Source organism: Rhinopithecus roxellana, chromosome 4, assembly GCF_007565055.1.
Source record: "Rhinopithecus roxellana isolate Shanxi Qingling chromosome 4, ASM756505v1, whole genome shotgun sequence".
Lineage (NCBI taxonomy): Eukaryota > Metazoa > Chordata > Mammalia > Primates > Cercopithecidae > Rhinopithecus > Rhinopithecus roxellana.
Window position 1 is genome coordinate 70,224,848 of NC_044552.1, and position 1,153,433 is coordinate 71,378,280.

General features: G+C 44.8%; 11 protein-coding genes, 6 long non-coding RNA genes, 1 other non-coding gene and 7 pseudogenes across 45 annotated transcripts; 13 read left to right on the top strand and 12 right to left on the bottom strand.

Annotated features, from left to right (window-relative positions):
• The first annotated feature begins 26,274 nt into the window (after positions 1–26,274).
• SYNJ2 (synaptojanin 2) lies at positions 26,275–141,788 on the top strand. The gene is made up of 27 exons (XM_010381542.2): positions 26,275–26,540; positions 61,606–61,692; positions 72,590–72,860; positions 77,251–77,476; positions 86,772–86,855; positions 97,995–98,056; positions 102,242–102,338; positions 104,985–105,157; positions 106,850–106,931; positions 107,641–107,790; positions 107,866–108,031; positions 109,473–109,664; positions 111,683–111,764; positions 112,569–112,709; positions 114,636–114,828; positions 117,587–117,745; positions 120,067–120,223; positions 121,593–121,710; positions 124,492–124,710; positions 124,814–124,892; positions 126,816–126,984; positions 127,386–127,559; positions 130,246–130,380; positions 132,352–132,464; positions 133,536–133,644; positions 137,256–137,434; positions 140,199–141,788. Exons 1-27 carry the CDS (start codon positions 26,414–26,416, stop codon positions 140,943–140,945), a joined length of 4,491 nt encoding a protein of 1,496 aa, XP_010379844.1. The 5' UTR covers positions 26,275–26,413; the 3' UTR covers positions 140,946–141,788.
• A 17,039-nt stretch (positions 141,789–158,827) lies between these two features.
• SERAC1 (serine active site containing 1) lies at positions 158,828–219,892 on the bottom strand. Of its 4 annotated transcripts, XM_010381540.2 has the most exons (17): positions 219,764–219,892; positions 208,921–209,012; positions 206,164–206,200; positions 201,232–201,368; positions 199,635–199,724; positions 197,219–197,350; positions 194,711–194,832; positions 193,485–193,613; positions 180,155–180,268; positions 177,536–177,698; positions 170,342–170,492; positions 168,932–169,073; positions 167,656–167,750; positions 166,118–166,215; positions 164,701–164,883; positions 162,752–162,895; positions 158,828–160,819 (listed from the first exon to the last, which is right to left on the bottom strand). In XM_010381540.2, the coding sequence occupies exons 2-17, from the start codon at positions 209,009–209,011 to the stop codon at positions 160,683–160,685; spliced, it is 1,965 nt and encodes a 654-aa protein (XP_010379842.1). In that variant the 5' UTR covers position 209,012; positions 219,764–219,892; the 3' UTR covers positions 158,828–160,682. The 4 variants fall into 4 exon arrangements, with proteins under 4 accessions (XP_010379842.1, XP_010379843.1, XP_030785256.1 ...); XM_010381541.1 differs by lacking the exon at positions 206,164–206,200 and having other exon boundaries at positions 159,833–160,819; positions 219,764–219,879; XM_030929395.1 differs by lacking the exon at positions 193,485–193,613 and having other exon boundaries at positions 160,683–160,819.
• A 59-nt stretch (positions 219,893–219,951) lies between these two features.
• On the top strand, positions 219,952–235,755 carry GTF2H5 (general transcription factor IIH subunit 5). Its single transcript, XM_030929645.1, has 3 exons — positions 219,952–220,018; positions 221,503–221,575; positions 235,313–235,755. The coding sequence occupies exons 2-3, from the start codon at positions 221,541–221,543 to the stop codon at positions 235,491–235,493; spliced, it is 216 nt and encodes a 71-aa protein (XP_030785505.1). The 5' UTR covers positions 219,952–220,018; positions 221,503–221,540; the 3' UTR covers positions 235,494–235,755.
• Positions 235,756–275,903: 40,148 nt separating this feature from the next.
• On the bottom strand, positions 275,904–298,496 carry LOC104676671 (annotated as a pseudogene). The gene is made up of 5 exons (XR_004056984.1): positions 298,387–298,496; positions 283,519–284,443; positions 282,161–283,197; positions 277,230–277,469; positions 275,904–276,056 (listed from the first exon to the last, which is right to left on the bottom strand). The product of XR_004056984.1 is annotated as a signal recognition particle subunit SRP72-like (transcript).
• Positions 276,523–564,311, top strand: TULP4 (TUB like protein 4). Of its 5 annotated transcripts, none has more exons than XM_030928937.1 (15): positions 276,523–276,636; positions 355,289–357,520; positions 459,999–460,127; positions 479,840–480,001; positions 500,652–500,832; positions 503,777–503,911; positions 513,494–513,660; positions 531,128–531,352; positions 532,450–532,684; positions 541,426–541,570; positions 545,409–545,553; positions 546,607–546,700; positions 550,828–550,971; positions 553,829–556,329; positions 559,086–564,311. In XM_030928937.1, exons 2-15 carry the CDS (start codon positions 357,269–357,271, stop codon positions 559,200–559,202), a joined length of 4,632 nt encoding a protein of 1,543 aa, XP_030784797.1. In that variant the 5' UTR covers positions 276,523–276,636; positions 355,289–357,268; the 3' UTR covers positions 559,203–564,311. The 5 variants fall into 5 exon arrangements, with proteins under 5 accessions (XP_030784797.1, XP_030784800.1, XP_030784798.1 ...); XM_030928938.1 differs by lacking the exon at positions 276,523–276,636 and adding an exon at positions 276,693–276,783; XM_030928940.1 differs by lacking the exon at positions 355,289–357,520 and having other exon boundaries at positions 276,531–276,636; positions 559,086–559,743.
• Positions 564,312–575,873: 11,562 nt separating this feature from the next.
• Positions 575,874–679,429, top strand: TMEM181 (transmembrane protein 181). The gene is given in 18 exon segments (XM_030928794.1): positions 575,874–575,926; positions 575,928–576,266; positions 615,639–615,742; positions 622,418–622,473; positions 625,416–625,506; positions 626,713–626,834; positions 631,019–631,129; positions 647,334–647,414; positions 650,821–650,920; positions 651,837–651,967; positions 652,161–652,252; positions 665,600–665,657; positions 667,165–667,267; positions 667,768–667,819; positions 672,396–672,478; positions 673,724–673,813; positions 675,301–675,367; positions 675,792–679,429. Coding segments are annotated over 18 exon segments (1,812 nt in total). The 3' UTR covers positions 675,871–679,429.
• LOC104676657 lies at positions 653,034–663,699 on the bottom strand (annotated as a pseudogene).
• Positions 679,430–680,424: 995 nt separating the features above from the next.
• On the bottom strand, positions 680,425–688,012 carry DYNLT1 (dynein light chain Tctex-type 1). 2 transcript variants are annotated; one of them, XM_010381535.2, is made up of 5 exons: positions 687,907–688,012; positions 684,590–684,631; positions 682,031–682,154; positions 681,078–681,155; positions 680,425–680,850 (listed from the first exon to the last, which is right to left on the bottom strand). In XM_010381535.2, exons 1-5 carry the CDS (start codon positions 687,931–687,933, stop codon positions 680,780–680,782), a joined length of 342 nt encoding a protein of 113 aa, XP_010379837.2. In that variant the 5' UTR covers positions 687,934–688,012; the 3' UTR covers positions 680,425–680,779. The 2 variants fall into 2 exon arrangements, with proteins under 2 accessions (XP_010379837.2, XP_010379838.2); XM_010381536.2 differs by lacking the exon at positions 680,425–680,850 and having other exon boundaries at positions 681,080–681,135; positions 687,907–687,997.
• Positions 688,013–692,974: 4,962 nt separating this feature from the next.
• On the top strand, positions 692,975–806,078 carry SYTL3 (synaptotagmin like 3). Of its 9 annotated transcripts, XM_030928142.1 has the most exons (19): positions 692,985–693,051; positions 694,717–694,806; positions 699,195–699,326; positions 704,245–704,361; positions 706,012–706,631; positions 708,720–708,938; positions 721,551–721,615; positions 743,145–743,196; positions 744,253–744,322; positions 749,725–749,803; positions 754,172–754,296; positions 762,588–762,722; positions 786,854–787,032; positions 792,934–793,036; positions 798,509–798,679; positions 801,897–801,999; positions 803,304–803,406; positions 804,533–804,738; positions 805,704–806,078. In XM_030928142.1, the coding sequence occupies exons 5-19, from the start codon at positions 706,522–706,524 to the stop codon at positions 805,811–805,813; spliced, it is 1,830 nt and encodes a 609-aa protein (XP_030784002.1). In that variant the 5' UTR covers positions 692,985–693,051; positions 694,717–694,806; positions 699,195–699,326; positions 704,245–704,361; positions 706,012–706,521; the 3' UTR covers positions 805,814–806,078. The 9 variants fall into 9 exon arrangements, with proteins under 9 accessions (XP_030784005.1, XP_030784004.1, XP_030784002.1 ...); XM_030928144.1 differs by lacking the exon at positions 699,195–699,326 and having other exon boundaries at positions 692,984–693,051; positions 762,591–762,722; XM_030928140.1 differs by lacking the exon at positions 699,195–699,326.
• On the bottom strand, positions 762,820–763,883 carry LOC115896808 (annotated as a pseudogene).
• Positions 806,079–806,603: 525 nt separating the features above from the next.
• Positions 806,604–807,532, top strand: LOC115896994. Its single transcript, XR_004056954.1, has 2 exons — positions 806,604–806,906; positions 807,000–807,532. It is a non-coding gene; the product is annotated as an uncharacterized LOC115896994 (long non-coding RNA).
• Positions 806,963–864,354, bottom strand: EZR (ezrin). 2 transcript variants are annotated; one of them, XM_030929458.1, is made up of 14 exons: positions 864,203–864,354; positions 863,017–863,101; positions 834,909–834,992; positions 828,537–828,632; positions 826,748–827,022; positions 826,084–826,167; positions 824,919–825,065; positions 817,818–817,914; positions 812,786–812,949; positions 812,293–812,423; positions 811,324–811,484; positions 810,864–810,956; positions 808,503–808,754; positions 807,335–808,322 (listed from the first exon to the last, which is right to left on the bottom strand). In XM_030929458.1, exons 2-14 carry the CDS (start codon positions 863,026–863,028, stop codon positions 808,158–808,160), a joined length of 1,761 nt encoding a protein of 586 aa, XP_030785318.1. In that variant the 5' UTR covers positions 863,029–863,101; positions 864,203–864,354; the 3' UTR covers positions 807,335–808,157. The 2 variants fall into 2 exon arrangements, with proteins under 2 accessions (XP_010379834.1, XP_030785318.1); XM_010381532.2 differs by lacking the exons at positions 826,748–827,022; positions 828,537–828,632; positions 863,017–863,101; positions 864,203–864,354 and having other exon boundaries at positions 806,963–808,322; positions 834,909–834,967.
• A 7,147-nt stretch (positions 864,355–871,501) lies between these two features.
• Positions 871,502–877,360, top strand: LOC115896995. The gene is made up of 3 exons (XR_004056955.1): positions 871,502–871,861; positions 873,363–873,464; positions 875,809–877,360. It is a non-coding gene; the product is annotated as an uncharacterized LOC115896995 (long non-coding RNA).
• An 11,224-nt stretch (positions 877,361–888,584) lies between these two features.
• LOC104676651 lies at positions 888,585–889,046 on the bottom strand (annotated as a pseudogene).
• Positions 889,047–919,058: 30,012 nt separating this feature from the next.
• Positions 919,059–961,496, top strand: LOC115896948 (putative uncharacterized protein C6orf99). Of its 5 annotated transcripts, XM_030929154.1 has the most exons (4): positions 919,091–919,540; positions 924,269–924,362; positions 936,350–936,495; positions 961,112–961,496. In XM_030929154.1, the coding sequence occupies exons 1-4, from the start codon at positions 919,413–919,415 to the stop codon at positions 961,281–961,283; spliced, it is 540 nt and encodes a 179-aa protein (XP_030785014.1). In that variant the 5' UTR covers positions 919,091–919,412; the 3' UTR covers positions 961,284–961,496. The 5 variants fall into 5 exon arrangements, 2 of the variants coding, with proteins under 2 accessions (XP_030785014.1, XP_030785015.1); XR_004056894.1 differs by lacking the exons at positions 936,350–936,495; positions 961,112–961,496 and adding an exon at positions 919,576–919,721 and having other exon boundaries at positions 919,059–919,195; positions 924,269–924,316; XR_004056895.1 differs by lacking the exon at positions 924,269–924,362.
• A 10,368-nt stretch (positions 961,497–971,864) lies between these two features.
• Positions 971,865–972,982, bottom strand: LOC104676670 (annotated as a pseudogene).
• Positions 972,983–977,590: 4,608 nt separating this feature from the next.
• LOC115897133 lies at positions 977,591–977,696 on the bottom strand. The gene has a single exon (XR_004057071.1). It is a non-coding gene; the product is annotated as a U6 spliceosomal RNA (small nuclear RNA).
• A 7,760-nt stretch (positions 977,697–985,456) lies between these two features.
• LOC104676650 lies at positions 985,457–988,016 on the top strand (annotated as a pseudogene). Its single transcript, XR_749950.2, has one exon. The product of XR_749950.2 is annotated as a non-POU domain-containing octamer-binding protein pseudogene (transcript).
• Positions 988,017–1,015,473: 27,457 nt separating this feature from the next.
• LOC115896941 lies at positions 1,015,474–1,054,075 on the top strand. The gene is made up of 4 exons (XR_004056882.1): positions 1,015,474–1,015,635; positions 1,044,456–1,044,560; positions 1,046,717–1,046,857; positions 1,053,024–1,054,075. It is a non-coding gene; the product is annotated as an uncharacterized LOC115896941 (long non-coding RNA).
• Positions 1,033,149–1,057,026, bottom strand: RSPH3 (radial spoke head 3). Of its 2 annotated transcripts, none has more exons than XM_030929112.1 (8): positions 1,056,286–1,057,026; positions 1,050,128–1,050,215; positions 1,042,518–1,042,659; positions 1,039,898–1,040,043; positions 1,038,731–1,038,934; positions 1,037,013–1,037,175; positions 1,034,177–1,034,263; positions 1,033,149–1,033,766 (listed from the first exon to the last, which is right to left on the bottom strand). In XM_030929112.1, exons 1-8 carry the CDS (start codon positions 1,056,399–1,056,401, stop codon positions 1,033,456–1,033,458), a joined length of 1,257 nt encoding a protein of 418 aa, XP_030784972.1. In that variant the 5' UTR covers positions 1,056,402–1,057,026; the 3' UTR covers positions 1,033,149–1,033,455. The 2 variants fall into 2 exon arrangements, with proteins under 2 accessions (XP_030784972.1, XP_010379830.1); XM_010381528.2 differs by having other exon boundaries at positions 1,033,279–1,033,766; positions 1,056,047–1,056,730.
• A 1,929-nt stretch (positions 1,057,027–1,058,955) lies between these two features.
• LOC115896942 lies at positions 1,058,956–1,078,475 on the top strand. The gene is made up of 4 exons (XR_004056883.1): positions 1,058,956–1,059,111; positions 1,061,704–1,061,805; positions 1,068,487–1,068,566; positions 1,078,438–1,078,475. It is a non-coding gene; the product is annotated as an uncharacterized LOC115896942 (long non-coding RNA).
• A 2,290-nt stretch (positions 1,078,476–1,080,765) lies between these two features.
• Positions 1,080,766–1,089,174, top strand: LOC115896868. 2 transcript variants are annotated; one of them, XR_004056774.1, is made up of 3 exons: positions 1,080,766–1,083,044; positions 1,087,053–1,087,177; positions 1,088,040–1,089,174. It is a non-coding gene; the product is annotated as an uncharacterized LOC115896868 (long non-coding RNA). The 2 variants fall into 2 exon arrangements; XR_004056773.1 differs by having other exon boundaries at positions 1,087,078–1,087,177.
• Positions 1,089,175–1,097,257: 8,083 nt separating this feature from the next.
• Positions 1,097,258–1,108,665, bottom strand: TAGAP (T cell activation RhoGTPase activating protein). Its single transcript, XM_010381527.2, has 10 exons — positions 1,108,392–1,108,665; positions 1,107,623–1,107,707; positions 1,107,481–1,107,534; positions 1,107,100–1,107,166; positions 1,105,589–1,105,755; positions 1,104,730–1,104,891; positions 1,104,098–1,104,207; positions 1,101,900–1,102,095; positions 1,100,898–1,101,012; positions 1,097,258–1,099,909 (listed from the first exon to the last, which is right to left on the bottom strand). Exons 2-10 carry the CDS (start codon positions 1,107,647–1,107,649, stop codon positions 1,098,612–1,098,614), a joined length of 2,196 nt encoding a protein of 731 aa, XP_010379829.1. The 5' UTR covers positions 1,107,650–1,107,707; positions 1,108,392–1,108,665; the 3' UTR covers positions 1,097,258–1,098,611.
• LOC115896867 lies at positions 1,104,113–1,107,257 on the top strand. 2 transcript variants are annotated; one of them, XR_004056772.1, is made up of 3 exons: positions 1,104,113–1,104,239; positions 1,105,300–1,106,189; positions 1,106,311–1,107,257. It is a non-coding gene; the product is annotated as an uncharacterized LOC115896867 (long non-coding RNA). The 2 variants fall into 2 exon arrangements; XR_004056771.1 differs by having other exon boundaries at positions 1,105,300–1,106,565.
• A 2,271-nt stretch (positions 1,108,666–1,110,936) lies between the features above and the next one.
• LOC115897030 lies at positions 1,110,937–1,114,152 on the bottom strand (annotated as a pseudogene). Its single transcript, XR_004056985.1, has 2 exons — positions 1,114,093–1,114,152; positions 1,110,937–1,111,359 (listed from the first exon to the last, which is right to left on the bottom strand). The product of XR_004056985.1 is annotated as a 60S ribosomal protein L39 pseudogene (transcript).
• Between the last annotated feature and the right edge of the window lie 39,281 nt (positions 1,114,153–1,153,433).

The following is a 1,153,433-nucleotide window of genomic DNA, read 5'->3' on the forward strand; positions in this document are numbered from 1 at the left end:
ATTATGTTTATAAAAGTAGTTCTAAAGCAGCAAGGGAAAGCTAATGCCCAGAGCAGAATACACAGCTACAGGTCCAGTTTGTATTTTTGTATAGCCAGTAAGGTTCCTGCTATGAAAAACAGTGCATGTAAAGAAAAAGATGGAAAGAAACTACTTTGAAAATACTACATTATCTGCTTATATACCTCCTTCTGTCCTGGGCTCGATTCTCTCCTTCCTCTGTACTCGCTTTCTCTTCCTAGGTAATTACAGAGACAGCCTTGATTTCAGAACACCCTTTCCTTGATTCATTTTTTGTTTGTTTGTTTGTTTGTTTGTTTGTTTTGAGACAGAGTCTCACTCTGTCACCCAAGCTGGAGTACAGCGGCACAATCTCGGCTCACTGCAGCCTCCACCTCACAGGTTCAAGGGAGTCTCCTACCTCAGCCTCCCGACTAGCTGGGATTACAGGCATCCGCCATCATGCCTGGCGAATTTTTGTATTTTTAGTAGAGACAGGGTTCCACCATGTTGGCCAAGCTGGTCTTGAACTCCTGACCTCAGGTGATCTGCCCGCTTCCACCTCCCAAAATGCTGAGATTACAGGCATGAGCCACCGCACCCGGCCTCCTTGACTCTTAAACATGGGTCTCCATAGCAGCCTTTCTTGGTAGCTGCACATCCGTGCATGTCCGTGCATGTCCTTGTCCACTCACCATCCCCACCTGGAGGTCCCGTGGCCACCCTGAAACCGACTGTGTCCTGCGTGTGCTCACTCTCTGAGGCATTCCCCTCCTGTTCTGGAGCCCAGGGAGAGGCACCACCCTCCAGTCAGCAGCCAGAAACCCGGGTATTTTCTCCTGCCCTACTTCCCATCTATCTCCAAGCCTGTGGGTCTACCATGGAAACATTTCTGTAATTCACCCATTTTGCTCTATCTCTGCCCCTCCTTGCGAGTTGACACCACTGTCATCTCTGGCCTGAATCATTGTGATACCCCTTTAATTATCTCTGCATCCAAACTAGTCCTCTATAAATAACCCATTCCTGCCTCTCTAGCCAGCCAGAGGAGCTGTGACAAATGCAAACCAAGTGTCCCTCTGGTGACTCTCAGGAGCAAAGCTGGGTTTGGTTTCTTCTAGTGGGGGTAGGGAGTGTTTTGTTTGTTTGTTTGTTTGGTTTTGGTGTTTTTTTAGGGAAAGGGTTTTGCTCTGTCACCCAGGCTGGAGTGCAGTAGCAATCACAGCTCACTGCAGCCCTGACCTCCCTCAACTGATTCTCCCACCATCAGCCTCCCCAAGAAGGTGGGGCTACAGGCACCCGCCACCATGCCTGGCTTATTTTTCCAATTTTTTTGTAGACATGGGGTCTCACCATGTTGGCCAGGCTGGTCTTGAACTCCTGGCCTCAAGTAGTCCTCCTGCCTCGACCTCCCAAAGTGCTGGGATTACAGGTGTGAGCCACCGTGCCCGGCCCAAAGCCAGGATTAATGTGGAGCACAGGCAGGTGGCATCTCTCCTGACACCCTGGACATCCTTCCATTCTCTGAACCCAGCCTGCTGTGTCCCACCTGGTGGTGTGTCCCTTCAGCTAACTATGGTCCTTCTCAGGCTAAGACATGGCATCTCCTTGAGGCCCAGACCAATCAGTGCAGTCATCACTGGCCCTTATTAGATGAAGTGGATTGAATTTAACCTGACATTGTTTCCCTCTTTGTCTAAGGAAGGGCCTGGTGAGTGGGATCACCTCAGCAGAGCTTATTTCCTGCATATGATTCTAGGAGCACCTTCTACTACTACCCTCCCTTTACCCGTGCACTCAGTCATTATTTCTGACGGCTAAAAACCAAAATAGAAAACCACTACTCATATCTAACCTCCCAAAATATACTGGTACCTGCTCAGAGGACAGAATTCATTTTTAAAATAATCTAAATTAGGCAAATAGAGCGTGAGAAGCCGATGATCACGCAGCTCCCTCCAGAAAAGGAAGTGGAGCGGGCAGGCGCCCAGCTGTAAGCCCTCGGAAGGCTCAGCCTCCAGAGCCAGGATCTGACTTTATTAATAACAAGGTGCGGTCCTCATTCTTTGGGTCTGCCACATGCCTCACGGTAATTTTCCAGGCAAAGTATATCACATGATACTGGCTTTACTGTCCAAGCAATAACTGCTGAGCGCGTAGCTGGGGCGGTCACAGGAATTCACACGCCAAAGAGCTGGAAGAACGTTTTAAAAACCTGGAAAGAACCAGTTTCCTTTTCTGCAGCCTAACAAATACCTCCTTGGGGGAAGTAGGAAGCTTTCAGAACTCCCTCACTATCCAAAGGCTTATCATTGCGTGAAGGATCAGAGTTTGTCAAGTCGAAGAGAATCAGAACTATTTACTCAGGCTTGGAATTGATCAGGTGCTCGGGTGCCTCGGAGCAGGGGGGCGGCGTCTCCTGGACTTTAACCTCCCCGTTTATGGAACCAGTGACGATGATGATAGGAGAGCTGGCGCCCTCACTCGGCTTGTCACCTGCTGTGGGCATCAGTGAGCGCTTGCTGCCGCCTCTGAGATAAGGAGGGCTCTGTAGGAACTCACCCTGGGCCACCTCCACTCGGAAGCCCTCCTTTCTTTCCTGCTAGACAAGAAGCGCCTGGAGCAGCCGAGGGAACACACCTGGTGGCAACGCCTGGTTCCCACTTTCGAACCTCAGGATTGAGAGAGGGATGAACTCGGGAAGTCTGAGGACACACTCTGTCCTGCCCTTAACTGTGACTGTCCGAGCCACCTAGGGGGACACGTGGGAGGCAGTCCCAGGGAGGCTGTACTAGAGAGGTGCTGACCCCAGCAGAAGCCAGGAGTCCCTGCCTGGGCCCAAGCTCCTGCCCTTCTCTAAGTGATGCCAAGAGGGCCCCACCGCTGGGAGGGGCTTTCTGGCACAGCTGTTCTCGCCTCTGCACTCTGAAGAAGAGTAGATATCTAGATATAGTAAGTAAAGGAAAAGAACTAAGCATTTCTCTGGCCTTTTTAGGAGGACCATCAATTTATCTTGGACAACGAAGGAAAGTTCCTCATGTACCAATTTTCTGCTCATAGATGTACAAAAATGATAGAATTTTTTAAAGACGGCCAGGCCTGGTGACTCACACCTGCATTCCCAGCACTCTGGGAGGCCGAAGCGGGCAGATCACCTGAGGTCAGGAGTTCAAGACCAGCCTGGTCAACATGGCAAAACCCTGTCTCTACTAAAAATACAAAAATTAGCCGGATGTGGTGGCACGCACCTGCAATCCCAGCTACTTGGGAGGCTGAGGCAGGGAGAATTGGCTGAACCCAGGAGGTGGAGGTTGCAGTGAACCAAGATTGTGCCACTGTACTTCCAGTCTGGGGAACAGAGCGAGACTCTGTCTCAAAAAAGAAAAATAACTTTTAAAAGACCATTTGCAACCACCAGTGGAATCTGTTTCTGCAAGAGTCATTAATTGATGCCTAAACAATTAGGGAAAAGGTTCATCATTTCAAGGTGCCATCGTATGAGCCCACAGATTACTTGCGAATTCCAAAGGCAAAAAATGTGATTTTACGTTGCAGAGTTCCTGCCCTGCCACACACATGTGGAGGATAGTAGTGCAATTGTACAACAGTGCCATTGTACTGCCCTAATTCTTTTTTTTTTTTTCTGAGACCGAGTCTCCCTCTATCACCCAGGCTGGAACATAATGGCTCGATCTTGGCTCACTGCAACCTCCGCCTTCCGAGTTCAAGCAATTCTCCTGCCTCAGCCTCCCAAGCAGCTGGGATTACAGGGGCACACCACTATGCCTGGCTAATTTTTGTATTTTTAGTAGAGACAGGGTTTCATCATGTTGGCCGGACTGGTCTCAAACTTCTCACCTCAGGTGATCCGCCCGCTTCAGCCTCCCAAAGTGCTAAGACTCAGGTGTGAGCCACCACACCCGGTCTGTACCACTCTAATTTAGTGATTCAACTGAACCTCCTGACACGGGTTGCCTCCTCGTGCCCCCTCTCAAGCATGCGTGCACTTATCTATGTGCCATCAAAATGGAGTACGTGAGCACCCAGAGACCAAATGCATTCTTCCCTGCCCCTGTTTTGGAAAAGCAGCCCTACATACGACAGCCTCCTGACAACTGGTCAGTTTTCCAACAGGATGGTGACTCCCCTCCTTGCCTTCTGCTTTCTTGAATCAAGGGGCCTGAAGAGGCCAAGCAAGGTGGCTGATGCCTGTAATCCCAGTGCTTTGGGAAGCCGAAACAGGAGTATCACTTGAGGCCAGGAGCTTGAGACCAGCCTGGGCAACACAGCAAGATTCTGACTCCACAAAAAAAATTTAAAACTTCACCAGGCATGGTGGCACATGCCTGCAGTCCCAGCTACTTGGGAGGCTGAGGCAGGGGAATGGCTCAAACTTAGGGGTTCAAGGCTGCAGTGAGCTATGATTATACCACTACACTCCAGGCTGGGTAGCAGAGTGAGACCCTATCTCTAAAACATTAAAAAAATTAATAAAAAAGAGCTGAAGAGACCAAGCAGCAGCCATGGCTTAAAGCTTTGAGGGGCTCTTGTGCCTCTGGATGGAAGCATTTCACTGTTACAGTCATTTCCATTATAGAGAGTAAAGTCTTCACTGTTTCCTTCCTGTATACAATGTATTTATATTTGTTTGTTCCTGAACTGGAGTCATAAAGCACCCAATTATTGTTAGACGGTTTATATTTAATGTGATTATCCACATGGCTGGGTTTAAATCCATTATCTTGCCATTGGTCTTTTATTTTTTCAATCTGTTCTTCATTCTTTTTTTTCCCCTCTTTTGAATTGAGTACTTTTTATGATTTTATTTTACCTCCAATAAGACCTCCCTTTTCCCTCTTTGCTATATGTGTTTAACTTATCAGAGTCTATTTCTAAATAATATTGTGCCACCTCATACACAGCATATGAACCTTACAATATGTTACTTCCATTTTCCCATTCTACATATATTGTAAACTCAAAAAGACACTGTTAATATTTTTGCTTTAAACAGTTAATTATCTTTTAAAGAGTATTTTCAATTACAAAAAGTATTTTACATTTACTGATGCATTTATCATTTTGAATCCTTGTGTACATCCAAATTTCCCTCTAGTGCCATTTTCCTTCTACCTGAGGAGCGTCCTGTAACATTTCTTGGAGTGTAGGTTCCCTAGTTAATTAATTCTCTCAGCTTTTGTTTGTCTGAAAAGCTGATTTTGAAAGAAATTTTATGCAGGATAGAATTCTGGATTGATTGCTTTCTTTTTCTTTTCAGTACTTTTTTTGAGACAGGGTCTGGCTCTGGCATCCAGGCTGGAGTGTAGTGGTGCAATCATGGCTCATTGCAGCCTCGAGCTCCCAGGCTCAAGTAATTCTGTCACCTCAGCCTCCCAAGTAGCTGGGGCCACAGGCCTATGCCACCACACCTGGCTAATTATTTTTATTATTATTTTTAGCAGACAAGAGGTCTTGCTATGTTGCTTAGGCTGGTCTCAAACTCCTGATCCTCCTGCCTTGGCCTTCCAAATTGCTGGGATTACAGATGTGAGCCTCTGTACCTGGCCTCCTTTCAGTACTTTAAGGATGTCACTCTATTGTCTCCTGGCTTGCATAGTTTCTGATGAATGACAAATCTGCCATCACTCTTACCTTGCTCTTTTGTACACAATGGGTTTTTTTCCCTGACCTGCTTTTTTTTTTTTTTTTTGAGATGGAGTCTCGCTCTGTTGCCCAGGCTGGAGTGCAGTAGCGTGATCTCTGCTCACTGCAAGCTCCACCTCCCTGGTTCATGCCATTCTCCTGCCTCAGCCTCCCAAGTAACTGGGACTACAGGCGCCCGCCACCACACCTGGCTAATTTTTTGTATTTTTAGTAGAGACGGGGTTTCACCATGTTATCCAGGATGGTCTACGATCTCCTGACCTCATGATCCGTCTGCCTCGGCCTCCCAAAGTGCTGGGATTACAGGCGCAAGCCACTGCATCCAGCCTTCCCTGACCTGCTTTTAAGATTTTCTCTTTGTCACTGGTTTCCGGCAGTTTGATTAGGATGTGCCTTAATATAGTTTTCTCCGTGCTCCTTCTGCTTTGGTTTGATTAAAGTTCTTGGATCTATGGCTATACAGTTTTCATTAAATGTGAAAAAATGTTGGCTCTATTTCTTCAAATATTCTGTCTCCCTCATTTATTTCTGAAGCTGCAGAGATATACATGTTACACCACTTGATCTTGTCCACAGATCACTGGATTCTCTGTTAATTTGTTTTGTCAATGTGTTTCCTTTTTGGACAGTTGCTATTGCTATGTTCTTGAGCTCACTGATGTTTTCTTCTGCAGCATCTCTCTGCTGTTAATCCCACATCATGTATTTTTTTATTCCAGATATTATATTTTATCTCTAGTAAATTCCATTTGAATCTTTCTTATATTATTAATTTCTCTCCTCATTTATGTTTCTAATTTTCCCTACCTTCATGAATATATGGAATATATTTGTAATAGTTGCTTTAAAGTCTTTATCTGTTAATACCATCATGTACTTTATTTCTGAGTCTTTTCTGTTGATTGATATTTCTCTTGGTGATGTTCATATTTTCCTGTTTCTTTGCATGTCTGGTAGTTTTTGATTAGATGTTGGCATTGTAAAATTTTACATTGTTGGGTGCTGGATTTTATTGTATTCTTTTAAATAGTGTTCAGCTTTTTTTCTGGCATGTAGTTCAGTAACTTGAAATCAGTTTGATCCTTTCAAGGTTTTCTTTTAAATTTTATAGAGTAGGATCAGAGCAGTCTCTTTGAGTAGAACTAATTTTGTCTTCTACCAAGTGGATCCTGCCAGATGCCCTGAATTAAGATATCTTCACACTCTGGCTAGTGATTACATGATCTATTTCCAGCCCTGCGAGTCCCAGGAATTGTTTGGCCTGCCTGTGGAGTTTTTTGTGGTTATGATCATTATCCTCACATCGTTTTCTCACATGAATGCATACAATGTTCAGCAAAGTCTCTCTAGGGGACTCTTCAGCAGACCTCCAAAACAAGCAATTTCTCTCTCTCTCTCTGAAACATAGACACACACACCAGACACAGACACAGACACACAGACATAGACACACACACACTCATACACCCTCTGCTATGGTCTGAATGTCCATGTCCTGCCCAAATCATACGCTGAAATCTTAATTCCTAAGGTGATAGTATTAAGAGGTGGGGCCTTTGGGAGGTGATTAGGTCATGAATGGGATTAGTGCCCTTATAAAAGAGGCCCAAGGGAGCTTGTCTGCTCCTTCCACCATGTAAGGATGCAGCACACAGTTGCCATCTATAAAGAATGGAACCTCCCTAGACACTGAATCTGCTGGTACCTTGATCTTGGACTTCCCATCCTCCAGAACTATGAGAAATAAATGCTTATTGTTTATAAGCCACATAGTTTATGGTATTTTTGTTATAACAGTCTGAATGGACTGTGTCTCTCTGTCTGTTTCTGTCTGTCTCTGTCTCTGTCTCCCTCTCTCTCTCTCTCTTTCTCTCTGTAGTTCCCTTCACTCCCACACTTTGCCCTTCAAACTCTAGCCAACTCGGCCTCCCCAAATTCTGATCAGTCTCCTCCATTCAGTGAGACCACTGAGATCCCTTTGGTTTCCCCTCCCTTTCCTGGGCTTAAGAACTGCCTCAGACAGTAATGCGGAGCCCTCATAGGCCTCATCTTGTTTGTTTCTTTTCTCCAGTGATCAAAGTCTTGCACTGCCTGACATCTAGTGTCTGAATATATTTTTCATATATTGGGTCTGGCTTTCTCTTTATCTAAGGATGAGTGAAGGTGTAAACTGCCCTCTGTGATTCCATCATGGCCGGAAGTAGAAAACTCATGATTTATTTTTACTTTATTTATTTTGTTTTTGAGACAGAGTCTTGCTCTGTCGCCCAGGTTGGAATGCAGTGGTGTGATCTTGGCTCACTGCAAACTCCACCTTCCAACTTTAAGCAATTCTTCTACCTCAGCCTCCTGAGTAGCTGGTATTATAAGAGTGCGCCATCACACTCAGTTAATTTTTGTGTTTTTAGTAGAGACGGGGTTTCACCATATTGGCCAGGCTGGACTCAAACTCCTGACCTCCAGTGATCTGCCTGCCTCAGCCTCCTAAAGGACTGGAATTACAGGTGTGAACCAGCGCCCAGCCTGATTTATTTTTAAAATCTAGGGCAAGGGTAGTTTTCCCATTCATAGAGAACATCTTAACAGACATTTCTCAAAATTTGTTCTAATTCCCAAGCATGTGTCAGCAGTCTCTGTAGTAGATCTTACAGCTTTTCTATCCTTTGGTTGTCAGCTTTTCTGAACTCCTTCCATGGCTCATGCTTTCCTGTCTCTGTAAAACTAGACATCACTATGTGATTCACTTTGGCCAAAGAAACATAGTTGGGGAGATGTGTACGGTTCCAGGTGGAAGCATGTCATTGCGATGTTCATCACTCCAGCTGTCCTCCCACTTCCCATGGTGATGATGGGACTAAGCATTGGCACAAAGGGGCTGAAGAGTTGCAGCAGCTTAGAAGGCAGAGCCAGCACACAGAGGAGAGATGGCCTGGATTGCCACTCAGACCTGTAGCAGAATGTGCTCAGTCAAGAAATCAGCTCCTACTATGTTGGGCCATTGAGACTTGTATTTGTGTGTTATGCAGCAGGAACTATTCCGGCCTGTCGTGACTGGTCTTGTCTCTCTCTCTTTTTTGAGCCAGAGTGTGTGCTCACTATGCCCCTCAACACATGTCTAAAAATGTATTGGTGTAATGAAGCAGGAGTATTTGAAAATGTGCCATATAGAAAACTATTCATCCACTCTAAAATGCAGAGGAAGAGGAAGCAAAACAAAACATGAATTTGCAAATGCAAACAAATGATTTTTGTGAGATTGAATGATTTTTTTGATGTTTAAATCACTTCCAGATGGATCAACTGGTTGCAACTGAGAAGAGATTATTCTTCCCTTGCCACACATCTACACAGAGGGTAGGAAATTCATTAGCATAAATGGGAGGTATATAGCCACAACAGGAGAAGAATTGACCACTGGTGAATTAAAACTTTTCTTTGAGGAGCTCCCAGCTCCTAATCCTCTTCTTTTGCATGATATTAACTCTGCATTTCCTAATGTCATTGGGAATTTCTTTGTAGTTAAGATTTATATTCCAACCACCTTTAAGGAGTACTTGTAATAGCTTCTAAAATAGGAATCTTTTTTTCTTTCTTTTTTTTTTTTTTTAGATGGGGTCTCACTTTGTCACCCAGTCTGTAGTGCAGTGGTGTAATCTTGGCTTCACTGAAGCCTTGACCTCCCAGGCTCACGGACCCTCCCGCCTCAGACCCCTGAGTAGCTGGGATTACAGGCGCACCCCACCATGCCCAGCTAATGTTTGTATTTTTTGTAGAGACAGGGTTTCGCCATGTTACCCAGGCGGATCTCGAATTCCTGGGCTTAAGCAATCCACACACCTCAGCCTCCCAAAGTGCTGGGATTACAGGTGTGATCCATCACACCTGGCCTTAAAATAGGAATTTGTCACCTGTGGTCCAGATAATTCTGGGGGTTGGGAGAAGGGGTACCAATGAACCATGTGAGACTTTAGGCAAATCGTTCAAGTGCATATTTTACATTTTTTTCTGGGGAAAGGATTTGTACCTGTCATCAGATTCTTAAAGATCTGGGTGACTCAATAAAGGTTAGGAGCCACTGCCTTAAAAACACAGTCAGGCCCGGTGCAGTGGCTGATGCCTGTAATCCCAGCACTCTGGGAGGCCGAAGTGGGTGGATCACTTGAGGTCAGGAGTTTGAGACCAGGCTGCCAACATGGTGAAACCTCGTCTGTATTAAAAATACGAAAAAAAAAAAAAGCTGGGCACGGTGGCGTGTGCCTGTAATCCCAGCTACATGGGAGACTGAGGCAGGAGAATCACTTGAACCTGGGAGGCAGAGGTTGGAGTGTACTGAGATCTCACCACTGCACTCCAGCCTGGGCGACAGAGTGAGACTCTGTCTAAAAAAAAAAAGACAAAGCCAGTTTCCATACCATACCAGACTTTCATTTCATATTTCATCAACCACATCCTGTTATTTTTCTTGGAACCGCTTCTCCTCCTCTCCTTTTTCTGACAACACACGCACTGAAGATGAGTGTCATGGAGAGGCAGGGAGGGATAATTTCACAGGTCAGGGGAGGTCAGTTTCCCCTTAGCCCTCAAAGGTGCAGGCTGATTAGCAGGTCAGCTGTCTGAGCAAGACAGTATTGAACCCAAGTCACCACTGTGAAGGGCGCCTGGAGGATCTTTCTGGCGCTTCTGCTCCGGCAAGCAACAGCCAATCCAAGATCTTTGCTCACCCTTTGGTGCTCAAGAAGGGGAGAGATGGCAAGTAGCTGAGCCTCGAGGAGAAAGGAGAGAAAGTCTTTGTGTTGAACAGGTGTGTTCCCTTTCAAAGCCAATTGCCCTGTTTGGCTCAGGGAGGAGCTTTAGGTTTTTGGATGAAGGGTTTTAGAAACAATGGGGAAAGTTGTGGTGGCAGAGAATGAAAAGTATAGCCAACAGCAGAAGTAGTGAGATTTCTATAAACATCTTGGCACAGAGAGGCAGAGAGAGCTGATTTAACTAATTATGAGCAAACCCTTCCGGATGTAAATGGAGTGGGAAAAGTCTGGCTGTCTGGTCAACATTATTGTCTAAATAAAGCCGTGCAGGCCAGCAGTGGGCCACTGGGCATCGCTCAGGCAGGAAGCAAGTCGGCCTTGAAAACAGCTGCAGCTCCTGAAACGGGGCCAGGCCTGGAGTCTTCCCACTCACACGCCGAGTCTTTTTTTTTTTTTTTTTTTTTTTTTCAGAGATAGAGTCTCACTTTATAGCCCAGGCTGGAACACAGTGGTGCCATCTCAGCTCACTGAAACCTCCACCTCCCAGACTTAAGCCATTCTCCTGCCTTAGCCTACCGAGTAGCTGGGACTACTGGCTAATTTTTGTATTTTTAGTAGAGGTGGGGTTTCACCATGTTGGCCAGGCTGGGTCTCGAACTCCTGACTTCAAATGATGCACTCACCTCAGCCTCCCAAAGTGCTGGGATTACAGGCGTGAGCCATTGCGTTCGGCCCACTGAGTCCGAATGTATCAATTTACTTAAAAACATACACCATGAGGGCATTTTTATAGTACAAAAGCCATGCCCTGGTTGAAGATTGAGCAGAATACCTTTTTAAGGTGCTACAGAAGTGAGGACTCCAAAGGCGGAAGGGAGGCAGCTGACCTCGGACAGAGCTCCATTTTCCTCTTTATCGTGCACACGAAACCGCAGCAGATCCTTTTTTTGCTCTCATTTTTTTAATGTCTTACGTGGATTCGTGTTCAGTTTTGTGGTTAAAATAGTCACATAGCTGGATCTGCAAAAGTGCTGCAATATTTTTTCATTGCTATTGGCTTTCTATTTCACTCCCCCTTTTTTTCCACATTTGCTGTAGAAATCTATCCATGGGTACGGTGGTTAAGTTGCTCTCCTGTTTCTAGAGCTATGGTGAGAGGAACAGCGATCTGTGCATTCATCAGCAAATGAAGACAACCTCTTAACTCTGCTGAATTAGACAGCAATGCAGTATACAAACGACTGATCTCAAAGACATAAAATATGAAACCAGAGAGGCAGTGTGACCACTAGTAAAAACAATGGGTGAGGCTGGGTGCGGTGTCTCACACCTGTAATCTCAGCACTTTCAGAGGCTGAGGTAGGAGCATCACTTGAGTCCGGGAGCTGGAGACCAGCCTGGGCAATAAAGTGAGATCTCATCTCTACAAAAGATAAAAAGTTAGGCACCTGTGGTCGCAGCTACTTGGGAGGCTGAGGTGGAAGGATAGTTTGAGTACAGGAGGTTGAGGCTGCAGTGACCCCTGTTCACACCACTGTGCTCCAGCCTGGGTGACAGAATAAGACCCTGTCTCAAAAATAAAATGAGGCGAGGTGCAGTGGCTCATGCCTGTAATCCCAGTACTTTGGGAGGCCGAGGCGGGAGGATCACTTGAGGTCAGCAGTTCAAGACCAGCCTGGACAACATGGCGAAACCCCATCTCTACTAAGAATACAAAAATTAGCCGGGTGTGGTGGTGCACACCTGTAGTCTCAACTACTCAGGAGGTTGAGGCAAGAGAATGGCTTGAACCCGAAAGACAGAGGTTGCAGTGAGCCAAGATTGTGCCATTGCACTCCAGCCTGGGTGACAGAGCAAGACTCCATCTCAAAAAATAAAAAATAAAAACAATAAATAAAAGAAAATGAAACAAAACAACAACAATCCACTAGGCGAGCAGTTTGGAGACTCAGTGCCTCATAGCAATCCTATCGGGACTTCAGCGTTCTGCACAAATCAGAAATAACTCCTGCCCTATTTACTTCACCATGATTGCCCTGGAGAGGAAATACATGGAAAAAATGAAAATAGGAGGTATATTTTCATAGGAATACATTTTAATAGGAATCAGAGTATTATTATCATAAATTTGGAGAAAGAATTTATAACGAAGTTTCTAAGGCAGTGCTAAGCCTTACACTAAAGAACAAGACTGATTATCAGATATTGGCTGCACTAGACATGGAGGACAGTGTTGATCATCTGACCCAAACTCATTCATTCCTAACTCCTTTCTCTCTTGTCCATCTCAGCTGAAAAGGCTGCAAAAGTTTCCATTGTGTCTCATGGAGGCCACATGACACAGTTCTGGCCGAAGAGTCATAAGCAGAAATTTGTAGTGGACTTGCAGAGAGAGAAGCTTTTGCCTTTTTCTTATAAAAGGGACAGATACAGTTGGTGTGAATTCCTCTCTTCTTTCTACCTTGAATATTGCTGTAATGTCTGGAGCTGGAGCAACTATTTTGTGATCATGAGGCAACAAGCCAACATGCTAGGTATCATGAAGAGAAAGAACGAGCTTGCCTGGGTCTTCGATGACGTTGATAAGGTGCTACCCCAGCTGTGGGTGGCCTACCTTGAGACTTCTTGTTTATTCAAGACTTTTTTGGTGAGGGGAGGGCAGGGTTTTGTTTGTTTGTTTGTTTGTTTGTTTTTGTTTTTTTGAGACAAAGAGTCTATTCTGTCGCCCAGGCTAGAGTACAGTGGTGGGATCTTGGCTCACTGCAAACTCCACCTTCCAGGGTCAAGCGATTCTCCTGCCTCAGGCTCCTGAGTAGCTGGGATTACAGGTACCTGCCACCACACCCAGCTAATTTTTGTATTTTTAGTAGAGACAGGGTTTCAGTGTTGGCCAGGCTGGTCTCGAGCTCCTGACATCAGGTGATCCGCCCACCTTGGCCTCCCAAAGTGCTGGCATTACAGGCATGAGCTACCGCGCCCGCCTATTTAATACTTTGAGAGTTGAGTTTTCTGTTACTTCCAGCCAAAGCATTCTAAAGTACACCTAATTCCAAAGTACACTTGGTTCCTGATAGCATGAAGTGCTATAATATGTTATAGGCTATATATTTAGACTTAACTAAATTGGTTTTTCTTAAAAGGAAATTACCACATAGCAATTTGCAATTTTGCTTTACTTTTCAAAACTATATGATGAAGCAAAATATAGGAATAATATTTTTAATTTCTATTTTGAGTATTTTTAAACATACATAAACATCGTAAAAGGACTCCTTTCTCAGCCGCTCCAGCCACAGTCACCACTCAGCCTGTCTCCTCCCTCCAGGGCAGGCGAGCTTGCTCCCACCCAAGGCACTCCCTTTCTCCAGGGCACACCTAGAATTGCCAGAAAGGTCTTCTGGATGTTTCATCAAAACTTTCCACCCTGTAACTTTTTACTCCACTCTCTGGAGTGACAATGTGCAGGCCTTTTTATAAAACAGTCATGGCATTTTCTCTCTGTGTGAATCTTGCAGGCCAATCAGAAAAGGGGTATTTCTGGAGAAGGTTAAGGACAGAAAGGAAGGAGGCCTGCCAGCCCCGGAAGCGAGGGTACTCTGGGAGTCCTGTTCCTCCTTCTGCGAGGGGATGCTGGGGAGGAGGCGCTCGGCGGCGGTGCCCTCCCTTCTTCCCTGTCCGTCTGTTGGCCCAGCTCCCGTGCTGGGCCTGGGCATTCAGGAACAGAGCTGCATTGTCAGAGGCCCTGGTGAGCCTCCTCAGTTGACAACGATGGAACAGCCAGACCCCAGCCTGAAAACTCATCCTGTCCCTAGTAGGTTCTCCTCAGATGTGGAATTGATTTGAACAACGTTTCTATTAAGGACAGGCAGACCTTGCTGTTCTTGGCATGTGAAAGCCCCCTTCTTTCCCATATACCTGGGACAGGTGTGCTTCGGGTTGTTTTTCCAGCTGTGATGCTAGGTTGGGGCCTGGGGCCCGGCCGACAGGCTGACACACCTGTGTGGGGAGCTTGGTCTTGGCCACGGAAGTGAATAAAGCTCCGCTGGTCCCCAGAGCCCACGGGCACCTGCAGTCTCTGTAGCAACCCAACCAACAGGCTTGTTGACTTTCAGCCACAGACCAGGAGGAAGGAACGTGCAGGAACCCGGGGACCTGGACAGAGGGAGGCCCCACACTCTCCAACCCCAGGCCCTGGAGTTTGCAGAGTGTGGCACTGCGAGAATGGTAGCCTGTGGCTGCCCGGCACACTCTGAGCAGGGGTAGGGAAGATAATTTGTGTCTGGAAAGCCCCTGTCCCTGGGCTGACTCGGGTACAATCCTCTGAGAGATCAGTCTCTATATCCAGTTGTAAGGCCGTAAGTCAAGCCTTGTGTGTGTAGATATGGACAGATAGTGCCTCATATGCCTTTTTTTTTTTTTTTTTTTTACAAAAGCTAGTAACTTATAATGAACTTCCAAACCAGCCCTTCCTATTCACAGCTGTCCAGCACCTGTCCCACCCAGCAGTGCCCAGACAGGCTTTCCCAGGGAGCTGAGCCGAGTGAGCTCAGTCCTCACCCTATGCCACATGGGTCTTCCTAACACCTCCAGGGGTGTGTGGGGCGGGGAGTGTGGGGGGTGATGTTGGCAGAGCACCCCAGCTGCTTCGCTGATGACCAGGGAACTTGAAAGGGACTGACTTGCTTTCCTCCTGACTGGTAGCTGTCTGCACACTCTGATGGGCAGCCCCTGTTTTTCCTGGCCTTAGGCTGCCTAGGCTCACGAGTCCTGTTGTCTCTTTGAGGCTTCTAAATGCCAATTAAAATAAAAATCCCATTCTCTTTGCCTAAGTTGGGAGGCTTGGGCTTCAAGTGCACTTCTTAGATAAATGGTCTTGTTCATCTAGAATGTTCCGCAGATGGCCACTGCAATTCTTTTTTTTTTTTAATTGTATTTTGTTTTACTTCAAGTTCTGGGATACACGTGCAGAATGTGCAGGTTTGTTACATGAGTCTACGTGTGCCATGGTGGTTTGCTGCACCGATCAACCTGTCATCCAGGTTTTAAACCCCGTGTGCACTAGCTATTTAGCTGAAGCTCTCCCTCCCCGACCACTGTAATTCTCAAATATTTTTAGTAAGATCTTTTATATTGTAATCCTAAAATATACTGTAATTCTAAAATGGGATTACACTGTGACTCTAAAATATCTTTTGCCATTTTGTAAATATTTGCAGTTTCTGGGGCCATATTTTTTGGGGGGAAGGGGGGTGGCGAGGGGGGCGGTGGGAGGAACACTAGTTCCTGAGATGGCAGAAGGGCAAAAGAGAGTGAATGCACTCTCTCAAAGCCTTTTTATTATTATTATACTTTAAGTTCTGGGGTATATGTGCAGAACGTGCTTGTTCATTACATAGGTATACACCTGCCATGGCGGTTTGCTGCACCCATCAACCCGTCATCTACATTAGGTATTCGGGGCCATACTCTTATGCATGGAAAGGCAGGCATGGGCAGAAATTAAGGATCCCACTTCTGGCTCATCCAATCCTTCCTCAGTGCACTGCATTGCACGAACATTTTCTTGCAGCTGGTGGGTGACCTGACATCAACTAGCCCATTCCATGACCAGCTTAGCCTTTCACAAGAGTCTTATTCTTTTTTTTTTCCCCAAGACGGAGTCTCGCTGTGTCTCCCAGGCTGGAGTGCAGTGGCACAGTCTCGGTTCACTGTAACCTCCACCTCCCACGTTCAAGTGATTCTCCTGCCTCAGCCTCCTGAGTAGCTGGGATTACAGCCGTGCACCACCACACCAGCTTATTTTTGTATTTTTAGTAGAGATGGGGTTTTGTTCTGTTGATCAGGCTGATTTTGAACTCCTGACCTCAGATGATCCACCCGCCTCGGCCTCCCAAAGTGCTGGGATTACAGGCATGAGCCACTGCGCCTGGCAGGAGTATTATTGGTAAGTGCTCCAATAGTGTTTAAGTGCCTGAACCATGCCCACCAATCAAATTATGGCTTTGGCTCTGAGATACCCTTGATCAACTTAGCCAGTGACTTCCCCCAACCTAAGCATGCAAGAAAAACAAACGAAGAGGATAGAAACACAAATACCTGCAGATTCTGAAAGTCAGACTTCTTGGCCCCTGTAGGAATAACCACTTACTGCAAACACTACTAGTTGTCTTTAAGTACTGCAGCTCTTGCCAGTGAGTCATCAGCCACAGCAACCCGGAGGACAAGTGCCCTCTCACAGCACAAACTACCCTTGGGATCCTTTCCAAGGTCACAAACTAATCCTTAATTCAAAAGCCAAAAAGATCAGGGGCCTCAGTGCAAAAAGAGCAGAGCCTAATTTGAGAAGAACTGACACCCCTCTGGACTGCATAAGGACAGGAAACCTCAAACAGGGCCAGCAGGGCCTCTTCTGTGTTTCTTAAGGGGTCTTGGGAGTTGTCAGTTGTCTCTTCTGGGTCCCTTTGCAGTCCCCAGAACTGTCAAAAGACAAAATAACAACCAATTTAGATGTAGATCTAATTGGCTCTTATTCAGGATTCATGAATCAAGGAAACCTCCCTTATAGAAAATAAAACAAGGCCGGGCACAGTGGCCTATAAAGCCAGCACTTCGGGAGGCCAGGGCCGGCAGATCACCTGAGGTCAGGAGTTCGAGACCAGCCTGGCCAACATGGTGAAACCCCATCTCTACTAAAAATACAAAAATTAGCTGGGTGTGGTGGCGCACGCCTGTAATCCCAGCTACTCGGGAGGCTGAGGCAGGAGAATCACTTGAACCCGGGGGGGCGGAGGTTGCAGTGAGTGGAGATGGCGCCACTACACTCCAGCCTGGGCGAAAAGAGTGAAACTCTGCCTCAAAAAATAATAAAATAAAATAAAAGCTCTCACTGAGCAATAGCAGAAAACTAGGTTTTATAAAATGGCAACAAGGAAACAGAATAGGAAAAAAAAACTGGTTAACTTTTTCCATTACTATTTTGTAAGGGTTAAAGCAGAGAGCAGCTCCTCATTACATGGACTCAGATAGACTCTGGAATCTCCTGTTTTCAGGAAAAACTGGTCTGGTTTGGGATCTAGAGGCCTCCTTAAAGCTTCATTTGAATTTGTGGCATTTAGCATTAGTGACTTCATTTTGGTTTTGTCTGGGTTGTTGGGACCTAGTGCCAGAGCTCAGTCTAAAACAATGTCTCCCATAATTTTTTTAACAATTCCAACACCCCTCAACAGTGCTGGAAGAAAATTCCACAGTCCTGCAGATTGGCTTCGTTTGACATTGACAAAACAATCCTTGTTTTATTATTGTATTTTATTATTGTTTATTTTCAGAGATCGAGTCTCGCTCTGTCACCCAAGGTGGACTGCAATGGCACGATTTTAGCTCACTGCAGTCTCAAACTCCTGGGCTCAAGCAGTCCTCCTGTCTCAGCCTCCTGAGTAGCCAGGACTACAGGCACACACCACCACACCTGGCTAATTTTTAAATTTTTTGTAGATATGGGGTCTTGCCATGGTATCCAGGTTGGTCTTGAACTCCTCGCCTCAAGTGATCCTCCTGCCTTGGCCTCCCGAAAGGCTGAGATTACAGGCATGAGCCACTGCACACAGCCAAAGCACTGCATGAGCGATGAGAAAGGTCTAGTGGGAAGAGTGTAACGGGCTGTGGGGTGAGGGGAGGGCTTCCTTTTTTGGTGGGAGCCACTAGAGCACATCTGTACCCTGCTGGGAATGAGCCACCCAGGAGAGAGGGGGAGATGAGTGCTGTGGGCGTTGGGATGAAGGAAAGGACACAATCCTCAGGAGAGGGAGAGAGAGCAAATGGCTGGGGTGAAGGAAGCAGGGACTTTGGAAGAAGATGATGGGAAAATGTTGGACACTGGAAAATATCGTGAAGCAGTTCTTTTCGGTTGACTATTTCTCAGGAAAGTATGAGGCAAGACAGATTGCTGAGATGCAGGAGGTAGAGGGAAATAGGATCTGTGAGGAAAGAGGAAAAGGTTCGCATCATCATCCTAGAGGAAATGAGCTTGCTCCTAATGCTTTATAAATGGTACTAGAACTGTTGTGAATGGAGCTTCCTACCATGTTTGGTTTGCAAACAATTTGCAACCCAGTTTGCAAATTATTGTTTTCTATGCACAATACACTTCTAAAATTGTAATATTTTATCTGATTTTATTTTTTACACTGATGGACCTCCATATTTTCATCTCTGTCCAGATCTCACCCTTGGACCCCAGGCTTGCACACTCTACCGTCCACTTAACACTTGCGACTGAATATGTAATCTGCATCTCAAAATCGGCCTGCCCCAAATTGCCCGCCCCACCCCCAGCCACCTGCTCCTCCACATGCAAACTCATCTCCGCTGATTCAACGCCATCCTTCCAGTTGCCCTGACCAAAATCTCCATCTTCTAACCCCTGTCTTTCCCTTACATCCCGCATCTGCCATACAAACAATTCCTGCTGACTCACCCTTCAAAAATCTAGCCAGAATCCGACCATTTCTCACCACCCCACCGTCATCAGCCTTGTCCTACTGCCCCCGGCAACGGCAGCAGCCTCTTTCCTGGTCTCACCTGGTCTCCCTGCCTCCACCCTTGCACTCAAGTTTCAACTCAGCAGCTAGAATGCTTGGTGAAAACATAAATCTGAGCATGTCTCCTTCTCTGCCCTGTCACTTAGCATAAAGGCCCAAGTTATTATAGTGGCCAACAGCCTGGGCCCCCTTCCTCCTCTGGCCTCCTCTTCAACCACCACCCCCTGCTCCCCGTGGTTCCTCTCCCTCCTCCTGGTTTTTCCCTGACCTGCCCTGTCCTCAGATACCCTCGCGGCTCACCCCTCATTTGTTTCATTTTTCACTCAAATGCCACTTCCCTGCAAGGCCTCAGCTGTCCCCCTATTTAGAGTTCTGCACCTCCGTTTTCCCCAGTCGTTTGTCTTCCATGGCACTACTGCCATGAGCACATGATGTACTTTGTTTGATTTCTTCTCCGTGGCAGGGATTTTTGTCTGTTTTCTTTGCTGCTGTATCCCCAGCACCTGGAATGTAGTAGGTGCCATAGAGTAGGTGCCTAGTAAATATGTATTCAATCAATCTACCAAGCAGCATAAGAATCTCTGCAACAGACAGCCCAAAAAGGTTGTGAATCCTCCCCTCCCACAGAGATCAGATGGTGGGAAGGAGATCCACCTACTCATTGCACAAGGGACTCCTGGCTGCCTCGCAGGTACCAGGCACTGTTCTAGGCACCAGGGATACACCGTAAACAAAGAGGGCTAAACAAAGCAAAACAGAAGAAACCCTGCACAGGAGCTTACATGACAGTGGGAGAGTTGGGTGACAACAGGGTCAACAAGTCAACGATTTATTATAATAGAGACTAATAAGCACTAAGGAGAGAAATCAAACAGGGAAAGACGTGAAAAGTTGGGGGTGAATTTGTCTGCTCAGGCTGCCAGAACAAAGTACCAATAACTGGGTGGCTGAAAGAGCAGAAATCTATTTTCTCAGTTGTGGAAGCTGGAAGTCCAAGATCAAGGTGCTGGCAGGGTTGCTTTCTTCTGAGGCCTCTCTCCTTGGCTTGTGCAATATGGTTTTCTTCTCCCTCCGTCCTCACATGGGCTTCCCTCTGTGGGCACCTGTCTGGGTCCAAATTTCACCTTCTTTTTATTTTTCATTTTATTTTAGTTGTTTGTTTTGTTTTGTTTGAGACAGGGTCTTGCTCTGTCAGCCAGGCCAGAGTGCAGTGTCATCATCTCAGCTCATTGCAGCCTCATGCTCCTGGGCTCAAGTGGTCTTCCTACCTCAGCCTCCCAAGTAGCTGGGACTACAGGTGTGCACTACTGCCCCAGCTAATTTTTTTGTATTTTGTGTAGAGGTGGTGTTTCACTATGTTGCCCAGGTTAGTCTTGGGCTCCCAGGCTTAAGCGATCCACCCTCCTTGGCCTCCCGAAGTGCTAGGATTACAGGTGTGAACCACTGTGCCCAGCCTTTGTTTTTTGTTTTAAGAGACAGGGTCTCGCTCTGTCACCCAGGCTGGAGTCCAGTGGTGTGACCATAGCTCACTGTAACCTCAAACTCCTGGGCTCATGTGATCCTCCTATCTCAGCCTCCAGAGTAGCTGGGGCTACAGATGCATGCCACCATGCAATGGCTGCCTATTTTTCTTTTAATTTTTTGTAGAGTCTCACTATGTTGTCCAGACTGGTCTCAAACTCCTGGCCTCAAGTGATCCTCCTGTCTTGGCCTTTCAAAGTGCTGGATTACAGGAGTGAACCACTGCACCTGGCAAAATCTCCTCTTTGTGTAGGGACCCCAGTCCTGATGGATTAGGGCCCACCCCAAAGACCTCATTTTCTCTTAACCGTCTAGTTAAAGATCTCGCCTCTAAGTGCAGTCCCATTCTGAGGTACTGAGGGTTAGGAGTTCAATGCATGGATTTGGGGGGCAAAATTCAGCCCATAACGGAGTGGATGGGGGGAGGAAGTTTAGATAGAGAGGCTGGGGAAGGCCTCACTAAGGAGCCGTTTTTTGATGGATGTGAAGGAGGTAAGAGAAGCAGCGTCGGGCATCTGGAGCAACTGCCTCCCACACGCAGAAGCCCTGTGTGGGGCTCCCCTGGTGCACCAGCACGAGGACTGTGGCAAGCCTGGCTGGACAAGGCCCAGAGAGCAGTCACATATGGGTCTGGAGGCCGGCCAGACCATGGAGCACCTGGACTTCAGCCTCCACAGAGTGAGCTGTGCAGATTGACGGTGTCAGCAGGGCCATTCCAGCTGCCGGTGAGGCCAGGGGAGAAGGAGGGTGACTAGATCCAAGCTAAAGATGCCAGACCAGTTGGGGACAGTGGGTGCCTGCCACGACCTCAAACTGTAGGTCCTGGAGAAAGCATCTATTCCCCCAGTGCTGCGAGTGTTGCTCCTGGCTGGGGTGCCCTGCCCTCACCCCTCCTCAGAAGCCAGGACAGCTGGATGCACTCAGGCAGCTCAACTCCTCATCCTCCCCCTCCATCTTTCTCCCCAGTACAGACCCTGCAGGCACATCCCCTGCTGGGAGTCCATGCCACAGGGAACCGAACCTGAAACAGTGAGCCAGTGAACCATGGTCAGAGCCTGGATATGATTTTCAGTTAGAACTGGCAGGCTTGAGGCTTTCCTCTTCGTTTTGCAGAGGAACCAGAGAGAGATGGTTAGCCAAGGTTACCTCCAGTTCTTCAGTCCACCCTGGGTTAAGGCCCAGAGGATCTTGACTATGAGTTCTAGATTGCGTGCACTGTGGCCAGCGTCCTGGGCCTTTCCCACTCTCGCTAACTCCCATTCCCACCCTCGTGTGCTCATGGGGAGCTCACCAAGGGCCAGTTCTCGGGAGGACAGCACCTCCTCCTCCAGCTTGCCCACAGCCCTGTCCCACTACCTGCTCCCTCCTGCCTCCGTACCTGTCCTCCCAACCTTCTCTCCCTCCAGATCCTGCCACCTCCCTTTTGAGGGCCTTCCTTTCTCCCCTCTAGAGACAGGTGCCTCTCCGTGCTGGGCCTGAGCTCTCCTACTCTGCTCTTTGCTGTTTGCCTTCCACCATGTGCGGGTCTGGCTGGTCCTCAAAGGTCTTTGCTGTCCCGTCTGCCCCCAATTCTGTTCATCTTGTGTTTCTCCCAGCCCGGCTTCCAGAGCCAGCAGACTACACTCACGGCACCATTTCTTCCTTACTTCTTTGCAAGTTGGCTTTTTTGCCCAACCCTCTAGTGAAGCTGCCCCCTCAAAGGTCCCCGTTACCTTCTCACCAAACCAATTTTCTTTTCTGAGTCCTGATTCTTGGAGACCTTCCTGGGGTTTTTAAACCAGTCGCCTCTCAGGGCTTTTGCATGTGGGAGGCTGTAGCCCCAGAGGCCTGATAACTTGTTTCTCTTACCTCCTTCAGGTCTGTTAAAAAATGCCTCCTTTTTGAAGAGGGAGGAGCCCTCAGGAATGGTTTAGCGCCATCCTCTGGATGATGAGTTTTCACTCAGTTCACGTGAGATCCAGAGCTGTCCGGGTCACGCCCTTGGCTCCTCTGCTTTCTCAGGGTACCTCTTGATCGTCTTTTCCTCCTGCCCCTGCCTTCTACCCCCGTCTGTCTCCACTCCCCTTTGATCGCTGCCATACGCTTTCCTGGTCCTTCATCTGTAGCCATTTCCCATTGGATGACCTGCCCACCCAGTCTGTCTCCAATTAAACTCGCCTCCTCCTTGCTCCGGGATGGTATCGCTGCTGTCCCGTTCTCAAAATGCCAGGGTCCTGTCTGACTTCCCACTGTCCTTTGTGCGGCTCATATTATACCAAACACACAGCCCACAGGAGGTTGGGAGGACAGGTATGGAGGCAGGAGGGAGCAGGCAGTGGGACAGGGCTGTGGGCAAATACAGACACCAAATACAGACTTGTATTTCTTTTAAACCTCTCTTGTCTTAGTCGACTCAGGCTCTGATAGGGGTTAGATGTCTGTCCACTCCAAATCTCCTGTTGAAATGTAATCCCCAGTGTTGGAGGTGGGGCCTGGGGGGAGGATTGCATCATGAGGGTGGACCTCTCATGAATGGTTTAGTACCATTCTCTTGATGATAAGTGAGTTCTTGCTCAGTTAATTCACACGAGAACTGAGTGTTTGAAAGCGTGCGGCACCTCCCCACTAGCTCTCCTGCTCCAATATCACCATGTGACATGCTGGCTCCTGGTTGCCTTCCACCATGACGGTAAGCTTCTTGAGGCCTCCCCAGAAGCAGACACCAGCACCATGCTTCCTGTACAGCCTGCAGAACCGTGAGCCAATGACATCTATTTTCTTTATAAATTACCCAGTCTCAGGTATTCCTTTAGAGTAACACAAAGACTAATAATGCAGTTTTCCACAATAAAATACCACAGGCCGGTAGCTTAAACAATAGAAATGTATTTCTCAGTTCCAGAAGCTAGAAAGTCCGAGATCAAGGTGCCAGCTGATGTGGCTCTTGGTGAGGGCCCTCTTCTTGGCCAGCAGATGCTCAGACCCTTCCCTCCGTGTCTCTTGTTTTTTTTCTCTTTGAGACAGAGTCGCGCTGTCACCCAGGCTGGAGTACAGTGGCTCCATCTCCGCTCACTGCAACCTCTGCCTCCCGGGTTTAAGTGATTCTCCTGCCTCAGCCTCTCTAGTAGCTGGGATTACAGGCACACACCACCAGACCCAGCTTTTTTTTTTTTTTAATTTTTTTTTTATTTTTAGTAGAGATGAGGTTTTGCCATGTTGGCCAGGGTGGTCTCAAACTCCGGACCTCAAGTGATCCACCCACCTCAGCTTCCCAAAATGCTGGGATTACAGGCATGAGCCACCACGCCTGGCCTGTCTCTTCTTATAAGGACACTAATCCTATCATTCTTATTGTGAGGGCCCCACTGGCATCATCTGACCTAATGAGCTCCCAAAGGTCCCATCTCTAAATACCTTTCCATTGGGGGTTAGGGCTTCAACATATGGATTTGGTAGGGCAGCAGGGGATGGGCAGTAGGGTGGCTCAAACGTTCAGTGCATATCTCCCCTACATTCCCCTCTTTGTTTGCTCTGATAACCTGTTGGGCTCCCTGGTTCCCTCACCCACACCACGCTGAGCTACATTTCCTACTGTGGCTTACTCTGGGGCTGGTGGATTTGGCTTTTGCTTCCTTCCCTACCTCCTCCCCTTCCTAATTCCCTACCCTCCAGACATTCTACATCTCAGAAAGTGGAAGCACCCAACTCTCCTGCCGCAGATGGGCCCACTCCTTTGCCCAAACTCCACTGGGGGTTTAGGTGTCTGAGCCGACCTTTTCCTTGAATGCCTCAAGGTCAGTTACTTGCTCCATCTGCAAAAGGTGCCGGTGCCTGGGTACCCTTGGTCTATCACGCCAGTGTGCATGTGAGGAAGCTGCTCCCTCTGCTGCCCAGGTGGGCTGTCCCACCCGAAACCAGAGAGCAGTGGCCCCAAAACCCAGCAGGCTCTTGGCTCACCCAGTCAATTCTCAGAGACGGAGGAACAGCCGCTGTAGTTCCTTGAGTCTGAGATGTGCATTTTAACATTGTCTAAATCAGGGCAGAGATGACTATCAGTGGCATGTTCTAGTTTAATTGGAAGCTTTTTATTTCTCAGTGGTACATAAAATAGTCGTTCATTTTACAGTTGATGGTGACTTGGATTCTATAAGCTGTGAAGCTCAAGTGCTGGTCCTGACTGCAGGAAAATTTCTAAAATAGGTATGGTATGCCACTGTGCAGGACTTTACATTATGTGATGCTAGTTAGGAAAGAGGAGAGAGAAATAAATGGAAGACTGGGTCCCCTCCCTAAGGCCTTACCACTTAATTTGCAAAACAGGGCTAAAAGATATAAAAACACTTCTCAAGCAATATATATATGAGATATATATATAATCTGGGTGTTATATAAGCACTGTTATCTGGGACCTCAGCATTCCAGGAAGGCTTCCAGGAAGAAGTGAATTGGGGTCAAAAAGTGGGCCAAAGGCTCTTATGCCTCACTGAATGGGCATACTGTTTTCATGAGGTAGTAATATTTCCATTTACACAGAAAGAAGCTGCTCGGACAGCTGATAAACATCATGCCTGGGATATTGAGCACATTATGCTTGACCTGGGCCGAGTTTGTGGGCAAGGAAAGGGGCTGAGGGTCAAGATGATCTCTGCTGGGATTGCTCAAATTTATTACCCAATCATCACCTGAGAGGTTGTCCCCTTGTCTGGTCATTACTGAATGTCTGCAGGGGCATGGCAATGTTCTGCTTGGCTCTGGGGGCTGTGCTCTTCCTAGGACAAGTCCCAGAGACAAACCTCTTGGCCCAGTGCAGCAGAATGGGGTGAGAGAGGAACTGAGTTCGTTTGCCGGCGGGATGGAAACAGGTGATGGAGGCTTCTCACAAGCTTCACCCATCACAAGAGAAGGGAATTAAGCCAATTAAGCCGCCAAACCACCCCAAAGGGTGATTCCAACTCAGCCCTAAACACCCATCCCCACTCCACCTCCCCTGCAGCTCTGACAGGCTGAGCCTCGGCGCTAGAACCCGGCGCCAGAAGGCCGGGCCACAGGTGACTGGGCTGCGAGGCCACACTCCAGCGTACACGCGCGGACACATGCCGGTGTCCAGGGCCGGTGGGAGAGGCGCTGTCACCATCTGACAGGAGAGGAAGGTGGCGCGCAGAGAAGTCAGAGTCACGTGGTAAGTGGGGGTCGTGGTCTGGGGATCACGGCTCCAGGTTTCTTCGCGACAACGCACCGTTGACCCCCAACACCTCTCCCTGGCGGGGACGGTGACCGCAACAGCCTCCGGAATAGAACTCTAGTGAAAAGTAACCTTTCTCCAGCCCGCTCCACGCGCTCCGCACCCGCTAAGCGTCTCCGCGAATTAACTCAGTTCTCCTCTCTGAAGTAGGCGCAGTTATGACCCCGCTTCGCTGCAGGGAGACCGAGGCACGCAAAGTCGAAAGGACTCGTCCAGGGTCGCAGGAGCCGACCACACAGGGAGGCGGAGCGCCCCCGGCGGGAGCAGTCAGCGGGTCCAGCCTGGCGGGCTCCCGGGCCGGGCTGCCCATATAAGGCTGCGGGCGGCCGGCATCGCGGCCCGGCTCTCGGGGGCGCCCCGCGCGGGGCATCCTCCTCCGCGGCGAGGAATGCGTGGCATCTGGGAGGCCCTTCCGCTCCACGCCCGCCCACGGGAAGCCTCAGCCCCGGGGCGCGGCCTCGCGCAGCTGCCTGGCCGCTGGGGGGAGCGCGGGGCCGGGCGGGAGGCGGCGGCGCGCCCTCACCTGCCCCAGTCCGGGGAGGCGGGTGTGGGGAGGAGGAGGAAGGGGAGGAGGCCGGGAGGAGGCCGGGGAGGAGCCTGGCGCGGCGGGAGCGGCGGCGCAAAGTGAAACTCTGGGAAGTTGCGGGCGCGCGGGGAGCTGTCGCGGGCAGCGCGCCCTCGGGGGGACGTGGCCCCGGCCTCCGCCCGCAGCGGGCCCGACCGTCATGGCCCTGAGCAAAGGGCTGCGGCTGCTGGGGCGCCTGGGGGCCGCGGGGGACTGCAGCGTGCTGCTGGAGGCGCGCGGCCGCAGCGACTGCCTGCTGTTCGAGGCCGGCACGGTGGCCACGCTGGGTGAGTCCGGCCCGGGGGCAGCGACGCCCGGAGGAGAGGGCGCCTGCCTTCGCCCAGCCTTGGGAAGACGGGTACCCCACTTCCCGAGGGAATCGGGAGGCGCGGGGACTGCCGGGGCGTGGGGGTCGCGCGGAGGGGTGGCCTTTTGAATGAAGTGGGACTGGGGACTCTAGAGAGCGCTCGGGCTGGGCGGGTGGTGCACGGAGGCCGGCCGCCCCTCCACGGGGATCTCCGGCCCGCGCGGCCAGAGGATGTGGTTGCTGGAGAGCCGGCTGGGGCGCTTTGCGTATTCATGAGGATCCCCTGGGGTTGACTAAGGAGCCGGCCTGACTCTGCGCCTGGCGCCTTTTCTTTTGCACCTGTTGATAAAACCAGTGATTGCCCTTTGGTTGTGTTGGCGGCTCCACTCCTGGAGGGGATGGGGACCAAAGCCCCAAAAAGGCTCTGGAGAAACTGCTGATGGCACCTTTGTCTCACGTAAATACTTGGTCAAGAAGCACCAGTAGTGCAATTTATAGAACTTGTAAGCAAATATACCATGACCCTACCTTTATGCTGTCTTAGATCCTGCCAAGCCAGCGAATTTCACCTATGGACTTCAGAAGCCTTGAAACTGGCACTGTGCTATGGGCTTTAGGACATTATCTCACTTCATTCTCACAATTCTACTAAAGAGTTATTATTATCCGCATTTTGCAGATGAGCGAACTGAGGCCCGAAGAGGCTAAGAAAGTTGCTTGCCAAGGTGACATCATCCACCTGACTTTTATGTGGCTGTTTCTGTAATGTCATTCAATGCATGGCTTCCTGGTATCACTAACCTGGATCCCTTGTTTTGTGCTAACCATTATAAGGAAAGCCTGGGTAGCAGCAAAGCACGTGAAACCAGGTCTGATTGTTAGACTTGTAAATGTGGACACTGGAGAGTAGGCTCCCACCAGTAGGCGTCCAGCTGTAACAGCTTTCCGGTATTCCTAGCTAAACAAGGTACAGCCCAGGGTCACTTGTACCTGAGGTGGTCGGCAAATGCAGCAGGCAGTCACTTACAGGATGTTTCATAGATGCCTCTAACCTTGTTTTCACATTTGTGTGTGTCGGCTCTAGTTTGGATGTATGTCTTGGAAGGACTCTCCTATTTCTGATTCCCTAATCACTTAATTAACATGCATTTATCCAGCTTGTTCTCAGTCACTTGATTACTGAACCAATGTCTCCAGTATTCTCAGCATCAAAAGTGGGCAGCAAATTGTAGATTAAGTTATTTTCAGGTTATTCCAATGTGTGCTGTCCTGAAGAGTCTAAGTTTGGTCATTTGGTATAGCCTTGAAAGAAAACCACGGAAATTTTCATTCCATTTTAGATGTCTACTTCATACCACATTTATCAGAAGCAAAAGATTAATTTCACGGTACAAAACTACTGTTTCATCAAATAGATTAAAATGTCCTTCAGTTGGATTACGGCAACATTAAGCCAGGTTCATACACATTCAAGAATTCTTTGAAGCAGCTTAGAAAAATTTTATTTTTTCAAAAGTGAAGATTTAAAAATGATTAATGACAGTAATGTAGTGCATATTTTCCATTAGGAGCTGAAGTTTGGGCTGAGATTTACATCACGTTGGTGATTACAGTATACCAGATTTTAGAACAGAGAATGTAAGAAAGGAATTGGCTGGTCTTCAACTCATGTGCAGTCCACATTTGTCATTTAACCTAGCATTCATTTTTCAGTAGAAAACTTAAAAAATAAAATTTTTTTTTTTGAAACAAAGGCTGCTTCTTTTGCTTAGGCTGGCATGCAGTAGCACAATCACAGCCCACTGCAGCCTCAACTTCCCAGGCTCAAGCGATCCTCCCACCTCAGCCTCCTGAGTAGTTGGGACTACAGGCACGTGCCACCATGCCTAGCTGATTTTTTTCTCTCCCTTTTCTTTTCTTTCTTTCTTTCTTTTTTTCTTTTTTTTTTTTTTTTTCATGGGGTCTCACTATGTTGTCCATGCTGGTCTCGAACTCCTGGGTTCAGGTGATCTTCCCGCCTCGGTCTCCCAAAGTTTTGGGATTACAGGCATGAACTACTTACTGTATCTGGCCTGAAAACTTAATTTTTTAAAGTCTGTTTTATTTAAGTGAAATGAAACTATTTTTAAAAAGCAGCTGTAGCATTTGGTGGCTTTGCTGGTCCAGAGAAGGTTTGTAGGAGAGAGGCTTCTGTTACTAGAAAGTTGTTTCAAACTTTCAACATATCCTAAATGTATCACTATTGGATAAAATGGCTCTGAACTTGAAATTCCCATCTGTATTCCAAAGGGCTAGCTAGCTGTTTTACTTTCCTTTCTTGGAGAAAGTGATTTTTTTTTCTTTTTCTTTCTTTCTTTCTTTTTTTTTTGAGACGGAGTTGCACTCTTGTTGCCCAGGCTGGAGTGAAGTGCGATCTTCGCTCACTGCAACACCCCCACCCCCGCCCGGGTTCAAGTGATTCTCCTGCTTCAACCTCCCCAGTAGCTAGGATTACAGGCACACGCCATCATGCGCGGCTAATTTTTGTATTTTTAGTAGAGACGGGGTTTTGCCATGTTGGCCAGACTGGTTTCTAACTCCCGATCTTAGGTGATCCACCTGCTTTGGCCTCCCAAAGTGCTAGGATTACAGGCATGAGCCACCACGCCTGACCCAAGAAGGTGAATTTTTACAAGAAGGCTGCAATCTCTACTTTTGCATGGGACAGTACACTAGTGACAGCTGGCATAGCTGGTGGTCTCATCTTGACCTTTCACCCTTTCCTTGAGGTTCAGGGTTGGGGGTAGCTTCCTTTTCTCTTCAGCTGTGGTTTTCCTATGAGGGGTCCCTCCCAGTTAGTAATGAGAGGCTGAGGCTGAAGTTGTGGGTAATTGCTCAGTGGGTAATGATCTTTCCCGTCCCCTGAGTCATTCTGACTTCTGTCCTGCTCTGCTGCGGATGCACACAGCTGCTTTCCTAGGGGCGAGAAGAGATGAGGGGAGTGGGCCTGATGACCACAGGCACTGCCCCTTCATAGCACATTTTATTCTTGAAGGATCCTAACTGGAAAAGTACCTCTCGCCGAAGGGGCTGGGTGGTTCCTTATCATTTTCAGGCAAGGCCTGGAGACAGGGGCTTGAACTGGACTATGATTTTGAGGACAAACTGATGGTCCATGATTCGTTGATTGCTGGACTCCTCCCATCTGAACCTGTCCTCACCTGTCCTGTGCTAAAGTGAACTCTTCACACTAGGCCATCTGGCCTGCTAGCAGGATTGTTGAAGGAATTATTCCAAATTCCTGCTTCTAAAAGAATTAGGTTGTGAATCTGTCTTTTATGTAGATCAGTGGGAGCAGAAATTCCAGAGGCAGAAAAGCCAAATGTATTGGCACTGATTTAAAAGGCCTTTATGAAGTCTCAGGAACCTGACTGGAGGGTAGTTGGCCTTCTCAGCACAGGTGGGAAGCCCCGTAACCGGTACCAGCTTCCCTGGCTAATAATCCACAATTAACAAACAGATGTTCCCTTATTTGCACATGGGACAAAAACCGATTCCTCTCTGTCTCTTGTAAACTTAGGGAAAAGTGCGTATTGTTAATGGATTTTGTCTATTTTCAGAGTAAACGACAGTGTTCCAAAGTTCAAGGTTCTCCAGCAGCCCCCAGGAATGGGGCCTGAGGGTGTCCCTGTGTTTACAGTCCGGGCTGTGTGTGAGTGATGTCCTGCCTCCTGCAGCCCAGCCTGGCTTTGCTGTGAACAGGCAGCAGGGAAGGAGGGATGGGGCAGGAGGCTTGAGAGACTTAATTAAGTTAATTAATGTGTGTCCCTAAATTACTTTGAGCTTCTGGGGGGAAGATTCTGTGTAAACACCAGGCCCCCAGGTTCTCCCAGCTGCTGTTTGTGCAGAGGCCACATCTCTGTTTAGCTTTGTTTGAGTTGGTGAGATGGCCCCAGGGCGGAGCAGGACTCAGTCTGAACTGTTGCCTAGATCACTTTCCCAGACTTTATGGCTAGATTTATTTGGTCACAGACTGGAATTTTGATCTGCTACAGAGGACCACAGAGAATCAAATGAGTCACCATTTTATAAATGCTCCTGGACAAAGTTGGGACCACAGGTAGGACCAGGCCAGGGTTCCAGGGTCCCTGACATGGGAAACTAGAGCAGGACCCAGGGCCACGGTGGTCTGTCTGCCTCCAGGACTGGTTTGCCTCCTCTCCTCTAGCTGGAGGCTGTCTCAGCATAGTATTTACAAAATGTAAACTGGGATGGTGTGTGCTTCTCCGGTGGGTTTTTTGTTTGTTTTTGTTTTTGTTTTTGTTTTTTGAGACGGAGTCTCGCTCTGTTGCCCAGGCTGGAGTACACTGGCACAATCTCGGCTCATTGCAACCCCTGCCTCCCGGGTTCAAGTGATTCTCCCGCCTCAGCCTCCTGAGTAGCTAGGACTGCAGGCATGCGCCACCACGCCCGGCTAATATTTGTACTTTTAGTAGAGAAGGGTTTCACCATGTTGGCCAGGCTGGTCTGAAACTCCTGACCTCAAATGATCCGCCCACCTCAGCCTCCCAAAGTGCTGGGATTACAGGCATGAGCCAGTGCGCCCGGCCTTCCCCGTGGTTTTTGTAGCTTACCTGTAAGATCATGATTTCAGATCTTACCAGGCTCTTGTTTTGTTTTGACTATGGCTTAAAACCTTGACTTTTAACCTTTAATTGTGAAAATGTTCAAACACAAAAGTAGAGGGAAAAATGAATCCCCTGTCTACCTGTTGTTTGGCATTGACAGTTATCAATATATTGCCAATTTTATTTCACTTGTCCCTGTATTTTTTATGAAAACGTGAATCTCCTAAAATTTAGTTTAATGCCAGGCAAGATTCTAATTTGTTGGGTTGGCTTTTTTTTTCCTTATTTGCATTTAGATATGTAAGTTCAATTTTTTTATTTTATTATAAATTGACAAATTATAATTAGTATTGTTTTTTGAGATGGAGTCTTGCTCTGTCGCCCAGGTGGGAGTGCTGTGGCACAATCTTGGTTCACTGCAACCTCTTCCTCCCAGGTTCAAGCGATTCTCTGGCCTCAGCCTCTCGAGTAGCTGGGACTATAGGCGTGTACTACCATGCCCAGCTAATTTTTGTATTTTTAGTAGAGACGGCATTTCACCATGTTGGCCAGGCTAGTATCGAACTCCTGACCTCAAGTGATCTGCCCACTTTGGCCTCCCAAAGTGCTGGGATTACAGGTGTGAGCCACTGTGCTGGGCCAACAAATTATAATTATTATATATTATGGGGTACAAAGTGATCATATATGTGTACAATGTGGAATGATTAAATCAAGATGATTAATGTAGTCATCACCTCAAATACTTATTTGTTTATTTATCTTTTTTGAGATGGAGTCACGCTCTCTCGCCCGGGCTGGAGTACAGTGGCATGATCTGGGCTCACTGCAACGTCCGCCTCCTGCGTTCAAGTGATTTTCCTACCTCAGCCTCCTGAGTAGCTGAGACTACAGGCAGGTGCCATCACACCCAGCTAATTTTTGTGTTTTTAGTAGAGACGGGGTTTTGCCATGTTGGTCAGGCTGGTCTCAAACTCCTAACTTCAAGTGATCTGCCCGCCTCAGCCTCCCAAAGTTCTGGGATTACAGACATGAGCTACCGCGCCTGACCACTGATTTTTTGTAGTGAGAACATTTGAAATTTACTCTCCTAGCGATTTCAGAATATAACTATAATTACCATGCTATGCAAGTTCAAAATTTACTTGGCAGATTTCAGTGTGGCCAACAGCAGAAATAGTGGCATGAACTGATTCTGAGACATTAGCCAAGACACATTTTTAAAAGCAAAATGACCACTTGGGAAGGGTCGACCATAGCCTGGAAGAACAGGGAGCTCTCTGCTGGTGAGCTCGGGAGGACAAGGTCTGGGCCCTTTGATGGCATTGCCTCTAGCCCCAGGCAAGAGTGGGCCAAGCGTTCTCTGCATTCCCCTTTCTGGATGACACTCCTGCTGCTGGAGTGTGCTAAGCACATAGTACAGCCTGTGCAGCCTCCTCCCAGGGCCTCAGGCAGACTGTGCAGCCGTGTGTCCACCCTAGGCCCGGGCATTGGGGTGGCAAGGGTGTGTCACAGGTGGAACTGGACACACACTAGCTGGGACTCTGTGTGTGTATGCACAAGGCTCCCTGCAGGGGGCATGAAGCCCAGGTTGGGGGAAGTGGGGGAAGAGAAGGTGGCCAGGCTGGGGCCGCCCTCCCCCCCGCCCCATCATGAACCTGGCCTTCCAGGTATTCATGGCGGAGTACTTTTCGAGGTAGGAAGATAGAACCTATTTTATTTAACTGTTTTACTTTGTTAGCTTGATTTAAAACTTAACAGTTTGGCATATACAATGCAGCACTCACGAATACTCTGGCCCCAGACCCTGCAGATACTCCAGCAGACCTGCCCTGGGCACCTGTCCCAGCCCACGTCTCTCTGCTGTGTCTCTGTTCTCGAGCGTTCCTGGGGTGCTCAGGGTCCCCTTTGTGCTTTTTGGCTGCTCAGTTTCTGTTGCTGGGCTCCTTTGGCCTTGCCACTGAGAATGGGGAATATATTGTTTTCTTTCCACTTGAATTGTCCTTAAAGCCATGGGTAAACTGGCTCAGGCTCAGACTTGGAAATGTGATCGGAGTCCCTTTAGCATTTCTGGGCAGGGCTCACTGGTGTGGTCAGCTCTCCTCGAGGTGAAAACTAAATTGGGCTGGGAGGGTGTACGTGACACTTAAAGCCCCCAGAGCTGCGGTGCCATCAACCACACACTGGATGGGAGGCTGTCAATGGGCAGACTGGGTCCACCCTCAAGGTCTATACGAAACAGCCCAGTTCAGGGCATTGCTTCTTTTCAAGATCTCACGGGCAGGAGCCTTCTGGCACTGTTCATGTGAATGTAAGTTGTTCTTTCTTTCTGGAGAAAAATTTAGACAAGTGAATGAAAACCTTTAACAGTATGCAAGTGCTTAATCTGCTATTCTACATGCAGAAGTTTCTCTCAGGAAATAGTCCCAGATTACTAGCCCATTTTGCTTCAAGGATGTTTATTGCAAGCTGTTTTGAGTTTTTAACTGGTTAAATAAACTTTGGTTCAACTTGATCATAATAGCTGACATTTATGGAGTGTTTACCACCTACCAGGTGCTGATCCAAGTGGCTAACATATATTAACTTCATCCTTATGTCAAGGCAAGTACTAGTAATCTCCATTTTACACTTGGGGAAACTGAGGCACAGAGCGACTTAAGAACTTGCCCGAGGCTTCACCTCCAGTGGAAGGCTCCAGAGAATAATATGTTCAATAAAATCTCATTCTTAGGGGAAAAAAAATGAATATATATATATATATATATATATATATATGGAAAAAGACTCCCTTTGTCCTGTTGTCTCTGGCTTATCTTGGTTTTCATCTGACATACATTTTGATAGAGGAGGTTCCCACTTGGGGAAACAGCCAGCCCCTTTCTGAGCAGAGGGTGTGGCACTACAAAGGCAAAGCTTGATCTCTGAGAGAAGCATGTGGGCTTGAAGCCCACGCTCCTGGAGGCAGAACTGAGCCTCCACACGCATGTTCCCAGCACTGGGAGCAGAGGCTGATGCAGCCCCAAGGTGCTGAGGAAAGTGTCCCCCAGTGCAGAGGATGCTACAAGGCCCCAGGCTTCTCAAGGAACATGAGACCTGGCAAACCCAGAATGTTGGACTGGGTCGGCTCCAAGACGCCCCTGGGTTTGAGCTGGAGAAGTGTCTGCGGGAGGGTGCTGGGGCTCCTGCAGAGCGTGTCTTCCTGCCCCTGTGGGCTTTTCTGGGGGGCCTGGGAGGCTCTGCCAAGTTGGTGGACAGAACTGTGCCTTGCCCTAGGGGGTACTGGGCAGGAGCCGGGCTCGGAGCGTGAGTCTGGTGCTGTGCCAGGAGGCTAGATGCCCCAGCCAGGTCCTGTGGGCTGCGCCGCCTGTGCCCTTGGCCTGCGAGGCTGGCGGGCTGCCACTGCTTGTAAAGCCTCCTGGTTGAAGAGGTTGAGCAGCGGATTCACTGGGAGCCTGTCAATCCCAGAGCCAGAGGGCAGCTTGTGCTTGTGCCCCAGGCCCAGACCGCAGGAGGTGGGAGCAAGTTCCACAGCTCCAATGCAGAGGTCTGAGCTTCATTCTAAGGCAGGTTTTTGAGGACATGGGGCTCTCGGGCACCTGGTTGTATTCCTGCATCTCTGCAGCCTGCATCTCTGCCCACTCTCTAATGCCTCCTTCTCCCCAAGGTTGGGGCTGGTGGAGCCCGTGTCCGGCGTGCCCCAAGCCAGCCTTCCATCTCAGATGGAGTTGTGTGTTTCCAGTGAGCCCATGCACCCCCTGAGAACAGGCCTCGCCCCACATCCCTGCTCCTTCATCACAGCTGCTAGGAAATGAAGGTGCATGTCCCCAGGGTCCTTCGAAGTAGGATGTGGTCTCCCTTAGCAGAACTCTGGCTCTAAATGCTCTCCTGGCTTTGGCGTTGGTGTGGGACTTGGGTTGCAGGAGAGGGCAGGTTGTTAGTGGCTGCTGCTCAGACCCAGCACAGGACCGGGCTGCTCCAGATCCCTGGCAAGATGTAGCAAAATGGCCAAATTTAAGGTGAGCACGGGCTCCCATGCAGTTTCTCACCCCTGCTGCCGCTGCCTGTCTGTGAATGTGAAGGTGAGGGGTGGTCCCGCATTGACTTGTTACTGCCTGGTGGGAGTAACCCGGAAGAGGCAAACTACTTCCTTCCCTTTCCTTAGCTCTGAACCTAGAATGTTCCAGCGATGCCACCTCCAAACTCTTCACCTTTTCCTTTCCCACCTCTCTGCACTGAGGACAGGGAACTAGGTGGCTGCTCATGGTGGGTAAAACTGAGGCTTGCAAGACAGCCTTGGGCAACGGGACAGCCAGATCCCAGCCCTGGGCGCCTGCCTCTCCCGTCCTGAGCCCCAGTCTCTTTTTCAGCTGCAAAGTCAATACTTTTGCTTTCAGAGAGGGAGCATGTGCCAGGCCAGGAGAGGCTTTGGGTCTATCACAGATGGAGACTGCCTAGCTTAACTTCGCTGTCTGAATTATTCTAAGGAGGGGGAGAGAGAGAACACCTCTGGAGCCTGGGACACACATTTGCCAGAGAAAGTGGTGAGTGCGTTGTGACCAGGTGAGGGACGAACCTTAAGGAGATTGACTGAGAACACCTCCTCTCCTCACCCTAAGTCAACAAGCCCGGGACAGCAGTGCTTCCAAAACTTGCTTGTTCACCTCACCTGGAGATCTTGTAGCAAATCAGGTCCTGCCTCCTTGGCTCTGGGGTAGGCCTTGAGAGCCTGTCGGTCTAACAAACTCCCAGGTGATGCTGGTCCACGACCAGCTTTGAGTACCAGGATCTCACACTGGCTTGGGAGGGAGGAGACCTGAATCCTAGCCCTGGCCCCTTGGGCTCTTCTTTCCATTGGGGAAATTTAGTTATTCCCTCCTGGCCCCAATATCTTAATCTGAAAACAAATGAATGACAATCTATGTTGTCTTTCCAACTCTGAGATTCCATGCGTCTTAAAAAAAAAAAAAAAAAAAGTTTTAAAACTAAACATGTCACCCTCACCATCACCACTTTACACACCTAAAGTTATAAACCACTCAGAAATTTGAATCTTAGGAGATGTGATCTGGCAAGGCAAAGTCGAAAATGGCTTTGAGGTCTCAGCTAAACCTAGAAATCTGATGCTCTGCATTTTTTATGGGATGCTTATGAATTAATGAAAATACATGAGATTATCTCTCCTTGAGTCTACCCTTTCCTACAACCAGCAAAAACGTATAAAAAGCAATTGAAGCTTACTTTGGGAAGGCCAAGGTATTGATTAAAATATCATGGACTGTGCTGATTCCATGGCCGGTTTAGCTGATTCTTGTTAAGAGCCATGACTTTTTACAATTTTTGTTTTTTGTGGGTACATAGTAGGTATATGTATTTATGAGATACATGAGATATTTTGATATAGGTGTGCAATATGTAATAACCACATCATGGAAAATGGGGTATCCATTCCCTCAAACATTTATCTTTTGTGTTACAAACAATCTAATTATACTCTTTTCGTTATTTTAAAATGTACAGTTAAATTATATAGTCACTATGTTGTGCTATCAAATACCAGTTCTTATTCAATTTTTTTTTTTGTTTTTTTTGTACTCATTAACCATCCCCACCTCCTCCCTAGCCCCCTGCTACCCTTCCTAACCTCTGGTAACCATCCTTCTACTCTCTATGTCCATGAATTCAATTTTGATTTTTAGATCCCACAAATAAGTGAGAATATGCAATGTTTGTCTTTCTGTGCCTGGTGTCTTTTTTTTTTTTTTTTTTTTTTTTTTTTTTTTTTTTGAGACAGAGTCTTGCTCTGTCACACAGGCTGTAGTGCAGCGGTGCGATCTCAGCTCACTGCAACCTCCACCTTCTGGGTTCAAACTCCCAAGTAGCTAGGATTACAGGCACCCACCACCACACCCGGCTAATTTTTGTATTTTTAGTAGACACGGGTTTCACCATGTTGTCCAAGTTGGTCTCGAACTCCTGACCTCAGGTGACCCACTTCAGCCTCCCAAAGTGCTGGGATTACAGGTGTGAGCAACCATGCCTGGCTGGTTGGCTTGTTTCACTTAACATAATGATCTCCTTCGATCCATGTTGTTGCAAATAACAGGATCTCATTCTTTTTTATGGATAAATAGTACTCCACTGTGTGTATGTACCACATTTTCTTTATCCATTCATCTGTTGATGGACACTGAAGTTGCTTCCAAATCTTGGCTATTGTGAACAGTGCTGCAACTAACATGGAAGTGCAGATATCTCTTCAACATGCTGATTTCCTTTCTTTTGGGTATACACTCAGCAGTGGGATTGCTGGATCATATGGTAGCTCTACTTTTAGTTTTTTGAGGAACCTCCAAAATGTTCTCTATAGTGGTTGTACTCATATAGAACATATAGAACATAACATATATAACATATATAGTACATAATATATAGAGAGAGTATATAACATATATAGTGGTTGTACTAATTTACATTCCCACCAACTGTGTACAAGGGTTTGCTTTGCTCCACATCCTCGCCAGCATTTGTTATTGCCTGACTTTTGGATATAAGCCATTCTAACTGGGGTAAGATGCTCTCTCACTGTAGTTTTGATTTGCCTTTTTCTGATGATCAGTGATGTTGGGCACCTTTTCATATGCCTGTTTGCCATTTGTGTATCTTCTGTTGAGAAATGTGCATTCAAATCTTTTGCTTATTTTTTGGATCGGATTATTAGATTTTTTTTCCCCCGTAGAATTGTTTGAGCGCCTTATATATTCTGGTTATTAGTCCCTCATCAGATGAGTAGTTTGCAAATATTTCCTCCCATTCTGTGGGCTGTCTCTTCATTTTGTTGATTGTTTCCTTTACTGTGCGAAAGCTTTTTAGCTTAATGTGATCTCATTTGTTCATTTTTGCTTTGGTTGCCTGTGCTTGTGGGGTATTGGTCAAGACATTTTTGCCCAGGTCAGTGTCCTGGCGGTTTTTCCCGATGTTTTATCATAGTAGATTCGTAGTTTGAGGGCCATGGCATTCTTAAAAACATAACTTTCATTCTTGCATAGCTTTTTTTTTTTTTTTTAAGTAACCTGGACTGTCATTTGGCTAGGGAGCCGGGAGTTTGTGTGTCTGGAAATGTGTGGTCTTCTTTATCTCTCTGTTTAAACTGTCTGTTTTATATGTTGCATGAACCCTGCTTTACCATGAATCTTATCAATGACTGATAAATATTGTCTACTGGAAACATTCTCTTTAAGAGAAGGAGACCGTTCTCTGCAGCTCTTGCTGATTCAGCAAAGCTGAGGTCAGGTGGAACCGGCTGGGCAGAGACAAGTGATTAGAAGGCTGTCATAGGCAGTGACAGTCCACGTGCTCCAGGGCAGAACAGTGACTCTGGCTGTCACAATCTGTTTCAACAATGGAGATTGTTTGTTTTTTATTTACATGATGTGAATAAAGAAAGGAATCTTGGAAAACTAAGGCTGGAGCTGCCCAGGCCTGAGCCAGGCCCTTGTAACAAGGCCCTTCTGGGTAGGGGAGCGACCTCTCTTTTCACCTGGACCAACTGGTGGTGGGTGGCGAGCTCAGAACCACAGCTGGGTGGGAAACGGGAGGGCCAGCAGCGAGCTGCAGGAATGGAATTCCGTGATGGAATCTTATGTCTCTAGAGTGGACAGACAGAAGCTTGTGTTTTCATTTCAAAGGGTATCTGCCACGCCCTCCGGGCAGACCACATAAATGGCATTTTTGGGTGAGGCCTGAGAGATTCTGTCTGGTGGTATACACTGATTTTAACCAGAAGCGATAGAATTGGACTCCTATTGACGGGAAGATAGATGAGAGATGATTTCCATGAGGATGTTGAAAATATTGACAATTCCGAAGACCCCGGGAAGTCCAGGGGGTTCCTGGCCAGGAGCACCCCTCCATTGCCCTGTACCACTTTGCTTTCCAGGCTGTGGCTCTGTGTGTCTGAATCTGCGGGGTGGGGGTGCTTCCTTCTAATTCACAGAAGGCACAGTATGGGCCCCAGACTGCCCATCCTGCTAAAACTGGCAAAGGCCTTTGCCCAGCCTGAGCGGCAGTGATTCAGCCAACTGCAGAAGTGGTATTTGGAGCTCACCCTTAAAACATAAAGCAAGTTACGTTCAGACTATATACAGGCAATGAGAAAATATGATGAAATGTGACTGCATATGAATAGCCCCAGACTTCTAGGGCCTTTGAGTGTATCTGACTTGGGCAGCATTTTCTCCTTTTAGGTTTCAGGCTCAGTTTACTGTCAGGAAAATTAAGTTGCTGAGAGCTTCTCAATTTTGGCTTAAAAGAGAAAATATACCTGGAACGAAGACTTGAGGGGGTGCTCCTATTAAAAAAAAAAAAAAGTGTGTGAGCTTCAGAGGAGCACCTTGAGATTCCAGTTCCATCACCTCCGCTCTCCTGGGCCCTCCTGGGGGAGCTCTCCATCTTGTGCCTGCCTTCTCTTCTCCTGAACACTCTTAAAGTATTTTGAGTGCGGAGGATAGGATCATACACTTGGGAAAGCCGAGAGCTAGATCCTGAAGCATCTGTGCGGGAAATGCCCATCTGTGCTTGAAATGAGCATCTGCAAGTGAAATGATCCCATGTCTAGGATCTGTTTGGCGTGCGCCAGGAGACAGACGGACACGTGCATGCACACACACACACAGTGGGGACGGGGAGTAGGTGAAATAAGAATGGGAAAATATTGACACCTCCGGGAGCCGGGTGACAAGCTGCTTGGTTGTTCACTAGACAGGGAGTTATCGGCCGCTTTTCAACATCAACAGATAAAAATCAATAGCCTTCCTGTAATGCCTTCATTATTCAATTAGAGTCGGTAATGGGAAAAGCAGATGCCACTGCCCCACAGTTTCTGGGAATAAACAAAGTGTGTAAGGCCTAAAAGAAGAAAGCTATAGAACTTGACTGAAGCCCACATCTGTGGAAAGGCATACCATGTTCTTGGAATGGGAGCATCAACACTACAGAGATGGCAGTTCCTCTCCAGTTAATCTAGAAGTGCAAGTATCGATGAGTAAATCCAATTAAATTCCAACAAGAGCCTTGTCTAAAATGCAACAGGCTGACTGTACAGTATCGCTGGACTCCCCCCACATCCAAACTTATTCTTACCTTCATTCTCCCATTTTGGCTAATGGCAGCACCATCCAGGCAACTGCTCATAATAAAAACCTGTGAGTCATTCTGACTCCCCTTCCTTCCTCATCCTCATCCAACCTACCAGCCAGTCCTGACCACCCCAAAACAGATGGTGAATTCCACCAAGTCCCCCATTATCGCTGCTACATCAAGAGTGCAGCCACTGCCCTTTTCTGGTCTGCTTGGCAGCCTTTTAACTAGTCTCCTGGCTCTTCCCCTGCTCCCCACATAGTGACCTGCTTGAGGCCCACACAGCCCTGGTCCTCTGCCCCTGCCTCTTTCTCCACCCTCACCTCCCACCATTTCCTGGGCTCACTGCATTCAGCAGCCTGACTCGTTCCTGCTCAGAATCTTCACACCCACCACCCACCTGCCTGCACTCCCTCCCCCAGGTGATATGGTTTGGATCTATGTCCCCACCCAAACTCATGTTGAAATGTGATCCCCAGTGCTGGAGATGAGGCCCGGTGGGAGGTGACTGGGCCACAGGGGTGGTTTCTCATGAATGGTCAGCACTGTCCCCCTTGGGGTTTTCATTGTAACAGTGAGTTGTCACAAGATCTGATTGTTTAGAAGTGCGTGGCACCCACCCCACCCTCTTGGTCCTGCTCCTGCCATGTAAGTTGCCTGTTTCCTCTTTGCCTTCTGCCATGAATAAAAGCTCCCCAAGGCCTCCCAAGAAGCAGATGCTGCCTTGCTTCCTGTATAGCCTACAGATCCATGAGCCAATTAAATCTCTTTTCTTTATAAATTACCCAGTCTCAGGCATTTCTTTATAGCAGTGTGAGAATAGACTAATACACCAAGGGTTGGCCTGGCTACTTCCTCCCCCTCCCCCTCCCCCCCCCCCTCCCCCTCCCCCTCCCCCTCCCCCTTCTCCTCCCCCTCCCCCTTCCCGTTCTCCTCCCCCTCCTCGTTATCCTCCCCCTCCCCCTTCTCCCCCCCAACCCCTCAGTGTCTGCAGTAAGATCTTCCTGACCTCTGTGGCTGGAATACCCTGCAGCCCCCACACATCAACTGTCCCTGCCCCAAGCCTGGTTTCCTTCCTTCTTAGCACTTATCACTGAAATTGCCTCATGTGTGTGCTTGCGTGGGTGTCTTCTGTTGTCCGCTGCAAAAATGCAACCTCCATGGGCATTGTGGGTTGAATTGTGTGCCCCAGAAAAATATATTGCTGTCCTAACCTGGGATACCTTGCACTCTTATTTGGAAATAGGGTCTTTGCAGATGCAATGAAGATGTAAGTTAAGATGGGATCGTACTGTTGTGGGGTGGGCCCTTAATCCAACGTGACTGGTGTGCTTATAAGAAGAAAAGCGACACAGGCAGACACATGCAGAGAGGAGAATGTCATGTGAAGGCACACAGGGAAGACAGCCGTGTGACAATGGAGGCAGAGATGGGAGTGACACTGCCACAAGCCAAGGAATGCCTGGGCTACCCGAAGCTGGGAAAAGCAAAGGAAGATAGCCCTGCCCACGCCTTGATCTTGGATTTCTGGCCTCCAGAACTGTGAGACAGTAAATTTGCTGCTGTTTTAAGCCCCCCGGTCTGTGGTTCTTTGTTACAGCAACCCAGGCAACTAATACAGGGGCATCGTGTATCTCGTTCAGTACCTTACCTTAACACTGCCTGGTGTGGGAATGAGGCGTAGCAAACACTGTTGAATGATGAAGGACTGGCAAAAAAAATAGCCAAGATTTTGAAAAAGATCAACAAAGACAGACTGATTTACCAGATAGCAAAACATATTATAAAGCCCTAGCCATCGTGGAGGTTGTCAGCACAAATCAATACAGTAGAGTGGAGGGCTCAGAACAGACTGGTGTGAGCAGTGTTCCTTCCTTCCTTATAAAGGTGATGACTTCAGTCGGTCAGGGAAAGGTAAGGGTGGATACTCAGCACCTGCTGTTGCTGTGGTTGATCTGTGCAATGTCTAAGAGGCCCCTGCTCTATTCAGCTGGATATTCACCCAGGCATTCTTGGCTGGTCTGCTCAGAGAGGAATAGGCTGGAAACCTTGGCTGGCCAGCAGGATGCTTCCTGCTGCTCTGCTTCCAGGGGAGTGAGGGGTCTTCCTGGCAGTTTTTGCAGGTGGCTGCACAGACAGCTGTCCTTCTGTTCACTAGCTCCTCCCCCAGCTGAAAGCCCTGGGTCCCCAGGGAGCCAGAATCCCTTATAAAATTACCTGCCTTGGCTGGCCGCAGTGGCTCATGCCTGTAATCCCAGCACTTTGGAAGGTTGAGGTGGGCGGATCACGAGGTCAGGAGATCGAGACCATCCTGTGAATGGTGAAACCCCGTCTCTACTAAAAATACAAAAAATTAACCAGGCATGGTGGCGGGCGCCTGTAGTCCCAGCTACTCCGGAGGCTGAGGCGGGAGAATGGTGTGAACCTGGGAGGCAGAGCTTGCAGTGAGCCGAGATGGCGCCACTGCACTCCAGCCTGGGCGACAGAGCGAGGCTCCATCTCAAAAAAAAAAAAAAAGAAAAGAAAAATTTACCAGCCTTACAGAGCCCTGTGTTCACACAATGGACATTCCATGTTACAAGAGTTACCACACCTAAGGAAGCCCCATGCCTGGCATCTTCACCAAGTGGTTATAATTCACTTATGGATCTTCCCTGTCCAGAGGCAATTTGCCAATCAAGGTCATTTTTACCATGAGCAATGTTGTCTAGTAACAGAGTTGATGTTCTACCTTGATTAGGAACCAGAGCTAGAGAATTAAACATCAAATTCTCATACGGAAGGGAAGAAAGATTTCAAGCCTGTGACCAAAACTATCCATATGGACACTAAGTGAGAGTCCTATATTTTATCATACATTAAAATAAATGCAGAGGTATTTAAGTGTAAAAAACCAACTTTCAAAGTATTAGAAAATATAGGAGATGCTTTCACAGCATTCCAGTATGGAAAGATGTTCTAAGGAAAACATCAAACTCAGAAGTCATAAAGGAAATAAACCTGATATAAGAAATATTTTTATTGAAGTGTAACATACATAGAGAAAAATGAGCACTCTAAGCATTGAGCTCCACGAATCTTCACCCAGCGAACACACTCGCATAGCCAGCACGCAGATCTGGAGAGAGAGCGCTTGCCTCCCAGGACCCCTGCCTCTCATTCTTCCTGTGTCCAAATGATAGATTTGACTACATAAAAATGGAAAACTCCAGTATATCAAAAGACACCATAAACGTAGTGAAAAGACAAGCAGTAGCCCAGAAGGAAAGTTTGTGCAGCCTTTTGTAACCTAGAAAAAGGCCAGAGATGGATGATCGTAGCATATAAAAGAACTCCTATAGATCATGAAGAAGAAGCACAAATAGTTCAACAGAGAAATTGGCAAAGGATATAATGAGCAATTCTCCAAAGGAAAAATACAAATGGCCAAAACAATGGAGCCAGTGTGGCTGGCTCTGCCCAGCACGGCCATTTGCACGTGGTCACTGTTGGGTGGGTGAGGGCTGCTTGCCCCGTCTCCAGCCCCACTCTCCTGCCATCTCCCACTGTGATTCAGGCATGGAGCTCAGGCCCCAGGTGGCAGGCAGCGCACTCTGCTCAGTTACCCCAGCTCCTGTCTTCACAGCCATGCCCTGGCACCTGTCTCCCTCCCCTTAGCCTGACCCTTTTCCCATGGGATGTTCGGTTGTCTCTGCACAGGCTCTGAGCCGACCCCGTGGGCTTCCAGACAAGCCCAGGTGGAGCCTACCCTCTAGGGAGCACCCCTGCGTAGCTTCCAGCTGAGCCTTGAGACACAGGCGTGGGGAGCCAAGCTCAGGGCTGGGAACATCCAGGTGGGGCTCAGGTGCTTGAGGCGGACAACAGCCTGGTGCAGGACCAGGAGTGGCAAGAGGTAGTAAGGGGGCCATGGTGTTCAGAAATTGGGTCAGGTGGTGGGTAGGCATCCTGCCTCAAAAGGCTAGGGTTTGGGAGGGCAAGGAAGCCCTCTGGCAGGAGTCAGGGCAGGCATCTCAGGCAGGAAGTGTTCATTCTGTGAAGCGGGCTTCCCCAAGGAAGGGCCCTGGAGCAGAAAGCTGTCGTGTGCAGGTGACTGGGAGACCTGTTTTCTTTGGAGCCCTGCTCAGGCCAATGTTTTTCACACACTTTTGACCTTTGGTTCACAGGACACAGCACAACAGCTTACAGTCCAGGAGTGCACCTCGGCATGTAGTTTGGTAATCCTGGCGATGACACGATTAAGATTCTGGGGCCAGGTTCTCACCAAGCCAAAAGGCTTTTTTATTTTTATTTATTTATTTATTTATTTATTTATTTATTTATTTATTTATTTTTTGAGGCAGCAGCTAATTCTAGGTACAGCAAGCCACTGGTAAAGTGGAAGAAGCTGTTTCCAAATCCACGGAATGACGGTAACTAGGGTCATTTGAGAAGGTTTCTTCTGCCCTTTTGTAAAACATAGTATGCTGTTTTCCCCTGGTGATAGACAGGGCCTCAGTTCCTAAGAGCAGGCACGTATGGAAAAAGCCAGAGAGTCACAAACCATATGTGCCCGAGATGTGCCGCGTGTGGGGCTGTGAATAAGGAAGCAGAATCAATGTGTTTACTCAGAGCTGGATTTGGCTGTTTGTTCCTTCGTCTTTCTTGGACCACGTGTCCTGGTGTTCAGAGGCTCCTGAGAGCCTGGGGCTCAGCAGGCCGTCTGGTCGCCCCTTTAACCCAGGTGAGCAAACAAGTCCCAGTGCGTCCCTAACGCATGCTCATTTTCTCGTCAAACAACAACAAATAAATCAGAGGGTCCTGAAAAATGAATTTTGGCCTGTTTTCTGGATTCTGGATTGAAATGTGGAGTAGGAGCTGACTTTTAGTAAGTTGATCAACTCTTCCCCCCACTCCCCAGCCTTCTGGAACTGTGTCTATCTTGTCTTCAATAAGCACAACCTCCACCACCCCCGACCTACCCCCACCGTGGTCGGCCTCTTCTTTGAACGCTTCTCTTACAGCACGCACTCCCCTCAAGCTGGGGCTTCTCTTGAGACTGCTCTGCTGTCCTTGGGAGTGGTGGTGGAGGCAGGGTAGGCACCCTGTCCCTGTCCCTCTCCTGCAGTGCTACTTCGGGCCATGGTTCCTCTTCCCTCTCTAAGAGGGACCGTTTGGAATCCATCTTCCTCCTTGGCCACACCTCTCCATTCATTGAGAAGCTGAGTTCCCTGCTCACTGGGTCTGTCTCCCCCTGTCTGGGTGAGGTCACGGGGAGGCTCACCCACCTGCTCTGTTGGCCTCTCACTCACCGTCCTCCCGCTGCCCTTTTTTCTGCTCCGTTCCCTCTGCTGCATACCTGTCGGCAGTATCCCCAGCTCTTAGTGACTCTAGCCCTCTCCTGCCCTCCTCTACACCCTGCATGCACTCGTGTTGCTAAATGTGGCTGGAGAGAAAAACAGCAATATTGACTGTTCTGTGAGACTTCATAAAGGATTTCCAGGGCTGTGTGGAATCAAAAAATCTTCCTGTATTTCCCCAGCCATCTGGCCTCCAGGATGACTATTTCACATCCTCAAGCCTTTGACATCTCATCCCCCTCACACCTGATGATTTTGCTTCCTATTTCTCTGGGAAAATGGAGGTAACTAAGAACTTTCAATAGCCCCCGCACCCACTCCCTGGCTCCGGTACTGTGGACAGCCTCCCAGGCTCTCCCTGCCCCCCCAGCCCACTGACCCTGTCCCCTCTCATCTTTTAAGACCTCGCTCCTGCAGTTTCCCCCTTTCCTTCCTAACTCGGTCATTTGCACCATTATACCAACAGGCTGTCATGGCTCACATTAAGAAACCCTCTCTTGACCCTGGCCCCCACCTCATCTCTTGGTTTTCCCATGCGACGAGGTCGTCTACATACCTTTCCTCCTTCCAGTCTCCCTTGAAGTGGCTCCAGCCAGGCTCTGTCCCCCACTCTTCTGAAACCTTTCCTCAAGGCCCCCAGGAACTTTTGGCTGCTCAGCCTTCCATCCAACAGCATCCCCCAGATGATCACACCTGCTTCTGGAAGCATTTTCTTCACTTGGCTTCTCTTATTCTCTGATGGCTCTGTTCTCATCATATTCCTTCCTCACTGCCTGTTTTTCTCCTAGAACCATGCCTGGCACACAGTGGGCATCTAGACCCTTTGTTGAGTGGTGAAATTGAAGTGTGACAGGGTGTGTGGCTTCCCCGCTTAGGCTCCCTCAGTTCCCAAAGCCGGGCTCCTTCCTGGATCTCGTAGCAAAAGGAGGCATACATGGGTCACACCACATGACTTCTAGAGGAGTACGTGAGTATGTTCATGCTCATGTGGAAATAGGGAGGTGGCCCTGAGGTGGGAGGAGCCTTCCCAAGAGGAATCACCTGAGAGAGGAAGAAGAGCTGGGGAGGAACCGAGGAACTGGTTTGGCAGGTTCAGGAAGAAGTGAGTGACGAAATTGGAAAGGTAGCCAGGATCAGAACCTGCAGCCGCAGGACCTAATTTGTTAGGACCTAATTAGGGGTGATTGTGCAAGGCAGTGCGACATGGAAGCCCCGCTCTGGGACTTCCCTGGTGGCTGGGAAACATTGCTCCACCCCTCCCTCTTGTCAGAAGAGAAGGTGTACACACTTGGAGAGAAATGGGTATTTTTGTGCTTCTTTCTTGTTGCCTGTTGGGTAGGAGGGTCGGGGGCTACCAAGCCCAGTGAAAACACAGCCCAGTCCTGCCTGTTCTGCCTCATCCCGAAGTGTAAGGAGCTGCCCATCGTGCTGGGCCCTGTCACTGGCTCTGCCCAAGGCATGTCTGGCACTGGGCCTGGCTTTTTAAGGTGTAAACTATTTTTCTGGATTTCTTATTTTTAAGGAAAAAACTGAACTACAAAGACTCAGTGGCCAGTCCTGTGCTCAAGCCCCCTTGTTAGGGGAGCTGGCCTCCCTCTTTGGCTGTGGCTCAGTGCAGGGAGGGGTGTGGAAAGTGCTGGGGGAAGGGGAGGGCTCACCCTCCCCACAGATGGGTTTCTGGCTCTGACTGCAGGAAACCAAACTTTCTTGTATTTTCTCTGGCTGGGTTGTGACGTGGGCACGGCGTTGGTGGGAGGTTGTGCATTCGCTGAGAGTGATGTGTTCTGAGTGTCCCCTCACTCCGTGGCTCTTTCATGTGGCCTGGACTTTTTGGTGAGGGAGCAGCAGTGGGAGGACAGGAGAGTCCCTTAGCCAGCTGATGTGTCTCTGCCAGTTGGCTTTGTCTTGCCTCACAGCTTCTGTTTCAGACAGATGTTTTGATTCCCCCTTTGCTTAGCAACCAGCCTGCAGCCTTGCTCTGCCTTGGGAAAACCATTGTCTTTCTGAAGAGCTGCTTCAGCTCCAAAACTGGTAACTCTGGAAGGAGCAGCCACCAGTCAGTCAGAACTGAGCTACGAATTAACACATGAAGGAGACTTTGGCCTCCTGAGACCCAGAAATACGAGAAGATGGTTTCATGTCATGTCCAAGAATGTGGCCACAAATGCTACCTCAGTCTCAGGCTATCTGCATTGTCAAATGACCTCCTTATTTTTCTGACCTGTGGGCTGGGCTTCGTTGGCATTTCCTTATGGCATGTTATTGCGGAAAATATTATTCAAGAAAGAAGAGCATGTGGTTTGCTTGGTTACTGAGCTGGACTGGCTCTGGGTGACCAGAGCTCTCACGCAGAGCAGTGCACCACTGCTACTGAGACCAGCCTCTGCCTCGGGATGGTCTGTCCCACGGAGCTCTGCTTTGGGACCCAGAATCCACGAGCCCCATTTGCTGTGCTGTGGGACAAACTATGGTTTCCTTGGGAGCCTCTCAAGCGGTGGCTGTTTCTCTTCCACACCCTTGGACCGCTGGGGCTGGAGACGGGGAGTTCCCCAGCCTCCTCCAAGAATAAGCCTATTCCTTAAGCCTCCACAAGCCCCATCCATTATTTATTTTTATCATAAGCCATGTTGTTCAAGTAGCATAGACAACTTTCTCAGGTTACCAGGGAAACAGGACTAGAAAGTCAACCCACAATCAAATTCTCTTGCCAAAAGGGAAACAGCTCAGTTAACCCTTGACCCCACGCACCATTATCAGAGGCGCGTGAACCAGAGTGACTCCATCTTGAATGGGGCTGGGTAAAATGGGTCTGAGACCTGCCGGGCTGCATTCCCAGGAGGTTAGGCATTCTTAGCCACAGGATGAGATAAGAGGTCAGCACAAGATACAGGCCATAAAGACCTTACTGCTAAAACAGGTTGTGGTAAAGAAGCCGGCCAAAACCCACCAAAACCTAAATGATAATGAAAGTGACCTCTGGTCATACTCACTGCTCATTATACACTAATTATAATGTATTAGCATGCTAAGAGACACTCCCACCAGCACCATGACAGTTTACAAATGCCATGGCAACATCAGGAAGTTACCCTATATGCTCTAAAAAGGGGAAGAACCCTCAGTTCCTGGGAATTGCCCACCCCTTTCCCAGAAATGAATAATCCACCCCTTGTTTAGCATATCGTCAAGAAATAATCATAAAAATGGGCAACCAGCAGCTCATGTTGCTGCTCTGCCAATAAAGTGCCATTCTTTTATTCCTTTACTTTCCTAATAAACTTGCTTTCACTTTATGAACTCACCCTGAATTGTTTCTTGCATGAGATCTAAGAACTTCTCTTGGGGTCTGGATCGGGACCCCTTTCCAGTAACACCACGAGACTGTGTCCCCCACTGCCCCTCGTTTCAGCAGTCGCCTGGTTCCTTGGCGAGTTTTCCTTCTTTCTCTCTCTCATTTCTCACTATGAGTCCGGCCTTGTTCTTGGTGCCTTCAGTGGCCACGTTGATCCTTCGGAGGACCAACTGTCCTCCAGTGAATGACCCTACCCCTGCAGCCACTCACTCACACGCTACGCCCCTGACCCTCCAGCGTCTGTCTCAAACATCCCACTGTTCATTTTCCACTTTCACCTTGTCACTCATCCTGCAATTCCCAGTCCCGATGACTTTTTTGTTTTTTTTTTTTTGAGACTGAGTCTCGCTCTTTCGCCCAGCCTGGAGTGCAGTGGTGCCATCTCAGCTCACTGCAAGCTCCGCCTCCCAGGTTTACGCCATTCTCCTGCCTCAGACCCCCGAGTAGCTGGGACTATAGGCGCCTGCCACCATACCCGGCTAATTTTTTGTATTTTTAATAGAGACGAGGTTTCACCATGTTAGCCAGAATGGTCTCGATCTCCTGACCTTGTGATCCGCCCACCTTGGCCTCCCAAGGTGCTGGGATTAGAGGCGTGAGCCACCATGCCCGGCCCCCGGTGACCTTTGACCCCACTGGGATGGCAACCCTTAGAACCCGTGGCCTTCTTACAGCCCCTCACCTGTCTCATGCCTTCCCTCTGCCGTGTCAGTGACCAGCCCTGCCTTGCACTCACCCTCCCCGCCCGCCTCTCTTGCTGGGTCCTCCCCACCTGGTGAAACCTTAGCCATTTCTGTGCTCTGTCCGCTCCCCCACCCTCCCGGACGGCAACTCCACCCTCCCCTTTCCTCAGCTCTGCGTGCCTCCTCCCCGACCTCACTTGTAGCTGACAGCCTGGTCCTCTTTCATTCCACCCAAAAATTTGAAGCCACCAGAAGAGAATTCCCACTGGTTCCCTGCACCACTGCTACCTGCCCACCACATCTGTCCGCGTTCCCATCTGCTACCCACGGTGCACTGTCTGCGTTTGAGACCAGCGCCACCTGTGCACAGATACCTGTGGCCTGCTCCAGGGCGTGGCTTTGGTAGCTCCCTGCTCCTGCCACTTCCGCATCGGTCCTGACCTCTCTCTCAGCTATATCAGTCCTTATCTCTCTCCTGGCTCATTTCTGCCAGCACACAAGCTTGGTGTCAATTCCCCTGTCCTAGATAAATCTTTTGACCCACTTCCCTCTCCAACAGCCTCTCCATTTCTCTGCTCTCCACACACACACGTGCACATATGCACACGCACACACACATGCGTACACACATGCACACTCACATGTGTATGAGGAAATTCTCAGAGAATCGTCTGTCCCCACTGTCTCCATTTTCTCTCTCCCTCCCCATTCAGGTTTTTGCTCCTCAACTTTCCTGAAACTTCCTCTCTGAGTCGCCAATGCCTAACTAAAGCGATCAGTCCTCAGTCCTCAGATTATAGACACAGCAGCAGCCTCTGACCTGCTGACCACTCTTGCTTTCTTGAAACGCTTTCTTCTCCTGGCTGCCAGGATGCCACACACTGCTGAGTTTTGTTGCATCTTCTTGGTCACTTCTCAGTCCACCCTGACCTTCAAACATGCTGCACCCAGAAGTCGGTGCCCCCCACTCACTCCCTAGGGGATCCCCTCCAACCTCATGATTATTTTATTTTATTGCTGGGATTATAGGTGCACGCCATCACTTCCAGCTAATTTTTGTTGTTGTTGTTTGAGACAGAGTCTCGCTCTGTCACCCTGGCTGGAGTGCAGTGGTGCAATCTTGGCTCACTGCGACCTCCGCCTCCTGGGTTCCAGTGATTCTCCTGCCTCAGCCTCCCAAGTAGCTGTGATTACAGGCGTGTGCCACCACACCCGGCTAATTTTTGTATTTTTAGTGGAGGTGGGGTTTCACCATGCTGGCCAGGCTGGTCTTGAACTCCTAACCTCAGGTGATCCACTCACCTCAGTCTCCCAAAGTGCTGGGATTACAGGCATGAGCCATGGCACCGATCTATTTATTTTTGAGACAGTATCTCACTCTGTCAACCAGGCTGGATTGCAGTAGCACAATCATGGCTCACTGCAGCCTCCACCTCCCCGGTTCAGATGATCCTCTCACCTCAGCCTCTGAAGATGCTGGGACCACAGGTGTGCGCACCTTGCCCGATTAATATATTTTATTATATTTTTAGAGATGGAGTCTCCCTATGTTGCCCAGGTTGTTCTTGAACTCCTGAGCTCAAGTGATCCTCCCACCTCAGCCTCCCAAAGTGCTGGGATTAGAGGTGGGAGCCACCACACCCAGCCTCATGATTGTAAATAACTCTGTCTGCTGGGGACGCCTGGGGGATCTTTCCAACCAGACTTCTCTGCTGGACTCTAGACTTGCAGAGCTCTGTCCTCAGCCTCCACGCGGGGCTGCAACAGAGCCACAGCATGTCTGGTCCCAGCCAATGCTCTGCCCAGACTTGTCCTCTCAGTCTTTGCTGTCATGCCAGGGCCACTCCATCCCTTCCATTGTTCAGGCAATGAACATGGCATCATCCTTGAACCCTGTCTTTCTCTCATATCCCATAGCCAATCTGTCCGTGTTTCCACCTTCAAAATATACCCAGATATGCGATGATGTTGAGGAATTGCTGGCAACTTCTTTTTAGATGTGATAATGGTATTGCGGTTGTGTTTTGTTTTGTTTTTGTTTTTGTTTTTGTTTTGTTTAGATGGAGTTTCGCTGTTGTCACCCAGGCTAGAATGCAGTGGCGTGATCTTGGCTCACTGCAACCTCCGCCTCCCAGGTTTAAGCAATTTTCCTGCCTCAGCCTCCTGAGTAGCTGGGATTACAGGCATGCACCACCACACCCGGCTAATTTTTGTATTTTTAGTAGAGACTAAAAACAGGGTAGTGGTGTGATCACAGCTCACTGTAGTCTTGACCTCTTGGGCTCAAGCAATCCTCCTGTCTCAGCCTCCCAAGTAGCCAGGACCACAGGCTCCCACCACCGCGCCTGGGTAATTACAAAAAAAATTTTTGTAGGGATGGAATCTCACCATGTTGCCCAGTCTGGTCTTGAACTCCTGGGCTCAGCCAGTCCTCCTGCTCTGGCCTCCTAAAGTGCTGGGATTACAGGGAGGGAGCTACCATGCCTAGCTAGCTTCATTTGTTATCTGCCCGGTGTGTGTAGACATCTGCTTTGTCACCTCTATTGTGGAGAGTAACATGGAGTTTCACCATGTTGGTCAGGCTGGTCTTGAACTCCTGACCTCAGGTGATCCATTCCCCTTAGCCTCCCAAAGTGCTGGGATTACAGGCATGAACCACCACGTCTGGCCATGGTTGTGTTTTTTAAAAGAACTCTTATCTTTTCCCGATTCTTACTGAAATATTTATAGATGAAATAATATGATGCCTGGAATTTACTCAAAATAACCTAGGGCAGTGCTTCTCAAGCTTTGGCATGCATTCAAGTCCCCTGGGTGGCTCATTAAAACAGCTTTCTAGGTCTTGAGCCCAGAGCTTCTGATTCACAAGGCGGGGGGTGGGCCCTGTAAGGTATTTCTAATACTTGGTGCTGCTGGTCTGAGGAGCCCGTTTTGAGTTGAGCTGATCTAAGGTATAGGACAGTGGGTAGCCTGGGCGTGGGTTGGGAGCAGGTGGAGCTGGTGGGTATGTGATAATGAGGGTACAAGGGTTTATTATGTCATCCTACTTTTCTTTGGAAAGTTCCACAACTAAAAAGCATGTGTGTGTGTGTGTGTGTGTGTGTGTGTGTGTGTGTGTGTGTCTGTCTGTCTGTCTGTCTGTCTGTCTCCAGAATTGGACTGTTCTTCAGCTCTTCCATTGCTGTGCCCTGGTTCAGGCTAGAGTTCTCTCTTGCCCAGCTGGCGCTAGCACCTCCTAACTGGTCTCCTTCCTTCTCTCCTTGTTCCTGTAGAGTCAGTTCTCAACATAGCAGGCAGGATGAACCTCAGACCCCTGCAGTGGCACTCAGAGTGACACCCAAAACCTTTTTGTGACCTCAAACTTCTGTGCAGTGTGTTCCCCACTTCACTTCCTCCATGAACCTTCAGTCACACTGCCCACCTTGCTGGGGCTTGCACAGGTCAGGAGTGCTTCTGCCGCAGGACCTTTGCACGTGCCCTTCTGGGCCTACAGTGCTCCTCCGCTCTCCATGCAGCTGTCTCTCTGGCTTCCTTCAGGTCTGTATTCAGATATCACCCTTGCAATGAGGCCTTCTGAGATGACACCATCTAAAATGTCACTTCCCCTTCTCCACTATTCGTCCCCTACTCCCTGCTCACTTTTTCTGCTCCCCTCGTGTCACTGTCTATATTGCACTTATTGATCTTATCTGTCCACCCTGGCAGGAAGCTCGAACAGCGCCCACACCTTCCTGGCTGTTTCTCGGCAGTGCCCCCACCCCAGCCTCCCACCCCACCTCGGTCTGCACCCCCTGCCATCACTCATCCATTCATTCCTCCTGTTCCTCTTGGCCACTGCCAAATGCTGGATGGTTTCCATCTGTTTGGTTCACTGCAGTGTCTCTGTGCCTGGAAGGGTGCCAGCCACAGAAGGCATGAAGATGTGTCCACTGGGCCAGTGGCCAAATCTCTGGCAAGAGGGGTCAAGGAAGGGGGCTGAGAAGGTAGAAGGGAGGGCTTTCTTCAAAAGGCCAGAAATTTGTGGCCAGCCAGAGGGCAAGCAAAGATATTCTCATGTGGAAAAACTTACAGGAAATGCAACTAAAAGCGTGGGAGATAGGAAGAGTCTGTCTATTTCTGAGATTATCGAGAAAGGGGGGACGGAAGTTGCAAATGGGCAGGCCAAATCCAGTCTGCAGAGGTGTGCTTTCAGCCCATGCAGTGCTTAAAATAAATGGGGATGGTTGCCAGCACTGGAAGGTCTGGAGTGCCCTGTCTCCTGGAAATGCTGCAGCCTGGCAGTACTGGGCTGGTGGGCATGACTGGCACCTGGCTGGTGTGTGTTCTCTGCTCACATAAAGCCCTTCCAGCAGCTTCATTGTGTTGTTTATTTGTTTTTGAGACAGGGTAGTGGTACAATCACAGCTCACTGCAGTCTTGACCTCCTGGGCTCAAGCAGTCCTCCTATCTCAGCCTCCCAAGGAGCTGGGACCACAGGTTCCCACCACCATGCCTGGTTACTTATAAAAAAAATTTTCGTAGGGACGGAGTCTCACTGTGTTGCCCAGGCTGGTCTTGAACTCCTGGGCTGAAGCAGTCCTCCTGCCCTGGCCTCCCAAAGTGCTAGGATTACAGGTGCAAGCCACCATGCCTGGCCAGATTCATTTGTTACCTTCCTGGTGTGTGTAGACATCCGTGTTGTCACCTCCATTTTGGAGAGCAAAAAGGATTTCTTCTTCCTTCAAACCTAATTGAGAAAATACAGTTGTTTGGGGGCAAGTAGGGTGTGGGGTGACTCTGGAACCAACCTCCTGGGAAGCCAGGCCTCTGGGAGTGCTAGAGGTGGGCAATGAGGCTGCCAGGCCCCTGCCTCCTGGGGTGGGGTGTGTGCTCCTGATACATCAGAAGGGTCAGGGTAGGACTTGGAGGTGAAGGCACTGCAGGAATATAGGAAGCTTACTGGAGAGACGGTCGATGGGGCAGTCAGGCTTTAAAAGGACAGGCCCACTAAGTGAAAAGATGACCAAGTGTTTGAGCTGAATTGTGTCCTCCAAAAGGATATGTTGAAGTCCTAACCCCCGGGACCTCAGAAGGGGATCTTATTTGGAGATAGGGTTGTTGCAGTTATAACGCTGAGATGAAGTTATACTGGAGTAGGGTGGGCCCTTAATCCATTGTGACTGCTGTTCTAAGAAGATAGCCACGTGATGATGGAGGGACACATGGGGAGAGGGCTGGCCACGTGACAATGGAGGGACACGTGGGGAGAGGATGGCCATGTGATGATGGGGGGGACATATTGGGATAGGATGGCCACGTGATGGTGGAGGGACACATGGGGAGAGGATGGCCTTGTGATGACAGGGAACACGTGGGGAGGGAATGGCCACATGATGATGGGAGGACATATAGGGAAAGGATGGCCATGTCATGATGGGGGGACACATGGGGAGAGAATGGTCACATAATGGTGGAGGGACACACAGAGAATGGCCACATAATGGCGGGGGGACACATGAGAGGATGGCCACGTGACAACTGGGGGACACCATGCGGGGAGAGGATGGCCACATAACAATGAGGGGACATATGGGGAGAGAATTGCCACGTGACAACTGAGGCAGGGCCTGGATTGAGGAAGCCATAGGCAAGGAATGCCAAGGACAGGACAAGCAGCAAACACCAGACGCAGGGCGAGGTAAGGCGGGTCCTGGCTCCAGGTATCAGAGGAGCCCTGCTGATGCCTGGATTTCAGCTCTCTGGCCTCTGGACCCAGAAGAGAATGAAGTTCTGCTGCCTAGGGCCTCCCAGTTTGTTTACAGTGAGTCTGTTCATGGTGGAGAAACATCTTCTCGTGATTTTCCTGTCCACCATGGTCAAGGCCTGTTTTGAGCTCCCGTATTGTATAAGTCAGAGGTGAAGTTATTTTTCTCAAGGAGTCAATAATTGACAGCATTGGAATGGGACAAGGTGGTGCTGTTGGGTTTTGTTTGTTTGTTTTTAAAATATGAGGATAGAAAGTCGTGTTTTTACTCGTGCTTAATTTTCCCAGTGACAGGGATGTAAAGTCCACGCCTGTCATCTGTAATGCACCAGGGCAAGGGGTCACTTTTGTTTGCATAGCTTCTCCCAGGGTCATCTTCCCACCCCTCAAGTGTGGATTTGGCCACAACACTTGGTTTAGCAATTTCCTGTCATTTTGTTTTATTTGGTCAGGCTTATTTGCATAGTTGAATGAATGCACAAAGGTCTCCTTGTTTCACGGTTCACAAAGTCAGACCCGGATCATACCAGGGCTTACAGGTTCTGTTTCAAGGCTTTGTAAAGCTGCTAGGGTTGAAATAGGTATTTTTGGTGTCATAATTATTTTATTGCATTTGTCAGCTTATCTACTGAGATGGAGCACTGAGAACTGCTGATTCACCTCTCTCCAGCCCTGTCTGCAGTACCTGAAGGCTGGGGGAAGACATTTGGCAATGCACATGGCCTTTGATTCTGCCTGTGAAGTTGGGGTTTCATAGGCCCACCTCCCAGGAGGGCCCTGTAGGTGTGTGACATAGTCTGAGTGCCTTACCAGTGGGTTTGGCATTGCCTCCAAGCAGATGCTGGGGGAAAGGATGCCTCCTTCTCCTCCTCACCCTTCATCAGTGTGTGAGCAGAGGCAGGAGACCTGTGGGCTGGAAGGCCCATGTCCTCCTTCCCAAGCTGTGAATGTGGCACTTACATGGCAGGAGGACTTTGCAGATGTGATCAGGACCTTAAGAGGAGGCATTATCCTGGATGATCTGGATGAGTCCATTGCACTTACAGGGTCCTTAAAAGCTGGAAGAGGGAGGCCAGGCAGGGAGAGGGAAGGAAATGGGAGGATGGAAGCAGGGATCTGATTGCTGCAATTGCTGAATTTGAAGAAGAAGGAAGGAGCCGAGAGCCAAGGAATGCAGGCAGCCTCTGGGAGCTGCGAGAGACAAGTAAATGGATTTTCTCCTGCAGCCTTCAGAGCAGATGCAGGCCTGCCGACACCTTCCTTTCAGCCCAGCGAAACCCATTTCAGAATTCTGAGTGCAGAACTGTAAGGCCATGAGTCTGTGCTGCTTAAACCACTGTTTATAGTCATTTGTTGCAGTAGTAAAGGAGGCTAATATGCCTTTCTGCCACCATTCTGAGTTTTTGAGGCGGGCTGATAAAAAAGGTGGGACAGTGGCTTCCCAGTACTTTTCTAAGTGACCCTGCGAACCTAATATCGTAGGCACTTCTTTTTCTGTAACTCCTCACCCCGCTGCCGGCAGAGTCCGCTTAGTCCTCAAAACGAAGGGCTTCTGGCTGCTCGTAAAGGTTGCTGATTTCACTGATTATCTTTAGGTTACTCTGCACTCTCCCTTCCCCAGAGAAAACCCAATCAAATTCAAGTGAGCATTGGGAAAAATATTCATACATTAAACTGGTTCTTAACCTTTTTAGGGGCACTGAACTCTTGAGATTCTGTTGAAAATGGGATTTTAGCCCCCATAAAAATACTTATCAAAAATTTGCATACAGTTTTGGCCGGGCACAATGGCTCATGCCTGTAATCTCAGCACTTTCGAAGGCCGAGTGAGCAGATCACTTGAGGTCAGGAGTTCAAGACCAGCCTGGTAACATGGCGAAATGCCATCCCTACTAAAACTATAAAAAATAGCTGGGTATGGTGGTGCACACCTGTAATCCCAGCTACTTGGGTGGCTGAGGTGGAAGAATTGCTTGAACCCAGGAGGCAGAGGTTGCAGTGAGCTGAGATTGTACCACTGCTCTCTAGCCTGGGCAACACAGCAAGACTCTTTCCAAAAAAAAAAAAAATTGCATACAATTTTGAATATAATTTTGTATACAGATTCCCCCAGGAGCTATCCCTTGAAGCTCCAGTGACTGTCAGGGGCTTCCTCTGTCACCCCAGGTGAAGAGCCCTTATACAGATTAATTCACATTGAGGCTGATGAATGACTGTTTTCCTAGTAAGTCTCCTCATGGTCTTTGCCAGGTCCTTAAACCATGTTCAGTGGATCCTCATTATTTGTGGATTCCATATTTGTAAATTCACCTGCTCTCTGAAATTTGTCACCCGAAGATCAGAACTCATGGACACCAGCAGAGTGGTGAAAATGTGTCACCCGATGAGCCTGTTCCCAGCTGAAAAGGATGCTCTGCCATCTTGTTTCACCCTCTTGGTGTAAATAAGCGTGGTTTTTGTGATTTGTTTAGTGCCATATTTTTCATGTTTTGTGCTTTTTCTTCGTGGTTTCACTGTTTGGAAGTGCTGTCTAGTGTTTCTAGTGTAAGAAGGCAGTGATGTGCCTTATGGGAAAAATATATGTGTTTGATAAACTATATACAGGTTTGTGTTCTAGTGCCACTGGTTCAGTGTTAACGAATCAACACTGTACAGATGATTCCTGACTTATGATGGTTCATTCCAGTTATGATTTTTCAACTTTACAACGGTGTGAAAGCACTATGCATTCAGTAGAAACCATCCTTTAAGTACCCGTGGGACCATTCTGTTTTTCACTTTCAGTACAATAGTCTATAAATTACATAAGACATTCAACACTATCAGAAAGTAGGCTTTGTATTTCATGATTTTGCCCAGCTCTAGGCTAATGTAAGTGGTCTGGGTAGGTGGAAGGCAGGCTGAGCTATGGTGTTTGGTAGGTTAGGTGTATTGAATGCATTGTCAACTTAGGATATTTTCAACCTACCTTGGGTTTATCAGGACGTGACCCCGTTGTAAGTTGAGAGCCATCTGTTTATTCAGTAAGGTGTCTTTTAAACAGAAAAACACATAAAACAAGTTTATATATTGATTGGTTGACAAAAATGTTGCAACCCGAGGCTTTCAGGAACCAAACTCTGCATTTCCCTTAGGAGCACTGCTTGCTTCAGTATCTGCGGGTAACTCTATGGAACATAGCTACTGTGAATAATGGGAATTGAGTATATTTTCAAGTTGCTGGCCTCTCAAGCTGTACTGATAATCAGTCCTGCTCTTTAAATCACGTCTTACCATCAGTTCTGCCTAGAGAAATGGAGGAGGGGAGGTCTCTGGTCTTACAGTCTATCCTGACTCTCTGCCCCACCAGCTGTGTCCTGAGCACCAGCCTGGACAGAGCTGTCTGTTTGGTGGGTGGTAGCAGGTCATGTTGTGAGGCCCTGGTGCCTACCTTCTGTCCTCCTGTGCTTGCTAGAGGAGCATGAGGCAGGAACAGCCAGTCCATGCTGGTTCCTGAGAGAGGCAGCTCTAGGGCTGCCAGCAGCTGCTCCTGGGAGGCTGAGGGTGGGAAGAGCTTCAGAGGGGAGGATGGGACTGTCTGAATGTATTTCCAATCCCATTTAGGACTTGTGGTCTGATGAGGACAAGTGCCTTTGAGGGGGATGGGAATGTTGAGAGGAACCAGGAAATCAAGACTGCGCTGGAAAATGTGGCATGGTGGATCTTTTGAGTTGGGGTGTTGGGATGCGTGTCAGCTAAAACAAAGTTCACCTGCTTCAAATGCTCATCCAAGCTTTCTACACTTGCCTCTCTGAGTCAACATCTTTAGCGACAGCAGGAAGTGATGAAAGTCAGTTCACAGTCCATCTGCTCTGAGGGCTTGGTATGAGGGGCTGATGTTTTCTGTCATTTTCTCCTTTCTAACATTTCACTTTAGGATCTTAGTTCCTGGTTGAAATTCCTTAACTGTGGGAGTTGAGACAGTCTAAGAATCCTTTTCGGCTGCTTAAGACAATGAGGTAGAGAGGGAACCAGCTGCCCCTTTTCTTACCTCCATGATGATGTAGAAATGGTTCCATCCAGCCCAAGGGTTCTTCTGGGGCCCAAAGCTCCTCAAGGGTTCTGTGCATAGAATTTGAAGATTGGTTTTCTTGGGTGGGGAGAAAAGTCCATCTTTATTTTTATCAATCCTACCTGAAATGTAGCATTTCCTCTAATTAGGAAGGCAGGCAACAAAACCAGTTAGCTACGTCTCTGACTCTGTCACCAACATGGATTAGCCATATCTCTGACCCTGTCACCAATGTGGGTTGGCCATACCTCTGACCCTGTCACCGATGTAGGTTAGCCATATCTCTGACCCGTCACCAATGTGGGTTAGCCTTATCTCTGACCCGTCACCAATGTGGGTTAGCCATATCGCTGACCCTGTCACCAATGTGGGTTAGCCATATCGCTGACCCTGTCACCAATGTGGGTTGGCCATATCTCTGACCCTGTCACCAATGTAGGTTAGCCATATCTTTGACCCTGTCACCAATGCGGGTTAGCCGTATCTCTGACCCATCACCAATGCGGGTTAGCCATATCTCTGACCCGTCACCAATGTGGGTTAGCCATATCGCTGACCCTGTCACCAATTCCAATTACAGATATCTCCACATCACATTAGCATTGTTTCAGATATCTTGAAATGGCATTTGTTCTCATCACTAGTTTTAAATTAAGGTGGTTAATACACCCCACTGGATTTTGGGATTTAATATGCTGATAAGGCACATAGATTACTATGCTATAACATTTAAAAAATATTTTGATAACTAGATTTCAATAAGATTGGTATTTGTGATCGTATTTATTTTCTTGATTTTTATAACAGCTTTATTGAGATATAATTTCTGTACCATACAACTTACTCATTAAAGTATACAACTCCATGTTTTTAAAATATATTTTCAGGGTTGTACAACCATCACCATCACCATAATCTAATTTTAGAATGTTTTTGTCCCCCTTAAAAGAGACTTCATACTCATTAGCAATTATCCACATTCCCCCTTTCTCCAGTCTCAGCCCCTGACAACCACAACATCTACTTTCTGTCTGTAGAAATGTGCCTGTTCTGGACATTTCATAGAAATGGAATCTTGTTTTTGAAACGGAGTCTCACTCTGTCACCCAGGCTGGAGTGCAGTGGCATAATCTCGGCTCACTGCAACCTCTGCCTCCTGGGTTCAAGCCATTCCCCTGCCTCAGCCTCTCGAGTCGCTGGGACTACAGGCGTGCGCCACCATGCCCAGCTAATTTTTGTGTTTTTAGTAGAGACAGGATTTTACCATGTTGCCCAGGCTGCCCTTGAACTTCTGACCTCAGGTGATCCGCCTGCCTTCGCCTCCCAAAGTGCTGGGGTTACAGGTTACAAAGTGAGCCACTGTGCCCGGCCAAAATGGAATCTTTCTGAGATTTTTGTGACTGGCCTTTTTCATGTAGTGTAATATTTTCAAGGTTCATCTATGTTTGTATTTTGTTCTGTGCACTTAAAACATTATTCTGAGAAGGGGTCTAAAGACCTGCCACGTCATGGCCAGAAGGGCCTGTGGCCTCATTGGAGAGGTTAGGACTCCCTGTGCCTAATGGTTCTTCCCTCTGTCAGTTTTGCTTTAAAACTAGTCCGTGCCTTGGCTTGGGCATGGACAATCACTGCCAAAGACCCGGCAGGCAAGGCACGCAGCTTGCCTTGGGATGGGTTGGACCCTGGCCCTGGGCACTCAGAGGTACACAGGTACCTCTGCCCAGTCTCCCCAAGTTACCACCTCCACAGGTGCCTTGGGGTGAGTGGGCACCTCCAGGATGTAGTCTCTAGTGGATGATACCCGTAGACAGGGACAGCAAGGTAGAGTAATAGGGCCAGGCCCCAGGTGCCTGCCCCTAGCTAGATACCAGAACCCCAGGACCCCAGCTCCTCCAGCCCCCAGGAAGCTGTCAGCACTTCCAGAGAGCAAGCTGTTGGTGGGAAGGTCTGAATCCTTGCAGCTCTGTGATTCGCGAATCATAAAACCTCCACACTTGGTGTTTGTGGGCCGAGCTATTGTCTTTGTGTTTTCTTTTTGGAGTGGGTGGGAAGCCAGCTTGGCAAGCCGGGTGTGAATGAACAGGAATGAGCAGGAGACGCTCGCTGATGCCTTCTGTGATGTGTTTCTCCCCCAGCTCCAGAAGAAAAGGAAGTCATTAAAGGACAGTATGGCAAGCTCACGGACGCGTACGGCTGCCTGGGGGAGCTCAGGCTGAAATCTGGTGAGTAGCCGCTTGCTGGAGGAGCAGGCGCCAGGCTCCCCGGTGGGCAGGAGCCTCTGCGTCGGGAGGGGCCTCAGTGCAGGCGTTCTGTTTGACCGCTTTTTTCTCTCTCTCTCTCTTTGTTTTTTTTTTTGAGACGGAGTTTTGCTCTTGTTGCCCAGGCTGGAGTGCAGTGGTGCGATCTCGGCTCACCAGAACCTCCGCCTCCTGGGTTCAAGCGATTCTCCTGCCTCAGCCTCCTGAATAGCTGGGACTACAGGCATGCGCCACCACGCCCAACTAATTATTTGTATTTTTAGTAGAGACGGGGTTTCTCCATGTTGGTCAGGCTGGTCTGGAACTTCAACCTCAGGTGATCTGCCTGCCTCGACCTCCCAAAGTGCTGGGGTTACAGGCATGAGCCACCGTGCCTGGCCGACCTCGCTTCTCTTTTAAGATGTTTCTTTATGCCTCGGAACCTGCTCCTCCATGCAGGTGGGGCGGTCAAGGTGAGTGTTGCCTGGTTATCATCTGCCTGTGCTGGGGCAGGGTGGGGCTCCCAGCACCCCAAAGCTGTGCCAGGGAAGCTCGTCTTCATTGCTTGCCGGCGAGGGCCTAAGTGTTTTGAAAGTCTGGTCTGGGGCTTCTGCCCAGGGCATTGTCTGCAATACTCTAGAAGGTGTGCCAAGGCAGGTGGGTGAGGACAGGGACCATGGCAGATGCCAGGGGGCACAGGGGTGGGCTGGAAGTTGTCGGCAGGAGAGAAAAGCCACTGATGTGTGACAGTCAGTGTGGGGTGGGAGGGAGAGGAAGGGACAGTGCGATCTAACTTGCAAAGGGAGAGAACTTCCAGGAAGACGTGGGCATCTCTGCGCACTCTGAGAGACTTGAGGGTGAGCCGGCGGTGCCCGGCTGTCATGGGTGGTCACAGCCAACCTCTGCTGTTCCTGGAGCTCGGGAGCCCTGGGGCCCTTAGTTCCACCACCTGTTTCCTTCCTCCTCTCTCAGGGCCCCCCTCGCTATCTGTGACCTGACTATGGACATCTCCTGTGATTTCTGGGGCCGAGACAAGAGCCCAGTTGCATTCCTGATTCTTGGTCCCACCTGGCTGAGATGGGAATGGCTGTATGGGTTGTCCAGATTCGGGCTTTCCCTGAGCCAAGCGCACACTTCCCTTCCCTGCTCACGGCAGCTGTTTTCAGATACTGAGGATTTTCAAAGCTGCCAGAAAAGCATGCTCATGTTGGCCATTCCTTTTCTGGGTGTTTTCTGTCATGGAATGTTTTTCCCTGAACTGTGACGATTACAGTGATCATTTCCAAATAGCATTTAGGAAAAACACACAGTACCACATGACAAAGTGCATTTAGGAAATGTCTGTTTCGTGCCAAGAGCTAGACATACATTCACTTATTTAATCCTAAAACTAGGCTACTGTGATAATGCATCGTTGTCCCTGTTTACAGTAAAGGGAACAGGCTCAGAAGCTTCAAGTAACTTGCCTTAGGTCAGAAGCTTAGCTGGGTTTCGAACCCGGATCCAGCTGCCTCCCAACGCTTGCTTTTTCCGTGAAAGTATGTGGGCTGCCGAGAGTTTTCTGCAGGACTTTCCGCTCTGCAGCGATCTTCCTGAAGTTGCAGAAAATCCCCATGGCCCTTGCCTTCCACGGTAATGACCGTGAGGATGGTGACCCGCACCTGCATGGCGCTCACTTAGGAATCTGTTAGTACGGCTCCCGCGGCCATCTATCGGGTGGGTGCTGTTGTTACCCTGCCTCGCAGGCGTGACAGGAATGCTGCGTTCCATCCACGTTGATGCCCTTTTTTCCACATGGTGGCCTCTGGGCCCCCAGGATGCCTCACAGTCTTGGCATCTTTCAGTTATAGTTGGCAGCTGCTTTCAGTCCATACATGAATGATTCATTTCGCATCCGACAGGGACTGGGATTCAGTGAATTACAGTGACTGGCCCAAGGTCCAGCCATTCTCAAGTGGTGCCCTGGGTTTTAAACTAATGTCTTGTGGCACCAGGGACTGCCTTCAACCACCAGGCTGTTCTCCTTTCTGAAGAGGACAGGTGGCTGGGCTGACAAGGAGGAACAGGAAGTGCAATACCTTCCCCCATCCCAGGGGAAAAGTGTTTTTTCCCAGGGCTGTGATCTAAGATCAGCTGTGGGAAATCAATCCTAACCAGGAAGGGTGGCAGCCCCAAAGAAGTCTTATTAGAGTGAGCCAGGGGATCTGCGGGGATCCACAGGGTCTTCTGGGACAGGGAGTACACAGAGAGGAGACCACCTCCCAGAGCTGCCCTAGGTGAGGCCTCCTCCCTGCCTTCAGCCAGTCCCCGCCACCCCACACCCCACAGAAGGGAATGAGGCTTCTTGTGGGCCATGCGAGACCAGCCCAGCTCGGAGGCTTTGGGTGCCCCCAAACCCAGTCCGCCTGTGAGAGTCACCCTCAGGGGTGGGTTGGAGTTTCTCTGAGTGTTGTGCGTATGAGTTTGACTTTGGGGATGTCAGGATAATTTGGTCTGTTTTCAACACATTCTGGAAAGTACCCTAAGCATCTGAAGGATGGAAGGATTGGGCTTTGAATCAAGTTTTTCCAGTCTTCATTGGTTACCTTAAGGGGCGTTTGACTTTCACTTGATTTTCTTTTTCCCCTGTAAGTCCCTGACCCAGAACTGTGACCTGTTTTCTTTTGTGTTTTCAGCTGTTGAGCATGTTGGGCAGCACGGAGTGTAGCTACAACTGTGTGACTCCACCTGTGTGACTGACTCTGTGACTGACTCCACCTGTGTGACTCCAGTTGTGTGACCAACTACAACTGTGTAACTGACTCCAATTGTGTGACTCACTCCATCTGTGTGACTCCAATTGTGTGACTGACTCTGTGTGACTCCAACTGTGACTCCATCTGTATGACTCACCTCAACTGTGTGACCCCCACCTGTGCGACTCCACCTGTGTGACCCCCACCTGTGTGACCCCCACCTGTGTGACCCCCACCTGTGCGACTCCACCTGTGTGACACCCACCTGTGCGACTCCACCTGTGTGACCCCCACCTGTGTGACCCCACCTGTGCAGCTCCACCTGTGTGACCCCCACCTGTGTGACCCCCACCTGTGTGACTCCACCTGTGTGACCCCCACCTGTGTGACCCCCACCTATGTGACTCTACCTGTGTACTGACTCTAACTATGTGACTGACTCCACCTGTATGACTCCAGCTATATGATTGACTTCAACCATGTGACCCCACCTGTGTGACTCCAATTGTGTGACTGACTCTGTGTGACTCCAACTGTGACTTCATTTGTATGACTGACCTCAATTGTGTGACCCCCACCTGCGTGACTCCAATTGTGTGACTCCACCTAGTCACACAGTTGGCTAGGACTCCAGCCCTATAAATTCTCTAGCAGACAGCCCTCCTGGATTCTAGTTCCCACTTCCCAGCTGAACTGCATTTAATCTCTCGAGGACTGTTTTCCCATCTATAAATCTAGGAAAACTGCCTCATTTCTATGTTGCCTAGTTCTTCGGAGGTCCACATGAGTGATGCCTTGAAGAGTGTGGAGTGCTCCTCCAACACCAGGCAGGCTGGCCACAGGCAGTTTCTTAGAGTGTGACCTGGGGACACTGCCACCACTGAGAAGCTCTGCTGTCTCTCCTCTGTCCCTGGGAGGCCTGGAGTGAGGAGGGTGCTGAGTGAGAGGGATCTGGCCTGCAGAGGGCTAAGGACGAGGTGTGAGCTGGAGGGCCAGGCTGCGTGGCCTCGGGGTGTGGACTCCTGGTGGGTGGCTCCTCTGCACAGGCTAGTAGAGGGCTGGTTTCATGGGCAGTCACTTCAGAAGGAGAATTCTCTGGAGGGGAGTTTGAACCCTTAGTCTTTTGGGATGCAGTGTTCTCTAGCAAGTCTTGAAGCGAACTGGCCTTTGTCAGTCTTACATTAATTTAATTCCTGGGCCCAGTGGTGGGATATTACCAAGACAGTTGACACCCAGATCCCTGAGGGGGAAGCTCTGAGATGATGCAGCATTTGCCAGTTTCCAAGGTGTAAATTCACAGGCCAGGACTGATTTCAGGTTCCCAGAGTAGAGCTGGGGAAGGATCCGCACCAGGGGTGCTCACCGTGGGTGTTCACTGCAGCAGCCGCCACTGCCCACGCCTCCCTCATGTTCTGCAGAGGGGAGGCAGGAGAGGGCCCTGAGACCATGCCGCGTGGGCACACGGTGCTTAGGGTTCTGAGCCTATGGGTGGTGGGGGAGGCTTAAGGGTCATCTGGCTGAAGCTTCCCCCTTCACAGGTAGGAAAGCCTAGAGGTCTTAAGTCCTTTGTTTGGAGCTTTGAGTCTGAGGGTGTCTTTGTGAGCAGAGGGACAGATAGGATGGCTGGAGGGACTCCAGGGTTGGGATTGGCACACACCAGGCTGGGAAGGTGAGCTCAGAGCTGAGACAACACAAGGAAATGCCAGCCCAGAGCCTAGTGGGAGGCCTGGGGTGGTCCCGGTAAACAGGGCCTTGTGTCTGCAAGCCACGTATCATGACCCCAACTGCCAGCTTTTCTGGCCTGATAACAAATGGCCTAGGACCTGCCGCTGGCCCTAGCCTCCATCTACCTGGCAGAGGGAGCTGCCAGCAGAGCCTCACTGGCAGCTCCCTCTGACCCATGCATAGCTTTGCTTTGTCCAGAGCCCTGGAACCAAAGCCTTTTACCTGTAGGGGACATCGAGACTACTGGTGCATCCTCCTGGGAGGTCCAGAGAGGGTGAGAGCCTTGCTGAGGCCACACAGGCCACGGGAGGTGTGCAGAGCCTGAAGCCCCAGTCTTCTGAGTTTTGTTTCTCCCCTTGCTGTGAGATCCTTGATGGTTTCAGGGCCCTGGTCTCTCCCTCAGCTGAGGACTGCCGAGACCCCTGCAAGCCTAGTTAGCTTCTTGGCTGTCAGAGAATTGATCCTGCCTCACAAAAACAAATCCTGTGCTCTAGGTGAGCATTGGGAGGGGCCTTATACACCTGAGGCAGGTGGGGACCAGTAGCCTGTACCACACTGACAGGTGGCCCAGGAGTCAGGGACCCCCCACAGTCTGGTGCTAGGCTCGAACCATGACACTTTCCTTAAAACCCATAGTACAGACCAGGCATGGTGGCTCATACCTGTAATCCTAGCACCTTAGGGGGCCAAGGTAGGAGGATCACTGGAGCCTAGAAGTTCAAGACCAGCCTGGGCTATGTAGCAAGACCACGTCTCTACATAGCAGTGGTATCTATAGCACCATGCCAGGAGCCTGTAGTCCCAGCTACTTGGGAGGCTGAGGTGGGAGGATCGCTGGAACCCAGAAAGGGGAGGTTGCAGTGTGCTGAGATCAAGTCACTGCATTCCAGCCTGGGTGACAGTGCAAGACCCTGTCTCTAAATTAAAAAACAAAAAACAAACAAAAACAAACAAACAAACAAACAAACCCATGGTATACAGAGAATGCAGTCGGGCAGTCAGGCTATCGATGAGATTGGGCAGGACACAGTGAGGCTGGGACTGAAGGAGGAGGAAGCCATCAGTGCTGGGTCAGGTAGGCAGGGCGGGGCCTTCTTAGAGAGGCAGCGCTCCACACAGTGGTCCTGAGGCTTGGGTAAGGCTCTTCTACAGAGGCCTCTGTGGTTACACCCATTCCACCGACTGTCTGGGGCACACAGGCAGGGACAGTTTTAAGGAAAAGTTTCCAGGTCCTCGGCTTTTTTCTATTATTGAGCACCTGTGATGGAAGACAGTGTTCTTGTTCCCCTCTGCGGTCACCCTGCTTCCATGTTAGGGCGGAGGGCAGGGCTTTCTCTCTTCTGGAAGCTCACCGTGTGCCGTGCTCCAGGAAGTAACTCCCCCTAGGATACCAGACAAAGGGACAGTCCAAAAGCTTGTCAACATCATTGAAATAAGGTCAGGACTAGGTAACAATTGGTTTGCAAGTCAGGTGATGTCCAGTTGTTTGCTTCCCCCATAATGGAAGGAGAATTCAATTGGGGTATCAGCTGACGCATTAGCAACCATTTTATCAGCAGGTTATTGTCGTTTTTCAGTGCTAACTCAGAAGGACTTTGAAGAATCGAGTGACATTTCTACAATGAAGCCCTTTCCATTCTCGTCTATTTATTAATGCGAACAGGATTTTTTAGTGTTTGCATCTACAAAAATGAAAACTAGAATTAAAATTTGTGCAGAACCTACTTTCATTCCTTCAATAAATATTTATTCATCTCATTAAGAGATGGTTCCAACACATTATTACTTTTCATATTAAATGATTATTTGTCGGCCAGGCACGGTGGCTCACGCCTGTAATCCCAGCATTTCGGGAGGCCAAGGTGGGCGGACCACTAGAGGTCAGGAGCTCTAGACCAGCCCAGTCAACATGGCGAAACCCCATCACTACTAAAAATACAAAAATTAGCCAGGCATGGTGGCGCATGCGTGTAATCCCGGCTACTCAGGAGGCTGAGGCAGGGAACCTGAAAGGTGGAAGTTGAACCCGGGAGGCAGAGGTTGCAGTGGGCCGAGATTGCGCCACTACACTCTAGCCTGGGTGACAGAGCAAGACTGTCACCTCCCAAAGACCCCACCTCCCAAAACCATCGCCTTGGGTGTTCGTATTTCAGCATATTAATTAGGGGGTGCACATATTCAGCCAATAGCAGGTACGTTGGTTGACCACACTCTTTTAAAGGGAACAGCCAAAAAAAATTATTTGGCAAAGTGTTTTATTTACATTGTGTTGTTTACATTGTTTGACCAGTTAGGTTTCATTGGAATGATAAACCAGAAGTCTCTCTTTTTAAACACTTAGAGTTGAGGAACACACGGCTGCAAGGGCTGATGGGGTGATCAGAACAGGGTGTAGAAGCACCAAATATGCTACATTAGGATGGAATTCTGAAGAGGGGGGACTGGAAATATGAGTGAAAGTTCCACGTGGTAAAAAAGAGCATGTTCCTGCAATCCTGTAAATAATAGATGGCGATGAGTATCACATTACTGTGTAGATTCCATGGGATACTGACAGTAGACTCCCAGAGTTTTAGTTTTGCATGTCAATATTTAGAATACACTGCACAATATATTATTTACAACCATTTCAACTACCGATGAAAACCTTCAGTGACAGTTTAAAAATGGGTAGGGAACGCTGTCTGAGTTCAGTGTGTTGCTGTGACAAAGTTCCGTAGTAGACGGGGTGGCTTATCAGCAACCGACATTTATTTCGCGCCGTTCTGGAGGCTGGAGGTCTGAGAGCAGCGGCCCGCAGATTGGCCAGCCCTGGGGACCTACTTCTTGCTTCATAGATGCTGCCTTTTCTCTGCATCTGACGTGGTGGAAGAGGTACAGGAGCTCTCTAGGCACAAACCCCATTCGTGAGGGCTCCACTGCCATGACCCAGTCACCTCGAAAAGACCCCACCTCCTCATACCATCACCTTGGGTGTTCGTACTTCAGCATATTAACTTGGGGGTGCACACATTCAGCTAATAGCAGGTACACTGGTTGACCACACTCTTAAAGGGTACAGCAGGTCAGGTGCAGTGGCTCACACCTATAATCCCAGCACTTTAGGAGGCCAAGGCAGGTGAATTACCTGAGCTCAGGAGTTCGAGACCAGCCAACATGGTGAAACCTCGTCTCTACCAAAAATACAAAAAATTAGCCAGGTATGGTGGCGGGCATCTGTAATCCCAGCTACTCGGGAGGCTGAGGCAAGAGAATCACTTGAACCCAAGAGGTGGAGGTAGCAGTGAGCTGAGATTGTACCACTGCACTCCGGCCTGGGCAACAAGAGTGAAATTCCATCTCAAAAAAAAAAAAAATAGCCGGGCGTGGTGGCTCACACCTGTAATCCCAGCACTTTGGGAGGCCGAGGCAGGCAGATCACCTGAGGTCAGGAGTTCGAGACCAGCCTGACTCATATGGGGAAACCCCGTCTCTACTAAAACTGCAAAATTAGCTGGGCATGGTGGCGCATGCTTGTAATCCCAGCTACTCCAGAGGCTGAGGCAGGAGAATTGCTAGAACCTGGAAGGCGGAGGTTGCAGTGAGCCGATATCACACCATTGCACTCCAGCCTGTGTGACAAGAGCAAAACTCTGTCTCAAAAAATAAATAAATAAATAATACATGCATGCATACATACAGACATAAAGGGTACAGCAAACCAATCTGATTGGAAACTGCTGGACTTTGGGGCTAGATGGAGCATGGGCTTAAAGTGAAACCTACGTTTGCGTTTTGGCTCTAACACAGACTAGCTGTGTGCCTGGGCGAGTGATTCGGTTTCCCTGGGGGACAGTCACGCGTGTGTGAAATGGCAGTGGTAGCCCTGAGACAGCAGCATGGTAAGCGGGCTGGTGATGTCATCTGCAAGGAGGTATAATTAGGAGCACCAGCTGTGGGGCCAGACTTGGCTTGAGTAACTTGCCCAAGCACTGTAGCTAGAAAGTGGATTTGGATCCCAGCTCCCCGCTCTGTCACCTTGGGCAGGCTGCTTAACCTCTCTGTGCCTCTGTTTCCCTCCCTGTGAGATGGGGCTGGTAAGGGCGCCCCTTGCGGTGGGCAGGAGGATGGAAGTCTGCGCCTGTACAGTTCCCCTGCCTCCACTGCGCCCACCAGACGCCAGCTCTCCTCACTCCCCTGTAGCACTCCCGACCCCTCCTCCCTGGACCCAGGAGGCCCAGAGCTCTGTGGCAATGCTGTTAAGAACCTCTCCTGGCTGCTACAGTGCTCCTTCCCCCAGCCTCCCCTAGGCCGTGGTCCTGCCCAGGAAATGCAACCTGGGACTGTTGCCAGACACTCAGGCCCCCCACGCGGAGGCTGTTGAGGAAGTGGTGCTAGAAATCAGCTTATGACTCGCACGGAGTGATGTCATGCAAAATTTTCCATAGCTCTGGCAGCCACAGGGGCCATCCTCCTGCCACTCCGAGGGCACTTCTGCTGAACTGTGCTTTTTCCTGCCCTGAGCATGTCAGAAAAGGCAGGTGGGTGCTGGGACTGCTCTGTGGCCAAGGCTCTGATCAGAGGCTGCCAACCCCAGAACCCCACCTGTCCTACTTGAGAAATTGAACTCTGACCCCTGTCCCTGTCCCCAGTGTGATCTCTTCCTTTGTTCTTAGATGGTTTCCTGAGGATGTGTCTGGGGAGATGTGATGGCATCAACCCCCCCGCTGCCCTGCTGGGACCCCCACCCCATGGCATATCAGCAGGCCCCTGGGAGCCCTGAGCCACTCATTAAAGGAACACACTTTAATGACAACCACACGCCACCCTGCCATAAGCAGCACTCTTCTCCCTTTGAAGTGTGATGAGGAAATTGGGTTGAGGGGCTGGTGGAATTGGTTGATTTGGAGTCTCTTCCCAGAGTGTGGAGAAATCTGAACCATCTCCGGACCATGGCTCTAGATAGAGGCCCCTGATCATTCGCAGAAGATCTCACTGGGTGGATCCTTTAAACCTCAGCAGGGTGGGAAGAGTGTCCTTGGGACTACAGCCCTGCCAACACCCAAAGGCCAGTTTCTACCTGATGGTCTCTTGGGCCCTGTCCCAAGAGTGGGGCACGGCGCTACCAGGCACCCCCAGTACGTAGCGTGTTGTGAAGTGCCCTTGTGAGCAGTGGGGGATAGGGAACAGAAAACAGCTGTCAGTGACAGTGAAGTGGTGCCCCAGAGAGGGCTGCCTCATTTGCCTGGCTGCAGGGTCCGAGGTGGTCTTGGTACCTTTTGGCAGGAATTTATTTAGGAAGCATCCAGCAAACTGAGTGTGTGTGGTGCCGGGAGATGATGAAATGGTCCTGCCCCAAGGAAGTCCCTCCTCTGGGGGTACAGCGGGGAAGGAGGTCATGAGCTTCGTGTGACAACTGCTGATGGGAATGCTATTGGCATGTACAAGGGTTGCCTGTCCGTGTCTTGGGAGAGCAAAGAAGGCTTCCTGGAGGAGTTGCTGCCAAGTTGGCCCAGAAGGATGAGGAGAAGTTCTTCTGGTGAAGCGGGGAGGGAAGAGGCAGGATGGTCCCCACGAAACATGTGGGGATGCTCATGCTGTTCCAGAGGATGGAATGCTGGGCCCAAAGCCTGAAGTACTGTGAGCGCAGAGACAGGCAGGAGGTGCGTGGAGAAGGGATCATGGAGGTCTTGTTGGGCAGATGGTGGTGGGATGTCCCAGGCAGGGGGAGCATCTTGGGCAAGAGCCGAGGGTGTGAGGTTATGCTTATGGCACACTGGACCAGCTGGAGGATAGCCAGCTCAGGAGAGCAGCCAGCTAGGATGTCCGCCCACATGTGGGGCAGGGGCAGGCTGCAGCAGGGAGGGCCTTGGGAGCTTCTGTTGCAGTCCTGCAGGGAATGGGAGCTGTGCAGGAAGGAAGGGCGGAGCGGCTGTGATCCGATGGCTTTGGGAAGGCCACTCCTGTGACAGAGTAGGGGAAGATAGACCCCAGGCCAGGGGTCCTGAGTCAAGGCAGTGGCTGAGGAGGCACCGGGGAAGGTGGTTTGGAGAGGCTTTGGGGGCAGGTCCTGGGAGTCTGGAAGGGCTCTGGGCCAGGAATGTTCAGACTCCTGGGGGCATCAGAATCACCTGGAGGGCTTGCTAAAGCAAAGCTTGCCCCCAGCCGCAGGCAGCTGGGCAGCAGGAATCTGCATTTCTAATAGGCTCCCAGGAGATGCTGACCTGCTGGCCAGGGTTCCACACTTTGAGAAGTCCTGCCCGAGGCTTACGGGACAGGGCAGGTTCTTGAGCCATTGAGTTGAGCAGTGCCATGGGAAGTCACAGGTGCACAGACGTTGCTTTCCTGGCTGCAGTTGAACCTGGGCTCCGTTTGTCCCCTCGGAGCTCCAGGTGGCCGGACTGGCTGCAACCCTAAGCTCTCCTCTCTGATTTCCTTTCCAGGTGGCACGTCTCTGAGCTTCCTGGTGTTGGTGACAGGCTGCACATCTGTGGGCAGAATTCCAGATGCTGAAATCTACAAAATCACCGCCACCGACTTTTACCCTCTTCAGGAAGAGGCCAAGGAGGAGGAACGCCTCATAGCTCTGAAGAAAATCCTCAGCTCGGGGGTGTTCTATTTCTCATGGCCCAACGACGGGTCTCACTTTGACTTGACTGTCCGCACGCAGAAGCAGGGGGACGACAGCTCTGAGTGGGGGAACTCCTTCTTCTGGTGAGGCCCTGGGTCCCCTGCAGAGGGTGGGTCCTGGTTGGCACCTGAGGCCTTGACCTCCACTTGCACCCGTCCGGGTTATGGGGCACCCCTGGAGAGTTAGGACCCAGGCCTGCTCTCAGCACAATGAGAGGAAAGCTAACCCTGAACTCACCGCCACCCCGACCCCTGGCCTCAGGGAATGTGTTCAATGTAGATTTGGAAAAGAAACCTGGGTCAGGCATGGTGGCTCATGCCTGTAATCCCAGCACTTTGGGAGGCTGAGGCAGGTGGATCACTTGAAGTAAGGAGTTTGAGACAAGCCTGGCCCACATGGCGAAACCCCATCTCTACTAAAAATAAAAAAAATAAAAAAATAAAAAAAATGAGCTGGGCGTGGTGGTGGGTGCCTGTAATCCCAGCTACTTGGGAGGCTGAGGCAGGAGAATCACTTAAACCCAGGAAGTGGAGGTTGTGGTGAGCCAAGATGGTGCTACTACATTCCACCCTGGGCGACAGAGCAAGATTCTTTCTCAAAAAACAAACAGACAAAAGAAACCCTGTTCCATAAGTAAAAAACCTAAGAGCCAACGTCTGCCGAGTGCTTCCTCAGTCCCGGGTGCTGAGCTCTGTGCTTCTGCCTGGATTCACTCAGTCTTCTCAATTATGGTTACCTCCAGTGTGTAGCTGTTTATGGCCGATGTTTATAAAGCACTGTGTTTGGGTCACCATGCTAAGATCTCTCTGCTGGTAATAACTCATCCTCATAATAAAAACCTTTATAATAATTATGCAGAGGCTCTGTTACCCCATTTTACAGATAGACTGAGGCATGAATAGTCGAGGGAATTTTGCCAAACTCCACACACTTAATAAGTGGCAGAGCCAGGATTTGAACCCAGGCATTCTGGCTCCTGGTCCCAAGCTGGTAATCACAACACTAAACCAATCCCATCAACGGGAAAACTGAGTCACCCTGCCCAAGGGGACTTGTAGCAATGCACTAAGACTAGTCCTGGAGCCCAGGTGAAGGTGGCTGAATTTCTGTATGTTTATGATCTCCTGGTGCTTTTCACTCCACAGCAGGACAGAGACAAGAGTGGGACAGCCCTGTAAATATGTAAATTATCTGTTGCCCTTTCTGGACATAATGCTGTTTCTGTCAGATCCACACTGGTGCCTAGAGATGCTAGGAAGAAGCAAAAGTGAGGAAAGTCCTGCCATGGGAGTGGTTCCAATGAACCTCATTTAATGTAATGTTTTGGAATCCAGTGTCTGCCTTTTGAAGCTATATCAGTTTTCCCAGCTCTGAGACGGGACTCATGAGGTTTACTTCTGATCCGTTTGTGCCTCTCTCCCTTTGCCAGAGGCGTCCATAGGTTTTCATCTGGCTTTGGTGCTTTGGATGCCGCACAAGTGAATTCCTGACTTCTGGGAGAAGGGGACCCTCCCCACATCCCTGTGTCCATCCCAACACTCCCCACCCCCACATCCTCTTTGGTTCTCTGGTATTGTGGATATTTGGGACCAGTAATGTGCTCAGACTTCAAAATGCATGTGAATCAAGGCTGGGCGTGGTAGCTCACACCTGCAGTCCCAGCACTTTGGGAGGCCGAGGCAGGTGGATCACCTGAGGTCAGCAGTTCAAGACCAGCCTGGCTGACATGGTGAAACCCCATCTCTACTAAAGATACAAAAAAATCTTTACAGGCAGTGGTGCGCGCCTGTAATCCCAGCTACTCAGGAGGCTGAGGCAGGAGAATCGCTTGAACCCAGGAGGCTGAGATTACAGTGAGCCGAGGTCGCACCATTGCACTCCAGCCTGGGCTACAGGGCGAGACTCCGCTCAAAATAAATAAATAAACAAACACACCAGCTTGGGCTGGAGGGCTACAGGGCGAGACTCCATTTCAAAATAAATAAATAAAATAAAGTAAAATAAAATAAAATAATAAAATCGTGAATCTCCTGCTGATCTCATTAAAAATGCAGATTCTGGGACAGCAGGTCTGGGCTGGGCCTAGGATTCTGCATTTCTAATACGCTTCCAGTGCTGCTTGTCTGCAGACCGCAGGTTGATTAGCAGCCTCCGCGATGGCATTTCTGTGAATCGCTAGTTCCATTGTGCAGGGCCACGCTTGTGCCCCGGAACTGTTACATGTTCCCCTAAAGGTGGCCAAGCTTAGGCACAGAGGGGCTGTGTATTATGAGGTATCTTTTTGTGGACGCCATGAAACTATTTTAAACCAGAACTGTCAGGTGAGCAGAGGGGAGAGCTCTCAGCAGCAGTGAGGGTCCTTGGAACCCGTAGGGGATCCTTGGCGGATCTGAATTGCACCAGCAGAATTTTGCAAATTCTCTTCCCTTTGCCAGCTCTGGCTGGAGGTGTGAGGGGCGCTAACAAAGTGAGGCAAAGGGGATTCATGAGGTGGGGATTGAGAGGAGCTTGGGAAGGAGCAGCCCCATGGTGTCCCTTTCTGAAGGGAGATGAGGAAGTCGCCAGCCTCCTCAGCTGTAACACGCTGGGGCGTGGTGTTTGTGCTCAGGGTGGAGCCCCCAGAACTGACCACAACTGAGTCACCACAGGCAGCATGGTCCTGGGCTTGATCGCCTAAACCCCCACTATTGTGGCGCAGTGTCTGAGGTCTGGAGACCCACAGCAGGAGTCAGATGGGGTCAACACTGAGCATGGCTGGCACGTAAGGGAGAGTGAGCAGCAGGGTGAAGTCATCTTTCTGGGCTCGTAATTGATCACACTGACAGTTGCTTCCCAGTACAATCAGGTCCTGGGAGGAAACTCTTTGGGGGTCCTGGATATGAGCCATCCTCCCGCCAGAGGGCCAGACAGTGTCACTAGAAACAGGGCTGATTTAAGGGTTGTCCCCTTGGCAAAAGGTTTCTTCTCCTGAGCCCTGGTGATAGTGGCCATAGCTGTGTAACTGGCAGACTCTGGAATATTCTGGAGGCTTTGCCTTGATGCCACATGAAGATTTAATATACGTGTTTCAGAAGCTGGCTTATCATCTGAATTTGAGAGAGTGATTTGGAAGAGGGACATACGGTTTTGTACAGCAATGCTTCCTAATCATCTTTTTTCAAGCAGAGGAGCGCTGTGGCCGTGCGACCTCAAAAGGGGTCAGACGCGGGCTTGCTCCCTGTAGGGATGCATGTGGCTTTGGTCACAGTTGGGGAGGCTGACCTGAGAGCAGGAAGCTTGGAGAAGCCCCCTAGGACCCATCAGAGCTCACAGCACAGATTTCCAGCAATGAGAAAATGCTGCTGCTGTCTTTGAGGAAGGCTCAAGGGCAGGAATTGTGTTTACCTTTTTTAAACAAGTAGGGCACTGTGATCTAGATTCACTCAGTGCCCTGTAAGAGGGCATCTCCTGGAGATGGGTCCCCCTCCCTGGGAGGGAGTACGAGCCCTCGGAATGGTACCACTCAGGTCCCCTGGGTGCTGGAGCAAGGGGGCCAAGCCAGTCTCAGGGATGAGAGAACAATGTGGCCGCTTGCTGGTGCAAATGGTAACGTAGGGCTCCATCGAGAAAGGCTCAGGGTGAAGAGCATGGGCTCCAAGCTCCATGACCCACTGGCTGGCTTTGTGGCCTTAGACAAGCACTTTACTTCTCTGTGCCTCAGCTTCTTTATCTGTAAAAGGGGGTCACTGATATCTTTCACACAGGGTCACTTCAAGGGTGACATGAGTTAATCCACCCCAAAGTACATAGAATGGGACTCAGTGCACAGGATAAATGTTGGCTGTCACCCTGTCATTATCATCATGGACTCCAGAGCCTAGAACAATCCACTAGGCATGGAGAGGGAATACTTGAACTTTCATTACATTTTATTTTCCTCGGATCTTTTTTTAATTTATTTTGGATTGCTTTGTAGTGCTCCCATCATATTCATCTCACGGTGCATGTATGTGTATATGTGGATAATTTAACTGTTCCCATATTTAATACAATTTTAATCACTTATTTATCATGATGATTTAATAACAAAAGATGATTAAAGGTTTACTCATGGGGCCTGCAATGAAAACTGTAGGGCCCACAGAGCTAACCAGAGGCCCCTTTGTGATTCCCTGAAAAGTACACGCTGGCTCTCTCTCCAACTTTGCTTCCATTTAGTGACAGTGACGACCTGGTAGTAGCTTTGGGAAAGGACTCCCTGGCCATCGTCCTGTACATGACACAGTGGTCCTGCTATTTGGGATCTCTTTGAAGCACATGAGCTTCCCAGATCTGTACAGCCCAAGTTCAGAGTCCACTGGGGAGCAGCATGCATTTGCTGACCCAGAATACTGCACCGTGTGCCCCCCAGTTCCTCAGCCACACTCGCTGTCCAGGCAGCATGTACTGGAGGATGTCAGGTGACCGGAATTGGTGTGGGGCTGTGTTTTGCAGGAACCAGCTGTTGCACGTGCCCTTGAGGCAGCACCAGGTGAGCTGCTGTGACTGGCTGCTAAAGACCATCTGCGGAGTGGTGACCATCCGCACTGTGTATGCCTCCCACAAGCAGGCCAAGGCCTGCCTCATCTCTCGCGTTAGCTGTGAGCACACAGGCGCTCGCTTCCACACCCGTGGCGTCAACGACGATGGCCATGTGTCCAACTTCGTGGAGACAGAGCAGGTGAGTGTCCAGGCCCATCTGTGGCACCAGATGGTTCAGAGTGGCTGCAGCTCTTGCACGGCGCTTTCCACTCAGGGCAGAAGAGGCCCTGGCGTATTTGCAGTGGTCTCTGATCAGGCTCCCTCCTATAAGTAGAGAACAGCACGTGTAATTGGACTCTGCATGAAAATGTGACCTCTGGTTTGCATGGTGTATCCTTTCTGATTCACATCTCATGCTGGGAATGTGCTGCTTAGCCAAGGTATTTTTAACTAAAGGGAACCGGGAACTTTTGGCATGGTCATGAAAGGTGAGCAGTTATTCCAAGGGCATCTGACAGATGAACCAATAAGGTTTGAAAATTCTTGTAGGACAAAAATAATTAGATCAATACAATGGGGGATGAAAGAAGAAACCATTATTTTTTATTCTAAATCAACTGAAGCTTCTCCTGGAAGCCAGTATTAGCACCCTACAGTTGTGAAATCTGCTTGTTAAGCAGCCGCTCCCATCCGCTCCCCTAGAATATAGCCATCTGCTTAGTTTCTCCTGAAGTTTTTTCTAAATTCTGTTCTCATTCCCAGAGATGCTGTCTTACAAGTTTTTAATTTTTGGTCTAACTTGCAATCTGTAAGATAAGGCCACCATGTGGAATACCAGTGGCGTAAGCCGTAAGAAAGAAAAGCCCTGGAAGGCACATGTACAATACTCCTGCCAGGGCAAGCTCAGTGCCCTGTGTTTACTGAGTGAAGGTGTGGCTTTGCGTCCCTTCTTACTGCCGCTGCTTTGAGAGGAACACCTTACGCGGACTTTGGCCACTTTAATCCAGCATAAGTTTGAGCACCTGCCTTTACTGTGTGGGACTTTCTGCCTGCTCCAGTGTTCAGAGGGTGGGTATGGAGATGGGAGGAGGCTCCTCTTGGAGTCCTCACTCGGAGGAACATCGGAGCAGGGGCCCTAACATGGGCACCAGCTGCAATTACTTGCCTGTAATTCTGTTCATAATGTCTGCACTGTGGATATCAATGAGGCTGTTACATAAATATCTAGTTAAAAATGAGATTGCTATTGGCATCTTCATCATGAAGTCTTTGACTGTTCCTATGTCTAGAATGGTATTGCCTAGGTCATCTTCCAGGGTTTTTATAGTTTTGGGTTTTACATTCAAGTCTTTAACCCATCTTGACTTGATTTTTGTATATGGTGTAAGGAAGGGGTCCAGTTTCAGTCTTCCACATATGGCTAGCCAGTTATCCAAGCACGATTTATTGAATAGGGAATCCTTTCCCCATTGCTTGTTTTTGTCAGGTTGGTTGAAGATCAGATGGTTGTAGGTGTACAGCTTTATTTCTGGGTTGTCTATTCTGTTTCATTGGTCTCTATATCTATTTTAGTACCAGTACCATGCTGCTTTGGTTACTATAGCCCTGTAGTATAGTTTGAAGTCAGGAGGTGTGATGCCTCCAGCTTTGTTCTTTTTGCTTAGGATTGTCTTGGCTATTTGGGCTCTTTTTTGGTTCCATATGAATTTTAAAATAGTGTTTTCTAGTTCTATGAAGAATATCACTGGTAGTTTAATAGGAATAGCTTTGAATCCATAAATTCCTTTGGGCATTATAGCCATTTTAATTATATTGATTCTTCTTATCCATGAGCATGGAATGTTTTTCCATTTGTGTCATCTCCAATTTCTTTGAGCAGTGTTTTGTAATTCTCATTGTAGAGATCTTTCACCTCCCTCATCAGCTGTATTGCTAGGTATTTTATTCTTCTCATGGCAATTGTGAATGGGATTGTGTTCCTGATTTGGCTCTCTTCTTGACTGTTGGTGTATTGATTTTGTGTCCTGAGACTTTGCTGAAGCTGTTTATCGGGTTAAGGAGCTTTTGGGCTGAGGCTATGGTGTTTTCTAGATATAGAATCATGTTGTCTGCAAACAGGGATAGTTTGGTTCCTGTCTTCCTATTGTGATACCCTTTATTTCTTTCTCTTGCCTGATTGCCCTGGTCAAAACTTCTACTACTATTAATATGTTAAATAGGAGTGGTGAGAGAGGGCATCCTTGTCCTACGCTGGTTTTCAGCTTTTGCCCATTCAGTATGATGTTGGCTGTGGGTTTGTCATAGATGGCTCTTATTATTTTGAGGATTGTGGATCTAATCAAACTAAAGAGCTTCTGCACAGCTGAAGAAACTGTCAACAGAGTGAACAGACAACCTACAGAAAGGGAGAAAATTTTTGCAAACTATGCATCTGACAAAGGTCTAACACCCAGCATCTATAAGGAACTTAAACAAATTTCCAAGAAAAAAAAAAAACATTAAAAACTGGGCAAAGGACATAAACAGACACTTTTCAAAAGAAGGCACACATGTGGCCAGCAATCATGGAAAAAAGCTTAACATCACTGATCATTAGGGAAATGAGAATCAAAACCACAATGAGATACCCCCTCACACAAGTCAAATGGCTATTATTTGACTTGTATGAATATTATTTGACTTATGTGAAATGAGATACCTCCTCACACAATAATGGCTATTATTAAAAAGTCAATAACAGATGCTGGCAAGGTTGCAGAGAAAAAGGAATGCTTACACACTGTTGGTGGGAGTGTAAATTAGTTCCACCATTGTGCAAAACAGTGTGGTGATTCCTCAGAGACCTGTTCACAATAGCAAAGACATGGAATCAACCTGAATGTCCATCAGTGATAGACTGGATAAAGAAAATGTGGTGCGTATACAGCATGGAATACTATGCAGTCATAAAAAAGAAACGAGATCATGTCCTTTGCAGCAACATGGATGCAGCTGGAGGCCATTACTCTAAGCAAACTAAGGCAGGAGCAGAAAACCAAACACCGCATGTTCTTACAAGTGGGAGCTAAATGATGAGAACACATGGATACAAAGAGGGGAACAACACACACTGGGGCCTATCAGAGGGTGGAGGATGGAGGGTGGGAGGAGGGAGAGGATCAGGAAAAATAACTAATGGGTGCTACTAGGCTTAATACCTGGGTGACAAAATAACCTGTATAACAAACCCACATGACATGAGTTTACCTGTATAACAAACCTTCACATGTACCCCTGAACTTAAAATAAAAGTTAAATTTTTAAAAAGAGGAGAGAGAGAGAAGCTGTGGCCCCAGCCGGGTGGTTTTCTCTTTTCTGGCTGATGTCTGCATGGGGAGAGTCCCTTCCCTGCCCTACTTCGTTACCACTTTCCTTTTATTTTTAACTTTTATTTAAAATACTGGTTTTGGATTTCAACCAGTATTTTAAGACTTGGGGTCTCATTTATTGCAACTCATCAAGTAAGTCCCTGGGAACCACTGTCCTTTAGCATCACTGTCCTTCCTAAAGCACTGGACATTCTAACACGGAAAATGAAAGCAAACTGCATGAGTGTCCTGGGACTGCCCGTAATAAAGTACCCCAAACTGGGTGGCTGAAAACAGCACACTTATTCTCTCCCAGTTCTGGAGACTGGAAGTCTGCAATCCAGGTGTCGGCAGGGCCGCTGTCTCTTCGAAGTCCCCCCGGGGAGGACCCTTCCGAGCACTGCCCCCAGCTCCTGGTGGTCCCTGGCAAGCATCTCTCCATCTCTGCCTCTGTCTTCATGTGTCCTCCTCCGCCTGTGTCTCTCCAGGAGTCCAGTCGTACTGGATCAGGGACCCACCCTACTCCAGCTGTCCTCATCTTAACCCGTTACTTCTGCAAAGACCCTATTTCCAAAGAAGTTCTGAAGTCCTAGGAGTTGGGACTTCACCATATGGTTTTTGGAAGGGGTACAGCTCACCTTGGGACGCGGATGCCAGCTCCTGTTAGAGGACTGTGCTTTACAGGCAGTGCCTGTGGCCTGGTGAGAACTCTCGCTGCAATCTTTGCTTTCTCACTTTTACAGACCAGCAAGCCTTGCCACAGACCAGGCTGGGCCTTGGCTCTGGCCACTTCGTGTCGCGTGCCTGCTGACTGGCATTTGTTTCCTGTGTTGCCAGCTTGCTTGTTAGAGCTCAGAGGCAGGGATCTTGCCCCCACATCTCCTGAATCTCCCACCTCGGGCAGCCTGGCAAGGCCATAGAGCTATGAACAGCCTGCCCTTCCAGCTCCTGGGGTACAGCCCGATGCTGCTGACATTGCCTCCACCTCCCTTGTCGGGGCTGGGGAGGTATTTCTTGGCTCCCATAAGTCTTTGTGGGCTTCCTAGTGTGTGGTTTTTGTCCCTTTTCGTCCTCTGGGCTAGACAGGGCTGCTGTCCATGAAGTCCCCATCCAGCCTCCCAGGAGCAGCAGTGATTGACAGACAGCTGGGCACCACCACCTGCCACTCACCCATGGATGCAGCAGCTGCGGACGCTGCCCCCGCCCCACCTAGAGAGCATAACTTAACCCATGGTGACTTTGTTAACAAGAGACGCATAGCAGGGCCCTGGGAAGGTGGCCCTGCACCCACAGTAGCTCTTGGTTGGGTGCTTATGTTTCAGGCTGTGCTGATGAGCCTGGAGGTGCCCAGGCTGGCCCATCCATCGGAGACCCCAGACAGCCTGGCTACCCAGAAAGGGGAGCCATCACTTCCCAGCGCTGAGTCCAGGGTTGTCCGCATGGGCCTTCAGCAAAGCTTGACTGAGCCTGCCAGGTCCCAGGCTCTGCTCATGGGCAGGTGGGCATGGGGGGCAGTGGTAGTGTAACGGGCACAGCAGGAGTGGGACAGGTGAAGCTGGCCCTGGCAGGCGCTGCTGCCCTTCCAGGTGGTACTTCTGATAGGCGGTGTTCAGCTAGTGACCCCTGCCTGGAGGGCGAGGGGAAGCACAGCAGAGCCAGGGCAGGGAGAAGGGTGTGCTGCACGCAGCCCAGGCAGGAGGGGCATGGAGCAGAAAGAAACACACATGAACTGGAGGGGCAGAGAGGGTTCATGCTTCCTGCACATATGGGACCAGGACATGGGCCTGGTGGGGGGTGAGCATTCCTCCAAGCCGAACAACACAGATGTGACAGCCCCTTTTCTAAAACATTATGGAGGCAGGAGGAGCAGAGATGGCTGCAGGGAAGTGACTGTTCCCCAAAAGCAAGAAACTCATGTTGCCTCACTTATATATGCCAAGGGAACCACTCGCGTCCTGTCTCTGGAGTCACTGAATATTTTTATGTCACTTTATAGCAGTACAGATGCTTAGGTTGATCTAAGTTCGTTTTTAAAACACAAAACACGTCTTTAAGTGGAACGCACAGTTAGTATGCTCCTGTGAAGCGGCAGCCCCGCTACCCTCCCTGGCTCCGCAGCCGCCTGCTGAGGACAGTTCTTCTAGGATGAGTTGGGAGAGTGGAGCAAGGCTCGGCCTGCAGGTCCTCGCTGAGCTCAGGGAAGCAGCCCCGTGAGGATCGGGCTGCCTGGTCTGCAGGGGAATCTGCCTGGGACCCTGTTGAGATTCACCTATTTCAGATGCCAGTGATTTGCTGGGATTCTGGAGAGGTCCCTCAGGGGAGCCTGGCACATCCTACCCCCTTGAGTTTGCAAAGTCACAGCAGAGGGCCTGGGTTGGGAGCATGTCATGAGCCCTCCATATGCATCTCGCAGCTTTGCTTATGGTACAGGAGCAGACTGTCTGATGTTTCTGAAGATCTTTACCATGCTCCTATGGACAGAGTCGGGTAGGCTCATTCTGGTAGCACAGCGTGGCCTCCCCGTCCACCTGACAGCTGAGGAAGTGGCAGGCTCTGCGTCTCGGTGGCCTCGCCCCAGGGTGCAGGGAGCAACTTTGAGGAAATGAGTGCTGAGCCTCCAGTAGGAAGGACTGTGCTGGGGAGGCAGGTCAGCCACTTGTGGTGCCGCCCGCAGGTCACGCTGGCCTGGGGCCCCTGCAAAGGAAACAGGATCCCCCAGCCGGGCCTGCTGGCCATTTGAAAGTGGAGCGTGCCCACAGGCGGCTGTGCGGTCATCATCTGGCAAACAAATGGTGGGACCGGACCAGGAGCAGACTGGCTCCCTGTGGTGGAGACTCTTGGCAGGTGGATCAGCTTCTCAGGAATTAATTCTCAGGGAGCCAGAAAAGGGGGGCCCTGTGGCACCCTCCACTTTTGCTTTGGTTTAACATGTTTCTTAGGAGGAATAAATAATTAATCTTCCTTCTCCAAGGCAAGCCGTGTGTGTGTGTGCACGGGTTGTATGTGCACAGTATGTGCGTGGTATGTGCATTTATGTGTTGTACATGTGTGTGTCATGTGCGTTTGTGTATGCTTGTGTGTGGCGTGTGTGCCTTGTGTTTGTTGTTTGTCATGTGTATGTGTGCAGTGTGTGCATTTGTGTGTTGTATACACGTGTGTGGGTGGTGCATGTGTTGTGTGTGTGCACGCACAGATGTTGTGTGCATGTGTAGATAGCATCTCAGCCTCCTTGGGAGGAAGCCTTGAGTCTTTTTGGCTCTGCTGAGTCATAGCTGGTGGGCTTGCTCTGCAGTGCTGACTCACCACGCAGAAAAACAAGACCAAAAAGTCCCCTCAGTCTATTAAAAAAAAAAAAAAGATGTAAGATAAATATTTGGCTATTCAAGATAAGGCCACTGACTCATTCAGGGAGGTTAGGATGACTGCGTGTCCTCCCAGGAATGCAGACTTGGAGATAATTGGTTTGCAGACACTGTATCTGAAAGTAGAAGGTCAGCAGAAAGCCTTTCAGATAGAAGGTATATGCACACCTGTGAGTTTTCCTGCCTCGTCCCTCTCTTTTTATGGCCATTAGGTTTCTGTTCCCACTGCTCTGGAAGCGTCATTCAGGGTCGCCCTCCGGCTGCTCAGTCTGGGGTCTAGGCACTGGCCTGGCCTCATCACAGCACTGGCATGGGCCTCCGTCTTTTCCTTATGTGGCCCCACTGCTCTTCCTGGTCTCCCTCCCACGTCTTGTCTGTTCCTTCTTGGATCCCTCCTTCCTCCCAGGGCCCAAACTTCTCTCCGATGCCAGCAGGTGCCCTTGTGCATACTCATAGCGTCAGTGCCTCTGGGGAAGAGAAAACAGCTTCGTTTTTGAGTGGCTACTCTGCTGGGACTACGCCCCCTCACTTACTCCTCAGAGCTCATCCCTTCTCTGTGCTCAAGGTGACATGAACTTTCTGTAGAGAGAGGGAAACTGAGGCTGAGGATGGCTAAGTAATGTGCCCAGGGCCACCCTGCTAGGCAAATGGGGGTTTGCAAAGTGGCAGTCAGACCCAACTTGTGCTAATACCAGAGCCCACTTTCTCTCCTGCTTCCACTCTGTCCTGCCTCCCCACCCCAAGAGCCCTCTGTCAAAATGGCATCTGTGAGGTGAGACATCACTTCTTCACTGGTGTAAAAAGTTGTTCACCCAGATTGGAAACGGATTACTTGCATTTGAAGGTCTAGTTATGCCCATCGCCTTGGGAACAAAGAAGGCAGTCCTGGTGATAGGATGGGGTACAGATGTCACCTGCTTCCCTGTGGAGGACGGGGTGGAAAAACTTTCTTCTTGCTCCAGTGTGGGCAGGGAGGGGCATACAGAGCACTGATGACCCTCGGTGTTTTCAGAAGCTGGTTCTGGGCCATTCTCAGCTTGGGAGGAGCCTGGTCTGATGCTGGAAGTGGCATTGTTGGCACATGGCAGTCAGAGTGAAGGGAGACATTCCTCAGCGTAAATAGATCGTGGGCATTGGTTTTTATTGTTGTTTGGTGTTTTTTGGATCTCGCTGTCTTGCCCCAGCTGAAGTGCAGTGGTGCAATCATAGCTCACTGCAGCCTCGTCCTCCTAGGCTCAAGTGATCTTGCCTCAGTCTCCTGAGTAGCTGGGACTACAGGCATATTCCACCATACCCAGCTAACTTTTTAAAAATTGTTTTTGTAGAGAAAACAATTGTTTTATAGAGAAAAATTGTTTTTTCTCACTTTATTACCCAGGCTGGTCTTGAACTTTTGGGCTCAAGCCAGCTTCCCACCTTGGCCTCCCAAAGTGGTGGGAATATAGGCGTAAGCCACCATGCCCAGCCTGGGTATTGTTAAACGTTGTCTTTACATACAAATGTTGGCCTAGTTGGTTTCTTTTCCAGGAACCTGGGCCTATGCAGGGCACACACGCCGGTCAATTGTGTATACCTAATTTCATGGTAGCCAACTATATCTGCAGCTGTTCAAGCAACCTGCTATTTTATTCTGTTTTGTTAGTGGAAGAATGGAGTGTAACAACTTTGCTGGTACTCAATACCTGGAAACAGACAGCAAGTTCTTAACACATGCTTTTTCCCTTTGGAGATTAAAGGATAGAATTCTAGTTTGACAATGTAGATACCAGGCTCCTGTAATTCCTGTGGTCCAGGGAAACAGTGGCTCTAATTTTCACGTCCTCCACTGCAGAATGACTCATTCCTGTGTGATCTGAGCGTGATCTCGCCTGTACAGAAAGCTACCCTGTAAGGGAGCAGGCCGGTGAGGAAAGGCAAGGACCACAGCAGCGCCCAGGCCACCCTGCCAGACCAGGCTAGAGTTGCACAGATAAAGGCCCCGCATCTGATAAGTGCCGCCGCCTGCCCCTGCTTGCGCTCAGGATCGTACTTCTTGTCCTTTTAAAACTCCCTTGCACTCCAGCATCATTGGAGGCCTGCAGGCACACTCTGAAATAGCTGTACGTGTGGGTGGGGAAGAGATAGATGTCTTAAAGTGTAAGGATCATTTCTTTCTCTGCAGGTGCTGTCACACTGGAAGCTTGTGGAAACCGTGTTGTGTGTGTTAACTGAGTAGTGTTTTAAGAACACAGTGGGGCAGGGCCAGGACCAAGTATGAGGTCAAGCTGAGTCTTGTATTGTCAAGTACAAGACTGGCTAGCACAGTCAGCAAGGTCTTTTGGCTATCAGTGGTGCATTTTATTTCATTCAGTCCTTTTCTTATAGCTCTCTGCTGCTTAGCTATTTGCCAAGGTAAAAATAGAGGGCTCTAAGGAAGGTTACATTCCAGAGCACATCGGCTTCTATTCACACGGGGGTGGCAGGGGGCTGTTGCTGAGATTTTCAGGGTGATGATAAGGTTGTGCCCTAGAAGTGTGAATTCCTGGAGACCCTGGGAGGCCCCAACCCCCAGCAGACCCCCTCCTCAGAGGCTGGTCGACAGCCAGTATACCCACCCAGCACCTGGCCAGAGGTCAGAGCGCACTGCCAGCCATGCCAGGGTGGGGGAGCAGAGGACGCCGGAGTCCACCGTCTGCCCTTCATTCTGGCTGGTGTCGGGTCACAGGCGGCCGGATCCCATTACCCAGCCCAGGACATTCGGTTTCATTGAAGAATACCTTTCCCTTTCTGTTTCCTTGTGCCACAGACGATTTACATGGACGATGGAGTGTCATCTTTTGTCCAGATCAGAGGCTCCGTTCCGCTGTTCTGGGAGCAGCCAGGGCTTCAGGTAGGTCATGAAAAAATTTAATTGTCCCCTTGTGATGTTGTCCGCGCTGCCCTTCCCTTCAACAGCTGGGGAAGATTTCTTTTAACATGTTCCTTTCATGGCATAGTTTCCAGTCTTTTTCCTTAGCCCTGTTGTGTTGAGCTGAGCTGTCAAAGTGTGCACACGTGTGTGTGTGTGTGCATGCGTGCATGTGTGTAGAAAACACAGACACCACTTTGTTGTTTCTGGTCGGCAAGGGTGCTGTGTGAAGCCGCTGACTCGGGAACGGTGCTGTGGTGCCTGCTGAGTGGGTGCCGCGAAGTGAGCTTGGGGTAGCGCTGCCTGAGGTTAGACCCTGAGTTCAGTGTACTGAGGACGTTTCTGAGAGCCGTGACTCTCATAAAGGGCTTCAGGAAGGCTCTGTGGCTGCGTAGGGCTGGCACTCGGTGCTGCCTGTTGTGGGGCCACGTGAGACTTCCACAGCTTTCCCGTGGTTTCTAAAAATACCCCTTGCTGTCCAAAGCTGGGCTCTGGTCAGTGCCAGAGAGATTTGGCATTCTTTCTCCTGGGAAGAGCTCAGGGTGGAGATACATTCCAAGAACACATTTAGTGGAATGACATGCTGCCTCCGTCACCAGGGTCTCTTAACAAGGTGGGTTGTGGGCCGAGTGGACTGGAGGGGCCTCCCCACTATCCCCAGTCTTCCTCCCTGTCCCGAGGGGACATGGGTGCCTTCAGAAAGCCTCTCGGCCAGGGCCTTTGTGGCCTCTTGGCTCTTCTTACCTGCAGCTCTCATGTGACTGCATTTGGGTTGCCAGCTAGTGGCTAGCGGGGCCCAGAGTGCCATCTGCCAGGTTCCAGGCGTTGTTTGACAATGCTGGACTCAGGGTCCCCCGTCTTGGGTTCAGCTTCTTAGCCTGGTCCTTGACTTGACCCTGTGCCCGGAGCAGGTGAGTCACTTGTCCCCATGGCTGTCAGCACGGTGCGCTGACAGCATTGGTGAAGTACTGGGTCAGCCTGGGCAGTGAGATGGATGAATGGAGGTCCTGTTTAGGCTCCGTGCTCTGGTAGGGAGAAAAGGCTTGATTAACATTCAGTCTTTCCACTAGAAAGAGCTCACCACAGTGCACTGAGATAACTGACAGCCTCCAGAGAAATGCTCCTGAGGACAGCGGTGATGCAGAAATTCCTCCGGAGGGCTGCCCAAAGGAGGTTTATGGAAAAACAACTTTATTGCAATATAACTTATCCATTTAAAGCCTACAACTTGGTGTTTTTACTGCATTTACAGTGTTGTGTAACTACCACTGTAATCTAATCTTAGAACACTTTGATCACCGCTAAAAAACTTCGTCCCCATTAGCCGTCTCTCCCGTCCCCTCCAAGTCTCCCTCAGGCCAACTCGCCCATTCATCTGCTGTCTTTATCTATAGATTTCCCATTCCAGACATTCCAAAAGAGTTTTTGAAACCTGATTTTCTTTAAATATGGAGTTTTCCTTTGGAAACTTCTGGAGCTCTGTATTCAGGAGAATGAAAGAATTGATCGAATGAGTAGTGGCACAAAAAGGAGATAGGGAGACCATGTGTGTTTCATGTAAAGTTTGTAAGAAATCCAAAAATTAGGGGGATGGTCATGATGGACTCTTAGAATTTGGGAATGACCCTTTCTTTGGAATTCATCCATTCCACCCTGTGACTCTCAGTTCAGCGTCCTCCTTTTTTTTTTTTTTTTTTTTTCCGAGATGGAGTCTCACTGTGTCACCCAGGCTAGAGCGCAGTGGTGCAATCTCGGTTCACTGCAACATCCGCCTCCCGAGTTCAAGCCGTTCTCCTGCCTCAGCCTCCCAAATAGCTGGGACTACAGGAGCCCACCACCACGCCCAGCTAATTTTGTTGTGTTTTTAGTAGAAATGGGGTTTCGCCATGTTAGCAGGCTGGTCTCGAATTCCTGACCTCAGGTGATCCACCTGCTTCAGCCTCCCAAAGTGCTGGGATTAAAGGCGTGAGCCACTGCACCTGGCCAGTTCAGGGATCCTTCTTCCAGGACCCCCAAAGGGCTGTCCTCCAGGCCACGACTGGGGATGGTTCTGACTCTTAGTGAGTTCCTCCTATATTGCACTGCTGCGTCTGTCCGACTCTAGAGTGTTTTGGGGTGTGCAGGAGTAAATCTGATTCTTCTGTGTGACTCACCTTCGGCCCTTACGGGGAGTCTTCTGGTTCCCTCTTCTTCTTGTCTTCTCTAAGGCCTCCCAACTCCTTTGGCCACCTTCTGTCCTGTTTCTAAGACTCTCAATGTTCTCATCTCCCTCATCTAAAAGATGACACTCCTTTTTCGTCGTTCCCCTCTGAGATTTCGTTTTGGTCTCCCCCTTGACCTTCATGCTGCCTCAGATGTAGCCTGACCCGCCATGGGATGACTGTGCCTCGGTCTGTCGGGCCAGGAGCAGCGGACCCTGAGGTCTCAGCTTTTTGGCAGCTGTTTCACCCTCTTAAATTCCTAACACTTGTGCTACACCAAAGCCTCCATGGTTTCTTCTTTTTGTTTTTGTTTTTGTTTTGTTTTGTTTTTGAGACGAAGTCTTGCTCTGTCACCCAAGCTGGAGTGCAGTGGTGCGATGTCAGCTCACTGCAACCTCTACCTCCTGGGTTCAAGTGATTCTCCTGCCTCAGCCTCACAAGTAGCTGGGGTTATAGGCTCCCACCACCATGCCCGGCTAATATTTTTTGTATTTTTAGTAGAGACAGGGTTTCATCACATTGGCCAGGCCGGTTTTGAACTGCTGACCTCAAGTGATCGGCCCGCTTCAGCCTCCCAAAGTGTTAGGATTACAGGTGTGTGAGCCATCATGCCCGGCCTCCATGGTTTCTTCAAAACAAGTTTCAGAAGGCTTTAGTGTTCCTTAATCTTATTAAGGATTTGCTAACCTTTGGGCCTAATACCTGTGTTTAGCCTCTAAACACCACTCATCATCAAAGAGAGATGAAGTCATCTTCAGAGGGGGCCAGGAGGGTGGCGGGAAGTGGTGGTCTACCATCACTGGCTTCAACTGTCACTATCAAGCATAAGGCCGCTTCTGGTTATTTTTCTCTGCTTTGAACTTTTTCTCTTCCATCTTCACTTAGGTTAGATGAAAAGTGCAAAGATTTTGGGGTGAGTAGCTTGCATATTAAGCTGCAATGCTGTCCCTTCTTGATGGCTGCCGTTGGAAACCCAGGAGCCTAGCAGGCTGGTGCAGGGGTGGGCAGAGGGTCGTAGATGAGGATTTGTCTGCATGTTTTCCCAGGAATGGTACTTTCAGTATTTCCTGACTCCATTTCTAGCAGCCGTGTACCTTTAATAAATTTCATTTTTACTGTGTAAATGGGTTGTGCAGTTTATAAATAGCCACATTGAAATTTTACCCTTAAAGCGAATTGCTCCCTAGTCTAGCTAGTTCAAGAATCTATTTATGATCTGTGTCTGTGGTTGACAACTTTGCTCCCCTGGTCATTGTAGAAGCTTCCTCACCCTAATATGCCTGTACAGACACGTGCCTTGCCAAGGTGAGTTCAGTCTGTCTTTTGAAGTTTCCTGCAACTGAACCAAATGGAGGAGGATGCTGACTAGAGCAGACCTCTCTTGCCCTACCTTCGCCTCTTCCCTGCCAAGTTCATGGAGTTGTGGCACTGGATGGGCACGTTTATGTGTTTGTACCTTTATTTGTTCCAAAAGGACATGAGATGGCTTATAGTATAATAGTTTCAAAAATAAGTGAAGAGGTCCGGATGAAGGGAAAGAGTCGAATTGGTGCCCACGTGCGTGCCATGGGTCTCGTGTGCATGGGAAGGAATCTGACATTTGTTCCAAGCTTTCCCGCAGCCACCACAGAAAGAACCACGGTCACAGCCAGTTTATGACAGTGACTCAGAGCACAAGCTTTGAAGCTATGCAGACCTGGGTTCAGATTCAAACTCTGGCTCCCCTGCCTCGTAACCATGTGTATTTGAGAGGCTCTTGTCTGTGCCAAGCCTTAGTTTACTTTTCTGTAAAATGGGGCTAACAATATCTCCCGTATAGCGTTCTAGAGAGGATTAAAGAACATAGTATAAGAATTTGGCTGGGCGTGGAGGCTCACGCCTGTAGTTCCAGTAATTTGGGAGGCCGAGGTAGACAGATCACTTGAGGTCAGGAGTTTAAGATGAGCCTGGCCAACATGGTGAAATCCCGTCCCCACTAAAAATGCAAAAATTAGCCAGGCGTGGTGGTGGGTTCCTGTAATCCCAGTTATTCAGGAGGCAGGAGAATCACTTGAACCTGGGAGGCAGAGTTTGCAGTGAGCCAAGATCATGCCACCACACTCCAGGCTGGTCAACAGAGTGCGACTCTGTCAAAAAAAAAAAAAAAAAAAAAACAGTATCTAGAACCTAAAAAGTACTCAAAATGGCAGCTGCTATTGATACTAATAGAAACAAATGATAACACCCAGGAGATAAAACCACTGGTGGCATCCGGAGAAGCGTGGTTCTTGGTGTCCTGAGCACTGAATGACAGTTTCCTCCTGTCTTCATGGGGACAGGGACACCGTGAGATGTAGTGACACGCTGACAGCTTCCTGGGGTATCTTATCTCTCACCCCTCACAGACTCATGGTAAATCAGTAACCCCAGATGAAGCCATTTATTCATCCCAAACATTCACTGAGCATCTGCCAGGTGGAGGTGGCACCAGGGATCAGATACAGTCCCTGCCTGCAGGGAGCAGGGGGCAGGACATGGCAGTGTTGTGTGGATAGAGCCATGCTGGAGGAAGGGAGAGGCCCCCGGGGCAGCTCTCCCAGGCTGAAGGTGTGTGGGGTGGGCTGTGCAAGGGTCCAAACTGGGGAGGGGTGAGGAAGAAGCACTTAGGCAAGGAAGGCAGCCCTTGCAGAGGGAACAGTGGGTGCAGGTGTTGTAACCCCTGGGATCACAGTGATCAGGGAGTGTCACTGGGTAACTTCTTAAAGTCCTGGGCATGAAGGGAATGGGAGGACAGATAGGAGAGGTGAGCAGGCCTGGGTCAAGGGCCTGTGGATGCTACACTGAGGAGGTTGCATCCCATACCAGCAGCTACTCAAGCAGTACTCCCCAACCTTGTTCCACAGAAGACTCTGCTGGGAAGCCTTGAAAGATCCTGATACCCAGGTTGATACCATACACATTACGTCACAATATCTGGGGCCGGGAGCCAGGCAGCTGTCCTTTTTGAAGACCCATAAGTGACTCCAGCGTGCAGGAAAATATGGGAACCACTCGGTACTGTTCTGGCAAGCCAGTTTTATTGGGGTCAGACTGGGTACAGGGAGCTTTGGTTTGTAGCATTTGTCCATTGCTGTGGTGTAAATTCTCCCATCATGGCCAGTTTCAACCTACCAGCTTCATATTGCTGAGCTCAGAGTTGGACCATCTCGGTGCACAGTCAGCTTGTAGGCCTGCAGGAGCTGGCTCCAGCACACACTGGACACTGTGCTAAAGGGCTACAAGAGAGGTGGAGACATGATTAGACAGAAGTCTAGGAAGTGTTAGTTTGGAGGGGAAAGACGCCAGATGGGAGGCCATTGAGCTGAGATTTTTGGGTAGCCTTAAGTCGGGGTGCAGGGGAGAGGCATGGAGGTGCTGTTTACGATCTTTGGGCCTCTTGAGTGCTGATCGAGACTCTGCTGGGACTCCCTTAGCCAGGAGTTCTCCAGACCCTGACTATCCTCATGGCTGTCTCCCTTAACTCGTCTCTGGTCTATAGGATTGAACTAATGACTTTAGAGGCCAGATAAGAGTAGCTGGCCCTTTGCCCAGAGGGAAGAAGGATGGGGTGAAGAAGAAGGGAAGCTACAAAATGCAGTGACAGTGGTGGACCCTGCCCCCAGCTGCAGCTCATGCCTGACTCAGTAACCTCAGGACTAGGTGACGCCAGAGAAGATGGACGCTGGTCAGTGTCGGAGCGGGACAGAGGGGAGGAAGGATATGAGGCCCAAGAAACCCAGATGAAAGGGATGCATGGGGTGATGGGGGAAGGGTGAGCTCCGGACAGAACGTAAGGCCCAGCTCCCCCTCCACTTTTGCCCAAGGCCTCACTGTGTTGCCTTTCCTCCTGCTTAAAAGAAGCAGTTTTGGGTCATGACTCAGGGAGAGGCAGACAGACAAGTCCAGTAATAGAGCTTGTTTAGGGGATGGAGGGACTCAGCCTGAGGCCCTGAGCTTAAGGAAGCAGCTGTGGCAAGCTGAGCCTGGTCACAGTGTCCCTGAGGCTCTGCAGGTGTGGATGTGCCTCTGCTGGTATGCATGCAGCTCTGCAGGTGTGGACACGGCTCTGCAGGTGTACCTGCAGCTCTGCAGGCGGGGACATGCCTCTGCCCGTATGCACTTGGCTCTGCAGGTATGCACCTGGCTCTGCAGGTATGGACACAGCTCTGCAAGTGTGGACACAGCTCAGCAGGTGTGCACACGGCCGCTGTTATACCTTCTACCCCTTCATGGGCATTTGCATCCTGAGCCAAAAGGAAATGTAACAAATCCAGAAATAAGTCAAAACCAGAGCTGCTCAAACTTCAGCGTGTGTGCGTAGGAATCTCCTGGAGGGCTTGTTAAAACACAGATTCCTGGCCCCACCCTGGAGAGTCTGGCTCAGCAGATCTAGGGTGGGCCCAGGACTTTGCATTTTTAACAAGTACCCAGAGGAGGTCCAACAACCATACTTTGAGAACCACTGGTCTAGACTTACAGATCCTTCCTTCCCATTCCCTGCTCTGGTCATTCACCTGGGGGTGGTGCTCCTGACTTCTTAGTGCTCCGAGGTAGAAAGGTTTGTTGTCAGCAGTGATATTGGACTAGCCACTGAGGGGATATTGACCATGCCTGTGACAGTTGGGCCCAGCCCTGTCCACACGGAATGGTTGTCTAAGTCCAGGATGAAAGACAGGCCCGAGGCCTCAGAAAAGATGTGCTGCAGCCCCTGTCCAGGCTGTGCCTTCTGCTGTGGGCAGCTGATTCCAGGGTGTGCCATCTGCTTGCCATGTTCCCTGAGTCCTCAATGATGTGGTTGAGGGGACCCCATCATAGGCAGGCACCTCATTCCACCGTGCTTTGCTGCCTGCTCCCTGGACTCAAGGGCATAGTTTCTGTCAAATTAATTTGCACTTGTGCAGACTTGTTAGAAACTTTGAAGTGCTTCTGGGTCTTTCCATGGGGGTCCTGGTTAGGTGTCATCACCCAGGGCAGGGGATTCAGCGTCTCCCATCCATTTCCTGCCTTTCCACGATACCCAAAGGCATGATGACTCAGAGGGTGCTCAGTAACTGAGGAATGGACTGCTGACTGATAATGCAGTTTATATGTTAACAGGGGAGCTATAGAGCCTGAGGATTGGACACTGCTAGGTCCAGTCATCTGTGCGACAGTTTCTGCCTGATTAAAAGAAGAGGCTTCGGGTTATGACTCAGGGAGAGGCCGTTAGACATGTCCAGTAATAGAACTTGTCATGACGGAGAGCCAGGCTCCTCAGCCCTGGCCTGCCGAGCTTGTATTCTCGTCTCACTGTGCTCCCATGGGAATGATCCTACAAACAGCTGCCACTCATCCCTGAAGCCAGGGGAGATTTCCTGTGATGATCGACACAGAGCAGGTAGCCCCTCTCTTGGGTTTCAGCCCTTGGTGACCTCTCAGAGGGTAGCTGAGGGGTACACAGACCCGCCGACTTCCCTCAGGGTGCAGGATGGAGCAGGCCTCTCGGCAGTGTGGCCATGAAAGTTTTCAAATTCTCTGAGATTTCCTCAGCCAGGTTTTGATGGCCATGGGGATAAAGGACAGAGGCAACACAGGCAGCAAAATGACGGGGTTTGGGGTGAGCCTTTCTTAGGAGCTCCCATTAGCCAACGGCCAAGATGCCTCATTTTGCCTGTGACCAAAGTGTCTTAGGACCAAAAGGGATTTGGGACTTTGTTGAATTGTTTATGTAGAAAAACCTGGCCAGGCACAATGGCTCATGCCTTTATCTCAGTACTTTGAGAGGCCGAGGTGGGCGGATCTCTTGAGCCCAGGAGTTCAAGACCAACTTGGGCAACATGGTGAAACCCCATCTCTACAAAAAATAAAAAAATTAAAAAAAAAAAAATAGCCAGGTGTTGTGATGCGCACTTGTAGTCCCAGCTACTTGGGAGGCTGAGATGGGAGGATAATTTGAACTTGGGAGGTTGAGGCTGCAGTGAGCCGTGATTGCACCACTGCACTCCAGCCTGGGCAACAGAGTAAGACCCTGTCTCAAAGAAAAAAAAAAGAAGAAAAGAAAAGGAAACCTTCTCCGAAGAATCTCTAAATCTATTGCTGAGAAACCAGTTCTCTAGATGGGTGCTTTTTTTGAGTCTGCAGTGGGGAAGTTGTATCATCTGTAGTGGTGAGTTATAATATGATATGTGAAGCATGATAATAGCTACATCTCATAACACAGATAAACCTGATGGCACCACTTTTACAACACTCAAATGGAAGCAAAACTAAAGAGTGCATTTTCAACAACTTATTCTTGAATAATTTCAGAGCTACAGAAGAAGTTTAAGAACAAGAGGGAGCTCCCATATGTCCTTCACCCAGATTCACTCAATTTTAACCTTTTGCCACATACATGTTGTTATTTTTTGAACCATTTGAGAGTAGGTTGCATATATCACGTCGGTGTTAGTCCGTTTGCCTTACTGTAAAGGAATAACTGAGGCTGGGTAATTTATCAAGGAAAGAGGTTTATTTGGCTCATGGTTCTGCAGGCTATACAGGAAGCATGGTGCCAGCATCTGCTTCTGGGGAGGGCCTCAGGAAGCTTGCAGTCATGATGGAAGAGGAAGGGGAGCCAGTGTGTCATATGATAAGGGAGGGAGCAAGGAAAGGGAGGTTGCAGGCTCCTTTAAACAACCAGCTCTCCTGTGAACTAGCAAAAAACTCATTCATTACCATGGGGTTGTCACCAAGCTATTCATGAGGGATCTGCCCTTATGATACAAACACCTCCCACCACACCCCACCTCCAACCCTGAAGGTCACGTTTTAACGTGAGGTTTGGAAGGGACACACATCCAAACCATATCAGTGTCTCTTTACTTAAGTGCAAAATATACTCTCCTACATTACCATAGTATAGGTACACATTTGGGAAATTTAACATTACAAAGTACTTCAGTCTCATCTGCAGGCAATATTCCAAATTGATCACTTGTCTCAGTGATGTCTTTTGAAGCACCTTTCCTCCGTTGAGTCCAGCATCACATACTGCATTTTATTGCCATGTCTCTAGTTTTTTATCTGCATCTGTTCCTTGGTTTTCTGTCTGTCAAAGCATTAATGTTTTTGGAGAATGCAAGCCTTCTTTTCCTTTAACTTGAGAGTCCCTACCTTTAGATTTTCCTAGTGTTTCATTATAATCACATTCAGTGTATGGATCCCTGGCCAGCATGCTGCCTACATGATGCTGTGTCCTTCTCAGGGTACCTGGTCTGGAGGCACATGGTGTCCATCTGCCCCTCATTAGTGATGTTAATTTTGGTCACCCAGTCAAGGTGCTATTCAGTTTCTCCACTTATGGTTAATATGTTTTCCCTTTCAACTAATCAGCAATCTATGGGAGACACTTTGAGACCCTGCTAGTATCATGCTTCTCATTAAACTTTCCCTTAAGATTTATCATCAACAGATAACTTTTGCTGAACAATTATTTACTATGACAGTTGTAAAATGATGATTTTTAAAAATTATTTCCTCCAAATTTATCACTTGGTATTCTACTATAGAGCCCTCTCTTGTTCCCCATTAACCCACCTACACACCCTGCACACTGATTCACCCATCTGTCACCCATTAACCCATCCATTCATCCACCCATCCACCCATCATCCACCTGTCTATCCACCCATCCACCTACTTGTCTACCCACCATCCACCCATCCCTCTATCCAGCCAGTCATCCATCCATCCAGCCATCCAGTGACCCAGCCATCAATCTACCCAGCCATCCACCCATCCATCTATCCACCCATCCACCCACCCACTCACCCTCTTACCTATCCATCTTTCATCTGCCCATTCACTCACCCATCCATTCATTCTCACATTCACCTGTCTATCCATCCACCCAGCTATCTATCTACTGATGCGTCCACTCATCCATCCATCCACCCATCCATTCTCTTATCCACCTTTCTATCCATCCACTGATCCATCCATCCATCCATCCATCCCCATTCACCCATCCATGTATCCATTCAGTCACCCATCTATTCACCCATCTATCCATCCATCCATCCACCCACCCAGTATCCATCCATTCAGCCATCCACCCATTCATCTGTCCATCCATCTATCCATCCACTCACTCACCTACCTACCCATCCACTCAGCTATTCATTCATCCATCCATCCATCCATCCATCCATCCATCCACTCAGCTATTCATCCTCCACCCATCTATCCATCCATCCATCCATCCATCTATCCATCTATTCATCCGTCTAGTTATCATCAGTATAGATTCATGGATTTCTATTTTATTCATCAGGTTATAATCTATTACTGTCCTCGTATAGTTTGATGTTCAGATTGCCCCAGATTTGGCCAGTGAAAGCCCCCTTTAAGCTGGTTCCAGTGACTATATTTTAAATGCTTTTTTAAACTTAAGTTGAGTATTAAATAAATAGTTCTATTCATAAATAATAATAAGGCAAATTTGATAATTAGGATGACTCAGATTTTAGGGCGAAATTGGTGTCCCTGAAGGCATGAAGGAGGCTGAGAAGCAGTTTCTGTCTCCCTAGTTGGCTTCACTGACCTCTGTGCTATCAGAGAGCTTAGGATCTGACATCTGCCTCATAATCTTATCCTGGATCTTCTGTCTGTGGAAGAATTGCAGCAGACATGGTCATTTTGCAGTTGGGACTAGGCAGCAGCAAAGTCAGACTCGAGGCACCTAGACCTGAATTTGGAGCACTGTTAGCTGAATCCAGAGAGCTCAGCCTTCCTGAGCCCTGAGCCCTGAAGAGACCACAGAGGTGGCCTAGTGGGTGCCACATGCAGCCTGGCTGACAGTAAGAAGGAGAATGGGGAAAACCACTGCCTCTTTGCTTTGCAGAGCAGGAAGAATCACTATTGTTACTTCTCTTTGCTTTAGGTTGGCTCCCATCATCTGAGACTCCACAGAGGCCTGGAAGCCAACGCCCCTGCTTTCGACAGGTAGGGATTGTCTGACACCATCCAAGCCTGTCATTGTCATCCTTAGACATCATCCTCCCATCAGACACAAGGGATAGGGTGTGACAGGAAAGAGAGGACCCTGAACCCTCAATCTAAATCTGCTTTCCTTTTGGTCCTTTATGCAAGAAGGGAGATTACAAAATGGGATTTTTACTTGTTCTCAGGTTTCCTGAAGGTAAATTAATGAATGTTCAGGTGGCACTTTATAATTATTTTATCTTATCAGTTTCTTGCAATGAGGCTTCCTCTCTATGCCCTGGTTAATAAGGGATAATCCAAATTATAGGATATTTGAAGCTGTTTGTTTTTTGTTTTAAAATAATATAGAATAAATAAGTATAGAAAAGTATAAAGCAAAAAATAAAAGTACCCTAACTCCCAGTTACCACTCTCAGAGATTTTACTATTAGTAGTTTTTTACGTGTCATTCTAGAAAACAATTTTGGCATTATATATATATTTAAATACACAGATTGGATCATTACACATGACTGTTTTGCAGCTTCCTTAAGAAAAGCTGAGCTATTTGTAATATGTATTTGAAATAATAGCTTCTTAAAAGATTTGCTTATTTAATCTAAGTACTCAATATTCTAAAATTGTCTTAGTGAATATAGTAAAAATTCTCGAAAGTAATGTTTTCAGTGTTTGACTCATTCTACCTGAAGCTTTATTGAGACTTGAAGTTTGCTTTCATACTCTCATTAAACATAACGCTGGTCGCATGAGCCCAGATGTGACCCCCTGATTAGCATGTTACATATAATGGGCTTTTTCTGTAAAGAGATATTTAATCAAGTATAGACAAAACCATTGCCTTTTCCAGAACATCTTTAGTATGTCCTAAGCATTCTACATATGGAGTTCTTTCAGTTGACATTCATCTATACTAAATTATCTTAGGAAATAGTGAACATGAAACTGAAAATGAAATTCTACCTGGCTGAGCTCGGTGGCTCAGATTTTAGGGGGTCGCCTGGGTGACAAAGTGAGATTCCATCTCAAAACAAAACAAACAAACAAACAACAAAAAATTCTACCTGAAGCTGACACAAAACAAGAGGGAAGAGTCATGATGAGTTCACTTCAAAAACCCTCCTATGTTTAGGAGCTTTCTTAAAAAATACATATATCTAGTTGAAGCACATTTGCATAGACTGTAGATTTTTCAGAATCCTCGTAATGCGTGGTGTGTGAGATGCACGTACTGCAGAGAATGAGACCCCTCTCTTCTCATAAGCACCCCAGAGACTGCCTTGCCCCTTGGAAAGCATTTCTAAATCTAGGGGTACACTTAGATCTCTTCTGCAAATCACAGGACAAGCTGCTGAAAGGGTGAGTCTTTCTACAGGCAGCTACTGTGTCCAGGAAGTCTCTTCTGTAACGCTTCTTACCCACGACACTGGACTGGAGGCAGGAGCCCTCCCATTCCCTTGCAGGAGCTGCTGCTTTCATGTTCATTGCTAACTATGTTCCCCTCATTTGAGATAACATTTGGAAATAAGGTGACATGTCTACCTAGTGGCCACGGTGGGGCACTGTGAGGGTCCCCCTGAGAGCAGGCTGCCCTGGTCCCCAATGATGTCCCTGGACTGGCATGTGCGTTGTCCTGGGTGCCTCCCAATTCTCTTCTCTGGGACATCACTGCGCCCTCAAGAGTCGTGCGGTTCTCTGATGGATTTCATCGAGAGTAAATCCTTTCTTTCCCCTGTAAAACCTTCACATAGATAGTTTTTCTCCCCGGAGGATGCTTGTTTTCCTTTGCCTGAGCTGCATGGGTGCCCCTGTTAGCCGAGGCTGTCTCTTGTCACTTTGCTCTATGTGCTCCGTATCTGAGGAGGGCTGTTTGCAGCAGGCCTTTGGCTGCAGCAGGGTCTTGTCATCTCTGTGTGGCGATGAGTCTCTGTGGAAGGGTTAACCTTTCACGGGGCAGTGCCTGAGTCTCCACTTGCAGGACAGTGAAGCCCTTCTCCTTCCCCGCCCCACTCTGCGGGCGGCTGCTGTGCACATCAGGTTGTGCTGAACTCTTGGTCCCTCCCTAAAGATGAAAAGGATGCTTCCAAATGGAAATCTGATTCCTTAGTGTCCCGAAAAACTCCTGTTTTCTAAGTAGCTTCCCATGACAGTAACCCATGGGTAGGGGAAGTGAAAAAAAAGGCCTCAGTGCTCAGGGTGACCCAGGAAGAAGCCTGCCCGCTGCCGACCTTGCTGCTGGTGCCAGCACTCCCTTATCCCCTGGGTGCCAGCGCTTCCTTACGCCCTGGGTGCCAGCGCTCCCTTACGCCCTGGGTCAGCAGGGCCTCTCAGCTCACCAATAACACACATTTTACAATAAAGGAAAGAAGAACCACCTCCCACACACCAAGCACTGTCTTTGTCACTTTCACTAGTCTTTTTAGTCCTCCTAGCCATTCTCTGCAGGAGGGGAAGTAGCCCTGCTCTGTAGTTGAAGGAGCCAGCTCAGAGGGGATGAATCATTTGATCAGGGGAGTTTGGGGTTGGTGACAGCATAGAGTAATGATGAGGAATAGTGAGTAATAATGAGTAATAGCAGTTCCTCTGGCCCTGGGCTTTGGAACTAATTGAGAAGAAGGGGCAGGAATGAGACAGGCAGCGATCAGAAATGGGCCTTGTTTCTGAGGAGCCACATTGAGGGATGTGGCTTGGATGTGTGGCCAACGTGGGCTCCCTCACCAGGGGCAGAGCCTGCACATGTCAGAGCCAGGCCTGGGATGCAACTTCTCTGGGCAGACCGACCCGAAAGAAAGCCCACAAGGGCTGAGCCACACACAGCCCCGCCCCAGGGCCACCTGGAGCTCCACATGGAGACGGGAGCCCGGGAGGGTGCTCACCCTTAACTTAGGCCAGGGAGTCAGCAGGCGAGCCTAACTTCAAACCACCGACTTCAAAATCCATATTCTTTCCACTACTGTCCCTTAAAGTTAGTAAGATAATGTTTTCTCTTATCGGGTAAGGGGAAAAAATGATTTTTTCATGATCATTATTAGCTCTTTAAAAAAATTCTGCTCATAAACGTGTCATTATAGAAATTTGGGAAAGAGAAAGATGTTTAAAGAAGAAAAGAACTGAAATCATATAAAATTCCACCACTTGTGACATCATGTGTTTTCTTCCAGTGTTTTTTCTATATTTAGGCCTAAAGATTGCACCATTAAATAATAATTTGACGTCTGCTTTATGCATTGTATCATTTCCCTGTGTTTTGTTTAAGGCAGTACATTTCAACATGTTTACATTTGAAATGTTACTTTAAAAAAAGCTGGTGATCATAGATAAATATTGGAATCTCCCCCTAATATTCCAACATACATATTTAGAAAGTAGCTTCTAATACAAGGAATATTTCCCAAAGCCTGCAAGTTGTTTTATCTCCTTGTTGTGGCTTAGCATAATGAAATACAGCACTTAGATTGAAAACAGGATGCTGAGTTGAGAGTTCTCCTGCCAGTTGTTCTAGTTTTGAGAAAGATGGGTACCAAGCAAGGTAAGTAATTCATTTCACACGTGCACATTGCCAGTATAAGACTCTAGGCCAGGCGCGGTGGCTCATGCCTGTAATCCCAACACGTTGGGAGGCTGAGGTGGGAAGATTGCTTGAAGCCAGGAGTTTGAGATCAGCCTGAGCAACATAGCAAGACCCTGTCTCTATGAAAAATAAATAAGTAAAAATTAGCCAGATGTGGTGGCATGCACCTATAGTCCCTACTACTTGAGAGGCTGAGGTGGGAGGATTGCTTGAGCCCAGGAGTTTGAGGCAGCAGTGAACTATGATCATGCCACTGCACTCTAGCCTGGACAACAGACTGAGATCCTATCTCAGAAACAAAACTCTGTTGATGGAAGCTCAGGTTAGGTGTTCTAGATTTAATGGGAGATGCTTTATAGAAAGTCCAGCATATCCTTTGTCTGATTCCAAACTCATGTAGAAGTCTACACTAGCTAGTCATAATGGCAGCTGGGAGGGACAGGTTCTCTCCACCCAGGCTCATTTTCCACGCTTTGGGTCATGGGGGATAACTGGTCCTGGACTCTGGCACTAAAAGCATGACTCCTTCTGCCCCGTCTTCCCTTGAGGGTCAGAACAGGGCAGAGTCTGTACCTGTGCCTGTGCCCAGCATCACGCCCACCCCACTGACTTTGCAGGCACATGGTGCTTCTGAAGGAGCAGTACGGACAGCAGGTGGTCGTGAACCTTCTGGGAAGCAGAGGCGGAGAGGAGGTACTCAACAGAGCCTTCAAGGTAAGGCCTGGTTGTCCTCCCCACGGCTGGGCTGGGTGGCGGGTGGCCATGGTGGAGCCTTGAGCCTGGAGGTGGATCCTGCAGGGACTGGAGCTGAAGCCCAACCCTCCTTCATTTCCTGAGGCTTCCCCAGTGTTCCGACCGGTGAACACGGCAGTGCTCGGTGACTTGGGCCCTGATACGGTTTGAGTGTAATGTCTTTTTTTTTTTTTTTTTTTTTTAAAGACAGAGTTTCACTCTTGTTACCCAGGCTGGAGTGCAGTGGCGCAATCTCAGCTCACTGCAACCTCTGCCTCCCAGGTCCAAGTGATTCTCCTGCCTTGGCCTCCTGAGTAGCTGTGATTACAGGCGCCTGCCATCACGCCAGGCTAATTTTTGTATTTTTAGTAGAGACGGGGTTTTATCATGTTGGTCAACCTGGTCAAGAACTTCTAACCTCAGGTGATCCACCCGCCTCAGCCTCCCAAAGTACTGGGATTACAGGTGTGTGCCACTGCGCCCAGCCTAGTGAGTGTAATTTTTGTGAGTTGATGGTTCGGAGAATTTGTTCAAAGTCAAAACAGAGCATTTCCTGTCCCAGCCATATGTCCCTTACCCTCCCCATGGGGCTTTGAGGGCTTCTGACCTCTCAAGGAGTCCCTCTCAGTTCAGCTCAGGAGCAGGCAGGCCTCCTCTTTGCCCTGGCTGGTCCTGGGTGAGCTCCCCCAGCCCCACAGGGCACCTGACCTCAGGGCTCAGGAGCAGGAGCCTCCGTGGCTTTCCCCTGCTTGCCTGCTGGCCTTCAAATTTCCCCCTCTTCCTTGGGCTCCCATGGGAGCTCCCGGACCTGCTCCTGCTGGGCTCCCATGGGCAACTTCAGGGTTCCCTGGGGGCTTTTCCTGGCGAACCTGGACAGAGATCCTGGGCAGGGTCACAGAGCCATGGGAGCAAGAGACTCCGCCCACCTGGCCAGGGTCTATCCCTGTGCATGGATCCCAGGCCTCCAGCCCGCGCCCCCTGCTCCCCAGGCGCAAGACATTCTAGAATGAGCCATGGAGGTTCCTGGTTCCTTTACCAGCCTCCATGTCCCCTGCCTAATAGAGGAAAACTCTCATTTAAAGCTCAAGGATATCCCTTACAGAGAGAGCTCGAAGTCGCCTCACTGGAGGTGAAGGCCATCTCTGAGCCTTTCCCTCTGCTTAGAAATGCCACATGCTCATGCTCAGAGCAGGCACTTCCTGGTTGCCAATTTTATTTGGCCAGACCTGCTTTTCCTGTTTGGTTTGTTGCTATTAGCAACAAGCTCCAGAAGTGTCTCCCTTCCCACCCATCTTGGCAGTGATGCTGGCTGCTAATTTGAAGGAAGAAGGAAAAAAAAAAAGAAAGCCAAAAAATAAGAATAATAATAAGAACCCCAGGTCTTTTTCCCCTGTGCCTTAAGTTGTGGCCCCTCCCATCAGTGGGTGAAGTGCCCGGCACTAGTGAGGGCGAGAGATGGCAGCCACCTCATACGGGGAAGGGTGGGCTCCTGGCCAGGTAGGGAGGGGTACTCTAGCTGGAGACCTGGGTCATGGCCCTGCCTGGGATGGTCCTCAGCCACATCAGTTCGGCCCAGACCAAGGTTGGCGGCCCGGCAGCCTGTCCAGGGCCCAGTGGCCATCAGTCCTGCTGGATGAAGCACTGGCTCCGGAATGCATGGCACTGAGCCACCAGTTGGGCTCCTCCAGCTTCTTGCTCACAGCAAGACTTGGCTGACAATGACAGCATTGCATTGATTTATGCTCAGGCCTATCACAGGTGGTCACATTGAGTCAGACCAGATGACCCCCAAGTCCTTCTAGTCCTTCCAAGTTACTAGGACCTCTGGCTGGGCAGAGGCTGGACTGGCCTGACCTGAAACCACAAGGGCATGGGTACAGGGTGTGAGAGGCCTGGAAGCCAGGTGGCCTGGGTAGGCAGACAGTTTGTCCTTTATCACGGGGCTCTCTGGGGAGAAAGCCAGGGAGCTGCCAGGCCAGGGGAGCCTCATATGGAAGGGAGGGCTCTTAAGGGCATCATGGTGTCATCAGCAGCCCCTTGCCCTGCTTCCCATCTGTTCCCACCTTCACTCTGGCTCCCTGACCATTCTGAAATAGCATCGGGATGTGGGACCCACCTAGGCCACTTCAGCTGGAGACTTGGTCTCTTCAGAGCACAGCCACCAGAGGCTGGTATGCAGCAGGCTGGGGCCAGTTACCAGGGCAACGGGGAGCTGGATTATGAGCTCTGCAGCCTGCTGCAGCCCTGCTATCTCTGAGGGCCTGGGGCATCTGAGCCACCTGGGCCACCTGAAGAACAGAACAGTCTTTCCACACCTGTGCCCTCTGGGGAGCCCTGCAGGAGTATGATCTCCCCAGGGGACCACACCTGCTCTGGCTTCTTTTGTCCAAGGGGAACCTTCTGCCCTTTCGCAGGCAAGATGCTCTGTGTGGGTTTTGTCCCCCCAGGGCCTTTGTCCTGTGCTTCCCTTTCAGGGTTAACTGCCTGGTCCATTGTGAGCTTCCAGCTAAAGCATGTCCTGCAGCAAGTCACCTTGGTTAGCCGCACAGGTCAAGCTATGCAAGGAACTCGTCCTCCTTGTCCTTCCTTCCCTCTGCTCCCCTCACCGCCCTCCCCTCCTCTTTTCAGAAGCTGCTCTGGGCTTCTTGCCACGCAGGCGACACGCCTATGATCAATTTTGACTTCCATCAGTTTGCCAAAGGCGGGAAGCTAGAGAAATTGGAGACCCTCTTGAGGCCACAGTTAAAGCTGCACTGGGAGGACTTTGATGTGTTCACGAAGGGGGAGAACGTCAGTCCACGGTGAGGCTCGCTGCACACTGTGCCACGTCTTCTGCTGGGGGGGAAGCGTCAGTCCACAGTGAGGCTCACTGCGTGCTGTGCCTTCTTCTGGGTGAGGTGGCAGAGGGGCTGCACCATAGAGGACATAGAGGACATGTGCCCTGTGAGGGGCGGCTTCCTTCCCTCCCCACTCAGCTACCCTTGCGGTTTCCTGGGTCATAAGCTTGGCGACATTGGGAATCTTGGGTTCCAGCTTCTCCTCTCCCTTCCCACAATAGGAGACAGGCTTTTGAATTTCTCAAGGAGATGTTGAGGCATGGTTTTCTGGCAAAAGAAATGAACTTATAAAGGGGACTGCATTTAAACATGGAGCTCCACGCTGGGACGCAGGCCTGTGAGAGTGAGGGCCACAGTCCCAGTGGGATGGCTGGCATAAACTTAGATTGCTCGAGGAGACCAGGGTATGGACTGCCTTGTTCAGAGCAGAGGAGGAAAACAAAGTCCAGTTCCCTCAGGTCACATGCAGGGGGTCCTCATTATTTGCAGATTCCATATTGGCTAATTTACTTCTTCCTTAAAACTTATTTGTAACCCCAAAATCAGTACTCAAAGGATTTTTCCTGGACATTCACAGATGTGTGCAGAGCAGTGACAATTTGAGTCACATGTACATGCTTCCAGCTGAGATCAAACAAGGTGATACTCTGTCTTCTTATTTCAGCCCTCGTATGTAAACAAGTGTCCTTTTTGAGATTTAGTACCGTTTTTCACATTTGTGGGGTCTTTGTTAGGAGCCCCTCTTTGTTCGGGGATCTCATGGTTTAGTATGGCCCCAAGCGTTGTGCTGAAGAACTGTCTAGCACTTCTGAGCACAAGAAGGTGGTGGTGTGCTTTATGGAGAAAATGCACATTAAGATAAGCTTTGTCCCGATATGAGTTACAATGCTGTCGGCCATGGTTCAGTGTTAATTAAACAAATATATATATTCAATAAGGTGTCTTTATATGGAAACATACATAAAACAAGTTTGTATATTGATCAGTTGATGAAAATGTGACCAGAGATTTGCAGGAACCTAACCCTATATCTCCCCTAGGACCGATGGTTCTGTGTTCATGTCCAATTCAGTGTTCCTACAACTTTATAGAACATAATTGCTATAAATAACAAGGACCAGCTAAACTTAAAATGACCCAGTTGTGCAGGCTGCTGAGTGTGTGTCCTGGGGTCTGCCTGGCTTTCCAGCAATGCTGGGGATCCACTGGGATGGACACTGGGGTTTCTGGGGGTCTACTGGTGAGGAGGTGGGGGTTCTTAGAACATGTTTCCTCACGCCTATAATCCCAGCACTTTGGAAGGCCGAGGCATGCGGATCACAAGGTCAGGAGTTCGAGACCAGCCTGGCCAATGTTGTGAAACACTGTCTCTACTAAAAATACAAAAATTAGCTGGATGTGATGGCACGCACCTATAGTCCCAGCTACTCGGAAGGCTGAGGCAGGAGAATTGCTTGAACCAGGGAGGCAGAGGTTGCAGTGAGCCAAGATCGTGACATTGCACTCCAGCTTGGGTGACAGAGTGAGACTCTGTCTCAAAAAAAAAAAAAAGAACATGTTTCCTTGGGAGTCGACAGTTAGACATGGGCCACTGTGCTATGGCCACTGCTTTTTTGAACACAACTTATAACCGTTTACATTTCTTCTTGTCCTAAGTTTTCAGAAAGGCACTTTGCGGATGAACTGTCTTGACTGCCTGGACCGAACCAACACTGTGCAGAGCTTCATCGCACTCGAGGTGTGTCCCTGCTGCAGCCTTTTCGGCCATCTGTGCCAGGTCCTATGACTTAAGCTGCACAGGCTGAGCTGAGCACCTTTAGCGGCAAGATGAGGGTGGCATCACCGAGACAACCTTCTAACTGTGGGGAAAGTGGACAGGGAGACACTGGGACATCCAGAGAGGGGTTCCCCAGGTGGCTGCTTTCTCTGTCATAGGCACGCTTTCTCACAGCCTCTTGTGAAATGCATCCCAGACATGGTGGCCCAAAGGCTCCTAGGGAAGAGCAGTTGTGTAATGATTATTGTGAATGCATCATTGGCCAAAGGCAGTGTGAGGCTGGCCGGATGAGGCTGGATTTGAAGCTGAGGAGGGAGACCCGGGTCTGTGTGGCCACAGCTGTCTGGCTGACCTCTCCTGGCTAGGGGGTTGGGGCGGGGTCAGCGCCCCCTGCTGTCCACCACTGTTTGCTTTTCAGCCTCTGGCTGTGTAGCCAGGAGGTCAGGTGTTGGGTGGTCAGAGGAGGGCTTGGATGGACCCTATAGATAAAGTTGGGGTGAGGTATGGGAAGTCACTGTCTGCTGTAGGAACTCCTCATCCTCTGGAGGGGCACAGGGTCTTCCAGGACATGGCATAATCCACAGGCTGCTGAATAAGGAACCTCCTGGGACGGTGGCTGTGGGGCCTCTGTGGGAGAAACCAGTGACAGCCATTCATTATTCCTCCCCAGGTCCTGCATCTGCAGCTCGAGACCCTGGGGCTGAGTTCAAAACCCATTGTTGACCGCTTTGTGGAGTCCTTCAAAGCCATGTGGTCTCTGAATGGCCACAGCCTGAGCAAGGTGTTCACAGGCAGCAGGTCCCTGGAAGGGAAGGCCAAGGTAGGGCCCCACCAAGGGGGCAGGGTGGGGGCCCCAGGGACCCCCCTCACGGCCTGCGGTCTGGGCTCTTGGCAGGTGGGGAAGCTGAAGGATGGAGCCCGGTCCATGTCTCGAACCATCCAGTCCAACTTCTTCGACGGGGTGAAGCAGGAGGCAATCAAGCTGCTGCTGGTTGGGGACGTCTACGGCGAGGAGGTGGCAGACAAAGGGGGCATGCTGCTGGACAGCACAGCACTCCTGGGTAGGGCCCGCCACGGACAGGGGGAGGCGGGAAGGCGGGGGCTCCGCGGCCCCACGTTCCCACCGCCTCTGTGCCATCCAGAGAGTGGGTGGCAGACGTGCCTGGTGTCTGAGCAGTGGACCATGCACCTTGCAGCTGTCACTGCCTCTCCCGGGAGCCTGTGCTTTCCAGCTGGGCCTGGGAGCTCACACGTCCTCTGTCTCGGCTTGCACTGTGTTTCCATCCTGAGAAGCGGGAGACACCAGGCGGGCTCAGGGAGAGGCCATGCACTCTCCTAAACGCATCGGTGCCTTTGAACGCTCACCCACTCCAGAAACTTCCTCAGCTGCTTGGGTTCTTGGGCCTTTAGCAGGTGATGTTGGCCTTGGGAGCTTCCCATGAAGTTGGCCTCCAGTTTCTGTTTTGGACCCTGTGGAAACAGAGGAGGAGGATGCTGTAATCTCCCAGGGATGAGGGCACCTTCGGGTCTCAGCGGCAACACAGCGTGGTTCCATCAATATAGGAGGTTCCTTTGAGAGCATTTTAATGACATCTTCTTACCTGAGCCTGTAAACATATTAGGTCTCATGGAAAAAGGAGGAGAAACCCAGCATTTTTCCTTACAAGAATGTACAAGTTTCGCTTTAGAAACATCAGGTGTTTTTGAAAAATGAACTAGCCCATGCTTAAAATGGGTTCATGGCCCTTTTCCACTCTCACTCTTTCTTCACTGGGGGAGCGCTTATTTGGCTTCCGACAGGCCAGGCGATATTTAGTTTCTACTCTGGAAACAATGCCAGCTCTATAAAAGGTGAACGAAGCTCCATGTTGTACAGTGAGTCTTATTTAATAGCAAGGCAGACATGAGTTAGATTTGGGTTACGTCACAAGTTTAAACGATGGAATATATTTTGGCTATTGAGAGGATGGTGATGGTGATGATATTGTTTTAAAGCCTTAAGTCTGGGGCAAAACAAAACATATCAGACATGCAGGCTGGAAGGCAGAGGATGCAAAGGTGGCTGTCTGGGTTGGTAAGACACTTAAAAGTATAGTGGATATGGGCACATCCACATTGAAATATGGTCAGTTACAGCATGCCCTGGCTTAAATTCCTATGCCTTGTTCTTCCACGGAGTGGACAGTGAGGACATGGCTTTTCCCTGTCATGTCTGAGATCCCTGTGATCTGATGTCCCATGGCTTCTGGCTTCAGTTGGGGACAGCGGTGTAGATGGTGAGTTTCCAGTCTTATGTTTTCCTGCCTTTATTGCAGAAATGCCATAAGGGAAGCACCATGGTGACCATGGTTTTAAACCTTTTGTCGCCTTCCTAAGGAGCATACCCTGGTTTATCTCTAGAGGCTCATGAACCATCTGTCTCTGCCAGGCAGCCTCTTCTTTTTGGAGGATGCCTGAGCTTTGGAACTGCAAAGAAATGTGCCTTTTTATGCCTCCTGACAGTGACTCCCAGGATCCTGAAAGCTATGACTGAGCGTCAGTCTGAATTCACAAATTTCAAGCGGATCCGGATTGCCATGGGGACCTGGAACGTGAATGGAGGAAAGCAGTTTCGGAGCAACCTGCTCAGGACGGCGGAGCTGACCGACTGGCTGCTCGACTCGCCCCAGCTCTCAGGCGCTGCCGAATCCCAGGGTGAGGGCAGTGGCTTCGGGGGAAGACAAAATCCAATTCCACCTCACCTGACGTGTCAGGCTTGACCTTTTAGTGGCCATCGTCTTGTGGAATTTCGTCTTTGTGTTTTCCCTCCTCACAGTGTTTAAATAGCACCGTGGTCTAACAGTCAAGAATGCTGCCTCACAAGTAACTTTGACTTTTTTCCTTTCCTGAATGTTTAGAAGAGTTAGCAGATGGTGAATCTCTCTTTTCTCTTTGCATACAGTGATGGTGAAGTCTTAGGCTTTCATCAGTAGAATCTTTTTGTCACCAGGCTGAAGGTGTGGCTTCTAGAGCCATGTAACTGTGAGGACGGGAGCCAGGCCTGTCTTCAATGTTTTGTTTTTGTTTGTTTTTGTTTTTTGTTTTTAGACGAGTTTCACTCTCATCACCCAGGCTGGAGTGCAGTGACACAATCTTGGCTCACTGCAATCTCCACCTCCCAGATTCAAGGAATTATCCTGCCTCAGTCTCCTGAGTAGCTGGGATTACAGGCACCCACCACCACGCCTAGCTAATTTTTGTATTTTTAGTGGAGATGGGGTTTTGCCATGTTGGCCAAGCTGGTGTCGAACTCCTGAACTCAGATGATCCCTCTGCCACAGCCTCCCAAAGTGCTGGGATTACAGGTGTGCGCCACTGCGCCTGGCCCTGCCTTTAGTGTTGATATTGACCAAGAACGGCTCATCCCTGCCTCTCCCCAAACCAACTCTATTCATCTGCTTTAAGTAGTCACAAAATAATCCATGTGCTATTTAGGAATAAAATAATTCCAAATGTTGACACCTCACCTTTTATCTTGTAAGATACACTATTGAATGGCCCCAGAACTTAAGATCTGAAGAATAAGTGATTCTTGTACAGTCAGCGTTGACTCAGGGGCCTTACTTTTTTTTTTTTTTTTTTTTTTTTTTTTTTTTTTTTTTGCCTCATTGGACTCAGGAAGACACTTGTGTTTCAGGTTTTTGCCTGTTGGTGAGTGACCTGTGGTCTAGCTGACGTGGTGGCCCATGTGGACATTCATGCCCCACAGCTGCCTAGGTGGTGCCCAGAGCCCCGTCCCTTCCTCTGCACACGCCATCTGTGCCCTCCTTTCTGCCTCAGAGGGCAGGTGGCAAAGTCCACCATTCAGAGCCACTGGGGATCTCTGTGTCAGTGGTAGCCTGAGTTGCTGCTTGTGCCTCCAGAAGCCATTCAGGATACCCTCTGGAGCAGGCCCATCAATGCAGAGGGTGCTTAGCACAGCTGTGGCTCAAGAGCCATCCCTCCTCTCCCCACTGAAGTGACTCCTCTTCTTTTCCCTGCAGGAAGGTGTGCGTGTTGTTAGCAAGCTGGCTGGTGTTTTGCAGGGGATCTTTTTGGGGAAGACACTAGCAGGCTCCCCAGCAGTCCCACTAGAGATGCACCAGGTTCCAGAGAAGGAAAGGAAAGTGCTGTGGTTACTGCTGCCAAGCAGACCAGACAGAGGGACAGAGATTGTTTTTTCTTTTTTCTTTTTTTTTTAAAGAAAAAGCTTTAAGTCAGGGAAACTAGAGGTTCCACGTTGCCCATTGTGGCCAACAGAGAAGGAAGTGGACAGCCTGCCTGGCCTCTCACTGACAGAGGCCACGTCCTCCTGGCTGGACCCTGGGGAGGCAGGCATCTCACTTTCTGCAGGAGCTATGGCTGGGCTTGGGGGCTCAGGAGACTGGGTGTCAGAGGTCGTGACTGGAGAGATTCAGGCAATGGCTACAGGGTTATATTAAACTCTGACCTGTCCCCTGTTCAAAGGGAACAGAATGGATGGAGGGCCCCTCTGGGCTCACTGTGCTGCATTTAAGCCAGGCATTTCTGAAGCAGATTCCACTGGGGCAGTTCCCAGCAGCAATGATAGCCACCTGGAGTTGGACTCAGGCAGTGGATAGTGTGGCTTGGGAGAGGGGACTGGGGAACCCCATGAACTCGTAATGCAGGGCTTGGTGGTCCTGACTTCTGTCATCTCTTGCCTTGCTCCCCAGATGACAGCAGCCCAGCTGATATATTTGCTGTGGGGTTTGAAGAGATGGTGGAATTGAGCGCAGGGAATATTGTCAATGCCAGGTAAGGGGCCAGGTGTGTGGGGCCGGGCGGGGACTTCCTGAGTCAGGTGCCTGGCTGGGAGCAGAGCCTCTGAGGCTCTCCTGGAGCCAGCCTGCTTCTGAGTCAGCTAAGCTGTGGCTCTGGCTGTGTGGGGATCTGTCACCTGGCTCCTTCTCCATGCTCACACATGCACCTGCCCCCTTCTTTCCCTGCTACTTAGGAAGTAAAAGGAAGGGCTGATGATTGCTGTGTTTTCTCTGCAGTGCTCTGGCCTTGGCCACTTGTTGAGGCTGATTTACACTGCCAGAGGGAGCTGGCATGTGTGGACCTAGGATGCAAGGGAAGGGCGGGGCTGGGACTGGGAGAGTGGTTGACTCATGTTTCCTAGGGAGAGGTGAGAAAGCGCGAGTGCTGGGAAGACGTACTTTCCTCCTGCATACCAGGGCAAAGGAAAAAATCAAAACCACTGGATTTGTATTTGATACGAAGTCAACTGGACATTCCCCTACCCCCTGCTAAACTGGCCTGGCTTTATTTTAAGGAACTTTCTGAACAAATAAATAAGACTGACTCTGTGGGGCTGCTATGAGAAGGTCCTGGGTTGGGTTTCAGAGGTCAAGGAAGGGCTGCTGTGGTGTGTGAGACATGGCCAAAAATACCCAGATCCTCCACTAGAAGAAGGAAAGCATGACACTCATATTGGGGTGCAGGCAGTGTGAAATCAGTTCTGCAAAGAGAATAGGCTTGGGCTGGAGCATTTGGTAGGTGGGAGATAGATGTGCTTCCAGCCATCTGTAAACAGCATCATTTCCTTTTCTCTTCCAGTACTACCAACAAGAAGATGTGGGGTGAGCAGCTTCAGAAAGCTATCTCACGCTCTCATAGATACATTCTCTTGACTTCGGCACAGCTGGTGGGCGTCTGTCTTTATATCTTTGTACGTCCATACCATGTCCCGTTCATCAGGTAAGAACATTCCGTTTACACACATCTGGGGAACAAGGGGTTGTTAGTCTTTGTGTTTTGTTCTTTGACTTCCTCCTCCTCCCCCATCCCCTTCTGTAACAGGAATTGGGACTTGCCATTATTTTAGATAAATGTAGCAAAAACCCCCTAGGAAAAACTGGGCTGAATAGAATATTGTCTGGCAATTAAAAAGCCACCATGGGAAACGTCCAACTCAGGAAGCTGAACTCTTAGAAAGAGTGTTACATGATTGTCATCGCCCAAGCTCAATTCTGTGCAAGGAAAGGGGTTCCTTGTTGGAATCTTACAGACAGGAAACCTCTGACCAAGAGCTGAGTAACTCACTGGGAAATGCCAACTCTTTTGTCTCTTTTTAAAAGAATTCTAAGTAGAAAGGGCCTTTACAACTGGGGCCCCCTTGTCATTTCTCCAAGGTGCATGCTTTGTGAGCGTCGGAAAGGGGGCGAGCTTAGGGGCTGCATTCCTCTTGGGGTGTGGGTGTTTGGATGCTAGAGGAACTCATCTTTTCCCCAGCTTGCGGATGGCCTCATCTTTCCACCTGGGCCTACTCATGGCTTTCGAATTTCCACCAACCTTTCGGCGGGCTGGCAGCAAACATTGAACTGACCTCCCCACTGAGCCCCTGGGTCCCGGGAAGGGCCTGTGCCTGTCTAGAGCACCACGGGTGCACCCCTGCTGCACCTGGAGACTAAGGCAGTGCTGCCTGTAATCCTCTTCTCTGACTTTAGAAGATGTTTAGGTCCCTGTCCCTCTGCTTGTGTTATTTTGCCAGCTTGGCAGTATCCCAGGTTAGCAGGTGAAGGTTAGTAAGGGTTAAAGGCAAGGGCAGGGTGAGGGTGAGAGAAAGGTCTCAGAACTAAGGAGCACAAGGTTTCCCAGGCTCAATGTCCTCAGCTTCAGGCACCTTTAGCCCTGAGCTGCTTCCGCCTCCACCCCTTCCATCAGTCATCCCTCCAACCTTGTCTACCAGGGAACAGATGCACCAGCAGGCCTCAGTCTGTGGCACAGCTGTGGAAATGTTAACAAATGTGCTTGTAGCCCATGTTTCTATGGACTGGTATGCATTATGAGTTGGCATTTTAATGCGAGCAGGCTCTGGCGTTGCATAAAAGTCCGTTTGAGACCACCTACCCAGCACAGCATAAATAGCTGCTGGTTTCCTAGCTCTTAAAATGCATTGATTGCTGGGCGTGGTGGTTCATGCCTGTCATCCCAGCACTTTGGGAGGCCAAGGCAGGCAGATCACTTGAGGTCAGGAGTTCAAGACCAGCCTGGCCAACATGGTGAAACCCTGACTCTACTAAAAATACAAAAATTAGCCGGGCGTGATGGTGGGTGCCTGTAATCCCAGCTACTTGGAAGGCTGAGGTGGGAGAATCACTTGAACCTGGGAGGCCACCGTTGCAGTAAGCCAAGATCACACCACTGCACTCCAGCCAGGGTGACAGAGTGAGACTCTGTCTCAAAGTAATAATAATAATAATTAAAAAGTTGATTGCCCAGATGACACCTCCCATGCATGGCATGACAGCTGCACAGGAGTGGGGTGGGCTGGTGGGTGGTGATATTCGTGCTGCTCCTGGTGGCAGTGAGAAGCTGGGGAGATGCAGGGATTGCCCTGTCTTCGGCTTCATGGGGTGCTCAGGTGAGCAATGAGCGCTTCCCAGATGGGGCGTGGAGGAGGTGTCCAGGCAGCAGTGGGCAGCAGGAGGGAGGCGGCTTCCTGACCGGGAGTCGATGATGGCCAAAGTGTCCGCTTTGTTGAATTGGACAGACTCTGAGCTGATGATTTTGGAGCACTCAGAGCGGCAGGTCCTGGGCTGCTGCTGGGCCCTTCTCTGTGACAAAGCAGGGTCATGTTTCTCCTTCAGGACCTGACAGCATGCACACATCCTTCTGTTCCAGGGACGTGGCCATTGACACAGTGAAGACGGGCATGGGGGGCAAGGCCGGGAACAAGGGCGCCGTTGGCATCCGCTTCCAATTCCACAGCACCAGCTTCTGCTTCATATGTAGCCACCTGACAGCCGGACAGTCCCAGGTGAAGGAGCGGAATGAAGACTACAAGGAGATCACCCAGAAACTCTGCTTCCCAATGGTGAGCGGTGCCGTGGGGGCGGCCAGCACCTCCCTGCTCAGTTCAGTCCCAAACGTGATTGTTGATAGGAGCCAGGCATTGGGAACACAACCACAGGGAGGGCCCCTGCTTGGAGGGCTCAGCGCTGGGGGAGGGGGAGAAGGCTGTGTCACCCCATGGAATTGACCTGGGGTAGGATTAGCCGTGTGCCTGGAGGGAGCCAGCTCTGCAGCATCCCTCCTCTCCTGTTGCTGTACATTTCCTGAGTGTCTACATGGTCGCTGGATTTTGTGTGTGTGCATTTTCTGATTTTCTGATTCAAGTGATGGTTTAGGGAAGAAAACTGTGTCCATGGTCTGTCCTGTCCAAGTGGTGAAGAGCATTTGAATCCACACAGCCTGAGACTCCACCTTCCTGAGATTCACAGTCTTCACATGTACTTTCTGTGGTGGCTCAGATAAGAACACCCTTTTGACCAGTGGACCCTTTTTGACCGGGAACATGGTTCTTGAGCAAGGAGCCCGGATCCTCCCTGTCCTCGAAGCTACAATAGTGAACCACACAGTGCCCTCTCGTGGCAGTCCAGAGGGTTTCATTCTGAAACTGGAGGATTTTCTTTTCAAATCTAGACATTAATGTTCTCCTTCCTGTGCAAAGATGCTACCCGGCACAGCTTCAGCGTGTGACACACATGAGGCCCACCTATTCCGTGAAGTGAGGATAGACTTCAGCTGTTCTTGCCGCAAAATATTCCACTGTCTGAGAGGTGGCGGGCTGGGTCACGGAGCTCTTCCCTGTGAGAAGAGATCCTTAAAACCGACGTCCCATTTTACTGGGCTGCACGAGCACTCAAGGCAGAATTTCTTTAGTTTTCATTAACAAGTGCCACAATTCTTGTTGGAGTTATTTCTTATGTTAAAAAAGAAACAAATGAGTTAGGAAGTTTTCAATTGTGTGTAATGTAGTTTAGGGAAAAAAAAAAAAAGAAGTCTAATCCTTGTCACTCAAAAAGCGCTATTTTGGGGCCAGGCATGGTGGCTCACACCTGTAATCCCAGCACTTTGGGAGGCTGAGGTGGGCGGATCACCTGAGGTCAGAAGTTCGAGACCAGCCTGGCCAACATGGTGAAACCCTATCTCTACTGAAAATACAAAAAAAATTAGCCGGGTGTGGTGGCGTGCCCCTGTAATCCCAGCTACTCGGGAGGCTGAGACAGGAGAATTGCTTGAACCCAGAAGGCAGAGGTTGCAGTGAGCTGAGATCACACCACTGCATTCCAGCCTGGGTGACAGAGCAAGACTCCATCTAAAAAAAAAAAAAAAAGTGCTACTTTGACATAGTAAGCTTGGGATACATAATAAGTAAAGGATTTATAATGTAGTTCTTTTCTACAATAAAAATATTGAGGGACCTGTTAACAGTCTACACTTCTTTTTTGTTTTTGTTTTTGAGACAGAGTCTCGCTCTGTCGCCCGGGCTGGAGTGCAGTGGTGTGATCTTGGCTCACTGCAAGCTCCACCTCCTGGGTTCAAGCGATTCTCCTGCCTCAGCCTCCTGAGTAACTGGGATTACAGGCGTGCACCACCAGGCCCAACTAGTTTTTGTATTTTTAGTAGAGATGTTGGCTAGGCTGGTCTCGAACTCCTGACATCAAGTGATCCACCTGCCTCAGCCTCCCAAAGTGCTGGGGTTACAGGCATGAGCCACCGTGCCCAGCCAACATTCTACACTGATATTGTCTGATACCGTAGTCACTGGCCGTAAGTAGCTATTTAAATTTAAATTAATTAAAATTAAATAACTTTTAAAATTCCTTGCTTTCACTGGCCACATTGAAAATGATCAGTATCCACGTGGCCAGTGGCTCCCGCATCAGACAGCACAGAGAACAGTCTGGTGCTGCAGAAAGTTCTGTTTGGCAGTGTTGTCTAGACACTCATTTTATTTGGTTGGGACCCATTTAATCTTCTGTCCAGGTTATTGTCATGGGGGGAGTGGAAATGCCTCATAGGAAAAGAGAAACTGATTTGGGAGCTAGGCAGATGGGAGTTGAAATCCCATCTGTATCATGCACTCGCTGTGTAACCTTCAGCAAGTGCCTTTGTTTCTGAACTTTTGTTGTTTGTTTTTTTAATCGAAGAGAGAGCTGGTGGTATCTGCTTTGTGCACCTGGAACAGAGCCCAGCCCTTGCGGATAGTTGATCCGCAGCAGCTGCTGTCATTGTGATTCCTGGGGAAGAGACAGGAAAGGCAAGGACCCCGGGAGCTCTCCGGGGCTGAGCTGGGGCTGTGGGTTCCTAGGACTGGGCAGGATGGGAAGGAGGAGCGAGAGATGGAGAAGGGTCACCTGAAAAAGCTCAGGAAGTTGTATGAAGGTGCACATCCTGAGCATGTATGCCGCTCTTTAGAAACCTCATTCTCCTAACGCTGAATGCTGGGTGCTGCTTCCTAGGAGCAGACACTCCAAAGCAAGGGTGCATCTGGTCTTCCAGACGGGATCCGTGGAGGAAATGCTGGCCATGTTGCTCTCCTCCGTTTAGGGTAGGAGCTTCCCTCAAACCACTCAGAAACACTACTATTTAAAATTAAGCCGTGTAAAAATGCCTCCATAGTTGTATGGGATGAGTGAAAAATGAGATGCTCTAGTAGAAAACTTTCTGTTTTTTAAGTAACATTTTAAGAAAAACACTCCTGCTTGTCCCAGTGAGCTTGTTTTTCTCCCCTCTCCCACCTTCCTTGCAAGATGGGCTGAATGATTATTATTTTCTTTTCAACTTAGGGGAGAAATGTTTTTTCTCATGATTATGTATTTTGGTGCGGCGATTTCAACTACCGCATTGATCTTACTTATGAAGAAGTCTTCTATTTTGTTAAACGCCAAGACTGGAAGAAACTTCTGGAATTTGATCAACTACAACTACAGAAATCAAGTGGAAAAGTAAGTTGTGCTTTAAACGTATTTTTTAGCAGCTGCTCCAAGATGGAATGACATCTATGAGATGTAGAGGCTGGTGCAGCAAATTCAGTCCTGTCAGTGGATTTCACTGTTTCCAACATTGTAGGAAACAGGTGGACTTGTGAGGTTTTAGTACAGGAGTGGCTGTTCATACACACGTCCTGTCCCTCTTTATTTATTTATTTATTTATTTATTTATTTATTTATTTATTTTTTATTTTGAGGCAGAGTCTTGTTCTGTCACCCAGGCTGGAGTGCAGTGGCACTAGCTTGGCTCACTGCAACCTCTGCCTTCCAGGTTCAAGTAATTCTCATGCCTCAGCTTCCCGAGTAGCTGGGATTACAGGGGTGCGCCACCACACCTGGCTAATTTTTATATTTTTAGTAGAGAGGGGGTTTCATCATCTAACTCCTGGCCTCAGGTGATCCGTGCACCTTGGCCTCCCAAAGTGCTGGGATTATAGGCGTGAGCCACCGTGCCTGGCCGACCTTCTCCTCCTCCTAATACTGTTATTTTAGTGCCTGTTTGCTTCCTAGCAGGATGGGCTAAGATGAAATTACCTGTGGAGAAAGAAGCTGGTTAAATGTGTGAGGGCCAGGTGCAGTGGCTAACGCCTGTAATCTCAGCACTTTGGGAGGCCGAGGTGGGAGGATCACTTTAGGAGTTTGAGACCAGCCAGGGCAACATAGCAAGACCCCATCTCTACTAAAAAATACAAGAAAATTAGCCTGGTGGTAGTACACACCTGTAGTCCCAGCTACTCTGGAGGCTGGGGTGAAAGAATCACCTGAGCCCAGGAGGTTGAGGCTGCAGTGAGCCAAAATAACACAACTGCATTCCAGCCTGGGCAACCAAAGTGAGACCCTGTTTCAAAAAAACAGTATGGGCCAGGTGCAGTGGCTCATGCCTGTAATCCCAGCACTGTGGGAGGCCGAGGCATGTGGATCACTTGATGTCAGGAGTTCGAGATCAGCCTGGCCAACATGGTGAAACCCCATCTCTACTAAAAATCCAAAAATTAGCTGGGCATGGTGGCAGGTGCCTGTAATCCCAGCTACTCAGGAGACTGAGGCAGGAGAATCACTTGAACCCAGGAGGTGGAAGTTGCAGTGAGCTGAGATTGTGCCATTGCACTCCAGCTTGGGCGACAAGAGCAAAACTCCATCTCAAAAAAAAAAAAAAAAAAGTGTGAGGACAGGGCAGATAAGGTCTCTCCTGAAGCAAGATTGGACGTTCTTGGAAGTTTACTGGGTCTTCCCATTTCAGCCCCTGCCAGTGTGTGGAGTGCTAAAGGGTTGCCACGTGGACAAGAGACCACACCAACCTCCTAAAGCAGGTTTTCCTGTCTTCCTATCACCAACATTCTCACATCCTTTCAGTGATCCCCGAGAGAATGAGGGTGTGTCTGTCCCTTGGTCTTCCCATGGAAGCAAGGCCAATCCAAAGCTAAGCACAGAAAAGAAGGACATGCATAGAGGCTCACGACTGTAATCCCCATACTTTGAGAGGCCGAGGCGGGAGGATTTCCTAAGCACAGGAGTTTGCGACCAGCCTGGGAAACACAGAGAGACCTTGTCTCTACCAAAGCTAAAATTAGCCAAGCATGACAGTGAGCGCCTGTGGTCCCAGCTACTTGGGAGGCTGAGGCAGGAGGATCACATGAGCCCCAGAGGTTGAGGCTGTAGGGAGCCATGATTGTGCCACTGCACTCCAACCTGAGCAAAAGAGCAAGACCCCGAGGAGAGAGAGAGAGGAGAGGTGACTTTCACTCTGTGCTCTGTGTACTTAGCTCATTTAGTCAACAAACATGGATGAAGGTCTTGGTGGTTGTGGGCCGGACATCGCACCAGGCATGGGAACGTAAAGATGAGCACCCCAACCCCTGCCTCGGACCCTGCACTGTCTCCTGGGGGGCAACAAGCAGACAGTGGATAGATCAGACACTGGAGCGGGTAGGAAGATACGAGGGTGATGTGTCCCTCAGTGGGATGAGCTAAGGATCACTTTTTTGCTAATTAAAAGACACACATATGTCCAGTTTCAGACAGATTTTCAAATGTAATGGAGCTTGTGTTACTTTTTAAGAACAGGGACTTGCGGTGCTGATGAGTTGATGGGTGCAGCACACTAACATGGCACATGTATACGTATGTAACAAACCTACACGTTGTGCACATGTACCCTAGAACTTAAAGTTTAAAAAAAAAAAGAATAGGGACTTGCCTTTTCAGTTTTCATTTTTGTATATAACATTCAGGATCTAAAACTAAGGCAACCTGATGACTTCTTTTTCTCCCAATAGATTTTTAAGGACTTTCACGAAGGAGCCATTAACTTTGGACCCACCTACAAGTATGATGTCGGCTCAGCCGCCTATGATACAAGCGACAAATGCCGCACCCCTGCCTGGACAGACAGGGTGCTGTGGTGGAGGAAGAAACATCCCTTTGATAAAACAGGTGAGGGGGCCATGCCCATTCTAGAGCCGGCAGAGGGTGAATAAGAAATGCGGTGGAGGGAAAGTCACATTTACCCAGCCCCATGCGCTGCTACAGAAATCAGTTTCTTCATAATCCCAGATGGCACAAAAGTCATCCCAGACCTTAACCCCTAAGCTTTGGAAGTTGTGCTTTCAGGGAGCCACCCCTTCTGGCCTCTTTTTTTTTTTTTTTTTTTTTGAGACGGAGTTTCACTCTTGTTGCCCAGGTTGGAGTGCAATGGCGCAATCTTGGCTCACCACAACCTCCACCTCCTGGGTTCAAGCCATTCTCCTGCCTCAGCCTCCTGAGTAGCTGGGATTACAGGCATGCACCACAGCTAATTTTGTGTTTTTGGTAGAGACAGGGTTTTTCCATGTTGGTCAGACTGGTCTTGAACTCCCGACCTCAGGTGATCTGCCTGTCTTGGCCTCCCAAAGTGCTGGGATTACAGGCATGAACCACTGCGCCCGACCTCCTCTGGCCTCTTTCTAGAGACAGTGAATAGATCTGCCCCTGGCTCTCCCTGCCCCTGCCCCTGCATCACAGCTCCCCCCGCACCCCCACCTCTTTTTTCTGGGTGGGGAAAGAGTAGGGGAGCATGAGGTTGCCTCCCTGCCTGCCCCCCATGCTCCCCCTCATGTTCTTTATCCAGCCTGTTTTGTTCAGCTGCACTCTTACCTGCTTAAAGCCCTAATTCCAAATTGGACATGAGTAAGACACAGTAAAAATAAGTTAAGTTTTTAAAAATCATTAGTTATCAAGTATGTTTTCAGCAACTGTTGATGCCCAGGTAGGAAGTGAAGTTTATTTAAAGTTAGAATATCTGTAACTAGTACATTTAAAAAAAAAAAAAAACCTAATTACACATTTTGGGAGAGAATAGCCGGGAAATTGCATCTGTAAAAAGAAAATACAGATTTTCCTTCAGATGAGTTTGTGAACACCTGTGTGGCCCCAGGACTCTGAGAGGCAGGGCCCAGAATGAGTCCGCGTGTTCTCAGCTCCTGCAGCTCTTACTTACTGTACCAACTGCTGCCAACCTCCTGGGATTCCTGGAAACCCGGCAGCAACACTGTGTCTCGAGCCCACAGTGGGCACGCTGGTGAGGACTGCAGGCACAGTCATGACTGTTTTGAATAATGTTTTGAATAATTCTATGTGTGGAATGTTTTTAACCAAAGGCCCCAAAGCATCGGAAGCCTGGCTTCAAGGTCGAGGAGTAAGGAGGATGAGTCTGGGACATGGGGTGGTTCGTGGTGTAGGCCTCTATTGTGGAAGTTTCACGATTGCATTCTTGGATATTGACTCGATTCTATATGGATCTCTCGAATGGAACCCCTGCGAGTAGCTGGAGAACTCAACCTTCTGGACAGTGATTTAGATGTTGACACCAAAGTCAGACACACCTGGTCTCCTGGTGCCCTCCAGTATTACGGCCGTGCGGAGCTCCAAGCGTCTGATCACAGGTGAGGTCCTCACTTCCATGGTGCTTTCTCCTGTGTTGGGGAAGGCAGCGTCTCCCTCTCCACAGGGAAATGCATGCTGTCCCCATAAGGATGTGTGTACGTGTGTGGGTGCGTTTGTGTTCATACAATGCACCAAAGAACAAAGAATGATAGAACAAATATCTGTGGACCCGCCACCAAGAATTAATAAATGTTAGCATTTTGTCATTGCTCCATATCATAAATGACATCATTTATGAAAATTTCAAAGATGCAACCTACGTATTTTGTGGCTTTTATATTTTCTTAAATGATGTCGTTGTGCAACTTGCTTTTGTTACTATTCTTGAGATACAATCGTGTTGATGTTATAGATCTGGTTCATTCATTTGTAACTGCTGTGTAGTATCCCACTCAATATGTCCATGGAACTTACAACTTACCCATTCACCTCTTGATGAATATTTTCTCCAGGATTTTATGATTACAAACACCATAGGGTTTTCAAATCTGGGATGCACTACTTTTTTTTTTTTTTTTTTTTTTTGAGACAGAGTCTTGCTCTACTGCCCAGGCTGGAGTACAGTGGTATAATCTCAGCTCACTGCAACCTCTGCTTCCCAGGTTCAAGCAGTTCTCCTGCCTCACCCTCCCAAGTAGCTGAGATTACAGGTGCACACCACCATGCCTGCCTAATTTTTGTATTTTTAGTAGAGACGGGGTTTCACCACGTTGGCCAGGCTGGTCCCGAACCCCTGACCTCAGATGATCCACCCGCCTTGGCCTCTCAAAGTGCTGGGACTACAGGCGTGAGCCACCACACCTGGCCTTAGGATGCAGGGCTTTTTAAATGCTCTGTGCATCATGCATTGAGGATAGAATGGAGGCAGCAGAGGGAGCACCATGGGCACCAGTGCCTGTGCACTGGGATTGCTGCAGAGGAAGACTCACCCTGCAGAACGTCTGTAAAGACAGAGGAGAGAATGGCATTTGAGGGTGTGAAGAGGGAAGAGTTTGATTTTCTCAAGGCTGCTGCCTAAACTCTCATATCAGTTTCAACTTTTACAGGGAAGGAAATTAAGAAAAAGAAGGTGGGGAACAGTTGGTCAACCAAAAAACCTTTTTTTTTTTTTTTTTTTTTTTTTGGGACAGAGTCCTCTGGGCTGGAGTACAGTGGCACAATCTTGCCTCATTGCAATCTCCACCCCCAGGGTTCAAGCGATTTTCATGTCTCAGCCTCCCAAGTAGCTGGGATTACAGGCGTGCGTCACCATGCCCGGCTGATTCTTGTATTTTTATTAGAAACGGTTTTGCCATGTTAGCCAGGATGGTCTCCAACTCCTGGCCTCCAGTGATGTGTCCGCCTCGGCCTCCCAAAGTGCTGGGATTACAGCCACCATGCTGACTCTTTAGATAATTCTAAATTCTTTAGATACCTGTTGTTGCAAATACATACCTAGAAGTGAAGCTTGAGGAATCTTCAGATGTGTGACATCAAGGTTGGCTAGCTCAATGTATTTTGAAACCTTAATTTAACCAATATTTCTTGAGGGCCCTTACATGCCAGGCCCTGTTGCTGGCCTGGAGAAAAGCAGTGAACAAAACAGATGAGACCATGTTATCATGGAATTTTCTGGACAGAACAAACAGACAATAAACAAACATGTGCTGTGAAAGAAAAAAAAGTAGTGGCAGGAGTCAGGCCAGAGTTGAGCTATTTTCAATCAGCCTACGTAATTTTTGTAATATAGGATTTTCTGAAAATTTGTAAGTAGAGTAATACCCATCCCTATGTCAGAATTACTATAAGGACTGTATTATTTCCTGCTGGACTGTTTTCCTGTTTACATCATGGATTTTTACATTATTCCTAATGATTGCATAGAGTACTACATGAATGCATCATAACTGTTTCTCCATTAAGAAACGGAGCGTTTTTGCCTGGCGCAGTGGCTCATGCCTGTAATCCCAGCACTTTGGGAGGCCGAGGCAGGCGGATCACCTGCGGTCAGGAGTTCAAGACCAGCCTAGCCAACATGGCAAAACCCCATCTCTACCAAAAATACAAAAATAAGACAGGCGTGGTGGCATGCACCTGTAATCCCAGCTACTTGGGAGGCTAAGGCAGGAGAATCACTTGAGCCTGGGAGGCGGAGGTTGTAGTGAGCCGAGGTCGTGCCACTCTACTCCAGCCTGGGCAACAGAGGGAGACTCTCACTCAAAATTTAAAAATAAAGCGTTTCCCTTTTGTTCCCCTCCCATGAACAATGCTATAAATGATCAACCTCATGCATTAAATCTTTGTCTGAATCCCTGGTCATTTCCTTAGAATAGGGTCCAAGAAATGAGATTACTAGATGAAAAGAGATGAACAATTTTGGAACTCTATGTAAAGTGCCAAGTAGCCCTCTGAAATGCTTGCACCCCTGGCAGAGTGCAGATGTCTGCTTCCCCACCTCCTTGGCGGTACTAAGGATCACCATGTCAAAAATCTTTGCTGATGGCTGGTTATTTTCCAAGTACTGGGATATGTCGTTAGAGAACCACACTTTATTTTTCCCCTCAAATCATCTTTAGATAAAAATGCCAAGGTGATACTAAGATTAAGGAAAGATGAAGACTAAAACACGAGGGCAGGGCAGCTAGCCTGCAAATCCACCTGCCCATGGCCACATTTGCAGGTTGTTGGCGTTGATTGTTTATGGAGAGCCCTGGGGGACAGCAGCTGGGAACTGGAGGCTGGGGGTGTGGACATCTGTCCCAGGCTAACTGTCATCCCTCTTTTGTTGCTGTCTAACGCAGACCCGTGCTGGCGATCGTGGAGGTGGAAGTTCAGGAAGTAGATGTGGGTGCCCGGGAGAGGGTTTTCCAGGAAGTATCCTCTTTCCAGGGCCCCCTGGATGCCACTGTTGTAATAAATCTCCAGTCACCGACCTTAGAAGAGAAAAACGAGTTTCCTGAGGACCTGCGTACTGAGCTCATGCAGACGTTGGGGAATTATGGGACAATTGTTCTTGTCAGGTAACTGCTCCCCTGGTTGATGTGGTTCCAGGGGATGTCGGTGAGGATCCGTGAGAGCTGCTAGGTCGTTCTTGGCACTGACTTGGCATATCATTTATTCCAGGATCAACCAAGGGCAGATGCTGGTGACTTTTGCAGACAGTCACTCGGCTCTCAGTGTGCTGGATGTGGACGGTATGAAGGTACGCTGTACTTGGCCACACTGTGGAGTGGGGTCTGATCAATCCCTGTTTTTACGTGGGCATGTCTTCTCCCTCCTCTTGCCCTGACCTGTGCCCAACCTGTGCGGTTTGTTTTTTTTTTTTTTTGTGGGGGAGGGTGGGGGACAAAGTCTTGCTCTGTCATTCAGGCTGGAGTGCAGTGATGCAGTCACAACTCACTGCAGCCTTGAACTGCCAGGCTTAAGTGATTCTCCCATCTCAGCCTCTCAAGTAGCTGGGACCCCAGGCACATGCCACCATGCCCAGCTAATTTTTTAAATTTTTTGTAGAGACAGGATCTCACTATGTAGCCCTGGCTGGAGTGCAGTGGGGATAGTCATGGTTCACTGTAACCTCAGTCTCCAGGGCTCCAGTCATTCTCCCACCTCACCCTCCCAACGTGTTGAGATTACAGGCATGAGCTTTCATGCCTGGCCACCAATCCGTCTTTATGTATAGACACCATATGTGCGAGAGGGAGTTTAGATTCTTCACTCTGGTTCTGAGGTGTCTCATGTCTGGCTCTGGCTACTTGCAAAATAGGGAGGAAGGGGGGGAATGGTGGCTTATGCTTATAATCCCAGCACTTGGTGAGGCCGAGGTGGGCAGATCACCCAAGGTCAGGAGATCGAGACCAGCCTGGCCAACATAGCAAAATCCTGTCTCTAGTAAAAATACAAAATTTAGCCCAGCACAGTGGCTTACGCCTGTAATCTCAGCACTTTGGGAGGCCGAGGCGGGCAGATCATGAGGTCAGGAGTTCGAGACCAGCCTGGCCAACATAGTGAAACCCCGTCTCTACTAAAAATACAAAAATTAGCCAGGCGTAGTGGCGGGTGCCTGTAATCCCAGCTACTCGGGAGGCTGAGGCAGGAGAATCACTTGAACCCGGGAGGCAGAGGTTGCAGTGAGCTGAGATCACGCCATTGTACCCAGCCCAGGCAACAGTGTGAGACTCTGTCTCAAAAAAAAAAAAAAAAAGCCAGGCATGGTGGCGTGTGCCTCTAGTCCCAGCTACTCAGGAGGCTGAGGCAGGAGAATCGCTTGAACCCAGGAGGCAGAGGTTGCAGTGAGCCGAGATTGCGCCACTGCATGCCAGCCTGGGTGACAGAGTGAGAGTGAGACTCGGTCTCAAAAAACCAAACAAACAGAATAGGGAAGAATAACGTCAGTCACTGTGTCTCACGTTAGAAGGCAGCTCTACCAGCAGCTGCAGCAGCTTAGCCATTTTAGAGTGTAGTTCTCGCCTAGTTACTTGATTTGTCTATGCTCGCACCGCCATGTGGGAGACTGTTCCAATCTTTGTCTTTAGAGTATGTATTTTGGAATATGCAGCTCATAAATAGTTTCCATTTTTATAGTGTCTTGGCTTTAAATTTGTACCAAATGGGAAGCTGGAGATGACAGTTCAACTCTTTTTTTTCTTTGAGATGGAGTCTTGCTCTGTCACCCAGGCTGGAGTGCAGAGGTGCAATCTCAGGTCACTACAGCCTCCGCCTCCCAAGTTCAAGGGATTCTCCTGCCTCAGCCTCCCAAGTAGCTGGGACTACAGGCACACACCACCACGCCCAGCTAATTTTTGTATTTTTAGTACAGACAGGGTTTCACCATGTTGGTCAGGCTGGTCTCAAACTCCTGACCTCAAGGGATCCACCTGCTTCGGCCTCTCAGAATGCTGGGATTACAGGTGTGAGCCACTGCACCCGGCCCAGTTCAATTTTTTTTTCAACCAGATGTATGAGAGCTATGCTGAGCCTGCCTGAGGTCTGGATCCTTGGTTTTTCACGGCCAGACGTGAAGATTGGCCTCATTGCAGGTGTGTGGGTTTTAGTGAGAAGCATTGTGTGATCAGCAGGAGTGGTCATGATTTTTATTTATTCCTGGGTGGCCGCTCTGCCCTCCCAGGTGAAAGGCAGAGCAGTGAAGATTAGACCGAAGACAAAGGACTGGCTGAAAGGTTTGCGAGAGGAGATCATTCGGAAACGAGACAGCATGGCCCCCGTGTCTCCCACTGCCAACTCCTGTTTGCTGGAGGAAAACTTTGACTTCACAAGTTTGGACTATGAATCAGAAGGTTAGTGACCCTGCAGGGAAGAACAGGCAAGCCATTCTTCAAGCAACAGGCCTGAGCTTTTAAGGATACCTTCTAAAGCCTCCCTTGCAGAAGTGACAGAGGACGCCTGCAGGGCAAGCCATCTGTCCCATGTGATGAGCATGTTTGTATGTGTGGACGATGCATGCCGTGCTACCTGGGACCGGAGGCGTCTAAACTTAGGCTACAAACTGACTTTGAGGATGTCAGGGCTGTGGGCATACCAAAGGAGCTGGAGTACCATCCCTGCTGGCGCCCTGGCCCTGGGCTGCGTGGCAGGGTGCAGGTGTCCTGACAGGAGCTGAACCAGTCCCACTGATGAAAGACCGAGCCTTTCACCCTCATTGTTTTCACCCAAACTGTGATTCATTTCCTTCTCCCAGGGGATATTCTTGAAGATGATGAAGACTACTTGGTGGATGAACTCAGTCAGCCTGGAGTCTCCGACAGTGAACTTGGGGGAGACGACCTCTCTGATGTCCCTGGCCCCACAGCACTGGCTCCTCCTAGCAAGTCACCTGCTCTCACCAAAAAGCAGCAGCATCCAACGTACAAAGGTAGCCTGACCCTTCTTTTCTCAGGAGCCTCTGCCACGGAGTCAGCTCAGGACAGACCTCTCTTTTTCTCTTGGCGCTCTGGCACTATGTGATATCAAGTATGCAGGTCCCAGGAGATACCTAAACCAGGCAGGCCAAGCGAGGGGTAGGGACTGAGCCCTGCAGAGGTAGCCAGCTCCAACACCCTGATTTCCTCTAGTTTATTTTTTTTACAATAACTTTTACCCCCATAACACACCAGATTCAAGATAATTCCTGTTTCCTCTGGATATTCAAATGGCCACGGTTCTGAACTGGTTTTATATTTGTGATTATTTCCTGCCCTCAACAAAATTCTTCTGATTCGGCCAGGTGCAGTGGCTCACGCCTGTAATCCCAGCACTTTGGGAGGCCGAGATGGGGAGATCGCTTGAGATCAGGAGTTCAAGACCAACCTGGCCAACATGATGAAACCCTGTCTCTACTAAAAATATTTTTTAAAAATTAGCAGGGCATGGTGGCGCGCATGCCTGTAATCCCAGCTACTCAGGAGGCTGAGGCAGGAGAATCGCTTGAACCAGGGAGGCAGAGGTTGCAATGAGCCAAGATCATCCCATTGCACTCCAGCTTGGGTGACAAAGTGAGACTCCTTCTCAAAACAACAACAACAACAAAAAACTTCTGATTCAATCCCAGTAGAGACATATTCCATATCTATGTCCTGAGTTGCTGGCGTATGGTCACATTCATATAATATCATATTGTTATACAGTCATGTTGTATGGTTACATCATTGTATCATTTTAGACTTGAGAGGGCCTGAAAGGTCACATTAATTGAACCACACACCCCTAGATTAAACAATATAATTTTTTTCTTTTCCTTTTTTTTTTGAGACAGTGTCTCACTCTGTCTCCCAGGCTGGAGCACAGTGATACGATCTCAGCTCACTGCAACCTCCACCTCCCAGGCTCAAGCGATCCTCTCACCTCAGCCTCCCAAGTGGCTGGGACTACAGGGATGCACCACCACGTCCAGATAATTTTTTTGCATTTTTTGTAGAGATGGGGTGTCATTATGTTGCCCAAGCTGGTCTCAAACTCTTGGGCTCAAGTGACCCTCCTACCTGGGCCTCCCAAAGTGCTGGTATTACAGGCCTGAGCCACTGCACCTGGCCAATAACTGTTCTGAGTAACTTTTAAAGCCCACTAATGTTACATGGCTGGCAGGTCGGGTAGTTCATATTTCAGTGTCAGCTATGTTGATGCTGTTCCATTCATAGCCAGGCATGCCTCTAGCTGTCAGTCACTGAGCCCCGAGTTGGAGGACAGCTCTAACCAGCAGGTGCAGGAGCTTAGCCATGCATTGGGCCCCTTGAGCTGGAGCTGAGAGCAGAGAACAGGGCTGAAAGTGGATTAAGGTACAGCTTAGGGAGGGTACTTTGCCAGGAGAGGTGTGAAGACCTCCAAGCCCCTTTGACCGTATGCTGGTCCCCACACTGATCAATAACTTGCCTATACCGAACCATCAGGAGCTTTTAAACTTACGGATTTTTGAGCCCTGCCAGAGAGATCTGGATTTGGCAGGAGTGGGGTGGGACCCTGGAAGCCTGGCATTTCACCAGGCTTTCCAGGTGGTTTGGACGCACAGCCAGGTTTGGGGACTTCTGCCCAAAACGGAAGCAGCAGCCTTCTCCAGAGCATCGCAGTGGTTCTTTACGTTGCTCCTGCCACGGGCTTCTGCCCTGGAACTGAAGTGGCTGGAGGGATGTGTTCTTCCCATAAGAAGGACCTTTTTCTCAGGAGTGACTGTCACGCAGGCAGCCTCTGGAGCCAGTGCAGGTGTGAGCACAGATAGTCCTTTACATGAAGAAACTAATAGAGCAACCCGGGACATGTGGGCGGCTTTGCTACCTGGTGGGCATTGAGAGGGTCTTCCCTTGATGCTGTGGAGTGTTCAGTAATTCCCATTTGTAGGAGAAATCCTGCCTTTCCCCAGTTTCAGTCTCCAGGACACATGGGGTGGAGCTGCTGGATACAAGGAGTGGGGTGTCCGAGTCAAAGTAAAATGGAAAGGCCCATGCTTTGGGGGAGCCCTAGGGCTGCTGATTTGATCTGTAATGAAGCAGGAGCTGTGCCTTCTCAAGACCCCTCAGCCTCTTAGAAGGTGCGTGCAGGGCAGATCAAGATAGCAGAACCTTGGGAGTGGCCGGCCATGGGCCCACAGGGTTTGGGATTTGATGAGTGAGCAAGATTCCTGGTCCTAGGCACTGGCCATTGCATGCCAGGCTGCTCTACTGCCAGAGCAGGGAGAACACCCTCAGCTTCCTCAGCCGGTATTCTAGAGTGAGGAATTGAAAATGTCTTCCCATGGTTAGGTGACTCTTCAGGGGCTGTGGTTTGCAACTGTCTCCTCCACTCTGCGCAAGTCTTGTTATTTCACAAGAAAACACACTTTCAAAGAGCTCAATGTCTCAAGTCTGAGAAACACACATTGTCCATGGTTCACTGCATGTTCCAAGCAGGCACTGGGTGCCCTCCCCGCCCCCGCCCCTTGCCAGCAGACAAGGGTGCCCGTTTCTGGACAGAGCCTTCAGCTGTCCTGCAGCAGGTCCCCCTGCACAGTCAGCCTCCTGTGCTCAGACCTGTGTCTGACACGCTCACATGTGGAACAGACCGTTGTACTCACACCCCGCCATGTCCTTCAGATGACGCGGACCTGGTGGAGCTCAAGCAGGAGCTGGAAGCCGTCGGGGAGTTCCGCCACCGTTCTCCGAGCAGGTCTCTGTCGGTCCCCAACCGGCCTCGGCCACCTCACCCCCCGCAGAGACCCCCCCCTCCAAGTAAGACTCTGCTTGCTTTCAGCTCCCTGGATGCCTGCCGGGAATAACTGCTCGTTCCCTGCTACTGAAAACACTGCTCAGAATCCACTTCTCCCCCGCCTTCGGGTCCCCACAGGACTTCCTCCTCCTCGGGCTCCTTTTTGTTATAAATTCAGTACATGTTTGACGTCAGGGCTGGTTGTGTTTCTCATGGCAAATTAAATGGCTCCTTCGCAAAGCTGCTCTTCACCCTGGAGCTGTGCTTCTGCTTCAAGCTGCTCTCCCTCAGCAGCTTTAGAGGATGCAGAATGGGGGGCAGCAGCTGTGGGAGGGACGTGAGCTTCGCAGTCAGACAGCTCTCTTCAGCTGCTGCGCAGTCCTCCCTCTACTTATGAGGAATTTGGTAAACCCAGCTCCCCGCCTGGAGGTGACCCGGTCACCCCTCTGCGCTTCCAGGCCTCGTGTTTCCCGGGCTCAGAACAAGTTCCCCCTTAGCCTGGGTCTAGAAGCATTTTCTTCTGGTTCCTCGAACAATGCTTTGCCCATTCAGGCCTCCCTGATAACCTGAAAGCAAAGCTGTGATGTGCTTTTGATCTACTTCCATTTTACCACCACTGTTTACTTCTCCCTCCCCAAAAATGTCATGATCAGACTTAGATCTTCCTAAGCTGTTACTTCAGAATTGGGCTTATTGTGGCTGACGTCACAGCAGTAACCAATGGCAAGCCACAAGCCCAGATATAAAATAAAAATAACCTAAAAATAAAATGTATAAGTCATGTATTACAGAATAAAATGTATAAGTCATGTATTGCAGAAATTTTAGAGATAATTACAAAGAAGAACAAAATTTTAAAATTCACTTGATGACCTACAGAGAATAGTTGTTACAAAAGACTTCTTTTTCCAGTTACATATATCTGTAGCAACATACTTTTTTTTTTTTTTTTTTTTTAAACAAAATTGGCCGGGCGCGGTGGCTCACGCCTGTAATCCCAGCACTTTGGGAGGCCGAGGCGGGCGGATCATGAGATCAGGAGATCAAGACCATCCTGGCTAACCCGGTGAAACCCCGTCTCTACTAAAAATACACAAAATTAGCCAGGCGTGGTTGTGGGCGCCTGTAATCCCAGCTGCTTGGGAGGCTGAGGCGGAAGAATGGCATGAACCCAGGAGGCGGAGCTTGCAGTGAGCTGAGATCGCACCACTGCACTCCAGCCTGGGCGATAGAGCGAGACTCCGTCTCAAAAAAAAGAAAAAAAAATTAATACCCATTTTCTCTGGTCGGTTGTCTTTTATTTAATGGGGTTATATTTTCTGTGTCATTAAGTGTTCTAAAACATGATTTGTTAATGGCTGCAATTACATTTTAACAGTTTATTCCCCTGCTTTGCAATTTTTTTTTTTTTTTTTTTGAGATAGGCTCATTCCGTCCCCCGGGCTGGAGTGCAGTGGTGCGATCTCACAGCTCACTGAAGCCTTGACCTCTCTGGCTCAAACAGTCATCCTGCCTCAGCCTGCCAAGTAGCTAGGACTACAGGCGCATGCCATCAGGCTTGGCTATTTTTATTCATTTATTTATTTATTTTGTAGAGACAGTTTCACCATGTTGCCCAGGCTGGGGTTTTTGAAATATTTTTCCCCCACAAAATATTTTAAAACTCTGGTCCTAGTAACCGTGTTTGGAACCATTTCAAATCGATTGGTTTTTGTATCAGATCTGAATCCCCCAGGATGTTAAAGTTTGCATTCTAGTAATGCTTCTCCAGACCATCTCCATCAATAGGCACACACTGGTAGAATCAAGTGAGAAACTCCACAGAGAGTTTCTCACTTAGAGAGTTTCTCACCCTAAGTGCCGAGTGAGTATTCGGACCTCACCCTGTCTGTGGTCTGCTGGGACATCCGCCTCATCTAGTCGGGCTCCTGGCAGCTGACTGGAAAGTTGTGCCTTCACTGAGATTGAGACTCTGCCCTCATTGGTTTTTACAGCCGGTTTAATGGTGAAAAAGTCGGCTTCAGATGCATCCATCTCCTCCGGCACCCGTGGGCAGTATTCAATTTTGCAGACCGCAAGACTTCTGCCAGGAGCACCTCAGCAACCAGTGAGTTCTTCTGCATACATTTCAAACCTACGGGTTTTGTCCCCAGGACAGTGTGAGATCTCTCTTCTCAATGAATATATAGATTTATGTGTCTTTAACCCTCTACCTGCTCACCGTCTCATCTCCAAACCCCATGACCCTTCCTCACAGGTCCTCCGTAGGGCTTTTAAATGGTTGTATGTAGTGTTCTAGAGAAAATCACTGTTGATGAAAAATCCCAAATATCCCTGGTTTCTAGACTCATCCATTTCTCTCTCTTCCCATTCTTGCCTCTGCCCTTGGTGTATGGACAGAGCATTGCTTGGTAGAAGTGAAAATGGGAGAAATTCAGGTCGTCATCCTGGGAAAATGATGATCATTCTGGAGTCAAGTTGGTTGAGAGAAGAGGCTAAAAGGAGACGTAAATAATGAAGTTGGGGAAAACACTAGGAAGAGTAACAGCCATAGAGGACTGTGGAGGTGCAGAGTTCTGGAGGGTCCCATGAGCTGCTGGGGAAGAGAGCAGGTGAAGGCAGGGGAGTAGAGGGGAAGCCGGGTGCTGGGGGAAAACTGCTATACTGGGATGCCTCTGGGGTGCTGGACCTGGTCAGGTGCTTGTGCAGCCCCAGCAGGTGGGGGGGTGACTGGAGGCCAGTGGTTTACAGTAGTGAAAATAGGTCATTAAGGCACACCAGATGCTGGATGAAGAAGTAGAAAAAACACGTTTACGGAAATACATATCTAGAAGCTATTTTAATAACTCAGCCAGACCGTGGAAAGAGTGGCCTCTGTTTTGCTTTCTGACTTTCACCTGGTTATTGAAATAAAGATAGAAGATGGTCTGTCCATACACAAAAATCTGTATAACCACCCGGCTTTGGAGACCAGGGTCATCAGGTCTAAGTCTCGTGACACTCTTGGAAAGAGAATGCTCCGGGGAAGGGAGGATTTCAGGGTGTGGTGGAGGCTGGAGTTTGTATGGTCAGCATCGTCTGGTGGAGCCCTGCGCAGACGCATAGGTAGCAAATACGTTCCATGAGGCTGTCTTCCTGCCTGTGCTAATACTCTGCTCTTCCTCATTCTGTCCTCAAGCCCAAGGCTCGGACTGGAATAAGTAAACCTTATAATGTCAAGCAGATCAAAACCACCAATGCCCAGGAGGCAGAAGCAGCAATCCGGTGTCTCCTGGAAGCCAGAGGAGGTAGGTGCTCTCTTGGGGGCAGGGGAAAAACAGATTCTTCTTTTCTTTTCATCGCCCCACTAAAAATGGTCTAGAAACAAAAATAACTCTTTTCATTCTTCTGGAGGCAATCTTAAATGAAAGCATCCTTTAGCAACATTTTATATAAATCTATACTAAGTTTGATTGTCCATTTAAAATTGTATTTTCAAAATTCAGTATGTATATAAAAATCATCCCAGGGCTATTAAGCAGCATCTAAAGGAGAGACTGAAATAAACCAAAATGAGTTTTTAAAAAGGTGAATGCTGCCGGCACGAAGTCATTCTGCCAGCTTTATAAAACAGACGGCCGGGCGCGGTGGCTCAAGCCTGTAATCGCAGCACTTTGGGAGGCCGAGACGGGCGGATCACAAGGTCAGGAGATCAAGACCATCCTGGCTAACACGATGAAACCCCGTCTCTACTAAAAAATACAAAAACCTAGCTGGGCGAGGTGGCGGGCGCCTGTAGTCCCAGCTACTCGGGAGGCTGAGGCAGGAGAATGGCGTGAACCCGGGAGGCGGAGCTTGCAGTGAGCTGAGATCTGGCCACTGCACTCCAGGCTGGGTGACAGAGCAAGACTCCGTCTCAAAAAAAAAAAAAAAAAAAAAAAACAGAGACAGTTATGGCGTTTGTCCTAACTTCAGGCACAAAATCTACCTTTTAAGTCACTGGCAAGTGGAAATAAAGTTTTTAGTGTCAGGCAGGGACCTCTTTCCCACCACACTGTTTTTTGTTGCTGTTACTTAAACCATGTTAGTCAACTTGAGTTCTCCCCAGCTTCATTCATAATCACTGGTAATTTACACTTTCAGTTTTGGCCTTGGGTTTGTTCCAGAATCTCCTTTGGTAAGAGGAGAGTGTGCCCTTTTTGTGGGGTTTTTTTGTTTTGTTTTGTTTTTGAGACTGAGTTTCACTCTTTCACCTGGGCTGGAGTGCAGTGGCTCAATCCCAGGTCACTGCAACCTCTGCCTCCCAGGTTCAAGCAATTCTCCTGCCTCAGCCTCCTGAGTAGCTGGGACTACAGGCGCGCACCACCATGCCGAACCAATTTTTGTATTTTCAGTAGAAACATGGTTTCACCATGTTGACCAGGCTGGTCTTGAACTCCCCACCTCAGATGATTCACCCACCTTGGCCTCCCAAAGTGCTGGGATTACAGGTCTAAGCCACCATACCCGGCTGAGTGTGCCCTTTGAAAAGGTGTAAGCAATCACCATTGCCTCATTTGCTTTTAGTCAGCATGTTTAACTTCTTTGGAATTCTCAAATAATATTTAAGGGAGCATGAGTTAAAAGGTTGAGAACTACTGTTGTAGAATGATACTACCACAAATGGTTTCTTTTTTTTATTTTAGAAAAACAACTAAAACTAGTCTGGGCATGGTGGCTCACGCCTGTAATCCCAGCACTTTGGGAGGCCGAGGTGGGTGAATCACGAGGTCAGGAGATCGAGACCATCCTGGCTAACATGGTGAAACCCCGTCTCTATTAAAAATACAAAAAATTAGCCAGGCGTGGTGGCGGGCACCTGTAGTCCCAGCTACTCAGGAGGCAGGAGAATGGTGAGAACCCGGGAGGCAGAGCTTGCAGTGCGCCGAGATCACCCCATTGCACTCCAGCCTGGGCGCCAGAGCGAAACTCTGTCTCAAAAAAGAAAAAAAAAAGAAAAGAAAAATAACTAAAACTATGAATATAGCAACCCAAGTGTCCATCAGCTGATAAATGGATAAACAAAATGTGGTCCATCCATTCAATGGAATATTGTTCAGCGATCAAAAAAAAGAATGGGGCTAGGCACAGAGGCTCATGCCTGTAATCCCAGCACTTTGGGAGGCCGAGGCGGTCGCATCACGAGGTCAGGAGATTGAGACCATCCTGGCTAACACAGTGAAATCCCGTCTCTACCAAAAATACAAAAAAAAATTAGCCGGGCGAGGTGGCGGGCGCCTGTAGTCCCAGCTACTCGGGAGGCTGAGGCAGGAGAAGGGCGTGAACCCAGGAGGCGGAGCTTGTAGTGAGCTGAGATTGTGCCACTGCACTCCAGCCTGGGCGACAGAGTGAGACTCCGTCTCAAAAAAAAAAAAAATGGGGCCTGATACCTACTACCTCATGGGTGGACCTTGAAGAGATTATGCTATGTGAAAGAAAGGAAAAAAGGCCACATAGTGTACCGTCGCCTTTTTATGAAATGGCCACAGCAGGCAAATTCATGGGGTCAGAAAGTTCTTCATGCTTTCCAGGGCCTGGAAGGAGGCCTGTGTGGGGAGTGGCTGCTGACGGGTGTGGGGCTTCTTTTTTGTGTGATGAAAATGTTCTGGAGTTAGATAGTGTGATGGTAGCACAACTTTGTGAATATACTAAAAACCAGTGAATGGTACACTTAGAGAGGGTGAATTTCACAGTATGTGAATTATATGACAATAAAGCTGTTTAAAAAAAAAAATGCTAGAGATGTAGATGTTAGTAGATGTTTGAAGTCTACCTAGAGTCCCAGCTTAACACTCTCTTGGTCATGGCCCCATTGAGATTTTTTTATGTTTGGATCATCTACCCTGAGAAATGTAAGTACACGTGAGACTTTGCGTATGATCTCAGGGTCTCACTGGTCCTCATCCAGACTATCCACAGACCCCAGATCACCATCCCTGCTAGGAAGGTGAGCGTGAAAACCTGGGACTGCTGGGTGCAGTGGCTCACGCCTATAATCCCAGCATTTTGAGAGGCCAGGGTGGGAGAACTGTTTGAGTCCAGGAGTTCGAGACAAGTCTGGGCAACATAGTGAGACCCTGTCTCTACAAAAATTTTAAAATTAGCTGGGCTTGGCCGGGCGCGGTGGCTCAAGCCTGTAATCCCAGCACTTTGGGAGGTTGAGACGGGCCGATCACGAGGTCAGGAGATCAAGATCATCCTGGCGAACACGGTGAAACCCCGTCTCTACTAAAAAGTACAAAAAACTAGCCGGGTGAGGTGGCGGGCGCCTGTAGTCCCAGCCACTTGGGAGGCTGAGGCAGGAGAATGGCGTGAACCCAGGAGGCGGAGCTTGCAGTGAGCTGAGATCCGGCCACTGCACTCCAGCCTGGGCGACAGAGCGAGACTCCGTCTCAAAAAAATAAATAAATAAAAATAAAAATAAAAAATAAAAAAATAATAAAATTAGCTGGGCTTGATGGTTCCCACCGGTAGTCCCAACTACTTAGGAGGCTGAGGTAAGTAGATTGCGTGAGCCCAGGAGTTCCAGCAACATAATGAGACCTCATCTCTACTAAAAATTTTTAAAAATTAGCTGGGCGTGGCAGCGTTCACCTGTGATCCCAGCTACTCGGGAGGCTGAAGTGGGAGAATTGCTCGAGACTGGGAGGTTGAGACTGCAGTGAGCCATGATCATGCCACTGCACTCCAGCCTGGGTGACAGAGCGAGAGCCCATCTTAAAAAAGAAAAAAGAAAAAATGCTGGGGCTGAACCTAGCTGGTTACTCTTGAAATCCATTGAATTAGTAAATGACCCTTAGGATGCAGACTGTCTAAAGATGAAATCATGCAGTGAATTGCCTTGTCCTTTACACTTCAGCCATGTGGTTTAATGTTTCAGGCACCTCAGAAGAAGCCCCAAGTGCCATGGCCCCGAGGGCCCCCGAAGCATCGTCTGAACCAGAGCCCACACCAGGGGCGGCCAAACCAGAGACCCCACAGGCACCCCTGCTCCTGCCCCGTCGACCCCCACCCAGAGTTCCTGCCATCAAGAAGCCAACCTTGAGAAGGACAGGAAAGGTAAAAAGCCTGGTAACATAAAACCTCTTACTCCTAAGTTGCTCACATGTCTCGATAGATAAGAATTGTGGCCTGTAATCCCAGCACTTTGGGAGGCTGAAGTGAGCAGATTATGAGGTCAGGAGTTCGAGACCAGCCTGACCAACATGGTGAAACCCCATCTCTACTAAAAATAGAAAAATTAGCTGGGTGTGGTGGCGCACACCTGTAATCCCAGCTACTCAGGAGGCTGAGACAGGAGAATCACTCGAACCCAGGAGGCCGAAGTTGCAATGAGCCAAGATCGTGCCACTGCATTCTAGCCTGGGTGACAGAGTGAGACTCCATCTCAAAAAAAAAAAAAAAGAATTTCCCTATGGACAGCCTCGTGTTCATGAGTCCTAGACACAGGCGTGTCTTTGGGGAAAGGTTTGACAACTGCTTCCTCCCTCATATCCTACTGTGTCTTGGCTCTGGCTGAGAAGAACGAGGAGTCCACTGTCTCGCAGATTGTCAGTGTGACGAGAACAGCTTGGAGGCATTATGCTTCCTAAGTGTTCTGAGTCCCCAGAGGGAACCACGGTGGGATGCTTTTCCCCACGTGTTCTGGTACCACCCACTTGCATGTGGTCTGTGTTGTGTGCACATGGTTTCAAGGCATTAGAAAAACAGTAACCGATTCCCAGATTCGCCATGTTCACATGCTCTCGTGTGGCCTCAGTCTACGAGAGGTTCCACAGCTTTTCTTGCCACTTTTCTTGCAGATTGTTTTTTGCTCTCGCTCTCAAGCTTCTCAGCCTTGCTTACTGCTTCAAAGACATGAGTTTGTAAGAACAGTAGCAGCCCAAAGACTGGCATCTGTAGACACATCTGGATCTTCCGTTTGATCTCAGTGTTCTAGTAACGGACCCTCGGTAATCCCTTCCTGGTCATCACAGCACGATGCTGCTTCCCTCCTAGAGAGTGTGAGGGGGGCTCGGCTTCATTCTTGACAGCGCTTGCTTTGTATTTCCTGGGTTGCTCTTCTGTACTACACTGGCTCATTGCCATCCATCCCTTGTCCATGCCTCCTTACAAAGTGGACCTTTTTCTTCTGCCTTTTCCCCCTTCGGATGCTCCTCGACTTAAAATGGGGTGATGTCCCAATAAACCCATCGTAAGTTGAAAAATATCGTGTCAAAACTGCATCTAATACACCTACCAAATGTCGTAGCTCACTGACCTTGAACATGCTCAGAACACACACATTAGCCTACAGCTGGGCAAAAAAAAAAAAAAAAAAAAAAAAAAATTCAACACAACCTATTTTATAATAATAAAAAGAAAAGATCAAACTTCAAAATTTGAAGTATGCTTTCTATGGAACGTTAGCACTTGCACACTAGGGTAAAGTGGAAAATCCTCAGTGGAACCATTGTAAGTCGGGGACCACCTGCTTTGTCTTTTCTTGTAAAAGCCAGGAGCAGAAATGGATTCATTTTCCCAGCCTGCTGCACAGGAGTTAGAGTAAAAGGCTGTTGAAAAAGCGACTTTCGGCCGGGTGCGGTGGCTCAAGCCTGTAATCCCAGCACTTTGGGAGGCCGAGACGGGCGGATCACGAGGTCAGGAGATCGAGACCATCCTGGCTAACACGGTGAAACCCCGTCTCTACTAAAAATACAAAAACTAGCCGGGCGAGGTGGCGGGTAGTCCCAGCTACTCGGGAGGCTGAGGCAGGAGAATGGCGTAAACCTGGGAGGCGGAGCTTGCAGTGAGCTGAGATCTGGCCACTGCACTCCAGTCCGGGCGACAGAGCGAGACTCCGCCTCAAAAAAAAAAAAAGAAAAAGTGACTTTCTTTTTTTTTAGTTTGTTTTCTAAAGAACCTGAAGAAACACCGAAACGCCAATGTTTAACTAGTCTACTGATCACCTTTTCTGTACAAAAGCTTCATTTTGCCTGTGCAGTTGTTTTCTTTGTGATAGATTTGAACCAGAACCAAGGCAGTGTCAAGATTTCCATTCTTTACCAATATTTAAGTATAAAAGATTCAAGGAGCCAGGCACAGTGGCTCACGCCTGTAATCCCAGCACTTTGGGAGGCTAAGGCAGGCAGATCACTTGAGGTCAGGAGTTCAAGACCAGCCTGACCAACATGGTGAAACCCCATCTCTACTAAAAATACAAAAATTAGCCAGGCATGGTGGCGGGCACCTGTAATTCCAGCTACTCGGGAGGCTGAGGCCGGAGAATCGCTTGAACCTGGGAGGCAGAGGTTGCAGTGAGCTGAGATTGCACCATTGCACTCCAGCCTGGGGAACAGAGCGAGACTCCTTGTCAAAAAAAAGAAATTCAAGGAGAAAGTATATCCATTAGTCCTTCAATCAGCTTAGTGTTGTAACACAAGTTACTTCACCCTAGCATGGTACAGACCGTGAATCGGCCCAGGTTGCCTCTTCAAAGAGTGTTTTCAAAGAGAGGTTTGCTTTCAATAAAGGAAGAGCATAACCCCATTTCCTAAAGTGACAAAGAAGTTTCTCTGATTATTTACTGTGGCCCTGGTTTTAAAATTTCCACTCATTTTCATTGGACCTGCTGGTGTGACCTGATACATGTGTGTTTCTCCTGTGCTTTTTCTTTTTCTTACCTGGTGACATTTCTGGCACCCTACACATTCTCAAATCTCGAATTTGCTAGAATGTCAGCTTGGTCTCATCTCTGTTCTCTGCTGACCACTCAGTGTTCTCTGATCCTCAGCTGGCCAGATATTGGCTTCTTATTTACACTCTTTGTCCCACCTTTTCTCAGCCACTGTCACCGGAAGAACAGTTTGAGCAACAGACTGTCCATTTTACAATCGGACCCCTGGAGACAAGCCTTGAGGCCCCTCCTCTTGCAACAGTCCCTCAAGTCCCTCCTGTTCCCAAACCAAGAACATTTCAGCCTGGGAAAGCTGCAGAGAGGCCAAGCCATGGAAAGCCGGCGTCAGACGAAGCCCCTCCTGTGGCAGGAGCCTCCGTGCCGCCACCTCTGGAGGCACCATCTCTTGTGCCCAAGGTCCCCCCGAGGAGGAAGAAGTCAGCCCCCGCAGCCTTCCACCTGCAGGTCCTGCAGAGCAACAGCCAGCTCCTCCAGGGCCTCACTTACAACAGCAGCGACAGCCCATCTGGGCACCTGCCTGCCGTGGGCGCCGTTCTCCCACAAGGGGACTTACTCAGCACTTCATCTGCTACAAGCCCCGACAGCGATGGCACCAAAGCGATGAAGCCAGAGGCAGCCCCTCTTCTTGGTGATTATCAGGACCCCTTCTGGAACCTTCTTCACCACCCTAAACTGTTGAATAACGCTTGGCTTTCTAAGAGCTCAGACCCTTTGGACTCAGGGACCAGGAGCCCTGAAAGGGACCCCATAGACCCAGTGTCAGCTGGCGCTTCAGCTGTGAAGGCGGAGCTGCCACTAGATCATGAACACAAAACCTTGGGTCACTGGGTGACAATCAGTGACCAAGACAAGAGGACAGCACTGCAGGTGTTTGACCCACTGGCAAAAACATGACTGAGCGGCTTTGAAGGCCGCCCTCCAGTAGAATGCATACCTTCCTCCCTCTAGGCCTCGCTCCACCAGAAGAGACACCTATTTAAAGGCACACTGGCCAAAACATTTGTGCATCTGTCACTCTTGTGTCGTTTACAAAAATCATGTCTCTTATTCAGTAAGATGGTTAGTCAGCCACCAAAATATCTTTCACTCAAGACTTGTACATCTGAAGTTTCCTCTTCAAAGAGTGGGAACCTTCCTGTTAAATTTGGAGTATGGATTTTAAGAAAGGAATCTAGTGGATGAGGCCCAAGAAGTTTTCACCCATTGAGTTTTTAAATGGTTGTTCAGTTCATGTTGTACGTCGTGGGGATTTGTCTTTTGTTTTATTTGTATTTTACAGATTTGTTATAAGATTCTGGGGAGCCACCTGAAGGTTGATGTATAAAGTAAGGATTAGAGAAAGAGGTCATTGGGACCATTAATAGCTGTCCTGGCCCACTTAAACAAGGTTACAAAAATCAGAGTCAACCTAATGACTAGACAGTACATTCCCATGAGCCTTTGTGTTTAACTGTGTACATGTGCATTAACCTTGATGATGGGTGAATCCCCGGGGAGCTGGGGTCATACACCGTTTTGCCTTTAAAGCATATATCATTAGCTTAACCTTATTTTAAACTAGCTGAAGGCTCCTGTGCCGTGTCTTAGACATTGCATCCCCTTTCAATTACTATAATCCTGAGCCGCGGTGTGCTACTGAAACCAATTTTTATCCACCATGTAGTCCTTATTAAATGAAACCTGACAGATCCTTTTTTCCACTTATATTCCATGCATACCACATAAAAGCACACAGTGTGAAAACTCGTGCTGACATGTGATATTGATTCTCATTGTTAGAATATGGAGAGTGTTTCAACCTTGTCTGTCCGGCTGGAGCTTCAGGATGGAAAGTGCTATGTGTCCCTGCATATAAGAATCCCCAGGCCAGTGTTTCTGGGTTTGCTTGTCCATATGTTTATTAGGTTTATTTTTTGCCTATATATTTTTCCCATGTTTCCAATAGCACTTCTCACCTATTCAATAATTGAAAAAGACATTACCATAGTGCTTTACATTTTTAAAGTAATGTTACTTTAAAATCCATTTGGAGCAGATACCGTGTTTTTGCTATTTAATAAGAAGTTCACTGGTGAAATCTTACTGTACCGCCTGTCGTATCTGGGAGCCTGGTACAGAGGCTTGTACAGCCGTGATCAAGTGTCATCCCTCACATGACTGGGGAATGTCTGTCCTAAACACTGACCGCTAGGATGGTAAGGATCATCTTGCCTGGGCTATGCCACTTTCTTGTTACCAATTAGACATCTGGAATTTCAGAATTAGTTTTCATTGTCACTATCAAGATATATTGCAGATTACTTAAATCTGGCCATCAAAACAAGTTACAACACATATCTCTTTTCATCTGAAAACTAATACCTGGAAAAGGATAAAAGAAAAAGGAATCCGTGGCCGGGCACGGTGTCTCAAGCCTGTAATCCCAGCACTTTGGGAGGCCGAGACGGGCGGATCACAAGGTCAGGAGATCGAGACCATCCTGGCTAACACAGTGAAACCCCATCTCTACTAAAAAATACAAAAAACTAGCCGGGCGAGGTGGCGGGCGCCTGTAGTCCCAGCTACTCGGGAGGCTGAGGCAGGAGAATGGCATAAACCCGGGAGGCGGAGCTTGCAGTGAGCTGAGATCCGGCCACTGCACTCCAGCCTGGGTGACGGAGCAAGACTCCGTCTCAAAAAAAAAAAAAAAAAAGAAAAAGGAATCCGTGACCCACAGAGTTAGACAGATAAGATGCATAGTTGACCAGTCATAAAAGGCGATGTTTAAGTGATCAGGATTCCTTTAGTGGCAATTACGTGCTTTATATGACTTTTACCTCCATAACAAACACAAGAAATAAACAGAATGGTCCTTAACAGAGTTTGGGGGAGAGAGCAAGATGGGTTGCTTGGAGAAGCTGATTTGCCAAGATACACATTGCTATTAACAGGCAGAGTCATAAATGAAATGAAATTGAAGAATTCATTCAAATGCTCTTTTCCCTATAACCTCTTTTCTCACCAAAAAGGAGGTGAATTTGAAAACAGATAAATGTAACAACCAGTCAAAGAAGCAGGGGAAAAGTAAGCTCCTGCAAAGTTGCTTGCAGTGCTGGAAATAGATCGCATTTTTAGGTTTTCTCCTTGTTCCAGATAGCACATAAATGGGACAGAGAATAAAGTTTCTGCTAAAATAGGTGCTCATTCCTAAGTAGCTCTTCAGAGTCTGACCATAAGTAAAAATACACAGAATTGTGTTGACTTGGGGAGGTGAATCACAAAGAAGTTACAAGGATTTTAAGAGTTAAATGTTATTTGATCGTGACTGTCAAATTTAGTGAACAACATAGATTGGATTTGGAGTTGGTAGTAGGTATGGTTCTCATACCGAATTCTCTTTAAAAAAAAAAAAAAGACAATTGGAATTGCCTTATTTATTTTTAAAATCAATGCTTACTAGCTGGTAGGATTCCCAGGTCAGCAGCAGAGTTGATTAAATAATCTTGACAATGAGCAGCTGCCATCTTGGGGACTTCATTCTGTGGTTTTTTAAATATTTCATCTTTGATGCTACCATCCAGGGCTGCTTGTTGTGACCTTGTAGCTTATTTTGTTCCTGCTGTTTTCTAACGTGGTGCAGTTCACACAGACTGGTTTATGTACTTCACAACTCACCATTGTCTCTCTGACCCCAAGCCTAGTCCCTTTTACATCACCATCTTCTCAGATTTCTTGCCTATTCTTAAAATATGTTTTGGTTAATGATTGAATTAGGACATCAGCTCAAGCAATTCCTGTAACAGTTTAAAGTTGTTGAAGTTCAAGGCACATAATAAAATTCTCTCTGATGTGTGTGTAAGTATAAACAAAGTACTGTATCAAAGCGTTTGCTTTATAATGAAGTCATTTCATTGGGAAGGAAAGCTGCAAAGACTATTGGGGGACTAGTGATTAATAAAATCCTGTAATATTTTTTGAAGTGAAAATTTGTACTGAAGTTGTACTTAATACCTATTAAATGTTTTTGTCTTTTTTTATATTGGGTTTCTTTCTTTTCAGATATGAAGAGAACCTTAGAATATCTTTGGCTACCCTTCCGTTCTGGATCAAATGCAATTACTAGTTATTTAGTTATTCCTCTTGAGTTTGGGTTTTTTTTTTTTTTTTTTTTTTTTTGAGACAGAGTCTCACTCTGTATCCTACGCTGGAGTGCAGTGGTGCGATCTTGCTCACTGCAACCTCCGCCTCCCGGGTTCAAGCAATTCTTCTGCCTCAGTCTGCCTAGTAGCTGGGATTACAGGCATGTCCCACCATGCCTGGCTAATTTTTTGTATTTTTAGTAGAGACAGGGTTTCACCATACTGGCCAGGCTGGTCTCAAACTCCTGACCTCGTGATCCGCCTGCCTCGGCCTCCCCAAGTGCTGGGATTACAGGCATGAGTCCCTGTGCCTGACCAGTTCATTTTTTTAACCATCAAATTAAGTTCAAAAAACAGAAAAGTAATCATTTTGTTAAGAATTTATGACTTGAACGCTGCTAGCAGGGCTACTGCCATAACATATAATAATTTTATGCTACGTTATCTACAAGACTTGAGAGATGCTAGAATTCATTTTCTGTTCGATTTTATAGCAAACTTACAAAAACTGAACTGCTAGCTTGAGTCCATTACAGCATAGAGGCAGGAGACAGAAGTAAACACTCTCAAGTTCTGTCTAGGTTTGCTTTAAGCTAATTAATACAAATGTTCTCTGATGATTTTCAGGAATAAGAATATAATCTCTAATAAATATGGCTAGTCCTTTCTGACCAGTAAGGAGGCATATTGAATTCACTAAATCTGACAGCCAGTTGCAGAAACTTCCTTTCCAAGGGAGTGGGGGAGATAGGTTTAAAATGCACCCTCATCCAAGGCAAATTGTTTGCCTATATCTCAGTGAGGTAATAAGAGTACAAATGAGGCTGGGCATGGTGGCGTATGCCTGTAATCTCAACATTTTGGGAGGCCGAGGCGGGTGGATCACCTGAGGCCGAGTGTTTGAGACCAGCCTAGCCAACATGGGGAAACCCTGTCTCTACAAAAATACGAAAATTAGCTGGGAGAGGTGGCACACACCTGTAATCCCAGCTACTCAGGAGGCTGAGGCAAGAGAATCCCTTTGAACCCAGGAGGCAGAGGTTGCAGTGAGCTGAGATTGCGCCACTGTACTCCAGCCAGAGTGTGACTCTGTCTCGAATAAATAAATGAGTATAAATGAGAGAGTAATTGTGAACAGAGGGTTAGGGAAGATTTGGGAGAAGAGTATTAAGAATTTTGGGCCAGGCGCAGTGGCTCACGCCTGTAATCCCAGCATTTTGGGAGGCTGAGGCAGGCAGATCATGAGGTCAGGAGATCGAGACCATCCTGGCTAACATGGTGAAACCCCATGTCTACTAAAAACACAAAAAATTAGCCAAGCATGGTGGCGGGCACCTGTATTCCCAGCTACTCGGGAGGCTGAGGCAGGAGAATGGTGTGAACCTGGGGGTCAGAGCTTGCAGTGAGCTGAGATCCTGCGACTGCACTCCAGCCTGGGTGACAGAGCGAGACTCCGTCTCAAAAAAGGATTTTGAACTATTTTTTAAATATATTTTCAGAGCTGTTTTATGTTCACAGCAAAATTGCACAAAAAGTAGAGTTTCCATATCCTCCCTACCCCAACACATGCACAGCCTCCTCTACTGACATCCCCCCACTAGAGTGGTGCATTTGTTTCAGTCAATTGACTACACTGATATATCATCCTCCCAAATCCATAGTTTAGGGTTCACTTTTGGTGTTGCACATTCTATGGGCTTGGACAAGTGTATAATGACATGGATCCACCATTACAGTATCATGCAGAGGAGTTTCACTATCCTAAAAATCCTCTAGTTCCCACCTATTCATCCCTCCCTCCTGTCAATCCCTGGCATCCACTTATCTTTTACTGTCTCCATGGTTTTGCCCTTTCCTAAGGTCATAGAGTTGGAATCACACAGTATGTAGTCTTTTCATGAGTGGATAGCTCTTTTTTTTCCAGTGCTGACTATAATCCATTGTCTGGATGTACCAGTTTATCCATTCTTCTACTGAAAGACATCTTAGTTGCCTCCAAGTTTTAGGCAATTATGAATAAAGCTGCTATAAACATCTGTGTGCATGTTTTTGTGTGGACATAAGTTTCCTATTCATTTGGGTAAATACGAAGGAATGTAATTGCTGGATCATATGGTAAAAAAAAAATATGTCTGTAAGAAACTGCCAAGCTGTCTTCCGAAGTGGGAGTACCATTTTGCATTCCCCCCAGAAGTGAATGAGAGTTCCTGTTGCTCCACATCCTCACCAGCATCTGGTGCTGACAGTGTTTTGGGATTATGGCCATTCTAACAGGTATGTAGTAGTGTCTTGTCTTAATTTGTGGTTTCTTAATGACATGATATTGAATATCTTGTATGTTTGCCATCTGTGTGTCTTCTTTGGTGAGGTATCTGTTCATATATTTGGTCCGGTTTTTAGATGGATAAAGTTCATTTTCTTACTGTTGAGTTTTAAGTGTTCTTCATACCTTTTGGATAACAGTCCTTTATCAGATACATCTTTTGTAAATATTTTCTCTGAATCTGTGGCTTGCCTTTTCATTCTCTTGACATTGTCTTTTGCAGAACAGAAAGGAGGATTAAGAATTTGAAAGGTAACAGAGTTGATTAAGAGGAAGGTTGTTAGCCAATGGGAAAGATGATTTCAGAGGACCTTATAGTTTAGGATTTCATTCTGTGTATAATAGAAGAAGTTGGTTGTAGAAATATCTGAATAAATCTGTGTGGTAGAATGGTTAAAGTTATAGGCTTTGCCTGGGCTAATGGCAACTCTTCAAAGCATCTGGAATATAGTTTAGAAATGGTATGAAGTGAGCCCAACACCTTTTTCCTGAGGGATGTTTGTACGAGGACCATTTGTTAAGTAATAAACCATTGCTCTTGCTTCCTGAATTAGGTTTCTCGAGGGATTATTCAATTTTATTGACGTTTTCAAATAACAACTTTGGGATTTATATTTCTATTGTTTTCTTTTCTTTTTAGAGACAGGATCTCAGCCTGTCACACAGGCTGGAGTGCAGTAGCATGATCATAGCTCACTGTAGCCTTGACCTTCTGGGCTCAAGTGATCCTCCCACCTCAGGTCCTAAGTAGCTGAAACTATAGGGGCGTGCCACCATGCCTGGCTAGTTTTTTGTATTTTTTGTAGAGAGAGGATTTTACCATGTTGCCCAGGCTGGTCTCGAACTCCTGGCCTCAAGCAATCCTCCTGCCTTGGCCTCCCAAAGTGCTGGGACTACGGGTGTGAGCCACCATCACCAGCTCCTTCTGTATTGTGTTTAAAAATATTTGGCCAGTGCAGTCACTCACACCTGTAATCTTAGCATTTTGGGAGGCCAAGGCAGGCAGATCATTTGAGTTCAGGAGTTCAAGACCAGCCTGGCCAAATATGGGAAAAACCTATCTCTACTATAAATACAAAAATTAGCCGGGCGTAGTGGTGCACACCTGTAATCGCAGCTACTTGGGAGGCTGAGGCATAAGAATCGCTCGAACCCAGGAGGCAGAGGCTGCAGTAAGCCAAGATTGCGCCACTGCACTCCAGCCTGGGTGACAGTGAGACTATCTAAAAATATTTTTTTCTTTGTTTTTTTTTAAACATCTTTCATTAATTTTAACATTAACTTGGATCTGTTTTGCACTTTGAATTTTGTTCCTTTCCTTTTTTTTTTTTTTTTTTTTTTTTTTTTTTTTTTTTTTTTGAGACGGAGTCTCGCTCTATCGCCAGGCTGGAGTGCAGTGGCCGGATCTCAGCTCACTGCAAGCTCCGCCTCCCGGGTTTACGCCATTCTCCTGCCTCAGCCTCCCGAGTAGCTGGGACTACAGGCGCCCGCCACCTCGCCCGGCTAGTTTTTTGTATTTTTTTTAGTAGAGACGGGGTTTCACCGTGTTCGCCAGGATGGTCTCGATCTCCTGACCTTGTGATCCGCCCGTCTCGGCCTCCCAAAGTGCTGGGATTACAGGCTTGAGCCACCGCGCCCGGCCTCCTTTCCTAATCTTAATAGTAGAACTGGGTTTTTTATTTTTAGTCTTTCATAGTTAATAATAAAGATATTTAATTAAAGTTAAACATTTTCCTTTGATTTTGGCTTTAACTGCACCCTATGCATTTTGGATGAATTTTCTCCTTGTCATTAATTGCTAGATTGTAATTTGTCATTATTTTCTCTTTGATCCATTGGTTATTTAGGAGACTGTATAATTTCCAATTAGTTAATTTTTTTTTGTTTTGTTTTGTTTTGGGGGGATTTTGTTGGCATTTTAAATTGCTTACCCCTGATTTTATTGGCCTGTGATCTGAGACTATGACCTAGAAAACCATCTACTTTTAAAAATGTGTTAACATTCGATATGGCCATGTGCAGAATTGATTTGTGACGTGGTTTCATCAATATAATTTTTTTTAAGCATAGGGTACAAAATTGTGTGTGTGTGTAAGAGAGAGAGAGAGAGAGAGAGAGAGAGAGAGAGAGAAACTGATTTGCTGTCAATTACACTCTACCTGCTGGAACAGGTCTTTGTGCAAGGCAGATCTGTGGAGGATGGTGAAGGCTCTACTTCTAGTTCCAAAGTGATGCCCTCACCTTGCTCCTACCAAGATTCCTTAAATCTTGCTGAATAGATGTTTCGCAATTTGTCGTAAGCCTTTTGGTCAATCTCTAGAGACATTGAATGATTGCTTTGGCTAATTTTGAGCAGTTTAATAGATGTCTTTCTGGGGGAGAGGTTTCCCTGAACAGCTCATGCAGCTGTTCCAGAATGTAGACCCTCTGAGCTCTCCGAGTTCTGTGCCATTGACCTGCTTGTCTGTGTGCCAATACAACATTGTCTTATTTCGTTTAACTTTGATATCTGATAAGCACTCCCACCATATCCTTTTTCTTTAAGAGTATTTTGGCCTATTTTTGAGACTTTGTATTTTTATCTTTTTTTTTTTTTTTTTTTTTTTTTTGAGACAGAGTCTCACTCTGTCGCCCAGGCTGGAATGCAGTGGCGCCATCTCAACTCACTGCAAACTCTGCCTCCCAGGTTCACGCCACTCTCCTGCCTCAGCCTCCCGAGTAGCTGGGACTACAGGCGCCCGCCACCACGCCCGGCTAATTTTTTGTATTTTTAGTACAGACGGGGTTTCACCGTGTTAGCCAGGATGGTCTTGATCTCCTGACTTCGTGATCTGCCTGCCTCGGCCTCCCAAAGTGCTGGGATTACAGGCGTGAGCCACCGTGCCCGGCCTATATCAATTTTAAAATCAATTCAAGTTCCATTTTTTAAAAACCTGTTGGAATTTTTGGGATTGCATGGAATAGAATAGACAGCTTTACAGTATTGAGTCTTCAGTCCAAGAACCCAGCACATCTCTTCATTTAAGGTTTTCCTTGATGTGTCTTAGTTTTTAACTTGTTATAAAAAGTTTCGGACATACATGAAATCAGAGGGAATAGTCTGGACCCTCGCGTATCTGTTACCTGGGATTTAACAGTAATAACACTTTGCTATATTTGCTTTATATATTTTTCCTTTGCTGAAATATTTTAAAGCAATTCTGCTATTATACTTGACTCCTCAGTACTTTCAACATGTCTCTCTCCAACATTTTCTTTCATAACCTTAATGTCATTATTATATCTAACAGACAGTAATTCTTATTTTAAAATTCATTTGCTATTTTTTACTAGTATACTTATAGACTTTTTATATTGAATGCATCAGCACCCTTGCCAAACTCTCAAAATTCTAACAATTTTCTGTATTTTGATACACCTAGTATACTATCAATTATCAGATACACCATTTATGTACCATCATTCTTAAGGCTTCCAACTAAATCATGACTCAGCATGTATTGCGAGATGCAGCCCAATTACAGAGATGTTCAAATATTATAAAATATGTCTTGGAATTGACAAAACATGGCATCTGTGGATTCTTTTGGATTTTCTATGTAAATAATCATATCAGCAAACAATGAATTTTGTTTACTCCTTTCTCATCCTTGTATCTTTGTGTCTTTTTCTTACAGAGTTGGCTAGGACATTTAGTACAACGTTAAAAATGCTGCTGGTAGGCATTCTTGTGTTATTCCTGTTCTCAGAGGGAAGATGTTAATATTATTACCACTAAGTATGATGTTTATTGTTGTTTTTTTCTTTAAATATCCTTTATTGAGAAAATTCTCTTCCTGGCTTGCTAAGTTTATCTTTTGCATGAATAGTGGTTGAATTTTATCAGATATTTTGTGTGTATTGCAATGATTATGATTTTTCCTGTTGTTTAATATGGTGAATTACATTGATCAATGTTTCAGTGCTAAGCAAACCTTGCATGCATTGTGTAACTCCAACTTGGGCAGATTATTTTATCCTCTTAAATATTGCTGACTTTAATTTGTCAATATTTTTGCTTGGGATTTTTGCAGCTACATCCATAAGTGAGAACGGCTTGTAACTCTCCCTTTTTTATATTGTCCTTGAATGGTTTTGATATCAGAGTTTTGTTAACCTCATAAAATGAGCTGGGGACTACACTCTTTTCTATTAACTGGAAAAACTTGATAATATTGGAACTATTTCCTCCTTAAACTTTCAGTAGCACTCACTAGTCTAGTTCTGTCTAGGTTTGTTCTAAGCTAATTTTAATATATAAAATATAGGTCATAAATGTTCTCTGATGATTTTCAGCAATAAGATTATACTGATAATCTCAAAGTAATAAATATGGCTAGTCCTTGCTGACCAGTAAGGAATAGTACATTGAATTCACTTGGGCCTATAGTTTGTGAGATTTTAAAACCACTTATTCTATTCCTTTTATAGGAATCAGACTATAAAAGCAGCACACCAACATGGCACATGTATACAAATGTAAGAAACCTGCACATCGTGCACATGTACCCTAGAACTTAAAGTATAAAAAAAAAAAGAATAAGATAATTCCCATCTTGCTCATTCCTGTTCACATAGAAAAGATGTCCATGATACAGTAATTAAGTTAATAAATAAGTTTCAGAACTGTTAAAAAAAAAAAGTTTTCTACTTCATGGGCAACTTGGGTAAGCTGTATTTTCCTTGGAGTTTTCTATTAAAAATGTAATAATATTGGCCTGAAAGTATTTCTTAATATCCTCTTACCTTTTAACGTGTGCACGGTAGTGGTATTTCCTCTTCGTTCCTAATATCGGCAATTTGTGCCTCTTTTCACTTGATTGGTCTAATGGTTTGTCAACTATTAGTCTTTCCAAATAATCAGCTTCTAGTTTTGCTGAGGTTCTATTTTGTTTTTTTCTATTTCATTAATTTATGTTCTTTTAAAATTCTTCCATCTATTTTCCTTGGTTTTATTTCACTGTTCATTTTTCTAACTTGTTGAGATGCTGAGCTCATTTGACCATATGAGCTCATATGGTCAAATGTGAAAATAATATATATTCTCTATTCCTTGGATACAGTATAGGGCTCTAAATATTCCAGCAGGTCAAGAGAGGTGTGTGAAAAATCTCCTGTAGCATCTGTTTCTTTTTGTAGTTTTCTCCATTTTTATAGTATATAATTTTTATGTCATGTACTCACATTCATACAAAATTAAAATTTACCATTTTCCTAGTGAATTTAATCTTTTTTGTTTTGTTTTTTTGAGACAGAGTCTCACTCTGTTGTCTAGGCTGGAGTGCAGTGTGGCTCGATCTTGGCTCACTGCAACCTCCGTCTCCCAGGTTCAAGTGATTCTCCTGCCTCAGCCTCCCAAGTAGCTGTGATCACAAGCACATGCCACCAGGACTGGCTGATTTTTGTATTTTTATTTGTTTTGAGGTGGAATCTAGCTTTGTCGCCCAGGCTGGAGTGCAGTGGCATGATCTCAGCTCACTGCAACCTCCACCTCCCATGTTCAAGCAATTCTCCCGCCTCAGCCTCCCAAGTAGCTGGGATTACAGGTGCCCGCCACCATGCCTGTAATTTTAGTAGAATTTTTGTATTTTCAGTAAAATTTTTGTATTTTTAGTAGAGATGGGGTTTCGCCATGTTAGACTGGTCTCAAACTCCCGACCTCAAGTGATCCGCCGGACTCGGCCTCCCAAAGTGCTGGGATTACAGGCTTGAGCCACCACACCTGGCCTGAATTTAATCTTTTATCACCATGAAGTAACCCTCTTTTTCTCTAATAATAATTATTCTTGCCCTGAAGTGTTCTGATAGCTACACCAGCTTTCTTTTGGTGTTTGTGTGACGTCTTTTTCCATCTTTTTTATTTTGAGCCTTTCTGTAGCCAATGTGTCAGATGGGTCTCATAAACATACAGTAGGGTGTTATTTCTTATCCAGTCTGTCATACTCTCTTTTAACTGGGGCATTTAGTTCATTTACATTTAATGCAATCATTACTATATTTGGGTTTTAATTTGCCATGCCATTTTGTGCTTTCTCTTAGTACCATCTGTTCCTTATTTCTTTTCCCCTCCGTTTGTGCCTTAAGATTTTTATTTATTTCCCTTTTTCTCCTCTCCTAGTTCGGAATTCATTATACACTATTTTTTGTCTATTATTGGTTATCTTAGAAACAAGACATATCATTAAATTCTCAAAGTCTAGTGATAATCATTATTGTTTTACCTTTCTCGTGAATAATGCAACAACCTTGGAGCATTTTAACTCCATTTATTCACCCCCAACTTATATGCTATAGTTGCTGTGCATTTTAATTTTACATATTTTAACACCCACTTGATACATTATGTTTTATAAAATTTTTATTTAATTTTTCCTAGTAGTTACCTCTTTTTTCACTCTGCATTCTTTCTTGAATTCCAGTGCCTCTGGCTGGATCATTTGCCTTCTGCCTTCCATTAATGAAGGTCTGCTGGCAGTAAACTCTTTTGCTTTATATAAAATGTCTATTTCACCTTAATATTTTAGGTGTTTATGATTTTTACTGGATGTATAATTCTAGATTGGAAGTGGTTTTCTTTTAGCACATTGATAATATCTTTCCAATGTCTTCCGGCTTCCATTGACTGATGACTTCTCAACAGCAGCAGTTTTAACTGTTGTTCTTTACACTTTTTTCTCTAACTACTTTTAAGTTCTTCCTCTTATCTTGGCTTTTCTGCAGTGTCCCTATTCTCTGTATAGATGCAGATTTATTTTTATATCCTCTGTTTTGGATTAACTTCTTCAGTCTGTGGATAAGTGTCTTTCATCAGTTCTGGAAACTTCTCAAACACTATCTCTTCAAATACTGCCTCTAAGACACTCTCTCTGTCCTTCTGCTACTCTAACCTTATGGCAGACTTTCTTATCTTTTTACTTGTCTATGTCCTTAGTCTCTCTTCCATATTTTCTACCTTTAGTTTCTCTGTACTACGTTCTGAATACTTTCTCTTTCTGACCTCTCTTCCAGTTCACAAACTTTCTTCAGGTGTAATCTAATTTCAACTAGTTTCCTTGTCTAGAATCTATTTCTATTCTAAGTCAAATCTATTTCAGACTTTCTAAAACCTAAGTCATTATATAAGCCTGTTTATGAAGATATTTCAACCTTGTGTTTAAAAAAAAAAACATGCTAAGCATAGTTGTTTAATCATCTGTGTCTAATAGTTCCAGTATCTCAAGTTTTGTTTATTTATTTATTTATTTGGCACAGAGATCTGTTCTGCTGCTGTTCTCATTCATGGTATCTTATTTCCTTGTATGCCTGGTTATCTTTATTCACTGATATGGCATTTGAAAAACTATTTGTAGGAATAATTTAAAGGCTGGGGTGAATATATCCTCCTAATTTGCTTTGGTCAGATGCCTGGAGACACTCCCAGTCTGGAATCCTCTTAACTCAAGTGGTGGGCTTGGGATTCCTTGAATTACCCAAGAGTCACGAGCACAGTATATTTCCTTCTAGGTCATCCTTACTTTGTGTATACAGCCTTCTGCAGTCCCAGCTTAATGTGTTTGGGACTATCCGACTCCCTTGGCAAGCCCTGGTCTTTAACTTCTGTCCCTCTTACTTTGGGAATTTGCCAAAACCATAGCTCCATTTCTTGGTTGCTGCTTTTGGCTCTGCAAATGACTTCACAGTGGGACCTTGTACAAAGAGACCCAACTAAAGAAGTTAAGTGGGGTCAGAAATACAGATCCCTGCTCTATATCCCAAGCCATATGCTGGAAGAGGAAAGGCCTTTTAAAAATTATCTGCTGAGCTGTGATTGCGCCACTGCACTCCAGCCTGGGTGACAGAGACCTTGTCTCAAATAAATAAACAAATATTATCTGCCCACAGGGGACTTTCTTTTTTTTGTAATTGTCTGCATACTGAGGTTGCCAAATATGTGAGTGGCACCCTTGCCTCAAGCCAATGTAGTTCTGCTTGCTGGTCTCCTCTTCAGTTTGTTGCCTTTTCCTGGACTTTTTTTTTTTTTTTTGAGATGAAGTCTTGCTCTGTCACCCATGCTGCATGATCTCAGCTCACTGCAACCTCCACCTCCCGAGTTCGAGGGATTCTCCCGCGTCAGCCTCCCAAGTAGCTGGGATTACAAGAACCCGCCACCACGCCTGGCTGATTTTTGTATTTTTAGTAAAGAGACGGGGTTTCACCATGTTGGCCAGGCTGGTCTTGAACTTCTGACCTCAGGTGATCCACTCTCCTCAGCCTCCCAAAGTGCTGAAACTACAGGCATAAGCCACCACGCCCAGCCTCCTGGACTCTATTTCTATAGATAAAATAATGGGCCAGGCACGGTGGCTCGCACCTGTAACCCCAGCACTTTGGGAGGCCAATGTGGGCAGATCACCTGAGGTCAGGAGTTCAAGACCAGCCTGGCCAACATGGTGAAACCCTGTCTCTACTAAAAATACAAAAATCAGCAGGGCGTGGTAGCACACACCTATGATGCCAGCTACTCGGGAGGCTGAGGCAGAAGAACGGCTTGAACCCGGGAGGCAGAGGTTGCAGTGAGCCAAGATTGTGTACTCCAGCCTGGGCGACAGAGCAAGACTCCGTCTCATAATGATAATACTACTTTGGCCAATAAATCATTATTTTCTTTGTAGCTCTTTGATCAATTAAAAACATTTTGTCAGCCAGGAGTGGTGGCTCACGCCTGTAATCCCAGCACTTTGGGAGGCTGAGGCGGGCGGATCATGAGGTCAGGGGATCGAGACTATCCTGGCTAACATGGTAAGAGCCCGTCTCTACTAAAAATACAAAAAAAATTAGCCAGGCGTGGTGGCGGGTGCCTGTAGTCCCAGCTAATTGGGAGGCTGAGGCAGGAGAATGTTGTGAACCCAGGAAGCGGAGCTTGCAGTGAGCCGAGATGGCGCCACTGCACTTCAGCCTGGGCAACAGAACGAGACTCCATCTCAAAAAAAAAAAAAAAAAATTTCCTCTAGATTCTTTAATTGTCCTCACTGGAAGATTAGATCCAAATGATCTATCCTGCTATTACTGAAAGCAGAAGCCTGTTATTATTATTATTATTATTATTATTATTATTATTACTATTATTATTTTGAGATGGAGTCTCGCTCTGTCGCCCAGGCTGGAGTGCAGTGGCAGGATCTTGGCTCACTGCAAGCTCCGCCTCCCAGGTTCACGCCATTCTCCTGCCTCAGCCTCCCGAGTAGCTGGGACTACAGGCGCCCACCACCTCGCCCGGCTAGTTTTTTGTATTTTTTAGTAGAGACGGGGTTTCACCATGTTAGCCAGGATGGTCTCGATCTCCTGACCTCATGATCCACCCATCTCAGCCTCCCAAAGTGCTGGGATTACAGGCTTGAGCCACCACGCCCGGCCTATTATTTTTTAAGATATCTTTTTCACTAATATTCCAGTTTATGTTGCAATAACTTGATCAATAAGCACAGTGGCTATTATTTGGATTTTGACTTTTATAGAGCTTTCTTTTTAGAATAAATTGTGTATCAAAGTAACAAATGCTCAGCTGGGCGCAGTGGCTCACGCCTACAATCCCAGCACTTTGGGAAACTGAGGCAGGTGGATCACTTGAGGTCAGGAGTTCGAAACCAGCCTGGCCAACATAGTGAAATCCCCCATCTCTACTAAAAATACAAAAATTAGCTGGGTGTGGGTGGCAGGCGCCTTTAATCCCAGCTACTTGGGAGGCTGAAGCAGGACCATCGCTTGTACCAGGGAGGCAGAGGTTGCAGCAAGCCGAGCTCACGCCACTGCACTCCAGCTTGCGTAAGAGTGAGACTCTGTCTCAAAAAAAAAAAAAGAAAAGAAAAAAGTAACAAATACTCATAAAATTAAGCATTAAAGTATTAAAAGTTCACCTAAAATCTATCCAGAAGTAATCATAAACATTATTTTAGAAATCTATGTGTATTATATATTATAGTGTCTCAGATTTTACTATACATATACACAGAGGTTTCTAGAATATATATATAAAACGTGTTTATTAAATGTAGATTATTAAATATATTAAATATATATTCTAGAATACATATTTAATGTTTAATATTTACTAGATGACAGAATGCTATGTCATATAGTAAATTATTTAATATTAATGACATATAGTATGATGGCATACTATATGTCATTATCTAATAAACTTAATTTACTTTAAGCTAAGGTAAAACTAGAACTGCACAGTATTCCCCAAGTTCTTGAAGGTTTGAGCATGCCAGTCCATTACCTTTGTACCCATTTCAAGGGCAACTTAGCTGGGCACACAATTCTTTCTCTCCAACATTACTGTTTTCTAACATAAGTGTTTTTGTTTTTAGAGTTTTTGTTTGCATTTTAAAGTGTGCTATTTTCATTCTTTTTTTTGAATGTCTGGATTTAATTAAGAAGCAAAATTTTCAGGAAAGGCACATAGGTCCCTATTCCTTGAGGTGATGTTCACAATGCCTGTCTATTGCCTTTACAATTGAATAGCATACCTATTATCTTCTAATTATTTTATTTTGCTTCTGCATCTATTGTGGTTCCATATCCATCCAGCCACCTCTCTATTAATAGAATTTTCATCCATTTCTTTTTTTTTGAGACAGAGTCTCGCTCTGTCACCCAGGCTTGGAGTACAGTGGCGCAATCTCAGCTCACTGCAACCTCTGCCTCCTGGGTTCAAGCGATTCCCCTGCCTCAGCCTCCCAAGTAGCTGGGATTACAGGTACGCACCACCACACCTAATTTTTTTTTTTTTTAATTTCAGTAGAGACGGGGTTTCACCATGTTGGTCAGGATGGTCTCGATCTCCTGACCTCATGATCTGCCCACCTTGGCCTCCCAAAGTGCTGGGACTACAGGCATGAGCCACCATACCCAGCCCCATGTCTGTTCTTTAATGTGCTGTTTCTACTTCTGTAATTGTGCTGATTTGATTTTCAAGTGGTTTCCACCTGTTCCTTCATCACTTTTTGTTGTTGTTGTTCAGGGATTGTATTTCCTTTTGGAATTGCACCTTCAGCCATCATTTTATACAGATGCTCCTTATGATGGGGCTGCATCCCCATAAACCCACTGTAAGTCAAAAATGCATTTAACACTCTGATAGGCCGGGCGCGGTGGCTCAGGCCTGTAATCCCAGCACTTTGGGAGGCCGAAGTGGGTGGATCACAAGGTCAGGAGATGGAGACCATCCTGGCTAACTCAGTGAAACTATTCCGTCTCTACCAAAAATACAAAAAAATTAGCTGGGCATGGTGGCGGGTGCCTGTAGTCCTAGCTACTCGGGAGGCTGAGGCAGGAGAATGGCATGAACCCTGGAGGCAGAGCTTGCAGTGAGCCGAGATCACGCCACTGCACTCCAGCCTGGGTGACAGAGTGAGACTCCGTCTCAAAAAAAAAAAAAAAAGAAAAAACACTCTGATAAACCCATTGTGAACTGAATGAATTGTAAGTTGACCCATCATTAAGCCAGCGACTATCTGTACTTATTTTGCTTTACTGTGTTGTTTATGTGCTATGCCATTTCTTTTAACCTTGCTTATGTATAATTTTACCCAGACCCCTACCTGCCTGATAAATGGAAGGTGGACCCTCCATTTCACAGACGGAATAAAAAGAAAAGGTAAGTGGCTCTCCTGGAAAACTACTCTAATTTAGTTAGGAATATATTGGATATCTCTTCCACATCTTATTTTTTAAAGCACAGCTGTATTCGTTCTATTAAAAATTTAAGAAACAGGGTTTCTATTCCATTACTCTGAATTAACGAACAGTTGTTTCAACTGTGGTTTATCTGCCACGGCTCACAGAAAGCAGAACAAGAAAACGTGCTAAACAGGGCCAGGTGCGATGGCTCACGCCTGTAATCGCAGCATTATGGGAGGCCAAGGCGGGTGGATCACAAGGTCAAGAGATCGAGACCATCCTGGCCAACATGGTGAAACCTCGTTTCTACTAAAATACAAAAATTAGCTGGGCGTGGTGGTGCGTGGCTGTAGTCCCAGCTACTCGGGAGGCTGAGGCAGGAGAATCGCTTGAACCTGGGAGGTGGAGGGTGCAGTGAGCTGACATCGCGCCACTGTGCTCCAGCCTGGGCAACAGAGCAAGACTCCATCTCAAAAAAAAAAAAAAAAAAGTACTAAACATATCTACCCCTTCTTCCCATGTTATCACATTAGATAGTACATTTGTTGTTAGCAACTGTCATATTTGCTATATCTACATACAGCAATAAATAAGTGGGTTTTGCTAGATTGTTGTATAATGAAACAATCAGATGCTGATAGGGTTTATTGATGAGCCATTTACCTTCAGATACTGTACTCCAGTTTTAGCTTTGACTATCTCATTCTACAAAAGTCTACCATCTTCAAAATTTAAGCGTAGACTTACCATTTGACCAGCAATTCCACTGAAGAAAATCAAAAACATCTATCCACACAAAAATTTGTACACAAATGATCATGGTAGCATTATTTATCACAGACAAAAAATGAACAAAACCTAGATGTCCATCAGCTGATTGGATAAACATGGCATATAACACAATGGAGTAATTTTGGCCATAAAAAGGAAGTACTGATACATGCTATATCATGAATGAACCTTGAAAACATGCTAATGGAAGGCAGAGAGCGCCACATATTGTACAATTCCATTTACATAAAATCCCTAAATCCATAGAAACAGAAAAGAGATTGGTGTTTACCGCAGACTGGGGAAAGCAGAGGTGGGAACTGACTGCTCATGGGCATGGGGTTCTTTTGGGGATGATGAAATATCCTGAAATTAGATAGCAATGATGGTGCACAACTCAGCGAACTATATACTAAAAACCAGTGAACTGAGGCTGGGAACAGTGGCTCTGGCCTATAATCACAGCACTTTGAGAGGCCAAGGCAGGAGGGTGGCTTGAGACCAGGAGTTTGAGACCTGGGCAACACAGTGAGACCCTGTCTCTATAAAAAAGTATTATTTTGTTTTTTAATTAGCCGGGTATGGTGGCATGCACCTGGAGTCCTAGCTGCTTGGTAGGCTGAAGCAAAAGGATCTCTTGAGCCCAGGAGTTTGAGGTTACAGTGAGCCATGATCATGCCACTGTACTCCAGCTTGGGCAACAGAGTGAGACCCTGTCTCTAAACAACAACAAAAAAGAATTGTAAAATTTAATAGAGTGAATCTTATGGTATGTAAATTATCTCAATAATGCTTTACTCTAAAGAAAAAAACACTGATTTCCTACTTCTTGCATGCTATAGAGGTCAATTAATACCACTTCCAAATGAGCAGGGAAGAAAGGTTTACTTTAGTTAAAGAGAATCTGAGAATCTTGATACTAAGAATTGCTAATTCATTTAATGGCTTAGAATAGTTTTATTTCATACTGTGATCAATAATGGATTAGCTACTTTATCCTTATCTAGGACCAATTCCAAGCATAGGCAACTACAGTCTGGAAAGAATTATTGTAAGCTAGAATTTCTCTAAAAAAGAAAAAGATTTGTTCTCAGCAATATGAAAATAGATACAAGGAACTGACCCAGACATGACAATAGGTCTAATGAAGTTAACACCAGTAATAATGTGTCAGATAAAATGTAGAACTGAAAGCTAAAAACTCAAACTTTAAAAAACTGACACATTTTTAAAATGTACAGCAAATCAATACCCAGAAGTAAAAGAGTCTTTAATGTTCTAGTTCATTCTTCTCTCCATTTTAGGTACTCTCTTAATGGCATTTTTATGGTGAGTTGAGTTAGTGGTAGCTCTCCCCTCAGAACCTGCTGTGCCCCTCCTGCACGCGCCGGGAAAGTCACAGACGGGAAAGGGCACTGTCTCACAGCAGCTTTGCTCCAGTCACCAGGCCCAACACCGCAAACCATAAAGCAGCACACAGGGACTTCTTTACGCCAAAGGAGCCCAATCCAGCCTTTCCTTCTGTGCCTGCCACTGCCGGGTTGATGCTTTACAGCGCTTGAAGGGAGAACAATGTTCTGTAGTCTGCAACACATGCCAGACCATGTTGAAGCTATGATCACTATGTTTACATGATTGCTTAGAGCTTAAAAGGAGAAACAGAACACCAAGTTTCTTGCACTGAATTCACATATGAAAATTGGAAGAGGACAACTGTTAGTTTTCAAGGTCTTTGGCTAAAGTTTCACGGATGAATTGTAAAGTACGCTGGTACAAAAAAGCATCCTTTTTCTTTGGCTTACAAATGTTCAAATGGTTAACATCCACGGGAATCAGATCTCCAATGCCTAAATCTGAAGAAAACAAAAAAGTCAATAAACCTAAGTAAAAATATAAGCTTTCCCCTTGACAATACTGAAAGGGGCCAAATGGATAGTTCCAGATATTGCTTTGGTTGAGACAAGGGATTCTTAAAAGATAAAGGAACCTGAAGTTTGATTGTAGCTAAACTACATTTGATGAAACAGGCAGGAATGGATTCTCAGTCAGCATAACCATAATTTTATGCTTTCCGTAAACTTTTCATATGTGTTCTGGCCTACTTCCTTATTTCAGAGCAAGCAGAGACTGAGCACTAGCATCTTCAAAACCTTCTTACACCTGCAGGTTATTACTAACTTACTTCAGAGTTTCTGTTATAAACTTCCTAGTAAGCTCCTTTGTCCTGGTGAAATGAATGGGAATGTTTCACATGGGATCCATTCTATACCTAAACCGCAATGATCACTTTCAGGGTAAAAATGATTTAGTGCTTGAGATATTTCAGTCTAGCAAAGTCCCCCTACACGGAAGTGATAAGAGGTACTAGTGAGGCCACCTAGGTGAGGAATGCAGGTGGTAGTTATAAAGGAAGAAGAGCCTCTTGGTGACAGAATTAGGACAAGGCTATGCCACTCCAAGCAGCTGGTCCATGATATTAACTTTCCTTTTGGGCCAAGCACAGTGGCTCACACCAGTAATCCCAGCACTTTGGGAGGCCAACGCAGGAGGGACTGCTTGAGGTCAGGAATTTGAGATCAGCCTGGGCAACACAGCAAGACCCCATCTATACACAAAATTTAAAAATTAGACAGGTGTGGTGGTGTGCACCTGTGGTCCCAGCTACTCAGGAGGCTGAAGTGGGAGGATCGCTTGAGCCCAGGAGTTTGACGCTGCAATGAGCTATGATCGTACCACTGAACTCCAGCCTGGATGACAAAGTGAGACCCTGTCTCTTAAAAACAAAAAACTTGGCTATTGCTTCAAGCTTCCAAAGTCCTTTTTAAAAACATCTGGCAGCTGTTCTTTGGAACTCTTCAAGTTCTTCAACTACTAAACAGTAACTCCTTACCCTATAGCATGTTACTTTAAGGTAAAATTTTTCAGTTCTACTACAAAGTATGACATTTTTCATTTTATTTAGATAGCATATAATGAAGTTAGGACAAAACTCATTATGTAGACAAAAGAACCATCTGGCAAGCACTCCAGATGCATGCTGTCCCTAGCTTGAAGGACCCACAGTGTGGCTGGTCACCACCAGAACAGCACCTAAGCCAGCCTCAGAGGCGGTAAGAAAGGGGGTCCCAGAGATAACAGGCAAGCTGAAAACGTGGCCAGGTGAGGCAAAAGCAATTCAGGTGGTGAAATGTACGGGATATCTACTATGTACGGAGTAATAGAGGAGTCTATGAAAACATTTAAGATCTGGGCTGTAATCCATTACATGACACTAGAGAGCCGGCATTGGCCATTTCCCTCAACCCCAGGATCATGAAGAGACTGTATTTCAACACTAGTTTTTCCCATTGGAATATTTCTGGAGCTTTACTATTCCCCATGGATCTTCCATTTATGAAAGCTTCCATACTTTTAGCTGATTTTCTTAAGGGTTCTGCATGTAAATATAAGTCTATTAAATAAATGCCCCTTTCAATCTAGCTGATAGAAGAGCTTTGTTTCTTTCTTTACTCCAATAGAGTTCACTGTTGATACCTAACTTAGAGTTAGCCAATTAACCCTTCTCATCTGATCAGTTATATAAAGGGCAGGGAGAGGTAATGCCCAGGTTATATGTTTACAGAGAAATTTTAATTTATTGCTGAAAAGAATAAAAGAATTCAAATCTAGATCTTCAAAAACTATCTCCTAAAACTGAGAACCTGGATATAAAAATTGCTATTTACAAGTAAATGCTAGGTACAATTAAGCATCTAACAGCCAACAAGTTTCAAAAGAGTGAATACCTGCTGATTCCACAGGCACCACATGGAGCTTAATCATGCTGCCAATGTAGGTTGGCAGTGTTTCCACAAAATTCAGCACCTGGAAGTTTTTGTCTTTAGCAAACTCCAGAAAGTCATCTTGCAGTGTTTTAAGTGCAGGAGAATCTGTAAAATTATACAGAACAAGACTGTGACAAGTTATTTATCCAATTCATAATAAAATGCATTAATCTTTCAAATTTAGAGAGGAAATTAGAATTCTGATTCAAGACAGTGGCTTGAGTAAACGTTTATTTTCTCCCCTGCCAAGAAGTCATTAAGATTCAAGGAAAAAGCTAAAACCAAGAACTGACAGGACAGTCAGCAGCAGGAGAGGTTTTATCACATTACTGGGGGCAGGAAGCAGTTCCCAGGGCAGGCTGGTGTGTGGGACCGCAGGGGTCCTCCAGTGATGATGGTACGGCTACACCCACCCCAAAGCCCAGCCTCGCATCAGCAAAGCCTGTCTACAATCACAGAGTGCCTGTCCCTTTCCATCCCTCACCCTCACATATGAAAGAGCAACCAAGAGGCACAAGATAGGCCTATGACCTAAAAGAGATGGATCAAATAAGCAAACAGAAAAGCTGGCCGCAGAAAAAAACAGCTAGATGAGGAATAGAAGGGAACTCACAAAGCTTCTACTTAGGATCTTTAGAATTATTTGAAAAGATAAGCCACAAAACAAGAAGACGCCATGAGTGCAGAACCACCAGGGCACAGGAAAGAAGGCACGTGTGGAAAACAAAATCTGACTCCATGAAAGGAAAGTCCAACAGAAGGTTTCGAAGAAATCAAGAGATTCTCCATAAAGTAGAACAAAGAGAAAATAGGAGCAAAAAGACACCTGGTATATTTAGGCTCGAGCCAGGGAGTCGAAATTCTGATTAACAGGTGTTCCAGAGAGAAAACTGCTTATTAATTAAACCAAAGAGAGTACTTTAAAATTAATGCTCACAATCTCAAAGTTTCATTTACATTTTTTTTTTTTTTGAGACGGAGTCTCGCTCTGTCGCCCAGGCTGGAGTGCAGTGGCCGGATCTCAGCTCACTGCAAGCTCCGCCTCCCGGGTTTACGCCATTCTCCTGCCTCAGCCTCCCGAGTAGCTGGGACTACAAGCGCCCACCACCTCGCCCGGCTAGTTTTTTATATTTTTTAGTAGAGACGGGGTTTCACCGGGTTAGCCAGGATGGTCTCGATCTCCTGACCTTGTGATCCGCCCGTCTCGGCCTCCCAAAGTGCTGGGATTACAGGCTTGAGCCACCGCGCCCAGCCTCATTTACATTTTAACAGTTGACGATTCTCCACTCATGGGGAAAAAAGCCATTTATTGGTAATTTGGAATAATACTTAAAAGCAAAACATTATGTGATTTTTCTAATGTTAAGTATTTAAGATAATATTAAAATTATTGCAACGCTTGAGTAAATAATGGCTTAAGAACAAAATGAGGCTGGGTGTGATGGCTCACGCCTGTAATCCCAGCACTTTGGGAGGCTGAGGCAGGTGGATCACGAGGTCAGGAGGTCAAGGCCATCCTGGCTAACACGGTGAAACCCCATCTCTACTAAAAATATAAAAAAATTAGCCGGGCTTGGTGGCGGGCGCCTGTAGTCCCAGCTACTCAGGAGGCTGTGGCCTGAGAATGGCATGAACCCAGGAGGCAGAGCTTGCAGTTAGCCGAGATCTCGCCACTGCACTCCAGCCTGAGTGACAGAGCAAGACTCCATCTCAAAAAAAAAAAAAAAAAAAAAAAATGAGACGTTATCAAAGAAAAATCAAGCCCAACACAAAATTTCCATGAATAGTCTAAACACAATTATATACAAATTATGAAATGAGATAATATATTCAGGGAAGAAACTTTTTCTTCTTCTCTGTATAAGTGATGTTAATATAACCCCAATTTCCTTTATGACAGAAAATATTACCCTTGCTAAGTTCTTTGACTTCCAAAGAGGGAAACAGAAGATAGCGAATATTAACAGAGTATTCAGCCAAATGTGATCCATGATGAGGGACACTATAAAAAATTATTCCTCTGGTATTGTTGATAACAGCACTCATTTCTGGCTTCTTAGAGGCTTCCAACAGCATCTTTTTGACGAGAAGACCTAGCCACAGACAAGGAAGAAAAACAATGCATAAGCTATTTTCCTTCCCTCTGTTACTGTAAAAAAAGAAAAGGCCAAACAAGAAATACATAAAAAGAGATGCTTTCTTTTAAAAAATGGTTTAAACAATTCTCCGTACAGTAGTATAAGAAATAAGGCCTTAAAACATTTAATAATACTCCTGATCCTTACAGTGCAAGCCTACAAACAGGTAAGAGTCTAGAAACTCATTTGTAGGGCAGATCCTCGTCTGACAGGATCTACTGTCCCACTGCAGAAACATGAGGTATGCCCAGCTGGGAGCTCCCTCAGGTCGTGAGTGTGGTGTGGCCGGTCTCTCAGCCTGCCATGGCAGCCCGCTGATGACCACACTGTCAGGACGGTGCTATTATTCCACAGCACACAGTCCCCCATGGAGAACACAGCTTTCATGGCAACTGTTCCTCTGGAGGCACCTTTTCCTCCATCTCCCTGCCCCGGCTTTGGAACCCATAATGAAACACAAAAATCTCAAAGATGATGACAGTGGGTCTTTAAGGACACAAAGGGCTACACCCACCTTTGTCTTAGCAAAAAGCCCCACCTCAGAGGCAATCCCCAGTGCTTCATCAGATAAACTAGGCCACGGGCTGCAGAAAGGCCTTCTGCAAGGTGGGTGGTGAAAATTTCAAACTGGACTGGGGGAGTCGCACGCAGGGGAGGCAGTTCCATAAGCAACCACTAGGACCCCAAGAACAGACACTTGATCACACCTGCACCTCAGCAGCTCTGAGCCTGGTGTGAGCAGGCACCCAGGGTTTGGGACTGTGGGCACTAAAGTGACCATAGATTCTGCAATGGTGAGGGGGAGCAGAAAGAATAAAGGGGCACCCTAGGGCCCCCCAGGAATGCTGAGGCATGTTGACGAGGTGGGTTTATATGAAATGGGCTGCTTCTCATGTTTATTCATTACTGCTTCTCATGTTTATTCATTACTGCTATGTGAAAGCACTACACTGTCAAACCCATATCCCTCTTAGATGGTTTGGAACAGACTGCCCCTCTCTAGAGAAAGGAACAGCATGGAAGAAGAGTAGTAATTTTAAAAGTCCTAGCCATAGCTACACAGATTAATTTAGCGGGGGCAAGGGGGCCGCTATTAAGTAAAACGGAAAGACACAGTAACTTTAGGTTGGCCACAGTGGCTGAAAATAACATCACAATGGCCACTTCACAAAGTTGAAGCCACACTTACCTCCCATGCTATGTGATATCCAAACCACCGGCCTATCCCCAACACCAGCAGCTCTGAGCTTCCTAAGAAGTTCATTGCTTCTGAATGCAATGGACTTTCTGAACAAAACAAAAACAGCAGGCATGACACGAGGCTATTGATCCCCTCAATTTGCTGGCTAATTTTTAGAGTTAAGAACTTTTGTCTATAGGACCAACGCTATATACTACCTTTAGAGTTAGAAATACCCCCTTCTCTCTGCTTAATATAAAATACCCCTATTCTCTCTTCTTGAACTCATGGCCTCAAGCAATCCTCCCACCTCAGCCTCCCAAAGCACTAGGATAACAGGCATGAGCCACCCCGCCTGGGATCTCTCTGCTCAATTCCTGAAATTATTCATTCTCTGTTGTAACTTATTAACACTGGCATAATTAGAAATATCTAAGCCCAGAACAGGCCACTCATTTACTACATGAACATTGTTGGAGCATTGTGTCAGGCAATTTTTTCAGGTCAAACTTGAGTCTCCCTGCAACTGCCCCCTCAACACTTAGGATATGTCCTTTCTCATTCAAGGCCTGACAATGAAAGTATCACCAAAGACTGTGGTCTCTCTACTGGTAGTTAGGCTGCAAAAATATTTAAGCTTTCATGATTTTGGTTTATTCTTTAGAAATACTAGGATGCTATTTAGAAACACTAGAATGAGTCAAGTTCATTAGAATTTATTCCTTCCAATGCATGCTTTTATAACTAGCATAAACAGGATGCTATTAGAATCAGAATTTGAAATAAGTAATTTTTAAACTAAAGAGGAACTTCAAAACTATCTAGTCTGGTAGTTTCAAACTGTTTATCTGTAGATGCCTTTCTTCAAAATAAAGGTTCTCCAGAGCTCCTCTGGGTGAAATGGGGAGGGAGACCTGGGGTCTTGCCTGCTCACCTTGATACCCTTCTTGGGCACCTATGGGAGGTCTATTCAGAAAGCAGTTTGATAACACTGATTTAGACCAACTCTCTCAATCTGTAGACAAAGCTTCCCAGACAAGTTAACTGACTGGTCTAAGACTGCACAGCAAATCAAAGGTAGGATCTGGCTACTCTCATCCAGTAACTCTGAAATCGAGCACTCCTTCCCATGTATACAACTGGCACAGACGACATACAAGGGATATAGCGGCTGATGTTTCTCAGCATCTTTCTCTTTGCTTCCTTTAGCCAGTATGATTGTGGACACAAGAACAAAAAACATCACTTTTACTTCTCATAGAAAAGGAGACTTTGCTAGAGAATCCATGATCCTTAACTATTAGAACAGTTGTAAATAAACCATGTTAGGAGCCCACCACTGATGATATACCTAAGCCTTCTCCTATTCCACTGCTTATTGAAAGCAAACTCCTTCTAGAAGGAAGAGAAAAAAGATTAGGTTTGTTTTTCATAAGAAAATCCTGTCTGTGGCATCAAAAAATTAAAATCACTTCCCATCCAAGAGGACCTAAACTTGCGGCCTGAATTCTTCCCTGTCCTCCTGGTCTAAAAGTCGCCTCTGTTACCTTTCCATAGGGCACCTTGCTCTCCAGTCGCTGAGGGTGGTGTCATACTCCACAGATATAATTCGGAGAGCAGGACAGTCTTTTGCTAACCATGTCTAAGTAAAACAAAACATATGTGAGAACAAGTATGAATCTCCACTACTGCAATTACTGCCTAGTAAATGAAATTTACAACTAAAGGCCTATTGCAATACACCTAAAGATAGCACTGGAATAAGGTTTGAAGGTACTGTAAAAACAATTCCAGCATTTTATCTTTTTATGTCTCTGGTCTTGAAGTGGTACCAGTATTTATAGCATAAGGCCAATGAAGGTTTCAAGAGAATATTTTCAATTTTAACCCGCTATAGCCAAAAGCAAGGCCTGTTTTAAAGTCTAGATCAAACTGGCTTTTTGAAAGAATTTAGTAGAATGCTATCTCTCAGGACAGATGGCATAGTCTGACAGACTTTGGATCTGAGAATTCAAAGACACTAATAATAATGGTCACAGTTCTATCTCTGTGTACCCTAGGTCTATCATCATCTCTGTGCTTTAGTGCCACCGGAAAGTGCAAAGCATTCTTCTACTTGATAAGCCTTTGTGAAGGACAATAAGTAGTAATGGAACAATGCCCTAGAAACTATTCATATATATATGCAGCATCACTTTTAAATGAGCTTTAGATAAATTCCATTCAATGAATTCATTCCAGAATTAAGGTTCTTTGGGAGAAATAATATCAAAGAAATGTAAAGTATAAATGAGCCAGGCATAGTGGCATGTGCCTGTGGTCCCAGCTACTCAGGAGGCTGAGGGGACGACTGTTTGAGCCTGGGAGGTGGAGGCTGCAGTGCACTAAGATCGCACCGCTGCACTCCAGCCTGGGTGACAAAGTGAGATCCCCATCTCAAAAAAAAAAAAAAAAAAAAAAGAAAAAGAAAGAAATGCAAAGTATAATTACTTCTTCAAAGACTTTCTATTTTTATAATTATTAAGATCATAGAATTAGGTACCTATTATAAGTATGGTTATTTTTATATTACAACAAAAGTGAACTATTACTGGCTCTTACCCCTATTTTTTACTTAATAGAATGTTTTTAGAGTCATATACTGTACCCCAAACGGAAATTATACAAGATAGGGTGACAAGCCCAGTTGTTGTCATAACATACTACGAATCTCCCTAAGGGAAAGAAGGACTGCATGGAAAAAAAATCCCAGTACAAAGAGAAAAACAAGCAAGTCACAATCAGGGCCCCAGCAACCAGGGCCAGAGTCAGTGACTCCCTTACCTTGGGCCAACACGTTGTATATCTGTCTTCATCCTCCATAGGCTTTTCAATTACAGCCTGCTCACTGTCCTGCTGGCGCCATGTTTTGAATGCTGCTCCCATAAGGCCATGAATAAAAAGGACATCTGCTTTAATGGGCTGACTAATAGGGGAGAGAGTTTTAAAAAGAAGTAGAATAAATGCATTACTGCTTTGGTAAGAATCTACACAGCATTCTCTGTGGATGGTGCTTTAGCAGGTTTATGTGACATGAAACTGAATTCAAGCAAGTTTTATAAGCACAGGTTTGCTGAGAAACCCTAGAAGGAGCTTTGGCATAGACATACATGAAGCATGTTCACTGTTCTCTAAAAATGGAGACTTTTCTAATCAGGCAGACCAACCACAATCGATTGTAATGAGCTTAGCAATCAATCAACTGACAGATGTCATAGTCAGATTACCCTCTAAAGACTTCCAATTGAGAATATTCTACAAATCAATAAAAGTATTTAAGAAATTAAAGAAGAACGTGCTAATAACAGTTTCAAAGTCAGTATGTATAAAAGAGATTTTCGAAAATGTGTTAAGGAAACTAATACTTATAAAATGAGATTTCAAAGTCACATTCACTCTTTGCATATGACCCATTAAAAATTATAGATAGTATGTTAGTTGCAAGCTATTTACAGTACACATACAATTATGCAATGCACATATAAAATACATTACCATAATATTTTATTTACAAATTGTAATTAACCAGGTAATTCATTTTTTAATTTAAAGGAAGTTTTTGCTATTTTCTGAGGTATTTTTTGTAAAGTGCCCTAAGAAAACCAAGAAATATGTTATTTTTTCAGTGTGGTCCCTTCTATATTTATTGTCTTAGCAATTATGAACTAGATATAATGACCACAAATAACCTTAAAAAGGGGCATGAGTCAAACTGATTACAACTTATTCCTTCCAATGCATCCTTTTATAACTAAGTATAAACTTTCTCCAGTCCCTTGAGTTCTAAGCCCAGGCTAATTTGGTTGCCACATAAGACAATGTCTTGTCTCCTTCCTGGTCAGCTGACTTCTACAATCCAAATCAGTTATTAACTCGGATCTAAGTGAAAATTCCTTGAACCAAAGGAGACATGTATTACAAAGTTTAAGTGTGATGCATTATCAAAGGTGAATTCAATCTACCTGAAGGGAAGCCCTTTGTAAAATAACCACGATAATTTAGCTAGTTCATGTGCTTTTCATGACAACCTCCAATTCTTCTGAGGTTACAGTAGACAAATTATTTTAGTAAATAAGATATTTGACTTATAAGGTATTTAACTTATCTAAATTATGCAGAAATAAGTTAAAAATTTGAGGCCTCTAGCCTTCACATTCCCAAAGGGGACAAAGCGACTCTCTTCTGCTCCCTTACCTTGTTCGATACTGGGGATGCAGCACATACACGCCATCCTGATATTTTTCTTGCACAGTTTCTCGATCTAGATTTGCCAGGATTCTGGCAGCGTGTGAGGCCTCCATAATGCGGTCAGATTTCATTGCTTCTGCCATGATGGACACCCAGCCTGGTGAAAAGTACACGTATCCTAAATACTGATGTGAATCCATCGCAGACCGTAGAGAGAAGTTTCAAACTGAATGTGATGGGAGAAAGGCAAACCTCGCGTGTCGGTCCTTGGCAGAGAAGTCCGACCACTCCAACCCCATTCTCCCCTGTGATCCTCTGAGACCTGTGGCACAATACCATCCACATACCCCTTAAGGGACCTCAAAGAAGGAAAGAGGGGTTCAAGAGCCATTTTCTTACATAGAGAACCTAACACTAATAGCAATTATAGAGGTGTTCACAAAAGTGAACAAAATACCATGGTGTTTTGCTTTTAACAAGAATTATGAAACTCAGTACTAGTTATTTCATCCTGACCAGCAGTCAGTAATACCCTTTCATACAAATGAGGAAATTATTTCTTAATAATGAATTTGACACACAAAACTCTTGTAGAATCTGGAGATCAGGAAGGAAAAAACATTTTTTAAAGGGAGGCAAACAGAAAATGCATGGATAATACTATGATTTCTTTTTCTTAATGTTTTTGTTTTTAAAACTTTATATACATAAATATGTATAAAAGTATATGTGCACACACACACACACAAACACACAAAGATCTATACACCAAACTTACAAAGTCATTACCTCTTAGGAGAGAGGTAGGGTGGAAGAGGGCTCTGTAAAAAAAGGTACGTTTAGCTTTTTTTGCTATATCTATTTTCTGAAGTACAGTGAAAATCTATTTATTTATATAATTTATTTAATTTAAAATAAAGCAGAACATGAGCCTTGAAGTTAGACTTGGACTCACATTTCTGCTCCCTGCTTACTTACTCTGGAACCTCAGTGAAGTTATTTAGCAACTGAGCTACAGGAAGGTTTTAATAAACTAATGTATGTGAAAACCATGGGCCTAGGCCCAGCAGGCACTCAATACCCGACAGCTGCCCCCATGCCCTTCTCCCACTCTTTAAGACAAAAGTGTTGAGTCACTGTGATGATGGGAAGCCAGCATTTAATAACCTAAAAGAAGCTTCAGACTCAGTACTTAACAATATTCAAATTTATAACATCAGAAGGTTCCTCTTCAAAATCTGTTAAAGATTTTAAAATAATAAAATAAGAATATTTAAAAATTCTATCTATAGAGAGAGACAAGTATGTTATTGGTATATATGAAAATATGGCTTTATTTTTAATGAAGTCACAAGAAAAAGCATGGCACAAGCCATCTCTGGCTTTTTTCAGTTGACAAAATATGTTCGCAATGTCCAAGATACCTCCACCTTTGAAAAATATCAAATGCCCTTTGGAAAACCTATGTCTTTCTTTAACATTGAGCATTTTAAAATTACATAACATCTGAATGCACTCATGCACCACATAATAATGTTTCAGTCAACAATGAATCACATATACGATGGTGATCCTGTAAGATTGTAGTACAGTATTTTTGCTGTGCCTTTTCTATGTTTAGATACTCAAATATTTCCCATTGTGTTACAACTGTCTACAGTGTTCAGTACCGTAACATGTTGTACAGGTTTGGAGCCTAGGAGCAATAGGCTGTCCCATACAGCCTAGGTGTGGAGTAGGCACTACCATCCAGGTTTGTGTAAGTGCACTCGGTGATGTTTGCACAGTGACAAAACTACCTAATGACACATTCCTCAGAATGTTTCTCCACTATTAAGCAATGCATGTCTGTACATGTCAACTGTAAAAAATAATGAAATAACTAAAAGTAGCATCTAATGATGAAAGTCTTGCTTTAGTACTTTCATAATTTCCCAACTCCATTTACATCCTCAGGTAGAAGTTTGGTGGACACTCTTTTGAAAAATATAGTCATATATCTATAATTTAAACATATACAATGGGCTGGGCGTGGTGTTTCATGCCTGTAATCCCAACACTTTGGGAGGCTGAGGCAGGCGGATCACTTGAGGTCAGGAGTTCAAGACTAGCCTGGCCAACATGTGAAACCCCATTTCTACTAAAATTACAAAAGTAGCCGGGCATGGTGGTGGGCACCTGTAATCCCAGCGACTCAGAAGGCTGAGGCATGAGAATCACTTGAACCCGAGAGAAGGAGGTTGCAGTGAGCCAAGATAGCACCACTGCACTCCAGCCTGGGCAACAGAGTGAGACTCTGTCTCAAAGAAAAAGAAAAAAAAAAAATGTAGCTCTATATGCACTTTTTGAAACCTAAATGGAATCATACTATTGTTCTGTGACTGTACTTCAGCAATATGTCTTGGAGAGCTCTCTATACATATCAACTTCATTCCTTTGAACTACAGTATTAACGTCACTTGAGTACGCCATTGTTTAACCACTATTCATTCCTATTGGCAGACATTTAGGTTGCTTCCAACTTTTGTAAATCTGAAGGCAAAAATCTGCAGATCTGATACTAAGACTGATACAAAATATATAAAAACAGGGAAAGACACAGGACACCTAAAGAGAAAAAAAACACAGGGCAAGGTAGCAGAATTCAATCTGGAGTATTTAAGAAGTAATGAAGGCTGAGCAAAAAGAAGGTATATGTAGGTAACTCTTTTAGGAGTTTAGCTATAACAGGGAGCAGAGGATGTTATAGGGGATGTAGATAATGTTCTTCACATCTTCCTCCAATGTATGTGATCAGAGAGGGTCCAGCTATGAGGCAGCAGCTGACCATGAGACCAGAAAAAAGTATACATTCTTGAGACTGTGAAAGGAGACAGGCCCAAACATGGCTGGAGGCCTTACAAAAGAGGTGTCTCTCTTCCTATTATCACGAAAAGGGAAGAATAGGGTTGGTTTTTGTTAGTGAGAAAATCCCTTTTAAGGCTTCAATTGTCTCAGTAAAGTAGGAGGAGAAGTCATCCTCTGAGAGTAAAGAATATGTGGAAGGTTTAAGGAACTTGGAGAAGGTTTACAATAGTCATCGCTAAGAATGTTAAGGCATGTTGATTGGAGAAACATAATTGCTGAGCAATACTGAAGGTTCTTTAATTTGTGATCTCATAAGCATGCTGACAACCAATCTGCAATGATTCCATGTTCAGCCACAGAGTAAGCAGGCAGTAGGTTTCATCAAGGTCTTGACCAAGAGACTGCTAACAGGATCAAAGGGAAAGTGAGTTGTAGGTACTGGCAAAAATGTTTCTGAAATAACAGACCACGGAATATAAGCTGGGTTCAGGGAGGAAACAAAGAATAAAAAAGAGTGATGGACTGGGAGAGGATAAAGGGGTCTGTGGATAGAAGATTTCAATAGAGAAGAGAACCAGTCCTTATGGGGTAGATGCAAAACCAAGCTTGAATGAAACAAGGATGTTCTCAGGGCTGATTTTTAGGTGAAGTGGTTTCAGGCAGTGACTAGGTTCAATGTATGACTTAGGAGTAGAGTACTAGACAGCTCAGGAGCAGAGCAGGAAGTCAATGAAGATGAGAAGGTCATGTAATTGAGGCCAAGGTGATGAGTGGGCTGTCCAGGAGATAAGAGGACTGAAGACTTGAGGTAGACCCAAGTTTCAGAGAAGAGTGATTTTTTTTTTCTATAGCAAGATACTGATTTGTTCAGGTCTTTGTCCTGCTTTGAATCCCTTAGTCTCCACTTCATCAACGAACCTATAGATAGCTCAATAGAAATCATCCAAAGTAAAGCGCAGAGGAAAAAACTGAAACGTAATGAATAGAATCTCAGTAACCTGCAGAACAGAAAAAAGAGATCTAATATCTATAATAGAAGTTCCAGAAAAAGATAAGAATAAAAAAGGACAAAAGAATAAATATTGGATGATACACTGGCAGGAAAGTTTCCACATTTGATCAAAAACACCAAACTATCAATACAATGTATTGTATTCTTGAAAATTGCGGCCGAGCGCGGTGGCTCAAGCCTGTAATCCCAGCACTTTGGGAGGCCAAGACAGGCGGATCACGAGGTTGGGAGATCGAGACCATCCTGGCTAACATGGTGAAACCCCGTCTCTACTAAAAAATACAAAAAAACTAACCGGGCGAGGTGGCGGGCGCCTGTAGTCCCAGCTACTGGGGAGGCTGAGGCAGGAGAATGGCGTAAACCCGGGAGGCGGAGCTTGCAGTGAGCTGAGATCCGGCCACTGCACTCCAGCCCGGGCGACAGAGCGAGACTACGTCTCAAAAAAAAAAGAAAGAAAAAGAAAATTGCTGAGAGAATAGATTTTAAACGTTCTCACCACAAAAAATGATACGTATGAGGTAATGCATATGTTAATTCTCTCAGTAATGCATATGTTAATTCTCTCAGTTCAGTGGACCCCAAGCAGGATAAATATGACACCTAGGCATTTCAGAGTCAAAAATCAAACAGAAAGATCTTCAAAGAAGCTGGAGAGAAAAGATATTACACATAAGAGAACAAAGTGGGAATCCAAAGAGACTTCTCATCAGACAATGGATTCCAGGAAAGAGTGGAATGACATTTTAGAAATGGTGGAAAAAAAAAATAATATATACACACACACACACACACACACACACACACACACACAGTCAACAAAGAATATCCAGGGAAGATATCTTTTCCTGGGTATAAAATAAAGGCAAAGTAAAGACATTTTTAAATAACGAGGTGAAAGAATTTGTTGCCAGCGGACCCAACACACAAGAAATACTAAAGGAAAGTCTTTAGGCTGAAGAGAAATATTATCAGATGTAAATTCATATATACAGAAAAAAGGGAGAGCACTGGAGATTATAAATATGCAAACAAAAAAGATTTTTGATTTTTTATATTCTTTAAATGTCACATGACTGTTCCTATGGTTTCAATGTGTCCCCTCCAAAATTCAAGTGTTGCCAATGTGACAGTGTGAAGAGGTGAGCCTTTAAGAGGTGACTGAGCCATCAGTATTCCTCCCACATTAATATAATTAATTCATGTTTGAAGTGATTGCTATTGCAATTGCCCTGACTTGACCATTACACATTGTATGCTTGTATCAGAACATCACTACATGTACATCCCCATAAATATGTACAATTATTATGTACATAAAATTTTAAATTCAAAAAATTTTAAATAAAAAAAAAGAGGCTTCATGCAACATGAAGGCTAGCTTCCCCTTCGGTCTTCTGCCATGTGATGATAAAACAATGAGGCCCTCACAAGACACCAATGGCCAGAACCTAGATCTTGAACTTCCCAGCCTCCAGAACTGAGAGACAATAAATCTGTTATTTATAAATTACCCAGCCTCCAACATATAGCCTTAGGTTACAGAAGCACAAAATAAACTAAAACAATTATTAAAACTTAAATAACAACAATGTAACCAGGCACAATGGCCCAAACATATAGTCCCAGCTACTTATGAGGCTAAGGTAGGAGGATCGCTTGAGCCTAGGAGTTTGAGGACAGCCTGGGCAACACAGCAAGATCCTGTCTAAAAATAATAACAACAATGATAATATATTGTGAAGTCTATAAATAAGAGTAAAATATATTACAACAATATCACAAAGAATGGCAGGGGATGTGAACTGAATTATGGAGTTGTAAGGATCTTACATCATATGAAATGGTATAATCTTAATTCAAAGTAGACTGTAAGGATACAACCATTAAAAAATACACACAAACATAATATAAAAAGCCAAAAGAGGAGAAAGAACTGAATTTAAAAACAAACACTCAAGTAATACAAGAAGTCAGAAAAAAAGAAGAAAAAGAGGGACAAATAGAAAGCAAAGAGCAAGATGACCAACATAACCAAACAGTATCAATAATTACATTAGTAAGTGCTGAAAGTATATCCTCCATCCCACAGCACACAATATGTGTACATATACACTTATACGTATTTGTGTGTGTATGTCTGTCTGTGTGTATATATATATGTGTGTATGTATTATCCAGCTCTTTCTACTGAAAGAGGCAAGAAACAAAGACACCCCAGGAGCAATATGCACTCCTATCATTTAGACCTTGGTCTCTAAGAATCATTCTCCCACTAAAAGGATAGAGGTTTCTTCAGAGAAATGAGCCTAAAATATCTTATTATACCAGGAAATAAGAAATGCCTCCCCAAAATAATGTGGGCATATCATAGAGGACATGGACCAGTTTGCTGGGGCTCCCATTAGTCAAAGCTGGAACAATTTGGCACCAAATTATTAAGTACAGCAATAAATTATAAACTATTAAAAATAGGAATTCATGGACCTGTCAATAGAAGGGAGGGAGGATATGCAGGGAGGGAGGAGGGAGAGAGAAGGACTCTTGCTTCCAGTACAATGTCAAAAGCTGAAAAGGAAATGCAGAGGGTGTGCTGGAGCTAGAAAATGATTTTAAAACCATTAAGGTGAAGACTAGATTGGGCAGGAACTGCCAGAGGATAGAAAGCAGGATATTTGCTTGGTCTTAAAGTATCTCCCCACAGCTGGTTTATTACTTGCAAGAGGGAAAATCATTAATCATAAAATGAATCTCTTTTTAGTCTGACTATGCCTCTTGGTTAACCAAATCACATCAAAAATTACAGGCCGGGCATGGTGGCTGACACCTGTAATCTCAACACTATGGGAGGCCAAGGCAGGGGTATCATGTGAGCCCAGGAGTTTGAGACTAGCCTGGGCAACAAAATGGGACCCCCGTCTCTATAGAAAGGTTTTCAAATTAGCCATGCACAATGGCACGTGCCTGTAGTCCCAGCTACTCGGGAGGCTGAGGTAGAAGGATCCCTTGAGCCTAGGAGTTCAAGGCTGTAGTGAGCTATGACCACACCACTGCACTCTAGCCTTGGCAACACAGTGAGATTCTCTCTCAAAGAAAAAAAAAATTACATAAATAATTAGATGATCATCATGGCAAACCTGCTCTCCTATGATCATCTATAACACTGATTATCTTAGGCACAGATTATCTACAATCTCAAGCAATTCCTTGCCTGTACCAAAATAACATGTTCTAAGGACCCATACCTAACCCTAAATAGAGCCTTGTCTATTAAAAATGAACATATCATGAGGGGTAGAGGTGGGAAAACAAAATAAAAAACACTCAGTATATAACGCTGTTACCTGAGCGAACTATAGAAGAATGAAGATGTTCATTCAAAGCCATATTTCCAATGATACGCATTATATTTCTCTGTACTTTAGGGCAGTCCTTGTGAAGTCGGTACAGCCTCTGAAGTAGCTGCAGGCCTCCATTTGCTTCGATTTTATCACAATGTGTGGATATCTGGCACAATAAATAAACGAAAGCTCCCTTAGACATTGCACAAATTCATGACGTGAGATGACACAGCCTGGTCATGGGGACAGCTAGGTAGCTCCTGCTCAAGGGCAGGGATGCAGGGAGACTCCTCAAAGCTCTTGTCTCAGCTTGCTTAAATCAGTAAATCCCTGTCTAAGCGGGAAGTGCTTCAAAATCATAGAAAAAGTCCCAAGAAGGCATCTCTCACCAGGACTACTAAAATCATTATTCTCATTCTGCTTAGCTCTTGGTTGGATATAACCTGACAATGTCATTATTACAAAATTGTTTCAATTTATAGTGACACTTTGACTTGAAATTACCTTAAAACAGTTCTCACCTTGAGAAATCTGCCACCTGTTCCCAGGAAATAGTCCTCTGTGCAAGCAGACAGATTTCGTTCAGCAAACAAGGACTCACACAGGGCGAAACCAGTGACCTCTGTGGTCCCACACCCCATTCCACACAATGCCCACAGCTATGGGGCTAGCCTCAAACTTAGAAGTTGGAAAATTTTTTAAAAGAGAAAGATCAGGTAAAAGTAAAAAGGGATTGAAGTTTTAATGGAGAAAACAGATAAAAGAAAAAGAAAACATGCGTATTAAGGGAAGAGAACAGACCAACAAGTCAGTCTTTCTAATGTCTCTGGGCACAGCCTTGCCTCTTCCCATCACTAGTTTTACTCAAGGACATGACACCATATGTACATATGGCAATTTTCATTTTCTAGATTTTTGTTAAATTATATCATATTTTAAGTGCTTTAAAATGTATGCCTTTTAAATATACTGTATATCGAGTAAGATCTGCAATAATTTGAGAGATTTCTGGAAAGGTAACTATTATATTCCATGCACTGCCCTTTCTACTGAAGATGCAGCTATTGCTTCAGAAAAACAACTCAGGAGACATCACACTCGAGCAAATTTTCCCAGGTCCCTTCTGTACTACAACACCTTATTCCCTCTGCTTTGTGGTCAGTTCCTAATTTCATGGGTGAGAACTAAAGATGACTTTCTAGTGTAAAGATAACTTTCCACACATGGCTTTTAAGCCATGTCTAATGTGTCCCAAAACTGAACTGGAGAGTTCAGAATCTCAAGGATGGTGTTTGTCTTGATGTGGGTCACATCACCTGCATTCACCTCACCAGGGTGCTGGCTACAAATGCGAATTCCTGGACTCCACACCAAATGTATGACATTAAACTTGATACAAGTGAGTGGAAAAATGTGCATTTTTAAACACATTTCCTGGGTGATGTTTCTGCACTATGAGCACTACAAGGTTTGTTGCCTTTTTTTTCTTTAAACTGTCATCATGATAGAAAAGTTTCTACGGTACCAAAGAGTTTAACCATCATTGATATATGCTACAGTCACACTTCAAGAGTACAGTCATCTAATATTTCCTTGTTTTTTTTATTTTTTTTTGAGATGGAGTCTCGCTCTGTTGCCCAGCCTGGAGTGCAGTGGCACAATCTCAGTTCACTGCAACCTCTGCCACCCGGGTTCAAGCGATTCTCCTGCCTCAGCCTCCCAAGTAGCTGGGATTATAGGCGCACACCACCACACCTGGCTAATTTTTGTATTTTTAGTAGAGACGGAGTTTCACCATGTTGGCCAGGCTGGTCTCGAACTCCTGACCTCAGGTGATCCACCCGCCTCAGCCTCCCAAAGTGCTGGGATTACAAGCGTGAGCCACCACGCCCAGCCTGTTTTTTTCTTTTATCTTGTCACATCTTTGGCAGTTGTTTTAATGGAAATTATCTGAAAATAATATGTAAAAATATCTGAGAAGGCCGGGCGCGGTGGCTCAAGCCTGTAATCCCAGCACTTTGGGAGGCCGAGACGGGCGGATCACGAGGTCAGGAGATCGAGACCATCCTGGCTAACACAGTGAAACCCCGTCTCTACTAAAAATACAAAAAAACTAGCCGGGCGAGGTGGCGGGCGCCTGTAGTCCCAGCTACTCGGGAGGCTGAGGCAGGAGAATGGCGTGAACCCGGGAGGCGGAGCTTGCAGTGAGCTGAGATCCGGCCACTGCACTCCAGTCCGGGCGACAGAGCGAGACTCCGCCTCAAAAAAAAAAAAAAAAAAAAAAAAAAAAAAAAAAAAAAAAAAAAAAAAAATATCTGAGAAAGGCAGAAGACAACATAACTCAAAGGCAAATGCCACATTTAGATGATGGGCTAATTTCTTTTATGCAATTAAAATTAAATAAATTTTTAGAAATACTTAGCAAAACAGAATCTCATTTATTGGTGCTAAATCATGATTAGTCTAACAATCAAAACTGGAGGAAAGCAGAAATTTAAAGATAAGTGAAGGGCTTTTCTCCTTTTACAGTAAATGATGATTACTGCCCTTGAAAGAATCAACTTATATAATTATTTCAATGAAACCATAAAAAGTAAACTACATTTTGAAAATGTAAATTACCTCAGAATGTTTTACTATAGCTTCTAAACAGAACATTTCCACTGTTGCTGAAGGAACTTCTCCAAAACTTTCAGCATAAGGAAGTCCATTTCCTCCAAAACACCATAAACCACCCTGAAATTAAAATAATTAGAATTTTTACTGAAAAAAAGTGACTAATATTCTTGTTTGACAAAAAAAAAATCTCTGAACTAATAGATGACATTAGAAAATACTAATGTGTAGGGTCTCAAAATATGTTGGAAACATAAAAGGAATTTTATGGAAACTGTGGGTTATCAGAACAGAAAACATAAAAATTATTCTGAGAAGAGCACAACCTCTGTGTCCTCCTCAAGTCTCTCCTCTGTGTCCTTTTGTTTGAAAGTGTGAAGACTAACTCACAATTCTTTAACAAGTAAGAAAAGCCCAGGATGTTCTAGTGTCATCTCTTTCAGCCCCCAGTGGTCAAAACAGTATATTATTTTCCAGATTCTGCTAATAGCCTACTTAAAGTCTAATAATCAACATAATTCAAAGATATAAAGCATTATTGGACAAGTTAAAAAGAAAGACCACAATGACAACGATCACAGAGCCTTTAATTCTTCTCAAGTTGAAATTCAAGTTCATATGGAAGGATAAACAAAAATCGTTACAAAAATTACAAAACAAAAGTGTGGACTATTTCTAACAGATATTAAAACATAAATAATAAAAACATTTCTTTTTTTATTGAATGTTTTCAAAATTAAAACATTTCAATTTCAACTCTTATCACAGATCAAGGGTTAATGTCACTAATATGCAATAATCTCCTACAAGTCAGTGACAAAAAATACCAACGCTATTATAGAAACACAAGCAACAGTCATAAACATAAAGTTGTTAGGAAAATAAATATAACTCTAAAATATATAAAAACATAAATTATATATTATATATTTATATGTATTTACATATTTATATATTATATAGTATATATGTACATTATATATTATAATATACTATGTATTCTTATATCTATATATTATATATAATATACTATATATTTTATATCTATATATCATATATTATATAATATGCAAATTATATATTTATATTTTTATTTTTATATTTTAGAGGCATATTTCTAAATATAATTCACTATATATAAAATACATAAATATAATAATATAAATAACTATATATCTGCTTATATATTTATTTTATAAATATATATAAACAACACTCAGCACTGTTCATGAGAGGCATGCACATTGAAAGGACACTGAGAAACTACATTTGTCATCTATCAGACAGACGAGGTTCTACGGAAACAAGCACGCACAGCACCCTGCTGCAAGTGGTATCAATGGCACCACTTCTATGAAGGACAACCTGGCATCAGCGATCAAGATCACAAGTGCACATGCCCTTTAAGAATTTATCCTACAGAGATGCTCACACACAGGGAAGGTGAGAGATATGCAGGTTTGCTCACTACTGCATTGTTTGTACAATAATAAAGACTGAAAACCAGCTAATAGTCATCAATGGGGGTTAGTTAAATCAATTATGGTACAGTTGTACAATGGAATGCTATGCCAGTCTAAAAATTTTGAGTCTCTTCTTACACTGATATATACCAATCTCCACAATAATCCTTAAGTGAGAAAAAGGTATAGAACGGTGTGTATGTATCCTGTGCTACTACTCGTGTAGAGAGTGAGTGTGTGTGCGTTGGGGTAGGAGAGACGGAAGGGATGGAGAGAAGATGTATTGCTGCATTGCTGTAGGTGCTTTGGAAGTGCTTCACTTTGGAGCTAGGGGTCGTAATCGTGTGCGTACAGCCCATCCGCTGGCAAAAGAGGACAACTACAAGGTAATGGCTGAAAAATGTATACATTAATATAAAGCCCAGTGTTTTCTATAGAAAATATAATCCATAAGATTCTGCATTTTTAGTTAATTTATAAGGTCCATGGTTCAGTAAACCAACTAAAAATAATTTTTGGTCACTCTATACTTTTTATTCATGCCTTCTTCTCGTATATAATATTGTTTTTTTACATTTAAACATGCATTGGATCTCAGGGAGTCACATTATTTAAACTGAAGATTGAGATGGGGCTAAGTCATGAAAAGTCATCCTTCTGTGGCAGAGATAATGGTAAATAGTGGATTGGTGAACTTTATCAGGGGGCAGGAATTTTTTCTTGAAGATTTATCACCACATCCTGGCTCCCCCAAACCCCTTTTCCCACCTTGTACCCTTGAATCATCTCATCTATTTCTACTCTAAATTCCCCAAGGACAGAGAGGGGAGAAGGCGAGGAAAAATGATCTAGGACTTTCATTTGTCTTGGCCATTTCGGCAGTGTGATGTAGAATGCAGTTCCCATTCCATTCTCATTGTTGGCGAAGCTTATGAATTGGCAGATTTTGTGGCAGTAAGAAGTACAAGCAAAAAGGAATGAATACAAAGGAACAAACTCACAGTATGGTTGTATGGATTATATTCTAAACCCTAATATAAAAATAAATGTACATAGTTACTGCTGCTTTGTACTGAATTAAGATATGACAAGACTAAATAAATTCATAAAGATTTAAGAAACACCAAACATCAAATTCTATGAGTGCAACAAAAAATAATTTCCTAAGGATTAAAGAAATGCATAGAAAAAGCTAGAGAATGACAATATTGAAAACAATAACAAGGAGTAGGTACAGGCTGAGGGTGGTGGCTCACGTCTGTAATCCCAGCACTTTGGGAGGCCGAGGCAAGTGGATTGCTTGAGCCCAGGCGTTCAAGACCAGCCTGGTCAATACAGTGAAACCCCATTTCCACAAAAAATTAGCTAGGCAAGGTGGTGCACCTGCTATCCCAGCTACCCAGGAGGCTGAGGTGGGAGGATTGCCTAACCCAGGGAGGTCAAGGTTGCCGTAAGCCATGATCATGCCACTGAACCCTAGCCTGGGCAACAGAGTGAGACCCTGTCTCAAAAACAGACAGAAAAAAAAGAAAAAGGAATAGGTAGAAAAATTGAAAGGCAACAGTAATATATAAGAGCCAATCTCTGGTGTGTTTTTTTTGTTTTCTTTTTTTGAGATGGAGTCTCACTCTGTCGCCTAGGCTGGAGTACAGTGGTGCGATCTCAGCTCACTGCAAGCTCCACCTCCCAGGTTCAAGTGATTCTCCTGCCTCAGCCTCCCAAGTAGCTGGGACTACAGGCGCGTGCCACCACGCCCAGCTAATTTTTTGTATTTTTAGTAGAGATGGGGTTTCACCATGTTAGACAGGATAGTCTCGATCTCCTGACCTCGTGATCCGCCCACCTTGGCCTCCCAAAGTGCTGGGATTACCGGCATAAGCCACCGTGCCCGGCCCATCTCTGGTGTTTCTTCATAAAAAGTTATAACCTTAGAGCTCTGTGATTTGTCCAAACTAACTGGTCTTTAAAATCATGTTCATTCTAAACCAGGAGTTTTTAACAAGGTCCTTAGGGGTATGGGGTAGATAGAATTCAAGGCAGCCAGGGTGTAAACTTGGATGGAAAAAAAATTACCTTTGTTTTTTCCTAACCTCTAACTGAAATTCTGCATAGTATTCAGTTATGAACATAGACAATAAACCACAGTAACACTAGCAGTCCCTGTGATTCTGTTCGTAAGGGAAAGCACAGGTATTTTCATATCACATCTCATGTTGCAGCTATCTGAAAATACGGTTATATTCACTCTTCCTTTCAATGCCAACTATCACCAAATGGTGAAGTTGCACATTCTCATACTAGTGATCCCAAATCTACACTGCTTTCCATATTCCCTAGCAATAATGATTTGAGATCAACCGTTCAATGTTCTTACTCAGCGAAGCAACAACAGCATTCACACTGGTATGTCATTAAAAAATAAAAGGTACATATTGAATGGAACCATATGAAGCTGCCTCTTTTCCCCAGCTCTATCCACTGAAGGCCTGAAAGCAACAACAGCAGCAATGGGCTTCCCTAGCCCAGAACTTGGTTACTAAACACCATAAGCCCTAAAAGGAACCAAGTCTGCTTTAAAAATCAGCTGATTCTAGGGCTAGAACAGGGAAAGTCTAAGACGAACATTTTCTAATGCCAGAAAATAAGCAACTGCTCCAAAAATAATGACAAACCATTTCCAAAAGACACGGGAGACAACCTGAAGGGGCTCCCACAGCCAAACCTGAGACAATGTGAACATGAGTATGAATAAGGAGAGTAATAGATTATAATCTAGTGAAGAAAAATAGCCATATGTGATCCCATATGGATTAGAAAGAAAGGCAGAAAGGAGAAATGGGAGGAGGAAGAAAGCTTTTCCTACAGAAGAGTACTAAATAAATGAATAAGGAGTAATAAAATTAGGGGGGAAAACTCAGCATTTGTAACCACCTAATAATAACCGTTATTCAGGCAAGATTTATTCAAAGAATATTATTAAATAAAACCACTGGCTAAAAGTTTGAAGAGCAACAGGATAGTCTCCTAATCTCAAAGTAGTTCCTCCTCCTACAAATCATGTATTAATTTTTTTCTTTTTTTTTTTTGAGACGGAGTCTCGTTCTGGCACCCAGGCTGGAGTGCAGGGGCGAGATCTCGGCTCACTGCAAGCTCCACCTTCCGGGTTCACGCCATTCTCCTGCCTCAGCCTCCTGAGTAGCTGGGACTACAGGCGCCCGCCACCACGCCCGGCTGATTTTTTGTCTTTTTAGTAGAGACTGGGTTTCACCGTATTAGCCAGGATGGTCTCGATCTCCTGACCTCGTGATCCGCCCGTCTCGGCCTCCCAAAGTGCTGGGAGTACAGGCTTGAGCCACCGTGCCCAGCCAAGCCGTATTAATTTCAAATAAAGAAATACATTAACATTCAAGCAGAGAAAACTGGCAGACATCACTTTAATCAAGTGAACAAAGGGAACATCAGCAATAAGGGGTGAGCTGGCATCACGCGCTTCTGGGCATGACATACTGGGAAGGACACAAAATCACCTCTATCGTATTCCTGTAATAACGCACACCCGAATTTAAACATGAGGAAGCATAAGACAAACTAAACTGAGGGCCAATCTACAAACCACTGCTTTGTACTCTTCAAAAATGTCAATGTCATGAAGACAGAGAAAGGCTGAAAAAATTTTCAGGTAAAAGGAGTCTAAATACGCAAGACTCACATGCAACACTTAATACCAGACTAGATCCTGCAATAGATTTTTTAAAAAGAAAAAGGCTGCCATAGGCTGGGCGCAGTGGCTCACGCCTATAATCCCAGCACTTTGGGAGGCCAAGGCAGGCAGATCACCTGAAGTCAGGAGTTCAAGACCAGCCTGATCAACATGGTGACATCCTGTCTCTACTAAAAATACAAAATTAGTCAGGCTTGGTGGCGGATGCCTGTAATCCCAGCTACTCAGGAGGCTGAGGTAGGAGAATTGCTTGAACCGGGGAGGCGGAGATTGCAATGAGCCGAGATTATACCACTGCACTCTAGCCTGGGTGACAGAGCGAGACTACATCTCCAAAAAAAAAAAAAAAAAAAAAGCTGTCATAAAAGAATTACTGGGAAAATTCAAATACGGAGTATTTGAATATTACACAACAGTATTATATCAATATTAAATTTTCTGAATTGATAACTGTACTGTGGTTCTTTCAGGGAATGTCCTTGGGGCATCATGTCTGTACCTAATGAATGGCTCAGGGAGAAAAATATTAAATGTATGTGAATAGGTACCTTAAAATATATCTGCAGAGAGAAGGAAAGTAAAAGGGAGGGATGATATAACAAACAGGATAAAATGTTAGTAATTGGTGAATCTTTTTTTTTTTTGAGACGGAGTCTCACTCTGTTGCCCAGGCTGGAGTGCAGTGGCATGATCTCGGCTCACTGCAAGCTCTGCCTCCCAAGTTCACACCATTCTCCTGCCTCAGCCTCCCAAGTAGCTGGGACTACAGGCGCCCGCCACCATGCCCGGCTAATTCTTTTGTATTTTTAATAGAGATGGGGTTTCACTGTGTTCGCCAGGATGGTCTCAATTTCCTGACCTCGTGCTCTAACTGCCTCGGCCTCCCAAAGTGCTAGGATTACAGGAGTGAGCCACTGCACCCAGCCAGTAACTGGTAAACCTTAATGATATGTATTATTTTTGCAATTATTTAAATTTAAAATTATTCCAAAATAAAAAGTCAGAGAAAAATTTTAATTAACTTCAACTTTGTTTTAAATATATTTTATTATTGAATGCATCCATAAATACATATATTAATTATATCAGAATTTGTTTTCTCTTTTGATAACACTATTTCAATATAATTTGTTTCCTTTGTAATCTTATGCATTATATTTTATGCATTTAGAACTGAGTTCCTAGACTTAACCAAATCACAAAAGGAGTCCATGGTATTCAAAGGTTAAGAACTCTATTCCAAAACCAAACATTATTGTGTTGGCTGTATGCTGGGGTTGACAGTCGCCTCCGTACATGAGGAGTTTTGTCCTCCGTACATGAGGAGTTTTGTTTATTTATTTTTTAGAGATGCGGTTTCACTATGTCGCCCAGGTTGGAGTGCAGTGGCTGTTCACAGAAGCTATCCTAGAGCACCACAGCCTCAAACTTCTGGACTGGGGTATCCTCCTGCCTCAGCCTCCTCAGTAGCTGGGACTACAGGCATGAGCCACTGTGCCCAGCTTGAAAGCAGTTTTATATAGAAACAGCACAGTGACACTGAAGGGCCCTTGGGGACCACTATGAGACAGGTCTGTCATAAACTGGGCAGACAGATTACTACAAACCAGATGGACTCTCTCCACCCGCCATGTCAGCACCCCCAGCCTCCTGGCATATGTGAAATCCAGGAGGCATGACAAACTTGAGGCAGAGTAGAGGGAATAAGAATAACGAAAAGGAGGCCAGGCGCAGTGGCTCACGCCTGTAATCCCAGTACTTTGGGAGGCCAAGGCAGGCAGATCACAAGGTCAAGAGATCGAGACCATCCTGGCTAACGTGGTGAAACCTCGTCTCTACTAAAAACATAAAAATCAGCTGGGCATAGTGGCTTGTGCCTGTAGTCCCAGCAACTTCGGAGGCTGAGGCAGGAGAATCGCTTGAACCTGGGAGGCGGAGCTTGCAGTGAGCCGAGATGGAGCCACTGCACTCCAGCCTGGGGATATAGCGATGCTGTGCCTCAAAAAAAAAAAAAAAAAAAGTAAAAGGCAGTGCTTACTGGACTAAAGAGATGGGACATTAGAATTAAAATTAAATATTTATTTGAAAAATTAATTAAAGATATGCTACCTCTTGTTTTAAAAAAAAGAACAGGGACTCAAATCAAAGTGAAACTAGTACCTGCCAAGTGGAAAAATCAAAGGTCCTTCATTAAACATAAAGCATTCATTGTTTTTTAAAAAAATACTAAAAACAATTTACTTAAAGGATGGATCTATATGTGTCTGTGATCTGCCCAAGTAGAATGGAAACGTTTCAAGTGTCAGTTTCATCATTTCCAGTGTGATCTATGGTTCCTAAATATACTGAATTGGAGTAGCGTAAAGACAATGCAATTAAAAGGTCATACGGTCCAAGCACGGTGGCTCTCGCTTGTTATACTAGCACTTTGGAAGACTGAGGCTCAGTGGACCTCTTGAGCCAGGAGTTTGAGACCAGCCTGGGCAACATGGCGAAACCCTGTCTCCACCAAAAATACAAAAAAAATTAGCCAGGCCTGGTGGTACACGCCTGTAGTCCCAGCTACTCAGGAGGCTGAGGTGAGAGGATCACTTGAGCCCAGAAGGTGGAGGCTGTAGTGAGCCGAGATCATGCCACCATGCTCCAACCTGGGTGACAGAGTGAGACCCTCATCTCAAAAAAAAGGTCATGGCCGGGCGCGGTGGCTCAAGCCTGTAATCCCAGCACTTTGGGAGGCCAAGACGGGTGGATCACGAGGTCAGGAGATCGAGACCATCCTGGCTAACATGGTGAAACCCCGTCTCTACTAAAAATACAAAAAACTAGCTGGGCGAGGTGGCGGGCGCCTGTAGTCCCAGCTACTTCGGAGGCTGAGGCAGGAGAATGGCGTAAACCCAGGAGGCAGAGCTTGCAGTGAGCTGAGGTCCGGCCACTGCACTCCAGCCTGGGTGACAGAGCGAGACTCCGTCTCAAAAAAAAAAAAAAAAAAAAAAAAGTCATACGAATTACTTTTTCAGAAAAACTTTGGTTAGGGGAAGATCTTTAAAATGAGGCACCTGAAATGGGTAGGAGAAGTTGTCAGAAGACCCAGGTCCTCTCCAAGGTGGTGAATGTTAAAACGCACAAACATATGATATTTTAACTATGAACACACACATACACATGCACAAGGCCAATTTAAACTATGTAACTCTTTACTGCTGAGGCCAAGAATTCTGCACAAAGAAGCAGCATAGTGGGGCCAAGCACAGTGGCTCACACCTATAATCCCAGCACTTTGGGAGGCCAAGGCGAGCAGATTACCTGAGGTCAGGAGTTTGAGACCAGCCTGACCAACATGGTGAAACCCCAACTCTACTAAAAATACAAAAAAATTAGCCTAGTGTGGTGGCACATGCCTGTAGTCCCAGCTACTCGGGAGGCTGAGGCAGGAGAATTGCTTGAGCCCAGGAGGCAGAGGTTGTAGTGAGTCGAGATCACACCACTACACCACTCTAGCCTGGGTGACAGAGGGAGACTCCATTTCAAAAAAAAGAAGTGGCATGGTGGTATTAAACCATTTTCCCTCTCTTCACTTGGCAAAAGGTAAGGTTACAGAACACTATAGAAGGTAGAGGAATATCAACTAAATAGTAATGTCAGGCCAGGTCTCAGGAGCTCTGACATGGGGGTGCAGGAGAGAAGTTAGTGATGGGAGTGGGAGACACTATGGCAGAACACAGAGAAGCACCCGAGTCCACAAGACCCTGTCTGTAAACAGCCTGGTCCCAACCAAGCTGAAACTGTCAGATGTTAGACAAGGCCTGCTGAAAATGAGGTGGTTCCCTGGCTTCCAGATGAAAAGCAGGGGCATAAGAATAGAGAAGGGAAGAATACAGATTTAGATAAGAAACTACTTGGTATGACAGGCCCGTGGTTTCCTAGGTTTGACACCAACAGCACAAACAACAAAAGAAAGAAATATATAAATTGGACTTCATCAAAAATGTTTTTTATTTTTTAATTTTTTTTAGGGACAGGGACTTGTTCTGTTGCCCAAGCTGGAATGCAGTGGCACAATCACTGCTCACTGCAGCCTCGAATTCCTGGGCTCAAGTGCTCCTCCCGCCTTAGCTTCCTGAGAAGCTAGGATCACAGGCACACACCCCACAACTGGCTAATGTTTTTCTTCTTTGTAGAGATAGTCTTGCTATGTTGCCCAGGCTGTTCTCAAACTCCTGGGCTCAAGTAATCTTCCCACCTCCGCCTCCCAAAGTGCTAGGACTACAGACATAAGCCACCATGCCTGTCCAGACTTCATGAAAATTAAAAACATTTGGGGTGCACAGGTCACTATCAAGAAAGTGAAAAGAACCCACAGAATGGGAGAAATATCTGCAAATTACATATCTAATAAGAGATTTGTATCCAGAATACATAAAGAGTTCTTACAATTCAACAATATAAAGAACTCTTACGATTGAACAACAAAAAAATTCAACTCTTACAATTCAACATATCTAATAAGAGATTTGTATCTAGAATATATCAAGAACTCTTACAATTCAACAAAAAAAAAACAAAAGCCCATTTATAAATTGGGTGCTACAACATGAAAAGATGCTTCAAAAGGACAAGTAACCCAATTTTAAAATGAGCAAAGGGAGCCATGGTGGCTCACACCTGTAGACCCAGCTACAGGTGTGAGGTGGGAGGATCACTTGAGCCCAGAAGTTCAAGGCTGTAGGGCACGTAATGATTTTGCCTGTGAAGAGCTACTGCATTCCAACCTGGGCAACACAGTGAGACCTCATCTCAAAAACAAAAACAAAATCACTAGTTAAAAAAAAAATTGGGCCAAGGATTTGAATAGATATTTCTCCAAAGAAGATATGTAAGTGCCAACAGCATGTGAAAAGGTGCTCAACATCATTAAGCATTAGGAAAATGCAAATCAAAGCCAGAATGAGGATACTACTTCACACACAATGGGATGGTTAGAATAAAAGATAGACAATAACATATATCCCTGGTGGGAACGTAAAATGGTAAAGTCTCTGTGGAAAACATTTGAAAGTTACTCAAAAAGTTACACAGAGTTACCATAAGACCCAGAAATTCCACTCCTAGATTATATACTCAAGAGAACTAAAAACATACATCCACACAAAGACATGCACATGAATGTTGATATTGAGATCTAATAAGAAACATATATTTGGTCTCCACCCCTGGTTCCCCCTAGAGTGATGAGTGTCTTTTTTATGCTAATGAGATGACCGGTGGCTGGAGGGCCCCTAAATAGTTTCAAGAAGCGGGCTGGTGGCCAGAAAGACTAAGGGCATGATTAGAGGGTAGGGACTTTCTGCCCTATTCACCAACCTCTGGGGAGGACAGAGGGCCTGAAGGTTGAGGTGATCACCAAAAGTCCATGATTCAATCAACCACGCCAACTGATTAAAGCCATGAAAATCTGAAGGACAGGGTTCAGAAAGTTTCTGGATACCGGAACCCATGGAGATATCTGGAGGGTGATGCACCCAGAGGGCCATGAAGGCTCGGCACCCCTTCCTATATAACTTGCCCTATGCATCTCTTCCATCTGCTGTCCATCCCTCTCCTCTGTCATATCCTTTATAATAAACAGTAAGCATAAATCAGGTGTTTTCCTGAATTCCATGAGTTGTCCCAGTAAATTAATCAAACCCAAGGAGGGGGTCATGGGCACTGCCAGTTTATGGCTGGTTGATCAGAAGCACAGGTCACACCTGGAACACGTGACTGGCATCCGAAGCAGGGGACAGTACTGTGGGACAGAGCCCTTAACCTATGGGCTCTGATACCATCTCTAGGTAGAGATGTCAGAACTGAATTAAATGGAAGGACACCGAGCTGGTGTCTTACGGAGAATTGCTGAGTGTGTAGGGAAAAACCCTCCACACTTCTGGTGTCAGAAGTGTTACGTGGTGTGAGAAAGAAGGAAAAATGCTTTGCTTTTTCCCTATCTTTTACAGTACAGTTTTTTTTCTTCCAATTAGAAATGTTCATAGAAGTATTATTCATACATAATAGCCAAACGATAGAATGTTCATAGAAATATTACTCACACATAACAGCCAAAGAATAGGAATGACCCAAATGTCCATCATTGATGAAGAGATAAATAAAATGTGGCATAGCCATACAATGGACTATTACTTGGCCATAAAAAGGAATGAAGCACTGATATGCCACAATGTGGTTGAGCCTTGAAAACATTATGCTAAGTGAAAGAAGTCAAGACACAAAAGGCCACATATTGGATGATTCCATTTATATGAAATGTCCAGAACAGGCCAATCCATAGGAAAAATAGATTCGTGGTTACCAGGGGCTGGAGAGGGGTATGAGTGGTGACTGCTAATGGTTAGAGGGATTCTTTGGGGGATGGTGAAAATATTCTGGAATTAGATTGGAGTAATGATTATACAACTCTATGATATTCAATTCAATACATTAAAACCGAATGAATTGTATAGTTTTAAAGGGTTTTATGGTATGTGGATTATAAAGAAAACTAGTTGAATTGGAAATATCACCATAAATTTAAGACCTTTTAAGAAAAAGGTAATTGTTCTGCTCTGTTACTTAGGTGTCTAGGAGCCCCCAGGGTCCACCAGCTCTACCTTCATGAAGAACTATTATGCACACCTAGTGCCTGGGTTTTGGACTCTTAACCTTTTCCTGTAAGAAGAAACAGATCTCCTTGGAGAAGCAGCCATATCTCGTAGGACAGGAAGAATCAAAAAGAGCCAGGGATATCTTGTCAAAAAACCATGGCACCTTCTAGCCACTTTGGGAACAGAATTTAAAAGCATAAGAAGGTCAGTGCACAGAAAGGGCTATAGAGGCCAGACGATGGAACTCTCAGCTTCAAAAAGAAAAAACCATTATAATTCACTGGAGCAATTCCAAGACATGGCCCAAAAGGGGAAATTACGTAAAGTATACTAGACAAGTCCTGTCTACTGATGTGTCCCTAATTTCTCATAAAAGGGAAAAATGAGAAAATGCATTTAATTGGTCAAAGAATATAGAATACTGTGATTTTTTTTACTGACAAAATACGTTCCTCTCATTGAGATTACACAGTTATTGCAGTTAATAATGGTGGTTATCCGTTCTGGTTTCTCTTAGAGGTATGAGATTTTTATAAATAAAAACTTGCTAACACCCCAAGAATATCAGAATTCAGTATTCACTGAGAGCCTTGTTTTCTTCTTTTTTTTTTTTTTTTTTTTTTTTGAGACAGGGTCTCATTCTATTGCCCAGGCTGGAGTGCAGCAACACAATCATAGCTCAATGAAGCCTCAATCTCCTGGGCTCAAGCAATCCTCCCATCTCAGCCTCTCAAACAGCTGGAACTACAGGCACATGTTACCACGTCCAACTAATTTTTTTTTGTAATGTTTTATAGACACGGGGGTTCTCACTGTGTTGCCCAAGCTGGTCTCAAACTCTTGGCCTCAGGCAATCCTCCTACCTCAGCCTCACAAAGCACTGGGCACTGGGATTACAGTTGTCAGCCACTGCGCTCAGCCCTATTCATTCTTTTTTTGTTTTTTTTTTTTTGTTTTTTTTGAGACAGAGTCTTGCTCTGTCACCAGCCTAGAGTGCGGTGGCGCGATCTCGGCTCATTGCAACCTCTGCCTCCCGGGTTCAAGCGATTTTCAGCCTCCCAAGTAGCTAGGACTATGGGCATGTGCCACCATGCCCAGCTAATTTTTGTATTTTCAGTAGAGATGGGGTTTCACCATGTTGGCCAGGATGGTCTCGATCTCTTGACCTCGTGATCCACCCGTGTCAGCCTCCCAACATGCTGGGACTACAGGCATGAGCCAACACACCCGGCCCTCATTCTTTAAGATAAAATTTAAGAGTTACTTCCTGTGAAGCTGTAAATGACCTCTTAAGCAGAGTGAAGGGCTCCTGAAATCACCTTTATCTCTCTTACACACTCTGTGACTGTTTATTTACCTGCCTCCCTGTCATCCCTGACATCCAGCCCAGGGCATGGCACACAACCAGAAGTTAGCATGTTTACTCAGTTACTGGATGAATGCTAGCCCCTGACACGATACATTGGAAAGAGTGGACACTCGAAAATATTTACTGAATGAATACATGAGCTAACCTTCTGAGCAGCTAGACTCTGACTGCTTTCACTAAGAGCCAAAGACGTAAAATACTGGATACACTCATCTAGCTCTGTTTGAGGTAAGGAAGCCAGCAATTGCCTGAGCTCTTCTTCAGTGGAAGAATCCTGAAATGAAAGGAAAATTCTTCATAAATACTCAACAACTGAGTACAACAAAAAATATCCAAAGACTCAAAGCCAACATTTGCCATATATATCAAAGTCATATATGATATGTGCATCTCTCTCTCTATATATATATATGATATAGAGATATAGGGAAAGAGATATCAGAGATTAATTATTGCTTTCAGTCTTGAAAACAGTCACCCACCCAGGTAAATAAATAATCATTTAATTTTGAATTCTATATTTTCACGTTTGCTACTTCAAACTGAGAGATCCACTATAAACTTTAACTTTGAATTTTCATCTGACATCTTGACATTCTCAACATCTTGACTCAAAATGAAGTATTGCACCCTTACTAATTAAAGCTACTGCTTTTTAAATCCAGAATGTGTTACTATCTCATTTTCTCTAATAATTAATATCTAGCATATTCATTTTCCTATTTTTCAAAAAGCTACGAACGCATAAGTTTTAAGAGTTTCATTTTCTAGTCTAGGAAAGATACTCAAGAAGCATGCTTTAAATCTGTGGCAGTGTTTGTCAACCAGGAGCTATTTTGCCCCGGGAACATCTGGCAATGTCTGGGGACATCTTTGGTTGTTACAACTAGAGGGTGCTACTAGCATCTAGGGAGTAGAGTCTAGGGATGCTGCTACACACCATACAAGTTACACAACAGTTCCCTACCACAAAGAATTATCTGGCCCAAAATGTCAATAGTGCTGAGGCTGAGAAAACCTGACCTACAGAAGCTCAGAAGGGACCAACTCATGGATGCTGATATGCTATGGCATGTCACCCACTGGTTCACAGAGACTCCCAATTCCCAAAGGCATAAAATAATATAGCAGGAACAGCCCCTCCTGATATTAGTAGTTACAATATTATACAAATATTTGTATAACTACTATGTAATTAGTATATAATATTATACAAATATTTGTATAACTACTATGATTTCAGTTTTATATTCCAGTTTACCTGCTTGTGAGAAGTAGCCAACAACTACTTTTTTAAAGTATTTTGTACCCAAAATGAAGATAATATATTAAACCATTTTTCACTCTCTAAATTAATATTGTTTTACTTACTTCTTTTAAAGATGGCAAAGGAGGTGGTAGGAGAAAAAAGCGAAGATCACTCTCTTTGCTTCGTGCCAAACCAATAAGAGTTTTTGGATCACAGGCTTGAGCAATTAGCCTATACTGGTAATCTATTGAAAAAGCATTATCTTTTGTCAATACCAAAACCAGCTGATAGATGTTGTAAAGATTAACTGAACAAACTACTTGAAAGCACTCTAAGTTTTAGACTGCTCTGCAAATTTGTAATCCAAAATGTCCCAAGTGCAACTACATTTACAATACCTATAAGTTAGCTACATTTCCAGGATGGATCTCACAGTTCTCCTCAACATATATCTGGAGACCGGGTCACAGCCTAACTTTTTGGAAAAAAGGAAACTCAAAGGTGGAAACTGGTAAGTCAGAACCAATTTAACTTCTTTTTAAAACAATTCCAGCATTCAAAAGCTGTTCCGACCACTACTCGAAACACATGAGGTTGCATTTAAGCCTACTGCCCCGTGGTGATGCTATGGTGCTTTGGTATTCATAATGCCCATGAATATTTAGTCTGCAGTTCCAGACAGCAGTACTTTCAATTAAACATGCCATTCTTTATATATCAAAAACAAAATACCATTCTTTATATATCAAAAACAAAATTCCAATCATGAAAGCAATCATTATTTTCAATAATGGCAGTTTATAACTTGGGGTTGGCCAGGCACTGCAGCTCAGGCCTATAATCCCAGCACTTTCAGAGCCGAGGCAGGTGGATCATCTGAGGTCAGGAGTCCAGGACCAGCCTGACCGACATGGTGAAACCCTGTGTCCACCAAAAATACAAAAATTAGCCAGGCGTAGTGGTGGGCACCTGTAATCCCAGCTGTTCGGGAGGCCACGGCAGGAAAACAGCTTGAACCCAGGAGACAGAGGTTGTAGTGAGCAGAGGTCGTACCACCACACTTCAGCCTGGGTGACAGAGCAAGACTCTGTCTCAAATAATAATAGTAATAATAATAATAATAACCTGGGTGAGTACTTCTGGATCAAGTGGGGAACTTTTTCAAAATCTATGGGCCAGGGCACTTCCTCTGATTTCTCTGATACAGTAAGTCTGGAATGGAGCCCTGGAAGGCAAATTTTGAAAAATATTTCTATTCTAAATCTCCACCAACATTAAGTGAGCTTATACTAACATTATAAATTATTATAATTGTAGCCACCAACCAATTAACAAATTAATTTGCAGAGATCTCATTCTGAGTTTAACTTTTCTTTGAGAATTCTTTTTCTTTTTTTTTTTTTTTTTGAGACAGTTTTGCTATTGTCCAGGCTGGAGTGCAGTGGTGCAATCTTGGCTCACTAACGACTCTGCCTCGTGGGTTCGCAATTCTTGTGCCTCAGCCTCCCAGTAGCTGGGATTACAAGCACACGTCACCATGCCCAGATGAAATTTTGTATTTTTTTAGTAGAGACAGGGTTTTGCCATGTTGCCCAGGCTGGTCTTGAACTGCTGGCCTCAAGTGATCCACCCTCCTTAGCCTCCCAAAGTGCTGGGATTACAGGTGTGAGCCACTGTACCTAGCTGAGAAAATTATTTTTTTTCTATTTTGCCCATTTTTACAAGACAGCTCTACTAACAAAATATAGTTTTGTCCATGTACTATAACCAGAGCAGATATGAGTTCTTTTTAAAGTATTTTTATTGTAAAATGTGTGACTCTGAAACACAATTACATATTTCAAATAGTCCATTAAAAATCATATACACGGCCAGGCGCGGTGGCTCAAGCCTGTAATCCCAGCACTTTGGGAGGCCGAGACGGGCGGATCACAAGGTCAGGAGATCGAGACCATCCTGGCTAACACTGTGAAACCCCCGTCTCTACTAAAAAATACAAAAAAACTAGCCGGGCGACGTGGCAGGCGCCTGTAGTCGCAGCTACTCGGGGGCTGAGGCAGGAGAATGGCGTAAACCCGGGAGGCGGAGCTTGCAGTGAGCTGAGATCCGGCCACTGCACTCCAGCCTGGGCGACAGAGCGAGACTCCGTCTCAAAAAAAAAAAAAAAAAAAAAGATATACACACATACAAATTGGGTACATTCAACTATTAGTATTAGAGTCAAGTAGATTGTAAAAGTAAAAGCAAATATAATTGTATGGTGTAGCAAGCAATTAAGTATACTTCATTAAATAGAAACCCAAAGAAAACTGAAGTACATTAGGCAACTATCAGAATCAAGAGTTGCTCTCAAAGAAGTATGTAACCAAATAAAACTTTGTTCTGGTAGAAAGTTACACAAACATATATTCCTCATTTCTAAGCTCATTCTTACCAAACACATTTGACTACCAGGTCAGCAGGCTTTCTACTTTCCGTATCACTGAAGCTTCTTAAGATTTTTAAAATACTTTTTATATATACTAAGACTGCCTGAATTATTTTCCTTCCTGAATCTCACTCCCTTGTCTTTTACATCGGAAATCAAGAGCCAGCTGAAGACCTGCCACCTGTTCGGGTGGTCTCATTACCATGCCAGTGATGGGTCTCCGACATCTCCTGCACAGCCTCGAGTCGCGTGGTTTTGTCATCTGACTTGCTCTTCCGTAGGAGCAGCCACACAGCACACTCATGATCTTCTATATCAACTGTACTAAAAGGGTCTTTGCAAAAAGAAAAAACCAAGACAATGTGAACAGCTAAGATAATACTTTTATCTTCACTTTAAGACAGTAATTTATAAATATTTGAAATCTACAATTGGAGAGTTAAATCCATGTATACAGGTATTGATAAAAACTGATATTATTTGTTCTCAATTCTATAATATTATCTTTTATAGTTATTATGAATACTGTGTGTGCTTTTTTTTTGGTGGGGGGCAGGGGTCAGTTTTGTTTTGTTTTTTGAGACAGTCTCACTTTGTTACCCAGGCTGGAATGCAGTGACACGATCATGGCTCACTGCAGCTTCAACCTCTTGGCCTCAAGCAATCCTCCCACCTCAGCTTCCTGAGTAGCTGAGATCACAGGTGTGTACCATTAGGTGCAACTAAACTTTTTCTTTTTTTTCTAGAGACAGGGACTTGTTACATTGCCCAGGTTCAACATGTATGCTTTTGTTTTGTATATTCTGGTGTCTTTCATATGTGGTCATTTTTAAAATCTTTTTCTCCCCAAAACTTTTTCAAAAAGATCAAATATATGAAAGAAATTAAAGAATACATTAACATAGGCTGGGCACGGTGGCTCACGCCTGTAATCCCAGCACTTTGGGAGGCCCGAGGTGGGTGGATCACAAGGTCAGGAGATCGAAACCATCCTGGCTAACACTGTAAAACTCTGTCGCTACTAAAAATACAAAAAAAAAAAAAAAAATAGTCGGGTGTGGTGGCGGGCACCTGTAGTCCCAGCTACTCAGGAGGCTGAGGCAGCAGAATGGTGTGAACCCGGGAGGCAGAGCTTGCAGTGAGCAGAGATCGTGCCACTACACTCCAGCCTGGGTAACAGAGCAAGACTGTCTCAAAAAAAAAAAAAAAAAAAAAAGAGTTAATATCCATACATCACATCTGCATTCAATAACTGTTATTATTCTACCATATTTTCTTAATCTATATTCATATGTAATTTTTCCCAAACTATTTGAAAGGATGATGTAGACAAAATGACATTTTACCCTTTCACAGTTCAACCTGCATCTCCTAAGAACAATCCTGCATTCTCTTAAATAACCACAATGCTATTATCACACCCAAAAACACTAACAAAAATCTTCCCAAATCATCTAAAATTCAGTCTAATTCCATATTCAAGCTTCCCCAATTTTTCAAAAAAAAAAAATTTTTTTAAGGTTGTTTTTTAAAACCAGGATTTAATAAAGTCTCTTTTAACTATAGAAAGTTTTCTCACCTTTTATTTTCACAATGCCGACTTTTTAAGGAGATCAGATAAGCTCTTTTGTATCTAGCTCCACATTGTAGATTAACCTGATTGTGAAATCTATGATTGTGGATGTACTATGCTCATGATGAGAAGGCATGGGAGTGATTTTCTAACAAATTTAAAATTAAAAAAAACACTTATCAAGAGAATAGGGCCGGGCGCGGTGGCTCAAGCCTGTAATCCCAGCACTTTGGGAGGCCGAGACGGGTGGATCACGAGGTCAGGAGATCAAGACTATCCTGGCTAACACCGTGAAACCCCGTCTCTACTAAAAAATACAAAAAACTAGCCGGGTGAGGTGGCGGGCGCCTGTAGTCCCAGCTACTCGGGAGGCTGAGGCAGGAGAATGGCGTAAACCCGGGAGGCAGAGCTTGCAGTGAGCTGAGATCCAGCCACTGCACTCCAGCCTGGGCGATAGAGCGAGACTCCATCTCAAAAAAAAAAAAAAAAAAAAGAGAGAGAGAATAGGGTATATTTTATCTCCATATTTATTCATAATTACCCAAGGAAGGAAGAAAATTGTCCAAAGCATTAAGCCCTTAAAATTAAATAGAGTCCAAGAGAATAATGCTAATTAATTTTCTTTCTTTTCTTTTCTTTTTTTGAGACAGAGTCTCACTCTGTCACCCAGGCTGGAGTGCAGTGGTATGATCTTGGCTCACTGCAACCTCTGCCGCCTGAGTTCAAGTGATTCTCCTGCCTTAGCCTCCCGAGTAGCTGGGATTACAGGCACCCATCACCGTGCCTGGCTATTTTTGTATTTTTAGTAGAGATAAGGTTTCACCACGTTAGCCAGGCTGGTCTCAAACTCCTGACTTCAGGTTATCCACCCACCTCAGCCTCCTAAAGTGCTGGGATTACAGGTGTGAGCCACCGCACCTGGCCTGATTATTTTCCATAGCTATAAAAAAAATCAGTATAAGAAATGACAAAAAGTATCAGGTTGATCATTCCAATGACTTTCAGATTACTGATAAGGATTCCAAGTCACATATTTGATATTTACCAGCAAATGGATTCCGTAGTATCTTGGCGGATGTTGCCAATACTTTTCTTACTGCTTTGTGAAGTTCTTTTCTTGCCTGCCAGGCAATACCTAAAATGATCATAAAATCAAGTAAAACCAAGAATGTATTCTTTTTTTTCTTTTTTTTTTGAAACAGAATCTTGCTCTGTCGCCCAGGCTGGAGTTCGGTGGTGCGATATCCCCTCACTGCAGGCTCCGCCTCCCGGGTTCACCCCCTTCTCCTGCCTCAGCCTCCCGAGTAGCTGGGAGTACAAGCGCCCGCCACCATTCCTGGCTAATTTTTTTGTATTTTTAGTAGAGACGGGGTTTCACCATATTAGCCAGGATGGTCTCGATCTTCTGACCTCATGATCCACCTGCCTTAGCCTCCCAAAGTGCTGGGATTACAGGCGTGAGCCACCATGCCCCGCCCAAGAATGTATTCTTAACACTATGCTCCAGTGTTTCAAAGAGAAATGTATAAACTCCAAATTTTTTCACAAAGAAAATACAAAATAGCACCGTTGTCTTTTTATTGTCACTACTGATGCAACTAAAACCATTATGGAAACACAGAGCTCTCAATTCCAAAATAAGATTGCTCTCCAAGTTAGGGAAAAGTAAAAACAAAAACACTAACTACAAAAACACTTACTAAAGCTAAAGAAAATCTTCACATACAACATAGGTTTTGCAATATCCAGGAAAATGTCCCTCATGATGAGCTCACCTCAAACTGAAGTTTGGAAATACTTTATTAAAGAGATTAAGTCTTATTATACAGGTATATTATAAGCAACAACAATTATCTATGTAATTGAAATTGTAAACATACCATAAAAGCATTTTGAAATATAGAAAGTGATAACTAATAGCAACAGAGCAGCGGGTGACAGACACAGGAGAGCAGTAGAGCCTGCCCCACTTGAGGAACATCATGTTAACTGGCACATTCTGGCTAACAGTGTATGAACAGGCAGCTGTGAGTCAAGTGTGTGACTCACCATGCTACCCATATGTTGAGGAAAATACACTCTTCTGCTGTAAAATTTCATGTTCACCATGCAACCATATGATCACTAATGAGGGCTTCCATGTGTCATAAATATTGAGAAGTGGAGTGTCCTAACTAGTAAAGACAGGTTTTCTAGCCTGGGTGACAGATAATTATAATAAATGAGTTGGCATTCATATTGATGAATGTATCTCATGTGTTTGGTTTGCATGAATACATCCCTTAAAGTAGAAATATCGCTGAGCTAAATGATAAAATCATGTTTTTTGTACTTGCCAAACTGAGAGCCAGCCTCTGTACTGACAGTTCCACTAAGGTGTGGAATTCCAGGTTCAGACTAAAAATGCCAGTTAGTCTTCACTTCACTTAGTTTTAGGAGAGTTGCAAACCTGGATTAAATGTGGAAGTCTAAACTTTGGTCCTTAATTAATTCTTTAGGAACTTGGTTTTCACAGGGTTTGGCGATTCTTAGAATTAGCTCAATCTGTACTACTAATACTGTGTTTTAAATAGACATATTTTTAAATTCAATGACTAGCTTCCATTTTTCACAAAGAGAGGCTTACTTCACAATAAACTTACCATGATTTTCTCCTTTATCTAAAGAAACTGTGTGCACATATATATATGACTTCATTTTTTCTCTTTCTACCACTTGAGTATCTAATGTCACAGCTTTCTTCAGGGCCAGAACTTCATATGTAAGAAATAAAGAACCTCTTAAAGAGAAAGAAAAAATGCATCATAAATACACAATCAAAATGTAACACAAGAGCTACTCTTCTCTATTAAGTTTGTCATAGTAAACGTCTTTCTTTTTTCTTGGGAAACATAACATGTATACAGTAATATGCATATAACATTTATACAGTCATGCGCCATATACTGACTTTTTGTTCAAGGACAGACCTCATATAAGATAGTGGTCTCATAAGATTATAACGAGCTAAAAAATTCCTATCTCCTAGTGACTAAGTAGCCAACGTAACACATTAATCACATGTTTGTGGTGATGCTGTGTAAACAAATCTACCATGCTGCCCATCCTAGAAAAGTCTAGCATATACAATTATGTAGAGTACATAATACTTGATAATAATAAATGTTACTGATTTATGTATTTACTATAGTATACTTTTATTGCTATTTCAGTGTGTACTCCTTCTACTTAACTGTAAACTGCCTAGGGCAGGTCCTTCAGAAGGTATCCAGAAGAAAGTGTTATCACAGGAGATGACAGCTCCATGCGTGTCACTGCCCCTGAAGACCTCGCAGTAGGACAAGATGCAGAGGTGGAGACAGTGATATGGATGACCCTGACCCTGTGTAGGCCTAGGCTGATGGGTTTGTGTTTTCATTTTTAATAAAAACATTTAAAAAGTTAAAAAAATTTTTTTGCTGGCACAGTAGCAAGGCCTGTAGTCTCAGCTATTCCAGAGGCTAAAGCAGGAGAATCCCTTGAGCCCAGGAGTTCGAGGCTGCAGCATGCTATGACTGTATCCACGAGTAGCCACTGCTCTCCAGCCTGGGCGACAGAGCAAGACCTCGTCTCAAAAAATATATATATATATATATATATTTTTTTTTTTTTTTTTTTGAGACGGAGTCTCACTCTGTCCCCAAGGATGGAGTGCAGTGGCATGATCACAGCTCACTGCAAGTTCCACCTCCTGGGTTCACGCCATTCTCTCGCCTCAGCCTCCCAAGTAGCTGGGACTACAGGAGCCTGCCACCACGCCTGGCTAATTTTGTTTTTGTATCTTTAGTAGAGACGGGTTTCACCGTGTTTGCCAGGTTGGTCTCAATCTCCTGATCTCGTGATCCACCCACCTCGGCCTCCCATAGTGCTGGGATTACAGGCGTGAGCCACCGCGCCCGGCCTCAAAAAGATTTTTTTTTTTTTTTTGGAGAGGGAGTCTTGCTCTGTTGCCCAGGCTGGAGTGCAGTGGTGCAGTCTTGGCTCACTGCAAGCTCTGCCTCCCGGGTTCACGCCATTCTCCTGCCTCAGCCTCCCGAGTAGCTGGGACTACAGGCACCCACACCATGCCTGGCTAATTTTCGTATTTTTAGTACAGACAGGGTTTCACCTTGTTAGCCAGGATGGTCTCGATCTCCTGACCTCATGATCTGCCCACCTTCGCCTCCCAAAGTGCTGGGATTACAGGCATGAGCCACCATGAGATTTTTTTAATAGACAAAAGTTTATAGAATAGGACATAAAGAAAGAAAATATTTTTGTATAGCTATACAATGTGTGTTTTAAGCTAAGTGTAATTACAAAAGTCAAAAAGTTTTTCAAAAATTTAAGGTAATAAGGTATAAAAAATATATATACAGTAAGCTGAGGTTAATTATGAAAGCCAGGACTTTATTTATTTTTAGAGACAGGGTCTCAACTATGTTGCCCAGGTTGACCTCAAACTTCTGGGCTCATGTCATCCCCTCGCCTCAGCCTCCCGAACAGCTGGGACTACAGGCCCACAGCACTACATCCAGCTAGGTTAATTATTAAAGAAAAAAAACACTGTTTTATAATTAGTGTAGCTGGGTGCAGTGGTGCATGCCTGTAGTCCCAGCTAGTTAGAAGGCTGAGGCAGGAGGATCTCTTGAGTCCAGGAGTTCAAGGCCAGCCTAGGCAAAACATAGTGGGACTCTGCCTTTAAAGAAAATACAAAGTTCAGCCAGGCGCAGTGGCTCATGCCTGTAATCCCAACACTCTGGGAGGCCAAGGCGGGCGGATCACCAGAGGTCAGGAATTCAAGACTGGCCTGGCCAACATGGCAAAACCAAGGCTCTACTAAAAATACAAAACTTAGCCAGGTGTGGTGGCAGGCACCTGTAATCCCAGCTACTGAGGAGGCTGAGTCAGGAGAATCACTTGAACCCAGGAGGCAGAGGTTGCAGTGAGACGAGATTACGCCGCTACACTCCAGCCTAGGCGACAGAGCAAGACTCCGTTTCAAAAAAAAAAAAAAAAGTGTAATGTAACCTAAGTACATAGTGTTGATAAAGTCTACAGTAGTGTACAGCAATGTCCTAAGCGCTCATGCTCACTCACCATTCACTCACCCAAAGCAACTCCCCATCCTGTAAGCTCCACTCACGGTAAGTGCCCTATGTAAGTGTACCATTTTAAAATGTTATTTACTGTACCTTTTTTTGTTTGGATATGTTTAGGTACACAAATACTTCCCATTGTATTATAATAGCCTATAGTATTCAATACAGTCACATGCTGTACAGGTTTGGAGCCTAGGAGCAATAGGCTGTCCCACACAGCCTAGGTGTGGAGTAGGCTCTGCCATCCAGGTTTGTGCAAGTGCACTCTGTGATGATTGCACAACAATGAAATCACCTAACAACACATTACTCAGAATGTATCGCCATTATTGACACATGACTGTATATATACATATACATGTATATACACATTTCAGTTTACAAATAAATAGCTTCATAATCATATCCAGGCAAGAAACAGAATGTTAACAGCACCCCAGAAGCCCACAGTGTGTCCTCCCTGATACTGACCTGTTCTCATCTCTATATATGATTCTGATTTTTATTATAACAATATGCTTTTCTTTACAGTTTATATATGCATCCTTAAACAACAGAGCTTAGTTTTGCCTGTTTTTGAAATTCATATCAATGGAATCACACTACATGTATTCTTTTGCTCAGCCCTGTATTTATGTGAGTCATCCATGTTGTTGCATGTAAAATGTAGTTCCTGCACTTAGATTTTCGTATAGTATGCGATTATTCATTGCATGGATATACTACAACTTACTTATTCACTCTCCCATAGACGGGCATTGACAACGTTTCTAATTTGAGTCTATCACAACAATGCTGTTACATATCTTATACATCTCTACCGTGCATACATGTACGTGTACCTCTATCTATCTACACGTACATATATCTAGAATTACATACCTTCTGATAGTATACATATTCAATTTTACTAGATAATGACAAACCGGTTTTGCAAAAAGATGAGCCAATGTGTACTCCCATCATCTACCTGAAGTTAACTTTAAATGTTGTTTGTTGTGTATCTCAAAACGAAGATTTCTTTTTTCCTAATCAGATTGACTTACACACTCCCTAAATCCTGACACAAAGATTGCACTCTGGATTGAGAGCTTAGCAACACTGTTTTCCTACACCTTCTTCTGACCTTTGGTTTCTACCCTCAGGTAAGCAGATAAAACAAAGTTCAGACACTGGTTTAGCATCAGAGGTACACAAAGAAGGCTCTTTAGAATCCTCTGCCCTCGGCCAAGGGCAGTGGCTCAGCCTGTAATCCCAGCACTTTGGGAGGCCAAGGCAGGCAGATCACCTGACCTCAGGAGTTTAAGACTAGCCTGGGCAACATGGCGAGACCCCGTCTCTACTAAAAATACAAATAATAATAATAATACAGCCAGGTGTGGTGGTACACACCTGTGGTCCAGCTTGGGAGGCTGAGGTGGGAGGATCACCTGAACCCAGGGGGCAGAGGCTGCAGTGAGCCGAGATCATGACACTGCACTCTAGCCAGGGTGACCAGAGTAAGACACTGTCTCAAAAAAAAAAAAAAAAAAAATCCAAGAATCCAATCTACTCTCTTCGGGATGTATCTGAACTTTTATCCTGTTTTCCATGAAAGACAAAATTCTTCACTATAAGAAAAAACTGTAATTAATTTTCACTATATTCCTGAATATAATTGTGAGCTAGACAAACCGCATTACAGAAAAGGTTATATATACATTTATGCTTTGCCCAGAATGAGTCAAAGGGAAAAATTATCTAAATATATTGTGCCATACATTACAATGTCATGGAGAAATGTATGCATTTGGATAAAATGCCAAATATATCTCTTATCATTTCAGCATCTGAGAGTTAATTTTATATTTGTACTAGTAAAAAGTATTAACAAATACAGTACAATAGTATTACATATATATTCCTCCCCCTAAAGAAAAGTAAAAGAAGGAATATGAAAAATAACAATTTGCTGAAAGAGGGTCACTGCATTCATTACACGTGCTCCTGAGGGAGCATCAGATGGGAGATGTCCATCTGTTGGTTTTCTCAGTCAGCCTCAAATTCCTTTCATGTGAGCTTTGTGGTGACCTATGGGATTTTCCAAAATACTTTTGACTATAGTCAGTTTGCACCTTTTTCACCCACTTTAGAACCTAATACAAGACGTGACTCTAAGTGTGTCAAAGCTAAGTGCGTGCCTGATATAAGTACGTCAAAGTGCTTTTCTCACAGCAGCAGTGCCTGGCAGGCAGAGTTCCTAGTACACATTTGGCTCCAAGAGAAAGCACTCCTCAGAAGGTAAGGAAACCACATCATGACAACATTTAACTGGTGGGATCAGTGATTAAATCCACCAGTCTAATTCCAAAATCTATACCCTTTCAATACCTCATGCAACCTGTAAATCACTGCCATTGAGATTTCCAATAGAGTAAAATGAAGCCAATTAACATTCCACAGTTGACAACTTACCCTAAAATAAGTGATCCAGTAAACTTTATTATATTTCCTTCAAAAGAAAAAAAGTCAATGTGATGAATTTCATTTTTAAAAGTGTGAAAGGAAATAGGCAACAGTGTAAGTCTCTACCTGTATCATATGTTATCAGATAAGAAGCTAATATTTTTATATTAATATAATCAGTTGCTATTAATAAATGGTCTCCTATCCTTAGACACAAACACACAAATCAACAAGCACTGAGTGCAAATATAATGTATACTGAAGACATTTCATACCTCCTCTTTCTCCACCTCCTAGTCCCTGTTCCACTACTGACGCTGGTAGGACTACAATGCTTCCATCAAATGCAACATTCAGGCAGCTCACTTCCCTTCTGACCCCTTTTAGTTAACAACCCATTAAAGAAAGAAATGGGAAGCATTGTCCCTATCACTACTAGAACTATATTTAAGGATTATATTGTCAAGTGAGGACACGAAAGAATGTTTTCTAAAGTAATTATGTTATAATTGACGGTTAGGTATATATGTACATAGCCCCATTTAAAACAGAGATTAGACCAGGTGCAGTGGCTCACGCCTGTAATCCCAACACTTTGGGAGGCCAAGGCGAGCAGATCACCTGAGGTCAGGAGTTTGAGACCAGCCTGGCCAACAGGTGAAATCCCATCTCTACTAAATATCAAAGAAAAAAATTACCCAGGCTTGGTGGCACCTGCCTGTTATCCCCGCTACTCGGGAGGCTGAGGCAGGAGAATCACTTGAACCACAGAGGCAGAGGTTGCAGTCAGCCGAGATTGCACCACTGCACTCCAGCCTGGTCGACAGAGCAAGAATCCACCTTAAAATAAATAAATAAAATAAAATAGCGATTATATACGTTTATTTATAAATGTTTGGGTCTTGGAAAACTTTTTCAATATTAAAAAATTCCTATGGCAGACACTGCTAATTGCCTGTCCAATATACATGCCCTTTAATCCTTACAAATACACAACCTGATTACCACCTAAAAATATTCAAATTCCTAGACAACTCTGTAGCTAGGGCTAACTGTGTAACACAGTTGTAGCCAATAGGATATAGATGGAAGTCTATAGAGATGGATCCCTCCCCACATAAAAAGACAAAGCCTCAAACTGGCTTTTGGCCCTCTGCTTCTTGATACCCAAGGATTCAGTAACCATCTTGTAACCATGAGGACAATAAAGAGAATGGAACAGAAGACAAGAAGATTGCTAAACTGTAATTCCTGCCCTAAACTGTCTCCACCTTGACTTATTATTATGTAAGAAGAATGAAAACCGTATTAACCTAAGCCACTGGACTCAAGCTTCTGTTACATGCACTGTGCACAGTCTTAACTGATATGGTACTCATGATGATTAGGCACTGAAGCTAGCCCACAAAAATCTTTATATATATTTTTATATAATATTTACATATATAATATTTACATAAAGAAAATATATATAAATAAATATAAAGATTTTATGTATATATATACAGAGTTTCACTCTGTTGCCCAGGCTGGAGTGCAATGACACAATCTCAGCTCACTGCAATCTCCACCTCCTGGGTTTAAGTGATTCTCCTGCCTCAGCTTCCTGAGGAGCTAGGATTACAGGCACCCACCACCACACCCAGCTAATTTTTGTATTTTTAGTAGTGACGGGGTTTCACCTATGTTGGCCAGGCTGGTCTTGAACTCCTGACTTCAAGTGATCCACCCACCTCAGCCTCCCAAAGTGCTGGGATTACAGGCATGAGTCACTGCACCCAGCCTTAACCTATAATTTATTGCACATATTGAGACACTCCTTTGTTCAGAGCTTCAACTCATGCTGCCAAAATGACATTTGTCCTCACTTCTCTTTTTGTATTTAAAACAGTATCAGAATTTTCTAGATGAAAATGATCTATCCCTAAAAACAGATTTCTCTTAAAAATCAAAAAGAAACTCCATGAGGAAAAGGAGTTTGCTTTATTCAATATTGTATTCTTAGGGCCTAGAATTGTACCTGGCACAGAGTAGATGGTCAATTAAATATTTTGTTTATTGTCAAATGAATAAAAGATGTTCTGGCCAATCTTCTCATTTTACACATAAAGGAAATAATGCTCAGGAAAGTTACAGTATTTCATTCTTCCATCCAACAAAAACTATTTGATCACCTACTATATGCCACGCATAATAAATAACTAGGTTATAGTGGTAAACAAGATAAAATACTGCCTTCACAGAGTTTACAGTGGAAACTGTAAGATAATTAACTAAGTTCTACACTGACCCTACGAAATGACAAGTAACAGATCCAACCTGGCCTATGGTGTCAGAGAAAGCTTCCTAAATGAAGGCAAGGCTCCAAATGGAGTAGACTGGAGACACATCCCGAGCCCCTGGAAGGCAAGGATGACATCTTCCTTGCTCACAACTGTATTCCCAGAACCTAACATGGGTGCCTGGCACTTTGTTTTGCAAGTGCTTAATAAATATCTGCTGAATGAAAATACAGTTATATTTAAGTTTACGATGATGAGTATGAAATTTGACAGGGGTAGTAGAAGAGGGAAAATAATTCTCAAGAAAAAGGAGTATGTATGGCTCTGGGCCTATAAAATTGGGGTGGACTATTAGTACAGAAACACATAAACAAATTTGAGATTTAATCATGGGTTCAAAAAATTTTTGTGGCCCATCTTAGAAACGGCCACAATTCTATCACTGTTCCTATAAGAAAATAAGAGTTGTTTAAGCTGTACTCACTGATGTCTCTCCAGCGTGTGCCACTTTTCAGCGGGGAAGTAGAGGTTCCTATTCTTCTGCAACAGATGACACAATAAGCAGCCAGGGACATTCTGTGTAAGTAGAACAACCACAACAAATTTAATTTAGCATCTAAATCAAAACACTTGTTTTAGCTACAAGAACATGTTACCATCACAGTGGATGGTCCACAGAGTTAGCTTTTTCAAGACTATGAAGAAAACTTTCCAATTAAAAAAAATTTCTCCCTTAAAAACTTAAAAGGGACTTATTAGAATATTATTTTGTTAGTATTTTCATTGTTCTTCCTCACACTGTGTCCAATTGTGCATAATTTTCACAATTGGAAAGATGATCTAAATATGACACAATCGGCCAGGCGCGGTGGCTCAAGCCTGTAATCCCAGCACTTTGGGAGGCCGAGACGGGCGGATCACAAGGTCAGGAGGTCGAGACCATCCTGGCTAACATGGTGAAACCCCGTCTCTACTAAAAAAAAATACAAAAAACTAGCCGGGCGAGGTGGCGGACGCCTGTAGTCCCAGCTACTCGGGAGGCTGAGGCAGGAGAATGGCGTAAACCCCGGAGGTGGAGCTTGCAGTGAGCTGAGATCCGGCCACTGCACTCCAGCCTGGGCAACAGAGTGAGACTCCGTCTCAAAAAAAAAAAAAAAAAAAAAAAAAAAAAAAAAAAAATATATATATATATATATATATATATATGATACAATCATTTCCAGAACACAAGAATTAACAGGTAACAAGAATAGACACGTTATTAACCAGAATACCAATATAGGCATGAAAAGAATTTAATGTCTTTGAAAATATATATATGTATTTATCTCTGATGACTGAGGCCCTAAAGAAATGAGAAGCTCTATGTGGACGGTACACTTAGCATCCATAGAAGCATTTAGCTTTTCTCTAGTTCTTTCAGGATAGTACCCATGTTGTTTAAAATTTTTGAAATTTGTTAATTGTTGGCATTCTATCAAAGGAGAGCTGTCACCCAACTAATTCATCAACTGAGTAAAGATGATCTAAATATGATGCAATCATTCCCAGAACACAACTCATTATTCTAGACCCATATCAGACTGTCTTTGGATAGTGAGGTTTTTTTCCTTTTTCTTTTTGTTATAAGGGAAAGGAAGGAAGGTACCTCTCTCTTTTGTTTTATTTTCTATTTCTGTTTTTTATTATTTTCTTCTTTCTTTGGGTGCAACTGTCTTTTTCCTAACTTCTTCAATAATGCCTAAGATGAGCATTTCTTGTTCCTTCATAAATGCATTTAAGACTATAAACTATTATAACCCCAGCACATTGGGAGGCTGAGGCGGGCAGATCACTTGAGGTCAGGAGTTCAAGACCAGCCTGGCCAACATGGTGAAACCCTGACTCTACCAAAAAGAATTAGCCAGGTGTGGTGGCGTACTCCTGTAGTCCCAGCTACTTGGGAGGCTGAGGTGGGAGAATTGCTTGAACCTGGGAGGCCGAGGTTGCAGTGAGCTGAGATTGTGCCACTGTTGTCTCCAGCGACAAAAAGACTATAAATTATCCCTCTGAAATTCCACTGTAATTTTTCTCTAATCTGTGAACTGTTTAAGAGTGTGGCTTTTAGTTTCCAAATATATAAAATTTTTTAAGATTATCTTTTTTTTATTTTTTGAAACAGGGTCTGGCTCTGTTGCCCAGGCTGGAGTGCAATGGTGCAATCACCACTCATTGTAACCTCTGTCTCCCAGGCTCAAGCAAGCCTCCCACCTCAGCCTACCGAGCAGCTGGGACTACAGGTGCCCACCACCACACCCAACTAATTTTTTGTATTTTTTGTAGAGACAGGGTTTCACCATGTTGCCCAGGCTGGTCTTGAACTCCTGACCTCAAGTGATCCACGTGCCTCAGCCTCCCAAAGTGCTGGGATTACAGGCAAAGATTATCTTACCGTGCTATGTGACATAGATTCTTTAAAATTGTGAAGACTTGCTTTGTTACCTCTTCCAGTCAATATTTATAAATATATCATATAAACGTATTCTTTGTTGTGAGCAGAATATATCCATTATACTAGGCTTGTTAATTTTGTTGTTTCTATAGTCTTGCTAATTTTTTTTCACAGCTCCAAATGGCCATTGAATAGCCTTGCCAATTTTTGTCTGCATGATCTACCAGTATGAGAGGGGTTTTTTAAAGTTTCATACTGATTTTTGCACTTGTCAATTTACCCCTTTTGCTGTCCTTTTTTTTTATTATTATTCATTAAGCAAATACTTATCTGAGTTCCTATGAATGAAGAACTAACTGTTCTAGATGCTAGCAATTTAACAATGAAAAAGAAAAATTTGCCCTTGCTTTCATGGATCTTACTCTCTAGTGCAAAACACCCCAATCAGTGTGGCAAACAAATACTACCCTTTTTGGCAGGCCATAATGTGAAAAGATATGCCTAGGTGCACACAAATTCATGATTATTAGGAACTTAGTACTTTGTTCCTTTTGTCATCACATACTATCTTCCTTTATCCCTATTAACATTTACTGCTTTAAGTTCCTTGCCAGTTTTCTCCTAAGTATTTAATTATCTTAACTTTTTCCATCATGGTTATAATCTATTGGTATCATTTATAATTTCAAAACCTCTCTTTTAATAGATGAATTTAATCCATTTACATTTATCGCACGTTGGATAGATCAGGATTTTTTTTATTACTCTTTAATTGCTTAAAGTTATACCATTTATCTCTATTTCTTTAGTAAATAGCTACTTTTTTTTTTTTTTTTTTTTTTTTGAGACAGAGTCTCACTCTGTCGCCCAGGCTGGAGTGCAGTGACTGGATCCCAGCTCACTGCAAGCTCCGCCTCCCGGGTTTACGCCATTCTCCTGCCTCAGCCTCCCGAGTAGCTGGGACTACAGGTGCCCGCCACCTCGCCCGGCTAATTTTTTGTATGTTTTTTTAGTAGAGACGGGGTTTCACCGTGTTAGCCAGGATGGTCTCGATCTCCTGACCTTGTGATCCGCCCGTCTCAGCCTCCCAAAGTGCTGGGATTACAGACTTGAGCCACTGCGCCCGGCCAGTAGCTACATTTTAAATGTGCTATATACAGTATGAATTCAAACAATATAATTATCCTCCCAAATGAGAATATTAAAATGCTTTAAATCCAATTCTCTCCTATCTTAGGTATTTTTGTCTAGTATTTTAATTCCATTTTATTTTTAAACATCCCAAAAGAAGTCATTTTTAAAAGCAATCAACCTAAATATTTACTGATATTTTGTGAATTTCCTTCCTTACTCGTTTCTTGCGTCCACAACTTCCCTCTAGGTTCAAATCAGTCTGATGAAGGTATATCCTTTGATAGTTCTTTCATGAAGGCATATATGTAGTTAGCACTCTCACTCTCAGCATGTCTAAAAATGCTCTATTCTAGATATACTAAAAAACAGTTGTGTTTGGGCCAGGTGTGATGACTCATGCCTGTAATCCCAGCACTTAGAGGCCAAGGTTGGCAGATTGCTTGAGCCCAGGAGCTCTAGGCCAGCCCAGGAGTTCAAGACCAGTAAGACCTCATCTCTCCAAAAAAATTTAAAAAATTAGCCGGGCCTGTTGACATGTGCCTGTATTCCCAGCTACTGAGGAGACTGAGGCAGAGGAATCACTTGAGCCTGAGAGACAGAGGTTTCAGTGAGCCATGATCACACTCTACACTCTAGCCTGGGAGACAGAATAAGATTCTGTCTCAGAAAAAAAAATAACAGTAATAGCTGGGTTTGGAATTCTGGGTTTAGAATTCAGAATAACAGTAGGTTTCCTTCGGTACATTAATGATATTTTCACTGATATTTCTTGTTGCTCAGGAGAAATCTAAGTCTAATTGTTGTTTCTTTGTAGGCAAAATAGAAGCAAGGAAGTTTAAGAATGTGCTCTGTAGGACCACGCTGCCTGGTTTCAAATCCAATTCCACAAACGACTTGTATTAGTCTTTTTTTTTTAAGAATGCTTTGATATCTTAGGACCTTAAGGACCCAGGGAGTGACTGCCCCTCTCTGGATCTGGGATAGCTAACTGCTAGAGGTAGCAAACAACTTGCCTGTGAGCATGCCTCTCACATATGGAAACCAACCAATCCCAGGTGCACACCCCCAACCACCACACACAGCCAATGCTTCCCTTACTCTAAATCTCCTCGGAGCCAGATACTAGAGAACTAGAGACCACCTCTCTGGTCTGCCAAAATTATTCGAACTATCCAGTCGTAAATGTGCTCAGCTCATCTACCGTCTTGCTCATTCCTTCCCACAAAAAAACACAATAAAAGCAAGCTCTGGCCCATGCTTTCACATTGTTCCTTATGCCTCCTGAATGACCCTGGTACTTTCCCATGTGGCCTTGCATGGTGTGGTATGCCCATTCTTCCTTGGGCAACTGTACATAATAAACTCTTCTTTCAAGGTAGTTGTCTCTGTGTCTGTCTTCTTACCATACCTGATTAAAATAAAATCCAGGTACATTTGAAAGCACTACACATATGATAATGGGCTAGTTAATTAACCTCTGTGTGTCTCACTTTCCTCATCTATAAAATGGTGGTAATAAGGGAACTACTGTAAAGGGTTGTTACAAATATCACATAAGTTGGCCGGGTGCGGTGGCTCAAGCCTGTAATCCCAGCACTTTGGGAGGCCGAGATGGGCGTATCACAAGGTCAGGAGATCGAGACCATCCTGGCTAATATGGTGAAACCCCGTCTCTACTAAAAAATACAAAAAACTAGCCGGGCGAGGTGGCGGGTGCCTGTAGTCCCTGCTACTTGGGAGGCTGAGGCAGGAGAATGGCGTAAACCCGGGAGGCGGAGCTTGCAGTGAGCTGAGATCCGGCCACTGCACTCCAGCTGGGGCGACAGAGCTAGACTCCGTCTCAAAAAAAAAAAAAAAAAAAAAAAAAAACCACATAAGTTAATATATGTAAAACACACACAATAGTGCCTATTCCAAATTAAATGTTCAATAAATGTTACTTATCATTAGTATCAATATTATACTCCATCTGGCAGTTTTAAGATCTTTGTTTTCGATGTTCTTACAATTCTCTACTTTATGTCTGAGTATGGGTTTGTTTTTATATACCCCACTCAAGATTTGGTATGCTCCTTCGATCTTAGAACTCACATTTTTCTTCAATTCTGCAATATTCTTAATAATTATCACTTTGACCCCCATTCAACTTTTACTTTCTGGTACTCCTATTAGATGTATGCTAGATTTTTAAAGTCTAACCTTCAAATCTCAACTTCTTCCATTTTTTTCTGTCTCTCTGACATGCACTATGGATTATTTCCCCAAATCTATCTTCCAATTCATCATCTTCTGTTTAGCTGTATTTAGACTATCATTTGATCCATCCACTGAGTACTTCAAAAATTTTTATTTCTAAAACTTCCAGTTGACTCACTTTTATATTTGCCTGCTTTTTTTACACATAGTTTTTGTCTTAAATGCAGATTTTTTTTTTAATGAGCACAAATTATTCCTTTTCCTGTAACCATGATCTTTGGTAGTTCCCTCCCATGGTGACTTTAGATTGATCTTACGAGTAACTTTGGTCATAGGACAATAGAAGCATGATGCAAGCTGAGACTTGGGAAGTACGTGCACATCAAAGCTTCTGTCTTGTTGCTCTTGAGAACCCTGTGACCAACACCATGTAAAGATGCCTAGGTTAGTCTGCTAGATCACAAGAGAAATGTCCAATATCCCTATTAATAAAGCCAACAAGTACCAACTGACAGCCAGCACCAGCCGCCAGGCATGTGAAGCCACATCGAACTAGCCAGCCCCTAGCTGACCCTACAAATCCATATTCAGCCCTTAGCCTGCAAGCAATAATAAATGTCTGTTTTAGCCAGTAGCCTTTAGGATGGTTTATAATGCCTCAAAAAGCTGACATGTAATTTCTAAACTTAACTTGACACGAGATATACGAGGTTGCTGCCAGCGTAACTTGGTATACTGTTTCACAGTAAATTTTATTTTTTTATAAGTAGAAGGAATAGAGGAATACACTATAAAATAACAATAAAAAGTATACCATAGGGCCAAGTGTGGTGGCTCATGCCTATAATCCCAGTGATTTGGGAGGCCAAGATGGGATGATTGCTTGAGACCACAAATCAACTGACTATATCTGTGGCACATGCCTGTAATCCCAGCTACTCAGAAGCCTGAGGCAGGAGGACTGCTTGAGCTCAGGAGCCCAACACCAGCCTAGGCAACATAGTGAGACCCACATCTCAAAGAAACAACAAAAAAACCCTAACGGAATATGTAAGTATGGACCTATTCCACTCCATCGATCTATTTATCTATCCTTATATAAACATTGCACTGTTTAGATTACTGTAGGTTTTTTTGTTGTTGTTATTGTGTTTGTTTCGTTTTTGTTTTTGACAGAGTCTCACTCTGTCACCCAGGCTGGATGGAGTGCAGTGGCCCGATCTCAGCTCACTGAAACCTCCGCTCCCAGGTTCAAGCAATTCTCCTGACTCAGCCTCCCAAGTAGCTGGGATTACAGGCACCCACCACCACACTCAGCTAATTTTTGTATTTTGGGTAGAGACAGGGTTTCACCACGTTGGCCAGGCTGGTCTTGAACTCCTGACCTCGTGATCCACCCGCCTTGGCCTCCCCAAGTGCTGGGATTACAGGTGTGAGCTACCGCGCCCTACAGATTACTACAGATTACTGTAGTTTTTAAAGTAAATCTTGAAGCTAGCAGTATAAATTCTCCAGCTGTGTCCTTCCTTTCAAGATGAACTATTCTAGGTCCTTGGTACTTCCACATAATTTTAGAGTCTGCTTGTCAATTTCTATTTAAAAGCACCTTTAAGATTATGGGGCCAGGCACGGTTACTCACACCTGTAATCCCAAGCACTTTGGAAGGCCGAACAAGGTCAGGAGATTGAGATCATCCTGGCTAACACAGTGAAACCCCGTCTCTACTAAAAATACAAAAAAATTAGCCAGGAGTGGTGGCGGTCACCTGTAGTCCCAGCTACTTGTGGGGCTAAGGCAGGAGAATGGCTGAAACCAGGAGGCGGAGCTTGCAGTGAGTCAAGATTGCGCCACTGCACTCCAGCCTGGGCGACAGAACAAGACTCCGTCTCAAAAAAAAAAAAAAAAAGGTTATGATGGTGATTACATAAAATCTCAAACACTGATGTTAAGTAGAGAACAGGGAGAAATTTTTAGACTAAGAAAGACACAGAAAGAAAAGGGAAGAGACTATAATTTAAAAATAAAACAAATATTTGAAAATTCCATTAAGTTTAACAATATGGAGGTCACTGGGATCTTCATATCAGTAGTTTCATTGCCCTGGTAGAAAAAGCCAGAGTGAAACTTCATTTCATGCTTTCATTCTGATTAATAAAACCTGAATTGTAGCTGGGTACACAGATAACAAAAAAGACTACATCACCTTTCTTTCTTTCTTTCTAGTTAACAATGGGTTACTAAGAACTGCCTAATGAAATATGAGTGGATGTGTCACGTGCAATTTCTGAAAAGTGTCCTTAAAAAGAAGGTATGTGCCTTTCTTCCTCCTTCCCTCCTCCCTCTTGCTAGAATGAGCAACTGACAGTTTGAATTAAAGCAGTCATCTTACCATGAAGCATCTTATTAAGGACGGTAGAGCAGCCAGATAGAAGAATCCAAGTCCCTGATGATTACAGAGCTGCTGCCATAAAAGCATGGTTGCCTACCTATGCAATTACATACATATTTAAGCCAGTATTATCTTGTTTTCTGTGTAATACAGCTGATCTAATTCTAATACACCACAGTTCTTAATATCTATATGCCAGTGATCTCAGAGTACCTCTAGCTATGATCTTTCCTGACCCATCTATCCAACAGCTATCGGAACATTTTCACTTAGATGTCCAATAGGCCTTTTTTTTTTTTTTTTTTTTTTTTTTTTTTGAGACGGAGTCTTGCTCTGTAGCCCAAACTGGAGTGCAGTGGCCAGATCTCAGCTCACTGCAAGCTCCGCCTCCTGGGTTCACGCCATTCTCCGGCCTCAGCCTCCCGAGTAGCTGGGACTACAGGCGCCCGCCACCTCGCCCGGCTAGTTTTTTGTATTTTTTTAGTAGAGACGGGGTTTCACCGTGTTAGCCAGGATGGTCTCGATCTCCTGACCTCGTGATCTGCCCGTCTCGGCCTCCCAAAGTGCTGGGATTACAGGCTTGAGCCACCGCACCCAGCCCAATAGGCCTTTCATACTTAACTATCCAAAACAGAATTATTTACTTTTTCTCCCCAAACTCTTCCTCCACAAATCTTCTCCATCACCATCCACCAAATGGTCAATGCTTTTTTATTGTAAATGGTAAATGATCTACCTCTTAATTGAAGCAAGAAAACAGATGTTGCCCTTGATTCCTTGTTTTCCCCTTACCCTACATCCAAACCATGCATAGTTGCTCTTCTCTACCATCAAAACATACCCCAAAATCCATCCATTTTTCTCTGTATTCACTGCTACACTCTTGTCTAGTTCAAGCCAATATCATCTCTCATTTGGAGTAATAAAATGACACCTCAATGGTGCTTTTTGTAACTTAAGAAATCCTCAGAGAGATTTAAAAAAAAAAAAGTTCTGGAGATAGATAGTAGTGCTGGTTGCACAAGGTGAAGTCACTGAACTCAACATCTCAAAATGGTTAACATGATAAATCTTATGTGTAACAAGATTTAACAAAGCAAACAAAAAAGAAATCTTTCCTAGAGACAATGGTCTCTTATATTTCTTTCCAAATACCTTGCAGCTGTGCCATTCACATTTAGGTCTTTATCTGGAAACTGTTGTCAGTAGTTTGAAAGAATCTAATCCTGTCTGTATTCCACAATGATGCCACATATCTCACCAACCACATATTTCATCATCCTTTATTAGAATAGTCTATGCTTTCCCCCTGCTTTGTAATACCACTTAGTGGTATACTAAGCTCCCATACGTAAATAGGTATGTTTCTAATGTCTCTATTCTATTCCACGAATCTACTTCTCTATCCCTGAATCAATATCATACCACCTTAATAATTACAACTTTATATTAAGCTTTGGTATCTGATAGGGAGAGACCTTATTTTTCTTCTTCTTCAAAATTGACTTCACTATTCTTGGCCCTTTGCCTTTCCATATAAATTTTAAGTTCAGCATGTCAAGTTCCATAAAACAATATGGTGATTTTAATTGGCATCACACTGAATTTGTAGAACTGAGGAAAATTGACATCATTTTGTTGAGTCTTTCCATCCATAAATACGGTATATCTCACCATTTACTTGGGTCATCTTTTGTGTTCCAACAGAGCCTTACAATTTTCTGTCTAAAGGACTACACAGCTTTAGGTTCATCTACTTCTAGATAACTTCAGTTTTCAACGCCATTATGAATAGTGTCTTTATTATTAAAACTCCTAGTTAATTGTTACTGGTATACAGAAGGTTTTTAAATGCAGAAATTAAGGCAATTTCTGACATCCCCCTGGCCAAAATAACCCCTCTAGTCACTCTTTATCATATCACCAAATGGTACTTAATTCCTTAACCGATTTGTGTCTCTCTGCCCCCACCAAAATTAGTTACTTGTTCACCATTGTATCCCAAGTGTCTAGAATAATAGCTGGCACACATCAAGCGCACAAAAATGGAACTGATGAGGTCAAGGAAGAGAATGGATGCAAGATTTTTAAAAAGCAAATAAAAGATACTTGGGAAGAAGAAGACTTGGAGGCAATTTTTTTTATTTTAAAGACAGTGCAACAATATGGAAATCACCAGTTGGAAAAGATTTGAGGGATAGAAAGAGGCAACTAAATGGAAGAGCTGGGTTCCTAAGCCATCACATGAACACACACGATGTTAACAAAAAAAAAAAAAAAAAAAAAAAAAAAGCAGTATGAGGTCGGGCGCGGTGGCTCACACCTGTAATCCCAGCACTCTGGGAGGCTGACGGGGGCGGATCACCTGATATCAGAAATTCCAGACCAGCCTGGCCAACATGGACAAACCCCGTCTCTACTAAAAATACGAAAATTAGCCAGGCGTGGTAACGCACGCCCGTAATCCCAGTTACTAGGGAGACTGAAGCAGGAGAATTGTTTGAACCCAGGGGACGAAGGTTGCAGTGAGCCCAGATTGCGCCACTGCACTTCGGCCTGGCAGACAGACCGAGACTCCATCTCAAAAAACAAAGAAGGTAGCATGAGCTTAATTCGGGAAGTACAATTTAACCTAAGGAACAGAAAACAAGAATCTCATATTTCAACTAGTAAAAATAATGAGAGTGCTCCTTTAGATTACAGAACAGATTTGGGGAAAGGGAATCACTTTAGAAGCTTCTGGGGTCTTTCACTTTTCAATGACCGTTGCCGAGTTTAGAGATCTCTCAGTATTCAATCTGTTCCATCTATGGGGTTAGAGAGGGAGCAGGAAGCGGTGGTCTGGAAGGCTCAGAAGTGACCGGTGAGGCCCTTTCCTCCTCCTCATTATCTCTCCGTGACTACCGAGCCCGGGAAGAAGGACCGGTAGGTGCACTCCCCGAGGCCTCGACAGCAGCCAGAGAAAGGCAGCGACCGGGAAAGACAAGTCAGGCTCGCGACCACCAGAGAGAGGCCCTCACACCCAGGGGAGCTTCAGCGGGTCGGTCCGGTCCGCGCGCCTTACGTGGTGCCCAGCCGTGTCCGGCCCCTGCCCTCCCTACTCTCCACTCCCCACCGCGCCCAGCTACGCCGACACCCCCGTCTGCCCCTACACCAGCCCGGCCTTCACGTCCTACCTGCCGGCACGCGGACTCAGCCCGTCCCCAACTGCTCGCCGGACCCAGTAGTCTGGGGAGCCCTCCCCTTTCCGCGGCTCCGGGCCGGGGCCCTCCACCCGGCGGCGGGCAGCTCGTGACCCCGCCCCCTCGGCCTCTCCGGGCCCGCCTTCTGCCGGCTCGCTCCACTCACAACATCGTCCCTAGCGCGATGACGTATCGGCGCAGGCGCACTGTGTCCGCGACGCCGAGGCGCTTCTGCATCTGTGGGCTGAGGTGTGTGGCGAGCGTCCGAGCGGCTGGGGAAAGTTGGGGTGTGGGAAGACTGAGGGGTCCCAAAGGAAGAGGGGAGGAAGAGGAAAGCCCAAGAAGCCCGTCCATCGGGTGCTGGGGGCACAGGGCGGTGTCCCCCACTCTCTCCAGGCCCTTCCTGGCGGGGCCGCACTGCAGTCCCGCACTCGTTTAATCGGGGGTTTTCTGTGGGGCTAGGGCTCGCCCTGCGCCCAGGTGTAAGTGGAAGTTAATTAAGTGGGCCAACGCTGAGTGGTTTCTTTCCAGCCTAGGTCCGCACGGGACGTGATTTATTTAGTGAAGGGGCACAAGATCTGGAAATCTGGCTTGTACTTTTTTACCCTTTCCCCGGGAACTACGGCTTAATCTCTCCCTTTGGTCTCCTCATTTGTAAAATGAGGTGGTTGGGGCCGGGCGCGGTGACTCAGCCTGCAATCCCAGCTCATTGGGAGGCCGAGGCGGGTGGATCACTTGATGCCAGGAGTTCGAGACCAGCCTGACCAACATGGTGAAACCCCGTCTCCACTAAAAATACAATAAATTGGCCGGACACGGTGGCTCACGCCTGTAGTCCCAGCTTGGGAGGCCGAGCTAGGTGGATCATTTGAGATCAGGAGTTCAAGACCAGCCTGGCCAACATGGTGAAACCCCATCTCTACTAAAAATACAAAAATTAGCCTGGTGTGGTGGCGGGCGCCTGTTGTCCCAGCTGCTCGGAGGCTGAGGCAGGAGAATCTCTTGATCCCGGGAGGCAGAGGTTGCAGTGAGCTGCCATCACGCCACTGCACTCCAGCCTGGGCGACAGAGCGAGACTGTGTCGCAAAGTGTGTGTGTGAATATGTATATATATACACAATACAATAAATACAATAAATTAGTTGGGCTTGGTAGCTCATGTCTGTAGTCCCAGCTACTCGAGAGGCTGAGGTGGGAGAATGGCTTGAACCTGGGAGGCAAGAGGTTGCAGTCAGCTGAGATCCCGCCACTGCACTCCAGCCTGGGCGACAGAGCCAGACCCTGTCTCAATAAAATAAGATATAAACTAAAAGGAGGTGGTTGGGCTCACTGTGTAATTTTTGAAGCACCTTTCAGAACTATCTTTGATTCCTGTCTCCCAGGATCTTACCCTTTGTCATTCTCCTGAATGGGAAAAGAAATCTTTTGAATAACGGACGGTTTACACCTGGGTTGGGCACACTGGTGTAGAGTTAGGCCGCTTGCTTCTATTAGGGCTAATTGATCCTTGGGTGGAGTTGGTTGGCAAGTAAGATGTGGCATTAATATTCCAAGTAGACTCATTTTAATTTTGTTAAAAAATCAGAATGTCTCTTTTCTTAATGTTAACTGTCTTTCATAGACTTAACTGTTAAATATTGACACTTAATTATTTTGCCTCATTTCAGAGGCAGTCCCCAAAGTATATGAAAGTTAATGATTTTTAATTCAGTGTTACTTATTCTTTTTCTTAGCATTCTTGAGGTCATCTGAACCTTCTGACTGAGAAAACATGGTCAACGTCTTGAAAGGAGTGCTTATAGAATGGTTAGTAGTTTTGATACTTCATGAGTTTTAAGTTTAAATATTGAATCTTGACTTACGTGTGTGTCTTTTCTAAAACCCTGTTGTTTTTAAGATATGAATGAAATCAAGTCTTTCACTTTTAACAAGTGGCACAGATTTTGTTGCAAAGTTCCTAGTGCCAGATTTCAGTCCCTCTGTTGAATTGATGGAACTGGCATGATCAGAGGCAGCATATTTGTTAGATGAGTCGTCTTTAGAGGAGCAGTGCTTGCATTCTCCTCAAACATGACTAGAATTTTAGGGCCTGAAAGAGTTCAGGAACTTGCTTAAGTCTTTACTATTACAAACTGTGGACTTTAAAAAAGAGAAAAACAAGAGAGCCAAGTAGAGAAGGTTTCTTAAATTCCTTTAGATACATTCCAGAGGAGAAACTAAAAACCGTAAATGGACAGGGTTGAGGTCCTCAAAGCAATCCAATGTCTAGGAACCCTGCTCTGTGGACACTCCCATTGTCTGAAAATACTACTGTCTACCTTTCTGTGCCTCTAATATGAGCCAGTGCGTGGATGATGATACTGTTTACTGTGATGGCAACGCTGAGGAGGAGAAAGACCAAACCCTAGGACACTGCCAACAATTAGAACAGCACTGGCCAATAGAAATCTAATGCAAGCCACAGATACAGTCTTACATTTTTTCTAGTTACATTAGAAGTAAAGTAAAATAAAACAGGTGAAGTTAATTTCTTTTGTTTAACCCTGTCTATGCAAAACACTATGCTTTCAACACATGCTAAGTCTTCAAAAAAATCTTCATCTTCAAAGTAGACTGGATATTTTAATTTTACAGCATATCTCACAGACTAACCATGTTTCAAGGACTCTGTAGTGACCTAACTAGTGGGCTACCTTATGCCTAGTGCAGATTTGGAGTTTTGGTAGAGGAGACACCAACAAAGGCAACTAAGAAGAAAATAGCCAGTGAGGTTGGAGGGAGGAAAGCCAAAGGAGGAAGTGTTTCATAGGGATGAGTAGGCTGTGTTGGGCACTGATTGAGAACTGGCATGAGATGAAGACTGGAGTTTTGATGAGAGCCATTTTAATGGAGGGTGGGGAGATGCCAGATTGGAGTACTATGAAAAAGGAAAGGGAGGTGAGGAGGTGGAGATGGAGACTTTGGAGAATTTTTACTGTGATCACGAGCAAACTCATAGAGAACTGGATTGGTAGCCGAGGAAGGACATGGTGAGGGACTCAGGTTCTTGCTATTTTTATTTTAATGTGAAAGACTAGAATGTACATTGATGAGAGTAAACCACTATGGGGGAGTGATTTTTTTCACTTGGAAAAGCAAAGGGGTTGTGATCTGGACCCCAGAAGTTCTAAACACACTGTTCTGTTGTCTTTTGAAGACTCTAGGTTTGATGTACTTATTTTCCTATTAATTTGTCATAACATAAACATTTTCCTCATTGACCTTTTAGTGTTATTTTTAAATACAGAGGATGCACATACACAGAGTGTCAGCTATCACTTTTCTTTCCTTCTTGTTTCTTTCAATTATAAGTTTAATCTTCACCCCTGAGTTTGTTAAATATTCACTTCTCTCTTGGGTTTTGTGTTTTTCTTGGTGTTTTAGATTCACACATCTAGAATTTATTCGGAGGAGCGGCATAGGATTGTTAAATATTCACTTCTCTCTTGTGGGGATTTTGTATTTTTCTTGGTGTGTTAGATTCATTCATCTAGAATTTATTTGAAGGAGAGGCATATTATTAGGTGAGGATCTAAATTTAGCTTCTTTTTTTTGAGACCGAGTCTTCCTCTGTTGCCAGGCTGCAGTGCAGTGGCACGATCTCGGCTCACTGCAACCTCTGCCTCCCAGATTCAAGCGATACTCCTGCCTCAGCCACCCAAGTAGCTGGGACTACAGGCGCACACCACCTCCCCTGGTTAATTTTATTTTTGTATTTTTAGTAGAGACGGGGTTTCACAATGTTGGCCAGGATGGTCTCTTATCTCTTGATCTGCGTCTGCCTCCCAGTGCTGGGATTACAGGCGTGAGCCAGCATGCCCAGCCTAGCTTCTTTTTTGTTTTGGGCGTTTTTGTCTGTTCATTTTGCCAAATAGCTAGTTCTCCACCATTTATTTCCTTTCCTAATGATGCTTGATGCCTCCTTAATCACATGATTTTACTCCCCTTGCTATTCTCTTTCATTCCTTCCCACATTCATCTTTTTTATTGCCTATTCTAGAATAACCTTGAAATAATTTAGTGTATTTCCAAAATAATCCTTTTGGCATGATGGTTGGAATTGCATTAAACCTACGTTTTAATTAAAAAAAAAAAATGACTGGATTACATCTTAAAGAACAAAACTCTGGGGAGACTCTGAAGTCTCAGTGCCTAGTTTACTGTCCCATATCTAGCCTCTGAATTCTGCCTGGTCTCTCTAATGACTGTCCATCACCTTGCACTTCAGGATAATCCCCAGACTAGCATCATCTGGAGCTTGTTAGAAATGCAAAATCTCAGACCTCACCCTACATCTACTAAATCAGAATTGTGCATACAAAGAATCTTGTTAAGATATTTAAATTTTGAGAAGCAATAATATTGTTAATCAGCTTCAGCTTAATAATCAGTTTCCCTGTGGAGAAGTGTTTTGCACCAGGACTATTAAATTTTGTTTTGCAGGTAGGTACCATCCTTGCAAAACTAATTTTTCCCTTCAAAGTGAATTCTAAAGTGTGGTCTGCACAATTTTTCAAAAGGGTAACTCTGTCTTCCCAAAAACGCAAATCTTCCAAAAAGATTTTGGGCTTAAGAAATAACATAGATTCACAAAGGAAAGAGTATGGCCAGTGCTAGTGGATTCCCCTTCAGAGTCAGATGCAGATGTTAGGATGGTAACTGGAAATGTCCTTCAGTTTCCCTCATGTCCATATTTGATGCCAAGGAGAAGCTTGTTAATAATACGATATCAGCATACGTCTGTTTATTACTTCATAATATCCATGGATTATATGAAGCATTTAGGCATATTGGAGTATAGAATTTGATAGGTCTGGAGTTTACGGGCAAACCACTTAAGGATCTTCTACAACTGTTGCAGGTGAACACCAAAATTGAGGCTCAGCCCTGGAGGCCAAGTTGGTTTTTGGCTTCATGCAGGAAAGAATTCAAGAATGAGTCCACAGAGTAAAGTGAAAGCAAGTTTATTGAAAATTAGGGAATAAAAGGGTGGCTACCCCATAGGCAGAATGGGGTGGGGTAGGTGGGCAGCAGGCAGGGCCTGCTAACTGGCTATTTTATGGCCATTTCTTGATTATATGTTAAACAAGTGGTGGGTTATTCCTGAGTTTTCTGGAGGGGAGACAGGGATTCTGTGGAACCAGGAGTCCCCGGTCCAGACCATACAGGGTAACTTCCAGATATTGCCATGGCATTTGTAAACTGTTATGGTGCCAGTGGGGGTGGTTTTTAGTGTGCTCATGCATTATGATTAGTGTATGATAGTGGTGAAGGTTGCTTTTGTCACCATCTTGGTTCTGGCTGGTTTCTTTACTGTATCCTGGCTTATCAGTCGGGTCTTCTGACCTGTTGTTTACTGTCTCTCCTGTCTTAGAAACTAGTTCTGCTGAATTCCTATCTCACAGCTGCTTCCACTGTCCCAGGAATCTCTCCAAATTCCAGTCCCATTGTTGTATTAATATAAGCTAATGTGTAATAACTTATATAGTGCTGTTCCACATATATCTTAAGTTGGCTTCACTTACTGTCATATTTAAGCTCCATTTCTATCAGTTATGTTTAACTGATTTTTGAGTCCACAGAGATTTGCTAAAGAAGTAAACCAAATTATGATGATGGCCATTTTTTCTGACCTTCAGTGAATTGAAAAATCAGGGCACTTGGATATAGTTAAATTCTTAACTCCCAAGGGCTTATCACATACTAAAATTGAAGGCTATAAAAAAATTTTATGTTTATAAATTTACATTTTTATGTCAAAACTGAAAGGTTGGTGAAAACTTCCTCTTTGTTGGGATCCACCATTAACTGCCAGGCTCACAGTAAGTATTCTCCCAAGTCTAGCCTCCCAAGCAATTACCAAAGCAAGCAACACATGACCACGTTATGTCTGTGTCCAGTTCCAGATGCTGGAGCAGACCTCTGGTTTAACAGTTGCCACAATTGGTTTGGCAAGTGCTTCAGCAAAAATTTGTTGGCAAGGTGCAAATTCCAACCAGTTTACAACACAATAGCAAAGAATCTGGAGAAATATGTATTATTAAACCACCCTTATCCTTATGAGTTTGGCTTCTAAACCTGTATTGTTTGTGAGAAGCTAGTAAGAAGTATGACAAAACCAATCTAACCATTGTTCTGTTTTTTTCTCAGCATGTATAAATCTTTTGTCAGCCTTTGCTTCTCAGTAGGGCCATGTTCACTGAAGTTTTCCAGGCACCCAGAACAGTGCCTAAGAGCGAGAGAGAGAGAGAGATACACATACACATATATAGATATGGCTTAGTAAATATTTGTTTACTGAATGAGTTTTGTTAACAGAATTGAGTCCAGGTTTGTGATCTCAGGCAAAATTCCAAATTTGTTAATGTTCCTTTACAGCCTCTCTGTTCCTACAGTGAGATTCACAGTGGGTAAGATGAGATTCTTGATAAAGTTTTAGTTCAAAACATATGTGTATACTAGGCCTCCATTTAGCATGTTATATATCAAAATACCTTGTAAATGAGGAGGCTGTTGTCTTCAGTCATAGCTTTTAAAAAGCAGGCACCCCACCAAGCTGCTGATGGAAGTATAATCCTAAGAAACAACTGAAAGCAACTTGTGATGGGTGTTTTGTGCTTTTATATCCTTTAACACAGTAACTCCGTTTCTATAAGTTTAGGAAATCACTGGGTGCAGTGGCTCACTCCTGTAATCCTAACACTTCGGGAGGCCAAGGCGGGTGGATGACTTGAAGTCAGGAGTTTGAGACCAGCCTGGCCAACATGGTGAAACCCTGTCTCTACTACAAATACAAAAATTAGCCGGGCATGGTCGCAGATGCCTATAATCCCAGCTACTGGGGAGGCTGAGGCAGGATAATCACTTGAACCCAAGAGGCAGAGGTTGCAGTGAGCCAAGATCGTGCCACTGCACTCCAGCCTGGGTGACACAGTGAGACTCCATTTCAAAAAAAAAAAAAAATTTAGGAAATGATCAGAACTGCCAATAAAAATGTGTTTATTTAATGTGCTAGAAAAATAAATTTGTTGATTGTGGCGTATTTTAATCAAGTAATAGAGCTATTAAAATATTCTCAGACATTTTAAGTGATTCAGGGAAATGACATTGCACAATGATGTTAAGTGAAAACACCTGGATTCCTGTACTAACACTGTTTTCCATGTGACATGTGCTATACTAAGCAGTTGCTAATATTAATTTAGTTTTCACAACAGCCCTTTGAGGTAGGTGCTATCATCCCCATTTATGGATGCACAAGGTGAGATGCAGGGAAATTAATCAGTTGCTCAGTTACACAGCTGTTGTTAAACTGGGATTTTTTTTAAATCCTGATATTGTGGCTCCAGAGCCCAAGCTACTAAACTTTACATATACTAACTATCTCTTCATTATAAAACTAAGTATAATATTGTGTTTGCTTTTTTTTTTTTTTTTTTTTTGGAGGCGGAGTCTCACTCTGTCACCCAGCCTGGAGTGCAGTGGCACGATCTTGGCTCACTTCAGCCTCTACCACCTGGGTTCAAACGATTCTCCTGCCTCAACCTCCCAAGTAGCTGGGATTACAGGCACCTCCCACCATGCCTGGCTAATTTTTGAGGTTTTAGTAGAGACGGAATTTTACTATCTTGGCCAGGCTGGTCTTGAACTCCTGACCTCGTGATCCACCTGCCTCGGCCTCCCAAAGTGTTGGGATTACAGGCATGAGCCACCACGCCCAGCCTATGTTTGCTTTTTAAGAGGATATATGTATGTCTTAGAATTATACCCATATATATTCACAGGTTAATGGTTTTGTAATCAAAATAGTAAATTGCTGAGACCAGCTCGGTCAGGGAGACCCTAACCCAGCGGCGCTAGAGGAATAAAAGACATACACATAGAAATATAGAGGTGTGGGCCGGGCGCGGTGGCTCAAGCCTGTAATCCCAGCACTTTGGGAGGCCGAGAAGGGCGGATCACGAGGTCGGGAGATCGAGACCATCCTGGCTAACACGGTGAAACCCCGTCTCTACTAAAAATACAAAAACTAGCCGGGCGAGGTGGCGGGCGCCTGTAGTCCCAGCTACTCGGGAGGCTGAGGCAGGAGAATGGCGTAAACCCGGGAGGCGGAGCTTGCAGTGAGCTGAGATCCGGCCACTGCACTCCAATCCGGGAGACAGAGCGAGACTCCGCCTCAAAAAAAAAAAAAAAAAAAAAAAAAAAAAAAAAAGAAATATAGAGGTGTGGGCCGGGCGCGGTGGCTCACGCCTGTAATCCCTGTAATCCCAGCACATTGGGAGGCCGAGATGGGCGGATCACGAGGTCGGGAGATCAAGACCACCCTGTGGTCTAACACAGTGAAACCCCACTCTACTGAAAATACAAAAATTAGCCAGGCGCGGTGGCGGGCGCCTGTAGTCCCAGCTACTCAGGAGGCTGAGGCAGGAGAATGGCGTGAATCCAGGAGGCGGAGCTTGCAGTGAGTGGAGATCACACCACTGCACTCCAGCCTGGGCGACAGAGTGAGACTCCGTCTCAAAAAAAAAAAAAAAAAAAAAAAGAAATATAGAGATGTGGAGTGGGAAATCAGGGGTCTCACAGCCTTCAGAGCTGAGAGCCCTGAACAGAGATTTACAGAGATTTACCCACGTATTTATTAACAGCAAGCCAGTGATAAGCATTGTTTCTATAGATTATAGATTAAAAGTATTCCTTATGGGAAACAAAGGGATAGGCCAAAATAAAGGGATGGGTTTGGCTAGTTATCTGCAGCAGGAGCATGTCCTTAAGGCACAGATCGTTCATGCTATTTTAGTTTGTGGTTTAAGAACACCTTTAAGTGGTTTTCCGCCCTGGGTAGGCCAGGTGTTCCTTTTCCTCATTCCAGGAAACCCACAACCTTCCAGCGTGGGTGTCATGGCCATCACGAATACGTCACAGTGCTGCAGAGATTTTGTATATGGCCAGTTTTGGGGCCAGTTTATGGCCAGATTTTGGGGTGCCTGTTCCCAGCAGTAAATCATTTGATAGGGATAGAACTAATTGTAATTTAAACCTCTCTGCCTGTATCCTCTCACAGGCTCTTGGCATTTTAATTGCTCATTTGAGTACCTACTATGAGCAAGATGTTTTAGAAATATTCTCTAGTCCATCAACTCTGCAGTGTAGCTATGGTACTAACATTGCTGTTACAGATCACAGGCTCTTTGGCTCCCTATGTAATAAAAATTAACACAGCTACACAGTTTTCCCAGATGAGGCTTTTAATTCAGGGTTTATCCACAAGTGCAAGGGAGACATGTACAGTAGTAAGAACTCTGCTGCTGATCCCCACAAAAGCTGACAGGGACTTTTTGATTAGGCAAAGCATGGGAATTGACATCAGGGATAAGGTATGCAGGCTGGGCCGGGCACGGTGGCTCAAGCCTGTAATCCCAGCACTTTGGGAGGCCGAGACGGGCGGATCACGAGGTCAGGAGATCGAGACCATCCTGGCTAACACGGTGAAACCCCGTCTCTACTAAAAATACAAAAAAACTAGCCGGGCGAAGTGGCGGGCGCCTGTAGTCCCAGCTACTCGGGAGGCTGAGGCAGGAGAATGGCGTAAACCCGGGAGGCGGAGCTTGCAGTGAGCTGAGATCCGGCCACTGCACTCCAGCCGGGGCGACTGAGCGAGACTCCGTCTCAAAAAAAAAAAAAAAAAAAAAAGGTATGCAGGCTGGGCTGGGCAAAGCACATGAAGGGTACAGTATGTGGTCAGCATCTGTGGTCGCAGTGGTTATCTTGAGTAATGGGCCACCTGGTGATCTGGCCAGTGACTACGAGTACCAGGTTGCAAATCAGTTGTTCAGCTTTCTTTATTTTATTATTAGTATTATTATTATACTTTAAGTTCTGGGTTAAATGTGCAGAACATGCAGTTTTGTTACCTAGGTATACATGTGCCATGGTAGATTGCTGCACCCATCAACCCGTCACCTACACTAGGTATTTCTCCTAATGTTATCCCTCCCCTAGCCCCCCACCCCCCACAGGCCCCGGTGTGTGATGATCCCCTCCCTGTGTCCATGTGTTCTCATTGTTCAACTCCCACTTACATATGGTGTTTGGTTTTCTGATCTTGTGATAGTTTGCTGAGAATGATGGTTTCCAGCTTCACCCATGTCCCTACAAAGGACATGAACTCATCCTTTTTTATGGCTGCATAATATTCCATGGTGTATATGTGCTGCATTTTCCTAATCCAGTCTATCATTGATGGACATTTAGGGTGGTTCTAAGTCTTAGCTATTGTGAATAGTGCCACAATAAACATATGTGTGCATGTGTCTTTATTGCAGAATGATTTATAATCCTTTGGGTATATGCCCAGTAATGGAATTGCTGGGTCAAATGGTATTTCTAGTTCTAGATCCTTGAGGAATCGCCACACTGTCTTCCACAATGGTTGAACTAATTTACACTCCCACCAACACTGTAAAAACTTTCCTATTTTTCCACAACCTCTCCAGCATCTGTTGTTTTCTGACTTTTTAATGATCGCCATTCTAACTGGTGTGAGATGGTATCTCATTGTGTTTTTGATTTGCATTTCTCTAATGACCAGTGATGATGAGCATTTTTTTATATGTCTGTTGACTGCATAGATGTCTTCTTTTGAAAAGTGTCTGTTCAAAAAAAAAAAGAAAGAAAAAAAAAAGTGTCTGTTCATATCCTTTGCCCATTTTTTGATGGAGTTGTTTGCTTTTTTCTTGTAAATTTGTTTAAGTTCTTTGTAGATTCTGTATATTAGCCCTTTGTCAGACCGGTAGATTGCAAAAAATCTTCTCCCATTCTGTAGGTTGCCTGTTCACTCTGATGATAGTTTCTTCTATCTGTGCAGAAGCTCTTTAGTGTAATTAGATCCCATTTGTCAATTTTGGCTTTTGTTGCCATTGCTTTTCGTGTTTTAGACATGAAGTCTTTGTCCATGTCTATGTCCAGGTTTTCTTCGAGGATTTTTATGGTCCTAGGTGTTATGTTTAAGTCTTTGATCCATCTTGAGTTGATTTTTGTATAAGGTGTAAGGAAAGGGTCCAGTTTCAGTTTTCTACATATGGCTAGCCAGTTTTCCCAACATCATGTATTAAATAGGGAATCTTGGCAGGGTGCGGTGGCTCAAGCCTGTAATCCCAGCACTTTGGGAGGCCGAAACGGGCGGATCACGAGGTCAGGAGATCGAGACCATCCTGGCTAACACGGTGAAACCCCATCTCTACTAAAAATACAAAAAACTAGCCGGGCGAGGTGGCGGGCGCCTGTAGTCCCAGCTACTCCGGAGGCTGAGGCAGGAGAATGGCGTGAACCCGGGAGGCGGAGCTTGCAGTGAGCTGAGATCCGGCCACTGCACTCCAGCCTGGGAGACAGAGTGAGACTCTGTCTCAAAAAAAATAAATAAATACATACATAAATAAATAGGGAATCTTTTCCCCATTACTTGTGTGTGTCAGGTTTGTCAAAGATCAGATGGTGGTAGATGTGTGGTGTTATTTCTGAGGCCTCTGTTTTGTTCCATTGGTCTATATATCTGTTGTGGTACCAGTACCATGCTGTTTTGGTTACTGTAGCCTTGTAGTATAGTTTGAAGTCAGGTAGTGTGATGCCTCCAGCTTTGTTCTTCTTGCCCATGATTGTCTTGGCTATGTGGGCTCTTTTTGGGTTCCATATGAAGTTTAAAGTAGTTTTTTCCAATTCTGTGAAGAAAGTCAGTGGTAGCTTGATGGGGATAGCATTGAATCTATAAATTACTTTGGGCAGTAAGGCCATTTTCACGATATTGATTCTTCCTATTCGTGAGCATGGAATGTTTTTCCCTTTGTTTTTTTCCTTTCTTATTTCCTTGAGCAGTGGTTTGTAGTTCTCCTTGAAGAGGTCCTTCACATCCCATGTAAGTTGCATTCCTAGGTATTCTGTTCTGTTAGTAGCAATTGTGATTGGGAGTTCACTCATGATTTGGCTCTCTGTCTGTTATTGGTGTATAGGAATGCTTGTGATTTTTGCACATTGATTTTGTATCCTGAAACTGCTGAAGTTGCTTATCAGCTTAAGATTTTGGGTTGAGTTGATGGGGTTTTCTAAATATACAATCATGTCATCTGCAAACAGAGATGATTTGACTTCCTCTCTTCCTATCTGAATGCACTTTATTGCTTTCTCTTGCCTGATTGCCCTGGCCAGAACTTCAATACTATGTGGAATAGGAGTGGTGAGAGAGAGCATCCTTCTCTTGTGCTGGTTTTCAAAGGGAATGCTTTCAGTTTTTGCCCATACAGTATGATATTGGCTGTAGGTTTGTCATAATTAGCTCTTACTATGTTGAGATACATTCCATCGATACCTAGTTTATGGAGAGTTTTTAGCATGAAAGACTGTTGAATTTTGTGGAAGGCCTTTTCTGCTGTTAAATTTTGTCGAAGGCCTTTTCTGCATCTTTTGAGTTAATCACGTGGTTTTTGTCATTGATTCTGTTTATGTGATGGATTACATTTATTGATTTGCATATGTTGAACCAGCCTTGCGTCCCAGGGATGAAGCCTACTTGATCGTGATGGGTAAGCTTTTCGACTCGCTGCTAGATTCAGTTTGCCAGTATTTTATTGAGGATTTTCACATCGATGTTCATCAGGGATATTGGCCTAAAATTCTGTTTTTTTGTTGTGTCTCTGCCAGGGTTTGGTATCAGGATAATGCTGTTCTCCCAGTTCCCTGACCTCCTTTTCCACTGAGCTTATCCTCCACCTCATCACAGCCACTCATTTGCATAGTTGTAGCTAGACCTGTCCTTCCTTACCCACATGCCAGCTCTTCAGTGTCATTTCAGGCATCAGACTCTGACCACCACCTCCTCTTTCCAGTTCACTCCCTCTAATATCTCACCCCATCATTTCTTCAACTTCGCCAGACCTATAGTCTGTTGATATTCCCGTCTCTTCAGATTCCCACCCCTCTTTCTAGCTTCCAATCTACCTTTCTGGTCATTTTAGCAAAATTTCTCAGTAAAGAGAAGACTTGGTTCTCTTCACTGTCTCTGATTTCTCTCCTCCCATATGAAACCCACTCCAGTCATGCTTTCCCTATTATGACTCCACCAAAACTGCTATTGTCAAGGTCCAGTGACTTTCTGAATCCAGTGGGCAATTTTCAGTCCTTATCTTACTATACCCTGTAAGCTTTTGATAGAATTGATCACTCCCACTTCCTGAGTAGCCTTTGTTCACGTCGCTTTCAGGACTCTTTGGGTTTTCTTTCTACCTCAGTGGTCACTTCTTACTCACTTCTTCACTCAGGGGCCAGTAGGCATCTCAAAATATAACATTAAAAACTAAACCTTTTTTTTTTTTTTTTTTTTGAGATGGAGTCTCGCCCTGTCGCCTGGGCTGGAGTGCAGTGGCCGGATCTCGCTCACTGCAAGCTCTGCCTCCCGGGTTTACGCCATTCTCCTGTCTCAGCCTCCCAAGTAGCTGGGACTACAGGCTCCCGCCACCTCGCCCGGCTAGTTTTTTGTATTTTTTAGTAGAGATGGGGTTTCACCATGTTAGCCAGGATGGTCTCGATCTCCTGACCTCGTGATCCGCCCGTCTCGGCCTCCCAAAGTGCTGGGATTACAGGCTTGAGCCACCGTGCCGGCCTTTTTTTTTTTTTTTTTAAATACAGTCAGGATCTCACTGTGCTGTCCAGGCTAGTCTCTAACTCCTGACCTCAAGCAATCCTCCAGCCTAGGCCTCTCGAAGTGCTGGGATTACAGCATAAGCCACCATGCCCTCCCTAAAACCAAACTTGATCTTACCTGCAAACCTCTTCTTACACATTCCTCTTTATCTCAGTAAAAATCTCCAGTCTTCCATTTGCTCAGACCAAAAATCTTGGAGTTTCCTTGTTCCTCTTTCTCAAAGCTCATGTCCAGTATTAGCAAATTATGTTGGTTTTATGTCAGTATATGTCTAGAATTCATCCACTTCTCATCACCTCCACTATTACCACCTACATCAAAATCATCATCTCTTGCCTGGATGTCACCTCATGGGTCCCCTGCTTCCATCCTTGCCTCTGCCACTCCCAATCTTTTCTCAACCCAGCAGCCAATATGATCCTTACAATTAAAATTTAAGTCAGTTTGTAAGTTAAATCATGTCACTTGGTAAAAGCCAAAGTCCCCCAAATCAGTTCTGAGGCTCATACTCATCTGTGAATAGAAGTAATTCCTGTGTTAGCATCAGTTAATACCTGTGCTTGTACTTAAACCTTATTTTTCTTATTTTCAGTAAATTATAGTGACATCTTTTGTATTATATTGTTACCTTTACAATTAATATTGACAGTTCTCAAGACACCAAAAGATTATGTGAGATTGTTTTCTCAAGAATTGCAAAAATCTGTGGTGCAGCTTGACATTTTTATATGCATTTTTTGCTAAACACATTGTGTATTAGATCTAAAGAGTGTCCTTTGTCATAATTCAGGGTTTTTATGAAAGAGACATTTGCTGTAAATCCTATTCTTTCCAAAGCAAAAACCACAAGTTAATAAAATTGAATTTGGATCTCTTCCCTTGAGTACCTATAGCAAGCCAAGCACCATCCTTGACATTATCTCCTGTAATTTCCGTAAACAATTCTGTTAGGTAGCCTCACTTTTGTATTTGGGAACAGAGGCTCTGGGAGATAAATACGTATTCTATTCAAGGTCATACAAATAAGTGATGAAGCTGGGGTTGAATCCAGGTATGACTCTTGCTATACACCCTGCCTGACCAAAGTGACTGTTTAACTGGTTTTGTAAGTTAATTTGTCACTGGTAGGACATTGAACACCTGCTGGTTCCTTAGATGTAATGGGCATAGACAAGGAAGAAATTCATTTTTTAAATCAGTTAAGAAAGCTGGCCGGGCGCGGTGGCTCAAGCCTGTAATCCCAGCACTTTGGGAGGCCGAGGAGGGCAGATCACGAGGTCAGGAGATCGAGACCATCCTGGCTAACACGGTGAAACCCCGTCTCTACTAAAAATACAAAAAATTAGCCGGGCGTGGTGGCGGGCGCCTGTAGTCCCAGCTACTCGGAGGCTGAGGCGGGAGAATGGCATGAACCTGGGAGGCGGAGTTTGCAGTGAGCCGAGATCGCGCCACTGCACTCCAGCCTGGGTGACACAGCGAGACTCCGTCTCAAAAAAAAAAAAAAAAAGAAAGCTGTGATTCTAGGCCCTACTAACTACAAAACTTTGAATATTCTTTTATTTTTTTCACTTAGTGACAAATTATTCTTTAAAAATCTTGCCATTGGCCTCTGCCTCTTTAACTTACACTAATAGTTCTAAAATGAAGCCATGTCTATAAATTGTTAACACTTAAGGCAGAGAGGAAGTGAGGGATTGAGTAACAGAACTTTAAAAATCATTCTAAAAATTCTGCATGTTCAAATTTAATTGCTCAAGTCTCTGTGGTGTGATTTGACAACAAGCTGTCTTACAATCATGTGTTTGTCTTTACAGTGATCCTGCCATGAAGCAGTTTCTGCTGTACTTGGATGAGTCCAATGCCCTGGGGAAGAAGTTTATCATTCAAGACATTGATGACACTCACGTCTTTGTAATAGCAGAATTGGTTAATGTCCTCCAGGAGCGAGTGGGTGAATTAATGGACCAAAATGCTTTTTCCCTTACCCAGAAATGAAAATACTCAATATGGGCCATTTAGGAATTATAAGCAGCAAATATGAAAGACTTGCCACTTGATAGGTGACTGATTAGACATAGAGTGTTGTTGTAGCAGCATGCCACGGGAAAGACCAAGGGATCATGATCATTTGTTCAGGAAAAAAAAAACCCTGAACTGATTTTGTTATACCATAGAATTAAAAAAAAAAAAAAAGGCTTTAACAGTTGGCTGTAATTTGTCTTTTATTATCCTTTATTAAAATACAAATGTCAATGCTTTTCCTGCCTTTTTAATACAGGAGTGTGCTTTTAAATTGTCAGTATAACATAGGTATTTATTTTGCTCATCCCTGTGAACTGTGCATTTTTGCTGCGTGGATATGGTTGTTTGGTTTCAGGTAGAAACGTCATAGATTTGCTGTTTGAATATGCCAAGGTGGGGACTTTGACATTATGTATGTCTCACAAATCCTACCTGCATACCAGCCAGCTCTATTGATGAAGATGTAAAACTAATATAAACTACAGTTTGCATTTCCCTGAAAATGGAATATTGTTTTTTAAGAGGGTTACAAACAACTAAATGGGAAAGGCACATGCTGCTTTGCATCTTTAGTTTTTCCTTGTTCAAACTTTATTGGCCACATTTTCCTATCTGTATTCTGTTTTATTAAGAAATCAGCTTAGGGAGGCCGAGGTGGGGGGATTGCTTGAGCCCAGGAGTCCGAGGTTGCTACAAACACACCACTGCACTCTAGCCTGGACAACAGAGAGACCCTGCCTCAAAAAAAAAAAAAAAAAAAAAAAATTCTACTTGACCTTATTCCCTATAAGAATACTTATCAAACTTACCTTAAAAAGAAAAATAGGGGCCGGGCGCGGTGGCTCAAGCCTGTAATCCCAGCACTTTGGGAGGCCGAGATGGGCGGATCACAAAGTCAGGAGATCGAGACCATCCTGGCTAACCTGGTGAAACACCGTCTCTACTAAAAAATAAAAAAAAATTAGCCGGGCGAGGTGGCGGGCACCTGTAGTCCCAGCTACTTGGGAGGCTGAGGCAGGAGAATGGCGTAAACCCGGGAGGCAGAGCTTGCAGTGAGCTGAGATCCAGCCACTGCACTCTAGCCTGGGCGACAGAGCGAGACTCCATCTCAAAAAAAAAGAAAAATAGGAACAGCCATATGCAAAGTCAGCCCAACAGGAAAGGACTTATTAGATTAAAATATATTGTGGCCCGGACTCAATGGCTCACACCTGTAATCCCAGCACTTTGGGAGGCTGAGGCAGGCAGATCGCTTGAGCCCAGGAGTCGAAACCCTGTCTCTACAAAAAACTACAAAAATTATCTGCCTGTTGTCCTAACCACTGGGGAGACTGAGGTAGGAGGATGGCTTAAGCCCAGGAGGTTGAGGCTGCAGTGAACCTTGATCATTGCCACTGTACTCCAGCCTGAGTGACAGAGACCCTGTCTCCAAAAAAAAAAAAAAAAAAAGTGTATATGTGTGTGTGTGTGTGTGTATATAGCAAGAGAGAGTTCTGTGATCAATTGAAGGCAAAAACAATAACACTGAGAGGGACTTTGCTTCCCTTCCTGAAGATAATGTCATTGGGATGAGTTCCTAAAATAGGAATTTTCCAAGAGAAAAGAGAATTTTCATGACATGTAGAATCTTATCAAATCTGTTTTACCTGCTTCCTTATAGTATGTTTATTCAAAGTACTTGTGTACCATTTTTACTCACTTACACAACATTACTGAATCTGGAGATTTTCAGTTAGGTATATTTTACATGGTTCCCACCCATATAACTCAGTCCATACAGTTCACAGTTTTCATTCCCTCATAGCAATGCAAAAAATTTTGATGAGTTACTAGTACTAAAACTTGTTAAGTAAAAGATGATTCTTAAGAATTTCCAGGCCGGGCGTGGTGGCTCACACCTGTAATCCCAGCAGTTTGGGAGGCCGAGGCAGGCGGCTCACGAAGTTAAGAGATCGAGATCATCCTGACTAACAAGGTGAAACCCTATCTCTATTAAAAATACAAAAAAGTAGCAGGGCATGGTGGCGGGCGCCTGTAGTCCCAGCTACTCCGGAGGCTGAGGCAGGAGAATGGTGTGAACCCAGGAGGTGGAGCTTGCAGTGAGGTGAGATCGCACCACTGCACTCCAGCCTGGGCGACAGGGAGACTCCGTCTCAAAAAAAAAAAAAAGAAAAAAAAAAAAAAAAAGAATTTCCAGCTATACTAAAATGTTACTAATGTATCTTATATTTCAGGCATGTCTAAATCAACTTTTAGTATTCCTCAGGCATTTGTTACCAACCTTTCATATTAACATGAAACTTAGAAAATTTTTGATAGAATCCCAGAGTTAAAAAGGTATTAGGATTTTTGCCACTGAAGTAAAAAAGAGAAAAAAAGATATTTAGGAGAAAACTATTGAACAGTGACTGCAAAGAGTATTAAGTGAAATAAGTGAAGGAAAATATTAGCTCTTATTTATTGAAAGTTGTGTTGGGGCAAATGTTAAATATCTTTCTTTCTCTGGACATTATTAAGAAAGATAGAGTGATGTGAACGATAGGAAGCCCACCTGTAACCACTTACCTGACATGTCCAACTATGAGTGAACAGGAAATAAGTGACATTTACCTAGGCTGTTTGTTGGAATCTGACTAGCATTATTTGATTTGGCATACTTTAAATGTCCAGAACAAGGATGTTGGTGCTTGGCACCAAGAAGTTTACTATTTAAAAAAAAAAAAAAAAAAGTCCTAAAGGTAGCATTAAAATGTCTTCACTGGAGGCAGGAGGATCACTAAAGCCCAGGAGCTGCTGTAGTAAGCCAAGAAGGTGCCACTGCACTGGAGCCTAGATGATAGAGTGAAACTTTATCTCTTAAAAAAAAAAAAAAATTCTTAACCATAAAAGAATCATAAGTTATGGAAGGTAGCTGATCAGTCACAGAACTATGGACTAAAGTTGTGATATTGAGTGTTATATTTCTCAATAAAGGTTTTTTCTTTTAATACTGTATTAGGTCAAAGTTCAAGGTCTTAATTCCTTGAATTCCAATTTCCTTGTGAAATTTCATGTGATTAATTTAAAATTCCAGGGATCCTATCTAACATCACAGTTGATTGATATAAAAATGTCTTTTGAGAAATCAGTTTTGGTGAACAGTAACAGCATTACAGATAATAGGCAACAAACACTACTGCATTTTATTTCTGATAGGCATTATAGGTGGTAATCCAAATGATTAATGATTTTATTGCTCTTTATATTCTCTAGAACACGTGATTTGACATAATTGTACCTTTTTCTGAGAAGCTGATAATGTACTTACTACTCTATTTTGTAGTTATACAATAAATCTTAGCTGACAAGAAACTAGCAGTAAAAGCTCTGACAAAAAAACCTCTGTTATAACTAAAATACTGAGATCATTCTACCTTAATAAACTTAACAGATGGGGAAGGGGTATATTTTAAAGATGGAGAAATTATGCAGTTTGCAAATATAGTCAATAAATATTCTCAAGTGTATGTAACTTAATTTCATTTGCAGCAAAGATAACACTGAAATGTCTATGGTTGAGATTATTGGATAAGCTTTTTAAAAAACACTGTTCTCAAGATAGGCAAGTGATTAAGAGCACTGATTGGGGCCGGGCGCGGTGGCTCACTTCTGTAATCCCAGCAGTTTGGGAGGCCGAGGCGAGCGGATCACAAGGTCAGGAGATCGAGACCACGGTGAAACCCCGTCTCTACCAAAAATACAAAAAATTAGCCAGACGCGGTAGCGGGCGCCTGTAGTCCCAGCTACTCAGGAGCCTGAGGCAGGAGAATGGTGTGAACCCGGGAGGCGAAGCTTGCAGCGAGTCAAGATCGCTCCACTGCACTCCAGCCTGGGGGACAGAGCCAGACTCTGTCTCCAAAAAAAAAAAAGAGCACTGATTGGGCCAGGTGCGGTGGCTCATGCCTGTAATCCCAGCACTTTGGGAGGCCTAGGCAGGTAAATCAAACGGTCAGGAAATCGAGACCATCCTGGCCAACATGGTGAAACCCCGTCTCTACTAAAAATACAAAAAAATTAGCCAGGTGTGGTGATGGGCGCCTGTAGTCCCAGCTACTTGGGAGACTGAGGCAGGAGAATGGCGTGAACCTGGGAGGCTGAGGTTGCAGTGAGCTGAGATCGTGCCACTGCACTCCAGCCAGGCTGACAGAGCGAGACTCCTGTCTCAAAAAAAAAAAAAAAAAAAAAAAAAATAGCACTGATTGAATCCAGATTCCTTGAGTCCAAGTGTCAGATCTCTGCTTACTAGCTCTGGGATCTCAGATGTTTCATTGATTGGATTTCTTTGTGCCTCAAATGAGTACTCATTTGTGTAAACAGGAATGCCCTTCTTTAAAGACTATTAAAATGAATGGGAGTTAACATACAAGAGGTCTTCAAAAAGTTCATGGAAAATGCATATTATGAAAAAATTATGCATAGATTTCAAAAATTTTTGCAACAAAATAAAAACATTATAGCATGTCTGAACAGGATCTAGTTTGAGGCACTAAGAAGGATATCAGTTTAAATAGAGCCCCTGTCAGAACATTATGAATTCTGCTAAAACTGAAGCAAGAACAAACATCAAATTTATGGCAAGCTTAGGTGGAAGAATGGTGCAATCATTGATGCTTTGCAAAAAGTTTATGGGAACAACACCCCAAGGAAATCAGTTTACAAATGGATAATTCATTGTGGCCGGTCACGGTGTCTCACGCCTGTAATCCCAGCACTTTGGGAGGCCGAGACGGGCGGATCACGAGGTCAGGAGATCAACACCATCCTGGCTAACACGGTGAAACCCCATCTCTACTAAAAATACAAAAAGTTGGCCGGGCGCGGTGGCTCAAGCCTGTAATCCCAGCACTTTGGGAGGTCGAGACGGGCGGATCACGAGGTCAGGAGATCGAGACCATCCTGGCTAACACGGTGAAACCCTGTCTCTACTAAAAATACAAAAACTAGCCGGGCGAGGTGGCGGGTGCCTGTAGTCCCAGCTACTCGGGAGGCTGAGGCAGGAGAATGGCGTAAATCCGGGAGGCGGAGCTTGCAGTGAGCTGAGATCCGGCCACTGCACTCCAGCCTGGGTGACAGAGCGAGACTCTGCCTCAAAAAAAAAAAATAAAATAAAATAAATAAAAATAAAAATACAAAAAGTTAGCCGGGCATGGTGGCGGGCACCTGTAGTCCCAGCTACTTGGGAGGCTGAGGCAGGAGAATGGCGTGAACCCAGGAAGCAGAGGTTGTAGTGAGCCGAGATTGTGCCAGTTCACTCCAGCCTGGGCGATACAGCGAGACTCTGCCCCAGAAAAAAAAGAAAAAAAAGATGGATAATTCCTTTTAAGAAAGGACGAGACAATGTTGAAGATGAAACCTACAGCAGCAGACCATGTCACTTCGTGAGGAAAAACTTATCTCATGCCCTACTTGAAGAGGACCAATGATTAACAGCAGAAACAATAGCCAATACAATATGCTTCTCGGTTGATTCAGCTTTTGTAAATCTGACTGAAAAATTAAAGTTGAGCACACTTTCCACTCAATGGATGACAAAACCATCGAGCGCAGGTCAACTGCAGACAAAAGCAGAGCTTTCGATGGAAATGTTAAACAAGGGAGATCAAGATCCTGAAGCATTTCTTCAAAGAATTGTAACAAAGAAAAACAGACTTTTAAAACCTTAAAAAGAATTCAGAGACAGGCATAAAGACTGCTTGGTGATTTTAAGAGGACTGAGATCATTTTGGGAGAGATCATCTTCAGAAAATGACCAGATACAACAGGAATTTAACATGGCAACCAAACCAACCCACTAACACACGGTTAAATAAGATACTTACCCAAATGCAGAAAGAAAGGCACAGTCATCATGCAGAATATTCGCCACTCGTTCAAAAAATCTATAGTTGTCCGAGTCCTTTTGCTCAAAATATCCAATGATATTTCTTTTGCTGAGCTGTAAAATAAAGTATCTAATTATTTTGCAAACATAAAAAAAAAAAAAACTGTAACAGAGAGAAACATGGCTTTATCAGCATGACCCTCAAGACAAAATACAAAACAATGGCTACCAAGAGGTGGAAGAGGCCCAGTCACAGCAAAAGCAGACCGAACAAGAGCAAAGGTCATGGTAACAGTTTTTTGGATCCTCAAGTCATTTTGCTTGTTGACTTTTTGGAGGGCCAAATAAAGATATCATCTGCTTATGAGAGTATTTCCAGAAAGCCAAAGCTTAGCAGAGAAACACCTGGGACAGCTTCACCACAGGGCCCTCCACTGTGACAATGCCCTTGTGCATTCCTCTCATAAAGCAAGGGCAGTTTAGCTAGAATTTCTATCAAAAATCATTAGGTATCCCTCTCCCAGTCCTGATTTGGCTCCTTCTGACTTCTTTTTGTTTCCCTATCTTAAAAAAATCCCTAAGGGGCACCTGTTTTTCTTCAGATAATAAAAAAGACTGCATTGACATAATTAATTTCCTAGGACCGTCAGTTCTTTAGGGATAGACTGAATGGCTGGTATCATTGCTTGAACTTAATGGAGCTTATGTTGAGAAACAAAAAATATATATATTTTTATCTTTTAATTCTATTTTTCCATGAACTTTTTGAAGTCCCCTCATATATAAAGCAGATCATTATGAAACTGAGTTACCTTGAATCTAGAAGAGCACAATGATAAAGGGGAAGATAGAAATACACACATATATACATTGTTTTCCCCATTGTCACAATGCCATGCAGAAACTAACAGATGAAGGAGGAGAATTCCTTAAAAAAGAGCATTGGGTAGCTAGTCCACCAGCAGTCTGATGCTTTCACTGATCTCAAAACTGTCTCTGAGCAACTCTACCAGGAAAGGTGTCAGGATAGTTAACATTTCTGAAACCATTCTTATCTTTGCCTTCATTCTTGAATGATAATTAGTCTTGTATAGAATGTTTGGATCACAATCTATTTTCATAAAAATTAGGCTATTTTTTTCATTGTCCTCAGAAATGTGAAGAGTCCAGTTTGGACTTTATTCTTTTTTTTTTTTTTTTGAGACAAGGTCTTGCTCTGTTGCTCAGGCTGAAGTGCAATGGTGTAAACTCAGCTCACTGCAACCTCCCAGGTTCAAGTGATTCTCATTCCTCAGCCATCCCTACAGGCATGCACCACCACACTTGGCTAATTTTGTATTTTTAGTAGAGACGAGGTTTCACCATGTTGGCCAGGCTGGTCTCGAACTCCTAACCTCAAGTGATCTGGCCTCCCAAAGTGGTGGGATTACAGGCGTGAGCCACTGCGCCGGGCCTGGACTTAACTTTTGAAGAGCTCTTTCTGTTTGGATTGCAGGAGCATTCTCTTAGCTCGTCTCTTGTTTTCTTACCCTGCTGTTCTTTTTCTAGTTGGCCAGTCATTCTTCATCCCTCCCTCCCTTTCCTTTGTTCCTCTGCAGTTAATTATTTCTTTGAAATTTTGAAACTTCTTAATGTTGCCTGGAATACATGAGTCTTCTTGATCTCTTCAAACAGGTGGTTTGTTTTGTTTTGCTTTGGGGAGAATTCTTTTGACGTTTTTGAATAAGCTGTTACAACTTTAATACGTGTATTGTTTGTTTTCTTCAGAAATGTATTAATTCTCCATGATTAACACCTTTATGTTATTATCTCATTATTTTCATTGCTTTTTAATTCTCTGTTTTAAGAATGCTTTTCAAGTTCGTCACTAAAATTGATTTACTTTCTTGAAAACCTGTTTCTGCTGCTCCCAACATGATTTAATCTTGGCTACTGAGCTTTTGGTTATGTTGCACTCCCTTTAAAACTATTCCTTAAATACAGTGTTCGCTCTTTGGGTAATGTGTACACTAGAAGCCCAATCCCCACCTATACCCAGTATATCCGTGGTACAAGCATGTACGTGCACCCCCTGAATCTAAAATAAAAATTTTAAAAAACTATACCTGTCACAGCCTGTTTTTATTTTTAATTGAAGTTCTATTTTTATGAGTGACACACATTCATTGCAGGCAGACTGAAAAAGGGAAACAAAAGAAAATACAACTCGATCATAATCCCACCACTCAGGAGTAGCCACAATTAAAATGTGAATAGCAGGCTGGGTGTGATGGCTCACACCTGTAATCCTAGCACTTCGGGAGGCCAAGGCAGGAGGATCCCTTGAGCTTAGGAGTTCCAGAACAGCTTGGGTAACACAGACCTTGTCTCTACTGAAAAATCAAAAAAATTAGGCCAGGCGTGGTGTCTCTCACCTGTAATCTCAGCACTTTGGGAGGCCAAGGCAGGTGGATACTTGAGGCCAGAAGTTCAAAACCCACCTGGCCAACATTGTGAAACCCCATCTCTACTAAAAATACAAAAGTTAGCCAGATGTGATGTGCACACACAGCTACTGGGGAGGCTGAGGCATGAGAATCGCTCGAACCCAGGAGGCGGAGGTTGCAGTGAGCTAAGATGGCACCACTGCACTCCGCCCTGGATGACAGAGCATGACTCTGCCTTAAAAAAAAAAAAAAAAAAAGACCAGCATGATGATGCATGCCTGTAGTCTCAGCTACCGGAGTTGGGGGAAGGTGCTGAGGCAGGAGGATCGCTTAAGCCCGAGAGGTCAAGGCTGTAGTGAGCCATGCTTGCACCACTGCACTTCAGCCTGGGCAACAAAGTGAGACCCTGTCTCAAAAAAAAAAAATTAAAAAGCTAATGACAATCTTCACTTTTTTTTTTTAAGAATATAAAAAGAGAGGTCTGGCACGGTGGCTCACGCCTGTAATCTCAGCACTTTAGGAGGCCGAGGTGGGTGGATCACAAGGTCAGGAGATCGAGACCATCCTGGCTAACACGGTGAAACCCCATCTCTACTGAAAATACAAAAAATTAGCTGGGCGTGGTGGCGGGCGCCTGTAGTCCCAGCTACTCCAGAGGCTGAGGCAGGAGAATGGCGTGAACCCGGGAGGCATAGTCTACAGTGAGCAGAGATCGAGCCACTGCACTCCAGCCTGGGTGACAGAGCGAGACTCCATCTCAAAAAAAAAGAATATAAAAAGAATTCTACTCCCCATCCCAATGAGATCACACTGCTTTGACACTTGCCTTTTCACTTAATTTTTCATGATCCTTTATTAAAAACCCGAAGCAGGATTTCTATTTCAGAGGAAAGTTTTTCTTCTGATTTTAGATAGGGAGCTTTCTTAAAACGTTGATGCCTGGCCTCAGCCCCCAGTCATTCAGATTTAGTTGTTCTGGGATGGGACCCAAGCGTCAGCATCTTTAAAAGGCCTCCCTGGTGCTTCTGCTGTGCAGTCAGAACTGAGAACTCCTGGGCCAGTGTGTGCACAATGGAGACTTTGGGTAGGAGGGTTTGTTTTTGGGTTTTGTTTGGTTTCCAGTAGGCTAATCTACCAGCACAGCTGTTTCCTTTTACTGCCAAGGAAATGCTGAGTCTGCCCAGCAAGGAACTAGCTTTTGTTAAAATTCACTAATTAGATAACTGATTCCCCAAGTCGTTGCAGAATCCTATTTATTGACAGTAGCTAGCTTGAATTGGATCATTTGGTTAGACAGAGGAAAGTCATTGCATTATTCATAATTGGTTAAGGTTTTTAAAAAGTAAAACATAAATTCACTAAGATATTTTAGTCTTGTGTTTATTTACTATTTACCTTGCTTTTTGTGTGTGTGTGAAACAAACTGTTAAGCTATGTCAGCATATCCTTTCTCAGGAAGAGACTTTCGGAGGTAGATGTCTAATTCAGTATTAACTGGCTTACCTAACTCTCATCACTCCTCTGGTTCGCTCAAGCCCTCAGTAACATGTGCACTTACATAAGGTCTTTGGATGTGTGACTTATATTTTATTAAATTAAGGACAGAAGTTGAGTTTGACAAACAAAAACAGGGAGAGCAGAGGCAGGACCATGAGAGATATACAAACACATCTGATTTAGTGACATGAAGAATTCACAGAAATTTTGGAAGGTTTTGAACTTCTGTGGAGATGTGGAATGGAAGGGTTAGTCTTATGTCAGTCTTATCAAACACATTAAATCAGGAGCTATTTGCAACTGTAATTTGTAGCGATTGCACTTTGGATATTGTAATAGAAGCTACCATGTCTAAAAGTAAATGTTCTATAAGTGTTTAAACCTCTAACTATGACTATACTGAGCAATTGGTCCAAAAGCCGCTCTGAAAATTTTCCAGCATAAAGTTCTTTATGGTCTTGACTGAGGCAGATATGCCATTGAGGGCTTCTTAGTCTATATCAGTGCTTTTCAACTTTAAAGTACTTACAAATCATCTGGAAGTCCTTGGAATGTAGATTCCAATTGAGTGGGTGTGGGCTGGGGCCTGAGATTCTGCATTTCTAGAAGGCTTCCAGGGGATGGCAGTGCTGCTGTCTGGCAGGTCACATTTTGAGTAGCTAAGCTCGAACACCCAAAGTGATGGTATCATAGAGAAATAGAAGTTAAAGAAAAAAGTTTAGGCCAGACGTGGTGGCTCAACCCTGTAATCCCAGCACTTTGGGAGGCCAAGGCAGGTGGATCCCCCAAGCTCAGGAGTTCAAGACCAGCCTGGGCAACATGGCGAAACCCCATCTCTACTAAAAATACAAAAATTAGCAAGAAAGACAGGCATAGGATTTGAAATGTGATGACATGAGCGGTTTGCATTTTCTGAATTGTATCCTCAGGAGGAATTAATGCAGAGGGGAGTAATCTGAGGAGGAGTAATGTGAAGGAAACATGACTGCTTTGTAGATTGTAATGATTTCCGTTTCTTTAAAACCTAGATTCAGTCCAATGGGGTACTTAACAGAGCTCATAAGAAAAACAGAAGTTTATTCGGCTTGGTGATTCTTTTTCTGCCATCCCAAAATCATAGAGTATACTACTTGCTCATGTGACACTTCCATTTGGGAAGAACAAAAGCAGCTGAACACTAACTCTTCAAACAAGTTTTTAAAAAATAATATTAGTTCTAAGAGCTGATCTTGAGATCTACACATTGCCAGGTGGCCAAGCCCTGCGAAAGGGATTCCGGATGCACCAGAATTTAGCCAGGTGAGGTGATGCTGAAATCATTTTTCCTTAAAGGCGGGGAGGGCCAGGTCTCTCTCTCTGGTCTCCAGGAGAGCAGCTGTTCTTAGAAAGCCTTAGCACTCCCAAAGCCCGCAAACTCCATGACCTCAAGTGATGACCAAAGGTCTTCCCCGTCCCCTCTGCATCTTCCTCTCTTCTTATGAAGCAAAGAGCCTCAGAATCGCCACAGTTGACGCCTCTTCTTCCCTGGAAAGCCAAATTTGGGGCTGCCAGGCTAGAGTGTTCCAGAACCTTCCTACGTGAGTCCACCATCCACTCGGAGGAGCAGTGACCCCGTGGAGGAAGTACTCTTTTCTTCCACTAACCAAATTTCTTTGCAGAGCGCTCTGTGGCCCAGGCTGGAGTGCAGTGGCCGGATCTCGACTCACTGCAAGCTCCGCCTCCCGGGTTCACGTCATTCTCCTGCCTCAGCCTCCTGAGTAGCTGGGACTACAGGCGCCCGCCACCTCGCCCGGCTAGTTTTTTGTATTTTTAGTAGAGACGGGGTTTCACCATGGTCTCGATCTCCTGACCTTGTGATCCGCCCGCCTCGGCCTCCTAAAGTCGTGGGATTACAGGCGTGAGCCACCGCGCCCGGCAGCCCCCAACTTCTGCCACTGCCAGAGGAGTCTGGAGGCTCCAGAGACCTGAGAAACCAAGAGGGTTTCCAGACCAGCAGCACTGGCCCCAACCTGGAAGCGCATTCCTAACTTCACTGAATCAGAATCTGCATCTTACCGGATTTCCCAGATGAGTCTGATGCACATTAAAGTTGGCCATGAGGGAGCCACTGTGGGGCAAGGGGGAGGATTTGAAAGCTCATTCCAGGAACCACAGAAATGGCAAGTTAAGGCATCAGATGAGGGTCCCCCCGGCACTCATTATCCAACTGTCAATCCACCTAGTGCCTCACAAACACTGACCTAAAACTCCATTCTACTTCCACCCCCATTCCAGGGAGAAACTTGGGGATTAAAGACAAGGTCTGGCATTAATGTGAAGAAGATTTAGGATGCCAACCAGGGGCAAATGCGCCTTTAGCAAAATAAAGCCAGGTTCATTACTTCACAAGAAATAGGGCCAAAGTTACATTAGTAAAAGCAATATAAATTCCAAGATGTCCCACCTTACCGAGGGGAAGCACACACCTGCCACATACAGTGTCTTTGTGTGACTTAGTTAAAGGTGGCAGGGACGGGCACAGTGGCTAACACCTGTTATCTCAGCACTTTGGGAGGCCGAGGCAGGTGGATCACGATGTCAGGAGATCGAGACCATCCTGGTTAACACAGTGAAACCCCGTCTCTACCAAAAATACAAAAAATTAGCCAGGCATGGTGGTGGGTGCCTGTAGTCCCAGTTACTCAGGAGGCTGAGGCAGGAGAATGGCATGAACCCAGGAGGCGGAGCATACAATGAGCCAAGATTGTGCCACTGTACTCCAGCCTGGGCGACAGAGTGAGACTCCGTCTCAAAAAAAACAAAACAAAACAAAAAAGAGAACAAAACAAAACAAAACAAAAAAACAAAGAAAAAGGTGTCAGAAGCCGGCTTTGCTACTGGACAGTACATTTAGGTGAAGGAAGACGTGCCCCTCTTCCACGTGGTTCCAGTCCCCATGCACCCTGTCAGCAGGATACCTTGGGTACAGCCCTAAGCTGTGACCTGGAAGCCCACAGAACAGAAAAGACATGTGACCAGAGAGCAGGGCAGCCAACTCCTGTGCACCAGGTCACTCAGGGTCCCTCCAGCTATGTCAGTCAAGAAAACAGCGTCCTCTGCTGATCTTATCTAGCATGGTAACAGAATTTATTCAAATCTATTGACAATGCCCGTTTCTTATTTTTAAATGTTCATTTTCTCCATACAAAAAGAATATCATCATATTACAGAAAAATAAGAAAAACATCGGCCGGGCGCGGTGGCTCAAGCCTGTAATCCCAGCACTTTGGGAGGCCGAGACGGGCGGATCACGAGGTCAGGAAATTGAGACCATCCTGGCTAACCCGGTGAAACCCCGTCTCTACTAAAAAATACAAAAAACTAGCCGGGCGAGGTGGCGGGCGCCTGTAGTCCCAGCTACTTGGGAGGCTGAGGCAGGAGAATGGCTTAAACCCAGGAGGCGGAGCTTGCAGTGAGCTGAGATCTGGCCACTGCACTCCAGCCTGGGCGACAGAGCGAGACTCTGTCTCAAAAAAAAAAAAAAAAAAAAGAAAGAAAGAAAAACATCAGCCACAACCTCACTACCCTAATCCAATGCAAGTTAGCATTTTGGTATATTTCCTCCAAATCTCCTCAGGTGAGCGCTGCTGCCCTGTGGACATCTCCTGGCCCAGTGACACATTCCAGGCCCTGCGTGTAGGGAAGATGAGCACATTCTAGAAACTCATGTCGGAACTGGCCTTCAGTACCCCTGCACGGTGATATGAGCTCTCCCTCCGTGTTCCCATCCCTTCCCCATGCAGCTGTCTTTCCATTGTCTCTGACCTTGAGTTTGGTGATCTGTTACTCAGCACCTTGGGCCCTCTCCTGACTTGCGATGCCCACTCCTTCTCTCCCCACCTCCTCGTTGCCAATTTGCTTGCTCCTCCATAGCCCAGGGCCTCTTTAGGCAGTTGACCTGGGGAAAGCTCCCGCTTGGCTCAGTCCAGAGCCCAGCTAACTATGAACTCTACTTTGACCAAATGGTGTAGTCCAGAACCATTTCCTTCCTGCCTTGAACCCAGCGGATGGAATTTGGGTCCTTCTCCTGTATGCATATATCATCTTACTTGATTGCTGTCTGCCTTGACCCTGTGCCTTAAGTCATTTCAGCTGTACGGCCTCCCGAAATCAACAGAGTTCATGGCAAGTGCCCAGACCCACTTTTCTGTTTGTACTCATGTGGCCTTTAATGCACCACCAATCCTCTTTCGAAAAATCTTATTGTGGCTTTTTGGATATTAAAAAAATCTTCAGACAAGTTTTTAAAATATCGTATTTGTTCTAACAGCTGATCTTGAGATCCACACATTGCCAGATGGACAAGCCCTGCAGAAGGGATTCTAAATGCACAAGAAGTTATAGCCAGCTGAGATTATTTTGAACCTGAGTAACCTGAGTTGTGCCTAATTTCTCTGACTTCTGACTTTCTGCTCTTCTGGAAGGGTTTCTTTTCTTTTCTTTTTTTGAGATGGTGAGATGGAGTCTTGCTCTGTCATCCAGGCTGGAGTGCAGTGGCGCCATCTCAGTTGACTGCAACCTCCGCCTCCCAGGTTCAAGCAATTCTTGTGCCTCAGCCTCCCAAGTAGCTAGGATTATAGGCACCTGCCACCATGCCTGGCTAATTTTTTTATTTTACTAGAGATGAGGTTTCACCATGTTGGCCAGGTTGGTCTCAAACTCCTGGCCTCCAGTGATCCCCCTGCCTCAGCCTCCCAAAGTGCTAGGATTACAGGTGTGAGCCACCGCACCTGGCCTGGAAGGGTGTTGGTTTGGATTCAGGTTAGTCAAGTTCCTTGCTATATCTGCCCTTGACAATTCCCAAAGCAGACCTCTTCTCAGCGAGGTCCTGAGGCAATCCTAGAGCAGCATTTGCAATCAGAGTATGCCTGCAAATGTGTGCCCAATAGTGTAAAATAAGATGTTTTCCATGTTGCCCAATAATTCTTTAAAATCAAATTTTAATGACTGTGACGTATCTTTGTAACATGCCATAATTTGCTTAGCCATTTCCCAATTGCTGGAATTGAGGCAGTTTCCAATATTTTGAATATCTAATACAGTGATGAATAACCTGTACCAAAAAATTTCGAATTATTTTCTTTTTTTTTTTTTTTTGAGACGGAGTCTGGCTCTGTCGCCCAGGCTGGAGTGCAGTGGCCGGATCTCAGCTCACTGCAAGCTCCACCTCCCGGGTTTACGCCATTCTCCTGCCTCAGCCTCCCAAGTAGCTGGGACTACAGGCGCCCGCCAACTCGCCCGGCTACTTTTTTGTATTTTTAGTAGAGAGGGGGTTTCACCGTGTTAGCCAGGGTGGTCTCGATCTCCTGACCTCGTGATCCGCCTGTCTCGGCCTCCCAAAGTGCTGGGATTACAGGATTGAGCCACCGCGCCCGGCCTCGAATTATTTTCTTAAGAAACATTCCTGCCGGGCGCGGTGGCTCCAGCCTGTAATCCCAGCACTTTGGGAGGCCGAGACGGGCAGATCACGAGGTCAGGAGATCGAGACCATCCTGGCTAACACGGTGAAACCCTGTCTCTACTAAAAACTACAAAAAACTAGCCGGGTGAGGTGGCGGCGCCTGTAGTCCCAGCTACCCGGGAGGCTGAGGCAGGAGAATGGCGTGAACCCGGGAGGTGGAGCTTGCAGTGAGCTGAGATCCGGCCACAGCACTCCAGCCTGGGCGACAGAGCCAGACTCCGTATCAAAAAAAAAAAAAGAAACATTCCTAGATGTAGAGTCACTCGTTTACAGAATTTCAATATTTTTGTGGTCCTTGGTATATGTTTCTCAAATTGCTCTCCAAAATGATGGTACCAGCTGAAAATGCCACCAGTGATGTCTAGGCATACTGGTTTCACAGTACATTGCTCAGAATGTCTTCTTTCATCCTTCAACAAACAGGTACTACTGTCTTAGGGTCTGGTGAGATGAAAACAAAATTCTTGCTGCTGCAGAGCTCAGATTCCAGCAGGAAAGAGACAACAACATGGAAAACACCTAAGTACTTATCAGATGCTATATGAGACAGGTGGGAACATCTAACGCTGCCTGAAACTTCACAGAGGAGATGATATTCATACTGAAATTGAAAGAATGAGTGATTAACCAGGCAGCAGGAAAAGAGGGGGCTTTCAAGCAGAGACGACAACACGGACAAAACAAAACAGTGGAGGTGAAGAACAGCACATCATGTTCCAAGAACTGCAAAAAAGCTGTTCAGTTAGGTTTCAGGACAAATAGGGTGTGTTTGGGAGAAGGGCAGGAGAGGAGATCCTGTAGCAGTTTCTATTTTTATGACAAAATGTCTGAATTTCATCCTGTAGGCAATGGGAAGCCACAGAAGCATTTTCAGCAAAAGAATTTCATGATTTGCCTTCATTTACCCTTGATTATAGATTCTGATACAGATTTGTTTCTGGTATCTTTTTATAAAGGCAAAAAGCCATTGGCAAGAGTATGAAGAATGAATGGAGTGAAGGTGGACCAGAAGCAGAGCTCATTAAGAAGTTGTCTCTGCTGGGCGCGGTGGCTCAGCATGTAATACGAGCACTTTGGGAGGCCGAGGTGGGCAGATCACAAGGTCAGGATTTTGAGACCAGCCTGGCCAGCATGGTGAAACCCCGTCTCTACTAAAAAATACAAAAATTAGCTGGGCATGGTGGCGCAGACCTGTAATCCCAGCTACTCAGGAAGCTGAAGCAGGAGAATCGCTTGAACCTGGGAGGTGGAGGTCACAGTTAGCTGAGATCAGGCCACTGCACTCCAGCCTGGGCGACAGAGGGAGACTCCTCAAAAAACATTTATTTTCGGCCGGGTGCAGTGGCTTACGCCTGTAATCCCAGCACTTTGGGAGGTCGAGGCGGGCAGATCACGAGGTCAGTAGATCGAGACCATCCTGGCTAACACGGTGAAACTCCGTCTCTACTAAAAATACAAAAAATTAGCCAGGCGTGGTGGCGGGCACCTGTAGTCCCAGCTACTCCGAAGACTGAGGCAGGAGAATGGCGTGAACCTGGGAGGTGGAGCTTGCAGTGAGCAGATATCTCACCACGACACTCCAGCCTGGGCAACAGAGTGAGATTCCGTCTCAAAAAACAAAACAAAACAAAACAAAAAAAACATTTATTTTCCACAGTTCTAGAGGCTGGGAAATTCAAGATCAGGGTGTCAACTGGTTTGGTTCCCTGACGAAGGCTCTCTTCCTGGCTTGCAGACAGCCGCCTTCTCACTATGTCCTCATATGATCTCTTCTTTGTGAGCTCCTTGGGGGAAAAAGAGAGCTTTGGTCTCAAGAGATAAATATCCACATGGCCAATAAGTATGTGAACTGTTGCTCAACACCATTAGTCATTAAAAAAATCCCAGCATTTTGGGAGGCCACTTTGGGTGGATCACCTGAGGTCAGGAGTTCGAGACCAGCCTGGCCAACATGGTAAAACCCCATCTTTACAAAACAAAAATTAGCTGGGCGCAGTGGCACACTCCTGTAATCCAAGCTACTTGGGAGGCTGAGGCACAAGAATCGCTTGAACCTGGAGGTGGAGTTTGCAGTGAGCTGAGATCGAGCCTCTGCACTCCAACTTACGTGATAGAGCCAGAATCTGTTTAAAAAAAAAAAAAGAATTTAGCTAAGTCATAGGATGCTATAGTTTTAATAAATAAAGATCATTTTTCTACATACTAACAATAAAAAAATTGATTGGAAAATGAAGTGGTTTTGTTTTGTTTTGATATGGAGTTTTGCTCTAGTTGCCCAGGCTGGAGTACAATGGCGTGATCTCTGCTCACCCCAACCTCTGCCTCCTGGGGTTCAAGCAATCTTTCTGCCTCAGCCTCTCAAGTAGCTGGAATTATAGGCATGCGCCACCACACCAGGCTAATTTTGTATTTTTCTTTTTCTTTTTTTTTTTTTGAGACGGAATCTCGCTCAGTCACCCACTGCAAGCTCCGCCTCCCTGGTTCACGCCATTCTCCTGCCTCAGCCTCCCGAGTAGCTGGGACTACAGGCGCCCGCCACCTCGCCCAGCTAACTTTTTTGTATTTTTAGTAGAGACGGGGTTTCGCCGTGTTAGCCAGGATGGTCTCAATCTCCTGACCTCGTGATCTGCCCACCTTGGCCTCCCAAAATGCTGGGATTACAGGCATGAGCCACCACACCCGGCCTAATTTTGTATTTTTACTAGAGACGGGGTTTCTCCATGTTGGTGAGGCCCGCCTCGGCCTCTCAAAGTGCCGGGATTACAGGCATAAGCTACTGAGCCCAGCCTTTCATTTTGTTTTGAGTTCCCGCTGTCACCCAGGCTGGAGTGCAGTGGCGCGATCTCCGCTCACTGCAAAATCCACCTCCCAGGTTCATGCAGTGAGCCTCAGCCTCCCTAGTAGCTGGGATTACAGGCGCCTGCCAACACATCCTGCTAATTTTTTGTATTTTTAGTAGAGACGGGGTTTCATCATGTTGGCCAGGCTGGTCACAAACTCCTGACCGCAGGTGATCTGCCTGCCTTGGCCTCTGGAAGTGTTGGGATTACAGGCGTGAGCCACCATGCCCAACCCTGGAAAATAAAGTTTTAACAATGTAATTTCCATAGCATTAAATATCACATACGTAGGAAATAGATCCACACATATATGTTCAGTTGAGTTTTGACAAAAGAGCCAGGCCAAGACCATAAGGAAAGAGAAGTCTTAAACAGATGTTTGCCTCTCTTTATATATTGTGATGGACCCCTGACTTAATGGAAGAGAATATTGTAGAATATCTTTACAGCATTGAGATAGGCATAACTATAAAATTAAAAATTAATAAACTGAATGTAAAGGCTAACATTTCTTCTAATCATTAGGCACCACTTCAAAAAACTCAATTAAGCCATAGATTAGAAAAAATATTTGCAATTATATATCTGATAAAAGACTCATATTCAGAGTATGAAGTACTCCACGAATCAGCAAAAAGTCCATTCAAATTTTAAAATGAGCAAAAAACCAAAACACAAATAATAAAATGACCAAGAGACTTCATAATTTAATGAGATTTAACAACATTCAACAAGAGAAAATATTCACATGCCCAACCAGTATGTAAAATGTTGCTCAACATTACTAGAGAAATCCAAAGTAAAATCACAATGCAATTCCATTTTACACTGGTTGGAATGGCTGAAAGCAAAAAGACTTACAGTACCCAGTGTTGAGGAGGACGTGGCGAGCTGGGACTCATACATTGCTGGTTGTGTGAAGTGGTGCATCCAATTTGGAGAGCTATTTGACAGCTCTTTTTTTTTTTTTTTTTTTTTTTTGCGGGGCGGGGGGACAGAGTCCAGCTCTGTCACCCAGGCTGGAGTGCAGTGGCATGATCTTGGCTCACTGCAACCTCTACCTCCTAGGTTTAAGCTGTTCTCCTGCCTCAGCCTCCCGAGTAGCTGGGATTACAGGTGCCTGCCACCACACCCAGCTAATTTTTGTATTTTTAGTAGAGACAGGGTTTCACTGTGTTGGCCAGGCTGGTCTCAAACTCCTGACCTCATGATCCACCCACCTCGGCCTCCCAAAGTGCTGGGATTACAACCTTGAGCCCCTGCACCTGGCCTGACAGTTTGTATAAAGTTAAATGATCATCTATTCCATGGCCCAACAATTCCTCTCCTAGGTATCACCTCAGGAGAAATGAAAACACATGTTGGCTGGGCATGGTGGCTCACGCCTATAATCCTAGCACTTTGGGAGGCCAAGGTGGGTGGATCCCTTGAGCTCAGGAGTTCAAGACCAGCCTGGGCAAAATGCTAAGCCACCCCGTCTACAAAAAAAAAAAAAAAAAAAAAAAAAAAAAAAAAAAAAAAAAAAAAAAAAATTAGCTGAGTATGGTGGTATGCACCTATAATCCCAGCTATTTGGGGGACTGAGACAGGAGGATTGCTTGAGCCCGAGAGGCTGAGGCTACAGTGAGTGGAGACCATGCTACCGTATCCCAGCTTTCGCAACAGAGTGAGACCCTGTCTCAAAACTAAAAAAAAAAAATTAAAAATAAAAAAGTCTACAACGAACCTGTACAATGAGGTTCATGGCACATTATTCATAATAGCGAAAAACTAGCAACATCTTAAACATCCATCGACTGGGTGTGGTGGCTCATACCTGTAATTCCAGCACTTTGGGAGGCCAAGGTGGGTGGATCGCCTGAGGTCAGGAGTTCAAGACCACGTGGTGGCGGGCACTTGTAGTCCCAGCTACTCGGGAGGCTGAGACAGGAGAATTGGTTGTACCTGTGAGGTAGAGGTTGCAGTGAGTTGAAATTGCGCCACTGCACTCCAGCCTGGGCGACAGAGTGAGACTCCGTCTCAAGAAAAAAAATTTAAAAAGTCCATCAACAGGAGAACTGCAGAAGCAAATAGGCAAATTGCAGAAACAAATTCAATTAGTTGAATTAACACATGGATGCATATTAAAAACATTATAGTGAGGCCAGGCACAGTGGTTCACGCCTGTAATCCCAGCACTTTGGGAGGTCAAGGCGGGCGGATCACAACTTCAGGAGATCGAGACCATCCTGGCTAACACGGTGAAACCCTGTCTCTACTAAAAACACAAAAAATTATCTGGATGTGGTGGTGGGCACCTGTAGTCGCAGCTACTCGGGAAGCTGGAGGCTGAGGCAGAAGAATGGTGTGAACCCGGGAGGCAGAGGTTGCAGTGAGCAGAGATCGCACCACTGCACTCCAGCCTGGGTGACAGCAAGACTCCATCTCAAAACAAACAAACAAACAACAACAACAAAACATTATAGTGAGAAAGCAAAGCCAGATACAAAAGAATACATACTGTATAATTCATATGAAGTCAAGAAACAGACAAGAATAATTTATGGTAATGGAAATTAGAACTGTAGTTTTCAGAGGTGGGGGTGCAGGGAGAGGGGTTAGGTTTGATTGTAATAGAACAACTTCCAAAATTGGTGGAGATAAACTATTTCTATTGTTAGTGGTGTTTGCACACACAGATACATTTGTGAAACTCATTCAACTAAACACGTTTTGTTCATTTTATTATATGTTAATTATATCTCAATAACAACAACAAAAGCTACTTTAAAAGATCATCTTGATATCATTGACTCTTAACACTTTAGAATGTGTTCAATACATACGGTGACATTTTTTGGTTACTCCAAGTTTCTGACAGCATAGCCTGTGATTAGGAGCACTGGGGTCTGGAGTCAGACTGCCTTGGCTCAAATTCTGAGTCTGTCATTTACCAGCTGTGTGACATTGGGCAAGTTTAAAAAATACTTCATTTTCGGCCCGGAGCGGTGGCTCAAGCCTATAATCCCAGCACTTTGGGAGGCCGAGACGGGCGGATCACGAGGTCAGGCGATCGAGACCATCCTGGCTAACACAGTGAAACCCCGTCTCTACTAAAAAAAATACAAAAAAACTAGCCGGGCGAGGTTGCCGGCACCTGTAGTCCCAGCTACTGGGGAGGCTGAGGCAGGAGAATGGCGGGAACCCGGGAGGCGGAGCTTGCAGTGAGCCAAGATCCGGCCACTGCACTCCAGCCTGGGCCACAGAGTGAGACTCCGCCTCAAAAAAATAAATAAATAAATAAATAAAAATAAAAATAAATACTTCATTTCTGTATCTCACTTTCTCACCTCTGAAATGAAGATTAGCAGTACCTCCTTTATATGGTTGTTGTAAGGATCAAGTGAATAGCTATATTTAAACTCTTAGAATAGTCCTAGGCAGGTCATAAGCCCTATGTAAATGTTAAGCCAAATCTGAATGTACACATCAATTGTAAGGTAAATGGAAGAGGTGATATGGATTTTTTAAAAATCAGCAGTTAATGTGAAATCTTTTCCCTGCCACAAAGAAGGAATTTGTGGTGTAGTGAGTCTGCAACACTGTGTTACATTGTGAATCGTGATGCGGTCTGATATGACGTGGTACTGAATGCGTTGTTCCAGTAGGAGGAGCTCTGAGCAAGAGTTTACAAGTACAGACGCAGAGCCCAGTGCGCCTGCGGTCTCAGCTACTTGGGCAGCTGAAGTGGGAGGATAGCTTCAGCCCAGCAGTTCGAGGCTGTAGGGCACAACGAATAGCCACTGCTCCAGCCTGGGCAACACAGTGAGACTCTGTCTCAAAAAAAAAAAAGCATCAATAAGGTTCCTGGGGGATCCAGACCTTCCATTCCTCTGGAATTTGTCCTTACTTAGCTCTCTGTGTCATGGTAGGCAATAATGAAATAAAATGCTGCTACAAACTATATATATGTATATATTTTTCCCTTGGAAGTAGTACATTGGAATAAATTAATGCATTCATGTTGTATTGGTAAAAAAAAAAGTATAAATTGCTGGGCCAGGCACAGCGGCTCAAGCCTGTAATCCCAGCACTTTGGGAGGCCAAGGCAGGCAGATCACCTGAGGTCAGGAGTTAAGACCAGCCTGACCCATATGGAGAAACCCTGTCTCTAACTAAAAATACAAAATAAGCCAGGCGTGGTGGCGCATGCCTGTAATCCCAGTTACTTGGGAGGCTGAGGCAGGAGAATCACTTGAACCCAGGAGGCAGAGGTTGTGGTGAGCCGAGATCGTGGCATTGCACTCCAGCCTGCGCAACAAGAGCGAAACTCTGTCTCAAAAAAAAAAAAAAAAAAAGGAAGTATAAATTCCTAATTTATAAACTTCTATATTTGGAGGTTACAGTCTCTTTATGTGTTTCTCTTCTGTTTATTTATTTATTTATTTATTTATTTATTTTTTTTTTTTTTTTTTTTTTTTTTTGATTTTTTTTTGTGAGGCGGAAGTCTCGCCGCATCTGTTGCCCAGGCTGGAGTGCAGTGGCCGGATCTCAGCTCACTGCAAGCTCCGCCTCCCGGGCCACGCATTCTCCTGCCTCAGCCTCCGGAGTAGCTGGGACACACAGGCGGCCCGCCACCGCGCCCGGCTAATTTTTTTTGTATTTTTAGTAGAGACGGGTTTCACCATGTTAGCCAGGATGGTCCTCGATCTCCTGACCTTGTGATCCGCCCGCCTCAGCCTCCCAAAGTGCTGGGATTACAGGCGTGAGCCACCGCGCCCGGCTCTATTTATTTTAATTTTTTGAGACAGAGTCTTACTCTGTCACCCAGGCTGGAGTGCAGTGGTGCCATCTTGGCTCACTGCAACCTCCACCTCCCGGGTTCAAGTGATTCTCCTGCCTCAGCCTCCTGAGTACCTGGGACTACAGGCGTGCACCACCATGCCCAGATAATTTTTGTATTTTTAGTAGAGACGGAGTTTCACCATGTTGGCCGGGATGGTCTCAGTCTCTTGACCTCGTGATCTGCCCACCTCAGCCTCCCAAAGTGCTGAAATTACAGGAGTGAGCCACCGCACCCAGCCTCTTTTCTTTTTATGCCACCCGTGTAAAAAAGTTTATGAGGCTTTCTTGGCCTCAGACCTCAAATTTACCCTTATGTTTCCATGTAAAAAAGTCTATAAAGAACCTGTACAAATATATATATAAACCTGCACAGACACTCTGGAGATCCCCATTAGCAAAAATAATTTTAAATAATTTTAATCATTACAGGAAAAAGAGGATTCTGGACTAAAATTATTTTCCAAATACCACAATATCCTAACATGCAGACCACATATGCAGCTTGTTCCTGAATCTCACTGTACCTACCGTGCTGGCATCCTGAGCTTTTACATGTTTGTCATTTATCTCATAGTCGCCCTTGAAAAGCATGATTTAAAATCAAATCAATGAAAGGGGACATGTCTCACTAATTCAGGTTGCTAGGCAACTAGTCGATTTCACTACATCTCTTCTATTGCTCTGGAGATACAGAAAGGTTGGGAGAAAGTATGTACTATTTAGGTTAAATATATATTAGATAGAGATATAGATAGATATTTTTTCTAAAATATAATCATTTCTAGGAAAACTATTATTATTATTATTTGAGATGGAGTCTCGCTCTGTTGCCCAGGCTGGGGTGCACTGGCACAATCTCACTGCACCCTCCACCTCCTGGGTTCAAGTGATTCTCCTGCCTCAGCCTCCCGGGTAGCCGGGATCACAGGCACATGCCACCACGCCCGGCTAATTTTTGTTTTGTTCTTTCTGGTTTGTTTGTTTTGTTTAGTTTTGTTTTTGAGACGGAGTTTCACTCTTGTTGCCCAGGCTGGAGTACAATGGCGCGATCTCGGCTCACCGCAACCTCCACCTCCCGGGTTCAAGCGATTCTCCTGCCTCAGCCTCCCGAGTAGCTGGGATTACAGGCACGTGCCACCACGTCCAGCTAATTTTGTATTTTTAGTAGAGATGGGGTTTCTTCATGTTGGTCAGGCTGGTCTCAAACTCCTGATCTCAGGTGATCCACCCACCTTGGCCTCCCAAAGTGCTAGGATTACAGCCGTGAGCTACCGCACCTGGCCCAGGAAACTTTAATCTGTCCACGTCATGTTGTTTTATTTCTCCAAACTGACTTCCTAGTCTATCTTTCAGTCTTATTAAGAGAAAGCAAATTTTTAGCACTCTACTTTAAAAAAATGAACAAATGTCAATACATATCTTTGCATTATCTTAAATTTTTCATATAAAATCTGTTTTTCTTTCTTTTGTTTTTCTTTTTTTTTTTGAGACGGAGTCTCGCTCTGTCACCCAGGCTGCAGTGCAGTGGCACCATCTCAGCTCACTGCAAGCTCCGCCTCCCAGGTTCACGCCATTCTCCTGCCTCAGCCTCCTGAGTAGCTGGGACTACAGGCACCCACCACCACACCCGGCTAATTTTTTGTATTTTTTTTTAGTAGAGATGGGGTTTCACCGTGTTAGCCAGGATGGTCTCAATCTCCTGACCTCGTGATCCGTCCGCCTTGGCCTCCCAAAGTGCTAGGTTTACAGGCGCGAGCCACTGTGCCCAGCCAAAATCTGTTTTTCTTAAAACTGATATCAAAGGCAAGTCTTTTTAGTACTGGCATTATTGCCGCTGTATGTGTTTAGGGCTGCAAGGCCTGAACTTCAGTGGTTGATGATTTCGTGTAGGGATTCTTGCCTATAATTAAATGTACTCAATTTATGATGATTCGTTTGGTATGTGATCTGAAACCATTTAGAGATATGAATTTTTCATCTCATATTTGTACTTCTTAAAATAATAATTAAAAGCCTAAAAACAGCACTCATTATTAAAACTGCTAAATATAGAATCCTTAACTAGTATCCCTCATCACTTTATTTAAAAGGTCAGGTAATATCAAGGCAAAACTAGTCCAACCACCTTTCCAAGCTTGAACTTTCTCTGTCACATCTTATACCCCTGCCAAGTTATTGCTTGCTCTGTTCTTTAATATCTCCAAGAAAACTCACTACCTTCTAAGGCAGCTTTCTCTAGTTCTCTCGTTACCTAAAATATACAGAAATAAATACTAATCTGTAGAACTTTCCCCCCAAGTGTTTACTATTATTTTATTTGAGACTATTGTAGCTTTTGCTATGATTTGAATGTCCTCTTCTAAACTCATGTTGAAATTTCATTGCTGGCCAGGTGTGGTGGCTCATGCCTGTAATCCCAGCACTTTGGGAGGCCAAGGTGGACGAATCATGAGGTCAGGAGTTCGAGACCAGCCTGACCAACATTGGTGAAACCCTATCTCTACTAAAAATACAAAAATTAGCCAGGCGTGATGGCGGGCGCCTGTAATCCCAGCTACTCAGGAGGTAGAGGCAGGCGAATCACCTGAACCTGGGAGGTGGAGGTTGCGGTGAGTCAAAGTTGCACCACTGCACTCCAGCCTGGGCAACAGAGCAAGACTCTGTTTAAAAAAAAAAAAAAAAAAGGAAATTTCATTGCCATTGTGACCACATTGACAGGTGGAGCCTTTTTTTTTTTTTAATGGAGTCTCGCTCAAATCTCGCTCACATAATCACTACCTACTGCTGGGCTTGGCATGGGAATAGGGATACAATAGTAAACATGAAACTTGCTCTTTTTTCTCCCAAGGCCCAAAATGTTCCTGATGCCGACTTAGAACTTCAGTGCTTCAAAATAGCTTAGTGTCTGTGTTAATATTAGCTGTAGTTTTCAGACACTTCACAAAATGGAATTTAAAAAATTTTTTTTATTCTTCTGTTTTTTGTCTTTCTTTTTTAGCTTTTTTTTTTTCTGCTCCGACTCCACTGGGATTATTTTGTACTCCTCTAGCAGTTCCATGTAGATGTTTCTTGTTGGCAGTCAGCCCTCCATCACAAGTGATTCAGGAATCCTGGCCCTTTCTATCTGGTGGCTTCATTCTCTAGGGCCTCAAGTTCTTTACACCTAGCTGGCTGGCAGGCGAAGAGAAGATGTGGAGAAACACACCCATTTCTTAAAACTGCCTTGGCCAGGAGTGAGACACATCATTCTGGTTGCGAGCATCAGTCACATGGCTCCACTTGGAGGTAAGGAGGTACTAGGAAATGCAGTCTCTGGCTGGGCAAAGACTTCCTGATTACGGTTCTATCGCATGAGAGGATTCGTGGTATACAATTAGCTGCCTCAGCCGGGCACGGTGGCTCAAGCCTGTAATCCCAGCACTTTGGGGGGCTGAGACGGGCAGATCACAAGGTCAGGAGATCGAGACCATCCTGGCTAACCCGGTGAAACCCCGTCTCTACTAAAAAATACAAAAAAAAAAAACTAGCCGGGCGAGGTGGCGGGCACCTGTAGTCCCAGCTACTCGGGAGGCTGAGGCAGGAGAATGGCGTAAAACCTGGGAGGCGGAGCTTGCAGTGAGCTGAGATCCAGCCACGGCACTCCAGCCTGGGCGACAGAGCGAGACTCCGTCTCAAAAAAAAAAAAAAAAAAAAAAAAAAAAATTAGCTGTCTCTGCTGCAATACCCAAAACGCTTACATGATTTTGCAGCTGTAAGATTATTTCAACATAGGTAAATCATTGCTGGGATTGCTTAACTTTTGTGGTCTAATACTTATATAATATTTAAATGTTTAAGTCTTTCAGAGATTATCTTCCTCCACCTAGCTTTTTTTGTTTTGTTTACCTTTTTTTCTTTTTTTTGATACAAGGTCTTGCTCTGTCACCCAGGCTGGAGTGTGCCATGGCATGATCATGGCTCATTCCAGCCTCAACCTCCCAAATTCAAGCAATCCTTCCACCTCAGCCTCCTGAGTAGCTGGGACTACAAGCCTGTGCCACCATGCCTGGCTAATTTAAAAAATTTTTTTAGAGATGGGGGTTTCCCTGTGTCGCCCAGTTATAACATACATAACATATGTATTATATATGTTATATAATACATATATATATAAACTCCTTGGTTCAGGCGATCGTCCCACCTAGGCCTCCCAAAGTGCTGGGATTACAGGGCTGAACTACAGTGAGTGGCTTATTTTTTTATACAACAAAAATTATTTATTGAGTGTCTGCTAAGTGATTCTCTTTGGAGCAATGTTTACTTACAGTATAAATTATGACATGACATTTGTATCCATTGGTCCTATTGGCAAACATCAGTTGCAGAGTCTGAAGTTTGCAGTTACAAAATCTAAGTTTTTTACTGAGTAAAACTGAAAATGGCTAGCATTTACATAAAAATGAACAATTTTACATAATAGAGGTGATAATGGCACATAGTCCTAATTAGAAGACTTGCTTTCCTAAGAGCATGTGAGTGCCAGTGTATTTTCAATAGGTTTTGTCTGTTTTTTGACATCTGCTTTTTACAGTGCTGATGATCTCTGTTAATTTCCTGAATGACACCTTTATCACATTTCAATCTATGATTTCTTTTTTAAAAGTTTTGTCTTGGCTGGGCGCAGTGGCTCAAGCCTGTAATCCCAGCACTTTGGGAGGCCGAGACGGGCGGATCACGAGGTCAGGAGATCGAGACCATCCTGGCTAAGCCAGTGAAACCCCGTCTCTACTAAAAAATACAAAAAACTAGCCGGGCGAGGTGGCGGGCGCCTGTAGTCCCAGCTACTCGGGAGGCTGAGGCAGGAGAATGGCGTAAACCCGGGAGGTGGAGCTTGCAGTGAGCTGAGATCCGGCCACTGCACTCCAGCCGGGGCGACTGAGCAAGACTCTGTCTCAAAAAAAAAAAAAAAGTTTTGTCTTAAGGCTTCAGTGTCAGGCCGGGCACGGTGGCTCAAGCCTGTAATCCCAGCACTTTGGGAGGCCGAGACGGGCGGATCACGAGGTCAGGAGTTCGAGACTATCCTGGCTAACATGGTGAAACCCCCTCTCTACTAAAAAATACAAAAAAGCTAGCCGGGCGAGGTGGCTGGCGCCTGTACTCCAGCCTGGGCGACAGAGCGAGACTCCGTCTCAAAAAAAAAAAAAAAAAAAAAAAGGCTTCAGTGTCTTCATTTGGAAAATAGTGTCATAATCCACAAAGACCTGGAAACAAACACAATGCATAGAAAAGTCATTGAGGGCCAGGTGCGATGGCTCAGGCCTGTAACCCCAGCACTTTGGGAGGACTGAGGTGGGTAAATCACATGAGGCTAGGAGTTCGAGACCAGCCTGGTCAACGTGGTGGAACCTCGTCTCTACTAAAAATACAAAAATTAGCCGGGCATGGTGGTGCGCGCCTGTAATCCCAGCTACTCGGGAGGCTGAGGCAGGAGAATCGCTTGAACCTGGGAGGTGGAGGTTGCAGTGAGCCGAGATCACACCACTGCACTCCAGCCTGCGTGACAGAGGGAGACACTGTCAAAAAAAAAAAAAAAAATCATTGAGGTCCTCGGGGCAAACTTGAAACAGCTGGGAAGATTTTGTATGTACGAGAAAGCCCAGCCTAAAATTGTTTAAGGAACAAGGGAGTTTCTCATCTCAGACAACAGGAGGTTTCAAGATAGCGGAGGCATGTGGCACGTACACAGGTTGGCTGTTTCGGAGGGACAGTGACCCGGCCATTGTCTCTGGTCCTCCGGCCTCACTGTGTTGGCTGTGTCCTCTCACGGCCACAAGGTGGCAGCAGCAGCCGCGGGCACTGCAGCCTTCCCGAAGGAGCGGTTCTCGGACTCAGGACTCCTTCCTATGCTTAAAAACCTTGACTTAAAAACCAAGAACGCCAAAGAGCTTTTCAAAAAAAAAAAAAAAAAAAAAATATATATATATATATGTGTGTGTGTGTGTGTGTGTAATATATATAATGTTTGTCAATATTTATCATTTTATAAATGGATAAACTGAAAATTTTAAAATATTGATTTATTTTAAAAATAATAAATCTATTACATACATCACACGTTTTTATGACAAAAATAACTATATTAAAAAAAATTTAGTGAGAAGTTGGCACTGTTTTACACTTTTACATGTTTTTGATGTCAGCTCCACTGAGGACATATGGTTTCTCCTATCTGCTTCTCATGCAATCTGTCGTACATCGCACATCATCACATAGCCTCTGGAAGAGTCCAGTGTACACTCGCAAGAGGTGAGAGTGGAAATGACATCTTAGTATTATTATGAAAACAGTTTGACCCAAAGACCCTCTGAAAGGGAGAGTCCTTATGCCTCTTTCAAAAGCTAAGAAACGGGCTGGGCTCAGGCGCTACGCCTGTTCGGGAGGCCGAGGTGGGTGGATCACTTGAGGTCAGGAGTTTGAGACCAGCCTGGCCAACATGGTGATACCCCACTTCTAGTCTCTACTAAAAATACAAAATTAGCCAGGTGTGGTTGCACGTGCCGGTAATCCCAGCTCCTGGGAGGCTGAGGCAGGAGAATCGCTTGAACTCGGGAGGCAGAGGTTGCGGTGAGCTGAGATCACGCCACTGCACTCCACCTGGGTGACAAAGCGAGACTCCGTCTGAAAAAAATAAATACATAGTAAAGAATAAAGGCTAAGAAACGGTTTCTGAAAGGCTTCTCCTGTACAGTACCCCCCATGTGTAACTGACCAGAACTGGATCAATTTGCCTGTTTCTAAGGAAAGAGAATAGCATTGGCAAGATTTGCTTATAGCAATGACTCTCAAACTTGGTGTGCATCAGAATCACCTGAGGAGTGTGTTAAACCACAGACAGGCCTCCAACAGCAGGGCTCTGATTCAGGAAATTTGGCATGGAGCCTGAAAATGTGCATTTTTAACAATCCCTATTACTGCTTCTGCTGCTGGGCCAGGGACCACATGGTGGGAACCACTAGCACAGCCCAGTCAGGATGTGGGGTTGTGGCCAGGCTTCCTGGAGTGGACTATGATATGGACACACATGGATATCTTAATAAACTAGGGTTCATTAGCAAGTAAGTCAGGAGAATGGCTGCGTGTACAACCAACAGTATTTGCTATCCTTATATTCTCAGAAAATTTATGGTAGACTCCTCCAAAATAAATGTTTGAACAATGGTCCTGTTAGTGACTTTTTACTGGTTATCAAGTATAAGTATATCTTGGATTCACAGTCAAGGGAAGAAAAGGGTGGGGGAGGAAGAAGGGGAAAAAAAGGAAAGTATGGCATAGAGATAGAAATTTAACTTTAGGGCCTAGCACAGTGGCTCACACCTGTAATCCCAACACTTTAGGAAACCGAGGCAGAAACATCACTTGAGCCCGGAAGTTTGAGAATAGCCTGGGCAACATATCGAGACCCCCATCTATTAAAAAGAAAGAAAGAAATTTAACTTTAAAATTCCCCAGTTTGTTTTTTTGTTGTTGCTGTTGTTTTGTTTGTTTGTTTTTCTCTTCCTATATAGCCCTCCTGGCTTGAAAAATTTACATTGGATGAACTTGCTGAGGAAAAACAAAATGTAACTGGGGGCCGAGTGTGGCCCTTATCCCCATAATCCCAGCACTTTGCAAGGGTGAGGTGGGAAGATTGCTTGAGGCCAAGAGTTCAAGACCAGCCTTGGCTACAGACTGAGCTCTCATCTGTACAAAAAATAAAAAAATTAGTTGGCCGTGGAGGTGTGTGCCTGTAGTCCTAGCTACTCAGGAGGCTGAAGCAGGAGGATCCCTTTATCCCTGGAATTGGAGGCTACAGTGAGCTAGGATCATGCCACTGCTTTTTTTTTTACTCCAATTGCGGCTTGTCTCTCTTTTGCCTCCTTGCTCGTGTCGGCACCCCATCCCCATTGTATTTTGACTCTGTTTCTAAAAAAAAGGTTTGTTTGTTTTTTTTCTTTTTTTGAGACAGAGTCTTGCTCTGTCACCCAGGCTGGAGTGCAATGGTACAATCTCAGCTCACTGCAACTTCTGCCTCCTGGATTCAAGTGATTCTCCTGCCTCAGCCTCCAGAGTAGCTGGGATTACAGACAGCCGCCACCACACCCAGGTGGTGTATTTTTTGTATTTTTAGTAGAGACAAGGTTTCACCGGATTGGCCAGGCTGGTCTTGAACTCCTGATCTCAGGTGATCCACCCGCCTTGGCCTCCCAAAGTGCTGGAATTACAGGTGTGAGCCACCATGCCTGGCCGTAAAAAAGTGTTTTCAAGATAATTCTTATGGGAGGTTGATATAAATATTCCAAACTACAGCAAAGTCATGGGTCGGAAAAGAACCCTATATATATTCCTTTTTTTTTTTTTTGAGACGGAGTCTCGCTCTGTCACCCAAGCTGGAGTGCACTGGCCAGATCTCAGCTCACTGCAAGCTCCGCCTCCTGGGTTCACGCCATTCTCCTGCCTCAGCCTCCCGAGTAGCTGGGACTACAGGCGCCCGCCACCTCGCCCGGCTCGTTTTTTGTATTTTTTAGTAGAGACGGGGTTTCACCGTGTTAGCCAGGATGGTCTCGATCTCCTGACCTTGTGATCCGCCCGCCTCGGCCTCCCAAAGTGCTGGGATTACAGGCTTGAGCCACCGCGCCCGGCCAGAACCCTATATATTTCTATGAGTGAACTTCATTTAAAGAGCTATAGGGCTTTGAAGTTGGGAAGGGTCAGGGAACAATGCCCCCTGCGCATTTCACAGACTCTAAAATGGAGGCTGGAGAGATGTAGTAGTGTGCCCAGGTGGTGGCACAGATGAGAACCCAGGCCATGTGACCGTCTATTCTTCAGAAGTCTTGATTAGTTCTTCCAAGTGGTGGTGAACACAAACACAAAACCAGATAGAACAAACAGATTCTATACGACAGATAAGACCAAAGCGTTTAAGGGGATCGCTATTTGAGGGAAGTCATGTCCACTGAATGATGCTTCAGCTACAATAGTCTTCAGGCTCAGACATGACAGCCCTCGGCTGCCAGGTCCATGGCTCTCTCACCCAGCAGCTTCCTGAGGCTTGGCTCAAAACTGGCTCCAGCACCAACACCTCCCAGCCCTGGGCCTCCATGCTGGCTCCTTCCCACATGGCCCCACGAGTAAATCATGGATTCCATTTCGCTCTGCTCTCTCAGTCACCGAACTTCAAGGCCTCCAGGCCTCCCCTGACACGGGCCTTGGACAGGTCCAGCCCGTCACACCCTTCATGCTGAGCCTTGTAGAGGAAGGTGTGGGGGTCATTGATCCCTTTCCTTCTAGAGGAATGCAAGTTTCTTTTTTTATTATTTATTATTTTTTAATTATTATTTTACTTTAAGTTCTAGGGTACATGTGTACAACGTGCAGGTTTGTTACATATGTAAGCATGTGCCATGTTGGTGTGCTGCACCCGTTAACTTGTCATTTACATTAGGTATATCTCCTAATGCTAACGAGTTTCTTTTATAAAATCACTCTTCCTCTGTCCTAGAGAACATTTTTTCTTTTTTTCTTTTTTTTTTTTTTTTGAGATGGAGTCTCACTCTGTCAACTGGTTGGAGTGCAGTGCAGTGGCGCGATCTCAGCTCACTGCAACCTACACCTCCTGAGTTCAAGCAATTCTCGTGCCTCAGCCTCCTGAGTAGCTGGGACTACAGGTGCCTGCCACCACACCTGGCTAATCTTTTTGTATTTTTACTAGAGATGGGGGGGGGTGTTTCACCATGGTGGCCAGGCTGGTCTCGAATTCCTGACCTCAGGTGATCCGCCCACCTCAGCCTCCCAAAATGTTGGGATTACAGGCATGAGCCACCACGCCCGGCCCCAGGGAACACTTCTACACATCAAGAGGTAGGAAAGCTTTAGAACACTGCCAGAAAAAAATGTTTCCCAAAACAGTTATGGCTACCTGCCTTAACAGCTGCTTACCTAAGACGAAGTCAGTGCCTTTTTATTGTTGTTGTTGTTTGTTTTGAGATGGTGTCTTGCTCTGTCTCCAGGCTGGAGTGCAGTGACACTATCTTAGCTCACTGCAACCTCTGCCTCCCGGGTTCAAGTGATTCTCCTGTCTCAGCCTCCTGCGTAGCTGGAATTACAGGCGTGCGCCACCACATCCAGATAATTTTCGTATTTTTAGTAAAGATGGGTTTTCACTATGTTGGCCAGGCTTGTCTTAAACTCCTGACCTCCAGTGATCCGTCCACCTCAGTTTCCCAAAGTGCCAGGATTACAGACGTGAGCCACTGCACCTGGCCCCAAGTCAATGTCTTTTGAACTGTCGACCACCCTGCTTAAAGAAAGTGTGGGCTAGGTGCAGTGGCTCTCACCTGTAATTCCAGCACTCTGGGAGGCTGAGGTGGGTGGATTGCTTGAGCCCAGGAGTTTGAGACTAGCCTGGGCAACAGTGAGACCCTCATTTTTTTTTTTTTTTTTTTTTTTTTTTTTTTTACGAGATGGAGTCTCGCTCTGTCGCCCAGGCTGGAGTGCAGTGGTGAGATCTCTGGTTTACTGCAAGCTCCACCTCCCGGGTTCACTCCATTCTCCTGCCTCAGCCTCCCAAGTAGCTGGGACCACAGGTGCCTGCCACCATGCCTGGCTAATGTTTTTGTATTTTTAGTAGAGATGGAGTTTCACTATGTTAGCCAGGATGGTGAGACACCCATCTTTACAAAAAAATAAAAAATTAGCCAGGTGTGGTGGCATGCACCTGTGGTCCCACTACTCAGGAGGCTGCAGCAGGAGGATCATCTGAGCCTGGAGAAGTTGAGGCTGCAGTGAGCTATGATCACGCCACTGCACTCCAGCCAGGACAATAGAACAAGACCTTGTCTCAAAAAAAAAAAGAAAATGTGTACCGAACTATGTGCATCTACTGAGAGTCTGCTCAGAATTCAGGGCCCTAAAGGACCACCTCAGCAATGAAAGGATCAGGAGGAAGGAGAGTGAGTGGTGCTTCAACTGTGTACAAAGTACTGCAGCCTGCTCACCTCCTCTCTTCTCCTAGATGGGAAGGAGACAATGACAAAAGCTCTCTTTTCTTGTAAGCCATTTTCTCCCTTCCAGAGTGAGCCAAGCAGTCCTTTTGGTTCTAGATCTTGGTCCAGGTATTATTTTGCTCTGGGAGGCTCTGAGCAGCCTGGGAAGAGGAAGAGTTAGCTGACTAGAGCCTCGAGCCTTTAGGGCAGAGGGTGAGTAGGACCCTGGGTTGCATTCTGTGCATCCAGCCCAGGCCACCAAAGTCAAAGGATAGAAGTAGGTGGGCTAAGGCTACTTTGCAAGGCCACACACCTCCTGGGTGACCGCCCTAGCAGAGGCCCTTACTTTTCTGATCCAAAGCCCCTTCATAGGTTCCCACATACTTGTTCTCATTTGGACAGTGCCTGGTTCAAAGTAGAAGCTCAATGAATAATCAAAAAGGAACAATCCGGCCAGGCGCGGTGGCTCATGCCTGTAATCCCAGCACTTTGGGAGGGCGAGGCGGGCAGATCACAAGGTCAAGAGATTGAGACCATCTGGCCAACATGGTGAAACCCCGTCTCTACTAAAAATACAAAAATTAGCTGGGCGTGGTAGTGCACGCCTGTAGTCCCGGCTACTCAGGAGGCTGAGGCAGGAGAATCACTAGAACCTTGGAGGCGGAGGTTGCAGTGAGCCGACATTGCGCCACTTAACTCAAGCCTGGTGACAGAGCGAGACTCTGCCTCAAAAAAAAAAAAAAAAAAAAGGAACAACCTTCCCATACAATTGCTCTCAATGGGATAAAGTTCACCAGCAGGGGCTTGTAAGTGTGTTTCTTCCCAGGTTAAACATTCTTATTTTCTTCATCAGATGTTTATAAAACTGTATGACGTTGTAAGACAACTTCTAGAGTCCTTACCATCCTGGCCACCCTTCAAAAGGATGTGCTGCAACTCATCACTCTTTCTTAACGTGTGGCTGTGGTGGCCTCCAGAACTGCAGGACAGTCCGCATGAGGCATGGCTGAGCGGAGCACGGCAGGGCTACAGCGTTTCCCCTGGTGCCAGATGCTGGTTTCCAGTGATGAAGCCTCAGCTAGTGCTGCTATTTTTCACCTTCAGGACACCTTGAAAGGGGAAGGGTTTGCGTCTTATTCTTCAAAAGCTCTGACTCCTCTGCCATCTCCTTATGTCCAGGATCCAGTTTCCTTATTCCCTTCCTGAGTGTCTTGGTGGCTGAAGGGCTTGAGACAGCGGAAACTTTGGGCTCTGAGTTATATTGCAGCCAGGAGGGAGGGGAGTCGCCCAGCAGGCTGCTTGGTGACAGGGAGGCAGAGAAGAGGCCTGTGAGAAGAGTTGCCGGAGCTTCATTGTCTGGATGTCTTAGAGGAACATCATGACCAGGGAGGGGTGCAAAGAAGTGTGGAGAGAAGGGAAGGGAACAGAGGCCAACCCAGGTGCCCGGCTGGCTGTGACTGCGGATCCCTTGTGCCTTCAGGCCCAGCCTTAGGGTGGGACAGTGGTGCTTAACCACCGCCAGGAGCACAGCCACGTTTTAATGAGTGGTCAAGATATACTGTTACCAGAATGCCTATCAGATTCAGTTGGGCACTGAGCCCACTGTGTGACCCAAGGCAGATGTAAAGGAAAGTTTTATTTATTTATTTATTTATTTAGAGACGGAGTCTCGCTCTGTTGCCCAGGCTGGACTACAGTGGCGCCATCTAGGCTCACTGCAAGCTCCACCTCCCGAGTTCATGCCATTCTCCTGCCTCAGCCTCTCGAGTAGCTGGGACTACAGGCGCCCAGCACCACGCCTGGCTAATTTTTTGTATTTTTAGTGAAGACAGGGTTTACGGATGGTCTTGATCTCCTGACCTTGTGATCTGCCTGCCTCAGACTCCCAAAGTGCTGGGATTCCAGGTGTGAGCCACTGTGCCTGGCCGGGAAAGTTATTTCAAGAGTAACTTTCAAAGAAAGGTCACGTATCTCAGAACTTTTGGGAGCTTGGTCAGGGTAGTAAGAAGCTTTTCCCAAACTTGACTCTAGAGTTACAGGCCAGCCAGCTGACAAGAGTCACGATCATGAATGCCACATGGGGGACGCTGTTTCTTCTAACGATGATCATTTTGCAATTATTATGTGATTTTAATTTCTTCAAGTGTGTTGCCAAAATCTACTGTTTAAAAGTATTTAAACACAATAAAATGGGACTAATTGGACCTGTGGGATTTCAAAGGACAGTGGAAAGGTCCCCATTACCAGATCTCCCTCCTAATGGCTCCCAAATGTCGCCGATTTCTAAATAAGCAGCTACATTTTTCATTTCACAATTAGAAAGGTTTTTAGAGAAGCATAAAATGCAGGCCTCTCAAAGGGCTGGGAGGCTCATGCCTGTAATCCCAGTCCTTTGGGAGGTCAAGGCAGGAAGACTGGCTTGAGCCTAGGAGCAATACAGTTGAGACCTCGTCTCTACAAAAAATTTTAAAAATTAGCCTGGTGTGGTGGTGCGCGCTTGTGGTCCTAGCTACTTGGGAGGCTGAGCTGGGAGGGTCACTTGAGCCTGGGAGGTTGAGGCTGCAGTGAGCCAAGATTGTACCACTACACTCCAGCCTGGGCAACAGAGCAAGATCCTGTCTCAAAAAAAAATTCATAACAGATGTAACAGATTATTATAAATGACTTTTAAAAGTTTTAAATCACTTTCATTCTGAACATGCAGAGGGAGAGTAGATTCCTAAGGGGGCAGGGGTAAGGTAGGGGCCAGAAGGCACACACTGAGGGAAACAGGGAACAGAAAGAACAGCAAAAATAAGAACAAACAAGGCACAGAGTTTGGCCCATGGTAAGCATTTAATAAAACTTAGCTATTATTATCATTGTTATTTTTCAGAAACAAGGTCTCACTCTGTCGCCCAGGTTGGAGGGCTATGGCTTGATCACAGCTCACTGCAGCCTCTAACTCCTGGGCTTAAGTGATCCTCCCACCTCAGCCACCGAGTAGCAGGGGACTACAGGCATGTGCCACCACCGTGTCTGGTCCTTAGGTATTATTATTTTTGAGATGGAGACTCACTCTGTCGCCCAGGGTGGAGTGCAGTGGCACAATCTTGGCTCACTGCAAACTCTGTCCCCCAGGTTCAAGCAATTCTCTTGCTTCAGCCTGCTGAGTAGCTGGGACTACAGGTGCCCGCCACCACACCAGGTTAATTTTCGTATTTTTAGTAGAGACGAGGTTTCACCATGTTCAGGCTGGAGGTATTATTGTTAGTAGTAGCAGTATTTTTTTTTTTTTTTTTGAGACAGAGTTTCACTCTTTTTGCCCAGGCTGGAGTGCAATGGCACAATCTCAGCTCACCGCAACCTCCACCTCCTGGGTTCAAGTCATTTTTCTACCTCAGCCTCCTGAGTTGCTGGGATTACAGGCATGCGCCACCATGCCCAGCTAATTTTTTGTATTTTTAGTAGAGACAGGGTTTCTCCATGTTGGTCAGGCCGGTCTCGCACTCCCGACCTCAGGTGATCCGCCCACCTTGGCCTCCCAAACTGCTGGGATTACAGGCGTGAGCCACCGCACCTGGCTTATTATTATTATTGAGACAGAGTCTCGCTGTGTTGCCCAGGGTGGAGTGCAGTGGCATGATCTCGGCTCACTGCAACCTCTGCCTCCTGGATTCAAGTGATTCTCCTGCCTCAGCCTCACAAGTAGCTGGGATTACAGGTGTGTGCCACCATGCTTGGCTAATTTTTGTATTTTTAGCAGCGATGGGGTTTTGTCATGTTGGTCAGGCTGGTCTTGAATTCATGATCACAGGTGACCCACCTGCCTTGCCCTCCCAAAGTACTGGGAATACAGGCATGAGCCATTTTGCTTAGCCCAAGTATTATTTTTTGATTGAGCACCTTTTGTGTGCCAGGCATATAATTTACATGTTTTATTTGACTATTTCAACAGCCCTGTGAGGTAGACATTGGTTTTTGAATGTATGGCTAAAGACACAGCGTTTGGAATATTGTTCTTGTTTGTCACTTGTTAGTAAGTGGTAGAACCAGGACTTCAGCGAAGATACTTGCTCCAAAGACATTTGCAAAACCACTGACACTGTGCAAAATGACACAGGCAGAAAACAAACTTGAGGGACTTCTCAGTTTTGCTGAGAGGTGGGTGTATTTGTACCCAAGAAGTGCTGGATAAAAGAGAGTTTATACCTGTGGGCCTTATGGAAAACTGTGGTATTAGTAGAAGAGTAGTTTCAAGGTTAGTATTTTTTTTTTTCATTTTGCAGAAGAAAGAACACCTGTATTATTCATTCTTGATGGTATTTGCTATATCATTTTTATACTGTTATGTAGATTGTATTTATTGAGCCAAGAAAGTTCATCTTTAATCTCTTTGCTCTTTAGTCTGACAGCAAGGGTCACATTTTCCATAATTTGCTCCAGGCCAGGGAAATGAATGCTGATCCCTGATCTGTGTGTGTGTGTGTGTGTGTGTGAGAGAGAGAGAGCGAGAGAGCACGTGCGAGAGAGAAAGGGTTTAAAAAATGTTATGTATAGGCTGGGCACAGTGGCTTGTACCTGTAATCCCAGCACTTTGGGAGGCGGGGGGGGGGGGGATCACCTGAGGTCAGGAGTTCGAGACCAGCCTGACCAACATGGAGAAACCCCGTCTCTACTAAAAATACAAAATTAGCCGGGCATGGTGGCACATGCATGTAATGCCAGCTACTAGGGAGGCTGCAGCAGGAGAATCGCTTGAACCTGGGAGGCGGAGGTTGTGGTGAGCTGAGATCGCACCATTGCACTCCAGCCTGGGCAACAAGAGTGAAACTCCATCTCAAAAAAAAAAAAAAAAAAAGTTATATATATATTTTGGCCAGGCGTGGTGACTCACGCCTGTAAACCCAGCACTTTGGAGAGGCCAAGGTGGGCAGATAACCTGAGGTCAGGCGTTGGAGACCAGCCTGGCCAACATGGTGAAACCTCGTCTCTATTAAAAATACAAAATTAGATGGGCACGGTGGCAGCGCCTGTAATCCCAGCTACTCAGGAGTCTGAGGCAGGAGAATTGCTTGAACCTGGGAGGCAGAGGTTGTAGTGAGCTGAAATCACACCACTGCACCCCAGCCTGGGCGACAGAGCGAGACTCCGTCTCAAAAAAAAAAAAAAAAAAAGTTATGCACATATTTTAAAGTAACTCTGTCTAGAAATTTTAAATTTTGAAGGGCCATATTCTTCCTTTATCTCTCCACAGTATTTAACACAATATTGAGCACTAAACTGAAGTGCAATACTAATTACATTGAATGAAGATTATCTTTTAAGGTACTTTAAGATGTAAATGTAGTTTTATTAAAGTTTTCAAAATTAAGTTTCGGAGTGCTTATAAAATAGCATCAAATAATGCTGATCTTAATACTTTTATTAAATGCATTATACATATATAATATATATATAATCTTTTTGAGACAAGGTCTCACTCTGTCACCCAGGCTGGAGTGCAGTGGTGCAATCTCGGCTCCCTGCAACCTCTGCTTCCCGGGGTTCGAAGGATTCTCGTGCCTTAGCCTCCGGGAGTAGCTGGGACCACAGTTAAGTGCACTATATTTATGCGCATTCAAACATGAGGCAACTATTCTTGTTTTAGTTACTTTTACATTAAAATTTAATTTTCTTTTGTTAGAGCCGTGTTTCGCTATGCTCAGGCTGGAGTCCACAGGCATGATTATAGCTCACTGCAGCCCCCAGCTCCTGGTCTCTAGGGATCCACCCGCCTCAGCCTCTGGAGTAACTGGGACTACACGCCACGCTTGGCTTACCTTTTTTAAAATAAAAAAAAGTCTAGGTAGCATTTGTCAAAATCTATAAAATTAGGCCAAGTGTGGTGGCTTATGCCTGTAATCCCAACACTTTGAAAGGCAGAGGCAGGAGGATCACGTGGAGCCAAGAGTCCGAAATGAGCCAGGGCAACAAAGCGAGACTCCTACACTTAAAAAAAAAAAAAGTCACACATGAGCTGGGCACGGTGACGGGTACCTGTAGTCACTAGCTACTCGGGAGGCTGAGGCGAGGCATGGAATTTCAGAATTTAACAAACTCGGTCCAACATTTTTTTTTTTTTTTGACAATATTCACAGAATCAGGAATTCTTAAGTCTGAAACGGATTCGAAAACTTTTGCAGACAGGCAAACTAGAAAACAATGCTGAGCCCTTGCGGAAGAGTGGCTGCTATTCCTAACCATATGGGGCCTCTAATGCTGCAAATCAAGGAAAAAAGAATGCTGCTTTTTTTGTTGTTGTTGTTTTGTTAACTACACGTGTGAAGAGGCACACAATCAGCTATGCTATTTCTTTGCACAAGCTGGAAAAAGGAGAGTATGATGAAGTTTCGTTGTTAACAGGACATCCATTTAACAGGAGGGGGAAGGCTGTGAATTGTTCTTCTCTAAGTTAAAATGACGCTATCCGGTCCTTTCTCCATAGACAACTGAATAAGAGATCCTCTGTCTGGGATGTCACCATCGCGGCCACTCCGGTGACCGTTTTCCCGGGGAGCTGCGCGGGTCGGTGGTGCCAGCGCCTCTGTGCTCCCGGCGGCTTTCCCTGTAAAACATAATGGGACTGGGACGTCCACTTCCGGCTCAAACGAAGTTCAGACGGCTCGCAAGCGGCGCGGTGCCCGGGTGCTGAGGCCGTCCCAAGCCAGGAGACTGGAGGCCTAGGCCCGGCACTGTGGGCATCGTGGGCACCGTGGCGCGGTGCGGGACGGGGGCGGAGGTCTCCCGGGGTGGCGGCGCCTGGGGTGCGAGCAGGTGGCTCGGGCAGGCGGCGGCTCCGGTGGCGGGCGGCGCGGCGGCCCGCGGCGGGGCGTGGAGGACGCGAGCCCTGAGCCGGGGAAGGAGGGCGGCCGGGGGGCGCCAACGGCCGCCGGCCGGGGCCGGGGCTGTAGCGCCGGCCGGGGAGGCGCCGCTCGCCGCGCCGGGTCACGTGGCGCGATCACGTGGCGCGCAGCCGGGCCGGCGGCGGCGGCGGTGGCGGTGGAGGGAGGCGGAGACTCGGCCGAGACGCTGGGGGAGGCGGCGGCGGCGGCGGCGGCGGCGGCGGCGGCGGCGGACGACGCGGGGCTGCCGGAGGCGGAGAGGCGCGGAGGAGCCGCTGGGGCTGCCGCCACGGCCGCCCGGAGGTGAGCGGGCGCGGGGCCGCTGTCGCCGCCGCGGCGGGCTGGGCGCCGCGCAGTCCCGCGGGAGGGGGCGCCGGCCCGAGCGCCATCCCTGCCCCGCCGGGCGTGTGTCCCCCTGCGGCGGGCCCCGGGGTCGGCGCGACGGGCTTGGTGAGCGCGGCGGGCGGGGGTCGGGGCGGCGGCTGCGGGAGTCTCGGGAGGGGGCGGCGCGAGGGGGCGTCTGACCCGGGCCCGGCGGCCGTGGCCGCTGCTTGGCTGTGGGAGCCTTTTGTCTCCGCGTGTGAGAAAATGGGGCGAAAGCTGAGCGCGGGGCGGGCGTGCGTGTGGGGTGGTGCGTGTGGTGTGTGTGTGAGATCGGGAGGCGTTTGGCTTGGAGCCATTTTTTTTTTCTTAATTGTGGAGGCAGAAAATCCCTGAAAACGGTTTCCCCAGGGAGACTGGGCTGCGCTCCTCCTCTTCCTCCCCGGCGTCGGGCCCGAGCGGCTTCCCCGGCCGCGCTGCCACCTCCCCTGCCGGGCCGGTCTCCCCAGCCCGCCCGCCCCACCTTTCGCGAAGCCCCCGGGCAAGCCGGGTGTCTGCAGAGCGGGCCCGGTCACCTGTCGTGGCAGCTGCATGGAAATCCCGGCGCTTCTGCTGTCTGGAGTCTGTGCTGTTTCCTCTGGCAAAACACGGAGATTCTGCTCCCAGCACCAACCCTTCCTCTTTGCCATGCGCTCCACAACACAGAGCAGGACGCCGATTCCAAAGTTTGACCCGCTTGGGATAATTAGCTGGAAGGTGTCTCCTTCTTCCTGTGGCGACACCGCTTCAGGGGTGGGAAGGTGAGGGTGGCCTGGCTTTGTGGAAGGAAGTGAGGGTGACACGGCCCTCTCCGGGGTTGATGTCCGTTAGGGACCTATTCCTTCTACCTGCTGAACTGCCCTTGTCATCAGAAAGTCTCTTAAGACTTTCCCGTCGGGGATAATCAACTCTCCTCGCCAGGAACTGTCTTCTGGATCTCTTTGGGGTCTCCCCCACCCCCCTTTTGTTTTACAGTAGTTCAGCACCTTAAGGATATCCATTAAGTCATTGCGATAGGCAGGTTTATGAAAAAGCGCAGAGGAAGTTATTTCGAAGGTTTTGAAGAACATAAAAACCCGTTGTAGGGGTGGGTGTGAGTCCCTTCCTTTATGCCTCTTACTCCGTGTCTGGGGTCTCCATTTCTCAGTTGAAGTTCTTGCAGACAAACCCGCTGGGAATGGTGCCGTGGTCCTGGAAAGTTCTCCCCGGGCTGCGCAGCGCCAGATTGCTGGGGTGTGAGATTGTGATGGATGACAAGTGATAGGGCACCTTGCACATAGCCAGGCTGCAATCCAGAGAGGCCATGGGCACACTCATCTCACGTTGTGCAGTGATAGCCACGTTCTGAATGGGAGAGTCACAAGTGTCCTGTCTTCTAGTGAAGTCCTTGTTAGATAACTGGCATGGAAGTGCTGATATGAATAAGTTGTGAATAGCTAAATTTGATGTTTAGTTCCTCAGTTGAAAGAATAGTACTTAATTTGTATGAAAGTTGTTAGACGATGTGAATTTCCTTTAAGAATTTTAAGAGCTGTATATTAGGGCTGTGGAAGTAGCAGGTTTATTTATTTTTGGTTTTGTTTTTTACATTATGTGGGGAGGTGTTGGCTTCCAAAGTTAAAGTCTGTAGTGCTGAATTAGAGGGAGGAGTATGGGGAAAAATTTTTTCAACACAATGGAACTTTCATACATGGAAGATGATTAGGAAGTCATGATTGCTTCCTGTGGTTGGGAAATACGAACTTTATGCATTTACTATTGTTTATTTTAAAATAATGTCCTCTTCATTTAGAAAGTTTGTGTGTATAAATCATATTTAAATCATATTTACCTTTCAGCCTTGCATATGGAGTTCTAAGAATGCTCGTTTGGTTATTCACAGTTTTTTACCTACCAAAACTCTGAATAGAAAAAGATTTTTAACCCATAAAGCAATGTGTGGTACCTGAAGCCTGTTTTAAATGGAATCATCCAACATTGACGCTGAGATGGCAAGTAATGAAAGGAGGGTCAGGCCAAATTTCAGCCCTCTCACTGGATAGTTTATAGGACAGTGGGAAGCCCAGGTTTTCTTTTTGATTTTGCTATAGATTCCAGTATCTTAATTCAGGAAGGTTTGTGGAGGGGCTACCATGTGCATGGCTAAGCTAGGTGGGAATGTTTCTTCATCTCTTCTACTCATTTACAGCATCAACAAACAATTCCTGGAGAAAGTGAAGATAGAGTGGCTCAACTATGAATGTGATTTGTAAAACGCATTTAAACATTGAGTACAACCTCTTAAGAAATGCTGTGATTTAGTTACTGCATGGGTTTCTGTTTAGGATTCTGTGAAGCATTTCAATATTACCAAAAGCCTTACAGAAATTGTACATTTGTCTGTAGTTGAGACTGCATGGAATATGTAATTAAAATGTTAATTTTTAAAAATTTGGCTGAGATAGTGTTAATTTAGTTTCTAAATCCTAACATACTGATTTTTTTGTGGTAAAATGTGCATACCATAAAATTTATCATCCTGGCTGGGTGGGGTGGCTCATGCCTATAATCCCAGTACTTTGGGAGGCTGAGGCAGGTGGATCCCTTTAGGCCAGGAGTTCAAGACCAGCCTGACCAACATGGTGAAACCCTGTCTGTACTAAAAATACAAAAATTAACTAGTCATTGTGGCACACACCTGTAATCCCAGCCACCTGAGAGGCAGAGGTGAAAGAATTGCTTGAACCTGGGAGGCTGAGGTTGCTCTAAGGTTGCAGTGAGCAGAGGTTGCACCACTGCACTCCAGCCTGGGTGACACAGCGAAACTCTGTCTCAAAGGAAAAAAAAAAAACAAATTTTAAGTTATGGTTCAGTGGCATTAAGTACATTCACGTTGTCATGCAGCCATCACTTCTGTCCAGAACTTTGTTCAGATTCCCAAACTGAAACTCCAGACCTGTTAAACCCAAACTACTTGTTTTCCCCTCTCTGCATCCCTTGGAACCCACCCCTCTATTTTCTATCTCTACGAATTTGACTAGGTAACTCATATAAGTGGAATCACACAGTAATTGCCCTTTCATGACTGGCTTATTTCACTTAGCGTGATGTCCTCAGGGTTCATCCATGTTATAGCATGTGTCAGCATTTGCATCCTTTTGTTCTTGCTGTTGTTTATAGAGACAAGGTCTCACTATGTTGCCCAGGCTGGTCTTGAACTCTTGGGCTCAAGCAGTCCTCCCAGCTAGGCCTCCCGAAGTGCCCGGTTTACAGGCATGAGCCACCACGCCCAGCCGAATTCCCATCCTTCTGAAAACTGAATAATATTCTGTTGTATGTATATACCACATTTTGTTGATAAATGTTCTAGATTTTTGTATACTAAGTGTTAGTAACTGTGGTACTTCATGATGATCAGGAACCTTGTATTTGACCTTAGTGAAAAGACCATGAGGCAATGATCAGGAACTCTGACTAGAAGTTATAGAACACTTGTTTTATTAAAACAAATTTAATTAAATGAGTTAAAGCAAATTAGTTATTATTTAATGCATAGCAACTCTTTAAAATAAGGACCCATGGGGAATAAAACCAATAAGTGTGTTAAATCCTTGGTGGGTCCTATCACTTCCCTTCTATATGGATGATGACATTTATAGCACATCTTTCTGAAATTGTGGCTGATGCAGATGTTGTGGTTTTTAATTCCAGCTACAGTGGTGGTATATTTCGCTGAATGGAAAGATATATTCATTTATAGGACTCCTTTAAAATTCAGTAAATCTTAAAGGGAAATATAGGTAAATGTTAATAGAATTCCAGTATGGAAAAAGTCTTTCTAAGCTTAACACCAAATGGAAACCTATAAAGTAAAAGATTTGACAGCAGTTTTTACAGCGTATGTTATTTTCAGTGTCTGTATAGTGAAGAATGGCATGAGCAAAAAGACAAATGACAAACTGGAAAAATATGTGCAACATATATTAAGCATCTCAATTTATATAGAGCCATAAAAATCAATGAGAAAAAGATGAACAGTTCATTAGAAAAATGGGCTAAGGACATGAACAGATCTTTTTTTCTTTACATTTCAACTTTTTTTTTTTTTTTTTTTTGAGACGGAGTCTCGCTCTGTCGCCCAGGCTGGGGTGCAGTGGCCAGATCTCAGCTCACTGCAAGCTCTGCCTCCCGGGTTTACGCCGTTCTCCTGCCTCAGCCTCCCGTATAGCTGGGACTACAGGCGCCTGCCACCTCGCCCTGCTAGTTTTTTGTATTTTTTAGTAGAGACGGGGTTTCACCGTGTTAGCCAGGATGGTCTCGATCTCCTGACCTCGTGATCTGCCCGTCTCGGCCTCCCAACATTTCAACTTTTTATCATGAAATCTGTTTTTTCTTGTGGCCATTCAGTTTAGTTAAGTGAAGAACATCAGTGTATTAAGAAGGTCCCTCTTTATCACATGATATTTCTTAGCAGATATTTTGGAATGCTCAGAAGATTCCACTTTCAGTCACCTAAGGCCTCCTAAGACATAATTTAAAGTGGGACTTGAACAGAAGTGTCTTCAGACTCTAACTGAAATAGTAGGAGTAGTTTCTGTTTAAATCCTGGAAAACCTTAGATAAGGTTTGTGAAACTGAAAAAAGATCAAATCAGCACACACAGATAAAGGATACAACAGATAACAAGATGGGTAAATGCCCAATTGTTCTCTTTTTTTTTTTTTTTTGAGATAGGGTCTTGCCCCATCGCCCAGGCTGGAGTGCAATGGCCCCATCTTGGCTCACTGCAAGCTCCGCCTCCCAGGTTCAAGTGATTCTCCTGCCTCAGCCACCTGAGTAGCTGGGACTACAGGTACATGCCACCACACCCAGCTAATTTTTGTATGTTTAGTAGAGACAGGGTTTCACTGTGTTGGCCAGATTGGTCTTGAACTCCTGACCTCGTGATCCATCTACCTCGGCCTCCCAAAGTGCTGGCGTTGATTACAGGCGTGAGCCACCACACCTGGGCGTATTTTCAGTCCTCATAATCTGTTCAAAGCTATGAGGCAACCGGTAGACCGTATCTCACTAGGCAGACTTTGAGGAAGATGTTTCCCATTTAAAACACAAGAAATTATTTATGGAAATATGGAGATGAAGAGGGAGAAGTTCTGTGCTTCTTGCTGTGTTTACCTTTATTATATTCCTTTTTTTTTTTTTTTTTTGAGACGGAGTCTCGCTCCTGTCGCCCAGGCTGTAGTGCAGTGGCCAGGTCTCAGCTCACTACAAGCTCCGCCTCCCGGGTACATGCCATTCTCCTGCCTCAGTCTCCCGAGTAGCTGGGACTACAGGTGCCCGCCACCACACCCCGCTAATTTTTTGTATTTTTAGTGGAGACGGGGTTTCACTGTGTTAGCCAGGATGGTCTCGATCTCCTGACCTCGTGATCCACCTGCCTCGGCCTCCCAAAGTGCTGGGATTACAGGCATGAGCCACCGCGCCCAACCTGCTGTTTCTTTTTTGTTGCTGGAGCCCCTGCAGGTTTCTGGTGTCTTGGGGGTATGATGTTACTTGTAGAGGCAGATAGTGTTGCTGTACTGCCAGGTCCTGGGGAGGTGGGTGGGCTGCTCACAGTTTTACTGGCATCCAGTTCAGATGAAGCTCCTGCAGTTGCTCCCTGGGTCCCTTTTCCAATCTGATCCTTCTTTTTACCTTTCCTTCTTCCCCAGATAGAAAGAACATTCTCGCATTGGCAGCCATCTTTCTGGATCTGGGGTAACTTTTGGGTCATAATTCTTAGGCAATTTTCCCTTCTTTTTCTTTTTCAAATCTCCCTTTCCTTGTTCCTTTGGTTGACTATCTCTAGTAACTTTTCCACCCTTCCAAATGTACGTAGCACCAGGAGAATTTTCAAGAGCCTCAACATCTACTTTTAGAGACATACTATCTGATGATGGCAAGTGTTTACTAAGAGCTTTGCCTTTCTCTGGATCTACAAGTGAGTAAGCAGAAATAAGCTGTGCCAGGGTGTGAATATCTTTTGGATTTTGTTTCCATAGCTGTTCTAGGTCACTAATTGCCTCCTCCTCCTGCCCATATTTGAGCTTGAAGTTTGCAGCTTCTCTTATCAAGGACAAATGAGCAGGAGATTTGGGCTGATGGTTTTGATACCACCGGATAGCTTGTGTGAAGACATCAGTGGTACTATTAATATCTTCTTTGTGGCTATACATGGTCGCTAATGCAGACACCATGCCTGGTTTCTGCTTTAACTCCTCTATGCTTCTCAATATTAGACATGCTAAGAAATATTCTCCTGAGAAATTTTCAACTGTGCCATGGTCAGCTTAATTTCAACTGCATTTTCTTGATGCTGATCTGAAAATTCCTGAAGCAACTCTATTGCTTTTGTGGGCTGCTTTTCACACAGAGCTGGGCGGCTTGGATTAACACAGGTTAGAGATGCTCGGGACTGTGGGACTGTAAATAGGCGGATATTTTGAGACATTGTTTGGCCTGGTTTGTGTACATAGCAAGTAATGCCTTGTTAAATTCTTTTCTTTTCTTTTCTTTTTTTTTTGGAGGCGGTGTCTCGCTCTGTTACCCAAGCTGGAGTGCAGTGGTGTGACCTCGGCTCATTGCAACCTTTATCTCCCTGGTTCAAGCGATTCTTCTGCCTCAGCCTCCCGAGTAGCCGGGACTACAGGCATGCGCCACCATGCCCAGCTAATTTTTGTATTTTTAGTAGAGACGGGGTTTCGCCATATTGGCCAGGCTGGTCTCGAACTCCTGACCTTGTGATCCACCTGCCTCTGCCTCCCAAAGTGCTGGGGTTACAGGCATGAGCCACTGCACCCAGCCAGCTTTGTTAAATTCTATAGCTTGTAGTTGTTTCTTGGAAAACTTAAACTCTACTCTTTCCGCGTTGGTTAATTTCACTTTCTTCTTGGAGTCAAAGACATTTTGGTCCTTGTTAATGGTAATGATGTTATTTGCAATTACAGTTAGTCACCCCACGTCGGTTGGTTTTAGTTTTATTATTTGATTGTAAAGTTGCAAAGCCTCCTCTGTTCGACCCTGAAGCTGCAGGATATAGGCCATCTGACCATGAATGATGGCCAGTCCTGCCTGTGGGTCTTCCTCAGTCCCATCAGTGTCTTCTGATAATGAATGGTGGCAAAGACCTTCAGCTTTTTGTAGGATTTTCATGGCCTGGTTCAGCTGGCCGTGGATCAGTGCGCATGCAGTGTTGTAGCACAGCTCGTGTGTGCCTTCTTGGAAGCCCAGGCTCTCTGGAGCCACTTTTTCCTAATTGCTTTGAGCTGCAGCAAATGCTGAAGGGTTTGTTTTCCTCTCCTCATCATAATCATCGTGGGAGTTTCAGACGAGATCTATTTATGCTGCTAAATATTCATCATAGCATTCCAAACGGTATAACACTTGTCCATAAAGCTCCTTCAGTTTGTCTGTCTGCTGGTTGGCACTTTCTGTTGTCTTCAAGGCATTCTCAATTCACCTGTACTTGCAATACACCTTTTCAAAGGAGAGAAAGTTATTGGCTAACAGTTTGGTGCAAGTATTGATGACATTCAGGGCTTCCCTGAAACTTCCAGTCTGGATAAGGCATACCACTTTACAGTGCATGCCAGTTACATCATCTTTGTTGATCTGCAGTATCTTATTGACAGTCTTGAGAGCGCTCGTGAAGTTGCCGTTCTGGCCTTACCGGTTCGCTTCACTCCAAAGTGCAGGCACTGAAACTTCACCCCACTGCTCACTGTCACCCAGGCTGGAGTGCAGTGGCACGATCTCGGCTCACTGAAACCTCCACCTCTCGGGTTCAAGCAATTCTCTTTGCCTCAGCTTCCCAAGTAGCTGGGATTACAGGTGCCCGCCACAACACACGGCTAATTTTTTTGCTGTTTTTAGTAGAGACAAATTTAGAGATAATTTTGTCTGTAAATATTTTAGTATATGTCTCTAAAAGGAGAAGACCTCTTAAAATACTTACAATACTATCATCTTACCTTAAAAATTTTTTTTCTTAGGCCGGGCGCGGTGGCTCAAGCCTGTAATCCCAGCACTTTGGGAGGCCGAGGCGGGTGGATCACGAGGTCAGGAGATCGAGACCCTCCTGGCTAACACGGTGAAACCCCGTCTCTACTAAAAATACAAAAAACTAGCCGGGCGCGGTGGCGGGCGCCTGTAGTCCCAGCTACTCGGAGGCTGAGGCGGGAGAATGGCGGGAACCCAGGAGGCGGAGCTTGCAGTGAGCCGAGATCGCGCCACTGCACTCCAGCCTGGGCGACACAGCGAGACTCCGCTCTCAAAAAAAAAAAAAAAAAAAAAAAATTTTTTTCTTAGTATCATCAAATATCCAATCAATACTCCTTGACTGCAGTATATATTTGTGTGTGTGTGGGGGGGGGGGCGTGTACGTGTCTGTGTGTTTACATCATGTCATATATATTTATATATGTATGATTGTTTGAATTAAGATCCAAATAAGGTCCATACATTGCAATTGGATGGTTTAAAATCTCTTTTAACCTATAGGTTCTCTATCTTTTTTTATTCTTTGCAAGTTTTTATTGAAGAAATTGAATTTTACTCTTTGCGTTCTTGTAATGTAAAATACGTTCTTTTATTTCTTTTTTTTTTTTTTTTTTTGAGACTGGCGTCTCGCTGTGTCGCCCAGGCTGGAGTGCAATGGCCAGATCTCAGCTCACTACAAGCTCCGCCTCCTGGGTTTACGCCATTCTCTTGCCTCAGCCTCCCGAGTAGCTGGGACTACAGGTGCCCGCCACCTCGCCCGGCTAGTTTTTTGTATTTTTTACTAGAGACGGGGTTTCATCGTGTTAGCCAGGATGGTCTCGATCTCCTGACCTCGTGATTCGCCCGTCTCGGCCTCCCAAAGTGCTGGGATTACAGGCTTGAGCCACCGCGCCCGGCCATGCTCTTTTATTTCTTATGTTTTCAATACATTGGTAGTTCATTGTAGAGCCTTAATCAAAAGAATCCAATTTTATTTTTTTGTGAGGGCAGGATTATTTTCATCAGGAAGTCTGATTTCTTTCTTTTTGTGAATTAGCAACCATTCTTGAATGTTAACTTGGTCCATGAGTTCAGGAGGGATTACAATATGGTTGCATCCTATCATTTAGTTATTAGCTGAAATATGTATTTGTGTGTGTGTGTGTGTAGAAATTCTCCTTTGTCAATTATTTGGTTACCATGAGGTATAGAGTGTATAGAAAGGGTGTGAAAAGTGTCTGATTATTTCCCTTGATTTACCGGTTTTGAAAGTTATGATTTGGCCCCCTAGCATCCTCTGGTGGTGGTGGATGAGGGTTTTTAATTTTTTTGCATAACATTATGAACGCCTATTTTAGCATATGTGGTGTGTTTCAGTCCATTGCAGTTACTCTCCTTTTGATGCTCAAATTGCCCCCTCTTTGGGCAGTGGAGGCTTATTTAGGTTGGCCCGAGTCCTCCTGACGTACCTCTAGTAATCTCAGAACTTCCTTGCTTTATGGTATGATGAGATGTTTCAGGTTCATCCTGTATACTTTCTGTTTCAGACATGGAATCAGAGCAGACCACTTTTAAAAGAAAAAAAAAATATAAACAAAACGTTCAGTTTTACTAGTCATTAAATAAATACAATTCAGAGCAAAAGTAGATACCATTTGTTATGGACTGAGTATTTGAGCCCTGCCACCCCCCTTCATATGTTGAAGCCCTAAGTCCCAGTGTGATGGTATTTGGAAGTGGGGTCTGTAGGAGGTAATTAAGGTTAGATGAAGTCATGAGTGTGGGGGCCCTCATATGGGATTAGTGTCCTTAGAAGAAGAGACATCAGAATGTTTGCTTTTTCTCTCCCCATGTGAGCACACAGCAGGATGGCAGCTGCCTATAAGCCATGAGAAAAAGCCTCAGAATGAAACCTACCTTGCTGGTACCTTGATCTTAGACTTTTAGCCTCCAGAACTTCAAGAAATAGATTTCTGTTGTGGCTGGGCATGGTGACTCATGCCTGTAGTCCTAGCACTTCGGGAGGCTGAAGTGAGAGGATCCCTTGAGCACAGGAGTTTCAGACCAGCCTGGGCAACATAGTGAGACTTTGTCTCTATTTGTTTATTTTTTATTTAAATAATAATAATAAAAAAACCCGTAAAATAAACATAAAATAAATTTCTGTTGTTTAAGCCACTCAGTCTATGGCTTTATGGCAGCCTGAGCAGACTAAGACAGTATTTTTTAATGATTATGTTGGCAATATAATTTAGGCAGAATTTTTTTATTTTTTTGGAGACAGGGTCTCACTTTGTCACCCAGGCTGGAGTGCAGTAGTGCAGTCATGCTTACTGCAGCATGACCTCTCAGGTTCAAGCAATCCTCCTCCTTTAGCCTCCTGAGTAACTGGGACTATAGGCATATATCACCACACCTGGTCAATTAAATTTGTTTTTTCTTTTTGTAGAGATGAAGTCTCACTATGTTGCTCAGGCTGGTCTTGAACTCCTGGGCTCAAGGGATCCTCCTGCCTTGGCCTCCTGAAGTGTTGGGGTTATAGGTGTGAGCTACCGCACCCGGCCTAGACCCAGTTTAGACCTTTATGGATTTGAAGTGATTTGGTAAAGTTGAATATACGGTATCACGTTATGATGACTTCTGCTGTTCCTTCTCTTGGTAATCTTATTATTTGGGCATCTCCTGTTGTGGAATGCGAATGATAAGGATGATGGTAATTCTCGGTGCTGGTGCAGATGAAGGGAGGTATGTCCTCTCAGCCTAATAAACATTGATGCACTCATTCCAGATAGCTGCTGTTATGTATCACAATGCAAAGTGTGCATAGCCTTCTACCCAGGAAGTCCACATTTAGTAGGAATTTATCCTGAAGAAATAATAGGAAATGTTAGAACAGATATGTGTGCATAGTAAAGAACAGCAAATAACCTTAGATAAGGAATGATTTTTTTTTTTTTTTTTTTTTGAGACGGAGTCTTGCTCTGTCGCCCGGGTTGGAGTGCAGTGGCCAGATCTCAGCTCACTGCAAGCTCCACCTCCTGGGTTCACGCCATTCTCCTGCCTCAGCCTCCCCGAGTAGCTGGGACTACAGGCACCCGCCACCTTGCCCAGCTAGTTTTTTGTATTTTTTTTTTTAGTAGAGACGGGGTTTCACCGTGTTAGCCAGGATGGTCTCGATCTCCTGACCTTGTGATTCGCCCGTCTCGGCCTCCCAAAGTGCCGGGATTACAGGCTTGAGCCACCACGCCCGGCCAGGAATGATTTAAATAGATTATATTATCTTCCTTGCATGCAGCCGTTGAAAGTGATGACATGCATTTATAGTAACCAATCTGGAAAGATACCCATAATATATTATTGAGTGAAAAAGATGGGTTCCTTAAACATAGGCACAGCAGTTAGAAACATATAGGCACAGAAGATGCTGAACAACTAGGCTTTGAAGGCTGAACTCAGAGGAGCTTCAGAAACCACCTGATAGATGTTTATTTAGGTCACCATGGTCTCAAAGACCGCACCAACTGCTTTAATTCTCCTGTCATAAGATTCAAATTTCCTGGACTGAGCATATGATTGACCTTGGGTAATTTGCCTACCCCTTAGGGGTGTGTGTGTGTGTGTGTGTGTGTGTGTATTGCTCTCAATTGACATTTCCATAAAGACCATATAGAATGTGGACAGACTCATAAGGAGAGTTGAGGTTATTTTAACCAAAGAAAGGGGAAGACTTGCCAGGAAGACAAGGAGATAGATGCTCACTACCTATTTAGCTAAAATTAAATACATTCTGGGTGGCTCTTGCCTGTAATCCCAGCACTTTGGGAGGCCAAGGCGGGTGGATCACAAGGTCAGGAGATCGAGATCATCCTGGCTAACACAGTGAAACCCCGTCTCTACTAAAAATACAAAAAATTAGCCGGGCATGGTGGCAGGTGTCTGTAGTCCCAGCTACTCGAGAGGCTGAGGCAGGAGAATGGAGTGAACCCAGGAGGCAGAGTTGGCAGTGAGCCGAGATCACACCACTGCATTCCAGCATAGGCGACAGAGTGAGACTCCGTCTCAAAAAAAAAAAATTAAATACATTCTTTGCTTAGAAACATTAATCACCACATCTCCATAAAATTACTGCAAACTCTGATAAATTTGTGCTTTCTTTTCCCTTTAGCCATCTCTTTAACATGTTAGGATCTATACCAGTGAGCCAGCTCTATTTGGTTTCTTGCTTTCATAGAAAATAATTGGTGAAAATTAGAATTTTGAATTCATGGATTTAAGAAATTACGCCCTTTTTCCTTTTAAATATGGCTAACTTAGAATCAGATATTTTTTCTAATGTAAGTAGAAATAACAGTCTCTATACTTATGTGGTGTCAAGGATACTCACACGTGAGAGGAAGAGTATTTTAAGAATAGAATTGAGATGTAGTGTTATGGAAAGCTCCAACAGTAATGATGTGCTAGGTTATAGAGTGTAGGAAATTATTCTGTAGGTATGCAGAGGTGCTGTGCAGAAAATATAGATTTATTTGAACATCTTTCTCACTGTTAATTTTAATCAGAAACACAATTAGAGTCAAAATGGATTTGAGAGAGCTTTGCAAAAGATACACACTATAATGTAAGATACTGATTTCTCACTTTTTAAAAATTAAAGGCTCAATTTAGACTGTAATGGATGGGAAAGGATTACCATTATTTCTAATGTTTCTTCCTTTTGTAGTTTTAACATGTATCCCAGTTTGTAATGGGCATGTTAGATCCCCTGGGATAAAGTGCCTGTAGTGTCTAATCTATTAATGTCTGGTTAAGTCCAAGAAGTTGATCCTTTACGTCAATCATGGTTTATGAAAGATTTTTATGAAAGATTTAAAAATATTTTTATGAAAGAAAGCTATGAAGTCTTATAGCTTTCATTTGTATGTTTCAACTATTGATCCAGCTGGTTACTAGTTGGAACACTACATTCTGAAGACTCATTTGTATCTGCTTTCCAAAACTGTTGCTCAGCAAGTTTGAATTCTACTTAAATGTTATAGACTGTTGTCACTGGGTTCAGAATTTTTTCATCCTACTGGATGTTTCTTTTATTAGTTTCTTGTCAAAGACAAAAGGAAGATTAGTTTAAACTTCTTGAGTCAGTTATACCTCTGATTTGTGTGTGTGAATAATTTTCAGTCCCAGTTAGGGAAGCAAGAGTTTTGTGTAGAAAACTCTTAGAGGACCATGTTATTCTCCCCTGCAACTGTGCCTTTCCACTATCTTTGGCTATTAAGAGTGTGTTTACCTCCACAGGGAAATGCACATCATTGTTAGCAACAGCTATGGCAAAATGGTAGTGTCAGAGATCCTCAGACAACACACTGAGCTGTTAGTGCTGGGGCAGTTTTAATATTCATGAACAGTTGATCAGCAGTGATGTCACTAGAGGCTGAGAAAATATACAGGATTATCTTTACACGTAATCAGTTTCTTAAGCTTCAGATGACCCTCTTAGCCCAAAACCAGAGGCACAAATTCAGCTCCAGTGGTTAGAATATCAAGACCTACATCATAAGAAATTAGGCTTATGCTCTGCCCACAAAACCCATCAGCCAAAGCTGACATTTTCAGCAGAGTTACTGTTTAGAGTTGTTAAATAATCAGAAAATTTAACTGTATGTTAACAGTCAGATTAGAGAATGCAATTTAAAATGTGATGCCTGGCCGTGCATGGTGGCTCATGCCTGTAATCCCAGCATTTTGGGAGACTGAGTTGGGAGGATCATTTGAATCCAGGAGTTGGAGACCAGCCTGGACAACAGAGCCAGGCCTGGTCTTTACAGATGATGAAAAAATTAGCCAGGCATGGTGGTGCACCTGTGTCCCTGCTACTCGGAGGCCTGAGGTGGGATGATCACGTGAGTCTGGGGAGGTCGAGGCTGCAGTGACCCATGATTGCACCACTGCACTTCAGCCTAGGTGACAGAGCGAGACCCAGTCTCCAAAATAAATAAATAAATAAATAAATAAATAAATAAATAAATAAACAGCGATGCTTGGATTTAATGTATCTGAGAGAAAGAGGTTTAAAGAGGTTGGGTTGCTCAGGTGTGGTGGCTCACATGTGTAATTCCAGCATGTTGGGAGGCTTAGGTGGAAGGATTGCGGGAACCCAGGAGTTGGAGACCAGCTTGGGCAACATAGCTAGACCTACTTCATCTCCACAAATAATTAAAAAATTAGCCAGGTGTGGTGGCATGTGCCTGTGGTCCCAGCTAGGTGGGAGGATCACTTGAGCCCAGGGAGGTCAAGGCTAGGGTGACAGAGTGAGACCCTGTCTCAAAAAAGAGGTTGGCTCGTAGGAGAAACCTGTAAGATGAATGCGGTTGACACTGAGGTCACCTTTTCCAGGCCTTACAAGTAATTTGAGCCTTTTCCATTTTTATTCTTGTCATATTTTCCCATGAAATGAGAAACTCAGTCTTATGTTTCATATGTAAAAACTCCTTTTTTGAGTTAATTTTCTGTTGCCTGAATAATGAAATAAATAATCTAATATTTGAAATGCTTGGGGTTAATACATAATAACTCTTAATAAAAGACAGAAAGCTCACATTTTGCTTATCTTATTCCATTAGTAATTTTTTTTTTTTTTTTTTTTTTTTTTGAGACGGAGTCTCGCTCTGTCGCCCGGGCTGGAGTGCAGTGGCCGGATCTCAGCTCACTGCAAGCTCCGCCTCCCGGGTTTACGCCATTCTCCTGCCTCAGCCTCCCGAGTAGCTGGGACTACAGGCGCCCGCCACCTCACCCGGCTAGTTTTTTGTATTTTTTAGTAGAGACGGGGTTTCACCATGTTAGCCAGGATGGTCTCGATCTTCTGACCTCGTGATCCGCCCGTCTCGGCCTCCCAAAGCGCTGGGATTACAGGCTTGAGCCACCGCGCCCGGCCAGTAATTATTTTAATACTGGGACAGAAGTGAGAATGAAAGTGGCACACATTGTGTTTTGTCTTTTTACCCAGCTTTGCCTGTGAGGGACTCGGGAATAAATTAGGTAGTGTAGGATTGGGATGCTGCCCAGAATCTATCTGTTGTAGCTTACTCTAATGCATCAGTTCCCAGCATTTTTGGATTTATGACATTCTATTTGTGTTTAATTTTGCATCTGCCTCCTCACAACTTCAATGGCTGTGACAGCCAGGTCTGTGTTATCAGTGGAGAGCAAAGTGCTGATAGGAACTCCACAAATTATCTCTCTCATTCAGTTTTGTCTTAATTACATCAACCTTTAATTTTAATGATCACTTTCAGACTTTTTCTGGACCATTAACAACTTGCTCAATTACATTGCTATATGGAATATGTTTATTTAAAGTTTTTGACCAATTAAAATGCCCTGAAAAATTTTGTGATATGGTATAAAAAGTAGTCAGTGGGCCGGGTGGCTCACGCCTGTAATCCCAGCACTTTGGGAGGCTGAGGTGGGCGGATCATGAAGTCAGGAGATCGAGACCATCCTGGCTAACATGGTGAAACCCTGTCTCTACTAAAAATACAAAAAAAAAAAAAAAAAAAAAAAAAAAAATAGCCGGACGTGGTGGCGGGCGCTTGTAGTCCCAGCTTCTCGGGAGGCTGAGGCAGGAGAATGGTGTGAACCCAGGAGGCGGAGCTTGCAGTGAGTGGAGATCGCACCACTGCACTCCAGCCTGGGCGACAGAGTGAGACTCCGTCTCAAAAAAAAAAAAAGGTAGTCAATGATAGTGAGTGAGAATTGTATTTTACGTGCATTTTTGTAATATTAAGTATCATTTGGTCCCTCTTAGGCTAAAACTGCTTCTTTTTTTGAGATGGAGTCTTGCTTCATCACCCAGGCTGGAGAACAGTGGCACAGTCATAGCTCACTGCACCTCGATTTCCCTGGCTCAAGTGATCCTTCCACCTCGGCCTCCCAAAGTGCTGGGATTAAATACATGAGCCACCATTCCTGGTCATAATGCGTTTCTTTTCTTTTTTCTTTTTTCTTTTTTTTGAGACAGAGTCTCACTCTGTCACCAGGCTGGAGTGCAGTGGCACGATCTCAGCTCACTGCAACCTCTGCCCCCGGAGTTCAAGTGATTCTGTCTCAGCCTCCCAAGTAGCTGGGACTACAGGCGCCTGCCACCACACCCAGCTAATTTTTGTACTTTTAGTAGAGACTGGGTTTCACTATGTTGGCCAGGATCGCCTTGATCTCTTGACCTCATGATCTGCCCGCTTTGGCCTCCCAAAGTGCTGGGGTTGATTATAGGAGTGAGCCACCATACCTAGCCCCAAAATGCTTTTCTTTTTTTTTTTTTTTTTCTGAGACGGAGTCTCGCTCTGTCGCCCAGGCTGGAGTGCAGTGGCCGGATCTCAGCTCACTGCAAGCTCCACCTCCCAGGTTCGCCCCATTCTCCTGCCTCAGCCTCCAGAGTAGCTGGGACTACAGGCGCCCGCCACCTCGCCCGGCTAATTTTTTGTATTTTTAGTAGAGACGGGGTTTCACCGTGTTAGCCAGGATGGTCTCGATCTCCTGACCTCGTGATCCGCCCGTCTCGGCCTCCCAAAGTGCCGGGATTACAGGCTTGAGCCACCGCGCCTGGCCCCAAAATGCTTTTCTTTACAGAGATACATAGAAGCAATAATGTTTATGAGATGCTTTGAAATCAGCTTTCTGTAAATTTATTGTAAAATAAAGAAGTCTCAAGATTGACCATGTGATTCAGAAATGGTAGGAGTATTGTTCTTAATTCTGAGAGCCTTGGGATACCACATTTTTTCTTCCCTTTCTTAGTGTTTCACAAATACCTTGGCTGACTGATGGTCATATAAATGGAATCTCCTTTGCTGTCCTTCACCCATGTTTAGAAAGAAAAATGGCATGTGATTTTACTAATAGGGAATTGATCTGTTACTCTGATGCATACAAGACAGCCAAAACTTGGGAGATAAGGCAAGCACTATCAGGTAAATGATACCAATGATCTGTGGAGGTCAGTTTAAGCCAATGACTTCACACTTCTAATTTTCATCAGTTATTCATTGTTTATTACCAAACCTTTCACTAGATTGTTAATGACTAGCAGAATTGGTTTCGCTCCTTTGGTGTTGAGTGGTAAAGTGGACCCCCAGATGAGATGTTCCAAGGAGGCAGACAGGGGAGGCTGGGCTCATTCACAAATTAGATCACAACAGAGCCCCAAGAAGTTAAGATCTGGTTAATTCCTTTCTCTTCATTTTGTGTCTACCTGGCCTTAAGTACTGTCTGTTACCACATAATATTATTTTGAGAAGCACACTATTAATATTTTAAAGCATGGGTTTATCTAATGTTGTTGGAAGATTGTTAATCAGCTGGGATGCATACCTTCCGCTACTGAATTTTTAGTTCGATGGTTTAATACGGTCATACTCTTCTGTGTGAAAAATATTTTGTTTCTTGGCTTCTGTATTCATGTGTGGAACTTCATTGTTATGAGAGATTTATAACCTTCTGCCTCTTAATTCTTAATATAACATAACTAATATTTTTAATATGATTCTAACTTAGACTTAATATATACTATTTTTTATATATAGGGATATTTGAAAGAAGTACACTCTCTTCTAATTCTCTGATCTCCTTATACATTTAAAAACACACAGAAGTGGCAATACAAAAATTCCTGAGACAGATTGGCTCTAATGTAAACTGCTAACTGAGTTATAGGTAACTGTATTTTATTTTAAAAGATACTTTTTCTTTGGATATGTGAGTCTTTCTAAAAGTCCAGGTAAATGGGGCTCCAGGTGGGAAATGACTGCTCACCTGCATTGAAGCTTTTCCACTTCCCTCTTCTGGTGCTGATTGACTGGTGCTGAAATTTGAGTCCAGTTTTGACAGTGCGGAGTCTTTGCACTCCTTAGCCTTTTCTCAGGACCCCCACTTCTGGTTTGACCAGATCACTATCGTAGGTACCAAGTAGCTAAGCTCGACATACTGAGCTCAAAGAGGAAAGGTTTTACATTCTAGAAGATTTTGGTTAGGAATGGTCAGATTAAACAGAGGTTAGCTGCATTGAAGCCCCACTTTCTCTAGCAGAACTCCCAGGCTGCAGAGAACCCAAAGAGTTGGATGGTTGGGATGAAACATGTAGTTGAAGGAGATTTTGAATGTGAGTTTGGACGGTTTTGAAATGTGTGAAGCAGTTGTAGCAGATAGAGCATGTAGGCCTGTAGCCTTTCGTTTTTTTAAGTTTATGGAGTTTACTGTTACTGTTTTCACCTCTTATGTGTATACATATTTTTCATGGTTGGTTGCCTTGTAATTCTGTGTTCACGACATATTTTGACGTGTACAAGTTTATTCTATGTAGTCAAACCTGTCGATCTTTTTTCCATTGTTTCTACTTTGATGATTTGCTTAGAAAGTCTGTTTCCCATGGAATTTTTTTCTCTTTTTTTTTTCTTGAGCAGATGTTGGGTATTTTTAATTTTTTTTATAAGGTTTTATTTATTTATGTTTTTAGATGGAGTCTTGCTCTGTCACCCAGGCTGGAGTACAGTGGCATGATCTCAGCTCACTGCAGCCTTCGCCTCCTGGGTTCAAGTGATTCTCCTGCCTCCGCCTCCTGAGTAACTGGGGCTGCAGGCATGCACCACCACACCCAGCTAATTTTTGTATTTTTAGTAGAGATGTGGTTTTGTCATGTTGGTCAGGCTGGTCTTGAACTCCTGACCTTAGGTGATCTGCCTGCCTCGGCCCCCCAAATGCTGGGATTATAGGTGTGAGCCACTGCATCTGGCCATAAGCTTTTTATTTTGAAATAATTTTGAATTTATAGAAAAGGTAAAAAGATAGTACAGAGTTCTCATATAGCCTTGTCTCAGCTTCCTCTAATATTAGCATCTAATCTTTTTTTCTTTTTTTTTTTTTAAGATGGAGTCTTGATCTGTTGCCCGGCTAAGTGCAGTGGCGCAGTCTCAGCTCGCTGCAACCTCTGCCTCTCGGGTTCAAGTGATTCTCCTGTCTCAGCCTCCCAAGTAGCTGGGACTACAGGTGTGCACCACCACACTCAGCTAATTTTTGTATTTTCAGTAGAGATGAGGTTTCACCATGTTGGCCAGGATGGTCTCGATCTCTTGACCTTGTGATCTGCCCACCTTGGCCTCCCAAAGTCCTGGGATTACAGGTGTGAACCACTGCGCCTGGCCAGCATCTTGCATAACTAGAGCATTTGTCAAAACTAAGAAATTAACATTGGTACGTTATTATTAATTGAACACCAGACTTCTTTCAGATTTTGCCAGTTTTTTCTTTTTTTTCCCTTATTTTAATGAAAGCAAGTTTATTAAGGAAGTAAAGAAACAAAAGAATGGTCACTCCCTAGGCAGAGCAGCCTGGTTTTTTCACTAATGTACTTTTTCCAGGGTACCACATTGGATTTAGATGGGGTGGGTTTTTCTATCCACGTTTGTATAGAACTTTACAGCTTTACAATTCAGTGTCCTTTCACACACATACGGTAATTTAGATGGAAAATAATCTTGGGCATTGTCTCATTAGATGCATCTGCTCCATGAAGCTTACGTGTTGGCAGGGGTGCTGCTCTGTATGTGTGAGGCCACAAGAAACTTGGGCATAGAAATCCCATTCAAATTGTTAGTCCCTGCTTCTATTTTCCATTATTTGTTCATCTTAATTCCCTATGATGTGTTGCTCTCACTCTGCTGTCTTGTTCTTCTTTTGCCTGGACCTGAGTGGAAAATTAGGATATGTTGTTGCTGATTTTTAAGTCTAGGAGAGAAAGTCACCCTCATTGTGAGGAATAACATATTCCTATACGTCACCCTCCAGGATCTAGGTGCGAGGCATGACCAGTTTTCCAACTTTATTGCCTAGACAAGACATGTTGCCTGGATAAACACGTGTCTTACTCTTCAGATAGGTTTGAAAATCTATGTGGCCTGCTCTCCTGTCTCTGCCTTGCTGTAAGTGGAGACAGATGGAACTAAGAGATGGAGAGGGCAGGCAGGGAATTAGGCAGGGCAGGCTGCACGTTGGGTGGCTTCATGTCAGGTGCGCTGCCTGGTCAAAATATCATTGGTAGGGAGGCCTTAGATGCCTCTGGATTTATTATCTTGTGGCTTCTCAGCTTACACCTGTTAATGTTAGTTGACCTGAGTTTTCTCATGGGTGACCAGTAGTAGCTTCTATTTGTGCATTCAAATAATCTCCCCTCTTTCTAACTAAAACACTTTTTTTGATTTTCTTAACATTTTCTGACCTATAAAACACCACCGCCCTGCCTTTCCATATAGAAGATAGAATCTGCGGGGCACGGTGGCTCATGCCTTTAATCCCAGCACTTTGGGAGGCCAAGGTGGGTGGATCACCTGAGATCAGGAGTTCGAGACCAGGCTGGCCAACATGACGAAACCCTGTCTCTACTAAAAATAGAAAAATTACTAGCTGGGCATGGTGGCGGGCATCTGTAATCGCAGCTACTCGGGAGACTGAGGCAGGGAGAATTGCTTGAACCCAGGAGGCGGAGGTTGCAGTGAGCTGAGATCGCCCCACTGTACTCCAGCCTGGGTGACAGAGCAAGATTCCGTCTCAAAAAAAAAAAAAAAGAAAACAGTGAGAATCTGATTATTATGCATGCCTATGGAGGAGGGGTCAAGGAAAGAGTGGAGAAGGGAATCCTGGTTTTGGCCTCCAACCAAGTCATTAGTAAATCGATGGAGACAGAGTCTTGCTCTGTGGCCCAGGCTGGAGTGCAATGGCATGATCTTGGCCCACTGCAACTTCCGCCTTCTGGGTTTAAATGATTCTCATGACTCAGCCTCCCGAATAGCTGGGATTACAGGAATATGCCACCATGTCCTGCTAATTTTTGTATTTTTAGTAGAGATGGGGTTTTGCCATGTTGGCCAGGCTGGTCTCGAACTCCTGACTTCAAGTGATCTACTGGCCTTGGCCTCCCAAAGTGCTGGGATTACAAGCGAGAGCCACCACGCCCAGCCCCCCAGAAACACCATTTTTAAGGTAGATATCCATTAGTAGATTACACATACTTCAGTTTGGCCAGATAAGAGTGTTGGCCTTTTCTCCAAGGAGTTTTTCTCAATGGTTTGTGACTTTTTCCATTGTAAGTAATAATCATTGCTTACTTATGTTTAACACCTAGTTTACAAAGTATTTTTCCACATATGCCATTTCATTTGGTCTTCACAGCAACCTTGCACAATATGTCAGCACATATTTTCATAATTTGTGAGAAAACTAAGGCTGAGATTTGCCTGTAGTCATAAGATGTTAAGCAGAAGTCTTGAGACTTGAGTCTGCATCTCCTGATTAAAAACTCTGTGTCCTGGCCAGGTGCCATGGCTCACGCTTGTAATCCCAGCACTTTGGGAGGCTGAGGTGGGTAGATCACCTGAGGCAGGGAGTTCCAGACCAGCCTGGCCAACATGGTGAAACCCTGTCTCTACTAAAAATACAAAAATTAGCTGGGCATGGTGGCGGGCACCTGTAGTATCAGCTACTCAGGAGGCTGAGTCAGGAGTATCGCTTGAACCCAGGAGGCAGAAGTTGCAGTGAGCCGAGGTTGCAACACTTCACTCCAGCCTGGGTGATAGAGTGAGACTCTGTCTCAGAAACAAAACAAAACAAAAACAACAAAAAAACTCTGTGTCCCTTCTCTTACTCACTCACTCCCACCTGTGGCCTCCTGTCTGCATTGGTCCTGTCATGTTTATGGATCCCCCTGCAGGTGATGCTGGTGGGGGCTTTCTCTTGGCAGTTGTAGACACTGTTGGGGACCAGAGCATGTACCCCAAATTGATAACCGGCAGACCCTGTCGAGTGCACGTCTAATGTTCTTTCTTCCCTTCTTTCTAAGTAGAATTGGAATTTTGTTTAGAGAGCCTCTTGTTCTCTGTGTGACTCTGGGGAAGGTGATCTTATCCCTAGCACTGGGGTAAATCCTGACTGGTTTCACCTAGTCACATGGGTCCCATTCTCCATAGGTAATGACTGTAGGGGTGAGCCAGAGACCTAGTTCTGGTCAATGAGATTAGTGGGAGGTCTGTCCAGAGGTTCTGGAAAACTCAGCCTTACAGCAACAACACTAGTAAAGGTGGCCTTTTCTTCCTCTGAAAGTTGTCATGTCTGGGTGTGGTGCCTGGAACAGTTACAGTTGTTTTGCTGCTGGTCTGAGCATGAAGCCAACATCAGGGAGAGGACTGAGCCAAGCCAACAGCAGAGAGAACTCTGCAGAGCCCTGGTGCACCATGCCTGGCACCCACTCACCTTGGACTTGTTCTGTGAAATAAATTTTCTTATTGTTTATGCCAATTTAAGTTAGGATTATCTGTTACTTGCAACCCAAGATGTGCTAACTGATGCAGTAGCTTTCATTCATTTCCTCATTGCATGAAGGAGAAGTACAAGGTATAAAGGCAGAATTGATTTAGTCAGAAGGTCAGAGGTGGCTTCCTTGGGGAAATACAGAGCCCTTGGTGGGAGAGTTCCCTTTTCTTGCTGGGCCTTGTGTGCCACATTTAAGGATTTTGGTCTTTATTGCGAGAGCAGAGCCTCTTACTGGTTTAAGTACTGGGCTATTGCATGAATGCAGTGAACTCTTATTACTTAAAGTAACTCTCTAGTTACTTAAGCTACTCCTGCTAAAGAACACCTTGGCTTAACATTCCAGAGTTGAGTTTGATTTGCTGAGCAGGCAAGGAACAGTCAGTGGTTAAGGCTCTGGTGATTAGTAGGTGTGTCCAGAAAGCACAGGAGAGCATCTTTGCTTGGAATCTGATGAAGTGAACAGCCCAGATTGTTTTCTTTTTTCTTTGCCAGTGCATGCATGTGTGTATGTGTTTCTGTATGTATATGTATGTATAAACTGTGGTATGTGTGTATATGTGGTATGTATACTCACGTACACACACACAGACAGCTTTCATGTTTTCTACTTTAAGGGTAACTTGTGAACAGCCTGTTGTTCTCTAAGTCTTTGATCGATTAAATAAAAAAGTTGCAGCCAAGAAACCAAGAAACCTGTTGGCGGTTATAAAAACAAGATTGGTGGTCTTATTGTAAATACAATTTTGAGAATGTATTAATATGTCTGAAATTGAACTTTTTAGCATTTCCAAAAGTTTTCCTTCAGATTTGATATAAGATCTGCTCTCACTCTTATACATATGGATGTATTAGCAAAACTGGATTACATCCCAGTGTAATCAGGCAGGAAACCTGTCTGAACCATATAGTGGAACTGCAATGAAAAGCTACAGTATTCTTGTAATTATATTAGGACGTGATGTGGTCCTTCCCTATGTTTATTAATTAGTGGAGTTGTAATGAGCCTTCTCCCCTGTGCTTTTAAGGATGCTGATCAGTGGGCATCCAGGTAGGATTTTAGTTGTGTTTGGGAGCCTTCTGTGTAAAGGTGGGAGGGATTGGTGTTTCAGGTGGCAGCAGGTGAGCCTCCTGCCAAGTTGGCATAATGGGAACAGGACTCTTCTGAGCTGCCATCTGTTTGTGGCTGATAGGAAACCAGCAGTGATTTCTGAGGAGTGAGAAACTGTTCCATTTATGTTGAAATATTTAGGCCGGGCGTGGTGGCTCATGCCTGTAATCCCAGCACTTTGGGAGGGTGAGGCAGGAGGATCACTAGGTCAGGAGATCGAGATCATCCTGGCTAACACGGTGAAGCCCCATCTCTACTAAAAATACAAAAAAAGATTAGCCGGGTGTGGTGGCAGGCACCTGTAGTCCCAGCTACTCGGGAGGCTGAGGCAGGAGAATGGCGTGAACCCAGGAGGCGGAGCTTGCAGTGAGCCGAGATCGCGCCACGGCACTCCAGCCTGGGCGACAGAGCAAGACTCCATCTCAAAAAAAAAAAAAAAACTTTAGAAATTAGTAATGTTAAGACCGTGCTGATCAGGTGTTAGTAGGTTGGAGAAAATGGACTGTGGAGTGAGTTTTTGTTGTTACTAATTTCAGAAGATGCCTGCTTTGTTTGACAACCCGTGTCCCCTCTCCCTCCCAAAAAACGAAAAGCCAGGACTCTTTTCGTTTCTGCCCCCCTAGACTTACCACTCAGGTCAGCCTCAGCTGTGTACTGAGTTGCCTTAGGCCAGGGAACACATTGTTTATACGGCTGTCACATGTACACTGCCTGTGGGGTGTTTGCAATGGAGGGGATTCAGTCTGTCTCAAACTCTTATGATGTGTCTTTTTAAAAAACTGTGATAAAATATACGTAACAAAATGTATTATTGTAATCATTTTTCAATGTACAGTTCAGGGCCATTAAGCAACATTTATATGGTTGTGCTGCTGCCATGGTGTGTCATGTTTCAACCAGGTGCTTTGATGGACTTTAAAAATAGCGGATGCTGCTTCTGTATGGTGAATCATCAGCATGTTTTCTCTAACGTGATGTCCCTTTGGTTTTGCAGCTTGCATTTGCTTCTTTCCTGTAGGAGTTGATTAGGTGAATGGAGGTGCTGTGTCCACATTTCTTCTGGGTCTGATTTGTTGCCCTTGCAGCTGGGGAAGCTGTACCCTCCATGTATGTTGTCTTTGATGGTATCCTGAAAACTTTGCTTTGTCTCCCCCGTATTATACTCTCAAAGCAGCGGTACGAAATAGAGAACAACTCATTTCCCCTTTAACCTAGCATTAGTTGGTAGGTTGGCTGGAGGAATTAGTCTGTGGCCCAAGGGCCTACCAGAAAGTTGCTGTGGAGCCCTGCAGTGGCCTGGTGTGGAGTGGTGAGTTAGGGTTATGTGGTCTAAGCCCTGCCACGGGAGAAGGGTCCAAGGGGTGGCCGATCTCTTTCTGGCTCTAGGACTCTACTGGGTTCAGTCAACCACCTGTAGGTTTCTGCTTTGCCTCTTTCAAAACAATCAGCGGAAATAACTATAGAACCCTTTGTTAGTCAGGGAATTCTTGGTTACCGGTGAAAGAGACTTAACTAACACAAAAAAAGGGAATTCATTGAAAGGATTCTGGGCTGTCAATGGAATCCAGGCCAGAAGCCAGGGATTGGGCTAGGATGCTGCATGGTTGGGGCCAGGAGGACTCTCTCTTCTCTTCTGCCTCTTTCCCAGCTGTCAGCTCCCTCAGTGTTTCTGAGTTATTCCTTTTCCGTCATGGACCAGCATTCTCTGCTTCTCGGTCCAGGTGGCAGAACCTGGCTGCCAGCCCCATGTTTTTCGTATTATGACCCAGGTGTCCAGAGAGAGACTATTTTCTTTGTGTTCCAGAATTTCCAGGGAAGAGCTGATGAGTTGGTGTAGAAAATGGTGACTTCCATGGTAACGGTGGGAGGATGGAAGCCATTAAGGAAGTCATTGAGGTTCAGCAGAAGGTCCATCCTTGCTGCAGTTTATAAAAATGTTAGAGACACCACTCCAACAGTTAACAAATAGGAAAGGACCCGGGCTGTGAAAGCTCCAAAGCCTTGCATTAAAATTTAAAGCAAAACAAGGCCGGGCGCAGTGGCTCACGCCTGTAATCCCAGCACTTTGGGAGCCCGAGGCGGGTGGATCATCTGAGGTCAGGAGTTCGAGACCAGCCTGACTAACATGGAGAAACCCCATCTCTACTAAAAATACAAAATTAGCCAGGCATGGTGGTGCATGCCTGTAATCCCAGCTACTCGGGAAAGCTGAGGCAGGAGAATAGCTTGAATCTGGGAGGCGGAGGTTGCGGTGAGCCCAGATTGCACCACTGCATTCCAGCCTGGGCAACAGGAGCGAAACTCTGTTTCAGAAAAAAAGCAAAACAAAACAATCAAATCTGATCAAACTAAATTAAAACAAAATGCCGCCATCACCAGGACTAACAAAAAATCCTGCAAGATTGAAGATTTGAACCTGCTGAACAAATTCGGAAGCTGCTTTTTGTAAAATCGAAGTTCTTTTTTAGTAAAATAAATTATAGCTTATTTTCATATCAGCATTATTTGAGCTCAGAGAATTGTGGCCAAAGTTTAACCAAGCAGGGTAGTTTGACGTGTGATATATTTACCTGAAAAACAGAATAAATAAAATACTCTAAATTTACCAGGCACAGTAGCTCATGTCTGTAATCCCAGCACTTTGGGAGGCTGAGGTGGGTGGATCACCTGAGGTCAGCAGTTCAAGAGCAGCCTGACCAATATGGTGAAACCCCACCTCTACTAAAAATACAAAAAATAGCTGAGCGTGGTGGCACGCGCCTGTAATCCCAGCTACTCGGGAGGCTGAGACAGGAGAATCACTTGAACCCGGGAGGCAAAGGTTGCAGTGAGCCGAGGTTGCACCACTGCACTCTAGCCTGGGCAACAGAGTGAGACTCTGTCTCAAAAAAAAAAAAAAAAAAAAAAAATCTAAATAATATTTTAAATGCACAAGGAGATTTTTCTGTTAGAAGGCCCTTTTCTAAAATCTACTAATTTCATATTATAATATGAATTTTCTCTTAAATCAGTGTGTGCCAGTGGATCTGTTCTCCCTTGCTGTCATTGTGTCTCATCAGGGTCACTGATTCATGGGTAGATCACATACTCCACTGACTTCTGAGGTTATGAAAAATAGCTGTTCCTCTTATGGTTGTTTGGTTATGCACATAGATATCCTCTCTGATTTTGAGAACTCTATGGAATTCAGTTGGGATTGAATCCTACATGTGAATTGTGAACCTGTATGCAGTAATCCAAGGTGAATTGAAAGCATCATTTAATTATTGCAATTTTGAACCACTATTGACTAAAAATAAGAATAGTGGCTAAGAGGTCATAGTGCTTTGACACCAGTTCTCTAACACCAGCTGGGTTCAACTCGGTTCTGATACCAACCGCCTGAACTGGATGTCAGACATGAGGGCTTATCTCTGCATGGCTGCTCTCATGGCAGATACCAGTTGCAAGTCTTCAGGCTACCTGTACTTCTCACCAACTGGCTGTACATTTGGGGATTCCACCACCTTGTCAGGTTTGATAATTTGCTAAAACAACGCACAGAACTCACAGAAGACGGTTTTATGATAAAGGATACAACTCAGGAACAGCCAAATGGAAGAGACACATAGGGCAAGACCTGGGAGGGTCCTGGATGCTGAGCTCCCATGCCCTCGCCCCATGGAGTCAGGGTGCATCACCCTTCTAGCACATCCATGTATTAATCAACCAGGAAGCTCTTTGAGCTCGGGTGTTTATCGTGTCGGTGTCTTATGACATCACTGGTCATGTGATTGAGCTCAGTCTCCAGCCCCTCTTCTTCCTAGAGGTCAGGGGTGGGAATGAAAATTCCAGCCCTCTAATCACATGCTTGGTTTTTCTGGAATGGCCAGCCCATCCCTTGAAATGCTCTAAGGGCCCACCCTCTGTCAACTCATTAGTGCAGACTCAGATGTGGTCAGAAGTGGCTCTTCACGGATAACAAAAGACACTCCTGTCACCCAGAACATTCTAAGAGTTTTAGGAGCTCTGTGCCAGGAACAAGGGCAAAACCCAGATATATTCTTTCTACCACATCCATGATTTAGATAAAACTTGGATTCTTGCAGGAAGTTTCTGAGGATATTAAGGTGTTCATAGTGTTTAAGCCTTCTGCATAAGGATGACAGTTGATGCTGAAGGAGATCCCCTAAGTGGAGTGAGGGGAGAAGAGGGATTTGGATAGAGCTCTGAGAAATGCCAGCATTTGAGCAGTGAGTAGAGGATGAGGGACTGGGGAATGCCTGGGTAGGTGGAAGGGACACAAGGAGAACTGGCTGTCATTGACGCCTGGGGAAAAGTGTATTTCTTTTTCTTTTTTTTTTTTTTCCGAAATGGAGTTTCGCTCTTATTGCCCAGGCTGGAGTGCAATGGTGTGACCTCGGCTCACTGCAGTCTCCACCTCCCAGGTTCAAGCGATTCTCCTGCCTCAGCCTCGCAAGTAGCTGGGATTACAGGTGCACACCACCACACCTGGCTAATTTTTTGTATTTTTAGTAGAGATGGGGTTTCACCATGGCCAACTGTGCACCACCATGCCTGGCTAATTTTTTGTGTTTTTAGTAGAGATGGTTTCACCATGGCCAGGCTGGTCTTGAACTTCTGACCTCAGGTGATCCGCCCGCCTTGGCCTCCCAGAGTGCTGGGATTACAGGCACGAGCCACCACGCCTGTCTGAAAAGTGTATTTCTAGACCAGTGCTTTCCAGGAGAATTTTCTGGCCTGATAAAAACCATCTATATTGTTGTGCAGTAAGGTAGTTACCAAGCACATGGAGGCTATTGAGCAGTTGAAATGCAGCTAAGGCAACTGAGAAACATAATTTATATTTTTATTTAATTGTACTTAATTTAACCATATGTGGCTAGTGGCTACCATTTTGCACAGTGCACTTTGATTTGAGGACATGGTCAGTGGGTTAAGAAGGATAAGGGCTTCAAGTATACTTTTTCCTTTCAGCCATCACGCTCTAGGGCTGAAGTTTTAGAGTAGCTTAAGACTGTAGAATATTCCCCACAGAGAACTTAGGTAATTGGGACAGTCTCGGAACATCTTGGGACCTGGTAAATGTCTTGGGCTTCAAGGGTAAGATCCAGTTATTCAGATACTTAATGAACATAAATGTCAAAATGAGACAGTGATTTGATTGATGGAGAGTCTTAAAAAATATAGGCAAGGGATATGAATTTCTGTAACATGCAGGGTTCAGCTGCATGTAACAGAAAACTCAAGTGGCTCATACAAGATGAATGCTGACTGTTCATGTAGCGGTCTGGAGGCAGGTGGGCATGAGCTGATTGTATGGCTCCTGCTGATCAGGGTTCCAGGATTCCTCCGCCTTTCTCTTTCACCATCTTTAACCTCAGAATTCCAGACAGTGCATGATGGCTACTGGAGCTCAATAATGACACTGTGACCAGGCAGGAGGAGAAGAGAGGGTGGGAAGGGCAAAGGACTCATCTTCCAGATGAGCTAGTCCCCCTTAAAGATCTTTCCTGGAAGCTCCCTCTTCACCTAACAACTTGACTTTCTGTTATGCTTCATCAGCAACAACTACATGTGAGGTGGGGAAATGAATCCTTGATCTGAGCATTTTGCTGCCCCAAATAAAACCAGGATTCTGTTGGTGAGGAAGAAAGGGAGACTGGACATTGGGCAGAGGCCTGGCAGTCTCTGCCTTGGTGTGGAAAGGGTGCACCTCCATGCATATGGAAGAAGGACCAGTGCCTTCATTCCCTGACATCATGTCCATGAAGGCACCTGCTGTCGCAAACACCAAACCATCATTCCCACTCAGCCTCTGCAGGTTTCTCTGCAAGCTCCTTTGTAGGTTGGCACAGCTTTTACAACAATCCCTTTTGGTTCTCAGAGCTCTTCTAGAGACTTTAGTTGTGGGCTGCCTGCTCCTTAGGTTCAGGTAACTGATAACAAGCCTACAGCGCTCCTGAGTGCTCCCTGAGAGAGCGTGTGAATCAGAGGTCAGTTTCAGAGGCACATTCTCAGGGGTTGTGTTCTTCACCCAGGCCAATGACCACGGAAGTCTTCCTGGACATTGTTCCTTGCAGGGACAGCTGGCTGCTGGGCACACATGGGGGCACAAACTGGATAAGGCTTCTGCCCATTCAGGAGCTTAGGTCAGTAATTTTCCTACTTCTTCTACAAAGAATTGAACTGTTTCCCCTGCCTACATTCTGTTAACCTTTTCAGTGAGGATTCCAGAAGAGTCTGAGAGAAGGCTGGAAGAAGGCTGGAGGGTGGTTGAATGGGATGCATGTGCAGATTCAGAAGTGGTGGGTGCAGAAGAATAGCGTCCAGGACAAGCAGCTGTGTCTGTGCCATGTCATTTGGCATCCTGCAGTGTCACCTTGCTCTTCAGGAGTGCAGCTGGTTGTGGACATTTTGGAATTGTTTTGCTTTTGGAATGGGTGTTGGGGTGAAGCATTCTTCTGGGTTTTCAGTTGTAGCTCTGACTAGCCACATCATCACTTCAGCCAAGTCATTTCTCTCTGGGCCTTAAATGTTTCCTCTGTGAGGAGGGAGTTGCCACATCCACCTAGAATATTGTTAGAGCCTGTGTGACTAAATGCATGATCTTTCAAAATCTTCACCTGTCATAATCACTCATAGTGATACCAGGTATGCGGAGGTTGAGGGCAAAGAAGTAAAACAGATGTGTCTTTATCTTTGTGTCCCTGTATCTGTGTATGATTGATGTGCCAGACTGAACATCCTACCAGTTTAAATTACCTGTGGTACTTCAGAAACCTGCTGTCAGTTTGTTAGATATATTTTTAGGTTGATATAAGATCTTTTATTTAGCCTTTCAGCAGTTTAGCATTTTTGGATTTAATATCAGGACTTGAGCTGTTTACCAGCGACCCCTGAAAGGCCATGATGGGTTGTTAGTAACTTGACTAAAGCACTAATTACAACTGGGCCTGAGCTGGGGGACTGTCTGCTAAGAACTAGACACTCATGGAGTGAATGGCTTAGTGAGCCTAGCCAACCACTTAACGTTTCAACCTCAAGGTAGTTTTATTATCCTCTGCTTAATTTATAAATAGTAACTCCTGAGCTGCTAAAGACTTTATTCCTTTGTGAAAAATACTCTAGAGAAGAAAGGCAATTATTAGTGCTATTGATGGAGGTAAATATTCTGAGGGTTCTTAGCCAGAAAATAGAAATTTTGGCTAAATTAAAGAATAGGTATTAAATTTGGTAGTGACTTGGGTCTATAAATGGAATGAAGCTATCAAAAAGTAAAAACTAATTTGCTGGGTGTGATGGCATGTGCCTGTTTTACCAGCTATCTGGGAGAGTAAGGTGGGAAGATTGCTTGAGCCTGAGAGGTTGAGGTTGCAGTGAGCCATGTTTGCACCACTGCACTTCAGCCTGGGTGACAGAGGGAGACCTTGTCTCAAAAACAACAGGCCAGGCACGGGTGGCTCATGCCTGTAATCACGGCACTTTGGGAGGCCAGGGCAGGCGGATCACCTGAGGTCAGGAGTTAGAGACCAGCCTGGCAAACATGGTGAAATCTCGTCTCTACTAAAAATACAAAAATTACCTGGGTGTGGTGGCAGGTGCCTGTAATCCCAGCTATTGGGGAGGCTGAGTCAGGAGAATTGTTTGAATCCAGGAAGAGGAGGTTGCAGTGAACTGAGATTGCACCACTGCACTCCAGCCTGGGGGATAGAGTGAGACTCTGTCTCCAAAAACAAAACAAAAACAAAAAAACAAAAAAACCAGAATAAAGACAAAACTTATAAAAACTTTACTCATGAAGTAAAAGACAAAACTTCAGTGAAATTGATGCAGCCTGTGGGGTTGGGCAGGCGCAGAGGAACTGTGGCCTTGACAGAATCACGTTCAGGAAAAGCGTAGGAGCCCATTCGGAGGTTTTTACGGGCTCTGAGGTGGTGAGGGCAGTGGTGTGTGTCGTTGCTGAAATGAACTTCAATTTGAAGAAAGATTGCTCTGATATTTCTGAGAAGTAGTGCCATTTGAGAATTTGGGAATTTATATGTATGTTGGTTTGTCATCTTCACAGCAGAATCTACTTTATTTGCACATCAATCATAAAGGTCATTTACCCATTTGGCTTGTGTGTTTAAAATTAAAACTCAAACCATTTTCCCTCTCTAGAAAATGTGGCTTGTGTGGTATGACATCTTACTGGAGTTGGGAGGAGGCATGGTGGGCACCTGAATAAACATTGATCTGGGGAAGATGCCCCTGGAGGGCTGCCTGGACAAGTCCCTGATGCTACTAGATTTCCTTTCAAAGGACTAGGAAACATTTTTTCAGCTTTAAAGGATTTAAAAGCCAGTGGTATTTCAGAATAGTGCTGAAAGAGCCCTGCTGTTGAATGAACATTGGGAGCTCTGCATGTGGGTTGTGGCAAATCCTTTATCCCATGAGGCCCTCTCTTCTCCGGGCCTCTAAGTTCTACAGACCATCAGTGCCGCCCCTGAAATGTCCTATCTTAAATAGAATGCCTTGAACCATACCGCTGCATAAAAAATGTGGAGCCAGGGGAGCTCCAAGAACTGGGGATTCTCGGTGCCTTCAAAATGACAAGTTAGAAGTACTAAGGTAAAAGCAGAAAAGCATCTGTGAGGGACTGACTTCAGGTGGTGCCTTTGACAACACACAGCAGTCAAGTTACTACTGTGCATTTAACAGGGCACACCTTTTAGCTCCGAAAGAACCTTAACTTTTTCAGTGCTTCTTTATTGCACTATCACCATTGGTTTTCACAGCATTCTTGAGAAAGGGCAGAGCAGATAGCCTGTTCACTTGCAGATGGGAAAGCTGACTTTCGGGTAGCTGAGCCCCATGCCAGGTCTCTCAGCCAGGATATAGCAGGTTAGCCAGAAGCTGTCTTCTGATTCCTGGTCTGATTCTTTTTCCATTTCAGTTTCCCCACCCCTCCTTTTTAAAAGAAATTTTATTTTATGACAACTTTACTTACTTGCTTATTTAGAGCTTAACCTCCCACAAAACATTTGAGGTGGCTTAAATGTAGTGACTAAAGAGGAAGTTGGCCGGGCATGGTGGCTCACGCCTATAATCCCAGCACATTGGGAGGCCGAGGCGGGCAGATCATGAGGTCAGGAGATTGAGACCAGCCTGGCCAACTGGCGAAACCCCATCTCTACTAAAAAAAAAAATATTAGCTGGGTGTGGTGGCACACCTGTAGTCCCAGCTACATGGGAGGCTGAGGCAGGAGAATTGCTTGAACCTGGGAGGCGGAAGTTGCAGTGAGCCAAAATCATGCCACTGCACTCCAGCCTGGTGACAGAGCAAGACTCCATCTCAGAAAAAAAAAAGAAAAAAAAAAAAAAGAGGAAGTTATGTTGATACAAATTTTTGGCTCACGTAAGGCAAATACTTGTTTTTTTTCCTTAAGCATTGAGAATGAGGAGAAGAAGAAAGCTGTTTCTTTGATTAAACTGAAATCTTACCTGTGTGCCCAGACCTCCCCACCAGTTCTTAGATCATTGGACAGCACCCCCAATATTAAGCGTGTATAAAACTTGTATTTCACCCCAAATTCAGGATGGTATGAATGGAGAAAGGAGTAACACATGAGGGAGCTTTGTGGTTATAGCCGCATTGCCTTTACCTTTTTGGTATTATACTTACTATATCATATTTTGCTATTTTTGTGTGTTTAAACATGAAAAGTAATAAAATATTATAGTACATTTGTAAAAGGGGGAAAATCACCCTTAGCTTCCACCATTATTATAACTCTTAAGCATAGCATTCTCTTGAATTCTTTCCTCATATGCACTTTTTTCAAAAAGTTCTAAGCAACATTATAAACACTGTTGGAAGATTTTAAAATTTAACATAACATAAGCATTTTTTCATGTTTTAAAGTGGTTTTCATAATTATGCTTCTTTTTGAAAATTTTTTATTGTGATAAACTTTACCTTTTTTCTTGATATAGGGTCTCACTCTCATCCAAGCTGGAGGGCAGTGATGCCAGTCATGACGCACTGCAGCCTTGACGTCCCAGGTTCAAGCGAATCTCCTGCCTCAGCTTTCTGAGTAGCTGGGTCTACAGGTGTGTGCCACCATGCCCAGCTGATTTTTGTATTTTTTTGTAGAGACATGGTTTCACCTTGTTCCCAGGCTGGTTTCGAACTCCTGGGCTCTAGCGCCCATGTTGGCCTCCCAAAATGCTGGGATTATAGATGTGAGCCCCTGTGCCCAGCTGAAATGTACCATTTTAACCATTTAAAAGTATACAGTTGGCTCTACATATCTGCAGGTTCTGCATGTGAGGACTGAAAACATTCAAAGAAAAAACATACAACAAAAATATAGTAGAACAATAGCATTTACATTGTATTAGGCAATACAAGTAATTTAGAGATGATGTATCTGAGGGATGCATATGGATTATATGCAAATAATGTGCCATTTTATATGAGAGACTTGATCATTTAAGGATTTTTTCATCTTCACGGGTCCTGGAACTAACCCTCATTGATACTGAGGGACAACCGTGTAATTCAGTGGCATTAAGTATTACGTTCATGTTGGTGTGGTGTGCAGCCATCATCACCATCCATCTCCAGAACTTTTGTTCATCTTACCAAACTGAAGCTCCGTGCCCACTAAACACTTCCCTTTTACCCCTTCCCCAGCCTCTGATAACCACCATTCTATTTCTGTGTCTATAAATTTGACTACTCTAGATGCTTATATTAGTGGAATAATAAAATATTTGTCCTTTTGTATCTGGCTTATTTCACTTAGTGTGATGTTCTGAAGGTTCATCCATATTGTAGCATGTGTCAGAATGTCCTTCCCTTTCAAGGCTGAATGATATTTCATTGTATGTAGATACACATTTTGTTAACCCATTCATCTGGTTTTTTTCTTTATAATCCAGGACAGTGCTGAAACGCATTCATCTGTTGATGGACACCGGGTAATTAAACTCTTTGAAGACTGTAATAGTCCATCAAGTAGATAAATCATACTAGAAGATGCAATTTTTGCCCTCAAAGAATATTGAAGTTGATATGCCAACATGTGAAACACAAAAAATGAAAGCAACTAAGTGACGTGAGAAGCCAGTGTGGGTTTATACAGAGTAACCAAAGGAGGCTGTCCTTGCCTTTCATCCAGTTGTTAGACTGAGGGAGGGTAGGACCTGGGAGGATTCCAGAAGAAGGTCTTCAGTTTGATTTCTGCCCCTCCCACTTCTGCTGCTCTGTTAGGCGTCTGTGTACAGTTAGCAGCCATCTCATAGTAAATCTTCCAAATCATTAGGAGGTCCACTGCTTTGTCAGGACAATTTATACCCTTTCTCAATTAGCAAATTGTGTGGCAATCCAAAGTTAACTGGAGTGTTGCTCCCCTTTTCTATTTTGCTCCCCTGTGGATGTAGTGCAAGAAGGCCTGCCAAGGTCAGGCTCCCATTTTCCTCCCTGAGTTGGTATAGACCCGTTTGTTGGCCAAAAGCCCTGTAGTCGAGGGTGGTGTGCTTGCATTTGCCTGGCTGAATTAAGGCTCTTTGGTGCTTTTCTATCAGTCGAATCACTTCTCCATGTCTTTTAGAAATTTAGAAGGGTTTATCAGTGGTACCTCACTCTGTTTTCCACAGGTTTTTAAAACTTTTTTGTGTACTTTTACATTTGTTTGATCTTTTTTTTTTTTTTTTGAGACGTACTTTCGCTCTTGTTGCCCAGGCTGGATTGCAATGGCGTGATCTTGGCTCACTGCAACCTCTGCCTCCCGGGTTCAAGTGAGTCTTCTGCCTCAGCCTCCCAAGTAGCTGGGATTACAGGCATGCACCACCATGCCTGGCTGATTTTTTTTGTATTTTTAGTGGAGACATGGTTTCTCCATGTTGGTCAGACTGGTCTCGAACTCCCAACCGCAGGTAATCCACCCGCCTCCGCCTCCCAGAGTGCTGGAATTACAGGTGTGAGCCACCGCACCTGGCCTTGTTTGATCACTTTAATGGGACTTTGGGGAGAGGAAATAGGTAAATAGATGGTGCATTCATCATCCTGAATTTATTTTTGTGTACTATTTATTGTCTTAAGTCTGTTTGGCTGCTATAACAAAATACCTTAGACTGGGTAATTTATAAACAATAGAGGCTGGGCGCGGTGGCTCACACCTGTAATCTCAGCACTTTGGGAGGCCGAGGCAGGTGGATCACGAGGTCAGGAGATTGAGACCATCCTGGCTAACACGGTGAAACCCCGTCTCTACTAAAAAATACAAAAAAAAAAAAAAAAAAAATTTGGCCAGGTGAGGTGGCGGGCCACCTGTAGTCCCAGCTACTCAGGAGGCTGAGGCAGCTGAATGGCCTGAACCCGGGAGGCGGAGCTTGCAGTGAGCTGAGATTGTGCCATTGTACTCCAGCCTGGGCGACAGAGTGAGACTGTCTCAAGGAAAAAAAAATGCTAAACAGACATGTAGTTCTTACACAAAGTCAAATTTTCGAAACTAAATTACCTTATCATAACGTATACAAAAATTATCTGGGCGTGGTGGCGGGTGCCTGTAGTCCCAGCTACTAGAGAGGCTGAGGCAGGAGAATGGGGTGAACCCGGGAGGCGGAGCTTGCAGTGAGCTGAGATCACGCCATTGCACTCCAGCCTGGGCGACAGAGCGAGATTCTGTCTCAAAAAAAAAAAAAAAACCAATAGAAATGTGTTGCTCACCATCCTGGGAGCTGGGAAGTCCAAGACCAAGGCACCAGTGGACCTGTTGTCTGGTGAGGGCTTAATCACTTCTCAAAGGCCCCACCTCGTAATGCTATTACATTCGGTATTAGTTTCCAACATAGGAATTCTGGGGGGACACCAACATTTGGATCACAGCAATGACATTTTACTATTTACTGAACTCTTTTTTTTTTGAGATGGAGTCTCGCTCTGTCACCCAGGCTGGAGTGCAGTGGCGCAATCTCAGTTCACCGCAAGCTCCTCCTTGTGGGTTCACGCCATTCTCCTGCCTCAGCCTCTGGAGTAGCTGGGACTATAGGCACCCGCCACCACGCCCGGCTAATTTTTTGTATTTTTAGTAGAGACGGGGTTTCACCGTGTTAGCCAGGATGGTCTCGATCTCCTGACTTCGTGATCTACCTGCCTCAGCCTCCCAAAGTGCTGGGATTACAGGCGTGAGTCACCATGCCTGGCCTGAACTCTTAATTGTTTTGATTTCATTCGATTCTGTTGGGTTTTCCAGATGGAAAATCATATTACTTATAAATCAGGGTGATTTTTGGCTCTATTTTTATATGACTTTTTTTTTTTTCCTGTTGTAATATTCTGCTTGTAATTTCTAAAATGATACTGAATAGCACTTTTGGTGGGCATCTTTGGCTTAATCCTCACTTTAGCCTTTAGCACTGTTGGCTTTAGTCACTTTCTGCATATTGCCAAATTGCTTTTTGGAAAGGTGCACTAGAATTGGAGAGCGCTTGTCACCCATGTCCACACCCAAGCTTAGTGACCAAAGCATTGTGAAGGGTCTTCCCAATTTGTGGCTCTTGTCATTTTAAAATTAAATTTGGGTTTACCATTTATTATTTTTTCTAGAAATTCTGGAGTCTGAGAATAGAGTTGGCCTAGGTTCGTACATTGTTTTGTTCTCACCAGATAATTACACAACTTTTTCTTCCTATTCCAAAGCAACAGTGTTGTGGAGTGGAAATTACTGTTGTTAATTTTGGCACCATAGTTTGGTAAAAAAAGTATGGGTCTTGGAGCCAGATATCAGAACTTAGCTCTGTCACTAATAGCCTGGTGACTTTTCATAACCTTACTTAAACTCTTTGAACTTTAGTTTCAGCATTTGTTAAAAAAAAAAAAAAGATTTTACTGTGTCTCACTGGGAGATTGAGAACATGGAGTAAGATGCAAAGTGGGCCCTTCCTTAGCAGTGGAGAAATCATTAGCATTCACATACCAAGGCCATTCAGCAAGAAATTGTTGCCATTTGAAGATTTTGATAGACTTTAATTTTGATCAAAGGTAATTTTATAACCTTTTTTTCTCCGTGATTCTTTATCCCTATTTCCAAATGGAATCAGGGTCAATGATAATTGTATGTGCATATTTCTTTAATAATTTATTTTATTCCAGATTTTAAACATTGCTTGATGGGTAGAATATAAATGAAATTACAAAAGCAGTGTCCAACATTTATTGAGCACTTTACTATGTGGGCGGGTAATTAAGTACTTTACATATGTTTATTTAATCTTCCCAACATTCCTTTTTGGGGAAATGAAGGTGCTTGAAAGGTTACCCAGTCAGGTCCTGGGAGAGCCAGGTCCGGGGCCTGGCAGTTTTGCTGCTGAGCTGCTGTCACTGTGCTGCCTTTGTGGTCTTTACAGGGTTGTTCCCTTTATTCTGTGTTCCTTAAGCCCTTTTTATTGCTTTAAGATCTAGGAAAAAACAAAACAAAAACACTGAGTTTTTGAAAATTTTGAAAATTTAATTGTTTTAAATAGTAAGTGTCAAATGTACAACATTCATATCTATTAAATATATGTTAATTCTACTCTGTAGCAGTAAGACCTTTTCTTATCCAGGCAGTATAATTAGATCTTCTATTTATCTTTAATAGCCTTCTGTTTGTCTTAAGAACTCTGGCTTAATTTTCTCTTGGATTATTATGAAGCCTTCATTATTGGGATATTTTTGTCAGTAAATTGTCCTGACTTGGTCCAACTTGGAGCTCTCTTTCTTTCTTTGCTCTTGCATCATCATCTGAAGACCCTACCTTGGCTTTATGCTGCCAGGGACCGGTCATTCCAACAAGATTCTCTTGACTCTGCTCCACGGCACTTTTTTGGCTATTGATTACAGGATTTACTTTGTAGTATTGAAGCTGACTTATTTTGCCCATCTTCTCTCACTGTGTGGGGTGCTTCTCGGGGCTAGGGACTGGACTTCGATGAGTTTTGCATTGTCAGCCTTTTTGGCCTGTGGTGGGCACTCACTAAGTGTCTCTGGTACCGGGGCCTATGATGGGCACTCAGTAAGTGTCTCTGGCTGGAGTGTTGCTTGGCTGCTTTCCTCGTTTCACACTGCACTTTAGACTATTGCAGCTAAAATTAGCACACGTCATCTGTTGATGTGATGCTTGCCTCCTTTTAAGCATTTCTCAAGCTTTCAAAATTTCTTCCTGAAGTTTGTCCTTCACAGATGAAATTGCTCCTGAATTAGAGGTAATTTACTCCAGGCTTCCTTGTGCTTAAATGTGGCAACTTTCAAGGCTGCCTTCATTTTTTGCCTCAGAGTTTATAAAGCAGCCTAGTGTAAATAGCAGCCTAGTGTAAATAGATGCTGTAGGGCCGGGCACGGTGGCTCACGCCTGTAATCCCAGCACTTTGCGAGGCTGAGGCAGGTTGATCACCTGAGGTCAGGAGTTCGAGACCAGCCTGGCCAACATGGTGAAACTCTATTAAAAATACAAAAATTAGCAGGGTGTGGTGGTATGTGCCTGTGATCCCAGCTACGTGGGCAGCTGAGGCAGGAGAATGGCTTGCACCCAGGAGGCGGAGGTTACAGTTAGCCGAGATTGCGCCACTATACTCCAGCCTGGGTGACAAAGGGAGAGTCTGTCTCAAAGAAAAAAAAAAAAAAAAGCTGTACTTAGCTTATTTAATATAAGCAGTTTTATGCTAGTCTCTGCTCTGTCGTGTTTTGTTTCATTTTCAATTGTTGCTTCTCATGTGGTAATGAAGAAAGCATTTAAAGCCCAACTTAGGTGGGTGCCTATTTTGGTCCAGCTTCCTCCAGTTGTGTCATGACTCACTGATGAGGAGGAAGGGCAAGGAGACATCTAACTCTCACAGGCTTTGTTTCTTATAGCTCAGAGAGGGTTTCTTTAATCCATTTTAGATTTTTTTTTTTTTTTTTTTGAGATAGGTTCTTGCTCTGCCACCCAGGCTGGAGTGCAGTGTGCCATGATAACTTGCTGCAGCCTCAAACTCCTGGGCTCAGGTGAGCCTCCCACCTCAGCCTCTGAGTAGCTGGGGCTACAGGTGGGCCACCACATTTGGCAAATTTTTAAATTTTTTATAGAGATGGGGTCTCACTCTGTTCCCCAGGCTAGTCTCAAACTCCTGGGCTCAAGCCATCCTCCTGCCTTGGACTCCCGAAGTGCTGGGATTACAGGCATGAGCCACCGCGCCTGGCCCCACATTAAAAATTTTGAAAGAGTAGCTTTGATTCAGGTGTAACTGCCCTCCTAAAGAAAAATTAATGTTCTGAGAAGTTTTATTTTAAAGTTGGAAAGTACTGGGAATAAATCCGTTTTAGGGGAAACATTGAAATGCTACATTTGAAAATCTGTAGAATTTGCTTCAGGTGAGACAAAGGATAGGGTAAGTCATTGAAAGGACTCACTGGGACACGTGCAGTGGAGGGTTTAAAAGTATTTGCAGAAAAAAATTGAGAACCTTTCGTTTCTAAATTAGAAATGTTTGAGTGAATTTAGGAGGAAGGGACTGGTTAAGTACCCAGGGGTTGGTTCCACAGTTGCTGAGCATCTGCTGTCACCAAGTCAGATGTGGCTACGGTCCTTGGGGAGGTGACAGGTAGGGGAGAAAGCCTTATCCACGAGGCTTTAATTCAAGGTGCCAAGGACCATGTGATGTGGCAGCAGGTGCATTTCAAGCATAAAGAGGTGGAATTTTTCAGTTGGGAATTACCAGTGGTCACCAATGTTTTTATCATCAGATTCTTTTTGTATTTTCTTTCTTCCTCCCTTCCTGCCCCCATGGCTATGATCTTATTACTAGCCAAGAATTGTTGTTCAGTACAAGATAATGGTATTAATAGCTCATATTTGTTTATTAATTATGCTTAATGTGAGGTGAATGAGGCAGAGGCTGGAGATGGAGAAGAGGATCTGGTGGTGAGTGCTGTGGAACCCCAGCATCCCAGGCCAGCCAAGGCAGAGGAACAAGCAGAGGAGACAAAGAATCACAAGGGAGGAGGAAACTATCAGAAAGTTCCTGTAGAGAGCTTACAGTTAACTCACTGAAATCCCTCCACAGCTGCCTGAGATAGGTTTTGTCATACCTCCATTTTACAGGTGGGGAAACTGAGACCTTGAGTAGTTAAGTAACATAACTCCAATGCAGGAAGTAGTCATTGGCAGACCAAGGATTTGTTGAAGTGAGGCTGTCAGCCTCCTGAGTTCCTCTTCTTAATCAGTACTGCCTTCCAAGTTTCTAGAATGTTTCTGTCAAAAACAAATGTGACAGTTTGGTTTGTGTAACTTTACTATAGTAGATGTATAGTTCTCAATACATACTTTATCTGAGCCAGAAGGCTAAGGAAGCGATCAGTATGTGTTTTAAATATTGAAAAGGAGCTTCTGGACTTTGATTATTGGGTTTGTAGAAGAATAGAGATCTCATGACCTGGCTTTGGGAATCTGGTCCAATCATGTCGTTTTGCCTTTGGTGAAAGTGAAGGCCCTTGTTGAGGGACCTACCCAACACTTCACTGGAACTTGAGCCTGGGTCTCTTGAGTCCACGGTCAGAGTTTTTCCCATTGCACTATGATGTCCTTGGAATGTGTGTTCTTTTTTTTTTTTTTTTTTGAGGCGGAGTCTCGCTCTGTCGCCCGGACTGGAGTGCAGTGGCCAGATCTCAGCTCACTGCAAGCTCCGCCTCCCGGGTTTACGCCATTCTCCCGCCTCAGCCTCCCGAGTAGCTGGGACTAGTTTTTGTAGTCACCCGGCTAGTTTTTGTATTTTTAGTAGAGACGGGGTTTCACCGTGTTAGCCAGGATGGTCTCGATCTCCTGACCTCGTGATCCGCCCGTCTCGGCCTCCCAAAGTGCTGGGATTACAGGCTTGAGCCACCGTGCCCGGCCGGAATGTGTGTTCTTTACACAGACAGTGTTGCAAGTGAAAGTTAGGGAAAGTCAAAATGGGTAAGATGCTAAAAGTGCCCTTATCAAGAGCACAGATAAGCTTCAGGAGCCCCATCCAGTGTCTTCATTGAACTGGACCTCTCTGCCGTCCTCTCCTTGCTCAGGTGTTGAGACTCCCCTCTCTTTGGTTTCCTCCTCCCTGTTCACTCTTCTCACCCTCCTCTGCTGGCTCCCCACCTTTATTTACCTGACGTAGGGTTCCACAGGGCTCACCACTAGAGCCTTTCCTCCATCCTCATCCTCCCTCACTGGGGTCAATATGGTCTGTAGTTAAAACTCACCTTTATGTCGATGACACTGACTTATCTCCAGTCTATATTTTGACTCTGAGGTTCAGATACGAGTGTCCAGCTATTTACTTGACCCCGCCCTTTGAATGTCTCCTAGATATTGCAGACTCAACATGCCACATCTGTTCATGGCAACTCCATGCCCTGTCCCATTCTTCCTCAGCTCAATTACTGCTACCACCAATTGGGAATTATTCATAACTGTAATAGCTGCCACTTACTGAGAGGTCATTATGTGCTGGGCACTGCCTCAAAAATATTACACGAATTTACACAAATAATCTGTTTGGTCCTAACAGTAATATCATGAGGCAGGTTGTGGTAATAGTGATAGCTTATATAGCTCCTAGTGTGTACCACACACTGTTTTTTTTTTTTGAGACGGAGTCTCGCTCTGTCGCCCGGGCTGGAGTGCAGTGGCCGGATCTCAGCTCACAGCAAGCTCCGCCTCCTGGGTTTACGCCATTCTCCTGCCTCAGCCTTCCGAGTAGCTGGGACTACAGGCGCCCGCCACCTCGCCTGGCTAGTTTTTTGTATTTTTTTAGTAGAGACGGGGTTTCACAGTGTTAGCCAGGATGGTCTCGATCTCCTGACCTCGTGATCCGCCCGCCTCGGCCTCCCAAAGTGCTGGGATTACAGGCTTGAGCCACCGCGCCCGACCTACCACACACTGTTTTAAGCATGTTACAGATATTAACTCGTTGAATTCTTATCACAGATTCATGAGGTAGATACTGGTATTATCTCTCATTGATAGGTGAGAAAACTGAACTACAGAGAGATTAAATTACTTGTTCCAGGTCCCTTGGTTAAAACTTGCCTCCCAGGCTGGGTGCCGTGGCTCACACCTGTAATCCCAACACTTTGGGAGGCTGAGGTGGGCGGATCATGAGGTCAGGAGTTCGAGACCAGCCTAGCCAACATGGTGAAACCTCATCTCTACTAAAAATACAAAAATTAGCTGGGCATGGTGGCGGGCACCTGCAGTCCCAGCTACTCGGGAGGCTGAGGCAGGAGAATTGCTTGAACCCGGGAGGTGGAGATTGCAGTGAGCCGAGATCATGCCACTGCACGCCAGCCTGGGTGACAGAGTGAGACTCTCTCAAAAAACAAACAAACAAACAAAAAACCCCAAAACCCAAAAACCTGCCTCCTGGCTGCTCTCTTGTCCTTCTCTCTAGTGAGCATCTTAGTGCTGGCCACCACCAGCTGTCCCTGGATCACTACAGCAGCCTCCTTCCTGTGCTTTCTGCTTTCACTCTGTCCTCTTCCACACAGCAACGATGTTGGTCCTGAAATGAAAACCAGAACATTTCATTTAAACCTTCCAGTGGCTTCCCGCTGCACTCCGAATAAAATATAAGCCCCTTTCTGTTGCCCATAGGCCCCTCCTAAGGAAACCCCCAACGTCCTGGTCTTTTCTGTATCCTCATACATGCCAGTCTTTCCTGCCTCTTGTTAACCTTTTATTGATCTCTTCCATTTTGTTGTTCTCTCCATTAGAATGTAAGCTCCCTGAGGGCTAGAGCTTGATCAATGTAGAAAGAAGTAAGTAAAGGCCGGGCGCGGTGGCTCAAGTCTGTAATCCCAGCACTTTGGGAGGCCGAGACGGGCGGATCACAAGGTCAGGAGATCGAGACCATCCTGGCTAACACGGTGAAACCCCGTCTCTACTAAAAAATACAAAAAACTAGCCGGGCGAGGTGGTGGGCGCCTGTAGTCCCAGCTACTCGGAAGGCTGAGGCAGGAGAATGGCGTGAACCTGGGAGGCGGAGCTTGCAGTGAGCTGAGATCCGGCCACTGCACTCCAGCCCCGGGCGACAGAGCAAGACTCTGTCTCAAAAAAAAAAAAAAGAAGTAAGTAAGAAATAAGTACAGTTTTAATTTTAGGCTGTATCAGTATTCCATTTGGAAATTGTGTTCTGAGTTCCTAAAGAGCCAAATCTTACTAGACTGGAACACAATCCAGTGCCGAGTTGTGGAGTGCTTGTATAGTTCTGCCACTGTCTGGAACCCATACAAGTGTCCCTGCACAGTTGCAGCTGCTTTTTTTGTTGTTGTTGCTTCCCTCTTAGTCCTGCCCATCTGCCTTATGTGCCACAGTGTTTGAACTTCATGAGGCTGCTGTATGCGAAACTGTGGTGATTCTGATGGTTCTGTGGATAGTGGAAGAAACCTGGCCAGGGATGTACAGGGAGAGAAGCTAAGCCTGAGAGGGTTTGACCATATTCCTGCCTGTGAAAGACCATGGGAGATGGTAATCTTTAAGGTCCCATACTGACCCTCACCAATTCAGATTCTCCTGGCACTGATTTGCAAATTGAGCAACAAGTCTAGCTGTCTAGATGGCCATAGTTACTATTTTCTTTAGCTCTCAGTGCCCATTCTAACCCACTGGCAGCTCTTTGTCACTGTCCCTAGAGAGCTTTGAACCCACCTTGATGCACATAACTACACTAATGGCAAGTTCTTTCATTTTTTCAGTAACCAAACCTATCAGCATGGAGCCCAAGGAAATAGGTCTTATGAGAATTTCTGTAGTAAACAAAAACATAGAATTTGGGATAATATTAGTAAATAAGCAATAACTTAGCAAATTAAGATCTTGTTTGTAGTTCTGCTGTGGAGGACAGTAATTTGTCATCTTACTTAAGACCCTGTGACTTCCAAAGAAGTGACATTCTGTGAAAGTATTGAGGGAGGGTAGGCCTCTGCTATGAATGTAGGAGTGTGCAGTTCACATATACTTTCTAAATACTGAGGACGAGTAATGACTGTAATAAACTAGGGAGACTTTTTTTTGTTAAGGCAGAGTCTTGCTCTGTCACTTAGGCTGGAGTACAGTGGTGCGATCTCAACTCACTGCAGCCTCTGCTGCAAGGGTTTAAGTGACTCTCCTGTCTCAGCCGCCCAGGTAGCTGGGATTACAGGTCGCGCCACCATACCTGGCTAATTTTTGTGTTTTTAGTAGAGACAAGGTTTTACCATGTTGGGCAGGCTGGTCTCGAACTCCTGACCTCAAATGATCTGCCCGCCTTGGCCTCCCAAAGTGCTGGGATTACAGGCGTGAGCCACTGTGCCCAGCTGGGAGACTTTTTCTTTTCTTTTCTCTTTCTTTTTCTTTTTCTTTCTTCCTTTTTTTTTTTTTTTTTGACAAGGTTTTGCTCTGACACCCAAGCTGGAGTGCAGTGGCATATCATAGCTCACTGCAGCCTCAAACTCCTGGACTCAAGTCATCCTCCCATCTCAGCCTCCCAAGTAGCTGGGACTACAGGTGTGCAACCACCCCCTGGCTATTTTTTTTTTTTTGGTAGACATGGAGTCTCACACTGGTCACAAACTCCTCTTTCTTCTAAAGCAACAAAAACGTGTTCTTAGTTGACAGTGGAATGGTAAACATGACTCTCAGAACTGTTATACTGAGTTCATGACTTGTTTAGGTGACAGGAGGTCGATATAGATGGTGCCAGCTTGACACCCTTGTGTCATAGGGTCCCTTTGCCCAGCACTCTCTTTTTAAATTCAGAATAATTGGGAAGTGGTGGGTGCAAACCAGCACTGCCTTCTCTGCAGACCTACCAAGGTGTTATGCAAGCAGTATATTTACATAAATTTATATTACATAAATATATAGTATATTTGCTAATAATAATACCAAGGTATTATGGAAGTAGGGAAGGCCTAACTTATTAGAACCCACGTTTGTTTGCCACGACCTCTGCTGGTCTTTTTTTTCTTTAGTCTTTTTTTCCTTGTTTCTATTTTTCTTTTTTGAGACAGGGTCTTGCTCCCATTGCACAGGCTTAAGGGCAGTGGCATGATCATGGCTCACTGCAGCTTCCACTTCCCAGGCTCAGGTGATCCTCCCACCTCAGCTTCCCAAGTAGCTAGGACTACAGGCATGTGCCACAACACCTGGCTAATTTTTTGTATTTTTTATTAGAGACAGAGTTTCACCATTTTGCCCAGGCTGGTCTCAGGGCTCAAGTGATCTTCATGCCTCAGCCTCCCAGAGTGCTGGGATTACAGGCGTGAGCCACTGTACCTGGCCCTATAGCATCTATTTACACTAGGTCTGTCTCTTGGTCTTGAATGTTACCTTTAATGACCTCTCAGTCAGAGAGGTCAGGAAAATGAGATTTCTTTGTAGATATTAAAGAATATCAGAGAAAGTACTTTTGGTATTGCAGCCCAAGTACATCATGGGTTAAAATGACTTTTACAGATTAGCCTGTGTAGCAGTGATAAGGCTTATCTCATTACTTCTCTAGAAATATTTTTTCAGAGTTCTGAACAACCTGTTTGTAAGAAGACTTTAACAGCGTAGTCCGTGGGTTAATTGGGGAGATTTATGTTAGAGCTACCGGAAGCAAGGGTTAGCTTTGGCCACAGTAGCCAAAACAACTCTTGTGCCACCCCTCCCTCCTGCTCAGTGTGGCTCGTGTAGGTAGTTGTCTGGTTTCTAGCATCACGCTAGGCTTGGTTGCACTGAGTTTCTGGTGGCCTGGAGGGTAACTTTCGGCCTTTGTGTGGAAGCTGTCACTTTGCACCTTAAATATCAGATCGTAATTTGGGGACTTCTTGAGATGATGTCCTTCAGTGATGTAGATATTCTGAAACAACTCCCTACAGCAGTCCCAGGTACCAGAGATATCCCTTCTTTTCTTTTTCTGGCAGCAGTAACTTTGTGGTCTCTCTGGGCCATATCAAGCTTGGCTTGAGGCAACTCTGTTTCCTTCACTCAGAGAGCATTATATCACCTCCCATCACCTCATCCCTGGAATTCTCTTGACTTATTTTGCTGCTCTGACCTTTGAACCAGAGCCCAGGCTCAAGCTTTTGTTGGGTGGAGGTGAATGTGGACTCCCTTCTTCTTGTGCTAAATTCATCATCACAGGCATGGAGTAACTGAGCTTCAAGGGATCTTAAGTCTGTTGCATGTCAGTCAAGTGGACTGCCCTCTGTTTGTGTTAGATGAAGTATTGGGGGAAGTGTAGGGTCTGTGTTTTCATAGCTCCTTTGAGACTGCTAAAGGTATCCGGCCTGTACTGTGTGGTACAATGAGCTGTATTGACAATACACCTTCACAAAGAGCAAATCTAGCACTGTGTCTTTCCATACAGTTGTTTTGATGTGTAGTGCATTTTGTAGTGTTTAGAGGGGAAATGTAGAAGAAAATACTAGTTTTTTTTTTTTTTTTGGCCATATGCTTTAGTGTAAAATGACCCAGCACTTTCCAAAAGATATTTTTATTAGTAATACTAAACTATTATCTATATGCTCATGTTGATTAAATTGATTGAAAAGGTTAATTTTCAATATATATACTTAGATCTTTCCTAGACAAAATATAATGTTAACTTTGATAATACTTTTTGTTTGATGTCATTTGAGAACATTTTGACATCATAAGTTGAGAACAGTTGCTTGATAATAGATTATTTTCTTCTTTATCATTTTACCTATTTTATTAGTTTATTTTGTTTTTTAGTAGGTGCCAGCAAGTATTCTTTATTTGGTTCTGATATTTTTCCCCTTTAAGAGTCTTATTGAACAAATACTTTTAGAGGACCTCGTATGTTTAGGGCACTGTTGTAGAACCGGTGAAAGGAAGGGGAGCTGGAGGTAAGTCGCAGTCTCTATTTGGGGAGCTTCCCTGGGTGAGTTTAGCTTTCTTTATGTAGACCCCATGGGGATCCAGAATACTGGCCATAGTTTTTGAAAATGTAGAACAATTAGTAGATATTCAGAATTCAGAACTTAAATTATATATGCTGTCTACCATCTAGTTTAAACTTTTAAAAGATACTGTTAAATTTACACTTCAATTGCTTTAGTACGTCTTTATGATTTTAGCTCAGGTATGATAGAATGAGGATATGTTCTTTTCCCTTCCCTGCTGTGTTCTGATCTTAATGTCAAGGGAAGACAGTAATATTGTGTTTGACACTAATACGTTTAGAAGATAATTTCTAGCCTCAGTTTATGATAGCTATGTACATTTATGAGGAAAATTTTTAGCACATGGCTTACATGGTGCAGAAATTAGTTTCAAATGACTTCATCTGTGTTTAATATCTGATCATTATGTTAAGAAAAAAGGAGAAAAGCAAATGGAGACTCTCCCTCTCCCAGGCCATCCATTTGACAATAACATAATTGGGAACGTGTCCTTGGCCTCTCTCCTCCTCCTTCCCCCAGAATGGTGTAGGTGCTCTTTACTCTTAGTGAGATATACAGCAGACCTATTCATTCTCTTCCAAGAAGTTCTCAAAACAGCAGACAGCTGTGAACACTTGATGTGTGTTTGGCTTGGAATTCAGCGTGTGAACCTCTGCCTAGACGGTTTTTCCCTAGACCAGAGGGCTTTATTTCAGAACACAGCTGTGAAGTGAGGTGATGCTTCTTTACGGCACGGCTAAACGTGCACCACTAACTGCGTGGATAGACAAGAGATGCACCATGGTAGTCGTGAGGGTTTGACTTTCTCCATAACTGGGAAGTTAAAATGGACAGTTTGGCAAGAAGGAAAGTTGCATATTTCTCATGTATTCCATAGCCATTTCCTTTTGTTTATCAACGTGAATGTTGAGAGTTGGACCTCAGTATGAATTTTAATTAGAATTGTAGTATAGCATTAATCTTACTATGGTAGCAAGACCAGTGTAATATGAATACACTTAAAAAAAAACTTATACATTATGAAATGAATAATTGAAGCCATGCCAAGTCCATGATACTATGCATTCATGCCATTTTATCTTTTTTTAATTGCCTTTTTATTTTTGATATTTCAACTGATCATTTATTACCTTTTCCTCCCTGGTTGTTTAAAGTTATCTTTTCTTCATTTTTCTTTACCAGGAATCTATTTTATTAGCATTTTGGGACAAGTGGCTACCTGAAAATAGATTTTATTTTTGTTGTAAAAATTGGTTTCTTACAGATATTCTTCAGTGAAATTAAAAAGTGCTTCATGCCAAAGCAGAAAACTGGTCAGGAGGAGTCCCTACATAGTTTGATTTCCACTTAAATAAAGCCCTGCGTCAGTGCCTGTGCAGCTGTCTAACTGTTGGCTGCCGAGACAAATCTGCAAGCCTGGCTCTCCTTATGGAGTGGCGATAGTTGGGTGATTAATTGAAGATATGATTTTGTATTTAAGGACCCAAGCAGAAGAAAGTCTCACATTCTAATGGTGTTTGAAAAATGCACTCTTTTAACTCTATAAATTGGGAGAGAGAAATGTTGTAATTTGTCATCTAAATTAGAAAGTTAAAGCTATTTTATTCTTCTGAGCACAGTGCCTGGGATGTTGGGCATTCAAGTGTTTGTACAGTGAATGAATAAATGGACGGATGGATAAATTTAGTTGATCTTTATTTAAAAAATATTTCATTCAAAAAGAAATGAATAGCAGATACCTTACATTAAATGTAAGGAGTAATAGCTCCCTTGTAGCTTTTGCACTCCCATTTCTTTGGGCAAATGACTGGGGTAAATGGATTATGACATGGGGCCGGGACCACCTCACTTTGTGGGTGTTATGGGAGGGATATTTAAAAAGGCAGAAGGAGAAAGAAACAAAATCTTATTTGTTTCCATGCATTTTATTGGTATCTTAGCGAGGTAATTCAGACTTAAATCCTAGGCTGAAATTCCTGCCTTAATTTTTTTTTTTTTTTTTTTTTTTTTGAGACAGAGTTTCGCTCTTGTTGCCCAGGCTGGAGTGCAATGGCACAATCTCAGCTCACTGCAACTTCCGCCTCCTGGGTTCAAGCGGTTCTCCTGCCTCAGCCTCCTGAGTAGCTGGGATTATAGGCGCCCACCACCACGCCCGGCTAATTTTTTGTATTTTTAGTAGAGACGAGGTTTCACTATGTTGGCCAGGCTGGTCATCTTAATTTTTTTTATTATTTACAGAACTGGCCTAAATACAGTAAGGCATTTCCATTCTGGTTTTTATCCTTCCATTAGCCTGAAGGGGTAATGGGGGCAGGTGGTCACATTTCACAGCAAAGCAGGGAGGCGGGGAAATGCAGTGCCAAGCCTTAGGACCAATCCTTAGCTTGTTAGCTGGCCTCATTAAGAGTCATGATTTTTAGAAAGAAGGGGAAGGACAGATTCCCTTGTCTATTTTGTTCATAGCGTGTTTTGGACAACATTAACCTAGCCCTTAAAACATTGCTTTTACTGAGCTACCCATGAATGTTAAGCTTTTATTCGTGTTTGCTATAGGAAATAACTGTAAATCCTGTTTTTACATTTGTGTGGGATTACTGTCTTTGTCCCTTCCACTATCTGATGACTCTTCCGTAGTGCTTCATTGGTGACATTTCTTCAAAATTTAATACTGGGAAAAACATCTTTCCTGGCTAACTAGACAGTTTCCTCATTTCTGATAAGATTTGTGTAAGCCATCCTGAGTCTGTCTTTGCCCTGATCAAGAGTATACTTAGGGCCAAGTTTTTTATGCTTTGCGTTAACATTTTTGCTGTCTTCTTTTTCTTAACTCTGTTTTTCCTCTTAAAAGTTATTATAAACAAGCCGGGCGCGGTGGCTCAAGTCCTGTAATCCCAGCACTTTGGGAGGCTGAGACGGGCGGATCACGAGGTCAGGAGATCAAGACCATCCTGGCTAACACGGTGAAACCCTGTCTCTACTAAAAAATACAAAAAACTAGCCGGGCGAGGTGGCGGGCGCCTGTAGTCCCAGCTACTCGGGAGGCTGAGGTGGGAGAATGGCGTGAACCCGGGAGGCGGGGCTGCATTTCCCTGCCTCCCTGCTTTGCTGTGAAATGTGACCACCTGCCCCCATCACCCCTTCAGGCTAATGGAAGGATAAAAAAAAAAGTTATTATAAACAATCTTATTTTGTATGTGCTTTTAATTAGGTGCTTTACATTCTTCTTGGAAAGAGTCATGTTTCTAATAGATTCTTTTTTATTTTTTTTTGAGACGGAGTCTCGCTCTGTGGCCCAGGCTGGAGTGCAGTGGCCGGATCTCAGCTCACTGCAAGCTCCGCCTCTCGGGTTTACGCCATTCTCCCGCCTCAGCCTCCCGAGTAGCTGGGACTACAGGCGCCCGCCACCTCGCCCGGCTAGTTTTTTGTATTTTTTAGTAGAGACGGAGTTTCTTTAAAACAACAGTGCATGTTGATTATTAAGTACTTCCTTTGAATTTATGCTTGTTGCTCCCGCAACCTTTTCCCATTAACCCTAGTTGATTTTTCTTTCTCGTTTAGTCCTGGATCAAGCTAAGTATCTCCACGTTTAGATGCATAAATACTATTTTGTTAAGATCTTACATTTGTGGTATAAGAACTTGAAGAAAATAGAACTGATTTGTTATTTCTAAAAGGTAAGCTTTTGATAAGTGAATATGAATTCCCTCTAAGAACTAGATGATATAAATCATTGCTGAACCCCAAACTAATGTTCATTATGTCCAGCTGTGATTCTAACCTTTGACTGAAATGTGGGTTAAGGGAACATTTGGATCATTATCTTTTTTCCTGCTACCCAGTGTCTACTCTTTGATTTGAGGTAATGTTATTTTCTGGGAAGAACGGCTACAAGATTTAAATCCTGCCATTAATTTTCTCATGTTATATTTGTGCACCTATAGGACATGGTAGTAGTCAAGAATCAACTGAATTTTCCCTGACACTTTTTATTCTTGCTAGTGTTATTGTAATAACACCTGTTTAAAGCAGGCATCTGGATCTTCCAGGAGCACAGATGCTTTCTTGATGAACCTCATGTCATGTTAACCCTTTCTCTGTCTAGAATTATTTTAATTATTTCATATATAGAACGTTATATTACATGAAACTCTATGGGCCGGGTGCGGTGGCTCACACCAGTAATCCCAGTACTTTGGGAGGCCGAGGTGGGCGGGTCACTAGAGGTCAGGAGTTCGAGACCAGCCTGGCCAACATGGTGAAACCCCACCTCTAAAAATACAAACATTAGTTGGGCATGGTGGCACACACTTGTAGTCCCAGCTAATCGGGAGGCTGAGGCAGGAGAATCACTTGAATCCAGGAGGCAGAGGTTGCAATGAGATGATATCCCACCACTGCACTCTACCCTGGGTGACAGAGCAAGACTCCGTCTCAAAAAAAAAAAAGCCCCTATAAAGACCTGCGTCTGTAAGAGCCTAGATACAGTGCTGCCACTATGGCTTCTTTTAGCCTCATTTTGCCAACTTGTAACTATTAATATCTTCCATAAATGGTTATTGTTGTAATAAAATCATTTTTAGAAATTTTGAAACACTGTGTCTAGCTACATTCAGTAGTAATTGAATCAGAATAATAAATGTTTTGAAGCCCCTGGTGGTAGTTCACTTATTTCCCACTCTGTGTAACAAAGTTCTTGTGTAAAACATAAGGTTTTGGCTTGTGCTCTGAATCTTAGCACTTTACAGCGGGCAGAGCACAGCATCCCCATTCATTCATCTTAGTTCCTTGGTTTCCTGTGTGCTGTTTCCTGCCTGAATTTGATTCAACTTTGGATCTGTGTGCTTGTCCTTATAGAATTATATATGCAAGTGATACTACTATGTTCTTAAACTAACCTCTTTATTGGTGGAAGTACCAGTAAATAGAATCCTTATATTCATTTACCTACCAATCATCCTTCAGAACTAATTGAAGTGCAAGTTGGTCTCCTTTCACTAGGAAATAAACTGCCTCCACCCTTCTGCTTCAGCAGGTCTGCTCCTTGCACCTCAGGTTCCTCTTCCACCCCAGCCAGCTTCAGCCTCTCTCTTGTATTGGCTGCTTGTGTTTTTCTTCACCCTCTCTGGGAGTCACCCGGGGTATCCTCCTCTCCTGTGGCAGCTTATGTGGTTTCTGCGCTCACTTACTTCAGGGAATGGTTTCTAAACCACATCCAAAGTTTAAAGTGGTAGATTATGGACCCTCCTGTAAATGAGGCTGACCATAAATTCTGGAAAACTCTCCTGCTATGAGCCCTTAGAAATACTGCAGAAGATACAGCAAACATCCTTTAAAAGTCTTTATCAAAAGAAAGTGAGAGAAATCCATAGGTAGGGAAAAAGAAAGAGGAGTGAGTATTTCTGGGAAGACAGAAGGTCTAAAAAACTGGAGTAGGAAGTGAGCACTGAAGGCCGGGGCCTGGGACTCATTCAGGCCAGACAGAGACCAGGCTGGAAAACAAAACAAAAACATCCATCAGCAAATGGAGTTAAAAAGAAAAAGTCTCTTTTGAGACTGTTTGGCTTGGGATTTGAATTAATGCTACCTGCATGGTCTGGAAAACCCCAAACTGAGAAACGAATCTAAATGCTTCTGAGTTGGAAGAGCCCAGGGGTGCTTGGCAGAAAGAAATAAATGCAAATCCCTTCAGGAAGAATGCTACCCTCTACCCGCTGATGAAGAGCTGGGGATATGCTGACGACAGAAACATTGCTAGACGTCTAAGGAAATGAGCCGCCATGAATGAGAGTCAGCTTAAAGTTAGTGATGATGTGCCATCTGCTTGATTCATTCATTCCTCACTTTTTAGCTGACCACCCATTATATACTGAGTGCTGTTCTCAGTGCTGTGGTTATAATGGCAAAACATTTCTGTGGGGAAATGGGTACTGAGCTGCTGACCAGAGGCTTTGGTACATTTGGCCTGCAGCCCTGCCCACTTCAGGGCTCTGAGTCAATGCTAGAAAACTGGTGCTTGGCTGGTCCCAGTTTGAAAACTGCTGATTATGTTAATTCCTGTATTTTACAAATGAAAAAACTGAGACCACAGTGGTTAAGTAACTTGCCCGAGGTAGGATCCTCAGTTTCCTTGCCTGTGGAATGGGGGTGATACCTACCTCACAGGGTTGCTGTGGCCATGAAAGGTTAACCGGCATGTTGTCTGCCTCAGATATTTCTATTCTTCCTTAGTCTTCGTCTTTAATGATCACAGGTAGTACAGAGACCCAGTTCCCCTGCTTTTCAGGTTCAACACTTTTCTGTTGCTGGTATGATTCTCAAGGTCTTTGATTGTTCAAGCCTACACAGAGCTCCACACCCTCACTCTTAATTGTTCTCTGATTATTTCATGTATGTGAGTTTCCCCTTCCTAACAGATTGTGAACTGTTTACGTTCAGGGTCCAGAGTTTGTATTTTTATGTTAGCTTTATGTTATCTTTATCTAGTCTTGGACTGGTCTTGATTTTTTGTTGTTGTTGTTAAGCAACAATAAACAATTATTTATCAATAAACAATTATTTGTTTGCTGTTGCTTGATTAATCACAGTAGTTCCATTGTAATGAGGAACAAGAATATTTCTGTCCAAAAAGTCATTATGCAAGAGTGTTGGCAAAGGAAAACACTTTTGCTGGCCATTTATGATGTTGACATCTGTATTCTCCTTCAGCCTCTTGACTGATGATTGCTACCTGAATTCCTACTGCAGCTTGCCTTACAGTACAGGCCTGCTCATTCCTTCTGTGCCAGGCCTGTTTGTGAGTGCTGTTCACCACCCTGAGATTCTCTCTGTATGTTGGAAATCATTGAATGAATAGCTCACAGCCGCTTCCACGTAGTTGTAGGCACATGTATTAGGATTGGAAGTGCATCCATTTGTATGGGCACGGGTCCATGGTTAGCTTTGTTCTCCTGTCGCCCTGCCCTGCCCTTATCTCTGGCCTAGATGGACAGTGTGGGCGTGCTCTCTGTGTCTTTCCTGTCCATCTGTTGGCCGAGGGTCAGGCACTTCTGCTTGCCATCAGAACCAGGAAGGAATCACTTGGAATTCATCCCTCCCATAGAACCCAACTGTGGCTGGGCTATAGCCAGGGCTCTGTTCAGTTACTGGCTGCATTTCAGCTCTCCATTTGAGTCCTTTCTATATGAAAAACATGAAAATGCCAGGGGATTATTTTTGCAAGTAAAAAAGATGGCAGCAGATGTGAAAACAGATTTACTCATCATGATGTAAATTGGTGTTTTGTTTTCATTTTAGTTTAACAATATATAGGTATTCATGAAAATATTTGGCTGTAAAAAATTAGGAAAATTACAAACTGCTGTTATCTGTTGCAGTTCATTCAATTCAGTTTTATTGGAAAGAACTTGAAATTGTAAGTTAAAAAATTTACTGAAATTTGTGCTAGTTAAGCTTTAAGAATTATAAGTAATAACACAAAAGACATTTTAAAATTCAGATTTATCAAAATCAATTGTACCTTTCTTTGTACAGATAAAATAATTTTCTGGAATATGGAATGTGGTGGTAGAAGTAATGCAGAATTGTTTTACCGCAGTCTTCATTTTCTCTGGCAATTATTTCTGCGTTTCTTTTGTTTTATAAAGGAAGGCTTGTGTTTAGTAATTTCCTCTGTACCTGTAACCAAGAGAATAAACTTTTTATTACATCTAAACTTGTGTATTCTTGTATACATGCTGGACCATAGACTAGTTAAAATGTTCTGTATTACCATGGGTCTGTGAAAAGATCTTGTCTTACTGGTTTTGTATTCCTAGTAAATTTCAGTATGATGATATCACCTAAACACTGTAACTATGGGACATTGGCAGGAGCTTGGGGATATTTTTAGCTACTTGGAACTCTTTTTTTTTTTTTTTTTTAATTATACTTTAAGTTCTAGGGTACATGTGCATAACGTGCAGGTTTGTTACATATGTATACTTGTGCCATGTTGGTGTGCTGCACCCATCAACTCGTCAGCACCCATCAATTCGTCATTTATATCAGGTGTAACTCCCAATGCAATCCCTCCCTCCTCCCCCTCCCCATGATAGGCCCCGATGTGTGATGTTCCCCTTCCCGAGTCCAAGTGATCTCATTGTTCAGTTCCCACCTATGAGTGAGAACATGCGGTGTTTGGTTTTCTGTTCTTGTGATAGTTTGCTAAGAATGATGGTTTCCAGCTGCATCCATGTCCCTACAAAGGATGCAAACTCATCCTTTTTTATGGCTGCATAATATTCCATGGTGTATATGTGCCACATTTTCTTAATCCAGTCTGTCACAGATGGACATTTGGGTTGATTCCAAGTCTTTGCTATTGTGAATAGTGCCGCAGTAAACATGCGTGTGCATGTGTCTTTATAGCAGCATGATTTATAATCCTTTGGGTATATACCCAGTAGTGGGATGGCTGGGTCATATGGTACATCTAGTTCTAGATCCTTGAGGAATCGCCATACTGTTTTCCATAATGGTTGAACTAGTTTACAATCCCACCAACAATGTAAAAGTGTTCCTATTTCTCCACATCCTCTCCAGCACCTGTTGTTTCCTGACTTTTTAATGATTGCCATTCTAACTGGTGTGAGATGGTATCTCATTGTGGTTTTGATTTGCGTCTCTCTGATGGCCAGTGATGATGAGCATTTTTTCATGTGTCTGTTGGCTGTATGAATGTCTTCTTTTGAGAAATGTCTGTTCATATCCTTTGCCCACTTTTTGATGGGGTTGTTTGTTTTTTTCTTGTAAATTTGTTTGAGTTCTTTGTAGGTTCTGGATATTAGCCCTTTGTCAGATGGGTAGATTGCAAAAATTTTCTCCCATTCTGTAGGTTGCCTGTTCACTCTAATGGTAGTTTCTTTTGCTGTGCAGAAGCTCTTTAGTTTAATCATATCCCATTTGTCAATTTTGGCTTTTGCTGCCGTTGCTTTTGGTGTTTTAGACATGAAGTCCTTGCCCATGCCTATGTCCTGAATGGTACTACCTAGGTTTTCTTGTAGGGTTTTTATGGTATTAGGTCTAACATTTAAGTCTCTAATCCATCTTGAATTAATTTTCGTATAAGGAGTAAGGAAAGGATCCAGTTTCAGCTTTCTACTTATGGCTAGCCAATTTTCCCAGCACCATTTATTAAATAGGGAATCCTTTCCCCATTTCTTGTTTTTGTCAGGTTTGTCAAAGATCCGATGGCTGTAGATGTGTGGTATTATTTCTGAGGACTCCGTTCTGTTCCATTGGTCCATATCTCTGTTTTGGTACCAGTACCATGCTGTTTTGGTTACTGTAGCCTTGTAGTATAGTTTGAAGTCAGGTAGCGTGATGCCTTCAGCTTTGTTCTTTTGACTTAGGATTGTCTTGGCAATGCGGGCTCTTTTTTGGTTCCATATGAACTTTAAAGCAGTTTTTTCCAATTCTGTGAAGAAACTCATTGGTAGCTTGATGGGGATGGCATTGAATCTATAAATAACCTTGGGCAGTATGGCTATTTTCACGATATTGATTCTTCCTATCCATGAGCATGGTATGTTCTTCCATTTGTTTGTGTCCTCTTTGATTTCACTGAGCAGTGGTTTGTAGTTCTCCTTGAAGAGGTCCTTTACATCCCTTGTTAGTTGGATTCCTAGGTATTTTATTCTCTTTGAAGCAATTGTGAATGGAAGTTCATTCATGATTTGGCTCTCTGTTTGTCTGTTATTGGTGTATAAGAATGCTTGTGATTTTTGCACATTGATTTTGTATCCTGAGACTTTGCTGAAGTTGCTTATCAGCTTAAGGAGATTTTGGGCTGAGACAGTGGGGTTTTCTAAATATACAATCACGTCATCTGCAAACAGGGACAGTTCGACTTTTTCTTTTCCTATCTGGATACCCTTGATTTCTTTCTCTTGCCTGATTGCCCTAGCCAGAACTTCCAACACTATGTTGAATAGGAGTGGCGAGAGAGGGCATCCCTGTCTTGTGCCAGTTTTCAAAGGGAATTTTTCCGGTTTTTGCCCATTCAGTATGATATTGGCTGTGGGTTTGTCATAAATAGCTCTTACTATTTTGAGGTACGTTCCATCAATACCGAATTTATTGAGCGTTTTTAGCATGAAGGGCTGTTGAATTTTGTCAAAAGCCTTTTCTGCATCTATTGAGATTATCATGTGGTTCTTGTCTTTGGTTCTGTTTATATGCTGGATTACGTTTATTGATTTGCGAATGTTGAACCAGCCTTGCATCCCAGAGATGAAGCCCACTTGATCATGGTGGATAAGCTTTTTGATGTGCTGCTGAGTCCGGTTTGCCAGTATTTTATTGAGGATTTTTGCATCGATGTTCATCAGGGATATTGGTCTAAAATTTTCTTTTTTTGTTGTGTCTCTGCCAGGCTTTGATATCAGGATGATGTTGGCCTCATAAAATGAGTTAGGGAGGATTCCCTCTTTTTCTATTGATTGGAATAGTTTCAGAAGGAATGGTACCAGCTCCTCCTTGTACCTCTGGTAGAATTCAGCTGTGAATCCATCTGGTCCTGGACTTTTTTTGGTTGGTAGGCTATTAATTATTGCCTCAATTTCAGAGCCTGCTATTGGTCTATTCAGGGATTCAACTTCTTCCTGGTTTAGTCTTGGAAGAGTGTAAGTGTCCAGGAAATTATCCATTTCTTCTAGATTTTCTAGTTGATTTGCGTAGAGGTGTTTATAGTATTCTCTGATGGTAGTTTGTATTTCTGTGGGGTCCGTGGTGATATCCCCTTTATCATTTTTTATTGCGTCTATTTGATTCTTCTCTCTTTTCTTCTTTATTAGTCTTGCTAGCGGTCTGTCAATTTTGTTGATTTTTTTCAAAAAACCAACTCCTGGATTCATTGATTTTTTGGAGGGTTTTTTGTGTCTCTGTCTCCTTCAGTTCTTCTCTGATCTTAGTTATTTCTTGCCTTCTGCTAGCTTTTGAATGTGTTTGCTCTTGCTTCTCCAGTTCTTTTAATTGTGATGTTAGAGTGTCAATTTTAGATCTTTCCAGCTTTCTCTTGTGGGCATTTAGTGCTATAAATTTCCCTCTACGCACTGCTTTAAATGTGTCCCAGAGATTCTGGTATGTTGTATCTTTGTTCTCATTGGTTTCAAAGAACATCTTTATTTCTGCCTTCATTTCGTTATGTACCCAGTAGTCATTCAGGAGCAGGTTGTTCAGTTTCCATGTAGTTGAGCGGTTTTGATTGAGTTGCTTAGTCCTGAGTTCTAGTTTGATTGCACTGTGGTCTGAGAGACAATTTGTTATAATTTCTGTTCTTTTACATTTGCTAAGGAGTGCTTTACTTCCAATTATGTGGTCAATTTTGGAATAAGTGCGATGTGGTGCTGAGAAGAATGTATATTCTGTTGATTTGGGGTGGAGAGTTCTATAGATGTCTATTAGGTCCACTTGGTGCAGAGATGAGTTCAATTCCTGGATATCCTTGTTAACTTTCTGTCTCGTTGATTTGTCTAATGTTGACAGTGGAGTGTTGAAGTCTCCCATTATTATTGTATGGGAGTCTAAGTCTCTTTGTAAGTCTCTAAGGACTTGCTTTATGAATCTGGGTGCTCCTGTATTGGGTGCATATATTTAGGATAGATAGCTCTTCCTGTTGAATTGATCCCTTTACCATTATGTAATGGCCTCTTGTCTCTTTTGATCTTTGATGGTTTAAAGTCTATTTTATCAGAGACTAGGATTGCAACCCCTGCTTTTTTTTGTTCTCCATTTGCTTGGTAGATCTTCCTCCGTCCCTTTATTTTGAGCCTATGTATGTCTCTGCGTGTGAGATGGGTCTCCTGAATACAGCAGACTGATGGGTCTTGAGTCTTTATCCAGTTTGCCAGTCTGTGTCTTTTAATTGGAGCATTTAGTCCATTTACATTTAAGGTTAATATTGTTATGTGTGAACTTGATCCTGCCATTATGATATTAACTGGTTATTTTGCTCGTTATTTGATGCAGTTTCTTCCTAGCCTCGATGGTCTTTACATTTTGGCATGTTTTTGCAATGGCTGGTACCGGGTGTTCCTTTCCATGTTTAGTGCTTCCTTCAGGGTCTCTTGTAAGGCAGGCCTGGTGGTGACAAAATCTCTAAGCATTTGCTTATCTGTAAAGTATTTTATATCTCCTTCACTTATGAAACTTAGTTTGGCTGGATATGAAATTCTGGGTTGAAAACTCTTTTCTTTAAGAATGTTGAATATTGGCCCCCACTCTCTTCTGGCTTGTAGAGTTTCTGCCGAGAGGTCTGCTGTTAGTCTGATGGGCTTCCCTTTGTGGGTAACCCGACCTTTCTCTCTGGCTGCCCTTAAGATTTTTTCCTTCATTTCAACTTTCGTGAATCTGGCAATTATGTGTCTTGGAGTTGCTCTTCTCGAGGAGTATCTTTGTGGTGTTCTCTGTATTTCCTGAATTTGAATGTTGGCCTGCCCTACTAGGTTGGGGAAGTTCTCCTGGATGATATCCTGAAGAGTGTTTTCCAACTTGGTTCCATTTTCCCCCTCACTTTCAGGCACCCCAATGAGACGTAGATTTGGTCTTTTTACATAATCCCATACTTCTTGCAGGCTTTGTTCATTTCTTTTTCTTCTTTTTTCTTTTGGTTTCTCTCCTCGCTTCGTTTCATTCATTTGATCCTCAATCGCTGATACTTTCTTCCAGTTGATCGAGTCGGTTACTGAAGCTTGTGGATTTGTCACGTATTTCTCGTGTCATGGTTTTCATCTCTGTCATTTCGTTTATGACCTTCTCTGCATTAATTATTCTAGCTATCAATTCTTCCACTCTTTTTCAAGATTTTTAGTTTCTTTGCGCTGGGTACGTAATTCCTCCTTTAGCTCTGAGAAGTTTGATGGACTGAAGCCTTCTTCTCTCATCTCGTCAAAGTCATTCTCTGACCAGCTTTGATCCGTTGCTGGTGATGAGCTGCGCTCCTTTGCAGGGGGAGATGCGCTCTTATTTTTTGAGTTTCCAGCTTTTCTGCCCTGCTTTTTCCCCATCTTTGTGGTTTTATCTGCCTCTGGTCTTTGATGATGGTGACATACTGATCGGGTTTTGGTATAGGTGTTCTTCCTGTTTGATAGTTTTCCTTCTAATAGTCAGGACCCTCAGCTGTAGGTCTGTTGGAGATTGCTTGAGGTCCACTCCAGACCCTGTTTGCCTGGGTATCAGCAGCAGAGGTTGCAGAAGATAGAATATTGCTGAACAGCGAGTGTACCTGTCTGATTCTTCCTTTGGAAGCTTCCTCTCAGGGGTGTACTCCACCCTGTGAGGTGTGGGGTGTCAGACTGCCCCTAGTGGGGGATGTCTCCCAGTTAGGCTACTCAGGGGTCAGGGACCCACTTGAGCAGGCAGTCTGTCCATTCTCAGATCTCAACCTCCGTGTTGGGAGATCCAGTGCCCTCTTCAAAGCTGTCAGACAGAGTCGTTTGCAGCTGCACAGGGTTCTGCTGCTTTTTTGGTTGTTGTTGTTTAGCTGTGCCCTGTCCCCAGAGGTGGAGTCTACAGAGACAGGCAGGTTTCCTTGAGCTGCTGTGAGCTCCACCCAGTTCGAGCTTCCCAGCGGCTTTGTTTACCTACTTAAGCCTCAGCAATGGCGGGCGCCCCTCCCCCAGCCTCGCTGCTGCCTTGAGGTTAGATCGCAGACTGCTGTGCTAGCAATGAGGGAGGCTCCATGGCCGTGGGACCCTCCCAGCCAGGTGTGGGTATAATCTCCTGGTGTGCCCGTTGGCTTAAAGCACAGTATTGGGGTGGGAGTTACCCGATTTTCCAGGTGTTGTGTGTCTCAGTTCCCCTGGCTAGGAAAAGGGATTCCCTTCCCCCTTGCGCTTCCCAGGTGAGGCGATGCCTCGCCCTGCTTCAGCTCTCGCTGGTCGGGCTGCAGCAGCTGACTAGCACCGATTGTCCGGCACTCCCTAGTGAGATGAACCCAGTACCTCAGTTGAAAATGCAGAAATCACTGGTCTTGTGTGTCGCTCGCGCTGGGATTTGGAGACTGGAGCTGTTCCTATTCGGCCATCTTGCTCCGCCCCCTCCAGGGAACTCTTATTGTAATGGTATTTATTAGTAATTCAAGACAGATTTTATTATATAATTATGCTCGATGGGTTTATTGCCATCCAAGACTGCAATGTTTTAGATGACTAGAATTTAGCTTTTTAAGAACTCCACATTTTTATTTCAGCTCTTCCAATGGAAAATTTTCTAAAATATGCAATTTCCTTCTTAATGAGATGATAGCATAATAGGACTTATAATTGCCCACTCAGGGTCATCTCTTTATTCTTTTGTGAGGACTCACAGTAATGCTTTTGGAAGGGGTCAGCATGTTGGGCTTCTTTCTACATTTAATGGTCATTTGTCAACAAATATTGACTGCGTTGTTTTCTAGGTCTGGAGATTCAGTGGTGAAGGCATATTTCTTGCCCTCAGAAGGTTCACATTGTAGTAGGGAAGATAAACCAGGTAGTAAATCTTAGGACACAATGGGATGTTTACAGTGAAGAGGAGAGGCCAACCTGGAGTATACGGGTTTGAGATCCATACAAATCTGGGTTCAAATTACAGGGTGAATGGAGTTGTGTTAAGCTCCATCTAGTACTTGCATGGCTAGACGTATGCATGTGTAGTGTTTATTTCTGTCGTGGCAGTAAAAAGACTTCTCCCGTAGTTTATTGGCCTGTAAAATAATGTAATTTATGACATCATTGGAAAGTATTTTCATTCCTACGTGGGGTCATTTGTTTCTAGAGTAAAACAGTTTTAACACCATATACAAATAAAAGCACTTTTATTCAATTGAACATGCATTTATTGAATACCTAATATACATGTATATTTTGCTTGCTAGATGTCTTGATGAATAGACATTTAAAAGTCCTTACCCTTAAGTAACTCACAAGTTAGCATGGATGATAGGGGCTCAAATACTTAAAATATGGTGTAGAATTGAATGAGCAACTTAAGGTAGAAACATTTGATGTAGAAGACCATACTTACTAGGGAGGAACTGGCAAAGATTTATGGAATAGGTGATGTCGAAGCTGTATCATGAAAGATGGCTACAATTGGGGGAATTTGGGATGAGCATGTACTTAGATGGATTAGCTTGGAGCTTAGTACAGGCAATAAATATATTAATACTTTGAAAGGAGCATAATTTTTATAGAGGACCCCGGTGGAAGACAAGACTGGCACGATAGGTAGGTGTATGGCCCTTCTGTGAAGGCCCTTGAATGCCAGGCTGAGGAGGGTGTTCTTAGCCAGTGAATGTGACCAAGTGACTGTTCTTAAAGTTGCAAATGATATTATTGCAGCTGTCCTTTAGCCCACTGGCAAAATGGGTGAGTATTAACGGAGGGGAGGTCATGTGGTCTAGGGTGAAGAGCACTGAAATTATCAATTGGTTTGAATTCTGGCTTCAGCACTTATTACGCTGGGGGGACTTCAACTTCAGGCAAGTTGCTCAAAACCTTTCTGAGCCTCAATTTCCTCATAGAGAAAATGAGAATAATGATTCCTTTTATATGGCTGTCTTAAATGACATAATATTTATGAAATCACCTTTAGTAATTTGCATGTGCAGTTTGTTTGGGATTTCAGCCTAGGTGGTTTTTATTTTTCTTTCCAATCTTCCTGTACCTTGTATTGATTTTTATTGTCTTCTGGGCTAGCTTGGAGCTCCAGTACTGTGTGGCAGTAGGGTTCTCATCTTTCTGCTTTGTCTCGGATTTCTAGTACAGCATGATACAAGCATCTTTATCTCATTTTGTTCTTAAATATGATATTTGCTGTAGATTGTAGGTAAATATCCTTTATCAGAATAAGGAAATTCTCTTCCTAATTTGGAATCTAAAAAAAAAAGAGTGTTGAGTTTTAGGATACTTTTTTGCTTGTATTGTAATAATCTTTTTCCCTGCTCTTTACTCTTTTAGTATGATGAATTATATCTAATAGATTATATTTCTAATTAGTAGATGAACAGATTTTCTAATAACCTCTTAGAACTAGTTGTGGATATTATCACTTTTTTAATATTCTAGTTGAGTTTGTGTAATACTACTGTAGGCTATTCTTGAATGTTTGGTAGAACTTGTTTGTAAAATATGTGGCCTGATTTCTTTGTGGGATGATTTTAAACTACAGATTCATTTTCTTTAGTGGTTATAGAACAGTTTAGACTACCTTTCTTCTTGAGGTAGTTTTGTTAAATTGTGTTTCTTAGGGATTTATTCATTTCATATGTTATCTAATTTTATAGCATTAAGTTGTTCATGGTATTATTTTATCTTAAGTTTCATGGTATCTAGTTAGTTGTGGCCCCCTTTTCATTCCCAGTATTTATATGTGCTTCTCTCTTTTTATCTATCTTGCCAGAGCTTTGTGTCTTTGATTACTTTTTGCAAAGAATCAGTGTTTGGCTTTGTTTAGCCTTGCTAATTTTTTTTCTTTTTCTTTAATTTCTGTTTTTATTATCATCTTCCTTTACTCTCTTTTGGTTTATGCTATACTTTTCTAACTTCTTAAGTTGAATGTTTAGCTCCTTAATTTATAACATAAGTTTTCTTTTATACGATAAGTTTTATAACATTTTATAACAGTTTTTCTTAAGTTTTTTTTTTTTTGAGACAGGGTCTCATTTTGTGGTCCCGGCTGGAGTACAGTGGCGCAGTCATGTTTTACTGCAGCCTTGATCTCCTGTGCTCAAGTGATCCTCCTACTTCAGCCTTCTGAGAAGCTAGGACCACAGGCATGTGCCACCATGCCTGGCTAATGTTTTAACTTTTTGTAGAGATGGGGTCTCTCTGTGTTGCCCAGGATGGTCTTGAACTCCTGGGTTCAAGCAGTCCTCCCACTTTGGCCTCCTTAAAGTGTTGGGATTACCCATGTAATCCACCACGCCCAGACTAACATAAGCATTTAAGGCAATGAATTTTCTTTCAAAATACTGCCTTTGCTATAGCCAAGAAGTGTTTTGTTTTGTTTGGAGACAGGGTCTCACTCTGTCACTGGAGTGTGGTGGCGCGATTATGGCTCACTGCAGCCTCCACCTCCTAGACTTAAGTGATCCTCCCACCTCAGTCTCTTGTGTAGCTGGGACCACAGGAGCATGCCACCATGCTGGCTAATTTTAAATTTTTTTGTGGAAACGGGGTCCCACTGTGTTGCCCTGGCTAATCTTGATCTCCTGGGCTCAAGCATCCACATCAGCATTTGTTATTTTCTCACTCTTTTAGTAGTAGCCATTTTAACTGTGGTGAGAAGACATGTGCTTGTGGTTTTGATTTGCATTTCCCTGATAATCAGTGATGTGGAGCACTTTTTCATGTACCTGCTCTCCATTTGTTGTCTGCTTTTGAGAAATGTCTTTTTAGATCCTTTGCCCATTTTTAAATCGGAATTTTTTTGCTGTTGAGTTGTTTGAGTTCCTTATGTATTCTGGTCATTAATCCTTTGTTGGTTGAATAGTTTTGCAAATATTTCTCCCATTCTGTTGATTATGTCTACTTTGTTGATTGTTTTCTTTGCTGTGCAGAAGCTTTGTACATTTTCATTTATTTTTACTTTTGTTTTTCTCTTTCTAGGGGATTGATTTTGGTCTCCCCTGCTCCCACCTCAATTCTATTTTTACCCCTCCAGTGATGTAGAAGTTTTATACTTTATTTCTAGTTTTTTAGTGATTGCCCTTTAAATTTTACCATGCTTACCTAAGATAATTAAGTGTAAAGTTGAGTATTTTAACTATCCTTCTAAAACAATATAAAGGCCTTAAGTACTTTTGGCTCTGGTCATCCTTGTTTTGATCAAATTGTCTATTTTTTTTTTTAGTTTTCTACCCTCCCCTGTGTACTCGTCATAGACACAGTCTAGTGGTTAAGCACATAAACTAGAAACTGAAACCGGCAGCCTGGTGTGACACCCAGCTCTGCTGCCTACCAGATGAGTAGTGTTGGGCAAGCATTTAACCTGCCTGTGCCTCAATTTCCTCACCTATAAAATGTGGACAACAAAAGGATCTTTCTCATAAGGCCAAGGCTTTTAAATGAGAAATACAGTACCTATAAAGCATTAGGAGCTATACCTAGAAGTTGATAAGCACTATATATTAATATAAGTTCTGCTGTTACTGCTTTATTGTTCTGTTTTGAATGGACATTGTTTAATTTTACCTATATATTTAACAATTTCTTTTTTCATTGTTTCCTCTTCTACCTTAGACCTTCCTTCTGAGACATTTTCCTTCTATCTGAAGAATATTCTTTAGATGTTATATTGCGAGGTCAGTTGGCCTTATATTTCATCTTTTGTTCTTTTGAAATGGTCTTCTTATTTCACTCTAATTCTTAGAAGACAATCTTTCTGGGAACATAATTCTGTTTTCTTTGAGTGCTTTGAAGATACCGTTTCATTGATTTTGGCAGCCAGTGCCACTGCTGAGATGTCTCTTATCTAATTGTCATTCTTTTGTGAGCACCTGTCTTTTCCTTTTGTCTACTTCTGAACTCTCCTTTTTGGGTTTTTATTGTGCAGTTTTACTAAAGTGTGCCCAGGTGTGTATTTCTTCTTTATTTCTCCTGTTTGGCATATATTGTGCTGCTTCTCGTGTCTGTCCATTTTTTTTTTTTTATCAGTTTTGGCAAATTCTCAGTTGTTATGTCTTCAGATATTTCTTTTCCATTTTCTCTGTTCTGTCCCTTTAGAATTTTAATTAGATTTGTCCTTTTTAATCTGTCTTTCATTTATCTTGATCTCTTATATATATTTTTTTGAGACAGAGTCTCACTGTGTCGCTCAGTCTGGAGTACAGTGGCGCGATCTTGGCTCACTGCAAGCTCCGCCTCCTGGGTTCACACCATTCTCCTGCCTTAGCCTCCTGAGTAGCTGGGACTACAGGTGCCTGCTACCACGCCCAACTAATTTTTTATATTTTTAGTAGAGACGGGATTTCACTGTGTTAGCCAGGATGGTCTCGATCTCCTGACTTTGTGATCTGCCTGCCTCAGCCTCCGAGAGTGTTGAGATTACAGGCGTGAGCCACCGCACCCAGCTGATCTCATACATTTCTATCTCCTTGTCTGTCTGTGCTATAAAAATATTGGTGGGTAATTTCTTGAGCTATTAGATCGAGTTCATTAATTCCTTTTTTAGCTGATGTCTTAATTGTAGACTGCATTTTATTGAAGGAATAGGTTTTTCATTTCTAAAAGAATAGGTTTTTCATTTCTAAAATATTTCATTTCTAAAATATTTCATTTCTAAAACATTTGGTTCTTTCTGGCATTTTAGATAGTGTCTTGCTTTCTGATTCCTTTAAACATTTCAAACCTAGTTATTTAAAGTTCTGTTTATTTCAGTTTCTGAAGATTTGGGGATCTAAATTTGTTGTTTGTACTAAGAACTCATGGTGACTTATTTTGTGTGTTTAGTAATTTTTAATTGTAAACAGATTTTGGTTAAGCCTTATCTGGGGGAATCCTTATTTCCTAAATTGGGACTGTTTGCATGCAGCTAAGATTTGTATTTGCTCTGATATACAAGGATGTTAGAATTGTGGGACACTTTAGCCTGTGAGTCCTGCTGAATGTGTGTGACTCAGGTTCAGCTTCTCTACCTAGAGGTTGGACCAAAGTTTGAATATCTGATAGAATGACCAACTGTCTGGTTAGTCCAGGACTGAGGGTTTTCCTGGGATATGGGACTTTCAGTGCCAACACTGGGACAGTTCTGGGTAAACTGTGACTATTGGTCACCCTAATTCTGATTCCAGTGCTTGTTTTGTATCCGCTTGTATCCCCTATCAGATGACCCTGGCTTTCCCTTATGTTTATGTGTATGTGCCTTCCTTAGAGATTTCCTATACTTTCCTGCAAGTCCAGCAATTAAAAATTACATTTGTTGTAATTTACTCAAGATCTACTAGTGTGCAGAGGCCCTTTCAGAGCATTGTGGAAGTGTAACATGTAATTTTACTTTTTGCTTATTGAGAATATCTTTTCATATTGTTCTGTAGTCTTCTACCATATAATTATTAGTGGTTGTATAGTAGTCTATGTCTTTATCAACATTTATTCAAACAATATCCTGTTTTGGACATTTTCATTATTTCATATTTTTCCCTTATGCAAACGCTCTAAGAAATCCTTGTAGCAAAGTTTTTGCACAATGTAAGATTATTTCCTTACGATAAATTTCCAGAAGTGGAATTGATGAATCAAAAGGTTTTGCAGCATTTTAAGTCTTTTTGAATTGTATCACCAAATTGCTCTCTCATTTCTGTGTACCCTGTGTGACATGTGACACAGGCTATTATTTCTTTCAGTCTTTGTTGCTTTGATAAATAAGATGCCCCCCTTTTTAATGAAGGCACCTGACTTTGGATACTGGTGAGCCCCAGTATGGTACCACAGTATTTTAATATCTGAGTATCAGGTGTAGATTCACTCTACGAAGTAGCTAGCTCCCACTTTCTTTTAAACTACTAATCAAGCTGTTTGTCTGCAAGCTCCATTCCCTCCTCTCTCTGTACAGATAATTAGATGTTCATATTCTCAGAATTGGCTGTTGAAATCAGCCATATAAAGTAAATAGTGAGTAGCTTTCCTTGAAAATACACCTCTTTGTGATTCTCTGAACTTGGCAGTGAACCCCTAGCCCTTGTGACTTTTGCTCACAGGGCTGAAATGCCCTTCAGCCTTGGGCTTCCAGGTGGCTGGTGTTGACCTGGGGTTCACACAGAGAAACTCATTCGGTTCATGTTTATTGTTTCCCACTTCCTTAGACTGAAGCACTGTGCCATGCTCAGTACCTTATTGAACACGTAATTCAATGCAGGGGTAGTGGTGGGAATTGCAGGGGGCATAAAAATTGGAGTAAAACATAACCTCTGTTTAGGAGTATATGATTTAGGTAGGGATAATTAAATGAAAAAATACCTCTGCCACAGGCAGAAAAACCCTTGCTATGTGAGTCTGCTCATGTGCTCAGTGCTTCTGTGTGCCACACCTGAAGGAGTTGGTGATGTTCTGAATAAGACAGAATTCTATAGACTCCACCTCTGTAATTTACAACGTAAGTCAATGGGAAAATGATTTGAAACTACCACAGTTGTAGTAGAAGCACATCTTTCAAATAATCCTAGTCATACAGTATTTATCTCACTAGCACGTTTTGAGAATTAGAGGTAGAAAATGATAACACACTAAATATATAAAATCATTGTTAAACCCCATTACCTTTGCAGTGATGTTAATTTCTTCTGGATGTATGTGTTTCCCTGCGTTTGTCAATAGCCACATAACGAGTGGCTGCTGAGAGTATTCCAGCCTTCAAAGACAGGTTCTGAGTGCAAATTTGAACCAGCCTGGAGGCAGCCATTAAAACTAATTAGGAAGCAAAACTGCCTCATGCTCAGTGAATATTTGTAGGTTCTGGAAAATTCTGAAAGGAAAGGAGAGATTCTAATTAGAAGCAGGTCATCGGGCCAGGCATGGTGATACACGCCTGTAATCCCAGCACTTTGGAAGACCGAGGCAGGTGGATCACCTGAGGTCAAGAGTTTGAGACCAGCGTGGCCAACATGGTGAAACCCTGTCTCTACTAAAAATACAAAAATTAGCCGGGCGTGGTGGCGGGCACCTGTAGTCCAGTTATTTGGGGGGCTGAGGCAGGAGAATCATGTGAACCTGGGAGGCAGATTGCAGTGAGCCGAGATCGTGCCACTGCACTCCAACCTGGGCGACAGAGCAAGGCTCCATCTCAAGAAAAACAAAACAAAACAAAACCAAACAAAACCAAACAAAACCAAACAGGTTGTCATAGTTACTTTATTTAAAAAGAAATGCAGAGTTCAGGACCTGCTGCCATCTACGGACAGAAGGGCAATAATGAAGGGAGGCCTGGGTGTGGAGAGGAGGAAAAGGAACAGAAAGCACAGGATCCCTGTTCCTAGGTGGTAGAGCTGTGAGGACATCCTGTGTCCACACCCTCCATGGGTCCCTAAGGCAGCAGAGTCAGCCTCCCAGGAGAAACTGGGATGTGTTTGATTCAAATCATAAAACAGGATATCCTCCTCGTCCTCCTTCTCTACTTCCTTCTCTTCTTCCTCCTCCCTTCTTCTTCTGCCTTCTTCCTCTTTTTTCTTCGAGACAGGGTCTAGCTCTTGTTGCCCAGGCATGGAGCACAGTGGCGTGATCTCAGCTTGCTGCAACCTCTACCTCCCAAGCTCAAGCCATCCTCCTACCTCAGCCTCCTGAGTAGCTGGGACTACAGTCATATGCCACCATCCTCGGCTAATTTTTGTAGAGACTGGGTTTCGCTATGTTGCCCAGGTCCTGGGCGCAAGTGATCTGCCTGCCTTGGCCTCCCAAAGTGCTGGAATTACAGGCATGAGCCACCTTGCCTGGCTTCCTTTCTTTCTTTTCCTCAGCCCCCAAACAAACCTGTAGTCAAAAGCTGAAACGTTAGGGTGTTTGCATATGTTATTGAAAATTTTCTACTATACATTTTTTTCTTGCTTTGCGTTCATCTGACACCTGTATATTTTTTTCCAAATCTGCTTTTCTGTTTAACCACTGTTTTACATTGTTATCCTTTAGAAAGAAATAGGACTTTATGCTGAAATTTTATATCTATTCATTACTATTAACGTGCATTTTCTTTGTAGACACCTGAGCTTGAGAACTAAAATAACATCTTTATGCTTTATTGGGATTTTCTAGATTGGGAGAATAGTACCCCTTATGGTTGGATACAATAATTTTTAAAAAACTTCCTGATTTTTCTAAAAGTCCCCCAGGACTGATGCCTAATGTAGTTCACAGCTTGTTAAACCTGTTTAGATCAGGTTTCTCAAGTTAAAAAACTCTCAAATTAAAAAAATTATTTGCTGTGAGATATATATACAGAAGCATATGTTATAAAGAATGAAGTGTATATATGTAATAAAGAATGAAGTGAACACCCCATAACTACCACCTAGGTAAAGAAATATGGCCAGCATTGGCTGGGCGCAGTGGCTCACGCCTGTAATCCCAGCACTTTGGGAGGCCGAGGTGGGTGGATCACGAGGTCGGGAGATCAAGACCATCCTGGCTAACACGGTGAAACCCCGCCTCTACTAAAAATACAAAAAATTAGCCAGGCATGGTGGTGGGCGCCTGTAGTCCCAGCTATTCGGGAGGCTGAGGCAGGAGAATTGTGTGAACCTAGGAGGCGGAGCTTGCAGTGAGCCCATATGGTGCCACTGCGCTCCAGTCTGGGGGACAGAGCGAGACTCTGTCTCAAAAAAAAAGAAAAAAGAAATATGGCCAGCACACAAGCAGCACACCTATGTGTGCCTCTCCCGGCTCACAGTAGCCACCCCCCAAATAAGCAATATACTGCTTTTTGTAATATTTTTCTTTTTAATTTTTAGTCATACTACCAATGTATTCTCTATTAATTGATAAAATTAGTTTTGCTTGTTTCTGAACTTCATGTAATTGACTCATAGATATTCTTTCATAAGATCCTTCCTTCCTCTTCCTTTTCCTTCCTTTTTTCTCTTTTTCCTTTCCTTTTCTTGCTTTTTTTTTCTTTCCTTTCCTTTTCTTTTCCCATTCCTTTTTATCTTCCCTTTTCCTCATAGCTCACTGCAGCCTCAATTTCCTGGGCTCAAGCAATCCTCCCACCTCAGCCTTCAGAGTAGCTGGGACTGCAGGTGTGTACCCCCATGTCTGGCTAATTTTTTTTATTTTTTGTAAAGATGGGGTCTTTTCCCTTCCCTTTCCCTTTATTTCTCCCCTCCCCTTCCCCTGTTCTTCTCCCCTCCCCTTCTCTCCTCCCCTCCCCTACCTTCCCTCCCCTCCGCTTGCCTCTTTCTTTCCTTGATTTTTTTTTCTTCTTCAGGATCTCTGCTGCCCACGATGGCGTGCAGTGGTAAGCCTCAATATACTAGACTCAAGTGATCCTCCCACTTTGGCCTCCTAGTAGCTGGGACTACAGGTGCATGCCACCGTACTCAACTAATTTTTTTGTTTTTCAGTTTGGAGAGACAGGGTTTCACTGTGTTGCCCAGGCTAGTCTGAGACTTCTGGGCTCAAGTGATCCCTCCTGCTTCAGCCTCCCAAAGTGCTGGAATTACAGGTGTGAACCACCATACCTGGTCCATAAGATTCTTTTACTTAATGTTATGTTTATGAAATTAACCTATTTTGTTCTGTGTAGTGTTCATTTACATTGTTATATAGAATTCTGTTCTTTAAATAAACCACATTTGACCCATTTGTGTTGTTTTCAGTTTGGAGCTGATGTAAACCCTGCTGCTGTGAATACTTTGTATGTGAATACCTTGTATCTGCCTTCCCTTGAGCACTCACAGGGAATGTGTCTGGTGCACACTCAGGAGTGGGAATGCTGTTTGCAGGGTATTCACATCTTCAGTAATACTAGTAATGCCAAACTGTTTTCCAGAGTGGTTGCATTCTTGCAACTTGTAATGAATATATTTCTGTCAAAATCGTGTAAGTGGAAAAAAAATCGTGTAAGTAGAGATCTCCAGTCTCTACCATTAATTCAAATGCTTTAAAAAGCAAACCAGGCCGGGCGCGGTGGCTCAAGCCTGTAATCCCAGCACTTTGGGAGGCCGAGACGGGCGGATCACGAGGTCAGGAGATCGAGACCATCCTGGCTAACACGGTGAAACCCCGTCTCTACTAAAAAATACAAAAAACTAGCCGGGCGAGGTGGCGGGCGCCTGTAGTCCCAGCTACTCGGGAGGCTGAGGCAGGAGAATGGCGTAAACCCGGGAGGCGGAGCTTGCAGTGAGCCGAGATCGCGCCACTGCACTCCAGCCTGGGCGACAGAGCGAGACTCCGTCTCAAAAAAAAAAAAAAAAAAAAAAAAAAAAAAAAAAAAAAAAAAAAAAGCAAACCAAACCAAAAATGCTTTTTTACCTCTCCACTCCCAATGGTGAATTTTATCTGTGTTGGTGGAAAATAGGAATCAGATAACACAAAATAGACTGTAGTGAAAATAACTCAAGTTAGAAAGTAGAATATCTAACTGGGGACAAGAGAGGGAGAGAACACAGCACAGGGGCCTTGTGTATAATATTAATAGCTGTTTAATGAGGATTTATTGGTTGATTAATCCATGGGTGTCTAACATACCTGATACACCATCTTGTCCCTAAGTAGAACTTTCCAAGCAAGTTCTCGGGCGCCTCCTTTGCCATTAGAACTGGATCGTATGGAAGCTAGAGTGGGAAGCATCTGATGTGTTTCATTGCTGGCATCTAGAACCCTAGCAGGTCATTAATTCAATTAGACACATGTATTCTTTGGTTTAAGATTCTAATATCCTCAAAGCAGGTATGGGTTTTGTACTGATTTACAGGAATGTTCTGAAAATAAGCTGTAATTATTAGAAACAGGTTTGGGCCAGTCTGTGGAGGTCAGCATTGTTTATTCTTAATGAAAACACCCAGGATCGCCCTTGGGACTGTGTTACCGTGTTCAGGGTAAAAAACATCATGATGACAAGCTGAGTCATATTTACTTTCAATCTGTTATTGAAAGACTTTATAGGAATAGTTGCTTTTTAACCAACTTACCTCATTTTTTAAATTGAGGGGAAATATATATACCATTAAATTTACCAATTTTACTCTTTTTTTGAGATGTGGTCTCACTCTGTCACCCAGGCTGAAGTACAATGGTGTGATCATGGCTCACTGCAGCCTTGAGTACCCGGGCTCAAGCAATCCTTCCATCTCAGCCTTCCAAGTAGCTGGGACTGCAGGTGGCACTTCTGTGTCTGGCTAATTTTTTAATTTTTTGTAATGACAGGGTCTTGCTAAATTGTCCAGGCTGGTCTCAAACTCCTGGGTTCAAGCCATCCTCCTGCCTCAGCCTCCCAGTGTGTTGGGATTATGAGTGTGAGCCACTGCGCCCAGCCCATTTTTACCGTTTTTTAAAGTGTACAGTTCAGTGGCATTAAAGTACATTCACGTTATTTTGCAACCATTTGACTCCAGAACTCTTTTCATCTTAGAGAACTAAAACTCTATACCCATTAAACACTAACTCTTCATTTCCCCTCCCCTCAGCCCCTGGTACCCACCCTTCTACTTACTGTTTCTATGAATGCTACTACTATCTACTCTTGGTCTCTAGAATCACTAGAGTCATACAGTATTGGTCTTTTTGTGACTGGCTTATTTCACCTACCATAATGTCCTCAGAGTTCATCCATTTGGTAGCAAGTATCAGAATTACTCTCCTTTTTAAGGCTGAATGATATTTCCGTGTGTGTGTGTGTGTGTGTGTGTGTGTGTGTGTGTGTGTACATACATATACCACATTTTGTTTACCCGTTCGTCCATCAGTGGACATTTGGGTTGTTGATGGATGTGGTGGCTCACACCTGTAATTCCAGCCCTTTGGGAGGCTGAGATGGGAGGATAGCTTGAGCTCAGGAGTTTGAGACCAGCCTGGGCAATATAATAAGACCTTGTCTGTACCAAAAATTAAAAAATATATATATATATTTAGCTGAGCCTGGTGGCATGCACCTGTAGTCCCAGCTGTTTGGGAGGCTGAGGCGAGAGGATAGCTTGAGCTCAGGAGTTCGAGACCAGCCTGGGCAATATAATAAGACCCTGTCTGTACCAAAAATTAAAAAAAAAAAATTAACTGAGCCTGGTGGCATGCACCTGTAGTCCCAGCTGTTTGGGAGGCTGAGGTGGGAGGATAGCTTGAGCCTAGGAGTTCAAGGCTGCAGTGAGTTGTAATCACGTCACTGCACTCCAGCCTGAAAGACAGAGGGAAACCCTGTCTCAAAAAAAACAAAGTCATTTATGTTGGTTTCACCTTTTGGCTACTGTGAATCATGCTACTGTGAACATTGGCATACACGTATCAAGTTTTTGGCATACAAAAATTCAAGTTTCTGCTTTCAAATTGATAGTTCCTTTTTAATCGTTTTATACCCACCCCCCTTACTAGTGTTGATTTGACAATACTCTTATCATTCCTTGGAAACTTAATCAGTTTAGTTACCATTCTTGTTTTCTCATCTTTATGAGCAAATAAGGCGGAAAGAAGGGAAGTGAAATGTCCAACACCACTTATTTTTGTTGATGGTATTGATAAAATTGGCACCAGCCTTTCAGCAATTCGGATGCTATGATTGTTCTTTTTTGTTGTTAAATTTTTGTGTCCATTATGCATTTTGAGTCATCATAAAGTGGCATTTAAAAAAAAACTACCATATCTGTCTAGCATGTATGGCATTTTATGATTTTAAAGATATTTTTAAAGTTTGGTTAAAAACCTTAACAGTATATATAAAATGAAACACTGTGCTTTTACTGTGGAAATTTATCCTATATACCTTAATATAATAGTTATTTAAGATTTACATTTGGCTGGGCACAGTAGCTCGTGCCTTTAATCCGAGTACTTTGGGAGGCTGAGGTATGCAGATCACTTGTGCCCAGGAGTTTTCGAGACTAACCTGGGCAACACTGGGAAACCCTGTCGCTTCAAAAAATAAAAAAATGTTAGCCAGGCATGGTGGTGTGCGCCTGTAGTCCCAGCTCCTCAAGAGGCTGAGGTGGAAGGATTGCTTGAGCCTAGTTCAACGGAGGTTGCAGTAAGCCAAGATTGCGGTGCTGCACTCCAGCCTGGGTGAGAGTGAGACCACTTCTCGAAAGAAAGAAATAAAGATAGATAGATACATAGATTTACATTTTAGAGAGTTAGTATATGTCTGTTATTTTTGAACTTTTGGGTTTCAGGGCTCCTTTATATTCATAAGAATTATTGAAGGTCCAAAGAAACTTTTGTTTTTGTGGTTATATGTTGATATTTACCATATTAGAAATTAAAACTGGCTGGGTGCAGTGGCTGACACCTGTAATCCCAGCTACTTCGGGAGGCTGAGCAGGGATGAATCAGTTGAGCCTCGGAGTTTGAGACCAACCTGGCTAACATGGCGAAACCCTGTCTCTACACACAACACAAAAGTTAACTGGTTGTGGTGGTGTGCACCTGTGCTCCTAGCTACTGCTGATAAATTAAAAAATATTCCCTAATTTATTACAAAATGTAAACCCATTAAATGTTATAAGTTATATATTTTTATGAAGACAACTGCCTTTCCTAAAACTAAAACATTTAATAATAAGAGTGTATTGTTTTATATTTTGGCAGCAATATTTGATGTCTGGCTTACTTAAAGATGGCTAGGTTCTCGTATTTGCTTCTACATTTAATCTGTTGCAATATGTCATTTTTATTGAAGTATATGAAGAAAATTCAGCCTCACACACATATAATTGGAAAAGAAAGGAGGATTTTCATAGTCTTCCGATAATCATGGATATTTTTCTTTGATAACCACACTCAAATTCAACAAGTGGTAGCTTCTCAAAGACTAGTTGCAATATAGAATTTGAATGAATTCTATATTGCAACTAATCTATCATCCAAATTCTGTATCTATCATGCAAATTCTATCTGTCATGCAAGTTCTATATTGCAACTATTCTATCAGTGAATCTTTCATCCTTGGTTACACTAAAATTCATTTGTCTTCCTTGTACCTTTTGTTGTTGTTGTTTTTGTTTTTGTTTTTGAGGTGGAGTCTCACTGTCACCCAATCTAGAGTGCAGTGGTGCGATTTCGGCTCACTGCAGCCTCCACCTCCTGGGTTCAATTGATTCTCCTGCCTCGGCTTCCCGAGTAGCTGGGACTACAGGCACCTGCCACCACACCCAGCTAATTTTTGTATTTTTAGTAGAGATGGTGTTTCACCATGTTGGGCAGCCTGGTCTCCAACTCCTAACCTCAGGTGATACCCCCGCCTCAGCCTCCCAAAGTCTTGCACCTTGAATGGATCTTTTACTCAAGTATAATTTCTATCATCTTCATTAGTCATTTGGAAAATATTGGTTTACCAAGTATGTGAGTCTTCCAAATATTGATACTACAGTGAAATATGGGATAAAAAATAAAAAATTCACATTTATTAACATCACCCCCAGTTACATGGGGAGCTAGCAAGCTCATCGATCGTGATGAGTGCTGGTTTTCGCAACAGTCTAAATTTAACTTGAAAGCTCAGTTTTTATTTTTGACAACAAATTCTGTCAGTTGTTTTCCTTAAAGTGGCAGGCTTACTTTGTTCATGTTCAAGACAATGTCTGCCAAGTATCCAAGCTGGAACAACCATAATTTGTCATTCATTCTTTTTAGTAAACTTGGTGTAGTAGCCCATTTGCATTACTATAAGGAATACCTGAGACTGGGTAATTTATAAAGAAAATTGTTTTAATTGGCTCAGGGCTCTGCAGGCTTTACAGGAAGCATGGTGCTGGCATTTGCTTCTGGTGAGGCCTCAGGAAGCTTACAAACATGGCAGAAGATGACAATGAACTAATGTGTCACATGGCTAGAGCCGGAGCAGCAAGAGAGGTGGGAGGTGCCACACTCTTTTTTTATTTTTTATTTTTTATTTTTTTGAGATGGAGTTTTGCGCTTTCACCCAGGCTGGAATGCCGTGGTGCGATCGTGGCTCACCACAACCTCTGCCTTCCAGTTTCAAGCGATTCTCCTGCCTCAGCCTCCTGAGTAGCTGGGATTACCAGTGCCCACTACCATGCTTGGGTAATTTTTATATTTTTATTAGAGAATTTTTATATTTTTATTAGAGACAGGGTTTCACCATGTTGGCCAGGCTGGTCTCGAACTCCTGGTGCTACGTTCTTTTAAACAACCAGATATCTTGAGAGTTCACTCACTATCAGAAGATCACACCAAGACATTCATGAGGGACTGCCCTCATGATCCAAACACCTCCCACCAGGCCCCACCTCTAACATTGGGGGTTATGTTTCAACATGATTTTTGGAGGGGCCAAACATTCAAACCATATCACATGGTATTCCATGAAAAAAACGAGCCGTTCATTTTGCAACTTAAACTGTATAATACATGCTTTTTCCTGGGACTACCATGGTGCCTCAGTAGTCCACAGAAGTACTTTATGTGTACCTACTAGTTTGGGACACAAGGATGTTAAAAGCCGTGTACTCGAGGCTGGCATTTTCTTTTTTTTTAATCTGTGATTACTGGTGCAGTTGATACCTCTACCTTGATTAGTGTTAAAGAGCTCGCAGTTTGACCCACTGTTGATTTTGCACCATGGATACAATTGTGAACACAGAAGAAGGCCAAATTGTGTTTTATTATTATGATGAAAGTAGGGTGTTTTGCTGGGACTTGATGCTATAGGCCAGTAGTTCTCAAAGCCTGGTTCCCTGACCAGCAGCATTAGCGTCTCTTGGGAGCTTGTTAGAAATGCCAACACCTGGGCCCTCCCCTTCCCTTCCAGCGTCCAGGTCCTTTGGGGTGGGGCTGGGCTGCTGCAGCTAGCTCCAGGGGACTGAGAGAGTCTCCTGAATTTCAGAAAGGCCACTCTGCCTTCTGGAAGGATGGTGGTTGCGGGGGATGAGTAAGTTAGGGACAGAGTGTTCTAGTGTTCGTAGAAGGATGTGATGTGGCCTGGATTTCAGGCAGTAGGAAGAAAATGGAATGGATTTGCTAGAGATAGATTCTCTAGAACTTTATTGCTGGTAGACCACTTAAAAGCTTAGAAAACAACTGTGCTTTGCTCTGAGACCTGCCAGCCATCAGGGACAGATGAGTTTTAAAGGCCCTTACTGCTTTGTGTCTTGAAGCAGTTTAATATTTTATTAATCGTGAAAAAATCAATCCAGATAACTTGCCTGAGTCATTTCAGTCTCCTTTTTGAGGATGCCTGCTGAAGCAGTGACCATGATCTCTGGAGGGGTACAGCCTCACATTCAGAGTTTAGAGTCTTAGAAAGGACAGTTCGGTGTGGGAGAATGGCAGCTATGATTTCATTCAGATATGCCCAGCTGCTGACAAATTGAATACAACGATCCGTGGCTGGCAGAGCTCTCATGTATTATGTGTTGTCTTGAAGCTGGTGAGGTGTATCCTTTCACTATTGGATTTTACCATTCAGTGCAGTCAGTAGCTCCATTTGATATAAGTGTAAAGATGGGTCTCTCATTTCAGTTTCAGCAATATTCTCAAAACTTTTATTTTTCAGTGTTTTAAAGTTTTTTTTATTTTATATCTTTTTTTTTTTTTTTATTTTAACAGATTTGTAAGACTCCAGGGCCTTCCAGCCGTGAATAATCTGATGGTTCCTGAAATGACTGGGGAAACAGACGCTTCGTATGGCAGTTGAAGAGTGTGTGTCTATGTGCATTTAAAACCTTCTTTCTGTACTTACACATTCACACGGGAAGACAGGCTCATTCTTGTGCACACTTGAGAGTTTTACAACTGATGAAAATTAATTTAAGAATCAGATGGAGCAACTTGACACCACTGGGCTCAGGAGCCCGGGGAGAAAAATACATCACTAATGGCCAATTTTCCATATGGTCTGCACGGGTAAAGAAAGTCTGCAAAAAGAAGAAAAAAAAATTTGCACAGATTAAGCCACAAAAATACCTTCCAGTTTAAAGAAGGAACTAAGTGCGAAGGTGACTGAGAAAGAAGTGTGACTTCAAACATTGCAGCGGCTCACACAGTGCTTGTTGCACTTTATTTTTCAGTGGGTTTGGTGATTTGGATGGATTAAAATTCTGGACTGAAAAGTAACTCCTACTGTGGTTATGGCTAGAGGAAAGCAAGTTCAAGTATGATGGGACAAGTTTGAATAATGAACTGATTCCTTTGCCTATTTTAATTAACTGTATTTGAGAAATTTTAATTTATTATTTCCCCTTTCTTTTCCTGCATCTATAGGATAATATTGTAAAATAGCAGTTGAAACCAATAATTACAAAATAAATATCAAGGAAAATCCAAGCAAAGCTTTCTTTTTTTTGGACAAGCGGTGTGGTGTTTGGAGACAGTCTCTGAATGTGAACAGGAAAGCACCCATCAGCAAAACACGATCACTCTCTAGGGAGACAGTTGAGGGAATCTGACTCTGGCTTCTGCTTTTGTTTTAAGGGATTATCTTCCCTGTCAAATCCAAGAATACTTGCGTATGAGAAGATTACCTGATGGACTTAATTCTAAGATTAGCTTTTTTCATCAAGATGGAAAAAGATCTTTAGGAGCAGAAAAGGGGAGGAGCAGAAAAGGGGAGTGCTAACTGGGGGAGCGAGAAGGGAGACGAGCAAAAGAAACAAAATCTTGTAGCGTGGCTCTGTTTTGTCAGCAAGAGGATTTAAGACTCACCCAAGGCAAACACTGGGACCACTGTAAGAGCGCTGGAACATTCTGCCTCTTGAGTGAAGGGGCCTTCTTTCTAGCCTCTATGGCACTGAGGGGTGTGCCGGCTGGTGGAGGAGTAGTCCGATGGAGCCCTGCGTTCCCCGGGGACACAGGGCCAAGCTTTGAGGTGGAAAGTTTCTGGTTCTGAAACAACGGGGAGAGAGTCTGTTTTTCTTCCTAAAATTTGGACTCTTGTCTGCACAAACTCTGGTCTGTTTTGCACGGTTTGTGTGCCTTTTTTTCCCTTTATGCAATCTTTTTCAGCTTTAGCAGCAGAAATTTGTCTAGTTCAGAAAACATGCTAGAGGGCGGCTTCAGAAGGAAGATGATCCTGTGTGTTCTGTCTCTGCATCCGAACTTTTGAAGAGAAAAATTCGAGCTAGAGGGATTCTTAAAGCCTTAAGTTACTTGAAATCTATGTATTTGCAACCCGTCGTCTCTGGAATCGTTACACTAAACTGGAATCTCAGGCTGAATGAGAATAACCAAGTGGAGTAAAAAGAAGAAAACCGTTTCTTGTTCACCACTTAATTAATGATGCTCTTTCTCCAAAGGATCAGCACGTTCTTCCTCTGAGAACTTGAAAATAAAAATGGACCCCATGTTTTTTTAAGCATTACCTTTTCTTAGAAGACTGCCATCATCTTTTATAGAGGAATTTTTTCACTATGCATTCGGTGGATCTTTATAAAATACTGACCTTCTAATTAGATTCAGGTCAGTCTTAATTAAAGGGGGAAAAACTCAACACAAACCAACCACAAAAACAAATACACCAATGAAAGAAATTGGTTTAAATTTCACAGCATTAGCATTACTTTTTAAGTAAAACAGTTCATTGAAGAAAGTATGTATGCAGCGGTGGAACATGGGCCTGTGCTTTGCAGTGACTCCAACATCCTGTGCCTGTCCTGGAAGGGGCGTGTTCCCAAGAGTGAGAAGGAGAAGCCTGTGTGCAGGAGGCGCTACTACGAGGAGGGCTGGCTGGCCACGGGCAATGGGCGAGGAGTGGTTGGGGTGACTTTCACCTCTAGCCACTGTCGCAGGGACAGGAGTACTCCACAGAGGATAAATTTCAACCTCCGGGGCCACAATAGCGAGGTGAGCTGTGGTTTTGTTTCACTTTTTGGTCACTTCCAGTGGTGTTTTTGAGCCCCTTGTGGACTTGAAACTTCCTTCATTTCAGTTTCATAGACTTGCTGCTAAGTGAGACTTTCCATGCTGTGAGTTCTGTCTCTTACGCTCTGGCAGAAAAGATGCTAAGGTGGACACAGTTCACAGTAGGCTGCCTCTCCCCAAGTGGGTCAGTTGTCCTGACACCCCTGCTGTCTTCCCCCTGCACTCTCTCAGAGGGTCCAGGCAGTGGGAAGACGCCCAGCAGTAGGAAGGCCAGGGCGCTTTCTGACCACGGTGTGGGGTTAAATTAGATGATCCTAACCAACTTCTCATGCTCCAAGTCTGCATGGCAAAGAGTTACCCCCACCCCTGATGTCACATTGACAGTGTGAAAAATGAAAGTGGTGTTGCCTTTACCTTGCACAGTTAACATTTGCGTTTCTTTGGTGATGGCTTGACACTTGGCTTGTATTTTTTTGTACTTGGAGGTAAAGAAGTAGTTAATGGACAAGAACCATAGTTTTTCACATGTATAGGGTATATTATATTCGGGCTATTATGCCATGTATTTGTACATATAGATTCCTCTGGGCTTCTAAAATATAAGTAGTGGGATTATCTATGAAATTCATGTAACCAGCTTTTATTGAGCAATACCTAAGTGTTAGGCATTGTGTTTTAAAGAAGAGCGTGAGTGATAATTTCTTGCAAAGTTAATGCTTGTATAGCACCTTCACAATATTCATGTTTTACTCTTCACTAGCTTGAGTATTTTTAAAATGAGGAATCCAAGACTATTTCAGGCGTCTTAAAATGTCATTAAATGGTTATTAAATAGCTATTGTAAAGGAGCAGGAATATTTTTCAAGTATAGGTCTTAGTCCATTTGTGCTACTATAACAGAATATAGACAAGGTGGCTTATAAACAGTAGAAATTTATTTCTCACAGTTTGGGAGGCTGAAAGTCCCAAGATCAGGGGGCTAGTATGGTACGGTTTTTGATTTCTTCTTGGTGAAAAGAGGATGAGAGGCTCTCTGAGGCCTCTTTTATGAGGCCACTAATCCCATACATGAGGGCTCCATTCTCGTGACTTAATCACCTCCTGTCAAGACCCTACCTCTTACTACCATCACCTAGGGAGATTCACCATACGAATTTTGGGGGCACACAAACATTCAGATCATAGCAATATAAACATTCAGTAAAGTGTACTAAACTTAACTTTCAATGATTATTTTTATGTGCAGTCACCCATGTAAGCGCCAACAAGACCAAAATATACAGCATTTCCAGCACCAGTTACAGGTATTTGGTGCTCCTTTCCAGATTTTACATTCTGTCTTAATCCATTCCTGCCACTAAATCAAAATATCTTAGACTTGGTAATCTATAAACAACAGAGATTTATTGCTCACAGTTCTGAAGACTGGGAAGTCCAAGATCAAGACGTCAGCAGGTTCAGTGTCTGGTGAGGGCTCTCTTCTCCATAAATGGCACCTTGTTCCTGTGTCCTCACGTGGTGGAAGGGGCAAGGGAGCTTCCTGGGGCCTATTTTATAAGGGTAGGAATCCCATTTATGAGGGGAGAGCCCTCAAGACCTGATCATCTCCCAAAGGCCCCACCTCTTGATACCACCACATGGGGATTAGGTTTCAACATTGAATTTTGTGGGAATGGAAACATTCAGATCCTAGCACACCCCTCCTGAGAAGTAACTCACATTCTGACTTCTGTCACTGCTTAATGGAAGTGGAGTCCTTCATTACATACTCTCTGTGTCTGGCTTCTTTCACTCAACATGATATCTGTGAGATTCATCCCTGTTGTGTATATTATTAGTTTGTGCTTTTTAATTGATGTGAATTTTCCACTGAAGGAAGATACCTAGTGTTTTTCTTTTCCTGTTCCTGGGTATTTGGATTGCTTCCAGTTTTTGGCTGTTATGACTAATGCTGCTGTGAACGTTTATGTGCATGTCTTTGTATGGACCTGTGCATTCAGAAGGTGGAATTTCTAAATCATAATCTTGCATGTGTTTAGGTTTAGTAGAAATTGTCTGTTTTCCAAAGTGGTTGTACTATTTACACCTCGTCATCAATGCATGAAAGTTTTAGTTGTAAGGCCAAGAGTAATTTGAGATTGATTTTTCCACCGAGTTTAATTTATTAAGAAGCTTCTTTTGAATTTGAACTTTTTCCATTAAAAAACAGTGGTTTTATGCAAGAAATTATGGTTTTTTTTTTTTTGAAACGGAGTCTCACTCTGTCACCCAGGCTGGAGTGCAGTGGCCGGATCTCGGCTCACTGCAAGCTCCGCCTCCCGGGTTTACGCCATTCTCCTGCCTCAGCCTCCCGAGTAGCTGGGACTACAGGCACCCGCCACCTCGCCTGGCTAGTTTTTTGTATTTTTTAGTAGAGACTGGGTTTCACCGTGTTAGCCAGGATGGTCTCGATCTCCTGACCTCGTGATCTGCCCGTCTCGGCCTCCCAAAGTGCTGGGATTACAGGCTTGAGCCACCGCCCCCGGCCAAGAAATTATGTTTTACAAATAATATATTGGGCATATACATACAGGCATGCACGCATTATCCCCCCCACCCCCCACTCCCCCCCTACACACATCCACCTTTGTAGTGGATACTCTTAAAAATATTTTTTCTTGTTCTTGTGTAACAAATTACCCCAGACTTCGTGGCTTAAAACGTTATCCATTTCTAGTCTCACAGTTCTGTAGTTCTGAAGCCCTATTATGGTATGTCTGGGGCCTCTGCTTAGGTCTCCCAGGCTGGGAAACGTGGTACCAGCCAGGACTGCTAGCTCCTCTGAGGCTCAGGGCCCTCTTCCAAGCTCATTCAGTTTGTTGGTAGAAATCAGCTCCTTGTGGTTGTAGGACTGAGGCCCTGGGGTCTTAGAGGCCCTAACTAGTCCCAGCCATGTGACCCTCTCCACAGCATGCAGTTTGCTTCTTCAAGGCCAGAAGGAGAGCATCTGCTGTAACTTCAAATCTTTCTCACTTTCTGTATCTGAAAAATGGCACCCCTGAGCTGACCACGCTCACCTCCACTCCTGGGGAGGGGATTACACTGGGTGTGCATACCAGGGGGTGCGGTTTTAGAATTCTGCCTACTACAAAAGAGAGGATTCTAATTCACAGACAGTGGTCTGGCTATCTCACTGTTGAAACTGTTTTGTGTGATTTTTTCCACATTGCATTTTTACTTTTTTTGTTTTTTTTTGTTTTTTTTTTAAATTATGCTTTAAGTTCTAGGGTACCTGTGCACAACATGCAGGTTTGTTACATAGGTATACATGTGCCATGTTGATTTGCTGCACCCATTAACTGATTGTTTACATTAGGTATTTCTTCTAATGCTATCCCTCCCGCTGCTCCCCACCCCACAACAGGCCCTTGTGTGTGATGTTCCCTGCCCTGTGTCCAAGTGTTCTCATTGTTCGGTTCCCACCTATGAGTGAGAATATGCAGTGTTTGGTTTTCTCTCCTTGTGATAGTTTGCTTAGAATGATGGTTTCCAGCTTTATCCATGTCCCTGCAAAGGACATGAACTCATCCTTTTTTATGGCTGCATAGTATTCCATGGTGCATATGTGCCACATTTTCTTAATCCAGTCTATCATTGATGGGCATTTGGGTTGGTTCCAAGTCTTTGCTATTGTGAATAGTGCTGCAGCAAACATACGTGTGCGTGTGTCTTTATAGTAGCATGATTTTGGGTATATGCCCAGTATTGGGATTGCTGGGTCAAATGGTATTTCTAGTTCTAGATCCTTGAGGAATTGCCACACTGTCTTCCACAATGGTTGAACTAGTTTACACTCCCACCAACAGTGTAAAAGGGTTCCTATTTCTCCACTTCCTTTCCAGCATCTGTGTCCTGACTTTTTAATGATCGCAATTCTAACTGGTGTGAGATGGTATCTCATTGTGGTTTTGATTTGCATTTCTCTGATGGCCAGTGATGATGAGCATTTTTTCATGTGTCTGTTGGCTGCATAAATGTCTTCTTTTGAGAAGTGTCTGTTCATATCCTTGGCCCACTTTTTGATGGGGTTGTTTGTTTTTTTCTTTTAAATTTGTTTAAGTTCTTTGTAGATTCTGGATATTAGCCCTGTGTCAGATGGGTAGATTGCAAAAATTTTCTCCCATTTTGTAGGTTGACTGTTCACTTTGATGCATTTTTACGTTTAGTTAATTTCTGTTCCTCATACTAGAATCTGTTCCATTTAACTGGGCATGGGGGCTCATGCTTGTAATCCCAGCACTTTGGGAAGCTGAGGCGGGGAGATTGCTTGAGCTTAGGAGTTCAAGACCAGCCTGGGTAACATAGTGAGACCCTGTCTCTACTCTCCCCCACCCCCCGCAAAAAAAAGAATATGTGCCATTTACTGAATGCCTGCCAGTTAGAGAGACCAACTCTCCTGGTTTCCCAGGATGTGGGACTGTTGGTGTTAATATCTGCAAAATCCCAGGCAAACTGAGATGGTCATCCTACTGCCCAGGGCCCGATGTGGTTTCAGGCATCTTACCTCATGTTGTTCATAGCAGACTCATGGGAAGATATCATTATTTCCATTTTATAGGGAAGAAAACTCAGGCTTTAAAGATGTTAAATAACCTGCCTAAATTCATGCAGCTTGTATGGAGGAGAACTTGAATCTAGGGGTTTAACATTTTCCTAAAACTTTATTTTCTTATAACTTGTGTTAAATATGAGTCCTCAATCCCTTATCCTCAGTTGTTAAATCTTTTTTTTTTTTTTTTAATTTTTTGAGACAGAGCTTCTCTCTCTTCCCCAGGCTAGAGTGCAGTGACACGATCACCACTTACCACAGCCTCTGCCTCCCGGGTTTGAGTGATCCTCCCACCTCAGCCTCCCAAGTAGGTGGGACTACAGACATATGCCACAATGTTCAGCTAGTTACAAAAATTTTTTTTTTGTAGAGACAGGGTTTTGCCGTGTTGCCCAGGCTGGTCTCAAACTCCTGGACTTAAGTGATCTGCCCACCTCAGCCTCCCAAAGTGTTGGGATTATAGGTGAGAGCCACTGTGCCCAGCTCGTGGTTGTTCAATCTAAGGGCTCTGAAAATAGCGAGTTTTTCTGTAATTGTTTTAATGGCAAGACCTGACCTGGACTGATGTGAAGCTGCTGATTGTTATTATTCCATCACTTCAGCTGCAGAAATACTGTGTTTTATTATGGAGGCTGCCCAGACCTGTGGGTGACATTAGATAATTGACAGGAGCTCCCCTTGTAGGACTTTGCTAAGATTTAAAAACTTCTGAACTCAAAATACTTGTCTGTAAGGATTCTGAATCAGGGGTTGTGAACTTGTATCTTCATTTAAGGAAATCATCAAAAGAAACCTTGGGTTTTATTTAATTTGTTTTTTCATTTCTGGGAAGGCTGACATTTAACTCATCTCTGCCCATACTTAGTTACCTTATCTTCACTCCCTTCTACCACAAGAAGCAGAAAAACCCTGTGTCCCCACCGGCCATCCCTTAAGAACACTACTGAAAGAACCGTTGCAAGATTTTATTTCTGGCCATGGAACTAACTAAATTGAAGGGGTCAGAACTAATCATCTGCTAATTTCACAACTGAATTAAAAAGGAAAGAAATCTGAATGAAAGATAATTTATTTCACCCTCAGCTAGTATGTAAAATCTGTTTTATATTACGTATTTAACAAATCTTAACAGTTTTGCAATTATAAATTTATTCAGTTAGATAAATTGAATCTGAAATTAAATATTGTGATAAATGTTTGTCTGGTCTTTGAGACTAGTTTGCCTTTCTCACATTATGTATTCTGTTGTTAGAAATTTGTGATAAAATGGTATCAGCTATATTTGCCGGAGTGAAACATATAGGCAAGGAATTCTTAACCTGTATCAATGGCTTCATATTTGGTAAGTATGTTAATGGTTCTAATCAGATGGTCAAAATATGTGCCCCCCCTCAATCCTGAAAGCACCTTTCATAAAAAAGAACCACTACCACAAAAGGTGAATGATCAACCAAACCAACTTTTCCCAAAGCAACTTTCTATGGCATTTGGGGACGGTTAATCCTTTTGCCAGTATCTCTTTTGAAACCTTTGATAGCAGTGTTATAGAAGAGGAATAGATGTGTGCTTACCTACTGAAACTCCAAGGGAGACTCTTCGTGGCTGGCTGAGAAGTGATGGTTTTTTAGAATTATTTGTCCTTCTACTGTGAAGCAGTAATTCAAGAAAGATGAGTTTTTCTTTTAAAAGAGTCCCCAACAGGTGGGCAGGTATGTCAGGCAAAATAATTATGTTCCATAATGAAGATTATTTCAGAAAGTAATTACTTGGGAATGTTTTTATTCTATGAAACAATTTCTTACAGATATGGTAGATGTCGTGCAAATTAATCAAGGTTAGTACTGATTGTCATTTAACAGGATTTTTTTTTTTTTTTTTTTTTTTTGAGACGGAGTCTCGCTTTGTTGCCCAGGCTGGAGTGCAATGGCATAATCTTGGCTCACTGCAACCTCCGCCTCCCAGATTCAAGCCATTTTTCTGCCTCAGCCTCCCGAGTAGCTATGATTGCAGGCGCCCACCGCCACACCTGGCTAATTTTTGTATTTTTAGTAGAAATGTAGTTTTGCCACGTTGGCCAGGCTGGTCTCAAACTCCTGATTTCAGGTGATCCACCTGCCTCAGCCTCACAAAGTGCTGGGATTACAAGCGTGAGCCACCTTGCCCGGCCAACAGGATTTTTTTGACTTAAGAATAAGCAGGCAGTCATGTGTAGTTGCTGGAATTCATTTTGTTATAAGGACATGTCTACTACAGCAATGGTCTCACCTGAATTCTTGGATTGGATATATCTTCTCTGATATGCTTTGTCTGACCCTGCCCCTTGTCCCTGTTGTACACTGATCAGACTTCTCTGGTTGCACTGATAATGCTTTATTTTATTTATTATTATTATTATTTTTTTTGAGACGGAGTCTTGCTCTGTCACCCAGGCTGGAGTGCGGTGGCCAGATCTCAGATCACTGCAAGCTCCGCCTCCCGGGTTCACGCCATTCTCCTGCCTCAGCCTCCCGAGTAGCTGGGACTACAGGCGCCGCCACCTCTCCTGGCTAGTTTTTTTGTATTTTTAGTAGAGACGGGGTTTCACCGTGTTAGCCAGGATGGTCTCGATCTCCTGACCTCGTGATCCGCCCGTCTCGGCCTCCCAAAGTGCTGGGATTACAGGCTTGAGCCACCGCGCCCGGCCCGATAATGCTTTATTATAGTTATCTGCTTGCCTCGTTTGGTAAAACTTACTGGAAGATCAATGTACCCTGTCATTCTTAACTTCCTCGCCTCTCATTGTTTAGAATATCAATTAGTTATTTATTTTTAAAAAAAAATTCCTTTAACTTTTTGGCCCCCTTCAGTGTGCTTTCTTTCCTTATTCTGCTGAAATGATCTCCTTCTCACTGACCACACATTGCTAAACTCATAGGTTTTTGGTGTTTCGTTTTTGTTTTTAAACTGCATTTGTTGCCTCAGTAGCAAGTTGCAAGTTGCTCAGTACCATCAGTAGAATTGAGACGTCTTCTCTCACTTTCCGGAACATGAGGCTCTCCTGGTTTTCCTTTTACTGTTCTGGCCTCTGCTTTCCACCCTTCTTTGCTGGCTCTGCCTTTTTTTCTTTTTTGCCTCATCTTTAAATGTTAACGGGTACCAGGCATGCATATTTTTCTGTATTTCCTCTCTATGTTGGCTTTAAATCTCCCTACATGCTGATGACTCCGGGTATCTCTCTCTGTCTGCCATCTCTTTCTAGTTCCAGACTTCATTCTCCAACTTGATATATGAGATACAAAAGTGGACACCAATCAGGCCTCGCAGACTATCGGTCACCCAGACAGAACTGATTTCCCCCCTGCCCCTTGAACCGTCAGATCAGTTCCATGCACTGTTTTCCCATTTTGGTAGATGGCCCAAGACCAGTCAGTCAGTCCAGCTTACAATTCAGGAATCTCCCTGCACTTCCCTTGTCCCCAAGTCTTGTTATTAGCAAGACCTCCCACTGTGTCTGACTTCCAGATAGTATCTGAAACGTGCTCACTTTTGTCTTCCTTCATCACCATGCCTAGCACAAACTTCCTCATGAATCTCTTGACTTAAATTCTACTATCTTCCCATTGTGGAGGACTCTACTTAACAATGTATAGTAAGTTTTTTCAGTGTTTACAAATATTATAAAAATTTATTTCTAAGGTACTTTTGTTTTTTGCTAAAAACGCTGTATGACACATCTTAATTCCAAAAAGGATGGGAATTTCTGGATTGTAATAATGGCCTCCCTTGCGGTGAAAGACCCTCCTGGTACCATTGTCTGATTTACCCTCTCCTGAAGAAGGCCCAGAGCCACTGGGGACTGGCAAGCCAGGTTCTGTGTCCACCTCATTGTGCATAGTGATGACCAACTTTCTCAACATTTGGAGAGATTAGAAAACCATTTTATTTTAAAACTTTTATACAGTATTTAACGTACTTAATCTGTACAACAGTTTTAGTGAGAAAAGTTGACTCATTTTGGATTAAAGCCAGCAAAAACTCACTGCAGCTCTTTTATCTCTCTTATAAATTCTACATAGAAAGTGACTTTTAGTAGATTTGTGATGACCAACTAGGGTATTATAATGGTGGATGTAATGGAGGGCTTTTTTATTTCCTTTGGTGATGGCCTTTTCTTTTTTCCTTTCTGTTTCTGTTTTTCCATATCTTGATTCCAAGAAGTTCTAGCTTTACCTGTCCAAGTCATTCAAGTCATTAGTTTACTCAAGTCAGTAGTAAATTGAAAATAATAATTCTCTTCTATCAGAGTTGTAGAACCTGAGACAGTGTGTTTTTGGAAGGGCTGTGAAAATGGTATATAAGTGATGAAATAGTAAAGTACTCTATACCCTTTGTACTTAAAGTAATATACTTACGTATATCACTTTCCAGTCCTTACAATATCACTTAGTACCTGGAAATTCAGTTACTGTTCTGACTCATGAGGCCAGAAACAGTGTTTGTTGATTTTTGTTCCTCAGTTTAGATTGAAAACACATGCATTAGCAGGTATTTACTGCATCTCTGTTGTGTGCTGGGTGCTGTGTGTACTTGCCACTATGTGGGGGCAAGAGAAGTCCCAGCTTACACCTCATGGAATCTACAGTCTAGCATGAGGGTGAAGCGTGGACTTCGCCTTCCTCTATTTGCATTTCCATTAGGAAGAGAAAGCAAGCTTTGAATTGTTCAAAGAATGAAGAATGAGGCTTCCTAGAGGTGGTGTGGTGAAGATCATCTTTGAGCAGGGCCTTGAGAAATACTTAGGATTTAACTCGTACTTTTCTCAGTGGTGCAAGAAGATTAAGCCACATTCTGGCTTCAGAGAAGCATTTCTGAGAGAGATGAAGGACACTTCGTTCCCCAGCCCCAACCTAAGCATGTGACTGTACTCCCTTGTCAGATGCTGTTGGAACCTGGCTGACAAGGACAAGGACCTATGCATTTTTTCCTGCCCTAGAACAAAATTGCCCTTGTTGGACATGCAGTGATGTTCTTTGTGCCTTTTGACTATACTGTGAAATGTTTGTAGTTTGTAGTGGGGATTTTATCCATCTGAGCATGATACACTTTTTATTAATTTCCATGGCAGATGGTTAAACTAGGGTGCTGCCTTAATAATTTGACTTATGCAAGTGCTCAGATATGACTGTTTCTGTGCTTAATGTATTCAGCATGTGGTTGTAGTCAAGTTTGAAAAGTTACATAATCATGCGTTCATGACCTGAATTAGAGATAATTTATTAGTGACTCAGCATTAATGACTCGTTTTATGCAACTCTTCTGGTAAAGCAACGTTTCTGTTTATGTGAGCATATTTTAGCATGCTAGATGACCACATCTACCCTGTTTCCTTCCTAGGTAGTGCCTTTAGGTATGCCATTACAGGAGGGCTGCCCCACTCCCAGAGGTGCATTGAATCCCAGAGAGGGCGTTGTTGGTGGATAAAAGCCCTCCTTGGGGTCATCTGTAGCTGGTAATAGGGGCTGAGAAGCTCAGGGCTACGTCATCGTTGAATGTTTGTGGCTTCAGTGGATCTGCATGGCAGGTTTCAAAACCATATAATGTTAGAGATGTGAATTGCAAAACCACAACCCCTCAGACTTTTCTATACAGTAAGTCCTCAATATTGTTGGTAAGTTCTTGGAAACTGCAGCTTGAAGTGAAATGACACTTAGTAGTATGTCATATATACGTAGGATATTTACTCTTGTTTATATCAGTTAGCTTAAGGTAAAATTGTTTTCATATGCAGGTTGTTTTTGCTTAAAGTTCAGCTTCTAAGAACCTATCCCTGAAGTTAAGTGAGGACTTAACTGTACTTTTTGCAGGTAAATTTACTGTATTGAGCAAAATGAATAGTGGAAACTTACCTAGTTTTTTACCCTGGAAAGGAGTTTAAACTGATAAAATACACTTACTAGAATTTCATGGATGTTCCACTTTTATCTGCCAGCATTATTACTAAGGATTTCCTCAGTGGGAACACTGAGAGAAAGGATTTGCATAGTGGGACTGGAAGGGTGGAGCAGTGTGTGAATGAAGTCAACTAGGTATTTAAAAAATATTCTTACATTTCCTGAATATAGCCATAGTTAACTTCATTGTCCTGTTGAGTCTGTCCTCTTTTTTTAGACCAAGGCTGAAGAAATGGGTGAAAGATGTTGTACTGTTCTGATGTACTGCAGAGTGCTGTAATAGGTCAGAGGATGAAGCACTGTGGACCAATGTGGACAGGGAAGCTTCCTATGGGGAGTCAGGGAATGAGCTGGACCTTAACGTTCATTTTGGTTCCGGAAATATTTGAGAGCCTGCTCTAGGCTAGATGCTGTTGGGCTTTGGCTCTACTGTGATGAAAAAGGCACTGTTCCTGCCCAGATGGATCGCCTATCATGTGTGTCAGAGGGTGGATATCATTTGCATGGATATAATGTTGTCTTTCCTGATGACAATTGCCATATATATTCCCGTACTTTGTGTGTGTGTGTTATGTCCATTATTTAGTGTAGCCCTCATAACATCTCTCTACGGCTTTGTATTAATATCCCTGCTATACAGTTGAGGAACCTGAGGTTCTGAGATGTTAAGGAAATTGTTGGAGGCTGCAGAGCTAGATGATGGCAGACCTGAGATTTGAATTTGTGTCTGTGTGTTTTTCCATCTATAAGACACTGCTTCAAAAAGGTGAAGGGAAGAGGCACCCTTAAACAGAGTTTTGAATGACTGTGGTATGTGTTTTGGACATGGAAGAGTTTGGTGAAGTGTTGGAGAGTAGCGGAAGGCAAAGCTGGATGGGCAGGTGGGACCAGACATACATAGTCATGATAATAAACAATAGTAACAAATGTTTGTGGCGTGAAAGAAGACAGTGCTTTTGGTTTGGGTCGTATTCCAAGACCGTAAGAAGACTCTCATATTGAAATAGAATTGTTGAAAAATCAAATGTGAGTATAAAAATTACCATTCAGTTCAGTGCATTTATTCACCAGTGTGGATAACTGAGAGTTGACAGCACTGGTTATGCTTAATCAATTATGGAAATAATAGTCTTAAAGAAGTAACACATCAGTCACCTTGGTACTATGATAATGTACACATGAGCCTAACTCTTAATTGTAGCCAGTTATTGCAGACTGAAGGGATTTGAGGAACAGCTCTTTTTTTTTTTTTGAGACAGAGTCTTGCTCTGTCTCCCAGACTGGAGTGGTACAGTGGTGCCATCTCGGCTCACTTGCTAGCTCCGTCTCCTGGGTTCATGCCATTCTCCTGCCTCAGCCTCCTGAGTAGCTGGGACTACAGGCACCTATCACCACGCCCGGCTAATTTTTTGTATTTTTAGTAGAGACGGGTTTTCACCATGTTAGCCAGTATGTCTCGATCTCCTGACCTCGTGATCTGCCCGCTTCAGTCTCCCAAAGTGCTGGGGTTACAGGCGTGAGCCACTGCTCCCGGCTAAGGAACAGCTCTTCTTTTAAATGTCTTAGGAATTCTTATTTTGAATAGGGAACCTTTCTAGCAAAGAGGCAGAAATGGAACTGTTGTTTTTTATTTAGGTCAGAATCTCATTTCACCTAAACTGGCTTATCTATTTTGATACCGAAGCTCAGTAGTGTGAGTTAATTTTTTATCACAGTAATAGTTACATATATTGATAAATGCTAAGAATGAAAAATAGCAATGTTCTAACTCCTGTCTCCCCCCTCCCCCCACCTATTGTCCTGGCCACTTAACAAAGGCTCATACTGTTATTTTTTTGATGAATCAATTTTAGGATTTTGTCTATTGACTTCGTTCCCATCTCGTTAGGCGGAGATTTAGCTCTCTTCTCTTTCTTTCATAGTCACTCAACCCAGCTTTGCCCTACCATCTAATCATTGCAGTATTACTGTATCACAAATATTGGTTATTATTCAGTGTTTACACTATTTAAACTATGTCACTGTTATTCCCAGATGAGCCAAGTAGGGTACTATGATTGTATTCCTTCATTATTTAACTCTGTTCTCCTCATGATAAAAATTTCCCCCCGCCAGTGGTTTAGTTTCTTTATTGCAAAACCTTCCTACCTCTTCAGTATAATTTCATGCATTCAGACCGATTAGGTGATTTATCAGTTCCTTTAGTTTTTTGTTTTGTTTTGTTTTTGTTTTTTTCCTGAAGACCTCCACCTGGGAGTCCTTTGTCATCCTTCTGCTCTCTGGATTGGTTGCTCAGTGGGCCTGCTGCCCAGGTGATTTCCTGAACTTCCTTTTAATCATCATCTTGGGAATTCTCTCTGCCCCCTACTTCTTCTATGTCTTGTTTTTGGAATCTTGTGGTTTTTTTTGGTCTAACTCCTTTTTGTTGGAACATGATCTCCAGTATCTTCCTAAGAAAGTATTTGTAAGTCATAAATTATAAGACTTTCTTATCTCTATAAATGTCCTAATTCTGCTCTCACACTTGATAGTTTGGCTGGGTACAGATTTTTAGGTAGTTTTCTTCAGAATTTTGTCTTCACATTTCCAGAGTTTTTAGAAGCATAGTAGTTAAGAGCTCAGGCCCTGGAGCTAGACTCAGTTTACATTCTAGCTCCATCACTTAGTAATGCCATGACTTTAAATATATTATCTAATTTATCTTTGTTTTTTATTTTTTTGAGACGGAGTCTCACTCTGTCGCCTAGGCTGGAGTGCAGTGGCCGGATCTCAGCTCACTGCAAGCTCCGCCTAACCGGTTCACGCCATTCTCCTTCCGCAGCCTCCTGAGTAGCTGAGACTACAGGCGCCCGCCACCTCGCCCGGCTAGTTTTTTGTATTTTTTTTAGTAGAGACGAGGTTTCACCGTGTTAGCCAGGATGGTCTCGATCTCCTGACCTCGTGATCCGCCCGTCTCGGCCTCCCAAAGTGCTGGGATTACAGGCTTGAGCCACCGCGCCTGGCCTCTAATTTATCTTTATAGTTGGCCCTTGACCATCATGGTTTGAACTTTGTGGATCCACTTATATGTGGAATTTTTTAAATCAAATATGGATCAAAAATATAGTATTTGAGGGGTGCTTCATCTTGTTCTAATCCGCTGGCTGCCCCAGTTCTTATTTTATGGGCACTGTATTTTCTCATACTTCTGTGAGGATACAAATTATGGTTTTAAACAAATTTTTTTTTTCTCCATGCATTTAGATCTGCTTTTTTTTGAGGCTTTTTAAAGACGTATGTGTGAGTGTGTATAGGGGTGGTTCTCTGTGAATCTCCTCACCACCACCCAGATGTTTTATAATTGAGGTCTTCTTTAAATGTCTAATGATCCTTGAATATTTATTCAAACGTAAAAGTAGTGCACCGTGAATCTCTTTGGCATCTTTTCTGTGTGTATATGTAGGGGGTGTTTAGCCGGTGAGCTTTATTGTATTATATAATGATCTAGGGGAGAACCAGCTCTTTTCTTGGGACTGCCAAAGGTCAGCATTCAAGCAGCTTTCTCCATAGTGGTTCAGTTTCTTTCAATAAGAAACTTCCAGTCACATGCCTGTGAATATACTCCTATTGCCAGCATTCTGAGAGCTGGCACGCGTGTGTGTGTGTGTGTGTGTGTGTGTGTGTGTGCGCGCGTGCGTGGCTGGGGAAGAGGTAGAGCTAGTTATATGAAAGTTTGGAGGGGCCGGGCGCGGTGGCTCAAGCCTGTAATCCCAGCACTTTGGGAGGCCGAGACGGGCGGATCACGAGGTCAGGAGATTGAGACCATCCTGGCTAGTACGGTGAAACCCTGTCTCTACTTAAAAATACAAAAAACTAGCCGGGCGACGAGGCGGGCGCCTGTAGTCCCAGCTACTCGGGAGGCTGAGGCAGGAGAATGGCGTAAACCCGGGAGGCGGAGCTTGCAGTGAGCTGAGATCCGGCCACTGCATTCCAGCCTGGGTGGCAGAGCAAGACTCCGTCTCAAAAAAAAAAAAAAAAAAAAAAAAAAAAAAAAAAAAAAAAAGAAAGTTAGGAGGAGGGAGGAGGAGGAGCTAATATTGATTATTTACTGGGTACCAGACACCATCCTAAGTGCTATAGCTCACTCAGTCCTCACATCAGCTCTGCAACTTTGCACCTGTTATTGTCATTTTTTTAGATGAAGAAAGTGAGGTACAGAGACATTAAGCAGCTTACCCAAAGTAAGGCATCTCTGCTAATTGACAGAGCTGAAATTGAACTCAGGAGCCTTCTAGATTCTATGTATTTGGCTTTTCACAACATCATTCTTGTTTTGAATCCTTGTCACCATCTCTGCTGTGCCTGAGATTCCCAAAACGAGTTGTGGCCAACCCAGAGAATAACCCTTCAGTGCCTGTTGTTGGTGGAGAGAATTGCCTACTTACATCTCATCTGGCTTAGCAGGAGAGAGGAGCGCCCTCATGGTTGCTAAATGTGGGAATGGAATGTGAGGCAGGAGGCAGGTGAGAGGTTAGTACAGGTGGGAGGTGTCCCCGCTGTGTGGGGGGAGGGACTTTTGCCCTAGTTCTGTTACAGGTTTGGGATTCTAGGACACTGGGCACTAATGTACCTAATCTGTAAGGCATTCTGGACTGCATCTTGTGCAGTTCATTCATCTTCCTGCCTCCTTGCAAGCCAGCAAAGCCTGACTTGGGGCCTCAGCTCTGCATGGAGCTACCTGTTGGGCCTTCAACGGCGAGGCTTTTAGTCAGAAACACAGAAATGGACTAGGCAGTGCGTATCGTATTTTACTAGGAGGTTTTTGTCTAGAAGTCAGTCAATTCTCTGGGATTTGGTATAGGATGGGTGGGAAGGGTGCCACAAGGAAAAACATGAGAATTTGTACTGTGCAACAGTTTAGTGTTTCCAGTTGGGTCCACCCACAAACTTGACTTCAAACTTCCAAAACAAACACGCCTGTGCATTTGTCCAAGATTCTATTGCTGGGTGTTTTTATTGTACCTTCTGGCAACCTCCATTTGGTTTCTCTTCCTCATTGTTGCTGTTTCAGGGAATTCTTACTGACATGTGTTGTTTTTTCCACTTGGCCTAGTTAGATTTGGTCGACTAAAATACAGAGGAGATTGTCTCTATCTTAGGGACTTTTCTTTATCCTCCTAGTCAAGCTCACTTCCAACCTTTCTTTTTCCTCCCACTATATAATCCCTATAACAATGTTTAAGGCAAAACCCAGATTTGTATGTTTTAGCTGTATTCTTTCTTTGCTGGTTAAATTTGTAGAGTTTAAGGAAGGGTTCATTAATCAGAACCTTAACATTAAAAAAAAAAAAAAACCTCGAAAGCACCGTCTTTGTCAGAAAGGTCTATTTTGTAAAGTCCTTGGTAGCAGAAATAAATGTTTGATTGCTTTGTTTATAAGACAGTATGAGTTAATGTTTAGGACTTGGGAAGTTAATTTTATACCGAAAACAAGAGTGTAAAAACCACCTATTGTCTCTCCATTCACTTGATATTTTTCAAAATTTTAGATTTTTTTTTTTTAACCTCTTCAGGAAATTCACTACAGATGGCATTTGTGACTAATTAGGGAATTACTTAAACAACATGACCAAAGAGCTTTTGCTTGTCTCCTAGGCCTTAAAATTTTGTTTTCCTTTAATTATGCTTTAAAAAACCTTACTATGTATTTTCAAGATTAAAACACCTTAGGGGAGTCAGGCTCTGTAATGTAAATTGAAATTTTCCCCTAGTAATGAAATACTTGTTTAAGTGATCAATACCTCTTTTTTTAAAAAAAGCATTATTATATTTTAACTCAGCACTGTGCAATAGAAACATAATATGAACCACATATGTAATATTAAATTTTAAATAGACACATTAAAAGTAAAAAGAAACAGGTGAAATTAATTTTAATATACTTTAACTCAATATATCTAAAATATTTCAGCATGTAATCGATATACAAACTATTAATTTGATAACCGATACTCTTTTTTTTTTTTTGAGACAGAGTTTTGCTCTTGTTGTCCAGGCTGGAGTACAATGGCGCAATCTCAACTCACTGCAACCTCCACCTCCCAGGTTCAAACGATTCTCCTGCCTCAGCCTTCCCAAGTAGCTGGGATTACAGGCATGCGCCACCAAACCTGGCTAATTTTGTATTTTCAGTAGAGATGGGGTTTCTCCATGTGGGTCAGACTGGTCTCAAACTCCCGACCTCAGGCCCCCCACCTCGGCTTCCCAAAGTGCTGGAATTACAGGCGTGAGCCACCATGCCCGGCCCAGATACTCTTTTTTTATACTAAGTCCTTGAAATCTGGCACATCTTAATCTGGACTAGCCATGCTGGCAAGTGCCCAGTTGCCATATGTGGCTAGTAACTACCATATTGGACTGTGTAGTTTTAGACAAGTCTCTTTCTTTTTGAGGGCTGTGGCAGAGCTGCATGCTTACCCAGAGAACTTGTTAATGAATGTCCAATAGGACCTTGGATAAAAGGCATTTAAAAACCCTTTTATTTGGAAATAATTCCAAACTTACACAAAAATTGGAATAAAGTACAAAGAATACTCTTACTCAAATTCAGCTATGAGCATTTTGCTTTATTCTGCCCTTTGCACTCCCAAGTGCACACACACACTCTCTCTCTTTCTCTGTCTCATAATATATATGAGGTGTTCTTCCCCCATGGATCATTTGAGAGTATACGTCTTGGTCCTTTACTCTAAAATACTTCAGTGTGTATTTCCTAAGAACAAGAACATAACCACTGTAGTACAGTTGTCAATTTCAGGAAATGTAACCTCAATTCAATACTTAAACTATTCTCCATACTCCGCTTTTGTCAAGTGATGAAATATCATCTGTAGTTTTTGTTTATTCCTCTACACCGGATACAGTTTAGGACCACACACTGCATTTAGTTGTTAGGTATCTTTATTTATTTATTTATTTTTTTTTTGAGACGGAGTCTCGCTCTGTCGCCCAGGCTAGAGTGCTGTGGCCGGATCTCAGCTCACTGCAAGCGCCGCCTCCCGGGTTCACGCCATTCTCCTGCCTCAGCCTCCCGAGTAGCTGGGACTACAGGCGCCCGCCAGGTCGCCCGGCTAGTTTTTTGTATTTTTAGTAGAGACGGGGTTTCACCATGTTAGCCAGGATGGTCTTGATCTCCTGACCTCGTGATCCGCCCGTCTCAGCCTCCCAAAGTGCTGGGATTACAGGCTTGAGCCACTGGAATGTTTGGTATTTTGTGTTTTTTTTCTTTTTTTTTCTTTTTGTTATTAAATTTAGATTAATCATCCCAAGCCAGAATATTACATAAATGATGTGTCCTTTTCAGGGTGTCACATGTGGAGGTGCACGGTAGCTATCTGCCCCTCATTGATGATGTTAATGTTGATCACCTGGCCCAAGTGCTGTCCATTTTCTCAACTGTGTTGTTATTGGTTTTTTCCCCCCTGTATTTGATAATCTGTTGAGAGATAACTTCAAAACCATGCAAATATCCTATTCCTTATCAGAATTTCTTCCCTAGGTTTATGATCCATCGATGGTTCTTCCATGAGCCAATCTTTTCTATGATGGTTGCAAAAATGGTGATTTTCCAATTCCACTACTCCCTCCGTGAATACTGGCAGCTGACAGATGTAATCAAAAGCTTCCTGTTGTTCCCTATCCACCCACCTACCTATCTATAAACTCATGGATTTCCACATTTTTCTTCAATGATTATTTCCTTTGATTATTTGGATTGAAATTTGGTCAAAGTGTCCCAGATTTGGCCAGCAGGAGCCCCTTTAGGTTGGCTCATATCAGTCAGTGGCAGTGGTGGGTGGGCACCTCTTTATTTTCTAGCTTATGTTTCAGCTTCATCTTGTACTTACCCTGCCTTGGGTCTGGAAGCAGTAATTTCTCTGAGGAATGCTGTTTCAATGGGGAATGGTATTAGAAACCAACATCTGGCCTCTAGAGGTGTTCATTGTTACTGGAATATCTTTGCTGCTAGACTCGTTCAACAGACACACACACGCACACACACACACACGCATACCTACATACACACATTCAGTAGCAGTCTGGGTTCAATTGGGAGACGGAAACCACACAGTAGGTTAAACACAGGAAGTTTAATATAAAGAGTAATTAACTGCTGGGCACAGAGGCTCATGCCTGTAATCCCAGCACTTTGGGAGGCTGAGGAGGGCAGATTACCCGAGGTCAGGAATTCGAGACCAGCCTGGCCAACATGGTGAAACCCATCTCTACTAAAAATACAAAAATTAACCAGGCATCGTGTGGCACACACGTGTAATCCCAGCTACTCAGGAAGTTGAGGCAGGAGAATCGTTCGAACCCGGGAGGCGGAGGTTGCAGTTAGCCGAGATCACACCACTGCACTCCAGCCTGGGTGACAGAGTGAGACTCTGTCAAAAAAAAAAAAAAAAAAAAAAATATATATATATATATATATATATATTTTTTTTTTTTTAAACTGAAAAGAGAGAAATGATAAGATATAAAGAGACTCTGTATGGTACTCTAGGGCTGAAGGAGATGATGCAAGGGAGGATAAGCTTGGAAGGGGTTCAGATCTTATTGGAGAAGGTGTGGTTCAGCCTAGCACATAGCACGGAAATTTGTTAGCTTAGCCAGACTACAGCTGGTCTAGAGTTGTTGGGCAATCAGTAAATACCCTCTGGAGTGCAGGCAAGGGAGGAGGCTATCCCTGCATGGTATGGTGGAGTGTGGGCAGAGGGCCTTCAGAGTGAATCGCCCATGCAGGAGATGGGGTGGAGAGGGGCTTGCAGAATGAGTGACCACTCACTTTGTGACCCTCAGGCCATTGGCAGCTAGGAGTGTGGACAAGTGGCAGGATCACTGGTTTCCATGTTGAGGAGCTATAGAAAGATTGTCACTAGGCCAAAGCTGTAAGGTCATAGGACTGTGTGCTGGGATAGTGGATAGGCAGACTTTCCTGGATTTTCTCATTCCTTCATGGCATCTTCCACTCTCAAGAGCCCTGAAAATTTCAGGAACTATTTTCATCTTGTGGTGTCCTTCTAGTCCCTTTTCTTGAGAAAGCTTAACTTTGTGCTCACATTTTTTTTTTTTTTTTTGAGATGAAGTCTCGCTCTGTCGCCCGGGCTGGAGTGCAGTGGCCGGATCTCAGCTCACTGCAAGCTCCGCCTTCCCGGGTTTACGCCATTCTCCTGCCTCAGCCTCCCGAGTAGCTGGGACTACAGGCGCCCGCCACCTCGCCCAGCTAGTTTTTTTTTTTTGTATTTTTTAGTAGAGACGGGGTTTCACAGTGTTAGCCAGGATGGTCTTGATCTCCTGACCTCGTGATCCGCCCGTCTTGGCCTCCCAAAGTGCTGGGATTACAGGCTTGAGCCACCGCGCCCGGCCAACTTTGTGCTCACTTTAAGGGAGAAATGCTTAAAGGAATTCTATTGTTTATTATAGCACATGTATTGATGAGTTGGGAGCTAAGAGGCAATAAACTGACACATGCATATATGTATACACGTACATATATGTGTTTTAGAAATAATGAATTTACACCAGTATTTCCAATTCCAGACCACCCCTATACCTTCCCCCATTTCCTTTTTGTAATCTCTTCTTCCATAGTTTGCTTAATGCTATAATACATCTAAAAAGAATTTCAGATTTACTACACCTGTACTAATATAAAAACCAAACCTTCTAAAAGGATTTATGGACTGAATGTTTGTATCCTCCAAAAATTCATATGTTGAAGCTGTAACCTCCAATGTGATGATGTTTGGAGAAGGGGCCTCTAAGAAGTAATTAACATTAGATGAAGTCATGAGGGTGGGGCCCTCATGATGAGGTTATTGCCCTAAAAGAAGACACATCTGAGAGCTTGTGTGAAGAAGAGATCATGTGAGCTCACAGTGAGATGGTGGCCACCTATCAATGAGAAGAGGTCTCAGGGTGAAACCTACCTTGCCAGCACCTTAACCTTGGACTTTCTAGCCCCCAGAACTGAGAAATAAATTTCTGTTGTTTGAATTACCCAGTCTGTGGTATTTGCTGTGGCAGCACAAGCAGACTAATACAGAAGAGTTCAGAATTTGCTTGCAGTTCTTCTTCACCCTCCCTTTGCCCACCTTCCCAAACTATGTACAGTTGGCCTCTGTGTGAGTCTACTTATTCTCGGGTTGTTTTCAATAATATATGGGAACAATTTTTAGAGATTTGTGACAATTTGAAAAAATTCACAGATGAGCTGCATAGCCTAGAAATATTGAAAAAAAATTAAGAAAAAGTTGTGTCATGAATGCATAAAATAAATGCAGGTACTGTTCTATTTTGTCATTTACTGCCTACCATAAAATATATACAAATTTATTATAAAATGTTAAAATTTATCAAAACTTATGCACACAAACAGACCACACATGGTGCTACTTTCAGTCGAGGGAAATACAGACAAACATAAAGATGTAGTAGTATTAAATTGTAACTGCATAAACTTAACTGTAGTATGTACTGCACTACTGCAATAATTTCATAGCCTCCTCCTGTTGCTATTGCAATGAGCTCCGGTGTCGCGAATATCCACTTAAAATATCGTGTGATGCTTGCCATCCCAGTGTGAGAAGTTTGTCCCCAGTGAATTAATTGCACATCACAGTAAAAAGTGCCCTGTCACTGTTCTCATGTATTTTTCCTCCTGTTTCATGCAATACTATAAACCTTGAATAACACCATGAGATCCATATGAAGTGGCACTAGTGATGCTGGAAGTGCTCCCAAGAAGCAGAGAAAAGTCATGACATTGCAAGAAAAAGTTGAATTGCTTGATGGTACTAGACACAGGTCTACAGCTGGGGTGGCTGCCATTTCAGACAGACAGTTCATCTTGTAAACAGGAAGTGTAAACTTGCTGTATGGATAAATACAGTACAGTACTGTAAATGTATTTTCTCTTATGATTTTCTTAATAATGTTTTCTTTTTCTAGCTTTATTGTAAGAGTATGTCTTTTTCTAGCTTTATTGTAAGAATATGGTATATAATACATAAAGCAAAATATGTGATAATTTACTGTTTATGTTATTGGTAAGGCTACTGGTCAGCAATAGACATGAGTAAATAAGTTTTAGGGGAGGCAAAAGTTATATGCAGATCTTCAACTCTGTAGGGGTTGGCACCCCTAACCCCCGCGTTGTTTAGGGGTTAGCTGTAGTTAAATACGGAAGCTCGTAAGTTGCTTATATTGATTACCCTCTACTCCCCTTTCAGTGTGTACCGTGGTCTGAATGTGTCCTCCAAAATTCACACGTTGAAACTTTACAGCCAGTGTGATCATATTTAGAAGCGAGTCCTTAAAGAGGTGATTAAGTCATGAGGTGGAACCCTCAAGGTTGGGATTAGACTCCTTATGAAAGGGCTTGAGGAAGGGCTTTATTTCTCTGTTCTGCTCTTCTGCTATGTGAGGACACCTAGAAGGTGGCACTTATGAGGAACAGGCCTTCATCAGACACCAGCTCTGCTGACACCTAGATCTTGGACTTCCTAACCTCCAGAACTGTGAGAAAATAAATTTCTGTTCTTGGCCAGGTGTGGTGGCTCAGGCCTGTAATCCCAGCGCTTTGGGAGGTTGAGGTGGGCAGATCACGAGGTCAGGCATTCGAGACCAGTCTGGCCAACATGGTGAAACCTGGTTTCTACTAAAAATACAAAAAATTAGCTGGGTGTGGTGGCAGGCACCTATAATCCTAGCTACTCGGGAGGCTGAGGAAGGAGAATCATTTGAACCCGGGAGGCAGAGGCTGTAGTGAGCCGAGATTACGCCACTGCACTCCAGCCTGGGCAACACAGCAAGACAACATCTCAAAAAAAAAAAAGAAAAAATTATGTTCTTTGTAAATACCCACTCTCAGGTACTTTGTTATAGTGACACATATACTTAATTTGTAATTATATTTAATTACTTAATGTGGTTAAGTAATTCATTTAAAATACAGTTGTTTTTGTTTCAGTTTGCTTTTAGTTGATTTTTTCCTCTTCATTCTTGATTTTATGTTTTGAATATATAGAACACTAACATGCATTTGAAAGTCAAAACCACATAAAAAGGTATATCCAGAGAAGTAACATTACATTCATCCCTCCCACTTCACCCACCCATCATGTAGATACTAACTTCATTATTTTCTGATTTATTTTGTTACCTTCTGTAAAAATAGGCAGGTATGTGTGTGTGGTGTGTATTTATGTTTTATTTTCTTCTCTCCCTTTGACAAAAGAGAGCATACCGTGTATACTGTTCTTTTTTTTACAGCACATGGTGTGCCATTATGTATATGTACCATATTTTACTCAACAATTCTCCAAGTTTGAGTGCTTAGGGAGTTCCCGTATTTTGCAATTACAGATAATGCCGTAGTGAATAATTTGTGTGTATGTTAGAGGTGTATCTTCAGGGTAAATTCTTAGAAGTGAAATCGCTGCATTTGCAATCCCAGCAGCAATTTATGAGAATACCATTTTCTCCCACAGCTTCACCCATAGTATAATATATTACCAAGCTTTTACATTGTTGCCACTATGGTAGAAGAAAATGGCACTGCAGTGTGGTTTTAATTTGGATATCTCCTATTATGAGTAAGGTTGAACATATTTTCAAACATTTAAGGGCCATTTAGAAAATCTTGTGAATTGTCTGTATCTTTCATCTATTTTTCTATAGGAATTTTGGTCACCTTCTTCAAATTGTAAAATTTCTTTGTATATTGGGGATAGTAATATTAGTCTTTTATCTGTGGTGTATATTACAAATGTCTTCCCTCAATTTGTTAACTTTGACTTTGCTTAGTATATTTTTTGCCGTGCGGAAGGTTTAAAACATTTTTTTTTATCTAGTCAAATTTGTCAGTTTCTTATTGTACTGGATTTTGAGTCATAATTAGAAAGTCTTTTTCCACATGGAAGTGATAGAGGAATTCACCCATATTTTCTTGTAGCTCAGGAAAAGACTCATAAAAAAGAATACTACTGGTAAGAAAATCAACATGTATTTTGTACACGTTGGGGGACTTTTCATTCATGACTTCCTTATAGCAGGACAAATACTAATCAAGCACTTTTAGACCTACCAGGCAATTTGTTTTTAAATGCCTTCTAAAAATAGATAAAGAACAGAGAGATAACTAACTATTCAGGTAAATTTAAAATTTCAGTTAGGGACAGAAATGGGAATATAAGTCATTTTTTAGAAACTTGATTTTTTGGTCTATTTTGAATTAGTCCCTAGGACCAATTCACTTTTGTTTTTTTAAGCTTCTTGCCTGTTAAATGGGTCATTTTGCTTAAAATGTTTTCTTCCTGATTTCATAGAGCATTTTGCTCAGAATAGAATCCAAGTCTCACTAGTGTCTTACAGCTCTGTTCATTTTATTGCAGGGCTGAAGTTATTTGGAAAGGAAATGTTATGAGCTGTAAAATTTCTCTTCTCCCCTTCCCTTCCCTTCCCTTCCCTTCCCTTCCCTTCCCTTCCCTTCCCTTCCCTTCCCTTCCCTTCCCTTCCCTTCCCTTCCCTTCCCTTCCTCCCTTCCCTCTCTTCCCTCCTCCCTTCCCTCCCTCCCTCCCTTCCCTTCCCTCCCCTCCCCTCCCTCCCCTCCCCTCCCCTCCCCTCCCCCTTCCGTTCCTGCCCCTCCCCTCCCTTCCCTCCCCTCCCTTCCCCTTCCCTCCCCTTCCCCTTCCGTTCCTTCCCTTCCCCTTCCCTTCCCTTCCCTTCCCTTCCCCTTCCCCTTCCGTTCCTTCCCCTTCCCTTCCCTTCCCTCCCCTTCCCGTTCCCCTTCCCTTCCCTTCCCTTCCCCTTCCCTTCCCCTCCCCTTCCCCTTCCCCTTCCCTCCTTCCCTTCCCTCCCTTCCCTTCCCTTCCTTCCCTTCCCTTCCTTCCCTCCCCCCCTCCCCCCCTCCCTTCCCCTTCCCCTCCCCTCCCCTCCCCTCCCCTTCCCCTTCCCTTCCCCTCCCCTTCCCCTTCCCCTTCCCTTCCCTTCCCTTCCCTTCCCTTCCCTTCCCTTCCCTTCCCTTCCCTTCCCCTCCCTTCCCCTTCCCCCCCTCCCCTCCCCTCCCTTCCCTTCCCCCTCTCCCTCCCCTCCCTTCCCCTCCCCTCCCCTCCTTCCCCTTCCCCTCCCTCCCTCCCTCTTCTCTTCCCCTCCCCTCCCCTCCCCTGCCTTCCCTTCCCCTTCCCTTCCCTTCCTTTCCCTCCCCTCCCTTCCCTTCCCTTCCCCTTCCCCTCCCCTCCCTTCCCTTCCCCTTCCCTCCCCCCCTCCCCTCCCCTCCCTCCCCTCCCTCCCCTCCCCTCCCCTCCTTCCCTTCCTTCCCTTCCCTTCCCTTCCCTTCCCTTCCCTTCCCTTCCCTTCCCTTCCCTTCCCTTCCTTCCCTTCCCTCCCTTCCCTTCCCTTCCCTTCCCTTCCTTCCCTTCCCTTCCCTTCCCTTCCCTTCCCCTTCCCCTTCCCCTTCCCGTCCGCCTTCCCTCCCCTTCCCTTCCCCTTTCCCTTCCCCTTCCCTTCCCCTTCCCTTCCCTTCCCCCTTTCCCCTTCCCTTCCCCTTCCCTTCCCTTCCCTTCCCTGCCCTTCCCCTTCCCTTCCCCTTCCCTTCTTCCCTTCCCTTCCCCTTCCCTTCCCCTTCCCTTCCCCTTCCCTCCCCTTCCCTTCCCCTTCCCTTCCCTTCCCCTTCCCCCTTCCCCTTCCCTTCCCCTTCCCTTCCCCTTCCCTTCCCCTTCCCTTCCCCTTCCCTTCCCCTTCCCCTCCCTTCCCCTTCCCTTCCCCTTCCTTCCCCTTCCCTTCCCCTCCCTTCCCCCTTCCCTTCCCTTCCCTTCCCCTTCCCGTCCCCTTCCCTTCCCCCCTTCCCTTCCCTTCCCTTCCCTTCCTTCCCTTCCTTCCCCTTCCCTTCTTCCCCTTCCCTTCCCCTTCCCTTCCCCTTCCCTCCCCTTCCTTCCCTTCCCTTCCCCTTCCCTTCCCCTTCCCTTCCCCTTCCCTTCCCTTCCCTTCCCCTTCCCTTCCCCTTCCCGTCCCCTTCCCTTCCCCCTTCCCTCCTCCCCTTCCCTTCCCCTTCCCTTCCCCTTCCCTTCCCCTTCCCTTCCCCTTCCCTTCCCCTTCCCTTCCCCCTTCCCTTCCCTTCCCTTCCCCTTCCCTTCCCCTCCCTTCCCCTTCCCTTCCCCTTCCCTTCCCCTCCCTTCCCCTTCCCTTCCCTTCCCTTCCCCTCCCTTCCCCTTCCTTCCCCTTCCCTTCCCCTTCCCTTCCCCTTCCCTTCCCCTTCCCTTCCCCTTCCCTTCCCCTTCCCTTCCCCTTCCCTTCCCCTTCCCTTCCCTCCCCTTCCCTCCCCTTCCCTTCCCCTTCCCTTCCCCTTCCCTTCCCCTTCCCTTCCCTTCCCTTCCCCCCTTCCCTTCCCCTTCTCCCTTCCCTTCCCTTCCCCTTCCCTTCCCTTCCCTTCCCCTTCCCTTCCCCCTTCCCTTCCCCTTCCCTCCCCTTCCCTTCCCCTTCCCTTCCCCTTCCTTCCTCCCCTTCCCTTCCCTTCCCCCTTCCCTTCCCTTCCCTTCCCCTTCCCTTCCCCTTCCTTCCCCTCCTTCCCCTTCCCTTCCCCTTCCTTCCCCTTCCTTCCCCTTCCCTTCCCCTTCCCTCCCCTTCCCTTCCCTTCCCTTCCCCGTCCCTCCCCTTCCCTTCCCCTTCCCTTCCCCTTCCCTTCCCCGTCCCTTCCCCCCTTCCCTTCCCCTTTCCCTTCCCCCTTTCCCTTCCCCTTCCCTTCCCTTCCCTTCCCCTTCCCTTCCCCCCCTTCCCCTTCCCTTCCCTTCCCTTCCCCTCCCCCCCCTTTCCTTCCCCTTCCTTTCCTTTCCCCTCCCCTTCTCTGACAGAGTCTTGCTCTGTTGCCTAGGTTGGAGTGCAGTGGTTCAATCATGGCTCACTGCCGAGCCTTAATTTCCTGGGCTCAGGTGATTCTTCCACCTCAGCTGAGTAGCTGGGACTACAGGCATACACCACCATGCCCGGCTATTTGTTTGTATTTTTTGTAGAGATGGGATTTCACCATGTTGCCTAAACTGGTCTTGAAGTCCTGGGCTCAAAAAATCCACCTGCCTTGGCCTCTCAAAGTGCTGGGATTACAGGCATGAGCCACCACTCCCAGTCAGCTGTAAAAATGTTTAGCCTTTTCTCCCTAATACAGACTGAAGCAATGGATAGTGAACTCATCTGTGTGTCAAACAGGTGGGGGACTAAAAATAGGTCCTCACATACCTTTCTGCCATCAGTGTCACTAAAGCCCTGGCACTCATTCCATTCCTGGAATTAAAGTGAGTACAAGAAGAAATATGTTATTTGCCTTTTATTTTAAGGCACCAAAGCCAAGTCCCTGCCCCCACAGAGTGTGCAAACAAATAGAAATGACAAAGTGTCAAGTACACTGAATACCAATCAATTGACTTATCTGACCAATACTCCTAAAGACCAAGAGTATTCAAAAAACATTTCTAGAAAGAAGTGAACGTTTGATTTTTTTTAAAGCCGTTAAGCAGTTTTGGGACGGTAACAAAGTTTCTAAAAGTAGGAAACAGAAGAAATTAGAGGACTTTAGAATCTTGGAAAGGCCTTAGAAACCACCTCATTTTTAAGATTAAGAAAATTAAAGGCTAGAAAGTAGCTGAAGGAAGGTCAGATGGGTAAAGTCACACTTTCACCCAACCTGTCTGTACCCAACAGTGAACTCTCATGACCTTTGGCCATAGTTATTGAAGGGTAGGTACAATTTAGGGCCATGAAACAGTCAAGTTACTGGTCTCTATGGTAATGGTCTTCGGAGCACCTGATGGAAGCATTTCCATACAAATCGTACTTTATTTTATGTATTTATTTATTTTTTTGAGACAGGGTCTTAAGTGCAGTGGTGTGATCATAGCTCACTCCAGCCTTGAATTCCTGACCTCAAGCAATCCTCTTGCTTCAGTCTTACAAAGTGCTGGAATTATAGATGTGAGCCACCCCACCCAGCCCAAATCATACTTTAAAGTGTAATGAATAATAACGATCAAAAACAGACATTTAAAATGATAGGTTTAAAGGACACATAATTTGGTGAACATGATACTGCAGTTAAACCTTATTTTGGACATTTCATGCCGCCAGCTTATTGAAGTGCATGTCTCAGTCTGCACCTACAAACTCATTCTGGGCCAGTCTCTGCTAAAGGAGTGCTGCTGAGGTGTGGACCATTCCAAAGCTGGGCAGGGACCCTATATCCCCTGTGGAATTTAGCATTCTACATTTGCGCATACTAGAGGTTGCTTTGGTATTTGTGACATTGAATCAGCCATGTGATGTTGCACCTGCAGTGGGGAATAGAGAGGCTAGCAGGTTGGGAGGTAAACTTGGCCCAGGGACCTGAAGTACTACTTTGGGGTAGAGCCAGGACCAGAGAGGGACCAGGTGGGATTGGTAGTTACAGGTAGAGAGGGTATTCTGCAGGTGGGGAATTATCACATTTCCTGAACCTTGCTTTTGAGATAGGTCTTGATTGACAAATATTCTCCCTGGCTCTGGGAAATGTTGCCTCACTTTGTCTTCAGAATTCCCCTCCTGTGAGTCTCTGATAACAGCTCTTCTCATGCAGGTATAAGCCCTCCTGAGTGGGCAGGCATTGCCTGTGCTTGCTTGCATGTAAGGCAGTCCTGAGAGGGGCCGTGGAGCTCAGGATACATTATTTGTATTGGCCAAGTGAGCTTAGTTGATGTGGATCTGGTCATGCAAGGTGAGTTGACCTTAATGTGTAGGCAGTAGGACATGTTCAGAGATCTGTAATTTCGTTTGGTGGCGTGTACAGTAACCTGGATAATTGGGTGACTAGAGAAAAATTGATTTTTTGGGGGGAAAGAAGTGTATCAGAATTGTTTTATAACAAATTAGCCATTAAAATAAACCCGAAATAGTAGTATAGACATGCAAATTGTAGGATCACTCCTAAGTGTTGAGTATAATCCTATTTATTGAATTAAGTCCTCACTAATTTAGCTTTATTTTCTTATGTTTGTTCCTGAGTGTGCCTAAGTGAGTGTCTTCCTTCCTGCCCCTGACGCTGCTTGGGCCCTCCTCTGTGTGCACACAGGGTGAGCCTGTGTGGGGTGCACCTCCCATCAGCTGGGGTTATCCCTCTGGAGGAAAGGGCTGGTTCCACAGAGTTGACCTGTACTGCTCCCAAACCAGGCCCTGCACCTGCTTGGAGTCCTAGGTCTTCTGAGAACGTGTTCTGATGTCCTTCCCTAGCCTGCCCTCCTGGAGTTCCCTTCTCAGGATGCGCTTCCTCTCTCTCTAAGAGGAGAAAAGGCGACTCAGCTTAGTCCTACCTCCTCAATGAAGCGCCCTGACCATTTGGACCCAGTGATTCCAGAGAGTCCTTCACAGGCCCTCATTCCTTACTGTTTGTACCACTTGCTGGGCATATAACTTACTGCCTTCTGTTATTTTTAGGAATGTGTGCACATCTTGCATTTCTAGTTTAACAATGGTTGCTTGAGTTAGAGCCTTTGTGGGATTGCTGAGCGCTTGAGAGGGCACAAATGAAGCAAGATTGAGGAGTTAGAGAATTTTAACACCCTCTGTAGCTTTTTTTCTTTTTTCCCCAAGCCTTTGCAGAGCCATGGATTTTCCTATTATGCTACTGAACACTAGATCTTATTCCTTCTGTCTAACTGTATTTTTATGCCCATTAGCCATGTTCTCTTTATTCCCTCCTCCCCACAGCCCTTCCCAGTTTCTGTTAACTGTCATTCTACTCTGTGTCTCCATGAGGTCAATTTTTTCCTTTAGCTCCTACGTATGACTGAAAACCACACGTTATTTGTCTTTCTGTGCCTGGCTTATTTCACTTAACATAATGTCCTCCAGTTCCATCCATGTTGTTGTAAATGACAGGAGTTCACTTTTTTTTTAATGGCTGAATAATATTCCCATGTGTATGTACCACACTTTCTTTATCCATTTCACTGTTGATGGACACAGGTTGATTCCATATCTTGGTTATTTGAATGGTGCTACAGTAAACATGGGAGTACAGATGACTCTTTGACAAACTGATTTCCTTTGTTTTGGATATTTACCTAGCAATAGGGTTGCTGGATCGTATGGTAGTTCTATTTTCAGTTTTATGAAGATTCTCCATACTAACTTACATTCCCACCAACAACGTATGAGGGTTCCCTTTTCTCTGCATTCTTGCCAGCATTATTGCCTTTCTTGGTAAAAGCCATTTTAACTGGGGTGAGATGGTATCCCATTGTAGTTTTGATTTGCATGTGCCTGATGAGTGATGTTGAGCATTTTTTTTCATATACTTGATGGCCGTTTGTATGTTTTCTTCCAAGAAATGTCTGTTCAGATCTTTTGCCCATATTTTAATTGTGTTATTTATTTTTTCCTATTGAGTTGTTTGAATTTCTTATATATTCTGTTTATTAATCCCTTGTCAGATGGGTAGTTTGCAAATACTTTCTCCCATTCTGTGAGTTGTCTCTTTCCTTTGTTGATTGTGTCCTTTGCAGTGTAGAAGATTTTTAGCTTGGTGTGATTTTTTTTCCCCCTTGCTCTGTCGCTCAGGCTGGAGGGCAGTGGCACAATCTCAGTTCACTGCAACCTCTGACTCCTGGGTTCAAGCAATTCTCCTGCCTCAGCCTCCCGAGTAGCTGGGATTACAGGCACGTGCCACCACACCTGCTAATTTTTGTATTCTTAGTAGAAACAGGGTTTCACCATGTTGGCCAGGCTGGTCTTGAACTCTGACCTTGTGATCTGCCCACGTCGGCCTCCCAAAGTGCTGGGATTACAGGCGTGAGCTACTGCGCCCAGCCCAGCTTGATGTGATCTTATTTGTCTACTTTTGCTTTGGTTGCCTGTGCTTTTGAGCTCTTACTCAGGAAATCTTTGTAAGGCTCTTCCTATTTTGAAAGCATGCTTAAGAACTTGCTGCGCTTTAAAAAGATGAATTTCATAAGTTTGTAATATTTATCAACACTAGTCACATTTTCACTCTCTTGTTCATTTGCACACTTTAGATCCAAATGCCGAGAACTAGGTTTTTGTTTATATAGTCTGGGTTGTCTGTGGAAGGAAAAACAGTTCCACGTGCCTGATCCATTCAGAGATATAATTGCATAGCCTACCTGGTAGCTTAAGCATGGAAGTTTCCTAGAATAATGAGACAACTAATATACAATATACGTTTTAAATTTTGTATTTGATACTTTAAATAAAAATGCAAGACTGTGTGCTCAGTTGCCTATATTTACTGACCTCTTGAAAGGGTGAATTGAAGGCACCATGGCATAAAGAATGTAGGATTTGGAGTCAGACCTTGAATCAGTTGTTAGTGCTGTCACATACTAGCTGTATAATCTTCAACATGGTCCCTTAGCTGTAAAGCAGGGATAAAAAAATCATATAGGGCCGTTGTGAGGATTAAGTAGAATAATGTATATTTATTTCATATATAAAATGTCTGGTACAGTGTTTGACCCTAAGAATAGGCTCAATAAATGATCACTGCTAGGCTTCCTGTAGTGAACGATGAGATTAAAAATAAGTGTGTGTGTGTGTGTGTGTGTGTGTGTGTGTGTGTGTGTAGGCACTGCTTCCACCAGGACAGCCCCCGGGTGATGTGCAGAGAAGCTGTACCCACCACAGCAGGGAAAATGGAGGACAAAGGGGGTTCCTGTGATGGTGTGTTCAGGGGCCTCCAGGAGGAGTGGGAGTTGTGCATGCTTGGAGCCCTGTGTGAGCAAGCTTGGGCTCTGTGTGTTCTTTGTCTATGAAGGGGAGGGGCTTTGACTCCACAGGGGAGGTTTGCTGTAGTTCTTGTCCAAGGGCTGAGCTAGACTGGAACTCAAATTCTGGTTGAAACTGTGTCCAAAATGGTGTTGTGATTTAGATTCTTCAAACTTTGGTTAGTTAAGCTGGTCTGCTTTTTCTTTTCTTGTGTTTCTAACCAAGCCAAATGCAACAGAAGGTAATGCAGGGAAGGGAACGGTGAGTGTTACAGGGTTGAACATTTGTGTTTCCTTTCAGATTCATATGTGGAAACCCTAACCTCCAAAGTCGTAGTATTAGGAAGTGAGGCTTTGGGAAGTTATTTGGGTGGAGCCGTCACGAATGGCCTTCCTAGGCCCTAGAGAGCTCGCACCCTCTTTCTATCACATGAGGATACAAGAAGAAGGTGGCCACCTGCAGCCCAGAAAAGGGCCCTTGTCACAACCCCACCATGCTGGCCCCCTGATCTCAGACTTCCCGCCCCCAGGACTGTGGTAAATAAATTTCTGTGGTTCATAGCTGCCTAGTCTGTGGTACTTTGCTGTAGCAGCCTGAACTAAGACAGGCAGGAAAAGACTAATGGCACCTCACTGATTTAAAATACTTAAAAAAAATCTATTGGAACAAATAATTTGTCTTAAAATGAAAATGCTAACAAAGTGAAGTGCATGGAGAAAATACTAATAAAATTAAGTACGTGGATGTCAGGCCTTTGAGCCCAAGTTAAGCCATCGTATCCCTGTGACCTACACGTTTACATCCGGATGGCCTAAAGCAACTGAAGATCCACAAAAGAAGTGAAAATAGCCTTAACTGAGGACATTCCACCATTGTGATTTGTTTCTGCCCCACCCTAACTGATCAATGTACCCTGTAATCTCCACCACCCTTAAGAAGGTTCTTTGTAATCTCCCCCACCCTTAAGAAGGTTCTTTGTAATTCTCTCAACCCTTGAGAATGTACTTTGTGAGATCCACCCCCTGCCCGCAAAAGGTTGCTCCTAACTCCACCGCCTATCCCAAAACCTGTAAGAACTAATGATAATCCCACCCCCCTTTGCTGACTTTTTTTTCGGACTCAGCCCACCTGCACCCAGGTGAAATAAACAGCCTTGTTGCTCACACAAAGCCTGTTTGGTGGTCTCTCTTCACACGGACGTATGAGACAGCAGACTTTGTTTTATTGAGCTTCCCTTTATTGGACTTTGCAGATAGTGCATAGTGCATTTTTTTTTACACATTGAGGTTCCTGCATCAAGCAAGTCTTTCGGTGCCATTTTTTCAACAACGTATACTCACTTTATATTTCTGTGGTACATTTTGGTAATTGTCACAATATTTTAAATTTTTTCATCACTATATCTTTTATGGTGATCTGTGATCAGTACTCTTTGATGTTACTGTTGTAATTTTTTCGGGGTGCCACAAACTATGCCCATGTAACACAGTGATCTTAGTCAGTAAATGTTGTATGTGTTATGGCTGTTCCACCAGCCCGCCATTCCCCCATTTCCCTCTCTCCTTGAGCCTCGCTGTTGCCTGAGATGACAATATTGAAATTATGCCAGTGAATAACTATAGTGATCTCTAAGTTTTCAAGTGAAATGAAGAATCACAGGTTTCTGACTTTAAATCAATAGCTAGAAATGAGTAACTCAGTGAGAAAGACATATCTAAAGCTGAAACAAGCTGAAAACCAGGCCTCTTGAGCCAAACTGTTAGCCAAGTTGTGAATGCAAAGGAAAAGCTTTTGAAGGACATGAAAAGTGATACTCCAGTGAACATGTGAATGATAAGAAAGCAAAACAGGCTTATTGCTGATATGGAGAAAGTTTTAGTGGTCTGCATGGAAGATCAAACAGCTGTAACATTCCTATAAGCCAAAGACTAATCCAAAGAATGTCCTAACTCTCTTTAATTCTGTGAAGGCTGAGAGAAGTGAGGAAGCTGCAGAAGAAAAGGTTGTAGTTAGCAGAGGTTGGTTCATGAGGTTTAAGGAAAGAAGCCATCTTCATAACATAAAAGTGCAAGGGGAGTGCAATGGCGCAATCATGACTCACTGCAGCCTCTAACTCCTGGATTCAAGCAATCCTCCCTGCCTTAGCCTTTCAAGTAGCTGGGACCACAGGTGCATGCCACCATGTCTGGGTAATAGACAAGGTGTTGGTATGTTTCTCAGGCTGGCCTTGGACTCCTGGCCTTAAGCTATCCTCCTGCCTCGGACTACTATCAGGGGAACCCGCCCCCAGTATTTCAATGTAAGTTCTTTCTTTTTTTCTCTAAGTGTCAGCCGGTCTGAGAAATAAAGAGAAAGAGTACAAAGAGAGGAATTTTACAGCTAGGCAGCCAGAGGTGACATCATCAGTAGGATCGTGATGCCCACCTGAGCCACAAAGCTAGCAAGTTTTATTAAGGATTTCAAAAGAGGAGGGGGTGTAAGAACAGGGAATAGGTCACAAAGATCATATGCTTTGAAGTGCTAAAAACAGAACTACTGATAAGGGTCCAACAAAGATGACAAGGCAAAGGACAAAAGCAGAATTACTGATAAGGGTCTATTTTCAGCAGTGCACATATTGTCTTGATAAACATCTTAACAAAAAGCAGGGTTTGAGAGCAGAGAACCTGTCTGACCTCAAATTTACCAGGGCGGGGTTTTTCCCCACCCTAGTAAGCCTGAGGGTACTGCAGGAGACCAGGGTGTATCTCAGTCCTTATCTCAACCACATAAGACAGACACTCCCAAAGCGGCCGTTTATAGATCTCCCCCCAGGAATGCAATCCTTTTCCCTGTGTATTAATATCAATATTCCTTGCCAGGAAAAGAATTTAGTGGTATCTTCCCTACTTGCACTTCCGTTTATAGGCTCTCTGCAAGAAGAAAAATATGGTTCTTTTTGCCCAACCCCACAGACAATCACACCTTATGTTTGTCTTCCCTTGTTCCCTAAAAATTGCTGTTATTCTCTTCTTTTTCAAGGTGCACTGATTTCATATTGCTCAAGCACACATGTTTTACAATCAATTTGTACAGTTAACACAATTATCACAGGGTCCTGAGGTGACGTACATCCTCAGCTTACGAAGATAACAGGATTAAGAGATTAAAGTAAGACAGGCATAACAAATTATGAAAGTATTATTTGGGAAGTGATAAAGGTCCATGAAATCTTAACAATTTATGTTCTTCTGCTGCAGCTCCAGCCGGTCCCTCCGTTTGGGGTCCCTGACTTCCCACGACAGACTACCAATACCAAAGTGTTAGGACACAGGCATGAGCCACTGCGCCTTGTCTGAACATAACTCTCGTGATGCACTGAGAAACCAAAAAATGGTGTGACTTGATTTATTTTGATCTTTGCTTTGTTATAGTGATCTAGAACCAAACCTGCAGAATCTGCAAGTTATGCTGACGTATGGATTATTCCTGTCACTTCTGTTTGGCTTACCAAATAAAAAAAGCGTCTGTAACTTTATACTTGGGCTTCTTTTAGCACCAAAAAGTTCAGTGTTTTGGGTTCTAAAGATTCATTTAGGCAGAGTATTTAATGATTTAAGACAGGTGTAGATTGAAGCTTTTGCTGAAATGAAACCCCTTCAGTCACTCTTACTTTTCTTTCTTCCTTCTTGAAGGTTTACATTTTTCTCTGTTCCTCATGACTTGATAATGATGATTCTGTAATTCTCTGATCTGCTACATGCTAACTTGGCATTAAATTTCAAGTTAGTATGTGTGTGCATCTTTTTTGCTCCTCAAAATTTGGATGAAAGATGTAACCACAGCTGCAGCAGACATGAAAGGTAGAGTTCCTCCTGGAATCCCAGAATGTGGAAATGGCAGGGAGGGTTTTTTCCCTGGCAAATCACTTTTGTTGTGCTTTTTTCTAAAATAAGCCTTTGCAATATTTCTTCTAGAGCTTTTAGTGACAGAAACCCGTATTTTCCTGTACTTTGAGAATAATTGATATTAATAATGTGATCTTAAGGGCATTACTGGATTCCAGAATGTCTTCTGAATTATTAATGAAAGATTATCTTAACCATAGTTTTTTAGTTCATTGCATTCTATTGGATTATAATTAATTGAAAAGTAGAAATTTGTGTATTTCATATAAATGAGAACCTTCTTATTTAAAAGTAGCACATAATCCATTAACATATGTATATAAATCTTTAAATACAGAAATATGAAATATATACATGTTTCTAAGGCAATCACTTCCTACCATTTTACTGCTAAGCCTGGTCTAAGCTACCATCATCCCTTGTTTGAATTACTGCATTGACCTACTTGGTTACCAGGCTTCTCTTCTGGACTTTTATTTTAGTCCACATAACAGCCAAAATAGTATTTACAGGCATCCAGAGAACCATCTACGCTCTGACTTGCTTAGCCCTCTACTGGCCCCTTGACTCATTACTATGCTGCCAGGCCCTCTTCATTGCTTATGCCTCTGACTTCATCTTCTGCTGTCTCTTTGAGGTAAAGTCTTCCTGCCTGCTGACCTTCCTTAAGTGAGCCAAGCTTGCTCCTAGGGGCGTAGGCCCTTAGTGCCAGCTGTCTCCCCTGCCTGGGTGGTGCCTTCTTGACACTTAGATTCTACTGTGTTTAAGGTGACTTCCTCAGGCCTTCCCTGACTGCATCACAAGTTACCCCTTCTCCAGCTTTCTTGTTTATCACTATTAGATTTGTTTTTTTTCTGAAATAACACTTGGATTGTTTTACTTCTCTGATTTAAGAATCTATAAGATAGAATCATGTTTTTGGATGAGAAAAAAAAAGAATCTATAAGTGTTTTCTAAATTGCATATTTCATCAGATGAAAACTCTCCAACCTGGATTTTTTTTTCTTGATCTTAATTTATCATTTGAACATTTATGTTTTATATAAAATACTTAGAGAAAATACTTAGAGTCCCTTTTCTTGCTGAGATTCTGTGTTTCTAGCAATTGATCACTTAAAAAACATAAACCTTAATAGATAAATGCCATAAATCCACTAGCCCTGTGCATTATTTCTGTGGATTTTTTTTTTCTTTTTCTTTTCTTTTCTTTTTTTTTTTTTTTGAGACAGAGTCTCGCGCTGTCGCCCAGGCTGGAGTGCAGTGGCCGGATCTCGGCTCACTGCAAGCTCCACCTCCCGGGTTCACGCCATTCTCCTGCCTCAGTCTCCCGAGTAGCTGGGACTACAGGCGCCCGCCACCTCGCCCAGCTAGTTTTTTTGTATTTTTTTTTTAGTAGAGACGGGGTTTCACCGTGTTAGCCAGGATGGCCTCGATCTTCTGACCTCGTGATCCGCCCGTCTCGGCCTCCCAAAGTGCTGGGATTACAGGCTTGAGCCACCGCGCCCGACTTTTTTTCTTTTTTTAAAGACAGAGTCTCGCTCTGTTTCCCAGGCTGGAGTATGGTGGTGCAATCTCGGCTCACTGCAGCCTCCGCCTCCTGGGTTCCAGCAATTCTCCTGCCTCAGCCTCCTAGGTAGCTGGGATTGCAGGCATGTGCCACCACCCCTGGCTAATTTTTGTATTTTTAGTAGAGACAGGGTTTCACCATGTTGGCCAGGCTGGTCTCGAACTCCTGACCTCAGGCAATTCGCCTGCCTCGGCCTCCCAAAGTGCTAGTATTACAGGCGTGAGCCACCACGCCCGGCCCTGTTTTGGTCTTTATCAGAGTCTATGTATGCTTTCACAGAGTTCAAATGGGTGTGAACTTGTCCTTGGATACTTTGCATTGCATTTTTATACTGATGGTCCTGAGTTGTGCAGTAATGAACCCCGAATACTAACACTTATGTAGGCACCTTGATGAAAAACTACAGAGTGATGTTAGGTATGAATGCTTGATTAAGCCCATTCTTTTAGTGCTGAACTGCCTTGTGGCTCAGCCTGTGTAGCTGAGATGAGCGTTTCTTAGCCTTGCACTATGTATTTTGTGCTTCAGTTCTCTATGAAGTCTGCTCATGAGGCTGAGGCTGTGCAAGACTTGGTGAGAGTGTTAGCTTCTGAATAGAAGGGCCTCAGCAACCCCTGTTTTTGCAAATTAACCAAAAGTTGAATAAGGCTTGTTGTTAAATTAAAATTGTATTGCCTATTTACAAGTGATAGTTATGCATACTGTGTTCTTAAGATATGAAGAAGCACTGGTGGCATTTCCTGGGAAAAATTTGGTGGATTTGCTCCGTTTTATAACTGTATTTGTGGACTTTACAAATGTAAACACCTTATGTAACTCAGAGATTGTCTATATTGACAAAGCTGTTGAATTTGTCATTTGTCATAATTAAGGAGCATCTTTTTGTGTTGTTACACTTTTTTCTTTTCTTTTCTTTTCTTTCTTTCTTTTTTTTTTGGAGACAGAGTCTCACTCTGTCCCCCAGGTTGGAGTGCAGTGGCACCATCTCGGCCACCACATCCTGGGTTCAAGTGATTCTCCTGCCTCAGTCTCCTGAGTAGCTGAGATGTGCCACCCCACCCAGCTAATTTTTGTATTTTTAGTAGAGACAGGGTTTCACCATGTTGGCCCGGCTGGACCTCAGGTAATACGTCTGCCTCGGCCTCCCAAAGTTCTGGAATTACAGGCGTGAGCTACCACGCCCAGCCCCATTATTTGTTTAAATAATTGTTTATTGGGGCATTTAAAAAATACATTTTCCTTAGAATAAATACTGTGTTAGTCTGTCCAAAATTCTTTTGGGGCTGCAGTCTCAAAAGTGGAATGAATAGAATTAAAAACTTGAATAGTTTAAACTTTGTGTTATATATTTCCAGATATCCATTGGAAAGACTGGCAAAATCATGAGTACCAGGTTTTTTAAGAAAATACTTCTGGAGTCTAAAATTTCTAGATCTTATGAAGTGTTAATTTGTTGTTAATTAAAGGATATAAAGTGGTTTATCAAGTTTTAGTTTCTATTTTTTCTTTTATTCATTAGATGAAATTTTTAATATCATCCATTTGTCATGATATGGACTGATACTGGTTCTTTTTGTTTTTTTTGAGACGGAATCTCACTCTGTCGCCAAGCTGGAGTGTAGTGGTGCAATCTTGTCTCACTGCAACCTCCAACTCCCAAGTTTAAGTGATTCTCCTGCCTCATCCTGCCAAGTAGCTGGGACTACAGGTGCCCACCACCACGCCTGGCTAATTTTTGTATTTTTAGTAGAGATGGGGTTTCACCATGTTGGCCAGGATGGTCTGGATCTCTTGACCTCGTGATCCACCCATCTCGGCCTTCCAGAGTGCTGGGATTACAGGCGTGAGCCACCGTGCCTGGCCCCTGATACTGGTTCTTTAACTTTTGGGAGGATAAATTTTTAAATGTTGGATTTATCATGTTCTCCCCATCCATTAAAATAGTGTTTTTTATTTAAATATTGGAAGAAACCTTTCTCCTTTAATCATACCCTCTGTATCTCTAATAATCACATTTGGCTTTGTTTTATAGTTAAATACATAGGTCTATTTATTTTAAGATGTTATTATGATTTAAATAATAAAGGAAAAGCGTATGAGTTTTTCCTCTCAAAATATTCTTTGGTGTTTGTGTCTACTTAATTTTTCTGATAAATTTTACAATCATTTTTTATTCTAAGTAGACAAGCCTGCAGAGAGCAGGTGCCAGCTGATGAAAAAAGTTTTCAGGCCCCAAGTAAGGGTGAACCAGCTAGAAACCTTCCTTAGGATTGATATTGCTGTGTAGCATGGCTGTCCTCATCGACCTCCCAGACCTCCTGGCTTCAGTAATTTGTGCTGGGTCTCACAGTCTCTGCCTCTGTGTGACTCTTTCCACGGACTTTTTGATAATGCTTCAAACTTACGCATGAATTGGGCAGATGTCTCTGTTGCTGTATTTAGTATTCCAGATAGAATCCTTATATATCTCTCCACTTGTCTTTCTTTATTCCCATTAGGGTTTTAAAATTTTCTTTAAATAGATTGCTTATATCCTACTTTAAGTTAATTCGCCCAAATTGGTCTTTTGCAAATGTGATTGCTTTGCAATTTTATTTGCAGGCCCTGTAGCTGTGCATAATTTTTTGAAATTTTGAAACCAAGGACAGTACACATTTATATATATTTAAATTTATTTATTACAGTACCCTTTGTAAATTGAGGGTGGTGTGCATAGTAAAATTCTCAGTGTGTTCTTTTTTCTGCACTACCTGAAAATACTTTTCCTATTTTCAGCCTACCAGTTTTTAGCTTCTTTAATTCGTTCAGGTGTCACTTTATTGAGTGCTATTTGTGGAGAGACAGATACAGAGTCTGAAAATACTGCATTGCTTGTTTGTTAATATGTTCAAATACACTTTTATCTTCTATCTGTAAATCTCTGTGAATAGATCATTCTTAAAGTCCTTGCAAGCACTGAAATTGTTTCTGGGAATTAAAACAAGGTGAATTCTCTAACAATAAAAATACTTTAAATGGGCCGGGCGTGGTGGCTCAAGCCTGTAATCCCAGCACTTTGGGAGCCCGAGATGGGCGGATCACGAGGTCAGAAGATCGAGACCATCCTGGCTAACTCGGTGAAACCACGTCTCTACTAAAAAATAAAAAAAATTAGCCGGGCGAGGTGGCGGGCGCCTGTAGTCCCAGCTACTCAGGAGGCTGAGGCAGTAGAATGGCGTAAACCCGGGAGGCGGAGCTTGCAGTGAGCTGAGATCTGGCCACTGCACTCCAGCCTGGGTGACAGAGCGAGACTCCATCTCAAAAAAAAAAATATATATATATATATATATATATATATATTTTTTTAAATGAAGACTTAGATTTTATTGATGAAGGTAGAAGTACATGGGCATTCCCTAAAGTGGTTTTATTTTATGTGGACACTTGTTGCGAAATGTCTGAGAATAGCATCTTCTCTGAATCAGCTGCAGTGGTTGCTGTGGTCATTGGCCCCAGAGTCTTCGAGGAGAAATTTTATTGACACACAAGGTGTTCTCATCTAGCATATGTCCTCACCTGAAGGCCCATCAGGATTCTTAGCTGGCACCGTTTCCTGAGGAGCACCTTTGGAAGGAATCTTGAGTAATTGTGTGACCACTGGTGGCCTTAGGGAATTTTACTAGATGATTGTGTCTTTATTTTCGCCAGTATTTGTACTTCTCCTTAGAGGAAGGTATTTAATAATTGTTGGTTGACGGAAGAACAAATGAATGAACTAATAAGGATAGAAGCTAAAATATGAATAGCCTTTATGTGTTTTATCTTTTTCTAAGTTGATCTCTAAGGCATTTGGACAGCATCCAGCTACATGATGTCATTACCGAACAAGTGAAGCCATGGGGCGTACATTCTGTTGTACTCACAGGCTGGCATTTTCCATTACGTTACCACTTTTGCTGACTGGTGTCACCAAGAACAAATGCAAACATCTGTCTTCTTGTAGATGTGGAATATTTGTAATAGGCATACTTAACATGGTATCAGCTTTTTCTTGTTTCATTGCTTTAGAAAAAAAAAATGTGTTGAGATGACTTGCTGACAGATGTGAATAAAGAATAAAATGTTTACCCTTGGCTAGGCATGGTGGCTCATGCCTATAGTCCCAGTACTTTAGGAGGCCAAGGCGGGAGGATCACTTAAGGCCAGGCATTTGAGTCTAGTCTGGGCAATGTAGCAAGACCCCATCTCTTAAAAAACAACATTGGCTGAGTACAGTGGTGCACACCTATAGTCCTGGCTGCTCAGGTGGCTGAGGTGGGAGGACTGCTTGAGCCTAGGAGTTCGAGGCTGCAGTGAGCTATAACTGTGCCACTGCAGTCCAGCCTAGGTGACAGAGCAAGACCCCATCTCAAACAAACAAACAAAAAAACCCTCAAGATGCTCATTTGCTCATTGTCAAATATAAATAATTGCCATACAGTAAAATAATAGTTGCGTACTGGTGTGTACGTGGTGTAAGGAATTCTGAGGAAATTCTTCAGGGGATGGTTCAGACCAGCTGAATTATAAGCAGAAGGTTTTCGCTGTTGTTGTTTTTGAGACAAAGTCTTGCTCTGTCACCTAGACCGGAGTATGGTGACACAGTTATAGCTCACTGTAACCTAGAATTCCTGGGCCCAAGCAATCCATCCTGCCTCAGCCTCCTGAGTAGCTGGGACTACAGGAATGTGCCACCATGCCCAGGTAATTAAAATAATTATTTTGTAGAGGTGGGGGTCTTGTTCTGTTACTCAAGCTGGTCTTGAACTCCTTGCCTTAAGTGATCTTCCTGCCTTGGCCTCCCAAAGTGCTGGGATTACAGACATGAGCCACTGTGCCTGGCCTGTAAGCAGAGTTTTGAAGGGTAAATGAAAGTTTATGAGGAGAGTGGTTTGTCCAAGAGTCAGGTAGTAGAGGAGGAAGCTGGAAGAGTGGATGGAGCCCTGAGTACCAAGGAAAGGATATCCTGTTTTATCTGCATTTACAAAAGCTCTGTTCTATGTAGTGTAGGTTCTGAATAGGAGGGGAGGAGGGACTGGGAGCTGGGACTTTGGTTAAAAGGCTTATTCAAGAATCTAGGCAAAAAGGGTGGGCTCAGGAAATGGGAATGGAGAGGTTAAATTTGAAAGATATGTAGGGAGTAAAATTAGTGGGATCACAGACAGGTTTGGTGTAGGTGGCAAATAAGAAGGTTAGAGCCCAGAATGACTCCCCACTTATGAGTGGATGCCGTTGACTCATATGAACAATACAAACTTCATTTTGTTGCATTTGAGGATCAGGTGAGAAATCTGTTAAAAATTTAGGTTCAACTTTATACATGCAACAACATGGATTAATCTCAAGAACATTATACTGAGCGAAAGAAGCTGGACACGGGTGACTACACATAGTATATTATTTCATTTATGTGAAACTCTAGAAAAGACAGAAGGCTGATCAGTGATTGCCTGGGGCCACTGAGTGGTAGAGGTACAAGAAGATTTTTGGAGTGAGAAATCTTGATTGTGGCAACAGTTACATAGATGTATAAATGTGTCAAAATTCATTGAAAGGTCCACTTTAATATTTGCATCTTATTTGTTTACATTATACTTCAATAAAGTTAATTTTTAAAATTCAAGTTAGGTCTGGGCCAGAGATAAGTAAACATTTGTGAGTTAGTGATGTTTAAATTGTGGCCGAAATTCCAGGAGTGGATGAAATCATCCAAGCCACATATTGAGGATAAAAAAAGGACCAAAGAAAGTGGCCTAGAGGGTCTCAAGCTTTAAGGGGAAGAGAGGGAAATAAGAACCTTTGAAGACAACAGGAGTGGTTATTGCTGACCAGAGGACAGTGACATGAATCCAAGGAAGAGAATTTCACATATGGAAGGGTGCAGAAGTTTCCCTCACTGCAAAGATGTCAAGATCAGGACTATTGGATTCAGCAGTTTGGAGGTCGTTGTTTTTCAGTGAAATTGTGGTTGATTGCAGATACTGAGCATGAGAGCCCAGAGAGAGTAGGGAAGACTGATACTGGCATTCTTTCAGGAATTCTGGCTATACAGGGGGCCAGAAAAACGGGCCCCTGCATAGGTGGTTGGGGCATCCAGGGTCCAATTCTTAACAACATCAGGACCCTTTTATCTTTTTACAGTGAGGGGCTCTGGTAGAAAAAGCCAAATGGTAGATAGGGTAATTGATGGGGAGGGGCTCAGGAGCATGGAACAAAAGGAGATCCATCCCTTCTCAGAAAGCAGAGGACAGTGCTGTAAGGTGGATGCCCAACAGAAGGGACTTGTAGGCTGGTATAAGGAGGAGCTAAAGCTGTAAAGTAACTCCTTAGGAACTGGGAAAGAGGACTGACCGTGGGTGAGTAGAGGGGTTGCCCAGGAGAGTTAGGAGTTAGGTCAGAAACCACACAGTGGCTCTAATTGGAGAGACTGTAATTTTCCTCTAGCTGTGCCTAGCAACTTGGGGGTAGGCACTTCCATTTCCAAAAACATAGATTTCTGTCACGAATACACAGAATAATAGTGGCAGACATTTTCTTTAATCTGCACACTAGGAGGCTTCAGGATACAGCCTCTGTATCCGAAGCCCCCAGGCACCAGGTAGTGCCAGAGCATCCTCCAGATGGGGTGGGCAGCACAGATCCTAGCCTCTCCCATGTGCAGCCACCCTCTCTGGATACGCTATTGCTAGGAGTTGTATTTGTGGTTGACTTTGTGACTCTTCGAGTCAAAGTTTTATTTGTCTAGAAATGAGAGCCTTGTCGAGGAGAACATGCATTTTTTAATAAAATGTGACAGGATTTGCCACTGGTGTTACCAGCAGGGCTGGGCAGAGGCCTGTGTCAGGTTTAAATCTGAGCTGCAGGCGGAGTCATTTGTTTGTGGTCTATCTTCTAACAGTCATTTTGAAATGTCAGTGTTCACTTCTGGTTGGAGGACCACCCTGAGAAGATTCTCTTTCCCAGAAGTCAGTATTGGCTTGTGATGCACCTCTAAGATCCTACATAAAAATGACTATAGTAAGCCAGCAGCCCTGCGGTGGCCAGCAATTCCATTAGATGAGTAGAAAGAGAGCTGTGCTTTCTGCTGTTGTGTTTACTGGCTGGTGGAGCTACACCTTTGCTCTGATCTTATACCCAGAAAGGGAATTGTCTCCTGAAACTAGAAATGTTCCTCTGATGCTGAGGCCTGGCCTTCCCTGAGGGATTGCCCCGTGGTCCCTACACCAGCACTGGCCCAGCCTTGCCCTCGCCAGTCACTCTGGTTTGTTGTCAGGCAGAGAATTTCCACTTTCATCTTTGCTGCTGACTTCGCCCTCTCACGTCGTCATTTTTTTTCTTTGTAAAATTTAGGACCTTAGTTACGTGCTGTATTGAGAAAGCATAGATTGCTGAAGATCCATCAGGGTTGGAGTCTCCGTTACACACTTAGTAAGGAGGTGAGGATTGGGTGTGACACTTACTCTTCTGGACCCCGTGTCCACTTCTGTGAGCAAAGGGTTGTGGTTGCGTCTGCCCTGACACATAGGAGTGTTCTGTGGGTTTACTCAGAACAGAAGTGGGACTCTGAACATTTTAAAGCAGCACACACATTAGTTGTTTTTAATGTTACTAATCCAGAGAAGACCTTTCAACCTTTCAGTCCTTTTGATGCTTCTCAAGATCGGTTTCTCAGAACGTTCTCTGCAGAACCATGCAGAGGTGCACATGGAAGGAGGGAGAGAGTCCTTGGACCTGCGAACCTCTGAGACTTACAGACTTTGTTAAGATAATGATGCAGCTCTGTGAACTATTCTTAGAGAAAAGTGATTCTGTATGTAAATTGTATGTGTACTTTGTGATATTATGCTCAGAATACTCTATCCTCACCCTACTGAGGTATTTTATTTATTTAAACAAACAAACCCATCAGAGTCCTCATGGTATATTTATGTAGCACTTTATGTAATTGAATTGCTTCATTTGGGAAAATTTATTGACTCACATGAATTTATGTCTTGTTTGGGGCGGTTAGCCCTGGAGGGTGAAGTATTTCTCAGTGTCACTGTGCATAACAGAGATATTAATAATAAATGAATTTGTTAGTTCTTGCAGTAAAACAAGTATACTCTATAGGCAGGTTACATCCCACATCTATTTAACATTGGTATAAAAAGACATATGAGAAGCGGTTCTGCACTCAAAGAGCTCTTACTTGAGGGTCAGAGACATGCTTGTAAGTCAGTAATGTACAAATCATGGAAAATTCCAGTGTGATAACAGCAGAAAATGCTTGTTTTGATGATATCAGAGAACCCATTTCAAAAGCAGTATCATTTGATTTGGGTCTTGATGGGTAACGAGGTTTCCTGACTAAAGAGCAGGAGACAAGTGCTGTCTGCCCAGGGTATTTGTGGAGGGTGTGAGAAGACCTGCAGCTGGTGGTGGGTGGGGCTGGAGGGCCGAGGTTAGAGACAGGCTGGCCACACCCGGCAGCATGTGCTAATCTAAGCTGTTGCAGCTTTCTCCTGGGCAGTGGCAGCCACGTACCTTATTACAGGCATGCTTCCCTTCACTACATGTTCTTTTATATTGAATAAGGAGGAGTATGTAATACATTAAGATTAAGACAGCCTTCATAGGAAGATTCTGCCCCTAATTTGTTGTTTGTGTGACTTTTATGCCAGCCACCCTCCCCTCTTCCTCTTATCTAGAAAAGAAATGGGTGTTCACTTTATTTACAGTGGTCTATACTGATGGGAGAAACACCCCCTTTTGAAAGGAAAAAAAATAGTTCTTTGCCAGTTATTGCTGTGTACCTTCCTGATTATATTCTCAAAAGATCATCTTGTATTAGGGTACTCTAGAGGGACAGAATCAATAGGACAGATGTATATATTAAAGGGGAGTTTATGGAGTTTATTAAGGAGTATTAACTCATACGATCACAAGGTGGGGTCCCACAGTAGGCCATCTGCAAGCTGAGGAGCAAGGAAGCCAGTTGAGTCCCACAGCTGAAGAACTTGGAGTACAATGTCTGAGGGCAGGAAGCATCCAGCACGGGAGAAAGATGGAGGCTTGGAGGCTAAGCCAGTCTAATCTCCACGTTCTTCTGCCTGCTTTTTATTCTGGCTTTGCTGGCCGCTGTTTAGATTGTGCCCACCCAGACTGAGGGTGGGTCTGCCTCTCCCAGTCTACTGACTCAAATGTTCTCCTTTGGCAACACCCTCACAGACACACCCAGGAACAATACTTTGTATCCTTCCATCCAATCAAGTTGACATTGAACATTAACCATCACACAACTGAAGCTGGTAAACTAAAAAAATCTAAAACTCCCAGAATTTATCTCTCTTCCCAGTAAAATAGGCCTTGGTACGAATTTTAGACTGCTTCTTGGACGGACTTTTCTGTGGGCCTGTCCCTATGGACTGGCTTTCTGTCTGTTCTGCTCTTGCCCATTTGCTTATTCAGGTCCTTTGTAACTCTGTGGGGCATCTGCCCTTGACTCTGGCCTTGGGGGACTTGGTGAATGTTGGGCACATCTGGGCTAAGGGTCAGATAAGTCTTTTGATGTTGGTAAAATAAGACAATTGAAGCCTTCCCCCTTCCCTTTTACTCCTCCAAAAACAAACAAACAAACAAACAAAAAAGTGAAGCTAGAATAACTGTAAATAACACCAATTACAGATTTCATGCCGGCACAATGTGCCTGTCAGCCAATAAGCAGCACTTCTTATGGCTCCGGTATGGCTCCTGTACAGTGTCACTCCAGGTGTAGCATGATGCACTCTTGGGCGTTCCTGGTATCTGTCCATCATAGAGAGTTTGGCAGGGTCCAGGGCCTCAAATGGAAATGGTCAGGCACTGATAGACTCTCAACTCATCTTGTTCTGGGTTGGCAGCCTCGAGTGCACATGTCAGTGTCTGCCCAAGAGGCTGTATTCTTATATGTCATGTGCTTTAAGAATTAGTCTTCAAGTTAATACTATTTTTCTAAGTGATTTGGAAGACTGAATTTAAAGACCGTTGTTGGAAGGCAATGGCAGCAAGTAGAATGTGGCATTTATGAAGAATTGGGTTCCATTAAAAAATGAGTGGCAGCAAAAGCAGACAATAAGGTAAAAGGGGAAGAAAAATCTGTTATTTGGCAGGTATTTGTTGCTGAGATGTTTACTTAATGTTGGAAGACATGGAAGATGATAAGAATAATCCCACAGGCTCTGAGCAGGTAGACTAGGTTGTATGCAAGTAAGAAGCCCTGAGCAAGTGAAACCCTATCCAATAGAGGTCTAGCAAAAAGTGCAGTTCATGCTCTGCCATCCATAATGCATGTGCCTATCAGAAAATAGCCTGTTATTACAGTTATACCACCATTAGCATAAATGTCACCAGTTAGCAGGATTACATTGAATGTAATTACTGATATAGTTGAACTTAGGTCTCCAATTTTGCTATTTGTTTTCTGTTTATCTCCTTATTTTGTTACTCCTGATCCTCCTTTTCTGCCTTCTTTAGTGCTAACCAATTTTTTTCATGTATCTTTCTGTTGGCTTTTAGTTTTATTTCTTTTTTAAAGTGATTGCTCTGAAGATTGTAACATTCATCTTGGATTTATCACAATATACTTAAAAGTTGATATAGAATTGCTTCTGGTGTCATACAGGAAGCTTGCAACAGTGTACTTACATCTATCCAATCCTTTGGGCTGTCCTTGTCAGGTTCAGCTTCTGCCTGTGATTGGGACCCCTGGGGGGTTTTGAACAGAGGAATATCAGGAGCAGCTCTTGCTGTTAGCTGTTCCTGTTAGCAGTACATCCAGACCCACTGATTATTCTAATAGAGTAGTATTCAATTCTAGTTTTTAGCAAGTTTTTAAAAACTTTGAGTGCATGGTTTTCACTGTTTAAAAATAGCAATGTGTTGTCCCTTATAATTGAGAGAAATGAGCTTTAGGGTCCCTGAAAGAGAATCTCAAAAGCCCATTTAACCAGTGTGCCAGATTGCCTGACTTTTTATGAGTTTTTTCTTAATTAGTGGATTTGTGTTATATTTTATTGGCTCAAAAGTGAATCCCTAGCTCATAGCTTATTTCTCAAATGATTTAGCATTTTAATTATTGTTCAGTGTTTGAGATACAAGTCACATATTTTCTTTTTAAAATTAATATATGTACTTTCTCATTGTAAAAGACCTGAACTATACAGAACCATAAGGAGTAAGAGTCTTAGTTTTCCTTCCAGAGAGAACATGTTAGGAAAATCTTTTGGCAGCTGAGGAGCTGGCTGTCTCTTATTACTTCTATATTGACTAGCTCCTTTTCCTTATAATAAAGAGTGTATATTGGTTTCAATAATACCAGCTTCCTCTGGGTTTTAGAGGTTAGCTTATTTATAGATGAGTCTACCTACCACATTTATTTCTCCTTATGGCTTAGAACATTTTCTGATCATCAGCATAAAATTTTAGGTGCCTTACTCATTTTGCCCCAAGAATGTTCAAACTCCTCAACCTCAGAAATTTTTCTAGTAGCTGAAAGACTGGTTTGCGATTACTCTATTGGATTCTACACAGAAGTACCCATAGCATCATTGAACTAGCTCTGTTGCATAACTGTCCTGTGTCTAAAAATACACTGTTGAGTACCATCAGCTCTTGCCCAGGGATATGAACCCACACTCTGGGTTATTTGTACTGACTCTGACCATAGACTATCTTCCAGTATATCCTGCAAAACGATCCTTTATAGAAGACACCAAACTTGTTCCAGTGAGGTCTGATACTGTTGTAGTTACTGACAGCATAACAGACTGCGCTTGACATTCATCCAAGTTTGACTAGCCAACATTGAAGGATTTTATTTTTTTATTAACAGACAAGGTCTCTCTCTGTTGCCCAGGCTGGAGTGCAGCGATGCAGTCATAGTTCACTGTAAGCTTGACCTCCTGGGCTCAAGCAGTGCTCCTGCCTCAGCTTCTCAAGTAGCTGGAACTATGTGTGCTCCCACGCCCAGCTAATTTTTGTATTTTTTGTAGAGACAGGGTCTGGCTGTGTTGCCCAGGTTGGACTGGAACTCGGGCCTCAAGTGATCTTCTTACGTTGGACTCCCAAAGTGTTGAGGTTACAGATGTGAGCCGTGGTGCCCGGCCAGAGGGATTTTCATAATTATATTTATACTTCTCTGAGGTCTTTGGTGTTTGGGGTTGTAGATTGTGTCCATCTGCACTTCACCCATACACACAGTGTTGTTCAGTGAATCTGACTTAAAACTCCATGCAAAGTCACAGTCTTTGCTGGGTGCGGTGGCTCACGCCTGTAATCCCAGCACTTTGGGAGGTCAAGGCAGGTGGATCATGAGGTCAGGAGTTCAAGACCAGCCTGGCCAAGATGGTGAAACCCCGTTTCTACTAAAAAATACAAAAATTAGCTAGGTGCGGTGGCGGGCGCCTGTAATCCCAGCTACTCAGGAGGCTGAGGCAGGAGAATCGCTTGAACTCGGGAGGCAGAGCTTGCAGTGAGTCGAGATTGCACCACTGCACTCTAGCCTGGGTGACAGAGTGAGACGCTATCTCAAAAAAAAAAAAAAAAAAAAGTCACCATCTTTGTATTAGGGCCAGGGAGTATTGTCCAGCTATTCACTGTTTGGAGTTAATACTTCTTTTATTTCCTGTTCTATCACATAAAAAAAACTGTAGAACCTTCTCTTGCTGTGTGTACAGTGTTACAAATAATTTGCAGTGCCTAAAAATAGGCAGATAATTGCTCTGGGATCCAGATGTGGAGGTTGAGATGACTTTGCTGGGGAATGTGTTAACATATCACAGATTGCAGCAAGGGAACTAACATTTGTGTGTAAATCACTGTTACATCTTTGAGGGTTAAGGCACCTTTTTTTTTGTTCACTTAGAGTACCAGCTAGATTTTTTCAATTGTTATTTTGCTGCCTATTTCCATCTAAGTTGAAGGTATGATAGTCACATTTTTTTGTTTTTGTTTTTGTTTGTTTTCTTTTGAGGCGGAGTCTCACTGTGTCACCCAGGCTGGAGTGCAGTGGCGCGATCTTGGCTCACCGCAACCTCTGTCTGCTGGGTTCAAGTGATTCTCCTGCCTTAGCCTCCTGAGTAGCTGGGACTATAGGCACGCGTCACTATGCCGCTAGTTTTTTTGTATTTTTAGTCGAGATGGGGTTTTGCCTGTTGGCCAGGCTGGTCCTGAACTCCTGACCTAGGTGATCCCCCCGCTTGACCTCCCAAAGTGCTGGGATTACAGGCATGAGCCACCGGGCCAGGCCACATGTTTTTTTTTTCTTTTAATTAAGGGTACGCATACAGTTGCTATTTGCAAAATCTTACTTTCATAAATACATATTAAAATTGCGAAATAATGTCATATGAAAAGAAAAATTTAGTTTTGTTTAGAGATGCACAGAATTTCTCTTTATTTAGATGTAAACCAAAGACAATTATGAATTATTTATCAACACTTTACCTTTCAAAATAAATGAAAAAACCCCACAATTTTGTATTAAATATGGAGGAAATAGAACATATCACTTAGAGCCGGGTAATTTGACCAAAGAAAGATACAGTCAGTAAAATGACTAATAAATAACTTCTCTTGGATCTCTTTCTTATTCTAATCACACTTCAAGGAAGTTTTTAAATTTAAAAAGAAATATGAATGCTATGAAAAATATTTGAAAATATTTAGGAACTGTCAAGTGTAGTTTTATATCCAACTAGAAGTTAAAATATAAAAGTGTAAAAATGAAAGATTAAGATGCAGAGTTAGTTTAGAGGAAAGAGTACTAACTTGGGAGTCAACATACTAAGGTTCTTTTGGTCTCAGCCATGAATTAAGAAACCTAAAACAAGTCCTTTATTCTCTCTTAGCTTATTGTATCACCTTCTTTCCCTTTGGGTTTTTATTATTTTTATTGAAGTACATATTTTCTAGTAGTTCTTAGAGTAGTTACTCTGTACTCTTGTATCTATAGAAGCAAAGCTAGTCTTTATATTTCAGAAGTATCTTTTGTTTCATCTTTACTCTTCCTGGGTTTGGAATTCTGGATTAGCTGGTTTTGTCTCAGAACTTCGAAAATATGATGTTATTGCCTTCTGTTATTCATTGTTGCTGTTAAGAAGTCTGCTGCCCATCTAATTATCATTCCCTTTTAACTGTTTTTCAGTCTGCTAATTTTCAAGGTGTTCTCTTTATCCTTAATGTTTTGCAGCCTCACAACAATCTACCTAGATTTGTTTTTATCCAGTCTCTGCTTGGCACTCATTGTGAGCTTTCAGAATTGAGATTCAAGTCTTCAGTTATGGCACATTTTTAGCGTTAGTTCTAATATTGCCTTCCCACCATTCCTTCTAGCTTTATTTCTGGAAATCCTACTAGATGTATGTTTGTTTTCACTCTACCTGTTATGTTACTTCACTTCTCTCTATGTATTTTGTCTCTATTCTATACTCAGGGTGAATTTAATTTAATAATTTTCTCTTTTACTGTGCCTGGTGGTGTTTCTCCCCATCTATTGACCATATATTTCATTTTCAGGATTTTGAATAGGTTTTTGTTTTCATATCTACTGCCTGATTTTGTTTCTAAAAAAATTTTTTTTTTCTGGTTATTTTTCTTGTGTATCTCTTTAGAAGTTTTTGTTTTCTTTTTTTGAGACGGAGTCTCACTCTGTCGCCCAGGCTGGAGTGCAGTGTTGCGATCTCGGCTCACTGCAGGCCCCGCCTCCCAGGTTCACACCATTCTCCTGCCTCAGCCTCCCGAGTAGCTGGGACTACAGGCGCCCGCCACCACACCTGCCTTATTTTTTATTATTTTTAGTAGAGACGGGGTTTCACCGTGTTAGCCAGGATGGTCTCGATCTCCTGATCTCGTGATCCGCCCGTCTCAGCCTCCCAAAATGCTGGGATTACAGGCGTGAGCCACCGCGCCCAGCCCGGAAGTTTTAACACATTTATATTAAAGTTGTTTTCAATTTGCCATATTTTTATTTTGTGAGGAGTAAATTTATGTTTTGATGGTTGAGTTTTTGTCAGCCTTTCTTTTTTTTTTTCTCTCTCTCTCTTTTTTCTCTCTCTCTCTCTCTTTTTTTAAAGATGGAATCTTGCTCTGTCGCCCAGGCTGGAGTGCAGTGGCGCGATCTCAGCTCACTGCAAGCTCCGCCTCCCGGGTTCACGCCATTCTTCTACCTCAGCCTCTCTGGTAGTTGGGACTACAGATGCCCGCCACCACGCCCGGCTAGTTTTTTTGTATTTTTAGTAGAGAAGGGGTTTCACCTGTGTTAGCCAGGATGGTCTCATCTCCTGACGTCGTGATCCGCCCGTCTCGGCCTCCCAAAGTGCTGGCATTACAGGCGTGAGCCACCGCGCCCAGCCATCAGTCTTTGTTAAAGCTGGTTTCCCTCACAAGCTTTGGGCTTTTAGTTTAGAAGCCCGTCTTTAGTGGACATCTTTGTCCCCCTCTGCGCCCTCACCTCTCAGGAGTGGTTTTGCTATTGTCCTTCCCAGGATCCTAGTTTAGTACCTGATCTTATTTTGGAAGTCGAGGCTCCTGCCCTTCTCAGTAGCGAGTGGAGGCCAATCCTTTCGTAGGCTGCAGGCTCTTGAGCTTCCTCCTGCTGCCCCAGGGATGGGCTTTATCTTAGCCATAGCCTCGGGTAATGGCCACAGACCTCTTTTCAGTTTCTTTCCACAGTGCTTTGGTGCTGCATCTTACTCGGAGCCATTTGCCTCTACCCCCATCCTTCCTAACTGGGGTGTGCCTTTGGCCTCTTTTTGTTTCTGAACAGTAGAGCTGTGGCTTCAGCCTTATCGCCAGGCTCCGTTGTTGTGCCATGTGTCTTGTTTGTTCTGTTGGTAAACATGCCTTCCTTCCTTGCTTCCTTCCATCTTCCCATCTATCATTGCTACCATTTGCCATAGTGAATGATACTCAAAACCTGACTCACAAGGCATTTTGCCCAGAAATTGACTTAGTTTCTTGATCTTTACTAAGTAATCTCAAAGTCCCTTCCAGCTCCAAAAATTCTAAGTTCTCATATACACAGCAAGAGAACTTACCTATGACCAGTTACTTTCCTGTCCTTATGCATCTGGGCCAAACAATCTCATGAATTATTGATTGCAGAAGATGTCCAAAGTATTGTTGTCCAAAGCCTCTGTAGAAGCTTTTCCAGTTTTATTTGCCTTCCCAGTTATTATTTTCTAAGCTGGACTTTGCTTTTGGATTGGAAAAGAAAAATCTGAGTAACGCCTTGGGTCCTGTTGGCGTTACATGGGAATGGAGTTGGCCACTGTCACCTCTTTTCTTTCTCAGTACCCACCTGCTTTCCCCTGGCCTGGCTTCAGAGCCCTTCTTGGGCACTGAGGACTCATTTGTATTTTCTCTTAGTAAGTTTATAACACATTGTTCGGCAAGCTGACTATTTTAATGTGACCCAGAGGGGACTCAAGAGGGTAGGAGAGAGGATTCGTCAGCCAGAAGGAGGTAGAATTCACTTTTTTACAAGCTTCTGAAGTCTCTTCATGGATGATTGCTGGAGCTGTTTGTTTATGTTTTACAAATGACGTTTAATAAAGAACTGCCAAAAGTGCAGCTAGCATTTTTTGAAAAATAAATATCTTAGTAAAGAAGCAGCCATATGGTATCTGTTTAGAACTGGAAGTGCAGAATCTGTTTTCAAAAATAGACTGACAAAAAGACTGAACTCAAACCAGAAACCCTTCCACCTTAATAAAAATAATTCATGGTTAATTTTTTTAAAGATTTATGAATTTAAAACTTTTATAGCTAGTACATTAAATTTGGCAAGTAGAAATTCTGAGGAAGAATGAATTTGATTCTGTCAGGTGGTTCTCAGAGATTCTTTTATTGTGAACTTTCTAAGTAGAAAAAAGAATTGCAAGGCTGGTGCCGTGGCTCACGCCTATAATCCCAGCACTTTGGGAGGTTGAGGTGGGAGGATCACTTAAGTTCTGGGTTTTCTGTCCTAATATCCCATTTCAGGAACTGCAGGAGTCTGAGACCAGTCTGGGCAACACGGTGAAACCCTGTCTCTACAAATAATACAAAAAAAAAAAAAAAAAAAAAAGCTGGACGTGATGGGATGTGCTTGTAGTCCCAGCTACTCAGAAGGCTGAAGTGGGAGGATCACCGAAGCCCACAGATGGAGGCTACAGTGAGCTATGATCGTGCCACTGCACTCCAGTCTGGGTGACCCTGTCTCTAAACAAACAAACAAACAAACAAACAAACAAACAAAGGAGCTTCCTGATCTGAAAGATTGAGTTTCATGTGGACGTTTGAGCTTTCCACAAATTTTCTTTCTGTGTGATTTCCCTTGATTGGTTTGTCTGTAAAAGAGATTATCATTATCTGAAAAGTGATTATCTAAAAATATGATTTGAATTTTTACGTAAGAATTATCATTAATGGTAAAATGATTTGTATCAGAATTGAGTTGTTTTCTTCAGTTTAACTTCATTTATTTATTTATTTTTTGAGACAGAGTCTCGCTGTCGCCCAGTCTGGAGTGCGGTGGCGTGATTTTGTATAAAGCATATCAGGAATCTATCTCTAGTAGTGTTTGGCGGCATTTGTGACCTGGGGTAGTTAACTCAGTTGATTAAACCCCTCTGTTGGAGCTTCAGTCCCTGGATTGACCGGTTCATTTCTTTCAGTTTTCTGCACACAGAGCCTTCGTCTTGAAAGAGGAATGGATCCTCACAGATCCATCCCAGTTATAAAAACAATTTCAGGGTACACAGCCTGGGGATGGAATGTATGTCAATACCATTTTCATTAAAATATACACACATACTCTCTTTTTCTTTTTTAAATACATAAAAATTATACACAGTTGTTGCCCATGGTGGGACAAGCAAGAAATTTAACATTTTTAATCTTTGTAGTAATTGTGTAGTATTTAGCAGATTATTTTATTATGTGGTCTAGGTCTCTGTGCAGCCATAACCTCACAGAAAAAGGTACTATGATGCAGTTTTACCTGTCTTGAAGGTGTTTGTTGGAATTACTTTATCTTATAGTGTCATAGAGCCATTGTTGGAAATGTGCCAAATTTCAAGAAGTGTCTCCTTTTATATCTTATTAGACTCCATTTTAAAAATGCAACTAGATTTTCATGCAAAAGTCATGATTATAACTTCAAAAGAGCCTTTCTTTTATGCAGCTTTTATTTTGTTATAATGTCTCACAGGGAATGTCATTTTGCAAGGGAGGAAAATTGAGTCTCAAGCTGCTTTGAGTGACTGGGCTCAGTGGCTCACACCTATAAATTACAGAACTTTGGGAGGCCAAAGTGGGAAGATCGCTTGAGCCCAGGAGTTTGAGACCAGACTAGGCAACATAGTGAGACCCTGTCTCTACAAAAAATAAAAGAATAGCTGGATATGGTGGCATGCCTGTAGTGCCAGCTACTTGGAAGATGGTGGTGAGATCATCACTCGAGCCAGGGACATCAAGGCTGAAGTTAGCCTTGATTATGTCACTGCACTCCATCCTGGGCAACAGAGTGAGACCTGGTCTCAAAATAAAAGGAGGCTTTAAGTTAGCCTCTGATGCACAATGAGGCAGAAATGGGATCCTGAGATGCAGAGCCTCTATTTGGGTGGATAACCTTCTTATATTTTGCACTGGTTCATTTTCACTTGAGATTTTCAAAGGTGGGAACTGAAGTGGTGTTTTTTTTAAAAGCAAGGTACAGAACAGACAATGCTATCATTTGGTTTTAGAAAATCTGTAAATGTTTGCTTCTACATGCATGGAATATCTCTGGAAGGATATGCAAGAAACTGGTAACAGTGGTTGCCTCTGGGAAGAGAACTAGGTGGCAAGGGGACAGAGGGGGAGGGAAATTTGCTTTCTCTGCATCCCTTTTCCATCTTTGACTTTTGTACCATGTACATGAAATACACATTCAAAAAATAACAGTCTGGGTGCGGTGGCTCAAGCCCATAATCCCAGCACTTTAGGAGGCCAAGGCAAGCAGATAGCTTGAGCCCCAGGAGTTTGAGACCATGGCTGGTCTAGGGCAACATGGAGAAACCCCATCTCTATAAAAAATACAAAAACTAGCTGGGCATCGTGGCACATGCCTGTGGTCCTGGCTACTTGGGAGGCTGACACAGGAAGATCACTTGAGCCCTGGAGGTCGAGGCTGCAGTGAGTCGAGATCATGCCACTGGCCGGGCATGATGGCTCACTCCTGTAATCCCAGCACTTTGGGAGGCCGAGGCGGGCAGATCACCTGAGGTCAGGAGTTCGAGACCAGCCTGGCCAACATGGCGAAATCCCATCTCTACTAAAAATACAAAAATTAGCCGGACATGGTGGCGGGCGCCTGTAATCCCGGCTACTCAGGAGGCTGAGGCAGGAGAATCACTTGAACCCAGGAAACAGAGGTTGCAGTGAGCCAAGATCGTGCTGTTGCACTCCAGCCTGGACAACAAGAGCAAAACTCTGTCTCAAAAAAAAAAAAAAGAAAAAAAAAAAAGATTGTGCCACTGCACTCCAGCCTGAATGACAGAGCAAGCCTCTGTCTCAAAAAGCAAAAATAATAATTAATAAAAATACCCAAATTACATAAGTCTTCAGAGTGGACTTCTTCAAACATGACAGTCTGTTTGTATTTCTTGTTTCTTTTACTTGAGAGGTATTATTAGGGAACGTTTTTATGAACTGCATATGGAAGATAATCTTGAAACTTCATCAGAGAATTGATTCAAAGTGGTATATTAAGACAGAAAACCCAGATATCCGAGTTTAAGCAGGGGTACCCTCACTGGATTGTTGGGGTAAATTGTGCAGAGTTGACAGAATGCGGGTGGAGTCAGAAAGTAGCTCTGACATTAGGCAGTTTATTTGAAGTCTCTGTTTCTCCGTTTTCTCTTCTAGAAAACAGGGCAAATGTGGTAGATATCCACTGTTTTTGACATCCTGCAAGTGAGCTGAAATCATGCCACTGCACTCCTGCATCCTGTATCCACTGACCCCTCCTGCCAGTTCCCTTACAGGCTCCTGCCAGAGGTCCAGTTCACCTGTGGATGGCTGATTACCTCACCTAAGCTTTATGTTTTCCTGGAAACAGCTAAATGGGATCGTGGAATGGGATCATGACCTTGTGAGAACAGTGAGATACAGAGACACTTTGGATAGCACATGAGGAAAAAAAAATTCTCATTCTTTCCCACTGGACTTAAATGAGAGGAGAGTGGGAGGTTTGAGTAGCATTCTTCCACAATTCTAACAGTAGGAACTGGAGACAAAGCCCACACAGAGGAGAGCTGGGAGCATGGAGTGAGATGGGGCCCTGGTGACACTGGCTGGGCTGGCTTGAGCCACAGCTGAAGCTCATTCTGCTCCTGGAGATGATTAGCCTCCCTACTTCAGGAGCCAGTGAGTTCACTTTTTGGCTCTAGTTTCTGTCATATGTGTTAGAAATCAAAATCCCAACTGATACAGGGTGATACCAGTTAAATATTAGTATTATTCGATGATTAAATGACATGTATTTAAAAAGTGCACTGCCTGTCATATAGAAAGCACTCAGTGGTCGTTTTTAGAAAATTTAGTCAGAAGTCCACCTCACATTATACTAATAACTTATTCTGAAGTAAAGTGGAGGCTGACAAGAGAGATTATAACAATGACTTTTGTTCCTTGACATGGTACAAGTAAGGCCAACTACTTTAAGATAAAATAAGTTTTTTTTTGGCATTTTACAGCCCAGAAGCACTAGATCTACATAGGTTCAGAGTAGAGGCTATTTGAAAGTATTCATTTGAAAATAGATTTGAATCCCCTATTGTTTTCTAGGTTTTTGTTTGTTTTGTTTTGCTTGTATGTTTGAGACAAGGTCTCGCTCTGTCAGCCAGGCTGGAGTGCAGTGGCATGATTTCAGCTCACTGCAGCCTCAACCTCCAGGGTTCAGGTGATCCTCCCACCCCAGCCAACTGAGTAGCTGGCACTACAGGCACATGCCAGCATGCCTGGCTAATTTTTGTATTTTCTATAGAGATGGGGTTTCTCTGTGTTGCCCAGGCTGGTCTCAAACTCCTGGGCTCAAGTGATCTGCCCGCCTCGGCCTCTCAAAGTGCTGGGATTACAGGCGTGAGCCACCATGCCAAGCCATTTTCTAGTTTTTAAAAAAAGAATACAATTCCATTATGTCTGCTATTTTTTAAAAAAGGAAAAGCTATTTGGGTGACTTAAAAAAATAGGAATTCAACAATAGCAAAACAGGCAAGGACTGATCAGGCTCTCTGAAGAGGACAGTCTATGACTGCATGATGATTTTAACTACCCTTCCTTCTTCTCCAGATCCTCCAAGGCAGAAAATCAGAAAAACAAGCAACTAGAGAGATGGAAATGGATTTTTTTCTTTTTTAAGTAAAGCAGTTAACATTGAACCACAAGACTCATTGAGTTATGTAATAGCAGAAATATCATTGTTGATTTTCTGACATGTCAATGCTTTCCTAAAAGTGCAGTGTGGCATGTTTTTTAAAGATTAAATTGAATTAAAAATCAATTTCTATTTTAAGAATTTGAGTAGTGTGAGATAATTGGAAAGGCCCCGGAGTGTTTCAGTAATGGTTGAGAATCATTGTTCTTAATAATAGAAGTGAACTCTGAAATGGCAAGCATTTTATATACTCTGGCTAACCTGATCTTTAAAGTAATAATGTTTTGAATGCACTGGAGCTCATGGCCCCCGTCGGCAATCATCTTGACTCTTCCCCTCAGGACTTTCATATGATCTCATCCCAGCTCCACCATATTTCTAAAGTATCATCTTTTTATTATCAGAAAGTGTAATCTACAATATGTGGTTTTATTTTTGTTGCTTCATTACTTTCATATTCTGAAAAAATAGCACACACTATAGCAAACTAGTCAGAAAACGTTAGGCATATAAAGAACTAGGAAATCAAGTTGATGTTTAGATTATTTTTATGCAACAGTAACGGAAACTTTTAGCATTGTGTATCAGCATGTACTACTGATATCGAACAAGGTCCCACCAGCTTAACACTGCTCAGACAGAAAACCTGAAGATTAAAGTAGGTCATGAGTAGAGTGGGATAGGAGTTGAACTGTAAATAAAGGCTAAGTCAGGTTCTTAGAAGGTTCTTCAATTTCAGTGAAAATGTAGTCTACTAATGATGCTAATAGGAATTTCAACAACAACAATAAAAGCTTATGCCCATGTAGCTCTTACATGGCTACGTTCTATGCACTTTACCTGCATTAACCTGTTGAGTCAACCCTCCAAGGCAGGGACTTCATCAGGAAGCAGAGGCAGGGGTTAAGTGACTTGCTCCCACTGCACTTGGAAAGTGGAGGAGCTGGCACTGTTCACAACCTCCTGTCCTGTCTACTTCTGGAGCATTCTTTTGACAAGCCACAGGTTGAGGCAGCCAAGGTGACTGCTGCCAGGGAGGCTGAATGAACAGTTAGAATGTGGCAGTCGAATCAGTCATCGTCGTCATTGTGGATGGCTTTGCACTTGGACCAGAATGGAAAAGCAATTTGTTCAGTTCCACTTACAAATTATGGAGTTTATCTCCACGTGGTAATACTGTCTTAATGAAATTAATACTTTGCAAGGAAAAGACATTTGGATTAAACAGGTTATGATGACCTTAGGTATCTGAAAGGCAAACTCCTCCAAGGAGCTGCCTTTATTCTCCTGAGTCCACAAAGATTTTCCCCCAGAACTTACTTATAATACTCATTTACCAACTACCTTGTCATATAGTGTGTTTGTAGCATTCTTTCCATGTTAATATATTCAGCAAATGTTTATTGAGCCCTTGTTGTGTTCTAGTGGTTGAAGATGTGGATTTAGGACAAACTGGGTCCTTGAAGACTTGGTAGGTTTCATGTGGGCAGGTAAACGGGAGACCTTACTAATGAGAATAGGATGTGCCGTCATCTTGAGATGAGTGTGAGAAAGGCTTAATTTTCTTAGCTTCAAACTAGGAAGCTATGAATCTCTATGTTGACATGTCCTGCTAGTTGGGAATCTTGATTACACAGACTGTATCTTGACTTACTTTAATAGTGCCATTAGGATACTATTAATAACATAATGATGCAAAGTCCTGCTCAGATGCAGATATTCATTGAAGTAAATAGCATCCAGGCACAGTGGTGCCCCTATAGCCCCAGCTACTTGAGAGACTGAGACAGGAGGACCGATTGAGGCCAGGAGTTCAAGCCTGCAGTGCACTATGATTGTGCCACCGCATTCCAGCCTGAATGACAGAGTGAGACTTTGTCTTTAAAGAAAAAAAAAAAAGAAGTAAATAGCAGACATTTTCCAGAAATTGGTAGTGTGGATATATTGCAAATATGGGTAGTATTTGCTGGGCTTTATTGATTTTCCAAAATGGAAAGAAATTGGGGAAGAGTTATGAAACTCTGAGAAGCTGCTTCTTTAGTCTTCTTTTGTGTTCTCTCGTGGGCGCTCTGCCGGATCAGGGAGGAGAGTTGTCACAGGAATGGAAGAGTGTAGGGGTTTTACTTCTAGCCTGCTACCGACTTAGGCAGCACAACTTATTCCTTTTTTCCCATGTAATTTCAAAAACTGTTTTACTTCTTAAAGTCTTAGAAGTGGACAAAGTTGTTTATAAGAGCCGTATCCTTTTCCAGTAGCAGTAACAATGAACATAGGAAATACCATACTGCACCAGCTGCCGTTAGAGAAGAGTTCTGGTTTCAGCTTTTCAGCCATGAATTTACTCATGAATGGTGCCTCCTGGGACTCATTATATTTTTGTTTTAAAACAAGTTTGAAATGTAACATTTTTCCAAAGTAGCTTATTAAGGACATTTAAACATTTATTTTCATAGTTATCAAGGTCTTTAACATTGTGGCCTTACTATGCTTACCTAAGCCAGATGTTAAAGAAGTTAAGGCTGGACATGGTGGCTCACACCTGTAATCCCAGCACTTTGGGAGGCCGAGGCAGGCGGACCACTTGAGGTCAGGAGTTTGAGATCAGCCTGGCCAACATGGAGAAACCCCACCTCTACTAAAAATACAAAAATTAGCCAGGCGTGGTGGTGGGTGCCTGTAGTCTCAGCTACTCAGGAGGCTGAGGCAGGAGAATTTCTTGAATGCAAGAGGCAGAGGTTGCAGTGAACCGCGATCACACCATGGCACTCCAGCCTGTGCAGAGAGAGTGAGACTCCATCCCAGAAAAAAAAAGAAGTTAAGTAATGAAGTTGGAATTTTTAACTTAGTATGTTCTTTTTTGTTGGCAATTCAGCGTGTTCCTTTTTCGTACATTCATCAACCACTTTTTGAATTTCTCCTGCGTATCAACATTTGCCACTGTGAATAAAACGATGAATGAGAGGTGATCTTTCCCTCAGTAATGGAGTGGTTTGGTGAGGAGATAGGACACACGGTTCCAGTGTAACCAGACAGGTGAGGAGGATGAGAAGGGTGTGCAAGGTGCAGAAGAACAGAAGTAAGAGAAGTAAGAGGCATTTCCTCTGGAAATGCGAGAAGTTAATAAGGGAAAAGTGTACAGGGAAAGTTAGGTTTGATCTGAGTTTCGAAGGAGGAAAAGACTCATACCATCGCTGAGTGGTAAGGAGAAGGCTAGAGCTTTATCTTGAGAAGGAGTTTGTAATAGGGTAAAATGCATGGTGCTTAGTTTCATCCGCAAGTGCTTATTGAACAGCTACTCCTGACCTTGTATGGTGTTTGGAGTAAACAAATATATATAATACAGAAATATGTTGGGATCTCCATGAACAAGAACCCAGGCTAGATTTAAGAAGCCAGAATAGTGGGGGCAAAGAATAGTGCGACTGAAAGTAATTAAACTTAAAAATATTTGTCATACGCAGAAACAAGGGAGATCATTGTGGCTTAATGGAAGTGAGGAAACAGACTCATGACCTGGGGATAGCTCTGCTTTGCTAGCTAGGGCTGGAATTTCAGATCAAGGAAGAGCAGGGGCAGGAAGGCTGGAAACAGTGTGGATGATGGGGGAAGTAAGGACAGCAGCTGGACGGGCAGAGCGTTAGTGGCTGTTACCTGTTGACCCAGCCCCCTTTTCCCTGCCCCTCCTCTCTCACCTGCCTGCACTCATGTTGCAGTTATCTATTGGATAGCATGTCACTCCAGACTCAGTTACTTAAAACAGAAGTCACCATTTCTCTCTCATGGGTTCTGGATCAGAGACTCAGGAGCAGTCCTACTGGGCACTTCTGGCTTAGCATCTGTCTTGAGGCCACAGTCAAATGGTGGGTGGGTGGTGCTGGGCATCTGGAAGGCTCTTCGTCCCATGTCTGGTGCCTACACTGGACAAAGCCTCCTTCTGAGCACCTCTGCCTCTCTCTGTGTGGCCCATCCACGTGGCCTCTTCTTCACCCCCGGCTCCAAAGACGTATGTCCGGGGGGAGAGAAATATGGGTGGAAGGAGCACCACTTCTACCTCACCCTGAAAGTCACACAGCATCTCCTCCATTGTAGCCAGAAGCCCACCAGATTCAAGAGGAAAGAACTGAGATCCCACCTCTCAAGAGGGGGGTTTCAGTGTCACAGTTGAAGAAGAGCATGTGGAGTGAGAGCGTCTTTTAGTGTGGGCGTCTTTGGGAAATGCCATCTGCCACAGCCTCAGAGGCCGGAAGGGCTGCCTGCATGCTTTTTCAGCCTTTCTTGTGGGACATCAATGAGACATAGGAGAAGTTGGCTGGAGCCCTGGGAAAACTTTTCCACATAACAGGAGCAGATGTGGCAGTCTCTGTCTCATGCTTACCCTGTTGAATGTGGCTGTCAGGCCAGGAACTGCGGCAGCCATCCCTTGACCACAGGGAGCAGCTGAGGGACTCGGGGCAGCTGTCTCTGACACTTGTGACAGCCACTGGAGAGAATGACAGCACCTGCCTACCTCGAGGCTGTTTGCTGGAAAAGTAAAACTGCTTTTACTTGTCTGAGACCCTGTTACTTGAATTTCTGTTGCTTATACCTGGATGTCTTTCTAATTGATCTGGTATGTGATATTACATAATATGGGATAGGTGAGGTGGTAAGATTTTTAAATTATTGCTATGTAAAAGTAGTCCAAATTTTAATGGGCAGTGGGAAGCCATTGAGATTTCTGTAGAGAGAGCAGTCCATGTGCTTATGAAGCACCCAGCACGTCTGCCACATGGCCAGCACTGTCTTATACACACAGTAACATCTCTGTGGCTAAGTAACTTACAGTCTACTTGGAAAGAGAAAAACAGGTGAGTGATAACACCCACCACATAGGTATGGTTTTGTATGTGCCTGGTATTATGCTACAGATGTGACATGAACTCTTACATTTAAACCTTAGGAGTATTACATGAGGAAGATACTCTTATCCCCATTGCTTTTATAGATGAGGAAACAGATATGTAGAAAAGTTGAGTAGCTTGCCTAAGTTTAAAGATAATCTGTTTTGTGTAATGCAGTGTATTAATTGTAATGTAAATGTAATTTGCCCTAGAAATGCAGACATCTTCACTTGACAATTATTTAACACATACGTTGAGGCTCTAATTTGTGCTAGACACTTTGCTGAGTGTTGAGAATATGGAGATGAGCATGATAGGGCTCCTGCCTTTGAAGAACCAAGTCTAGCGGGGAGGCTGACTTCTGCGTAACCACATTTGGAACAAGACATTTATTGAGGGTCTACCATGTACTAGGACTTTTTTTTTCCTTTTATTTCCATTGTGCTCAGAGACTCAAGTACTGGGACATTTTTATATGTTTTCCTTTAATGCACTGAGTTAAATTTTGTAATGATTATATATTGTAGTATGAGAAACCATTCCAAAACATAGTACTTAAAACAACTGTTTATTTAGCTCAAGATTCTGTGGGTCAGCAGTTGGCCTGGGCTGAGCTAAGTGGTGCTTCTACTCTTAGCTAGACTCAGTCATGTGTCTGGTCAGCTGCATTCAGCAAAGCAGTTCTGCTCTGAGGGCTGATAGGCTCTTAGCTGGAATGCCAGAGACAGCTAGGCCACATGTCTCTCTTCGTCCAGTAGGCTAGCCTGGGCTTGCTTTCAGGCCGCTGGGCAGGGTTCCGAGAGAGAAGAGAAGCCCATTAAGGTCTCTGAAGGCCTAGACTTGGAATTGGCACATCCTCTCTTCTGCAGCATTCTGTTGACCAAAGGCACAGGATAAGCCCAGATTCAAAGGATAAAGAAATAGCCCTGACCTCTTGAGGGAAGGAGTTGCAAAGTCACACTGCAGGTGGAAAGCAGATGAATTGTGACCATTTATGCAGTCTGCAAAATTGTATACCAAATTTTATTATAATGTATATCAAGCATATTAAAACTTAAAGGAAGGAATAATTTTAGGGTTTCTATCTTGGGAGCATGGTGATATTATGTATAAAAATTGAGCAGTTAGGATGGGCAGCCAGTTTTTTTTTTTTTTTTTTTTTTCCTTTTTTGGAGGCAGAATCTCGCTCTGTTGCCTGGGCTGGAGTGCAGTGGTGCGATCTCAGCTCACCGCAACCTCTGCCCCACCTCTCCAGGTTCAAGCAATTCTCCAGCCTCCCGAGTACTGGGATTACAGGCATGCACCACTGTGCCCGGCTAATTTTTGTATTTTTTAGTAGAGACAGGGTTTCACCGTGTTGGCCAGGCTGGTCTTGATCTCCTGACCTCAGGTGATCTGGCTGCCTCCGCCTCCCAAAGTGCTGGGATTACAGGCGTAAGCTATTGCGCCTGTCCAGGGGAGCCAGTTTTGAGGGGAAGATAAATTTGATTTTGAAATGTTGAGTTTGAAGTCACAGTAGGTTGTCCACGTAGAAGTGAACTTGTATTTCTTTGAAAATATGGACCTGGAGAAGTCAGGGCTCAAGAGAGAGCATTTTGCAATCATCTTCCTAGGGCCAGTGGGTAGATTCATGAGAATGATGCCACTTTAGAGATAGAAGGGCAGAAATCTAAGTCTTGTGTGCAAAGCAGCCTGTCCTTAGGGCCAGAATGAACAGAGAGACCAGTTAGGAGGCTGCTGGAGCTGTCTGGGAGGGAGTCCAGGCTGTCGGCATAGGTATGCTATGAGACTGGCTGGATTTGGAATGTATTCGGAAGGTAGAGTTGACAGGACTTACCAGTGAATCACATTTAAGGTGTGAGAAGACACAGACTTCCTGGTCTAATGGGTTGTGTGATGGACTTGCCATTTACTGAGGAAGTTCTCCTCATTTGAACCTGTGGCTGGAGTTGCCCCAAAAGCAGTGGGACTGCCCCAGCCCCAACTCTCTTGAGGTAGGGCCAGTGGGGATTCCAGAGAAAGAAGCACTGAATACTAGAGTGCTCAGTCCAGAGCATTTATTAGGGGACTTATGGACAGAGTGCTGTGCCAGTTCTTGAGACTGGACTGATAGAAAAAAGAAGTTCTACCTGGGCATGTCCACAACGATGGGGCAGAGTGTAACGTTTCCATGACAGTTTAAAGAATGTGACTCGGGATAGGAGCTAGTTTCTATGTGTTTATTCTTGTGGTTGATGTTTCAGTGTTTCAGGCAGTAACCTCAACAGCTGTATCAGTGCTTGGGAGTATTCAAGACTCCGGCTTGGGTTGAAGCCTATAGGGGAGTATATGCAGCTGCCTGAGACAGAGTGGTCCAGGCACTCTGCTTCTCGGTCAGGACAAAGAAAGAAAGTGAGGGGAGGGGGACCTGAGGGACCCTACTGTGTTTGGGATAGGCAATCTAGAGCTCTGCTTTGAACTTGTGAAGTTTGAGATCCCTGTTTGACATTGAAATGGAGATGGTAAGTGGGCAGTTTGACAAAGGAGTCTGGAGTTCAGGGAGGAGATACAGGCTGAAGATTAAAAACCGGGGCGTCAGACTGGATGAAATCACCCAGCAGTTGCTCTAGTGGATGATTAGGGCTGAGATAGGCTGGTAGCAGCAAGAATAGAGAGTGAGAATTTCAAGAGTTGTTTAAAAGAACAATGAAAAGGACTTGGTGGTAGACTTGATTTAAGGTCTTAAGGGAAAGGAGGAACTAAAGATGCTGCCTAGGTCCTACAAAGAGTTTGAAGATAAAAGTGGACAAGCTTCCTGGTTTCATTTACTTTAGGGTCTTGTCCACAGTTTTTATTTTAATGTTTTATACATTAAAACTGTGATCAGTTGAGGTGTGAGTGGACTTTGAGACTCTCCACAAAGGTTCAGCAAGAACTCTGGACAGCCCCTTGCCAGCATCCAGACTATACGGTTACCTTTGCTTTGGCAATAACGTATTATGCTGAATCGGTGTTTCTCAGCCCTTAAATGGCCTTTCTGTGCTTAGCAGCCATGTCTTAAATAGCTCAATCGGTTCTCTCTCACAACAACTTTCAAGTAAAACAAAAGTCTAGGAGAAGAAATGCACTTGATCTAGGTTTTGTGTATACTGAAGGGCAGGGCAATGTGGTAAAAGTTATTTGCATAGAAAGCTGGGGTGATTGTGTAGACTTGGGGACTTACACAGATGACTTTCTGTTTCATAAGAGCCCAGATGCGATATACTAGGCTTCAGATAAAAAGACAAAGGAGGCCAGGCATGGTGGCTCATGCCTGTATCCCAGCACTTTGGGAGGCTGAGGCGGGCAGATCACCTGAGGTCAGGAGTTCGAGACCAGCCTGGCCAACATGGTGAAACCCTGCTTCTACTGAAAATACAAAAATTAGCCAGGTATGGTGGCACACGCCTGTAGTCCCAGCTACTCGGAAGGCTGAGGCAGGAGAATTACTGGAACCCAGGAGGCAGAGGTTGCAGTGAGCTGAGACCACGCTACTGCACTCCAGCCTGGGCGACAGAGCAAGACTCCATCTCAAAAAAAAAAAAAAAAAGAAGACAAAGGTTTCAAACAGCTATCTTTGCCTGAGACTCTTGTCCTGACATGGACAGTGGTGGCATGTTGGCTCTGCCAAGTGGGGAGCCCTTCGGAGTCCTGTGATGGCATACGTAAGTTAGCAAGGCTTCCCAAAGGTGGGTGGGTTGTAATTTATTTGTACATTTAGCTCTGATTCTTGGTGATCTGGGAGAAATGACTGCAGGCAAGAAGATAGATGCTTTATGTTTTGTTTTGTTTTGTTTTTAACTTAACGCTGAGTTTTTTCTCTCAAAGTAGTGTTTCTTTGATTCTGACTTCTGTGTCTCCACAAAGTAAATACAGTACCATAATATCATCTGAGCATCTGTTCTTGAATTCTGAGTATTTTGGATTATAGAAGGTGTATGCTACACATACCATAGAGTATGAAAGACTCCAAGCAGGGCTGGGGCATCACCCTCTAATCAAACGTAATATTTCAACAAAGCTCATTAAATGGGATGATTAAAGGCTTAATAGAGCCTTATGGCAGTTCAGGACAGATTTTATAGCCAAATGAGTCAGCTCAAGTTTTGTCCTCAAATGCATTAGTGAAAAACAATTGGTTTTCAGAGATGTTTAGATTTCAGAATTCTGGAGAATTCATTATGGACCAATATTCCAGTCATAGGGCTCTGCTTTTATTTTCTTCTCCTTTGTAGGCTTGATGGTCATTAGAATTGTGGATTGTATTTTAGAGTGTGGAGGAGAAATGACTGAATGGCTGTGTAGGGTGGATTTTGCATTATGAACTATAGAAGTAAATGACTACCTAGCTAAGAAGACCAATTCAGGTGTATTTATTCTTCAGTAATGACAATAGTTTCATTTATTTTTCTGAAAGCTCAAATTATGAATACATAGCTTCTGTTAATGAAACCTCAGGTAAATGAATTTTCTCTTAATCATTTGTGTTTACTTGGATTTGGGATCACCACATTTAATTGTGTGCAATGCAATTTTTTTTTTTTTTTCAGGTATGTCTCTCTTACTAGACAGTGAGCTCTTTTAGGGAGGGAACATGCTATTTTCATTATCTTTGACATCTGACATAATAAACATTCATGTTGACCTGTTTCTAGGAAAAGCAGCCAGGAGTATGGGGAGGAGGTAGGTACATTGCTCTGGCTTGAGGTTTGGCATGATGGTCTCCCAGAGGAATCATTGTGATCACTTGTATTAAACTGTCATGAGTAAAACCTTAAGAAATAGATTTCTGGGACTGCATCTAACTGACCAACTGCTCTGTGATTGGGAAAAATTGGTCTGTATCTGTCTATTTTGTTTTGGGCTTTATCCAGGGTCCCTGTGCCTGCTGACATCATCTTTTACCTCCTTGAAAAGTAAGAGGGCAAGGAATGGGTTTCAGTACCCTGTGACATTAGGAAGACTTTTTCTCATCATTTTAATTGCTTCATAATTGAGCGGGAAAACAAACCTTCCAACATTATAGATACCTTCCTTCAAGTGGATAATGAACTGTGTCCTCTTTGCTTTTTTGCCATTTGCCATGCTCCTCCAGGCAGCAGCGAGGGTGAGAAAACTTTGGAGTCCAGCGGACTGGGGATTGAATCCTTGGCTTGCCAATTTGCTAGTTCATTTTGGTGAAATTACCTTCAATCTCTGAGTCAGGTTCTCACCTTTGAAAGGGTGGTGATTAATAGATAATGTTGACCTCACAGGTGTGTAGTAAGGATGAAATGAGATACTTCAAATCGTGTATCTTTAAATGAGGTACTTTAAATAACACAGGGGCGAGCCACTTAGTAAGTCTGGAGAAATGATAATTTCCTGTCTCATCTTTGGTAGTCTCTTTGTAAGCCATGAGACTTGTAGGTAGTTAACTGTGGCATTTATCTGAGAAATTTAGTTGTCATTACAGCAAGGGTTGACATATTAATTAGAGCAATGCCCTTTTCACGTAACTGAGTCAAATAACATAATAAATGCCATTAATCTTGGAAAGTCAAAAGGGAGATCCTGAGAGGTGAATTAGTGCTGTGTGAAAAATGGAATGAGAATTCAGGTTCAAGGATCAAGGTCGCAGCCAATGTAGCCACTGATGGGTCATAAGAAGCATTTGCTGGAGCAGTTTGACAGATTTTGTTGAACCTGGGACCAAAATGCAGCCCCTCTTGCCTTAGACCATTCTGCTGTGTACCCTCCTCATAGTCCCATGGCCATTAAGATGTAGGGTCTGAACTTGAAATTCAGTCTTTTGACTTCAGACTGGGGTGCTTCTCACTACTCTATGCCTCCCTGCTCTCACTTAGAAAAGATCCCACCTGCCCAGTACACATTCCTAGAGGTGTCAAGGCATGAGGAGAGTAATAGTTGGTAAATTTTATGAAATCTTACATTCAATTTCTCTGCTGTAACATGGGATGATTATATCTACTTCTATGGTACTGTTGTGAGAATTATAATGCAATGATAAAAGTAAAAGTGGCACACACAGCAATTAGTGTTATCCGTTTTTTAGCTAATACTATCAAGGTATGGATTTACATTGTTTGAGTTGAGGTAGTTGCCTATTTTCAAGGTTGTGGATAACTATAAGGAGATGAACCTTATAAAGGGAATAGAAATGTGCCCTTAGGATTCTAGAATGGACAGAAAACTAGCCCATACCAGGTGAGTCCACAGTGATTGGGAGCTGGCATTAAACTGGACTTGAAAGAGCTTGAGGGATGCAGGAGAAGCGCGTCAGGCCATTCTCAGTGTGAAGGCCGAGCCCGGCTAAAAACCTGGGCCGGCTTCTCAGGGCACATGGTCTGTGGTCACTTGCCAGCTGGGCATAATGGGAGGTAGTGTGGTGACTGCAGACCACCAAAGGGAATTTGTATTTGGTCTTCAGCAGGGCTGATTAGATGGACACACTTGTTAGGCTAGGGATGACTGTCTTCCAGGAGCTGAATGTGGCTTGGAAGAAAATGAGAGTAAAGTAGTTGGATTTGACAGGAAGTAAATAGTCAGACTTTATCCCAAAGAATCTAACATTATCCCAAGACTGTGGCTAGAGGAGGTGAGTCTAGCGGTGACTGCCCAGTCAGGTTGGTGGGATGGGGGAAACGTTAGTGAAGCTCTGTGAGCTCTTCCTTAGCCTTCTTAATTACAGTAATATTTTGTTTCTTTGCAATATAGCATCTCGAATATTCCAAATGCAAATTTCTCTAGCTTGTAAAGCCAATTATTTTATTCCTTTTTATTACCATAATGTAGTCCTTTTTATTACCATAATGTAGTATACGTTATGATAAGGTAATTTAATTTAGAAAATTTGACTTTGTGTAAGAACTACATGCCTGTTTAGCTTTTTTTTTTTTTTTTTCCCTTGAGACAGAGTCTCGCTCTGTCGCCCAGGCTGGAGTGCAGTGGCGTGACCTCAGCTCACTGCAAACTCTGCCTCCCAGGTTCACGCCATTCTCCTGCCTCAGCCTCCCGAGTAGCTAGGACTACAGGCGCCCGCCACTACGCCCAGCTAATATTTTTGTATTTTTAGTAGAGACGGGGTTTCACCGTGTTAGCCAGGATGGTCTCAATCTCCTGACCTCGTGATCCACCCACCTCGGCCTCCCAAAGTGCTGGGATTACAGGCGTGAGCCACCGTGCCCGGCCAGCATTTATTTTTATATTTTTTTATTAGTTGGCAGTGGTTCATCCTTTCTTGAGGCCAAGTATTTGAATTTGTTTGACAAGTGATTAGCCAACTGTCTAAACTGGGTTTGAGGTGACATTATAACCCTGACTAGGCATGAGGAGTGACTCCGTGTTAGTCAGAGGCCTCAGACCTGAACTCGCCCTTGCTGATTACAGCTGAAAGACTCTAGGAGCAAGATATTCTGGGACTTGTGGAACAAGGAGATTGTTGGTTCAGAGGATAGTGTGAAGGGCTTATCTCATAAATATTTGGATTGGGTGTAACACAAAGTGACTGCAAAATCAAATGATCTGCTTGGAAAACTTCCCAGAGGTAGCTTTAGAAGTTCGAAAGAAATGCCAGATTATATCTCCCAATCCCAAAGTCTGGCTTTTAATTAAGTTAAAAGCTGACTAAGGCAAACGAACTGGTGCTTGTGTCTGGAAAGAAGTTACCCTCGCCTGCCTCAGTGTGTGGATGCTGTGAATGTAGGTTCCCATTACTGAGTACACTATTCAGTAATTACCAAGAAAAATAGAAAGAGTGCATGGTCACCTATTGGCTTTCTCCCTCCATACTCACCAAAATTACCATCTTGATAAAAATATCAAAATATCAGGAGCTTATGATGATAGTTCATTACAAGTAAAACATTCAAAGACTCTTCTTGCTGACTTTCTATTACACCTGGCTACCATTATGTATAACTTCTCTGCAGTCAGGACTTCCAGCGTGGTGCCCTTTAGTTAGGTTGTACCATAGATGATAGTCCACAGAGGAGCATTTTGGTCCAAATAAGCAGCATTTTGTGGCAAAAAGAGCTCTGGAGTCAGCAGACTCTGGCTTCACATCCTGACTTTCATGTGAATAAATGTGTCACCTTTGGCAGGCAACTCTTTGAACCTCAGATTCTTCGGTAAAATGGTGATACTATCTGTGTCAAGGGGTTGTGAGGATTCAACCAATATTATATGCAGTATGTACATATGTACACATAATTATATACGTATATTATATATAAAATATACATGTACAATATATACAAATATACATATGTTTTTTATATATAATTTATTACTGGGTGTGGTATGTAAGATTCCTGTTTTTTTTTTTTTTTTTTAAAGTTCCTTATAACTTTTACCCTCTCTTCTCCAAAATAGTCTTGCCATCAGATATAATGACATACAGCTCAACTTATGTCAGGAAAAGTCTACAAATGTGGAATTATCTTTTTTTTTTTTTTTTTTTTTTTTTTGAGAAAAAGTCTCACTTTGTCACCCAGGCTGGAGCACAGTGGTGTGATCATAGTGCACTGTGGCCTTGAACTCCTAAGCTCAAGCATTTCTCCTGCATCTGCCTCCTAAATAACTGGGACTACAAGCGTGCACCACCACACCCAATTTTTGAATTTTTGTAGAGACAGGATCTCACTTTGTTGCCCAAGCTGATCTTGAACTCTTGGACTCAAGTGATCCTCCCACCTCAGCCTCCAAAACTGCTGTGATTGTAAGTGTGAGCCACTATGCCTTGCCACATTGTATAATATCTTGATTTTAAAGATTGCAATTGGCTATCTGAGATATCCACCCTAAACTTTTTTTTTTTATTTAAACCTGTTCATAACTCTCAGATCAGCACTCCTATTAATTATATATTTTATTACAAATTTCAGGTAAGGTTGATTTCTATTCAGGTAAGGTTGGTATTCTAATTCAAGAATAATAAATTTGGGATTTCAGTACTGAAACCTTAATAAAAGGGTCATTACTCAAAATTTAACAAGTAAAGCCCTATTAATTTAAAATAATTTGGAGGACATCCAGTCTTTCATGGTGACAAAATGAAGTTTATAGAGTACTAATAGATATATACTGAAGGCCTATTTCAAAGAATAAAACTTGGGTAAGGTGCTAGTAGAGACAATGTAATAAATTTTCTTTTTACTCCTTACTATATATCTAATTTTTTTTTTTTTTTACAAAATAATGTATTATAATTATAGCTGTTATATATAAGGACTCTTTAATTCCTTGACTGTAATTTAATATAGTCACAGAATTCAGATCAGATTTTCCTTAACTAGAAAGGCAGCATACCATAGTGTTTAAGTACAGAGGTGTAAAACAGACTGCCTGGGTTAGAAATATGACTTCACCACTTGCTAGCTGAACAACTTAAGTTACGTAACCTCTCTGTTTTCTCTATCTATATTTGTAAAATGGGACAATAATAGTTTCTATTGGTTAGCTGTTTCTAGAACTTCGAAAATTGTCAGAGAATTAGTGTATTTTCTGTTTATTTCTCTCAAAGCGATTGACAGAAATAAACAGGTGAGAAAAAATTAGGATAAAGTAGTCAAGATGGAAAAACATAAAAACAGATTTAAATTTTAATTTTCCCCATAAAAAATTAGGGGGAAACTGCATACTATGCAGTTGAGAGAGTGGGTGAGTATGTGGGCCCACAGTGCTGCTCCCCAGTCCTCAGAAAAGAGAAGCTGTGGCCCAGGGACCACTGCAGCCCTGTAAGTGTGGTGGCTGTTTTTATTTACAAAAGAAAGAGGTTTAATGAACTTACAATTCCACATGGCTAGGGAAGCCTCACAATCATAGCAGAAGGCAAGGAGGACCAAGTCATGTCTTACATGGATGGCAGCAAGCAAAGAGAGAGAGCTCATGCAGGGGAACTAATCTTAAAACCATCAGATCTCATGAGACTTATTCACTATCACAACAACAGCATGGGAAAGAACTGCCCCCATGATTCACTTACCTCCCACTGGGTCCCTTCCGCAACACATGGGAATTCAAGATGAGATTTGAGTGGGGACACAGCCAAACCATATCATGAAGTAACAGAATATTTGCCTACCTATAGCTTATGCAAATAGGAGTTTGAATCACGTAATAAGAAGCCCAGAGGCAGGTGGCTGCCACCATTTGTCATAAGCTCAAGGCAGCATTTCTGATTCTCCTGGCTTTTTTTCTCATAATCATAAGATGACTGCCATAGTTCATTCATAGTGTTAAAGGCAGGAGAAAGCAGGATAGATTGGTGTCAGCAGATTTCTGCTCACATCTCAGGGGCCAGCATCAGGTCACACAGCTGGTGCTGACTCTAAGGGGTGGAAATCAGCAGAGCAGAAGCAGGGGGTTTTGTGAGGACTATGGCGGCTGGGTGGTGAAGCATGTTGGGACTGATTGCTGGGTACACCACCACCATCCTGCACTACCACTGTACCTATTGTTTAAATTTGTATTTCTTTTCTTTTCTTTTCTTTTTTTTTTTGAGATGGAGTCTTACACTGTTGCCTGGGCTGGTGTGCAATGGCGCAATCTCGGCTTGCTGAAACCTCTGCCTTCCGGGTTCAAGCAATTCTCCTGCCTCAGCCTCCTGAATAGCTAGGATTACAGGCACCCACCACCACGGCTAGCTAATTTTTCGCATTTTTAGTAGAGATAGGGTTTTACTATGTTGGCCAGGCTGGTCTCGAACTCCTGACCTTGTGATCCACCCGCCTCAGCCTCCCAAAGTGCTGGGATTACAGGCGTGAGCCACTGCACCTGGCCATTATATTTGTATTTCTTTGCTTTATAGGGAAACTTATTTAGCATGTTCTCTTATTAATCCTTTGTTACATTTGATAACCACATTTTTCTTAGTTTATTTTGATCTTTCAATTTTGGTAATTTAGTAATTTCAGTTAGCATTAATTATATCACTTTTAGGTGCAAGTTCATAAATCTAACTTTAACGTAACAGAAAATAGGAAATTAACTGTTTCCTCTAACAGAAATGTCTTAGGTTGGTTTGACTTTGGACACATTTTGGTCCCGGGATTTAGGTGGTGTCTTCAGCTCTGCTTTCCTCATGTGTTGACTTGTTTCTCTTGTCAACTTCCTCTGTAGTAGGTGTTCTTTTGGTAGCACCAGCCTTCCATGACCCTAACAGCTCATTATACCAAGTGAAAAGGCAGACCTTCTGTCCTAGTCCATTTTATGTTGTTTATAACAGAATTCTAGAAACTGGGTAATTTATAAAGAAAAGAAGTTTATTTCTTACAATTCTACAGGCTGGAAGTCCGTGGGCATGGCTTGGCGTCATGTAAGGGCCTTCCCCCTGGTGGGGGTTCTGTGGAGTCCGAGGAGGTGCAGGGCATCACATGATGAGGGCGCTGAGCTTGCTGGCTCAGGTCTCTCTTTCTTCACTTGTGAATCCACTGGTCCTACTCCCATGATAATCCTTTAATCCATGAGTGGATTAATCCATTAGTGAGGACAGAGCCCTTATAACCCATTCACCTCTTAAAGACCTCATCTGTCAGTATTGCCACATTGGGGATGTAGTAGTCTGTTTTTACACTGCTATAATGAACTACTGAGACTGGGTAATTTATTAAAAAAAGAGGTTTAATTGACTCACAGTTCTGCAGGCTTAACAGGAAGCTTGGCTGGGAGGCCTCAGGAAATTTACAATCATGATGGAAGGCAAAGGGGAAGCAAAGACCTTCTTCACATAGTGTCAGGAGAGAGAGAGAGAGTGAAGCAGGAAGTGCTACACACTTTTAAACCATCATATCTCATGACAACTCACTCACTATCACAAGAACAGCAAGGGGAAAATCCACTTGATTCAATCACCTCCTACCAGGGCCCTCCTCCAATTTGACATGAGATTTGAGTGATGACACAAATCCAAACCATGTTCCTCCCCTGGCCCCTCCCAAATGTCACGGCCTTCTCACTTTGCAAAATACAAGTATCCCTTCTCAACAGTTCCCCAGTCTTAACTCATTTCAGCATTAACTCAAAGGTCCACAGTCCAAAGTCTCATCTGAAACAAAGTAAGTCCCTTCTGCCTATGAGCCTGTAAAACGAAAAACAGTCTGGGTGCAGTGGCTCACGCCTGTAATCCCAGCACTTGGGAGGCCAAGGTGGGCAGATCACCTGAGGTCACGAGTTCGAGAACAGCCTGGCCAACATGGTGAAACCCCATGTCTACTAAAACTACAAAAAAAAATTAGCCAGACGTGGTGACACGTTCCTGTAGTCCTAGCTACCAGGGAGGCTGAGGCAAAAGAATTGCTTGAACCCAGGCAGTGGGGGTTGGCAGTGAGCCAAGATCACACCACTGCACTCCAGCCTGGGCAACAGAGCGAGACTCCATCTGTATAAAAAAAAAAAAAAAATTGGCTGGGTGCAGTGGCTCATGCCTATAATCCCAGTGCTTTGGGAGGCCAAGACGGGCAGATCATGAGGTCAGGAGATTGAGACCATCCTGGCTAACATGGTGGAACCCCATCTCTACTAAAAATACAAAAAAATTAGCCAAGTGTGGTGGCAGGCACCTGTAGTCTCAGCTGCTGGGGAGGCTGAGGCAGGAGAATGGTGTGAACCTGGGAGGCGGGGCTTGCAGTGAGCCGAGAACACACCACTACACTCCAGCCTAGGTGACAGAGTGAGACTCTGTCTCAAAAAAAAAAAAAAAAAAATCAAAAACAAGTTAGTTACCTCCAAGATACAGTGGGGGTACATTTATTGGGTAAATGTTTTTGATCCAAGTGGGAAAAGTTGGCCAAAACAAAGGGGCTACAGACCCCATGCAAGACTGAAACCCAGCAGAACAGCCATTAAATATTAAAGCTCCAAAATAATTTCCTTGGACTCCATGTCTCATATCCAGGGCATGCTGATGCAACAGGTGGGCTCCCAAGGCTTTGGGCAGGTCTGCCCCTGTGGCTCTGTAGGGTACAGCCCCATGACTGTTTTCATGGACTGGCGTTGAGTGTCTGTGGCTTTTTCAGGTACATGGTGCAAGCTGTCAGTGGACCTACCATTCTGGGGTCTAGAGGATGGTGGCCCTCTTCTCACAACTTCACCAGGCAGTGCCCCACGGGAGACTCTGTGTGGGCTCCAACCCCACATTTCCCCTCACACTGCCTTAGTAAAGGTTCTCCATGAGGGCTCCACTCCTGCAGCAGACTTCTCCCTGGACATCCAGGCATTTCCATACATCCTCTGAAATCTAGGCAGAGGTTTCCAGACCTAAACTATTGCCTTCTGTGCACCCATAGGCCCAACATCACATAGAAGCCACCGAGGCTTGGGGCTTGTACCCTCTGAAGCAACAGCCTGAGCTGTACTTTGGCCCCTTTTAGCTACAGCTGGAGCTGGAGCTGCCGGGTGCCATGTCGTAAGGCTGCACAGAGCAGCAGGGACCCTGGACCCAGCCCACTAAATTCAGTTTTTCCTCCTAGGCCTCCAGGGCTGTGATAGGACAGGCTGCGGGGAAGATATCTGAAATGACCTGCAGACATTTTCCCCATTGTCTTGGCAAGTAACATTCGGCTCCTCTTTACTTACACAAATTTCTGCAGCTGGCAGCTTGAATTTCTCTCCAGAAAATGGGTTTTTCTTTTCTACCACATGGCCAGACTGCCCATTTTCCAAACTTTATAAATTCCATTGTCAGACCTTCTCTTTGTGAACACATATGACTTCATGCTGTTAGGAGCAGCCAGGCTACATCTTGACTGCTTTGCTGCTTAGAAATTTCTTCTGCCAGATACCCTAATCATCTCTCTCAAGTTCAAACTTCCACAGTTCCCTAGAGCAGGGGCACAATGCCTCCAGCCTCCTTGCTAAAGCATAGCAAGAGTGACCTTTGCTCCATTTCCTAGTAAGTTCTTCATCTCCATCTGAGACAGCCTCAGCCTGGCTCTTATTGTCTGTGTTACTATCAACATTTTGGTTAAAACCGTTCAGCAAGTCTCTAGGAAGTTCCTGACTTTCCCACAATCCTCCTGTCCTCTGAGCCCTCCAAACTGTTCTAACCTCTGCCTATTACCCAGTTCCAAAGTCGCTTCCACATTTTCAGGTATCTTCATAGCAATACCTCATTCCTGGTACTGATTTTCTATGTTACTTCCATTGTTACACTGCTATAAAGAACTACCTGAGGCAGGGTAATTTATGAAGAAAAGAGATTTAATTGCCTCACAGTTCTGCAGGCTTAACAGGAAGCATGACCAGGAGGCCTCAGGATACTTAGAATCATGCAATTGGAAGGCGAAGGGGAAGCAAGATTCTTCACATGGTGGCAGAAGAGAGAGCGAGCCAAACAGGATTTTAAATCATCAGATCTCATGAGAATTCACTCACTGTCATGGGAACGGCAAGAGGGAAATCTGCCCCCATGATCCAGTCACCTCCCACCAAGCCCCTCCTCCAATTTGACATGAGATTTGGGTGGGACACAAATCCAAATCTTATCAGGGGATTACATTTCAACATGAGTTTTGGAGGGGACAAATATTCAAACCATACCATCCTGTGTTCCCCCAGGTTGATCTGTAAAATTTCAGCAGTGATTCCTGTGGCTCACTCCTTGGAACAATCACTGTCAGTAGAAGTGTGGAAGACCTGGCCAGGTACGGTGACTCACGCCTGTAATCCCAGCACTTTGGGAAGCCAAGGCAGGCAGATCACCTAAGGTCGGGAGTTCAAGACCAGCCTGACCAACATGGAGAACCCCTGTCTCTACTAAAATTACAAAAATTAGCCGGGCGTGGTGGCAGGCACCTGTAACCCCAGCTACGCAGGAGGCTGAGGCAGGAGAATCGCTTGAACTGGGAGGTGGAAGTTGTGGTGAGCTGAGATCGCGCCATTTCACTCCAGCCTGGGCAACAAGAGAGAAACTCTTGTCTCAAAAAAAAAAAAAAAAAAAAAAATGGAAGACCGGATTGGCTGGCCTGAGTCATAGTCCTCCATGTAGCTGGCTGGCCCTGAGGTAAAGTGATGGGGGAGTCATGGCAGAGGCACCTGGGATGGACTAGGGGTCACTGTTTCTGTTGCAGAAGGCAAGAGTGGGAACATGTGGAAACAATGAATGTCTACCACATACCTAAATTTATGCACTTCTGGTTGAACCTGTTTTTCTTTGATTTTTTCTGTTGCCTCAAAGTTTAGAAATCTGTCATTTTTCAAAGATTTACTTCTACAATTCTGTTTTATGCTGGATTTTGCTATGGTTTGGTATTTTTATACATTGCATAGTCCTCCTGGAGTTAATTTGAAATACGATGTCAAGTGAGTTAGTGTAATGCTAAGGGCCATGAGCTCCTGACCCAGATGGCCTGGCTCCACCATTCAACAGCTGTGATTATGGCATTTTCCTGTGCCTCAGTGTTCTCAGTGCTAAAAGTAGGGAAAATAGTTCTTACTATTTTGAATAATCATCGTAGTTCAATGAGAAAATATATGCAATGATGTTAGTAGAGAACCAAGCAGAGTGTTTGTACCTAGCAAATATTAGCTGCCATTATTATTATTGCTGTTCTTAGTATTTCCTCTCTGCAACCTCTATTTTCTCATGTCCCTCATGTCCAGAGCAGAACCCAGGTTGGCTCTTCTTTTTTGCCCTGCTCTCTTTGTCAGCTTGTCACTTGCATTCTCTCGGCTAGAATCACCCTTGCTTTTGCTTTTATGCAATTCAGTCAGACAATGAAGAAATATTTACACAGAGCTTAACCTTGCATGTTTTCTTTGAGGCAGCAGTCCATTTTATCAAATCAAATAAGTAACATATGATAATCAACTTTTGCTTTCCTTACCTCAGGTGCAATACTTTAAGAGGGTAGTTTGGAGGACGTAATATATATACAGAGAATTAATTAGTATGAAGTTGATCCTTTGAAAATATACCAAATGGACAGAATTTAATATAGCATTTTCTAATTTTTATGTAATTATATATATGAAAGCATATAAATAACATGTATTTGTAAAGTGTAAAATGCATAAAAGAAGGTAAAACTCCATCATAACCCCACTTCCTAGAAATAACCAGTGTTTACATTGATGTCTCCTAGACTGCTTTCTGTACAGATACATACACATTGTAATATAATTTAAGATATTTCAATTAAATAGGCACAAGGAGGAAAGGTTTAACTTCCCTAAGAAGTGTATGTACTTTCTCCCCTAGTTCTGGCACTCGTAATCCTGATAAATTGGTGGAAGCTGTTCTGTGTAATCTGATGAGAGTGCTGCTGGAAGAGGCAGGCTGCGTGGTTTTAGAAGACATTAACTAGGGATGTAGGGAAGTGGGTCATGATGGGATTGAATAGCTGATACAGTTATGGAAGGTGAGAATGTTTGCTCAGCAGGAGAGAAGTTTTCAACAGTAAGATGAATTTTAGGCAGAAACAGATAACCAAGTAGTGAGCAACCAGAGGGAATCCATAGGAAATGGCCCTGGAAGACCACCACCAGCAAGTGTCTGTCCATCTGACAGCAGTTTATGGAAATTCCCTTGAGTGAGGGGCAAGGGTCAGTCCTGGCCAGGGTCAGAGGTACCTGCTGGAATCTGGGATGGAAGCATATGGCCACTTGTGCGGTTAATCTGACTTGTCTAGTTCTCTCCTATCCAGGCACAGGATACCATCACACGTCTCCCTTCCTGTCAGGTTAGATGTTTTTAGCTGATTGGCCTTGTCCAATGGAGTATGTGTGGAGACCTTGTAAATCTCTGCCTGATTGTCCATGCTCCCTCTTCCTGGTACTGCAGTAGAGGTACTAGAGCAAGCCTGTCCAACCTGCGGGCCGCATGCAGCCCAATACCAATTTGTACACTTTCTTAAAACATTGAGTTTTTTTTTGCAGTTTTTCTTAAGGTCATCATCTATTGTTTTTGATGCGTGGCCCAAGACAATTCTTCTACCAGTGTGGCCCAGGGAAACCAAAAGATTGGACACCCCTGTACTAAAGGTTCGCTCACTCATGTGCCTGAGTGAAGACAGTGTAGAACAGAGCCCCAGCTGACCCACATGGCTGTGAAGCATGATTAAAAAACAAACCTTGGCTATTTTAAGCCAATGAGATTTGGGGCATTGTTTGTCATTGCAGCAAAACATAGCCTCTTCTTGATTGATTAGTGGTGTCATCCTTCAGCCTCAACCCTGCAGAACCAATTTACCTGTTCCTGGGGCTAGTATGAGTTACAGGTGAGCTGGGCCAAGGTGAAATTCTGATGTAGCTTCTATAGATTGGCAATCTTAAGCTCCTACCTCATTGAAAATACTAGGTTTGGCCGGGCGCGGTGGCTCAAGCCTGTAATCCCAGCACTTTGGGAGGCCGAGACGGGCGGATCACGAGGTCAGAAGATCGAGACCATCCTGGCTAACACGGTGAAACCCCCGTCTCTACTAAAAAATACAAAAAACTAGCCGGGCGAGGTGGCGGGCGCCTGTAGTCCCAGCTACTCGGGAGGCTGAGGCAGGAGAATGGCGTAAACCCAGGAGGCAGAGCTTGCAGTGAGCTGAGATCTGGCCACTGCACTCCAGCCCGGGCGACACAGTGAGACTCCGTCTCAAAAAAAAAAAAAAAAAAAAAAAAATACTAGGTTTATGTTGGTATATAAAATATATTAATGGCTTCCTATTTTTTCATATATTATGAAAATTTGAAAGTAAAAAGACTGAAAACAGGATAGATACAGATGTTTTTTTGTTTGTTTGTTTGTTTTTTTTGAGACGGAGTCTTGCTCTGCCGCCCAGGCTGGAGTGCAGTGGCCGGATCTCAGCTCACTGCAAGCTCCGCCTCCCGGGTTCACGCCATTCTCCTGTCTCAGCCTCCCGAGTAGCTGGGACTACAGGCGCCCGCCTCGTCGCCCGGCTAGTTTTTTGTATTTTTTAGTAGAGACGGGGTTTCACCGTATTAGCCAGGATGGTCTCGATCTCCTGACCTCGTGATCCACCCGTCTCGGCCTCCCAAAGTGCTGGGATTACAGGCTTGAGCCACCGCGCCCGGCCGAAATACAGTATTTTTAATGTCATGTCAATCGGACAGATTCATTCTATTATACAGTAACATCTGAAGATGTAGTGTGTTTGTGTAGATACATAGCTAAAATGGTCGTCTTGGTCATTTCTTTCTTGATAATTTTATTGTTTTGGCCGATGTCTTGTCAGATCTGATTGATCATCTTAGCATTTACTCCATATGTGGCTGTTGAAGAATCATTCTGGGAGTAGAAAAAATGTCACCTCTGCCATTTTCTTGTTTTTGCTAATGCTTACATAATTTGTTTTATCTTCAGTCTTTGGGTTTTTGGAAGTGATGTTTTAAAACTACTTGTTCATTTTGTGCAATTAGTTAGGCTAGATTCACAACTCAGACCCACACCTACCTGAGTGGATGTGTGCAACAGAACTCAGTAAGCCAGCCGAGGTGTGTGTTGTAGATGATGCCTGGCCCTGTGGACCTGCCTGAGGTAGGGACCAAAGGCTCTTATTGTCAGTCCATATTTAATATTATTAATGGAAACATTTAGTTTTTTGTTTACTTTTAACTACAAAGAGAAACACTAATGTTGTCTTCCCTCACCCAATTGCATTGTCTTTGTACATCCAAGGGGTCCTGCACTCGGCTTTGGAAATCGCTGGTCAGGAAATGGCCACTGGGTCTCCCTGTCGTCAGCTCTGTTAGAATCCTCCTAGACTTTGGGAGGCCTCCCCAGGGGTAGTGGCACCTAGTAGCATTCCATTTCCATGTCAAGACCATTTGGATTGAATTCTGTCAAGGCTACTCCTTGATTAAAAGCCGACCACTCTACCTTATCAGGGTAAGTTTTCCTTCAAAGGGTCAGAAGTTTACTGCATCTCTACTGTTCACCAGGACAGTTGGACCACATTCTACAAAGTGCACAGATCAGCAATAGCCTTCAGTGTCCTAACTGTAAAGATCCAGATTTTCCTTAACGCTACAATGCTGTCTCTTTTCCAAGTTAATCCTTTCTTCTTACCAAAAATTTTACAAAGTGAATCTCCCCTTTCGTGTTTCCACTGAAGAAATAATTATGCACCAAATATGTACAAAGACCCTTTCTCCCATTGCCTTTCTCTCCTGTTTTTATTGTTTGTTTTCCTTCTGCTCTGGGCCTCTCCAGAGAGCCCCCCGGGGCATGTGGTAGAAGCCTGGTGTGCTTCACCACCTGTAGCTGAAGCACCTTCCACTAAATGGATTCAGCGGATCCTCTGCCTCTGGAAGGCACTGCAATTCTCAGTTTTCATCAGAGTTACCTGGAGGACTTGCCAAAACACAGATTACCGGCCCTACCCCAGGGTTCCTGATGCGGTTGGTCTGCAGGGGCCTGAGAATGTGCAAGTCCTCAGTTGAGTTCTGGTGCTGCTGATCCAGAGACTCACCTTGGAGAACCACTGGCCACAGGAACAGAGTTCCTAATCAGTCTCAGGTTTTCAGAGTTCCAGAGCCTGAGCTGGGGATTCTTGTCCCAACAATGTGTAGGAGGAGGCTCTCGGGAGAGCAGGAGCAGGTGGCATGAGCCAGCCAGGTTGTCTGGTCTCCGTTTTCTCCTGGAGCAGTGGAGGGGAGGGACCAGCAGCCTCTCAGGGCCTCCAGCTTTTCTCTGCGAGGCCCCGTGATCCATGGCTGGGTGCTCGGTGCTCAGAAGCAGTAGATTTGCTGGTATTTGAGAATCTGACCCCCAGATCGTTGAGGGTCTGGGAGTGAAACCTGATTCCTCAAAGGAAGTGACCCTTGGGAATGCTCATTTTGGGGTGGGATTTTAGGATTGCTGAGCAAGGCACAGAATGGAGGAGAGTGGGAATGCATGTGGTGGAACCAAGGGAGAGGATGGGATTCCAGACAGGCACAGGTGGGTTTGGGGGCCCAAAAGGAAGGGAGAAACATGGCTTTTGTCTGATTATGAGAACACAAAATGGGATCAAGATGCCCAGGTTGCACTTGGGTGAGGATTTCTTAGGAACATCAAGAAAACAATGTGGCCGGGCACAGTGGCTCGTGCCTGTAATCCCAGCACTGTGGGAGGCTGAGGAGGGCAGATAGCCTGAGTTCAGGAGTTTGAGACCAACCTGGCCAACACGGTGAAACCCTGACTCTACTAAAAATACAGAAATTAGCTGGGTGTGGTGGCAGGTGCCTGTAATCCCAGCTCCTCGGGAGGCTGAGGCAGGAGAATCACTTGAACCTGGGAGGCAGAGGTTGCAGTGAGCCGAGATGGTGCCACTGTAGTACAGCCTGGGTGACAGAGCAAGACTGTCTCAAAAAAAAAAAAGAAAGAAAGAAAACAATGTGCTGCTTGACAGTAGTGGCTGTTAACTTGGCTGCTATTTCTGGGGACTTGTGCTGTCTAGGCACTGGTCAGAGACCTGGGACTGGTCCAGTCAACCCCAGGGTCATCCTTGTCTCTGTCCTTGCTGATGTATTTGGGTACCGATTATTGCCTCATCTTTAGAATGGGAATGGTCCTGATGACTCCAAACAGGTTTTGCACGGGGATTGAGATGTTTGTGAAGAAGCGGGTGGGTGGTAAGTCCAGAGTGAATGGTAGTTGTTGTTATCTTTAGCCATTACACTCTGCAGCAGTCCTGGTAAGTTAAATGCTGGTGCCCTTGTTTACAGAGGAGAAAATTGAGACTCAGTGAAGTTATGTAGTTCACCAGAGTCACCCAGCTGGTAAGATGTGTGTCCAGTTTTTTGTTAACACTATTCATGATGGAATATAATTGACTCCTGTTTTGAGTTTATTGGTATTGGTGGCTGAATTATTTGACCATCCATGCTGCCTTTGATAATTCCTTTCAAAAAGAATGTTGTATTTGCATCAGCCAGCAGGCAGAGTATGTATGTGGAGTAATGGATTCTTCAGCAAAATGGGGAAAAGTTGAGCTTTAATAAATCATAACATGTAACTAAATACAAATACAGAGTTGACTAAATGGACTTAAGAAAAAATTCAAGATATATTCCAGGTAATTCAGACTGAGAGCTAATGCTGAGTTATACTGTTTTAGCTCATATGCACAGAAAATTAACCATTGAGAAATATTTTGAGGGGGAATCTTAAGTGTTAAATATGTTAGGGAATGTGTAAAGGGTATTTTTCTGTTTGTAGCTGTTAATAAACCTACTCCAATTTTCACTGTAAAAGGGAAAGAGTGTTGGGTAGAAGGAAGTCATTTGCCTGTTTAAGGAATTCTAGATAATTGGTGCTTTAGCAGGGAGTGCTAAAGTTTCCCTTGCTTTGAATGTTTAGAGACATGTCAAAGTACCTTTCTTGTAGATATGTGAGTAAGGAAGCTCCCGACACTCTACACTCATTTGGAACACTTTGCATGTTTCTAGCATTTCACTGAACTCATAATTATTTACCTGCCTCTCTCCCTGTCGTGAGCATCCTCTGAGTATGTGAGCCAAGCTGTCTGGCTCCAGCATGCTGTCTCGTGTACGGTAAATGCTCAGTAATATGAAGAAAGAACCTCAGGCATCTCCACTATCCTTTAAACATTTTAATTGGGATCTAGCCCATTGGTTTACCTATTCTGTAGTCTAGACAGTTCAGTACTTTTTGTAAGTAACTGCATTGGTCGGAAATGACTTAAGTCATCCTGGTAGTAGTTTAGGGAATATAGAATTTCATTTCTAGCCTTTCAGAGTATGAAAGAATCATAATTGAATTTTATCAGAAAACTTTTTTCCCCTCATAATTCGTGTTCATTTTGTGCATTTCTATTTACAAATGTACTGTATAATGTAAAAGAATGATGACATTTCAGTTCTTAGCAGAGAACCATTGATACAGGTGTTCTAGGCTGTGTACTGAAGTAAGTGAGCAGAAAATAGCATTTTTGGATTGAGAAGATAAAACCTGCAGGTACTTCCAGGTTGACCGCCTTTTATGTTTGTTTGGGTTTGTTGTTGTTGTTGATGTAGTTCTTTTGAGACAGGTTCTCTTGTACCTGGACTGTAGTGAAATGGCCTGATGACAGCTCACTGTAGCCTGGATGTCACGAGCTCAAGTGATCCTCCCACCTCAGCCTCCCAAGTAGCTGGAATTACAGGCACACACCACCATGCCCAACTAATTTTGGTATTTTTTGTAGAGACGGGGTTTCACCATGTTGCCCAGGCTCGAACTCCTGGGCCCAAGCGATCTGTCCGCCTCGGCCTCCCAAAGCGGTAGGTTTACAGGCATGAGCCACCGCACCTGGCCTAGCCCTCTTTTATGAAGCTGTTTTTCCCTGGCAACTAACAAGAACTATATAAAACATAGTGCATATGTGTGCACGCACTGTTTGAATTTATCTATGGAACATGTTGTGTGTCAGAAGTGTGAAGTGACCCACAACCCAAGAAGTAAAATGTGAATATTAGACAATAGTTAGTGATGAAAAATGGAGTTGTGCCGAGCCACTTTCATCTGGAATGCAGATGCAGAAAACCCATGCAGAGTGAAGCTGTGGGTCCAGGGTGTGGTCAGGCCCTTCTAAGCATTTGGCAGGTAGAGTCAGCTCTGGACACGAAGACACTCATCTGTGTCTGTAGTGCATCTGAGCGCTGGCTCTGCATTCGTTTCATCTCAGGTGCTAGTGTTGTGACTGGCTCTGTGCTTTTCGAATTGCTCTAGTAGGTGGATACAACACGTCCTCACTTTTTTTTTTTTTCATTTAAAAAATATATAGGACTTCTTTATAATTTTGAGTGATCATTGGTTTTTGTAAGAGTGTTTCCATCTATATCTCAATATGGTTGAAAATCAAACAGTCAAAGCCAGTGTGGTATTCTAGACTGATGTTTTGGATTGAGTGTTGGCACTAGCTCTACAAATACGTGCTGGAAAGGTCTTAGGCAAAACTTCTGTATATATTTTTCTGTATGCAAAATGCCCCCTGATTGATGAGAAAGTTGTGAAGGTTCCCATGGATATTACGAGGACAAGTTAAATAAAATTCTTTTGAGCTGCTTTGAGCTTCTCAGAAATCTAAAAGAAAACCAAAAAACAAACATTGCCTAAACCTAGCTCTTCCTTTACTCCCGATGGGGAGCTTTCCCTGTCCTGGCATCCCATGCCCCTACACCCCACTCCCACCCCTTCCCCACCCCTCAGTTACCCTTCAGCTTTGTCATACTCCCAGTGTGGCAACACTGCACTGCAACTTTCAGTATCTCCAGTGCCTGGCACAAGGTTAATGCTCAGCTGTTACTTGAATTAAATTGAAGTTTAGAGAGGATGTGGATGGAGTCACAGATTGGTTTGTCTTTTAATTCAATTGGGAGATAGTGTTGACCGTCATTACTATTATAAAATTATTTGTATGAATTGAGGGAAGTGCAGACTGTCTGTGAGAAAGCAAATGAAGACTGGTGTTCTGAATAGAGAATCCTACTGATATTAAAATTAACTGGACTTTCTCACTTCCCAATTAAAGGGGGTAAGACTGCCAGCATTTTAGACATTATTATTGGAATATCTTTGAGAACTCAAAAACATTGTACATTTTGTTGTATATCAGTTTTTTGAAGACATGTTTATTAGGAAGATAATGCCATATTAAAGGTCTGAACTAAGCTGTTAGCTTTCAAGCCTTAAGTTTAGAAAGTATACAGTGTACATTTTGAAATGGCAGTTGATTTTGTAAGGTCTTCCGGTTATTTTTGTAGCTATATCTAAAAAATAAATGATGACTATTGGAGTTATTAGAAAGCAAATTATCTCTGTGCCAGAATGCTGGCTTTGGGAGGTTTTTTTTTTTTTTTCTTTTGACAACTTACGTTGGGAGAATAACAGCCGATAACAGCACACAATAAATATCTCGATAATTTGTGTTGTGTTTACTAAAAACAAGTTTGTATATTTATAGTCTTGTTCTCAAGTGGCTGACATGAACAGTAAAAGTGGAAAACTTGTGGGAGTGAATATCCAGCAACTGCCGGAAAGCTGACGGTTAACTGGAAATTTAAGTCATTAAAAATCTTCCCTGTGGTTTGCTATATGCTAGTTGAGCCAGAGCAACTTTCTGCAGCCCACCCCATCCACTGAGCTCCTGAGCTGTGCTGGAAAGCAGGTGAGGACCCTTGCTCACTTCCTGTTTGGCCTCCTGTTCTACTGTTCCCCTTCCTAAGCTGCAGTCTGTCCTCCCAGGATAAGTTCCTTGTTGTAGCCCTTTTTATACAGTGAGTGTCTCCAGGGACACTTTTTTTTGTTTTTTTTTTTTGAGACACAGTTTCGCTCTTGTTGCCCAGGCTAGAGCGCAGTGTCATGATCTCAGCTCACCACAACCTCCGCCTCCCGGGTTCAAGCGATTCTCCTGCCTCAGCCTCCGGAGTAGCTGGGATTACAGGCATGCGCCCCTATACCTGGCTAATTTTTGTAGTTTTTAGTAGAGACGGGGGTTTCTCCATGTTGGTCAGGGTGGTCTCGAACTCCTGACCTCAGGTGATCTGCCCACCTCAGCCTCCCAAAAAGTAGAAAGAACTTTTTCCACCCGGTTTTGAACTGGGGACATTTCACGTGTTAGGCAAACATGGTAGTTACGACACTATGGAAACCCTGGGACCCTTCTAATTCGCCTTGTTTAACTAGTATTTTAATTTGGACATCTCATTGTTCAGGTATGTTCCTTTTTGCTTAATCACCTAGATATCTTGTAATCAGTCATCTAGTTTAGGTTTCTAGCTAAAACAACAACTCCTCATTAGAATTCACTTGTGTGTGTGTGGTGTCTTTAAATGTAAACTTAGGAATTGCATCTAGGTTTGAGTGGTTGGTGCCACCACCGTGTGGCTATGGGATGTTGGACAAAGCACCTAACCTCCCTAAATCTCAGTTTCTTTTGGAAGATAAGAATGGCAACATTTGCATCATATGGTGGTTGGGAGAATCAAAAGCCCTTACCCACCACACTCTGCTAGTGTCTGATGTGGAAATGTCAGTCTACACTCATGCTCCAGCTCTCTTCAGTTTGCTAGAACCTTTTGTATGGTGAGTTCATTGTACTTTTAGGATACTGGATATCCTTTAAGACCAGAATGTCCACTGCAATACAAATCAGCTTTCATTTAGATTTTTCTTCCTAGCAGCATCTCCTGTAGTGTTAAAAGATCCTGACGTCTGCAGAAAGATGGTAGAAGTTCCATAGCCCTTTCATAACTATTGAGTGATAGTTTCTAACCATACCTGCTTCTTAGATTTGAAGTGTTCCATGTAGATGCTTGGAAGATGTTAGGCCAGGGATCTCTTAGGCCTGTGGTGAATGTGTGCTGACTTGTCACAGGTGAGAAAGGGCAGTAGAGGCAGGCCACGATCACATAAGAGCATCTTTGGCTCTCAGTAGTTTGGTCCTTGTCATCTTGGAAAGTTAGTGTCATAGTCGGTGGCAGAAGCACCAGCCTCTACCCAGCAGCTTATCTGTTACTACCTTTGGAGGAAAGAGTGCAAAGGACAAGTGTCTGCTGAAAGGAAGTGGGTACTGTTCATGCTACTCTCTGGTGCTCACCACCTCTGGAATAATGAGTAAGAATTTCTCCTTTGATTTGTTTCCATTTTTAAAACATTTCTACTGTGGTGAGAAGAAGGAATACAGCAGGAATCAGTAGAGATAGTTCTCTCCTGTAGAATAAGAAACCAAGGGGCTTGACCTAGCTTTGAATTTTTATTAGAAAAAATGACAAGGAGAAAAAATTCTTTGGTGAGAAAGTTTCATATTAAAAACATGTACAACCTTTCATTCATAAAAAACTCACATACATTTTTGTATTTAAACCTAAGGCTGTACCTTTCACACACCTCCAACCACCTGTTTTTTTTGTTTTGGTTTGTTTGTTTTTTGTATTATAGAAAGGTACATGGAATAACAAGAGCTAATCCTTACTCAGCTCCTAATAGGTGTCAGTCCCTGTTGTAACCACGCTAACCACATTAGTTCGCTTAATCCTCACCATCCTACCAGGATAAGGAACTGGTCCAAAGCCACACAGCAGTAAGTAGTGGCACTGTGATTCAATCTTGGCAGTCCCTCTGCACAATCACAGATGGGACAAGAAAGCTGATGAGTTGTGGATGTGAATATCAGTACCTTTGGATTACTTGGGTTTTCCTTAGTTCCCCTCCTTTCCATCTTTTCACCCTTGTTTCTGTTTTCTTAGCATGCACTTGTAAGGAAGGGTGTGTTACTGAGCCAGAGAATTTTTGGGAAACAGGAGGTGGCCAGCAGTCATGTCTGTCAAGGTGAGGTTTGTTGCCCAGTCCTCCTAGCATGGAAGACAGATACAGATAACTTTTGAGAAGAAATGAATCCATTTAACTGCTATGACTGTTACTAGAAGTTGAAAATCATCTCTAAGGAAATTGACTTGGCGATTGGCATTCAGGTATGCAGTGTCTATGTGAATTCTTCCCAGTGAAAATTATTATCTGGCAGTTGCTTTTCACTGAAGATGTCCCTCTGGGTTGCTCTGTCCCTCTGTGTGTCTGATGAGCAGTCAGTACCAGTTGATTTGTGCCACCATGCTCCTGACAGGTGAGGAAGTTGGAAAGACACCCTGTGGTCCCCCACCTAACCAAAAGCCATACTATTTAGGGGACCTGAAGAGCTGTGTTGTGGTTAAGAGAGCCCTTTAGTGGAACTATCCAGGGGCTATGTTGAAGCTCAGTTAGTGACATCATCAAGGGAGGGCTCCTGTGGATTTCTTCAAAGAAATCCTAGATGGTTAAAAAGAGCTGCTCTTCCCTCACCCTAGGGTCTTGTGATGGAGGAGAGGAGAGGGAAGGGTGTCCCTTAGCCATGAGTTTGTGGTTTTGTTTAAATATGAAATGCAGAAACGTAAAATCATTTGAAAACAAGATATTAGTGTGTGCAAAGGTGATGACGGGAAATGGAGTTATTGGAAAGGGGCGTCAGGAGCTATTAGAAGAGAATGAACACACTTTCGTTGTGGGATTGTTACACACACACAAGTCATAACAAAACAGGGAGGAAACACTTGTGGCAGTGACAGTCCTTGTTTCTGTAACTGGTCGCATCGTCGTAGCTGGCATTTATAGCTACCATTCTTCCACTCCCTATTCTGTATTCTTTTTGCCTTCAGCAGGCAGCTCAGCTGGTCATGGTTCCTTTACCTGATGTGGTGACCATAATCCAAACTGTCATTCCTGAAGGGTCCAGGCCATTCTTAGTTCTGCCGTGGTTGGGTTGTTGCGGTTTTCCATTGATGTTAATCCCAGGGCATGGTAACACTAAGTGATGCCCTAAGGAAGGGCTCTCCTGTATCCCAGACATACCCTTCCTTACCTCCATAGTGGATTCGTAATCCAGTGTCCACATGATTGTCAGGGTCAGTCACCCCGGCCAGCACAGAAACTCCCTTCTCTGCCTGTTGATTCAGAGGTGTGAGGAACCTAAAGTGGCCAAGGCAGCAGTCTTAGCTTCCAGCTCAGTGGAATCATTGTTGTATCTCCTGGTGGAAGCATATCTTACTTCGGAACTGAGACCTCTAGGCCAGCAGAGCATAAGGTTGTGAGGACAGGAAGCAGGTTTTGCTGGTGGATCCTAGGGCAGCCATGAATTGTACCACTCCCGCTTCCACCTGGTGATTCCTGAACTCACACATCCAGCCTGTCAGAAAAAGAGCACTCCTGCTTCCAGGTGATTATGTTATGATCCAGCTGCTGGATTTTCTTCTTGAGTGGTAAATCTTTTAAGTTTTGTGAGATTATACTTAGCAGCGGGCATGTTGTATTTGCTTAGTATTTGTTTGAATAAGATTCAATGAATTGAAGTAATAGAACTAGAAGAATCCTTAGAAAGTATCTAGACCAAATTGACTTTTTGGACAAAATGAAAACGCAGAATGCTAAAGCCCAAACTGGAATTCAGATTTTCTTTTGCCAGCCAAGAAGAATTTCCCAGTTCTAGCTTTGCTCTGCTCACGCATGGCTCAGAAGCAGGCTTTGGTGTGGGTTGATAGTTGGGGGTGTCAGATGATGAGCTAAGATTTATCTTCAGTTGGTAGCCAAACAGACTTGGCTACCAGTCAAAAGTGGTGGTTGTACGTGTAGAGCAGTGCCATTTCCCGTCCAAATGCTAAACATGGTGGGCTAAGTGGTAGAGATTTTATAGAGCAGAATGTAGAGAATCCTGCTGTCTTAACTCCTCTGAAAAATGAAGAAAAATGTCTTGGAAATTAATAGATTAAATGTAAATGACTAAAATACATAGCTGATAGATAAGACTTATATTTAAAACATAAAATTTCAATGAAAATAGACAACTACTTTAATAATTGAATTTTCCTTTAGCAAATTTGGTGAAGGATTAGCAGTAGGTAGATGCTTAAGATTAGTGCTTTTTTTCCCCCTGAAGCCATCATACCATAATATCACTAAGGTCAAGAGCATATTTAATTCATGCATGGTGTTCTGACTTCAGGCCTTGCGTTGGGTGGTGATGTGCAATCTTCTAGCTAATTTTAAAAATGTGAGCATTCTGCACAAATACAATTGTTTTCCGGGGATGAATAGGTGTTGCCAAATAACAGGACCATCAAATGATTCAGACCTACCTTATTTTTAAAAGAGGAAAACATGCTGGACTAGGAATGGATGCACTGGCCCCCGGTCCTTGCCCTGCCTTGTGCTGATTGGGGTCTTTGGGCCAATTAACCTCTGAACCCCAGTTGCCTTTTCTGTAAAATGGAGATGATGATGCCTGCTCCAGGTTCCAGGCCACAGGGTTGAGAATCAGGTCCTTTTGTAATCTGTCCATTTCCATACATATACAGGAAGTTAACTCTCTTGTTTTAGAATGAGACATTTTGAATCATGTATGATAATTTAGCAGGGGCTTAAATAATAAGATGATAGATACATATGAGGCTTTTTGGTAGATATTGAAAGCCTATTAATATGGTAGGTTGACTGGTTAATGCTTTATGCTTTTCTGTAGATACTGGGAGAGATTTTAAGAAATTAATTTTTTAAAAATGTCTGAATGATGTTATATAGCTCAGAGATGTGTTTGCTTAGATCAAGGCTGTATCCACATTTATAATGGCAAAAACCTCAATTACTTTTGCACCAACGCAGTAGTCTACACTAGTGGATGATCAGTGTGAAGCTTGTAATTTGAGTTAGGATCTCTGTTGCAAATTTGAATCACATCTGAATGCAAAGGAAAGATGTATCATTTGCTAATAGACAATAATGACCTCACTGATTATTTTCAAGGGCTAGTGCTTTTTATTCAGAATATCTTATTTTCTAATTTAAGATTCCCTAATACTACTCTTTTGATACTTAAAGTAATTTTTATTTGCAGCTTTATTGGCACCTGGGTTCTCTGGTTTGCTTTGTTTTCAGATAATCTCTTTGTAAACTCAAAACCCCCATCCTGCTCCAGAAATGCTTAAACAGGTGGGCCTCCAGTGTGTCTTAGAGGGACATTCTCACCCCAGAGCAGTGCTCAGGGAAGACAGCGTTGAGAGAGAGGTTCGCCAGAGAGAGGCACACGTCCCGGCTGGGCGGGTCCAACTGGACAGCTGGACTAGATGAAGAAACCGAAAAGCAGGAAAAGAAAATTGCCCTTAATCTTATAAAAATAACAAACATGATGCCCTTTTTAAAAATTATTATTATTTATACGGAGTTTCGCTCTTGTTGCCTAGGCTGGAGTGCAATGGCGTGATCTTGGCTCACCACAACTTCTGTCTCCCGGCTTCAAGCGATTCTCCTGCTTCAGCCTCCCGAGTAGCTGGGATTACAGGCATGCACCACCATGCCCGGCTAATTTTGTGTTTTTAGTAGAGACAGGGTTTCTCAACATTGGTCAGGCTGGTCTCTACTCCCGACCTCAGGTGATCCACCCTTCTTGGCCTCCAAAAGTGCTGGGATTATAGGCGTGAGCCTCCACACCTGCCCCAAATTCACTTTTAAGCCATAGCAAGTCAGCAAAAAGGAATGAAGAGGAAGGTTATTAAGGATTAAGAGATTTACCCTCAGTTGGTCATAATCAATGATCATCAGAGAAATCCAAATCAAAACTATATCATCTCAATCCAGTCAAAATGGTTTTTATTCCAAATGTCGGGCAATAATAAATGCTGGTGAGGATGTGGAGAAAAGGAAACCCTTGTACACTCTTGGTGGGAATGTAAATTAGTACAACGACTATGGAGAACAGTTTGGAGGTTCCTGAAAACCTCCAAATTGTTAGAGCTACCTTATGATCCGGCAGTCTTACTGCTGCGTATATACCCAAAAGAAAGGAAATCAGTGTATCGAAGAGATATCTGCACTCCAGTTGCAGCACTGTTTACAGTAGCTAAGGTTTGGAAGCAATCCAAGTGTCCATCAACAGCTGAATCGATTAGGAAAATGTGATGCATACACAATTGAGTACTAAGCCATAAAAAATAATGAGATCTAGTCATTTGCTACAACATGTATGGAACTGGAGATCGTTATGTTAAGTGAAATAAGCCAGGCACAGAAAGACAAACGTTGCATATTCTCACTTATTTGTGGGATCTAAAAATCAGAACAATTGACCTTATGGACATAGAGAGAAGAAGGATAGTTACCAGAGGCTGGGAAGGGTAGTGGGAGGTTGGGGTGGGGAGAGGTAGGGATGGTTAGTGGGTACAAAAAAAAGAATAAGACTTAGTATTTGATAGTACAGCAGGGTGACTATAGTCAATAATAATTGTACATTTTAAAAGTACTTTAAGAGTAATTGGGCTGGGCGCGGTGGCTCAAGCCTATAATCCCAGCACTTTGGGAGGCCGAGACGGGCGGATCACGAGGTCAGGAGATCGAGACCATCCTGGCTAACACGGTGAAACCCCGTCTCTACTAAAAAATACAAAAAACTAGCCGGGCGAGGTGGCGGGCGTCTGTAGTCCCAGCTACTCGGAGGCTGAGGCAGGAGAATGGCGTCAACCCGGGAGGCGGAGCTTGCAGTGAGCTGAGAACTAGCCACTGCACTCCAGCCCGGGCGACAGAGCGAGACTCCGTCTCAAAAAAAAAAAAAAAAAAAAAAAAAGAGTAATTGGATTTTTGGTAACACAAGGGATAAATGCCTAAGGGGGTAGATACCCCTTTCTCTAAGAGTGCTTATTTCACATTGCATGCCTGCATCAACACATCTCATGTACTCCATAATTAAAAACTATATATATTATATATATATATATATATATAGTTTTTTAAAGGTTACAGCATGCAAACATGTGGATTATTTTAAAGCTGGATGATGGGTACATGGAAGGTTATTAAACCCAGTTGCCCTTCTTTGGTGTATGTTACATTTTTTCTGTAATATATAAAATAAAAACCCATAAGAATAATATATTGAGGATCTGTACATGTATAATTAAGGTATAAAAATGCCTGTGAATTAAAAACATGAAATGTCCATAAGGTCCTTTTTTTCCTCAGATAAGAAACGACTGAGGCCTGAGAGGAATACACAGGACTCTGGATAGTACTGGTGATATTTTAAGCTGAATGAGAACACTTCATAGTAAATTTTTCTTTAAACTATTATATATGTCATAAATATTGCCTACGATTTTTAAGTTAAGTCTATGGAGAGATTTTAATCTTTCAGCTTCACTTATCTGAAACAAGGTAATAGTAATGGCAATACTTCCTTCTAAGATATTTGTGGAGATAAAATAAGCTATGTAAAATAATGTATGTAAAAATGACTTAAACTTCTTACTGTTGCTAAAATACTTTGCTTAAATTCACTAACAAGATAGTTTTTTCAGACATGCGATGGAAGTAAAATATGTTCATTGTGGGAAAATCAGAAAATAAGGAAAAGTTTAAATAAAAATCATTTATAACACACTTGTTGGGGTGATCAGACCCAACACCAGGTCATGGGGGTGACGAATTCCAGCAGAGTCAAAGGAATGAGAAAAGACAGTTTGAGAGAGAAAGTGGGTCCAGGGGGCCATCACTAGTGTATGGAGGCTGCAAAGGCCCCGAACCCTGGAAGCCCAGACTATTTATTGGTGATCAAACAAAGAAACGGGTGTTGAGAATGTGGGGGTCGAAAGGGTGCCGTTACATTAAGCACATGATTTACAGCTGTGATGGTTTAGCATCTGCTCTGCTACTGGAGATAATGGAGAGCAGGTTCTTTTAACTCAAGATACAATCAATCCTGTGAGAGCAAGGAGCCAGTGAGTCTAGACACGTTCCAGAGCCACAAGCCCTGGATTCTATCCAAGCCACAAGGGGTTTTATGCCCTGGGCTTAGATTGTGGTGCGTCAGGGTAGCCTTCCACCCTTTAGCGCAGAGCTAGGCGCTCCAAAGACCACAAGGAATTTTAGACCCTGGACCCTGGACATGTTCCAAGACTCTTTTATATTATGTCAGACATGCAAGCCCTGCCTCAGCTTCTCCCAACACTCAGCTTTTCTCCCATCACACACCATCACTAATGTCTTAGTTTATTTCTTTTTAGTGTGATTTTATTTTCTTCCCTTAGAACCAGAACTAATTGATACAGTTGTTTTCTAGGATATTTTTGCATTGCCAAAGTATGACAGTAAGAACACATGCTTAAAAAGCAAAGAATGAAGTGGCTCCTCTGTGTGTTCCACCGGCTGCTCCTTGAGGGCAGGAGTCTCTCCCCTCTGTGTGTCCTCCCTGAATGCACCTGTTTGGTGCTTCCTGAATACTCATTGGCTGAGTGATTGACGGCCACAGGCGACAGCTTGGTTGACAGGTACTCTAAACAAGAGAGAAGACAGAGTCTCTGGGACTCTGACCTAACCTTGAACTTGCTTTGTGACCTTAGGAAACTTTGTTCACTTCATTAGCCTACCTTTCCTCATCTACGAGCCAGAGCTCTAAACATCGATGTTTAGATGTCTGTTTTAGCTCTAAATTAATTACTAATACTAATAACTACTAGATACACCAAGGGTATTTAGTTGAGAGTGAGTGAAAAGTGGTGATGAGGAAAAATGTGAATTTCACAAGTTTTCAAAGTGATTTGCAACCTCAATGAATAGTGCATGTGATTAAACATACTTCCCAGCAGAATTTTTATTCAGGAGTTAGCAGCTATGTGAGTGGAAAAGAATAGAAGTTAGAGTCATAGGGGGTACTATTCCACAGGATTTTGAGGCAGATGAATGCCTGAATATGGTCAAAAGATGAAAATATTAACTGTTGGGTTCCCGCCAGACCGTAATTATAATGTAGCTCTTCAGCATTGTTTTATCTTGCTTTAATGGAAGAATATTGCTGCCACTTAATAGATGAGAAGGGTGGAATGGTCGTTTTGCATTCATATCAGATTTGTTGTGGAGTTCTCTTTTTCCTAATTCAGGCCTGGCTAATAGTATAAACTCTATCCAATAAGAAGATATATTATTTTCTGACAACAAAGTTTGGAAAATACAGGAAGGAATGTGTAACTGTGTTTCCTGGGACGTGTCCTAAAGAAGATGGGACTAGAAGATCATCCCCCAGCACATGCAGGTTCAGAACTAGTTTGAGGCACCGTGGTCCCCGGATTCCAGGGCTCTGACCACAGATCTGTGTTTTTTGAATTCCTTTATTATCTCTAGGCCATTTCATTCACAGATTCTTATCAACCAACTGAGAATAATTGAATTGTGTTTGAATGAGAACTGGATTTGTGAACATTTAAATGAAATAAAATAAATTTGTCTATCTGGAAATAAAATCTAAAGTTTTCTTCAAATGTAGTTAGCGTTTCAGAGGGCTTAAAAGAAACTCCTACAACTCAGTAATAGAAAAGACTACCCAACTAAAAATAGGCAAAGGATCTGAATAGACATTTCTCAAAAAATACACAAGTAGCCACCAAGCACATGAGAAGATGCTCAACATCATTAGCCATCAGGGAAATGCACATTAAACTGCTGCACACTCACCAGGGTGGCTATCATTTTTTAGAAGACAGGCAATAGCAAGTATTAGAATTTGGAGAAACTGGAAACCATCCATTGCTAGTAGGGTTGTAAATTGATGCATCACTTTGGAAACCAGTCCTGTAGTTCCTCAAAAAGTTGAACATAGAATTATCATTTGACCCAGCAACTCCACTCCTAGGTATAGACCCAAGAAAAATGAAACATGTTTGTACTAGAAAATTTGCACACAAAAGTTCATAGCAGTATTCATAATAGCTAAAAGTTGATGAACAGCCCAGATGTTCATCAGCTGATGAATAGATCAACAAAATGTGGTCTCTTAATACAATTGAATGTTACTGGGCTATATTTTAAAGGTAAACACTGATAATATGCTACAACATGGATAAACCCTGAAAACATGCTAAGAGAAGGAAGCCAGTCACAAAAGACCATGTATCGTATGATTCCTTTTATATGAAATGTTCAGAGTAGGCAAATCTGTAGCAACAGAGAATTCGTTGCTTAGGGCTGGAGTGAAATATTGTGGGGTTGGCTGGTGGTAACTAAAAAGTACAGGGCTTTGGGGGTTGATATAGATGTTCTAAAACATATTTGAAAGGTTGGACAACTCTCTGAATATACTAATAACCATTGCATTGTACATTGACAATGGGTGAATTACGTGAATTTTGTCTCAATAATCTGTTATCCACCCCCTTCTCATTTGAATCAGTTTTAACATCTTACTCTTGAGAGAGAGAGAGGGAACAGATATGGTTAATCATCTTTCAAGAATAGTTTAATAGAACAAAAGTTACAAAGTTCTCAGTCTGGTGTTGAACATTTGCGTGAGGGAGCGCAGTGTACCGCATGCGCCGGGACTGTGCAGAAGGTGCTGCACGCAGAGCAAGTGGGATTGCTTGGAACTTCAGGGAAGGCTTTACTCACCAGGTGGCAAGGGGCAGAAGGGTGTTCCTGGCCAAGGGTGGCACGAAGCATGTAGTGATGTTGCTTTTTAAGTTACAGAGTTGGGTAGGGGTGCAAGTGATGGCAGACGGGTCTGGAAAGGGAGATTACCTTTCAAAACGTTTATCTTTCATTAAAGAGGAAACTATATATGTAAATACTGTGCTGAACCAGTCTTTATCTTCTGGAGTTTTGAGTTTGTGAATTAATAACACAGAGCTCTCATTTGCTGAATGTTTGCGGTGTGCCTGGCCCCAGTCTGAGGTCCTTTCTTATGATACTTCTCACAACTTAGTGAGGGGTGTGCTACTATGGCGTGTGTCAAGCAGACGAGGAAAGAAAGGGGCAGCAAGAGGGTTCCGGTGGCCACAGCTGTGCAACTGGTGGGTGAGTGAGGAGGCCCAGAGTCAGAGTCAGGCAGCCAGACTCCAGAGCCCGCCTTCCTCAACCCTGACCTCCCAGTGACATCTCTAGGGGCAGCAGTCTGCAGAACCATTGTTCTAGTTGAATTTCTTCCAGCCTTTTTTTCAGGGTGCTTTTGGTTCGTTAAAATGACCAAATGTGTCTACAATTAGCTTGGCAATCACTTTGTTTTTCTTGCACAATTGTAGTTGTTGCTGGTTCACTTAATAAATTGCAGAAGAAGAACAGAGTGGTGATAATCACAGGGATTTCTTACTTGAGCTGTGTGTATTTAGTGTTCATTCAAATTACATTTGTTTTAGGTTGAGAGAAATCCTTTTAAACAGTGATGACACTGGTTGTTCCCTGAGATGACTTCTTGTGTAAATCTGTCTGTCAACACCATTTGGAGGGCTTCTGACTCAGAAGACGAACATCTTTGGGATGGCAAAGTGATGCTTATTTTGCTTTCCCTAAAAGTAGTTCTAGGTGTAGGAAGTGATGTGACTGACTTAGGGCCTTAGATTCTGGCCCAAATACAGACTTTCAGCAATTCTGCCCTTTGTTTTTTTGTGTAGATTTTCCTACCTTTAATAGCTTTACTGACAACAGTAACACTCTAAAATGAGAGAACATGTCTTATATTAGAGAGGGTAATAGGTTGGTATTTTTTGAACCATCAAAGGCCTAGGTCAAAAGTAACCTTTTCCTCTGACTTTTTAGTCAGAGAACACACCCTTTAGCTAATACCCCAAGACAGAAGTTCTTTGGTGCTGAGAGTCAACGACAGTCACATTTTCCTTGAGAAGGGAAGGAAAGCTCTATCTCTGGATAACTGGGCAGATCCATAGCCCCATAGCACAAAATTCGGGCAACTGAGAACCCAGCTGGCCCCCAGTTGGCAGTTCCTCAACATTCTGGTATGTCCTAACATTGCCAAATAGGCTGGAAGGATTTAGAGAACAGGAAGTAAGCTACTGGGAGATAAGGCTGCAGCTGTAAATTGTAGACAGGGGAGGAAATGAGAATAACAGCATTAGCAGTTTGGCTTTATTTTTAAACCAAAAATCACTGGAAAGATTTCTGTCTCTAAGGGCGTTACTCACCTATTCGTTTATACCGTTGGAACTCTTAGCAAAGTGTGTAAATGGGACCACGTTTCCATGTACTGCTGCATCTCAACTGATTAAGAATTTCTAAAAGATGAAATTGAGTCTGTGAACATTTCATTTATCCAACAATGGCAACTGTGTTGTCATAAAGACCAAAAAAAACTTTAATTTCACATTAGAAAACATTTGAAAATATTTTTTGCCTCCACTCTTTTGTGTTTGTGTCATGCTATGACCGTGCAGGCTTTTTCATGAAGAGGTTTGTTTTTGATGGATGTTAAAGGCAACAAGGTAGATAATGTGTCTAGTCCCTCTCCTCTGGAGTATGACATCTTGTCATCAAGTATTATTTTACAGAGAGGATCATAGTGGATGAGTATTCATTGGTATTACATTTAAATAAGGTAATAATTTAAAAACTGATCAGTCATGAATATTGTGTTCTTAATTTGTCATGTTCCATTCCACAGTGGCCATTCTGAAGTACATGAATGACTATGGGCTTAAATAACAAATGTGTTAGGGACCAAATTGTAGCCACATGCACATTTGTGGATTCTAGTGCTTGGGTCAAATCATTGGCAGATCTGAAAGAAGTTTGTGAAGTTGGCTTTTATTTACCATTTGGAAATCCTAAATTTTATGACATGTTCAGTGTCATTTAAGGACTTTTGTTGATGTCGGTCTAACTTAGAAAAATCAGTAATTCTAATACAGGATTTTTTAAACTAAGCTAAAAAAAAATGAATCTGGGTTTGTTGCCCTGCTCCCCAGGTGAGTTGAGCCCCCTCCTGTGTCTGTGTACAGAGGACTATATTAATGTCTGTTTAGGAAACAACTCCAGGGACACAAGATGTCCTAATCGCTGTCCTTAGCACCTAACACTGTCTGGTTTATCATAGGCAGGCAGGCAGGCAGTGTATGCTGTTGTTCAAATGCCTTTGGGAATTGAAAGTAAACTACTTGAGGGAGCTGCGGTGGCTGCGGCCGGTTGTCCTGGCCCACAAGGAGGCGAGGCTGTGCGGTCGAGGCCACCTGGGCAACATTGGGGGGAAAAAAAAGGAAAGTAAACTACTTGAAATCAGTTTTCAATACCTTCTGTATAGTTCAAAGATACAAGTTAACAAGGATCACAACCTCTAATAATATATTATTGTTTGTACAATATATTCAGAATTACTATGTCAGTATTCAAAGGTGAACATGCTGTCCTTTTCCTCAAGCAGCACAGACCTGTGGTGGGGGTTGGTGTTCACAAGCTGATAGTTATGTAAGCACTGCACAAGGAAGAGGGTCTCAACAGAGAGGATACAGCTAGATGGGGCCACCTGGGAGTTCTTGGTGTCCACATCCATGCAAGGTGAGCTATCAACTGGATTCAGTTTCCTGGTTATCACCAGGTCTCAAAAGATCTCAGCCTCACAGCTGCCTCTGATTTTTGCAGTTTTAAAAAAGAGCTATGATATTCTTCACACTTTAAGTAGGTAATAATTTCCTCTTGAAAATATTGATTTTATTATACATTTTACAACAAGTGCAGATAACACCAAGTGTGGCCAACCAAGGCTGCTCAAGGCAGACTAAATCAGGTGGTTCTTGGGGGTTCCTCCTAGCCCTCTGGTGCCCTAGACACAAGTTTAAAGACCTAAAATCAGGTGTGTCCATGGCATTGCTTTGAGAAGTCCCGGGGTTTATGTGTTAGTCTGAAAGCAGAAATTGTACTTTGGACAGAGGGTGTGAGGAGGGGCCTGGGCACTGTGGAAGTCTTTAACCATCAGTCCTTTTTATTTTCAGATATAAATTAGAATTTGGAAACCATTAACACCAGTGCCACATGTTCACAACTATTATGATTAGCTATTAGGCACAAAATGCTGGGAGTAGACAAGGGTTCAAATCTTTTTTTATTCGTAGCAAGAGTACTCTTGCTGGTTAATAATAGCTGTCATTTTATTGATGTATGTCAGTATCTAGCTGCGTGTCTGGAGGTTCTGACTTCCCAGCTGGAACTTACCTGAGAACAGCAGGTGTGTTTCATAGCCACCAACTCAGTATTAGTCACATAGCATGAATGTAAAAAATGTGTGCTCAATGTCTCAGAATTAATTCGTGATTACCAGGATGGGCCAGTCAGGAACAGCCTCAGGGAACATTCTCCAGGGTGAGCCATGCCTTATTGCTTTTGTGGCTCATGGTGTCCGGGAACCATTCCGTAACCCTCAGTCCCTTGCTACTTTTACTGGGCTCTGTGAGGCCGCCCTCAGACTCCTCCGGCACTCATCTATTCTCAAAAGCCACCTAGCAGAGTTGCTACCTTTTTAGATAAGTGATCAGAATTTTTCAAATTATAAAACAAAGTTCTTATATTCAGAAAGTTTGAAACTTATAATTTATTCCTATTTCCTCTGGTGATAAATCCGAAGCAACTTAAGATTTTTCAAATATGTATTTTTTTTCCCAAATTAACCACATTCAAATGCTAAACTATTTAGAAATAAGGTAGACCAAAAAAGACACTGAAAATTTTGCTTCAGGAGGAAAATGACCCTAAACAGTACTCACCCTTTCCTCTTTCCGTACTAAATAAATAATACCCTGATTCAAATCCATAGTAAATGTTAAAATAGTTTCCCTACAGCACAGGACCAGCAGATGAAGGATCATCTGTGAGAGGCAGGTGCTGGGAGCAGATGGGCCCCGGGTCCCCTCTTTGTTTTTGTAGTAGTGGGCATGTTCACGCTGTCTCTCATTGTTAGGAAGCCGTGTCAGTGAGGCTGGTTCCCTGTGGACTCTCGTGTGAACTCTGGCTGTTCCCTCCCCTGATCCCCGCATTCGCCCCCAGTCTTCTCCCTTTACTGACTGCATTCTAATTAGTTCTTCAAGTTTGATCACATCACAGAAATAATCCTGGCCCACAGATTTATTTCCTGTGGTAAATGTCTTCTTGGTGGTTTTCTAGGTTGTGCTGGTGAGGTGGAATGAGCCCTACCAGAAACTGGCCACGTGTGATGCGGACGGAGGCATATTCGTGTGGATTCAGTACGAGGGCAGGTGGTCTGTGGAGCTGGTCAACGACCGCGGGGCGCAGGTGAGTGGCAGGCGCAGCTCTGCCAGTGAAAGGCTGCGGGGTAGAGAATGCCCAGACAGGCATTCCAGAGCAAGCGCGTTAGCACCACACAGCAGCCCGTACTCCAGAGCTAGGGAGAAGAGAAATCAATCAAATTAGAATCCTGTGGCTGGGCGCAGTGGCTCATGCCGTGATCCCAGCATTTCGGGAGGCCGAGGCAGGTGGATCACGAGGTCAGGAGATCGAGACTGTCCTGGCTAATATGGTGAAACCCCATCTCTACTAAAAATATAAAAAATTGGCTGGGCATGGTGGCAGGTGCCTGTAGTCCCAGTTATTCAGGAGGCTGAGTTTGCAGTGAGCTGTGATTACGCCACTGCACTCTAGCCTGGGTGACAGCGTGAGACTCCGTCTCAAAAAAAAAAAAAAAAAAAAAAAGAATCCTGCTTTTCATTTCTCTTGCATATGTCACTGATAAGAAGAGAGTGCAGGATCATGCCTCCTTTTCAACCGTGCTGCTGTTGTGAGAACTCTCCAACTTTTAAACTTGAAATCATTTTTTACCCTTCAGTGTTACGATTCTGTGTTAAATTTGGGGCCTCTGGCATATCACTGTTTTGCCCCCTTTGAAAGGTATCTTCCCTGTGTTGTCATCTCATCGGTCTCATGGAGAGCTTCACGTGACTTCTCACAACCTGCTCAACAAGGGAAAGGGGCTATAATCTCTTCCGCAGGTTTCAATCAGCACGGCCACCTGTTGTCATCTTCCAGCTCTTCCTTTCGGATACAGTTTGCCTCTGCTCTCAGGAAACAGTTGTACCCAGGACATCTGAGCTGCACTGTTTCTAGTTCTCCCATAGATTGTTCTGGTTTATGGGACAGCTTCATGGTGCACTTTTTGTATGGGTTTAAGGACACAAGTTTGAGCAGGCAGCTCCCATCCTGGGGATTGTACAAAACTGTGACTTAGGAACCTGAGTCCTCAGGGGGTGTCGATTAATAATTAATGAAAGGTTTCTTGGACTATTTTAACTCTCAGAATGATTTCCCTGTGGCTGCCTTTCTATACACTTCTAAGGTACTTGGATTCTCATCCTTCCCTCTCCCACCTGTTGCTTAAATAAGCTGTGAGCTTCCCAAGCTGCAGATCAGTCAAGTGACTTAAATTACAATGAATGAAGATACTATTGTCAGCGGCTGTTAGCAGGCTCACAGAAGACCCTGTGTGAAAACAGCATTCTTTTTTTCTGAGTTGATTTGGTAGAGTCAATGTAATAATATTGACTGACTGATAAGGCCTTACCAGTTTCCTTCAGGCCTCCTTACAGTGAAAAAAGGAAGAGGCAGAGCGTGCCCTGTGACCATTAACTGGCCTTCTTGAAGGAGAGCCACAGATGTGGACATCATCATGTGGGTGGACATGTGATCAAGAGTACGAGCTCTGGAATCTATGTCAGCCATGAATCTCACCCCATGACTTGTGTGGGAGATACTTCCCTGTGTCTCAGTTTTCTTATTTGTAATGTAGGGGCTATAATGTGCCTGCCTCGGGATCACGGAGGATTACATAAGACTGTGTATGAAAAGTGCCCATGGCACTGCCTGCATCTTATCACAGTACCACCTTATCTAGCACAGAACTGCCCTGCCCTGAAGCAGTAGCCATAGGTCATCACCAAAATGAGTTTCAGGCCTTGAGATAGCAGCTTTTCATGGTTTTCTGTGACATGGATGCCTCTCTGAGTTGGCCTGTAAAGGTTCTAAAATGCTGTCATTCTTCCATTAACCAAAGCATGGGATTCTTTTCCCTAGAAAGGCCCAGTGATGAGGTGAGACATGTCCTCAAATTTAGGGTGACCAGAGGACTTGAAATCACTGCTCAGAGGAAGAAATGGAAGGGGATCAAGGATAAATGCCAAATGAGGGAGCAAGGATAAACGCCAGATGAGTGCTTGGCTTTTTTATGCGTTATATCTTTCAGTCTCCAGGAACCCTGTTCTGAAAATATCGTTATTCTCAGTTAATAGAAGAGAAGAATCCATGTCGGGAGTTCAGTAACTTGTCCAAGGAAATTCATGGGTGGTAAGCCAGAATTCAAACCCTAGTTTGTTTGAGTCTGTAATGCCTCACCACATTATCATGCTCCCAAACAAGAAAGGATTTTCTCTTTTGTCAGAAATGCGTGTATTCGTAGTGTGGTTACATGCTGCATAATGACGTTTCGGTTAACATAGACTGCATATACAATGGTGATCTCGTAAGGTTATAATGGAGCTGAAAAATTTCTGTCACCTAGTGACATTACAGCACAACACATTCCTCATGTGTTTGTGGCATTACTGGTGTGAACAAACCTACTGTGATGCCAGTTGTATGAAAGTATAGCACACGCCATTAGTATAGTCTATAATGCTTGATACTAGCAAATGACTATGTTACTGGTATTTACTGTACTTTTTATTATTTTAGAGTGTGCTTCTACTTTTTTTTTTTTTTTTTTTTTTTTGAGACGGAGTCTTGCTCTGTCACCCATGCTGGAGTGCAGGGGCACCATCTCGGCTCACTGCAAGCTCTGCCTCCCGGGTCACACCATTCTCCTGCCTCAGCCTCCCAAGTAGCTGGGACTGCAGGTGCCCGCCACCACTTCTGGCTAATTTTTTTTGTATTTTTTTTAGCAGAGACGGGGTTTCACCATGTTAGCCAGGATGGTCTCGATCTCCTGACCTCGTGATCCACCCGCCTCAGCCTCCCAAAGTGCTGGGATTATAGGCGTGAGCCACCGTGCCCGGCTGCTTCTACTTATTTGAAAAAAAAAAAAAAAGTTAGCAGTCTCAGGCAGGCCCTTCAGGAGGTATTCCTGAAGAAGGCATTGTTATCATAGGAGATGACAGCTCCATGGATATGTTATTGCCCTTTGTGTTAGGGTTCTCTAGAGGGGTGGAACTAATAGGATAGATGTCTATATGAAAGGGAGTTTATTAGGGAGAATTGACTCACACGATCATGAGGTGAAGTCCCACGATAGGCCGTCTGCAGGTTGAGGGGCAAGAAAGCCAGTGGTGGATCAGTCTGAGTCCCAAAATCTCAAAAGTAGAGAAGTTGACAGTGCAGCCTTCAGTCTGTGGCCGAAGGCCCAAAAGCCCCTGGCAAACCACTGGCGTAAGCCCAAGAGTCCAAAAGCTGAGTAACTTGGAGTCTGATGTTCAAGGGCAGGAGGCATCAGCATTGGAGAGAGATGAAGGCTGGAAGACTCTGCAAGTCATTCTTCCATCTTCTCCTGCCTGCTTTATTCTAGCTGTGCTGGCAGCTGATTAGATGGTGTACAACAGATTGAGGGTGGGTCTGCCTCTCCCAGTTCACTGACTCAAATGTTGTTAATATCCTTTGGGAACATCCTCTCAAACACAGCCAGGAACAATACTTTGCATTATTCAGTCCAGTCAAGTTTGACAATATTAACCATCACACCCCCGTGGAGGTGGAATCATCCTGATCCAGTGTAGGCCTAGGCTAATGTATTTGTGTCTTAGTTTTTAACAAAAACATTTAAAAAGAAAAAAAATATTCATAGGAAAAGCTTATAGAATAAGGATATAAAGAAAAAATGTTTTGGTATCGCTATATGTTTGTGTTTTAAGTGTTATTACAAAAGGATCAAAAAAAGCATCAAACTTTTTGAAAAATTGAAAAGTTTAAAAAGTAAAACAGTTACAATAAGCTAAGGTTAATTTATTATTGAGGAAGGAATTTTATATAAAATGAGTGCAGCCTAAGTATCCAGAGTTGATAAAGTCTGCAGTAGCATACAAGGTAATGTCCTAGGTCTTCAGTCACTCTCCACTCACTCTCTGGCTCACCCAGAGCAACTTCCAGTCCTGCAAGCTCCATTCATGGTAAGTGCCCTTTATAGGTGAACCATTTTTTGTCTTTTATACTATATTCTTACTGTATGTTGTCTATGTTTAGATAGCTTTAGGCACATGAATATTTGCCATGGTATTACAGTTGCCTACAGTGTTCAGTACAGTCACATGTGTACAGGTTTGGAGCCTAGGAGCAACAGGCTGTCCCACACAGCCTAGGTGTGGAGCAGGCTCTACCATCCAGGTTTGAGTAAGTGCACCCTGTGGTGATCACACAAGGGACTTGCCTAATGACATACTTCTTAGAATGTATCCCCATTGTTAATCGACATGACTGTATACCACAAGGAGCTCAGGCTTCATTACCATTAAAAGGCCCACCCCACCAGCCAAGCAGTGCCGCCAGCACATGGATTCTCCTAGCAGGAGCCTCTGTGAGCAGGGGCCCTCTGTCATCTCCATAGCAGCTGTGCGGTCACCACCACCCTTCCCTTGTGTTTCTTTCCATTGAGAGTTTGGAGCAGATATTAGAAACAAGAAAGGGAGAATGAGTTCAGCTCTGGAGGCAAATGAGCTTCCCTGGGCCACAGAACGTCTGGAAGCACCCAGAACCTCACAAATGCCTGCCTACCAGGTTCGACTAAAGCAATTACTGTATGTTGTGATCTCATTTAGAGTTTTGTTTACTTTTGCCATTTGGAACTCAGATTTTTCAAATCTTGGAACCCATTGAACAACCGTCATCATTAAACACTGGCATTTTGGGGGAGGCTTGGCTGCCTTTAATCATCTTGGAGTCAGATCTTATCCAACTAAAAGGACGCCACACACTGGTGACGTTGGATCACTGGTCAAGGTAGTGGTGGCTTTGTGCACCTGGAAAAGTTCTATGGCTTTGAAGAGGAGTGTCCTTGAAACCAGCTCAGAGAAAAAGACTAATTTTTAGAAGAAATGACAGATTATCTTCATTATATAGCATGACTTTCATTGTCACAAAGAAATCATACATTTGGCAAAAGCTAAGAGATGCTTTAACAGTTTCTTTTTCAGGAAATTATTAAGAGTCCTTTATTTCAAAAATGAGTTTGGAACAGTACACGCATTATTTTACAGTATTAGTCACCAGGGGCAGCTGTACCAGGCACACACACTCTTGAGACAGTCTGATGAAAAGCTGCCTGGGTCAATGGCGTGGTCAGCCTGCTGCTCAGCTTCAATTAATCCATGCCTGAGAACTCTCTTTAGTAAAGCAAGAGCATTGCAACCTTCTGCAGTTGAAAAACAACCACAAGAACTGGAGTTTCTGCCTTTTTGTTTTGTTTTGTTTTGGAGACAGGGTCTCTCTGTCACCCAGGCTGGACTGCAGTGGCGTGATCTCAGCTCGCTGCAACCTCCGTCTCCCGGGTTCAAGCAATTGTCGTGCCTCAGTCTCCTGAGTAGCTGGGATTACAGGCATGCACCACCACACCCGGCTAATTTTTTGTACCTAAAAGAGAGGTACTAAACCCTGTCTCTACTGAAATAGAGACAGGGTTTCACCATGTTGCCCAGGCTGTTCTTGAACTCGTGGGCTCAGGTGATCCACCCGCCTTGGCCTCCCAAAGTGCTGAGATTACAGCTATGAGCCACCACTTTTTTTCTTTTCTTTTTTGTTTTTTTTTTTTTTAAGTAATTTGATACTTGGTTTTCTCTGGTTTTGTTTTTCCAGTCATGATATATTCTTGTCACTTTATGTTGACTTAATAAACCCAAATCTGGCCAAGTGGCTAGTTGGGAGACTGAGTCAGGAGGATCTCTTGTGACCAGAGTTCAAGATCAGCCTGGACAATATAGCAAGACCTCATCTCGACAAAAATAGTTTTAAAATTAGCTTGGTATTGTAGCACCACCCTGTAGTCCCAGCTACTCAGAAGGCAGCAGCAGGAGTATGGCTTGAGCCCAGCCATTTGAGGCTGCAGCAAACTATGATTGTGCCACTGCGCTCCAACCTGGTAACAAAGCAAGACCAAGTCTCTAGACAAATAAATAGAAACCCAGTTAGTCCATGTGATCGTCCTCTATTACCAGTTTTTTTGTGTGATGTCAAATTGCTGGTATGTCTAAGAAGCTTCTTTTTACTGGCTATGCGTTTTGGCTATTGATTAAGGAGATTTCCCAAAATAGTTTTTTCTTTTAGTACAAATCTTTTTTAAGATATATAGTTAAAATGCATATAAGTAAATAGCATTATCTTTGCAAAATGAAAGAACTTTTAAATTTTATTCCAGAATGCAATGCATTGTTTCTGAAAAACATTGTTTTATGTTAATGAGAAAAACCAGACAGTATAATTGGTTGGAACATAAAGTCAGTGAAGCCAAGGTTCTGAGTTTATCTGAGGAAACAACTTTTTTTCAGTAATCTGAGACCAGCTATTCAAGAGCTATCTCATAAACCATGCCATTGTCATGATACAGACATTGCTGATCACACTGTCATGCACATCCCTGTGAAGAGACCACCAAACAGGCTTTGTGTGAGCAATAAAGCTTTTTAATCACCAGGGTGCAGGCGGGCTGAGTCCGAAGAGAGAGTCAGCAAAGGGAGATAAGGGTGGGGCCGTTTTATAGGATTTGGGTAGGTAAAGGAAAATTACAGTCAAAGGGGGCTTTTCTCTGGTGGGCAGGAGTGGGGGGGTCACAGGGTGCTCAGTGGGGGAGCTTTTTGAGCCAGGATGAGCCAGGAAAAGGACTTTCACAAGGTAATGTCATCACTTAAGGCAAAGACAGGCCATTTGCACTTCTTTTTTTTTTTTTTTTTTTTTTTTTTTTTTTGAGGCGGAGTCTCGCTCTGTCGCCCGGACTGGAGTGCAGTGGCCAGATCTCAGCTCACTGCAAGCTCCGCCTCCCGAGTTTACGCCATTCTCCTGCCTCAGCCTCCCGAGTAGCTGGGACTACAGGCGCCCGCCACTTCGCCCGGCTAGTTTTTTTTTGTATTTTTAGTAGAGACGGGGTTTCACCGTGTTAGCCAGGATGGTCTCGATCTCCTGACCTCGTGATCCGCCCGTCTCGGCCTCCCAAAGTGCTGGGATTACAGGCTTGAGCCACCGCGCCCGGCCCATTTGCACTTCTTTTGTGGTGGAATGTCATCAGTTAAGGCAGGGGCAGGGCATTTTCACTTATTTTGCGATTATTCAGTTACTTCAGGCCATCTGGGTGTATACGTGCAAGTCACAGGGGATGCGATGGCTTGGCTTGGGCTCAGAGGCCTGACACACACAACATAAACCCATAAACCCTGCTTAAAAAACAGCCAGAAGTTCATGTTTTTTTGGTGTTTGTTCACTTATTTTCTCATTACCTGAAATGTCATATATCCATTTTTAAAAGCTAAATGTTTGTAACTATAAGCAACAGTGAAGATTATTGATAGCATTTGTTTTGTTAGAAAAGATTAAAAAGAAGCACAATATAGGACAAACTGAAAAACCAAGGTGGTAGAAAATAGGAACAAACATAACACTAATTAGAATAAATGTAAAAATAGATTAAATTTACCAATTAAAAGATAAAGCTTAGCAGATTATATTTGTAAAAATCTAGGTAACAGTATATACTGTTTAGAGCCACACCTCAGACTTAAGGATGTAAACAAATTTAAAGGATGAGAAAGATATATCTTGCAAATACCAAGAAAAAAAATAAAGCTGATGTAACTGTATGTTAGTATCAGATAAAATAGATTTGAAGACAGAAAGCATTATTTGGTAAGCTGTAGTTTACCAAGAATATGTTTTTAATATGTATACACTTATTAATAGCATCACAATAAATGAAGGAAACTAATAGAACTGAAAGGAAAAATTGATAAATCCATTGACATACTCAGACATTTTAACGACAGTCAGCAAGGATGCAGACGATCTGAGCAACACAATTAACAAGTTTGACCTAAAGGACATTTATGGGTTCTTAATTCACCAATTAGAGAACATAACATTTTTCTCAAACACGTAAGGGTTATAAAAATTGTTGTTCTAGGACAGGATTCTGCAAACCTTTTCTGTGACGGGTCAGATAGTAAATATTTTAGGTTTTGTGGACCAGGAGCCAAAATTGAGGATATTATATAGGTATTATATAACAAGAGGAAAATCAGATTTCAAAAGATTTTTATTGACAAAATTTAAAATTTGATTTATGAACACTGAAATTTGAATTTTATGTAATTTCAAATAACAAAACATCATTCTTCTTTTGATTTTTTCTTCTGAACCATGTAAAACCATTCTCAGTTTGTGGGCCATACAAAAGTAGGTGACAGGTCAGATTTGGCTCACAGGCCATAGCTTGCTAGTCCTGTTCTAGGACATCAATAAAAAACAGATTTCCAGTGTCACGTTTTATGATTATAGACCATGATCTCTGAACACAGTGCAACTGGGTTAGAAGTTAATAATGAAAAGATAACAGATCTCTGTCTGTTTTTGTTTTTTGTCTTGTGACCGAGTTTCACTCTCGTTGCCCAGGCTGGAGTGCAATGGCACTCACTGCAACCCCTGCCTCCCGGGTTCAAGTGATTCTCCTGTCTCAGTCTCGTGAGTAGCTGGGATTACAGGAGCCCGCCACTACACCTGGCTAATTTTTGGTATTTTTAGTAGAGATGGGGTTTCACCATGTTGGCCGGGCCGGCCTTGAACTCCTGACCTCAGGTGATCCACCTCCCACAGTCCCAAAGTGCTGGGACTACAGGCATGAGCCACCACGCCCGGCCTGTTTAGACATTTTTAAATGTATTGTTAAATAGCTCATGATTTAAAGAATATATTTAATAGACATTTATAAAATCCTAGATATAAATTATAATGAAAACATTATGCCGACAAAAAGATTCAAACTCTGTAAAATATTTAAAGAGATTTATTCTGAGCCAATTATGAGTGACCATGGCCCGTGACACAGTCCTCAGGAAGTCCTGAGAACATCTGCCCAAGGTGGTCGGGCCACAGTTTGATTTTATACACTTTGGAGAGGCATGAGACATCAATCAAATACATTTAAGAAATACATTGCTTTGGTCCAGAAAGGCGGAACAACTCAAAGGGGGTCCGGGAGGTTCCAGGCTTTGGTGAATTTAAGTATTTTCTGGTTGACAATTGGTTGAGTTTGTCTGAAGACCTGGGATTGATAGGAAGGTAATGCTCAGGTTAAAATAAAGATTGTGCAGCCCAAAGTTCTTTTGAAGTCTTTTTGTGGATGTCGTTAGAGACAGTAGGATGACAAATGTTTCCTATTCAGATTTTAGGTAGTCTCTTTAGGATTGGGAGGGGTCTGGAAGAAAAAGATCTAGCGACATTAATAGAGATTCTTTACCGATGCAAACTTTTCCCCACAAAAAACAGCTTTGCAGGGCCATTTCAAAATATGGCAAAGAAGCATGTTTTGGGGTAAAATATTTTTATTTTCTTCTTTGTCTTGTAATGTTATGCCAGAGTCAGGCTGCAAAGTAAATCGTGATATATAGGGTTACATAAAACCCAGCCTATCTGATGACAATTTATGATTTGTAGGGCATGACTCCCAAGACCCCTGAGATAGGAATTTGGGCAAGGTAAAAAAAAAAAAAAAAAAATCAAGAGTTTTTTCCTTAATTATATACCAGCATTTGTGAGATATGCTTAAAGTGGTGCTGTGAGATAAATGTATATCCTTAATTACTTATATTAGCAATAAAACTGTGATCATTGGTCAGATAGGTATTTATCTTAAAACATTATTAATTGAACAGGAGAGTAAATCCAATGAAAGAAAAAGTAAGAAATAATAAAAATGAAAGTGAAAATTAGTACAATAGAGAAAAAATGATAAGGTAGAGATCAACAAATCCAAAAATTTGTTCTTTGGAAACAAATCAACAAAATAGACAAATTGCTTGCAAAACTGATCAAAAGAAGAAAAGAGAACACAGAAATAATTTTATGAATGAAAAGTTGGGCATAGCTATAAATAGAGATTACAAGGTAACCAAACGTAATTATACGATGCATACGGTAGTTCAATGGGGGAAAGAAAATCTTTTCAACAAATGGTGCTTAAACAGCTGAATATCTGTGTTTTTTAAAAAGAAAACCTTGATTCTCACCTCACACCCTGCGTAAAAATTAACTCCAGATGAATCATAGACATAAGTGATACGGCTCCAGTGAGTGGAGGAACACCAGGGTTCTTAGTCCTCAAGCCAATTTAGATAAAATGACCCGGACACATGTGGAGTAGTTTTAAGGAGTGGAGAGTTTAATAGGCAAGAAGGAAGAGACTCCTCCATACAGAGATAGAGGGAAAGGAGGCTCCAAAGCCGAAAGAGTGCAGCTGGATACCAGCCAGGTCTACGTGCAGAGGCTGGAGGAGGTGTCTGATTTGCGTAGGGCTCAGGGGATTGATTTGACCAGGCATGTCATTCAAGTAGCCCCCGGAAAACGCTGGCCCTCCCACCCTAGCCTTTTAATATGCAAATGCAGGGCGCCAAGGATGTTCTACTAGGGATACATGAGGACAGCCATGTTGCCAGGAACACCTGGGACAAGGGCAAGAAGGCCGCAGGAATTGCCATGTTGGGTAGACCCAGTTTCTAATGGACTGCATTTGCATATCAAAGATTGCCAGCCTGGCTTTAAGAAATTTACAGGCTCACACCTGTAATCCCAGATCTCAGGAAGGCAGAGGCGGGAGGATAGCTTGAGCCCAGGAGTTGGAGACCTGCCTGGGCAATATAGCAAGACCCCATTCTCCACAAAAATGTTTAGAAAAAAAGAACAACTTCCCAGGACCCCTTTTCCTCTCTGCCTAAAATAATTTCTCAATAACTCCTACAACATAAGTGTAAAAGCTGAACTTCTAGAAGTCTTTGCAGCCTGAGGCTAAACAAAGATTTCTTGAATTGGATGCAGAAAGCATGATCCATAAAAGAAAAAACTTGATATTGGACTTAATCAAAATGTAATGACACGAAGTCACAATTAGGAAAAATAAGTTTTGGTGTTCTGTTACTCAGTAGAGTAAGTATAGCAAATAACAGCATATTTCAAGATTGCTAGAAGAGAAAATTCTGAGTATTGTTACCACAAAGAAATGATAAATGTTTTTTGTTTTTGTTTTTGTTTTTGAGGCAGAGTCTCGCTCTGTCACCCAGGCTGGAGTGCAGTGACTTGATCTCGGGCTCACTGCAAGCTCTGCCTTCCGGGTTGACGCCATTCTCCTGCCTCAGCCTCCCGAGTATCTGGGACTACAGGCGCCCGCCACCATGCCCAGCTAACTTTTATTTTTTTTATTTTTTTTTATTTTTAGTAGAGACGGGGTTTCACCATGTTAGCCAGGATGGTCTCCATCTCCTGACCTCGTGATCCGCCTGCCTCAGCCTCCCAAAGTGCTGGGATTGCAGGCGTGAGCCACTGGACCCAGCCGAAATGATAAATGTTTAAAGAGATAGGGTATTAACTCTGATTTGATCATTATACTGTGTATTCATGCATTATACTATGTATAAATATATACATTTATTATACATATGTACATTTATTATGGGCCAGTTATAAATTAATTCTTTTAAATTTAAACTTCTTCTCTTTGGAAGATACCATTTAAAAATGAAAAGGCAGGCTGGGCGCGGTGGCTCAAGCCTGTAATCCCAGCACTTTGGGAGGCCGAGACGGGCGGATCACGAGGTCAGGAGATCGAGACCATCCTGGCTAACATGGTGAAACCTCGTCTCTACTAAAATATACAAAAAACTAGCCGGGCGAGGTGGCGGGCGCCTGTAGTCCCAGCTACTCGGGAGGCTGAGGCAGGAGAATGGCGTGAACCCAGGAGGCGGCGCTTGCAGTGAGCCGAGATTGCGCCACTGCGCTCCAGCCTGGGCGACAGAGCGAGACTCCGTCTCAAAAAAAAAAAAACAAATGAAAAGGCAAACCAAAAACTGGGAGAAAATATTTGAAATACACATATCTGATAAAGGATTATATCTAGAATTTGTAGAGAAATTTTATGACAGAAGGTGAAAACTGATATTTACTATATATATTTTAAATATATTTGCCTGCATTCATGTAATCATCCCTTGGTATCCATAGGGGATTGGTTCCAGGACTTCCCACAGATACCAAAATTCATGGATGCTCATGTATATGGTATAAAACGGTATAATGTTTGTATATAATCTTTGCACATCATCTTTTATACTTTATTTATTTATTTATTTATTTATTTATTTTGAGATGGCATCTCACTGTGTGTTGGAGAGCAATGGCTTCATACTGGCTCTGCCTCCCAGATTCAAGCAATTCTCCTGACTCAGCCTCTTGAGTAGCTGGGACTACAGATGCACATTACCGTGCCCGGCTAATTTTTGCATTTTGAGTAGAGACGGGGTTTCACCACGTTGATCAGGCTGGTCTCGAACTCCTGACCTCAAGTGATCCTCCTGCCTTGGTCTCCCAAAGTGCTGGGATTACAGGTGTGAGCCACTGCGCCCAGCCCATCTTGTATACTTTAAATCGTCTCTAGATTACTTGTAATACCTAATACAATGTAAATGCTAAATAAATAATTGTTATATTATTTAGGGATAATGACAAGGGGGAAAAAGCATACATGTTCAATACGAATGTAATTTTTTCCAATTATTTTTTATTGAAAGTTGGTTGAATTCATGGATACAGAATCCATGGATACAAATGGCAAACTGGGCCGGGCGCGGTGGCTCAAGCCTGTAATCCCAGCACTTTGGGAGGCCGAGGCGGGTGGATCACGAGGTCAGGAGATCGAGACCCTCCTGGCTAACATGGTGAAACCCCATCTCTACTGAAAATACAAAAAAAAAAACTAGCCGGGCGTGGTGGCGGGCGCCTGTAGTCCCAGCTACTCAGAGGCTGAGGCGGGAGAATGGCGGGAACCCGGGAGGCGGAGCTTGCAGCAATCCGAGATCGTGCCACTGCACTCCAGTCTGGGCGACACAGCGAGACTCCGTCTCAAAAAAAAACAAAAAGCAAATGGCAAACTGTATATGGAAAGGGATTTGAACAGATATACCCCAAAAGATGTGTAGATGATCAATCAACACATGAAATGATGCCCAACGTATTAGTCATTATGGAAATGCAAGTTAGAAAGACAATGTCATACACCTACTAGAGTAGTTAAAATGACTGACAACAGGCTGCCGTTGTGGCTGATGCCTGTAATCCCAGCACTTTGGGAAGCTGAGGCGGGCGCATCACCTGAGGTCAGGAGTTCGAGATCAGCCTGACCAACATGGAGAAACCTCGTCTCTACTAAAAATACAAAATTAGCCAGGTTTGGTAGCAGGTGCCTGTAATCCCAGCTACTTGGGAGACTGAGGCAGGAGAATTGCTTGAACCCAGGAGGTGGAGGTTGCGGTGAGCCAAGAATGTGCCATTGCACACTAGCCTGGACAAGAAGAGCAAAACTCTGTCTCAAAAAAAAAAAAAAAAAAAAAAAAACCAGCAGATCCAAGTGTAAAATGACATAATGACATAACCACTTTGGTTTTTTGAGACAGTGTCTCACTTTGTCGCCCAGGCTGAAGTGCAGTGGCGCGATCTTGGCTCTCTGCAACCTCCACCTCCCGGGTTCAAGCAGTTCTCCTATCTTAGCCTTCTGAGTAGCTAGGATTGCAGGCACTGCCATAACCACTTTGGAAAACAGTTTAGTAATTTCTTATACAGTTAAACATACATTTACCATATGGCCCAACAGTTCCACTCCTAGGTATTTACTCAATGAAATGAAATCATGTGTCATAAAAGTCCTGCACATGAATGTTCATAGTAATTTTATAATAACTAAGTGCTGGAAACAACCCAGCTGTCTAGCAATTTGTTTTAACTTTGTAGTTCAGAGGTACATGTGCAGATTTGTTACATAGGTAAACTTGTGTCGTGGGGGTTTGTTGTACACATGTTTTGTCACCCAGGTGTTAAGCTTTTAGTTATTTTTCCTGATCCTCTCCCTCTTTTCTACCCTTCATCTTCCACCCTCCGATAGGCCCCAGTATGTGTTGTTCCCCTCAATGTGTCCATGTGTTTTTGTCATTGTTAAGTGAGAACATGCTGTATTTGATTTTCTGTTCCTGTGTTAGTTTGCTAAACATAATGGCCTCCAGCTCCATCCGTGTTCCTGCAAAGGACATGATCTCGTTCTTTTTTTTTTTTTTTTTTGAGGCAAAGTCTTGCTCTGACACCAGGCTATAGTGCAGTGGCGCGATCTTGGCTCGCTATAACCTCCATCTCCCTCCCGGGTTCAAGTGATTCTCTTGCCTCAGCCTCCCGAGTAGCTGGGATTATAAGCATGTGCCACCATGCCCAGCTAATCTTTGTATTTTTAGTAGAGACGGGGTTTCACCATGTTGGCCAGGATGGTCTTGATCTCCTGACCTCGTGATCTGCCTACCTTGGCCTCCCAAAGTGCTGGGATTACAGGCATGAGCCACCGCGCCTAGCCTAATTTCATTCTTTTTTATGGCTGCATAATATTCCATGGTGTATGTGTACCACATTTTCTTTATCCAGTCTACCATTGATGGACATTTAGGTTGATTCAGTGTCTTTGCTGTTATAAATAGTGCTGCAGTGAACATACATGTGCGTGTGTCTTTATGACAGAAAGATTTATAGTCCTTTGGGTATATACCCCATAATGGGATTGCTGGATTTAATAGTAGTTCTGTTTTTAGGTCTTTGAGGAATCACTACACTGTTTTCCACAATGGCTGAACTAATTTACAATGTAACCAATAGTGTGTAAGTGTTCCTTTTTCTCTGCATCCTCTCCAGCATCTGTTACTCTTTGAGTTTTTATTTTATTTTATTATTACTTTTTTTTTTTTTTCGAGATGGAGCCTTGCTCTGTCGCTAGGCTAGAGTGCAGTGGCACAGTCTCAGCTCACTATAACCTCTGCCTCCCAGGTTCAAGCGGCTCTCCTGCCTCAGCCTCCCAAGTAGCTGGGACTACAGGCACGTGCCACCACACCCAGCTAATTTTTGTATTTTTAGTAGAGATGGGGCTTCAGCATGTTGGCCAGGATGGTCTCAATCTCTTAACCTTATGATCTGCTTGCCTCGGCCTCCCAAAATGCTAGGATTTACAGGCGTGAACCACCTTGCCCTATTTTTTGACTTTTTAATCATAGCCATTCCAACTGATGTGAGATGATATCTCATTGTGGTTTTGATTGCATTTCTCTAATCAGTGATGTTGAGCCTTTTTAAATATGCTTGTTGACTGCATGTATGTCTTCTTTTGAAAATTGTCAGTTCATATTTTTTGCCTACTTTTTAATGGAGTTGTTTTTTGTAAATTTGTTTATCCTTATAGATACTTTATATTAGACCTTTGTCAGATGCATACTTTGTGAAATTTTTCTCCCATTCTGTAGGTTATCTTTTTACTTTATTGATAGTTTCTTTTTTTTTTTTTTTTTTTTTTTGAGACGGAGTCTCGCTCTGTCGCCCAGGCTGGAGTGCAGTGGCCGGATCTCAGCTCGCTGCAAGCTCCGCCTCCCGGGTTTACGCCATTCTCCTGCCTCAGCCTCCCGAGTAGCTGGGACTACAGGCGCCCAGCACCTTGCCCGGCTAGTTTTTGTATTTTTTAGTAGAGACGGGGTTTCACTGTGTTAGCCAGGATGGTCTCGATCTTCTGACCTCGTGATCCGCCCGTCTCGGCCTCCCAAAGTGCTGGGATTACAGGCTTGAGCCACCGCGCCCGGCCCGATAGTTTCTTTTGCTGTTCTGAAGCTCTTTAGTTCAACTAGATCTTATTTGTCAATTTTTGCTTTTGTTGCGATTGCTTTTGGTATCTTCATCATGAAATCTTTGCCCGTTCCTATGTCCAGAATGGTATTGCCTAGATTTTCTTCCAGGGTTTTTATAGTTAAGTCTTTAATCTTGAGTTGATTTTTATATATTGTATAAGAAAGGGGTCCAGTTTCAATATTCTGCATATGGCTACCCAGTTATCCCAGCACCATTTATTGAATAGGGAGTCCTTTCCCCATTGTTTGTTTTTGTCACCTTTGTCAAAGATCAGATGGTTGTAAATGTGCAGCCTTATTTCTGGATTCTCTGTTCTGTTCCATTGGTCTGTGTGTCTGTTTTTGTACCAGTACCATGCTGTTTTGGTTACTGTATCCCTGTAGTATAGTTTGAAGTCAGGTAGCATGATGCCTCCAGCTTTATTCTTTTTGTTTAGGACTGCCTTGACTCTTTGGGCTCTTTTTTGGTTCCATATGAATTTTAAAATGTTCTGTGAAGAATGTCTTTGGTAGTTTGATAGAAATAGCATTAAATCTGTAAACCGTTTTGGGTAGTATGGCCCTTTTAGTGATATTGATTCTTCCTATCCATGAGCACGGAGTATGTTTCCATTTATTTGTGTCATCTCTGATTTCTTTCTTTCTTTCTTTTTTTTTTTTTTTTTTGAGTTAGAGTTTCACTCTTGTTGCCCAGGCTGGAGTGCAATGGCACGATCTCGACTCACCGCAACCTCCGCCTCCCAGGTTCAAGCAATTCTCCTGCCTCAGCCTCCCTAGTAGCTGGGATTATAGGCATGTGCCACCAAGCCCAGCTAATTTTGTATTTTTAGTAGAAACGGGGTTTCTCCATGTTGGTCAGGCTGGTCTCGAACTCCCGACCTCAGGTGATCCACCCGCCTCGGCCTCCCAAAGTGCTGGGATTATAGGCGTGAGCCACTGCGCCCGGCCTATCTCTGATTTCTTTGAGCAGTGTTTTGTAGTTCTCCTTGCAGAGATCCTTCACCTTGCTGGTTAGCTGTATTCCTAGGCGTTTTATTCTTTTTGTGGCAATTGCGAATAAGAGTTTGTTCCTGGTTTGGCTCTTGGTGGTGTGTAGGAATGCTAGTGATTTTTGTGTGTTGATTTTGTATCCTGAGACTTTGCTGAATAGCAATTTGGATAGACAAATTGTGGTATATTCGTACAGTGGAATAATATGTATAAAAAGGAATGAACTACTGACACACATAATTCAGATGACTCTCAACATCTTTATGCTGAGTAAAAGTATTTAGACACAGAAGGTCTCATTCGTGTAAAATTCTAGAATGAACAACAGTTACAGAAATCAGATCACTGTTTGCCTAGGACTAGGGTTGGGGATTGACTCCTGGGGCGAAGGGGGACTTTACTGCATGTAAATTATACCTTAATAAAGTTATTTTTAAAAGGAAAATATTAACAACTACTTGCCAACTGTTTTGAAAACTTACGTGAAATGGACAAATTCCTTTTCAAAATTATCAGAACTTTTTTTTTTTTTAAGATAGAGTCTCTCTCTGTTGCTAGGCTGGAGTGCAGTGGCACCATCTTGGCTCACTGCAACCTCCACCTCCTGGGTTCCAGCAATTCTCCTGCCTCAGCCTCCCGAGTAGCTACTGCAGGTGCGCACCACCACGCCCAGCTAATTTTTGTATTTTTAGTAGAGACGGGGTTTCACCATGTTGGCCAGATGGTCTTGATCTCTTGACCTTGTGGTCCGGCTGCCTCGACCTGTCAAAGTGCTGGAATTACAGGCGTGAACCACCGCGCCCAGCCCTAAAATATCAGAACTGACTCAAGAAGTAAAAAGGTTGAAAGTTTAGACTGGGTGCAGTGCTTCACACCTGTAATTCCAGCACTTTGGGAGGCCGAGGCAGACTGATCACTTGAGGTCAGGAGTTGGAGACCAGCCTGGCCAACATGGCAAAACCCCATCTCTACTAAAAATACAAAAATTAGCTGGATGTGGTGGTGCGTGCCTGTAATCCCAGCTACTCAGAAGACTGAGGCAAGAGAATCGCTTGGACCCGGGAGGTGGAGGTTGCACTGAGCCAAGATTGTGTCACTGCATTCCAGACTGGCAACAGAGCAAAACTCTGTCTCAAAAGAAAACGTGAAAGTTTAGTACTAGAACTATTAAATTGAAGAAGTGGTTAATAATCTCCCCATTACAAAAATACATAGCCAGATGATTTGGCAGGCTTGTCTACTAAACTTTGAAGCAACAAATCATCTCAGTTTATACAAATTCTCCCAGGCATTGGAAAAAGAGAGACTACTTCAGCCCATCCTGAGAGAGGTAACATAACCCTGCTAAATCCAGAGATGTACATTACCAAAACAAAATCACAGGTCTACTACATTCATGAATGCAGATGCAGAAAATCTAAAGACACTAGCAAATCAGTTTCAGCTGTGCATACAAAAGACAATACTTTACCTCTAAATTGGACTCTGGTAGGTATGCAAGCATAGGATGATGTGTAAAAATCCATACAAACAAATTACCACAGTAGATTAATAGAGGGAAAAATGTGATCATTTGAATAGATGTAATAAATGCATTTGATAAACTTAACACCCAAGTATAAGTAATGTTTTTCAGTTAGATTTTTTTTTTCCTTCATTCTGATTGAGGGGGTATTGTTAGCAAGACTGAGGGGGAATATAATCAGAAACTTAGAGCTTTACTATTTTGGTAAGGGGCCCACAGACACTGATGGAGAATCTATTACTAACCATAAGTGAGAGGCAGTGTAACAGTGGTTGAAAGGAAGGACCCTGTAGCCAGCTTTTCCTGGGATTTTTCCTGTTTCTGTCTCTTGCCTCCTCTGTTGACTGAGTCTTCTCTGTAGATGAGAACAATAATACCTTCCATAGGCCGTTGACTTGAGGCTTAATGAATTAATGTACATGAAACACATAGAACGCTGTTGATGCACAGTATGCACTGAAGTCAGTTTCAGTCATTTTTCTTAAAAATATTTCTTTAGAGACAATACCTTACTCTGTCACCCAGGCTGGAGTATAGAGGCACAGTGATAGCTCACTAACGCCTCAACCTCCTAGGCTCAAGCAATCCTCCCACCTCAGCCTCCTGAGTAGTTAAGACCACAGGTGTGTGCCACCACTGCCGACTAATTATTTTGAGACAGAGTCTCACTCTGTTGACCAGGCTGGAGTGCAATGGTGCGCTCTTGGCTCACTGCAGCCTCTGCCTCCCAGGTTCAAGTGATTCTCTCACCTCTGCCTCCTGAGTAGCTGGGGCTACAGGCACGCACCATCACGCTTGCCTCATTTTTGTATTTTTAGTAGAGACGGGGTTTCACCATGTTGGCCAGGCTAGTCTCGAACTCCTGACCTCAAGTGATCTGCCTGCCTCAGCCTCCCAAAGTGCTGGGATTACAGGCATGAGCACCGCACCTGACCCCGACTAATTCTTTTTTTTTTTTTTTTTTTTGAGACGGAGTCTCGCTCTGTCGCCCGGGCTGGAGTGCAGTGGCCGGATCTCAGCTCACTGCAAGCTCCGCCTCCCGGGTTTACGCCATTCTCCTGCCTCAGCCTCCCGAGTAGCTGGGACTACAGGCGCCCGCCACCTCACCCGGCTAGTTTTTTGTATTTTTTAGTAGAGACGGGGTTTCACCATGTTAGCCAGGATGGTCTCGATCTTCTGACCTCGTGATCCGCCCGTCTCGGCCTCCCAAAGTGCTGGGATTACAGGCTTGAGCCACCGCGCCCGGCCGACCCCGACTAATTCTTAAATTTTTTGTAGAGGTAGGATCTCGCTATGTTGTCTAGGCTGGGCTCGAACTCCTGGCTTCAAATGATCTTCTCACTTTGGCTTCCCAGCATTCTGGGTTTACAGGCATGAGGCACTGTGGCTGGCCTCAATAATTTTTTTTAAAGCTTTCAAATAACGTATGTTATGTTTTAAGGCCATCTCCATCTTAGCCAAAAAGCTAAGTTAATGACTATGTGTAGACTTTGATAAAAGTGTTTTCCTCTTCAGATTACAAATTGACCCTTTTCTGTGTGTGTGTCCCCAAGGTGAGTGATTTCACGTGGAGCCATGATGGAACTCAAGCACTTATTTCCTATCGAGATGGGTTTGTCCTGGTTGGTTCTGTCAGTGGACAAAGACACTGGTCATCCGAAATCAACTTGGAAAGTCAAATTACGTGTGGCATATGGACTCCTGATGACCAACAGGTAACACCTCTGAAATGTGGTGGGTGTGTGATGTTAAAATCATGTGAGCTCGGAGGGAAGAAAGGGGCAGGAGAAGGGGAGCTGGTGCAAAAGCCTCTTTAAGAATCACAATGGAGGCTGGGCGCGGTGGCTCACGCCTGTAATCCCAGCACTTTGGGAGGCCGAGGTGGGCGGATCATGAGATCAGGAGATCGAGACCATCCTGGCTAATACGGTGAAACCCCGTCTCTACTAAAAATACAAACAAATTAGCTGGGTGTGGTGGTGGGCGCCTATAGTCCCAGCTACTCAGGAGGCTGAGGCAGGAGAATGGCGTGAACCCGGGAGACAGATGTTGCAGTGAGCCGAGATTGTGCCACTGTACTCCAGCCTGGGCGACTGAGAGAGACTGTCTCAAAAAAAAAAAAAAAGGAAAACTGTCCAAGTAAAAATTAAAACAAAAATTTTAAATGAATCATAAATTGGAGAAACAACATTTCCCACCAATATGGTAACATTAATTTAACATTTTAATTATATAAAATGTGCATACACTTTTATTAATAAAATCTGCATAAATATGCAGTTGATATTAGATATCAACTAAGTTGATACGAAGCTAAAACAATCAGGATAGGACATGGGATGTGTGGTATATTCCTACATCGTAAGACAACAAAGAAGCCCATGCATGTGCTAAAAAGAGCTGGAGGGAAGTGAATCAAAAGATTATAAGCAGTTATTTTATGCTAATGAGCCCCTGGTTCATTTTTTAAAAATTGAATTTCAAAATTTAATATGCCTGTTTGACTTTCATGAGAAAATAACATGTACGAACAATACAATTCTATATTGATAATTCATTTTGGAGGCCGAGCATGGTGGCTCACGCCTGTAATCCCACCACTTTGGGAGGCCAAGGCGAGTGGATCACCTAAGGTCAGGAGTTTGAGACCAGGCTAACCAATATGGTGAACCCCTTCTCTGCTAAAAAAAATTACAAAAATTAGCCAGGCATGGTGGTGGGCACCTGTAGTCCCAACTACTCAAAAGCTGAGACAGGAGAATTGCTTGAACCAGGAGGTAGAGGTTGAAGTGAGCTGCGATTGTGCCACTGCACTCCAGCCTAGACGACAGAGCAAGACTCCATCTCAAAAATGAAATGAAATGAAATGAAATGAAATTCATTTTTAAAATATAAGGATTGACTAGTTAAAACCTTTGTAAATATAAAACTTGTGTTTTCCTTGTACAGCAGAGTACATATAATGCCAGGATGTTTTGTAGCAGAGATTTAAGTTTATTATTGGTTAAAGAAACCAAGCAGTATAATATGGAACCATAACTTTCATATTTGAGCCACTTTTTTTTAACTGAATTGCTTTCCTCTAGTCACTATATATTTAATGTTTCATTTTTCAAGTAAAAAGGCAAATATTTTTTCTCTTCTCAAAATTGGTATTATGAGATTTATGAAAAGGTGTTTTCAACTCCATGTTTCTTCCCTTGCTTTCCCCCAAAGACTTCCAGTTATCCCTAGTATTTGTGTGTATTTATATGAAATGCTTAGATTCGTTTATTGTAAAGCTGCATTTTTTTTTTACTACCCCCAGAGTCTCAGAAGTGTGTTGCATTAAGTGACCTTGCCCAAGTGACCTTGCCTAAGGCACCTGATCTCTCCTGTGTCGGTTTCTCCTGTGTGACAAGGACTATGTATTATTTCCTGCCTAATCCGCAGGGCTTTTGTAATGATCAAATGAAGGAACAGATGTGAAAGCCCTTAAAAAGCCAGGAGTGGAAGTCTTGGCTTCACATTCTTTCCTCGCCTAGAGTGGTGGAACTCATGAGCCATCTGTGAGGTTCATCTCAGGGTCCTCTGATGAGTTGTACCAGCCAGTGTCCCCAGCACACTGCGCACATGTAGGACAGGCAGGGAGTCCACTGGGAATACAGCAGTGAGAGAGATGTGGCTCTTGCCTTTGAGGTACAATTGGACCTGTTGAGGAGACAGACCTCTCCTTACACAGAATACTGCTGCCATGGCTTGGCAACGTGTGGAGGAGGACTTCCCAGGAAGGGCTGGCTGTGACTCCCAAGTTGAATCTGGGGTATGTTGTTCCAGGCAGCCTGAGCAGAGTTCCAGAGTATTGACACCATAGTGTGCATGTACCACAGGGAGTGGTTTCCTGCTGCTCTGGAATGTGAAGGGGGACTCCTGGGGCTGGAGGAGTCGGTAGGACAATGGCCATGGGAAGCATGGAGACCATGCTGACGTGCCTGGCCTTGACTCTGTAGACCTTGGTGTGAGGAAAGAGCTGATGTGGCAAGCAACTGGGCCCTTGGCCCCAGCCTCTGTCCTGATGACTGCTTTTATTAACAGGTGGGATTTTCTTCTAGGAAAGTGCCCCCACTGCCTTTAAATAAAAGGGTTGCAGCAGGGTGCCTGTTGTCTCAGCTAGTCAGGAGGCTGAGGTGGGAGGCTCACTTGAGCCCAGGAGTTCTTGAGACCAGCCTAGGCAACATAGCGGGACCCCATCTCTTTAAAAAAACAAATATTAAAAAAAAAAAAAAAAAAGGGATTACAGGTCATTGAAGCAATAAGGACCCTGGGAAGAATTTACCACAGAGAAGATGTGTGTCAGGCACTCTTGTCAGTCCTGTTTGAACTGGGACATAGAGCAGGAATACTCCTCTTCCCGTCTCTGCCACTCATTCATATCTGTTGCTCGGTTTATTTTATTAGTGAAAAAATAGTACAAACACAGTTTGTGCGCCAGCCTAATGGCTATAATGTCAGGAGTTCGGTGTGGAAAGCAGCACCTCTGCAGCTCAGAGGGCTCTGAACAGTGGACATGAAGGTAGAGCAGCAGGAAACCGACTCAGTCTCTTCGTGCTTCCCCGAGAACTTTCTGCCTTTAATGTGAGTTAAAACAGCTTCCAGAAGTAAACCTTTTCCTCACATCTTGAGCTATTTTGGATTATAGTGGAATTTTAGGCTACTTCCTGTCAACTTTAAAAAATATAAACCGTACATGGCTGGGCGCAGTGGCTCACTCCTCTAATTCCAGCACTTTGGGAGGCCAAGGCGGGTGGATCACCTGAGGTTAGGAGTTCGAGACCAGCCTGACCAAATTGGCGAAACCCCGTCTCTACTAAAAATACAAAAATTAGCTGGGCGTGGTGGTGTGCGTCTGTATTGTGCACTGTGTTGCCAACTTTCTGTTACGAATGTGTTCAAATGTACAGAAAAGTTGAGAAAAACCTCCCTGAGACAAATTGCCATATTTGCACTTTATATATGTGCTTCCTGAGAATAAAGCCTTTCACCTGCACAGGCACCCCTAAGAAATTAGCAATGACATTATCTGGTATCTAGGCTATCTTCGTATTTCCTGAATTGTTACAGGAATGTGTTTCATAGTCTTTTTTGGTTTTTTGGAACCAGGATCCAGTTTAATTCACGTACAGCAGTTGGTTGTTCTGTCTCTTTAGTCTTTTAGTCTAGAACAGTTTCCTTTTTTTTAAATTGACTTTTTCATGAAGTCAGTGTGGCTACCTTATAGGCTGTCCCCACACTCTAGATTTGTCTGATTGTGGTTACTCATAGTATCATTTCCTTCCAGCCCTTGTATTTCCTATAAACTGGAAGTTGAGTCTAGATTAGAGTAGGAGTAAACAGTTTTGGTAAGAATACTTTAAAGGTAACATATTCTTTACTCTGAACCACACTAAAACTCTCATCCCAGTCTGAGGGTTGCTGAGTTTGATGGAACCTTTGTAAAAACAAAAGTTGCCAGGCACAGTGGCTCACGCCTGTAATCCCAACACTTTGGGAGGCCGAGGAGTGTGGATCATGAGGTCAGGAGATCGAGATCATCCTGGCTAACACGGTGAATCCCCGTCTCTACTAAAAATACAAAAAAATTAGCCAGGTGTGGTGGCACGCGCCTGTAGCCCCAGCTACTCTGGAGTCTGAGGCGGAGAATTACTTGAACCTGGGAGGCATTGCAGTGAGCTGAGATGGTGCCACTGCACTCCAGCCTGGGCAACAAGAGGGAAACTTTGTCTCAAAAAGAAGTTATTTTTCACAGTATGTTGTTAATGTCATCTACACTTAAACAGCTAATTTGTTCAAAGGATGTGTTTTACTTCAGGCTAAAATTTGTCTTCCATTAAATTGCAAGAAGGGAATGTAATCCTACTTGGAATCTATTTAGTGGGTAAGGACTCTATATTAGTTTGCTTGGGCTGCCATGACACAATATCACAGACTGGGCAGTTTCAACAACAGAAATGTATTTCTCACAGTTCTGGAGGCTGGAAGTCCAAGATCAAGCTGTTGGCAGGTCTGATTTCTCCTGAGTTCTGTCTTCTTGGCTTACAGACACCTGCCTTCTTATTGTGTTCTCACATGGACTTTTCTCTGTGCACCCACATTTCCAGTGTCTCTTCCTCTTCCTGTAAGGGCACCAGTCCTATTGGATTAGGGTCCCACCCATACTACCCCATTTAACTGTAATTACCTCTTTACAGGCTCCATCTCCAAAAATAGTCACATTGGGGGTTCAATACATTTGTTCAACAAAATTCAGCATATGAGTTTTGGAGCATGCAATTCAGTTCGTAATAGACTGATAGAAAATATTTTGGAGAACAGAAAAGTTACAGAAGAAATAGTGATATAAACTCAGCTTTAGAAACTTGGGATATATTTATAAATAGAACGGGTTTTATAGGGCTTGGGAGCAAACCAGAATGACACAAAGAGAAAATGTCAAATAAATGTAAGTATGACTGGGAAGAATATCTGGGTCCTAAGTTGATCCAGAGTAATGCTGCAACAGTGAAGCTTTTGCAGTTCTGGAAACACCGAGCATCACAGCAGAGTGTGCCACAGAGAATGTTTCATTGCCTCTGTGTTCTCCTTGGGTTTAGGAGAATACCTTGCCCCTTGATATGTGAAAGTTATTTGAGACGTTGACATTTTGAAATATTCTTCCAGCATGTTTTGGATCTTAGCTAACTGCCAATTCACTTGCAAAGCCTTTCAACTAGAGAATGCGGTGAGAACCTGAGCTGTGTTTCCATGAAAAAGGTAGACTTGCCAATATGCTACCCAGCATTTCCAGGCTGAGTGTGGTCCTCCTAGGGCGGTGACTAGCTGATGTGACTGAGGCCACTGAGGATAGGTCAAAAGAAGATCCCCATACTTCAGTTTGAGACTCCAGTTTGAATGTGGAAGAATTTTGTGGTAACTTCTGAATGAAAGTTACCACATACATAAAATGGCATGGGAAGAAAACCCTCTCCTTGTTCCTGCCCTTCCTGGGGGATCTCCAGGAAGTAGCCCCCAGGCATTTCTCTGCTGTGGGAGACAACGGGTTCTGCCAAGAACTCTTCCCAGACTGTGGCTTTGTCCCTGTGTCATCTCTAACACCCCATCTCCACAGAGCTCCTGCAGTGAGGCACATAAATAATTTGGGTGCATGAACCATTTTTAAAATCATCTTAAGACAATTCCAGGGCGTTACAGCTTATGGAAGTTAGTGACACCCATTTCCCCCCACAGTCAGGGTAGCTCCCGTCCTGCGTCAAGCAAAGATGTGTATCCTTTGTGTATCTTCCGGGCATTTGCAGCTTCCCTCCCCAGTCACTGGTTCCTGTTTCTTACCCCAGGAGCCACAGAGCATGCTTCTCTCTGGGCTCTTGGCCTCAGATGCGATCTCCTTGGCAGCCTGGTGCTTCCGTCCTCTGCTTGGCTACCTTGGTTGGCATCTTCTAGACCCTGTCAACATATCCAGGCACGTCCTTTCTAGCAATGCCTCTCCCAGCTGGATCTCACCTCCTCCTCCCATCCCTGTCATCTTCTTCCCTGGCTCTTACATGGCATGCCTTTCCAACTCGTTCCCCCTTCTGAGGTTCCAACCTCAGGCCTCTTCCCTTTTTCCTATCCTTTGGGTGATTTCTTCTACTGCCACAGATGCATCAGCTCCCGTCTGTCCGCTGCCGGCTCCCCACACCTGTCCCGCACTCATCGCTCTTGTCCTTCACACTGCGATACCATCACTGTCACCACCACCACCATGCCTGCAGAGCAACTCCGGGTAGATGTAGACATTGCTCTAGTCCACTGTGGTCTGAACTTAGCATCCTCTCCACCCCTCTCTCCTCCCTCTGGCCCCTCAGCTGCACTCCTCTCTTGCTCATCTTGTATGCCCTAGACTGGGAATTGCTCATCGTTTGTGTCCTAAACTGGGAATCATTTATGCCCTAAACTGGGACTTTTCTTTTTCTTTTTCTTTTTTTTTTTTTTTGAGATGGAGTCTCGCTCTGTTGCCCAGTGGCACGATCTCAGCTCACTGCAACCTCTGCCTCCCGGGTTCAAGTGATTATCGTGCCTCACCCTCCCAAGTAGCTGGGACTGCACAGGCATGTGCCACCATGCCTGGCTCATTTTTGTATTTTTAGTAAAGACGAGATTTCACCATGTTGGCTAGGCTGGTCTCGAATTCCTGACCTCAAGTGATCCGCCCGCCTCAGCCTCCTAAAGTGTTGGGACTACAGGTGTGAGCCACCATGCCTGGCCTGGACTCTCTTTTCTGTACCTCCAACCTTCATTTAGTCACCAGGTCCTGTTGATTCTACTTCCTGTGTTTCTCTCTGGGACTATTTATTTTTACTTAAAGTTTATAGATGATTGTGCTCAAACCAGCTTAACTGAAAGTATTTAAGGTTTCACATAACTTGACCAGAATGTGTCACTTGAAGGGAAGTTAATGGTTCTCCTGAAATACAGGTACAGATATACCTCACTTTATATAGTGGATGAAAGAATGTAGGTAAAGTGAATTTTTGAAAACATGATTATATTTTAACTACCCACCTACAGGAATCTCCCTATTTAAAGAATATTCTATAGAAATTGCCCTTGCTTAGAAGGTAGTTGTTTTTGAAATTAGAATTCTTCACCTAGTACATGTTTTTGCTAGCAATATCCAGGTTTTAGTTTTCTGGGAGTAGAAGTAATATTTCTTTATAAATACTAAAACTTTTTAAAAGGAGAGAGTCTTAAATCTGGTATTTTCTTAGACACTTTTTTTTTTTTTTTTTTTTGAGACAGAGTCTCGCTCTGTCTCCCAGGCTGGAGTGCAGTGGCCGGATCTCAGCTCACTGCAAGCTCCGCCTCCCGGGTTTACGCCATTCTCCTGCCTCAGCCTCCCGAGTAGCTGGGACTACAGGCGCCCGCCACGGCGCCCAGCTAGTTTCTTAGATGCTCTTAAAGCATGATTTCAAATAAAGTAGAAAGAGTTCGGGCTGATAAGTATTAAATAGTCACCATGATAAAGCTTTTAGCTTTTCAGGTCTTGGCACATGCAGTACTAGTAGGTGGCATTTTCTTCTCTAGCCTCAGTGCTGGTTGTATTTAGTTTTGTGTTTTTTAAACCTACAAAGAGGGAAGGTTTATCCTTTTTGCTTTGGGATGCAAAAGGTAGGTCCCAAATCCCTTCTCATCTGCTAAGGAGGTTTTGCACCCTGTGCGATCTGTTGTGTGCTAGTGTGATCATGTCCCTGAGGCCACTGGGTCTTCATGGCAGCTAGGCACTGTCAGGTCATCTGGGGACAGAAGCAGTAACAGTCATGGAATGCCTGTGCACCTCTGGGACATTTGTGAGATGAAAGCTTTTTCATGTACATGTTTTGCAAGAAATAATGACCTTCATTTGCTATTTGGAGTGGAGTGGAATCAGGACCTGAGTAATTAGTGTAATAGGATTATTTAAAAGAATATTTTAGGCCGGGCGCGGTGGCTCAAGCCTGTAATCCCAGCACTTTGGGAGGCCGAGACGGGCAGATCACGAGGTCAGGAGATCGAGACCATCCTGGCTAATACGGTGAAACCCTGTCTCTACTTAAAAATACAAAAAAAAAAAACTAGCCGGGCGACGAGGCGGGCGCCTGTAGTCCCAGCTACTGGGGAGGCTGAGGCAGGAGAATGGCGTAAACCCGGGAGGCGGAGCTTGCAGTGAGCTGAGATCCGGCCACTGCACTCCAGCCTGGGTGGCAGAGCAAGACTCCGTCTCAAAAAAAAAAAAGAATATTTTAGTACAGAATTTTAAATTCATTTAGTTCAAATGGTTTAAAAATAAATTTTAGGTCCTAAGGCCTAAAATCATGCCTGTAATCTTAGCACTTTGGGAGGCCAGAGCAGGAGAATTGCTTGAGGCCAAGCGTTCAAGACCAACCAGGGTAATGTAGCAAGACCCCATCTCTACAGAAAATTAAAAACTAGCCAGGTGCAGTGGCACAGTCCAGTGGTCCTAGCTACTCAGGAGGCTGAGGTGGGAGGATTGCTTGAGCCTGGAAGGTCGAGGCTGCAGTGAGCTGTGATTGCTCACTGCACTCCAGCCTGGGGAACAGAGCGAGACCCTGTCTCAAATAAAATAAAAATAATATTTAAAAATAATTAGTATGCAGATATCTTTCCAGAGATATTAAGGGATGAAAAATGAACTGTTATAGATACTCATATGCAGGTAAACGTTAAAACATTGGTCAGTTGAAAAGAAAATTCATTCACTTTTAAAAGATAAAGTCATGACTGAAGTACCAATTTAGAACTCAAGGAGATTCCCTAACTCCCCAAAGTATGCAAGTAATAAATGATTCTGGCAAGGCACAGTGGCATGTCCCTGTAGTTCCTGCTACTCAGGAGACTAAGGTGGGAGGATCCCTTGAGCCGAGGAGTTCTGGGCTGTGGTTTGCTATGTCATTCAGGTGTCTACAATACAGTTTACTTCCTGGGTGCAGGGGACCACCAGATTGTCTAATGGGGGGTGAGCCGGCTCAAGTCAGAAACTCCCATTAAAGCAGGTTAAAACTCCCGTGCTGATCAGGAATGGGATTGCACCTGTGAATAGCTACTGCACTTCAGCCTGGGCAACATAGTGAAACCCCATCTGTAAAAATAAAAAAATAAGTGATTCTGTAGGGATTTTTAAGTATATAATTTTTTAATTTGATTATGAAAAATTTCAGTAGCATATGAAAAATAAGGAATCTACATATTTTACATTTGCTTTTTTATCCCTTTCTTTTTTTCTTCTTTGCTGTATTTAAAGCGAATCCCAGATAGCATATCATTTCACCAGTACATACTTTAGTGTAAATCTCCTCAAAACGTGGCATCCTTCCATAACCACAGTGCCATTATCACACGTCATCTGTTCCTTTCTTGGAGGGAGGTTCTTGTTGGATTGAAGCACATAGTTTGAGTCTGGCTCTGCTCATGGCTCTGGAGGAGCACATCTGCAGCACTGGGGAGACACATGTCCCTGCTGAGGGCTTCCTTTGTCTTGCATAGTCAGAAAGGAAAAGATGGAACTTCAAAACAGTAGTATAACCCTTTGCTTTCTCAGCTAAAACCACCACTGTTTGTTTGTTTGTTTGTTTGAGACAGAGTTTCACTCTTGTCGCCCAGGCTGGAATGCAATGGTACGATCTCAGCTCACTGCAACCTCTGTCTCCTGGGTTCAAGTGATTCTCCCTCCTCAGCCTCCTGAGTAGCTGGGATTACAGGCGTGCACCACCATACCCAGCTCATGTTTGTATTTTGAGTGGAGACAGGGTTTCACCATGTTGGCCAAGCTGGTCTTGAACTCCTGACTTCAGGTGATCTGCCCGCCTCAGCCTCCCAAAACTGCGCCCAGCCCACAGTTTTATAATGAAAAGTAATTTACAGGCCGGGCACAGTGGCTCACACCTGTAATCCCAGCACTTGGGGAGCCCGAGGCGGGGGAATCACGACATCAGGAGATTGAGACCATCCTGGCTAACATGGTGAAAACCTGTCTCTACTAAAACTACAAAAAATTAGCCGGGCGTGGTGGCAGGCGCCTGTAGTCCCAGCTACTCGGGAGGCTGAGGCAAGAGAATCGCTTGAACCCGGGAAGCGGAAGTTGCAGTGAGCCGAGATCGCGCCACTGCGTTCCAGCCTGGGTGACAGAGCAAGACTCCGTCTCAAAAAAAAAAAAGTAATTTACTGATATTTGATGTATAAATATCAACTAACACATAGAAGAGGTCTATTCTTTGATAGAAAAAAAATCGAACTTCACAAAAGCAAAATGTCACAATTCATTATTTGCAAGGAGTTTTCTATTTGCCCTAAGAAAACATTTTCCTCTGTTGTCCCGTTAAGGCTGGCTGTAAGCACAATTCAGCCTCAACAACTGCCCCTCCCAGAGCAGTTCTCACTCCCACACAGGGCCCAGAGCAGCTCTCACTGCCACACAGGGTCCAGAGCAGCTCTCACTCCCACACAGGGTCCAGAGCAGCTCTCACTCCCACAGAGGGCCCAGAGCAGCTTGCCACACAGAGCAGCTCTCACTCCCTCACAGAGTAGCTCTCACTCCCACACAGGGCGGCTCTCACTCCCACACAGGGCACAGAGTAGCTCTCACTCCCACACAGGGCAGCTTTCACTCCCACACAGGGCAGCTCTCACTCCCACACAGGGCCCAGAGCAGCTCTCACTTCCACACAGGGCAGCTCTCACTCCACACAGGGCACAGCAGCTCTCACTCCCACACAGGGCACAGCAGCTCTCACTCCGACACAGGGCACAGCAGCTCTCACTCCCACACAGGGCAGCTCTCACTCCCACACAAAGCAGCTCTCACTCCGACACAGGGCAGCTCTCACTCCCACACAGGGCAGCTCTCACTCCCTCACAGGGCACAGAGCAGCTCTCACTCCCACACAGGGCACAGAGCAGCTCTCACTCCCGCACAGGGCACAGAGCAGCTCTCACTCCCGCACAGGGCACAGACCAGCTCTCACTCCCGCACAGGGCACAGAGCAGCTCTCACTCCCTCACAGGGCACAGAGCAGCTCTCACTCCCTCACAGAGCAGCTCTCTCTTCCTCCCTAAGCAGTTCTCACCTCCTCCCAGAGCAACTCTCTCCCTCCACCCACCCGGAGCAGCTCTCACTTCCTCAAAGAGCAGCTCTCACCTCCTTCCAGGAGCCTGCTGGTTTTGAATCCTGATGCTCAGTACAAGAAAAGAACATGATAATCTCTCACGCAAGCTCTTGTAGTGAGTGTTTCTTTCTTAAAAAAGAAATAAATCTGGCCTGGCGTGGTGGCTCACACTTCTAATTCCAGCACTTTGGGAGACCGAGGTGGGAGGATCACTGGAGCCCAGGATTGCAAGACCAGCAACATGGCAAAACCCTGTCTCTAAAAAAATACAAAAAGTTTCGGCGTGTGGGGACACACATGTAGTCTTAGCTGCTGGGGAGGCTGAGGGGGGAGGATTGCTTAAGCCCAGGAGGCTGAGGCTACAGTGAGCCATGATTGTGTCACTGCACTCCAGCCTGGATGATGGAGTGAGACCCTGTCTCAAAAAAAAAAAAAAAAAAAAAACCCACAAACCCACTAAAGTAAAACCCCACTGGTCAGCTCCTACACTGAAAACCCTTGCCAGTGACTGGTGAGTGCGTTATAAGTAGGTTAAAGGGCTGGTAGAGTGGAACTGCTGCTGGTAGCTCTTGGGGACTCAACTTTGCAATGAGATTTAGTCTAAGCCAACACAAAGAGTGATCCTTTTTCTTCCCTCCCATCAGATCTGCCCATGACTTTTTAGTAGTGTGAATACTACACAAGGGAAACCCATCTTTATTTTAAGCCCTGAACTAAACATATATAGGAATGGTTCTTGTCAAAATCAGCAAGGAGCACAGGAATCACAGCTAGGAGGATGAATTGCTCAGGAAAGAAGTTGGGAGACAGCCTCCCACCCTTCAGGGCTATCTTTATCCAACGATTGATACTGGTTCGTTTTTAGTTATTTCTTTTTGCATGTATTTGAGAAATTCTGTCGCACTTTGTGGAATAAAATATATTTCTTTAGAAGAAACAGGTGCAGCTACTATGTTTGTAGTTTTTCGTTTTGTCAGTGTTTTGGTTGACTGACGCGACAGTTAAGATGTCTAGAAATTAAGTGACCCTTTGTTATCTCTGGACTCAGGTGATGAATCACCAGATAGAGCACTATTAATGAATTATAAAATATGCTAAATAAAAATGTTTCTTGAGATTTACATTGAGTAAGCCAGGTGCAGTGACTCATGCCTGTAATCTGAGCACTTTGGGAGGCTGAGGGCGGTGGATCACCTTAGGTCAGGAGTTCGAGACCATCCCAGCCAACATGGGGAAACCCCGTATCTACTAAAATACAAAATTAGCTGGGCATGATGGCGCACGGCTATAATCCCAGCTAGTCAGGAGGCCGAGGTAGGAGAATCACTTGAACCTGAAGGCAGAGGTTACAGTGAGCCAAGATTGCACCACTGCACTCCAGCCCAGGTGACAAGAGTGAAACTCCATCTAAAAAAAGTTAGGTTAAGAATAAAAGATGAGGCCAGGCGCGATGGCTCATGCCTGTAATCCCAGCACTTTGGGAGGCCGAGACGGGCGGATCACGAGGTCAGGAGATCGAGACCATCCTGGCTAACCCGGTGAAACTCAGTCTCTACTAAAAAATACAAAAAAACTAGCCAGACGAGGTGGCGGGCACCTGCAGTCCCAGCTACTCAGGAGGCTGAGGCAGGAGAATGACATAAACCCGGGAGGTGAAGCTTGCAGTGAGCTGAGATCCGGCCACTGCACTCCAGCCTGGGCGGCAGAGCGAGACTCCATCTCAAAAATAAATAAATAAATAAAAAATAAAAGATGAGAGGAATGTATTCATATACACTGGCTCTTGTTACGTATACCTTCTTAAAGTCAGTTTCTTGTTAATGCAATGTTAGATTTTCTTCATATATCTTCATCAGTACCACGGCATGATGATGGCCTTGGTTTTGACACAGGGACCTTGCCTAAATGCCACCATTTAGCCAGGTGGTGAACTACAAAATTGATCTTCCTAGGGTTCCACATGGCATTGCTGCTCTACAGCCCCTGCCCTTGACATTGAATATGTCCTTGTATGTGTCAGGAGGGGTGAGATGTGCTGTTTCACATGTGTTCACCACCAGGACAAAGGCTCACTCCTTCTGGTCAGGACTCTCTGGGCCCTCTTCTCAGCTGGACCTCAACCTTGGCCTCTAAAAACTGCATACTCCCAGCATAAATGGTTTCATCCACACCGTCTTTTTCCTTCCCACACACACACCCTGGAGCAAACACTGGCATAGTTTCTTTTTTTTTGTTTGTTTGTTTTTTTTTGTTTTGGAGATAGAGTCTCACTCTGTCGCCCAGGCTGGAGTGCAGTGGTGCGATCTCGGCTCACTACAAGCTCCGCCTCCCGGATTCACGTCATTCTTCTGCCTCAGCCTTCCAAGTAGCTGGGACTACAGGTGCCCAACACCACGCCCGGCTAATTTTTTTGTTATATTTTTTAGTAGAGACGGGGTTTCACCATGTTGGTCTGGCTGGAACACTGGCACAGTTTCTAACAACTCAAGACCGTGTCCTGAGGATGACTGCTCCAGCTTTCTTACGTTCCTGCCTGGAAGAGAGGCTGCCGAGAGAATCAACTGTTTGATAGGGCCCATCTCCCAGGCTTTGTGAGAGAGTAGGGGCCTAATTTTGATAAGCTCCAGTTAGTAAAGCCAGAGAGCCTAATCACATTGACAGCCTCCTTCCTGCTTTTCAGTTATTTCTCCTTCCCTGGCTACAGCCCATGCCTCCCTCCTCCTCCCTCATTCTCCCTGCTGCAGCATTTATTATGGATTAAATATTTGTCCTTCCTGCATTAACTCAGGTCGCGTTTGGCTTGTCATTGGCACCGGTCACAAGTGCTGTTGGGTCTGCTCGCACCACTGTTGCCCAGCCGCCACTGGTAGCACAGACCAGCAAGTCCTTTCCTCTCTGCTCGTTTGTTGAGAAGTTTATCAGTAGCCATGGGAAAAAATTGCTCTTTTCATCATATTTAGAAGTATATTTCAATGTGTTTTGAAGAGTTGTAAAATTTTGAAATGGGAAGGCATTTGAAGCTGACACTTGGGAGGCAGAATGATGAACCTTACTAAGGCGCTAGGACTCAAAGTAGGATGAACCCCACTAGCTGACCCCTAGGCCCGATTCTTTGCAAAGGAAAGGATGTTTCCCCAACAGGCTCAGACTGCACACCAAAAGGCCAAGCACATTCCAACGTCTCTTGGGGTCTTCTGATCAAAGTACACATGCACCTTCCCGGGCCTCTTGGTGAGTGGCTACCCTGGGCAGTTATGCCTTACTTCAAAGAGCTGATATAGGGCTATATTCCTGAAGCATACCTTTCTTCCTCATTCAATGTATATTTAGATGTATTTTTAATAGTATATTCACATGGTATAAAATACTAAATGTTCCATAGGACATATGATGTGAAGATCCCTCCTTCTATCCCCAAGCTGACCAGAGGTAACGTGTTTTCAGTTACTTGTGTACCCTGCTGGAGATATTCCAGTTAAATGCCGTTTTTTTTTTTTTTTTTTTTTTTTTTTTTTTTTTGAGATGGAGTTTTGCTCTTGTCCCCCAGGCTCCTGGAATACAATGGCGCGATCTCTGCTCACTGCAATCTCCACCTCCTGGGCTCAAGCAATTCTCCTGCCTCAGCCTCCCAGCCAAGTAGCTGGGGTTACAGGCGTCCACCACCATACCCGGCTAATTTTTTTTTTTTTTTTTTTGAGACAGAGTCTTGCTCTGTCGCCAGGCTGGAGTGCAGTGGCACAATCTTGGCTCACTGCAACCTCCGCCTCCTGGATTCAAGCGATTCTCCTGCCTCCGCCTCTGGAGTAGCTGGGACTATAGGCGTGTGCCACCATGCCCAGCTAATTCTTGTATTTTTAGTAGAGACAGGCTTTCACCATGTTGGTCCCGATGGTCTCAATCTCCTGACCTCATGATCCACCTGCCTTGGCCTCCCAAAGTGCTGGGATTACAGACGTGAGCCACCGTGCCCGGCCAATTTTTTTATTTTTAGTAGAGATGGTGTTTCACCATGTTGGCCAGGCTGGTTTTGAACTCGTGACCTCAAATGATCTGCCCGTCTTGGCCTCCCAAAGTGCTGGGATTACAGTCATGAGCTACCATGCCTGGCCATAAATGTATTTTTGTATTGGTCCTGTAGTCAGACTATTCTCTACTCCCAGAAATTGATATATGGGTATGTCTTAGAAGGATGAATAAACTTAAAAATGGAGCCTGAAAGATTTGGAGAAGAATATTCTGGTAATGGGAATCATTTAACATTAAATTTGAGGCCTGAGGCAGAATACCTCCTTCTTTGAAAATCTTTAGGCATGGGAGAGTCTCTCATCTTAATGGGTTAGTTTATAAGTGGTCTTTTCTTCAGTGAGGAGATGAGATGACTTCCAAATTATTTTACCCTGAAGATTCAGATTTAGGAGTGGTTGTAATAGTCAACTTTGAAATTACATTTCATCTTAAAAAAAAAAAAAAACAGGAAATATTCTGTTAATTGAGCAGTTCTGTCATTTACAACTGTCTGATTTCAGTGACTGTTTATTTAGTTCCAAAATATTCAAGTCTGGCCTTGAAGCACATCTGAAGGCCAGTGTTCTGAAACCCAGCAGGAGGTCTTAAAAAAGTTTTTGGCCAGGCACGGTGGCTCACACCTGTAATCCCAGCACTTTGAGGGGCTGAGGCAGGCGGATCACGAGGTCAGGAGATCGAGACCATCCTGGCTAACATGGTAAAAAATTACTTGTACTTGAACATGTACTAAAAAATACAAAAAATTAGCTGGGCGTGGTGGCGGGCGCCTGCAGTCCCAGCTATCTGAGAGGCTGAGGCAGGAGAATGGCATGAACCCGGGAGGTGGAGATTGCAGTGAGCCGAGATTGCACCACTGCACTCCAGCCTGGGCAACAGAGCGAGACTCCATCTTGAAAATAAAAAAAAAAAATTTTTTTTTTTTTTTTTTTACTTTAGCCGCATCTTAGAACAAAAAGAGTTCCTTCCAAGGAAAAGGAGGGGCATCATGGCTGTTTTTTCATTTCTCTGTCTCCAGCTACACATGCATGCCACCAGAGGTGCTAAGGTCACTAGGAGGGATTTGTAATCAGTTTTTTAGTGTATTCCCCCAGCCTTTAGTCATAAAAGTAAGTAAGTGGGAAAAAGTCACCTCCTTCAGGAACTAGTTCCAATACTACAAATTAAACTCTGTTGCAAAAGAGTGAACATTTTGGAAAGTATGTGTTATTGAAGTTGACATTTCCCAACATGGTTTTATTCAACAATTTAGATGTGTAGGGTCCAAAGATAAAGGTACTGATGAGATACCACGGCTTCCAAAATAGAAGTCTTTTCAATGATTTTATATCCTCTCTTCTCCCCCTTTGGTTGTGGCTTGGTTTATTTTAAACTACTGATAATAATTGTGTTTATTTTTAAATAATTGCATCTAAAATAGTTTAGAATGGAGTACATTGAAATAAAGAGATTATATATGGATATCATAATTGCATTGCTGTGTGTGTGTGTGTGTGTGTGTGTGTGTGTGTGTGTGTGTGTGTATGTCAGAGTCTTGCTTAGTCACCCAAGCTGGAGTGCATTGGCGCAATCGTGGCTCACTGCAGCCTTCAACTCCTGGGCTGTAGTGATCCTCCCGCCTCAGCCTCCCCAGGAGCTAGCACTGCAGGTGCTCACCACCATGCCCTGATACATTTTTTTGTTTTTTTGTAGAGGACAGGGTCTCACCTTGTTGACCAGGCTGGTTTCAAACTCCTGACTTAAAGTGATCCTCCCATCTCAGCTTCACAAAGTGCTGGGATTATAGGTGCTTGGCCGTGTTGCTATTAGAAACTGCCCTGCAATGAGTATATTCAAGGCTGCAAAGTAAACCGAACCCAGCGAGGCAGCCATTGAACTGGTATGACTTAACCTGTATGTCTCTACTGCTTATTTTGTCCTGGTATATGCATTACAGAGGGAGCATTGGCCCTGCCAATACCTGAAGCCTAGAGTTCATCACAGGAAACAGCAGGAAAATATGGGACAGAAATGTCCATGATTCATCCTTGAAAGTGTTTTTTGGGGATAGTTTTATGGGAGGATTTGGGAATTGGTTTATAAAGAAGAAAGGAAGGAGATTGCTCCTTCATTTTTGTAGGGAAACTTGGGCAAATGTTTGGGCAGAAATTTATTTATATTCATTGAGTCATTGAGTGAATGAGAACCTGGGAGTGCAGACCTGCCCTTGAGATGCTTGTGGTTTACTGGCAGACAGGCACACAAAACCAGAACCAAGTTCAGAATGCTGTGGGGGCCATCGTTAGAGCAAGATTAATTCTGTGTGGTGGGGCCCAGAAGCCTTTAAACATGATGTCTGAGCACTGCTGTGAACCAGCTGGTGTACTAGACATTGGAGATAAAGCACAAGCCTCAGTCTTTGCTTGACGCGATCTGGTTGTGTGTGTGTTGCTCAGGAAAGGATGCAATCATGCGTTTGATCTTAAGACATGTTGACACTGAGGACCTTTGGCACATCTTTGGGAAATGACAGGAATGCAGTTGCATGTGAGAGTCTGGGACTCGGGACAAAGGCCTGTGCAGCGAGTCAGCTATGAATGGGATCCTTGAGGCTATAGGCATGATTGTGGTTTCCTAGAGAGAAAAGGACCTATAGCTGAGCCTGGGGAGCACTAGCACAGAGAATTCTAGAAACAAGAGCACCAGCCCAGTCAGAACACATTCATTACTTGACCAACATTAAAGAGCAGAAGCAGCAGAGATTGATGCACTTGCCATATGTATATTCATTATTATTAGGCTGTCAATCTTGTTCTTCTGAAATCCTTTGCTCACATAAGCTTTATCTCATTAAAAGTGATTAGGCATGAAAAGAAGGTGTATTGGAAGAAATTTTTAAAAATCTGATTTCATATGGTATCACTGTTATTCAGTTGTCTATGACATACTTGTTCCAAAACAGAGTAATTTCTTCCGTCATTGCTTGATAACTAAACTGTCAGTGCTGCTTTTCCCATTTTTTCCAATCTTAATAGTGTTTTTGTCTTCCTGTGGGAGCTGTAGTTGGAATTAATTAATGGTCGTGGATTTGGGGCCTGCCCTTTTTGTTCTGTTTTGCTTTAGTGTGATACTAAACTCTGATAACTTAATCAGTCCTTTATTCAGGAATTATATGTATGTACTCTCATCTGTCCTTTCTTCTCTAAAATGGAAAAACGAGTATTAATTCAAAAGACCTTTAATGCAGAGGTATTTCCTCCCTTTTGCAAATACTTCTTGTGTTGTACACCATGACAGGGCCTAGGGAGGTACTGTTGAGCAAAGCTGATGTGGTTCAGGTCTCTGCTTGGGCTGCTATAACAAAATACCACAGACCAAGGGGCTTAAACAACAGACATTGATTTCTCACAATTCTGGAGGCTGGCAAGCCTAAGATCAAAGCGCCAGCCAATTTGGTTCCTGGTGGAGGCTGACTCCTGGCTTCCTTCTCCCTGGGTCCTCACATAGCCTTTCCTCAGTGCTTGGGGGTAGCAAGAGCGCTTGCAAGCTCGGGTCTCTCATACTCTTCTTATATGGGCACTAATCCCGTCGTGGGTGCCCTACCCTCTCGACCTTGTCTAAACCGAGTCATCCCCCAGAGACCTCACCTCCAGATACCATCAACATAAATTGGGGAGGCAGGCTGCTCATAAACATTCAGTCCATAACAGTCCATCGCCTCAAAAGCTTATAGTGTAACTAGGGGTCAGAAATCACACAATCCCACAGTAAAGGGATGAGAATAGTGATAAATGTGGCGATGGGTACAGCTCAGTTAAAGTTATAAGAAGTCATATTTCGTATTTATTGTCGTTGAAAACTGCTCACCAAGCACATTAAATATCTGCCTCTTCCAGGACTTCAGCAGGTCTGTGACCCATGCTCCAGTGTCTTGATCCCTACACCTGTGTCACGTGAAGGCTTTGTAGCTATGCCATCAGATACTAATTTTTTTTTCTTGACAGCTAAAATTTCACCTTTTTCTAAAATGAATTCCATGGTGTTCCTAGTAATTATGTCTTTCCAGTAATGAATTAATTGCTGCATCTGGAGGCAAATTGTTTTAGCCTTTTTTAGTGTTCATTAAAATATAGATCATATTTAAGGGAATATTTGATGAATAATTTATTCTAAAATAGCTCTGTGAATTCTGTGAACTTTCTGCAGGCAGTCTCTCAGTCATCAGTATTTATATCCTAAAATTGCCTTTTGCTTGTCACCGACTTTAATGCATTCATTTAGCAATAAATATTTATTGAGTGCCTGCATTGTACACAAAGCTCTGTTAGGTGCCAGGGATATAGCTATGGACTGTCTCTGCCCCCAAGGAGCTTCACATTAAAATCTCAAGCAAAAAGAAGCAAAAAATGGAAAAAGCCTTAACCAGCTCTCCCTTTGGGTAAATTCTAGCCTTTCTAGTCAGACAGCCTTGGCTTGATCACTTAATGCCTTTGTCAGCCTACTTGGCCTCTCTGAAGTTGTTTGTGTGTTTGTAAAGTGGAGATAACTTGCATGATTGTTGCAATGAGATGCTGATGGATAGACAGATCCCATTAGACACAAAAGATGTAAAGTTTTTAATGGCAACCAATGCAGAAACTGCAGACATCATCACACAGAGCAGAAGATAATGCAATGTGATGCACCTTGGTGGAGGTCCTGCTGCCCAGGCACCAGGATTCCTCTCAGGATGTCCCACTGGTGGCACCACCAGTGTTATTGTTTGGTTGGTGGCGGCAGGGGGATGTTCAGCAGCTGTGAGGTGTCCCTTTGCCGCTGTCATGGAGGGGAGCATCCAGCCTTCCTCTACCCAGACTGTTCTTTAACTCTGGCCATGTACCTGTCTGTACTACCCAGCATGCTCCTGAGTGTGTGCTCTGAGATGGGTGAAGCCAAGGAAAGTGTCTGAGGAGCAGCCCTCAGCACACTGTGGTAGCAAAAGCCCAACTGGGCCACCCCAGCAAAACTAGTACCTAACTCATGGTTTTGACAGTTAATGAGGCAGAGCTTTCAGCATAGTGTTTAGTGCAAAGTACTTAATATTTTAATACTATTACTACATCCTTAAATTAATCATAAATTAATACATTAATGCCATTATTATTCTCAGTGAAGTAAAACATTCAACATTGGAAATAAAACATTGTTTCAGGAGGATCTTCTTTTCCAGATATGGTTAGATAACATGCTTACATAACCCAATGTATTTTCTCTTGGGTCAAACATAAACCTAAGCTTTTTCTTCTAAATTTGAGAAAATTATAACAACAAATCTCTGCTGCTGCTTTGTTTTCCAGAAAAGTAAATGAATATTTTCCTAACTCCTCTCCTCCAATCAAAAATACAAAGCAAAACCCCTGCAAATAGTATAACAGTGATTTTGCTGGTACTATTTGAAAACATCCATGCAATATAATATACTCATTCTGCTGTTAGTCACATTTCAGTATTAGAAGACTAAAATTCTTGCAGGAATAGCCAGCAGAGGTTCTTAACATTTTGTGTCACTGTGCTATTGTTACTTAACTAGCAATTTTTAGTTCTAAATATATATTGTCTTCCTAAAACAAATTGAGGCAACAAGGTGTGCCAGAAACTGACCCTTGCTGCCACTTGGTCAGAGGTCAGAGGTCCCTGTCTTGGATTGCAGGTGCTGTTTGGCACGGCTGATGGGCAGGTGATTGTCATGGATTGCCACGGCAGGATGCTGGCCCACGTCCTCCTGCACGAGTCAGACGGCGTCCTCGGCATGTCCTGGAACTACCCAATCTTCCTGGTGGAGGACAGCAGTGAGAGCGACACGGACTCAGATGACTATGCCCCTCCCCAAGGTACTCATTGGCCCTACTTTCCTTGTCACTGACCAGAAGGACAAGGAAGGGCGCTGGAGGGGAGTAGACTGATGTAGAGGAGGGAGGGTGAAGGACCACAACACCTATGGCACCCGGGCTTCTTGGGAAGAGTTCTCAAGCTGAAATGCAAGGTAGGGCTGGCCTCATCTAGATGTGACTGTCTCCCCCCTGTTGTCCCTTTTCTCAGAATCACTGGTCGAATTGATTACACTTAATTCGCTTAGCTTTTCCTAGATATAAAGTGAGACGCATGGCTCTTCCTGTGTCCCTGAGGTATGGTGGGGCTTAGCTGCTTAGTGACAATAAAGAAAGCTAAAGATGAAAAATTCTGTGCTATTATTATAACTTAATATGTGATATATCCAAATCCCCAATGTTATTAAAGCCTGTGGCTTTAGGTGCATGAGAAAAGGATTTGTTCTGCCATAATGAAGGCCGGCACCTTGGGCAAATAACTCCACATTTCTGTCTATCCTCTTTATTTTGGGCAGAAGCTCTCCTCCTTCTCAGGTCAAAAAGACCTGCTGCCTCTGTGTATACACCACTTGGTGTTGAATACTCTTGGTGGGGATAACTTCAAATTCTAGCCACCTTAACCTCTAGGAGGTCTCCAGAATCAGTGTACAGCACTGGCCTACTCTGTTGGCTCTTCACCAGCATCCCATCCCCTGTACCCATCTCATCTAAAAAAAGTTGACATACAATAATTGTACATATTCATGAGGTACATTGTGATGGTTTGATACACATAATGTATAGTGATCAGATCATTTTAATTAACATATTCATCTCAAACATTTGTCACTTCTTTGTGTTGGGAACATTCAATATCCTCATTCTAGGTATTTGAAACTATATAAAATGATAACATGCTATTGTTAACTATAGTCATCCTACAGTGGTATAGAACACTAGGATTTAGCCTTCCTACCTAGCTGTAACCACCTCATTTTGGGGAGTGGGACTGGCTTCTTGATTAGAAGTGGTCACACTGCCACAGGCTTCTATCCTTAGCCTGGCAGAGCTGTGCTTAGACTGCTGTGTGCCCTTCATAGTCAAAGGGTACAGTGGGTGGTTTCTAACCTTTCCTGCCACTGTGGGGCATGTCGTCCTGTGAAGGGCTGTTCTGGGGGAAATTATAGAAATTTTCTCCCCTGTCAGTGTCTGCCTCCATTGGAACCTGCAGTATTCTCATGTTGTCTTCTCTTTCCTGCCACAGCACGTTATGCTCCCCAGCAGCAGACACATGTGTGTATACACACACACATTCATTCATTCATTTTAGGAGAAGGCATTCACATGTGAAAAACAGTTGAGATTAATGGTAGTGTTTTAGGACCAGTGGCTTGAGGGCTGTTTATGGGTGTTCCTAGCACCCATAAAGCAGTTTAGGAGTTAACCATCCCCTTTCCTAATAGAATACCAGCCTTGAGAGAGGTGTTGGTCATATTTCTACAGCCTCATAATAGTAAAGTCAGTGTCTTCATCACATGGACTCAGGATACTCTTAGAACTCCTCTTTAGTGGGTCAAATCCAGATTTACTTACCTCCATTTTATTATTGAAAAAAAAAAAAAAAAAAATCAAGGGGCCAGGCACAGTGGCTCACGCCTGTAATCCCAGCACTTTGAGAGGCCAAGGCGGGTGGATCATGAGGTCAGGAGATCAAGACCATCCTGGCTAACACACTGAAACCCCGTCTCTACTAAAAATACAAAACAAAACAAAAATTAGCCGGGTGTGGTGGTGGGCTCCTGTAATCCCAGCTACTCAGGAGTCTGAGACAGGAGAATGGTGTGAACCCAGGAGGTGGACCCTGCAGTGAGAACCAAGATCACGCCACTGCACTCCAGCCTGGGCAACAGAGTGAGACTCCGTCTCAAAAAAAAAAAAAAAAAAAAAAAAAAACACAAGATCCAGAGACCAAGTTTATAAAGCAAGTCTAGAATAAGTCCAAGAATAGAATTCAGTCCCTGGTTGCTCCTCCAGGCAGTTGCCCTTTTCAGAAGTTCAGAAGCAGGGGGTCAGTTTAGAGGATAACAGGTGACAAGTGTTCACCTTTCACATGCAACAAGCTTCTTCTTAGTGGCCTAGGGAATTTGAGGGCAGAGGTCGGTATAGTGCAGTGTCATGATGTAAAGCAAAGCAATAATTGGGCTTCCTCTGCAGACAGATGGCAGGCAGGCCCGCCTTGATGGCTGCTAAGATGAGCCCAGTGTGGGGTGAAGCCTACAGGAGCCTTCTGAAAACCTTGATCTATCTAGGCATCTAGGAAGGGCTTACTTTTGCTTTTTCAAACACCCTGTGAAAGACCAGGTCCGTGGTCCATCATGGCCCCTTCTTTAATGTCTGCATGAGTGCAGGGTTTTCCTTATGCCGGCTGTGCTCCGCAGGTGCAGCAAGCCTCTATGAGCCACATTTAGCCCAGCCTTCTCTCCAAATATGGGTGGGCCACTGTGGCTGCTTATTTTCTGTAACATTCAACGGAAGAGGAGTTAGTCTTGAAAAGCAATTTTTTTCTCTTTTAGACCATAATTAAGAAAATGTTTTTACCCCTCCTCCTACCATCCCTGGATGTTGTATGACATTAAAATAATTTATGTCTCTATATCATTAGAACCATGTAACACATTAACATCAAGGTAGTAAACTTTCACACATATTCTCACCACTCACCAATTGCCCCCAGGGCTGTCTCTCTAGTGTCCTGCTTCTTACTCACGAATTCTCTGTTAGTGCCCACTGATGGCCCTTGTGTAGTTCCTGAATGATGTAGAATGCTTCATTCAGGTAGCATCCCAATCCAGAGCAGGATCTGCATTGTCAGGCTATTTCTAAGGCACCATGCAAGATTGCAGCTTTGGGAACCTGGATTTGGGTGGTGTGCTTCCCTCCTTTTCACCTGGCACTTGTGTTCCTGCAGATGGTCCAGCAGCGTATCCCATCCCAGTGCAGAACATCAAGCCTCTGCTCACCGTCAGCTTCACCTCGGGAGACATCAGCTTAATGAGCAACTACGATGACTTGTCTCCCACGGTCATCCGCTCAGGGCTGAAAGGTACAGAATACTGCACACACCCCAAGCCTGCAGACCAGGCCTGCGTGTGTTTGCTTCAAGGCTGGTCTTGTACACCCTGTGCTTACTGATTCCTGTCCTCTGTGGTGACCCCTTCTGGGCTTCATGGAGTCTGTTAACTAAAGCCGCTCCCTCTTCACTCCTTTGCTTATCTGACAAGTCCATAGCTAGTCTTATCTCAAAGGGAGATTCCTGACATTCAGTCTTTGTCTTAACCTGCTCTTTTCCTCACTATGGCAAGAATGATCCTCTCTCAGGTGTACAAGTGTGTTTGTATCTGGCTTACACGTGTCTGCACAATAAACGGACTGCAGCACCTGCCATCCCTGAGGGAGCAGATGGTGCACAAGCCGTCATTTACACAGAAGCCCCTGTGATTTTAAGAACCTGGCAGGCTTATTAAGAAGCTGATCATTGTGCGATAAAGTTACGTTGAAAGACTTGTGAAGGTTCTGCAATTACTAGACTGAGACATTGATGTGAAGGGCAGCAGTCAAGTGCTGATACCTTCCTGATAGATATTATGAGTGTTGTTATCTCAAAAGAAAATCAGTGGGCATAGGCATTTGGAGTGTTGTGAATTTTTTAATTCGAGGCTACTGCTGATGTTGTTGACTCCACTGATGTGAGTTCTATGGAAAAACAATCTGTCTCTTCAGGGTTGAATGGTACAATGTAAAAAGGTTTTAAAATTCAATACCTGGCTGCCTCTGACCCTTGATGTTTAAGGGACCTCCTGTAATCTGAATGAGGATATAGGAGACAAGGCAGGAACTTTGGTATAACTCACTACTGTCATTCAAAACTGGCCATCAGTCTAGGGAGTCATTACTGTGTGCTGCTGCTGCTGCTTGCCTGAATTCTTCAGCAATCACAGGGATGTAAAGTCTAGGCAGGGCGCAGTGGCTCACGCCTGTAATCCCAGCACTTTGGGAGGCCGAGGTGGACGGATCACGAGGTCAGGAGTTCAAGACCAGCCTGGCCAACATTGTGAAACCCTGTCTCTACTAAAAATACACAAATTAGCTGGGCGTGGTGGCAGATGCCTGTAATCCCAGCTACTTGGGAGGCTGAGGCAGGAGAATTGCTTGAACTTGGGAGGTGGAGGTTGCAGTGATCTGAGATCGAGCTACTGCACTCCAGCCTGAGTGACAGAGCAAGACTCTGTCTCAGAAAAAAAAAAAAAATTAGCCAGGTGTGGTGGTGTGTGCCTATAGTCCCAGCTACTTGGGAGGCTGAGGCAGGAGAATCGCTTGAACCTGGGAGGTGGAGGTTGCAGTGAGCCGAGACTGCACCATTGCATTCCGGCCTGGGCGACAGAGCGAGACGCTGTCTCAAGAAAAATAAAAGAGGCCGGGCGCGGTGGCTCAAGCCTGTAATCCCAGCACTTTGGGAGGCTGAGACGGGTGGATCACGAGGTCAGGAGATCGAGACCATCCTGGCTAACACGGTGAAACCCCGTCTCTACTAAAAATACAAAAAACTAGCCGGGCAAGGTGGCGGGCGCCTGTAGTCCCAGCTACCCGGGAGGCTGAGGCAGGAGAATGGCGTGAACCTGGGAGGGGGAGCTTGCAGTGAGCTGAGGTCTGGCCACTGCACTCCAGCCTGGGCGACAGAGCGAGACTCTGTCTCAAAAAAAAAGAAAAAAATAAAGAAAAAGAAAAGAATCAAGTCTATATACTTAACTGTTGATTGGCAAGAATCATACCTGCCTCAGCACCCCCTCATGTAATTATTCTGTTTTTACGCTATAGAATATTTTTGGAAGCATATTACACACCCTCTTTGGGGCATCCCAATCTACTGTCTCAGGACTATAATTATAAGGAATTATTTAGGCTGTAAACTCCTGAGGGACATGAATGATGCTGAAGTCCTTTTTATCACACATACGCCGTGGTAGGAGCTGAGTACCTATTTTTTGTGGTGGTGATGAACTTAAATTCCTGTGCTTGTCTGTAAATTTTTTTCTGAATGTTCTGTCTTTCATGGAGCTAAAACACAAGGATGTAATTCCTAATGTATTTATAATCCATGCTTAGCCTTTTTCTTCGAAATTCTGTTTTTAAACCTTTAAACCAAATTTATTAATTTTTTGAGAACCTGCCTCTAGTTCTGGAATCCTGAACTTTGTTTCTCTACCAAATATCTGGTGAAGACTGAACATAATGCAATTACCACTCAGTTCCTTTTTATTCTTTACAGGGGGAATTTTTCCAATTTTTTATCACCCTGCTTATGGAAACTTTATTTTTTACCCTTTGAATATGCCCAAGGTGTTGGAGCAGCATTTCTCTTTTTTTTTTTTTTTTTTTTTTTGAGATGGAGTTTTGCTCTTGTTGCCCAGGCTGGAGTGCAATGGCACGATCTTGACTCACTGCGACTTCTGCCTCCCAGGTTCAAGTGATTCTCCTGTCTCAGCCTCCCGAGTAGCTGGGATTACAGGCGCATGCCACCACACCTGGCTAATTTTTGTATTTTTAGTAGAGACGGGGTTTCATCGTATTGGTCAGGCTGGTCTGGAACTCCTGACCTCAGGTGATCCACCCGCCTCGGCCTCCCAAAGTGCTGGGATTACAGGCATGAGCCACCATGCCCAGCCTGGAGTAGCATTTCTAACGTGTTCCAACTATATGTATAATAGAGTTAGAAGCACACGTTAGGTAACTTGGGGAGGTGACCCAAAGTAGCCCTCCCAAATGTGAAAAATTTTTGAGTTTTCTTCTAAAAATACAGGCAAATTTAGCATTTTAATTATTACCTAACTAGATATCTAAATCTAACCTAAAAATGTTTTCAGTTATTTACAGGATGCTTTCAGTGGGGTGCGGTGGCTCACACCTGTAATCCCAGCACTTTGGGAGGCTGAGGCAGGTGGATCACCTGAGGTCAAGAGTTCAAGACCAGCCTGGTCAACATGGCAAAACCTCATCTCTACTGAAAATACAAAAAGTAGCCAGGTGTGGTGGTGCATGCCTGTAATCCCAGCTACTTGGGAAGCTAAGGCAGGAGAATCACTTGAACCCGGGAGGCAGAGGTTGCAGTGTACCAAGATGGCCCCATTGCACTCCAGCCTGGGCAACAGAGCAAGACTCCGTCTCAAAAAAAAAAAAAATTATTTGCAGGATGCTTTTGTTCTGTGTCTTCCTAGTTTCAGAAAGTTAGATTAAATTGAAATGAGCTGGTGCCATCTAGTAGGTGCTGTAAAGACAGAACCTCCTCTCTGAAGGTTCCCTGAAATGATTGACAGTAGACAGATTAATAGGAGAAAAGGCATAGAAATGTATTAATGTGGCCGGGCGTGGTGGCTCAAGCCTGTAATCCCAGCACTTTGGGAGGCCGAGACGGGCGGATCACGAGGTCAGGAGATCGAGACCATCCTTGCTAACACGGTGAAACCCCGTCTCTACTAAAAAAATACAAAAAAACTAGCCGGGCGAGGTGGCGGGCGCCTGTAGTCCCAGCTACTCGGGAGGCTGAGGCAGGAGAATGGCGTAAACCTGTGAGGCGGAGCTTGCAGTGAGCTGAGATCCGGCCACTGCACTCCAGCCTGGGCGACAGAGCGAGACTCCGTCTCAAAAAAAAAAAAAAAAAAAAAAAAAAAAAAAAAAAAGAAATGTATTAATGTGAATAAGCATAGGACCCACATAAAATAAGAGACTCCAAGAAAGGCCGCATGGTTGGAAGTTTCTATACCCTTTCCATGGGAAGGAGGGAAATGGGAAGGTGGGTAGGCAATCACGATTTAGTAGTAAGTGATTTCTAAGGGGCAATGAAGGGACCCAGGAGGTAGATGTTATCTTGTTAATAATTCTTGGGAACTGAATGGGACTTGTAAGTTATGGGAAGGTAAAGGGTAGAACTCTGCCTGTGACCAAAGGTTTTGACAACTTTTATTCTCTTCTTTGGTGGTTAAGTCTTTCCTGGTTATTTGGGGAAAGCAGGAGAAGATCAGAAAGTCCTTGGCTCTGAAGCAGCTTCTAAGGCGTGCTTGTCCAGCTTGCAGCCTGTGGGCCACAAGCAGCCCAGGACAGCTTTGAATGTGGCCCAACATGGATTTGTAAACTTCCTGAAAACATGAGATTTTTTGTTTGTTTGTTTAAGCTCATCGGCCTTCGTTAGTGTTCGTGTATTTATGCGTGGCCCAAGACAATTCTTCTTCCAGTGTGACCCAGGGAAGCCAAAAGATTGGACACCTCTGTTCTAAGGCCTTCCAGTTGCCTTTAATTCAAAATGCTCAGGCCGGGCGCGATGGCTCATGCCTGTAATCCCAGCACTTTGGGAGGCTGAGGTGGGTGTATCACATGGTCAGGAGTTCAAGACTAGCCTGGCCAACATGGTGAAACCCCGTCTCTACTAAAAAACACAAAAATTAGATGGGCATGGTGGCGTGCGCCTGTAATCCCAGCTATTCCGGAGGCTGAGGTGGGAGAATTGCTTGAACCCGGGAGGCAGAGGTTACAGTGAGCTGAGATCATGCCACTGCACTCCAGCCTGGGCGACAGAGCAAGACTCCATCTCAAGAAAAAAAAAAAAAAATGCTCAGTGTACCAAAGCACCATACTTGGGATCTCGTTCTCTGTGCCCTGACAGTGCTATATGTAGGCAATTTACCTTTTCTCTCTTGGGATCAGAATGTTTTAAGGACTTAGCCTTTACGTGTGGTATGAATAGCAATCATTTTTGTTTTGTAACTTATTTTTTTATCCACTATCTTATGGGCTATGTTGGTAAATATTGGGAAGAGACAACTAGGATACTGTCGGAGATGGCACATGGCAATGTTTTTAGCCTGGGATCATCTGTTCTGTTACAGACAGGTCAGTTACTTGTCTCATAGAGGAAATTAAAAAGGTCTCCAATCCACTTGGTTTTTTTCTGTTTCTGTCTCAGAGGAATATCACTAAAGAACTTTTGCAGCAAAGGAAGGTGACTCGCAATATTGTTTTAGTATATCACCAGCACTGGAATTTATGTCCCGTGCAAAAGAACCTAGAATTCCACATAGCTCTTGGTCCCTGCCCAGGCCTCTTCTGGGTCATCCAGCACACTTCATTTTCTTTTTTTTTTTTGAGACGGAGTCTCGCTCTGTCGCCCGGGCTGGAGTGCAGTGGCCGGTTCTCAGCTCACTGCAAGCTCCGCCTCCTGGGTTTACGCCATTCTCCTGCCTCAGCCTCCCAGTAGCTGGGACTACAGGCGCCCGCCACCTCGCCCGGCTAGGTTTTTTTTGTATTTTTTAGTAGAGACGGGGTTTCGCGGTGTTAGCCAGGATGGTCTCGATCTCCTGACCTCATGATCCGCCCATCTCGGCCTCCCAAAGTGCTAGGATTACAAGCTTGAGCCACCGCGCCCGGCCCCAGCACACTTCATTTTCACTGCAGATGTGTCTGTGGGCTCAAAGGCCGGGTTCTGGGGAGGGTTAGGCTTTGGGTTTGCTTGGCAGTGGTTTGCTGAGGAAGTTCTGCCTTCCTCAGTTTCTCTTCCTTCAGAACAGGGACTTCTGTTCATCATGCAATAAGCAGGGAATTGATTCCCTTTGCTTGGGGTTTTTACCCATTGTTATGACTTCTACTCTTTTCCTGAGTAGAAATAATTCAATTATGAGTTCAGGAATTTTCTGCCCAAGCCAGTTTATCCCTCAGTGGCAAAGCAGGCTCCCAGAGGCACTCATTTCATCCCACACTTGCCTTGAAGTTAAAAGCTCCAACCCCTGGACTTTGTTTGTTTTTTTGTTTTGCAGAATTTTCTCTTTTTATCATTTCATTGAGCACGCTGAGAAAATGAGGAGGGAATTTTTGAGGCAGGTGGTTTCAGTCGTTGATGCCATCTGCTCCTGCGGGCAGACCTGATAAGATTTGCCCACGTCATCCTCATTGAGTACATGCCCCTTTTTTTCAGTCCTTGCAATGCAACATACTTCTTAAAGGGGGGAAAAAAGTACCTGTTATTTTATCATCACACACTTTGCTAATTAATTAGTTTCTCTTTCCTCCACCCCCCACTGCTGCATATGCACGTATGTATGCAAATACACAACATGCATGTCTAATGACTAATAAAGAGGTGAATCATGCACATGGTAATCTGAGCGACAAAGGACTAGATAACTGCAGACTCCAAACAGTAGCTGCAATATATATGGTGCTTGATAAGCACATCTTTCTTTTTCTGTTAAAATTTAGCTGCCTCTTTTTGACCCAGTAATACCACACAAGGGGCTTCTTGTTAACACAAAAGAACTACATTTTCACTGACTTCATATAACCTTCCAGACTTTTACCAAAAAAGATCCATAAGATTTTCTGGCTAAAGAATAGTGTACGTGTGCTGAATTTCTTTGTGTAAAATCTGTTAGAGACCAAAAACCCACAGCCCACAAAATCATTGAGAAACATAGATGCTTCCAGAGTACGGGCCTCTTGTGTGCTCCGGAACTCCCCGTTGCCTGCGAGGGTGAGATTAGAGGCTCTGGGCCATGAGCTTTAGGAAAAGGGAAAAGAGGCCTACTGAGTAGAGCATTAGTTTGTTCCTTTTAGGTTGTATTCTGAAACAAATTTAAAAACGAGAAATTCAAGCAAAATTACTATGGAAGTCTTGGGCAAAGATACTGGGGATGATTTTTTAAATATGACAGACATCATTTACAAAAAGTTTCTGAAACAAAAAAGTTCTGTCCTGACTATATCTAGGCTTCTGTATCCTTCTCTTCTTTATCATAGTGACATGTAGAAATTGAATAAGTATTTTCTTTTACTTTGATTTTCCCACTAATTTCTGAAAATTTTAAACTCCTACCCTAGGAATTCAACTCCTGCGGAAAACTCACATACTCCTGGCTGACACTGAAGAATTCAGGGTTATTCTTTCTTAGTCCCACTGCTGAGTTCTTCGTGCTAGTACTTTATGAGATAGCCAGAATCCCTGGTTGCGGCTGTGCCTGTCGTGTGGCTCAGGACTGCTTTATGCTAAATCATCAGAGGTGTTCACATACGTTGCTATATCGCTTGATGCATGTAGCTCCATAATCGTTGGAACAAGAAATGGCATTATTTGTATAGAATTTAATCTTTTTTGAAAGAGTAATTCACCTTTGCAGATGACAGTAATCTCATTATAACTTTGCACCTGCATTAGAAGAAGTCCTGGCCGGGCGCAGTGGCTCACGCCTGTAATCCCAGCACTTTGGGAGGCTGAGGAGGGTGGATCACCTGAGGTTGGGAAGTTGAAACCAGCCTGACCAACATGGAGAAACCCCGTCTCTACTGAAATACAAAATTAGCCAGGTATGGTGGTGCATGCCTGTAATCCCAGCTACTTGGGAGGCTGAGGCAGGAGAATCGCTTGAACCTGGGAGGCGGAGGTTGCAGTGAGCTGAGATCGCGCCATTGCACTCCAGCCTGGGCAACAAGAGTGAAACTCTGTCTCAAAAAAAAAAAAAAAAAAAAGAAGTCCCTGAGAGTTTACTTGTAAACATTTGGATTCATTCTTGCCTCAGATAGAGCGCATCTCATAGACAGAGCCTGGGAGTGCCCCAACTTGCTTGCTGAGTCCCTGAGCAGTCTCCAAAAGCATCATGTGTCTAGGTCGGCTCTGCAGGGGCAACAACCCACTTTTCTGTTGGGGAAAGCCACTTCGCAATACAATTCAAAAAACCTTATTTTAAAAATAAATACAAGAATGGTGCGGTTCAGATGAGGAGCTGTGGAAAATTCATGTCATCACCTTTGTTTCTACAATATTACAATGATGCTTCTGTCCTAAGAAGCTTGAGACACCATCGTCTTTGTTACTACTTTGACTGTTTATGTTAGTGCTTTGCCTTTTGGTTGCCTTGTGTGCCCAAAGCTGCTCTCCAGAGAACGTCATCTCAGTTTCCTGATCACAAGCAGGCTTTTCCCTGAGATGGACCTAGCTGTTGAATGCCCAGAGCGCATTTAGTATGTGCACGAATCCTCTAGCTTCCCCACCCCCGGCCCCATAAAAGAATCTGATTCACCAGGATGTTTTTGATTCTTTTATGTAATTTTTCATTTCCTGATTGTGACAGGTTTTTTTCCATTTTCTATTCATCTGTAACTGCTTTGGCTCAGCCCTTTGTCTCCCTACTTTCTGCTCTGCAGCTAACTTCATGAGAAAGTCCTGGGTTCCCTGGATCTGGAAACTTGTCTTGTCCCAGGAGACACACTCCAGTTTTCAGCAGAGGTGAAAGAGCCTCAGCCACCTCAGAATGTTATGGTAGCAGCATCAAAATCATGACCATGCATGAATAAGGGGTATTGTAATGTGTGTGCTGATAGAGCCTGGGGACCACTGAATTCTAGTCCCACCTCTGAAATATGTGCTCATCAGGGCAGAGCATTTTCTTTAAGTTCCACCCAGCTTCTCTGCAAAGTGGGCCACTTTAGTTCTAGATTTCAGAGATCTCTGTATAAACCACATTACGATTTTAGGGTCTTCGGGAGAAAAAAAAATGTCATAAATCTTATTAATACTAATAGCTTTTGTTTTACCAGCAAGAAATAAGTAAATTGCTCACATTGGGATAAGATAAACCTTTTAATAGCTATTTCTTATAGTCACTGAGTAGTTTGTAAGTGGGCATCGAATTTCCAGTGTGGAAATTACGCTGAAAAAACTGTCTCCCAGCAGGGGTATTTTCTTTTCTAAGCCCCACAACATCATCAAATGGCGAATAAGAGTCAGCATTCTCATACGCTCGTGTGTCCTTTGTATGAACCTTATCTGCCCAGTAGTGCCCAGAAATCAAAAGAATATAAACTAAGGCTTTGTTTTCGATGTGTTTTTTACTTTTGGCATTTATAAACTCTCTGAGTCATCCCTGGGAGTGGAGGACACGGCAGTGGGACCAGCACTTATTTGAATATACAGTCATAGGTTTTGTCTTGCTTTCTCTTTAAAGAAAAAGGAAGTTCTACAAGTCTCATTATGGAAATACTAGAATTGGAGATACATATTTAACATGCCAACTTGATTATATCATGATTTCTACCTGATTTGATTGTGTTTCAGGAAACTACAATTTCCATTCATGTGACAAACACCTGTTTTTAATAGAATCCATCATCTTCAGAGAAATGGGTGGTTGTATTCATGAGCTAAAACATGAATATATGGGCTGGGCGCTGTGGCTCACGCCTGTAATCCCAGCACTTTGAGAGGCCGAGGCGGGCAGATCACCTGAGGTTGGGAGTTCGAGACCAGCCTGACCAACATGGAGAAATACCGTCTCTACTAAAAATACAAAATCAGCTGGGTGTGGTGGCACACGCCTGTAGTCCCAGCTACTTGGGAGGCTGAGGCAGGAGAATAGCTTGGACCTAGGAAGCAGAGGTTGCAGTGAGCCAAGATCATGCCATTGCACTCCAGCCTGGGCAACAAGAACGAAACTCCATCTCAAAAAAAAAAAAAAAAAAAACCATGAATATATTTTTGTTATATTTGCTCAGTGTCTGTATTTTTTAAACTACTGAAGACAGGAGCCTTGCTGAATGACAGTTTAAAGAGGGCTGTGTCCTTGTGCTGACCCTCTCTCCTCTGTTTCAGAGGTGGTAGCCCAGTGGTGCACACAGGGGGACTTGCTGGCAGTCGCTGGGATGGAACGGCAGACCCAGCTTGGTGAGCTTCCCAATGGCCCCCTTCTGAAGAGTGCCATGGTCAAGTTCTACAATGTTCGTGGGGAGCACATCTTCACACTGGACACTCTCGTGCAGGTAAGGATGTTCTCTGGAAACAAGTAAATTTTCATCTGTATCTGCTTTCAGGGAGTGGCATCACTATGTTGGTATTCCCCCAATTTCTGTTAAATACTAGTGAATAGGTTATTATAATTATTGTTGACAAATTTTATTTTAATCTTTTTTTTACCTTAGTTAGGTTGTGGTGTGTAAACCAGGAGAAACAAGGGAGAAAGCAGTTTTTGCCTTTTAACCAGAATGCTTTATTCCATTTCCCAGTCAAATGAGCATATAGTGAAGAAGCAGAGTAAGCTGGTGTTTATTATCAGTCTGAAGTAGAAATCGGAAACTTGCAGAAGTGAATGCTGAATCGTCACTTATTCACTTTTAGGAGAGGAAGAGTAATTTTCTTCTCTACTGTTAGTGAGTTCTTAGCAGGACTTTCCGTTACAAAAGACAGATTAACAAGAGAAAAACAAACAGAAGTTTAATGACATGTACATCTCCTGCATACACGGGAGTTAACCCAAATAAATGAGTAAGTCTTTAGAGCAGCTCAAAAAATTGTCTTAGACTACAGGCTTAAATGCTTCACAGAAACAGAGAAAGAAGGGTGATATTTGTTCTGCAGATTTAAGCCAATGCTTTCTCTTTTTTTTAAGTTTCCAGAAATCCAGTCATCCTTTTCTTCCTGGTGCTGAGAGAGACCGTTACATGTGTAGATTTTCTTTTTTTCTTTTCTTTTTTTTTTTTTTTTTGAGACGGAGTCTCACCAGGCTGGAGAGCAGTGATGCGGAAATCTTGGCTCACTGCAAGCTCCGTCTCCCGAGTTCACACCATTCTCCTGCCTCAGCCTCCCCAGTAGCTGGGACTACAGGCGCCTGCCACCACACCTGACTAATTTTTTGTATTTTTACTAGAGACAGGGTTTCACTGTGTTAGCCAGGATGGTCTTGATCTCCTGACCTTGTGATCTGCCCGTCTTGGCCTCCCAAAGTGCTGGGATTACAGGCATGAGCCACCACACCTGGCCTGCCTTTCCCTTTTAAACTGTTCTTCACTTTGTAGCCACAGTCTTTGTAAAATCACAAGTCAGATCAGTAGCTTCTTACTGTCCTTAAGATAAAGTTAAAAAATTCATTGTGCCTTAAAAAGATCACCATAATCTGGTCCTCCATCCTCTCTACAATTAGCTCTTACCACAACCAGATTTTCTTTATAGATGTAATTTATCTTACAAAAGGGTAACTCTTCAGAGTTTACCCTGTGTCCTTTTTTTTTTTTTTTTTTTTTTTTTGAGATGGAGTTTTGCTCTTGTTGTCCATACTGGAGTGCCAATAGCACCATCTCAGCTCACTGCAACCTCCTCCTCCCGGGTTCAAGCAATTCTCCTGCCTCAGCCTCCTGAATAGCTGGGATTACAGGCACCCGCCACCACGCCCGGCTAATTTTTGTATTTTTTTTTAGTAGAGACGGGTTTTTGCCATGTTGGCCAGGCTAGTATTGAACTCCTGACCTCAGGTGATCCACCGGCCTCAGCCTTCCAAAGTGCTGGGATTACAGGTATAAGCCACCACTGCTGGCCTACCCTGTGTCTTTACCCTATGTATATCTCAAAATAACCAGCTCGAAATTATCCTTATGCCAAAGAGGCAGATTTGTGGTGGCTTATTCTGGTCTCCTACGATCATATTTGGGAAGCATGTCCTGAACCCTGTCACACTCTGATTTTATGTTTGTTATGCCAGTGATGAACCTTTATATTTTAACTAAATTTTTGTTAAGCAGTAATTTTAAAAGCTTAAAAGTCTTTAAGAAAGTATACACAGATGGGCCCCCTTTCTATTTGTTTTTATTTCCCAGAAATCTTTAGGCCACTTTATGTTTGGATCAGTTACAGTGGAGGATTATTTCTCAGCAGCGCGTAATAGAGGCATGCCTGGGAGGGAGTTGACAGTGGAGGTGATAATAAACAAGAATCTGTGTCCTAACATTACTCAGCTCATCAGAGAGGCAGGGATACCAGATATGGGGAAATCTGTAATTAGATGCAGGCATTAAATATTTAAATATATATTTTCTTTTAATTGTGGTAAAATACATATAACATAAAGTTTATCATCTTAACCATTTTTAAGTGTACTGTTTTATAGTGTTGAGTATATTACATTATTTTACAACTAATTTCCAGCACCTTTTCATCTTACAAAATGAAAACTCTTTACCTATTAAACAGCTACTCCCTGTTTTTCTCCCTCTTCCCAGTCCATGAGAAGCACCAGTTTACTATCTTTTCTATGAGTTTGACTCTACAATCCTCATGTAAGTGGAATTATGCAATATGCTGACAAACCAAATTCTGTGCAGTATTTAAAGAGGTTTATTCTGAGCCCAATATGAGCAACCATGGCCTAGGACACAGTCACAAGAGGTCCTGAGAATATGTGCCTTAGGTAGTCAGGTCACAGCTTGGTTTTGTACATTTCAGGGAGACAGAAGTTACAGACAAAGACATACATCAGTACTTTTAAGGCACATGTTGTTTAAACCTGTGGAAAGATAGGACATCTTGAAACGGGGCCACACACATGTCACAGGTGGATTCAAAGATTTTCTGATTGGCAGTTGGTTGAAAGAGTTAAGTTTTGCCTAAAGGGTTGAAGTCAGGAGAAACAAGTGCTTGAATTAAGGTAAGGGGGTTGTGGAAGCTAATGTTCTTGTTCCCTGCCGCAACCTCCCTGCGCCCTGCCAGAATGGAGGTCTTGCCCTGTCCCACAGGCTGGAGTGCAGTGGCGCCATCTCAGCTCACTGCAACCGCCGCCTCCCGGGTTTAAGCAGTTCTCCTGCTTTCACCGTGTTGGCCAGGCTGGTCTTGAACTCCTGACCTTGTGATCTGCCCTCCTTGGCCTCCCAAAGTGCTAGAATTACAGGCAGGAGCCATTGCGTCCGGCCCCAAGGTTCTTGTTATGCAGATGAAACCACTTAAGTAGCAGGCTTCACGGTGAATAAATAGTAAATGTCTCCTTTCAGACCTTAAAAGGTATCAGACTCTTGATTAAATGTCTCCTGGATCAGGAAACGACCTAAGAAAGGAAGGACATTCTCTACAAAATGCAAATTTCCCCCACAAGAGATGATTTTGCAGGGTTTTGCCATTTGCAGGTTTTGCCGTTTCAAAACATATCAACAAAATATATTTGGGGGTAAAATACTTTGATTTCCTTCAGGCCTGCCATCTGTTGTATGATGCTATGTCAGAATCAGGTTGGAATTTGGTATCTTATTGCTACAAAGAGTCTTAGTTTTATCAGTCTTACCTCTATTTTAATGTTAATGTTGGTCAGTTGTGCCTAAACCCCAAAGGGATGGGGGCAATATAAGGACCATGTCCAACCTTCCTTCCTGTCATAGCCTGAACTAGTTTTCTTTTGAGACAGAGTCTCGCTCTGTCGCCCAGGCTAGAGTGCAGTGGCATGATCTCGGCTCGCTGCAAGCTCTGCCTCCCGGGTTCACGCCATTCTCCTGCCTCACCCTCCCAAGTATCTGGGACTACAGGCGCCCGCCACCACACCCGGCTGGTTTTTGTATTTTTTAGTAGAGACAGGGTTTCATCCTGTTAGCCAGGATGGTCTCGATTTCCTGACCTCGTGATCCGCCCGTCTCGGCCTCCCAAAGTGCTGGGATTACAGGCTTGAGCCACCGCACCCGGCCTGAACTAGTTTTCTAGACTCCTTTGGGATCCCCTTGGCCAAAAGAAGGCCCATTCTGTAGGTTGGGTAGCTTAGAATTTTATTTTTGGTTTACAAGTGTTTATCTTTTTCTGACTGGCTTATTTCACTTAGCATAATATCCTTAAGGTTCATCCATGTTGTACCATGTGTCAGAATTTTCTTTCTTTTTAAGGCTGAATAATATTTTATTGTATGGATATACCACATTTTGTTTACCCATTGATGAACTTTTGGGTTCCTTCCGTCTTTCGGCTGTTGTGAATAATTCTTCTGTGAACATGGGTGTACAGATATCTCTTTGAGACCCTGCTTTTCAAGTCTTCTGGATTTGTGCCCAGAAGTGGACTTGCTGGATCATATGGTAATACTATTTTTAATTTTGTGAGAAACTGCCATACTGTTTTTTCATAGCAGCTTGTTAACAGAAAGACTAGTAAAATACTTTAAAGAGGTTTATTTTGAGCCAGTATGGGTGACCCTGGCCCAGCAAAACAGTCTCAAGAGGTCCTGAGAAAGTGCACCCGAAGCAGTTGAATTACAGTTTGGTTTTGTACATTTCAGGGAGGCAAGAGTTACAGGCAAAGACATAAATCAACATGTGGAAGGTATCCGTTGGCTCACCCTGAAAGTGTGGAATATTTTGAAGCCAGGAGAAGTAGAGGAGTATACAAGTCAGGTAGATTCAGAGATTCTTTAATCTAGTTAGTTAAAGCACAAAATTTGATCTAGAACTTGGGAGTCAGCAGAAAGGAATATTTTAAGTTAAAACATTCGGATGCTATGTCAGAGTCAGCCAAAATATGACCCATTTAGTGAGATTGATGGCCTGTAGGCATGGCTTAAGGCTTGCCTTGCATGACCTTAGGTATTGTTTAGAATTTGTTATCTTACTGCCATCAAGAGTCTTTTGTCAGTCTTATGATCTCTATTTTAACTTTTGCTCAGGTCAGTTGGACCTAAATTCCAGATGGGAAGGAGTATAATGAGGTGTGTCCAACCTCCCTTTCTGTCATGGCTAGGAATTCCGTTTTTAAGGTTTTTCTGGGGTTTCCTTGGCCAAGAGAGGCTCCATTCAGTCGATAGGGGGCTTAGGATTTTATTTTTGGCTTACAAGCTGCACCATTTTACATTTTCACTAACATTACACAAGGATTCTAGTTTTTCCACATTCTTGCCAATGTTGTCATTTTTCTGGGATTTTTTTTGGAGTAACCATCCTCTTGGATGTTAGGTGATATCTCATTGTGGTTTTGATTTGCATTTCCCTTAGGATTAATAATGTTGATTAGTGATGTTGTTGCATATCTTCTTTGGAGAAATGTCTGTTCAAGTCCTTTGCCCATTTTTCAATCAGGTTATTTGGGTTTTTGTTTTTAAGAAGTAGGATTAAACTATGTCTTTGGACAGTATAATATCTCCTTGAGCAAATAAGCCTGTTTGTTCATTCATTTGTTCAAGCATCCAGCCAAGATATTTTGAGGAGCTACTGTGTGGCTGACACTGAGCTCTGAGTGCTAGTGTTTCCAAGCTGAACAAGGAAGACATGATCCATACCTCCTAGGAGCTCACAGCTAATTAAGGAAGACAGACAAGTGATGATACAGAAATGCTTTTGATTTTGAAGTAGAACTATTTACCTGGTGCTTTGATAACTTGGAGGAAAGGAGTCTTACACCTGCCCTTTGTGGGTATTTTTCCACCTCTGCCTGATCTCTTTTCTCACTCAGGATTCCTCAGACAATTTCAACCACTCTTACAGCTTTAATTCCAATCTCAGTGAAGGTCTGAAGCCTAAGGAAAGAGGCCTGTATAGACCCACCTGCTTACTTCACATACCCATTAGCCATCTCATAAGCATTGCACATTCAACATGCCCAAATCTCAGAACACTCCACCTCGTAGATAATGCTCCTCTTTCAGGTCGTGGTCCAGCTGCTTAAGTCAGAAGTCACAGTCAGCCTGTCCACTGAATCCCAGTGAGTATTTTTACCTCCTAGATATCTTCGTGTCTATATCCTTTTGTCTTCCTTGGCCACCACCTTAATCCAAGCCACCCTCATCTTAGCTGCAGTGTTTGAGCCATGCCTTTCCCTTTCTTTTTTTTTTTTTTTTCTTTTTCTTTTTCTTTTTTTTTTTTTCTGATGGAGTTTCACTCTTGTTGCCCAAGCTGGAGTGCAATGTTGCAATCAGCATTCACTGCAACCTCTGCCTCCCAGATTTGAGTGATTCTCCTGCCGAGTAACTGGTATTACAGGTGTATGCCACCACACCCGGCTAATTTTTTGTACTTTTTTTAGTAGAGATGGGGTTTCACCATGTTGGCCAGGCTGGTCTTGAACTCCTGACCTCATGATCCACCCGCCTCAGCCTCCCAAAGTGCTGGGATTACAGGCATGAGCCACCACACCTGGCCTGCCTTTCCCTTTTAAACTGTTCTTCACTTTGCAGCCACAGTCTGTAAAATCACAAGTCAGATCAGTAGCTTCTTACTGTCCTTAGGATGAAGTTAAAAAAATTCATTGTGCCTTAAAAAGATCACCATAATCTGGTCTTCCATCCTCTCTAGAATTAGCTCTTACCACTCCATCCTCCTCTGACCCTGCCAATCTGTATTTTTCTGTTTCTCAGTTTACCAGATGCCTCCTTTCTTCCAAGCTTTGCACCGTGCCTGGAACAGATCTTGGCTCATGGCAGAGTCTCAGTAAATACTGGTTGAATGAATCAGTGAGCCTTAGCATTGTATCTTACTGCTCTGCCTTACTTGATGAGTTATGTTGGGGCAGCACTCCTCTCCAGGGGGCACCAGCTGCGGGGAGTCTGTCCCTTGCAGACTCCTGACCCAGCAACAGATGAATGAAGTACACTGACACACAGATAAATTCTGCTTTGCCCGTCCAGCTGAGTGTGTGGGAGTCGCTTACAGACTCCCTGCTGAGTCCGGTAAACAGTTGCCACTCCACCGTGATCAGCTAGTCAGACTCCCATTTATTCAGTAAGCTAAATTAACAAAAGCTTGAGTCAACACCATTAGAGGGTAATTGACATTGTGGACTTCCCGAGTAAAAAGCACTTAAGCACCTTGGTAAGTCAAAGGTTAGTCTTAAGATTATATGAGTAAACAAGCTAGCTAGGTAAACTACTATGCCTTTCTTTATTACTATTTTAATTTGTTTAACTAAAGGTAAAGGGATCAGGCCGCCTTCAGCCAGATATTTTACCGAAGTTACCCACCGAAGTTACACAAACTTCTCAGCCTTCCAAGATTTGTGTCTATTTCTGTAACTATCTTTTTCCCATCAGCCTGATTGAACCCCAACATTATGTAAATTTCAAGGACCAGATAACTTAAGATTATTTGCCATTTATATTATCTCTTGGTTTCTTTAACCACTGGCAATCATAACATAATTTCTTTTTAAAAAATTAATAATAAATCACTTTTAGAAATAGAATACAGTTTGATTATAGCATAGGTTATGTAAGGGGCAGCAATAGGAAGTAAGACTTGAAAAGTGTCTTAGGACCAAATGTGTCTTATTGTGTTTGGGCTGCTATACGAAAATACCTTAAACTGAGTGATTTATAAATAATACAACTTTATTTCTCACAGTTCTGGAGGCTGGGAAGTCCAAAATCCAGGCACTGGTAGATTCTGTGTCTGGTCTGCTCCATAGATGGCACCTTGTGCCTGTGTCCTCACACGGTAGAAGGCATAAAAGCAGGGAGGCGCCTCCCTTTAACCTGTTTTCTAAGGGCACTAATCCCATCATGAGGATGGAGGCCTCATGACTTAATCACTCCCCAAAGGCCCCACCTAATACCACCACCATGGGAACTAGATTGCAGCAAGAATTTCGGAGGGACACACATTCAGACCATGCATGGCACTGGCCAAGATGTTAAACTTCATTTGGCCTTTTGTTTTGTATTTTTATTTTATGAGCAAGGGAGAGGTGAGACAGGGCTTTGGGGAGACTAATCTGACAGCAGTGTTGTTATCTCAGTAAGAAGGAATCAGGACGAAAAACCAGAACAGTGAAAACAGAGTGGAAGAGAGGCACAGAGTTCAGAGAGATTATAAGAGATTTGGCTTCTGGAGGACTGTGAGGAGGAGGTCAGTACCAGTGAAAGCAGACCTTTGTTTTTTTTGTTTGTTTGTTTTTTGTTTTGAGACTGTCTCACTCTGTCACTCAGGCTGGAGTGCAGTGGCGTGATCTTGGCTCACTGCAACCTCCACCTCCTGGGTTCAAGCAGTTCTCCCACCTCTGTCTCCTGAGTAGCTGGGACTACAGGTGTGTGCCACCACACTGACTAATTTTTGTATTTTTTGGTAGAGACAGGATCTCACCATGTTGGCCAGGCTGGTCTTGATTTTCTGACCTCAAGTGAGCTGCCCACCTTGGTCTTCCAAAGTGCTGGAATTACAGGTCTGAGCCACCACACCTGGCCAAAAGCAGACCATTTTAGTTACGGTTGCAGCCATATCTCTAAGGGTGGAAGGTATTTGGGGATGTGGGACTGGAACTGAGACAAGAAATTGGGTTGGAGATAGATATTTGGAGTCATCCACAAGGAGGCCATAGTTGGAGAAATGAAATGGATTTAATGTCAAAGGAATGAATAGAAAGAGGGGAAATGAGGAAAGGGCCAAGCCTTCATTTAACAAGCAGCAGAAGGAAGGAGATGGAAGAGGAATGTCGTAGAGAACCATTAAAGGAAATATGTCAAACGAGAACAACATTTGAAAGTAGACATGAAAAATTGGATTTGGAGGTTTTAAGGTCAAAAATGGTCTCGCTAGAATAGTGATGGAAGTCACATGGTAAAAGATTTTTTGTTCATTCAGTCGATCTTTATTGAGCCATCTATATGCCAAGCATTGTTCTATGTGCTGGAGATACAGCTGTGACAGCCAAGATAAAGAATTGGCAGCTAAGCGGCTAGTGAAGAAGTTGAGGCAGCACATGTAAACTACTGTTTTGACAGGGTTTGAGGGGAAGGCAGAGAGGATGGTAACTTGAAATGGAGAGGCAGACTGTGTTCATATACAATTAATAAGTCTTTGGGGAAAAAAGAAGACATAAGGAAGCAAGAAAAAGAACAGCAAGCTACGAGAACCCACTGCAAGTTAGAAGATGTGGGTTTGATTGCAGTACGGAGGTTTAATGTAGAAGAGACAGAAAGGAAGGAGAGATTGTAGAAAGAGACGAAGGATTTTTAAGTAAAGGAGGGCGCCAAAGCACACACACACACTACAGGACAATGCCAGTCTTCTCAATAAGCTAAAGGCAGGATGAAAAACACAGGGAAGATTCGGCAGGAGTGCCATGGAGTGCCATCCACTTGCCATACCGGATAATAAATTTAAAGTGAGAGTCAGTGATGTCCATGCCTTCACTGTAATCCTAGAGTCAGTAGTACCAATTGCCTAAAATTAGGAACTGGAAAGGTGAGTGTAGTAGGAGGGCCAAGGAGTCAAAGGAATCTAGGAAACTGCTAGGGATACTGTGGAATTGGGCAGCCGTGGCATCAGTGGTTAGATACTTCATGACCTGAGGCTAGGAAGTGTAAAGTCATAAAAAGACATGTTCAAGAGGAGGTGATACAAACAAAATGGGAAATTATGGTTGGATAGGGACTTTAAATTTCTATTTTGAAAGTGAAGTCATTCTGAGTTAACCCAGGAAAGAACTGAAGTAGAACAGAGTTAAGGCCATATGTATGAGGCCAGGGCATTGGTAAAACAAACATAAGTATTAGAGTTCCTGTGGATTTGGGATTGAAGGAAGGAGAGATTACCTTGATTCTATTTGTGTCCCCACTGCCAGTTCATTGCCTAAAACATAGTAGGTACTTAGTAAATCTTTCTTCGGTGGGTTTATGGATGGACTGGTGTCAACATAGGCTTTTTTTCATCTTTCTGTTGATTGTTTGAACCTGTAGGTTATGTCACATTTATAATCAATCTGATGCTAGCTTTTTATAAGGCTTTTATGATTAGAATATTTGTGAATTCAAGTGCTAAAACACACTCAGCATTGTCCCCACTTCGTCTGACTTAGGGCCCCCTTCCTGCTGGCATTGTGTTCCCTCTACAGGGAATGTCCTTCCCTCCGTTTTAGCTCAGGAAGTGGATCTCCTCAGTGCCAGCTCAGTCAAGTTTTCTTTTAAAGCTGCCCAGTGGATTGAGGCTCCCCTTCTCTGTAAACGGTCGGGGTGCTTAACACCTGTGGCATGTATTACACTTTTCTGTCTACTTGTCTTATTTTCCTGAAGACAGAGGCTTCCTTTTTCTGACCAGTGCCTAGACTGTAGTAAAGGTTCTATGGCCTTAACCATTGCAGAAGTTCTCATCAGCCATCACATGAAACTAACATGGATCCTGAATTTAAACTGTTTGAGCTCAGGAATAAGAGAAAAGGCCCTGACTGATCTTCCTTTGAAGAAAGATAGATATCCCTACAGTACCTCAGCATTTCAGTAAGTTATTGATTCTTTTTTTCATTGAGGGTCCATTTCAACCATTGAAAAAATTGCCTCAATAATAGAAGGTTAAATAATGATGCCATTAAAAATCAAGTACAATATTAATTATATTTAGCACCAGTTTAACTCTTGTCTAATGATTCTAAAATCACATGTGATCTATGCTGTGCTATTCAAGGAGTCCAAAGGCAGGGACATTTTTATAGCAGGAAGGAAGTTAGGCGATTTATTGGACTGCTTATAAAAAGAACTAAATGCAATTTAGATTGGATAATGTATTTCCAAGTTAATTAGATTGTAGGTTATTACGTACAAAGCCATTGCCTGGGACGAACTTGCAGCAGCAGCAGCAGCAGCTTTAAAATTGATTATCTTGATTTACTTGTAACAGCAATGCTTGTGGCTGGAGCTCTTCTAAGGAAATATGCTATGATTTATTTTCCTTTCTGTCCTACATGTTGTAATGTAAAATTCTGCAATTTATCTCATTAGCTGTTATCTGTGACTCTATATATTCTTGCATATCTGAAAATGTAACAGGTTTTTAGAGTTAGCACTACTGACTGAAGTTTGTAGGCTTCAGTAATTTAGGCCCAGGTTTGTGTTTTGTTTTATGGACTTCTGGCATTGAAGGCCAGTAGAAAGGTCACCCTATATTCTGTAAGGTTCAGTTGTTGATGTGAGATATTGAGTAAAAAATTGAGAGGAGAAGTTGGAAAAAGATGGGTATGGAAATTTAAAAATCAAATAAGAGATTGCATGTGTGATCATGGACTTCTGTACTCTTGGAGGCGAATCCTATAGCAAAAATAGACTTGCTTTCTTTCACTTAGGATTAACTCTGCCTATTCTCCTGAAGTAGCCCCCGTTGTGCTTTTCCCATTTTTTCTTGTAAGTAGATGAGAAAGTCTTCCATGGATGTTGTCTGCTTACAAAATACAAGGATGGTTGTGTTCTTTTAAAACTGAAATTTGGTTGACTGAGTGCTGAACTAGCTTTTATTACTACAATTTAGTTGGTGGCCAAATCATTATAACTTTGTATTTAAAATTGTCTGTGGCTCCAACCAACGTAGTTTGATGGTGACCGATCACCAACTTACTCTGTTTTTTTGTTTATTTGTTTTAGACAGAGTGCAATGGCACGATCTCGGCTCGCTGCAACCTCTGCCTCCTGGGTTCAAGTGATTCTCTTGCCTCAGCCTCCCGAGTAGCTGGGACTACAGGCATGTGCCACCACGCCTAGCTAATTTTCTTGTATTTTTAGTAGAGACGGAGTTTTACCATGTTGGTCAGGCTGGTCTCAAACTCCTGATCTCAAATAATTCTCCTGCCTTGGCCTTCCAAAGTGCTGGGATTACAGGCATGAGCCATAACGCCTGGACTTTTTAAAATTTGTTATAAACAGAGTCTCACTGTCTCCCAGGCTGGAGTGCAGTGGCATGATGATAGCTCACTGTAGCCTCAACCTCCTGGGCTCAAACAATCCTCCTGCCTCAGCCTCCCAAGTAGCTAGGACTACAGGTGTGCACCACTACACCCAGCTAATTTTGAAAAATTGTTTTGTAGAGATAGGGTCTTGCTGTGTTGCCCAAGCTAGTCTTGAATTCCTTGCCTCAAGCAATCCTCCTGCCTCAGCCTCCCAAAGTGCCGGGATTATAGGCATGAGCCACTGCACCTGGCCCTTCATCTGTTTTAAAGTGAACTATTTTGCACATGTTTGTACAATCATAAAACATTTCATCCTACTAGGTGCATTTTCTTCAAGACAGATCCCCCATCCTTAGGGAGAGCTACAGAAAACAAAAGGTGGAGAGGGAGGCTGAAGAACCTCTGACTGTCCCAGGAATCTGCCTCCTTGATGGCTGGGTAGCCAGTCCTCAGCCCAAGGCCTCCCTCAGTCATCCAGAAACCCTGTGCTTGCACTGCCTGGTTTTCCCTGTCCAGGACCAGTGTAGTTGGTTTTTGTTCCTTCTACATTTTCAGAAGACTCTAGCCAACTTACTGCTATATACAAAAATAGTAATATAGTGAGGAAGCTTTCAATTCCAATTAAATAGATTCCTCCTCTCAGCCAGGCCTCTGCTCAAACCACCTCCAGGGCAGCCTCCCTGCTTCCTCTCTTCAAAAAGACCCCCTTGCTCTTGCTCTGGCCCTCCTTCAACACTGTTTTTACTTCATGGAATTTCACTACCTCACATTCTCAGCTGGTTCCTGTCACAGATACTAAGATACAGGTCAAGTACTCCTTATCTGAAATGCTTAGGACCAGAATTGGTTTGGATTTCAGATTTTTTTTAAATTTCAGAATATTTGCATTGTATCAGGTGAGCATCCCAAATATGAAAATTTGAAATAGTCCAATGAATATTTCCTTTGAGCATCTTGTTGGCACTCCAAAAGTCAGATTTTGGAGCATTTTGGATTTCATATTTTCAGACTAAGGATACTTAACCTGTATTTATCTCTCTCCCTGCGATGCCAGGATGTAAACTCCACAAGGGCAGAGAATGTATTTGATTCATTGTCAGTCCCCTTATAACTAGCATGTATCTGTCCATTTGTATACATTTAGCAAATATTTAATGACTAACAGCTCAGTAGATAAAAAATGATTGGCTGGACACATGGCATGTCTTGTGTAGTAGCAAGAGGAGAGGTGGCAGAGTAAGGAACTGGCACCAGGCCTCGATTGCCACACTCCATGGTGGGAGGTGAGGCAGAGCCAGCCCGCCCCTTTTCCTTTCCAGGGCTCAGCCTCAGCATTGAGGGGGAGAAGCCAGAGGAGAAGCCTGCCCCTCCATGGGCCACTCGCCTCCAGCACTGTGGCCCAGAATGCATCCTCTCCAGCTGAGCAAGGGTTCTCCCTATTCTACCAGACTCACACTCCCTGAAATACAGCTCAGTTTCTTGCACTTTTGCCTTGGATTTAGACGTGAAAAATATGTGAACCTCCCTATGCAAATTAAGATTTGAATGTCATCTGCTTCACAGTTCTGGCCATCAGTTCTAAAAATAGTCATTTTATGGGATTTGAGAAAGAGATTAAGACCACAAACTTACAACTGAGTTTTTCCCTAGCAGACAGCAGCTGTTCAAACAAAACATGAATCTGGGAGCTTTGAAGAGCTGTGCTGTTGTGCTGCGGCTCAGCCCAGTAGGTGGAGGTTCCTAGGGAGGAGATATACTCAGCATGGGTGAGGTCTGTGGGCCTGCAGACAGTGTGTTCATGTTCTGCCATCACCTGTGAACCTAGAGGACAGAGTGATGGAAATCGATGATTGTGAGGCAGCGAAATTAGGACTAGCATTAGTGAACGCCCCGCCCCGTGTCTGTGGCCATGTGCAGTTAGTGCCGTTTGACTCTTTTTCTTGCCAAAACTACAGAACATTTGTAGCAAGGGCTTTATAGGCTGGAATACCAGTAAACAGCCAGGGAAAAATTAACACCAGCAGAAATGTGACTTTTAAAAAGTAAGATGACCTGTTCGGGACTTTCTGTAGACTTACAGGGGTCCTGAGAAGTCATACCCTGCTGCCTGACCTCTGATCAAACAGTAATCACAGTCATTCATTTCCCCAGGTCAGTGAGGACTCAGAATCTTCAGACAAGAGGGGCAGTTCGCGTTATTTGTCACTCCTTCCCCATTTTTCTAGCACAGCTTTAAAAATTACTATGGCAAAGATACCAGCATCTATTTTGCTGCTTTATCATCTTACATGGACTATATGCTGCACAAACTAAATTAAATTAAATCAATATGTCTCCGCCCCGCCCTCCTCCAGAGTAAGTTTTCACTGACTTGGGCAAGTAAATGAGTGCTGCACCCTAATTAATTTAATAGAAATTCCTGTGCTGGTATTCTTGTCCCACTCTTAGAAGAGGGGATTTCCTGGTAACATTGCCCCAGATAATAATTATTCCTTTGAGACCCTGCAGGCATCACTTCTCCAGGCTAAATAATTTCAGTCCTTTTTCTCCCAGCTTCTAGTGTTCCATCCTTTAATCTTGCGAGTCTTCTCATTCCTACTTGGCTGAGAATTCTAAGTCATCCGAGCTAATGTACTACCTGGTTTGGAGCCACTCTGCCCTCCCTCACCTTCCAGATGTGCCAGCGACTGTGGTCCCTGTTCATCTAACAATGCTACCTGGCTAATTACCTGTGGGCTCTTTTCTGCTGTGATGAACCCAGCAGATCATTTATTTATTTGCTGTGTAAACAGCCTGTTTCTCTTCTTGTCTATTTGCCTTTTCTATAGACAATGTTTGGTTTGTTTCTGAGTAAAGTAGCCTTGACCAAATGGACTAAGGGGCCATTTGGGGCTCCTTATTTTGTATGTGATTGGCAGATAGTTAAATTTTTCAGTGGGGTATTACACATTCTTTAGGCTGTGGTATCAATATGCTGGCACTTCAGAGAGCCAGCACCATGTAGTAAGATAAGGACCAGCGGTGGAGTTGGGGAGGGATGAGAATCACAGCTCTTTCCACCATTTATTACTGTAATGAGGTACCTAGCCTCCCTTAACCTCTCTTACCTCATATGTTAGATGAGAATAATGTTATTCGTGTGGGAGAGTAGAGCGGATGCAGTGAATTCAGGTATGTAAGCATTTGATGTGCTTACTGTTGGAATGTAGTTTTACAGACAAGGTTGTTTTTGTCATGATGGTTGGTAATTATATATATAAAGGTAACAGCTGATTTTCATCTAGTTGAAGGTCTGTATGAGTGGTTTAAGTTCCTGGTACAAAGATATAAGAGACACATACTTATGATAATTTTATATAAAATATGTCATCAGCTGTTATACAGAGATAGTTACTATGAAAAGCAGAACTAGGAGGGAGGGGGGCAGAGGATAAATCCAGAGTGTCTGCCTTTCAGATAGCTGGACTAAAGAGGAATGGGAAATTAGAGGGAAGAAGTGTCTGATGTTTCTGCAGCCAGTCAGGTTATGCTCATTGAAAACTGTTTTTCCAGACAACCTCATTAAAAAGTGGCCGAAGGACATGAACAAATCATTTGCAAAAGAAAACATACATGCATCCAACAAGCAGATGAAAAATGCTCAACATCACAAACCATTAGAGAAATGCAAATCAAAACCACAATGAGATACTATCTCACACCAGTCAGAATGGCCATTATTGAAAAATCAAAGAATAATAGATGTTGGCACAGTTGCAGAGAAAAGGAAACGCTTCTGCACTGCTCGTGGGAGTGTAAATTAGTTCGGCCATTGTAGAAAACAGTGTGGCAGTTCCTCAAAGAATTGAGAACTACTATTTGACCCAGCAATCCCATTACTGGGTATATACCCAAAGGAATATTTGTTCTGTCATAAAGACCCATACATGCACATGTTCATTGCAGCACTATTCACAATAGCAAAGACATGGAATCAACCTAAATGCCCATCAGCAGTAGACTGGATAAAGAAAATGTGAAACATAAACACCATGGAATACTATGCAGCCATAAAAAAGAACAAGATCATGTCCTTTACAGGAACATGGATAGAGCTGGAAGCCACTATCCTTAGCAAACTAACGCAGGAACAAAAAAAACCAAATACCATATATTCTCACGTCTAAGTGGGAGCTAAATAACAAGAACACATGGATACTGGAAGGGGAACAACTTGAGGGTGGAGAGCAGGAGGAGGGAGAAGATCAGAAAAAATACCTATCGGGTACTATGCTTATTATCCAGGTGACGAAATTACCTGCACACCAGATCCCTGTGACGCACAGTTTACCTACATAACCTGCTTGTATACCCCTGAACCTAAAAGTTAAAAACAAAAATAAAACCTTTTTTTGGTGACTTGAGCTCTAAGTTATGAATATTGTCTTGGGGGCTCAGGGGTAAAGGGACAGCAGCGTATCTTTAAGATTAAGCATGATTTTGGTACTAATAGAGCCTCTGTCCTAACCTGTACTTTTGGGGATTGATGATACCAGAGAAACTTTTCTGTACATTTTTTGTGTGTTGGTTTGCCCTGTCTTCAGCAATGATTATGTATTTCTGTAAGTTAATAGGCCCCTTGTGTGGGGCCTACCCCCTATGTGGAATCATCTCATAAGGAGACACATCCTGGAAGTGTCCCGGAAGCCCCTAGACTTGAGTTTTCCAGATTCCTTGGCCAACAAACACGGCCCTCCCCTGGGGGCTGTGGCCATCACCCCACCCTGCGGCTGCTTGGCCTCCTGTGGTAGAAAGGGAAGGTGAATGATCATCAGCGCTCCACCTGTCTGGATAGGAATGAGCAAATCTCTTGCTGCTTCTCTGTCTCAACCCTTCACCTTTCTTTTTCCCTTGGCTAAATGGCACCCTGAGCTTTGGATTTTTAAAGAATTTTCTAACTTGCATATTTGCATTTTGGCCTAAGATAATGATGGCCATGACCCTAGCGAGGCTACCAGCAGGAATCGTGTTCTCCTCAATCACCTTTCCAGAGAGCTTTCTTTCCCTACACTGTCAGTGCCAAGGAAGGTTGAAAATGCAGTGACTGTGGGTTATAACCTGTGATGGCTCCAGAAGGGCTGTGACTTCATCACCTCCTGTAATCCTTACAGGGTCCCCACTTGACTCATGAGAAAAGGGGGAGGCTTCTAGGGTTTATGGAATAGCCCCCAGGTCACACAGCTGTTAAGCCCAAGTCCGTTGTTGATTTGACTCTGGACGGAAGGGAAGGGCCTTCTGGTCTACCTCATCACCACCTCCCCAAGCCATGGGAACCACCCCTGGGTAATTTGGGAATCCAGATAACCAGCCCTTCAGTAAGGAATATGAGTTACTGCCCCACAAGGTGATTGCCCTACTAGTAGAAACCTTACTACCCAGAGCTCAGTTGGGTTTCGTGACCCCAAATTAAATGAAATATAATACAGGTAAATAAACTTTATAAAATTATTACAGTGCTTTAATGCTCTGGCCTGGGGACCTAATTGCTTTTATTTTATTTTGTTTTATTTTTGAGAGGAGAATCTCGCTATGTTGCCCAGGCTGGTCTTTCAGCCTGGCCTCATGCGATCTTCCCACCTTGGCCCTCTAAAATGCTGAGATGACAGCCTCATGCCACCACACCGAGCCCTCTAGCCAACTTTCAATAAATGTACTGAATTTTCATAATATAGTGTCTAACATTCTCTACTGTGCTTTTAAAACCAGTTTTCTCAAAACAGCTTATTTTATTTTGCTCGAGACAAATGTGCATTATCCCTTTTTGCTTCCCACAAGAGCAAAAGCTTAAGCATTTGTCTTCCCTTCACTTCCTGCCAGCGCCCCATCATCTCTATCTGCTGGGGTCACCGGGACTCGAGGCTGTTGATGGCATCAGGACCAGCCCTGTACGTGGTGCGTGTGGAACACCGGGTATCCAGCCTGCAGCTGCTGTGCCAGCAGGCCATCGCCAGCACCTTGCGTGAGGACAAGGACGTCAGCAAGCTGACCCTCCCCCCCCGACTCTGCTCCTACCTCTCCACTGCCTTCATCCCCACCATCAAGGTAAAGCCCTCTACCCCTCCCTCTTCCTCCTCCCTCACCTGGGCTGCCTCCCCACAGAGCCAGGGCAGAGACAGGTGAGGATACCAGAGTGAGCACATGGGGCCATGTGCAGCTGTGCAGGATCCTGTCATGTGCTGCCAGGTCTGCAGTCTGTCCAAGCATCATGGTCCATGTCCATGAGAGATTTGCCCTGTGTGGTGGCCTATTATCTTTCTCATGGCAAAGCTGGTATTCCTGGCTTGACTTCTGTGTCCCTCTGATGATCAAAGGAGTGACCATTATTCAGCATTTCCTATATACTAAGCATTGTACCAGTTAATTTTTAGAAATCTGTCTTGTTCAGTCCTGACTTCCTGACAGATGCTGCCATTATTCCCATTTAAGGAAGCAGGAAACAAGTTAGGAGAAGTTAAGTAACTTGCTCCCTAGCTAGTTAGGGGAACAGTCAGGATCAGACCCACCCCAGTTCTAGGGCCTGCTCTTAGCAGTGTGCTGAGGAGAGCCACACCAGCCAGCTCTCAGCGTCAGCCACCTTTTATACCAGTGGGAACTCTAGAAGGTAGCATGTAGAATGCATCTGCCAGTTGCTGTTTAAGTATGGGTCCCCCTAACCTTGGGTTTTCCCAAGTGGTTCTCTTTTGTATTGTCTCTCTCTTCTTCTGAGTAGCAGACCCATTTGTTGGTTACTTTTTTCCTGAAACATCAAAGTTTTAGAATCTGTTGGTTTTTGTTTTTGTTTTTGTTTTTCCAAGTTGCCTTACACTATTGATTCTACACGAGCAGATCTCAACGCTGGTGTATTATATAGCATTGGAAAATACAGGTGCTCAAGCCTGCCCCTATGGATCCTGATTTCATTGTCTGATATGGGATCCTGGTTTAGATGTGTTTTGAAAGCTCCCAGGAGATTCTCACATGCTCCTACCATTGCAAATCACTGTTCTATACCACATAGTTAGCCTCTCCCCAGGCTCCCAGCCTGTGCTCTGTCTGGAACAGTGGTGTTTTTAGTTGACCTGCCCCTGTTGTCACTCTCTTTCCCTCTCTCTCTGCCTTTCTGGAGTCCCAGCTCTTCCTTTTCTTCCTGTGTTCTCCAGCCCCCAATTCCAGATCCGAACAACATGAGAGACTTTGTCAGCTACCCCTCAGCCGGCAACGAGCGGCTACACTGCACCATGAAGCGCACAGAGGACGACCCAGAGGTGGGGGGCCCGTGCTACACACTCTACCTGGAGTACCTGGGCGGGCTTGTGCCCATCCTCAAAGGGCGGCGCGTTAGCAAGCTGCGGCCGGAGTTTGTCATCATGGACCCGCGGACGGATAGCAAACCAGGTGGGTCCCTTGCCCGAGGGACTGGGACCTTGTTCTGCTGTGGTCATGGGCTGTTACACCTTACACCCCATGCAAAGAGAATGTGTGCTAATGAAACGTGAGCCTGTGGTGTCTGGTGTGGAACATCGTTGAAGAATCCCACTGAAATGAACTGTTCTCTAAATGTACTTTTTGAAAGGTTTTTAATCATATTCCATGGGCAGTGGATAGCTGGGCTGTGGATAGAGGAACCATTGGCTGTCAGGCAAGGGAAAGCTGGTGCAGGCCTCCTGGGAGCGAGGGTTTCCTCTTCACAGTTACTGAGTGTTCATCCAGTGTCTTTCATGTAATATTGAGACAACTTGAAAATAATAACAAGATACAGTCCCTGCCCTCCCAGAGTGGATGATAAAATTAAAATCAAACCTTCAGCCTCCTGCCCCTCCCTAGTCTACTGTTAACTGCTTTTTACCTGATTACTAATGACAATTTTTTGCTCATCCATAAAGATGTTGGTATGAATCACCCTTTTCTTCTAAAAACCTTTCCCTGTGGTGATTTTCTTTGCTCAGTTAATATATTCAACATGCTCCCTGTACACCTCTCTGGGATCCTAGATTGTAAGCTTCAGAGGGAAGGGACTGCGTTCTTTTTTTGTGCCACTTAGTGCTAGGCTAGTGTCCACGCACCCGTCTGTCACTGCCGGCTCAGTCTGCCAACTCCTGTGAAACTTTGCCCATCACCTGTGGCAGAATGAGCAGCACACTTAGTCATTGTGCTCCAGACTCTGCCCTGCTGAATCCTGTGGGCCCTGGGGGGAGAGAACTGAGTCGTCTTTGTGCCTCCAGTGGATTTGGATTTGTTTTCATTAGTTCATGCTTCCTCTCGCCACTTCCTCGCGCCAGTTTACTCTCCTGCCCATTGGTCTGGTCCCTGCCTCTCATTACGGCCTGGAGCTAGCATGACATGTGGCCCGACCAGTCACTCCAAGTCACAGTGTGGTGGACTTGTTCACTCTCAGCCTGTACTCAGCGCTGTACACAGTTGCCCCACCTCTGCCTGCCAGCCTTCATTTGTTCAGCATCAGCAGTGCCACTCTACTATCCCTGCAAAACAGCAATACCGCTTGTCAATATTAGATATGAGTCCGTTTTTTCTGTCTTTTGACTCATGTGACAAGCTAGTACCAGGAACAAAGAAAGTGACTAGCAGAATTGGGGCTGGTAGGGAAGCAGACTGAAAGGAGGGAGAGGACAGATTCAGAGGAAGGAAGGCACAGTGGGAAAAACAGGAGAGGGAGAAGCGCACGTTCACGTGGGAGGGAAACATGGTTTCAGGGAAAAGGAGAAGGGCCACCAAGGGTTAGAGATGACTGGGGTGGGGGCCGTGGGACAGGCCCTGAGCCCAGGTTTGCAGCAGGTGTTCTCGCTGATGTCGGTACCTCTGAGGTTACTCCCCTGGGTGCAATTTTATAAAATCTGTATTGAGATTAAATGTTGACAGTAACTTAGGTGAAGAGCTTATTTCCTCATGTGTGCATAAATTCCTCACTGAAGAAGAGGACAGGAGGCTGTGCTGTGGAGTGACCAAGGACTAGGCTTGCTTGAACCTGACCCGACTACCCAAATGCCTGCTCTTCTTTCCTGTTCATGTTTATCAGCTTGTATCAAACACAGACCCACTCATTTGCACACAAGCCTTTGAGGGAATAAGATGTTATATTTTTATAATTAAAATAATTAAAAGCTATAAAACAAAGCACATTGACAGATATTTATTCAGTGCCTACCTTGTGTGGGATACTTGAGTCTCCTGCTATTATTAAGTAATACCAGGTCATCTCTGCTTTTAAGGAGTTTCTAAACCCTTTTAGGTGATAAGACAATGTAAGCACTTGAAAAGTTTAAAAAGTCAAGATTTAAATACCTGATGACAAAAATAGAGGATATGTCACAAGGCACAATATGACTAATTGCCACCTGAATGGCATATACAAACTGTTTCAGAGGAGGAAAAGAATCCCTGACATTGCGAAAACAGGAATTTCTTTTTTCTTTTTATTGGGGGATGAGGGACGGGGTCTTGCTCTGATGCCCAGGCTGCAGTGCAGTGGTGCCATCACAGCTCGCTGCAACCTTGACTCTCCCAGGTTCAAGTGATGCTCCCACTTCAGCCTCCTGGGCAGCTGGGGCTACAGGTGTGCACCACACTTGCTAATTTTTGTATTTTTTGTAGAGACAGGGTTTTACCATGTTGCCCAGGCCGATAAACCCCTGGGTTCGAGCAGTCCTCCGCCTTGGCTTCCCGAAGTGCTAGGATTACAGGCATGAACCACCGTGCCTGTCCAGGAATTTCTTATCATTAAAAGCTGATTAACTCATTGAGGCCGCCATATCATCGTTTCTCAAAATGTGTTCCATGCACCACCACCTCCATACAAATCACCTGGGATGCTTATTTAAATACACGTTCCGAGGCTTACCCTTAGATTACGATTCATTAGGGCCGTGGTGGGGCCTACAAACATGCAACTTAATGGGTTTCCCAGGTGATTTTTATGCACTCAAGTTTGTGATCCACTGTCAGGTGACTTGGCAGATATGTCCCTCAAAATTACCAGTGTGTATTTTTATACCAGATACCATGAGTCCCAGTAATTTTTTTTTTTTTTCAGACAGGGTCTCACAGTGTCTCCCAGGCTGGAGTGCAGTGGTACAATCATGGCTCATTGCAGCCTTGAACTCCTAGGCTCAAGCAGCCCTCCCACTTCAGCCTCCAAGTAGCTAGGATCGCAGGTGTGCACCACCACACCTGGCTAATTTTTTTATTTTTGTGGAGATGGGGGCTCCATGTGTTGCCCAGGCTGGTCTCAGCCTCCTGGATTCAAGATCCTCCAGTGCGCGCCTCCCGTAGTGCTGGGATCATAGGTGTGAGCCACCATGCCCAGCCGCTTCCCTCCACCACCCCCACCAGTTTTCTTTAAAAAGAGATGAGGTCTTACTCTGTCACCCAGACTGGAGTGCAGTGGTATGATCGTAGTGCACTGTAAACTTTTGGATTCAAGTGATCCTCCCACCTCAACCTCCCGAGACTATAATAGGCACACACCATCACACTTAACTAATTTTGTTTTTTGTAGAGATAAGGTCTCACTATGTTTCCCAGGCTGGTCTCAAACTTCTGATCTCAAGAAATCATCCTGCCTTGGCTCGCCACAGTGCTGGGATTTACAGACATGCTATTGCACCTGGCCCACACATTTTCTAAAGGAATCTTTTTTGCTATGGACTGACTTGTGTTCCCCTAAAATTCATATATTGAAGTCCAGACCCCCAATGTGAGGGTAGGACGACATTTAGGGGAGATTAAGATTAAAGGAATTCATATGGGTGGGTCCTGATCTGATTCAGTTACTGGCCTTAAAGAAGAGAAGGAGAAAGAGACCTCTCACTACACACGTGCACCAAGGAGAGGACATAGGACACAGCGAGAAGGCGGCTGTCTGCAGGCCGGGGCAAAGCCTTCACCAGGAAGCAGGCATTGTCACCCTAACCTTGGGGCTGCTCAGCCTCCATAATTGACTGGACCCGTGCGTACACACGCATAATACTGGTTTTGTTTTTCTGGAGAACCCCGACTAATGCAGATTTTGGTTCTAAGAATGGGTATTGCTATAACAAATCTCTAAACATGTGGAAGAAGCTTTGGAACTGGGTAATGGATAGAGGCTGGAAGAGTTTTGAGGTGGATGCTAGAAATACGGATGTTAAGAGCAATTCTGATGAGGTCTCAGTTGGAAATGAGGAACATACTGAAAACTGGAGGAAAATTGATCCTTGTTATAAAGCAGCAAAGGATTTGAGTAAACTGTTCCAGTGTTTCGTGGAAGGTAGAACTTGCAAGTGATTAAATTGGATATGTAACTGAAGAGATTTCTAAGAAAAGTGTTGAAGGAGCAGTTTGATTCCTCCTGATGGCTTACAGTAAAATGCAAAAGGAGAAAGATGAATGGAAGAAGGAATTGTTAAGATAAAAAATGAAGATTTAGATTTAGAAAATATTTAGGCTATTCATATTGCAAAAAAAAAATAAGTATTAAATACATTTTGAAGAAAATACCAAAGTTATATAGCTGGACTGTCATTTAATAAACTGCTTACGAAATTATATGAGCAGAGACACTGCCAGTTTGAACTGTAGTGAATGGAAACAGGATGAAACAAAGGAGGAAGGCTGTTGGACTTCTTAGCTTTGACCAGCTGGAATGATGGAGGTGTTTGGCCACTAACGTGCATTATTCTTCAAGAAGAGGGAAAAATAACTCTGAAAGTGATTCAGAGATCATTAGGTCCACCTCTTCTGTTTCAGCAGGCCAGATGGCCTTTGCACAGAGCCTTGCGGGCGGAGCTATGGGAGCAGGATCCCTACCAGAGCTATGAGGGTGATGCTGACACCCCAGTAGACCTGGAGGACAGGATATCAAACCAAAGAGGACTCCACTCAAGCCTCAAAATTCAATGGAATTTTCTTTGTGAGATTTTGGATTTGCTTGGAACCTGTCACCACTTTTGTACTTCCAGTGTCTCCTTTTTGGAATGGGAATGTCTATCCTATGCCTGTCCCACCATTGTATTTTGGAAGCACATAACTTCTGTGGTTTCACAGGTTCACAGCTGGAGAGCAGTTTTCCTTCAGGATGAATTGTACCTCAGGTCTCACCCATACTGGATTTAGGTGACAATTTAAATGAGACTCTGGACTTTTAGAGTTCATACTGAAATAAGTTAAGACTTTGGGGGCTTTGGGAATAGAATGAATATATTTTGCATGGGAGAAGAAAATGAATCTGAGAGTGGCCAGGAGTAGAATGCCATGGACTGAATTGTGCCCCCACGTCACCCCCAAAATTCATATTGGCAAGTCCTAGCTCCCAATGTGACTGTATTTGGAGATAGGACTTACAGGGGGGAGATGAAATTAAATGAGATCTTAAGGGTGAGGTCCTAATCTGATAGGGCAGTTGGCCTTATAAGAAGACAAGGACTAACGCCTGTGATCCAGCGCTTTGGGAGGCCAAATCACAAGGTCAGGAGATGAGACCATCCTGGCTAACATGGTGAAACTCCGTCTCTACTAAAAATACAAAAGATTAGCCGGACGTGGTGGCAGGCGCCTGTAGTCCCAGCTACTTGGGAGGCAGAGACAGGAGAATGGCATGAACCCGGGAGGTGGAGCTTGCTATGAGCTGAGATCACGCCACTGCACTCCAGCTTGGGTGACAGAGCGAGACTCCGTCTCAAAAAAAAAAAAAGAAAAAAAAAAGCAAGGAAAGAGAGCTCTTTCTTCATGCACATACACTGAGGAGAGGCCACCTGCAAGCCAGGAAGAGAGCCTTCCCCAGAATCCAACCATGCCAGCACCCTAGCCTTGGACTTTCAGCCTCCAGAGTGGGAGGAAACAATTTCTATTATTGGAGCCACCCAAGTCTGTGGTATTTTGTTATGGTAGCCTGAGCAGATTTAGAGTGTATATGTAAAAAGCCATTGAAACCATTTTTCAAGATTTTATTTTAAAAATATATGTAATTGGCTGGGCGCGGTGGCTCACGCCTGCAATCCCAGCACTTTGGGAGGCCGAGACAGGCGGATCACAAGGTCAGGAGATCGAGACCATTCTGGCTAACACGGTGAAACCCCGTCTCTACTAAAAATACAAAAACTTAGCCGGGCGTGGTGGCGGGTGCCTGTAGTCCCAGCTACTCGGGAGGCTGAGGCAGAAGAATGGCATGAACCCGGGGGGCGGAGCTTGCAGTGAGCCGAGATCGCGCCACTGCACTCCAGCCTGGGCAACAGAGTGAGACTCCGTCTCAAAAAAAAAAAAAAAAAAAAAAAAAAAATGTATACATATGTAATTCAGGAAGCCAGGCACAGTGGCTCACACCTATAATCCCAGCACTTTGGGAGGCCACGGCAGGAGGATTGCCTGAGCTCAGTAGTTCAAGACCAGCCTGGGCAACACGGTGAAACCCTGTCTCTACTAAAATACAAAAAAATGGCCAGGAGTGGTGGCTCATGCCTGTAATCCCAACACTTTGGGTGGCCAAGGTAGGCAAATCACTTGAGGTCAGGAGTTCAAGACCAGCCTGGCCAACATGGTAAAACCTTGTCTCTACTAAAAATGCTAAAATTAGCCGGGTGTGGTGGCAGGTGCCTATAGTCCCAGCTACTCGGGAGGCTGAGGCAGGAGAATCACTTGAACCCGGGAGGTGGAGGCTGCAGTGAGCTGAGATTACCCCACTGCACTCCAGCCTGGGTGACAGAGCAAGACTCCGTCTCAATACATACATACATACATACATACATACATACATACATACATAATACATACACACATACATAAATACATACAATACATAAATACATAATAAATAATACGTACAATACATACATACATACATACATACATACATACATAACAAAAAATTAGCCAGCCATGGCGGCATGCATCCGTAGTCCCAGCTATTCAGGAGGCTGAGGCAAGAGAATCACTTGGACCCAGGAGGCGGAGGTTGCAGTGAGCTGAGATAATGTCACTGCATTGCACTCCAGCCTAGGACGACAGGCGAGACTCCGTCTCCCCAAAAAACCGAAAAAGCCTTCAACCCAGAAAAAATTAGCAGATTCTTGAAAACTGACAGAATTGAGATGTAAAGCCCCAGACATTGTAGTTAAGCCTTAGGTTCTCAAAGACCAATCCCAGCTTACATTTTTCTACAACTTAGATGCTTTTACAGAACACCCATGATAAACTGATGACACAATCTCTAGAAGTATGAAGTACACCCAGCCACCACCTCAGCCTTCGCAAATGTGGAACTTATGTCATGCACTGAATTTTTAGTTGTGCTGATGATAGACGTCAGAGTGGCAATGGCTGCACGTGTGGAATTATGACACTGAACAAGCAGGGCTCAGGGCATATTTTCAGAAAGCCATTTTCTTTGTCTCTTGCCACCCCTTAAATCATTTATTCTTTCAGAAAGTATTTATGAAGTCTCAGGTAGTCTCTGGGGTTAAAGCAGGAGGCAGGACAGATGACTTTCCTTCCCTCGTGGAGTTTGCACTAGTGGGGGAGACAGACAATAAAGCAGTAGTTATGGCCGGACACAGTTGCTCAGCTCTTCTAATCCCAGCGCTTTGGGAGGCTGAGGCAGGAGGATCACTCGAGTCCAGGAGTTTAAGACAAGCCTGGGCAACATAGCGAGACCCCATCTCTATAAAAAAGAAAATAGTAGTTATGAGTGAAGGGATAGAGGAAATGGTCTGGGACATGGTATTTGAGGGATCCTAGCATTGATGAGTGAGTCAGGAGCTGAGTGGGCAATGTCTTACTGGGTTTCCTCAAGTCGAGTCACACACACAGGCATATTCTGTAGGCTTGCGTGCATGCTGGAGTCATGACGGAGATTCCTTTGATCCAGTGATTCATAAATTAAATCATAGAACACTGCTCAGGGCTCGTGCATTAAGCCTTTTTATTTGCTTAAACACAAACACCACTGTGGCTTCACTGCGGCTTTTGCTGGGTCCAGGCGTGGCACCTCCTGATTCAGTGAGTGCTTTAAGAAGGGGGTGATGTGGGTGACACAGCCTGGGGCCACCCTCCTTTCCAAGGAGCTTGCCAAGCTTTTCTGCCCCAGAGGGGCCCCTGTTCATAGATGCTACCTCCAAATGCTCAGAAACTTCTAGATTGGTTTGGATTAAGAAACTCATCCTTTAAAATATAAACAGCCCTTTTGGATGGTAAAATCACTCATTATGAATTATTTCATTATGATTGAATGATTCAGCTTTTTTATTACCTGGCAAGGCACTTGGAGCCTTGAGGCAATGAGATTTTCATCAGCAAAACAAAGTAATCTGGAAGAATGGGGTCCTCACAATGAGGACAGACCTGGGGCAGTGGAGGGGGTAGGAGGGGATTTGGGTGGTGAGGGGATGTGATAGCACAGGTGGGGATAGGCAGCCAAGGAGAGAAATTCCAACAAGGAGGAAGTTTGCCCCACAGTTTTGCCATCACCCCACTCTGCACATCATCTCACCGTCTGCCTGAAGGCCCCAATGCGGAGTACCCACAGAAGAACCCAGAGCCATCCTGAGAGTTCCCACCACCAGGTCTCCTAGCCTTTGCTCCACGCAGGCAAGCAGCTCTACCAGGCGGGAGAGCCAGGCCCCCACTGTGAGACCTGTGGCAATTCCAGGGGACTTTCTGGCATTCCAGACCTAAGTGGAGCGGACCTGACTCTGCAGGACTCTAATTCAAACAGGCCTGGCATCAGCAAGGACCTTCTCAGGTCAGAAGCAGGTTCTCAGTGAATCAGTGAGTCCACAAGCCCCTCACTCAGCCCAGGTTCTGTGACTGCCTAAAAGTCCACATGAACCCAGGTGGGCACCTGTGTGTTGTGAGACACAACAGCACAGCCATTTTGGTTTCAGCTTTTGGCAAACAGTGTGTATTTTGTACATGCCTAGAAACATTAAAATACCATGCCCATTTTGACAACAGTAGGAGTAATTGCTTACTTCTGCTTAGAAAATACTTCTGCTTACAGAAAAACAATGCTAAGCTTCTTTCTGTTTCAGCCTCTAGATCTAAAATGATGGCCTGTGGAGTCCATCTGTCTTTTAGTTTATAGTAATGATCATTGGTAGGGGCTAATTGATATAACTTCCCTTGAAATCTGCTGGTTGGTGTTTTACCAGATGAAATCTACGCGAACAGCTTGATTTCTACTGTGATCGACAGCTGCAACTGCTCAGACTCCAGTGACATTGAACTGAGTGATGACTGGGCTGCCAAGAAATCTCCCAAAATCTCCAGAGCTAGCAAATCACCCAAACTCCCAAGGTAATCTCAGTCTTCGGGGTGACCGTCCTTTCTTGTGCCTCTGAATATGTGTGTTTGTGGCTGCAACAGAATCCCACTGAAACTGACCAGAAGAGTCAAAGAGCCACCTCCCTGCCTTTTCTTCCAGAAGATTCCAACTGGAATAATTACAACTTCTATTTGTTTTGGTTTGTTTTTCCTTTGGGATAGACAAAGACACCCAGTAGAAGTTGGCTAAACCCTCAGAACTTCTCTAGGCGTTAGCAATGATGGTGGGTGGCAGAGGGGTGGCCGTAGTTCCCGGGCTTATATGTTTTTTCTTATAGTTTGAGAAAAGGAATAAAAAGGTTCTCCAGTAGATGTAACATGTTGAAGAGAATGCCAGATAAGATGCCTGTAATGCTGGAGCCGGGCACAGTGGCTCACGCCTGTAATCCCAACACTTTGGGAGGCCGAGGCGGGTGGATCACGAGGTTAAGAGATGGAGACCATCCTGGTCAACGTGGGGAAACCCTGTCTCTACTAAAAATACAAAACTTAGCCAAGCACGGTGCAGGCGCCTGTAGTCCCACCTACTCGGGAGGCTGAGGCGGAAGAATCACTTGAACCCGGGAAGCAGATGTTGCAGAGCCAAGATTGTGTCACTGCACTTCAGCCCGGCAATAGAGCGAGACTCCATCTCAAAAAATTAGATAGATAGATAGATAGATAGATAGATAGAGAGATAGATAGATAGATAGATAGATAGATAGATAGATAGATAGATAGATAGATAGAGATTAGATATAAGATAGATTAGATTAGCAATATAGATAAATAGATTAGATAGGTTAGATAGATAAGATAGATTAGATAGATAGATAGATAGATAGATGCCCGTAATGCTGTAATTGGGAAACATCAACACATCACATCCACTGTAGAACCTTTTTCTTCACTAAGATTTCTAGTTTTAATTCTGTGATTTTTTTTTCTGATGCCATGAAAAGCTAAGGTATAAGTTACATACAGATACACATCTGTCCACATCGTAAACACCTAGCTCGTTGTACAAGGGCTATCCCAGTGTCTTCCCCCAAGTTCAAGATAAAGGACATGTCATCATCCCATAAGGTCCACCTGTGCTCCCTCCATTTGATACCCACTCCCTAGAAGTAATCACTGTTCTGACTTCTGTCATCAGCTTTGCTTGTTCTTGAACTTCATATAAATCGAGTCAAACGGTATGTTCTCTTTGTATCTGGCTTTTTTTTTTTTCTCAGTGTAATGATTTTGAGAGTCATCATGTTGTTGCATGTATCAGTAGTTTGTTTTTCTTTATTGCTCCATGGTATTCCATTGTAATGAGTATACTACAGCTAGTTTATTCTGTTTACCAATCAATGGATATTTGGTAGTTTCCAGTTTGAGGCTATTATGAACAAATCCATGACAAACATTCTTATACAAGTCTTTTTATGGACATGTGCGCTCATTTCTCTTGGGCATAAACTTAGGAAAGGAGTTGCAGGGTCATGGGTTTAGTATATGTTAAAGTTTATTAGAAACTGCTGAGCAGTATTCCAGGGTGGCCGCACCCACATAAATCCCCACCAGCAATTTCTAAGAGAGTCCCAGTTTCTTCCATCCTCAGCAGCAGCTCTGTTGTCATTTTTTAGAAATAATTCGGCTGGGCACGGTGGCTCACGCCTGTAATCCCAGCAGTTTGGGAGGCCAAGACGGGCGGATCACGAGGTCAGGAGATCAAAGACCATCCTGGCTAACACGGTGAAACCCCGTCTCTACTAAAACTAGCCGGGCGAGGTGGCGGGTGCCTGTAGACCCAGCTACTTGGGAGGCTGAGGCAGGAGAATGGCGTAAACCCAGGAGGTGGAGCTTGCAGTGAGCTGAGATCCAGCCACTGCACTCCAGCCTGGGTGACAGAGCGAGACTCCGTCTCAAAAAAAAAAAAAAAAAAAAAAAAGAAATAATTCTACCTTGTTCTGGTAGGTGTAGTGGCATCTCATTTCAGTTTAATTCTAATATCTCCAGTGATGGATGCTGCTTAGTTTACATGTTTCTTAGCCACTTGGCTATCTTCTTCTTTTGTGAAGTGTCTGTTCAAGTCTTCTGCCCAGTTTATTATTGGGTTGTTTTATTGAGTTGTAAGAGTTCTTTCTTTTCGGTTTTTTTTTTTTTTTTTTTTGAGAAGGAGTCTTGCTCTGTCGCCCAGCTGGAGTACAGTGGCATGATCCTGGGTTCAAGTGACTCTCCTGCTTCAGCCTCCTGAGTAGCTGAGACTACAGTCACGTGCCACCACACCCGGCTAATTTTTGTATTTTTTAGTAGACACGGGGTTTCACCATATTGGCCAGGATGGTCTCGAACTCCTGACCTTGTGATCCACCCACTTCAGCCTTCCTAAGTGCTGGGATTACAGGCGTGAGCCACCGCACCCAACCAAGAGTTCTTTCTTTCTTCTAGATTTGAATCCTTTGTCAGATATCTGTATGGCCATATAGTCCAGCATGTGGCATTCTTCTTTTGTGGTTAGTGCTTTCTGTGTCCTGTTCAGGATGTCTTTGGTTACCTAAGGTCATGGAGCCCTTCTTCAGTTCTCTTCCATCAGCTTTCTAGTTTTAGCTTTCAAGCTTATGGATTAATTTTTGTGTTTGGTATGAATTAGAGGTAAATGCTCATTTTTTAAATACGCAGATATCCAGTTACTCTAGCAGTCTGATTGATGTCTTTTTTCGTCTTTGTTCCAGAGCTTGTTAAAATTGCATGTAACATTATGAACTTTCCTATATTTCTAAAGTGCTTTTTTCCCATTACGTAAGCAGAGAGGACATTTAATGTGTGCAACTAAATCCTTCACCTTTAAACATCCTCTTCAGGTTGCCATCTTGCTGTGGCTGGGCCTCCTCCTGCTGTCCTTTCCCCATTTGGACCCTTCACACAGCAGCCAGGCTAATTGTCCCAGATCATAGCTTTAGGGAGCTCAATCTGCCATCCTCCCATTCCTCAGGAGCCCAGAGTTTCTCATCAAGCTCAAAACCAGTATATCTGAGACAATGCATTTTTTCATAGACTGTTTTAAACCTTACCATACTCATTTTAATCACACTGTCTTTGGGGTAGACTGTCATTAAACACGTGTGTCTCCATGTTATAAATAAAGGGACTGAGGAGCAGAGATACAACATGGGATCAAAAGGCAGCCAAAAAACTTTACTAATTTGATTTAAATATTGCAGATGGTGAAATGCTAGATAAATTTGTTGAAATTCACACTGTTGCAGAAGAAATTAGAAAGATCACTGGCCTTAGGGTAAGAAATGACTTGTCCCACCTGCCGTTTTCCCAGGACTGATTGTGCAGGCCTCTGGCAGAAGGCCGTTTCCACACTTGCTCCAAGGCAGCGGAGAGTGAAAGACAGTTAATTATTTGAATTCCTTACAAATGGATTGCTGGATCTCATTTCAGTATATACTCAGTATACTTTGAGATGGGATCATGCTCTGTCGCCCAGGCTCAAGTGGAGTTGTGTAATTGTAGCTCATTGCAACCTTGAATTCCTGGGCTCAAGCGATCCTCCTGCCTCAGCCTCCCAAGCAGCTGGGACTGCATGTGTGTGCCACCACACCCAGCTTCTCAATATATTTTAAAATGTATATTATTCAATGTAAAGTTGTCATTCTTTCCTCATATTCATAAAGCAAAAGCAAGAGGAGAGCTTTGTTAAATTCGGGCACTGGCTGCAGGGTGAGAACCCAACACCCAGGCTGGCTGTCCAGAAAAAGAAAGGAGTGCCAGAGTCAGGGCCATGCTTACTATTCCCACCACGGGTGCCTGACCCCTCCTGGCCTTGCCTCCCCAGGATCAGCATCGAGGCCCGCAAGTCCCCCAAGCTGCCCCGGGCTGCTCAGGAGCTCTCCCGGTCCCCGCGGTTGCCCCTGCGCAAGCCCTCTGTGGGCTCGCCCAGCCTAACTCGGAGAGAGTTTCCTTTTGAAGACATCACTCAGGTAGGAGCCCTGCAGCTGCCCTGCCTCGCTCCCCTCCTCCTGGGGGCTATGCCCAGAGGGCCCCTTCCTACCCGCTGCCTGCCCTGCTCACTGCCACCATGGGCCCCTGAGCTCTGCTCCACATCCTGCACACCACCTGCTACCTCAGGAGTCGCCCTCAGGTGGAGCTCTGGCTTCTCCACCTGTGCCTCTCAGCGAGTTCTGATCTTGCAGTCACTGTGGGAGAGAACCTCCCACTTCCCATCACAGCTCCCACCGTCTAGCTCTGCCTGTCTTTCCCTCCTGGCTCCTCAGTGCCCCCTCACCCTCCAGGTGCTGTAGCCACACCTGATTCTCACCTGCCCCATGCTTTGCCCTGCCTAGATTATCACCATGCCACCTCCTCATCCTTGTTTCTGCCCCATGCTTCCAGATGGAACTCCACCACTACCTCTGCTGTGAAGGCCTCCTACCCTGGCTTAGCTGGGAGGGGCCAACACACCTGGTGTAGAGCTACCTTGTGACATTGCTCAGTGACTTCTTTATATACAGATCATTACAAGCTTTATCTCCTCCATCAGGTTATGAGCTCCTTAAGGGGCTGTATTTTGTCCATCTTTATTTTTGCCCTTGCATACATACCTTGGGCATAATAATTTCTTAAATTTTAAAAAATTTAATTGAATGAGAAAACAGATGATAGGTAGTTTCAGGACATCCTGGTATCAGTGCAACCGATGTTTTCAGGAGAAATATCAAGGATAAAAATGGATTCAGAGTTAGATCCCTTTCTAGGCTTCTTTAAATCACACACCTGTGGACATACTGGGACACACCCCCACCTTTCCCCCAGCTCGATGCGCCCCCACTCACTGCTGCCTGCCTGACTGCCCTCGTCCTGCCCTTGTTAGCTTCTGATGTTGGAAATGGTAGATGAGGTAGAGAATGGGTGTTTCTTGCAGTGTACACTCGTGGTTTGTTAAGTAATAAATATTAACATTCTTACTAAGTGACCAATTGAAAATATGGAAATAGATTGTGATTCTTCTTTTTTCTTTTCTTCCCCCACCACAGCACAACTATCTTGCTCAGGTCACGTCTAATATCTGGGGAACCAAATTTAAGATTGTGGGCTTGGCTGCTTTCCTGCCAACCAACCTCGGTGCAGGTAAAAATCACGTCCTGTTCTCTCATTGTCCCAGTTGGAACAAACTAAAACGTCCAGTTTCCACCTTTAGTGGCTTAAAATAGAAGACGAGCTTTTAAGACAGCAAAAGATGAGCATGTATTTTACCTCTAACCCTTAACTTCGCCACAACGATTTCACAAAAATCAGAATTCTCACATGGGCTTTTTGCCAGTGGCATTTTTTAATCTTTTAACTTTTGTTTTGAGACAGTGTCTTGCCCAGGCTGGAGTGTAGTGACATGATCACAGCTCACTGCAGCCTAGACCTGGGCTCAAGTGATCCTCCTGCCTCAGCCCCCAAATTAGCTGGGCCTACAGGTTCGCGTCACCATACCCGGCTAAATTTTGTATCTTTTTGTAGAGACAGGGTTTCACCACGTTGTCCATGCTGGTCTCAAACTCCTGAGCTCAAACAATTTGCCCACCTCAACCTTCCAAAGTGCTGGGATTACAGGCATGAGCCTACCACACCTGGTCGCCAGTGGCATTTTCATTTTTTGCTATAAGCCCTGACTTATAAAAAAAATAGAAATATAAAAATGATAGGAATAGCCAAATTTTGACTTCTAGGCCTTTTGCTGTGGGTGGATTTTTGGTAAACTGAAGAAAGTGGAGAAGAAAGCTTTGGAGACTATAAGAAGTTAGCTAAGGCTGGGCGCAGTGGCTCACGCCTGTAATCCCAGCACTTTGGGAGGACAAGGCGGGCAGATCACCTGAGTTTGGGACTTCGAGACCAGCCTGACCAACATGGAGAAACCCTGTCTCTTCTAAAACTACAAAATTAGCCGGGCATGGTGGTGCATGCCTATAATACTAGCTACTTGGGAGGCTGAGGTAGGAGAATCACTTGAACCCGTGGGACAGAGGTTGCTGTGAGCTGAGATACTGGCACTGCACTCCAGCCTGGGCAACACGAGCGAAACTATGTCTCTAAATAAATAAATAAATAAATAACAGGTTAGCTGACTATTGGTACCATTCTTAGTGGTAAATTTTTATAAATTTCATTTCTCAGTACCACGTAAATAGCCTGTCCATGGCAAGTTTGAAACATAGAGGAAAACTGAGCCAACGAAGTAAAAGCCGGGCCAGAACACGAACATGTATTCTGATCTGCCCTCCTGCCCAAATGAATTGCAGTACCATGTCATATTTACCCCAGAGACAGTAATGACATGAAAATGGCAGAAGGTCCATTCCAGAGCAGCTTCCTTCTGTTGAGGAGGTCCCTATGTGAGCTGAGGAGCTGTGTTGCTCCCCGCATCTTCCCCATTGCTGAATCATTGCATGCTGTACACCTCTGTCTGCAAGGCCAGCTCAACCAGAGGGGCTATGGCCCTGCATTTTGAGTGTGCTATGTGTAACCTACTAGAAATGGTTTTTGAAAAATTCTGAATCTGTATATGAGTTGTATGAAGCAACTCATACACAGATGTTTTAAAATAAATTATTATTACAGATTAGATGTTAGAAAGACCTATTGCTATAAGGAATCTCAGAGATTTTTTATTTTTTTATTTTTTTATTTTTATTTTTTTATTTTTATTTATTTTTTTCTTTTGAGACGGAGTCTCGCTCTGTCGCCCAGGCTGGAGTGCAGTGGCCAGATCTCAGCTCACTGCAAGCTCCGCCTCCCGGGTTTATGCCAGTCTCCTGCCTCAGCCTCCCGAGTAGCTGGGACTACAGGCGCCCGCCACCTCGCCTGGCTAGTTTTTTGTATTTTTTAGTAGAGACGGGGTTTCTCGGTGTTAGCCAGGATGGTCTCGATCTCCTGACCTCGTGATGCACCCGTCTCGGCCTCCCAAAGTGCTGGGATTACAGGCTTGAGCCACCGCGCCCGACCTTGAGATTTTTTTAAATAGCACTGCATTTGAGTTTTTCATTTTGAAGTATCTGAGCTCAAAGAAAAAGAGGAATAAAATGTAAACATAAAACCGACTTAGGGAATCACAATGGACCATCCCTGTACATACTGCAAGTAAATCTTATGATATTTTCAACAACCTGGAAACTCTCTGATGACCACAAAGTCCTGTTGTTCAGTTACTTGTTTGTGCCCTATTGATAGATAAGGTTGATTTTTAATAACCACTGTTTGACTATTGTGATTATTCCCACATTAGTAAGCTGAGAACTTAGCCATCTGCCTATGGTAAATATTGAAAAAGGGAATGGAAGTGAGAATTTACTTAATGGGTCCTTTCATTCTCGGATGTTGAGTAGGTCCACCAATAAGCCAGTAAAGATCGTACAATGAGAGAGCATGTGAGCGCCTTTGAGACAAACGATGGCCTTTTTTTGGGGGGTGCGGGGAGATAGGGCCTGGCCCTGTCACCCATGCTAGAGTGCAGTGGCGCCACCCCAGCTCGCTGCAGCCTCAAGCTCCTGTGCTCAAGTGATTCTCCCACCTCCGCCTGTACTAGCTAGGACTGTAGACAAAGCACATGCCACCATGCCCAGCTAATTTTTTAAAATTTTTGGTAGAGATAGGACTTCACTGTTTTGTCCAGGCTGGTCTTAAACTCTTGGCTTCAAGCCATCCCCCCATCTTGGCCTCTCAAAGTGCTGGGATTACAGGTGTGAGCTACCATGCCCAGCCTGACCTTTTTAAAAATACCATTGTAGTCCATAGAGCTACTTTGTCAAGCTGTAAGAAATTTCCACTTGATTCTATTAATACTAGAGAACAGAAATTAACTATTGGATACTAGAAGATATGTTATATATGGTACCCCATTAAATAATCTTTTCAAAGACAGTATATGGCCCTCTAGTGAACTTAAAAAGTGAGTGCTGTTCCCCAGGTTGGATAATTTGTTTTCTTCAATTAGAATGATCTGGCCCATGAAATTTTTTTGTTTTGAATTTTTGGCATTTTAACAATACACAGTAGATTTTAGGAAATTCACAGGATTCAGAGGGGTCTACAGTAAAAATCTCTGTCATTCTCACCATCAGCCACCTAGTTTTCTTTCCTGGAGGTAACTGATGGTCTTTTTCTAATCCCTCCTAGAATTTTTTTTAAATTGCTTTGTCAATGTGAACAACAAATAATAGCACTTTAATGCATTCATTCTTAAGTCATATGAAACCACACAGAATTTTTAAACCAAAATTCATATTCTCTTTCCTTTGTGGGCAAGAGAGATAAACACATGCATGGGGCCTTTTCTACTGTTGGGCAGGAGAAGTTACCTTAGCCCATACCAGTCCATGGGCCAGCCCTGCAAAGATGCTTGGACAAAGGAGGCCTGCTGTGCCACAGGCATGCTGCAGGTCAGCCGCTAAGTGTTAAGGTGACCGCCATGGAGCTAGAATAAAGAAGCTTTCTGCTACCTGTCTCACAGGAGAGACTACTGAACACAAAAGCAAGTTCACAGGGCAGTTTCGCCCCAACTTTAACTACTGTGAAGCTTAAATTTAGATTCATTATATTTAAACTTATTTTGTCTCCCCTAAATATTTTAGTTGCAATCTGGGCCTTCTCCTAAATGTCCCTGTTAATCAAATTAAATCTTGAGGTTTTAAAAAAAAACTGTGTGGAAATTCCCTATAAATCTCTATCTTGGTGATTAGATTAAAATTGAAGGCCAAGGCTCCAGCTGAAATGAAGGCTGTGTTTTATTCCTACATGAAACCTGTGCCCCCCCCCATCTCAACATTGCTTTCACACGGTTCCTGGGTTGCTCAAGCTTCCCTTGTTTGGCACTCTGGTTGTCACAACTATTTCCATTCAATCATCCTTCTGATTGCAAATGAGGTTTTTGAAAAATATGTTTTTATACCCTAGCTCATTCCAAAAGAAATGATTTGTGTCTAAAATGTTTTTGACATTTGAAATGTGTAGTTCTGTAGACAATCCACTGGGAAGGAGGCCAAGCTAGACCAGGAATCTGCTGTTACTGAATCCAGAACCGTGGCTAGTATGGTCGCACTGAGTACTAGGGAGAAATGAAGAGCTCCTCTCGGCCTCTGGACCCTGCCTACACAGATCTGTCTTCTGATAGCAGGGAAACTGCAGTGTGCTCTTCTTCCTGTGACTCCCTTGACACTTTGGCTCTGCTCTGGTGTGTCTCTGTTAACTGTATCCTTCTTTTTCCCCACCAGTAATCTATAAAACCAGCCTCCTGCATCTCCAGCCGCGGCAGATGACCATTTATCTCCCAGAAGTTCGGAAAATTTCCATGGACTATATTAATTTACCTGTCTTCAACCCAAATGTTTTCAGTGAAGATGAAGATGATTTACCAGGTGTGTTCACATACATCAACTTGTTTGTCACGGTCCCTCTGTCAGTGGATCGTGCAAGGGGAACAGAGTGGCAAGTTGTTGAGGTTTCAGTCTGCTCCCTAGGTTCGGAAAAGGTATCCCTGCCTCAGTAAGGTTGGTAGATGTGATGGCATGTCCCAGGGGAAAAGTCACAGGTTGGCACCAGTGTTGGCAGGAGGGGGGCTGCTGGAGCACAGATGGTTACAGTGGCAGCGGTGCCTTGTGTTTGTGCAGCACAGTTCTGCCATCTGGCTTTATCCTCACAGCTATCTTCTTAGTCATGTGTCTGGATTCAGGTAAGTTAGTGGGACTGATTGGTACTAAATAAAATCAGAACTGAGACCCAGTCTCATTGATCAAGGCCAGCCTTCATCCTTTCAATCCCTGCTGAGATACTGTCTCACTCCAGCATTCCCGTGGTGCCCACAGAGTCTGGTTTCTCAAATCTGCCCTGTGTCCAGGACACAAAAGCCTTTACCTGTAACCACCTCTCTTCCACCGCAATCACATGTCTCCGTGCACAGGGGCCTGGCCTGAGTTCAGGATAAAATCTGGTATACGATTTTTAAATTCCAGTTTTCAAATGGTAAATATCAATATATATAGCATCTTAAGTTAATGTGTTTCCCGGCAGGGGGATTCTTAAAGGATCCTATTTTGATTAATGGATTACAGTGAATTCCAGTTATTCTGGCCAGTTAGTTGTGTGTAACTATTTCAGTTGCTAGAGGGTACTTGAAAATAACTTGCTTTTCTAAGTAAAAGACCACCTGAGATTGTACAGATACACAGACTCCTCTACTTCAACTAAGCAGGGCTCTGGAAGTCTCCAGTTTCTGAGCTAGAGGAACCCGGACATGGACCATGACTTCTCCAGTATCTGGATGTCTGTGACCCGAGGGACTGGTTCTCGCAGTGGACATAGAGGGCCACCCATTCCAGCTCAGGCCCTGCTCCTCAGTTGGGCTCTGAACTTGAGGGAATTGTTTACCTTCTCTCAGCCCAGTCTTTTTACCTGAAAAAAATGATTTCTACTGCACTTTCCAACAATAGCCATCTTGCTTCTCTGATGATGACCTCTCCTCATGGGTGAGCAAATCTCCTAGGCTTATGTGGTCCTAATAGGCCAAGCTTACAACCACATAAATACCTGTAGTTTGGTGAAGCCTCCCATACCTGAGCTTTCTAGTGCATCCCCTTCTACTTCAGAATCTTGGAATTAGAAGTATCTTTTAAACTTTCCCCTTAACGCTTTCCCTGTTCTCCCAAAATGCGACGAATACAGCCCTCTCCAAGGTTCAGCTGTTGCTGCTGTTGTCCTTATTGTCTGTGGTTCCCAATGAGAGGAGGGAACATATTGTCTCAGGGATTACATTTAATGACGGTGACTCAGCGAAGAAGCTCTTCTTTCTTAAAGGGGAAGATGCCTGCCATCAGTGTTTCATACAGACGAGAGAGCTTCTCGAAGAGGCATCTGAACAGGAATGACAGGAAACCTGAGACAGACCCAAATTTGTGCGGCCAGGGGAGAGTTATGTCTCACTAGGAGACCCCCAAGGAAGGGCCAGCTTAGCTTTTGATAAACTGACTGGCTTGATTCTGTAGTTCTTTTGATGAAAAGTCAGCCAGTGTCACATTTCCTAATCATGGACTAGCTGCCACATAGTACTTACACCATGCCTCAGATTTCTGGATCAGTGGCAGTTTTCTCTAAGGGAAATGCCACAGGGTAGCACAATGGGCCTAGAGGAGCCAATTACAGAGTGCTCAGTGTGCACTTTAAACAGGGCCGTGCAGACAGTGGCTCTGAGCACCTGTCTCTAGATGGCTGTTCAAACACACGCTCTGTTAAACTCTCACTGTGTACAAATAGGATATATTTATAGGGTTTAATTCAGCGTGGTTCTACCTTACATACTATTTGAAATGCTAAAAAGCAGATAAAGGTCAGGCATGATGGCTCACACCTGTAGTCCCAGCCCTTTGGGAGGCGAGGTGGGTGGATCACCACAGGTCAGGAGTTGGGGACCAGCCTGGCCAACAAGGCAAAACCCCATCTCTACTAAAAATACAAAAATTAGCTGGGCGTGGTGGTGTGCATCTGTAGTCCCAGCTTCTGGGGAGGCTGAGGCAGGAGAATCACTTGAACCCAGGAGGTGGAGGTTGCAGTGAGCCGAAATCATGCCACTGCATGCCTGGGCGACAGAGCAAGACTCTGTCTAAAAAAAAAAAAAAAAAAAAAAAAAAATTAGGAAACGATCCTTCATGTGATACTCAGATTCACTAGAAGATGCTTTTCATTGTTTTTTCTACTACATTTTACATGGTTCTATTTACAGAAATCTAATATGCATACATTTCTTATACACATCTCTTGTGTGACACTTGCCACACTATCCATCCCATAATCATGAATAGACCTAATTCAGAGGCTTAGGCACTGCGAGTCCTCAGTGGAGGTTTTTCCTGTACCATTGCCCTCTTCTTGCATTAAAGGGTGGGCATTTTATGAATATCACCAGTAAAAAGCTTCTTCAGACATTTAATTATCTGTGATGGTGCCATTGAGGCACTGGTGCCAAGTTTAGAAGGTTCAAAAGTGAGCTAGTTGAAAAGTTATAACAGTACCCTTAGCTAACAGACAAGCAGCAGGCTGCCCTCAAGAACCCATCTCACTTGTGTGAGCAGGCCAGCTTTCCCCAAGCAGACATGTCTCTGTCTCTGGCAATTGCATTTTGTTTACAGAAGGAGACTGGATGAGTCCAGATGTATTACTTATCCTGATCCGGTTTAATGGCAGTGTTTTTGTAAGCAGTTCCTTTTTCTAATTTTCTTCCAGTGACGGGAGCATCTGGTGTCCCTGAGAACAGCCCACCTTGTACCGTGAACATCCCTATTGCACCAATCCACAGCTCGGCTCAGGCTATGTCCCCCACGCAGAGCATAGGGCTGGTGCAGTCCCTACTGGCCAATCAGAATGTGCAGCTAGATGTCCTGACCAACCAGACGACAGCTGTGGGAGCAGCAGAACATGCAGGTGACAGTGCCACCCAGTACCCAGTCTCCAACCGGTACTCCAATCCTGGACAGGTGATTTTCGGAAGCGTGGAAATGGGCCGCATCATTCAGAACCCCCCTCCACTGTCCCTGCCTCCCCCGCCGCAGGGGCCCATGCAGCTGTCCACAGTGGGCCATGGAGACCGAGACCACGAACACCTGCAAAAGTCAGCCAAGGCCCTGCGGCCAACACCGCAGCTGGCAGCTGAGGGGGACGCAGTGGTCTTCAGTGCCCCCCAGGAGGTCCAGGTGACAAAGATGAACCCTCCACCCCCGTACCCAGGAACCATCCCCGCCGCCCCCACCACAGCAGCACCCCCGCCCCCTCTGCCGCCCCCACAGCCCCCAGTGGATGTGTGCCTGAAGAAGGGCGATTTCTCCCTCTACCCCACGTCAGTGCACTACCAGACCCCCCTGGGCTATGAGAGGATCACCACCTTTGACAGCAGTGGCAACGTGGAGGAGGTGTGCCGGCCCCGCACCCGGATGCTGTGCTCCCAGAACACGTACACCCTCCCGGGCCCGGGTAGCTCCGCCACCTTGAGGCTCACAGCCACTGAGAAGAAAGTCCCCCAGCCCTGCAGCAGTGCCACCCTGAACCGCCTGACCGTCCCTCGCTACTCCATCCCTACCGGGGACCCACCCCCGTATCCCGAAATTGCCAGCCAACTGGCCCAGGGGCGGGGGGCTGCTCAGAGGTCCGACAATAGCCTCATCCACGCTACCCTGCGGAGGAACAACCGTGAGGCTGCGCTCAAGATGGCCCAGCTGGCCGACAGCCCGCGGGCCCCCCTGCAGCCCCTGGCCAAGCCCAAGGGCGGGCCCGGCGGGGTGGTGACACAGCTCCCAGCGCGGCACCCACCTGCCCTGTACACCTGCAGTCAGTGCAGTGGCACAGGGCCCAGCTCACAGCCTGGAGCCTCCCTGGCCCATACCGCCAGCACCTCCCCATTGGCCTCCCAGTCCTCCTACAGCCTCCTGAGCCCACCCGACAGCGCCCGTGACCGCACCGACTATGTTAACTCCGCCTTCACAGAGGACGAGGCCCTGTCCCAGCACTGTCAGCTTGAGAAACCCCTGAGGCACCCTTCCCTGCCTGAAGCTGCTGTCACCCTGAAACGGCCACCCCCTTACCAGTGGGACCCCATGCTGGGTGAGGACGTTTGGGTTCCTCAAGAAAGGACAGCACAGACTTCAGGGCCCAACCCTTTAAAACTGTCCCCTCTGATGCTGAGTCAGGGCCAGCACCTGGACGTGTCCCGACTACCCTTCATCTCCCCCAAGTCTCCTGCCAGCCCCACTGCCACTTTCCAAACAGGCTATGGGATGGGAGTGCCATATCCTGGAAGCTATAACAACCCCCCTTTGCCTGGAGTGCAGGCTCCCTGCTCTCCCAAAGATGCCCTGTCCCCAACACAGTTTGCACAACAGGAGCCTGCTGTGGTCCTTCAGCCAGTGTACCCGCCTAGCCTCTCCTATTGCACCCTGCCCCCCATGTACCCAGGAAGCAGCACGTGCTCTAGTTTACAGCTGCCACCTGTCGCCTTGCACCCATGGAGTTCCTACAGCGCCTGCCCGCCCGTGCAGAACCCCCAGGGCACTCTCCCCCCAAAGCCGCACTTGGTGGTGGAGAAGCCCCTTGTGTCCCCACCACCTGCCGAACTCCAAAGCCACATGGGCACAGAGGTGATGGTAGAGACTGCCGACAGCTTCCAGGAAGTCCTCTCCCTGACCGAAAGCCCAGTCCCCCAGCGGACAGAAAAATTTGGAAAGAAGAACCGGAAGCGCCTGGACAGCCGAGCAGAAGAAGGCAGCGTTCAGGCCATCACTGAGGGCAAAGTGAAGAAGGAGGCTAGGACTTTGAGTGACTTTAATTCCCTTATCTCCAGCCCACACCTGGGGAGAGAGAAGAAGAAAGTGAAGAGTCAGAAAGACCAACTGAAGTCAAAGAAGTTGAATAAGACAAACGAGTTCCAGGACAGCTCCGAGAGTGAGCCTGAGCTGTTCATCAGCGGGGATGAGCTCATGAACCAGAGCCAGGGCAGCAGAAAGGGCTGGAAGAGCAAGCGCGCCCCACGGGCTGCTGGCGAGCTGGAGGAGGCCAAGTGCCGGCGGGCCAGTGAGAAGGAGGACGGGCGGCTGGGCAGCCAAGGCTTTGTGTACGTGATGGCCAACAAGCAGCCGCTGTGGAACGAGGCCACCCAGGTCTACCAGCTGGACTTCGGGGGGCGGGTGACCCAGGAGTCTGCCAAGAACTTCCAGATTGAGTTAGAGGGGCGGCAGGTAAGACCTCAGACTGGGTGGCGCTGTGGGCCCAGGAGGCGAGGGCATCAGTGCCTCGGCCTTCAAGGAGCATTTTTCAAAAGGCCAAATGGGAAATGTGGAAAACAACGAATACCTCTTAGGTGGAGCTCACGGGGTTATGATTTTTAGTCTGCCCACTGCCATCTTGTAATTTTTTTTCTTTTTGAGACGGAGTCTGGCTCTGTTGCCCAGGCTGGAGTGCAGTGGCGGGATCTCGGCTCCCTGCAAGCTCCGCCTCCTGGGTTCACACCATTCTCCCGCCTCAGCCTTCTGAGTAGCTGGGACTACAGGCACGAGCCACCACACCCGGCTAATTTTTTGTGTTTTTTTTTTTTTTTTTTTTTTTTTTTTTGAGGCGGAGTCTCGCTCTGTCGCCCAGACTGGAGTGCAGTGGCCAGATCTCAGCTCACTGCAAGCTCCGCCTCCCGGGTTTACGCCATTCTCCTGCCTCAGCCTCCCGAGTAGCTGGGACTACAGGCGCCCGCCACCTCGCCCGGCTAGTTTTTGTATTTTTAGTAGAGATGGGGTTTCACCGTGTTAGCCAGGATGGTCTCGATCTCCTGACCTCGTGATCCGCCCGTCTCGGCCTCCCAAAGTGCTGGGATTACAGGCTTGAGCCACCGCGCCCGGCATTTTTTGTGTTTTTAGTAGAAACAGGGTTTCACTGTGTTAGCCAGGATGGTCTCAATCTCCTGACTTTGTGATGTGCCCGCCTTGGCCTCCCAAAGTGCTAGGATTACAAGCGTGAACCACCATGCCCGACCCTAATTTTTTTTTTTTTTTTTTTTTAAGAAATGGGAGTCTCACTATGTTCAGTCCAGGCTGGTCTCAAACTCCTGGGCTCCAAGCAATCCTTCTGCCTCAGCCTCTCAAAATGTTGGGATTACAGGCGTGAGCCAACACACCTGGCCTGTACTCATATTTGTAAAGAATATGTTTCTACTTCTATTCATTGACTTTTCTGGTTTTGGCATCAGATGGTGACTTCCTAAGGAACGTGAGGGTTAGTTTTGCTCACCCTATGCGCACACACACACACACACACACGTATGCACACAGCTTTTCCTTCCCCATTAAATCAGTGGTCACTGGTTACCTTGTTATGCTAGTCAATAGGACCCACAGCTGAGCCATGTGTTAGAGCTTAGTTACATTTCCTTTTTTGTATACTTTTCTTTCCCTAGACATGTCAACTTCCTGTTTTCTATCTGTTTGCTCGTTTGCCTATTTCTCTGTATATGGAAGTCAATACCCAGTTCTTGAACCAGATGTAACCTCGTGGTGCAGCTGAACCCAGTGGGTCCTAGTTCTTCCCTGCTCCAGCCTGGAAGGGTTGCTCTGTCCTGCTGCCAACATCCCCCTTCACCATCCTGCAAAGTCCCTTCCTCTCTCTACTTAAATTCACGTTTTTGTTAATTCATTCAATAAATGTTATTGAGAACCTGCTGTGTGCCTGGCAATCCTCTAAGCCCAAGGGTTGGCAAACTGGCCTTTGGGCCATTCTGGCCAGCCGCCTCTTTTTGGAACAAAGTTTTATTGGAGCACAGCCACACTCATTCACCTGAGTGTCGTCCCTGGCTGTTTTTGGCCGGACAACAGCAGAGTTGAGGAGTTGTGGTAAAAACCATATAACCCACAAAGCCTAAAATATTTATTATCAGCCCCTCACAGAAAGTTTGTTAACCCCTGCTATAGTACTAGAATCAGGGCAGTGAGGAAGACAGACAGAGATCCTGCCGCTGTGGAGCACACAGGTTGAGGACCAGAGGCGATGAGTGCAGCCCATGTGCTAGGGCGTGGTGCCACTGTCTGATGGGATGTGGGCACAGGAACTGGTGAGGAGGTGGCCACCAAGTCCCTCCCTGAGGTAGCGGCGTTGGACAGTGGCAGTGCTGCTTCTCTTCTGGAGCATCTGGCCTGTTGGTGCTTCTTTCTGCTTTTCTTTGTCCTTTCTACTTCCTACATGAAGAAACCACTTCATTTGGCCTCTAGCATTCCCCCCATTCTTTTTTTTTTTCTTTTTTCTTTTAGATTCAGGGGTACATGTGCTTGTTACATGGGCATTACATGCGTAATGGGGGGTGGGCTTCTAGTATGCCCATCACCCAAACATTGGACGTTGTGCCCCCAGGTAACTTTTCATGGATGGAGCTGGAGGCCATTGTCCCCACATTCCAAACCTTGCTTATTGTCTCCATTGTGTTAACATGTTCCTCAGTCCCCTTGTTTCCTACAAACTTGGAGTTAGATATAGAAGCTTCACCAGATTCAGAGTCACTTTTGTTAGCAAAAAGCATCTCATAGACAGTGCTATCTGCTTCCATCAGGAACCATGCAGACCCGGCTGTCGCCTTGCTCGCCTTGTGTTTTTGTTTTGGTTTGGTTTGGTTTTTGTTTGTTTGTTTTTGAGACAGAGTCTCCTCTGTCGCCCAGGCTGGAGTGCAGTGGTGCGATCTCAGCTCACTGCAAGCTTCACCTCCCGGGTTTATGCCATTCTCCTGCCTCAACCTCCCGAGTAGCTGGGAGTACAGGCGCCGGCCACCACGCCCAGCTAATTTTTTTGTATTTTTAATAGAGACGGGGTTTCACCGTGTTAGCCAGGATAGTCTCAGTCTCCTGACCTCGTGATCTGCTCGCCTCAGCCTCCCGAAGTGCTGGGATTACAGGCATGAGCTGTCACTCCTGGCCTTTTTGCCTTGTTCTGTAATGTCTTTGCTTCCCCTGCCCTCCTCCAGGTTATGCAATTTGGACGGATTGATGGCAATGCGTATATTCTAGACTTCCAGTACCCGTTCTCAGCCGTGCAGGCCTTTGCGGTTGCCCTGGCCAACGTGACTCAGCGCCTCAAATGAAGAGACTGGTGTGGAGAGGAGAGAGATGCAGAGAGCCTTTGGAAGAGGTCTTCGGAGATGCCAGAGGAGCCCTCAAGGGGCCGGATACCTGGGAGGACCAGAAGCCAACAGTGAAACTGGAAAAGCCCAGCAGGCCCAGGAGAGGGCACTGACCTGTAGTCATCATTTATTTGGTTGGGCTTTATTACCTTTTATTGTCTGTTCTTCTTTTCTTCTTTCATTTCAGTGGCATCTGGAAGCAAAGAGTGCTAGGGACCTGCTGTTCTTTCCAGAAACATAGCTTGGCTGTGGTAATGCTCTACTGGGCCCTTCAGAATGACTGCCTTAGAGCCTGCTATTCTTTCAGATAGGGAGGATGCATTCTCGTGCATTTTCCTCCAACATCACCACTAGTGTAAAAGCAAAAAGCTTTTACAAAACACAGCCCCAAATTCTGAAGATACAGGTTCTTGGGGAACGGGGTGGGGACAGCATTTGATTTACACTAATTATGTTACTCCCCAAAAGGTGACTTAATTAACATCGGCCATTTGGGCAGACACTGTGTTGGACCAACGAAGTAGGATCTTTACAGGGGTGTTCTCACCAGGTAGAAATGTGATTTGCTCATTGAGGATGTTGGGGAAGGGACGAAGGGTGAAGAAGAAACTGCACGTATACACGGGTTCACATCACTCTGCAGACAGCGGTGTGACTCAGCGTATGACTTGTAGCAGCAGTATGAGGGCTACACTCCTGTGCTGAGGATGTTTACATTGAAAGCCTCCACTAGTTTCATCGTATGTCAAAGTTCTGTAGGATCAGTGATGATCATTCAGTATGACTGGTTCTGGGAGAAGGTGAGAGACAAAAATGGAAAGATCCTGGCCTGTGGTAGTGGTAACAGTTTTCTCAAATAATGTGGCAGCAGTCACTAGATCCCCACATGCTGAGAAACAGCCTCTACTCTCTCTGCCCCTTTTACTTTTTAATCTGGAACACATTACTGTAAACGTGATCTTTCCCGTGAGACATCCTGTTCTACGCCTTCCCATTCTAAAAGTGTGGATGAGGCTTGATTTAAAACCACTCCTTTTCTCCTCTTGGCTACATTAAAATTCAGTTGACTACAAATGCTTTCTATCAAATTATAAATGTTACCAAAAAAATGTTAAGTGTTCACCAGGGTATTAAAATACATGAGTATGGTCAAATCTTTGACAAAATTTTCATGATCTTCTTTAAGAAAAAAAGTTGTTTATTAACTGTACAGACTGTTTACTAAGGAGCTAAACCACTGAGAAAACGTTGTTAAAATTATACCTAGGTAGTTGGCTGATCACACTTTGTTAATTGTATTAAAAAAAAACTACCTAGAATATCTCTTCCCACTTCCTCCTCCTCATGAGAACCTGTGGGCAGTGTTCAAGCCCTGAGGACAAAACCCAGTGTTTTTTGTTGTTGTTTGTTTTTGTTTTTGTTTTTTCAGTTATTCTTACCTGTGATGTTGTTTAGGATCAGGCCCCTCTCCTGGGCCTGCTGTGCAGGAGCCTGCACAGGAACTATCTGCTGGTGTTGAGTTCCAGATCTGGATTTTATTTGGAAACAGACAAGTAGAAGATGCTACAGAAAAGTATTTTCAAATGTAAAAGTTTTTTTAATCCCCTGTTTTAGTTAAAAATTACAAAAGAAACCGACCCATTTTTTTCCCAGAACAAGATGACATGACATCACTCCTGATTCTCTCCAAACCCCAAAGAAATACTGACGAGGTTTTCTGATATGGCAAAGGACATCTCCCATCTAATACCAGGGTTTCTCATTTATATTTAAAGTATTGGGCCTGATATTTTTAGTGGGTGCATTCTTCCAGAAAGAATTTAGCAATGTTATCAGAATTAATTCTTTTATATGAGTTTCTGTAGCTTGATATGGTGTTTCAGTGCTTACTAGTTGTGCAATAATGGTTATAGCCTGTCAGATAATTTAAATGCAATTCCCCTGTTTTATTGTCTAAGAGATCATTATTTATCTTGCTTTTCATAGTGTTTTTAGGAATTATTTTGTTGTTATGTTTTGGTGAGTTATGCCCATTTTATTTATTTAGAAAAACAGTATCTTTGTAATGATTTACTTGGTCGCAGTATATTTTGCTGCAAGAAATAGGATATAACAGAAGGTTTTTTTTTTTTTTTTTTTTTTTTTTTTTTTTTACACGGAGTCCCACTCTTGTCACCCAACTGGAATATAGTGGCACAATCTCGGCTCACTACAGCCTCTTGACTCCAGGGTTCAAGTGATTATTTTGCCTCAGCCTCCCGAGCAGCTGGGATTACAGGCACCCACCACCACCCTTGGTTAATTTTTTTGTATTTTTAATAGAGATGGGGTTTCACCATGTTGGCCAGGCTGGTCTTGAACTCCTGACCTCAGGTGATCTGCCCGTCTCGGCCTCCCAAAGTGCTGGGATTACAGGTGTGAGCCACCACGCCTGGCCAATAGAAGGTTTTTTGCTGGGCAATTTGTAACTTTTCTAATTGGGAAAAAATTCATATTAATCATTTAAAAATCTTTTTTTAAATTTTGTGTTATTGATTATATACAAAGGAGACTTTTTTTGAGATAACACTCAAATACTATTCACTCTTCTTTTGAAAATTTTATTTTTATCTGAAAATAAAAGGTGATCTGAAATAAAAAGGGGAGGCCTTTTAGAATGAGAGTAGCCAAGGAAAGAATTACTAGGTAATAAGCTTCACTTTCTGTGTTCTAATTGCTTTTGAGATATAAAGACCCTGAAAAAGCCTGTTTGGAACCTGTTTAATAAGAGCAAATATAGGGGAAAATCCTTGAAATGAAAGTTACAAATATATGTGAGAAGAAAAAAATTGATTTTTTTAGCAAATAATTAACTAAGCTTCTAAATTCCTAGCTTACTCCCCAAAAGGCATTTTTTCCCCGACGGAGGCACAGGCTTCTGTCTCGGATGTTTGGCGCACGTGAGTTTGTACTGGAGTGACCCCAGCAGCCACTGCTCAACTCCCCTCTCCCAGAGGCCTGAAAAGAGAGGCTGCCCTCCTGCGCCAAGGCAGGTGTAAGCTGCGGGCTGTGCACTCCTAGTGTGGTGACTTTTCACTTAATGGTGGTGGTCTTATTTTCAAGTACGGTTTCATTCAGTCAGGCTCTGTTGACTAAATACGACGAAAATTTACACTTTATGCAGGAGATTTCTAAAAATTTTATGTTTATTAATAGTTTATGAATATCAAGATACCTCATTGAATCCCTAAATTTAAAAGCAGTCCAGTAAAAGGTTAACTGTATAAAGAATCTATGACTTTTTGAGGGAAGTCTGATATATTAACAAATATAACCAATTCTAAATTTGTTTTAGCTCTAACCTCATCAAACCAAAGGCACAGATTTGTGTACAATATACCCATTGAATGTATATCCCGAGAAAAACTGGGGCCAAAGAAGCCGGAAAATCTCAAAACTCTAATGGCAGCATAAATCAAAGAATTTTGCAGGCTAATATTTTTTATCCATAGTCATTGCTCCCTTGTCAAGTGTCCCACAAGGACATGGAAGAATGTGTTATGTTCATCCTGTACTCGTAGCAAAAAGTCAGGAAAACCCAGGGTCAAGCCTGCTCTGCCACAAGGTTGGAGGGTGATCTTGGGCAAGTCCCTGGGGCTGGCTAGGCCTCCATTTGTCCATCTGTGAGATGAAAGGGTCAGCCTGGACAACCCTCTAAACTCCCTTACAGCTCTCACAGCCTAAGAGTGCAACACTAAACAGCCTCATTATTCCACTTTTCATGGGAAGTATATTTCACAACATTGCCTTTGTGGAGAGAAATATTTCTTTTCCTGTGTTAATGAGCTATGTACTGAATATAAACCAGTGCATTTAAAGTAATATCTTTAGAAAATACACCTCTAAATGCGTTTGGAATTGTGTTCTCATAGAATACACAGAAGTACTGATTCTAGGTAAGAGGAGTCTCCATGTGTGTGCCCTACTTAGCTGGGTGTCCATGAGAACAGCCCTGAAATAAGTCACTACTTGTCCCCAAAACCACAGGAATATATACCTAGGTCACCTCAAATTCCTGAGTGTGCTCTGCCATGTTACACAGTCTTCAAATTCAACAGATTTCTTGAAGAAGAAAGTTTGGCCCAGTAACTGTGGAGAAGGAGTCCATGGTGTCGCTGTGGGCCTGTATCATTTGGCCAAGTCAATGGTTGTAAGCAAAGTTAGTGGAGACAAAAATGTGTCCAAAATGTCGTTTGAGTTCCTGGGATTTCTGTAACAGCACACAACTCAGAACTCTTCAGCATTTGTGTGATTCCTTACCTCTGGCTGATAAAACTCTGATAGGTTGTGGCTTACTTTGTTTCCATTTTATTTGGCTTTGTGCAATTTTTGTGTAACTTGTACCTATATTTTCTGTTTACAGTTCTTTTTAAGGGGAGGGGTAGGGTTCTAAGATCTTGTTGTTTATTGTAGATAAAAATTTTTTCGTGTTGTAGAAAAGCATGGGTTATGCATTTGACTGAAAAAGGCACTGTATTATTTACCAAAGGGGTATTGTTTTTGCATTTGTTTATAAATGCATTATTTTGGTACTGTAAATTTGGACATAATTTCTGAGTTTATTACTACTGGCATTTTCTTTTTTCCTTTTTTTTTTTTTTTTTAAACCATAAGTGCGCGATGCAGGTGCATAGGTCCCAGACCAAACTAGACCACCAGCATGTTCATGTCCAGACCTCGGCAGTGGCGTGCACTGCTTGTGCACCTCAGTTCCTCCAGTGTTGGTTTGTTTGTTTTTAAATTCAGCATCCTGCTTTGTTTTACTCTACAAGCAAGATCTGTTGTGATTCCCAAATGCGTTTTAATGAGCTCATCCTTATTTGCCTCTCTTCTTATGTATTTTGTGTATTAGATTGTGCAGGAGATATTCTAGAAGGCATTAATGGTTTGCATTGAAAACGATGTGGTTTGTCCAAGTTATTTTCTGTCTTTATTATTGAGATGGATTAATCTCCTTATTTTTTTCTTGATGATTTGAAGTTGTAAGAGTTGTCCAGCTATTGCTTAATAAAATTTTGCAGATCAAAAAAATTGTGTGCAGAATTCTTGAGCCTTGTGAGGAGAAATCACCTCACTCCATTGGCATGACCTCCCCACCCTCATTTGCTTCCTGGGTCTCTTGGTAACTGCCAGCAGCTACTCGAGCCTCTGAGACCGTGGTCATCATGTTGCCCATTTGGGGAAGCCAGAGATTGTGCTGTCTTGATGATCTGGTTTGCATTTGGTTTTTCATGGCTTTTTAAAAGAGGACTCGATTGAAAGTGCATCTACATAGCATCTAAAGGTCAGAGTTGCCAAATATATTAACATCTTTGTTAATTTGTAGGAAACTTAAACCTAGGTTTTAAGCAATTCGACTCTTAAGTGCTCATATGACTGTTAACTGTTGTTGTTCCTCATGAGTGCTTAGTGAGCCTCCTTCCTCTGCCCTCAAGTTCCCTATGACTATGGGAGGTGGGAAGGTGGCATGGGAGGTATATCTGTGATAATACATGTGTACATTTACAGAACTACCTTTTTGGTGTTTTTCAAAGAATAAGGAATCAATTTTGCTCTAACCTAGCTCCCAACACTCACTGTAGAACAGAAATAACTGTCTCATGGAGATTGCGTTGCAGTTTTCCAAGGATGAAAGATACTAACCACAGCAAAATCTCAACTCCATTATGAAGTGGATACCTTTTGCCACTCTTTCAGAAGAAAATGGAAGCAGTGAGAGGTTGAAATGATTTCAACCAGACAAAAATCAGTCCTGAAACAGAATCCAAGGTTTCTGGGTCACATTAATGAATAGACCTGGTTTATTCGCAGCTTCTCACTCTGGTGTGTGGTAAAGATTTGCCTGTAATAAGCTCTGAGCTACTTACACTTACTCATCTCCCATGAAAATAAGTATTATAGATGGGCCACCCCTGCCCCTCATCAGGTGAGCTCATCCGCTTTATATAATGAGATTTGAGTCCTTGTTACTGAATTCTGTAAAGAGTGAACCTTCAGCTGATCAGTTTTATTACTCACCCAGGTTTCACAAAGGAGCCAGTCTGTGTGGATTTGTTTCCCTACACTTCCTAGAAACAGCTGCTTTATGCACTGAAGAATAAGAAGCCATTCATTTGAAGTGCCAGCGCATTTCTTGAACCCATTTCAGAGTTCCTGTCTGAGCAATCCCTTCAAGTAAAGAAGGTGCCTCACTGTAAGTCATAGGAATTTTTTTTTTTTAATTTTGCGATGGAGTTTCGCTCTTGTCGCCTAGGCTGGAGTGCAATGGCATGATCTCAGCTCACTGCAACCTCTACCTCCCAGATTCAAGCGATTCTCCTGCCTTAGCCTCCCGAGTAGCAGGGATTACAGGCGTGCACCACCATGCCCAGCTAATTTTTGTATTTTTAGTAGAGATGGGGTTTTGCCATGTTGGCCAGGCTGATCTCTAACGCCTAACTTCAGGTGATTCACCTGTCTGCTGGGATTACAGGTGTGAGCCACCGCACCCGCCACCACGCCCGGCAGTCATAGGAATTTCTTAAGCTTCAACCACCGCTCAGACAACGTGCAGACACCTTGCAAAGCATCTTGCTCTTTGTCCTCTGACCTGCCCATGTGTTCTTCCAGGTCACTGTTGGGAATCCCAGCATCCCATTTGCCACTTAGCTCTGGCTGGCTCCCAGGCTCTCTCCTGCACCCAGTGATGGTGCAGCATCCTCACTGCGGGCACAGCTATGGGATAGTTCTTGTCCTGGGAAAGAGCAGGGAGCTTGGATGACTGATAGAGGCAACCAGTCACATTGCCTTCTCCCAGTTGTGCCAGTCATTTCCCATCGTCTTCAACCCTGAGGGTATGGGTAGAACCTAGTGTTTCCTTTTTCCACTCCTCCAAAAGTAGAGAAGTGCCCAGCCCTGACACCATTCCCCTTCTGTCCTGGGAACCAAGGGTCTCCATGTCCCCTGTTGTTTCATCCTCCAGCTCATGTGAATGGTCTGTGGTTCATCCTTTCACATGAATCAACTCGGTGTGTCCTGTGTCACCTTGAGGGTCTTCTAGGAACCACTGATCAGAATCTTGCACTTTCATCCAGTAGCAGGGGCATTTCCTTTTATTTCAGTGTCTGGGGTCACTGAAACTGGGGCTTGACCAGTGTTATATTTTCTTTCCCCAGTAAAAAGGCAGGCAGTCCAGACACCACAGTATGTGCATGACACACACATGCGCTCCCCCCCACCCCCGCCAACCCCTATGAGAAGGAGACACACCGTCGAGTAATGAACTTCTTTCTGTGCTTGAGTCCATGGGGTCCCCTTGAGTCCCACTTCCTGCCTTCCTCAAGCACCTGCTTCTGACTGCAGGAGGCTCTTCTGTCCCAGGATTGTGTTTTCTCACCAGTTTCTCATCAGTTTCCTTTGTTACAGAACTTCAGAGAAAACATTCCTCTAATAGAAAGAGACTGCCTTCCTCCACCCTTTGGAACAACCAGCTCCAGCCTAGGTCCCATTTCTTGCACTGGTGGAAGAAAAGTCTCTTCTTCGCTAAGTGGTTCCTTTGATGATCTTATAGATTCAGGCAGCTTGGGAAGGGAAGTTTCTCTAAAAGCCACAGAGCATCCAGCTCATGGAACCCTCAGGAATCCCTGCCCATCTTAGGCCACATGGAGTCAGCCTCGCGCCCCCAGCCCATCTGTTCCTGTGCACTGCACTCACGCCAGCAGGTCTCACTATTGCATCCAGGGTTCCCTCCCACAGGATGAGCTTGTAAACATTCTCTTTTTCTAACACACACACTTGCCAGCAGGTGCTAATGTAAGCCAAGCCGAGCTTGTGGGAGGATGGCAAGAGAATGAGCCCAACAGTCTTTGTGGGAGACACAGGCCACGTTTCTCCACAAACAGCTCCCGGTAAGAGCGGATGGGTCAGACTAGACCAAACCAGCCTCTTGAGAACACCACACTGCCTAGACCCACTTAGTGCCTCCATGTAACCCACTGGTTAGAGTCCGCCTGCTAGGCAGCCAGAAGCAGCAAAAGCCCAGCCCCTCTGTCCCATTCCTGACCTGGTCCTCCACACTCACTGTGGCAGCAGCACAGGCACCCGACTGGGCCACAGTGAGCTGGTGGCCATGTCCCTGGCTCCGCTAACTTGGCCTATCTCATTTCTTAACCTGTTTTTCATGATGTGGACCTCTTGAGAGTATACTTGAAAAAAAGTGAATTATCTATGTGGATAAAGGACTGGTACACTATGTTGAAAACATAACCAACCAGGTGTGAAAGCATCTGTGCTATGGGACTTTTTGTTTGCTTGTTTTGTTTAATAGGCATATTTTATTTAAATAAATCTTCCAGTAGGAAATGGAGAATGCATTGCCTTTGCTTAGAAGAGGCACCTGTGGCCGGGCGCGGTGGCTCAAGCCTGTAATCCCAGCACTTTGGGAGGCCGAGACGGGCAGACCAAGAGGTCAGGAGAACGAGACCATCCTGGCTAACACGGTGAAACCCCGTCTCTACTAAAAATACAAAAAATTAGCCGGGCGAGGTGGTGGGTGCCTGTAGTCGCAGCTACTCGGGAGGCTGAGGCAGGAGAATGGCATGAACCCGGGAGGCGGAGCTTGCAGTGAGCCGAGATCCGGCCACTGCACTCCAGCCTGGGTGACAGAGCGAGACTCCGTCTCAGAAAAAAAAAAAAGAAGAAGAGGCCCCTGTAAGAAGTTACCTGTAAGTGCGTATGTGCAGCTCACCAGTATTCCCCTACTGGGAACACCAGCACCTCCACATCACAGTTCCCAAAAGGACTTTAAAGTCTCAGAATCCCCTGTCCCCCGGGCTCGTTTCGCTCCTGATTCCAGCCAGGCTTTATGAATGGTTCTCTGCACAGCCTCATCTCCATCCTCATCCACTTCCTCTAGAACGTTCGTCAGCCCCTCCCTATGGTCTGTTCCAGTGTGGTAGGGGGCCTTTTCTGTTTATTTGTACCCTTTTTCAACCTGAGTCAGGTGATTCCACCCGTGTTTTCTGCTTTCCTTCTACAGAAGATAAGAACTGTATCCGCCTTGCCTTCCACAGAAGTAGGTGTCAATGGATTGTTCACACTCATGGATAACCCTGCCCAGTTAGATCCTATACCAAGAGATCACACGACCTCTCTGGGGAGCGCATCTACACGTTCTTAGCGAGAACTTGGCCTCCTCACCTGGCTGACCCCGTACATAGTCACCGAGTGTCACTGTAGGTCCCCTGTAATGGAAGCAAACACTGCAGCTGGCTTTTCGCTGTCAAGGAGTTCTGCTTTCCTCCGTGATTTCTGCTGCATCCTGTTCATTTCTGTCTCAGTCTTGGATTTTTCAGCTGGAAGGGCATCACGTACTGTTTTCCTAGTTGCCTTTTCCAACAACACCTTACCTCTTCTGGATCTTTCTGTAGCTCTTCCAAGCTGAAGCCATGGCCGGCCTGGGTCAGACCAAAAGCACGAGCGGCAGCCGCTCAGGGTAGGGAACAGGAAAGGAAACTCCCCAGGGAACGAGCCCTCGACCAGAGGGCAGACGCCGAGTGCAGGGTCCCCGGCCTGCGCGCGAACCTGTCCTGTGCGTGCACCCGCCCTGCGCTTTCCCACTCTAGGCACGATCCCGGCCACGAGCACTCTGAGGGACTTTTGTATGGAGACGGAGTCTCGCTCTGTCACTAGGCTGGAGTGCAATGGCCCTATCTCGGCTCATTGCAACCTCCGCCTCCCGGGTTCAAGCGATTCTCCTGCCTCAGCCTTCGGAGTAGTTGGAGTTACAGGCATGAGTCACCACGCCCGGCTAATTTTTGTATTTTTAGTAGAGACGGGGTTTCACCATGTTGGTCAGGCTGATCTCGAACTCCTGACCTCATGGTCCGCCCGCCTCGGCCTCCCAAAGTGCTGGGATTACAAGCATGAGCCACAGCACCCAGCCCGCGCCTGGTACTTTTTAAAAAATCCTCAGTACCTGTAGCCACACAGCTGAACATCCATCTCATTAGCCAAGGTTTTCTCCCATCCAAATGGCAAGAACGGATGACTTTCGGTTCTTCCCATCTGGATACCTGTCGTCTCCAAAAATAAGGCAAAGATAAAGATGACACCCAGAGCCAACATCATGTAACAGCAGGTTCGAAAGCCACAGTACAGCTTGTTCTGACAGCAGGAAGACCCCACAAGCCCTTCTCGGGGAAGGTGACGGGGTTCAGGACACATCACCCCAGAATGTGGCACCTTGACATTTGAGAAAACAGCAGAAGCAGGAAGGTCGCTCTCACCTTCCCCACACCCCCTGGTCCCTGCAGCAGGTCCATGACCCTTGTTCCACAGGTGCCCTCCCTGCCCCCAGAGGAGAGGAACGTCTCATCTCTGAAGACAGGGGCACAGAAAAGAGCCTGCACGAATGGGCACTGCGGAGTCCCCCAGCTTATTCCCAGGGGATCACACTCCTTTGTCCAGCTGTCCTTCACACCTGTCCACTTCTTCATCAGACTTAGCAGTGTAAAAACACACAGGTGTCGGCTGGACACAGTGGCTCATGCCTGTAATCCCAGCAGTTTGGGAGGCCGAGGTGGGTGGATCACTTGAGGTCAGGAGTTTGAGACCCGCCTGGCCAACATGGTGAAACCCCATCTCTACTAAAAATACAAAAATTAGCTGTAATCCTAGTTACTTGGGAGGCTGAGGCAGGAGAATCGCTGGAACCCGGGAGGCAGAGGTTGCAGTGAGCCGAGATCGCCCCAGCCTGGGCACTCCAGCCTGGGCAACAGAGTGAGACTCCATCTCAAAACAGACAAACGAAAAAACAGGTGTCCGTGTCTTTGGGTTCTCATTTCTGAAGGTTCCTGTGTCATGTAAAACTTCCATCACGTAACGATGCGAAGTGTCCTGAGAAATGTGTCGCTAGGCCATTTTGTCACTGTGGGAACCTCGCAGAGTGCACTTACACAGACCTAGAGGCACGACCGGTGGCACACCTGGGCTCTGTGGGGCCACTGATTGCTTCCGGACTGCAAACCCGCACAGCATGTCACCGTGTTGAACGCTGCAGGCAACTGAAACACAACGGCAAGTCTTTTTGTATCTAAACATAGAAAAGAGACAACTAAAATCCAGTATTATAATCATATGGGATCACCATCGTATATTCAGTCTGTTGTGGACTGAAGCATCTTTATGAGGTGCATGGCTGTATTAAATAAAATTTGTATGGGTTTCTCTTGTTAATGGGGGCCCTGGCCATGACCCTAGTGACAGGGTAAGGAAAAGAAATGTTTCCTCCCCTACAAAGGTTTGGTCCCAGTTAGGAGATGGGGAAATCTCAGATAGAAAATCGTAAGTGACTTTCCTCTAATCCAGGCAGTGTGTGTTGAAAAAGTCAGGAGCAAATCTCAGAGCCATGAGGCCACAGCCCCTCTTTCAGAATCGCTCCTTGAAGCATGCTGAACCATAGAGAACAAGCGCCAGCTCCCCAGGGAGCAGAAGCCAGCACCTCAGGCAGAAGCCTCCCTTCCAGGGAAATCTGCGCAGCTGCGCCCGCCCCGACCTTTGCTTTTAACTTCCTTTCTCCTTTGCAGTCAGCTTCCCATTAGGGAGATGATGCTCCGAAGATGGGTTCATTTTGTTCAGACTTTGTCCAGGTTCCCGAAGATGATCTGGAGGATTATTTTGTTGTATGTTTATGGATATAAACAAAACCAGTCGTGAGCCTCCCAATAGAAGATAGTGAGTATAAAATGTAAATGGCACCTTGATCAGCACGCAGCCTTCTTCCTATTCACATTGAAATTATCCCGCCTGCCAAGTCCTTGCTGATGGGTAAACAGCCTCTCCCCCATTCCCCGTGCAGTGCTCTCTGTTGTTTGGGCTCCATCCCCTTCTGGTGCCCTCTTCAGGAGAACAATGCTTTGAGTTGAAGGTTATAAATTGACAAACAAGTGGAGTGGTGTGCTGGTAAATGGCTAACAACCAGCTCTCCAGAAACATACAAACAAACTTGGAATGAATAAATATACCTTACATGAGCATTATAAATTGTATTGCTATACAGGATGTGCAGTACACAATTACAATAACAAAATATACAATATTCTTTTTTATAGCTCCATATAGCCAGACTTAATAGCTAATGCTTTTGTTGATTTTTGCCAAATGTTTGTCTTGCAGCCAACCTATGATTGTAATTGGTAAACAAATGTAGCTTCAACATGAATGTTGGTTATTTTCATTTACATTTTTGAGCAAGACAAAAGTGAAACAACGAAATGTGTCTTCAATGAAACATCACAAACATATGTTAGAACTTTACTCATACATTAATGACATAAGCCATTTCTTCGCTAAATGGGATAATAGTTTTTGAAGATCAGATCTCCTTGATTCTTTTGTGCTGTTTGCAATGTGATGGCTGCAGATATGATGCATTTTAAATTTAAATTGCATTATGAACACTGCCTTCATCACATTCTTAAGTCTAGAGCCTAGACTAAAACAGTGAAATGAAATCAACTCTGATTTGTGGCTTTTGCTGATTTCCATGGTATAAATATTCCCACCAGAGTCACTGAATGAGGAGTTGGAGAGAGATGTGCCATAAGTAGCAATTTAATTTTATATAATGACTGTATTTAAAAATTGACTCTCAAGATTCCTGGAAATGTCACCATCAGCTGTCACGAGGCAGGGTGAGCTGCCTGCAGCACATCTCGGCTGTGTGTGGTGCGTGTTGGGGGCAGCGTAAGCCCAGACTCCGATTGGAGGGCTACACAGGTATTGCTGAGTCCAGGCAGGCTAAGGCGCTCAATTAGTGAGTTCAGGACACAGATTTTTTTGGTTGTTCTTTCATTAATCAGCAAATATTTATGGAGTGTCTAACACATGCCAATCACTGTGATGCCTGGAGGAGACAGGTAGCCCCATGCACAGCAGAAACAGCCCTGCCCCGCAGAGGGTATGGTCCCAGCTGGTTCTCTATCTCCAAGACTGCTGAGTCCCTCTCTGCCAGACCAACTCATCCGCTCCACCCAGTGTGTAGTGGTCTTGGGACCCTGTGGAAGGGTGCACAGCGGTTCCAGATGACGGGGAGCTGTCCTGGACCCCTCGCTCTCCTTCCTGTTCCACAGTAGCCACTACCAAGTCCCGGCCACTTCTGCAAGAGCTCCCTCCCTCCCTCTGCTGCCCGACCTGGGCCAGCGCTCACCCTCACTTCTGCCTCTTCAGCAGCCTCCTGTGGGCTTCCTGCTCCCTCCTCCCCCAGGCCACTCTCCATTCAGCAACTAGGCTGATTTTTAAGATAAAAAAACTGTGTTTTTTGTTTTGTTTTGTTTTTGAGACAGGGTCTCACTCTGTCACCATGCTGGAGTGCAGTGGTGTGATCACAGCTTACTGTAGCCTTGACCAACCTCCTGGGTTCAAGTGATCCTCTCACCTTAGCCTCCCAAATAGCTGGTACTATAGGTATGCACCACCATGCCCGGCTAATTTTTGTATTTTTCTGTAGAGACAGGGTCTCGTATGTTGCCCAGGCTGGGCTTGAACTTCTGAGCTCAAGCAATCCACCCACCTTAGCCTCCCAAAGTGCTGGGATTACGGGCATGAGCCACCACACCTGGCCAGATCAAATTTAATGAGCATAAAAACCGAAAATACATTCAAGAGGGTCCATGATGTCAAAGTTAGTTCTTGGAAAAGATTAATTTGACAAATATCTGGCATGATATAGGAAGAAAAAAAGAAAGCACAAAAGTGTGATATCAGAAATAGAAACGGAATCTAACTTCAGAGAGAGACCTTTTTAAGAAACAGAAAATAAGACTATAAACAATTGTATGCTGTAGATTTGAAAACTTGGAAATATAGTTATCAGTAGAAAATCTTCCTGCAAAGAAAATTTCAAGCCAAATAGTTTTACTGATTAGTACCATCAACTTTCAAGGAACTTGTTCCTCTACTCTTATACACTTTCAGAAAATTAAAAAAGAGGAAACACTTCTCCCTCACTATATAACATTCAATATAACATGTCTAGACACCCAAAAAAGACAAGGACCAATCACAAAGGAAATACAGAGGCCACCTCACTTAAGTGATCACACCACTGCACTCCAGCATGGGTGACAGAGTGAGACCCTGACAGCCTGGCCAACATGGTGAAACCCCATTTCTACTAAAAATATAAAAATTAGCCGAGAGTGGTGGCGCACGCCTGTAATCCCAGCTACTCAGGAAGATGAGTCAGGAGAATTATTTGAACTCAGGAGGCAGAGGTTGCAGTGAATGGAAATCCTGCTACTGCACTCCAGCCTGGGTGACAGAGCAAGACTCTGTCTCAAAAAAAAAAAAAAAAAGAGAGAGAGAAAGAAATGCCTGGCATAGGCCGGGTACAGCAGCTCACACCTATCAGCCCAGCACTTTGGGAGGCCAAGGTGAACAGATCACTTGAGCCCAGGAGTTCAAGACCAGCCTGGGCATCATGGTGAAACCCCATCTCTATAAAAAATATGAAAATTAGCTTGGCATGGTGTCGTGCACCTGTAGTCCTAGCTACTTAGGAGGCTGAGGTGGGAGGATCACTTGCCTGTGAGTTTGAGGCTGCAGTGAGCCGAGATTGCACCATTGCACTCCAGCCTGGGCAACAGAGCAAGATTCCATCTCAATTTTAGTATATGTGCTGCCGAAGCGAGCACGCAAGACTCCATCTCAAGAACAAAAACAAAAACAAAAAAACAAAATCTATTTCCAACCAAATTTTTTATTCCTAGCCAAGCTATCAAGAAAGTGTAAAAGAATGTCATTTTCCTACATCCACAACCTCAAAAAATTTGCATCCCATGCATCTTTTCTCAAAATCTTGTAGAAGATATTTTCTACCAGTAAATAGAAAATGTGGGATTCAAACAGAACAGAGGGGAGAGAATGCCCAGGATGATGGTGGGGAGATCCCTCCAGGCACCCACGCACTGGGTGTGAAGATAACTTGTCTACAGCTGGTCAGAAGGCCCAGGAGAGCTGTCATTCACAAAGGCAAAACTGACAGGATGTCTCATGCACCTGAGCATCTTAAGAGAGAAATTAGACAACTGGTGCGGGACCTGAGGTTATATTAATAAGTATATTTAAAAATCAAGCAATAAAAATGATAACCATTAATTCTATGGGAAATAAAATGTACAAAAAAATTATGTGGCTCAGCTGTGCATAACATGTACACTGTGTGTGTGTGTGTTATCTCAAATTTCTAGCGATTTGTAGTAAAAGAGCTGACAAAATAGATTAGTACCTCAGTGCTGGAGCCAGATGTGTATTATCCTCGAGGGGCTACTGTACTTCAAAGAGGGAGGAAAAAAACTAGGCTTGAGAAGCTAAGGAAAGCTCCCTAGAGGATTTTTTAAGTGTTTTGATGTATCTTGGAGATTGTCCTATATTCCTCCTAAAAATAAGCTCTCTGTAGCCAATGATACAATGTTTAAAATATGGCACATGCTGAACTCAGTCTTTCATTTCAGAAAACAAATCTGCATGTGTGTTCTCTGAAGTTCTTCTTAGTGCGCCTCTTGATGCACTATATTTTGAGTATTACCAAACCTGAGCTCTTTCTTTTTTTAAAATCCTGAGATGATTAAACACAAATGCTCATGTTAATGAATGAAGGCTAAAACCTAACAGTGCGCAGTGCAATATGATCAGCAGTTATGGGAAGATATGCAAGCCCTGATAGGGGAGCCTGGCTAGCATACAAAAGCTGTTCCAAAATGTAAAGGGAAAAAAGAAATAAAAATACAGAGCAAGGAAGAGCGGGTGGAGTGACAGAGTAGGCACAGACAGCAGGAAACATGGGAATGCTGACACCGCTGGCACCTGAGTGGTCATTAGGCTTGCCTGTGGAGTTTGGACAAATACAGATTCCTGGGATCGATATTTCACAATTATTTAGGTTCAATTGTGTAGGTTTTGTACCTAAAAGTAAGAGGTTTCCCCCAGTGCAGGCAGGATCAATCTTGCGTGGAAACCTGCCCTGGGTTCAGATGGAAATGCACTAACATCGTCTGGAAAGGCTGTTTCTCCACGTATTATTGGAAAAATTCACAAGAGGAGATCACACTACGCTTTGGAGAAGCCATTCCGTAGAAGACGTGTTAATTTGTTAACTCTGTAGTTTGCTCACTAGTGTTGAGCTTGTAGAGGGTGAGAAACTCCTCTGCCTAGACTTTTTTTTTTTTTTTTTGATGGTTTTAGTACAAGTGAGAAGAGGCACCTCACTTGGACACGCTTCATTAAAAAATATTTATTATGACTACAACCCTAATGGTCTTAGTTTTAAATGTTACTGCATTACGCCAAGTGGAGCCTGAGAAGCCAGAAGGCTCCCCCGTGAGCTGTCCGCGGTGCTGAACGCGGTAGCCCCTTCCCAGCAGGAAAGGGCTCTCAGTCCGGCCCCCAAGCCCCATTTTCCTTCGTGCTCCCACCTCCAGTGTCTTCCCTTCCCAGCGCTGCCACTGGCGAGGGCGGCACTGAGATTTTTGTCCTGGGCGGCAGACGACCTTGTGTTGCACTTCCTCCCCCGCCTTCTGCCTCTCCCGGGGCGGCGGCGGATGGACGCGGAGGCGGATGGGCGCGGCCCCCTCCCCCACTCAGGCCCCCTCCTCGGGGCGGGGGCCGGCCCGGCTCCTCGCGTGCTCGCGGCGGCGCCCTGAGCGCACCGGGTCCGCTTCCTGCGCGCCCCCTCCCCACCTCCCCAGCACCTGCTCCTCCTCCTCGGTCCCGCCCAGCGCGCCGGCAGCCCGATCCCCGGTGCTTGGAGGAGAGAGGGGGCGCAGGCGGCGACACAAAGGGCGGAGCGGCGGGGCCGGGGCCCGGGAGGCTGCGCAACATGGACGCCGAGTACCCTGCCTTTGAGCCCCCGCTCTGCAGCGAGCTCAAGCACCTGTGCCGACGGCTGCGGGAGGCGTACCGTGAGCTCAAGGAGGACCTCACGCCCTTCAAGGATGACCGCTACTACAGGTGGGCGCGGCGCGGGCAGCTGCGGGGCGGCCGGAGGCTTCCGGGCCGCAGTCCCCTCCTGGACCCCGGCGGCGCCCGAGGCTTGGCCTGGTCCCGCCCTCGGCCGCCTCCGCCCGCCTGGCGCGGAGCGTAAGGATGGGGACGGGGTCGGGCCGGGGATCTGGGAGGGACCCGGAAGGGGACGGGGAGCAGGGGTGCTGGCAGCGGCGTGCAGGTTCCTGGATCTAGGGCAGCCCCGCGCCCCCGGGCGAAGGGCCGATTTCCCTTCAGCTCAAACCCGAGCCTAGGCTCCCGCCAACCCCGTAAAGGAGCTGCGGGTTCTGGCTCCTCCCCGCGCCCAGCGTCGTTCTCCCCCTGCGCCCGCCCCGCCACCCCCGCTCGGGCCTCACGCAGCGGAGTCTAGGGAGGCGACCGCGCGCGCTCCGGCGTCAGGAGGAGGGTCTTGGCCGCAGCTCCGAGCGCCCCAAGCCCCTGGGCTTCGCAGGACGCCTCCGTGGCTGGGGCGCCGCCGAGGGCTGGGGACGGACGGGCGTGGCGGGGCCCCCTGCGGGGACACCGCGCCTGGGAGCCGCTGTGTGGAACTTGTTTGCGTTCATCTCTGTCTCCCTCTCCTGCGGCCTAGGGGAGAGCGGTGGGGGCTGCAGACCCTGGCGCCGGCACCCCCTCCTTACTCTCCGCGCTCTGCAGTTCGGAGGGGAAGGAACCTCTGTTCGCCGCCAATGGCCGATGTATCCAAAGGCTCGGCGGTGTCGTGACAGTACCCTATCGCGAGTTGGTAGAAACCTCCCTCACCTCACACCTCAACCTTCCTCATCTGTTAAATGGGAAGCCTAAACCAGAAGGTCTCGGAAAGCTGAGATTTAATCATGATTTACTCACTCTGTGCTAAGGATGGCGAGGGTATCGCACTGCTGTGGGGAATGGGTGGTCGTCATTTTTGTAAGACCCATCTTGTGCTAATAATCATGGGTACATGTTCAGAAAAAGGTATGTCACACTTATCCTCACATCTGTTCGAAAACCTAATGCCTTCCCACGGCTAATCAGCAACGCAGAGGGACCAGGGTCATGGTTACTGAGTGAAAATGCCTATTTTTAAAAAATGTAAAAAATCATGTGATGTAGCTTTTGGGCGATCCTGGAAATCTGCCTATTGCAGCCTCCTGGGAGACCTGAGGGTATGGGAAAAGAACCTACAGTTTCATATCATACTTTTTTTTTTTTTTTTGAGACGGAATCTCGCTCTGTCGCCCAGGCTGGAGTGCAGTGGTGCGATCTCCCCTCACTGCAAGCTCCGCCTCCCAGGTTCACACCATTCTCCTGCCTCAGCCTTCCATGTAGCTGGGACTACAGGCGCCCGCCACCGCGCCCGGCTAATTTTTGTATTTTTAGTAGAGATGGGGTTTCACCGTGTTAGCCAGAATGGTCTCGATCTCCTGACCTCGTGATCCGCCCATCTCGGCCTCCCAAAGTGCTGGGATTACAGGCGTGAGCCACCGCGCCCGGCCTCATACTTGTTAAATAAGATTATTTCCAATCTCCTTTTCTACTACTCCTCCGCCCCCCACCCCCTACTCTTTTTTTTCTATTTATTTATTTATTGAGACAGGGTCTTGCCCTGTCGCCCAGGCTGGAGTGCAGTGGTGCAATCTTGGCTCACTACATCCTCCACCTCCCTGACTCAAGCAGTCCTTCTACCTCAGCCTCCCGAGTAGCTAGGACCGCAGGCCCGTGCCCCATCACCTAATATTTGTATTTTTTGTAGAGATGGAATCTCCCTGTATTGCCCAGGCTGGTCTGAAACTCCTGGGCTCAAGTGATGCTCCCACCTTGGCCTCCCAAAGTATTGAGATTACAGGCATGAGCCACCATGCCTGGCCTTTTTTTTTTTTTTTTTTCCTGTATTTTCTTTTCCTGGGAATATTTCTTTGGCAACAGAGCTAAGTGAAAATGGAATGATCGCTATGAAAATAGCAGAGAAGAGAACACACCCCAGTGGTTAATCTCCATCTTTATTCATTGACCAATTTATTCACCTGGTAGTTACCGAGCATCTTTTATGTTCCTGCTGTTGGTTGGTCTAGGCGTTGTGAATACAGCGGTGAGCAAGACAGGGTCTCTGCTGTCCTGGGGCTTACAGATAATAAACCAAGTGACATGAGAGAGTGACAGGGTGCTGCCACACAGAAGGTAGTCAGGTGAGGCTCATCTTGAAGGTGACATTTGTCTGAGAACTGAAAAATGAGGAGCTAACCAGACAAGGAGGCAGGGAGGAAAGTCCCAGAAGAGGAAAGAGGATTGCAAAGTCCCTGAGGCCATAAAAACATGAAATGTTCAAGGCACAGACGGAAGACCAGTGAGCCTGGAGCACTGTAGTCAGAGAGAGAGGCAGGGCCAGGCCCTGAAGTGCCTTGAAGATCAGACTAAGGAATGTGGATTTCACTGGGATTGCAGTGTGAAGCCAACTAGAGGATTTTACACAGGACAAGTGACATAGCAATTTGGCTGCCTGTACTACAGCAAGCATTTGAGTCTTTGCTCCAGGAGCCACTTCCTTAGTTGAGTTGGAGCTTGAAGACAGATTGACAGCGGTTGGAAGTGATCAGTGATGGATTCTGCACCCCCACCGTGAGCCCAAATTGACTGCAGAGTACTTTACAGTATTTTCTATAGACAGGGCAGTTAGGCTGAATCACAAAGTCTGTTTTTAGTGAGAAGATGTTTTAGATCACTGAACTATCTTCAGTAGCTCCATTGAATTTTTTCTATCAATGGATTGTCGCTGTACAAAACTAGGTGAAATACTGTTGGGTTTCTAAGTTGGGAAGCTGCTAGTTACAGCTTCTGCATCTGTCTAGCTGGAAGGTGAAATTACTACTACGATTTTGGTTCCTTCTCTTCTCACTGTCTTCATTTCCTTATTGGTGATTTATGAGTAAAACGTACCAGCTCTTTTCCCTGGAGGACCAGGGACTCACCTCACGTGGTTGGCAGTTTTCTCATAACAGGGCGAAGCAAGGAACACAGCTGCTAAAGCTCCGTTTACAAAACATGATTGGCCCCTCTGTTCACCAGCATGGCTGTTTGCATATTTGCTACATAATTTGGCATCAGTGAAGAGCTGCAGCTATGTGATCAAAGGACTCATGGCCATTTTCACAAAATGAGAGATGATAGTTGTACTGCCTGTCAGGAGAGGGAAGGTGGTAAAACAGTAGGCCAGGGATCTGAAATCCTGGTTCTAGCCCCAGTTCTACCCTTTGCTAACTCCCCTACCTTAGGGGGAATTAATTGCATTTCATTGGCCAATCCATTTCCACATCAGGATAAAGAAACTCTCTTCACAAGGATTTTCATAAGACTCAAACACTTTATGACGAGAGCACTAAAGATGTTTTCAGATACACATAACAGAAAAACTACAGCGAACCCGTCTAAACAAAAGGAAAATAAGGATTGGGTTGCTGATCCAGCAGCCTATTGATGTAATCAAGTTCTTTCATTTTAACTTGATAGCAATTGGCTGCTAATAATCATCTGGGCTATTGCTTTTCATTCACATTCATGGGGGAAACTGGCTGGCTTTCTATGGCTGTCTGTAAAAGAAAAAGAATAACTTGAAGTCTACGGAAAACTCCTTGACTCCCACCAAAGTGGTAACAAGGACATGGAATGTTCACACACTGCAGATGGGAGGGTAAATTGCTATAATCATTATGGAAAACCACTTGGCAACAGCTACTAAAGTTGAACACACACATTTCCTTAGGCCCAGCATTTTCTGTCGGCGATATGCCTGGCAGAAATGTATTCATGGGCCGTCAGAAGACATGTACTAAAAAGTGTTCGTAACAGCACAAGTTGTAATACTCCTAAACTGGAAAGTAGCCAGATACTAAAAAACAGTAGAACGGACAAAGGCAGCCGGGCACGGTGGCTCGCGCCTGTAATCCCAGCACTTTGGGAGGCCAAGGCGGGCAGATCACTTGAGCCCAGGAGTTCGAGACCAGCCTGAGCAACATAGTGAAAGCGCATCTCTACTGAAAATACAAAACTTAGCCGGGCGTGGTGGTGCATGCCTGTGATCCCAGTTACTTGGGAGGCTGAGGCATGAGAATCACTTGAACCCCAAGGGAATTGATAAGATCAGGATTCCCAGTGCTGGCTGCAGAATCATCTCAAGGAGCTATTTCTTTTTTTTTTTTTTGGGAGGGGGGTAGAGAGTCTCACCCCTGTCACCAGGGCTGGAGTGCAGTGGTGTGATCATGGCTCACTGCAGCCTTGACCTCCTCAATTCCTCCCCCGCAGCCTCCCAAGTAGCTGGTACTACAGGCATGTGCCACCATACCCAACTAATTTTTTTGTTCATTTGAATTTTTTCATAGAGATGAGGTCTCACTATGTTGTCCATGCTGGTTTTGGACTCCTGAGCTCAAGGGTGTGAGGGAGCTTTTAAAAACACAGATGCCCAGGCCCCACCCTTGGGGATTCGGATGTAATTGGCTTGGGCTGGATCTCTGCCAGGATGGAGAGCCATGAGGGGTGAGTGAAATCTCTCAGAGCAGGCCGGGCACGGTGGCTCACGCCTGTAATCCCAGCACTTTGGGAGGCTGACGGGGCGGATCACTTGAGATCAGGAGTTCGAGACCAGTCTGGCCAACATGGCGAAACCCCATCTCTACTAAAAATACAAAAATTAGCTGGGTTTGATGGCAGGCGCCTGTAATCCCAGTTACTCAGGAGGCTGAGGCAGGAGAATTGCTTGAACCAGGGAGGTGGAGGTTGCAGTGAGCCGAGATTGCGCCACCGCACTGCAGCCTGGGCGACAAGAGCGAGACTCCCATCTCAAAAAACAAAAAAACAAAAAACCAAAAGAATTATCTTAGAGCAGCAGGAGACACTCTGAGGCACCCATTTCCTCCTCTGCTGGATTTTCCAATGGGCGGCAGTACTGGCAGCCAGGTGCCACATCTCCTTCTCCCCACACAAAGTCCCTCTCCCCACACAAAGCTCAGTGACCGCTGTCAGCTCACCTTGGCTCGTGCTCCGTTTCCACGCCTCCAGGCTGGCCCACCTTCCTTTCTGCTTTGACACCTTTGATCAGGTTACATTCAGGTTGAAAGGTCTGGGAGCCATGTTTTTTGTTTAAGGCCAACGTCATTTCCTGACACATCTGTACTGATTTTGATGTAAGCATTTCAGAGGACCTCATTTTTTCTCCTTGTTTTCAAATTACTGGATACACCTCAGTGTAACTAGTTGACTGACAACTGTCTCTATCTTTTGTTTCTTTTTTTTGGTGGGAGGAGACAGTGAGTGTCCCTGATGAGACTGGGATTTTATCTTTTTTTTTTGAAATAGAGTCTTGCTCTGTCACCTAGGCTGGAGTGCAGTGACCTGATCTCAGCTCACTGCAACCTACGCCTCCCGGGTTCAAGCGATTCTCCTGGCTCAGCCTCCCAAGTAGCTGAGATTACACGCATGCGCCACTATGCCTGGCTAATTTTTGTTTTTTTTTAGTAGAGACAGGGCTTCACTGTGATGCCCAGGCTGGTCTCGAACTCCTGACCTCAAGTGATCCACCCGCCTTGACCTCTCAAATTGCAGGGATTACAGTCGTGAGCCACCACACCCAGTCTAGATTTTCTTTTAATCACATAGCCAGAGGCTAACATTCTGAATCTCACATATAGTAATGGGCATATTTATGTCTATAATGGACATCTCTTGAATTGTATTTTGTCAGATACTGTTACTCTCTTATTGAGTCCTTACTGTGTACTGGGTTCTGGACCAAGTGTTTATATGCATCATCTTATATAATCTTCCCAGTAACCCTCAGAGGAAAATGAAGTCTAGCCAGACCAAGTAATTTGTCCGAGGTTGCATTTTAGAACCAGAATTCAAACCCAAGTCTGTATCGTATGCATTTATCAGCTCTCTTCCTGGTGGTTACCCAGGCTTAATTATTTCTTTGTGAACCTTGGGGTAAGCGTGGCTGTTGTCCATACAGCAGAGTATGGGTTTTTTTTTGTTGTTGTTTGTTTGTTTTTGAGACAGAGTCTTGCTCTGTTGCCCAGGCTAGAGTGCAGTGACACGATCTCGGCTCACTACAACCTGCGCCTCCCGGGTTCAAGCAATTCTTATGCCTCAGCCTCCTGAGTAGCTGGGACTACATGCGTGGACCACCATGCCTGGATAATTTTTGTGTTTTTAGTAGAGAAGGGGTTTCACCATGTTGGCCAGGTTGGTCTCGAACTGCTGACCTCGGGATCCGCCTGCCTCAGCCTCCAGAGTGTTTTTTTTTTTTTTTTTTTTTATTTGAGACGGAGTCTCCCTCTGTCACTCAGGCCGGAGTGCAGTGGCGTGATCTCAGCTCACTGCAACCCGCACCTCCCGTGTTCAAATGATATTCTCCTGCTTCAGCCTCCCGAGTAGCTGGGACTACAGGTGCGTTCTACCACACCCGGCTAATTTTTTGTATTTTTAGTAGAGATGAGGTTTCACCGTGTTAGCCAGGATAGTCTCGATCTCCTGACCTCGTGGTCCACTTCCCTCAGCCTGCCAAAGTGCTGGGATTACAGGCGTGAGCCACCGTGCCTGGCCTCAGAATATGTTTATTTAAGCCACATCTCACTCTGAATTGAGAGGAAAAAAATAAGGATACTAATTTCCTGGATAGCAGAGCAGGTATAAGCATCCCATCTGTTCTTCCTGGTCATCATCCGGCTGCAGCGATGACTCAGCTGTGGCAACTGAAAGACCATCCTTTGCCAGAGGAGAACAGGCCTCAAGGCTGGTGGGACACCTGAAGCTTGAAGTGGGCCTTGTTCCCCAGATATGGAAGCTGGGGCTCTGGGGCTGCCTTCTGGGACTGTGGTAAGAAAACACCACAGCCTGTGGGCTCAAGCAACAGGGATGTGTCGTTCCCCAGTTCTGAGGTCCGGAGTCCGAAATCCAGGTGTTGGCAGGATTGGCTCCTCCTGAGGGACATTGTGTCCCAGGCCTTTTCTCTGCCTTCTGGTAGCTTCAGGCTTGGCTTGTAGATGTCTATCATCTCCCTGTATCTTTACATCATCTTCCTTCTATGTGTGTTTGTGTCAGAATCTCCCCTTATTATAAGGACATCAGTCACACTGGATTTAGGGCCCGCCCTAATGACCTTATTTTAGCTTGCTGGTCTGCCAAGGCCTTAGCAAATCAGGCCACGTTCACAGGCACAGGGCGTTAGGACTTCAGCATCTTTTTAGGGACAGAAGCCAGGCCATTAATGGGCTTTCCTTGAAAAGAACAGCTCATGTGTTGATACAGGACTGTGGATTTGGCTTCTCTCTGCCGGTATTTTCTAAACATAGCAGCTGAGTATTTGATGAACAAGAGTCAGGAGGACTGGCTGGGTCCTGGCTTGGATCGGCCGCTGTGCTTATTGGAAATAGGGTCTGCCATCTTATAGGATGATCTCGGATCCCTCCTGGCTCTAAAACGGAGACAGCAGACTCATAGTGCAGCTGTGTCTGGATCAGGGTGGCTCCGTCTTCCCAGCAGAGGTGTCTGAAATCTTCACTGTGTCACCTGAGTTGCCTGAGGTTTCTCAGGTGCAAATTGGGGAGGGTGTGTGTGTGTGTGTGTGTGTGTGTGTGTCTGTTGGGGTGAGAGAGAGTATGCAATGAAGGCAGAGGAAACAGGCTCCGGCCTAGCTCAGGAGGTGTTCGGTCGGAGATACGGTGCTCAGTGCATCTTGGCTTGAAAGTCTAGTGTTCCAGGAAACCCCTCGGTCCCGGAACAATTAGGATGGTTGGCCACCCTAAAGGTGGATCAGGACATAAGGAGCCACTCCAGGTTAAGCCAGGCTGGGTGAGGCAGGGTTGGAGACTCAGATGAGCCGTCTGCTGGGGTAGTGTGTGTACGCTGGGGTATCACGGTCAGGTAGCAGGCAGAAGGCCGCTGACACCCAGCTGAACAGTGCAGAAAGGGGACGGGACGCTGATTTCCCCAATTTCTTCAGCCTCAATGGCATTCCCTTCCATGAGCCTCGGGGCAAACCCCTGAGCTCTTGCGCTCTGGGGTCTTGGTCTTCCCGCCTTCCTTCCAGCTGGCTGGTTCTCTTGCTCTCCTTGGCTCAGTCCTCATCGCCCCCTCCCCACTCAGTGGACAGCTCCCTGTAAGGCCTGCCCATGGCCTCAGGGCTGTGCTTCTCAAAGAACTCCCTCCTACTTTTTTATAACAGCAACTATATTGTAGTCCCTCTTTTCCTATCCTGAAATGAAATTCCTTGAAATCGTCATACATGCTTCCATAACTTAAAAAAATTAAATTACCCTAAATGTCATCTAAACAAGCAATTAAAGAAATAGCATGCATTTCAACGTGAAAATGCCCTGGCAAGACTACCCTAAAAGGAAAACGCCCCAGGAGTGACGGTTTAGGAAGCTGGCACCTTAGAGCCGCACAGGGAGAGGCTGCTGCCCACCGCTCAGGGGCCAGGCAGCTCTCCAGGCCCCATTCCTCTGCGGCTTGCTCAGCCGTGGGCTGCAGGGCACTGCTATGCCTACTCCGAACGTTTCTGCACCAGCATTCCCGCTATATGCCCCTTTCTTCCTTACCCCATGTTTCCTGGAGTTGTGAGGTTTACGCCATACTTAGGAAATCAGGACAAGGTCCCATTGTTTGGCGTGTTCAAGGCCATAGCAGAGGATTTATTTGTGACCCTGAGACCCACAGCTGCATAGACTCATCATGTGCCTGGGACTGGCCTCTCCTGGCCTTGTCCTGACTTGGAAAGTCGTGGCAAATGACGGGTCTCGCTGGAGCAGCCCTTGTTTTGCTATGTAGGAAGCAGTTTGAGCAAAGGGCTGATCGCCCACCTCTGGGAGCAGAGCTCTAAAGGCGTGAGACAGGCACGCCATGAGCAACGCCGCCCGCTTTTCCAGCTGCTATGGGATGCAGGGGCACATGGTGGGTGGGCGTTGTCCTGCCTTTTCTGTCTCCTGGGGAGTGAAGGAAACGAACAGAACTTGGAAACGTGATGTAAGGGGCACGGCTGCACTCTTTCCATTCTTTTTTAAGTTTTTTTGGTGGTTGTTGCCTTGTTTTTTTAGAGATGGGGTCTCACTGTGTTGCCCAGGTTGGAGTGCAGTGGCTCCTCATAGTGCAGTCATGGTGCACTACAGCCTGGAACTTCTGGGCTCAAGTGATTCTTATTGTTCCACCTCAGCCTCCTGAATAGCAGGGGCTCTGGCTTCCCATTCTTTTAAATATACCCACATGCCTAGGAAAGTGCCCTCTGTGCTGTGTTTGTTAATGGCGGAGTACAGCCAGCAAAGTAATCTTGGTTGTTTACTGTTGACGTTCAGTTTAAGTCTTGTCAGGACTTAAAGACGGAGTTTTGTTCCTAAGTGAAGATAATGACCAGCTTCCCTGGCTTATCTATCTGGCATGACCGGGGCAGTGTTTCTGATTGGTAAACCCATGCTCTTCGGGGAACAGGCCGACAAAGATTACTTCCTACTCCATCTGGAAAGGGCAAGCATGCTCCTGCCTGGTGGTGACAAGCTGGGAGCTCCAGAACCCTCGTTCTTCCAGTGGAGACTGTTCTCAACTTCTGCAAGGGGAAATGCAAAACCAAATACCCTTCCCTCAGGCTGCAGTAGGAATGAGAACATTTAGAACTTTGCTGTAGTTCTCATCATTGGCAGGTATGTCAGGGACAGCTAGAGGCACTGACAGTCACTTTATAAAGATATGGCACTACGGCATTTAAGACTGTTGGTTGCAAGTATTAGTTTCAGCCAAAAAGGGTAAACTTATTACGAGAATACAGGGATCGCTCACAGACCAAAGGGCAAAAATGCAACTGAACCCCGGGGGGAGCCGGCGCTGAAACGGAACCCGGGGGGGGGGGGGGGGGGGGGGGGGGGGGGGGCGGGGAGCCGGCGGCACTGAAACGGAACCCCGGGGGCGGGGGGAGCCGCCGGCGCTGAAACGGAACCGGGGGGGGGGGGGGGGGGGGCCGGCGCTGAAACGGAACCCCGGGGGGAGCTGGAGCTGAAACGGAACCCCAGGAAGGCGCTGATGTGGCATGGATTCCATGGGTTCCTCTTCTAGATCTCTCTTACCACGCCCTAAACCGTGGGTTATCAAATTTGCTGTACATTTGGAATCCTTTAGGGAGCTTTAAAAATACTGATGCTGGCCGGGTGCAGTGGCTCACACCTGTAATCCCAGCACTTTGGGAGGCCAAGGCGGGTGGATCACAAGGTCAGGAGTTGGAGACCAGCCTGGCCAATATGGTGAAACCCCGTCTCTACTAAAAATACAAAACTTAGCCAGGTGTGGTGGTGGGCTCCTGTAGTCCCAGCTACTTGGGAGGTTGAGGCAGGAGAATCATTTGAACCCGGGAGGTGGAGGTTGCAGTGAGCTGAGATTGTGCCACTATACTCCAGACTGGGCAACAGAGTGAGACCCCATCTCAAAAACAAAAACAAACAAACAAATAAACAAAAAGTACTGATGCCAGCTGGGTGCAGTGGCTCATGCTTGTAATCTCAGCACTTTGGGAGGCTGAGGTGGGCAGATTGCTTGAGCCCAGGAGTTCCATACCAGCCTGGACAACATGGCGACACCTGATCTCTACAAAAAATACAAAAATTAACTGGCCATGGTGGCATGTGCCTGTAGTCCCAGCTACTTAGGAAGCCAACGTGGGAGGATTATCTGAGCCTGGGAATTCGAGGCTGCAGTGAACCATGACTGTGCCACTGCACTTCAGCCTGGGCAACACAGTGAGACCCTGTCTCTAAATAAATAAATAAATAAATACAAATACTGACGCCTAAGCCCTGCTTCAGATCTGACTCAGTTGGTTTGGGGTTCAGCCTGAACACTGTGATTTTTAAAGCTCCCCAAGTGATTCTAACTTGCGCAGATACTGAGACCCATTGTCTTAAACTAATTTGCTTCTCTGTCTTTTTGGCTCATCTGTCCTGGGGCCCCCAATCTCTGATCAATACAAATACTCTCATCTCGTGCTTTCGCCACCCATTCAGCAGGAGGAAAGTGCTACCAGGCAGGCGCTCCTGGAAGTCACCATTGACACGGGGTCTCCCCCTCAGCTGGGGCCTCAACGAAGCTCTGAAATCCTGCTAGCTTTTCCCAGGCTGCTCATTTCTCCAGACTTTGTAACAACGATTCCAAACCTTCTCCACCTCTTTGCACTGGATCTAGTTGACAGGCCCCCCAGGCCCCCTTGGTCCTGCCCATATCCACTTCCCCTCTTCCACCCTGCCCCCGGTCACTGGCCCCTGGCCTTGTCTCCCTACCTGACCTCCTGGTGCAGGCCCCGGAGGTTGCGGTGAGTTGATACCGTGCCATTGCACTCTGGCCTGGGCAACAAGAGTGAAACTGTCTCAAAAAAAAAAAAAAAAAAAAAAAGTCCTGACAAATAGGTTGGTGAAGCAGTTCCCAGCCTCTGCCCCTTCCGCCCCACAGACCAAAGAGCTGCTTGACATGGGGGCTTGTTCGCACCATGCTGACTGAACTGGCAGCCACAGGCCTGGCTGGATGTGTAGGTCAGACTTTGGCCAAGGGTGACAGTGACTGGACAGAGCTAACAGATTGTTTCCGAACGCAATAGTTTGGAAATAAACCAGCTGTGTTTGTCCTGAAGCTCTGGCCCACGTGCACCCTCTGAAATGTACTCTCCGACCTCCTGTCTGACTCCATCCTCTCTCCTTTCCCTGGGATTGTACCACTCTCAATAAAATTGACATGGAAACTGTTGCTGTAGGTTCTGTGTTTGAAGGAACCCAGCTGCTAAGACATTCTTTAAATATTGAGATAATCTTGTCCAGTAACTCATAGAAAAACATGGGCCAGAAGGAGGGTGGCCAATGATCCTGGTTTGCCTGGGACAGAGGGCGTCTTCGGGACGAGGGACTGACAGTGCTTATACTTGGAAAGTCTCAGGCAAACCAGAATCAGCCGGTTGCTCTGGCCAGGTGGCAGGAACGCTCTCAGCTTCCACCTCTAATCCTGGCTCACTGGCCCTCCAACTCCCTTCCCTTGCTTCCCTGGGAAGGTGTCCTCATTCTTATAAACAATGAGGAAATGGGTGTCTTATTGTGAGGCAGCCAGCAAGCCCAGGGCAGTCATTTCTTCCAACACACAGGGGCTGGGTGTCTTTCTTTACGAGGCTGGGTGCCGGGTCCTGGAAAGAGGAGGACTTATTTAAAGGCTTTCATGGTGAGGTTGTAGGAGAGGATGATGGAGAAGTGCTGCTCAAACATTGAAAATAAATTAAAATACATGTTTCAGTTTGATAGCTTGGGAGTGATACTTAAAAACCACCCAAGGCAGAGAAGGTGAAGGGTGTTGGGAGGCTGGAGCCTCCTTCCTGGTCAGCACCTGGGGCTTGCTGTGAGTGATGGCCTTGCTGTTCCAGAGAGGCAGGGAGGGGCCTGCTCTACTCACCAGGCTTTGTTATTGTAAATTCCAGAAATCAGCAGGGGCCACAGAAAATAGGGCATTTGCTTTAATGGTGGCAAAGGGGACAAAATGAGAGAATATGTGTACACTTCTTTTCTTTTTTTTGAGATAGTCTCTCTCTCCCAGGCTGGAGTGCAGTGGCGTGATCACGGCTCACTGCAACCTCTGCCTCCCGGGTTCAAGCAATTCTTCTGCCTCAGCCTCCGGAGTAGTTGGGACTACAGGTGCGCCACCATGCCTGGCTAATTTTTGTATTTTTAGTAGAGATGGGGTTTCACCATATTGGCCAGGCTGGTCTCGAACTCCTGACCTCGTGATCCACCCGCCTTGGCCTACCAAAGTACTGGGATTACAGGCGATATAGTAGTAGACTTTCAAGTGATTATGAATGTTCTGTGCATAATTATCTCACCTTTGGAGATGAAGAAAGGAGAGAATGCAAACATAGTTGTTTATAGACTTCAAGACTATGGTGGTATCAGCCTAAAAACAGAGAGCGGCTTTCGAAAATAATATTTATTTGGGAGCAAAGCATTGCAGTGGGAATATGCATTCCACAGTAAGCTCTGTGCGTAGTCAGGGCGGTACAGGAAGACAAAGGTTTTTAAAGGAAAAATGAAGAGGATTACATAATTGCTTTGAGATAATTATTTTTGGCTACACAGATCAAGTAACAAGGGTGATGCCAATTTGAGGCAGTGGCTGGGCAGGTGTTGTTGCAGGAGTATTTTTTGTGTGTAAGGTGGTAACGGCCTTTATGCAACGTTGTGGTTTTTGTAGAGTCTTTTGTGATAGTTTTTGTTATCAGGCATTTATGCATAAGACTCCTCTTCATGGCCTTCCTCAACCTATTTGTCAGGAGTTTTTCTTCCTTTTTTTTTTTTTTTTTGACACAAGTGACTCCATTTTGATTCCAATAATTTTCCCATTCCCTCTTTTGATCAAGATCTTTCTCCAAAAGCGTCGCTGATCAATCATCCTGTAGTTAGGTTTTGATGTCCCTCCATGCTTGGATGGACCTGTCTTGGGTTGCTGCTCTGGTCCCATGTTGGAGGGCGTGATGGTGGCCAGGAGTCAGTGTCAAAACATTTTCAGCCACATTTGAGCAATAAGGGAGCTTTGAAGGGAGTGGCTGTGAGGCTAAGAGATGGGGTTTCACCATGTTGGTCAGGCTGGTCTTGAACTCCTGACCTCAGGTGATCTGCCCACCTCGGCTTCCCAAAGTGCTGGGATCATAGGCGTGAGCCACCAAGACCTGCTGAGACTTGTTTCTTAAAATGTATCTAGTTTTGGCCAGGCGCGGTGGCTCATGCCCGTAATTCCAGCACTTTGGGAGGCTGAGGCGGGCAGATCACGAAGTCAAGAGGAGCGTTTGAGCCTGAGAGGTCGAAGCTGCCTATGAGTCGTGATTGTGCCATTGCACTCCAGCCTGGTGACAGAGAGAGTCCCTGTCTCCAAAAATAAAAAATAAAAAATAAAAAATTTGGAAATTAACCAGACATTTAATGAATATCTATTGTTTAATATACCATAAAACCTGAAGTTTTTAAATTACATAAAAAGCTTATTTATAAACATGTATACCATTTATATTTACAAAATTTATTTTTAACAATTATATACCTAGATTACTTATTAAAACAGATATTAGACAAAGCCAGTCATCACTTAGTTATTTCTCTGTTAACCATTTTTATAGCCTGTGCATATCAGGTGTTCACCTAAAAACCTTAAATATATGGTTATTTTGTCAGTAACTCAGAAGATACAGCTATTTTTATTAAACCAACAATATTAAATTAGTCTTATGAAATAATTGTACAAAAAGTTTTATTTTAGGCTGGGTTTATAGTTTTATAATCTTTGTGTTAAACCCTAATGCATGAAAACATCCAATGAAGACCAATATAAAACTGTCTGCCACAAAACCCATGCAACAGTATATTAATATGTTGACAATTGTGAAGACATTTTTATTTTTATCAACAATTTAGAAACTAGTTTATTTATTAAAGATATACTTAAGTCACATGAACTAAAACACGTTTGGGTTAATTAATACAGTGAGCAAGTCGGCACTTAATGTCATTAGTAGGTTCTTGGAAACTGTGACTGGGTGAAACAACATCCAGCAGGTCCTTAAATAATGTCACTTTGTTCAATGCTATTTCATTATTTTTATTTTTATTTTTATTTTTTTTTATTTTTTTATTTTTTTTTTTTTTGAGACGGAATCTTGCTCTGTCGCCCAGGCTGGAGTGCAGTGGCCGGATCTCAGCTCACTGCAAGCTCCGCCTCCCGGGTTCACGCCATTCTCCTGTCTCAGCCTCCCGAGTAGCTGGGACTACAGGTGCCCGCCTCATCGCCCGGCTAGTTTTTTGTATTTTTTAGTAGAGACGGGGTTTCACCGTATTAGCCAGGATGGTCTCGATCTCCTGACCTCATGATCCGCCCGTCTCGGCCTCCCAAAGTGCTGGGATTACAGGCTTGAGCCACCGCGCCCGGCCCATTATTTTTATTTTTATTTTATTTTATTTTTTTTTTGAGACGGAGTCTCGCTCTGTCACCCAGGCCGGAGTGCAGTGGCCGGATCTCAGCTCACTGCAAGCTCCGCCTCCTGGGTTCACGCCATTCTCCTGCCTCAGCCTCCCGAGTAGCTGGGACTACAGGCGCCGACACCACTCCCGGCTAGTTTTTTGAAGTTTTTAGTAGAGATGGGGTTTCACCGTGTTCGCCAGGATGGTCTCGATCTCCTGACCTCGTGATCCGCCCGTCTCTGCCTCCCAAAGTGCTGGGATTACAGGCTTGAGCCACCGCGCCCGGCCTTTATTTTTTTTTTTTTGAGATAGAGTTTTGCTCTGTTGCCCAGGCTGGAGTGCAATGACACAATCTCAGCTCACCAGAACGTGCCTCAGCCGCCTGAGTAACTGGGATTACAGGTGCTCGCCACCACCTGACTAATTTTTGTATTTTTAGTAGATACGAGGTTTCACCATATCGGTCAGTCTGGTCTCGAACTCCTGACCTCAGGCAATCCACTCGCCTTGGCCTCCCAAAGTGCTGCGATTACAGGCGTGAGCCACTGCACCTGGCCAATGCTATTTCATTATAACATTGATGAGGAAAAAAATTGGTTTCATTATACATTGTTTTGCTCAAAGTCACAGTTTCCAACAACCTATTCACAACATTGAGGACTTACTATATTTTATATGAATGCTCATTTATCTAAGCCAATCTGAACAGAATTTAAGGGTCCATGCTAGATCTTACCATGAAGACACAATATAAAACTTAATACACGTACATATATGTAAATGCCCTGAAACATACCCACACACAGAAATATCTTAGAGCTTTCATTTTAGAATTTTAGTCATGAGACAGTAAAATATGTAAACTCACAGGTTTATAAAAGACAGCTGGATCCAGATTGTATTATTGACAACATTGGCACCTGTTCACATGTCTGAACTTTATTTGCCCTGATAGGTAATCTAATGAAGATGGTGGACCAAGATTTTGGACAAAGCAGTTTGGTTTTTAAAAATCTCTTTTAGCTCAAGCCTGTCGGGTGGATCACGAGGTCAGGAGATCAAGACCATCCTGGCTGAAACCCTGTCTCTACTAAAAAATACAAAAAACTAGCCGGGCGAGGTGGCGGGCACCTGTAGTCCCAGCTACTTGGGAGGCTGAGGCAGGAGAATGGCGTAAACCCGGGAGGCGGGGCTTGCAGTGAGCTGCGATCCGGCCACTGCACTCCTGCCCAGGCAACAGAGCGAGACTCTGTCTCAAAAAAAAAAAAAAAAAAAAAAAAATCACTTTTACCCCGACTCTTTTTCTTTTTTCGGTTTTAAATGAGTTTAGGGTTACATTTTCAGTGTTTACATTTTAGCTAGGACTGGTTGAATTGCCTAAGGAAAGCAAACTCTCCAAATAGCCTTGAACTGGTAACAAATGTATCTTTTGTTTGCCCATCTGGTTTGCTTGGTTAATGTGAACAGGGAAGCATTTTAGCAGGGTTTCCTGTGTTTGCTTGGCTTTTTCTTTTTGGCCCCTGTGTGGCAGAAAAAGCAATTTTTATGCCAGAGACACCTTATATTATTGCTCTGAGCTCAAGATTTTGACTTGTTTGATCTGTGAGCCTTTTATAAACATTTATCTATTTTTTTCCTTAGACTATCAATCCTTCAACTAACTTCCAACACCCTAAACAATTGGCAAAACTAAATTTACCTTAAGAGAGATGATCCTTAGGTCTAGGTTGTGGGTTTTGGTTTAAAAAATGTTGGCTGGCTAGGCCGGGTGCGGTGGCTCAAGCCTGTAATCCCAGCACTTTGGGAGGCCGAGTCGGGCGGATCACGAGGTCAGGAGATCGAGACCATCCTGGCGAACACGGTGAAACCCCGTCTCTACTAAAAAATACAAAAAAAAACTAGCTGGGCGAGGTGGCGGGCGCCTGTAGTCCCAGCTACTCGGGAGGCTGAGACAGGAGAATGGTGTGAACCCGGGAGGCGGAGCTTGCAGTGAGCTGAGATCCGGCCACTGCACTCCAGCCTGGGCGACAGAGCGAGACTCCGTCTCAAAAAAAAAAAAAAAAAAAAAATGTTGGCTGGATGCCGTAAGCAATGAATTTTATCTCAACTCCAGTAGAAAAGTCAGCAGATTTAAAGTAAGCAGAAAAAAATAGAGAATTTAGAAGACTTTACATGCTAACTCTATCGTTGCAGAGGTGTTTTTAGAGAATTTAGATAAAGATCATTTGAGTTCTGAATGTTTCTTGATGTAATTTGTCTATTAGTTTAAAAATGTGTGTGAAAAGAAGCCATAATATACGGCTAGCTGGAGTCCCAGAAGACCTGACTTGACAGAATCCCATTGACTTGACTTGAGAATCCCATTCTGTTTTTTATTAATCTCTCAGGAGCAAAGGAAATCCTGTAAATTCTGTCAGTGAATGTCAGGAGTTTGGACAGTGTTTAGATAGTGACTTTTAACTAGCCGTCATATGCCCACCATTTAGAATGTTTGTTTTTCTCTTGGAAGATTTTCAGAAACAAGCAAGGGAAAAAAGACGAATCATTTACAGACACATAACTAAACCAAAATCAGTGTAGTCACAAGCTGTAACTCAGCATGCAGATCAAACAAAATATTAAATTAGACATTTAGAAAGAAGCAAAAGTGGGCCGGGCGCGGTGGCTCAAGCCTGTAATCCCTGCACTTTGGGAGGCCAAGACGGGCGGATCACGAGGTCAGGAGATCGAGACCATCCTGGCTAACACGGTGAAACCCCGTCTCTACTAAAAATACAAAAAATTAGCCAGGTGCGGTGGCGGCGCCTGTAGTCCCAGCTACTCGGGAGGCTGAGGCACGAGAATGGCGTGAACACGGGAGGTAGAGCTTGCAGTGAGCCGAGATCTCACCACTGCACTCCAGCCTGGGCGACAGAGCAAGATTCTGTCTCAAAAAAAAAAAAAAAAAAAAAAAAAATCATCATTTCCTTTCCATAATGATCCTTTTCCTGATTCCACTTCTGACACATTTGTGTCAACCTAAATAACAAACAAAGAGGCTCCCTAAAAGAAATGATATTTATTGGCCGGGCGCGGTGGCTCAAGCCTGTAATCCCAGCACTTTGGGAGGCCGAGACGGGCGGATCACGAGGTCAGGAGATGGAGACCATCCTGGCTAACACGGTGAAACACCGTCTCTACTAAAAATACAAAAAACTAGCCGGGCGAGGTGGCGGGCGCCTGTAGTCCCAGCTACTCGGGAGGCTGAGGCGAATGGCGTGAACCCGGGAGGCGGAGGCGGAGCTTGCAGTGAGCTGAGATCCGGCCACAGCACTCCAGCCCAGGCAACAGAGGGAGACTCCGTCTCAAAAAAAAAAAAAAAAAAAAGAAATGATATTTATTCAGGAATAGGGCATTGCAGTGGGAATATGTGTGCCATAGTGAACTATGTGCTTTTTCAGGGAGGTATGGAAAGATGAAGGTTTTTAAAGGAAACATGGGGAGGATTACATAATTGTTTTAATTATGCTTGGCCACAAGAATCACTCACAAAGGGGATGCCCAGTCTGAAGCTGGACAGGCAGTTACTGGGCATATGTCCTTGCAAAAGTGTGAGATTTCAATGGTCTTTATACAAGGTTATGATTTTTATAGTCTTTTGTTACAGTTTTTGTTACCAAGCATTTATGCATGAGAATCCTTCTCTTCATGGCCTTCTCTGGCTCTATTTGTCAGGATTGTTTTTGTTTGTTTGTTTTGGTATTCTTTTTGAGATGGAGGCTTGCTCTGTTGCCCAGGCTGGAGTGCAGTGACGCCATCTTGGCTCATGTAACCTCCGCCTCCTGGGTTCAAGTGATTCTCTTGCCTCAGCCTCATGACTAGCTGGTATTACAGACATCTGCCACCACACTCAGGTAATTTTTATATTTTGCTGGCCAAGCTGGTCTCAAACTCCTGAGCTCAAGTGATCCGCTCTCTTCAGCCTCCCAAAGTGCTGGGATTACAGGCATGAGCCACTGCACCTGGCCTGTTTTTTGTTTTTAATACAAGTGACTCCATTTTAATTCTGACAACTTTCACAGTAGCCTGTCTTCAAAGGCGGTGCACCTCCCAGGATTCATGCACTTTTTTTTGTCCCTTCCTTTTGGATCTGGGCTGGCTTTGACTCTCTTTTTTACCAAAAAATGTGATGCTGAATGACACCTGAGGCTGTCGTAAGAAGCCTTGGAGCTTCTGCTTTGGTGCCTTAGAACATTTGTCCTAGGAGAAATCAGCCACTATGGTGGAAGTCTCACTACCCTGAGACTTCTATGCTATGAGAAAGCCCAAGCTAGCTATTTGGAAAAGCCACATTGGGGAAAACTGCCTCACCAGCCCCCAGCTTTCCAGCCGTCCCAGCTCAGGTACTAGACATGCAAGTGAAGACATCATTGTTTTTTGGAGGTCCAGCCGCTATAGTTTAGATGTGACTTGTCCTTGCGAAAACTCATGTTGAAATTTGACCCTGAATGTGGCAGTATTGGGAGGTGGGGCCTGGTGGGAGGTGGTTGGGTCATGGGGTGGATCCCCCAGGAATAGATTAATGCCCTCCATGGGGGTGAGTGAGTTTTTGCCATCTTGGGAATGTATTCGTTCCTGTGAAACCAGGTTGTTAAAGCGTCTGGCCTCAGATTCTCTGTCTTGCTTCCCTTTGCCATCCTTTGCCATGTGATCTCTGTGCACACTGATTCCCTTTACACTTTCCACCATGAGTGGAAGCAGCCTGAGGCCCTCACCAGATGCAGCTGCCCAATCTTTTTTTTATTTTTATTATTTTTAATTTTTTTTTTTGAGACAGAGTCTGGCTCTGTCGCCCAGGCTAGAGCGCAGTGGCCGAATCTCAGCTCACTGCAAGCTCCGCCTCCCGGGTTCATGCCATTCTCCTGCCTCTGCCTCCCGAGTAGCTGGGACTACAGGCGCCCGCCACCTCACCCGGCTAGTTTTTTGTATTTTTAAGTAGAGACGGGGTTTCACTGTGTTTAGCCAGGATGGTCTCGATCTCCTGACCTTGTGATCCACCCGTCTCGGCCTCCCAAAGTGCTGGGATTACAGGCTTGAGCCACCGCACCCGGCCAGCAGCTGCCCAATCTTAAACCTTCCAATCACCAGAATCATGAGCCAAATAACCCTCTTTTTTTTTCTTCTTCTTTCTCCAAGACGGAGTCTTGCTCTGTCACCCAGGCTAGAGTGCAGTGGCACCATCTCAGCTCACTGCAACCTCCACCTTCCAGGTTCAACCAATTCTCCTGCCTCAGCCTCCTGAGTAGCTGGGATTACAGGCATCTGCCACCATGCCTGGCTAATTTTTGTAGAGACGGGATTTCACAATGTTGGCCAGGATGGTCTGTAACTGGCTAGTCTCGAACTCCTGACCTTGTGATCTGCTTGCCGTGGCCTCCCAAAGTGCTGGGATTACAGGCGTGAGCCACTATGCCTAACCCCATAAACCTTTTTTGTAATGGATTTCTAGCCTCAGGTATTCTGTTACAGCAACACAGGATGGACTTAGACACGAGCACAGTTGAGCCTCCACACAACCAGAGTCCCAGCTGTCAGTTGACGGCATTCTCAAGAGACACCCCAAGCCAAGAACTGCCCAACTAAGCTCAGTCAACACACAGAACCATGAGAAGTAATCAACTTATTTCAAGCCATTGTAGTCGGTGACATAAATATTTGCAGTGGTCCCCATCTCCTGGTATTCATGCCCTTGCATGACCTCACCTCTTGAGTGTGGGATGAACCTACTGACTTCCTTCTGAAGAACAAAATGGAGCAAAAGTGGTGGGACGTCATCTGTGAGATTAGGTTATAAAAAATTGTGACTTCTATCTTGCTCTCACACTCTGGCTTTTCTCATTTGCTCACTCTGAAGAAGCAAAGCTACCACGTGGTAAGCTGCCCTATAGAGAGCCTCATGTGGCAAAGAATTGAGAATGATTCGACAGCCCGTGAAGTGCTGAAGCCTGCCCATGACCACATTGTGTGAGTTTGGTGGTGGACCCTTCCCTAGTCGAGCCTTGAGATAACTGCTGGCCTCAGCCGAAACCTGTGATTGCAGTCTTGTGAGAGATCCTGAGCCAGAGGACCCAGTTAAGCTGCACTGGATTCCTGACCCACAAAGGCTGTGAGACAACAAATGTTGTTTCAAGCCACTAAGTTTTGGGGGCAATTTATTATGTAGCAATAGACAACTAATAGACCTACTACATTTCAGCGTCGTTCGCTATACTGTAATAAGTAATGGGAATGAGTACTCTGACCAGAAAGCAAAACTAATGGCCTTATATTGTCAGTAACTGCTGAGCAGAGGATGCCTGTGTTCCTGGTGGGTGTTATAAAACTTGATGAGCACGATAAAGCATTTGAAGCAGTAAGAGCGAGAACTCTTGCTTCTAAGGATCAGTGCCTAGGAGTAAAGGAGCCACTGGAAAGTAAGCTCCCCTGCCTGCTGCAAGTGGGCCAGCAAGGTACAAACTCTCCTTCAAATTATGGGAGGGAGGGGCTCTGGGGAAGGTAGCTCCATGAGGGAACTAAGCACCAGAGGAAGCATCTCAGTTCATGCTGTGCTTTTTGGAGAGAGGTTGAGTCAACTGAAGATGGGTATCTGGGAGCTGTCAAAACCTCAGGCCAAGAGATGTCTCTAACATGAGCTGTCACAAATTATAACTTTGCTTGAGGGGAAGCCTGGATTGTTAGATTTTCCCGCCTTGGAATGAAGAATAGAGAATTAGAGTTGTTGGTACTGAATTCTTCTATACTCTCTGCACTGAACACGCAGATCAATTTCCTTTTTTTTACAAAATCTTCCATATATGGATGTTATGGACTGAGATTTATATGTTGAAGCCCTTGCTCCCAGTATAGCTGTATTTGGAGTAAGGAAGTAATTAAGGTTAAATGAAGTTATAGGTGGGGCCTTCTGATAGGATTAGTGTCCTTATAAGAAGACACTCTGTCTCCCTCTCCCTTTCCCTGCACATACACACTGAGAAAAGTGTGAACTGAACACACAGTGAGAAGTCATTGCATGCCAGGAGAAAGCCTTCACCAGAAACCTCATTAGCTAGAACCTTGATCTTGGACTTCTAGCCTCTAGAACTGTGAGAAATTTGCAAATGAGACTCTTGAGTTGCTATCAACTTTGAAAAATAGCAGGGAGTGGCTGGGTGCGGTGGCTCACGCCTGTAATCCCAGTACTTTGGGAGGCCGAGGCGGGCAGATCACGAGGTCAGGAGATCGAGACCACGGTGAAACCCCGTCTCTACTAAAAATACAAAAAATTAGCTGGGCACGGTGTTCGGGCGCCTGTAGTCTCAGCTACTTGGGAGGCTGAGGTAGGAGAATGGCATGAACCTGGGAGGCGGAGCTTGCAGTGAGCCAAGATTGCGCCACTGCACTTCAGCCTGGGGACAGAGCGAGACTCCGTCTCAAAAAAAAAAAAAAAAAGAAAAGATGGCATGATCTCAGATGGAGAGCTGGTCTCAAAAAAAAAAAAAAAGAAAAGATGGCATGATCTCAGATGGAGAGCTGAGGATACGTCATGAGAATGGAGTAACCAGCTGAGTGGGCTGAAGCCACCAAGACATGAATTCATTCTCGGACTTCTACGGACCTTACCTGAAATGAAGCTCATTCTGAGCTTAAGGAGGAAACTTGTGCAGCGGAAGAATGCTCAGAGCAGTGGCCCTGGAAGTGAATATGGAGGGATCTCAAAATGCATCACGTAGGCCGGGCTTGGTGGCTCATGCCTGTAATCCCAACCACGGAGGAGGCTGAGGCAAGAGGATTGCTTGAGTCCAGGAGTTTGAGGCCGACCAGGACAACATAGTGAGACTCTTACCTTACAAAATTTATATACATATAATACATAAATTAGCTGGGCGTGGTGGCATGTGCTTGTAGTCCCAGCTACTTGAGAGGCTGAAGCGGGGTGACCACTTGAGTGCAGGAGTTTGAGGTTACAGTCGGTTATGATCATGCCACTGCACACTGTCCCCCAAGCATGCCACTGCTTGGGGGACAGTGTGAGACCCTGTCTCTAAAAAAAAAAAACAAAACAAAACAAGCCCACCATGGGCCAGGCATGGTGGCTCATGCCTGTAATTCCAGCACTTTGGGAGGCTGATGCGGGCAGATTGCTTGAGTCCAGGAGTTCAAGACCAGCCTGGACAACATAGTGAAACCTTGTCTGTACAAAAAAATACAAAATTAGCTGGGTGTGGTAGTGCACACCTGTAGTCCCAGCTACACGGGAGACTGAGGCCGGAGGATCTTTTGAGTGGGAGGCAGAGGCTGCAGTGAGCCGAGATTGCGCCATTGCATTCTAGCCTGGGTGACAGAGCGAGACTCTGTCTCAAAAACAAACAGGTCATGTGAGAGATGGCTGATAGAGGAGGCTTCTTAGAGCCCAGAATATTTTGGGTCCCTTTCCCCTTTTCATAACATGGGTCATAGCACCTTTCATTTCCTTTTCTATCACCGCTGTAATTAATTATTTATTTATTTGAGACAGAGTCTTGCTGTGTCGCTCAGGCTGGGAGTGCAGTGGCGTGATCTCTGCTCACTGCAGTCTCCACCTCCTGGGTTTAAGCAATTATCCTGCTTCAGCCTCCCAAGTACCTGGGATTACAGGCACCTGCCTCCACGCCCAGCTAATTTTTCTATTTTTAGTAGAGACGGGTTTCACCATGTTGGCCAAGATAGGTCTTGAACTCCTGAGCTCAGGTGATCCCCGCCTCATCCTCCCAAAGTTCTGGAATTACAGGCGTGAGCCACCATGCCCGGCCAATGAAGTAATCATTTAGGTTATTGTTTGTTCTTGAGTAGAAAAGGACAGGGACCTCGTCTGTCTATTCATGTTGTGTTTCCAGAGCTGAGAGTTGTTTCTGGCACACACAGAGTGCTCCATTAATGTTTGAAGAACAAATAAATGAGAAAACGAGTATGACGAGAGAAGAGGAGCCGAGGGCCACATGGTTGCTTACATCCTTGAAGGAGTGTTGGGAGAGGCCTCTTGCTGACCTGCGTGACGCTGGACAGCAAATCCAGCGGGATCTGACAGGAAGGAGCTGCCAGGAGGTAGTTTGGAGCCAGATGCACAGTGAGGGCCAGTGGTCCCTGGGGTGGCGAGAGTTTCCTCTTGCTGGAGATGCCTCAGGAGAGGCCAGGCAGCTGGCACAGAGCAGGGATTTCCACGTCACCTCATGCCGCTCTGGGCTGGAGGTAGATACTGGCTGCCTCTAGGCAAATGTGGCCAGCAAATGTGCTTTGTTTAGTCCCTCCCAGGGTTTAAGATATTTTTTCAAATTAGTTTCCAACATTTTAGATTCAGAAGTGTTGAAAGACAAAATGACAGCAAATTTAAAGATCCTAAGTAGCTTTTCTTCATGATTCTAGAATTGGGTAGCCCTCAGAACCAACAAGTTCAAAGGACTCCGGGACTGCAATGTGGTTGGACAACATTTATGGACAGAAAGTGGAACTGAGGCTCAGAGACGGCTTGATTGGTTACAGCTTTGTGTTCTAGCTTATTTGAATCAGCTAACCACCTGAAGGACAGAAGCTCAGTGTCTGTGATTGGCTGAGACTCAGCTGTTTGTTAAAAAAGCATCCTCCCAATTAGGGTGTCCTCTCTTTTATGTTAACTATGCCAGGCTGCAGCTCCTTATGTAAGGACTCAAGCAGGGAGGCATCCTTAGGCCTAAACATTTAACAGAAGGTGTCACATGAAAATGCATGTTTGGGCTGGGTGCGGTGGCTCACGTCTGTAATCTAACAGGCCCCGGGGGTTGGCGACCCCTGCTGTAGCTCATAGAGCTGTCTCCGACTCACCCCTTCCTGCGCCCCACGTCCCCGTTAAGTCTGTCCCTGCAGGTACCGAGTTTGTGTTCTCCGGTCTTGTTGCTATGAAGAACTCTTTCCCTCTGCGTGTGGATGAAAAGAACTTGAGAAATAATCTCTTGTTATTCCTTGAAGAGTTGCGGTTTAGGATTCAGAGCACTGATTAAATTTTGTGTTACTATTCCTTGGTGTCCTGGCTCAGACTGTGCTTTGCTTGGTATCTCCCCTTTTTCCCCCCGCTCTTCCTAATATCCATCTCACCCTCCAGATTCAGCCCCAACTCTGCACATTCTCTCCCCTACCTTCTCCACTCCCCCCAAGGCGAGTTAGGCACCCTTCCTCACTGTAGCACCCTGAGCTAAGGGTACCTAACTTACTGTTGGTAATTTTCTTTGCCTGTAATTTAACTGAGGGCAGGAACTGTTTCTTATTTAAGTCCACACCTTTCTGCCAGTAGTAAGCCTGTTTACAGTTTAGTGAATGAATGAGGATACATTGCAAAGGAAGCCTGGGAGTCCTTTGTTTAACTCATGCAGACCGACTTTAAACCCACAGCACATGGGAACTCGGGACATTTTGAGTAATGCTCCAAAGAGAATCTCAGAAATATCTAAATCTTGGTTCTCATCCATTCTTGATTACAGAAATGGAGAACAGTGAGCCAAGATGGCAAATCAGAGAAGTGCTTTTGGTCCACTGGTCTCTTCACACTGTGTCGAAGCCCCGGATCCCCACTCCTGTTGCAGCGTCCAGCAGAGTGGGGCTTGCACTTTCATGTCCATTTCCAGCTCTATGGGATGCAGGATCCACAGCGCATCCTTCCCCAGGGCCAGAGCCTGGGATGGAAGCTCTCACACTATGCGTACTGCAGTCTAGAAGCGGCTTGAGGGAGAAGCTACCAGAAAGAGCCCGGAAGGTCTGTCATCATTCGGGGTGGTAGAAGTTTGCCCTGGCTTTTAACCTTTTTTGGGGTCACGAGCCCCTTTGGGAATGACTATACAGCTATAGCTCCTCTCCCTAGAAAAATGCAGACATCCGTAGCATTTTCCAGACAACTGCAGGGCATTCATGGACTCCCGAGGCCCATCCTTACGCCCGGACACTCCGGAAGTAGGAGTGAATGAATGAGCAGTTTCCCTGCGGTAGGGACAAGAAGTAAATTAAGTCGTTCATTCACTCATTCCCTCTGTCTTGAGCCCCAGCTCAGGGCTAGCCTGGGTGCTCCCGCCCGTGGGACTCCGCCCTTGCAGGGGGCCACGAAGCGGGGCCACCCCCTTCGCCGCGCGCCCACCCCCCTCGCCGCACCCCCGACCCCTGCCCCGCTCCGCCCACCCCCGACCCCGCACGGTGCCGCCTCGCGCGCCCCCTTCCGCCGTGAGAGTCCCTTCCGCGCACGTGACCGCCGCGTCGCGCTCTGATGAGTTTTCCGCTGCCGGCCTCTTCGGGGCCGCTGTCGCTCCGGCTCCGGCTCCGGCTGCGGCTGCCGAGGCTGCTGCGCGGCGCCCGGCAGGCTCGGGACGCGCGGGCCGGGGTCGAGAGTTCGGCGCGTCGAGATGGAGCCGTGAGTCCCAGGCCGAGTGGGCGGGCTGGCTGAACCTCCGGACACTGCGGCCAGAGTTGAGGCTCCCCGGCTCCCGGCGTCCAGCAGCGGGGTCCCTGGAGCCCACGTGGAGCTAGGGGCAGGGAGGGGGCGCTGAGGGGGGCTTCGCGGGCGGGTCGGGCGGAGGTCCCTGCGCTGGGCGAGAGTAGACCGGGTACAGGGCTCCCTCCAGCCTGCCTGCCCGGCCGCGGTTAGAGACCGGGATGCGGTCGGGGTTCCGGGACAGGACTGCGAGCCGGAGCGTGCACTGGGGGGCCGGGAGAACCGGGGGCGCTGCGGCCCTTCCCCGGCGGAAGGTGACCGCCCGCTCGGAGCCCCGTCGTCTCCCGGGCAGCCTCTCCTGCCCGAAAGGCCTCGCCCCGTCGTCCCCTCGGTATCGAGAGGGCTCCGCGCTGCCCTGCGGTCTCGCCCAGCGCCGGGTGCGAGGCGCTTAGAGGCGATTGGTGACGTGGGCACCGGGGAGTCTGCCGCAACAGCCCCTTTGGACCCGGGGTGGCGAATTTTATGAGTTTTATGCGTTTTACGATCTGCTGACTTTGGGCTTATTTTTTTTACTTCTTTGAAGTCCAGGGTTTGTAATGAGGAAAAACCTGTCGAGGGCCCTATGGACGCCATCCCTAAAGCTTGCTTTTGATGCAACAGTCGCCTGGGTGTTCCCCTGGGCGCATCTGAAAAGAAGGAGACGGAGTTAACCAGAGAGAGGGTTAGCACCGCGTCGAGTTGCAGGAAGTCCGGGAGAAGGAGTGGCCCAGCTGTGGCCGCACCTGGCAAAGGAGGCGTCCAGGCCTGGCTCCCTGCACTGAACGCAGCCTCCGAGGTTCCTGGGCGCGCTTCCTGGCTTATGTGCGGTTTTTGAGGCAGAAGAGTTTTGCTTTGGATCTCTGCTGATTTTTCTGGCTTTGGACGTGGTCAGAGAAGTAACACCCAGGCCTGTTGCCTTAACGCAAGTGCCTGTGACATCTGTTTTTCCTTCTGCTTCCTTAGAAGTTTCTGACTTTGGTATGTTGCTTTAGCACCTCTTGGGAAACTGGAATGGCATCAAATATCAGACCTATGTGGATGTTTTAAGTATTTTAAAAGCCAAGTGGAGGTAGGTTAGTAGTACTGACTCTGCACAACTCTAGAGGGCAGCATTCTTGTGCGGTCTATGTGAATAACACTGCTTGGAATACCAAGGGAACGGTGTTTTGTGGAACTGTGGCCTTGTAGCAGAGTGACAACTACGTGTTTATAGAAGGTCTCTTACCGCCGCCCCATGGAGCTGCATAGGTGGGCTGGGTGTGCTTTTTCAGTAGGAGAGAGACCAGGAGTGTGAGGTGGTGAGGGCTTTGGTCAGGACAGGGATCTGGGTCTTCTGCCAGGGTCCTGTGCTGTTAACAGGACAGGGAACTAGACTAAAGAAAGCAGTTGACTAAGGAAAGGTCCCCTAGGAGGACAAGCAAAACACAGCTTGAATTTTGTGCGAGTTTGACGCCTCCCTCTGTGCAGCAGTAAGCGCTTTCGCCTCGGGCTCTGTGGAGCACTGGGAGTGTTAGGGAAGAGGGGGATGTGGGTATCTGGAAGTCAGCTCACCTCCATCGGCCAGCATTCCAGGCACCTGCCTGGAAACTGAGAAAAGTTTGGTAGCAGATAAAATCCTCCTAAAAAACAAGCCTGAAAATCCGAAATGCGTCCTGGACTTAGGTGACTGAGTGCTCTCTGTCCTTGGCTGGTGTGCCTGAGAGCCCAGAGGTGAGAAAGGTCAGAAGGAAGAGAAGCCCAGGGAAAGAATGGGAGAGAACAGCCGCTTGGAGGAGCCAGGGGCAGCTTCAGCACTCTGCTTATGGTGTGTAGGGGACCGTCCCCCTGCAGACCCTGGCCCTGTGACCTCACTCATTCGGCCCAACCTGCTCTTTAAAAAGGTAGGCGAGATTGCCATCAAAACCCATCAGCAAAAAGAGGTAGTGGTTCTTACGGCTTTACTCTGAACTCTTCTGCAGTCTCCATTCCTTCCCTGATGATGCTAGGGACGGGAGAGATGCCAGGAGTCTGAGGATGGTGTGGGGCGTGTCTCATTTGCTAACTAATGTGACTTCTTGGTTCAGCTACAGGGCTGCAGGGAGTTGAGACTTTCTCATGCTCACATGTTGCTTTGGTCTTACTTAGCATTTCTCTGCAAATTTAAATAAGTCTGTTTTTTGTCTGTGTGTGCCTTGCTTGGCATGTGAAGCCATTTTTTAGCGTGTATTTTATGTGTTTCTTTCATCCTGGGGGCATTTCAGTGTAGAAGTGTATTAATTAGAGCTGTCTTCAGCCAGCAACAAAGCGTGGCACAGACAAATTAAGTACCATGGAGCCCTGCTGTGGCTTCAGGGTCCTGGGCCTCCTGAGTCTCTCTCCGTGCTTTTGAGGGTATACCAGGCTTGGGTCAGTATCGTATTCCTGCAACAATTTAATTATTTAGGACTTTGTTTCCTAAAATGGTTTTTTGTTCTGACCAAAATGATCTCTAGAAATAGTAAAAGATAACTGTGAATGTTCACCATGTAGCAGGTGCTGTTGTAAGCACCTTACATCCATCGTTTCATAGAATACTCACAATCACATTTCGTGAGGAAGTTTCTCTTTTCCCCATTTTGCAGATGAGGAAACTGAGGTATGAAGAAGACAAGTGAGTTTCTCAAGGCCTTAGAGCTGAGCCCAAACCCTGGGCCACCGGGCTCTAGAGCCTACACTCCTGACTGCTGTACTCTGCCCGTCTCAATAACTGCTGATAGTTAATGGTTACTTGGCAAGGGTTTTCATGCCATAACGGATTTAATTGCCACAGCATTGTTAGGCCTGTGGGTTCCCAAGTTTCCTGAATTTTCAGGAACAGGGTGTTTTGTTTGTGTGTATTTTGAGAGGGAGTCTTGCTCTGTCACCCAAGCTGGAGTGCAGTGGTGCAATCTTGGCTCACTGCAACCTCTGCCTCCCGGGTTCAAGCGATTCTCCTGCCTCAGCCTCCCGAGTAGCAGGGATTACAGGCAAACGCCACTGAGAGGTGACAACATCCTAGCAGCCCGCTCTCTCGGCACCTCCTCAGCCTCCGCATCCACTCTGGCGGCACTTGAGGAGCCCTTCAGCCAGCCACGACACCGTGGGAGCCCCTCTCTGGGCTGGCTGAGGCCAGAGCCGCCTCCCTCTGCTTGTGGGGAGGTGTGGAGGAAGAGGTGCAGGCGGGAACCGGGGCTGCGTGAGGCGCTCGCCGGCCAGTGTGAGTTCCGGCGGGCAAGGACGCAGGCTCGGTGGGCCCCGCAGGCGGAGCGGCCGGCTGGTGCTGCGGGCCCAGGGCAGTGAGGTGCTTAGCACCCAGACCAGCAGCTGCGGAGGTTGCGCCGGGTCCCCTAGCAGTGCCAGCCAGCAGTCGCTGCACTCAAAATCTCGGGGGATTTGGCTGCCTTCCTGGGGGGCCGGTCTCGTGACCTGCAGCTTGCCGTGTCTAGCCTTGCCCCCGTGGGCTCGCGCGGCCAGAGCCTCCCCAACGGGCGCTGCCCGCTACTCCAGTGCACCCAGTCCCATCGATAGCCCAAGGGCTGAGGAGTGCAGGTGTGACTCGGGGCTGGCGGGCAGCTTAGCCTGCAGCCCCGGTCCAGGATCCAGTAGGTGAAGCCAGCTGGGGTGCTGAGCTGGATGAGGACTTGGAGAACTTTTATATCTAGCCAGAGGATTGTATGTGCACCAATCAGCACTCTGTATCTAGCTAATCTGGTGGGGACTTGGAGGACTATTATGTCTAGCTAAAGGATCGTAAATACACCAATCAGCACGGTGTCTAGCTCAGGGTTTGTAAATACACTAATCAGTACTCTGTGTCTAGCTCAAGGTTTGTAAATACTCCAATCGGTACTCTGTGTCTAGCTAACTCTGTGTCTAGCTAACCTAGTGGGGACTTGGAGAACTTTTCTGTCTAGCACTCTGTGTCTAGCTCAAGGATTGTAAACGCACCAGTCAGCACTCTGTCAAAACGGACCAATCAGCATGCTGCCAAAACGGACCAATCAGCTCTCTGTAAAATAGACCAATCAGCAGGATGTGGGTGGGGTCAGATGAATAAAAGCAGGCTGCCTGAGCCAGCCAGCGGCAATTCGCTGGGGCCTTTTTTCTCTACAGCAGAAGCTTTGTTCTTTGGCTTTTTGGAATAAATCTTGCTACTGCTCACTCTTTGGGTCCGCGCTGCCTTTATGAGCTGTAACACTCACCCTGAAGGTCTGCAGCTTCACTCCTGAAGCCAGTGAGACCACAAACCCACCTGAAGAATGAACAACTCCAGACACGCTGCCTTTAAGAGCTGTAATAGTCACCACGAAGGTCTGCAGCTTCACTCCTGATAGCGAGACCACGAACCCACCAGAAGGAAAAAGCTCCAAACACATCTGAACGTCTGAAGGAACAAACTCTGGACACACCGTCTTTAAGAACTGTACCACTCACTGCGAGGGTCCGTGGCTTCATTCTTGAAGTCAGACCGAAGAACCCACCAATTCCGGATACACCACCATGTCCAGCTAATTTTTGTATTTTTAATAGAGGGTGGGTTTCGCCATGTTGGCCAGGCTGGTCTCAAACTCCTGACCTCAGGTGATCTACCTGCCTCAGCCTCCCAAAGTGCTGGGATTATAGGCATGAGCTACCGTGCTTGGCCAGGAACTGGGGTTCTTGAGAGGTAGAGTTAACTGCCCCAGGTTACCTTGCAGTGGGTGTGTCTAGGCAGGTGGCCCCCAGCCCAGGTTCGTAACCACCAGGCTGCACTGCCTGGAGCCTCCTGCTAGGGCCAGTGCCACTTGTACTGAAATGGGGTTCAGTGGCCAGCGTTTGACCGATTTCCTTGCTCCCTGTGGCCTGGGCAGGGTATTTGCTGACCTGACCAACATGCTCCTGTATGTGAGTCACTGGGCTTGCAGTCTGGAAAGGATATACATGAACTCACCGCTCTTTGGGTAGCTGAGGACATTGTTTATTAAATTGTGTTTTGGGGTGGTTAGGCCTTGAATGTTCACATAATAGCTTTTTTGAAGCCTTAATTTTTTTTTTTTTTTGAGATAGGGTCTTACTCTGTTGCTCAGGCTGGAGTGCAGTGGTGCGATCTCAGCTCACTGAGACCTATCCCTCCCAGGTTCAAGCGATTCTCCTGCCTCAGCCTCCGAAAAAGCTGGAACTACAGGTGCGTTTCACCACACCTAGCTAATTTTTGTATTTTTAGTAAGGACACGGTTTCACCATGTTGGTCAGGCTGGTCTTGAACTCCTGACCTCAGGTGATGCACCTACCTCGGCTTCCCAAAGTGCTGGGATTATAGGCATGAGCCACTGTGCCTGGCTTGTACTTAACTCTGGAGTAGCTAGAGAAATGACATACCCAAGTTGGCTGATTGAAATTTTAGAGTTCCTATTCTGCTCCCTTTGAGAAGTTTCTTTTCAAAACTCGTTAACTGGTAGGTTACTTGAAAAGGAAAGATTTTAGTGAGGGGCCAAAGAGTGCATGTGAGGGAGTGGTGGGCCTTCTTTCCGCCCCGACTTCCACATGCTGGATATGCGTTTGTGGGTTCCAGTTCCACCTCCACACCCTGCTGCCTGGGGCCTCAGTGGGCTTGTATCCTCCCACCCCAGCCTGTGTTTTCCCACTTGTAAATGAGCTGATGTGCCTGTCCCACAGCGAAGCTCCCAGCCTGGTACCAAATAGGTGCTCAGGAAATGCCTTCTTTCACCTCTGCTGCAACCAGCTGGAGGGGAGACTTCACACAGTGGCTCTTGGGAGATGTTAGAACGAAATCCAAAATGCTTTCAAACAGAAAAAGTAGAGGAGAAAAAGCACAGCCATCGTTTCTAATAGCTAGTCTGGCCGAGTTCTTGTCACACTGTTCTGAGCACCATGTTTATGACTCCACTCGTACCTGCCAGCAACTCTGTGGGATGAATCTTCTGCCTCTCTCCATTTTGCAGGTGAGGACACTGAGGGTCTGGGGAGCTGTTTACTTGCCCGCTGTCCTGTGGTCAGAAAGTGGGGAGCCAGGCTGTCAGGCAACAGGCTGGCGTTTTGGGTCAAAGGAGAAGAGATTATTTTTATACAGATTGGAAAAATAAAAACGACAGTGTGAGAATGGGCTGGGAGATTTAAAGTCCCTGACTAGCTGCTCAGATCCTAATTTGTCAGTTCTTGAGTGGGAGATCCCGGCATCAGTTGAACAAGTAGCAGGATGTGTAGTACCAAAAGTTCTCAGTCTTACCCGCCTAACATCGTGGTGGCTTGTGGAGACTGAGATGAAGGCGTCTCTCACACCCCTTGGGCCCCTGCTGTGGGTGCTGGTGTTGCTGGGTTCTATAGAGGTGGGAATGCTGGTGCTGGCTTCCCTCCCGTCTCTGTCCCTGTCACTGCAGGACAGCAACTTGAGGTGTTCTCAGTGACCTTTGCTCACCCGGATTGCATCTGTTTTGTGGTTCTGTGCAGCGGTCCCAGGGTGGCTGAGTGCTTGGGGAGTGCTGGCCTCCCCTGCTGTGCCCTCCTGGCCCTGCTTTCTGAAACCATGAGGCCTCTGTGGGAGGGGCAGGCATTTACTGGGCAAAGTTGTGTTGGTGTCCCTGGTCCTGAGGTGCTCAGTGCATCTAATGGGGATATAGCTTTACAGCTGGCTGGACTTGAGCAAGCCTTGTGGCCTTGAGGACCAGGTCCCAGGGAGGAGGCTTTCTGGATGGGGTCGCCAGGAGCTGCTGTGCCCCAACTACAGAAGCAGAGGGCCAAAGCCAGAGACACAGCAGGAAGAGACAACGCTGGGGGGAGGAAGTTCAGGGTTGTAATTCAGCGGTTCACTTACCAGTTTACCATTGCAGGGAAAATAGAACATGGAGGAAAATAGAAAAAAAACAGGGGAAGAGTGAGTTAGTAAAAATGAGAGGCGTTGAAAGTTACTGGGCCTGCGCCATACCTACGGCGCAGTGCTGGCCTCTGGGGGTGGGAGGGGAGCTGCAGGTGCAGGGAGGGCATGGGGGTGGATGCGCAGTGGAGCCCCTGTAATGAAATCTTGAAAATGGTACACCGTGTCCTGCGGGCGAGTGGACAGTTGCTTTCTCCCACAGAGCCTCGCGGTGGGGGCAGGGGTGGAGTGACCTGTCAGTGGCAGCAGGATGGGCAGTGCTCCATGGCAGGGATAGCTGTTGACTGTCTTGCATTCTGAAAGGACGGTTCCCGTTACCTTCAAGACAGGTTTTCTATGCTTGTGTGACTTTGTATGTTGAGTTTTCCTTTTACATTGTTTTTTATTTCTGGGGTGTGTGTATTGGTGGAAAACTTTGGATTTAGTAGAGTATCTGAGATGAATCTGAATGGATTCTTCCCAATCTCCTGGCTTGTGTACCTGGAGGGTTGGAGTTGTTGTGTCCTGAGATGGGCGAGGCTACAGGCACAGGATCAGGGGTTTGGTGTGAGGCAGGTCATGTGTGAGGTACCTGCTTGATAGCCAAACGGGCATACCAAGTGGTTGAGTAGGGGTCTGGAGTTGAGGAGAGAGGACTGGGCTGAGGTTTAGAGCAGGCCATATAGTTCACACCTGCATCCTCGCAAGCCTGAGGCGGGATGTGATTACCAAGGGAGTGAGAGTAGAGAAGGTGAGGGGACAGAGAGCAGTGTGTTCCAGGACAACGATGGTGAGGGAGGTGATAGGGTGAGAGAGGTGATGGGGTCAGGGAGGTGATGGGGTCAGGGAGCTTCCAGTGTTGTACTTAGCAGCTTTGTGATCTAGGGCAAGTAACAGAACTTTCCTAAGTCTGAGCTTTCTCATTTGAAAGGGGTTGCAATAGTACCTACCTCGGGGCTGTGATGACGGAGGGAGTGCGTAATTCACGTAGGATACGTGCAGGGTGGCAGGAAGGCTGGAGAGGGATTGTGGGGAAGGATCTTGGAGACTTTGAAAGGCCTGTCTAAACTTGATCGAGTTGGCTGTGGGGCACCATTTCCTGAGCAGGGCGAGGCTGTTACAGTGCTGTAATGGCACAAAGGAAGGTGCGTTTGGGGGTGATGGCAGCAGCTGGCAGGAGTTTTTGGGGCCTGGACAATGGGACTGGCATGCTGGGGATGAAGAGGAGCTGGAGAGCAACGACTCAGCTCTTCCTGGCTGACTGAAAGTGTGGGAGGAGCAAGAGAGGGGCATCTGAGTTGGTGCCAGGTTTCAGGGTACGAGACTGGAGAAAGGGTGGAGGCAGGAAGTGGGCAGTGGAAGTGGACTTTTCAGTTACGTTGTTTTGGTTTTTTGCTCAGTTTGAAACGTTTTGACCTTAAAGTACTGTAGGGCTTCTAGGTGAAAATGTCTTGGGCGACCTGTTTCGGAGGGGGTAGAGTGGGCAGGGAGGATGGCTCCCGAAGGCAGGAAGGACGGAGAGAGAAGCAGCAGATGAGCTGGTGTTGGAGGACTGATGTGAGGGGTGGCCGGAGTCTAGGGCTGGAAGTTTCAGGAAGCGTACGGGGACAACAGAGATAAGGAGAGGGAGGGCCTGGGGTCAGGGCATATTTTCTGCATCACAGCCTTGCCTCTAGGTGTTTAGAAATATCCTCCCTTGGGGGACTGATCAGAGAGGGCTATGAGTTCTCGGGCACTGAGACTTACTCGGTCACTGGTCTAGGCTGGCTTAATGTTAGAGACCTGTGAGCATTTCAGCAGGAGGTAGAGCTGCCAGTGGGTTTCTGGTGCAGAACAGGAGCCATATTCTGAAGTGGCTGGGGACTCCAGCCGTTGTGGTCACTGAGCTGGTCTCACAGCAGGGGGCTAGGTTAGTTCTGGCAAAGACACCTCCCCTCCCCCATCCTTACCTTGACTTCTCAGTGTTTTGTTGTTTTGCCCATGAGCCACAGTTTTGGAGCTATGATTGAACTGAAACGGAGTCTTGTTTCTGAGGCTTCAGAAGTCTCTGTTTTTTTGACTCAAATCTTTTTTATTTTAATTTTTTAGTGACAGGGTCTCACCCTGTTGCCCAGGCTGAGTGCATTGGTGCAGTCTTAGCTCACTGTAGCTTCAAACTTCTGAGTTCAAACGATCCTCCCTGCTCAGCCTCCAGAGTTGCTGGAACTACAGGCATGAGGCGTGCTGGGCTGGTTCAGAACTTTTAGATTGGAAGTTGAGAGCGGACCGTGGAGGGGGAAGGCATCGATTGTTACGTAGAATCATCCTGTCCTGGTGCTGCCTCAGACCACGATAGCCCTGCAGGCTGCAGAGGGTCGCAGGACCCTAGGCCCTCCAGCGAGGATACCTGCTTGACAGGAAAATGAAGACGGCGGAAGCCAGGGCCTGGTGCCCACCCTCTCACCCATGAGCTTGGTGCAGCACAGGCGGTTATACCCAGCTTACACTTGCTCAAGAAGAAGACGGATTATGCCGTTTCCTCTGTGTCTTTTTTCCTTTGAGTTGGACGACTTGATTGCTAAACCTGGGAAAATTTGTAATAAGTTGGACTTAAGTAGAAGTTTTCAGGAAGGGGAGACGATGGATTTTATTGAGCCTTCTGAGAGAGACTGGCAGGTGCCTGGGGTGGGTTGTACCCCCATGCCCTTTTTCTTTTTTAAAAAAAATTGAGATGGGGTCTTGCTGTGTTGCCCAGGCTAGAGTACAGTGGCACAATCTAGGCTCACTGCAACCTCTACTTCCCAGGTTCAAGCGATTCTCTTGCTTCAGCCTCCCAAGTAGCTGGGATTATAGGCATGTGTCACCACACCTGGCTAATTTTTGTATTTTTAGTAGAGATGGTGTTTCACCATGTTGTCCAGGCTGATCTCGAACTCCTGACCTCAAGTGATCTGCCCGCCTCGGCCTCCCATGCCCTTTCTGGGATTGCAGGCATGAGCCACTGCACCCAGCCTCTCATGCCCTTTCTTAAGGCCTCTTTTTGCAACTGTTCCTTCTCATTTGCTAAATAACTGTGCTAGTAGGGGGTCAATAATGTGTTTTTGAAATCAAGATTTAAAATATAGTTATTCTGGTTTTCTCTGGTTCCAAGTAATTTCTCTTGTGCTTTCAGCCTCCGCTCGGGGAGTTCTCAGAGCTCCTTAGTCTTGGGGCTGTCACCCCGAGAATGGTGCAGTGGAGGAACTCAGAAATAGCAGTGTCATTGTTTAAAAGCCACTTGAGCTTTACAGCAGAGGGTCAGAGATAGCAGAGTGTTTCCGTACACTCTTCTTCAATTCACAGGTGGGGAAACTGAGGTCTAGAGACAGTGTATGTGCCCAAGATGCTGTAGCCCTGCCCTGTGCACCTGCACTCCGCAGAGGTGGCTCTGAGACGGCTCCAACCTACACCCAACTCCTCTGGGCAAGCCCTGCGGCTTCCCCTCAGGGAGCACTTCACATAACTTGTCGCGTTTATCAAAACGAAGACATTGACCTTGGGGCAATACTGTTAACTGAACTACAGGCTTTATTTGCATTTCCCCACCATCTAGTCCATTTAGCTTTGTGTCTTTTTTTTTTTTTTTTTTTTTTTTTAACTGAAAAGGCCCTGAGCAGCTGCCTAGGAATCTTCCATTCTGCAGTTTTTGTTTGTTTATTTTTGAGACGGAGTCTTGCTCTGTCTCCTGGCTGGAGTGCAGTGGTGCGATCTCCGCTCACTGCAACCTCCAACCCCCTGGTTCAAGCGATTCTCCTGCGTCAGCCTCCTGAGTAACTGAGATTATAGGCACGTGCCACCACGCCCAGCTAATTTTTTTTTTTTTTTTTTTGAGACAGTCTCGCTCTGTCGCCCAGGCTGAAGTGCAGTGGCACCATCTTGGCTCATCTTGGAAGCTTGGCTTCCCGAGTTCACGCCATTCTCCTGCCTCAGCCTCCCCAGTAGCTGGGACTACAGGCGGCCGCCACCACGCCCGGCTTACTTTTTGTATTTTTTAGTAGAGACAGGGTTTCACCATGTTAGCAGGATGGTCTCGATTTCCTGACCTCATGAGCCGCCCGCCTCAGCCTCCCAAAGTGCTGGGATTACAGGCCTGAGCCACTGGCCGCTAATTTTTGTGTTTTTAGTAGAGACAGAGTTTCATTGTGTTGGCCAGGATGGTCTCAATCTCCTGACCTCAGGATCCACCCACCTCGGCCTCCCAAAGTGCTGGGATTACAGGCATGAGCCACTGCGCCCGGCCATCTGCAGTATTAAAACAATAACATATTAAACACACCATGCTTACACTAAGGAATAGACTTGACACCTGGGTTAACTGCGGAAGTTCAGAGGAGACACTTCTTTCCGGTCCAGGCTTCACACTGCAGGGCTTGCCCAGAGGAGGTGGTGTAGGTAGGAGCCAGCAGTGCCATCCCAGAGCCACCTCTGCGGAGTGCGGGTGCAGAGGGCAGGGCTGCGGCATCTTGGGCATGTGCACTGTCTCCAGACCTCAGTTTCCCCACCTGTGAATTGAAGGTGTTGAGTTTGCTCCCTGAGGTCATTCCTATGGCTCCTGGGCCTCTGAGGATCTGTCAAGCCCCAGAGCTGAGTTGGGGCTGGGCTGCCTCCTTCCCCAGCTCTCGTCTCATGTTCGTGGGTGAGTGTTTTCACCGAGTCCCAGGGCAGCCGTGGAGGCACCTATTTTTTATTTCTTCACTCAGTGACCCTGGTCTGTGTGCTCACTGCCCAGGTGGCCACGCAGGCCCTGCTGGGGGCAGTGGGCCCAAGCTTATCAGAGCCACGTCCCAGAGGTGTTGACTCACGGCTTCATCCTGGCCCTGAGGCGGGCCTGGCAGTGACTTCCTGTTCTGCAGCCGCAGTCTCAGGCACGTGCTGCGGGGGGGTGTGGGCACGCAGGCCCGTGTGAGCTTTGGACCGTGAAGCCAGTAACCTTCCTGCAGGGCTGGGCTGAGCCTGTGTCTGCCTCCCCGGGTGGGTGTGCAGCTGCCTGTCTCCGAGGTGAGGTGCTCAGGGTCCTTCCTGCTGGCCTGACTCCCAGGACCAGAACATGCAAGGACGACAGAGAACACAGAAGACAGAGCGAAACAGACAGCACTGCGTGTTCCTCTGGTCTGTGGGTCTCCTCTTCAGGGCACAAGGCGGGGGATGGCCGCACCCCTTTTGTCGGTGGTTTGACTGGGACACATTCATGCTCATGCATCCCGTGCTGCTCAGAGAAGCAGAGCTGTGCCTTGCGACGGAGACCGAGTGTTTCCAAAGCCTCACATGTACTGCCTGGGCCTTTACAGATTTTTCTTTTGTTTCCTGGCCCCTGATACAGGGTGTTCTAAAAGAAATGATCCCTGCCCCTGGTGTTTTCCTGTGACCGGGCAGGGACCTGGCAGGGCAAGTTGGTTTCCCCGTTGGTGTAAATCACACAAAACTGTACAGCAAGGCAGCGCCCATGCTGGTGGGTGGCACGAGGGGAACCTGAAGTTGTGGAGGACTTGGGACGGGAGGAATCAGGCTATGGGCTTGTGGGAATGGCAGAGAAGTGTGGTGCTGGCAGGACCTGGAGCTTCAAGTGGACCCTGACGGTGTCACCCCTGTAGGCCGTATGTTTGTGGGTGTGCCTGTGTGTGCGCGTGTGTGTGTATGTATGTGCGTGCGTGGGGTGGGTAGTGGGGTCTGGTCACTGCCTCTGTGGCAGTGACCCCTGGGGGGTGTAGGAGTCCCAGTACGTTCTCCTCGAGTGTGGGGTTGATGTGCCGCGTGCAGACCATGGTGCCGGTGTGTCCACGGACCCTCTAACCCAGTATGTGCAGGAACGCATGGCTCCTGAATCGACCGCCGAGGCTCTTTTTTTCAGGAGGTCACCTGGTGGCAGTGCAGACCCACTTCAGAAGTGAGAGGCTGGGAGGGGAGGTGGGCAGTGTCGTGTGGGGAGGGGTGTTGCTGTAGGGCCGGTTTCCTGTGACCCCCGTGCCTTCCCCTGACTGTCCCTCACTGCTGGCTTCTGCCCTTAGGCTGGCGCCCATGCGGCTCTACACGCTCTCCAAGCGCCACTTTGTCCTCGTGTTTGTCGTCTTTTTCATCTGCTTTGGCCTGACCGTCTTCGTTGGGATCAGAGGTAAGGTTCGGTTTTTACCCAGTGAATCTTTTGCTATGTGTGGTGGCCCTGGCGCGTTGCTTTCGACCAGCTCAGCTGTGCCCCTGTCTCCCACTGCCAAGGGCTCCAGCATGGAGGGAGAAGTGCCCACAGGGAGGATGGGTCCCAGTCCTGCGCTTCTAGCTGCTCTGTTTCTCCTGGCGGAGGTGCAGTGAGTAGCCCCAAGTGACCCTGTCTATGCCCTGTGCAGCAGCCTGGGGCAGCCTTGACCACATGCCTTCATTGGCCAGGCAGACATTTCTAATCTTCTGTGCCCTCGCCCAGCTGGGCACTGGTGCATTCAGAACATGCTGCCTGGTGGGGGAGACAGGCCACGAAAGAGCTATGATGCAGCTGATGGGGTTGGGAGGAGAGCTGGGGGGCTGATAGCTGTGAGCATGCGGCGGGGTGGCTGCAGGAGCAGTGAGATCATCTAGGCCAACGCCCTTTCTCACGGATGGAGAACCTGAAAAGCCAAATGGTTTTCACAAGGTTCCCAGAGACCCAGGTGTCTTTTCAGCCCTGTGCACAGGGCAGGCAACCAGGAGCCTAACTTGTTTGGAGAGAATGTATTCCATTGCTATGTTTCCCTCTTACATAGAATATCTTTCTCCATAAGGGTGATTTCTGGTAGATGTTATTTAATCGATTTACTTAATACTAAAGTGTGAACAGCAATTAGGCTTAACCTGTCCCAGAGGCAATTTGTGCCTCAAAAGGCTAGTTTCTTACCGAAAACTGGGTTGGTAAATGGATGAGGAAGCTGGTGGGGGGAGGGTGGCTCTTCAGGTGCTGTTTATCTGATGGTGATGGTAATAATAGCAACTGTAGCCAACTTCTTTCCCGTTAAGTCATCAAGAAGTAAAAATTACATTAATTACAGCACAAGCTATATCCATTATCTTACTTGATTTTAACTGTTATCCTTTAAGATTGGTAGGGGAGGCATTAATATTCTCATGGTCTCCAGTCTCAGTGGGACCTCAGCCACCTTCTGTTCCTTTAAGCTACTTTTCTGTCGCAAACGACCATGATTATATCAAACCCTCTCCACTCTTGCAGAAATGTAAAGTGATGCACCACAGCTGAGATACAAGCGTTGTCAGGATTTCTACATCCCCTTCTTTCTTTCCATACAGTAGTCTATTAGTCAGAGTTCTCCAGAGAAACAGAATCAATAGGAAATATCTGTGTATCTGCCTGCCTGCCTGTCTGCCTGTTGTTTGTCCTATCTGTCTATCTATTATAAGGAATTTGCTCACATGATTATGGAAGCTGAGAAGTCCAAAGATCTGCAGTCAAGTAAGAGATGAGGAGAGCCCATGGTGTAGTTTCAGTCCAGCCTAAAGGCATGAGAACTAGGAGAGCTGATGGAGTAAATTCCAGCTGAGTCCAGGTCGGAGTCTGAAGGCAGGAGAAGACCAGTGTCCCAGCTGGACATAGAGAGAGCCCGGCCAGAGAGAGCAAATTCTCGCTTACTCAGTCAATATGTTTTATTCAGGTCTTCAATGGATTGGAGGAGGGGTCCACCCCCATTGGAGAGAGCAGTCAGCTTGACTCAGTCTGCCGATTCACATGTTAATCTCATCCAGAAACAACCCCCAGACACAACAGAATAATGTTTAACCGAATGTCTCGGCACCCTGTGGCCCAGTCATGTTGACACATAAAATTAACTATCGCAAGTAATCTGCTCCTGATTATTTTACGTGATAAGGTTATTATTTTAGAGTTAGGAGTACCTTAGGGGACTATTGGCTTAATAACTGTCATTTTGCAAATGAGGAAATCAAGACCCAGAAAGCCTTGTTAGTGAAGACTAGAGTCCAGATTCTTCTTTTTGTTGTTGTTGTTTTTTGTTTTTTTTTTTTTGTTTTTTGCCCAGGCTAGAGTGCGGTGGTGAGATCTTGGCTCACTGCAACCTCCTCCTCCCCAGTTCAAGCGATTCTCCTGCTTCAGCCTCCCGAGTAGCTGGGATTACAGGCACTTGCCACACCTGGCTAATTTTTTTTTGGTATTTTTAGTAGAGACAGAGTTTCACCGTGTTGGCCAGTCTGGTCTCGAACTCTTGACCTCAGGTGATCCACCCGCCTTGACCTCCCAAAGTGCTGGGATTACAAGTGTGAGTCACCCGCAGCCAGCTGAGTCTAGATTTTTCTGATTCTCAGTTCTTAATTCTTTCCAGGAAACTGGACTGCCTTACTTCCTGGGTTAGGAGTTCACTCAGATTGTGAATCTGGTTAAAAAAGGAGCCTCATTGTGAACACAGCCCTCCTTCCTACGTTTGATATATCCTCAGCATTCCTAAATGCATTCCAGAGACAGGTTATTGCCTTGGTTGTGTATTTCCTCCTTTTGAGTGGAGGATTGTTGGTGGCAGACGGGGGGGTGGTCACTGAGGCAGCCTGGAAAAACTGACATCACCAGTTGAGAGTGATATGTTTTTGAACAAATCCAGTTTTTTTTTTTTTGAGACGGAGTCTCACTCTGTCGCCCAGGCTGGAGTGCAGTGGCATGATCTCGGCTCACTGCAGGCTCCGCCTCCCGGGTTCACACCATTCTCCTACCTCAACCTCTCAAGTAGCTGGGACCACAGGCGCCCACCACCACGCCCAGCTAACTTTTTGTATTTTTAGTAGAGATGAGGTTTCATCGTGTTAGCCAGGATGGTCTCGGTCTCCTGACCTCGTGATCCGCCCACCTTGGCCTCCCAAAGTGCTGGGATTACAGGCGTGCGCCACCGCGCCCGGCCGGAACAAATCCAGTTCTAAATTAAATTAAAATCAGATTCACAGTGTTTCCTTTGACTGCTTCTTTTAAGGCCAAAACTCTGAAGAAATGCATTGTGAGAATCTGTAGAAGCTTGGAGAGGATTCTGGGAAGATGGTGGAGTAGGAATCGATGTCTTCTACTTAGACAACAGCTGCAGTGGCAGTTATCTGTATGGCGTAACTGTTTTGGAACTCTGGAGTCTATTGAAGGCTTGCCACTTCGAAGGGAATGCTTGTACGTTAGATTGTGGTTACTTTTGGTCAGTGCAGCTCTTAGCACAGTAGCAGGTAGCCATCCTCCATTGCAGGCCTATAGCAGGCAGCTGAATGTGTGTTCCTAGAGCTTATAGAAACCAAGGTGGGCAAAAAGGACCGTGTCTTCCAGATATCAGGGATCTGTGCTCTGATGGCTGATGCTGCTTCTGATCGCAGAAGTACGACGAAGTAAGAGAGCCTCAGGAGGCTCTCAGCTGTTGCAAGCCCATCCCCCGCTGACTGAAGTTGCTTCCAGGGGATTTAAAGGGCTGGTACTTTTTTACCCCTTCATTTTTCCCTTTTTCCTTTTTCGGGAATCAGACATTGAAGACCAGGACATTCAAAACTGCTAATACAGGGAAATTTAGAAAGTCACCACACCTGCCCAGAGGAAGGCACAGGCTCAGAAAAGACCTGAGAAGACTTTAAGTTTAAACCTCAGGGTGATCCTTTGCACAGAGACAGTCTATAACAACACCAAAAACAAAAGTACAAAAATGAATAACAGCAAACCCTGAGGAAGGGGAGAGTCTGGTTTCCGGAGGTACATTACTAGATTTAAGTATCCACTTTTCGACAAAAGGTCACAAGGCGTCTGGGCGCGGTGGCTCACGCCTGTAATCCCAGCACTTTGGAAGGCCAAGGCTGGTGGATCATGACGTCAGGAGATCGAGACCATCCTGGCTAACACGGTGAAACCCCGTCTCTACTAAAAATACAAAAAAATTAGCCAGGTGTGGTAGTACTCTCCTGTAGTCCCAGCTACTCAGGAGGCTGAGGCAGGAGAATGGCGTGAACCCGGGAGGCGGAGCTTGCAGTGAGTTGAGATCACGCCACTGCACTCCAGCCTGGGTGACAGAGTGAGACTCTGTCTCAGAAAAAAAAAAAGGTCACAAGGCAAACAATAAAGTATGGCCCATCGAAAGGAAAAAAATGAACTGTCAGAATCTGTCTCTGACTAAGACCATGTGACAGATCTGTTAGGCAGCGACTAAAACAACTGTCTTAAAGATGCCCAGAGAACTAAAGGAAGAGACAGGGAGACCGTCAAGAAAACAACGTATGGATAAAAAGAAAACCTAAAGGGAAACCAAAAATAAATTCTGGAGATGAAAAATATGCTAGAGTGATTCAAAGGCAGATTTGAACAGGTAGAGGAAAGAATCAGTGAATCCAAAGATAGGACAGTGGAAATTTTTGAGTCTGAGGAGCAGAAAAACAGAAGAAAAATAAACAGAGACGGAGGGACCTTGGGGACACTCAAATGGAGCAACATACACACTGTGGGAGTCTGAGAGGGAGAAGAGATAGAGAATGGGTCAGAGAGAATATTGCAAGCAGTGATGACTGAAAACTTCCCAAATTTGGTGAAATGCGAATATAAACATGCAAGAAGCTCAACAAACTGAAAGTAGGATGAACTCAAAGAGACCCACACCGAGATATAATCAAACTGTAGAAAGTCAAAGACAGAATCTTGAAAACAGCAAGAGAGTGACTCATCACATACAAGGGATCCTCAGTAAGTTTGTCAGCAGATACCTCATCAGAAACTTTGGAGGCCAGAAGGCAGTGGGCTGATACATTCAAAGTGCTAAAAGAAAACTGTTGGCTGGGCCTGGTGGCTCGCACCTGTAATCCCAGACTTTGGGAGGCTGAGGCGGGTGCATTACCTGAGGTTTGAAGTTCGAGTCCAGCCTGACCAACATGGTGAAACCCCGTCTCTACTAAAAATACAAAAATTAGCCAGGTGTGGTGGCGCGTGCCTATAATCCCAGCTACTTGGGAGACTGAGGCAGGAGAAACACTTGAACCCAGGAGGGGAGGTTGCAGTGAGCCAACATCATGCTATTGTATTCCAGCCTGGGCAACAACAATGAAAGTCTGTCTCAAAATTAAAAAAAAAAAAAAAAACCAGGGTCTTGAGGAGATATTTGTACACCCATGTTCATAGCAGCATTATTCACACTAACTGAAATTGTGGAATCAACCACAGTATCCATTGACAGATAAATGGACAGAGGAATGAAATGTGGTATACACATACAATGGAATATTTAGCCTTAAAAAGTAAGGAAATTCGGCCAGGCGCAGTGGCTCATGCCTGTAATCCCACCACTTTGGGAAGCTGAGATGGGTGGATCACAAGGTCAGGAGTTAAAGACCAGCCTGGCCAACATGATGAAACTCCATCTCTACTAAAATACAAAAATTAGCCAAACGTGGTGGTGAGCACCTGTAATCCCAGCTACTCGGGAGGCTGAGGCAGGAGAATCACTTGAACCTGAGAGGCAGAGGTTGCAGTGAGCTGAGATCGTGCCATTGCACTCTAGCCTGGGCAATAGAGTGAGACTCCGTCTCAAAATAAATAAATAAATAAATAAAAAACAAGTAAAGAAATTCATACAGAAGCTATAATATGGATGAATTTTGAGGACATTATACTTAGTAAAATAAGCCAGTGGCAAAAATGTAAATACTGTAAGATTCACTTACATGGGGTACTTAGAGTAGTCAAAATCATCAAGACAGAAAGTAGAGTGGTGGCAGCCAGGGGCTGGGAGAGGGAATGGGGAATTGTTTGATGGGCACAGTGCTTCAGTTTTGAATTGTGGAGATGGATGGCAGTGATGGTTGTATGGTATGAATGTACTTACTACCACTGAACTGTACACTTAAAAATGGTTAAGATGGGCATGGCACAGTGGCTCACACCTGTAATCCCAGCACTTTGGGAGGCTGAGGTGGGCGGATCACCTGAGGTCAGGAGTTCAAGACCAGCCTGACCAACATGGTGAAACCCTGTCTCTACTAAAAATACAAAATTAGCTGGGTGTGGTGGCGCATGCCTGTAATCTCAGTTACTCGAGAGACTGAGGCAGGAGAATTGCTTGAACCCGGGAGGCGGAGGTTGTGGTGAGCTGAGACTGTGCGATTGCACTCCAGCCCGGGCAACAAGAGCAAAAATAAAAAAAATGGTTAAGATGTCAAGTTCTTGGATCTATAGAAAAAAAAAATGGTTAAGATGGTAAGTTCTTGGGTTTATAGAAAAAAATCGTTAAGATGGCAAATCTTCGGTATATTTTATCACAGTAAAAATTGGGAAAAAAGAATCTGTGAGGTTCGTATACCTGTTACTTCAGTTAAAACTTTTGCTTTCCTGCTTATATTAGCAAATATTATGTTTATAGCCCTTAATAAATATTTTTGGAAGACGAGATTAATTGGATGAGCAGATAAGTGTGTCTTAGGTTTTGGAAGAAATCTTTATATTTTACAGAATATATAAGACAGAGTCTCTATAGTTAATACCTTCTTGGGCCCATGCCTGTAGAGAGAGTTCTCACTGAGAGCTTAGCAGGGCGTTTCCTGTGGAAACCCTCTGTGTTGTGTGCCAGTCATGCTGGTTGACTTGTGTTGGCAAATCGTGAAGCACAGCAGAGTGTATATTCTGTGTCTGTGTTTGTGTGTTTATATCTTTTACTTACACATTGTATAATCTCTAAAGAAAACCCAGGTAAATTAAGGCCATCTCCATGTAATGTATGAGTCTTTCTTGGAATTTGGAAAAAAAAATATTAAATATCAGTATCACTATAACCTGTTTTTATCCTTTTCTGTTATACTTTAGGACCTAAAGTGATCCAGACTTCTGTGGCTAATTTTTCACTAAATAATAGCAAAAAGGTAAGACTGGGTCTGAGTGGCAGCTGGGTGGTGGGGTACAGTATAAACCTCAGGTCACTGAGAAATTGTTCTGCTTAGAGTCTTTAAGGTAGCCTGCCCTTGCCTTGGCTTCTTAGGCAGCACACATTTCGTCTTCCATTGTCAGCTGCTGGCCTCTGGGTTCTTGTTTGCTGAAGTCGCCATTTCTGCTGTAACAAACATCTCAGTACTTAGGAAGATGGTGGTATTACCTCTTAGGGAGCAGTTGTTCATTTCCAAAGAGTGGTTAACTCATCCTGATTCCTTGCCTCTGTAAGTCCTATCAGATTGTAATTTTTAATAATGATACCACTTAGGTGTCTCATCTTTCTCATATTTGCCCAGGTTAAGAATTGGCCTCTGTCAGGTTTCTGATAGTACAGTTCTTTCTAATGATTACTTTGTATTCCTTGTGTGAACTCAGTTTAAATGAAAAATCCTTTAAAAAAATACACCTTAACTTGGCCGGGCAAGGTGGCTCATGCCTGTAATCCCAGCACTTTGGGAGGCTGAGGCGGGCAGATCACCAGGTCAGGAGATGGAGACCATCCTGGCTAACACGGTGAAACCCCATCTCCACTAAAAATACAAAAAAATTAGCTGGGCGTGGTGACGGGCACTTGTAGTCCCAGCTACTCAGGAGGCTGAAGCAGGAGAATTGGTTGAACCTGGGAGGCGGAGCTTGCAGTGAGCCAAGATTGTGCCATTGCACTCCAGCCTGGGTGACAGAGTGAGACTCCATCTCAAAAAAAAAAAAAGCCTTAACTTTTTACCACCTTTGGAGAAAAACAGAGGTTCTTTCAATTGGAAAATTTTGGTTTCCTTGAATAAATGCTAACTTGTGAGAGCCTGGACAAGTAAACCTTTTTTGTGTGTGAAATATAACTTTATCTATAAACTGAACACAGTTGCCCTGCATCTTTGAGGCACCATGATATGTATAGTTTAAATCTGATTGTATGACCCCAAATCCCCCTTCCCTCTGTTCTCACACTTCCCTGCTAGTTTTCTACCCTTACAATTTTGCAAAAAGGCAAAAGAAGAAAAAGTACTAAAACTTACACCGTTTGAGTCTTCTCTTTGCTACTGCTAGTTTGAAAGGGCCCTCTGCATCGTCTGTCTTCACATTTCCTTTGCATTGCTTTATTTTCTTTCACTGTTGACCTGATGATCTGATTTGAAGAGGTGCTGCTATGGACTTTCCTGGTAGTAGTTCATCTTTTACAGTTTCAGTCTCTCAGGGTGTGAGTCTTTTTTTGACACTGAACACAGCAGCCATTCTACTGAACTGACTTGCTTCCAAGAGACCATCCTCACTTCACTAAGACAGTAGCTCATTCCTGGAGAGATTTTCTGCCTTGATGGTTTTTAGGCAAGTCTTTAGTCTTAGGGAGTTTTATTGAGACCCTGATAGAAGTATTAAGACCCAAAAACAAATTCATTTAAGACTAGCCTGGGCAACATAGGGAGATTGTCTCTACAACAAATTTAAAAATAAGCTGGGTGTGGTGGGGCATACCTGTTGTCCCAGCTACTTGGGAGGCTGAGGTGGGAGGACCGCTTGATCCTGAGAGGCTGAGGCTGCAGTAAGCCGTGATTGCACCACTGCACTCCAGCCCTGGGTGACAGAGCACCACCCTGTCTCAGAAAAATAAAAAATAAAAAAAACACATTCACCTCCAAAGACGATGCATTCAAATAACGCTTTTCTTTGGAACCATGGGTGGGCTGCTTCAGTGAATCTCTCTGTGGTCGACTGTTACTAAACACCAATATTACGTCTTTCAAAAGATACTGCAGAAGAATCATTGACAACATTCGTCACCTCTAATTTTTCTCCCCAGGGGTGTTAAGACTTTCTTTCAGAAATATAAAAATAGCAGACATCAAAGAGCAATTTGCCTGGCATATGGATACTAAAGAAATGATTCTTGGCTGGGTGCGGTGGCTCACGCTTGTAATCCCAGCACTTTGGGAGGCCAAGGTGGGCTGATCACGAGGTCAGGAGTTCAAGACCAGTCTGATTCACAGACAGTGAAACTCCTTCTCTACTAAAAATACAAAAATTAGCTGGGTGTGGTGGCAGGTGCCTATAATCCCTGCTATTTGGGAGGCTGAGGCAGGAGAATCACTTGAACCTGGGAGGCAGAGGTTGCAGTGAGCCGAGATCACATCCCTGCTCTCCAGCCTGGGCAACAGAGCTAGATTCCCATCTCAAAAAATAATAATTCTTGAGATATGTTATCTTGTAACTATGAAAGCGTTCCTTTGGTATTCTTTATTGTCTTATTACGTATCTCATTCTGCTCATTTTATTCTTTTTCCAAGATGGCTTTTTCCTTGGTATTTAAGTAAGTATGTTGTCCCCAAGGGTCCAAATGTGGAAAGAGGTTTCTGTGCGAGACAGACATGAATTGGAGCTGGAAGTTAGTCCTTTCTTCTTCTGGAAGGCAGAATGTCATTTATGTTGTTGAAAGGAAAACCTCATGGCCGGGTGCGATGGCTCACGCCTGTAACCTAGCATGTTGGGAGGCCAAGGAGGGCGGATCATGAGGTCAGGAGATCGAGACCATCCTGGCTAACATGGTGAAACCCCATCTCTACTAAAAATACAAAAAATTAGCTGGGCAGTGGTGGCCGGTGCCTGTAGTCCTGGCTACTCAGGAGGCTGAGGCAGGAGAATGGCCTGAACCCAGGAGGCAGAGCTTGCAGTGAGCCGAGATCGCATCACTGCACTGCAGCCTGGACGACAGAGCGAGACTCTGTCTCAAAAAAAAGAAAAAGGAAAACCTCACATGTTTCTGTTTCAGAGCTAACACTCAAGCCTTTTTTGCTAAAAGTAAAGTTTGTGTGTTAACATGATGAAGGTATTTGGTAAACTCAATGAAAAGGTCACATGGATTACTTTGTTTTTTTTTCTTCAGCTAAAGCCAATTCAAATACTTTCAAATCCACTGTCTACATACAATCAGCAACTATGGCTGACATGTGTTGTTGAGTTGGATCAATCAAAAGGTATGGAGCTTGACATTTTGGGATGATTTTTCTTTGTACGAAGAAACATCGTATTTTAGATGTTGACTTCAGAATATTGGGACAAGTGCTCAAAGATAGATGTATGGGGATGTCCATTATTATAGCAACAAATTGGAAACGCCTTAAATGTCTTCCAGTGGGAGAGAAAGTTACGAGAGATACACATCCTCCGTAGAGTCCTGGTCAGCTTAGCTCAGTGGCTGCATGGTGTCGGCACTACAGCTGCCAGCCTTTTCCAGTGAGGATCTGGGAGAGGAGTAAGACCTGATGCCCTAAAGTAATGGTTCTGGCCCCCCAGGGACACTTGCCAATGTCTTGAGACAATTTTGTCACAAATGGAGAGGAGGAGGGAGTACTCCTTGCATCTAGTGGGTAGAGGGCAGAGATGCCGACACCTCCCCCCCACTTCCACAACAAGGAATTATCTGGCCCAAAATGTCAGTGATACAGAGGCTGAGAAACCCTCCCCTGATGCATCCATTGTTCAGGATGAGTTAGCATTTTCTGTTCTGTGGTTCACATGAGACACTGTGGTTGAGAAAGAATTTGAAAAGATAACCCCATGACCCCAGTAAATGAAGTGAAACAAATACATATTACAAAAAAATTATCCCCTCTTTGTACCATTTCAGAAAGCAAAAAATTCACATTACTAGGTATTCGTATGTCTAGAAAATGGTCTGGAAGGATAGACACAAAATATGAATTGTGATTATCTCTAGGTGGTGAAATTCTTAGTGTTTAATCCGTCTTTATATTTTGTTATGATTTTTTAAATGAGAATATAATTGGAAAAACCTGTAATTAGAAGAAATAAGAAATCTGTTTCTGTTTTTGGTATCGAATTTGTTAAGTTAAAAATGTATGTGAGAAATTAAAAATATAAGTTCATTAGCCAGTGAAATAGTTACCCTTTTTTTGTGTGTGAAGTGGAAGTGAAACTGATGGATGTGAAGTGTAGGTTTTGACATAGACCCCCTGGGTGTTGGGTTGGAATCTAATGGAAAGGCTTTGTTTGCTGGGCAATTAAGAGATTTTCAAATGTGCTGAGGCCAGTGTGGCCTAAGGACCTTACGGGCTTTCTGTCTTTTCCTGGCTCCAAGGTCATTACAGAGCCAGGAAGGCACCTTCGTAGGTGTGATGTGCCTGGCATGGTCTCTGACACTGAATTTTTTTCTTTTGTAGAAACTTCCATTAAGACAAGCTTTCCCATGACTGTTAAAGTCGATGGTGTAGCTCAAGATGGAACCACGATGTACATTCATAACAAAGTTCACAACCGGACAAGGACCCTCACATGTGCAGGGGTGAGTGTATGGGGCGAGCCCTACAGTCAGTCCTCAGGCTGCGTACACATTTAACTGTAGAAGATAGCATGGTAAGAGGCTTTGAGAAATTGTTCTTAAGTGAAAAAAATGGAGTCGTAGCAAAGATGGCCTGAGAAAACTTACTTATTTTTATAGGTGGATACCCTTGAAAATTCTTACAAACATACACATGCATTCACACATCCATAGTGCATGCACACATGAGTGCCGGCCACCCTGAGCATACATGGTACTTGTTTTTACTGTGTGTGTGACCTACTGCCCAGTGTGTCCCTAATGAATGTTATGGGCTGCCACCTCATACGAACGTCTGCCACCGGCTGTGGTCACTCGTTTTTTGGTTTGTTTTGTTTTGAGACAGGTTTTTGCTCTGTCACCCAGGCTGGAGTGCAGTGGCACAATCACAGCTCACTGCAGTCTCAAACTTCTGGGCTCAAGCAGTTCACCTGCCTTAACTTCCCAAGTATCTGGGACTACAAGCGTGTGCCACCAGGCCTAATTTTCCATGGTAACTCTTGACTGAGGCTTTGGGTTGTTCCCAGCCGTGTGATGCATGCCCTGATCTGACTGTGTGAAGACGAATACCTGGGCCTCTTGGGGGTCAGGGGCCTACCTTTTTGAGCATCTGCTTCAGAGTACAGTATGGCTGAGGGATAGGAAACCTGGGGTCCAGAGTGGGGAACGAGCCCTCACGTTTGATTTCATTGACACTGTATTCTATTCCGAGTCCAGAGAATCAGAACCAGATCCCTGCTATATAGCAAGGAGTCCACCTCAGACACAGCAGGTTATTGGCAGCGTGGAGAACTTGGAGAGCATCAAAACAGGGCAATGCATTTTCTTATAGGATTAGAAAATTAATGTCAGAAGCCGCATGGCAAGTAGTTTCTCTGCTAGGTGTCATGCCAAGTACCAGTCCACTCACTGTCTCATTCGATCCTCTCAGCAGGTCCATGAAGTAGAAACTACTATTAGAGCCTGTTTTGTAGAAGAAGAAACTGAGGCTTAGAGAGGTCTAAATCATTGCCCAAGGTAACACAGATAATAAGTGGAGTGCCTAGGATTTAAACCTGTGCTCTTTTATTCTGAAGCTTGTGTCCTTGACCACCATGCATACTGCCTAGTTACTAGTGATACGTATACTGGCCCTGTTTTTCCTAGCAAGAAAGAATTCAAGGACTGGGCCCGGTGGCTCATGTGTATAATTCCAGCACTTTGGGAGGCCAAGGTGGGAGGATCATGTGGGACTGGCCTCTCATTCTGCATCCAGGGACTGAGTCAGCTTCCAAAGTGTATTTTCCCCATCTATAGAGTTGGGATCAAGCCTTCCTGCCTGCCTTAGGAAAGCAGTAAAGATCAAGGTGAACAACATATGTGAGTGTGCCTTATGTGTGCAGCATGAGGCATCCCTTTGTCCCCCATTGAGGCCTGTGTGCGGGAGGGGTGCGATCAGTACTGCTGAAGGGATAACAGGTGTGAGTGTCAGACAGGACCATGGCCCAAGAAGCTGCTCTCTTCCCATACGAGGGCCTGGCGGCCACTCGCACCTGGAGAGCTTGATGACACCCATCTTGTTGTGCTGCCTCTCAGATTGAGGCTCAGTGGACCATTAGTCAGGGGTTACTTATTTGGAGCTGGTGAGACCCATCGTCCTGGTTTGCCTGCACTGTGTGGTTTCTCAGCACCTAGGACTTCCTGTTTTAAAATCGGAACAAGTGGGTTGCCCTACCTAAAGCCTTTGCTTAAGCAGGGCCAGGCTGCCAGGGTACTGGCTGGCCTGCACTTGCTTCTTGGATGTGCCCACCGTACTGTGCACCTTGAGAATGGCCCTTCAGTGCGTCTTCATGGTTTCCTCCCTCTTCATTGTTGGCCCTACCTCAGTTTATACTGTGTCACCCCTTAGGATTATCTTGCTTCTGTTCCCTGTCTACTCAGGTCTCTCTCTAACCCTACAAGGAACATTGCCCTGGCTTTAAAAAACATGGAATTTTTACATTGCAGAGATATTTACCATGCTCTTATATACTTTTTCTTTTTTTTTTCTTAAACACAGTCTTGCTATGTTGCCCAGGCTGGCTTTGAACTCCTGGGCTCAAGCAATCCTCCTGCTTCAGCCTCCCAAGTAGCTAGGATGACAGGTGTGCACCACCGTACCTGACTTGCTTTTTTTTTTTTTTTTTTTTTTGCTGTAAAGAAAAGCCATTGTCTGACGTAGGTAGCAAGGCTTTCCACACCTTGCAGGTGAGAAAGCTGTGGTACCATCATGTGATTTTCAGAGGTACATCATAGTCAGCAGCAGAACCGTGGTTTGAACTTGGGATGCCAGAATCTTTGGTGTAGTTTTTTTAAACTCATAAGTATATGCAGCCTGAGATATAGCTCTTTTGTTAATTAAAACATCCCTGAAAAGTGAGACAAATTCTTGAACTCGCAAGAGATGTTTGTCTACCCAGCAAAAATGTGTTTACAAATTTTAAGCCATCCCTTCCTGCACAGTCCTTAGCCACCCTTGCCTCTACGCCTCATCCTGTGACCCGACTGCCGGAGGGGAAAGGTGAAGTTAGTTTTGCCGAGAAGGTGGACCACACACTTGCCCAGAGGGCAGGCAGCAGATTCCAATGAGAGCTGATCAGGTGGAAAGGAAGCCTTGGCTTGCTTTTCCAATGTGATGAAAATAGCAGATGACCTGTGCTTCTGGCATAGGAGAGTGGGAGGTGGGCGCCTTTAGCTCCTTCGCAGGGCAGCCCCTCCTTGCGGAGCACTGTGGGCTTCGGTGCAGGCCCAGGGCTGCCAGTGGGCTGAAGTGTTTTGTGAGTTGAGATGGTGACCTTGGTGCTGCCTTCAGCCCCCTGCACACTCCGCTCCTCTTCTGCTTTCTCCCCGTTCCCTTAGGTCAGCACCCCACCGTGTTACCCAACTCCACTCCTCGTCCTCCTCCCTGACAGTTGTCCTCTTGTCTTTTTGTTTGTTTGTTTTTGAGATGGAGTTTTGCTCTTGTTGCCCAGGCCAGAGTGCAATGGTATAATCTTGGCCCACTGCAACCTCCGCCTCTCAGGTTCAAGGGATTCTCCTGCCTCAGCCTCCTGAGTAGCTAGGATTACAGACGCCTGTCACCACACCCAGCTGATTTTTGGTACTTTTAGTAGAGACGGGATTTCACTATGTTGGCCAGGCTGGCCTTGAACTCCTAGCCTCAAGTGATCCGCCTGCCTTGGCCTCCCAAAGTGCTGGGATTACAGGCATGAGCCACCACGCCTGGCCACCCTTTGTCTTTTTAAGGCTGCTGTGTAAAACCCACACCTGTTTTCTTACCTGACCTCAGACATTCGAGGCTTGACCAGTCATTGGAGTGATGCCCTGTTAGAAAGCCAGAGAACCACCCATTTGCTCTGGGCAGCAGCAGGATGGTGGAGAGCGATATTCCGAAAGGCAGGGCCAGGGCCAAGCTTGCTGGGGAGGAGTGGCCGGCTCTGTGTGCGTGGCCAGTGGGTGCACCTCTGTATCCCTGCATGAGGGTTTGTCCTCCCTGCCACTCTGGAAAGGGATAACAAAGCAGAGGAGACCTAGCTTTTAATTCTAAAGGACAAAAGGAAGGAGCTCTTGACAACAGTGCCGCACTTGCTGCTGTGCATGCAGCCTTTGCTTTGACTCGGAGTGGAGGATGGAGGGTGCAGGATGGAGAGGAAAGAGGGCTCCATGTACAGAGTGACAGGTTAAAAGGAGAGAAAGAAAAATATGTAATTCACTCCGTTTATTACTACAACAGTCGCAAAATTGGGCCAGGGAGGACAAATTAGGTCGCAGCGTCCGCGTTGACGTGTCTTAGCTTACGTTTCCCCCGTGTTCTAGTGTTACATATTTATGGAAATGTCAGGCTTGCATTGCACTGTTAACTTTCTTACACAGTGACTTATTTTCAGTCATCCAAAGTAGAAAAGATTCTAATTGGTGTAAATCATATATTATGTTTCCGAAAATACCCATTTGGTTCATTCTTTCTAGGAACTGTTTGGCTGGCATCTGACTTTCTCTGGGCTTTTGGAGAGTTCCCTGGAGACAATGAGTTCTGCTCATCTGCTGTTGAAATGTGTTACTTCATGGGTTATTTGGTGGGAGCGTGAGTCTTGCTTTCTTTAAAGGCAAATCTTCCTGTGTATTTGCAGAAATGTGCAGAGATTATTGTGGCTCACCTTGGCTACCTGAATTACACTCAGTATACGGTGATAGTGGGATTTGAACACCTGAAGCTCCCCATCAAGGGAATGAACTTCACAGTAAGTATACCAGCGGACTGCATGTTTCCATGGCTCATGTTCTAGTTCCCATTCTTTTGCTCAATGATTGAAATACATCTCAACATCTAAATAATGTTAATTTGGAAAGTGGAGGACATGTAAAGTTTTTAAAAATTATAGGAAAACTACAGTTTTTTAAGTATATGGAACCAACAATAGTTTCAATAGCATAGAGACAGGGCAAACCTTAGGTGTCTTGAGATTTAGAAAAGAGAGTGTATAGTGTGTTCAGCTGCAAGGCAGTGAAGGGGTTAGCAGGTACACCCTCCTGCAGACGCAGCACCCCCTTCTCTGGCCCCTGTGAGTGGTTGTCAGTCTCTGCCTGAACTGCCGGTGAGTGGGAGGGCACTGTGCTAATTGTTACACTGTCCTTTCTTGTGTCCAGCTGAAATCTCCCCTTTCCACTCATTAGGAGTCAGTAGAACCAGCGTAGTGACGAGTGGGGATTTGGACTGGACGGTGAGCTGGGTTTCTCGCCCTACCTCCATCATTGACCATGCGATTTTGTTGAGCCTCAGTTTTCTTATGTGCAAAATAGCTGCCTCATAGAGCTGTGAATATTAAATGGAGGTACTAATGGATACCTTCAAAAAAAAAAAAAAAAAAAAAAAACAGCTTTATCAAAGTAGAAAGTTTGCCCTTTTAGTGAAAGCACACATTCAGTGGTTGGTTGGTTGTTTGTTGTTTTGAGATGGAGTCTCACTCTGTCACCAGGCTGGAGTGCAGTGGCTGCGATCTTGGCTCACTGCAACCTCCGCCTCCCGGGTTCAAGCAGTTCTCCTGCCTCAGCCTCCCAAGTAGCTGGGATTACAAGTGCGTGCCACCATGCCCAGCTAATTTTTGTATTTTTAGTAGAGACGGAGTTTCACCATGTTGGCCAGGATGGTCTCAATCTCCTGACCTGGTGATCTGCCCGCCTTGGCCTCCCAAAGTGCTGGAATTACAGGCCTGAGCCACCGCGTCCGGCCCATTCAGTGGTTTTTAGCACAGTCACAGAGTTGTCCAGTCATTCTGGTTCCAGAACATTTTCATTGCCTCTTAAAGAAACCTGTTAGTAGTCATTTCCCATTCCCTCCCCACAGTCCTTGGCAATCACTAACGTTTTCTCTGTCCCCATGGATTTGCCTGGTCTGGACATTTCACGTGAATGGAATCACGCAACATGTGGTCTTTGGTGACTGGCTGCTTTCACTTAGTGAAAGCAATGATGTCTCAAGGTCCATCCAGGTTGTCGCGGGCTCAGTACTTCACTCCTTCATTTTGCTAAATGATATTTTGTTGTATTGCTAGACCACATTTTGTTGATCCGTTCATCAGTTGATGGGCATTTGAGTTGTTTCCCATTTTTTGGCTGGTGTGAATAATGCTGTTGTGAACTACACAAAATGAGTTTTCTCCTCTATCTACCCTATAGCCCTTTGAAGGCGGCCGTCTCCTCCCCTCTGAAATTGTTCTTTTCTTTCACAATGTGCTAGGGATGTGACCTCTGCATCCCTCTGGCTCCAGGTTTCCTTCCTGAAGCTGCCCCAGTCCCCCGGCTGCAGTGGCAGGTGTTCCTGATGTGGAAGGAGCAGGTGGCCCTGGGTTGTGCTGCTGGGACACCTGAGCTGGCTCTCTCTCACTAGTGGCCTCTTCCTTTCCGCCCTTTGCCTCAGCCAGCCTTTCCAGATCTTTTGGATCTGAATCTGGGATCTGGTCTTTGCAGTCTGAATGATCTCCTGGATCTTTGTCCTCAGAGAATCTGATTAGTATTCTGCTTGTGTCCTCCGGTTCATGGTGCCGGGGGGGATCCCAGATGGGGTCTGAGGCAGGTGCACTGAGCTTAGGCATACTTTGATGTAGTCCTTTGCTAACCATCTGTGCTTTAGACTTGGCTATTTCAGAATCATTCTGATTCAATAGTGCAGACAAACAAGGGACCTCTCCCTTCCATCATCTTCTTTATTAGAACATCATCTCCTACAAGCCTTTTATGGTTCTCAGCACCTTTCTCCAGAGGCTGTAGTTCATCCTGACCCTATTCCATGGGTGTGGGCCACTGTTTTCTTTGTCTTTGTGGTTTTTGTCCTTCCATCTTTTGTATCTGTTTATTTCCTCTTAAAGTTGTTCCTGAAGAATTTGGTACATATCTTAGGTAAACTAGGTACATGCCATTCTGCCATTGCTGATGGAAGGCAAGTGATACAATATTGTTGTGGGGCTCAAAAAGGAATGGGTTCAAAAGACGTTACCGTGGGAACCACTCACCTTGAATTACAGCACAGCCAGAGCCTCATTTCTGGTGGCACTCTTCAGCATCTGGAAAGACAGTCCTTAAGACCCTTGGGGATTTGTTAGGGATGTCACCAAAGATTTTTCTGCATTTTGTACATTTCATTTCCCTAGCAGCCAGCATAGCATCCAGTAGCTGCTAGGCTTGCAATAGATATGTATTGGTTGAATGAAAGAACAGCAATACAGCACCTTACAAATTCAGAAATTCACATGGCAACAGACTTCTGAAGTTACGTTCATCCTTGCTATAAAGCAAAGATTAGAGAGTTTAAGAATGAATGCCCTTTATTTTTTTTTTTTATTTTTTTTGAGACGGAGTCTCGCTCTGTCACCCAGGCTGGAGTTCAGTGGCATGATCTCGGCTCACTACAACCTCCACCTCCCGGGGTTCACGCCATTCTCCTGCCTCAGCCTCCCGGGTAGCTGGGACTACAGGCGCCTGCCACCACGCCCGGCTAATTTTTTGTATTTTTAGTAGAGACGGGGTTTCACCGTGTTAGCCAGGATGGTCTCGATCTCCTGACCTCGTGATCCGCCTGCCTCGGCCTCCCAACGTGCTGGGATTACAGGTGTGAGCCACTGCGCCCGGCCATGAATGCCTTTTTTTAACCAATCAATCTTCATAGTTTGGGCTGGGAGCAGTAGCTTATGCCTGTAATCCCAGCACTTTGGAAACTCGATGCAGGAGGCTTGCTTGAGCCCAAGAGTTGGAGACCAGCCTGGGCAACATAATGAGATCCCATCTTTGTTTTTTTGTTTTTGAGACGGAGTCTCACTGTGTCTCCCAGGCTGGAGTGCAGTGGCGCGATCTCAGCTCACTGTAACCTCTGCCTTCCAGGTTCAGGCAATTCTCCTGCCTTAGCTGTAATCCCTAGTAGCTGGGATTACAGCTACTAATAGCTGTAATAGTTCACCATGCCCTACTAATTTTCATATATTTAGTAGAGATGGGGATTTACCACGTTGACCAGGCTGGTTTCAAACTCCTGACCTCAGGTGATCGGCCTAGCTGAGACCACATCTCTAAACAAAATTTTAAAAGTTAGCCATGCGTAGTGCTGCATACCTTTAGTCCCAGCTGCTAGGGAGGCTTAGGTAGGAGGATCACTTGAACCTGGGAGTTTGAGGCTACAACGAACTGTAATCACACCACTGCACACTCCAGCCTGGGTGACAGAGTGAGACCCTTTCTCAAAAAAAAAAAAAAAAAAAAAAAAACAATGCAAATATTAAAAGCAACAAATAAGATAACATGGTAGGCGAAATGCTGGACACAAGTTTTCTCATACACATGAAAGGGGGTGTAAACTGATTTAACTTTTGGAGTAATTTAGCAGCGTATAAAAGCTTCTACTTCCATGTTCTTTTTGACTTAGTAATTCTAATTCTAGAAATTGATACTAAGGAAGTAGAAACATACAGTGATTTATGTTCAAACCTATTCCTCAGAGTAAGAAGTTGGGAGCAATCTGTATTTCAGCAGTAGATTTCCTGGTTAAATAAATTAGTTCTGTAGCTACTAAAATAGTAAGTTAATAGGATAGCTAGCACAAACTATATATTGATTTAAGAAAACAAAAGCAGCTGGGTGCGGTGGCTCAAGCCTGTAATCCCAACACTTTGGGAGGCCGAGACGGGCGGATCACGAGGTCAGGAGATCGAGACCATCCTGGCTAACCCGGTGAAACCCCGTCTCTACTAAAAAAAAAAAAAAAAAAATACAAAAAACTAGCCGGGCGAGGTGGCGGGCGCCTGTAGTCCCAGCTACTCGGGAGGCTGAGGCAGGAGAATGGCGTGAACCCGGGAGGCGGAGCTTGCAGTGAGCTGAGATCTGGCCACTGCACTCCAGCCCAGGCGACAGAGCGAGACTCCTTCTCAAAAAAAAAAAAGAAAACAGAAGTGCATGAATTAGAAGTGTTTCTGTTATAGAAAACTAGATGTCTAGAAGGCTGTCTCTGGGTGGTGGGATTAATGTTTAATTTCTTCTGTGTTTTCCTTTATTTACCGTAATGGATGTTTATTATTTTTATTACCCGAAAAGAAAATTATTTGAAAACAAAACAAAAACTCCTGAGGCAACTGATATTTGAAGGGGGAAGTCCTGGGCGTATGCCAGAATCCATCCGAGAACCTCAGGTGCTGGCAAGCCCTGAATGCTGCTTCTCCTGGTGTGACTCAGTATCCTCAGAGAATCACATAATCAGCGTTATGCTGGCAGCTTGTAGAGAGATGCACTAAGAAATTAGAGAACTGTATGCAAAGTGTTTCTATGTCTTTTATAAAATTATTGTTGAAGACATTGTGTTGTGAACTTTAAACCTCCAAAATTTTTTCCGCATTATTATTTTTTAGAGCAATTTTAGGTTCACAGCAAAATTGAGAGGAAGGTACAGAGAGTTCCTAAATGCTCTCTCCTCCCACACATGCACAACCCTCCCCCATTGTCAACATCTCGCACCGGAGTGGTACATTTGTTACAGTTAATGAACTCACATTGACACACCACTCAGAGCCCACAGTTTACATAAGGATTCCCTCTTGGTGTTGTACATTCTGTAAGATCCACTATTTATAGTACCATAGGGGTTCATTTCAGTGCCCTGAAAATCCTTTGTACTCTACCTATTCATCCCTCCCTCCTCCTCAGACCCTTGGCAGCCACCTGTCTTTTTACTGTTTCTATGGTTTTGCTTTATTTATGTTTTTTTTTTTTTTTTTTTTTTTTTTGAGACAGTCTGTTGCCCAGGCTGGAGTGCAGTGGTGAGATCTTGGCTCACTGCATCCTCCGCCTCTCAGGTTCAAGTGATGCTCGTGCCTTAGCCTCCTGGGTAGCTGGGATTACAGGCGCATACCACTACGCCCAGCTAATTTTTGTATTTTTAGTAGAGACAGGTTTTTGCCATGTTGGCCAGGCTGGTCTCGAACTCCTGACCTCAGGTGATCCGCCTGCCTCGGCCTCCCAAAGTGCTGGGGATTACACACGTGAGCCACTGCGCCAGGCCATGGTTTTGCTTTTTCCAGAATGTCATCTAGTTGGAATCATATAGTATGTAATTTTTTTAGATTGACTTCTTTCACTAAGTTATATGCATTTTAAGTTTTTTCCATGGCTTGATTGCTCATTTCATCATGGAATAATTTCATTGTCTGGATGTACTGCAGCTTGTTTGTCCATTGGCTGAAGGACAACATCTTTGTTGCTTTTATGTTTTGACAGTTAGGAACATAGCTACTATAAACATCTGTATACAGTTTTTGTGTGGACATAAGTTCTCAACTTTGTTTTTGTTGTTTTTTTGAAACGGAATTTCATTCTTGTTGCCCAGGCTGGAGTGCAATGGCACTCAGCTCACTGCAACTTCTGCCTCCTGGGTTCCAGCGATTCTCCTGCCTCAGCCTCCCAAGTAGCTGGGATTACAGGCACCTGCCACCGTGCCTGGTTAATTTTTGTATTTTTCGTAGAGACGAGGTTTCACCATGTTGACCAGGCTGGTCTCGAACTCCTGACCTCAGGTGATCCAGCCTTTCAAGGTGCTGGGATTACAGGCGTGCGCCACCTTGCCTGGCCCCTATGTTTTCGATTTCTTTGGGTAAATACCAAAAAGCAAAAACAGAATTTCTTTTGCTGTTTGTTATAATGCCTTTTATTAGAGAGTGAAAGCCATGGGATGCATTACATTTCTCTCTCGGTCCTGGCTGTCAGAAATTTCAGAAATCAGTTTTTTGCCGAATTGTACTAATTACTAACATCCTGGTATGGATTTCTGGTATAATTATCTGCATTCTTTCTTCACTATTTTGCCTTTTAAAACACTTTAAAAATTATTTCTATCTAATCTGGCTTTTTATTATAAGCTGCCTTCATTTCTTTTTGGAAGTAAACAAGTTATAATAAGTAGACACTAATGGTATTTTAGTGATGTTACTACACACCCACCAGAATGGCAGAAATAAGACAGAATATGCCGAAGCTGGCAAGGATGTGGGGCAGACGGAGCCCTTGCCCCTGCTGGGGAGCATGTAAACTGATACAGCAGAAATGTGTTATGTATGTTGACCAGAAGACATGCATTTAGATATTCACAGCAGCACAATTTTTAATAGCCAAACTGTAAACTGTATACTAGCAGCAAAATGAGTACATATATTCTGCTATATTTGCATAATGGAATACTATACAGCCAGGAGAATGAACTTTCACAGCTTCATGTAATGTCATGGAGGACTTTCTGAAGCATAATGTTGAATGAAATAAGCCAAATGCAAAACAGTACAGAGCGTATGATTCCATTTATATAAATTACAAAAACAGGCAAAACTAACCGATGCTGTTCAGTCAAGGTTAGTGTACCTCTGGATAGGTTAGTGGCTGGAAGGAAGCATCAAGGGAAGGGCTCCTGGGGTACTGGCGATGTTCTGTGTCCTGGTCAGAGTACCATTACACAGGTGTGTTCAATTTGTGACGTTCATTGAACTGTAATTTAGGTTACCTGTCCAATTCTTTTTTTTTTTGGAGACGGAGTCTCGCTCTGTCCCCAGGCTGGAATGCAGTGGCGCGATCTCGGCTCACTGCAAGCTCCACCTCCTGGGTTCACGCCATTCTCCTGCCTCAGCCTCCCGAGTAGCTGGGACTACAGGCTCCCGCCACCGTGCTCAGCTAATTTTTTGTATTTTTAGTAGAGACCGGGTTTCACCATGTTAGCCAAGATGGTCTCGATCTCCTGACCTTGTGATCCACCCACCTCAGCCTCCCAAAGTGCTGGGATTACAGGTGTGAGCCACCGCGCCCGCCCAATACCTGTCCAATTCTTAATACACGTTACCTTCAGTAGGAACTTAATGGTATATGGTGTGCCTGACACATTGGAGCTGCTGCCAGTGTGGCTGCACATTTCCTGAGACAGCTCTTGCTTCTTCAGCAGTACTGTGTGTGGCTGGCCATACTGATGCAATTAACCTTTGAGAGTTTCTGTTGCTTTTGTTTTGTTTGGCGTTTCCTTGGGAAATCTTTGGCCTTTGGAGTTCTGAGTTCTGCATTGCTGGAGTCGGGGCTCCATTTCACTGAGCCTGGTGGTGCCCTTGGCTCTGATAAAAGAGCACCAGGACCACACGGACACCTTCCCCTGGTGCCACTGTTTGTTTCACTAACCAGCTCTTCCTTGTTGATGACAAATTCAGGGTAAAATTACCCTGGTTGCTTCCTGTATTAGTCTGTTTTCATACTGCTGACAAAGACATACTCAAGACTGGGAAGAAAAAGGGGTTTAATTGGACGTTACTTTCCACATGGCTGTGGAGGCCTCAGAATCATGGCGGGAAGCAAAAGGCTCTTTTTACATGGCAGCAGCAAGAGAAAATGAGGAAGAAGCAAAAGTGGAAACCCCTGATAAACCAATCAGATCTCATGAGACTTATTCACTATCACGAGAATAGCACGGGAAAGGCTGGCCCCCATGATTTAATGACCTCCCCTGGGTCCCTCCCGCAACACATGGGAATTCTGGGAGATACAATCAAGTTGAGATTTGGGTGGGGGCACAGCTAAACCATATCACTTCCCTAATGTACTGAGAGAAAATTGTCACCATGCACCCAGCATGTTCAGATGAGGCTCTGTTTTCAGTGGAAGTTGTCTGTGCTGAGCAGATGTCTAGATGGTCGATGGCCCTTTCCTGCCTGAACCTGTCGTGTGGGCTGTGTCTTCCATCTGGCACTGTTGTTGATGCCGTCTCCCTTTAACTCAAGAAGCTGATTTCTCTCTCCTTTTGTTCTCAACCCCATTTTCCGTGAACATTTGGTTCACTGGTTTCTACTTAAATGTTTATCTTTTTGAAGTAGAATGGTGTCTTAGTCTATGTTGCTGTAACTGTACACCACACACCGGCTAATTTATAAATAATAGAGATTTATTCCTTACAGTTGTGGAGGGCTGGGAAGTCCAGGATCCAGGCACTGGCAGGTTTGGGTGTCTGGTGAGGGCTGTTCTCTGCTTCCAAGATGGTGCCTTGTTGCTGCATCCTCTGGAAAGGACACATTCTGTGCCCTCCGTGGAAGGGATGGAAGGACAAAGGGGGCCTCAGCTAGCCCCCCCTTTTTTGAGACAGGGTTTTACTCTGTCACCCAATCTAGAGTGCAGTGGCACAATCACATCTCGGTGCAATGTCAACCTCCCAGGCTCAAGCGATCCTTCCACCCCAGTCTCCTGAGTAGCTGGAACCAGACAGGCACACACCACCATGCCTGGCTTGGATTTTTTAATTTTTTTTTTTTTTTTTCTAGAGACAAGGTCTCACTGTGTTGCCCAGGCTCGAACTCCTGGGCTCAAGCAATCCTTCCACCTCAGCCTCCAAAAGTATTGGGATTACAGGTATGAGCCACTGCACCGCACCCTCTATTCCTTTTATAAGGTGCAAATCCATTCATGAGGGCAGAGTCCTTATGACATAATCACTTTCCCAGATTCTCCACCTCACAGTACCACCATAATGGGGGCTAAGTTTAAACATGAATTTTGGAGGGACAAATTCAAACTGTAGCAAGTGGTGATCCTTCTCTCTGTCCCTCTTGTTATCAGCTCTTTCTCTTTGGAATACATCGTGCCCACACCCATTGCCACGTTCAGGCCATGAGACCACTCACTAGGTCTCACTGGCACTTGTGGGATGATGCTACCTCATATGCATTTTTAAAAGGTGGTTTCATCGGCCATGCTCTGCATACAGTGACCTTTGACACCACAAAAATCACTTGTACTCACTTTTTTGTTCTCTTCTGAGATTTTGCAGGCACCTTCTCTGGTCACGTCACATGCGTCATCCTCAGCACCCTGGGTCCTTTTGGTTACTCTGGGCATTTTTTGCTCTGATTGTTTTTCCGGCCGACTTTTGAGTGACACTCTGTGGCCAGCTATTCACGTCTCATTTCCTCCATTTTCCTCTAAGCCATGACCTTTGACTGGGGTGTGAGATGAAAACAGCAGCTCGCGTTCCAGAGTCCTTCAGGCTGTTACCTGGGGCTGCCCTCCGGTTTCCCAGGGGAACTGAGAGGAGAGCGCCAGGCCATACTTTCCTGAGTGTTGCCCGGCTTCTCGGACCTGTGCTTACTGTGCTTTCCTGAGTGCCACCTGGCTTCTTGGACCTGCGCTTACTATACTTTCTTGAGTGCCACCTGGCTTCTCGGACCTGCGCTTGCTACATCGTTCTCATTTCCAGCCCCCCAGTATTCCTGGACAGTGCATTTCATGTTTTGTTTTTTGTTTTGTTTTGTTTTGTTTTGTTTGTCGCCCAGGCTGGAGTGCAGTGGCGCTATCTCGGCTCACTGCAAGCTCTGCCTCCCCGGTTCATGCCATTTTCCTGCCTCAGCCTCCCGAGTAGCTGGGACTACAGGTGCCTGCCACTGCGCCCGGCTAATTTTTTGTATTTTTAGTAGAGACAGGGTTTCACCGTGTTAGCCAGGATGGTCTCGATCTCCTGATCTCGTGATCTGCCCGCCTCGGCATCCCAAAGTGCTGGGATTACAGGCGTGAGCCACTGCGCCCGGCCATTTCATGTGGTTTTAAAACATGGGGACCCAGGCTGTGAATCTGAAGCCGGGCCCCTAGCCCAGGCACTTTGCTTGGTGCTGCACAGGTAACTGTGACACGTCCCTCACCACGTCTGTTTCTGTGGTTGTCCATTCAGAGGACTCTGAGGATGTGAGGAAACGTTTGTTCTGCGCCAAAGAGCCAGTCAGCTCCTGGAGGCCTTTTACTGGTCACATTTTTGTTAAAATCACTTATTTCGTGCTGCGTGGGATTTGACATCACCTGTGCTTGCGCGGAGAACAAGGTTGTGCTCAGCAGATGTGGATGGATGGATGGATGGGCGCACGGGAGATGTAATCGGGGAGGAGTGTCCCAGGGTATGGTGTGGGCACTTGTTCCAAAGGTAACTTCGTGGCGTCACAGGGCAAGTTCTGGCTCTGGAAGGACAAAGACAGCAGCTTTGTGATGCCAAAGGGACCTTGACGTCAAAGCTTGAGTACCGAGTGACAGTGCTTCAGATTTCAAAGGGAATGTCTAAGCCCCAGGGTATTTTCTGGGAACTGTACTTTTTATTTCATTTTACTTATTTTACGTTTTAACTTCAAAAATGTATTTGGGAGTTTAAAAATAAACACAGAACAAACAAAACCCCCAAACCCAGTTCCCTAGAGTTGGGTCCACACAGTGGACCTGACAGTGCCCACGGGACGGGACGGGATGACCTCTGCTTGGACACCTGTGTGGCGCTGGCTGGGCTTGCTCCCTGTGGACCTTCTGGCCCCAGCTCACGGGATCCAGTGCACCTGGAGGCCATTGTGTATCATGGAGGGGCCAAGGCCCTACTCTCGGGCCTGCAGTTTGCTTAGGAAGACACAGCCTTTCAAGCCCTTGGCACAAACGCATGTCGGATTGAGCTGTCAGCTGGGCTGGCCCAGGAGGAGCACGCAGGTGATTCTGCTTGGCTGCTTGGCCTCCCAGAGAGTCAGCAATATGTGAAAACGGCTTTTCCCAGAACCAGGAGGATGGGGACGCATGACAGGAGGAAGCAAGCCCGGATGGAGTGTGATGAAGGTGCCGCCTGCCTCCTGCAGGGCACATAGCAGGCTTGGTGCACAGGGTCTCGTTTGAAAGCTGGACCAAAGTGTGCTCTCTCATTAGCTCACATTTTAGAACTAAAATGCATGTTTTAGATTAGCTACACTTATTGAATAAAGCATTGTTTTCTAGTGTTAATTTTTTTATTTTTGTTTTTGAGATGGAGTTTTGCTCTTTTGCCCAGGCTGGAATGCAATGCAATCTCGGCTCATTGCAACCGCTGCCTCCTGGGTTCAAGCGATTCTCCTGCCTCAGGAGTACCTGGGATTACAGGCATGCAACACCATGTCTCTATATTTAGTAGAGATGGGGTTTCACCATGTTGATCAGGCTGGTCTTGAACTCCTGACCTCAGGTGATCCGTCTGCCTCGGCCTCCCAAAGTGCTGGGATTGTAGGCATGAGCCACCATGCCCAGCCTAGTGTTAATGTTTCTTTTCTTTTTTCTTTTTTGGAGATGGGGTCTTGCTCTGTTGCCCAGGCTAGAGTGCAGTGGTGCAATCTCGGCTCACTGCAACCTCCACCTCCCGTGTTCAAGCAGTTCTCCCTGCCTCATCTTCCCAAGTAGCTGGGGTAACAGGCACACACCACCATGCCTGGCTAATTTTTGTATTTTTAGTAGAGTTGGGGTTTCGCCATGTTGCCCAGGCTGGTCTCAAACTCCTGACCTCAGGTGATCCACCCACCTCAGCCTTCCAAAGTGCTGGGATTACAGTTGTGAGCCACCGCATCCGACCCTAGTGTTAATTTTTAATGAGAGTGAGTTGATTATTTTCGGTTGCTCTAACAGAATCTTAAGCTAGAATCCCCCTCCTCCAGGGGAGTCTGAGGTTATTTTTTTAAGAGTTACGGTTCCTTGAGAGTAAAAACAACCACCCAACCTTTCAGGCCTGTTACTTCAAGCAAATTTTGTGTTTTTTTCTGATGGTAGCAATTCTTTTTTTTTTCTCTTCTTGACTGTGTCTTAGAGTATGTTTGTTCAACTAAGACATGTAGTAAGCGTTTTTAATCTGAATATTATATGTAGTAAACGTTTTTAATCTGAATATTATGTTTATATCAACACTCCCCCCAAATGCTCAAGTCACTACTTTGATCATTCTATAAATGATATAATACTGTTATAATATTTAAATGCTGTAGCAATAATCCTAATAGTTATATGATGTTTTGGATTTGTAGTAGCAACTCTTGTTTACTGAACCTTTGCTGTTTGCTGGCCATTGTGCTTAGCTTTTAATACGTATCATCTCATTAAAATGCTATGATAGGCTGAGTGTGGTAGCTCACGCCTGTAATCCCAGCACTTTGGGAGGCCGAGGCTGGCAGATCACCTGAGGTCAGGAGTTCGAGACCAGCCTGACCAACATACTGAAACCTTGTCTCTGCGAAAAATACAAAATTAGCCGTACGTGGTGGCACATGCCTATAATCCCAGCTACTCGGGAAGCTGAAGCAGCAGAATCGCTTGAACCCAGGAGAGGGCCAGGTGCAGTGGCTCATGCCTGTAATCCCAGCACTTTGGGAGGCTGATGCAGGTGGATCACAAGGTCAGGAGTTCGAGACCAGCCTGGCCAATATGGTGAAACCCCATCTCGACTAAAAATACAAAAATTAGCTGAGAGTGGTGGCACGCTGCTGTAGTCCCAGCTGCTCGGGAGGCTGAGGCAGGAGAATCACTTGAACCGGGGAGGCAGAGGTTGCAGTGAGCTGAGATCCTGCCACTGCAGCCCAGGCTGGGCAACAGAGCAAGACTGTCTCAAAAAAAATAAAATAAAATAAAAACAAGGCTAAAAGGCTACAATAATTACGTTAAGTAGGTAAGTAGGTTACTAGCATCCCCATTTTATGGAGGAAATGAGGTTTCATGAGATTAAGTCATTTGCCCAACTAGTAACAGGAAGAGCTGGAATTTGAACCTGAATCACTGTGATCTCCACTTCCCCATTACCATCTATTGTTAGTGGTTGGTTTTTGTTTGGCAGCTTTATTGAGGTACAGTTGACACACAGTGAAACCTGGGAAACCGTTCCCACAAATAAGATCATAAGCATCCCCTCACCAGCCATCATCCCTAAACATCTTGTGCTCCTTCCTCCTGTCCTTTCCCATCCCTGGAAAGTCACTGATCTGTTTTCACAACACACTTATTTGCATTTTGTTTTAGAATTTTATGTAACTGGCATTATACAATATATACTCCAGTATGTTTGAATTGTTTCATGTAGCATAATTATTTTGAGCTTGATCAATGATGAGTGTGTGTCCATAGTGATATTCTAGTATAAATGTAACAGAAATTGCTTATTCATTCATCTGTTGATGGACATTTGAAGTGCTTCCAGTTTGGGGCTGTTACAAAGAAAGCAGCAGTGAACATCTGTGTATAAATCTTTATGTGGACATATGCTTCATTTCTCTTGGATAAATGCTAGAAATGGAATGGTTGGGCCATGCAGTTAAGAAACTCACAAACTGTTTTGCAGAGTGGTTGTGTTATTTTATGTTATACCAGTAGCATATGAGGGTTTCAGTTACTTCGTATCCCATCAATGCTGGGTATGGTTAGTCTTTTCAATTTTGGCTGTTGTCATAGGTGTATAATGGTATTTAATGGTTTTACATTGTGGTTTTAATTTATGTACTTTTTTTTTTTTTTTTGAGATGGGATCTTGCTCTGTCACCTAGGCTGGAGTGTAGTGATATGATCATAGCTCACTGACCCTGACCTCTGCTTCCTGAGTAGCTGTGACTACAGGCACACGCCACCATGCTGGCTAGTTTTTTTATTTTTCATTTTTGTAGAGACAGGGTCTTGCTGTGTTGACCAGGCTAGTCTCAAACTCCTGGCCTCAAACTATCCTCCTACCTCGGCCTCCCAAAGTGTTGGGATTACAGGCGTGAGCCACAGCGTCTGGCCTAATTCACACACTTAGAAAATGTTGGTCACTGTCTTCTGGCTTGCATTTTTCTGACAAGAAATCTGATGTCCACCTTATCTTTGTCCTTATCTTCATTTTCTGTAATAATGTTCTTTGTTCTTCCCTCTCCCCACCCCCTTTGAAGATTTTTCTCTTAGGGTGCTGCTTCTATTTTTCCTCATCTCTTGTGCTTGGGGTCCATTGAGCTTCTTGGATTTGTGAGTTGATAGTTTTCATCAAATTGGAAACATTTTGGCCATTATCTCTTCAAATACTTTTTTTGTCCTTCTGGTCCCCTGACCTCCCAAATTCAGGGACCCTAAATTAGGCCACTGGTGCCCAAGCTTTTTGGCACTGGGGACTGGTTTCATGGAAGACAGTTTTTCCATGGACCAGGGTTGGTTTGGGATGATTTTGGGAAGACCCAAGTGCATTACATTTATCATTAGATTTTCATAAGGAGTATGCAGCCTAGATCCCTCCCCTGCACAGTTCACAGCAGGTTCGTGCTTCTATGAGAATCTAATGCCCTGGACAATCTGACAGGTGGAGCTTAGGCAGTAATGCTTGTTGGCCCATTGCTCACCTGCTGCTGTACGGCCCGGTTGCTGACAGGCCACGTGGCCAGTACTGGTCTCTGGCCTGGGGGCTGGGGACCCCTGTATTAGGCCACTTGAAGTTGTCCAAAGCTCCTGATGCTCTGTTCATTTTTTTCAGGTTTTTTTTTTTTTAGTTTTATTTTAGATAGCTTCTATTGCTGTGCCTTCACATTTACCAATCTCTGTAGTGTCTCATCTATTGATCATCTTCCAAGTCTTTAACACAAAAATCTTTCATCTAGCTGCTTGATTTCCTTATCTGCTAATTTTGTCATCTGTGATTTCTGGGCCAGTTTTGATTGGTTGGTTTTTTCCTCATATGGTTTGTATTTTCCTGCTTTTTGGTGTGTCTGGTACTTTCGGTTCAATGCCAGACATTATTGATTGCTAGGTTTGATATCTTATAAATATCTCTGAGCTTTGTTCTGGGACGTTGTTAATTTCCTTGGAAATGGTTTGATCTTTTCTGGCCTTGCTTTTCAACATTGCTAGGCGGGGCCAAAGCAGCATGAAGTCTGACGCTAATTTTTTCCTACCACTGAGGCAAAAGCATTTAGCATATGCTACCCAGTGTCCTTTGATGGTGAGTTTCTTCTCTATCTTGTGGGAACAGGTACCATGACTGGCTCTGTGGGTGCCAGGCACTGGCTTTTTGGGAGCTTCGTTCTTTCTCTGTACAGCTCTCTTTTCCAGCACTCTGTCCTGTGGATTCAGGACAGCCCTGTCTCCCTGGACTCCCAGCCATGGCTCTGCCTGGGTTCCCCTCCATGATGTGGGGCCACCAGGGGCACCCCTTATTGTTTGCCATCAGTCAGAGGTTACTACCCTTCATGACTTCCTCAGGTCCAGTGTCTTAAATCATCCTTGTGCATGCATGCGTGTGTGCGTGTGTGTAACAGGTAAATCTAGCATCTGTGACTATCTGTACTGAAGTAGATTTTTTAAATTGCTCAGATGACTTGAATTCAATGCGTCAGAATGATGAGGCTCACTGGCCCTGTGAGCGCAGTGTTCTAGGGTCTGGTTATGGACCTGGCTCGTGCTTAGGTTGGCAGTGGCTGGCCTCTGCCCTGCTGTCAGCAGCAGTGTCCTGTCCTTGGCTCTAGCGGTGCACACTTGGCACACCTGGGACTGCCTGGTCAGCAGAACGGACTCCTTCAACTGCAGCTCACTCTTCTGCTTTCACATTCATACTTAAAGGTTTTACTTAGACTTTGTTATAACATTCTAGTCGCACTTGGACATCTTTTAAAACTTTCTTTTGATGGAAAGTATGACTATTTCTAATAAAGAGATTGACAAGGTTGATTTTTGACATGAGATTTAAGATCCAAATGCTCTTATGATTATAAAATAATTTGTCAGATTTATCATCCATATAACACCATTTGAAATTATTTTTTGTTCTTGATAATTAAGATTTTTTATGTCTGTGTCCTTTGATAAAAAAGTAAACTGTACTAAATGTAAAAATTTAACCTGCATGGTGGCAGGCACCTGTAATCCCAGCTACCCAGGAGGCTGAGGCAGAAGTGCTTGAACCTGGGAGGCGGAGGTTGCAGTGAGCCAAGATTGCACCTTTTCACTTCAGCCTGGGGGACAGAGCAAGACTCCATCCCCCCCAAAAAAAAAGTATATATGTATGTGTGTGTATATATATATATATGTATATATATAGTCTCATATCTAGAGATAACTATTAGTAATCTTATGTATTTTCTCTTAGATGCACATATATTTTTTTCAAATCATTTTCCTCACTTTCTATTTTAGTGGAAGACTTATAACCCTGCCTTCTCCCAGTTGGAAATCTGGTTCCGGTTTTTCTTTGTGGTGCTCACCTTCATCGTCACTGTGAGTACTATTCGCCTGACGGACCACGGCAGATCCCAGCCAGGAAGAAGCTGGTTGATGCAGTTATGATCTTCGGTGCAAGCCACATGGAGATTGATCTGAACTCAGATGCTCCATCCAGTGGGCTGTGCTGATATTGCTACTCTGTGTCTGCCAAGATGCTGTCATGCGAGAAAGAATGATGTGGTATCCTGTATTCAGGATTTCTGTATAGAGTGCAGGAGTCATTACACATCACCGAGTTTTAAGTAAATGTTCATCATGTGCGGTGAGAAGTGCCATTTCACCTGTGTGGAAGGAAGTCTGCCTTATTTGAGTGAGCTTCTCTGAGTGCAGATGCAGCATGCTCTTGGGTTTTTATATTTTATATTTTTATAGTTGTACCAGTCCTTTGTGTTTTTGGGCATTTTCAGGAATAAGGCCAAAGAAGTGTTTTGGAAATGCAGGCGTTGGGCTCATTTGGGATCTGAGGTTTCTGTCCATGAGCCCACAGTAGCTTTGGGGGAAATGCTTACCCTGAGAAACTCAAGGTAGCCCCCCAGGGCCCCAGTCTGTGAAGATGAGAATTAGTAAATTGGAGGAAGGGAAAGTGTGCTTCATGTAGTGATCTGTTGCCGCCTGAAACGTGGCGTTCTGCCCTCATCAGCTGCTTGTCCCCTGGTGCAGGATGGTGGGGAGGTGACATTTAGGAAATGTGTCCACCCAGGAACACTTGGTATTTCTCAGAGTAACTGTGCATGGAAAGACACAGGCGTGTGCACCTGTGAGCAGATGCTCTGCTGGAGTGAAGGGCGTGAGTGCTAGAGCCACAGGGAGCTAGAGGGAAGGGCGTGAGTGCTAGAGCCACAGGGAGCTGGAGCAAAGGGCATGAGTGCTAGAGCCCCAGGGAGCTGGAGGGAAGGGCGTGAGTGCTAGAGCCCCAGGGAGCTGGAGGGAAGGGCGTGAGTGCTGCAGCCACAGGGAGCTGGAGGGAAGGGTGTGGGTGCTGCAGCCACAGGGAGCTGGAGGGAAGGGCGTGAGTGCTAGAGCCCCAGGGAGCTGGAGGGAAGGGCGTGAGTGCTAGAGCCCCAGGGAGCTGGAGGGAAGGGCGTGAGTGCTAGAGCCCCAGGGAGCTGGAGGGAAGGGCGTGAGTGCTAGAGCCCCAGGGAGCTGGAGGGAAGGGCGTGAGTGCTGCAGCCACAGGGAGCTGGAGTGAAGGGCATGAGTGCTAGAGCCCCAGGGAGCTGGAGGGAAGGGCGTGAGTGCTGCAGCCACAGGGAGCTGGAGTGAAGGGCGTGAGTGCTAGAGCCCCAGGGAGCTGGAGGGAAGGGCGTGAGTGCTGCAGCCACAGGGAGCTGGAGTGAAGGGCATGAGTGCTAGAGCCCCAGGGAGCTGGAGGGAAGGGCGTGAGTGCTAGAGCCCCAGGGAGCTGGAGGGAAGGGCGTGAGTGCTGCAGCCACAGGGAGCTGGAGGGAAGGGCGTGGGTGCTGCAGCCACAGGGAGCTGGAGGGAAGGGCGTGAGTGCTAGAGCCACAGGGAGCTGGAGGGAAGGGCGTGAGTGCTAGAGCCCCAGGGAGCTGGAGGGAAGGGCGTGAGTGCTAGAGCCCCAGGGAGCTGGAGCGAAGGGCGTGAGTGCTAGAGCCCCAGGGAGCTGGAGGGAAGGGCGTGAGTGCTAGAGCCCCAGGGAGCTGGAGCGAAGGGCGTGAGTGCTAGAGCCCCAGGGAGCTGGAGCGAAGGGCGTGAGTGCTAGAGCCCCAGGAAGCTGGAGGGAAGGGCGTGAGTGCTAGAGCCCCAGGGAGCTGGAGCGAAGGGCGTGGGTGCTAGAGCCCCAGGGAGCTGGAGGGAAGGGCGTGAGTGCTAGAGCCCCAGGGAGCTGGAGGGAAGGGCGTGAGTGCTAGAGCCCCAGGGAGCTGGAGCGAAGGGCGTGAGTGCTAGAGCCCCAGGAAGCTGGAGGGAAGGGCGTGAGTGCTAGAGCCCCAGGGAGCTGGAGCGAAGGGCGTGGGTGCTAGAGCCCCAGGGAGCTGGAGGGAAGGGCGTGGGTGCTGGAGCCACAGGGAGCTGGAGTGAAGGGCATGAGTGCTAGAGCCACAGGGAGCTGGAGGGAAGGGCGTGGGTGCTGGAGCCACAGGGAGCTGGAGTGAAGGGCATGAGTGCTAGAGCCACAGGGAGCTGGAGGGAAGGGCGTGGGTGCTGCAGCCACAGGGAGCTGGAGGGAAGGGCGTGAGTGCTTGAGCCACAGGGAGCTGGAGGGAAGGGCGTGGGTGCTGGAGCCACAGGGAGCTGGAGGGAAGGGCGTGGGTGCTGGAGCCACAGGGAGCTGGAGGGAAGGGCGTGGGTGCTGGAGCCACAGGGAGCTGGAGGGAAGGGCGTGGGTGCTGGAGCCACAGGGAGCTGGAGGTTGTGGTCAGGCACAGCCCAGGGCCTCCACGATGCCAGGGCTCCCCCAGTGAGGTTCCTAAATGAAAGCGGAAAGCTGGTATTTGTGTCTGGACAGTCAAACTCTTGCTTCTTCTCAAAGGCTCTCTGATGCCCTGAGATTCTGCTGCCACACTCTAGAGCCCAAAGAACTATTTATTACTCAGGGCCCTAAGTATGTTCTTAAAAAGAGGGAGGATGGTCGCTAGGCAAGGAAATCCACATTGCCTAGAAAACTACTGGCTTGTATCAGATTATAAGAAAACAAATCAACAACAAAACCCTGGCCTAAAAATTATAAGTTTATATATAATGTTTTAAAGCAGTTTAAAGAAACTTCTTCCACGGGCCTAACACACTTTCTTCAGGGAGGTGTTTGAAAAGAAACATATCCTCTGACCATTGTTACGAGACTCCTACATTCTCTTGGCTTTTTGTGGGTGAGCCCTGGCACCATCTTGGAAGCTGCTGCCATCTGTAGCATTCGCACTGCCAGGAACTTGAGGCTCCTGTCACACCCAGGGATGTGGCCTGCCTGTGTCCTGGGTGGGTCCTTCTGAGTGCGGGCTCTCTGGAGCAGGCCCAATGGAAGTGGGCCTTGTTTTCCTCACCGGTGGAGGTGAGGGGGCGGGTGCTCTTCCCTTTTGCAGGGATTACGTTCCTCCTCCTCTCCTGCTCCTATGAGGACAGCTCGGAACCTGTCTTAGCTGTTGCTTCTCTGCGGAAAGTAACAACCTTGTCTTGGTTGTCACTGATGGCCTCCGGGACAGAGTAGGCAATTCAGCCAGGGCGTAAGGCAGTGGATCTTAATGGGGCACCTAGACCATTGATTAAAGAAGACAACCTGGTATGCAGGCAAGGTGTGAGCAAAGGCTGCGGGCAAGGTGTGAGCAAAGGCTGCGGGCAAGGTGTGAGCAAGGGCTGTAAGCAAGGTGTAAGCAAAAGCTGCAAGCAAAGTGTGAGCAAAGGCTGTGAGCAAAGGCAGTAACTGGAGGCCTGATTTGGTTTGCAGTGCCTGTTTGCGCATTCCCTCCGGAAATTTTCCATGAGAGACTGGGGCATCGAGCAGAAGTGGATGTCTGTTCTCCTGCCTCTGCTGCTACTTTACAATGGTGGGTAGTTCCATTTTTACTTAGGAACTTTCCCCTTTAAAATGTAAAGCTGGAGGCCAGGTGCAGGGTTGTGCCTGTCATCCCAGCACTTTGAGAGGCTGGGGCAGGAGGATTGCTTGAAGCCAGGAGTTTAACACCAGCCTGGGTAACATAGCAAGACTCTACAAAAAATAAAATTAGCTGGGCATGGTGGTGCGTGCCTGTGGTCCCAACTACGTGGGAGGCTGAGGTGGGAGGATTGCTTGAGCCCAGGAGTCTGAGGCTGCAGTGAGTCATGATGGCACCACTGCACTCCAGCCTGGATAACAGCAAGACCCTATCTCTTAAAACAAAACAAAAAAGAAGTAAAGCGGGAAGGCATCTTGGAGATGGCCTAGGCCCAGAAGAGCCCGTAGGGAGCCCCAGAAGGAACATGTAGCCGTGTGCTCCCTGGTGCCCCAGGAGCCATGTTACACCGCGCTGGGGCAGATGCCTGGCTCTCTAACAAATAGGCGGCTGTTTGGTAGTTAAAACTTGGATGTGCTACAGACACAGCAGTCCTGGAACTTGGCTGAAGGTGGCCACACGTGGCTGGCTGTTACTCTTTTCCTGCTCCAAAAGTGTTTGCTTCCTGAGCTGCCGCAGTCGGAACTCCCAGGCTCCGGGAGGAGCTGATGGCAGCGGCATGCGGCGCTCTGTCACGATCAGTGCAGCAATTTGTTCAGTGGCTTGTAGGTGTTTTGGAAAACAAAATAGCCATTGGTTCACTACCTTTCCTTTGGCTCTGACCAGGGAGAAAAGCTGGTAGTGAGCTCCGACTCCGCAGAGGGATGGGGTGCTCTCTCCTAGGTGCTGACCCCGCAGAGGGTTGGGGTGCTCTCTGCTGGGTGCTGGCGGGCCTTGTTTTCCTCATGCATTTCTGCCCTTTGTGTTCCAGATCCGTTCTTCCCCCTCTCCTTCCTGGTCAACAGCTGGCTCCCGGGGATGCTGGACGACCTTTTTCAGTCCATGTTCCTGTGCGCCCTGCTGCTCTTTTGGTTGTGCGTGTACCATGGGATTCGCGTCCAGGTGAGCCGCAGCCCTCTGCACTGCTGGGGGAGGTTCCAGACTGTGTCCTCCCTTCCGAACTCTGAGGACAGCCCAGAAAGGAATTTATCTATGGAAGCCTGCCTGCAGGCCCATACTCAATAGAAAAATCACGTTATGTACAATTACCAATTTGGTTTTCTTTATTTCTTTCTTTGTATTTTTTTCTTTTTAGGGAGAAAGAAAGTGTTTAACTTTCTATTTGCCTAAATTCTTCATTGTTGGACTATTGTGGTTGGCTTCTGTTACGCTAGGAATATGGCAAACGTGAGTAATTCTATTATGTGTGAAACGTCAGTCATGGAAAGCATTTGACAAAAGTGGAAAGGCCAGGCTGGGCGTGGTGGCTCACGCCTGTAATCTCAGCACTTTGAGAGGCTGAGGTGGGCAAATCACTTGAGCTCAGAAGTTCAAGACCAGCCTGGGCAACATGGTGAAACCCTGTCTGTACCAAAAATACAAAAATTAGCTGGTCGTGCTGGTGCACGCCTGTAGTCACAGCTTCCTGGGAGACTGAGGCGGAAGGAATCGCTTGAGCCTGGGAGGCAGAGGTTGCAATGAGCTGAGATCACGCCACTGCACTCCAGCCTGGGCAACAGAGTGAGACCTTGTCTCAAAAAAAAAAAAAAGGATGGAAGGGCCTAGAATCGAAATGTGTTTTGGGAACTCATCCAGAAGAGAATCAACTTTCGGTGTATCTAACTTGGTGACACAGTAGACTCCCCTTATCTTTGGGGGATTTGTTCCCAGACCCCCAGTAACTATCTGCGGTCTTGGATAGTACTGATCCTTATATATATAGCTGTTTATACCCTATGTATACCTACACTATGTTTTTCTTTTTTTTTTTTTAGACGAGTAGGAGGGTGACTTTAGTCACAGGCTGCTCAAAAACACAGACTGCAGAGAACAGGATTTGGATTGGCAAACTCGTTGTACCCTCATGTCACACTTCTTTGCTCCTGCCTTGGAGCATTTTGGCTGGGACTCAAAACCCCAGTGCTATTAGGGGCAGTCCCCTTGCTCCTCATTCCCCCACCCAAAAGCTGAAGCCTCATGACCCACTTCGAGGAAAAATATCCCGTCCTGGTTTTCTGTGTCCATTCGGCCCTCCAAACACATCCTTTCCCTGGGACACATACTTCAGGCCAGCCTATATTATGTCAGGTGGCTGGTTGCCCTTTTCTGGGAGACTCCCAATGACTGTATCCTCTCTGCTTAAAGACTGTAGAGGCAACTGGTGTTCTCACGCAAAATGGCCAAGGTGTGGGAGACTGGATCTTTGACTCTGGCAATCTCTGGGACCGTATGCAAGGCCAGGCCCAGGTGGGCATACTGGCAAAGGCTTTTGGGAACCTGGCGTGGGAGGAAGTAGGGAGCATCCGTTTCCACGATGATTTTCTCCAGTGGGATCTGCCTCAGCACTTCCCAGGCGGAGGAGTACGTCGGGACCGCCGTGAGGCCCACCCACATTGGGAAAGTACTTCAGCAGGGGCTCGATGGCCAGGTAGCTGCAGAGAAGTGATGCCTATGGATCTCGTAGTCAGAGGACACACATTTTCTCATGGTGTCCAGCCGATCCTCGTCAGCTTGCCGGCAGTGGATCACCAAGGCTTCTCTAGAGACACAGCCAGCATAGGCTGTCTCTTAAATACCTTGTGATGTTCTGGGACAGGCATGGTGCACTTGAAGGAGTAATCGAAGCTTATTTCTCCAAATGCCACAGCCATGGGATGCCTTAAGGCTTGTAAAAGATTTCTTTCCTGACTCTTACTGTAGCTGTAGTAGCATGGAAAATGAGTATGACAGCCAGAGGCCCCCCAGACCACATCCTCTTTTAACAGCTCTCCCCACAGGCAATTTGTCAGGGTATGAGGATGGCAGAGGTCAAAGATGCAACCCTGAAATTCCTTAGCGAAGGAGCTGCTGTAAATTCTTCTGAACTTAGTCAAGGTCCCTTTGAAAGGCAACTTGGAAGATAGCGTGTCCAAGTGACAATGGGTATCAATGAAGCCCTGCTCTGGGCGTGGCTCCCAGTGGCTCTTTGACAGGGAACTGGATGCGTGTCCTCCACAAGGACGTGGAGGCGTCTCCTCTTGGAATGTTCTTTTCTGCTTCACCTCTTTTCCTCCCAAGTTTCTGGAGAAGTGAAATGAATGGGAATTCTAGGAGCTGCCTTCCTCTGAGGCCTCCACATCTCAGGAGATGTTGTGGGAGCGCATCACAGAGTTGGGGGAAGAATCACTCAGGCACTCCGGCTGCTCCCCCCAGCCTGTACTGTGTCATTGCTGCTGCTGCCCACAGAGAGGTGGCTGGAAGGCGTGGGGCTGCTGGTGCACTAGCTGACATATGCCAAGTACTACTGTACTGATGTGACAGGTACATGACATAGTGGTGAAGAAAGAAGGCTCTGGAATGGCTGAGAGTTTCAGCGAGACGGGTTCCTCCTGAGAGAATCTGACCGTGGAGATCTCCACATCAGACCAGTTGCTTCCTGAAGAGGGGTGCTCCATCACCACCTCTATCTTTATGCTTTTGGATTTCTAAATGGGAGTCATCCAAAAACTCTAGGGGTGGAGAGCATTTGTCAGTGACTGTCCTTTGGTCCCCAGAGGGCTCCTTACTGGGTTTCTCCTGAGAGCTTGTAACTACTGTCTCGTGTCATAGAAGCTGCCCATCTCTGGCACGGTGTTGTCCTTCTCCACTGACCTCTGGGATTGACTCTTTATCCTTCTGAGCAGGGGTGACTGTGACACTCCTGGCTGTTCCTTCTCAGTCCTGACTGGTCCTTCACTCCTAGCTGGTCCTTCTCCACAACTGGGACACTCTGCTATGCTTGGATTTGCACTAGTGACAGCCTCTCCCTTCCTTTTCGGCATCGATTTCCCTTGGATGTCCTGGTTAGCCTTCAGGTGGATCATTGTGGAGCCCTGATCTCGAAGTCTATCCCGCTTCCTTTTCTGGACCTTGTTGGGATTCTCAGTCATGTCATTCTGACTCAGCTTCAGCTGCAAATTCAGAGTTCATGGAATTACCACAACTGTCTTTGGAATCAACCTTAAAACTGCAGGCTTCCTTTTCTAGAGAAGCTATTTCTTCTAGAGAGGGATTGGTAGGATGTGGAAGAGTTCCCCCTGACAAAAGGATCCCCCCCCCCCCCACCAGTGCTCTGAATCAGGCAGCCTTTGGTGGTGGCCCCGCCCACACCTGTGCCCGAGGAATGCGGGGGAGGAGTGTAAGAGTTAAAGAGGAAAGAAACAGGAAAAGCGGCTCAACAGTCAAAGACAGGTTTGTTTTGGACAGTAAACCTGAGAGGGCCTTCTGGCTGAGTTAGGTCAGAGGCACTGTCTCTTATAGACTAAGAGTATTTAAGGGTTCAGGGCAGGAGAGCTTATCACAGACTTGGAATGTTTCTGTGTCTCTTCCTCTTGCTTATCTGGGAGGGGGAGTTTTTGTGTCTATTCCCATACATCTTCTGCAGCTGCAGGGAACCCCTCCCCACCCGCTAGTCTGGTTTTAGCTTGTCTGTCTTAGCGCATCTAAAGGGAAAGGAATGTGCTTATTAGGGCCCACTTTTTTACTGGGGCCCATTTTTATGGGGCCCATTTACACTCCCAAAATGTGAGTGTGAAGTTTAATGGTCACCCAAGAGACTTTCCCCCCTCCCTCTGTGCCCAGCTGTCTTATCTGTGTTTTACTGTCTGCTCTTTCTGGCTGCTTTTTGTTAGAAGTGATTTCCTTGAAATGCATGAGGTTAGAAAGGGAACTGGAACTGAAAGTGGCGGCGTTTATCCAAGATGATGGTGCTCCTGCTCGGTCATTCCAGACCCCCTATAGTTATAAAAGGACCAGAGGCGACGTGTTCTTTTTGGTTACTTCCTGCTGGGCGGGAGAGGTGGAGAGTCCTTTGGTCTCAGATTGACTGCAGGAGCAATGCTGTCTGTAGATGTTTTGAGTAGTTGTCTGTGAAATAGCCATGCTCCTGTCAGTTAAGAATCTCTGAAAAAGGTTAGTTAGGCAGGGTAAAAACATTAGTCCTAGGCATATTATTAGGAGAGGGCGCAGGAATGGGATGACCCATGGAATGATTTTTGTTCCCAAACCAGTAATTTATTTGCTGGTTTTGGTATTTGCTTAGCCTTTTAACCCTTTCTTTGAGATTTTTAGCAGCATCTCTTAGGAAACCTGATTGGTTGAGATAGAAGCCACATTTCTTTCCCAGTGAGAAGCAGAGGCACACGTTTGGAAAGACCCATGTGTTATTTTTTGTTAGTTACTTATTCTTGCTATGAGGATAGTAATAAAGCAAAATGCTACAGTAATTGAGACTGTCTGTCCGATATCCCACCCTCAGGGCGCTAGCGTATGGTCCTACTGTAAATAGTCAAGTAAAGCGTCCCGTGGCATAGTAAATAATTTCCATAAAAAAGCTTTAATATTTGGCTTAAAAGGAGAGGTAGAAATGACAAGAAGTATTTGGTGAGGTAGGAGTGAGACTAAGTCAGATGAGTAATGTTCACTCAGTTACTTACTTTTTATGATTTTCAGCTTAAGATTTCTTGTTTCTTTACTTTGATATTTAGGGCATTCCTCTGGGCTGTTAGGGGTTGCTTCCTCAGCTTTTCAGGCTTTGACGTGAGTGTGATGTATGCAGGAGTTGATTCCTGTGGCAGATGTAATTTAAACTGTAGAAAACAATAAAAATTGAAAAACATCAGTCAAGACTAGAATTTAACAGGTGTGCTATAGTTTTTGAAACCTAATTTTCTCTCTCCAGTTTCCCATTTTTATTAAAAGACAAATCATGATAGGACTGGTTTGCTTTATTATACTTGGCTTAATTATTTGTATACAGTGCAGCAAGAGTAATTATTTGCTATATATGCCTTTTAAATTCGCTTTGATGGAAATTTTTTCCATAGAAGGAATCCGAGATAAGACTTTCCAAAGCCAAACCCAGCCATGGATTTGTACCATTAAATACCTATGAGTTGGGCAAATTCCTTTCCTCTTGAGGTTTCAAGATAACTCGGGGTTCCTGGCCTGTCAGAAAGTGACATGCTTTGCTTAGCACAGGTCAGAAACCCTGTACAGGGACTGTGTACCCAAAATATGAGACCAGTTTCCAAGGGCTTTCTTGGCTACCTAAGTCAATTTCGATTCCTTAAAGGAGAGCACACCATTGCAGTCAAAGCCTTGGCAAAATAACCAGTTTCTCCAATTGTGTTCTGTTACATAAGAAAATAGAGTCTTATTGCACTGATGCAAACAACTATATTGTTGTAGTTTGAGAACACTTATAATTAGTTTTCAAATTCTAGAGGAACTAGCCAGAGAGAAACAAACATTTTAAAATCTTACCTACAGGAGTATACTTAGTTTCTGTTGATTGGAATAGTTTCAGAAATAATGCTACCAGTTCCCCTCTGTACCTCTGGTATAATTTGGCTGTGAATCCGTCTGGTCCTGGACTTTTTTGGTTGGTAGGCTATTAATTATTGCTTCAAATTCAGAGCCTGTTACTGATCTATTCAGGGATTCAACTTCTTCCTGGTTTCGTCTTGGGAGGGTGTGTATGTCCAGGAATTTATCCATTTCTTCTAGATTTTCTAGTTTATTTGCATAGAGATGTTCATAGTATTCTCTAATGGTAGTTTGTATTTCTGTGGGGTCGGGTGTTGATATCCCCTTTATTTTTTGTGTCTATATGATTCTTCTCTCTTTCCTTTATTAGTCTTGCTAGCGGTCTATTTTGTTGATCTTTTCAAAAAAACCAGCTCCTGGATTCATTAATTTTTTTTTTTTTTGAAGGATTTTTTTTGTCTTTCTCCTTCAGTTCTGCTCTGATTTTAATTATTTCTTGCCTTCTGCTAGCTTTTGAATTTGTTTGCTCTTGCTTCTCTAGTTCTTTTAATTGCGATGTTAGGGTATCAATTTTAGATCTTTCCTGCTTTCTTTCGTGGGCATTTAGTGCTATAAATTTCCCTCTACACACTGCTTTAAATGTGTCCCGGAGAGGGTGGTATGTTGTGTCTTTGTTCTCATTGGTTCTAGATTTTTGGTTCTTTATTTCGGCCTTCATTTCATTATGTACCCAGTAGTCACTCAGGAGTAGATTGTTCAGTTTCCATGTAGTTGTGTGGTTTTGAGTGAGTTTCTTAATCCTGAGTTCTAATTTGATTGGGCTGTGGTCTGAGAGACAGTTTGTTATCATTTCTGTTCTTTCACATTTGCTGAGGAGTGCTTTACTTCCAACTATGTGGTCAATTTTGGAATAAGTGTGACATGGTGCTGAGAAGAATGTATATTCCATTGATTTGCGGTGGAGAGTTCTGTAGATGTCTGTTAGGTCTGCTTAGTGCAGAGCTGACCAGCATTCAGGTCCTGGATATCCTTGTTAACTTTCTGTCTCATTGATCTAATGTTGACAGTGGAGTGTTAAAGTCTCCCATTATTATTCTGTGGGAGTCTAAGTCTTTTTGTAGGTCTCTAAGAACTTGCTTTATGAATCTGGGTGCTCCTGTACTGGTTGCATATATATTTAGGATAGTTCTTCTTGTTGCATTGATCCCTTTACCATTATGTAATGCCCTTTGTCCATTTTGATCTTTGTTGGTTTAAAGTCTGTTTTATCAGAGACTAGGATTGCAACCTCTGCTTTTTTTTGTTTTCTGTTTGCTTGGTAGATCTTCCTCCATCCCTTTATTTTGAGCCTATCTGTGTCTCTGCATGTGAGATGGGTCTCCTGAATACAGCACACTGATGAGTCTTGACTCTTTATCCAACTTGTCAGTCTGTGTCTTTTAATTGGGGCATTTAGCCCAGTTTACATTTAAGGTTAATATTGTTATGTGTGAATTTGATCCTGTCATTATGATGTTAGCTGGTTATTTTGCTCGTTAGTTGATGCTGTTTCTTCCTAGCATTGATGGTCTTTACAATTTGGCATGTTTTTGCAGTGGCTGGTACCGGTTGTTCCTTTTGTTTAGTGCTTCCTTTAGGAGCTCTTGTAAGCCAGGCCTGGTGGTGACACAATCTCTCAGCATTTGCTGTCTGTAAAGGATTTTATTTCTCCTTCACTTACGAAGCAGTAGTTTGGCTGGATATGAAATTCTGGGTTGAAAATTATTTTCTTTAAGAATATTGAATGTTGGCCCCTGCTCTCTTCTGGTTTGTAGAGTTTCTGCTGAGAGATCTGCTGTTAGTCTGATGGTCTTCTCTTTGTAGGTAACCCGACCTTTCACTGTGGCTGCCCTTAACATTTTTTCCTTCATTTCAGCCTTAGTGAATCTGACAATTACGTGTCTTGCGGTTGCTCTTCCTGAGGAGTATCTTTGTGGTGTTCTCTGTATTTCCTGAATTTGAATGTTGGCCTGCCTTGCTAGGTTGGGGAAGTTTTCCTGGATAATATCCTGAAGAGTGTTTTCCAACTTGGTTCCATTCTCCCCCTCACTTTCATGTACACCAATCAAATACAGATTTGGTCTTTTCACAGAGTCCCATATTTATTGGAGGCTTTGTTCATTTCTTTTTACTCTTTTTTCTCTAAACTTCTCTTCTCACTTCATTTCATTCATTTGATCTTCAATCACTGGGGAAGTTTTCCTGGATAATATCCTGAAGAGTGTTTTCCAACTTGGTTCCATTCTCCCCCTCACTTTCATGTACACCAATCAAATACAGATTTGGTCTTTTCACAGAGTCCCATATTTATTGGAGGCTTTGTTCATTTCTTTTTACTCTTTTTTCTCTAAACTTCTCTTCTCACTTCATTTCATTCATTTGATCTTCAATCACTGATACCTTTTCTTCCACTTGATTGAATCAGCTACTGAAGCTTGTGCATGCATCGTGTAGTTCTCATGCCATGGTTTTCAGCTCCATCAAGTCATTTAAGGTCTTCACTGCACTGTTTATTCTAGTTAGCCATTTGTCTAATCTTTTTTCAAGGTTTTTAGCTTCTTTGCGATGGGTTTGAACATCATCCTTTAGCTTGGAGAAGTTTGTTATTACTGATCTTCTGAAGCCTACTTCTGCCAGCTTGTCAAAGTCATTCTCCGTCCAGCTTTGTTCCATTGCTGGCGAGGAGCCATGATCCTTTGGAGGAGAAGAGGCAGCTCTGGTTTTTAGAATTTTCAGCTTTTCTGCTCTGGTTTCCCCATCTTTGTGGTTTTATCTACCTGTCTTTGATGATGGTGATATACAGATGGGGTTTTGGTGTAGACTGTCCTTTTTGTTGATGTTGATGCTATTCTTTTCTGTTTGTTAGTTTTCCTTCTAACAGGCAGGACCCTCAGCTGCAGGTCTTTTGGGGTTTGCTGGAGGTCCACTCCAGACCCTGTTTGCCTGGGTATCAGCAGTGGAGGCTGCAGAACAGCAAATATTGCAGAACAGCAACTGTTACTGCCTGATCCTTCCTCTGGAAGCTTCGTCTCAGAGGGGCACCCGGCTGTGTGAGGTGTCTAGTCGGCCCCTACTGGGACGTGTCTCCCAGTTAGGCTACTCAGGGGTCAGGGACCCACTTGAGGAGGCAGTCTGTCCATTCTCATGTCTCAGTTTCCATGCTGGGAGAACACTGCTTTCTTCAGAGCTGTCAGACAGGGACGTTTAAGTCTGCAGAAGTTTCTGCTGCCTTTTGTTCAGCTATGCCCTGCCCCAGAGGTGGAGTCTACAAAGGCAGGCAGGCCTCATTGAGCTGAGGTGGACTCCACCCAGTTCGAGCTTCCCGCCTGCTTTGTTTACTGACTTAAGCCTCAGCAATGGCAGACCTCCCTCCCCCAGGCTTGCTGCTGCCTCGCAGTTCCATCTCAGACTGTTGCGCTAGCAGTGAGCAAGGCTCCATGGGCGTGGGACCTGCCAAGCCAGGCACGGGATATAATCTCCTTGTGTGCCGTTTGCTAAGACCGTTGGGAAAGTACAGTATTAGGGCAGGAGTGTCCCAATTTTCCAGGTACCTTCTGTCATGGCTTCCCTTGGCTAGGAAATGGAATTCCCCGACCCCTTGCACTTCTCGGGTGAGGTGATGGCCTGCCTTGCTTCGGCTCACGCTCCGTGGGCTGCATACACTTTCCAACAAGTCCCAGTGAGTTGAACCCAGTACCTCAGTTGGAAATGCAGAAATCACCCATCTTCTGCGTCGCTCACGCTGGCAGCTATGGACTGGACCCGTTCCTATTTGGCCATCTTGGAATGAACCAGCAGTCCCATTTAATTTTAACCAATTTGACCATGAAGTGAGGTTTTTACTAACCTGTTATGACCCTTGACAAGTTTTGCTAAAGAGTAGATTGGGCATTTTAAGAAAACCTTGTGCTTTTATTTTAGTAATTGTAGAAAAAAAATCCATATAATACCCTTTTGAATTTAATAAATATGTTTACACACAGTTTCCTTTACAGGATTAATTTTTACAATCTTTTACAAATTTGCTTAAATTGTCCAATTTAATTTTAAAATTAAATGAGAAGGGGTGGGGTTTGGGGCTAAAGACTTTGGGGCAGGAGGGACGGGGGTTCAGATGGGCAAGGAACGGAATGCAGGGGGTTGAGTGTGGAGGGGGTTCTTCTGCACGGTCGAAAGGGGTTTTGGAGGAAGGAGAGACCTGGGGAGGGTTTTTTGTTTTGTTTTGATTTGTTTTGTTTTTAAAGAGAAGGATGTCAGCTGGGCACGGTGGCTCACACATGTAATCCCAGCACTTTGGGAGGCCAAGGCAGGCCGATCGTGAGGTCAGGAGATTGAGACCATCCTGGCCAACATGGTGAAATGCTGTCTGTAGTAAAATACAAAAAATTAGCTGGGCGCGGTGGCAGGCGCCTGTAGTCCCAGCTACTTGGGAGGCTGAGGCAGGAGAATCGCTTGAACCTGGGAGGCACAGGTTGCAGTGAGCCAAGATTGCACCACTGCACTCTAGCCTGATGACAGACCGAGACTCGGTCTCAAAAACAAAAAAAAAAAAGGAGGATGTCATGAGGGGTGCAAGCTTGACACAGGGAGGGTAGAAGAAAGCCTGAATATAGGGAATCTCTTGCCATTTGCCATTCCTGTGATAAAATTGTCGAGGTCCCTGAGAATCTGAAAGTTAAAGGGTGCCGTTTTCAGGCGATCAGCTGTATATTATCTCATTTGTATTGGGGCCAGGCCATGTTGCAATAAAAGCTAAACACTTTGGCTTTAGGCTTCCCTGTGAGCCAAGTTTGGTGAGGTTGTGAAGGAGACAGCCCAGAGGGGAGACGTAAAAATGTGGATGGTTTGGCACCATGTGGACTGGTGAGAGGAGACTGAGTGGGTCTATTTTTATTAGGTATCCCCAGACAAAAGAGACCCGGGATCTTCTTTCCAAAGAGAACAGTTAAGCTGAGAACAAACTGGGTGTCCCCAAGATGTCCTCTAACTTAGTCCCACTGGTCCTCTGAGGACCAGGATGGCAGACTGAACTTTCTCAGGTACCACGAGAAAGCCAGGAGAAGGCAGATCTTACCAGTCAGCTGAATTAGTGTCTGATGTTGGATGTTCCTGTTGGAATCAGCAAAGGGCCTCCCGAACTGGAGTGCGTGAGGAAGAGGGAAAGGGAGAGAGAAAGAAGAGGGAGGAAGAGGGAGCAAGGGTTAGGGAGCGAAATAACCCATTGCTGGCAGTTGGAGGTGGATTCCTGAGACCTGAGGGTTTTGAGAGCCCACTGGGGAGTAGCCCCAGCCTAAGCTTCGCAGTCCCCTTCAGATTAGTTGTCCTCCTCACACAAATCGCTCAAAAAATGAAGCAACAGAAGAGACGGGGTGTGTGGCCAGAGACTCTCAGGATCCAGGCGTTAACTCAGGATGAGCTGTCGCTGCCCAGTGCTTCCTGGGTTGCAGGAGAGCCTCTGCCCCCAACATCCGTCCTGGGTTTCAGCACCACATGTAAGCGTTAAAGAGGAAAGAAACACAAAAAGCGACTCAACAGTCAAAAACAGGTTTATTTTGGACAATAAACCCGAGAGGGCCTTGTGGCCGAGTGAGGTCAGCGGTGCTGTCTCTTACAGGCTGAGTGTATTTAAGGGTTCAGGGTGGGAGAGCTTATCACAGGCTGGAAATCTTTCTGTGTCTCTCTGTCTTGCTTATCTGGGAGGGAGAATTTTGTGTCTGTTCCCATACATCTTCCTGCAGCTGCAGGCATACCCCCCGAGTCTGCTTTTAGCTTGCCTATGTTTCCCTGTAGTGCACCTAAAGGGAAAGTAATGTGCTTATTAGGGCCCACTGTTTTACTAGGGCCCATGGTATGACTGATGTTTGGTGGTTACCCAAGAGATTTTCCCCCCTTACTCTGTGCCCAGCTGTGTTATCTGTGTTTTACTATCTGCTCTTTCTGGCTGCTTGTTGTTAGAAATGATTTCCTTGAAATGTGTGAGGTTAGAAAGGGAGCTGGAACTGAAAGTGGCGGTGTTTGTCCAAGATGATGGTGCTCCTGCTCTGTCAAGGAGGAGGAGTGACTTCTGTGGCGGGATGAGCCCCAGGACAACCTCGGTGAAGCAAGCCACATCATCCTCTTCCTGGGCTTTCAGGCGCTTGGGGCTGCCACCGCGTCCTGAACGCAACACAGAGCTCTGAACTGACCAGCTGAGGGGCCACATCACCGGGCTCCCAGAGGCAGCTGCGCTTGCCAGGACACCTTCGCGCTTGCCAGGACACCTTCCCGCATGCTGCTGCGTGGTACTTAACCTCGTGCAAATCCAGCACCATGGACCCCTTTCCCTTTTCTTCCCACTGCCCATCACAGTTCTCACAGTTTCAGAGATGCCAAAGTGCTTTGGAGAAGTCAGAATGCTCCGATATTTACGAAAGGCTTCAGTGTGGCGTCTGAGCTCAGTGTGCTTCCAAGATCACCAAACGCTTCTGTCTGCGCAGGCTACTTCAGAGATGCCTAACTGCTCTTGGGCTACAAAGCGCTTTGATTACTTTGCAGTACAAAGCCCAGAGCTGTGAAAGCGCTTCAGAAGACCACAAGGGGCTTTAAGGTTCACACATGGCTGCTGACCCATGGGCTCCTGCAGCTCACCCAGCTGCCCTGGGCTGGAAGGGGCCCAAGCGCCCCTCAGAGCCAGCCGCACCCCTCAAGACCGCCTCTAGACAGCCCACCTGGCTGCCGAGGCCCAGACACCTGCCATGCATGCCCCATTGGGCCACCCACACGGTTCTGCCCGGCCCGACCTCTGCCCAAGATGAGACCACTCTAACCTCCCCAGTGCCCGCCCTCTGGTATGTTTTTCCCTATACATACATACCTATGATAAAGATTATATGTTAGGCTCATAATAACTAATAAAATAGAAAAACTGTAACAATATGTTATAATAAAAGTTGTGTGACCTGCTATCTCTTTTTCAAAATACCCTGTGTTATGATGATGTGAGATGGCCCAGTCCCTGTGTGTGGGATAGGTGAGGGGAATGGTGTAGGCATCGTGACATAGGGCTAGGCTGCTCCTGAGCTTCCTGTGATGTGTCAGGAGGGTCACACAGCCACAACAGTGTCGGTGGTTGTGTGTCAGGAGCAGATGATGTGGCTGACGGGCGAGCCGCGTTTGCAGCCCCGGGGTACACGGGACAAAGGGGTGGCAGCCGTCCCTGGGTGGATGGTGCAAGATGTCATCATGCTGTCAGATTGGCATGCAATTTAAAACTTAGGAAATGCCCTTTTCTGGAATGTTTCATTTAACGTTTTCTGACTGCAGTTGATCTTCATTAACCGAAACTGCAGAAAGGGAAACCGTGGAGAAGTGGGGCAGCTGTGTGACTTGAACTGACACATTTGTTTTTGCTTAAATGACTTATGGAGAATCCACAATTCTACTGGTCTGAGATGGAAAATGAAAAAGACCATGTCCTTTTTGATTTTGCCCTTGGAGAGAGGAGACCTTGTTGTAGGAGTGAATCTTAGGTGGCTCCTGGCTCTCCACTGTCCACCGATGTTCTGCTGCGTCCACACACTTTCAAGCCCTATGCCGGCTCCCGCGCTGGATCTTTGTGAGGGCTTTTGTCCTGTAAAATGGCCCCACAGCAGAAGCCTAGTGTGGTAGCAGCCTGGTTCACATGAGTAGGATTTTGACAGAGTAGCTCCATTTCCGGGTATGACTTCGGAGCCCAGCACGCCTAGTTTCATGCCACAGTGACACAAGCGAGTCACCCCGTCTGCTCCAGTCCCCTGTCCCCAATTCCCAGTCGTCTCAGCCACCCATTTTTATTTTGAAAATTAATCTCATGGAAGTTTCTATTTGCTTTTATTGCTCTCTTTGTTTACTTGTCTATTTCCTATTACTCATATGTGCCATTAAAAAGCTGACTGGATAAACAGCTCTTAAAACTGTAAGAGAAATAGTATGGGGCTTTGTGTAATAAAACATACTGCAACTTTCCAACACTGATACCTGTGGACATTTGGTAGGACTATATGCTTTTTCCATGTGAAGTACGAAATTGAGGATTTCTCATAAATTTAGGATTGCTTTGTAAAAATATTTCACTATTGGTAGAAAGTAGTTTACATTAATAAGTACAAAAACCAGAAAGTCAATTAGAAAAAATATAAAATAAAAAGTAAACGTAGTTATTAATCTGTAATTATTTACAATGTCAATTTTCAGAGTTAACGAATTACATGATCCAATGTACCAGTACCGAGTTGACACCGGGAATTTCCAGGTAAGGATTGTTCATGAAGCCTGCAATTTTTCTTCTTAATGCTGTTTTATAAAATTATTGAAGTTTGTGACTTAAATTGTTCTGTTGAGCCTGCTGACTACTTGGGAAGGACTACATAGAAAGTTCAAGGGTGGAAGATTTGGGAAAAAATTTTTTTTCTTTTTTTTGGGGGGGGTGGAGTCTTGCTCTGTCACCCAGGCTGGAGTGCAGTGGTGCGATCTTAGCTCACTGCAGCCTCTGCCTTCTGGGTTCAAGTGATTCTCCTGCCTCAGCCTTCTCAGTAAGTGGGACGATAGGTGCGCGCCACGACACCTGGCTAATTTCTGTATTTTTAGTAGAGATAGGGTTTCACCATATTGGCCAGACTGGTCTCAAACTCCTGACCTCAAGTGATTTACTCATCTTGGCCTCCCAAAGTGCTGGGATTATAGGTGTAAGCCACTGTACCCGGCAGAAAAGCTCTTTAAAACAATGTTTTTAATTCCAGTCTGGTTTGTAGCTGACACAGTGGCAGCCCCTGGAAGGATACAGCCGAAGCCCTGTCACTGTGGTTCTGGTCGGCTGCTCTTCCCTTCCCAGTCAGGTGTTGCGGAGCACCAGGTCTGTGGGCTCCGGAACAGACCCCAGGGCCCACGTCTGTTGCTGAAGGAGACACTGGAGAGCTGAGCCTTCTCGGTGCCAAACACGCTGGTCTAGTCCAGTCCCTTTGCTTTACTTAAGGTCCCAGCTCAAGTCACTCAGGTGCTTTCAAGAAAAATGATCCCGATTCCTGCTGTGCTGTCCTGTGCTCTGAGCCTTGACTGTAGGAGGGGAGCTCCGGTGCTGAGAGGACAGGAAAGGGCTGGGGGGATGGCGTGGGCCGGAGTCATTGAGGAGCGGGGACTGCGTCCAAAGATACTGTCCACCTCGCAGCCTGGTCCTCATCAGAACCCACGGGCTTGCCCTCCCCATTACAACTCTGTCTTCAGAAAAGGGCTTTGTCTTGCTGTAACATTACAGAATTGTGCACTTTTAGACCTTAGGTCCTGTAGAGCATCTTAATTCAAGTCCCCTCATGTCACAGATAAGAAAAGAGGTCCGGAATGGTTGATGGTTGAGACGGTGCGTGGATTCTCAGGACCTAGCCTGGGTCCTTTCTTGGATACGTGCCACCTTCTCACATGCAGGGGAAGGGTGGGGAGCCAGCCCTTTGCCCCCAGGGGCGAGAGAGACAGTGGCCGCTGCAGTCTGAGCACCCACTGTGCCTGGACAGGTCTGTGGTGGGAGGAGTTTGGGCTCTGCTCTGCTGATTTGCAAGGCCTAGGGTGTCATCCACCTCGGGAGCTGCATGTGCTCGCAGTGGGACTGAGCAGATGGTCCCGGGTGGGAGCCCGTTGTTCTGCTTCCTAGAGGGACCTTCGGGATTTAAGTCCCTTCTAAAAACCTGTGGCTTTCCTGCCCGTGGTGGTGCGGGGAGAAGGTTGCAGAGGCCCTGTTCTGACTCCAGTGCTGCCTTGCATCCTCCTAGGGAATGAAGGTCTTCTTCATGGTGGTGGCAGCGGTGTACGTCCTGTACCTCTTGTTCTTGATAGTGCGGGCGTGTTCCGAGCTACGTCACATGCCTTATGTAGGTAAGTGCCCCTTTACAGAATCAGTCGGTGCAGGGGTGGCTTGGGAGTGACTCAGGTAGGAGAAGAAGTGGTTGGAGTCTCCTAAGCCGGGGCCTTCCTTGAGAGCCCAGGGACTGGTCCATCCCACAGGCTGGGGACCAGGGTATGTAGTCTCTGGGAGCCACAACAGACCTAACAGGTTAGTCTAGCATTTGGGGCCTTCAGAGCAGCCTGGGTCCTGCGGTACTGCACCCTGCAGAGCAGAGCGAGTCACCCTGAGCTTGGGGGATCCTTCCCTGAGTCCGTCCCACAAGAGGATGATGGCTGTGGCCTCCCTGGACACCACCCTGGCCCTGGGAAGGGACCAACGTTCTCCTGGGCTGCAGGTGACTCTGGCCAAGTCTGGAGGAAGGAGCATTTGTCCAAAGAGCTTTGCTTCATTTTTGTTTTATGTTTTTCAAAATCAAATGAGAGTGGAATTTACATCCAGGGTTGTTAATGAGAGTTTCTTTCTTTTTCAGATCTCAGGTTAAAATTTTTGACCGCGTTGACTTTTGTAGTACTTGTCATTAGGTAAGAAGACCTTATTTCTTGAAAAGAGCAAAACGGAATTTTTCTTTCACTGTCAGGAATATCTGTTCCCTCCTTTTGTGGAGTGGATTTCAGGGTACTTCTAGCCCAGTTGACTCATGAGGTTAGAGGGCCTCCCACCAAGGGTGGGCAGCTGAGAGCAGCCATCAGCCTGGAGACCATGTTTTTGTTGTAAGTGGCGGGGGACTGGAGCACGTTCACTCGCACACTCGCCGCGTGCTGGGCGTGTTCTGTTCTAGCTGTGCCACCTGCCACCTGTGCAGTGTTCACAGTCACCTGCTGGACGGTTGGAAAACCACAAGACGGACGTGAGGGCACTGGGGACCTTGGGGTCCTTGGGGTGTCCCAAGGACAGGACTCTAAGCATGAGTTAGGACAGCAAACACCCTTGAGCAGCATGCTCTGTTGCCGCCGTTGGGGGACATGGGAGGTGAGGCAGGCTTGGTCCTGTTGTGTCAGGGAGTGGGGTCAGCCTGAGGTCTCTCGGGGCAGGCTTGGCCTGGCCTGAGCGCCCTGGACCTCCCTGGGGACCAGTGCTGGCCAGTTGGTAGAGTAACAGAGCGGGCTGGGAAGTTGTTTCTTTGAATAGATTCCAGATAATTGCTTGGTGGTTTATGGTTTGTCTCTTTCTCCTAAAATCAGAGTCCAGAGGACGGAAAAATCTAGCTGCTGCTTTCCTTTTTAGGTTGTTTGGATGGCAAATAAGTGGATGTCGGCTCTTTTCCTTTATGGGAGTGGCAAGCGGCCTCTGGGAGGTCGGCCTTTGTCCCAGCTTTCCAGGTGGGCTCTGGGGGTCCCTACCTTGTGGAGGGCAAGGACTGAGATACGTATCCAGGGCCGCCCACCACCACTAGGAGTGTGAACTCAGCTCGGACTCGGACTTGAATTTCATTCAGCATCAAAATTCACTCAGAATAATGTGGCATGTGTGTTTATTAGTCTCTGTTCAGGGCTACGTGTGCGTGCTGTGTCTCTGACGTCTCATACACACGGCCATACAACCTCACATAGGGGCTTACTCACACAACCTCACTCATGCCTTCACTCACAACTGACTCACCCTCACACCCTCATTCTCACCTTCATGCATACCCTCATTCTGACAGCCTCACACCCTCACAGCCTCACTCCCACCCCCTCACACCCTCACCCCCTTACTCTCACACCCTCACACCCACCCTCTCACACCCACCCTCTCACACCCACCCTCTCACACACACCCACCCTCTCACACATCCCCTCACACACCCCCTCACACCTCACGCACCCCCTCACACCCTCTCACACCCTCACCCTCACACCCACCCTCACATACCCCCACCCACACACCCCCTCACACTCATACCCTCACACCCTCTCACAGGCACCCTCACACACCCCCTCACACTCTCTCACACACCTTCACACACCCTCACACATCCTGTCACAACCTCACACACCCTCACACACACCCTCACATCCCATCACACCCTCAGTCCACCCCACACTCACCCCCTCACACCCTCATACACCCCCTCACCCCTCACACCCTCTCGCAGGCACCCTCACACACCCCCTCACACCTTCTCACACACACCCTCACACATCTGGTCACACCCTCACCCCCGACACTCTCACACAGCCTCACACCCTCACACCCTCACTCAAACCCTCCCACCCTCACTCATATCCGCACACACCCTCACTCATACCCCACACCCTCACTCACACCAACTCACACCATCACCCTCACTCACACACATCCTCATCCTCTCACCCCTCACTCACACCTTCACACACCCTCACATACCCTCACATACCCCCTCACACTCTCACACACCCTCATACATTCCCTCACACCCTCACACATCCCCTCACACCCTCACACTCCCTGCCCCTCACTCGCACCCTCACATGGCCACCCGCAGGCTCACCGGCACAGGCTAACACCCGCACAGGCGCACACCCGCACACCCGCACAGGCGCACACCCGCACACCCGCACAGGCGCACACCCGCACAGGCGCACACCCGCACGCACGCGCACAGCCCACACCCGCACAGGCGCGCACCCGCACGGCGCGCACCCGCACAGGCGCACACCCGCACGCGCACCGCACGCACGCACGCCCGGCGCAACACCCGTACAGGCGCACAAGCGGAGGGCACCACCCGCACGCGCACCCGCACCCGCACAGGCGCACACCCTCACAGGCGCGCGCCCGCACGCACCCTCACCTGCGCACACCCGCAAGCGCCCGCACAGGCGCACCCCTCACAGGCGCACACCCGCAAGCGCACCCGCACATGCGCACACCCGCACAGGCGCAGACCCGCACTCTCACCCGGACAGGCGCACACCCGCACATTCGCACACCCGCACAGGCGCGCGCCCGCATCACCCGGACAGGCGCACACCCGCACACCCGCACCCGCACAGGCGCACACCCGCACGCGCACCCGCACAGGCGCACACCCGGACAGGCTCACACCCGGACAGGCGCACACCCGCACAGGCGCACACCCGCACGCGCACCCGCACAGGCGCACACCCGCACACCCGCACCCGCACAGGCGCACACCCGCACGCGCACGCGCACAGGCGCACACCCGACAGGCGCACACCCGCACAGGCGCACACCCGCACAGGCGCACACCCGCACGCGCACCCGCACCCGCACAGGCGCACACCCGCAAGCGCACCCGCACAGGCGCACACCCGCACAGGCGCACACCGCAGGCACCCGGACAGCGCACACCCGCACACCCGCACCCGCACAGGCGCACACCCGCAAGCGCACCCTCACAGGCTCACACCCGACAGGCGGACACCCGTACAGGCACACCCGCACAGGCGCACACCCGCACAGCGCACACCCTCACATTCTCACACCCTACAGGCGCACACCCGGACAGTCACACCTCACATCTCACACCTTCACGCTCACCCGCACCCGCACATTCTCACACCCTCAATCTCACCCTCACATTATCACACCCTCACATTCTCACACCCTCACATTCTCACACCCTCACTCACCCTCACCCTCATATTCTCATACCCTCACTCTCACCCTCACATTCTCATACCCTCACTCTCACCCTCACCCTTACATTCTCACACCCTTACATTCTCAGTCTCGCACCCTCACATTCTCACACCCTCACTCTCACCCTCACATTCTCACACCCTCACTCTCACCATCAAATTCTCACACCCTCACATTCTCACACCCTCACTCTCTCACATTCTCACACCCTCACTCTCACATTCTCACACCCTCACACTCTCACACGCTCACATTCTCACACCCTCACATTCTCACACCTTCACTGTCACCTCACACCATCACTCTCACACACCCTCACCCTCAAATTACCTAGTCACCAAGTTGGGAGCTACTATCTACTTCTGGTGACCTCTGTCTTGGAGGTTGCCCTGCCCTGTGATCTTTCTTCACACTGGTGTCGGGACTCATTTATCCTACAAATAGTTACTGAGTGCCTGCCCTGGCAGACAGGTTTCTCTCTGTCACGGGATTTATGTTCCCACAGAGGGAGACGAGTGGCAAACAACTAAATACATTACCCCTGCGGGCCATGCTGCAGACGAAAGGGAGACGTGACTTGCGGACGGGAAGGATCCACTTCAGATGAGTGGTTTAGGGATGTGTCTCTTGGGGAGGTGACATTTGGCCGAGGACCTGAGGAGGAGCCCTGAAAGCTGTGGGGTGGCTGCTCCAGGCTGCAGAACAGGGCACTGGCAGCCTGGGTGAGCATCAGCATGGCGAGGTGGAGAGACAGCAGTGTCACTGGAGACCAGCATGGCTGGAGACAAGCAGGCGTGGGCACGGTGGGAGGCAGAGCAAGCTCTCGAGTCTAGTTTCCATTCTGTGCTAGGAGACCACCAGAGAGTCTTGAGCTGGGAGGTGAGAGGGTCTGGTGCACATGTTAATGAAACCGTCTGGCTGAGAGTGGCATGTGGGAGGTGAGGTGGAAGGTTGGCGGAGAAGGAGCCTATGGACCTATTACCTGAGGCCTCTGTTGTCATCTGTCACCGGGTGGGAGTCTGAACCAATCTGAACCAAAGGTGCTGCCTTCGTTGCTGTGCGAGTCACTGGAACTGACCGGGGAGGCGTCCCTGTGTCTGAAAGGGGAGCTGTGATGAAGGAGAAGTAGGCTTCCCTTGGGAGAGGGGGACTCTGTCACAGGAGATGGTCTCGAAAACCTGAATTACGAGAGCGAGAACAGGGAGGAAATGTGCCAAGGGGGCTTCAAGGTCCCAAGTAGGGAGAGTGTGATGGGGTCCGCAGCAAGATTCATCATGTCCCTGCAGCTGGCCGGTGGGTCTAGCCTGCCTAGATCCGAGACCAAAAACCAGAGGCAGGGGCTCTCTGTGTGTGTGCGTGTGCGTGTGTCTGTGCGCATGTGTGTGCGTCTGTGCGTGTGTGTGGAAGTACCCATACAGAAATCATAATGTACAGACCAAAAAGTTGAATGGAGTGAATAGAGAATTCTCTGAAGCGAATGCCGTTTTCATGCATGTTTACATATTGTCTCTGTTCCTCTGTCTTTTTCAGCATCGTCATCCTTTATTTGAGATTTGGAGCACAAGTACTACAAGACAATTTTGTAGCAGAGCTGTCAACTCACTACCAGAATTATATCCTTTTTAACTGGAGGGCCCTGGCTGCAGGAGGCCTGCTTAGCATTGCAGCGGTTAGTGGCTCAGATTTGCCCCTTTCAAGAGGAGACAAGTCAGCTCCTCGCGCCCTGTTCTCTGGAGGCCTCGTCTCTGCTGAGAGGCATCTCAGTTGGCCCCGCTGCAGCCCTGGGACAGGGCAGCCTGTCCTTCCTCTGTACACAAGAAGCTTGAGCCTGGAGGGCTCAGTAGTTCCCCCAGGTCAGGTTTTGGGTGGCAGAACCCGGCTCCAAACCCAGGGAGGCTGGTGCTCTGGAGCATGCCCACACCACCCTGCTTTCCACCCAGAGGGGCAGGCGCCATAAGGTAAATGAGGTGCGGTCGCCCCTCCACACCGCGGGGCTCCAAGCCCCCTCTGCCCTCCAGCAGAGCACTGCGGGGTGGCTGAGGGCTGCCGTGCACCTCCTGTCTGCCCCGGGGGTCTCTCTCTCATCATCACTGAGATACAGGGGTGACAGTCATGGCAAGTTGAGCCTGTGTCTGTAGGGAAGAGCTCATAAAATACTAAGACCCCCTTCGATTCCCGCTGTGCCCGGAGCCAGTGGGGCAGGGCTGTTGCATCCAGGGAGCCCTGACCTCGCCCAGAAGTCGGAGAGGTGATGTGTGTGCTTGCTGGCACACACTCCTTTTTGGGGACACTTCAGGAGTTAATCGTTTAAATCTTGGGTTCTTTCTCTGGGATTTCTTATGTCCCAATTAATGCATGAATTAATACACGATTTTTTCAAGTTTTTGTGACTGAATTTCACGCTAAGCTTTTATCAGATTTTCATAGGGGTCTGTAATCCAGAAAATGTTCAGAACAATTGGTTTGAGAGTTTGTTCCCAATTCTTTATTTCATTATTGCGTCTGGAGACCTTGATTCGCCGTTTGCCCGTGGCCTTCCTACCCTTTTCTTGTAACAACTTCTGGCCCTGCCCTTGGTGCCGGTGACAGGATCGCCACCAGATGGCTCAGTGGGTCTAGGTTTCCACTGGCGTGAGAGGCCGCAGTTGACCTGTTATTTACTGTGACCTTGAAGAGTCCTTGTGACCCCTGGCTGTGGGCTTGAACTGTGGAGTCCTGACGTCTGGGTTATGGGCCCCCGGGCACTGGCGGAGGCTTGGCACCAGAAGGGGCTGCTGATTCGGGAGGAGCGGTCGGGCTGAGGTACAGCCTCTGACTGATGTGTCCAGATGCCGCGTTCCTTCCCTTGACAGCACCACCAGCCGAGTTCTTATCTTTCTATGGCCTGTTGAACTTCTATCTCTACACCTTGGCCTTTGTATATTCTCCGTCGAAGAATGCCCTCTATGGTAAGCCACCCTGGGGTCTGGGCTGCTGGCCAGGTAGTGGGCACAGAGGCCTGTTGTTCATCCACGACCCACTTCCTGGGTTTCCCATTCATGTGGGCACTATGATTCCTAGTGACTTCTCTTGGCAGAGAGACAGTGAGTTTAAATGTTGAGCTCTGAGGTGAGTTGGGGCCCAGCATACGTAGAACCTGCGTTGTGTCATTCCCACACAGTTAACACACTCATTTTGTTAGTGTCAGTCCTCAGCTTATGCTGTTCAGTTGGGGATTTTTTGACTTTACAAAGGTGCAAAAGCAATACACATTCAGGAGACATCATACTTTGAATACCCAAACAACCATTCTGTTTTTCACTTTTAGTACAGCATTGAGTAAATTCATGAGATAGTCAACATTTATTACAAAACAGGCTTTGATCCTTTGATCCCAGCACTTTGGGAGGCCAAGGCAGGAGGATTGTATGAGGCTGGGAGTTTGAAACCAGCCTGCGGAGCAAAATAGAGAACCCATCTCTACAAAAAATTAAAAAATTAGACAGGTGTGGTGACGTGCCTGTAGTCCCAGCTACTCTTTTGGCTGAGGAGGGTTGATCATTTGAGCCCAAGAGGAGAGGCTGCAGTGAGCTATGAGCACACTGCTGCACTCCAACCCCGAGGACAGAATGAGACCTTGTCTCTTAAAAACAAAAATTAAATAGGCTTTGCATTAGATGATTTTGCCCAACTAAAGGCTAGTGTAATAACACTTAAGGCAGAATAGGCTAAGCCGCGATGTTCGGTACCTTAGCTGTAGTCAATGCATTTTTGACTTAACGATACTTTCAACTTAACAATGGGTTTATCAGGACATAACCCCATCGTAAGTCAAGGAACATCTGTAGTAGTGTTGTTACCATTAAAAAGAAAAACCAAAACATACAGAAAGTCACCCAATAACAAAACCAAAACAACCCTCTTTCACAGGGAATGAAAAGGATGGGAGCTCTCTAGAACATAGGCAGACCCCCGCACCCCCTGACATCTTACAGTGTGCTGGCACTTTCCCAGCACCTTCACAAACAGCGTCTCACTGAAGCTGGACAACAACTTTATGATAAACGTATAATCATGCCCATTTTACAGAAGCAGCAGCTCGCTGCACGTCCAAGGACTGGGCCGGGGCAGGCAGGGCAGAGCCGCGTCTCCTGGGGCTTGTGTTCGGCTCCCCACTCCCCGTGTCAACAGGAGGCAGCTCGCCCGCGGGCAACGGCAGCCTGCTTGCTCTTTCCCACAGGCTGCCTCCCTCAGCCTTCAGGACGTCCCTGCTAGGCCGGCCAGGCCAGCCCTGTCTTGTAGATGAGAAAATAGCCTTACAAGATTTGATGATGGCAGCATCTGCAATTTGAATCCAGCTCTTCCCGACTCCCATCCTTTGTCCGGGACAGCATCCTCCCTTTCCAGGCTCATCATGTCAATTGCTTGAGATGAAAATGCTTTTGTTGGTTTTCAGAGTCCCAGCTGAAAGACAATCCTGCCTTCTCCATGCTGAATGATTCCGATGATGATGTGATTTATGGGTGAGTCCCTGTCCCTCAGAAGGCCGGCACACCTTGGGCATCCCAGTGTGGCCTTGCATGTTTACTGAATGGGTTACTATTCTAAAATTATTTTTAAGGTATGAAAGCATTTACTTTAGAGTGTTGAGTGGCTCGTGGTTTTCTGTTTTCACAGTATTCGGGCTTAGATGTGGTGGTATTCCTTTCCGCTGGCTACCTGTGGGGCGTGCTGGCCACGGGAAGAACTGTGCTCTCTGGACCGATGGGCCCTGGGAACTGGGGGTGGGGGAGAGGAGGATGGCGTCAGCAGGAGTAGCAGTTGGTGACACAAAATGGAGAGAGCGAGGCGGTGGTCGAATCCCTGCAGGGATGGTGTGTCAGTGTGGAAGAGGCGAATAGAGAGCTGTCAGACGTCAGACGGTCTCAAAGGTCTCTTTCCTCACAGGAGTGACTATGAAGAAATGCCGCTGCAGAACGGCCAGGCCATTCGGGCCAAGTACAAGGAGGAGTCAGACAGTGACTGAGCCCTGGCCAGCCCAGCAAGGCGACAAGGTGCCTGGATGCTTTCCCCGGTGACCGTCTGCTGACCTTCCCCTGTTATATTCAGACTTTTCTTATAAGCAGAGATTTCCTGTTCCTCATTTGTTTACATATTTTTTTAAAGGAAAACCAAAACTGAGGGCAAATTTAAATGTTTAGCCAAATTTATTGTCTTGGTGGCTATGAGAAGAGAGGCGCTGATAGCAAGTTTCAACAGCCAAATCCTTTTTTACGAAGATTTCAGATGAGAGAGCATGTTTTCAGTGATGAGGAGGAAATCACACATTTTTAGTAGAGTGGATACGTACTTTTTTTTTTCTGTGATCATTCACTGATTCCAAGTTCACGAGCCGCCTGTGACTAGGTCCTCAGCGTGACAGCCTCACCTTCTTTCTTCCCTTCTACCTGGTACTGTTTTTTGGCCCTTTAAACTCAAAGGGAAGCCTTATCTGTGGCCACTTCAGGGCAGTCCTTCCTCGTTGAGTGGCCAGTGCCCTGGGTAACCAGGTGGCTGAAGTGATTGGTCACTTACATGGACTGCGTTTGGTGCAGTGTGTGAGTTGTGACTCATCAGGGGAATGGGGGATGCCTGGGTTCCAACCCTTCACGTCACCAAAGGGGAAGTAATAGTGTGGAGTTCTGAGGAGGGTTTGATAAGTTGAATAAGGAAAGGCTAAGGTAATTTACAGGTTACCAACTCCCGTGGGGAAGGTCTTATTGCCATGGTGCTTCTCAGGGGCCTGTGTGTACACACATCACTAAATGGATTTCCCTGTGGGTGGTAAATTGGGCAGGAGAGGAACCCTTATCATTCCAATAAATGGCAGTTTCTGCAATTCTGTTGGATATGAAATGCCACAGAGATTTATTTATTTATTTATTTATTTATTTAAATAAAAGCTAAATGAGGGATCAGGCACAGTGGCTCACACCTGTAATCTCAACACTTTGGGAGGCCAAAGTGGGAGGATCACTTGAGCCCAGGAGTTTGAGACCAGCTTGGGCAACTTAGGGAGACCCTGTCTCTATAAAACATTTAAAAAGCCGGGCATGCTGGGGCATGCCCGTAGTCCCAGCTACTCAGGAGGCTGAGTTGGGAGGATTGCTTGAGCCCTGGAGGTCGAGGCTGCAGTGAGCCATGATTGCGCCACTGCACTCCAGCCTGGATGTCAGAGCGAGAACCCGTGTCATTCATAAATAAATAAATAAATAAATAAATAAATAAAGCTTCATGAAAGATTGATAGAGTATTTTAGATTAGTTCTTGGCAAACAGTTTTTAAAACTCATTATTTGGAAACAAAATGAAAAGAAAGTAAAATGTTTTAAATGGTTCATGGAAAACGTATTTGGGTAGAAGGCAACTCGTGCTTCCGGAAGGGGTTCCCTGTCCTCCATGCGTCACGTAGCAGTCAGGTAGGGATGACCTGCTCTGTGAAGTCCTTGGCACCGTTGAATCTGTGGCATCATAGAAGGCCCTGGAGCTTCCCCGTTCCTTTCAGTCAAGGACTCCATATAGAAGTCTCGTGTGGACGCCTCCTATGCTTTCCTCTTCACCTCTGCAGACACACATCTGTTAACATCCGGTAACTGGGCAACCTGACTGATGCTGTCTCGGCAATTGAGGTCCAGAAGATGATAGTTCCGCAACGCAAACAGTACCTACTTTTTTTCTTCATCTATGCATTGACTCTTAAGATTACCATGCAGAGCTTCAAATTATCATCCATGTTAAGTAGTGCTAGGACTTTAGAGATCTTCATGAGAAACTATTTGTCATGACTTTCCTTTGTATCTTTCCTTTTAAACTTTAGTGATAATGTACTTTTAATATGGGTTCCATTCACATTTGTTTTAAAAACCTTGTAAATATGAATGTTTAAGACAACTTACTGCAAGGGTAATTCAAGTTTACATGATTTTTAAATTTGCAATGATGTGATTTTTTTTTTCTGTGTATGGAAATTTTCTGTTACCAAATTTTACAACTTCTAATAAGACCACTATAATTTTATTTAAACTATGAAGACTTGTGCTGATTAACATATTCTGTGATAGTTTACAATTTTTAATCATTATAAAATGTCCATAATTTGGAATGCTGTTATTTATCAGTAAATGTAAAATATTTGAGGCATTTAGCCATACACACACTAGAACTTTTTAAAACTTATCTTTGTCCTATAGTGTAATTATAAACTGATGACTTATCTTCATACATTGAGTTTTCATGCATCAGTGAAATGAAAAATATAGGATTTATTTACTTTTTGTAACTAAGTTGAAAATAAGAAAAAAATTAGTGCTTAAGGGGAAAATGGTTCTTATTAAGTCATGTATTTTCAACTTGTCTTCCCTGGTATATTATAAATATCAACTTATTACATACCCCATGTAAAATTTTGCTTAAACTCTCTAGCACTTGGCACGTAGAATATGTACCATAGGTATCCGGTTAAAACACTAAAGTCTGCCAGAAACTTTTGACAGTAGCAAGAAAATTGTTGAAGAAAAAATAAACTATTTACTGCAGGTAGTTATGTTAAAGTTTTTGCGAACTTAAAGGGCTGACTTTAGTTCTTTCATGGTAATGGCTTGAATAACATCATCTTTGGGATTTTTTAAATACTGGTCCAGTCTAGTAGAACCTGGAAGATGACCAGAGGTATTTCAGTTTCCCTAGGGAGAGCTTCATTATCCATGTGGATAATAAGTCTCTTGATTTATTATTAAATCATTATAGCAGTGAAGTGGTGCCATTTTCTCTCTCTTAAGCCCCATTTGAAAGGCTAGAGAAGGGGATATATATACTATATTCAAGGTTTGTAAGGTTACTGTACATAATTGCAGATTGCAGTAAAAGCTTAGATACATTATGTAAACCCAACCCACTAAATGAGCAGGTTACAAGACAAATGTCACCAGCCCCAAGAATTTCATGAACTATTTACTGAGGGTAGTTATGTTAAATAGATTATAATGTGGTAAATTATTTCCTGAATCCTTTATCACAGGAAAAACACAGATCCTCATAACAGGGATAATTAAAAGGGATGTCTCTGAACATTTAGTGAAGATGAGACTTAAAACATGAAAAGTGTATTTGTGTATTTTTGAGGGTTTTGGAAACCAGTTGCCTTAGAGGTTAGATTTCTGGGGGGGGGGGGGGGGGGACAAATATTTTCCCCTGGCCAAAGGGAAGTTGTGTGAGTCTGTGACATATTGTGATGCTGTTTATCTTGGTTTGACATTGGAGATATGCTGGTAACTATAACACCATACTATAAAACAGAGTTTTCTGCTACTGAAACTGCCTTTTTACAAAATGACTGTAAATATTTGTAAAGTAACACTAAACTTTAAGCCCAGAAGGAGAGGTAGAGCCATGTGTTGAGTTGGGGACCTGTCCTTGGAGCACAGTGCTACCCCATCACAGTGTTGCTGTCATCAGGCGAAAGTGAATGAGCAAATTCGTGTTTTGCGAATGGCTTAATTCTGACACTACCTTTCTGGTAAATGTTAATAAATTTTTAATATTCACTTCTGTGTGTCTTGATTTGTTTGCTCTTTGTGTGTGGAGTTAATTCGGCCTTGCAGACATAAATGCTTTAATAAAGCGGCTTTGGAGATAACGGAAGGGCTTTTCCATTTCAGCAGGCAGGCACGGAGGTGTCTTTATTGCCATGTCTAACATGGCCTGGGGAAGAGCACTGAAGATGGAGTCAAGTCCTGGGTTTGGGCCCATCTCCCTACTTGGATGTGTGACTTTAAACCAATCAGATACCCTGCAAACATTTTCTGATTTTTAAATGACTGCCAATAGTTGAGGACATAAAATGAGTGATTGTGAAAGCCATTTTGTAAGCTATGAAGTACTGAAACAATTTGTGAGCTCTACAGAGAACATGGGATTAACAGTTAAGGTGTTATAGCTTTGGGCCAAGTGTGAGAGCTCTCTGGCTAAGAGAATAGGCATTGCTTTGGCCACCTCCTACCCCTTAATCTCTAGAAGAGGAGGGCTTAAGAACGGTGGGTGTGATGCCCAGGGGTAGGAATCTGACCAGAGCCCAGCAGAGCTGTCAGGATCCTGGTCCCATGGGTGAAATGAGTACATCAGACAGGACCACAGCAGAACTGCAACTTTTCATTTGCATAGTTTTTTTGTTTTGTTTTTTTGAGGCAGAGTCTCGGTCTGTCACCCAGGCTGGAGTGCAGTGGCGCGATCTTGGCTCACTGCAAGTTCCGCCTCCCGGGTTCACGCCATTCTCCTGCCTCAGCCTCCCGAGTAGCTGGGACTACAGGTGCCGCCACTACTCCCAGCTAATTTTTTGTATCTTTAGTAGAGACGGGGTTTCAGTGTTAGCCAGGAAGGTCTCGAGCTCCTGACCTCATGATCTGCCTGCCTCGGCCTCCCAAAGTGCTGGGATTACAGGCATGAGCCACCGTGCCCAGCCCGGTTGTATAGCTTCTGAAGCCACTCACTAAATACAAAGAAATCATTTATGATACTATGCAGAACATGGAGAACACAACAGACTCTAGATTTGAATACTTTATTCTAACAAAAGTATAAAGTATGGAAAATTAGTGTCTATGAATCATTTCAGAGAGTAGAGCAAGTTTCACACTAGCAGATTACAGATTTTAGCACCTTTGAAAAGAAATATTCAGAGTTAAGACAAGTGGCAACGCAGGCTGCAGGTGACCTACAGGGATACTCATCTGACTTCGGTGCCGTTCACATCACAGTGTGGTCATTTGGTTTTTTCCTCTACATTGTGAGAGTGCCACAAAACACTTAAAGAGAACAAGGAAAGAGTTCACTGAATTCATGGCTGGTGGTTAGAGGATGAACTAGAGACAAAAGGAGAAAGGCCATAGGCTGAACTGCAGGTCAGATAGACAGTCCGAAGGCGCTGACGATGCAGTACATGGTCTTATTCTCCCATCGCACAGTGCAGCTCCCTGCGGGAGGGAAGAGAGCAGCATTTAAGGCAGGGAAATCTGGGGGACGACGTTTTACTCACAATAAGGCCAACAGTCAAGTACCTATAGGCTACACAAAGAACCTTGGCAAGTCTATTATCAAATGTTTTAAAAGGCTGATAAACATGTATTGCATTCAAAGATAAGAAACATCCAGTCACATATTTCACACAACAAAACTTCACAAACATGAATGAAAATCATACCATCAGTAGAGCTGTCCCAGAAGCAGGAACTTGCTGTGTGTAATCCCGCCCCATTCTTCTGCATGATTACACAGGTCACTTAAGTTAAAACAAATTTTTATTAGGTAAGTCTACTGGGTAACACAAACATCATTCTGTACACTTTTTTTTTTTTTTTTGAGATGGAGTCTCACTCTGTCGCCCAGGCTGGAGTGCAGTGGCGCGATCTCGGCTCACTGCAACCTCCGCCCCTCCAGGTTTAAGCAATTCTCCGCCTCAGCCTCCGGAGTAGCTGGGATTACAGGCACGTGCCACCATGCCCAGCTAATTTTTTGTATTTTTAGTAGAGATGGGGTTTCACCATCTTGGCCAGGCTGGTCTTGATCTCCTGACCTCGTGATACACCTGCCTCGGCCTCCCAAAGTGCTGGGATTACAGGCGTGAGCCACCACGCCCGGCCCATTCTGTCCACTTTCAGCAAAAGTACATAGCTCCACATGGTTGATGTTCTCAATAAAAATTATAGGGACAGATTGCCTCGTCTCACTACACTGACAAATTATAGGTGCTCCTTGACTTACAGTGTCCCATAAACCCATCATAAATCGACAATATATAAAAATTAAGTTGCAAACGCACTTAATACCCTGGTAAGTCCATCATAAAGTTGAAAAATCCTAAGTTGAACCACTGTTAAGTTGGGGGCTGTCTGTACACACTCCCTCTCCACTTCACTTGTTCTAAAAGCATCTGATGGGACTTCCTGTAAGATCCCGCTTCACAAATGCCCTGCAATTGTACCAGCAGCCAAACGGTCCAGTGTATGCTAACGTATGCTACACACACGGCTGACTCCCACCAGGAGCCTTCCTTGAGGTGGGGCCACGTTAGCTGTTGTTTCTGGTACTGGATGCCCCTGTGATCAGTGTTAAAAAAACCATCCCTCAAATATACAAGAAACAAAAATCCATTACCGATGTATTTAAACGGTTTTCCCAGCTTGGTGAGTTGGCTTAAAGTTTGTTCTACTACATTTGTGGTCCACTGGTTCACTTTGCTGTGTTGATAAGCGTTACCACCAACTGCGCTTTCTATAGCCTAGAAAACAAAGCACAAAGCGCGTCCCGATTAACCAAACGCACCCACACCACCTTTCAATCAGGAACTGACAGCATCCCAAGAAGTGATTTATGAAAAGTTTATTTTTAATCATGAGGGTGCCTTTGCAAATACACCTTTTGATAGTATTATATTTCATTTAAATGTTTGAAATTTGCTTTAAAAATTCATAGTCTGTCAAATTATTTACACATTTTGACCTAATACTTACACTTAATGTTCACTACTACTATTAATATTTAGAGATAAGCAATACATTTTTTTTTCCTGTTGAGGCTAGAAAATATTTTGCCATTCATTTCTTAAAGGTATATTACTTTTATCTACTACTATCTAACATATACTAATACTATATATTAGATGAATTGTATTATTTGTACAACTGACAATATACAAACCTATCCAAATAATCATGTATTAAAAAATACTTTTATCCAGCATTGTTTGGGAACAGGTTACCATGTTAAGTGCATTTTTCAGATAACTAAAAGCCCTTTATATTCCAAAACTTATTTTAGGTTTATGATGAAATTTTTTTAATTTGATTTTTCTGAGGCAGGGTCTCCTTCTGTTGCCCAGGCTGGAGAGCAGTGATGCAATCTTGGCTCACTGCAGCCTTGACCTCTGGCGCTCAAGCAGTCCTCCCACCTCAGCTTCCCTAGTAGCTGGGACTGCAGGCATGTGCCACCATGCCTGGCTAGTTTTTTGTAGAGATGGGGTCTTGCTCTGTTGCCCAGGCTGCTGTCAAATGCCTGGGCTCAAGTGATCCTCCTGCCTCAGCCTCCTAAAGTGCTGGGATTGCAGGCATAAGCCACAGCACCCAGACCAACTTTTCTCCTTTATTATACGCTTACTTCTTTTTCTATGCTATATTCTTTGGGGGTTATCTGACAATGCAAGGCTCACTGTCGCTGTTCTTGCTAAGCTTATCCCTATGATACCGCCATTGTGTGATTTTCCGGGTTTTTCAGCGTCAGCTCCCCTTTCACATGGATGCCAGTGTGCTTGCACCTCAGCAACTTTCTTCTCTACCCCTAACTTGCTGTGCTAGAAACCAGGAACCTGAGTTTCTATGACAGTTATGACCTAAAGTGAAAATAACAACATTCAGTGAGGGCCAAGGTCTGTCCTCAGACAGGCAGAGCAAACCAGCAGTCCGGGGATCTGAGCTGTGCATGGTGGGGACGGACTGGTATCTGATGCCTGGGGCTTAGATCCAGTGACCTTGCTTTTGAGGACCTAAAACCTCCCTAGGTCACTCTGATTTCTACCTACAGACCTGCCGATCATCTCCCTGGGACTCTGAGTAGTCACGTTACACACAGGGCCGGCTTACTTCTCGTCCTCTGCCACTGCGCTCCCTCCCAGCTCAGAGGCTGCAAGAGGGCTGGGGGGCCAGACGTCCCAGTTTAAGAGGACAGCGGTATTACTAGAACTGGGCATTGTCAAAAGGTGGGGGGGCTTTGTTCAAGCTAAACCTCTCCCTCCGCCAGCTCTCCCTCCGCACATACTTTGAAATTCAGTTTTTCAAGGAGGAGAGAACTCTCCACCAATTCTGGACCTGTGCAAATTGACTACTACCCAATATTTAGGGTCACTTGAGTACAGAATCACCTGTAGCCCCCGCAATAGGGGGGAATGGGGAATGTGCACTGCCCCCCTTCCCACAGGGCCTTGTCCCCTCTTTTTACTGCATTACCCCTACTTCTACTCATTCTTCAGATTTCAGCTCGAAATGGTCCCTGAACTCCCTGGGTGGGTCACATTCCCCGTTCAATGCTCTCACAGCACCACCACTAGTGGCACTTACCACACAGCAAATGCAGGCTGACACTTTACAGCGGGATTGTTTGATGTGTCTGCCCTGCCCGCCCCTCAGCTGTAAACTCCAGGAGGGTGTACGCCCTGCCTGCTCCCTCAGTGTGTACTTTCTGAATAAGTAACAAACATCCCTTCTGTCTCTCTTCCTCTTCATGATCAATAACACAATAGAGTGTGAAGTTTAGAAATGTAAGAAAAGTAAGCATATAGGCCCCAAACTGGATCACCAGGTCCAGAATAACTGGAAGTTGACTGTTCAATTTTCTTACACTCACTCTTTCTTCATTCAACCCTGGAGACACTTATTTGTATGCCAAGAGTCTTTTATGCTTAAAAGATTATAGAATCAAGTCTTGGTGATATTCAGGAATAATGCTATGTACATAAAATTCCTTGTCTGATTTAAAATATATAATTTGCGTAATATAGAAGCAATTCTTAACTAGCTATTTGCTGAAGTAAAAACTGTTATTTGAAACACCCAAACACACAGACTTGGTCAAAACAATTCCAAAATAGTATTTAAAACACATTATTTTCTCTAATATAAGCCATTAATCAAACATTTAAGAAGTGAGCATTTATCCTCTTACCTCTTTTACAATGTTGCTCACTTCATCAACAACAAAAGCAGTCTGCAAGGAAGAACATTCAGTTAAGTTTATTTAAAAGATATTTCCACTACATTGATAAATGCAAATTTACATAATGAACATAATTTAGAAATGAAGACCTTAGAAATAATCTAAGTAGACTGTTCACTTTAGCAAAGATGGATGGCATTACAGTCTTCAGAAACCAGAAGACTAGAATACATGTACGTAATTTAAAGGTGTTCTGTTTTATTCACTTATTTTTGAGACAGAGTGTTGCTTTGTAGACTAGGCTGGAACACAGTGGCATCATCTCGGCTCACTGCAATCTCCGCCTGCCAGGTTCAAGTGATACTCCTGCTTCAGTCTCCCAAGTAACTGGGATTACAGGTGTCCTCCACCACACCCAGCTAATTTTCATATTTTTAGTAGAGATGGGGGTTTCACCACGTTGGCCAGGCTGGTCTCAAACTCCTGACCTCAGGTGATCCTCCCACCTCAGCCTCCCAAAGAGGTGGGATTACAGGCGTGAGCCACCAACCCGGCCCTGTTTTGTTTTAATCATGCCACGATCTAAGACTTCACTTTAAACTAAAATTCATTCTCTTCTTCCATTTCAACTGACTGCTAGAATCATTAACCAATCGAGAGGCTTAATGAGTTGGCTGATTTTTTGTATAAATTAACTGAAGCTGCTGAAGCAATCCATTTAAGATGTAATTCTCTCTTCCATGATGTTAACTGATTAGGAGGCCTGACCTTGAGGAAATTTTTTTTAAAGCACCATTAGTTGTAAAATGTACAATGATTATATTATTTCCAGGTAATTATTTTTCTTTCCCAGTGATGCCGTCCTACTCCAGAACTAACCACCATCTGCCAGCATGGCCCTTCTCCGTCAGTGTCTGGATGACTCGGGAGGTGACCTGCCTGCAGTAATCTAGTGCCAGGAGTATAGTTTTCTTAGTTTTCCTTTTACACATGGTAGATCTGAATGGGTAAAAGGTCACCCTGAAAATAACATCAGTCAGGCACTTGCCTGCCAATATGCTCCTCACATGAGCACAAGCGTTTAAAGTTACTGCTGAGTCCCAGGAAAGGTACGCAGCTCTGGACATGCCTTCGAGAGGGCAATCCCCCGGGGCCCTCAGTCAACATGCATCCTGGGAGAATCAAGGCAGAGAACCCTGACTTGGCAGTGAGTCTTCCTCCCTGCCTGACTGCTGTCCACTGCAGGCCCTGCCCTTTCTTTTTAGGGGGGTCAGGAGCTGAATGCCCGAAGCCACCTCACTTGCTGTACTCAGAAGTCGGACTTGGAAACAAAACCAACTCACTGAGTGAATGACAGTTTGCAATATCTTAGAGATGAAGTCATTTCTGGAAGCTTAAAGGAGCCTTCCAAGTTACTACGGTGACCTTAATCACAAAGGAAAGGCACTGTATCACCTCCCATACGGTTACAGTACGAAAAAGGTTGAGGGACATTTTAGAGAATTTTTAGTGGACAGTTTTAACTTCTCCAAGAAAGATGAATGGTGAGTTGAGAGAATACTTACAAAGGCCCAGGCATCTACATGAAATTAGAAGAGATGTAGAAAAGGCTGCTAAGAGGCTGCTGGGAGGACCAGAACGGGCCATTCAGTAAATACCTAAGACATGCCTACTACAAGACAGGCATGGCCTCCACCTCCCAGGGCTTCCATCCCAGGTGGAACACTCATCACTCTGTCCAGCCCCTTCATTTTACACATACGCAATTGAGATCTCCAATAACGAAGCCACTTAGCCACCTCATTTGTGGGAGTCAGACTCGGACTGTAGTATTAAGCGCTTTCCTTTACAAAGCGATTTCTTTTTTAGAACAGTTTTACTCGATATTACTATAATACATTTTCCAATATATTAGCAACAGTTTAAGGGGAAAGGCTTTTTCTTTGTCAACTGCTCCTGAACCAGGTCTTCTGGTCACTATTCACTTGGTTGCCATTAGCATTCAAACATTGATTATGTCATTGTCACAGGAAGTGTGTGCTAGTCAGGAAATCAGATCAAAACTGAAACTCTAGAATCAGTCCTTAAGTTTTACTTTTATTTTCCCTGAAAACATTCCTCGTTCAACTAAATTTCTTTTCTTTTTTTTTGTTTTTTGAGACGGAGTTTCGCTCATGTTGCCCAGGCTGGAGGGCAATGGCGCGATCTCAGCTCACGGCAACCTCTGCCTCCCAGGTTCAAGCGATTCTCCTGCCTCGGCCTCCTGAATAGCTGGGATTACAAGCATGCGCCACCACGCCCGGCTAATTTTGTATCTTTAGTAGGAACGGAGTTTCTCCACGTTGGTCAGGCTGGTCTCGAACTCCTGACCTAAGGTGATCCGCCCGCCTTGGTCTCCTAAAGTGCTGGGATTACAGGCGTGAGCCACCGTGCCCGGCCACTATATTTCATAAATGGTAAAATATCCAACCTTACCAAATGTATCTATAGTTTATATTTTGACAGGCTGCATAATAAATCCATAGGGCTCTATCTGAATTTCAACGAGGATTATTCAGTAAGAAGAAAATGAGGGTTGTATCTCAGCTGCGCTCACCAGCTCTATTCCCCGAATGACCGTGAGCTTGAAGGAAAGCCATTTAACGCACAAGGTGCCGAGGGGTTTCTTCTGCTTGACAAGATCGTGGGCTTTATGCTACTTCCTCAAGGACGCACTAATAAACTATTTTTTTCCCCACAACAGTGAGCTTTCTTACAGACCTTAAACGGAAATGAAATGTGCTACTCATTCCCAGCGCTGCAGAACCAGGTGAGGCCCGAGACAAAGGCGCGGGGCTGCCGGGACGCCAGCCCAGGGCGGAGGGGGTGGGGGCAGGAGGGTCAGCCGCACCCCCGCGGGGAGACATCCAAGCCTCGACGCTCCCAGCCCGGCCGCCGCGCCCCGCTCCAGGATGGGGCTGGGGTCAGCTCCGCAGAGCAAGGGGCGGTGATGTCATCCTCCCGGCGAGCCTGGCTGCGGGAGGCGAGGCCCTGCGTGAAGGTTTCGCGGCACCGCTCACCCGGGCGCTCTCGCCCACTCACGCCCGACGCCTGCCCGCGCGGGAAGCTCAATCCCCTTCCCGCCCCATGCGCCGGGGAAACGGCGACAGTGTCCGGGAAGAATGGGGCCGGGCGGAGCGGCGGCTATCGTGAACCTCAGGCCGTGGGCTGCCGAGACCTGCCTAGCTGAAGGAGGTGGGCAGCCAGGTCTTTCCGGGCAGCACCGCGTGTCCTTCCGCGGCCAGGGCTCTAGGCCTCCACCCTTCCGTCGCCGACCCGGCGGTTACCTCCTCCGCAGCCTGGTAGTCTTCCATCTTTCCTCCCGCGCGTCGCCTCCGCCTCCCTCAGTGGCGCAGACTACGCAGGCGCACTCAGGCCCCGCCCCGGACCTGCCACGGCCCCCTCCGTTCGCGCCAGCCCCGCCCATGCCCAACCCCCGGCCCCCCCCACGGCCCCGCCCACGACCAGCTCCCGGGTCCCGCCCTTCCCTGCTCGGATCTTCTGTGACCCCATCCCTGGGCGGGGCCTGCGGGTGGACCATGAATTGGCCTCTCCTGTTCTCCTCTGGGAGGTGGTGGTTTCCATGGGAACCCGTGAGGGTAGCCGGGCAGCTCCCTAAACCTCAGCAACGGAAACAAAACACACTTACAAAAGGCGGTCCTGGAGGGGAAGCGTGGTCCTGGCCCCTCCCCCGGTTTGTATCGTGTGGATTGACGCGGACGTTCAAACCGGCTCGGACACCTGGCAACTGCCAAGGTGCGCCCGGTGAGACGTTGTTGCAGTTCTCTTGGGGGCTGGGATTGGCAAACTTTATCTGAATGAAACTTGCCTTTGGGGAGTTAAGTTTTCCAGGTAAATGAGAATTTTTCCTTTAAGCACCATTTAAAACAACCATTTTGGGTGGCAAATTTTGTAAAATGTGGCACACTTCCTACCTTAACCACAATGAACTAGACAGACTTAATTTGAATGTGGGTTCTTTATGGAAATTAGGAATTGCACTGGACTCTGGTAAACTGCCCTCCACGGAAAGCTGGGGCATATGCACCTATTGGCAGGTATTCTGAGGCTCAGAGTTTTGATTTTGGCGTTTGCTTTTTCTGGTCTCATCATGCACTTGAATTCAGGCTGCTGGAACCCACTTCTCATTCTCCAGGAAGGAGATGACTACAAGAGTCCCAGGGACTTGGTAGAACTAAACTTCAAATCCCACATCTAATGCATCAGCAACCCTTGTTATTTCTACCCTATATGCTCGGGACCCCAGTAAAAGATTGATAACTCTCATCTGGATTATGACCATCGGACTGTAACCTGGTCGGTCTATCAGGGTCTTATTAGAGCCCTTCAAAAGGAGCCTAACCCGACGACGCTTTCCTCCCCTCACCCATTCTGCCTTGCCCTGTCAATAGTTCCTATGTTGTCAGACTATAGACTAATCTTAGTGATCTTTGGGTGACTTAACTTTTAACATATCTTAGCTCAAAATCTCCTACACAGAGCCATCCTGTGACCACTGCATCTAAGGTAGCCGACCTCCTCTTTCTCCATCCCTGCATCCTGTACATTTTCCTCATAGCACTTCTCTCCGTTTGCAAGAATGTATTTATGGTTGCTGGTTTATGGTGTGTCTCCATTTAGAAACTAAGTACCATGCAGGAAGGATCTGTTTTATTCACTAATGTATCCCCTTCCTTCCACATTGTGCCTGGCACATAATAGCTGCACAATTAAAATTTATTTATTTATTTAGAGACAGGGTGTCATTCTGTTGCCTGGGCTGAAATGCAGTGGTGTGAATGCTCAAGAGATTTTGAGCTAAGATGTGTTAAAGTTTAGTCATCCAAAGATCACTAAGAGCTTGAACTGGGCTCAAGGTATTCTCCTGCCTTAGCCTCTTGAGCAGCTGGGATTCCAGGCACTAGCAACCACACCCCGCTATTTTTTTTATATGTCTTTTGTGGAGATAGGGTCTCACTGTGTTGCCCAGGCTGGTCTCAAACTCCTTGGCTTAAGGGATCCTCCAGCCTCAGCCTCCCAAAGTGCTGGGATTATAGCTGTGATGAGCCACCATGCCCGGCCTAACATTTATTGAATGAATCATTTCCCCATGGGTGTTAGCTTTGCCTCAGACCCAAATGGAGAGAACTGGGGAGTGGAGGAAGATGCAACTACCTGCCTCCTTGAGGGAAACAGGGCTGGCGAGGGGACGACAGAGCCCTGACTGACCCAAGGCTGCTTGGCCCTGGGTCCTTGGCCTGAGCAGGGAGACTTGCTGGGTGGGCTGGTTGCTCTCCCATACCTGGTCTTCCTCTCCTTGGATTCTGAACTTTATCTACCTTTTGAGTTCCTTTCTTATTACCTGGCTTCAACTCCCCTGTCCTGGTGTTTCAGTCTTGCACCTCAGTCCACACGTGATTCTGATGCTGATGTTGCTTTACCTTCCTGCCGTTCTCAGCGTCACCTGAGATCTCATTTTGGGTGTTCTCTGCCTACCTGATTCCGCTCTCTCAGCCCCACCATGATCCTGAGCCAATCAGGAGCCTCTTAATTCTTTTTTCTTCTGCTACTTTGTTGTGGACCTGGAGTTCAGTAGCTAAGTGTCACAGAATTATGTGCAAAGCAAGAGTAAACCGGTTCTGAGCGAACACTGGCAATGGAAGAGCCTTTTCACTTTTCAACCTTTTCAGTTTTCCCCACAACCTTTTAGGAACTTCCTAATTTAAATGAATTTCCTGAATGGCTGCTAGGGTGGTGCATAATTAATGCATGATCTTGTTACATTATAACTGCGGATCACCAGCATGCACATAAATCAACAGAAAACATGCAAACGTTTACATGATTTTAGCTTTTATACATTGGGTACCACTCTCCAATTTTAACTATCAAAGAACGTTTGTTAAATGACCATGAGATATGGCATTTTGAGGCTGCCAATAAACAGATGAACTGGTCTGTTTATCTTCATAACTATTTGTTCACTTGTTCAACACACATATATGGAGCACTCCCTTTGTGTCAGGCTCTGAGCTGCGGTTGAGGCTACAAAGTTGACTAAACATGGCCTCTATGGAATATATTTTTTAAAATGGATATATCTGTAAATAGGAGGGTTTGAATTCTCTAGGCTTATGTGATATTGTACTGCTTGGAAAAATGCAGTGATGTGGTATTATATTCTGCCCAACTGATGTAGAGTCTGTAGGGTTAAGGCATTTAAAATCGTGAAGACATTTGGCAGTTCACCAGATGCCATTGCCAGCACCTTCCATCTGCCACGAGTGGATGTCCATCAGAAGCATTGGAGCTCAGACACTTTGACTCATAACTGCTCATGAATCTTTAACATTCCGCCATATTTTAGAATAATGTTTAGTTTCTATGCAGTAAGTCAGTGGAGTGAATCTTGGGTTTGTTTTTCAGTTTGGAGGTTAGTGATAGGTTGGCAGGTTTGCGTGCAATCACCTTTCTTTCCTGGAGTCAAATTTCTTAAATACAGACAGTGGGACTGGAGCTGCCAATACCTTTATTTAGCAAGTGTGGGCCTGATAATCATAGCAATCAACGAACTGTCACATCAATAAATAACATCAAGAATATCCAGCAGTGGCCGGGCGCTGTGGCTCACACCTGTAATCCCAGTACTTTGGGAGGCTGAGGCGGGCAGATCACCAGAGGTTGGGAGTTCGAGACCAGCCTGACCAACATGGAGAAACCCCTTCTCTACTAAAAATACAAAATTAGCCGGGCGTGGTGGCGCATGCCTGTAGTCCTAACTACTTGGGAGGCTGAGGCAGGGAGAATCGCTTGACCCTGGGAGGTGGAGGTTGTGGTGAACCGAGATCACGCCATTGCACTCCAGCCTGGGCAACAAGAGTGAAACTCCCGAGTAGCTAGGATTACAGGTGCCCGCCACCATGCCCAGCTAATTTTGTATTTTTATTCTCAAATAATAATAATAATAATAATAATAATATCCAGCAATGTTGTTCTGCTGTCATCTGCAGCCCTTCATAGTCCAAATCCCATCCTGTGGATATTCCATTTTTTTCCTTTCTTCCCCTGTGCCAAGAAGTGTGTTACTGAGATGTACTATGAGATCATGCTGAGTTAAAATGATAATAAAAGAAGAAGACGATGAAGATGAGGGTGATGTTGAAACACTCATGGCTGAGGAATTTAATGTTGTAAAGGAAAAGAAACTCTAGCTGACGCATATCTAAAGTGAGAGTCCTGTGCTGAGAAATGTTGAAGAGATTAGCTAAGAAATGCCTATATTTAGATCTGCTGTTGAGCTGGGAAGCGGAGGCACAGTTGTGCTCGAATACCTCTGTATGAAAGAGTGGTTGCTCTGAGCTTCTTGGGCCTCTCTTCCTTTCAATCCCGGTGACTGCAGCCGCTTCCCTGGGACCTCATCCTCAAGATCCAGTAACTAAAGGATAGCTCATGATATTGCAGGGCCTCCGCTGGCATTTGTTCCAATGGGTAAATATTCATGCTATCGTAGTTATTAAATAGTTTGATTCTCAGTTCTGTGTTTATGCAAACACCACACGCTATATCAGCAGAATAGGCTAAGTTAGCTGCAGAAACAAATGGCCCTACACTCTCAGTGGTTGATAACAGCAAACATTTATTTGCCACTCATACTCCATGACCATCAAGGATCTTCCATGGCTCTGCTTCACGTCTTCTCCATGCTGAGACCAGGATGATGGAGCAGCCTGTGTCTGGAGTCCTCAAGGGAAAGAGAAGGGAAAGAGAATGGTGGCCCTAGTACTGCTCGGAAGGTGCCAAGCCTACGTGGCATGTGGCACCTTTGTACACACTTCATTGTCTTATTGCTCTCCAGAGCAAATCTTTGGCCATGCCCGAGTTAGCAGGGCAGGGACACTTCATGGTGCTGGGTAATACTACCTAGTACATGCATAGCATTTTGAAGATTCCCCTTGGTGATTTCATTACAATCTTCATCGCTCTTGGCTTGGCTGTCCCCCTTTCTTGTAAATTATTCTTGAGTTAATAGCTGTTCTTTGAGATGTGGTTAGTCATTTACACTGAAGTCAGTGTGAAACCCTTCACAAATGTGGGAACATTTGAATAGTTGAAGCCTGTAGTCTCTGTGGGGAGTTTCCTTAGGAAGGGTGAAACATTTCACCAGCATCAGCTTGGTCTTTCCTCCAGCTAAAAATGTAAAATGTTGGCATAGAAGAGCTCCTCGGTGTGGTTTTGGGGTGACTTTGCTCCCTGGGTCCCTAGTGATGTGGGAGTAGCCACCAAGTCACGTAAGGCTGGCCACACAGGGTGCACTGCGTCAGCCTGTGACTGACAGGAAGGGAAGAGAAATACGTCAGTTACTCTAACAAGAAGAATTGACTTCCTTATCTGCAGAGCCGGCTCTGGTCTCTTCTCTTGAAGCAGATGCGAAGGTAGGATGAGAATGCATGACTGGCCGTTGTAGCAGGTCGTTTTAGGAGTGGGGTGGGTAGAGATTATAGTTACTGTAACTTTTCTTGAATTTATGACATTGAAAAGGTAGGAAACAAAACATAATAAATTAGATAAAAGATATCTTGTAATTTTATTGAATAACATAATTTAACATTTGAGATAATAATGATTTAAGTGATATGGTGGAAGTAACTTCAGAGTTAATTAAAAACCAAAGCAAAACAGAAAAATACTATCCAAAAGCTATATGGTGTGATTTTTTTTTTAAAGGGTAGAGTGTCATTTGCTTTCTTCTTTGGTTTGTAAATTCTTATACTTTTACAGTTTGTTACTATTTTTGCTGTCTCTGAATCGACTTTACTGTTTTGATCACCTGTAATTTCTAGTTTGGAGGTGGAACATCAATATCATTTTGGAATTATAAAAAAGTTAGCTAGGGTCTAATTTAAATTTCTTTTAATTAAACTTCCTTAATCCCTAAATTGCTTGGTAAGAAAGAGACTATGAGAGGAAAGTGCACATTAGATATTAAAGATTTATTAAATTAGAATTGGGCTGAGTGTGATGGCTCACACCTGTAATCCCAGCACTTTGGGAGGCCAAGGTGGATGGATCCCTTGAAGTCAGGAATTTGAGACCAGCCTGGCCAACAGGGCAAAACCCCATCTCTTAAAAAAAAAAAATAGACGAAAATTAGCTGGGTGTGGTGGCGGGCACCTGTAATCCCAGCTACTCAGGAGGCTGAGGCACGAGAATCACTTGAACCCGGGAGGCAGAGGTTGCCCCAAGATCCCGCCACTGCAATCCAGCCTGGGCAATAGAGCAAGACTCCATCTCAAAAAAAAAAAAAGAAATTAGAATTGGTGTAGAAAAGATTATTCTGCCAAGATAGTCGGAGATTCTAACTTCTTAGCTGCTTTGCCTAAATGAAGCATAAGGTTTTGGAGTTAAACAGACCCAGTTTAGAGTGTGAGTTTAGTTAAGTTACTTAATCACTCCAAGACTCACTCTCCTTATCTGTAGAATGGGTACATTTATTTACTTCATAATGTGGTAATAAGGATTAGTAGATATCATGTATGCAAAGTACTTAAACTAAATGGTTCAGAGTAAGAGCTAAATAAATAGTAGCTGTTGGCACAACAGAAAGCATAACAACAATTGCGAGTAGTACCTAGAAGGATATAATGATATTAATTCTCGGCCAGGAGCAGTGGCTCACGCCTGTAATCCCAGCACTTTGGGAGGCTGAGGCAGGTGATTCACAAGGTCAAGAGATCGAGATCATCCTGGCCAACATGGTGAAACCTCGTCTCTACTAAAAAATACAAAAAAATTAGCCGGCTGTGGTGGCACGCGCCTGTAGTCCTAGCTACTAGGGAGGCTGTGGCAGGGGAATTGCTTGAACTCAGGAGGCAGAGGTTGCAGTGAGCTGAGATCGTGCCACTGCACTCCAACCTGGCGACAGAGCGAGACTCTGTCTCAAATAAATAAATAAAATAATAATATTAATTCTAATGTATTTGCTCTTCCACATGAAGAGGTCAAGTTTAAAGTATGAATGCCATGGCTTCCTATTTCAGTCATGAAGTCCTATTTCTCATTTTAAAGTAACATTTTTTGTTGTTTTTGGGTGGTAAAAGTCTCCCCGAATGAGAAAGAATACACGGAATCAGCAGTGAATTGCAGTGACCTTTCAGATAAAGCACCTGTTCGACTTTGTCCTCTCTCAGGTAGGCTTCAAGTTTTATAGATTCAAGCCCACATGTGAGTCTTCTATTATTTTTTATATGTTTATTTATTTGTATGTATTTATTTTTATTTTTATTTATTTGAGACGGAGTCGCGCTCTGTCACCCAGGCAATGGCAATGGCACAATCTCGGTTCACTGCAAACTTCGCCTCCCAGGTTCAAGTGATTCTCCTGCCTCAGCCTCCCGAGTAGCTGGGATTACAGGTGCCCGCCACCATGCCCAGCTAATTTTTGTATTTTTAGTAGAGATGGAGTTTCACCAGGTTGGCCAGGCTGGTCTCAAACTTCTGACCTCAGGTGATCCACCCACCTTGGCCTCTCAAAGTGTTGGGATTACAGGCGTGAGCCGCCGACCCCAGCCTTTTTATTTATTTATTTATTTATTTACTTTTTGAGATAGAGTCTCACTCTGTCGCCCAGGCTGGAGTGCAGTGGCCACAATTTCAGCTCACTGCAAGCTTTGCCTCCTGGGTTCACACCATTCTCCTGCCTCAGCCTTCTGAGTAGCTGGGACTATAGGTGCCTGCCACCACGCCCAGCTAATTTTTTGTATTTTTAGTAGAGATGGGGTTTCACCATGTTAGCCAGGATAGTCTCCATCTCCTGACCTCATGATCCGCCTGCCTCATCCTCCCAAAGTGCTGGGATTACAAGCGTGAGCCACCACACCCAGCCTTATTTAGTTTTTTGAGATAGAGTCTCCCTATATCACCCAGGCTGGAGTGCAATGGCGCTATCTCAGCTCACTTCAACCTCTGCCTCCTGGGTTCAAGCAATTCTCCTGTCTCAGCCTCCTGAGTAGCTGGGATTACAGGCGCCCACTACCACGCCCAGCTAATTTTTGTATTTTTAGTAGAGACAAGGTTAATAGAGACAGGGTTTCACCATGTTGGCCAGGCTGGTCTCAAAACTCCTGACCTCGTGATCCACCCACCTCGGCTTCCCAAAGTGCTGGTATTACAGGCGTGAGTCACTGCACCCAGCCAAGTCTTCTAATGTTAAGTACAGATTTCTGAGGAACCTGAAGCTTGTACAACTTGTGGAGACTTTAGGAAAATAAAGAGGGAACCAGGTATAGGGCATCTTGGACCTTGGACAGAGCTGTGCAAATACGGGATTCTGAAGTTGAGGTGTCATTAGCTTCCCAGAAAACTCGCCTCTGAATAAGTAACAAGATAGACAGGAAATTTATAAACACACATTTTCATTTCTGTGTCAGACTTTCTGATGGATATGCATGTGTGCTGTCTCATTGTTGCAAAAATGAGTCTTTTAAAAGCCTATGAATAGGCAACTGAGCTGAGAGCTGTTCTTTATTCATCACCTTCCTTTGTGGCTGCCATCAGCTTCCGTGAAGAATCTATGCAAGCGGGCCGGGTGCGGTGGCTCACGCCTGTAATCCCAGCACGTTGGGAGGCCAAGGCAGGCAGATCACCTGAGGTTGGGAGTTTGAGACCAGCCTGACCAACGTGAGGAAACCCTGTCTGTACTAAAAATACAAAATTAGCCGGGCATGGTGGCACATGCCTGTAATGTCAGCTGCTCAGGAGGCTGAGGCAGGAGAATCGCTTGAACCCGGGAGGCAGAGGTTTTGGTGAGCCGAGATCGCGCCATTGCACTCCAGCCTGGGCGACAATAGCGAAACTCCGTCTCAGAGAAGAAAAAAAAAATCTACGCAAGCAAAAAAGTCATGAGGTTTTCGGGTAAAATTTCAAGGACAATGCAGTCACTCAACTTTTCCCCTGCATACGAGGCAGAAAGCGTGGTGGCTGCAAGCTGAAGATGTGAAACTTCTCAAGGAAATAGCTGTGGTAAACAACACAGGAGTGAGCTGCCTTGAAATGACCTGCAGGGCCGTGGCTTGTGGGCTTTGAGAACGTTCTGTAGTTTTCCCTTGAAAGCGTGTGTGGTGACGACAGTCACGTTCACACGCACTCATGCTGCAGCAGATCTCTGCATTTCCACTCTGGTGACGTTTCCCCCGTACCAGGGAGGGCTGAACATTTATTTCCTTTGATCCGATGACTGGCTGCTCAGAGACAATAGATGATTGGATGAAAGAAATAGGGGCCCCTGTCTACGAATAAACAATGTGTCTCTTTCCCATCCTCCTCGTCTCTTTTCTTCATCGGCTTTACTTTTCTCGTACTTTTCCCCTTTTACCAGATTTAAAAGCCAAAGTCAAGATTTGCTGTTAGGCTAAGGAAAGCAAGCAGGCATTGTTTCAAACTCCTAGTGCATGGCTGACTTTCAATCCCCTGGAGGAGTGGTCCCACACGTCTCTGCCTGGGAAGCCCTCCCTGGCCCCACCAGCGCTCTCTGCTCCTGCGTGGAGTGACTCGTGCCTTCTGATCCTTGGGTTTTTGTACTCATCCCACCATGTTATGAGTTATTTGTCTATGTGTCCATGTTCTGGTTGGGATGGGCCCTTCTTAAATGCAGAGATTGGGTCTCACTTCTTTTTAGATCCTTAATATCTGGCACGTGCTTGATACACAGAGGCCAATAAAATCAGTGTTGAACTGACACACTCAATGCCATAACCAAACTGTTTGTCTGGATGCCAAAGTTCCACTGGGATACAGCATGACCAGATAAAGACCAGTGGAAACACCTGAACTGAAGTTCTCCCCACGGCTGCCTGCGTCCCTCCCAATCCCAGAACAGTGGTTTAGCTTCCTACTCTTGGGCCTTCCTGAAGGAGAGATGGAACGGTAGAAGGAACCCTTTGAGTCGGGCATGCTTTGTTCTGGCTGTTGCTCGAGGGCTGTGCCTGGATGACTCAGTGAGTTCCCCAAACAGCCCTATGAAGCAGGGATGGCTCCATGTCACGGAGGAGGAAGGCCAGTCTCCCAGAGATGAAGCAGCTGGCACGAAGCACGTGGCTGAGTCTGGGCTGGGTATGAGCCCAGACTGGCTGGCTCCAAAAGTGACACAGAGACAGGATGACCGAGTGTCGGGGGGGACTTCTCCACGTGACTGTAGGAGAATGTTTCCTTCCAGGTGGTGCTGTGGTGTGGGATTTATTCATTTTTAATTGCCAGATAAAATCAGGCTGATCGATGGAGTGCTATAAAACAAAGACAGGTATCATTACAAAAATGTAGCAAGGGAGTTAGGAGACTGCATCTAGGCTCCGAGCAGGTGAGGATGGTGCCTGACTCAGTGCTTGGGACATCATAAAGAGCAATTAAGATCTTGTTACGCAAATGAGAGAGTGACCGAATAAATATCATCCTGGGAAAATGGACCTGAGAGATTTCATTATTCGAGCTGTGAGACTGTGAATTCCTGCACGAGATGATTAAAATACAATTTCAAAGATTCCTGTTAAATTCTAAAATGACTCAGATTTTTCTATGCTTTTTGGATTTCTGAAGACTGAGGCTTTCTGCAATGAGGGCTCACTTGCCCCCTGCCTGTCCTTACTTCCTGCTGTACTTGAATGTAGGCTTCCTGCCCTAGAAAGGAAGTTTGACGTTGCAGTAAATCTCTATGTCACAATATTCATCAGGTTTCTCAATTCAAGCAAACATCAAGTGCCTCCTTACTGGGTGATGGGGGAATCACTGAAATCTGATGTTGTCCCTGGAAGGGGAACACTCAAGACAGAATGAAATCAGGGTCACCATCGAGATATACAAAGTAGAAAGCAGTTAAATTTGAAGGAGCAATGGATTTTGATTGTAAATAAGGAGAAAGTTTCTGAACTAGGTAGCCTGGATCTGGCCCTTGAAGGGCTGAAAGTAAGAGTGAGGCTGCTCTTACTTTTAGCAGCACGACTGTCAGCGGGCATTTGCTGAGTGTACTTATGAGCTCAGCAGTGTGCTCCAGAGGTTTCCACATGCATCAGTTTCATCGTCACAGCACCTCCATGAAGTGGGTGCTGCACCTCTCCACTTCGTAGATGAGGACATGAAGCTCTAGACGGCTTAAGTAACTTGCCCATCATCAGCTCAATAGCAAGTAGGTGGCAGAGGTAGCTACGCACCCTCACAGCCGGCCCCAAGCCCTGGTCTCCTGACTGACCCCATCTCTTGCCTCGTTGGGCAGAAGCAAGAGTGGGGCCAACATGTGGAAATGCAGAGCGCATGTGGTCAGGGAATGGTCTTGAATGAGTTCAGTATAGGAGTGGCGAGCATTCTGTGGGAACTGAAGATGGAGGAGTAAAGAGAGCTGGATCGGGAGGTCCGGACTGGGATGCCTGTGCTTTAGAATGTGTTTACGGGAAGGGAGAACCAGCGTGACTTCACTGGAGAGTGGAAGAGTGACACATTCCCACCTCAGTATCATCACATCTGCCATCTCTCGCCCTAGAGATGCCTTCTCCTGCTTTCCTTTCCTCACACGACTCTGCTCTTCTCCCAGGCCCGGCGGTGGCGTCTCAGCTGGGCAGGTGTCCTTTCCTGTCACCTGTCAGTCTTCCTCTTCCTCGTGGTCCATTCAGCAACATCACTGCTGCTCTGGGTGGTTGCAATGTGGTTGTTTGCCTGCAAGCAGGTGGGTGCAGCCAGTTCAGGACCCCTGTGACAACTATTCCCGTTACCCACTTTGTGAGTGTTAAAAATGTCATCCTTGGCCGGGTGTGATGGCTCACGCCTGTAATCCCAACACTTTAGGAGGCCGAGACGGGCAGATTACGAGGTCAGGAGATCGAGACCATCCTGGCTAACATGGTGAAAACCCGTCTCTACTAAAAGCACAAAAAATTAGCCAGTCATGGTGGCACACACTTGTAGTCCCAGCTACTCAGGAGGCTAAGGCTGGAGAATCACTTGAACCCAGGAGGTGGAGGTCGCAGTGAGTGGAGATCGTGCCACTGCACTCCAGCCTGGGCTATAGAGCGAGACTCCCTCTCAAAAAAAAAAAAAATCATCCACCTTACTCTGTCATCGTAGAAGGGCCTGAAGCACAAACCTGTTGTGTGGTGATGGCGGGACAGTGTGGAGAAATGTGCAAACGAATTTTAATAGATTTCACAGAATTCCTTGACTACCTCGTGTTCTACTTCAAAACGGCACGAAATCAAAAGCATTCAAGAGAGAATTATATTTGTTTTATCCATTTTAAAAGACCATGAAAAGGAACTCCATGTGGTTTTTCATTTCTTGCTCGTGTAAGTGACCAGAATTTAAATCTGTAAAGGTGCACTTTTTATTGCTAATGCTGCAAAGTGTTTGGAAGTTATCTCTGACCTTCCTGGTACTTACTATAGGCTCATTCAGCTTACTAATTAACTCCATCTACCACCCTGAAAACCCTTAGTGGTTGCCAGGTACGGTGGCTCACGCCTGTAATCCCAACACTTTGGGAGACCGAAGCGGGCAGATCAGCTGAGGTCAGGAGTTCAAGAACAGCCCGGCCAACATGGCGAAGCCCCGTCTCTACTAAAAATACAAAAATTAGCCAGGTGTGGTGGCAGGCGCCTGTAATCCCAGCTACTCGGGAGACTGAGGGAGGAGAATCGCTGGAACCCAGAAGATAGAGGTTGTAGTGAGCCGAGATTGCACCACTGCACTCCAGCCAGGGTGGCAGAGCAAGACTCTGCCTCAAAAAAAAAAAAAAAAAAAGAAAAAGAAAAACAAAACAAACAAACAAACAGAAAACCCCACTAATGGCTAGGAAAAACTTTATGGAAAAAAACAAAACAAAAAACTTGAAAGACAATTTTAAAATGAGTAAATTGTCACCTAGACATACTTTGTCTTGGAAAAATAGACTATGACTCTGTCTCAAAAAAGAAGAAGCAAAGGGATAGTGAATGATAATATGTACTTGTATATGTAAACTACATGAGAAGACAAGGTGAAATAGTCGGATGTTTGCGTACATCAAATCATATTGAGGACACTGTCTGCAAACGTGGGCCATCAGTACACGGCATAGTGATTCCAATACTGTAAGCAATGTTGCCCTCCGTGATGTCTTTCTGAAACAATAAAAAATTCTTGTTAAAGTTTGAAATGAAACAAAGTACAGTCTTCCTTCCATTTACACACTAGTTGCCTGCCTTCCTCCCTTCCTTCCTCCCTTCCTCCCTTCCTTCCTTCCTTCCATTGACAGAGTCTTGCTCTGTCGTCCCAGCTGGAGTGCAGTGGCGCTATCTCGGCTCACTGCGAGCTCTGCCTCCTGGGTTCACTCCATTCTCCTGCCTCAGCCTCCCGAGTAGCTGGGAATACAGGTGCCCACCACCACACCTGGCTAATTTTTTGTATTTTTAGTAGAGACGGGGTTTCACCGTGTTACCCAGGATGGTCTCGATTTCCTGACCTCGTGATCCACCCGGCTTGGCCTCCCAAAGTGCTGGGATTACAGGTATGAGCCACCATGCCTGGCCCACTAGTTGCATTTCTAGAACATTTGGAGTATATCAAAACCCTGCAAAATATACTTTTAAATATGAGTTAAATTCTGTTGTTAGATAATTTAATTTTTTTTTTTTTTTGCCTAAATGAATTGTCAACATTTATATGAAAATACAAGACAGTTATTTGTCACTGTGACAATCAAATAAGACGGGCGTATGGTACTACCCTCACTGAAAATCTGGAGTGAGTCCCGGTGAAATGAAGCAACCGTGGTTCAAACATGTTCAATCAAATGTCCAATGCTATCAAGCCGGGGGGACACTAGTGGAACACTGGAAACCAAAGAGAAATGACCTTCCTAGGTTTCTGGTCAATCTTGATGCTACCATAGGATGATGCTCTATGCTATACCTCTTGCATCATTGCAAAAAGTCACCCGTTTTTTGGAGTGGACCTTCCAAAGTTAAACAAAAGAGTACGTCGGCCGGGCGTGGTAGCTCATGCCTGTAATCCCAGCACTTTGGGAGGTTGAGGTGGGTGGATCACCTGAAGTCAGGAGTTTGAGACCAGCCTGGCCAACATGGTGAAACCCCATCTGTACTAAAAATACAAAAAAAAAAAAAAAAAAAAAATCAGCCAGGCGTGGAGGTGCAGCCCTGCAGTCGCAGCTACTCGGGAGGCTGAGGCAGGAGAATCACTTGAACCTGGGAGGCGGAGGTTGCGGTGAGCAGAGATCACGCCATTACATTCCAGCTTGGGTTACAAGAGGGAAACTCCATCTCAAAAAAAAAAAAAAAAAAAAAAAGAGTATATGTCAATCTTGTCAATAGAAGGCTTTACTCATAGTAGATGCTAAACCATAGGGTTGGTTGGTGGTGGTTCTAAGTGCTAACCAAGTGCTTGAGTGACATGGTTTATAGAAGCTAGAATCAGTCTAGAGAAACTAGGATCAAAGTCTCTAAAAGTGAAGAGTAACAATGATGGGATGGATGCAGAATACACTTACCTTGAGTTCTCTAAGCTCTGTCCCAGGCAACTGTGAACACCAAAAAGTATCCTGCTTTGGTCTGTATTTGAAAGACTTTCAGTGAATTACAATGTAGTGTTATATCCTTGGCTTTGAGAGGATCATTATATTGATCAATATATATATTGACACAGAAAGTGCAGTTTTGCATCTTCTGTCAAGCCACTGTCCAGGGAGTTGATTATCTTAGTCTTTTTTTTTTTTTTTTCTTGAGATGGAGTTTCACTCTTGTTGCCCAGGCTGGAGTGCAATGACGCAATCTCAGCTCACTGCAACCTCCGCCTCCGGGTTCAAGTGATTCCTCTCCCTCAGCCTCCCGAGTAGCTGGGATTACAGGTATGCCCCACCAAGCCCGGCTAATTTTGTGTTTTTAGTAGAGACGGTTTCACCATGTTGGTCAGGCTGGTCTCCAATTCCTGACCTCAGTTGATCTGCCCTCCTTGGCCTCCCAAAGTGCTGGGATTACAGGCGTGAGCCACTGTGCCTGGGATATTGTCTTAGTCGTTTGCATCTTGAGGATGTTTTTCTGTATTTCTTTCAGTGTATTAAAGCTATAGACAGCATCTTGACTTTTCATTTCATTTTGCCTTGCCTTGGCTACCAGGAAGGTCAGAAATACATTTAAGGCTCAAGTGGTCACTGTTTTACTTCCTGTTCTTAGTAGAATTATCAGTCCTTTTTCACTTGCTGCTGCTGTCTCTCTTATTTTAGCTGTCTTCTATATGCTTTTATTGTAAGCTGCATCATATTTTTGTTAGAAGTAGAATAGGGTATAAATGACCAGTCAGTCAAGTCAAGAACCTTGAACAGGCTGGGCTTGGTGGCTCATGCTTATAATCCCAACACTTTGGGAGGTCGAGGGCCCAAGGTCAGGAGTTCGAGACCAGCCTGACCAACATGGTGAAACCCCGTCTCTACTAAAAATACAAAAATTAGCCAGGCGTGGTGGCGGGCACTTATAATCCCAGCTACTTGGAAGCCTGAGGCAGGAGAATTGCTTGAACCCACGAGGCAGAGGTTGCAGTGAGTCAAGATCGTACCACTGCACTCCAGCCTGGGCGACAGAGCAAGACTCCATCTCAAAAAATAATAATAAAAATGAAAAAAAAAAAAACCTGGAACAGTGCCTGGGGTGTTCAATAAGTATTTACTGAATGACTGGATGAATGGATCCAGGAAATGAACTGAATTTCATTTTTCTGTAATGCAGAGTGAATGGCCACTAGGGGGAGCGTGAGCTACCTCTTAGCGGTGGTGGAAAGGGCGCTTCCCACACTTGCACCTGGGACCCACAGGCGTGGGTTTGGGAAAGTAAGGGTAGTAGTGCTTTGTAATGATCATTGAACCCTGTATTTCTGAAATGCATTAAGACCTAGCCACCCTGAATGAGCGAGCAGTTGAATATTTCAGATTCCCCCACCAGATTCACTGAGTGGTGTCATTACCAGCCAGTACTGCAGCTATGTGGTCTTGCTTACCTGGAGTGCTGGAGACCACAGCCAGAGAGCGGAGCACAAACAGCCATATGAAAAGAAAGCACAGTGCACAAAGCACGTGTTTGCAGCCAGGTGCAAAAACTCTTCACTAAAAACACTAGAACGCCAGGTACAGTGGCTTAGGCCTGTAAACCTAGCACTTTGGGAGGCTGAGGCAGGAGGACTGCTTGAGCCCAGACCAGCCTGCGCAACATGGTGAAACCCATCTCTACAAAATTAAAAAATTAGCTGGGCATGGTAGCCTGCACCTGTAGTCCCAGCTACTCAGGAGGCTGAGGCTAGAGGATCACTTGAGCCTGGGAGGCCAAAGCTGCAGTGAGCCATGATCACACCACTGCACTCCAGCCTGGGTGACAAAATGAGGTCCTGTTTCAAAATAAATAAATGAAGACTCAAGAATTAGACAAACCAGATAGCTCTGGACCCAGTAGTATGATTAGTAGAGTGGAAATAAGAAGACAGCATGAAGAACTGAGGGGCAAGTTGAGAAGAATGGGCTCATGCAGTTGGTGACTTGATGGCTAATTTGCACCTTGCCACTTGGCACTTGGTCACACACTGTTTTCTATTACTTTCCTCTTTTCCAGAGACTCAGAGCCTTGGGGCACTGAGGTCTGCTAGTTCCACCTGTTCATCTGGAACCTGGATCTAAGGAGGGAAGAGGCTTTATCCCTGCTGACCTAGTCAGGTACCAGCCCAGCCAGGTAAGAGCCTGAAGTCCTTGTTGCTTTCTGATTTTTCCTACATCTAGAGAGGAGGCATTTGGAGAGCAGATCTTGTGTATGCTTTATCACAGACTAGAAGCCAAGAACATCCCTTTTCAGAGCTCTGGGTTTTCTGTTCCTCATGCAACCTCTGCAGTTGGGATGAACAATATATTTTAATTTTATTTTACAATAGGGAAACTGACAAATACTGAATTCCTTAACCGCGCAATCCTTGGCCTATAGGCCCATGAACTTGAATGGAGAAAAAATTAAATATTTATTTTTATGAATCTTTAACTCAAATTTAGCATTTCCTTAAAGTATGGATATAGGCAAGAAACCACAGTAGAATCAGCAGAACTTGTGACTTTGTCACCAACAGAAAGCATGGATATTTACATACCATGTGATACGTTGTAGATATCTCAAAACATTGTTTCTATTCATCACTACTTTGAAATTATGGGAGTCCCTAGATCACTGCTAGATCTTAATATTTCATGTATCGAGGAACACATATATTATTATATTACAATTTTAAAATATTTCAGTATAATCAATTTCCTGTGTAACACAGCATACTTTGTTTTATGCATTTAAATACATAGGCTTCACCAGACTACCAAAGATTAAGAAAAAGGTTAAGAACTTTTGCTTACCATAATCCCAGCACTTTGGGAGGCCGAGACGGGCGGATCACGAGGTCAGGAGATTGAGACCATCCTGGCTAACCCAGTGAAACCCCGTCTCTACTAAAAAATACAAAAAACTAGCCGGGTGAGGTGGCAGGCGCCTGTAGTCGCAGCTACTCGGGAGGCTGAGACAGGAGAATGGCGTAAACCCGGGAGGTGGAGCTTGCAGTGAGCTGAGATCCGGCCACTGCACTCCAGCCTGGGTGACGGAGCGAGACTCCGTCTCAAAAAAAATAAAGAACTTTTGCTTAAAGGAAATGATACCTTAGAGCTCTATTAGCCTCTCATTCACTAATTTACCATGGATCATAAATTAATATAATGTGGATTTCTTTTGAAGCCCAGCAAAGGAAGTTTAGCTTTTAAAGCATTGAAAGGATGTCTTATCACTCAGGGATTCATATAGATTTAATGACAAAAATGGTACTATAGGAAGTATATTAATTTGATCTTCTGCATTCTCTGGATAAAAGGATGTATGCAGAACCTTTCAACTGTCATTAAACAAAAACAAGAGCAAACGCATAAGGCAGCTCGTGAAACTTATTCAAGACGGTAAATAATTGATAGGCTGAGCTTGTGGTGATGCCACTTCATACCTCCTTAACTGATTAAAAAATTTCTGAGTGTTGAAGTTAATTGTAAAAATAAGAGCCAACAGTTGGGAATGTCATTTTTCCAATGTGTCTTCAATTAGGATAATGTACCTTAAACACAGACTTTTATGTCCTCTGGCCACTGAAGTTATGGAATTCATATTAGGAAAATTCAAGTTTGGAAGTTTGAGGCTTTTAGAAATATGAGAAGGGTTATTTAAGAAATTTAAAATTTTACGTTATCACCACGAGCAGAAAATGCAAGGGTTTGTGTAGAATATTTTGTCTTTTTGGAAGTAATGCTGCAGAGATACTTAAGCCAAGAAAAATGTTGCCATTTTTTGTTTTCTTGTCTACAGGTATTGAACGAGTTGGGCTTTTAATGATTGTTCCTGCTGACCTGGAAACATCTTAAGTGGAAAGTTAGCTTCTATGAGTCACTGATACTCTTTTCATTGCTATTTGTAAATTTCCTTGGCTTGAAGATTACTTCTGCTTTGCAGAAATTATCTGCTTGCAGCTGTGGATAATTTATCTGGTGAAACCTCAGAAAAAAGATAGGCTTTTGTCTTAAATGCATGTCAGCGGCTGCAGCAAAACCCGGTGAAAACACCCCCGGGTGGCACAAGGCTCTGCGAGCTGTAACTCCGACAAACGCACAACCTCTTGAGGCTTTCTTCTTCTAAGGAGTATGACACAGTTAGAAAGGAAAAAAGAGCCACAAGCAAAACAGTCGCCAGTGAAATAGGAGAGGGAGTTCTTTAAACAAGGCTGGCTGCAGCCGGCCTCTGCCGCTTATCTGCAGAGCGCGAGCGTTTGGTCCATGGAGTGAAGCTCTTCCAACCTGGGTCAACGAAAAGGGAGAAGAAATGGCCCAAGAAGTAGATCTGAATGCTCTCAAGGAGTTAGAACGCGAGGCCATTCTCCAGGTCCTGTACCGAGACCAGGAGGTTCAAAACGCAGAGGAGGAGAGGATACGGTAAGCTGTCCTTCCCGTTGGGTCACTTCGGGGTTTTAGCTTTCTCTGCTTGGGGCCTGCCACTCCGTCGCTGATGCTGCTTGCTTACAAATCACTACCCACCTGCTGCTGGGCTTCATGCCTGAGAAGGGTCCTAACAAAGGGCTGTTGGTGGAGATGATCCTCCTTATGTAGCTCAACGTAGAGGATGCCTGGGACAAGAGGCCGCTCTTGTTATTCATTTAAAACGGTGCCTTTGGGCAGTGAGTTTGCTGTCTGCCATCTGCTTGTCTGTTTGCCCACTTGGTGGGAATCATTCAAGGGACATTTTCAGGCTTCTAGTTTACCACTTATTTAGGGAAAGACCTCGGGTTAAGGGTTTTCCTACCTCATTTTTGACGGTGCCCAAAGGTGTAAAGAAAAGCAAAGAAAGCAGTTCAGAAGCAGCAAATCTGATGGAATCCAGCACCGCCTTTTTTCTCTTTTTTCTTTGCTTGCTTTTGCTTCCTAGCTGGCTTTGAGGAAGGGGAAAGCATGAAATATGAACCTGCTTAACCTGTTTCCTGACCGCTTTGCCAACAGGGAACTTCTTCCCTGTCTGTCTCTAAGCTGCTCAGGCCGTTTGATATGGGTTAACATTTAGAAAAGCGTGCTGAACTCTATCAGAGCCGTGTTCAGCCTTAGCTGTCAAGATCCATCTTTAAACAGGTTGGCGCTTTTTATCATCGTCTATGGAGGAAGTGAGAGTTTGGTTTCTAATGGCAGAACACATTAGAAAACAAAACTTTGGACAACCAAATGCTTGAGGAGTGAGGGGAATTTTCTGGTATAGTATTCTTGCTTCATCCTCTCTGTTACTTCAGAGCTCTCTAAGTATACTTGTAAACTTTCTTCCACTAAAAACTATAATACAGGCTGGGCGCGGTGGCTCACACCTGTCATCCCAGCACTTTGGGAGGCTGAGGCAGGCAGATCACCTGAGGTCAAGAATTCGAGACCAGCCTGGCCAACATAGTGAAACCCTGTCTCTCCTAAAAATGCAAAAAGTAGCTGGGCATGGTGGCAGGTGCCTGTAGTCCTAGGTACTCAGGAGGCTGAGACAGGAGAATCCCTTGAACATGGGAGGTGGAGCTTGCAGTGAGTCGAGATCGCGTCACTGCACTCCAGCCTGGGCGGCAGAGCGAGATTTCCGTCTCAAAAAAAAAAAAAAAAAGAAAGAAAGAAAGAAAAAGAAAACAAAAAACTATAATACAGTGAGAAAAGTGAAATTTTATTCGATGATGAAAGATCTTTCAGTGATTTAGAGACATCATTTTGAATATTAACAAAGTGACATAGACATAGTGGTAACAAAGTTGTGTCTCAAAGGGTACTAATTCTAGGGCAGATCCTGAAAGTTGCATTTTAAAGTGCATTTCTGATGTCATCTTGTTTCTTGGGATTGGCTCACCTCTTCTACAAGTAGGTATCACAGACATTCATAAAAGAGCATGCTGGTAAATGACGCCTTTTTGGTCCAATACAATGTCTCTTTGCACTATGGCTGTTTGTCTAGGGGAGTGAGCTGACCACTCATTAAAAAAACCCAAAAAAACAAACAAACACACACAAAAAAAATGTAGCAAAAGCATAGCATCAGTTGATTTTATTGGGTAGCTTATACCAATAGCAGGGATGGATGCTGTGTATTCCTGGATTGTTCCATGCCTTGCAGATTGGAATGGATGCTCTTTTCGGTGTCTTTTCCTCTCCTTTCACTATTCTTGCTTACTATCTTAACAGCCTTTGGGCAGGAAGGGATGGATCTAGCGGGGAGCTTCTCTGCACCAGGCATGTTATTTATACTTTGCCATTTAGTCCTCACAGCAACCCTGGGAGAAGAGGTAAGGTCGTACCTTACCTCGCCTGTTTCACGGTTGAGGAAACCCTTGAGCCCCGACTCTGAGACATTGAGTGGGAGCCCAGTTCACACAGCCATGTGGGAGCCCAGGGATGTCGAATGCCAAAGCCCCTTCCCTTGCCATGGGGGGTACCGCCTGGGCTCTTGCCCTGTAGCCTGGGGTTGGGTGTACCATCCAATAGTATCTTCTTTAACTTTGTGGGCTGCAGGAAACTGAAAACGCACCTGCAGCATCTCCGGTGGAAAGGAGCGAAGAGCACGGACCAGGAGTACAAAGAGAAGTGCTGTGCGCGCTGCCAGAGGGTGCTGGGGCTCCTGCTGCACAGGGGCGCCGTGTGCCGGGGTTGCAGCCACCGCGTGTGCGCCCAGTGCCGAGTGTTCCTGAGGGGGACCCACACCTGGAAGTGCACGGTGTGCTTCGAGGACAGGTGAGCATGGCCGGTGGTTGGATCCCTCCCACTGACTCAGGTCTCGGAGGAGGCCTCTTTACAAACCGCTCCTAAAGAGAGCGCTCACTCCTCACCTTCAGCCAGTAAATGTGTACCGAGTGCCTGATAGGGAGCTACCTTTCTAACCTTAGAAGTTATCTTCATCCAAAAATAAATTTTATTATATAGCAACATTTTTTTTCGTTTACAGAAGTTTGGGCCAGGCGCGGTGGTTCATGACCCTAATCCTAGCACTTTGGGAGGCTGAGGTGGGTGGATTGCTGGAGCCCAGGAGTTTGAGTCCAGCCTGGGCAACGTAGTGAGACTCTGTCTCTACAAAAAAAAAAAAAAAAAAATTAGCCAAGTATGGTGGTGCATGCCTGTAGTCCCAGCTACTTGGGAGGCTGAGATGAGAGGATCACTTGAACCTGGGAGGTCGAGGCTGCAGTGAACTGTGATCGTACCACTGCACTCCAACCTGGGCAACAGAGTGAGAACCTGTTTAAACAACAAAAGTTTGTTAAGTCTAAGGATGGGCTAACCCAGGAGTTCAGATTCATTTGGATCTCTTCACTAAGTGCTGTCTTTTTCTTAGCACTTAATTTATCTCCTTCAGTACCAGTGGAGTAAATTATAATGTAGGGAACATTGGAGTAATCCTTTGAGGCTTTAAATACCACCTTTTTGAAGGAGGCAAGGTGACCTGTCTTTGATACTCAGGTAAAGAAATGGACATGCTTTCCATTAGTAACAGACTGAATCTACGTTTATAGTAATAAATTTGTGTTAGGGGTTTTAAGACCAGTTTTAACGTGGAATTGGTGTTTTTGCACTCCCCTTTCTGAAAACGATAAAGAACTGACTTGGCTTAGACTCCCATTGTTCAAAGCAAGAATGAACTGGCCATGAGCTCCGTGAAAACACTAGAGGGGTGAGTCCTTCTGCTGGGGGACACGGTGCACAAGGACATCACAGAACTTTGGAGAAGGGAGGAATGCTAGGCTGGTGTGAATGGAAGTCATCAGAGACCCTGAGATTTGAAAACCACTTCTAAATATTGTCACAGATTTGTGAGTGTCCCAGGGACAAAGACTGTGGGAGGCACTTATACAGTGTGGGCATCGTGGCTGGGGTTTCTCCCCACTAAATCGGGAAGGTTGTGTTTGACACACGCCCTGGTGTTCATCTACTTAAGTGTCCTGTCCCTTAGCAAGACTTACTGTATTTCAGTCATCTAGCCAGAGGGGTGAAGTAGTTCAGCCTGATTTCTTTGCTTTCGAACTGCATCCTGTCCATTTCGCTCACAGCGTGCCAACTCACACGGACGGTGGCGGAATTCGCCTTCTCCTCTCATGTTCATTTGGTTTGCTGAAGCCATTGTCCTTCAGGCTTTTCCTTGCTTGAGAGCAAAACATAATTACTGTGAGCTGCCCTGGCGGCGTAGAGGGCAGTTCCAAATCATCTCTAGAAAGGTCTCAGGATCTTCTTCCTCATTTCAATCAACCATATATATTTGAAGTCTAATGATAAGCATTGCTGGACAGGGTGTTACATTTCTCAGCATTTTGCCTTCTTCTAACAATCAACTGTAAACAAAAAATCAAAACAAGAGGACAAGGTCTGATGCAATCTCCCAGGAAGCTGACAGTGTTGAAATCTCTGCCCTAGTGAGCACTGTGTCCCAGGCACTGTAACTTTACCCACTAAGTACATGAAATATGACTTCTAAAACCCCAGCTTCCTTATTTTGAAAACAGGGTGGTTTTCAAAATACCTCAGGTCATTGCATTACTATGAGTGCATTAACAGGAGAAGTCGGGAGGGGAGAGAGCCGAGCATTTTGTGGTCACATGCATTTTCTTTCCCTTCGCCTTGTTCCCTGTCCCCACAGCCCTCTGTCCTCTCTCCAACTTTACCCAATCTGGGCTGTCCTCCTCCTTGTAGGACCAAAACAAAGATGAGACTGTATAAAACTTTAGAATCTTGACATTCATAACTGTCGCACATATGGGAACCTAGAAAAGGTTTTTGACCCCGATCAGTGTCTCCCCTGCTTCTTCCTTCGCTTCAGGCTCATTCCTCAAGAAAAAGTAGATCCATGGCAGGAGCAGGATGAGGCAAATCGTTTTTTAAAATCAAGAAAGGGGAAGTGCTAGGGTACCAAAGACCAAAACCAACCAACAACTCAGAGGTTGCTGCAGAACAAGAGGCCTGTGGCAGGTGCTGGCCCTGACCTTGTGTAGAGAGGTTCCAGGGGACATTTCAGATAAAGTTTCTGTCTTCAGGGAAAGATTTCTCTTGGAGAACTACTGAGTGCCAAGCTGCCAAGGTCTAAGCTGCTGGGGGCTTAGAGAGGGAAAGATGAGGCAGGCTGATGATGGCTCAAGACGACTTCCAGAACATTCATGTTACTAATTTCCATTAGTAACAGACTGAATCTAGGTTTATGGTAATAAATTTGTGTTGGGGGTTTTAAGACCAGTTTTAACATGGAATTGGTGTTTTTGCACTCCGCATTTTGAAAACAATAAAGAACCGACTTGGCTTAGACTCCCGTTGTTTAAAGCAAGAATAAACTGGCCCTGAGCTCTGTGAAAACACTAGAGGGGTGAGTCCTTCTGCTGGGGGAGACGGTGCACAAGGACATCACAGAACTTCGGAGAAGGGAGGAATGCTAGGCTGGTGTGAATGGAAGTCATCAGAGACCCTGAGATTTGAAAACCCCTTCTGAATATTGTCACAGATGGAATATTCTTTTAATGTTTTATTAAAAGATTAAAACAATTGTATGGGGTAGCTACTACTTTCATCCTCATTTTACAGTTGAGAAAGTGGAGGATTAGAGACAAGATGGTTTGTCCATGGTCATATCAATAAGAACAGAGTGAAGATGGCAACCCAGGTCCTCCGGGACCCCAGGCCTCCCTCTGAATCTCCAGTCCTGTCCTGCCTGCTGAGAGCCTTGTCCTGGGAGGGCAGAGTCTTTTTTTTTTTTTTTTTTTTGAGACGGAGTTTCGCTCTTGTCACCCAGGCTGGAGTGCAATGGCGCGATCTCGGCTCACTGCAACCTCTGCCTCCGAGTTCAAGCGATTCTTCTGCCTCAGCCTCCCGAGTAGCTGGGATTGCAGGCGCCTGCCACTCCACCCGGCTAATTTTTATATGTTTAATAGAGATGGGGTTTCACCATGTTAGGCAGGCTGGTCTCGAACTCCTGACCTCAGGTGATCCACCTGCCTAGGCCTCCCAAAGGGCTGGGATTATAGGCGTGAGCCACTGCGCCTGGTTGGCAGAGTCTTAAAAGCCACTCAAAAGAGCTTGCCTCTGAAGCAGTAGGAACTGGAGTCTGGAGTTCGCTTGCTCTTTGCCAAGCGAACACCAAGCTGAAAGTTTGCGTGTTCTGCAGGGCAATCAGGAGGGCAGAAGGTACCTGAGAGTTGTTGCAGTGAATGAGAGGCACCGAGGGAGGAGGCTGGTGGCAATGGTGATGGAGAATGGGAGAGACAGGAAAAGGGGAGGATGGACCTCTGTTACAGGGGATAAAAGAGAAAGGTGAAAAGTGATTCTGAGGACTGGCCAGACAGGTTGCTTGGCGTGCTGAACTGGATCACGGGGCATCAGAGAACTAAAGAAGGAACAGAAAGAGCCCAGTAATGAAAGGCACATTGGAAAGGACCTGGAAGAACAAAGGAAAGTTGCTTTCAGTAGTGAAGGGGCGGCATGTTGTCCTCAGCAGGGGCCAATCAGAAGAAGGTGACTTGGTAGGAGAAACAAAGAAGTCAAAAGCAGAAACATCCTTGTTTTCCACTGATGTTTCTTCCCGTGGAATGTGTTGACAATTTCTGCAGTGAAAGGGCAGATGGTAACAATTAAGTTGAAATATCAAGGAAGAGACTATGCTTTGATATGTTTGTTTTAGCTTCGTTTAAAAAATAAGATTAAGCTTGATGGTTTATGTTTGCATTTTTTTTTTCTGTTAAAACTAATATACGATGCGGTAACAAATTCCATGTGTAAAAGAAACCTGTTCTTCTCCCCTAAGATTGCTGAGGAATTACTCTTGTTCAGACTTGTTTCCTTCAAATTGTGATCTTCTTTTCATGCTTTGTAATTGCTGTGACCACAACAATTTGATGATTCTTCAGTTTCAGATATCTGTGGACACACTGCCTGTTTCGTTAGCAACATTTTGCCGCCAGTCAGGTGCTTTACAACCGAATTGGTTTGTGCAGAGAATTCTGTAAGTTGCAAATATTTTAACGATAATAAAGGTGCAACAGAGCTTATATACCATCATTGGAACAGAAGGTTTCAAGTTGCAGCAGGTCATACTGTTGATTTCAGGGTACTTTTCTGGATTGCTCAAATTTGTCTCTTGTACCACAGCTGATGCCAGCAAAGAGCAGCTTAAGTGTGTTCGGTTGAAAAATTGATCCAGACCTTGGCATTTGATTATTATGTTCTTACTTCTCAGGTTGGGTCTTGAGTTATTGCTGCGGAGCAGTAGTGGTTAAAATAAGACCTTGAAATTTATTAAAAGGGAGGTGAGCTGAATGGGGTCATCCATGAGGTGGTGTGCATGCCTGTGGTCCCAGTTATTCATGGGATGCCCAAACGGGAGGATCACATAAGCCCAGGAGTTTGAGGCCAGCCTGGCCAACATAGCGAGACCTCGTCTCCAAAACAACTTAAAAAGGTTTTGTTGTTGTTATTGTCATTCGGCATTTCAGATCAGGACTTAGATGTAAAGATATTGTTACAAGATGATGCATTGTATTTTCTGCATTGCATGAAATAATTTTTATTGAAAATCAAGTGACATTTCAAAGGAAGTTCTATTCTAATTATGTTTCTGCCTAAAGTAAACTTCCCAGAGTTTAGAAAATGTAATCTTTTAAATTTCAGACTGGTACTCCCAGTATTTTTATAATCCCATGTTTTGATAAAATATTGAATCATCATTTTCTATTCACAAAGGCAAATAACTAGTGTATGAGAATGGGATAATTCACTCACACTCTTGAAAATATATCTGTTCTTCAAGTGAGTAAAAGGTCTAACTCTATAAAAGACTGAAAAGAAATTGAATGCCAAGTGTGGTACAGGAGAGTTGGCATGGAAAGATTTTAGCTGGGTGCCAAGGTTAAGATGACATTTGTCTACTGACTGTTTCTTGTTTCGAAACCTTATTTCTTTTTTTCCCTCTAAATCCTACTTTTAACATTGCTGGCCAGGTACGGAAGCTCATGCATGTTATCCCAGCACTTTGGGAGGCCGAGGCGGGTGGATCACTTGCAGTTGGGAGTTTGGGACCAGCCTGGCCAACATGGTGAAACCCCATCTCTACTAAAAGTACAAACATTAGGCCGGGCGCAGTAGCGAGCACCTGCAATCCCAGCTACTTGGGAGGCTGAGACACAAGAATCGCTTGAACCCGGGAGGCAGAGGTTGCAGTGAGCCAAGATCATGCCCCTGCACTCCAGCCTGGGTGACAGATTCAATTTCCAAAAAAAAAAAAAAAAGTAGAAATTTATGGAGTACTTTTTTTTTTTTTCTTTTACGACCGAGTCTTGCTCTATTGCCCAGGCTGGGACTGCAGGCGCCCGCCACCATGCTGGGCTAATTTTTTGTACTTTTAGTAGAGATGGGGTTTCACCATGTTAGCCAGGATGGTCCCAATCTCCTGACCTCATGATCCACCCACCTCGGCCTCCCAAAGTGCTGAAATTACAGATGTGAGCCACCGTGCCCAGCCAGGAATGGCTTTGAAGGCATAAGTTGCCTTCCTTTTCTCTTTGTATTATAATCTTCTCCCTCAGGCTGGATGTGGTGGCTCACGCCTGTTATCCTAGCACTTTGGTAGGCCGAGGTGGGTGGATCACTTGAGGTCAGGAATTCAAATCCAACTTGACCAACATGGTGAAACCCTGTCTCTACTGAAAATACAAAAATGAGTTGGACATGGTGGCACATGCCTGTAATCCCAGCTACTAGGGAGGCTGAGGCAGGAGAATCGCTGGAACCTGGGAGGTGGAGGTTACAGTGAGCCGAGATCGTACCACTGCACTCCAGCCTGGGCAACGGAGTGAAACTATGTCTCAAAATAATAATAATAATAGTAATGATAATCTCCCTCAACATTTAATGTATTTTTCTTTCTCTTTCACGTTCTGCCAAGTGTCTCTGCCAAGTCAGCCTTACAGATTCAACTTTCCAGCCTGCCAGTTCTGCTCTTTTCTGCTGATAAAACAGAGTTCATTCTGCTTTGGCTTGGTTAGTTTATGAAATATTCCCTTATTATAGTCCCGCTGTCTCTTCATCCTGGCGCTTCCTTTTATCTTGCTGTTTCTTTTCCTCAGGGGTGGGTCTTAGATGTTTTTGGAGGCTAATTGCTTTCTGGAAGTTCCCTCTGGTTCCACGGTGATGCACGGTCGCAGAGGCTGCTGGCCTCGTCTTCTGGATTCCATGTACACTGCCTGTGGCATTTTATCCGAAGTTCTTGGTTGTCTCTTTAGAAAGCCAGGTTGAGGGGTTGCCCACAGAGAGCATGCGCTCCTGCTTTCGGCCTTCTCGTCACCCCTCTGTCATGGTGGATCCCGCTTCTTAGGTCTGCAGGGAGAGGACAGGTTGGTGCACAGCATCTAACCATTTTTATCGTCAAGGCCTTAAACAAGTATAGCTCTCTCCAGCTGCAATATAATTTTTCTTACTTTCATTGACTGGTTATCTGATGTAACAGACCAGGAGTCACAAAATTGACACCAACAGACGACAGATGATAGGGCACAGGCCTTGTTTGTTTTGACCTGTACAGTGTTTAATATTGATCATTTTAGTGCTTTAAAATGGGCGTGTATCCTGTGGTAAAACACAATGCCCACCCCTCCCTGTTGTCTCCCCTCCCAGCTCCCTTCCCTCATTTAGAGTTTCTGCTTGGTCCCTCAGTGTGTGGCCCTGCCCAACACAGTTAAACGGTGTGATACCCACTCAATTTCAGTGCACACTGCTACAGGGCTACACCTGTTTTGGATCCCACCTTGTCCCTTTAATTCTAAGGATACCCCCCTGCAGAGGGGAGGATATTCATTCATTCACTGGGGCTGCCATGTGCCTGGCCGGAGCTTGTAGCTGTGAATATAGCACTGGGTGTGACAGAGAGGGGGGCACTTGCCTCCTCTCTGAGGTTAAGCAAGGGAGAATTATTCGTGTTTTGTAAGAATTGTTGGTAGCAGCTTGATAAAAACCCTTTCTTTATCTTCATCTTGATTCTCTGACTCCTTTGATAGTTACCTAGGATTCAATCACAACGATCGGTCTTTTTTTCCTGTAAGGACGTCGAAATCAGATCAGTTGAGCTGGTGGAAAAAACGAGTGTTTTGCTTTGTAACTGTGAACCATTTTAGATGCAAGACTAGTTGAAGAAGGGCCGGTCGCAGTGGCTCATGCTTATAATCCCAGCACTTTGGGAGGCCGAGGCGGGTGGATCACCTGAGGTCAGGAGTTCAAGACCAGTCTGGCTAACATGGCGAAACCCCATCTCTACTAAAAATACAAAAATTGGTTGTGGTGGCAGGTGCCTATAGTTTCAGCTAATAAGGAGGTTGAGGCAGGAGAATTGCTTGAACCCTAGAGGCAGAGGTTGCAGTGAGCCAAGATTGTGCCATTGCACTCCAGTTTGGGTGACAAGAATGAAACGCCATCTCAAAAAAAAAAGAAAGACTATTTGAAATAAAAAAAAAAATAAAAATCCAACTATACGCATGCATAGAACTAATTTAGCTGGGAATTACTGTGCAATTGGACAAACTATCATGAAAAAATTAGGTTGATCTCAGTTTTACAATATGTGGCTTCTGCTGCTGCTGCTTTTATTATTATTATTTTTTAAATTTTATCTGAGATACTGTCTCACACTGTTGCCCAGGCTGGAGTGCAGTGGTGCAATCTCAGCCCACTGTAACCTCCGCCTCCTGGGCTCAAGCAATCCTCCCACTTCAGCCTCCTGAGGAGCTGGGACTACTGGCTTGCACCACCATGTCTGGCAAATTTTTGTGTTTTTAGTAGGGATGTTGCCCAGGCTGGTCTGGAACTCCTACATTCAAGCAGTCCTCTTGCCTCGGCCTCCGAAAGTGCTGAGATTATAGACATGTCCCACCGATGCCACTTCTTGATTTGAAGTTTTTGTAGCTCATGTGTCTGAAGGGCTGTCTGGAGACTTCCTTGCCACTGGGGTACTGGTTGGAGAGCAGCTCTGCACAGGAGATGTGCTTCTTTAGGGATTTGAAGAATCCTGGCTATGCAGACCAATTTTCTACCTCTTGTCAGTTGAATGGTGAAAATACATTAAGCAACTCTAGGGACATCATGCTGACTTTTCTTGGAACATAGAGCATAGATGCAGTAGCTTAGCTAGCTGCAGATGCAAGCAATTTAGATGCAAAATGCATTACAACATGTGTGTTTGGCCAACTGCTTGGTGTTAGTAATGAGGTCAAAATATTTTCTGGTAGGGTCCTCCATTCATCTTATTATTGAACATTTGTGTGTAGAATTTGCAAAGTGTTTTTCAACAGTTATTTCTGCTTTGATAATGAAATGACAGCATTAGCAGAATTCAGTGCTGTGAAAATGGATGCTGAAACCCCCAGAAGTTTCCTAAGAGCCATCTAGGCATCCAGTGCTTGGCGTTTATAATTCTAGTGATCCCCATGTAGCTAATGTGAAGGTCCGTCATGGGTCAGGTGTCCTGATTCTATAGCTTCGGCTCTCCCCGCCACCGTAGGCTTTTGCCTTTTGAGATATATTTATGGGCTGATTGAAAAAATCTTAAAGAAGCAAGTCATGATTCTGAAAAGTTTAAGGGCACAAATTTATTGCTAAACTCATTAAATCTTCCAAGAAACTTTCATAACCTCATTCTGAGTTAATCATCTGGGAAGAAGTGCTAGATACTTTCTTTGGTTACTAATGAATCACATTACCCTGTGTTGGCCCCTAACATGGACAGAGACTACAGGATCTACCACCTTTATCATAGACTCTGAGGACAATGAGTGGTCCTCCTTTGTAAACTTGGAATTAGGCCAGGCGGGGTGCCTCACACCTGTAATCCCAGCACTTTGGGAGGCCAAGGCAGGCAGATCACTTGAGGCCAGGAGTTCAAGACCAGTCTGGCCAACATAATGAAACCCTGTCTCTACTAAAAGTACAAAACTTAGCCAGGCGTGGTGGCGCATGCCTGTAATCCTAGCTGCTTGGGAGGTTGAGGAGGGAGGATCACTTGAACCTGGGAGGTTGAAGCTGTAGTGAGCTGAGATGATGCCACTGCACTCCAGCCTGAGCCGTAGAATGAGACCCTGTCTCAATGCAAAAAACAAACAAACAAACAAAAATCTTGGGATTAGTGTAGACAGTGAGTCCTTACAAAAGATATTGTGGAATAATTGCTTATGAAGCCGCTGATTTTGCAAGAAAGGGTCATGGAGAACTGGGCCAAACCTAGTATTCAAAGGAAACAGCCTCAAATGCAAAACGTGCTGGTTGTCATATGGTTCAGGGATAAAAACACCACAGTAATTTTATCCTTCGTTCTTTAATCACAGATAGGCCCAAGAGATCCTCAAGTTTGTGCCCAAATCTCTGTATGCCAAATTAGCTCCTGCTTAAACTGCACAAGTAATCAGTTGGGATTAAATGAGATTAGATGGTTATATTAGATGATTCATGCTGGGTGACTAGGATTTTAATTTATCTGTTTCTTGTTTAAGTTCTGAAACCAGGGCTGGAGTCCTTTCAGTGATTTGCAATGTTCATTCATTTAGGTGCTTTCACCTTTCCCTCTTCCTTCTCCTTAGCTGTTTTTCATTTTCTGCGATTGTGTGTCTGTGTGTGTGTTTACTTACCGACGTTGTCCCCCTGTCTGATCAGCTCAGTCGACTATAGCATCTCAGATATGGATATTTTGGGCCCAATGGTAATGGGCTGGAGCATGTGAGAGAGTAGATGAACTGAAATGGGTCACTCAACAGAAAAGCAATTCTGCAAGTAAGGTGCGTTTATCAGGTGGGGACCTTGTAATTCCTGCCCTTTGGATTTGCTTTCCTGTCCCCTCCTCTAAGGGTTAGACCTTGTCCTGTTTGCCAGGACTGAAGAGGCATCTTCAGAAATTGAATATGGAGAGGTCCTTCAAAGGCATGGGAATTTGCCACCCACACCTCCCTCTAGACTTGCCCTGATTTTTTGATGTTCTGCTTCCCACAAGTCCTCCAGGGGGAAATTTCTGCCTAGAGGCTGAGATTGCCTTAAGGTGTTTTGTGTTGATTTAGGGGATTAGATAATTGAGTTTCTGACTATGGATGTAAACCCTTCCCTGTCTGTCTAGAGACATATCTCAGTTGTACATTTTATATATTTTTGGTTCTGAATGGTAGTGACTGATTATCAAATTTCTGTTATAGGCCAGACACGGTGGCCCGTGCCTGTAATCCCAGCACTTTGGGAGGCCAAGGCAGGTGGATCACTTGAGCTCAGGAATTTGAGACCAGCCTGGGCAACACAGCAAAACCGTCTCTACAAAAAAAAAAAAAAAAAAAAAAAAAAAAACACACACACAAAAATCAGCCAGGTGCAGTAGCACGTGCCTTCAGTCTCAGCTACTCAGGAGGCTGAGGTGGGAGGATTGCTTGAGCCCGGGAGGTGGAGATTGCAATGAGCCGAGATCATGTTGCTGCACTCCAGCCTCAATAACAGAGCCAGACCCTGTCTCAAAAAAAATTGTTATGAAATTCTTAAATGCTCTCTCTATATTTTCCTTCTTCTAGTCACTAAGTATTGGTAGTAATCATTTATGTACTAATCATAAAATAGTAGTGTCTAACCAGATGAAGGAGAGAAAATTGGTTGATGTCTTCTGACAATTACTAGCACTTCATAGAGAAAGACAGAATATTTTGAAAAATGTGTAGATTGGCATATATTTGTGATTTTCCTTACATTGGCAAGTGTTAATTTTTTAAAAAATTCACTGGAGTTCATATATAGCCTAAAAGAACCTAATAGAGAATTTATTTCAGTCAGTACTGTGATTTATAGATGAGAATTAGTCATGAGTTGAAGTTTTAATTTTTTTTCTTAAATTCACATAACAAAGGAATTGGCCAGTTTTGTGGCAGATTATTTTAAGGATGTGAATATCTTATAATATTTACATGTTTGCCTTTTTATATCCTAAAAGGATATTAACAATTCTGCCTTTCTGAGATTGAGATTGAGGTTGAGTATGGATTCCCCAGAAAACCAAGAGGAAAACCCATGTTAGGACGTCAGTTTCGAGCGGTTAGCATCTCGAGTGCCTTCTGTGTGACTAAGATGGTAGAGTTAAAGTCCTGCCATAGGGAGCTGCTGTCAGACCAGCGGGCCAAGCGGGCTCCTTTCGCCTGATTCACAGGTGGTCTGCTCAGGCGGATCACCTGAGGTCAGGAGTTCGAGACCAGCTTGGCCAACATGGCAAAAACCCATCTCTACTAAAAATACAAAAATTAACCGGGTGTGGTGGTGGGTCCCAGCTACTCTGGAGGCTGAGGCAGGAGAATCACTTGAACCCACAAGGTGGAGGTTGCAGTGACTTGAGATCGCACCACTGCACACCAGCCTGGGTGACCAGAAGCAAGCAAACAAACAAACAACCAAGTGGTCCACTCAGATTTAAGTCCCCAAATCTCCATCAATACACATTGATCCCATATTCCATACTTCAGGTCCTCCCAAGAATCTTCTCAGGTGACCCTGCTCTGTGGGCTCTTGGTACATGTTGTAAATACAAACTAACGTTAGTTTAACCTACAGCTGATCTCCCTCGAAGGCCAATGCATAGCATCGAGTTTTCCTGTAGCCCATCATTCATGCCAGAGCTTCCCACCATTGACATGATACATTGGTCATTTGTGTTGTTGTTGTTGAGATGGAGGCTTGCTCTGTTGCCCAGGCTGGAGTACAATGGCGCGATCTCGGCTCACCGCAACCTCTGCCTCCCAGGTTCAAGTGAAATTCTCCTGCCTCAGCCTCCCAAGTAGCTGGGATTACAGGCATGTGCCACCATGCCCAGCTAATTTTGTATTTTTAGTAGAGACAGGGTTTTGCCATGTTGGCCAGGCTGGTCTCAACTTCCTGACCTTAAGTGATTCACCCATCTCAGCCTCCCAAAGAATTGGGATTACAGGTGTGAGCCACCATGCCTGGCCGATACATTGGTCATTTTGATGACAATAATTTTGTTTCTCTTTGTGTATTTGTTCACAAAACATTAAGTACTGGATTTGTGCCAGGCACAAGTATATGTTAATATGCTTAACGTATTCACATATTATAAACTGAACGTACATATGACACGCAAGATAAAACACATGAGGGTGGGAGTTGCGCGGCTTTGCTACTGATACTGAAATTACTTCGCCTCTATGGGGAATCTGTAAAGTTAGGGGTTTAAGCCAGGAAATTGATTGCTGAGGTCCATCGCAAGACTAATATTCTGTGACCTTACGTAACCCTTACAAGGGGTTAATATAGCACTATTCATATCTTCTCTTTCTGAAGCTTCCTTTCTGCTCATTTTTTCAGGAATGTCAAAATAAAAACTGGAGAATGGTTCTATGAGGAACGAGCCAAGAAATTTCCAACTGGAGGTAAATGCTCTTTCCTTTTTAATTAAAGTAAAATGATCTATTCCTAGTTTTAAAATATTTGACGTTAAGACTTTAGAATATAAGCAACACAATGGGTTTAGTCTGCTGGCCACTATGTCTTGCCGTTCCATTTGCTGATGCTGTCACCGTAATTCACGCCGCTCATTCCCTCTGCTTGCTACTCTTCCCTCCGCCCATTTCCACCTCTGAAGTTGGCCCCATTCTTTTTTTTTTGAGATGAAGTCTTGCTCTGTCTCCAGGCTGGAGTGCAGTGACACAATCTCCTCAGCTCACTGCAACCTCTGCCTCCTAGGTTCAAGCGATTCTCCTGCCTCAGCCTCCTGAGTACCTGGGATTACAGGCATGTGCCACCACGGCAGGCTAATTTTTCTATTTTTAGTAGAGATGGGGTTTCACCATGTTGGCCAGGATGGTCTCGAACTCCTGACCTCATGATCCGCCCGCCTCAGCCTCCCAAGATGCTGGGATTACAGACGTAAGCCACTGCGCCCAGCCAGGTTGGCTCCATTCTTTAAGGCTCGTGTGCCACGAGGTTTCCCTGGCTTCCTGCTTCTGGGCGTGATGTCCCCTCCTCTGAAACACCATCAGTGCCGGGTTTGTAATTCTCTTATGTAATTGTTGCAAAGTTCCTTATACTGTAGCATTGTTTGTGCACTTCTATTTCTCTCTACAAGCAGTAACTGTCATTTTAAAATCTTGTTAGCCTGTATTGCAGCAAAGCACAGTACCTTGTTTATAATACTTGAGTAAGATGATTGAATCAGTGAAGACCACAGTGAGTGAATAGCATTTGAACTGAGCAGAGGTTGATGGTTGTGGAGTGAGCACGTTGTGATGATATGGGTGGAAGCCTGCATTTCGTCTGTGTACTATGAATGTCTTATAATGAGATGTTGACCTAAAGAAGGAAACTGAGGCAAAACTAATATAGGTGGAGAGTTTATTTGGGCCAAGGCTGAGGTCTGCAGCCCAGGAAACACTTCCAAGGGCTCTGGAGAACAAAGGAGAGAAGGATGAATCAGGAGAGGGGCGATTACAAAAGTCAGTTTTCAGGAATTCTCGTGGGTTTACAGAAATACCATAGATTCATGCTTGGCTGTCTATTGCTGAGCTACAGGGTGTGGGTGATGGTGTCCAGTGTGTGGCATTGTTAGGATAATTTATGGCTATTGGTGGTGACAAATCAATCTAGAGTCCATAGAGCAAGTGGCTTTGAAATGATTAGTTAGCCCAAGCTGGGGATGTGATTGCAGTCGCATTTCAGTGTCTCTCTAGGCCTGATACTTTAAAGGGGGCTTGTGTTTCTTAGATTAAAAGTTTATTTTCTTTTTCAAAAGTATTTGCAATGTGAGGTGTGCCAGTGTAATTGGTAGCTAGGACCTGGACCTGTGGAGAGGACGATTTGTGCTGTGATGGGGCATCAGGACAAAGGTGCATACAGGCACCGTCACAGTGGAGTGCAGGCAGATGCTGTGGGAACCACATCTGACTGTATCAGGAACGTGGGCAGCACCCCTCCTCTGTGATGTGATGATGGGGACCTAGACTCACAGCCTGACTTAGAGGGCATTGGTGGCTCTTTTCTAGAGAAAGTGGCAATTTGCAGGTAGAACCTCACCCAAAAATGTGTTGGCAGTAACGGAAGCCGTTCATTTGGGTTGATATTCAGCTTTTATAAAGGGTGGGTTTGCCCAGGTATAGATTTGGTTGGTACTAAATTATCCCATGGCTTATAATTCCTGGCTCTTGTTAAGAAAAAAAAATGCTGCTTCTGCCAAGTTTATTAGAAACTAGAGGAAAAAATAATACTAAGGGTCATGTCAGGCAATAGAATGAAGCGGGGATGTCTGTTTCCTCTAAGCCAGTGTTTCTCAGCGCCTTCTTACCGCCACCCTCTCCCCTACCCCACATAGCCTTTTTAGACACTTTTTCAGAATTGCTACCATAACATTTTGATATCACAGATATCATGTATCTATGTACTGAGGCCTTTTGGAGAGTCACAGATGGTTGAAATAGCTAAGATTTGCTACTAATCTTTGTCCCCTTAGGGGTGCCATCATCCCATGTGGAATGTGTGGCCTTGGCAAAGCAGCTGCAGCACAGGACCTTTCTCTGTTTTTATTGCTTTTTTATGTTTCTTTCTTTTGTTTTTTGTTGTTGTTGTTGTTGTTGTTGTTGTTGTTGTTGTTGTTTTTGTTTGTTTGTTTTGAGACAGAGTCTCGTTCTGTCGTCCAGGCTGGAGTGCAGTGGCACGATCTTGGTTGACTGCAACCTTCCCCTCCTGGGTTCAAGGGATTCTCCCGCCTTAGCCTTCTGAGTAGCTGGGATTATAGGCACATACCACCATGTCTGGCTAATTTTTGTATTTTTAGTAGAGATGGAGTTTCACCTTGTTGACTGGTCTTGAACTCCTGACCTCAAGTGATCTGCCCACCTGGGCCTCCCAAAGTGCTGGGTTACAGGTGTGAGCCACTTCACCCGGCCACTTTTGTGTTTCTTTAAAATACTTTTTTGACCAGGTGCAGTGGCTCACACCTGTAATCCTAGCACTTTGGGAGGCCGAGGTGGGCAGATCACCTGAGGTTGGGAGTTCGAGATCAGCCTGACCAACATGAAGAAACCCTGTCTCTACTAAAAATACAAAATTAGCCGGTCATGGTGGCACCTGCCTGTAATCCCAGCTACTCGGGAGGCTGAGGCAGGAGAATTGCTTAAACCTGGGAGGCGGAGTTGTGGTGAGCCAAGATCGCGCCATTGCACTCCAGCCTGGGCAACAAGAGTGAAACTCCATCTCAAAAAGACAAACAAACAAAACCTTTTTGCTGGTGGTCTGAAGCCTTCTTCAGAAGGTAGAGTCTACCCTCTTCCACATCAATTCCTAGCTTATAAACAGTAGTACTGTAGGAGGTGAAGTTTCTGTCATTTCTCGATGCCAACTCAATGCAGACATCTCCTTCACTGAAAATGTTTTCTACGTCGTTGGAAGTTCTAGCATCATTATTTCAGGTAAGTTTTCATGTGTGCATGAATGTGTGTGTGTGTGCACACGTTACCATCTTGTCATCTTTTCAGCACTTCGTCTCTCCTGAATGAATGGGAGATGTTATCACGGTGACTTAAGATAAAAAGGGAATTAGGAAAGAGGTGAGACTGGTGTCTTAGGTTTTCTTTCTTGCCTTGTAACTTTATATAAGAATAAAAACATCAGTAATGACAAACAAACCAGGGTTAGGAAAATCAACCTAAGCATAAATCATTCTTTTTTGCTGATGTCATTTCTACCAATGCATAAAATAAACACCAGAAAAACCCCAACTTTCCCTCCTTCTCTTCAACACTTCCTCACATGCCAAGGTGACTCATCTTCCTATTGTCCTGTTTCAGTACAGCTGGGGTAAGAGGCATGGAACTATGGGGGAAAATGCCAGGTTGGGAGCACACAAGTAGTGCTATGAGCCAGACCAGGTTGGGTGGAGTTTGCCCCGGGCGAGTCAGGAAAGGTAACCAAGGATCAGGTGACAGAGGTTTAGGTGGACAGGCAGGAATTCCACCACGCTCCTGTTTGTGCCCCTAAAAGAGAACCAGGTGCAGTCGTTGACGAGTTGAATTGGATTTGTGTGCTGTAGCAGTTAAGATCCACTTAGGAAAATAGAAGCTGTCTGGTTATTTGAATAAGAATTTACTTTAGGGATTGGTTACACAGAAATTGGAGGCAAAAAGGGAATAGTGAGAGAACAGAGCTAGCAGTTGCAGGAGGCCGACACCCTCTGACCCTGCTGAGCTGATGCTGGCCAGACACAGGTCAGAAGGAAGGCATGAGCCCCTTCTCCCTCCTCCTGGCCTGGTCTCCCTCTGGAAGTCCCCATTGAACCCTAATAGGGAGGCAGCTGCAACCTCAGTTCTCTGATGTGTTCCGGAAAAAGCGTGGTTTTGCATGTTCTCTAGTGTTTTTGTTGTCACGGTGTGGGCAATACTCTTTCCAGCCCTCTGTTTCCTGGGCGGAAGTTAGAAAAACTAGATGGTGGTTTAAACCACAAAAGCGTACAGACAGCTGCGGTCTGTGCCTCTTTCCACGCACTGGTTATCTACTGCTGTATAGCAAATTCCCCTCAAACCTAGTGACACAAAGCAAGTAACATTCTTTTACAGTTTCTGTCTTCAGTGGAAGGCTTGCCTGGGTCTGGAGGATCTGCACTCTTGGGGCTTACCCTCATACCTGGCCAGTGACTGCCAGTGTTGGGAGGAGGACTTGGTTCCTCACCATGGGGATGTCTCCACAGGGCTGCTTGAGTGTCCTCATGACATGGTGGCTGGCTTCCCCCAGGGCAAGTGATCCAAGAGAGAGAAAAGTAGAGCCCCACAATACCTTTTATGGCCTAGCTTCAGAAGCCACACCCTGTCTTTTCTGCTATGTCCTATGGGTCTCACAGGTCAGCCCTAGTCAGAGGGGACAAAGGGTCTGAATATCAGGAGGCAAGAATCACTGGGACCATCTTGGAGAAGGCTACCAAATCCTGTGTTCCTTATCTTGGGAGAATGGCGACACCTCTCACTCTGTCTCCAAATCCACAGAGCTGAGAATCATACTTGACTCCTTTGTTCCTCATTCTGCAGCTACATCTGGTCAGTCAGCAAATCCTGACATTTCTGCCTCCCTAGTCTCTGGAATCTTCCTCTGCCCTTCATTCTCATTTCCAATGTAGCAGCTCCTAACTGGTTCCCACTGACCCCCATCTGCTTTCCCCTCGTTCCATCTTCTATTCTGTGAAGAGAGGGAGCTTCCTTTTCTCTTTGAAAGGAAGTTACTTACTTTCTGATTACAGAAGTAATGCAAACATTGCAAACATTTGGGAAACACAGAATAGTATTTAGACGCAATGGAAATACTACCACAATCCCAAAGTACTGTAAATTATATGCACGTGTATACACGTGCAAACTCACAGCCTTCTTTCTAGGTGAGCCTGTGCATATGTGTGTGCAAAGATAGACTTATCCAATTTCAAATGTATTGTGATCAGACTATGTAGTTTTATCTTGCTTTTACAATTCAACTTGGCATAAACATTTTCCTGTGTTATTAAGACTTCTTCCAAAATGTATTGATGACTCCATAAAATACACCAAATATATGCACCATAGTTTATTTAACCTGTTCCTGAATGTCTGTGGGTCTATCACTGTATTTGATTTTTCATGTTATAGATAACTATGTGATGAACATCTTGTACAGGTATCTTGACATGTCTGTTTATTTTGGGGGGATAAATTCTTAGAAGAAGAATGGTTGGTCAAGTGTATGAATACTTGAAAGGCTTTTGATGTTTTGCCAAATTACCCTCGGGGACTGTGTGCTTATTTACAACACACTGGCAGGGTACACAAATTTCCTTCTTCCCACACTCTGCCCCCATTATGTTCTGACCTTTGAAGCATGATTTCAAATTACATTCATGTAAAAAACTAGACGCCAGGCACAGTGGCTCATGCCTATAATCCCAACACTTTAGGAGGCCAAGGCAGAAGGATCGCTTGAGCCCGGGAGTTTGAGACCAGCCTGGGCAACATAGTGAGACCCTGTCACTAAAAAAATAAAATCAAATTAAAAGATTAAAACCTAGAAAATGAAGAAAATCATAAAAAGCAATGTGAAAAAATACAGCAGCTTCACCCAGAGAACAATTGTTGACATTTTAGTGTATATCATTTCTGTTCTTTTGTGAGTGTATGTATGCTCATGGGTGCATATCTGTATGTGTGAATATATGTGTGTGTATACACACATATACATAGACTTTTTTAAAGTATTTAGGTTGAACCATAAGAAATTGGTATTTTTAGGCAAAAAATTATTGAGTAGAGGCAATTTCACAAGTCAAGCTAAGGTATTTACATAATTGAAATCAAATTGTATGTACAGTTTTATCCTAATGTTTCTTCATGTAATAATTTATAAGGAACATTTTCAGTATCCGTAAATATTGCTGGCTATATGATTTCTGATGAGTGCATCTCACCCCATCATAGGAATGTGTCATCATTTGTTTAACCAAATAACTATTGTTGGATAGTTAGGGGATTTCCAGTTTTCTGTTGCATTTTCGAAAGTTTATAATGTTATTAAAATGAGAATAATGCAAAAAACATCCTTGTAGATATCTCTTTGGCACATCTCTGAATATTTCTAGAAAGAGAACAAGATGAAGGTTAGGAATGTTGCCTCCTTTAGAAAGGGTGTGGAATTATCCTTAAAAATAAACCAACAAGCAAACCAACAAACAACTTTGTCAGTTTGGCAAAACAACATTGGTCATGCAAAATGGTTTTCTCATCATTTTGATTTGAATTCATCTAATCACGAATAAGACTGAATATCTTCCACTTTTCAGCCTTCTGTAGATGTTCTTGGTATGTGAAGGCGATTAGTCCTTTTCAGTCATGTTAGTTGCATATGTATCTTCCTAGTACATGGCCTTGTTCATAACTTCATCACAGAAGTTTTTTTGTTTGCTGGTAGGCAAATCTCCTTTTTCTGTATAATTTCTTCTTTTGCTTTTATGCTTTAAGACTTTTTCCTTATCCTATGATGGGTTAAATATTCACATTAATTTTCTTCTAATTTTTACTTAACTTTTTCCCCCCCTTGAGACAGAGTCTCGCTCTGTCACCCAGGCTGGAGTACCATGGCGCAATCTTGGCTCACTCCTCCACCACCTGGGTTCAAGCGATTCTCCTGCCTCAACCTCCTGAGTAGCTGGGATTATAGGCACATGTCACTATGCTCAGCTGATTTTTGTATTTTTAGTAGAGACGGGATTTCATTATGTTGGCCAGCCTGGTCTCGAACTCCTGGCCTCAAATGATTTTGCCCGTCTTGGCCTCCCAAAGTGCTGGGATTATAGGCTTAAGCCACCATGTTAACTCTTTACAATCATCAGGAGGCCCTATCTAATTTTTTTCTCCCAATCCTTTATGTTCCCAGTATCATTTGTTACATAACCATTCCCCTTCCCATTGTGTTGTAACCCAGGGCCATCGATTGGCACAGCGTGGGGCACCACTCTCCTTGTGCCCAGCCCTGTGCTCCAGGGGGTGCTGTCTCATAGAGGACACACAGTGCCGTCCCCTTCACCTGCACCTCTTGGCGATTTGGCCCTAGCCGGATTTTGAATGTTTGAGAGCAGGAGCTATGAGTAAAGGAGTAAGTGAATAAATAAATTGAGCACGGATCTGCTCATTTGGCCATAAAAAGTGCTGTTAGAAGGAGTAGTGTCCATTGTCAGTGCCCACCACTGAGTAGCCACCTTACAAACGTAGACTTCCTTCCCTTGTTGGCACCGGAAAACCTAAAGCTAAATGTAACATTCAGTTGCAGTAATTCCAGGAATCATTACACCCTCTGCACCCAGTTTCCTTTTTTTTAGCTTTTACTTATTTCTCTTTTGATGACTTTATTTGATATGTGCAATTTAAGATAAAATGCCCCCCACATTTCCTTGGAAGTAGACAAGCTATAAGTAAGAATCCAGTGAAGAATAATAGATTAATTGTGGCAATGTGTGTTGTGCTATTTTTTCAGCTATTAAAACAGTTTAAAAACAAGAAAAAAAATGAGCCTCAAATCTTCATTTTGTAGGGAGATAGCACTAAAAATTTTAAATATTTGGATTTATTTAAAAATTTTTCTGATTGTAGGCTGGCTTTTTCCCCTAAAATTTCATAACTTGATATTTAGTGTTGTGGTCTTAAAATAATGTCTTTGATGCCACAGTGGTGGCTCATCTGTAGTGCATTCGAATTAAGAAAGCACCCAGACCTTCGTAGGATCTCTTGCCTTACGGAAGCTCCCCAAGACAACCTAGCATCCTCGCCTTCTGTGCCTCCATCCATGGGCATTTAGCAATCTGTGCAGAGGGTTTTTAATGTGACTTCTGGACCCACGCTCCAGGATCAACTGCAAGCCGATTTAAATTCAACATTCCTGGCCTCTCACACAGAGGTTCTGATTTGGTGGGGCCAGATGGGGTTCAAGAGTGAATGTCTGGATGAGGACGGTGGCTCATGCCTGTAATCCCAGCACTCTGGGAGGGTGAGGTGGGAGGATCGCTTGAGGCCAGGAGTTTGAGACCAGCCTGGTCAACATGGTGAAACCCTGTCTCTAATAAAAATACAAAAATTAGCCGGGCATGGTGGCGCACGCTTGTAATCCCAGCTACTCTGGGGGTTGAAGCAGGAGAATCCCTTGAACCTGGGAGGCAGAGGTTGCAGCCACTGCACCCCAGCCTATTCTACAGAGACTCCATCTCAAAAGAAAAAAAAAGAGTGACTGTTTAACAGTTCCCCAAGTAATTTTTTTAATGTGCTTTAGGTAGAATAACAAAATGTACTTAGGTAGGTACTGTAGGTAGTAAACAATTATGACGGAACTTTTTTAGATCACTAATAACTAGAAAATAAGCTGAAAATTCATCTCAACTCTTTTGGCATCTGCTAACCATATAGAGATCATGCCCTCTTCTGGCTCCTCCCTGTAAATGCACATCTTTTACCTTTTTTTTTTTTTTAAACAACCATGACATTCTGTTCCTTGATATACAAGCTTAAAAGCAGAAAGATGACAGTATTAATATTAAACTTTTTTTTTTGTTTTGAGACAGAGTCTCGCTCTGTCCCCAGACTGGAGTGCACGGCGCCATCTCGGCTCACTGCAAGCTCCGCCTCCCGGGTTCACGCCATTCTCCTGCCTCAGCCTCCCGAGTAGCTGGGACTACAGGCGCCCGCCGCCTCGCCCGGCTAATTTTTTGTATTTTCAGTAGAGACGGGGTTTCACCGTGTTAGCCAGGATGGTCTCGATCTCCTCACCTCGTGATCTGCCCGCCTCGGCCTCCCAAAGTGCTAGGATTTCAGGTGTGAGCCACCGCACACGGCCAATATTAAACTTTTTTAAGTTAAGAAATGGTTAAATGTAATAGACAAGCAATCTACTCAGACTTTCACTGTATTTCTAATAATTAGGGAAATAAAATAATTTAGAAAAACTAAGGCTTAACATAGCCTCTGATAATTCTCTCAATGATTCATCACGTAACCAGGTTAATTATTGTATCTTATAATTATAAAGGAAAATGACCTTTATCCCTCCCTCCCAGCAGTAAACGTGTTTGAGTTCTTCAAGTGACTTTTCCGAGTTGTATTCTTCTGCATGGGCAGTTTAGATACAATCCATCCCATCACAAGGTTATGAGGACAGCATCAGATTGGCTGTGTGGGCTTGAAACACTCAGGCTCATGAGTTAAAAGAAGTAGGTGCCAGGCTGGGCGCGGTGGCTCAGGCCTGTAATCCCAGCACTTTGGGAGGCCGAGGCGGGTGGATCACAAGGTCAGGAGATTAAGACCATCCTGGCTAACATGGTGAGACCCCGTCTCTACTAAAAATACAAAAAATTAGCCAGGCGTGGTGGCAGTCACCTATAGCCCCACCTACTCGGGAGGCTGAGGCAGGATAATGGCAGGAACCCAGGAGGTGGAGGCTGCAGTGAGCTGAGATTGCACCACTGCACTCCAGCCTGGGTGACAGTGTGAGACTCCATCTCAAAAAAAAAAAAAAAAAAAAAAAAAAAAAAAAGAAGCAGCAGCAGCAGGTGCCAGTCAATACATAGCTGACTCTATCCCAGTGCCCTGCCTGCCTTTCCTCTCTGCTGTTTTGCTCAGTAAACACCCCTCACCCCTGCAATTCATCAAATGGATTCCACAGGGATGATTCTGTAAAGCTTTCTTTGAATTACAAATGGAGTCCCTAGTTTATGTGTGCATATACTCCTAAGAGGATGTCTTTATTAAGTCATGTTTATTTCCCAGATAAAAATTTGAAAAAACTTGTATAGACTTTTGTTTTATTTCATTTTACTTTTTTTTTTTTGAGACGGCGTCTCATTTTGTCACCTAACCTGGAGCACAGTGGTGGGATCTTGGCTCACTGCAGCCTCGAGTTCCTGGGCTCAAGCAATTCTCCCACCTCAGACCCCCAAGTAGCTGGGGCCACAGGCATGCACCACCACGCCCGGCTAATTTATTTTGTTTTGTTTTGTTTTGTTCTGCTGAGATGGAGTCTCACTCTGTCACCCAGGCTGGAGTGCAGTGGTGCGATCTCAGCTCACTGCAACCTCTGCCTCCCTTCAAGAGATTCTCCTACCTCAGCCTCCCGAGTAATGGAGGTTACAGGTGCATGCCACCACACACAGCTGATTTTTGCATTTTTAGTAGAGACAGGGTTTCACCATGTTGGCCAAGCTGGTCTCAAACTCCTGACCTCAAATGATCCACCTATGCCTCAGCCTTCAAAAGTGCTGGGATTGCGGGTGTGCTGCTGCATCCAGCCTTTCTTTCTTTCTTCTTCTTTTTTTTTTTTTCTTTTTTTTTTAGAGACAGGGTTTTGCCATGTTGCCCAGGCTGGTCTCGAGCTCCTGAGCTCAAGTGATCCACCTGCCTTGGCCTCCCAGATTGCTAAGATTGTAGGCATGAGCCACTGCACCTGGCCTGCTTTTATTTTAAAAGAAAAGTGGATCCTATTCTTGAATATTGGGTTACTACTCTCCTTAAGAGGAAAGATAAACACATCACCACTAAAAGGAGTGTGTGCCTTGGAAGTGTTTTCCCAGAAGATTGGATTGCTTGTCATGTCCCTGAGATGTTTTTAGATGGGTCCATTTAAACTAAGTAGAGCCAAGACTATCAGATTTTATGATTCATGTGATAAGACCTTGCCCTTCGAAGTTTTGCTTTCTCCCTGTGTTTCTATATAATAATCTTCCTGAAACAGGTTCTTGATTTTATTCATTTTTTTTTCTTTTTTATTTTTTTTTGACATGAGGTTTCACTCTGTTACCCAGACTGGAGTGCAGTAGCGTGATACTGGCTCACTGCAGCCTCCGCCTCCTAGGATCAAGCAATCCTCCCTCTCAGCCTCCCAAGTAACTGGGACCACAGGCGTGCACCACCACGCCCGGCTAGTTTTTGTATTTTTAGTAGAGACAGGGTTTTGCCATATTGCCCAGGCTGGTCCTGAACTCCTGGGCTCAAGTGATTTGCCCACCTCAGCCTCCCAAAGTGCTGGTATTACAGGCGTGAGTCACTGCACCTGGCTGATTTTATTCATTTTTGATTTCATGATGCCTTTGGCTTTGCACATAGTAGCAACTCAAAAATTGAATTGATTAGAAGGTCCAAGTCACTTTGAATACATGAATTTAACCTAGACATTTTTTGTATCTCAAGTATCTTAACTGGATGACTGGAGTTCCCCGATGCTTTCTGAGCGCCTGCGTTCCTTCCAGGACTGCTGCTTTTGTCTGTGTGTCTCCTGATGTCCTCTGAGCCCTGTCCGTCACTCCTTGATAATGAGGTCACTTTAGGCAGCCTACTTCTTGGTCCTGAATTGTCATGACTACCCTACTACTTACTTGCTTCGTTGGGTTTTCATTCACTGTTTTACGAATGGAGGAAGAACCATGATTAGGTGGGCTGGTAATCAGGTTCGTCAATATTTCATTTTACTAAATATACTCCCTGCTGTTTTGGGAGTTGGCAAACAATAGCCTGCAAGCAAAATCTGGCTCATCACCTGCTTTTGTAAATAAAGTTTTATTGGAACACGGCCGTATTCACTCATTCTCATATCTGTGGCTGCTTTTGCAACAGGTAGTTGCAACAGAGACCTTATGGCTGGCAAAGCCTGAAATTTTCTACCAAAAAATTTACAGAAAAAGTTTGCTGACCTCTACTCTGGATGATCAGTTGATAAAATACGACAACGTTTTCATGACCATCATTATTTTTCTTATTTCAGTGAACAGCATGGAAACCAAGGTGAAGTAATTGAACTGAAGGGATTTCTGAATGAACGATTCATGTGCTCATATGTTTAGACTAAATTACTCCTTAGGGTAGTTTTTAGGGAGTAATTTGCTGCTGTTAAATTGCCTCTTCATATGAATAATATTTTAAAAGAGCAGATACATATATACTTAAATAGGAAATAACTTTGAATTTAAGAACTTCATGTTCATTTTTTAAATTGGCAAAATATGCACAATATAAAATTTGCCATTTTAGTCATTTTTAAGCATTAAGTTCATTGGCATAAAGTATATTTGCATTGTTGTGCAAACATCACCACCATCTGTTTCTAGAGCTTTTTCATCCTGCTGTATTGAAACCTTGTACCCATTAAACAATAACTCTCTATCCTCCCCTTCCCCTACTGTTCTACATTCTGTCTTTATGAATTTGACTACTCTAGGTACCACATATAAGTGGAATCATCATGTATTTGTTCTTTTGTGTCTGGCTTATTTCACTTAGCAAAATGTCCTCAGGGTTCATTCATGTTGTAGAGCATGTATCAGAATTTCTTTCCTTTTTGTGGATGAATAATATTCTGTGCCATGGATATGCCATGCTTTGTTTATGCATTCATCCGCTGGTGGACGTTTGGGTTGTTTCCACCTCTTGACCATTGTGAATAATGCTGCCGGCAACGTTGGTGTACAAATATTTATTAGAGTTCCTGCTTTAAATTCTTTTGTGTTTATACTCAGAAGTGGAATTACTGAATCGAATGGTAATTCTATGTTTAATTTATTGAGGAACTGCCGTGGAATTTTCAGCATCTGCTGCCCCATTTTATTATACTTCCCCACTAGCAATGCACAAGGGTTCCAATTTTTTCACATCCACACTAACACTTATTTTATTAATACTTTTTTTTTTTTTTTTTTTGAGACGGAATCTCACTCTGTTGCCAGGCTGGAGTGCAGTGGTATGATGTCGGCTCCCTGCAATTTCCACCTCCCAGGTTCAAATGATTCCCCTGTCTCAGCCTCCCGAGTAGCTGGGATTACAGGCACGTACTACCCTGCCTGACTGATTTTTTTTTTGTATGTTAGTAGAGATGGGGTTTCACCATGTTGACCAGGATGGTCTCCATCTCCTGACCTCATGACCCGCCTGCCTCAGCCTCCCAAAATGCTGGGATTACAGGCGCGAGCCACTGCACCTGCCCAACACTTGTTTTTATAACACTTATTTTATATTTTCTTGAGAGTGGCCACCCTAATGGGTGTGAAATGGTATCTTGTTGTGGCTTTGATTTGCATTTCCCTAATAATTAGTGATGTTGAACATTTTTTCATGTGCTTATTGGCCATTTGTATATCATCTTTGGAGAAACGTCTATTCAAGTCCTTTGCCTATTTTTGAATTGGATTGTTTTATTTGTTTCTTAAAAAAAAAAAGAGAGCAAAGTTGGAGGACTCACGCTTCCAGATCTCAAAATTTACTACAAAGCTACAGTAACCAAAACAGTGTGGTACTGATATAAAGACAGACATATAGATCAATGGAATAGAATAGACAGCCTAGAAATAAAGCCATGCATATATGGTCAAATGATTTTTGAGAAGGGTGCTAAGACCATCCAATAGGGAAAGGATAGTCTTTTCAACAAATGGCATTGGGAAAACTGGATATCCATATATAAAAGAAAAAAGTTGGCTTACTTCACTTAGCAAGTGCTAAGTGAAATAAGGTAAGCCAGGTAAGCCAGACCCTTACCTTATAACATATATAAAAATTAACCCAAAATGCATCAAAGACCTAAATGTAAGAGCTCTTGTTTTCTTATAATAAAATGGGGAAGCTGGGCATGGTGGCTAACACTTGTAATCCCAACACTTTGGGAGGTCTAGGTGGGTGGATTGCTTGACCCCCAGGAGTTTGAGACCAGCCTAGGCAACATAGTGAAACCCCGTCTCTACAAAAAAAAAAAAGAAAGAAAGAAAGAAAGAAAAGAAACAAAAAAAAAAAAAAAGAAAAAATTAGCCAAGCATGGTGGTCCGCACCTGTGGTCCCAGCTACTTGGGAGGCTGAGGTGGGAGGATCGTTTGAACCTATAGTGAGCCAAGATCGTGCCACTGCACTCCAGCCTGGGTGATGGAGCAAAGACCCTGTCTCAGATCAGTCAATCAATCGGGGAAAGATTCACAACATTGGATCTGGTATGATTTCTTAGCTATGACAGCAAAGGCACAGGGAACAAAATAAAAAATAGAGAAATTGGACATCATCAAAATGAAAAACTTTTGTGCATCAAAGGACACTATGAACAAAATTAAAAGGTAAGCGACAGAACGAGAGAAAATACTTTCAGATCATATATTATCCGATTAGAGATTAACATCTAGAATATATAAAGAGCTCCTAGAGCCTATATTCTTTTTTTTTTTTTTTTTTTTTTTTTTTAGAGAAAATCCAAAGGATGCTGAAAAGCAGTTTAGACCTTCTTGCCCCAGGTACTCACCAAATCTGAACCAGTCACCCTCGGCCTTGAGTGTATGTCAGTGGAAGACTTACTGCTCAGAAATGTCTGCCTGATAGGCCGTGGGTAGCTTCTTTAAAGGGAAAAGGTATTGTTCTCTCCTGTCACTAAACAGAAGAGTAATGTCTGGTGGCAGAAGGATGCCGGATGGGGGATGTTTCATGCCCACAGGATTGTAAACCTTCTGTTAGTAATTGTGGCTCCCTGGAAGGCACTGGTTGCTGATTCACAGTCCTGTACTGTGTCTTCTTTTGTCCTGGGATAGTGGCTTGGAGCCAGTGCTATCTTAGCTCAAATTTTCCTAAGGACTAAAATATGCTTAAAATGGATCTGGGCTGGGCGTGGTGGCTCACCAGTCTGTAATCTCAGCACTTTGGAAGGCAGAGGCGGGCAGATCACTTGAGGTCAGGAGTTCGAGACCAGTCTGGCCAGCATGGTAAAATCCCGTCTCTACTAAAAATACAAAAATTAGCTGGACATGGTGGTGGGTACCTGTAATCCCAGCTACACAGGAGGCTGAGGCAGGAGAATTGCTTGAACACAGGAGGCAGAGGCTGCAGTGACCCAAGATCGTGCCACTGCACTCTAGCCAGGGTGACAGAGTAAGACTCTGTCTCAAAAAAAAAAAAAAAATAAGGCTCTGGACTCCTGCTCTAAAACCATTTGTGACTGGATATCATGATTCTTTACAAGCTGAGGGATTTTTTTTTAGTTGAAACTTTTAGAGAGATTTTCCATTTTGAATATGTGAGCTATAGATTGGTTTAAAATTGTATTGCGCCAGGGACCTTTTCTCCCCATTAAAGAAAAAAGTTCTCAAACACAATGCAGTTGTCCAACACCCACTCCAACCCCTGGTTTTGCTCACCTTTCTCTAGCATTTGGAGAAAACTCAAACTTCAGTGTAGGTCAGCCCTCAGGACTGTGACTTACAGTGGCACAGGTCGGACACTGCACAAGGGAGCCACTTGTATAAGGGGGTATTGTTCAAATACCCCTTCTATTGTGTATTGATTGTGGTGATTGTTTGTCAGATACAGCAAAGTGTATTGTTCTAACAAGATCCATATATTACGACAAACTTCCTGGGGGTGGGCATACGGCCTCTTGAGGAAGGCGCACATTTGCCCAATTCCCATGGAGGCTCCGTGTAGATAGCCCCACTTGTGCTTTGCTTTGGTGGCACTTGGAACTCCAGGGTATAGTTTCTTGCACAGGATGTTATTCCCACTCCACGGGCACCAGCAGAGAGGTGGCCAGGGGAAGGCCACCTTTCCCCTGACTGCCTGTCTATAGCACCGCAGTGTGACCCATGCCGTGTGGGTGTGCGTGACCTTCCGCACACAGGGCAGCTGTGGGGCCTTTCAGTGGAGGAGGGGATTTGCTGATCCTGCTTTGACAGAGGCCTAACCGCACTGACGATGCAGTTCAGGACGTGAGAACCCTCAGCCAGCTACGAGCAACACGACTTCCAGCTACGAGCAACACGACTTGGCGGGCTGATGGAGTCGCTGTGCGACATTCCAGGGAGTCTGCCCTGTGTCCTCTTTCCCTGTGAACCGAGTCACCCGGGAGAGAAGAGTTGGAGCAACAGGGCCCGCATCTGCTGCAGGAATTGCAGCCCAGGGCGCTGGCATGGTTGGGGGTTAGCGTCCTCAACTGACACCATGGCAGAGCCCAGTTTGAGATGGTCATCCATGTATAGGGGTTTGTATCAGTAGCTGAAATAAGTTGCGTCATCCCTATTATTTCTAGGCTGAGAAATGGATGCATAGATGGATAATGACTTATCATAGACATGCCAGCTTCAGGGGCAGGACTGGTTTTTGAGCCACATGTGGTGGCTCTTGACTGTCCGCTGCCTCAATCTGTAGTTTGTGTGAATCCTCACAACACTCTGAGCCTTGCTGTGGGTAGAGTTGTGACTCACTTGTTCTTTTTTATTATTATTATTTATTTTTAAAAAATTGGGCCAGGCGTGGTAGCTTACGCTTGTAATCGCGGCACTTTGGGAGGCCGAGGTGGGAGGATCACTTCAGTTCAGGAGTTCGAGACCACCTTGGCCAACATGGTGAAACTCTATCTCTACTAAAAATACAAAAATAAGCCAGGCAAGGTGGCGTGCACCTGTTATCCCAGCTACTCGGGAGCCTGGGGTAGGAGAATCGCTTGAATTCGGGCAGCGAAGGTTGCAGTGAACTGGGATTGGGCCAGTGTACTCCAGCCTGTGTGACAGAGTGAGATTCTGTATCAAAAAAAGGAATAATAAAATAAATAGGCCGGGTGCAGTGGCTCACGCCTGCAATCCCAGCACTTTGGGAGGCTGAGGTGGGTGGATCACCTGAGGTCAGAAGTTCAAGAGCAGCCTGACAAACATGGAGAAACCCCTTCTCTACTGAGATATACAAAATTAGCCAGGCGTGGTGGTGCATGCCTGTAATCCCAGCTACTCGGGAGGCTGAGGCAGGAGAATCGCTTGAACCTAGGAGGCGGAGGTTGTGGTGAGCTGAGATCGCGCCATTGCACTCCAGCCTGGGCGGCAAGAGCAAAACTCTGTCTCAAAAATAAATAAATATTTTGTTGTAATCCCAGCTTCTGTTTCAGCCTCCTGAGTAGCTGGATGGGAGGATCACTACGGGCACATGCCACCATGCCCAGCTCATTTTAAAATTTTTTCGTAGAAAAAAAATTAGCCAGGCGTGGTAACTCATGCCTGTAATCTCAGCTACTTGGGAGGCTGAGGCAGGAAGAATCGCTTGAACCCGGGAGGTGGAGGTTGCAGTGAACCAACATCGTGCTATTGTACTCCAGCCTGGGCAAAAAGAGTGAAACTGTGTCTCAAAAACAAACAAAACAAAACAAAATAAAACAAATTTGTAGGACATAGTCTCACTGAGTGACCCAGGCTGGTCTCAAACTCCTGGCCTCGAGTAGTCCCTTCTGCCTCCTGGAGGAGGCTGAGGTGGGAGGATCGCCTGAGCCCTAGAATGAGAGGCTACAGTGAGCTATGATCACAGCACTGCACTCCAGCCTGAGTGACAAAGTAAAACCCTGTCTCAAAAACAACAGACAGGAAAAAAAAAGTTACTGAGCTTTCTGGGACGTGGTTGTTGGTTTCCATGTGGTTGTTCTCCCCCTGGCTTTGTATCAGGAAAATGTTCAAACAGAAGCAAAGCAGTGACCCCGTGTCTGTACAGCCCCCGGCTATCCCCGTTTTGATCTTGTCCCCACCCTAAGTTATATTTGTACCCTTTCTGACTTCCTGCAGGCTTTTTAGGCAAGTTGTGGTACAAAATCCAGCTTTGTCACTTATAGACGTTGTGACTTTGGACCCATGACACCATATCCCTGAGCCTCGCTTTTCATTTGTAAAATTGGGGGCTAGGCACGGTGGCTTGCGCCTGAAATCCCAGCACCTTGGGAGGCCGAGGCAGGCAGATCACGAGGTCAGGAGATCGAGACCATCCTGGCTAACACGGTGAAACCCTGTCTCTACTAAAAATACAAAAAATTAGCCAGGCGTGGTGGCATGTGCCTGTAATCCCAGCTACTTGGGAGGCTGAGGCAAGAGACTCACTTGAACCCAGGAGGCGGAGGTTGCAGTGAGCTGATATTGCGCCACTGCACTCCAGCCTGGGCGACAGAGCAAGACTCTGTCTCAAAAAAAAAAAAAAAAAAATTGGGATGACACCTGCCAACTACCTGAGCAGCAAATGTGTGCAAAATGCTCTACGCCGTGCCTGGCAGATGCGGCTGCCAACCAGCCGTGTGCCTGAGACAAGCCCTGGCAGCCTCAGACCTGGGCCCTGGCCCACAGCTGTTCCTGTCCCTGGCAAAGACGGGTATCCTTGCTAAAGTCACTCGTCAGCCATACCGGGCAGGATGGTGGGAGCCCTTGATCCAAAAAACCTGCCTCTCAAGGGATGTCTGTCTGTGAGTATCTCACAGCTCCTTGCGCAAATGTTGACATGTTAACAAGAAGTCAAAATTCAGGGCCCTTTAAGGAAGCTTCTAGGAAGAAACAACTGAGGAATCAAAGAGAAGAAGTGAAATGACAGTCAACAGTGGGCTGGTAAAAGCCACGTAGGGCAAAGCTGCTCCAACTTCCTTGAGTACTCACAGTACTCACTGCAGGGTCTTGGTGCTCTGCAGGCCGGAGCTGGCCTGGGGCTCTATGTCTCTAGCAACCCTGCCCTGCCAAGAGCCACAGCCCACAACTGGGGCAGTGAGGGCAGGGGGCAGACTGGGACCGGCGGGTCCCCCTGCATGCTTTCATATGTCCTGTGAACTGAGTGGGTTTTACATCACCATTATTATTATTATTATTTTGAGATGGAGTCTCGTTCTGTCTCCCAGGCTGGAGTGCAGTGGTGTAATCTTGGCTCACTGCAACCTCTGCCTCTTGAGTTCAAGCGATCCTCCCATTTCAGCCTCCCCAGTAGCTGCGATTACAAGCGTGTGCCCCCACGCCCGACTAGGCTAATTTTTGTATTTTTAGTAGAGACGAGGTTTTACCATGTTGGCCAGGCTGGTCTCGAACTCCTGGCCTCAAGTGATCCGCCTGCCTCAGCCTCCCAAAGTGCTGGGATTACAGATGTGAGCCACCACACCTGACCGGGTTTTACAATTTTAGGTGGCTAAAAAAAATCAAAAGAATAATCTTTGTGACACATTCAAATTTCAGTGCCCATGAAGTTTCGTGGGAACGGGCACCCCTGCCCTTTATTACTGTCTGTGGCTGTTGTCACAGGGCCGAAATGAGCAGCCGTGACGGGCCCCTCCCCGGGGCCAGGAGAGCGCAATGTTCCCTCTCCAGCCTTGACCCAGGCCCCGCCTGTGCCCTGCGTCACTGCAGGGGGCAGCAGAGAGCCACGCGCACGCCCGGGCCGTGCAGGAGCCACAGCGGGGATGCGGGGGATTTGCGTCCCGGGCCGTAGCGGAGGTTTCCTAGCTGGGGTCTGAGATGTGGACCTGGGGTAGAACTGCCCGCGGGGGATAGCAGGAGGAGACGGGGTGGGGGTGACAGTAATCGTGCAGGCAGGGCCGGCCTCATCCGGGTAGGCAGGGCAATAAGGGACAATTTGTTTGCTGGAGTGAAAGGGCAAGACCTGCAGGCGGGCGGGGGGAGGGTGACCCCACACAGTGGGGTACCCCCAAGGCCACGTGGGCCTGGACTTCAGGCCGCGCCATAGGGAGTCACTGAAGGGCTCCAGGCGGTAGCTTGATAGCCTCGGAGAAGAGGGATGTGGCTTTTTGGTGACTGTGCCTCAGGACGCTGTTGCTACAACCAGGGACAGAGTGACAGTGAGGGCTGAAAGGCAACATAGGGCAGGAGGGACCAGGGGCAGGGTGACAGCGAGGGCTGTAAGGCCACGGAGGACTGGAGGGACCTGGGGCAGGGTGACAGCGAGGGCTATAAGGCCACGGAGGACCGGAGGGACCCGGGGCAGGGTGACAGTGAGGGCTGTAAGGTCACATAGAGCAGTGGGAGGCAGGGGGGCGCCTGGGAGCAGGGTGACAGGTGAAGTCTGGAAGGTCACGTAGAGCAGAGGGACTCGCAGCAGGGTGACAGGGCTGTAAGGTCAGATAGAATGGGGGAGCCTGGGGACAGGGTGACAGATGAGGGTTATAAGGTCACGTAGGGCATGGGGGACCTGGGGACAGGGTGATAGTGATGGCTGTAAGGCCACATGGGGCAGGGGGACAGGGGGACCCAGAGACAGGAGCGCCCTGTGGTATATCACGGCCCACAGACTGCTCTGCGCTGGTTGTCTCCCAGGTCTGTGCTTGCCCCAGGACGGGCAGGAAGAGCAGTGTGGCTGTTTTCCTTCTTGCTTCCATTGCCAGCACACTGCAGTCAGGCTGTCTCTTTTTTTGATTGGACCTGGATGTTTTCTCTAAGGGTGCTCCTGCAGGTGCCAGCTTTCGTCCTTGACCAGCTGGTCCTACTAGTTGAGTGCTCGGACTTCAGGCAAGGCTGTGTTGTACCTTTTCGTTGTGTCTTAAGTATTTTTTAATGGGGAGGGGAAGGGTCACAGGTGCCTGATAGAATCCTGTGAAAGGCAAATGTCCCCCTGATGAACCCCAGAAAATGCACACAGGCAGGTGGCCTCGGAACTTCAGCCATTATTTCAAACGCTCCTGCACTTCCTGTGGCCAGCCTTGGCTAAGGACCCCAACCTCAGGGCTGCCTTCTTCCTTTGAGGCTTGGGGCTTGGTGTTGAGAGCTTAACATCAGATGCTATTTGCCCTCCCAAAGGCCAGCCCATCTGATTTTCTCACTGTCTGTGTCCTTCAGTGCGTCTTATGGAAGTGATGTTTCTGTATGTAAATGGTTTTTTGGAATGGCTAAAATCCCCCAAGCACACAGCACAGGAGCTGGACTGCCTCCCAGACTGGCAGGCCTGGTGTTCTGGTCTGTGTGTTGGGCAGAGTGGAGCCCTCTGGGAACCTCCCTTAGCAGGAGAATGCTGCTTCCCAGCCCCCTCCTGGGGGAGGACTGACCTCTTCCTATGCATTTGGCCCGGAAACACTGTGTTCACAGAACTGGGAACATGCTGAGTTTTATTTCTGGGCTCTTAACACATCATAAAAACTTCTTTTCTTGAAACAAAAAGAGTACTATATCAGACTGAGTCTTATTTAGGAAATTATTAGCCTCTATAACTAGAAATAAGTAGATTACAGTTTTTAAAAGATTAATTTAATCTTCATCACAAGGCAAGTTTAGGGGAATCGATTCATTCCATTATGAAATGTTTCCCAAGGGTGAATGGAAGATTTAGAAAATCTAATCCAATATCAACTTTTAATAAAAGTAGTCATTCCCAACAATTACGGTTTCATAATGTGTGTGTGTGTTTAAACGACAGCTTTAGGGGAGTTTAATTTCCATAACATCAAATGTATCTTTTCAGCGTACAGTGCAATGATTTTGAGTACATTTACAAAGTTTTACAACCATCTCCACACTCTAATTCTGGAACATTTCTACCATCTCCAAATGATCTCTTACTTTTTAATCACCAGAAATGATACTAGAGAAAATAATTGTAATGTATTATTTTCTGTATTTACATCAGCTAAGTGCTATTCTTAATAATAAACGCCCTCTATGGATATCTCTTGCAGGCAAACATGAGACAGTTGGAGGGCAGCTCTTGCAATCTTATCAGAAGCTGAGGTGAGTGTTACAAAGGACAGACCGTCCCAGGCCCTCCGGGGCAGGAGCGCAGAGGACACTCTGCAAGAACTTATAGGTCTCTTGACTTTCACATGTCACTGCTTTGGAATGTAACTCTTTTTTTTTTTTTTCTTTTAAAGATAAAGTTCCTGAAAAAGATTAAAGCAGAGATGTTTCCAGATTCTCATGAGAAACCTTCTAGCTAGCATAGTATTTTCTCACTAAACATTCAACTCTACTTCTTAAATTCTCCTGAAATGTTATAAGGAAACTAAATATTATGTTTAATTGCACATTAAGTGAAATTCTAAAGCAAGCATTTGCTTTGATTAATTATGCCTATCTCTAACACCTTACGCAGTGCCTAGCATGTTAAGAGATATTGGTGGAATAAACATTGATAGAATTGAATAATGGCCTGAGATGTGAACTTCTTTGCATGAAATTCTAAAAACTGAGCAGTCACGAAGCCGGCCATAATTCACACACCTGATTACACTCAATTTATTAATTTATTAAAATGTTTCTGAAAGCTGCCCACCAGCTGCTGTTTTGTTGGGTCCATGGTGAAATTTTCTAGTATCAAGACTTTTTCATTTTTTCCCTCCCCTATTCTTTCCCATTTCTTTTAGCACAAGCTTCCAGTTTGCTTCGTGGTTGATTCTCACATCCACAACATTTTTGGCGCTTCTGCTGGTGTGGTTTGTGCTAAGAGCACACGGGAGTGCAGATGGGAGCCAGGGGTTTCCCCACAGCCAGGTGGCGGGTCCAGGCCGGAGCACCCAGGCCGTTTCAGGACACATGACTGAGCAGAACGGACTACCCAGATTTTAGGCAGCATCACCCTCATATAGATACCAGGAAATCATGCCCTTCATAGAGCAGCAGGTCCAAGCAGAGCTACTGGCTATTTTTCCAAAAAGTGAGGCAGTTATTAAAAAAAAAAAAAAGGCGGAGAACTAGAATTATAGAATAATGGCACATTTTGTGTATTTGTAAAACTAATGACTTGCATAGTTCACAACCCATTTCTTATTCCTGTATTTTCCTTGGCAGCAAAATTTCTGTGGTTCCTCCTACTCCACCTCCTGTCAGTGAGAGCCAGTGCAGCCACAGTCCTGGCAGGGTAACGTATCCATTCTGGGCACTTCTCTAGTAGGGGTTAGGGGATAGAAGGAGAGGAAGCAGGGGAGCTTTTGAGGCTGAGGCTGGGCACAGAACCTCCCAGCAAAGGGATTTGACTGTGCCTGGAGTGGGTCACAAAACGGGGTGGGGAGTGAGGGCCCTCAAGGCTGGGCAGAGCTTCTCTCCTCATTCTGGTCGTGGGACCCTCTGTGTCATCAGCGACCCCTTCTGCCTGCACCCAAGGTCTCTTTACTCTTGGCATGGCATCGGCCCTCTTCCCCAACTCTGCTCTGTGCTGGGCGTGTGTGTAGAGTCTCTGGGGTCTAAGGGGAAATAAGATTGGTTACAGGTGTGTGAGAGTGGGAGTGTCTCTTTTGAGTGTGTGCAGGCTCTAATGTACAGTGGACCAGCACCATTTCTGTCCAAAGAAATTAGCTGTATCATCTTGGGGCAGTTACCTGGGTTTCCCACCGGAGAGGTGGAAATAATTTTACAGGTGCTGCTTGACTCACGATGGGGTTATGTCCCAATACACCCATAGTAAATTGAAAATACCGTAAGTCAAAAATGTATTTAGCTAGGCACGGTGGCTCACACCAGCATTTTGTGGGTGGCTCACACCAGCACTTTGGTGGGTCACTTGAGGCTAGGAATTTGAGACCAGCCTGGCCAACATGGGAAACCCTGTCTCTACTAAAAATACTAAAAGTAGCTGGGCATGGTGGCAGGTAACTGTAGTCCCAGCTACTTTGGAGGCTGAGGCAAGAGAATTGCTTGAGCCTCAGAAGTGGAGGTTGCAGTGAGCCAAGTGCCACTGCCCTCCAGCCTGGGCAACAGAGCAAGACTCCATCTCACACAAAAAAATTGTATTTAATACACACCTAACCTACTAAACATCATAGCATAGCATAGCCTGCCTTAAATGTGCTCTGAAGGCTTGCGTTAGCCTACAGTTGGGCAGAATCATTTAATACAAAACCTATTTAATAATAATAAAAATGTTACTAATAATACAAAATAGAAAAGATCAAAATGCAAATTACGGTTTCCACTGAATATATATGACTTTCACACCATCATCAAGTCAGAAAATTGTAAGTCAAACCATCGTAAGTCGGGGAGCGTCTGTATTTGTCTGGCTTGCCTCCCATGGCTGTTGTGAGAAATTAACAAAATAATGTCTGTGTTGGTGCTTGGAAAACTGTAAAGTGCCATGGAAATATATTGTCTTGGTTATCTTCATTATTCTATAAATTAAAGGCAGCAGGTATATATGGGAGAATACAGGAGCTGATCATAATCCCAGAAGGCATAGTTCTGGGTGCCATCATCCTGAATGCTGGAATCCTGAAAGATCAAAATCCCAAAAATATAATTCTAGAAAATCTAAAAATTATTTTGAAGAAATGTATTTAAAATTTTTAAAGGGGGGCCGGGCGCGGTGGCTCACGCCTATAGTCCCAGCACTTTGGGAGGCCGAGGCGGGTGGATCACGAGGTCAGGAGATCCGAGACCATCCTGGCTAACACGGTGAAACCCCGTCTCTACTGAAAATACAAAACATAGCTGGGCCTGGTGGCAGGCGCCTGTAGTCCCAGCTACTCGGGAGGCTGAGGCAGGAGAATGGCGTGAACCTAAGAGGCAGAGTTTGCAGTGAGCTGAGATCGCGCCACTGCACTCCAGCCTGGGTGACAGAGGAAGACTCTGTCTGGGAAAAAAAAAAATTTTTAAGGGGATTTGAGAAACATATAAAAACATGGCAACAGTCTGGGCAACATAGCAAGACCCCATCTCTACAAAAAATTTAAAAACTAGCTGAGTGTGGTAGCACATGCCTGTAGGCTCAGCTACTCAGGAGGCTGAGGGAGGAGGATCCCTTGAGCCCAGGAGGCCAAGGCTGCGTTGCGCCACTGCATTCCAGCCTGGGCAACACAGCGAGACTGTCTCTAAACAAACAAACTAAAAACAAAAACCGTGACAGGACACTTCATTGGCCACTTTACACAAGAAATAGGGCAAAAACAGCATGCGTATTTTTACAAGCATAAACACTCACATATACTAATGACAGTCACATGGGTATAACAATTATGAACAGCTGAACTGTATTCATAAAGAAATACATCAGAAAGGGAAGTGTAGAAATGCATATTAAACTGTGGCCTGTATTGTGTGCATCCAGCTTTGTAACTGAAATATTGTCATGAACAACAGTATTTTTCAGTCATTTGATGAGATGGATCAAAATGGATCACCATTGCATATGCAGTCACCCAAGCAACTGAGATCTCAAGAAATTTTATCTTTTGCAAATACAGATGTATAAAAAGGAGATCTCTTCACTTAGGAAATATCAACATTTTTATGTACACCTCAAAGTCATGGTGTGATGACGTACTTCGAAGCATGGAGTCAATTTAAAAAAAAAAGTGCATAACACAAATTAAAACTCTCTAAAAGTCTCTGCAGTTTTTACCTCCAGCATGGGAAATGATGAACTACATAGCACAGCAAACTGCTGTGTGTGAAGGGGCAGAGCTCATACACAACTAAACTAAATAATTTGGAAGGGGAGATTTCTTGCAGTTTTTTGCTTGTGTTTTTACTTCTAAGATCTGTGAAACACTCGCTGCACTTGTATTGAGAGAGTGGTTGTGGTCTAAGCATTTTTTTTTTTTTTTTTTTTTGAGACGGAGTTTCACTCTTGTTGCCCAGGCTAGAGTGCAATGGTGTGATCTTGGCTCATCACAACCCCTCCCTCCCGGGTTCAAGCAATTCTCCTGCCTCAACCTCCTGAGTAGCTGGGATTACAGGCATGCGCCACCAGGCCCAGCTAATTTGTTTTGTATTCTTTAGTAGAGACGGGGTTTCACTATTGGCCAGGCTGCTCTTGACCCCCTGACCTCGTGATCCGCCTGCCTCCCAAAGTGCTGGGGTTACAGGCGTGAGCCACCACATCCGGCCAGGTCTACGCATTTTGTAAGCACATGCTGTCCATTTGAAAGGCTGGTTCTTGCTCAATCATGGTAATTAAGCCATTTCCTGCCTTTGCAGCACCAATACTAATTAGCTTTTAAACTTTTACCATTCATTATCAAATAACCTTATACTCATATCACAGGCCTTTTGGTGAAGGAACCATTTCACAGATCTCTTCTGTTGTGCTGTAAGGAATACAATAAGAAGGAATGATAGTTGACTTCCTCAATACCAAATCTGTATTAGGGTTCTCCAGGTAGACACAACCAATAGGATATGTATGTAGATATATGAGAAGGGTCTTACTAGAGGAATTGGCTCACATGATCATGGCAGCTGAGCAGTCTCTCCACAGGCCATCTGCAAACTGGAGACCCTGGGATACCAGTAGCGTGAGTCAGTCCAAGTCCCAAGGTGTCAGCATCAAGAAAGCTGATGGTGTTGTTACAGGAAACAGACCCCAAGAGACGGTTCTTGGATCTCGTGGAAGAAAGAATTCAGGGCGAGTCCATAGAGTAAAGTGAAAGCAAGTGTATTAGGAAAGTAAAGGAATAAAGAACAGCTACTCCATAGACAGAACAGCCCTGAGGGCTGCTGGTTGCCCATTTTTATGGTTATTTCTCAATGATATGCTCAACAAGGAGTGGATTATCCATGCCTCCCCTTTTTTAGACCGTGTAAGGTAACTTCCTGATGTTACCGTGGTGTTTGTAAACTGTCATGGCACTGGCGGGAATGTAGCAGCAAGGATGACCAGAGGTCACTCTTATCGCCATCTTGGTTTTGGTGGGTTTTAGCTGTCTTCTTTACTGCAGCCTGTCTTATCAGCAAGGTCTTTATGACTTGTATCTTGTGCTGACCTCCTATCTCATCCTGTGCCTTAGAATGCCTTAACCATCTAGGAATGCAGCCCAGTAGATCTCAGCCTCATTTTACACAGCGCCTATTCAAGATGGAGTTGCCCTGGTTCACACAGCTCTGACAGTGTAACTCTCAGTTCAAAGCTGAAAGCCGCAGGACCCAGGGAGCCTCTGGTCTAAGTCCTGGAGTCCAGTGGCCAATCAGCCTGGATTTCTGATGTCCAAGGCAGCAGAAGAAAAGTCTGTTCCAGCTCTCAGAGACCAATTCCCTTGCTGTATTTATTCTCCTTAGGCCCCTGATTGAGTGATGGTACATGCCAATATTGAGGGCAGATCTTTCTAACCTAATCCACTGAGACTCACACACTAATCTCCTCTGGAAACACCCTCACAGACACACCCAGAATAATGCCTTACCAGGCTTCTAGGTATTCCTGAATCAAGTCAAGTGGATGCCTATAATTAAGGTGTCATTAATTAATTAAGTCCACGAGTCCACCCTTTGTCAACCTGGTACCCATAGGCTCTCCTTAAGTCATACTTAATTTAATACAGGCAGTAACAAGGTAATAGGTCCCCTAACATGATGCAACTATCCCGTAATTGTGATTTTGGGGATTTTAGATGTTGGGGATTTAGACTTTAGGGATTTTAATCTTTAGGGATTTAGATTTTAGGGATTTTGATCTTTCAACATTTGGGATTATGGCATTTGAAACTGTGTCTTTGAGGTTATGATCCAAACCCAAAAATATATAATGCTGATAAGAGAGAAGAATCACATACGTTCTTTTTCAATTTCAAACTGAGACTCTGGGGTGACCTTCAAAATCCTACTCTCCTTTCTCCTTGAAATTTCAAATTCTCCAGAGTTGTTTCAGTACCTACATGCTCAAGATGTATTTATCGGACTGATGGATGATTGGATGGATGGTAAGATGGATGAATGTTTGGTGGCTAGATGGGTGGATGGATGGATGAATGAATGAGACTTGGAGAAGGAAGTGAACTCCTTTCTGTTGTTTTATCTTTTTTTTTCCTTCTCTTCTGCTTTGGGAAGCGGAGCCCCTCAGCTCTCAACTGGTCAACTTGTAGTTTTTCCATCCTTATCCTCTGTGCTACCCGCATTCTGCCACTGTTGACATCCCGCTCTGCATGGAGTTGGGGTGGAGCCATAGGAGAAAAGAGGTTAAACAAGCAGTAATTTACTTGAGTACAGTCTTTGAGTCAGTGAAATGCCAGTCATCATTTCCCAGCGGTACTTGTCATCTTGTCAACAACCCACTGATAATGCTCCTTCAATGTGAATATCAAAAGTAGGGAGAGACACTGAATAAAGAGGATGCCTACCCCTCCGGAAGACTGCTGTCCACCTCTAGGCCTGCATGCACACAGCCATGCCTACCTGCACCCCCAGCACCACACCCACACTCACGCCCACACACCCACACTCACGCCCACACACCCACATGCCAGTGTTTTGGAGTTGGCAACCTGGATGCTGCTGAGGCAAACACAAGTCATCAAGCATAATTCTCATTCTCTCCTTCTGTCTCTGTTTTAGTTACAGGAACTTGGTCAGTGTAGAGGATTTAATAAGTCCGTGGAAAATTTGTTTCTGTCTCTTGCTACCCACGTGAAAAGTAAGTGCGTGCTTCATGATGTGTTTTCCCACCACCCTCCAGACCAGCCGAGCCCACTGGCTAGGGCCTGGCCGGTGATCTCAGTTAGCACTGTCCCTCAGGCCACTCACTTTGTCTCTGGACCCTGGGGAAAGCCACAGCACCTGACCCTTCACCTCTTTCCCAACAGAGCAGGCCTCTGGTTCCTTGTGGGAAGGGAAATGCCATTTCAGTCTACAAGGCTGGCTCAGTTTCCCCTACTCCTGCCAAAACACTGGGCAAAGGAGTTTAGACTTCCCTGAGGACCAACAGAGAAAACGTGAAGAGACAATTTCAGGGCTAGACCTGCTGGCTCACACTTGTCATCCCAGCACTTTGGGAGGCCAAGGTGGGTGGATCACTTGAGGTCAGGAGTTCGAGACCAGTCTGGCCAACATGGTGAAACCCCGTCTCCACTAAAAATACAAAAATTAGCTGGGCATGGTGGCGGGTGCCTGTAATCCCAGCTACTGCGGAAGCTGAGGCAGGAGAATCACTTGAACCCAGGAGGCGGAAGTTGCAGTGAGCCGAGATCACACCACTGGACTACAGCCTTAGCAGCAGAGCAAGACTCCATTTCAAAAAAAAAAAAAAAAAAAGAGAAGAAAAGAAAGATGTAATTTCAGGGAATCTAAAACCAGAACCTTTCAGGCCAGTGGGGCCCAATATCTATCGTCTGCATGGAATTACTTCACCTTTCTCCTTTTCTCCTTGGTAAATGTATTTTCTTCGGTTAGCAGTAATCCTGTGATTTTCTGGTGCATGTAACCCAGAACCACTTCCACTTGGCATCTTGTGTCTTTCAGTGTTCTCTCTGTTCAGATACTTTTTTCTCTATTTATCTTGAAATGCAAGTCCCAGAGGACAGACTCCTTTTCATGCCTCCTAAGATGCCCAGGGCTGATCAGGTGTTTAGAAAATGTCCTTAGTGGGCTCAAGTGTCCTTAGGCATGGATTTCTCTTTCACTGTGTTTCTGCTCAGCTTCTCTTCATCATCCCCTTTTCTGCAGTTGCATGCAGATGGTCTCAGTGCTGCACTTGGCTCTGAGACAGTCTCTTTATATGACTTTAATTAGTTGTCCATATTCCTCATGAGCCCTGTCTCAGCTGTCACACGATGACAATGAACATCAGAGCACTGCTCTTCAGATGAACAGAAACAGTGACTGTCTCATGCAATGGTCTGTTCCTTCCTTGTTCAGAGGGAGGAAGCAGCTGAATTTCATGAGCCTGTTTGCTAAGAGCACTTGGTGGCTTAAAAATCACTGCTCCCACCCTGCTGGGCTCTCTGACAGTACCCCCGCTCTGTGCCCCTCGGCCTGGAATGCATTTTCCAGCTCTCCTGGCTGCCTGTTCTCTTGTTGGTGCTATTTTCCCACCCACACCCCGGTAGGTGCTAGTCCACCCTTCCCTGTATGTCTTTCTAGATGCACAGCCCTTCTCCAAATCTATGTGGCTTCTGTGAATTATCTCCCACCACTGCCACTGTGGAATCAGTGCCTTGGAGTTAGCCCCGACCCTGTCATCCCTCAGCCACCGAAATCCAGAGAGGTGGGACACACACGTCAGCACACACGCGCCTTCTGGACGCTCCCAGCCCTACACACAGGTGCATTGGATATGCTCACAGCTGTCAGACGGCCACCCCATAGCCTGGCCTGTGTACCTGCTCACACACTTGAGGCTAACCAGTGAAATACCCAGGTGGACAACTAGAGCTAGTCCCTGGGTGAGGTGTGGGGGAATTCACAAGAGCAAAGCAGCAAGCATCCCTTCTCAGATGTGGGAAGCTGACTGAAACCGCATAACCTATACACACACACACACACACATATCCCAGCACCCACTCCCCCACCCCACCCCCACTCCCCTGATCTCTCCACCCACCCTCACCCCCTGCCCAGAGGCAGAGATAGAAAACCCCAGCTTTCTGGTTCCTGGGAGTGGTGCTTTGCCTCTGACCTTTCCCAAGTGCTTCCCCTGGTTCTGCAGGAACAGGACACGTGACCACACACATGCCTTTCTCCCGTCTCTGCCACAGGACACGTAGCGTCCTGTAGGTGCTAACTCCTATTTCTTTGGATTTTGAGCTCTTCTTCTCGTGCCCCTGTTATCTTTTTGGCTGCCTGTTTCCCCACGGAAGTGGGTGCAGAGGGAAGCCTCATTCTCAGGGGATGAAGTCAGATTGGCACCTGAGGTCCTTGGGGAGGGGTTGTGGAGGGCCCCAGACTCTGCACTGGCCCAGGTGCTGAAGGGTGGCCTTGCCCCTGAGGGGTTTTGAAAGCTGACCCAGAATTACAACCTCTAGCTGCTGAAGCTGCCCAACGAAGTCAAACCAGCGGGAGGAAATGAGTGACCACAGCTCTGTGTATTATCAGTACATTTCTAGAAGATATCAGCTTTGTAGTCCCCCTTAGAAGGGGGAAGAGGAAATGAGAAAACTGGTCTTGCTCAGAAGCAATCTGCATTTCTTTCTCTTCCTTATCCTTTGTCCCCTAATAATACTAACCTGTAAGCCTATTTCTTAGGGCCCAAATTTCTCAAGAAGGCTCGTCCTCTCCCCTTGTCTGTGAACTTTAAATGGCCCATATAGGCCTAGGCGTTAGGGTGGGCACGAAAAGATTGCTGGGGGACCAGTTCCTCCTAAGGGGTTAGAAATTAGAGCCCCTCACAGCGTCACAGCCCAGACTGGGATGGGCCATCTGAGCGTGTCCTTTACTTTGTCCACTTTGAGGATCTGGTACATGCTAGTATCCTGGGAGCTGCTGGCCTTAGAAAGATACCCCAGTGTTTCTCGATGGTCACCTTGAGGATGTGGGGATGGCATTGCTATCAGGGGAGGCTAGGAGGCATCCTGGTGGAAAAGCTGGACACCCCAGCAGTTTCGGGGAGTGTGTGTTGAATTTCCCTCTCTAGAGAAAAGAGTCACTGCAGGACTCACTCCTGGGCAGTGCAGGCAGGAGAGAACCCATAAATAGTGAGAGGATAGAGGATTCATGCAATAACATCCCAAGGAGTGGATCCAAAGCTAGCCAGGGAGGTCGAGAGCCACACTGTCCATTGCAGTAGCCTCTAACCACGTGTCGCTTATGAGCCCCTGAAATATGGCTGCAAGATGCACTACCAAAGTGAACACACTGGGTTTCAGAGGCTTGGAATCCAACAAAAGTAAAATATTTCATGGATAACTTTAATTTTGATGACATGTTTTAATATTTTGGATGTATTGTGTTAAACTAAATATAGAATTAAAATTAATTTGGCCGGGCTCAAGCCTATAATCCCAGCACTTTGGGAGGCCAAGGTGGGTGGATATCTTGAGCTCAGGAGTTCGAGACCAGCCTGGCCAACATGGAGAAATCCTGTCTCTACTAAAAATACAAAAATTAGCCGGGTGTGGTGACACACACCTGTAATCCCAGCTACTTGGGAGGCTGAGACACAAGAATCACTTGAACCCAGGAGGCAGAGGTTGCAGTGAGCTGAGATCGCATCATTGCACTCCAGTCTGGGCAACAGAGTGAGACTCCATCTCAAAAATAAATAAATAAATAAAATAGAGTTAATTTTACCTGTTTTTTTGTTTTTTTTTTTTTAACTTTTTAAATGTGGCTACTATAAAAATTTAAAATAATATGTGTGACTTGCATTCTCTCTCTACCGGACAGCACAGATCTAGAGACAGTTTTAAGGTCCTCGTTTGGAGGAATGGGGGTCTCAGGGGAAAATGAAACCATCTTTGAAGGATGAAACCATCTTCATGGTGGCTCTGTCACTTGTGTGTGTGGCTTCCTTCCTTCGAACTTTATTCATCTTTATTCTAGACCACTATTACACTGTAAAAACAAATTTGTTTATAGTCATCTTTCCAGGATTTGCTTACTATAATTGTTATGAGGACACCCCAAATCTTATTTTTACCTCACTTCAGAGAGTCACAAGAAATGGTGTTAAGTTGTAACATCTTTGTAAGGAACCTGTAGAAAGCCAGCTTGTTTGGTAGGCTTCCACCTTCGTGTTTGGACGAGTGTACACACATATGTGTGACCTGGAACGCAGGGGAGCTTGGGTGGACGATTTCCCTTCACCTCACCCTATGGCCCAGGTGACCACAGTGGGACCTTGAAAGAAGCCAGCCCTTTCCTGCCCTGATCCAGCACACTGTCTGCTCACCCTCCCGACGCCTCTGCACTTGGTGAGGGATGTGCCACCCTTGCTACTCCATGCACTTTGCCCTTATGGGACCTTGGGACCCACTGTCTGTGGGTTCAGAGAACCTCAGAAGAGGCTCCCACAAGTCTCAGCAAAGCTGCGTGTTCCCACCCGTCAACCCTTGTGTTTGCCTTTTAGAGCTCTCCAAATCCCAGAACGACATGGCCTCTGAGAAGTGTCTTCTTGCCACGGGCTCTGGGCAGCGTGCGGGCCAGACAGAGAGACGGAGCCAGTCTGACACTGCGGTCAACGTCACCACCAGGGTACCCTGAGCCCCACGAGGCCTCCACGCTGTTCACCTTCATGTTGTCTTCCAGAACTTTCTAGCCTGCCTTCTCTGTAGATTTATGTTTTCTTTGGTTTTATGGAAAAACAGCCATCAGAAAAACATAATTACCAGTCAGCGCTTCTATTTGGGCAGGCCTGGCCCAAGGCAGGTCAGGATTCAAGGTCAGTCTGGAAAACTGTTCAGTACAGGGAAAGGCTTCCACCTAATCACAAGCCCCTAAGGCTCCTCTGTGTCTACAGAGCTCCCTGCCGGCTTCAAGGCTGCACCAAAGCCCAAGGGCTTCCTGCAGGGCCCACACCTGCCGAGTTAGCCCTTGAGTCTGCAAGACCAGCAGCCTCTGGTTAAAATCTGTCCTGGCCTCTGATGGAAACTATTGAAAACATAAAACCTGTGGGGCGCTCTTCCCCTGCTGTCCACACCACAAGTGAGAGCTCCCCTAGTAAAGGCTTCTAGGGAAATAATTATTCCACCTTCCCACCAGGACTAACCCAGCCTGGAGTGAATGCTTCGGGTATGAGAGAAAGCCAACCTTGGAATCGGAAAGCCTGCATTCTAGTTCAGCTGAGGTGCCTTGGCTGGGCGGGTGCCACTAGCTGTTGCTTGTAGAGTTGATGTGACTGCCCTGGTAGGCTGGACAGAACTGGTCTCCCTTCTCTGCTGCTGTGGACTCCACTCAAGCTGTCCCCAGACAGACTGTCCTTTAGGCGAGGGTGTGAGGTCAGTCCCCCTCTCCTGCTGGAACTTGCACACAGCCTCTTGAGAGTTCACGTCTTGCCTCCCACTCGAGCCCGTGTGCCCCTCTATAAAATGAAGATGATAATTAATACCTATTCTGTCCACAGCACAAGGTTTTGTAAACATCTAATGAGATAATATAGTATCTTGATTTGCTATCTAAGTCATCTAAATATTTTATCTAAATTGCCAGCATTTACTATGATGTGCTGGACTCTGTACTAAAAACTTAACTAAGCTATCTCATTTTATCTTCATAACCACCCTCTAGGGTACGTATTGCATGCAACCTCATTTTACGTGTAAAGAAATGGAGGCGGCCGGGCGCGGTGGCTCAAGCCTGTAATCCCAGCACTTTGGGAGGCCGAGATGGGTGGATCATGAGGTCAGGAGATCGAGACCATCCTGGCTAATACGGTGAAACCCCGTCTCTACTAAAAAAATACAAAAAACTAGCCGGGCGAGGTGGCGGGCGCCTGTAGTCCCAGCTACTCGGGAGGCTGAGGCAGGAGAATGGCGTGAACCCGGGAGGCGGAGCTTGCAGTGAGCTGAGATCCGGCCACTGCACTCCAGCCTGGGCGGCAGAGCGAGACTCCGTCTCAAAAAAAAAAAAAAAAAGAAAAAAGAAATGGAGGCTTAGAGAGATTAAGTCACATGCCAAAGGTTGTATAGCCAAAAGACGACTGAACTCTGGGGCAGTGATTCCCAGCTCTTATGAGTATGGGAGTCACTGGGGATCTTAAAATTCAGATTCCGAATCAGTAGCTGCGGGGTGGACGTGAGATGAGGAGCTGCAGATGCATTTTTGGTGAGCTCCTGGGATCTGGCGAAGTCTATGCTTTGAAGTTCTCAGACCACACTTTAGGAGTGAGGTGTCTAGACGGTTTGAAATGTATTTGGCAGGTGTTTGAAATTCTATGACACAAGTGTCAGCTGCTGCCAGCTTCCCAGGGTCTACAGAAGCGCCATCTGAACTCCCTCCGGGGATCACTCCTTCTCCTAGTGAAACAGGCGGAGGGGAGGGTTAGCAGCCACTTATGAAGCCCTGTGTTCCACACATGGTGGCAGCATTTTTTCTTACCTACTTTATCACATTTAATGCTTACAAAAATACTGTGATAGATATTGTTACTCCCATGATAAAGATCGGCTGAGCCTGGTAGCTCATGCCTGTAATCCCAGCACTTTGGGAAGCCGAGGTGGGCAGATTGCTTGAGCCAAGGAGTTTGAGACCAGTCTGGGCAACATACGGAAACCTTGTCTCTACACAAATACAAATATTAGCCAGGTGTGGTGGCGCATGTCTATAATCCCAGCTACTCAGGAGACTGAGGTGGTAGGATCTCTTGAGCCCGGGAGGTCAAGGTTGCAGTAAGCCATGGTTGCACCACTGCACTCCAGCCTGGGTGACAGAGTGAAACCCTGTCTCAAATTATAATAATAATTTAAAATTTTAAAAATTGGCCAGGCACCATGGCTCATGCCTGTAATCCCAGCACTTTGGGAGGCTGAGGTGGGTGGATCACCTGAGGTCAAAAGTTCAAGACCAGCCTGGCCCACATGGTAAAACCTTGTCTCTACTAAAAATACAAAAATTAGCCAGGCATGATGGCAGGTGCCTGTGATCCCAACTACTGAGGAGGCCGAGGCAGGAGAATTGCTTGAACCTAAGAGGTGGAGGTTGCAGTAAGCCGAGATCATGCCACTGCACTCCAGCCTGGATGACAGAAAAAAAAAAAAAAAAAATATATATATATATATATATATATATATAACCTGAGTTTCAGTGAGAGGTTAACCAACATGCCTAATGTCACATACTGAATGAAAGAGCCAGGAGCAAACTCAGGATTTGACTCTGAATTCTAAACTCTGTGCTCCTGTAAGAAGGACAAATGAGGACCGCTGAAGAAAGAGGGTTCAGGAAGAGGATTGTGGAAGTATGAGTAATTCTCTTACTCGCCTGAGTCACAGGAAACCACTCAGAGTCTAACATTGACTTAGGGTTAACCAGATGCCTGGCATTATTCTCAGCATAATGCCCCTCAGAGGTATTTAGCTTTTGTGATCCTTAAGACAGCCCTATGAAGTTTGTACTATTCCTGTCCCCATTGAAGACGGGGACACTGGGGCAAAGAGATGACCAAGAGCTAGGTGGAGCCTGCTCCAGAGACCAGCCACACCCTGCCCATGCCCCTGAGGTGTGGGATGCATTTCCCATTTACACCATGATGTGCTGTGTGGTGGCACATCCCGCGTGCCACAGGCTGGGCTTGTGGTGTTCTGCATGAGGGTGGCCTGTGAGTCCTCGGCACACCCCCTCCCCTGCTGCACATGCACATGGCCCAGAGCCTGGCGGGGTTGTCTGATGGACTCTGGGAGCTCAGAGATAGAAGTGGTGGGGTACAGGGGAGACGGTGGGGGGAGAGCCCATCTAAGTAGACATTGTTATGCCTGCGTCCACTTCTCAGCCATGCCCTTGGCAGGACATGCTTCCAACTTTCTACAGGCCTTCTCTCTCCCCACCTTAATTGAGGATGTAGCTGGGTTGGTTTCTTTGTTTTGTTTTGAGACCAAGTCTCGCTCTCTTGCCCAGGCTGGAGTGCAATGGTGCTATCATGGGTCGCTGTAGCCTTGATCTCCTATGCTTAAGTGATCCTCCCACTTCAGCCTCCCGAGTAGCTGAGACTACAGGCATATGGCACCATATCTGGCTGATTTTTAATTTTTATTTTTAGTAGACATGGGGTCTCACTATGTTGCCCAGGCTAGTCTCAAACTCCTGGGCTCAAGCAATCCTCCCACCTAGGCCTCCCAAAGTGCCAGGATTACAGGTGTGAGCCACCACACCCAGCCCGATATGGCTGTTTTAAGGGACAATTTAACCAAATATTTATAAAGTACTCATCTTTGATAGTATGATTTATAAATGCTAAATAACTATTGGGTTAAAATATAAGGAGTACATCTCTATTTATTTATTTATTTTTTTTGAGGCGGAGTCTCGCTCTGTCGCCCAGGCTGGAGTGCAGTGACGCAATCTCGGCTCACTGCAAGCTCCGCCTCCCGGGTTCACGCCATTCTCCTGCCTCAGCCTCCTGAGTAGCTGGGACTACAGGCGCCGGCCACCGCGCCCGGCTAATCTTTTGTATTTTTTTTTTAATAGAGACGGGGTTTCACTGTGGTCTCGATCTCCTGACCTTGTGATTTGCCCGCCTTGGCCTCCCAAAGTGCTGGGATTACAGGCGTGAGCCAGCGCGCCCGGCCTATTCATTTTTATTTATGTTTGAGACAGAGTCTTATTCTGTTGCCCAGGCTGGAGTGCAATGGCACAATCTTGACTCACTGCAACCTCTCCCTCTCCAGTTCATGATTCTCATGCCTCAGCCTCTTGAGTGGATGGGATTACAGGCATGCACCACCATACCTGGCTAATTTTTGAATTTTTAGTAGAAATGGGGTTTCGCTGTGTTGCCTAGCTAGTCTCAATCTCTTGAGTTCAATTCGATCTCCCTGCCTTAGCCTCGCAAAGTGCTGGGATTACAGGTGTGAGCCACCGCGTGTGGCCCAGGAGTACATCTTTAAATAGAACATTTGTCGGATTGCAGTTACGCATGCCTTAGCTGGGGAGCTCACCAAAATTCCTCTCATTTTCATCAGAGCATGTTGGAGCATCTTGTCAACGTTAATTATAGAACACGGTGCCCCTGCTTTGGAAGTGGGGGATGTTGGTGTCCACCTTGCAAGTGGCACAGAAGTAGTGGAAAACTTTTTTTTTTTTTTTTTTTTTTGGAGACAGGGTCTTTGTCACCCAGGCTGGAGGGTAGTGGTGCGAACCCAGCTCATTGCAGCGTCAACCTCCTGGGCTCAGGTGATCCTCCCACCTCAGCACCCCCAAGTAGCTGGGACTACAAGGGTGCACCATTCCACCCAGCTAATTTTTGTATTTTTTCTGGAGATAGTGTTTTACCATGTTGCCCAGACTGGTCTTGAACTCCTGGGCTCAAGGGATCCTCCTGCCTTAAAATCACGCGGTGACTTGGGGATGTTAATTGAGAAAACAGCTCAGGATCTTTTCCACACTGCTTCTCTGACTGTTAAGTTTGAACCACATATTCTGCAAACACCCCTTCAAAAATGCTCACTTAAGCATCTGGGCCAGGATTCTTCAATAAGTGAATTCTTACCTCTCCTCTCTTGTGCGTTCCACTGGGATTTTATTGTATGTGTTATGAATGTACAGTGTTGACCTATATTAGCCATAAAAACATGCACCTGTTAAACAGGAAGAATGCCTAAAAACTGTCAGCAGGGGCTATCTCTGGAGGGGGGAACTGAGGACAGAGGTGGAGGAAGAAGATTTTCTTTCTTTCTTTCTTTTTTTTTTTTTTTTTTTTTGAGATAGAGTCTCACTCTGTCACCCAGGCTGGCAGTGGAGTGAGTGATCTCGGCTCACTGCAACCTCCTCCTCCTGGGTTCAAGCCATTTTCCTGTCTCAGCCTCCTAAGTAGCTAGGACTACAGGCATGCGCCACCACGCCCAGCTAATTTTTGTATTTTTAGTAGAGACAGGGTTTCACCATGTTGGCCAGGCTGGTCTTGAACTTCTAACCTCAGGTGATCTGCCCCCCTCAGCCCCTCAAAGTGCTAGGATTAGAGGCGTAAGCCGCTGTGCCCGGCCAGCTATTCCTTTTTAACAGCTACTTTTTCTTCCTTTTTTTTTTAGACGGAGTCTTGCTCTGTTGCCCAGGCTAGAGTGTGGTGGCGCGATCTCGGCTCACTGCAACCTCCGCCTCCCAGGTTCAAGTGATTCTCCTGCCTCAGCCTCCTGAGTAGCTGGGACTATGGGCACGTGCCACCACGCCTGGCTAATTTTTGTATTTTTGGTAGAGACGGGGTTTCACCGTGTTGGCCAGGATGGTCTCGATCTCCTGACCTCGTGATCCGCCTGCCTTAGCCTCCCAAAGTGCTGGGATTACAGGTATGAGCCACTGTGCCTGGCCTAACAGCTACTTTTTAGGGCTTTTAATTCATGCTGCCAAGTTGCCCTCCACTGAGGTTGACTCAGTTTACCTGACCACTGACAGGACAGTGACCTGTTTTCCAGCACTCTTGCCAACACTCAACTTTGTACCTTTTTTTTTTTTCTCAAAATGTTTATTATAGTAAAATACACGTAAGACTTACCATCTATGCCATTTTAAGTATATAGTTCCTGGCATTGAAAACATTCCTAATGTTCTGCACCTGTCACCACCATCCATCTCTAGGATTCTCTTCATCTAGTAAAACTCAACTTTATAATTTTTAACATTCCCATCACCACCATCCATCTCCAGGACTCTTCATCTAGTAAAACACTCAACTTTATAATTTTTAACATTTGCCAATATAATGGGCAGTTACTTAAAATGTGCCTTTCTTTAACTGCAGGCAAGCTTTTTCTCCTACTTTTTCCCCTGTTTGGCACACCTTCATTCTTGAACCCCTCTCATTGGATTTGCTGGCTCTTCCAGCCTCTGGCTCCTTCGCTGTGGCTTTGGTGGACACTTCTGTCACACTGTTAGTGTCCCCTGTGTTCGTGATCTGTGTCCACGTGTCTGCAGGTCTAGGATGTGCTTTCTGTTTAACCACCAGCTGCTCCAGGTGGAAGGCCTTCCCTCTCAGGCTTACCCCAACCAGTCTCAGCATCCTCTTGGATAATTGCAACCCCACTGAAGACCATCCTAGAGGCTTGCATGCTGAAGAAACTCTCCCTGGCTTCTTTGCCATTGACCTGGCTGGTGCTTCCATTTGAATGGTGTCTCTGTCTTCCTACTAGCTAGTGAGCCCTTTGAAGATGGACGTTTCATCTTCTCCTCTTTCTCCTCTCTTCCTCCCCGTCTATCAGCCCCTAGAATTTTGCGTGGTGGCGCAAATATAGTGTTGCCTAACAAATAAATGTCTGTAGGAATTACTTTGGCCTTCTGGGGATGCAGAACATCAATAAAGCGGAGGTAATCTTTTCTTTCATTTGTTCGGTTGTATTTTCACTTAGTTTTTTCTTCCTGAAAATTATGACTATGGGGCAACTGTTGTATTTCTGAGTTCTGCTTCCAACCCAGCACCAAAAACTAAAGTCTCCACTTGGAAAGTTGGTATTTTCAGCCATTAAGAGGTTTTCCCACCTTGCCCGTTGTGTTTATTGCGCTCTACGGGCACTGTCCGATGGAACTTTCTGCAGGGATGGGAATGATCTTTATGTGAGCTGTCCAAACAATGACCATGGCTGCATGTGGTCACTGAGCATTTGAAATGGGTCTAGCGCAACTAAGAAGTTAATTTTGTTTGATTTCAACTAATTTAAGTTTGAGTAGTCATGTGTGGCTAGTGACTACCATATTGGAAAACACAGCTGTATACATCACAGAAGTGTCAGCTTGGCTGTGCGCGGTGGCTCGCGCCTGGAATCCCAGCACTCTGGGAGGCTGAGGCAGGTGGATCACTTGAGGTCAGGAGTTTGAGGTCAGCCTGACCAACATGGTGAAACCCCGTCCCTACTAAAAATACAAAAATTAGCCAGTGTGGTGGCACATGCCTGTAGTTTCAGCTACTTGGGAGGTTGAGGCAGGAGAATTGCTTGAACCCGAGAGATGGAGGCTGCAGTGAGCCAAGATTGTGCCACTGCTCTCCAGCCTCCAGCCTGAGTGACAGAGCAAGTCTCCATCTCAAAAAAAGAAAGAAAAAATAAGTGTCAACAATTAGCAAAGTATTTTTAGAAAATTTAGAGACATATTTTGATGTTCCCTTTTTATAAGCATCTTAGAGCTAAAACTCTGCTTATCAGACCAGTTATTATATAACAAGTGATTAAATGCCAGGACCATTTATTTATTTATTTATTTTATTTTATTTTATTTTATTTTATTTTTTTTTTTTTTGAGACAGAGTCTCGCTCTGTCGCCCAGGCTGGAGTGCAGTGGCCGGATCTCAGCTCACTGCAAGCTCCGCCTCCCGGGTTTACGCCATTCTCCTGCCTCAGCCTCCCGAGTAGCTGGGACTACAGGCGTCCGCCACCTCGCCCGGCTAGTTTTTTGTATTTTTTTAGTAGAGACGGGGTTTCACCGTGTTAGCCAGGATGGTCTCGATCTCCTGACCTCGTGATCCGCCCGTCTCGGCCTCCCAAAGTGCTGGGATTACAGGCTTGAGCCACCGCGCCCGGCAGGACCATTTATTAAGGCTAAAATTTGGACTTCTTTAAGACTTTTACTAATCCACGAATAATCTACCCATTACTGTTCATGACTATCCCAAAGCTGGATGTTGTCTGTCTCTGGGCCCTGTATGCGTGTGTGTGCGTGCGTGTGTGTGCGTGCGTGTGCATGTGTGTGTGTGTGCGCACATGCATATACCAAATGCAAGTGTGTCCTCCTACTCAGAAGTTTGCATATTAGTAACATCAAGTAATAGATGCTTGCTGAAGTCACCACATTGGAACAAAACCAAACAGGGATGGAGACTATAATATTAATTTTTGTTTTTCCTTCTCCAGAAGGTCAGTGCACCAGATATTCTGAAACCTCTCAATCAAGAGGATCCCAAATGCTCTACTAACCCTATTTTGAAGCAACAGAATCTCCCATCCAGTCCGGCGCCCAGTGCCATATTCTCTGGAGGTTTTAGACATGTGAGTCTCATTCCAGTGCTCTTTTGTTTGTTTGTTTGTTTGAAAGCATAATGTACAAGTATTTATTTCAATTACTCCTAGTTGAAGGTCCTTATTTTTAGAGAATGGCAAGGCATTTTATTATCCATCCTTCCATTCCTTATAAGGCTTCCACAGGTTTTGGTAAAGTCGCATTATCCTCAGGCCTGTTGTTTTGGAGTTACTCCAGGTGTGTCAGCAGATTCATTATCAATCCACTCCATCAGTGCTCTGTAGCCTTCTGCAATGCTGAAGTCAGTAGCACTCTGCAACTCGCGTAAACAGATAGGGCAAGAGGGCACCGGTCAGCTTCTTCCAGGTGGTTGGAGCCTTGTGTTAGGCATGGAAGTTACCAACAGTGTCACATTCCACGTGTGTGTCCAGTCTCATGGGTTAAAATCTTATGGGCTCAATGTACTGAAACACTAGTTCTTTCCAGAATGTAATAGTTATCAAAAATTGAATAGTCGATTGAAGATGTTTTCTGGCACTTCCTCTCTTTGCCTTCATAGCACAAGCTATAAAAATCACTGCCATGCTTAACAAAGCTGAATATCCCTACACCTTCTGTCAAAGAGAGCTATCCAAAGACAAAGTTTCAGGAGTCTCCTAGGTAAAGATCAATCATTGTTATTGACAGGCATTTTCAGGTTTCTTCTTTTTTAAGAACTTCACGATGTCCCCTGCATGAACTTGCAGACTTTGTTTGTGAGTTATCATTGACTCTAAAGGAACACCTCATTGCAGAAACAGGAACCAGTTCTAGGAGTTTTGCTGTCAAGCCATAGAAATATCCCTCACAGTAAGCTTTGAGCCATTTAATAGATTCTTCACTGATAATTCTGTTTCCTAGAGATCCAGTGGACTGAATACAAATACTGCATTTGTCTGGAGAGAGTGCCTTTCTGTAAGGGCCACTGAAGAACTGTTCAAAGTCTTGGGGAGCCTCTGGATGGGAAGGGTTCTAATATGACTGGGAATGCAAAGTAATGGGTCCAAAGAGATCAATGGCTGGCTGGAAGTCTTCGTTCATACAGCACTGTTTTCCCCAGCATCTAATTTCCCATACTGTGACACAAGGCCTGGGTTCCTTGAGATGAGAGCTGTTTTCAGTGTTTGTTCAGAGTGCCATACTGTTTGCATAATGACAGATCTCTTCTGTTAACATCTGTTAACATCGTGTTCCTAGGTTGAACTTTCTTTCTTTCTTTTTTTTTTCTGGGACAGAGTCTTGCTCTGTTGCCCAGGCTGGAGTGCTGTGGCGCAATCTCGGCTCACTGCAAGCTCCGCCTCCTGGGTTCACGCCGTTCTCCTGCCTCAGCCTCCCAAGTAGCTGGGACTACAGGCACCCGCCACCACGCCCGGCTAACTTTTTTGTATTTTGAGTAGAGACAGGGTTTCACCGTATTAGCCAGGATGGTCTCAATCTCCTGACCTCATGATCCACCCGCCTTGGCCTCCCAAAGTGCTGGGATTACAGGCGTGAGCCACTGCGCCCGGCTGAACTTTCTTTATTTTAATTTTCTTTCTTTCTTTATTTTTTGAGATGGAGTCTTGCTCTGTTGCACAGGCCAGAGTGCAGGCTGGTGCCATCTCAGCTCACTGCAGCCTCCGCCTCCCAGTTCAAGCAATTCTCTTGCCTGTCTCCCGAGTAGCTGGGATTACAGGTGCCCACCACCACGTCTGGCTAATTTTTGTATTTTTAGTAGAGATGAGTTTCACCATGTTGGCCAGGCTGGTTTCGAACTCTTGACCTCAACTGATCTGCCTGCCTTGACATCCCAAAGTGCTGGGATTACAGGCATGAGCCACCGCACCTGGCCTAGAACTTTCATTCTTCCTTTTAAATGGGTCAAACAGGTGTTCAGCCATGAGGCTTTATTAGGAAGAAGGCATCCTTCTGAGGTTTTTACCTTACAAGGATGGACATAGCAGGGCCTGGCTGGAAAAGTATTGTGGAAGGAATCTTCACCCACCAGGCCTTGAGACTACCCACCCACCTCCCATGGCTGTTCTGATGTGTGCACCTCATCCAAGTACTTTTTTGGGGGAGGGGGGATGAAGTCTCCCTCTGTCGCCCAGGCTGGAGTGCAGTGGTGTGATCTCAGTTCACCACAACCTCTGCCTCCTGGGTTCAGGCAGTTCTTCTGCCTCAGCCTCTCGAGTAGCTGGGATTACAGGCATGAGCCACTGGCCCCAGCCCCAAGTACTCTTGATATGTGCGGCATGGTTATGACATCAGTAGACAAGGGGAGGGATGAGCTGCCGCCCTTGTGAGAGAAACTGGAATGTGACAATAGAACTTGGAAGTGATATTTTACTTAGGCTGGGATTTGGGGAAACCCTTACTATACTTTGAGAGTGGTTTTCTTTTCTACATCTTACTGTAAACATTTTCATACGTAGAGAGAGTAATAATAAATATTGGTGTCTTTTGATTTTGTGTGTTTTTAATTTTGATGAAGTCTGATTTGGCAGCATGTTCTTTTACGGTTAAGTCTGGGTCTTATCCATCCACAAGTCATGAAGATATTCTCCCATGTTTTCATTTAGAAGTTTAGAAAAGTTTAGTTTTTATGTTCAGGCCTGTACTCCAGCTCATTATCATTTTTGTGTGTGGGTGAATGGTGTAAGGTAGAGATTGGGGCTCATTTGTTTCCATGTGGGTATTTGGTTAATCTAGTACCATTTGTTTAAATAAAAAAAAGGGCTATTATATCCCCCAGTGACTTTGGCATCTTGGCTGGAAATCAAATAACCACATAAGTGTGGCTTCCTTATGGACTCTCTGTTCTGTTCCGGTGATCTCCTCGTCTGTCCTTATGCCAAGACCACATTATCCTGAGTACTGTATCTTTGTAGTAAGTCTTGAAGTTGGGTATTATAAGTCTTCCAATTTGGTTCTTCTTTTTCAAGATTGCTTTGTGATGTCTTAAATGTATTCTCTGTGTATAGGTAGGCATTTTAATTCATTCGTTCATTCATTTCTTTATTAAAAAACATTGAGGCCGGGCGCGGTGGCTCACGCCTGTAATCCCAGCACTTTGGGAGCCTGAGGCGGGTGGATTATGAGGTCAGAAGATCGAGACCATCCTGGCTAACATGGTGAAGCCTCATCCCTACTAAAAAAAAAAAAACATAAAAAATTAGCTGGGTGTGGTGGCAGGCGCCTGTAGTCCCAGCTACTTGGGAGGCTGAGGCAAGTGAATGGCGTGAACCCAGGAGGTGGGGCTTGCAGTGAACCAAGATTGTGCCACCGCACTCCAGCCTGGGCGATGGAGCGAGACTCCATATCAAAAAACAAACAAACAAGCAAGCAAACAAAAAACAGTGAGTGTTAACTTTTTGCCTAGAATTGTGATGCATGGTGTAATAGATGGATTCTTGGATGAGGGGCCATGATGCTTCAATTAACAGTTGTATTAGTCCATCTATGTTGCTATAGCAAAATACCACAGACTGGGTAATTTATAAACAATAGAAATTTATTTTTCATGGTCCTAGACACTGGGAAGTTCAAGATATCAAGGCATGGGCAGGACTGATGTCTGGTGGTCTGTGGCTCATAGATGGCTCCGTCTAAGTGTTTTCCTCACATGGTGAAAAGGATGAAAGGGAAAGAGGGTCCAGTGCTGTGTGCAGCCTCTTTTATAAAGGCCTGAATCCCATTCACTAGAGCCCTGTCCTCATGACTGAATCAGCTCCCAGAGGCCCCACCTCTTCATACTATCACATTGTCAATTACATTTCAACATGTGAATGCTTGGATCTTTCAAGTTGCCAGCTTAGCCCCTTTCCAAGTGTACTTTACTTTCATTTGTAAAACAAAAATTAAAATTAAAATATTTCAACATGTGAATTTTGGAGGGGACATAAACATTCAAATCATAGCAACAGTCATGGTTCTTTCACATCTTATATGACCTTAGACAATTGCAGAAACCCTCTCAACATTGGAATCCTCATCAGGGAAATGGACATTTGAGTTCTTTATTTTTTTTGAGGAGTCTCGCTTTGTTGCCCAGGCTGGAGTACAGGGGTGTGATCTTGGCTCACTGCAACCTCCACCTCCAAGGTTCAAGAGATTCTCCTGCCTCAGCCTCTCGAGTAGCTGGGATTACAGGGCCACGCCACCATGCCTGGCTAATTTTTGTATTTTTAGTAGAGATGTGGTTTCACCATGTTGACCAGGCTGGTCTCGAACTCCTGACCTCAGGTGCTCTGCTCACCTTGGTCTCCCGAAGTGCTGGGATTAAAGGCATGAGCCACCGCGCCCAGCCCTTCTTTTTTTTTTTCTTTTAAGACAGAGTCTTGCTTTGTCACCCATGCTGGAGGACAGTGATGCGATCATGGCTCACTGCAACCTTGACCTCCCAGGTCCAAGTGATCCTCCTTCCTCAGCCTCCCAAGTAGCTGGGACGACAGGCATGTCCCACCATGCCTGGCTAATTTATTTATTTTTTTGTAGAGTTGAGGTCTTGGCTTAAGCAATCCTCCCATCTCGGCCTCCCAAAGTGCTGGGATTACAGGCATGAGCCACCATGCCCAGTGGAGGGTTTTTTTTTTTTTTTTTTTTTGCTTCACTGCATTGCTTAGAAAATAAAAGAATGTGGCCAGGCACGGTGGCTCAAGCCTGTAATCCCAGCACTTTGGGAGGCCGAGACGGGCAGATCACAAGGTCAGGAGATCGAGACCATCCTGGCTAACACGGTGAAACCCCGTCTCTACTAAAAAATACAAAAAACTAGCCGGGCAAGGTGGCGGTGCCTGTAGTCCCAGCTACTCCGGAGGCTGAGGCAGGAGAATGGTGTAAACCCGGGAGGCGGAGCTTGCAGTGAGCTGAGATCCGGCCACTGCACTCCAGCCTGGGCGACAGAGCAAGACTCCATCTCAAAAAAAAAAAAAAAAGAAAAGAATGTGTGAATTCCATGGTGCAGTGCAGTGTTAAGAGCTCAGCCTCTAGAAACCAACTTCTTGGTGCAGGTTCCAGCTCTGTTAGTGGCAAGGAGTATGATGCAGAGCAAGTCCTTAATAATCCACGCCTCTGGGTGGCTGTGTTCTTATGGAAAATGGTGTTTGGCTAAGATAATTTTGCACTGCTCTCCTCATCTACTGAAATGTCCAGTGGGTCACTCAAAAGTTGTGGCAGGAGCGGGCCAGGCCATGCATTGAAGGGCAGCTGGCGATTCTGACTCTATCCACTACATGCTAGTAGCCCCCAACCTACACCTTCACCTGCTCCTATGGGAGGTTCTGTCCCCATCAAAACCACTGTTCTATACCCTCACTCAAAATACGGGGTTCAGTAATCCCATATCACCTGGGAGCTTGTCAGAAATGTCAACTCTTGGACCCTCCCACAGACCTACTGAGTCAGAATGTGTAACTTAACAGAGTCCAGGAGATTCGTATGCACAGTCAAGTTTGAGAAGCACTAACTGAGGCCTGGCCATGTCAAAGCTTGAGTAAAGGGAGTAACTTGTTAAGGAGTCTTGAACAGGTTAGGGCTGTGCTGTCCAATTTAGTAGCCATAAGTCACATGCAGCTACAGAGCACTTGAAATGTGGCTATTCCAAATTGAGATATTCTGTGAGTATGAAATATATGCTGGATTTTGAAGACTTCGATATAAAAAAAGAAAAATATTAATAATATACAGATAGATACATGTTGACATGGCAGTATTTGGAATATATAGGGTTAATAAAATAGATTTCTCTTTTTAAATGTGGCTGCCAGATAATTTTATTTTATTTATTTATTTATTTTTGAAATGGAGTCTTGCTCTGTTGCCCAGGCTGGAGTGCATTGGTGCGATCTCGGCTCACTGCAACCTTGCCTCCCAGGTTCGGGTGATTCTCCTGCCTCAGCCTCCCGAGTAGCTTGGACTACAGGCATGTGCCACCACACCCAGCTAATTTTTGTATTTTTAGTAGAGATGAGGTTTCACCATGTTGGCCAGCCTGGTCTCGAACTGACCTGAAGTGATTTGTCTGCCTCAGCCTCCCAAAGTGCTGGGATTATAGGCTTGAGCCACCATGCCCGGCCCCAGAGAATTTTTAAGTTGCAGATTTGGCTAACGTTATATTTCTATTGCACGGCCTTGATCTCGATATTATTGTTGTGCATTAAGTAGCACCAGACTAGGAGGTCTTTTCCAGGGTTCTTTGGAACAGTATCCAAAATGTCCCATGCCTCTGCCTCTGTACCCTTTCCTGGGAAGAAGGTTCATATTTTCATCCAGTTCTCAAACAGGTCTGTGAGTCCACACTGGTTCAGAGCCAGGATCAGGCTCTGAGGCACAAATACTTCCTCTCATGGGATGCTCCTGACTTCCTTGTGAGTGCAGCCACCTGCCCTGGGTCACACAGCTGGTGGTACCAGAGCCTGGACCCACGTTTCTGACTGCTGACGCCCTTTGTCTGTCTGGGTTGCAGTCACAAAGTGCCATAGACTGGGTGGCTTATAAACAACAGAAATGCATGTCTCACTGCTCTGGAGGCTGGGAAGTTCACGACCAAGGCACTGGCAGAATCCGTGTCTGATGGGGGCCCACTTTCCAGTTTATAGATAGCACCTCCTCACTGTGTCCTCCCTTGGGCCCATTTTATAAGGGCACTAATGCAGTTCATGAGGACCCCAGCCTCATGGCCTCATCACCTCCCAAGGTACCACCTCCTAATATCATTGCCCTGGGGTGGGGATTTCAACATGAATTTTGGGAAGACACAGGCATTCAGGCCACAGTGGCCCTGATCCTCTGCTTCTTGGATGCCCTTTTCATTTGAGAAACCAAAGCTGTGAGAAGTCTGCAGCGGTTTCTGAGAGCACAGACCCTCTGCAATTGTGCTGGAGGATGCTTCAGCACCTTTCTTCATGCCACGGTGGGGTTTATATTTGAGAAAGGCATCTTTCTGAACTACTGGCCTGAGTCAACCCTTCCCCAAGGGCAAGGTGGGTGAAGGCGGCTACAGACCCTTCTCTCCAGGGATTGAACCCCGCCATGGGTATGAGATGTGAGCTCAGCGGGGCCTCTGGGAGGCTTTTCCAAGACCTGCCTGAAGGTTTGCTCCTACCCTAGGTGACAGAGGACCCCACGGGATCCAGCCAGTTTGAACCTCTACAAGGTTGATGGGGGTTGGGACGTTGTAGAAAGTAAAACTTTTTTTTTTTTTTTTTTTTTGAGACGGAGTCTCTCTCTGTCACCCAGGCCAGAGTGCAGTGGCACAATCTCTGCTCACTGCGAGCTCCACCTCCTGGGTTCATGCCATTCTCCTGCCTCAGCCTCCCAAGTAGCTGGGACTATAGGCACCCACCACTATACCTGGCTAATTTTTTGTATTTTTAGTAGAGACGGGGTTTCACCGTGTAGCCAGGATGGTCTTGATCTCCTGACCTCGTGATCCACCCACCTTGGCCTCCCACAGTGCTGGGATTACAGGGGTGAGCTGCCATGTCCGGCCTCCCACAGTGCTGGGATTACTGGGGTGAGCCGCTGAACCCGGCCTCCCACAGTGCTGGGATTACAGGTGTAAGCCACCGTACCTGGCCAACGTTTTCTTTTTTAAGTTTCCTTTTTGTTAAAGGATAATAATTGTTAAAAATTATTTCTTTTAAAGACTAACTTTCTTCAAGCCTCCTTGCTTTGTGCTAATAACTCTTTGTTAAGCCCTATCCTATGTAGCTGTTAGGTATAAAGAAATAAGTACGTTCTATGTCCTTGTGCTAATAACTCGTTAAGCCCTATCCTATGTAGCTGTTAGATATAAAGGAATAAGTACGTTCTGTGTCCTTGTACTTTAACGAAGGTATCTGTGCTGAACATGCTCACAGGCACATACAGCTCACAGCCTATGCCCCTTCCTTATTTGAAAATATTACTTTCTAAGTCCTTTCACAAGCAACTTTCTCTTTCCTTTGGTCTCTATTGCCTATACCTATTTTTAAAAGGTTTAAATTATTAGCCAGTCAGGTTTTAGTTTAGATTGTAAGGTCTGGCTCCAGCCAGTGGAGACAAAACACAGTAGCAGGGACAAGCTGCCTAAAGGATAAAAATTGCTTCCCTCCATTGTTCAGGTGTGCTCTCCTCATTGTTCCATCTGCGAGGAGCACCCTTTCTACAGAAAGTAAAATTGCCTTGCTAAAAAAAACTTTTTGTCTAAATGCTAATTTTTCCTTATAGTATTTAGGAACAAGCATTCTGTTTCCTTTCTTTTTTTTTTTTTTTTTTTTTTTGTTGAGATGGAATCTTGCTCTGTCGCCCAGGCTGGAGTGCAGTGGCCGGATGGCAGCTCACTGCAAGCTCCGCCTCCCAGGTTCACGCCATTCTCCTGCCTTAGCTTCTCGAGTAGCTGGGACTATAGGCACCTGCCACCATGCCCAGCTAGTTTTTTGTGTGTGTTTTTTAGTAGAGATGGGGTTTCACCGTGTTAGCCAGGATGGTCTCAATCTCCTGACCTCGTGATCCGCCCGTCTCGGCCTCCCAAAGTGCTGGGATTACAGGCGTGAGCCACGGCGCCCGGCCCCAAAGTTTTCTAAAAGTAAAAGAAGAGCTGGGCGCGGTCACGAGGTCAGGAGATCGAGACCATCCTGGCTAACACGGTGAAACCCCTTCTCTACTAAAAATACAAAAAACTAGCCAGGCGAGGTGACGGTCGCCTGCAGTCCCAGCTACTCGGGAGGCTGAGGCAGGAGAATGGCGTGAACCTGGGAAGCGGAGCTTGCAGTGAGCCGAGATCGCGCCACTGCACTCCAGCCTGGGCGACAGAGCCAGACTTCGTCTCAAAAAAAAAAAAAAAAAAGGTAAAAGAAGAAAGAGAACTCAGGAATGCAAAGAGAAAGAAGGCAAGGTCAGTACTTTAAAGGAGAAGGTCAAAGCAAGTGCTGTAAAGGCTGTGGATGTAAACGTAAGAAAGAAAGAAAAAGGGGCCCTCTGGCCCAGGGTTAATGACTGGTGCAACTTGCGTCGGGCATCTGCCGAGCCTCTGGGCCAGTGGCGGCTCTGGGCCTGGACTGCGGCCACACGGATCCCACCCAGCCCAAGAGACTAAGTGTAAAGGAAAAAAGGAAAAAATGAAAAGAGAAATCGGAAATAAAAAGGAGAGACAGAAAGCGGCTCGGGGGCAGGGCCCATGCTGTTTCCTGGCGGGACCATTAAAATGGGAGAATTCGGGAAGGAGAGAGGAAACGGGATTACGAAAAAAAAGCGCAAATGAGAGAGAACTAGAGGGAGAAAATGAGTAAGAGAGAGGCTGAAAGAGACAGAGATCAGAGAAAGAGGGTGAGACTGAGGAGAGAAATAGTGTAAAAGAAAATCAGAAAGTTGAGGCATGTCAAAGATTGTAAAAGTCATAAAAAATGTTATTAAAAAATTTATTAATCACAGCATTTTGGGAGGCCAAGGCAGGCGGATCACGAGGTCAGGAGTTTGAGACCAACCTGGCCAACACAGTGAAACCGCGTCTCTACTAAAAGTACAAAAAACAGCCAGGCCTATAATCCCAGCTACTTGGGAGGCTGAGGCAGGAGAATGGCTTGAACCCGGGAGGCGGAAGTTGCAGTGAGCAGAGATCACACGATTGCACTCCAGCCTGGGTGACAGAACAAGACTCCATCTCAAAATAAATAAATAAATAAAAGTCTTTTAGCACAGGTATCACCCCTAGAATTTCCAGCACACCAGCACTGGCCTGGGGACCACGTCCTCATCAAAAATAAAAAGGAAAAAAAACTTAAGCCAGCCTAGGAAGGACCCTACCTTGTGCTGCTAACCACCAAGACTGCCTTTGCACAGCAAAAAAAGGATGGACACATCATACCCAAGTCAAAAAAGCATCATCACCTTCAGAATCATGGACCATTGTTCCAAGGTTAAGCCCTACCAAATTAAAGGTAAAAAAAGCTTTCTCTCTTTTTCTTTTCTTCCCTTTACTTCCCATCTTATTAACAGAACTACATCTTTTTTGTTGTTGTTGTTGAGACAGTGTCTCTCTCTGTCGCCCAGGCTGGAGTGCAATGGCACAATCTTGGCTCACTGCAAGCTCTCCCTTCCGGGTTCACGCCATTCTTCTGCCTCAGCCTCCCGAGTAGCTGGGACTACAGGCGCCCACCACCACGCCTAGCTAATTTTTGTATGTTTAGAAGAGATGGGGTTTCACTGTGTTAGCCAGGATGGTCTTGATCTCCTGACCTCGTGATCTGCCCGCCTTGGCCTCCCGAAGTGCTGACATTACAGGCGTGAGCCACCACGCCCAGGCAACATAACTAAATCTAACTCACCGCAAGTTATTACTTTTAATGCCTGTTTAATTATACGTTATAAAGATTTACATAACCAAAAACAGCTTACTACTTCAGAAAAATATCTCTGTCCCTCTTGGACTTCCTCAAATTAGGAAGACATAGTAAGTTCCTGTAAGAATGCTAGTAATCCAGAGAACAGTAGCTGTATTAGTAAAAATCAGATTCTTGTCCTTCTAAAACAAAATCTCTATGTTCTGCTTAGTCTGATGTCCTATAGAACACTAAAGTTTTAAAACAGACTGCTTCCACAGGTCTTTGTCAGTGCTTACATTCATATATCCATTTCTTTTTTTTTTTTTTTTTGAGACGGAGTCTCGCTCTCTCGCCCAGGCTGGAGTGCAGTGGCCGGATCTTGGCTCACTGCAAGCTCCGCCTCCTGGGTTTACGCCATTCTCCTGCCTCAGCCTCCCCAGTAGCTGGGACTATAGGCACCCGCCACCTCGCCCGGCTAGTTTTGTGTTTTTTTTTTTTTGTATTTTTTAGTAGAGACGGGGTTTCACCGGGTTAGCCAGGATGGTCTCGATCTCCTGACCTCGTGATCCGCCCGTCTCGTCCTCCCAAAGTGCTGGGATTACAGGCTTGAGCCACCGCGCCCAGCCCATATATCCATTTCACCAAAAGAATTACTCCTTCTAACTCTCAATCTCCTTCAACCTCTCCAACAATCACTCCTCCCAATCACAATGACAAGACCAAAATCTCTATAGTAAAAGTAAAAAACCTAAGGCAAATAATAGCAATGAAGACAAGGTATCAAAATGTAAATGCCTGGCTAAAATGGATTAAATATTTCATCCCTACTCTAAAAGCGACTGTTAATGCTTGTGCGCAAGGTAGGCCAGAGGCCCAGGTTGTCCCCTTTCCACCCAGATAGTCCTCTATTCGACAAGACTTAGACTGCATAGTAGCTCCTTTTCAAAATCCCACAGCCTAGGATAGTAAACTATGCCAGCCTCTGCTATTTCCTAAAGTGCAGCACCCTGCAGGTCAGCCCTCAAGGGCCATCCAGCCTCCATCGTCCAAGATCAGTTTTACCTCATGTCTGCAATGACAAAGGAAAAATGTGGCATACCTTAAAGACTTAACAGGATGCAGTAAGGTCAGGAACTCCAAGAGCTACCCCATCAATCCCCTTTATTCATCCCCAAGTGGATGTACGGTAGTATTGTAAAACACCTTTACTAGACACTCTGCCAAATAATTAAAGCAGCATTTATGATCTAGTTCAATTGCTATCCCTTTTACCCTGGCATTTCATCAACCAAAAAAAACTTTTTCTTTTAGAAACGTAAGCGAAACAGCGAAGCCAAAACTTTTTAAATGTTTAAAAAGTTTAAAAAGGGGGAAAAAAAACTATAAAATCAAGAGGAGGGAATTGTAGAAAGCAAAAATTTTCCTCTTCAGTTTCCCTTCTGGTAGTAATAATAATAAATGTTAAAAATAATTTCTTTTAAAGACTAACTTCCTTCAAGCCTCCTTGCTTTGCGCTAATGACTCTTTGTTAAGCCCTATCCTATGTAGCTGTTAGATATAAAGGAATAAGTATGTTCTGTGTCCTTGTACTTTAACGAAGATATTTGTGTTGAACATGCTCACAGGCACATACAGCTCACAGCCTATGCCCCTTCCTTATTTGGAAATATTACTTTTTTAAGTCCTTTCACAAGCAACTTTCTCTTTTCCTTTATTCTCTATTGCCTATACCTTTTTTTTTTTTTTTTTTGACAGTCTCGCTCTGTTGCCTAGGCTGGAGTGCAGTGGCACGATCTTGGCTCACTGCAAGCTCCGCCTCCCGGGTTCACGCCATTCTGCTGCCTCAGCCTCCTGAGTAGCTGGGACTACAGGCGCCCACCACCACGCCCAGCTAATTTTTTTGTATTTTCAGTAGAGATGGGGTTTTACCGTGTTAGCCAGGATGGTCTCAATCTGACCGCATGATCCGCCTGCCTCGGCCTCCTAAAGTGCTGGGATTACAAGCGTGAGCCACCGTGCCTGGCTGCCTATATCTATTTTAAAAAGTTTTAAGTTATTAGCCAGTCAGATTTCAATTTAAATTGTGAAGTCTGGCTCCAACCAGTGGAGACAAGACACAGTAGCAAGGCCAAGCTGTGTAAAGGATAAAAATTGCTTCCCTCCATTGTTCAGGTGTGTTCTCGCCATTGCTCCATCTGCAAGAAGCACCCTTTCTGCAAAAAGTAAAATTGCCTTGCTAAAAAAAACCTTTTTGTCTAAATGCTATAGTACCAAAAAAACAAGCATTCTGTTTCTAAATAAACATTTTACTTATAACGGGGTGGTGGGGTTGGGATGAGACTATGCCTTCATAGAGAGCCAGTGGGCCAGTTTCCACTAACTGCTCAGGGTCCTGCTAGATTGGACTCTAAGCTCCTTCAAGGGCCAGAATCACATCCTTGTAGCCCTAGAAACCAACACATAGCCAAGTACGTGGGCTTGGACCCACACCCTGACGGTCTGTGGGGTCCTGTGTGACCTGCCCACCACTCTGCCCTGACCTCACCAGCTCTCACCCTCCCCATCGCTCATTCCACTCAGCTGCAGGGCCACTCACTGTTGCTGGGACCCCCAGAAACATCCCACCTGCAGGCATTTCTGTACTCTTCCCTCTCCAGACATCACAAGTCATGCAGTCCCTTCCTTTAAGGCTTTGTTCCAAGCCACCTTCTCAGGGAGCTACCCCTGCCCCGCTCTCCCCACCTCCTCTATGTTAATCCATGTCCTCACCACCCTCGATGTGCTACAGAGTTGGCTCATCTGTTGGGTATTGTCTGTGTCACCTCTCTGATAGACTAATTCCCAAGAGCTGTGTCCAACACTTAAATGGCCTCAATAAATGTTTGTTGAGTGATTGGGTTAATCCTAATCATAGTTACCATTTATTAAAAGCCCAAGGCAGGTGCTTCACAGCTCAGTCATTCTCACAAAGATCTTTTATGGAAGGTGCTGTTGTCCCATTTCACAAACAAGGAACCTGAGATTCACAGAGGTTAATGCGACTTGCCAAGGTCCCAAGCTGACTATAGAACTCTGATTCAAACCAGGGGCCTGGGGAGTCCATACCGGGGAGTCCAGGCTTTTCGTAATATCCCACAGGCATATTGCACTCTTACACTGAGCAGTTTTCCTGACCCATGCTGCCTTGTTCAGCTTCACTCGGGGCCAATCCACACGTAGAAGCAGGGAACCAGGATGCTGGCCTAGGGAGAGGTGGGGTGAGCAAATCCATCTTAGTCCCTTTGCTGCTTAGGGACTTTTTGTTGGAAAACAGAAAAAAAAATTTTTTTTTTGAGACGGAGTCTCGCTGTGTCCCCCAGGCTGGAATGCAGTGGCGTGATCTCGGCTGACTGCAAGCTCCGCCTCCTGGTTTCTGGGTTCACGCCATTCTCCTGTCTCAGCCTCCCCAGTAGCTGGGACTACAGGTGCCTGCCACCACACCCGGCTAATTTTTTTGTATTTTCAGTAGAGACAGGGTTTCACCGTGTTAGCCAGGATGGTTTTGATCTCCTGACCTCATGATCCGATTGCCCACATCAGCCTCCCAAAGCGCTGGGATTACAGGCGTGAGCCACCACGCCCAGCCCCCCAAAATTGTTTTTAACAGCCCCGTCCGTGGCATATGAGATTATGTAATTCCCCATACACTCATCAACTTTGAGTATTAATCAGATTTTACACATACATACACGGATGTTAATTTTATAATTATTGTTTACCTATGCCTAACTAAATCATAGTGCAAATTCAGTAGGGCTCTCTATTCTCACTCATTTTCCTAAAGTTTTCTCTGATTTGTGCCCTTAAAATTTGTAATCATGAGATGTAATTATTATGCATTTAATCATAACCTGTTCCCTTTAGGCTGAAGCAGCATTTACTCGAGGAAGCTGAGCTCCCACCAAACCACTGCTTATCGCTTCTTGCCAAAGGTGTTGCCTTCCCTTCTGAGAACTATTTACATTCTCTGAGAAACAAAGATTGGAGCTAAAAAAACAACAAACAAACCGAAAGAAAAACCAGCTTATTAACATTCCACTTATTATAAAAGTATAAAACCAGATCTAGACAACAAACAGGAAAAATCGTTTAACCTCTCAAGTAGGCAAATCAGTGCAAAATTAAAGCAACCTGCTATTTTGGGACCACTTTAGCAAATTTTAAAAATAATAGAGCTCAGTGTTGGTAAGGTGTAAAGCAGCAGGCATTCTTACAAACTGTGGGGTGAGCAGTAACTGTTATGACTTTTCTAGAGGGCAATTAGCAATAGATATCAAAAGCCTTTACATGTTCTCTTTAATTGAACTTCAGTCACAGGAACTACTCTTTAAAAATTATCATGAATGTTGGCCAAAATGTGCATACATAGATGTCCCGGACATCATTGTTTATAATTGTTTTAATTTTGAAAAACTGTCAACAATCAAAATGTCAAGAGAACGTTAAATTATGGAGAATGTGTACACAGTATTATTCTAACTGTATAAATGTCAAAATCAGGTAAAACTAGACAGTAGATTGTTTGGGGGATATATTCATATATAATAAAATCATTCGCTGGACACGGGGCTTATGCCTGTAATCCTAGCACTTTGGGAGGCCAAGTCAGGCAGATCACCTGAGGTCAGGAGTTTGAGACCAGCCTGACCAACATGGTAAAACCTCGTGTCTACTGAAAATATAAACATTAGCCAGGCGTGGTGGCAGGTACCTGTAATCCCCCCTACTTGGGAGGCTGAGGCAGGAGAATTGCTTGAACCTGGGAAGTAGAGGTTGCAGTGAGCCGAGATTGCGCCATTGTACTCCAGCCTGGGTGATGAGAGCGAGACTCTGTCTCAAAAAAAAAAAAAAAGTAAAACCATCAAGAAAAGCGGGGATGATTAACAGACAATTTGAAATAGTGTTTCCTGGAGACAGGAATGAGAGGGGATTTGATAAGGGAGGAGGAGTTCTGGGGCGCTTCTGAAGTCCTGGCGATGTTATTTTTCTTAAGCTGAGTATGGGCCTGTGGATGTTAATTTTATAATTATTATTTATTCCTATGCATTATATGTACTCTTTTGTTATTATACATTTCATGGCAAAAAAGAAGAAAATATCAAATGATTTGCTTAGCTTACAAAGGGCATCCACATTTTGTGGCATTTTTAAAAGGCTGATAATCTGGCTAGGCATGGTGACTCAGCCTGTAATCCCAGCACTTTGGGAGGCCAAGGCGGGCGGATCACGAGGTCAGAAGATCGAGACCATTCTGGCTAACATGGTGAAACCCCGTCTCTACTAAAAATACAAAAAATTAGCCGGGCGTGATGGCGGGTGCCTGTAGTCCCAGCTACTCGGGAGGCTGAGGCAGGAGAATGGCGTGAACCTGGGAGGCAGAGCTTGCAATGAACGGAGATTGCACCACTGTACTCCAGCCTGGGCAACAGAGCGAGACTCTGTCTCAAAAAAAAAAAAAAGGTGATAACCACTAAGCTTACCAAATATAGGCATGGCTCTAAGTCTTTTTCCAACCTCACCACGACCCTATGAGATAGATCCCCATTTTACAGATGAGGAAACTGAGGCTCTGGAGGGTAAGATAATTGCTCAAGATCACATAGCCGCTAAGTGTCAGGGCCAGGCACTGGAAGACTGCTGGGTGTCCTCATCACTCACCATCTTAACCACTTTGCAGAAATGTTCTCAGTGTGTTCTTATCAGGATTTATTATTTTTAATTTAGCTGTGGCTTCAGTTGACTCTGAGTTTTCTGTCCTTGTAAAATAAAAGGGCATGAAACTTTGCTTGCAGTTACAGGAGATAAATTTGTGACCTTCAGAGAAAGTCGCTGGCAGAAGTCTCCCTGCCTGCCTTGAGTTTTTCCTCTGCTGTTGCCCAGATTGACTTTCTCTCAAACCCAGACTGCGCCAATGGCTTTAATAAAAGTCAGGCTGAGTTTTGGGTTGCTTTTCTGGGCCAGAATCTTTTGGTTGACTCCGTTTGCTGCATTCAGCTTGTAACCTGCTCAAAGGCTCTGTTCTGGCTCCAGAGAAAGCAGAACCAGGAGCCCTGCCAGGGCGATGGTGGTGGATCTATGAGTTATCTGGGAAGGAATGCACTTGATGGATGAACGTGCTCTGCTCTCCTTTCATTATGAGGGTGTATCCTCCCACTCCCTGCTCAGCAGACACAGTGGTTGAACTACTCAGAGACATGAGCATACCTTATGGCCCAAAGATTTAGGAGCCCAGGTCCACTTCCAGGTCTGCTTCTGATGTGTGATGCAATTTGGGGCATGGCTTAACCTGCCTTGACCTTGGTTTATCCACTTATAAAATGATGAGTAATCCTGGTTTCTTTATAATTCTGGGTGCCAACCTGGATGAGCCCAGCTGTGCACTTTCTTTCTACCTACACGCTGACAGCTGCACACCCAAGGAGCAAGGTTCATGGCAGGACAGCCCTAACCCCAGGACACTCACGCCTGCATGCTGGAGATTATTCTGCCCTGTTGTGTTCCCAAGTCCAACTGTGCCCAACACTGCCCAGCAATCCTGATGTCTTTGCATGATTAACACGGTTTTTTTGCTCTCCACAACAAATATTTCACACCTCCTCCAGTCTTTTCAAACCTGCTCTTCCTCCTCACTCTCAAGAAATCTCCCTTTTTACTCTACCAAGAAAGAAAAGAATTAGGTTGAAATTTCCCAATCCTCCTGATACCAAATTAACCAACTGCATTTGCACCCAAGTGACTCTCCTTTCCCCACCTGCAATAGAAGAAGCTGATGCCTTCAGCAATACTTGGGATCCTGCCCTCCCCTGCCTTCTGTGTTCCTTATTCTATCACTTATCCTTCCTCACATATGGATTCAGCCTCTACTTACCTGGACCCTTGAACACATTCCAGTCTCCTGTGATACAACACCTTCACTCAACCTTCCATTCCCCTCCCGCTACCATTTTTCTCTCCCCACCTCAGCTAATCTTTTTGTTTTGTTTTGTTTTGTTTTGTTTCAAGATAGAGTCTCCCTCAGCTGCCCAGGCTGGAGTACTGTGGTGCGATCCCAGCTTACTGCAACCTCCGCCTCCCAGGTTCAAGCGATTCTCCCACCTCAGCCTACCAAGTAGCTGGGATGACAGGTGTGTGTCACCATGCCCAGCTAATTTTTGTATTTTTAGTGGAGACAGGGTTTCACCATGTTGGCCAGACTGATCTCGAACTCCTGACCTCTAGTGATCCGCCCGCATTGGCCTCCCAAAGTGTTGGGATTACAGGCCTGAGCCACCACGCCCGGCCCCTTAGCTAAGCTTTTATTAGTTTTCTGCACTTGGCATTCCTGCCTTTCCCTTCCCACTCACACAGCCCTCCCTCTCTGGCTCCCCACCCCTTCACCCTGCAAAAGAACGCCCCTTCTCTTCCTGCCCTTCTGTGCATTCATATTTCAGCTGTGTCTCATCTAAATAGTACAGTCAGATGTTTTTAAAAATCCAGTCATTGACTTTTTTTGTAGTATGTAATCTGTTCTAGTTTATTGTAACTACTTTTTTCTCCTGCTCTGTGTTACTGTCTCTACCCCCTTCTTTTCATCATTCTTTTTGGATTAAACAAGTCTGGCTTCTATCATTTCTGGGGGGCAATAAAATGGTTAAATCTTACTGTTTATTCCACCATAGGTAATAGATCCTTTTTTTCTCTACCATTAAGATTTTCTCCTTGTCTTTGATTTTAAGCAATTTTATTATGATGTACCTATGTATAGTTTTTTAAAAAACATGTTTCCTCTTAAATCTGTGGTTTATTATCTCTTGTTAGTCTTTAGAAATTCTTAACCATTATCTCTTCAAATATACCTTCTGCCTCATTTTTCTCTAGATGAGAGTCTAAACATACACTTTTTCATTATGTCCTATCTCTCTCTCTCTCTCTCTCTCTCTCTCTCTCTCTCTCTCTCTCTCCCTCTCTCCCTCCCTCCCTCCCTCCCCCCTCCCCCCCTCCCTCCCCCGCTATCTTTCTGAGATGGGGGTCTCATTCTGTTGCCTAGGCTGGAATGCAGTGGCACAGCCCTAGCTCACTCCTTCCCAGAACTCTCAGGCTTAGCAGGAGCACCCACTCACTATGTTGTGCAGACTGGTCATGAACTCCTGGCCTCAAGCAATCCTCCCACTTTGGCCTCCCAAGGCACAGGGGTTTCAGGCATGAACCATGGTATTTGGCCCTGTATGTCTCTTATACTCTTTATTTTTCATTCATTTTATTCCCCTATGCTTCACTCCAAATATTTTCCATTGACCCATCTTCCAGTTTGCCAATCCTCCCTTCAGCTAAGTCTGATCTTATGTTACTTTAATTTGTGGAGTACTTCACTCAGTTGCCTTACTTTTTAGGCAACTTACTTTTTTTTGAGATGAAATCTCACTCTGTCACCCAGGCCGGAGGGCAGTGGTGTGATCTTGGCTCACTGCAACTTCTGCCTCCCAGGTTCAAGCAATTCTCCTGCCTCATCCTCCTGAGTAGCTGGGATTATAGGTGTGCACCATCACACCTGGCTAATTTTTGTATTTTTAGTAGATTCAATTTTCACCATGTTGCCCAGGCTGGTCTCAAACTCCTGACCTCAGATGATTTGCCTGCCTCAACCTCCCAAAGTGCTGGGGTTACAGGCGTGAGCCACCATGCCCAGCCAAGGCCTTAATTTCTATTTGATTTATTATTATAAATTCTAGTCCTCTGGAGAAATTTCTGTTTCATTCTTTATTATACATTCTAGTTCTCTGGAGAAATATATTCTTGTCATGTATTTTCTTGACCACATTAGTTACATTTATTTTACAGTTTATATCTTTCACTGTCAGTATCTGGATCACACATGAGACTATTTTTATTGTGCATTTTTTCCTCTTTGTTTTTGGTCACTTACTCTTGGATCTTAGACTTAGGATGACTAACCACCCCAGTTTACTCAGTACTCACCTGGTTTTAGCAGTTCAAGTCTCGAATCCCAGGAAATTCCTTGGTCCTAAGGAAACTGGGACACTTGGTTACTTGTTAGTCCTGGTATGCATGGCAATTTTCTCTTGAATGGTGGACATTGAGTATGAAAAACTGGGATAATTTGAGATTCAAAAATATTAGGTTGCTAGAAAAGTAATTGTGGTTGGACCATGAATTTTATATCATTATAACTAGGCTCAAACACATCTTTTTATTAATAAAAGTAGGATCCATTACAATTGACACATTTTTGCCAACAAGAAATAAGTTTGTTTATTCCTGTACCATAAAAATCTGTGCTTCGGGATTCAACGAACTCTTGGAAAGCATTTTCTGCATCCTTCTGGTTGTGTTTTCCCTGCACAAAGTTCTCAAGATGCTTGAAGAAGTGGTAATCTGTTGGTGAGAGGTCAGGTGAATATGGTGGGTGAGACAAAACTTTGTAGCCTGATTTGTTCAACTTTTGTTTTTGTTTTTTGTTTTGAGATGGAGTCTCGCTCTGTTGCCCAGGCTGGAGAGCAGTGGCACTATCTCAGTTCATGCAACTTCTGCCTCCTGGGTTCAAGTGATTCTCCTACCTCAGCCTCCCAAGTAGCTGGGATTACAGGTGTGCACCACCACGCTCAGCTAATTTTTGTATTTTTAGTAGAGACAGCGTTTCACCATGTTGGCCAGCTGGTCTTGAACTCCTGATCTCAGGTGATCCGCCTGCCTTGGCCTCCCAAAGTGCTGGGACTACAGGTGTGAGCCACCACGCCTGGACTTGTTCGACTTTTGAAGTGTTGGTTGTGTGACGTGCAGTAGGGCATTGTCGTGGAGAAGAATTGGGCCCCTTTTGTTGGTCAGTGCTGGCTGCAGGCATTGCAATTTTTGGTGCATCTCATCAATTTGTTGAATATACTTCTCAGATGTAATGGTTTCCCTGGGATTCAGAAAACTGTAGTGGATCAGACTGACAGCAGACCACCAAACAGCGATCATGACCTTTCTTTGATGCAAGTTTGGCTTTGGGAAGTGCTTCAGAGTTTCTTCTCAGTCCAGCCACTAACCTGGTCATTGCTGGTTGTCATATAAAATCTACTTTTTGTCAGACATCATAGTCTGATTGAGACATGGTTCACCGTTGCATAGAATAAGAGAAGACAACACTTCAAAATGACGATTTTTTTGATCTTCACTCAGCTCATGAGGCACCCGCTTATCGAGCTTTTTCACCTTTCCAATTTGCTTCCAATGCCGAACGATCGTAGAATGGTCAGCGTTGAGTTATTCAGCAACTTCTCGCTTAGTTAGTTGTAGGATCAGCTTCTATGATTGCTCTCAATTGGTTGTTGTCATCTTCCGATGGCTGCCACTACACTCCTCATCTTCAAGGTTCTTGTCTCCTTTGGAAAATTTCTTGAACCCCCACTGCACTGTATGTTGCTGAGCCAAATGCATTGTGGATATCACGGATTGTCTCCACTGCTTTACGACCCATTTTGAACTCGAATAAGAAAATTGCTCAAATCTGCTTTTTGTCTAACATCATTTCCATAGTCTAAAATAAACATAAACAGCAAATAACCCATTATTAGCAAATAAATAAATAAATAAAGTGAGAAATGCCCATTAAAATGATGTATGACATAACCACATTTATTTAAGAATATATTCCAATATCAAACGGCAAATTCCAACAATGTAAAAACCGCAATTATTTTTGCACTTGTATTATGCTTCATAGAGAATTTACTTTTGCTCTTAACACACAGAGTGGAGGCAAAGAATCTTTATCTAGTCTGGGGCTGAGCTAATTCAAAACTGGGTTTCCGTTGATGAAGACAGGTCCATTTCCAGGTGACTCTTCCTCCTAGTAAGAAAGTCTTTGGAGGATCCCAGCTGAAGGTCTAGATATTTACTAAGCCCCTTCCCTGTGATAAGCCTGAAGGCCAGTTTTTTCCTCTCTAGTAAGATGAAACTGCTGGAAGCTCTCCTTTTTTTTGAGATGGAGCCTCGCTATGTCACTCAAGCTGAAGTGCAGTAGTATGATCTCGGCTCACTGCAACCTCCGCCTCCTGGATGCAAGCGATTCTCTTGCCTCAGCCTCCTGAGTAGCTGGAACTACAGGCACGTGCTACCACGCCTGGCTAATTTTTTTTATTTTTAGTAGAGATGGGGTTTCACGGCATGAGCCAGGATGGTCTCGATCTGCTGACCTCCTGACCTCGCGATCTGCCCGCCTCAGCCTCCCAAAGTGCTAGGATTACAGGCATGAGCCACTGCGTCCAGCCAGTTGGAAGCATTCTTAAGCTTCTCAGCCCCTCAGCCACAGCTTCCAGTTCAGCAAACACCTTGAGGAAAAGGCAGCGTCTGGGGTACTCGTGGATTTGCCCTGTCTCTGGGACCTTGGCTCCTCAGGTTCCCCATGACTTTGTAGCCTTGAATGCTGATTTTGTCCCCCAGTCCCGTTAGACTGCTGAAAACTCTGCTCAGCTTCTGAGTCTCTTTGCCATTTTATTTAGATTGACATCTTGGCCGTCCAGCCCTTGGACGTGCAGCTGCAGTAATTCAATGTGTTCCTGATACAAGGAGAGTCAAGCAGGTCAGTAGAATAGAATCAAAAGTCCTGTGTTGCTTACACAGGGACCTATGCCTTAAAGTGAAAGGCAGCTCCGGATGTCAGGCTTACCTCCATGTGCTTCTCAACATCTTGGCTCCTTGCGTCCTGGTGGTCTTGGCAGCTCCACAATGTCTTGAAATAGTTTGGTTGTCTAATTCAGCTAATTGTTCTCAGCAGAAAAGTGTGTGTAACACCATTTAGTCTGACATAGCCTGAAGCTGAGTCCCATGACGAATGCTGTATTATTCATTAGCCTCTCCATTCATCCACCTGGTTCTTCTCTCAGGCCGCTCATACCTTTTGCCAAGCTCCTCTATCCATTCTCTTCTATCTCACACCCACTCACTCAATGCTGGCACACCAGTCCATGCCTTTTTTTTTTTTTTTTTTGGGTAGAGAGGGGGTTTTACCATGTTGGCCAGGCTGGTCTCAAACTCCCGACCTCAAGTGATCCACCTGCCTCTGCCTCCCAAAGTGCTGGGATTACAGGTGTGAGCCACTGTGCCCGGTGTATGCCTTTTTGAGTGTGTAAAAATTTTACATTGTTTTCCTTTTTAACAGTGGGATGGTGTTGGCAGGTGAGATTCTTCAGAGCCAGTGACTGGATGTGGTGAAGCTTGTTTTGTTCTTGGCATTCATCAGTTCAGGTTCCAGCCTGTCTGATGACTTGTTGGTATTGTTTTTTGTTTGTTTGTTTTGAAACGGGGCCTCATTCTGTTGCCCAGGCTGGAGTGCAGTGGTGCAACTTCAGCTCACTGCAACCTCCGCCTCCTGAGTTAAAGCAATTCTTATGCCTCAATGTCCCAAGTAGCTGGGATTACAGGTACATGCCACCTGCCTGGCTAATTTTTGTATTTTAGTGGAGACAGGGTTTCACCATGTTTGGCCAGGCTAGTCTCAAACTCCTGACCTCCAGTGATCTGCCCACTTTGTCCTCTCAAAGTGCTGGGATTACGATGGTGAGCCACCACACCCGGTCTCAATTGTTGGTTTTGTTTTAATTTTATCTTTCCCTCGTGGTTCTGACTTTCTGCCCTCAGGCTTGTTTCTTTTTTTTTTTTTTTTTTTTTTGAGACGGAGTCTCGCTCTGTCACCCAGGTTGGAGTGCAGTGGCGCAATCTCTGCTGCAAGCTCTGCCTCCCGGGTTCATGCCATTCTCCTGTCTCAGCCTCCCAAGTAGCTGGGACTGCAGGCGCCCGCCACCACACCTGGCTAAATTTTTTTTTTGTATTTTTAGTAGAGACGGGGTTTCACCATATTAGTCAGGATGATCTTGATCTCCTTACCTCATGATCCACCTACCTCCGCCTCCCAAAGTGCTGGGATTACAGGCGTGAGCCACCGCACCCGGCACTTCCAGGCTTGTTTCTTAGTTCCTTTTCAGGATGTTTTATAGCGTGGAGGAGCTAGTTGGGAATTCGAAGTATAAATCAGTTAGGCTTCTCTTCCTATAAAGACAGCACAGAGATTGGTAATGCAAATGTTGGCAAGTATTTTAGCACGTTTAATAATGATGAGGTGGCTTATTGTATCTTTTAGGCCCAGGAATTTTGTGCTAATTAAAGCATTCATTAGCCTCTCCTTATCTACATTGTATAAGCTTGGAGTACCCTAGATTGTGATGATAGTTTTATTTTTCATTTTAGGTAACCAGAAAAATTTAAATACAATTTACTGTCACCTTGGGTAGACACTTTACTTGCTTTCTTCTATTTATTCCTCACCGTAGCCCTATGAGATCAGTATGGTTTTTTCCAGTTAAACTTTGCCACAGCTAATGAGTGGCAGCACAGGCATTTGAGTCCAGGTCTATCTGATTCCCAGTCGCAGCCACTTAGCCCCAGACTGTGCTGCTTTCCGCATAGCTGTCCTGCCACGGATTTTATCTTGGCCTCCTGAGAGTGATCTTGCAGAATTGCATAGGAGCTAGTCCATTTCTCCCCAAGCAATTTGTATTAAAGAATGAGATTGTGTAACCTTTATTGCTAGGCAAAAACTATATCCAGGCAAGAGAGGGCCTTCTGAGGATTCTCTGTCTTCTTGGGATAGAACATGTGGCAACTTACTTTGCCTAAGTACAAGCTGGTGCATTATTAACTTAATGTGAGTCAGGATACATGCTCTGTATGAGGTTTTATTTATGTGCTGTCTTGAAACCAGAACATCAGAAAAATGAATTAACTGTGAAGTAACTTATTATATCTGTTATTCTTGATTTCAGGGAAGTTTAATTAGCATTGATAGCACCTGTACAGAGATGGGCAATTTTGACAATGCTAATGTCACTGGAGAAATAGAATTTGCCATTCGTTATTGCTTCAAAACCCATTCTTTAGAAATATGCATCAAGGCCTGTAAGAACCTTGCCTATGGAGAAGAAAAGAAGAAAAAGTGCAATCCGTAAGTTTTTTTTTTTTTTTAAGTTTAACATAAGACATACTGATTCTAAAATTTATATGAAAAAGTAAAAGTCTAAGAATAACCAAGATAATTATTAAAAAAAACAAAAATGAGAAGGCTTACTTCAAGAATTATTATAAAGCTGTAGCAATGCAAACAATGTATTATTGATACAAGGATAGAACAAGTCAGGATAATAGAATCAAAAGTCCAGATACAGACCTTAGTGTATATGAAAACTTACATGATCAAGGAGTGTCTTTGTCCATTTTGGCTGCTATGACAGAATACCATAGACCAAGTGGCTTATAAACAAGACAGATATATATCTCACAGTTCTGGAGGCTGGGAAGTCTAAGATCAAGGTGCTGGTAGATTTGGTATCTAGTGAGGGCCCCCTTTCTGGTTCTTAGATGGCTGTTTTCTTGTGTCCCCACATGGTAGAAGGGACAAGGCAGCTCTCTGGGGCCTCTTTTATGAGGGCACTAATCTCATTCATGAGGGCTGCACCCTCATGACCTAATCACCTCCCAGACACTCTACCTCCTAATACCATCACACTGTAGGTTAGGCTTCAACTATGAATTGGTGAGCGGGGTGGTCATAAACATTCAGTTGAGGAGCTATTACAGATGGGTGGGGAAAAGTGGACCTCAATAAGTGATGTTTGAAAAGTTGGCTTTCCACACAGGAAATACAAAATTTAAATCTTGACTCACACAATCCATAAAGAGATTTAAAATGTTATTCTCACTAATAGATATGAAAAGGTGTAGCACCATTATTATTATTATTATTATTACTTTTTTTTTTGAGACAAAGTCTTGCTCTGTCGCCCAGGCTGGAGTGCAGTGGCGTGATCTCGGCTCACTGCAACCTCCACCTCCCAGGTTCAAGTGATTCTCCTGCCTCAGCCGCCTGAGCAGCTGGGACTACAGGCACGCACGACCATGCCCAGCTAAGTTTTGTATTTTTAGTAGAGATGGGATTTCACCATATTGGCCAGGCTGGTCTCAAACTCCTGACCTCATGATCCACCCACCTTGACCTCCCAAAGTGCTGGGATTACAAGTGTGAGCCACCGCACCTGGCCAGCACCATTATTTTAATGTGCATTTCGCTTATTACTGACAAAGATGAGCAACTTGTTTTTTTTTTTTAAAAAAAAAAATAGAGACAGGGTCTCACTATGTTGCTCAACCTGATCTTGAACTCTTGGGCTCAAGCAGTTTTCCCGCCTCAGCCTCCCCAAATGCTGAGATTACAGGTGCGAGCCCAGCCTTTTGAGCCACTTCTTATATATACATTTGCCAGTTAGGTTTATTTCATTTTATTTTATTTGAGACGGAGTCTTGCTCTGTTGCCCAGGCTAGAGTGCAGTGGCATGATCTTGGCTCACTGCAACCTCCACCTCCTGGGTTCAAGCAATTCTCCTGCCTCAGTCTCCTGAGTAGCTGGGACTACAGGGGTGGAGTGCAGTGGCGCGATCACGGCTCACTGCAGGCTCAAGTGATCTCCCTGCCTCAGCCTCCTGAGTAGCTGGAAGGCACATGCCTGTAGTCCCAGCTATGTAGGAGGCTAAATTTGTAACTTTTTTTTTTCCAGCTAGATTTTTAAACTTATAGAGACAGGGTTTTGTTCTGTTGCCAACGCTGGTCTCAAACTCCTGGGCTCAAGCCATCCTTACACCTCAGCCTCCCAAAGCTCTGGGATTACAACCATGAGCCACTACACCTGGCCTCCCATTTTTCTGTTGGATTGTTTATTGTTTTATTTATTTACCAGAGGTTTTTTGTTAAACCTAATTTAAATAGGTTTAAAAATTATTTGTTAGTTATATGTATTGCATATATTTTATCCCAGCTGTAACTTATTTTCTAACTTGTTTATTATGACTTTTCTTGTGGAAAGTTTAATGTTAAATTTATCAAGCTTTTCCTTTAAACTGTCTGCTTTTTGTGTCTGTAGAAGAATTCCTATGGCACCCAAGAGTTTAAATACGTTCTCTGTTTTCTTCTAATCATTTTTTTTTTCACAGTTAAATTTGTTCACATTACAACTGGAATTGATTTTCTAAATATAGTTTAAGGCAGGGGCCTCATTTTTGCCTTTCTTTTTTCTTACATGGGGAACTTTGGGCATATTGTTTTAATTACCACCTAAAGAGTGATGATGGGAAAAGAAATCAATTGTTGATTTAATCAAACCCTCCACTGCTCTGAAATTTTTAGTAGCTCTTTAGTACCAGACAAATTAAGTACACATTTCTATAGCACTTATGGTTCCTTCATAACAGAATCTCTCCTTTTGTTCTAGTGTTAGCTGTTATTATTACTCTTCCTGTACCGTCTACCTCAGGAAAACTGGAATAGTCTTTCTCCCAAAAGTATTTTGTGACTTTTAAATTTCAAAATTTGAGGGATGCAGTTAAAGCAGTGCTTATATTTAAAAGAAAAAAGGTTTAAAATGAATTATTTAAACCTCCACCTTAAAATGCTAGAAAAAGGCTGGGTGCTGTGGCTCACAACTATAATCCCAGCACTCTGGGAGGCCAAGGCGGGTGGATCACCTGAGGTCAGGAGTTTGAGACAAGCCTGGACAACATAGTGAAACCCTGTCTCTACTAAAAATACAAAAATTAGCTGGGTGTGGTGGTGCACGCCTATAATCCCAGCTACTAGGGAGGCTGAGGCAGGAGAATCCCTTGAACCAGGGAGGTAGACGTTGCAGTGAGCTGAGATTGCGTCATTGCACTCCAACCTAGGCAACAAGAGCAAAACTCTGCCTCAAAAAAAAAGAAAAAGAAAAAAAGAGAGAGAGAATACTCAAATACCAGTATAGGAATGAAAGAAGAGACAACATGACAGCACTTGCAGACATTAAAGTATAATAAGGGGGCCAGGCATGGGGCCTCATGACTGCAATCCCAGCACTTTGGGAAGCCGAGGCAGGTGGATCACCTGAGGGTCAGGAGTTCAAGACCAGCCTGGCCAACATGGTGAAACCCCGTCTCTACTAAAAATACAGAAAAAATTATCCAGGCATGGTGGCGTGTGCCTGTAATCCCAGCCACACAGGAGGCTGAGGCAGGAAAATTCTTTGAACCCAGGAGGCAGAGGTTGCAGTGAGCCAAGATCATGTCACTGCACTCCAGCCTGGGTGACAGAGTGAGACTCCCTCTCATTTAAAATAATAATAATAAATAAAAATTAGCCAGGCGTGGTGGCACATGCCTGTGTCCCAGCTACTCGGGAGGCTGAGGTGGGAGAATCACCTCAGCCCGGGAGGTGGAGGTTGCAGTGAGCTGAGATTGTGCCACTGCACTCCAGCCTGGGCAACCAAGTGAGACTCTGTCTGGAAAAAAAAAAAAAAAAAGAAAAGAAAAAAAGTGTAATAAGGGAATATTATGTAAAACTTTGTGCTAATAAATTTAACAACTTAGATGAAATGAAAATCTTCTTCTTTTTTTTTTTTTTTTTTTTTTTTTTTAGAAACGAGGTCACACTATGTTGCCCAGGCTGGTCTCAAACTCCTGAGCTCAACTGGTCCTACTGCCTCAGCCTCCCAAGTAGCTGGGATCACAGGTGCACACCACCATGCCCAGCCAATTTTTAAAAATTTTTAATAGCGATGAGGTCCCACTATGTTGCCCAGGCTGGTCTCAAATTCCTGGGCTCATGAAATCCTCACACCTCGGCCTTCCAAAATGCTGGGATTACAGGCGTGAGCCACCACACCTGGCTGAAATCGACACATTCTCAAGAGACACAAATTGCCAAAACTGACATGAAATGAAATAGAAAACCTGCATAACCCTGTATCTGTTAAAGAGATTGAATTGGTAATTTGGCATTATCTAGAAGAGTTGAAGGGGCATATACCCTATCACTTCTGGTTATATGCCAAGAGAAATACTTGCACATGTGCACCATGAGCAGAGCAAAAAACTAGGACATAAGACAAATATTCATCAACAGGACAAATGACTTGTGTATTCATTCAATGGAGTGATATGTAGGATTAGAGATGAATGAGCGGTGGTTATAGCAACATAGATAAATCCCAAACATAATATTGAGTGAATAAAAGCAAGTTACAGAAGAATGTGTACAGAATGATCCCATTTATATGAAAGTTCAAAAACAGGGAAAACTAAGCAGTACGTTATTTAAGGAGACACATCAAAATGGCGAAACCATAAAGAAAACCAATGGGGTGATAAATATAAAATCCAATATGGTTATTACCTGGTTACGGGCAGGATTATGATACGGAAGTCATTGGTTATGTTCTGTTTCCTAAGCTGGGGGGTGGGTACATGGGTATGCACTTTATTATAATGCTTCCAACCCTATAGGTTTATATATTCTGTTTTACATATATGAGATTGCATGAATGTGTACTGCTCAATAACTTAGGAGTAAATGAACTGTGGAGAATTCGAGACGGAGTTTTGAGGGATTTTTTGTTTTGTTTTGTTTTGTTTGATACAGAGTCTTGCTTTGCGCCTAGGCTGCAATGCAGTGACATCATCATGGCTCACTTCAGCCTTGACCTCCTGGGCTCAGGTGATCCTCCAACTTCAGGCGTCGAGTAGCTGGGGCTACACATGCACACCACCACACCCAGTTGACTTTAAAATTTTTCGTGGCAATGAGTTCTCCATATGTATTGCCCAGGCTGGTCTCAAATTTCTGGCTTATGGAATCCTCCCTGAGCTACCATGCCTGGCCAGTTTTTGGGGTGTTTTTTGTTGTTGTTGTTGTTGTTGTTGCGTTTTTGAGATGGAATCTCCCTTTATCGCCCAGGCTGGAGGGCAGTGGTGAGATCCTGGCTCACTGCAACCTCCATCTCCCAGGTGCAAGCGATTCTCCTGCCTCAGTCTCCTGAGTAGCTGGGATTACAAGTGCATGCCAGCACGCCTGGCTAATTTTTGTATTTTTAGTACAGACAGGGTTTCACCATGTTGGCCAGGCTGGTCTCAAACTCCTGACCACAGGTGATCCGCCCGCCTTAGCCTCCCAAAGCACAGGGATTATAGGTGTGAGCTTCCGCACCCGGCCTCCTGGCCAATTTCAAGTATTTTTACAAAAAGTTTAACCGAGGGGGAAAAAGAGGCCCATGACTGGGGCTAAAGAAGGGCACAGATAGAGGGAGGCTCACTGTGATTTTTTACTTTGGAAAGTGGAGCCTGTTCCTAGCCTGTGGAGAGGGGGCTTGGACTGCTGCTGGTGGGGGGAGGGGGAGGTGGTCATTGCCATCACTGGGGCTGCCAGAGGAGCCATGAAGGGCAGCGTAGGGGCCTGTTTGGAGGGGTCAGCCTAGAACAGGACAGGAATGTCTTCCTCTCCGCCTGGATTTCAGGAGCTGGGTGAGTGCAGATGGAGCCACCTGTCATGCTGCGTGCGACCTCTAGACTCAGCAGAATCCCACTTCTCAGCGGTTGGGAGGAGCAGAGTCTTTGAGGCCCCTGCAAGGAAACAGCACAGTGCGAGGCTTATGTTTTTTCTACTTCCACTTTTTTTTCTTTTGCAGGTGGTGGGTGGTAGAAGGGACGGGAATCCAGCTCATGGCCTTGACGTCCAGGCAGACAAGAGAATCTCTGTTTCCATGGTCTTCGCCAAATGGAGTAGGACCTGAGGAAGGCAGGATGAGCTTCACACCCCCAGGAATATTCCAGAGGGTTATGTAATCAGCATTTGACCATAGACTGCGTGAATCAGAAGCTGCCCACCCAGCACTAACATTGCTCACTATTAGGTTATTAAGTCCTTTCTATCAAAAATTCCAGCAGGAAACCTGGTAAAGAAAATGCTGATGCATGGGTTCTGCTGCCCCCAAACTCTTTATCCACCCTTTTCCCTGAGTTCTCACTCTGTCTCCACTGTGCTTGGCCCCTAGGTATGTGAAGACCTACCTTCTGCCTGATAGATCCTCCCAGGGGAAGCGCAAGACTGGAGTCCAAAGGAACACGGTGGACCCGACCTTTCAGGAGACCTTGAAGGTACTTGCTAGACAGATGTTCCTGTGCGGAGTCCTCCCCAGCCCCAGTGGGGTGCCCGGGGCAGAGTCCAGTGGATGGTGCTTTCAAACTCTTGACTCAGTTAGATATAATGCAGACACTTATATGTTTCTTTGTGGCTCTGTCAATCAGTGTTAAGTTGGTAGAAAATAAATGTCAGCCTTTGTACAGGAAAAGTGCAGAGTCTGCCAGACTCAGGAATGGCTTTTGATTAATGATTTCCGAGAAGATAGTGAAAAAGAACCTGGCTGCCTCTTTGTCTCGGGCTAACACTGGAGCACAGGATAATTTTAAAAATTAGTTTGTCTTTGTGAATATTTCTATCAAAGAGGTGCTCCCAAACAGAGTGCCCTGAAAATTAAACTCCTGAGTTACTGTCTTCGTAAAAGTGCCCCTTTATTGTATTTCTGACAAACTCAGATTTCTTCTAATTTTATTTTATTTTTTAATGTATCCTTTTATGAAAAATCTTACAAAGGAATTGTTTGGGTTTTCACTTTCTATGATACTAGGAAATGTGATTGATGGTTGAGGGCAGAGATGGGGCCACGCGCTCTGGTTTCGGGTGGAAGGCTGCAGCTGAGGTCTGGTATCTAGGAGAGCTGGCTGTGGTGGCCCCCATCTCGGTGTAGGGCAAGGGGGGTAGCCCAGACCTGTGGAGGCTACCCCGCCCGGGCTGGGCAGCCAGAGGTCCCCTCGTCTCATGCCTGTGACAGGAGAGGGCTTTGTTTGCCTTTCTTGGCAAGTAGGGGTGCCTGTGAGCTGCCAGCCAGGGGCCATCTGGGCAGCTGGCACGGAGCCCTGAGTTCATTAAATAATAATAGCCCTTGTTTCCCGGGTCCCTACTGTGACCAAGTGCTTTATATACAGCCTGGTGTAAGTATTAGAATCCTCATTTACCCATGGGGAAACTGAGACCTAGAGACTCCTTAGAAATACAGCTCAAAGCCACAAAGGACTGGCGGTTCTCAAAATTTATGTGCATAAAATCCTGTGGGGATTTACATTTTTAAAAATTTTTTCTTTTTTTTTTTTGAGACGGAGTTTCACTCTTGGTCGTTTAGGCTGGAATGCAGTGGTGTGATCTCGGTTCACTGCAACCTCCACCTCCTGGATTCAAGAGATTCTCCTGCCTCAGCCTCCTGAGTAGCTGGGATTAAAGGTGCCCGTCACCACAGCTAACAAATTTTTTTGTGTTTTTAGTAGAGATGGGGTTTCACCATGTTGACCAGGCTGGTCTTGAACTCCTGACCTCAGGTGATCTGCCCACCCTGGCCTACCAAAGTGCTGGGATTACAGGCTTGAGTCACCACGCCTGGCCTAAATTTATTTTCTAAGATGCAGCTGTACTTGGACCCTGGGGATTTTTTTTAAAAATGCAGATTCTGGGCTGGTCACGATGGCCCACACCTGTAATCCCAGCACCTTGGGAGGCCAAGGTGGGCGAATCATGAGTCAGGAGTTTGAGACCAGCCTGGCCAAGATGGTGAAACCCTGTCTCTACTAAAAACACAAAAAATTAGCGAGGTGTAGTGGTGGGCACCTATAATCCCAGCTACTCAGGAGGCTGAGGCAGGAGAATCGCTTGAACCCAGGAAGCAGAGGTTGCAGTGAGTCGAGATCGCACCACTGCAGTCCAGCCCTGGTGACAGAGTGATGATGCTCTGTCTCAAAAAAATAAATTGATTAATTAAAAAAAAAAAAGCAGATTCTGATTCAGCAGGTGTGGGCAGGGCCTTTCTCCCTGTACTGGGACCAGGCACCACGCAGCAGCAAGTCGCTGGAGAACGTCTTCGGACGGTTCTGCTCATGCCTCTGCTAGAAGAATTGTGAAAAACTGTGTGTTCCCTCACACATTTTAATTAGAGATCCAAAGTTACTCATAGGAAGTTTAAGGTATTTTGTGTTAAACAGCTTTATGAAATGAGATAAACATTTCATATTGTCTCTATTTGAGATAAATAGTTATAAGGCCGGGCGCGGTGGCTCACACCTGTAATCCCAGCACTTTGGGAGGCTGAGGCGGGTGGATCATGAGGTCAGGAGATCGAGACCATACTGGCTAACACGGTGAAACCCCATCTCTATTAAAAATACAAAAAAATTAGCTGGGCGTGGTGGCGGGCGCCTGTAGTCCCAGCTACTCGGGAGGCTGAGGCAGGAGAATGGTGTGAACCCGGGAGGCAGAGCTTGCAGTGAGCTGAGATCGCGCCACTGCACTCCAGCCTGGGTGATTGAGTGACACTCTGTCTCAAAAAAAAAAAAAAAAAAATTAGTTATATAATTGGATTTAAAAGGTTACCTACCTTAAAATGTGCACAGAATCTCAAAGATATCACTTAAAATTTTTAGCCATGGGTCTTATCTAGTGTATTGTGAATATTTTATAATCCTGGGAAACTTTCCAGTTACAATTAAAATAATCAGCATCTCTAATCGATCCTAAATGCAGAACATCCTAACACTGGCCAGCCTCATCCTTAATAGAAATATGCATAAGATGCGAAGGATGGGAAGCCAGGGAGGCTGATCCATCATTGAAAGTCTCACAGAAGGCAGTAGTTCCAATCACAGTCACCCCTTTGTGCTGCACCCAGGAGCTTTGTGCGACCTGGGGTGAGCCATCAGAGTACGATTCAGGTGGATAAGGCTGTGAGAACTGTCTCCAGCCAGTTTTGAGAGAAGTGCACATCCAATGCGAGGATCTAGAAATTGATCCTCAAAGTTTTCTGAGCAGAGTACTTCTTGGCAAGCCTTTCTGGACCCAGGGAGACTTATACCCCATTTGAGACCACTGTCTTGGGGGCCTGGAGAAGATGAAGTGATCTCACGGGGTGACATTGGTCATTGCCCAGCCCTGCTCTCGAATGATCCTTACACCTCATTCCCTGCTGAACCTGGAGCAAGCCTTGTGGACCTAACAGGGCAATGGAAAATACATCTGGTTTGAAAAGGCAGATTCTACATGCAGCAGGGAGTAGTCCTATTGACAGAAAGGGGCGAGCAATGGGTAAGGACACAGGAGAAGTGGCCTGAGCGTCGCCCACACACAGCTGGAGATGAGAGAGCTGCCTGGGGCCCGAGCCCGACCCTGCTAAGTGGCGTAGTGTTCCAGTAACCACTTCGTTTCTCAGAGGGCAGCAGATGCAGCCAGCCCGCTGGCCAGCTGCCTGGACTAACTGATAAGGAATGTAACTGGAATGTAGGGAATAGTCACGTCACTCCAGAGTTTATAGACAGATTGAATGTGGGGCAGAGTCAGAAATGGACCCATGGGCTGGGTGTGGGGGCTCACGCTTCTCACGCTTATAATCCCAGAACTTTGGGAGGCTGAGATGGGTGGATGGCTTGAGCCCAGGAGTTTGAGACCAGCCTGGGCAATGTAGAGAGACCCCCATCTCTACAAGAAATTAAGATTAGCCAGGCATGGTGACACCTACCTGTAGTCCCAACTACCTGGGAAGCTGAGGTAGGAGGATTGCTTGAGCCTGGGAGGTGGAGGCTGCAGTGAGCTGAGATTGCACCGCTGCACTCCAGTCTAGGTGACAGAATGAGATCCTGTCCCCCCAGAAAAGATATGGACCCATGGACTTGAGGGAAAACTGGCTCAAAGTTATCCAAAGGCAGGAGAAAAAGTAATGTGACCCAAGAAATTCGCATCTCCGTGGCCACAAGCCATCCCAGCGGGGAAGAAAGGGAGGAATGAAGCGAGGAAACTAACCTGGCCAGCCAAGCCATGTGTGCCTGGCCTGTGGACGTCAGAAGTGTGGACAGAGCCTATGGGCAGTCCAGCTGCCCATAGGAGCAGGGGACGGCCCTGCTGTGCCTCCCCTCTGTTTGCAGAGGCTGAAGGAGAGAGAAGTTACTGCGTCTCAGTTCCTGTTTTATTCCATCTCATCCCTCGATTGGAAAGATGGGTGAAGGTGGGCATGAGGAGATGAACCCCAAAGTTAACAAACTGCACAGCTGCTGCAAGTGGGTGCAAGTGTCCAGCCTCACAGCAACAGCCATTTCACGAGGAGTCACCATTCAAACCCCAAACAAGCACCAGAGTGAGGGCAGCATGGGCCACAGAGGTCGGCAGTGAGACTTGGGCCTGGACATAGTCAGTGCACGTGACTCGGGCCTGCAGTGTTGGCTGCCAGACCAAGGGAGGGTCGCTGAATTTCCAAGCTTCTTTTTTTTCACCTGTGAAATGGTCTGAATAATACTGACCTCGTGGGGTATATGTGAAAGCTAAAAAGATCAATGCATCTAAAAAGCCTGGTATGAAATAAGTAAGTGTTCAATAACTTGTAGGTTGTGTTCAATAACTTGTAGGTTTTGTTCATTATTGAAAAAATCCAACTAATAAGCTTAAAGTGAGGCCCTCAGAGGCTGAGGTGGAGTCAGCCATACCTTGGGAGGACTATGTGTCACGCAGGGGCCTTTGGCCTCCAGTCTCTATGGGGCAGAACCCATGCTTGGCTGGGGAAGGGGTTCTCTCGTCACTCTTGGGTGTGTTGGGAACCTCCTGTGCGGACAGTAGGAACATCGTGTTGGCCTCTGCCAAGCCAGCACAGGCCCTGCATGCCTGGACACAGGCACTGTCCCTCCAGGGCAAATACGTGGTATTGGTGGGGAATGGAGGAGGGGGAGTTCATGGTTGGCTTTAAAAAAAAAAAAATACAGGCCGGGCACGGTGGCTCACACCTGTAATCCCAGCACTTTGGGAGGCCGAGGTGGGTAGATCATTTGAGGTCAGGAGTTCGAGACCAGCCTGGCCAACATGGTGAAACCCTGTCTCTACTAAAAATACAAAAAAATGAGCCAGGCATGGTGGTGAGCGCCTGTAGTCCCAGCTACTCGGGAGGCTGAGGCATGAGAATTACTTGAACCCAGGAGGCAGAGGTTGCAGTGAGCTGAGATAGGACCACTGCACTTCAGCCTGGGTGAGGGAGGCCTGAGGGAGACATAGTGAGACCCTGTCTCCAAAAAAAATTTTTTTTTTAGTATTTTTGGGCCTGTTTTCAGTATTTTTGGCTAAGCCTGGCTGGGTGCAGTGTTCAGATGCAAGTTCAAATCCTGTGTGAGCATAGACTTTGGCTTGATTTCTAGTAGGCGTGGGCTGGGCAAGGACTTTCATCCTTGTCTTGTTCTGAGAATTGGGGGTTGGAGGGGCTCAGTGGCTGCCAGGGCTACCCTAGCCTGTCCCCAGGCAGAGCACTGGGCACCTGGGGAGTAGTGGGAGGGGTTCTTGAGCAGAGAGAGGACCCCCCGCCCCAACCTGGCTGTAAGCACCTTGAGCCCCCCTAACCACATCAGGTCCCTGGCTGCATCCGCATCTTGGACTCAGCCTGTGGGAGGGAGGCCTGCGCCAGGCCCCGGGAAGTGGGGCCCTGGGAGGTGGGGTCGGAGATCCTAGGAGTGCGGGCCCCAGGAGCCCACCTGACCATCTCTGCTCTGCCTCTGCAGTATCAGGTGGCCCCTGCCCAGCTGGTGACCCGGCAGCTGCAGGTCTCGGTGTGGCATCTGGGCACGCTGGCCCGGAGAGTGTTTCTTGGAGAAGTGATCATTCCTCTGGCTGCGTGGGACTTTGAAGACAGCACAACACAGTCCTTCTGCTGGCATCCGCTCCGGGCCAAGGTGATGTCTGGTTTTGGACTGAGTGCCCTCCATCCCCACTGTGATAAATAAATCACTTTTCAGAGAGATCCCAGAGGAGAAAACATACCTGGAAAGACTTGGACCCAAGACAGTGTGTGCTTGCTGGCCTGGCGCTGTGACTTTCAAATAGTTACTTTCTCCTGGGTGGGGTGGACGGAGGGATTGTTTTAACTGTTTCAGCTCTGTTCAAGTACCCCAACAGCCCCCGCCTCTGCATCACACACAGACCCGACTGGATCAGGTCCTATGGCTTCCCCTGGCAGAGGCCTCACCTTGCTGGTGGCTGACCTGCTGGAAGCCGGCCATGCCCTTCCCTGCGGGCACCACCCACAGCTATGCGGTCCCCCTGGGGGCTACAGTACGTTGTTTCTAACCTTTGAACCCCAGGTACTCTCAGAACAATAATAGGTGACAGATGACTGGACCCAATGCTATGAGGAAGGCAGAGGCCACCCTGGTTGGGTTGTGGAGCTCCAGCTCCTGGTTTGGAATTGTACAGCAGGAGATAGATAGCAAATGGGCAGGTGGGCGGGTCAGAGGAGTTGACTAGACTCGATTTAGGATCCATGTCCCCCAGGCTGTGCAGGTAGGAGGAGAGGTCTGGGAGAGAGGTTAGCATTTCTTGGAAACTCTGCTTTGTACTTTTCTGTGTCCAGATCCCAGACTGGGAGAGAGTTCATGTGAGACCATGAGGGATGAAAAACATGGGCTTCTACCATCTCTTTAAAAACCCCAGCCGGGAGGCCGAGCATGGTGGCTCTCAGCAAAGCGCTGTAATCCCAGCACTTTGGGAGGCCAAGGCAGGCAGATCACGAGGTCAGGAGATTGAGACCATCCTGGCTAACACAGTGAAACCCCATCTCTACTAAAAATACAAAAATTAGCTGGGTGTGGTGGCGTGTGCCTGTAGTCCCAGCTACTCGGGAGGCTGAGGCAGGGGAATTGCTTGAACCCGGGAGGCGGAGGTTGCAGTGAGCCGAGATTGCGCCGTTGCATTTCAGCCTGGCGACAGAGCGAGACTCCATCTCAAAACAAAACAAAAACAAAAACAAACCAGCTGGATGGACTACTCCCCTCAGCCAAGGGCCCACAGCAGGCCCAGCCTTCTGCTCCAACCTGGACATAGGACACGGGGGCCATCTGGCTTCTTTTCCTCTCTGGAGCCAGCACAGCTGGGATTTGCAGTGTCTGTGCCGGGAAGCTTCTCAGGTTTCAGTTGAGGCCTCCTGGTGAGCCGCCTGCCCCCTCCCTGCTCCTCCAGGCAATGCCCACACTCCCACTGCCTGTGCTGTCTCCCCCAAGCTAGAGTCTGGGCTTAGACCTCCCCTTCCCAGTGCCCACCTGGAATGCATCCCCTATCCAAGGTCAGCCCAAGATAACCCAAAGCCTACCTCCTCTAGGAAGCCTTTCCTGATTACCCCTACCAGAAGTGGCCTCCCTTCCAGGACCCAGAGCTCAGGATGCTTGCCATCTCTGGGCCTGATCTTCAGCCTCGGTGTCCCTTTGCTCCTGCCCCAGCCATGCTGTGGGTGGGTGAAGCATCTGGCTTCCATGCCTTCTTCTCATCCCCACTCTGTCATCTCTCAGAAGAGCATCGGCTCCTCCAGGACACCTTGTTTCCAGCTTAGACTCCCTTCTGTCAGAGGCTGAATCCCCCGTGCACCCTCTCTCCCCCACACCTCTGTCATCAGCTTGAAGACAAGGCCTGGAACAAGCACAGGGCCTGGAATAGGACAGGTGGCCACCAGGCCTCATCAGACTGAGCCTGCTCTGGCAAGTGGGTGAGGAGCAGATGGCATGGAGCTGAAAGGCATCCTTCCTAAAGCCAGTGGGGTGGGGAGTCCGCCTACAGGCCTGCCCCTGGGCTCCATTCTGACTCGGTTTCTGACTGCTGAAGCTGGAGACAGCCATATCTCGTTTGGTACCCGAGGGCCAGGAAGACGGGGGCTTGCCCATGTGGGCTCCCAGGAGTCTTGAGGCCTCTGAGGGTAACTGAGAGGGCTGCTTCTCAGTGCTGGCAGAAGCCATGGTGGACCGGATGTGTCGAGACTAAACTTGTCCAACCTGCAGCCCAGGACGGCTCTGTTTTTTGGTTTTTGTTGTTTGTTTTGAGACGGAGTTTTGCTGTCACACAGGCTGGAGTGAAGCAGCATGATCTCAGCTTACTGCAACCTCTGTTCCCCAGGTTCAAGCAATTCTCTGCCTCAGCCTCCCCAGTACTTGGGATTATAGGCGCCGCCACCACGCCCAGCTAGTTTTTTTGTATTTTTAGTAGACACGGGATTTCACCATGTTGGCCAGGCTGGTCTCGAACTCCTGACCTCAGGTGATCCACCTCGGCCTCCCCAAGTGCTGGGATTACAGGCATGAGTCATCATGCCTGGCCCTAGGATGGCATTGGGTGCAACCCAACACAAATTCATAAACTTTCTTGAAACATAAGACTTTTTCGTGATTTTAAGCTCATCAGCTGTTGTTAGTGTTAGTGTATTTTATGTGTGACCCAAGACAGTTCTTCCAGTGTGGCCCAGGGAAGCCGGAAGACTGGATATCCCTGCTCTAGTCTCTTCCCAATGCTCTCCTCCCACCCCACTGGGAGAAAGATGGTGTGGATTTCAGGATCATCTCTTCTCCTGGCCCTCTCTTCACTCACTTTCTGGCAAAACCACTCATGACAGAAGCGCCTCGGTGGGCAGGGACGTGTCCTCAGACTTACCACACCCTGGGGGGCCACCCCCTGTGGCTCTGGGCAGAGTCTACGCCCCATGCTGTCCCCAGCATCTGTGCCAGTCCTTGGCATTGGAGGTCAGTGCGAATCTCTACTGACCTGGGTGGGGTGGATGGGGTGGAGGCTTGAGTTCATTTCTGTTTTTCAAACTTAGGCTGCATCTGGGTTTTCGTAGAAATGTCTTAGGGAGTGTGCAATGCCCTCGAGTCACTCTGCTTCCTTAAGCTTATCTGGCTGTGGTTCGCTGGGGTGGCCGAGCTGTTCCTCCCCACGCTGGGGTTGGGGAGGGTGGGTGTGAAACTATAGATGGAAAGAAGACCAGTCCTGCCACACACACGCCTGCTCCCCCCAGGGCCTTGCAGGGGCCAGGGGGAAGCATCTGTGGACAGAGCTGAGACAACCAGAGGAGCCCGGAAGGTTCTCGGGACTTGGGGAGTACTGTGCCTAAGCTGTGCCTTTCTTCTCCAGGCAGAGAAATATGAAGACAGCGTTCCTCAGAGCAACGGAGAGCTCACAGTCCGAGCTAAGCTGCTCCTCCCTTCAGGGCCCAGAAAACTCCAAGATGCTCAAGGTCGGTGGCCTCCAGCCCCCTGGACATTGTCTGTGTCATTGTCTGCAGAGGCTGGTGCGGCAGGCAGACTGAGAGGTGGGGTGAAAGTTTTCTAGCATTTCCTTTCTACGGGCCCCGTGCCCAGCTCCAGCAGCTCTTTTCTGAGTGATGCAGCGAGCTGGGAAGAGGTTCTCTGGAGCCCATAGCCTGGGGGGAAACGGGTGACTAGAAGCAGACAAGGCCTCCGATGCCCTCTCTACGCTCCTCTAAGGATAATGCCCTAGGCTTTCCTCCCAGGGGCAGATTGGATGGTCTGGGGGGGAACCGTGGACCCTCCTGAAGAACAGAGGCTCCATGACAACGTGGAGCCAAAAGCACATCCCGAGGCGCTGGTACCTGCAGGGCTCAGATGAGATAAATCCCTGCCCCCAGGCACGTGGGTAGCTGCTGCCCAGCAAATGAAGTAGGTCAGGAAGGTGGGTCCTCAGGGACCCTGTGGAGATTTTACTCCTTCTGTAATGTGGGGTGTGTGGAAAGCAGGGGGGTGGGGAAGGAGGATAGGGAGAATGCACTTTTTTTTTTTTCTTTGAGACAGAGTCTTGCTCTGTAGCCTAGGCTGGAGTGCAGTGGCCCATCTCGGCTCACTGCAAGCTCCACCTCCCTGGTTCACGCCATTCTTCTGCCTCAGCCTCCTGAGTAGCTGGGACTACAGGCGCCCGCCACCAAGCCTGGCTAATTTTTGTATGTTTAGTAGAGATGGGGTTTCACCATGTTAGCCAGGATGGTCTTGATCTCCTGACCTCATGATCTGCCTGCCTTGGCCTCCCAAAGTGCTGGGATTACAGGCGTGAGCCACCACGCCCGGCCAAGAATGCACATTTCTGTTGTTTCAGTGACTTCCTATTTGGCTAGAAGAGGGAATTCTGCTACCCAAGGTCACCAGCAGACCAGCAGCAAGTGCCCCATGGCCATCCCAACCTCCTAGACAGGGTCTCGGGCCTCTCACTTCCCCCCAAACTGCTGGCTACAACTAAGACTCAAACTTCAGCGTCTTCCCTCTCCTTGTGTTCCTCTTTACTCTTTGCTAGGATCTTAGTGATCCCTCCATCCTGTCCTCCACCTGACCACAGAACGGCACGGTGTGGGCAGTACCACAGCCTGTGGGCAGGGCCAGCGGAGCCCACTGCACCACTCCCACCTGCCCTCTTGGGGTCTGAGGGCTGTGGCAGATTCTCTTGCTAAGCTATCAGTTTTGGGGTGGTGGTACTGCATACTAACGTGTCAGGAGACATGGCTTTGACAGTGAATACTGGCTTTCCTTCCAGGGACAGATGAGTCGTCACTTAATGGCCAACTTTGTTTGGTAGTGCTGGGAGCCAAGAATTTACCTGTGCGGCCAGATGGCACCTTGAACTCATTTGTTAAGGGGTAGGTATTCGATGTAATCAAATATTTATTGATGATGTAGTATACATCACAACCTGGCCCAGAACCTGCAGGGAACACCAAAAAATGTAAGCCACTTACAACGTCTTATTTTAGCTTTCCTGTGAAAATCTAACATAACACATATTAAAGACCCTGATTGCCAAAAATTCATGGGATGTGTACATACTGGGGTACCGGAAACCCTAATCTTCTCAGTTCTTGTGATATCAGCAAGCCAGTTTTGAAATCAAGCATTAAAAAGTAGTGTGTTCAGTAAATATTTCCTGAGCTTAACATCTCCTCTTGGACCAACAGTAAAATGCATGACTGTCCACATTTCATTCTCATTCACTACAGGGCAGCCCTCTAAAAGCAAGGCAAATGCCATTTATTGTTACATTGAAGTGCAAACTCCCTGTCAGTGACATAAGGGAAAAATGACGGTCAAGATAGAACTGAGGCGGGACGCAGTGGCTCGGGCCTATAATCCCAGCACTTTGGGAGGCCGAGGCAGGTGGATCATGTGAGGTCAGGAGTTCGCAACTAGCCTGGCCAACATGAAACGCCATCTCTACTAAAATATAAGAATTAGCCGGGTGTGGTGGTGGGCACCTATGATCCCAGCTGCTCAGGAGGCTGACACAGGAGACTTCCTTGAATCTGGGGGGCGGAGGTTGTGGTGAGCTGAGATCGCACCACTTCACTCCAGCCTGAGCCACAGAGCAAAACTCCATCTCAAAAAAAGGAGAACTGAGCTTGTGTTCTAATCCTGTTGCTTATCTGCATGACCTTGGACAAGCTTTTGTTAAGTTGATTTTCCTGAGAACAGGGTTAAAAGGAGATAACGTGTGTATTTGCATTCAAGGCACCCCAAGGAGGGAAGAGTAAGATGAGGGCCCCGAGGCCGAGGCCGTAGCATGCAACTCGCCCTTCATACCTGATGCAGAATTCAGCCCTAAGGGAAATGTGCCGAATCCTGTGGTTCCCACCCTGCTTCACTGTGGAGGGTGTGGATGTTGTGGACTTGGCACTTTTCTTAGTGCTTCTGGTCTGCACTGATGCACAGGCCTCGGGAGAGGAGGCCATATGGGTGGCAGTGATTGCAGGGTTTGTGTTCCCTCTTCAGCTGTCTCACTCTGCCAGACCAACAAAAACTGAGACTGAAGTCACCAGTACTGAAGAAGCAGGCTTGTCCCCAGTGGAAACACTCGTTTGTCTTCAGTGGCGTAACCCCAGCTCAGCTGAGGCAGTCGAGCTTGGAGTTAACCGTCTGGGACCAGGCTCTCCTTGGAATGAACGACCGCTTGCTTGGGGGAGCCAGGCTTGGTTCAAGTAAGTCTGAGATATTGAGCCCAAACGTTTATCCTTTGTGATTATCCTAATGGGTACTGTGCAAAGAAAATGCTTGCAACAGGGCAGTGACTTAACTGGTTTTGAAATTGCCTAGCCTGCCTTAATTGGAAATTCCTAAGTCTAGTTTTTACTCTACAGCTGAGCCATAATACAGCCAAGTATTTTGACAATTTAAATCAGATTTAGATCTGCCAAAGAAACAAAAATTATAGGCCTCCAAACGGGCTAGGTACAGTATTTGCTTTTGTTTCTGGCGTCAATCATAAAAGGATTATTTTCTTAAAGGAAAATATCTTCTTAACTCAAACAAATGGCAATTCAGAAAGTACTTCATCAAAAGTGGTCAAAACAGCAACGCTGTCCAGAGCCGCTCAGCAGGGCGCCGCCAGCATGGTGGGTAGACAGCCCTCTGCTGTGAGGTTCTGTGCCTGGCACTGCTTCTAGCTGCCAGCAGTGTCCCTGGCATGACAACCAAAAACACCTGCACACATCTCCAAGGACTTCCAACTGAGAACCAGTGACTGAAGAGAAATAAGCCTCACTGCTCAATTACTTTTCAAAGATACTTTGTCCAAAGCTTACTGTCTTCCTCTAAGAATCCTTTCCCCTGGGCAAGCCCAGCCCCCAGTCTGAGACGGCCCCACCCAGCTAGCCTGCTATCCACCCAGCTATCCACTCCCTTGGTGAAGACCCAGCCCACCAAACCAGAGTCCTTGCCTCACTTTCAAACTACAGAGCTCTGGGCTGTTAGAGTCTCGCAGAGCAGAGAGTGCCTGGGTGAATCCGTCTCCACACTAGCTTTGTTGGGGTGGGGGTAGTGGTGGTTGGCCTTTTAATGTGGACTTAAGGTGAAAAACTTTTCTGGCTGGTCATTTTCAAAGAGCTGAGAAGGGACGAAGTGGTGCCCTCCCTGACCATGGCTAAGTTGTCATCCTCTCTTACAGAGGGAGACACAGCTGGTGGCGGGGATGCATGCTCACAATTGAAGCTCCAGTGGCAAAAAGTCCTTTCCAGCCCCAATCTATGGACAGACATGACCCTTGTCCTGCACTGATGTGAAGGCCTCAAGGTTCCAGGTTGCAGCGGGTGTGAAGCACTGTACGTCTGCAGAGTGGGGCTACAAACCAGGTGCAGGGTCCCAGCTGGAGACCCTTTGGACCTTAAGCAGTCTCCATCTGCAGTCCTGTCCCATGGCTTGAACACCTACTGGTATCTGTGTATATTTAAGTTAAATACAACAATAATGTATGTTACCTAAGCCTCTGGTGGGTTATCTCCGAGATGTAGAAAATGGCCAGATTTCAATAAACGTTGTTACCAGCATCCTCCAGTGCCTATCAAATGGTAAAAGGCCGGCTAGTGGGCCTGGTGGCTCCCCGCCTATAATCCCAGCAACTTTGGGAGGCTGCAATGGATGGCTTGGGCTCAGGAGTGTGAGATCAGTCCAGGCAACATAGAGATACCCTGTCTACGGAAAAAACAAAAAATTATCTGGGTGTGGTGGTACACACCTGTAGTCCCAGCTACTCAGGAGGCTGAGCCAGGAGGATTGAGAACAGGAGGCTGAGGCTGCAGTAAGCCCTGACTACACAACTGTGCTCCAGCCTGGGCCAAAGGAAGACCCTGTCTCAAAAAAAAAAAAAAAAAAAAAAAAGTCACAGCTTTGTTGTGAGCAGCATTTTATTTTTTTGAGACGGAGTCTCCCTCTGTCACCAGGCTGAAGTGTGGTGGCACAATCTCAGCTCACTGCAACCTCCGACTCCTGGGTCCTAGCAAATCTCTTGCCTCAGCCTCCCAAGTAGCTGGGATTACAGGCACGCACCACACCTAATTTTTGTATTTTTAGTTGAGACGGCATTTCACCATGTTGGCCAGGATGGTCTCCATCTCCTGACCTTGTGAACCACCTGCCTCAGCCTCCCAAAGTGCTGGGATTACAGGCATGAGCCACCATGCCCGGCGGTGAGCAGCATTTTAGAGAAGCCTGGTGAGTGTTGGAGCTGTCCTCTCCCGTGGAAACTGTCTCCAGAGGTTAGGTGCCCCACGGAGCACCATGTCTTGGGTTCGTCAGTTCTTTTACCAGTGTACCCCCAGGGACACCATGGCCTCTCACAAAAACCCAGCCAGACGACAGCAATAGAGCCCAGGTGAGTCGGCGGTGGCCCTCCCACCCCACACACACACAAGTACACACCCATGCTGCTTCATGCCTTTGCAAAGCTTTTATTTCATGTCTGCAGCATGGAATCCACCTGCACATGGCATCTTAGCTGCGAAGAAGTAAGCAGTGCACAAGAAGGAATGAGTGGGCAGAACCAATGGCCTCCACAAGCTGCCTTCCAGCAGCCTGCCAAGGCCATGGCAGAGACTACAAACAAACACAAGCAAACAGTCTCTTCACGGCTGGAGTCTGAAAGGTCATAGTGGCATGTGTGTATTTGACAAAATTAAAAGTGTGCATAGTCCATTACATGCATAAAACACTAACAGTAAAAATCCTGTTTACATGTGACTGCAGCAGGCAGGTAACCAGCTTCACCACTGCCCTCCTGCCACATCACATCAAGTGCCATTGTTAGAGGGTTTTTCATATGTAATTCTTTTATTCTGTAAAAGGTAACAAAATATACAGAACAAAACTTTCCCTTTTTAAAACTAATGTTACAAATCTGTATTATCACTTGTATATAAATACTATATAGCTGATCATTAATAAGGTGTATAAGTACAACAATGTATTCTAACTGTTAAGCAAAAAACCCTAAAAAAAAAACTAAAAAAAAAATTTATCCAAGTGTCCTACATACACCACTCACGCTGGTGATCACTGTGCTCTCTGCCAGCTGCATGGAGTGACGGAAGGAGGAAATCATTGTGTGTGTGTGCGCGAGAGTGCTTCAGACTCAATTTCCCAAAAAAATTTTCACCCCTCAAAGCATGTAAATATACAAAGATGGATCCTTCATAGAAATTAAAAATCAATTTGAGCTCATTTCAAATACAGAACAAGTATGGCACAGATGGAAGCCACGCCGCGGTTTCCTTTAACGATGCTGACTCTTGTACCACACAGGCCAGCATGAAGTTTCTTACTCAGACTTTACAGGCATTTTCTGTAATTTAATCAGTCCTGCTCCCAGCACAACACAGGAGGTGATTTGAGAATAATCGCGAGAATCAGGCCTGCTTGGCACTATGATACAACTGGGGAAAACCAACCAGGACGCCTCCCTGGTTCCCAGCCCAGAATGTTTCTGTTGGGTAACTGCTTTTTAAAGGAACTGGGCTCTCGGAGTTCCTAGACTCGGAGCACTAAAGACACAAGCGTGGCGAGGCTGGCAGTACCGGTGGCAGCGCCCGCTGTGAGCGCCCCTCTGCCCTCGGTCCTGGCCTGGCCATTACAGGGCCTCGAACTCGTCGATGCGCTGCTTGGTGTTGCCCTGCCGGATCTGCCGCAGCGTCTTGTACTTGTCCCGGCCTTGCCTCATGTTCTCGTTGTGGATGATGTCATTGTGGGTCCTCTTATTCTCATCTCGGGCCTGGGACAGCTCGCTGCTCAGCGTCTGCAACATTAAGCAGCATTGGTCAGGTCCCTTCCTCCCCAAATGGCCCAGCCCCTCCCCTAGGAAAATGGGAAGGGCAAGAGGGGTGCTAGGTGGGGCTGGCTCACATCGCTGCCTTCCCCAAGCCTGCTGCAAGAGCGAGGCAGGCCCCCTGGAGACACACAGCCCCTTGGGCCTCACCAGCAGCTGCCGCTGCACACGCTCGTTCTTCTCTGCCTCAGTGATACGCTTCTCCTCATTGCGGTCATCCCGGATGCCCTCACTAGACAGCTCTGCACTGTAGCCCGTGGGCTCCGCGCCCTCATCCTGCAAGCTCTCCTGGACATGGTAGCTCAGTGGCTCGTACACGGGGGGTGGCGGGGGCGGGGGTGCCGTCATCACCAGGTGCAGCTCCTCCTTGGTCTTCACCAGGTCATCCTGGGCTTCTTTGGCCTTTGGAAAGCAAATTAATAGGTGAGGACTTCTCACCCAAAAGTACTATCCTCCTGGCTGTAAGAACCAACTGTTGCCTCCCTCTGTCCTGGCACGCTAAGGCAGCACTAAACCGTGCTGGGCCATGGCTTCAAAGAAGAGCCCCTCAAGGTGCATATGGGGTTTACAACCCTCTGCATCCAAGACAGGATGAGGAACTGTGATGCCGGAGCCTGGGCAGTTTTAAAACTACCATTTCTTGGCTGGGCGCGGTGGCTCAAGCCTGTAATCCCAGCACTTTGGGAGGCCGAGATGGGCAGATCACAAGGTCAGGAGATCGAGACCATCCTGGCTAACCCGGTGAAACCCCGTCTCTACTAAAAAAATACAAAAAACTAGCTGGGCGAGGTGGCGGGCGCCTGTAGTCCCAGCTACTCGGGAGGCTGAGGCAGGAGAATGGCATAAACCCGGGAGGCGGAGCTTGCAGTGAGCTGAGATCCAGCCACTGCACTCCAGCCTGGGCGACACAGCGAGACTCCATCTCAAAAACAAAACAAAACAATACAAAACTACCATTTCTTTTTCTGTCTATAACTCTAGACATTATATAATTTTTAGATTAAAAAAAAATCCTGTTAAATGAGTAACAGGCTCTGTTCCTAGCCTCCCCTCATGCCACGGTCATTATCAAGTGGTCTCCTGCTCACCACTTGCAGTCCTTCGAACAGCGTCACACATGCCCAGTCCTGCCCGCCCCATCCCAGCCCTGGAGTCGAGCTTAGTGTGGATCTGTGCTGGAGCCAGCTCTCCTCACTTACCTCTTAACAGGTACTTTCTCAAAAACCTAAGAACCAAAGTCTTCTGCTTGCAACTTCGGATGGTGATATGGCTGTGTCCCCACCCAAAGCTCATGTCCAACTGTAATCCCCACATGTTGAGGGGATTACCTGGTGGGAGTGACTGGATCATGGGGTGGTTTCCCCTAGGCTGTTCATGTGCTAGTGGGTGGGTTCCAAGTGAGAGCTGATGGTTTCAGTGTTTGGCACCACCCCCCGTTGCTTCTCTCTTCTGCCCTCACGTAAGAGGTGTGCCTGCTTCCCCTTCGCCTTCTGCCATGACTGTAAATTTCCTGAGGCCTCCCCAACCATGTGGGACTGTGAGTCAATTAAACCTCTTTTCTTTAACTACCCAGTATCAGGTAGTTCTTTATAGCCGTGTGAGAACAGACTAATACAGATCGGCAGCAGGAATGGGGGCTGGAACAAAGGCAAGGAGGCACTAAGCAGAAGCAGCCCTGGAGAGCCAGGAGACACGTCCCCAGAAGGCACCACCACAGATGGAGAAGCCACAGTGGGGGAAGAACAGGCCAGAGGATCCGTGAAGGAGAAGAGCTTCTTAAAGCCTGGTGTGCAGTCTTCAATGGGAACCATCCCCAGACTTTCTCAGGGGCTGTGCCTTCCTGGAGGGCACAGGGGATCCCAGCTTCTCTCTCCCAGAGAGAAGCCCTGCGTGCATCTCACAATGACAGCTACAGCTGATTAAACCTCTGTGCCAGGTCCTGGGCATGGGACCTCACATCTGCAGAGCAACTTTATGAGTTGGGTATCGCCCCCATTCTACAATAAGGAAAATGAGGCTGGGAGAGGTGATGCTACTAGCCCTCAGTCAAACAGCTGATGGGCGGCAGAGCCCGGCTCTTGCTCCAGCCTAGAGACTTCCAAGGACCTGGATCTTTTCATGGTGCCCGCTACATATACCAGCTGCAGGAGGTTGTGTTTTAGGCACTGCGACCCCATTGCAAGGGGCACATAATCAGATTTAAAACCAGTTCCTGACCGGAGGCTGTGAGATCAGCACTGAACAGTTTGGGGTAGAGGGAGCAAGGTTGTGAAAATCAATCAGAAGTCCTCCCTCTATGAATCCAGCAGCTGCACTGACTCATGTACAGTCAAACCCATCTCTTTGGGGATGTCTACTTCAATAACACAACTGGTATCAGCAGAGGATCGTGAGACATCCCAGAAGCTTCCAGTAGGACATGGCAGCCCATGGCCCAGACCTCTCCCCCAACCCACCCACCTGCAGAACGGCCCCACCGCAGGCCGTGCAGTTTCCCCCATGCAGACTCACCCTGTGCTGCCACTCTTCAACCTCATCCTCCTTGCGCCTCCGCGCCTCTTCCAGGAGGGCAATCTTGGCAGTGTATTCTGCAAGCTCCGCAGCCTGGGAAGGGAATGCCAAGCTAAAGTGACTTCTGATATCCTTTCAACAGAGTCCAGTTGTGAATGAGTGTTAATGTGTGTTGGTGAGCAGCCTCCACTGTGACATCTGAGTCCCCATCACCCCCACTCCATGGCCAGCAGAGTTCATCGTGCATCCTCCCTGCCATCTCTTCCTGGATGCCCACACCCACCTTCAACGGGTGACCCTGGCAACAGCCCGGCCCCTTCCCCCGCCAGCTGCTTCAGTCCCCAGCAGATCAGCTTACAGCTTCCAGTCATGACAATTATTACAAGGCAGGTGTCACATTTTCCATCCACAGAAGCAGCCTCTCTATAATTCAGCATCTTGAAACTCAGGCCATTCCTACCAGCTGCTCCTGGCTCTTTATCTGATCCACCGCCTGTCTCTCCAGCTCCTCCTTAGCGCGCAGCGCGGCCATGCGGTCAGCCTCTAGGCGCTCAGCCTCCTCCTGCGCCCGCTTCCTCTCCTCCTCCAGCTGCAGGGCCCTCTGAATCTGCTCCGAGAGCTCTGAGAACACACAAAGCCAGAGCCGTTCAAGCCCTTGGCCCACGAACCTAGGAGCCCTCGCCTTCCATTCACACCCCCAAAGCCACAGAGCCCTAGACCAAGTCACAGGTCAAGGGGATGTCTTCCAGTGACCCTGGAGGAAAGCACTTCACAGCTCATTCCTGTTGTTTCCATGACAACTTCCTCAGGATGGCTAGAAACCCATCCAACGTGGTGGGCCAGGCACCCTCTGGCATGCATGACTCAACCTTCTTGGCGTTAACTCTCCCCAGGTCAGCCGCCCGCTGTGCTGGTGGCCCACACTCCACTCAGAACACAAACACCCTTCCCATCTGTGCTAAGGGCTGCCAGTGAACATAGCATCTGTGGCACCTTATGTAATCAGCCCAGCTGCTGGGGTTGTCGACTGGAGCTGTGCTGGGGAATCTGGTTCTGAAGAAGCATTTGGGTTTTAGTCTAGAGGTCGAGGACAGTGCAGCATGGTCCTGTCACTCATAGGCTATGGGACTGTGGGAAGATCACTGTACCGCACCAAACCTTACTGTACTCATCGGGGAAACTGGGTGATTGAGCACTTACTGCAAAGGACTAGGGAAATTTTAAAATACAATGTCTTAGAACAATTAGCACCAAAGTTAATGAAGTACAGAATTGTTTTCCAAACGAAGTAACTATTTTATCATTTCGGTTGTGAGTCTGCGCCGTGGGACATGTTCTTGGTTTCCTTTCCGGTGGCTGGGTGGGTGTGGCCCCTGCCCCTGTGGAAATGCATGACCCAGTGTAGAGTGCCAGCCCCAGGGCGCCTGACCTCTCTCTGCCTTCTTGGTCTTCTCCTCGTAGTCCTGCAGCCGCAGCATCAGCTCCTCCTTCTCACGCATCATCTGCTCTTTCTCTCTCTCCACAGTTTCTCTCCTTTTCTTCTCTGTTTCCAGCTGTTGCCTGGTGCAGGGAAAAAGAGGCACAGGGAGATTTAGACTGGCAGGAAAGTGAGGGGTCAACACACTTCATGGGTATGTGCAGCTCCAGGATGGACTTGGCATCCTGAGGGCCACCCTGGCCTGCCGCCAGCCTGAGCTGCCTGAGGGAGCAGCCGCTCCAGGGCTGACACCAGACTCAGCACCACAGCAACCTCCCAGAGACAAAGGCCTCAAAGATCCCAGTGTGGCGACTGGGTTCCATTCCACCAGGCTCTCCCCATCAGCTCCGCGGTCACCTGACAGGCACTGGCTGCCACGGCAGGCAGGGCTGGCGGTAGCTGAGCTGGGAGAACACAGGCCCCCGCTCTGGCCTCCCATGCTCACCGCTCCAGCTGCTTCTGATGCTTCTCCTCCCGGGCCTGGGCCTTCATCTGCTGCACCTCGATGGTGTCGGGCTTCCTACGGCGCATGTACAGCTCGTGGTTGCCCATGCAGAGCTGTAGGATCCGCTTGTTAATTCTCAGGCGGGGGGCATAAAACACAAAGTCCTACAAAACAGAACAGGGCCACCTGGACTTAAGCTCCTTTGGTTTTCTTCTCCCAAACCATACTTCACAAAGGTCCGGAACTTTTCTAAAAGAACAAATGTAGCAGAACAGGGATGGCAGTGTCTCAGCACTGGAAATGTGCATTCTCCAGGACGGGTGGAGGAAGGGCACGTGCTGCGTGTGTGTGCGGTTACATGTGGGTATGTACATGCTGCATGCACACTGAAATCCCGCTGCACGTAAACTGCAAAGCTTTTCCAAGGTGAGAACTCTCAGCCCTGGGAAACCCTTCAAGTCTCAGAGCTGCCTGCTCTTCCAGGTAGCCACCTTTCATGATGTCCTCTCCAGCCTCACTGCTCCATCCCCAATGCTTGCCTGGATTGCCTCTGCTTCTATTTGAGCTTCCTCTGGCACAGCCTCCCCTCCCACACTGTTATTGCTATGCTGACCAGGTCACCACCCTGTCAATGCCAGCCTAGGAGCTCCAGGATGAGCTCCAGGGCCTGGGCCCAACACACACGGAGACCTTTTGACTCTGGGTCCAGCCTCCCATATGCTCTCAGTTCTCTCTCAACGCTGTCCAGCCCTGCTCCTGCACCCGCCACACCCGCTACAGATGCTCGCTGCAGTGGCACTGTTGCTTCACTCCAGTGACTCCCTTCAGCATCTCACTCCTATGAGGCCATCAGCTCCCGAGAGCAGGGGCCACATTCACTCATCTCTGTCTTCCCAAGGTCAATATTTGAGGTGCTCAGTACCTGCCAGACATCACCAGCTCGTGTGGCACCGACAGCCATGTGCAAGCTCCATGGCCTTGAGCACATCCCTTCACCAGGCTCAGGGCCTTCAACCATAAGGCAGGGATGCCAGTATATCAAGGGACTTCAGATATAGGACTCAATCCTCCCAGCAGTCCCGTTAGATGCTGGCATCCACGCCTTATCGCTGACGTTCAGGAGGGACTCGGAACAGCACCTGGCGCAGTAAGAGCTGGCTGACACACACAGCGGTCACTCCAATTGCTAGTGCCTTGCAAGACCGCAACCAGAGGAGCCTCATCGAAATCAAGGCAGAATCACAGCATTCAGGAAACTCATGACCATGACTGGAAACATTCGGGACACAGCTGACAATCTTAGCCCCAACTCCTCGCTACTGCTGTGATGAGCTTACAAGACAGAAGAATAGAAAATCCCAAGAAAAGTTATTTTCTCCCATGAAAAGTGACTTTGTCAGCTTCCTCTTAACCTCAGGGCCCCCAGCATCCAGCTTCTGACCATTTGGAACATGGACGGGGTGACTAAAACAAAGAAACAGCGCGATACATCCCACAGCAACTTCTGAGACCTAATGAGGAACTGGCTGAGCAGACTCATTGACATATCTGAGAAGAATCTATTTAGCTTCTCAGTCTTTTCATCTGTTCCAGAAATCCTGGGGTGAGAGGTGATGCCAAGCCCTGAGAGCCCATGAACTTCCTGGGTGGGGCTGTCTTTGGGGTTTCACACCCTTGTTGTTAAGTCATTGGGTTTTCCAGGGAGGAGTCTGTGGAGCTGGGAGCAACCTGCCTTTTTATTTCCCACTTATCCCTTATTACACAAGAGGAAACAATCCTGCATTACAGCTTCAGAGGACTCTACCAAATAGGCCCTGACTGACTCAGAACGCTGATTAGCACCAACTCCCCTTTATGGGGTTGTGGGGTGCAGGGGTAAGGCGGATCAATGAAAAACCTCAATGGTAACTTCAGGTTAACATAACAATGTCCCCCTCTCCCCCTTTCCCTGCAGAAGACAGGTCCTGCCAGCAACGGGAACCAGGAGAATTTGGGGAGTCCACTGCCAGTGGGTGAGGGAGGACAGTGCCTGGCAGGAAATCTCTCCCAGTGCCTTATGAAGGAAGCCGGTTTCTCAAGTTAAAACAAAGATTCATACTGAAAGGTTTCTAAATCCAAGTCCCTAACCTGATGCAGGATGCAGCTTCCTGATGCAGAACGACGACACGACAAGACCTGGAGCAGGGTTTTTAAACTGGCCGAGGACCAGCAAGGTAAAAATGCAAACTAGGCACAAGGAAAGTTCAAGAAAAATAAACCCAAGACCCTACAAATACAGGAGAGAAGGTTAAAGGGCCTCTTTTGAAGTCCCTAAGATGCTGGGAAACTCTCCCACAAGAGGCCAATCCCAAGGCTCATCTGGCCGCAGAGATGGCAGGAGGCAGCCGCGGGAGGCAGCAAGGCAGCGGGGCTCCTGGGAAGGCCACGTGGAGGAAGCGGTTGAGGAGTCAGAGCAGAAATGCTGCTTTCTCCAAATTTCAGCTGCCTGGAGGCCACAGAAACAAAAGGCCCTTTTGAAAGGGAAAAGGCAGCCGCCTCAGCCCCTCGTAAGGTCACCTGGGCAGGCCGTGTCAGCTGTCTACAAGGTCCCATCTAAAGAGCCAAAGCATGGCCCCAAACTGCTGTATGCACTTTGGCAGGGAAGAGAAGCTGGCTTTTAAAAAGGAGATGCCAATTGTTGGGAGAGAACTGGACAAAGACTCATTGTGAGTTGACAGCAGAAACCACATGGGGTGAGGGTGACCCCTGAAAGTCAACACGAGATAAGGAATCCCACCACCTCAAACTTTGGGGCTTCCTCTTCTTTTACATCAAGTTCGATGTTGAAAACTTGAACTTCTTCTGCCCAAAGTTTACAGACTGAAGCAGGGCAGTGACTCGAGCAGCCCTGGGGTGGTATGGGGGTGACAGAACTCCACCTCCTCAAACCAGCGCCCACTCAAGGCAGATGCTGCCGCCTCAGTGTGGCTCCTGCCCAACCTGCCAAAGGAATCTCACCCCCATCTTCTGATCTGGTTTAGTTTTTAATCACAGCTGTACTGTTAAAATTTACTACCAGGAAGTATCTCATCTGCCTTGTTTTTAACCCTTTCCTCCACTTAAATGTAGGCTTCACCAGGGCAGGAGCTTTGCCTTGCTCATGGCGCACACAGCCCTGGAAGAGTGCCTGGGACAGCGTGCCACCAGCGAATATTTCTTTTGCTTAAGAGATGGCTTCACATGAGGCTACTCTATAATAAAGGCACATGCACGAGATGTATCACAATGGCTTCTGCTCGGGGCTTATTATGAAATATTCTTCAGCTCTTCAAGAGATGAACTTGTATCAAACACACACGCACAAACATTCTGAAACAATCTAGTCCAGAGCTTCTGCTCTAGTCCGATTTTTAATACAAGTGTTCTGAAAAGGCAGTAGCATCACAAGAGTATGCAGCAGCCTACTGATGAGAGATTTCAGAATTTTCTTGCTCTTCTAAACCGCACCAATCTCACTACCCAAATGACATGAAGATGCTATGACCCTCCATTCATGGTGTTGCATATTAACATGAACTGCTGCCATGGAGCCTTAGAGTGCATTCAATACGCATTCAATTTTAAATAACTGTGTAACTACCCAGAGTAGCAGCCAAGAGTTTGCAAACAGCAGGAGACTTTTTTTTTTTTTTTTTTGGAGACGGAGTCTAGCTCTGTTGCCCAGGATTGAGTGCAGTGGCACGATCTCACCTCACTGCAACTTCCACTTCCTGGGTTCAAGCGATTCTCCTGCCTCAGCCTCCTGAGTAGCTGGGATTACAGGTGCCCACCACCACGCCCAGCTAATTTTTGTATTTTTAGTAGAGATGGGGGTTTCACTGTGTTGGCCAGGCTGGTCTCGAACTCCTGACCTCGTGATCCTGCCACCTCAGCCTCCCAAAGTGCTGGGATTATAGGCGTGAGCGACTGCGCCCAGCCAAGACATTTTTAACAAAGAAAAAAATACTTTCACAAAATTGTCAAGACCTGCAGATTTTAAATTATGCTAGACAAACCTGTATGGGGGGAGAAGTAACGGGACAATAACACCACATACTGTTCTAAGTGGATTTACCATTGCTAAGCAGTACCCAGTCCCAAAAGGGTTAACAGACAACCAAGGTATGGACCACAGCCCATGTTTGCCTCTCCAAGCTTAACACTGTAACTAAGGAACAAAAATTACATGAGAACACAAAGTCCTTTTCAATCTATAATCTTCGTAAAATTCAGAACAGGCTCTAAGGTGGATAACAGAATTTCTTCAGGTGGCAATTTTTTAGAGAACCAGATTTATGATTAGATAACAAAATCCTTACCCCTTCTACAATGCTACAGTTATGTGCATATGTCTCAAATGTTCTGAACTAACAAAAGCTTAAATGTCAGCAGAATAAATAAAACCAAAACAAATTTCCATAATGCACTGGTCTCTGCAGCTATTACAATCAATACTCTCAGATTTCAGGACATGAAGTGTCACCTTCTTACTATCTCCTCCCAAAATGACTTCCTGCTAGTGTCACCTGTGTGAGGACGCACACTTCTGACAACAGAAGTGGGTGAAGCCTAGACGAAACCTTGGGGACCAGCAATGCTTGGGTCCAAGTCTGACTGTCCCTATCTTGGGTAAGTTCCAGGACAGCTCTGAAAGGCAAATCTGGCCCTTGAGACTCACAGGTCCCACTGTTGGTCAGGTGCTGGGGAGAATCCCCACACCCAGGTGCTCCAGGAGACAGGCTGGCTCTCCACACCAAAAACAAAGCATTTTGGGAAATGCTTATCATTTGGCTAATGACTCAGAACTGCCCTTTTATTCATAAGGAAGATCATGTGAAAAGTTAAGCGGTCTCCACTGCAACAACTGCCTGGCCCACAGGATCTCTGGCCCTCAGTGTAACCACATAGGGAGTTTGGACTATCACCGGCTACTCATCACAGAGAGAAATCTGTTATCCTGACAAGTATAAGAATGAAAAACAGTAGCCCCTGAATAGAATCCTTTGGAACTTACAGGTGCCTTCTTGTCGATGGGTTTAATGACAAACTTTTTGTCATTGAAAGAGATGTTCCTGATTTCACTCCAAGGGAAGCCAATCTTTGGGGTTAACCTGAGGTTAAAAAGAGAAAGTGAATGGTTAGATGTATACGTATGTTCTTGGATTGGCTAAGAGATTCGCAAATCAATTATTATTATTTCAATTAAAATAATATGCCTCTTAACCCAGGAGGCATAATGTGTTATATGCTATTATCAAATGGTTCCCACCTGTCCTAGGTTAAGCCAAGTGGCTGGCTTTAAGGCATCTGCAACCTTAGTCTGTTCCCATTTCCTTTGGTTTTTCCTCAGTTTGGGGCACCTATGGTTACCCAGGCTGGTGATCTCGAGGTCAACTGCAATTCCTCCCCAGGCACCTTGACCCTCCCTCAGGTATCTTCTGCTGTTCATTCCCACATCACATCACCACACTCGCCTATCTCTCATCCTGCCAGAGCCCACTCTCAAGCACTGTGCTGGAGCAGCCCTACTTTCAGTTGGCCGATCTGATTAACTTACTCTCCTCATATGTCAACACATTTCTTAACTCAGCATCTAAGAGCTGTCAAATCCAGCCCCAAACTCCACGGTTCAGACCCACCTTTCAACACACAGTTCCCCGGGGCTGCCTCCCTTTCCCTTGAGGCCTCCCTTAACATGCAGGCTCTTCTGCTACATTCTGTTTGCTGAATGTTATTTAAGTTACTGATCATTTAGTTCTATGAAACCAACAGGGAGGGCCAAGATCCCATCATGTTCCTAGATGTCCCATACTCAACAGAGCTTGCCAAGAAAAATGGACAAAGGCCTTGCTATGCATTCTGCTCCTCTGGTTTTCATTCTAGTACGTGTTCTCCTGGCTGGACAGACATCTTCTAATGTCACTCTCCAACTTCCAGGACAGCTCTCAAACTAACGGCCCTAATGAAAGCCCCACAAGGCCAACGCTACTTAGCCAATGCAATGCCATGACTGGCCAGACTCTGGCTTTTATTAGCATTCCCAAGTTCATCATATGACTTCAAGACCATATTGCTCTGCTCACCTCACGCTTCCCACCCTATTCTTCCAACACATTTTACCAGGGAATTAACGATAAATCCTCAAAACCACCGTCCAATAATGCTGCCCTCCAAAACAGTCCTTTCCAACATCCCACAAAAACCTTCATTTTAGAAGTAGCAGGAAGGTCAAGCAATCTATGGCCTACCAACAGCTTCAATACTGACGAGCGATGCAAGTTTCATTATGACATCATCAACTAAATCAAGGCAGTGGGGTGGACTCTGGAGGCTGAGGGCAAACATGTAAGCCTGACAGCTGGCCCTTCTGGGGAACAGCATGGTCAGTCATGGTGTACCTGCAGGAATGATGGCAGGGCACTGACCAGACCATGGTTCTAAATGTCAAAGCTTTTGTATACATCCTTTCTTTCACAGTGCTATGCTCTAGAATCAGCAATCCCCATAAAAACACAACTGGCATTCAAACAAAACATGAAATGAGTTTGTTCTTTTATCTTCAAGATGTAATTTTCTTCACAGGTTTCAGAGCATTGAAGGGGAACTCCAGATACCACCTACTAGCCCTGCTACTGACTTCAGCCTATGTCCTCCTTACATTGAAAGCCTGTTGAGAGTGGCATCAGGTAGGCATGTGTTGCTTCTGGAGCACTTCCTCCCAAAACACAAGAGCAGCCTGCTGGCACCAACAGAGGAGCTAGGATCCAAGCTCCGGAGGCTCCGCCCACAGCACATAGCACTGTTAGCCAGCGTGCGGCATCCTGAAACTTCAAGGGGCTAGGATCCAGTCTCTATACAGGACTCTCAAAACAGGTTCTGACCTTAGAAAACTTAGGCCTCCAGCTCTCTAGTGTGTGTAGTAAGTTTGTCCTCTTAGGACTTTGAAACCTCAAAAACAATTCATAGCCACTCATAAGCATAATTGCAGTATCAAAATAAAAAGGTTAAACATGAAAATTATGACTCACTTTTGAGTTAAAGAACTTCTTTTAATTCTTGACCAAAGTTGGAAAATTAAAGCCCAAGGATTTCCTTTTTCCTACGAGATCACATATAGGACATGAACAGGGTCCACAGAGAAGAGGGCCACAGGGTTTGTAAGTGTCCTTGCTTAGGCCACACATTAAGAAAGCATGATTCTCCAACAACAGGGACCAGACAGAGGCCTCTGCAGAAATGGCTGATTCTAGGACTAGTACAGGGAACGCAAAGGATGAACTTGGTGCATCTTGAGGAGCCAGAGAGTAAGGAAGCCTGCAAAGAATGCAGGGCTCACACTTCAAGGTGCTCCTAAAGGCCAAATCTCAAACCACCTGAGCAAGAAGATACATACTCGTAGATCATAACCTGAAGACCGAAACACATATCCATGAGTCCATATTAATATAACTGAATAAATGGAGAAAGAAATTGGTTCCTTACAGAATTCCAATACATGTAAAAAGAAGTTTTTAAAAATCACAATTTCTCAAATACCACAGTAATCTCATCAATGGTAGCTAGAACTAGGATGTTCACATAGTTTAAAATTATCTCCCCCAAATATACCGAACAATTGTAAAGGGAAGGATAGTGATGTCACAGTGAAGAAACTTGGCAGACACCACCTTAACTAATAATCAAAATTAGCACCACCTAAGATAAGATATACTGACCACATGTGCCACCTTGAAAGAGGCCCTGGAAGGGCAAAACAGCACTTGCTTCTCACCAAAAATGTAAAACTCCAAATAATGAGAAAACACCAAACAATCCAAGTTGAAGGGCTTTCCAAAGTCAATGGCCAGTACTCTTCAAAGATATCAAGGTCATGACAAAAAAAAGACTACTATCCTACATCAAAGGAGATGGGGAGGTCTAACAACTCACTGTAGGTGTGGCTCCAGAGAGGGTCTCGGGGCAGAAATAGGACATCAGTGAGAAAACTGATTAAAATGAGAATAAGATCTAGAGATTATTAACATTAATTTTCTGATCTTGGCATTTGGACTACGGTTACATAAGCTGTTAATGTTTGAGGAAGCTAAGTGAAGGGCATATAGGAATTATTTATACTATTTTTAGAATCTTTTTAAAGTTTGAAATAATATATATTTTTTAAACTGAGATGGGGTCTTACTCTGTCACCCAGGCTGGAGTGCAGTGGCACTATCTTGGTTCACTGCAGCAGCCGCCTCCTGGGCTCAAGTGATCCTCCCACCTTAGCCTCCCAAGTAGCTAGGACCACAGGCATGCGCCACCACACCCAGCTAATGTTTTGTACTTTTGGTGGAGACGGGGTTTTGCCATGTTGCCCAGGCTGGTCTTGAACTCCTGACCTCAAGGGATCTGCCTGTTTTAGCCTCCCAAAGTGCTGGGATTACAGGTATGAGCCACCATGCCCAGCCTGAAATGACTTTAAAATGCAAGAATGGGCCAGGCACGGTGGCTTACCCCTGTAATCCCAGCATTTTGGGAAGCCAAGGTGGGCAGATCATTTGAAGTCAGGAGTTTGAGACCAGCCTGGCCAACACAGTGAAACCCCGTCTCTACTAAAAATACAAAAATCAGCCGGGCGTGGTGGCGCATGTCTGTAGTCCCAGCTACTCGGGAGGCTGAGGCAGGAGAACCGCTTGAACCCAGGAGGCAGAGGGTACAGTGAGCCGAGATTGTGCCACTGCACCTCCACCCTGGGTGGCACAGTGAGACTCCGTCTCAAAAATAAATAAATAAATAAATAAATAAATAAATAAATAAATAAATAAATAAATGCAAGAATGAATGATTTAAAAATTTCACTCAGCAAATGAACACTTAAGATTACATTTCATTGTATTTAAATTTTACATCAAAAGAACAAAACATAACCAACTTCTAGCATATCATATGCACTTTCATTTTGAGGAAGGATATGGATGCTTGCAATTTTCCTGGAAATGTGTTAGAGGGCCAGAGGGTGACAAGTGATGTGCAGATGGAAAGAGATGTGAGACAGCAAGTGAAGCCCTGAGTACCTATCTGCAAGGAATTTAAAACACACGTTCTGTGGCTCCTGTTCCAGTCTCCAAGCTCCCCGTGCGCCCTTTCCCTTTAAGAAGGGAGCCCTGGACCTAGTGCACTTCCAGAAACTCCCACCTACAGAAGTACTTCTATGATGAAATCTGACCAAAGAAGGATGAAGCTAAGGGGAAAAAAAGTGATTTTATAGGACTACAGATAGATCAGGTTCCTGTAGTTTTTGTTTTTGGTCTGAGAGTGTCAGGTTTCAAATTCTAACTCAGCTAAACTGAACTTTCTCTGTTCACAAGCTTATAATGCCAGTCAGGAGGGCGCTTACCTGTTTTTGTCCTCTTTATACTCCCACCTAGTCCAAGCTAAGGGTTTAAAGAAAGATGACAAATAGTCCTACATGCTCCCACTTAATGGTTATGTGTACAATGAAAAGGGGACCCCAAGAGACAGATTTCCAGCCAGACCCTATTTAGTACTAAACAGGTAAGTGTTTTAATAAAACAGAGACTTTACTTGCAGAGTACAAATCTCTTAGAGCTCAATTTCCATATTCAATAGGTTAGCTTTCTCACCTGAACAATGTTTCAGGCATATCTAATTCTCCTAGTTCCACCGACAGAGGTAACAGCGCAACAGCTGGCTGTTCTCAGCACTCCTCAGACTTCAGGACAGTCTCCTGCTTATGCTGCTACCACGTTGTCAATATTTGTTCAAAAGGGAAAGAATTTGGGCCTATTAATTGACTGAATATCTACATAAATGCTTTTTTTTTGTGAAGAGAGGGGTGTGCCTTCAGGAATGGGGAGAAGAGAGGCAGAAAGTGAGCCTGTCCAACACCCCAGTGTGCTCTGAGGGAAAAGAACCATCTGAGAGAGTTGCCAGGTTCACCGCTCAATGGTGGGGAAGGGGTAGCAGAGAGCTAGACCAGTACTAAATAGGGCACACAGCCACATTTTTACTTGGAAGAAATGGACACTTAACGTGGGCTGGGGCAGCTACAAGCTGACATCAGCAAGTTCCTGCTCATGGCTGTTTTCCTGCAGGTTGAAAAACCTGTTTGGACAGCCCTGGCCTAGCCACATTAGAAAATCTGGTCTTGTTCAAGAGATTTCAAAGGCAGAGGCAGTTTCCTACATACGTTCCCACGAGGACTTTGTGCACCTCTCCTTGGCATGACTATCTTAAGAGCTACGGCTTCAGCACTGGGGTCTCCCAGAAAGATGGTGTCCTGGTTCCAAGTTCCTGTATCTACCCACTTTCCCCACTTCTTTAAATTTTTTTTTGAGACACAGTCTCGCTCTGTCACCCAGGCTAGAGTGCAGTGGCACAATCTTGGCTTACTACAACCTCTGCCTCCCAGGCTCAAGTGATCGTCCCACCTCAGCCTCCTGAGTGACTGGGACCACAGGCATGCACCACCATAGCCAGCTGATTTTTTAAATTTGTGGTAGAGACGGGGTTTCGCCATGTTCCCCAGGCTGGTTGAGACTCTGAGCTCAAGGGATCCACCTGCCTCGGCCTCCCAGAGTACTGGAATTCCAGGTGTGAGCCGCTGTGCCTGGCTTTTTCCCGCTTCTTTACCAATGCTACATCCAGCACACTCAGAGAAGGAGCGAACCGAGAGTCCTCAATATCTCATTTCCAGGTTCTCTGAGGAGCTCCTGTCATTCTGACAGGTAAATCACATTGGATCGCGTAACTAACTCCATCCCTAATGGGCACCTTCCTTCCAGCAGACAGCGCCTGCCTCCCTCCCTGTGCAGTATCACCACGTGGGCCCTGGAAGTGAGAGGAGGTTGGGCACAGCTGGCATAGGTCCCTGACCCCCAAGTGAAATAGATCTGTGCCCTGGGTTCTGGCAGGAATCCACATGGTTGCGAATGGAGAGATGGACTCATGTGCAGGTCATTTGTGGAAAGCAGCACCACTCCCTTTGATAATTCCAGAGAGGATTTTTGGGGAACCTGAGATGTGGGGGAGCTGAGAATAGAAATACCTGAGAACAGGTGAGATGGGTGAGCCTCAAGTGGGAAATGGGGAGAGCCATCATTTCAAGGAACAACATGAGGCTAGGAAGGAAACCAGGTACATCCAGGAACTCTGGGCCACTCTGCTCCTTACGTGGAAAGCAGGAACCCAGGCCAAAAGGCAGGGCTTGGCAAAAAGACCCCAGGAGCATTCTTGCCCTGGCACCTTCTCTGCCAGGTCCCTGAAGCTGGAGGCCATCAGAGGGTTTGTTTAGGGGAGCCCTGCAGAGCAATCAGGCTGACTGTAGACAATCGGGGCAGAGACAGTTGTCAGAAGGCAGTCAGGAGCCTCTCCCTTCTCTTTCCAGAGGTAGTTTCCTTCTGCCTCTTAAATTCAGGTATCTTCTGATCAGATCAATGTAGAATCTAGGCTTATGCTGATGTCGTGGACTCACCATGGGAAACCTACCCTCACGAACTAGGATGACTTTCCCTGTCAAATGCCCTGTATCTGAAAGCAGGACTGTCTGTCCCTGTGGAGAGGCCTGGCTCTGCCGCACTACCCAGCTTGCTTACAGGCCCTCACTCAACAAACAACATAACTAAATGTGAGGTAATTCAGGTATCTCCTGCAGACTCCCAGCATTTAGCTAAAGAGTCTACACATACAAGCTATTGTTTACAGCTCTTCAAGTCTCTCATCACACCATCAACATTCTTGGTTGGATTAGCACAAACCTGGAGCCAGGAGTCAGCACTGGCTGGGCTGCCTGTGAAGTAGCTATGAATGGATGTGCTGGTACCTGCAGGTAGCTGAGGTGGAACCTTAGAGGCAGGAGGAGGAGAGGCAGCCTCTGCTCTATTCTGCCATCCTCTCCCAGGTCTGAGCCCACTATTGGCCCTGCCCACCATGAGAGAGGATAACCCACACACCTCTGAGCGGGCCACAGCAGTCCAAAAGCCCGTAAAAGATTCCTACTTGGGGATAGTAAGTTGCTAAATAAAAACTTCAAAAATAACCCACAAATTTGCCATTTTGCCACTGTTTCCAGGCCCACCACCCCACCTGCTGAAGATAACTGTGAACTTCAACTCACTTATCATCTTTCTCATAAATATTCAGTCCAAGGGCATCAACTCCAAGCCAAAGTTCTGTTCCTTTCTTGTTTTTTATCTCGAAATAGTTGATTCCATACATTTCCAGGTCCTGAGCAATCTTCAGGTATTCCAACATAGCATTATCTCTAATTGGGGAGAGTGAAACAGGCAGAGTCATTGGCAGCACTCAATATCCAGAACACTAAAACCTTTCCAGTATTTTTAAATTAAGGCGCCTTGTGTAGGATGGGCTCAACGCTGTGTGCTGCGTGCAGACAGGCAGGGGCCAGGCAGCAGACTGGTGAGGAGGGGACCCAGGCAGCCCCGAAGCTATGCCTGGGGTGGGTTCCGTGCTGCCCTGCAGCCACACCACCAAACCCCAAACTTTCAGGAAGAACTGATTCACATTGGCTTCTCTGACAGGTTTTTAAGTTTTATCACTCGGCACAATCCTCCTTTTTCTCTTGCCCACACATATGTCTTCTGGGACTCCCACAACCCTCCCTCATGGGCTTCGAGTTGTTTTTCTTCCACAAAGGATGCTTGGGCCAGACAGGAAACCCTGAAGCACAAAATCTGAGGCTCAAACCTCAAACAAACTTCAGAGGCTGAAATAACGCAGAGTCACAAGACTAGGCCAGAGACAAGGCTCTAGGACAAGAACACCCAGAATCTGGTGGTCTGGCTATGTCTTACATTAACAGCCCCACGTCCAGGCTCTCAGACATCAGGATTTCTCACTTGGGATCCTTTTTCATTTATATACACTTTGTAAGACAAATACCTTCATACAATGAGCAAACTAGCGCCTCTTTGACAGAAGAAAAATAACGTCAATTTGTAGGTGAACAATGCCCTACTGACTAAAATGAAGTTTAGACATAACGCTTTCTACAAAGGGAGGGCGTAAGCTTTTAGAACCTGAAGGCTTGAGCTAAACTGTTTCTTTCCCCAGGCAAGACACCTGTTTTTTTTTTTTTTTTTTTTTTTTTTTTTTAAAAAAAAAACTTCTTCCCCAAGGAAACGCCACTTTCAGCTTGGTTCCCTCAAGGTCTTCACAAGGCCTGACAAAGAGCCCTTTAAAGCACTAAGTAGAGTCACAGGAAAAGACACACTGGAGCGCACGGAGATGGCCAGATCCCAACAGCAGGGCGCAGCACTCACTTGAGCATCCCGCGGTGTTCCGCATGCCACACCTGGATCCGGTCCTCCCACTGGTCCCTGGTAAGTTTGTGCTGGTCCATGACTCTGGAATGCAAAAGGAAACAGCACTGTCATCCTTAAGGGCTGTGACAGGCGAGGAAGGAGAGGACCACTTACCACCCACACTCAAACCCTTACTTTCCATTCAAATCAATCAATCCCAAAGGGCTTTGGTTTCTATTTCCTGATGTGTAGCATTTCTATTCATGATGATTAATCTGGAAGACTAAGCATTTTGAACAATAACTCAGGCTGGAAAAACTAAGAAGGTATTTTAAGTGGCCTCTTCTTCCAAATGGGGTAATTTTTGTGACCATTAGTAAATAAAAACAGATTGCACAGGGGCCAACCTATCATAACCCAGGAGGAGCTAAGCAGTCAGGTCGAGAATTTTGCTATGTTGCTGTGTTCTCACAGGACACGGCTGCACTTTAGTTTCCATGAAGATTGGCAGCTCGCCTTCCCTGGCTATGTTTCAGGTCGCTGGTCAGTGCCTTAATGACTAGAGTCTCAGCATGAAGGAGCACTTGACACTGGCAAAGTCCCTGTGTTTCTAACGTAATCGCTTCTCCCTGCCGAGGATGGCATGACTGCTCCTGCCCAGGCCAGGTCACCCTGTGCTCACCTTTGAGGGATCAACCTCTCAGAGCTGAGGTACCCAGATTTGTGCACTTCTTTGTTGTAGTCCCCAAACTTGGCCTGCACAGCGTAGGACCCCAAGAGTACGGCAGTCTCTGGGGGGCAGTAGATCTCGTCGCTAAGGATTCCCTCCTTCACTTGGAGGAAGAAAAGTTTCTGGGTGATGTCCTGGATGAGCTCCTCAGCCACATCTTCAGGGAAGAACTTGGCCCGGAACTTGAACTGGAGAGGATTCTCCTTCCTGACCTCCTGGGCAGACACCTGGACAAAGCAAGCCACACTCTCGACACAAATCTGGAAGACGAAGGCCCACTGTCCCCAACACAGGCTTCTAACCAAGACTCAATGGGGCCCTCAGGCCAGTTTTCAGGAGACAATGTCTATTCTTAATCTTTTTAGCATTCCAGACAAAAAAAGGTTAGTCAAAATGCCAGATATGGTGGCTCATGCCTATAATCCCAGTGCTTTGGGAGGCCAAGGCAGGAAGATGACTTGAGCCCAGGAGTTTGAGACCAGCCTGGGCAACGTAGAAGAGATCCCATCTCTACAACATTTCTTTAAAAAAGTTAGCTGGGGATGGTGGTGCATGCTTATAGTCCCAGTTACTCAAGAAGCTGAGCAGAAGGAACCCTGGAGCTCAGGAGTTCGAGACTGCAGTGAGCTATGATGGCGCCACTGCACTCCAGCCTGGGTGACAGAGCAAGACTCTGTCTCTTCTTAAAAAACAACGAACTAACAAAAACCAAAAAAAAAAAGGCCGGGCGCAGTGGCTCATGCCTATAATCCCAGCACTCTGGGAGGCTGAAGTGGGCGGACCACGAGGTCAGGAGTTCGAGACCAGCCTGACCAACATGGTGAAACCCCATCTCTACTAAAAATACAAAAAATTAGCTGGGCATGGTGGCATGTAGCTGTAGTCCCAGCTACTTGGGAGGCTGAGGCAGAAGAATCACTTGAACCCAGGAGGTGGAGGTTGTAGTGAGCCAAGATCGCGCCACTGCACTCCAGCCTGGGCGACAGAGCAAGACTCCATCTCAAAACAACAACAACAAAAAACAAACAAGTACCTATCACACTCTTGCACTCAGCTGGAAATCAAAGCTACTGCCTCACTAAGCCCCAGTCCTCATGGGATGATGCTATCAATCCTAGAGAACTCAAATTTGGAAATGACCCCCACAGTGACCTGGAATCTGGTCACATGCCAATAGGGCCCTGGACCCCAAAGCTTACTCTTAAGAATTCCTCCTGCTCCTCCACTCTTCCCCACCTCCCATCATCTGTCTAACTTGTTGCTGTGACTTGGGAGGACAGTGGGGGTTTCAAAAAAAAGGATAATTTTCAAAGAGTTTGAAGAAAAATTGTTTATCTTACTACCTTTCTTTATGGTTGGTTAATGGAATTATCCAATCTTTAAAGTTGGAAGATAATCTGTCACAGGTTCACACAAAGCAATAACAGGTTCTTACGAAATAGTGGATGATTCACAGTTTATAAGATTAACAATCTCATTCAAAAAAACTAAGGTCAACTAAAAGCTTTGCAATTAACCACCATATGCTCCGATGAGTGAGCTGTATGGAGAAATGCCAGGATCTGATTTCCAATCGATATCCCCATTTACTGGAAACTTGCAACCATTTTTGTCTGTAAAAACTTTTACACAAACAAAAAGGAACAGAAAACAAGAGACAGGGTGAGTTGCTCCCGTTTCCTTATCAACAAAGCAGACCAACACTCAATCCACAGTCTGTAAATAGTTAACCCTGACTTACCTTCTTATCCAGCTTCAGCCAGGTAGGAAATCCTTTATTATCCACATACTGGAGGCCAAAGTACCACACTTCCCGGAGGCCGATAGTCTTTACCACCTGCATGAGAAAGAGAGACCCAACAGTCATGAGAAACTCACTCAAAAGGGCAACAGCTTTTGGCTGTCATTCATCACATGGTCTAGCAGAGTCCCCAGGAAACCAGGACATCTGCTCAGTCCAACCACTGGGCAACACCTTTTTAGCACTCTCTCAAATAACTTGTTACTAACAGAGGCTATTATCTCAAAGCCATGAACAACTTATTTTTAATACAAATTTGAGCAGATTCAGGGTTCTACCTTCAAATCTTAGAAAACCTCACTCCTACTCCTTTCTACTCCAGGATGCTCTTCTGCATGAAATTCAGCAGGTATGGCCAGCACACACGGAACCATGGGAGCCCACAGGCCCCCAGGGAACAGTGCGGTGGGTGCATCGCTGCCCATCAGGTGTGCTCATGTGGAAGACTAAAGTATCCAGCACCACACTTGGGCCTCCTCTGGCTGCCTGCCTCTGCTTCTCAGCCAGCTGGCCCAGGGGTCTGACTTACTAGGAACAGGGACAAAGAAGTCCTAGGAAACGTAGGAAATCAGGCAGTGGCAGATTTCTGGGACAGAAGGGTGTCAATGCACAGGGGTGTCCAGAGGAACCTGCATCTTATAGGCCTCCAGAAACGGGACATTCTGATGTAGCAAAGGTAGAATCCTGACCCTAGGTCACAGCAAGGATTTCACATTTTCAAGTCTCTGTTGTGCATCACAGAGGAGTCCTGAGCTGCTTATTCTCATGAGTGTCTTAGAAACAGAAAAGCAGTGATAGTCGAACTTGCCGTGGACACTTGTTGAACATCACCTAAACCGAGTCTCAGACAAGTTTGACTATTTACATATATATAGATGTGTAATTTAAAATCCCATGATATATAATGTTAAACTTTTTAAAAAAATGCTACCATCCTTCAAATACATGGTTTCTATCATATTTAATGCCAAAGAGGGTTGAATACATTAGAAATGACAACTCAGGTATACAGAACATTTGCTTAAAGTAAATCCTAAAATTCCAAATTAACTCCTGCTCTGGGCCTGTTTCTTCATCTGAAGGGTGCAGGGAGGCCAGTCGCTCCCCAAAGCCCTAAGAGTCTGTTTATTAAACGCCCAGGACTGACCTGTTCTTCCCCTCTTCCCACTCACCCAAAGGGGATGGGGGCAGGCTGTAACCAAGCTTCTTCATCATGGAATGATAGAGAAAACATTTAGACTTTTTATGCAGTGCTTTGCTCCCAAGTCTTTTGCAAAATCTATGTTTTTTGTTTTTGTGGTAGCAAAGCACAGAGAAAACTGAATTCAAAGACCAGGTTTCTGTATACAGTCTTGCTAATGTCTTGTTCCTCACAAGCCTCCATCTTGTCACCTGATATGAAACCTGCCTGGCCTTCCTCTCTGGGTTGTTTCAAAGTTGCACAAGAGGTCGGGCTCAGTGGCTCACGTCTGTAATCCCAGCACTTTGGGAGGCTGAGGCGGGAGGAACACAAGGTCAGGGGTTTGAAACCAGCCTGACCAACATGGTGAAACCTTGTCTGTACTAAAAATAGCCAGGCATGGTGGCACGAGCCTGTAATCCCAGCTACTCAGGAGGCTGAGGCAGGAGATTCGCTTGAACCCAGGAGGCAGAGGTGGCAGTGAACCGAGATTGCGCCACTGCACTCCATCCTGGGCAACTGAGACTCCATCTCAAAAAAAAAAAAAAAAAAAAAAAAAAGTTACACAAGAAAACCCCATATGCCTAAGAAATTGCTTGCTCTCTGATGCCATCCTTCACTTCATCCACCCAACTGCAGCCTCAACCTGCACATCTGAACCAGTTAGAAATAATCTCTTGTCCACTTGACTTCCACTTGACATAACTGTCAGGCTCTCACGGATTTTCAGGGTCACAGCTCAGGACCCTCTTCTGCATCTGCTATGCTGTGGCCATCCCCCTTCCACAGGGCAAATCACAGAACCTGTGGCCATACCATGCAGTCCAAATGAGAGCCTCTCTCTCTCTCAGTGAGGCCTGTCCCTGGCTGCCCTAACCTGCGCACACCTTCCTAGCAGGAATTTTCTATCAATGTCCAGGATAACTATGCTCAGAGTGTGCTTCAGAATCCTACTGCTCACACAATGCATTCCCCAAAGGGACACGTTAGAATTAAACAATCTTCCTCTCTTCAGTCCGCTCTAAAAATCAATCCATAGGTCATCCCTACAAGGAAAAAGCCAGCATTCCTAGAAAAACACCCCTCGCCATTCCCTTCATTGGTGAATCCTGACACACCATGGGTGGAGAGTCTCTACATTTGTGTCTACTCCCTAACTCTGCCTCAGAGGTGTTTGGTTTTGTTTGTTTTGGTTTGGTTTGTGAGCCAGGGTCTTAAACTGTTGCCGACGCTGGAGTACAGGTGGTACGATCTTGGCTCAATGCAGCCTCAACCTTCTGGGCTCAAGCGATTCTCCGACCTCAGCCACCTGAGTAGCTGAGTCTACAGGCATGTGCCACAACGCCTGGCTAATTTTTAAATTTTTTGTAGATATAGGTTTTTGCCATGTTGCTCAGGCTGGTAGCCTACAGGAGACTGGGCTCAAGCAATCCTCCTGCCTCAACCTTCCAAAGTGCTGGGCTCAGTGGTGTTTTAAATGGCAGATTTTTAGGAAGGAAAAGATGGGAGATGTCTATTTAACTCAATCTCAAGCAACAGTTGGAGCAGCTCCTCCCCACTCAGGAGCTTCTGGCATGGGGGGGCCAGCTTATCAAGACACCTGGGCTGCAGTCCAGCCCTGGCTCTGTCCCTCAATGTGGCAGCTGGCCCCGGATGTTCTCCATCACACTGAAGCCTTGGACTAGGACCCAGGAGTAAAGCAGAAGTACTCCAGGGCTTGACGCTGGCGTGCAGGGGGCGCTGCAGGCAAGAGCTGAGTAACAAAGGGGTATTGGGGGAGGAGAGCTGATTACCTCCAATCTCTTTCAAGCTACTCCCTTCAAGACCTTATTTTCAGTGACATCCAGGTCCAGGAATGAGCTTTCCATCAGAAACTTCTCCATAACTATGACCTAGTTTTTCCACTTATCCTAGGGCTTCCAACCCTGCTTTAAAGTTTTTGCTTGAGAAGGTCTCATTTATAGGTAAGAACTCAGGCGCCAGGAGGCTAACCAAGGGACACACTGGCAGAACCAACACCAGAAGCCAGGGCCCTACGCAAGTGTGCTGTACAGGGTTCAGCTGGCAGCACTCAACTTACTTCAGGATTCTTTCAGGAGAAACCTTTAAATTTTTACCCCAAGTCCAGCCTCACCCAGAGTAGTAAATATCTTTATCCCTACCAGGTGAGGCAGACCCAGGAAATGACCTCAAAATAACAGTGGAAGCTGTCATGATGATCGGCCACTGGCACTGCACTTACTCTGGGGGCATCCACCTGGGCACATTCTGGCACCCGCACGCTTGGCTGCACGGAGCCAGTCCACTGCTGCTGGGCACTCCTTTTTGGAGTGAGAGGGAGATATGATCAAGCACGGGTAGAGTCTCCTGTGGTCTAAGTGTGCTAAAATTCTCCCTCCGAGGTTTCCCAATCACCACCCACTCTAATTTCTGGGTTTGGTGCTAGAACACAGAATATCACTTCTACCAGTAGGGCCCCTCGGGATGGTTCAAAGGACTTGCAACTCACACCTGGCCCTGCTCCTCTACTGGCCCCAGAGAAGAATCCATTTAGTCCAGAAAAGAAGATCTTGCTTTCTTTAGAACTTAGAACTGCTCCACAAAAAAGTTATCATAGCCTTCATGGTGGCTCACCAGTCTTACTGAAAGTGAACTCCATGTCTCACGAGGAATATGCAGCAACGGGGAATCATTCTGGGCCGCCCATCTCAAGAAAGAGTCTTCGCTGGCACCTGAGTGAGCTCACAGACGCTGAGAGCGGGGTGGATGGGCCTTGCAGTGACTTGCGTTACTGACTACTGCCACAAAGGTCCTTTCCACTCCACGACCTCTGGCCTACTTGGTTCACAAAGTCAAGCAGGGAAACAGGAGCAAGAGGGGAGGGAAGAGGACTGTTTTCTAATATAAACCATAAGGTGAGATCTAGTAGCTCTATCCATTTCCGTCTGAGGGGGTCACTTATAATAAAACGTGTTCAAAAAGCTTTTTACCAAAAATGAGCATTCTTTAGTGGGGTATGACTGCTGGAGTGGAATATCTAAAGTGTTTTCTTAAGAAACGGAAAACACTGTTAAATATCAAAAAAGATAAGAGAGATCAAAGAGTCTGACGTTTTGAAACTGTGAGGTGTTGGACGGGTGCCGCTCTGGTGCCTTGCCATGCACAGGGCACTGCTGTACATGTCGCAAAGCTGGTTCTGCAGTGAACTACAGGAGAGAGTTGTAAATAACGCAAGTGCAGCAAGCTAAGGCCCATGGACCAAATCTTGTCTGCTGGCTATTTGTGCAGCCCATAGGCTAAGAATGGGTTTACATTTTTTCAATGGTGGTGATGGGGAAATTACGTAAAAATATCAGTGCCCAGCCAGGCACAGTGGCTCACGCCTGTAATCCCAGGACTTTGGGAGGACGAGGTGGGTGGATCACAAGGTCAGGAGACAGAGGCCATCCTGGCTAACACAATGAAACCCCGTCTCTACTAAAAATACAAAAAAGATTACTGGGCATGGTGGTGGGCGCCTGTAGTCCCAGCTACTCAGGAGGCTGAGGCAGGAGAATGGTGTGAACCCTTGCAGTGAGCCAATGTCGTGCCACTGTGCCACTGCACTCCAGCCTGGGTGACAGAGCGAGACTCCGTCTCAAAAAAAAAAAAAAAAAAAAAAAATCAGTGCCCATACAGAGCTTGACTAGAAAACAGTCATGCTTGAATCTTCACGTGTTTATGGCTGCTCTCAATACTACAATGGCAGAGCTGAGTAGTTATGATAGCAACTGTGTGGGCTGCAAGTCTAACATATGTACTCTCCAGCCATTTGCAGAAAAAAACTTCTGACCTGTGCTATAAAAATACTAAATAGGCCAGGTGTGGTGGCTCACACCCGTAATCCCAGCACTTTGGGAGGCCAAGCTGGGTGGATCACGAGGTCCGGAGATCGAGACCATCTGGCTAACATGGTGAAACCCCGTTCCTACTAAAAATACAAAGATTAGCCGGGTGTGGTGGCGGGCACCTGTAGTCCCAGCTACTCGGGAGGCTGAGGCAGGAGAATGGGGCGAACCCGGGAGGCGGAGCTTGCAGTGAGTGGAGACTGCCCTACTGCACTCCAGCCTGGGCGACAGAGTGATACTCCGTCTTAAAAAAAAAAAAAACAACTAAATGATGGTTTTTAGTCACTCCTTGACTGGAAAAAATCCAAGCCATTAAGACTGCGTTTGGGCTGAGCGTGGGCTCACACCTGTAATCCCAGCACTCTGGGAGGCCGAGGTGGGTGGATCACTTGAGTTCAGGAGTTCAAGACCAGCCTGGCAAACATGGAGAAACTCCATCTCTATTAAAAATACAAAAATTAACAGGGCGTGGTAGCATGCGCCTGTAATCCCAGCTATTGGGGAGGCTCATGCAGGAGAACTGCTTGAACTTGGGAGACAGAGGTTGCAGTGAGCCGAGATTGCATCACTGCACTCCAGCCTGGGCAACAGAACGAGACTCAGTCTCAAAGAAAAAAAAAAAAGGAAACTGTATTTGGAGCAGCTGTTAATAGGGAAAAAAGTATTTAATAAATAAATAGTAATATCACTAATAAATACTTGATTTTTAAAAAAAAACTTCCAGTTTTAAAAAGTGAATTTTTTTCTCTAAATCTTCATTTCTTCTTTTCATAGACGTTCAGGTATGACCACTTAGAAATGAGAATCTGCACCAACTGCTGAGACAACTAAGGTTCACTCATCCACGCAGTGAGAGGAGTTCTACTCTGGAGGTGGAGGCGGCTGGGGGTAGGAAGCCGCGTCTCTAACACAAGGTGAGAGACACAGGCCAGCACACCTCCTTACACTGACAAGCACAATCACTCTGTTCAGCCCTTTGCTTCCATGGCTGGTAACACACTGAATCCACCTGGCTTTATACAACAGATAGCTGTGTGCTTTCATACACCTCCTAGGCATGATATACGTGTCTATTAATGCATTTTATAATGCTATCATGAAATACTTTCACCTTTTAAAAGATCCTTCTCATCTATTACCTCAAGTGAGTAAAACAAGGTAATATGCTTAGCAAACAAAATAATTGAAATGTTGCAAAACAATTTTTTTTGTAGATGGAGTTAACTCTCAAGTTCAGAGACCAACCTGATCAAAAAGCTGTTTTCCAGTTGTATTTGGCTGGATTGCAAACTCCAGCTCTGCATCCATGGTGGTAACTCGGACATTGATCTGAAAAACAGAATGAAACAAATTACGCTTAACTGAGTATTCTTTTCTTCTGATAACCTCCTGCACCTTCTACATAAGCTGCTCCTCAAAGTGTGGCGACGGCACAGGCCTGACATCAGTTCCTGTGCTAGTCAGGAAGCCACACACCACTCCTGACTGCAGATGGCTGGGGACATCTCAGCAGGCGCACAGTGTGAACCAAACGCAGCCTCTTTGCTTTAATAAAGCGCACTGACACTTAGCTCTAAGCAGTTTTTCTCTTTTCTTTGAGACAGGGTCTTGCTCTGTCACCCAAGCTGGAGTGCAGTGGCGTGGTAACAGCTCACTATAGTCCTGACCTCCCAGGCTCACATGAACGCCTCCCACCGCAGCCTCTCGAGTAGCTGGCACTATAGGTGCCACCATGACTAGCTCGTTTTTTTTTTCTTAAAACTTTTTGTAGAGACAGGGTCTCACTATGTCGCCTAGGCTGGTCTTGAGCTCCTAGGCTCACGCAAGCCTTCCATCTCAGCCTTCCATAGTGCTGAGATTACAGACATGGGTCACCTTGCCCAACCTAAGCAATTTTTTTTAAAAAACAATAGTTTAACCTATTTTTCCATGAACCATCTCATATGAGCCTTACGACAGCCAAAGGAGGCAGGAGGGCTCCCGAGGGGCACCAAGGGAGTCAGACAAGGGAAGAGAGAAAGAGCTTTGTACCAGAAGTTTTGAAGCAACCTTAGAAACCATAGTGAGAGACAAAGGATGAAATGTCCAAAGACACATCAAAGATGGATTACGTAGTGATATTAAATTATAATTATGAAAATAGAAACTAGGCAAATTGCTTCTGAAATCAAAAAGATGACAAGCAATACTCTCTCAATGCAAATGTGAGATCTATTTAGACAAGAGATGAAAATAAAATGTAAAAATGGAAATAGTATCAGGATGGCGAGACACAGAATTGAGGAGGTAGAGACAGGAGGGCCTTAAAATATTTCTAATGTTGCCATGTAGCTGTTTAAAAAAAAAAAACAAAACACAGTCGGGCGCCACTGACTCACCTGTAACCCCAGCACTTCGGGAGGCTGAGGCAGGTGGACCACTTGAGGTCAGGAGTTCAAGACCAGCCTGGCCAACGTGGTAAAGCCCTACCTCTATTAAAAATACAAAATTAGCTGGGCATGGTGGCACACGCCTGTAGTCCCAGCTACTCAGGAGGCTGAGGCAGGAGAATTGCTTGATCCCAGAAGGCGGAGGTTGCAGTGAGTCAAGATTGTGCCACTGCACTCCAGCCTGGGCAACTGAGCAAGACTCCACCTCAAAAAAACAAAAAAACACAACAACAATAAAACAATCCACTCACATCAAGGTAGTTTTCAAATTTATCACTTGAGAAAACCCAGATTTACTAAAGCATATGAAAAATACTCAAATTTGGCTACTTTATGTCACTGTCCCAAAGGAAAATAGCAGAGTCACAAAGCAACTATAATGCTTAATATTAAGAAATGCTTGCTTCTCACCATTTTCAAGTGAAATACACAGAAGCTGGAGAGATACCTATCCTGGTTTCTTCCTAACACAGGTGTAAATGTAATGAGGACATATTACCTGTGCCAGGATTTGGCGACAGAGGTTTTGTTATTCAGCCAGGGCACCAGAAATATTCAGCACTCACCAAATGTCACTTCCTACTTCAGGAACCACCCGCCCCACCTCCACTCCTGTCCCAACAACATTTCAGACTGTAATGATTGAGAGATCCTCTGATATACATCCAATATGCCTTAAAGGCTCCCTGACTGGTATAACAAGTACAGAAGTATCGTTTTCCAGGTCTTGTTCTAAAAGTTTTCTCCACAGTTCCAAGTCCAGAAGTTAAAGAACTCAAGTTTACTGAGAGGCAACAAGACCTGTTTTAAAGTCTTTAATCATACTAAAATATAAAAACCTACTTTTCTTTCATTTCCTGCTGGTAATTTTTTTTAAATCACAAAATGGCTGTTATGAAGCATGAAATAAAGCATGCATTTCTCTCAATTATGGTTCCAAGGGCCTGTATTAGAGATGGGAAAACCAACCCCAAGTCAAATATTTCAATAACAAATGCAGCTCCAGCTACATACATAGAAGCCAACAATGACATATCACACTCAAAACTAAAGTGGAGGGGCATTCGCTCACAAATGCAGAGCCCTGGGTATGCCTTTCTTTCTCTACTATCTACTGGTTCAGAAGTGGAACCCCAAGTACAATTAGAACTGAAGGCTACTACCTGGTTAGGACAAAGACAAATGACCAGAGTCCATGCACACGAGATTTCAGACTCCAATTTTTTTTTTTTTTTTTTTTTTTTTTTTTGAGACGGCGTCTTGCTCTGTCGCCCAGGCTGGAGTGCAGTGGTGTGATCTCGGCTCATTGCAAGCTCCGCCTCCCGGGTTCACGCCATTCTCCTGCCTCAGCCTCCCGAGTAGCTGGGACTACAGGTGCCCGCCACCACGCCCAGCTAATTTTTTGTATTTTTAGTAGAGACAGTTTCACCATGTTAGCCAGGATGGTCTCGATCTCCTACATTCATATATGTATACATAGGGCAGGCTCTACATCTGTATCTTTACATAGAGATTGAGGAGAAGATACTCACAAGATCTCAACAGGTAAATGAACACTATGTTAATGAGCTGCTTTAAGTTAAAGGGCTGTCTGTTACTTGATTAGTCATTAGGCTACTAGTGTTTCCCACTGGGGGTGCTCGTCATTCTGGACAGCAGAGGTATTCATTCTGCAAGACTATCCCAAGTACTCAGGAACGTTTAGCATCCTTAAGCCATCCAATGACTGAGTGTCCCCAGTCACTGGAACACCTAAAAGCAACCCCATCCACATACACATTTCCAAATGCTCTATGGGGAAAAGGGAGGAGATCCTCCCCAGATTAAGGACCACAGCACGGCACTGCCTTAACCTACTGCATGATAGACAGTTCCATGTTTAGAAAGACAATTATGGATAAAATAATGTGCTACAAATACAGCATAAGCTTTCACCGAAGTTTAAAATGAGACATTCACTGAGATGACAGGACCATTTACATACATACTTTGTCTACTTATCCAAGGGCTTGAAAACAAAAAACAAAAAAACCAGACTTTGGGGCCAGGTGCAGCAGTTCACGCCTGTAATCCCAGCACTTTGGGAGGCCAAAGCAGGTGGCTCACTTGAGATCAGGCGTTCGAGACCAGCCTGGCCAACATAGTGAAACCCCGTCTCTACTAAAAATACAAAAATTAGCTGGGCGTGATGGCACGTGCCTGTACATAGTCCCAGCTACTTGGGAGGCTGAGGCAGAAGTGCTTGAACCTGGGAGGCAGAGGTTGAAGTGAGCAAGATCGCACCCCTACACTCCAGCCTGGGCGATAGAGCGAGACTCAAAAACACCACCAGCACCAGCACCAGCATCAGCAGCACCAGCACCAGCACCAGCACCAGCAGCACCAGTACCACCAGCAGCACCAGTACCACCACGCTTCAGCAACTGAGAAAACACATCTAAATCCCAATTTTCCATTTTATTATCAGGGTGTTAGGTTTCCCTAGTCAGCAACTGTTTTTCTCAACATATTTGAATGCCAGCTGGTTCTTGTATCTTCAACAGTGCCACAGGAATAATGGGGGACTGTGACTGTATGAATCTGAATACACATTGTCCCACAAAAAACTCAAGTCCATGGGCTTAAATACACCGCTACACAAATCCAAACTATGTGCAAAGACTGGAGAAAAAGAGCGCATGGTTTGCAGTTTTTATTATCTTAGTAATTCCCCTTAGATTACACACTTATCAAGAACTGTGTTCGGTGAAGGCAACACAATCACATGTGTGGTACAGGTGTGTGTATAGTAAGCAGTTAGTCATCTAAGATCTACCCAAAAAAGGGCAATATTTCTATCAGGTTTGCCAAAATATTAAAAACTTTTTAAAGTTATGCTTTGCTTTGGGGGGGGGGTGGTGATTTAAGTTTAATTTTACTCCTGTACCACTCCCCAGACAAAAAGAACCATGTGGTTGATGGTGCAGATGAAGTTAATGAAAAACCAATACTGTCTCTACTCTCCCTTTGCTTAATAATCTACTCTTTAAAAAATTCTAGACCAGGCGCAGTGGCTCATGCCTGTAATCACAGCACTCTGGGGGGCCAAGGCAGGCAGATCACTTGAGGTCAGGAGTTCAAGACCAGCCTGGCCAACACGGTAAAACCCCATCTCTACTAAAAATACAAAAATTAGCCAAGTGTGGTGGCACACACTTGTAATCCCAGCTACTCAGGAGGCTGAGCAGAGAGAATTGCTTGAATCCAGGAGGCAGAGGTTGCAGTGAGCCAAGATCACGCCACTGCACTCCAGCCTAGGTGACAGGGTGAGATTCCATTGTAAAAAATAAATAAATACTTTTATTTGTCGGCCAGGTATAATGGCTCAGGCCTGTAATCGCAGCCCTTTGGGGAGCCAAGGCAGGAGGATCTCAAGGCGAGGAGTTTGAGACCACCCTGGGCAACATAGCGAGAACCCGTCTCTAACTTTTAAAAACTTCAAAAAAAATTTGTGTTGTAGTAACTCAGCTCAAACTTATACTACAGGATGAACCACAATAGCCTTATTATTCTAATGTTCCATGGCCACAGACTACAGGACCTAACCCCTGCTAGTGGGCACCTAACATGTTCATTCGATCCACAAACACTAATTAAATACTGCAAGGTGTGCCAGGCACCATGATAGGCATTGTGAGTACAGAGAAGCATTAGCCCTCCCTATCCCTGAGTGGCTTACACATTAATGAAGATGGCTGTGCCTCAAACAGTGATCACATACCATGGTGCTTCCCACATCAGCCCCACCATCAGAATCCTCACAGAAGCTTTTCAAACACCCTCAGCCCAGTCACTTCCACAAGTGATTTTGAGGAGGCCAAATTTGGGAATCACTGGAAGACAAGACACAGGAGGCAGAAGGCCTGGGTTTGAGAGCTAGCTCTGTAATCTAAGGATCCCCAGCAAATGACTGTCTACCACTGGGCATCAGTTACCCGATCTGCAGGTGGTAGAGTTTGGACTAGATGGCTTGAGGCCTTTTCCCACTCTGAAATGCTAGCTTCGAAGGCCGCAGGCCAGGTGTGACACAGTCAGTGCCATCGGATAGAAGAGGTATGAGTACCCCCTGAAGAGTCTCCTCCTTAGGGGACACATGCCAATGGAACCAGAGGTCCAATAAATACTGTCTGACCACTAGGAGAAAAGTAACCCACTAGAATGCTATTCAAGACCAGCAAGTAGAGTGTTTTCACGGAAAAGGGACAACACACCTGTGTTCACTTTCCCCAGAGGGAAAGTACCCCTCCAGGCAGTCGCACGATGGCACAGGTGTTACCACTCCAATGCAATGGACATGCAGGGTGTTCAACCCCAATCTGCTTTGTTTTTAAATAAACTCAACAATTCGCCTAATTAAAACAAAATAAACCCAACATCCTCTTTGCTCAATTCCTTGAAGCACCTGAGCCCAGCACACAGGCCTGCTGGCAGGGGTGGCCCCAGCCTCACTCAGGCCAACCCTGTTCCTCTCCATTGCTGGTGATATTGAGTGGCTGGAGACCATTTAATCTGTGAGCATCTTCCAGCTTGATCATTCTATGACTTAAAATCATCGTGTCTGGCTTTTGACACCATCCCAACCCAGCAGCTATGTAGTTCTCTTTGAAATTATTTGGCTTTGAAAGGGAAAGGGACAAAAATGGGGATGTGCTGTGGGGGCAGTGTTTGGAGGTCATGCAAGTCTGCAGTGGTTAAGGTGGGGTTTTCTTTCTTCTTTAGCTGAAAGGCTGCTGCCTGTCTGCCGTGTTCATGCCAACAGTGGCAGCCCAAGACGGGGCCACAGTCTCCACTTCCCAGACTGTTCTGTCCACAGATTATTTCCATGGAGCATCCCAGGGAACTAGCATTTTTCAGAATATAGTTGGGAAAACATGATATCTGAGTCTTCCCAGTTTAATTTTATCAAAATGGCATCTAAAATGCCTTCTAAGAGTCTAAGGAATGAAAAAGATACCAAGTTGACAATTAAATTTTGTATTTTGCTTCTAATCTATGAATATAATTGCTGAATATTTGGCCATCAAATTATTTCCCAGGTATTTTCCTCATTTTGGTAAATAAATATAGGTATGCATTATTTCCTTTGCGAAGCATCCATTTCCTCTGAATATTTTAAACTTGAAGATTACCTCTACAGTCACACTTCTTACAGCACAAATTCAAACTGCAATAAAAGTCCAAGACAGGAGGGAAAAGTCCAAGATCAGTTCCTCCACAAACATTACAGGAAAGCAACCCTTGAGTCTTAGACAAAAGAACCAGATTTAATTTTAGAGGCCAGAACACTGCATGAAAAAAGTTTACAATAATTTTTTTTATGTACTCAAAAACTAGGAAAACCATGTAAAATAAAAAAGGGAAATTCAAATGGGAGCATCTGAATGTTTGAATTTCAGGCAGTGGATTCAGTGATAACAGATTAATCCCTCTATTATCACACCTGCCATTTACTATAAAACCAGTCTGAGTAGAGCCATCCAGCCACCACCACCCAAGATTACATTGCGAGCTTGACCTTCCATATCATTTAAAACGTCAACGTTGTTATCAAACATTCCAGCCCTCTTCCAAAGGTGCCACTTCAGCAACTTTTAACAGCTTTCAAATATTTGGATAGGACCTTTCAAATACTTAGAAATGCTCTGATAGGAAGTAGACACACTAAATTTTCTCCCACAGATGGGAGTATGATAGGGAAAATTCTTACAACCAATGATAAATGAATTAAAAGCTTTGTAGCTGCTATTTTGGTTCACTTAGTTGGGTAATTAGAGACAAAACCGTATGTTTCCTTTCATGTTGAGTCACTATGTACTTTAAATAGCAGCTATTGAAATATAATTTACCATAAAATTTATCCATGTAAAATGTATAATTCAGTGGTCTTTAGTATATTCAGAGTTATGCAACTGACACTGCTATCTAGTTTTGGAATAGTTTGTCAGCCCAAAAAGAAACTCCATGGCCACTGGCAGTCATTCTCCATTCCTCCTGCTCCCTCAGCCCCCTGGAAACCACCAATCTACTTTCTGTCTCTAAGAATCTGCCTATTCTGGACATTGCAGAGACACAGAATTTTATAATATGCAGTCTTTTGTGACTGAATCCCATGACTTAGCATAATGTCTACAAAGGTTATTCATGTTGCAGCATGTACCAGCACTTCATTCTTTTTTTACTGCCCAGTAATATTCCATTGTGTGGATGTCACTTCTGTCTACCCATTCAGGTGATGGACATTTAACTTGCTCCTTGCTGCTTTTAGCAATTGCAAATAAGAAACAGCTGAGAAACAATGGCATTCAAACTAGACTGTGGTCATTTTCAAAAGAATAAAAATCTTTAGAGAGAAACAAAAATGAATTTTTAAACACTAAACTTTTAGGGTTTACTGTTTTTAAGTTCTAAATGAAAATATTCTACGTTCTTAGAAGTTGCCGGCTGCCAAAGTGACATGAACGCAGTAGCGGCACTCCAATCATGCATGGCCATGCTGCGCTCTGCTGCGTTAGCCCTCTCACTGCTTCTGGGCGCCATGGGGTGCCCCACCAGTGCAGAGCTGAGAGGCCGGCTCAGCTTTGCTTCAGAGACTTCCCTCGATGGAAGAGGGTCTTAGTTTGCTGCTCCACTTTTTTTTTTTTTTGAGAAAGGGTCTCTCTCTGTTGCCCAGGGTGGAGTGCAGTGGCACGATCTCAGCTCACTGCAACTTCTGCCACCAGGGTTCAAGAGATTCCCCCTGCCTTAGCCTCCTTAGCTGGGACCACAGGCACCTGCCACCACAGCCGGCTAATTTTTCTATTTTTTTGTAGAGATGGAGTTTCACCATGTTGCCCAGGGTGGTCTCAAACTCCTGAACTCAAGGGATCTGCCCAACTCAGCTTCTCAAAGTGCCGGGATTACAGGTGTGAGCCACTGCTCCACACTGAATTCCAATGATGCTGAGCACAACCCAGCACTCTAATTACAAAAATTTGTTTTGTTATAACTGAACATTCCCTTTCCATTTTAGACTTTATTGGCTGAACATCTCTCTCCCCCAGTCCTATTCACGGCTGCTCACAAAAACATGACAATACCAGGTATGGTTCATGAAGTCTGGTGTGGGAAGAGGAGGCCTGGCTCACATCTCCTTGAAGTCATTTAAGACATATGGCCAGCTGTACCTTATATGCAGCCATTCATAGGCCCTCGAGGTGCTCAAACTTGAAATGTGAAAAAAATCACCTGGGAGCTTGTTAAAATAGTTTCCTGGACCCCAGGCTAAGGGTCTGACTCAGGTTGGGAAGGGCCTACATTTCCATGTTTACCGGCTCACAGCTGATGCCAATGCTGCTGGCCAAGGCCACGCTATGACCAACAGTGCCCGGGCAGCAGGGGGCAGAACTTGCCATCGGGAAAACGCAAAAGGACACGACCTGTTTGGCCAAGATTAATGTATTTACCTCTGCTGATTTATAATCCTTTATATAAAAATATCCTTACTAAGTCTCCATTCATTGTACTAGCAGACAGGTTTTCTCTAATGAAACCTCAGATCACAACAGATGGACTCACATATTTTAGTAGTCTCTCTGGATCCTGATCCCCTTATCTCACTGTCTCCATGAACAATATGCCAACTGAATAAATTATAGCACTAGCTATGACAGACACTGGTTGTTTTCCACAAATGCTGGCTAACAAATAGCCAAGCTCTGTAAAACATTACCATTGACTTAGCAAACCTTAACCAGCTTAGTGCAGAAATGCAGATACTCTAATTCAGTCAAGTTAGGCAAAGCAGAAAAGCCCGAGAGGCAAGTGAATTGTTTGTGGGTTTTTTAAGCTCTTCTTTCTCCACATCAACAACCTTTTTTTGCAATGTTACAGTAACGGTTAACATTGAAAAGATAACTTTGTTTCCATGTATTATATGAAGCAAATGTCTTTCTTACATGAACAATGCTGCTCCCTGTAGCAAACTGTTTTATATACAAAATTATATCAATGTAGTTGCAAATGATAACCCAATGACTACATTTAACATTATGGTTTCCAGCAAGCATATGGTTAGAAGTGCCCAAGTTTTACTCCAGAAAGGCAGTCCAGAAACCACCCTGTTACAAATAACACCTTTCAAGGACAGAGAACGCTGAGATGAGAACCACTATGTTGCTAAAGGTATTTATCAAAATATTCAAAACATTATTAGAGAAGTAAAATAGCAAGGTGGTCCTTAAAATATTATTTTCTATTATATGAAGTCTCTCTCTCTCTCTCTCTATATATATATATAACAAATCAATCTATGACATTGACCTGACAGTATACTTGGCAAAGACATCAACCACTGGTCAGGGTCCTTCTCTAAACATTCCCACCCATAGCAGTGGCCATGTCACTGAGGAAAGGGCTAGAAGAAATTCCAGGGACACATATTTAAGCTCCCTTTCTCCTCAGAGATCCTGTTCTGATAAGCGGTCTCTCTCAACATCAGCCTTCTTGAGCTAAGTGTCCTTGTTGACCTTTAGGAGGTGGAAATAACAGTATAAATACATCACGCTGGGCTGCACATGGTGGCTCACGCCTATAATCCCACCACTTTGGGAGGTTTAGGCGGGCGGATCAGCTGAGACCAGCAGTTTGAGACCATCCTGGCCAACATGGTGAAATCCCATCTCCACTAAAAATACAAAATATTAGCCGAGTGTGGTGGTGCACATTCATAATCCCAGATACACTGGGGACTGAGGCAGAAGAATCGCTTGAACCTGGGAGATGGAGGCTGCAGTGTGCTGAGACTGTGGCAGAGTGGGACTGTCTGGGAGTGGGACTGTCTCAAAAAAAAAAAAAAAAAAAATTGTACTAATAATCCTGAGATGTATCAGCAAATGCAATGAAGATGTAGAACACACAGCTACTCCTTTCTATCGAGTTTTCTGTATCTTAAATTATACCTGATCATTATTTTATATGACCTCTTCTTTTAAGGTTAAAGAAGAACGTGAGCACAAAGGCAAAGAAATCTTGGCCGGGCACAGTGGCTCACTCCTGTAACCCTAGAACTTTGGAAGGCCAATGTGGGAAGATCACTTGGGCCTAGGTCAAGCCTGCAGTGAGCCATGATTGCGCCACCATATTGGGTAACAGAACCCTGTCTTTATTTTTTTTGAGACACAGTCTCGCTGTCAAGGTTGGAGTGCAGTGACACAATCTCGGCTCACTGCAGCCTCCACCTCCCGAGTTCAAGCGATTCTCCTGCCTCAGCTTCCAGAGTATCTGGGATTACAGGCATGCACCACTATGCCCAACTAACTTTTGTATTTTTAGCAGAGACGTGGTTTCACCATGTTTCCAGCCTGGTCCTGAACTGGGCAGGGTGCTGGGATTATGGGCATGAGGAGAACCCTGTCTCCATAAAAAAAAAAAAAAAAAAAAAAAAAAATCTGCTTGTCTATTGGGCTCAGGAAAATGTTCAGATGCCAAAGAAAGGCCAGCCACCTATTTACACTCCACAAATCTTGTAAAAAGTGCACAGAATTAATTGTAACAAAAATTGTCAGGTAATTCAGTAAAATTTCAGTGTATCATTTTGTCTGTAGCACAGTAACAAAAACATGGGTACACTAGTTATAAAACTCATTCTGATAAGTTTTCATATAATTATATAACACCAGGATATGTACTAGTCTTTTATTGCCTAAGTAATAGGAATAATAAAATCATCCAGCGTTGGAGCTCACAAGAGTCCACTTGTCACAACCCTGATAACCACTATAGACAGCACTCCCCACAGGGGTCAAAGTGCTAGCTCCTTGTCCTCAGTCATTCCTCAAGCTTTCCTAGGAATCATGGACAGTCATACTATTCCCAGGAACATGATGCACAGAAAGTCACTGACCAGGTGGCAGAGTCCCGAGTACAGATCAGTGTTAGCTGCTGTGGGACATCCTGGGGCCCATGATGGAGCTACAGACACTGTCCCTTGTGACAGCAGTTATTCCCCATCAGGAAGCTAAACCAGCAGGGGAATTCGAGTATGGCTACACGTGGATTGACAATGACAGTTAATGGAATGACTTAGTTGCCTATAGGCAGTGTCTATCAGAAAATGAAACCCACCACAATGTAGTGCCCTTTAAATTGAAACAATCTGGCCTCCCCACCCATTCCTTCTTGCCGGGTGTAAAGGGCATTCATTGGTTAGTACCTGCCCAGGTGCTAACTACTAATGAAAGCAAGGTCATAACTACAGACTTCAACATCAAAGGAGCCAACTTAACTCTATGGAAAACCAAGCAGCTGTAGCTAGTTTCTCAGTTCAGTCCTCATTTTAGGAAATGGGAGTACAACTTTTAACCTGAATAAAAAGCGTTTCGGTACAGTCACTGTTTCAAATTTTAACTGCCAGCAAGTCTGGCAGAAAGGGAGATTGGCCAAATATCAATTTTTGTTAGGATTTTTTTTTTTTTTTTTTTTTTGAGACAGAGTCTCGCTCTGTCGCCCAGGCTGGAGTGCACTCGCTCACTGCAAGCTCCGCCTCCCGGGTTCCCGCTATTCTCCTGCCTCAGCCTCCCGAGTAGCTGGGACTACAGGCGCCCGCCACCTCACCCAGCTAGTTTTTTGTATTTTTTAGTAGAGACGGGGTTTCACCGTGTTAGCCAGGATGGTCTCCATCTCCTGACCTCGTGATCCGCCTGTCTCGGCCTCCCAAAGTGCTGGGATTACAGGCTTGAGCCACCGCGCCCGGCAGGATTTTTTATGATGAGTTCTGCTTATACTCATTCACATCTGAATATTTACAAACACCTTATAGTTTAGTTCTTCTAGAATATTTGTATACTTCTACACTGACCATGGCTAGTTAGATTTTTGCTGGTTTTTTTTTTTTTTTTGAGACGGAGTCTCGATCTGTCTCCCAGGCTGGGGTGCAGTGGCCGGATCTCAGCTCACTGCAAGCTCCGCCTCCCGGGTTTAGGCCATTCTCCTGCCTCAGCCTCCCGAGTAGCTGGGACTACAGGCGCCCGCCACCTCGCCCGGCTAGTTTTTTGTATTTTTTAGTAGAGACGGGGTTTCACCGGGTTAGCCAGGATGGTCTCGATCTCCTGACCTCGTGATCCGCCCGTCTCGGCCTCCCAAAGTGCTGGGATTACAGGCTTGAGCCACCGCGCCCGGCCTGTTTTTGTTTTTTGTTTTTTTTTTTTTTGAGGCAGAGTTTCGCCCTTATTGCCCAGGCTGGAGTGCAGTGACGCGATCCACAACCTGCACCTCCTGGGTTCAAGTGATTCTCCTGCCTCAGCCTCCCGAGTAGCTGGGATTACAGGCATGCGTCACCATACCTGGCTAATTTTGTATTTTTAGTAGAGACAGGGTTTCACCGTGTTAGCCAGGATAGTCTTGATCGCCTGACCTCGTGATCCACTCGCCTCGGCCTCCCAAAGTGCTGGGATTAGAGGTGTGAGCCACCGCGCCCAGCCAGGTTTTTGCTTGTTTAAAGCACAAGAACCATACATGGTTTATCCCTCAAATACAGCATCCAGCCCATGTCCAGTATCCTAGGGGCCATGTCTCCTACTCTGCGATCCTCCTGACACCAAAGGGACGCAGGAACTCATTTCCCAGTGAAGCCAGAAACACTTTAAGGTACTTTTTGAGTAACTTAAATGATGAAAACTAACACTACATGCCATTCACACCTCCTTTTCTAAACTGTTCTCCTTACTGCCTCCTCCACCACCACCATTAGGCTAAACTTAAAATGTCAAGGCTAAATTCTTAACGTGCAGCAGATGTTAACAGGGCAGAGTACTGACACAGAAGTGGGGGCGTGGAATTTCCTAGTAACTGACTTTTCAGGTATCTTTGTTATATTTTTATGTGATATAAATGTATGTTTTCAGTAGACCAATCACAACAGTGATGAAGTATAACTGGTAGAGTGACTCCAAATGAGTACTCGATACGAGGTATACGGTTATCCTCGTCTGATGACCTTTTTTTAATGGTTTAAGGAAACTGAGACCCTCAACTTCTGGTAATCAGCTACCCAAATATCTGTGCTCTTTAACATTACTCCTAAAATAGTATCTTTAAATAGATGCCAACGGTGCTAAGCTTTTTAAAAGTTTGTATTTCCCAATTCCAGGGTAAATATTATGTAACATTATATATATACACACATACATATATATATAAAGAGTCCAGATTAATAGCCACCCCATAATTTCAAGAACATGTAATGAAATCTCAAATCCTTCTAAATAGCTCCTTTTGCCTCTGAGTTAGTAAGCCACTTCCTGCCCCTAGACCCACATCCTGTCAGACCAAGGCTGCTTAACAAACACAAAAAGCGGACAAACCAGTCCCATTTGCACTCATTATAATCAGTGAGAAAATCATGACCTTAGAACTAGAAGGGAACTTTCTGGGCATTCACATTAAAAAGAGGGTCATTTTAAAACCAGGTTGGAAACAGTTCTATGCTAAGCCCTCCCTACTGTTCACTGCATCTGGGAGGCAGAAAGGAACTGCTTTCCATAGCTCTGACAATGAAATGACTGCTAGTCATGCCCAAGTTCCAAGTCTGCACTGCCTAGTAACGATGATGGCCATTTCCGACCTGCTGATGGCATATGAAAATAATGCTCCTGAGACCCATTAGCTGTTAGTTTTTAAGTCCCTATTTGGTGAGTGTCTCTAAGAACCAACTTCTTCTACATTGGGAATAACATACATTGTGTGTTATCTAACAGGGAAGTAAAATGGAATGCTTAAACACCACTTTCTCCTAGGAAAGGGAAAAGAAATAATCAAAGGACGTTACATTCAGCCAAAGAAACTATTCTTGGCCGGGCGCGGTGGCTCAAGCCTGTAATCCCAGCACTTTGGGAGGCCGAGACGGGTGGATCACGAGGTCAGGAGATCGAGACCATCCTGGCTAACCCGGTGAAACTCTGTCTCTACTAAAAAATACAAAAAAACTAGCCGGGCGAGGTGGCAGGCGCCTGCAGTCCCAGCTACTCGGGAGGCTGAGGCAGGAGAATGGCATAAACCCGGGAGGCGGAGCTTGCAGTGAGCTGAGATCTGGCCACTGCACTCCAGCCTGGGCGGCAGAGCGAGACTCCGTCTCAAAAAAAAAAAAAAAAGAAACTATTCTTTCTAGAAACACAATCTACATCCTTCTCAACTCCTCACCTTGGGGCAGGCAAAATAAAGAGAACGTGACCTTGAACAAGAATTTATTTAATAAACTTGTGAAGTCTAAGTCTTGATTGGGTACCATGTGATTTCAGTTTCACTAGGTATATATCATACATACTTCATCACCAACATGCTTCACTGAAATGTGCAGGTAATTATATACAGAAACTTAAGTTTAGTAACTACTTAGTAAACTTAGTAACTATATACATAAACAAAAGTAAGGGACAAGGCCAAGATGGCTTATTATATGCTAGAGTTGGTTTTAATTCTAGGCTCAGAAAACACAGAGAACTAAAGGCCTATAGATTAAACCTGGAACGCATGGTTCTCTCTGTAAATTTAGAAGCCTGTGAAGACTTTTTCCTTTCTGATCTGGGGTGAGACGCTAAGTCTAGGAAACAATGAGGCCGAGGTGGGTGGATCACGAGATCAGGCGATCAAGACCATCCTGGCCAACATGGTGAAACCGTCTCTACTAAAAATACAAAAATTAGCTGGGCATGGTGGCACGTGCCGGCAATCCCAGCTACTGGGGGGCTGAGGCAGGAGAATCGCTTGAACCAGGGAGTCGGAGGCTGCAGTGGGCCTACATGGTGCCACTGCACTTCCAGCCTGGTGACAGAGACTCTGTCTCAAAAAAAAAAAAAAAAAAAAGTCAAAAAATTTCTTGGTTAACCTGTTTTTAGAGGACATGTGACATAAACCATACTTAAGTCTTGTGCCATTGCCGAGATAAATTTTTGCCCCTAGTTAAGATCACATGAGCAATATTATGCAACGTTAAAGAACATTTCTCCTATAAGAAACTTCGATTAGACAAGATCTGAACTTACCCCAGTCTTTACTTTTGCCATCTATCAAAATAATTAGCAAGACCAAAATAGCTTCTTTTAAAAATTCCAAACTAAATCAGTAAGCTTACAAAATTCGCTTAAATAAGCAAACCCCGCCAAAACTTACTTTTAAAATCACCATTTCTGAAATTATACTAAATTAAAATTTAAAAAAAAACTCTTCAATTTATACTATCAGTATCAACTATGTTACATCTGAAATGGCATAATTTATACATCATTACTTGACTGGAGAAGACATGGTGTACACTTTACAACCCTATCACTCACCCCAACCCCAACCCATGGTTTGCTGTATTTCCTTCCCCCATCCTTGCCCACAGCACCAGTATGTAAATTGATGTCTTAAAATGGCTAAAGCCCTACCCAGTAGATGCCCCTTATTTTGTTCATTTCAATTTTCAAGTCTGAGAAAGTTGCTATTAAGACAATGACCTATTCCCAGTTGGGTCACAGCACTCTGCCCCATTCCTATGGGCCCCCCAAAATATTGAGAATACAGAATAATAGTGGAAAAAACTGGGAACGTATCGTTCTATGTGTTTCCAAGTCAGCTGCAATTTTGAGTAGAGACCTCCTTTTAAAACATATGCATGGAGGGTGAGATGGCCCGGGTGGGATTAAATCAGTTACTCATTTGATTCAGAACACAAAGGTTGCCCCAACAGAAGGGAATGGGGGTCCTGCCCTCGCCCTGGGATCCTCCCACCTCAACACTCAGGCACTTCCTGATGAGTAAAAGTAAAGCATCTCTCCCTTTCTACCCTATGACATGCTTTTAAAAAGCAAATATTCTATTATGGAAAGTTGAAAACATTGATAAAAGTAGAGAGAATAACTAGTACCATGATCCTCCACGCTCTCTTTTTTCAGCTTCAACATCATTTTTCTTTCTTCTACTCTTTCTACCACTTTCACTTTTTTTTTTTTTTTTTGCTGGCAAATTTTAAGGCCCTCATTATTTCACTTGTACAAAACTTCAGTGTATTGCTCTAAAGCACTAAAAAAAAAAAAAAAAAAAAAAATTCACAATACCACTATCACATCCAACATAATTTAAAACAATTCCTTAATACGTCAAGTTCAGTAAATATTCAGTTTTCCTCCATTTCTTTGAAAATGTCTTTTTGCAGTTGATTTTGTTCAAGTTATATAACGCAACTTGGTATCACACTATTTCCACATTGCCTTGTTCAACCAGGTTCTAAATAAAAAATCCAGTTTTCTCACCATATCTCACCATCTAAATCCATTTAAGAGTCTCACCCAAACAGCAATGGATTATGTAAGCAAATACTTCAACATCCCAGAAGCCAACACCCTTAATTATTTAACTGAGGCAATGAAACACACCTTAATGAAAATACTGTACCGACATATACTATATATATGTCTACAAATAAAGTGATTCCAATCTCATATTTATGTGCTAAGCTTTAGCCAAATGACCTGTGGTTCAATTTTCTCTTTAAAAACATAACAGGCCGGGCGCGGTGGCTCACGCCTGTAATCCCAGCACTTTGGGAGGCTGAGGTGGGCAGATCACGAGGTCAGGAAATCACGACCATCCTGGCTAACACAGTGAAACCCCATCTCTACTAAAAAATACAAAAAAATTTAGCCAGGTGTGATGGCGGGCACCTGTAGTTGCAGCTACTCAGGAGGCGGGGGCCGGAGAATGGCGTGAACCCGGGAGGTGGAGCTTGCAGTGAGCCAAGATCGGGCCACTGCACTCCAGCCTGGGCGACAGAGCAAGACTGTCACACACACACGACACACACACAAAAACATAACAAGATATATTTTACAAGAAATTTACAGATAAAGTAATGGTGCAATAGGTAAAATACTATCAAAACAATCATTTCCCTGAACCACAGCACCTGAGAAAGGATGGAAGCGTAAGTGGGTTTGGCAAATGGACTTATCACCAAACTCTTGCAAAAACAAGTTCTTGAACAAAGACCATCATGGTTCACTGTCCAACCCAAAAGTGATTTACCAGAAAACCAACAAAAACACATCACTGTGGGTTCACTCATAAGTCGCTCTGCCCAATGGTTTTAACGCTTCAAAGAATTAGTAAAGAATAAAAGTTAACTCTACCTCTTGCCAAAGTCTAGGTGAACATTTACAGTTGCACGCTCATTATGCCTTGACAATGTATTAGACATGTCTTTCCCCTGCAATATAAGCTTCTTGAAAGCAGGTCTTTCTTTCTTTTCCTCAGGAGGGGCTGAGGAAGGCACAGCTCCCTTTACAACTCCAAACAGAAAGCCCATTTTATTTAGTCAGACCAGCACCTACTTTCTAGAGCATTTTGCCATTGAGGAAAGGTGGAACAATGTGCATTTCAGGCTCAAATACACATTAGCAGGAAATGAGTTCCACCATTCACTGGATGTGACTGTCAACCAAGCGGGTGATAATCCTTTAAAAGCCCCTTTTTTGTTCACCAATGTCTCCCCAGTACCTGAAAACCTGGCACAAAGTAGGTGCTCTATTGAAGGAATGAATTTTATGCAGGATGGTTGTACAGGTGTACCTAACATCCATAACTTAAGAAGAATGTGTGTGTGGAGTTCTGAGCTAAGGAATCCTAGTGGCCAACACTGAAATCAATTCCTTATCTATGAGGAACATCTAAACCCCCAGCCCACAAGCCCTTTGTTTTGGGTTACATGAAGGCTGCCCGGGGGAGGCTGTTCGGGTGAACATGTTAAGTAAAAATGCTACGTAAACTGCATGCTTTTTGCAAGCTTTCGGGAAGCAGTTGCTGTTCTGTCCAACCCACCACCACTGGACTATCCCATATGTAAATTTCCAATAAACCTGATGCTATCCCTGCTGAAGTCAATAGGGGTCTAGCAAGACAGCTGTGTTCACGTGGCATCAAAAGGACAAAAAGCAAGGTTACATTTACTTACTATATTATTTCATTGGGCTGCTAAGTTAGAGGAAAAGAATGACCATTATGAGCTAGTAAAGCTTTTAATCAGATTAGAATTTAGTAGGTACAAGTGGAACCACACAGCCCTTACTGACCAGGGCCAGGCACAAGGCCAGGCGCTTCCTGTGTGCCATCTCAGCAGGCATCCCAGGTGGGCATGCAGGATCTTGTTTACAGATGAGGAGGCAAAGGGAGGTGAAAAAACTTGCCCAAGATTACCCACTAGGAGGCAGGTATGTTTACCTATTTGGTCGTCCTCCTTCCCTCTATTTCTCCTACCAATAAACAAGAATTTAAAGTTTGCAATAAAATAATAATGCTAAACGAAAAACAAAACAAAACAAACTTGGACCAGGCATAGTGGCTCATGGCTATAACACCAACATTTTGAGAGACTGAGGCAGGAGGATGGCTTGAGGCCAGGAGTTTGAGACCAGCCTGCACAAAACAGTGTGAAACCTCATCTCTACAGAAATAAAAATAAAAAGATTAGTCAGGTGTGGTAGTGAGCGCCTGCAGTCCCCCCAGGAGTTCAAGGCTGTGGTGAGCTATGATTGTACCACTGCACTCGCGCCTGAGCAACAGTGCAAGACCACGTCTCGAAAACACAAAAACACCACCTATCCTCTTTCTTTGCTGCCGGAAAAGACAAAAAGCACAAATAAACAAGCACCTGACAGCGTTATAGGTGAAGACTGAGTTCTATGAGTGCAGTAAAGTAGGGCACAGCGCAGATAGAGATGGAGCTATACTTTAGACAGGGTGTTCTGAATCAGTAATGGACTTATAAAACATCAGCAGTCAGAAATTCACATACAGACTGTAGTAGGTCAAAAGCTCATTTTAAACTATCAATGAGGAAAAAAGCAATTTATTTACATAACATTCTCTTTCCAACTCAAATATCAGGCACAAATTGCTTTCTTTTAGCATATGCCAGAAATCTGTCATTACACAATGGCTTAGCAAGTGTGACACAAGATACTGCCACTTTCTCTACACAAAGACCCACCCGAACACCAGCTTTGTTTAAAACATCACCTCGGCACCACTATGCCTCTCCTCAGTGAGTTTCTGAGTCCATGCTCAGAGCCCATGATGCGCTCAATACTGGCTAACAAAACACATTCTGTTCTCTGAGAACAATTTTTTTAAAAACAGGAACCAATGGGGTGGATCTGCTTCCAAATATTAGTCCAACCATAAAATATATACAAGGTTATAATAAATGTTTAACAATAATTATTTTTATGTTAGAAGCAGGAGTTGGCCCATTTGTTTCTCTAAAGAGTCAGTCAGTAAGTATTTCAGGCTTTGAGGGCCTTATTTGGAGTCTGTTGCATATTGTCATTTTAAAAATCCTTCAAAAATATGAAAACCATTTTTAGCTGGTAGACCATATAAAAACAGGCCACAGCCAGACTCGGCCCTAAGATTATAGTTTACCTACCCCATCCTAAAGTAAAAACAATTGTTTACAGTATCTGAAATGACAACTGTCCACACAGGCAGTTTCAAATCGATCTCTCAGGCAAAAATGGAAAACAAAATTAGGTTGCAGAAAAGTGACTTCAAACTTAAAAACATGAGCAAAATCTGATATACTGACTAGTACAGTTTGATCCTCAGGTGATATCAATAAAAGGTGGGTCATGGTGAGACATTTTTTATTTTGCTTTTAAGGTTTTGTTTTCTCAAGTATATTAGATTAAAAGGACTAATTATTAATGAACTTTTACTTTTCCTTTGAAACAACATTACCATTTACCTATAAGTGTTAAGAAGGGGTTAATGAATAAAGGAAAACAGAACTGACCACTGCTGACTGGGAAGCCCACATCCCTCACACTTACCCAAAGGATCTTACCAGCTGGGACACCCTCCCTGGTTCCCAGGGCACACTTCTCTTCTGTGAGGACCTCTATAATGCACTATAGTGCACTGTAAATTGTTTACAAATCTGCTTTCACTAGGAGACTGAGAACTCCTTAAAGGCAAAACCAATCTTATTTTTATTGTCCCTGCACCAAGCACATAATGGGATATAATTGCGCTTCAACACATGAAGGTGATACCCATGTGACTGATAAGGGAAGTCCCACTAGAACACACAGAGGATGGACACGAGAAAATCAGAGCCCTCCCTTTTACTAAGATAACCCAAACTGTTCATATTGCTTTTTCCCTGAGAAAACCAATGGACAAACTTTACCTTGTTTATAGGAACCCAAAGTTTTAGCTAACAGGGTAAGTTTGAAAAACATTTAGGGGGTGGGGAAACAAAAAAGAAACACATAAAGCTTACAGCATCTGAAGAGGAGTTGTTTGTATATCTCACCGATAAAAACTTTGTCTCTGCTTATCTTACGTAACATTCTTTCCACTTAAAAACTAACTCCCATTTTACAGCTGACAAGATTGAGGTTCTCAGATGCTAAATGGCTTCCCCAAGTACAGATAAGCTGTAAATTAGCTATGAAATTCTTTTTATAGCTCTTTGTGGTTTCACTTTGAAAAAAACTACGTATATTAACTACATCAAGCATTTCAGTCAAAAGTCTGTAAGATGCATTACAGCACAATGGTTTCATTCAGTTCTGAAAACTACCGAAGTCTGGAAAAATCTTTTTGTCAACAGGCATGGATGGTAAATATATTAGAAGGAAAATAATGCAACCTTTGGTCTTTTCAACAAACACACATTTAGTGCTGAAATTAAAAACTAATTGGAGTACTTGGGGAGTCTCATTGTAGTTACTACTGAAATAAGGGATAAATTAACATGCATTCACTGACTTTGAAAGCAGACTGAATTTCACTGCTTCAGAACAGAGTTGAAACATCTAACTACCATTAGAAAGCAGGTATATCGGCCGGGCGCAGTGGCTCAAGCCTGTAATCTCAGCACTTTGGGAGGCCGAGGCGGGTGGATCACAAGGTCAGGAGATCGAGACCATCCTGGCTAACACGGTGAAACCCCGTCTCTACTAAAAAGTACAAAAAACTAGCCAGGCGAGGTGGCGGGCGCCTGTAGTCCCAGCTACTCGGGAGGCTGAGGCAGGAGAATGGCGTGAACCCGGGAGGCGGAGCTTGCAGTGAACTGAGATCCAGCCACTGCACTCCAGCTTGGGCGACAGAGCGAGACTCCGTCTCAAAAAAAAAAAAAAAAAAAGAAAAAAAGAAAGAAAGCAGGTATATCAAACCACCCTAAGAATCTCCAAATTGTCAAAGATATATAAAAGTTTAAGTTAAAAAAATTAAGAAAAAAAATTATAGTTCACTAACTGAGAGTTTTCCTTTCCCAAACTGTAATTATTAATAACATTATTCAACATTTTTGTTAGAAACCACATTATCAGCCAGGCATGGTGGCTCACACCTTGTAATCTCAACACTTTGGGAGGCCAAGGTGAGAGGATAGCTTGAGCTCAGGAATTTTGAGACTAGCTGCCTGGGCCATGCAGTGAGATCTCGTTTCACAAAAAATAAAAAATTAGCTGGGTGTGGTAGTGTGTGCCTGTGGTCCCAGTTACCCAGTAGGTTGAGGTGGAAAGATAGCTTGAGCTGGGGTGGGGGCGGGGGGCGCTGAGGCTGAAGTGAGCTGTGACTGTGCCACTGCACTCCAGCCTGAGTGACAGAGACCCTGTGTCAAAAAAAAAAAAAAAAAAATCACATTATTTCATTAACAAAAGAGGCCAGTGTGGAAGGAATAAAAGAGAAAAGAGGAACAAGGAATGGGATCTCCTACTTCCCTACCATTTACAGGGAATGTCCAGCCTCTTTTTTTCCTCTTTGAAAACAAAGAGCCAAAATGTGAGAGACCACTGGGCACTGCCAAATGAAGCTCTGCTACTGGACTCCCTGAAGAGAGAAACTCAAGTCAGAAGGATATTATGCTGAATTGCCTGCCCAAGTATTGGTAAGCAGTAAATTAGCTACGAAATTCTTATTTTTACGGCTCTTTTTCACAAAGAGTCATCCTAGCCCCTATTCGAGTCTCAAATACCAATAACAGCACTCCTGGCATTTCAGCCAGACTTTAAGAAGGCGGCTGGGCATCAGTGACTGCTTTCACCCGAGTGGGTGCTCTGAAATCACACTGGGCTTGACTGGGGTGCAGGAGAAAGGAATATATAATAACTGCCCTTTTCCTATTGAATTAGCAGTACCATCTGGAGAGCTTATTTAAAACATAAGCACCCAGCCTGTACTTCATCCTAGAGATGGAAGTCTTATTAGTTCTTCAAGGGACCTAGGAATCAACAGTCTCCAGATAATAGTGTACACAAAATTTTGAGAACACTGCACTAAATTAACTCTTTCTCTTAACTTTAGGTATGTACAGTGTGTACGTATACTTAGGGAAAACATACAAAGCTACTGAATTATTTGGATTTTAAAATAACGCAGTTTAAGGAGTGTGGTACTTAATATTTTGGGGGGCAGTGGTTATAGTAATGAAAGAACGCAAAGACTTTTTTCATCAACCATTGTCACAAATGTATTAACATGTACAACAAATCCAGACTCCCCGCCTTCCCCCACACCTGGTCCTTCTCCAGGATTACTTATCTCAGCGATGGCACCACCAAACATCCACTTGCGCAAGCCAGAAACCCGAAGTCAGCCTCGACACCACCCTTGGCCCTGCATATCCAACCCATCACCAGGCGCTATCAATTCTATCTCCCAAAGAACCCCCAAATGCATCCACTTCTGTTCCCACTACCACCACCTTGGTCCAAGCTATGAGCTCCTTCAATGGGCTACCATAACTACCCTTGCTGTCTCCTGCCTCCTGTGATTTTCCTATTATAGATCACAGTCAACTTTTCAAAAGCCATATCTGATTATGTCACCTCCCAGTCAAAACCCCAAGTTAAACTAAAAAATGCCCAAGGATGGCTTACGAGGCATGGCCTGACCTGTCTTCCTCTCTAGCCACGTTGGGCTTCATGTGGAACCCCCAACTCACACTACTTCCTCCCACCACAGGGCCTTTGCACAAGTTATTACCTCTGCCCGGGGAGGTCAGTCACCTCCTCAGGGATGCCTTCCTGACTTTCCCTATTTGCACCCCCACCAGCACACACACCTTATCTACTCTTAGGCCTCACATACCCCTCTTCAGGAATACTCTCTGGAGCTGCAGTTTTACATTTACTCTGGGATTGCTGTCTGTCCCCCAAACCAGACTGTAAACCCGCTGACAGGGACTATGTCTGTGAACATCCCAATACATTAATTGTGCCTTACAGTGTTATCATGGCAAATCACTCATCCTACCACCACTTCTCACTGCCACATGGCATAATGTTAGCTACCCTAATTCACTACTGCCCCTCCTGGAGGAGGAGGGGTGGAAACAGATGCCATGTGTCCTCCTCAATTGTGGAGGGGTGGCGGTGGGGGGTACAGTCAGTAAATTGTCCCTGTTTAATAGAAAAGGCTATGTATTCCCAAAGAGGTAAGGTAATCTCAGAAATTACCTTAAAATTTTGGCACAGTAGAAATGTGAACACACTTTCAGAGTTTTTCTAATGAAAGGTAAACCTGCTTTTATATTAGAAATGTCTATAAGAACACTTCAGAAATGAACAGGTAAGATGTGTTGGAGTCACTTAAAGGCAGTTCAGCTCTATGGTTCTCATGACAGCTTAAAGAGATCTCGGCCCTGAACACAACACCCTTTTCCTTCCTGAGCTTAACTACAGTGGTTTTCCTTGCTCACCCCCCGTGCTTTCTTTCCATTGGGCAGAAGAAAGCAAGTGTGAGAGTAAGGTGCTCTGCAGTCACCCTAACACGAAGGGGCGGGCAGAGAGGATGCTCCCAGGGCCAAGGATCTGAGCACCAACTCCTACACCTCTCCCCAGATGGGGCAGACCCACAAGGCCACACAGCACACCATGTCCTGGGGACTGGCCTGAACAGAGGCCAAGGCTCCCTCTGGAACCCCAAATCACTCTCCTTGGACGTCAGCCAGTCACACATGAATAGAGTCCCCTAAGCAGCTGTGGGAAAAGCAAAACCAGACAACAGACCACAGCTGTTCCTGTGGAGTGCTGCTGCGCGCGCCCCCCAGCCCTCAAGCAAGATTCAGCTGAAGTGTTACTTCTCAATACAGTCTGCCGATTTCCCCATCAGATGATTTTCCTCTCGACTGTGTCACACGCATTACCTAGGCTCCATCCCAGTCTGACAGCACTCAGCATGTTTTCAATTTCAGCGTTTACCTGCATCTTGGCCCAGGTACCAGACACTAAGCTTCCAGAGGACAAGATCTGTCTCGCCCTCTGTGCAGATCACCCTGCTTGCTGATGAATAAACACTCAAGTCTTTTTTTTTTTCTCTTTTTTTTGAGATGGAGTCTCGCTCCGTCACCAGGCTGGAGTGCAATGGCGCAATCTCGGCTCACTGCAATCTTCAGCTCCCAGGTTCAAGTGATTCTCTTGCCTCAGCCTCCAAAGTAGCTGGGACTACAGGTGCCCACCACCACGCCCAGCTAATTTTAGTAGTTTTAGTAGAGACGGGGTTTCACCATGTTGACCAGGATAGTCTCAATCTCTTGACCTTGTGATCCGCCCACCTCGGCCTCTCAAAGAGCTGGGATTACAGGCATGAGCCACTGTGCACGGCCTCAGTCTTTTAAGTAAGTGTTGCTTTTGGGAAATAGTATTAGGAGAAAACACAGCAAATAAATATTTTCAGTTATACTGTTTTACACATAAAGTCATCCACTCACTCAGTTCAGACAAATCAATCAAAAATACTTTGCCTGTTGAATTCAAGGGTTAACAGTTGCAATGAATCAGGCGGAAGGCCAACTACTCAGAGGTATCCATCCTTTAAGTGTGGTTGCCCCTTAATCCAGTTGTTAAACATTAAGCCCAAGAAAACCACCTAACATTCTTCACTAATATTCTTAACTTGAGCTTGAATAATTAGAATCAATAAACCTTTGTTTAAAAGACACATCCATAGAGCTGTTGGTAGATGTTTCATTTTCACATTTACTCAGGCAGCAAAAAAACCCCAAACCAAACCAAAACTAACTGGATCCTCTCTAGCAGACTTACGAAGTGTCATATTCAAATATGTGCAACCTACTATGCTCTTATCAGTGATTTGTGGGATGGCTCTAATAATTTACATACAGAAAGGCTTAGTGTGTTTAATTTATCTCTAAGACCCTCCTGTGCCAAAGAAGGGGAAGGGAGAAATTTCCCATGGCAGACAGGTATGGCTGACCTAAATGGAAGCCTCTCAAAAAAGGTTTGTGTTTGTTTTCAGACAACATCTCACTCTGCTGCCCAGGCTGGAATGGAGTGGCTTGATCTCAGTTCACTGCAGCCTTGACCTCCGGGGCTCAAGCAATCCTCCCACTTCAGCCTCCACCCCCAGGTAGCTCAGTCAGAGCGCAGGCCACCACACCCAACTAATTTTTCTATTTTTTTGTAGAAACAGACTCTATGTTGGCCAGGTGAGTCTTGAACTGCTGGGCTCATGTGATCTGCCTGCCTCAGCCTCCCAAAGTGCTGGGATTACAGGCTCATGCCTGTAATCAGGCCACCTTGCCTGGCCTCAAAAAAAAGTTTGAAAATTCTAATTGTAAATATTATACAAAATACAGTCTTTCAAAGAGTAACTCTAGCTCTAATACACAAGGTGATGGCTACTGTCTTTCCTGAACTGTTTCACAACTATCTTCACTTTATCAAATGTCAGAAACATCTTTTAAGTTCTGATCTATCATAAAAGACCTTTAAAACAAAATGAAATGAAAATATACCTGCCACAAGAAATAAAAGAGAGAAGGGAGTTCTGACAATGCAACATGGATAACCTTGAAGACATTATGCTATGGGAAATGAGACTACCACAAAAGGACAAATGCTATCACGATTCCACCTATATGAGGTATCTAGAGTTGTAGAATTCATAGAGACAGAAAGTAGAATGGTGGTTGCCAAGGGCTGGTGGGGGGGATGGGGAGGGAGAATTTAATGGGTAGAGTTTCAATCTGGGAAGATAAAGTTCTGGAGAGGGACCTTGGTGATGGCGATGTAACAATGTAAACGTACTTAATACCTTTGAAATGTAAACCTAAAAGAGGATAAATTGTATATTTTACCAAGATACAAAAAAAAAACCAGAAAAATAAATTACGATTCCTTAGGAGAAAGAAAAGTAGTGACTGAGAACAGGTTAACTTTTTCCTGAGTGCTATCTTAGCTGAGCTCTGCATCTCTTCTTTTAGTGAAATAAAGAAAACCACACCCAGAAGGGTAATCTTGACCACTCCTCCGCATACCCTCGCACTCAGCTCTGCCTAAGTAAGGGGTTGTACTTAGGTCAGTTTCATACCACATGCACTGTCAAGCCTGGATGTCACGTGTCACTTTTAAGTTTGAATTAAAAAGAAAAACTTTGTATAGAAAATACTCTGCATCGCAAATGAATCATCTTAATGTAACTTAGGCAAAAATGATATTGGCTTCTGAATCTACTGGCATATTAATATTCTTTAACCTAACAGCAAAATTAGTACCTCTAACAAAGATCTTCTTAGAGAACATAAAATTTAACAATAGAAAAAGCAGCAAGGCCGGGTGTGGTGGCTCACGCCTGTAATCCTAGCATTTTGGGAGGTCGAGGTGGGCGGGTCACCTGAGGTAGGGAGTTTGAGACCAACCTGGCCAACATGGTGAAACCCCCTCTCTACAAAAATACACAAATTAGCTGAGTATGGTGGCACATGCCTGTAATCCCAGCTATTCGGGAGGCTGAGGCAGGAGATTCGCTTGAACCCAACAGGCAGAGGTTGCAATGAGCTGAGATCAGGCCACTTGCACTCCAGCCTGGGCGACAGTGGGAGACTCTGCTCCCCGCCACTTCCCCCCCCCACACACACACACAAAAAGGCACACAAGCATTGATTACAGAACCAACTTGTTTGAAAAACCAGAAAAAAATTCCGGATGTATCCGTAATCCCAGTTTGTAATGAATCCTATTATTTTGTCCACTGTGATTCAAAACTCAAAAAATATTAAACCTTCCTCCGAATGTCTAGTCACCAGTTCCCCAGCGTTAAAAGTAGGTAGAATACATACAACTTTCCAAGAAGTGTCAGTCCCAGAGAACCTGCCTTGTGCCTACAACCCCTAGGCCTAGCCAGCAATCTCAACACAATCAGATTCAAGGAGACAGAGGTGCAGGCACAGCCCTTTCATCAGTTGACCAGGAGTGCTCGGCCCGGCCTGCCAAGAGCCGCTCATCAAACTCCGCCGACTGCCTGCATCTACAATTCAAGTCCATGGCTAACCTTCAGGTTAGAGACAGAAATTCTGCTGCAGCCAGCAAGTTTCCTGGTGAACAGGGCATCGCTTCATGGGCCTGGTAGGAAGCGAAGCTGACAGACAACTTCCGAAAGCCAGTCTCCTCTCCCAAACGCCCTTTAAATCTCCCCAGTTGGATCTTGGGCGCCTGTGGTTTCGAACCCTTAGGAACTCTGAGAGCTGGTGTGTGTGGTCGGAAGCCATTTGAGTCTCCCTGTGATTTGGACTTTTTAAGAAAATTCGAAGTTGCATTACCATACCCTTTAAAAACAGACGGAAGCAGTGTAAAACGGCCTCTAATTTTTAGAAAACATCGTAACTACTGGGGAGGGGGCTCACAAAGAAAAAGACAGCAGAGAAAAGCATCAAAATGGTGTTTTCCTAACGCTCCACAAAAGGGTCAACAAGTAACAAAGAGCGGCGACAATCCCCTATTCCCATCCTCTTCTGCGTGTAAGAAAAGCCTTCTTCCACCAGGAACTGCCCCAACACCTCGTGCAGGTGCCTCCCCTCGCCAATGAAGCCTCCCCCGTCCGCCCGTCCCAGAAACTGGGCAACTTACTGGTTTCGGCATTTTCGGTTCCTGTTGAGTATACTCGATCCCCGGAAACACGACTCTCCAGCAGCAGCGGAGACGCTGTCCCAACCTGGAGTCAAAGCAGAGCCCTTAGAGCGCCGGCCCGCCCTGCCTCGTCCTCCTGCCGCGCCCGATACTCCGCGACCGCCGCGCGCTGCAGCTTAAGAACCCGCCAGCCCGGGCCCGGGTGAGTCAGCGCCCCGCCCAGCACTGCGGGCACGGGGAGGGGGCGCGGCCGGGCGGGGCCCCCGGGGAGGAGGGGCCTGAAAGAGGGGGCGCGCGCCCAAGGGGCAGCCGGCGGGCACTCGAGGTGCCCCCCAGTTGGGGGGGTCCGGAGAGAGGGGGTGCGCACCCGGGGACCCCCAGCATTAAGGGGCTGGTGGGGGACGCGGGTCCGGGAGATATAGGGCAGGGGGAGCACTCGGCGGGGAGGGTCGGGGGGAGAGGGCATGGGCCCCGGGGAACACTCAGTGGGGAGGTCAGGGGAAAGAGCGCCGACCGGGCGGGAAGGGGTCTAGGGGGCACTCGAGGTGCACCCGACTGAGAGAAGCGGAGAAGAGAGGGCGCGGGTCCCGGGGTACCCGGCGGGGAAAGGCCCGGGAAGACCGCCTGGGAGAGAGAGGGCGAGGGGCAGGGGGAACACTTAGGAGGAAGGAGTCTCGGGAGCGCAGGCGCGAGCCCTCGGGGCACTCGGCAGGGAGTGGTCAGGGGAGAAGGGGCTCAGGGCCGGGGGGCACTCGGCGGGGAGGGGTCCGTGGAAAAAGGGCGTGAGCTCGGGGTCAGCCAAGGAACTTCCCAGGGCTGCCGGGAAGCCCGTGAGGAGCCGAGCACTCGGCAAGTTTCACTTTGTGTAGCAACCGTTGCCCCGCGGCTGCAATCGCAACCGTCAAGCCTTTGAGAAACTCTTTCAAAAACTGCAACCGCCCGGGAGCCGCCAAGGGACGGCGCCCAGGCACCCAGGCTCGGCGTTTCCTTCGGGAGAGGGGACCCGGCGCCGAGGGGAAGGTCGCGGGGCCGCGGGCCGGCTCAGCTCCACTGCCCCGCGAGTGCTGGGCAGGGACCCGCGCCGCGCCCCCCAGGCTGCCCGCCGCACCTGCAGCCGAGCTCCCGCCGCCCGCCCGGTCCCTCCGCCAGGAACCCCGGCCCCGACCCCCGCCGCCGTACGCCTCACCCGACGCCAGCAGTGCTCCGTGTGCTCCCCGCCGCCCTGGCGTCTGCTGAGTGCGCCGGCTGCCCGCGCTCCCAAGAGCCCTGGCGGGGCGGGTCCCGGGGCCACGCCCCTTCCCGCCCAGTTCTCGACCTGTGAGGTGCGCCCCTCGCAAGATGGCGGCGGCCGGGACTCGGGCTCGGAGGGGAATTTGGCGGAAGGACGCGCTACTCCCAGCGCAGATGCAAGTGGGGAGGCTGTCCCGCGGCGGGCAGGGGGAAGTCAGGAAAACGTAAATAAATCTGGAGGGGCGGACGGCCCGGGGGAATTGCTGGGCCGCTTGGGGCTCGGACCGGGGGCCCTTTCCGACACCCCGGCCCTGGGGCGGCTGCACCTGGTGCACGTGGTGCAAGTCTCGGTGCACGTGGCCGGCCCAGCCGCTGTCTTCCGAAGCTCTGGTTAAGCGGCACTTTGTGGCCTCTTTTGACGTGACTAGCAAAAAACTCCATGGGATTTCTCTGAAATTCTAGGAATTACGTTTTTTTGTTTTTTGCTAATGGTTCTCAACTAATTTTTAAGACACACAAAACACGTGCTTTGGGGGCCAGTAGAATTTGTTGCGAGAGATCTCACTCTGGAAGGGGTTCTCAACGTCTGGCTTCCAGACGAGCAGCAACAGCATTCACTGGGAACTTGCAGAAGTGGAAATTAGGTGTTGCTCAGCCTTAGGATTCAGAAACTCTAGGGCTGGGCCCAGCAATCAGTGTATTACAAGCCCTTTAAGTGATTGTGATGTTGGCTAAAGGTTGAAACCAGAGAGCTTCTCCAGAATTCCTCTCCTGGGTTTACTACTCCCTTTCTGCTCTTAGTTTTCTTGTCTGTAAAGCGGCATAATTATGGCACCTGTATCAGAGGGTTGTAATGGGGATAATGAGTTAGTACATATAAGATGCCTGGGACAGTACCTGACACTTAGTAAGCACTTAAATCTGTCCTGGTAGAGAAATCAGTGACTTTGGGTGAAGTTCCAAACTCTGTTTCCCAGTTTGTTGAATGAACATACTAGTAGCCCCTCCTACATACACTTGTAAGGATTAAATGAGATTGTGCATGCGGTGTGCTTAACTTGTGCTAGCATCATAGTAATTGATGCTTAACCTGCCTTCCTAGTGACACACTGCTGTTTGGGCAACCCTTGTCAGGGCCTGTAATCTCCCACTTGCAGATCCAGGGCATTTCAGAGGTCAGAGAGAGGAGGGAGGCCTCTTCTGAGACTTTGACCTCTATTCAGGTAAGTGTATTCCTTCTGAAAGACTGAATTTCTTTTCTTTCCTTTCCTTTTGTTTTTAGATGGAGTTTCACTCTTGTTGCCCAGGCTGGAGTGTAATGGCGCAATCTCGGCTCACTGCAATCTCTGTCTCCCAGGTTCGAGCAATTCTTCTGCCTCAGCCTCTCCGGTAGCTGGGATTACAGACGCCCGCCACCACGCCCAGCTAATTTTTTGTGTTTTTAGTAGAGACGGGGTTTCACCATGTTGGCCAGGCTAGTTTTGAACTCCTGACCTCAGGTGATCCGCTCACCTCAGCCTCCCAAAGTGCTAGAATTACAGGTGTGAGCCATCGCGCCTGGCCTGAATTTCTTTTTTATTAAACTGAAGATATAGGCCGAGCGCAGTGGCTCACGCCTGTAATCCCAGCACTTTGGGAGGCTGAGGCAGGTGGAACACCTGAGGTCGGGAGTTCAAGACCAGCCTGACCAACATGGAGAAACCCCATCTCTACTAAAAATACAGAATTAGCTGGGCTTGGTGGCGTGCACCTGTAGTCCCAGCTACTCGGGAGGCTGAGGCAGGAGAATTGCTTGAACCTGGAAGGTGGAGGTTGCGGTAAGCCGAGATCGTGCTATTGCACTCCAGCCCGGGCAACAAGAACGAAACTCCGTCTCAAAAATAAATAAATAAATAAAATGAAGATATAATGGTAACTGCAGTAGAAAGGAAACTATGAAAGATATTTAAATTACCTGTACTGATAATGTTTCCAGTTGGACATCAGTACCTCCACCGCCTTATCACTGCCTGGAGCCTGGTTAGCCAATTTGGGTTCCCAACTCTGATAATAGAATATGCCTCTAATCTAATTTTTATCTCACTCCATTTGAAGTATACTGTCTTCTAAATTGAATATTTGAAATAGCCGTGCCCCCAAGACCTTGAAGAGCATTTCTGAACTTTACCCTTTAGGGGAATGCTGAAAAATGAAGTGGCCTGTGGCAGTGTGGTAAAAATGAAATGGCCGGGTGTGATGACTCAAGCCTGTAATCCCAGCACTTTGGGAGGCTGAGGTGAGCGGATCACCTGAGGTCAGGAGTTCGAGACAGCCTGGCCAACATGGGGAAACCCCATCTCTACTAAAAATACAAAAAATTAGCTGGGCATGGTGGCACATGCCTGTAATCCCAGTTACTCAGGAGCCTGAGGCAGCAGAATCGCTTGAAACCAACCGGGAGGTGGAGGTTGCGGGGAGCTGAGATCGCACCATTGCACTCCAACCTAGGCAACAAGAGCGAAACTCTGTCTCAAAAAATAAATAAAATAAAATAAAAATGAAACCATGGCAGGTTTTTGAGGCAAACAGAGCTAAGTCTGAATTCTGCTTCCTGTACTTCCAACATGGTCAGTTTGGGCAAGTCTGTCAACCTGACTCAGCGTCCGTCTCTTCATCTGTAAAATGGAAATGATAATATGTATTTCATGGTATTCTTGTATCACTGAGTCGTATCATAGGAGCATTTAACTCACTCAACTTATATGTACAATCAGCCCTCTGTATTTGTGGGTTCTGCATTCATGGAATCAGCCAACCTTGGATGGAAAAGATTTGGAAAAAAAAAAAAATACTACAATTAAAATACTAATAAAAATCCAATACAGAATATAGTATAACAAGTAGTAACATTGTATGACATATTATAGGTAATCTGGAGATGATTTAAGATATGCAGGAGGATTTTGTACGTTATATGCAAATACTATACCGTTTTATGTCAGGAACTTGGTCATTGGAGAATTTTGGCATCCTCAGAGGTCTTGAAACCAATCTGTGGATACAGAGGGATGCTATGTAATTTTTCTTAAGTTAAAATAGTATAAAGTCATATTTGTACATGCATTCCTTATCATTACTGTAAGCATGACACATTGCATTTACATGTTACTGTACTGTTTTGCCCACCAAGGAAACACCTACAGTGTATCTTACGAATGTTTTCAGATTTTCTAAGGGTAATTTATTTGCATTAGGGTTTAGACCTAAACCCCTGCCCCCCAGCACACACAGAAGACTCAACTCCAGCTGTGTTGAAACTTGAATATGCGTTAGAATCACTCTTAGTGCCCTTCTCCAGGAATGATGGCTCACTAAGACTAAGTCTCAGGCAGCTCCTGGGAATCTATCTTTAACAAGTCCCCAGGTTATTTTGATGTACACCATAATTTGAGAACAACTGACTTAGGATGTGGCAGGATCTTGACACATATTTTGCTTGCCTGTCCTTTCAGCCCTCATTTGGGAAGCTGTTCCCTGTGTTTGAAAGTCATCCTTTTGTTAATATATGATACTCAGTGCCTTAGAAGGAAGTGAGGAAACATTGGAGCCAGGACTATGTTGTTAGTCTAGGTATTTACCTTGAATGACCCTTCACTGCCAGGTTTCCATTTTTCAGTTTTTCAGCTCGAGAAGGGTAATCGTAAGTCTGCCTCTTGAACCTGGTGAAGGGCTGTTGGTAACTTCCTGGGAGTTCTTCAGACAAGGTTAAAGTAAAGTGAGGAAGGACAGCCCTCCTGGAAGTTCAGAACAGTGTCACGGACTAGAACCGTTGTACCCAGAACAGTCACATCCACTGATACGGGGGTTTCTATCAAATCACCTTGGAGCCTATCTCCATACTGGTGCCGGGTTAATCTCAACCAGTAACGAAAAAGTGACTAAAGGTCTATCTAGTTCTAGTCACTGCAAAACAACAGTCAGTAGGCAATGGGGAAATACATAAAGAGTACTCTTGGCAAAACAAGGATTGGGGTTATTGTCCACCCTTAATAACCTTGGGGGAAAATGCAAGACAGTAACTAAATCGGGAGGACAGGGTGATGACACAGTGAGAGAAGCATGGAGGTTTTCCACTGCCTTGGTAATACTTGGCTAAGGTGCCTGGTAGTCCACGGGTTTCCTTTATAGCCTCCTTGCTACCTCCTTATTGGTCTGAAATTTTTATTTTATTTATTTTTGAGACAGGATCTCGCTCTGTCACCCAGGCTGGAGTGCAGTGGCATGATCTCCACTCACTGCAACCTCAAGAGATCCCCCCACCTCACCCAAGTAGCTGGGACTATAGGTGACGCCACCACACTGGGCTAGTTTTTGTATTTTTTGTAGGGAGGAAGTTTTACCATGTTACCCAGGCCGGTCTTGAACTCCTCAGGTGATCCACCCACCTCAGCCTCCCAAAGTGCTGGAATTTCAGGTGGGAGCCACTGCGCCTGGCCTGAAATGTTTATTTAAGAAAAGGAAAACACAGTAAGCATTTCGCTGGCTGAGATGATAGCCACAGAGACATTTCATGGAATCATAAAGTTCTGTGAACTCGGCATGCAAATTCCTGATATCATCTAACATTCCTTTTTGACCTTGGAAAGGGTGGCCAATCCTTTCAGAGTGGGTGAGTGAGCGCAGGAACAACTGAGGACTCAGACAACCTGCTAAGTGACCGTTCAGTGGAGTCCAAATGTGTGTTGTGTTCAGAAAGAGTGTTTAAGGCCAGGTTCAGTGGCTCATGCCTGTAATCCCAGCACTTTGGGAGACCAAGGAGGGTGGATCACCTGAGGTCAGGAGTTCAAGACCAGCCTGGCCAACACAGTGAAACCTACACTGTGTGGTGGCACGTGCCTGTAATCCCAGCTACTTGGGAGACTGGGGCACAAGAATCCCTCGAACCCAGGAGGCGGAGGTTGCAGTGAGCTGAGATGGCACCATTGCACTCCAGTCTGGATGACAGAGCAAGACTCTGTCTCAAAAAAAAAGAAAGAAAAAAGAAAAAATGTTTAAGGATCTTTATTGTATAATAAGCTAGGAAGAGTGTCTTGATACTGTTTTGATGGTACAATTTATATAATTTGGGTCTGCTAAGAAGAATTCTGGCCACTAACTGTTCTATTTTAATTGTTTCCTTGGCTTATTTGCACAAATATCCTTAATAACTTCTGTGTAAAAGAGAACTAATGGCTGGGCACAGTGGCTCACACCTGTAATTCCAACACTTTGGGATGCCAAGGTGGGAGGATCACTTGAGCCCAGGAGTTTGAGAGCAGCCTGGGCAACAGAAGGAGACCCTGTCTCTGCAAAAAAAAAAAAAAAAAAAAAAAAGAGTACTGATGATCACACAACCTGTTTGACTAATAAACTCCCAAATAGCATAGATTTCTTTTTTCTTTTTTTAGTAGAGACAGGGTTTCTCCATATTGGTCAGGCTGGTCTCGAACGCCCGACCTCAGGTGATCCACCCACCTCAGCCTCCCAAAGTGCTGAGATTACAGGCGTGAGCCATGGCGCCCAGCCTATTATGATTTCTTATCCTTGATCATTGTTTTGTTCCCCCACCCCCACCTGCCCCCTTTTGTTTTTGAGACAAGGTCTGGCTCTGTCACCCAGCCTGGAGTGCAGCGGCACAGTCTGGGCTCACTGCAACTTCAGCCTGCTGGGCTCAAGCCAACCTCCCACCTCAGCCTTTCGAGTAACTAGGACTACAGGCACGCACCACCACCAGCTAATTTTTGTATTATTTGTAGAGGCAGGGTTTCTCCATGTTGCCCAGGCTCGCCTCGAACTCATGAGTTCAAGCAATCTGCCCTTGGCCTCCAAAGTGCTGGGAGTAAAGGCATGAGCCACCCAGCCTGGCCTCTTCCCCCATTTTTTGAAAAAAAGTATGTGGCTTAATGAGATAGTAGGAGGCTTAAACCTCTTCTATTCGGATACTCTCATTTGACAGAGGAACCAGGCCCCAAGAGATTAAACTGATTGTCCTCATTCCTACACTTAAACTTCTCTTGTCAAGATTAACATTACCTCCATCTTGCTGAATCCAGACGCCAAACCTCTTGGCCTCATCTGACCCTTCTCCTAAGCAGCCTCCCACATGTCCAACCATTCCCTGAGCATATTTTGTGCTTAGGATTTCTGTGCTTTCTCTTCTCTTTCCCTCCGGGTCTTTCCCAGCCCTTATCTATGTAGGAATTCTTCTCCTAGGTCATGTAGTCTGATCCCAAGGCTTCAGTCACCTCCCTAGCCCGGCCTTTTCCCCCAGCAACAAGGGTTCTTGTTTGTTCAAGAGCTTCCTCCTTCCTGGCCTCCCCGTTCTCAGCAAAGAGCTCCACCACACACCCTGTTGCGTGACCCCAAACCTAGAGGTAACCTTCATTCTCTTTTTGCCTCAATCCCATTTTATCCTCCACCCCTGTGCCTCCAATCTAGCAGACCAAACAGCCACATTTCCAGGCTATTGTGCACGGCTGGGTTTGGGAATAAAATTCAAACTCCTCCTTGGCCCCGAGTGCATCGGCGTCTCCAGCTGCGGCTTCTTTCCCTCACTCTCACTCGCGCTGAGCTTGAGCTCAGCTGGCTCTGCTCCCGCTGCTGCTTTTTTGATCTGTGATCACTCAGCCCCATCGCTGCCTTAGAGGTCTTGTGCTTAATGTTCCCATGGCCTGGAAGGCATGTCCCCAGTCTGTGCCAGGCCACCCTTTTCTCATCCTCCAGGTCTTTGCAGCAGTGCCTCCTCCTCCAAGAGCACTTCCCAGCCACTGTCCCCTGCCGCCCCCTACCATCAGAAGAGCAACCCTCTGGTGCCCTGCCACTTCACCCTATTCACTGCCTTCAGAGCACTTGACTCAGCAATTCTGTTCCTTGTTTTTTTTTTCTTTTTTTTTTTTTTTTTCTGTTTTGAAACAGGGTCTCACTCCATTGTGCAGGCTGGAGTTCAGTGGTGAGATCATGAAGATCATGAAGATCATGGCTTACTGCAACCTCAACCTCCCAGACTCAAGCGATCCTCCTGCATTGGCCTTTTGAGTAGCTGGGACCAGAGGTGCGTGCCATCACGCCCAACTAATTTATTTATTTATTTTTAGAGACGGGTCTCTCTATATTGCTCAGGCTGGTCTTGAACTCCTGGCCTCAAGCAATCCTCCTGCCTCAGCTTCCCCATTGTGTTTTGTTTTTGTTTTTGTTTGAGACAGGGCCTCACTTTCATTGTTGCCCAGGCTGGAGTATAGTGGTGGTGGTATGAACACGGTTTCCTGCAGTCTCGACATCCTGGGCTCAAGTGATCCTTCCACCTTAGCCCCTCAAGTAGCTGGGACTACAGGTACATGCCACCATATCTGGCTAATTTTTGTATTTTTTGTCGAGATGGGATTTTACCATGTGGCCCAAGCTGGTTTTGAACTCCTGAGCTCAAGGGATCTACCCGCCTTGGGCTCACCACAAGAGTTGAAGCCCCTCTCAGTCTTGTTTGTCGATGGACCCTCAGCAACTGAAACAGTGTCTGGTGTGCGGTAGCTGTTCAATAAATATCTGTTGAACAAATGAATGGACAAATCCTGCTAGTTAGTCCCAGAACCGGGGTACTCAGGTAAGTTTTCCTCCCTTTGTATCATACTTCTGTCCACTGGGTTGCTAACCATGGGAAACACTTTACTCAAAGTCTTATTTAGCAGCCCAGCTGTGCAAAACACCCTCGAAAACCAGATGTTAAAAAAAAAAAAAAAAAAAAAAAAAAAAAAACAGAAAAAACCAGAATTCATGTATTTAGAATTTCTCTGGGTTTCCCCTAAAGTGTATTAATTCCTGTTTTCATTGTGAGTCTAAGTTTTATTAGTTCCTTTCCCAGGCCATGGCAGATTAGCAGAGAGGGTGCAGGGTGAAGGCAGACACACTGACAACAGTAAGAAGCAATGCTTGACGGTGAAGAGGCAGGAATTGTACAGAGCAGGCAACTCAGAAGGACAGCGGCAGGGTGGTGTGTCCAGGACTGCCTGGAAGCCTGAGGGCATTGATTGGTGTTCCTGGTGTTTGTTTTCTCAGGAAAGGGAGCTATGTCTGCTCTCTGCTATCATAAAACATGTTATTTTGTAATGTTTAAAAATGGTGAAATGTTTTAAATCTTCAGGAGTTAATTCAATAGACAACTATCTCGATTTAACAAATGGTATTATTTTATCCCATTAGTTTCAGGTTTTTTTTTAAAAAAAGAAATAATGGCCAGGCATGGTGGCTCACGCCTGTAATCCCAGCACTTTGGGAGGCAGAGGCGGGTGGATCACCTGAGGTCGGGAGTTTGAGACCAGCCTGACCAACATGGAGAAACCCCGTCTCTACAGAAAAAAAATTACTAAATTAGCCGGGCATGGTGGTACATGCCTGTAATCCCAGCTACTCGGGAGGCTGAGGCAGGAGCATCGCTTGAACCTGGGAGGTGGAGGTTGCAGTGAGCCGAGATCACGCCATTGCACGCCAGCCTGGGCAACAAGAGCAAAACTCTGTCTTTAAAAAAAATAGAAAAAAAAGAAAAAGAAATAAAATACGATAGATAAATTAAAGCCTCTCTAGCCCTCCCCAGGAACAATCAATGTTCTAAAGTTGCTGGGTTTCCTCTATGCAAGGGTTAATGTTTTATATGGAAAAAAAAAAAATCTGGCTGGGTGTGGTCGCTCACTCCTGTAATCCCAGCACTGTGGGAGGCTGAGGCAAGAGGAGGATTGCTTAAGGCCAGGAGTTCGAGACCAGCCTGGGCAACACAGTGAAACCTCATCTCTACTAAAAAGACAAAATTACCTAGGCATGGTGAGGCGCTCCTGTGGTCCCAGCTACTCAGAAGGCTGAGGCAGGAGGATCACTTGAGCCTAGGAGGTAAAGGCTGCCGTGGGCTGAGGTCATGCCACTGCACTCCGGCCTGGGTAACTGAGTGAGACCTGTCTCAAAAAAAAAAAAACCAAAAACGTGAAACAATTTCCTAAATAAATTAGATGTTATTAATTAGGTGTTTAATTGAAGAATATAAACAAGAATTATTTTTAAATCATCCTGATTTTTTTTTCTTTTCTGCTTTCTTCCTTTTTTTTTTCTTATGAAAGGCTACCTTAATAAAGCAGTATGTGCTGAAATGCCCAGCACAGCACGGATGGTTTTCGCATTCATTTGGATTGCCCTCTGCTCAAACTGTGAGCTCCTCAAAGGTAAAACCAGTGACTACTGGTCTTGGTATCTCAAGTACCTAGAATAGAGTCTTGCACGTCATAGGGGCTCAGTAAATACTTATCGAACTGAATTGAAAACTGAGCCCCATGTGTTTTCTGTAGTGAAGACAATGTCTCACTAAGCATTTAGCTGCCCGGATCCCAGAGATTTGACATGTAAACTGGATAATTGGCACTTGAAATATTTTCTTTAATTAAAAAAAATTTAGCCCATGTGCAGTGGCTCTCACGCCAGTAATCCCAGCACTTTGGGAGGCCGAGGCGGGCAGATCTAGGTCAGGAGTTCAAGACCAGCCTGGCCAACATTGTGAAACCCTGTCTCTACTAAAAATACAAAAATTAGCCAGGTGTGGTGGCACACGCCTATAATCCTAGCTACTCAGGAGGCTGAGGCAGGAGAATCACTTGAACCCAGAAGGTGGAGGTTGCAGTGAACAGAGATAGAGCCACTGCACTCCAGCCTGGGTGACAGGGCAAGACTCTGTCTCAAAAAACAAAACAAACAAACAAAAAAATTAAACTTTCTGATAACCAGGGCAAACAAATTTCTGTAGCAGGTGACGAATGTTACCTGACCCTGTGGAATCTTACTGAATATCAAAAGGACTTGTTCCAGAAGGAAGTCATCTTGTAATGTCCTGTGCAGTGCTTCACCCTAGGCTGAAACATGGGCCATATACTTCATTCACCAATCAGTGAGCTATAAGGGAGAGCAAGACAGCTGAATCTTGAAGTTTACGCGTAATTAAAACTTGGCTTTTGGCTGTTTGGGTTTTCCTAGACTTCCCATGAATTTCTGTGAAATCAGCATTGTCACTTTGTCAATCTGCCATTCCCAGCCACCTACTCAGACTGGGTCCTCAGGTGACCCTGAGAATGTGACTGGGGAATACAGAGACTGGGAGGTGGAGTCCAAAGGCAACTGACTGTAAGGTCTGGGTCTGGTCCTAATTCTGCCATTGTTGGCACAGCAGCTGTCCGAGGGGCATGCTAGCTGGGAGGTAGGCTGGCCAGCTCTCAGCTTCTGCGCATGGCTGTTGCTATGCCAGAACATGAGCCCTGTCCTGCTACCTGTCTCGTTTTCAAGAAAACCCTGAAATCCTGATTTTTATGTGACGTTTCCCAGTTCTTTTTTCTCTTTGAGATGGTGTCTCACTCTGTTACCCAGGCTGGAGTTCAGTGGTGCATTCTTGGCTCACTGCAACCTTGAACTCCCAAGCTCAAGTGATCCTCCCACCTGAACCTCCTAAGTAGCTGGAACGAGAGGTGTATGCCACCATGCCCAGCTAATTTTTAAATTTTTTGTAGAGATGAGGCCTCACTATATTGCCCAAGTTAGTCTTGAACTCCTGAACTCAAGCTATCCTCCTGCCTTGGCCTCCAAAGTGCTGGAATTACAGGCATGAGCTACCACCGTGCCCAGCTCCCAGTTCTTAAATATTGGCAAATGAGTTATAGTTTTTTTTCCAAGATCCTCTGTAAGCCAGATGAAACGTGTGCATGCCAGATGTGTGTACACCCCTACCTTCTGCTCTGCAGACCCACTTAGTGTCTGTCCTATACGTGGGTTCAACCAGGTAACTTATTTTTGTGAGACAGAGTCTCACTCTGTCACCCAGGCTGGAATGTGGTGGTGTGGTCTCAGCTCACTGCAACCTCCGCCTCTCGGGTTCAAGCGATTCTCCTGTCTCAGCCTCCCCAGTAGCTGAGACTACAGGCGTGTGCCACCATGCCCAGCTAATTTTTGTATTTTTAGTAGAAATGGGGTTTCACCGTGTTGCCCAGGCTGGTCTCCTGACCTCAGGTGATCCACCCGCCTTGGCCTCCCAAAGTGCTGGACTACAGGCGTGAGCCACAGCGCCCGGCCTCAACCAGACAACTTCTGATGCCCCCCTAGGCTCAAAAACACTGTCACTCCTGGCATGCTTGACTTTCCCTGGTGACAGTGCTGGCAGGGACTGCCCTCCCTGAGTCTAGGTGTGGTAGAAGACACACAGACCCGTCCACGCAGCCTCATTCTGTGCACACGCAAGGCAGCTCTCATGGTTGCATTTTCAGTTTGGGGAATTGTCCTGTTGGTAACTGTAGGCCTTAGACTTAAGGGACATTTGAGGAGGGAGTGTCCCCCGTTTCGTGGTGGACACAACACCCTAAATGACTGGCCTCAGCTTTTCTTCCCTGGCAGGCCCCATCTGTGCTGACCGCCCTGGTGGGGTTCTGAGCTGTGAACCCCTGTTCTGAGCCCCTCACTCTGACAATAAGAAAGCGTGGCTTCCAGGTTTCTGCACACTTCCTTACCAGCAGGGTTGTGTTTTGCTTCTAGACTGGCAGCGTTCCACAACCCTCTCACTGGTGAGCACCTCTGATGGCTCCACGTCCAATCTGCCCCATTGTTGTGGCTGCGAGAGCTGTTCAGGGTCAGTGGAATGACCACCGCAGCAGATGGGCGTTGGGCACAGGGTCCCTGCGCTTCCAGGCAGCTTACTTCCAAAGGCATGGCCATTTCACAACATGCTTCTCCTCCTGGATCTACCTACAGCAAAGCTGGGACTATAGGCATGGATTTCCTAAGACTTGCTTTCATTTCGAAATTGTTTTTAAGAAAGAAAAAGGAAAAGCATCTCCCCACAATGGAAAAGCTACTTTGTGTCTCATCTCCGAGTGGAGCTGACCTGGATAGTCATCCCCTGGTTCCTAGGTGGGGCAGGTGCTAACTGGCGGGTGGGCAGGGATGACGCCCATAGGAATGTTGACAAACTGGGTTTTGTGAATCTCCTGAAGCTCAGAACTCTGATGGCATCGATTCTTGGTGGCTCTTCCTCCCTTCTCTTCCCTTTATCCCAAGGCCTGGCCATCGGATCCTAGAACTTGCAACTGAGAAGGGGGAGACCCGGCTTCCATGTGGAGGACACACAATTTCCTTGTGTGTCTGTGAGGGTGACTGTTGGGCCTCTCCTGGAGCCTCAGAGGAGAAGGACTCGCTTGTCTGTGGGTGAATTTGGAAGGAGAACCTGGGCATACAGAGCCCAGTCCTTCTTGGGAGCTGACTACCCACACACTGCTCTATCTCTTCCAGCCATGCATGTTATGGGGCCTGGTCCCCTGTGGGTGGCCCATGGTGGCCTAGAGCTGCCTCTGCCGGGGGCACATTCGTCTAATTCCATCATGCAGTTTTAGGCAGTCCGCTTGCCTGTAGATCGAGGCCATGTCCTCCAACGATGGCTTTATCGGCAACAAAACTTACAGGTTTCGTCTCCCTTGTCTCATTCCCTGGCCCCTTCACACTGCAACCAGCACCTCTGCTGGCTCCCAGGCTGCTCCGCTGGAGCTGAAAAGAATGAATACCCATCTTCAGCAACTGTATCTTTCCCCCTCTTAACTTACGCTCAGGAATCAAGCTTCCCCTAAATAATGAATTGGACTGCATTCTCTAACCATACTGGCTCCCAAAACATTGGAAGCCAGATTTACTGGGTCCAAATGTTTATGTTTATGGTTAGTTACAGCAAAGAGACTTTGTCATTAGTAAAAGTGTTTTAATTTAAGGCAGGAAGTTGGTTATGGCTCCTTGAAGACATCTGCCTACATTGCCTGGTTTCTATCCCTGTATCTGACACCCAGAGAGCTTAATAAACATTTCTGTCCCATCAATGTGGTTGATTGAATGAGCCAGGACTTTTTCCTTTATAACTCTCCAAAGCAATGAGCTCTCAGCAAAACAGGACCAACCAAGACTCAGCTGAATGTTTATCCCGGGAGACTTACAATGCAGATCCTACCTATTCAAGTTGAATCCAGCTCTTTATGTTTTAATTACTTCTTGTTATTCTCATTTTCTTTTCCCCATCATCCTAATGTGTTTAACATGTCTGCTTATATGTATTTTCTATAAAGTGTGTATTGTTTAACGTACACATGCTTTCAATTTATTTATTTATTTTGAGATGGAGTCTCACTGTGTCGTCCAGGCTGGAGTGCAGTGGCGCGATCTCTGCTCACTGCAACCTCCACCTCTCAGGTTCAAGCCATTTTCCTGCCTCAGCCTCCTGAGTAGCTGGGACTACAGGCGCATGCCACCATGCCCAGCTGATTTTTGTACTTTTAGTTGAGATGAGGTTTCGCTGTGTTGGCCAGGCTGGTCTCATGCTCCTGACCTCGTGATCTGCCTACCTCGGCCTCCCAACATGCTGGGATTATAGGTGTGAGCCACTGCGCCCAGCCTCATGCTTTCAATTTGTATACATGATATGAGGTCATGTGTCTGCTTCTGAGTCTTCCTTCCTCTGCTCAGCACTGCTTTATCCACCCATGTTGCTGCAGGTTCATAACATCCATTGCCTAATCTTTCATGGGTCTGTCTACCTCATTGCACCTGTCCTCCCGCTCAGGTTGGACATTCAGGTTACCTCCCACTTCCTCCACCACAAATGCCAACATCACCTGCCCACATATTTCTCTGGACTTGAGAATTTCACTGGGACATAGAACCATACGTGGAATTGTTGAGTCATGGGAAGGTAGCCGTATAACTTATCTTCCAAACAAGGACAACTTAGAATGAAAGGGGACAGTATTCATAGTCACATGAGGGCAAGAGACATAAACCCAGACTGTCCCAGGTTGAAAGCTATGAGGACATGGAAATTGGTGAAGGAGTAGCAGGCTGCCCTCCAGAGTGGCTCCTGTGCCCACCCTCCCCCAGCAGGGCAAGGGCCCCCACGTCTCCACCGCCCATCACACTTCACGTTATCCACCATTCCTATTTTGTACCATGATGATAACTACAAAATACCTTTATTGTTTTAATCTGCATTTCTCTAGTTACTAACATGCTTGAGCATTTCTACTATGTTTGTTGGATTTCCTTATTTGAAAATGATTCAGTTCTTCTGCCTATTTTTCTGTTGGGATTTTCTCACTGATTTGCAAGAGTTTCATGTGTTTTCTAGCTATTAATCCTCTGTCAGTTTGAAACATTCCAAGTATCCTCTCTATCCACTGTATTTTGTCCATGATGTTCTTTGTAATCAAATTCATCTGGTTTATTTTATTTTATTTTATTTTATTTTATTTTATTTTATTTTATTTTATTTTTTTGAGACGGAGTCTTGCTCTCTCTGGGGCCGAAGCTGGAGTGCAGTAGCATGATCTCAGCTCACTGCAACCTCCCCCTCCTCGGTTCAAGTAATTCTCCTTCCTTAGCCTCCCTAATAGCTGGGATTATAGGTTCCTGCCAACACACCTAGCTAATTTTAGTATTTTAGTAGAGACGGGGTTTCATCACGTTGGTCAGGCTGGTCTGAAACTCCTGACTTCAAGCAATCCGCTTCGGCCTCCCAAAGTGCTGAGATTATAGGCGTGAGCCACCGTGCCCGGCCTGATGTCTTTCTTTTCTTTTCTTTCTTTCTTTTCTTTCTTTTTTTTTTTTTTTGAGATGGAGTCTTGCTCTGTCACCCAGGCTGGAGTGCAGGGGGCTCAATCTCAGCTCACTGCAAGCTCCACCTCCCAGGTTCAACCAATTCTCCTGCCTAGCCTCCCAAGTAGCTGGAACTACAGGTGCGTGCCACCACGCCCGGCTAATTTTTTTGTAGTTTTAGTAGAGACGGGGTTTCACCATGTTAGCCAGGATGTTCTCGATCTCCTGACCTCGTGATCTGCTTGCCTCGGCCTCCCAAAGTGCTAGGATTACAGGAGTGAGTCACTGCGCCAGGCCTCAGCTTTGTGGGTTTTTTAGGCTGGAGTGCAACGGTATGATCTTGGTCCACTGCAACGATTCTCCTGCCTCAGCCGCCCGAGTAGCTGGGATTACAGGCATGCGCCACCATGCACGGCTAATTTTTGTATTTTTAGTAGAGATGGGGGTTTCTACATGTTGGTCAGGCTGGTCTCGAACTCCTGACCTCAGGTGATCTCCACGTGCCTTGGCCTCCCAAAGTGCTGGGATTACAGGCGTGAGCCACCGCACCTGGCCAGCTTTGTGTTTTTAACATTTATTTTTAGAAGTATTTTCTCTCCCCCTTTTCAGAAAGATATTCTCCTTCATTTTCCTCTCTTAACATTTTAGTTAACATCCACATTTGGGACTTTCTCTGGAAATAGAGTCCCACCCTTCTGTGCAGTTAAATTTTATTTTTCTCCATACAGATAGCCAGTTTTCCCAGCTGCATTTACTTCATGATCCACTCTTTCATTTTTTATTTATTTATTTATTTTTGAGACAGAGTCTTGCTGTGTCACTCAGGCTGAAGTGCAATGGCGCAGTCTCGGCTCACTGCAACTCCACCTCCCAGGTTCAAGCAATTCTCCTCCTCAGCCTCCCGAGTAGTTGGGATTATAGGCGTGCACCACCACACTCAGCTAATTTTTGTATTTTTAGTAGAGACAGGGTCTCGTCATGTTGGCCAGGCTCACGGCCTCAAGTGATCCTCCCACCTCAGCCTCCCAAAGTGCTGGGATTACAGGCATGAGCTGCCACCACCGGCCATGATCTATCCTTTTCCCATTGATTTGTGATGTCACCTTTATGGTGTATTACGTTCCTGTGTGTCCCTGGGTCTGTCTGCCGGTTCTCTGTTCTGTTCCATTGGTCCATGCATTCTTGCATCTGTGGGCTATGTCTTTGCAGCAGTAGAAATTAACCTCTGATGGGACACATTTTCTCCTCATTGTTCCTCTTTTTTCACCATGGATCTTCCTGAGATTCCACTGTAAGCAAATGAATCTCAAGAAGATCTCTGCAGGAGCCATTCCACTAAATATTTCACCTTAACTTTCGTTTCTTTGTATCATGCTTATTGTTTGATTGTTAAATGTGAAGCATTCTTTATTTCATTTATTTTTTTGAGATGGAGTCTTACTTTGTCTCCCAGGCTGGAGTGCAGTGGCATGATTTCCATTCACTTGCAACCTCCGCTTCCCAGGTTTAAGTGATTCTCCTGCCTCAGCCTCCTGAGTAGCTGAGATTACAGGTGTACACCACCACGCCCAGCTAATTTTTGTATTTTTTTTTTAATAGAGATGGGGTTTCACCGTGTCGGCCAGGCTGGTCTGGAACTCCTGACCTCAAGTGATCTACCCACCTCAGCCTCCCAAAGTGCTGGGATTACAGGCGTGAGGCGCCACGCCCAGCCAGCGTTCTTTAAAAATAAATTTTTGGGCCGGGCGCGGTGGCTCAAGCCTGTAATCCCAGCACTTTGGGAGGCCGAGACGGGCGGATCACGAGGTCAGGAGATCGAGACCATCCTGGCTAACATGGTGAAACCCCGTCTCTACTAAAAATACAAAAAAAAAAAACTAGCCGGGCGACCTGGCGGGCGCCTGTAGTCCCAGCTACTCGGGAGGCTGAGGCAGGAGAATGGCGTGAACCCGGGAGGCGGAGCTTGCAGTGAGCTGAGATCCGGCCACTGCACTCCAGCCTGGGCGACAGAGCGAGACTCCGTCTCAAAAAAAAAAAAAAAAAAAAAATAAATAAATAAATAAATAAATAAATAAATAAATTTTTGTTATATAATTCGGACTGATGTTTCATTTCTACTCAGTTATAATTATCGTGATCGTTTTGGTCAGGTGCAGTGGCTCACGCCTGTAATCTCAGCACTTTGGGAGCCTGAGGCAGGAGGATCACCTGAGCCTGGGAGTTCGAGGCCAGCCTGGGCAACATGGTGGGACCCATCATCTCTATTTTTAAACTTACTGTGATTATTTAAAACATAAATCTCAGCCGGGCGTGGTGGCTCACTGCCTGTCATCCCAGCACTCTGGGAGGCCGAGGCGGGCGGATCACGAGGTCAGGAGATCGAGACCATCCTGGCTAACACGGTAAAACCCCGTCTCTACTAAAAATACAAAAAATTATTCGGGCACGGTGGCGGGCACCTGTAGTCCCAGCTACTCGGGAGGCTGAGGCAGGAGAATGGCGTGAACCCAGGAGGCGGAGCTTGCAGTGAGCTGCGATCGCGCCACTGCACTCCAGCCTGGGCGACAGAGCGAGACTCCATCTCAATAAATAAATAAATAAATACATAAATCCCTGGAAAAGTGAATGCTCTGTCATTTGAGAAGGACTCATTTGTTGCTCAAGGAGCTAGGCACACAGTCAGGACCATGGCCTGGCTTGCCTGTCATGTGAGTAACCGGGCAGCATAGCCTTGCCATCTGCACACCCCCAGTCACTCAGGGAGTCGTACAAGAATCCTTGTTTCCACTCCAAGGCTTCTGCCAGGCAGAACCCACGGTCAGTTCACCCCTGAAGGCTCTCAAGTACCTGCTTGGCGTTCACTGGTTCCTAATTTCTGCATTGTTCTCAGCTCCTTTCCTCCCTCTCCCACCACATCCTCTGTTCTAATCCCTGACAGTTCCACTTTTATATCCATTTCCTCCTTCCCAGCCTCCAGAGCCCTCTCCCCGCTAGCTAGAGCCAACTCAGTCCACCTGAACCCTCTGCTAGCCCCAAGGGCCGACCTGGACCCAACAGCCTTGGGCTGCAGCACTGGACACGTGTCAGGGTGGCCCGACTTTGGCTTTGTGCGACTTCGTGTTTTCAGCTTGCTCCCTGGATCTGGTCAGAAATGTAACTAGTCTGTTTTCCCAGCCATGCATTATTTATTCTTACTAATTAAGCACACTGGATGGTCCTGATTATTGGAGCTTTGTTCTCTCCCTCACCTGGGTGCTTGCCAAGTAACCTTCCTTCCGCAGATGCCGAGACCCTTGAGAACCTGGGTGGCGTTTGCTCTTCTGATTCCTTCTCCAAGGAATTAGAATCGAGGATGTGGGAGTCCTACCCTATTGACCAATCTCCTGGATGCAGATCACCACGAGCTGTAAAAATCACCTGTTCCATATTTACTGGCTCAGGTTGCTCTGAGAGGTGGATACTAATATCTCCTCCCCACGAAGGAGGAAGCAGGGGCTCAGAAGTTAAGTGGCCTACCCAAGGTGTTAGACAGCTGACTGGCAAGGCCCTCACTGCTCTCCTGCATCACAGAGCCTCACCTCCCAGGCCCCACTCCACCTTGTCCTGCTGCTGGCTGGGTGTGAAATGAGATAAGGCTATATTGAGAAGCTCAGTTCCTCCGCCCTGGGCAATTACAACAATCTTAACGTTTGGCCCTTTATCCATTTGTTCAACCAACGGATCGTCATTAAGCACATCATTCGTGCCAGGCAACGCTTCCACATGGCTTATTTTTTTAGTTCAGCGTTGACTGAGAAACCAGAGCTATGGTTTGGATTACAGCACACTCCTGCTCCCAAACCTTCAGCGACATAGCTCAGGACAGGGCCGGCTGGAGCCAAGGAAGCCTGGGCAGGCTGGGCAGTCAGGGAGAAGCTGGGACCTGAAACTATGCCCATCTGTGAAGCTGGGAAGGCCGAGCACAGTGTGCAGAGGGCATGGCCAGGGCAGACTGGGGTCTGGGAGGCTCAGCAGCAGGGGGCAGGGAGGGGTGGGGCATTGAAAGGGTCGCATAGGGCAGGAGGATGCAGGGCAGGGAGGAGCTAACCAGACTCAGGGAAGATCCTAGGGCCCAAGCCCCTCCAAGTCAGGGAAAGGACTCCAGATCCTGTGAGAGGTGAAAAAAAAGAGGAGGGTCCTTCCACCATAGGACCAGGCTGCTACACCTGCTTTTATAAGGCAGGTGATGCTTTATAAAAATTGAGGCAGGCCGGGTACAGTGGCTTACACCTGTAATCCCAGCACTTTGGGAGACTGAGGCGGGCAGGTCACCTGAAGTCAGGAATTGGAGACCAGCCTGACCAACATGGAGAAACTCCATCTCTACTAAAAATACAAAATTAGCCAGGCGTGGTGGCACATGCCTGTAATCCCAGCTACTTGGGAGGCTAAGGCAGGGAGAATCACTTGAACCCGGGAGGTGGAGGTTGCAGTGAGCCAAGATTGCGCCATTGCACTCCAGCCTGGCAATAGAGTGAGACTGCGTCAGAAAGAAAGAAAGAAAGAGAGAAAGAAAGAGAGAGAGGAGAGAACGAGAGAGAGAGAGAGAGAAGATGAGAGGAGGAGGAAAGAGAAAGAGGAGAGAGAGAGAGAGAGGAGAGAGAGAGAAAGAAAGAAAGAAAGAAAGAGAGGCAGAAAAGGGTACACATCGTGGCTAACACAGCAAGGGGATGCCTGCTTCAGGCAAGATGGGTCTTGAGCCCAGGGGAAACAACTTGGGTCCTAGGAGGCCTGACTCATTGAGCAGGGGCACAGGCAGTGCTGGGGAGCAGACAGCTGATGGCTGCATCCCAGAGTCCCGTGTGGAGGATCCACAGCCCTCCAGAATCCGATCCCCACCGCCAGTGTACCCACCACCCTCTTCTCTCCTACGCTGCGGTCATGCGGGCTTCTACTCTCTCCCAGGCGGATTGCAGTTGCCCTGCTGCTGCTCCTGGACTTGTATTTTCCTGCAGCCCGCCTCTCTACTTCCTCAACCCTACTTATCCTTTAACACCCAGCGCAAAGGCAGCAGACCAGACCTTCCCATTCTGTTTTAGCCACTCCCCTAACTTCAAGTTCTGCTCACTTGCTCACTGCTCCCTTGCCAGCTGTGCCAGGTTCCTAGGGCTGCTGTCACAAGGGACCACAAACTTGGGGGCTGAAAACAACAGAAATGTATTGTCTCTCAGCTCTGGAGGCTGGAAGTCTCCCTCTGAAACCCACAAGGCAGGATGCTTCCTTGCCTCCTCTAGCTTCTGTTGGCCCCAGGCATTGCTTGGCTTGTGGCAGCATCACTGTCATCCCTGCCTCTGTAGTCACAGCCTCATCTTCCCTCTGTGTTTCTTCTGTCCTTATGGGAGCACCAGTGCTATTGGATTAAGAGCCCACCCTACTCCAGTGTGACCTCAAACTAATTACATTTGCAATGATCCTATTTCAAAATAAGGTCACATTAGGAGATACCGGGGGTTAGGACCTCAACGTATATTTTGGGGGGACAAAATTCACCCCATAACATCTGCTGTTAGAGTTAGCTGTACACAGGTCTCCATCTTTCACGACAGGTCTCCATCCTTCACAGCCTACCATTCAGTGGTTTTGGAATGAGACAGACCTGGGTTTGCCACTCACCCTTTGTATAAACTGGAGCAAGATTCCCAAGCAATCTGTCCTTTCCCATCTGTAAAATAACCACAACACCGAGAGTCACTGTGCTACTCATTAGAGTCAATTCATGCACCTGGAGAGTGCCCAGGAAATTTTAATCATAACAATAATACAATAAACTAATAAATTTATTAAAACAATTAAATCAAAACAATCATAATTAATAACTAATCAATTAATAAATAAAACAATAATTAATATTGTGTGTTGAACATAGCAGATGCTCAATAAATAAACGTTAGTCACCATTTCCTCTAATAGGTATGTACTAAACTGGCTGGCTGGCAGAACACTGGAGCTGAGAAGCTTTTCCAGAGGGAGGGGGAAGCGGTGGCCGACAAGCCCTGGAGGCCCCATCAGTCCCCTGCATCGCAAGAATTGCTGAGGTGACTACGTGGCGCTGCCCATTCTTGCCTGGGTGGCAGGAAGATCCTGGTTCCCACTCCCACACCACAGAATCCTGGCTGGCTCTGTGGAAATGTGACGGTGGAACAGGCAGAGACTCCACACCCAGCTCTGTTCTCTAAGGCTGTGTGTGGGTGTGTGCGTGTGTGCATATGTGCGTGTATGTATGTGTGTGTCTGTGTGTAAGGGCTTGGATGACAGAGGCCAGAAGAGCCGAGAGTCCTTCCAAAAGGATCTGTTTCAGGCTGGAATGAAAGACGACAACCAGAGCATGCCCTCCGGCTCTGCAGGCCTTCCTGGTTTCTGTGGAGAACCAGATTCTCCTGTGGAAAGAGGGTGGGTGGCAGACGCAGCCAAGCATTTGGAATCAGAGACCTGGGTCTGAAACAGAACTCTACCTTTGACGAGCTGGGTGACCTCAGTGACCGCAGCTTTTTCTCAAAGTGGGGCCGATAAAATCTGCCCTATCAAAGAAGAACATGATACAAGTGCCAGCTGTTAATATTTATGTCTCATTGTTGCCAACCCTTGAAGATACATTTCCAAAGCACATCCAAGTTTACAAAGTACTGTCACAGCTTTGCTTTGTTTTGATTTTCATTTAGACAACAAGAAGTAAAAAACAAAACTAAACCTTTTAATTACTATTAGAAAGAAAGGAATATGTCTAAGGTTCAATATTCATCTGCAGTGGGATCAGACTAGGCCTCCTTTCTCCTCTGCATATTTTATGAACATCCAAAAATGTATGCTTCTATTTTGAGGGATTTCCTCTTCTTTATTTGCTTCTTTATTTTTCTTTTTCATTTTTCTGACCCTATGTGTTATATTGAAGAGTTTCTTCTTCTTTTTATAATACATTTCATTTATTTATTTATTTATTTATTTATTTATTTGAGATGGAGTTTTGCTCTGTCACCCAGGCTGGAGTGCAGTGACACGATCTCGACTCACTGCAACCTCTGTCTCCTGGGTTCAAGTGATTCTCTTGCCTTAGACTCCTGCGTAGCTGAAACTATAGGCATGTGCCACCACTCCCAGCTAATTTTTTTTTTTTTTTTTTTTTTTTTTAGTAGAAACAGGGTTTCACCATGTTGGTCAGGCTGGTTTTGAACTCCTGACCTCAAATAATGAGGCCACCTCAGCCTCTCAGAGTGCTGGGATTACAGGCGTGAACCACCACACCTGGCGAGTTTCCTCTTCTTAAGAGCAAACTCAGACCCAGCATATGCCCTCATAGACTTTAAACAAGACAAATCCTTCCATAGTAGACACTAATCATCATTTACTTGAGGTTTATAGAGAAATTGTTTTAAGGTGACACACCAAAGTGGGATGCAGGTTTTTAGGAAAGAAGATAGTGATGGAATTTTATCCAGAAATCACAGGTCTAAGGGACAGATATCATTGTAGCAGATCAACACAGACACACTGCAAAACATAAGTAGTTTTGACCTGGCGCGGTGGCTCATACCTGTAATCCCAGCACTTTGGGAGGCCGAGGTGGGCAGACCACAAGGTCAGGAGATTGAGACCATCCTGGCCAACATGGTGAAACCCTGTTTTATCTCTGCTAAAATACAAAAAATTAGCTGGGCATAGTGGCACAAGCCTGTAATCCCAGCAATTCGGGAGGCTGAAGCAGGGGAATCTCTTGAACTCGGGAGGCAGAGGTTGCAGTGAGCTGAGATTGCGCCACTCCACTCCAGCCTGGTGACAGAGCAAGACTCCATCTCAAAAGAAAAAGAAAAAGAAAAGTAGTTTTATTATTAAATTTAAACTTTCCAGCAAAGCCAGTGAGGGTGATGGATAAGATACACATAGATAACCCGAGAGAGGTACAAAGTGTGATGAGGTCAGAGAATAAATAGCTCACATTCTTTGAGGGCAGTAAGGAGAGTACCTAAAGTCTTTCTTCTGATGTGGGAGAGATCAGAGCCCAGATAAAGGGAAGGGAATAAACTATGGCAAGCTGCTGATCTGAGGTAGAAAAGCAAGTTTCTTTTTTTTTTTTTTTTGAGATGGAGTTTTGCCCTTGTTGCCCAGGCTGGAGTGCAATGCGCGATCTTAGCTCACTGCAACCTCTGCCTCCTGGGTTCAAACAATTCTGCTGCCTCAGCCTCCTGAGTAACTGGGATTACAGGTGCCCACCACCACGCCCAGATAATTTTATATTTTTAGTAGAGATGGGGTTTCACCATGTTGCCCAGGCTGGTCTCGAACTCCTAGGCTCAAGTAATCCTTCCACCTCGGCCTCCCAAAGTGCTGGGATTACCGGTGTGAGCCACTGTGCCTGGTCAGGGTGAATTTTTTCACCCTGTAATTTTTGTTCCCTTTTATTGTCCTGTACTTGTCTGAATCCCCTACCCTGCTCCATACATACATACTAGCTACTAGAAAGTATAAAAGAGTAGGAAATAAATGTCTTAAATCTTCCCAGATTAACAAATTTGTATTGAGCTCTGATAACTCTAATGAATCACTGAGCAACACTAAAGTTAGAAAATGGTTGATCTCACTTGAGAGATTAACTTTGAATATGTTGCTCCTGGTTTTGCAATCACCTGACAGGTTCTTCCTGTCTGCTGCACAGACAAAATTAATCCATTGAGACCATGGCATTGCAGTAAAGAAAGAGTTTAATTGATTTGAGACTGGCCATGCCACATGGAAAAAGCGACACTACTCAATCTCCCCAGAAATTCGGAGGCTAGTACAGTTCGGAAGCAAGTACAGTTTAGTGAGCAGGGAGCTAAGGAAGAGAGAATGCTGATTGGCTGGGGATGCAATCACAGGGAAGTGGAGAACGGCCCTCTTGTGCTAAGTCCACTTCAGGGTGGACCCCCAGAGGAGTTGCTGGTCTGGCTGGGGCCATCTGGTAGTCAGCAATGCAAAAGCCTGAAAAGACATCTCAAAAGACCAGTCTCAGGTTCTATAATAGTGATGTCATTTATAGGAGTAATAGGGAAGTTGCAGATCTTGTGACCTCCGGAATAAAGGCTGGGAGTCATTTTTTTTTTTTTAAATTAGAAAAAGTATTTATTTCTGCTCCTTTCATACATCTTATTGTTCAGGAAGCAATCTTACATACATATCTGAAATAACCTACCATCACACACTCTAGTTAAAGTTAAAGCACCATAGGTAAACCTGATCAGCTGTCCAGAGTTCTCAGCTTATGGAATCTTGCTTCTTGATTTTATGTTAATTTCTGAACATCAGAAATATCATCTCCAAAAAGTGTTAAGGGGGTTGTAAAAAATAATCCCTTTATTTGATATTATAGTTGTAAGTATGGAGCATCTTTTCTTTAAGAAACTAAAAACTAAGAAGAAAATGCTACTCAACATCGTTGATACAGCAATAGGTCAGCAGGAAAAAAAAAAAAAAAGACTGTAATAAACTTGTCTCTTTAATACCAAGAAGGAATTCTAGTCCAAGCTTCAACACACTTCCTGTTTTTTCACTAGGTCTTTCTTTTACTGCTGCTCTTCATTCTTTTCCACATCTCATATTAGAGAATTGGACAGCCTTTAAACTTCATTGACAGGAGCAAATCCAGTATCCACTGAGTTCTTCTCAAAGGCACTCTAACCCATCAGATAGCCTGGCAGTTTCATTCTCATGAATACCCTAGCCATGAAAAAACTCAATAGGACACAAATGAATCCAACGAATAGAAGAAGAAATCTACTGAGTTTTGGGATATTTGGTGCATTTGATCGGTCCAGGAATATGAAACCTAAACCTCCCATTGTAAACAGGAAGCTGGATGCAAGTCCTTGCATAATATATTGTTCATTTACTCTGTAGGCCAAGAAAGCTACTGGGCTCTGATGCCCGTGTTCATCGTTCATAGAGCCAACACTTGGAGGTTCAACAATAACATCATAAATTATTCCTCCAGTGACCAGGAAGTAAGACACCACCACTAGAGCATACACAATCATGGCCAATGCCACATGCAGCCAGGGCGGCTTCTTCAGCTTCAGGTTGGGACATTCGAGCACTAAGAATGGGACTCGGTACAAAGTCTCCATGCTGGTGGCAGCAAGGGCGGCTGGTAGTCATTTAACTATGCTTACATTTTAGTAGAGTTCAGGCCCCTCTCATCCTCCTAAGCTGGTGGTTACTTTTACAAGGGTGGTTTAGTTTTGGGGAAGGGATTATCATTTAAACCATAAACTAAATTTGTCAGCTTGACCCAAACCCGGGAATGACCAAAGGCAGTTTGGAAGTTAAAGGCAAGATGGAGTTGGTTAGATCAACAGATCTCTTGCACTGTCATAATTTTCTCATTGTTTCAATCTTTTCGAAGGTGGTTTCAATTCAATTAAGATACGAAAGAAAAAGTGTCCAGACATTGAATCTTGGACATACCCTCATCTTAGTGCCTTGGCATTTGCTCCTCCCCCTGTTGGGACACGCTTCCCCTGGGGTAATGGCTTCTCTCTCAATTCCTTCAGGGATCTGTTAAATGCGGCTTCCTCAGAAAGCCTTCCTTGTTCACCTTATTTGAAACAGTGCTCTCATCAACTCCAACCCTTTCTTCTGCTCCAACGTCTTCAAAATACTTAATTCTACCCAACGTTAGAGTACATAGCAATTTGTTCATACATTTATGGTCTTTTTGCTTGTTAGAACGTACAATCTATGGGCACCCACTTTACCTGGCACACTGAAGGCACTCAATAAATATTAGCTGAATGAATGAATGATTGGATGAGTGAATGAACGACCATTTGGCTTATCACATAACTCTACATGTGATTGGCTAAACAGTCTTGCTGAGGTCCAGGAAACAGAGACCTAGTAAGGAAAGAGGCTCTCCTCTCACCTGCAGGTCACCTAGGTCACCAGGCAGAGGCATAGCTGCCTCTACTGCTAGAAGGAACATCTTTTGTTTGCTAATTACATAACAAGAAACTCCACTTTTGGCTGGGTGCGGTGGTTCATGCCTGTAATCCCAGCACTTTGGGAGGCCAAGGCAAGAGGATCACTTGAGCCCAGGAGTTCAAGACCATCCTGGGCAACACAGAGAGATCCCATCTCTACGAAAAATACAAAAATTAGCCAGGTTTGGTGGTGTGTGCCTATAGTCTCCACCACTCGGGAGGCTGGGGTGGGAGGATCACTTGAGCCTGGCAGGTAGAGGCTGCAGGGAGCCGAGATCACACCACAGCACTCCAGCCTGGGTGACAGAGTGAGACCCTGTCTCAAAAAAAAAAAAAAAGGAAAAAGAAACTCTACTTTCTGTAAATCATGAATGCAGATACTTTATAATAGCTATACTTGTCAATATTTTCAAAACCTAATTGGGGCTTATGGATTAAAAAGTATATTAGCTGAAAAAATTTTGACTCAACACAACAATTATACCCAGTAGCATTAGAAAAGAAGCACTTAATGATAAATTATGCTTGTGGCTAACAGAGCATTTGCACTAAATGGGTAACATTTTCATTTCCTGTTTCAATTTCCACATCGTTTGTAGAGAGCTTCATTACGTACACCTCAAACCTAAGTGAAAGGTTGAGCCTGTAAATTAGGATTCTGACTTCCCCATTTACTCCAAACTCTTCAATGGCTTATTTTCTATTTCTATAAAAGCCAGAGATCAAGAATTCATGCAAAAGTCAGGGGATTTAGGAAATATTAATTCATCTCCCTTAGGGAGCCCAGTGCCAAAAGACCAACCACAAAGTTAAAAAATAATGATACATTGCAGGGAGGCAGTGGTGAACAGAAGACGGAGACAAGGACAAAGTGATGACAAGAAGAGAGGAACTGATTTTTTTTACAGACGCTAACAACATAAGGAAACATGTTAGCTCCCTCTTTCTAAAAGGTAAAGAAGGACAACTATGAAATTAATTGTTCTGTTAGTGGACTATCAAGGCAATTAAGTCTTGTACTATTCAATATATTTCCTCCTCAAATCATAACACATATTGAAATGTGGAGAGTTGGAGTCATGGTGTAAGAGAATCCTTATATTTTCCGTGGGCTGTGTGAAGGTGATAGCGTTTTGCACATTCCGCTGGTAGCACATATCTTGCTGCACTGTAATGTTTGTTTACATTTATATGCACCGTGGTGGATTATGACCTCCTGCGGGGCTGGGTCTCTGGACTTATAATCCTCTGCACACTAGTACAACCCATTAAACATTTCGTAGATCAACTATGAAGCAGGGGCACCTTTGCCCTACAGTTCCTTAAAACTCATTCAATATTCAATTAAATCCAGAAGGTCTAGCAAATTCTTAGTACAGCAATGAAAGCTGGTAGTTTGTCAAGAGTCAACTGGTGTTCAGTTATTTAAAAAAAAATACATTAGAGTTACTTAAAAATTTTCTATGGGAGGCTGAGGAGGGAAGATTACTTGAACCCAGGAATTCAAGGCTGCAGTGAGCTATGATCACACTACTGCACACCAGCCTAGGTGACAGAGCGAGACCCTGTCTCTGGAAAAAAAAAAAAAAAATCTCTGAAAGTGGAATGAGAGATTTTGTAGTGAATAGAATGTTAAGTAAATATTTGAGAAATATATTGAAAGTGTGATAGGAGAAATTTAATTTTCACAGATAAAATAAGCTTCTCAATGACAAATAACTTTGCAAAAAATTTGTTGGCACAATAGCACTCAAATGTGTATTCACTTTCCTGTATTCACTAATACTTTACTGGTTTTCTTTTCTGGTTTTGTTTTCTTGTTGTTGTTTATTTATTTGTTTATTTAGACAGGGTCTCCATCTGTCGCCCAGGTTGGAATGCAGCAGCACAATCTTAGCTCACTGCAGCCTCGACCTCCTGGGCTCAAATGATCCTCCCTCCTCTGCCTCCCCAGGTAGCTGGGACTGCAGCTATGCACCATCATGCCTGGCTAATTCTTTTGTATTTTTAGTAGAGACAGGGACTTACTCTACTTATTCTACTCCATGTTGCCCAAGCTGGTTTTGAACGCTCAAGTGATCCACCCGCTTCAGCCTCCCAAAGTCAGGGACGACAGGCGTGAGCCACTACACCTGGGCCTAGGTTTTCAAATACTTAACTGCTTCCCCAGGTGGAAATTCTAAGGATCAGTATTGACCCATTCACTCATTTACTCATTGATTCACTTAATCAATATTTATCAAGTTCTCACCATGTGTCCAAGCACTAAGGATATTTTAGTGTATGAATACAGACATGCCATTGTAGAGCTTAGAGTTATCAAACCAATACATAAATAGTCAAAACATTTCAGCTGTGATAAGAAGATGTATTTGTTGTACATGGTGCTAGAGTTATTATAAGGGAGATTTGCTTTAAGCTGGGTCCTCAAGGGAAGCTCCCTAGAAGAAATGATGAATAAACTAAGATCTGGAGGATGGTAGATGAACCAGGTCAACAGAGGAGGGAAGAGCGATGCAGGCACAAGAGAAGCCAAAGTTTCTGGGGTGGGAAGCAAAACCAGTGGGGCAGAGGCTGGAGACCATGCCAGTGCATAGGGTTCATGGAATGTGACTTATCCTTGGAAAATGGAAAGTCACTGAAGTGCTTTAAGCCAGAGAGGAGATGGGTTGAGCTGTGGTAAGATCCGATTTGCCTTCCCCAAGATGCTCTGATCCTGTGCAGAGGAAATATTAGGGGGCAATTGAATTGGATGCTAGGTGACTTGGACAGGAGGCTTGAGGGAGGCCTAATGTCCCCCAATCCCACAAAAAGTGGCTCCTTCTTAGCAAAAGTCAGTGTTTTGCTGCAAAATTAAAATAAAAGCTGAAAATGTATTTCCCAACTTATAAGAAGATGGAATGCCAGCCACATTGAACCCAAATGATTTTTTAAATGTAATTGTTCTTCCACAAAGCCTACAAGCTTCTTAAAGACAGGAAATGTATATTATTATTCATTGTGTCTTCAGGCCCAACATACCAGATAAACTGATTAAATGGTTGTCAAATACATGACGAAAGCATGGTGTGTTTGTTTGCTAGGGCCACCATAACAAAGTACCACAGACCAGGTGGTTGAAACAATAGAAATGTATTTTCTCATCTTCTAGGAGGTAGAAGCCTGGGATCTGCTGGGTGCAGTGGCTCACACCTATAATCCCAGCACTTTGGGAGGCCAAGGAGGGAGAATCACTTGAGGCCAGGAGTTTGAGACCAGCCAGGAAAACATAGCTAGACTCTGTCTCTGTTTTTTTTTAAACAAGAAGATAGAGGTGTGGATGGGGCTGGTTCCTCTTGCAATCTGAGGGAAGGATCTGTCTCAGGCCTCTCTGCCCCGTAGATGGCTGTTCTTTCATTATCTTCTCATTCTCTTCCTCTATGTATGTTTCTGGGCCCACATTTCCCCTTTTATGACACCAGCCGTTTTGGATTAGAGCCCACTCTACTGACCTCATTTTAAGCTTGACTGCCTCTGTATAGACCCTATCCCAATCCAAATAAGGTCACATTCTGAAGTATTGGGTGTTAGGATTTCAACATAGGAATTTGAGGAGATAACATTTAGCACATAACCCGTGGGGCTGTGCATTTTTTGTAGCTGGGTGGTGTTAGAAGAAGCCCTTTCAATGTGGCAGCCTGTGCTAGCAGCCAGCGGGCCCCCTCGTGGGCCAAGCTTGAGTGGAGTTAGTGCTGGATAGGGCAGGGCGTAGAGCATGCCTTTACCTGACCTCTTCAAAGCCCGTCTCATTTTCTTTCTTTCCTTTTTTTTTTTTTCCAGATAGAATTTCACTCTGTTGCCCAGGCTGGAGTGCAATGGCGCTATCTCAGCTCACTGCAACCTCTGCTTCTCTGGTTCAAGCAATTCTCCTGCCTCAGCCTCCTGAGTAGCTGGGATTACAGGCATGCACCACCACACCCAAGCTAATTTTGTATTTTTAGTAGAGACAGGGTTTCACCATGTTGTCCAGGCTCGTCTTGAACTCCTGACCTCAGGTGATCCGCCCGCCTCAGCCTCCCAAAGTGCTGGGATTACAGGTGTGAGCCACTGCGCCTGGCCCCATCTCATTTTCTGGAAAAGGCCCGAGCTAAGTAGATAGATTTTCCGAACTCTCAGAGGTTGAATTGTGTTTCCCACCAAAAAAAAAAAAAAAAAAAATCCTCTGTTGAAATCCTAACTTCCCCAGTACCTAGGAATGTGACTGTATGTGGAAATAGGGTGTTTAAACAGGTAATTAAATTAAAATTAGGTCATTAGTTGTGCTCTAATCCAATATGGCTTGTGTGTTTAGAAGAGGAAATCTGGACAGACCGGTGCAGGCATGTGAAGACACAGGCGGAAGACGGTCATCTGCAAGCGGAAGTGAGAGACCTCAAAAGAAACCAACCTTGCCGACACCTTAATTTCAGACTTCTATTTGACAGAGTGATGAGAACATCAATTTCTGTTGTTTCAGCCACCCAGTCTGTGGAATTGTGTTATGACAGCCTGAGTAAACTAACACACAATCCAAACTGGCTAGCACTCCTATTCTCAAAGCCCAGGTTTCACTCAATAATTCCAAACCATGGTTCGCTTCTTTTTTTTAAATGATTAGTATTATTTTTTGAGATGGAGTCTCACTCTGTCGCCCAGGCTGGAGTGCAGGGGAGCAATCTCGGCTCACTGCAACCTCTGCCGCCCAGGTCCAAGCAATTCTTCTGCCTCAGCCTCCTGAGTAGTTGGGATTACAGGCGCCCGCCACCACACCCGGCTAATTTTTGTATTTTTTAATAGAGACGGGGTTTCACTATCTTGGCCAGGCTGGTCTTGCACTCCTGACCTCGTGATCTGCCCGCCTTGGCCTCCCAAAGTGCTGGGATTACAGGCGTGAGCCACCGCGCTCGGCTGTGTCACTTCTTATTAATCACGACCAATGTTTCCTAAGCACTTACCACATGTCAGACACGGCACTAAGAATGTTATCAGCGTTATTTACTTAACCTGTACAAATAGAGATAGGGACTGTTACGATCTTAATTTTTATAGAAAAGAAACCTGAGAGTAAGAGACCTGAAGAAACTTGCCTGAGGTCATCCAGAAGGAAGAATAAAGAGTCAAGGTGTCTCCAAGGCAATGCCCTTCCACCCCGAGGACCTCTGTGCTGGCCTGAGAACATGTTCCAGGAGGAAAAGCCTCACTTCACGGTGGGGTCTGGGGCACAGTCAACACATCTGGGGGCTTAGGTGATGAAGTGAAGGTATCTCTTAAAACAACTTTTCTAGTTTCTCGGGTCGGCTTCTGACTCTAGGTTCTTCTTAATTCTTGCAGAAATCATAACCCCTTTATTAACAGTATTAAGACTATGCCATGCTGGCTGGGCGCAGTGGCTCACGCCTGTAATCCCAGCACTTTGGGAAGCCCAGGTGGGCGGATCACGAGGTCAGGAGATCAAGACCATTCTGGCTAACACGGTGAAACCTTGTCTCTACTAAAAATACAAAAAAAAAAAAAAAAAAAATTAGCCGGGTGTGTTGGCGGGCACCTGTAGTCCCAGCTACTCAGGAGGCTGAGGCAGGAGAATGGCCTGAACCAGGGAGGCGGAGCTTACAGCGAGTCGAGATCTCGCCACTGCACTCCAGCCTGGGCGACAGAGCGAGACTCACACCTGTAATCCCAGCACTTTGGGAGGCCGAGGCGGGCAGATCACGAGGTCGGGAGATCGAGACCATCCTGGCTAACACGATGAAACTCCGTCTCTACTAAAAATACAAAAAAAAAAAAAAATTAGCCGGGCGTGGTGGCGGGCACCTGTAGTCCCAGCTTCGCGGGAGGCTGAGGCAGGAGAATTGTGTGAACCCAGGAGGCGGAGCTTGCAGTGAGCCAAGATCTTGCCACTGCACTCCAGCCTGGGCGATAGAGCGAGACTCTGTCTCAAAAAAAGAAAAAAAAAAAAGAGAGATCATCAAATCACAAAGAAATGGGAGAATGTGGAATCTGTCCTTGATGACTGCCACTGAATATTCACACTAACGTCACAGTGAGGTCCCTGTTCATTTGTGCAAGAGAATACATACAAACATTTAGGCAGAACATACTCAGAGTAGAGTACACAGACCTCTCCTTCCTATTCAGGCCTTCAGCTGGCATTAGGGGTTTGAGACCTTGGAATGCTGACAAAGAGAAACTCACTTTTAAAGCCTGTTTCCAAAAAGGTGGCACACGGGACAGGATGAAGTGTTTAATCTCACGGAATATTGAACTCTAGAGTGTAAATCTGCCCATATCACTAGAGATGAAAGAGTTATTCCTGTTTTTATGTCTAATTGTGGAACAGGTGAAATTTGCATTTCCCTAGAATCACTGCCCCTGTTGACGGTTGAAACATACAGTATTGAGGAACAGCAAATCATACTCTAAGAGGCAGCAGTCCCCTATGTCCTGCCGTTTTCTGTGTTTCTGCCTTCTATAAACACCCTTGCCACCACTCAGAAATGTTTGAGACTTTGTGGAGAAAGAAGACTGGTGAGAATTTCCCCGTACTCGGAAGGGTTAAGCACTGAGTCAATCTACAGCAAGTGGCGCACCCAGTTTGAGGTCCACGAGGGTGAAGTAATTTATCTGTGAGTCATATCACTGAATACACTGTTCTATAGAATGTTGGTTAGCAACTCACTTCCAAACATCGCGGCCAATGGTTCTGTTAGACATAACATTTGAAAGTGAGACTGAGTTGCTCATTTTGGCTTAGCAATAGGCAATGAAATGAATCTGGCATTGAAACGGACGTGGGTTTTTACAATGGGTTTAGACTCTGAAAAGAAGTGCTGTGTTGCATGATTCCATCTTCACACTAAGCATGAAAGCCGGAGAAGGACCATCCGGTGCTCCTGGTGGAGACAGTGTCTCGGGACACTGCCTGCGATGTTTTCAGGATTGGAAAAAGAAGAGGAAAGGAAACCCAGCCCCATGGTTTTCTTGTTTTATAATATGGCCAATTCAGAGGCTGTGACTATAGGATTAAATGCTTAGCACTTGGCAGGACTTTATATTGACTGGTGTTTAAAACTTAAAATTCAGTTATTCCAACCACAGATACTATTAAAAGAATTCTGGAGTCAAGAGGAATGAGCAGGCAAGAGGGTGAGGGTGTGTCTATGGCTGGAAGAAAGGGGTGATGAGTTGCTGTTTTGTTGCTAGGCAATAGGTTTTATGTGACAACAATTCCTTTCCTCTAAAGAACTAGAGTGTTCTTTTTGTTTAACGAAAGCAGTAGATTTTCTTGGTACAAGAGGTACCCATTGAGTTTACGTGAATACGTGGTATTATAGTAAACAGTGCTTATGAAAGGGAATGCTATTCTAGTTTTGAATTCTTTTGTTTTACATTGCCACCTCTAGAAATCATTTGCCTGAGGACATATGGTTTTTTCCTTTTCTCAAATGACTTCTATTGTTTGACTTGTCTGACTGTAAACCTCTAAATTACCCCCAACTGAGTTATGAATGTGCTTCCGAACTTCTCAACAGATAGCATGTTTGTGTTTGGGGATGTAAGAAGATTTGCTTTTATAATTTCAAACTAGTTAACAAATCCTGATGTAAATATGTTATGGTATCTTCTATATTTCTTCTTTTATTGACCCTATTATAATGTAAAATGTTGTAGACTGCTTATGGTCACATTAAGACAGGGCCATATATCTCTTGCATTCTTACAGCCTTAATACCAATCTAACGTAAAACTTGGAATATAATTCATATTAATAAATGAATGGTTGTTGAATAAATGAATGAATGGATGCACAAGTGATTAATATAGTATTGCATTTTCCAGTGACATGGATTTATTTATTTATTATTTTGTTTTTGAGATGGAATCTCGCTCTGTCTCCCAGGCTGGAGGGCAGTAGAGTGATCTCAGCTCACAGCAACCTCTGCCTCCCCTGCCTCTCGGGTTCAAGCGATTCTCCTGCCTCAGCCTCCCGAGTAGCTGGTATTACAGGTGTCTGCCACCATGCCCTGCTAATTTCTGTATTTTTAGTAGGAGATGAGGTTTCATCATGTTGGCCAGGCTGATCTCGAACTCCTGACCTCAAGTGATTCACCTGCCTCGGCCTCCCTAAGTGCTGGGATTACAGGCATGAGCCACTGCGCCCGGACTGATATTCTTTTATATTTTAGAGACCATGGAGTTAATTCTAAAAATGGAAAATACTTAGGCCTGAATACTGGCCCATAGGTTTACTATTTTTCCCTCAAGTAATGTCTTCTCCTTAAGCAGCATTAGAGCTTTGCTAACAGGCCATCTAAAAATGTACTCCCCAAGCTGGGTGCAGTGGCTCACACCTGTAATCCCAGGGAGGCTGAGGCAGGCGGATCACCTGAGGTCGGGAGTTTGAGATCAGCTTGACCAACATGGAGAAACCCCGTCTGTACTAAAAATACAAAATTAGCCGGGTGTGGTGGCAGGCAGTTGTAATCCCAGTTACTTAGGAGGCTGAGGCGGGAGAATTGCTTGAACCCAGGAGGCAGAGGTTGCAGTGAGCCGAGATCGTGCCATTGCACTCCAGCCTGGGCAACAAGAGTGAAACTCCGTCTCAAAAAAAAAAAAGTACCCCCCAAGAACAGGAAGAAGCGTCCTGGGGGTGTTTTTATTTTCAACAGTATAGAAAAATCTTTGGATGAACTTTGTCTCCTAGGTTTTGGAGAATTAAAATGCCTCCCTTATCCCATCCCTGTCACACTCTAGGACATTGATTAATGTTCCCAAAGAATAATGGTTAGCTTGCTGTATGCCAGCTACTATTCATAGCCCCTTCCATGAACTAATCTTTTTAATCCTCACAACTACACTATGAAGCGGATGCTACTATTGTTCCCCTTTATGGGAAACAAAACTGAGGCATGCGGAGGTTAGCTTGCCTCAAGACTCTGGATCTACTGAGATGGGAAGCAGAAGACTAGTTCCAGAATTCACTCCTAACCCTACTACAACACCAGCTCTCAAACAGAGAAGGGAAAGGAAATTCTGGCGTTTGCACTCTCCTTGATGTTGTACTGGTCTGGTCTGGACATGGACCAAGGTTCAAGGGTCTTGCACATGTAAGTGAGTGCAGATGCCCGGCCCAGCCCCAGGACTCCCTTGTCCTTGAGCTGGGGCCATGCTGAGGCTGAGGCTGGCCTCCCTGTCTTGACTTGAGGCCACCTCCAGACCTACACCCTGAAAGCTTGGGACTGGCCTTGGAGAATGGGGCAAAACACTCTGACGCCAACTGCACCCACCATAAGGAGGTACATTCTCTGCAAGGGCAAGCCTGGGGGTGCACCCAAGTAGACTAGCAGACACTCATTACAGAGAGAATGTTCTGGCACTCTGGCCCTGCCAAAGGCTGCTAGAACACAGAAGGCCCTTTCTTCCAAGGGACTGAAGGAGGAGCAGGCACACACCATATGCCTCACTCACTACACACAACCCCACACCACATAGCACATATGCATGCACTCTCATACCACACTGACCCCTCATCACACACACACACCCATACACCCTCATATGTCACACACACCGCACACACAGAGATACCACATGCACCCCATACACCCCCACCACACACACACAAACACACACCACACACCATGTACACACACAGTACAACCTACACATTCACACACCATATGCCACACACATATACTTTACACATATACACACCTCCGCACACACACTGCACACCATGCACACACACGGTACACCATACACACACCACACACTATGCACACACCATGTACCACACACATACCCCTCCAACATCCCGTGAACACTACGCACCCTCCCCCATACCACACACACACATGCACACGTACCATGCACACACACCCACCACGACGTGCTGTTACTTAACAGGTTTGCCTTCCCACAACTCTCCTTTATCAGCAAGCTCTTCTGGAGGCGCAGCCCACACCTGCATTCCAAAGACGGCAAATCCCTTCCCTGCCCAATGAAAGGCCCCTCCCACAGTGAGTCACAGAAACTGCAGCCGAGCAGGCAGTGGAGGGCTCCACCCTTCTCACAGGAAGTGAGAAAGAGTAAATATGTAGTTTTTCTTTGAGGGTCGATGCACATGTTAAATGGATGATTAAGAAGACAGAGAGCTGCTTAAAAGGTCATAGGAGAAGTACAATGTCTGGGGACTTGGCAGTAGCCTGGCAGAGACCACAGGATTCCTATAGAGTCTTTTACAGACAGGGCTCTGAAATTCCAGAGCCTGCAGGAGGTGCCTTCCCCTTTGACTTGGCGGGGCTGTACCGCCAAGAATGCACTGAGCGTTGGGTGCACTTGGGATACCTGAGCTGTGGGGCCAGAGAGGCAGCCCTAGGGGAGAATTCCAGAGTTGGGGCTGGGTTCTTTCAGCATAACAAATCAAAGTGTCACTTCTTTAATGAACCTCCCGGCAAGGTCTTCCCTGAAGACCTTGAACAGGTGTTCTTTTTTTTTTTTTTTTTTTTGAGACGGAGTCTCGCTCTGCCACCCAGGCTGGAGTGCAGTGGCGCGATCTCAGCTCACTGCAAGCTCCACTTCCGGGGTTCACGCCATTCTCCTGCCTCAGCCTCCAGAGCTGCTGGGACTACAGGTGCCCGCCACCGCACCCGGCTAATTTTTTGTATTTTTAGTAGAGACGGGGTTTCACCGTGTTAGCCAAGATGGTCTCGATCTCCTGATCTTGTGATCCACCCGTCTCGGCCTCCCAAAGTGCTGGGATTACAGGCGTGAGCCACTGCGCCCGGCCTGAACAGGTGTTCTTAAACAAGTGTTCCTTTATGCAACCTTAGGACACAAGCAAAGGGCAGGGAAGTTGGAGTCTGAGAGGCTGTGGAGCCATTGGGATAATAGTGACAGTTCCGCTACCATTCGAAGGGGCCTCTGATGAATCATGCTAGGGGCAAGGACTCCAGATCATCAGCTCTACTCTATACTCGAATCAGTAGGCAGTTCAGACAGTTTTGGGTGGTTTGGGCAAATGAACGTTCCACTTAGAATCTGTCCAGAAAGACAAAGGGGCTGCCTAACAAACAGCTCAAGGACTGTAGGAAACCAATGATCGTTAAGTGCTCAGTTGTACAGTGTAAACCAAAAAGTATCTGAGACAGATCTCAATCAACTGAGAAGTTTATTTTGCTAAGGTTAAGGACAGGCCAGGAAGTAAGAAACACGGAATCACAGAAACAGTCTGTGGTCTGTGCCGTTCTCCAAAGATGATGTTGAGGGCCTCAATGTTTAGAGGGGAAAAGTGGGCTGGAGAGGAAAGAGGAAGGGCATGGGAATCTATTTGTTGCAAGGGAAAGGGAGCAGGAAGAGGAACAATCATTTATGTTTCCTCTAGCAGTCTGTAAATCGGTGCTTTACATAAGGTGAACATAGAGTAGCTGCCTGTGGGGATATTTAGCCTTTTATCTGTAGCTACCTGCTTAGGCACAAACAGAAAGGCAACTTCTTGCATGACTCAGCTTCTAGCTTAATTTTTTCCTGTTGCCGAGAAAAAATTGGGGTCCCGAGAGTTTTTCTTTTCCTTTAACAACAGGAAGAAACAAACGATAGAGCCCCTAGGTACACTGGGGCCACCTGGGGTCTTGTCAAAATGTGCATTTGGGGAAGGAGCGGAGAGTCTGCCTTCCCCACCATGCAGTGCCCAGGCTGCTGCTCTGTGGGCCACACTTTGAATACTGAGAGTACCAGACAGGACTTGGTGGTGGGGAGTTGGTCGGTGGATTCTGGTACAGTTGGAGGGAGGAGGCTTCCTGGGGTGAGGGCACTGAGATGGGTCCTGGTGGTAAGATTGCGTGGGGAGGAGAATAAAGATACCCCAGATCGACCTTGTGGGGCCACAAGTGACCTGACAAACTCCCATCGTGTGTGGTCACTGTCCCCCATTCGAGGCCAGGGACCATTGGAGGAGTTGGAAAGTTCAGAGCTTGAAAACTGGATTCTGCCTTGCTGGGAGGTTCACTGACATTTAGTCTTCTCTGAAAGGTGGGCATAGTAATACTAATCCTACAGGAGTAGTGTGAAGATTAAATGAGGTGACATATAAAGTGCTTAGCGTAGGGCCTGGGGCAGCATAAGCGGTAGAATATTTGTTCATATTATGGTTGTTCTTATTATCAGCTGAAGCTTTTTTTTTTTGTTTTTTTTTTTTTTGAGATGGAGTTTCGCTCTTTTTGCCCAGGCTGGAGTACAATGGTGCGATCTTGGCTCACTGCAACCTCCGCCTCCCAGGTTCAAGTGATTCTCCTGCCTCAGCCTCCCAAGTAGCTGGGATTACAGGTATGTGCCACCATGCCCAGATAACTTTTTTTTTTTTTTTTTTTTTGAGATGGAGTCTCGCTCTGTCGCCCAGGCTGGAGTGCAGTGGCCGGATCTCAGCTCACTGCAAGCTCCGCCTCCCGGGTTTACCCCAGTCTCCTGCCTCAGCCTCCCGAGTAGCTGGGACTATAGGCGCCCGCCACCTCGCCCAGCTATTTTTTTTTGTATTTTTTAGTAGAGACGGGGTTTCACCGTGTTAGCCAGGATGGTCTCGATCTCCTGACCTCGTGATCCGCCCGTCTTGGCCTCCCAAAGTGCTGGGATTACAGGCTTGAGCCACCGCACCCGGCCCCAGATAACTTTTTGTATTTAGTAGAGATGGGGTTTCACCATATTAGTCAAGCAGGTCTGGAACTCCTGACCTCAGGTGATCCACCCGCTTCAGCCTCCCAAAGTGCTGGGATTACAGGCCTGCACCACCGCGCCTGGCCCTCCTGTTGACTTCTTTTTTCTCTTTTTTTGAGACGGCGTCTCCCTCTCTTGCCCAGACTGGAGTGCAGTGGCGTGATCTCCGCTCACTGCAGCCTCTGCCTCCTGCAATTCTCCTGCATCAGCCGCCTGAGCAGCTGGGATTACAGGCGTGTGCCACCACACCCAGCTAACTTTTATATTTTTAGTAGAGACGGAGTTTCACCATGTTGGCCAGGCTGCTCTGGAACTCCTGATCCCAGGTGATCAACCCGCCTCGGCCTCCCAAAGTGCTGGGATTACAGGCCTGAGCCACCGTGCCTGGCCTTCTTGTTTACTTCTGAGCCCTGGGCTAACATACTCCAGAACAGAAGGCTCCTGGTGGCTGGAGGGGCTCTCTTCTCCCTCTTCATGGCCCTGAGGGGGCAGGGCAGTGGTGACACTGAGAGGGACAGGAGAATTGGACCTGCCTTGACCAGAGGGCGGCAAGGCCTCATTCTCTGGGGCCTAGAAGAACTTGATTCGGAGTATTTAAGACGAATATATTGGGTAGAAAAAGTTATTTGAAATATTTGAAACAAGTCTCGTCTTTACACTGAAATGTCACAGTCCATCAGGCTCTCTATTTTAGCCAAAGGACATCAGGACATGATCTAACCTGAGATGTAGCCAGATTCAGTACAGGGACTTCCTAGTGTAAGGTGTTCTAATGCCTGTGTCCCGCCCCAGCCCTCCATGAGAGCCAAGAGCTGTGCTGAATAGAATCGCTGAGCATTTGCAGAAGAGGGTGTCATATTTTTCAAATATTCCCTTTGCAAGATAAACCAGCCAGAAGGTAGGAGGTGTCAGGCAGTGCTGAGCACCGGCTGGGCCAGACCTCTGGAAGAGCAACTGGGAATGTTGATTACAGGGCAAGAATCTAAACAGCAGTGATTTATTTTCCAAAGTTGCCAGCACTTTTTAATCCCTATTTTTTTCTCTCTTCCTCTTCCCTTTAACAAGGCAGAGCAAACAATCTTCAGGCCAATGCAATGCTTTGTGGTTTTTTTTTTTTTCATTGATTTGTACATGAAACCATGAATTTTTATTTTTATTTATTTATTTATTATTTTTGAGACGGAGTCTCACTCTGTTGCCCAAGTTGGAGTGCAGTGGCACGATCTCAGCTCACTGCAACCTCCACCTCCTGGGTTCAAGCAATTTTCCTGCCACAGCCTCCTGAGTAGCTGGGATTACAGGTGCGCACCACCACGTCCAGCTAGTTTTTGTATTTTTAGTAGAGATGAGGTTTTGCCGTGTTGGCCAGTCTGGTCTCGAACTCCTGGCCTCAGGTGATCCTCCCGCCTTGGCCTCCCAAAGTGTTGGGATTACAGATGTAAGCCTCCGGGCTTGGCCTGAAACCATGTTTTTAATGTGGCCATTATTAGTATATAAATGCTGCTCTCTTTCTCTGTCTGCTCTTTGCAGTATTTAGCCAGCGTGCAGAGATGCTTCCCAGTTGAGAGGTGAAGAAACACAAGGCTGCACTGGGTGTGGAGGTTCCCACCTGGAATCCCAGCACTTTGGGAGGCCAAGGCTGGAGGATCGCTTGAGCCCAGGAGTTCAAAACCAGCCTGGGCAACATAGTGAAAACCTGCCTCCATAAAAAATAAAAATTACCTGGGTGTGATGGTGCACACCTGTAGTCTCAGCTATGTGGAGGATGGAGGTGGGAGGATGGCTTGAACTCGGGAGGTTGAGGCTGCAGTGAACAGAGATCATGCCACTCACTGCACTCCAGCCTGGGAGACAGCAAGACCCTGTCACAAGACAAAACAAAACATAAGGCCACCCTTCTCACGATGCTGCAAGTCCCCTCCCCTTCTCTCAGCATGGCTGGAGAGCCCCTCACCTGTGGCCTGCCGTCCTTGATCCAGTGCCCCATGCTGCCCCACCTTTCTGGGGAGCCCATCTCAGAGATAACTCCCTGGAGCCTCCTATAGTGGCCTCCGGCTGACCAAAGTGTGCTGTGGGCAGAAGCCCCCGCCTCCCTCCCCATGCACTTCCTCATGCTAGATCTCAGTCCCTCAAGGGCCCAGTGGGTGCCATCCAAGATGACAAGCCATCTCAGTCTCATGTACTGTGGGTAGGAGGCCTCCCAGAGCCCTCTACCCTCCCTTGAGTCATAAATTCTTTTTTTTTTTGAGATGGAGTCTCATTCATTTGCCCAGGCTGGACTGAAATGTCAGGATCTCAACTCACTGCAACCTGGATTCAAGCGATTTTCCTGCCTCAGCCTCTCGAGTAGCTGGGACTACAGGCAACTGCCACCATGCCCAGATATAAATATATATATATAGTATTTTTAGTAGAGACGGGGTTTCTCCACATTGGCTAGGCTGGTCTCAAACTCCTGACCTCAGGCGATCCACCCGCCTCAGCCTCCCAAAATGCTAGGATTACAGGTGTGAGCCACCATGCCCGGCCCATACATGCACTTTAACAGCTGCATCCATGGATGCATTTAGCAAGCAACCTGGCAGAGAATAAGCAGTCAGTAAGCAGAATCCTTGCTGATATTATTATCTAAAGCCAATCGAAACAATTGAGTGCCAGCCACAGGCAAGGCACAGTGCTAGGTATTAGGTCTACAGGGATGAGCAAGATGTGGTCCCCGCCTCTGCTGTCTCCAGGCCACTAGGGACGATGGTCGAGGAATGGACCACTGGAACTGAAGTGATGAAAGTCAAAGAAAGAACAGGGAGGTGGAGGTTGCAGTGAGCCAAGATTGCGCCATTGCACTCCAGCCTGGGTGACAGAGCGAGATTTCGTCTCAAAACAAAACAAACGGGCCGGGCGCGGTGGCTCACGCCTGTAATCCCAGCACTTTGGGAGGCCGAGGCGGAAGATCACGAGGTCAGGAGATCGAGACCATCCTGGCTAACACTGGTGAAACCCCGTCTCTACTAAGAAAATACAAAAAAACTGGCCGGGCGAGGTGGCGGGCGCCTGTAGTCCCGGCTGCTCGGGAGGCTGAGGCAGGAGAATGGCGGGAACCCGGGAGGCGGAGCTTGCAGTGAGCCGAGATCGCACCACTGTACTGTAGCCTGGGCGACAGAGCGAGACTCCGTCTCAAAAAAAAAACAAACAAACAAAAAAAGAACTCTGGCATTCCCGTGAACACGTTCTCCTTCAAAACTGGGTCCAATCATTCTGCTGACACCAAGAGAGTGCCTAAAGGGACAGCCCAACTCCAGGCTTAGATTTATCTTGAGAGAGAAGTCCCAGAAGCATTTTGATTTTCACAGACGAAAGGACACCAGCATGGAGGACGTGATGGACCTTGTCGCCTCTCAAGCCGCAGTGGTACCGTCCGATTTGTGCACAGTCAGAGGAATATTTCGTGGGAAGCCAGTCAAGCATGAGCTCCACGGTCCTTTGCTTGTGTGCCCCTCTTCCAAGGTCCTGTACTGATTTTTTAAAAATTCATAAGTTTTTTTTTTTTTTTTTTTTTTGAGACGGAGTCTGGCTCTGTCACCCAGGCTGGAGTGCAGCCGCCAGATCTCAGCTCACTGCAAGCTCCGCCTCCCGGGTTCACGCCATTCTCCTGTCTCAGCCTCCCAAGTAGCTGGGACTACAGGCGCCCGCCACCTCGCCCGGCTAGTTGTTTTTTTGTATTTTTTTAGTAGAGACGGGGTTTCACCATGTTAGCCAGGATGGTCTCCATCTCCTGACCTCGTGATCCGCCCGTCTCGGCCTCCCAAAGTGCTGGGATTACAGGCTTGAGCCACCGCGCCCGGCCAAAAATTCATAATTGTATAATACTTTTTGTAAATAGTCTGGGGCACAGAACATAGACCTGCATCGTAAGACCTGGATCTACCCATGGATATGTTTCCATATGACATATCCTGGAGCAGTAAGTCCTTCAGTCCTTGGCAACAATTAATCATGTTTTGATCGAACATGCCTCCTAATTGTAAGGAAGCTTCAATGTTAAGGAGAGGCTTGTCTTCACTGTACTGTAGATTCTGACTTCAATAGACACGTGACCTCAAAAAGTAAATTAATGCTGCCAGGTCCAATTCTTCAAATCCTTTCTGTCAGTAGCGCAGGCTCAGGAAGGCACCGGGACACATTTGCCTGGCACAAAGTGGGTGCCCACCTCCAGGTTAGTGAATGCATGCTAGCAATTGTGGCCAAAACTTGTTAACCTCAGTGTGTTTGATTGAAGTCCTTGGTTTAAAAAAATAATAAAAAATACAGAGAAGTTGCAATAATAATTCAAAGGACTTTTTAGTTCTTGAATAATTTGAAAGTAAGGGCTTGGTATGGTGGCTCACACCTGTAATCCCAGCACTTTGGGAGGCCAAGGTGGGTAGATCACCTGAGGTCAGGAGTTCGAGACCAGCCTGGCCAACATGGAGAAACCCCGTCTCTACTAAAAATATAAAAATGAGCCAAGTGTGGTGGTGCATACCTGTAATCCCAGCTACTCGGGAGGCTGAGGCAGGAGAATCACTTGAATCCAGGAGGCGGAGGTTGCAGTGAGCTGAAATCATGCAATGCAGTCCAGCCTGGGCGACAGAGCAAGACCCTGGAGAGAGAGAGAGATAGAGATAGAGAGAGAGAGAGAGAGAGAGAGAGAGAGAGAGAGAGAGAGAGAGAGAAGAAAGAAAGAAAGAAAGAAAGAAAGATAAAGAAAGTTGCAGTCATGATTTCCTTGTACCTCTAAAAACATTAGTATATATGGCCCACAAACAAAGACAGTCTTGCGTATACCCTCAATATAACCATCAAGATCAGGACACTCTGTTCAATGTTAGCCAGTTGTCCAAATGATCTTATTTTTAATAATTAAATTTTAGATTCAAGGGGTATACATGCAGGTTTGTTACATGGTATATTGCATAATGGTGACATTTGGGCTTCTAGTGTACCTGTCCCCCAAAGAGTGAACACTGTACCCAATAAGTAATTTTTCAACCCTCACCCCTCCCATCCTCTGAATGATGTTCTTTATAGCCAAATGATCCAGTCCAGGATCAGGCACTTCATTTAGTTGTCGTGTCTGTTTAGTCTCCGTCAGTCTGGAACGGTTCCTCAGTCTTTCCTTGTCTCTCAGAACAGTGACATTTTGAAGATTATACACGTTATTTTGGAAAATGTTCTTCAATTTGGGTTTGCGTGATGTTTTCTCAGAGATTCAGATTATGCATTTTGGAGGAATTTCGCAGAAATGATTCATGTTCTTACTGCATCTTATCAGGGGGCACGTGGTTCTGTTTATCCCATTATCAATGAGGTTAACTTTTATTTTTTGGCAGCTCTTGCCTGAAGTTTATTTATAAATGGCACAGAAAGGACACTAGGCCCATTCAGATGGCAACCCAGGAAGACACCAGTCCTTCTGTCCTCACATTAACAGATGGAAGCCTCTGCTTGAGAGCCTTCATGGGGGCCGAGGAACCTTTGGGAGCCTGTGCTGATGGAGACTGGGCCTAAGCCTTTGGCCTACAGAGTCTGAGACACTGGTGATGTGGGCACCCCAGGCAATGTGGGTACCAGCACGCTTCCTGAACTTGGTCTGAGCAATGTGGACAAGTCAATTGAACTTGTGGTTTTGGGGATCTGCCTTGGGATTTCTGAGGGCCCTGATGGCCTCTGCATGTATGCTCCCAGCCTGGGCATTGTTGACCTGCTTCTTCTCCAGGCCCTATTTAATTAATTAATTTATTTATTTTGAGACAGTTTTGCTCTTGTTGCCCAGGCTAGAGTGCAGTGGCACAATCTCAGCTCCCTACAACTTCTGCCTCCTAGGTTCAAGCAATTCTCCTATTTCAGCCTCCCGAGTAGCTGGGATTACAGGCATGTGCCACCACATCCAGCTAATCTTTTGTATTTTTAGTAGAGACGGGGTTTCTCCATGTTGATCAGGCTGGTCTCGAACTCCCAAACTCAAGTGATCCGCCTGCCTCAACCTTCCAAAATGCTGGGACTACAGGCGTGAGCCACTGCGCCCACCCCCTCCAGATCCTTTTTGTGCTTCTTTGCAAACTATATGTTTCTCAGGAACATCTTCATGGTTTATTGATGCTATGTGTGTGTCATTTTGAGAACTGGTTATGTGTGATGTGGTTGTTGGACTTATCCATGTTTGCACTCTAGTCGGCCAAAGATGTTAACTTTGATCGCTTGATTCAGGTGGTATCTGTCAGGTTTTTCCAGCATCAGTTACTTATTTTCTCTTTGTTTTTAATAAGTACTTATTTGAGACTATATAAATGTCCTATTCCTCATCAAACTTTCAGTCACTAGTTTTAGCATCCATTGAAGTTTCTTCCTTAATTATTACTATGATGGTTAGCAAAAGCTGATTTTCTAATTCTATCATTCTATCTACACTTACTGGTTGCATGCTATGCTAACATTGAGCTTTCCCTTTTAATTATCTATCTATCTATCTATCTATCTATCTATCTATCTATCTATCTATCTAAGTATGGACTTGTGGATTCCTATTTTATTTAATGAATTTATCATCTCTTATTACCATTATATATCTTGATACTTTAATTGTTCCAGACTTGGCTAGTGAGAGCACATTCAAATTGGCTTCTGTGTCCTTTTGAACTTATTTCCATTATACTTTGAGTGCTTCCTGACTTTCTGGCCAAACAAGGTGTTCTAAGCTCCTTCTGTACTTTCTTTGACTCAGCTGTGGAACCAGGAAGCCCTGCTCCTTTTAATAGAGAATGATTTTTAGAAACCAAGATTTTGGTGATAGGTGCACTTGCTGCTATTGGGATCTCACTGCTTTAGTATCTTTTAATAGTCAGAACTAGAAAATATATGCACACACACAGAGAGAAAGAGAGAGAGAGAAAGAGAGAGAGATACTGAAAACCTACAGTGCATATTGATGCCTCCAACTCCAAAGCAGTGCTACATGGTTTATTCAGCTTCTCCCCTTTCATACTTGTAACTCCCCCTTTCAACAGTGAGAAACCCGACACTCATTATCCTCAATATATTTACTTATTTGCTCAATCTCTCTGTATGAAACTAATCTCCTGACTCTGCCAGGCCACTGCCCTGCTTAGCACACTCTCTTTGTGTGGGCCACTGATCTCAAGGGCTTTAGAACTGAATTATTAAGGAAAGAAGACAGGAAAGCCTTGGTTTGCTTTTAGAATGGGAATATTATAGATTGCAAAGACCTTATATATGTGGATCAGCAACACCAGTAACAAGGATCAGCTTAAGAAGGTGATTTGGCCGGGCGCAGTGGCTCACGCCTGTAATCCCAGCACTTTGAGAGGCCGACGAGGGCGGATCATGAGGTCAAGAGATTGAGATCATCCTGGCCAACATGGTGAAACCCGCCTCTATTAAAAATACAAAAATTAGCTGGGCATGATGGTGTGTGCCTGTAGTCCCAGCTACTCTGGGAGGCTAAGGCAGGAGAATCGCTTGAACCTGGAAGGTGGAGGTTGCAGTAAGCCAAGATTGCGCCACTGCATTCCAGCCTGGTGACAGAGCGAGACTCTGTATCAAAAAAAAAAAAAAAAGAAGGTGACTTCAGAAATTCTGATTTTATGTCCTTTTTCACTAACAGTCTGTGACACACTTTATGTATAGAGATGAAGTAGGGCTTCTGGATATCCTGAAGTCCCTAGGTTACTGAGACTATCGGGTATTGCTATTTTGGGTATTGCATTTAAAGAGCAGTTTGCTATATTTTATGAAAGTTTAGGTGTTTTCATAGTGAATGTGTTTTCAAATTAGATTGTCCTCTTTTAAAAATATATAAGGCCGGGTGCAGTGGCTCACGCCTGTAATCCCAGCACTTTGGGAGGCCGAGGTGGGTGTATCACGAGGTCAGGAGATCGAGATCATCCTGACTACCTGACTAACACGGTGAAACCCTGTCTCTACTAAAAGTACCAAAAAATTAGCCAGGTGTGGTGGTGTGTGCCTGTAGTCCCAGCTACTCTGGAGGCTGAGGTAGGAGAATGGCATGAACCTGGGAGGTGGAGCTTGCAGTGAGCTGAGATGGTGCCACTGCACTCCAGCCTGGGCAACAGAGCGAGACTCTGAATCAAAAAAAAAAAAAAATATATATATATATATACACACACACACGTGTATATGTGTATATATACATACACATGTGTGTATATATACACATATACATGTGTGCATATATATTTATATATATGTGTGTGTATACACACACACACACACACACACACACACATAAAGAGAGAGAGAGGGAGGAAGGAGAGACAAGATCTCACTATGTTGCCCAAGCTGGTTTCAAACTTCTGAGCTCAAGTGATCCTCCTGTCTCAGCCTCCGTAAGTGGTAGGATTACAGGCATGAGCCACCACGCCCGGCCAGATTGTTCTCTTTATTACCAGAAATTTTAGTCCTGAACACGAGTTTGAAAATACCTGGCCGGGCGCGGTGGCTCAAGCCTGTAATCCCAGCACTTTGGGAGGCTGAGACAGGCGGATCACGAGGTCAGGAGATCGAGACCATCCTGGCTAACACAGTGAAACCCCGTCTCTACTAAAAAAAGTAAAAAAAACTAGCCAGGCGAGGTGCGGGCGCCTGTAGTCCCAGCTACTTGGGAGGCTGAGGCAGGAGAATGGCGTAAACCCGGGAGGCGGAGCTTGCAGTGAGCTGAGATCCGGCCACTGCACTATAGCCTGGGCGACAGAGTGAGACTCTGTCTCAACCAAAAAAAAAAAAAAAAAAAGAAAATACCTTAGTTGAGTAATTCCTCTGAAAAGTCTGCCGGTACTTCTACTGGCAAGTAAACTGTTATGTGGCCAGGTCTAGAATAAAGGCCACTGGCTACCCCCTGGAAACTTCCAGTCCTTGGAGAATGCCTGGGAAACCTCTGGAAAACATCCAGACATCAGGCCTTTCCAAGGTCTGCCCATCTTGACTCCTATGCCTGGTGGGGTGAACCAGCTCATTCCTAAGAGGCTTTTGGGCACCTCTGTGAAGCTGCTCACTGACGAGTCCATGCAATCACCACACAGAGCTTCAGCCACAGACCCATCATCCAAGGTGAGCAGCTTTGGAGAAGGGGCTCATGCCCCGGGACTGGGTGAATGTGTCTCATGACTCCGCTGCAGTCATAAAAGACTTTGTTTTGCATTCTGTGCATTTTTAGGATTCCTGCTGTGAAATGCTACTCTGGTGAGCCATCCTGCCCAGATCCACCTAAATGTGGTACAATTCCTTAGTTTCACCGTCGAGGAAATAATCAAGATTCCTCAATGCAAGGCACAACGAATGGCTATGAGCACTTCTGAATTTCATTCTGATGGATTTTGAATCCCATATTCTTTGGAGACAGCCGTTTCTGTAGAATCGGTGACTTCTTTCCAGGCCCAGATGTACCTCTGAACTGATCTTTAGGTGTTCATTCTGTACTATGCATTTCTCGTGCTCTGATTTTTTTTTTTTTTTTGGCAGGAATGTTGCCTTCATATCACCAATAGTGTTTACGTTAGAACGTGCCCCTTCAGTGACTATGGCAGTCTGCAATGTATTAATCCACTCAATGGCTAGGGCCTTTAATGAGTGTTGTATGCTTCCAAGAAGGTGCTGGCAGAGAGCCTCACCATGCATTTTACAGCAAGGAAGGGAGCAATGTCATGAAGACACCCTCCAACTTGCAGTTTTTAGACAGAAGGCCAAGTCTGTATGTATAAGAACACTGCATGTATTAAATGTGGTAATGATCTCCCAGGCTGCTGGAACCATTTGTTCACTATCACAGAACCATGACTGATGACATCTGGCAAAATGCTTTCCCTAAACATCCTACAACTTCACCTGACGTTCTGGTCCTGTGTAAAACAGAGACAGTAAAATATCTTAAGGCAAATATTAAGGACAACACCGCAGCTCAGGAGAACTGGACACTAGAGCCGGGTCTTCCCTTTTTCTTCCTTCTGTACAGCATGGAAATGCCAGTCAGCAGGCTCCAGGAAGCAGCCTTTCTGATATTCTCTCTCTCTCTCTCTCTCTTTTTTTTTCTTTTGAGACAGAGTCTTTCTCTGTTGCCCAGGCTGGAGTGCAGTGGCACGATCTTGGCTCACTGTAACCTCTGCCTCCTGAGTTCAACCGACTCTCCTGCCTCAGCCTTCCGAGTAGTTGGGACTACAGGCATGCACCACCATGCCCGGCTAACTGTTGTATTTTTAGTAGAGACGGGGTTTTGCTGTGTTAGCCAGGCTGATCTTGAACTCCTGACCTCAAGTGATCTATCCACCTCGGCCTCCCAAAGTGCTGTGATTACAGGCGTGAGCCACCGTAGCTCCCCGCTCTCATATTCTCTCAACTGCCTGCAGGCTCCACACTGCCCTTAGGATGGTGGTCTAATGCCTTAGCGTGGCTGTCAAGCCATCTGTGTTTTGACTGACTTTATCCCTCGACGATCCCAGATCATGAGCCTTGTGCTTGGTGTTGCCTACAATCTCCATTGCCTTCCCCATCCTTCCACCTTTGCACACCTACTTAAATTCCTCCATGGTTGCAATTAGCTCTCAGCTGCCATATTTGCTTATTCATCTCTCACTCCACTAGACTGCAAGCCCTTCCATAGCAGGAAACACGAACTATTCCTATTTATTTGTACATGCCTGGGACATAGAAAGCAAGAATTATTCTTTGAATGAGTGGATGGATGAATGAATGCTTCAAAAGAGCCATTTAAAATGTAGATTCTCATTGAATGCTCAGGTTTCAGGGTGATGGCTGTGTTCACTTGTTTAGCAGTAGTAGAGAACACTTTCACTGCTTGCTAACGTTTGGCTCCTCAGTTTTGTTTAACAGAAGATGTGGTATTGGGGCAACAGTAGCGAGTTAGAGAACAAGCAGATTTTCAACAGCAGCCCTTTATTGCAGCAAAAAATAATCTGAGCCAACCACACCCTAAATCACTGTTGCTGGCAATGAGAGGAGTTAAAAGGAGAATCAAAGCGATTATGTTTAAAGATGGCCTGGGGCCAGGCGCGGTGGCTCATGCCTGTAATCCCAGCACTTTAGGAGGCTGAAGCAGGTAGATCACGAGGTCAGGAGGTTGAGACCATCCTGGCTAACACGGTGAAACCCCGTCTCTACTAAAAATACAAAAAATTAGCAGGGCGTGGTGGCGGGCGCCTGCAGTCCCAGCTACTCGGGAGGCTGAGGCAGGAGAATGGTTTGAACCTAGGAGGCGAAGCTTGCAGTGAGCCAAGATTGTGCCACTGCACTCCAGCCTGGGCAACAGAGCAAGACTCCATCTCAAAAAAAAAAAAAAAGAAAAGAAAAGATGGCCCAGACCCAAAGAGTGAGGGGTAGCAAGGTTTATTGTGAAGAGCGAAAAGACAAAAGCTTCCACAGCATGGAAGAGGACCCAAGTGGGATGCCACTGCTGGCTGGGGTGGCCAGTTTTATTCCCTTATTGTCCCCGCCCATGTTCCATTTCTGTCCTATCAGAGTGCCCTTTTTTTCAATCCTCCCCACGATTGGCTACTTTTAGAATCCTGCTGATTGGTGTGTTTTACAGAGCATTGATTGGTGCATTTTATAATCCTCTCGTTACGCAAGCTTTCTAGGCCCTTTCTGTAAAATGGGTATAATAATAGTATCTAACCACTCCAGCATCCAGCATTTATTACAGTGCATGCTCAGTTCATGTTACGATTTTTGTAGCTAATAACTTATCAGTTTTTTCAATAATTGATCTTATATACTTAATATATTACATATTAATTTCACATTAGATACAAGTGAAAGATTGCTAAGTCTAAAAGCAGAAGTGAACGTGGTCTAAAAAACTGAGTTTTCTGAATTTCTTTTCTATTGAGCTGGCTGCTCATTTGACTAAATCAACTAATCCACACAGTTGTTTGGCTGTCAATTATATGTTGTCTAAGTCATATCCTTTTGAGCAAGAAAAGTTGTTCCACTTAATTTCAAACCATTTTGTTAATACTTTCCAAATTTCTGGAAATCTGTTCACTTAAAACTTATTTGGATGTCTAATGGTTTGCAAATTTCGTATTTTAGCAGTAATATCCACCGCTACCCTGATGTGCAACACACACTGCACATTTTACAACTTTATATGGGAAGACTTAAAAGTCTCCCTTTGACTGATAGCAGCGTTGAAAATGATGGGTCATGTCTATAATGCAAAATCAATTGACAAAAAGCACTGAATGGCTTTAAAGGGAAAAGCATCTCTGAATTAGGTTTGTAAAGGAACACCTTTAATTTTTGTTAAATTCGACTTTCTGTTCTTAGTTTTTTGTCTTTGTGTCTTTTTTCTTTTTCTTTTTTATTTAGAGATGGGTCTCACTGCGTTGCTCAGGCTGGTCTCTCACTCTTGGCCTCAAGTAATCCTCCCACCTTGGCCTTCCAAAGTACTGGCGTTACAGGCATGAGTCACTGTGCCCAGCCCAGTGTTTTAATTTTCAATAAACTTTGTTTTCTTTTTTATTTATCTGATCTTACCAGACCAAATTATTTTCATTAAGAATTATGGTCAGAGTAGGAGCTTGGGAGCAGTAAGAAGGAACAGGTTATAATAATAAAAATACTATTTCCCTAATACTTGTTCGTAAATCATGCTTTTTGTTTTTGTTTTTCAGCATATCCACTTTTCTCAATAGGCTATTTTGCTGAAAAGTTTTCAGAAAGTTCTATTAAAAATTAACCAAAGTCTTATACTTAATAGATTTTTAGTAACTTTGTTAAATGAATGTCAGACATAAAGCTAATGCTAGTATTTGGAAGTGATGTTGAAGTTTTGATAAGGACATTTAAAGTTATGGATGATAATTAAGTCTTACTGTAAATTACTACCTGACTATGAAACTTAGTACAATCAATGTAGCTCTGTAAGAGGAATAATAAAGATAGAATAGTCATGACTGGTGCTTTTCTTCTTAATCATTCAGGGGAAGGAGCAAAAAAGAGAATTAACATTTGTTTGAATACCTATTTGTACCACTCAATAATTCAGGAACTTCAGAGATCTCACTTAATTCTTTCAGCAAAACAGGTTACAAATAAAGAATCTGAGGTTCATAGAAGTTTGGAAATTCATATGACTTCAGAGAGAGGGGTTGGGGGATTGAGGGACTGGGGATTAAACCTAAGCCTGCCTGGCTCTAAGGCAGTTTGCACTGCAGTGTCTACTGTATTTGGAACTTCTATCAGGTAGTTCTCGTAGCTTTTTGGAAGAAAGTGTAGAAAAAAGTTTGAAAGTCATTCTTATGATTGGTTTGCTCCCCAGTTCCTAACCAACCAAGTGGATCTAAGTGAGGCCACTTTGTAAACAGGTAGGTCTCCAAATTGACGAACACAGCAGAATCTGAGACCTTTTCAGAAACTTTGTACTGCAGGTTTAATATGGTCTGTTGCTCAGGGGAAGTGGAGATTGTTGAGACTGTAGGCACCCTTATTTTCCCTTTCACAGCAATCTTTTTTTTTTTTTTTTTTTTTTTTTAAGACACAGTCTCGCTCTGTCACCCAGGATGGAGTGCAGCGGTGTGATCACAGCTCACTGCAGCCTCAACCTCCTGAGCTAAAGTGATCTTCCCACTTCAGCCTCCCAAGTAGCTGGGATTACAGGTGTGAGCCACCATGCCTCACAGTAGCAATCCTTTTCTTAAACCAGAAGGACAAATGTCTTCCTGAAGATTTATAACACCTGGTAGTGATCCCAACTCCTTTTGGGCTGGCTTAAGACTAAGTTTCTGGTTAGGTAAGACAAGAAAAGAAGAAACTGCAGAGGTTAGTAGTTAAGGGCACACATGGAGTCAGACAACATTGGGTGTGAATCCTGGCACTTCTGTGGTACTAATATGCTGCATCAGTCATGTTGAGAGGTGAGGCCAGCTGGACTTCCTGGGTGGAGTGGGGACTTGGGGAACTTTGTCTAACGAGAGGATTATAAAACGCACCAATCAATGCTCCGTAAAATGCACCAATCAGCAGGATTCTAAAAGTAGACAATCGTGGGGAGGATTGAAAAAAAGGGCACTCTAATAGGACAGAAATGGAACATGGGCAGGGACAATAAGGGAATAAAAGCTGGCCATCCCAGCCAGCAGTGGCATCCCACTTGGGTCCTCTTCCATGCTGTGGAAGCTTTTGTCTTTTTGCTCTTCACAATAAACCTTGCTACCCCTCACTCTTTGGGTCTGGGCCATCTTTTCTTTTCTTTTTTTTTTTTTTTGAGATGGAGTCTTGCTCTGTCGCCCAGGCTGGAGTGCAGTGGCACAATCTTGGCTCACTGCAAGCTTCGCCTCCTAGGTTCACACCATTCTCCTGCCTCAGCCTCCCGAGTAGCTGGGACTGCAGGCGCCCGCCACCACGCCCTGCTAATTTTTTGTATTTTTAGTAGAGAGGGGGTTTCACCGTGTTAGCCAGGATGGTCTCAACCTCCTGACCTCGTGATCTACCTGCTTCAGCCTCCTAAAGTGCTGGGATTACAGGCATGAGCCACCGCGCCTGGCCCCAGGCCATCTTTAAAAGCTGTAACACTCACTGCAAAGGTCTGTGGCTTCATTCTTGAAGTCAGTGAGACCACGAACCCACTGGCAGGAACCAAGTACAGACACAATGTTATGCAAGCTTTCTAGGCCCTTTCTGTAAAATGGGTATTATAATACTAGTATCTAAGTCATGGGGATTTTGTGAGGATTAAATGAAATGCCTGTTAAGCATTTAAAATGCCTGGCACATTGAAAGTTCTTTTTGCAGACAGTCTCGCTCTGTAGCCCAGGCTGGAGTGCAGTGACATTATCTGTATTCACTGCAGCCTCTGCCTCCTGGGTTCAAGCGATTTGGGGCCTCAGCCTTGAGTAGCTGGGATTACAGGCATGCACCAACATGCCCACCCAATTTTTGTATTTTTAGCAGAGATGGGGTTTCACTATGTTGGCCAGGGTGGTCTGGAACTCCTGACCTCGGGTTATCCACCTGCCTCGACCTCCCAAAGTGCTAGGATTACAGGTGTGAACCACTACGTTTGGGCCAAAAGTACTTCTCATTGATGTCCACATTCAACAATTACTAAGTTTGTTTTTTCTGCATCCAGCTGCAAATCATCTTCAAAGTTGTGAACTCAGGAAATCTCAGAGGTGTTTATAGGCTTTCCAACCAGAGATGATATTTGTAATTCTAAGAAGTAAACAGAAATCCTTAAGAGAACACCTTTCAGGCTAAGTTCCCATCCAATATGGAGTGGTGGCTTCGAATGGTCCTTTTGGCTTATCCTTTTAAGTGTAAGATTTTTTTTCTTTTTTTTTTTTTTGAGATGGAGTCTCACTCTGTCGCCCAGGCTGGAGTGCAGTGGCCGGATCTCAGCTCACTGCAAGCTCCGCCTCCTGGGTTTACGCCATTCTCCTGCTTCAGCCTGCCGAGTAGCTGGGACTACAGGCGCCCGCCACCTCGCCCGGCTAGTTTTTGTTTTTTGTTTTTTAGTAGAGACGGGGTTTCACCGTGTTAGCCAGGATGGTCTCGATCTCCTGACCTCGTGATCCGCCCGCCTCGGCCTCCCAAAGTGCTGGGATTACAGGCTTGAGCCACCGCGCCCGGCCAAGTGTAAGATTTTTTGATGAATCACACTTGGTACCTATTTGGTCACTTTCACCAAAGTACAAAACCAGTCTGCCACTAGAAGAAATTTAATAACCTTGAGACTCAGAGAAGTAATGCTGCCTGATTGGTGGGCAGCCAGACCAGGGGAGGTCAGACGTAGCTCTTCGGATCAGGACAGGGAAATGTGGTGGAAATGAGATCCTCTAGCAATTCTTAGGATTGTTTTGTTCTTCTGACTTCAGAGAAAGGGAGAGGACAGAACCAAGGGGAGAGAGGCAGGCCCAGCCATTGTCTGACGTGAGGCACGATAAAACATTAGAGGGCTGGTTTAGCAAAGGGCAAGGTAGAGTTGGCAGAAGACGCGCCTGCAAAGGGGGGCGGGCAAGAGCTTCAAGGCGCGAATGACACTTGAGCAGCCTGGGATCACGTCTGGTAAGGTTTACGCCGCCTGTTCCCGCCATCTGGCAACTCCATCCCAGAAGGGTGAGTTTGGTTCTTGACAAATCCCTTTAGGACACACAAGCTCTTTTATTAAAATATAACCCCACTGACAGATTGCGGACTAGGTACAGAGGTGCCAAAGCACCCCAGGAGACCGCTGCAGTCCCGCTCCGCCGCCCCAGGCTCCGCGCGGCCGCCGGAAGTTCCCCTCCCCCAGATCTTGGCCCCTCCCTGAGGCGCGCAAGCGTGTCGTCGCCCGCTCCCGGCCAATCAGGGCGCGCGACCAAAATAGCGCCATATAAAAGCTGGACCGCGGGCCGGCGGGTGCAGAGCCTCGCGCTGGGGCGGGGTTGCGCGCGCAGGTGAGGGGGCGGGGCCGGCGCCACCGGCGGGGCGCGGCGGGGCGGACCCTCCCATCGCGCACCTGCTTCTGCCTGAAGTGTACCCGGAAGGTCGTCAACCCGGGCTCCAAATACGTAACAGTGAGTTTCTAAGTGAATCACACGGACGCGGCTGGTCTCTAGTGAAACGTAATCGCTTCAGTCTTCTCAACGGTTCCCTCTTCGGAAGGAAGCGCAGTCCGCAGCGACGTCCGAGGGCGTGATCGCCCACGTCGCACCCGCGTCTCCAGTGGCCACCCCTTGTCCTACAGGAACGCGCATCAGCTTAGCAGGCGCTGAGCTCTTGAGGAGGCCTAAAATGAATGAACGCGGCTCTGCCTCCTGTGCAGGCTCACAGTTGTGGGTGGCGAACAGAAGGGTGTCCATGCCTAAGGTCGAGGGCGATAAGACAGACAGACGTTCTTCCCAGGAGGAGATCAGTTCCACGTGGGAGGCATTTCTAGGAGTCACCTTTCTTCCAGGAAGTGACCCGAGCTGTAGGAGGTGGAATCACGAAGGCTTTGGCGCCCTACACACCTGGGTTTTAGCCTCAGCTGGAGTCACTCACCCAGTCAGTGACGCTGAACACATCAGCAAACCTCAAACTTTCCCCGTCTTTAAGATGCAGGTAACAGCCGGTCACCAGGGTGCGTGCCTGTAATGGCACCTACTCAGGAGGCTGAGGCAGGAGGATCGCTTGAACCTGGGAGGGTGGAGGTTGCAGTGAGCCGAGATCACGCCACTCACTCCAGCCTGGGCAACAGAGCGAGGCTCCGTCTCAACAAATAAATAAATAAATAAATAAATAAATAAATAAATAAAATAAATAACACTGCATGACTGATAGCATATTTTTGAGGAGCATCTCTCCCCCTCCGTGCTTAGGTTTAATCCCTCCTTCCTCCCTCCTTCCCTCCCTCCCTTCCTCCTTCCTTCCTTACGTTTCGCTTCTTTTTTTTTCCATCATTTCTTCATTTTTCTTATTTTTTTCCTAACTGACATGATTTACACACAATAAATTGCACAGATCTTAAGAGGACAGCTGGGTGAACTTTAACATATGTATACACATGTCATCAGCCCCCAGGTCAAGATCTAGAACATTTCCATCACCCCAGGTTTCCAACTGCTCCTTCCCAGTCATTAGTACTTCCCCAGAGGTAACCACTATTCATTTGGACTTAAATTACCAATTATGAGTTGTGTCTACTCTTAAACTTCATGTAATTGCAGTCAAGCAGTATGCTTTATTCCAAACTTGTGCAACCCGCACAGGCCACGGTTTTGAATGTGGCCCAACACAAATTTGTAAACTTTCTTAAAACGAGATTTTTTGTGGTTTTATTTATTTGTTTGTTTGTTTGTTTTGAGACAGAGTCTCTGTTGCCCAGGCTGGAGTGCAGTGGTGCGATCTCGGCTCACTGTAACCACCACTTCCTGGGTTCAAGCGATTCTCATGCCTCAACCTCCCGAGTAGCTGAGATTACAGGCTGGTGCCACCACACCTGGCTAATTATTGTATTTTTAGTAGAGATGGGGTTTCACCATATTGGGCAGGGTGGTCTCAAACTCCCGACCTCAGGTGATCTGACCTGATCAAACTTCAAACTACTGATACGTGTGATAACATGGAGGAATCTCACACACTACGGTGGGTGAAAAAAAAACAGACAGAAATGCAAAGGTGTCCAATCTTTTGGCTTCCCTGGGCCACACTGAAAGAATTGTCTTGGGCCATAGATAAAATACACTAAAACTAACAATAGCTGATGGGCTAAAAAAAAAAAAAAAATCACATGACGGGGCACGGTGGCTAGTGCCTGTAATCCCAGCACTTTGGGAGGCCAAGGCGGGCGAATCACGAGGTCAGGAGTTTGAGACCAGCCTGGCCAATATGGTGATTCCCCGTCTCTACTTAAAAAAAAAAATACGAAAATCAGCTGCGCATGGTGGCGTGCACCTGTAGTCCCAGCTACTTGGGAGGCAGAGGTAGAAGAATCTCCTGAGCTCAGGAGGCAGAGGTTGCAGTGAGCCAAGATCATGCCACTGCACTCCAGCCTGGGTGACAGAGCAAGACTCCGTCTCAAAAAAAAAAAAAAAGAAAAAGAAAAAGAAAGGGGCCTGGCGAGGTGGCTCATGCCTGTAATCCCAGCACTTTGGGAGTCTGAGGCGGGCAGATCACCTGAGGTGGGGAGACTAGCCTGACCAACGTGGACAAACCCTGTCTCTACTAAAAATACAAAATTAGCTGGCTGTGATGGCGTGTGCCTGTAATCCCAGCTACTCGGGAGGCTGAGGCAGGATAATCGCTTGAATCTGGGAAGTGGAGGTTGAGGTAAGCCGAGATCATGCCATTGCATTCCAGCCTGGGCAACAAGAGTGAAACTCCGTCTCAAAAAAAAAAAAAAAATTATAGTTACTTCACATCTTTGCCAACAATTGGTGTTAACAGTCTTAAATTTTTGGTGGTTATGCAGCAGTATTTCCCAGTGGGTTTTTTTTTTTTGAGACGGAATTCTGTCACCCAGGCTGGAGTGCAGTGGCACTATATCGGCTCACTGCTACCTCTGCCTTCTGGGTTCAAGCAATTCTCCTGTCTCAGCCTCCTGAGAAGCTGGGATTACAGGCATGCGCCAGCATGCCCGGCTAATTTTTGTATTTTTAGTAGAGACGGGGTTTCACCATGTTGGCAAGGCTGTTTTTGAACTCCTGACCTCAGGTAATCCGCTGGCCTCAGTCTCCCAAAGTGCTAGGATTACAAGCGTGAGCCACCACGCCCGGCCTCCTAGTGGTTTTAATGTGATTTCCCTAATGAATGATAATGTTGAGCCCCTTTTAATAACTTATTAACCATTTGGATGATTTTTTTTTTTTGGTGAAACGACTGTTCAAGGTTTCTGCACATTTTTTAATTGGTCCATGTGTTTATTCCGTGTAAATTATAGTAACACTTTATAATTTTTGGATATGTCTTTGTTAGGCATATGTATCATGAATAGATCCTCCTAGTCTGGGCCTTGCCTTGTCAAATTATAATATTATTATTTTATTTTGTTTTTATAATTAACATACAGTAACACTGCTTTTTCTTTTTTATTAATACAGTTCTATGAGATTTAACACATACATAAAATTAGTGTTGGGCCGGGCATGGTGGCTCACACCTGTAATCCCAGCACTTCAGGAGGCTGAGATGGGCAGATTACTTGAGCCTAGGAGTTTGAGAGCAGCCTGGGCAACGTGGTGAAAACTTGTCTCTACAAAAAATACAAAAATTAGCCAGGCATGGTGGCGCATGTACCTGTAGTCCCCACTACTTGGGAGGCTGAGGTGGGCAGATCGCTTGAGCTGGGGAGGTTTAGGCTGTGGTGAGCTGTGATTGCACTACTGCACTCCAGGTGGGGTGACAGGGGGACACCCTCTCTCTAAATAAGTAAATATAACCACCACTGCGATCAGATACAGAACAGTTCTGTTACCCCAAAAACTCCCTTGTTCTGCCCTTTTGTAGTCATATCTTTCCCCACCTGTAATGCCTGAGAATCTCTAATCTATTCTTTGTTGCTGTGGTTTTGTCTTTTCCAGAATGTTATGTAAACGGCATTCATTCTACAGTGGGTATTTTCAATCTGGCTTCTTTCACTCAGCATAAAACCTGTGAGATCTCCATGTTGTTGCATGTATCAATAATCTTTTCCTTTTTGTTGCTAAGTTTTCTCTAAATACCCAGGAGGGGGCTTTGCTGGGTCATTTGTAAGTATATGATTAACTTTATGCAATTTTGCCCAACTTTAGAGGACCAATTTGTGTTCCTATCAGCAGTGTGTGAGTTCAAGGTACTCAGCATCCTTACCAGCACTTGTTATCACCGTTATTTTTAATTTAGCTGTTGTAACAGGTGATACTGGTGACTGTCATCAGGGTTTTAATGTACACTTTTTTTTTTTTTTTAGATGGAGTCTCACTCTATCATCCAGGCTGGAGTGTGGAGTGCAGTGGCGCCATCTTGGTTCACTGCAACCTCTCCCTCCCAGGTTCAAGCGATTCTCCTGCCTCAACCTTCCAGCAAACCCAGCATGGTGTATTTTTAGTAGAGACGGGGTTTCACCCTGTTGGCCAGTCTGGTCTCAAACTCCTGACCTCAAGTGATCTGCCCACCTCAGCCTCCCAGAGTGCTGGGATTATAGGCATGAGCCACCGCGCCCAGCCTTAATGTACACTTTTCTAAAGGCTGATGATGGCGAGCACCATTTCATGGCCTTATTTGCCATGCATTTATTCTCACTGGTGAAAGGTCTCTTCAAACCTTTTACCAATTTTTTTTTTAATCAGGTTTTTTTTTTTTTTTTGAGACAGAGTCTTGCTCTGTTGCCCAGGCTGGAGTGCAGTGGCACAATCTCTGCTGACTGCAACTTCCGCCTCCCAGGTTCAAGCAATTCTCCTGCCTCAGCCTCCCAAGTAGCTGGGATTACAGGCACCTTCCACCATGCCCAGTTAATTTTTGTATTTTTAGTAGAGATGGGGTTTCGCCATGATGGCCAGGCTGGTCTTGAACTCCTGACCTCGTGATCCGCCTCGGCCTCTCAGAGCACTGGGATTACAGGTGTGAGCCACCGCACTCGGCCAAAATCAGGTTGTTTTCTTACCATTGAATTTTGAGAGTTCTTTAAATATTCTGGATACAAGTCCTTTATTAAAAAGACCCCCATCCATTGACTTTGCACCTGCCACTTTGTGAAAAGTCAGTTGGCCATTTTGTGTGAATTTATTTCTGGACTGTTCTGTTTCATTGATCTTTGTGTCTATCCCTTCACTGACACAACATTGTCTTGATTGCTGTAGCTTTAAAGTAAGTCTTAGCGCCCTCCAGCTTTGTTCTTTTTCCTGATTACTTGGGTATTTTACATCCTTTGACTTCCCATATATATTTTAGACTTGTCTGTATGTTTTAACAATCCTGCTGGGGATTTTGTTCTTTTTTTGTTTGTTTTGTTTTTCAGACAGTCTCAGTCTGTAGCCCCTGATGGAGTGCAGTGGTGCCATCATAGCTCACTGTAACCTCAAACTCCTGGGCTCAAGGGATCTTCCTGCCTCAGCCTCCAGAGTAGCTAGGATCACAGGTGTGCATCACCACACCTGGCTAATTATAATCTTTTTTTTTTTTTTTTTTTGTAGAGATGGAGTTCTCGCTATGTTGCCCATACTGATCTCAAAATTCCTGGCTTCAAGTGATCCTCCTGTCTCAGTCCCTGAAGTGCTGGGATTACAGGTATGAGCCACTGTGCCCCACCACGTGGGGGATTTTGATTGTATTTGTGTTAAATCTATAGATCAATTGGAGGAGAACTGACATCTTAACCACATTGAGTCTTCCAGTCTGTGAATATAGTATGTCTTTCCATTTATTTAGACTGTTTTATTTCGTTCATCAGCATTTAGTGGTGTTCATATGTAGATCCTTCACGTGGTCTGTTAGATTTCCGGCAGACTATTTTTCTAAGCCACTGTGATTTAAAAAATTTGGTTTCCAGATATTCATTACCATTATAAAGAAATATAGTTGGTTTTCGTGTGTTATCCTTGTATCCTGCAATCTTGCTAAACTGGCATTGGTTTTAGAAGGTTTTTATGGAATCCATGAGATTTTTTACATAGGCAATCATGTTGTTTGTGAATAGGGACTAGGGACAGTTGTGTTTTCTGCTTTCCAATCTATGATTTTCATTAAATTTTATTTCCCAATTTCACAAGATAGGTCTTCCTGTGCAATGTTGAGTAGGAGGGGTGAGGTGGACTTCCTTGCCTTGTTCCTGATCTTAGGGGGAAAGAAGCATTACGTCTTTCACAGTATGTTTAGTTATAGGCTTTTTTGTAAGTTTGCTTTATTGGTTTAGAGAGCTCTGTTCGATTCCTCATTTGCTGAGTGCTTGTACCGTGAATTGATGTTGAGTATTGTCAGTTGATATGGTCTTGTTGCAGATTACATTTTTATTGGTTTTCAAATACTGCATCCCGGGAATAAACCCCACTTGGTCATGATGTGTAATTTTTTTTATGTATTACGGTTTTCAGTTTGTTAGTATTTTGCATCTGTGTTGATGAGGGATATTGATTCATGATTCATGAGGATTTTTTTTTTTGTATTTTCTTTATCTGGTTTTAGTATCATGATGATGCTCATCTCATAAAATGAGTTAGGAAGCATTCCTTCCACCTCTGTTTTCTGGAAGAAACTATGTAGAGCTCATGTTACATCTTTCTAAAAATCTTTGGTACTATTTGCTGATGAAACCATTTGGGGCTGCAGATTTCTGTTAAGGAAGATTTTAAACTGGAAATTCAACTTTTTGTTTAATAGATAAAGGATTTATTTAGGTTTTTAATTTATTCTTTGATGAGTTTTGGTAGCTTGTGCCCATCAAAGAATTGATCCATTTTATGTAAGTTGTCAAATGTATGTGTGCACAGCTGTTTGTGTAATTTATTACCCTTTTAGAGTCTGGGTGTGCAGTGATAGCCTATCCTTCGTTCCTAATGATTGGTTTTGATTTTTTTTTTTTTTTTTTTTTGAGATGGAGTCTTGCTCTGTCGCCCAGGCTGGAGTGCAGTGGCCGGATCTCAGCTCACTGCAAGCTCCTCCTCCTGGGTTTACGCCATTCTCCTGCCTCAGCCTCCCGAGTAGCTGGGACTACAGGCGCCCGCCACCTCGCCTGGCTAGTTTTTTGTATTTTTTAGTAGAGACGGGGTTTCACCGGGTTAGCCAGGATGATCTCGATCTCCTGACTTTGTGATCCGCCCGTCCCGGCCTCCCAAAGTGCTGGGATTACAGGCTTGAGCCACCGCGCCCGGTCCGGTTTTGATTTTTTAAAGTCAGTTTCCTATTTTCAATTCCAGTGATTTCTGCTCTAATTTTTATTATTATAGTTCTCTTATTCTGATGGCTTTAGGCTTATATTATTTTCTTTTTATAGTTTCCTAAGGTGGAAGCTTGGATTATTGATACAAAATCTTTCTTCTTTTTTTTTTTTTTGAGACAGAGCCGTGCTCTTGTCGCTCAGGCTGGAGTGCAGTGGCACAATCTTGGCTCACTGCAACCTCCACCTCCCGGGTTCAAGCGATTATCCTGCCTCAGCCTCCCAAGTAGCTGGGATTACAGGTGCCTGCCACCACTCCCAGCTAATTTTTGTATTTTTAGTAGAGATGTGGTTTCACCATGTTGGCCAGGCTGGTCTCTAACTCCCGACCTCATGATCCGCCTGCCTCGGCCTCCCAAAGTGCTGGGATTACAGGTGTGAGCCACGGCGCCCAGCCTCTTCTTTTCTAATATACACATTAAGTGCTAAAAATGTCTTTCGAAGCATTGCTTTTACTGTATCCCACAAGATTTGATAAGTTGTATTTTCATTTTTATTTGGTTCAAAACAATTAAAAATTTCTCTTGAGACTTTTTATTTTACGCAGGTGTTATTTAGGAATATGCTGTTTATTCTCTAAATATTTTCAGCATTTTTATCTCTCTGTTACTACCTTTTAAAAATTATTTATTTATGTATTTTTACTTTTTTACTTTATAGTTTTAATTCCACTGTTGCCTGACAGCAACTTTGTATTATTTCTGTTCTTTTAAATTTGTTGAGGTATGTTTTCTGGCTAGAATTTGATCTAGGTTGGTGAATGTTCCATGTGATCTTGTGAAGAATGTGTATTCTGATGTTGATGGATGAAGAAGTCTGTAGATGTCAATTCAGTCCAGTTGATTGATGGACTGTTTGGTTTAACTACATCCAGACTGCCTACTGAATCTGTCAGTTACTGACAGAGGAGTGTTGAAGTCTCAAACCATAATATTTGATTTGTCTATTTATCCCTGGATTTGTTGTTGTTGTTGTTGTTTGTTTTGTTTTGTTTTTGATATGGAGTCTCACTCTGCCGCCAGGCTGGAGTGCAGTGGCACGATCTTGGCTCACTGCAACCTCCGCCTCCCAGGTTCGAGCAATTCTCCTGCTTCAGCCTTCCGAGTAGCTGGGATTACAGGCGAGTGCCACCATGCCTGGCTAATTTTTGTACTTTTAGTAGAGACGGGGTTTCACTGTTTTGGCCAGAATGGTCTCGATCTCTTGACCTCGTGATTTGCCGGCCTCAGCCTTCCAAAGTGCTGGGATTACAGGCGTGAGCCACGGTGCCGGCCTTTTTTTTTTTTTTTTTTTTTTTTTTTTTTTTTTTTTTTAAGATGGAGTCTTGCTCTGTCACCCAGGCTGGAGTACAAATGGTATTATCTCAGCTCACTACAACCTCCGCCTCCCAGGTTCAAGCAGTTCTTCTGCCTCAGTCTCCCAAGTAACTGGGTTTACAGGCACGTACTATCACATCTTCCTAATTTTTGTATTTTTAGTAGAGATGGGATTTCACCATGTTGGCCAGGCTGGTCTTGAACTCCTGACCTCAAGTGATCCTCCTGTCCTGGCCTCCCAAAATGTTGGGATTATAGACATAAGCCACAGCTCCTGGTCCTTTTTTTTTTTTAAACAGAGTCTTGCTTTGCCACCCAGGCTGGAGTACGGCAGCATGATCTTGGCTCACTGCAACCTCTGTCTCCCATGTTCAAGCGATTCTCCTGCCTCAGCCTCCTGAGTAGCTGGGACTACAGGCGTGTGCCATCAGACCTGGGTAATTTTTGTATTTTTAGTAGAGACGGGATTTCACTATGTTGGCCAAGCTGGTCTTGAATGCCTGACCTCAGGTGATCCACCCGCCTCGGCCTCCCGAAGTGCTGGGATTACAGGCATGAGCCACCATGCCTGGCCATTTGTTCCTTTCTTTGATGTAATTTTTCCTTTCTTTATGTAGATCTGAGTTTCTGACCTATATAGTTTCCCTTTTTTCGAAAAACGTACCTTAGCATACCTTGTAGGGCATTCTCCTGGCAACAAATTCCCTCAGTTTTTGTTTATCTGAGAAAGTCTTTATTTCCCCCCTTTTTTTGAAGGATAATTTCACTGGATACAGAATTCTAGGTTGGTGAGTTTTTTGTTTTCTTTTCAAAATATTTTATTCCACTGTCGTCTTGCTTACATTGTTTCTGATGAGAAATCTAATATAATTCTTATCTCTCTTCTGCTACAGACAAGATATTTTTATTCCACTTTCTTTCTAGAAAGAAATATTCCTAGAAAGAAATATTCCGCTTTTTATCCTCTTCGTCTTTGGTTTTCTGCAGTTTGAATATGATATGCCTAGGTAGAGATTTTTTGGTGTTTATCCTACTTGGTGTTCTCTGATCTTCCTGAACCCGTGTTTAGATGTCTGTCATTAATTTTGGAAAATTCTTAGTGATGATTACTTTGAATATTTCTTTTGCCTATTTCTCTTTTCTTCTGCTATTCCCATTAAATGCATATTAGACCTTTTATAATTGTACCACAGTAAGTGATACTGTTTGAACATTTCCTTCCTTCATTCTTTCTTTCCTTCCTTCCTTCCTTCCTTCCTTCCTTCCTTCCTTCATCCCTCCCTCCCTCCCCCCCCTTCCTTTTTCTTTCTTTTTTTAATTTTTGAAACGGAGTCCCACTCTTTCACCCAGGCTGGAGTGCAGTGGCTCGATCTCGGCTCACTGCAACCTCCACCTCCCAGGTTCAAGCAATTCCTGCCTCAGCCTCCTAGGTAGCTGGGATTACAGGCGCCCGCCACCACGCCCAGCTAATTTTTGTATTTTTAGCAGAGATGGGGTTTCACCATGTTGGCCAGGCTGGCCTCGAACTCCTGACCTCAGGTGATCTGCCCACCTCAGCCTCCCAAAGTGCTGGGATTACAGGCGTGAGCCATGGCACCTGGCCCTGTTTGAGCAGTTTCATTTTTTCATGTTTTCAGTTTGGGAAGTTTCTATTTACATATCTCGTAGCTCACTGATTCTTTCTTCAGGCATGTATTACCTACTGATGATCCCATAAAGGCATTTTTCATTTCTCTCACAATATTTTTAATTGCTAGAATTTTCTTTTGATTCATTCTTTTAGTTTCCATCTCTCTCATTATTTCCCTTCTATTCTTGCATGTCATCTGCCTTTTCCCTTATATCCTTGTTATTTTAAATTCCCTACCTGATAATTCCAAAGTTTGTGCCACATCTGAGTCAGAGTCTAATGCATAGTTTCTCTCTTCAGACTGTTTTTCTTGTCTGTTAGCATCCTTGTAATTTTTTATTCAAAGCCAGACACGATGTATCAGGCATAGGAACTGAGATGATTAGGCTTTTACTGCGAAGACTTAATGTTAATTTGGCCAGGAGCAGACCTGTGTTAAACGTTTGCTGTACCTGCAGTGCCAGGTGCTTCCTCTAGTTTCCTTTTTCTTTTTGTTGTCTTTGGGTTACCCTAAAACCTCCTTCAATGGAGTCTGTGCTTTGCAGCTCTCTCAGTTGCAATCCTGTTTCCTGTTATTATGCAGGAACCCTGTTGATGTGATAGTTTGAGTGAGAGAAGGTGCTCTCTAACCATCTGATTAAATCTCAGTTTTTTAATGGCTCTGAAACCTCTAAAGGTGGACTGTGACCTTCAGAGACTGTTCTTCGCCTTTTTTTTCTTCCTTTACCTGATACAGGAAGGCTAGAGGGGCTGGAGTTGGTTAATTGCCATTCCTCCAGATGAGATAAGACTCAGGTAAAATAGTTTCCCTTAGAAGGCAGGCCTTTGTTATAGAGAACTGAGTGTTTTTCAAAGTGTTTACTTTCCCCCTGGATGTATTTTTAAATGGTTACTTTTCCTTTTCCCCTGCTTGAAACCCTGGTGAGGCTCCTGGAAATAAAGCCCATGAAAGTGTGGGGCCCTTCTAAGACTAGGCTGTCAGGAGAGCTGAACCAGAAGTTCTACTGTTTAAGTTTAAAGAAATTATCTAGTTATCTTTCTCTTTTGATTTTGTAACTGCCCAAGGGGTTCACCTTGCCTGCTGCCTAGACAGAGCCAATTGATCAAGACAGGGGAATTGCAATAGAGAATGAGTAATTCATGCAGAGCCGAGTGTGCAGGAGACCGGAGTTTTATTATTACTCAAATCAGTTTCCCCGAGCATTCCGGGAGCAGAGTTTCTAAGGACAACTTGGTGGAGGGAGGAAGGCCAGTGAGCCAGGGGTGCTGATTGATCAGGGATAAAATAATAGGGAGTCAAAGCTGTCTTCTTGCTCTGGGTCAGTTCCTTGGTTGGAGCCACAAGATCAGATGAGCCAGTTAATCCATCTGGGTGGTGCCAGCTGATCCATCAAGTGCAGGGTCTGCAAAATATCTCAAGCACTGATCTTAGGAGCAGTTTAGGGAGGGTCAGAATCTTATAGGCTCCAGCTGCATGACTCCTAAACCATAATTTCTAGTCTTGTGGCTAATGTTAGTCCTACAAAGGCAGTCTATTCCCCAGGCAAGAGGGAGGTCTGCTTTGGGAAAGGGCTGTTATCGTCTTTGTTTTAAACTATAAACTAAACTCCAGAAGTTAGTTTGACCTATGCCCAGGAATGAACAAGGACAGCTTGGAGGTTAGAAGCAAGATGCAGTCAGTTAAATTAGATCTCTTTCACTGTCTCAGTCATAATTTTCCAAAGGTGGTTTCAATCTCCACTGTGGTTATAGAACATATTTTATATGATTTCACTTTATATTCTCTACGATTTCAATTCAGTATTTTGTGTGATTTCAGTTCAGTCATACAAACATATTTTATATGATTTCAGTTTGTATTTTCAAAATACAAAATCATAGTTTAATTTCAATGCATCTTTTAAATGTATCAAGGGAGGATGGGTGTGGTGGCTCATGCCTATAATCCTGGCACTTTGGGAGGCCGAGGCGGTCAGATCACTTGAGGTTGGGAGTTCGAAACCAGGCTGGTCAACATGGCAAAACCGTCTCTACTAAAAATACAAAAAATAGCCAGGTGTGATGGTGTGCACCTGTAGTCTCAGCTACTCAGGAGGCTGAGACAGGAGAATTGCTTGAACCTGGGAGGCGGAGGTTGTAGTGAGCTGAGATCGTGCCACTGCACTTCAGCCTGGGTGACAGAGTGAGGAAAAAAAAAAAAAATTGGCCAGGCGCGGTGGCTCATGCCTGTAATCCCAGCACTTTGGGAGGCCGAGGCAGGTGGATCACAAGGTCAGGAGTTGACTATCCTGGCCAACATGGTGAAATTCCATCTCTACTAAAAATACAAAAATTGGCTGGGCATGGTGGCTCATGGCTGTAATCTCAGCACTTTGGGAGGCCAAGGTGGGTGGGATCATGAGGTCAGGAGACCGAGACCATCCTGGCTAACACAGGATGTCTAACATCCTGTTAGACATAATTTATTAGAGACGGGGTGTTTTTTAGTAACATCCCGTCTCTACTAAAAAATATAAAAAATTAGCCGGGCGTGGTGGCAGGCGCCTGTAGTCCCAGCTTCTTGGGAGGGTGAGGCAGGAGAATGGCGTGAACGTGGGAGGCAGAGCTTGCAGTGAGCCTAATCGTGCCACTGCACTCCATCCAGCCTGGGCAACAGAGTGAGACTCTGTCTCAAAAAAAAAAAAAAAAATTAGCTGGCTTGGTGGCTATTGTCTCTTTTGGTAAATACCAAATTCAGGAAGCATGTATTAGGTGAAATATTCTACAAATAGCAATCAGGTTAATTGGTTATGATGTTTTTAGTTCTGTATCCTTGCTAATTTTCTGTTGATTACTGAGAGGAGTGTTGAACTCTCCACCCATAACTGTGGATTTGTCCATTTCTCAATTAAATTTTATCAGTTCGTCTTCAGATTTTTTATTTTTGTTTTTATTTTTATTTAAGGTTTTGCTCTGTCACTCAGGCTGGAGTGCAGTGGCATGATCATGGCTCACTGTAGTCCTGAACTCTGGGGCTCAAGCCATCCTCTTACTTCAGCTTCCTGAGTAGCTGGGACCACAGGTGTGTGCCACCATGCCTGGCTATTTTTTTTTTTTTTTTTTTGTAGAGACGGAGTCTCACTATGCTGCCCAGGTTGGTCTCGAACTCCTAGGCTCAAGCAGTCCTCCTGCCTTGGCCTCCTAAATTGCTGGATTACAGTTGTGAGTCACTGTTCCCAGCCTTCTTCAGATGTTTTGAAGCTCTGTTAAGTGCACACACATTTAGGATGGCTTTGTCATCTTTGTGACCCTTTTATCATTTGCATGGACAGCGAAGGGTGTGGTATTTTACCCTGCTTGTAAGCTAGTAAGTCAGTCTGCCAGTTTCATAGATGCTAACAAAAGACACAGATTGCTGGAACAATGACACAGGACCTTATCACCCACAAGAGCAGTGGCCATGGTAGTCACATCTGCACCAGCTCCTTGAGCTTCATTTTCAAAAGGATGATGTGAAAGGGACCAGATGGCACCTACACATGTCAGAGGCTGCACTGTGGCACTGTGGGAGAGGATCCCTGAGGTTAGGAACCCACATCTTTAAGAATGGGAGATGGTGGCCGGGCACGGTGGCTCACGCCTGTAATCCCAGCACTTTGGGAGGCCGAGGTGGGCGGATCACAAGGTCAGGAGATCAAGATCATCCTGTGAATGGTGAAACCCCATCTCTACTAAAAATACAAAAATTTAGCCGTATGTGGTGGTGCGCGCCTGTAGTCCCAGCTACTCGAGAGGTTGAGGTGGGAGAATGGCGTGAACACTGGAGGCGGAGCTTGCAGTGAGCCAAGATAGCGCCACTGCACTCCAGCCTGGGGGACAGACAGAGACTCCGTCTCAAAAAAAAAAAAAGAATGGGCCTGGCACAGTGGCTCACGCCTGTAATCCCACCACTCTGGGAGGCCGAAGTGGGTGGATCACGAGGTCAGGAGTTTGAGATCAGCCTGGTCAATAGGGTGAAACCCCATCTCGACTAAAAAATACAAAAAATTAGCCAGGCGTGATAGCGCATGCCTGTAGTCCCAGCTACTCAGGAGGCTGAGGCAGGAGAATCGCTTGAACCCGCGGGGGGGCAGAGGTTGCAGTGATCTGAGATCGTGCCATTGTATTCCAGCCTAGCAAGACTCTGTCTCAAAAAAAAAAAAAACAAAAAACCAAGAACGGAGGCTGAGCCTTCCTGACTTTTGCCACAAAGAGAGAAGTTGCCTTTATTATGCTAGATGGAAAACAAACTTGCCCTTCGCTCCAGAGAGAGACCTATTTCTATTTCCAGTGCTGTTGACTATATAAACATCCTTGAAAAGATACTCTAAATCGAAGGAAGTCATTGCCTCTGCTCATAAAACGTTTAGAAATGTGAGAGCTTTTGGAGAATATCTTTCAACAATAACGTCTCCCTTTATCCCTGGTCATTTATTTGGCTCTGAAGTCTCCTTTGTCTGATATTAACATAGCTACTCCACTTCCTCTCTTTCCTTTTTTTTTTTTTTGTTTTTTTTTTTTTGTTTGTTTTTTGAGACGGAGTCTCGCTCTGTCGCTCAGGCTGGAGTGCAGTGGTGCGATCTCGGCTCACTGCAAACTCTCTCACTGCAAGCTCTGCCTTCTGCATTCATGCCATTCTCCTGCCTCAGCCTCCCGAGTAGCTGGGACTACAGGTGCCCGCCACCACGCCCGGCTAATTTTTTGTATTTTTAGTAGAGACGGGGTTTCACCGTGTTGGCCAGGATGGTCTCCATCTCCTGACCTCCTGATCTGCCCGCCTTGGCCTCCCAAAGTGCTGGGATTACAGGCGTGAGCCACCATGCCTGTCCTCCATCCTTTTATTTTTAAACTCCCTGTATATAATTATATTTAAGGTGGATTGTGTGTATGTTGTTTGGTTTTGTAGACTGCATATAATTTGGTACTTTTTTTTTTTTTTTTTTAAATTCACTCTGAAAATCTCTTTAAATTGGTGTGTTTAGATCAGGGGTCAGCAAGCTATGTAGGTCAAATCTGGCCTGCTGCCTGTTTTGTAAATAAAGTTTTATTAAATCACAGACATGCTCATTTATGTATTTTCTTTTTTTGTTGTTTTTGAGACGGAGTCTCACTCTGTTGCCCAGGCTGGAGTGCAGTGGCTCAATCTCAGCTCACTCCAGCCTCCACATCCTGGGTTCAAGTGATTCTCCTGCCTCAGCCTCCTAAGTAGCTGGGATTACAGGTGCCCACCACCGTGCCTGGCTAATTTTTGTATTTTTAGTAGAGATGGGGTTTCACCATGTTGGCCAGGCTTGTCTTGAACTACTGACCTCAAGTGATCCCCCTGCCTCAGCCTCCCAAAGTGCTGGGATTACAGGCTTGAGCCACCGCGCCCGGCCTTTTTTTTTTTTGAGATGGAGTCTCACTCTGTCACCCAGGCTGGAGTGCAGTGGCAGGATCTTGGCTCACTGCAAGCTCCACCTTCTGGGTTCACGCCATTCTCCTGCATCAGCCTCCTGAGTAGCTGGGACTACAGGCGCCCGCCAGCATGCCCGGCTAATTTTTTTTTTTTTTGTACTTTTAGTAGAGACAGGGTTTTACCATGTTGGCCAGGATGGTCTTGATCTCCTGACCTCATGATCCGCCCACCTCGGCCTCCCAAAGTGCTGGGATTACAGATGTGAGCCACCGCGCCCAGCCTCCTGTTTTTTTTTTTTTGTTTGTTTTTTATTTTTTTGCTTTTTTGAGACAGAGTTTCACTCTCGTTGCCCAGGCTGGAGTGCAATGGCTCTATCTCGGCTCACTGCAACCTCCGCCTCCCAGGTTCAAGCGATTCTCCTGCCTCAGCCTCCCCAGTAGCTGGGATTATAGGCATGTGCCACCACGCCCGGCTAATTTTGTATTTTTAGTAGAGATGAGGTTTCTCCATGTTGGTCAGGCTGGTCTCAAACTCGTGACCTCAGGTTATCCGCCCGCCTCGGCCTCCCAAAGTGCTGGGATTACAGGCATGAGCCACCATGCCTGGCAAAATTTTTTTTTTTCTTAACGGATGAGAGGTTTTTTGTTTTTCTCCTATTAATCCATCTTACATCAATGTAATTCATGTGTGTGAGAGAGAGAGAGAGAGAGAGAGCGTGCCAAGGTCTTGCTCTGTCACACAGGATGGAGTGCAATGGCACGATCTCAGCTCACTGCAACCTCTGCCTCCTGGGCTCAAGTGATCCTCCCAACTCAGCCAGCTGTGTAGCTGGGACTACAGGCGTATGCCCAGTTAATTTTTGTATTTTTAGTAGAGACAAGGTTTTGCCATATTGCCCAGGCTGGTCTCAAACTCCTAGGCTCAAGTTATCTGCCCACCTCGGCCTCCCAAGGTGCTGGGGTTACAGGCATGAGCCACCACACCTAGCCTGGTTCCTCCCCTTTTAAACCATATAAAGTAACTTCTGGGTGTTGCCAAGGCATTTGTAAACTGTCCTGGTGCCAGTTAGAGTGTCTTTTAGCATGCTAGTGCATTATAATTAGTGTATAACAAGCACTGAGGGCAACTAGAGGTTTTGCCCAGTTTCTTTACCACATCCTCAGAAAACAAGTCCTGCTGACCTCTTACCTTGGGAATGCCATCTCTGCATTTCCAAAGACATCAATGTAGTCTTTTGTAGGCTGCAGTCTTTTTGTAGGCAAGGGGTAGGCAGATGCTTCTAACCTATAAATGCCTGTATGTGTATTAAAAACAGATATTTCTTTGGTGAGACCACTGAAAAAACAGTGCTCTTTTATCTAGACTGTTGTAGACCTTCCCTAACCTAATACCCTCCACCTGGGAAGATGTATTCCTTCATCTGTTTTTTGTTAAGGGCTTTTAACAACTTTTAGTAAAACTACCCAATATATGCATGGAAGAAACCTGCAATTTCACCCCTAAATACATAAAAATAATTTTTTTAAAAGTTATTGAGGCCAGGTGTGGTAGCTCATGCCTGTAATTGTAGCACTTTGGGAGGCCAAGGCAGGATAATTGCTTGAGCCCAGGAGCTTGAGAGCAGCTTGGGCAACATGGTGAGAACCCCGTCTCTAAAAAAAAATTAGCCAGGCATGGTGGCACGTGTCTGTGGTCCTAGCTACTCAGGAGGCTGAGGTGGGAGGGTCACTTGAGCCCAGGAGGTCAAGGCTGCCGTGAGCTGTGATCATGTCACTGCCTTGCAGCTTGGGTGAAAGAGCGAGACCCCCATCTCAAAAACAAACAAAACAAAAAACTTTTGGTAATAAAGTATAAATGACCCTAATAGGAAAAACACATTAAGTCATTACCAGCTGTTAACACCATTCTGTGATTTCATTGGCACATTATTGTGTATTTGTCAGTTAGCTTTCTAATGACCCCACCCAATTTTGTTGGCAGAATAGGTGGAGAGGTATGAAGAACGAGGAACACTGCCAGGGGAGTTTCTTGCTCTGCAAAATAAGGGAGTGTGTACTGAATTACCTTTTCCAGCTCCAACATCCAGGATTTCAGCACTATCTGCAGAGTAGTGGGAGGAGAGCTAGGTAAGAAATTAAAAAGAGACCTAATGGAGTATGGGGCACCCTGGTACTTCTGGGGTCCATCCCCACACCTCATGCTCATGAGAGGGAACAAGCTTCTTGGAGCTCCTCCTCATCTACAGGGCTCTCCTCACAGGGCCTGGAAGTTCTGCCCCAGCCCTGTGGGGTTTTCTAGAGTCATTTGCCACTCTTTAAAGCCTTGGCAGAGGGAGCTTGTGTGGGGAAGGGGTGGTAACATAGATGGCAATGCTTGTCAGAACAGAGTAGAGCCCCTCTTCCATGCTCTGCAGCCTCTGGGCCTAGGGCTAGCATTATTCTTCCCTTTTATAGCCATCTGTTGATTTCACCTTATCTCACACTAAGCAATGGGCTTCTTGTGGGCAGGTGCTGTCTTTCACCCATCTTATTTCTCTCTGGCTCTTTCACGGGGCCTGCTGCGTGGTAAGTGCTCAGTGTTCAGTGAATGAATGGACAGGAAAGGGCAGGGAAGTGAATCAAATCTCCTCAGGTTGAGACATCAGCACCATCTGTGATCCTTTCCTCATTTGGACCTTCACACCCAATTAGGCTCTAAAATCTAGTGAGTTTTTTTTTTTTTTTTTTTTTGAGGCCGAGTCTTGCTCTGTCGCCTGGACTGGAGTGCAGTGGCCAGATCTCAGCTCACTGCAAGCTTCGCCTCCCGGGTTTACGCCATTCTCCTGCCTCAGCCTCCCGAGTAGCTGGGACTACAGGCGCCCGCCACCTCGCCCAGCTAGTTTTTGTATTTTTAGTAGAGACGGGGTTTCACCGTGTTAGCCAGGATGGTCTCGATCTCCTGACCTCATGATCCGCCTGTCTCGGCCTCCCAAAGTGCTGGGATTACAGGCTTGAGCCACCGCGCCCGGCCTTTTTTTTTTTTTTTTTTTAACAGAGTCTTGCTGTTGCCCAGGTTGGAGTGCAGTGGCGTGATCCTGGCTCACTGCAACCTCCACCTCCCAAGTTCAAGTGATTCTCCTGCCTCAGCCTCCCGAGGAGCTGTGATTACAGTGCCCGCCATCATGCCTGGCTCCTTTTTGTATTTTTTTAGAGATGGGGGTTTACATCATGTTGCCGAGGCTGATCTCGAACACCTGACCTCAGGTGATCTGCTTGCCTCAGCCTCCCAAAGTGCCGGGACTACAGGCGTGAGCCACTGCGCCCGGTCCTAAAATCCAGTGATTTTTATTTCCCAGTGTCTGTTTCTATGGCTGCCTCCCTAAGTTCTTTCTCTGTTGGGTAGTGGGCTTCGGCCTAGCTTTCTCATCACCACTTCACCCTTCCTTACCCATCCTGTACAGATAGATTTTTCTAAAGTACATTTTCAGCATATCTCTGGGCTACTCAGACCATTTCCTCGACTCGACATCCAAATGAATCAGCTCGCTCTTCTGTGTCTTACCATCCTATCCATCCTTCTAATAAGTACATCCTGAGCTTCTGGGGAGGAGGTCTCATCTCAGATTCTCTGTCCAGCCAGATAGTTTCAACATAGTCCTGCCTCTGAGCCCTTATGCAAGCCATCTCCCTGCCTGTCCCAACTACTTGCTTCTGTCCAGAGCTTGGTAAGCCCACTTCTCCCAGAGAAGCCTCCTGGGGTCATCCCAGGCCACCTCAAATTTTCTCTTTGGTAGCACTCGGTCACAGCAACCTTGGGCACCAAGCTGAGTATAGAATGGAGTCCAATCCATGTTGACATGATTTTTAAATGGTGGCGACAGCCATGTGCCATCTGAAGCAGGAATGGGGAAAGAGAAGCAGTGACTAGCCTATACAAATTAGCCAGGCGTGGTGGCGGGCACCTCTAATCCCAGCTACTCAAGAGGCTGAGGCAGGAGAATTGCCTGAACCTGGGAGGTGGTGGTTGCAGTGAGGCGAGATTGAGCTACTGCACTCCAGCCTGGGGGACAGAGCAAGACTCCATCTCAAAAAAAAAAAAAACAAAAAAACAAAAAAACTCTGGGAGGCCAAGGCGGGGGGATCACGAGGTCAGGAGTTCAAGACCAGCCTGGCCAACAGGGTGAAACCCCGTTGCTACTAAAAATACAAAAATTAGCCAGGCGTGGTGGCAGGCATCTGTAATCCCAGCTACTCGGGAAGCTGAGGCAGAGAATTGCATGAACCTGGGAGGCGGAGATTGCAATGAGACGAGATCGTGCCACTGCACTTCTGCCTAGGTGGCAGAGCCAGACTCCAACTAAAAAAAAGAGAAAGAGAGAGTCGTCTACAGAGCCTTTCTTGGAAACTAGTGTGGAAAGAGAAGAGCATCATGAAAAGCCGAGGCCCTGACAGCCTGATGTCCTGCTCCCTCCTTCACAGCTCTGTGCCCAGGGCCTGCCTGTTGTGTGGTGCTGCAGAGAATCCAGCACACTCCGCTCATGTGTGTGCCCGGGCATGTTTTCTTTCTTGGCTACCTCTTTAGTCATTTGTTATGTGTTATGAAGAAATAAACTCCCAGCAAAATAATGTCTTTTGCACAGTCTTAAAGTGATACATTACCTAAGATCATCATAGATGATTGTGAATTGGGTTGACCTGAAATCACCTAAGACCAGGGCAGGTTGACCAAAGATGAAGATGGAACATGGTATGTTGGGAACTGTTGAGTACTGTGTCCTTCTTACCAGGGCATGTAGTTTAAGTGCTGTGAAGCTCAAAACATTTTATTTTTCTTATAGCAAAAGTAATACAGAATTGTTATAAAGCATTTAGAAAATATAGACAAGCAAAAATAAAAATCTGCCATAATTCCACCATATTCTAGAGCATATCTTTTATTTAATTAATTAATTAATTAATTAATTAATTTATTTATTTATTTTGAGATGGAGTTTCGCTTTTGTCACCCAGGCTGAGTGCAGTGGCGCAATCTCGGCTCACTGCAACCTCCATCTGCTGGGCTCAAGCCATTCTCCTGCCTCAGCCTCCCGAGTAGCTGGGATTACAGGCACCTGCCACCACGCCCGGCTAATTTTTTGTATTTTTTTAAGTAGAGATGGGGGTTTCGCCATGTTGGCCAGGCTAGTCTCCAACTCCTGACCTCAGGTAATCCACCCGCCTCAGCCTCCCATAGTGCTGGGATTACAGGCATGAGCCACTGCACCTGGCTGATTTTTACCTTTTACATCTTCCAAGACTTTTATGTACCTTCTTCCCCCTCTGTAATGGAGCGTATTTAATCACTGTCTTTGCTTAGGAATTTCTTGAGCTTTCAGTCTCTGCGACCTCCCACCTCCATCACCTCCTCTCCTAGGGCATCCTCCTCTTCCTCTCTGCCTTTTTCCTGCCCTAGGATGATTTAAGGTGGGGATTATCCACATAGGCGGGACAGAGGCCAAGGCAAACCTCAGTGTGAAGACGGACATGGCGGATGGCCTGCGGAAAGTCCTTACTGGGCTCCTAAAGGCAGGGCAGTGGTACAGCCCTGGGCTCAGCTAAGCGAGGGATATGGATTAAGAGAATCAGGAAGCCCTCTGGGTGTTAACTGTGCTGCACTCAGCCTACCACTTTATCCCACCTCTGTCTAGACCCTCTGCTTCAATGTGATGGCAGTCGTGGTTGGGGGCAGAGAAAGGGACACATTGGCAGAAAGATTTTTACTTTTTTTTGAGTTAATCTCGCTCTGCCACCCAAGCTGACATGCAGTGGCACCATCTCGGCTCACTGCAGCCTCTGCTTCCCGGGTTCAAGCCACTCTCCTGCCTCAGCCTCCTGAGTAGCTGGGATAACAGGTGCCCACCACCACACCTGGCTAATTTTTGTATTTTTAGTAGAAATGGGGTTTCACCCTGTTGGTCAGGCTGGTCTTGAATTCCTTATTTCAGGTGATCCACCCGCCTTGGCCTCCCAAAATACTGGGATTACAGGCGTGAGCCACTGCGCCCAGATTTTTATCTTTTTATTGAAGTTTAACATACACACAGTAAAGTGCTAAAAGTGGAGCGGCCAGATTTTTACCTTTTTTTTTGAGACAGAGTTTTGCTCGTTGCCCAGGCTGGAGTGCAGTGGTGCCATCTTAGCTCAGTGCAACCTCCTCCCAGGTTCAAGCGATTCTCCTGCCTCAGCCTCCCAAGTAGCTGGGATTATAGGTGTACACCACCACTCCTGGCTAATTTTTTGTATTTAGTAGAGACAGGGTTTCACCATGTTCGTCAGGCTGGTCTCAAACTCCTGACCTCAGATGATCCACCTGCCTCAGCCTTCCAATGTGCTGGGATTACATGTGTGAGCCACCGCACCCGGCCAATTTTTACCTTTTTATTGAAATTTAACATACACACAGTAAACTGCTAAAAGAGTGTTCATCTGAAGTGTGCAACTCAATCAACTTTTACATTTGTGGGTGCCCATGTGACCACGTCACTGTGGTCTTAGCTCAGGCTTCTATAACTATACTATAAAGAGTGGTTGAGGCCGGGCGCAGTGGCTCAAGCCTGTAATCCCAGCACTTAGGGAGGCCGAGGCGGGCGGATCACGAGGTCAGGAGATCGAGACCATCCTGGCTAACACGGTGAAACCCCATCTCTACTAAAAAATACAAAAAAACTAGCCGGGCGAAGTGGCGGCGCCTGTAGTCCCAGCTACTCAGGAGGCTGAGGTAGGAGAATGGTGTGAACCTGGGAGACGGAGCTTGCAGTGAGCCGAGATCTGGCCACCACACTCCAGCCTGGGCGACAAAGCGAGACTCCATCTCAAAAAAAAAAAAAAAAAAAAAAAAAAAAAGTGGTTGAAACAACAAACGTTTCTTTCTACAGTTCTGAAGACTGGAAGTCTGAGATCAGGATGCCAAAGTGGTTGGATTCTTGGTGAAGGCCTCCTTCTAGGTTTACAGCTAGTGTCTTCTTGTGGCCTCACAGAGGGGAGAGAAAGATCATTTCTCTCATGTCCCTTCTTATAAGGGCACTAATCCCATTTCTCAGGGCTCCATCCTTATGACCTAATTCCTCCTAGAGGGCCCACTTCCTAATACAATCACACTGGGGATTAGATTTCAACAAAGGAATTTTGAGGAGGCACAAACATAATACCAGCTCAAGGTAGAAAACGTTTCCAGCACGCTAGAAACTTTCCTTATGTTCCTCTGTGGTCAATATCCACTCCATACACCACCATTTCCCTGCCCCAACCCCCATACATGGAAAGGTAAACACCATTTTGACTTTTATCAACATGACTCTTTTTTCCTTTCTTTCTTTCTTTTTTTTTTTTTTTGAGACAGGGTCTTGCTGTGTCTCCCAGGCTGGAGTGCACTGTATTTTTAGTAGAGAGGGGGGTTTCACCATCTTGGCCAGGCTGGTCTCAAACTCCTGACCTCAAGCAATCCACCTACCTTGGCCTCCCAGAGTGCTGGGATTATAGGCGTGAGTCACTGTGCCCAGCCCATTTTAGTTATTTTAAAATGTACAATTATTATTGACTATAGTCCCCCTCTTGTACTATCAAATACTAGGTCTTACTCATTCTTTCAATTTTTTTGGTACCCATTAACCATCCCCAGCTACCCTCTACCCTACTACCCTCCCAGCCTTTGGTAACCACCCTTCTAGTCTCTAACTCCATGAATTCAATGGTTTTGATTTTTAGGCCCCACATATAAGTGTGAAAATATGCGATGTTTGTCTTTCTGTGCCTGGTGGATTTCACTTAACATAGTGACCTCCAGTTCTATCCATGTTGTTGCAAATTACAGATTTCATTTTTTTTTTTTTTTTTTTTTTGTGGCTAAATAGTACTCCATTGTGTGTAAATACGTATGGGCACTTAGGTTGCTTCCAAATCTTGGCTATTGTGAACGTGCTCCAACAAACTTGGGAATGCAGATATCTCTTTAATATACTGATCTTCCTCCCTCCCTCCCTCCCTCCCTCCCTCCCTTCCTCCCTTCCTCCCTCCCTCCCTCCCTTCCTCCCTTCCTTCCTCCCTCCCTCCCTCCCTCCCTTCCTTCCTACCCATCTCCCCCCCTCCCCGCCCCCCCGCTCTCTCTCTCTGTCACCCCGACTGGAGTGCAGCGGCGCGATCTCGGCTCACTGCAAGCTCCGCCTCCCGGGTTCACGCCATTCTCCTGCCTCAGCCTCCCGAGTAGCTGGGACTGCAGGCGCCCACCATGACGCCTGGCTAATTTTTTATATTTTTAGTAGAGACGGGATTTCATCATGTTAGCCAGGATGGTCTCAATCTCCTGACATCATGATCTGCCCGCCTCGGCTCCCCAAAGTGCTGGGATTACAGGCCTGAGCCACTGCACGTGGCCAATATACTGATATTCTTTCTTTTGGTATATACCCAGCAGTGAGATTGCTGGATCATATGATAGCTCTATTTTTAGTTTTTTGAGGAACCGCCAAACTGTTCTCCATGGTGGTTGTACAAATTTACATTCCCACCAACAGTGTACAAGGGTTCCCTTTTCTCCGCATCCTCACCAGCATTTGTTATTGCCAGACATTTGGATAAAAGCCATTTTAACTGGGGTGAGATGATATCTCATTGTAGTTTTGATTTGCATTTCTCTGGTAATCAGTGGTGCTAGGCACCTTTTCATATGTCCGTTTGCCATTTGTATGTCTTCTTTTTGAGAAATGTCTATTCAAAAGTTTTGCCCATTTTTTGATTGGATAATTAGATTTTTTCCTATAGCATTGTTTGAACTCCTTATATATTCTTGTTATGAATCTCTTGTCAGATAAGTAGTTTGCATATATTTTCTCCCATTCCATGGGTTGTCTCTTCACATTTTTTATTGTTTCTGTTGCTGCGAGGAAGCTTTTTAACTTGATGTGATCCCCTTTGTCCATTTTTGCTTTGGTAGACTGTGCTTGTGGGGTATTACTCAAGAAATTTTTGCCCTGGCCAATGTCCTGGAGAATTTCCCCAATGCTTTCTTGTAGTAGTTTCATAGTCTGAGGTCTTTGATTTCCGTCTTTAATAAATTTTGATTTGACTTTTGTATATGGCAAGAAGTAGGGGTCTAGTTTTATTCTTCATCATATGGATATCCAGTTTTCCCAGCACTATTTATTAAAGAGACTTTTTTCCCAGTGTATATTCTTGGCACCTTTGTCACAAATGAGTTCACTGTAGGTGTGTGGATTTGCTTCTGGGTTCTCTGTTCTGTTCCATTGGTCTGTGACTGTTTTTATGCCAGTACCATGCTGTTTTGGTTACTATAGCTCTGTAGTATTATTTGAAGTCAGGTAATATAATTCTTCCAGTTTTGTTCTTTTTGCTCAGGATAGCTTTGGCTTTTCTGGGTCTTTCAGGGTTCCATATAAATTTTAGGATTTTTTTTTTTTTTTTTATTTCTGTGACGAATGGGATTGGTATTTTGATAGGGATTGCATTGAATCTGTAGATTGCTTTGGGTAGTAGGGACATTTTAATAATATTGATTCTTCCAATCCATGAACATGTAATATTTTTCTTTTTTGTGTCCTCTTCAATTTATTTCATTTGTATTTTATAGTTTTTATCATAGAAATCTTTCACTTTGGTTAATTTCTAGGTATTTAATTTTATTTGTGTTTACTATAAATAGGATTACTTTTTTGATTTCTTTATCAGATTGTTCACTGTTGGCATATAAAAATGCTATTGATTTTCATATGTTGATTTTGTATCCTGCAACTTTACTGAATTTATCAGTTCTAATCGTTTTTTGATGAAGTTTTTAGGTTTTTCCAATTATAAGATCCTATCATCTGCAAACAAGGATAATTTGACTTCATCCCTTCCAATTTCCTTTTATATCTTTCTCCATCTGTCTCTTTCTTTTTTTTTTGAGATGGAGTTTTGCTTTTGTTACCCAGGCTGAAGTGCAGTGGCGTGATCTCGGCTCGCTGTAACCTCCGCCACCTGGGTTCAAGCAATTCTCCTGCTTCAGCCTCCCGAGTAGCTGGGACTACAGGTGCCCACCACTACGCCTGGCTAATTTTTTGTATTTTTAGTAGAGACAGGGTTTCACTATGTTGGCAAGGCTGGTCTTGAACTCCTGACCTCAGGTGATCTGCCCGCCTTGGCCTCCCAAAGTGCTGGGATTATAGGAGTGACCCACTGCGCCTGCCCTATGTCTTTCTCTTGCCTAATTGCTCTAGCTAGGACCTCCAGTACTATGTCGAATAACAGTGGTGAAAATGGGCATCCTTGTCATGTTCCAGATCTAAGAGGAAAGGCTTTCAGTTTTTGCCCATTCAGTATGATAGTAGCTATGGATTTGTCATATATGGTTTTTATTATGTTGACATATGTTTCTTCTATGCCCAGTCTTTTGAGGGTTTTTATCATGAAGGGATGTTGAACCTTGCCTAATGCTTTTTTAGCATCATATGGTTTGATCATACGGTTTTTGATCATATGATTGATATGATCACATGGTTTTTGTCCTTCATTCTGTTGATATGATGTATCACATTAATTGATTTGTGTATGTTGAACTATCCTTGCCTCCCTGGAATAAATCCCACTTGGTCATGATGAATAATCTTTTAAATGTATTATTGAATTTCATTTGCTAGTAAAGCAAATTTTGTTTTGAATTTAGTTTTGTTGATTTTTGCATTGATATTCATCAGAGAAAGTGGCCTATAGTTTTCTTTTTTTGATGTGTCTTTGTCTAGTTTGGGTATCAGGATAATACTGGTCTTGTAGAATGAGTTTGGAAGTATTCCCTCCTCCTGTATTTTTTAGAACAGTTTGATTAGAGTTGGTATTAGTTCTTCTTTAAATGTTTGGCAGAATTCAACAGTGAAGCCATCTTGGGCTTTGCTTTACTGGGAGACTTTTTATTACAACTTCAATCTTATTACTTGTTATTGGTGTGTTCAAGTTGTGGATTTCTTCATGGTTCAATTTGATAGGTTGTATATGTCTAGAAAGTTATCCATTTCTTCTAGATTTTCCAATTCATTGGCATATAGTTGCTCATAGTAGTCACTAATGATCCTTTGAATTTCTGCAGTGTCTTTTGTAATGTCTTCTTTTTCATCTCTGATTTTCTTTATTTGCTGTCTTCTCTCTTTTTTTCTTAGTCTGGCTAAAGATTTGTCAATTTTGTTTATCTTTTCAAAAAACCAACATTTTGTTTTGTCGATTGTATTATCTTATTTTAAATTGTATTTATTTCTCCTCTTTATTATTTCTTCTCTTCTACTAAGTTTGGGTTTGGTTGGCTCTTGCTTTTCTAGTTTTTAAAAAATCTTTGTTAGGTTATTTATTTGAATTTTTTCTTCTTTTTTGATGTAGGCATTTATAGCTATAAATTTCTCTCTTAGTACTGCTTTCACTATATCCCATAGGTTTTAGTGTGTTGTGTTTCCATAATCATTTGTTTCAACAAATTTTTCAAATTCCTTCTTAATTTCTTCATTCACTGACTGGTCATCCAGGAGCATATTATTTACTTTCCATATGTTTGTATAGTTTCCAAAAATCCTCTTATTGATTTTTAGTGTTATTCCATTGTGGTCAGAGAAGATACTTGATATTATTTCAGTTTTTTTCTTTTTAATGTTTAAAGACTTGTTTGTGACCTAATATATGATCTATCCTTGAGAATGATCCGTGTGCTGAGGAGAAGAATGTGTATTCTGCAGCTGTTGGATGAAATGTTCTGTAAGTATCTATTAGGTCCATTTGTTTTATAGGGCAGATTAAATCTGATGTTTCTTTGTTGATTTTCTGTCTGGGAGATCTGCTCAGTGCTGAAAGTGGCGTGTTGAAGTCTCCAGCTATTTTTATATTGAGGTCTGTCTCTCTCTTTAGCTCTAATAAGATTTTCTTTATATATCTGAGTGCTCCAGTGTTGGGTGCATATATATTTACAATCATTATATCCTCTTGCTGAATTGACCCTTTTGTTGTTGTTGTTGTTGTTGTTGTTGTTATTATTTTGAGACAGAGTCTCGCTCTGTCATCCAGGTAGGAGTGCAATGGCACAATCTCGACTCACGGCAACCTTTGCCTCCTGGGTTCAAGCAATTCTCCTGCCTCAGCCTCCCAAGTAGCTGGGTTTACAGTACCGTACCTGGCTAATTTTTTGTATTTTTAGTAGAGATGGGGTTTCACCATGTTGGACATGCTGGTCTTGAACTCCTGACCTCAGGTGATCCACCCACCTCAGTCTCCCAAAGTGCTGGGATTATAGGCATGAGCCACCATGCCTGGCTGACCCCTTTATTATAGAATGATTGCTTTGTCTCTTCTTACAGTTTTTGTCTTGAAATTTATTTTGTCTGATATGAGTGTAGCTACTCCCGCTCTTCTTTGGTTTTCATTGGCATGAAATATCCTTTTCCATCCCTTAATTTTCAGTCTATATGTATCTTTATTGATGAAGTATGTTTCTTGTAGGTAACAGATCACTGGGTGTTGTTTTTTTCATCCATTCAGCCATTCTATGTCTTTTTCTTTTTTAAGGACAGAGTCTCACCTGTCTCCCAGGCTGGAGTGCAGTGACATGATCACAGGTCACTGCAGCCTTGACATCCCAAGCTCAAGCAATTTTCCCACCTCAGCTTCCCAAGAAGCTGGGACTATAGGTGTGTGCTGACATGCCTAGCTATTTTTTTAAACAAATTTTTGTTGCTGGGCATGGTGGCTCACTCCTGTAATCTCAGCACTTTGAGGCCGAAGTGGGCAAATCACCTGAGGTCAGGAATTCGAGACCAGCCTGGCCAACATGGTGAAACCCTGTCTCTACTAAAAATACAAAAATTAGCTGGGCATGATGGCGGGTGCCTTTAATTCTAGCTACTTGGGAGGCTGAAGCAGGATAATTGCTTGAACCTGGGAGGCGGAGGTTGCAGTGAGCTGAGATCGTGCTACTGCACTCCAGGCTGGGTGACAGAGCGAGACTCAGTTCTCCGGGGGAAAAAAAAAATTGTAGACACATGTTCTCACTATGTTGCCTAGGTTGGTCTTGAACTCCTGGCCTCAAGTGATCCTCCCACTTTGGCTTCCCAAAGGTCTATGATTACAGGTGTGAACCACTGTGTCCAGCCTACTCTGTCTTTTTTTTTTTTTTTTTTTTTTTTTCAGACAGAGTCTTGCTCTATTGCCCAGACTGGAGTGCAGTGCCACAATCTTGGCTCACTGCAACCTCTGCCTCCCAGATTCAAACAATTCTCATGTCTCAGCCTCCCGAGTAGCTGGGATTACAGGCACGCACGATCACGTTCAACTAATTTTTGTATTTTTAGTAGAGACAGGTTTTCACCCTGTTGGCCAGGCTGGTCTTGAACTCCTGGCTTTAAGTGATCCATCTGCCTGGGCCTCTCGAAATGCTGAGATTACAGGCATGAGCCACCATGCCTGGCCCCACTCCAATTAGAGAGTTTCGTTTGTTAATATTCTGACCAGGTGTGGTGGCTCACGCCTGTAATCCCAGCATGTTGGGAGACTGAGGCAGGTGGATCACCTGAGGTCAGGAGTTTGAGACCAGCCTGGCCAACATGGTGAAACTGTCTCTACTAAAAAATAGAAAAATTAGCCAGGTGTGGTGGTGTGCGCCTATAATCCCAGCTACTCAGGAGGCTGAGGCATGAGAATGGTTTGAGTTCAGGAGGCAGAGGTTGGTTGCAGTGAGCCCACATTGCACCACTGCAATTCCAGCCTGGGTGACAGGGCGGGACTCCACCTCAAAAAAAAAAAAAAAAAAAAAAAAAAAAAAATTCAATGTTATTGATAAGTAGGGATTATACTCCTATCATTTTGTTACTTGTTTTCTGGTTGTTTTGCCATCTTCTTTGTTCTTTTCTTCCTATCTTTATTTTAGTGAAGGTGATTTTCTCTGGTGATGCACTTCAATTTTTTGCTTTTTACTTTTTGTATATCCGTTGTATGTTTTTTGATTTGAAGTTACCATGAGGCTTGCAAATACTATATTATAGCCCATTATTTTAAAACTGATGATAACACCTATTGCAAAAACAAACATGCAAATACATTCTAATATAAACTCTACAGTTTAGGCTGGGTGTGGTGGCTCACCCCTGTAATCCCAGCACTTTGGAAGGCCGAGGTGGGCAGATCACGAGGTCAGGAATTCAAGATCAGCCTGGCCAACATGGTGAAACTCCATCTCTACTAAAAATACAAAAATTAGCCAGGCGTGGTGGCATGTGCCTGTAATCCCAGCTACTCAGGAGGCTGAGGCAGGAGAATCGCTTGAAACTGGGAGGTAGACGTTGCAGTGCGCTGAGATCGTGCCACTGCCTTCCAGCGTGTGTGACAGAGCAAGACTCCATCTCAAAAAAAAAAAAACCAAAAAAACAAAAAAACCCAAAAACTCTACAGTTTAACTTCATCCCCCTGCTTTGTTTTGTTTTGTTTTGTTTTGTTTTGTTTGAGACGGAGTCTTGTACTGTCTCGCACTGTTGCCTGGGCTGGTGTACAGTGCTGCGATCTTGGCTTGCTGCAACCTCCGCCTTCTGGGTTCAAATGATTCTCCTGCCTCAGCCTCCTGAGTAGCTAGGATTACAGGTGCCCTCCACCATACCTGGCTACTTTTTGTATTTTTAGTAGAAATGGGGTTTCACTGTGTTGTCCAGGCTGGTCTCGAACTCCTGACCTCGAGATCTGCCCACCTCAGCCTCCCAAAGTGCTGGGATTATAGACGTGAGCCCCCATGCCTGGCCAACCCCCTGCTTTTTAACTTTTTGTTATTTTCCTTTATGGCTTATTGTACTTTCTGTGCCTTGAAAAGTTGTAGTTATTTTTGATTGGTTCATCATTTAGTCTTTCTACTTAAGATGAGTAGTTCATGCATCACAATTTCAGCGTTACATTATTCTGTGTTTTTCTATGTGCCTACTATTCCCAGTGAGATTTTTACCTTCAGATGATTCCTTTATGCTCATTAACATCTTTTTCTTCTAGATCGAAAAAATCCCTTTAGCATTTCTTATAGGACAAGTGTGTTGATGTAATCCCTCAGCTTTTGTCTGTGAATGTCTTTACTTTTCCTTCATGCTCGAAGGATATTTTCACTGGAAATACTATTATAAAAAATTTTTCCTGGCCGGGTGTGGTGGCTCACGCCTGTAATCCCAGCACTTTGGGAGGCCAAGGCGGGTGGATCATGAGGTCAGGAGATCAAGACCATCCTGGCTAACACGGTGAAACCCTGTCTCTACTAAAAATACAAAAAAAAAAAAAAAAAAAAAAAAAAAAAAATGAGCTGGGCATGGTGGTGGGTGCCTGTAGTCCCAGCTACTCAGGAGGCTGAAGCAGGAGAATGGCGTGAACCTGGGAGGCGGCGGAGCTTGCAGTGAGCCAAGATCGCACAACTGTACTCCAGCCTGGGGGACACAGTGAGACGCCATCTCAAAAAAAAAAGAAAAAGAAAGTTTTTCCTTTAGCACTTTAAATATATCATGCCATTCTTGCCTGGCCTGTAATGTTTCCACTGAAAAGTCTGCTGCCAGACTGGAGCTCCACTGTATGTTACTGATTTTTGTTGTTGTTGTTGTTTGTTTGTTTTTCTTCCTTTTTTTAGGATCCTTTCTTTATTCTTGATTATTTGGGAGTTAGATTATTAAATACTGTGAAGTAGTCTTCTTTGGGTTAAATCTGCTTGCTGTTCTATAACCTTCTTGTATTTGAATGTTGATATCTTTCTGTAGGTTTGGGAAGTTGTCTGTTATTATCCCTTTGAATAAATATTCTACCACTAGCTCTTCCTCTACCTCCTCTTTAAGGCCTATAACTTAGATTTGCCCCTTTGAAGCTGTTTTCTAGATCTGGTAGGCATACTTCATTGTTTTTTATTCTTTTTTTTTTTTTTTTTTTTGAGACGGAGTCTCACTCTGTCACCCAGGCTGGAGTGTGGTGGCACAATCTCAACTCACTGCAACCTCCGCCTCCCAGGTTCAAGCAATCCCCCTGCCTCAGCCTCCCGAGTAGCTTGGACTATAGGCATGTGCCACCATGTCTCTGGCTAATTGTTGTATTTTTAGTAAAGATGGAGTTTCAGTATGTTGGCCAGGCTGGTCTCAAACTCTTGACCTCATGATCCGCCCACCTCGACCTCCCAAAGTGCTGGGATTACAGGCATGAGCCACTGCACCTGGCCTTTTATTCTGTTTTCTTTTGTCTCTGTGTTATCTGACTGTGTATTTTCAAATAGCCTGTCTTCAAGCTCACTAATTCTTCTGCTTGATTAATTCTGCTATTAAGAGACGGATGCATTCTTCAGCATGTCAATTGTATTTTTCAACTCTAGAATTTCTTGATTCTTTTAAAGTATTTCATCCTCCTTGTTAAATTTATGTGATAGAATTCCTTTTCTGTGTTATTTTGAATTTCTTTAAGTTTCAAAACAGCTATTTTGAATTCTGTCTTTAAGGTCATATTTCTCTGTTTATTCAGGATTGGTCCCTGCTGACTTATATAGTTCATTTGGGAAGGTTGTGTTTTCCTGGATGGTGCTGATGCTTGTAGATTTTTGTTGGTGTCTGGGCATTGAAGAATTAGGTATTTATTGTAGCCTTCACAGTCTGGGCTTGTTTGTGCCCGTCCTCCTTGGGAAGGCTTCCCAGTTATTTGAAGGGACTTAGGCCCCAAGCCCAATAATGTAGTAGTTTTTGCAGACTCAGAAAGATACCACCTTGGTGGTCCTGGACAAAATCCAGAAAAATTCTCTGGGTTACCAGGCAGAGACTCTTTTTCTTTTCCCTTATTTTTTACCAAACACATGTGTTTCTCACTCTGTGATGAGTCAAGTGGAACTGGGAGTGTGGTGATGCAGGCACCCCTGTGGCCATCACCACTGGGGCTACATTGGGTCAGACCTGAAGTCAGTACAGCACCGGACCTTGCCCAAGACCCTTCCCTTCGGGGCAGCAAGTTCCCCCAGGCCCTGGGCATGTCCAGCGATGCTGTCTGGGAGCCAGGGATAGGAGTAAAAAACCTTAGCAATTTACCTGGTGTTCTGTTCTCCTGTGGCTAGGCTGGCACTCAAACGACAATACGAAGTCCTTCTCACGCTTCCCTGCCCTTTTCACAGGGAGAGGAGCCTCTCCATGTGGCCACCACCACCACTGGTCCAGAGCGGGTTCTGCCAGTCAACCGCAGATATTCACCTAAAGCCCAAGGGCTCGTCTGTCAGCTTGTGGTGAATGCTGCCAGGCCTGGGACTCACCCTTCAGGGCAGTGGGTACCCCTCTGGCCCAGGACAGGTCCAGAAATGTCCAAGAGCCTAGGCCTGGACTTGGAAACTTCAGGAGCCTGCTCGTTGCTCTACCCCATTGTGGCCTAGGTGGTACCTAGGAGCACAGAGCACTTCAGCCCGCAGTTTTTTGGAGACTGCCAAAAAACTCAGGTTCCAACCACTGGGATGGGCAATTCCCCTCTGGCTAGGGCTGGTGCAAATGCTCCCTCCATGCTCAGACACTGGCTGAGCCCAGCACAGTTTTATTCTCTTTTGTGATGTGGCAGTACTGAGTTCAGTGTGAAGTCCCCTAGTTGCTGTGTTCTCCCTTCCCCAAAGTGCACAGATCCTCTCTCTGTGCCATATGGCTGCTGCCGGGGGTGGGAGAGGGGTGGCGTCAGTGATTCAAGACTCTCTCTGAGCCTCTTCCATGGCCCTTTTAGCGATATGAAGTTAAAACCAGGTACTGTGATTGCTTCCCTGACTTTTGGTTCTTGTGACGGTGCTTTTTTGTGTGCAGATGGTTGTTAAAATTTGATGTTCCAGCAAGGGGGACGAATTGTGCTCTATCTTCTCTACTACAGGTTTTTAAAAATCTGTATAATTTTGTATTTTATGCATGTGCCATACTGTATTAGACCAGCCTTTAGCTGTTCAATGTGAGGGGCTATGGTTTGAATGTTTGTGTCTCTCCAAAGTTCATACACTAAAAGCTTATACCCAATGGGATAGTTTTAAGAGGTGGGGCTTTTGGGGAAGTGATTAAGTCATGAGTGCTCTGCTCTCATGAGTAGGATTAGTGCCCTTATAAAAGAAGTTCAAGGGTCCCTTTGCCCTTTTTCCCTTTACACCATATGAAGATACAGCCTTTGTCCCTTCAAACCATGTGAGGGCACAGCAGCAAGGTGCCATCTTGGCATCTGCTAGTGCCTTGATCTTAGACTTTCCAAACACCACAACTGTGAGAAGTCAACTTATATGATTATTTTTTCTTTTTTTGAGACAGAGTTTTTTTTGTTTTTTGAGACGGAGTCTCGCTCTGTCGCTCAGGCTTGAGTGCAGTGGCCGGATCTCAGCTCACTGCAAGCTCCGCGTTGAGACAGAGTTTTGCTCTTGTTGCCCAGGCTGGAGTGCAATGGTGCAGTCTCGGCTCACGGCAATCTCCGCCTCCTGAATTCAAGTGATTCTCCTGCCTCAGCCTCCCGCTGGGATTACAGGCGTGTGCCCCTACACCAGCTAATTTTGTATTTTTAGTAGAGACGGAGTTTCATCATGTTGGTCAGGCTTGTCTCGAACTCCTGACCTCAAGTGATCCTCCTACCTCGGCCTCTCAAAGTGCTGGGATTACAGGTGTGAGCCATCATGCCCTGCCAACTTACATTATTTATAATGTACCCTGCCTGTGATATTTTATTATACCAGCAGGAACAAGTAAGACATGAGTTAACTTCATTAAAAAAATTATAGACAGTAATTCACTGAACACTCTCACCATAAAGTCTTACTACAGATCCTTAATTATTCCTTTAGAATAAACTTTTGGGAATAGAATCACTAGGTCAAAGGTTGTATGCATTTTTAAAACTTTGTTATTGAGAAAACTTGTGCTAATTTTATCGGCAGCAGTGGAGGAGAGTGTCTCTGCTTCCTCAAGTTTTTACCATCACTGGTTATTTTATATATATATATGTGTGTGTGTGTGTGTGTATATGTGTATTTATATATATGTGTATACACACACACATACACACACACATATATATATATTTTTTTGAGATGGAGTTTCGCTCTTGTCACCCAGGCTGAAGCGCAATGACGTGATCTCGGCTCACTGAAACCTCCGCCTCCCAGGTTCAAGCAATTCTCCTGCCTCAGCCTCCCAAGTAGCTGTGATTACAGGCGCCCACCACCACCCTGGCTAATTTTTATATTTTTAGTAGAGATGGGGTTTCGCTATGTTGGTCAGGCTGGTCTCAAACTCCTGACCTCAGGTGATCCATCCACCTAGGCCTCCCAAAGTGCTGGGATTACAGGCGTGAGCCACTGCGCCCGGCCTGGTTATTATATTTTGAATTTTGCTAATGTTACAAGTGGAAATATCTCTTCTAAAAATAATAAATGGAAAAACTTTTAAAAATCTTGTTGTAATTTGTATTTATTCACTGACAAATTTGGTTAAAACTTTTTACATTTATTAATCATTTCTTTTGTCTTTAGACTTTTGATGTCTGTGTAAGGCAGGATTTAGTTGTAGATAACAGAAACCACTCTTCTTATTTTAAGGAGAAGGAGCTTTGTCAAAGGAAATTAGCTTTTTACAAAATCACTGAAAGGACTGGAGGAGCAGGATCTATGCTGGGCTTCCAAGAATGACTCTGAGAACCGCACCCTAGAACTAGTGGCTCAGGAAAGCTGCTACTTCTGCTCTAGGCAGCTTCATTCTAGATACTAGACTGTTCCTTGCTAGGTCTGCTAGAGCTTCACAGCAAAAACCAGTGCTCTGTGCCCTGCTCCCAAGACACACTAAGCTACTGTTATGGAACCTCTGCTACCATCACAACAGACAAACAACAACAAAAGTGAAAATAGACCAAATGTAAAATACCTCAAAATCTGAGCTTTAATGTAACAAATATGTTTTTACATACTTATAGCAGATCAGAAGAATATCAAGGAAATTCCCAGTGGTCACAGTGGAACGAAACTGGAGTTGTAAACTAATATTGAAGACACTGCTGTGCCAGGGATATTTGTCAGTCTTGATGACCTGGATGCTGAACTGGCATCTCTGCCTGGTAGATAATGCCTTGGTGGGGGCAAAGGGGTTGCAAATTAGGGAGTTGAAACTGAAAACTCCATATAGTACCAAGACACTCAAAAAGCTACATCCTTAAGGAAAAAATGGATTGAATAAAGGAAACAAAATCTGACTTTTAGCAAAGAGAAATAACAAAAAAAACTTATCTTTGCCTGTGCCCTGTGTGGAGAAAAAAAGCAGCTTCCACAGATGTATAACTTCACATCTTCACTCAAAGGGGTTTTGGATCTGGGATTTGAATCTACACCGAGTGGTTTTAGAAGTTAATTCTATGATCCCGAGTTGGTTCCAGTTCTGGACATCTGACAGAAGCAATGCAGATCCTTCCTGGAGGGACACAGTCTCAACCTAGACCTTAGAGAATTCCCACAGATAAGTCCCAGCTGAACATAAACTTTCACTCCAAATTAAAAAAAAATACATGAAGAAACAAGCTACCATAAGAGTCAGCAAGAACTCCTAAGAACTTAAGATAATGGGTTTATCAAATGCATAATATAAAACAAATATGCCTAAAATGTTTGATTACATTTAAAAATATAAGAAAAGAGCAAGAGATATTATATAATATAATCATATACATGCAAAAAATATACAAATTATAAGCATATAGCTTGATGGATTTTCACAATTGGAACACATCTAACTAGCACCCATAAAAAAACCTAAAATATTACTAAGATCCTCAGGTCCGCCGTCCCCATGTTTTCTTCCAGTCATTACCCATACCCCTCACAAGGGTAAGTACTATCCTAACCTCTAGTAGCACAGATCAGTATTTTTTTTTTTTTTTTTTTTTGAGACCGAGTCTTACTTTGTCACCCAGGCTAGAGTGCAGTGGCATGATCTCGGCTCATTGCAAGCTCCACCTCCCAGGCTCACACCATTCTCCTGCCTCAGCCTCCGTAGTAGCTGGGACTACAGGTGCCCGCCACCATGCCCGGCTACTTTTTTGTATTTTTAGTAGAGACTTGGTTTCACCATGTTAGCCAGGATGGTCTCAATCTCCTGACCTTGTGATCTGCCTGCCTCAGCCTCCCAAAGTGCTGGGATTACAGGCATGAGTCACTGTGCCTGGCCACCTCTAATAGCACAGATCAGTTTTAGGCAGATTTTAAAAAGCACTAAATAGAACTTCTAAGAAAGAAAAATATATTTTAAAATCCCAACAAACCAATAAATGAATAGTAGATTTGACATAGCTAAAGAAAGAATTGATATGGCATTAACTGGATTAAAGCTGAAAAAATTTTCTAGAACACAGCATGGACAGACAAAATGATGGGGAAATGGCAGCAGTTAAGAGACATGGAAGATAGAATGAGGGGATCTAACCTGCTTCTAATTAAAAATTTAATAAGGAGAGAACAGAAAGAACAGGTGAAAGGTGATTTTCAACAAGATAATGTCTGTGAGTTTTTCAGAATTGCTGAAAATTGCATATCCTTAGATTCAGAAATAATAGCGAATCCCAAGCTGAATAACTAAAACAAATGAACACCTTAACACATTATAGTGATACCGAGGTCACTAAAGAAAAAGAGAACTGTGGGCAGCCACAGGGAAAAGACAAATGACTTACGAAGGCACAACAGTAAGATTAACAGCAGATTTCTCAACATTAACAATGGAAGCAAGAAGTCAGTGGAAGAGTAACATCTGCAAAATGCGGAGACAAAGAGATTTTCAGGTTGATTTTTGACAAGTCTACCTATATGCTATTTATAAGAGATAACAAAATGTTGAAAGAGGATGAAAAAATATATTCCAGGCAAGTAGATAGGAAGACACAATTTCATACAGATGTCAGTTCTCTAAATTAATCTGTGAATTCATTTGTAATTGAATTGCAATTCTAATTAAAATTCAAACAGGATTTTTCTTGGACCTTGACAAGCTGGTTTTACATTTCAGTAGAAAAACATAGACAAGAATAACTAGTTTCAAAGACGCACAATGTTTGGGTTTACCAGGTGTAACTACTTATTATAAAGGTCTAATAATTCAGAGTGGTATTGATGAAGGCACAGAAAAATAGATAAATGCTTTAGAGCAGAAAGCACAGAAAAATGCCCATGCCTGTATAGAAACTGAAAAACATCAGAGTGTCATGGAAGATCAGTGGCAAAGAATGGTGTCCAGACAATTGGTTACTCATGTGGGAAAAAAATAAGGCTGAATGTTCACATTATAAACAAAAATCAATTCCAGGGCTGGCTGAAGATCTAAACAGGAAAGATAAAAGTTTTGCACTTTTAGAAAAAAATGCTTATGATCTCAGGTTAGGGAAAGATCTCTTATAAGTAACAAAAAGTGTAAAGTATAAATAACAATTTGATAACCTCACTGATATTAAATTTTAAAACTGTGCTCCAAAGACACAAACAGTAAAAAAATAAGCTATTGCCTCTGAGAAGGTATCATATAGTTTGAATGTCTTTTTCCCACCAAATCTCAGGTTGAAATTCGATTCCCATGTTGGAGGTGGGGCCTGGTGGGAGGTGACTGGATCATGGGGACGATCCCTCATGAATGGTTTAGCATCATCCCCTTGGTGATAAGTGAGTTCTCACTCTTAGTTCATGTGAGATCTAGTTGTTTAGAGTGTTGAACCCACCCCCACCATCTTTCTTTCTCCTGCTCTTGCCATTTGATATTGCCTGCTCCTCTTTTACCTTCTGCCATGATTGTAAGCTTCCTGAGGCCTCACCAGAAGCTGAGCAGATGTTGGTGCCATGCTTGTATAGCCTGCAGAACCATTGGCCCAGACACACTTCTGGTTTTTTTTTTTTTTTTTTTTTTTTTTTTGAGACGGAGTCTCGCTCTGTCGCCCGGGCTGGAGTGCAGTGGCCGGATCTCAGCTCACTGCACGCTCCGCCTTCCGGGTTTACGCCATTCTCCTGCCTCAGCCTCCAGAGTAGCTGGGACTACAGACGCCCGCCACCTCGCCCGGCTAGCTTTTTGTATTTTTTTTAGTAGAGACGGGGTTTCACCGTGTTAGCCAGGATGGTCTCGATCTCCTGACCTCGTGATCCGCCCGTCTCGGCCTCCCAAAGTGCTGGGATTACAGGCTTGAGCCACCGCGCCCGGCCCTGGTTTTTTATAAATCACCCAGTCTCAGGTGTTCTTAAAAGAACAAATGGACTAACACAAGATATATGCAATATATTTTGCTCATAGATATTAGTAGTAGATTTTATAAAGTATCCAAAATATATGGAGACCTACTATTAAAAAGACAGACAACCCAATAAAAAAGACAGGCAATTCCCTAAAGGAAAAAACAAAATAGTAAATTAACATAGAAAAAGTTACTAGTAATCAGGAAAATGGACATTAAAACCATAGTGAAATACTGTTTCACACCCTTCGGCTTGGCTAAAATTTTAAATCTGATGATAATGTGAAAATAAATATATATATTATATATATAAATAAATAAATATATTATATATATAAATAAATAAATATATTATATATATATATAAATATATATAGCTTAAAAGCTGTTGGAATCCCAAAACACTTTAAGCATTGAGAGAGATGTGACTGTGATCTGAGTCTTGACTCAGATCATATATGATTACAACTTCTGTTTCTCAGATTATGGATTAACTTACTTTCTTATTTTTCTTGTTCTGTATAATAACTAGAGACAATTAAATGACACCAGGAACAACAACCTCCTGCTTTCCTAATTAAATGGCCTTTGTTATTGATTAATGTCCCCTTTGTTGTCCTGCTTTGCTGATCGCAGATGACAAACCCATCACTATTATACCCTTTATAGATATAAAAAAAATGTTAAATGTAGCATTCCCACAAACACTGCCTACCATCAATCAAAGTGCTATAACTGTGTACCACCTTGTATGAAAACTGTTGTAATCTTGCTAAGTCTACTCTGTCTCTCCCTATATAAATGAAACCTTAACTTTCCTACTTTGAACTGCCAACTCCATTCCTTAGAGTTGGTTTCCTGGTGGACTATTCTCAAACTTTGCATTTGAATAAACTCTTTTAAAATTAGATTCTAACCTGTTTGATTATTTCAGGGTGATAATACCAACAATTGATGTGGCTATGAAACAATTTACAGTAATGATCATATAAATTGGTAATCGCTTGGTAGAATAAGTTGAAAATATGTAATAAAGTTGAAAATACACATATGATAAGATTCAATAATTCCCCTTTTAGGTATGCACGGCAGACAAGCCCTTGCACATGGCAGGAGACATGTCGAAGAATATCTAATGTATCATGCTGATACAGGAGCTAAAAAGAAATTATTTAGGCAGATAGGTTAAAGGAGTCCTTGGTAAGGCTGCCTTTTAAACAAAAAGCAGCCCCCAAATCATTTCTTTTCTAACAAAGAGCAGCCTGTAAAATCAAGCTGCAAACACAGATAAGCAAGCTGGAAGCTTACATGGGTGAATGCTGGCAGCTGTGCCAACAGGAAAAGGCTACCTCAGGACCAGGTATATTCAATATGGAGACTCCATCTTCCCTTTTCTTTGTCACCACGTGTGCAGTAAAGAAGCAGGCAACATGGCACTGGCCACTAGAGAACCCATCTGCATAGTAAAAGGTTAGGGTGGGGCAGCCAGCTTCTTTGCACACTATGCAAATGGCACACCCACTCCTAACCAGTTCTTCGTGCGGTATGCAAATGGCACAACTGGTTTAACCAATCTTTTGTGCCCTTGGTAAATCAGACACCGCCTCCTCAAGCTCATCTATAAAACCTCCTGCACTTCACTGCGGACCTGAAGACCCGCTCTGGACCCCCTCTATCTGCAGGAGAGAGCATTTCTCTTTCTTTCGCCTATTAAACCACCACTGTTAACTTCACTCCATATGTGGCGTCCTTGATTTCCTTGGCGTGGGACAACGAAGCTCGGGTATTAGCCCACGTGAATGACACCACTTGAATTCTTTTATAGTAGGAGATTGGAAACAAGCAAAATGTCCATTATCAGAAGAATGAATAAATAAATTGTTGTCTATATAATGGAATGCTAAATAACAGTGAAAGTGAATGAGCTAGAGCTGTGGTTGTCAACATGGATAATTCACACAATGTTGAATGGTAAATGTGAACTTCAGAAGTACACATGTGGTATACTGGTACTGGTCCTAGACTGGTGCCAATGGAGCCCCTGTCGCGGGTCCTACATCTCAGGAGCTAGGGCAGAGCTTGGCCAGAGACTTAGATGACTAGCCTTCCTCTCCACCCTTTGCGCAGTGCCTAGGGTTGACCAGATGCCCCTAGCAGCCCTGGGCTGTGCCTTTGTGTGCCAAATCTTGGTTCCAGGAAGAACTGTGAGCAGATTGCTCCTGTTGGCTGGTGCAGTTGGCTGGTGTTCCTGTTGGCAGGTGGCATAGCACAAGATTGGGCTGCCAGAATGGTACAAATATACAGGTTTGGGCAACTCAAATTGTTTATATAGACAGGCGCCCCCACAAAAAATATTTGCTTATGACTCCACACACCTTTGGGCATATAAAGCTTAAAAATGTGCAGTATAGGCCAGGCACGGTGGCTCACGCCTGTAATCCCAGCACTCGGAGGCCGAGTCGGGCAGGTCACGAGGTCAGGAGATCGAGACCATCCTGGCTAACACGGTGAAACCTGTCTCCACTAAAAAAATACAAAAAATTAGCCCGGCATGGTGGCGGGTGCCTATAGTCCCAGCTACTCGGGAGGCTGAGGCAGGAGAATGGTGTGAACCCAGGAGGCGGAGCTTGCAGTGAGCCGAGATCGTGCCACTGCACTCCAGCCTGGGCGACAGAACGAGACTCCATTTCAAAAAAAAAAAAAGAGAGAGAGACCATTATGGCCAACACGGTGAAACCCCGTCTCTACTAAAAATACAAAAATTAGCTGGGCGTGCTGGCGGGCGCCTGTAGTCCCAGCTATTGGGGAGGCTGAGGGGAAGATCGCTTGAACCCGGGAGGCGGAGGGTTGCAGTGAGCCGAGATGGTGCCACTGCACTCCAGTGTGGCAGCAGAGCGAGACTCCGTCTCAAAAAAAAAAAAAAAAAAAAAAAAAAAAAAAAGCGCAGTTTAACACCTACACCTACATAGTGTTCAGCGATGTTTACATATGTTATAAAAGAGGTCCGTGGGCCGGGCGCGATGTCTCCCGCCTGTAATCCCAGCACTTTCGGAGGCCGAGGCGGGTGGATCATCTGAGGTCAGGAGTTGGAGACCAGTATGGACAACCTGGCGAAACCCCGTCTCCCCTAAAAATACAGAAATTAGCCGGGTGTGGTGGCGGGCGCCTATAATCCCAGCTACTTGGGAGGCTGAGGCAGGAGAATCACTTGAACCCCGGGGATGGTGGGGGGATGGGGGCGGAGGTTGCAGTGAGCTGAGATCCCGCCGCTGCACTCCAGCCTGGATCAAAGAGCAAAACTCCGTCTCAAAAAAAAGAAAAAAAGAAGTCCGTGGAAATGAGAATAATCAGTTTAGGGTAGGAATTGTTACTTGAAGGGAGGGAAGAGATTAGATTAGGGTTAGGGTTGTGCTGGAAACTTTTTATCATGTTTTATTTATTAAGCTGGGTGTGGGGGGAGTAAAAGGTGCTGGTTGTGTTACTTTTTTTGCCTTTGTGTATATTTGATTTTTTTTTTTTTAAGAGGAAGAAGTGAAGATAAGAAACCACTCGAAGCGGGTGTCTGCGCTTCCGTGGTGGCTGGGACAGCAGCAGTAGTGCTGTCCATCTGCTCAGCCGAGGGGTGGCACATCTTAGCCTCTCTCTTTTCCCCAGAGAATATCCCTCCCTGCGCTTCCCTCGTCTCAGCCTTTTAGTGTGTAAACAGTTCTAGTGTGACTCATCGGTGCTTTTGTTAGCCCCTTTACCAGCAAGTACTTGTTAAACACTTAAATCTTACAAATGGAAAGAAAATTCCATGGTAAATTTAAGTATAAAAAAGTCAACCAAAATTCTGAGTCTCAGACAAGACTGGTTAAAAATCGTTCTACAATGAAACTAATATATGAAATTCAATCATAGAAAACCTTCCTTGCTTTGCAAGGAACCTTAAGTATTTAAATGTAGGCATTTTCATCTGGTGATTCTTCCCAGTCTCCTGTGGTAATAATACCTGGACAGGGAAGAAATCTTTTGAGATAAATAAACTCTACTGGGAAATGGGCGCTTGCTAAGTTTCCTGTGGCAGTGAGGCCTCCTCTGTTGCAAACATGCCAAACCCGTTCTACAGCGTGCTTTGTACCTTTCCAGAGACTGATCAGTATCAGCTTGCCAGGGCTTTAAACCCCATTCATTCTTTCATTACTTAAAAGCCTCTTTCTTTGGAAAACCTTTGAGTGAAGCATAAAATTAGCATCTAAAAAGACATAGCAGCAACTGAACCCAGGAATGTTAGGGAATATGTGACCACCGGCACCATTATTGACCTTCCTAAGTGCAGTTTGATGTGGGAAAGGGCTGTGCAGGTGGAAAAAGGTGGCCAAGGTGGAGGTCCCCAGGCAGGGGCAGTCGCCTCTCTGGCCTGAGCCCGAAACTCCCAATTCTCATGGGTGGCTGATGAGAGAACCCCTCCCCTCCTTTGTATTTAATCCTTTCTCTAACTCACTTCTAAGCCGACATCAGCAAATCTTTGAAGAAAAGCACAGGGGAGGCCTATTTCAGTGACTTTCACTTCTCTAAATGTTTGTTCTTTTCAGTTAGGTGTAAAATATGTTTGAATTGTATTTTCAATTCTCTTTCACCACTGTTCTATAAAATGTGAGCCTGTAGGCATTGTTTTTTTAAATGAAAAAGAAAAGATTGATTTTAGGAATCACATTCAAAGTGTTTGTTGAATCAGGGCTCAACTTAGCATTCAAGAACATGGCTGGGAAGTTTCCACTTCGTTTTCGCCCTAGATTCGTCTTTACCTCTTTTGTCTCCTATATTTTTCCAGCTCTGTGGATTTCTTTGAAGAGGGCTATGAGGATTGAAGAAAGAAAAGCTTTTCTTCAGTAATTTATAATTATCCCGTTGGATGCTTATGAAGTATTTTTTGTATATTTAACCCCTCAGAGAAAATCTGAGCATACCTCTACCCTTAAAAAGTCTGGTAGCCTGATGGCGGGTGGCGGGGAGAGAAGAAATCCTGTTTCTCCTTTCCCTGATTTTGTCCCCAAACTACATCTTGCTTTGAAAGTAGGGGAGTTGAAAGGAGAGGAGTAAGCCTCTCATGGGGGCCCTGGAATGCATCTAGCTGCCAATCTTTGTGTGCGTTTTGTCAAGAATAGCTGCTTTCTAAAAACAAACCAACTCTCCTTGATCCCTCAGGTCAGGGATCTGGGAGAGACTGGATTATATAAAAGGGGTTTCCAAGGCAAAAATGCATTGCTCTCATGGGGCATTTATGGAGGATGTTGTCAGTGGGCATTTGGAAGTTCTAGAAGTCATGTGGGGCACTGGCGTCTGCAGTTCCTGGTGTGCTCAGGACATTCTGTGTCTGCATAGAGGGTTACTGCACAATGGCTGGCCAGCTCATACCTGCACAATTACTTCCAGCACCTTGGCAAGCAGGAAAGGGATTACAAATATACCAACAGGGTAGGCGTTTGCTCTGGGGAAGAGGCTGATTGGGGTAAATAGTTCATACCACAGGAAGCCTGCTGTGTGTGGTGGGCAGGTGACATTTGGACTGGGCTCCTGGTGGCTTTTGGCTCTCTTCCAGTTTGGCCTAACAATGAAATTACACGTTGAAGGGGTTTGTTACTGTTGATCTTTATTTTACAGCCCGTCTTCTTGGTAAAGGCATCCATGTTCTCCATGTCTACACTTCCTCATCTCCCATTCATTCCCCATCAGCCCACAGTTTGCTTTCAGCCTTCGTGGCTCCTGGGAAATGTCTTCCCCTCTGCTGCCATCCTGGGGCCCCTCCCGAGGCTTAGTCTCCTTCCTTTCCTGCCCAGAGCTCAGCCCCTTGGCTGCTTTGCCACCTCCCTCCTCTAAAGTCACCCACTTTGGGAGCTTCTTGTTTTTCTGCCTCTGCCTCCTTTGCCCTTTCCTTATGTTTGGTTGTTCCCAGACTCCTGGGACTTAAGTTCTACCATTTATTACCATTGAGGCCTGGACAGGTCATGTAACTTGCTTCAACCTTAGTTTCCTTCCCTGTGAAATGGGGATAATACAGTACATACCTCATTTGGGGAAGATGCAATGGGACAATACTTACAAAGTGGTTTACATGGAGTCTCTTACGGAGAAAGTACTTACTAAATGCTAGTTAACATCATTGTTACTCCTTTCTCACTCTGCCCACTGTCCACCCACAGCAACCAGAGGCCTTAACAACTTCCATTCTTTGAAAGATTGCCCTTCAGCCTAGCCCTTCCTCCTCAGTCTACACCCCAGGATGCTGAGTATCTCCAGCACCATGAATATTGCAGAGCAGTGAGTAATACCTGTTGGGTTCACTGGACCCACTTCATAGGCCCCACTCCCTGTGCTCAGTGAGCGATAAACTTGTCGTAGATTCCACACTGTTTAATAGAAGAAATAGTGCTGATCATGGCTGTGCACTTTGTTCACTATGCAAAGGTACTTGGGAGAGCACAGCTGTGGAGAGTATATGGTAGGTAGGGGGCGCAGGAAGGTCTTTCTCTATCTCAGCCCTTCTTTGAAACTCAGATACATTGGAAGACTTGCTAGTGTCTTTCAGGTCTTTGAAGTTACCCAACAACCTTTAATTGTGTGCATTGCTTTTTTTTTTTTTTTTTTTTTTTTGGGATGGAGTCTTGCTCTGTCATCCAGGCTGGAGTGCAGTGGCATGATCTTGGCTCACTGCCTCCGTCTCCTGGCTGGTCTCGAACTCCTGACCTCAGGTGATTCACTTGCTTTGACCTCCCAAAGTGCTGGGATTACAGGCCTGAGCCACCACACCCGGCCTGTGTATTGCTTTTTTTTTTTTTGGACAAGGTCTTGCTCTGTCACCCAGGCTGGAGTACAATGGTGCAATCTTGGCTCACTGCAACCTCTGCCTCCCAGGCTCAAGCGATCCTCCTACCTCAGCCTCCCAAGTAGCTGGGACTACAGGCACACACCACCACCCCCAGCTAATTTTTGTATTTTTGTAGAGATGGGGCTTCGCCATGTTGCCCAGGCTGGTCTTGAACTCCTGAGTTCAAGCAATCTGCCTGCCTTGGCCTCCCAATATCTAGTATTTTTCTATGATGCGAGATACAACCTCCCATCTGTGATTGTCATGATATAACTATAAACATATTCGGTATGGAACCCAGGCCTGAAACCTAGGTTCACCATTGTTGTGTCACCTTGTACTGTGACTGCCACTCCTCGAGCTGGCACCCCCTGCACAAATCACATGCCCTCTGTGCAGAGGGCGGAATCTGCTGGTTCCTTCTGAGTGTCAGACTCCTAGTCCCCTGTCCCCTTGGGGCCAGCTCCCTTCTTTTTGCTGTTGGGACTGACTGCCCATCACAGCTTCCAGGGCTGCCGCTCAGGGCCCTCCCCGTGTTCTAAGGAGCTGCCCTGCTCCTGGCGTTCTGCTGTCTTCCCTTCAGTCTCCTTGAATTGTGGGGAAAGAGGCAGGCGTTTTATAGCCATTTACAGCCAGGCACAGTCCTTCTAGCCTTTTGGAGAGAGGCCTGTCTATGAGGAGAGGAGGTGTGTGACAAAGATTCTATCCTTGACCAAACTCTAGCCCAGCCTCCTCTGAGCTGTTTTTCAATGAGGCTCTATCCTTAGACATATCCTTTAAAATTGGGCAAGAATCCTGCTAAGTCAGTTTAGTCAGAATGCCCTACCCTCAACAGTGGATCACCCTCCGTATCTGACCAAATCCTCGCCTCCACCATAGCCTTGGCCTGCCTTCAGCGAGAACCCTCTTAGTTCAGTGTAGCCAGAATCCCCATGACCCATTTCATCTGAATCATTTTCCATCCACCGAGCCTCCTACCCTGCTCCATGGCTAACAACTCCCACTTTCCCCTGTCTCTCTGTCCTGCTGCAAAATCCCATTGCGGTGGTCCCTGTCCCTATCATGATAGTCCTGAGTAAAGTCGTAAAGTCTGTCTTTTAACAAGGGTGAGGGCCAGTCGTGGTGGCTCACGCCTGTAATCCTAGCACTTTGGGAGGCTGAGTTGGGCGGATCACCTGAGGTCAAGAGTTCAAGACCAGCTTGGCCAACATGGTGAAACCCTGTCTCTACAAAAAATACAAAAATTAGCTGGGTGTGGTGGTGCACACCTGTAATCCCAGCTACTCAGGAGGTTGAGGCAGGAGCATTGCTTGAACCTGGGAGGTGGAGGTTGCAGTGAGCCGAGATTGAGCCACTGCACTCCAGCCTGGGTGACAGAGGAAGATTCCGTATCAAAAAAAAAAAAAAAAAAAAAAAAACCCAAAAACCAAAAACACAAAAACAAGGGTGAGAATAATCTTTTCTTTGTTTTTTTTTTTTTTTTTTTTTGAGACGGAGTCTCGCTCTGTCGCCCAGGCTGGAGTGCAGTGGCTGGATCTCAGCTCACTGCAAGCTCCGCCTTCCGGGTTTAGGCCATTCTCCTGCCTCAGCCTCCCGAGTAGCTGGGACTACAGGCGCCCGCCACCTCGCCCGGCTAATTTTTTTGTATTTTTAGTAGAGACGGGGTTTCACTGTGTTAGCCAGGATGGTCTCGATCTCCTGACCTCGTGATCCGCCCACCTCGGCCTCCCAAAGTGCTGGGATTACAGGCGTGAGCCACCGCGCCCGGCCGAGAATAATCTTTTCTTAACACGTGGGTGGACCACTGCTGCAGGCCACGTGAGATGGGAAAGCTGGGCGCCTGCGTCCAGCTTTCCCTGCTCTCTCATTGAGGGCCTCCACAGGGATGTAGCAACAGGAGAAGCTACAGACATGTCATGATTTCCCTTGTTCTTTGGGAAATCTGAAAGAATGAATCCTTTCCGAACCCCAGAAAGGCAGCCAACCTTTGAGACCTTGAGGATGGACTGCAAAGTTCACATCTCACAGGGGTCAGGTAGGTTATGTACATTTGTAAAGTGCTCCTGGTGCTACGAAAGGGAAGAGTGGAGACTGTGGCAAATCAGAGAACACATGTCCCATGGAACGCTGTTGATTGGCTCCAACCAGTTACGGCTTCTGGGACTGTGGGCCTGGTGTTGTCAGTGCACCTGTAGATAGGAAGCTGGGTTTTTAACATGAAAATTCTAGATTTTGTAAAGTGTTGGCAAGTAATAAAAATAGAGTATGGCCAAAACAACTCAGAATTTTGCCCTCAGGCATCTGGTTTGTAATATCTGGGCTAGAGTCTCATTATCCCTCTTGTTGAGGGAGGGAAGTTATTAGGAGAAATTATTCCCACACCCCCCTCCCTCCACCGCCAGTGCGAAGGAAGGAGGCTGCTCATGGACAGGAAGAGAGAAGTGGTGCAACCTGGAGTCAAGGTGGATGGCTTGGGTTTAGGCCTTTGGAGGATTTCCTTGGGGCAGGGGTTGGGACAGTGTGCTGTGTGCCTGCAACGTCTTGAATGAGCACCTGAGTTACTCCTGGATAGCTGCCAGCCCCACCTGAAAGCCTGGACTTCTTGGCTCAGATCTTCATGTGAGGCTCAGCCAGAAAGAAGGGGTGCCACCCACCTTTGTGAGGCCACATGGGTCATGCCAGCAACCCCAGAGCCATAGGCCCTTCTTCCAGTTGGACTTCTGTGGACTGCACAGGCCCAGGAGTTCCTACATGAGCCCAAGGGATGTGAAGAGTGGAATCCCCAAAACATGACTCAGACTGAATTATCTGCCAAGTCGGGGGACTGAGGGCCAAGCCATGTTTAATTGATTTAGAAAATGAAGAGATGGAGGCCGGGCATGGTGGCTCACACCTGTAATCCCAGCACTTTGGGAGGCCGAGGCAGGTGGATCACAAGGTCAGGAGTTCAAGATCAGCCTGGCCAACATGGTGAAACCCCAGCTCTACTAAAATATAAAAATTAGCCAGGTGTGGTGGCACACGCCTGTAGTCCCAGCTACTCAGGAGGCTGAGGCAGGAGAATTGCTTGAACCCAGGAGGCAGAGGTTGCAGTGAGCCAAGACTGAGCCACTGCACTCCAGCCTGGGCAACAGAGCAAGACTCCGTCTCAAAAGAAAAAAAAAAAAGAGAGGGAGAGATGCAAAAATATCCCAGGTATCTTCGTATGTCAGTATATATGTGTGTGTTTAGTATCTCCTGGTTGGGACTCAGTTTGAAAGCCTGAGAGTTCTGGAGATGTGGATGCCTGAGAATCACGGTTTTACTAGGCAAAGATTTTTTCCTCTTCTCAAAATAGCTGTAGTTATTAGACATCCTAGGTATTTAGGTTCCATATCACTTTCTCCAATTGGGGCAGGTTTTAGGAAATTGTGCAGGTGCCTGGTTTCCTTGTACAAACACATTGCTGACTTACCCACTAATATCGGAGCCGCTAAGTTTTCATGACTCTGTCATTGACTTAAATACTTCCTTTTCCCTTGACTGAGTCTCTCCTTATGAACTTTGGACATTTAAAATGGAATTTAGTGATGTTTTCACACCACATTTTTCATCATTTAGCACTTTGGAAACAGAGGTTGTTTTGTTATAAGCTTTTTATTCTTCTTAACCTCCTCTGAGTACTCGAAACCTTTCACGACGGAAATGAGTTTACTGTGACCTGAGTCGGTATTACACAATAAATGCATGATTCTCAAAACACACTGTTTATATGGAGAATAAACGTGGTCCGGAACACAGTGTTCAGTGTCTGAAATGAAATGCAAGTCTCCCGTTTCCAAAGGCGGACAGGATGGTTGCTGAATGATATTCCAGCTGCTTAAATGAAGGGCCCTGGAAAGGTTTGTTGGAAGTGAATTCAAGGGCGTTGCCTCTTCGTGGTTGGGTTTGTTCTCCGCAGACCCAGGAATGCTCTACTTCCCTTGAATTCTGAGCTTCAAAGCTTACATCAGTGTCCTTCTGCTTAACAACCTGTTTTAGTAACCACGTATATCAAGATGTTACTGTCACATGAAACTGTGTACCCCTGTACCCTTTCCTTTCCTTCTCTTCCCTTCCCTTCCCTTTTATCCCTCCTTCCCTTCCCTTCCTTCTTTTTTTTTTTTTTTTTTTCCCAGTATCTCACTCTGTCACCTAGGCTGGAGTGTAGTGGTGTGATCTCAGCTCACTGCAACCTCCACTGCCTGGGTACAAATGATTCTCATGTCTCAGCCTCCCGAGTAGCTGGAAATACAGGCATGTGCCACTATGGCCTGGTGAATTTTTGTGTTTTAAATAGAGATGAAGTTTCACCGTGTTGGCCAGGCTGGTCTCGAACTCCTGGCCTCAAGTGATCTGCCTGCCTCGGCCTCCCAAAGTGCTGAGATTACAGGCGTCCGGCCTGTACTTCCTTTCTTGATCACACCACCACAGTCTTGACTTGCAGGTCAATCTATACCTTATTTGACATAAAATATTGTCAGCAAGTCTAATGGAACATTCCACCAGAGTGGGAAACCCATCTCCAAGATGCAGTGGTGAGCTATTAATTAAAGCTGGCTCGTGCCCTCAGAGCAACTTTCTTTGATGCTGCTTGTGACACGTCAACGTTTGCATCATATGCCCAGAGGAGCCTGCTCTGCCCCGCGTTATCACTTGTCCTTTAGGGATGGTGTGGCCTCTTTCTTTGTGTCTGTGTTAGATGTCATCCAAGTGAATTGCTTCTTTCTCTTTCCTGTTTATTTGTTTTAGGGTGTCACCTCTTAGCCATCTGAGCGCTGGGCTGGCTGCCAAAAACAGAGGTGATGATGTAATGGGCCAACTCCCATGTGGCTCAGAGTGGGAGGACCCCAGGACTCCAGGATGGGACAGGGCAGCCACTTCTCACCAAGGTGACACTGGGGCTTCTGAGCGAGCCTCTGAGTGGGGAATGGGGGGAGGGGCAACATGATGGAGGGGTCAGTGACACACCCCTGCCCCCATGAAGAAAGGATTTCTGCTTTGAAATTCCTCTGCTAGAAACTAATTCCTTCTGCTCAGTTTTATTCCTCAGGAAGGGATGTGTGTGTGTGTGTGTGTGTGTGTTTTGACAGTTCTTTCTTTATTTTTTTGAGACGGAGTTTCGCTCTTGTCACTCAAGCTGCAGTACAATGGTGCAGTCTTGGCTCACTGCAACCTCCACCTCCCAGGTTCAAGCAATTCTCCTGCCTCAGCCTCCCTGAGTAGCTAGAATTACAGGCATGCGCCACCATGCTTGACTAATTTTGTATTTTTAGTAGACAGGGTTTCTCCATGTTGGTCAGGCTGGTCTTGAACTCCCAACCTCAGGTGATCACCCGCCTTGGCCTCCCAAAGTGTTGGGATTACAGGCATGAGCCACTGTGCCCGGCAAACAGTTCTTTCTTCAAAAGTGTTACATATTCATTGTAGAAAAATTTAAAAATTCACAGGGGCAATAAGTCATTAAGATCAATCAAGAACTATATACATATAATTACTATTTAAACCTGAGGGGCGTGTGTGTGTATGTTTGTGCACGTGAACACGTGTGTAGAGACAGAATTTCATTTCTGTTTTTCTTTTCTTTTTTTTTTTTTTGAGACGAAGTCTTGCTGTCGCCCAGGTTGGAGTGCGGTGGCACAATCTTGGTTCACTGCAAGCTCCCTCTGCCTCCTGCCTCAGCCTCCGGAGTAGCTGGGACTACAGGTGTCTACCACCATGCCCGGCTAATTTTCATACTTTTGTAGAGATGAGGTTTCACCATATTGGCCAGGCTGGTCTCGAACTCCTGACCTCAGATGATCCGCCCACTTTGGCCTCCCAAAGTGCTGGGATTACAGGTGTGAGCCACCACACCAGTATAAAAACTGGTATCATGTAATACACACATTTTCAGTACTTTAAAAATATAGTGTCATGTGGTGAAGACTTTTTCTTTCCGATAAATATCAATCTATATCATCATTACATGGGTCTGTCAAAATTTGTTTAAATAAAAAAATTTTAGTTTCCAGATTTATACTTGGGTGAACGTGTTTGAAGTTAATTTGTGTTTTCTTCTTTTTGAGATATGGTCTCAAAAAAAAAAAAAAAAAGATGAGTATTCAGGGTGCTAAACAGCCTGTCTGCTCCCTATCGCTAAAATAATCCAACACTAGTCTTTTCTCACCTAGGAGTTGCATACAATTTCAGCAAATGCAAGGGATCCAGACCAGCTCTAATAATCACCACTTCTATATACCTAGTGGTTAGAATAGGCTCTTTTTCAAGTGGTTTATACCTATTAATTTACTCCTCATGAAAGCCCTGAGAGGAAGGTGCTGTCACTAAAGCCCACACCACTGTGGGGACACAGGCATCCAGAGGCCAGGCAACTGTGAAACTGCCTTTGCAAAATTAAGACTGACAGTGAAAGAGATCTAACTTCACTGACTCCGCCTTGCTTCTAACCTCCAAGCAGTCTTTGTTCATTCCTGGGCATAGACTGAACTAACTTTGGGAGAAACTTAGTTTATAGTTTATAGCTTAAAACAAAGATGGTAACAGCCCTTTCCCAAAGCAGACCTCCCTCTTGCCTGGGGACTAGATTGCCTTTGTGGGACTAACATTAGCCACGTTAGAAATTATAGTTTAGGAGTCATGCAGCTGGAGGCTACAAGATTCTGACCCTCCATAAACTGCTCCTAGAAATCAGTGCTTGAGATATTTTGCAGACCCTGCACTTGACTGATCAGCTGGCCCCACCCCATCAGTAAACAGGCTCATCTGATCTTGTGGCTCCCACCCAGGAACTGACTCAGCACAAGACAGATTTGACTCCTTAAGATTTTGTTCCTGACCAGTCAGCGCCCCCGGCTCACTGGCTTTCTCCTACCCATCGAATTGTCCTTGGAAACTCTGCTCCCAGAATGCTCGGGGAGACTGATTTGAGTAATAATAAAACTCCAGTCTCCTGCACAGTCGGCTCTGCATGAATTACTCTTTGTCTATAGCAGTGGATGAACTGGCTCTGTCTAGGCAGCAGGCGAGGTGAACCCCTTGGGCGGTTACAACTGGCCCATAAGTGTGAGGCTCATGAGCAGCAAAGCAGACTAGCCCCCCAGGCAGCTCGCTCTGACCGCTGACGCTTTCCCCTTTCCCATAGAACCGGTGTGCAGCCATTAGTTCACACAAGTCACATGAAAACCCTGTGTGTCCAAACGTGCAGCCGCTCTCCACCACAACAAATATGGTGTTGGTCGGAAAACAATAGCTCTCCCCTCAGACACACAGTGAATCTTCTCTTTCTGAATATGTCCATTTCTTCAGTAACTACAACAGGTATCTGCTATGTGCCGGGTGCTATTCTAGAAACACATCGATATTCTTTTTTCTTTTTTTTCTTTTCAGAAGCCAGTTGGAGTTTATGCTTTCATTTGCCCAAAAATCCACCTTCGTGGACCTCAAATTCTTTCCAAGAATCACTACCACACATATTAATTTGAACATTTCCCACCCTTCCACCATCCCTGCTTCTCCTGGGAACTTCAAAATAAAAATGGCCTGTGTATCCCCACTCCAGGTCTTTGTGTAGGGCTGTCTCTTCTTCTCTGGGGGCTGCAGTTCTGATGCGAATGATGGTGTTGTTCCAGTGCCGGGCCATTGCACAACACGAGTTTTGTTTCGGGAATTTTTTTTTTTTTTTTTTTTTTTAAGAGGGAGTCTTGCTCTGTTGCCTAGGCTGGAGTGCAGTGGTGCAATCTTGGCTCACTGCAGCCTCCGCCTCCCAGGTTCAAGCAATTCTCCTGCCCCAGCCTCCTGTGTAGCTGGGACTACGGGTGCAGGGTGCCATGCCCACCTAAGTTTTTGTATTTTAGTGGAGACGGGGTTTCACCGTGTTGCCCAGGCTGGTCGCGAACTCCTGACCTCAGGTGATCTGCCCGCCTCGGCCTCCCAGAGTGCTACAGGCATGATCCACCGTGCCTGGCCTCCGGGCAGTTTTATGAAAGGCTTTAGACTGTGTTCCCAGCATCTCGGATTTGGACACCAAGCCACCTAGCTTCTCACCTCGCTCTAACAAAGACTCCGTGGTATTGTGCAGAATGATTTGGGTTCGGCCTGCACTTTAGTCATGGGGTCAGCATCTCCTGGGTTCTGGTATCTACTGAGGTGACCATCCAGGGCTGCAGAATGGATTGTAGCAGGGGATCCTACTGGCCAGTCTTTCCTGTTGACTTGCTTGGAGAATTCATCTAGTACTTTCTCCAGCAAGGTAAAGGCCACCTGGGATGGGCTTTCATTGTCAGTAATGACGACACCTGCAAGACTGTCATTCTGAACATACACGTGCCACAGATAGTCTTGTTCTGCGACAGAAGCTCTAGTGCCTTTGGATGAGCGCTCCACAATCTGTTGACTTGTGAAGGTCATGAATTCCTGAACGCTGGATCTCTGGAAAAAGCTGAAGGAAGCCACATCCTTGTACCTGGCTTTGAGCAGCACTACCTTGGCCTCGCCTTTGTAGAGGACACTGAGGCTGTACAGCTTCATGGCTCTGTGCCCTCAGGCCACTTGCCTGCCCAGCTGCGGGACTGCTCTGGGTATTATGAATATATTGGTATTCATAATAGATGGATGCACAAGGCATGGAAGCTACTCAAAACACACAAAGATACCTGCCTCCTGGAGGGGATATTGCTCAGACCAGCAGGTAACAGGCCCTTGTATAAGAAATTAAGAGCTTTAGAGGGGCCCCTGCCTGCGCAGGCCCAGGTATAATTGTGATGGAGAAGCTGCACTTCAGCCCCTCAGCCAAAACCTCTCTCGGGTGCCTTTCAGTTGATTCCAGCTGTCCTGTCTTCCTGGCTCCCAATGGGCTGTGCTGTCTTCCCAAGTTACTCCATTTCCTGATCCCAGCCCTGGACACTGTGCATCCATTCATCCAGTGAATTCTTTCAATCCGTCGTTCAATCCCCTCTTATTGAGTTCCTTCTTGGTGACAGACACTGTGCTGGCTGGTAGAGACATACAGATAGACAAGGCAGCCCTTTGCCTGTAAGCCAGCTCCAGGACATTCGGGTGGAAAGCACCAGGTGTTCATGAAGCAGTCAATTAAGTTTGATGACATATTCTGTATTTGAATTGAAAGATAGAAATTGGGCTGGGTTTTGGCCGGGCACGGTGGCTCAAGCCTGTAATCCCAGCACTTTGGAAGGCCGAGACGGGCGGATCACGAGGTCAGGAGATCGAGACCATCCTGGCTAACACGGTGAAACCCCGTCTCTACTAAAAATACAAAAAATTAGCCGGGCGTGGTGGTGCGCGCCTGTAGTCCCAGCTACTTGGAGGCTGAGGCAGGAGAATGGTGTGAACCTGGGAGGCGGAGCTTGCAGTGAGCCAAGATCGCGCCACTGCACTCCAACCTGGGTAACACAGCGAGACTCCGTTTCAAAAAAAAAGAAATTGGGCTGGGTTTTGAGGCTTATGCCTGTAATCCCAGCACTTTGGGAGGTCGAGGCGGGAGGATTGCTTGCTTGGGCCCATGAATTTGAGACTAGTTTTGGCAATATAGTGAGACCTGCTCTCTACAAAAAATAAAATAAAAAAATAAACTAGCTGGGCATGGTGGCACGCACCTGAGGTGGGAGGATTGCTTGAGCCCATGAGGTCAAGGCTGCAGTGAGCTGTGATCATGTCACTGCACTCCAGCCTGGGTGACAGAGCAAGACTCTGTTTCAAAAAAAAATTGAACAAGTATTGGGTAACACCTTTAAAAAGAATGTCTGCAAAATTGTTTCTGGTTTCTCTGGGTTTCTTCCCATCAGGTAGCAGAATGTTAGAGTAGGAAGAGGATTTGCGAGGTCATCCAGCCAACCTCCTTGCTGCCTTACAGAAACTTGAAAATGGTCTTGGATTAGAACTCTCTCCTTAGATGTTTCAGAGACACAACCCACTGTGCACAAGCAGACTTGTTCAAATTGATGTTTAACATTGATAGGCTATACTATTATCTCTAACCAGTTGTTCCACACCCTGCCCCAATCACTTTTTTTTTGTTTTTTGAGACAGAGTCTCGCTCCGTTGCCAAGGCTGGAGTGCAATGGTATGATCTCAGCTCACTGCGACCTCTGCCTCCTGGGTTCAAGTGATTCTCCTGCCTCAGCTTCCTGAGTAGCGGGGATTACAGGCACCCGCCACCACACCCACCTAATTTTTGTATTTTTAGTAGAGATGAAGTTTCACCATCTTGGCCAGGCTGGTCTCAAACTCCTGACCTTAGGTGATGCACCCACCGAGTCCTTCCACAGTGCTGGGATTAGAGGTGAGCCACTGCGCCCAGCCCCCAATCGCTTTTAATGTAGGCAAATTCATAGGAGCTTTGAAATATACAGTCAGGTGATGCTTCACTATAGGGATATGCTCTGAGAAGTGTTAGGTAATTGTGTTGTTTTGGAAACATCACAGAGTGCATTTACACAAACCTAGATGGTATCGCCTACCACATACCTAGGGTAAGTGGTAGAGCCTGTTGCTCCCAGGCTACAGACCTGTACAGCAAGTACTGAATACTGCAGGCAATTGTAGTGCAATAGGAACTATATCTTCAAACATATCTAAACAGAAAAGGTAAAGTACAAATATGGTAACATAATCTTAAGGGACCACATAAAGAAATGACTGGCAAAGTTCACATAAAAATGCCTTTGGCAATTATGCATGACTTGACCTGCAGTAACTACCGGGTCCCACATAATGAGCGGAAGGTCGGGCACCCTACTATAGTTCATAATTCACATGGGTAATTTGATGTAGTTGTTAATGTCTGCCATAAAAAAGAGTCATCATCCTAACAACTCCAAAGCTATTTCTATAACTGATCTTTATCCTAGCAGTCACAGCTGAACATGCCCGCATGGATCCTCAGTGAAAGGCAAAGTTAGAAGCTGGCAAGCTCTCCATTAGTTGCAATCACGCTGATCTAAGATGAATCCTTAGATTCAAAGTGACAGAAGCTCTCTTTTCCCTGGGAAATAATATAGCTTCTAGGTAATGTGTACATTATACAGCCCATACCTCCTGGCCATGCTTTGCCCTAGGGCTGGGGAGACACAGTGGGAAAGAGAGAGGGGGAAGGGAAGGGGGAGAGGGAGAAGGAAGAAAGAGGGAGGGGAAGTGGGTGGGGGAGGAGGAGTGGGCATGAGGGGGAAGAGAGAAGGAAGGGGAAGAGGAGAGGGAGAAGAGGGAGGGGAAGTGGAGAAAGAAGGGGAGGAGAGAGAGAAGGAGGAGGAAGGAAAGGAAAGGGACAAGAGGGAGGGATGAGAGGGAGATAGAGGGGCTTCAAACAACCTTCAATGCACACAGAATGGCTCCCTGCTTCCATTTCTTTCTTTGAACCAAGAATTTAATTGAAAAAGAATTTTAAGGCCCAGTGTAGGGGCTCATGCCTGTAATCCCAGCACTTTGGGAGGCCCAGGCAGGTGGATCACTTGAGGTCAGGAGTTTGAGACCAGCCTGGCCAACATGGTGAAACCCTGTCTCTACTAAAAATACAAAATTGTACTGGGGAGGCTGAGGCAGGAAAATCAGTTGAACATGGGAGGCAGAGGTTGCAGTGAGCTGAGATTGTGCCACTGCACTCCCACCTAGGCAACAGAGTAAGACTCTGAGGAAGGAAGGAAGGAAGGAAGGAAGGAAGGAAGGAAGGAAGGAAGGAAGGAAGGAAGGAAGAAAGAAAGGAGGGAGGGAGGGAGGGGGGGAAGGAGGGAAGGGAGGAAGGGAGGAAGGAAGGGAGGGAAAGAGAAAGGAAGAAAGAGAAAAGAGAGAGATAGAGAAAGAAAGGAAGAAAGAAGGAAGGGGAAGGAAGGGAAGAGTAGGGAAGGAGGGAGGGTGGTAGGGAGAGAGGGAGGGAAGGAGGAAGGAAGGAAGGAGAAGGGGAAAGGAAGGGAAGGAGGGAGGGAGGGAAGAAGGAAGGAAGGAAGGAAGGAAGGAAGGAAGGAAGGAAGGAAGGAAGGAAGGAAGGAAGGAAGGAATTTTAAGGCTAAGTTCAGTCATGCACCAGTTTCAGTCAACTATGAACCAAATATACAGCGGTGGTTCCATAAGATTATAATGGAGCTGGAAAATTCCTATCACCTAGTCACATCTTGATGATCCTGACCTTATGTAGACTAATGTATGTGTATGTGTCTTAGTTTGTAACAACAAATTTTTAAAGTAAAAAAAAAAATGTTTAAAATAGAAAAAAGCTTATAGAATAAGGACATAAAGAAAGAAAATAATTTTGTAAAGCTGTACAATGTGTTTGTGTTTTAAGCTGTTTTACAAAAGAGTCAGAAAGTTAAAACAAATGAAAAAGTTTATAAAGTAAGAGAGTTACAGTAAGGTAAGGTTAATTTATTATAATAATATAATATAAATTAATTTATTATAATATAATAATTTATAATTAATTATAATATTCTTTTAAAATATGGAATGCTGCATGAATTTGCATGTTGATATGGTTTGGCTGTGTCCCCACCCAAATCTCATCTTGAATTGTAATCCCCATAATCCCCACATGTCATAGGAGGGACCCAGTGGGAAGTGATTGGATCATAGGGGCCATTTCCCTCATGCTGTTATTGTGATAGTGAGTGAGTTCTCAAGAGATCTGATTTTTGTTTGTTTGTTTGTTTTTGAGATGGAGTCTTGCTCTGTAGCCCAGGATGGAGTGCAATGGCATGATCTCGGCTCACTGCAACCTCTGCCTCCTGGGTTCAAGTGATTCTCCTGCCTCAGCACCCTCGAGTAGCTGGGATTACAGGCGCCTGCCATCTTGCCCAGCTAATTTTTGTATTTTTAGTAGAGACGGGGTTTCACCATGTTGGCCAGGCTGGTCTTGAACTCCTGACCTCAGGTGATCTGCCCGCCTCGGCCTCCCAAAGTGCTAGGATTATAGGTGTGAGCCACTGCGCCCTGCCGAGATCTGATGGTTTTATAAGTGTCTAGCATTTCCCCTGCTTGCACTCACTTCTTCCTGCTGCCTTGTGAAGAAAGTGCCTTGTTTTTCCTTTGCCTTCTGCCATGATTGTAAGTTTCCTAAGGTCTCCCTAGCAATGCGGAACTGTGAGTCAATTAAACCTCTTTCCTTTATAAATTACTCACTCTCAGGTATTTATAGCAATGTGAGAACAGATTAATTCACATGTCATCCTTGCACAGGGGCCATACTGATCTTCTCTGTATCATTCCTTAATTTATTACTGAAGAAAGAAAAATATTTGTTATACATTTGGCATAGCCTGAGTGTACAATGTTTATCAAGTCTACAGCAGTGTACAGTAATGCCCTACACCTTCACATTCATTCCTCACTCACTCCCTGACTCACCCAGAGCAACTTCCAGTCCTATAAGCCCGTCCATGATAAGTGCCCTGTTCAGGTGTACCATTTTTATCTTTATGTAGTTGTAATTTTAATTAAAAGAAATTTTTTTTTTTTTTTTTTTTTTTTTTTAAATAGAGATGAGGTCTTGCTTTGTTGCCCAGGCTGGTGTTGAACTCCTGGCTTCAAGTGATCCTCCTACCTTGGCTTCCCAAAGTGCTAGGATTATAGGCATGAGCCACTGTGCCCAGCCCATTTTTATCTTTTTTTTTTTCATTTTAAATTTAGTTTATTGGTTAAATCATGACATAGAAGTTCACTGTTCAAAAAATCATTAAAGATTATTGCGGCTGGGCGTGGTGGCTCATGAGTGTAATCCCAGCACTTTGGGAGGCTGAAGCGGGCGGATCATGAGGTCAGGAGTTCAAGACCAGCCTGGCCAATATGGTGAAACCTGTCTCTACTAAAAAAAAATACAAAAATTAGCCGGGCATGGTGGCCCGTGCCTGTAGTCTCAGCTACTCGGGAGGCTGAGGCGGGAGAATTGCTTGAAGCCGGGAGGAGGAGGTTGCAGTAAGCCGAGATTGTGCTACTGCACTCCAGCCTGGGTGACAGAGTGAGACTTCGTCTCAAAAAAAGAAAAGATTATTGCAAATAGCTAAAGACCTAGATCCCGAGACACAATTGCATTTGTTATGCATCTTAAAGTTCAATATTTTTATTGTACCATACAGGTTAGTACTGTTATTGTCAGTATGTACTTTCATGAAAATATATAGTATGAGTCATTTTCTTTTAAAAATGTTTCCAGGCAGGGCACGGTGGCTCACGCATGTAATAACAGCACTTTGGGAGGCTGAGGTGGGTGGATCATGAGGTCAAGAGATCAAGACCATCCTGGCCAACATGGTGAAACCCCATCTCTACTAAAAATACAAATTAGCCAGGCATGGTGGCGGCCGCCTTTAGTCCCAGCTACTTGGGAGGCTGAGGCAGGAGAATTGCTTAAACCCAGGAGGTGGAGGTTGCAGTGAGCTGAGATCGCGCCATTGCAATTCAGCCTGGCGACAGAGCAAGACTCCGTCTCAAAAAAAAAAAGAAAAAGTTTCTAAACCTTTTAAAATGTGTGTAATATAAAATACATATAAAAATACATTTAAATGCACAGAATAATGAATTATTATGAAGTGAACCCAAGTACAATGGCCTAATGACTTTAGAAATAAACACTGGGCCAGGCGCGGTGGCTCAAGCCTGTAATCCCAGCACTTTGGGAGGCCAAGCTGGGTGGATCACGAGGTCAGGAGATCGAGACCATCCTGGCTAACACGGTGAAACCCCGTCTCTACTAAAAATACAAAAACTAGCCGTGCGAGGTGGCGGGCGCCTGTAGTCCCAGCTACTCGGGAGGCTGAGGCAGGAGAATGGTGTAAACCCGGGAGGCGGAGCTTGCAGTGAGCTGAGATCTGGCCACTGCACTCCAGTCCAGGCGACAGAGCGAGACTCCGCCTCAAAAAAAAAAAAAAAAAAAAGAAAAAGAAATAAACACTGTTGGTATTCCCAAAGCCCCATACCTATGTGTTCATTGCCTAACCTTTTGAGAATTTCTTCTTTTTTTTTGTTTTCAACTTTTATTTTAGGTTCAGAGGTACATGTGCACGTTTGTTATGTAGGTAAATTGCATGTCACTGGGGTGTGGTGTACAGATTATTTCATTACCCAGGTAATAAGCATGATGCCTGCTAGGTTGTTTTTCCATCCTCGCCCTCTTCCCACTCTCCACCCTCAGGTAGTTCCCTGTGTGTATTGTTCTCTTCTTTGTGTTCATGTGTACTCAATGTTTTGCTCACACTTATAAGTGAGAACACGCTGGATTTGGTTTTTTTTTCCTGTGTTAGTTTACTTAGAATAATGGCCTCTAGCTCCATCTGTGTTGCTGCAAAGGACATTATTTTGTTCTTTTTCATGGTTGTGTAGTGTTCCAGGGTGTGTGTGTGTGTGTGTGTGTATATATATATATATATTTTTTTTTTTTTTAGCATTTTTATCTTTTATACCACTTTTTTTTTTTTTTTTTTTTTTTTTTTTGAGATGGAGTCTCTCTCTGTCACCCAGGCTAGAGGGCAGTAGCAAGTAGCACAATCTCAGCTCATGGCAACTTCCGCCTCCTGGGTTCTAGCAATGCTCCTGCCTCAGCCTCCCAAGTAGTATACCATATTTTTACTGTACCTCTTATATGGTTAGATACACAAATACTTACATTGTGTTACAGTTGCCTACAGTATTCAGTCCAGTAGTGTGCAGGACAGGTTAGCAGCTCAGAAGCAAAGGGCTCTACCATATACCCTTGGTGCACAGTAGGTGATACCATCTAGGTTTGTGTAAGTACACTCTATGATATTCACATGATGATAAAAATCACCTAATGAGGCATTTTTCAGAACATATTTCCATCATTAAGAGATTTGTGGCCAGGTGTGGCGGCTCATGCCTGTAATCCCAGCATTTTGGGAGGCTGAGGCAGGCAGATCATTGAGGTCACGAGCTCGAGACCAGCCTGGCCAACATGGCAAAACCCCGTGTCTACCAAAAATACAAAACTTAGCCAGGCATGGGGGTGTGTGCCTGTAATCCCAGCTACTAGGGAAGCTGAGGCAGGACAATCGCTTGAAAACAGGCAGCAGAGGTTGCAGTGAGCTGAGATCGCGCTACTGCACTCCAGCCTGGGCAACAGAGGAAGAGTCTGTCTCAAAAACAAACAAAAATTTGTAACTGCATATATTATGTATGTATGTATGTATGTATGTATGCATGTATCTATCTATCTATCTGATGATTTTCTTTTCCCTCCGGGATGTATGGTGTTTTCGAAGAAATAATAGCTCAATGGCACAAAGGGTCAGAGAAATTCACACCTGAAATGTGGGAATCAATGACAAAGACAAAGATCTCTTCCCAGAGAATATTCTCCTTCATGCAGGAACCTAGGAATATTACGCAACACTTGATACCAGCCCTGAGTATTGGCGTATCCTGTACCCCCCATCTGAGGTGTGGTCATTTCCCCCACGTCTAAGAGTAAATGAATTATCATTCCCATCTTGACTGACTCATTTAACAGGAATAAGAAGCTCATTATCTCAAGTAAGGGCTGGACCATGAGACCATGCATCTTAGTCTGCTTGACTGCTATAACAAAATACCTTAGACTGGGTCATTTATAAACAACAGAAATTGGTTGCTCACAGTTCTGAGGCTGGAAGTCCAAGATCAAGGTGCCAGCAGACTTGGTATTTGGGGAGGGTGCTCTGCTCTATGGACGGTGTGCTGTTGCTGTTTCATCACACTGCCCAAGTGTCTTTTATAAGGACTCTAATCTCATTCATAAGAGTGGAGCCCTCATGACTTAATCACTCCCCAGAGGCCTCATCTCTTAATACTACTACATTAGGTATTAGGTTCCACCTGTGAATTTCGGGAGACACCAACATTCAGACCATAACAGCATGGTCCCTCAGCTGGTGAATAAACAAACTGAGGTATAGCCACATAATGAAATAGTACTCAGCAATAGAAGGAATGGATGAATCTCAAAATCATTATACTGAGTGAAAGAGGCCAGACGAAAAAAGAGTATGTATGGTTCAACATCTATAAAATTGTAGGCAATGCAAACACACCTGCAATGACAAATCAGTGGTTGCCTATGGTTGGCAGGGTGGGTGTGGATTACAAACAGGCATGAGAAAACTTTTTTTTTTTAACTTTTTTTTTCGAGAGGGAATCTCACTCTGTCACCCAGGCTGGAGTGCAGTGGTGTGATCTCGGCTCACTGCAACCTCCACCTCCTGGGTTCAAGTGATTCGCCTGCCTCAGCCTCCTGAGTAGCTGAGATTACAGGCGCGCACAATTATGCCCAGCTAATTTTTTTTTTTTTTTTTTTTGTATTTTTAGTAGAGACGAGGTTTCCCCATGTTGGCCAGGCTGGTCTCAAACTCCTGACACCTCAAGTGATCCACCCACCTCAGACTTCCAAAGTGCTGGGATTACAGACGTGAGCCATGGTGCCTGGCTAGAAAACTCTTGAGGGTGATGGATATGTTTATTATCTTGATTGTGGTACTGAGGACATGGGTGCATATGTCCAAACTCATCAAACTGTATACCTTAAATAGGTGCTGTTTATTTTATTTATTTATTTATTTATTTTTGAGACAGAGTCTCGCTCTGTTCCAGCTAGAGTGCCCTGGCCTAAACATGGCTCACTGAAGCCTTGACCTCCTGGGCTCAAGCAATCCTCCTGCCTCAGTCTCCCAAGTAGCTGTGACCACAAGTGCACACAATCGTGCTCGGCTAATTAAAACTTTTTTTTGTAGAGATGGGGTTCCACCATGTTGTTCAGGCCGATCTTGAACTCCTGGGCTCAAGTGATCGTCTGCCTTGGCCTCCCCAAGGGTTGGGATTATAGGCATGAGCCACAGCGCCTGGCCTTTTGCTGTTTATTGTGTACCAATTACACCTCAAGAAAGATGAACAAACAAAAAGAAAATCTAAGCTGGGCCCAATGGCTCATGCCTGTAATCCTAGCACTTTGGGAAGTTGGGGTTGGAGAATCATTTGAGGCCAGCAGTTCGAGACCAGAATGGGCAAGGTAATGAGACCTCGTCTCTACCAATGAATGAATGAATGAATGAATGAATAAATAAGCTGGAAATGGCAGCACATGCCTGTAGCCTCAGTTACTCAGGAAGCAGAGGCAGGAGATGGCTTGAGCCCAAGAGGTTGAAGCTACAGTGCCTCTGCACTCCAGCCTGGGTGATACAGCACGACTCTGTCTCAGAAAACAAACCAACAAAAAGAACGTCAAAAGGAGGGCAATCTACAATAATTCCTAATGAGAAATCTTTTGGACCACGCAGATGCTCACCCGTTCTCATCGATAAATCTTTCGAAATAGCTGCTGAACTTAAAGACGATTCTATAGACTTTTGTTATGTAAAAAGACAGTGTTCCAAATTTGCTGACATTTTCCGACATGGTAAGTTGTTCTCAGAGACACAATTCCTGGCAGATTTTTTTTTTTTTTTTTTTTCCTGGTACAGAGTTTGACTCTTATTGCCCAGGCTGGAGTCCAATGGCACGATCTTGGCTCACTGCAACCTCTGCCTCCCGGGTTCAAGTGATTCTCTTGCCTCAGCCTCCTGAGTAGCTGGGATTACAGGCATGTGCCACCATGCCCAGCAAATTTTTGTATTTTTAGTAAAGACAGGGTTTCACCCTGTTGGCCAGACTAGTCTCGAACTCCTGACCTCAGGTGGTCCACCTGCCTTGGCCTCCTAAAATGCTGGGATTACAGGTGTGAGCCATTGCTTCTGGCTGGAGATATTTTTGAAAACAAAAATAAAAACAAATGCATAATCTGATTCCTCATGGTTAGAGGAGATAGTCTAAAACTGAGTATGCTAGTAACTACTTTTTAAAAGAAACTTTCTAAAAGATTTTAAAAACAGATGTTTGGAACTATTTCTATTATTATGTGATTTTGTCACTAAAATGATGTGTGTCACTTTGAAAAAATTCATACATTCCCACTTCAAAAGTTGGGACCCCATACATATATATACCTACTATGTACCCATAAAAATTATTTAAAAAGTTGGAACCAGAGTCTTCTAACTTGCTTAAAATGTTTCAATTTAAATTTCCAGGCTTTCAAACCATTTATTAAAACTATCGAAATGGAACACCCTCTGATTATTTAATTTGCAGGAACAACTGATTGGATCAGAAAGGATTTAAATTTGCTAGTGAATTTCAAGAAACAACTTCTGTGTAATTGGTGAATGAGACTAATAAACATTTTAATTTAAGAAACATAATATCTTTTTCCCCTTTGTCTGTACCTATCTTTGTGAGATGCCTTTTTTAGCTAAGGTACTCATGAAAACCAAGTAATGAAAGAACATGAACTTAAAACCAGACCTTCAAATTGCCCTATCATAAAGTATTCAATCAATATTTTTAAAAAAATTATGCAAAATTTAAAGTTACATTGCTCTCTTTAAAATATTAATATAATACAATCTATATATGTATAATATGGATTATATTTTATATATACACACGATATTACTGTATTTTTTTCTTTGTTTTTGAGACAGAGTCTCACTCTGTCCCCCAGGCTGGAGTGCAGTGGCGCGATCTTGGCTCACTGCAACCTCCACCCCTAGGTTTAAGCAATTCTCTGCCTCAGCCTCCGGAGTAGCTGGGATTACAGGCGCATGCCACCACGCCCGGCTAATTTTTTGTATTTTTAGTAGAAACAGGGTTTCACCATCTTGGCCAGGTTGGTCTTGAACTCCTGACCTCGTGATCCACCCGCCTAGGCCTCCCAAAGTGCTGGGATTACAGGCGTGAGCTACTGTGCCCAGCCATAATATTACTATTCTTAATGAGATAAAATGTTTTTTGGTACCATTCATAAATAAAGTAAAGCAAGCATTATTTTAGAAAATCTACTAATGTACTACTAAGGATACAAGATTAAAAATGTGGTAAGCTCTATTCTAGTGATGTTTCTGAAGGTGATGTAATTCTCTAGATACTAGCATCCCTGGGATGCTACCCTCCCCTGACAACTAGTGACTGTGACTTATGGGAACTGGCCAGGCTTACTGCTTGAACCCAGTTTTTTTTTTTTTTTTTTTTTTTTTTGAGACGGAGTCTCGCTCTGTCGCCCAGGCTGGAGTGCAGTGGCCGGATCTCAGCTCACTGCAAGCTCCACCTCCGGGGTTTACGCCATTCTCCTGCCTCAACCTCCCGAGTAGCTGGGACTACAGGCGCCCGCCACCTCCCCCGGCTAGTTTTTTTGTATTTTTTTTAGTAGAGACGGGGTTTCACCGTGTTATCCAGGATGGTCTCGATCTCCTGACCTCGTGATCCGCCCATCTCGGCCTCCCAAAGTGCTGGGATTACAGGCTTGGCCACCGCGCCCGGCCGAACCCAGTTTTGTTCTAAATATAGTTACGGAGTTTGTGTATACAAGTTCAGTGTGCTGTCTTGGTTTTATTGGAGCAGTCTCAGGTCTATAGCATATCTAAAGCAATCAGTAATCACATTTGGATGTTGTGTTAGAACACGTGGTTATGATATGGTTTCATGTAATGACCTCCAAAAATAGCATAACACTCATGATGACTGTAAATTATTAATCAAGTCAATGTGGACTGGGAAGCACAGGCCCCAGAAGCAGCTGACCTAGCAGGTTTTATTCCAGAAGATAGCACCCTAATTATCCTGGAGCCATAACAAAAGCCATAAAAAACCCTCTGTACAGGCTCATTCAGGGAGCCCAGAGTGATTTAGGGGATTATTTTGCAACCAATAAAAGCCTAACATTGACAAAAGTGAGAAGCCACAGTGGAAATACTGTGATGATGTAGACTGCTTCTCGACTTTGGCTGGACCTTCAGGCCACCTGGGGCACTAGTATTTAAACAAACACACAAAAAATCCTCAAGGTATTCCAATATGCAGCCATGGTTGAGAACCACTTTTACAACCTCAATCATCATTGCATTTGCTTCACTTTCACTTCGGACATGATAGAGAAACTGGTACCCGACTTGCCCTCTGCTAAAAACAACGATAAAAATAGACAGAATAGTCGCCGTTACTCCGAGGAGAGACCAGTCGGTAGAGGGGTGCAAAAATGCAGAGTAATAAAACTTTTAACTTGGAGAAGCAAAACCATACTCCAAGAAAGCATCATCAACACCACCACCAGCACCAGCACCACCAGCAGCAACAGCAGCAGCCGCCACCACCACCAATACCTGCAAATGGGCAACAGGCCAGCAGCCAAAATGAAGGCTTGACTATTGACCTGAAGAATTTTAGAAAACCAGGAGAGAAGACCTTCACCCAACGAAGCCGTCTTTTTGTGGGAAATCTTCCTCCCGACATCACCGAGGAAGAAATGAGGAAACTATTTGAGAAATATGGAAAGGCGGGCGAAGTCTTCATTCATAAGGATAAAGGATTTGGCTTTATCCTCTTGGAAACACGAACCCTAGCGGAGATGGCCAAAGTGGAGCTGGACAATATGCCACTCCGTGGAAAGCAGCTGCGTGTGCGCTTTGCCTGCCATAGTGCATCCCTTACAGTTCGAAACCTTCCTCAGTATGTGTCAAACGAACTGCTGGAAGAAGCCTTTTCTGTGTTTGGCCAGGTAGAGAGGGCTGTAGTCATTGTGATCGAGGATGATCGAGAAAGGCCCTCAGGAAAAGGCATTGTTGAGTTCTCAGGGAAGCCAGCTGCTCGGAAAGCTCTGGACAGATGCAGTGAAGGCTCCTTCCTGCTAACCACATTTCCTCATCCTGTGACTGTGGAGCCCGTGGACCAGTTAGATGATGAAGAGGGACTTCCAGAGAAGCTGGTTATAAAAAACCAGCAGTTTCACAAGGAACGAGAGCAGCCACCCAGATTTGCACAGCCTGGCTCCTTTGAGTATGAGTATGCCATGCGCTGGAAGGCACTCATTGAGATGGAGAAGCAGCAGCAGGACCAAGTGGACCGCAACATCAAGGAGGCTCGTGAGAAGCTGGAGATGGAGATGGAGGCTGCAGGCCATGAGCACCAGGTCATGCTAATGAGACAGGATTTGATGAGGCGCCAAGAAGAACTTCGGAGGATGGAAGAGCTGCACAACCAAGAGGTACAAAAACGAAAGCAACTGGAGCTCAGGCAGGAGGAAGAGCGCAGTCGCCGTGAAGAAGAGATGCGGCGGCAGCAAGAAGAAATGATGCGGCGGCAGCAGGAAGGATTCAAGGGAACCTTCCCTGATGCGAGAGAGCAGGAGATTCGGATGGGTCAGATGGCTATGGGAGGTGCTATGGGCATAAACAACAGAGGTGCCATGCCCCCTGCTCCTGTGCCAGCTGGTACCCCAGCTCCTCCAGGACCTGCCACTATGATGCCGGATGGAACTTTGGGATTCACCCCACCAACAACTGAACGCTTTGGTCAGGCTGCTACAATGGAAGGAATTGGGGCAATTGGTGGAACTCCTCCTGCATTCAACCGTGCAGCTCCTGGAGCTGAATTTGCTCCAAACAAATGTCGCCGATACTAGTAAGTTGCAGTGTCTAGTTTCTCAAAACCCTTAAAAGAAGGACCCTTTTTGGACTAGCCAGAATTCTACCCTGGAAAAGTGTTAGGGATTCCTTCCAATAGTTAGATCTGCCCTGCCTGTACTACTCTAGGGAGTATGCTGGAGGCAGAGGGCAAGGGAGGGGTGGTATTAAACAAGGCAATTCTGTGTGATATATTGTTTAATCAATTCTGTGTGGTGCATTCCTGAAGTCTCAAATGTGATTGTTGAGGGCCTGGGGAAACCATGGCAAAGTGGATCCAGTTAGAGCCCATTAATCTTGATCATTCCGTTTTTTTGTCCATCTTGTTTCGTTTCCTTGCCCCGCTCCCAAGACGGAGTCTCACTCTGTCACCCAGGTTGGACTGTACTGGCACGATCTCAGCTCACTGCAACCTCTGCCTCCCGGGTTCAAGCTTGTCCAGGCTGATCTTGAACTCCTGACCTCATGATCCATCCACCTCGGCCTCCCAAAATGCTGGGATTACAGGGGTGAGCCACAGTGCCCATCCTTACTTTCTTATCTTTACACTCCCCTAGTCCCAGAGAAACTGCCACATACACCACAAAAACCAAACATCCCCCAATGACCTTAGCCCCATTGCTCCATTCACTCCCAGGTGAGAATTCAGGCAAACGTCCACAAAGGTCACAGGCAATGTGCGTACGGTTCTGTTATATCCCATATATTACCCCTTCATGTCCTAAAGAAGACATTTTCTCTTAGAGATTTTCATTTTAGTATATCTTTAAAAAAAAAAAAAACTTGTGTTAACTTGCCTCCATCTTTTTCTTGGGTGAGGACACCCAGGAATGACCCTTTTGTGTCTATGATGTTGCTGTTCACAGCTTTTCTTGATAGGCCTAGTACAATCTTGGGAACAGGGTTGCTGTATACTGAAGGTCTGACAGTAGCTCTTAGACTCGCCTATCTTAGGTAGTCACGCTGTGCATTTTTTTTCATTGGTGTACTGTGTTTGATTTGTCTCTGATATATTTGGAGTTTTTCTGAGAAATGGAGCAGTAATGCAGCATCAACCTATTAAAATACATTTTAAGCCTTTAAAAGAAAATAGACAGAATATATGCATCAACTGTTTTGGGGCATTGAGTAACAGGCAGTGCTGGACTGGGATCATGAGATATGGGAAACACAAGATGAGCCCCAGGATCCCCTGGCTTTCTGCCTGCCCTGGCACAGGGAAGTGACATCCAAGCTGAGCAGTGACTTTACTAAGATGAGGAGGCAGAAATTGGGGTTTGGGGCTGTTGAAGGAGCTGAAGTCTGCAGAACAGGGTACTAGAGAAGAAGAGAGTTGTTCAGGACAATGAAGTTTGTGTGGGAAGTCTTTATGTGAATCCTTAACTTAGGACTAGGCTGTGATTGTCCAAGGCAGGCCATGCTGGGGCTGAGAGCGGCACAGTAATACTAGAACTGGTACATTACTGGGAGATGTTAGCGCTCTGGCCTAACGTGAACACTTTGGACATTCAGGTGAGACCTAGAAAGGCTATGCTTGGGAGTAAGGACTGTGCCATAAAGCAAGAACAATACTTTAGGACTAAGCTTTAAACCAAAATAGATTCCTCCCAAATAAAGAATGATACTAGCCTAACCTGATCAAGAGGATATAACAGTAATTTAAATGCCTGCCAGAACAAAACTCAACATCTTACACAGGAAGATGCCATAATCCAAACTCCTTACATCGTATCATTCACAATGTCCACCACACAATAACAAATTAGTAGACATGCAAAGAAGCAGAAAAATGTGGCCCATTATCAAGAAAAAAAAAGCTATCAACAACATCTAGATCCAATTGGTCTAAAGCTTGAACTTGGCAGAGAAAGACTCTGAACAACTAATACAAAAATATCCAAAGACTTAAAGAAAAAGATAGTCCTAATAAGATGAATAAGGAGTCTCAGCAGAGAAATGGGACTATAAAAAAGAACCAATGGAAATGCTAAAATGAAAAATTACAATATGTAAAATAAAAGTTTCACTGCTTAGCAACAGACTGCAGAAGAAAGGGCTAATGGATCGGAAATAAAGCAATAAAAATGATCAGATTTGAAGAAGAAGAAAAAATGTGCAAGGGTTTAGTGACTTGTAGGGCAATTTCAAGTTGTCTATATCATATGTAATTAGAATCCCAGTAGATGAAAAGACAGAGAATGGCAGAAAAATTGTTGAAAGAAATAATAGCCTTGATCCCTCAAATTTAATGATAAACATCAGTCTACAGATACAGGAAGCTTGGAGAACTCTAAACAAGATAACAAGAGAACTATACCTCAGTATATGATAGTCAATTTTATTTTACTTAATTTTTTTTTTCAGACAGGGTCTTGTTCTGTTGCCCAGGCTGGAGTGCAGTGGCATGATCACAGCTCACTGCAGCCTAGACCTACCACGCTCAGGTGATCCTCTCACCTTAGCCTACCATATAGCTAGGACCACAGGCGTACGCCACCGTGCCTAGCTAATTTATAAAATTTTTTGTAGAAACAAGGTCTCATTACGTTGCCCAAGCTGGTCTTGAACTCCTGGGCTAAAGTGATCCTCCCATCTTGGCCTCCCAAAGTGTTGGGAATTATAAGCGTGAGCCACTGTGCATGGCTGATAGTCACATTTATATTATAGAACACAAATTCAACAGTGGCGGAATCACATTGTCAACACCAGCAGCATCAGGACAACAGGGAAGGAACGGCACAGTCCCAACCATAGGGGAACCCAGCTTTTTTGATGATGACAACCACCCAGGTACCTGTTAAAATATAAGTCCCTGGCCTCCATCCCGAGCCCACTGAGCAGAGTCACTGGGGGAGCTGGGTGGTTAATAAGCAACCAGATAATTCTCACTCTGGGAAAGTCAGGAAACTGCCGGAATTCCCTTTATTGAGGAGTGGCCGACTGGTGATTGTCTTGGAAAATAAGAAAGGCTGTGTTTTCTCAGTGTGATAAATTTAAAAATATTCTGTTAAACAGTATTTCCTTTGTTTTTTAATGTTTCACAAATTGATATCAGTTAATAGACAAAAGGATTGACCTGGCACAAACTCTATTTAGTTGGTGGAGATCCACAAAGTGATAATTATGTAGTCATAATTTGTGAAAACCCAGTATGCTAAAATCAATCCATTTTCAGTAGATTGTTCTAATTCATGCTTCTTATCCAGTAAATATACATAAGCATTTAACAATGTGTAGAAACTCTTCCTTTTGTCAAAAATAGACAGGCTCACAGTACTATGATTTTGTGACCAGCTGCCCAACATGAGAAGGGTTGTATCCCCCTGTTGTTATTTATGTGAATCTGTAGAAGCCAGACTATCATTCTTTTTTTTTTTTTTCTTTTTTGAGACACAGTCTCACCTTGTCACCCAGGCTGGAGTGCAGTGGCGCGATCTTGACTCACTGCAAGCTCCGCCTCCTGGGTTTACGCCATTCTCCTGCCTCAGCCTCCCGAGTAGCTGGGACTACAGACGCCCACCACCACGCCCAGTTACTTTTTTGTATTTTTAATAGAGACGGGGTTTTGCCATGTTGGCCAGGCTGGTCTACAACTCCTGACCTCAGGTGATCAGTCCACCTCGGCCTCCCAAAGTGCTGGGAGTATAGGCATGAGCCACCATGCCCGGCCAGACTATCATTCTTAAGAAGCAATTCCTTAAAAAATATAATCAGGCCAGGTGTGGTGGCTCATGCCTGTAATCCCAGCACTTTTGGAGGCTGTAGCAGGCGGATAACTTGAGGCCAGGAGTTCCAAACCAGCCTGGCTAACATGGGGAAACCCTGTCTCTACTAAAAATACAAAAAAAATTAGCCAGGTGTAGTGGTGCATGCCTGTAATCCCAGCTACTCGGGAGGCTGAGGCAGGAGAATCACTTGAACCCAGGAGGCAGAGGTTGCAATGAGCCGAGATTGCACCACTGCACTCCAGTCTGGGCAACAGAGCGAGACTGTCTAAAAAGAAAAAAAGGCCAGGTGCGTGGCTCACACCTGTAATCCCAGCACTTTGGGAGGCTGAGGCAGGCGGATCACCTGAGGTCCGGAGTTTGAGACCAGCCTGGCCAATATGGCGAAACCTTAATTTAACCTAAAAATTAAAAAAAAAAATTAGCCAGGTGTGGTGGCACACGCTTATAATCCCAGCTACTCAGGAGGCTGAGGCAGGAAAATTGCTTGAACTGGGAGATGGAGGTTGCAGTGAGCCAAGATCGTACCACTGCACTCCAGCCTCGGCGACAGAGTGAGTCTCCATCTCAAGAAAAAAAAAAAAAAATCTCATTTCATTCTGGTCAACCAAACCTGAGTAGAATGGGAAATCACATTTGAGCTACAGCTATAGTATGCTTTCAACTCTCCCAAGGGAATCACTAAACCATTTCTGTCTGGGAAGATAATAGCAGGAGGTAGAGAGACGATCATTAAATGACTATTGAAGCTCTTATTACAACTAACCATGATGTCACTCTCCCCCCATAGCTTTCTTCATTCATTGCATTTCATATTTTTTAGCTTCAGAGTAATCTGGTTGTAATTGCTAAGGTCGTCTGGGTTTCAGGTATCAGAAACCAACTCTGTAATCATTTTGAATGAAAAGGGAATTGACTGGAAGTTGGTCCAAGCATTTCAAGGCATTTGAACAACTGTACTTTGAAAAGGGCTGGACCTAGGAAGGCACTAGAGGCCTGGACAATCGTGAACCTTTTCTTTAGTGTGCTGCTGTTCATGTGACCTGTACCAACAATTGCCAGTCTGTTTCTTCCTTTCTTTTTTTTTCTTTTTTTTAGACAAAGTCTCGCTCTGTTGCCCAGGCTGGAGTGCAGTGGCACGATCTCTGCTCACTGCAAGCTCCCCCACCTCCCAGGTTCACGCCATTCTTCTGCCTCAGCCTCCCTAGAAGCTGGGATTACAGGCGCCTGCCACCATGCCCGGCTAATTTTTATGTATTTTTAGTAGAGACGGGGTTTCACCGTGTTCGCCAGGATGGTCTCGATCACCTGACCTCGTGATCTGCCTGCCTCGGCCTCCCAAAGTGCTGGGATTGCAGGAGTGAGCCACCGCTCCCGGCCTCTGTTTCTTCCTTTCTGTCTTCAAAATCCCAGCTTGCTCTGTGAGGGAACGTGACTTGTTTACCTTGGGTCACTTGTCCTCTTGCGGACCTGTCAGCCCTGGGGGCACAGGATTTCATGGCTGCAACAGGCTTGTTGACGGGGCGGGGAAGTTATGGGTTCATCCTCTTCATTCTCTCCCCGGACACTAGTCACACTCATGGTTTCTGTTTTCCCTTCATTTGACTCACATTCAAATCTTTATTTCTGGCTGGGCGCAGTGGCTCATGCCTGTAATTCCAGCACTTCGGGAGGCCAAGGCAGGCAGATTGCTTGAGCCCGAGAGTTCAAGACCAACCCGGGAAACATGGTGAAATCCCATCTCTACAAAAAATACAAAATTTAACCAGGCATGGTGGTGTAGGCCTGTAATGCTGGCTAGGGAGGCTGAGGTAGAAGAATCACCGGAGCCTGGGGAGGTTGAAGCTGCAGTGAGCCGTGATCATGCTGCTACACTCCATTCTGGGTGACAGAGCCAGACCCTGTCTCAAAAACAAACATACAAGCAAACACTTCATTTCTAGCCATTGCCTTTCTCCCGAGTTTGAAGCCCTCGCTTTTGACTCCCGGCTTTCTGTTTCTATCTGGATGTTCCACTTGATCCAGACTCAGTTTCCCCCCACATCCCTCCCTTGCCTCAGCCGTAGTGCACATCTGCTGTATGGTGGCTACTGAGGATATCAAAGTGGATAAAATGTCCCTACTGCTCTAGTGGCGCAGGCAGGCAAGTCAGACGGAAGAGGTACTGGTTCTTGCTGGGGCCTTTGAGGGGAGGTGGAAGGACTCTCTGAGCAGAGACCCCTGCAGACGAGCTCATCACAGACAGGGCACCTGTTGGGAGGTGGCCGAGAGGAAGCTGGGAGGGCAGGTGGGGGCGCAGGTCAGCACAGTAATAGAGGATCAGAGCCACATGGCCGGGAGCAGCTCCTGCAGGCTTTGGGGGTAGTGAAGTGCCGGCTGGGACTGTGGCCAGCAGGAGTCGGCAGGTGAAAAGGAGGGAGGAAGGTAGAGCGAGCAGCGGGCGCAGAATCTAGTGCCCCTCACATTTAGTCCACACTGGAAACCAAGTTCAACGTTCTCCATGGACAGGATTCCACACAAGTAGTCAAGTTTCTGTTCTGACACCTGCTTCATTTCTGTCTCTCTCTTCTCTGATTCCAGCTCCTATTTGAGTGCTGGTGCATAATCAGAGTTTGATTATTTTAAGGCACGTTTTTTTCCACTCTAAATACATAATCATTGCAGAAAATCTGAAAGCAAAGGAAAAGCAAAGGAACCCCTTAGAGGGTGAAATCACAGTCAGCCTTCAAAGTCAAAGACACCGCAGGTACTTGGCACTGTCTTTCATTTCCTCCTGTGCCTGTGATCTGGTTTGATGGGTGTGACTGTACCAAATCCACGACTGTGCCACACCTCCTAAACTCCCGATTACTGGACGACACTGCAGCTTCCTCCCCTGCCTTGGGGACACGCCCCACTCGCTGTCAAAGCGTCCTGGAATCTCCTCACATCTCCCTTCCCTGGGCCCCACCCTTGGGGGCTCCTGGCTGTGGCTCCCACTCTGGTCCTCAGCTCCCAGGTGCCCACGCCACACCCTTCTGCTCCTCGACCTTCTCCTGCCGCCTCCCCTGGAAGGCTCCCTCATCCTCTGTCATAGTCCAGGGCTCCCTCCTAGACCTGCGCCCTGGCACTGTGGCCATCCCTTGGTGCCCCGCCAACCCTCCAGCACCGAGCACATCCTGCTTTTCTCCTGGGCTTCCTGGTGTCCACCAGGAGTTGAGCTTCCTCTCTGTGTCCCCCTTGCCTGGCTCAGTGTCTGGGACAAGCTCTGTGCTCCTCTGTCCTATGTCCTTCCCATGGCCTGCTGTCCCAAGGTCGTCTGTCCCGAGGCCTGCTGTCTCGAGGCCCTTTCTCCTGTTCTCTGGCGGAATGGCAATCTGTGTTCCCTTGGATGCATCTCTCCCTACCTCTGGGGCTGGACAGTCCCCTCTGCCTGGGAAACTTGCGGGCTATCTGCATGGCTCCGGCTCCCTTGCAGGAGGTCCCCTGACTGTTCTAATTACTGTTCCCTAACTGCCCCTACAGCCAGCCGCCAGCAGGCCGTCAGTCCCTCATAAGATGTGTTGCTGACCTGGCACCCAGTACGCAGTGAACACAAGTGGGGAACGTCCGCGCAGGGGCCTGCAAACCCTCCTTAAATGCAGTCCCAGCGCTCCCGCCTGGGTCATCCTCTGGGCGCCTCCGAGCTGCTGCAGTGCCACCAGCGCGCTTTCTCCCCACTGCCTTCCTCTTTCAGTTGGGTCACAGACCGCTACACCATTCCCATTGCCCTCCTGCTCCAACAGTTCCTTTTCCCTCCTGGCAATGAGACCTGGAATGCTCGGACATGAGACTAAGGCCTGTGCTGTAATTTCCATGGGTTCCCTGGCTTTGACAATTCATTACATAGTGCTAGCTCTTTTCGTCTTTTAAATTAAGCGGTAATGAGTAAAATCTGGGTCTCCCTGACTAGCGCTCCAATTGCTAGTGGTGTTAAAGGCAATCAGGTGTCATCTGAAGCAACACCTGTAACATCAAGTAACATCTGAATTCTGTTGGGCAAGGCCTTTATCATGAAGTTGTCATTATGAGAAAGTAAATGAGACTAGTTTCCTGTTAGAAAGCAAGCAGTGGGAAAATCACAAATGGGAAATTCAAGATGAACTCGTTAGGGAGAATAATCATTCTAGTAATCATATATATATCTATAATCAAATATATATATGTGTGTGTGTGTATGCATATACATATATATATGTATGTATTTTTTTTTTGAGATGGAGTTTTGCTCTTCTTGCCCAGGTTGGAATGCAATGGCACGATCTCGGGTGATCTCTGCTCACAGCAACCTCCGCCTCCTGGGTTCAAGCGATTCTTCTGCCTCAGCCTCCTGAGTAGCTGGGATTACAGACATGGCCACCATGCCTGGCTGATTTTGTATTTTTAGTACAGATGGGGTTTCTCCATGTTGGTCAGGCTGGTCTCGAACTCCTGACCTCAGGTGATAACGCTCGCCTCAGCCTCCCAAAGTGCTGGAATTATAGGTGCGAGCCACCGTGCCCAGCAAATAACACATTTTTAAAGGCAAAGCTTCCCATGGTACTGATAAACCAAGAAAGATAACTGGATGAGGTAGCTAGCATGTGTCTCACACACAAGGAGAATTGCATTTTCCTAAAGAGAACATCCCAAAGAGATTTTTGTCTTTTGATTCAAATTGAAAAGGCATATCTTTGATCTTTATTGTATGAGGGGTTTTATAAGGTCACAAACATAAGATTTTGTGTCACAAATAGGCATTTTTTTCTTGGGTTTCATATTTGGAAAGAAAAATATCACCTTATATTTGGGCAAATGTAACAAATGTCTCTTTTTGAAATAATGGATTTAGAAATCTTGGATTTCTATGATTTGAATTAAGATGATTAAAAGTTACAGAATTGGCTGGGTGTGGTAGCTTACGCTTATAATCCCAGCACTTTGGAGGCTGAGGTGGGTTGATCACCTGAGGTCAGGAGTTCCAGATCAGCCTGGTCAATATGGAGAAATCCCATCTCTACTAAAAAATACAAAAACAAAACAAAACAAAAAAATAGCCAGGCTTGGTGGTGCATGCCTGTAATCCCAGTTACTTGGGAGGCTGAGGCAGGAGAATTATTTGAACCTGGGAGGCAGAGGTTGCAGTGAGTTGAGATCACGCCACTGCACTCCAGCCTGGGCAACAGAGTGAGACTCTATGTCAATAAAAAAAGAAAGTCTACAGAATTGTTCAGGATCCCCAGATAATGATGAGTTACCCTGGACAGAGATTAGGTTAGGACACTGGAAGGCTATGTGCAGACTGGAGGGACCAGTTGGGCGGTGGACAGGGCTGAGCAAGTTTGGTCCCAGGACCAGCCTCAGTGGCAATTTCCACGGCAGGGCCGCTGCTTTCCTGTAAAGCCTCCAGGATGTGTATCAACTGATAACTAACTCAGAGGAGAGCAATCTGATCTCCATCTCTGCTTCCTGCTCAAAATCTCCCAAGTAGGGCGGGAAGAAGAGCGTGTTGACCCAAACTCTCAGGTTCTATAACCAGTTTTTATTTCCTGCTTTGACATTTGGTAGGAATTTTGTCCTGTGGACAATATTATTTATTAAGGAGTTGGTAATACTGACCCATTAAACAAAAAAATTGGGTCATTCCTCTGCTAAAAATCTTGGAATAACTGCATTGCACCCAGAGGAAAGCCAATGGAGTCCTTAAAATAATCCTCAATGCTCAACACGATTACATTCTATTACCTCTTTGAGCTCTTCTTTATTTAAAAAAAGTTTGTTTTCTTTCCAACTTTTATTTTTGGTTTAAGGGTTACATGTGCAGCTTTGTTATATGGGTAAATTGCATATCCCAGGGGTTTGGTGTACAGATTATTTTGTCACCCAGGTAATAGGCATACTACCTGAGATTCTTTTTTTTTTTTTTTTTGAGGCGGAGTCTCGCTCTGTCGCCCAGGCTGGAGTGCAGTGGCCGGATCTCAGCTCACTGCAAGCTCCGCCTCCCGGGTTTACGCCATTCTCCTGCCTCAGCCTCCCGAGTAGCTGGGACTACAGGCGCCCGCCACCTCGCCCGGCTAGTTTTTGTATTTTTAGTAGAGACGGGGTTTCACCGTGTTAGCCAGGATGGTCTGGATCTCCTGACCTCGTGATCCGCCCGTCTCGGCCTCCCACAGTGCTGGGATTACAGGCTTGAGCCACCGCGCCCGGCCTACCTGAGATTCTTGATTCTCATCCTCCTCCTACCCTCCACCCTCAAGTAGGCCCTGGTGTCTTATTATTCCCTTCTTTGTATGCATGTGTACTCAATGTTTAGCTCCCACTTATAAGAACATGTGGTACTGGGTTTTCTGTTCCTGCATTAATTTGCTTAGGATAATGACCTCCAACGGCATCTATGTTGCTGCAAAGGACATGATCTTGTTCTCTTTTTATGGCTGTGTAGTATTCCATGTTGATCTCTTCTTTTACTACTTTTCTGCTAGTTCACTCTGTTCCAGTCACACTGGCCTTGCTATTCTTTGAATGCCAAGTGCTTTCACTGCCATAAGTTTATACAGATTTTTAAATTTTCTTCTTGCATTATGATAAGTTGTATCTTTCTAGGAATTTGTTCATTCTGTATAATTTGTTAAACTTGTTGACATAAACTGTTATAATATTCTATTATACTTTTAAGTTGTTCATTAGTAGTACTTTGATTATCCTTTTAGTGTCTGTATGATCTGTAGAAATGCCCCCTTTTTTCTTCCTGATATTGTATCTTCTTCTTTCTTGATCAGTCTAGCTAAAGATTTTTCAATTTTATTTTCCCCCAAAAGAACTTCTGGTTTCATTGATTGTTATCCTGTCTTCTGTTGTTATCATACCTTCATTTTTGTTAATTTCTGCTTTGATCTTTATTACTTCCTTTTCTTAATTTTAAGCTTAATTTGCTCCTGTTTTTCTAGTTTCTTTTTTTTTTTTTTTTTTTTTTGAGACGGAGTCTTGCTCTGCCCCCAGACTGGAGTGCAGTGGCCAGATCTCAGCTCACTGCAAGCTCTGCCTCCCGGGTTTATGCCATTCTCCTGCCTCAGCCTCCTGAGTAGCTGGGACTACAGGCGACCACCACCGCGCCCGGCTAGTTTTTTGTATTTTTTAGTAGAGATGGGGTTTCACCATGTTAGCCAGGATGATCTCGATCTCCCGACCTCGTGATCCGCCCGTCTCGGCCTCCCAAAGTGCTGGGATTACAGGCTTGAGCCACCGCGCCCAGCCAAACACTGTTTTTCTAGTTTCTTAGGGAGGGCCCTAGATAATTGATCTTACACCTTTCTTTTTTATTACAAGTGTTTAAAGCTATAAATGTTCCTATAAACTTTATGTAGACACATTTTAATAAGTTGTTTTTCATTTTCATTCAGTTCAAGATATTTTCTAAGTTCTTTTGTAATTTATTCTTTGATCCATGGGTGATTTAAAACTGTTATTTCATTTGCACTGTGTTAGCTTATATACTTTTAAACTTTTATGTTGAAAAATTTGAAGTCTACAGGAAAGCTGCAAGAATAACCCAGAGAATATCCATAAACCCTTCACCTAATTTTGCTATTAAGATTTTACCAGTACTCTTTCCCCTCTGTCTTTCTATATTCTTGTTAGTATTGCTTTTATGTCTTCTGCATTATTAGATTTGAGAATATGTTACTGACATCATGACTTTTTTACCTTTAAGTGCTTCAGTGTATGTGTCTTAAGAACAAAGACATTCTCTTACATAAATATAGCAGAATTATCAAACTCAGAAAATTTAACACTCATGATATTCATATCTAAAATACAGTCTACATTCAAATTTCCCATTAATGTCCTTTGTTGTTGCTTTCTTTCCTCTCGCCTCGTCTCCTCTCCCCTCCCCTCCCTCCCTCCCTCCCTCCCTCCCTTCTCGCTCTCTTTCTTTCTAGTAGAGACAGAGTCTCTCTATGTTGCTCAGGTTGGTCTCAAACCCCTGGGCCTCAAGTGATCCTTCTGCCTTGGCCCCCCAGAGAACTGCGATTACAGGCATGAGCTACTGTGCCTGGCCAGAACTCAAACTCATGTATATTGCAAAAATCACAATATATGTATTACACATATATTTGTACATGTGATATGTATATTGTAAATTTCTAATGGTACATTTACAAAATCATTATAAAATGAAGTTGTGGATTAGATTGTCTTGTTGGTTAATCAGTAAAATGAATTCTTTTGTTTATTTGAGACAGATTCTTGCTCTGTTGCCCAGGCTGGAGTGCAGTGGTGCAATCTTGACTCACTGCAACCTCCACCTCTTGGGTTCAAGCAATTTTCCTGCCTCAGCCTCCTGAGTAGCTGGGATTTACAGGCAATAACCATCACACCTGGCTAATTTTGTATTTTTGGTAGCAATGGGGTTTCACCATGTTGGCTAGGCTGGTTTCAAACTCCTCACCTCAGGTGATCCACCCACCTCGGCCTCCCAAAGTGCTGGGATTACAGGTGTGAGCCACCATGCCCGGTCTGTTTTTTTTTTTTTTTTTTTTGAGATGGAGTCTCACTGGTTGCCCAGGCTGGAGTGCAGTGGCGAGATCTCGGCTCACTGCAATTTCCGCCTCCCAGGTTCAGGCCATTCTCCTGTCTCAGCCTCCCGAGTAGCTGGGACTACAGGTGCCCACCACCATGCCCGGCTAATTTTTTGTATTTTTAGCAGAGACGTGTTAGCCAGGATGGTCTCGATCTCCTGACCTCGTGATCCACCGGCCTCGGCCTTCCAAAGTGCTGGGATTACAGGCGTGAGCTGCCACGCCCGGCCTCTTTCGTTTTTAAATCTGCAGAAACTCAAGTATTTATCAAAGCATTGTTATGTAACTTCAGAAATTTTGGTCCCGGAAGGTTTAAATTGTGGCAGCAGCATGCTCTGTTATCCATGCTCCCTCTATTTCAATGTACTGGGGCCCTTTGGCTAACATTCTAAGTCCTATGTCTGTGTTGTCTGTGATGAAGCAGGTAACGTATACTTGTTCTTTTGTTAGCCTTGCTCTGCAGATGAAATTGAATTCAATGGACTGAGCCATCTGCGGCCTCTTTCTCAGAATCTCAGAGGCTCTGACAGGGGTTCAGGGTTGAGTTGCTTCCATGGTCAGCCTAAGTGCTCTGCTTCTAGATGCTGCTGCATTGACCTGATTGGTGCCTTCTTGGTCTGAAAGAGTTAATGTGTTGACTTAAGTCCCCTATTCCAAGGGAGTGTTTGGTGCAGTCTTAAGTGAGTATCAGAATATTTTAGCAGGTGGTTTATGCTGTCTCTTTACATTGATTCTTCAATCAGTAAACTCACTGAAGCTGACAAAAGAACACTAGTGAAATGCAATGCCTCCTCATGCTAGGCTCTGGGGAGAATCAGGTTTGTGGGAAATGCTTTCAACGTCCACAATATTCTAACATCTGAAAGAACTTGCTCCTAGACAGCTTACATACTAGAGAGTGCTCTGCCTTGAAGAACTCATCATCCTTCCTAAGTGCAGTTATTTGTAAATGCTAGTTTGAGATATTTAAACAATATGATGTGGATTTTACAAAAAGATTTCCCTTTTTTTTTTTTGCCTCCAGATGGACATATTTTAAGATTGCTACCAAATGAAAACTCTGTAAGTGTTAGTTCGGTTTTCAATACTGGATATTGGCTGAATCCCCATCTGTGCTTCTGATGATGGTGCTTGTGCATACCCTAGGCATATTTTGTTCTGCAGGAAAATAAACTGAAATTAAGTTCCAGAAGTCCAAACTCTGGAAAGACAGGCCTTGTTCATCCTTGTCATGTTCATCCCTGTATCTAAAGCCCAGGAGCTCAATAACTATTTAATGAAGGAATAAATGAGTAAAGGAAGTTATTAGTATCTTTGATAAATTCCAAACAGATTAGAGAGGCACAAATGATTTTTATTAAAACATATTCTCCCCTTTCTTCTCCCAGACTATAATTTAAAATATGCACTGGCCGGGCGCGGTGGCTCAAGCCTGTAATCCCAGCACTTTGGGAGGCCGAGACGGGCGGATCACGAGGTCAGGAGATCGAGACCATCCTGGCTGACACGGTGAAACCCCGTCTCTACTAAAAATACAAAAACTAGCCGGGCGAGGTGGCGGGCGCCTGTAGTCCCAGCTACTTGGGAGGCTGAGGCAGGAGAATGGCGTAAACCTGGGAGGTGTAGCTTGCAGTGAGCTGAGATCCGGCCACTGCACTCCAGTCAATATGCACTCATTTTTGCTTAATTTGGAAACAGTTGGAGAATAGAAATTGTATCTTAAAAAGTACCATATTCTATATTGAGCATTACTTGGCACTTACAAAATAATTTTTTTTTTTTTTTTTTTTTGAGACAGGGTCTTTCTCTGCTACCTAGGCTGCAGTGCAGTGGTGCAATCATGGCTCACTGCAACCTTGGCCTCCCAAGCACAAGCAATCCTCCCACCTCAACCTCCTTAGTAGCTGGGACCACAAGTGTGTGCCACCTCGTCTGGCTAATTTTTGTATTTTTTGTGGAAATGGGGTCTTGCTATGTTGCCCAGGCTGGTATTGAACTCTTGGGCTCAAGTGATTTGCCCACCTCGGCCTCCCAAAGTGCTAGGATTACAGGTGTAAGCCACCACACCTGGCCAGAAACAATTTTTTAAAAGCATGATAGTAAGTTTCAAGTCAATAAGCTTAATGTCAGCGTTGGTCAGACCATACTATACATGCTGTGAGACTTTTTCACCCTATCAGGTTCATTACATTTATTGTACATTATCGATTTAGAAACTCATAAACTACCTTTTGTTAAAATTACATTTTCAACCAAAGCAAGTTATTGAAAATAAAAAGCACTGTAGGAATTATATATATATGTATATATACACATATGTAATTGTATATATGTACACATACAATTATATATGTATAGTATATATGTAAATATAATTATATATGTATATATGCATATATACATATATGTGTGTATATACGTATATATAAATATATACAAATATACAAATGTTTGTGTACATAATTATATAATATATAATTATATATTATATATAATACATAATATATAGTTATATTAATTATATTATGCACAATTACATATAATATATAATTATATATGTACATGCATACATATATTTGTATATTTTATATATGTATATATCTATATATAAATATATGTATATATTATGTATTTATATATTTTATATATATTTGCATATATATTTTATGATTTTTTAAATCACACTAGAAAACTGATCCATTAAAACAACTATTTAAACTTGAAGCTTTAATGCTTCAGTAATTTTACTATATAATACTATTTTAACATTATAACAACATTGTAATAGTTGCTTTGGCCAATGCTGCCTGAGAGTAAACTCATGGCTATATTCTTAAAACCTAGATATGTCCTACATTTCTGAATAAAAAAGACCGTTGCTTTTTATAGAATTTTATGCTTTTCAGAAAAACATTCACCAAAGTAAATAAGATACAATTTGACTACATTTATTTTAATTATAAAGAAGACACTTTTTGGGCATTTTCCTTCCAATCTGCATGGACTCTCATCCATTCGAACTGAGCACTTAGCACAGCAGATGGCTAGAGAACACGGATGCGGTTAGCTACAATGACGTTCCCCTGAGAATCACACAAGCTAGTCCCTAGTCTCTGTTCTTTGGGGGTTTAGAGACTGGCAGGGATTGCTAGGGTCTGGTAGCATCACCTAATTCACTGGGTCCAATTTCCATTTTTCTTTAATACTAGGGACTATACTGTGGGTCAAATGAGAACAAGAAACTAATGTTTATGAAAGCACCCAGAGAAGAAACAGTCCTCGGTGGTTTTCAAGTTTTCAACCCTGGCTGCACTTTCCACTAACTTGGGGAGCTTTAAAACACTGATGCCTGGACTCCGCCCCAGAGCAGCTGAATCACAATTTGTATTCATTGCAAAAAGTATTGTTTAGAAGGGTGTTTTTAGGAGTATCTTGCAGTGCTCTTATAGGGGCTGAGAAAGTTTGCCTACGCAGGTTGGCAGGACTTGCTTCACTTTCTGAGACGTGAAACTCGGCCAGCAACCTTCCCCGTTAGTTCATAGTTGTGTTTTTAGTCACAAAACAGGTCCTGGTGCACAATAACTCTAAATAACTATCTGTTGAATAAATAAATGACAAAGTATAAAGACTAAGCTGTGTTTTCTCCTCATGGTACGGATATGCACTCTAGGTTCTCTCTTCAAATGTGCAGCAGATTTCTCTCTAGCCATTCCACTCGCAAACTGGCATCTGTCTGACAGGTGATGTCTTAAGTCTTTTCTTTTTTTTTTTTTTTTTTTTTTTTTTTTTTTTTTTTTTTTGAGACGGAGTCTCGCTCTGTCACCCAGGCTGGAGTGCTGTGGCCGGATCTCAGCTCACTGCAAGCTCCGCCTCCCGGGTTCACGCCATTCTCCTGTCTCAGCCTCCCGGGTAGCTGGGACTACAGGCGCCGCCACGTCGCCCGGCTAGTTTTTTGTAGTTTTTAGTAGAGACGGGGTTTCACCGTGTTAGCCAGAATGGTCTCGATCTCCTGACCTCATGATCCGCCCGTCTCGGCCTCCCAAAGTGCTGGGATTACAGGCTTGAGCCACCGCGCCCGGCCTTTAAGTCTTTTCTTATGGAATGCTAGTTTATTTCTTGATGTTTATTATGGAAAGAGTAAATGATGTTTCATATATTATTTTCTGATTAATAAATGAAAATGAAATTTTATGTTATGTTAAAATAACGTTAAGAGATTTTACTGAATAATCTATGATTTGAGAGATAAGCTAACCACAAAATAAAACCATTTTCATTTACCCTTTCTTTCTATCCAGAAAATAAACAGAGGATTCAAAATGTTGTGGTCAAAATCTTCTTGATGCAAAGGATGAAGACTGGTCTTGGATAAAATCAATGTCCTGGGATATGCAGATACACAATTTATAAAAATCTCATACGGCACTGAAGACATCTAACTGGCCACAAGTGTCATCTTCCATGGTCCTGCCTTTCAGAAACGGAAGAATGACCCGGCTGAGGGAGTTCAATGGGACTATGTTAACTGACATATTCCGATAGAAAGAAATGTATGATGCTTTAAGAATTTACACAAACGTTATTAAAGTAACGGCTAATACTTTATCCCTGAATGATACTGAAGTGATTCCATGCTGTAATATAAGGATTTGCTAAAATTATGTTATAATTTATAATGTTATGTCATATAAACATATTTTACTCATCTGTAATTTTGTTAGAAATAATTTTAGCAGTTACTTCACAAGAAATGAAAAGTATTAGAAATAAAAAAATTCGTGTATTCATAAGTGCTTTGTGTAGTTTTCCTTTAAGGTACTATATAGATAGCTTTCATTGACCATTAAATTTTTTTTCCCAAATAGAGGAAATAGAGGAAATTATATATATATATATATATATATATATACACACACACACACAGACGCAAAATTTCCTTCCTACTTAGCACTTGGCACACTCAAGTGTTTGGTACAGATGTGTGTGTATATATAAAATCAGAAGTAGACGAGCCATTCCAGGGATATTTGATTGCCTACACTAATTGAAAAATGGGACCTGAAACTTAAAAGTTTGAAATGATAAATTTTCATTAGTATTAGGGACTTGGATTAGGAAAAATCGAAGCATACAACTTTTTGGATACTACTACTGCTAAAAAAACAAAACAATCACATACATAGACAGTGTTCTTTTGCAACATTCTGGGAAGACTACGACATTTTAGTATCATGTAAACTGTTACTCCATTTTCTTTTTTTTTTTGAGACGGAGTCTTGCTCTGTCGCCCAGGCTGGAGTGTAGTGGCGTGATCTCGGCTCACTGCAAGCTCCGCCTCCCGGGTTCACGCCATTCTCCTGCCTCAGCCTCCCGAGTAGCTGGGACTACAGATGCCCGCCACCACGCCCGGCTAATTTTTTGTATTTTTAGTAGAGACGAGGTTTCACCGTGTTAGTCAGGATGGTCCCGATCTCCTGACCTCGTGATCCACCCTTCTCAGCCTCCCAAAGTGCTGGGATTACAGGTTTGCGCCACCGCGCCTGGCCCATTTTCTTTTTCTTTTTTTTTTTTTTTTTTTGAGACAGAGTCTTGCTCTGTAGCCCAGGCTGGAGTGCAGTGGCCGGATCTCAGTTCACTGCAAGCTCCGCCTCCCGGGTTTACGCCATTCTCCTGCCTCAGCTTCCTGAGTAGCTGGGACCACAAACGCCCGCCACCTCACCTGGCTAGTTTTTTGTATTTTTTGGTAGAGACGGCGTTTCACCGTGTTGGCCAGGATGGTCTCGATCTCCCGACCTCGTGATCCGCCCGTCTTGGCCTCCCAAAGTGCTGGGATTACAGGTTTGAGCCACCGCGCCCGGCCACTAGCCCATTTTCTTTACTTATGTGGAAGTAGCTCTATAACTAAGTAGATCTTGTGTGAAATGTGTGAATGCAGTCACTTTTTTGTTTTTTTTTTTGTTTGTTTGTTTTTTTTGAGATGGAGTATTGCTCTGTCTCCCAGGCTGGAGTGCAGTGGCACGATCTCGGCTCACTGCAAGCTCCACCTTCCAGGTTCATGCCATTCTCCTGCCTCAGCCTCCCGAGTAACTGGAACTGCAGGCACCGCCACCATGCTCGGCTAATTTTTTTGTATTTTTAGTAGAGATGGGGTTTCACCGTGTTAGTCAGGCTAGTCCTGAACTCCTGACCTTGAGATCCACCTACCTCGGCCTTCCAAAGTGTTGGGATTACAGGCGTGAGCCACCCTTGCCTGGTCAGTGACTTCTTTCTTTTTTTTTTTTTTTGAGATAAGGTCTTGCTCTGTCACTCAGGCTGGAGTGCAGTGGTGGTATCATAGCTCACTACAGCCTCAAACTCCTGGGCTCAAGAGAACCTCCTGCCTCAGTCTCCCAAGTAACTGAGACTACAGGGGTGTGCCACCATGCCTGGCTAATAAAAGAAAAACATTTTTTATTTGTATTTTTTCAAAGCCAGGGTCTCATCATCTTGCCTAGGCTGGCCTTGAACTCCTGGGCTCAAGTGTTCCTCCCTCCTGCCTTGGCCTCCCAAAGTGCTGGGATTACAGGCATGAGCTACTGTGCCTGCCCCTACAGTGTTTTTTTTTTTTTTAAATAAATTCTCCCTTCTATTCTACCATCTGTTTCTTCAGTTCTCCTCCATTTTTTTGATCATGTCATCTGTTTCCTCCAAGGTCTCCTCTTCCTTCTTTCTCCTTCAATTGTATTCTCATTGACCTTGAATTTCTCATTGAATTTCTCTACTCTTTCAATTTCTGAGGTCTCAATCATTTTTTAGTGTTCAGTTATCAGATGATGTCCCAAAACCCATCCAGTTTCTCAGGCCCTGACTCTTCTTTGTCACCCCAACAGCTTATATCTACATCTCCAGAAGCTGATTCTCCTTGGCTGGAGCTGACCAGGTTCCACATCACAGCCGCCACACTCCCACCCTGCTCACTGGCTGCTCCTCCCTCTTCCCTGTTCCTAACACAAGCATCAATATTCTTCAGTCTCCCACGGGCTCTACTCCTTAGCAGGGAGGCCCTCAAGGGCTGTTCCCACATTGTTCTGTACTAGAGTGTGAGCTTCACGTAGGCAAGGCTTGGGTCTGTTGTGATCAATGCTGTCAGCCCAGGGTCTAGAGCAGTAGTGCCCAGCATGGAACAAACATGCAGGTATATTTTTGTACAAATGACATGAACAGCTCCATCTATTCATGACATATCACATACCTTTTCTTTGCCACATGGATTTTAAAAATTTATTAAAGTAGAAAATTATCTCAATAGATGCAGAAAAAGCCTTGAATAAAATTCAACACCCCTTCATGCTAAAAATGCTCAATAAACCAGGTACTGATAGAACGTATCTCAAAATAATAAGAACTATTTATGACAAACACACAGCCAACATCATACTGAATGGGCAAAAGCTGGAAGCATTCCATTTGAAAACTGGCACAAGACAAGGATGCCCTCTCTCACCACTCCTATTCAATATGGTGTTGGAAATTCTGGCCAGGGCAATCAGGCAAGAGAAATAAATAAAGCGTATTCAAATAGGAAGAGAGGAAGTCAAATTATCTCTTTTTGCAAATGACACGACTGTATATTTAGAAAACCCCTGTCTCAGCCCAAAAACTCCTTAAGCTGATAAGCAATTTCAGCAAAGTCTCAGGATACAAAATCAATGTGCAAAAATCACAAGCATTCCTATACACCAATAATAGCCAAATCATGAGTGAACTCCCATTCACGATTGCTACAAAGAAAATAAAATACCTAGGAATAAAACTTAAAGTGATGTGAAGGACCTCTTCAAGGAAAACTACAAACCACTGCTCAAGGAAATAAGAGAGGGCACAAACAAATGGAAAAAACTTCCATGCTCATGGATAGGAAGAGTCAATATCATAAAAATGACCATACTGCCCAAAGTAATTTATAGATTCAATGCTATTTCCATCAACTACATTGACTTTCTTCACAGAATTAGAAAAAACTATGTTAAATTTCATGTGGAACCAAAAAAGAGCCCATATAGCCAAGACAATCCTAAGCAAAAACAAAGCTGGAGGCATCACGCTATCTGATTTCAAACTATACCACAAGGCTACAGTAACAAAAACAGCTTGGTACTGGTACCAAAACAGATATATAGACCAATGGAACAGAACAGAGGCCTCAGAAATAACACCACACATCTACAACCATCTGATCTTTCACAAACCTGACAAAAACAAGCAACGGGGAAAGGATTCCCTATTTAATAAACGGTGTGGGGAAAACTGGCTAGCCATATGCAGAAAACTGAAACTGGACCTCTTCTTTACACCTTATACAAAAATTAACTCAAGATGGACTAAAGATTTAAATGTAAGGCCTAAAACCATAAAAACCCTAGAAGAAAACCTAGGCAATACCATTCAGGACATAGGCATGGGCAATGACTAAAACACCAAAAGCAATGGCAACAAAAGCCAAAATAGACAAATGGGATCTAATTAAACTAAAGAGCTTCTGCACAGCAAAAGAAACTATCATCAGAGTGAACAGGCAACCTACAGAATGGGAGAACATTTTTGCAATCCATCCATTTGACAAAGGGCTAATATCCAGAATCTACAGGGGACTTAAACAAATTTACAGAAAAAACACAAACAACCCCATCAAAAAGTGGACAAAGGATATGAACAGACACTTTTCAAAAGAAGACATTTATGCAGCCAACAAACATAAAAAAAAGCTCATAATCACTGGTCATTAGAGAAATGCAAATCAAAACCACAATGAGATACCATCTCATGCCAGTTAGAATGGCGATCATTTAAAAGTCAGGAAACAACAGATGCTGGAGAGGATGTGGAGAAATAGGAACACTTTTACACTGTTGGTGGGAGTGTAAATTAGTTCAAACATTGTGGAAGACAGTGTGGCGATTCTTCAAGGATCTAGAACTAGAAATACCATTTGACCCAGCAATCCCATTACTGGTTATATACCCAAAGGATTATACACCATTCTAATATAAAGATACATGCACATGTATGTTTATTGCAGCACTATTCACAATAGCAAAGACTTGGAACCAATATAAATGCCCACCAATGATAGGCTGGATAAAGAAAATATGCCACATATACACCATGGAATGCTATGCAGCCATAAAAAAATGAGTTCATGTCCTTTGCAGGGACATGGATGAAGCTGGAAACCATCATTCTCAGCAAACTAACACAGAACAGAAAACCAAACACCACATATTCTCACTCATAAGTGGGAGTTGAACAACGAGAACATAAGGGCACATGGTGAGAAACATCACACACTGGGGCCTGTCGGAGGGTGGAGGTGAGGGGAGGGATAGCGTTAGGAGAAATAACTAATGAAGAAAATGGGTTGATGGGTGCAGCAAACCACAATGGCACATGTATACCTATGTGACAAACCTGTACGTTCTGCACATGTATCCCAGAACTTAAGTATAATTAAAAAAAAGAAAAACAAAAATAATAACCAACATTTGTGGATCACTGTTTTCTGCATTTGATACTTATCTGCTTTATTTCTTATAAAAACCTTATGATGAGGCAGAGGGAACATACTGTTAAATTTCCACTTTAGAAATGTTAAACTGAGACTCGATGGGCAAGTAATGAGTCTAATTTCTTCACCTGAATTTGGTTTCATCTTCTCCTAACTTCTTATAGACTTTGCTTCATCTAGAATCTCCTATTGGCTTTGTCTCATGTGACTGTCCCCTGCTTTCAACTCCCACTCTCTCAATGGCTTACTCTCTCTTGCCTAACAATTGAAATATTGTACTAATTAATCTCCTATTTCCTTTTTCTTTTTCTTTTTTTTTTGAGACAGTGTCTTGCTTTGTCACGCAGGTTGGAGTACAGTGGCATGATCTCGGTGCACTGCAACCTCTGCCTCCCAGGCTTAAGTGATCCTCCTGTCTCAGCCTCCTGAGTAGCTGGGACCACAGGCTCGTGCCACCATGCCCTGATTTTTGTATTTTTTTGCAGAGACAGGGGTCTCACTATGTTGCCCAGGCTGGTCTCGAACTCCTGGGCTCAAGCAATCCACCTGTTTTGGGATTACAAGCATGAGCTACCATGCCTGGCCCTATTTCCATTCTTAACAAAATTCTATTTTATACTTCTACCAGAATTACCTTCAAAAAATACAAATTGATGTCACTCTTCTTAAAAACTACAGTAGTTTCCCTGACCTCCCAGAAGATTTCATCTTTTCCCAGGCATGGTAATACAGAAGCTAGAATAAAACAATTTCTATAATCCAGACTGAAGAGTAATGAAAAAATAATTTGGTACAAGCAATTTTCAATTAGCCTTCATAGTACAGGGAGTATGGTTTCAGTATCTTTTGAAAGTAACATGTATTGGCTGGGCGCTGTGTCTCATGCCTGTAATCCCAGCACTTTGGGAGGCTGAGGCGGGTGGATCACCTGAGGTTGGGAGTTCGAGACCAGCCTGATCAACATGGTGAAACCCTGTCTCTACTGAAAATACAAAATTAGCCGGGCATGGTGGTGTATACCTGTAATCCCAGCTACTTGGGAGGCTGAGGCAGGAGAATTGCTTGAATTCGGGAGGTGGAGGTTGCAGTGAGCCGAGATTGTGCCATTGCACTCTAGCCTGGGCAGCAAGAGCAAAACTCCATCTCAAAAAAAAAAAAAAAAAAAAGAAAGTGACATGTATTTTTCTGTATAATAATTTGAAAGACACAAGCTTCAAATGGCATTCATTTTATGTGTGTACAGGTATTATAGTACAGCTATCCATAAGGTGTACTTAGGGCTGATGTGTCTAGCTAGCTAAAGGCAGTACTGCTTATTAAGTATTGCTCTCATATTAAAACTTAACATTTATGAAACACACACAATGCGCTAGAATGGCCTTGGTTAAACCATCAGGCGGAGTCAGTCTACAGATAATGCTGCCTCAATTCCTAGACGTCGTGGAAATAAAACTCTTAATGTTTTATTACTTCATTGTCTGAAGTTAAACAAGTCCTACAGGAGGGTAACAGGAGGCCAGAGTCATAACATTGCTTGATGTAATGTCAGCACACTGATGCTAAATTCTTTTTTTTTTTTCTTTGAGACAGCATCTCACTCTGTTGCCCAGGCTGGAGTGCAGTGGCATGATCAGAGCTCACTGCAGCCTGGACCTCCCAGGCTCAAGCAATCTTCCCTCCTCAGCCTCCCCAGTAGCTGGGACCACAGATGTTTGCTACCGCAACTGGCTAATTTTTTGTAGAGACGAGGTTTCACCATGTTGCCCAGGTTTGATGCTAAATGATGCTACTGCCAAACCCAGCATGGTGATGGCTTTCCTGTATCTCATTTGAACTCATGAATGTATTTAATGTAATCCTCTTATGTTCAGCTGTCAAGGAACTTACATTTTATAGTTTCGTTTTTTTTTTCTGGGAGAATCTTTTAGCTACCACCACTTTATATTTATAAAATCCCATTCTTGTTTTCTGTGAGATTTTTAAAAAACAAGATAACCAGATGTAACTATGAAGATAAACTATGGGTGAAAACTCTTTCAACTAAATAAATTCAATACAGCGTTGTGCAAAATGCTATGCATTCCTGTCATTTGGGGGAGGTGTTTAAATTTCTGAAGACCCTTCCTAAATGAAATCAGTATAAAAGATGTGAAATCATTACTTCATCTTTTTTATCAGTAGCTTCAGTTATAATTCAAGGACCAACTGAGATGCTGCTGGCTGCCAAGTTGACCACAGCAAGGTGGCAACCCGGTCATATTGTTCATTTAGAAACTCAATGTTCTACAGGTGGCACTCCTTTCCTGTTACGTTTGGAGAAAAAGAAATGATTGTGAAATAAGGAACAAAAGAAATTAAAAAGGGTAGCAATATCTGAGAAGATAAGTGATTGTGAAACCAAGAATGAAAGTAAACAGAGTAGCAATGTATGAAAACTTCACCTTCACAGCATTTACTTCACACATTTCACTCCTACATAACCAGATTATTGAACAAACTGGACTTGAGAGGAGGCAGGCAGGACACAACCTTAGTTTTCCTTCCACTGACTCCTTAAGCCCAATCTGTGGACTTCTTTGCCTCTTGGATGAAATGTTGGGCAGATTCCACAGCTTTTCTGGTTACTTTTTAAAAACACTGTGAAATGCATAATGTAAAATTTAACCATCTTAACAGTTTCTAAGCGTACAATTCAGTAGTGTTAAATATATTCATATTATTGTGCCACCAATCTCTAGAATTTTTTCATCTTGCAAAACTGAAACTCTAAACACATTAACCAACAACTTCCTGTTTCTCCTCCCTTCCAGCCCCAGCAATCACCATTCTACTTTCCATCTCTATGAATTTGACTACTCCAGATATCTCATATAAGTGGTATCATATAGTAGTCATCCTTTTTGTGAGTGGCTTATTTCACTTAACATGATGCCTTCAAGTTTTATGCATATTATAGCATTTGTCAGAATTTCCTTCCTTTTTAAGGCTGAATATTCTTCCATGGTGCGCATATACCATATTCTGTTTGTCCATTCATTCATGCAGATACTTGGGTTGCTTCCACCTCTTGGCAATTGTGAATAGTGTTGCTGTGAACATGGGTGTAGAAATATCTCTTCAAGACCTTGCTTTCAATTATTTTGGATACATCCCAGAAATGAGATTGCTGGATCATATGGTAATTCTACTTTGAATTTTTTGAGGAACCATCATGCCTTTTCCATAGTGGCTGTACCATCTTGCATTCCAGTGACAGTGTACAAGGATTCCAATTGTCCCACATTCTCACCAACACTTACTTTGTATTGTGTTTTGGGTAGTAGCCACCCTAAATGGTATAAGGTGATACTCATTACAGTTTTGATTTGCATTTTTCTAATGATTGATGATGTTGCATATCTTTTCATATGCTTGTTATCTATTTGTATATCATCTTTGGAGAAATGTCTATTTAATTCTTTTGTCCATTTTAAATTGGGATTATTTTGTTGTTGTCGTTATTGTTGAGTCGTAGGAATTCTTTGTGTATTCTGGGTATTAACCTCTTTTCAGATATATGACTGGCAAATATCTTCTTCTGTTCCATAGGTTGCCCTTTCACTCTGTTGATTGTGTACTTTGGTACACAGAAGTCTTAAATTTTGATGTAATCCAATTTGTATATTTTTACTTTTGTTGCCTGTTTCTGGTCATGTTTAAGGTACTAGAACCTCTAGTCAAATAACCGAGTCTAATACAGTGCAATAGTCAAAACTCTGGACGCTCCACCAGTTGGAAACCTCTCCCTCCCGCATCTAGCCAGCTTCAGATTGGACGATCTATGGAGTGGAAGAGGGCTGACACTGGTACACCTGGCTTTTCCTCTTTTCTTCAAATTGCTCTCAACTTGTTGCAGATGCTTGTTGTTTCCCACCCCTCTGTTAGAAGGTGTTGGGTCCAGGGAGAGCAGGAATCTGCAGAAGTGGTGCACTCGTGATCTACCCTCAGGGTCCTCTAGCTTATGGGTATCAAATCTTGGTTCTTCCTCTCAAAGAGAAGTTTGAGGGTTCTTCAAAGATCCCAGGAGGGAGCTGGCTGTAGTTCTTCTGAAGCCATGCACTGATCAAAGGAAGTGTGCCCTGACATTAGTGGTCAGGGACAGCAAGTCCTTTCAGGGCTTAGAGCTGGTGTGAGAAGTATCTGATGCTGTACTGCTGGGGCCCTTGGTGTACTAGTCAGCCATGCCATATCCGGCACTTTTGCCTGTGAGATGCCCAAAGTCATCAGGCTGTGGTCAGTGGGAAACATGAGCAATGGCAGGCTGGTTGTGTGGGAGGTGAAGGCTGAGCAGTCCTGCTGTAAATTGACCTGAGGGAGTCCAAATGCTCCTGCTATCCTGGCTTGTCTTACTACATGGCGTATGAATCCACTAGTTGTTTGGTGGTACATTCCATTTTGCAGTAGCAATTAATTCCAGCTCCAAGGAACACAGGTCAAACTACTGAGCTCTCCCCTTGAAGCTTCTTTCCCGCCTAGACACTGCGTGGTACACCAGTAGCTCCAGAACAAGCGCCACCCCTGGTCTCCCTGCACTCCCCGTCTACAGCATCATGCTGGGTGAGGCCTAGTGCTCACAGCCTGCTGTCTCTCTGCAGGGCCTTGCAGTTGGTGCCTTTCTCAGGATATAGCAGTACCAGGTGCTACTGCATGGTTCTCAGCCTCTAGGGCCATGGCTTCCCCTGAGAAGGGAGTCCCATTTAAACATCCTGCTGGGCGTGGTGGCTCATGCCTGTAATCCCAGCACTTTGGGAGGCTGAGATGGGTGGATCACTTGAGGTCAGGAGTTTGAGACCAGACTAGCCAATATGATGAAACCCTGTCTCTACTAAAAATATAAAAATTAGCCGGCTGTGGTGACGTGTGCCTGTAATCCCAGCTACTTGCGAGGCTGAGGCAGGAGAATTGCTTAAACTCGGGGGATGGAAGTTGCAGTGAGCTGAGATGGTACCACTGCACTCCAGGCTGGGTGACAGAGACTGTCTCTACAAAAAAAAAAAAAAAAAAAAAAAAAAAAAATCCAGCTACCTGACTGTATCACAGAGAACAAAGAAAACTGAAACAAGTAGCAGTTTAAAAATGAGGCACTGGTGAACTTACTTGATAAAATTACCTCTGACAAAAAAATTTTAGGTACTTTTATTTATTGATTATTAATATTATTATTATTATTTGAGATGAAGTCTCACTCTGTCGCCCAGACTGGAGTGCACTGGTGCGATCTCGGCTCACTGCAACCTCCGCCTCAGGGTTCAAGTGATCCGCCTGTCTCAGCCTCTTGAGTAGCTAGGACTACAGGTGCGTGCCACCATGCCTGGCTAAGTTTTGTATTTTAGTAGAGGTGGAGTTTCACCATATTGGCCAGGTTGGTCTCAAACCCCTGACCTCAGGTGATCCACTTGCCACAGCCCCCTGAAATGCTGGAATTACAAGCGTGAGCCACTGCATCTGGCCATAATGTTAATAATAGTATCTGAAATACCTGTATCTTATTAACTCATATTATAACAAGTGACTGAATACTGAAATTCAAGCAAAACCAACATCATGATATCTTGGTCTGTTTTCTGCTACTTATAACAGATGACCTGAAACTGGATGATTTATTAAAAAGAGGAATTTATTGGACAGCTCTGGAGGCTGAGAAGCTCAAGGTTGAGGGGCTGCATCTGGTGAGGGCCTTCTTCCTGGTGGGAACTGTGCAGAGTCCTGAGGTGACAGGGCATCACATGATGTGCTGGCTCAGGTCTCTTTCCCCTGCTTAGAAAGCCACCAGTCCCACTCTTGTGACATCCCATTAATCAATCAACCCATGAATCCTTGCGTGGGTTAATCTATTCATGAGGGCAGAGCCCTCATGACCCAATCACCCCTTGGAGAGCCCCCACCTTTTAATACTGTCACATTGAGGATTGAGTTTTAGAGGAGATGGTCAAATGGTAGCACTCCACCCCTGGTCCCCCAAAACTCATTTCCTTCTCACATTCATTCCACTCCCATAGTTCCAAAGTCTGAACTAATTCCAGCACAAAATTTCAGTTCAAAGTCCAGAGCCTCACCTGTGAGCCTGTGAAACCAAAACAAGCTATCTTCTTCCAAGATACAGTGGTGGTACAGGCATTAGACAGACATTCCTATTTCAAAAGGGAGAAATAGGCAAAAAAGAGAGGAGTAATAGGCCCCAAGCAAGTCCAAGACCCAGCAAAGAAGACATCAAATCTTAAAGCTGGAGAATAGTCTCTTTTGACTCCATGTGCCATCTGCTGTATACATTGGGGCAGAGGTTGGGGCCCTAAGGCTTCAGGCAGCTGCTTCCACCCCCTGGCTTTGCTGGGTGCAGTCCACGTGGCTGCTTGCAGTCAGAGTCCAGTGCCTGAAGCTTTGCCATGCAGGCACTGCATGCTGCTGGGGACTCCACCACCCTGGGGTCCTGGTGGTGGTCCCGCTCCCATGGCTCCACTAGCAACCCTGGTGGGTGCTCTCTGCAGCAGCTCTGATGCCACGTTTCTGCTAGCATTACTCTAGTGAGGGCTCTCTGCAGTGATGTCATCCCTGAACATGTCTCTACCTGGCTCTTAGGCTTTCAGCCACATCCTGTGAAATCTAGGTAGAGGCTGCCAATCCTCTACAGCTATTGCTTTCTGCAAGGCCTGCAGAATTGGCATCATGAGACACCATCAAGGCTACAGCTTGCATCTTCTTGAGCAGCGGTTTGATCCACACCTGGGACTACTTGAGCCATAGCTGGGGCAGCGGAGAAGCACCGCACCAGAATCTGGTGAACAGGGTCCTGAGGCGGTCCTGCGGAGGAAGTCTGTGGAAGGTATCTTGGGCTCATCCCTGCCCTCATAGGTCTCGGGCCTGTAACAGGGAGGAAGCCTCAAAGGTCTTTGGAATGGCTTTGCAGTCTTTCTTTCACTGTTTTGAGGAGAAGCACCTAACTTCCTTCTATCTGTGCTCATCTCTTTGGCAAGAGGTCACTGTGCTCCACCCTTGATTTCCTCTTCTAAACATCCTTTTTCACTTTTTTTTTTTTTTTGAGGAAGGGTCTCACTGTGTTGCCCAGGAATACAGTGGTGTGATTATGGCTCACTGCAGCTCCCTAGGCTCTGGTGATCCTACCACCTCAGCTTCCTGAGCAGCTGGAACTACCAGCAGCTGTGCACCACCACACCCAACTAATTTTTTTTTTTATTTTTTGTAGAGGTGGGGTTTTGCCATGTTGCGCAGTCTGGTCTCAAACTCCTGGGCTCAAGTGATCTGCCCACCTCAGGCTGCCAAAGTGCTGGGATTACAGGCGTGAGCCACTGTGCCCAGCCATTTTTCACTCTTCACATGGCCAGGCTGAGAATTTTCCAAATCTTTCTGCTTTGCTTTTCTTTTGGTTATAAATTCTGTCTCCAAGTCATGTTTTTTTCCCTCTCACAGCTTAATGTTAGCAATTAAAAGTAGCCATGTAGCAGACTGAATGATTTTCTGCTTGGATATTTCTTCCACCAGATATCCTAGTTCATCACTTTCAAGTTTGGTCTTCCACAAAGCCCTCAGACATGGACACAGTTCAACCAAGTTTTTTTTTTTTTTTTTTAATCTAGGTTCCAATAGAGTTCCATTTGAGACCTTGTCAGAATGGCCTTCATTGTCCAAATTTCTATCAGTATTCTGGTCATGATCACTTAAACAATCTCCAATGAGTTCCAAATTTTCCTTAGTCTTCTTGTCGTCTAAGCCTTTACCAGAATGAATTGGAGGCTTTTTCTGGCCTGCTTCTCCAAATGCTTCCGGCCTCTGCCCTTTCACATTTTCAGGTATTCGTTATTAGCAACAGCCCCACTTCTGATACCAATTTTCTTAGTCCATTTTCTATTGCTTATAACGGAATACCTGAAACTGGATAATTTATAAAGAAAAGAATTTACTTCTCACAGTTATAGAAGCCGAGAAATCCCAGGCTGTGGGGCTGCATCTGGTAAGGGCTTTCTTGCTGGTGGGGACTCTTTGCAGGGTCCCCAGGTGGTGCAGGGCATCACATGGCAAGCGGGCTATGTGTGCTAGTTCAGGTCTCTCTTGCTCTTCTTATAAAACCACCAGTGCCACTCCTGTGATAACCCATTAATCACTTAACTCATCAATCCATTGATCCATGTGTGGATGAACCCATACATGAGGGCAGAGCTCTCATGACCCACCACCTCTTAAAGGTCCTGCCTCTCAATACTGCCACACTGGGGATTAAGTTTCAACATGAGTTGCAGGGAACAAACATTCAAACCATAGCGCATGGGAAAGGCATGAGAGTCAGCTTAATGCAAAAATATTACCAGCTGTATGAAAAAAGCAAATTAAGTGTTGGTCATTTGGGTAGCCATCGTTTGTAAATAAAAATGCAACTTATGGCCGGGCGCGGTGGCTCATGACTGTAATCCTAGCACTTTGGGAGGCCGAGGCGGGCGGATCATGAGGTCAGGAGATCGAGACCATCCTGGCTAACACGGTGAAACCCTGTCTCTACTAAAAATACAAAAAATTAGCCGGGCGTGGTGATGCGCGTCTGTAGTCCCAGCTACTTGGAGGCTGAGGCAGGAGAATGGCGTAAACCTGGGAGGCGGAGCTTGCAGTGAACCGAGATGGCACCACTGCACTCCAGCTTGGGCAACAAAGAGAGACTCCGTCTCAAAAAACAAACAAACAAACAAACAAACAAACAAACAAACAAACAAAGTGCAACTTATGACATGAGATGAATGATAAACCTGGGTATCTGCAAATCAAGGAGTTAGAAAAATTTGGAAAACTACTAGATGAATTGAGCTTCATATAAGAGTTCCTGTGACCCCTGGTCTGTTTAGCAATGCCTTCTTAGAGCTGTGTCAGTCACTGGCCTCTTAATACTCATGGCTGAAACAGTATGAGATGATGATGGAACAGAAAATGAGGCACCTTTTGAATTTAGGGGGTAAACTGAGAATTTAGGGTCAACTTGCCTAGGACTCATTCTCTGCAGATTGGTCTTCCAGAGATGGAACTGGCCTCCCATGGAATAGGACCACTGGGTTCTGAAACATGCACCACAGATACTAGCTAGAATTGAGTACCTAAAGCAATGAAGCTAATCGTGGTAGAATGCTGAGTGGCAGATCAGAGTTGGAAACTACTGATCCACCACGTTACATAGTTAAAACTATAAGACTTGGATCCCAGACTCTGACCATGCCACGGGAAGGCCTGGTACTTCCCGTGTCATGTAGCTGATCATGCTTATGTAAGAATACAGGGCTGAAGTTCCTTTCCCGTAGTCTAATATCCAGCTCTTCTCAGTCAGTGTGAGCCACCCAACTGTGGGGGGCAATGGGAAACTCTGCACTTGCAATTGTTCTTGTCTTGGTAAGTTTAGGCCTGGTGTGTGCTGCAAGGACACTGGAGTCCTGAGAAAGCCTTCTTAAAGTGGGAACTCTTAAGTTGAGTACTTAAGGACGAGAAATTTGCTAGGTAGGCAAATGATTTGTATGTGTTGTGGAGGCGGAGGGGATGGGAACAGCAGGTGGGTATATCAGATATCATTTGGTTCTTTCTTTAATCATTTCTCTCTTGATAAATGATTTCTTTCTTTAATCACCTCTCTCTTGAGATTTCACATTCTTCAACTCACTGAAAGCATATTTTGCTTTACGTCATTGAGGAGAGTTCTAATAGCTGTTTAAAAATCATTGGCTGCTAATTCCAGTATCTGGCACATCTTGGCACTGGACTCAGTTGATTTTCTTTTAAGAATATGTTTCATTTTCTTGGTTCTTTATACGATAGGTAGTTTTTCTTATTGTATCCTGGACCTTATCAATATTAAGTTGTAGAAATTCTGGATTCAGTTAATTTTCTCTCATGACTATGATTTCTTTTGTTTAAGCAGGCAATCATTTATGTTTGAGTTTTTTGGGGTGGCAGCTTCAGTCTCAGTTTAGATATTTTTTCTCTAGATGAGCTGCTTTGAATTTGGTCCATACATACATGGTTCAAGGGTCACTCGGAAATGTGGGCAGACATGTTTGCTGAAACCTTCTCTTGCTCTTTTGCTTCCAAGATTCTTCCACTTTTTTCAGTGTCCATGATTCTCTAGCTTGTCTTTTTCTTTTTTTTTTTTAATTTCCCTGGTCAAAAAGACTGCTGTTTTCAATTAGTGTCTCCTCCAAGACCATACACTCCAAATAGACTATATTTAGCCCCAGACAGAAGAAATAAAAACAGAGAACTTAACTCGTACAGCTCTCATCCTCTTTTTCTCTGAGCTTGTCTCCTCCACCCGATTTTATCTGCTCTGTCCACTCTCCAATTCACTGATGTAGTTGCTTTTGGTATTATTGTCCAGTGTTGATAGATATTTTCTGTTGGGACTCCTCCAGTTGGGTCTTGGTCTGTCATTACTGGAGGTGAGGTGAAAATTCCTACTATTTATCTTTTAGCATAAAAGATGTGTTATTAAAGAAGGCAAAATCCAACTTATTCAGATTCCACTGACATTGATGGGAGTGTAAAAAGTTGGCACAATCTTTCTGGAAAGCAATGATCATAAATATATATCAAGAGCCTATAAAAATGTTCATTATTTGACCTAGTAATTTCACTTGTAGGAATCTATGCCAAGGAAAGATTTAAAGACACATTTATGATTGAAAATGTTATTTATAATTTTAGAAGAGTAAAAAATTAGGAAAGCTTCAATGACCAGCAGTAGGACTTCATTAAATCAATAATTGCACTTTAGGTACTATTTGTAAGGAATACTGAATAATATGGGAAAACACAAAATATATTTAATGATAAAAACAGAAAATAAAATTATATTCATCATCCCAATTTTATGGAATTATAAACATATACATAAAAAGACTGAAAGGCAATATTATAAGTGATAATTCTTACTCAATCTTGGTGGTGAATTTAGGAGAGATCTTTTTTCTTTTTCATAATCTCTCCCACCTTTCTTCCTCCCGCCCGCCCTCCCTCCTTCCCTTCCTTCCTTCCTGCCTCCTCCCTCCCTCCCTCCCTCCCTCCTTCCTTCCTTCCCTTTCCTCAGTCTCTTTCTTTTTCTCTTTCCTTCTTTCTCTCTTTCTCCCTCCCTCCCTCCCTCCTTTCCTTTCTTTTTCACTTTCTTTTCTTTCTTTCAATAGGGTTTCACAGTGTCGCCTACGTGGCAGGGCAGTGGTGCAATCGACTTCCTGGGCTCAAGCAATCCTCCCACTTCAGCCTCCCAAGCAGGTGGGACTACAGGCATGTGCCACCAAGCCAGGCTAATTTACAAAATTCTTTTGTAGAGACAGGGTCTCACTGTGTTGTCCAGGCTTGTCTCAAACTCTTGGGCTCAAGCAATCCTCTTGCCTTGGCCTCCCAAAGTGCTGGAATTATACCATAATTTCTAATAACTTCCAAATAGCCTCAATAAAATAAAATGGAATAAATAACAATAAAAACAATTTTTAACATCCCATAGATACTAAAAGTGATACACCAGAAAGTAAATTATCCACCCCTCCTCTTACCCCTGATAAAAATAACTTTTGCTAGTTATCAGGAATCATTAATATATGTAGCCTATTCAAACAATGAGGGAGGTATGGACAAATGTTCCAAGATTTTTGGGTTTCACAGACCAATAACTTTTCAAAAACAATTTTAAGAATGGACAATTGGGGGAAAAATTCTGAACTACTACTCTTTATTATATTTAATTTCTCACACCACCCTCTCCTCTAATATAATCTCAGAATAAAGGACAGTTCTTTAATTGGGAAAAATGTATAGTATTGTCTTTATTTTTCAGTTTTTGCCATGGATTGATAGTTTTTGTGCACTGAATCAAATCTAAGGATCAATGGGATTAGATGGGTTCTCAAGTCTTTTTCTGTATTGTGATTGTATGATCTTCAACTCAGTTTTAGGACCTGGAATCCAGATGTGACCAGTGCCGTGTCATAAATCATTAACTTTATTTGCTTGAATGAGTGCTCCCGTTTCTCCTCATCCTTAATAACTAGCTATTGTCTGTCTTTTTAAATTTTACCCACCTTAATGGGTATGAAGTAGTTTTGATTTGCAATTCCTTAATGACTAATGTTATTGAACATTTTCCATGTGTTTATTGGCTATTTGTTTAAATTCTTTGGAGAAATGTCTTTTTAAACCCTTTACTCATTTTTAAAGTAGGTTGTCATGTTATTGTTGAGTTGTAGTTATTTGTATATTCTGGATAATAAATTTTTTGTTAGATATATGCTTTGATAACATTTTCGTCCATTCTCTGAGTTATCTATTCACTTTCTTGATGGTGTCCTTTGAAGCACAAGTTTTAAATTTTGATGAAATCCAATTTATCTTTTTTTTTCTTTTATCACTTGTGCTTTTGATGTCATATATAAGAAACTATTGTCTAATCCACAGTCACAATATTTTACTGTTATCTTGTCTTGAGTTCTAGCTCTTACATTTAGGTCTATAATCCATTTGGAGTAAATTTTTGTACATGGTGTGAAGCGGGATTTTACTTAATTCTTTTGCATTTGGATATCTAGTTGTTCCATTACCATTTATTGAAAAGATCATTCTTCCCTTATTGAAGGATCTTGGACACATGTCAAAATTAATTGACCTTAGAGGAATGGATTTATTTCTAGACTCTGTAATATTCCATTGATCTATATTTCTATCCTTACACCTTACCACACAGTTTTGAATACGATAGCTCTGAAGTTGGGAAGTGTGAGTCCTACAGTTTTGTTCTTTTTCAAGATTGTTTGGCAACTAAGGTTCCCCTGTAACTCAATATGGGTTTTAGGACTGGCTTTTCCATTTCCGTAAAAACAGTCTGTTGGGATTTTGATTGGTATTGCATTGAATCTGGAGATCACTCTGGGGAGTCCTGCCATCTTTACACCATTAAGTGTTCCAATATGAATATGCAATGTCTTTCCATTTATTTAGGTCTTCTTTAATTTCCTTCATGAGTGTTAAGTAGTTTTCAATGTACTGTGTAAGTCTTGCATCTCTTTGGTTAAATTTATTCTTAAGTATTTAATCCTTTTCGATGCTTTGTAAATGAGATTGTTTTCTTAATTTCCTTTCAGATTGTTCATTGCCAATGTATAAAAATGCAATTTTTATAAACTATTGATTTTGTGGTCTGCAAACTTGCTGAACTCATGTATTACTTCTAATAGTGTTTTCATAAATTGCTTAAAATTCTGCAACTGAAGACATTTTTATTTTTCCTTTCCAATCCGGATGACTTTTCTTTTTCTTGCCTAAATGCCATTACTAGAACTTCCAGTACAATGTTGAATAAAGTGGCAAGATAAGATGTCTTTGTCTTATTCCTGATCTTATAAGGAAAACATTCAATCTTTCACCGTTAAGTATTATGTTGTGGAATTTTCCTAGATGCCTTGTACAGGATTGAGGAAGTTTCTGTCCATTCCTAATTTTGTTGACTGTTTTTAATATGAAAGTGTGTTGAATTTTGCCATATGCTGTTTCTGCATCTATTGAGATGATCATGTGGTTTCTGTCATTATATTAATATGGCATATATTCTTTTAATTTTATTTTTTAAACTCTTAGGTTCAGGGTACATGTGCAGATTTGTTATATGGGTAAACTTGTGTCGTGAATATAACATATTATATTGATTTTTGGATTTCACAACCTTGTATTCCTTGGATAAATCCCAGTTGGTCATCCTTTTTGTATGTTGCTAAATTCAGTTTGCTAGTATTTCATTGAGGATTTTTGCATTTATATATTTAAAGGATATTGGTCTATAGTTTTCTTGTGATGTCTTTGTCTGATTCTGCTATTAGGGTAGACTGGTCTCATAGAATGAGTTGGGAACTGTTCCCTTCTTCTATGTTTTTCAGAGTTTGTGAAGGTTTGACCTTAACTTTTCTTTAAATGTTTATTAGAATTCATCAGTGAAGCTGTCTGAGTCAGGGGTTACCTTTATGGGAAGTTTCAAAAATTAACAATCCAATCTCTTTGTTACAGATCTATTCAGATTTTCTATTTCTTTTTGAGTTAGTTTTGGTAAATTGCATCTTTCTAGGAATTTGTCAATTTCATCTAAGTTATTTAATTTGGTGGTCTACAGTTGTTCATAATATTCCCATAACAATCTTTATTAATGTAGGGCTGGTAAAATATCATTTCCTTCATTCCTAATTTAATAATTTAGGTGTTCTCTTTTTTTCTTGGTTGGTTTAGTTTCGGGTTTGTCAACTTTGTTAATCTTTGCAGAAAAACCAAATTTGTGGTTTCAGTGATTTTCTCAATTGTTTTTCTATTCTCTATTTCATTAATTTCTGCTCTAATCTTTATTGTTTTCTTTCTGCACTGGCTTTGGGTTTCTTTTCCTCTTTTTTTAGTTTTTTAAGGAGGGAGTTTAGGTTATTGATTTGGGATGTTTCTTCTGTTTTAAACATAGACTTTGAGTTATAAATTTCTGTCTAAGCATTGCTTTAGATGCACCCATAAGTTTTGTCATGTTGTATTTTCTTTTTTTAAAGACATAGTCTCACTCTGTTGACAGGCTGGAGTGCAGTGGCATGATCATGGCTCACTGTAGCCTTGAACTTCCTGGGCTCAGATGATTCTCCTATCTCAGTCTCTCGAGTAGTTGGTACTATAGACATGTAGCACCATGCCTGGCTAATTTTTGTTCTTTTTTGGAGAAACAGGGTTTTGCCAGGTTGCCCAGGCTGGTCTTGAACTCCTGGGCTCAAGCGATCCACTCACCTTGGCCTCCCAAAGTGTTGGGATTACAGGCATGAGCCACAGCATCTGGCCTATTTCTGTTTCTATTCACCTCAAATTACTTTCTAATTTTTCTATGATTTCTCCTTTGAACCATTTATTATTTAGGGGTATATTGTTTAATTTCCACACATTTGTGAATTTCCCAAACTTCCTTTTATTACTGACTTTTCACTTAAATGTGTTGTGATTGGAGAGCACACATTGTGCAATTTTCAATATTTTAAAATTTACTAAGGCTTATTTTTGGTCTAACATGATCCTGGAGAATGTTCCATGTGCACTTGAAAAGAATGTGTATTCTGTTGTTAAGTATTTCTATAGCTGTCTAAGGTTAATTAGTTTATATTTCACATCTTCTTTTTCTCTGCTGATCTTCTTCTTAGTCTATCCATTATTGAGAGTGGGGTTTTGAAGTATCTATTGTTTTGACTTGTCTAATACTCCCTTTAATTCTATCACTTTTTGCTTCATGTATTTTGGAGCCCTGTTGTTAGGTGCATATGTGTTTATAATTATTGTCTTTCCGAAGACTGACCTTTTTATCATAAAATGCATTTATCTCTTGTAACTATTTTTATCTTAAAGTTCATTTTGTCTGATATTAATGTAGCCACTCCAGCTCTTTTTTGGTTACTCTTTGCATGCTATATCTTTGTCTATCCTTTTATTTTCAACCAATTTGTGTCTCTGAATCTAAAATGTATCTCTAATAGTATGGTTGGATTATTTTTAAAAACCCTCATTCTGGCAATCTTTGCCTTCCAGTTAAGGTGTTTAAGCCATTTACTTTTGATTAAATTACCGATAAGCTAGGATTTTAATTTACCATTTTGCTATTTGGATTTTTATATGTCTTATGTATTTTTTGTAACTTTATTCCTCCATTATTGCTCTCTTTTGCATTAAATGGGTATCTTCCAGGAAAAGCTTTTAATACTCTTTTTCTTTTACTGTTTTTTATTTTTTTGAGATGGAGTCTTGCTCTGTTGCCCAGGCTGGAGTTCAGTGGCACGACTTCAGCTCACTGCAACCTCCACTGTCTGGGTTCAAGCGATTCTCCTGCCTCAGCCTCCTGAACAGCTGGGATTATAGGCATGTGCCACCATACCTGGCTAATTTTGTGTATTTTTAGTAGAGATGGGGTTTCACCATGTTGGCCAGGCTGGTCTTGAACTCCTGACCTCAAGTGATCTGTCTGCCTCAGCCTCCCAAAGTGTTGGGATTACAGGAGTGAGCCACCGCACCCAGCTACTTTTACTATTTTGTAAAAAGATACTTTCTTAGTGGCTGCTCTGGGGATTACAATTAACATCTTAAGACAATCTACTTCAGATTAATAGTGGTCTAATTTCAAGAGTATACAAAAAGCTTTCTCTAGTATTATTCTGTTCCTTCTCCTTCGTTTTATTTATTTATTTAGAAACAGAGTCTTGCTCTGTCACCAGGCTGGAGAGCAGTGGTGCGATCTCGGCTCACTGCAACCTCCATCTCCTGGGTTCAAGTAATTCTCCTGCCTCACCCTCCCCAGTAGCTGGGACTACAGGCGTGCACCACCACACCCAGCTCATTTTTGTATTTTTAGTACAGACACGGTTTCACCATGTTGGCCAGGATGGTCTCGATCTCATGACCTTGTGATGATCCACCCTACAAATTACATCTTTATACATTATAAGTCCATTAATACAGTTTTATAATGATTGCTTTATGATGTAACTGTCTTTTAAATGACAGAAGAATTACAAAGAAAAGTAAATTTATACTATCATTTATATACCTATATACAGTCTTTATTGGTGCCCCTTATTTCTTTTTCTTTTTTTTGAGACAGAGTCTCACTCTGTAGCCCAGGCTGGAGTGCAGTGGCACCATCTCGGCTCACTGCAAGCTCCGCCTCCCGGGTTCACGCCATCCTCCCCGAGTAGCTGGGACTACAGGCGCCCGCCACCATGCCCGGGTTATTTTTGTATTTTTAGTAGAGACGGGGTTTCACTGTGTTAGCCAGGATGGTCTCAATCTCCTGACCTTGTGATCCACCTGCCTTGGCCTCCCAAAGTGCTGGGATTACAGGCGTGAGCTACTGTGCAAAGCCGGTGCTCCTTTTTTCTTAATGTGGATTTGAATTGCTGTCTAGTATCCTTTCATTTCAGTATGAAGGACTCCCTTTAGTATTTCTTATAAGGCAGGTGTGCTAATGACAAGTTCTCTCAGTTTTTGATTATATGAGAATGTCTTAATTTCTCCTCATTTTAAAGGATAGTTTTGCTGGATACAGAATTCTTGAATGGCAGCTTTTTCTTTTAGCACTTTGAATATATGATCCCATTGCCTTTTGGCCTTCATGATGTCTGATGAGGTCAGCTGTTAATGTTATTGAGAAGCCCATGTACACGAACAGTCATTTTTGTCTTGCTGCTTTCAAGATTCTATTTGTCTCTGTCTCTTGACAGTGTGACTAGGATATGTCTAATTGTGGATCTCTTGAATTTCTCCTATATGGAGTTCACTGAACGTCTTGAATGTATGTGAAGATCAACATTTTTCATCAAATTTAGTAAGTTTTCAAGCCATGATCTCTTCAGATATTCTGCCCCTTTCTCTCTTCTCTCCTCGCCTTCTGGGGTCCCCATTATGTGTATGTTGATATGCTTGATGGTGTCCCACAGGTCTCTGAGACTCTGCTCATTTTTCTTCATTCATTTTTCTGTTCCTCAGAGTGAATTATCTCAGTGGACTTAACTTCAATTTCATGGATATTTTCTTCTGCCAGATCAAATCTGCTATTGAGGCCCTGAAGTAAATTTATCATTTCAATTATTGTACTTTTCAATGCCAGAATTTCTATTTGGTTCTAAAAAACTGTTTCTCTCTCTTAACTGATATTCACATTTGGTGAGACATCTTTCTCATACTTACTTTAATTCTTTAGACAAGGTTTTCTTTAGTTCTTTGAACATAAAATAGCCAATTAAAGTCTTTGTCTAGTAAGTTAAAAATCTGGGCTTCCTTGGGAACAGTTTCTATTGACTGCTTTTTTTGACTGCCATATGTTCCTATTTTTTGCCTGCTTGTTTTTTTTTTTTTTTTTTTTTTTTTTTTTTTTTTTGCTGAAAATTAAACACTTTAAATAATTATAATGTAGTAACTCTGAAAGTTATATTCTTGTGCCACCTGTCCAACCTGGGTTTTTTGTTGCTGTTTCGTTATTTTTTGTTTAACGACTTCTCTGGAAAAATTTTGTAAAATCTGTATTCTTTACTGCGTGTGGTCACTGAAGTCTCTGCTTAGTTAGCTTGGCAATCAGGTAATGATTAGAGATTTCCTTAAATGCCCTGAACCAGTAAGTTTTCCATCCTTTGTTGAGGGGCTCTGTGTGTGTTGGGTATGCCTTTACTATTTTGGCAGTTTTTAACTCTGTCTTAGCTTTCAATTTCTGGTTGTGCAGATCCTTAAGGTCAGTCAGAAGTGAGTGATTCAGGCCTTCTCAGCTCTTTTCTGGGCATGCATGGAGTCCTACACATGTACCCTATGTATAGTTTCCCAAGAATGTCAAAGTTTTTCTTATTTTTGAGATGGAGTCTTACTCTGTCACCTAGGCTGGAGTGCAGTGGTGCAATCTTGGCTCACTGCAACCTCTGCCTCCTGGGTTCAAGTGATTCTTCTGCCTCAGCCTCCTGAGTAGCTGGGATTACAGGTGCCCGCCGCTATGCCTTGCTAATTTATTTATTTTTTATTTTTAGTAGAGATGGAGTTTCATCATGTTGGCCAGGCTGGTCTTGAACTCCTGACCTTGTGATTTACCCGTCTTGGCCTCCCAAAGTGCTGGGATTACAGGCATGAGAAACAGCGCCCAGCAAACGTCAAAGCTTTTCAAAGCCCCTTATCAACACTGCACTCTCAAGATTTTCAATTTTTTTTTTTTTTTTTTTTTTTTTTGCCAGTCTCTTATTTGCGCTACCTCAGGCGCTGTGATGTTAAACAATTGCTGCTGCTTTTTGTTCTTAATGCCTTGATGTCAGGACTTTTGTCACTGAGAAAGCTCTGAGTCAGGTTAAATAAAGACATGTCCTGTAAATGGGCTTTTCCAGAGAGCTGCCACAGATGCCAAGTAGTGACAACCGTCTGGAGATGAGGTTTTATTGTGGGGGTGGGGAGGCACCAAGCCTTTACGCTCCTTTCAATAGCTCCTAAGCTTCTGTTTCTTGGTTACTGGCTTTCAAGGCTACGGTGGAGCTGGGAAGAGAGGGATGGAAACAGGTCAAGTTAAAATGCCATGAAGTTTACTGTTCTTACTAAGATTCAATCATTTTTCTTTAATAAATGTTTCTCATTGTTGCAAGCCTTTGGTTAATTTCTAGAGTTCTGAAAATGCTGATTTTGGCAATTCTGGCCTGCATTCACATTGCTTTTATGGAGGAACAGATTTTCAGAGATCCTTATTCCACCATTCTAGAGGTGTTTTGTCCATACACATTAATTTCTGTATTGTACTTTAATATAAAGGTGTAGTCAGGACATGCTGAAGAATACTCAGTTTTTGCTCCTGACTGCTATACTTTTTGAGTTACCTATTTTTTCCTGCCATTTCTCTTAGGTTAGTGCTATGAGTTTTCCCACAGCAGTCCCACTTCCCTGGTTAATGTTACTTCTACAATGTTGTAGGGTCAATAATGAAATAGCTTAGTTGGTTAGCAACATGTTAGGATAGGCTTGCAGGGTCCACTGCAAAGTATGTTGACTTCATGACATTGTAGCTGCTCAAAACTCATTTTGGCTTTTTCTCACCGATGTCCTGGAAGATACAATTTTTAGGCATTTGAGTTTAGAGAAAGTGATTTGGTGATGGGTGATTGCTGAGTCAGATTACACCTAGAGTTGTCTACCTAATTCTGGGAAACATGTTTTAAGAGAAACTTTGACCAAATAGCCATTTCAAGTTAACAGTGACCAGGCTGGTGAGTGGGCAAGTTCCGAAACTGTGCCACATGAGGAATAATTGGGAAGAGTGGTGAATCTCATTGGGAGAAAAAAAACTTGGTGGGGGGGGATAAAGAAAAATTTATTGGGGTACATGATAGGGCTGATACGGCAATAAAATTATTTTCTCTGCCTCTACCATAATCATGCCCTCATGATTATGACCAATAAGCAAAGGTTATAACAGGACAGGTTTTGAATCAGTATGAAAGAAATTTCTAATAATGAGAACTGGCCAACAATGTTATTGACTAAGCATCTACCATAGCCCAGGCCTGTGGAGACAAAACCAAATAAGACAGAATTGCTATCTAGAGCAGCTCATAAAGTGAAAACCTCATCCTTAAAGTGATGAAACAAAGACTAACTGACCATCTGTTAAGGATCCTGAATTAGATACTGAAGTATGTGATAACTAAAGTCCACTCTAAAATGAACATTTTAAGAGTCTGGCACCCCTACAGAGCTGACAGATAACTTTAGGGTGAGATAAAATATTCATTGAGAGTCTAGAAGATTCCAAGGAATACAATATATTTTCTAACTGTGCTCACCAAGGTCTTTTACGGTCACGAAATCATGCATGAAGTTGGCAGCAAGTCAACCTTACCTTAGGGTTTTACTGACACCTAGTGGTTATAATCTAAAATGTTAAAAGACAACATACAATTATCACAAAAATGTTCATATTTATAAAAATCATAAATGAATATAGTGATAAAAATTCATTCATTTTGAACTCTCTTTCCAAAAAGAAGTTAAAATTGCTTGAATGGCATCTTATATCTGAAATATTTTTATCCTAAAATTTCAAACTCTTTAACACTTGATTATAAGCAAGCCTACAATGCTATAAGTTTATCTTTTAACTCATATCTTTCAGTTGCAGGTTTTGAATCAGTATGAAAGACATTTCTAATAATTAGAACTGTTCAACAATGTTATTGACTAAGCATCTACCATAACTCAAGCCCAGTGGTCTGGCTTTGAATCTGCTTTCAAACTCCACCTTGTGTTGCTCAGAGTTACTTCGCAGGCCATGTTCATAGCCCTCAGATGGTCTAAATGCAACGATGCCTGTGCTAGAGAAGATTACATTCTACCTCTCTGATCTATTTTAGTGATATGGGAATTTATGTCAGGAATTACAATTCTTTTTTATTCTTTTTTCCTTTTTTTTTTTTTTGAGACCAAGTCTTGCTCTGTCGCCAGGCTGGAGTACAGGGGCACAATCTTGGCTCCCTGCAACCCCCGCCTCCTGGGTTCAAGTGATTCTCATGCCTCAGCCTCCCGAGTAGCTGGGATTATAGGCATGTGTCACCACACCCAGCTAATTTTTGTATTTTTAGTAGAGACGGGGTTTCACCATGTTGGCCAGGATGGTCTTGATCTCCTGACCTCATGATCTGCCCGCTTCGGCCTCCCAAAGTGCTCGGATTACAGGCGTAAGCCACTGCACCCAGCCAGGAACGACAATTTCAATATATTTACTATCTGTCCTTCATTTTATTATTATTTAGCTTCTGTTAGCTCAGTGTTAGCCAAAACATCAGAAAGAAATAAAACTTATGAGAAGTGTATTAGCAAATGTGTGAAAAAGTCAAGTACTTTTTATACTCCAAAAAGTATTTGGAGCTTATAATTCCTTTAAAAGTCATATTGAGGGTCATAGTTGGAGAACCAGCATTTTGCATATGTTATGATGGTCCCATAACCATCCAAATGTTAGTGGTACCCATTTTCTTCCATTTGCAAAAGTTGCTTAGTTATGAAAAGTCATCTAGACATATGGAACCTAAGTATGCTATCTTGTAATTTCCCATAAAATCCTTCAGGTACTTGAAGAAATTCTTCACAAACTTTGTTTCCATTTAACATTCTTTTCTCCAGATAACATATGTGTTATCTCTAAGCTTTCTCACAGCAACAATGCCCTAACCTCTCAATTATTTTGGTTTCTCTCTAGGATGGACTAGGATTGCAATTAAGCTTAACCCATTAAGTGTGGGGTTTATAGATATCGACTTCTTTTAATACACTGAATTAATTTATGGATTTATAGAGCATAGGTCTGGCATCTGCAAAGTGTTTAATGGACTGGATCATTCTAAAGGAGAATTAGAGGATTATGAAAGATAATCAACCTCAAATCAATTTTAAGGTTTTTTTTTTTTTTTTTTTTTTTTTGAGAAGGAGTCTCGCTCTGTCTCCCAGGATGGAGTGCAGTGACGTGATCTCGACTAACTGCAACCTCCACCTACCGGGTTCAAGCGATTCTCCTGCCTCAGCCTCCCGAGTAGCTGGGACTACAGACGCCTGCCACCACGCCTGGCTAACTTTTGTATTTTTAGTAGAGACAGGGTTTCACCATGTTGGCCACGATGGTCTTGATCTCCTGACCTTGTGATCCGCCCACCTCAGCCTCCCAAAGTGCTGAGATTACAGGCGTAAGCCACCGTGCCCGGCCCAATTTTAAGGTTTCTAAAAATTAGTTACAGATATTTTTAAATTGGTAATAACAATAATAATCAGCAATAGCCCTAATTAAAAAGTTTTGGTCTTCTTGTCAAAATTAATACCTTATAAATTTTTGGGTGATCATAAAGACTGTTTAACAAGATGGAACCAGCCCAGTGATGGATGACAGGTGTGATTCTAATGTTTTAAATGCTTTTAATGCAATAATTTATTTTAAATTATTCTTTATACCTCACAAAGACAGCAAGTTATTAGAAGAAAGTATACTAGATTAGAAGTAAGGAGATTTGGGTTCCAGCTTTAGTCCTGCTCCCTACTAGGCTTGTCACCTATTGCAAATCACTTAAAATCCCTGAGCTTTGGTTTCTTTATCTACATCATTTACTTCATTTAGCTCCACTGCTAGGCTGTAAAAAACATGTAGTATTTATGACTGTTCACTGCTGTATCTGCAGCCTCATTCCCAAGGCAGAGCAGGCACTCAGCTAATGTTTGCTGGCTGATCGAATTAAGGATTAGAAACTAAAAAATACAAATATTGTTATGCATGCTTCAGAAGGTTGCCATGAGGCTTAAATGTTACAGTGAAATACCATATGGGAAAATGGGTGCATTCTTTTTAAAAGTTTTTAAATGTGGATACATTCTTGGTAACTAACTTAAAAGAAATTAAGGTAAATGGGTTAATAATTATAAGTTATTTTAAATCACTACTTTTATATATTTATAAGTATTCTGAGAAAAACAGACTCAGCCAGGTGCGGTGGCTCATGCCTGTAATCCTAGCACTTTGGGAACCCAAGGCGGGCAGATCACTTGAGCCCAGGAGTTGGAGACCAGCCTGGGCAACACAGCAAGAGCCCATCTCTACAAAAAATACAATAACTAGCCAGAAGTGGCGGTGCACGCCTGTAGTCCCAGCTACCTGGAAGGCTGAGGTGAGAAGATCACCTGAGCCTGGGGGTCAAGGCTGCAGTGAGCTGTGATGGTGCTGCTGCACACCAGCCTGGGTGTCAGAGTGAGACCTTGTCTCAAAAAAATAAAAATAAAAATAAGTAAAAAGAAAAACAGGCTCTGTCTATCTAAAGGCTCCGAAGACTTCAGTTACTGCTTACGATTAGCAAGGCTTTGGAGAGAAAATAATCTGTGATTTTAATACTGCAGGTAAATTCTCTAACACATTCAGATTAAAAAGTCAAATGTTAATTCCCTATGCTACAGCACAGTCATAATATGTAATACCTTAACCATATTTTAAAAAGATAAGAGATGGATGCCTACTAACCTTCAAAGATCTAAGACATTCTCTTAAGTGAAAAATAAAATAAGCAAATAATGTTTATATTTATATAAAGAAAATCAAGCTATAAATTTCTAGATTTTCAAATACATTTGTATAGGAGTATCTCACAAAAGGCCTAGATGGTTCATACCTAACTGGTAACAGTGATCTGCCTTCGAGGAGGGGAGTGAGACTGTATAAGGGCAAATAGAGATTTTTGCTTTATTGGCACTGCCTGAAATTTTTTAATAGCAGGAATGTGAAAAAATAGATGACAGCATATTACTAATCCACTGAATTCCTTAAGCCTTACTTGAATATTGAAGCTGGTCCTCGCAGGAAGGGAGCACTGCAGCTTTCAGTAGCACAACGTTTAGGCATCCTCTCTTTTTTTTTTTTTGAGACAGAGTTTTGCTCTTGTTGCCCAAGCTGGAGTGCAATGGTGCAAACTCAGCTCACCATAACCTCCACCCCAGGTTCAAGCAATTCTCCTGCCTCAGCCTCCCGAGTAGCTGGGATTACAGGCACGCGCCACCACGCCTGGCTAATTTTTTATTTTTAGCAGAGATGGGGTTTCTCCTTGTTGGTCAGGCTGGTCTCAAACTCCCGACCTCAGGTGATCTGCCTGCCTCAGCCTCCCAAAGTGTTGGGATTACAGGTGTGAGTCACCACGCCTGGCTAGGCATTCTCTCTTATAGTAGGTGAAATAGTTTTCCTATAGAGAAGAAAAGCTAAATGGCTGACAGCACTGATATTGAACATTAAATATCATACGTACTAAAAAAAACTAACCTGTAAAATTAGAAAGACTAAGGAAAAATATATTTGCTGGTTACATATAATGGTAATAGAAAGCTAGTAATTAAATATAATTCTCATTAGAATTACAATATAGCCTTTGAATATTCTATTAAATAAATGAATTCAATTAGTTTCATTTTCAAATTAGTTTTATTTTATCACATTTGATTGGCCCAGTCCATTAGACAAAAAGACATATTGACTAAATACAACATAATTTCTATAACCTGAGGGGACTCGCACATCATTACCTGATTGCTTGCTGATTTGGCTGTTGATTGGTTTCATGACTTTGAAGCTCCCCTCCTATGACAATTCTTCCTCCTCTAAGGAATTCCTCATTGCTGTTTCTTCATCCTGCTCTAACAGCTCTGTCTCTTCCATAAACTTCCTTTCCTGGGATGACCTTCTGTCATATGTTGTTCTTTGTAGGTAGTCTCCATCTAAAAGCAGCCCCTGTGTCTGTGACACGCTCTGCTCCGGGAATTCAGAGGCCTCCAGTGACTCTGTCACTGCTCCAGGACCACCAGGCTCATCCTCTGGTTCTGGAGACTGATGTGTGTCTTCCTTATGCTCATACATATACAGTCTCTTTTCAACCACTTCACGGATCAACACTGAAAAGTTAAGTGTCCAGACATCATTATGATTTTCATATTATGGTATATTTTAGGAGTTATAATGCTGACTTACAGATGATTACAAAACCTTCACGAAGCCTCATCCCTTTCCTATGTCATAACCTTTTTTTTGAAGTCAGCATACTTAACTTCACACTTAATGCATTAAATATAAATTATACTGTTTTAACAGAATATCATTTATGAAGTAATGACAGAAGATATTAATAGATATCAAATTATAAAAGAGTCAAAAATAATATTGAGGGTAAAAATTTGCACTTCTATTAATACAATTGATATACTGAAAGTTTAAGTATTAGAACTGTAAAATTAACCTTTCAATTATTCAATTTATTCTTTCTACTAAAAATTTTAGAGATCAATTTTTGGATAAAATAACTTACTGTCAAGCACTGTTCTTCCCACCATACTATATTCCATGGTTTTTTCAACTTCATTCATTAGCCATGGAAGAAATCCTATCTCAATATCTGTAATAAAAGAATCCATTGATTTTTATGTATCATCAGAGGAATAATGTGCTTTTCTCCTAATGTAATAGACTCATCAACATTAGTTTCTTAATAAAAAGTGTTAAGTAGACTCATACAGCATAACTTTTGCCATATTCCTTATATATGTTCTGGTCAGTTTCCCTTCTGTTGCATAAGTGATTTTTTTTTTTTTTTTTTTTTTTGAGAGTCTCGCTCTGTCGCCCAGGCTGGAGTGCAGTGGCATAATCTCTGCTCACTGTAACCTCTGCTTCCCAGGTTCAAGTGATTCCTCTGCCTCAGCCTTCTGAGTAGCTGGGACTACAGGCGCACGCCACTACGCCTGGCTAATTTTTGTATTTTTAGTAGAGACGGGGTTTCACCATGTTGGCCAGGATGGTCTCAATCTCCCGACCTCGTGACTCACTTGCCTCGGCCTCCCAAAGTGCTAGGATTACAGTTGTGAGCCACCGCACCTGTCCCAATATTTAAGAACTATGAGGCCTTCCTTGGAGTCAAGGCATTTGGAGTTTCCTTCATAGGTGCAATCTGAGATGGATCAGGGAGGAAGGGGGAGGATGTGGGTTTGGGAGAACTCCAATCCAAATGCAATGCAAATCTGGAATTGAGCAATGCCAGTAAAAGAAAGTCTTTACCTGAAGCCCAGAGCCTAATGGAAGGAAGCTGATCAGACTCAGAGAATGCAGGTGAGAGGGCATTTGAGGAGGCAGCCATCTAGAAATAGGTCAGAAACTAGGTGTTTCCATCAGTATTAAGTTTGTTCAAACTGAAATCTACTGTGTAAGCATTTTAAAAATATGGTCTATTACAATATACATTTTAAAGTTTCAAAACAGTATTTTTTGGGGCAGGCATCTAATTTTATTTTTCAATAGGATGAAATGGAGAATGTGATAGAATATTATATTCACTACTATAAATAATTGTAATCTCAGGTATGAATTTCATTTGCAAGCTTTTAAATGATCTATAACTTACATTTTGGCAATCTGTGATAGAAAAAAGGCTACTGGTCTCTCTGGCTAACAGAGTCCAAGCTAGAGCCCAGGACAGCAGGATGGTAGCTGAGAATGAACACTGGACTTGGAGTCTGAGTTCCAAGTCAGTTTGAGGCCTAATATTTCCACTGCCTGAGGAGTTGGGAGCAAGGCATTTAACTTCTCTGAGCTTCAGTTTCTATTTCTGAAAAAATGGGAATTCTATCTGACCTGTCTATCCTACAGGGTTATTGGGAGTATCAAATGATATCACCTATGAAAAATACTATGTATATTAATAATATTTGTCTGTGATCTCACCTCTTTGTATTGAATTGAATATGTAATCAGTGAAAATTAACATTACTAACATGTGTCCCAAATACTACTGCCCAACAAAATAGGACCTGTACACCAAGCACGGTGGATGTAAGTGCTTTTCACCCTGAGGAAGGTGGGTGGTGGTGAGGACATGCAACTCTTCCTTTCCACTGGCTGAGCAGCTAGGAACGCGGACTTTGAGGGGATACAGACAGACAGCTATCAGGCTATTGGTTCCCTAATGGCAGAGATCAGGGATCCTTCTTTTTCTCCAATACCAAACACTGCCTGGAACAGGGTAAGAGCCTAATTAAATGAATAAATGACCTTGATAGCTGCCCTCAAAGGGTTTTTTTTTTTTTTTTTTGAGATGGAGTCTCGCTCTGCCGCCCAGGCTGGAGTGCAGTGGCCGGATCTCAGCTCACTGCAAGCTCCTGCCTCCCGGGTTTACGCCATTCTCCTGCCTCAGCCTCCCGAGTAGCTGGGACTACAGGCACCCACTACATCGCCCGGCTAGTTTTTTGTATTTTTTAGTAGAGACGGGGTTTCACCGTGTTCGCCAGGATGGTCTCGATCTCCTGACCTCGCGATCCGCCCGTCTCGGCCTCCCACAGTGCTAGGATTACAGGCTTGAGCCACCGCGCCCGGCCTCTCAAAGGGTTTTTGATTGGAATAAGTCAGCTGAGAAAAAGTTAATAACAACTACTTACGCATACATAGGACTTTACAGTTTACACAGTTTCATATATTTTATGACTTAACTCCTAAATAATCCTCATTTCACGTTGGGCACAGTGCCTCACGCCTATAATCCCAGCCCTTTGGGAGGCCAGTTGGGGCAGGCGGATCACTTGAGGTCAGGACCACCCTGGTCAACATGGCAAAACCCCATCTCTACTAAAAAACACAAAAATTAGCTGGGCGTGGTAGCAGGTGCCTGTAATCCCAGCTACTCGGGAGGCTGAGGCAGGGAGAATTGTTTGAACTTGGGAGGCGGAGGTTGCAGTGAGCCAAGATCGTGCCACTGTACTCCAGCCTGGGCAAAAGAGTGAGACTCCATCTCAAAAAAAAAAAAAAAAAAAAAAAAAAAAAAAAAAAAAAAAAAAAATTCCTCATTTCACACATGAAGAAACTGGAGGTCATCAAGCTAGCTAATGATAAAGCTGCAACCCAAACTCAGGTTTTCAATACCAAGTCCATATTTCTTTCTATTATACAAATGTTGCTTCTCAATAAACAAACAATAATATCCTTAAATCAAGATCTTCAAAATACACATCTCATTAACAACTGTACTTAATTTAAACAACTAAAATTGACTTTGTATCAGAAAGATTCCAATTCAAAATAAAAATGTACATAACATAAATTTGAACCATTAAGAGGATGCTTATTACAACAGAATTAATCTAACAAAAATATCTACAAACCTCTTTCAATGGGATCATAAAAGTAGCCACCATCCCTGAGGCTGCTAAAAACAGACGGGAGAAGGTCAGCCAGGTAACGCTGTGCAAATGCTCGGGCAGCGATTTTTTGTGATGTCTCATTGTGCTTGTGCACTATTTCCCACTGCTGTTTCTTACGCCGTTCCTGCCAAAACAACATAGGTGGTTATTTAGTTCTTATGCCCTCCCCAAGTACTGAATCTAGTGAAGTTAATAAGTAGAAGAATCCAGACTTATCAAAAAATGGGCAGTGAGGTGTCTATCTATTAAAGGTCCATATTTTTCATCAAAATTTTAATGAATTTCAACAGCTAGTGGGTACTGAATTCAGGAAGTTATAAAAGATGGAATTTAAGGTAAAAATCTCACTATTCATTTCAAGTAAAATAATTTCAAGACATACATGCTTGACAGTATAGATGGTAGCAAAAAGATAATCACCACTATATGTATTTTAAAATAATATTATCATGAAATATTACTGGTAAGAAAAATTACCAGTGGGCCAGTGAATGAGTTCATTTGTAACAATTCCCTGAATTTGTAAAGCTGAATGGTTCTGAAGATTATGAAAGCCTCTTATTTTTTGCTGTTGCTTCCTTTAGACCATGTAATATTTACAAAGCTGATGAATCCTGTTCTCTACTCTCATGTGGAAGTGGGAGCATTAATATATTTTCTAATGAAATCTATATTTAAACTCTAAACAAATATAAATCTAGGTGATTCCTGTATCCAGCTTTCCATAATATATTTCCAAATAGTGAATAAACAAATATTTTTTGATAAAGATTTCATGACTCATTTCAACAGTTTATTTTGCCACAATTTATATTTGTAAATAAAGTCTTACTTTTGCACAATCCTTATTGTAAGCCCTATGCTCTTTACACAACTAAGTATTCATCTTGGAATTAAAGTCCATTTGATAGGTATTGAGTAGGATTTCCCAACAATTACGCTATTTTTCATAGCATAGTAAGTTAGGCCCCTTGGGAATTTTTTCTGAACTGTTTCAGGTATTAAGATACTACTTTATAATTGTTCATCAGTATACAACAAAGGGTGACAGTTATTGCCAGAACCAGAAAGACTATCTATTCTAGTGCTTCCTAACTGTAGGCTACTGGCACATTTAAAAAAACTGGATTGTAAACCTTTCCTTATTGAAGATTCTAAAAATCCTGAATCTGAAAAATACTCTATAAGAACCCACATCAGTCTGGTGTGTCACTAAGGGTATAAAGAAGGGCCTGGTCACGGAGAAAAAGAATCAGAATTCTATCCAGATGCCCTGCTTCTTACTCAGTCTCTCTCCAATACACTCACTTTTTCCTTCCTTCCATCTTTCTGCCACTGACTTACGGCAAACCAACATATGTCTTTCTTTCTTTAGGCCTGCTGATATTTAAGAGAGTCTTCAACTGGGACACGTGTAACTTAGGAACTTTCATTTTATTTAGAAACTTTTGGAAACTCACTTTAGGTATATTTATGTAAGCTGGAGTTTAAAAGATGGAATTCAGTCCACGAAAGATCTCTGATCTATAGAAGAGACCTGAGCAAAAATATTATAGATCTTTTTCTAATACATTCCCAAAGATCTTTAGTTTTATGATATATCATCACATGTAATTTTGAACATAATATGCTAACTAGCCAAAAGACTGCCTAAGAAAGAAAAATACAATTATATATACTTTTTCTTCTCGGTGTCGCCTCTCTTGCTCTTCAAGTCGTTGAACTTCAGCACGTTCACTATTCCGTAGTTCTTCATACTCACGCTGACTGGCCCGCAGGTTAGCCAGCTCTTCTTCTTCCATTACTTCCAGAAGAGACTGCTCAATTATCTTCCCCACCAAAACTTCTAACACTGGTTTAACTTCAAGATCAAAGTCAAAGAGCTTAAACATACAAAATAAAGCAGACTTAAAATTTTAATTACGAATCGAATGCTCAACAAAAATATAATGAATAGCAATAACAAGATATTATTTATTAAGTGTCTCCTGTGTGCCAGACACTGTGCTGGTGCTTAATTTATGGTTTCTAATCCTCAAAATCAACATTTTGTTTACAGGCAAAAATCTGTTAAGTCAGTTATGAAAAAAATGTATGCATTCATCAAAATGAACCCTGACACTGAAGAGAAATATCCTTGTCTGTCTTATTCTCTGCCTTCTCTGTTTGATTTTTATTTATTTTTAAATAACAGTTTGATGAACGAAGGAACAAGAATAATAGATATTTTGGTGATTCATTGCTAGGATTTCTAGGCAAATATAACTTTCAGATAGCTTCTGAAGATTTATTTTATTTCCCAATTTCAATGACAGTTCTTTCAAGTTCCCACAAGTGTTAAAACTCATTTAGGTCATTATGAACATAATCATTGCCTTCTCTTCTTCAATTTCATAAACAGGCCCATTTATGCATTCCACATAGATAGAAAAATGTAATTATTAAATTTTTTTTTAAATGAGAGAGTATCTTTACAAAAGTTATATAATCCACAAGCAACTAATTGTGGAATCTTTTATACCAGGGATATTATTTTTCCTTACTTAGTACAAATCTATCTTATATACATACATTAAGCAAGCATATAAACAAACAAAAATCAAATGTGGAAATATTCTAAAAATATTTTAAATAATTTTGTTTTTAATTGGCAAAGAAATCAGAACATGGTATTTTAAAACATTTCTGAGTACTATATGATAAAACCATTATAGATAATATCTGGAAAGAAATCCAAGAAGTCGAATCTGATTGTGAAGTGGCTCTTGTTCATATTAAGCATTATCTACACCTAACTTTACCTCATTTATAAAGATCATAGAGGGAACCCACAGGATATACTGTACCTCTCCTTCTAGTATTTGGGTGGCCACATCTTTGCCAGTTTTGGCAGGAATAAAGAGTGGTGTTGGTGGTCTGTCCAAAAATGCGTCTGTTTGGCATTCCATATCAACTTCTATTATGCGATCAGCAATTTCTTCAAGGTATAATTCTAAGAAGAATCATCATATACATTGAGTTTAAAATTCTGGTCTAAGGCCACGCACAGTAGTTCATGCCCATAATCCCAGTACTTTAGGAGGCCGAGGAGGGTGCATTACTTGAGGCCAGGGGTTTGAGACCAGCCTGTCCAACACGGCGAAACCCCATCTCTACAAAAAATACAAAAATTAGCTGGGTGTGGTGGTGTGTACCTGTGGTCCCAGTCACTTGGGAGGCTGAGGTGGGAGAATTGCTTGAACCTGGGAGGTGGAGGTTGCAGTGATCCAAGATCGTGTCACCGTACTGCAGCCTGGGCAACACAATGAGACTCTGTCTCAAAGAAAAAAAATTCTGGTCTATTTCAAGCATATATGCGTATTTGAAATTTTAGCTCCTTCAAAACATATTTAAATGAACCAGAAAATAAGTATTAGAATAAAAGTGTTCAAATGTGGGGGTTACTTCACATACTGAACTAAGAGTTTTTAAATATTTGGAAGACCATAGATAGAGTTAGTCAGGCTAGAACATGTACTGAATGTCTAGAAAGCACTGAGCTTTGTATTTGAAAATGGAACTGAAGAAGAACATGAGACCGTAGATGTGTATAAGATGCAGAGTACAACAGTCGATAAAAAGTCAGTAATACATATATATATATTTGAGTCCTAAGATAGTAAACATATAAAGATTTGAAAATTCCTGGATATTTAAAAAATCATGTACCAAGTCACCAGGTTATTTGATGTTATCTCTACACTACAGATCATAAACAGATGTATGAAAACAAATTTCATGTTAGGAGTAATTTATATGAGGCAAGGGTAATGTGCTATCAAGCAGAGAACATGAGCACTAGAGTCAGATGTTGGGCACGGGACTTGGCCAAGTCATGTCCTCTCTGGGCCTCAGTTTCCTCATCTGGAAAATGGGCTATAACTACCTGTCACAAAGAATCTTTGTAATAATGAAGGAAATACACAGATAAAGGACCTGGTTCAGTCTCTGAGGAAATATCCAAAAAAAGCTGGCTGCTATTATATCACTTAATATTCTGATGGTATAAAGAAACATGAAAACTTAGCTCTTTGGCTAATGACAGCCATACACACATTCTAGACTTGGCCTAAAGGCAAGTGTTAAAGCATGGAATGGTCCCTTTTGCCTTTACCATGCAGAAATAATCCTGAAGGATCCACTCACCATCTTGGAAGGGTACAAAGTGAACCTTAAGTAGTTACAGTGGTCCAAGGAAAACACCAAGCACTGTCTGATGACCAAGATTCTGTCAACAATACAGCTAGACCCTATAGGACTAGGTAAGCCTCTACAGCTGAGGACAGCAAGACAAGCACGCAAATCCTGACACCTTCCTCAGGGGTGCCTATGTGGCCCTGGGGAATATGCACAGCGACAGAACCAGAGGACAGAGGAGGCTGGTGTGAGAGGCAGATGACTCAGATAGGAGTGGGTTTATTCCTCTCAAAAGACAAAATGACAAAGTAGAATTATATTGCGCTCCTTTCCTATAAGTCCTAATGAAAAGAACAGTGATTCATGTTGGGCTATGAGAAAGAATCCCAGTTTGAGAACAGAATATGTGGAAAAGGGCTCCTAAGACAGAATTTGTTTGGTCACAAAATTCTTTTATTTATTTATTTGTTGCCCAGGCTGAGTGCAGTGGTGTGATCATAGCTTACTGCAGCCTTGAAATCCTGGGCACATATAATCCTCCTGCCTCAGCCTACTGGGTAGTTGGAATTACAGGCGTGCACCACCATGCTCAACCAATTTTAAAATTTTTTTGTAGAGATAGGGTCTTGGTATGTTGCCCTGGCTGGTCTCGAACCCCTGGGCTCAAGTGATCCTCCTGCCTTGCCTCCCAAAGTGCTGGGATTACAGATGTGAGCCACTATGCTTGGCCAAAATTCTTTTTGTTTTCGAACCCCATCCCACTTCCAGTCATATCCAGTAAGATAATAGTATACAGTCTATGTCTTTCTTTCTCTCTCTCTCTCTCTCTTTTTTTTTTTTTGGAGATGGACTTTAGCTCTTGTCGCCCAGGCTGGAGTGCAATGGTGCGATCTTGGCTCACTGCAACCTCCGCCTCCCGGGTTCAAGCGATTCTCCTGCCTCAGCCTCCTGAGTAGCTGGGATTACAGGCGACTGCCACCATGCCCAGCTAAGTTTTTGTATTTTTAGTAGAGACGGGGTATTTCACCCCATTGGCCAGGCTGGTTTCGAACTCCTGACCTCAGGCGATCTGCCCGCCTCAGCCTCCCCAAGTGCTGGGATTACAGGCGTGAGCCAGCACACCCAGCCTAGTCTATGTATTTCTTTAATAAATGAACTTCCCTACCATGTTACTGGGGAAGTATCAGATAGCACAGGAGAGGCATAAATAATACAAAGGCCAAACACAAATGAACTGACAGACAACTGAGTAAACCAAGAGGATACAATGCCAAGGGCACAGTCACACACCTGTTTGCACATCAACATGCTTTCTGCCTTCCACAGGTTCAGGTGTTTGTGGTCTGAGCTGCTCTTGGGCTTGTTTTCTGGCAAGAGCCCTCTTCTTAGCCTCCCGTTGTCTCTGAAGCTCTAGAGAATCAGGCTGTCCGAGCTAACAGTGACAGAAAATACTTCTAGAATTTAGAAAATATTTATTAAAGCATACAAGAACTGCCATTCCAAAAGCAATTCCTGGGTAGTATAGAGGCATTTATCATAATGTTTCCTGATTATCAGTAACTTCATTAAAATTGCATTAGTACTTTGTCAGATAATTACCAAGATGTTTGACAAAGCATAAAAGTAACTTCAAAGTATGACTGTTAACTGGAATACATGGGTGCACAATCGTATCTATATATTTAGAAAAACAATAAAAACATTTCCTTTTTAATTTATTCATTGACCTGCTGATCATTCAGGAGCATGCTGTTTAATTTCTATGTATTTTTGTAGCTTCCAAGGTTCCTCTTATTACTGATTTCTAGTTTTACTTCATTGTGATCAGCAAAGATACTTGATAGGATTTCTACTTTTTTGAATTTGTGCAGACATGTTTTGTGGTCTAAGATATGGTCTATTCTGAAGAATGATCCATGTGCTGAAGAAAAAAAATGTGTACTCTGCAGAGGATGGATAAAATGTTCTATGGATATCAGTTAGTCCTAATAGGTCTAGTGTGAAGTTTAACACCAATTTTCTTTTCTTTCTCTCTCTTTTTGTTCCTTTCTGTTTGGATTATCTACTCATTACTGAGAATGGGTTGTTGAAATCTCCTACTATTATTGCATTGCAGTCTATCTCTCCCTTTAGATCTATTCATGTTTGCTTTACATAATTGGGAGCTCTGGTGTTGGGTGCATATTTATCATTGTTACATCTTCTGGCTGAACGGATCACTTTATGATTACAGAGTGACTATATTTCTTTTTACAGTCTTTGATTTGTAGTTTATCTGATATAAGTATACTCATAGCCTTTTTTGGTTTCTAGATGCATGGAAAATCTTTTACCATCCCTTTACTTTCAGTCTATGTGTGTCTCTGTAGGTGAAGTGGGTTTCTTGTAGGAGCATACAGTTGGGTCTCGTTTCTTATCCAATCAGCTATTCTATGCCTTTTAATTGGAGAATCGAGTCCTCTTACATTCAGTGTTATTATTGATAAAGCAAGGACTTCCTACTACCATTTTGTTGCTTATTTTCTGGTTGCTTTGTATCTCCTTCCTTCTTTATTGTCTTTCTTTGTGTTAAGTGACTTTATCTGGTAGTATATTTTATTTTGTTGCTTTTAATTTTTGGTAAATCCATTACAGATTTTTGCATTGTGGTTACCATCAGGCTTACAAAAAACATAGATATAGCAAGTTGTTTGCAGAGATGACAACTTATCTTAGATCACAAAGAACAGAAGCAAAGAAAAAATATTCTACACTTTAACTCCATCCCCCTACATACTAACTTTCAGTTGCCTCATTGCACTTTTTTTTTTTTTTTTTTTTTTTGAGACCAAGTCTGCACTGTCGCCCAGGCTGGAGTGCAGTGGTGCGATTACCTACCTCTTAACAGGTTGCTACAGCTATTACTGTTTTTGATAGTTGTCTTTTGGGCCTCATAGTAGAATTATGAGTGGATTGCATACTACAGTTATAGTATGAGAGTATTCTAGGTTTGTCTATGTACTTAATTTAACCAGTAAGTTTCATACCTTCAAATGTTTTCTTTTGGCACATTAGTGTTTTTTTGTTGTTGTTCAGGCTGAAGAATTCCCTTTAACATTTCTTGTAAGATGAGCGTGGTGGTGCTGAATTTGCTCAGCTCTTACTTGTCTAGGAAAGACTATCTCTCCTTCATATTTGAGGGATAACTTTGTGGATACAATATTCTTAGATGATTTTCTTTTCTTTCAGCACTTTGAAAATGTCACCCCAGTCCCTCCTGGTCATCTTACTCCCTCCTGGCCTGTACAGTTTCCATTGAGAAGTCTGCTGCCAGATGGATTGGAGATGCTTCATGTATGTTATTTGCTTCTTTTCTCTTGCTGCCTTTGGGATTCTTTTTTTGTCCTTGACCTTTGAGAACTTGATTATTCTATGGGGTATTATTTGGGGTGAAACTGTTCGGTATTCTCTGACCTTCCTGTACTGGATATCTATCTCTTTCTCAAGTTTTGGAAAGTTTTCTGTTAGTATTTCTTAAAACAAGCTTCCTACTCCTTACTCTTACTCAATTCCCTCTTGAACACAGGTAATTCTTAGCTTTGATCTTTTGGGGTAATTTTCTATATCTTGTAAACAGTCTTTGTTTTTTCTCATTCTTTTCTCTCCTCAGACTGTGTATTTTCAAATAGTCTGTCTTTGTCTTCATGTTCACTGATTCTTTCCTCTGCTTGATTCATTCTGTTGTTAAAAGCCTCTAATACATTTTTCAGTTCAACAAATGTATTACTCAGCTCCAAGATTTCTGCTTGATTTTTACAAATTATTTCAATTTCCTTGTTAAATTTCTCTAACAAATTTCTAAATTGCTTTTCTGTGTTATCTTAGATGTCACCGAATTTCCTTAAGACTGCTATTTAGAATTTTTGGTCAGAGAGCTCACATCCTGCCATCTCATTAGGGCCAGTTACTGATTCCTTGCTTTGTCCCTTCAGGTAGGTAGGTCATGGTTCCTCGTTTGCTATTGTTTCATGTGGATATATGTCTATGTCTCTGCACTGAAGGATTATTTAGTCCAGTCTTCTCTGTCTGGCTTGTTTTTGCTTTTTATTGGATATATTTTCTTAGAAATCCTTTTTTTTTCCCCCCTTTTTTGAGATAGAGTCTCACTCTGTCACCCTGGCTGGAGTGCACTGGTGTGATCTTGGCTCACTGCAACCTCTGCCTCCTGGGTTCAAGCGATTCTCCTGACTCAGCCTCTCAAGTAGCTGGGCTTACAGGTGCCTGCCACCACACCTGGCTAATTTTTGTATTTTCAGTAGACAGGGGGCTTCATCATATTGGTCAGGCTGGTCTCGAACTGATGACCTCAAGCGATCTGCCTGCCTCGGCCTCCCAAAGTGCTGGGATTACAGGCATGAGACACTGCGCCCTGCCAGAGATCCTTTATCACTAGATTGCTGCCTCCTTTTTGGCTCTAGGTGGTGCCTTAAGGCCAGGTTCACCCTGCCTGATGATCACAGCACTGCCCGTCCTGAATAGGGGAGGTCCCAAAGGGGATACACGGTAGTAGGACTGGCTAGGTGTCTATGCCCAGGGGACTGGTACAATGTTATCTCCTACAATGTGGTGCTGCTGAACAGCCACTCTCATTTGGTGTTTCCTTTGGTTGAGTTATACAGCAGAGTGGCCAGGGCTGGGGATGGTAGTCTCACCTCCCCATTTTGTCTTTGGCTGTACTCAGGGGTATTTCTCTTTTCAGGAACACATGATGCTTCTTGTGGGTTGAATTTCCTGCCAGGGAACCCAACATGGTAGGGAAACTGGTTGTCCACCTTGATCTTTTCCAGTGCAGAAATCACAAGTTAGAGATAAATCCTTGTGATGGTTAATACTGAGTGTCAACTTGACTGTATTGAAGGATACCAAGTACTGATCCTAGGTGTGTCTCAGGGTGTTGCCAAAAGAGACTATCATCTGAGTCAGTAGGCTTGGAAAGGCAGACCCACCCTTAACCTGGGTGGGCACAATCTAATCAGCTGCCAGAGTGGCTAGAATATAAGCAGACAGAAAAATGTGAAAAGAGACTGGCCTAGCCTCCCAGCCTACATCTTTCTCCTGTGCTGGATGCTTCCTGCCCTCGATCATTGAACTCCAAGTTCTTCATTTTTGGAACCTGGACTACCTCTCCTTGCTCCTCAGCCTGCAGATGGCCTATTGCGGGACCTTGTGATTGTGTGAGTTAATACTTAATAAATTCTACTGCATATATATATCTGTTCCATTAGTTCTGTCCCTCTAGAGAACCCTAATACAATCCTCCACATCCTTAGTGCCAGGCAGACTAGAAGGAGAGATACTGTAGACATGAACGTCTGATTCTCCTACCATCTCCTTGGAGCTTTTTCACTTTTCTGTAGCCCTGGGAAGTGCCTCCTCCTTCTACTTGACATCTAGAATATTGCTGGTGGTAATCTCCGCACTGTACATTTGTTCTTGATTTTCTTTTGCAGGGGAGTGAAGCTAGCCTGCTTCTATGCTGCCATTTTGGAACTCCTGAAAAATATTTTCACTGGATTAGAATTAGAGCTTGATAGTTCTTTCCTTTAAGGACTTGGAAAATATTGTGCCACTTTCTTGTCTCCATGTTTCAGGTAAGAAATCCACTGCCATTTAAATCATCGTTCTCCTTTAGCTAACGTGTAATTTCTTTCTGGCTGATTTCAAAATGTTTTGTTTTTAATTTTCAAAAGTTTGATCTTGATTTGTCTCGGGTAGATTCCTCTGGGTTTATCCTCTTCGGGGGAGTCACTTGGTTTCTTGGATCTGCAGGCCTTTTGCCTACAGATCCAAGATTTCCATCTCCTAGTTTTCCTCCTCTCCTTCTAGGATTCCAGCAACATGAATGTAAATCTTTGTGATTGTTCTTCAGCTTTCTCAGGCTTTTTATTTATTTATTTGGTCTATTTTCTCTCTGTTCAGCTGGATAACTTCCATTCTTCATTGATTTTTCTTCAAGTTCATTGATTGTTTCCTATGTCATTTCCAATGTACTACTGAGTCCATCCAGTGAGTTTTTTATTTTAGTTATTGTATTTTTCAGTTCTATAAGTTTCCATTTGGTTCACTTTTGTATCTTGTATTTCTTTGCTAAGATTTTTTGTTTGTTTGTTTCAAGAGTGTCTATAATTGTCCACTTTTCATTGAAACATGTTTGATTGTTGCTTTAAAATCTTTGTCAGGTAATTCCCACATCTGAGTCATCCTTGGTTTTGTCATTTCTTGATTGTCTTTTCTTGTGCAAGTTGTGACTGTCCTGATTCTTGTATGATGAGTGATTTTGGTTTGTATCCTGGCTATTTTGGGTATTATATTTTACAACTTTGGATATTTAATTTTTCAGTAGAAAGTCACCCTTTTTGTTTAGTGCACAAGCCTGCATGGGGTTAGAAGTTCAACTTCCTGCTGGGCCCCACTGACACCACCTCAACAAAAGCAGAAGGTCAACCTGTACCAACACATCGGTGCCAGGTGGGGGTGGTAGTTCAGCTCCTTTCTAGGCTCTGTTGACACTGGTGGTGGCGTCTGGAGAGTGCAGCATTGACTAGCACTGCCTCATACCACCTTGTTACTGCCAGATAGGACTGCAATTCAGCTACTCACTGGATTTACTGGCACCACCACAGAAAGAGTGGGGCACTGACTTGTGCCATCTCCTACTACCTCACTGGCACTGGGTGAAGGTGAAAGTCCAGCTTCCTGCTCCACCCTTGTTGATACCACCTCAGTGGGAGAAGCAGGGAATCCCTGGAGGTTCTAATGCAGGAGATCCAGGATAGGGTTGAAGCGTATATACGTACATATATATATATACACACACATATATATAGATAGATATATTTAATAAGTTAACCATTGCTTCAGACTAATAGATGTTCCCCAACTTATGTGGTTTATGACTTTTCAGCTTTATGATGATACAAAAGTATCCACAGAGAATGTACTTTGAATACTCAACTATTCTATTTTTCACCTTAATATTTAATAAATTATATGAGATATTCAACACTTTATTATAAAATAGCCTTTGTGTTAGATGATTTTTCCCAACCGTAGGCTAACGTAAGTGTTCTGAGCACTTATTTTTTTGAGACAGAGTCTCGTTCTGGAAACATACCTTAGGTGGATTATTCACATACCTCATTTGACATTCAACAACATTCTCTGTAATGTGGATTTGAATGCTATTATTCACCTTTAACTTCTTTTTAATCACTTATTTCTTGATACTCCCTGCCTCAGACTCTGATTCAGGCACACTGAGCTTCCCTCAATTCCTTAACATTCTAGGTTGTGTTTTTGTTTTTGTTTTTTGAGACAGGGTTTCCCTCTGTCACCCAGGCTGGAGTGCAGTGGTGTGATCACAGCTCACTGCAACTTTGTCCTCCTGGGTTCAATCAATCCTTCTGCCTCAGCCTCCCAAGTAGTTGGGACTGCAGGTGCATGCCACCATGCCCAGCTAATTTTTGGGGGTTTTTTTCTTTTCTTTTTTTTTTTTGTAGAGATAGGGTTTTGCCACTTTGCCCAGGCTGGTACCAAGCACCTGGGCTCAAGCGATCTGCCCACCTTGGCCTCCCAAAGTACTGGGATTACAGGTGTGAGCCACCATGCCTGGCCTCTGAGCATATTTAAGGTAGGCTATGCTATGCTCTGGTGTTTGGCAGGTTTGGTGTTTTAAATCCATTTTCAATGTTCATTGAGTTTATTGGGACATAACCTCATCCTAAGTAGAGGAGCATCTCTATCATCATCTTGTATTAGGCACTTTTTTTTTTTTTTTTTTTGAGACGGAGTCTCGCTCTGTCACCCGGGCGGGAGTGCAGTGGCTGGATCTCAGCTCACTGCAAGCTCTGCCTCCCGGGTTTACACCATTCTCCTGCCTCAGCCTCCCGAGTAGCTGGGACTACAGGCGCCCACCACCTCGCCCGGCTAGATTTTTCTATTTTTTAGTAGAGACGGGGTTTCACTGTGTTAGCCAGGATGGTCTCGATCTCCTGACCTCGTGATCCACCCGTCTCGGCCTCCCAAAGTGCTGGGATTACAGGCTTGAGCCACCGCGCCCGGCCGTATTAGGCACTTATATGTCATATACAGTTTAGAGATTCATCTGTATTTCATTTCTGTGCCAAGAACTCACCACCCTTAATATCATACCATGTCTTACTCATCTCTGTATCCTAGGTACCCATAACAAGACCTAAAAGTCAATAAATATTTGTTGAGTGATTAAAGAAGCAGAATTCAGACTTTTTGATTAAATAATGATAATTGTATTAGAATATGAGATAATCTAAACAAACCTAGATGCAATCAACAAGGGCTACTCAAAATGTGGGCCTCTGGCTAGTGTGTCTATAAACTATTTGAACTGGTTTGTAACAATTTAAATATAGAAATTGAGAGTAAAAGGTTTAGAAATGTTTAGAAGGGCAGAGTTCTGTTGAATCTAATGCAAAATTGGGGCTTTTTTTTTTTAGTTAATTCTTTTTTTGTGGTAAAATACACATAATGTAAAATTTATCACCTTAACCATTTTTAAGTATAAAATTCAGTGGTATTAATCACATTCACATTGTTCTATCACTGTCACCATCCTCTATCTCTGGAACTCTTTTCCCCTTGCAAAACCGAAACTCTACACTCATTAAACAATAACTCCTTCCCTGGCTCCCTCATCCCCCAGCTCCTGGAAACTCATTGGGCTTCCATTTGTATGTCTTTTTTAAAACTTCATTTTTATAGTAATTCATCTTTATTTTATGAATGTTTTAGTCTGCAATGGATTAGAAATTAACACAAAGAAACTGATCCTTCCCCACAGATAATGTGAGAACAGGGTGTTAGACTATTCAAACTTAACTTACCAGTGGCCCTGTCTGGAGTGCGTAAGTGTTGCCTCGAATTACCCTTCTGTCATACATTATGTTTCCATAACGCATAGGTTCTTCATCTCTGTAAAACAGAAAATTCTGTATAACCACTTTAATAGAGTATTGGTATCTATGAAGTAACTCATTTTCAATAGGATTTAGACTAAAATAAATATATTTTAAGAAAATAAATTTCTGTTTTAGTGTGGTCCATAAAATAAGGAGGTAAATGGATACAATTTATGTAATGCTTACTATATGCCAGGTCCTTCATGTACATTATTTATTTATTATTCACAATAAGCTGCCAAGTTGGGAATTATGATTCCTCTTTCAGAAGGGGAAACAGACTCAGGAATCTGCCCAAGGTCACTTTGCTAGTAAGTGGCAGGGCTAGATTTAGATTGTAAATCTGTATGACTTTAGTAAATATGAAAATGGCCCACTTGAAAAGGGGCCTTCTTTAAAGGACTGAAAAAAGCTTGATTCAAAGATTGAAAAGTTACACTAATAAAAAAATGAGGCTTAAAAATTAAGTCAATTTTCTAATTGCTCTTTAAACCCAAACATATTTTTTAAAGTTATTGTTTAAAATGTTAATAAAATGTTTCAGCCTGGCCAACATGGTGAAACATCATCTCTACTAAAAATACAAAATTAGCCAGACCTGGTGGCCTGCACCTGTAATCCCAGCTGCTCCGGTGCCTGAGGCATGATAATCGTTTCAGCTCAGGAGGCAGAGGTTGCCGTGAGCTGAGATCAGGCTACTGAACTCCAGCCTGGGAGACAGAGAGAGACTTTGTCTCAAAAAAAAATAGATAAATAGGCCGGGCGCGGTGGCTCAAGCCTGTAATCCCAGCACTTTGGGAGGCCGAGACGGGCGGATCACGAGGTCAGGAGATCGAGACCATCCTGGCTAACACAGTGAAACCCCGTCTCTACTAAAAAATACAAAAAACTAGCCGGGCGAGGTGGCGGGCGCCTGTAGTCCCAGCTACTCAGGAGGCTGAGGCGGGAGAATGGCGTGAACCCGGGAGGCGGAGCTTGCAGTGAGCTGAGATCCGGCCACTGCACTCCAGCCTGGGTGGCAGAGCGAGACTCTGTCTCAAAAAAAAAAAAAAAAAAAAAAATAGATAAATAAATAAAATAAAATATTGATTTCAGGGATCAGAATGATTGTTAGTAAAAAATACAAAAACACAGTTGATATTTTCTTTTTTTTTTTTTTTTTTTGAGACGGAGTCTCGCTGCTGTCGCCCAGGCTGGAGTGCAGTGGCTGGATCTCAGCTCACTGCAAGTTCCGCCTCCCGGGTTTACGCCATTCTCCCGCCTCAGCCTCCCGAGTAGCTGGGACTACAGGCGCCCGCCACCACGCCCGGCTAGTTTTTTGTATTTTTTAGTAGAGACGGGGTTTCACTGTGTTAGCCAGGATGGTCTCGATCTCCTGACCTCGTGATCCGCCCGTCTCAGCCTCCCAAAGTGCTGGGATTACAGGCTTGAGCCACCGCGCCCGGCCAACACAATTGATATTTTCATTCAAAGTTATTTAAAAGGTATATTGTTTATAGCTAAGAAACTAAACATTGCCCTACACCAACAACAGTATTCTATGGGAAATGATTCTGAGTGGGGTATAAGTTGCTTTTTTATCATATATTGAAGCCACTATTGAACATTCTAACATGTTTCATTGCTTGTATTAATTGATCTCTGGGCAGTGTTAAGCCCAGCTGGCCACTCCTTCACTGAAGCATTCTCTTTCCTAGGTCCTCTGTGTTACCACCATAATCTTCTGATTGTTTTTCTACTACTTCTCTAACGCCTTTTTCTTAGCCTTTGTTTGCAGTTCCTCCCATACTGGAGGATTTCCTCCAGGCTCAGCCTTCTCTTGTCCTTAATTGACCTCATCCATTTTCAAGACTTCAGTTATAATCCATATACCTAAAACTCCCAATTTTTTTTTTTTTTTTGAGACGGAGTCTCACTCTGTCACCCAGGCTGGAGTGCAGTGGTGCGATCTCGGCTCACTGCAAGCTCCATCTTCCGCGTTCACGCCATTCTCCTGCCTCAGCCTCCTGAGTAGCTGGGACTACAGGCACCCGGCACCACACCCGGCTAATTTTTTGTATTTTTAGTAGAGACAGGGTTTCACTGTGTTCGCCAGGATGGTCTCCATCTCCTGACCTCGTGATCCGCCCGTCTCGGCCTCCCAAAGTGCTGGGATTACAGGCGTGAACCACCGTGCCTGGCCAAAACTCCCAATTTTTATTTAGCCAAGAACTCTTCTCTCAACTCTAGGCATATCCAGTTGCCCAATGACATCTCACTATGTTATCTGGAAGGCAACCTCAAAATTGAACTAATTATTACTCTCCCATTCCAACTCATTACTTCTTCAGTGTTTCTTATTTCATTAAATGGTACTACTAACCACGTAGTTGGCTTAAAATAACACATTTATTCTCAGAATTCTGCAGTTCAGATGTTCAAAATGGGTGTCAACAGGGCTGCACTCCTCCTGGAGGTCCTGGGGAGAACGTTTCTTTGCCTTTTCCAGGCTCTAGAGACTGCCCTCATTCCCTGGCTTGTGGTTGCCCTCCAGTCAGCATTTGCATGATTCTGACCTTTGCTTCTAATGACACATCTCCTTCTATGACTCAGACTCCTGTGCCTTCTTCTTTCACTTGTTTTTTTTTTTTTTTTTTTTTTTTTTTTGAGACGCAGTCTTGCTCTGTCGCCCAGGTTAGAATGCAGTGGCACAATCTCAGCTCAATGCAAGCTTCGCCTCCTGGGTTCACACCATTCTCCTGCGTCAGCCTCCATTGTAGCTGAGACTACAGGCGCCCGCCACCATGCCCAGCTAATTTTTTTTTTTTTTGTATTTTTTTAGTAGAGACTGCGTTTCACCGCATTAGCCAGGATGGTCTCCATCTCCTGACCTCGTGATCCGCCCACCTCGGCCTCCCAGTGCTGGAATTCCAGGCGTGAGCCACCGCACCTGGCCTTCTTCTTTCACTCTGAAGACTCCATTGTGATTCTACTGGGTCCACCTGGATAAGCCAAGCTAATTTCCCATCACAAGATCTCCCATCTCAAGATCCTTAATGTAATCACATCTCAAAGTCCATTTTACCACATAGCATGTTCACACGTTCTGGGGACGAGGAAGAGGACATCTTTGGGGAATCATTATTCTGCCCACTATAGTGATTTTAAACCTTATTTGATCTGAGTTTTAAAAAAAATGTTCTAAGGTTTTAATTCATTTGCATTAAAATGTTATTTTATTAGAAGGGCTATACAGCCTTTACCAAAGGATTTGTAAGATGAGGATGTCATTATCACAATTGTCTTTTGACACATGCCTAAAGGTGAATTTAATGGTGTTTATGATCACCCAACTACCAAGAAATACATAAAAGATGTATTACATTCTCTTGTTTGTAAATGAGAAGACTAGTATTCAAATGTTCTCTTTCAGCTTTATAATCCTATGAAAAGGAGGAAGTTCTTGACTGACATTAGACTTGTGTTAAATTTCTAGACCCTTTCAAAGGAAAAATCAGATACTCCCATTTCTGTATAACTGACTTCTCATACCTAAGTAAAACTTCACAGCTTTCCAATTAAGTTTCATTTTCTGGTTTCAGCCCAGTTATATATACCCAATCAAGATAATCTGGCATCTTGACTCCCTTCAATCATTAGTTATCCATTCCAGCCATGAAAAACTGAAGATTTATCCAGTTCAACATAAAATTTTGAACAGGAAACAACTAAAGGGCATTCTAGCATAGAGACAGATTGACACAAAAGCATACTCTTTTTGGATATGGTCATCTAGTTACTCACCAGCAAGTACTGAAAGTACTGCTGTGGTTTGGATGTGGTTTGTCATCCCCACTAAAACTCACATGGAAATTTAATTTCCAATATGGCAGTGTTGGGAAGAGGGGCCTAGTGGGAGGTGTTTGGATCATGGGTAGATCCCTCATGAATAGCCTGGCACCAGTTCTCGCAGTAGTGAGGGAGCTCTTACTCTCAAGAGACTGGATTAAGTTCTCACAGGACTAGTTCCCGAAAGAGCAGGTTGTTACAAAATGAGGTACTTCCTCCTGCTTGGCCACTTCCCACGTATCTGCTTCCCCTTTGACCTTCTCCATCATGTTATGAAACAACAAGAAAAGCCCTCACTAGAAGGCAAGCAGATGCCAGCACCATCCTCTTGTACTTCTCAGTCTGCAGAGCTGTGAGCTAAATACATCTCTTTATATAGACTATCCAGTTTCAGATACTTTGTTGGAGCAACATGAAACGGAATAAGACAAATACTCTCCCGAACACTTTTTTTTTTTTTTTTTTTTTCTGACACAGAGTTTCACTTTGTTGCCCAGGCTGGAGTGCAGTGGCGTGATCTTGGCTCACTGCAACCTCTGCCTTCCGGGTTTAAGTGATCCTCCTGCCTCAGCCTCCGACGTACCTGAGATTACAGGCACATGCCACCATGCCCAGCTACTCTCCTGAACACTTAAAAAATATTTTATTCATAAGGATATCAGAGGAGAATATTATCCTTACCCATAAGCAAATTATGGATAAAATATCAGTATTTTATCCATCAGGATATCAATGATTATGATTTGTAAGATACTACTTTCTCAAAATTGAGATTTTTCTGTCTTGTGCATTACTCAGATATACTTAGCAACTAATCAACAGATTACTTCAATATACTAATCAACTATCAAAAAAGTTGTTCCTAATGAACCATCCTTGATTCTTGTTTCTAATTTGTTGGTCTGATTGGATAGTGATTTGTAAGCAACTACTTAAAGGCACCAGAAAGTGTTTTTGGAAGGATTAGAAAATTTTAAAATTGAATCCTTTTCTAACATAAATGATCACTCTTCAAATTTAAATTTTCTATTTTAGTTTTCTCACAGTGATAGACATCTCTTACAAAAGAATTTGTCAGAACAAGATAATTATGAATTTAGAAACAGTGTTTGAACCAAGCATCAATAATTACATTGTTGATGTTCAATCATCAATTCGACAATTCGTATTAAGTGCTTACTATGTACCAGGCATTGTACTAGGTGAATAAAAGATGCAAAGGTTCCTGTATCCATGGAACTTGCATTCCTGTAAAGGTCTGCTGAATTCAACATTTGAGGCTTACGGAAATAATTTTAGAGAACCGTTTAACTTTAAGAGAACTTTAAGAGCTTATATATATATATTTTTCTTTCCTATGTATGTTTGAATATTCGCAACTGTTCATCGATGTAAAAACACAATCTGCCGGCCAGGCACAGTGACTCACGCTTGTAATCCCAGCACTTTGGGAGGCTGAGGCGGGCGGATCACTTGAGGCCAAGAGTTTGAGACCAGCCTGGTCAACGTGGCAAAACCCTGTCTCTACTAAAAATACAAAAATTAGCCGGGCATGGTGACGGGCGCCTGTAGTCCCCGCTACTTGGGAGGCTGAGGCAGGAGAATCGTTTGAACCCTGGGCCAGGGGAGCGGGGGCGGGGTGGAGGTTGCAGTAAGCGGAGATCGCGTCATTGCGGTCCAGCCTGGGCGATAAGAGCAAAACTCCATCTCAAAACAACCACCACCACCACCAGTACCACAAAAAACCAATACGTGGTCCTGCATGGAAGAATAATCTTACTCCTGCTCAAAGCCTGCAGAAGAGATTTACTCGGCCATTTTGGATATGCTATTGTTGGATATCCTTGCACCGCAGTTCCCTCATCTGCATAACGGAGTTATAAAACCAACTTCACAGCACTGTGGATTAAGTAAGAAAACGTATTTGAATGCCCCCAGTAAGGTGCTCAGCACGTAGCTGGCCCTCAATACACACTGGTACAATTCAAACTTTGTGAAATGAGCCAATTCGTGTACCTGTTAAGGACCACGGCAGCAACTCAGTATCACTAAAAGTTAACTGGTGCCCAATCCATGCCCCTTCCTGCTTCACTCCTCCACACCACGGGAGATTCCTTAGGGCAGAACTTTTATTTCGGCAGAGTGCAGCCAAGGGAAGACAGCATAAGTAGCTTTTGCCAGGGCGAAGGGGCCAGACCCCGGCCCGGGGATGGGGTGCAAGTATGGACCACACAAGGGCTAGCCTGGTCACTCACGGCTGCGTCAGGCTGTCCCGGTAACGGCTGCGCTGGCAGGGCAGTGCTCGGGGCCGGCTGGTGTAGGTGTAGGTGCTCGGGGCCCGAGAGGTGCCATCAGTCAGCGCCGAAGTCATGTCTGGGGGCAGACTGCCTCCCTTTCGGTGGAGCTTGGCTTTGAAGCAGGTGGGCGCTAAGGTGTCGTGGGACCCGGAGAGATGTAAGTAGTGCCAAGGGCAAGGATTCCGCGACGCGAAGAGAAGCGACAACAAGGGAGGCGGGCGGGACCGGAGGTTACCAGCGTAGGAGGTGGGAGCTACACTGGGCGCGCTCCCAGCACCACAGACAGCAGCTGCAGCCGCCGCATCGGTTGCCCAGCAACCCGGGGCTCTGAGCTGGAAGTCCGGACACTTCCGGCCCGCGGGTTTCCGGGGAAGGACCGCGGCGCAAGGCTCTTCCGGCTCTTGACTCCGCCCAGCCGCGCCCCCCGGGTAGGTGCGCCTGCGCTTTGGGAGGCTCCTGGCTAGGCGGGCGGCCTTGGCTGACTTGACCGTCTTTCTTGAGGCCTGTGGGGCAATGGTGGCTGTCCTCGGCCCCGCTCTGGGATGTGGTTTTGAAGGGCTGGTGTTGGCGCCATTCTCGCAGGCCCATGTGCTCCTGCTCTTCCAGGGCGTCCTTAGCTGTTTCTCCTGCCGCGGCGCCGCAGCGCTCCCAGGCCGCCCCCGCGATGACAAACTCCTAGCAGCCAGGCTCCCTGCTCTGTTACGTGCCCGGGCAGGGAAGGGCTTCCTGATGTCTCCCGGCTCCTCCACTTCCCCCGCCCCAGGGGCGGGCTGCCGCCGCCCTCTGCCGCTGAGTCCGTGCAGTTCCTCACCTGCCTTCTCTGCTCACCGCTGTGTCCTTAGCAATCGGAGGACCCTTGGCACACGGAGCGACAAGGGCCGCCCCAACAGACATCTCATTTTGGGAAAGAAGTGGGCAATTTACTGAGTCTTAAAAAATATAAAGGAATAGTTCCCCTTCATCAGGCTCCCAGCTCTGAAGAATAAATCTAGTATCGCGGGGTGGGGCTGCGCTTAAAAACGCAGACGCTTTGTTTTTAGTATCGGTAACGTTAAAAATCTTGTATCTTGTGAGAGTGAATGTGTATTCCTCGTGATCAGTTATTTGCATTTGCAGTTACACCTTCATTCAGCTAATTGCTGTCTTGATTTGAATCCAGATTCTACAATGTACTAGCTCCGAAACCTCAGGCAAGTTAAATGTTTTTGTGCTTCATTTTCCTAATCCACAACGTGGCAATGGAAGAATTTATCTATTTAGGTTTTGTCTTGAGGATTAAAACCGTTAATACGTAGAGCTGTGCCTGGTAAATGGTAAGCCTTTATATTAAAATCTGGACCCAATCTCCACTTTGAAATCTATGACATAAAGCAGATGTAGGCATTCTATAAGTAACACCAACATAAAGGTATATGGTAAATTCTAGAGGCGAAAACACAAAAGATTTTAGGTCTGATCATTTAATTTTGAGGTAATTTCTGAAAGGGCTACAGGAGAAAGTGACATTTAAATTGTGTTTGATGAATGATAGTATTTTAACTGGCCAGCCTCTTGGGGGTCGTACATTCGGAATGGCTTGACCAAAGGCTCAAAAAGTGCAAGGTGTATTTGGAAAACTGTAAGTAAGACCTGTGTAGATGAGTTTTAGAAATATCTAGAGAAGGAAAGGCTGGCACCACATCGTGGAAACCATAAAAACTAGCATATTAATTAGAATGTTTTTTCCCTCAAGTAACAAAAAACCAATTCCAAGTGGCTGAAATAATAAAGACTGTCTCCCTCAGGTGACAGTCCTGAAATAATAAGGAATTCATTATTTTACACCCCCCAGGTTGGTTAACCTGGAGGTTAACTTGGGGGCTCAGCACATTATCAACAAGGCATTTTTTTCCCCTGCCTTTCCACTCTGTCACCTGGGTTGTTGGCTTCAACAAGGTAGTAATAGAAGTATCTTCTCTTTTGTCTTTATTGGAAGAGCAAAACCCCCTTGTGAACTCCCAACTGACCAGAATTACATCATATTGACTTAAGCTTAGGATCTGTATGTAAGACCACCATGTTTGAGTTAGACCAGCTAACCAGTCTTTCCGGGCCCTCAAGAAACGCTTGGCCAGGGAGGAGATGAATGAATTCTGTTAGAAGGATGTTGGGGCAGAATAGAATGGGTATTGAGTGGGTAACTGTCAGGCCTCTGAGCTAAAGCTAAGCCATCATATCCCCTGTGACCTGCATGTATATGCCCAGATGGCCTGAAGTAACTGAAGAATCACAAAAGAAGTGAAAATGACCCATTCCTGCCTTAACTGATGACATTCCACCACAAAAGAAGGGAAAATGGCCAGTCCTTGCCTTAAGTGATGACATTACCTTGTGAAATTACTTTTCCTAGCTCATGCTGGCTCAGAAAAGCTCCCCCACTGAGCACCTTGTGACCCCCCAACTCCTGCCCACCAGAGAACACCCCTCCTTTGACTGTAATTTCCCTTTACCTACCCAAATCTTATAAAACGGCCCCACCTTTATCTCCCTTCACTGACTCTCTTTCCGGACTCAGCCCGCCCTCACCCAAGTGATTAAAAAGCTTTATTGCTCACACAAAGCCTGTTTGGTGGTTTCTTCACACAGACACACGTGACATTTTGGTGCTGTGACTTGGATCGGGGGACCTCCCTTGGGAGATCAATCCCCTGCCCTCCTAGTCTTTGCTCTGTGAGAAAGATCCACCTACGAACTTGGGTTCTCAGACCGGCCAGCCCAAGGAACATCTCACCAATTTTAAATCCGGTAAGCGGCCTCTTTTTACTCTCTTCTCCAACCTCTCTCACTATCCCTCAACCTCTTTCTCCTTTCAATCTTGGCGCCACACTTCAATCTCTCCCTTATCTTAATTTCAGTTCCTTTCCTTTTCTGGTAGAGACAAGTGAGATGCGTTTTATCTGTGGACCCAAAACTCCGGCACTGGTCACAGACTTGGGAAGACAGTCTTCCCGTCGTGTTTAATCACGTGGGGACGCTTGCCGGATTATTCACCCACATTTCAGAGGTGTCTGACCACGCGGGGACGCCTGCCTTGGTCCTTCACCCTTAGCGGCAAGTACCGCTTTTCTGGGGGGCAAGAACCCCCCAACCCCTTCTCTCTGTGTCTCTACCGCTTCTCCGGTTTTCTGTGGGGCAAGAACCCCCCAACCCCTTTTCTCCGTGTCTCTACCCTGTCTCTGCTTTTCTGGGGAGCAAGAACCTCCTGACCCCTTTCCTGCTTTTCTGCAGCTCAGGAACCCCCCAACCCCTTATCTCCACATCCGGACCCCTTTCCCGCATTTCTGGAGGGCAAGAACCCCCCGACCCCGACCCCTTATCTGTGCATCCCGACCCCTTTCCCGCTTTTCTGGAGGGCAAGAACCCCCCAACCCCTTCTCTCCGTGCCTCTACTCTCTCTTGTCTCTGGTCTTGCCTCCTTCACTATGGGCAACCTTCCACCCTCCATTCCTCCTCCTTCTCCCTTAGCCTGTGTTCTCAAAACTTAAAACCTCTTCAACTCACACCTGACATAAAACCTAAATGCCTTGTTTTCTTCTGCAACACTGCTTGGACCCAATACAAACTTGACAATGGCTCTAAATGACCAGAAAACAGCACTTTTGATTTCTCCATCCTACAAGACCTAAATAATTTTTGTTGAAAAATGGACAAATGGTCTGAGGTGCCTTACATCCAGGCATTTCCATACTTTGTTCCCTCCCTAGTTTCTGTTCCCAATGCGATTCCTCCCAAATCCTCCTTCTTTCCCTCCCGCCTGTCCCCTCAGTCCCAACCCCAAGCATCGCTGAGTCTTTCCAGTCTTCCTTTTCTACAGACCCATCTGACCGCTCCCTTCCCCCCCAGGCTGCTAGTCGCCAGGCCAAGTTAAGTCCCAATTCTTCCTCAGCCTCCGCTCCTCCACCTTATAATCATTCTATCACCTCCCCTCTTCACACCTGGTCCGGCTTACAGTTTAGTTCCGCAACTAGCTCTTCCCTACCTGCCCAACAATTTCCTCTTAGAGAAGTGGCTGGAGCTGAAGGCATAGTTAGGGTACATGTACGTTTTTCTCTATCAGACCTCTCTCAGATCAGTCAGCGTTTAGGCTCTTTCTCATCAGACCCCACTAAATATATACAGGAATTCCAATATCTAAATCTGTCCTACAGTTTAACCTGGAGTGACTTAAATGTCATCCTGACTTCAACCCTCTCCCCAGATGAATGGGAAAGAGTTTTTTCTCTAGTCCAATCTCACGCTGATAACTGCCAGCTTCACGAGCCAGACCCCCGGGAAGGCGTTAGAACAGTTCTCCGAGAGGATCCCCAATGGAACTATCAGATTCCCCAGGTATAGCTAGGCGAGATTACATGATTTCCTGCCTAGTTGAAGGGCTTAAAAAGGCAGCTTACAAAGCTGTTAATTATGACAAGCTTAAAGAAACTACCCAAGGTAAAGATGAAAACCCAGCCCAGTTCATGGCCGGCTTAGCAACAACCCTTAGACACTTTACCGCCGTAGACCCAGAAGGGCCAGAAGGCCGTCTTATTCTTTTTTTTTTTTTTTTTTTTTGAGATGGAGTCTCGCTCTGTCACCCAGGCTGGAGTGCAGTGGCCCAGGCTGGAGTGCAGTGGCCGGATCTCAGCTCACTGCAAGCTCCGCCTCCCGGGTTCACGCCATTCTCCTGCCTCAGCCTCCCGAGTAGCTGGGACTACAGGCGCCCGCCAGGTCGCCCGGCTAGTTTTTTGTATTTTTAGTAGAGATGGGGTTTCACCGTGTTAGCCAGGATGGTCTTGATCTCCTGACCTCGTGATCCGCCCGTCTCGGCCTCCCAAAGTGCTGGGATCACAGGCTTCAGCCACCGCGCCCGGCCAGGCCGTCTTATTCTTAATATGCATTTTATCATCCAATCCACTCCTGACATTAGGAAAAACTTCAAAAATTAGAATCTGGCCCGCAAACCCCGTAACAGGAATCAATCAACCTCGCCTTCAAGGTGTACAATAACAGAGAGGAGGCAGCCAGATGGCAACACATTTCTGAGTTACAATTATTTGCCTCTGCTATGACAAAACCCAGCCACACCTCCAGCATACAAGAACTTCAAAATGCCTAAGCTGCACATGCCTAAGCCACAGCAGTGAAGCATTCCTACAAGACTTCCTCCATCAGGATCTTGCTTCAAGTGCCAGAAATCTGGTCACTGGGCCAAGGAATGCCTGCAGCCTAGGATTCCTCCCAAGCCATGTCCCATCTATGCAGAGACCCACAGGAAATCAGACTGCCCCGCTCACCTGGCAGCCACTCTTAGAGCCCCTAAAGCTCTAGCCCAAGGCTCTCTGACTGACTCCTTCCCAGATCTGCTTGGCTTAGCGGCTGAAGATTGACTCTGCCTGATCGCCTCAGAAGCCTCCTGGACCATCATGGATGCTGAGCTTCGGGTAACTCTCACAGTGGAGGGTAAGTCCATCCCCTGTTTAATCGATATGGGTGCTACCCACTCCACATTACCTTCTTTTCAAGGGCCTGTTTCCCTTGCCCCAAAAACTGTTGTGGGTATTGACGGCCAAGTTTCAAAACCCCTTAAAACTCCCCCACTCTGGTGCCAACTTGGACAACATCCTTTTATGCACTCTTGTTTAGTTATCCCCACCTGCCCAGTTCCGTTATTAGGCCAAGATATTTTAACCAAATTATCTGCTTCACTGACTATTCCTGGACTACAGCCACATCTCATTGCCGCCCTTCTTCCCAACCCAAAGCCTCCTTTGCGTCTTCCTCTCATATCCCCCAACCTTAACTCACAAATGTGGGACATCTCTACTCCCTCCCTGGCAACCAATCACATGCCCATTACCATCCCGTTAAAACCTAATCACCCTTACCCCGCTCAACACCAATATCCCAACCCACAGCTCACTTTAAAAGGATTAAAACCTGTTATCACTCACCTGCTACAGCATGGGCTTCCAAAACCTATAAACTCTCCTTACAATTCCCCCATTTTACCTGTCCAAAAACCAGACAACTCTTACAGATTAGTTCAGGATCTGCGCCTTATCAACCAAATCGTTTTGCCTGTCCACCCTGTGGTGCCAAACCCGTACCCTCTTTTGTCCTCAATACCTTCCTCCACAACTCACTATTCCATTCTTGATCTTAAAGATGCTTTTTTTTCACTATTCCCCTGCACCCCCCATCCCAGCCTCTCTTTGCTTTCACCTGGACTGACCCTGACACCCATCAGTCCCAGCAGCTTACCTGGGCTGTGCTGCCGCAGGGTTTCAGGGACAGCCCTCATTACTTCAGCCAAGCTCTTTCTCGTGATTTACTTTCTTTCCACCCCTCCGCTTCTCACCTTATTCAATATATTGATAGCCTTCTTCTTTGTAGCCTCTCCTTTGAATATTCTCAACAAGACACCCTTCTGCTCCTTCAGCATTTATTCTCCAAAGGATATTGGGTGTCCCCCTCCAAAGCTCAAATTTCTTCTCCATCTGTTACCTACCTCGGCATAATTCTTCATAAAAACACACATGCTCTCCCTGCCAGTCGTGTCCGACTGATCTCTCAAACCCCAACACCTTCTACAAAACAACAACTCCTTTCCTTCCTAGGCATGGTTGGATACTTTCGACTTTGAATACCTGGTTTTGCCATCCTAACAAAACCATTATATAAACTCACAAAAGGAAACCTAGCTGACCCCATAGATCATAAATCCTTTCCCCACTCCTCTTTCCATTCCTTGAAGACAGCTTTAGAGACTGCCCCCACCCTAGCGCTCCCTGACTCATCCCAACCCTTTTCATTACACACAGCCAAAGTGCAGGGCTGTGCAGTCGGAGTTCTTACACAAGGACCGGGATTGCATCCTGTAGCCTTTTTGTCAAACAACTTAAGCTTACTGTTTTAGGTTAGCCATCATGTCTCCGTGCAGCAGCTGCTGCCACCCTAATACTTTTAGAGGCTCTCAAAATCACAAACTATGCTCAACTCACTCTCTACAGCTCTCATAACTTCCAAAATCTATTTTCTTTCTCACACCTGACGCATATACTTTCTGCTTCCTGGCTCTTTCAGCTATACTCACTCTTTGTTTAGTCTCCCACAATTACCATTGTTCCTGGACTGTACTTCAATCCGGCCTCCCACATTATTCTGGATACCACACCTGACCCTCATGACTGCATCTCTCAGATCCACCTGACATTCACCCCATTTCCCCACATTTCCTTCTTCCCTGTTCCTCACCCTGATCACACTTGGTTTATTGATGGCAGTTCCACCAGGCCTAATCGCCACTCACCAGCAAAGGCAGGCTATGCAATAATATCTTCCACATCTATCATTGAGGCTACCACTCTGCCCCCACTCCACTACCTCTCAGCAAGCTGAACTAGTTGCCTTAACTTGGGCTCTCACTCTTGCAAAAGGACTACGCGTCAATATTTATGCTGACTCTAAATAAGCCTTCCATATTCTGCACCACCATGTGGTTATATGGGCTGAAAGAGGTTTCCTCACTACACAAGGGTCCTCCATCATTAATGCCTGTTTAATAAAAACTCTGCTCAAGGTCGCTTTACTTTCAAAGGAAGCTGGAGTCATTCACTGCAAGGGGCATCAAAAGGCGTCAGATCCCATTGCTCTAGGCAACGCTTATGCTGATAAGGTGGCTAGACGAGCAGCTAGCATTCCAACTTCTGTCCCTCAAGGTCAGTTTTTCTCTTTCACATCCGTCACTCCCACCTACTCCCCCTCTGAAACTTCCACCTATCAATCTGTTCCCACACAAGGCAAATGATTTTTAGACCAAGGAAAATAACCTCCTTCCAGCCTCACCGGCCCATTCTGTTCTGTCGTCATTTCATAGCCTCTTCCATGTAGGTTACAAGCCGCTAGCCCGTCTCTTAGAACCTCTCATTTCCTTTCCATCATGGAAATCTGTCCTCAAGGAGATGACTTTTCAGTGTTTCATCTACTATTCTACTGCCCCTCAGAGATTGTTCAGGCCCCCTCCCTTTCCTACACATCAAGCTCAGGGATTTGCCCCTGCCTAGGACTGGCAAATTGACTTTACTCACATGCCCTGAGTCAGAAAACTAAAATACCTCTTAGTCTGGGTAGACACTTTCACTGGATGGGTAGAGGCCTTTCCCACAGGGTCTGAGAAGGCCACCACAGTCATTTCTTCCCTTCTGTCAGACATAATTCCTCGGTTTGGCCTTCCCACCTCTATACGGTCTGATAATGACCAGCCTTTACTAGTCAAATCACCCAAGCAGTTTCTCAGGCTCTTGGTATTCAGTGGAATCTTCATATCCCTTACTATCCCCAACCTTCACGAAAGGTAGAAGGGACTAATGGTCTTTTAAAGACACACCTCACCAAACTCAGCCTCCAACTTAAAAAGGATTGGACAGTACTTTTACCTCTTGCCCTTCTCAGAATTAGAGCCTGTCCTCGAGATGCTACAGGGTACAGTCCATTCGAACTTTTATATGGATGCACTTTCTTGCTTGGCCTCAACCTCATCCCAGACACCAGTCCTCTAGGTGACTGTCTTCCAGTCTTCCAGCAGGCTAGACAGGAAATTCATCAGTCTGCTAATCTTCTCTTGCCTACTCCAGATTCCCAGCCATATGAAGACACCCTAGCTGGACGATCAGTTCTTAAGAATCTAACCCCTCAAACTCTACAACCTCAGTGGACTGGACCCTACTTAGTCATCTATAGTACCCCAACTGCCATCCGCCTGCAGGATCCTCCCCACTGGGTTGACTGTTCCAGAATAAAGCTGTGCCCATTGGACAGCCAGCCTAATCCCTCCTCTCCCTCCTGGAAGTTGCGAGTACTCTCCCCTACTTCCCTTAAACTCACTCGTATTTCTGAAGAACAGTAATGACCCTTATGAGCCTAATACATCCCTTCATTCTATTAGGTCTGTTCGTCCTTACCCTACCTTTTGCATCAGGGCTTTACGAAGTCACCCCCACTACTTGGACTGAGCCACAAAAACTAGTCATCCCTACTATCTTCTGTCTAGTCATACTCCTATTCTCTGTTCTCAACTACTTATAAATGCCCTACTCTTGTTTACACTGCTGGTTTACACTGTTTCTTCAAGCTGTCACAGCTGATATCTCCTGGTGCTATCTCCAAACTGCCACTCTTAGCTCCCTCTTAGAGTGGATAGATGATCTTTGCTGGCAGAGGACCCTCCAATACCTTCACCCTGATAAAGTTCTATTCTTTACTTTTATACTCACTCTTATTCTCATTCCCATTCTTATGCCACCCTCTACCTGTCCCCAGCTATCTCCACCACACTATCAACCTTACCCATTCTCTTCTAGTCGTTTCTAATCCCTCCTTAGTGAACAACGGCTGGCTTTGCATTTCCCGTTCTTCCAGGGCCTACACAGCTGTCCCCGCCTTACATGCAGACTGGGCAACGTCCCCTGTCTCCTTACACCTCCAAACTTCCTTTAGCAGCCCTCACCTTTACCCTCCTGAGGAACTCCTTTACTTTCTAGACAGGTCCAGCGAGACCTCCCCAGACATTTCACATCAGCAAGCTGCCACCCTCCTCCACCCTTACTAAAAAACCTTTCTCCTTACATTAACTCTACTCCCCTTATATGTGGACCTCTCACAACACAAACTACCATTCCTGTGGCCGCTCCTTTATGTATCTCTCGGCAAAGACTCACTGGAATTCCTCTAGGTAACCTTTCACCTTCTCGATGTTCCTTTACTCTCCATCTCCAAAGCCCAAGGACGCACATTACTGAAACAATTGGAGCCTTCCAGCTCCATATTACAGACAAGCCCTCTATCAGTACTGGCAAACTGAAAAACATTAGCAGTAATTATTGCTTAGGAAGACACACAACCTGTATTTCACTCCATCCTTGGCTGCCTTCCCCTTGCTCGTCAGACTCTCCTCCTAGGCCCTCTTCTTGTTTGCTTATACCCAGCCCCGAAAATAACAGTGAAAGGTTGCTCATAGATACTCAATGTTTTCTCACACACCATGAAAATTGAACTTCCCCCTCTACGCAGTTACCTCATCAGTCCCCATTATAACCTCTGACGGCTGCCTCCCTAGCCGGATCCCTAGGAGTCTGGCTACAAGACACCTTTTTCAGCACTCCCTCTCATCTTTTTACTTTGCATCTCCAGTTTTGCCTTGCACAAGGTCTCTTCTTCCTCTGTGGATCCTCTACCTACATGTGTCTGCCTGGTAATTGGACAGGCACATGCACACTAGTTTTCCTTACTCCCAAAATTCAATTTGCAAATGGGACCGAAGAGCTCCCTGTTCCCCTCATGACACCGACATGACAAAAAAGGGTTATTCCACTAATTCCCTTGTTTGTCGGTTTAGGACTTTCTGCCTCCACTATTGCTCTCGGTACTGGAATAGCAGGCATTTCAACCTTTGTCACGACCTTCCGTAGCCTCTCTAATGATTTCTCTGCTAGCATCACAGACATATCACAAACTTTTTCAGTCCTCCAGGCCCAAGTTGACTCTTTAGCTGCAGTTGTCCTCCAAAACCACTGAGGCCTTGACTTACTCACTGCTAAAAAGGAGGATTCTGTATATTCTTAAATGAACAGTGTTGTATTTACCTGAATCAATCTGGCCTGGTGTATGACAACATAAAAAAACTCGAGGATAGAGCCCAAAAACTTGCTAACCAAGCAAGTAATTACGCTGAACCCCCTTGGGCACTCTCTAATTGGATGTCCTGGATCCTCCCAATTCTTAGTCCTTTAATACCTATTTTTCTCCTTCTTTCATTAGGACCTTGTACTTCCGTTTAGTTTCTCAGTTCATCCAAAATCGTATCCAGGCCATCTGCAATCATTCTATATGACAATTGTTTCTTCTAACAACCCCACAGTATCACCCCTTACCACAGAATCTTCCTTCAGCTTAATCTCTCCCACTCTAGGTTCCCACGCCACCCCTAATCCTGCTCAAAGCAGCCCTGAGAAACATTGCCCATTATCTCTCTGTACCACCCCCCAAAAATTTTTGCCACCCCAACACTTCAACACTATTTTGTTTTATTTTTCTTATTAATATTAGAAGACAGGAATGTCAGGCCTCTGAGCCAAAGCTAAGCCATTATATCCCCTGTGACCTGTACGTATACACCCAGATGACCTGAAGTAACTGAAGAATCACAAAAGAAGTGAAAATGGCCTGTTCCTGCCTTAACTGATGACATTCCACCATAAAAGAAGTGAAAATGACCGGTCCTTGCCTTAACTGATGACATCTCACCACAAAAGAAGTGAAAATGACCGGTTCTTGCCTTAAGTGATGACATTACCTTGTGAAATTCCTTTTCCTGGCTCATCCTGGCTCAAAAAAGCTCCCCCACTGAGCACCTTGTGACCCCCACTCCTCCCCACCAGAGAAAACCCCCCTTTGACTGTAATTTTCCTTTACCTACCCAAATCCTATAAAACGGCCCCACCCCATCTCCCTTCGCTGATGCTCTTTTTGAACTCAGCCCGCCTGCACCCGGGTGATTAAAAATCTTTATTGCTCACACAAAGCCTGTTTGGTAGTCTCTTCACACGGACGTGCATGACAGTAACCAGTAGTGCAATACCAGCCACAGTGGGCTTTATAAAGAAATTGATGGCCACTATAGGTTCTTGTACAAGTTTTTTTTAAATTTTATTTATTTATTTTTTTTGAGATGGACTCTCACTCTGTTGCCAGGCTGCAGTGCAGTGGTGTGATCTCAGCTCACTGCAACCTCCGCCTCCCTGGTTCAAGTGATTCTCCTGCCTCAGCCTCCTGAGTAGCTGGGACTACAGGCGCATGCCACCCTGCCCAGCTAAATTTTGTATTTTTAGTAGAGGTGGGGTTTCACCATGTTGGCCAGGATGATCTTGATCTCTTGACCTCGTGATCCGCCCTCCTCAGCCTCCCAAAGTGTTGGGATTACAGGCGTGAGCCACCGCGCCTGGCCTGTACAAGTTTTTATCCACAACCTGTTTCTCTTCTTTTTCTTTCTCCCAGGGCAGTCCCATTTCACATCTGTAATTTCTAGTACCACCTATATACTCAGGGCGACAAAGGATGTATCTCTAACCTAGACTTCTCCTTCAGGTGACAGTCCTGGATATCTGACTATTTTCTGGACAACTCTTGGATGATCTGAAACTGAATGATTCATTCCACAAATAGTTGTGAGTATCTAGTATGTGCCAAGCACTGTTGTTTTCTTGTCCCTCACCCCCACTCCCCTTGTGTTCGTGGGGATATAGCAGTGAAAAACAAAACCAAACAACAGATTAAAACTCCTGCTTTGACAGAATTTGTATTCTAGTGGAGGAGTCATACAAACAAGAAAAGTGAGTACATTATGTGTGTTAGATAATTATAATAGCTAAGGCAAAATAAAGCAGGAAAGAAGGCTAGGTGCTGGGGCATGGGAGACCTAGCAATTTTCAGAGAAGGCTTCATTGAGAAGGTGACGTTTGAGTAAAGACATGAAGGAGGTGAAGAAATGAAAATTGATACTAATTGGCACAGCATTCTAGGTCAAGGAAGCAGCCAATTCCTAGTTCTAAGGCAGGAAGCCATGTTGGGGATGGGAGTAAGAGTGAGTAGGGCAGAGGAACATTCGGAGATGAAGTCAGAGGCCGGGCTGTGCGCCTTGTTGTAGGTCAGTGAAAGGACTTTAGGTTTTACTCTAGGGTTAAAAGTCCCTAAAGGGTTTTGAGTAGAAGTTTGACATAGTTTGATTAAAAACATTTGTTTTTTCTAGTTGCTTGGTTGATAATAGACTGAAGTGGGGCAAAGGCAGAAACAGAGATACCAGATAGGAAGCTGCTCCCAATAAGGCTGCTGAGAGAGTGGCTTAGATCTGGTGTAGGTGTGGTGCTCGGGCCTGCGAGGTGCGGTCAGTCAGTGCTGAGGCCATGTCGGGGGGGCAGACTGCCTTGCTTTTGGTGGAGCTTGGTTCTGGATCTGGGCCAAAAGTGGTGGGAAGATCCCAGCTCAATTTTGAAGGTAGAACAGATTGGACATGATGTGGTACATGAGAGAAATGCATAAGAGATGAACCTAAGGTTTCTGATTAAATGTTGGACATTGTGCAGAAAAAAATCACATAGAGGCTCTGGCAAAAAAAAAAAAAAAAAAAAAAAAAAAAAATTGCATAGAGACTGTGGCTGATGTTGTCTTTTTCCAGAAAGGATTAATTTTATTCTGGCAAGCAATTAGAGTAGGAACAGATGCGTTTTTTTTTTTAGGTGGAGTTTTGCTCTTGTTGTCCAGGCTGGAGTACAATGGTGCCATCTTGGCTCACTGCGGCCTCCACCTCCCAGGTTCAAGCAATTCTCCTGTCTCAGCCTCCCAAGTAGCTGGGATTACAGGTATGTACCACCATGCCTGGCCAATTTTGTATTTTTTTAGTAGAGACTGGGTTTCACCATGTTGATCAGGCTGGTCTCGAACTCCTGACCTCAAGTGATCCACCTGTGTCGGCTTCCCAAAGTGCTGAGATTACAGGCATGAGCCCTTGTGCTCAGCCTCAGATGACCTTTTGTCAGGGATTCAGACTTTGTGAGGGCTGATCATTTTCTGGTTTGGTCTTATCCCAGAGCTAGGCCTTTCTGTTCTTTCTCAGCATGAACATCTGCGATATTTAACAGGTCCCCATCTTTGGGTGACCTTGAACTCCAATTTTTGTACCCCCAGCTCTGTGAGACTGTTGAAATGTACACTTAGCATTTTAACTATTTAGCAACTGTTTGGTTTCTTGATTTCTGGTGCTCTTACAGCTTAGAATTCAGCAAATACCTCAAGGATAAAAGCCAAACAAAATGTCAGACTGGCTTCTTTATGATCCTTCTTTCTTTGAGATCTTGTCCCTTCAAGTCCTGTCAGCAGTTTTCAACTCCAATTTTTTATCTCCCCATATCTGAAAGGTCCCCAATACCTCCAGGTCACTGCTCACTGCTTTCTGCTCACCATAATGCCCTGCACAAAACTCAGCAAATGCCCTAATAAGAAAAAGCAATGGAGAAGTTCTGTATCACTTTTTGCATCTCTCTTCTTCCTGGGATCCCAGGCTGTCATGTCTTGACCATCTTGGTTGCTCTCCAGTGCCTTCAAACAGCCTGTGTGGTTTTTGTTATGTGTGTTTTTTAAATGTTCAGCTTTTATGCTTGTTCCCATGAGAGGACTGGTTTAATTTAAGTTTTTCGATTGTAGCTAGAGGCCATGATAAGGTTGTTGACTAGAGTACCTAGAAGAATGGAGTTGCCATTTAGTGATACAGGGAACGCTGGGGAGGAGCCATTATTGGAGTGAGCATTAGCAGCTTGGTCTGGGGCACATCAAGCTTGGAAGGCATGTTAGTCATCCAAGTGGAGAGGTTGAGTAGACAGTTGGACATGGGAGTCTAGAGTTTCAGGAGATTGGTCTGGGTTAGAGAAGTGGATTTTTGAATCAACAGCCATGAGACTTGATAAGATTACCAAGGGAGTGTAGAGAGATAAGGCCTTGAGTATTCTAATATTTAGTGTTTGGAAAGATGAGGAATAATCAGCAAAGGAGACTGCAAAAGAGGGTCAAAGAAATGGTAGAAAATACAGAAAGCCTGCTCACCTAGGAGTTAAGTAATGAAAGTGTTTCAAGGAGAAGGGAGTAATGAGCTATGTCTGATGCTATACACGTGCTAAGCAAGATAAGAACACTGGATCTAGCAACATAGAAGTCACTGGTAATCTGAAAAAAGGCAACTTTCATGAAGTTATAGAAGAGAAAGTTCAGTTATAATGGATCCTGAAACGAGTGGCAGAAGAGCAATTTATGACTCAAGGAAAGAAGAAAGAAATGGGCTGGTAGTTAAAGGGACATTGAGTCAAGAAAAGGTTCAATATTTTGTAATGGGAGAATTGACTGTATGTGTATATGTTTCTAGAAGTGATTCAGGAGAGAGGGTGGAATGGATGGTGTGGGATGGAGGGAAGAATTGGTGGAATGATGTTGGCAAAAACGAATAAGTTCTTGTGTGTAAGTTGCGGGATTGGCCTTGCCTAGAAAGATGGACAGTTCATCCCTAGTAAGAAGAGAAAAGGTAGATCTATGACCACAGACGTAGTCAGATAATCATTTTAAAATTCTTTAATCAATAGGTGTTTCTGATTAGCAGGCACTATGCTAAGCACTTTACATACCTGATTTCATTTAGTTATTATAACAATCCCAGTCTAACAACGAGGTAGATTCTGATATTATTCCCATTTAATTTGCAAGGAACTTAAATTTAGAGAAGTTGAAATAACTTACCAAAGTCATATAGCAAGCAAGTGACAGGACCAAGACTTAAGCCCTTGACTGCTGGACTCTAGAACTTACACAAGAAAGCATCAGCTTATGATGTTCATTGTCCTTCCACTCCCAGTTCCCCCATTTCTTGCCCCTTTTGCTTGTTCCACCTCCCCTCATTCTCTATATCCCAATAATCACCAAGTCCTGTGTGTTTTACTTCCTCAGTGTTTCTTGCTTCTGGATCCTCTTTTTTGTATCCTTCCTATTCCCACCAGCCCTTGACTTCGTCATTCTGACCCCATGTAGTCTAAATTAAATCGTCTATGGAACCAAACAATAATCTAAGAGAAACGCATCCTTGACCATGCTTGCTCCATAACCCACCGCCTAATAAGTTCAAGTTTCTTAAACCATGCTATAAGCCTGCCACTACCTAGTTACTGCGTATTTTTCTGATTTCACATCTCACTGATTTCTGTCTTGTACTTTTTTCTCAGCAGAGCTGAATGCGTGCGGTCCCACTGCACGAACTATCATGTTTCCATGCTGTGTTTGTGCTTTATGATTTTTGCTTGTCCCTTTTCCTGGATTTTTCTTCTACTCCTCTTTTTTTTTTTTTTTTTTTTGGTTGAGACAGAGTCTCGCTCTGTCGCCCAGGCTGGAGTGCAGTGGCCGGATCTCAGCTCACTGCAAGCTCCGCCTCCCGGGTTTACGCCATTCTCCTGCCTCAGCCTCCCAAGTAGCTGGGACTACAGTCACCCGCCACCTCGCCCGGCTAGTTTTTTGTATTTTTTTAGTAGAGACGGGGTTTCACTGTGTTAGCCAGGATGGTCTCGATCTCCTGACCTCATGATCCGCCCGTCTCGGCCTCCCAAAGTGCTGGGATTACAGGCTTGAGCCACCGCGCCCAGCCCTACTCCTCTTTTAAACCTCAGCTCCTGTTGTTTTCTCCAGGAAGGCATTTCTTTTTTTTTGAGACAGAGTTTCACTGCTTGTCACCCAGGCTGGAGTGCAATGGTGCTATCTCAGCTCACTGCAACCTCCGCCTCCCGGGTTCAAGCAATTCTCCTGTCTCAGCCTCCCAAGTAGCTGGGATTACGGGCATGTGCCACCACACCCGGCTAATTTTGTATTTTTAGTAGAGACAGGATTTCTCCATGTTGGTCAGGCTGATCTTGAACTCCTGACCTCAGGTAATCCACCCTCCTTGGCCTCCCAAAGTGCTGGGATTACAGGCATGAGCCACAGCGCCCAGCCAGGAAGGCATTTCTGATGCCTCTAACTTGGGTTCATATAGTCTGCAGCCACGCCATCTTTTACCTGTGTTGCGGGAAGTCAGGGACCCCGAACAGAAGGACCGGCTGAAGCCTCGGCAGAAGAACATAAATTGTGAAGATTTCATGGACATTTATTAGTTCCCCAAATTAATACTTTTATAATTTCTTACACCTGTCTTTACTGTAATCTGTGAACATAAATTGTGAAGATTTCATGGAGACTTACCACTTCCCCAATGAATATCCTTGTGATTTCCTATGCCTGTCTTTACTTTAATCTCTTAATCCCGTCATCTTCTTTGTAAGCTGAGGAGGATGAATGTCGCCTCAGGACCCCGTGATTGTGTCAACTGCACATACTGTTTGTAGAGCATGTGTGTTTGAACAATATGAAATCTGGGCATCTTAAAAAAGAACAGGATAACAGCGATATTCAGGGAACAACAGAGGTAACTTTGAACTGGCCACCGGTGTGCCGGACGGAACAGAGCTATATTTCTCCTCTTTCATAAGCAAAGAGGAGAAATATTGCTGAATTCTTTTTCTCAGTAGGGAACATCCCTGAGAAAGAGAATGCGGCCTGAAGGTAGGCCTATAGACGGCCCCCTTTTTTTTTTTTCGAGACGGAGTCTCGCTCTGTCACCCAGGCTGGAGTGCAGTGGCCAGATCTCAGCTCACTGCAAGCTCCGCCTCCCGGGTTCACACCATTCTCCTGCCTCAGCCTCCCGAGTAGCTGGGACTACAGGCGCCGCCACCTCGCCCGGCTAGTTTTTTGTATTTTTAGTAGAGACGGGGTTTCACCGTGTTAGCCAGGATGGTCTCGATCTCCTGACCTCGTGATCCGCCCGTCTCGGCCTCCCAAAGTGCTGGGATTACAGGCTTGAGCCACCGCGCCCGGCCTAGACGGCCCCTTTTTAAGGCATCCCGTCTTTTATGGTCTAAGCTGAAGGGATGAAATAAACCCTGGTCTCCTATAGCACTCCCAGGCTTATCAGGTGGAGGAAAATTCCCACCTAATAAATTGTGGTCAGACAGGTTATCTGCTCTCAAACCCTGTTTCCTGATAAGATGTTATCAATGACAATGCGTTAGCAATTTTAATTTCTCGTCATCCGGTGGTCCTGTGATCTCACCCTGCCTCCATTTGGTTTGTGATATTTTATTACCTTGTGAAGTATGTGATCTCTGTGACCCACACCCTATTCGTGCACTCCCTCCCCTTTTGAAAATCACTAATAAAAACTTGCTGGTTTAACAGCTCAGGGAACATCATGGATCCTGCCGACATGAGTTGTCTCCCCCGGACACCCAGCTTTAAATTTCTCTCTCTTGTGCTCTTTCCCTTTATTTCTCAACCCAGCTGAGACACTTAGGAAATAGAAAAGAACCCATGTTAAACATCGGGAGCGCGTTCTCCCAATATATTTGGACATGGCTTTTATAATGATTTGCTAACATGTTTGCTTCTACTAGGCCATGAGTTCCTTGAGGGTAGGGATCATGTTCTGTTTGTATTTGTAGTCCTACCATATTACTTAATGTTTGGTTAGAATAGTTTTTTGAATGAGTGAATAGCAGGGGTATACAATTGATCCAAGAAAAGAAGCAGCAGCATGTTTTCCATTTAAGTGTGCAAAAAGTGAGTGAAAGGCTATGGTTTCAGCAATGTTTTTAAGTATAGGTAAATGTATGAGTCTGTTATCACATTGCTATAAAGAAATACCTGAGGTTGGGTAATATATAAAGAAAAGCTGTGTAATTGGCTCATGGTTCTGCAGGCCGTATAGGAAGTATGGCGGCATCTGTTTCTGGAGAGGCCTCAGGAATCTCCCAGTCATAGTGGAAGGCAAAGGAGGAGTGAGGTGTCTTACATGGCAGGAGCAGGAGCAAGAGGGAGAAGGGGAGGTGCACCATGCCTTTGAATAATCAGATCTTGGCCGGGTGCAGTGGCTCACGCCTGTAATCTCAGCACTTTGGGAGGCCGAGGTGGGAAGATCCTTTGAGGTCAGGAGTTCGAAACCAGTCTGGCCAACATGGTGAAATCCTGTCTCTACTAAAATACAAAAATTAGCTGGGCATGGTGGCGCGTGCCTGTAATCCCAGGTACTCGGGAGGCTGAGGCAGGAGAATCACTTGAACCTGGGAGTCAGAGTTTGCTGCGAACTGAGATCACGCCACTGCACTCCAGCCTGGGTGACGGAGTGAGGCTCTGCTTCAAAGAAAACAAAACAAAACAAAATAAAAAAACCCAGATCTCGCAAGAACTCATTCACTATCCTGAGGACAGTATCAAATAGATGGCACTAGACCATTCATGAAAAACACCTCCATGATCCAGTCACTTCCCACCAGGCCCACATCCAACACAGGGAATTACACTTTGGCATGAGATTTGGGTGGGGACACAGATCCAAACCGTATCAGTAAGAGAATGCAAAGGAGACCTTACGATAGTTCATTATTCAACAGACACTAAGCACCTTCCTTGTACTGAGCAGTATTGTAAGAGCTTGGGATAGACGAAGCTTTTGTCCTACTGTAGGGAAGTAGATAATAGGCAAATAAACCAAAAAAGAAAAAGAAGAAAATTTCATGGAATGATAAAAACTGGTGAAAACAAAACAAAAACCTCGTGGTCGTGGTGGGGGGCATGAGTGGCTGCCTTCAGTTAAGTAGCAGAAAAGCCTGAGAAGGTAACATCTAACTAGAGACCTTGTGACAAAAGAAGCGGTGAACCACATGAAGTTCTGGGGGAACCGCCCAGGCAGAGGGCGGTGGCTAGTGCACTGTTCCTAAGGAAGGAACAAGCTTGTATGTTTAAGGAGCGAAAGGAAGACCAGCGTGGCTAGAACATGGAACGCCAGGGAAGAGTGGTAAGACGTGAGCTTTTAGAGCATTTTGAGGAAGCTGGGGGCAAATTGGAGGGCTTTGTAGAATGGAGGAGGAGTTGGGATTATGGGGTTTTTGGGTTTTAAGAAAGGGTATCATCTGAGTTATATTTTAAAAAGATCACTGATTGCTATGTAAAGAATGGATTGTAAGAGGTGAAGAGTAAGATACTAGTTAGGAAGGTGCTGAGTAGATTGAGAGACTCTGGCTTGAATTAGGGTGATAGTAGGAAAAATGGAGAGAAGGGGTGCATTTGGGAGCTTTCAGAGAATGAACGAAGTCCCTTTATTCCTCTACTCCTCACTGCCACTTACTAATAGTAAGTAGTGGAGGATTACAGAACGACTGTTAAGGTTATGGCTTTACTAAACTGACAGGATGATCATGTTATTTACTGTGATGCAGTCAATTGTTGGAAAGAGTAGGAAACCAAGAGTTTTGTTTTGGACAGATGCTATTGGACATCCAAATACATATGTCACATTGGCAGGTTAGAGATGTGAGTCTGAAGTTCAGTGGAGCTAGAGATATAAATTTGGTACTCATGAGCACTTAGACGGCTTTACAACATTTTAAAGGAGAAGGGAAATTGATTTTGTCAAATCCAAGGGTTTTAGGAACAGTGTATTCAACCTGGTCAAATATCACTGAGAAGCTGAGAAAGATGAGACTTGAGAAGTAATCATTGGGTTTGCCAACCCGGAAGTCATCTGTGAACTTGAAGTCACACAGATTCTGTGAAGAGGAGGGGACTGAAGCCCATGTAGAGTTACTGAGGAGAGAATCTAGTTACAGAGGTAGAGTTGCAACCCTAGATTATTCTTTCCAAAGTTTTGCTCTTGTCTTAACTTCTTAGTGAAGTGCATGAACCCTTTGGACATCTCTGAAAATGGGTAGCAGTAGAACATGAATTAATAAGCTTTTGCCACAAGGTGTCACTAATTCTTCATTAGCTTCTAGTAATCGAAATAATTGCAGCTGCGGTATCCCTTGATTAGGGAAATATTATTTTTAAAAATCACATTTACAAAGTAGGCCAACTTAGCCCGGTGTGGTGGCTTATGCCTGTAATCCCAGCACTTTGGGAGGCTGAGGCAGGCGGATCACCTGAGGTCAGGAGTTCAAGACCAGCCTGGCCAACATGGTGAAGCCCCATCTCTACAAAAATACAAAAATTAGCCAGGCATGATGGCAGGCACCTGTAATCCCAGCTATTCGGGAGGCTGAGGCAGTGGAATTCCTTGAACCCAGGTGGCAGAGGTTGCAGTGAGCCTTCCCTTCTCCCTTTCCCCTTCCCCTTCCCCTCCCCTCTCCTCCCCTCCCCCTTCCCCTCTCCCTCCCCCCTTCCCCTTCACCTCCCCTCCCCTCCCCTTCCTCTTCCCCTCCCCTCCCCTTCCCTTCCTTTCTCCTTCCCCTCCCCTTCGCCTCCCCTCCCCCTTCCCCTTCCCCTCCCCTTCCCTTCCCTTCCCCTTCCCTTCTCCTCCTCCCCTCCCCTTCCCCTCCCTCTCCCCCTTACCTTCCCCTTCCCTTCCCCTCCCCTCCCCTTCCTTCCCTTCCCTTCCTTTCTCCTTCCTCTTCCCCTCCCCTTCCCTTCACTTCCTTTCTCCTTCCCCTCCCATTCCCCTTCCCCTCTCCTTCCCCCTCCCCGCTCCTTCCCCCTCCCCTTCCCATTCCCCCTCCCCTTCTCCCTTCCCTTCACTTCCATTTCCCCTCCCTTTCCCTTCCCTTCCCCTTCCCCTCCCCTTCCCATTTCCCTCCCTTCCCTTCCCTCCCCTTCCCCTTCCTTCCCCTCACCCTCCCCATTCCCTCCCCTCCCCGCTTCCCTTCCCTTTCCCCTTCCCTCCCCTTCCCTTCCCCTCCCCCCGCTTTCCTTCCCCTTCCCTTTCCCTCCCCCTTCCCCTTCCCTTCCCTTCCCTTCTCTTCTCTTCCCCTTCCCTTCCCCTTCCCTTTCCTTCCCTTCTGTTCCCCTTCCCCTTCCCCTTTCTCTTCCCTTCCCCTTCACCTTCGCTTTCCCCTTCCCCTTCCCTTCCCCTTCTTCCCTTCCCTCCCCTTCCCATTCCCTCCCCTTCCCCTTCCCTTCCCCTTCCCTTCCCCTCCCCTTCCCCTTCCTGTTCCCTTTCCTTCCCTTCCCTTCCCCTCCCCTTCCCCTTCCCTCCCCTTCCCCTTCCCCTTCCCTCCCCTTCCCCTTCCCCTTCCCTTCCCTTCCCTTCCCTTCCCTTCCCTTCCCCTCCCCTTCCCCTTCCCTTCCCCTTCCCTTCCCCTCCCCTTCCCATTCCCTCCCCTTCCCCTTCCCCTTCCCTTCCCCTTCCCTCCCCTTCCCCTTCCCCTTCCCTTCCCCTTCCCCTTCCCTTCCCTTCCCCTCCCCTTCCCCTTCCCCTTCCTCTTCCCTTTCTCTTTCCCTTCCCCTTCCCTTTCCCTTTCCGACAGGGTCTCACTCTGGCACTCAGGCTGGAGTGCAGTGATGCGAATCATGACTCACTGCAGTCTTAACCTCCTGGGCTCAAGTCATCCTCCCACCTCAGCCTCCAGAATAGCTGAGACTACAAGTAGTTGCTATTATGCCCAGCTAATTTTTCTATTTTAAACTTTATTTTGTTTCATTTTTTTCCAGTTTAAATAGTTTAAAAATTAGCCGGACGTGGTATCAGGCGCCTGTAGTCCCAGCTACTCGGGAGGCTGAGGCAGGAGAATGACATGAACCCGGGAGTCCTAGCTTGCAGTGAGCCGAGATCGCACCATTGCACTCCAGCCTGGGCTACAGAGCGAGACTCTGTCTCAAAAAAAAAAAAAAGTTTATTCAAGAAAAAACGGAGAGTGACCCATTCAGGAGGAAGACTCCAGAGAAACAGGGTCAGTGCTCCAAAGGTCAAAGGTAAGTTCTTAATTATAGAGGCAGAAAACAAAGACATTAACAGGATTACAAAATTTGCTATACAAGGCTGCTTTAAGATGAAACTCTAATATGTAGGACATAAATAAGACTTCTAAAGTGTGTTCTCAGAACACCTGCCAAAATTATCAAAATTATGTCCTTGTCCCTGGGATTCATTTAAACTGAAAGGGCTGGGGACTCCTGGTTTAAAGTGGCATTGACTGAAGTTGGAATTTCTTCCAATTCTAACTAAATACCCATGGCAGAGGGACAGGGCATGTTCCATTTCTGTCTAGAGGAGCACAGTAGATGGAAATGGGAGGGAGCTGGGAGCTGGACATTGCAGTCTGTTTTATAGCTTGAAGAGGAGATTGGCAGGCACCCAGGTAGATAGAAAGTGAGGCCAGGGTCAGTATGATGTGTGTCTGTTGGTGGGCACCAAGTCTGGATCTATTCTATTCATTGGAGGAGGAGGTCAGGAGAAACATAAAATCTATGAAAAAATGCTGTCAAGTAGGAGGAAGGGAACACACATTTGAATAATCAGAGGAAGACAGAGCTCTAAAAATGAAACTTGTTGGTATCCCTAAAGATGCTGTTTGGTACCACCTTAGAGTACCATGCAGAGAATTCTTAAGATGCAAAAAGACGGATGTGATTGAAAAAGACATATTATAGGCAAAAATATTTTTTAATGCTTACCACATGCCAGCAGTGGTGTTCGGGGCTGAGGATATAATGATGAATAAAATTGTCATAGTTCTTGTCCTCTCAGAATCTAGTGAGGTACCAGACAAGGGAACTGGCATTTCCAATTCAGTGTGAAATGCGTGATAAGAGGGTTGGCAGGGCGCAATAGAAGCCCCAGGACTCTGAGCCATCCTCGGCGGTCATGGCAAGCTTCCTGCATGAAAGCTGAAGCTCAGAGCATTTGAAGATGTAGGAGTTTGCCAAATGAAATGACTTGGTGGTGGAGGGCATTTATGACCAAAGAATACTGTGTGTGAAGCCCTAGAGGTGAGAAAAAACCCAAGATGTTGTCCAGGTGCAGTAGCTCATGCCTGTAATCCCAGCACACTGGGAGGCCAAGGCAGGAAAATTGCTTGAGCCCAGAAGTTTGAGACCAGACTGGGCAACATGGTGAAACCCCATCTTTACAAAAAAATACAAAAATTAGCTGGGTGTGGTGACACGCGCCTGTAGTCCCAGTTACTTGGGAGGCTGAGGCCAGAGGATCGATTGAACCTTGGAGGTAGAGGCTGCAGTGTGCTGTGATCGTGTCGCTGCACTGCAGCCTGGGTGACAGAGGGAGACCCTGTCTCCAAAAACAAATACGAATACAAAAACAAAACCCTAGAATGTTGAGGAATTGAGAGAAGTTCAGTGTGTCTGAATCAGAGTGTGAGGCAGGGAATGTCAAGAGATAAGTGATTAAAAAGCAATTAAAGATGAGTAATAACATTCACGTCCACATTAGAGAGAATGCTGTTGAATGTCAAATGAGGGATGTGAAGAACCACCTAAGGTATGTTCCCAGAATGCAGAGAAAAGGATTAAAAGTATTGGCCCGGTGTGGGAGATGAGAGCTATCTAGGGGAGGGAAGAATGATTCAGCGCAAGAATCTTAGGTATTCCTGTGGGAAAATAGAAGTAAGAACCAAAGACCTAATTAAACAAGTGTTTCTTGTGCTGAAAAGAACTTGAAGATGAAGATCAAAAGAATCCACCACAGGGTTGGGCGCAGTGGCTCACGCCCATAAACCCAGCACTTTGGGTGGTGGAGGCAGGCGGATTGCTTGAGGTCAGGAGTTCGAGACCAGTCTGGTGAACATGGCGAAACCCTGTCTCTAATAAAAATAAAAAAATTAGCCAGGCGTGGTGGCGGGCACCTGTAATCCTAGCTGCATGGGAGGCTGAGGCAGGAGAGAATTGCTCAAACCCAGGAGGTAGAGGTTGCAGTGAGCTGAGATTGCACCACTGCACTCCAGCCTGGGTAATAGAGCGAGACTCCATCTCCAAAAAGAAAAAAAAAAAAAAAATTCCACCACATTCCAAGAAAAAAGAGTGACAATATTTTCACATTACAAAGATATAAGAAATAGACCATATGAGCATTCAGATAGAAAAAAGTAAGTTTTCTATGTAGGAACTGAAATCTCTCTGGACACAGGCTTTTTTTTTTTGCACCACCCAGGATCAGAAGACAATGAAACCACATGTAGTAGAGTTTTCAGGGGGAAATGTTGGGAACAACCTCATGCCCAACTAAGTCTGTTGTCTTTCAAGTCAACAGTATATACTTTCAGTACCATAGACCTGGTACCATAGACCTTTCCGTCCCTTCATTAACACATCTCAAAGATCTACTACCCAAAAGAGCAGTGAAAATGAAGATCTCAGTAATGAGGAGATCATGATCCACAGGGACTTTAGGACCAGCGTTGTTCATGCTGGACCCACATACAGGTATTTGGCCTCCGTGCAGTCTGGTCAGTTCTGTGGCTAGGGGCTGCAGTTTGGCCTGCAAGAACCTCCCTGAGCTGCTCCTCTTAAGGTTTCTGTCATTTCCCAGAAAGTGTATTTCTTGCACCACATGCTTTACCTCATGTTTCAGAAGAAATGTCATGATTGATGACCACATGAAACTGATTTGGCTCCAGGGTCTGTTGACATTAGCCAAACTATTTACATGGTTGAGAGCCAATGCCAAGAAGAACCATACACTTCCCCTTTTTCAAAACCAGAGCTGTGTAGTGCATCGTATTCATCATTTGCATTTGCATTACCAAGAGCCTCACATGTTTTCTATGTCTTTTTTTTTTTTTTTCAAAGAGATAGTCCTGCTTTGTTGCCCAGGGTCTGCTCTTGAAATCCTGGACTCAAGTAATCCTTCACCTTAGTCTCCCAAAGTGCTGGGATTACAGGCATGAGCCGCTGTGCCCAGCTGTTGTCTGCATCTTTAAGACTTCAATGTTTACTTGATTTCTCTGACTTTTAACTAGGAAAGAATAGTAAAAGGTCTAAGCAGCCACTGTGTCAGAAAGCTTCAGTTCATACTGTCCTCCACCTGGGACTTGTGAATGTCCCTGTGTTACCTATGGCTGGACTCAGTATATTCATTATGTTTATATAATGCAAATGTTTAGAAGTGAGGCTGAACTGTTTTTTAATATTTTTTAGAATAAATCTCGGAATCAGAGAAATTATCATTTCCTTTTGATCTAAGAAGTTAGTGACTCACTTTAGTAAGAGAAATATTTTTAAAGGCACAGAAAAAAGAGTAAGAATTATAATAATATAAGAATTAAAATATTTCTGACTGGAAATATTACAATATAACTATTGCTGGGTAATTAGCCCTCCGCCCACCTCTGGAATTACTGACTTAAACAATATATTTGGAACCTTCAGAAACAGGGTCAATAGTGTATAAACATATATACTATAAGACCTTTATTATAGGCAATTTATTGCGAGGAGTTGGCTCATGGATTGTGGAAGATGAGAAGTCCCGTAATCTGCCATCTGCAAGCTGGAGACCCAGGAAAGCTGGTGGGGTAGTTCCAGTCTGAGTCGAATGGCCTGAGAACCAGGGGCACTGATGGCGTAAGCCCCAGTTTGAGTGCAGGAGAAGACTGATGTCCCAGCTCAAGTAGTCAGGCAGAGGGACCAAGTTCTACCTTGCCAGGTCTTTTGTTCTGGCCTGCAATGGACTGGGGAAGGAACACTGGGGAAAGCAACCTGCTTTACTCAGTCTATGATTCCAATGTTAATCTCATCCAAACACCTTTACAGACATACCCAGAATAAGGTTTATCGAAGTATTTAGGCATCTTGTGGTCTAGACATAAAACTAACTGTCACAAACAACATGCATTTATTATGCTCACGGGTTCTGTGGATCTGGAATTTCAACAGGGCACAGGAGGGAGGGTTTGTCTTTATTCCCTGGTGTCTGTGACCTCAGCTCAGTAAGACTCAAGCTGGGAATGACTTGGTAGCTGGGGGCTGGAAACATCTGGAAGCTCTTTCATTCCCCTGCCTGGTGCCTGGGTTGTCATGACTTGAATACTAGGATTACTGAGCAGAGCAGTCACCAGCTTGCCCAGATTCAGAGAAGTGGGGACACAGACCCCAACCTCAATGAGCAGAGTAGGAAAAGAATTTCTAGCCATACCTTCAAAAATGACCTAGTAATAACTTGCTAACATCGGTTTTCTTTACCTCACAGGATTTGGGATGGTGTTCTGTGTTGAACTGTGTCCCCCCACCCGCTTCCAAATTCATATGTTCAAGTTCTAACCCCCACTACCTCAGAATGTGACTATTTGGAAATCGTGTATTAAGTAAGTTAGAATGAGGTCATACTGGAGTGGGGTGGGCCTCAAATCCAATGTAACCAGTGTCCTTATAAGAAGGGAAAATTTGGATACAGATTTGCACACTAGGAGGACACCATGTGAAGATGAAGGGAGAGGTCAGGGTAATGTTCTGTCAACCAAGGGATGCCAAAGATTGCCAGCAAAACACCAGAAGCTAGCAGGGAGGTGTAGAACAGACCCTTCCCTCACAGCCCTCAGAAGGAACCAACCAGCCTTGCCAACACCTTGATCTTGCACTTCTGGTCTTCAGATCTGTGAGACAAAAAATGTCTGTTGTTAAACTATGCAGTCTGTGGCACTTTGTTACAACAGCCCTCGCCAACAATTACAGATGGTTTTAAGGTTTTTTTTTATACTTTTCATATTTTTGACAGGGAACGTATATTTCTTTAATAATGAGAGAAATAGATTTGGTTTAATTTAATGTTTTCAATTTCTTTGTTCCATAAAACATGAAAATATGCCAAAATCTTTCCATGGTTGTGTCTAGGTAATGTGACCACAGGTAATTTAAAAAATCCCATCTACTGAAAATGTTTAATGAGTATGTGTCACCCCTCTTATGGTAAGGAAAAGAACACTGGAAAAGCCACTATGGGAAGTGCAAAGAGCAGCTGCCCTGGGTCCCACTCCACTGAGGAGTAGCTCTGAGTCTGGTTCCCAGTGTGTAATGGGGGAGTCTTCCTCAGTGTTGAGAGAAACAAATGCATGCATCTATGCAGACACACGTGGAACCCCGGAATCCAGTGTCTGGCGCTGGGACCTGGTGAGCCACACTTTGCCTCCATTCTCCAGTGTGATTTACAGCCTGTGGCTGTGATTGCGAGTGGTGGTGGAAGATGTCAGTACTTTAAGATATATATAAATATATATAATATATATAGATATATATTATAATAGATATATAATATAATATATATCTATAATATATAGATATATATATATCTGTAATATATAGATATATAATATAGATATATAGATATATATTATATAGATGTAGATTATATCTATAATATATAGATTATATATCACCTATATATAGATAATATATAGATATAGAGTGTTTTTATATATATTATCTATGCATCTATATGAGAGAGAGGGAGAGGGATAGAGAGAGAGACACACAGAGACAGAGTCTTGCTCTGTTGTCCAGGCTTGAGTACAGTGGTGTGATCATAGTTCATTGCAGCTTTAAACTCCCTGGGCTCATGCAATCCTCCCACCTCAGCCTCCTGAGTATCTGGGGCCACAGGAGCACACCACCATGCCTGGCTGATTTATTTATTTATTTATTTTGTAGAGACAAGGTCTCCCTTATGTTGCCCAGGCTGGCCTCAAACTCCTGGGCTCAAGTAATCCTCCTACCTTGGCCTCCTGAACTGCTAGGGTTACAGGCATGAGCCACCATGCCTGCCTGCGAAAAATATTTCAACCACAATCATGTCTTTTTTCATGCTGACTTACCTTGTTGAATGGCCCTGGAGTGGTCATGAGGATTTTAGGACTAGGCTAAGGGAAAACTGACTTATGAATATATTTAGTTTGATTTCAGTGAATGTCTTAGTCCATTTCAGCTGCTATAGCAAAATCCCATAAACTGGGTGGCTTATAACAACAGAAATTTATTTCTCACAGTTCTGGAGCTGGGAAGTCCAAGATCATAGCACCAGCAGATTTGGTGTTTGATGAGGGCCCCTTTCCTGGTTACAGATGGCATTTTCTCTCTATGTCCTCATGTCATGGAAGAGGTGAGGGGTCTTTCTCAGGCCTCTTCCATAGGGCACTAATCCCACTCATGAGGGCCCCAGCCTCATGACCTCATCTTCCCCCCAAATGCCCCACCTGTTAATACCATCACCTTAGGGGTTAGGATTTCAACCTAGGAATCTTGAGGGAACCCAAACATCCAGGCCATAGCAATGGGATTTACTTATGTGCTTTGCAGTCACTTCCTTGAGTAGGTAAGTTATTCATAACTATCCTGGGGGTGAGAGGGGCTTTGAAAGATAGTGCTACTGGCCACTGTGCCTACTCACCAGGCTTGTGACATGTACTATGAGAGGAACACTTTTTGCAGAGCCTAATATTGGCAGTATGTAGGTAGTAGAGGAACATTTGAGATGTATAGAACCAGCAGTCTGCAGATATTTTTCCAGATTTTATAGCTCCTGTATGAAAAACACTTGACAGAGATTTCTCCAAATTTGACAATAATTCTAAAAATTTACCTGAGATTATCAATAATGAGTTGAGAAGCTGAAATAAATTATTCTAAGCTATTAATGTTGGAAAGAACTCCAAATTTTAGCCAAATTAAAGGAAAAACAACTTTTATTCTCAATATAGAAAATAATTTTAAATCTTTATTTTTTAGGAAAAAGGTGTTTTAAAACAGCATGCAACTAAAAAAGATAGGAAAGGAAACACTACCGAAATGTCCCAGACAGTTAGTAAAAATGTTATTTCATATTTTGGTGAAAAATTTTGTTTGCTGTATTTGTCAGCCTTATTAAATTTATGCTTTATGTTTTTTTATTCTAGATACATATTTGTGTTTATGATTAAATTTGCATTTGTAAGTTTGCCTTCTTTTTCTTGTAGAGAGCCTCCAAAATTATAAAAACACAGGGCCCCTCAAAATCTGAGTCTGACCTGAAGGAGCCTAGCTTTCAAATCGATCCTTGTTTTCCCACAAAGTTGTTATTTGAGTCTGATGCTACTAGTTAGAATTGTAAGTTCTCTGTTTTTCCATTTCCTACAGAAGAACTCAGATTCAGAAAAGCTATTTACCAATCATTTCCTTTTAACCTAAAAGGTTTCAGTGACTCTCTCTAGCAAGAGTTTGAGGGTGCATGCTCTTTACCTAGTCAGAGCAAAACCATGATTCAGAATATGAGAAAATGGCTCTCCTTTTCCTAGGAAGTTTTCAGTATAAAAACATGCTGTGCTTTTGAATGAAAAGTAAAATTTAAAGCCAATGGATGGAAATTTATTGTAAGAAGATGTAAAAAACCCCTAGCTGTTTCTGTTCTTGAAAATAAGAGTTGTTTTTTCACAGGGTCTAAGACTTGAATACATTTTTTCGAAATGAATTTGGCCTGTTGTATTAAGGCCTGTGATAATACGATTTCATTCCGTGGTGCAACTCCTTGACTACCTTCCTTCTGTAGCCACTGTGATTTGGTGTTTTAAAGTTAAAAAACTCAGGAAAAGATAGTCCTGGCTCATAAAATTACATTTGCATATATGGGGTTTTAATTTGAAGCCGGGGTTTCTTTGCCTTTATTTCTGATCAAAGATAAGCTTCACTTATTTTGCTGAACCTATTCTGTGGTTTTAAAAATATTTCCTGTTGTAAAATATAACAGATGTATTACACAAAGAACATAAAGTAAGTATCCAGCCTAGAATATTTGTCCTCTTTCCCCTATGCTGGTATGGAGAAAAAGAAAAGAGCATGTCTTCAGAATACAATAGCCTTATGTTAAAATGTCAACTCCATCTTTCATTAGTTGTGTGACCTTGGGCAAGTTACTTAGTCTTCTCATCTATTAAATCTTGGATATTAATATTCATCTTGTGAAGCTGTGAAAATTACATGATAAATTAGAAACAAAAACCTTTTCCCATCTAGTTATAGTACCTGGCACAAAAAGGAACTAAGCAAACACTTAAAATACGATGAAGATAAGGCCTAAAGCCTGCTCCTGAGAAATGTGGAATCTGGAAGATGGCAGAAAAGAAGGATCAAAGGGGAGGGGTTAAATTATGGAGGCTTTGAAGTTGGTGAATTTTGAAGGAAGTGGTGGAAAGAAGTTGAGTGATTCTAGTTTGGAGAAAGTTTTATATAAAGTTGAGGTGTAAGTGATAAATTACATGTAGGGGACCACTGTTATATTTTCTTGGTTGAATTAAAGAGTATAAGTACATTTATTTCTTTATTCTTTCATTAATTCAACAAACACATAGTGAATGTTTAACATGTGCCAAAAAGTGTTTTTAGTACTGGAGAATATGAAGAGAAAGAAGACCCATTTCTCACCCTTAAAGAAGTTATAGTCTACTGGGAGAAGAGAATCAGGAAAAAATGGAAGGTATTAAAATGTGGGGTACAAAAGAGAAAGGGAGGGAGGTGGGGTCTGTGAGTGCTTTAGGTGTCAGAGGTAATTCTTGAGACGAGGTGTCTGCATGGCTGCGAAGGTCTGGTGGCAGGGTGTGAGGACTGCGTAGACATTCTAGGTAGAGAACTGGAATGAAGGAAGGCCCAGGTGTACCTCAGCTTTGCACATGTGTGGGTGGGAGCTGGTCCAGGGTAACGGCATGCGGGATCAGTGAGGGAGGGCTGGCTTGCATGCATCAGCGCAAGCCTGTGAGGGGCCACGTCAGGGAATAATGACAGTGGCTGTGGCAGTGCCTCCAAGAACAAATAGATATACCCTAGGGCAGGAGTACTGGATGCCTGGGCCATGGACCAGGTACAGGGTACTGCTGCTCTAGGGGAAGGTCTGAAAGACCAGGTGAAAGGGTGGGATTTGAACATTTTGGGAAACGTATTGAAGGTGGGGTTTGGAATGTGAGACTTCCCACTGCATGGGGAGGTGGCTTATGCCTGTAACCATAGACTTTGGGCCCAGGAGTTCAAGATCAGCCTAGGCAACATGGCAAAACCCTGTCTGTACAAAAAATACAAAAAAAGTAGCCGGGTATGGTGGCATACCCCCGTAGTACCAGCTACTCGGTAAGCTGAGGTTGGAGAATTACCTGAGCCCGGGAGGTTGAGGCTGCAGTAGATGCCACATTGAGACTGTTTAAAAAAAATGTGTGGGGAAGACAGCTGAGGCAAGGATGTTAAGTAAGAAGACATTTTATAAGCCTGGCCATTTGAAAATATAGGCTTAGACCAGTAGATTATAATTTAAATTTTACCTTTTTATTTTCCAACTCTTTAATCTCTAGGAATAACTGGAAGTTTTCAGAAGTTACTATCTCTGCTATGGGAATGGATAGTCAGACACCAATGTTCACAAATTACTCTTGAAACTTGATGCAAACAACCTGTTTAAAAACTGATGTAACGAGAGGAATTTCATGGATGCAAATGAACACCTGTGAAAATTCTTAGGCAAGAACTGGTTCATTTAGCAACACCAGGTTAGCAGTTTGAGAGAAGATCTTTTTTGGGTCTACATGCCCAAATTTACAGATTGTTTTGATACTTGAATCTGCCATAATGTTTGTTGAATAAATAATCTCTATCTTTGAGGGAGTTACTGAAATTTTTTATAATCAAACTCCTGAAAGGAATACATTTAGATTGTATGCATCTCAATGTACTCTGAGGCCTGTGGATATTTGCTGTTCTTTTTAAAGAATTTAGGCATCTTAACTCTTGGCATATAAAATTATTCTTAGGAACTATATGGATGTAATTCAAGTGTAATACCACCTATACATTTGCCAGAAATCACAGATATAAATATATATATACATATATATGTGTATATATACTTTTTCTCATTTCCAGTAACAATGAAAATCCTATAACTTTTTGCTGCAGATGAAAATAACTGGGATCATGAATGAAATGACCAGATGGTTGCCCTATCATCTAACAGTGAAGGTCTCCCCGCTTGACATGTTTCTGGTTTCTTAAGACTTTAATATATTGTTCTTAACATTTATTTGGGCTGTATTTGCATTTTTGGAAGCTGACCAGTTTCTACACATATCTAAATGCCTCTATTTGAAGACAGAGCAATAGAAATTGTCCCATCTAAAGAAGGAGGAGGAGGAGGAGGAGGAGGAGGACAAGAAAAGGGAGTGAGAAACGTAGAGAACCTCAGGAATGTGTGGCACAATATTAAAAAAGCTGACATTATGGATAGTTAAAGTATCAGGAAGAGAGGAGAAAAAGAATGAGATGGCAAACATTTGAAAAAATAGTGGCTGAAAACATCCTAAATTTAATAAGATGTTTACATTTTCTGATTGGATTAGTTTTGTGAATCCCAAACAGGATAAATACAAAGAAAACCAAACTAGACACATCATAGTCAAACTACCGAAAACAAACAAACAAACAAAAAACAAAGGAGAATCTTAAAAGCAGTAAATAAAAATGACACATTATATATAGGAGAATAATGATTTCAATGGCTGTGGACTTCTCAGCAGAAATTATAGAAGTCAGGGACAGTGGAATGAAATTGTTGAAGTGCTTAAAGAAAAAACTGTCAGCTTAGAAATCTCTGTTTAGCAAAAATATCCTTCAAGAATGAAAGCAAAATGAAGTTATCTTCAGATATCAGAAAACTGAGATTTCATCACCAGAAGACCTGCACTTCCAGAAGCTAAAGAAAGTTGTACAGACTGAAGGGAAATGATATGAGAAAAGGAATAAAAAGCGTAAAATATTATAAATATTGGGGTAAACATCAAAGACCAATTTTCCTCTTAATTTTTTCATATATGCACAACTGTATAAAGGACATATTATAATATTGACTTAAGGTTTATATCACATATAGATAGATTATATGGCAGCTATGGCATAAAAGATGGTGGCAGTGTTGGTGGTATGGCTGGGGAGGGTAAATGGACCAATAAAATTGTGTCCTTTGCCAAAACATGGATGGAGCTAGAGGCCATTATCCTAAGTGAATTAACGCAGGAACAGAAAGCCAAATACTGCACGTTCTCACTGATAAGTGGGAGCTAAACTATGGGTTCACAAAGGCATACAGAGTGGTACTGTGGACATTGGAGACTCAGAATGGGGGAGGCTAGGAGGGAGGTAAGGGATGAAAAAGTACCTATTGGGTACAATGTGCACTACTTGGGGTGACGATGGGTCCACTAAAATCCCAGATTTAACCACTGTACAATTCATCCGTGTAACCAAAACCCACCTGTACCCCTAAAGCTATTAAAATAAATAAAACCAAATTAGCTCTGTTTCTGTTAGATGAGATGCAAATATTTTCCTAAGTTTGTCCTTTGTCTTTTGACTTTGTTTATGGTGTTTCACTCATGCAGATATTTTTGATTTTTATGTTTTTAACTTGTCATTATTTTCTTTCATGTCTTCTGGATTTTAAGTCATGTTCTCAAGGCTTTCCCACTCTGATATTATAAATGATTTTTTCCTCATTTCTCTTACAACTTTGATTCTTTCACTTCCCACATTTAACCTTCCACCTATCCAGAATTTCCCCTAGCATAAATTGATATGGTCCCAATGTTTCTTTTTTTTTTTCCCCCAAATGGCCACTCATTTATACCCACACCATTTATTGAATCGTCTTTATAGTCCCTACTGATTTGAAATGCCAGCTTTACATACCAAAGTCCTGTATGCATTTGCCTCCGTTCTGTTCGGTAGGTCTGTTCAAGCTCCAGTTCCCAAAAGTGTTGAGTGTCGCTTAAAATCTAGAAGGGCTGGTTTCTAGTTTTCCATCATTGCTCCTCTTTTCTAGAGTCTTCTGTCCTAATAGGGCTTATTGATTTTTTAATATGATCTGTGGATTCAGTTTTCTTTAGTTCTAGTGAGCAACAACAACAACAACAACAACAAAATAAAAAACCCTTCCTTTTTTTTTAAAATCAAGATCACCTTAAATTTAAAAATTAACTTAGGACAACTTGACATATTTTATGATTTTTATGTTACTCTCCAAAGATATAATAAGTGGTTCTATTTATTCAACTCTACTTCTTTGTCCTGCAGGAACATTTTGTTTCCTTATTAAGTCTGATATTGTCTTTTGGTCTGAGACAGACGTATTTTAGAAAATTGTGTTCATTGATTCCTATCTTATTAAAGACTGATTTGGCTAACTTTATTTCTATCTATTTGTTGTGAACGTACATGGGACCTTTTCTTTCGTTATATTTTCTGGCTATTAGTATGCACAGAGGCTTGTGATTTCTGTGTATTTATTTTATACCTTGATTGCTGAATGTGTTTTATTTCTAGTAATTTTTGTTTTTAGTTGGTTCTCATGAATTTTCCAGATATCCAATTATATAATTTGTAAATAGTCATAGCCTTACCTCCTCTCTAACAATTTTTGTTTCTCTGATTTCTTTCTCTTGTGTGGTAGCTTTAGATAGTACCTCCAGAGTGTGTTAGATAATAAAAGGAAATAGTGCCAATCAGACTTTTTTCTGACTTCAAGGGAACTTCTAGTGTTTCCTTATTAAGTCTGATATTGCCTTTTGGTCTGAGATAGACATATTTTTTAAAAAAATTTATATTCATTCATTTCTGTTTTATTAAATATATTTTTTAAAAAAACCTCAGAAGGCCAGGTGCAGTGGCTCACACCTGCAATCTCAGCACTTTGGGATGCTGAGATGGGAGGATCACGTGAGGCCAGGAGTTCAAGACTAGCCTGGTCAACATAGTGGAACCGTATCTGTATTATTTTTAAAAACATAATAAATAAATAAAAACCTCACAATGGAGATTAAATTTTGATAAGGCTTGTCTTACTATCTATAGATCTAGTCATATTACTTTCCCTTTAACTTATTAGTATGATATATTAATAATTCCTCCATCAAGTCATATTTGCATTTGGGAATAAATGTCACTTGGTCATCATATATTCTATTGGATAATTTATAATTTTTACATCAATATTTGTAAGACTGATCTGTAATTTTCCTTTATGTGTATGTGAAATTGTTACTGGGTTTTGGTAGCAGTGTTATAGTTGCTTTATCAAAATAATTTAAAAGTTTTTTTTCTTTTTCATAGTCTAGGTAGTTTAAATGGCACTGGAATGATCTGCGTTTTAAATATTTGGGAGAAATCCCTGTGAAACCGACTGGACTTAGGGAATTAGGGAGAGTGGTTGGCTAGTTTCTTTGTTTCATCTAAGAAATAAATCTGCTTAAGATTTTTCTCTTTTTTGTCATCAGGTTGGTAAATGATAATCTTCCTAGAAAAATGATAATCTCATTCATATTTCAAATATAGTTGCATAGTGTATTCAAATATATTAGTATAATATATAATACATATTATTATAATGTATAATATAATAATATATGTTATATAGTACTTCAAATATATTTGCATAGAATATTCAAATATATTTGCGAAGTAGTCTTTTACTTCTAATTTTCTGTAGTTATTGTCCCATTAGCATTTCTCATGTTATATGTTTTTAATTTCTCCCTTTTCCTTGCTTAGATTAAGCAGAAGTTTGTTTTGTTTATTTTTTCAGAGAGCCAGCTTTGGTTGTATTTATCAGTTTTATTCTTTCTCTGTTTTCTAAATTATTAATTTCAACTTTATTTTTATTATTTCCTTTTCTAACTCCATGAGTGGTATGCTGAATTCATTCATTTTTACTTTTGTTTATTAATATCATATGAGGATGTGAATTTTCTTTTTTTTTTTTTTTTTGAGACGGAGTCTTGCTCTGTCTCCCGGGCTGGAGTGCAGTGGCCGGATCTCAGCTCACTGCAAGCTCCGCCTCCCGGGTTTACGCCATTCTCCTGCCTCAGCCTCCCGAGTAGCTGGGACTACAGGCGCCCGCCACCTCGCCCGGCTACTTTTTTGTATTTTTTTAGTAGAGACGGGGTTTCACCGTGTTAGCCAGGATGGTCTCGATCTCCTGACCTCGTGATCTGCCCGTCTCAGCCTCCCAAAGTGCTGGGATTACAGGCTTGAGCCACTGCGCCCGGCCGAGGATGTGAATTTTCATCTGAACACCACTGTAGCTATATCTCAGATTCTTAGTGTTAATATATATAATTAGCTGTTGTCATAATTATGATTTATGGTAGAAAGCCACTAAAGAGTTAAGAAAATTAGTAAATTTGCTTACTTAGGATGAGCCTAAATTAAGAAGGGCCTTGAATGATAGATGGTAGGCAGAGGACTTTAGACTCAATAAAAACAGTGTTAAGAAGCCATTGAAAATCCTTGGTTAGGAAACTAACAAGATACGTGTTCTTTGGAAAGATGAACAGCCCATATAGCAGCAGTTACCTTATCTACTGCTTTGCCTGTTTCAAAACAAATGTTGGATAGGAAATGCCCTTTTCAGCAAAGATGAAAAAATGACATCTAACTATTTACTTCTCAAAGATATTGCCAGATCTTGCAAGTGAATATCCAGCTGGAACCTTCCACAATTGTTCTGAACGTTGTACTTACACTTGTTTGAAATCTTTAAGGTTCCTTTAAATGGAAAGTATATCCTAAAGTAATGAGACCAGGAAGCAGTCATTCATTTCTACTACATATTTTGTGTTATTATCAGTCACTTGGAACCTACCTTTGCTGTCAAAGGTGTCTTATTTCTCTACTAGATTGTAAACTCTTTATACAAATATAATATTTTTATATTGTAGGAGGCCAATTAATATTTGTTACTAATTTATTTTACTTAAAACTGTTGTATAATTATAAAATTCTCACAGTGAGCATACAATAATTGAAATACTCTTGAGATTATCTGCCTTATCTTTTTATTATTCCTAATTATATGGAACATTTTCAACGGTCTCATTATATTAAGTAGATAATCTACTTTATCCTGCCTTTTTAATCATTAGAGCAACTAAATTTGGATGTGTTTCATTGTACCGACGATCTCTTTTATTCGACTTTTGTGTCAAGGCCTTCCGCAGTATCCATCTGCTTCTAGTTTCTTACTGATTTTGCTGGGAGAGGCAATTGGCTATAAAAACTGTATTCTTAGGTTCCTCTGCTGGTAAGAGTAGCCATGTACTGGCCAGGCGCAGTGGCTCATGCCTGTAATCCCAGCTCTTTGGGAGACCAAGGTGGGCAGATTGCCTGAGCTCAGGAGTTCGTGACCAGCCTGGGCAATACAGTGAAACCCCGTCTCTACTAAAATACAAAAAATTAGCTGGGTGTGGTGGCATGCACCTGTACTCCCAACTACTTGGGAGGCTGAGGCAGGAGAATTGCTTTAATCTGGGAGGTAGAGGTTGCAGTGGGCTGAGATCACGCCACGGCACTCCAGCTTGGGCGACAGAGGGAGACTCAAAAAAAAAAAAAAAAGAGAGAAGCCACGTACTAAGTTCTGGCCTCTGGGATTGAGGTAGAGGTTATTGAGCAGAAAGTTCCTGGTTGGGATCTGGAGGGAAAGGTTAGGGGAAGAGGATCATGTTCCCAGAAAGGATGGTAGACTAGAAAGCTTGAAGTTGTGAACAAGACTGGCTACACAATTTGCAGGGCCCAGTGCAAAGTGGACATGCAGGACTGCAGTTCTCAATTATTAACACTCTAAAAATGCCAATAGCAGAGAATTACCCTAGCATTGGGTCCACAGGTCATAGCCCCATGACTGGCTCTGAGTGTGAAGGAACCCGGGGCTGGAGGAGGCCATGATCCCAGCCCTGGACTGCCAGTCTGTTCTTTTCATAGAGCGCACAAACCTCCTTCTTATTTAAGCATCTGTTGTCTGGGTTTTCTGTTACATGCATTCCATAACTGATGCAGGTTATCATTACCCTCATCTGATAGATGGAGAAACTGGAGCTCAGACAGGTTTAGTGCCCTGTGCATGGGAGCAGATTTTGGGGTATTCACAGACTCAGGTTCCGTGAATTTGGGTCGTATATTCATTCAACATGTTGTCTTTCTTTTTCCACGGAGATGTTAACATTCTGCATTTCCTGTTTCTGGCCAGATTTTGCATTCCGCAAGTTTGCTTGTTTCACAATGCCCGCCTCTTTGTAGCCTATAGTAGGAGGAAGCACTTCATCCCGTTTGTTTTTCCTCATTTAGATTTAATTTTTACTCTGGAGTGAACATAATGCAGAAGTTCAGTCCACATTTAAAATATTGCTAAAAAGTGATTCACTTCCAATTCTAGCAAAATGTTTATACCTCTGATTCCTTAGTAATTCTCTAAGAGGGAGAGTTAAGATTACATAATTTAATTAAAAAAGAAACTGGAAACATGGAAGATCGCATCTGATGTGAGTTTCTGTCTGACCTTTCCAGAGGGAAGCATGTATTGGTGATTTTTCCAGTGAGATCACAATCAGAAGAATTTATCTGTCAATATATTCTTTTAATTTAGGATAAACCTAAGGATAAACAGTGTTCGTAGCTCTTTGCACATTCTGTTTATGGCCATGGGATGCGCTATGGCCATTAACTGTTATTTGTTTTATTAGCGCTAGAAACCATAGCTGCGACTTCAGCTTCCAAGGGACGCCAGCGTAACAGAGGTGTTGTATTTGTTGCGTTCAAGTTCTCATGCAATCTTAGTTTTGCTAAACTCCCACAAAAGCACCTAACCTTGGTTAACTCCCACAAGTCAACATCTCTGGAACAAGTTTTAATTTCTTTCAGTCCTCAGTAGTGCTGGTGTGTCGGTGGGGGGCACGGTGCACAGTGTGTCAGCGCAGATAATCCGTGTGTCATGCGTCATCCACCTCTCCCTGTCTTTACCGGAGGAGAGAGCATCTCCCAGGGAATCAGACCTGAATTTAAGTTTAAGCTCCTAGTTAGGCCCTGACTTCCAACCTGGTTTTACTATAGACTTTGCACTGGGACGTCAGGTACATCTGGGATTTTCCTATTTGTCATTAGTGTGGGCCCTTAGGAAGTCAATAGAGGACAGAACTCTGGTGTTCCTGGATCCTTGACTAAGGCATCATTTTAATGTCATCTAAATCTCACTATATGCCCTAGCTCTCTGGTTATGGTGAAATATGAAAAAGTATTGGCATATTGAAGGTGTCATTCAGTGGTAGTTTGAAAAACTTGGTGTTGTGGGTTGAACTGTGTCTTGCCCCATGCAAATTCATATGTTGAAGTCCTAATCCCCAACATCTCAGAATGTGACTATATTTGGAGAGAGGCCCTTTACAGAGGTAAAATGAGGTCATTAGGATGGGTCCTAATCCAGTATAACTGGTGTCCTTAGAAGAAGGGGAAATTTGGAGGCAGACTCACGTAGAGGGAAGATGATGTGAAGAGACACAGGGAGGAGGCCATCTGTGCTAAGGAGAGAGCCCTGGAACCTCTTCTCCCTCACAGCCCCGGAAGGAACCACCCCTGCTGAAACCTGGACCTTAGACCTCTGGATTTCAGAACTGTGAGACACACGTTTTTGTGGTCTGAGCCACCCCATCTATAGGACTTTCTACAGCAGCTCTCAAGAACTAATATACTTGGGAGCCAGGTTGGGAAAACCTTTTGAAAGGCAGACAGACTCTGTAGATAGGAGTGAGGCTACCACACCGTGCAATATTTGAAATAGTCAACTGTGACTGACTGCACTGTTCAAAGACTAACAACAACATTTGCTTGGGCAGGGAGCTCCTAAACGTTCATCAGCACAATGTGCTATTCATGTGTGTAGAGGACTTCTGGTTTCATTCCACTTTTTAAAAATAAGGAAATTTGGGTAGGGTTTTCGTGACCTGAGTGAGCAGGGTCACACGGAGATCAGGTGAGTGGTAAAGTTGGAATACATTTGTAGCTTCCTGGTTAGTAGTCTTAGTGGTCTATTGATGGGAATCTTCTGATTCTCAATAAGAAGTGGTTATTGTTAGAGGCAGAGGATTTTTTTTCAGTACTAAAATACTTAGCGCAGTGCCTGGCACATGGTAGATGCTAAAATTGTGACTATTGCTATTAGTGACCAACTCTGGAAAAGGACTGCTTAAGTAAGCAGTCAGTTGAGCTCTGCCCCCATGAAATTTATATATTATTGGTGCTTAATAAAGTATTTTTATTTTATTTATTATTTTAATTTGTTGAGACCGAGTCTCACTCTGTCACCCCAACTGGAGTACAGTGGCATGATCTCAGCTCACTGCAACCTCTGCTTTCCGGATTTAAGTGATTCTCCTGCCTCAATCTCCCAAGTAGCTGGGACTACAGGTGCCCACCACCACACCTGGCTACGTTTTGTATTTTTAGTAGAGATGGGGTTTCACCATGTTGGCCAGGCTGGTCTCAAACTCCTGATCTCAAATGATCTGCCCACCTCGGCCTCCCAAAGTGCTGGGATTACAGGCATGAGCCACCACACCCGGCCCATCAATAAAGTATTTTTAATATTAGGTCTGAGTGTGCTGCCTTGAGCAGTCTATTTACAACATTATTAACTTTGCACAACATTATTCATAAATCATCTCTGAAAAGACTCAACACAACATATTTCTATAACAAATCAGAAGCATGTATGATATTTTATTTTAAAAAGTTGATGAAATAAGGAAAATTGAAGTCCAGCATCTCAAAGATACTGGATAAATATCTTAATAATTGAGCAGTAAAGTTCTAATACATTACAAACATTTTACCATTATGTTTGCCAATAATTAAGCAAAGTGAGCATCATAAGAATGAGATGATATGTAAAATTACTGGAAAGTTTAATTCACTAGAAATGAGAAATTTTACATTTATTATATTATCCTTTATTTGTGTACTAAATTTTTCTGGCAGAATGACTGCTTGCTGACAAGAAAGTGGCTTAAAGTAGGTTCTTTTTTATGGTTTTGCAAATTCTGGAGAACAGAGACTGCTTCTTCCTAAACAAGATCTCCAGTCTTGCTATTAGTCTAGAATAGTGAATATATATTCAATAAATGCTTGTTGAGTGAACCAATATGTGAATGATTTTCTTGGTGGATTTCTATTAATCGAGGGAAAGGAAGGAACATGTCAATAAAAAAATGAACATTTTTACTTTCAAATAAGGAAGGCAATTTATTGTAGTGAAATTACTTTGAGGTTTTATATATGACCCCCAATGCATATATAAAATCATTTACCTCCACACTATAGGATAGGACATCATGAACTACAAAGAAACTCAAAGTGCTGTAGATGAGTTAATATTGATATAATACATTTTTATTAATTTACCCAAATTTAATTGGATGATTGAAAGGCCAGGTTGAAGTGTTTTTCATGAGTTTTGCTATGACCTCTGCTTTTGCTGGAGTTTTTAATGCCTTTGATGGCTCCAGATGCTCAACTCTGTTCCTTGCAGTCTGTTCCTTTCATCTATGGTGGTGATTAGTTACTGCAAGGCTGCTTATGTGGAGTAATATATAGTTTACTCTGGTATACAGTAAACTTACCAGGAGTTTAAACACTTCTCCCTAAATGGAGTTTGTGGAAAATGTGAAAACTGTCATGACATTTGAGGCCACATTATAAAAGCGAAGATAATTTTTAAACACTAACAAAGAGAAAAGTGCCCCAGGAAGCAAGGAACAGCAATGTACTTCACTGCAAATCCACAAATGTATGCAGGGATTATTAGACATTCTTTGCACCTAACACCTTATCTATAATACATTTTATACATTTGTTACATATTGCACAAATCCGGGTACACACAGACTATCTGATGCACCACGGCCATGGTGTAGCTATCCTCACTGAGGAGGGCTTTGCACAACGTTCTAAAGGAGCTTATTCAAGACCTTTTAAAACCACAATCTAAAGGCAGTTCTTTACAAGTCTCATATTTACAGATAGCACAAGCTATGGCATGGCGTATGGCCTCCCTCCTAAATATACGATTCTTTGGCATATTGGAACTGGTCAGCCTCAAAGACCGGCTGGCTACATCGTCGCATGAGACAGTCCCGCTTATTCCTCTGCATGGACTCAGAGATGGTCCTCAGCGGGAGGAGCTCAGGTCTCCCTGGGCCAGACACGTGCCCCAGAGAGTCCCAAGAAGCATGGATAGTTCTGCTCTGTTTCCATCGCTCAGGCAGGGGAGAGAGTTCGTGGCCAGGGAGCGGCTCTTTGCTGTCCCTGTGTCTTGAGTCCCCTGTGTGGTGAGCTGGTGGAAGAGGGGGTAGGAGGGAGTCGACCTCCAGCATCCTTGCCCTCATGCTCCGCACGGTCATGCTCCCCACGGTCTGGCTCCCGTAGGCCGCAAGTCGGGCTGCAGGGCCCTGCATGGCCTCTTCATAAGAGGGTGGGCTTCCAGGCCTCTCCCAGTCAGCTCCCTGGAACACATCATCCACCGAGAGGGCGTGGGGTCTCAGGCAGAAGCCGCGGGTTGTTTGATTGTGGGTTTCAGACCCATTTTCCTGCACGATTCGGCCGGCAAGCTGGCTTTCCTTTCTAACACCCCTTGGGACTTGGTCCCTGGTAAAGTCTTGCGATTTCCCAGACCCTGTGCTGAGGTTTCTGGTCAACACTTTTTTGTGAGGGGCAAAGGAGAAAGACATGGAGTGCTTTTTAATTTCTCTGCTGGGCTTGCCTTTTTCTGTCTTTGTGGTGAAAGACTGATGTCTGCTGAAGAAATTTCTTTTGGGACTGGAAGGAGAAGCCACAGGCGAGCTGTCAGAGGACGCGTCCAGCGAGCTGCTGGAGAAGGCTTTGGGAACCAGTACCCTTGGGAGCACCGAACCCGGGGTCAAGTTCTTGATCTTCAGGTCCACTGGCCTCTTGGTTTTGCCTTGCACTGCAGGGAAGACCTCCTCTGGAAATGGGTCTTCAGCCTCCTCCCTTTCCAAACGAGAGCCTACCCGGGGCACGTGGAAGTCCCCTTCACTCTTTGTTAGTGTTTGGTTTGTCACCTGGCTCTCAAGGCACTCCTGGGAGGATGGCATGCTGGGCTCTGAGTACCTCCTATCGGGCTGTGCGAGGGAGCTTTTCAGCCTGGCCACGGTGCTCACAATGGGCTCTGGGCTGACCTCTCGGGCATCCTGTGGGCCCCCACTATCAAAGCCAGCAGCTGTGGCCATGGGCACCTGGGGCTGCCTGCTGGGAGAGCTGATGCCACTGCTGCTGTTGGATTCCACATCAGGATCATTGCTGTCGTAGGCTGAGTCATTCTGCAGGGTCGACACATCTGGGGGAAGTCAAGGAGCAGTTGAACATTTGTTTGGGTTTATTTATTTATTTATTTGTATTTGTATTTTTTTTTTTTTTTTTGAGACAGAGTCTCGCTTTGTTGCTCAGGCTGGAGTGCAGTGATGTGATCTCGGCTTACTACAACCTCCTCCTCCTGGGTTCAAGCAGTTCTCCTGCCTCAGCCTCCAGAATAGCTGGGATTACAGGCGCCCGCCACCATGCCTGGCTATTTTTTCTATTTTTAGTAGAGAGGGGGTTTCACCATGTTAGCTAGGCTGGTTTCGAACTCCTGATCTCAGGTGATATGCTTGCCTTGGCCTCCCAAAGTGCTAGGATTACAGGCGTGAGCCACCACGCATGGCCATTCAGGTTCTTTTAGAAATGAACTTTGCTAAAGTTCACCCTGCTCATACCAATCAGAGCACTAGGTGATTTATTAGCAGAACTACTTAGGGGCTTGATATGATAAGAAATGTACCATATGAAAAGTTTGTTTCTTTCTGAATTTATTCTGAGATCAGAAGAAAAATAGGGAAAGGAAATGAGTAAAGGAGAGAGGAAGGAGAGAAAGAGAGGAGAGAATAAGAAAAGAGAGAACAGCATTTCACTGCAAATTTATTGACCTTAATTTTTAAAACTGCTCCTTTTACTGGACCTATTTCCATTGTAATGGAGTCGTATCCCATGAAGTGGAAACAAAAGTTTCTCACCCAACTCCAGAGCTAAAGGTGACTTAGTGAAATCAGCAGTGATTTGCGATAAACACTGGGAAGGGGCAAAGACTATCTGCGGTCTGAGAGGCGCTGCAGGAAAAGCCCGGAGCAGGGTTTTCATGTTTAATGACTTCCTAATGGACTGGAGTCTAGTCTGACTTGGGGATTTGTGAAGGTACCTTCTGCCTCATATATCAGAGATGCTTTACATGACTGGCAGACTGGCATGAACTTTTCCCTACAATCGTAATCAAATGATAGCACATTCCATACCTGAACTGTCAGTGTGCTCCAGGGAGTCAACAGAAGTGATACTGGAATGCACTGGAATGTTCTCCCCAAATATTTCAAAGCAGTTATCAATGAGGAATTCCACCAGTGTCTTCACCTGTGAAGAAAAGTAAGCAATTTGTCAGCTTGAAGACTTTTTTTTTTTTTTTTTTTTAAAGGGAGGTGAGGAAGAATGGGGACACAGTGGAGTCACGTGCCAGAATGAGAACTTGAGATCTTTATGTGTCTGAAAAGAGCATACAGAAATTTGGTAACAATCAGATACTTTTTATTTTTGTGAGACAGGCTCTCACTCTGTCGCCAGGCTGGAGTGCAGTGGCGCGATCTCGGCTCACTGCAACCACCACTTCCCGGGCTCAACCAATTCTCCTGCCTCCGCCTTCCGAGTAGCTGGGACTACAGGCATGTGCCACCAGGCCCAGCTAATTTTTTCTATTTTTAGTGGAGACAGGATTTTGTCATGTTGCCCAGGCTGGTCTCAAACTCCTGAGCTCAGGCAATTCGCCTGCCTCGGCCTCCCAAAATGCTGAGATTACAGATGTGAGCCACCATGCCAACAATCATATACATTAAAGTTAGATACTCATTGGTGTTTTGAGACAAGCATTTTAAATTTAAGAACATACAAAAAATTAAAGTATTAGTAAAATTTTCATTTGAGTAAGTAGTTTCTGAGATCGATAGACTGCTAGACTGTGGCGTACAAAACACAAAAACAAAAGGGCTTTTTTATATCGGGAGAGAGTGATGTAAACACTCGCAGCACTCATCTGTGTCACAGATGACAGAAGACACAGATTTATTCAGTTTCATTAGATACATGTATCTGAGGGAGTGGAAATATGACAAAAGCATTTTGCAGTTTATATTTTCACTGTGATGCTGAGTCAGTTGGAGACATTCAGAAGCATTTTATTGCCTGGATTTGGCAAACAGATGCTGAGATCATAAGTTGGGGATTTCTCATCAGTAACCAGAACAAACCTTGTTGTTCAGGTCCTTCTGGGCTTCAAATGACAGACACTGGTCGTTCTCCAGGGTGAGCATGTTGGGTCCAATGCAGATGGCCAGGTTGCTGGAGTCCATCCTGTTGACCTCAGAGTTCTTGCTGATGAGGTGCAGCACATAGACCAAGTGCTTGAGCAGCAGGAGGTTGGGCCGGGGGAGCTTATCTGCAACCCTGGAATAAAGTGAAGGGATGTTAGTTTTCAAAAAGGCTAATGGTCTTCAGTGTAGCAAACTGAGAGTTTCTGCCGAAACCAGACTTCCTTTAAAATGAGGAAGGTGCATTTTCACAAGTATTATTGTGAAATGCTCATTCAGACACTTCCAGTGGCAACTGACACAGAGTGAGGCTGGTTAACCGCAAGGTCTTGAGGAGCTAAGAAACTGGCCTTTATAATTGGGACACCAATAACCCAGCCCTTTATTATTTATACAGAGCTTAAATTATGAAGCCAATCTGCATTAAAGACCAGAGTTTGCCTATACTTGAAAATTTCTAACACAGTAGATTTTAAATGTTCTTGACACAGAATAAGCATGTGAAGTAATGCATATGTTCATTGGCTTGATTTAGCCATTACACAATGTATAAGTATATATTTCAAAATATGCTGTACATCATAACTATGTAAAATTTTTGTTAATTAAAAATTTTTAATGCTAATGGTTTATTTATGTAAATTTCTCAATAAAAAAGAAACCAACCTAGAAAAAAAAAAAAAAAAAAAAAAAAAAAAAAAAAAAAGAAAATAGTTTTGCTGAGTAATCATTTAGCTGTGTAGAATTTCTTTCTGTTTCTAACACGGCTAGACTGGTTTTCTTACCTTAAAACAAAAACAAACTATAATCACCAAACGAAGATGACACATTTTTACAAAATTCTGAGAAATCTTTATGAAGACTAAATCAGTTTCTTTCTTTTTTTTTTTTTTTGAGACGGAGTCTCACTCTGTCACCCAGGCTGGAGTGAAGTGGCCGGATCTCAGCTCACTGCAAACTCCGCCTCCCAGGTTCACACCATTCTCCTGCCTCAGCCTCCTGAGTAGCTGGGACTATAGGCGCTCGCCACCTCGCCTGGCTAGTTTTTTGTTTTTTGTTTTTTGTTTTTTTGTTTTTTTTTAGTAGAGACAGGGTTTCACCGTGTTAGCCAGGATGGTCTCATTCTCCTGACCTCGTGATCCGCCCATCTCGGCCTCCCAAAGTGCTGGGATTACAGGCTTGAGCCGCTGCGCCCAGCCGACTAAATCAGTTTCTAAGGGCATGTTCATAATAAGGCGGCACTTCAGTCGCAACATTGTTCCTAATGATAAGAAATTAGACTTCTTAAAGTCTCACTTTTTCAAAAAATGAAATGGTGATTCTTTTCATTTCTCAGAAGAAGGAATTATTATAAAAATGCTTTATGTCTAGGTGGAAACTCATGGTGATAATCTTAGAATATTCATTTTGGGACAGACATTTTAATGTCTTCACTTCTATACATATGTCATTGAAAATATTTAGCCATGTGGGACATTATAACATATAGATAGACTTTCATAGGATATGATAACCGTGCTGACATTTCAAAGCTTGGGTTTTAGTATTCTCTAGTCACTAACAGATCACACTTTCCATTGCATATGTTATTATTTTTACTCTCACTGGAATTTATTATACAGTTTTCATTTTGGTTAATTATAAGAGGATTAAATATGCTATGAAATTTTATGAGCAAAACAACCGCCCCCCACCCCAATGCCTGGCTGCATCCTGAGGGATGTTTTATGGGAGAACTGTTGCCTTGCATGACACCAGTCAATGTAGCTTAAAGATAACCCCAAACTCCTACACTTTGCTGGCAAGCCTGTGTTACAGTTTTCAGGTCTGATTTTATCTCACACTTTTTTGAACAGCTTACATTTTTAGACTTCCCTACCTCTTGGGATTTGTGAGGATTGAAATTCACTTCCTACGTTTTGAAGAAATATTTCCTTTCATTTGGCTAAAATTAAAATTCAAAAGTCCAGGGCACCCTCTGGTTTTTATTCTGAGAGTGGACAAGCAATTTCACTCAGATTCCCTAAACATCACAATTCTCATGAAACAGGGACCACGAAGCATTTACAAAGTTGTGTAAAGAATCAGAAGATGGAGGTGATGCGGCCTGGCAATCACTGATGACTTTGATGACTTACTGTTTCAGGGCCTCGATTCTGTCCTCCTCGTCCTGCGACTCCAGAGCGCCCATCCACTCCTCAAAGAGGTCACTTGAAAGTAGCTTCCGGGGGATACTTCTGAGGAAGTCCTGGGGGATGAGAGCGGGCTATTGGCCTATTGGTACTGTATGATGTCCCATGTCCTCGTTTTCACCTGGTTTTCGTTCCATCGCAGGGTGCTTTATGCTTAGCCCATCATAGATTGTGCCCCTTCATTCCTGCATTTGGTTAATCCAGGGAACCCTCTCTGCAACACCCTTGGCCTCTCTGTGACTTTCTAACATCAAGCAGAGTCAGAGGCACCATCCCCAGGTGGGTGTATTCTGAGGGGCCACTGGATTTTGGCATATGGATTCTGCCATGGAACAATCAAATTGCCCGTTGTTGGCAAAGTTTTGGGAGAGCAGAATGCATTGCTTTCTGTTGGAATCTGAGGTCACAGAAACAGAGGTGCTTACTAAATAAATAAATAAAGGGCTTAATGAAAAAAAATTAAGCTCCAAGATCAGTGTACCTTGCTGTGTGGAGAGAAGAGCCTATTTCTTACATCCTGAGAACGAGTGTGCCAGGACCCCTTGGCAGGTTATTTGGCGCAAGCGTGTTGAACTCACCTTAAAGACCACAGCAAGGAGGTGCACAGGGAGGCTTTCCAGATCCACCACATCCCCAGAGTTGAGCTCCTCCTTCAGCTCCTTGCGGGCTTTCTCATTGGCTGCTCTCCTGAATATCCCTTCCGTTGAAGGGCCTTTAAGGCATAGAATAGTGAGAATGTCCTAAAGGAAACAGCAATAGGAACAGGAAAGGGTTACCCTTGGTTCGAAGATACACACTGTACTGCTACTAATGCATGAAGATCTATGCTTAGGCTGCAGAAAGAATTAAAATAATGTGCATGAACAGTTTCTAACTTTGCTTGTCATAAAATATCATCTCCCTAAAAGTTAGTTATCTTCTCTAGTATACTGAGATAGTCTTACCAGGAATATTAATGTCAGATTTTGCTTTCAGTTCAGTTGCTATCAATGGCCTTCCTCAACCCTGCTATTTTTCTAAGAGGAGGCAAATTGTGAAAGCTCTAATTTTGCACTTTCTAAAATCACTTTGGAGCTCTCTCATTTCAAATACTTCCATATGAACATTGGATTTTGGGTCACAAAGTCTATATTCTGTTTCCCCTTTAGACTTTTCAGAAGCTACAAATCTTCAGCATTCTTCACTCTGTGAAGTCAGAGAAATGGAGGGACCATAGCTCTGAGCTCATTGGTAAATACAACTAATTTCAATTTCTGGAATGGAAGCAGTCAGATATTCTTCTAACTGCATGCGTATGTGGGAGTGCCATGTCGAAGAGTGGAAAATATGGAAGATCAGTCCCTACAAACTTCACAGGAGAATGACATTCAGAATTCCCGAGTATTTTGCATGTCCAGCTGAAAACCGAAGTAGGTTTATGAGAAAATGCATGCCTACCTGGATGGGTCTGGGGAGTGTGTCGCTGCCACCACAGATAATTGACAAGGGCTGATCAAATAGTGATGCTTTCAAGTCTGTCTCCAAAGCCCCAGAAAAATCTGATGCAGGGGAGAGCCTTCTCATGAGAAAGGGCCAGGACAGCACCTTCTTTCTCTTCTTAACTTCTACAGCCAAGAAAACAAGGCAACGAGAAAAATTAGACTGCAGTGTTAATAAGCAAAGATCCAGGTAAGAAAATGGGTATTGTTGGCCACATAATGTGGTCGATAGTATATGCCATGTGAGAAAAATAATTTTGAAAACTTAAGAAAGCAAAGGGCGTGAATCTTAATCTAGAAAAACCAACCGATAAACAACCACACTGTTACCAGGGCAACCAGTTCCCTAAACAGCAACACCAGGGTTCCTCTAAGCCTCCACCTTTCCTGTTTTCACTCTTTCCAGCTGTTTGCTACAGAAAATTAGCAAAACCTAACTGTGTAGATCATAAACAACCATCTTAACTTACTGGCCTGAATAACTATAGAGGAAATTTCTGATATGAAACAGATTATTTTGATTTCCTCCTTTAATTGGCGAAGAAAACGAAACTTAAAAGGTGAGGAAGTGACTTGCTCAGTATCTCTTCGAAGGCACATAGCAGGGCTGGCTCCAGCCCTTTGCAGCCTCGCAGGCACTACATAGCCACTAGAGAGAGCTAACACCATTCTTCCTTCCAGGTGACTGGTCACCTGGGTTTTCCAGGTCGCTGCTTTAGGACAGAGGCAAATACGAATTGCTGCAGGAAGGCTTGAACCTACATCTGGCAACTGGAAATTATCAGCAAAACATTATCAAGATATTCTGTCCTTCCGAAATCCACAAGATGTGTGTGCAATGGATATTGCAATCTCAAGTTTCCTTATTTCTTTTCTTTTCCTTCCTTCCTTCTCCTTTTTTTTTTAACTAATTATAAAGGCTATATTTTCTAAATGTATTGGCATATGTTTCTGTACATTTTAGATTGGCAAGTGGAAGCGTGATGAGAAAGAAGTGGCCTGTCTTTATGGTTCAGGAGAACTGGGTCAGGGTTACGCTGTAATGAAATGCATTATGAAAAATAATTGAGAGCGAATGGTGGATCCTTTGGGATTTGAGATCAGCAACAGTTGCTTCATAGGCTCTTGGATGCATTCTCCATAACAGAAGGAAGAAAATGGAAAAGACACTGTATGTTTTCAAATGTGTGCATGCTAATTGTCGAAACATACATGGCCAGGAGATGGAACCGCATTAAAAACCCTTGGCAGAACTGGGGGATTCTGTATGGAGAGGCTCTTTCCGCTCCCAGCACTCCCGGCTCTAGTGAGTTGGAGCATACCTGCCGTTTAAGGGTTAATGTTCTGCGGTCTTTAAGAGAACACTTATACAAAAAAATTCCTAGTAGAGTAAAATCGCTGTGGTTTTGCAAACCAAGAACACTGGTTGTTAGCACTTACATAAAAGATCAGTATGTTTTCAAAACTCACCAATGAGCTGGCAAATACTGTCTTCACTCTCACATGATGCCAACAGGGGATGCTCCTTGATATCACCCTAAAAACATTTTTATTTCAGTTAAATATAGTGACTGAAGAAACCTATCGAGTCTTTCCCCACAAAACACACATACAACATTTTATTCATATTAAAAATGAAGTCAGTAGAGTGTACTGATGTTTTTTTAGCTTCTAGAAGCAATATTAAAGTCTTGATTGTCATCATATAAGATCCTAATTAATGTGTTTAATTTACTACATGTGTGATGTTAGTTTACTACCCTGATAATTATTCAACCCAAATAATATTCAATAAAACACAGTTTTCCACCTCACAGTACAGATAAAAAGTTTCAAAAATTGCTTTCTTACCTCTGATTGACATTCGATTAGTGTCTCCATATTACTGGCATTTAGTGTTTTTGACTAAAAGAGGAGAAATAAAATTAGGTAAATATCTTTTGGCCCTTGCCTCTAGGAAACGTGAATTAATAAATGTGAGAGCGTCACTCACAGCATTGTGGCTGCTTCTCAGCTTCATCAGTATTGGGACTGACTGTCCAGGGGTGAATTTCACTCCTGTGCGGCTGTGGCTCTGTCTACAACGAATCATATGGAAAGGAGTTAAGAGGAACACATAGTAGGTTGACCACTTTCAGCACCACTTTGCCAAAGCACAGAGTTTGGAACTATTTATTTATTTGTTTTTCTATTTTGCTACGTTTTCAATTGCCTTTACTTTGGAAAAGAAACTATTACATAGACAAGTTTTCATTTAAAGTCAGTTCTGTGTTCCCAGATGTCGTAAGTTGTTAAGAACAGCATCTGAACACAATTATTTCTAAATTATTTAAGCCAACTATCTTTACCATTCTAAACGTTGTTACCAATTTATTCCATTCCCATTAAGAGATAATTTGGATATCAATTACATTAACATTTTAAATTAACATTAACATTAACTTTTTTGGGGGAGTCCTCACTATATGCCAGCTATCGTAGTAGGTGCTTTGCATGGATTTTCTTATCTAATCCAAAAAGGAAAAAAAAAATATATCCCCAGGATGCTATAATAGTAAACATGAAACAAAGACAACATTTATAGAATCCCTGCACCAAAAAGGTGCAGCCTTCACGTTGAAGCAAAGCTTTCTTTGTCCTGAGACTTTATAAAGTGAGCAGATATTCCACGGGATAGCTGTTTTCTGTTGCCTGTGATCTGAGTGACCTGTGACTGGTGAGGCAGCCTGCAATTTCTAGGCATGTTAATATATAGTACTTACCCTCGGAGGGTCTCTAGCCAGAGTTCTTTTACATCTGGTGAGCTGTAAAGAATGGGAGAAAGAGCATGACACTCTGCTCCTTCTAGTCCACTGGGAGAGAGAGAGACTGAGCTGGTCTCCCTTCACATGCTCTGCATTATAAGCGAGGGGGCGGGCAGGTGGAAATTCAGAATATTACAGATACCGGAAAGAACATCATGGGCTGTCACACAGACGGAGCCAGCCAGACACTGGAGAGCTCTCACTTCCTCATTCCTTTTAGGGCAGCTATGTCTTTTTTTTTTTCTCTTTCACTTCAAAGTAAAAAATCTGTAAACTACTAGGAGTGGAAAAGATGACGTTCAGCCCATAGGTGAAGGCTCTGATTAATGTCATAGGTGGGATGTGTGAACAAGAAATTGTGTTATTCTGTGCATAAACATCACTTTATTTTCTAAAGTGGTAATTTCAAGTGCCTTTTTTTGCATCCTGTTTGGGTGCTGTTCCCCCTCCCACGTGCCATTCGCTCTGTCCACCAGCACCACATGTTGATTAGCATCCCTGGATGTGGGACACTGTTACAGAACCAGAAAGAAACCCAAGACAGTCCCTTCCTTGAGGAACAGTCACCATCCAAAGCCACGTTAGTTTCCTTTGGAAGTAGGAAGAAAACTCCCTCGAGTCAGTTGTCAATACAGTAACCCCCTTCTCCTTTCTGTAACTCCTGGTCAAAAGTATTGATGCTTAATTTACAGTCAGAGCAGCTGTCGTTCTGACATGGAAGGAAAACAAAAATTCCTTTGATCAGACCAATTTAAAGTAGGAAAGAGATGGTGAATTTCATTTGTGGATCACTCCTTCTGCGTAAGAGAATTTCTGATCTTTTCTATAGATCAAGGGCAATATATGAAACCACTCAAATGCCTCAACATGAGAATGGATGCATAAGTTGTGATCCATTCACATAGATAATGAATGTTATATAGCACTGACAATGAACAGCCTATGACTATAGCCAACAATATGGTTGGATCTCACAATATGACGTTGAGCAAAAGAAGCCAGACATCAATTAATTAATGCAAAGCACAAAACTAGCAAAAGTCGTCTGTGCTGTTGGAAGCAAGAGTAGCAGTTTCCCAGAGGGGATGGTAGTGACTTCCCGGGGCCAGCGGGGGTTTGATGATTGTCCATTCTTGATCTGGGTGGTGCTAGGCTTATGTGCACTCTTCCCTATTTATGTTATTTTTCAACAAAAAGTTTTAAAATAACTTGGCTTCATTCATCATCAGCATCTTTCATTTTAAGACTTTTCTGTATTGTCACTTCTATTGTCATTTTACTGAAAGGAGGTGATTATGGGGGCAGACTTTGGGAAAATGAAGCACAGAGAGGTAGAAATTTGCTCTGTAACTCAGCGGCTCAGTGGGGACGTAAGGACAGATCCTGGTTTTCAGACTTCCAGCAGGGTGCTCCCTCTCTTAAAGCCACCACAGTGCCAGAGTTCACCCAGTGTTCCCAGGGCAGCTGTAGAGGCCACCGCTCTTTCAGCATCCCTCTCCTGCCTTTATAAACCTCCAAAGTGAACTCACTGATTTTTTTAAGTGAAAAAGGGCATTTACGCTGTGCCCATCCTAGTGCCAGGTATATAGTAGGTACTAAATAAATAATTTCTGAATATATACATTTCCTTATAAAATAGTCAAAATAGAATATTACTATAATATTCTATATATCATAGTATATTGTGATATCTATTCATTGCTAATATGTATTTTCAAAACTTTTTTTTTCTGACAAATGGACTTCTTAATTTTTGTAAGAAACTTAATGTACTTACTGTTCTTTCTTTCTTTCTTTTTTTTTTCGAGACGGAGTTTCGCTCTTGTCACCCAGGCTGTAGTGCAATGGCATGATCTCAGCTCACTGCAACCTCTGCCTCCCAGGTTCAAGTGATTCTCCTGTCTTAGCCTTCTGAGTAGCTGGGATTACAGGCACGCGCCACCATGCCTGGCTAATCTTTGTATTTTTAGTAGAGGTGGGGTTTCGCCATGTTGGTTGGGCTAGTCTGGAAATCCTGACCTCAGGTGATCCACCCACCTTGGCCTCCCAAAGTGCTGGGATTACAGGCGTGAGCCACTGTGCCTGGCCAAATTGTCTCTTTAAGATTGTTCTTGACGGCCTCTATTGCTACAGGCATTGCCACTCCTGAGAAAGCCACTCCCTAATCAGGTGAAGGCTCCTGGTTATGTAAAAATGGAGCCCACCTTCCAAAAGTTTCCATCTTAAATTCCAGTTCTATCCTGGGAGATACAACTTTCAGATTCCTCTACCATTTCAGATTCATCTACCATTTCAGATTCATCTACCATTCATTCATTTCAGATTCATCTACCATTACCCCCAAAACACCAAACAATGAAATGACTTCAGTGCTGGCATCATCCCAGTGGTTAATGTTCTTTTTAAAAACCACCTATCTTGGCATCTGTCACTAGCTCTGCATCTACCATTCTAAGAGTGGGAGAAGGTGAGTCTTACTGAAAACCTGCATATGCACTAGCTATTTTTTTTTTTTTTTTGAAATGAAAGGCCTCACATATTTATTACTGAACCCAGCCAACCAACGCATTCATAATAGATTCAGAGAGGAAAATACGTCGAACTCTCCAGAGAGTGGTGACATTTTCAGTTTGATATGGTAATGTGATCGTGACCTTCAGACAGCACAAATGTATGTGCCATCTCATGTGCAATTCCTTATAGCCCCAGCTTGGTTCTTCTCCAATGTCTCCTTTTGGAGTTGTACCTTATTTTATTTCCAGTTTTCATCCGAATCCACTGGGGAATGGGACGATTTTGCTTTTGTTTCTTGGCCAGGAATCGCTTAATCCTGAAATTCTTGTGAGAAGACATGGCGAGAAGTGGAGGCAAGAACACACCACGATGGCGGAGAAAGGAAAAGAGGGAGGAAGCAGGCCTGCACTAGCTATTTTTAAAGACTTTATCTCATGTAATTAGCAACACAGCACTCTGAAGTATGTCCTCCTCCCTGTTTTATAGGTGAGACAACTGGGACTCCCCGGGGTCAGTTAACTTGCCCACCGTCACTCAGCCATGTTTAAGCCTTGGTCCTACGTTTGGATCCTAAGTCCAGAGCTCTCTGTATTCTTCCACTCAGAGATAACCCTTCAAATGGATCATTTAGAAACAGAGACAAGATGTTGAGACCTCATATATCAATTTATATCTGAACAACCCAGGTAGATTTTTATGGGGAGTGCTTACCTAGCAGAGAGTTAGATTTAGAGCAAGCTCCTGAAACGAATTTCCTTTTGTCAGTTTCATTAGTAATAATAAATAAACACAATTTACATCTTTTATTTTTGAGACGGAGTTTCACTCTTGTCAGCCCAGGCTGGAGTGCAATGGCAAGATTGCTTCTCACTATAATCTCTGACTCCTGGGTTCAAGCGATTCTCCTGCCTCAGCCTCCTGAGTAGCTGGGATTACAGGCATGTGCAACCACGCCCAGCTAATTTTTGTATTTTCAGTAGAGATGGGGTTTCACCATGTTGGCCAGGCTGGTCTCGAACTCCTGACCTCAGGTGATCCACCTGCCTTGGCCTCCCAAAGTGCTGGGATTGCAGGTGTGAGCCACTGGGCCCAGCCTCAGCATCTTTTAAAATTACATAAGATGAATGGTTTGATGACCTGCAGAAATGGTTACATTGACGAACTTTCCTTTTCCTTCTGGGACCTACCATGCCTAGTTAAGCAACCAGAGAAGGTGCCGAACTATCTAGGATGAAAAGTTAGTAGCAAATATGGCAACAGAAATTAGGGTCCCTACATTTTTTAAAGCAGAAATATGTTTTGGCTCTTCTTATTGACCCAACTGATGGTGGGAAAACCCAGAGGGAGATGCCATCCTTTGGGGTCCCTGGGAGATTTTGACAGTCAACATCTAATGAATAGGTATATTTTGTGACTGAAGGAAGGCCACCATTGTTGGCTGGTGCTGGTGGGGGACTGAGGAAGCGTTCTCCTTCATGACTGTGGCCCCACAGTCATGCATATGGCCCCTACTATGCAAAGAGTTGTGGAGGGCAGGTGCTGCACCCTCACCTCTGAAAATCTCACAGTAATTTTGATTGCAATTTTCCAAACACTAGGAGAAACATTTGTAAATACAGTGCAAAATTTGGAAGCAGTCATGTCAAAAGTTAGAAAAAAAGATGGAAATGTCAGTTTCACTTTTTCCATATTCTTGTCTCCCACACATCTCTTTGAAAAGCAAGCTCACATCACCCTGCATGGTAAGAGTCTTCAGAATGTGGAAAGGAACTTCAATGGCTTTTGCTGGGTTGGGCTGAAGGAAACCCCGGTGAAACCCACATCTGTAAAGATACTTCTCACGGTGGGACTTTCATCGCTTGGGTCCTGGTCACAATCAATTTTTCTGCAAAGAACTGGCTTTGCTTTTCTTGTGTTGAGTCTCTAGGGACAGTGAGTTCTGTTCTGGGGACTGTGACTTCTGTGCTGTGTACATGTGTGCTTTGGAGGGTTACTGGAAGCACCATCGTTCCTTCCCATACTTCCAGGCTCAGTTACCACTTCAGTCTGGACTGTTGTGAACCAGAATATGGAAGTCATTTTCCCCACGTTGTTTACCCAGCTTGCCTGGGAAACACCAACTGGAGAATCAGAGTCCGGCTCTTCATTTTGAACTCACTTTCCCTTTCTTTTCCTGGGACCACCCAGTGATTCAGAGTCCTGCATTCTGTAATGAGATTAATGTCAGCAGTTTCCTGCATTGAAGATTATTTTCCCAAAGAGTTCACAATTTCCTTCAGGACTTCTCCATCACCCCAGTGGCTGGCTACCTAATGACTGATTAATAGGTTGATCTTCTAGAAAGCTCAAATTACAATTTCTGTTTTAAAAAAAGGGCAATCCAGCCTTTTCTCTGATTATCCCTCCTCTCCATCTCCCACTTGTCATATGTTTTAGCCACACAGGCTATTGTTATCCCCTAAAAGTGTGCTTCTGAGTCTCCAGGCCTTTGATAAATTGTTCCCTCCTCCTGGAATGCCGTTCACCCCATCTGCCTTTTGGAATTCTGCCCTTCCCTCGGAATCTAGCCCAAGTCCCATCTCCTTTAAGAAGGGATTTTTCTAGATTGAATTAAACTCCCTTCCCTGGCCCTGTATAGTGGCCACACCCAGTAGACTGTGAGTCTCCAGAAAGCAGGGACACATTTTCATCTTTTATTCTTACAAGTGCCTGGCCTCATATTTTGCACACAGTAGGCATTTGCTATACTTTAATTACTACTAAAATTGTGTGATAAAATGAAACATTTAAATCTCACCATACATTTGCTGGTATTGCAACTCGTTACTCAGACTTTTTGTCACTTAGCCTCTTTGACTGTTTCGTTTCATAGAGAAAGACTACCTCTTTGTCACGCTGTAACAGTGACCGTTGTTGCAGAATTTGATTGAGCTGGAGACATGCTCTCCTTGCACACACCACCTGCTTACGTCAATACCAATGTTGAGGGATTAGACACATGGACTTTCTAGCTCTGTGGTGAGTAAGGAAGTCTCTCCTTAGGTGGACTTGAGTGGCAGCTTCTGTCACTGAATCTGTCAGGAGGGCGTGACCACACCTGTCCAGCTCTCACCTCCAAGGACCAAAGCCTTACCAGTGTTCTCACCTTAGACTTCCTAGTTCCGTCTGCTCTGGGAAGTGTGAACATGAACGTCCCCAGAGCCATGCTCCTCACTGTCTGGAGGCAGAGGAGGACTTAGCATAAAGGACTCAGCGGGCTGGGGAGTCGGTGCTCACTTTGAATGACGGTCTTGGATTCACTAATCTGCAAAGTACCCAACCTGCAGAGTCTTTCATGCGGTGACTTTGGTTATAGCGAATTAGCAATGAAACTCCTTGCCTGCCTCTCCTCTAAGAAACTTCTAGGAAAGTCTGTGGGTGGGGAAGATATACCTGGAAGAGAGATTCTCACCTCTCCGCAGGCCCTGGGCTCACAGATGCGGGCAAGGACTCGGTCTCAGCTACAGTAAATCCAGTTCAGTCCTTTAAGGTCATTTTTTAATTTTTAATTTTATTTTATTTTTCCTGGCAGGAAAAGGGCTGCCTTCTAGGGAACTTCTCAGAGGTTTGCTGGGAGCCTGACATCCCTGAAATAATGTCAAGCATCATTGCATCTTGCAAAATAATTTGCTGTCTCCACAAATGCCTGCATTTCTGCAGCAGTGGAAGCAGACATTTCAGATTTGCTCCCTCAGATCTTTGCAATTATGAATTTATCTTTGTGTTGGAATACAAAATAGGCTCAGCATAAAATAATATTTGAAGAACTCTGTGTTTTCAAAAGCTGACTTGAAAACTAAGAAAGTCTCAAACAAAATGTTCTTTTTAAACTGCCTTCTCCACTTATTGAGATCAAGATGAAGACTTAAAAATAAGACATCCTGAGATTAGGTGATTAGAAGCTGTATGGCTGATGACACAAACTGCTATGGGACCCAGGCATGGCCTCACCTTAGCTGCGTTATCACTGCTATGGGACCCAGGCAGGGCTTCAGCTTAGCTACGTTATCTGTACTGTGGGACCCAGGTAGGGCTTCAGCTTAGCTCTGTTTATCACTTTAAGAACTAAAGAATCTCACTGGGGGTGGTGGCTCACGCCTGTAATCCCAGCACTTTGGGAGGCCAAGGCGGGCAGATCACGAGGTCTGGAGTTTTGAGACCATTCTGGCCAACATGGTGAAACATTGTCTCTAATAAATAAACAAAAAATGATCTGGGCATGGTGGCACGTGCCTGTAGTCCCACCTACTCGGGAGGCTGAGGCAGGTGAATCACTTGAACCCGGGAGGCAGAGGTTGCAGTGAGCCCAGATCGTGCCATTGCACTCCAGCCTGGCAACAGAGTGAGACTCTGTCAAAAAAAAAAAAAAAAAAAAAAAGAACGAAAGAATCTTTTCTTTCTGTTGATATTTTGGCCTGAAAAATTGCACAAAGAAAACATGATGTCAAAAAAAAGCGTGTCAGCAACCCTGAACATCAGTTAACTACAATATGATGTGGTAGGTTATTTTTTTGAAGAAACAAAGAGAAAACTATGCAAGCCGAGGTTCTTTGTTAGCGGTCGACAAAATTCATGTGCGGCATTTGTAAAAATCTGAACCAAAAAAGTAGAAATGGTGGAAAAATGTTTAGTTGGCCCCATGCTTTTAAAATGCCTTTTAAAGATGTATTTACTGTAGTTGACTTTGGTTTTTTTACTGAGCACTTTTTTTCATTTGTCATATGAAAAAAATTATCCAGGGCTTTTCCCTCCCTGTGTAAATTTTAAAAAAGAAAAGTATTTGTTATTTTGAATGTGTGTGGTCTCCTTCTCAAATACTGTGCCTTATTTGGTGTCTCCTAAGAAAAGCTTTCAGTGATGCCCTCCTGAGGCGGCCCCTGCTCCTCGGGGTTGGGGAGCGTGGCCACTAGGCATGCAGCTCCTGCTAGAGGAAGAAGTAAAGGGGTCTCCACCCTGAAGACAAACTCTCACCTGGCCGGAGTGGGCTTGTCAGTGCTCAGGGCAGTGTGTTCATTGGTGGCTTCACATCTGATTTTCACCTTTTCGCCCAGGTTCAGCTACCAACAATTTAGCAAGTCCTAATGCTTTGTGGCTGGATCTGTTGAGCGCTTTCTTTTCCTGGCAACTGTAACCTTCCTGATGCACTAGTCCAGACTCATTCTGATTTAGACTCTAGGACCAGTCCCAGGGAAAGGTTTAAAGCTAGTGTCATCTTCTATGTGAAAAGACTTTGGGCAGAGGGGCAAGGGAAAGGCACGTAATTTTTGCAAGCCTGATGCAGCCTCCTAGGCTCTTCTTACAGAAAAAAGAATCAGAAGATTTCTCCTTCTGCTTTTGCATCATAAAACATTATACAACACACTAGAAAGCATTATATATATGTGTGTGTGTGTATATATATTTACACATATATAATTTTTTGTTTTTGAGATGGAGTCTCGCTCTGTTGCCCAGGCTGGAGTGCAGTGATATGATCTCGGTTCACTGCAACCTCTGCCTCCTGGTTCAAGCAGTTCTCTGCCTTAGCCTCCCAAGTAGCTGGGATTACAGGCACCCGCCACCACACCTGGCTAATTTTTGTATTTTTAGTACTGACGAGATTTCACCATCTTGGCCAGGCTGGTCTTGAACTCCTGACCTCATGATCCATCTGCCTCGGCCTCCCAAAGTGCTGGGATTACAGGCGTGAGCCACCATGCCCAGCTATGATACATATTTTTAAAAATTTCCGTATCTTTCCTAAGTTTGCATATGTTAACTGGAAAACTGAGCCCAGAAGCCCTTTCTCTGAGTTGTAGCCTTTGTGAGATCTTCCCTAAATCTCAAACAGCAATCATTTCTCAAATGTGCAGTGCAGTGCAGTGCTGCTCCAACTTGATCGTGTATCAGAATCACCTGGAGGTTCATTGAAACCCAGACTGTGGCCTCCACCTTGGAGCGTCTGATTCAGCAGGTCTCGGGAGAGGCCTGAAAATGTGCATTTGTGGAGTACCCAGTGACGCTGATGCAGCTGGTCTGAGGGCCACACTCTGAAGGATGACTGAAAGCACAGTAAGACCTCATTTAATGTCATCCATAGGTTCTTGGAAACTGTGACTCTAAGCGAATCAACATATAATGAAAACAATTTTCCCATAGGCTAACTGATGATATAAACAAGAGTCAAGTTCCTGTGGCATATTTCTGGTCACAAAAGGATCACTGAACTTCTAAATAAAGACCCAGAACACTTCAAATATTAAACATTGAAATAAGTGTGAGCTATACATACATTTAGGAAAGATGAATAAAAACAAAGAGAATCATTATTTACCTGCTCATTCCACTTCAGGGCCTGGGGTGACAAGAGACTATCCTGGCGGCTCAGCTGCCATCCCATCTCAGGGCACACTCACACACGCACCCAAGCTCACTCACCCTGGGAGATGTAGACACACCTAACAGCACAGCTTTGGGATGTGGGAGGAAACCAGAGCACCCAGAGGAGACCCATGTGGACGTTGGGAGAGCACGGAAATTCCACACCGAGAGTGACCCCAGCCAGGAAGAAATTGTTTTTCTTCATCCATGTGATAATGAAATGACATTGAACAAAATGATGTTATTTGAGGACCTGCTGTATCATGAAAAAGTAAAAAGTAAAATGCATTTTATATATTCCTGCTTCCTGGCTTTGGAGTAGTTTATTTAATGGCATTTTTATAATCACTAGGTTATTCCACGATTCTTTGCTAGCTTTCACATTCTATCTTTCTATCTTGCCCGTTGAAATTAGACTGCAGGACCTTAAATTGAAGAAATTCATTCTTAAACCCCAAGACAAGCCTGGAGCACACAGTATGAAGTACACAAATATCCATTTTTAAGAATGAGTAAAACAGACACCCAGCCTGAAGCTGGACTTCTGCTTTTTTGGATGTTTGGACACACTTCTGTTTCTGATTGCTATGCTCAACCCTGTTTTCCCAGACAAAAGTTGAGGGCTACTCCACAGGAATTGTTTACACTTTTCTGTTGAGAATAAGCCCAAGACCTTTTACTAGGTGGCTAAACAGAGATAAGGCATCTACCGCTTGGCCCACTTAGTTAGAGCCCTGAGATCTAACTCAACAGAGGCTTTGCTAATTTTACTTAATTTTTTCAAATAAGTGGTATTTCCCTGTTGATGACTCACTTCCAATGGCCTGGATTAAGGAAGCCAAATAGACCACCAGATGCACAAGCTTGTCTTGAACCTAAGAGACAGCTGTATGTTCACAGGGCATCTGTTTTTGGTGAGAGAGCTCAGCTCTCTACAAATGTCCCTTGGAAAATCCCTAAACACTTGAGAGTGAGCTTCCTTGACCACCACCTACAAGCACACTCGGTGTGTGTGTGTGTGTGTGTGTGTGTGTATGTATAACATTATCCTTTCATGACACATGTTTACCATGCACAGATGACCAGGTCAACAGAGTAAATAAGGCATTAGTTGAATCTCTCTGCCAATTGAGAAAAGGCAGTTTCAAGTTTAAATATCAGCTCTTCTCAAACTTGGCTGCACATGAGAATTCCCTGGGAAGCTTTTTAAGAATAATCAATGCCCACGCCTAATCTTTTACCAATAAAATGGAAATTTCTGGAGATGGGATTTCAGGATTTAAAAAAATTCTCCAGAGAATTCCAACATGCAGCTCAACCAGTGATCTCAGCCACAGTTTTTGGGGTCAACTGATCTGTCAGTTTTATGATGGGATCCTTTTCCACTGTAACCACTGACACTGGGCAATCTTAGAAGCAGCAGGTACGTTCTCCACCTGGGTGGGAAGCTGAGCCTCAGCTTCCCTCCATTGAGCAGTGTCATCTCAGGAGCACTACTTCCCTAACTTACCCCTTCTCACCCACAACGTGAGAGAGCTGAGGTGACTTAGAATCTGCTGCAATCTTGTGGTTAATGAAATGTGGCCATAATTCTTTGCGGCGACTTCTATCAAGACACGGAGTCTACTTCCCCACGTGATGTGAGGCTGCCCTCATGACTTACAGAATGCAGAAAAAAGGATACTGTGTTCCAGTGGCCTCAAAGTTTCCACCTTTGCCCTCTTGAATGCAGCCCTGAGATAGCCATGTGAGGAAACCATACAAGCTTCCTGGAGGATGAGAGACCACGTGGAGGAGAGACAAGGTGCCCAGCCCACAGCCAACACCAACTCTCAGACGTGTGTGTAAGGCCGTCTTGGGCAATCCTGAATGTTGTCATCTGAGTTAGCCCGTGTGAAACCAACAGTAGAACTGCCCAGCCAACCCATAGAATCCTGCTAAATCAGAAACTGATGTTGTTTTAGGAGACTGAGTTTTTGGGGTGGTTATTATTCAGCAATAGATGCCAGAAACAAATAGTGACTCCATCAATTGTTACCATGACTTTTACACATGTACCCCCAAGGTAACATTGCAATGCATCGCAAATGCAACTTTAAAAAGCACTGATTTAGTCTCGTCCTCAGTGGAAGCAATCCAGCTTTATTTTAAAGCATCTCAGTGAGCTACTGATATAGTATTTCTCACAGTGAGCCCATGATGCATTTTTTAGTGTGTTTAAGATAATAAAGTTTAAAATAGACCAGAGAGATGTAAAATAAAAATCAATCAGTGGTGGATGCTAAAAAAACCGGTGCTTATGGATACAAATGACATATAAGGGAAATTTCAGGATGCAAAACTAAAAGGTGGAGTATCCAGAACTTTGAGTAGAACTTTCAGAAATTCCAAAAAAGTCTGATATTCTTTGGGTACTCAAGGAGTTGAACTGAGATATTTCTGGAAACTTAATTGCATTATTATTTGTACTCAGTCAAGAAATACTTTTGAGTCCCCACAAGGTGCATGGAGCTTTACTGGGTATTAAGCGAGTTGGAAAATGGCCATGGCTCCCAAACTCAAGGCGTGTTTCACGTTCCTATCTCATCCTTTCAGTTTTCCAAGTTATTAGCTGCTGTCAACAGACATGTCTCAGAACTAACAGCTGGGATTTGGGATTCACATTTAGCTCTTCTGGAAATGTTCATGGTCCTTCATTACAAAGGAGGGAGCCGAGGTTCCCAGGAGGATGCTGTGGAACGTGTGTCAGGCTGTGACCAGAAAGGGCCCTGTCACACCGTTCAGAATGGAGTCAAGAGGGGTGGCATGTTTCATTCAACAGTGTAGACAAGGGGCTTCTGCTGGGCAACAGCCAGGTGATTCAGTGATCCAGAATTAATTCAGGGAGGCAGCTTTGCCTCGTGACTAACCACGAGGTTATCTTTTATCAGTTCCTCATATTACACACACACACACACACACACACACACACACAAATGCACACATGCGTTTGCTGGGGCTGCCATAACAAAATACCACAGACTGGGTGGCTTAAACAATAGGAATGTGTTCCATCCAGTCCTGGGGTCTAGGAGTGACCAAGGTGTGGACAGGGTTGCTTTCTCCAAGGCCTCTCTCCTCAGCTTGCAGATGGCCATCTTCTCCCTGCATCCCGCCTTAGTCTTCCCTCCGTGTGCACATTCCTGGGGTCTCTTGTGACCACATTCCCTCTTATAGGGGCGCCAGATGGACTGGAGTAGGACCCTCTCTAACTGCCTCACTTTAACTTCACCACCTTTTTAAGAGCCTCCCTCCAAACACTGTCACATTTGGAGGTGCTGAGGGCTAGGGCTTCCACACAGGAAATTTGGGGAGAGACAATTCAACTTATAAATGTACATATGAATATGTGAATACACATATATGCATACACATATATACTTTTAAGTTGACCAGAAGCATGCCTGCCTTTGTTTCTCTGTCAGGGGTTGGTATCAGTTCTCTGCCTTGTGGACCATCCTACAATGTGACAGACACAGACAAAGGGAAGGGACAGGCAGGTGATTTGAAAGCAATAGACTCTCAAGTCAGACTCAAGTCAGAATCGCTAAAGGCGGAGACCAGGAAAGCTCCAGGAAGTCTGGAGCTGGCGGGAGTGACAGAAACTCAAATCTTTGTATCCAGGGACCACACAAAGCTCTGGGCCAGCCCCACAGCATCAGGAGGGCATCGGTTTGCACACTTCTGAGCAACTTAAGTGGGACAAAAACCTCACCTTCTCGAGTGTGATTGCTCAAGTTCCTATTCAGAAATAATTGTCAAAGAGGAAATTACATTTTTTTGGTGGCTCTTTTCCTTCTTCTCATTTTTAAACTCTCTAGAATGTGATAGGCAGATAGGAGTTTTGCTTCCTTAAATGAAAGCCACTTAGTTCCTGTTTTCTCTCATTGGAGACATTTCAAATAAAAAGCCAGGTTATCAGATAGACATGAAAAACCTACTTCCTAACTGAAGGGGAATTCTGCAGATCACTAGGACATCTGAGAATAGGGATTGAGAATGTTTGCATTAAGTCCAAAAACATGTATTAATTTACAAACTCAACAGATTGTTTTCTAGAGTTTATTCACTACTCAAGTCTGAGGAGCCTTTTTCCAAATAAGTCTGACAAAGACCTTTGCTCAGCTTTTATGGGAGAAGCTTTTGAAGCCAGCCAGAGGGGAGACTTCCCACAGCCTTCCCCAAGAAGGGCTGGAGCCATCACAGCAGGAGGTGAAGTACTCCTGATGGCCATGGATGAGAGAAGACAGGATTTTAAAAAGGAAATATGAAAAGCCTAACCCAGGAACAAACAGGGAGACGATAACTTCACAGTCCTGAAAGTGGAATTGTCAGCAAAAATGGCCAGATGAAAACATCAAATCCCGGAGACACTGCATCCCATGGGCAGAAGTCAACATGAGGAAATGGGGATGCTGCCTAGGTCCCCGAGAGTCCTGAGTGGGACAGCTTCCTGCAGATTTTCAGCCCTATAGTTAATCTGCCCTCCTGCACACTTTTGTTTGTTTGTTGTGTTTTGGTCATGATAGGATTGAAAACTTTAAAAAAGGCAGATTCCAAGAGCTTGCGCGAATTTCTGCAATGGTCCCTGGATGCCAAGATTTATACATTTTACTCAGAGCTCATTAAATTAGTAAAATATGTAAACATTTCCTGTACTGCTTTTTCTCAACAGGGAAACCACTTTTTCCCCTGAAAAAGGAGCCGTGTCTGAGACACACAATCACACAGGGGCCTGAGTTTCTTCTATGGTGATGAAGGGACTTGCTTGGCATGAGTGTGACTAAGAGCACAGGGTCCTCAGATGTCTTCCTGGGAACCCTGCCTGGTGTCCCTCAGCTGGTCTGCAGTGTTCTGCTGCGAAACACAAGAATGGCAATCTCTTCCCAATTCACAGATCAATTTAACCTGGTAGATAAAATTTGCTTAGTTTTAAATTTTCTCCCCATATTTACAACAAATTTGCAACTCACATTTGTCTACGCTGGAATCTACTCCGTGGTACTGTTTGCTTTGGTATAAAATTGCCGAGTTATTTTACAGTGAAAGTGTTAAACTTTCATAGTGATCAAAAAACTTTCCTGTGACTTTCAGACACTCTGGTCCTCGAACAAGGGTGTCCCCTGCGGTGGTCTGCTTGACTGTCTTTCCAGGAGGGCAGAGGCTGGGTCCTGTTAATGTTGATACCGTCTCCACAGGGCTCGCATGTAGTCGGCATTCAGTAAAGGCTCATAGACCAGATGAATTCTGGTATGGTCCATCCTGGAGCATGAAGCATGCTTGGCTATGGCTCTGCAGCTGACGGTGATGAAATGTCACTAAAGGGCAGGGGATCCATGAGCCCCAAGACTCAGAAGGGAGGAGGAGGGAGAGTTACCTTCTGGTTTCTGGGACTTTATGTACCAGGCTCTACCCAGATGGGGAGGGAGGACATATTTCCTCTGTGGTAGTGAGGATGGTTTTCTCTGTGGTTCATTTTGGAAGTCATACTTCCATTCTGGAACTCTATCCTTGCTGCCCTTGGTAGAGGAATTTCTTTAAAACTTTTACAAAAGCTCAGTTAAAGACCCCCAATGATGGGAAAAGGTGGCCACAGAATCAGGACAATGGCTGGTTCCCCAGAGTTTCTCTCTTTTTCTTTGATGGCCACAAGAATACAGAGAAACCTTTTGTCCAAAGCCAGGCAGGAGGTTCCTCACTATGAGTGGTGGTGAAAAGGGAATCTCTCCCTAAGGAACAGAAAGTGATGGGCCTGATGATAGTTGACTAGTTGAGTGTGGGTTATATAAAGACTTGTGAGTCAAATTTTTTTCATATCTTTCTCAGAGCTGTATATTTCACATAGTAAAAAGTATAACTGTTTTTTTCTTTCTTTCTTTTTTTTTTGTTTTGATGGAGTCTCGCTCTGTCTCCAGGCTGGAGTGCAGTGGCACAATCTCGGCTCACTGCAACCTCCGCCTCCCAGGTTCAAGTGATTCTCCTTCCTCAGCCTCCCATAGCTGGGACTACAGGCGTGCGCCACCATGCCTGGCTAATTTTTTGTATTTTTAGTAGAGACGGGGTTTCACTAGGTTGGCCAGGATGCTTGATCTCTTGACCTCGTGATCTGCCTGCCTCGGCTTCCAAAGTGCTTGGAATCCCGGCAGTGAGCCACTGTGCCCGGCCAACTATTTTTCTCTTAATGGAAAGAAAATTATTCCCAGTAAGAATTGATTTTCCCTTCTGCACCCTCCAAGACCTCTGCATCCTTTTTAGAGCTTGGATATTGGGGGTGGTTGTGTCCAAGGATACTACTCAGTGAATCTGGAACATGAGAATCACCTGGGGAGCTCCCAATGATCCCAAGGCCTGGGTTGGACCCTGTCCAGTTGCTTCGGAATCTTTGACTCAGGCATCAGTATTTTAAAAGTTTGTCAAGGTGTTCCAAAGTGAAGACGATACTGGGAACCACTGCCTGGAGTCCACTATAGTCCTCAAATGCAAAGATTTCGATTTTTAAAAAATGTTCAAAGGTTTCTTTTACTTGGAAAAAGTGTATTTTAAAAAATAATCTCATAACTCAAAAGTTACCAAAGGGATTTTTCCCCTTAAACTTTCCATTAATAAAAAACAAAGCAAACTTATACTGAAAACAATTATGAGAAAATTCAGCTCAAAGTAGAAATTTCCAGAAAGTTATGGGCAAGTGAAACAAAAAAGGCAAAAACTATCACTGAAAATAAAAGCTTTTTACAGGAATTTCATTTTAAATGCATTTGCAATGAATGTCTAATTTCAAAGGTGGATAAACAGCATTTGCCAAAAGTCCCACCTCTGGTGTTGCTAAGAAGCTCTATGTCGAGCAATGGAAATGCCCACGACAGAGTTAACTCAGTCTGACTCAATGTGGGTTTTAAAAACAGAAATTAACAAATTTGAACAGTAAGAGCACAAGTGGGTGACAAAATGACTAGCAACAAAATGACTGGCTGAAAAGGATTATCTTGCCAGCCAGGATGGGTGGCTCATTTTGCAAACACAACTTTTCTAAATACTATGTGAGCCTTATTTTCTGGTGGCAAATGAAATGTGTGTCTACAATTAGCTAGATAATAATACTACATTCTGCAAGGCTCTAGACTACTCTGCAAAGAGCAGAAAAAGTGGCATGTAATATATCAGTGATTGACATGGCACAACTGCACCAAGTAATTGTTAACTCTTTGTATTATATTAATCTGGCACAAGACATTGAGTTCACTGATTTTTGTGACATCAGCTTCCCATTAGCTACAGGATAAGTAGAAATTCCTCAGGCTGATGTTTAAGCCCTTCCATGATGAGGTCACACTGTGCCTTTCCATCCCTGTACCCTATGGTGCCTTTCTTTGGGCCAGTCTTCCTAAAATCTTTCTAGTGAAGAGATACAACAACGAGAGTCTAAGAGAGTCTCTCAAGTCCTCTGTTTTCCCCTCTCTACCATTACTGGGGCCATCCCCTAGATCAGACTCTCTGTTACACATTTTACAAATTGATCTTCTTTGCAACTAACCATAAACCTGAGAAGTGGGAATTATCATTCCCTTCTTACTTATGATCCCATGTCGCCGCTGAAGTCTCCTTCTTACTATACCAGGGTTTGTCTTCATAATAAAGAGAGTACTTTTTCACTCTCAAATCACCAAAGTTGAGGTGCAGGGAGATGCTTACTCCTGGGTCATGCTGATCTCTTGGATGCTTTTGATGGTGCACACATGTTTGTAAGTGAATTTGGAGTGAAATAACTCAGGAGTAGGCCAAGCTGGAATTGCTCTGCAGGAATGGAGGGGATGGGCATTCCTCATTCAACATTTCTGTTGTGTTGCTTAACTCAGTGTCGGTCGTGGCCATGACAATGGGGATGACGGGAGTAGCTTATGGAGCAGAAAGGATGGGACGGGCGGATACCAAATCCCATCTAGCCCTCCTCTGCTATGGCTGCTGTCTTCTGCGGGTGAAGGGTGCTTTGCGTCTCTGGGCCTTCATCCCTTTTGTCCCTCTACTGAAACATCCTTTCCACTCTTCTCCAAAGGCCCAATCCTGCCTCTCCTCACAAGGCCCAGCTTAGAATGCCCCCTGCCCCTCACCCCCAAATCCTCCCCTGTTTCTCTCATGAGGTTAATTGCCTACAGTGGCTTGAACTATGTCCCTCAGAAACATATGTCTAAGTCCTAACCTACAGTACCTGTGCAGGTGATCTCATCTGGAAATAGAATCTTTGCAGAAGTAATTAAGGTAAGAATTTTGAGGTGAGATCATCCTGGATCAGGGCAGGCCCCAAATCCAATGATGGGTATTTTTAAAATAAATAAAGGAGAAGACTCACAGAGGAGAGGCTGTGTGAGGATGGAGGCAGAGACTGAAACAATACGTCTACAAACCAAGGAGCACGGGGATGTCAGAAGCCACTGGAAGTCAGGAGAAGGCCCAGACACGTTCTCCCTCAGAGCATCCCAGGAGAACTCACCCAGCGGAACCATTGACTTTGGACTTCTAGCCTCAGAGCTGTTTGTGATAATATATTACTGCACCCCCAGAGATGAATATGCTGCCTTTTCCTGAACCCTCCTATTATTCTATCTGATTTTCTCTTGAGACCCATCAGTTCTGATTCCATGTTTTATTTTTTCACACACGCGTTTGCCTTCTATCAGATCATAACCCCCAGAGGGCAGGATCCAGCTTGAATGCCCTCATGCCATTGCTCTCGAGGATTCCTGAAGGGTTGGTACTCTGGCAACGTCTGCATGGTACTGCACGATGAAGCTGCAGCCCAAACGAGTTAATGCCCCTGAAGGGACTTAATAGACTCAGAGGGAGCAGGAGCACTTCCTTGGCCTCTGTGGTGGCCCCTCCCCTCCATGGCTGGGTCAGCCCGATTCTGGCTCAGCCCTGAGGCTTCGTTTCTTCAAGTCTTAGGATGTCCTCACCCAACCTCACTGGTAGACTTCAGACAGCACTGGGCGAGGGGCTTATTCTCTGTGCATCCCCGTTGTCCTCATCAGCACTTAGAGCCCTTGAGGACTTGGTCTCCAGCCAGATTTCAGGCTCAGTTTGTCTTATCTATTTGCTTGGCCAGTCCCCCCAGCCCCCTGTCCCTGCAGCAAGCTCTCTGACTGCGGTGCAGTGACACCAGCCCCTTGGCAGTGGGTTGATTAGAGTGCCCACCTGCCCTCAACCTTATTTATATGTTGGAGTCCCCAGTACCTCAGATTGTGGCCTTACCTGGAGATAGGATCATTTCAGAAGGAATTAGGTTAAAGCGAGGTCTTTAGGGTGGGCAATCCAGGATGACTGGTGTACTTACAAAAACTAGAAATTTAAGCACAAATATGCATAAAGGGAAGAGGATGTGAAGACGCAGGGAGAAACCAGCCGTCTACCAGCTGAGGAGAGAGTCCTGGAACAGACTCTTCCCTCATAGTCTCAGAAGGAACCAACCCTGCTGACACCTTGATCTTGGACTTCCAGCCTCCAGAACTGGGAGATGTACATTTCTGCCATTTAACCCACCCAGTCTGTGGTCCCTTGTTATGGCAGCCCTCACAGGTGAGCACTCTAGTAGTTCTCAAACCATCTAACCCCTTCCCCCGGGGCAGGCACCATGCTCAGAGGTTTACATGCATTATCTCATTTAATTCTCTTAAAAACACAGTATCTGAGGTTCCTTTTTATGAAAAGAAGTGTTGCCTATGCCGGTTAGACTGTGCTGACATTGTAAACAGAACCCATCTGAATGAACCAAAAACAGCAGTCACAGGATTGCATGATATCCCAGAGACCACAACAGGAGGGACAGTTCAAAGGGTATGGCCATGCTCAGGCCAGCGTGAGTGGCGATGCCAGGGTCATCTGACATTAGAGAGGGTGGAACTTCCCACATTAGTAAGAGAAAGAATTTTTTTCTAACTTGAAGGCAGCCATTCTGCAAGGAGAAAATCCATTTGTGACGCCCAGTTTGAAAGACTGTTACCTCACATGTGACTAGGGCATCTGTGTCAGAAAGGAAGTGAGTGACTTATTGTATGTCAAGTGCTCAAAACAGTGACAGACACGTAGTGAGTTCTGGGTAACTGTGGACCATTATTATTAGTAGTATTCTAAAGTTTCTCTGCCAAGAAAGAGTGTCACAAACATTAATGATGGCTCCCACCTTGTACCCTATGAGCTGATCCTGTGAAGTTTATAGGACCACAGTTATCTACTGCAAGGATAAAATAGAAGCCATTTTTCTAGAATATTTCAGAAAGTAAAAGAAGGTGACACAACCCCAACCATTTCCTGCCAAAGCCCTACATCTGTGGCTAAAACTTCGCGGAGCTGGTTTTCTATTGTGATGCTCAGTGAACCTCTCAGTTCTTAGGCGTGGCTGCAAGCTTCTCTGTTATCAGTTGGGCCTCTTCAAGGCTGCAGAGTGAACCTTGTTCATGGTACCTCCTTTTGCAGGTGTTTATATCTGCTCTCCAATAGAAAGCCCTTCTCCACACTTTGCCATTAAGCAGTTTGCCAGAACAATTTGAAGAAAATAGGGAGGTTGTGGGAGAGTTCCCAAGTCATCCCTCAGAGATGGACTGAGATCAGAAACTTAGTAATTCTAACCTTATCAATCATCTTGGCTGTGAAGACCATCTTCACTGGTCTGGATCTTCCTTCCCCCAACCAAAACCAAAAACCAATTAGCAGCCAGCACTTGCATCACACACCTGCTAAGGGCGAAAAATTCTGTGTTAGTTATTTCTATTTAAATTGCCTCATTCTTAGTTCTCTAAACTTTGTGTGACAGCAGCTCACTTAATCTTCCTCAAAATTCTGTAGTGCAGATAAAGCTACTTCCTTAAAGGATGAGGAAACTGAGTGAAATTTGCCTGAGGAAAATACTCAGGAAAAGACAGATTTAGGATTCCAATGTGGGTCTTCTTGGCTTCAGGTTCAAGGCTATTTCCAAATCCCCTGAAGCTTCTCAGTTTGGGAGTGTCTGAGTCAGGGAGACCATTTAGGCTGGAAAGGACACGGCTGATGAAATACACTGAGAAGGTTCCATATATGAGGTCTCTCCAGAGATGTCTGGAATTCCTCAGTCAGAATCTCTGTTTTCGGGTAAGGTGTGTTTACAAAGGGGCAGCAGAGGCTCTCGGTACTGACCTGGGGGGCACACAGTCTCCCTGTTCCAGTGGGTCTCTAGATCAGATGGCACCACCAGCCAATGGAGGGCACAGGTGAGTATGGATGGCAGGAGGGGATGAAGAGGCTTCAGGAAGAGACTGGAAGAGCAGGAAGAGTCGATGCAACAGATATTGTGGGTGTTACTGGGAGCCAGGCTCTGGGCTGACAGTAGGCTGTGGGCTGGAGGGACCCGGTCTGTGAGGGAGGAAGGTGGAGCGCATCTGTGACAGTGTGTGGGTCACGAGCGTCAATGGGAAATAACAATGAAGGCAAAATCAAGCTATGTTTCTATGACCTCCGTGTCCCATACTGAAGGAACACATGCTGAAGTTTTGGAAGTTTTGTTCCATTGACACAGGTGACCCAGGCAACCCTTCCCAAAGCAAAGAAGAGGTCATTTTCATAATGCTGTGTACATCTCATCATCCTGGCAGCCCTCTGCCCACAGAAGAACCCTACGATCTGTGAAGGGGAAGCAGGGTGTGTAATAGAGAAATAAACACCCCATTTCTACTTTGTTCTTGGCAGAAGCCTAGGGTTGCTGTGAACCTTCTCATGAAGGATGGAGACAGAGCAGCCTTCTTTCCTGTGTCCAATTTCCTACATGATAAACTGACTCATTGGGTTACATGGTCACAAATGTGCTTTAAGGAAAAGAAATGCCATTGTTTGTGTAATACAATCTTTAGAGGGAAACAAAACTAATAGTTTTGTCCGGGAATTGGTAGTGAATTACTAAAATTCAACTGTTTCTCTTCCCTTATTATCTCTGCACACAACACAATTCTTTCTTTAAAAACTAATCTGTATGAAATACGGGAAAAAGCAAAAACAGGCTATGAGGCCGTCTGATAACAATAATGGAAGTAAATGGAAATCTAAATCCTTCCTCCAAAATTTCTTTTTGTGAGAGCTAGAATCTGTCAAGGACCCAGACTTTGCTAGGATGACTGTCTTCAGAGCCTTCTCCCTGGCACATTCCTATTTTCAAGGGTGCTGTGCTTTGGCATAATGTATTCTTTGCAAGTGACACATCTTGATCGAGTGTCTAGAAGACACTGTCACATTCTGTCTGTTGTAATAGTCATGAATTAGTGAAAGGACCAGCGGCTTCCTGAAGATCTTAGCTTTGTAAACCTGTAATCGAAACTGTTGGCACTCATGGAAACTTGGCAACACAAGGGTCAGAGGCCAGTGTGAAGACCAGAGAATTTCCTCGACTGATCATGAGGTCCTGGTCTTTGTCCCCGTCCTGCCTTTCCTCTCTGTCACAGGTGACAACCTGCACGCTGGACAAATGCAGCTTCTGTTCGAATCTGTAGCTCTTGGAAGACCTGGGAAAAAGAAAAGGAGAATTTCGCTGATTCTTGGATTGACTGTGAAGTGCAATGGAAATGCTCCAAGGGAAGCCAGGCACCAGTGAGACCTGGGCAGCCCCCAGTTAGACGCTTGGTCCTTGAGTGTCCCTTTCTATCCAGATCGGTCCTTGATTAGCCTTCTCTTCAGTTTCCAGACAGCATCTGGAAAGGAAGACACACCACAAACACACCTGGATCTGTAGGTGTGAGGTGCTTGTGAAGTTACCATTAGGTGGCCTTGGTGTGACAAAGTGTTCCCTGGCACACATGACCTCAACTTACTACCAGGTCCTGTCTCCAAGGGGAGAAGAAAACTGTGTTGAGATATGGGCCAGCTAGGTGACACGGCTTCCTTCATAGAGCTGATGTCTCTGCATGGCTCCAACCCAGCCCCCATCACTGGCAAGAGCCAAGTCATGGCCAAGTGTTTTGATAATAAAAGCAGTAATCATAAATGATAGCCACTACTTTCTCCATGACTTTGTTTTGAAAGCATCAAAAGCCAGCGAAAGACATTCCCGCTCCCCCCACCTTCTCAGCTTTGTTGTAGGTATAAATAAAAAGCGCAATTTAACAGATCAAAAGAAAAGCAGAAGGCCAGGCAGATCATAGGCACTTAACAATGAAAAGAAAAATTTACAAAAAGCTCAGAATGTATCAGGAGTTCGAAGGTTGAATAAAAACCCATGGGTATGCAGAGGGGTTGAGACATTCCTTTTTAACAAGGACAAACTTGTAAGTTTCCCTTCCAGTCTTAGCGGCCACCACAAGGTATCATAACAAAATTATTTTAAGTCAGGGAAAAGACAAATTCTGAACATGCAGGAAGAAAAAAAGCCCTAGAAGGAGTATATTTCTTGACTTCTGGACTCTCCTCCAGTTCTTTTTCCTGGGAACCTCCTAGCCTGAGAATTGTGGGCAGAAAACAACTGTGGCTTTGGCAGGGATGAAGAAGTTGAGTGGGGGTGGCGCTCACTGCCCCTTGATTTAGGAGAGGAAGGCAGCTTTATCTTCATGAGCAGATCGGAGCTGAATAAGAGAAATGTAACAAACAGAGAGGGCAAAACAAGAGACCTATAAATATCATTTAGCCTCAGCATGTTTTCAAAACATCTCAACCCTCCCAGAAGCACATGGTGATGCTAATGCATGACAGTGAACTTGGACAATACCAGGGCCTCAGGAGGTCTTCTGGTGGTTGGTGGGGGGGTGGGGGGGGGGGGGGTGGGGGGGGGGGGGGGGTGGGGGGGGTGGGGTGGGGCATGCAGGGGGAGCTGTGGAGAGCAGAGGAAGGGTTGAGGAAGGGCATCGTAGCAGTTCTCTCCTTCTCCAAAGACCAGCAGAAGGGATTCAGTTGACGGTCTTGAAACAGCCCAGCTACTCTGTGGGGTAGGCTGAACTGTCAGTCCTAAATATATATGTTTCTAACAACAATTTTCTGCTTGAAATAATAAATAAGAAATGAGGTTGCATTTTGTTTTCCTCTCTCATATTGCCACCAGGGCACTTCAGATCTTTAGACTGCCAAGATTAAGGGCAAATGGCCAGTGGTGTCCCCTACTTAGGAGCCAATGAAGAAGATGACATGCATTTTTCTAATGGGTGATGCCACTGTGTAACTTCATTCTCTTTAAATATGTCACCCACCCTGTGCAATCACAAACTGTTCTTTGGAAGTAAATAGAAATCTAAATCCTTCCTGCAGAACTTCTTTTTGTGAGAGCTGGAATCCATCAAGGACCGAGACTCTGCTAGGATGATTGTCTTCAGAACCTTCTCCTTGGCACCTTTCTGTTTCCCAGGGTGCTGTGTTTTGGCACAATGTACATTTCGCAGGTGACACATCTCTCCCTCACCGTATGTGGCCTGCCAAAAAGCAGTAAGTGAGGCCAGGTGTTCTTTAACTCAAACTCCAGAGACGGCCCCATCCTTCTAAATTTTGAAAATTGAAAAAATGTTCCCTTGATGCTCAATACTTGTTCTCGCTTCACTCTTCTCCTGCTCCTCACTCTCCCCCCATACCTCCCCGCTGTGTTTTCTGATCTTCATGAAGGATTTTGATCTTCTCGAGGGATGCAGCAGCCTGGGTTGCTGCATGCTCATTCCTGTTATTCTTCTTTGCGTTACTGTTAACTAAATAGATTGTGTCACTTATTTTGGGTGGCTGTGTAGACTACAAGCCAAACACAGAATTTTTGCCTTTTCTAGGAACCCAGTAAACAGCAGGACAAAAGGACACTTCAACCCAATAAGATGACTTTTTTTTTTTGGTCCATGTGAAAAAAATGAAAAGCAATAAATGGTTAATGTTTTCTCTTTTAGGAGATAGGATGGAGTGTCAGTCACCAAGACAGAAGACAAAAACATAAGCTGTGAAATATGATTATAAAGTAGTGACATGAGTACCAGAAACCATGGAGGAAATGTCTCCTTGTTCTGGATCCACACTTCACACGTGGTCATTGAAACGTGGCAGCAAATGGGAGGAACATGATGGGCCAGGTCAGGGGAAGAGCACGAAGCAGGGCCTTTCCCTGGGAGATGGCTCCATGTGACATGCTTCATACTGAAGCACATTGGCCCTCAGCACTAGTATCTTGCTTCACCTGGGGATGGTGATGAAATGATGCAGAGCTGACTCAATACAATGTGTTTTTATCCTCCATCGTGAAGCAGCTGGGAGCACCAGGAGGCAGGTTTTCCCGTCCTTATGGAAAGCACCACATTGGTCTGCTGGGGACATGTTCTTTTACTTCAAGGAGTAGCGGATGTGCAACTGGTCTGTCCTGCCTGCAGAGATGTGTGGGGCTGGCTGCTGAGAACAGATGGCAACTGGTTGGCTCTGATGCTTCAGAAGAGGTGAATACATTTGGAGAGGCCACAGCTGAGAGTCCCTCAAACCGGGGAGTTATTATTTTAAAAGTTGGATGTTTAGTAAGATTTTACCAGGTGAGGCTGATTAAATGATGGTGGCGGGGGTGGGAGGAACGCCTCTGTAGTTGGGGACAAAAACAAATAAAAGTGAGTTGAAGTCAACTTCTCCAGTTAATGGATGTGTGTCTCCTTTACCCAGTGTTCAGGGGTCAGAAATCTCACTAGTCCACCTAGTAACACACTTCTAGAATTTTCGGCTTCTGTTGTCCTGAATTTGAGCTCTTCTAGGACACTTTGTTTTACAACGGAGGAATACTTCCAGCAGGGCACCAACGGTGGTTCCATTGATTGCCAGTCGACTTCTATCTGACCATTCAGGGCTCCTCACACCAATGAACCGCACAGAAAAGAAGGACATTACCCTACTGGCTGGGGTGGACATGCAACCACCAAGAGGAAATGTGGTTGTTGCCATACAGGGGGGCAAGGGAGGATTCTCTGGAGCCCAGGGGACTCTCTGGGCTGTCCCTTAGCTCTTCCATGTCTAATAATAAACATTAAGGGAAAACTATAGTAACAACAAAAATGCAGGGTCGCTGACCTCTTAGGAATAAAGGTTCCAGTCACTGTGTAGAGAACCCTCACAAGCTGAAGCCATGGCCGAGGACAAAGGAAACAGAATGGCCCGTGCAGAAAGAAGCTGTACACATCAATGACAGCCTCATGATGAGTTAGAGAAAGGGGGACCAAAGCCACTCTGTGAACTCTCTCACATTTGTCATAAGTGTGTGCATGAGTGTGCTTACATATGAACATATTTCGTCTTCTCCCTTCTCCCTCTTTATATCTTTGAGCAAGTCTTGTTGGAGATTAATTTACAATTTTGTCTTTAGGTAACACGTTATTCAAACGGGCTGTAACTGAATTTGAGAAACAACGCGCTCACCCCAGAGATGGACGGTGGCCTGTTTTCAGGAGATGGCAGCATTGATGACAGGGATGTTGTGTCTTCTCATTCAAGGGAGAGAATGGGAATGCCTCCATTTCTTATGAAAGAGGCTCCCATCTTGTTAAGCTGAAACACAGATGTCTTGGGAGTTCCAATGCTCATAGAGGGGAGTGTGTGGAAGCAAAGCCCAAGACAGGCTGTGCTGGGTATGGAGCTTTGGTTTCTCAGTCCCAAACCTGCCATCCTCCACCCTGAGATGCTGGGCTGGGACCCTGCAAACTGATGCCCGTCTTGCTGCCTGGCTCCCTGTGAGGCTCTTCTGATGGGACCGCTGCAGGCTGGAGGAGCGGGGAAGGGACTTGCTCCTTCCTGGTTTGTCCTAGTTCTGCTTTCTTTCATTTGGTTCCAGTCAGACGCCTGTCCATGTCTTCAGGTTGGCAGTGGCAGTCCCATCCAGTAGCAGGAATTGAGATCAGTTTTCAGTTTTTTCCGAGATTCTCAGAACCAGCCTCATCACACTCTCTCAGGGCCGTGAGTGCCTGTTGCCCAGCGTCCTTCCTCCCTTCAGAGGTCAGGGACTCAGCCTCACAGGGACCCTTCCCTGATCTCTGGGATCCCAACCCACCTGAGCATCACTTGATTCTCACGGGTTTTGCTCTGCAAGGCTCTCCCCCCAAACTGTTACGAATTCCAACTTCTTCCTTTGTTGTCCTAGCCGAGGTGTGACAGCTGCTTCCGGCCTCTGCTACATCTAGGATCCCTCACTGTTTCCATTTTGCCTTTTCATTTCTCCAGGCAGTTGGCAACTCTATGCATTATGTTCTCTCTGTCAGACTAACCAGTTTGGTTTCTGCCTCTAGTCCGCATTTTTAAACTTTGCTTCTTTTTTATCTCTCTTCTTCACTCATGCGGAATTGGTCAAATTTTCTTTTTCCTGCTTTCAGAATTTTCTTTTGCCTCCTTTTAGATGGTAAAGACATACATTCTACTTTTACTATTTTAGAAATCATCCACTAATTCTTAAGTCTTAGTGTTTACTCGACCTTATGTCTTTTTCTAACAAAATCTAGAGGTGGTTAATATTTCTACTCTCATCTTGAGCAAGTCAAGAATGGTTTACTTCCTTCTGAACTCTTCTCTTCCATCTTTATGATGTCGTTGTCTGTTATATCAGTTCCACTATTCTGATTTTTTTTTTTTTTTTTTTTTTGAGACAGGTCTCACTCTGTCACCCAGGCTGGAGTGCAGTGGCACAATCACCACTTGTTGCCACCTCAACCTCCTGGGCTTGAGTGATTCTCCCACCTCAGCTTCTTGAATAGCTGGGATTACAGGTGTGTGCTACCTGCCTGGCCACTTTTTATATTTTTTTGGAGAGACTGGGTTTTGCCATGTTGCCAAGGCTGACTTTATGCTCCTGGCCCCAAGAAATCCACCCGCCTCAGTCTCCCAAAATCCTGGGATTACAGATCTGAGCCACTGTATCTGGCCTCCATCCTGATTTTTAAGCTATCTCCAACTAGCTGTAATTATGATCTGTACCACTCAACTTTGTAGGCTGATGAATGCATTTGATTGATTTCTTTGGTTACCATTGTCTTTTTGGATCCTCATTTTTCCCTTTGGATTCAACTTCCTTCTTGCCAAGGTATAATATTATAACTTTTTCTTTTCACCAAGAGTCCGTGGGCATTCAACTCTCAGTTTTTGTTGCCAGAAATTGTCTTTATTTAGCTTTTAACTTAGAATAATAATTTAGCTGGAATTTGGATTTCTCTCATGAAAATTGTTTTTTCTTGAGTATTTAAAAGATATTATTCATTCCTCCTGGTATCTGTTATTGCTTCCTGTAAATCTACTGTCAGGTTAGTTATTATTCATTTTAGCTGTCTGTTTTGTTTTCTTATTAGATAACATCCAGGTTTTTTCTCTTTACTTTTGATATTCTGCAGGTTTATTACCATGTGCCTTGGAGTTTTTATTTATACTGTCCTGGTTTCAGTCTACTTATACAATTTGAAAAGTGATGTTTTTCCTCTCTTCTGGAAAAGTTTTCAGCCATTATCACTTGAATATTGCCTCTCTAACTTTCTATTTTATGCACTTATTCTAGAACTCTAATTAGATGCACGTTGACTTTTCTCACTCTACACTTGTAACTTTCTTTCTTTCTTTTTTCTTTTTCTTTTTTGAGATGGAGTCTTACTCTCTCACGCAGGCTGGAGCGCAGTGGCACGATCTTGGCTCACTGCAACCTCCGCCTCCTAGGTTCACGTGATTCTTCTGCCTCAGCCTCCTGAGTAGCTAGGACTACAGGAGTGTGCCACCATGCCCGGCTAATTTTTTTCTTTTTTTTTTTTTTTTTTTTTTTTTGTATTTTTACTATAGATAGGGTTTCACCATATTGGTCAGGCTGATCTCTAACTCCTGACCTGGTGATCCGGCCCCCCTCGGCCTCCCAAAGTGCTGGGATTACAGGCATGAGCCACTCTTGTAACTTTCATATGTTACATTTTATCTTTCTGAACTACATTCTAGATGATTTTTCCTAGTTCTCTATGCTAATTCACTATTCTTCTCTTCAACTACTAAACCCACCTCTTGAGGCTTTTTGTATAATTTCTGTTTGGGTTTTTTTTTTGGAGGTTAATCTCTCTTTTTCTCTCCCATGCTCTTACTTTATGCTATGTATATCTTTTATCATTACATATTTTAGATATATTTAGGATCTTTTCACATTGTTTTATTCTTCTTATTTTATTTTTTGAGACAGAGTCTGCTCTGGTTTTTGGGCTGTAGTGCAGTGGCAGACTCATGGCTTACTGCAGCCTTTACCTCTTGGGCTCAAGGAATAGTCCTGCCTTAGCCTCCTGAAGTTCTGGGATTACAGGTGTGAGCCACCATGCCTGGCCAGATTATTTCATTTTTAGTTCTTGAAGTGCAAATATTCCCATTCATTGTGTTTACTATTTGCCTCTGTTGGTAGTCTGTTTCCTAAGGTGATTTAGAGTCTGAATTCATTTTTTTAGAAGGGCTATTTTCAACGAGAGTCTCCCATACCATTTTTATGAAGCTGTTCTACAGAGCTGTTTATATTTCCCAGAAGCCTCCAGGAAACCTTTCCTGACATCTCACTGGCCAGAGTGGAGTCACATGTTTTTCCCAGGCCAATTGATTGTAAGGGGGAGGGAATTACCCTTAGATCAATCAAGTCCACCCTAATCAAGGTGAGGGTGTTTCAATCTTCTCCTCAGAAACAGGCTGAGAGGGAAAGTGGACACCTGAACCAAATCAGGGTTCTGTGAGGGAGAAAAGTACATTTGAAACTTCAGCACTCCTAGAGATGTTCCAATTTGCAAAGAATCACTAGTTAACTATCCAGTAGACAAAATTTTCAAGGGATATGTAAGGGGAAGGGAGAGATAGAGAGTAAAAATGGAAGCAAATACAGCAAGGGCAATTTTTTGATGAGACATATTCTGGTGAGTAGCATTTATGTGTTCTTTAGAAGTGACTCACATTTTTCTGAAAGGCGACTTTGGCTTTTGTTGTTGGATGTGGAGTAGCACTATACATACCACTCTGTTTTTCTTTTGTCTTTTTTTCCCCTTCAATTTACAGGAAAATAAAAACAAAAGCAATCCAATAAAGAAAATGTAAATAAAATGATCTCTAAATTTCAGATATGGCAAAACAAAAATTTAGTACTAAGAACAGTTTGAATTAATCTGTGAGTACACTGTGATCCTTTGATGGGTTCAAAGTAATTTGTAGAAAGTTAGTTATATTTTCAGTATTGACGTGGAGCTATGCTTTACTCTGCTTACACAACATAGTAGTTAAGTAACATGATAGGGAACACAGTGTCTGACTGTGGGTCTATCTGGGTCTAGCACTATCACCAGTCACACAATTTTGGCAACATCTCTTCTGTGATTTGACAAGCAAAGCTCCTATGGCACTAACAAAAGCCTCAGGGGTGCCACTAATGCTCTATGAAGTTTTGCTAAGATTGGTCCATTTCCTTTTGTCCTGTCAGTATTTGATGAGCATCCACTATGCGTCAGGCTCTGTGCTGTGTCAAAGACGTGACAGGGAGTCAACAAAGTCTCTGCCTCCTTTGGAGCTTGCTGAGAACCAAATCTCTGAGGAGATGAGAACATTGTATCAGACTTTATAAATATTTAAATCTGTGGACATTTCAATTCTTCATTATTTATTGGCATATTTGCCACCTTGTTGAAAAGTAAAGGCATTAGTGATCCTAGTAATAGGTGCTAAAATACCTAACATTTAGCATTCTAGATATATCTTGCCTCTCCATTTGCTTGTGTGAATTCGTCCTGCCGTTCAGTCCTTCATTTTCTTAAGAGATGTTAGATGTTAGATGGCAGAAAGATTTCTCGGCAAAGGTGACAATCAGGCTGAAACCTGACAATGCGGGGGATGAATGGTGGTGTTGGTGGGAGTGAGGGTAGAGGTTGGTTGAGGCAAGAAGAATGTTTCCAGAGAAAGGAAAAAAGCAGTACATGTAAAGAACCTCAGCTGGGAAAGAGCTTGTGAGGATGAGGAACCACTAGGAACCACTATTTCCTTCTCACATTAAAGCCATCGGCTACCCCAGCCTCTACGTCCCTCGCTCCCTCTAGCATTCCCATCTTAGACCTGGGAACAGTGGCTTTCTCCTTCCTATCTCCTTTGCTTTTCCCCCTTGTATCCTTTCTTGTGTCGTCCTCACCTCACCCCTTTTCTATGTTCTTATCATTTCATCCTTGAACTTTAAGTCTGCTTGACATTTGGTTGTTTTCTGGTCATAATGTTATTGTGTAAACTTTGAAATCTTTTGAGTCTATGAACATGCTTTGAATCCTGCTGGCTTTTCTGTAAAGCAAGTTTCAAACACCATAACATAAAGTTGGAGCAATTTCATATATAAGCTTTGTGAAAGAACCCCCATTTGTCCATCATATTTGCAAGGGCGGTTTTACACATGTCTCATTGAATCCCAGCCCCAACCTGTTATGGAGGTGTTCTCATGAGGAAACCAAGGCTCCAAGAAGGACTTTGTTAAAATCTAAAAACTAATAAACCATAGAGCTCAGACAGACCCAGGTCTTCGGACTCTAAATGTAGTGTTCCTCTCAAATCACTTCTTTGTCTCTTTCACAAATGATACCGCACACGGAGCGGTCAGCCGGCACCGCCGGCCCAGGGCAGTGAGGGGCTTAGCACCCAGGCCAGCAGCTGCGGAGGTTGCGCCGGGTCCCCCAGTAGTGCCGGCCCGCTGGCGCTGCGCTCAATTTCTCGCCGGGCCTTAGCTGCCTCCCTGCGGGGCAGGGATCGGGACCTGCAGCCCCCCATGTCTGAGCTCCCTGCTCTGCGGTGGGCTTCCGCAGGGCCCGAGCCTCCCCGACGGGCGCTGCCCCCTGCTCCATGGCACCCGGTCCCATCCACCACCCAAGGGCTGAGGAGTGCAGGCGTTGCTGGGGACTGGTGGACAGCTCCATCGGCAGCCCGGATGCAGGATCCACTAGGTGAAGCCAGCTGGGCGCTTGAGCCGGATGGGGACTTGAAGAACTTTCATATCTAGGCGGAGGATTGTATGGGCACCAATCAGCATTCTGTATCTAGCAAATCTGGTGGGGACTTGGAGAACTTTTATATTTAGCTAGAGGATGGTAAATACACCAATCAGCACTCTGTGTCTAGCTCAGGGTTTGTAAATACACCAATCAGCACTCTGTGTCTAGCTCAAGGATTGTAAACGCACGGATCAGCACTTTGTCAAAACGGTCCAATCAGCTCTCTGTAAAGTGGACCAATCAGCTCTGTGTAAAATGGACCAATCAGCAGAATGTGGGTGGGGCCAGATAAGTGAATAAAAGCAGGCTGCCCGAGCTGGTCGGCTGCGACTGGCTGGGGTCCGCTTCCAGCTGTGAAGTGTTTGTTCTTTGGCTATTTGCAGTAAATCTTGCTGCTGCTGACCCTCTGGGTTCACGCTATCTTTAAGAGCTGTAACACTCACCGCGAAGATCTGCCGGGTTGCATTCCTGAAGCCAGCAAGACCACGAATCTACCGGGGAAGAACTAACAATGCCAGACGGGCAATCCTAAGTCAAAAGGACAAAGCTGGAGGCGTCACGCTACCTGACTTCAAACTATACTACAAGGCTACAGTAACCAAAACAGCATGGTACTGGTACCAAAACAGAGATATAGACCAATGGAACAGAACAGAGTCCTCAGAAATAATACCACACATCTACAACCATCTGATCTTTGACAAACCTGAGAGAAACAAGAAATGGGGAAAGGATTCCCTATTTAATAAATGGTGCTGGGAAAATTGGCTAGCCATAAGTAGAAAGCTGAAACTGTATCCTTTCCTTACCCCTTATACAAAGATTAATTCAAGATGGATTAGAGACTTAAATGTTACAGACCTAATACCATAAAAGCCCTAGAAGAAAATCTAGGTAGTACCATTCAGGACATAGGCATGGGCAAGGACTTCATGTCTAAAACACCAAAAGCAACGGCAGCAAAAGCAAAAATTGACAAATGGGATCTAATTAAACTAAAGAGCTTTTGCACAGCAAAAGAAACTACCATCAGAGTGAACAGGCAACCTACAGAATGGGAGAAAATTTTTGCAACCTACTCATCTGACAAAGGGCTAATATCCAGAATCTACAAAGAACTCAAACAAATATACAAGAATAAAACAAACAACCCCATCAAAAAGTGGGCAAAGGATATGAACAGACATTTCTCAAAAGAAGACATTCATACAGCCAACAGACACATGAAAAAATGCTCATCATCACTCGCCATCAGAGAAATGCAAATCAAAACCACAATGAGATACCATCTCACACCAGTTAGAATGGCAATCATTAAGAAGTCAGGAAACAACAGTTGTTGGAGAGGATGTGGAGAAATAGGAACACTTTTACACTGTTGGTGGGATTGTAAACTAGTTCAACCATTATGGAAAACAGTATGGCAATTCCTCAAGGATCTAGAACTAGATGTACCATATGACCCAGCCATCCCATTACTGGGTATATACCCAAAGGATTATAAATTAGTCTACTACAAAGACACATGCACACGTATGTTTATTGCGGCACTATTCACAATAGCAAAGACTTGGAATCAACCCAAGTGTCCATCTGTGACAGACTGGATTAAGAAAATGTGGCACATATACACCATGGAATACTATGCAGCCATAAAAAAGGATGAGTTTGCGTCCTTTGTAGGGACATGGATGCAGCTGGAAACCATCATTCTTAGCAAACTATCACAAGAAGAGAAAACCAAACACCGCATGTTCTCACTCATAGGTGGGAACTGAACAATGAGATCACTTGGACTTGGGAAGGGGAACATCACACACTGGGGCCTATCATGGGGAGGGGGGAGGAGGGAGGGATTGCACTGGGGAGTTATACATGATATAAATGATGAATTGATGGGTGCTGACGAGTTGATGGGTGCAGCACACCAACATGGCATAAGTATACATATGTAACAAACCTGCACGTTATGCACATGTACCCTAGAACTTAAAGTATAATTAAAAAAAAAAAAAAAAAAAAAAAGAGCTGTAACACTCACCACAAAGGTATGCAGCTTCACTCCTGAAGCCGGCGAGACCACGAACCCACCGGGAAGAGGAAACGAACTCTGGACACACCATCTGTAAGAAATGTAACACTCACTGTGAGGGTCTGCGGCTTCATTCGTGAAGTCAGTGAGACCAAAAACCTGCCAATTCTGGACACACTGGGATGAAAGTAACTACAGCAGAGTTGCAGCTGATTCATGATGTGTTAGCGCAAGCAAGAAATAAACTTTTGTCGTCCTAAGCCATGGAGGTTTTTGAGTTGTTTGTAACAGCGTGACCTATCCTGACTGCTGCACAAAATGAAACAACTTCTGTTAGGCAAGATTTCCCAGACCCTGCGGAAGGCTGCTGTGCTATGTGAATCTTTCACATGGGAATGAGATATATCGCTTTTGCTGGTGTTACTGCCCAAGACTTTCTTAATGAAATCATCTATTTGGACTTGAACTGCTGTTCCAAAAAAAATTAATGGGATAAATGGCTGTGTGTGTGCTGTGCATGAGTCATCTTCCAATGAGATTGAAAGCCCCTCAGTAGAGTACCATAATATCCAACACAGGGTTCAATTCAACAAATTTGTTGATAAAAAAATTTCATGTCTTCCTGCCACCTCCATGCCCACCCCATGCTGAAAGATTTTTTGTAATACCTGTTTCTTGCTTTGTGAACCAAGTTAAGCAGTGAGTGCATCTTGCTCATGTTGTAAGAGGCCCTGTCTGGCCCATGGAACTACCACTGTCTTCTTTTTGTTTATTCTTTTTTGAGACAGAATCTTGCTCTGTCACCCAGGCTGGAGCACAGTGGTATGATCTTGGCTCCCTGCAACCTCCACCTCTTGGGTTCAAGGGATCTTTCCACCTCAGCCTCCTAAGTGGGACTACAGGTGTGTGCCACCACACCTGGTTTATTTATTTATTTTTTTTGTATTTTTAGTAGAGACGTGGTTTCACCATGTTGCCAGCTGGTCGCCAACTCCCGACCTCAAGTGATCCACCCACCTCGGCCTCCCAAAGTGTTGGGATTACAGGCATGAGCCACCATGTCTGGTCTCTACTACCAACTTCTACAAGTGCTCCCTTCTGGGGCAGCGCCTGGGAGGCAAAGAGCTGTGTGAGAAGCTTATTTCCAGAAGAGGTGATGAAGGTAAATCAGTAAGATTCCGATGCTGTAAACTGGTCAGGTGTCACTCTGCAGCAGACATGCAGTGTTAAAGCCTTTGCTAAAAGGAAACCTTTGCCATGTCTGCAGTTATTAGAAAACTTTTTGAATGTCTTCAAAGTAGCATCACAACAATAGTTTCTTAAATGGTGTGATTGTTGGGGAGAAAAGAGAGGCTGCCATGAAGTCCTTTTCTGCTCAAAAGCAATTGTAGGAGAGATCCCTGTGTTCAGAAGAGAAGTGAAGGTGTGGATGGGAAATGCTTTGGTCTGCAGTTGATGCTAATTGAGGCTCTTCTGGGACCAGTCAGAAGCTGCCAGTGCCTGTGATTTCCCCAGCCCTCAGTGCTGCAAGCGAGGCGGCCCGTGAGTAATAGCAGCGCAGCCCACTCTGCAGTATGTGGGCGGACAATAAAGGTCAAACCACAGAGTGGGCTTCCAGCTGCCAGCTCGGTGGCCTCTGTCCTTTCTCTGCGAGGGGGTTTGGGAGGCCCCGGGAGGAAAGGGAAGGCTGGGTGTTAACATGAGGTCCTGTCATGGTTTCCGTGGTAAACCATGGGTTTTCCAGGTCTTCAGATTCCAGGCCACCGCGCTGTTGTTGCCATCTGCCATCCCGGATCAAGTGAAATCTCTCCCAGTGCCCTTCTAGCGAGGAAACAGACATCTGGCTCCTTTTCATTGAAGAGAGAAAGCACTTATGAAACTGGATTTTGATTTGTGAGAGATTCAGGAACAACAGAATAATAAAACTAGAGATCAGTGGATCCAGGTGCTTTTAAAAAAAAGTTGGCATTCTGGGGCACTTTCATTGTACCTGGTCCTGTGATAAACATTTTTCAACAACTATTTTTGTTTTGTTTTTTGAGACGAGATCTCACTGTGTCTCCCAGGCTGGAGTGCAGTAGTGCAATCATGGCTCACTGCAGCATTGAAATCCTGGGCTCAAGCCATCCTCCAACCTCAGCTTCCTGAGTAGCTGGGAGTAGAGGCATGAGCCACCATGCTTGGCTTTTTTTTTTTTTCTTTTGTAGATACAGGGTTTTGCTGTGTTGACCAGGCTGGTTTTAAACTCCTGGGCTCAAGCAATCCTCCTGCTTTGACTTCCAAAGTGCTGGAATTACAGGTGTGAACCACCACACCCAGCCTAATAACCTTTTCTAATCTCCCTGTCCATTATGCTGTGGTACTATTACTATCCACATTTTACAGAGAAGGAAACTGGCATCTAGAAGTTTAAGACCCCCGTAGACAGCTGGGACCAAATTCAAGTTCAGCGAAATCACCAACCTGCTCCCTATCATGCTGCTGCCCTGTATGGCCATTTTGGAAATTTCTGGCTAAAATAGCTACTTCATAGAAATGAACTACTACTATTGGTTCCGCATTTCTTCATTTATCCAGCGAACTTCTGTTGAGACCTTACTGGTGAGAACCCAAGGTGGATAAGGTTTACCCCATCTGGAAGGCACCTGGGCTGGAGCAATTATAGGGAGGCAGTGCCAAAGGCAGTGGGAACCTTGAGGAAAGAACAACTCACTCTGCCTGCGGCAGCTGCAGTGGACTTCCATGACATGGTGATATTGACGCTGAAGTGGGTTATCCTAAAGAGGAGAAAAAGGGGCAAGAGACTTGGAGAAGACTCAGCAAGGTGACCCAGGAATGCAAGGCGTGGAGAGTTTGGAAAACTCCAGGTATTTCCCTGCACAGTGGGACGAGAGAGAGGAAGTAGGAGAGAGTAAACCTTCTTAATGCCACACTAGCTGGATGGGCTTCATAAGAAGGCGAGTGACATTACTGATGTTTTATTGAGCTGGTGTTTGCCATTGAGGATTGGAAGAGATGGGAGTGAGGTGAGGCGGGTGCTAGATGGGATCAGTCTTGAAGCCACTACTACTCTGTGGTGGCATGAAGGATGAAATGGGCCGAGCAGGGAAGGAGACAGGTGCAATACTTAGGTGCGAAATGATGAGAGCCTGGGGTGAGGCAGAGGGGATGGGTTAGAATAACATGGTCTTGGTCATTGAATGCATTTAGGGGAAGGAAGAGGAGAACATTTTAGCTTCTGCCTCACCCCATTGTCTCAGTCTCGTGCTAAAGGGGACCCTCTGTCTTGACTTAGTTGGTGCATACTGGAAAATGGGGTTTCAAGCTGGGCGTGATGGCTCACGCCTGTAATTCCAGCACTTTGGGAGGCCAAGGCGGGTGGATCACTTGAGGTCAGGAGTTCGAGACCAGCCTGGCCAGCATGGTAAAACCCTGTCTCTACTAAAAGTACAAAAATTAGCTGAGTGTGGTGGTGGGCACTTGTGATCTCAGCTACTCAGGAGACTGAGGAAGGAGAATCACTTGAACCCGGGAGGCAGAGGTTGTGGTGAGCCAAGATTGTGCCACTGCACTCTAGCCTGGGAGACAGAACGAGACTACTGTCTCAAAAAAAAAAAAAAAAAAAAAAAGGAAAAATAATGGGGTTTCAGGGTGGCCATTATCTAAGTAAACGGGGATGGGTTTCTAAGTTCCTCTGTTTCATTTGTTCACTTCTATTATTCATGTCTGTAGCATGACTCTGCAAGCAGAACCAGCCCCAGTGGAAATCGTGGTGGAGGAGGTTGGAAGTGACAGCGGGGACGTTGTGTAAAGCTGCTGTCCTTTTTGTCTCCCAGCTACTCCCAGCCTTGCACTGGGTCTCTCCCTGGTTACAGAGTACAGCATTCCAGGGAAGAACAGTTTGGCAGAAAATGAAAATATTTGGCATCTAGTAAAAATAAACAGAGACCTGCAATAAGGAAATCTTAACCCTGAACAATTCATGGAAAAAATATCTTCCGGGATATTTGAACCATCAAGAGTTGGGATAATTTAACATATGGGCTATAAAATGAGGAAGAAAGAGGCAAATTTAATGATTTCTTTAATTAGAATATCTTGGTGAAATTGGGTTATAGCCTCCTGGAACCAATTGTTTTATTTTATAACTTTTCCTTAAATTTTGTTTTGCGTTTTTTTTCACTGTATCAAGAAAGCCTAGACCAAATAAACTACTGAAACATCTGGGCTCAGACCGATGAGGCTCCTGCGTAGCTGTCCGAAGCACAAGGAAACCCAGTTCAAATCCCAACTTCACTGTGTACTTGTGCTGTGATTTTAGGCAAGGAGATAACCCAAGCATCAGCATTTCGATCCTCAAGCTGAGAATAAAAACACCAAGGATAGGTTGCGCTGAGGACCAAATTATAGAAATAATATGAAAATGTTAGTCTAGTACCTGGTCCACAGGCAACTTAGCTTCTCTCTAGAGACAGAGGTGTGGGGCACCATTCATTGTGTTAATGAAACAGAGGCTGGCCAAGGTCTATGACAGCAGAGGTTTTCCGGTCAGAATTGAACTCCTGGCAGAGGTCCATTCTAGCTCTTGTGTTAACAGCACAATGTAAGAGACACTAAGCCTATAAAAAACTTGAAATAGCCCATAACCTTCCTCACATCCTCCACATGCTACTAAGCTCTGGGCCTGTCCCACCTTTGTGCACAGGCTGGAAGGTGTCCTTTGTTGACACCGGGGTAACGTAACTGCCCACATCCGCTAATGGGCAAGGTAGCCTGGTAGAGGAACGGTCTCAGGGGCTTCCCCTTCTGCAGAAAGGACTGTGGGGTTCACACTCTGAGTTTAGAGAAATGACCAGTCCCTTTCTCTCTCTCTCTTTGCTCTGCGGGTTAATCTAATAATACCCATCTAAAGGAAGAAAGAGCCACAAGGTTCTTTTTGTTTTGTTTTTAGTAGAGCCCTCCTTCCTGTCTGGTCTTCCCCGGTCCCTCATCTAGGTCCCACGCTCTATGGTGAGGCAGTCTTGCTAATCTGCATTACAACCAACTTTCCATCATCCTTACAATTAGGAGTTACTGTAAAAAATAGACCTGGAACAAGGGAATATACATCCTTAAAAAAAGAAAAAAAAAACAAACAGAAAAAGAACACAGGAATTTAGAAGTAATTACGTCCTCACACTATCCTAAAAATTCAGTCCATTTCAGTTTTTAAATCAACATTTAAGGAAAATAACTAATATTTGTTGAGCATCAAGGACTCGACCCATTAACATTAAATCTTTAATAATGCTCTGTAAGTGAGCTCTATTTTCTTATTTCATAGGTGAGGAAACATGTGGCCAAGCTTAACCGAGCTCCAAAATAAAAAGACAGGGATTTGAAACCATCTGTGTCCAAAGCTCACACTCATTCCCAAACTCTGCCCTGCTCATCACTAAACCTAACAGCCTCAACTAAGTGAGATAGTCCAGCACCCCTCGGTCAGAAGTTTCATTTCCCAAGAAAAAGCAGATAAAGCAAATTGCTTTTTAAAAAAATTTCCATAGGTTTTTGGGGAACAAGAGGTGTTGGGTTACATGAGTAAGTTCTTTAGCAGTGATTTGTGAGATTTTGGTGCATCCATCACCAGACCAGTATACACTGAACCCAATTTGTAGTCTTTTATCCCTCATCCCCCTCCCCCACACTTTACCACAAATCTCTAAATTCCACTGTGTCATTTTTATGCCTTTGCCTCCTCATAGATTAGCTCCCATTTATGAGTGAGAACATATGATGTTTGGTTTTCCACTCCTAAGTTGTTTCCCTCAGAATAATGGTCTCCAATCCCATCCAGGTTGGATGGAACCAATGATAAATAGGTGGGACTTAATTAAACTAGAAAATTTCTGCAGAGCAAAAGAAACAATCAACAGAGTAAACAGACAACCAGCAGAGTGGGAGAAAACTCTTCACAATCTATACATCTGACACAGGACTAATATCCAGAATCTATAAGAAACTCAAACAAATTAGCAAGAAAAAAACCCAAACAATCCCATAAAAAAATGGGCTAAGGACATGAATAGACAATTCCAAAAGAAGATATGCAAATGACCAAAAACATGACAAAATGCTCAACATCACTAATGATCAGGGATAATGCAAATCAAAACCACAATGTGATACCATCTTACTCCTGCAAGAATGGCCGTAATCAAAAAAAAATAAAAAAATAATGGATATTGGTGGGGATGCGGTGAAAAGGGAACACTTTTACACTGCTGGCGGAAATATGAAAGAGTACAACCACTATAGAAAACAGTGCAGAGATTCCTTAAAGAACTAAAAGTAGAACTACCATTTGGTCCAGCAATCTCACTACTGGATATCTACCCAGAGGAAAATAAGTCATTATGCAAATTACTTTTAATAATGAGCTCGTCTCTTAGAGCAGGGCTGGAAATGCAGGGCCTTTCTGCAGGTGTCGGCATAGCACAGAGTCACACTGGAAAATGATAGAAAACAAAATATCTCACTTCGACTTAACTAGTCATATGCTTTATTAAAAAAAGAATTTTTGAGATTATAATGAATATTAAACAATAAAATTGGGCCAGGCACAGTGGCTCATGCCTGTAATCCCAGCACTTTGGGAGGCTGAGGCAGGCAGATCACCTGAGGTCAGGAGTTTGAGATCAGCCTGACCAACATGATAAAACCCCATCTCTACCAAATATAAAGAATTAGCTGGGTGTGGTGGTGCATACCTGTAATCCCAGCTACTCGAGAGGCTGAGGCAGGAGAATTGCTGGAACCTGGGAGGCGGAGGTTGCAGTGAGCTGAGAATGTGCCATTGCACTCCAGCCTGGGCAACAAGAGCAAAACTTTATCTCAAAAGAGTAAAATAAAATAAAATAAAATAAAATAGAATAAAATAAATAAAATAAAATAAAATAAAATAAAATAGGATTTTTAGTAAAGGAAATTTCATTTAGGTTTATTACAACTAACATGCATATAACATTTTATTTCTGTGAAAATAATAAAATTGGAATCTAATGATAGACTGATAGAAAATGTATGCATTTTCTACATACACATACATACACATACATACACATACATTTACATACACATACACATACACATACACATACATTTCTATATCTGGAAATTAATCCGTGATGATGCAAAACATTGCCAGGTAACTTAGTGACTAGATAGAGGATTACATATTCAGCTCGCTGAACAGTATAATGTGGGCCAGTTGTTAGCTCTGCCTTCGTGCTGATATTCCTGAATGATGTTTTAAAACACTTGAGGTTTTAAAAATTCTTTCTCCCTGTTCTTGCAGTGGCTAGGTACATATTTGTTTTATATGTCTTATTTTTAGGAGGAGGCTAATTTTTAAAAATACAGAAAAAAAATACAAATACCAAAAAAGCAGTCGTTCATAAAACCACTACCCAATGGTATCTGTTTTAATGTCTATGGCTTTATATTTTATTTTGGTAAATGATAGCATGTGTCTTCTTTCTCTGTTTATCTTCACACAGTTGTCTTAGCTTTTTGGCACTTTTAATAATTTAATAATCAATTATGTTTTATAAAATCTCTTGATGATTTTGATTGACATAGCAGTTATACAGTAATTTGAGAAGAAACTGAGTCTTGCCATCCGTGAATGTGGTATAGCTCTTTACTATTCAAGTCGTCTCTCATTTCATATTTAATTAAAACTTTCTTTGTAAAGGTCTTGAAGATTTTTCTTAGATTTATTCTTATTTTTAATTTTTTGCAATTGCAAATTAGATCTTATTTTTGCATTTTAAAACTTTTGTTATTTCCAGTTTTTAAATTAAAAAATTTTTTACTTGTTTGTATATATTTTTATTCTGCTTTTCTCTCTCTTTTTTTTTTTTTTTTTTGAGATGGAGTCTTGCTTTGTCGCCCAGGCTGGAGTGCAGTGGTGCGATCTTGGCTCATTGCAAGCTCCGCCTCCCAGGTTCACGCCATTCTCCTGCCTCAGCCTCCCGAGTAGCTGGGACTACAGGCGCCCACAACCACACCCGGCTAATTTTTTAAAAAATATGTTTTTAAGTAGAGACAGGGCTTCACCGTGTTAGCCAGGATGGTCTTGATCACCTGACCTCGTGATCCACCCTCCTTGGCCTCCCAAAGTGCTGGGATTACAGGCGTGAGCCACCGTGTCTGGCTTGCTTTTCTCCATTTTTAAATTTAGCGATTGATTCATGTATTAATCTCTCTTGTAATAATTGCATATACAGTGTATAATATTTTAAAACCTGGGCTAGTTTTGAAGTTTTATACTTAATAGCAAAACAAGATATTCCATTTTAAGTAGTAAATATATTTTAATAACATGATTAAAAGTCTTGCCATAATTGTATTTAAAGGTTTTGAAAACCAAGATAAAGTTTGTGCATGCAAGTATCTGTAGCTGAAAAAAAATTAAGGTAATGGTTTTACAAACCAGCGTGGTATGTATCACTTGCGCAATGACATCAGTACATGAGAATCTTTTTGGTTTCTATGAAAGTACTGATGTTGCATCATCTGCTTATTAAGTAATTGTTCTTTTTTTAAAAATCTATTTTTGGGTTAAAACAAGATTGCCATCTCTCCTTGGATGATTTTTCACAATGAATTACTGTTTCATCGTCCATTAGCCTATCGTGGATTTGATTTGGAATAAGCAACTGATCAACAGAAGAAGACAAGTTCTTATATTTCACTGAAATTTTAAGAAATATTGCCCATGTTGGTATCATTTTGCTATAATAGGACATTAAAATGTTAAAAATTTAAAATGTAAAAAACTCTTCTCATCAATCTTAATTGAACTTATTTTTGTTATAAATGGTTACTTAATGAATAGATACTAAAAATTTTAAGTCAATTTAAATTGATTTGATTACTTTTTCATCCATTTCATACAAAATTTGTTACAATACTTGGAAAACAGTTTTTGAAGTAATTGAAATTTATTCCTGTCTTACACATGTCAATGGAGTAGATTTTTAGGTTCAAATAAAATTCTGAAGACTTAAACTCAGTATTTGTAAAGGGAAAATTCTTTGGAATTCCATGAATTTAACAAATCTTCAAAATATATTTAAACATATTCAATATATAACAGAAAAATTCCATGAACAAATTCTCAAACCATTATTTTATTTACAAAAGTTATACTTTTGTTCAATGTAGACAATTTGAAAATACAAAAAAAGAAAAAAAGCAAACTTTTGGGTAATTAATGAGAATAGCTTCTCTGTTTGTGAGTACAAACTTGAAAATTTATGATTCCACCCTTGGCCTAGAGTGTGAGGTCCAGCATGGGCCAAATTCCTCTTAGGCTGATCCTAGCCTGCTCCTTCTCTGGTCTTTTTCCCATCCATGTTTGACCCTAATGTGTCTTTCCTGGCCTACCTGAGTTTTTGCCTGGTCCCTGTCAAGCTGCCCTGCATAAGAGCTTGGGTTCTGGGGCCAGTCTACTTGGGGTTAAGTGTCACTTTCACCACTTAACCTTAGTGGGAGATTGGGCAAGTCTTCTAACCTCTGTTGGTATCTTCATCTTACAGATGATTGTAAGAATAGCAATGTGCTGTATTTAACTCACCATTTGACGAGTCTGGGCAATAGGATGTTCGTACACACAAGGCAAGCAAAGGCCTGATGCATCCTTGTGAGGCTAGGTTTGCCCTCTTGCATTTCAGTTGTCATTAGAAACACATGCCCCGAGTATCCATCTTGCTGGTCCTAGAAGAATAAGAGACACTAGAGAATGCCTGAACTTAACCTGTTTTGGGCACCCAAGCCCACCGGGTCCAGCTTAGATCAGTGGAATGCTAGACAACATGGAGATGCCTGAGTAAGACGCAAATGCTTGCTTTCATGAGCTACTGTGCTTTGAGATGGTTTGTTCTGTGTCATTTTTGTGACACTAGCCAATTAAAACAGTACCTGCTTCATAGAGGTATTATAAAGGTAATTAGGCATTGTCCGTAAAGTACTTTAGAGCTTATCACAAAGTCACAGTTTAGTGAGTATTGGGTTTTTAAGCTCAGTTTCCAAACTGCTGTGCCATGTCCTGCCTCCCTAACTGTTTCCTCCCAGTGGGCTGATTTTTCCAGCTTGGGACTCTCTTGTGAAAGGCACACAATGCAGCTATGGTGGCAATGCACCTGGCCTGATTCCTGGGACTAGCGTCTCCTCACACGCAGCCCCAGAGCCAGAGGGCAGATGCCTGTGGATGAGATTCTCTATGAATACAATCATTTCATAGTTTCAGATAGTTAAAGTGAGAACGCTACTCATATCAGAAACACTTAGAAAGATTCTAGAAATAATTTTCATTTCTACCATTTTTTCCCTTGCCAGTATTCACCTGAGCAGTGAAGATAATCTCTGCTTCCTAGAGAACCCAGAAATACAGCCACATGTTTAGAACTAACTAATCTTCAACAAAGCTGACAAGAACTTTCACTGGGGAAAGGACACCCTTCTCAGTAAATGGTGCTGGGAGAATTGCATCTCCACATGCTGAAGAATGAAACTGGACCTATATCTCTCACCATATAAAAAAATCAACTCAAAATGGATTGAAACCAACCGAAGACCCCAAACTGTAAAAATACTAGAAGAAAACTTAGGGAAAACTCTCCTGGAGAGTGGTCTAGGAGAATAATTTATGACTAAGACCTCAAAAGCACAGGCGACAAAAACAAAAATAGACAAATGGGACTTAATTAAACTAAAAAGCTTCTACACAGCAAAAGAAGTAATCAACAGAGTAAAGAGACAATCAGTTGGATGAGAAAAAAATATTTGCAAACTATTCTTCTGACAGGGACTAATATCCAGAATATACAAGGAACTCAACTCAACAGGAAGAATCAAATAATCCCATTAAAAAGTGGACAAAGGACATGTAGAGATATTTCTCAAAAGAAGGTATACAAATGGCCAAAGATTGAGATCCAGCCACTGCACTCCAGCCTGGGCGACAGAGTGAGACTCCGTCTGAAAAACAAAAAACAGAAAAACAAAAAACAAATGGCCAAAGATACATGAAAAAATGCTCAACATCACTAATCATCAGAAAAGCGCAAATCAAAACAACAATGAGATATCATTTTACCCAGTTAGAATGGCTGTTATTAAAAAGAAAAAATAAGAAATGTTGGCAAGGATGTGGAGAAAAGGAAACTCTTATACACTGTTGGTGGGAATGTAAACGAATACAGCTGTTATGGAAAATAGTATGAACATCTCTCAAAAACCTGAAAATAGAATTACCATTCTATCCAGCAATTCCACAACTGGGTTTTTACCCAAAGGAAGATAAATCAATATATAAAGGGATTCTTGCACTCCTATGTCTACTACAGCACTATTTACAAGACAATGATATGGAATCAACCAACTGCCCATCAACAGAAGAATGGATAAAGAAAATGTGGTATATATACACAGTGGAACCCTATTCAGCCATAAAGAAGAATGAAATCAAGTCATTCGCAGCAGTGTAGCTGGAACTAGAGGTCATTATTGTAAGTGAAATAAGCCAAACACAAAAAGACAAATACCGCATGTTCTCCCATTTAGATGTGGGAGCTGAAACATTTGATCACCTGGTGGTAGAAAGTGGAAAGATAGAGAACAGAGATGGGAAGGGTGATTGGGGTAAAGGGGTGAGGATGAAGAGACCCGGGTTAAAGGACACACATACAATTAGATAGAAGAAATAAATTCAATTTAAAAAAATAATTAAAAAAATTAGAGATGGGTTCTCCCTGTGTTGTCTAGACTGGCCTTAAACTCCTAGGCACAAGCAACCCTCCCACCCCGGCCTCCCAAAGTGTTGGGATTGTAGGCATGAGCCAACGTACTGGGCCTAAATTCATTGTTTGATAGCAGAGCAGGGTGACTATGGTTAAACAAAAATGTATTGTACGTGGGTGATGGATATCCTAAATACCCTGACTTGAACAGTATACATTATATACATGTAACAAAATTTCACATGCACCCCATACATTTGTACAAGTAAGAAAAAAAATTTTTAAA

Bases quoted from the DNA above. Each gene is read 5' to 3' on its own strand.
- TULP4 (XM_030928937.1), top strand. From the start codon at position 357,269: ATGTATGCAGCGGTGGAACATGGGCCTGTGCTTTGCAGTGACTCCAAC. The intron at 480,002-500,651 runs GTAACACCTCTG...CTTGGATTGCAG, and splicing joins GGACTCCTGATGACCAACAG to GTGCTGTTTGGCACGGCTGA. The intron at 531,353-532,449 runs GTAAAGCCCTCT...TGTGTTCTCCAG, and splicing joins CCTTCATCCCCACCATCAAG to CCCCCAATTCCAGATCCGAA.
- SYNJ2 (XM_010381542.2), top strand. From the start codon at position 26,414: ATGGCCCTGAGCAAAGGGCTGCGGCTGCTGGGGCGCCTGGGGGCCGCG. The intron at 72,861-77,250 runs GTGAGGCCCTGG...TGTGTTTTGCAG, and splicing joins TGGGGGAACTCCTTCTTCTG to GAACCAGCTGTTGCACGTGC. The intron at 117,746-120,066 runs GTAAGTTGTGCT...TTCTCCCAATAG, and splicing joins TACAGAAATCAAGTGGAAAA to ATTTTTAAGGACTTTCACGA.
- SERAC1 (XM_010381540.2), bottom strand. From the start codon at position 209,011: ATGTCCCTGGCTGCTTATTGTGTCATCTGTTGCAGAAGAATAGGAACC. The intron at 169,074-170,341 runs GTAAGGGAGCAG...CTCCCCTATTAG, and splicing joins CATCCCCAGTATCGAACAAG to TCAGCCCATTAAAGCAGATG. The intron at 162,896-164,700 runs GTAATATTTTCT...ATAATTTTACAG, and splicing joins AGTCAAAGAACTTAGCAAGG to ATTCTCCTGCACTTAAAACA.
- LOC115896948 (XM_030929154.1), top strand. From the start codon at position 919,413: ATGAATGAACGCGGCTCTGCCTCCTGTGCAGGCTCACAGTTGTGGGTG. The intron at 924,363-936,349 runs GTATGAGCCACT...TTTTGTTGGCAG, and splicing joins CTGAAGTGCTGGGATTACAG to AATAGGTGGAGAGGTATGAA. The intron at 936,496-961,111 runs GTAAGAAATTAA...TTTTTTTTTAAG, and splicing joins AGTAGTGGGAGGAGAGCTAG to AGGAAGAAGTGAAGATAAGA.
- DYNLT1 (XM_010381535.2), bottom strand. From the start codon at position 687,933: ATGGAAGACTACCAGGCTGCGGAGGAG. The intron at 682,155-684,589 runs GTAAGAGGATAA...TTTGTTTTCTAG, and splicing joins TGAGCAACATTGTAAAAGAG to GCTATAGAAAGCGCAGTTGG. The intron at 680,851-681,077 runs GTATGATTTTCA...TCCCTCCCGCAG, and splicing joins CTGGGACAGCTCTACTGATG to GGAGCTGCACTGTGCGATGG.
- EZR (XM_030929458.1), bottom strand. The intron at 828,633-834,908 runs GTTGGTCTCTGA...TTTCTCATGCAG, and splicing joins GAAAACAGCTTTTTGATCAG to GTGGTAAAGACTATCGGCCT. The intron at 810,957-811,323 runs GTAGGAATGGCC...TTCCCTTCCCAG, and splicing joins TAAAGAGCCAGGAGCAGCTG to GCTGCGGAGCTTGCAGAATA.
- RSPH3 (XM_030929112.1), bottom strand. From the start codon at position 1,056,401: ATGACTTCGGCGCTGACTGATGGCACCTCTCGGGCCCCGAGCACCTAC. The intron at 1,050,216-1,056,285 runs GTGAGTGACCAG...TCTGTTTTACAG, and splicing joins CGGGACAGCCTGACGCAGCC to AGATGAAGAACCTATGCGTT. The intron at 1,040,044-1,042,517 runs GTGTGTGACTGT...GATTCTTCTTAG, and splicing joins GCATGTTGATGTGCAAACAG to AATTATACCTTGAAGAAATT.
- TAGAP (XM_010381527.2), bottom strand. From the start codon at position 1,107,649: ATGAAGCTGAGAAGCAGCCACAATGCT. The intron at 1,107,535-1,107,622 runs GTGAGTGACGCT...CTCCTCTTTTAG, and splicing joins TGAGAAGCAGCCACAATGCT to TCAAAAACACTAAATGCCAG. The intron at 1,102,096-1,104,097 runs GTAAGTCATCAA...ACTTTATTCCAG, and splicing joins AGAATCGAGGCCCTGAAACA to GGTTGCAGATAAGCTCCCCC.
- GTF2H5 (XM_030929645.1), top strand. From the start codon at position 221,541: ATGGTCAACGTCTTGAAAGGAGTGCTTATAGAATG. The intron at 221,576-235,312 runs GTTAGTAGTTTT...TTGTCTTTACAG, and splicing joins AAAGGAGTGCTTATAGAATG to TGATCCTGCCATGAAGCAGT.
- SYTL3 (XM_030928142.1), top strand. From the start codon at position 706,522: ATGGCCCAAGAAGTAGATCTGAATGCTCTCAAGGAGTTAGAACGCGAG. The intron at 743,197-744,252 runs GTGAGTGTTACA...TTTCCTTGGCAG, and splicing joins CAATCTTATCAGAAGCTGAG to CAAAATTTCTGTGGTTCCTC. The intron at 804,739-805,703 runs GTAAGTCTGAGA...CCTCTCTTACAG, and splicing joins GGGAGCCAGGCTTGGTTCAA to AGGGAGACACAGCTGGTGGC.